Source organism: Pristis pectinata, chromosome 2, assembly GCF_009764475.1.
Source record: "Pristis pectinata isolate sPriPec2 chromosome 2, sPriPec2.1.pri, whole genome shotgun sequence".
NCBI classification, from domain to species: Eukaryota; Metazoa; Chordata; class Chondrichthyes; order Rhinopristiformes; family Pristidae; genus Pristis; species Pristis pectinata.
Genome location: NC_067406.1, coordinates 29,781,820 through 30,839,824, shown reverse-complemented (window position 1 = coordinate 30,839,824; position 1,058,005 = coordinate 29,781,820). Strand labels below are relative to the sequence as shown.

General features: G+C 40.2%; 2 protein-coding genes and 1 non-coding gene across 6 annotated transcripts; 1 reads left to right on the top strand and 2 right to left on the bottom strand.

The window, feature by feature from the left end:
• Positions 1 to 212,845: 212,845 nt before the first annotated feature.
• Positions 212,846 to 212,959, bottom strand: trnal-caa (transfer RNA leucine (anticodon CAA)). Its single transcript has 2 exons — positions 212,922 to 212,959; positions 212,846 to 212,891 (listed from the first exon to the last, which is right to left on the bottom strand). It is a non-coding gene; the product is annotated as a tRNA-Leu (tRNA).
• Positions 212,960 to 245,729: 32,770 nt separating this feature from the next.
• Positions 245,730 to 745,387, bottom strand: LOC127567567 (WD repeat-containing protein 7). 4 transcript variants are annotated; one of them, XM_052010607.1, is made up of 30 exons: positions 745,213 to 745,339; positions 733,889 to 734,002; positions 711,732 to 711,903; positions 710,311 to 710,417; positions 709,105 to 709,183; positions 703,312 to 703,486; positions 701,827 to 701,903; positions 700,046 to 700,165; positions 698,099 to 698,244; positions 695,143 to 695,245; positions 675,904 to 676,041; positions 663,219 to 663,363; positions 658,526 to 658,774; positions 655,618 to 655,838; positions 652,316 to 652,511; positions 630,385 to 630,599; positions 612,288 to 613,048; positions 604,508 to 604,593; positions 581,483 to 581,551; positions 579,016 to 579,134; positions 575,601 to 575,724; positions 537,554 to 537,667; positions 469,410 to 469,634; positions 439,115 to 439,301; positions 374,502 to 374,619; positions 365,577 to 365,726; positions 365,095 to 365,177; positions 351,399 to 351,498; positions 256,345 to 256,449; positions 245,730 to 251,206 (listed from the first exon to the last, which is right to left on the bottom strand). In XM_052010607.1, the coding sequence occupies exons 3-30, from the start codon at positions 711,888 to 711,890 to the stop codon at positions 251,003 to 251,005; spliced, it is 4,575 nt and encodes a 1,524-aa protein (XP_051866567.1). In that variant the 5' UTR covers positions 711,891 to 711,903; positions 733,889 to 734,002; positions 745,213 to 745,339; the 3' UTR covers positions 245,730 to 251,002. The 4 variants fall into 4 exon arrangements, with proteins under 4 accessions (XP_051866567.1, XP_051866568.1, XP_051866569.1 ...); XM_052010608.1 differs by lacking the exon at positions 581,483 to 581,551; XM_052010609.1 differs by lacking the exon at positions 675,904 to 676,041.
• Positions 745,388 to 756,379: 10,992 nt separating this feature from the next.
• Positions 756,380 to 795,285, top strand: txnl1 (thioredoxin-like 1). Its single transcript, XM_052010611.1, has 8 exons — positions 756,380 to 756,597; positions 772,031 to 772,127; positions 774,532 to 774,702; positions 777,423 to 777,545; positions 781,460 to 781,529; positions 783,489 to 783,661; positions 785,895 to 785,999; positions 793,823 to 795,285. Exons 1-8 carry the CDS (start codon positions 756,503 to 756,505, stop codon positions 793,850 to 793,852), a joined length of 864 nt encoding a protein of 287 aa, XP_051866571.1. The 5' UTR covers positions 756,380 to 756,502; the 3' UTR covers positions 793,853 to 795,285.
• The last annotated feature ends 262,720 nt before the right edge of the window (positions 795,286 to 1,058,005 follow it).

Sequence of the window (1,058,005 nt, the reverse complement as noted above, 5' to 3'; positions counted from 1 at the left end):
GCTGTGCCGAACATGTCCCTACCCTAGGAATTACTAGGCTTACCCATAGCCCTCTATTTTACTCAGCTCCATGTACCTATCTAACAGTCTCTTGAAAGACCCTATCACATCCGCCTCAATCACCATTTCCAGCAGCCCATTCTATGCACTCACCACTCTCTGAGTAAAAAACTTACCCCTGACATCTCCTCTATATCTACTCCCCAGCAGCTTAAACCTATGTCCTCTTGTGGCCACCAATTCAGCCCTGGGGAAAAGCCTCTGACTGTCTACCCTATCAATACCTCTCATCATCTTATACACCTCAGTCAGGTCCCCCTTCATCCTCTGTCTCTCCAAGGAGAAAAGGCCGAGTTCCCTCAACCTGCTTTCATAAGGCATGCTCCGTATTCCAGGCAGCATCCTTGTAAATCTCCTCTGCACCCTCTCTATGGCTTCGAGAACTGAACACAGTACTCCAAGTGGGGTCTGACCAGGGACCTATATAGCTGCAACAATACCTCACGGCTCCTAAATTCAATTCCCCGATTGATGAAGGACAATACGCCATATGCCTTCTTAACCACAGAGTCAACCTGTGCAGCCGCTTTGAGCATCCTATGGACTCGGACCCCAAGATCCCTCTGATCCTCCACACTGCCAAGAGTCCTACCATTAATACTATATTCCGGCAACATATTTGACCTACTAAAATGAACCACTTCACACTTATCTGGGTTGAACTGCATCTGCCACTTCTCAGCCCAACTCTGCATCCTATCTATGTCCCTCTGTAACCTCTGGCAGCCCTCAAAACTATCCACAACACCCCCAACCTTTGTGTCATCCGCAAACTTACTAACCCACCCCTCCACTTCCTCATCCAGGTCATTTATAAAAATCACAAAGAGTAAGGGTCCCAGTACAGATCCCTGAGGTACACCGCTGGTCACCGACCTCCACTCAGAATATGACCCTTCAGCAACTACTCTTTGCCTTCTGTGGGCCAGCCAGTTCTGGATCCACACTGCAATGTCCCCTTGGATCCCATATCTCCTCACCTTCTCCATAAGCCTCGCATGGGGTACCTTATCAAATGCCTTGCTGAAATCCATATACACTACATCTACTGCTCTCCCTTCATCAATGTGCTTAGTCACATCCTCAAAAAATTCAATCAGGCTCGTAAGGCAGGACCTGCCCTTAACAAAGCCATGCTGATTATTCCTAATCATATTATACCTCTCCAAATGTTCATAAATCCTGCCCCTCAGGTTCTTCTCCATCAGCTTACCAACCACTGAGGTAAGACTCACCGGTCTGTAATTTCATGGGCTATCCCTACTCCCCTTCTTGAATAAGGGAACAACATCCGCAACCCTCCAATCTTCCGGAATCTCTCCCGTCTCCATGGACGACACAAAGATCATCGTCAGAGGCTCCACAATCTCCTCCCTCACCTCCCACAGCAACCTGGGGTACATCTCATCTGGTCCCAGCGACTTATCTAACTTGATGCTTTCCAAAAGTTTCAGCACCACCTCTTTTCTAATATCTAGATGCTCAAGCTTTTCAGGCCACTGCAAGTCCCCACTACAATCCCCCAGATCTTTTACCGTGGTGAATACTGACGTAAAGTATTCATTAAGTACCTCCGCTATTTCTTCCAGTTTGACACTGGAAAGGATCTCCAAGTCTGAGGGTAATAACTTAATGTCTGATTCATCAGCATCCCTGTTCAATATGTAATTGATATATAATACCAAATGTTATAGAGTCATAGAATACAGAAATATGCCCTTTGGCCTACAAAGCCACATCGATCATCAAGCACCCATTTGAACTCAGCCCATTTTTAGTTTCCCCAGATTACTATCAACCCCTCCCAGATTCTACCATTCACCTACGCACTAGGGGAAATTTACAGTGGCCAATTAATCTGTTAATCTGCAGATCTTTGGGATGTGGGAAGAAACCCAAAAGAAACCCACACGGTCACAGGGAGAATTCCACACAGACAGCACCTCTGCTTGTGATGCACCTGTGCTGTCCCTGACTGGTAGAAAACCAAGTACCCCTTTACATATGGTACTTGGAGACAGCTAGCTATCAATGGAATTAGTAATGCATAGAACTTTAAAATTGGAATAATAAATATAAGGTACCTCTCCTTGGTTGCATGAACATTACCTTGAAAAATATTCTGAACTGGGCTCTCAACTCATAATTATGGTTCTTTTCATCACAGAATGCAAAATTACCACAAGATGCACATATTTTCAGATTAATTATCAGTTCCTATATTGACTGAAGTAACAACTTTACCACCTCAGTTCTTTATTTTCACAAAATTACAGTATGGAGAGAGACTGTGTGGCTCATCAAGTTCATACTATCTCTTAGTAAGAGTGGTACAACCAGTCCTATTGCATGCACTTTCTGTAGCACTGACAATTCTTTCCTTTCAGATAATTATCCAGCTTCCTTTTGAATGCTGCTATTGAATCTGCCTTGACTATTATCCAGAATCAGAATCAGATTTACTATCACTGACTTAGATGACGTGAAATTTGTCGTTTTGTGACAGCAGTATAGTGCAAAGACACAAAATCACGACAAATTACAAAAATAAATAAATAGTGCAAAAACAAAAGGAATAACAAGATAGTGTTCATGGGTGCATGGACCGTTCATAAATCTGATGGTGGAGGAGATGAAGCTGTTTCTGAATTGTTGAGGCAGTACATTCCTGACCTAAGCACGTGCTGAATAAAAATGTTTTACCTCAAGTCACTTTTGGTTCTTTTGCCAGTCAACTTTATTCTATGTCCCACTGTTCTTAATGCCTCCACCAATCGGAACAGTTTCTGCTTTGAGATGTCCTGCCATGGCTTTAAGTACCTTTACCAGTTCCCCTTGCAGCCTCTCTTTTCCAAGCAGCACAAGCTCAGCTGCTCCAAACTATCCACATAACTGAAGTTCCTTGTCCCTGGAATTAATTTAGTAAACGTCTCATGCATCTTCTCTAAAACTTTTACACCTTTCCTAAAGTATAATGCCAGAATTGGATATGATACTGTTTTTTTGGATTATTCAGTGTTTTATAAGGATTCATTGTGACTCTTTTCCTTTGTACTCCATGTCTATATTTCTAAAGCCTGGAATTCTGTGTTCTTTTCCAACCACTTTCCCAGCTTGCTTTGCCACTTTCAATGAACTATGCTCAGATTCCCCAAGACTTCTCTGTTCATGTATTCCTTTAGGAATTGTGTCCTATAATTTATATAGATTTTTCCTAACAAAATACAACATTTCCCATTTCTCCTTATTTCATCTGCCACCCGTCCACACATTCCACCATCTTGTCCTTATGTCCTCGAAGCCTGTCACTATCATGACAGTTTCTTCAAGTTTTGTGTCATCTGAAAATGTGGAGATTGTACCTTGTACACATGTTCACATAATTAATATACATTAAGAAAAGCAGTGGCCATAGTATTGACCCCTGCGGAACTCTACTGTGTATTTACTCCAGTCCAAAAACAACCTCTCTTACTTATTATAACGCAGAAGGAGGATATTCAGCCTATTGGATCCATGCTGGCTGCCAGTAGAGCATTTTCGTCAATCCCATTCCCTCTTTCTTATTTCGCTGTGCCCTTGCCACTTGTTTGATCACACTTACCTAAAAACTTTCCTTTGATTCTTTTGCCACTTACCTCTGTAAAGGCATAATTTACGGTAGACAATTAACCTAGCAGTGCTTCATTGGGGTAACGTGGGGGGGGGGGGCACGGGGTAGCCAGAGCACCCGATGGAAACCCAGACAGTCAAGCAGAGAATGTGCAAACTCCACACAGGCAGCACCCAAGATCAGGATTGAATAATCCAGGATCCCTGGAATTCTGAGGCAGCAGCACTAACTGCTGTGCTACCATTCCATCACCTCTGTTACAACTCTGATATTATTTTCTGTTTCCTATCGCTCAGCCAATATTCTGCCCATGATGCCACAGACCCTTTTATTGCATGGACTTTTACCTGGTACCTGATCAAATGCTTTATTTATTACATCAACTACATATTCCTCTTCGACTTTCTCTGTTACTTCATCAAAAAGCTCTATCAAAATAATTGGACATGAAATGTTTTGTACAAATCCATGGTGGTTTTCTCTATTCAGTTCACTCTTACCCAAGAGGCTTGTAGCTCTGTCATTGATTATTCTTTCTATAGCTTAAACTGACTGCCCTGTACGTACTGGATTTATTCTTACACCCTTATTTTGAACAAATGTGTAACATTTGCAAATTTTTCAGTCACAGGGATCACCCCTGAATCTATAGATATCTGGAAGATTATGGCTTGGGCCTCTGCAAATTGCTCCCTTATTCCCTCAGCAACCTAGCGACCACAGCATTCCATCTGAATCAGGTGATTAAAGCACTTTCATTTTGGCAAGCCTTTCAGGTACCTTCTTTTTGAACTCAACTAGAATCTCTATGACATTGTCCATTGCTAAGAGTTTAGCAGCATCTTCTTCCTTGAAACCAAATGATGTTAAGTACTCATTTAGTATTTCATACATACTCACTGCTTCCATCAGCAGGTTTCCTTTTCGTTCTCTGTTTAGACATCTTTCCTCTTCCAAACTTTTTCCTGCTTATGGGCATATAGAATAGTTTCCTTTAAAGTTTGCTTTTATCATACTCTCTGCCTCTCTCATTTCCCCTCTGAGCTCTCTATAACCAGCCTAGTTGTGATATGTGCTAACAATCTGGTATCTGTCATATGCTCAATATATGTTTTAGAAAATAGAACATTACAGCACAGCACAGCACAGGCCCTTCGGCCCACGATGTTGTGCCGACATTTTATCCTGCTCTAAGATCTATCTAACCCTTCCCTCCCACATAGCTTCCCATTTCTTTATCATTCATGTGTCTATCTAAGAGTCTCTTAAATATCCTCAGTACTTACTCAGTATTTTTGCAGTCACTTGGGTGTCCTGGCTTTAATTTCCTTGCATTTCTTTTTCTTTGAGTATATACTTAGATTGTAGCTGAGACATCTCCACCTCAAATGCCTCCCATTATTCAAGTACCATTTTATATTCTATTTATCTGTGCTATCCTTGTATTTCTATGCTCATTTCTATGACCATTGCCAAGTGGCATGGGGAGTAAACTGAAGATTACAACCTTTGAGCTGCTGCTTTTTAATATCTTTCTAAACTCTTAACAGAAGATGTTCCACCAAGTAGCTGACATACTGCATGTCACTTGACCTTGACAATAATGGGAGCAGCAATAACGTTTGGAGAGAAAACATAATTTTAAGATCTCCAACAACCAATTTTTTGGTGCAACCAGTACATGTAAAACAGTAGCCCACTTTCTAGCAAATAAGAGACTTGATTATACCAGAATTGAGCCTGCAAGAGTTGCCTCACATACGGCACACGATTGTCGGGAGCATATCAGACAACGTGCGCTATTTATGTTACGAGATCATTAAGATTACTCATGCATATTGCTGTAACGACTCATGCTACTTATTGTCTGAATGCATGTCAAGGAAATGTTGACTATTGTGCATACCTGCTGCCCCTTAAAGGTCACCAGCATCTCTTGAAGAGAAGGTGTATCACTGGAGAAACAAGTATTAAAAGGATGCTTTTCTAAAAATACTCAATGAATCAATTCGGGAGATAATGGGAAAAAATTACTGAGTAGGTCAATCCAAGGAGCACTGAACCCAATAAATTTAATGATCTAATTAGAGTTAAGTTAAGAATATGCTTCTCTTAATCATTGCTCTGTTATCAAAATACTCAATATTCTGAGGTGGTACTATTAGCATGACACCAGACCTCCTTCTCCAAATGTCCAAGGCCATTTTGACAATGTTGCCCAAACCATGACCTTTGTAAGATCAGCAAGTGCATCAGAATGCCGTTACCTGCAACACATACTCCCACTTCACAGTAATAACTGTTGTTTACATATAACTCACATATAATTGACGTACAGAGAGACAATGGGTGCAAGTTCATCGCTCCCTGAAGGTGGCGACAAGGTAGATAGGCTAATGAAAAAGGCATTTGGTATGCTTGCCTGTGTAGGCTGAGCCATTGAGAATAAGAATTCGAACATCATGTTGTAGTTGTACATAACAATAGTTAGAATGCACTTATTGTGAACAGTTCTGGTCCCCACACTACATTTGGTAGGTAAGGATTTGGTAGCAATAAAGAGAGAATGCAGCATTTGATCAAGTATAGCATTGAGGAGTTCTGGCTAAACTGGAGTCAATGGGAATCGGGGGGAAAGCCCTCCTCTGGTTGGAATCATACCTGCATCATCAATAACCTTCCTTCAGTCATAAGGTCCAAAGTAGCAATATTTGCTGATATGTTCAGGACCATTTGTGATTCCTCAGCTAATGAAGCAGTCTACATCCAAATGCAGCAAGACCTAGATGGCAAGTAACATCTGCACCACACAAATGCCAGGCAATGATGATATTCAACAAGAGAAAATCCAGGTATCACCCCCGATATTCAATGACATTACCGTTCCTGAATCCCCCACAATCAATATCCTTGCAGTTACCATTGACCAAAAACTGAACTGGAGTAGCCATTGCACAATGTGGCTACAAGAGCAGGTCAGAGGCTAGGAATCAATTCACCTCCTAACTCCCCAAAGCCTGTCCACCATCTACTAGGCTCAAGTCAGGAGTGTGATGTAATACTTGCCTGAATGAGTGCAGCACTCAAGAAGCTTGGCACAATACTGGACATAGCAGTGCCCTTGATATGCACCCCATCCACATCCATTCACTCACTCCACCACTGACACACAGTAACAGCAGTATGTACCATCTACAGGATGCAATGCATCACCAAGACTCATTAGACAGCATCTTCCAAACCCGCGACCGTACCAGTTAGGAGGACAAGGGCAGCAAAAGCGTCGGGACACCACCACCTAGAAGCTGCCCTCCAAGCCACACACCGTACTGACTTGGAAATACATCGCCATTCCTTCACCATTACTGGGTCAAAATCCCAGAACTCCCTCCCTGCAGCAATTTAAGAAGGCAACTCACCACCACCTTCTCAAGGGCAATTCGGGATGGCAATTAAATGCTGGCTCAGCTTGTGAAGCCCACATCCCTTAAAAGAGTCATAATTAAAAAAGAAGAGATTCACCAGGATGTGGCCTGGAATGGAGGGCTGTAGTTAGAAGGAGAGATTGGATAGACTGGGTTTATTCTCACTGTAACGTAGGAGGCTGAAGGGCGTAACCCTATAGAGGTTTCTAAAATTATGAGGGGCACAGATACTCAAAATCTTTTTTTCCAAGGGCAGGAGAGTCCTTTTCCCCATCACAAATGTAGCCAGATCCCAACTGCTCTATTATAACAGCTATAGCACACTATTCCACTCCCCTACCCCACCTCTTCCGATCTTATTTCCAGATCAGGAGTCATCCTTGGTAAGAATTCTACCAAAGAATTCTCTGTCCTGCCTATAGGCTGGGTAGTAGAAAGACACCAGAGAATTAGAAAAAAGTTATGTAATTGATCCCCAGTTGTTGCAATTGATGCAATCATGAAGAAGGCACACCAGCGGCTCCACTTCATATGGAGTTTGAGGAGATTTGATATGTCACCAAAGACTCTTGCAAATTTCTACAGCTGTATGGTGGAGAGCATTCTGACTGGTTGCATCACCGCCTGGTATGGAGGCTCCAATGTGCAGGATCGAAAGAGGCTGCAGAGGGTTGTAGACTCAGCCAGATCCATCATGGGCATAACCCTCCCCGCCATCGAGGACATCTTCAAGAGGTGGTACCTCAAGAAGGCAGCATCCATCATTAAGGACCCTCACCATCTGGGACATGCCCTTTTCACGTTACTACCATCGGGGAGGAGGTACAGGAGCCTGAAGACCCACACTCAGTTTTAGGAACAGTTTCTTCCTCTTTGCTATCAGATGTCTGAACGGTCCATGAACCCATGAACACTACTTTATTATTCCTCTTTTGCATTATTTATTTATTTTTGTGACTTACAGTAATGTTTATGTCTTGCTCTGTACTGCTGCTGCAAAACAACAAATTTCATGACATATGTCAGTGATAATAAACCTGATTCTGATTATTGGCTTCAAATCATATGAAATCTCATGGTCAAACATGAAGAAACCTCCTGCTGATTATCACCTATTGATTTCCCTCCACTGAAGAATGCTCTTCCGTCTTGAATGCCATTTGCAAGAAACATGAGAGGTACCCAAGGTACAGGCTGCACTCCCACTGAATGCCTGTCCTGCTTTTTCATGGACATTCTAGAGCCTGTACCTCCCTCTGTATTAAGTTTCCACATTGACAGTGGTAGTCTGAATCATTCATTCCGTCCATCACTGGAACAATGTGGCAGCAGAGTGTACCACCTACAAGATACACTCCAATAACTATCCAAGGCCTCTTCAACTGTGCCATCCAAACCCATGACCTCTGCAAGAGCAGCAAGTACATCTGGATGCCACTGTCCCTCCTCAAAGTCATGTCCTGTTTTGACTTGGAAATATATTGTCTTTCCTTTGTTGTTGCTGTGAAATGATGTAAATCTCTGCTATACCTACTTTGGGAGTACTTCAACTATACAAAAGCAGCAGCAGTTCATGAAGATGGCTCTTTTCCACCTTCACAAGGGCAATTAAGGACAATTAATAAAAGCTGACAATCAATAAATTGCTGGCGATGTCTAATTCCCATGTATGTACAAATAAAGGGATTAGCAACTAGCATGCAAAGTAAACCATAAGCCACCAACTGGAATGTATCCCCATCTGGTTCAGTCTAGCCATCCTGGAAGAAATTTGTCATTTTTACTCTATTAATGACTTCAAACTAACCAATGTATTTGAACATAGAACACAGAACGAGAACAGTAAAGTACAGGAACAGGCCCTTTGGCCCACTATGTCTGTGCCGACCATGACGCCAAGCAAAACTAATCCCATTTGCCTGCATGTGGTCCATGTCCCTATACTCCCTGGCTGTTCATGAGTCTTAAGCATTGCCATGTACTTGACCTCATCCTCACCAATCTATGATAGCATTTGTACGAATAATCACTGCACAGCCCTTGTGGAGACAAAATCCCATCTTCACACATTGCAATGGGATGGACTCATAATAGGTCGAGCAGCTTCAACGGGCATTCATCAGGCACTGTAGAAATGCATAGTACCACAATGTATAATGTTATGGGCTGGCATATTCCTTTCTCTATCATTACCTTCAAGTCAGCAAATCAACCAAATATAGCTTAAAATATGGTGCTGACTGGTGAAGGTACTACAGAAAACTACATACATTTTAAACAACAAAGGCAGCATGTAATGGACAGACCTGAGTGATTTCAGGACCAAGAGGTCAGATCAGAGATTTGCAGTCCTGCCACATCTAGTTGTGAATGCTGGAGGACAGCTCAACAGCTAATGGGAGACTCTAAGAATACTCCCATCTTCAACTATGGTGGGGGCCAGTAGTGGGTGCTAAAGACAAGGGTGAAGCATTCATAACCATGGTCACTCAGAAGTACCATGTGTATAATTCATTTCAGCTTCCTCTTAAGATCTCCATCATCATGAAAGCTCGACTTCAGCCAATTCAATTCATGCCATGGAATAACAAGAAATAGCAGAGAGCACTAAATACCGCAAAGGCGATGGGTCCAGACAACATCTGGCTGAAGTACTGAAGACCTGAACTTCAGAACTAATTCAACCAGTTCCAGTACAGTTACCACATTGTCATCTGCCCAACAATGTGGACAGCTGCCCAGGTAAATTTGATTCATAAAAAGCAAGACAAAACTACTCTGTCTAATTACCACCCGATCAGTCTACCCTCAAGCATCAGCAAAGTGATGGAAGGAATTGGTGACAATCCTATCAAGCAGCATCATGTCACCAACATACTGCTGTTCAGTTGGGTTTCATCAGCAGTACTCAGCTTCAGCCCTCATCACAGCCTTGGCCCCAACGAGGACCCAGGAGCTGAATTCCAGATGCAAGGTGAGAGTGACTGCCCTTGACATCAGGGCAGCATTGACCAAATCTGACATCAAGACAGTGCCCTATACCTTGTCATCTTCAGCTGCTTCACCAATGACTATCTATCATCATAAGGTCTGAATTGAGGACATTCAATGATGATTGCAAATGTTCAATTCCACTTGCAACTCCTCAGCAAATAAAGCTGTCCACATTTGCCCATTGCAAGACCCAGATAACACTGATGCATGTGCTGATAAGTAGAAAGTAACATTTGTATCACAACATTTCCAGGCAATGATCATCTCCAACAGGAGTCTAACCACTTACCTTGGATATTTAATAGCATTGCCATTGCCTAGTCCCCTATCATCAATATTCCAAATGGCTAGGTTGGCCATTTCAAAGGGAATTTAAGAGAATGTAAAGTGACACAAGGAAGAAACTTTTCATAAAACTTTATATGATCTGGAAAACTTTCAGGGTTATGGGAGCATGGGATTAAATGGATAACTTCCAAAGCATCTACAATGATATGATTCCATGATACTTTTAACTGGCTGTTTCAATTTAATTAACTGTTAGCTAAATTTAGCAGGCTTCAGTACATGTTCTGTCTAATTACTGGCTCAGAAAGACTATTGTGCAAGAATATTCCTGGTGTATTTTCTGCTGTGCATGTTCTGTTGCATTGAAATCAATGAAACTGAAGATTAGGAAGTGAGTACAGATACTCTTGCATCCATTTAGTGCTCATGATTAAAGAATTTCTCCACCCACAAAATTTTGCCCACAAAAATGTATATGCCAGATAAGTGCACATTACAAATTTTAAATCACATTTATAATTGATATTATTTATTATACTGAAATATTTGTTTTTTTTACAGAAATGTTTGATATAATGTCCTTAGCTTCAACAAGGAGCTTTTAAATGTCCTTTTCTTGTATACTTCCATATGTACTTAGTTAAGAGGAGAGGCTAGCCAGGCTGGGTTCCTTTTTCTTTGGAACAAAGGGGAGATTTAATTGAGGTATATAAAATTATGAGAGGCCTAGATAGGGTAAAGGGGAAGGTCTATTATTATCCTTCAAATATATTATTATCAAATATCCTTCATTAGGCTCTTAAGTTTCAGGCAATTGGTAAAAGGAATTAAGGGAAGTTGAAGAAATCTTTTTCACTCAACAAGTCATGGGGAACTGGAACTCATGGCATGATAAGGTGGCAAAAATAGAAATTCTCATAATGTTTAAAAAGTAGTTGGATAGCACTTGGAAAAAATGTAACCTACAAGACCAAGGACCAAGTGCTGTGTGGTGGCATTAACCTAAATTGTCAATATTTGATAGAAATGGACATGATGGACTAAATGGCTTCATGTAGAATTAGCTTTTATGACTCTAATACTTTCTGCCAAAGTTCTAAGCCAGTAGTGGGAGTTTAAGTACCAGTTGTTCAGCACCCCTAGTAGGAGTTACCTCACACTAGCTGTTGCTGGCCATCAGCAAGTAAAGGTGCAGTGGCTGACATTACAATTACAACCTCAAGGGCAAAAGAGATCTAATCAAAAGATCTGCTGTACTTGTGACTTTTCTCAGTGAATCATAAATGGCCATTCTCCTGTATGAGCTAGAAGAGATTCACTGTTTCAATATGCAATGGAAAATAGTTTTAATGTCTAAAGAGAGAAAATAGATTCAGAACCAGTTTTATTATCACTGACTTATATGTTGTGAAATTTGTTGTTTTGCGGCAGCAGTACAGTGCAATGACATAAAATTACCATAAATTACAAAATAAATAAATAGTGCAAAAAAAAAGAATAACCAAGTAGTGTTCATGGGTTCATGGACTGTTCAGAAGTCTGATGGTGGAGGGGAAGAAGCTGTTCTTAAATCATTGAGTGTGGGTCTTCAGGCTCCTGTACCTCCTCTCGGATGGTAGTAACGGGAACAGGGCATGTCCCAGATGGTGAGGGTCCCTAGTGATGGGTGTTGCCTTCTTCAGGCACCACCTCTTGAAGATGTCCTCGATGGTGGGGAGAGTTGTGCCTGTGATGGAGCTGGCTGAGTCTACAACCCTCTGCAGCCTCTTGCAATCCTGTGCATTGGAGCCTCCGTACCAACCTGTGATGCAACCAGTCAGAATGCTCTCCACTGTACATCTATAGAAATTTGCAAGAGTTTTTGGTGACATACCAAATCTCCTCAAACTCCAAATGAAGTAGTCGCTGGCATTCCTTCTTCGTGGTTGCCTTAATGTGTTCAGCCCAGGATAGATACTCCGAGATGTTGACGCCCAGGAACTTAAAGCTACTCACCCTTTCCACCACTGACCCCTCAATGAGGACTGGTGTATGTTCTCCTGATTTCCCCTTCCTGAAGTCCACAGTCAATTCCTTGGTCTTGCTGACACTGAGTGCAAAGTTGCCGTTGAGATACCACTCAACTAGCTGAACTACGTATCTTACTTCTGTACACCTCCTCATCGCCATCTGACATTCTACCAACAACAGTAGTGTCATCAGCAAATTTATAGATGTGGTTTGAGCTGTGCTTAGCCACACAGTCACGAACGTAGAGAGACTGGAGCAGTGGGCTAAGCACGCATCCTTGTGGTGTGCTGAGAACAGCATTAAAATTGGAGATGAGGTAAGAAAACTGTGTCTGCAGGAGCTTATCCATTGCAGGCATGCTATGTTGGCGTCGGAAGAGTGGCGACACTTGAGGGCTGTCCCCAGCACATTCTCAGTAATGCAAAAAGACGCATTTCACTGTGTTTCGATGTACATATGACTAATAAATGAATATCTTATCTTACCTGCTCGTGGACAAGATTTTTGTCTGCTTGACATCATAGCTACTCTATCTAATTTTCATTGGTTAAGACTAATTTCTGCTCGTGTAAGTGACTCTCTTACCATGTCCCCACAGTGTACGTAAGGCTGTAACCTGTGACTGTGATAATTAATACATTCAAAGCACCTTACTGCCATAAACACACATTCTCATTTCACTCTTATATGATACAGATGTCAGAAAGAGTTGTAACATTGAGGGTGTTTACTGTGTCTAGTGCTCCAGCATTCTCAGAGATTTTGGTGGAGGTTATCTTCCCTTGAATAATGGAGAGTAAATTCATGCTCTGGCACCCTAAACAAGTTCTGATTTATAAAAATGCTCAGTGGTGTCAGGCAGTCAATTCAACCTCAACTACCAAATAAGACCATTATATTGAATATATTTTAATGATCTCATCAAATTAGCTGAGGTAACTGAGGACTTGTACACCCACACACCTCTGGACATAATGCTGGAATGTTACTCAGGTCCACATCATCTATTGTACAGACTGAAATGAAAAGACATGGGTTTATGTGTCTATGATCAACTCGTCCATCACAAACTCTGGACATGTCATGTCCCACTCGCAGGCTAGACTCATTAGATGTAGCAATGTAATGGTGTACAGGTGGGAAGGAGTTGTCCTTGGACTCCTCAGCATTAACCTCAGGCTTCTTGAACTTTCATAGCATCACGACAATTATGGTCAAGGAAGCATCCTACTGATTTTCACCTACTGTTGTCCCTAGCTGGTGAATCAGTGCACTTCCGTGTTGAAAAATACTTGCAAGAGGCACAGACAACAACAGGGGCCAGAATTTATTCTGGGTGGGGATGAGTATTCTTTGTAGCACAGCTGCTGACCAGGCTGACTGAATCCAGAGTCCAGACTGGATCTGTGGTAGGGAGAAAGCAAACCAATGTACCTAATGCAGATGTATCAACATTGATAGGAGTGATTCCACACAGCTCTTGTGGAGACGAAGCCCATAATAACACAGAGGACACCTTCCACTTTGTTGTGCTACTTGGGAAAGGTTCTAGTCAGATCTAACAGTTCAAAACTGGCATCTATGGGACATCATGGACTAATAGCAAAAGCAGAAATGTATTCCACCACAATCTGTAACCCCTTACCATTAAGATTAAGCCAGGGGATCAACCCTGTTTCAAAGAAAAGTGCCAAAAGGTATGCTGGAAACAACATCAGGTCTACCCAAAGATTTGATGCCAATGTAGTGAAAGTATACCACAGGACTTATGTTAAGTAGACAGAGCTAAGTGATCTCACAACCAATAGATCAGAGCAAAGCTCTGCAGTCCTACCACACATTTACTAGTGAATGGCTGGTGGACATTCAAACAAGTAACATGGCAAGGAGACTCCAAGAACATCCCCATCCTCAATGCTGTGAGTAGCCAAGTATCAAGTTAAAGCTGATGCTTTATCTTGATACTTGGCATTTGTAAAGTATCTTTAAAAAATCTGTCTTTAAATAGAGTGATCAACTGAGCTTCCACAGCCATTTTAGTAGAAACAGAATTCATAGTCATACAGCAATGGATAATCAAATCAAATGGATAATCTATCACAGCTTTCTCCTGAGATCCCCATCATTGTAGATGAGAGGCGATTTGATAGAGGCCTATAAGATTATGAGAGGCATAGATAAAGTGGACAGCCAGCACCTTAATTGTAGGGTGGCAATGGCCAATACCAGAGGATATCTGTTTAAACTGATTGGAGGAAAGTTTAGGAGAGATGTCAGAGGTAGGTTTTTAACACAGAGAGTGGCAGGTGCCTGGAACGCACTGCTGGGGGTGATGGTAGAGGCTGATACAATAGGGACATTTAAGAGACTCTTAGATAGACACATGTATGTAAGAAAAATGGAGGGTTACGGGCTGTGTAGGAGGGAAGGGTTAGATTGGTCATGGAATAGGTCTATGTAGGTCAGCACAACATCATGGGTTGAAGGCCCCGCACTGTGCTGTACTGTTGTATGTTCTATCACAGAAGTAGTCCAGCCAATTACATTCATTCAGGAAATAGATGAGAACACTGGATGTAGCAATGGCTAGGGGACCAGACAACATCAGGGTCCTGGTTCATCAACAATTACTCAGCCTCGCCAACCACAGCCCCCACCAACACCCCCCCCCCCACCCCACCATCACAGATGCTGCTTGGCCCACTGAGTTCCTCCAACAGTTTATTTTTTGCTCCAGATTCCAACATCTGCAATGCCTTGTGCCTCCACTTGCATTCCTGAGCTAGTTGCACCTTAGGCCAAGCTCTACCAGCAGTTATAACACTGACGTGCACCCAGGAATGTGGAAAATTCCCCAGCCGTATTCTCTGTAAAAACAATCCTGTCATGTACTGCCCAAGCAGTTTAATCTCAATTATCAGCAAAGTGCTAGAAGGTGTTGTTAATAGTGCTAAGAGATGGCATTTATTCTCCAATAACATACTCATGTATTGGAGAATAACATACTCTGTTATTGTTTTTACCCTGTACTACCTCAATGCACTGTGTAATGAATTGATCTGTATGAACGGTATGCAAGACAAATTTTTCACTGTACCTCGGTACAAGTGACAATAATAAACCAATACCAATATATTCTTAATTTGGGTTTTGCCAGGATCACTTTACTAATTAGTTGAGTTTGAGTAACTGCCCCTAACATCCTGGTAACATTTGACCAAACGTAGTATCAAACACCTCTGGGAAAACTGAAGTCATTGGGCATCAAAGGGTTTGATCACTCCTCTGATTGGAGCCATAACATTGCACAAAGCAAGATGGCCGTGTTTGTTGGAAGTCAATCGTCTCAACCACATGTCCTTGCTGTAAGGTTCGAGACACAAGACTGCAGATGCTGGAATCTGCTGTGAGGTTTCTCTGGGCAGTGGCCTAGGCTCAATTATCATCAGCTGTTTCATTGATGACCTTCCTTCCATCATAATCTCAGAAATGAGGAAGTTCACTAATGGTTGCTTAATTTGCATCTCCATGGAAAATAAAGCAGTCCATGCCTGCAAGAACTAGACAACATTCAGACATGGGTTGGTAGGTGGCAAGTAACATTCCCTCTGTTAAGGTGCCAGGCGATGACCATCTCCAACCAGATGGAGTATGATCACCTACCTCTGACATTCAGTAGCATTACCATTACTGAGGCCCCCAGCATTCAATATCCTGGAAGTCATCATTAAGAGATTCAACAGTTATATAAATATAGTGGCATTATATCCTGTGGTGAGTCACTGACCTCCTGACAGCTCAAAGCCTTTCCAATGTCCTTAAGACAGAAGTCTAGAGTATGGTGAAATACCCTCACTTGCTGTAATGAGTGCAGTTACAACAGCACTTAAGAAGCTCAACACTATTCAAGACAAACAGCTGTGTGATTGGTGTCCCATCCACCATTTGTAGTATGAAAGGCCAGGGGTCAGATGACAGTGACAACACTACTGACCCCCATGGTCGGATGATAGCATTGCCCATCGGGTCAGAAGCTACACCACTGTCAATCAAGGGTTTGGCTCTGCCCCACCCATTAAGAGCACACCTAAGGATTGGCTTGGTAGCACACCTTTGTTCTTGACCCTGAATCATTGGCTTGCTTGAATTACCTGAACGGGCTCCACCCAGTCTCAGCCCTATAAAAGACGGTACACGTGGACAGCTCTCTCTCTTTTCCGATTGCTGCTGGGGTTGAGACCACAGGTGAGAGGATGCACTTCCACAGGGGTCTAGGAGCGTCCTAAGTAGATTCCCAGTAGTGTAGAGCCATTGTTTGTCCAGATTCAGGGGGTTCAGACAACGTATTTGTTCGTTCCCTGATCATTTGTACTAGTTCGTTGCGCGTGTGAGTGTGCGTGCGTGTGTGCACTTCACCCCTGTTGCAACTTCCCCCATGTTTCGCGATCACCCGAGTGTGAGTGTGCATTTGTTCCTTCACGTTCTGTTCCCGCGTCGGTCTTTGTAAATAAAATCCTCCTTTTAAAGTATAAAGACTGTGTGTCCAGATACCTCTATCTTTAAGATCCAAAAGAACCTTTCTCATAACACCATCCTAACCATTCATTCATCCCACTACTGTCACACTGTAACTGCAGTATGTGGCATATAAAAGTGCACTGCAGTCATGATGAGAGCACCTCCTAAACCTACGACCTTTCCCACCTAGAGGACAAGGACAGCAGGTATATAGGAATACCACCTTCACATGTACTTCTCCAAGTCACTCACCATCCCAGCTTGGAAAGCTTTCGCTGCTCCTTCATTGCCACTGGATCTAAATCCTGGAACTCCCTAACCAAGATCATTGTAGATCTTCAACAGAAGAACTCCAGTCATTCAAGAAGGTAACTCACTGCCTCCTTCTCAAGAGTAAATGCTGGCCTTTCCAGCGATATTCACATCCTGAAAAATGAATTTAATAAAAAAAATAACATCTACATCCTGTGTAATAATTTTGACTTAAATTTCCTATCCTTGCATTTTTAATCTTTCCTGATGGGTATATGTTTCCATTTCAGGTATCATGCAAATATATCATGCAATATTTTCATTTTCACTTTTATAATAATGAAGAACAAAACTCCTGTTGTAGTCTAACACAGCTTCTCTGCTTTTCAGTTGTATCTCTCTGGGTATGAATCCTATACCCCTCTGATTAACTCATGGCCTTAGTAGTTTGCATTATTACTTTTAGTAATTTGCATATCAATAGCCCTGGCCTCTCTGTTCCCCAGTCTCATTAAGACTCTTAGCTTTGAAAAGTTTATTATTTCCTTATCTGTTCCTATCAAAATGTGTCACCTCACATTACATTGAAGTTCATTTGACGATTCATGGTCTTGTCCATGCTCCATGGTAGTTGCAAACTTCCATTGTATTGACTAGAACTACCTGGTTTGGTATCAGCTGAAAATTTTGAAACTGCTTTGAATTCCTAAGTCCAACTCATTTGGAAAATCAAGAATCACTTTGGTCATATTACCAATTCTTATGGAGTAATGCTCCCCATCTTTTGCTGGTCTAGTTGACATCCGTTGCATATGTTTTGGAGCCAACTTGTAATTCATTCTGCTGCTTGTCTCTGGTCTCCACATATTGTGGCCTTGATTATTAGTTTGCCATGTAGTATTTGATCAAAGACCTTTTGGTATATTATGTCCACTATATTAGCCTTATTCTTCTTAATTACCCTTAGTTTCACCTTTCTTCAATATTTGTGGATGACTCAATTCAATGGCCATGGAGAAGTAGGAGTCAATCATGGGTCTGGATATGCATTTTGTGGGGAATTTTATCCAGTTTGCTACCACCAAGGCACCAGCAGATGAGAGTCACCCATTTTATTACATTGCAAAGTGAATGTTGCTCTTGATAACATCATTATGAATCACCTCTTCAGCTTTCTAATGAGAAAGAGACACCATTCACAAAAGTTCCAGTTTGTGTGTGAACAGGAATAAATATTCACCAAAAAACTGGAATTTGCAGATCATATTGTTATTCTGATTCTTGACCTTTTTTCTGTGTTCACTCTAAATTTCAGAGGTACTGTCAGATGTCAAGGAAGTAAAGGGGTAGCACAATGGTACTGTCCTTCCTGTGATCATATGGCTTTTCACCCAGTGCTCTGGTTTCCTTCCACATTCCAAGAAAGCATAGGTGGTTAAGTTAATTGGCCACTGTAAGTTACCCCTTAGTGTTGGTGGGAGAATCATTGGGGTATTAATGGGATGTGAGAAAGGACAGTTACAGTGAAAGAATTTGGGGAATGGGATTGATGGAAATCCTCTGAGAGGTGGCAGGCATAGATTTATGAGTTGACTGGCTTCTATAGGAAGGATTCCAGCAAAAATAGCCTCATTGAGTCTACATCTTTTGAAAAACCATATCTTTAGAATCATACAGCATAGAAACAGGCCCTTTGGCCCACCACATACATGCCAACTGTTTTGCCCATCTACATAAATCCAATTTACCTGCATTAGGTCCATATCCCTCTATTCCTTGCCTATTCAACTGTCTGTCTCAATACTGCTTAAAAGTAATGATTGTATCTGATTCCTCAGGCAGTAACCACTTTCTGTGTAAAAAAACTTACCCCTCAGACCCCCTTTAAAACTCCTTTTGTACCTTTGTACTTCATTGTTCAAAATGGCATTATGGGGTTGGGAAGAGTGGAAATTATTAACCAGTATTAAACTGGGCCAATTCACTTCCAACTACAGTACATACCATGATCACATTGAATGGTGGGACATCTTAAGAGGCCAGGCGGCCTACTCCTGCTCACGTTTTCTTGTATTTATATAATGTATGGACTTAGCATGGATATTGGGAACAAAACACCAGAAAGTTATTTTGGGTGTTAGGTATTTGGCAGAAAACAACTTACATTTATAGTTCCAAAAGCAGCCAAAAGCAGATGGTTTTACTGATCAAGATCCAGTTCTAGCAGTCTTATTTTATTGTTCTATATATCACAGTATAGCATTAACTTTTAACTACTTTGTAGAAATGCACTGACTATGAAAGTGACTTGTTTACCCTTACTCCTTCATGCCTTTTTAAATCCTTCTGAGGATAAGTCACTTCCATTCATTGTATATTTCTATGTATTGTTCAAAATATCCATTGTTAAAAAAGAGACAAAGCACTCATCATCTGCTGACAGTAATATCTAGTCTATATTCAACTGAACTGAGCAAATGTCTGCTATAATCATTTCCATCTTCGTCACTACAGTTGGAAACACAGAAGAGTGTCATTCCTGAATGTATCTTCATTTGAAACAAATTTTCATTTCTCTGCCTCTCCGCAATTGTTTTCTCCCTTAGTTTAATTTTATCTCTTGTAGATGTATAATATCATGGTTTTGGAGTTTATCTTAAACAAATTATAATGGATTAATTTGCTAATCATTTGCTGTGTCAAACTTTGAGACTGCAGTCACATTTTGTGAGCTTCATTCTCAGAATTGAAATATTGTCAGGTGAACTACGTGAAAACGAGCTTTCAGCTTAGTTAATCTTGCAATGACCTGTTTTCCCTCAAGCTTACTTCACCACAAGACCAACTCCTCTTTTATTGAGCCTCCACAGAGTTGAATAAAATAATGATCATAAAAGACGTGCAAACTAAGAGAAAAAATACTTTTGCTATTCTGAATTAAACAATGAACATAAAAAAAGTGCAAACTAATGAGAAAAAAAAATTTTGCTCTTATCCCTCAACAATTTAGGGTGGGGAATAGATGGATGCACATTTCTTCTAACGTTACTCAGTTCATTACATCCTAGCTGCCGTGTCATTGGAAACTCAGGTCCATCTCACATTGGTTTCTTGTGAGTAATCAGTCATTCAGTCTTCTACATCATTCATGTAAGAGTTGCACTGGAGGCAAAAACAGGAGTCTCAATAGGTAGACCATCTGTTCTACTAACAAATGAATATTTTGTTCTTATTAATCATAAATCACTACATTTACAAGCTTCAATTACTCCATTACACTAATCAGTATAAGACATAACCATATATGCTGCATAATTAAGGCCACACCTAAACTGCAATATTGCAGAAACTGTGGATTCCGCAAAATCAGGTCTCTACTGCAATGGACCAAACTGTTATTGCTTTCGTGGTCTCTGACTGCTCCCTCAGGCAGTCATGAAGTTTGCTGTTGACCCACCCAATCCCAGGTCCTAGATTCACCTATTTTTGCAGCATGCCCTGAGAACCAATGATGTCCCCAGATTGCAGTGTACCAAGAGTGGAAGAAAATTTTAATTGTATAGGTGAAACAATCAAAAGACTTGATTTAATGGCACAATTTAAAAAGTTTAAAAGAAGTATAGAAGTATAAACTGCATAAAAATGGGATTAATGTAGGATTAATGTAAAATGGATGGATGATGGTTAGTGCAAACTTGATGGGCTGAAAGGCCTGGCTAGGATGCTGAATCCCTATGACTCTGTGACTCTGTGAAAATGTTAATGTAGTTCATACCGCTTGTTGCTCCAAAACAAATGTGTGTACCGAATTTTGCAAATACCACAACTTATACAGGTTAATATTATGTTTCTGTAATTCTGTCTGCAATGCAGCTGGAATTTTTTGATGTTCATTCTGCAAGTTAGGTGGAACGCTATGTACAATATATATATTGCATGATAGATTTTATTGGGAAGAGTAGAAAAGTGGTAATGTTATTGGATTAGTAAACCAGAGGCCTGGACTGAGTTTGAATCCCAATGTGACATCTGGGTCATTTTGAATTCAATTAGATTAATAATTGAGAATATAGAACTAATATCAGAAATGGTGACCATGGAACTGGTGGACTGTCATAAAAACACCCTTGATTCATTAATGACAACTACTAGTTATACTGATTCTACCTGATTGTTATATTGATGGAAGTCTTATCTTCAAATGGAATTTTAGTCACCTTAAACGCCATAGCACATCAGTAACACAACTAGTAATGCACGTCAAGTCACCTCCATGTAAAAAGTAAAGTAAATTCTTATGAAGGAAATCACTTTAGACAGTAACTTAAAGTTATATAAAAGGTATTTAGAGGTTGTGATTGGAGAGTTGGGGAGGGTGGTGGTGTATAGATTATTTTTTAAAGAATTAGAAAAATAGCCCGTGTAATCCAAATTTGGCTTGTGACTTGTTTTCTTTCTCAGGTTCTGACCAACCTGCTATGAATTTTTAGAATGTCCTGCTCATATCGGACGTTTACAATTTTCATAAGCTGTCTTTTCACCAGTAGCAGCTAATAGAGTGTATATTCTTAAAGAATAATGACTTCAAGACCAGAACTGATGAAATTACAGATTGCTCAAATTTCCCTTTGTTCTTTATGAATCCTTTTGTTCAGCTGAGGTCCAATTTTCATTTCCAACAGTTATTAGTCTATTCTGTTTTCATTCAGTGCTTCAACAAGAAGAATAATTTTATATCCCATCAAAGCCTTTGGAAATACTTTCCCATTTTATAATGGTTGAAAGTGCTCACACTATTTTGAAGGGCTAAATCCATTTTATCTTCTGAAAAGAACTGAAAATTCTTTATTTAAAAGGTTAAGCAGTTCTTTCGGAAAATTGCTAAGTATGTCAAAAGAAGACTGATGCTGTAAAGATTTAAGTTCAAGAGAAAAAGAGAGAGAGAGAGAGAAAGAAAGAGAGAGAGGTGGAGAGAATTTATACATATATAGATTAGAGGTCAGTGCCTGACTCGCCACACTGGGACAAAGGCTTTTACTGACCACGACTGACCAAAGACTACAGTTGCCTAGCAACCAAATGTCTGGAGAGCTTTCTCTAAATTGCAGTCAGCTCTGATCAATTTTTATCACATGATCAACTGACCAGTATCAATCACTGACTCCCAATAGTGGGCAGGAAGCCAGTTCATTAACTGGGTTCTGAAATAGCCCCAAAACAAACTAAAATGAGGGTTTAATATTGGCAATGGTTTAAACATGAATAAATATTGCTTTGCTATGGAAGATATACCCTGCCCATTAGAATAGCACTTAAAGTAGGCAATTCTATTCCATTTATTATGGGTACCCTATGCTACAATATATTTAATGAGATGCATACACATAAAATTGCATCTGTGGGTTCTGGGTTCTCCTTTACATCACATATATTTTTTGCTTTCTTAAATTAAAGTTCTTTTACTATTTAGAAGTCTTTTTTTTAAAAAAGCTGTCTTTTGATTAAACTTGCAAGCACTGTAAGGATGATGGAAGACTGTAATCTAACCTTTCTGGAAGCAAGGCATAAAAGCTTCTACTGCCATTTTCCAAAGGTAACTCCAAAATTGTTTGCAGTTCATTACAGCCTACAGGACTTTTGTGTCATTTTCTAATTAAATTTGATGTTGGCTTTTTCTTAGAAGGCTCCCTTTGCTAGGTTTTGTCTCTCAGTTGGGAGACCCTGAATGATTAGGCTGCAGTGCTCTTCATGTTTGAGATCAGTCTTCATGTTTGAATCTCCGGTCAGCTGACAGAAGATGTGCTTGTGTGGGATGGGACCAGTGTAGCTACTTTATTCTACTCTAGCTACTCTTTCACCCCTCCCCCACACTTCATTGGTTGCATGAACTAGTGAAATTTGCCCATGGAGAGATAAAAGCAAGAAGTACAAAGGCTGAAATGAAAAGTAAAAAAAACCAGAAAATGTTGCAAACACAAATCAGGTCAATTTGTACCTGAAAGATAAGGATTTTCAGTGCATTCCTGGAAAGAAGTGGCAGCTCACATGAAAACCCTTTACTGTGCTGACCAAAACAAAGGGGAGGAAAACGACAACTCCACAAGAACACACTTGCATTTCAGAAGAGGCTTTTTTTGGAGACTAATGACCTACTTAACTAAAAAGCCTGTTAATTGACTAGAATTTGCACAGAATGCTGTTTTTTTTTTGCCAGTTATGTAACAATAACATTGCATTTAACCATGTCTTCATTCAGCAAGATAACACTTATAGCGTAAGCACCACATTCTGAGTGTACAGGTCCCAGAATTGACCCGAGTACTAAGTAATATATCTGCAGTCATGCTCCTCCTGAATGATGCTTCTCACTAGATCAGCTGTATTCATCTGTATCTTAAATCAAGAGCCAATTAACAGGATGCAAACATTAGAGTGAAAAGAGCAAATTGCATCATTTCAGCTCAAAATTGTCTTCAACTGTTTTGGAATTGTATTTGAAAAACTAATCTTTAGAAGATCTTGCTTTCTCTCAAACATTTTAATTGTGTGACAAATGTAACAGTGTCTGTTAGGACAATTATAAGAATATCAACTGTCATCTTCACTAATTAACCAAATTTATAGTTTACAATCCAATTTCCTGTGGACTATGAATTTAAATTGAAAGCGAGTACATTACTTGAAAAATCATTGTGTTGTTTTCAGTTATGAATTGTGAAAAACTGCTAGGCTTGTCTCATGAACTCACCAGGTTGATGGTTACAGAATAGATCAATAGGATAGTGGCCTCAAAAAGAAGATGGGAAGAATATACCTTCAGAGAAAAGTGAATGTTAATTGTCTGATAAATTTAACAACATCTACTAGAATGATTATAAGAAAGTCAACTATCTGGTTAACTGATGAGCCAAGTGTGCAATCAGCAACAGTTTCATAAGCAAGAGCATATTGCTGGTCTCAAAGTTTGTGTTACTGCATGCCTAAAGACTTGTTCCTGCTCTAACAGCCTTCCCACATGAGTTATAGTGAATCTTGCTGCACTGTTAGAATAATTAGGAGTAACTTAAATGGATAGAATGTTTGCGTACATACTGACTACAAATTCACAAAAAAAATCAGTTCAGTTAATATCTCAATTGTTTTAAAAAGTCATGGAGCCACAAGAGACGGCAGATGCTGGAAATCTGGAGCAACACTCAAAGGAGCTAGAGGAACTCACGGGTCAGGCAGCACCTATAGCTTGTCCTGAGGAAAGGTCCCATCCCGAGATGTTGTCCGTCCATTTCCCTCCATAGATGTTGCCCGACCCGCTAGCTCCTTTGTGTTGTTAAAAAATAATGCTTATTTTTGAAGTACATTTACTTAAGAAAAAAACTATCAATCATGGTTTAATAAAATTTCATTGATTTGAATAACATATCCCCTTGCTTTCCCCCTCCTACTCTTAAAGTGCATATATAAGGTGTAATATTGTTGAAATATCAGCAAATCTTCATTCCTTTTTCCATGCAATCTGTCACAGCATGATTCTGAACCAGACAAGTGCAGCATTGTGTGGTTCAGAGTCATCCCATGACAGACATAGGGAATTCTCCTATAGACAGTTTGTATAGACAGTTGTGTGGTCCTCCCAGGTTAAGTGTTTGAGATATTCTAGCTGTTACTACCCAGAGCATCTTCCCACCAGGGGAACAGTTTAGGGCAACTGCTCTCATTTTTTCTAGACCCAGATGTGTGCAAGTGGGCACAGCTGGGATTACCTACATGGCACACTGAGGACCAAACACATAACCCTTATCCTACTCAGAAAGGGTTCAGATTTCATTACCTTTCTCATGAACTCAGGAATTCAGATAGAAAGAGAGAGACCGAGGAAGAAAGAGAAATAATGCAAACAAGTTTTATCTCCCCATGTGGAAAAGAGGTCACACGGATATTTCTGTTGTATTCTGGATGCCCAAGTGTATCTCCACAATATGTTGCCCAGGAGGCTTAAGTGCTCTTCCAGAATTTATTATACATAAGAGATGATGAACTTCGCTGCCATTACTTTCAGCACGGGCTTGAGATCTGACATCAGGGGTTTCTCAGACAAACAAAGTCATTTTTCTTCTTTTTTCCAAGGAAGCCTGCCTTGTTCTTAATCATTCTCTCTTGATTGTTCTTGCTTGTCTATGTAACTTTGGTCCTGCATTGTACATTATCCTGATAAGATGTATCTTCAATGATATTTGAATCAGAAGCCATGCCACAGTCATTGAATCAGTTGCTGAAGAGGAGATTGTGGAGCTGAGTCTTATCAGTTCTTTCCTTGACAGTGTGTAAAATGAAGAACTGATAAGAGACTTCAATAGAACCAAATTTTAGAAGTGCGAGACCTATGCACAATTGCTGTTAGATGTATGTTAACTGCAAGCAACTGCGGATGTACTGCTAACCCAGTCTCTTATTTCTTCCAGAATTAAGCTTTTATGGATTGCTGTTTAGTGTCACCTTTAGTTAGTGTACAATTTCAACTTTTTAAATGTATGAAAGATGATGTTTAGAAAGGCTTTATTTGAAGTCTATATTGTGCATGGCATGAACAGAGAAACAATGGCTAAAATAGAGATAAATGCAGAGGAGAACATTATGGATGGGAATTAAATTGGTAGATTGATTGGTTGCAGGGCCATGGGGTGATCAACCTGATTAGAAGCTTGGTTGGTGATGGGAGAGGATTTGGACCCAGGTGATCATGGGGTCAGGAGTAAGATTGGCAGGTAGTGGAGAAGGGTTGCCCAAGGGAGGAAGATGAGTAAGTTACCAAGTTTACTAGTCTGGTGCTATGCTGGGAGGTCTGTGCTTTCCCAGGAGTGCCCTGATGACAGGTGCTCACAGGACTTCTCTGTCCAAGTTTCCCTGCAGCACCTGAAATGAAATGTTGCAGGGGCAATGACATCATCTCAGGTATTGTGGCCATGGAAATTGCCTAAGGATACAAGGGTGACTGACAACTGAGGGTAATTGGTTGAATTTCCAGACAGCTGTGAAAATACATAAAAATGGTCATTATTGTGCTTACTCTGGAAAATAACAATTTTCAGTTATGTAACTCTAAAACGAACAGCTTTATGCAATCTAATTTATTTCAGGGGAATTTTTTCTACTCTGTTTTGTTAATTATTGTTCAGGCACTGGTATGCATGGACTTTTACATTATTTCCAATATTAAGCCATTAATGTAACCGAACAGTGTCAGCTTATGCCTATAGGCGTGACTAGTATTTCGGTTTTGGATCACAAGCTGGTTACAATGCCATCTGATCTTGCTTATGGGACTAATTGAGAGCCACTTGAAGAGACCTATATTCCCAATAACTACATTCTTGTTTTTGAGTCCTGTTTTTGACCTTAGTTTTGTAGTTCCAGTACTCCAGTACGTCCAGGGAATCGTCATTGTAAAGAGCTATTAACTGGTAAGATAATACTTCACCTCATTCAAGTTTAGGGAGACAGATTTTGTTGGTATTTTGGCTCCCAGAGCAGACTCTGAAGCTCTCTGCAGCAAAACTCAGAAGAAAGTGTAAACTGGCTGAGTATTCCTTAAAGTTACTCAGCAACAATAAACAGAGCTCTGTGAAATTGAGGTTCTCTGTAAGTGGCCAACAGTTTTTCTAGAGAAATGTGACCTAGTTTCAGAGGCAGTCATTCCTAATGAATTTGCATGGCAAATGACAACAATCATGTACATCCAGTGTAGCAAGTGCATTATTGTATGACATGCTCAGAGGTGCTGGGTTGACTTTTGTGACCTGGGCAATTTGCACAGAATGACCATTGTTTTCCTATTTACATAAATCTAAAATTAATGGTAAACACAGTAATATATAAACAGGTCTCCAGACAACTCTCCTCTCTTCCTTCAGATGTTGGCTGTGATGTTTCATTTCTCCAGTCTGCTTTCAATTTATATATTTTTTATTTTTATATTTATATAATCTGGAAAACAAGCGTAAACGACAAGGCTATTGAGCAGCATAACGTTTTCCCACAGGAGTGTTAGTTGAAGCTCAGCAAATAGTTCTGCCACAGAAACAAGCAAGAATAAAAGTTAAGAACTACTGATAACCAATAGAAACACTACATACTTTTTGCATCAAGTGAATAATGTGGGGCTCTTTGGAATAGAGCATTCAATTTTGATTTGGGAGAAGTTAACTTTGGATCATCAGTACAAAACGTATGTAGGCAATGTCTAACGACTGAAATCAAAGGAAATGAATGTGCAGAGGTAAATCCATTTAGTAGCACATAGTCTCTAAAAGGATATATTAAAAAGGCTTCAAGTAAGAGCTATCAAAGTCTTTGGTTTCTTGCACTGTTTCAACAAAGCAGCTTTACAGAAGTTTGTAAAATTCATTAAGGGCATAGGTAAAGTGGATGGTCACAGTTGTTTCCCAGAGTAGGCGAGTCTAAAACTAGAAGGCATAGGTTTAAGGTGAGAGTGCAAAGATTTAAAAGGGACCTGAGGGGCAAGTCTTTCACATAGACGGTGGTTGGTATACTGCCAGAGGAAGCTATAGAGGTAAGTACAATTACGTTTAAAAGACATTTGGACAGGTACATGGATAAAAATGTTTTAGAGGGATATGGACCAAACACAGGTGAATGTGACTAGCTCATGAAGGTACTTTGGTTGACATGGGTGAGTTGGGCTGAAAGGCCTGCTTCCGTGCTTCATGACTATGATTATATGACTATATGATAGTGTAAGCCATCTTCTTTCTGGGCACGTTACATCCTTTGGGATTCAATATTGGTTTCAACAACTGCCAGTAGCTCACTTTCACCATTTGTATCTAACTGGCCAGTTCTGCTGTGAGGTCACACATCGCCAATATGTACTCAGTTTTTCTCTCACTACAGTTACAGGTCGATCTTCCGGCCACTTCCAAATTTCTCTCCTTAACTCCGGTTCTTAACAATATAGCCAACTTGCATTTCACAGCTTTTACATGTTCCCTTGTTTTCTTTCTAACTTCCTTTATTAATCTATCAACTAGACAGTTCACAAACAGCATATCACCATGGCAACCCTGAATTCACTCCATCAGAGATATTCCTTTTATCCTATCCATCCCCCAGCCCTCTCTGAAACGGACTTAGTTTCTCACTTTTTTGGTTCAGATGAAACATTAACTCTGTTTCTCTTGCCATAGATGCTGCCTTACCTTCTGAGTGTTTCCAGCATTTTTTGTTTTCATTTCAGATTTTCAGCATCAGCATTTTTTGTTTTGATTTTCAATGCTCAAAATGATTTCTGGCAATGAAGAATGGTTTGAATGCCTAATTTTATTTTTGCAAAATTGATGAGGGGAGACATGCAAAATATGCAGAGGGCTTAGATGGAGTGAAAGTGTACAGCTATTTAACTTGGAGTACTGCATCTACAGAGTACAAAAAATAGGATTTTGATGCATGGCAGAACTCAATGCAGTGATGGGAAGAAGTGTTCTTTGTTACTTTATTTCTGCTTAGTCACTCAGTCTTATTAATGAAGGCATCTAAAATCTGTGGAGTACACATCCTATGCTTTGTGGGACCCCCAGATGCTTCCTGTGTCCTGAACAACCACAGATGTAGAAGGTGCTGTCAGCTGGAGGAGTTTAAGCTCCAGCTCCCTCCATGAAGCTGATTTTTTTGTGGAGAGCAGTTTTCGGGGAATGGTCACGCTGCAGCTTCAGAGGGCAGACAGAGAGGGACTGGGTGATGGCTGGATAGACAAGAAAGAGCAGGCAGGTAGATTAGGAGACCCCTGAGGGCATCTTGCTCTCTTAACTCTATTTGTTTCAAAATACTTGTCGAGGATAGGGTTCCGCTGGGGAATGCAGCCACAGCCAAGACCATTGAACAATGGATGGCTCAGCTGTACAGGAGATGTTGGGGTGTGCAGAGAAGGAAGGTTAAGAAAGCAAAGTTACAGGGGATTCTATAGTTAGGGATTAGACAGGTGTTTCTGCTGCTTCATGCCACCAGGATCACGAACATGAGCAGAGTAAACAGACAACAATATAACTAGAAAAAGGGATGAGGTTCTGGCAGGTAGATTTTGAGGAGTTTGGTAAAGGTTTAAGAGGCAGGACCTCAAGGGCAATTGTTCCTGCATTGCTCCTGCTGCCATATGCCTGAGTTTAGAAATAGGATAGTGCAGGTGACTGTGTGGCTGGAGAGAGGGTGAAGGAGGGCCTTTGGGATTGGTTCTGTGAAGCCAAGATTTGTACAGGTAAGAGGAGTTGCATCTCAACAGCATCAGTACTGATATCCTTGCAGCAGGTTTACGAGCTCTGTTAGGGAGGTGTTAAGCTCGCCTGGCAAGGGAGTAGGAAGTTGTGTGCCAATTCAAAATGGTAAAAAGCAGACATAGAAGGCAAACAATTGGTGAGAGTTTGAAAGGGGGTAAAAATAAAGGTTAGAAAATAGACAAATAAGGAGACTGGCTGTGCATAATCGTGTACACCATACCTAAATACAAGTATAATGCATGAAGAAGATGTGTTGAGTCCACTAAAGGAAGGTATGATATTTTAGCTATTATGGAAACCTGGCTTAAAGACACCTGACTGGCAGCTTAACCTTCCTGGTTACAGGGCTATCAGACAGACAAAAATGTTCCTGCTGGAGGAACTCAGGAGGGTGAGCAGTGGGGGGGTGGGGGTTGGGGGGGGGGGTAAATTGTCAATGTTTTGGGTCGAGGCCCTGCATCAGGACTAAGAGTAGAGAGGGAAGATAGTCAGTAATAAAAGGAAAGGGGGGGGGGGGGTCAGAGACAGGGGCCAGTAGGTGATAGGTGGAGGAGGAGTGAAAGATGATGAGCAGATGGAGCAAGGTGGGGGAGGGGGAGGGATGGAGATGAGAGATTGTTTTATGCTCCAGATTTCAGCATCTGCATTTCCTTGTTTATCCATGATGTAAAGGGAAATTGGGTGGGTGGCAGAAATTCGGTGGTGAAAGGAACAACCATAATTGGCAGAAGGGATGTGTTAGAAGGATCACAAATGAAGTCATAAGAGTTGTAATGAAGGAAAAGAAAGAGATAAACACTGTTGGGAATGCACTACGTGTCTCAAAATACCCAGGAGATAGAAAAAAACAAATTGATGAGGGGAGAATGTGGAGAGAGAAAGAACAATAAGGAATGGAGATTCATTAATTAGGGAAGCAGATGAGATGTTTCTGTGGCCACAAACGTGACTCTAGGATGGCATGTGGCCTCCCTGGTTACAGGGTCTAGGACATACCTGAATGTCTGTAGGGCATTTTAACAAGAGTGAGTGAACATCCAGAGGTTGTCATCCACAGTAATGCCAATGGTATAGGTAGAAGAGGTACCAGTTTCCTCAGGCAAAGTTTAGGGAACTAAGAAAGAAGTTAAACAGCAGGAGCTCGAAGGTAGTAGTCTCTGAATTATTATCAATGCCATGTGCTGGAGGGCACAGATATAAGAAGACTGAACAGAAGAATGTTCACTGGAAAGATTGTCAATGGGGCCAGGGTTTAGATTTCCAAGGAATTCGGCACCAGAGACCTGGGTCCAATTCTGGCCACTGTCTGTAAGGAGTTTGTACATTCTCCCCATATCTGTGTGGGTTTCCTCCGGGTACTCCGGTTTCCTCCCACTTTCCAAAAGACGTACAGGTTAGGAAGTTGTGGGCATGCTATGTTGGCGCCGGAAACGTGGCGACACTTGCAGGCTGCCCCCAGAACACTCTACGCAAAAGATGTATTTCACTGTGTGTTTCGATGTGCATGTGACTAATAAAGATATCTTATCTTACCATTTGTTGGAGAGCTAGGAACTCTACAAGCAAATGGGTTGCACCTCAATAGGAACAGGATCAATATGCTCAGCAGTTGGGGTGGGAGACAGGGTGCTGTGGTGGTAATCTACAGGAGGATGATTAACTGACTATAGAGAGCTGGGATAAGTGGGTAATTTTCAGTAACTAGTGGGATGGCACAGGGGTCCGTGCATGGACCTTCGACTGTCTACAGTCTACAGTATATTAACAACTTGGATGATGTGAAGAAGTATACTATAGTCAGATTTGATTAAATATAGGAGGGCTAGTAAGTTGTGAGGGGGACATATGGAGCTCACAAAGAGATATAGAAAAGTTATGTGAATTGGCAAGAAGCTGACAGACGTTGCATAACATGAGAAAATGTGAGGTTAACCACTTTGGAAGAAAGAATGAAAATGCAAATTATTATTTATGTGGAGATGACAAAATATTGCAATGCAAAGGGTTCCAGAGGGCCTGGTGCATGAAACACAAACAGTGGTAAGCAGCTAGAGGAAGTAACTAGGAAGACTCATGGGTGAGTATAAAAAGGGTGCTGGTGAGATTGCGTCTGGAGCACTGCATACAGTTTTGATCTCCATATTTAAGCAAGGGTACTCCTGTATTGAAGGCAGTATAGGGAAGGTTCACCAGGTTGTATAGGGAAGGTTCACCAGGTTGTATAGGGAAGGTTCACCAGGTTATATAGGGAAGATTCACCAGGAAACAGTTGACATATGAAAAGAGTTTGAGCAGGTTTGCACAATGCCAATTGGATTTTAGGAGAACGAGAGCTGATCTTTTTGAAACAAATAAGATTCTGAGGGGGTTTGACCAGATGGATGCTTAGAGGATGTTTCCTTTAGTGGAAATTCTAGAACTAAAGGGCATAGTTTCAGAATAAGGGGTTGCCTTTTTAAGATGGCATGAGGAGGAATTCTTTCTCTTAGAAGGTTGTAATGCTTTGGAATTCTCTACTCCAGGCAGCCATGGAGTGCAATTACTAAATGCATTCAAAGCAGAGATTGAGAAACATTTGAACCACAAGGGAGTCAAGGGATATGGGAAGAGAGTAGGGAAGAGGTATTGTGGCAAAGATTGGATCAATCATGATCTTATGGAATGGTGGAGCAGGCTTGGCCAATTGGCTCCCGTGTCTTATATTCTTTTATTTTTATGTTCTTATTTATTTTTAGAGCAGTAACAGTGAGGGATTTAAATTATCCAAATATTGATCGGGATACGGTCAATGTAAAAGGTATAAAGCACGCAGGAGAACTGTTTTAGCCAGAACGGAGAAAACTGAACAAGAGGGGATAACAATTCTGGATTTAATTTTAGGGAATGAATCTGGGCAGGTGGAAGGACTATCAGTGGGAGAGAATTGTGGCAGTGGTGATCGTAATTCAGTTAGATGTAGCCTAGTTATGGAGAAGAACAAAGATTAAATAGGAGCTTGTAGCGACTCACCATCCGAGCAAGCAAACCGGCTCGACGGTCGGGTCGCGCGTCGTCGGAGTGGCGAGGCCCAAGATGGCGCTGGGCCTTCGTCTTCCCCGAGTGACGGGGAGAACCTGCACGTGGGAAAAGTTTGATGACGTAGTGCATGCATCATTTCTGTTTTCGGTGGGCGGGAACCATTCCTCTTAAAAGGCCTGCGCAAGGCGGGAAAATAAATCAGTTTTGCTCTGCAGCTCATCGACTAGTGTCTTATTTTTGCATCGTGGTAGCAGCCACTACATTGGTGACCCCGACGGTCCAAACGGATTTTGGACCCACACAATGGACGACAATGCAGCAGCCAACGCAGTGGCACTCAAGCTGCCCACTTTTTGGATGCTTCGGCCCCGCGTCTGGTTTGACCAGGCCAAAGCACAATTCCAACTTCAGCAGATCACCTCCGACTCCACACGGTACTACCACGTGGTCAGCTCCCTGGACCAGGAGACAGCCGCCCAGGTCGGAGACTTCATCCAGTCTCCTCCAGAGGAAGGCATGTACCTGGCTTTCAAAGACCTTCTTATTCAGACCTTCGGCCTCTCCCGTCGCAAGCATGCCACCCGCCTGCTTCATCTCGACGGCCTGGGGGACAGATCCCCATCGGCCCTGATGAACGAGATGCTGGCCTTGGCTGAGGGACACAAGCCCTGCCTGATGTTCGAACAGGCCTTCCTCGAACAACTACCCGACGACATTCACCTGCTGTTGGCCAACGCCGATTTCAGCAACCCACATGAGGTAGCTGCCCAGGCAGATGTCTTGTGGAAGGCCAAACATGAGAGCGGGTCGTCTGTCGGCCAAATCGCCAGACCTCGGGTCCAACGCCTACCTAAACCAGTCCCAGCAATCAAGCGACCACACCCCAGAAACACAGACGACGACACTGGCGACCAGCTGTGTTTCTACCATCAGGGGTGGGGCACGGATGCCCATCGATGCCACCCACCCTGCAAGTTTCAGGGAAATGCCAGGGCCAGCCGCCGCTGATGGCTACGGCGGCTGGCCGCCAACACAGCCTTCTATTCGTTTGGGACAAGCAGTCCGGGCATCGTTGCCTCGTCGATACTGGAGCAAAGGTCAGTACTTTGCCCACGACCGGCTGCGACACTCGTAGCAGGCAACAGGGTCCCGCACTCAAAGCCGCAAACAGCACAACGATACGGACTTTAGGTACCCATACAGTTCAATTACAATTCGGCGACAGCCGTTTTACCTGGAACTTTACCCTTGCCGCTGTTGCCCAGCCACTCCTGGGAGCCGATTCCCTTCAGGCCCACAGCCTGTTAGTCGACCTGTGAGGGAAGCGGCTAGTGCACTCCAGAACTTTCCAAACCTACCCCCTGGGAGAAGCCAACCTACCAGCCCCGTGCCTGGACTCCATTTCCCTGTCTGGCAACGAATTCACTAAGCTCCTAGCCGAGTTCCCATCGGTTTTGGCACCTCAGTTTACAAGTTCGATGCCCAAACACGGGGTGCGGCATCACATCATTACCACAGGGCCACCCCTTCATGCCTGAGCACGACGACTACCTCTAGACAAGCTCCACCTGGCAAAGGAAGAGTTCCGCCGCATGGAGGAGCTGGGGATCGTTCGCAGGTCAGACAGCCCCTGGGCCTCCCTCCTGCACATGGTCCCCAAAGCCACCGGCGGGTGGAGGCCCTGCAGCGACTACCGCAGGCTGAATGATGCCACCTGGACCGCTACCCCATCCATCACATGCAGGACTTCGCGGCGAACCTACACGGGGCCCACATCTTCTCCAAGGTGGACCTTGTCCGGGGATACCACCAAATCCCGGTCCACCCTGACGACGTCCCCAAAACTGCGATCATCACTCCATTTGGCCTCTTTGAATTCCTTCAAATGCCGTTCAGCCTTAAGAACGCCGGCCAGACCTTCCAGCAGCTGATGGACGCGGTAGGCCGCGACCTGGACTACGTGTTCATTTACTTAGATGACATACTAATCGCCAGCTGTGACCGCCAAGAACTCCTTTCCCACCTCTGTCAACTGTACTCCCGTCTCCGTGATTTCGGCCTCACTATCAACCCAGCCAAGTGCCAATTCTGACTCGACGCTATCGATTTCCTCGGCCACAGAATCACCAGCGAAGGAGCAACACCCCTATCCGCCAAGGTAGACGCTATCTGCCATTTTGCCCATCCCAACACAGTCAATGGCCTGCAAGAATTCCTGGGGATGGTCAACTTTTACCATCGGTTCATCCCTGTAGCAGCCCGTATAGTGCGCCCTTTGTTCTCGCTGATGTCTGGCAAGGGCAAGGACATCGCCTGGAACGACGAGGCCGCGGCTGCCTCTGTTAAGGCCAAGGATGCCCTGGCAGACGCCGCGATGCTGGTACACCCTAGGACAGATGTCCCAACCGCCCTCACGGTGGACGCATCCAAAACCGTGGTTGGTGGGGTACTGGAACAACTAATCGAAGGCCGTTGGCAACCCTTGGCGTTTTTCAGCAGGCACCTTAGACCACCCGAACTGAAATACAGCGCTTTTGATCGGGTACTTCTAGCGCTGTACCTGGCGGTCCGGCATTTCCAGTACTTTTTAGAGGGCAGGCCTTTCACTGCTTTCACTGACCATAAGCCTTTGTCCTTCGCCTTCTCCAAGGTCTCCGATCCCTGGTCAGCTCGTCAGCAGCGACATTTGTTCTACATTTCCGAATTCACAACGGATATCCAACGTGTCTCCGGAAAGGACAATGTCGTTGCTGATGCGCTTTCCAGACCGACCATCCACAGCCTGTCCCTGGGTGTAGACTACGTGACCCTGGCTGATGCACAGCAAGCCGACGACGAGCTGCCCAGCTACAGAAGCACAGTCTTGGGCCTGCAGCTCCAAGATTTCTTAGTTGGTCCAGGTCAGCAGACCCTCCTTTGCGACATTGCAACAGGTCAGCCCCGCCCTATAGTTCCTGCAGCCTGGCGGAAACGCGTTTTCGACTCGGTACATGGGTTGGCGTACATGTCCATCAGATCAATTGTCCGACTAGTCGCCAGCAAGTTCATCTGGCATGGCCTGCGCAAACAGGTCAGTGAGTGGGCCAGGACTTGTCCGCACTGTCAGACATCAAAAATCCAATGACACACCAAAGTCCCGCCACAGCAGTTCAAGCCTACCCATAGAAGGTTCGACCACATCCACGTCGACCTCGTTGGTCCTCTGCCAGTTTCAAGAGGAGCCCAGTACCTCCTTACCATCATGGACCGGTTCACGAGGTGGCCAGAGGCAACCCCTCTGTCCAACATCATGACTGATTCCTGCACCCGGGCGCTGCTCACAACTTGGATCTCGCGTTTTGGTGTTCCGGCTCACATCACTTCAGACAAGGGCGCCCAGTTTACCTCCAGCCTCTGGTCTGCATTAGCGAACATGCTAGGGACGCAGCTGCACAGCACCATGGCCTACCACCCTCAATCAAATGGGTTGGTGGAACATTTCCACCGCCATCTGAAATCAGCCCTGATGGCCTGCCTGAAAGGTCCTAACTGGGTCAACAAACTGCCTTGGGTCCTGCTCGGCATACACACTGCCCCCAAGGAAGATGTCCACGCTTCATCAGCTGAACTTGTGTACGGTGTGCACCAGGTCGTCCCAGGGGATTTCATACCCGCCCTTTGGGGCCAAGAGGAACAACCCACGGGAGTCCTGGAAAGACTGCGCGAGAGGCTCGGCAGCTTGGCACCGATTCCCACTTCGTGGCATGGTCAAGCCCCATCCTGTGAGCCCAAGGAACTACGAAACTGTAAGTTCGTTTTCATTCAAAGGGACACACCCTGGGCACCGTTGCAACGACCATACGAGGGGCCGTTCTGGGTCATCAGGAATAATGGGTCCACCTTTATTTTGGACATTGGAGGCAAGGAAGAGGTTTTCACGATGGACTGCCTCAAATCAGCCCATTTAGATCTACAACAACCGGTCAAGGTCCCAACACTGCGATGTAGAGGCCGACCTCTTAAGCAACGGCTAGCACAGCCCGTGAACCTTGGGGACCGTATCACCGGTTCTGGGGGCGGGGATTGTGTAGCGACTCACCGTCCGAGCAAACGAACCGGCTCGGCGGTCGGGTCGCGCGTCGTCGGAGCGGCGAGGCCCAAGATGGCGCTGGGCCTTCATCTTCCCTGAGCGACCCCGAGAACCCGCACGCGGGAAAAGTTTGATGACGTAGCGCATATGTCATTTCTGTTTTTGGTGGGCGGGAACCGTTCCTCTTAAAAGGCCCGCATGAGGCGGGAAAATAAATCAGTTTTGCTCTGCAGCTCATTGATTAGTGTCTTACTTTCACATTGCGGTAGCAGCCGCTACAAGCTAAGGAATACCACCATCTTGAAGGTTCCTCTCCAAATTACATATCATCCTGACTGGGAAACATTTTGCCAGTCCTTCATTGGCACTGGGTCTAAATTCTGGAGCTCCATGCCTAACAGCACTTTGGGGGTATCTTCACCAGAAGGACTCAGTGGTTCAAGCAGTGACTCACCATCTCTTTCTCAAGGGCAATTAGGAATGGACAGTAAATACTAGCCTTGCCAGCAAAGTTCAGATTGCCAGAATGAAAAATCAACCTCCTTGTCCTTGCATTCACTATACTGATGGTTGATCCACCTCATTTCATCACTTTTTAACTTTCGTAAAAGAATCACAGTGCCTCAACAGGCCATTCGGCCCCGGTGTCCATGCTGGCCAGAAATGGACTTTGGGTCAATTACGTTTCGCTGCTCTAATCCATGAAAGTTCCTGTAGCAATACTAGGCATCCTCTTCTTTGGGGAGTCCTTCAAGGGCGAGAATGACTTGCTCAAGAAGCAGACTGGGCAACTTGTGTCCTAATTTATATGCCTGATTTCAGTTCTATGGGTTCTGAGGCAATTGATGAGGCCAGAAGCAGGGCAGGAGGTCCTTGAATGGGTGGGTGGATCGTAGATATTATTACTCTGCTGGCATGTTACACCATACTGGCAAAGATCATGCTATTTCCCTTCCAAAGCAATAACAATTCTTCAAAAATTCATGTTTTCAAATCTTAAACTACAAGTTATTGTTGGCAGTATCAGTGAGTGACAGTTTGTCACACCAAATCCCTCTGCTGCTGATTTAATGGAGATGTGAGATGAAATGGAAGGAAATCTACATGGGACATAAACACAGGCAAAAGAGTCAGTTTCTGTGCTACAAGAAGTACGCAATTGTTTATTTTAAGACATTGAGCATCTCTGTTAACTTAGTGAACAAAAAAAAGACCAGCAACTGGCATTAACTGTTTGCCTGCTTAAATCTCCTGGAGCTATTCCTGAGTTTGTATATTCCATTAACTTTGATATGCATTATTGTATTACCTCATGGCCCCTAACGTATTGCTAACTTTACTCTATATAACTCCTGCTGCTGCCTCTCTCAGCAATGGGTGGCATAAAGTTGATACAATACTTTAGTAACACTTTACTGTGTTCCAAGTTCCGGTACAGATTGTTCTCTCCATGCACATATCCATAATTAGGAGTTGCAAAATGTCTGCGAAGTTTGATAATAATTGTGGATCTTCCTTATTACACTAACTTGCATTTTTGATTTTTCTTTGAACTGACAGAGTATAAAGTAGTTTTGTTGAAAAAATATGCAAAGGCTTAAAGAAGTCATCAGTGCCAAAAGAAATAGGCTCAAAGAGTTGGATTGTGATTGAAGTGAGAATGTAAATAAACTGGAGCACTGCCTCGGGACAGCATGGAGAAAGGATTGTGCAGGGCATGTGGAAGACAAACTGGAAAGAACAAATTAAATTATTATGCAGAATGGGATTGATTTTGAACATTAGACTGAAGAATAAACAACTCAAAGACAAAAGACCTGAATGCTTAAGACAGAACTAACTGTGCAGAGACACAAAGAAACAATGGAGGGAAGGTATAAAACTTCAATGAAGAACACAGGTTTGAGGATAGTGTTGATTACAGTTATTGAAATACATAAAGTTGAAGAAGGGAATTCTTTAAGTTAGGACAATGGACAAAGGTCAGGACTTGAAGTAACATTGCATTGGAAGGAAATAGTGTAAATTTATGAGTGAGTACATTTTGAGTAACTCAAAAATTGAAACCATCAAAATGTGAAGAAAGATCAAGACAGGAATGATAAGAAGGAAAAAATTTACAGCAAGTCCTGAGGAAGCTGAAAGGAGTTCCTGAGCTTAGAGTCAGGTGTCACAGAATCATACAGCACAGAAATAGGCCCTTCGGCTCACTATGTTCATGCCAACCTTTCCTTATCCATCTACACTATTTCTATTTGCCTGCCTTAGGACCATGTCCTTCTGTGCCTGGCCTATTTAAGTGCTTGTCCAATGCTTCTTAAGTATAGAGATTGTACCTGATTCCACCATATCCTCTGGTAGTGCTTCCAGATATCATCCACTCTCTGTATAAAAAAGCTTACCCCACAGATCCCCTTTAAAACTCCTTCCTCTCACCTTAAACCTATGCCTTCTTGTTTTTGATGTCCCTACCATGGGAAACAGATTTTGACTACTTACCCTATCTATGTCTCGCAAAATCTTATACGCTTCTATCAGGTCACCCCTCAGCCAGGGAAAACAAGCCCAGACTATCCAATCTCTCTCCATAATTAAAATCGTCCGATCCAGGCAACATCCTAGTGAACCTCCTCTGCACTCTCTCCAGCGCAGTCACATGCTTCAGATTCTAATTTATTATATAAGTTAGAAAATAAAGAAAAAGAACAGCAAAAACACTGGTATGGATCTGTTCACGTCCGTATATACCAGTCCATTATGGGATGATGCTCCACTAAAGCATTGTCCCATCAGTACTCATCTAACTCTAAGAATGTAACCCTTCATTTCCTCCTCCTTTAAATACTCCTCTAGCATTCCATAACTTGTCCTATTAAAAGCAAATTCTTCAGGACATGTCGATGTACTTCAGCTTTGAATTACTCTTATAGTGCAGTTATAGCTGTTCTCTGTCCCAGTGTCAACCTATCCATGGAAATGACACCAAGGGAAGAGCATACGTACTGACAGAGTGGCAGGAGAGGGAAGGCGGATGCTGTCTTTCTGTGAGATGACAGTAGGTTGATGCCCCATAGAATCACTCTCCACTCCTGTGGCAGGCATCCCATCAATTCTTGACAAAGACATAGCTGGACTGGTGTGAAACCCTGCAAGCCCCTTTGAACACTGTAATCCACAGACATGGAGGCAACAGTCAGAGCTTGCGTGGTAACAATCTGAACCCCCCTGCAAAATTCAGATGTTGGCCAGCTGCTGCTTGTGCTGCAATGGGCCATCGCTGACTATCAGATGCTGCATTATGCTGAAGTCAACAATGTGGTTGAGTGTATTGTGCCTTCAGTTCAAATGCACAAATCCCAGCACAACACCCAGTGCTGGACTCCTCCGTGATCCTTTGCTTTTCTGACAAATTTTCCACTGCACCCAGCATTTCATTCTTCTGTTGCCTGTACCATCAGTATCATCTGCTGTCAAATCCACATGTGACCTCAGTCTCGAGGAACCCAGCATCTGTGCTAGGCTTTTCACCTGTCTTGGCTGCAGGTGTCTCATGCCCGATACGGTACTTCTGCAGATTTTGCTCCTTTGCTATCGTCTAAAGTCATAAAAAATAAGCACTGTGTTTGGTAGCTGTGGGAGTCGTCTTGCCTTTATCAACACTCTCCTGGTTGTGATATGGGAAGTGGGGAGAGAATAAGTGGGGCATGTTTGTATATCAGAAGAATGTGTAGGCTGAGAAATAATTGGAATGTGAGGAGAACTATGTTTGAGGATAGCATCATCTTCAATGGTTTTGCCCTTGCTCCTGGACACAGCAGCAGTCAATGACCAGCATTGTTTCCCCCACTGGAGTTAAGGCGTGCAGGTGCTCTTGTCCCTGTTGGGTTAGTTGCTGCTCCACAAGAGTAAGGCAGATGTATTGCCGTGTGCTGTGCGATGTGTTTGGGTGATGTTGTGGATGAAGAGCTGGCAGCAACTGCAAGCTGTGAGATGTGGGTGAGAGTTATGTAAGATGTCTTTATTAGTCACATGTACATCGAAACACATTTTGGGTAGAGTGTTCCGGGAGCAGCCAGCAAGTGTCGCCATGCTTCCGGTGCCAACATAGCATGCCCACAACTTCCTAACCCGTACATCTTTGGAATGTGGGAGGAAACCAGAGCACCTGGAGGAAACCCATGCAGACATGGGGAGAACTTACAAGCTTCTTACAGACAGCAGCCGGAATTGAACCTGGGTCGCTGGCACTATAATAATGTTATGCTAACTACTACATTACCTTGCCTGCCCTACACTACCGTGCCTGCCAGAAGTGCCAGGTGTGTGTCTTTGGTGATTGAGATTGGTGACAAAGGCAAGGTACATGAGGCATTCTCTGAGGCTAGTGGTGTAGTTTGCAGGACGTGCCATTTGGATTCACTAAGCCCGACCACTTATGATGTCCATAAATTTCTTGTGAGACTACAAACGGGGTCTGATTCATGCCACCGGACCTCAAGCTATCAGCTGCTGCAGTTTTCCTAGTATGCTTCTGTCGTCACAAGGTTCGCTGCAGATGTGGGACTTTCTTCCTCTTTTCCTCCTCCAACCTGCCCTCAATGCAGATTCCCGAAGCATTCCCTCATGTTTAGCTCCATTCTCCAGTTTCCCAGTCAACTTCAGCTGTGGGATGTCTGCCAACACTGGTGGCAGCCGTGATGCACGTCCCCTTTTAGAAGTGCAGAATGACCTCAAACAGTGTAGGTGAGCTTTAAGTGGTACCATTCAGTATACTGGCTCCCTGCTGAAGCAACCAACCATTGAACTATGTGGTTGGTGCCAAATAAGAAAGCAGCTTGAACTTGGCTTATTGCCCACCTTACACAGAGGGGATGTGGGTGAATTGCATATTGCAATCCTCATGCCTGTTTTCAGAGCTATTAGATTTAGCACCTGAGCTCTGTCAAGGCTGGGTGCAAGGTACATTTTTGAGACAGAGGTATATGATGAGATATTATGCATTTCACCACATTATTTTCAATGTTAAGTACCCAAATTTGAAAGGTGTTTAACTTTCTAGTGTTAAAATAATATCAGAAGCAACATTTAACGTAGTAGCCAGGTAAAGATGGAGTTGGGAATAGGAAATTGTGGGTTTCCTGCTGTGTTGAAGGAATGTCCCCAAAATCAGGAATAGACTGATTGAACAGGCAACTAAAGGCAGTTTTGTAGTTCTTTGGCCTTCTCCAAATGGATGTCTCTTTCTATGGCAATATGTAAAGTACAACTAAACATTTTAATGACATAATACTCCATTTTATATTGATCCATTTTAATTACATACAATGATTAGCTAGAACTTCAGGACAGATCCAGAATCAGAATCAGGTTTATTATCACTGACTTATATGTTGTGGAATTTGTTGTCTTGCTCAAAGACATGAAATTACTATAAAGTACAAAATAAATAAATAAATGTTACAAAAAAAACAAAGTAGTGTTAATGGGTTCATGAGCCGTTCAGAAATCTGATGTTGGAGGGGAAGAAACTGTTCAAGCAGCAGAAGATTCAAGATGCCAATCTTATTTTCCACAGTTGCCTTATGGATTATATTTTGTTTAATCTTTACTTGATTGATATGTGTTGAGATCATGAGATAAACCAGGAGCATTTATCTTCTATCCACCAGATGCTTCCTTCACTGTCTGTAGTACACAAGAGTGTAGATATGGAAGATTGATGTAAAGTTAAGTACATTACCTGAGAAACTGCCAGTGGATTTGCTTGTTCTGTACAATTCCTTACACACAAACTGCTCATTTGGTCATTTCTGCCATTTTGTAAAATCTAAGGGAACAGACCTGAGATTCACCAGGCATTTGCTAAAACTGCTGGATCATTAGACAAGGCTGTTTCATTTAAACAGTGATATGCTGCTGAATAACAGGATTTGATTGATATCCTTGCAGTCTCTAGAAAGGTATTGAGACAATGGTTGGCCCAATTAGAGCTCTGTTCTGGAGAAAGAGTTAAATTGTCTCTGCAAAGAGACATATTCCTTTAAACTACTTCCAGTGGGGAATTGAAGGTTACAAAGTGAAGTAACTTCTTTGTGGAGTTCAGAAAACAGTTACAAGTAGACCCATCCTCCTTAAATGAACCTTATATGTCACTGATTTTACTTACCAAGAACCTCCATGATGCTAAATGGGTTTGGTGTCCTTGTTGTACTCTTTGTCCTCCCAGGCATTTGAGGGACAGATTCGTTCCTGAAAGCATTTACATTGAACAAAACAGATCTGGAAATTCTCCCCTATGTCCTGGCCAGTATTTATCCTTTAACTATCATCATTTAAAGTTTTTTTGGTTTGGAAATATTACTATTTCTTAAACAGTTGCTGTTAGCAACAGTGCTGTGGTGAAAGGAGTCTCAAAATGCAAAAGTGCAGTAACAAGAAATACACCAAAAGTAATGTCAAAAGAGAATAAAGAAAACTTTGCAAATAATAGCAAGCTATGCATACTTTAAAAAGTCAAATTTATTTAAGCCAAAGGAGGAAATCCTAGCTTCAGTCATTTTAAACCTGTGAAAGCACAATGAAAGAATAAAAGGAGTAAAATTGAAGAAAAATGATGATTGAGCAATGCTGCCTATATAATTGACTAAAGTTGTAATGCAAGTCGCATAAAACACTCAAATGTAACAATTTGCCATTTCGATCGCTACGCATTCAGGTCAACTTGCCTGTACCAGCACAGAAAGAGAACAAGACTGCTCGAGCTGTCTGAGGGTCAACCTGCTGAATGACACAGCAATAATGACTCAAACATCCTTTACAACAAAAACCTGACAAATTAGGCATTGGATCTGTCCAGACAAAGCTAGGTTGATAAGAGGAATAATATAAAGAACACTGCACTACTGCAGTCAGAAATTTAGTTTTTTGAAAGGGAACTGTTGTAAACCCAATCCTAGTCAGAATATATAATTTTAAAAAAAGGAACTTTAGGAATGAATTGCAATCATCAGTGTACTTGAAAGTCTCGCATGAATTATCTGTAATAATTGATGTATTATATCTCCATCCTGCCCTGCTGTGCTGTGTAGGTGCCATTTTTAATGCTCAGACCCTCCTGTCACGAAAGCTCAACAAAAGGTTTGTAACCTTAAGAGGAAAATATTCTGCAGAATAACATAAGTGACATCAACTTGTATAATGCAGTCAGACAGGTGCTCTTGAATTCTTTTCCGGAATTTTTACTGCATTTACACCTCTCATTTCCCCTGGCAGTATTTCACAGGGGAAGTGAAGTGTTACTCACACATTAAGTACCAGGATCAGTTATCACAATCTGAGATGGAGAGAGTTTGAGTGGATCTGAATCAAGGCCCCCTGTGACCCAGTTGCTGTCAGCACATTGTCTATTCTAATGTCTGCCTCGCCTTCTGGCAGCCCAAGGACCCTTCTCTCCTCAGCGCTGAGGTGATTCAAATGAATGCCTGCAATGCCAACAATTTGCTACTATTAAGCAATAATTCTATATCATTTGAACCAGCTGCCTTCCATGTCAATCTTGCAATGGTCTAAATTATTCTACAAACTTAATTGCATACATATGTGGAGAATGAAGTAATTAAAGAAGCCATGAATAAATGCAATGCCATAGTCCTCATGTGAAGTGGGAGTCTATTTATTTTAGGGCATTATTCATGACAATATATTTTCTTTATTCACAATTGACATAATATAAAGAAAAGACAGTAAGTTTAATAAAAATTAGGGTATATTGATATTTGATTGGTACAAATTAAACTGGCATCTTTTTGAAATACCTCAACTCCAGGTGGGGTTATAGGGCAGGGAGGGTCCTGGCCATATTAGGCACCAGTGGCAGTGGAGCAAACAGAGAGGGTAAAGACAACAAATGTACTGAGCAATTAGGACTCCTCATTCCCAGGTTTATTTGTTTTGTTCATATCTGTGATTGCAGTGATTAAAATTCGGATTTATTCTTCAGGCCGTGATTAATCTCTTTTCCTCCCCCTAAATATTACTAGGGAAAACAAGAAGTGTAAAAGTGGAAGAGCTACACCCACTGTAAACTGCACCCACTGGAAATAATTCCTTACAACAGTTGGATAGTTGTGCCCAGACAATGAACAGCTTTAGTGGAAATTTAGGAGCTACCTTCTCACCCGGAAATATGCAGGGAGACAGCACAAGTGTTTGACAGTAACCCCAATCCCCACAGTCATCTTGATACGAGAAAACAAAATTAATTCTCAAGAATTCGCAGGAGTTCTAAAAGGAAGTTGTAGATTGTACGTTGTAGATTGCTAGCAATCTACAACCACACCCTCCCTCCACCCCTGCCCTAGCACCACCACTGCCAAGTATCTGAAGGTTCAGGACTATTGTGTGAATGTCCCATACTTCCTCACTGGTGTTCCCTTGGATTCTGCCAATTGTTGGGGAACCTCCCTGCTGCTCCTGTGCCAGATTACACCTGGTGCAGGAACAATGTCTCCATTTCAATGGAGAGGAAAGGTTTGTAAGTTTGAAAGTATAAGGTAAGTTACAATTTTTAAAATTTACCTACATGTTTTCACTTTGTTTTATGTTTTAACTTCTTGAAACAGTTTTTTAAATAATTAATTTTCAATATATTTTCACTGAGATGAATTTTCCTGGGTATGGCTTTCAATTCTAACAGGATTCGTTGGTGTTTAACCATTTCCACAAGAGTTAGTCTTGGATTAATGTGGACTCACCATAAATCTGGGACTTATTGAACCACAGATATCGCTACGTCTGTTACCACACTCAGTCATTGGATTGCATGTGGAGTCCAGTGGAGGGGTTCAGTTTTGTTGGGATTTGCCATGATTGCACAGGAGAATTCTCTCTCTGATCCAGTGCCAGACAAAAAGCCATTCCTCAGCTTGAGGAATAGGAAAGGTGAATTATTATTGTTAATTCTTCTACTTTAATATTTTAAATGATTTGCAAGTGTTTTAATGAACTATATCTTAATAGAAAAATAAACAAAATTTTTTCAAGTCAATTATGCTCATTTTAATGGTTCTCAAGGTTTCTAAATGCCAGAGACATGTTAAAACTGTTAAATCCATTTACAGGCTTTGACAGAAGGCAAAGCTACATTCCCATCTTTGCCTTCTGTCTAAGGCTGCTGGGGGTTTCAAAGGAAAGGGTCTCTGAGTGATACGACTTGAAGTCTAATCACCACTGAGACTTGGCCAGCTGACTTCAGGTTGCTAAGAGGCAAAGAATTTGGCCCTCACCATCTGGCGCAAGTACATACAGGCAGGTAGGACTCTGATTCCTGATGGCAGGCTTAGTTCTGGAAGATCTGCCCCAATGTTTTCCAGTGTTTCTGTATATTTTTGGTAGTTTAACATCCAACAAAATCAGGTATATGGCTTAGCTGATTGTCAAAGTTTTTCCTCAATAGTTTTGTGGATGGGACGTGTCTGGGAGATCCTGACTCCTACCCCCTCCATTCCCCAATGGGATTGCAAAGAAAGTGGAAGTGGCTTCTTCAAGGACATTTTTGTTGGGGGGAATCATTCAAGTGTGGAGTTACTAGATAGATGAACACAGAGATGGGCACTGCCAGAAAATTCTGGGTCATTACAGTTCAGTGGCTTAGAAATGTGTTTGCACAAATCCAAAAAAATGGATATTGTCTTAATTCAGAGAAGAACAATTTTGAGTGCATTTCTGGGTGTCATGAGGATATTCAACCAGTGGGATTTTCATTTGTTCCAGTATCTTTTTACTGGATCAGCTACTCAATCCCATCCTATCAATCCCATTCAAAACATGAAATAAAAACAGAAAATACTGGAACACTGAGCAGGTCAGACAGCAGCTGCAAAAGAGAAACAGAACTAACATTTCAGGTCTATGGCAAAGTGCTTTAAAAATGAGAAAAATCAGTTGATGCCATACATGTACTATGTTTCACTGAATATTCTGTTATAATATTGATATATTCAGGCAATTTTATTCAATGCAATTCAGAATAAAATTCTTGAAAGGATTTGTTAATTTGAACCTGATCTATCGTGTAGGTACCATCTGGTTTGCGAATTTTACTAATCTGACATTTAGATAGAGTAGCTTTCAATTGGTTGGCCAATAATTTACTTGATTTGTCACCATGTATATAAAATTGACTTTTGTTTTTAAGTAGTAGATTTTCAATTGAAGATGTTAATACTAAACTATGTTGTAATTGGAGTTCTGTTCTCTTTTTAAAAAGCTCCAGATTAGGAGTATCAGAATTTTTTTTTACTGATTTCTTTAATCTTGTCAGCTAATATACATATTTTGTTATTCGTTTTTTTTCAATCCAGCGGAATATGAAATAATTTGACCACGGATACATGCTTTAAAAGTATCCCATATTATCCCACTGGAGATTTCTTCAGTAAAATTAGTTAAAAAGAAATATGAAATCTGTTCTTTAATAAATTGGACGAAATCTAAGTCTTGTAATAGAGAAGGGTTAAATCGCCATTGTCTGACATCAAAGGATACATCTGGTAATTTAATTGATAAACTCAATGGTGCATGATCAGAAATGGCAATTGTATCATATTTAGATTTTTATTAATTACTGGTCTACTTCAATTCAGAATGTTAAGATTATACCTCATGGGAGGCTCATCCAGAAGATTAAGATGCATGGGATCCACACTGAATTGACTGTCTGAATTCAGAATTGGCTTGCCCATAGAAGACAGAGAGTGGTGGTCGATGGGACTTATTCTGGCTGGAGGTCTGTGACTAGTGGTGTTCCGCAGGGATCCGTGTTGGGACCTCTGTTGTTTGTGACATATACAAATGACCTGGATGAAAATGTAGATGGGTGGATTAGAAAGTTTGCAGATGATACGAAGATTGGTGGTGTTGTGGATAGCACAGAAGACTGGCAAAGGATACAGTGGGATATAGATCAGTTGCAGGTTCGGGCAGAGAAATGGCAGATGGAATTTAACCCAGCCAAATGTGAAGTGTTGCACCTTGGGTGATCAAATGTAAATAGACAGTACACTGGTAATGGCAAGACCCTTAACAGTGTTGATGAGCAGAGGGAGCTTGAGGTCCAAGTTCATAGCTCCCTGAAGGTGGCTACACAGGTTGAATGGGTGGTAAAGAAGGTATATGGCATGCTTGCATTCATTACTTGAGGTATTGAGTTCTAGAGTCAGGATGTTACGCTGCAGCTTTATAAAACTCTAGTTAGGCTGCATCTGGAGTATTGCATTCAGTTCTGGTTGTCCTATTACAGGAAGGATGTTGAGGCTTCGGAGAAGGTGCAGTAGAGGTTTACCAGGATACTGCCTGGATTAGAAGGCATGTGCTATAAGGAGAGGTTGGACAAACTTGGGTTGTTTACTCTGAAGTGGCAGAAACTGACGGGAGATCTGATGGAGGTTTATAAGATTATGAGAGACACAGGTAGAGTAGACAGCCAGTATCTTTCTCCCAGGGTTGAAATGTCTAATACCAAAGGGCATGCATTTAAGGTGAGAGAGGGTAAATCCAAAGAGATGTGCAGGGCAAGTTTTTTTTTACACAGAGTGATGGGTGCCTGGAATGCGCTGCCTGGGGTGGTGTTGGAGACAAGTACGATAGGGGCATCCAAGAGGCTCTTAGATAGACACGTGAATGTGTGGGAAATGGAAGGATATGGACATTGTGCAGGCAGAAAAGATTAGTTTAGTTGGGCATTTGATTACTAATTTAATTAGTTCGGCACAACATTGTGGGCCGAAGGGCCTATTCCTGTGCTGTACTGTTCTATGTTCTGTACGATGAGAAGAAGGAGCAAGGAGAATGCCATATGGCCTGCTCCACCAGTGGTTTCAATGCTTTTCTGCCCAATCCCAATAACGCCAGTAGTCCACAAGTCTGTTTACTTCAGCCTCTGCTTGTTTAGTTTAAACAAATCCCCCAATTATATCTCCTTTAGCCTATGGCATGAGTATTCAGGTAATACAATGGGAATTTTGAGTCATACAGTACGGAAACAGGCCCTTAGGCCCAACTCATTCATGCCAACCAAGATGTCTATCCAAGCTAGTTCCTTTTGCTTGTATTTGACACTTATCCCTCTAAACCTTTTCTATCAAGTATCTGTCCAAATGTCTTTTAAACATTGTAATGGTACCTGCCTCTGCAGCTTCCCCAGGCAGCTCATTCCATACACCTGTCACTCTCTGTCTGAAAAAATTGCCGCTCAGTTCCACTTTATATCTTTCCCCTCACACCTTAAATCTATATCCTCCAGTTTTAGATTCCCTGACCCTGGTAAAATCTATCTCCCCCCTCCCTCATGATTTCATATGGTCACCTCTCAGGTCACTTCTATAAGGCCCCAGCCTATCCAGCCTCTTCTTATAACTCAAGCCCTATAGTCCCAGTAACAGCCTGTGAATCCTTTCTGCACTCTTTCCAGCTTAATGACATCCTTCCTATAGCTAGGTGACCGGAACTGTGCACAATACTTGCAGATGATACCACCGTTGGAGGCCGTATCCCAAACAGCAATGAGGTGGAGTATAGGAAGGAGATAGAGAGCTTAGTGGAATGGTGTCATGACAACAACCTTTCCCTCAATGTCAACAAAAGAGCTGGTCATTGACTTCAGGAAAGGGGGCAGTGTACATGCACCTGTCTACATCAATGGTGCTGAGGTTGAGAGGGTTGAGAGCTTCAAGTTCCTGGGAGTGAACATCACCAACAGCCTGTCCTGGTCAAATCACATAGATGCCATGGCCAAGAAAGCTCACCAGTGCCTCTACTTCCTCAGGAGGCTAAAGAAATTTGGTTTGTCCCCTTTGACTCTCACCAACTTTTACCGATGCACCATAGAAAGCATCCTATCTGGATGTATCACGGCTTGGTACGGCAACTGCTCTGCCCAGGACTGCAAGAAATTGCAGAGAGATGTGGACACAGCCCAGCGCATCACGGACACCAGCCTCCCCTCCTTGGACTCTGTCTTTACCTCTCGTTGTCTCGGCGAACAGCCAGCATAATCAAAGACCCCACCCACCCAAGACATTCTCTCTTCTCTTCCATCGTGTAGAAGATACAGGAGCCTGAGGGCATGTACCACCAGACTTAAGGACAGCTTCTACCCCACTGTGATAAGACTATTGAACGGTTCCCTTATACAATGAGATGGACTATGACCTCACGATCTACCTTGTTGTGACCTTGCACCTTATTGCACTGCATTTTCTCTGTAGCTGTGACACTTTACTCTGTACTGTTATTGTTTTTACCTGTACTACATCAATGCACTCTGTACTAACTCAATGTAATTGCACTGTGTAATGAATTGACCTGTACAGTATGCAAGACAAGTTTTTCACTGTACCTTGGTACAAGTGACAATAATAAACCAATACCAATACCAATGACTTGTACACTCTCAACTCTTAGACAAAACCTTCCTTAAATTTCTCTTCTCCTGAAGTTCCACTTCCTACTGGATGGTAATTGTATGATTCCACAAACACTGGTGATCCCCTTACCCATTCTGTGTGAGCCTAGAGGGTGAGTCTTGCATAGAATTTGTAGCATGGAATCAGACCATTCATCCAGTTTGCCTCTGACCATTATGTTCCACACAAGTGAACAATTCAGCCTCAAGGGGGTTCACTAGCAACCCTGATAAAGTTCATTGAGTTATACAGCACAGAAACAGACCCCACGGCTCAACTGGTCCATGCCAACCAAGATGTCCCATCCAAGCTAGTCCCATTTGCCAGCATTTGGCCTATAACCTTCTAAACCTTTCCAATCCATGTACCTGTCCAATTGTCTTTTAAAAGTTGTTATTGTACCTGCCTCAACCACTTCCTCTGGCACCTTATTCCTCATACATGCTACCCTTTGTGTGTAAAAAAAAAAAGTTGCCTCTCAAGTTCCAATTAAATCTTTCCCCTCACACCTTAAACATATGCCCTCTTGTTCTTGATTCCCCAACTCTAGGGGAAAAAGACTGAGTGCATTCATCCTGTCTATGCCCCTCACGATATTCTACACCTCTATAAGATCACCTCTTGGGTTTACACTCCAAGGAATAAAGTCCTAGCCTGTTCAACTCAGTCCCTTGAGTCCTGGCAACATCCTTGTAAGTTTTTTCTGTAATCTTTCCAGTTTAATAACATCTTTGCTATAGCAGGGTGACCAAAACTGAACACAATATTCCAAGTGCGGCCTCACCAGCATTCTGTACAACTGCACCATGATCTCCCAACTTTTATACTGAATGCCCTGACTTATGAGGGCCTCTGTGCAAAAAGCCTTCTTCACCACCCTATCTAACTGTGACTAATGTGAATATGTTGGCACTATCCATTGTATTCACCGCATATAAATTAGCAGAGAGAGCACTCAGTAATTTACTCCTTCCCCAGCTTAGTGCAACTGAAGCCAACTAAAGTGCCATGCGGTAACTAATTTAGTACAGAATAGTAAGTAAAATAGGGATCTATTTAAAGTATAGAATTGAATAGCTCAGTGGGGGTATTGCAGGGAAGAATTCTCCCTGCCCTGAGGTCGTTGATGGCCTATCCGCTCAACTATGCTCTCTCTTCCAGCATGGTCTTAGGAAATGTCTTCCACTTGGAGGTTGTGTCCCAGCTTATAAACAGGGCCCAGCACTGCATAATGCAGTGTATGGCCTCTCTCAGCATAATTGGCAACTACACTGGCAGGCTCACTGGCTGTCAAAGCAGACACTGAAACTGAATGCTTCTGACTATCATTCCTTTTAAGCAATTAAAAAAAATATCAAAGCACATTAATCATGTTCTCACCCACTGCATTAAAGCCGAGGTGAAGCTTCTTATGATCAAGATCAAGATCTGTCTCAGTACTGCTCCCCCGACCTGGAACACCTGGTAGTCAGGTGTTGTCCGTTCTGCCTGCTGAGGGAGTTCTCCACCATCATCCTGGTAGCAGTGTTTATTCCACCCCTGGCAAACGTCAAGCTCGCACTGGAGGAGCTGAGCACCGTGATCAACAGTCATGAGATAGCGCACCCTGATGCTTTCCTGATCATCATGGGGGACTTCAACCAGGCCAGCTTGAAGAAGTCTCTGATCAACTACTACCAACATGTCACCTGCAGAAACAGAGGTGCCAACACACTCAGTCACTGTTACACCACCATCAAGAACACTTACCATGCCATCCTGAACCCACACTTCGGCAAGTCCGATCACCTGGCTGTACTTCTACTCCTGGCATATCGGCAGAGACTGAGGACCTCAGCACCAGTGGTGAGGACCACAAAGTTATGGTCAAAGGAGGCGGAGGACCATTTACAGGACTGCTTTGAATCGATCGACTGGACCATGTTGAGGGATTCATCTTTGGATCTGAATGAATATGTCACGGCTGTCACCAACTTCATCAAGAGCAGCGTGGATGAGTGTGTGCCTTGAAGAACATACCATGTTTTCCCAAACCAGAAGCCCTGGATGAACCAGGGGATTCGCAGTCTGCTGAGGGTTAGATCTGTGGCATTCAAAATCAGCAATCCAGAATCCTTTAAGAAGTCCAGGTATGACCTATGGAAGGCCATCGTGAGAGCGACATAGCAATTCCATGTGAGTTAAGAGACACAATCGGATGCATGACAGCTGTGGCAGAGTTTGCATGCCATTAGTTCCTATAAGGCGAAACCTAGCAGGGTAAATGGCAGTGATGCTACACTCCCTGATGAGCTCAACGCCTTCTATGCATGCTTTGAAAGGGAGAATAATACCACATCTATACGAATCCCCACAGCATCCAGTGACCCTGTGATCTCTGTCTTGAAGGCCAATGTCAGAACATACTTCAAGAGGGTGAACCCTTGCAAGGCATCAGGCCCCAACGATGTACCTGGCAGGGTACTGAAAACCTGTGCCGACCAACTAGCTGAAGTGTTCAAGGACATCTTCAACCTCTCACTGCTGCAGTCTGAGGTTCTCATTTGATTCAAAAGGGCAGCAATCATACTGATGCCCAAGAAGAGCAGGGTGAGCTGCCTCAACGACACTCACATCTACTGTGATGGTGCTTTGAGAGGTTGGTTCTGGCTAGAATTAAATCCCGCCTGAGCAAGGACCTGGACCCACTGCAATTTCCTACCACCACAGCAGGTCTACAGCAGATGCAATCTCACTGGCTCTCCACTCTGCTTTAGAGCACCTAGACAGCAGCAAAACAAATGTCAGGCTGCTGTTAATCGATTACAGCTCGGCATTCAACAACATCATCCCCTCAGTATTAATCACCAAGTTTCAAAGCCTGGGCCCCTGTACTCTCTCTGCAACTGGATCCTTGACTTCCTTATCAGGAGACCACAGTCAGTGCAGATCGGTAAAAACGTCTCTTCCTTGCTGACAATCAACACAGGCGCACCTCAAGGATGTGTGCTCAGCCCACTGCTCTACTCTCTCTATACTCATGACCATGTGGCTAGATACAGCTCAAACACCATCTCCAAATTCACCAATGACACCACTGTTCTTGGTAGAATCTCAGATAGTAGCGAGGAGGTGTACATGATTGAGATAGATCGGCTGGTTGAGTGGTGTCGCATCAACAACCTCACACTCAATGTAAGCAAGACCAAGGAATTGATTGTGGACTTCAGGAAGGGGAGGTCAGGAGAACACACACCAATCCTCATTGAGGGGTCAGCGGTAGAAAGGGTGAGCAGCTTCAAGGTCCTGGGCATCCACATCTCAGAGGATCTATCCTGGACCCAAAACATTAATGCAATCACGAAGAAGGCACGCCAGTGGCTCTACTTCGTTAGTAGTTTGAGGAGGTTTGTTACATCACCAAAGACTCTTGCAAATTTCTATAGATGTCTAAGTCCATAGATCTTTCAAAGTTGCCACGCAAGTTGATATGGTGGTTAAGAAGGCGTGTGGTGTGCTGGCCTTCATTAGTAGGGAGATTGAGTTCAAGAGCCGCAAGGTAATGTTACAGCTCTATAAAACTCTGGTTAGACCACACTTAAGAGTATTGTGTTCAGTTCTGGTTGCCTCATTATAAGGATGTGGATACTTTAGAGAGGGTGCAGAACCAGGATGCTGCCTAGATTAGAGAACTTGTCTTATGAGGAAAAGTTGAGCCAGCTAGGGCTTTTCTCTTTGGAACGATACAGGATGAGAGGTGACTTGATAGAGGTGTGTAAGATTATGAGGGGCATAGATAGAGTGGATAGCCAGCACCTTTTCCCCAGGGCGGCAATGGCCAGTACCAAAGGACATCAGTTTAAGGTCAGAGAGATAGGTTTTTTACACAGAGAGTGGTGGATGCCTGGAATGCACTGCCAGGGGTAGTGGTAGAGGCTGATACAACAGGGACATTTAAGAGACTCCTAGATAGGCACATGGATTAGGAAAAGTGGAGGATAATGAGCTATGTAGGAGGGAAGGGTTAGATTGATCATGGAGTAGGTTTATATAGGTCGGCACAACATGGTGGGCTGAAGGGCCCTGACTGTACTGTAATGTTCTATGTTTTGTATGTGGTGGAGAGCATTCTGACTTGTTGCATCACAGCCTAGTATGGAGGCTCCAATGCATAGGATCGCAAGAGGCTGCAGAGGGTTGTAGACTCAGCCAGCTCCATCACAGGCACAACTGTCCCCACCATCGAGGACATCTTCAGGAGGCAGTGCCTCAAGAAGGTGGCATATATCACTAAAGACCTTCACCATCCGGGACATGCCTTCTTCTCATTAATACCACCAGGGAGGAGGTACAGGAGCCTGAAGACCCACACTCAGTGATTTAAGAATAGCTTCTTCTCTCCACCATCAGATTTCTGAACAGTCCATGAACCCATGAACACTACTTCATTATTCCTTTCTTTGCACTATCTATTTATTTTTAATTTATAGTAATTTTATGTCTTTGCACTGTACAGTTGCTGCTACAAAACAACAAATTTCACAACAAAGAAGTCTGTGATAATAAATCTGATTCTGATTAGCATCAGCACTTATGGGATGCCCAGCAATTCATCCCGGGTCATTGGTGGGAAACACGTTATGCAGCAACTTCAAGGGCACTGAATTTTGGAGGCAAAGAACAACACACATCTGCCACTATATTACTCACTTAGCGTCACTGATTGGGTAGTTTTTTTAAAAAAGATTTTTGTAATCCTCCCCCTAAAAGAACCTTTCATATAGGGTAGATTTGATAATTCTACGTACTGATTAATTACCAGTTGCTTCATCAAATCCCTGAAGTGTTCTCAGTTTCCATTTTATCTACTTCTTTACAATTTATTCTCATTGTTTTGTGTTGAAATGTTGGTCATTTTTTGTACATCTCCATTCTGTTTCCAATATATCGTCCTTCTGTTTCTCATCTTAATCTTTGCATAACATGATAATCCCTCCCCCCCTCTATCAAATCTCACACACAAACACACATAATGCACACAACTTTCTAACATTCCTCTAACCTAATACTTCCATTTTCATACTCAAGATAACCAATATTCAATCCTTCTTCCTCCATCGTTGAATCCTAAATGTAACATTCAGGATACAAGGTTTTACTTTCCATAATCCTTCTGCAAAATATTTCCCTTTGTAGTTCGAGATGCTGAATATTTCAAGTTAAACTGCAGCAGCTGTAAGGCACAAAAATCCATGAGGAGATCCTGCAATTCATGAAATTCTCTGAATGAATGTGATGCACCATTCCTTAAACAATAATGAGAAACAGCTGAAGTAGTTTCCTGTGCTTCCATTCCAGATCCCAGTTAACAGCACCAAAGCAGCAAGCTTGGCCTTGACCTTTGCATTGACAGCAGCTGATTCTTTTCATGGTGAAAGTGTCTTAATTTTGCAGAGCTTCAGTAGGTATCAGTTTTGAAACAGAATACCTTATCAATTCTTGTTGCATACAACACAACTATTTATTTCCTTGCTTTGTGCCAAAATAAATAAATGAAATAAATAAAATTCAGTCTCCTATTGTAAATGAGATTGATTGGTAAATTGGTTTGTTATCGTCACATGCTTTGCATGCCATCCATACAGATCATTTCATTACATCAATACATTGTGAATCAGTACAAGGGAAAAACAACAACAGAATGTAGAATGAAGTGTTACAGTTATAGAGAAAGTGCAGTGCAGGCAGACAATAAGGTGCAAGGCCATGACGAGGTAGATTTTGAGGTCAAGAATCCATTTTATCACACAAGGGGACCATTCAATATTCTTATAACAGAGGGATAGAAGTTGTCCTTGAGCCTGGTAATACATGCATTCAGGTTTTTGCATCTTTTGCCCAATGGGAGAGGGGAGAAGAGAGAATGTCTGAGGTGGGTGAAGTCTTTGATCATGTTACATTTAGTTTTGTAATTGTGCAGCTGCTCAACAGGATAACTTGAAAACCTGAACTTTACAGGAAGAATCTGTGAATCCTCATTCCAAGAGTTTTTCCATGGAATCCTCAATGAGATCTTTGCAGAGATTTTATTCAGCATTGTTTTCTGAACCTCCTGGGTTAAATATTGATTCTTACTGCTTAGCCATGTTGATTAAATGCATTCAAAGGTTTTCTGAAGCTACTGTGCTCTATAAGTTCTCTTGGTCCAGCCCATAAAGATGTTGCTGATTCCTGCCTTACACAAATCCAACTTTAGCAACATTAAGCAGCTCTTTAAATTTACTGTAGATGGAATATGGGAAATCTGTTCCATTATTGGGCAAGATCTCCCAGTTGAAAGCGGTCTTTAGTATTTGTCCAGGCCTGGGATCTTCAAAGAGCTAAACACTAACAGCTGGCAATATTACTGGTCACGTTCAGGCCTTGGAGAAGGGAGAGAGTGAAAGGGGTAAAAAGAAGATAAGGGCAGTTTCAATTATTCTGTTTGTACGAAGGTTAGGGACCTGCTCTGTTTGTCGACTTTGAGATTTCTCATTGCAAGTAGGCTGAAATCTACCTGTCCTTGTCTCAGCTTTTGGAGTGTCACTTTTGACCGTGTATGAGTTCTTAACATGGTGCCATAGTTCTCATTAACTTTCTAAGTTTGGCATAGTGCAGCCTTCATTTCTGCTTCCCAAATGGATAAAGATTTGAATGGATTTGTTTAACCATTCATTGCTAGATCAAATTGGATGACACAAAGTACTATCAGTCCCTGCTCTTGTATGCCAAAAATGCTTTGAGCTTTGAATGCATAGATAACCCACTTTCTTTCCACTACTGCAAGCTACCTGCTTAAGCCCTGTCCTTCGTCTTCTGTATCATCATCTCTGTCAATAAGTGAGAGGAGTTCATGAAGTCTGAGACTTCCCTCCCCTGCTTAGACTAATAGACCAAACATCTAATGTGACTCACACCCCTAACTCTGAACTTGCATCTTTCTGTCCTATCTTCCTTGCTCTCTCTATCCTCATTTAATTCATTGGACCCATCTCTTCTTCTCTCTGATGAACTCTGAATAAAATGCTGACTGCCCAACTTCGCTTGTAGCCTTCCATGTTCACTAGTATTGTTAACAATTCTCTCTCCTCGTGAAAATTTTGGTTGATGTGAGGCAAAAACAACCAGAAGGGCTCTTGGTCCAGAAATCCACCTGTTCTAGTCAAAAAGGTGGATAACCTGTCTTATTGCCTGGCTCCTTCGGACATCCTGTTCTAGGTTTAGGGGATGGATTCACTGGCACAAGTAAGCTCTCCTGCTGATGCTCCAGTTACTGAGCAACTCACTGGTTTATTAGCAGGATTAAGATTTCTGATCCAGACCTATGCAAATTAGCAAATTGGGCCTGGATACGTAACAGTTGCAGGCTCTGCTTTGGAGAGTTAAGGAAAGACGAAGGCATCTTGGAAAATTCAAAGAATAGATATTCTCCAGAAATTAAAGTCAGTATAATCTTCCCAATATTATAAGCCTTAATGCTAGAAACTAAAGTTTTATAGATCTTTCCTGCTTCTATTCAGACTCTTGCTGAGGCTTGTTTCAAAATAAAGGCTATCAACTTATGTTGTCATGGTTACAAGCTTAGAACAACCTGTCAGCCTGTCATAAATACCAGAACATTTACAACCGTCATATAATGTGATGACCATACCATCAAGGTCAATGGTTAATGCAGTTTTCTTAAATGCTGAATCTTTTATTAGCTTCTGTTCTGAGACCCTTCCCATTTTAACCTATACAATATATCTAAATAATAGCTTGGATGTTTTTGTTTTAGTATAAGCTGCTCCGTACAGGGTCAACAATAGTTTTGTTTGATGGTATTAGTTCAGGGTGAGGGATACATTTGTTTGACATAAATACGTGAAAGTATAAAAAGAAATCTTGTTAATGGTCACTTTAGAAAAGCTACTGGTCAAAACTGTTGAAGGCCAGTGAACAGTGGTCACAGTGCTATAGCCAATTGAAAGGATAGTATGCTCTGGTTCATTGATTAGATTGGGCAAAAGTATAATTTAGTAGAGACCCATTAACATAAATGCAAGTGCCCTAAGATGCTCACTCCTGCTGCTGTTCCATTGACCTCTTGCCAATGTTACAGCAAGAGACCTGGACTCTTTCCACTCACTCACTCACCCACCCACCCACCCCAACTCAAAGTGAAATTTCAGGGCACAGCATTTTAATAACAAAATAGAAAATTATGTCTGTCCATTTAAAATAAAAATCTTTAACACTGGAAGTAGTGAATGACAACAATCTTTTTCATAGATACATTGACATCAGTGTATTATAAAAATGTTCATACTCAGGCCAATATGTCTTAACACTGTGGGCTGGAATTTACTTGGAGCCTCTTCTGCTCCCAGTCTATCACTTCACTTTGTCACAAATGTGGCTCCTGAAATCAGGAGCATGGCAAGCTCAGATGAAATCCCCTCTCTGTGTCAATATATTTCGACAAGAGTCTTAGTTTCTTACAAATTGCTTCCACAATTATCACTAATGACATACCTACAATCAACATTACCTCAGTTTGGCTTCATTTAGGGTAAAATAACATTTTCCACTTACAATCAAGTTTGGAAAAGAAAATCTATAATTACACTGATGGTCATTTTTCACAACTCAAGAGGACTTGGCATACAAACTTACTATGTTCACTGTCAGGAACTTATCTATGTTATAAAGGCAACATCAATCTCCTGCTATCAGAAAATTGCATAATTTAAGTCATCTCGATGTTGCATCACCTTTTTTTCTTGTTCTATTGATTGGGGTTTTTTGACGTTTGAAGACACTCACTGTTGGTTACCACTTACCAGGATGCAGATTCTTCCATCATTTGAAAAAAATCCTAACTGCACCCCACCCCACCCCCACTCCACCAAGTTTCTAAAAGAGCTGCCACTTGGCCACATAATGTGAGACTGTTGCTTTAATGATTTGTCTTTGGAATATCATGTTGTTCTATTGTTATGCCATACGAGAAATATTTTTTGTTGCTCTCAGCATGCTATTCAAGCTTAAATTCAATGAGTACAAGGGATGCATTTGAGCAGGAATGATGTGAGCAATTTTTCCAGCAAGGAAACCCACCTTGAAATCCATTCTGGCATTCAAACAGATTCCCCCTGTGCTTCTGTGTGCTACTGGAACCGTTTTGGAATGGTGTCATCGTCCACCATTGGTCTGGTTCAGACTGTGTCTGCCCATCAGCCAGCGGCATTATCGATGGGATTTTCTGGGAATTATTGCACCATTGTACTCAGGATATATTTTCATGTATGTTAGGTTTGCAAATCTGCCAGGGTCTGCTGATTTGGGTGGAATCATGCTGGTGACATATTATTGGATGTTATAATTTCTCTGCAGCCCCTGACCCTTAGTCATAACGCTTTAGAAGCAGATTATGATATTACCTACAGCAGCATCACGGTTAAGTTACTGGAATTGTATTCAGAGGCCTCGATAATTGATAAGGAGATATGAGTTTGATATCCTAACATGACATGTAGAAAACTTAAAATAAATTATTTAATTAAAACCTGGAATAAAATGTTAGTTTCTCCAATGGTAACCAATAAACTCCCAGGCTATCATTAAAAACCCATCTGTTTCCCTAACATCGTTCAGGAGGACATCTGCCATTCTTACCTAGTCTGGCTCATATGTGATTGCATTGTGTTTAACTCTTAACTGCCTTCTGAATTGACTTCATAGTCCTGGGGTAATTAGGAATAGGCGATTGATGATGCCTGCATCCTGTTAACAAATTCAAAAGAAAGGTAGTTTTGACATTGTGATGGATAGGCAGCTGCATAAAAGCATATTGAGGCAACAACCTTTTCTGTTCTACAAAACAGAGCCTGGAACCGTCATAGGCCCATTCCACTCTTCTTTAGAGCAAAGCATATATTTGACACCAATGCTAATGGAACTGAATATTGGAGGCAAAATCCAAAGTGCTGATATAACTTGTGCTTAAAAGTCTTGCACTTTATAAATGTTAACTCCAGCCTCCAAGACTTAATGATTGACCTATAACTTCAAACTGAATTAAAGTTTGTCCAAATATATAGAGCATTTAGATATGTGGGGATGAATTTCTTGGCACACAATGATGGCTTCTTGGTGATGAAGGGTCATTCCCACAAATTACCACTCATTCCCCACATTATATTGCAGTAATGCTTCCACATAAGTTTGCCAATCTATTCCATCACACCTCTGAATCTATCGGTAGAATACGTGCAGCTCTTCCTCTATGTCTAACTTCCATGAGGAACTCAGTGGAATAGGAGCAAGCCATTAATCATGTTCTACTATTCTGTTAGCTCTGAGCGGAACTGTCATAGAGTCAGAGAGTATGAATACTGCCCTTTAGCCCGCCATGTCCTTGCTTAATATCAGTCCTCCATTTACTCACCTTTGCTATGTATCCTAAAATACAAAATTGGCTCATAATCTATTAAATTGTGGCAAATTCCAAAGAGGACATATTCTACCATTGCAACCCACACAAAATGCCAGAGGAACCCATTCTGTACTCTTAGGAGATACTAAGATGTTTGCTTGATTTAATATCAATCAACTCAGGAACCCATTTTGGTAAAGCAAAATGTGATATATTGGAGGTGTAGATGTGAGTAGTTGGGAAATGTGTAGGTTTATTGCTGGTCTCAACATGGTACAAGAATGCTTGGTTATAGAATGCTTGGGAGTTCATATCCACAGATCACTGAAAGTTGCCTCACAGGTGGATAGGGTAGTTAAGAAAGTTTATGGGATGTTAGATTTCATAAATCGTGGGATTGCGTTTAAGGGCCGCGAAGTAATGATGCAGCTTTACAAAACTCTGGTTAGACCACACTAAGAGTACTGTGTCCAGTTCTGGTCGCCTCATTATAGGAAGGATGTGGAGGCGTTGGAAAGGGTGCAGAGGAGATTTACCAGGATGCTGCCTGGATTAGAGAGTATGCATTATGAGGAGAGACTAAAGGAGCTAGGGCTTTACTCATTGGAGAAAAGGATGATGAGGGGAGACATGATAGAGGTGTACAAAATATTAAGGGGAATAGATAGAGTGGACAGCCAGCACCTCTTTCCCAGGGCACTAATGCTCAATACAAGAGGACATGGCTTTAAGGTAATGGGTGGGAAGTTCAAGGGAGATGTCAGAAGGAGGTTTTTCACCCAGAGAGTGGTTGGTGCATGGAATGTGCTGCCTGGGGTGGTGGTGGAGGCTGATACGTTGGTCAAGTTCAAGAGATTGTTAGATAAGCATATGGAGGAATTTAAGATAGAGGGATATATGGGAGGAAGGGGTTAGATAGTCTTAGGTGAAGTTTGAAGGTCGGCACAACATGGTGGGCCGAAGGGCCTGTATTGTGCTGTATTGTTCTACGGTTCTATGGTTCTAACTCAACAGGTCGGGCAGCATTTATGGAAGGAAATGAACAGTTGACATTTTGGGCCAAGACCCTTCATCAGGACTGGAAAGAAAGAGGGCAGAAGCCAGAATAAAAGGGTGGGTAGGGGGGGGAGGAGCACAAGCTGGTGGGTGATAGATGAATCCAGGTGAGAGGGTAGGTAGGTGGGGGAGGGGGATATTGGGAATGATGTGAGAAGCTGGGAGGTGATAGGTGGAAGAGGCAAAGGGCTGAAGAAGATGGAATCTGAAAGGAGAGGACAGTGGATCATGGAATAAGGAGAAGGAGGTGGGGAACCAGAAGGAGGAAGGAGGAATTGTGTACTTCTTGTTCCAGTACTTTTTTTTTAATCTTTGGCTTTTTGAGTGGTTGTTCACCGCTTATATTCCACAAAAAGCTTATGCCATTTAGATGCCCCTCCTCTCATAGCAATGGCTTCTTTGGTACATCCACCGAAGGACCATTATGATAGGGAAGGCGAGAGGATGGCAGGTGCTGGTATCTTGAGAGATGTCAATACTATGCAGTGATGACACCTTGTTCTTATCGTCCTCTGGCTTCCTTCTGTTGTGCCAATGATGGATATGTCTCTTTGTGATTTTGGGATTAAGTTTGCCCTTGGGATTTGGTTTGCACCAATGGATGGGCTATTGGGCATACTGGAGAAAGTTCTGCGTACCTTCATAGGTCAGTACAGATATTACAGTTTACTTGAAGATACAATAATGTTATGAATCCCATTGATGTAAATTCCAGGCAATTGAGTCATAGAGTGGGGTTTTATCATTGCTCTAACTGAACTATAACATAATTATAAGTGCAGTAACAATCCTATCTACATGCATGACATAATAAGGTTTAATGCCATGCCTCTTTGGAATAGTGGATGCAAAACCAAACAAATCTATTGAATTTTATACCAAGGGAAGATCACTTGATTCATCATGCTCGTACCTACTGTCTGACCAAATATCCATGTCAACCTGATTTTTCACCATACTTTAATTCAGTTTGAAGTTAAAGGTCAATCATTAAGTCTTGGAGGCTGGAGCTAACATTTATAAAGTACAAGACTTTTAAGCACAAGTTTTATTATAGACAGACACACACACACACACACACACACACACACACACACACACACACACACACACACACACACACACACACACACACACACACACACACACAGAGTGTTATTATAATGAAACAATGAGACAGAAGAAGATATGGGTCTCATTTGATACCAGTTATCCAATGACAAAATTTATGTTGGGAAGGGATTCCAGGAAATGAATCCAAAACTTATTACAGATCTTGAATTATTTTATTATTTTAAAAAATGGGCTGATGATATTGCTGATTTTAGGAGACAAATTTCAAGTTTTATTTGTAAATGACATTAGGGAATTGATTGATATTGTATTGCAGACGAGCACAATTTTGCAATTGCTTTACATTGTCTCTATGTATCTTTCCTAATTTTTGATCTGGAACCTTATATATACCAGTTTGTACTAAAAAAAATAATTTTTAGTTACTTTGAATTATACAGGTTTAAATTGAGGGTGTGTTGACTGAGAGAAGCAAAGACATGAAGAACAATTGATTTTAGATGATATATCAGCCAATTCAACCCCACGTAAAGGAGGAAGATGTAATGCATTGCTTTGTATGAATCTGTATTCCCTACGATCAATCCTTGTAAATAAGGTTAGCCACTTCCTGTGTTGTTGCTTTGCACTGTAAGTCTGTGTGCATGGATCATTGAAACCTGAAAACCTTACACTCTTCATGAATAGGATATGCACGAGGGACCAGAAGTTTAAGTAAAATAAATCATTCAGTGGCAATTCCTGTATACCTCACAGGCAATGTAGACGCAAATGAGATATGTCAGCTATGACACCAATGATGTTTTCTATAAACAACAGTACATGCTTGCTATTTTTAATTCATTTTGTGAAGATTTTTCTTTCATTTGCTTTTGCAGATGTTTTCCATCACAACGTGAAATGATGCACAGATATATTTTGTTATGTATGTTTGTATATTAGTTATATGTATTGTTGCAAAATATGAATTTCCATGAGAAACATACACATACAATTCATTTCAATGGACTCAATAAATTTGATGAAAAATTTTACACACTATTTCTTCTGCTTTATTTTAATTTGGTCTTTTATTCTTCTGGTTGTATTTTTGTACTTTGTAGAGTCTGCTTTGTCAATGCATGAAAAAGATTTCATCTCAACACTAAAAAATCAGATACATCTTAGTTAACTAGAAATACGTTCATACATATTGACTGGGATTTTGTATCTTTATCCAAGGGATGACACTTGCCACTGGAAGAAAAGTGATCACAAAAGTTATTAAATTGCATGGTGACAGGTATACTCTAGAAGGGATCTAAGAAATCTCAGGCAAGTAAGTTATCAAACAAGTAGTGCAGCCAGTCAGATTGAGACATTCTCAAAGAGAGCAAACAAGGAAGTAAAAAGTGCTGATGATGTTTTACTTTTAAATTATTTTACAAAAAGCAACATAAAGCTTACCAAGTCACTTAAGGTAGAAGCTCGAACATCAGAAACACACTTAAAAAAACCCAAAAATTATTTCAGCAAACTATTGATTTTTTTTAATGATAAAATAGAGAGAAAGTATCTTCAAGCAACCACTTTTTCAGCTCCAGAGATGTTGTTCAGCTGTAATTATGACTTAGAACACCTTTAATAGTTTAGTTACTGCCACATTCAACATACCCATTTTAAATGGTTTTACAGCAAGAATATTGCATAAAAAGTTGTTCCTGTCAAAATTTCAAGGAATATAATAGTGTGAAATGTGGAGGAGCGGACTATTGTCAAAAGCAATTCTGAATTTTTTTGTTGAAATGTCTATGTATGGAAGTCAGAAGCAGTTGCCAGTTTCACAAGAGTAATGACTGCTTTACAGTTAATACAACAGCAACTGCCCAACAGAGAGTAAAGCTTACTTTACATTGCTACAATATACTGTTCAGTTCCAACTTCAGAAAAGAATCCATGACTCCATGGATGTCACATTTCTATTTTCCACAACATCTGTGTTGTTACTGAGTGAGGCTGCCAGGTTAATACTCTGTGCTTTGTTCTGTCTCTCTTCCATGGAAATGAAATCAGATTGGTATTGATACTGGTATTGGTTTATTATTGTCACTTGTACCGAGGTACAGTGAAAAACTTGTCTTGCATACAGTTCGAACAGATTAATTCATTACACAGTGCATTGAGATAGTACAGGGTAAAATCAATAACAGAATACAGAGTAAAGTGTCACAGCTACAGAGGAAGTGCAGTGCAGGTAGACAATAAGGTGCAAGGTCATAACAAGGTAGATTGTGAAGTCAAGAGTCTATCTCATCATATAAGGGAACTGTTCAATAGTCTTTTAACAGTGGGATAGAAGCTGTCCTTGAGCCTGGTGGTATGTGCCCTCAGTGTCCTGTACCTTCTGCTTGAGGGAGAGGGGAGAAGAGAGAATGACCTGGGTGGGTGGGGTCTTTGATTATGTTGGCTACTTCACCAAGGCAGTGAGAGGTATAGACCAAGTCCATGGAGGGGAGGCTGGTTTCCGTGATGCACTGGGCTGTGTCCACAACCCTCTGCAGTTTCTTGCATCCCGGGCAGAGCAGTTGCCATATCAAGCCATGATGCATACAAATAGGATACTTTCCATGGTGCATCGATAAAAGTTGGTGAGTGTCAAAGGGGACATGCCAAATTTCTTTAGTTTCCTGAGGAAGTAGAGGCGCTGGTGAGCTTTCTTGGCCATGGCGTCTACGTGGTTGGACCAGAACAGGCTATTGGTGATATTCACTCCAAGAAACTTGAAGCCCTCAACTCTCTTGACCGTAGTACCATTGATGTAGACAGGTGCATGTATACCACCCCTTTTCCTGAAGTCAATGACTAGCTCTTTTGTCTTGCTGATATTGAGGGAAAGGTTGTTGTCATGACACAATGTCACTAATCTCTCCATCTCCTTCCAGTACTCCAACTCATTGTTATTTGAGAGATACGGCCCACTACGGTGGTATTATCTGAAAACTTGTAGATGGAGTTAGAGCAGAATCTGGGCATGCAGTCATGAGTTTATAGGAAGTAGAGAAGGGGGCTGAGGACACAGCCTTGTGGGGCACCAGTGTTGAGAATAATCGTGCTGAAGGTGTTGCTGCCTATCCTCACTGATTGCGGTCTGTTGGTCAGAAATTCAGGGATCCAGTTGCAAAGGAAGGTATTGAGTCCCAGGTCTCATAGTTTGGTGATGAATTTGCTTGGAATTATAGTATTGGAGGCAAAGCTGTAACCAATAATCAATAGTCTAACGTAGGTATCTTTACTGTCCAGATGCTCCAGAGATGAGTGTAGGGCCAGGGAGATGGCATCCACTGTACACCTGTCTCAGCGGTAGGCGAATTGCTGTGGGTCGAGGTTTTCCGGGAGGCTGGAGTTGATGTGTGCCATGACCAACCTCTTGAAGCACTTCATGATGGTGGATGTCAGAGCCACTGGTTGGTAGTCATTAAGGCATGGTACCTTGTTTTTCTTAGGTACCAGGATGATAGTGGTCTTCTTAAAACAGGTGGGAACCTCAGATTGAAGCAGGGAGAGGTTAAATATGTCTGCAAATACCCTCCTCAGGATGGTGCTCTGAGGACTCGGCCAGGGCACCATCTGGGCCAGATGCTTTCCTCAGGTTCACTCTTTGGAAGACTGATCTTACGTCTTGAACAGTGACCATGGGTTTAGTTGCATTGGAGGCTGTCTGGGTGGGTGGTGACAAACCAAATCCCTTCTGTTCAAATGTGCATAGAATGCATTAAGCTCATGAGGAAAGGATGCGTTGTTGTTGACTATGCTGCCCAATTTTGTTTTGTTGCCAATTATAGCATGTAAGCCCTGCCACAAATGACGGCCCATCTGCGACTCTATTCTGAACTGGTATTGTCTCTTGGCATCTCTGATAGCTTTCTCTGATAGCATTTGCTCAAACATATTTCACACAAGGTTGTCAATGTCTACAGAAAGAAACATTTCAGCCCAAAATCTATAGATTGTAATCCAAATGCAAGAGATAGACAAACCAAAGTGTGTCAGCTCAAAAGCAGCAGTCCCCCATTGGGGTCAGGATGCCATGAACTAAAGCCCCATGGTACAGATTTGCATACATTATCAAGGCTGACCTTTCAGTGCCAAGGAAATGCTCCACTATCAGAGGTGCCGTCTTTTAGTTAAAATATTAAATAATAGGACATCTACCCTATGACAAGGTAAGAACATAATAAATAGATGCAGAAGTAGGCTGTACAATCCTTTGAGGCTGCTCTTTTGTTCAATAAGATCATTGATCCTGTTCCTCAAGTCCACTTTTCCACTTCAATCACCAAAAGATTCGATGGTGCTCCCAAGCAGGACAGGAGACATCTCCCTGGGTCCTATCCAATTATATCACTCAACCAACAGCACCAAATGGCAGGTTACCTGATCTATGTCTTCTGGTTGTTCTGAAACCGAATAGTGTGCAAATTTGCTGCTGTTTTTCCCATATTATAAAACTGACTACAATTTAAAGGTATATTACAGCAATGATTTTTCAGACACCATCTTAAATGAGACAAATGGCCCGAGCTAAATAAAAAAGGAGAACAAGTTGGAAATCATCACCAAGTCCTATAGCCTCTGTGGAGGGAGCATCTGACATATCAGGTCTACGTCCAATTATCATTCATCTAAAACATTATTTCTGCTTCTCTCTTTACAAACACTCCCTGGTGTGCTGAGAATTCCCAGCATTTTCTGTTTTTTTTACACTTCAGGTTTATAGTCTCTGTGATATTATATTTTGTAATGGAGCAGATGTAGATACATGGCCAGAACACAAGATCTGAGAGTTTGAAAGTTTGCACTGAAATATTAATTGTCTGCTCTTTATTGTAATCTCTTTCGAAACATATCTTGCAGTGTCACAGAGTCATAGAGTTGTATAGCATAGAAACAGGCTCTTTGGCCTACTACATCTATGCTGACCATTTTATCTATACTAATCCCATTGCCTGCATTAATTCCATGCCCTCTATGCCTTGCTCATTCAAGTATCTGTGCAGATGAAAGAACTTTTAGAGCTCAGATAAGTATTACAAATATCTGCCTTTTATTCCTGTAATACTCTAATGACATTTCAAAGAATGGTTACAATTTGGTTTCAGCAATGATAAAAGGCTAGTATGTGTTATATTCCAAAAAGAAAAATAAAGAGACATTTTTAGATCAATAAAGATCTAGTGGTTAATTGCTGCATTAATCAGTAGTTCTGCTGATATATCATGTACAGAGTTAATCAACTAAAAGTATTATAACTAAACCTACAAAAACAGAAAATAGAACATTGCAACGCAGGAACAGTCCCTACAGTCCATGATGTCTGTGCAGACCATGATACCACTCCAAACTTGTTACAGGACTTAACATGGTATATTTACAAGGATGATATATTTTCTGGATGGGATGTCTAGATCCAGGGGCTTGAAAATAGGATGTCAGCCATTCAGGACAGAGATAAGAAGACATTTGTCCATTTACAGGATAGTGTATCCTGAAAACCTGTGCCGACCAAGTGGCTGAACATCTTCAACCTCTCACTGCTGCGGTCTGAAGTTCCCACAGGTTTCAAAACGGCAGCAATCATGCTGGTGCCCGAGAAGAGCAGGGTGAGCTGCCTCAACGATTATTGCCCGGTAGCGCTCACATCTACCATAATGAAGTGCTTCAAGAGGTTGGTTATCGCTAGAATTAACTCTTGCTTGAGCAAGGACCTGGACCCACTGCAACAGGTCAATAGTGGATGCAAAATCACTGGCCCTCCACTGTGCTTTGGAGCACTGAGACAACCACAAAACATACGTCAGGCTGCTGTTTATTGATTACAGCTCGGTGTTCAACATCATCATCCCCTCAGTATTAATCACCAGGCTTCAAAACTTGGGTCCCTGTACCTCCCTCTGCAACTGGATTCTTGACTTCCTTATTGGGAGATCACAGTCAGTACAGATCGCTAGTAACATCTCCCCACTGACAATCAAAACAGGTGCACCTCAAGGATGCATGCTAAGACCACTGCTCTACTCTCTTTGCACTCATGTCTGTGTGGCTAAGCATGGCTCAAATGCCATCTATAAATTTGCTGATGACACCACTGTTGTTGGTAGAACCAGATGGCGATGAGTGGGATAGATCGGCTGGTTGAGTCATGTCGCAAGAACAACCTCGCACTCAACGTCAGTAACACTGAGGAATTGATTTTGGACTTCAGGAAGGGGAAGTCAAGAGAAAACACACCAGTCCTCATTGAGGGGTCAGCAGTGGAAAAGGTGAGCAGCTTCAAGTTCATGGGCATCTACATCTTGGAGGATCTATCCTGGGTCCAACACATTGATGCCACATAGAAGGCATGCCAGCGGCTCTACTTCATTAGTAGTTTGAGGAGATTCAGCATGTCTCCAAAGATTCTTACAAATTTCTATAGATGCAGTGGAGAGCATTGTGACTGGTTGCATCATAGCCTGGTATGGAGGCTCCAATGCACAGGATCACAAGAGGCTGCAGAGGGTTGTAGATACAGCCAGCTCCATCACAGGCACAAGTCTTCCCACCATCAAGGACATCTTCAAGAGACAGTGCCTCATGAAGGTGGCATCCATCACTAAGGACCTCACCATCTGGGACATGCACTCTACACATTACTACCATCGGGGAAGAGCTACAGGAGCCTGAAGACCCACATTCAATGATTTAGGAACAGATTCTTCCCCTTCGCCATCAGGTTTCTGAATGGTCTATGAAACCATGAACACTACCTCATTATTCCTTCTTTTTGCACCATATATTTATTTTTGTAATTTATAGTAATTTTATGTTTTGCACTGTACTGCTGCCGCAAAACAACAAGTTTCATGTCATTTGAGTCAGTAATACAAAATCTGATTCTGATTCTGATCTTTGGAATTCACTACCCTTGAGGCTGTACATACTCAAATTTATTCAAGACAGAAATCAACAGTTTTTTTTGGGATATTAAGGGTATTGAAAGATATAGGGTTAGTGCAGGAAATTGGAGCTGAGGTAAAAGATCAGCCATCATCTCGGTGAATGGCGGAGCAAGTGTGAGGGGGCATATAGCCTACTCCTGCCTCTATTTCTTATGTTATTATGCCCTTAAAAGTACAGTGTTTATTCTGATATATTCTATCACGAATAATTGTCCTCACAAAAGGGAAATTGCATTAATAATAATGCACTCACTATGAATAGTATAATGCATTTTTGGTCTAGAATTCTAGAACACACCACATAAATGCAAGTTATTTATTGCTTCTTTCTTCATTGTATTTTGCATTTTGGTAATTTCACTTATCCTTTATCCCATGTTAAGTTCTTCAGTCAGGAAGGCAGGAACAACCTCCTCAGATGCTGTCCATTCCTGTCCTTGAATGAGTCTGCAGAATGTATGCTTGTGTAGCATGTCAGAGATCTCGAGCGTGATATATTTCCACGTAAATTCATGTTAGTGGGCAATAATGTGATTCCACTCCTAACCTCGAAGTTTATTTTGAAAATGCTGAATATAGAGCCTGCATTAACATTTAAAATTAATTTTGTTTCCTGATATAGCATTTTACCTAATACTCTGCATTAATGGTCTAATATCCAGCGTGGGCAAAAATCTCATCTGATGATAGAAATCAAAACTATTAGTTCAAATGGACATTTCTTCGGTGGAAGAGTTTGTAATTGATTTTTGTTTGCTCTATACTTCAAAGATCATAATTTTATATTGAAAGGAATAATAACAACCCTACTATCATACTGAACAATGAACAATGGCTATTTGTTGCCTTGGGTTTGATGCAATACAAACTCATACAGACAAAAAAAAGTTCTCAGTTGTCAGGATGCTCAATGTTACTTCTCTTTTTGCAAATACATAATAGACAAAAAAAGATAATCTCCCTTCCATCACCACTATCTTTTTCAAGTTTCTACACAGGGGTGCTATTCAGCCCAGGTTGACAGAACCAGTCAATTGTAAGTGTAACGAGCAAAGACATACTCACTTGGTAGTATTTTATGCCCTGGGAGCACTGCATTCATCAGAGCTCTTACTAAACTTTACACGCTGCCAAACATTTGTTAAATGTACAGTGACAGGAAAATAAAACAAAAGATTGGCATCAATTTAGTGTTAATAACAGATAAAGGTTTTAAAAGATCTGCTTACCCATACTTCTGGTAAATCTGAAATACAGACGATAAATGAACTGTATCCTAATTACTTGACATAAAATGGTGCCTCCTCAAAGCAAAAGCAAACCTTGTCCCTCCTGCTGATAGTAATCATCACACACCAACTGAGAAGATTCAATAGAATAAACAGTGGAATGAAGAGCCCTGTGGGATTTAAATTTGAATTATTCTACAGTTGCCAGGAAAATGCACTTAATGTTCCAATAGATGCAGATTCTGAATATATTTTCCAAAAATAAAGCCTATTCATTGGTGTGGAACTTATTTTCTGTCTTCACTTAAAATTTGGGCAGTTCTTAAGTGGTGGAATAAATGGTAATATATTCAGCTGTGGAAGTGGAAATAAATGTTGCATTTGGTATTAATACCTGCTCTTTTGCTCACGTCATATTGAACCTGCTCAGTCACTCTATACGATGAACCTGACAAATATATATTTTAATCATTTTTGATGGGATTTCTGAATTTAAATGGAATCATGAAGTTAAACAATTAAATTCCTGAAAGAAGTATGTTACCTATTAATTTGTACGAACAAGCTTTTTATCCCTTCCTCATATTTAAAAAGAAACTTAATTCCTGTCAATATGTGAAATCCTTTATCACTTCCTCTGGCATTGCTACTACCCTCTGTGTGAAAAGCTTGCCCCTCAGGTCACCTTTAAATCCCCCATGCCTTCTAGTTTTAGACTCCCCTACCCTGGGAAAAAGATTGTGACCATTCACCTTATCTATGAACCTCATGAATTTATAAACCTCTGTAAGGTCACCCTTCAACCTCCTTTGCTCCAGGGAAAATAGTCCCAGCCTATCCAGTCTTCCTTTCAGTGTAGCTTGAACTCTCTAGTTTCAACTCTAACAAAGTAATGTTGCTAAAATCATGCTCCAATCCAACTCACATTAGGATCCAAATAAAATATTGTTAACATACTTTTTCCCTCAGGTCACCAACATCCAGAGTGCCTAGAGATCCACTTGAAGCAAAGTCATTTTTGGTTCTGTTACCCAATTATTTGCCATCGGCAAATTTAATTTGGCAGCAGAAGCATATAACAGAAAACAAGACAGCCAGTTTGGAAATCAGCTTTAGTAATGAACACTATCTGGTGGATATTGTGAAATATTTTTTTAAAAATGTCTGTGGAAATACAAGTTAGCGATAGAGTAGCCACTTGAAAAGTGATGTAGATGGAGTGAAGTAACAGTGATGGTCAGTGCAACCTTGACTGCCCCTGTAACTTTCACCCTATTTTGAAACAGTTTAATGATCACACAAGAATGGTCAAGGTAAGCAAGGTACAGTTTCAAAAATTATGGGAATGAAACCTTATAATCTATCAAATGAAAGCCATTCCTATTCTTAAAATATAAAACAACTGTCATTTTGGCTTTTGAGCTGTATATACATCCACTCTGAAAGTCATCTTATTTAGTTGCTAGTTCTTTTGTTTGAATTTCGTCAATGCTGCTCCAGCTAGTGCATTGAAACTGCCTAAGTAACATAACATTTCTGTTACGGTAATCATAATTGTAGTGAGTTATCCCTTCTCAGCTTTACCCTCTTTATATTGTAGATTCTACCAATTAACTTCAACACATCAACTTTCACTTGGTTCCTATTATTATCTGATTTTCTACAGAGCATCACCAGAAACAGCATTTGCTGTGCTTCTATTTCTGGAGTCCTACAAAGATCTATCCTTGACTCCCTGCTCTTTCCACATTTACCATGATGATATCATCATGCATAGATGAGGCTGGCTTCTGTGGCTGGCAATTCCTAATGGGCTCTTCCAGTTTCCTTTGTTATATGTGGAAAACAACCAACAGCCTCCCTTCCATGGACTCTGTCTATACCTCTCACTGCCTTGGTAAAGCAGCCAGTTTCACCAAGGCAGCGAGACCCCACCCACCCGGGTCATTCTCTCTTCTCCCCTCTCCCATCAGGCAGAAAATACAGGAGCCTGAGGGCACATACTACCAGGCTCAAGGACAGCTTCTATCCCATTGTGATAAATCTATTGAACAGTTCCCTTGTACGTTGAGATGGACTCTTGGCCTCACAACCTACCTTGTTGTGACTTTGCATCTTATTGTCTACCTGCAATGCACTTCCCTGTGGCTGTGACACTTTACTCTGTACTCTGTTATTGTTTTTTTTTTAACTGTGCTACCTCAATGCACTTTGTACTAACTCAGTATATCTGAACTGTGTAATGAATTGATCTGTACAAATGGTATGCAAGACAAGTGACAATAATAAACCAATACCAATACCAATACACCACTTCCACTGCCTCTGCCTTGAGAATATCCATTCTTGAATGAACTTATTGTTTCTTCCTGTTGTAGGCTAAAATCAACTTTTCCCACTCTGCAAAACTCTGCATCCTTGTTATCCATTCCAAGTCTTTATTTTGAGTTTCTCTCAAGCTGGACCAGCTTTTTATTCATTTCATTGCTTTGCTCGCCCTGCATAGCCTCTGTCCCAAAGACCATCCTGTTAGAAGGGAGGGAACATTGGAGATGGATAATTACTTTTCAAGGATAGAGAGAATTTCAAAGAGAGGAATATAGTATCTGGGTTCTCTGATTATAGCGTGAAGTGTTGAACAAACTCACCGAGTCACAGGAGCTCCAAAAAACATTACTGTTTATTCAAATGGCTCCTCTAGACTTTCTATGGAAGCTCCTACAAACAATATTACAAATGTCGCTCACATGCCCCTGCAGTTAAAGAGGTGACAGCATAAAAGTAACAATTACCCTTCTATAACCATATAGCATGGGGGTGTTTACGGTAGTTTTAAACTGCTGTGGTGCTGTACCTGAATAGGTGGAATGATTCACTATGTCAGATTACAGAAGTTTGGTGAGGGGAGGGCGTAAGACATAAGTTTCGTGATTGCTATAAATGTGGGAGCAAGTGAATCTCATGCATGTGAGAAATTCAGAGAAAGATTGGGGATTGGAAAGAAGCTAAAGTTTGATATTGGTTCAGATCAGGACCCAGGAAGACTGATAAAGGCTTGGCTTGGTGACAAAAGAGGCAGGAGTCCCATACTAGAGGTCAAACAAAAATATTATAATCACTGATAAATCCAACAGAAAAGTCAAGATGAATTTCTTTACCCAAGAATAATAAGTATGTGTAACAACTGCCATAGGAGTGGGTGAAGCAGACAGCACAATTACACTTAAAGAGAAACTACGTAAGCACATGAGGGACAATTGAATAGAAGAATATCCAGATAAGACAGAGGGTCAAAGAAAGTAGAGTGAGAGGGGGCTCATTTTAAACCATGTGAGCTAAATGGCCGATTTCTTTGCTGATCAGACAATGTACCTTGATGTATCTCTGATGAAATTTGGGGCTCATGTATTTTTTTTAATATAATTTCCTTATTCTATTCCTTTGAAATGTTTTTTTATATTTGTGCTCTTCTGTTCCTTTCCTACTGCCCTGGTTCCCTTTTTCTTTCCTTCTATTATTTCTGTTGGATGCTGGGCTATAATGATACACCATGCTAGGAGGGGGAAGGGAGAGCTGAAATCAATCCATGAGGAGAACGTAGGTTAGAGGGAAACATAACAACTGCAGGTATTTGTCACTACCTGAATTACAATTTTGTTTGGTCACAGGTAATTCACTAGTCGGTTAAGGGATTTAAATTTACTTTGTAATCTCTTCAGTTATGCTGAGAAATTCTACAAACAGAAATCAAGCATTATTAAGAGTGACTACTGCATGTCAGATCAGCAAATTCAGACCTAGCGAGCTGCTCCTCCAGCTAGTATAAAAATCACACCAGGATTTCTGAAGCAGGTCTTGATTAGAGCCACTCCAATACTTACTCACATGTGTAAACATAAGAAGCACACAAACAATTACATGCCCATGCTCTTGAGAGAATACACAGTCAGTTAATAAAGATGAATCTAAGTGGGTAGTTGTATGAGTGCTACACTGAGTGACAAAGGCACTGCCCACTGAGGTTGTGCTAACAGTGAGTATCATCATATTTACTGAAATTACATTAATGACTCCCAAGCTGAAATATAAGATTATTACTAGTGCCTCTCCTATAACCGGCAGATATTGTTTTTGAAAAACTCTTCTTAAAAGCTATTCAAAATTTTCATTTATGTTAATGTTTACTTGCAATTTTTGCTCTGATTGAAACATTATTAAAGTCATAGAGTGAAAATTTCTCTAATTCTTTCCTGGGCATGAATCCAGAGAGGGGTAGTCTCCATTTCCCACTCTGTAGTTCTGGACATTTCACAGGGGTGAGGCGTTGGTGACATTTATAACAACAATGGGGTTCCTGACTCAGGGGTAGCAGATGGGGGTGTGAAGGGGCTTTGTGAGGAGTACAGATGAAGGGTCTCGACCTAAAACGTTGACTGTCCATTTCGCTCTACAGATGCTGCCTGACCCACTGAGTTCCTCCAGCAATTTGTTTTTGCTCAATTTGAATAATAATTTGCTCATCTTTTTACACATTGTACTCCATCTACCAACTTCTTGCTCTCTTATTTAACCTATCTTTGTTCATTTGCGGGCTCTGTGCCCTCCTCACAACTTGCCAACCCACCAACCTTAGCACCTTTTCTTTGTTGCATAAATAAAAAACATGAAGCAGGAAGAGTTGGAGTGAAATTTGTATGAGGACCCTTATTTCCATTTTGCCACGTTCAGCAGTTGTCTAACATTGGCTTATTACCAGTGCAAGTGCAGTGCATTGTAACTGTGCTAAATGGGATAGACTCAGAATAGATCTGGCAGCTCAAAACTGGGTATCCATGAGGCACAGTGGACCATCCACAACAATAGAAATGTATATTCCCACAATCCATAACCTCATGGCCTGTCATATCTCTCACTCTACCATTAAAATCAAGCCGACGCTTACCTTGCTTCAATGAGTAGTGTAGACAGCTATACTGGAAACATGCTTGGCATACCTAAAGATGATAAGGTGCCAGGCAAGTGAAATTGCAACTCAGATTCTTAATAGCAAAAACAGCATGTAATAGACAGAGATAAGTGATCCCACAACCAATGAATCAGAAGAAAACTTTGCAGTTCCACCTCATCTCATTGTGAATGGTGGTGGACAATTAAGCGGCTAACAGGAGGAGGCTTCAATAATATCCCCATCCTCAATAGTGGTGGGGCCCAGCTTGTGAGTGCTTGAGACAAGGCAAAAGCATTTACAGCCACATTCAGGTGGACGTGCTGGATAGATGATTCATCTCGGCTTTATCCTGAGTTTCCCACCAGTACAGAAGCCAATTTGATTCGTTCTCTCTGATATCAAGAAACAGCTGAGAACATTGGATCCAGTAACTTAAAATTTTCAAGAAGTTCAACACTGTCCAGAGCCAAGCAGCCCACTTTATTGGTACCCTGTCCATCACCTTAAGACCTAGTACTGTCCACCATTGGTTGACAGTGGCTACAGTGTATACAATCTAAGAAATGCACCGTAATTATTTGTTTAGACTGCTCCAATGGCATCTCCAGAAACCTGCGACCTCTACTACCAAGAAGGACAAGTGCAGTGGGCACCTCCCACCACCTGCAGGATCCCTTCCAAATTGCACACCACCTTGATTTGGAAATGTATCGCCGCTTCATCATCATCACTGGGTCAAAATCCTAGAACTTCCTACCCAACAGCACTGTGGGATCACGTCCACCAGAAGACTGCAGCAGTTCAAGAAGGTGCCTTACCACTACCTCCTCAGGGGTGATCAAGGATGTGCAATAAATGCTGGCCTTGCCACAATGCCCAGATCCTGAAAAATAAATAAATAAAATATTGCATCCCTAATGTATTAAAGAGGTGACTGTCAGATTATCTGCTTTTAATCATTTCATTAGAGAATAATTTTCTGATTTGAGAACTATAAATAATGATACTGCCTCCTCATCTTTTAAGATATCTTTATTAGTCACGTGTACATCAAAACACTTATTCCTTTACCCATGTCTTATTAGGGATAGTCAACATGGGTTTGTGAGAGGCAGGTTGTGCCACATGAGCCTAATTGAGTTTTTCAAGGAGGTGACAAAACTAATTGATGAAGGTAGAGTGGTGGATGTGCTGTGTATGGACTTCAGTCAGACGTTTGACAAGATTCCCCATGGTAGGCTCATCCAGAAAATCATGAGGCATGGGATCCGTGGAGACTTGGCTGTGTGGATTTGGAATTAGCTTGTCCACAGAAGGCAGAGGGGTGGTAGTAGATGGAGACTATTTTGCCTGGAGGTCGGTGACTAGTGGTGTTCCACAGGGATCTGTTCTGGGACCCCTGCTCTTTGTGATTCTTACAAATGACTTGGATGAGGAAGTGGAGGGGTGGGTTAGTAAGTTTGTAAATAACACGAAGGTTGGAAGTGTTGTGGATAGTGTAGAAGGTTGTTTTAGGTTACAACAGGATACAGACAAGATGCAGAGTTGGATGGAGAAGTGGCAGATAGAGTTCAATCCAGAAAAGTGTGAAGTGATACACTTTGGAACATCAAACTTAAAGGCAGAGTACAAGGTTAATGGCAGGATTCCTAGCAGTGTGGAGGAACAGAGGGATCTTGGGGTCCAAGTTCATAGATCCCTCAAATTTGCCACACAAGTTGATAAGATGGTTAAGAAGGCACATGGTGTGCTGGCCTTCATTAGTCAGGGGATTGAATTTGAGCGCTGTGAGGTAATGTTGCAGCTCTACAAAACTCTGGTTAGACAACACTAAGAGTACTGTGTTCAGTTCTGATCGTCTAATTTATAGGAAGGATGTTGAAGTTTTGGAGAGGGTGCAGAGGAGATTTACCAAGATGCTGCCTAGATTAGAAAACATGTCCAATAAGGAAAGGTTGAGTGAGCTACGGCTTTTCTCTTTGGAGCGACAGAGGATGAGAGGCGACTTGATAGAGGTCTATAAGATATAAGAGGTCTAAAAGAGGGATAGATAGAGTGGACAGCCACCATCTTTTGCTCAGGGTGGCAATGGCCAATACCAGAGGACGTACGTTTATGGTGAGTGGAGGAAAGTTCAAGGGAGATGTCAGAGGTAGGATTTTTACACAGAGTGGTGGGTGCCTGGAATGCACTGCTGGGGGCTTGTGGTAGAGGCTGATACAATAGGGACATTTGAAAGACTCTTGGATAGGCACATGGATGTAAGAAAAATGGAGAGTTATGGGCTGTGTAGGAGGGAAGGGTTAGTCTGATCATGAAGTAGGTTCATATAGGTCAGCACAACATCGTGGGCTGAAGGGCCTGTACTGTGCTGTAATGTTCTATGTTCTATGTTACATATGGAGAACATGTTACATGGAAGGTAACAGATAACCTTAGTGAATGAGAAGGCACAAATTCAATTAAGGGCCCAGAAAACCATGACAAACCGTAAACTTTGATTCGTGGAGAGATATTTTTAACTGTTTGGTTCTTTCCACTATTTTTGCCATGAGGAGAGGGTGTGTGTATGTTCAGTAGCTACTGCCTTTGTGATGCCTTAGTACAACTAATAACACTCTCACCTCTGAATCTGAAGATACTGGATTGAGAAGCATAGGAAAAATTGATGCATGTTCCAAAATTATGCTTCAGTGAAGTAGGGCATGAAGCTTAACTTGTTTGGGTGCTTCAGATGACATTTGTGGACACATACACTTCTGCAGTAATTGTGGCAGTTATCAGACACTGATGAAGGCATTAGAGTGTGTGTAGTTAACAATTGCTGGAAGTATACAGAGCAGGCAGATCATGAGATTGACAATATGCATCACTGAATTGGTGATGGTTTTGGCACCTTGCAGCTCAGTATACAGCTGACTTCCTCTCAGCTTTGCATGGGCTGAATATGTGGGAAGGCCCAATGAGCCTTTTTAAAGGATTATCAACTGCTTTACAACTTAGAACTGGCTGATTTCTTCTGGCAGCAAATATTAAGTGCCATCTATAGTTTCAAGTTCATCAAGTTTACAGAATGCATTGAGGCTGGTATTGAAGGACATTGTCCTGACTTCAGAACTTCAACACAAACCAGTTTCCCCCAGACATGGACATATTATTAGATATGTTTCTGACATCTGTTGCAATTTCAATTGTACCTTTCAATCAAAGTTTTCCCAGTGGCTGCCAACCTGAGCAAACCAGTAAACTTTCATACATTTGGTTCCTTCTGTTTGAAGCTTGTAATATTTGAATTTCTCAATTTACTGTGTTCTCTTGGAAGGTTGCTAAGGATCACTATTCAAAGAAAGACATTGAAATTTCATTCCTTCTTATGGGAGGTTTACAATCAAGGAAAGCAAATGGCTTTGTTAGGACTGCTGCCCCATGGCCAATCTGAGTATGTGAAGCAGTGCACCTTGAGCAGCAGTGCATTGCTGCAGGATGGACTTGCATAAATATCAAATGCACTGGAGTGAGGAATCAATTGGCACAGAAATCTTCAACATCGAGTTGCACAAATTGATTGCAACCACGATAGACAGACCGGTGATTGCAGGTTGTTCTGCATCAAAGATTTGACTGTGGTAGGGTGACAGATGGATTTATGTTGTTAGCTTCAAATATTCCCACTCTTGTGTTAATCTCAAAAACCTCACCATCCCTTAGCAGTTGAAGCCCTCACATCAATTCCAAACAGGGTTTCAGCTGACTTTCCTGTATGCTTGCTATCTCATTCTCTCCTTTATTGCTGCATCAGTGGCCTCCTGCAGATCTTTCTTCATGGCACACTATCTCATTGTTTTTCGTGGTGGATTACACAAAACTGAGTAGTCATTTGTACTCAAGAGATTAGATACCATGCAGGAAGCAGCATTATACTTGAGTGTGACCCTCCCTATTGAACACATTATCTACTCCCTCTAACACCAGTATATTGTGGTTGGCAAGCATATGATCTGAGATTTATAGTGGCAAGGGCACCTCCCCCTTCTACAGTCAAACCAGTGAAGGAATCAACAAGTCATGAGTTGGCAACACTTTAAAACATAATTATCCCTCCAAATCACCCATCACTCCAAATTATCCATCTGAGCCTGAATGTATGTTGCACTTCTGTCACTATAACTTGTTTGGTTTCTTGGAGTTCTTCACCTAGCACAAAAACCACACAAAGACTGCAGCTGCTTATGAAGGGCCATTGTTAGCTCTGAGCGTAAATAAGGATAGATATTTCTTTCAAACCTGAGTGAAGTGCATCCTGAGAACAGACTGAAAGACGAACCATGTCTTTGGCTCAGTATTGCGTATAAAAGATGGCACCTTAGATGAAACTTCTGCTTCTGCCCTCTTCCTTTCACAGTCCTGATGAAGGGTCTTGACCCAAAACATCAACTATTTATTTCCCTCCACAGATGCTGCCTGACCTGCTGAGTACCTCCAGCGTCTTGTGTGTGTTGCACCTTAGATGACACTGCATTCTCTCAACTCAGCATTTGTCTATTATTCTGGAGTATGTGCTGAAATCTTGAAGTGCTGCTTGAACTGAATTGAGCAAGAAAGTCACTGCTGACCTATACCTGATACTTAAGTGCATTGTTCGACAATGGAAATATTTGGCAGGTGACGTCACTCGGAAGCGTGTGGGCGATTTAAAAGTTGGAGGATTACCTTCAACTTTCTTTCCAGCGACCAGAGAGCGGACAGTGTCGGAAATTAACGAGGAGCGAGTTTCTTTTTCTTTCCAGCGTTCGGGATAGCGGCGAGTGACTGCGCAGGCGCGTGACGTCACTCGAAAGCGTGCGGGCGATTTAAAAAGCAGACCACCATATCCAGCGGGCAGCGTCGGAGTGGGCAGCAGAGTGAGAGGGAGCAGAGTGGGTTGGGCTTTGGCTCAACGGGCTTTGGCGAGAGCGGGAAAGAGGCGAGACTAATAGAGAGGGGGTAAGTTATTAGTTTATTTGTTGAACTCAGTGGTATTCAGCAGTATGCATCTGGGGTTGGTCTTATGTTTGGAGTGTCAGATGTGGGGACCCTGGGAGACTACCAGACTCCCCGATAACTACATCTGCGCAAAGTGCACCGAGATGCTGCTCCTCAAAGAACGGATTGAGAGTCTGGAGCAGCAGCTCGATGACCTTCGGTTAGTTAGGGAGAGTGAGCAGGAAATAGACCGGAGTTATAAAGAGTTTGTAGACAGCACCTCTGTGGCAGTCCCCCTCAAAAACCGATATCTCATTTTAGATTCGGTTGGACAGGATGACCTGATAGAGGAAGACCTCAGCAACCGGGACCTTGGCACCATGCCTGGTACTGTGGTCCAGCGGAGGAAGCGAAATGCAGTGGTTATTGGGGATTCTATAGTAAGGGGTACGGATAGCAGATTCTGCGACACCGACAATGAATCTCGGATGGTGTGTTGCCTCCCTGGTGCCAGGGTACGGGATATCACAGACCAGGTCCAGAATATTCTGAGGGGAGAGGGTGAGCAGCCAGAAGTCTTGGTACATGTAGGTACCAATGACATAGGTAGAAAAAGAGAAGAGGTCCTGAAGGAGGAATACAAGGCATTAGGGAGAAGGTTGAGAAGTAGGACCTCAAGCGTAGTAATCTCAGGATTACTACCTGTGCCACGTGTCAATGGTAGGAAGAATAGAAAGCTCTGGCAGATGAATGCGTGGCTGAGTGACTGGTGCAGGGGGCAGGTCTTCAGATTTTTGGATAATTGGGATCTTTTTTGGGGGAGGCATGACCTATTTGCTAAGGATGGGTTGCACCTAAACTCCAAAGGGTCCAATATCCTGGCGGGAATGTTTAATTTAGCTGTAGGGGAGGGTTTAAACTGATCTGGCAGGGGGATGGAAACCAGGATGTTAGGTTACAAGATGCTAAGGTAAGGGAGGAAGCTTATAGAAACAAGTCCAATGAGGATGGCAAGAAGGACAGGCAGGTGAGAAGTCAGGATAATTTGCTGAATAATAGAAGTACAACAAATCAGGATGTTAGGATACAGAATGTTAGGATAGAGGATGAGATATATAGGAACATGTCTAAGATAGTATGTAGTGAAGATGGTAAGAAGGATAGACAGGTGAAAAGTCAGGATAATCTGCTGAACAATAGAAGTACAACAAAATCAACAGCAGATACTGGACTAAACATACTATATTTAAATGCACGTAGCATTAGGAATAAAGTAGATGACCTAGTGGCACAACTACAGGTTAATAAATACGACATTGTGGCAATCACCAAGTCGTGGCTTCATGATGGATGTGATTGGGAACTGAATGTCCAGGGGTACACAGTGTATAGGAAGGATAGGCGGGTAGGCAGAGGGGGAGGTGTGGCCATGATGGTTAGTAGCGATATAAAATCAATAGAAAGGAAGGACATTGGGTCAGAGGAGGTGGAATCCTTAAGGGTGGAGCTAAGAAATAGCAAGGGTAAAAGGACAATAGTAGCAGTCATATATAGGCCCCCTAATAGCAGTCAGGAAGTGGACGATAAGTTGCAGTTTGAGATAGAAGAAGCGTGCCAGAGTGACAATGTGAAGATAATTATGGGGGATTTTAACATGAAGGTGGACTGGGAAATCCAGCAAGGCGGTAGAACTCAGGAGAGTGAGTTTGTGGAATGTCTAAGGGACGTTTTTCTGGAGCAACTTGTTGAAGAGCCCACCAGGGGATCGGCTGTTTTGGATTGGATGCTGTGTAATGAACCGGAGGTGATTAGGGAACTAAAGGTAAAGAAACCACTGGGAACCAGTGATCACAATATGATTGAGTTCAGTTTCAAGTTTGAGAAGGAGAAGCTGATAACTGGTGTATCGATATTTCAGTGGAACAAAGGAAATTACAATGGTATGAGAGAAGAGTTGGCCCAAATTGATTGGAAGAGTAAGCTAGCTGGAGGGACGGTGGAGGAGAAATGGAAGGAATTTCTACAGGAAATAAGGAAAATGCAGGATAGATATATTCCAAGAAAAAAGGTTTTGAATGGAAAAAAGGCACAAGTGTGGATAACGAGAGAGGTGAAGGCTAAAATAAAAGCAAAAGGGGTGACGTACAAAGAAGCAAAAATTAGTGGGAAAACAGAAGACTGGGAAGCTTTTAAAAACCTGCATAGAGAAACTAAGAAGGTCATTAGGAAAGAAAAGATGAATTATGAAAGGAAGTTGACGGATAACATTCGAAAGGATACTAAGAGTTTTTTTTAAATACATAAGGAGTAAAAGAGAGACACGGGTTGATATAGGACCAATTGATAACAGTGCAGGAGATATTATAATGGACGACAGAGAGATGGCAGAGGAATTGAATGAATATTTTGCATCGGTCTTCACCGTGGAGGACATCAGCAATGTGCCGGTTAGTCAGGAGTCTCACGAAATAGAACTGAGTTCAGTTAAGATTACTAGGGAGAAGGTGCTAGGAAAACTAAATGGGCTAAACACTGATAAGTCTCCCGGACTGGATGAGGTGCATCCCCGGGTTCTGAAGGAGGTGGCTTTAGAGATAGCGGAGGCATTGGTGATAATTTTCCAGGAATCGATAGATTCCGGCATGGTTCCGGAGGACTGGAGGGTCACAAATGTAGTTCTGCTGTATAAGAAAGGAGGGAGGCAGCATAAAGGAAATTACAGACCTATTAGTCTGATGTCAGTGGTGGGAAAGTTATTGGAATCTATCATCAAGGATGGGGTTATGGAATACCTAGAGGCACAAGGCAAGATAGGTCCTAGCCAACATGGTTTTGTGAAGGGAAGATCCTGCCTGACCAACCTATTGGAGTTTTTTGAAGAAATCTCAGGTAGGGTGGATAAGGGAGAGGCGGTAGATGTTGTGTATTTAGACTTTCAAAAGGCCTTTGATAAGGTGCCTCATAAGAGTCTGATTAATAAGATGAGAGGTCATGGAATTACGGGTAGGAAAACAGAATGGGTGGAGCATTGGCTGGTTGGCAGGAAGCAAAGAGTGGAAATAAAAGGATCTAGTTCTGGTTGGCTACCGGTTACTAGTGGTGTGCCGAAGGGGTCGGTGTTAGGGCCGCTCCTTTTTACCTTGTACATTAACGATTTGGATGATGGAATAAATGGTTTTGTGGCTAAGTTTGCGGATGACACCAAGGTAGGTGGAGGAGTAGGGAGTATTGAGGTGATAGGAAGGTTGCAGAGAGACCTAGACGGTTTAGGAGAATGGGCAAGGAAATGGCAGATGAGATTCAATGTTGAGAAATGTGCAGTTGTACACTTTGGAAGCAGAAATAAGCGGGCAGATTATTATCTAGAAGGAGAGAAAATTCAAAGTACAGAAGTACAAAGGGACTTGAGGGTACTCGTGCAGGTACCTTAAAGGTTAACCACCAGGTCGGATTGGTGGTAAAGAAAGCGAATGGTTTAATAGAGGGTGCCAGCTAGAACACAAAATTGGGTCTATTTCACATGACAGGCTTTAAGCCACTTCTAAAATACGTGATAAGAAGAAGTTGAGGAAGTCTCAGGCTGACCTCCTTTTCTTTCCCTTCCTTTCTTTCTCTCCTTTCCATGGCTGGAAAGTCAAGGAAAGGACAGAAAGGAAGAGAAAGAAAAACGTCTCCTTTCCATGGCTGTGATGACAAATATCATATCTATTCATGGCACAAACAATCACCCCACCGTACCACAACTTCCATCCATTATTATTTGCAAATATGTACAGAATTATTTTTTTTGCAAATACTTCTGTTTATACCTGAAAACTATACTTTTTAGGGCCTTGGGGGGAAAAGCAGGGGAGATCTAATTGATAGGTCTTTCAGGAATGATGGGTTGAATGGCTATATTTTTCATGATTCTCTGAAATAGATTTTTCTTGCAACTGTGGTAGAAAATTATCCGCAGGTGATTAGAATCTGTGGGGCGGGATTTACAATTCACTGACTTGCATATCTGATAATTAAGACTTCATTTTAAAAAAATACATGCATTAATAAATCTTTATGAGCAGCTTTGGTTTCCTTCAATTTCATGAGAACATGAATTTCTGTTGGGTGAATATTCCCCATAAGTGAAGAAAATTTTGTGGCTGGAAAACTATTTGCTTGTCAGGCTCAAACTGTAAAGATAGGCAAGAATAAAAAGATTGATTTGTTTTGACCAATATTTGACTATTGACCGCAATTAATCAACTCACTAAAATCTGTGCTCAGTGCTCTTCTAGTTATTAATTGAATAGTCATTGCACCCTTAAGGCCTGGTTCTAATGCTGCAGTAGATACTGTCGATGCACATCCATTAGCTTTTTGGTTTCTGCTTGTGGAACCTTAGTGTGATGTTCATCTTCAACCTCCCAAGTGCACTGTAATTCTCTGGAACAGTACTTACTGCCTGTAATAATATAACATCTCCGTATACTACATGGTCCCTAAGCCAGTTTTTCAATTAAAAAGGGAGCACTGCTCTATTAACCTTTTGGCTACTAACCACATTTTTCATGTAAACATTGCGCTAGGCTTGTGACTATTGTTTAACCCTTTTTAAGACCTTTTGTAGCTCTCTGCAACAGCTTTAAGAAGAGTAATCATTTATCACCTATTGATTGTCTCCTACAACTTCACGTGCAAATTTCAAGGCCCTTCTATCCCTTGGCACTAGATGAGCATATGTACAGAAAAATAATTTCCACCACATACATAGTTTTTGAAATTGTCTGTTGGTGTAAAAAGATCAATATCGATTCAGGCTTTAATGGAAAGGAAATTCTAGAGATGTGTGCATTTGGCAACTACTATCATCCCAGGTTAATGCTACCCTCGTGGGGTATAATGTAAGTTTACAATTTAACCTTGAAATTAAATTAAGGACACACAGTCAGGACGATGGGAAAGAATTTCTCAAGGGGATCTCACTCCAGGCCTTGTGTCCTCTGGAAACTGAGAAGGGTCCAGGAGAGGGAGATCAGGTCAAGATGCTGAGCACAGCAGGGATGCAGGGCAACAATCTGCAGCATACAATTAACATTGATTGTGGATAATGGCAGGTAATGCCAGCACCGAGAAGCAAAACCTTTCTTTGCGGGCGATCCTGGCACAAGGTTCACCTGCAGAGAGAGATTTCACAGCAAATTTACTTTTAAAATCTTGCCTTGGCCTCTCCAGGCTAAGGAACCCAGGATGGGTTTGACATGGAGTTGCTTTCCCTCAAGTTGTGAAAATGATGAGATGGTCTTTTTGACCCAGTGACAATGAAGGGTCAGCAATTTATTTCCAAGTCACGATGATGCATAGTGTGGAAAAGAACCTGCAGATGAGGTGCCTGATGCCCTTTTCTTTCTTGATATTAGAGATTGTGGGTTTGGGAGGTGCTGAGATCAAACATAATTCCCTTTATCTCTCATTTCAAAATCACTTCTGCTTGATAACATGCAGAAGGCTCAAATGTGCCACTCTTCCCTGCCCTCTCTCACACCTCTCTCACATCTACAGCTTAGATCTGCCACTTTGCAGAAATGAAAGGGTGGTTTCGAGCTAGTATCTGCATACCTAGATTGCAGCCAGGCTGGAGAAAAAGCTGGCTCATAGGCCAGCTTGCTTGTGGGTGAGGTCATGCACCAAGTCTGCTCTGGAGGATTTGAGCGAGGACTCTGCCGAGGCAAATATTGACAGGTTGATGAGTATTCATGTGGAAATAGGACCCAGTGTAGCTGACCTGAAAGCCTGTCTGAGATGTTTGGGATCATGGGGGACTTGGGCTCCAGTCTTAGACATTGTTCTGCATAAAGTCAGGAGGCAATTATTCTCAAGGGCAAGGAAGTGTTAGCCAACTTCATATCAACACTTGCATACAAAAACATAGGGTAACATTCATTGACTGAGGTCACAGTTTCAAAAATAGTACAGGCAGAAGTCTGCAGAAGAGGGCTGCATTGGAAGGTTGAACCTTTGCCATCTAAATCTTTCAGCGGTCATTGTGACTCTTTTGGCAGGGTTTTGAGCCCACCATACCACACCTGAAACCTACAGCATGTCTCCCTGCTGATGTTCTGCTCAGTGGAGTGGTAGTGGTTTTGGGGAATGCATATTGGTTGTCCTAATCCATGCTCCTACTGCCACCACTCTGAGAGTGCCCTGATTGTGGTCCATCAATCAGCTAATACAGAATGTTACTGTTGAAAGCGAGGTAATGCTGGACTATCCAAGCCTAGAGTTATTTATGCTCACCCATCAGAGCCCTCTGTATCTTCCTCCATTTTTAATGCTAGCACATTAGCAGGTAGTGTAGCAAAGTAATGATAGTCTATGAATTGAGAATCACCACACATTGCTGATTTAAGATACTTCCTTGTTAGCTTTGTGAAATGGCATCTCACACTTAACTTCCCACACTTCTAATGAAGTTTTTGCCTTTGCAGATTTATTACCTATTAAACACCACACAGAAAAAGCTAGTAATTAACATGATGAATACCATGTTAACAATGTGATTTTTGCTAATGACTGCCAATCAATCCCTCTGCCCAGCCACCAAACTATTATATGTATTGAATCTCATTTCACGCAGTGAGAAATCAAGGAAGAGGCCTTTCGTAAAAATGTTACATTTAATTTTTCTCTTTTCTTTCTCTTTCGATCCATTTTCTTTTCCTCCCTTTTTTGTCACTTCTGTACTTGATTTGACTCACTCTAATTAACTTCCCCCCACCCCTCCACCCCAGAAGGCCATGCCTACTCTGCCTTGAGTGACCATGGCTGATCCTATAGTGACCATGTCTATCTTCCCGCTCGATTTTCACATCCTGATTCCTTTGCTGTTTAGAAATCTTTTGACCACAGACTTCAATATACTCAATGAATGAACATCCACTGCCCTCTGAGGTGGAGAATTCCAAAGGTTTACACCCTTTCTCCTCACTTCGGTCCTAAATTACCAACATTTTATCCTGAGACAATACTCCAAGTGTAGCCAAACCAATAATTTGTACAACTGTAACATGATGTCCCTCCTCCTATACTCAGTGCCTTGGCTGATGAAGGCAAGCATGCCATATACCTTTCTCACTACCCTGTCTACCTGTGTCACCACTTTCAGGGAACTGTGTACCTGTACTCCGAAGTCCCTCTGTTCTAAAACACTCTCCAGGCCCCTACCATTTACTGTGTAAGTTCTGCCCTGGTTTAACTTACCAAAGTGCAACATCTTGCAGTTGTCTGAGTTAAATTCCATCAGCCATTCCCTTGCCCACTTTTCCAGTTGATCTATATCCTGTTGTAACCTTGGACAACTTTCTTTGCTGTTGATTCTACCACCAATTTTGGTGTCATCTGTAAACTTACTAATTATGCCACCTACATTCTCATCCAAATCATTAATATATATGATGCACAATAAAAGACCCAACAATGATCTCTGCAGCACACCATTAGTTAGAGGTCTACAATCTGAAAAACAACCCTTCACTAGCAGTCTCTGCCTCCTCTCAATTTTGTATCTAATTTATTATCTCACCCTGGATTCCATGTATTCTAACCTTCTGGACTAGCCTACCATGCAGGATCTTGTTAAAGGCTTGCTATAGTTCAAGGAGACAATGTCCACTGCCCTGCCCTCATCAATTCCCGTCAATCCTTTCTTCAAAAAACTCAATCAAATTTGTGAGATATGATTTCCCGCGCACAAAGTCAAGCTGTCTATCCCTAATCAGTCCTTGCCTTTCCAAATGAAAACAAATCCTGCCCCTGGGAATTTCTTCCAGTAACTTTCAGACCACTGATGTAATGCTCATTGGCCTGTATGAGCTTGTTCTTGCAGCCCTTCTTCAATAAGTGGGCAACAATATCCTCACCATCCAGCCCTTGCCATCTTTTCGCAGCAACCATCAGGCAGGAGGTACAGAAGCCTGAAGTTTCACACCACCAAGTTCAAGAACAGCTATTTCCATTCAACCATTTGATTCTTGACCCAACCTGCACAACTCTAATCACTACCTCATTAGAGCAACACAATGACCACTTTGCACTACAATGACAATAAACTCAAATTTGACTGAGACATTAGCCATCCTCCAGTTTTCTGGAGACCCCAGCAACCTCCACCCTTGCTTCCCACAATGCTCTAGGATACATTTGGTCAGGCCCCAGGGATTTATCTAACGTTATCCACTTCAAGATTACCAACAGCTAATCCTTCATGTTTCAGAATATCACTGTTTTCTTCCCTGAACTCACTAGCTTCCACGTCCTTCTCCACTGTAATACAGACGAGAAGTTTTTATTTAAGACCTTGCACATCTCCCGTGGCTCCACATATAGATAGCCACATTGATCCTTAAGGTGACCTACTCTCTCCCAACTTACCTTTTTGCTCTTAATATGCATAGAGAATATTTTAAGATTCTCCTTTACCTTATCTGCCAGGGATATTTCATGTTCCCTTTTTGCCCTCCTAATTTCCTTCTTAAGTGTAATCAATATTCCAACTTTCCCTCCTCTCTTTCCTCCACCTCTATTATGCTGGAAGCATCCGTACCACGGAACATTGAACTGCCAGTCCTGCCCAACCCTCAACTATGCTTTTGCAAAAGCAATAATATCCAAGTCCCATGTGCCTATCCATGTCCTAAGTTCAACTGCCTTAGCTGTCTAGCTTCTTGCATTAAAATAAATGCAGTTTCTCCTATCAGAACTTCCTCACTCACTGTCCTGCACCTGCCTGGCCTATCTACTGGACTTGCTTGCTTTAACCTCTATATTTGCTTCAACTTTCTCATCTGTTACCCTACTACTTTGGGTCCCAACCCCCTGACAGACTAATTTAAATGATCCAGAGTAAGTAGCAAATCTCCCCTCTGGGATATTGGTTCCCCATCCAGTTCAGGTGCAACCTGTCCCTTTTGTACAAGTCAGCTCAGCCCCAGAAGAGATCGCAATGGTCCAAGGAACTGAATCCCTTCTACATGACCAGCTCTTCAGCCACACTTTTGTTTGCCCCAACCTCCTATTTCTACCCTCATTAATGCCTGGCACAGGGAGCAGTCCAGAGATTTCAACCCCAGAGATTCTGCTTTTTAACCTTCCGCCTAACTCCCTATATTCACTTTGCAGGACGTCATCCCCTTTTCTACCTATGTTGTTGGTACCAATGTGCATAATGACCTCTGGTGGCTCACCCTCCCCCTTGAGAATGTTCTGCAACAGCTCAGAGGCATCCTTGACCTGGCACCAGGAAGGCAACATACAATCCTGGAGTCTTGTTCGTAGCCATAGAATCTCCTTATCGCTCCTTCATTTTCAACTGCACTATAGCCTTTGACCAAGATGTTCAGCTATACTCATTGCCACAGCTCTGAGTATGATGGCTAAGGAAAGGTTAGTTATATTGACCTAAAATCTGTTTTTAAAACTTAAATAATTAGAATATTGAAAACGAATGTCACTAACAATGTGAGATCCACTTTGATCTCTGTTCTTACAAATAAGTAAGCTAAGCAAGAGACCCAATAAATATTGATGTAATTCAATGCTACCCTCATTTAACTGTAGAAAATGATGTTAAAGCTCCATAACAATCAATGCTTTAGAATGTAAATTGAGAGTCAATAATACTTGTTTAACTTTCAAGAAAAGTAGCAATCTTATAAACAGTGATGGGATGTATTTCCCTTTTCCATGAACCTTAATAGGATGTCCTTAGATGCTATCTTCTTATGGACATTCTGACCTTCACAAAGGAAACAATCAATGTGGTTTAAAGGCATTTTAGTCAAATAACAGGGTAATTATTCTGCAAAAGTCAGCAATCAGCATTTTATGGGTCTGTAAAATAGATTATAATATGAACATTACTCAAGTCTATTTGGAAGAACTTCTTTCTGAATAGTATGTTAAGTGTATTTGATTAAAAAGTAAAGGCTAAAATTCTCCATTGATCTTTACCCTGGACATATATTTTACAGTTACACCCTTAAAGTGCTGACAATCAAAGAAAGAAAATTGCATTTGAGTTACAGAGTAAAGATACCTGGTTGTTAAAGTAGAACTCAAGTAGAATATATGGGCAATTTGTTGTTTTCCTTCCGTGGCAGTTACAATACTCTCTGGATTGCTGATTTTTCCCTAGAGATGATTCAGGAAGTGACAGGAAGTATGTAATGGCACTGGGGACATTTTTTTTGCTCAAGTCTGCAGATTTTTTCTGACAATTTTCTGTTGATGTGCAACATCCATCAGGTGATATGACTGTGGCTTCAAAATGTAAAGCTCAGCAAACTTTTCTGTCAATTGTTGATTTTCTATATTATTGATAATGTCTTGTTAAATCATTTTTCTAAAGTTTAGATTTAAAACATTTTACTTAAAATGAAAACAATGAATTAAAACTTGTGTCCAAAGGCAGGAGAGGAAAGTCAATTGCAAAATACAAAACTGTATTCTGTTGTTTGTTTCTTATTTAATAATGGGGAAGGACATGAGATCCTTTGTGTGGGATAACCACAATATTGTAGAGTTATAGAGAAGGCCAAGCGGAATGAGGTTTAAATGTCCTTAGACCTTGGAAAACATAGGTCTCACCATTTTACAAGTCATCTTGTAATGTCTTCACATTATACAAAGAAATAATGGTACGTTTGTATCATATTTAACTGCTGCAAATTTAAGCTGTTGTTAAAGTTTGAACATTTAAGACACTGTTATATTTCTGAAAAGCAGACAAAACACATGACTCTCCTGAAAGCAAACAAAGATGCACAGAAAATAGAATGTATTTGCTTGAAAACTTCATTTCTCTTTTTAAAAGCGTTGGTGACATTCCAATAATTCATAAAGAACACATTTAATGAGCAGCTATAAATTTAGTCCAGTAATTGTTCATTGGGGTTTTCGTAATATTCCCGACAGATTTTGATGTTGAATCCACTTTATTTAGTTTTGGATTTGAACTCAAAGAAGGTTACCTTTCTTTATCAGAAATACTTGAATTTGTCACTTCAGTTCCTGAACACTGCACTGGATCAAACCTGCACATAAATACATAATCATATGGTTCAATATCCATGCCTTGGATTATTTGGTCCTCCTAATCACTTCTAATTTCTACAGGAATTTCAGACAAATATATCTTGATTCTACAAATCTCTACTCCGGTTCCTCCTGCTCACTTGTGTGAATTTGACTTGATAGGTGCATTGAGAATACGAATATACTTATTTTTCTTGAAATTCCATTCTTTCTGGTTAGGGTCATGATGATCCACTGCTTCTGTCCACCTCTAGGAACCAATTTTCTCTTCATCAAAAATTCTGTGTGCACATTGTTCCAGTGTTCAGTGATTTTTCCAAACTTCAGGAATAATTGGCCAATAGATGTTTCATGATGGCTTTGAATGTTCCTACTCCAGTTGCTTTTTGATAACTTCTTTATTGTTTTGACTAACCTCTCAGATGTACTATTTGAAATAAAATGCTATGATGAAACTGAATATGTTTGACATCATTCTCTCTCATAAAGTTTGTAAATAGAGCAGATGAAACAGGACATTTGCTAGAAATGTGCTCTTCAAGTAAGCCATGACTTGCATATGTATACATCAATTCATCTATAGTATGTTCAGTAGTAAGATATGAACCCATGTGCTGCACTTCAATCCATTTTGAGAGCCTACCAAATCGTGCCAGGAAGTTGTCATTCCCTTTCTTCACAAAACTCTACTTGAAAAGATTAATAGCTCATGACCATGAACGCAAAGGAATTTTTGGTGGCTTGTTCCCACAACTTTAGCAAATACTCCATTTGCTCAACAATGAGTTGAGATCATTGTCCATAAAGTAAACAATGACTCTTGCAATTGTTTCACATTAACTATTCCAATATGGCCAGAAGAAAGTTCAGCCAAAATCTTTTCAGGCAAAGTTATAGACAATATCATGTTGTGACGTCACATACGTGCTAACAAGGCAAATCATTGCAACAATTGTGGAAGGGTTTTAGCTCCTTGTCTGTACACTAGTCAAACTGTATTCATCCTTTCAATGCCTGTTCATGGACCCTTTCAAGGGAATCAAGGGACAAGAAGTTCATGTAAGAAAGTGGTGCTGAGGTAACTGGTGATCCATGATATTATTGAATGGCAGAACTGGCACATGGGGCTGAATGGCCTACTTTTGTTCCTATTTCTTATTTTCCTATGCTTAATACTGGGCCTTTCTGCATCTTGTCTGCAATTTCAGACCCAGTAACTGAAAAGTCCTCATCAAATGTGTTTAGTAGCTTAGGGTTAGGGTTCTCATGCAGTCACTGTGGCAGATCATCCCTGATGGGGTTACAGGAAGGCTTCAATAGAACGTAGACAAGCTCTGTGAATGGTCAACAAAATGGGAGATGGAAAATTTTGAAGTTATCCACCTTGGTAGATAAAAAAAAAGACTGAGTATTTTTTAAATGGTGAGAGACTGGGAAACGTTGATGTTCAATGAGTCCTTGTGCTCAAGTCGCTGAAATGTAACAGACAAATGAGGCAGGCAATTAGGAAAGAAAACTGTATATCCACCAATATACAGTCATAGAGTTGTACAGTACATAAACAGAACATGTCTATGCTGACCATCAAGAAGCTATCTATACTAATTCATTCACTAGCACTCAATTCATAGCCTTCTATGCCATGGCAATTCAAGTGCTTGTTTAGATATTACTTAAATGCTGTCAGAGTACCTGACTTTACCACCCATTAAGACAGTACATTCCAGACTGGATCCAATGTCTGGGTGAAAAGGTTCTTCTGCACTTCCCCTCTACATCTCTTACCACTTATCCTAAACTCATGCCCTTTAGTTTTAGATGCCTCTGTCAAGGGGAAATGCTTCTTACTACCTATCCTATCTATACCCTTCATAATTTTGTATACCTCTATCAGGTCCCCCTCAGCGTTCTTCACTCCAAGGAAAACAAACCTGGCTGATCTGGTCTCTTCTCATAACTGAAACAACCTCTGCAACATCCCAGTGAATCTCCCCTGTATCCTCTCCAATGCAATCGTTTTCTTTCCTTGCTAAAGGATTCGAATGCAAGAGTAAAGATGTCCAACTACAATTACAAGGGGATTTGGTGAGATGATACGTTGAATGTTGTGCACAATTTTGGTTTAATATCCTAAACAAAATGGATACAATTGCCAAAGGAGGAGTGCCATCAAGATACAGCAAACTGGTTCCTGGGATGTCGAGTTTGTCATATAAGGAGAGATTGTGTAGGCTGTCCCTCAACTCCCTGATGTTTGCAAGAATGAGAGATAATCTCATTGAAACGCACAAGTTTCTTAACGGGCTCTAGAGGATAGGTTCAAGCAAGATATTTCAGCTGGATGAGCAGTCTAGAACTAGAGGTCACTGTCTCACAATAAGAGGTAGGTCATTTATAACAGAAATGAGGAGAATTCTCTTTACTCAGGGTGGTGAATTTTTGGAGGGCTCTAGAGACTCAGTCAGTGTTTGCATTAAAAACAGAGAGTGATGCATTTCTAGTACTAAGAAATTCAAGGGTTACGAGGACCTGGCAGGAAAATAGTATTGGTATTGGTATTGGTTTATTATTGTTACTTGTACCGAGGTACAGTGAAAAACCTGTCTTGCATACCAATCATACAGGTCAATTCATTACACAGTGCAGTTACATTGAGTTAGTACAGAGTGCATTGAGGTCGTACAGGTGACAACAATAACGGTACAGAGTAAAGTGTCACAGCTACAGAGAAAGTGTAGTGCAATAAGGTGCAAGGTCACAACTAGGTTGATCGTGAGGTCAGAGTCCATCTCATCGTATAAGGGAACCATTCAATAATCTTATCATCATGGGATAGAAGCTGTCCTTAAGCCTGGTGGTACATGTCCTCAGGCTCCTGTATCTTCTACCTGATGGAAAAGGAGTGTTTGAGGTAGGAGATCAGACATGATCTTGTTGAACAGAGGAGCCAAATGGACTACTCCTGCTCCTATTTCTGATGTATGGTCGTACTGCGATGGAAGAATTGACTACTTTTGTAGCCTTAATTTTGCCATGTTAGGTATGAGTGGTTTCTGATCCATTGCTGGAGTAGAGGCTCTGCCTAGAAAAACTGATGGGATTTCTTGATTCCAAACACTATTTCGAATGCTTCCTTTTTGAGTAGTATGTAATTTCCCTCATTCCTTGTAAGTCTACGAGAAGCAAAAACAATATGCTTCTCTTCTCCATATTTCTTTATGTGATTTATCACTGCACCTAATCGTAATCTGCCAATTTCAACTCATGTCTTGTTTCGTAATAAACAAAGAGAGCTTCACTTGCTGTGCGTTTCTTGCATTCATCATATTTATATTGTTGCTCATTGCTCCTTATCCTTTTCTGACACTGTACAATCCCTGTTCCACATTGAATGAACTGCAAACTATGAAGTCCTCCTCTCTGTTGTCATTTTGATTTGCCACTGAAATTGCTTTTGCTGCTTGTGTTAGTCTTAGATCTGTGATCGTTATTTTTGCAACTGAAACAACTGACTGTTCTAAACTAACAATAATGTCTGTGATATGCTATCTTCCTGCAAAACAGGTACACTAAATGTCTTTCCCAGCCAATAAATTGTAAATTGGTTTATTATTGTCACATGTACTGAAGTACAGTGAAAAAACTTGTCTTGCATACTGTTCATACAGATCAATTCATTACAACAGTGCATTGAGATAGTACAAGGTAAAACAATAACACAGTACAGAATAAAGTGTTACAGTAACAGAGAAAGTGCAGTGCAGGTGGACAATAAGGTGCAAAGTCTTAACAAGGTAGATTGTGAGGTCAAGAGTCCATCTTATTGTACTAGGGAACCATTCAATAGTCTTATAACAGTGGGATAGAAGCTGTCCTTGAGCCTGGTGGTATGTGCTTTTAGGCTTTTGTATCTTCTGCCCAATGGGAGAGGGGAGAAGAGAGAATGACTGGGGTGGGTGGGGTCTTTGATTATGCTGGCTGCTTTACTGAGGCAGTGAGAAGTGTAGACAGAGTCCATGGAGGGGAGGCTGGCTTCTGTGATGTGCTGCAGTTTCCTGCTGTCCCAGGCAGAACAGTTGCCGTACCAGGCCATTTTGTATCTGGATAGGATGCTTTCTATGGTGCATTGATAAAAATTGGTGAGGGTCAAAGGGGACATACCAAATTTCTTTAGCCTCCAGAGGACATAGAGGTGCTGGTGAGCTTTCTTGACCGTGGTGTCAATGTGGTTGGACCAGAACAAGCTATTGGTGATGTTCACTCCTTGGAAGTGAACATCACCAAGCTGTAATTCTCTCAACCTCAGTAGACAGGAGCATGTGCACCACCACCCTTCCTGAAGTTAATGTCTTGCTGACATTGAGGGAAAGGTTGTTGTCATGACACCATTTCACTAGAATCATGGCATGGACACACCCAAAGACCAAAGTGTCCCTGCTTGGTGGAGTTGGGGATAGCGAGGAAGGTTGTCAAAGGATACTGCAGGATGCAAATCAGTTTGAAATTTGAGCAGAGAAATGGGAGATGGTGTTTAATATGGACAAGTGTGAGGTGTGCACTTTGGGAGATCAAAGGCAAGAGGAAAGTATTCAGTAAATGGCAGCACCCTTTGAAGCAGTGATGTACAGAAGGACCTTGGGGCACAAGTCCACACTCCCTGAATGTGGCAATGCAAGTAGATAGGGATGGTAAAGGAGGTATAGATCATACTTGCCTTTATTGGTTGGGACATTGAGTATAAAGGTTTCAAAGTCATTTTGAAGCTGTATAAAACTTTGGTTAGGCCACATTGTGAGAAGTTCTGGTCAATGCACCATAGGCAGGATGTGTCGCAAAAGAGAGAGTGCAGAAGAGATTTTGGTATTATTAGTCATGTTCTTGGTATTATTAGCTGTGATTTTGCTATTATCATTACATAATGATTTTCTCTTTTTATTTAAAGATTCCAGATCCCTAACGTTCTCTTATGTGCTTCATAAAGATGTACAAGCACTCGTCTGCACAAACATACACTCCTTATAAAGTGATGCTGATGAAATGATCTGTAGCAAGAGTTACCAAAATTTAACATGCAGAGGAAAGTAGATTGAGATCAGAAGTATAATATTAATGACATTTAACAATGTTTCCACTTGCTTCCTTATTTTCTTCAATCAGACTATATCAGCTTCAAGCCAATAGACCATAAATCTCCGTTAATCTGGCACACTCAGGACTTTAGAGGTGCCAGATTTTTGGCAGAGTTTCCACACTATTGGATGTTATTCAAAATTAATACCTTAACATTTTAATTCACCATTTTATTGATGTTACACAGTGGTACAACAACTTTTCCAGTAAACCCGCTAAGTTTCAACGGAGAGTGGGAAACAGAAGCCCCTGTGATTTCAAGGGAGTGTGATAACCCTGGCCCACAGAGTGTTGAGGGGAGTGTGGGAATCCTAGGTTCTGGACTGTTGAGGGAAGTGTAGGAACCCCAGGCCCCCGTGTGCTGAGAGGAGTGCAGGAACCCTGGGCCTGGAGTGTTGAGAGGACCTTGGGGACCCCAGGCTCAGGAGTGTTGGGTGAAGTGCATTCTTGGGGCTCCTGTGTGTTGAGGGGAGTGTGGGAACCATGGCCCCTGGAGTTTTGAGAAGGGAGCAGGGAACCTGGGCCCTAGAGTTTTTGGGGGAAGCATGGAATTGTTTTAAACAATCCTTTTAAAAAGTGATAAAGAAACGATGGAATTGAAACAAGAGCAAAAAGAAAATGACCAATCTCTTTTCCTGAAGTGATGGATTATGGAGATACAGCTCAAGTATCTCTGGTGGGAAACTACACAGCAAGGCAGGTAGGCTGTTACCATGGAGGAGACTACACCTGAGTGCACCTACAAATGACAAAATGAAGGTCAGTAATCAGGAAGGAGCTAATTTCCCTCTCTACAGCCAAATACAATATGCCCATACATACATTCTCTATCCTCTGTCACTCATACCTCATTTGAGGTCAGCTACCTGCTAATAGACCATTTGCAAATCCCATCCTCTCTATAGTTCAATTCTATGTCATTAAATGATCAGAGAACTTCAAAGCAAATGGATGTTAAAACCAATATTAATTATTTGTTGTTGCTATGATAAAAAAAATATACCCTACTGCTCTCAGATGCTCACCAAGAAAAAAAATAATGAAAAATGCTTCAACGGGATTTTTTTTGTCCAACAGTGACCAGAGAAATCCTAACACAAATTATTTCACAGTGAGAAGGCCTGAGGACAAAAATCATATGGCTTTCTGTAGAGTCAGCAAAATCTTGTCAAGGTTAACAAACAACAAACAGGTGAATAACCCCAAATAAAATGTGCTGTTATTCTGGACATTTTATGGGTGAAGCAACGTTCACTAAAATAAGGCTATCTTCCAAGGCAACAAGCGTCAGCATGCACTTAATTCCAGCCAAAAGGCATATAAAATTTAAAGTACCTGAAATAGATAACTCTTGGAGCAGTACATCAGAAATACATAGGGAATGCAAGTATTCAAGGATATTTAAAACTGAGAAAAGTTCCATTCTCTGACTTCCAACCATATCATCTAACCAGTATTGTCTCTTTTTGCTATAATGTAGGAGGGAATCAAATACAGGAGTGAGTTTCTTGAAGGGCCTACAGCTGGAATCTAATGTTGTCTGTTTGCCTGACGGGAGCTCCCTGGCCTGATGCAAGTTTTCAGTATTGTGTTGCATTTTTCCAGCACACACAGGATTTGCTTTTTAGGAAATGGGGCATTGTCAAGAATTGCTTTATGGGTGATGACTATTGAAATACTCCATAATATTAGCTACATTTCCATTTGGGGACTAAATGAAACAACTTCATTTAGAAAACATAACTAAGTGGTTTTGATTCAATTTACAGCACTCCCAACCACACATTCTTGGTTCTTTGCCACTCATGCCCCAGTTGAGTTAGTAATAGACCACCTGCAACCTCCAACTTCAGCATAGTTTATTTATACGCTAAAAAACCACCAGAGAATTTCAAAACAAAAGGATGTTATAGCAACTGTTAAATGATTTGTTGACACTATGTTCGATAAGGAGTTAACCAGCATTATCTGACACATAGTTGAGCCAGAGAGGTACGGCATTGACTTGACCATTAGCCTACAGTATTTGCTCTGAATTTTACAAATTTCTGAACTCTCAACTGAACAAGGGAACTGACCGATTAAAAATCTGGTACATACCTTGCTGTGAGTTGCAATTTTTTAATGGCATTTCTATGGCACAGAAATGGCCATTGACCTCATTGTAATTGTGCTTTTTCTTTGAAAGGGCTTTCAATTTACTTTATTGCCCTGTTCTTTCCCCAAAGTCATGCAATATTTTTCTTTTTCTATTTGAAAGTGCACTTCACATTTCTGAATCTGCCTGATCTTAATTTTTTGCTTCAATACTATGTGTACACTTCATTGTGATATGCATTAATAGACCAATTGCACCACAGTAATATGCTATGTTTTTACTATGCATTGGTGCATAAATGTTGCACTGATTCCACTCCACCTACCCGGGCTCAGAACTAAACCTGAAAAGAAAAGTTCAGACTTGCACTTAACTGGGTCTCTTTTTTATATCAAAATAAACTTTATTCATAATAAAAGACAAATTAGATACAACTATAAAACAGTGCAAGCCTTTACATTCTTGTACAGATCATTCATTAGTGTTACCTTTTTATATAAAAAACAGCACCGATGCCACACGTGTGGCTCCCTGGGGGCTACTCAGTCCCGTATTTACAATATTTAGGGGCTTTCTCGCCTGACCCCGCCCCTCCCTCTCCAGTGGCGGAAGAACCCTAAACTGTAGTCCTTCCCCACCAAGCCTTTGCGTCGGCTGTACCCAGCTTCAGTGCGTCCCTCAGCACGTACTCCTGAAGCCTGGAATGTGCCAGTCAGCAGCATTCCCCTACGGACATCTCGCAGTGCTGGAAGACCAACAAGTTTCGGGCCGACCAAAGGGCGTCTTTCACCGAGTTGGTGACCTTCCAGCAGCAGTTGATATCCATCTCTGTGTGTGTCCCCTGGAACATCCCGTAGATCAGAGAATCCCCTGTTATGCAGCTGCTGGGGATGAACTGTGAAAAGCACCCTTGCATCTTTTGCCACACCCTCCTTGCAAACCCACAGCCTGCAAAGAGGTGGGCGACCGTTTCGTCCCCAGCGCAGTCCTCCCGGGGGGCAGTGCACGCTGGGAGCGAGGTTCTGACCATACAGGAAGGATCTGACTGGGAGGGCCCCTCTCACTGCCAGCCAGGCTCTGGATTTACACCCACACCAACATTCAACAGCTTTGGTCTTGAGGAAGCCATCTTACCTGACCTGCTCAGACCCACATTAAAGATAGCATTACAGCCTACTTTGCATATTTAAAGCACTCCAGTGCTTCTGGCAGCTTCACCCAGCCAGTTTACAGAAAATGCCACTGCTTCATTTTAACTGTTCACCACATGTGTCACCCCCACCAACATCACTACCTAGTTTCAGGAGGATAAAAATCCCCAATGATGTCTGTCCTCATTTACTTACTATGTTTTCCTGTCAAGTTTACATACAACTGAAAGAATTTGACATTTATTTCTTTCAGCTACTACAAGGCCTCATCTAATGCTCATAGGTTAATTAACCAACATCAGATTGCCAATTAATCCTGAATGCCAAATCCCAGAAGAGCTAACAATGTGCTGGCAAAAGTAGGGTATTTAGGGGTCTGCTACTGAGTATACTCATTAGCAATGATGCAGCAAGTTCAGATAAAGTATCATTATTATTCTTATATTATCTTTATGTGCCAAAAATTTACCTGGCATACTTCTAGACAATCAATCTGCTCTAAATTTTGTTGGACTCTTGGATCTTGAGACTCTTTCTTTGAAAAAAATGGTGCAGAAATATTTAGCCTGTGACCCTTCGCTAATGACAGCAATTTCCCAGTTTGTTCACTTCCATTGACATCTGTCGCTAGGTAACACTTTGAGAAACCAGGAATGAGGGGCCATTTGCCATCAATACGCACCCTATTTGTACTGTAATAAATATTATGTGATCCCCCTGACAGTCTGTGCATGTTGGGTAATGACCTTGATTACCACAGGGTGAGAAAGGTTTCAGTGATTGTCACCTTACATTTCCTCTTATCTCAGCTTTTTAATGTATTGCCTTCTGCATAATGGGAGGGCAGGCCCCATAGCTGCTGGTTTCACCAGACCCTCGCCACTCCCATACTTACAAAAGCTTCACCTTTATTTAGGCTTTGATGGGGGTCTTGCACATCTGTGATGCTTAGTCACACTCCCTCTCCCACTGACCCCACCACCCGATTCCCCTCCCCACACTTCTCCACACATCCACAGCCCCTATTCACTTCAGAGAATAGCTGCTAAAACTACTGATCTGTCCTGCAAGAGAGCTTTGTATCAACCACCCTTCTTCTGAAAGAGATGCAAATAGGAGGCACTTCACTGCATTGTGCTTCTTTGCTCCCTCTATTTATCAAAAGTATAATGGATTATAGATTATATGGATGCGTGAATTATCGGCACTGAAGTGGTCCCGAGTTAGGCTTGCCACGAGCGTCCCTTACAAACCCACAACCAACAAAAGGGCTGCATATACAATCCTAACTCACCCCCAGACCACCTTTTATTTCTCCACAATAGAAACAAGATATTTTTGTCTTCCCTTCTTGTTTCTGCTCTGTAAAAGATGGCTACCTTTGCAGCAGGGCAGGCTAAAGAAGCCAAGGCCAGCTGCAGTTTAGAATAATAGGTGCCTGACATCGGCATTACATCTGCACAAAGGGCAGTTGATGTCAAAGGAGCAGAACTGAATGTAAAGAATCTGGACATTCTGATGTAAGAATGTCCAATTTTCAGCAAAGTCATTTAATGGAAACACAGGAATAGTGTATCTCATGCATGAAATAGTTGAATATATCTTTTATCTATAGGCTTACAAGGAACTGGTACTTAAAAAGTCCAATACAGCAACAGAATTTTTAATCACCATTGGATTTTCTCTTTAAAAATAAAATCTAGGTGAAAGGAGAAGAAAGGGTGAAGTTTTTTTTAAAGAAAAACTAGAACAAAGGTGAAAACCTTTTTCAGCAAAGATACTGGACAAAGAAAAGTCTATACCACAAACTCTTTTATTACCCACTCAAACTGCCTTTCACACACCCTTTATAATGACAATGAGCCAGACTCTGCATTTGCTTTCAGACAGTGGCTGAAATATGTTTAGTTTGTTTGACAACACAGACACTTTTGGGTATTTTATGCTACTCTGCCCTGTGACTGGGGAGCCGTATTAACCTGAAACATGAGTTGGAGAATTGCAAGTACAGGGTTGTAGGCCCTTTTCCAACTGGGGCCACTTTGGACATAGATTCCTCACTGGGAGTGTGAGCTTGTGGTGTTTATTCTGCATTATACATGCATACCAATTTAACTGATTACAGTGCCTCAAATAAAAATTTCTTTTTTCAGTATTTGGACTTCAGAAGCCAAGCCTATCTGGTCTGTTGTGTTACATCTTTATTTCCCTTAATCATTACTTAATAATTTAAAGTCTTACCATTTACATTAACTCTTTCATCTATTACATTAGAAACTAAAACATATATCCTTAATTTGGGTGCTCTGTGAAAGTGACTTGATTTGGAATTTCAATGGTTTCTAGTAAAGATGCAGGCACAGAATACAAGGACTCAGATTCCCCATCGGGTGATTTACCAGCCTTGACTTTACCATAAAGCATGGTTGGGGATTCACAAATATTGTGCTGGATGAATGTCACCCAGAATTAAAGGAAGGAAGAAGGTAATTCTGCCCAAAGAGTCTACACCTGTTCTTTTGAAGAGTTACTTTCTCCATATTCCTGGAATTATTTTTCTCAGTTATTTTGGATCCTCATTCGGAATGGGTTCAGCAGCATGTCCAAACCCTAATTAGTCTTGACATTTAAATAATTTGCTTTCTGCCACCTCTAATGCTGCACTCACCTTAATTTGCACCTGATAATTACTGACCATCCAGTCATTAAACACAGTTTATCTTTACTTAGTCTATCTGAACCAATCGTACTTTTAGTAAAATCTTTTCTTAATTTCTGATGTAAGAGCAACCCAAGTTCCTGCAAATTCCTCATCACTGGAACTTTTCCGTTAAATATCTACTGTAATCTCTCTGAATCCTTCACATTCTTCCTTGGGTGTAGCTTTTCCCTGGAGCATAGGAGGCTGAGGACCCAGAACCCACTTTATTGGTATCCCAGCAACCACTCTAGACATGTAGCACAGTGGCTGCAGTGTGTACTATCTTGCCCAGGCTATTCCACAATACCTCACAATAACTTGCAATGTTTTCCATCAAGAAGAACAAGATGAGCAGTTGCATGGGAACACCACCATCTGCAGGTACCCCTCCAGGTCACACTATCCTGAGCTGAAAAGCTATGACTGGTCCTTCACCATTACTGTGTCTAAATCCTGGAACTCCATACCCAATAGCACTGTGGAAGGACCTTCACAGGAAGAACTGCAATCATTTAAGGAAGTGACTTACCAACACCTTTTCCAGGACAATGAATGCCAGTTGTCCCAGTGACACCCAGATCCCTGAAAAATGAATAAATGAAGAAAAAAAAATATCAGAGGAAGTTGAGTCATTCCACAACAGGAGAGAATGAAACATAGAACTAAGTTAACCTTTGACATGTGAATACGTTTTCAACAGGGATTTTCCCAGAAGCATTGGCAAGGATCTGTGAAGGGAACCATCCTGCCTCTCTTTGTGGTGTGCTGTGTGCCATAGTAGAATGTAATACTGGAAATACTTTATAGTTCCTAAGTTGGGTTATCAGATTGAAAACATAAGCATAAGTTGTGACGTCCAACCCAACGGGCATATTGGAACATCACCATAAGCCCTTTTCGGGGCCTTGGAAAATGTTCTACATTCTAATGATTCTGGAGAACTTTAAAATGCCTTTCTGATGAAAGCTTTTACAGAGGGATTTATAAATCAGGATACCTTCACTGTAAATGTCCCAACAGGCTACCAAAATCAGTTGTATAAATTAGGACTTTTGCTGTAGTCAAATCCACAGGCTGTTATTTTAGTTATACATTTTCCTACTCCTTTTGCAGGCTTACATTTTACCTTTAACTACGTGGTGCACAGTAGATTACCAACATGAGTGAAACAAGAAAAGCCTGGAAATTGGTAATTGAAACAGAATGAAATAACCTGCATTGGTAGAGTATCTCTCAGTGCTCAGGATGTACCAAAGTGTTTCACAGCCAATAAATTACTTATGAAATATGATCATTCTGCAAGCCCAACATCCAATTCTTGCAGATCAAGGTCCCATATTAAGCATTGCATATCCAGATAATCTTGCTTTGGTATTGGTATTGGTATTGGTTTATTATTGTCACTTGTACCGAGGTACAGTGAAAAGCTTGTCTTACAAACCAATCATACAGGTCAATTCATTACACAGTGCAGTTACATTGAGTCCATACAGAGTGCATTGATGCAGTACAGGTAAAAGCAATAACAGGACAGAGTAAAGTGTCACAGCTACAAAGAAAATACAGTGCAATAAGGTGCAAGGTCACAACAAGGTACATCATGAGGTCATTGTCCATCTCAATGTATAAGGGAACCGTTCAATAGTCTTATCACAGTGGAGTAGAAGCTGTCCTTAAGTCTGGTGGTACGTGCCCTCAGGCACCTGTATCTTCTACACGATGGAAGAGGAGAGAAGAGAGAATATTCCAGGTGGGATGGGGTCTTTGATTATGCTGGCTGCTACACCAAGACAACGAGAGGTAAAGACAGAGTCCAAGGAGGGGAGGCTGGTGTCTGTGATGCGCTGGGCTGTGTCCACAACTCTCTGCAGCTTCTTGCGGTCCTGGACAGAGCAGTTTCTGTACCAAGCTGTGATACATCCAGATAGGATGCTTTTTAAGGTGCATCGGTAAAAGTTGGTGAGAGTCAAAGGGGACAAACCAAATTTCTTTAGCCTCCTGAGGAAGTAGAGGCGCTGGTGAGATTTCTTGGCCGTGGCATCTACGTGATTTGACCAGGACAGGCTGTTGGTGATGTTCACTCCCAGGAACTTGAAGCTCTCAACCCTCTCTACCTCAGCACCATTGATGTAGACAGGTGCATGTACACCGCCCCCTTTCCTGAAGTCAATGACCAGCTCTTTTGTTTTGTTGACATTGAGGGCAAGGTTGTTGTCATGACACCATTCCACTAAGCTCTCTATCTCCTTCCTGTACTCCGACTCATCACTGTTTGAGATACGACCTACAATGGTGGTATCATCTGCAAACTTGTAGATGGAGTTAGAGCAGAATCTGACCACACAGTCATGAGTGTATATGGGGTTGTGTGGAGGGCTGAGGATGCAGCCTTGTGGGGCACCAGTGTCGAGAATAATCGTGCTGGAGGATTTGCTGCCTATCCTCACCGATTGCAGTCTGTTTGTTAGAAAGTCAAGGATCCAGTTACGGAGGGAGCTTTGTGTTGCTGATTGAAAGATGGGTGTTGGTCAGGATTTTAGAAGAACCAGTTGTACTTTGAAAAATTTACATGGGATCTTTTCGATTCTCATGAGCAGGTAGACAGGCATCTGCTTAATGTCTCATCTGAAAATATCACATCTGACAGTACAGAACTCCTTCAGTACTGCACTGATGTGATGGCTGTCACTTGGTTGGCAGCACTTTCTCTTTGAGAATGGACAGCACTGACTCAAATAAAGGCTTCCAACCAAAAGGAACTGCCAACAACTATGCTAAATTGCTCAATGAAAGCTGTCAAAGATAGAAATTTAACTGGAGCTGGGACCTGCATTCAACTCCATCAGTTTCAAGCAGAGAGTGCAGCACTCTACTATTAGAGTTACTTTGCCAACTACTTTTAAACAGTTTAATGGCTATTGAAATACTATTGCTTTCTTCATAACAACTCTAATATTATTTTTGAGTGCTTCAACTTATTTGCTACATCTCACAGGAATGAACATTCAGTTTCTAAAATTTTAATATACTATTGGACAGATGCATCTGCTTAGACAGGTTAAGTGCATACATAAGCACTATGGCAGTAATGCAAAGAATATTCTTATAGATTACTTTTACAATGGGTTTGAAATTTGTTTGGATAGATTACAGAAAGGGGGTATTAGAGCTTTTAAAAAAATCAATCACTGTAAAAAAGAAAAGAAAATACTATAACTACCGATTTCATATTATGATGCATTAAGTGACAGAAAACTACACTAAAAAACATCAATTATTAAATCCTGCCCATGTCCAATAGACTGAACATAGTAGCAGTCTTTGAAGAAAATAACTCGCAAAAAACATACTAAACTTAGGATAAGTTTTCTATACACTGGTCAGAGTTATAATCTTGGGTTGTAAAGAAAGAAAAACTGCAAATAGTAATAATTGGAAATAAAAGCAGAAAATGTGGAATTGCACAAGTAATGAAACAGCATTCTACAAAATGACAGGATAACTTTTCCAGTCCTTTCTGTTCATCAAGATGAAGGTTCATTCTTTACTTTTTCAAGTGCTGATATAGCTGCTAATATCGTGAGTGCTTCTGATTTAATATGTTCGTCATATCAGTACTTAAGAACAAAGTTATCATTTATTCTAGAACCGAATTCACTTTAAAATTCTTTATTTTTCAAACGTTGAAGTCAATATCTTGAAGTGCTGAAGTAAAACTGAAATTTTCTGTCTGAGTTGAGCTGCTGCTGGTTCAATGGCTGGCAGCAGATGACCTAGGTGTCCGTAGAACATCTTCTTATTTGTCTAAGTGGGAACCATAATAATATCTTTCTATCATTAAAGAACATAGTAAAACATCCCTTTATGCTTCAATGATGTACGGTCAAAGTTCAATTTTATTGTCATAGGCATACATTCAGAGCCATGACAATATACATTGGACAAAGCGGTTTACAGCTGTGTGGTCCTGGTGCGAGTCTTCATGCTTCAGTCTCATCACAACGACATGGCTGAGTACAGGGCATTTCCCAGTGTAGCTGACTGGCTGCACTCACAGAACAGTTTTGACAGCTGGAGAGACCCCACCCCCAGGCTCACTGGCTCTCATACCTGGATTGAATGTTTGTAAATATCTTTGACATTCACATTCAACAACACCCAGAAGTTCCTAAGAAATAAAATCAAAACATATTTTAAAGAATTGAAGCATTTGCATACAATTATAAACAATTCAGTACATTTATACTAACCAAATTCAATCTGATAAAGAAGCCATTCTCCTGGCAGCCATTTCTTTCCATTTATTTCAAAGGGGCCACTGTATTTGCACCAACTTTAAACAGGCACAGGTTCAGCTTAAGTACTGGGGTACTTGTGGAAGCCCCTTAAGCTCTTGTGCAGTGCATATTTCAGTGCAAAGATATGACATGGTGATACAAATAAAACAAAGATATCAATACTGATTTTTATGTTGTTACTATTTCTCAATTTATCTGTCACTTGGTTGATATTTCTGCTGTTCTTCATTTTTGAATAAATTTATATTATCTTGCTCTTGTTTTGTATATTGTTGTGTTGTTGACCTCCCCAAATGCATTATCTCAAATTTCACTGGCTTAAATTCCATTTGTAAATTTTCTATACTCAACTGATCAAACCATCTATATCTTCCAGCATTGAAGCTTTCCTCCTCATGTCAACCACATGGCCAATTTTTGTATTATCTGCCATGTTCTTTTAGCTCTAAATCATTACTGTATTACCAAAAGCAGTGGACCAAGTACTGAGTTCTGTGCAACCCCATTGATAACAATTTCCCAGTCAAAAAGAACATCAGTCGATCATTACCTCTTCTTCCTGTCTTTGAGCCAGTTTTGGATCCAGTTTGTCGCTCTCCCATGGATCACATCGGCTATTACTTTTTTGACCAGGTCGCCATGTGGAACTTTGTCAAATTCTTTATTAAAATCCATGTAAAGCTCTGATTCCTTCCTGAAAGAATTCAATCAAGTTAGTCAGATACAACCTTCCTTTATCAAATCAATGCTGACTGTTCCAGATTAATCTATATTTTTCTAAATACGTTGTCCCTTAAAATGGATTCTAATCAATTACCTACTACTAGAATTAAACTAATTGGTCTGCCGTTATTAGGCTTATCTCTTTTTAAACAATGGGCAACATTAGCAGTTCTCCAGTCCTCTTGCATCACCTTTGTGGCTGGGGAGGATTGAAAAATTGCAGTCACAGCCTCTGCAATTTCCTTCATTGTCTGGGAGATACTTCACCTGAACCTGTTGATTTATCCATTTTCAAAGGCACTAGATCCTTCATGCTACCTCTTTTACCTATCCAATATTTCATACTCATCCAATTTAACAGCACTGGCATCATTCCCCTTGTTTGCAAATACAGGTGCAAAGTATGAATTAAGGGTCTTTATCATATCCTCTGCCTCCACATTTATTGGTCTCTGTCCCGTTGAGGTGCAATTTGTTTGACCTTTTACCTGCTTTTTGATATTTTGCTGAGCTAACCTGGAAGAAAATTCTCAAATCATCACAAAGCTACATGTTGCAACTTCTGGATTCTCTTATTAAGCTTTCTGCAAAGAACAAGGAAAAACAGGATGAAAGTTGCCTTTGATAAATTAAATGGAGTTGTGTGCAAATATAGCAGGTAGAGTAGATAAAGGGGGAACCAACAAATATAAAATATTTAGATTTTCTGAAGGCTTTTGAGAGTGTACCACATAAAAAAATCTTGCATAACATGGGGACTCTTGGGATTTTGACAACACACTAGTATAGATAGAGCATTGGTTAAAGGAACAATCTGCAACTGTTTCTATCTGCATCAGTAATGACCTACAATCGATCAGATCTGTGACTGAATTCTTCTAACCTCTGAACCACCCATTCAAATTAAATATTTTTAATTTTCAGTGGAGCTATCAGGTTACACAGTGTGCAATATTGCTCAGAGCCCCTTCCTGTAAATAAAATTGCATACTTACTTTTCTTTAATGCAGCATTCTATGCCTGCATATTCTTGTTCCCACCTTCCATAGAACATGTTCCCATGGCCTTGGAATCTGAAGCCCTTCCTCCTGTGCCATCTTTCCAGCCACACTTGCTGCACTATACTCCTTTTCTCAAAACTCACTGGTGCATGGCACTGGACGAATCAAGAGATCACAACCTTTACTTCTTAACCTTTTCCTTAACTCCTTAAAATTTGCTCAGAATTCACCACTTTTTCTACCTACTACATCCTCTTCACATCTTACTTTCCCATGTAACTTCAACAAACATGGAAAAAAATTACACTTTTTTTTCAATCATTTAATATGAATAGTAAGCAGCTGAGGGTCCAGTACTGATCCCTGACGTACCCCACTGGTAATAGTTTGCTAACTTGAAAATCACTTATTTATTCCTGCACCCTGTTTTCAGCCCTTTAACCAATGCTCTACCCATGCTAGTAAAGTCCTCGTTTTATGTAACAATATTTGGTGTGGTACTTTGTGGGGTGCCTTCTGAAATTTTTAACATCCCCTGGTTCATCTGTCCTGCTTTTTGTCACCTCAAAAACTAATTGATTTGTCAGATGTGACTTCCATTCCATAAAACCATGTTGACTTCTTAAGATTTTGTAAGTGGTCTGTTTATCACACCCTTAAAAATAGATTCCAGCAATTTTAAATCACCTTTATCTCTCAGGTAAGGACAAAAGGTTGAATAGTGCCATTTAAAAAGAAGGCAAAGAATTCTCATGGTGTCATGCCTTACACTTATCCCTCAGCAACACTACCAAAACAAAATGCATGAAAATTTTCTATTTGCAACAATGAGTATAGTTCAAAAGTAGTTAACTGATCTTGAAATAGTTTTGGGGCTTCTCAAGGATAAGGATATGCAACATAAATATCAGGTCTTCTTTCTTAACTAATACCCCCATTAATTAACTTATAGCATAAAACACCTATTCAGTGTTTGGCACTTACTAAAAAAAAACCTTGTTATAATCGCGACTGATTTTCATTCCTCAGTACTCCTGGGCTATCTATAATATTTAAGATAATGCTACTCTTCCCTTAGATTATTTTGGACCTCATTTTGCAGCAATTCCCGTGCTAGCTTTCTGAAGAAATCATTTTCCTTCCATGTGACTTTAAATAATACCTTTAAGTAAGGATATGTTTCTTGTTGCTTAATTTCACAGAACAACTTCTGTTCAGCTCTCCTGTGAAACCCTCTCAGAACACAAGATTTGTTCTTGTATATCTGTTTTTATTTATAGCAGTATTGATTCTAACTTCAGAACGATGGTAAGAAGTGAAATGTTGTAGGTTACATTGTGTGCTGGTAAGCACAACATCTGCCCAAAGGCTTTGCTCCACCATTTCTGGTGAGAACATAATTGCAGAACAGCATTTAATGGAAGATATTTAATCATTCAATTGCTGAAATATTACATTGCTTTCCCCATTTTAGTTCTTGTTGGTTGTATTTACATGCTAGCCATTCCTCCAAACTTTCTTCATAGACATTGGGGGCAAAATAGTGCTGGAAAATGAGGACTGGGATTGTGATCACAAGAAATTTGTACAAATTTGACCTAGTGCAGAGCACACACAAAATTTGTACTGTGACTTGTTACTATGATTACTACTTGTTACTAGCGCTAACCATTCGTTTCTCACCTTAGTGCATATTCCACAGGGCCAATCCTAGCTAGCATTGAATAAAACCAGCTGACATTGCTTTAAAGAATAATAAAAAAAAATGCAGATGCTGGAAATCTGTAATAAAAAAACAGAAAACCTAGAAACACTCAGCAGGTCAGGCAGCATCTCTGGAAAGATAAACAGTTAATGTTTCAGATCTGGGACCCTTCATCAGAACTTCAAATTTTGGACACACCCAGGGTCACAGTTATGCTCAAACTATCCAGCCCTTCTCGTGACAGTGTTTTTATCACATCCTGAGATCCATGCTTTATGCCATCCATGTTCTTGACCTCTCTCTGCAACAGCAGAGAGAGGTCTAGAGCATGGATGGCATGAAATGTGGGTCTCTATCTCAAAGCCCTTGTAGTCTGCAGTTCCACTTTATTCCCTGCACATTCAGTGCTGCAACAGACAACTTCTTTCCTTCAGAATCAGAATCAGGTTTATTATCACTGACATATGTCATGAAATGTGTTGTTTTGTGGCAGCAGTACAGTGCAAGACATAAAAATTACTACCGTATATCTTACAAAAATAAATAAATAGTGCAAAAAGAGGGATAATGAGGTAATGTTCATGGGTTCATGGACCGTTCAGAAATCTGATGGCAGAGGGGAAGAAGCCGTTCCTGAAATGTTGAGTGTGGGTCTTCAGGCTCCTGTACCTCCTCCCTGATGATAGTAATAGTCCCAGATTCCCATCTGTTGAAGATCACAAGTTTCAACAGCTGTTGGATTCTAATACTCCTCCTGACCATTCTTCTAACCTCCTGTCCTCCTCTAGTTCCACCCATTGCATTTTTTTTTACCATCTCCTCTGATCTTCCCCTCTTTGATCCCAAACAATCTGTTCTCACTAGAGACATCAGCTTCATTCCCCTCTACATACCCATCTTAATGAATTCTGAGCCATCATGATGTTGAACTCTTTTGTCATCTTCATTTCCACATCTATTTCTTTGGCCAGGAGTCCTCACCCCAGACTGTGGACCTTCTTCTGTCCCCAGAATTCCCCATACAGTCTGGACCCTCCCCTCAAGCCTCATATCTTCTCTTGATCTATTCATTGCTTAACTGGTGGTGTATTAGGCCCAATCATCTTCAGCTGCTTCAATAATGACCTTCCTTCCATCATAAGGTCAGAAGTGGGGATATCCCTCCATTTGCAATTGCACAAAATTCAGCCCCATTTGCAATGCTTTAGCAAAGGAGGCACTTCATGCTTGCACGCAGCAAGATCTAGACAACATTGAGGAAAAGACTGATAAATGGCAAGTAACACACATACAAAAAATTGCCAAGCAATCACCTTCTCTAGCAAGAGGAAGTCTAACCACCTGTCCTTGCCATTTAATGACATCACCATCATTCTGTCCGCCACTGTCAGTATCTTGGGATCACCATTGACCAGAAACTCAACTGCACCAGCCACATAAATAAAGTGCCTACAGTAGCAGGTCAGAGGCTGGGTATCCTGCAACAATGATTCACCTCCTGATACCCTAAGTCCTTTCCACAAGACAAGAGTGTGATGAAATACTCTCCACTTGCCTGAATGGGTGCAGCTCTAACAACTCTGAAAATGGCATTGAGGATAAAACAGTCCACTTGATTGGCACAGATTCATAACCCTGAATATTCATTCCTTCCCCCACTGACATGCGGTGGCTGCATTGCCAACCATCTACAAAAGCATAGCAGTTACTTGCCTCTGTGACTGCATGTCCAAAACCTGTGACCCCTACCACCAAGAAGGGCAAATGCAGCAGGCACATGAGAACATTAAACTGCTGCTTCCTCTCCAAGCCATACTCTATTCTGACTTGGAAATACATTGCCAGTCCTTTGAGGTTGCTGGGTCCATATGAGAGTACCTTTACCAGAAGGACTGCAGTAGTTGTTGAAGGCAGCTCACAGCCACCTTCTCATTTTCAGGATATGGCCAACAATGCCCATATCCTGAAGATGAATTAAAAATAGATGGAATACACTTGAGCGACCAAGTGGTCTACTGATCCTAATTCATACGTTCAAATGTACACTTCAATAACTGCTGACTTAATTGTCACTCAGTATCCTTTGAATGATGTGTCAGCTTCCACTGCTGCATAGGATGAGGCTGAACAAGTACTGCAGTGGACACAACATTTCTGAATAAAAGCAGGCTAATTTCTCCAAAAAAATTCAGCAAGTGGATGAATATTGCATTTAAGTTAGATGCACAAAGTCAGTTTTAGCCTAGCAATTACCAGGGCTTGTTTGACAAGAAAAATTAATTTTACTCTCCCTGGTTATAGCACTGTCACTATATTAGGTTTCAATAAACTGCATTCAAGTTCTGAAACTTCCATGATGGGATTGGAGTTCAAATTTTCTGGATAATTAGTACAAGCATCTGAATTACTGATCCAGTAACATAGATACCTCATAGCTGTATCCATATTATTGTCAATACATTTATTTAATTCAGCTCTTTGCCTCCCACAGTGAAAAAAAGCAAAAAGGTATAAGGCTGCATCACAGAGGGATAAAGTACAAACCATGCAAGATCAGTGTTGGTCAGCCGCCATTTGGCCATTTAGCTGGGGAGGGATATTGTCCTCTTAGAGAACACAAAGGGAAAGAGTAAAGATTAACTCCCGGTGTCAGGAATTTAAATTACAATGAAAGGTTAAGGCGGTCAGATTTAATTTCTTTGGAAAGGGGAATTTTTTGAAGTGACCTAACTGAAAGAATTGGCAAAATTATTGCAGTCCAAATTATTGAAGACCTGAAGAATTCATATAACAGAATGCATTGGTTATAAGAGGATTAAAAACTAAATTAAGTAGAATAGTTTTACATAAAAGACAGTAAAACACTAAAGGCCATTTAAGCAGATAATATATATTACTCAACCTTTGGATATATTTTGGAAGAACAAATAAGCGCTATATGATAAGGAGATAATTAAATGGGTTTAACCTATAAAAAAGAGGTCAAATTTAATTAACTCTTAATGGTTATATGGGTCCCGTACAGAAATAGTAGGATAGTAGTAATTAAGACTGTGCCAATTCCTTCTTCAATGAAAAGCCTCCTATAATATCAAAACTTTAAATTACAACTGCCCAGTCCACATATTTCTAAAAAACTCATTGTGTTAACTTGATCAAAACGCTACACTTTTAGCAAGGAGAATTTCATTTAAAAAAATTAAATGAAACATTATGGTTCAAATAATGAAGTTAAACTGTTATCACTTAGATACTATGCTTTAAGGAGTGTATTTATATTTCAAATACAGCTCACAATTTTACTTTCATAACAGATTGACCTTTCAGCAGCTATATTACTCCAGGTTTTGTTTTAAACTCTACCCAATCAAATTAAACCTCTAGTCTTTTGCGGATTCTGACATGCTCCAGATAACACAAACTTTACTGGAGAGGCAAAAATATTTTAAAACAAGATTAAGGAAACCAGTCATTTACATGGATTCTAACTTTATAAGTAATTGCAGCCACACTACAGTATATCACGTAGCCACAATTGCTTATGTTTTAGTGCTGTGGGGTGAAAAAAGCCTTAAAGGGACAGTCCAGATTAGCATCTGAACTTTACAACTCTGCTCCAGGCCTCAAACCATAATGTCAGCAATTTACCAACATTAAAGCGAAAAAATGAATTTTTGCATCATCAGAAAGCAATGGGATTCATTGTTCTCAAACTGTTTTCAGTAATGAGCAGGAATCCCCTCAGTTGTGTCAATTGTTTGCAGCATTTGCATTCCAAGTACATGTTATATCTAGTAAGCAAGTGAGTGGTATTTGTTTATGCTTTCAATGAAGTGTATAATGAAATGAGCAAAAAAAATGAACTTTGATGCTTTCTTTACATTTTAATTTTATCTCAATATAAAATGGACAGACATGCAAGTTGGTCTAATCTCACACTTGTGTGGTGCTTTAAAGATGCAGAATAACAAGTTAGTTGTTTAGGAGACGATATGTCTCAAACTCAGCAGCTCGAGGCTCAATGCATTGTGCAGTAATGCAAACAGACTGAGGTCCTGATCGATAGGTTTATGAAGGCTTCCATCCCCTGGTTGTTTTACTGACTTGATATGGCCCCAAGCTTCAGCTGTTTTCATCAACATTTCAATTCTGCAATCCCTGCTCTAACAGTAGCAGGAGTAATCAGATTGTTTCAGGGTGCTTCTGCTCACCCTCTTCAAAATACAGTGTGCTTAGGTCCGGCGAGGTTAGAACATTACAGTTTTAAGTTCAAAAGAGGAAAAAAAATTAAACAGAAGTGGTTAATTGCTTCAGAACCAACATGGTTATATTTATTGTTGGCTGTGTTTCAAGGCTGTATTCAACAAATGTATAAAATAAAAGCAACATAAAACTTCCTTTGTGCTGCAGAGTCACGTTCAATTTGAGGCTGGACAGGCTGATCTCAGCAGGATAGCAGCTTATTGCCTATAATTGGTTTCAGCTCCTTTCAAATGGGGATGATTGTAAATGGGGCAGGGCTCCGTTTTCTATTTGTTAGCCAGTGATTCCTTTTGAGAAACTATGTGCAGGCATTGGATTACCACAGTTTTGATGCTCTCCTGTTTTGTAAATCTTCTGACAAAGCTCAGAGATGAAGCATAAAAGGATGGATAAAACACCAGAGGTCTCCCAATACATACAGGAATATACTCGGGCATCAATTATTGCCTTGAGGAGCAGGAAGGGAGAAAGGCAATTTGGAAAGTGAAGAATGGTGAGACTGACTAAAAATGAACCTGCAGCCAAGTTAAAACCTATTGGTCACCTACATACCAATCCAGATGGTCAGAACTGAAATAGTTATCTAATCAGCAGAGAATGGAACTTGCTTGCACTCATTGGGGAAAGTTTACCTTGTCCTTGAGAAAGTCGAGCCTCATAGAATCTGTGAGGCTGTGGTCTGATTGGAGACACTTCACACAGTGGAACGTAAAGAGGAGTATGAAAAGACATTGACATTAACTGTGGATCAGTATTAACAGCAGCTGGGAGGCAGCTGACAGGTGAGATTATCCTAACCTCGCTGAAGGGAAAGGTGCAACACCCAGATGCGGGAACTAAGAATGGCACAAGAGCAGTGGGATGGTAAGAAATGGGGAAATGGGGGGTAGGGTGTAGTGATAGGTTCCCAAGAATTTTGTGCTGAACAGTAACATTATGACATTCATCAAGATAGATATAGCAGCCTTACATACCTTGCAGCTGTAATAAAAAAATAAATCTAATATAAATTGAACTGTGCTGCAACAGTTACTAGGGCTCTTTGTTTATTAACTGCATGAGTCATCCCAATATAGTGTCACATTTGGTTTAGCCGTGTTAGAAATTTATTGAAGTTGTTCACTGGGGCTGAGTATAGCATCTTGACAAGCTGAGCCATATAATTTAGATAGTAGCTGTCTTTCATTGATAATTGATGTACAGTTGGAATTGAGGGGGAATCGAAAAACATTTTTTTTGTATTATATTTTATATTTACTCATTGCAAAGAAGGAGGCCATTTGGCACATTGGGTTGATGCTGGCTATTGGATCAAACCCATTAGTCCTATTCCTCCACTTGTTTTCCTGCAACCTATTCTCTCTCACATAGCCATCTACTACCCCCAATTCACTTACCACCCACCTACACCAGAGGTAATTTACAACAGCCAACATGGGATGCAGGAGGAAGCCAAGGCACCTGAGGAAAACCATGCAATCACAGGAAGAACATTCAAACTGTGTATCGACTCTGGGTGCTCCAGGTGTTACAAGGTCGCTTTATACACCAGTGAACAGATTCAGCATTTAAAGCATTAGTTTGGATGGTTTTACTGAGATCAGAACTTCAAGATGAAAAATATTAAGGCAAGTATATCAATCTTGTTTAAATATAGTCAACTTATTTTCCTGATGCTGTTGATGGTGGAAACTTTAATCTCTGATCCTGCAGGAATTAGTGATGCATGTTTACCAATAGAGTGGCCTTTGCAACCAGTAGCACACCTATGTAAAAAAAAATTGGGCAAAATGGGACTGAATTTTGCCACCCCTTTGTTTCATTAAACCTTCATATCCACAGTATGTGTTTGGAGTAATTCCCTTTTTTGGTGTTGAGATTCAGCCCATAGTAACAATAGCATTCAGGAAAGGTTAAGTGATCAGTTGGAAACTAGGCAGTGGTTAAAAGGATCGTGCAAGACTTTAACTCCATTCTCACTAACTGTCATAAGAATCATGTAGTTTTTTAGTCAGCTGAGAGGTCCTCCAGAAATGGGGAATTTGGGGGTTCAACAAATGTCACTAACATTCCAACGTGATTTTAACATCTAATCATACAGGCTTTACACAATGTTCCACTTTCCAGCAAGACCTAATGGATTGGCCTTTGAAAATCTCTGAAAACACATTAAAATTCCTGTGAGTAATGAGCACTAGATCTTCAACTAATATGTTGTTTTATTTTCCTAAAAATGACTGCTTACCAACAACTGTGTGAGCACATCATCTTCATAACAGAGAAGGTATTGGCTGATAAGGATAACCACCATCAACATCTCAAAGACAACTTGGAGTGGACGATAAACACTAATCTCACCAATGGAAGCTGCATCCTGGGAATTTTAAAATATTTTCAGTAAACTTTGCTCACAATGAGTGGCTCTGCTGAGAGAAGTAAGAGATAATGATCAAGCATCATTAGAAGTATTGGCCTTATCAACTAGCACGTGAAAAATTGAGTTCTTAAAAGGTAGCAAGTCATGGAAGAGATAGGCAGAAGGTCATATGTACCATAAACAATGTGAAAGCCAGGGTTCAGTTATTATTGGATTTCTCCCTCGAGGAATGTATTGGGAAGTTGTGTTTCTCCAGTCAGGCTGTTGGAGACCTGCAATATTTAGTAATGGGACCTCCTATATCTTGCAGTAGGTGATTATGGTTTGTCATTGACTGTAGTAGTCATTTGAGACCTTATCTGTTTTGTTATTGGCTCACTGCACTCTGCTACAGATCTCTCAGACTGTTGTGCACAGCTTCATTCAAAAGGTTTGGAATATCTTGTTCTAAAAAGTAGATGGGACATCGTTGTGAGATAGGGAATGAGGCATTTAACACAGATATAAGCTGAAATTTCTTCACCCAGAAAATAAAACATCTTTGAAATTTTCTACTCTGTGGGTATTTTCAAGATTAATATTGACAGGCTTTTGTACTGTGAGAGAATCAAAGTATATGGGGATAGTATGGGAATGTGGAGTTGAGGTAGAAAGGGCAGCAGTGACCTCCCATGGACAACAGGGGATGGAAAACAGATATTGCAAGGATCCAATTCCCGGCCTCAGCATCCTTAGAAATAACGTCCTTGCCCTTCTCTAAGGTTGGTTTGTAGCTTGAGCATACGTCAGTGTGGACATCTTTACTGAAGCACAGTTACCTCACATGCTGTCCTTTGTTGAGTTTTAGGTGGGAACAATCTGTGTCGATATGACCTCCTGTCAAACACTCTTCTCTCCTTCTGGCCTTTTTTTAGCAAATTATCCTGCTCAGCATGCCCTCTGCTTATTCGAACAGTCCTGCCGCAAACTAATGGGAATGCATACTAATATACCCATATCTGGGGTCAATTGGTTTGTGCAATGAAGCCAAGTCAAATTCCTTAAACTTGGCCCACAATTTCTTGTAGACTTTAGCAATTTTAAGGAATTCTGGAAAGCAGCAAACTGTTGTTGGATTGTTGCAACTAATAGAAATAATTAACCAGTACGTTAGTGATCCCTTAAAATAACATTCGGTGAGGGTGAGATCCTCTGTGCTGCTGAACATCTGTTCAAATGAATGAGGCTAAGCAAAACCATTAGCTGAAACGTAGAACTCCAGTCTGACAGCACCACCTTCAATTTAACATTGCATGTGGATTTATGTCAGTATTTGACACCTTGCATGCTTCTGGCAGTTGTTGGTGTTGTACACTACCCAACAGTGTGGCACAACTGTGCAAAACAATCAGCATCAAGGAACTGAATTTTGCTGCCACTCCGCTCAGTTATGTCAGATCTTCCTATCCACAATATGCATTTGGAATATTTATAATTAAAGTAAATAAATTCTCAATCTGTATATGAAAAAAGTCATTAGGACTAGATTTAAAAACAGGTTTGATTATATGGGGCCTTTCACAACCTCAGGGCATCCCAATACACTCTGTAACCGATTAAGTATTTTTCACATGTAGTCACTATCGCATATCATGAAACACAGCTGACAATCTTCACCCAGTAAGGTCTTACAAGCAACAAAATGTTTACAATCAGGATTAACACCTTCTTATTTGACATAATGCAGTGGTATTTCTCCATGGACTCTGCAGTATCTCTCCATGGACTCTGTCTACACCTCTCGCTGCCCTGGTGAAGCAGCCAGCATAATCAAAGACCCCACCCACCCTGGTCATTCTCTCTTCTCTTCTCTCCCATCAGGCAGAAGATACAGGAGCCTGAGGGCACATACCACCAGGCTCAGGAACAGCTCCTATCCCACTGTTATAAGACTATTGAACGGTTCCCTTATATGATGAGATGGACTCTTGACTTCACAATCTACCTTGTTAAGACCTTGCATCTTATTGTCTACCTGCAATGCACTTCCCTGTAGCTGTGACACTTTACTCTGTATTCTGTTATTGGTTTTACCCTGCACTACCTCAATGCACCGTGTAATGAATTGATCTGTACGAACGGTATGCAAGACAAGTTTTTCACTGTACCTTGGTACAAGTGACAATAATAAACTAATACCAATACCAATATTTGATGCCCACATTATAGACAGGGGTTTTGCTTAAAGTCTCATCTGAAAATGGGTACTTCTGAAAATGTAGAACTAGATGTTGTGTGATTTGGATTTTGACCCATAGCCCTTGAAATTGCAAAGCTTACATGTAAATAATTTACTAAATGTTTAATCCCTATTCTCACAGATTAAAAACAGTAGTACTTGTTATGGCAAATTCCAGGAGCACAATGAGTGCATCGAGGAACAGCTTCATTGATAGTTGAAAACACTTTTTAAAGCATTAAATATATCAATTTTTCATGGTTAACACTACTACTTTCTTATGAAATGACCTTACATGATTTATGATAATATATAAGACTGCTCCAGGTAATGTATTATACCTAACCTTTCACACAGTGACCAGAGCTGCAAACTCTCATTATTTCAGGAGCACCCTTGTGTGAGAAAAGAGCAAAATTAAAGGAACTGATATTTGGGAAGGTGAGGGGAGAAATTTTTCCTTTGCCCTGGGGAGAATGTTTGTAGCATGGTTCACACCATACACAAATTTATATTCTACAGCTCTGTGACATTGTCACCTCACAATCAAAGACCCAAGAGGTATGCCCTGTTATTCTTAGGGTTATTAATTATTGTTAATAGGCCCAAATATTTTTCACATTTTCTCTAATGTTTGGCTAGAAGTGACAGACAAAATTAGAGAACAAATCTTCATGTGTCTCAATGACAGTCTTTATCACAGCAGTCTATGGATGCTCAATCGATGAGTGTTTTCAATGGAGTCATAGAGCCATACAACATGGAAACAGGCCCTTCAATCCAACTCAACCATGCCAACCAAGACGTCTATCCGAGCTAGTCCCATTCACCTGCATTTAGCCCATATGTCTCTAAACCTTTTCTATCCATGTATCTGTTTAAATGTCCTTCAAACAGTAAATATGTGATTACAAATATCTGAATACTGAGGGTGATAGATTATTGGGCATGAAAGGAATCAAGCACAATGAGGAAAGAAGAGTTGCTGTAGTTCTACCATGATCATATTAAATAGAAGGGCAGGCTTAGTGGTCTCTCTGGATTATTCGTCATCCTATTTTTTAGATACCACCACCAGCAAGTTTCCCTCCAAGTGACAAGTGATCTTGACTTGGAACTATATTATTGTTCATTCATTATTGCTCAGTCTGTTTTCTGGAACTCCTGACCCAATAACAAGGGTACCATTAAGAAATGAACCACGTTCTCAAGGGCAATAGGTGACGGGCAATAAATGCTGCCCTTGTCAGTAATGCCCACATCTAGTAAATCGACGTGACTATTATTTATGTTGAACATTTACTAATGCATTAACTCCATCTTCTAAACTATTTTCCTTACAAAGTATCTGCAATAACAGTACTCAATTACAATAGTAATAAAACATGCATGGGGTGATAAAGTAGTCCAGGCCAGAGCTGCTAACCATATCTGTGTTAAGATGTGCTGGGCTTACATAATTTGGTATGTTTTAATCATTTGCAATTTGTAAGTCATGTTCCTGTTTTGCAAGGTCTTGCACGCTGGGTGCTGCACTTTGCCAACAAGTTGGATGTCAATGATCAGTTAAAGGGCTGTGAAACTTCAACATGTTCATCAAAGTTGTGATGAAGACCTATTTCCATTGCAGACCGGGCCACATGAAAGGTAACAGTGTGCTCAAGTAAGGGAGCACAACACCCACCCCTACACGCAATCCTCCAAAGGCCATGCAAGAATTGCTAAAGATAAATACTGTATGTACTTCATTCCTGAACAAAGGTGGGGGAAGTGGGTAAAAGAATCTGGGGCAGCAGGGGAGAAAGAGAGAGAAAGGAACACAAGGGGCGCAGCTTACCTGAAACTGGAAAATTTAATGTTCAACACACACAAAATGCTGGAAGAACTCAGCAGGTCAAGCTGCTGAGTCAATGTTCACTTTTGCAAAAATATTCCTCAAAACTAAATAGAATTGGCACCTCTAGTAGTCTTGTGCAGGTTCTTTAAGGCCCCAAATTTATTTCATTTATTTTTTCTCCAATTTTCTTGGCCTCTAGGCATAATTGCTGCCTACAAACTGGATCTTCGGGCAATTCACATTATCTAAGTGGCACCTTTAACATTAAAACATACCAGGGTACTATATAGAGAGACAATTGGAACCAGCACCTATCCTAGATTGATTGAAATGATAAGCTGGGTTCTATGATAGGGTTCCTAAAAGAGTGCAAAGTAGGAAAATGGAAGATAGAGGAAGGGTCCTGACCCAGCAGAACAGGCTCCTCTTAAATGGCACTTTCACAGTACATGCTGACACTTTTACATAATGAAAAATGTACTTGGCAAGGAGTAAGATACAATAATCACAATTTCTGGGCCTTTTTACAACAGTGTGGGTATTTGACTGACTGTTGGCAGAAGCCACACTTGCACATTTGGCAATGTTGTCATGTCAGATGCATATCAAATTGCATAATTCCCCAAGCAACACTGCTTCCAGAGCAAAACTAGTCAATGTTGCCTTGGGAGTGACCATTGTTGGGCACTCCTGAGACAACTAGATTTTAGTAGTGCAACACCAGACTGAGACCTCATAAATGACAATCAAAACCATCATTGACTTGCCTCTGTGACAACCATATCACATTCTTGTTAGGGTGCACTAGAATTTCTGGCCATCACTGTCTAAAATAAATTGCTTTATGGAAGAAATCGCTGGCAGTTTTTTGTGCTAAATTCTTTCTCTGGATGTTCAGATTGGGGCAAAAAGCAAACTGCTTGAGGAACTCAGTGGGTCAGGCAGCATCTGTGGAGGCAAAGGGATGGTTGACATTTCAGGTCGAGACCCTGCATATGGTCTGAGAGCATAGAGGGCGGATAGCCAGTATGAAGAGGTGAGAGGGAGGGGTGAGGCAGGGGATGAAAGGCGAGAGGTGGAACCAGGTGAGGAGGGGGATGATGGGCAGATGGAGCTGGGGCGGGGTGGAGGGATAGGGGTGGAGTTGGGAGACGGCAGCTGGTTGTGATAAGTAGAAACAGACAAGGAGAGACCAAAAAAGCAGAGAGGAGAAAGGGGTCAGATGAGCCAGGTGGGGAAGGGGAGGGTGGAGGTAGAGACAGAGGCTAGAAGGTGATAGGAGGAGACAGGAGGCTGCAGATATGGGAACCTGATAAGCAAGGAAGACAACAAGTGGAACCAGATAAAGGACCAGAAAAGGGATGGATCATGGGCAGATGGAACCAGTTGCTGGAGAGGGATAGGACCTAGTAGGTTAAGTATGTCATTGTTATGGAGATGGAACCAGGTGGATGAAACTGGGTAATGGGGGAGGGGGGGGAAGGGGATTTGGGCTGGAATAGGGAGCGCTGTGGGAACCTAGTTGAGCAGAAGGAGAGAGAAAAGAACACGGGGTTGGGGTGGGGGGGGGGGGGAATGGGTTACCTGAGATTGTAAAATTCAAATTTCATACCATTGGGTTGTAGACTACCCAAGCAGAATATGAGGTGTTGCTCTTCTAGTTTGCGTTTAGCCTCACCCTGGCAGTGGAGAAGGCCGAGGACGGGGAGAGGTCAGTGTGAGAATGGGGAGGGAAGTTGAAATGGCGTGCAAGTGGGAGCTGAAGTTGGCCAATAGAGACAGAGAGATCCAGAAAAGGGAGAGAGGTGTCAGAAATGGCCCAGGTGAATTTGAGGGCAGGAGATTGCTCCAGATTATTGCATCTGCAGTCTCTTGTGTCTCTGGTCAGAATGGGATTTGTTTCCCGTCCCCACTTGCCACAAGAAGGTGGTGATCCAGATTAATTTTAGCAAATTGATACACCAAGTGACAGACTAACAGCTTCAAGGTCACTATCACTGATGAAAGCCTTTCATTTAAAGATTTTTGAAGAAATAACCAGCCGAGTTCAAATTCTCAGTGCCATGGTGGGATCTTAAATCACATCCTCAGGATTATTAATTCCAGTTTCTGAATTACTAATGCAATGATTTAGAAGCCTGCTTCCAATTTCAAAGGGAATCCTTTTCCTTTTCCTGAAATAATTTTAAAATGTTTATACTTTTCAGAGAAACTGATGAAATAAATAGAACTTCCAACTTTAATATATACAGCACTGTTGTTGGTTCATTCACAAATACCCACATACAAGTGCTGACTGCTGCTAAGGTTCAAAGGACTAGTAGAGGGGGTGGGGGGAACTGTGAAAAATTTCCTCATAATTAATAAATGAAAAGTGTTGCTACTGCTAATCAATAGAGTTGTTAGGAAGAATTGATTGGACCGGAATCCTCTTTCTCTTTTTTTCTTTCTCCATGTTATGTTGTGCCCATTCAGAACAAAGACTCCCTGGGGTGTCATCAGCTTGATAGGCACTCAGGAGTCTGAGTCAAGAAGAAAAAAAATAGAACGGTAATTAATTATCATCAAAAGAAGTGACATCTAATTCCATTTCTGCAGGAAAAAGTCAGCATTGTATTGCTCTCCCACTGTTAATATTTATCTGTTCTTTGATGCTCTCTGAAATGCCAGGACTGCTGGTGGGCTCAGAGGAATATCTTCCATTCTCACACAGCTTTAAGGTGGAATAAAGAAACCAAACTAAAAAATTATTTAACAGAAACGCACATGATAGGAATTAACAGGCTAAACTGATAAATATTTCAAAATTCTCAAATGTCATCTTCTTAGGTGGTCCTTCCATATTGAAGATGGCTTGCTTTCACATTAATTCTGAGGTGACTGATTGAGGCTGATGTGGGACCCACAGACTCTACCACAAAGGGGCAAGCTGTTGCTGATGGGATGGGCGCACAGGGATGTGAGATGTGGTGCGCTCCTTCTGTCATTTACACAGGGATTTTCTGTGCTCCTGATGTGTGAACTTGAAACTCAATGGCATCCTGAATGCTCTTTATCTGCTTGGTTTGGTCATGTGCAGGGAATTCCAAGAATCAGTAGAGGTGAGTGCTTTTTTAGGAGATTTTGAGTACAGAATAGAATGTCTTTTGCAGAAGTCTGGTGTTGGACATGCTCACAATATAGGGATGTCAGCCTGGGAGAGGATGCCAGTGTGGGTTTGCTTATCCTGCTGGTGAATTTGGAAGATTCTGTGGAGACAACATTGGTGCCTACTGTAGGTAGTCCAAGTCTCAGATGCATATAAGAGGATAGAGATCACTTCTGCTTTGTAGACTAGGGCAGGTTTGAAATCTTGGTCTTCAAACACCTTTTTCCTCAGGTCTCAAAAAGGCAAAGCTGATTCACCGATGGTGAATTTCATCATAGATGTCTGCTCTTGCTGAGAGGTGGTTCCCAAGATACAGGAAGTAGTTCATGTTTTCCAGGAGGATGATGTTATGGCATAGGGGTAGGTTGGTAGAGGATATTTGTTTTGTGGATGTTGAGTGTCTGGCTCATTCTCTCATAGTGAATCCTCTCAGTGAATGAGCTAATGATAACTCGATGCTCAGCCTCTGAGTGCATGTATATGCAAGCATTGTCTGTATGCTGTAGATTAAGATAATCTTGGTTCTGCTGCTAAGGTGATGTGGGTCAAAACGTTTCTCACTGGTCATGTCGACTTTGCTCCAATCCAGTGAGAAGCTGGTTGGAAATAAGGTGCAGCACTGTGTCAAAATAAGGTTGAAAATTATGTTGGGCGATGAAGTAATCTTTCTTGACACTAATTTGGACAGAGATTGTGGACGTGTCTGTTAGGACCATGGTTTTCATGCCATCATAAAGCAACTATAAACTGGGGACAAATCTCTGTGGGCAGCTCAATCTGAGGCAGGTGCTCCACAGTCCCTTCCAATGGCCTCTGCTAGCAGCCTTGCTCACCTGCTTCACACATCACCAAGCTTAATGAAAATCAAGAAACTGCAGATGCTGGAAATGTGAAATAAAATCAGGCAGAGGTGGGGATAGGACAAGGGAATATGTCTGATGGGGTGAGGCCAGGATTGCCATGAGGATAAGCTATTGACAAACCCATCTGGTTGATCAGTTAATGAGGGTAGTCAGACAACATTACAAAGGAACATGTAATAGCTGTGAAATATGGGTCAGAGTTGTCAGAAATACCCAGAAGATCAGCCAATGTTAGAGGATAGAAAAAAACTGAGTGAATATTATAAATGGATAATCTACAGCAGAACCGACCAGTTCAAATGAAAACTGAGAAAGCTAGTTACCTGAAGTTGTTCAATTTGATATTGAGTCCAGAAGGCCACAACATGCCCAAATGGAGGAGGAGGTATTGTTTCTCAAGCTTACATTAGGCTTTGTTGTGCAGGAGATCACAGACAGATTGGTCAGAATGAGAGGGGGATGAAAAATTTCCATAGATCCTGCCTGACCAGCTGAGCATAAGCGGCATTGCCTCTATATATCCAACCAGAACTTGACTTCCCAAAGTGCATTACCTCACACTTGTCTGGATTAAATTCCATCTACAATGTTTAAAGGATTAGTCTAAAAAATTATGGGGGTGAATTTCCTTGGTGCTTTGTCCAACCTCAGAGAGTTTCTGCTCAACTTTTACTAAAGTTAGAGCAGCAAGCACCCTGGGAATTTTTAGTCACCCCTATACCTGTGACCTATACCCCAGACGCTGCTAGTGCTTCACTGAAACAAGAGCAGGTTTAGAAAGAAAACAAAGATCAAGTTAAGAATTATTTAGAAAGAAACACTAGCATTTATATAGCATCTTTCATCATGACAGACCATCCTAAAATACTTTACAACCAAATGCACTGTTACTGAGTAGGAAAAATGGCAAGAAGTTTTGTGCGTAGCTGGCTCCCACAAACAGGAATTTATTAATAGCCAAATGGTATTTCCTTGTGATATTAATTGTGAGGGAAGGTCCCCTGATTATCTTAGAAATAATGAATTCCTCTTGCAGTTTGTTGTGGCTCCATATTCCAGTCTCTTGTGGCTCCAGAGGTTGCTTTATGTTGACCAGGGTTAATTCTCTTATCTGAACACTGCTAACAATGTAGCATTCCCACAGTACTGTTCTGGAGCAGCAGCTTACATTTTTATGTTCATTTTACCTGAAGTTGTTCTTTTGATTCAATCCTGGAAAATCACTCCCCATGTCTTGGGAGACACCTCTGAGATATTGATTATGAAATTCACTTCAGTGCATTAATTTGACCGATTGAGGAAACAAATGTTTGAAGATCAAGACCACAAACCTGACACAAAATTTGGGCAGCCATTATTGACCCGGAACATTGATTGTCCATTTCCTTCCATAAGTACTGTCTGACCCATTGAGTTCCTCCAGCATCTTGTTTGTCACTCCAGACCCCAAATGTCTTTTTAAGTTGCAAAGTAGTGTTTCCAATGAGCACCATTAGATTTGGAAGGGAAGTGGCTCTATAAAGGAAAATTTTGAATTGTATTTGTGGACTTCACTGGAACACAACTGTTCCCACAAAGATAATCTGGGTGACTAACTTATCTCCCACACTTCATGCATGTATCTTCAATTCCCATCAACTTGAATTGCAGGCACTATTTAGTTTTGGACAGGTGAACAAGCGAGCAGAGGTTTTGGCAACCCACAGCGTACCTAACAAATTAAAATTAGACTGGAGCTTCTTGATGGTAGAAGAATAGAATCATCAAAGAAATTTACAGAATGGAAATGCTATTTAGCCCATCATGCCCATGCCAAAATGGTTTAAATCCACTTCAAAGATCCAGGTCCACAAGCCCTGCAAGTTGTAGCTCTTCAAGTGCTAATCTAGCTACTTTTTAAATGTAGGCTTTCTGTCTCCATCAACCTTTCAGACAAAGAGTTCCTGATACACAACTTTGTTGTGTGAAATAATATTTTCCCCAACTCATTGCTAATTCTACTACCATTTAATTTAAACTATGCCCCTAGTTACTGTTGGTCTGCTAAGGAAAATAGACACTTTCTGTTTACCCTGTCTAAGCCTTACATTGTTTTATAAAGATCAATAACATCTCCCATCAGTCTCATTGGTCCCAAGGAAAACGCACCAGCCCAGACAGTCTCTCATCATAAATATAATTCTCCAACCTTGGCAACATCCTCATAAATCTTTGCTGTAGCCTCTCTGGTGCTATCATATCACGTCTGCAGTGTGATGATCAGAACCGTACATAGTACTCCAGCTGTGACAGAAATAATGTTTTATACAGTCCCAACATTATCTCCCCACAATTGTATTGAAAGCCTTGGTCAATAAGACAAGTACCTCCGATGTTTTCTTAACTACCTCATCTTCCTGTCCTGCTATTCTCAGGGATTTGTGGACATTTACTTCACAATCTATTTATTATGTATTTATTTACCTTGCTTATCTTTCCCAAATGGAACACCTTACACTTCCCCAGAACGAATTCATTTTCTCATCTTTGATATCCACCTAAACAATTCATTGATTCCTTCTTGCAACTTAAATATTTTCTTCCTAAATATCAACCACACAGGCAATATTGGTGTCACTTGCAAACTTCTTAATTCTGAAAACATTTAAGTCCAAGTCATTTATATATACCACATAAAGCAGGTGGCCTAATACTTTGGAACCTCTGTGCATTCAGCCCACCGGTCACTAAAGTAACCTTTTCCATTCAGCCATTGAGCTAACTTTTAATCCAACCTGCCAATTTCTCTTGGATCCTATAAACATTTACTTTCTTAATCAATTTTCCAATTTTGTCAAACACCTTGGTTGAATCCAAGTATATTATTACATCAAATGCTTGACCTTAATTGACACTCCTTTCTACCACCACAGATAAGACCTTCTTTTAAAAAATCCATGCCTAATGTCCTTGATTACATGTGCCTTTCTAAATCATGTTTTATGTCACCTCTCAGAATTTTATCCAACAATTTGCCCACCATCAATTTTAGACTGACTGGATTGTAGTAAATCAGTCTTTTGCATTCTCCCTTTTTACACAATAGTACCACATCAGCAACATTTTGGTTCTTTGGCACCAGGCCCATAGGCAAAGAGCATTGGGAAATTATTGTCAAACCTGCACCATTTCCTCCTTTGTATCTTTCAAGAGCATGGAATATATTTTATCTGGTCCTGGCAATTTATCCTTTTTTAAAGACACTACATTTCTTACTGTCTCCTCTCTATGCATGCTAAGCATTTCTCACACTTCACATTCTTCCTCCTAAATGTTAGTGCCTATATCATCCCCCTCTTTCGTCAAGACAGGCATAAAATATTCTTTCAGAGCTTTGCATGTCTTCCGAATCTACAGCCAGTCAATATCTTTGTGGTGAATAGACCTCAGTTTTTCCTTTCTAATAATTTTCCTTGACTTAAAAATAGAATATCTTTATATATTCCTGAATTTGGCTTGCCAATATCTCTTAATGCTCCTTCTTTACTTTCCCAATTTCCTTTTTAATGTTACCCTCATATCTTCCACACTCCTCTGGGCTGTACATGGTATTGAGCAGTCAATATCTGTCATAAGCTTCCATCTTTTTATTTATCTAGCCCTCCAGGTTCCTCAGCATTCAAAGGGATGTGAAGCTGATGTACTTCTCTCCTTTTAATAGCTACATATTTGTTCTGAACTTTCACTATCTCTTCCTCGAATGCCATCTTGCTCCGACACTGATTTACTTCTAGAAGTTACTTCTAGTCAATTTTGTCGAAAACATTTCTCAGCTTAGTAAAATTGGCCTTTCCCAGATTTGGAACTATTACACCAGTCTCATTTTGTCCCTTTCTATACCGTGTTAACTCCAAGTAAATTATGATCACTGTTCCAAATATGCTCTCTCACAGCGACCTTTTCTACTTGTCCAGGTTCATTCCCTAAAACTATTTGGTTAAGACCATTTCCTTGTTACTCTTGCAATGTACGGATTAAAAAATTCTCTTCTTATACTTGGGCATCAACATCTCAGAGGATCTATCTTGGGCCCAACACATTGATGCAATCACGAAGAAGACACACCGGCGGCTCTACTTCATGAAGAGTTTCAGGAGATTTGGTATGTCACCAAAGACTCCTGCAAATTTCTACACTTGTACAGTGGAGAGAATTCTGACTGGTTGCATCATCACCTAGTATGGAGCCTCCAATGTGCAGGATTGAAAGAGGCTGCAGAGGGTTGTAGACTTAGCCAGCTCCATCACTGACACAACCTTCCCCACCATCGAGGAGATCTTCAAGAGGCGGTGCCTCAAGAAGGCAGCATCCATCATTAAGGATTGTCACCACCCGGGACATGCCCTCTTCATGTTACTACCATCGGGGAGGAGGTACAGGAGCCTGAAGACCCACACTCAACGTTTCAGGAACAGCTTCTTCCCCTCCGCCATCAGATTTCTGAATGGTCCATGAACCCATGAACACTACTTTGTTATTCCTCTTTTGCACTATTTATTTATTTTTGTAACTTATAGTCATTTTTATGTCTTTACATCTTGCACTGTACTGCTGCCACAAAACAACAAATTTCAGGACATACGTCAGTGATAATAAACCTGATTATCATTCTGATTCTGAAGAATTCTGTTCCTTTTCAGTGTCTGGGTAGTTAAAATCCCGAACTTTCACCTGCTGGACATTATTGCACTCTTCAGAAATCTGTCTGCATAACTGTTTTCCTATCTTCCTCTGTTAAGCAGTTTATGGTATGTCATTGCCTCCTTTTTTTTGTTCCTCAGCTTAATCTACATGGCCTCATTTGTTGATCTTTTGCAGTGATAGCAGTCCATTTCAGTCATGGCTTTCAAACATTCTATATATTTGCAGAGTGGCATCAATTTATGCATTAGTTGTATTAACATAGAACATAGAATGTAGTACAGCATAGGAACAGGCCCTTCTGCCCATGAAGTCTATGCTCACCATGATGCCAATCTAAACTAGTCTCATCTGCCCACACAAAGTCCATATCCCTCTATTCCCTCCCTGTTTAAGTGTCTGTCTTAAGGCTTTTTAAATGTTGCTATCGTATCTGCTTCCACCATTTCCCCCGGCAGCGGGTTCCAGGCGCTTACCACTTCTGTGTAAAAAAACTTGCCTCGTAAATCTCTTTAAACTTTCCCCCTTTCACTTTAAACCTATGCCCTCAAGTATTTGACATTTCTACCCCAAGAAAATAATGTCTAATCCAACTACCCTATCTATGCCAAGTTATGGGATGAATAATAAATTGTAGAAATAGAGCAAATTAACAAAGTAACCTAGTCCTACATGGTATTTACAGTATGGGAGTGCCATTCACAATAACACCTCCATGTTGCCATTAATCTATCATATGGCCCTACATTATCTATTGCCATTGATATACAGTATCTGTCTATTCCTCTTTCCATCATGTAGAGAGCAGTTTGGTTAACTCATTATCCAAACTACTCCCTACAATAAAGAATTGCAATTCCCAACAATAAAACAAGCATCCAGCTATTCTCTGGATAAAGAGATTTCTCCTGTAAACCCAATTGAACTTACTTGTTACCAGCTAATATTTTGGACTTTAGTTCTGGTCTCCCCTACAAATGGCAACATCTTCTCTGAGACCCGAGCAAACCCTTTCATAATTTTAAAGACCTTTTCATCTTCTTGATAACTTTACAGGACACTGCTCCATTTAGAAATATAAAAGATACATTTTCTGCTTGTCAGCTGTTGGCATAGAGCTAACTCAGTGGGAGTATGGTATAATGATATGGGCCTGTGCTGGGAGCACAGTGGGAAATCTGTCACACAGCTTCCTGCATAAAATGCTTTGCCATGACAACGATATCCTTCTAACTCCCCACTTTGTTATCCATTCCTGATATATAATTTATAGAGATGGCCTTCAAATAATCCCTTTTCTGTGATGAGTAAACTGATCTCAGCTTGGGCTCAGAATTGAATGACGAAAATCTGACATAGAACCATGACTCCTTGAGGCTAAAATACTAGTCCCGTTAGTGAAACGGGCATCTTATGTGAATGAATGGAAGAATTTTGGGCTGGACAAGGTTCCAACCAAGAAGCCAGCCTGATTGGCAGATAAGGCTCCTAGTTGAATTCAGAGCACACTGGAGTGTGCTGCTGTCCCAGGTAGCTGTCCTGGGTGTTTGGAGGAGGGCCCATTCCCCAACTATGGGTCCTAGGGTGGTGATCTCTGACTTTTGGGCAAGGAAATCCAGTACTTGATATCAGGAGAATTCTAATTCTTAATCCTGGAGGGCTCCTCAACTCAGAGGGTGGGCTCCATCCCAGGTAGAAAGCAGAAATAATGATCAGCCCATTGAGAGTTATCAAAACAATTTTAATAATTTGGAAGAGGTAGGCATTATGGCTGATCACAGCACATTCTATGTGTCAGCATCCTCTTCGCAATGCTATTAATAGTACCTGCGATTTATCAGATATTCCAAAGTGAAATAGAAAAGATCAGGAGGAAGGGGCTATAGAAATAATAGATTTTAATATTTTGAGCCTAATACTGCATAACAGCATGGTCAATGATATGTGAAATTTCCTCTTGCATTTTCATTTAATGTAATTCATTAATCCCAAAGTGAGTTACTGCTCATTATAACTGGTTATTTCCTCAGTTTCACAGTTTTCTTGAAGAATAGCCACTGGCGATCGGTTGTTCTATGGTCATCACATCGGGAGAGGAATAGTGGCTGAGCTGACTCTTGAGGGACTGGAGGATAATGGAAGTTTCCCCCACCAGTTTTTCCCATAGAATAAGGATTCTAGATATTTTGACTGACACCCCTAATTACTTCTGTACTAGTTTTATTCCCTGTAGACAACCTCCAGCAGTCTCACACTACAAGTGAATATATTACTTAAATGGGAGACTTCAGACTACCTATCACCACGTCTCTGCTTCTTTTTGTGGTTTTTCTGATCATTACAGAAATTCATTGTGTTCCTTCTCCTTCCTCTTGTCATTTTATCTTCTATTAACCTTTCCCCTAAAAACAATGAAATCAACCTTTGAAAATGAAGCAAACATTTGGCCAAGAAATTCAATTGAGTAATGCTATTTATTTCGGCATTGAAAATGTAGTTTGGATAGAGTGAAACTCAATAAAAACTATTTCCATCACTCCAGAAATTCGACAGGGCATTTCCCTGTGTGAGAAGCACTTGCATGTTTAACACAGTTTTGGACTGAAGTACGCATCAAGTTAGTTATTCTCCTTACAAGGCTTTTTTTTGTGCATGATAGAGGAAATTAGTCCACATTGTCCTGGGAGCAACCATCAGGTAAGTCCTATCTTTTTTCTATCTTTTATCACCTCTGGTTCATCTGAAACTTCATTAATCCACCCTTTGATCTCCCAGCCTCCAATCCTTTGAGGCCCCAATTCCTGCCCACATCCTCTGATGTCCCCTTGTTCTCCATCTTTCAATCCTTGAAGGCTCAATGGGCTAAATTACCATGCTCTCCTGTGTCGCAATGGAAGCCTCAACTTCCCTCCCAGGCATTGATTCTCTGATGGTCAGCTCCACCCACAAGCATCTCAGGGTCTGACTGTTCCACTCTGCCTCCTGACCCTTTGGACCTGATCGTCAAACTGGATGGTGCATTTTCCTTTATGGGGTCTGCAGCTCATGAAGGAAGAAGCATTATCACTGGGCCTCAAGTTGTACTGAAGTTTCCCTACAGCTAGAATATCTGGAGCACAGCACAATGACCTCATAAAATGTCAAGGTCCAACTCATTGACCAAGCCTTGCACTGCCATGTCAGAAAATCATGAGATTAAGGGGTCAGCCTGAGATGAGGAAAACTTTTCTTTACACACAGAGGAACAAAGACTTTGGAAATTCTCTGTCTCGGAGAGCTGTAGTTGCTAGGTTGTTAAGTATTTTCAAGAGCAAGATCAATATATTTTTTGATACTAGGGAGAGGATATGTGGATTGCGTAGTAAAATAGACAAGTCACACAATCCGCCCTGACCTTATTGAATGGTGGAACATTGAAAGTTCCTTGGTTTTTAATGGGAAATTAAAATAAAGTTAAACTAAAAAGCTTATAAATATTCCTGTTAGTGTCCTTGAAACCAAACAAATCAGCTTTAGATAAAAAACGTATAAATGAATCAATTAATGGGAACTCCCATATTTGTGAATAGCATCAATGTCTAGTGTCACGTTTTATAAGCCAGCACAAATTATCGTGGAAATTGAAGTTCCATGGAACGGAACTGGTTCTTAAAATTCCATAACTTACCAGGCTTTGAGGTACACCGACTTCAGCTATGCAAAATCTTGTGGCTAGTTTAAGCATTAAAAAGTAAAATTTTTTTAAAACAGAGGCTCAGCATTTGCCTTAGAAAGTAAACATTATTCAGCATATCCAATCACAGGGTCACAGCTTAGCTTGCCATCTCTGCCATGGTATGGGAATGCTTCCATGGCTAGCCTCTGTTAATTGCATTCATCTCAGTCACCAAGTGTTAGATCCCGTAACTAATAGAGCATTTCACCCTCGAATCTCTGGGAATCAATGTATAATTAACGATCATAATCAAGTGGTTGTTGAACTTGCAGAAGGATCGGCCATTTGAAATGCTTTGGTGACTAATTGGTATCCATGCAGAAGCAGTCAGCTGTCAGCTGCCTTTGTATCTCTTGGGAAACTTGCCAAAAAATACTACTTTTATGAGAAAAAAATCTGCTTTGAGAAATCTGCCTGTTGTGTCTGTTGAGCTCCTTTAAGCAGCTGCAATGAAGAACTTTTCAGGTTGCAGTCAAGCTTAACCAAAACACTTTTTATTCATGGCGTCAACTAACAGCTAACTACCAGTGTCTGGGCACAGCATCGTTTTAGAACTATACTAAATGATACCCTCTAGGCAGCCTGCACATATGTACACTACACTCCTTCCCTATTAAGAAGGAAACTGAGCTATCCATTAATTATTTTCGCACTGTTAGACCATATTTATTTTTATTCATACAGTATATTTCTTTTTCTTAGGCAGACCTTCAGGATCAGAGACATCTTGGGTGGCACAGTGATGCAACAAGTAGAGCTGCTGCCTTACAGTGCCATAGATCTGGGTTCAATCCCGAGGTCAGGTGCTGTCTATGTGGAGTTTGCATCCCTGTAACCACATGGATTTCATTTGAGTGCTCCGGTTTCTTCCCACATCCCAAAGGCATGGAGGTTAGTCGATTAGTTAGCTGAGTGATAGAATTTGGGGGGAGCTGATGAGAATGTAGGGTAACAAAAATAGGATTATTGTAGGATTAGTGTAAATGGGTGGTTGACGGTTGACGTGGATTTGGTGAACCAGAGGGCCTGTTTCCATACGGTATTTCACTAAGGCTCTATCATTCTATGACTGCCTTCTACACCAGTTCTGAGGTTTCTGGTGTGGCTGTTGACACCAATGTGGGATCCACAGACTCTGACACAGATGGGGCAAGAGACGCACAACAAGGCAGGTAGTTGGGTAGTTTGGGAGGTGGTGTGCTTTTTCCGCTGTTTATGCTGAGCTTCTGTGTGCTCTTGATGAAAGGAGTCGAGATTTTTAATGCCATCCTATTTGTGTGGTTATGGACCAGAGGTACCCACGAGTCATTTGGGATGGTGCATTTTTTCAAGGAGGCTTTGTGAATGTCTGTGAATCTTTTCCTCTGTCCTACTGGTACTTTCCTGCCTTGGCAAAGCTTCACAATGGTTTTGATGAAGACATTACCAGGAAATGTTAACTTTGTTTTTTCTCTCTCCAGTTGCCCTGCAACCTACTTCCCTGCGGTGTGGTGGAAAGGGTGGGAAAAGTGCTGGAGTGTTGGTGCAGCTATGGGATCATCCACTGAAGTTTCCTGATGGGAAAAGTGCATTTAATTTGAAAGGTAATCTCACAACTACCCATCATGTCCAACACACATAAACCCTTAACACAGTAAACATTTTAACGCCTACACATACAAAAGTAAATATACATAAAAATCTTTAACCTTGAAGTCGGAGTCAGTAAATGTTGCCGCATAAACTAACAATGTTCCATTGTAGTTAACTTGATACCATAATCTTAATCCAATAAAATTTTAACAACTGAATAGAAAGTGCTAATTCAAAATTCAATGATCTTCAATTCAATTGCCAATGTGAACTTCCCATCTGCTAACCGCTGTGTCCAATGGCTTTCCACATTGATGCTCACTCTGTCTCACATTAGATGCTGGTCCTTTCTTCTTTCTGTTATCACCTTTTGAGTCAGAAAGTACTCTTCACTCAGCTCTGAGTAGTCCTCATTATTTACATTCTGATACGACCATTCTTAGATTATTCTGTCTCGCTTTGCTACACAAGACTGCCCTGACATCAACAATTCCATGCCTGCTGTAATATCTTTCAGAGGATCCATCCAATCCACAGAGCTCAGAAATTGCCACCACACTGCAATGCAGTCCTTTTGCAGCTTGTTATATTCCACCTGAAGTTGATTAAGTGCATTCAACAATTCTATGAACTGCAAAAGCTTTGTAGATAGCAAACACATCTGTCCTCTTTGATTATGTCATAATTGGACTGAATAGTAATAATATGTCTGCAACACTTTGTGCTGGAGACTTCTCATCTTGCCAGTAGAATCTCACAGTTATATTGCTGATTACTTTGATACTATGAACTTTTCTCTTTTGCTGTCTGGGTAGAACAAGTACACTTCATCTAAGATCTCCTCCAAAGATCTGGTGAATAGTTCCATGCCTCTGAAGTCGACAAATCACTATCAAGGTGCCACTTCTAAATTGAGCCACTCATTACAGGTTCTCGCTCAGTCTTCCTTCCCTTGCCCATAGTTTTTCATTCTCACTCAGCTTTTGTCTCCTCCAACATTATCTTTTCCTTCCAATTGGCTTGTTACTTTTTCTGTAAATTGGTTCTTCAACATTAAGTATGCCTATGTAGACATCTTTGTAATAAATAAGTACATTGTAAATAGGTGATACAAATGTTGTTGATGCTGTCTAAAAGAGGGTGATGAATCACTGTTAATCTGTCTGGAGGAGATGAATGGGGGCAGTCAAGAGAAAAAAAAACCCTGGTGTAATTGTTAGATGCAGAATTCAGAAGTTGCTAGAAATCTCAAATGAAAGAAAATGCTAGAATTACTAAGCAGATCAGGCAGCATTCACAGAGACAGAAAAACTGAATTAATATTATTGATTGATGAACTTACAAGAGACTGTTTGTGACACAATGAAAGGCTGGTTATCTGAAATCATTGAATTCAGTATTGATTTTCCAGGGCTGCAATGTGCCAAGACGGAAAGAGAGTTATTGTTCCTTGAGCTTAGTTTGGGCTTTGTTGAAACGTTATAGGAGGCCAAAGACAGTGAGGTCAGAGTAGGACTGTGAAGGAGAATTAAAGTGGCAGGCAACTGGAAGCTCAGGGTCACCTTTGGAGAGGGAAGAATGGTATTATGCCCTCTACTGCTCTTAGTTCTATCTGACCTGATTCTAATTCCATACCACTTTCTGCTGAGACAAGATCCTTTCTAATTACTGTACTGAACTCAGCCTTTATTAAATGCGAATCTCACCTTTTTCTTTTTCTAAATGGCTGAATCTCAAATAATGATGAATCGGAGTACAGAAGGAGATAGGGAGCCTATTAACATGGTGTCATGACAACAACATCAAAACAAAAGAGCTGGTCATTGACATAGGAAGTGGGACGATGCACATGCTCCTATTTACATCAATGGTGCTGAGGTGAAGATGGTTGAGAGCTTCAAGTTCCTAGGTGTGAACATCACCAATAGTCTGTCATGGTCCAACCACGTAGATACCATGGCCAGGAAAGAACACTAATGCCTCTATTTCCTCAGGAGGCTAAAGAAATTCAGCATATCCCCTCACCAATTTTTATAAATGCGCCAAGAAAGCATCCTATTGGAATGCATTACGGCTTGGAATGGCAACTGTTCTGCCTGAGACTGTATGAAACTGCAGAGAGTTGTGGACACAGCTCAGCACATCACTAAAACCAGCCTCCCCTCCATGGACTCTATCTACACTTCTCACTGCCTCAGTAAAACAGCCAACATAGTCAAAGACCCCTCGCAATCCGAACATTCTCTCTTCTCCCCCGCTCCCATCAGGCAGAAGATACAAAAGCCCGAAGGGACATACCACCAGACTCAAGGACAGCTTCTATCACGCTGTTATAGGACTATTGAATGGACCTCTTGTACAATAAGATGGACTCTTGACCTCACAATCTACCTCGACATGGCTTTGTACCTTATTGTCTGCCTGCACTTTCTCTGTAACTGTAACATTATAATCTGCATTCTGTTATTGCTTTTCCCTTGTACTACCTCAATGCACTGATGTGATGAAATGATTTGTATGGATGGCATGCAAAACAAAGTTTTTCACTGTACGTCGGTACATGTGACAATAGTAAACCAATTAAACTAATTTTAATGTTGAATAACCTGGAATAGTTAGTTCCCAGCTTTGGGCACTCTATAGCCACACTTCTGTAGAGGCAGTTAAGTAATGCACATTTATGTCTCCTTTTCAGTTCTGATGAAGGGTCTTTGACTTGAAACGTTGACTCTATTCCTCTTCCAACAAATGCAGCCTGGCCAACTGAGTATTTCCAGCATCTTCTATTTTTGTTTTAGATTTCCAGCATCTGCTTTTTTTTTTGATTTTCACATTTATGACTAATTGTGTCATTAATTCATCCACCCTGTTATAGATGCAGCATGAACTTAGACATAGTGCCTTACATTTGGCCTTTTAGCATTTTTTTCTGTAAATTGACCCTATTTACTGTTCAACTTTTATTTGATACCTATTTATTTTGCTTCCTACATTTCTGATTTCCACATTCAGAGTAGTCTTTCTTCCTCAGGTTTTAGTACATTCTTTAAATACCCATAACTGTATTCCTTATCTGTGCTGTCCACCTTTATCACAAACCATACTCGCATCACCATGCTCCCAATTTTTTCCATGTTACTTCAGGATGTTTCTTGGTTCTATAACACCAGATTTCTCTCCTGCTCTTTTGCTGTTTCATACGTGCAAATCTCTACCAAAGGTCTTACATTCAACTGCTTGATCTTCTCTTCAACCCAAGTTTGGCTATTCTTGCCCATGCATGCTGCAAGCTCTTGCTATTTCTCCACATGGTCTTCAGGTTCCTCATTGTAACAGTAGATTCCTTCTGAGTTCACAACTTTCTCAAGTATTTCCCTCTGCAGTGGCTGTATTCTAGCTCCATCCTTTCTTTTGGTGATTCATTTGTGGACATTAAATCACTGTTCTCAGTAGACAACCTGTCTGAGCTACTGTCAATACACCCTTTGGAAACTTCTCAGTTCCTCCCAATTCCACAAGAGCAGTGGTTTGCTCATGGAGGGCCAGTGTAGCCTGAAGTGTGATCGCTTCCTCTATCCCCATCCTCTTTATGTTGTCACTAAATCCAAACGATTCAATCTGCTCTGCAGAAATTTCAATATTCATTCAGAGCCCATGACTATGAAAGGCTGTTGGATACATCTGTTTCTAACAGAAAACTAACAGTCTTCGTCCCACAAGTTGGAGGGTGTTTCTTGCATAGATGCACTACATTATTGCACTCTGCCTGAGCCAAAGATGGTGTAAGTATCTCAAATAAATATCTTGGTCTATAACCGAACAAACTTTCCTGGGTCTATCACAATATACGCAAAATGCTGGAGGAACTTAGCAGGTCAGGCAGCATCTACGGAGGGAAATAAACAGTTGATGTTTCGGGTTGAGACCCTTTATCAGAACTGGAAAGGAAGAGGGTAGAAGCCAGAATAAAAAGGTAGGGGAAGGGGGAGGAGCACGAGCTGGCAGGTGATAAGTGAGTCCAGGTGAGAGAGGGAGGGTAGTTGGGTGGGGAGGGGGAATGAAAGGGAGTGATGTGAGAAGCTGGAAGGTGATAGATGGAAGAGGCAAAGGGCTGAAGAAGAAGGAATCCGATAGGAGAGGACAGTAGACCATGGAATAGGGAAGGAGGTGGGGAGCCAAAGGGAGGTGATGGGCAGGTGGTGAGGGTGGGGGAGGGGAAAGAGAAGGGGTGCGGGGGGCCCAGGAATGAGGGAAAACAAAGGGGGGGAAGGGGTAAAAAGGAGGAGAGGGGTTACCGGAAGTTAAAGAAATCGATGTTGATGCCGTCAGGTTGGAGACGACCAAGCCAGAATATGAGGTTTTGCTCCTCCAACAGCAGAAGAGGAGGCTGTGGATAGACATGCCAGTATGGGAATGGGAAGTGGAATTGAAGTGGCTGGCCATCGGGAGATCCTGGCTGTTGCAGGAGACGGAGCAAAGGTGCTCGACAAAGCAGTCACCCAATCTGTGTTGGGTCTCACTGATGTAGAGAACGCTGCACTGGGAGCACTGGATGCAATAAATGACACCCTCAGATTCACAGCTGCCTCACCTGGAAGGACTGTCTTAGGTCCTGGATGGTGATGAGGAAGGAGATGTAGGGGCAGGTGTAACACTTTGAATGGTTGCAGAGATAAGTGCCAGGAGAGTGGTTGGTGGGGAGGGATGAGTAGACAGGGGAGTCGTGGAGAGAGCGATCTTTCCAAGAAATGGAGGGGGGGGGAGGGGAAGATGTGCCTGGTGGTGGGATTCTATTGGAGATGGCAGAAATTGCACAGAATGATGTGTTGGATGCAGAGACTTATGGGGTGGAAGTTGGAGGAAAAGTTGATGAAATTGATGAGCTTAGTACAGGCGCAGGAAGCAGCCCCGATGCAGTCATTAATGTAGCGGAGAAAGAGTTGGTGAGCGTTCCCGGTGTAGGCTTGGAGCATGGACTATTCCACATAGCCGACGAAAAGGCAGGCATAGCTGGGGCCCATGTGAGTGCCCATGGCTACACCTTTGTTTTGGAGAAAGTGGGAGGAGCCTAAAGAAAAGTTCTTGAGGGTGAGCACCGATTCTGCCAGACGAAGGAGGGTGTCAGTGGAGAGGAACTGGTTGGGTCTGTTGTCAAGAAAGAAGCAGATATCCTTAAGGCCTTCCTGATGGAGAATGGAAGTGTTCAGGAACTCGACGTCCATGATGAAAATGAGGCGGTCAGGGCCTGGGAAATGAAACTTTTGAAGTGATGGAGAGCATGTGAAGTGTCACGGACATAGGTGGGAAGGGACTGGACCAAGGGGGACAAAATGGAGTTCAGTTGGGCAGGAGCAGGCAGGAACAATGGGCCTACCGGGGCAGTTAGGTTTGTGGATCCTAGGCAGGAGGTAGAAACGGGTAGTGTGGGGTAGGAGAACTATAAGGTTGGAGGCTGTAGATGGGAGATCTCCAGAGGTGATGAGGTCGGTAATGGTGCGGGAGATAATAGCTTGATGCTCCTTGATGGGGTCCTGGTTGAGGACTAAGTAAGAGATCCAAGAGCTGACATCTGCCCTCGGTAAGGTAAAGGCCAGTCCGCCAGACTACAACAGCACTGCCCTTGTCTGTGGGTTTGATAGTGAGGTTAGGATTAGTACAGAGAGAGTGGAAGGCAGTGCGTTCAGACGGGGTGAGGTTGGAATAGGTGAGGGGAGTGGTGAGGTTGAGACGGTTAATGTCCCATTGACAGTTAAAGATGAAAAGATCCAGAGCTGGTGGAAGGCCAGAGCGGGGTGTCCAAGTGGAGTAGGAGGGCTTAAGGTGGGAGAAGGGCTCATCAGTGGGGGGGTGGGGAATCCTTACCAAAGAAGGAGGCCCGGAGGTGGAGGCAATGGAAGAAGAGCTTGCATCATGGTGGGCGTGAAACTCGTTGAGGTGCAGGTGCAGGGGGACGAAGGTAAGGCCCCTGCTTTCAGCAGGTTGATGCATGCTTTGACTTTTGACACGGTGATTGTCCCTGTCATTATACTCAGGTATAAATGCTATGTTGCATACTGATTTAAACCTCCTTTTCTTCTAACTCTACCCTGTATATGGTACCCCAATAGTTCCATTATTTTACCCCTGTGTCTCTGAGATACACGGCAATTCTTGTCTTTACGCGCCACTACATTTTTGGGGAACCTTCACCCTTGTGTAAAAAGCCCAAATTTATGATAATTATAGCGCCAGGCTCTCTTGTAAGGTGCTTTCTCCTGTGACGAAACCTCCCACTTTTTTCTCCATGTGACCCATGTCTTCTTGCCTTTCAACCTCACAGGATCTATTGGTTTCTTGCCAAACCTACTTTGTGGCATCCTGGTAACTTGATCTTGATGAAGAGGACCACACTACCATAACTCTCTCTCTATGGACTTGGTCAGTGCTTGCACTTCAGAATTGTTCCATGAGTGAAGTTCTCTTAAATTCTTGTCCCATCTCCACATGAGTAGCAATCTTAGCAATTCCCTTGAACATCAGAACAACAGTGCTAAATGACATCAAGGAAATCTTCTCATCAGCCTATCCATATGCCCAGTCATAGAGTCATAGACTTATACAGCATGGAAACAGGCCCTTCAGCCCAACTGATCCATGCCGTCCAAAGTGCCCCGTCCAAGCTCGTACCATTTGCTAACGTTTGGCCCATAACCTTCTAAACCTTTCCAATCCATGAACATGTCCACCGTTTTTTAAATGGTGTCTAAGACCACCTGAAATTTTGATCTCTTTGCCATCTTCTTTAATCTGTCTATGTACTCACCAACTATCTGCCCTAGTCCCTAGTTGAATGTACCAAATTTACAACTTGCAGGAGTTTTTGTTAGAATTGATTAAAATGTCTTTTTAAAGCCTCAACTATACCTTTGTACAATATGTCTGCAGTAATCCATGGCACAGGTAATCTCACAAGTGTTTCATATGCCTCTGAAATTATTGCTAGTAGTAATATTGATTTTCTCTTTCACTGTCGTGTTCTTCTCCTCTGTGCCCTATCCTGTGATGTTGAACATTTCTATTCTTTCCAGATAGAGGAAGAGCAATTTAGTCAGCTCGCATTTATGTGCTCCCCAACATATCCTACCATTTTCACTGCTCTCCTTTTCACATGTGGTCTAGCTCAGAGTATTTCATTCTGTTTTCCTTACACGTGGGATCACCATACAACTGTGGTTTCATGCTACAATATATCTTGTTCATTGCCAGTTGTTATATCCAAAACCTCCATTATTCTAGGCATCAACTAACAATAAACTACCAGGGTCTGGGCACAATGATGAAGTGGAGCTAAGCCATGAGATACAGTTCTTAAAGGCACTCTACAATCTATACACTTTGGTGGTGAAAGTGGAAACTCTAGCAATGTGGATCAAACCATTCAGATAAAAATGTGAAGGCAGTAAAAGGACCATCAAATTGCAGAACATCTAATTCCACTTTAGGCTGATCACCCCTCAGAAATGCTGTGGAACTGGGAAGGGGGAGGGGCAGGGGTTGCTGCTGGTTGTGAGCAAGGGGTGATGTGTTAAGGATAGGGTGGGAACATCAGGATGTTAGTGGATTGAGGCATAGACCATAAAGGCTGGAGCTGTTGTCATTTGGGGTGAGGCTGAGGGCATGATCAAGTGTCAAGGGGTCAGAGAAATGTTTGAGTCCAGTGACGAGTTGGGCAGGATCAGAAAAGCAATCAGAACATCAGCAAAAAGAGCCTCAGAGTTGAGTGAAGGGGGGAGGGATCATGTGATGGTCAGAGCAAGGAAAAAAAATCAGGATGTTTCACTCGATTTATTTTTAAGTTTAATAACCTAATTTTGTTCCATCCAACCCCTTTGCAACGAAGGAAAAAAATCTATAACATTCCAGACCCTAATGCCCACAGTCTACAGCATGTTATGACACTATTTGATTGCAATCAGCAATGGCCAGTGACAGCTGTCAGCAGAGAAAGGGGACTCACAGCTTTCATTTGTGTGTGAATAAATGAAAGGACTGCATTTTTGCTGAGAACTGGCTAGAGGCCGTGAAAGACAAAATGGAGTGGACAGCTCAAGGTAGAACAAGCAGTACTGATAACCATTCAAGCTGACTGTTTCTAACACTATTAGAAATGTCTTGTCAGGAAATCTGCTGGAAAAATAGGAAGGGAGAAATTGAATTGAAGTGTATTCCTCAATTAACACAGAACATTGTGCTTAAAACCTGGGATTTACAGTTACAGTCAGCATCCTTCTTTCTAATCAACTTGTCAGTTCCCAAAAGAGATCTTTATGACACTTGTTAATTTAAATGCCAGATCATCAGTATAGAATTGTAGCAGGAACAGTTGCGTTGGTTGAATAAGAAAAAAACATATTTGGGCAGTATAATTACAGCAATCTATGCAAGGGTAATGTACCGACAATATGGATCACTGAAGAGAATTATAAAAGGGATAATGGTACACATTGAATGGAGTTTTTAATGTTTTTACTGAATAGAGTTAATGCATACATGGTCTACTTTATTGTGATTGTCTAAAGGACTTGAGGAGCTAGCTCTATGTCAGTAGCATCCTATTGAGGCACATGGGATAAGGAAGTAGATTTCAATCAGGATATGGAAGTAAGATAATGCAAATTTGATACTAGTTGTTATGGTGACTCTTCCTATCTAGAAACTACTCCGTGCAGTCTTGCTCATGTCCTTTTAGAATGTGAACAGATTTTTATTTACTGTGACAACTGATCAAGATCAATTTTTCCACTGAAAGTTAATTTGAACCTATTTCTCGCAAAATGTATTTTTGCACAAGCCTTATGCTTAATGGTCCGGGCTACGTATATAGCCCCAAAAAGGAAGTTTCATTTGAACGTGTTGAAAACTGAATTAATTCATTATTAACATAAACATTCCATGATTATTCCATTGATTGGTTGTTGTAGCAGTGTGGGGTGGGTAGGTGATGGTGGTATTGGGGGATATTCAGTGAGCAGTTATGGTGATGAAGTGCAATGTCATAGTGCCGTTAACAACACCTTTGATTGTTTTGCTGATGATTCAGATTAATCTGATGGGCTGCTATTTTATGAGGGTTGGAGGTTCAAAGCTTTTTGTGAACAGTACACAAACAGGCAATTTTCCATTTCATTTTGTGCATGCTGTTCTGGGGTAACCTGACTAGAGGTGTATCTGGTTCACTCAGATGTTTCTTGTCATTGCATGGAGAGAATAAAATTGCTAAGGATGGTAGGTGTAAGGATACATGGAGTATAGAAAGGCTAAATGAGTGGACACAAATTTGCCAGATAGCAGATAATGTAGGGAAATGTGAGATTATAAATTTAGAAAGAAGAATAGAAAAGTAGAATAATCTTTAAATGGAGAGAAGCGTAGAATGCTATGGAACAGAGGGATCTGTGTGTTTTGTTCATGAGGTACATAATGTTAGCACACAGGTACAGCAAGTAATTAGGAAAGCTAATGGAATGTTTGCTGTTATTACAAGGGAAATGGGTATAAAAGAAGGGAAGTCTTTCTATAATCTGCAACTAAGAGGCATAATTTCAGAATTAAGGGTCACCCATTTAAGACTGAGAAAGGGACGGATTTCTTTTTGCAGAAATTTGTCAACCAAAGTAATTCTCTAACCCGGAGAACTGTGGAGGCTAAAACGTTGAATGCATTCAAGGCTTCAATAGAGTTAGGATTGTGGACAGCACAGACAAATCAAGCAGGAACCTGGATTTAAGACCAAAATCAGATGAGCCTTGATCATATTAAACAGTGGAGCAGGATTAAGGGACTGAATGGTCTATTCCTGTTCCTATTTCCTATGTTTTGACACTCTGCACCATGTTGATTTTACTTAAACTTCACATATTTGCCAAAGAATGGAAATATTCATCCCACTGAATTGGCAGTCCCCAAAGACGATAGACAGAGTTGAATCTCTCTCTCTTTTTCTGTCTCCTCCTCCTCTCTTATCTTGTACCAGCTGTTTTATTTGCTACATCAAAAATCCTTAACCTTTCTGAGTAACATTGCCAATTCTATACTCAATTAGTAACAGTTTTGTGCGGTAGGACCTTGTCCAATATACACTCCTTTTACATTGGACGTTCACATCCATCAGAGAGATTCTTTCTTCCCTTCACACCAGCTGGTTTAAAATTCAGATGTTTGAAATGAAATGATGACTTGGCACCATGGCACACATCTCCTGATAATACAAGTCACGCTTTCCGATCCCTGCATCCCCGGCAGATTGAAACTTGTGTTGATCACTATTCCGTACATACACTGTGGACAGATTTGAACAGCAACAGAGGAAATACCAAATTCTTATCTAGCACTTGTAATAACGAGATCCAGTATCCAGGATAAAAATTTATATATGATGTGGTCAAAATGGTGAGTAAAAGAGGTTTGATGATTTTTTTGTAAGTAGTAGTACAAATGGCATTATGAAAGGGGACGGGAAAACTATTGCAGAGTGCAAGGGCATGGTCATTGAAGACTCTTACACCAGTGGTTAAGCAGAGGGAGAAGTTGGGTGGAAATGGGGTGTTGCTGGTGAGGATCTTCATTGTTGGGTCACTGATTTGGAGAACATTAAAAAGGTAAATTGGAGAAAGACCACAAGGGTATTTGAAAATTATAATTATGAATTTAAAGTAAGTGGGAATAGAAACTGAATCAGAAAGGATGTAATAATTGGTAAGTGGAATTTGTGACAATATAGGTAATGAGTGGCAGAATTCACACTGTGTATAATGAAAACAGAAAATGCTTGAAATACTCAGCAAGTTAGGCAGCATATGTGGAAAGATAAATAATTCATGTTTTAGGTCCAGGACACTTAATCAAAGTGTGCTGGATCTGAAAGTTTCTCCGTCTATTGATGTTGCCTGACCTGCGGAATGTTTTCAGCATCTGCTGATTCCTGATTTTCCTTTGCATATACCGAATCTCAATAAACCTATTTTAACTGGCATTGTAAATTGTTCTCTCTCCTCAGCCACTGCCCTCTTCTTTGTCAAAACTGTTAACACCACCCACTCATGGTAGTGCAGCAATTAGTGCTGTTACCTCACAACACCAGGAACCTTTGGCTCGATCCTGACCTTGATTGCTGTCTGTGCAGAGTTTGTACGTTCTATGTGGGTTTCTGTCATGTGTTATGGTTTCCTTCCATATCCCAAAGCTTAAGTTAATTGGCAACTGTACATTACTTCTTAGCCTAGCTAAGTGGCAAAAGAATCAAAAGATAGTTGATGGGTATGTGAGAGAAATAACTTGCTGGGTCAGAGGGAAATAAGGAAAAGGGGAAAGGGACAGATAAGATTGCTCTGCTGGGAGCTGGTATAGACCATAGGTCAAAAGGCCTCCTTCTCTGTAATATTAAGAATAAAGCACCCTTGACTCCTGCATCTTTGTAGACTACCACATATATTAAATGCTCCCAGATCTATGTCCACGTCTCCCACAACAGCCTCTATGAATCTCTTTCACTGGATGGGCTCCATCTTTCTCAAAATACCAGAAATATCTTAAACAAAGTTGTGAACAACAAACTGTGAAGGTACAGTTTTCTTATGTACTCTGGAGCCTTTCATAGCATCTTCATTTAGAATCTTTCCTGTGTTCCCCAACTTCATTCCTCTACCCTCACTTTGATACATTCCTTCTTACTAGACTGTAGACCATTACTTTGCAAATGCCCCAGAGATGCATCTTTAAGCCCTCTTCTTCCTAATCTGCATGCTATCATCCATGGATGTTAGCCAGCCTCCATATGTAAGTTGCCTTTCCAACCAAACCCTTTCACCATCTGCTTGCCCAAAAGCCAGTCTTGGATGTGTTATATTTTCCTTTAGCTAACCAATGGAAATACAAAGCTCTCAGGACAACCTTTTGTCCCTTCCCCAGTACCTGTTTGCATTTGAACCATATTGTCTATATCCTCAGAATCCCATTCAACTCTGCACTGAGCTTCCATGTCTCCAAAGACATCATCTTCTTCATTACACCCCTTCACCTCAACCCCAGTCCATATCTCTTCTTTAGACTAAGTGCTCTGCCACTCAGTGGAACATCTCCATGTACTTCTCAGTATTGAAGATGTTTTGTAAATGTAAAATGTTGCTGCTGTGGATATAGGAATGAAGAAGATTAAGAGTTCAGTTTAGGGGCAAGATAAGAAGTGAACAGGAAAGATCAAATCACCACATGTGCTAGCTGGAAGTAGAACCAAGATGGGTTAGTGACATGGAAGTGAATACCTAGGTGCAGGAGGATGGAGTATTTGAAAGCTGCAGAGAGATTAAGGATGATGACAGATTGTAATTACAACTCATACTGATGGAAAATGAAAACCTAAAAAACTGTAGATGCTGGAAATCTGAAACAAAAACAGAAAACACCGGAAAAACTCAGCAGGTCAGACAACATCTGTTAAAAAAGAAACAGTTACCGTTTCAGGTCTGGGACCCTTCAGATGCTGCTGTTTGTCTGAGACTACTTTGTAGACATTAGAATTAGAAACCATTATAATTTTGATCTGATGAATTAATGAAAAAGTCAGATATTTTCATTGCCTGGAGCATAAAACACCAAGGCCACTACATTCAATATTAATTGCACAAGGCATTTTAATGTTCCGAACATAATCTGAGTGAAGCAATGAGCTTTAATGACCTGGTCCCTTTCAGATAGTTTCTAAACCAGCCCAAGCTAATGAACTGAAAGTCTATTTCAAATATTGGCTGTAAAGGAAATCTTAATTCAGTACTTAGTGCCAGTGGTGCCAAATGTTTAAATTTGCAATAATCAACGTTAATTTGTTAGCCTTATTAACGGAGGCCAGGGAATGTTGGGGGACTGGAAAACATCACAGTGGTTAGTCGAGGCAGGAACATCATATGTCAGGGCAGAGTGAGCTTTAGTCTACTGGTAAATGTGCCATGCTAGTCTAGGAACAGCATTAGCTGACCTCTGTGCCTATTGTCAATATGCATTTTGACAAGATCAAAATCAACTTAAAAATATAGAGAATGATGAATAATTCTAGTCAGACCAGTTCATAGTGTCCTTTCTGTAAAATGCTTCACAGTCAATGATGGCTGACTCCTAGCTCATGGACTCTTAATAACAGCTCTCATTCTGTTTTTATATGATTACCTGGTCATGCTAAAATAGATTGAAACTGGTCCAATTAGCACTGGGGACAAGGGAATTGCATTAGTTCCTGTCAGCTTTTTAGCAAGGAGTCCCATTGATGTTTATTTATCAGCTTTGAATATCCCAGGGTCACGTCCAGGCAGTAATTGAACTGCATGTGTCTCATACTGGAGAGTGATTACAACATGAAAAATGCTTGTCACAACAGACAATACAATTAATTATGACAGAATACCAAATGTGTTGTATGTATCATTAGTACAGCTATTTATTGCTGTTATGCAATGCCTATAAGAGCATATGAGATCAACGATTGGCTCGTCCCAATTTCCATGACAACCAACAATCACAGCAAGAGTTCTGGTTACCATGGCAATCAAGCTTATCATACAGACCTAATGATTTTGTTAAAACTCAGTGTCTGCTTTTCAAATAGTTAGTTTATCTTTTTGCCTGATTTTTGGATGAAAAGGGAATCTGGTTCTTCAGAATCACATTATGGCTGTTTTCTAATTTTCTTTTGTACACCACCCGAGATAATCTGGGACATCTATTTGCTTTAAACAGACAAATGTAAATGTCTGCAATTGTGGCCTTTCACAAATTCAGTTTGTGACACAGCCAAAGGCCCCAAATTTAACCTGTTGATGCTCCAGGAGCAGAGGGTGGGTATTGGAGTGGGTACGATCACATATCACTTGGGAAGCCCAGAGTGTGCTTGATGGTGACTTTTTAACATGGGCACATCATTATCGTTTTATTTCTGGATATCCTTTCCTGTTACTAAAAGCATATGGGTGGTGCCCACATGATTTGATTGTAACTCCACCATTTAAAGGACCAATCCAAAGATGTAATTTGGAAATAAAAACTGCAGATGCTGGAAATCTAAAATAAAAACAAAGTGCCGGAAATACTCAGTAGGTCTGGCCACATCTGTGGGAAGAGAAACAGCCATTGTTTCAGGTTGAAGATCCTTTGTCAGAACGGAAGGAGAGAAGAGAACTTCATTTGTTCAACATATCTTACTTTTTGCTTCTAAATATAGATCCTTGCACATTATTTTGCCCTCTTTCCTTTGAAGCTATGTGACCAGGACCAGCAAGATGTTCCTGGTAATTTTGCTGCTTATCTACATCCCCTGACGTTCAAATTCAGGTACTATAAATGGCACTGGCCTGATCAGATCAACCAAGTCCAAAAATGTGTAGATCAGGTTTAGATGGGACTTCCAAAGTGCATAAAGTAACTTCTCAGCAAAACTATGCTGAACAAACCTTTTCTTACGAGTAGCACAGAAAGTACCTGTAAGTATCAAGTATTTATTCACATATTTCCATGACATTGATTCTGCACCCTCAATTGCTTCTGTGTACTCAACTTGCTTTCAGGGGTAAGACCCAGAAGGTCACAAATCTATTGACCTAGTGTGAAGCAAAGATATCCAGGTCAACATTGGTCTAATTGAATGATTTACACAAGTTGATTGGCAAACTGCCTCTGTTGATGGGAGGGATCACTTGATGTGGACTCATGCACTGCAGTGATGCAATAAAGTACTTGGGTTAAAGCTGCCTTCAGGGAATTTTTTGATGGTTTGAACACATCTCACAATCCCAACACACACACCTAACTCTGCAAGCCCTCGCAGGTTCGCTCAATCTAATTCAAATAAAGTTTTATCCGGAGAACACAGGTCACTAAGAGAATTTTAGCTTTCAGATGAATGTCTAATGATTCTCAGGCAAATAAAACTGAAGAGCATAAGAAACAAGAGCAGGAGTAGGTCATTGGAACTTGCCATGCCATTCAGAAAGAACATGGCTACTCTGATCTTGGCTACAGCTAATTTTTTCTGCCTAATTGCATTACCATAGAGAATTCATGATTCTCTGAGAGAAGAAATTCCTCTTTATCTCCATTTTAAAAGAATCTGAAACTATGCTCCCTAGTTCTAGATTGCCTCAGGAGAGGAAGCATCTTCTCAACATTGCATGTCTAACCATCCCTCATTAAGATCTTTCTTGATCCCAGAAATGAATCTAGCAAACTAAATATAATCTTGATAAGTGTGAGGTGAAACACTTTGGGAGGACTTATAAGGGTAGGACATATATAATGAATAGTTCCTGTGGGGGGGAGTGGGTTTGAATAACAGAGGGATTTTGATGTACAAGCCCAAGAATCCTTGAAGGTGGCAGCACAGGTAGATTAGGTGGAGAAGAAGGCATTCAAGATACTTGCCTTCATTGCCAGGCATAGAATATAAGAGCAGGGAGACTATAGTACAACTTTATAAAATGTTGATTAAGCCACAGCCGGAATATTGTGTATGGTTCCGGTTACCACACTACAGGAAGGACATGATTACACTGGAGAGGGTGCAGAAGAGATTCACCAGGATGTTGTCTGAGATGGAGGATTGCAGTTATGAAGGGAGACTGGATAGGTTGAAAGCAGAGCAACATAGATCTGGTGTATGCTCATGTGCAAGGTCTCGAATTAAAACATTGACATATACCTTTTGCATCCACAGATGCTGCTTGACCCATTGAGTTCTTCCAGAATTCTGTTTTTTTTTGTTTCAGATTCCAACATCTGCAGCTTTTTTTGTTGTCAAGATAGATCTGTTAGCTTGATATCTATCATTGGGAAATTAATGTAGTCTATTATTGAGGAAGTAGAAGCAAAAAATTTAGAAAATTATAATGGAATCAAGCAGAGTCAACATGAAATGGAAATCATGAAATGGAAATCTTGAGTTCTTTGATGACATAAGGAGCCAGGTGGAAAATGGGGAACCAGTTGATGGAGTGCACTTGGATTTCCAGAAGGCGTTCAGTAAAGACGACACAGAAAAATTCACTGCAGAAAGGAAAAGTTCACAGCACAGGGACTATATATTACTATGGACAAAGGAACTTCTAATTAACAGGAAACAATGATAAAAAGGTTATTCCTAGATTGGCAAGCTGTAACTAGTGGAGTGCCATAGAGATCAGTGCTTGGGCCTCAACTATTTACAATTTATCCAGTTATCATAAATATCTTGAAATAATGGTGTCATGATATTATTGGAATCTGCCCCAATTTTAACTTGGACAGGGTATAAGTCCTGCCCAGCAGCTAAACCATAAAATATCATCTTGTGAAAGTGGACGAAGAATAGGGATGGGATAGCTAATTTCTATCTGTGTGGAGACATGGCTGGAATATAAATTCTCCTACGTCAATGGTGCTGAGGTCGAGAGGGTTGACACCTTCAAGTTCCTAGGAGTGAACATCACCAACAACCTGTCCTGGACAAACCACGTGGATGCCATGGCCAAGAAAGCTCACCAGCGCCTCTACTTCCTCAGGAGGCTAAAGAAATTTGGTTTGTCCCCTTTGACTCTCACCAACTTTTACCGATGCACCATAGAAAGCATCCTATCAGGATATATCACGGTTTGGTATGGCAACTGCTCTGCCCAAGATCGCAAGAAGCTGCAGGGAGTTGTGGACACAGCCCAGCGCATTACGGACACCAGTCTCCCCTCCTTGGACTCTGTCTTTACCTCTTGTTGTCTTGGTGTAGCAGCCAGCATAATCAAAGACCCCACCCACCCAGGACATTCTCTCTTCTCTACTCTTCCATCGGGTAGAAGATACAGGAGCCTGAGGACATGTACCACCAGACTTAAGGACAGCTTCTACCCCACAGTGATAAGACTATTGAACAGTTCCCTTATACAATGAGATGGACTATGACCTCACGATCTACCTTGTTGTTACCTTGCACCTTATTGCACTGCACTTTCTCTGTAGCTGTGACACTTTACTCTGTACTGTTATTGTTTTTTTTACCTGTACTACATCAATGCACCCTGTACCAACTCAATGTAACTGCACTGTGTAATGAATTGACCTGTAAGATCGGTTTGTAAGACAAGTTTTTCACTGTACCTCGGTACAAGTGACAATAATAAACCAATACCAATACCAATGCATTATACTCTAAATTTCTTTGCATGAAATGTTGAAGTGGGACCTACCACCACCTGGCTTCACTGAGTTCACCAGTTGGACTGCAACATGGAACCTTGTACGTATGTACGCCAGAAGTTGTTCTACATAAGGATCGCATCAATGAGCGTTATTCTATAACATGAATTTATCAATTAATTCTAGATCCTAACTCACAAATGGATATTACTTAGAATTACATTGACATTACAATACAACAATAGATTTGCCTTAGTCACCATTTTGGTGTGTATCCTCAAGATGAAGAGTAATTTTAATTGCTTGTTCATGCTCTCTTCCCATATCCCCTTATTTTCCTTTCCCGAAACCATTTAAATATTTGGCCTTAAATATTAACAGGTTAGTTGCTTGAATGACTAATCCTGTTGTACATTCCACAGCTTCATAACAGCTTCATCAGTATATTAAAAAAACATTTTTTTCCTGCCCACTTAAATATTCTACATTATCTATATCATATATTCAACCCCTAACATTGCTTATCATTTTTAACATGAGATATACTACATTTGGTTCTAATAATGCTACTTCTAGGATTTTCTGAGCTTTGAAAAGGCAAGTCATTCAGCATGGTAAATTGCTTAAAAAAAAGTAAACAAAACTGCCTATATAATACCATCAATCCACATTGAAAGATGTTTGGAAAATTTGATTTGGCAGAAAAAATGTCATTCTGGTAAAAAGTAGTCAACAAAGTCGGCAACATTTAAGGAATGTTTACAATATAACCTTACTTTTGCTTGTGAAACAAAAACTATTGGAGGCAATGCACGAGCTGTGGTATAAATGCTGAATCAGAGCCTGACCTGACCCTGGGGATAATGGTGTTAGACCTTTTTAGAGGAAGCAGTCTCACACTGCTTGGTCTCATCACTCCCTGAAATTCAACTACAGTATAATGTCAAGCCAGGTTTAGAAACTGGCTAGAGGTCTTTTAAACATGCAAAACATTGCTTTAGATTTAAGCGGAGTTGATTTAAATGTTTATAGAGTGCAGATGTTCCTGCCTCCCCTCACTAAACATTTAAATTTAAACTGCTGGATGGCAGGGGGAAGGAATTGTCGACATTTTGAGTCAAAACGCTGCATTAGTCCTGATGCAGGGTTTTAACTCGAAACATCAAGAATTCCTCTCCCCCCACAGAATCTGCTTGACCTGCTGAGTTCCTCCAGCAGATTGTTTGTTGATCCAGATTCCAGCATCTGCAGTCTCTTGTGTCTCTATCTTAAATTGGTAGCTGGAGTATACCTCTGGTGTTAAAGGATAAAATTAAAGAATAGAAATTTAAAAGAAAGGAAAAAAATGTTGGGTCAATACTTAGGAAATTATTCAGCATCCAAAATACACATAATATTTTAATAACAATGCTATCTAACATGTTATTTTTTCTTCTTTTTGCAAAACCTCCAATCTATTTCACACACCCATCTGACTTGGAGGTACTTTATTATCCCTCTGCTTTTGTTGGCCAAAACTATGGAACTAAGAGTCTCTTCACCCCATAGATGGCAGCAGTTCAAGAAGGTGGCTCACCACCAGCTTGTGGAGGATGTTGAGGGATCTGCAATAAATGCTGACCTTGCTGCAACACTCACATCCCAAGGATCATCTGTTTTCCAAAGTGATTTGTTGAGCATTTTCAGCAATGATGAGAATTTGGTGTTCTGGAACAATATATATTTTATACTCATGGAGAAAATCTATATTGTTCTATGAGAGATGTACCTACAGGTAAAAACCTTTAATCAGGAAGTACAGGAAATAAGAGGTGTTGAATGGCAGAGGAGTAAGAAGTTATGACCTCATGTGTACCTTGGCCTTGGTATAACTAGCCAAACATGACACTGTTCAGATTTATTGAAATTACATACTGATGAGTTTTACACAATGAATAGTAACATAATGTGTGCATAATGGACCTGAAACCACTTAAACAGGAGTGACGGAAGTCAGGTCAGGAGCCCCTTATCAATGTGGAGAACCAAGAGGAGATGGTAGTACTGTGATTAGTGACTCTACCCAGGCACTTACACACCCTGGAGATAAGTAGCTTTTGTTGATCATTTACCTTCTTATTTTTAAAATAAAACTATAAATCGATCAACTCAACTGCTCCCTGATAAGCTGGGCAAACAGTATCTTGGTTTCAACAACACTTTATGTTGAAATGCCAATTAGTCCTCAGGAAACTGAAAGGACAGATAAGAAATGATCAGCAACAACATGGGAATACAACTGTGCAAGCTTTGCAATAATCGTCCTTCTGTGTATTTGCAGATCAGATTCCTTCACTTGATATGTACCACAGATTCTGATTTTAACATTCCTCTATGTACCATGACCTTAGATACATATTTAAAATATTCTTTGCCCCTCTTTCTTCTCCTAAGACAACTGTATAAGTTGGCAACATCTCATGCAAACTGAATGCCATGCCAATACCTCTTCCAAGAATCAGTTATTAATGTATAAACTTGGATTGTGGTTGTCAGGACAACTATATTTAAAAGGCATCATTTTTTTTCAGCTTATATCCACAAGGAAGTATTCTCTGTAGAAGTCAGTGGAATATAACTGTAACTTGGAATCCAGACTGAATTCTCTCCACCTACCAGGGGAGGCAGAAGTCACATCATTATGAGTATGGCCATGTCGACTAAAATCAACTATCTGGCAAAAGAACCAAAGAGTATTTGAGAATTGTTGGACACAACTTGTTCTAATGCTCTGGAATGTGGTGGGAGCAGGTTCGAAACAGAACTGGATTTATTAGGAAGAGGAGAGGATAAAGGGAGCGATTGGGAATTGGGTGACAGAGTCATTGAGGGAGCCAGGAAAGACTGGGTATTGGGTGTATTGGAGAGATCAGAGTGGAGGCGGTATTGATGGGGCACTTAGAGAGCTACACACAACATGCTGGAGGAACTCAAATAAGTCAGGCAGCACCTATGGATGGAAATGGACAGTCGACGTTTCGGATGGAGAACCTTCATCTGGTCAGTCCCAGTTGTTTGACTAGTATCTCACTCCCACTTCACCTCCAGATTAATATTAGTCCAAATTTCTGCTCATCCATTGCTGAAAGTCATATAGTTTTGTTAGCTCTAGACCAGACTATTTACTGGCTGGCTGCTGTCTCTACCTGTCCTAAAATCATGTTCTTTAACTGTGCCAAATTTTGTCCAGTTACACATCCATGAGGGGCCTAAACTAAATAAAACACAGAATTTAGAACAGTATAGCACAGGAACAGGCCCTTCAGCCCATGATGTTGTGCCAAATTAATTAAATTAGTAATTAAACACCTAACTAAACTAATCCCTCCTGCTTACACAATGTCCATATCCCTCCATTCTCTGCACATTCATGTGCCTATCTAAGAGCCTCTTAAACGCCTCTATCATAGTTACCTCCACTACCACCCCTGGCAGTGCATTCCAGCCACCCACCCACTGATCTGACATATAAATGAAAGTCCTGGTGTGCATCTCCTATTGCTTCCATCCCTCTGTTGATGGTTGTACGCATCCACCTGCAGACTAAACTCTGGAATTACTTACCTATACATTTCCATTTCATTCTTCTTTAACACCCTTCTACTTCCTTCTGCAGCCTTTCGTCACTCCTCAAAATAACTCAACAACTTCCTGGAGTAAAAACAATGAGAGGGAGAGAGTGAAGAAGAGAGATTTGCCTTGATTTGGCAATTTTCATGACTTTGGAACCATTCAATAGTCTTTTCAGCCAATGCAGAAAATAGAATTAAAGGCAGAGAGATACTGTGTTAGAAGTGCAATTAAAAAGACACTGAAGACGTAATTGTACCCCATGTTGCAATATCATAATTCAATGGCTCATGACCTACACTTTACCCTCTTTAAAATTTGCTTGCCGTTGACATCATAACTTTCATTTGTTTGATTTGTGGCGAGAACTTTACTATAGCTGCTTTATATAATCAAAGTACCAGGCTTCCCTTGAGAAAGGCCCTGTAGTAGTCCTCACCATGTTTTCCAACTCACTGTACAAAATGGTAGCAGCACTGTAATTTGAAACCATTCAGCACATGTTCTGTTCCAAAGAAAAGGTTCTGAGCGCTGAGGGAGATTGAATTCATTTTGGAACAACACACTCAAAGTGAATTCTATCTCCTGTGGAAATGGGGTGGTGAAATTTCTGATCTTTTTGCTCACCTTTGACATGATTATCTTGTGTCCCATACAACAGGGAACATTTGTGGATGAGCCTTATCTATTCCCAGCTGAATTTTGATTGCTTTGTAATTTTATAAACAGGAAGTAAACTGGTACAGTAAAGAAAGAGACAGAAATCCCGATAAGAGAACTCTATCATCAGGATTCCACCTAACAATCAAATGCTTACAAGTTAATATCAGTTATTTTAACATCTGTTCTATTTTTGTTTGTGTTGTGAAATATTTTTTAAATACATGGGACCCAGAGTGGTCTGAGAGACCTATATTAAATGAGCAGAGGTAGAATAGGGTTTCTAATATTTTAACATGGTTGTTCTTCTGATATTGTCATTGTTGGCAATAATAATTAGTGGTTGGTGGTACTCCCGGGAGGTAGCATTGTACAAAAGTATGGAACAGGTTGGGTGTATAGTGGGCAGAGTGTGTTGTAGCTCAGACAGGTTTTACCCCGCCAGGTTGGATTCTCGAGCTGCCTGCTAGGAATGTTGCTCTGCAGTAAGTACCTAATTTACTCAGTGGTTAGCTTGCAAAGTACTGGCCCATTGTGTCTGCCAGGTTTCTCTGGGACAAATTGAGTTCAGAATCATTCACCTCGGGACCAGCCTGGGTCTTGATCCTTGTTGGTGAACTGCCTGGATCAGGAAAATTAAATGTGAAAAACGGTGTCCTATTCTGGAAGTCAATGTCAGTCAATTTCCCACTTAAATAAGAGGTGTTTTATCCTGTATGCGACTGTTTACAATTCACCTCTCACTGCAGGGTACTTATTTAATATGGGAAATGTTAATAAATCTAAATGGCTCCCATTTTGATAATGCCTCAACTCTAAAATTCTCTATTTTCTCCAATGGGGTCACTCCTTTCTTTCTCCGTTTTCTCTTCTGCCCCAAAACCCTTCCAAGGTCTTTGCACTCTTTCAATTCAGAGGAGTTGATTAGCCCCTAATTTAATTGCTCTGCCATTGACAGCCTTATCTCCAGTTGCCTGGGCCTCCAAGCACTGAAATTCCCTGATGCAGTGTTTCATCCTGAAACGTCAACCATTCCTTTCCCTCCACAGATGCTGCCTGGCCCACTGACTTCCTGCAGCAGTTTGTTTTTTTGCTGAAATTCCTTCGACTAGCTTCTTTGTTCCCCTCTCCTCCTTTCAGATGCTTCTTCAAACATTCCTTACTAAACAAGCTTTCATTCCTTTCACAACTCCTCATATAACGAAGTAGACCACATCTGCTGTTGACAAGATCTGGCAATATTCAAGCATAAAGTAATACGTGGAAGTTACATTTGCATTGCACAAATGCCAACCAATGACTGTCTTTCACAAGAGAAAGCATAACCATGTTCCTCTGGCATTCCATAGCATTATCATCACTGAGTCTTTCTGCTTCAACATATCTTCAAACTTTTCCTTGGTGCGATCACAGAAGACAAATGTGATTGGTGTGGTTAGAAAGATCTGACTAGAGATGACCAACACTAAGACAAAGCCCACCTCCATGAATCACTTGCATGTTCAAATCATTGAATAGCCTTGCCCCACCCTACTTGAGCAATCTCGACTAGCCAATTATTCATCTACTCTGCCCCAAGCTTACAAAAGTAAAATGATTTCTAATGAAAGGTCATCAACCTGAAACGTTAACTCTGCTTCTTTCTCCATGGATGATGCCTCATCTGTGGAATATTTCCAGCATTTTAACTTTTTATTCTGTTTTGCTGTCTGTTCATCAATCGTTCTGTTCAAAAACCAGAACTCTAAATTTTGCTCATTAAAAATCTCTCATGAACCATTTACTTTGAACTTCAAAAGTTTGCTTAAAATCCTTTTCTCTAGTCCTCTCGCCTCAGTTTCCTCTACTTTTATTTCTGGTCAGTGCCTATCATTCTACCTTAGTAAGCACTACACTCTTGCTTCAGCATGTAGAGCCAATTGTCACATTGTGACTACTGTTTGCTGCTCTAATAGCAGTAGAATTTTCTGTTCTCAGCTCACATTGTTCAAAAGCAAACAGGTACCTGGAGCGTTACAGAGCTATAAATAATTCAGACAATAGTTTCAGCCTCTGACTTATGAAGCTTCACAGGAAACAACAAACAAATTGATGCTGATTCAGTGCTTGGTTTGAGAGAAATGAACAATTGAACAAATATGATCTTTCAATTGCCTGAATGATTCTGAACTGAACCCGAAACGTACAATGCTCTTTTTTTTATATAATCAAATGGAAAATGACATTAACAATAGCAAAGGAGTGAGTTGGTAATTATTTAGTGTAAGTTCAATTAGATCTTCTTAAAAATAAAAAGAATTAGGGGCGGTAGTGCAATAATTATTGCATCCCACTGTTGCTGAATCTTAATGTTATTCTTTTTAACATTGGGAAGACATTGTTCACACAGTCCTTTCAAATAAAACATCTCAATGCTAAACAGTGCCACTGAGAAAAAGTGAACTCAGTTTCCTTGTTAGTTTCCCAGAATAAGATCGCTACAGCCTCAATTGTCAACCTGAATTCCGAACTTCCAGCAAATATGGTAGGGTAATAAAATATAGAACAGGAATTGAGTAAGATGGTATTTTGATTTGTTATGGTACCTATAGTTGATTCACTTTATTTCTTTAGGCCAGGAAAGGGCAGCATGAAATGGTTTCCTTTTTGGGTTACAGTGCTACATTGATAATGTGGTGACCAAGGTTACATCACATGGGAAACCAAGTCTGGTTGAATGATTATGGATCCCTACAATGATGCAGCACATGCCATTGGATATCCAGGCAATACTAAATTATAGTTATGTCATTTTGTTGAAGTTTATTTTAAGAAAATATTTCTGCTGGAACAAATACCCTTTTAGTAAGGCCTTTTCTCTGCCCTTTATTCTCAAATGTGACAACTGTTAAGACCATGACAGATGTGTCCTCATTGACTATTGGGGCAGTGTCACTGCTGACTTGTCTTATTTATTAGCGCTTGAGTGTGCCCTATTGTTTCATTGTTACCATTTGTTGAAATAATAAAATATATGGTGCAATCATGTACAATAGCATGTTATTTCGTTGTCATTAATACCAGTTTCCTGCATTTTAGAACATAGAACACTACAGCACAGTACAGGCCCTTCAGCCCACAATGTTGTACCGACATTTTATCCTGCTCTAAGATCTATCTAACCCTTCCCTCCCACATCGCCCCCTATTTTTCTATCATTCATGTGTCTATCTAAGAGTGTCTTAAATGTCCCTAATGTATCTGCCCCCACAACCCCTTCTGGCAGTGCGTTCCACATATCCACCACTCTCTGTGTAAAAAACTTACCCCTGACATCCCCCTTATATCTTCCTCCAATCACCTTAAAATTATGTCCCCTCATGTTAGCCATTGTTGCACTGGGAAAAAGTCTCTGACTGTCCACTTGATCTATGCCTCTTATCATCTTGTACACCTCTATCAAGTCACCTCTCATCCTCCTTCTCTCCAAAGAGAAAAGCCCTATCTCACTCAGCCTATCCTCATAAGACATGCTCTCCAATCTAGGAAACATCCTGATAAATCTCCTCTGCACCCTCTCTAAAGCTTCCATATCCTTTCTATAATGAGGTGACCAGAACTGAACACAATACTCCAAGCGTGGTCTGACCAGAGTTCTATAGAGCTGCAACATCACCTCGCGGCTCTTGAACTCAATACCCGACTAATGAAGGCCAACACTCCATATGCCTTCTTAACAACCCTATCGTCCTGCGTGGTAACCTTGAGGGATCTATGGACATGGACCCCAAGATCCCCCTGTTCCTCCAATTTATTCCTCATCTTTTCTCATAACACTACTCGGGTGCAGTTCCAACTATTGCTCATTGTAGTATATGTAATATTTGTTGTAAGTAAGATCTGTCACTTTAAGGCTGTTATCCCTTTAAGGTTTTGCCATATGACTAGCTCTCTGGGTTGAAATAATGTCTGTACAACGTTCCAGAGACTGTCTGTGAAGAGCTCTTAAATAAATAAACTGCACACATTTTGGTTGAGCTCCTCATGTTTATTGCACATTAGTCTGCATAGTCTACAATGGACTTTGTTTGAAGTTAAGAACCCACCACGAAACCATATTTTGCACAGTTGCTGTCAGTGATAAATTTCTTTGTTCCATTTTGAGGCCATTACTGCCCCAGTAATGAATTTTTGAAGCCTCAGTTTCTGTACTCCAAGGTGTGTCATTTAGGAGGTGCATTTAGCTGAAGGATTCACTGCCTGCTTACAGTTAAGTGTCTTCTAACTTGGAGTAAAATTATCAATAGGCAAGTGAAGGACTTCCACAAGTTAATGTGAGATGTTGGCAATTAGTGTGAGAACAGTTTTGGTTTGTGATAATCAGGAGTGGCAACATAACATGGTTTCACACAAGGGTTCACACTCATTAGTGCATTTCTTGGCAAAACCAATCACTAACTGAAATTAGGGATTTACTGCATGGCCTCAGAAGTCCACAATTTTGTTCTATGTTCTCCATCTGTTTGATACACTAAATGCACAGAGATGCCCGAACAAGTATAGTGATGTCCAACACAGGATTTAAAACCTTGCAAAGGAGGAAGTCATAAAAGCAAACAAAATTAGCATTGTTAACTGATTTCATAGACTGGATGTCTCTTTTGTAAAGCTCTCATATTTCTCCTGGCTGAGGTGACTATAACAAGGGCTCACAATCTTAAAATCAGGGATCAGCCATTTAGAACAGAGATGAAAACAAATTTATTCACCCAGAGGCGCTGAATCTTTGGAATTGTCTATCCAAGAGGACTGTGAAGTCTCATCCAACTCAATATTTCATGTATTTTTAGATATTAAGGGAATCAAGGGATATGGGGTCAGATCAGGAAAGTGGCCCTGAACTTATTGAACGATGTAACGGCACAGGAAGATATTAGCTTCTGATTCTTGTTTTCTGATTCTTGTTTTCTCATGTTCATGAAGAATGCCTCACTGGGCAAAACTTGCATAATAAAACTAAAATTGAATGCCGAATACTTGGTATGGAAGTAGGTGTGTGTTATGAATATAGAAGAGATTTTAATCTTGTCTCTTCATTAAAAGTTAAGTGGGTAACCAAAAATTCCTTGCAGACTTCTTGCTTCCTTCTGACAGTGATTAACTTTAACCTACTCGTTGAGTAGGTAGGAATGATGTCTGTCAGGAAACAATGATGATTCTTCTTTAAATATGCAGATAGGGCTTCACTGATGTCATTAGGACCCTGATCACTATTATAACCAGTGGAGTGTGGGAGTCATTGTGGCTTTCTTGCCAGGTGAAGTTCACATGCCAGGGCTCCCCTTTCTTTCCAAAATCCTGCTGACATACTGGGTGGGAACTGTTCCTACAGTCTCTGCTGGCAGTTGAATGCCATCCAGTGTTTTGTATGCCCTCCTTCTTATCAGTTTTGGTTGTACTATTGACCATCATGGGAGGGACTCTGAAGTTAAAATTGGCCAGCCTTCATTCTGCTGTGGTCAGGGGTATTTGACACTTGCCTCCTCCAGCCTGATAGATTCTTGCTCTGGATTAATGTTTATTTCATGGCCAATTTAGTATCTAACATTTCATGATGTTTGCAGTTCCAAAGCATCATGTAAATCCAAGTGGAATAAAAGTACTCATCAAAATTCAGCAGCAATTGATTGTTTCCAGAAATGTTTCGATGTTATGCATGTATGGCAGTAGCAGGAAGGAGAATTCAAACTACCATAAAATATAAAGAGGAGGGATAGTTAAGTCTGCTTAATTCTTTTATCATTCTGCTTATCTTTATCAGTATAGCTGGCTTTACACTGTGGTCATTCATTCAAACACAATAGACAAGATGATCAGAGTATCTCACTGATAGGCACCAGTTAGATAGATTTCTGTGGAAGTCTATGAGTAGATATTTCAGCAAACATGCTAAATAAATAAGGAGAGAGAATTGTACATGATTCTAAATGGGCTGGACAACATTTTCCCATGAACAAGTCAAAAAATGTCCTTACTAAATTATGTCATGGTGATTATAATTACTTATGCGAGCAAACTTTAATATAAATTGGATAAAATGTGATTACAATTATTAACGATTTCAGATGGTTTGTATAAAGGTCTAAAGGTAGCTTAGTATCTTGAAAGTGAATTTAAATGTTTTAAATATACAATAGTGGATATAAGGGAACAATTATAAAGCAGGAATGAATAAGCAGCTCTGAAAACCTAAGATCAACCAAAACTTGAACACTACTCTAATATTTTAATATGTGGCAACCCCTATTGGCATAAATTCCAGTCTGATTGTAAATATTGTAATGTATATGACTCTGGCCCAGGAGTAAATATTTGTACTGGAGGAAAGTGATGTTTTGTACAATCATGCTGGACATATCTTAAGAAAATAATTTTACGCGTCCTAAATACAATCAGCTTTATACACCAAGGATAGAGTAAATTGTGTTTATTGCTTTTTTCCTAAATCATGAAAAGGAGTAAATTAAATACTTTTCAAAACATTTTCTATATGGTATTTAACATTGCAGATTCAGCAACAAAAGATGCACGGTTCCAGAGCAATGACAAGTACAGTATTGTCTGACCAACAGTTTTGCAGTTTTTCACTACATTAGGGACATAAGAATAGTTTGAAGAAGGAAAGTGCTTCTAGCTATACAATTTTGATTAAACCCCACCCACCCACCTTTCCAATCCTTTTTTCAATATAAGCACATCTTTTCCTCCCTTAAACCACCTTATATTTTGTGCTTCTTACCCTGTACAGGTAATTTAGTCCAAGATTTTGTTGCACTGCCACACAAAGATGATTAAGCAAAGGGAAAATAGTAGACCACCTGGACCCTGAAGCCTATTCCAACTTTCAATAAGATCATGGCAGATCTAAGATAAAAAATAGGTTTTAATTTTCTTTCATCTCTTCTGCTCTACTTAACTTTAAAGTTATTTCCTCTTCCTCTCCTCCTCATAAGCTACCTCTAAACTCTTCCATTTGCAGTGAGGTGTCTTCCATAAGCCATATTGAAGGTAAAAGGACAGGCAAAGGCACATTGAAAAAAACGGAATAACAGAAAAAGGCACTAACGGAATAAACAATTTCATTTTGTATGCTTTAAATAATAAATCATGTATTTTGTATTGGCTTTTAGTTTAGCATTATCTCCAGAAGAATTATGGGATAGTCAGTGATAAAAGCAAGGTAAGAATCATGAGACTTGCTGATTGGGGAATTGGGACTGAGGTCATGTTTGAGCTAATTCTTCACATAAAGCTCAGGCATAAAAATTCTGTCCAGTTTGTGACTTCATTTCTTTTTTGTTGGCCTCTAATTCCTTCTCCTCTTCCTCATCCCCCTGCTCCATCCTGACCTGATAGGTAGGGGCAAGGATTATTCCCTAATGATACAATGTTGAGCTGCATGCAGTACTTGAGACAAGTATTGTGGGGCTCCTTTACACCAGGCCAGGAAATGGGATCCTACAGATACAGCTGAGCTGCTGAACATTTCCAGCATTTTCAGATTTTATTTTAGATTTTCAGCATGTGCGGTTTTTTTTGATTTTCAATAAATGGAACTATTGGTTCAGTTCACCAACTGTCTGTTCTATTATATTTCTTGTGTTAAAATGGCTCATAATCCACTCAATGTTAGTTATAAACTAGAGCCATAAGCTGTGCCTTGTCACCCCAAACCAGCCAGGCTTGCTATGATGGCTGAAATATAACTGCTGCAAAATGAAGGCATTGTGATTACTGTCAGGATACAGGAAATTGCCTTGCAAGATTTGATGACTATGTGGTGGGTGTGAAATTCCTTTCAGTTTAAGCACATGGCAGAGCTGACATATACCACCTATAATGCAGTGTGTACTCAATGGCATTTTACACTAGGTTATTACCTACAACCTTTGCAAACGCTTGCATTTTCTCCACCAGCATCTCTTCAGCAAGAGAGAGTAAAATCTGTGTTTGAAAAGAGAGCCTGAATATTCTACGTGCAACAGTGGATTGCAGACTGCAAAATGTTGCCTAATAGCTCCAAAACCAATCTGAAAAATACTAGATACACAAATGTTCATGGACAAGTTTATTTTGACATCTTAAACCAATGCCAGTCTTTGCCTTGTCCTAAGGCAAAAGTTGTGGGTGTAGCTGTGAGCATCTTTCTACAAAGCACAGATGTCTCAGACATTGGTAAATGCAAAGCTTCCTGTTGGAGAACTGTACTCTGTACATGCTAGATAATAAGACGTCCTGTCAAGAACTTTTATCTCCCTCCTGGTCTCTCTGGCTTTTGTTCATTTCCACAATTATGTTAGATTCCAATAGGAAGGAACTCATGTTTGAAAGCAACAGGTTTGTGCGGAAGCCTTAAAGCTAATAAAAGTGTATGGATGGCTTCGATTGGCTCCCTGCCAACCACTCCCTTAAGAAATTTGTTTTAAGCAGGAAGGACAAAGAAGGAGGTTCTTCTGAAGCAGTAAGTGCCCAGATTAAAGAGAAAATGTTTAAAGATTGTCCTTCTCTGGATTACTATCTGAACCATATGCAAATTATTACAGGGTCATAAATATGAGGGTTCAGTGATGGCTCAAACATTGGTGTGTAAGAAACGGATTTCAAATCATGGGACATTGGCATCAATGCTAGCAAACGGCAGATATTCTTCCGATAGGAAGAATTTCGTTTGAATTGGGAATGGGATCATGTCCAGCAGTTAGCATAACACTGTTACAGGGCCAGCAACCCAGGTTCAATTCCAGCCGCTGTCTGTAAGGAGTTTGTACATTCTCCCTGTGACTGCATGGGTTTCCCCGGGTGCTCCAGTTTCCTCCCAACATAGGAAGTTGTGGGCATCTTATGTTGGAGCCAGAAGTATGGCAGCACTTGTGGGCTGCCCCCAGAACACTCTACGCAAAGATGCATTTCACTGTGCATTTCAATGTACATGTGACTAATAAAGAAATCTTATTTTGTCTTAATACTTCAAATAAAAAGTGAGGTGAGAGGAGTGGTTTCTGGGAGGAGACATTTAGAAAGTTAAGGAAAAAGGACAAGTAACTGTACAGAGTAGCAAAATGAATGTTGATAACCAAAATCTGTTAGGAAGGGCATGCATCATGTATACCTGCAATTAGAATCAGTGCAAGGAAAAAATGGCAAAAAAAGACGAATCTGAGGCTCTTTATTTGAATGCGTGCAGTATTCATAACAAAATAGATAAATGAATGTGATCAAGGTTAGGAATTAAACATCCCAAAATTCTTGTCTTTTAGAAGAAATAGACAAATTGGAAAAGGAGGGATAAATACTAAAGAATGTGATCATGACAATAGAAAAAAAGAACAATATCTCAAAAAGTCAAAATGTAGAATCAGTGTAGACAGAGCTAAGAAACAGCAAGGAGCAGAAAACATTGGCAGGGGTTTTATATAGACCACCAATCAATTGTGGTAATACAGGGTTCAAAATAAATCAGGAAATTAAATTTATACAAGGATAATACAATAATCATGAAGTCTTTACAAATAGATTGGGCAAACCAAATTAGCAGTAATAGACTGGAGGACTCTATTAATAGAAGAGTACTGGAGAAATTAATGGAAAAGAAAGCTGATAAATCCCCAGGGCCTGATGACCTGTATCCCAAGGACTGAAAGTGGTGAGATTCAGCTGTCATCTTACCAGATGGAGAAAGAGGTGACCCCTCGTCACTTCTGAGCAAGGGTCCCTGACCCAACTGATTTCTCTATCCACAGACTGGCTGAATTCTTCTAGAATTTCTGATTTTGTTTAAGGTTCCATCATCTACAGTTTTATTTGTTTTCCGTTACTTTTGAAAGAGGTGTTATAAAAACGGTGGTTGTATTGGTTGTCATCTTCCAAAATTCCATAGGGTCAATAACATGTATTGGAAGGTGGCAAATGTAATCCTACTATTTAGAAAAGGAGAGAGAAAGAAACCTGGTGTGGTCTCCTCTACGATGGCAAGACCAAGCATAGAACAGACCAAGACTGTTTTATGGAGCACCTGTGCTTTGTCTGCAGCGACCATCTCGAGCTTCCGGTTGCATGTTATTTCAGCTTCCCTTCCCATTCCCACACTGATCTGTCTGCCCTCAGCCTTCTCCACTGAGGTAAAACACAAAACAGCATGTCGCATTCTGCTTGGATAACCTACAGCCTAATGGTATGAACATTGAATCATTCAATTGGAGGTAACCCACCCCTCCTGCGTTCCTTTCCCATTTCTACCAGTCCACTCAGGATCTCCCTCCATTTGTTCACCTTTTCACTTCTCCCTCCCCTCATTACCATCATCCCTTCCTTATCTGTTTCCACCTCTGTCTCAACATTCCCCACTTTCCCTCCTTCACCTGGCTCCATCTGCCCATCAACCCCCCTTCAACTGGTTCCACCTATCACCTATCAGTCTTTGTCTCAGCCCTCCCTCTCACTTCTATGTATTGGCTTTCTTCTCTCTACATTCTCAGTCCTGATGTTTGGTCTTGAACTGAAATGGTCACCATCCCTTTCCTTCCACAGATGCTGCTTGATCTCTTGATTTCTTCCAGTAATTTATTTTTTGCTCCAAGTTCTGGCATCAACAGTCTGTTGTGCCTCTAGATCCAGAGATGATGTTTTCCCTGATTGAACTGTCTAGAACCAGAGATCACAGCGTCAAAATAGAGGTCAGCCATTTAAGACTGAGATAGGAAGAAATTTCTTAACACAGAAGGTAGTTAATCTCTTGATTCTTTACCCAAGAAAACTGTGGAGCCTTAGTTGCTGAAATCAAAGCTCGATAGTTTTTATATATTATAGGATTAGTGCAGAAAAGTGGCACTGAGATGAAGGGTCTCCACCCGAAACGTCGACTGTCTGTTTCCCTCCACAGATGCCGCCTGACCTGCTGAGTTCCTCCAGAATTTTTTGTGTTGCGCTGAGATAAAAGACCAGCCATGATCTTATTGAATAGAGGAGCAGACATGAGGAGCTGAATGGTCTACATCTGCTTTTACTTCTTCATTTTTGAAAAAAGGGAACTAACTAGTCCTATTTTGTCTTTCACCCACCTCCTCCACATGGTTCAGCTTGGCTGTTTAATATTATTTAAAAAAAACTTTAAAAATGATAATGACCACATATTTTCAGTTCAATAACTTTTACTAATTTTAGTTATGCCTTGCAATAAAGCATGCACCAAGACTGTCCAAGATGAATACACTGCACTTTAATCTGCAGAAATACTTCCATCTGTCTGAACACCAAGGGCACCTTCTGGACAGTGCAGGAGAAAACTGGTTCCATGATGGATGATGTTTCATTCACCTTAAATCCCAACCCCCTTCCTCTACATTTCAACCATTTTATTTTATCAATGCTCCTCTTTGGCTTGTCTTACGTTCTAATTATATTGCATCACATACTGTTCTGCCGTGTTCACATCATAAAAAGTGTTAAACTTGGTCCACTGCATAATCTCTTATCTTAACCTAATCCTACACCTTTCCAGGTTTTGGAAACTTGAATCTTTTACATTCCCCCTTTACATTCATTCTTTTTTTCCCCCCACTTTCCATGTTTTTCCTTCCTTCTTCAAGGTGCAAGAATTGCGATGCAAGCTTGGTGCAACCTGAACAGAATTTATTACTGGAGTTGATTTTAAATACTGAGCTATTCTGAGGGCTAAGTCTCACTTTTATTGGACAACTCACAATCACTCTCATCAGTAGGAGAAGAGGAAGGAAATGTGAAATCAATCAACTTCAGCTTCAAAACTATCTATGAGGCATAGATAGGATAGTCAGAGTCTTTTTCCCTGGGTGGAAATATCAAACATAAGAGGGCATAGCTTTAAAGTGAGAGGGGGGAGCTTAACAGAGATTTTCAGAGCAATTTCTTACACAGAGTGTGGTAGGTGCCTGGAACACACTGCCAGGGGAGGCGGTGGATGCAGATACAAAAGCAACATATAAGTGGCATTTAGAAAGTCACACGAATGGGGAATGGAGGGATATGGAGTATGTAACATAAGATAAGATTTCTTTATTAGTCACATGTACATCGAAACACACAGTGAAATGCATCTTTTATCTAGAGTGCTCTGGGGGCAGCCCGCAAGTGTCGCCATGCTTCCGGTGCCAACATAGCATGCCCACAACTTCCTTACCCATACGCCTTTGGAATGTGGGAGGAAACCGAAGCACCCGGAGGAAACACACGCAGACATGGGGAGAACGTGCAAACTCCTTACAGACAGCGGCCAGAATTGATCCTGGGTCACTGGCGCTGTTAATAGCATTATGCTAACCGGTATACTATCGTGCCGCAGATGGGATTAGTTTAGATTGTCATCATGGTCGGCACGGACATGGTGGTCTGAAGTACCTGTACCTGTGCTATACTAGTCTATGTTTTATGTTAAAGCAAGTTAGAAAGATTATCCTGGTGAGGACACATTTACAAAAAGAAGTGGGTGTGGTTGCCAATATGCCAGCAAGAGTGTGAGATAATTTGTCTCACAATAAATCAAACTAAATTGGAGAAAACCTTTGCTGAGTGCTCTGCAGTGATCTGTTTAAAGATCATGAGTGAAATAGATCAACTTCTCTAACCAATGAGTGGATTTTATCATCAGTACTGGGAAATTGCGTTGTGGTTTTATATACACTTGATTAGCATGTGGGAAGGAATTCCTAATTTCAATAGTTTGGCTCAGTACCACTCAGGAAAATAATATGAATAGCGTGTAAGTGGAGCAGGAAATAATGCACCATGATACTTTGGCTGCTGCCACCCTGTTCCTGCACAACAGAATGACTTAAAATTGCCTCCTCCTTTCCTCCTACTCTTTTCAACTTGCTTATTGCTTGCACAATGGGAGCTCGCTCACACATTCTTCAAAAAGTGGCAGATGTGAATTGAGCCAGTGCCATCAGTCCCTGTAGGTTATAAAGTTAGGCTGCAGATGGAAAGGCATTCTCCTTTAGATCAGTTAACATATAAGCAGGAAGCATTTTAAAAAAAAACTTAAATTTGGGATACGATTAGCCATAACATTGCAGAAATGTTCTATCATGATTAAATTAGCAAAATGGAAAGTAGGTCATCATTAAAATCCATTAATACTAGATGTTCCCTTAAACTAAAAAAAAGCTGGTGTTTGGAAAGTGTGTAAAGTAACCTCATTGTACAGAGCTTAAAAGTTTACATACTAGATTGAATGACATTCAACGACAAACCAATTTCACTGATAGCAGACTAAGAGGATTACATATAGTTGCTATAATGGTTAACCATAGTAAAGAAACAAAGATTTATAGCTGTAGTGATATATTATTCTATCAATACATTGATCTCAAAGGGTTCTAGTACAATATAAACTCTGTTAAATCAATAGTTTCAGTAGTAGCCTAACATAACACTTTGTCTTATTTTACAGATGTGTTTGCTGCTTAGCACAAGGTAGCTAGTCCTGTTACAGATTACATTGTAATAAGCTTTACTATTGGCTGATGGCTACCAATAAGCCAATGTTTCAAGCACATTGTCCCAGATTTTACTGGCTTTACCCCCGCAATTCCCTGCAAGTGTGGGATACTTGCATATTCTTTGCCAATATCACAACCGTATATTGATACCGGACACCGCATGATCCAACAGCAGAACCATTCTGGAATATCTCACCATTTATTTCAGGGAATCTGCCCTTGAATCCTTTGTCAGGTCTATCCTGACACAAGATCCTTGAGCCCATTTATTTCTATGGAGATGTTACTGCTGTAGGGAAGACAGCTAATAAGGTGTTTTTTCTTTAATTATTTGTGTTTGCAGAGATGCTTTTAACTACGTAATAATATTTTAAGTGTTTCAAGTGATTTTATCTTTTTAACATTAATAACTGCTTAATTGTTTATTTCATTTTGGTAAACTTTGAATGCTTCTGAACGTTAGGACTTTGAAAAACTTTGATAGCTTTGACAGACAGCAAAAGCTGGTTGTGGAGAGTGGGAGGTTGCTGTAAGTCAAGGATTTCATAGGCAGGGCTTGTTCTTGCCCTCACATGCGATTGTGATATGTTGCTCAAGACCCCAGCACAGCCTAGTACCTCACTCTCAGCTCCAGCACTTAGTTTACACCATTCCAGATGAGGATAAAGTCAGAGTATGAGTCAGAGTTCTGTTCTGAGTGGGGTGGGTGGGGCTCAACTCAGTAAAAATGCAAGCAATTCACAGCCACTAGCTTTTCTACACAGCCTGCAAGATAGAGAAACATCCCAAGAATCTCCACAGAAGCTTGAGGAAAATGAGGCAGGCCAAAGAACATTTGCAAAGTTAACCACAGGTGCTAGAACACTGAAATCCATAAATGACAGGTCAGTGCCAATATGGTTCCTGGTAGAGCTTTGGTTCCTTGAAGCAAGATCAACATTAGACTTGTCCCATTTAGGACTCTTCAACAGCTTCAACACCCAGTACCAATGGGTATTAGAACATACGTATATGGTATATGGTTTAGAACATTTTAGAAGGAGCTGAAGGAGCAGAATTGTATCCCTGCTGGCACAAACAGTTAAAGGCATTCATTCAGAATGGTTAGTTTAGTTTCCACGTTCTCTGTGCGTATGAGGTACCATTCATTTATAAAGCACAAGAACATAAGAGCACAAGAAATAGGAACAGAAACTGGTCACCTGGCCCCTCGAGCCTGTCTTGCCATTCAATATGATCATGGCTGATTTATGCTGTCCTTAACTTCTCTTCTGTGCCAGTTCCCCATAACCTCCATTCCTCAATCTTTCAAACATGTATCTATCTCCACCTTAAATATTTCTAGAAATCTGCCCTCCACTGCATCTGGGAAAAGAATTCCAGATATTCACTACCCTCTGAGAGAAGAAATTAAGTTAGCATGAATTGAAAACCTTAGTGTTAAATGACTGGTTCCTGAGTTTGTATCTACGTCCCCTTGTTCATGACCCTCCCACTAGGAACATCTCAACATCTACCTGTTAAGCTGCCTTAAGATCTTATATGTTTGAATACAATCATGCCTCATTCTTCTAAACTCCAAGGAATAAAGGCCCAAACTGTCTATCCTCTTTTGATAGGGCAATCTTCTCATCACAGTAATTAGCCTGGTGAATCTTCTTTAGACTGCCTCCAATGCTTCTATATCCTCTTTTAAGTAAGGGAACCAAAACTATGCATTGTATTCCATGTATGGCCTCTCCAATACCCTGTACAACTGTAACAAAACGTCCCTATTCTTAAACTCCCCTTTGCAAAAATGGCCAACATACCATTTGCCTTCTTAAGTACTTTTTGGGTCTGCCTGCTAACATTTTGTGATTTATGCACTAGAACATCTAGATCCCTCTGAACTTCACTCATTTGCAGTCTCTTTCCATTTAGGTAATAATCCTCCTTTTGATCCCTCTTACCGAAGTGTATGACCTCATATTTACCCACATTAAACTCCATTTGCCAGGATTTTACTCAATCACTCAGTCTATACCTTTTGCTGCCTACTCTGTTGATACCTCTCGCTGCCTTGGTGAAGCAGCCAGCATAATCAAAGACCCCACCCACCCAGGTCATTCTCTCTTCTCTCCTCTCCCATCAGGCAGAAGATACAGGAGCCTGAGGTCACATACCACCAGGCTCAAAGACAGCTTCTATCCCACGGTGATAAGACTATTGAATGGTTCCCTTATATGATGAGATGGATTCTTGACCTCACAATCTACCTTGTTATGACATTGCACTTTATTGTCTACCTGCAACACTTTACTCTATTTTGTTATTGTTTTTACCCTGTACTAACTCAATGCACTGTGTAATGAATTGATCTGTACGAACGGTATGCAAGACAAGTTTTTCACTGTACCTCTGTACAAGTGACTATAATAAACCAATACCAATATATCCCGTTGCAGAATCACAATGTCCTCAAGACACCATGCCCTTCCATGCATTTTCCTATCACTGGCAAACCTGGAAACCTTGCATTTCATTCCCTTCTCCAGGTCATTGATGTAAATATTAAACAATGAGGGCCAAGAACCGATCCCTGGGATACTCCACTAGTTACATCTCTCCAGCCTGTAAAGGACCCATTTATTCCAACTCTATGTGACAGCTAGTTTTCAATCCATGCTAATACACTTTCTCCAATACCTTGGACTCTTAATTTATGCATTAACCTCTTACATGGCACCTTGTCAGATTCCTTTTGGGAGTCTTAATACACTACATCCGCAAGTTCCCCTCTACCAACTCTCCCTGTCACACCCTCAAAGAATTTTATAATTTATAAAGTTAATCCCTGCTGGATTTGGGAGTCTGCTGCTCCCTTTAGAAATTAGCTGTCCTGTTAAAGCTACTGCAGCAAAGGAAGCAGCTGACTAGCACATTATTTCTGCCTCCTGTTGTGACAGGTTCCTTTGGAGCAGTGCTAATAATGTACTGAGAGCACACTTTGGATAGAAAATTCATTCCAAACCGGGAAAGTGGGTTGATATCCCTCCAGGTTTACACCCAATTGTGGATACCCTATCCCAACCCACTTCCACTGCAATTTCTCTGTTGGTGGAGAATTCCTCTTCATAGAGTCGTACCAGTATAGCTCTTTTGACATTTCTACCTGACTATGTATTGTCATGAAGATAATGTTAATGAAGAAGTTTTGCAAACAAACTGAAAAATAATGCATCAAAACATCTTTTACAAGATCCTAATAATCTACCAAAAGAAATGAAATATTCGGACAGCAGCAAGAAATAAATATTTATGCCAGACACACTTCAGCCAGCAATAACTAGAACTCTGAAGCAGTAATGTTATTTGTATACAGCCTATTAAACCAAACTAATCTCATATATACATAACTAACCAAATTACATATGAAATTATCAATCCAGCCATTTTAGAACTAGTGGAAGCTACAATATTAGAACATAGGAAATGGAAACAGAAGTCGGCTATTTGGCCCCTTGTCCCTGCTCTGGAATTCAATAAGATCAAAGCTGATTTATTTTTCCCCACTGTGATATATTCTGGGCACTAAACCTAAATCCCTTGATTCCCTTAATATCTAAAATTCTATCAGTCTCCGATTTGAACATACTCAGCAACTGAGCCCCCACAACACCCTTAGGTAGAGAATTCCAAAGATTCACCTATGTGTGGGTTAAGAATTATCATCTCATCTCTGTTCTGATATCCAAATCCTTATTTTGAAACAAACCCCTGTGTTCTAGACACCCCAGCTAGGGAAACACCATCCCTGCATCCACCCTGTTAAGCCCCTTTAGAAATGTGTATGTTTCAATGAGTTCACATCTCTTTCCTCTGAACTCATTATGTTTCTGTCTAATCTCTCCCTAAATGACAAACACATCCTGGTGAATGTTGGCTGCACTTCCTCTATTGCAAGGAAATCTTCCTGTAGGTGGGGAAATTAGACCTATATACAATATTCCGGATATGGTCTCACCAGGATCCTATATAATTGGAGCAACATGTCTCAACTCTTCTATTCAGGTTCTATTGCAAAAAAAAAGCAACATATACCTTGCTACCTTCATTGTTTTCTGTATCTACGAGTTAACTTTCAGCAATTCACAAGCAAGGTACCTGTTTGATAACCTTCAGTGATTCATGTACAAGGTTCCTCCCACTACTACCATCTTTCAATCTATCAACATTTAAAAATATCCCATTCAAGTATTTTTTCATCTTACATGTTTCTACATTTTATTCCAGCTACCACATACTTACCCATTCACTTAACTGTCTATATCCCCCAAAGCTTCTCTGCATCCTCCTCACAGTACACTTTACCCAGTTATCCCCAATAGATCCTTTGTGTCTAGTCTGCTGAAAGTGTGCATAGGTTCCATCATGAGCTTCCTGAAGGTCCCAAAGGGCGACAGACTTAGAGACATACCTCTGATCCTGAGAAGGAATGAAGAGAATTTAACAGTTTGCCTTGGCCCAGTTTATCTCCTATGTGTCCTTTGGAACATTAATCATTGTGAGCACTGAATCACCTATTGGGCAGATTCCTGTTTGGCAATGCAACAAGTACATGACTCCAAATTTTCTGCTACTACATTCCAGAACTTAGGATCAGGTTATTAATGAATTTCCTCCAAATGCATCAAGATTTCCACATTATTATTTTCTTCCAAGATTCCTGTTTAATTTGACAAGTGCATCAGTACATTATAGTGATTGGAACGTCATGCAGTGTCATGACATGTCCTAACTTTTGGTTCCATGACAACACCTGCTTCTCTCAAGCATGGAGCAGGTCTGTAGGAATAGCTTTCAAAGTCTGTTTTCACTACAAGGGCCAGAAGTGCAACAAAAATGAAAATAGATGAGACATCAGCAAAAACTAGTGACTGAGAAACCATACAGAATTATTTCAGCTTGCATAGATTTGACTAAAAATTTTCATGCCAGTGCTATTGACCTCCTTTAAAAGCCAAGAACATGACTGCTGGACCCAGGCCATGTAAGTATGGAAACTTTGTCAATTCAGCATGGACCAATTTTCAGCAAGTAGGAAATATGCTGGTGCTCAAAAGCACATTAATTTTTAAATTAAAATTATTTTTTTCTTTCCCCGAGCTTCGCTGCACTATGGATCCAGAAGACTTTTTTTTATAAACTGTTCTCAATCATTTTTTATATATTAGACTACACTGTAGGTTGTGCATTAACAGGTTATTTAGGGCCATGCACCTAAGTCAAAACCTGCGCTCATCCAACATTTAGAATGTATACATTTCACCATGTAATGATCAGGAACAGTCATCTTTGCTGATCTTTCTCCTTCATAGTCCAGAGGGCTGGTTCTTCTGAAATTGAGAGTCTGGACTGATTTTTCATTTAATCGCCATATTTTCCTCTTCATATGCATTGCCATACATGTTTATATATAACTAGAGATTGCAATACATATTTAACATACACTTATGCATACATAATATCGATCTATATTTGATATTACATCCATCCATTGTCCCAGTTTGTTGTTCACATTGAAAGCTGTCAGTGCACGGCACAGGCAGCATTGGTGAGGGATTGATCTCATCTGTACTTCCTTTTCTATCTATGTATGCATTCATACATTCACATCAGCATGCTGCTTTGAGCCTGTATCAAACCTGCTGAGATGATATCAGGTTCTGACAAAAAAAACATAATTTCAAATCAAATTTGGATTTAGGCTTCTCTGAATGGGCAATCATTTCTGATATATTTAAGACTACCAGCTTACAATGATCGAACTTGGCAAGGCATTTTAAATGAACGGCAGGACCTTATTTTAAAATCACATCAGAAAAAGTAGGCCACATGATTTTAATTTATACTGTAACTATATTGGATTGTATTTCAAATGTATTACAGAATAGCACATTTTAAATAATATACATTATAGCTTCCAACTGTAACATTTATACTAGATCTTGAAATAGTTCTCCCATTATGCATTGTGCAGCAATATCAAAAATGGATTTCAAACTACAATGAAAACCCAGTGGCCTGAAAATGTTAAATGACAAGTCTCAGGGTAAGATGGTCCCTTGTGAAAAAGATTATCAGGGATTTTAAATTCTTAAATCAGTCTGGTTGGAGAAAATTCTAATTCTTTAAGTTCTAGCCTAAAGTGAGGTTTAAAAGAAAAAAAGTACAAGTGTTCATAATCCGAAATGATGTGAAGATACTGGAAGCAAATTCTGATGAATTGTGACAGTTGACACCGAGCTTTCTCTTTTCATTTAAATACTGCTCAACCTGCTGTAGATTCCCAGTCTTTGCTTAGTATTTCCCCTAGAACTTTCCTGTTTGGGGCAAGTGGGACTGGGTCAGTAACGTTGCCCATTTCTGGTGTGTGTTGCTCCAAGGCTGATGTGACAGCTTTCCACTTAGAGCCTGCAGCAGGAAATTGGTGATAGCATCACCATTCTGTATTTCAAATTTAGAAATCTTCAAAAAAAGGTCCAGGTTCAGATTCACAGTTAATCAGAATCCACTTAATTCCAATGCAATTTGAAATGAATGGTGTTTTAAATCAAAAATGAAATAACTTCTACAAATCACACAGAATTTAAATGTATTTGATGTAGACTTCTCTGTTCCTGTGCTATGTAAATACAAATTGTGAGTGTTTCCACTCCTGAATAGTAAGGTCAGACTAATGAAGTCAATATTTTTCTGTTGTGCTCATTAATAAATAATTGGAGAGGTCTTGGGATGATAAAATGATTTCATGTTTTGCAACATAACATTTATTAGAACAGTTTCTTATGACGCTTTGTTGAACCTCAAATTAATTAATCAAAAAGCTTCAGTTTCATGAAGATAGGATACTTGTCAACTGACCTCTCTCCCTCATGGCAGTAGCCTCTGACCTTCAATGTCTTGACCTCTGACCCTATTTCCATCCCCCTCAAGCAGCGATCTTTCTCATATTGTAAGAACCAAACAGTAAAGCGCATAGATAATCAGAGTTATCAGGTTATACATTGGTAGTTTGTTTCTTTTTTAAATCAAATGAATTTAAGCTGTACACAATAAACCATAGGGGCAGCCTGTTCCATATAAGGCTTTGATGCTTACATTAATTCTGCAATAAAATCTACTTAGTTCAACTTATGGTTTATTGAAAGAGTTCAAACCATTCTCTGTTTCTGAATATTATTTTGCTTCAGTTATAAAACAATATTTATTTTTTATTTCTCCCTCCTTTTTGGAATCCCAGAAGCCACATATCATTTCTGTCAGTGGCAAGCCAGGAATTCTTGTCCCTATGCGGTTACGTAAAAGATTGCTGGCACGTTTGCATAAAAGGAACAAGTTGACCCACCCTTTATCATTTCTGCCATTTGCTCACACATTAAACTCATGTTTCTGGAAATTATTTTTGAACTTTTCCCTGTTCAAGCACAAAACATGACTCCTAGTTCCACTGTCTGGAGAGGACAAAGCAGCTTGTCATGGTCTACATTATTTAGTGCCTTACAAATCCTAAAAACAGCAATCACATTATCTTTTTTCCTTTACCTCTCTAGTGAGAACATTCCCAATTTACATAATTGCTTCTCATAATCCAATCTTTCCATTATCTCGATTATTTTCGCTACTCATCTTTATCCTCAAAATAGCTGCAATATCATTTTTGTATTGCTAGGCACAGAACTGTATGCAGTATACTAAACATCATTTATTTAGCAAGGATTACCTGACTATTTTGGCTCAATATTGAGCTTTAAATACCACACAACATCTGATTTACTTTACTCTCTGCTGCAGAGTATTGTTGCAATACTTTCAATTCATTAGACTTTGGATCTCCTCCTCCAGCTCTGCACCACACCTCCATTTTATTCATCATCTTTTGTGTGCAATTCCTTCTTTCCATTTCAATCTTTTCCTGTGCCAGGCTATTTAGTCTGAGTCAAGGCAGCAACAGAGGACTATAATTGACCGTATTCCTGATCTAACACAGGCTAAACTTTATTCTTGGATTTTTCTCCACGTCCGTGAGGCAGTTTGCATTTTCCTACTTTGAATTTCACCTGCCACCTCTCTCCCCAAGTAGATTCCAAGCCTTGCTTTAGCAAATCCTGTTCAGTTTCGCTATCTACCATTTGTATTACCTTTTACAAATTCAGCCAATATTTTTGTGGTTCTAATTCCAAATTGTCTCTGCATTAAGCAATAGAGGCCCAGAAAGAGTATCGGTAGGACCTTGTTAGCTGAATTTTTTTCTCATGGACACTCTACTGTGGCAGTAATTTTGATGTTGAGTGATAGCTTACAATGACCATTGGCAAATCAGTGTACCATTTTACACCTCTCCTGATTTTCATTTCCTTTGAAATCACATTCTATCCTGGCTAGCTGATATTCTGAGATCAACCAATCACCTATCCATCACAATATATTTCCGCTGATTGCCACTTTCTTTAAATTCATTGATTGTCTTGCTATGAATATATAATGAGTAGCATTGGCTGAACAGCCATCACCGGTTCAAAATGTTCACCAACCTTTCCAGATGACATGGACTGAAGACCTCATTGAATACGAGAAAGGCCACATTAACCACGTAAACTCTCTCAAGCTCCTTTGTCAATGCCTAAGACAGCAAACCTCTCACCATTATCTATATGGGAAATATTTAGAGTAATTAAATCATGGAATCCTAGAATTATACAGCACAGAAACAGGTCCTTCTGCCCACATGTAAAAGCTGATCATCAAGTACCCATCTATACTAATGATGAAGGGTCTCGACCTGAAAAGTTGACTGTCCATTTCCCTCCATAGATGCCGCCTGACCCACTGAGTTCCTCCAGCATTTTGTGTGTTGCTCCAGATTTCCAGCATCTCCACTCTCTCTTGTGTCCCCATCTATAGTAATCCAACTGTCAGCACTTGGTCCATACCTTTCTCGGTCTTAGCAATTCAAGTGCGCATCTAAATATTTTTTCTCAGACACTGCATTTCAGATTGCAACCAACTTTTGGGTGAAAAAATGTTGCCTCAGATCTCCTCTGACACTCTTACTCCTCACCTTAAACAAATGCTCCCTGGTTTTTGACATTTCTGTTATGGAGATATAACCTACCCTATCTATGCCTCTCATAATTTTGTATACCTCTGTTGGTTCCCTCTCAGCCTCCATCACTCCAAGGAAAACAAACCCAGCCTATCCAGTCACTCCTCATAATTGAAACGTTCCACCCCAGGCAATCCCTGGTAACTGTCCTCTGCACTCTCTCCAGTGTATTCATGTTCTTCCTATAGTGATCAGAGCTGCACACAATACTGCAGCCTCCATATTCTTATATTCTCGGTCTCCATTAACGAAAACCAGCATTCTATATGCCTTCCTCGCCACATTTTCTACCTGTGCTGCCTGCTGTCACCTTTAGGGATCAATGGGCTTGTACACCAAGGTCCCTCTGTTCCTCAACATTCCCTATGGCTCTGCCATTCATGCTATATCTCCTACCTTTATTAGAATTCCCAAAATGCATCACCTCACACATCAGGATTAAATTCCATCTGCCGTTGCTCTGCCCAACTTGCCAGCTGATCAATGTAATTCTGTAACCCAAGACTATTCTCCTCACTGTCAACAACACCACTAATTTCGATCTAGATGCCTTATGATCTATTTATTGAAAGTTTCCATAACCATAATATGTGCCACCGTGGGCATCAGACTCACTTGTATGTAGTTTCCTGAGTTGCATCATACTCTTTCATACATTAACGAGTCACACTCTCAGCACAACATTAGAACTAATTCTATATTCTTGCAGTTAGTGTTCTGAAAGCTCAGAAAAAACTCAGAAAATCTCCATTATTATTGCTATTTGGCAGAAATGGCCAGCAGTAGAATGGTATTACATGTTATTGGGCAAAGGCCAGCTTTGAAATTCTCCAGATGGTAGGGCACAGTGTGGTCCTTAGTGACATTTCCACAGGAGAAAGGAGAAAAGGAAAATCACAAGCTAACTTGCACTGGTGACTGTCATAAACTCCTCCTAGCAGCCAGTCGTAGTACAGCACTGACTGTGGTCCCATCCCCCATTTGCTTTGTGTACAGTGCTTAACATTAGGTGGATCCTAAAAACAGAATGAGAGAAAATATAAAACCAAAATAAACACATTACAGGAATGGGTCCATAGTTTGAAATCTGTGAAGGACATTCAGTTGTCAGAAGATTACTGATTAGCGAAGAGGTAAGAGCTGATACGTTTATAAATAAATACATAATGTTATCAGCGGCTGCCATTGATTGTCTTGCTGCACATATGTGATGAGCAGCATGGGCTGAACAGCCAGCACTTGTTCAAAATGTTCATCTCAAGCAAGCTAATCACTACAGTGAAAATCTCAGGTATTTTGTAAAAGATGGGAAATAAATCTGAATTCACATTTAAATCAAAATAAAATCAATTTGAAAGATGGTGGCATTTTACACTTACAGGCTGTCCCTGGGTAACAAATGGGATCTGTTTATACAGACGTCCTTAAGTTGATTTTGTCCACAAGTCGGAAAATACACAAAAATCACTCGATATGGTAACCAGACCTCTACAGTATTGTAATGAATAGCATCAAAAGGACATAAGACTGACAAGAGAAAACAATTACCAGAAATGGAGAGACAGAGAGGAAACTTATTCTGCTGTTCATAGGAATGAAGGTATGGACCTGTGTCGGATTTTTGGATTTAATAATATTATAGGAACTTGTTCGTATGTATAGGTGTCCATATGTAGGACGTTCATAACCCAGGGATGGCCTGTATTGGGCTCGCACTTTTGTTGTTCCTGCATCTTCATAAAGTTGCCAACGAAAATCTCTAAAACAACTGGTTGCAACAGCCATTGTTCATTGTTCCTTAAGAAGAAGGAACTGAAGTACCTTAAATCACTTGCCTTCAGATACCAATTAAGAGTAGGAGCCCTGCGTGATTTGTGCCTTTCCTAGACCAGGAACATTGAGGTCAACTGTAGTGCTCTGTTTTCACCTTGACTAAGATTAAATAGTCTGGCACAGAGAAAGGACTGAATATGGGATATTCCTGACCTGTATTGTTCAGTACTACAGTGGTAGTATCATTATCGCATTGAGAAATTTAGTTAGAAGTAAAATAATATAGAACATTACTGAAATGAGAGGAATAAAAACCAAATAAATTATAAAATATGGGCCAGTTGATGCCACGAGTAGGCTTTAAAAGCCTGTAAATTACAGGAGAAATGGCAGGAAAACAAAAGGAAGGAGTCCATGGTTTTAAGGCCTGAGGAAAGAATGAGTTGGCAAGGGAAGATTCAATACATGTCAACATGGTAAGGATTAAATAGACCGTTGTGGATGCTGCAATTTGAGGAAGCAACATTAAACATAATTTCCTCTTTTTATACACCTATAGTGCAGATTTAAGGGCATATGTTCCCAAAGGCTTATTTAGACAAGGCCTTAAATTGTTTCACAGTTAAATACCTGCTTAAAATAATAACCAGCATTTGTATAGTATCTTTATCAAAGGAAAGCATCCCAGGGCTTTCATCAAGGCAAGCTTCTTTCTTTCTTTTCTCATCCTTTCCTTCCATAATCTACAAAATTTTAAGACCAAAGATTGGCATTACTTACCCATAAATTTATGGTTTATTCATATTTCTCTTCTTTCTTTATCAATCAGCAAAATGCATTCAAAAGTCTGCTGTTTCTTGGCTAATCAGTGGGGGTGGGAGGTGGTGGCAAGTGTCAAGATGAGGTCAAAGTTTTAGATTTAAAAGAGAATTTCAAGGCAATAAAGCAGAGCCATATTTGGGTATTACTAACCTGCTTGTGCCAGGGAGGTATAAAATGTTTCATGATATATTGTGTCAATAAATAAAGTCAATAAAGGAAAAAAGGTGAAAAGTTAAAATTAAAGTCACAGGATCTGAAAGTAAGTATTGATAACAAAATACATGAACTAATGGTCGAAATAGAGACAAATGGTTTTGGATTAATAGCAGTAATAGAGACATTGTTGCACAGTGATCAAGTCTGAGATAGCTATGATAATAAAGTATGACATGAAGACAGAGGTGAGCAATGACCTTGGCCCTGAAGAATAAGATGTAGATTCAATGGAGGGTGGAGATAAGATATAACAAGGGACATAGAGACTGGTGGGAGTTCTTTCCAGGCCCCAAGTAGCAGCAATATTGTTGAAAGGACAATTAACCAATAAATTAGAAGAGCTTGTAGCAAAAATTATGCAGTAGTTATGAGAGACTTTAATTTTCATATGGGGTGGAAAACCAAAGAGGCAAAATTAATTTTGGGGATGAGTTCATAGAATATATTCAGAATCATTTTCTGTAGCAATATGTCATGGAACCAATCAGGAAACAGGCATTTTAAAACCTTGGCTTGTGCAACAGAGCAATGTTAGGGATTCTTTATGGAAAAATTCTTGTAATGAGGTAGAATTTCTTATATAGTTTGAGACAGACACATTTCAGCCAGAAATTAGCCCTGCATTTAACTAAAGATAATTATGTAGGTTTGAGAGATTTATTGGTTAGAGTAAAATATATGATAAGGTTTGGCACTAGGCAATCAATGGCAAGTATTTTAAAAAGTTTCAAAATTATCAACAAATATATATTCAAATGAAAAATAAGATAGTCATGAAGAAAGTGATCCATTAGTGGCAACCAAAGAGAGTAAAGATAATTTTAGATTAAAAGTAGAGAATTATATTTTGCCAATAAATAGTAAACAAGCATTAGGAGAGTTGCAGAAAAGGGAATTAATTAACTGAAAACTGAATTAAAAGGGAAAAGATAGATTATGAGAGTAAGTCAGCAAGACATTTAAAGAAAGGTTGTAAGGGGTTTCTGCAGGAATGTGGAAATGAAGTAAGTTGCAAAATAAATGCAGGTTTCTTGGAAACAGCTTGGTGAAATTACTATGAGGAATAGAGAAGTGGCAGCACTGTTAGTACTGACTGCAGAAATAGATGGGAACCAAGGCTTTAATGATCATGGGTCACTTAAGGTAATTAATTAATATTAATAAAGAGGAATAAAAACAGAAAATGCTGAAACTACTCAGCAGGTCAGATTGAGAAATTAAGGGGATGAAAACCAATCAAGTCCCTTGGACCTGATAGCCTGAATCTTAGTGATCTAAAATGGAGGCTGTACTGAAAGTGGATGTTTTAGAGCTGATTTTACAAAACATTTTCAACTGATTGAAGGTTGAAAATTTAAAACCACTACTTAAGAAAGGAGGGAGAGAAACAAAATAGGGAAATATCGCTTGAAATCAGTTGTCAGAAAAAAGTTGGAATCTATCATTAAGAACATGGTGACTGGGCACTCAAAATCATAATATGGTGAGCAGAGTCCACATGATTTTATGAATGAAAAATCATGTTTTTGATAAATCTGCTAATCTTTTTAAGGATTTAACTGTCAGGAGAAATAAAGGAAGAACTAAATATATCTGGATTTTCATATAATAGATTGCTAAACAACATAAAAGCATCATATTAGCACTGATAGAGGATCAGTCAAAATATAGTATTCAGAGATAGGAATTAATGGGCTTTTTGCTGATAACCAAAATGTTACCAGGCAGATGTCAGCATGATTAGCATTAGAACCTAGGTAGTTTACAATTGACATACCTGACTTAGCTTGAAATGTAACATGGAATGTAACATGTCCAAGTTTGCTGATGATATGAAACTGGATGGGAAGGTGTGCTGTGAGGATTAGAGAAAGAGTCTACAAAAGGACATAGATCAAGCCAGTGCGGAAGAAGGTGTCAGATGGGAACTGATGTGGGAAAAGTGATATTGTATGTTTTGTTAGAAAGAACCAAAGAAAATAAGGATATTGAAAATTAAAAATTGTAGATGCTAGAAATCTGAAAGAAAAAGAGAAAATGCTGGAAAATCTCAGTAGGTCAGGCAGCAATTGTGGAAAGAGAACCAATTATGTTTCAGGTTGAAATCACCAGATTAAGGATATCATTGGATTAAAAATAGAAGATCATAATGTTGCCAAAATAAAGTAGTAAATCAGAAAACTGGACAAGATGCAGGGTGCAGATCTGCTGCATTATATGCAGGAAGTAAATATGCAGGTATAGTAAGCAATTAGAAAGGTAAGTGGTATTTTGGGCTTTGCTGCAAGGAGATTGGAGTAAAAAATTAAGGAAGTTTTGCTGATTATCAAGGGTATTGGTGAGACCTCACTTGGTGAATTGTGTGCAGTTTTGATCTCTGTATCTGAGAAAATATGTAGTGGCCTTGGAGTTAGTGCAGTGTACATTTACCAGATTGATTCCTGAGGTGAGGGGGTCGTCCTATAAAGATAAATTAATGAATGGATTAGAAGAATGAGAAGTGAACTTGGTGAATGATACAAAATTCAGAGAGAAATTGAGAGAAGAGATGGCAAAAGACTGTTTCCTCGTGGTGTAGAATCCAGAACTAAAGGGTATGTTCTCATAATGAGAAGTCATCTGTTTAGGATTGCTGTGAATAGAAAATTCTCTGTAAGTCTTTGGAATTCTCTATCTCAAGGGCTGTGAATGCTCAGCCATTTAAGATTGAGATCAATGGATTTTTGGACACTAAGAGGATGGAATTTGCTGACTTTTTGAAAGAGCAGTCCAAATGGTCGGCCTCCACTGATTTTCTCCAGAACCCTGAAACCTCTTGCCCTTTGAGTTTGTAGAAGTTACAATTGAACCAACTTCCACCCTTTCAGACATATCAACTCATTGCATGAAAAAAATGTTTGTAAATCAAAAAAAACTACAGCTGCCAGAAACTAGAAATAAAAACAGGAAGTGCTGGAAATACTCAGCATATCAGGTAGCATTCCATGGGGAGAGAAACAGACTGAACACTTCATGTCAATGAATTTTCATCAGAACTGGAGAAGTGAGAAAGCAAGCATGTTTTAAATTGCAGGGAGGGGTGAAGAGAACAAAAGAAATATCTGTGGCAGGATGGAAACCAAAATTGTCCAGGCAGCATAGTGCTTTTGGGAGCTGCCTGGTTATAGATGAATAAGGACAATTTGAGAGAGAATAAGAAATAAAAGAATGGGTTGGCTCTGTGAGTGGGAGAACGTGGCAGTTGCTGGAAATCAGAAACAAAAGAGAATGCTGGAAATACGCAGCACATTAGTTTCTCTGTCTTCATAGATGCTGCCTTATCTTTTGGGTATTTTCTTATTTCAATATGATCATAGCTGACCCTCTATTTCAGTACCATATTCCCCCTCTCTCTCTCCATACCCCTCAATGCTTTTTGTGCCTAGAAATCTATCAGCCTCCTTCGTAAATATATACTGCCTTCTGTGTTAGAGAATTCCATGAGTTTACCACCCTTGCAGTGAAGAAATTTCTCCTCATCTCAGTCCTGAGTATCTTACCCTCTGCCAGTGACTCCTCATTCTAGACCCATCCTGCTTTGTTCTAGACCCCCCCCCCCCCCCAACCATGGCAAACATCCTCCCTACCTCTTTCAGATTTCCAGCAATTTGAGTAGTCAGAAGTTGTTACAAAAAATTCAAAATCCTTTGACAGCCAGAGCTCTACCTTTCAGGTGCAGAAACTCAGGTGGTTCAACCCTCCACATGTGGAAAATGAAGGCAAGGTGGGTGGGAACCACATGCACCAAGTATGGACAACTTACGCAGCTAAGCAAACGTTTTATCTGCATGCTTGTGGGGATCAAATGGCACAATCTGCATTATCTTGAAACCTGATGCATCTTTAAATATAAAATGAGACTGTTTTGCCAGCATTCCAGAAGTAGGTTTACGTACAACAGCAGTGGACAAGAATATCTGTGAATGAAACTCAAAAATTGTAGATGCTGGAAATCTGGAATGAAAACAGAAAATGCTGGAAGCACTCAATGGGTCAGGCAGTGTTTGTGGGAAGAGAAACAAGTAATGTTTCACATCCGGGGTCCTTCATTGGAATATTTGTGAGAATGTTTAGTTAAAGACTAAGAACTGAACAAGCAGCTATTTTTTAACTCAGGCAAACGTTTCTGATATTGAAGCACTTAAACTAAAAATATCTGCAATAATGAACAACCAGAGTGAAGAGATCCTCTAGTTATTAGTAACAAGCAAAAAGAATATGGGTTTCAGTTTGCCAATTTCCCTTCTCCCTTTGAATCTTTTCCTGAGGTACAGCTTCATTGTTGTTGCTGATCATCCAATTGAGCACAGTTCATCTGCAACATCAGAACAAGCAGCAGCAGATTTTCCAGCAGTTGAGTACATCAGGGCTTGGCTCAACCCTATCATCATTCACCACATGAGAAGAATTAGCACTTAAAGTGTCCTGACTTGGAGTATCCCACAAACTCTCATTGTTACTTTGTTACAGTTTTAAGCAATAATTTTTCTCATCATTATCTATGATAATGTGAAGCCAATTTAAAGTAAAGATCATTATCATTCAATTTGTAGGAAGCTTTAACAGATAGTTGCAGTCACTGGCATAACTAGGGATGGAACGTCACAAAACTAACTAAGATCTACTCTCTTGCTGCAACAAATTCTATGGGTACATACTGCAACATGCAACCAGATATGTGCATTGTTTGGACATTTGATTTGAAATGTCATTATTATGTCATTTTTTTTATTATCCTTCGGAGTAAATGTGCTGAATTGTGTATTTTTCTATTCAGGGACACCATCAATGGATACCGTCTCCCATATTAACGTTATATGAGCCAGCTCATTTGGAAAGCCTTCTTGTCTTTAGATGTTATAACATTACAGACTTTGTAACTTAAATGAACATCTCTTTGTGCTTCCTCCTGAGCTCCAACATTCCATCCGGTATGCTCGGCTTCCCACTTGGACACACACCTCTTTGTTCCATCATGGTCTTTTATGTTCTCTTGTAATTCCCTTCAGTCTTCTTCACCTCCCTAAAATCCGTGTGCATTTGAAACATAAGCTTGGTGAAATGGAGCGGTAGGACATGGACTCAGTGCAGGAATTTTCTGAAATGCTTCAGTGGGAAGGGGATGTCAGATCCAGATAGAAAGGATAGTCAACTGGCCTGTTCAAACATTAAAGTGGAGAATTTAAAAGGAATGAGCAGATCTGCAGCACATTAATGTATGCAGTGAATGAAAATGACTGTGGAGAACAATTTTCCAAATTGAAAGCTCCTAATTAAAACAATATGAGAGGGTGAGTCAAACCGCTGTGGACATCCACTAGCATCTGGTTTCAGGATGGCACTGATTGATAGTGGCACCAGTTTATATGTTTGATGTGGAAACTATTTGTGGTACGTTGACTTGAGGAGATGGGAGTAGGGTTGGGGAAGTGTCTGATGGGAGAAGTCCCCAAAACAATCTGTGTTGGGATACCCATTTAAAGAAAGGACTATTACATTTGGAGAGTGATTTTGTATGGAAATGCATTGAGATATAGATTTTTCCTGAGATGGTGCAAAGAGTAACTAAATCTGAAACATTTTCTCCACTTAAGAAAATTGTTAATTAAAATGTACAGGAAGGTTTATGAGATCTACTCAGACAGTAACCTTAGCTCAGTTTATTGCCATTATAAACTATCACATTTAAACTGCTTCCCAGGATTTATGTTTTTCACAATAGGGGCTGAAAATTGGCTATTGATCACAGTATGTTATAATTAAACTTAGATTTTTTTTTAGAAATACACTAAGTAACAAAATATGTTCATCTGTAATATCTTACTCATTGCTCATAGTTCATTCATATATCTGACTAGTTGGAGAACAGGCAAAAGAGCAGAGTGAATGGGGCTGGCCCAAGGAAATAAGTGAGTTTGGAGAGAATAAAGACCACCTGATCCTTCAAGTCCTGTCCCTTCATGACTGAGCATTCTATCACTCTCTGCCCTATTAACTCCTCCACTGAAAACATTAATGCCCAGGATCTTTTATGTCACAAACCAGTCATAATTCCAGGAATGGGGAGATGCCAAGGACCAAATTAAAATGTTTGTATAAGTTAATTTTCTGTGTGTTTTTGAAAGCAGTTAAAATGAGGTGGGGGAGAACTGACTTTTATAATTTATGTGCTATTGTATTCATTTAATAAAATTCGCTCTGATGGAATTCCACATTTAGTTTTCAAAACAGTACTTGTTGATCTCTGTATTTTCATGTTTGTTCACATTTTACTAAACTTTACTTGAAGCAATGAAACTGTGAAATATAATAGGGTTAATGGAGTAAATAGGCTTCCAGAAGTTGGATTAATGTTCTTTTTATTATTGACCTAAATGTCATAGGGAAAAAGCTAAATGTCTTTTAAGTCCAAGAAAAGATCTTTCATAAGACGGAGGTCCACAGAGTGGAAGCAACTTGGACACCAGCGCAACTCTTAGGTACAAGTTATACACTGGCTTTTATAGTAGGTTTTAGGCATCATGAAAATAAATTAGCCAAGTTGCAGGCACCTATCAGGTGCTTAGATTCAGCTCACTTGTCAGGGTGTTACTCGCTTCAGGCCGTACTGAGGATCAGCGGCAAGTCATGGTGGTGGTGGTGGGTTAGGGGTGAGGGAGGAAGTGGGGGGATGGTGAAATCAGGAAGGGAAGAGGGTCAAGTTGGCAACTTTCAGTTATTTAACAGAACTGGAAGGAATCCCACAGCTTTTTTGACAATAAATTATGAAACATTTTCAAAGACTTTGGGCTTTTTTTGAGGTCTCTCTCTTTAGCAATGACTGGCTAGGCTGGAAATACCAGTCAAACCTTGTCCTTCTTGGACTTAAAGTGAAGAAAACCAGTTTACCAACTGTGGCTGAAATGTGACCTATGCTGTTGATGTCTGTTTAACCTTAATCCTCCTTCTTAGCATAAATTAATCCAAGTCCCTAATGAATCAGCTACATCCTGAAACTCTGTTCCATGCAGTTGGTTTCCTCGAAGGAAAGAAACTGTTAATAATATTTTTGTTTACTTAAGAGTTGTGAGTTTTGTTTGCGCAGTCTCTAGCTGAAAGATAAGAGACTTTGTGAGTTCAAAGAGGATGGCTGATTAAGATTGCTGAGAGAATGGCTGTAGATGTGAGTGCGGAAAAAGTGATTGCAACTGCGAAGCATGTGGCTAACTGTGGGGAGAAAGTACAGGAGAGGAACGAGAAAGATTTTGGAAAACTGACAAGGAAGCTTATATAAGACAAATGAGAACAACTGTATTAAGCAAAACAAAACTATATTAAATCAGAGGGGATAAACTAGATTGATACGAGGCTGAATGTAAATTGGTAAGCTGGTAAACTAGTTTACTACTGTCACACGTACCAATGTACAGTGAAAATCTTGTCTTGCAAACCATTCATACAGATCAATTCATTACACAGTGCATAGAGATAGTACAAGGTAAAACAAATACAGAATGCAGAATGAAGTGTTACAGTTTCAGAGAAAGTACAGTGCAGGTAGACAATAAGGTGCAAGGCCATAACAAGGTAGATTGTGAGGTCAAGAGTCCACCTTATCGTACTAAGGAACCATTTGATAGTTTTATAACAGCAGGATAGAAGCTGTTCTTGTGCCTGGTGGTATGTACTTTCAGGCTTTTGTATCTTCTGCCCAATGGGAAGGGGAAAAAGAGAGAATGTCCAGAGTGGGTGGGGTCTTTGATTATGCTGCCTGCTTTACTGAGGCAGCGAGGAGTGTAGACAGAGTCCATGGAGGTTTCTGTGATGTGCTGAGCTGTGTCCACAACTCTTTGCAGTTTCTTGCGGTCACAGGCAGAGCAGTTGCCATACCATGATGCATCTGGATAGGATGCTTTCTATGGTGCATTGGTAAAAATTGGTGAGGTCAAAGGGGACGTGACAAATTTCTTTAATCTCCTGAGAAAGTAGAGGCACTGGTGAACTTTCTTGGCTGTGGTTTCAACATGGTTGGACCAGGACAGGCTATTGGCGATGTTCACTCCCAGGAACTTGAAGTTCTCAACCCTCTTGACCTCAGTACCATTGATGTAGCCAGGAGCATGTGCACCCCACCCTTCTTCCAGAAGTCAATCACCAGCTCTTTTGTTTTGTTGACATTGAGGAAAAGATTGTTGTCATGGCACCATGTTACTAGGTTCTCTATCTCTTTCCCATACTACAACTTATCGTTATTGAGATACAGCCCACTACAGTGGTATCATCTGCAAACTTGTAGATGGAATTAGAGCAGAATCTGGCCACGCAGTCGTGAATGTACAAGGAGTAGAGTAGAGGGCTGAGGATGCAGCCATGTGGGGCATCAGTGTTTAGAATAATCATGGCAGAGGTGTTGCTGCCTATCCTTACTGATTGAGGTCTGTTGGTCAGGAAGTCAAAGATCCAGTTGCAAAGAGATGTGTTGAGTCCCAGGTCTAGGAGTTTGGAGAAGAGTTTGCTTGGAGTTATAGTACTGAAGGTGGAGCTGTAGTCAATAAACAATAGTCTAATGTAGGTGTCTTTACTGTCCAGATGCTCCAGAGATGAGTGTAAGGCCAGGGAGATGGTAAGATAAGATTTCTTTATTAGTCGCATGTACATTGAAACACACAGGGAAATGCATCTTTTGTGTAGAGCATTCTGGGGGCAGCCCGTAAGTGTCGCCACGCTTCTGGCGCCAACATAGCATGCCCGCAGCTTCCTAACCCATACGCCTTTAGAATGTGGGAGGAAATCGGAGCACCCGGAGGAAACCCACTCAGACACGGGGAGAACGTACAAACTCCTTACAGACAGCGGCCGGAATTGAACCCAGGTCATTGGCACAGTAAAGCCTTATGCTAACCACTTCACTACCATGCCTGCCCCTGGTGTCTGCTGTAGACCTGTTTCAGTGGTAGGTGAATTGCAGGGGTCGAGGTTGTCTGGGAGGCTGGAGTTAATGCGTGCTATGACCAGCGTCTCGAAGCACTTCATGATGGTGGATATCAGAGCCACCGGGCCGTAGTCATTAAGATACGTTACCTTGTTTTTCTTAGGTACTGGGATGATAGTGGCCTTCTTAGAGCAGGTGGGAACCTCAGATCAAAGCAGGGAGAGGTTAAACATGTCCGCAAATATCCCCACCAGCTGATCTGCACAGGATCTAAGGACACGGCCAGGGACACCATCCGGGCCAGATGCTTTCCCATGATCTTAAGTCTGCAACGGCGACTGTGGGTTCAGGTGCATTAGAGGCTGTCGGGGTTGGTGGTGACATTCCAATCCCCTTCTGTCCAAAATGAGCATATAAAGCGTTAAGATCATAGGGAAGGGATGCGCTGTTGTTAGTGATGCTGCCTGGCTTCGTTTTGTAGCCTGTTATAGCATGTAAGCCCTGCCACAACTGACGGCTGGTCTGGGACTTGATTTTGGACTGGTATTGTCTCTTATCATCCCTGTCATGAGTGTATGAGACTGAACAAAGAAACTCTTTGAAACAAAGGAGACTTCCGACTACACTGTTAGGCCCCTACTCTCCTGAACATTCCAGTCAATCTGGTGAGAATCATCCTCTTTATGTTTTCCTTTGAATCCCTTCCAGCAATGTAACGATTAAGGCTGAATTCAAAAAGAGTGAAGATGTGACCATGAAGTTAGCAGGTGACCCATGGCTGTCACACGGTGATCAGGATGCTGCTCACTGAATTTATGCCTCATGAAGGTAATCCATCTGATGGGTTGTGAGAGGCACTAGGGTTGGTGCTTGGAGAAGAGGAAGGTAGGGTGTGATGCAGAGCTGGGGTGAAGCAGACTGAAGGCAGGTGCCTTGTTTTCTATTTCCTAATCAAAATGGATTTACACAAGCTTGTTGCATTGACAGCTTCATCGATGGTCCAATGGAATTGTGATTGGGATACCAACTACAACATCAGTAAGGCCCCAGTTTGCAAGAGAAAGGGATCACACTGCTTGATTCAGCAATAGACTCCTGAACATGCTGCAGTCAGGCAATTTCAGGGTTAACAGTGAGAGCAGAGGGAAGCTATCCATCATTATGTTTTAGATCATTACCTTCCTTCTAATACTATTAGCCCATGAAAAAAAACAACCCCTGTCTCAATCCCCACCACCCCTTTTAGGTTTCTCCTGATTTACCTCCCAACATTGCCACAGCCCTTGACATACTGTGGAATAAGGCAATGTTGCAAAATTAGAGCTGTTCTTCCAGAGACAAAATAAAATAAAAATATACTAATGGAAGTGAACTGAAATTTCTGATCTTATGTTTTTATGATTGAAAAGTTGTAAAAAAAACAATATGAAAACCGGGAAGTCACACAGTTCAGACCCATGCAACACTGAATGAGTTAATCTTAACAGGACAGCATTCGAGGGACGATATTTAGACTCAGTCAATAGGGCTAGGTAGGGCTACGTAATCAGAGAGTGTGTGTATGTGTGTTTCTGTGTTTTATTGTGTTTTCTTTTGCTCAAGTGTATTGTGTGTGTGTGTGTGCGCGTACACGCGTGCGTGGAGAAGATTCAAGTGATAGTGAGTTTAGATGCAATTATGATGTTACTATAGCCAGTCAGTTACCAATTACTATTTAGTTTTACTTGTGAAGGATGACCATTTGGGTAGGATAGTGAAAGGTGCTCAGCACTTATGGAAGCAGAACTGAGTGTTAGCTTTATCAGTAGATGAGGGGGAAAACCATCACATTTTTCATTTCTCACGACTGATATTGACATTTCCTCCTCAGATAGAAATTTGTCAAAAAGCATCATTGAAATATTGGAGAAAATTGCTTTCATGATAAGCAGGCACAGTGAGCCATTTTCTACTTTTAAAGCATATCCTTAACATGACAGAAAGAAAAAACAAGAGTTTTCAGTTGTCTGCTACACCATCTGGCAGTCCTAGTTCTCTCCCGGGTTTCCATGGGCTCTGTTCCCTGTTGCTGACAAGCCAGGGCTCTGATAACAAGAAAAGAAGAAAATCCATGTCGGGAATGCTGGGGAGCAGAGATAGGCTCCCAGAGACCCTAGCAGATGCAGACAACAATCAATGAAATCAATAGATAATGTTCGCTGACTGTAAAATGGTTAAAGAGGTTGCTGTCAAGTGACCTTATGATGGATGGGCAGTGGGCACTAGGACTGCGTAAAGGTCAGAGGTGGCTATCACCTTGAGATGTAATCTACAGCTGGCCTCTCCTACTGGATACTGATTATGACCGTAAAAGTGCCTTTGTCAGCCTTCTGTTGCATCACTAGATCACAAAGAAGTTGCCCAGTGTCCTTTTAAAATGACAGTTTTTCTTCTGAAGGCCTACATGGGTCAGTAATTCACAACTGTTTTTGAAAAAACAGAAAGAAAATCCACACGCTGGTTCCTTTTCATGTTGTAACAGCACTGAGCAGGCTCAAAGAAGTGGGTGACACAATGTGTTGGAACATCATTCGGAAGCAATGTTCTTGCACCTCTGGAGTCCAGATTTGAATACAGCCCCACAGAGAAGGTCAAAAGTCAACTGCCTTATGACAGTGGATGACTGCACAGCACAGAAGCACAGAAAGTTGTCACTAATTTGGCAACCTTGCTCTTTGAGGCCTAAAGGGTGAAAGTGACATGGTGGTATAGCAGGACACTTGGCTAAAGATGCATTCTCTGGAGAATATAAAGGGAGGCTTGCATTGTTCCTGAACTCTGGCCTCTTGTGACCTACGAACACTTGCTTGTGTGTCTGAGCACAAAGCAGTGATATCTTCCATATTTCAGTGCTGTTGAACCCAAGCTAATAAACCGTTGCCTATGAAATAGAATCACTTTCTTATAATCCCTAGTTTTGTACATATAACATCAGGTTATGAATGAGCAAAAGACATAAGAAATCTCCATTCTAATCAGCAAATAAGAATGGTATACCTGTTGGGGCTGACAACTGATGTACCTAATTGCAACAATTTGCGTTATTTCTTTAACTATGTTGATTTTTGGCATCTGGGTGTTACTGGCAAAGCCAGCATTTATTACCCTTCCCTAAATGCCCTCGGAAGGTGACAGTGAAACACATTCTTGAATCGCTGCAGTATTTCTGGTGAAAGCGTTCTCACAATGCTTCTGAGAAGGAGATACCAGGATTTAGATTAAGCAGAGTTAAAGGACTAGTGATACAGTATATCTCCAAGCCAGGATGTTGTGCGACTTTTTGCTTATTTTGCATTAATCATCAAAAATGGATGCACTTACGTTGAAAGAAACATCAGACCCAAAACCCAAATACAATCTAACCTCCTGATGCAGGGTTTCTACCTGAAACGTCGACAATTCCTTTTCCCCCATGTTTGCTGCTTGACCAGCTGAGTTCCTCCAGCAGCTTGTTTGTTGCTCCAGATTCCAGCATCTGCATTCTCTTGTGTCTCCAATCTAACCCCAATCTTTCCTGAGGTACAGGGCCAATGACGTATTGTGTTTGGAAAAGATGGAATTGACAAAAAAGTAAACCAGGAATTAAATAGACTGACTAGATGATACTAATACTAATGTTTAAAAGCTTGAGCGATTTACAAGGAATGACAAGAAGTTAGATAAATTGAAACTTAGAGACCAGAAGGAAAACCATTAACCCAGTTAGTAGTTTGGTTGAGTGGCTATAGAAAAAGGGTAGGAATGAAGGACGGGTATATAATTGACCAGATGTGACTTGTGGCAAGCCACTAAAAACACTGTTAAGGTCTCAACTATTCGCTATATTTATTAATAACATAAATTTTGGCATAAGGAATCACATGTCTGATGAGACAAACATAAGGAGCATTATTAATTGTGCAGATGAAAGCTGATAATTATACAGCTATTAATAGTTTAAATGGATGGGCTGAAGCTGTAGCAAATGGATTTCAGTATAATCAAGTGTGAGGTCATCTGGTTTAGAGCTAAAGAGATAGAACAGAGCGGGGACATGCACAGAAATTGAAACTTGCTGGCTTTTAAAAGGATGAGCACACACTCATGACTCCTTTAACATAATGGGATGAGCATCTGTGTGAATGTTCACAACATCACATTATATTTCTACTGAAATAATCACGGGGGTTAGAGGCCAGGACCCTATGACCCCCTGTAAATCCTCCTCCCCACTGCTGCTTGTTCAGGCCTCTGGACAGAGAACTTTCAAACTGGTTAGAAGTAGTGGGGATCCAAAGAAACTTAGAGGTCCACATCAATAAAATGTCATGGACAGATACAAAAAATACTCATCCCATCTGCTGGGGAAACTCTCATTCATGCCTTCATTATCACTAAACTTGACCATTCTAATCCTCTCCATCCTTTTCCATCCTTCTCCCTTGACTACATCGGATTATCCACAATTCTATTAATTTACAATGCATTGTTAGTCATCACATGCAAAGCACATGGAGTTAAATTCACATAGCACATAAGTTACTTGTAAATGCAATTTTACTGATTAGCTGAGGCTTGTGGCCAGCAGAATATTCAAAAGTGAATCCCTTCTGATGGAAGTTCATTAATCTGAAATGTAGGCCCAGAACTCTCTGGCAGTTGAAATCTGCTGGCTTTCACTGTTCACTTATCTATTAACTCACACATAGCTTGAGTGGATCCTCTGGTGAAAGCTTCCGCGAAGAAGCTATCCCAGTCCTCACAGTTGAGGTTCTATGCAACTCAGAGCCTTGCAGATGCAAACCCCATCACACGGATAGGCCAAAATAAGTACAGCCCATGGAAAAAAAAACTTTGATAACTGGCTGAACTGTGGCCTGGTTTAGACATCTGTCAATAAATTTGAATGTTTCCAAATGTCTCCTGACTTCTGGTGCTGTCCATATGGAGTTTCTCCCTTGTGACCATGTTGGCTTACCCCTGCATCCCAAAAACATGCAGGTTAGTGGGTTCAGTGAAGACACAAGAATCTGCAGAAACAAACAATCTGCTGGAGGAGCTCAGTGGGTCGAACGGCATCTGTGGGAGGAAAGAAATTGTCGATGTTTTGGGTCGAAACCTCGCATCAGGACTGTGGGTTAATTGGTTAGTCTAAATTGCCCCTACTGTGTGGGTGAGTGGTAGAAGCTGGCAGCAGTTGATGGGAATATGAGGAGAACACATTTGGATTTGTGTAGGATTAGTGTAAATGAGTGGTTGGTGGGTCGAAGCGCCTGCTTCTGTGGTATTTTGTGGCCTATGACTCCAAACTCAATTAATTCAAACACATGTAACTTACCTAATTGCTCACTGCAGTTCTGCACCAATGGAATGAAAGGGGATGCTGGGCAGATTCCCCAAGTTAAGTGTTGAGAAATTGCGGGAACTTGGCTCCATGAGGAGTCTAGAGGTGGAGGGTATTTGGCTAAATCCCAGTAAACACTGTTAGTAAATTCAGAACTTTGAAAAGGAGTCTCAAATTTTCTGACACTGAATGGGGTAATGCTAACATTTCCATGCAGAACTGAGGGCAATTCTCAGGAAAATCTATGCTGTTAACTTGGTTTCCTTCTTCATGGGTGTTGCCTGACAAATTGTGTATTTCCAGTTTGACTATTTTCTGTTTTTATTTTGGTTTTCCAGCAAAGCCATATCTTGCTTCTGTAAGTACAGCAGGTTAATCTATTATTAATTAATTATTGCTCATAGCTCTTATTTCCTTTAGATTTTTAATGCAAAAATGCCATAACTATACATGCGAGAATATGTTTTAATGGTCAGAGAGCTTTCATTGTTTGTGCAGTTGTATAGCAATTGTTTGCACCAGTTACTTAAAATAAATCTTTCTGAGGCCTTTGCACTGTTCTGCATCTTTGAATATTTTAATGGCAAATCATAAGTGTTACATTAAAAATTGAAAAGCTTTCATGCAATCAACTGCATTTTCTTGAACACACTGTGCCTAATGTGCATAAATGATAGCTTGATGGCTTCAAGTTTAAACTTTTATGGATAAACAGGGACTTAACAAAGGAACATAGTGTAAGTTCTGTACACTTTGAGATTATGTGTTCTGACAAATATAGTTTAAAGGCCAGCTGGTCAGAATTCAGGACCAACATGATCCTGTGAGGAAGAAGACAAGGATGACATGGTTCGGGAACCTTGGATGATGAGGGATGTTGTAAATTTAATCAACAAGTAAAAGGAATCAAATGCAAGATTTAGGAAACTGAAATTGGACAGGGCCCTTGAGAAACATAAAGGAAGCAGGAAAGAACGGAGAATAAAGAGGGCTAAAAGGGGCCATGAAATGTCCTTGGAGAGTAGGATTAAGGAGAATCCTAAGGCATTTTATTTTTACATTAAAAACAAGAGGGTAGCTGGGAAGAAGATAGGACCACTCAATGATAAAGGGGGAAGTATATGCCTGGAGCCAGGGGAAGTGGGCAAGGTACTAAATGAGTACTTCAGTATTCACCTAGGAGAAGGACATGGAGGATAGTGAGATCATGCACAGGTATGCTGATATTCTACGGCATGTTGATATCAAGAAGGAGAAGTTGTTGAGTCTCCTGAAGAACATTGAGGTGGATAAATCCCCAAAGCCTGATGGGATTTATTCCAGGTTATTGAGAGAGGCTAGAGAGGGGATTGCTGGGGCCATGACTGAGATATTTGTATTTTCTTTGGCCACAGGTGAGGTCAAGGAGGACTGGAGAATAGCCAATGTTGTTCCTCAGTTTAAAAAGAGCAGTAGGGACAAACCAGGAAATTATAGGCTGGTGAACCTTACCTCAGTGGTAGAGAAATTATTGAAGAAGATTGTGAGGGATAGGATTTACTCACATTTGGAAAAGCATGAATTTTTTTAGGGATAGTCACAAACCCAATTTATGCTGGGGAGGTCACACCTTTCAAATTTGATTGAGTTTTTTGAGGAGGTGTAAAGATAGTTGATGAGGATAGGGCAGTGAATGTTGTCTACCTGGCCTTCAGTAAAGAATTCAACAAGGTCCCTTATGGTTGGCTGATCCAGAAGATTAAAGCACATGGGATCCATGGAGGCTTGGCAGATTGGAATAAAAATTGGCTTGGCTATTGAAGACAGAGGGTAGTGGCGGAGGGGTGCTATTCTGACAGGAGGTCTGTGACCAGTGGTGTTCTACAAAGATCAGTGCTGAGGCCTATCGGCGAAACAGGTCTACAGCAGATGCTATCTCCCTGGCCCTACACTCAGCTCTGGAGCATCTGGACAGTAAAGACAAATACGTTAGACTATTGTTTATTGACTACAGATCTGTGTTCAATACAATCATTCCAAGCAAGCTTGTCACCAAACTCCGAGACCTAGGACTCAACACCTCGTTCTGTAACTGGATCCTTGACTTTCTAACAAACAGACCGCAATCAGTGAGGATAGCCAGCAATACCTCTGGCACGATTATTCTCAACACTGGTGCCCCACAAGGCTGCGTCCTCAGCCCTCTACTTTACTCCCTATACACTCATGACTATGTGGCCAGATTCTGCTCTAACTCCATCTACAAGTTCGCAGATGATACCACCGTAGTAGGCCGTATCTCAAACAGCGATGAGTCGGAGTACAGGAAGGAGATAGAGAGCTTAGTGGAATGGTGTCATGATGACAACCTTTCCCTCAATGTCGACAAAACTAAAGAGCTGGTCATTGACTTCAGGAAAGGGGGCGATGTACATGCACCTGTCTACATCAATGGTGCTGAGGTCGAGAGGGTTGAGAGCTTCAAGTTCCTGGGAGTGAACATCACCAACAGCCTGTCCTGGTCAAATCACGTAGATGCCACAGCCAAGAAAGCTCACCAGCGCCTCTACTTCTTCAGGAGGCTAAAGAAATTTGGTTTGTCCCCTTTGACTCTCACCAACTTTTACCGATGCATCATAGAAAGCATCCTATCCGAATGTATCACGGCTTGGTATGGCAACTGCTCTGCCCAAGACCGCAAGAAGCTACAGAGAGTTGTGGACACAGCCCAGCGCATCACGGATACCAGCCTCCCGTCCTTGGATTCTGTCTTTACCTCTCGTTGTCTTGGTGTAGCAGCCAGCATAATCAAAGACCCCACCCACCCGGGACATTCTCTCTTCTCTTCTCTTCCATCAGGTAGAAGATACAGGAGCCTGAGGGCATGTACCACCAGACTTAAGGACAGATTCTACCCCACTGTGATAAGACTATTGAACAGTTCCCTTATAGAATAAGATGGACTATGACCTCACGATCTACCTTGTTGTGACCTTGCACCTTATTGCACTGCACTTTCTCTGTAGCTGTGACACTTTACTCTGTACTGTTATTGTTTTTACCTGTACTACATCAATGCACTCCGTACTAACTCAATGTAACTGCACTATGTAATGAATTGACCTGTACGATCATCTTGTAAGACAAGCATTTCACTGGTCCTTGGTACAAGTGACAATAATAAAACAATACCAATCTGTTGTTCATGATACATATGAATGATTTTGACAAAAATGTGCATGGGCTGATTATTTCCTTTGCAGATGACATAAAAATTGGCTAAGTTTTAGATAGTGAGGAAGGATGTCAAAGGATAGAGCAGGATATAGATCAGTTGGACATAAGGGTGGAGAAATAGCTGATGGAATTGCACTTCGGGAGGTCAAATGTATACAGTAAATGGCAGGACTCTTAGCAACACGGATGTACAGAGGGATCTTGGGGTCTAAGTCCATAGCTCTCTGAAATGGCAACACAAATAGATAGGATGGTGAAAAAGATATATAGCACACTTGCCTTTATTGGTCAGGGTACTGAGTATAAAAGTTGGAAGTCATGGTTGCAGCTGTATAAAACTTTGGTTAGCTAACATTTGGAGTCTTGTGTGTAGTTCAGTTGTGTGCATTACAGGAAGACTGTGGAGGCTTTGCAGAGGTGCAGAAGAGATTCACCAGGGCGTTGCCTGGACTAGAGGTTATTAACTATAAGGATAGGTGTTTAGTCTGGAGCACTGGAGATGGAGGGGAAACCTGACAGAAGCATATAAAATTATGATTTATAAAAGATAAGGAAGATAGTCAAAGACTTTTTCCCCAGGGTGGAAATGTCAAATACTAGAGGACATAGATTTAAGGCGAAGGGTGAAAAGTTTAAAGAAGATTTGGGAGGCAAGTTTTTTTACACAGAGAGTGGTAGGTGCATGGAACACGCTGCTGGTGGTGGAAGCAGATACAATAGTAACATTCAAAAGGCATTTAGACAGACACATGATCAGGCAGGAAACAGAAGGATGTGGGCCTTGTGCAAGCAGATGGGATTCGTTTAAATTGCCCGTATGGTTGGTACAGATATCATGGGCTGAAGAACCTGTTCTTGTGCTGTACTTTTCTATGTTCTGTGATATGGTCATTTATGCCAGGGGTTGTGTTCTGGAATGACAGGGAACTTTGCTGTAAAAACATTTCTCAGAATCAGTGTTGATTGCAAAATAAATCTCAATCTTTTGAGTTTAGTCAATCCCAAAAAATCACAGCCATCTTACTTTGATGGAAGAAGTGGCTTTGCAAAACAGAGAGAGGCCTCCTCCATTTTTATGCATTCATTCTTGTTTATATCTATGAGCAGTACAAATGTCAATCAAACATTCTCATGTAACATTAGCTTTTACTTCAAGGAGGCCTTAATAAAGGGAGGAAATGATGCTTCAGTTGTTACAACTTTGTTCGCATCTCTTGTGGAGTATTGTAAGAATGACGTTGTTGTTGACAGTGTGGGGAGAAGTGTTAGGCTACAGGATGATATTGTTATGTTGGTGAAATGGACTGAGAAATGGCAAATGGATTTTACTCCTGATAAATGCGAGGTGATGCATTTTTGGGAGTACTAATGAGGCTAGCACATACACTTTGGATGCTGAGGTCCTAGGGAGTATTGAAGAACAGAGGGACCTTGGTGTGCAAGTGCAAGGATCCTTGAAGGTGGCAGCACAGGTAGACAACATGTTTATGAATGCATATGGGATACTGGCCTTCATTAGCTGGGGCACCAAATACAAGAGCCTAGAGGTTATGCTCCAACTTTATAAAACATTGGTCGGACCCCAGCTGGAGTTCAGTTATGACCACCAAGGTATAGGAAAGATGTGATCACTCTGGAGAGGTTGCAGAGAAGATTCACCAGGACATTGCCTGGATGGAGCATTTCAGTGTTTCAGTTATGAGGAGAGATTGTAGAGGCATGGCCTGTTTCCTCTGGGATGGAAGAGGTTAAAGGGGACATGACTGAGGTATATAAAATTATGAGTATAGGTAGGGTAGACTACAGGAAACTATTCAGAAGTAAATAAAACCATAGGACATAGATTTAGGGTACTGGGTAAGAGATTTAGAAGGAACTTGAGGAGGACCTTTTACACCCAGAGAGTGGTGAGTACTTGGAATGTACTGCCAGAGAGGGTGGTGGAAGCAGAGTCACTGACAGCATTTAAGAAGTGTCTAGACAAGTACTTAAATTGCCTGGCTATAGAAAGCTACGGGACAAGTGCAGGAAGATGGGATTAATATGGATGGGTGCCCACTGGTCAGTTGGATATGGTGGGTCAAATGACCTGCTTCCGTGCTGTTTGGCATCTTTGTGACCTGCTGACCTAGAGAAGAGTTGCAGCGCCAGAGAGGCTGAGGTTAAAATTGATAAACTATGAGGACAGCTTGAATTAAATCTAACTTCCATTCCTTTGAGTGTGGAAGCTTGAGAAAGGATCTAATCAGGATGTTTAAAGAGGCTGATGAAGGGAAATTGTTTTCATCAGTTGAAGCATCCAGAACAAGAAGGCCTGCTCTTCCGATTTGAGCCTGATATTTCAGGAATGATAATACAATGTGCTCATCATGGATTCATAGAATCGTAAATTTTTTACAGCATAGAAGGAGACCATTTGGCCGATAGAGTCCACACTGGTTCCCTGTAGATTCATTCAGCCCCATTCCCACAATCTGTCCTTGTAGCCTGTAAATTATTTTTCTTCAAATATCTATTCAATTCTTTTTTGGAAGCCCTGATTTACTCTGTTCCAGCACTTCTATGGACAATGAGTTTTAGATCATCGCCACACTCTGCGCAAAAACACTTTTATCACAACCTCTTTTATTTCTTGCCCTCCATTTTAAATCTGTCTCCTTTGATCCTTGAACCATCTGCTTATGGGAACAGCTTCTTTCTATTTTTGTTTATGTTAAATTTTGTAGTTGGAATGGTTAGTATGTTTGCAGATAACACCAAAGTTGGTTGTATAGTGGACAATGAAAAGGTTATCTAAGATTACATTGGGATCAACTGGGAGAGTGGGCCAAGAAATGGCAAATGGAATTTAATTCTGATAAGTACCATGTGTTTCCCTTTGGTAAGTGAAACCAGGGCAGGAAACCAGTAAATGGTAGGTCCTTGGAGAGTATTGTAGAACATAGAGACAAAGGGGTACAGGTACATTGTTCCTGAAAGTTGGTGACGTGAGTAGACAGGGTGGTGAAGAAGGCATTTGGCACACCTGGCTTCTTCAGTCAGGGCAGTGAGTATAGGAGTTGGGATATCATGTTACAAATGTACAAGTTGTTGGTGAAACCACACTTGGACTATTGTGTGCAGTTCTGGTCACCCATCTATATGAAGGATGTCATTAAACTGGAAGGGTGCAGAAAAGATTCACGAGGATATTACTGGAACTGGAGGGCTTGAGTTATAAGGAGAGGCTGGATAGGCAGGGACTTTTTTCCCTGGAGCGCAGGAGGCTGAGGGCTGACCACATATAGTGGTACGTAAAATTATAAGGGGTGTAGATAAAGTGAATGGTCACAGTCTTTTTCCAAGGGTAGGGGAGCCTAAAACTAGAGGGCATAGGTTGAGGTGAATGGGGAAAGTTTAAAAGGGACCAGAGGGGCAACTTATTCACCACGCTCTGTGGTGAGTATATGGAACGATCTACTAGAGGAAGCTGTAGAGACAGGTACAATTACAACGTTTAAGAGACACTTAGACCGGCACATGGATAGGAAAGGATTGGACGGAGATGGGCCAAATGCAGACAAATGAGACTAGCTCAGGTAGACAACTTGGTTGGTATGGACGAGGTGGGCCGAAGGGCCTGTTTCTATGACGTATGACTCTATGAATCTAAATATGAACATCAAAGGACATAGAAAACCCTGGGTATAGGAATTAAGGTAGACATCAACCATGATCTAAGTGAGGTGTGGAACAGGCTTGAGAGGCTGAAGGCTGAAGTCCTTTTCTAATAGTCCTATGGTATCTGCTCAGGAGAGGTATAACTTTCTCAAAAGTTGATAGGGATGGTGTTTGAAAAGTGAAGAAAGAGCTGTTTTTTGGGGAATAAGATATATAGTCATTCGAGTGTTACTGTACTGCATGGGTGTAATGTTCAAAGTCATTATGTGACAGGCAGAGGCACAGTTCTGAAATAGTTATGATAAATCAAATTCTTTTCTACCAGGAAATTACAGAAATCATTTAGAATTTCATACTTGATCTAGTGTTCTGATCTATAATGATGTGGATTTCCTGTGTAGAAATGAAATAGATCCATCTATGGTAATATATGAACAAAATGAAGTCATTAAATTAAGTGCCAACCTTGCATTCTGTGACAGGGAATAATATATTTTTCAAAAGTGCTGAGTAATCTCTAATTATTATATGGATCTAAATGATTTGTCATTTCCACATTGAATGGTAACTGTTCATTTTCAAAGCCCTTGTTGTGCCAAGCCTGCAAACTAAGCGCTCCTTTTAGGATTTCTTTTAGGAAGCTGATGGGTGTTTAGACTTGCTGCTAAGTTGATAATGACACAACTGTGGTTCTTGTTATGGTGACCGAAACTATAATAACCTAGAACCATGGGTAACACGGAAATATATTAGGTAAATTATGGAAGGACCCTTAGCTACATTATGACAGCATCTCAGTTCTTAAAGTTTAAATTATACTTAAGTGTGCCATCAATAATGAACATGCTCCATAAGTGGGAAACACCACCGGCCTTAGGGAGTAAGGACACCTAGAGACAAATCAGATGTCCTTTCCTACCGAGTTTCCACTTTATTGTGAAACCAAGCATGTAAAACCTTAGACTGCTCATACAGACCAGCAAAGCAATTTTAATTTTGATGCCTTTTACCACTCCTCCCCAAATGCTAAGGAAGGTCTACTTCTGTAACATCATTTCTTCACAAACTCTTTCAGCTTGTAAGTGGAAAACAAATAAAACTCCAAATGCCGAAATCTGAAACAAAAGCAGAAATGCTAGAAGAACTCAGCCAGTCAAGCAGCAGTTAATGTTTGAGGGACCCTTCCTCAGAACTGAGGCAAGAGTTGAATGATTATAGTTTTCAGAACGGGGGGGGGGGGGGGGGGAGAAGTGAGGTCCAAGAAAAAAGTCCATGTGGAGACGGTTAAGGCACATCAGGTGAAAAGAAGCATGAATACTGACCCATTTGCACAATCTCTTACCCTTTACCCTAAATCTATGAAGGAGGCACTTAATAGAAGCAAGTTAAGAACATGACATAATGGGAAACACTGAGAGAGCAGTTTACCTGACTTTGGAAAATTCAATGTTCATTCGAGAAGGTTGGAAACTGCATACATGTTCTTTCTCATCTGCAGGACAATATGATGTTTTTCCTTTAGTTTATGTTGGGCTTCACTATGGCAGTGGAGGAGGCCACAGACAAACAGGTTGGACTAGGATTGGGATTAAGAATTTGGGTATGCAACAGAAAGTTCAGGATCACCCCTGCAGACTGAGCACACATGGTAACCACTTTAATGTTTTCTCTGTCCATAAATGCTGCTTGACTGACAGAGTTCTTCCAGCATTTCTGTTTTTGCCCTTAAAGTGAAACCTCTCCTTACGTGTCTCAATATTCACTTTCTAGGATACCAGAAATAATAATTTCAATATATATACTTAATTCATGAGGCAGATTAAAGAGACAGCAGGCATCCATCCAGTTCTTTTCATCAACCTCCTTCTAGAATCTTCTATCCTCAAACCTTCTTGCAATCCTAGAAGTAATTAGTCAAATCAAACAGTACTTAAAGAGGTGACAGAATTAAAGGAACATTTATTGTCCACGGACTGATATTAAGCATGATATTAAGCATCTCTTTAATAATGAAAGACAAAAGGAAAAAAAAAAAATCCAAATAACTGCTCCAGTCTCCGTGTGCTTTAGTTTGACATGACATTCTTGATTTACTTGGGTCAATGGACTGTTCTTCCCAACCTGGTCCAAACTAATTGCAACTACTCAGGATTGGTTGATTTATGGTGATCTCACTCCACTGGGTAAGTGCTCTGTGCTCCAGTATCTCCATCTCTACCTCATCAAACAAGCATCCTCAATTGTCCATCGGAGATGGTGCCTGTTCCTCCATGATAGGACAACCTCCTCCCTCATGACCTCATTTGATCTGGAGTCTGGTGCATGTTAAGTCACCACTGCCCTCTGTCATGTATGGTGTCAGTCTGATATGGGTTTCATTCTTGCTCCATCTCCATCTCTTAGCAGTGGCAGCTCTTTCACACTGTTGGAGTAGTGGGCCTGTCCTATTACATAGAACATAGAACAGTACAGCACAGTACGGGCCCTTCAATCCACAATGTTGTGCCGATCTACATAAACACCTACTCTCTGATCAATCTAAACCTTCCCTCATACACAGCCCATAACCGTCCATTTTTCTTACATCCATGTGCCTATCTAAGAGCCTTTTAAACGTCCTTATTGAATCAGCCTCTACCACCACACCCGGCAGTGCATTCCAGACACCTACCACTCTCTGTGTAAAAAAAACCTACCTCTGACATCTCCCCTAAACTTTCCTCCTCTGACCTTAAACGATGTCCTCTGGTATTGGCTATTGCTGCCCTGGGGAAAAGGTGCTGGCTGTCCACTCTATCTATGCTCCTCATAATCTTATATACCTCTATCAATTCGCCTCTCATCCTGCATCACTCCAACGAGAAAAGCCCTAGCTCGCTCAACCTGACCTCATAAGACATGTTCTCTAATCCAGGCAGCATCCTGGTAAATCTCTTCTGCACCCTCTCTAAAGCTTCCACATCCTTCCTATAATGAGGCAACCAGAACTGAACACAATACTCTTAAGTGTGGTCTAACCAGAGTTTTACAGAGTTGCAACATTACCACACGGCTCTTGAACTCAACCCCCTGACTAATAAAGGCCAGCACACTATATGCCTTCTTAACCACTATATCAACTTGTGTGGCAACTTTGAGGGATCTATGGACTTGGACCTCAAGATCCCTCTGTTCCTGCACACTGCTAAGAATCCCGCCATTAACCCTGTACTCTGCCATCAAGTTTGTTCTTCCAGAGTATATCACTTCACACTTTTCCGGATTGAACTCCTTCTGCCACTTCTCCGCCCAACTCTATATCCTGTCTATATCTCATTGTAACATTCAACCTTTGTGTCATCTGCAAACTTACCAACCCATCCCTCCACTTCCTCATCTAAGTCATTTATAAAAAATCACAAAGAGTAGGGGTCCCAGAACACACTCCTGCAGAACACCACTAGTCACCAACCTCCAGGCAGAATACACTCCATCTACTACCACCCTCTGCCTTCTGTGGTCAAGCCAATTCCAAGTCAACGCAGCCAAGTCTCCATAGATCCCATGCCAACTCTATTTGTCCTCCTTTACTCTTTAGCATCTTTGGCAACCTCCTGTTACTAGGATAAGAGACCAGTTTATGTATTCATAAGCTTGAACTCTGGTCTCTGCATCTTCAGGGAAAAGCTTCCAGTTAGCTTCAGTGTATCCTCCTTGTACATCAACAACACAAAAGTTGAAGATTCCAGCTGCATCACCTTGAGACTGATGGTTTGCTTCCAGACATTTTACTTTGCTCCTGAGATAAATTGAAAAGCCACTGAAGATCTTTGCGCCAATTTCTTGATATGGGTACATCTAATGTGTTTCTTTTGAAGAATTCAATTTGTTTGGCACCAGGTACATTATTTTCAACTGGTACTTCCAATCACATATTGTCACTATCTTACAGCTTAACTTGTCCACTCCATGGACTTTCAATGTCCTAAGTATTATGCACTCTCAGTGGAAATGAATTTCCAATCTATATCATGCACTGTCTTTCTCATATGCAGGGTATTTCTTTTTCAGACACTTGTATTGCTGTAGACATTACTCACAATATTCAGGTCACTTGGACTTTTTCTCCATTTCCTACCTTTCGTCTCATGCTTCCCTTCTGTTGACCATCCAACACTTCTTGTCTAACTTTGGAATGTTGCAGCTTTGTTTAGCTGTATAACTTTTCTAGAATTAACTTTCTGACATAGCAGCCATCCTGTCTAGTGGAACTCTTGGACTTTATGAGTAATCGGATCTCTGAAAAGGAAATCCTTCAAATCTCCAAAAGTGGAACTGTGTGCCAGTAATACTAGCTCCATTAAGAATCAAAGAATTCTCTCTGCTCCTGGTTGGATGTAAGAGCCAACTGTTTCTTTCCTAGGTGGGCTACAATATACTAGTAATACATCTAATGTGTTTGCCAGCTCACCACAGAGTCTAAACACTTCCTTCTTCACTCTATATCCTTTAGACAGGTTATATGTTTGGAAATCCAACAGTTCAGGTGACTTTATAAGTTCCATTGTATAGTCTCCATGCTGTCACACAATTCACCATCTGTCAGCACACCTCAATTCTGTTCTTTGAAGATATCTTTTTTAGTCACATGTACATTGAAATACACAGTGAAATGCATCTTTTGTGTAGACTGTTCTGGGGGCAGCCTGCAAGTGTCGCCATGCTTCCGGCGCCAACATAGCATGCCCACAACTTCCTAACCTGTACGTCTTTGGAATGTGGGGGGAAACCGGAGCACCCAGAGGAAACCCACACAGACACAGGGAGAACGTACAAATTTCTTACAGACAGTGGCTGGAATTGAACTTGGGTCACTGGCACTGTAATAGTGTTATGCTAACTGCTACATTACCGTGCCTGCCCTGTCTTATTTATTCATTTTTTGGGATGTGGGCATCAATGGGAAGGCCAGCATTTAGTGCCCATCCCTTATTGCCCTTAAGAAAATGGCAATGAACCACCTTTTTGTACAACTGCAGTCCTTCTGTTGAACGTAGTCCCACAGTGATTTTTGGTGGGAAGTTCCAGGACTTAGACAGATCAATTCATTACACAGTGCATTGAGGTAGTACAAGGTCAAATAATAACAGAATGTAGAATAAAGTGTAAAAGAGAACGTGCAGATAGACAATAAGGTGCAAAGTCATAACGAGGTGGATTGTAAGGTCAAGAGTCTATCTTATCGCACTAGGGAACAGTTCAATGGTCTTATAACAGCAGGATAGAAGCTGTCTTTGAGCCTGGTGGTATGTGCAATAAACAACCTTACAGGTATTTTCTTTCCAATGTCTTCTTACTGAAACTCTCTGTCCCAAAACCACATTGCAGGGATAACAACACTAAGTATAATTTATTTTTATTTTATTGTTCACAAGATGCAGATATCATTGGCAATGCTGGCAGCTATTGCCCATGTGTCAATGCTCCTGAACTGAGGACACAATTCAGAATCAACAACATTGGTGGGTCTGGACTCACCTTTAGGCCAGACTAAGTAAAGATAGCAGATTTCCTTCCTGGAAGGGCATCTGTAATCCAGATGGGGTTTTATGATGATTATGAGTTGGGCAGTTTAAAGAACAAGGCAGTAGATAAACCTGCATGAGAAACTCCACATTAAGCAGGAGCTAGTCTGGTATCTCAGCACCTTCCCCTGTGGAATTAGTGAAGAATCTGTCTTGGGAAGAGATCACCCAGTAGACAGAGGAAAAGATTCAAGGATGTGCTCAAAGCCACCTTGTAGGAATGCAACATCACGACCAGCTCCTGTGAGTCCCTGGCCCACGAGCATTCAAAGTGCAGAAGGAGAATTTGGGAAGGTTTTGGGAATTTTGAGGTCATGCAGCTGGAGCCCCACATAAGCAGCAGAAGGAGTGCACCATCACACAATCTACCCTCTCACCTGTACCTTCAGCCACCTCCTGTCCCTTCTGTGAAAAAGTCTGTGGTTCTCCCCTCGGCCTCCTTGATCCTGTAAAACAAGAAGGTAAAGCTTTTTTTAAATATCCATATTGATTTAAATACCTGAAGTTCTATTGCACGGTTGTCAATTCAAACTCATGTCTCTGGATCAATTCTCCAGAATACTGCTTCCAAACCCTTCATTGTTCACAGACTGATAGTACATTTGACACATTATGTTTCCTATCTGTGAACCGTCTTGAGTATTTTTTCTGCATTAAAGATACTAAATAAATTCATGTTGTATTTGTAAGGGGAGCTGTGGTGTTTAAGGCAGACCTTACTGTGTATCAGGAAAATAAAGGGTTTTTTTTACACATAAGATCCTGGATCAGTCATGAGGAGGAGTGAGGGATGGACTTTTTTCTTTACTTCCTGTGGAAATTGGGTGATAAGGCAATTAAAATACTCCTACTTATATGCATGCCCACTAGAATCTTGCTGTCAATTAATATCCAGGCCAGCAATTCCATGTGCGATTCTAGTGATAGACCTTTACAGAGCAACTCTCCTGCCTGCAGGACTCATGCCCTCTTGGAGTTCTGCCCCATGTTGAAGCACAGGTTAAGCATCATTTGCTGAATCAAGAGTTTGCAACAATAGGAAAGCACAGATTTTATGCTTTGTACAATATCACAGAATCCCGTGGGCTTTTAGCTCTCAGAGGTCACTGGTGGGTTTATCTCACATCCTCAGCACACTCCTACTGTCACTAGCCCACATTGTCCTGATTGTTATACAAAAAAAGGATGAAAAACAAAGGTTTCATGGTTTGAAGTTACCATTTCACTGTTACTAATTTACTTAAATGAAGAATTAAAGATTGCAAACCTGGTTGGCTACAGGATTTTAGTTAAAATTTGATTGAAAAGATAAATAAAGACAACTTTATCTTGTCAGCATTTCAACGCATTCTATCCTCATTGAAGACAAGTTATTATACTGTATATAAACCATAAGTTATATTGTGAATCTTACAAATGCTGAATGTCTGCTATATGGTGGTCTTAAGTACATGCTTCAGGGCTAATCCTGATATTAATTTAGTGCCATTTCTCTCACGTTGTTAGCTGGCAACATATATAGCCTTGTGAAATACGAGACCAGAACCCTAAATTATTTTTGCTGAAAAATGACTGACTGCAAACAAATAAAGAAATTCTATTTATATCATGGCAGACTTTACTGAATGGTTTAAGATTACATTTTATTTATCTTCATCTTATATACTTTTCATATTCTGGACATCGTATGGCTGTCTGCTTTTCATTAACTAGTTTATGAAATTATACCAGGAAGGAACAATAATAGCATCTTCTTTTAACAAATTTTTTAATCATGCAAAATGATTCAGGGAGCTTCACAAGAAAGCTATTAATAACAAAAAATGACATAGAACCATATTGTATTCTATAATTATTATATTCTGCATTCTGTTGTTGTTTTTCCTTTTGTATGGAATTATCCGTCTGGATGGCATACGAACAAAGCTTTTCACTGTATCTCAGTACATGTGACAATAATAAACCAAGTACCAATTACCAAATTACCAGAAGGGGATTACAAGAGCAAATGCTTGGTGAAAAATCTAGGTTTGATGTGGCATCTTATAGGAAGAGAGACAGAAAGATTGAACATTTCACAGAGAGGGGATTAGAGTCAAGGAGCTGAAAGCAGAACAAATGAAATCCAAGATTCCAGAATTAGAAGAGCATGAAGATCCTGAAGGCTTGTAGAGCTGGAGGAGATTACTGAGATGCGGAGGGGTGAGGTTTGGAAGTACTTGAAAACAAATTTTAAAATTGAGTCGTTGTTTCAATGGGAGCCAGAAGTAATGTTTACACAGAATCTGATGTGATTTAAGACACGGGCAGCAATCAGATTGGTTGGAAAAATCTCTCTGTCCATTTTCACCTTTTTTCTGTGTCGAATTGCTGAAAGTCTATTCATTGCTTCTGAATTCTTATCTCAATTTTATTTTTCCAATTCCTCACATACCTTGCTGAAGTGCCTTTTCAGGCCCTTAGTCAAGGTTACTGTTCAGAGGGAAGCATAAATGCTTAGTTTTGCTTAAGTGGAGTGGGTTACATGGTATATTGATATGGTATCTGATACATTGCTGTGCTCAGATACTGGTATGAACATAGAAGAACATAAAAACAAAAGAAATTGGAGCAGAAGTTGGCCATTTGTCTGTCCTTCGAGCCTGCTCTGCCATTCATCAAGATCATGGCTGATCTTTGACCTCAATGACATTTTCCTACAGTATCCCAATATCCCCTCACTCCCTTAATGTCCAGAAATCCATTGCTCTCCATTCTGAATGAACTCAATGACTAAGCCTCCACAGACCTCCTGAGCAGAGAGTTTCAAAAAGATTCACCATCTTCTGACTGCAGAAATATGTCTTCACCCTGCCTTCTCTGACACAACTTTTGCCTTCCTAATCACCTGCTGCACTCACACATTCAGTTTTAGTGACTTGTGTGTAAGGATATTTATAGCATCCTCACAAATTGTCACTGGAATGCTAGGATCGTACAACAGAGAAATGGGCCCTAGCAGCCCACCTCATCCATGATGGCTTTTGCTAATCCCATTTGCCTGCATTAGGCCTGTATCCCTCTATACCTTGGCATTGGCAAGAAGAGTAACAGAAAGAGTATAAGCTGCGTAGAGCTAAACTCTGCAATGACTCTTTTCTTGTCCATTATGATTTGTGGAAGTAATTTAGACTAGAGTGTGATTTAGACAGTTTACCCTTTGCAGTGGGATAGTCCTAGTAACAATTATAAAGGACAGAATTAGCAGACACTTAGCTGAGTGTGAATTGATTGGTGAAAGCCAGCATTGATTTCTTAAGAGAAAATGACATCTAAATAATTTGATGGAATTATTTGATGAAATATCAGAGAAGGTGGATGAGGGAAATACAGTTGATCTGGTATACATGGACCTCTAAAGTAATTTGATACATTGCCACTTGATAAGCCTGAGATTGAGAATGAAAGCATTGGAATAAAAGGATCTGAGCAGTTTGGATAGGAAACTGGCTAAGTAACAGGAAACACAGTAGAAGTACAAGATATGGTTATGGGACTGCAGTGAAGTCACACTATTACCATTCCTGGAATACAATATTGTGTCCTATACATTTAAACACAATGCTTCAGTGGATGTCTTAATAAGATAAGATAAGACAAGATATCTTTATTAGTCACATGTACATCGAAACACACAGTGAAATGCATCTTTTTGCGTGGAGTGTTCTGGGGGCAGCCCACGAGTGTCGCCACACTTCCGGCGTCAACATAGCATGCCCACAACTTCCTAACCCGTACGTTTTATTTTGGAATGTGGGAGGAAGCTGGAACACCCAGAGGAAACACACACAGACCCGGGGAGAACATACAATCTCCTTACAGACAGCAGCTGGATTTGAACCCGGGTCGCTGGCGCTGTAAAGCATTATGCTAACCAATACACTACCGTGCCTGCCCCCAAAAATGTGTCAGAAGTGGGATTCGAACCCACGCCTCCAGTCGGAGACCAGAACACCCGCCCTGCACAGGGAAGGACCACGTCCTTGAGTCTGGCGCCTTAAGCAACTCGGCCATCCTGACGTAGATAAATTTTGATGACTTTCCAGTCACAGGAAAGAAGATTGCTAAGGCTACCCATAAGTGTGAAAATGACCACTGTTTTTCTTAAAATATATTAAGTAATTGCAGCAGAAAACAAACTGCTGGAGGAACACTACAGGTCCAGCAATGTCTGTGGGGGGAATATTTGTTGACATTTTAGGTCGAAACTCTAACTCAGGAGTCTCCCTACAGATCTTGCTCTACCCATTGAGTCCCTCCCAGCAATTCGTTTTCCTTTTGCTCCAGATTCCAGCATCTGCAGTCTCATGTGTCTCTCTTAATGAAAAGGACTTATGTGTACAGGGCACAATTTCCAAATAACAAGACTTGGAATCATAGTGAGCAATGGGGAAGATTGTCACAGACTTCAAAGAGAAATAGAAAGGCTGGTGGATTGGGTGGTTAGGCGGCAGATGACATTTATTGCAGAGAAATGTGAAGTGTTACATTTTAGTAGGAGGAATGAGAAGAGATTTGAGGGCTGAATGATCTCATTCTACGCTGTAACCATTCTGTGGCTTTGTGATTCTGTGATGCCCCCCAGCTATGGGATGTATGTAGTTAATCAACATGTAATGAATTCAGGTCGCAAGCTACCAATCGTGTATGCTCCCCAAACTCTCACCTCCAGTGAAATAAAACTATGAGCAGATTAAGGAGGTGGTTTTGGTAATTATTTTTGGAATTAATGGGTTTCAAAAGTTCCTGGTTAACCAATGTTATAAATAAACTGAAGTTAACAATGCGTGGACAGAAGTCAGTTATTCCAGTGATGATGACTTCACAACTGCAACGTTGGACTGTATTATCACTGTGCCTTAAATACAGTACTGTGTATTACAGATAAAACAGAATGCTACAGTAGATGTGCTGTCACACCTGCCTTAATGAGGACATTTTGGTAACTTTTGAACTCCAATAATTACTTTCCAGTCACAGGAAAGGAGGCTGTCATAAGGGTGAAAAATCAGAATAAAACTGTAGAGGCTGGAAGTCTGAAACAGAAACAGAAAATGCTGGAAACATTCAGCATATGTGGAGAGAGAAACAGAATTAACGATTCAGAATCACACATCAGGATATTCCACTGAAACAAGCAGATGAATGCACCTTATCAGGTCAGAGTAAATCTGAAATGGGAGCGAATGCTGAGACCAAATCCTTTTGCAGAAGGTGATATGAGCCTCACATGTGGGCAAAGTGCGTTGATTCAGAACTGGCCATTTCTGCCCTCCATCAGTTTGGCTCAATTTTTCTCTTTCGATTGCTAGGCATGTCCCACTGTCTTGCTACAAGCAATAGGTAACATAAAGAATCATAATCAGCTTCTACCTGCCTCTTTAAATCATTTGTTATCACCCTATCAGAGATTTGTTTTACCCTTTCTTTCCCTGCCTTCTCCACTACTGAAAACAATCTTATTTTTTTCCTCTTTTACAATTCTGATGTAATGTATAGTACCTGAATCATTTTCTCTTTCCACAGATGCTGCCTAACCTGCAAAGTGTTTACTGCATTTTCTGTTTTTACTCCTTTTCCAAAGGTTGTAAGTTGATTTATTTCAACTTGGAATGGAATACTTCCTCCTTTTGGCCAATAGCCACTCCAAATGTTTGGAAATGTTACCAATTGGGTCATACACCCCTACTGAGTGGACCAAGGAGGTAGTGAAGTCAATCTTTGCAGCCATGGCCTTGATGAGGAATTAGTTTCCAATAATGGCCCACAGTTTAGCTCAGCGCAGTTTTTCACATTCCTAATGGGATATGGCACAGTTTGGTGTCCCCATAGTATCCAGCACTTCATGGGAAGGCTGAACGATCAGTCCGCACAGTGAAGGAGAAAATGACAAAATAATTTCTGGGTATTGGTCCAAACAGTCATAGGCTTGCATTGTTTTTCCGCAGGCATCCAACCACCCCATATTCCATCAACGGACATTCCCTAGCTGACAGGCTGATGAGTCAACAGTTGCAGACATGACTATGTTTAATGCAGCCCAATTTGGAAGGACAAGTGGAAGAGAAGAAGATGGGCTGATGCGAAGCAAAAAGTGTGGAGAGACAAGATGAGAGAGCTGAGACTGAGCCAAAGGAAACTGTCATGGTCAAACCATGGAGAGACTGTGAAGCTATTTGGAAAAAATAACTACACAGCAAAGTTGGATGACAAATGGCTGAAGTTTCACGAGGACCATTTGGTGCATGCATGTGGCACCGAAGAAAATGGTGATTGAGAAACTGAAGTACAGAAAGATCAAGGTATTGAGGTTAAGGACAGTGATGATGGTCCAGTATTTATAGGACAGAACACAAATAGACTTATAATAAGGTGGATGATACATGGCTTGTAGGAGAGGGTGATTCAACAGGATCACTAGCACCTGGACTGGACACTTCAGAATTGTCAAGTGAACCTTTGCTGTTGAGGAACTCTCAGCAACGAAAAGGCTACTTGATTGATTGAACTTACAATTGTATCCACGTGAGTAAATAATTAAGTAACTCTGTACGATAAAAACAGAAAACTCTGGAAATACTCAGCAGGTCACGCCGCGTCTGTGTGGAGAGAATTGTTCTGAGAAAGGGACTTCGACTTGAATTATTAGCTCTGTTTCTCTTCCCACAGCTGTAGCCTGACCTGCTGCTGAGTACTTCCAAACTTTTTTGTTTTTATTTTAGATTTACAGCATCTTGGTCTTTTTATTAAATTACTGCATAGTTTCAAATATGTAAATAGTTTAGCTAATTGTAATGTTCTAGCTAGAGGTGCACTATACATTGGCTTGTATTTGAAAAGGAGAATTGCTGTATCACATAGTAAAACTCCAATACATTGCTGTGCCCTGGCACTGGTACTGCAGTTGTTTTTTGTAGATGCCATGGATAAAGCAAATGTTAGTTTAGCTCTGCCTTCATGTAAATGTATCCTCATTGAAGCAGCTTTAAGGCAACCTACAGATATAATCCTGTATGTCATTTATATAATAAGCACCACTCTCTAAAATGTAAAACTTCCTGGTTAATAACACTTAATAGGTAGAAGATAGGAGCATTAGGAGAAATTGATTTACCATCACTACCTGATAGTTTACAATGCACCATTAATTTTTTTACAAAATTGTTTAATAGATAGGTATCAATATGGTGTATATAGTCTTAGTAATGGTGGCCAGATGGTCATTAAAAATCCACTTCATTTACTAACGTCCTTCAGACCCTCCTTCAGGGCACGGAATCTGCCATCCTTACCTGGTCTGGCTCATATTTGACTCCAAACTCGCATCAATCTAGATGGCTTTTAAAGTTCCTGTGAAAAGACCTAACAAGACTCATCGTTAAGGGGCAGTTAGGGTGGGCAGTATATGCTGGCCTTGACAATGAAACCTACATCACAAAAATCAATGAATTTTAAAATCTTGGGAAAACAAGTTGAAAATAGCATTACTACAGAGAGAGTACAATCCTCATCCGAACATATCAATCTATTCACATTATTGGGAAGACTAGACCACTGTTCTCCCACAATCATTCCAGACACCTCATTTATTTCTTATTCATGACCAACTAGATTGAAGAAAAGTATCAGTGTAGGCCAATCATTCTCAGAATGGCAGGCCGTGACTAGTGGGGTGCCACAGGGCTCGGTGCTGGGACCGCAGCTGTTTACGATCTATGTTGATGATTTAGATGAAGGCATTGTGAATAACATTAGCAAGTTTGCTGATGATACAAAGTTGGGTGGCAGTGCGACATGTGTAGAGGAAGTTAGGAGAATTCAAGGTGATTTGGATAGGTTGGGTAAGTGGGCAGATACTTGGCAGATGAAGTTTAATGTGGATAAGTGTGAGGTTATCCACTTTGGGAGCAGGAACAGGAAGGCGGATTATTATCTGAATGGTGTGGAGTTAGGTAAGGGGGAAATACAAAGGGATCTAGGAGTCCTTGTTCATCAGTCACTGAAAGTGAATGAGCAAGTGCAGCAGGCAGTGACGAAGGCTAATGGAATGTTGGCCTGTATTACAAGGGGAATTGAGTACAAAAGCAAAGAGATTCTTTTGCATTTGTACAGGGCCCTGGTGAGACCACTCCTGGAGTATTGTGTACAATTTTGGTCTCCAGGGTTAAGGAAGGATATCCTGGCTATAGAGGGCATGCAGCGTAGGTTTAGGAGGTTAATTCCGGGGATGTCGGGACTGACTTATGCTCAGAGGTTGGAGAGACTGGGATTGTACACACTGGAATTGGGAAGATTGAGAGGGGATCTGATTGAAACGTACAGGATTATTAAGGGATTGGACAAGATAGAGACAAGAAATATGTTCCAGATGTTGGGGAAGTCCAGGACCAGGGGGCATGATTTAAGAATAAGGGCTAGGCCATTTAGGACAGAGGTGAGGAAAAACTTCTTCTCCCAGAGGGTTGTGAATTTGTGGAATGCACTGCCTCAGAGGGCAGTGGAGGCCAATTCTCTGGGCACTTTCAAGAAGGAGCTAGATAGGTTTCTTATAGATAGGGGAATCAAGGGATATGGGGACAAGGCAGGAACAGGATATTGATTGTTGAGGATCAGCCATGATCTCAAAATGGCGATGCAGACTCGAAGGGCCGAATGGTCTACTTCTGCTCCTATTGTCTATTGTCTATTTGCCTTGCAAAATGAAACCAGCAGCAATAATGTTAGTCCAACACTAGAATCAATGAGGAATTAAAAGTCTCAGCTTTCTTCCAGCATTATAAGGTAGAAAACAAATAAACAAAATAGCATCACTAGACGAATGACCCTTAAAATTTATGGTGGTTGCCTGGAATTGGCTCTAATTTCCTCAACCACATCTAATCCACAACCCTGGTGATTTTTTTCTAGAGAGGAAACTGGTTTAAAATGACAATAATAAAATTCTACAGTGAGTTTATGGCATTCTCAGCCTTGGCATCTCTCTCACGTCCAGCCCAAGTCAGTTTGCATCTCTCCTTTCCTCCAAATGCTGTTACCTAATGAGGTCTCAGCGCACTTAGCCTGTGTTTGTCTCTGACGACTCAGACTGCATCAGCACCAGCATTCTTATGTCTGGGACAGGGAGCTCCATCTCCTGAGTATGAAATAATTAGAAGGATGTTTTAACACACCTTAAAGTAAGAAATAACTTACATTATGTTGTAACTATCATCTCCATAACATAATCCAAAGTCCTTAACAACCAATGAATTACAGTTGAAACAAGTAACACAATTTTAACTTCAGCTGAGAAACAGATGGTTGTGGTGGTGGGATAGAGATGTGGTGGGAGTTGCATTAAAGAAAATTTCCTGACTCGAGCAAAATGAGGCTCCAGCACAACTCCTTCCACTCCAGCTTGGAACCAATCACCTCAAGCTCAACTTTTTATCAGACTTGATCCCATCCTCTTATCATAAAACCTTCTCAATGCAAGCCCCAGACTCATGTATCTCTGAGTTCCCAATGTGTTTCAGAACAGCTTATTGTCTAGCTACATTTTAGACGAGACTCTTCAACACATCCTCTCTCTTGATATCAACAACCTTGAGAACATTACCCCTACCAGCACTCCCTTCCGCATCATCAAGACCCCTCTCCCTGGTGAATACCGAAGAGAAGTACTCATTCAGAACTTCTCCCACTTCCGCCTCCTCCAGGCACATTCTCCCACCTTTGTCCTTAATCGGACCTACCTTCACACTAGCCATCCTCCTACCCTTCACGTACTTGAAAAAGGCCTTGGGATTTTCCTTAACCCTACTAGCCAAAGCCTTTTCATGTCCCCTTCTAGCTCTCCTCAGCCCTTTCTAAGTTCCTTCCTCGCTACCCTATATTCCTCACGGGCCCTGTCTGAACCTTGCTGCTTATACCTCACGTATGTTACCTTCTTCTCCCTAATAAGTCGTTCCACGTCTCTCGTCACCCACGGTTCCTTCACCCTGCCATTCCTTCTCTGCCTCACCAGGACATATTTATTTCTAACATCCTGCATAAGATCCCTGAATATCGACCACATCCCCATGGTACATTTTCCTTCAAAAAGGACATCCCAATTTACACTCCCAAGTTCTCTCCTTATAGCCTCGTAGTTAGCCCTTCCCCAATTGAAAAACCTCTTGTCCTCTCTGCACCTGTCCCTGTCCATGACAATTTTAAAGGTTATGGAGCAATGGTCACTGTCCCCCAAATGCTCACCCACCAATAGATCCTTCACCTGTCCCGGTTCATTTCCTAAAACTAGATCTAACATGGCATTCCCTCTAGTCGGCCTGTCAACATACTGCGTCAGGAATCCCTCCTGGACACACTTAACAAATTCTGTCCCATCTAAACCTTTGGCACTAAGCAGGTTCCAGTCTATATTTGGGAAGTTGAAGTCTCCCATTATAACAACCCTGTTATTTCTGCTTCTCTCCAAACACTGCCTGCCAATCTGCTCCTCTATATCTCTACTGCTACCGGGGGGCTGATAGAATACTCCTAGTAGAGTAACTGCTCCTTTCTTGTTCCTTAACTCCACCCATACGGACTCTAGAGATGATCCTTCTACAACATCCATCTTTTCCACAGCCATAACAGTGTCCCTGACCAGTATCGCCACCCCTCCCCCTCTTCTCCCCCCTTCCCTATCCCTCTTAAAACACCGAAAACCAGGAATATTCAATATCCACTCCTCTCCTGACGTCAGCCACGTCTCAGTAATAGCCACGATATCATAGTCCCCCATACTTATCCAAGCCCTCAGTTCATCCCCCTTATTCCTGACACTTCTTGCATTTAAGTAAACACACTTCAGTCCATCTATCTTACTACTTTTACAGCCTGTATTCTGCTTCTCCTTCCCCAAAGCCTCTCTACCTGTTTGATCTAACTTTTCCCCATTCCCTTCTTCCTCTGACCTACTCCTCTGGTTCCCTTCCTCCTCACAAACTAGTTTAAACCCTCCCAAACCACCCTAGCAAGTCTCGCCGCAAGGATATTGGCCCCCTTCTGGTTCGGGTGTAACCCGTCCTCTCTGTACAGGTCCCACCTTCCCGAGAAGAGATCCCAATGATCCAGAAATCTAAAACCCTCCCTCCTGCACCAACTTCTCAGCCACACATTTATCTGCCACCTCCTTCTATTCCTACCTTCACTATCACATGGCACTGGCAGCAATCCCGAGATTGCTACCCTTGAGGTCCTGTTCCTCAATTTTCTGCCTAGCTCCCTGAACTCACTCTTCAGGACCTCATCCCCCTTCCTACCTATGTCATTGGTGCCAATATGGACCACAACCTCTGGCTGCTCTCCCTCCCACTCAAGAATTCTGTGGACCTGATCAGTGACATCCCGGACCCTGGCACCTGGGAGGCAACATACCATCCGGGATTCATGCTCACTGCCACAGAACCTCCTATCTGTTTCCCTGACTATCGAGTCCCCTATCACTACCGCATGTCTCTTTCCCACCCTTCCCTTCTGAGCAGCAGTACCAGTCCCAGTGCCAGAGAGGTATACAAAATATTAAGAGGAATAGATAGAGTAGACAGCCAGTGCCTCTTTCCCAGGGCGCCAGTGCTCAATACAAGAGGACATGGCTTTAAAGTAATGGGTGGGAAGTTCAAGGGAGATGTCAGAGGGAGGTTTTTCACCCAGAGAGTGGTTGGTACTTGGAATGCGCTGCCTGGGGTAGTGGTGGAGGCAGGTATGTTGTTTGAGTTCAGGAGATTGTTAGATAAGCATATGGAGGAATTTAAAATAGAGGGATATGTGGGATGAAGGGGTTAGATAGTATTAGGTGTGGTTTAAAGGTCAGCACAACATGGTGGGCTGAAGGACCTGTATTGTGCTGTATTGTGCTGTATTGTTCTATGGTTCTATGGAAATCAATTTCAAGATAAGCAAATGTGAGGTCATCCGCTTTGCAACCAAAAAGGCAGAAAAATGTCCTTTCTAAATTGTCAAAAGCTAGAAGCAGTGGAAGTCCAAGGAAACTCAAGAGTTATGTTCATAGATTATTTTTCTCTTATCCATGATATCTTAATAATCAAAAAGCCAATAGAATGCTGCTTATCATATATGGAAAACTAAAGTACAAGGAGGGAGGGATTATACTACTTCTGGTTTGAACCATTGGAACATAGAACAGTACAGCACTGGACAGGCCATTTGGCCCACAATGTTGTGCCAACCATGATGCCAATTTATACTAAACATCCTCCTCCTACGTATCGTCCATATCCCTCCATTCCCTTCGTATTCATGTGTCTATCTAAAAGCTTCCTCCAAACTGCCCGCTTCCACTACTACCCCTGGTAGCCTATTCCAGGCACCTACCACTCTGCGTAAAAAACTTGCCCCTCATGTCACCTTTAAACTTACCTCCCCAACCTTAAAAGCATGTTCTCTGGTGTTTCACATTTCTGCCCTGGGGGAAATATTCTGACTGTATATCCTATATATGCCTCTCATAATTTTATAAACCTCTATAAGGTCTCCCCTCAGCCTCCAATGCTCTCGGGAGAACAACCCAAGTTTGTCCAACCTTTCCTTATCGCTCTTACCCCTCTAATCTAGGCAGCATCTTGGTAAACCCCTTCTGCACCCTCTCCACAGTCTCCATATCCTTCCTATAATGGGGCAACTAGAAATGCGCACAATACTCCAAGTATTGTCTGACTAAAGTTTTATATCGCTGCAGTATGACTTCCTTACTCTTATACTCAACACCCCTACCAATGAAGGCAAGCATGCCATACGCCTCCTTTACCACCTTATCCACTTGCGTAGCCACTTTCAGTGACCTATGGATCTGGACTCCAAGATCCCTCTGTACCTCAATGTTATTAAGGGGCCTACCATTAACTGTATGCCATCTCCTTTCATTTGACCTCCCAAAGTGCAACACCTCACACTTGCCCAGATTAAACTCCATCTGCCACTTCTCTGCCCATATCTGTAACTGATTTATATCCCACCATAATCTTTGATAGTCCTTTACACTGTCTACAACTCCACCAATCTTGGTGTCGTCCGCAAACTTGCTAATCTACCCATCTACATTTTCATCCAAATCATCAACAGAACCAATCCTTGCAGAACACCAATGGTCACGGACCTCCAGCCAGAATAACAGCCTTCCACCCCCACTCTCTGTCTTCTATGGACCTGCCAGTTCCAAATCCAAACTTGCAATTCACCCTGGATCCCATGCATCTTAGTCTTCTGAATCAATCTATCATAAGGGACCTTATCAAATGCCTTACTAGTCCATGTAGATAATGTCCACTGCCTTACCCTCATCAAGCATCTTTTTTGCCTCCTCAAAAAACTCAATCAAGTTTGTACGGCATGCCCTGCCCTGCACAAATCCATGCTGACTGTCCCTAAGTAGGCCATGCCTTTCCAAATGCATATAACTCCTATCCCTAAGTAGTATCCTCTCCAAATACTTCCCTACCACTGACATGAGGCTCACACATCAGTGAGGCTCACTATGTCACATATAGTTTAGACAATGCTTGCATTTGTCTTCTCATGGTGGCTCAACTTCAAGACGTCACTGATGTTTGCCCTCACTGCACCACAAAGGTTCATGGCAAAGCCCTTGTAAAAGAGGACAACTTTCTTTTTCTCAGGAGCCACCTCTCAGACAAGGTGGGGAATGATAATGAAATTCACGTCTGCCTTCAACACACCAGCTCAGCCTTTGGTCAACTGAGGAAAAGGGTATTTGAAGATCAAGATCTCAGATCCGGCACAGCTGTTCCACATGGACCTCAGGGCAGCAGTAATGTGTATCCTCCTGTATGCTTCAGAGAACTACAACAGGCATCTCAAGGTCCTGAAAAATACCACCAATGTTGTCTGCACAAATTCCTCCAAATTCACTAAAAGGATAAGTTAACCAATGTTAGTGTCTTCTCCCAGGCTAACTTACCCAGCAATGAGGGCCTAATTACATTAGGTCATCTATGTTGAACAGGCCACATTGTTTGCATGCATGAAAACAAATTTCCAAAACAGACACTGTATTCTGAGCTCTGTCGTGTGAAGGGACTACCAGACAGAGAAAAAGATTCAAGGTTGTGTTCAAAGCTTCCTTGAAGAAATGCAATGCCCCCCTGAATCCTGGAAATACCTGACCCATGACCACTCATAGGGAAGAGGAAGCAACCTCAGAACCCATAAACCGGGAGTGGAACCAAGTCATCCTCAATCCTGAGGAACTGCATAAGAAGAAGAAGAAGAACTTTAGATCCCAGCTGTGAGTAATGTGAGATATTCTGGGACTACATTTTAGGAAAGTTATATCAGATTTACCAAGATGATACCTGGCCTCTAAATGTTAAATTACAAAGAGAGATAGCTCCTCTATACACGGACTTTAGTAAAGCTTTTGACAAGGTATCTCACAATTGACTGATCCAGAAGATTAAGTCACAAGGGGTCTATGGAGACCCGATAGAGTGAATTCAAAATTGACTTGGCCATGGAAGCCAGGATAGTGGTGAAGGGGTGTTATTCTGACTGGAGGTCTGTGACCAGTGGTGTTCTGCAAGAATCAGCGCTGGGACCTCTGTTGTTTGTGATGTATATAAATGACTTTGACAAAAAATGTAGATGGGCTGATTAGTCAGTTTGCAGACAACGCAATAATTGGTGGAGTTGTGAGTAGTGAAGTAGGTTGCCAAAGGAAACAGGAGGATACAGATCATTTGGAGATATGGGCAGAAAAATGGCAGATGGAGTTGAATCCAGACAAGTGTGAGCTGTTGTACTTTGGGAGGTCAAATATAAGGGGAACGTATACAGTAAATGGCAAGTCCCTTAGGAGCGTTGTTATACAGAGGGATCTTGGGTTGCAAGTCCATAGCTCCCTGAAAGTGGCGATACAAGTAGTGGATAGCGAAGAAGGTTGTCCAAAGGTATAGATCAGTTGGAGATATGGGCAGAGAATTGGCAGATGGAGTTTAATCCAGGCATTTTTAAAATGTTGCACTTTGAGAGGTAAAATATAAGGAGAAATTAAACAGTAAATGGCAGGACCTTTTAGAGAACTGATATACAGAGGGATCTTGGGGTGCAAGTCCATAACTCCCTGAAAGGGTGGTAAAGAATTGGAATTGGTTTATTATTGTCACATGTATCGAGGTACAGTGAAAAACTTGTCTTGCATACTGTTCATACAGATCAATTCATTATGCAATGCATTGAGGTAGTCCAAGGTAAACAATAACAGAATGCAGAATAAAATGTAACAGCTACAGCTACAGCTAGAAAGCGTACAGTATGCTTGCTTTCATTGGCTGAGGCATTGAGTAAATAAGTCGGGAAGTCATGTTGCAGCTATGTAAAACTGTGGTTAGGCCTTATTTAGAGTATTGTATGCAGTTCTGGTCGCCACATAACAGGAAGGATGTGGAGGCTTTGGAGAAGGTCCTCCAGGTGCTCCGGTTTCCTCCCACATTCCAAAGACGTACAGGTTAGGAAGTTATGGGCATGCTATGTTGGCGCCAGAAGCGTGGCGACACTTGCAGGCTGTCCCCCAAAATCACTACGCAAAAGGTGTATTTCACTGTGTGTTACAATGTACATGTGACTAATAAAACACATCCACATCCATGAGAATCAGTTCATCAGGATGTTGCCTGGATTAGAGACTATTTTATACGTGGAGAGGTTGGACAAATTTGAATTGTTTTCTATGGGGCATCAGAGGCTGATAGAAGTATATAAAACAATGAGAGGCATAGACATGGTAGATAGAGTCTTTTTCCCGGGTGGAAATTTCAAGTACTAGACGGCGTAGATTTAAGGTGAGAAGGGAAAGCTTAAAGAAGGTTTACAAACAAGTATTTTACACCAAGAGTGGTAGGTGCCTGGAACATACCGCCAGGGGAAGTGGTGGAAGCAGATATGATAGCAATGTTTAAGAGGCATTTAGACAGGCGCATGAACAGGCAGTGAATTCAGGGATATATGAAGGCAGATGGGATTAGTTTAAATGGGCATCATGGTAGCACAGACATTTTAGGCTGAAGGGCCTGTTCCTGTGTTGAAGTACATGATGTTCTATGAGGGATATTAGATAGGATAGACTGTGTGAAATTGTTCCCCCTATCAGAGGCTGATAAAACCAGAGGACACAGATTTAGGGTAAGGCTGAAGAGATTTAGAGGAGATCTGAGGGGAACCACCTTCACCCAGAGAATGGTAAGTATCTGGAATGCACTACCTGAGAGAGTGGTTGAAGCTACATTGCTTGCAGTATAAATTGGCATTATGGTCGGCACAGACATTGTGGCCCAAAGGTCCTGTTCCCTCACTGTACTGTTCTCTGTTCTAGGAACTCCACACCATTGACCAGAAGCTTATGCCTGAATAGTGGAACCTAAAAAAATCCTTTCAAAGATAGCTGGGAGAAGTGCCTTAATTTTAGTTATGAAATTAGAATTGCAGGATTAAGTGAGGCTTCCTTGTGAAGCCTCCTGAGGGCACGGGGAGTTCTTTCATCCTGCCCAGTGTAACATTTCTGAGTACCAGATAGTAGCAGATACTACCATTTCCTTTCAATGGTATCCAGCAGTCTTGATAACCTTTACTGCGAATCTTCCCATTAGATTCATAAGTAACTTGGATTTCTGAAGAATCAATCCCAAGCTTCACAGTGTAGGAGTTATATCACTGGTTTAACATTTGCTATGAAAATAACTGACCCACAAATTAGCACTAGATAGATTCAATGGGCACAGGCAATGGCTTGGGAGTGCAAATCTAGCAAAAATTGCTCTATATAAATTCAGGAATAGTATGATTTAGATATGTGGCATGTTTGTAGTATAAAATTCAATGCCATAATCTTTGGATTTGGATTTACCTAAGTAGAAACAACAGATTGTTCTTACAAATGAAACCAAAATATAGCACTTGTTGTAAGAGTGAAATAAAGAGAATACTGGAAATACTCAATGGAATAGCAGCATTTAAAGAGGAAGTAAGTGGATGGGGTGAGTTACCGCATATTTGCTCGAAGTAAGCTCAGCCTATTATATCTGCATTGATGAAGAGGGAAGACACATTTTGAGCCTCATTTTTTTTCAGTCATCTTGGCTAGCCATCTCAGTGCCAGTGTCCCTTGAGATAATTGATTGTAATGCTTCAACAATTTTAATTGGAGGATACAAGGAGCAGACTAGAGGGAGGAAGTAATTTTTCCTTTTGATTTTTTAAACCCACAAGTTCACAAATAAGGTTGACCTTCTGACTACTGACTTCCACCTTTCACTGTTCAGAAGACCTTAATCATGGATTCCTGAGAAGCCTGTAACTCCACAGCATTTCCAGCTCCCTCTGTCAGATCTACACCTGAAAGTTGCCTGGTATAGTTAATACTGGTTCTTAAAACACCTGGATGAGAGAAGTGAAGGGCAGATTCCCCACTTTTGAATTACTGAATTGCAATGTTTCTACATTTGTTTATTTGCCCAAGAATCCATCAGCAGGCAACTCAAATGCAATCTTGTGCCAATAAATCATTATTTGCTTTCGATGGGAAAGGAAATACTGGAAATTCTCCAAGATATATGCATTATTTGTGAATTCAGTCATTAATATTGTTAAATTATAAGATTTGACAAAATAGTGAAGGATCTATACATGAGATTTACATTATAGCATCACATTCAAGACCAATGGACATGGCAAGCTTTTCATTGTACTTTACCTCACCGTACTTGTGCATATGACAATAAAACTCGACTTGACATCGAGATCAAAAGAGGCCAAAAGGACAAAGACAGTCAGAATGTAAAATTCTGGGTATCATTTTTTCCCTAACCCTTTTTTCCAAAAGAACAATTACCATGAATTTCCCCAATATTTTTCTAATTTATATTTTTAACAGTATTTCACACATTATTTTATGCTTAATTGTTCCACTGAATGGAAGTTGCTGTTTAGTTGAAATTACTGCTAAGTTCTGGTCTGTCACATTGGACATCATAGATATTGAATTTGTAAATTGTGATTGAGCCAGTTGTTTGCGGCAAAGAATGCAGTTATCTATAGACCAGTCGATTAAAGAAAGGGGACAGTTTCGGTTTAGTGGAAAGCAGGAAATATTGTAGAATCATTCAAGGAGATACAATTCTCAAAAATAGCAAATTTATAATGGTAGGGTTAAGGATTCATTTTAAAAAGTCTAAAGGGATTATATTTTAGGTTCTTGAGAACAAACGCATTGAAAATCTGCTTCCCGTAGCAGTTGCTGAATTTTTGACATTCTTTTGTTGTACAGTTGACCTCCAGTGTCTGTACTTATTGACTCTTTCTCCTTCCTTACCATGATAAAACCTTGAAGTGTCAAGCTTTAAGAATGAGCCTGCTTTTTCCCTCTGTCTTTGTTGCTTGGATTAGGCTGGCCTTGTCAAAATGCATTTCTAGTTAGAACCTAAAAATATTTCCCTCCTGGCTCTGCAGTATTGATTTTCTACGCCAGCCATGTCTGTGAACTGAAGAGGTGAAAGATGAAAGTTCAATCCAGATGGGCTGGCTTTATTTTTTTCCCTATCAGCACAGAACTCTTCCAACTTCAATTATTACAAGTGACCAATAACAGGAGGCTAAAAATCCATTTACTGACTACCTTATTCTGGCAAATAAATGAAGTTTAATTGTGGGCTAACACGCATTTACACAGGTTAACCCTGGTGGTAGGCTAAAATATGAATTTATATTGCACTAAGTGATCAATTATGCAATTCTAGGGAGCCATGACCAGCATTTAATTCACAGACATCAAAAACAGAGTACTTGTTTCATAAAAAGTAGATTTCCATAGAATTATTCTCTGCTTTCTCTTTCAAATAAATTGCTATGATTTAATATTGGCTCACACAGCTCTTCCATTCCATAAAATTGTGAAACCAGTTTATTCATTTGAAATAATAATAAAAATACTTTCCAATAAATCCTCTCTTGCATTTCAGTTAATGAAAGTATCTCATTTCTAACCCACATTTCAACACCCTCAAAGGGACCACAGAGTTTAGGAAGTGGGATGAATGCTGGAAGTATTTTGTTGAAGAAATAAAAATGCAGAGATGGTGCAGTGCTGAAAGGACAGCAGCTTATTGTGGCAGGGTGCTGTAAAAGATGCGAGCTGTCACTGCAGGTGGACAAAGTCACCCGAGGTCACAGCCTTGCACATGCTCTATGCAGCCTATAGCGAACTCACAGTGACATGATGAACTGCAAAATGAAGCACAGATAGGTCACATCTGCTTATTTTTCCAGAGGACCATATTATCCCTTCACATCCTGCCCTTCCCATCCCCCAGCCTCTGTCCAGGCATTTAATCTACAGTGGACATAGGGGTTAGAGACCAAAAATCAAAATGCAGGAATTAACCATCATTCTAGAGTGGGGGAGGGGAGGCTGAAAACCACTTGAACTGTTCCCAGGGGATAGGCTCTTCTGGTTAAAAAAAATTATCTGGAATTCTTTTCAATTTATTTGGACTGGATTTGATCTTTTTGATTGGAGAATGCAGCAGATAGATTTCATTTTGAAAGATCTATAGACCAAGCTGGGCAGATGCTCTGATTCATGAGTTTAAAAATTGTAGGGCAGGAGATTCATGCATACTGAATCACAACACTTTATTTTAAATAAGGTCAGTAAATGCACTGCATCAAATTGCTGCACAATAAATATCAAAAAAGGCATGGTTCACTTCACAGATTTAAGTTTCAGGTGGACTGCTGATTGTTATACATTGGCTGCATTGCAGTTTCATAAACAAGCCACTGTATGTGAACATCAGTCCTGGTAATTTTAAATGGATGCCTTCATTAGGTTGCTTATTCCGTGACTAAACTGTACAATGACTGGATAATGTTTTCCTTTTGTGATTTTGTTTCCATTTTCTCCATTTCTGGAAGGCACTAGCAGGTGCTGTATTACAACTACAAACATCCTGGCCGCCCAGCCAGTCCTCGTAGGAATGGCCTTCACACACAATGGTGACAGTCAAATGCTGGGCACCATGCCAATGCTGCTGTGTCCTCAGCTAGTACTCATCTTTCCGCACAGGTCATTGTATGGATTACACAGGAGGCTCTGAAATGAATTGCAGCTCTCTGACTGCCGCCCCAGCTGAGGTTCCCCATCTCAGTCCAGGCTGGGAATTAAACCAGGGCTTTTCCATCCTGCACAGCTCAAACTCTGATTAAGCCAAGATAGGATGTTTTCTGTGCTGTAGCCTTATCCTGTATCTTCACAAGACTTCTGAGTTCCTTTCTGTAATTAAAATTTTGTGAATGTAATTTTCTGTAGTCATTGTTAAGAAATCACATAGAACCAGAAGATTTTTTTTTAATTTCATCTTTGTTTTCAAGTTGGCAAATTGTGAAGATAGAATTAATGTGTAAAGGTTACATAATACAGGTTTTCATATAGAGGCATAAAGATGGTCTTGCATGGTTGGGAATGGTTGGGAATGGTATTCTGTTGTGACAGTCTGAACAAGTTTGCATGAGAACAAGGCAAATTATTAATTAGAACCAAACAGTAGGTGGTTTTGAAATAGCAATTTCTTTTTCTTCATTTGACATTGCCTGTTCCAGGTTGAACAGCTGAGTGAACAAATCTAAGGGAGGATTTATCAGCTAGAGCCCATGATGGACAGTGTTCCGACTTATTGATGCAGAACATAGAAAAATGAGGTGTTCAACAAGAAATGCTTCATTGCATAATACAAATATATAAACATATAAATTAAGCCTCTGGGTCCCTCAAACCTGCCTTGATTATTCAGTAATATCATAGGTGATCTGAATGTAGTGCTAATTCTGCTATCTCCACTACCCTTGGTAACTTTTCACCTGTTTGCTTGTTGAGAATCTATTTACCTCTGCCTTAAAAAGATTCATCAAATCTGCTGCTGCCAACCTTTGAGGAAGAAAGTTCCAAAGACTCAGAACAGTCTGAGGAAAAAATGCCTCATGTCTTTCTTAATTGGACAACCACTCATGTTTAAGCGGTGAATCTCCTCGTTGCAGATTCTCACAAAAGGAAACATCCACTCCACATCCACACTGTCAAGACTGTTCATGATCTTAAGCAATGAACAATCTGCTGGAGGAAATCAGCGGGTTAAGCAACATCTATGGGAGGAAAGGAGTTGTCAACATTTCAGTCGAAACCCAGCATCAAGACAGGTTTGTTTATGAAACTGCAATGCAGCCAATTTATAACAATCAGCAGTCCACCTGAAACTTAAATCTATGAAGTGAACCATGTCTTTTTTGATATTTATTGTTCAGGACCTTATATGTTTTAATCAAGTACCCTCTCACTTTTCAAAACTCCAGTGAATGCAAACCAAGCCTGACCTGCCTTTCCTCAGAAGACAACCTGCCATTCTAAACATTAGTCTGGTAAGCTTTCTCTGAACTGCTTCTAATACATTAACAGCCTTTCTTAAATAAGGAGGCCAACACTCTACAGAGCACTCCAGATGTGGTCTCACCAAAGCCCTATATGACAGAAGCTTGACCTTCCTATTTTTCATTCAATTCTCCTCACAATGAACAATAACATTCTGTTAACTTTCCTAATTACTTACTGTACCTGCACACGAGCATTTTGTCAGTTATGCGCTAGAACACGAACTTCTCCCTGCATTTCAGAGCTCTGCAATTTCTTACCACTTAGATAAGATGCTTCATTTTTTTCCTGCCCGTAAGACAGTCCTACCATCCCAGGAACCAGTCTGGTGAACCTGTGCTTTACTCCCTCAAAGGCATGTTTGTTCTGTTTTAGGTAAGGAGACCAAAGTGCACACATTATTCCAGGTGTGATCTCACTAGAGCTCTGCTTAATTGTTGACATCCATGACCTTTTACCCAAATCCCCTTGCAGTGAATGATAACACACCATTTTGCTTCTCAAGTGCTTTCAGTGACTGGTGCACAAGGACATCCAAGTACATCTGTACATCAACATTTCTCAGTCACCATTTAAATAATACTCTGCTTTTCCTACCAAAGTGGATAACTTCCATTAATCTATAGTATCCTGCATTTGCTAAATAATTGCCCTTTCACTCAATTTGTCCAAATCACCTCAAGCCTGTTTGCATCTTCCACATAACTCACAATCACAACCAGTTTTGATTCTTCAGCAGACTTAGAAATATTACATTTGGTTCCCTCATCCTCGTCATTGAAGTGTATAGTGAACAGCTGGAACCCAGGTAATGATCCCCATGTAACCCCATTAGTTATTGCCTGCCAAAGTGAAGAAGTCTAATTTATTCCTACTCTCTGCTTCCTGTCTGTCAACCAAGTTGCAATCCATGCAAGTATATTACCCCTAATCCTATGTGCTGTAATCTTGCACAGTTATCTCTTATTAAGGACTTCTGAAAATCCAAATTCACCAGATCCACTGGTTCTCCCGTATCTATTCTACTGATTACAGAAAAACTCCAGTAGGTGTTGTCTGGGATAACTGACGGTGACACAGAAGTGTCTGTGCTACTTGAAAGGCCATGATAAGAAGTGACTGTGCTTGTGTGAGGGAAACATTAATGCCCTAAGCCAGATGACCTCTCAGGATACTGGATTGATAGAAGAGTTGCAGTCTGCTGGAGCTCAAACTATTCCACCATTGTTTCAATCTCTAGACCCAGAGCTAGCCTCTGATAGACAGCAAATCACAGATGGTCGGGTCCTTAGAATCATAGAACCATAGAACCATACAGCACAACACAGGCCCTTCGGCCCACCGTGTCATGCCGTCCATCAGACCACCCTCACACTACCTAACCCCTTCCTCCCGCATATCCCCCCATCCCACACTCCTCCCTATGCCTATCCAACAAGATCTTGAACCTGTTCAATGTATCTGCCTCCACCACCACCCCAGGCAGTGCATTCCATGCACCAACCACTCTCTGGGTGAAAAACCTCCCCCTGACATCTCCCCTGAACCTCTCACCCATAACCTCAAAGCCATGACCTCTCGTCTTGAGCACTGGTGCCCTGGGAAGGAGGCGCTGACTGTCTACTCTATCTATTCCTCTCAATATTTTATATACCTCTATCATGTCTCCTCTCATCCTCCTCCTTTCCAGTGAATAAAGCCCTAGCACCTTAAGCCTCTCCTCATATTCAATACCCTCCAATCCAGGCAGCATCCTGGTAAATCTCCTCTGCACCCTCTCCAATGCCTCCACATCCTTCCTATAATGAGGCGACCAGAACTGAACACAGTACTCTAAATGTGGCCTAACTAGAGTTTTGTAAAGCTGCATCATAACCTCGTGGCTCTTAAACTCAATCACGCGACTTATGAAAGCCAACATCCCATTGGCCTTCTTAACTGCTCTTTCCACCTGTGAGGCAACTTTCAACGAACTGTGAATATGAACCCCCAGATCCCTCTGCTCCTCCACACTGCCAAGTACCTTGCCGTTTACCCTGTACTCTGCCCTGGAGTTTGTCCTTCCAAAGTGTACCACCTCACACTTCTCCGGATTGAACTCCATCTGCCACTTGTCAGCCCAGCTCTGCATCCTATCAATATCCCTCTGTAAGCTCCAACAGCCCTCCACACTATCCACAACACCGCCTATCTTAGTGTCGTCCGCAAACTTACTAACCCAGCCCTCCACCCCCTCATCTAAGTCATCTATAAATATGACAAAAAGTAGAGGTCCCAGAACCGATCCCTGCGGGACACCACTAGTCACTGCCTTCCAATCCGAGGGCACTCCTTCCACCACAACCCTCTGCTTTCTACATGCAAGCCAATTCCTAATCCACACAGCCAAGCTTCCTTGGATCCCTTGGCCTCTGACCTTCTGAAGAAGCCTACCATGAGGAACCTTATCAAACACCTTACTAAAATCCATGTAAACCACATCCACCACACTGCCCTCATCAATCTTCCTGGTCACCTCCTCAAAGAACTCTATCAGGCTTGTGAGGCAAGGTCTTCCCTTCACAAAGCCATGCTGGCTGTCCCTAATCAGTCCATGATTCTCTAGGTGTTCATAAATCCTATCCCTTAGAATCCTTTCTAACAGCTTACCCACCACAGACGTGAGACTCACCGGTCTATCATTCCCTGGCCTATCCCTATTACCTTTTTTGAACAAGGGGACAACATTCGCAATCCTCCAATCCTCCGGCACCACCCCCGTAGACAACGAGGACTCAAAGATCCTTACCAGTGGTTCAGCAATCTCCTCCCTAGCCTCTCAAAGCAGCCTGGGGAAAATCCCGTCAGGCCCCGGAGATTTATCTGTCTTAATATTATTTAACAACTTCAACACATCCTCTCTCTTGATATCAACAACCTCGAGAGCATTACCCCTACCAGCACTCCCTTCCGCATCATCAAGACCCCTCTCCCTGGTGAATACTGAAGAGAAGTACTCATTCAGAACTTCTCCCACTTCCGCCGCCTCCAGGCAAATTCTCCCACCTTTGTCTTTAATCGGACCTACCTTCACCCTAGCCATCCTCCTACCCTTCACGTACTTGAAAAAGGCCTTGGGATTTTCCTTAACCCTACTAGCCAAAGCCTTTTCATGTCCCCTTCTAGCTCTCCTCAGCCCTTTCTTAAGTTCCTTCCTCGCTACCCTATATTCCTCACGGGCCCTGTCTGAACCTTGCTGCTTATACCTCACGTATGTTACCTTCTTCTCCTTAACAAGTCGTTTCACCTCTCTCGTCACCCACAGTTCCTTCACCCTGCCATTCCTTCTCTGCCTCACCGGGACATATTTATCCCTAACATCCTGCATAAGATCCCTGAATATCGACCACATCCCCATGGTACATTTTCCTTCAAAAAGGACATCCCAATTTACACTCCCAAGTTCTCTCCTTATAGCCTCGTAGTTAGCCCTTCCCCAATTGAAAAACCCCTTGTCCTCTCTGCACCTGTCCCTGTCCATGACAATTTTAAAGGTTATGGAGCAATGGTCACTGTCCCCCAAATGCTCACCCACCAATAGATCCTTCACCTGTCCCGGTTCATTTCCTAAAACTAGATCTAACATGGCATTCCCTCTAGTCGGCCTGTCAACATACTGCGTCAGGAATCCCTCCTGGACACACTTAACAAATTCTGTCCCATCTAAACCTTTGGCACTAAGCAGGTTCCAGTCTATATTTGGGAAGTTGAAGTCTCCCATTATAACAACCCTGTTATTTCTGCTTCTCTCCAAACACTGCCTGCCAATCTGCTCCTCTATATCTCTACTGCTACCGGGGAGCCTACAGAATACTCCTAGTAGAGTAACTGCTCCTTTCTTGTTCCTTAACTCCACCCATACGGACTCTAGAGATGATCCTTCTACAACATCGATCTTTTCCACAGCCGTAACAGTGTCCCTGACCAGTATCGCCACCCCTCCACCTCTTCTCCCCCCTTCCCTATCCCTCTTAAAACACCGAAAACCAGGAATATTCAATATCCACTCCTCTCCTGACGTCAGCCACGTCTCAGTAATAGCCACGATATCATAGTCCCCCATACTTATCCAAGCCCTCAGTTCATCCCCCTTATTCCTGACACTTCTTGCATTTAAGTAAACACACTTCAGTCCATCTACCTTACTACTTTTACAGCCTGTATTCTGCTTCTCCATCCCCAAAGCCTCTCTACCTGTTTGATCTGACTTTTCCCCATTCCCTTCTTCCTCTGACCTACTCCTCCGGTTCCCTTCCCCCTCACAAACTAGTTTAAACCCTCCTGTACCACCTTAGCAAATCTCGCTGCAAGGATATTGGCCCCCTTCTGGTTCGGGTGTAACCCGTCCTCTCTGTACAGGTCCCACCTTCCCGAGAAGAGATCCCAATGATCCAGAAATCTAAAACCCTCCCTCCTGCACCAACTTCCCAGCCACACATTTATCTGCCACCTCCTTCTATTCCTACCTTCACTATCACGTGGCACTGGCAGCAATCCCGAGATTGCTACCCTTGAGGTCCTGTTCCTCAATTTTCTGCCTAGCTCCCTGAACTCACTCTTCAGGACCTCATCCCCCTTCCTACCTATGTCATTGGTGCCAATATGGACCACAGTTTCTGGCTGTTCTCCCTCCCACTCAAGAATTCTGTGGACCCGATCAGTGACATCCCGGACCCTGGCACCTGGGAGGCAACATACCATCCGGGATTCATGCTCACTGCCACAGAACCTCCTGTCTGTTTCCCTGACTATCGAGTCCCCTATCACTACCGCATGTCTCTTTCCCACCCTTCCCTTCTGAGCAGCAGTACCAGCCCCAGTGCCAGAGACCTGGTAACTGCAGCTAGGCCCCTGCAGGTCATCCCCCTCAACAGCTTCCAAGGCAGAAAACTTGTTACTGAGGGGAACAGCCTCCGGGGTTCTCTGTCCTGTCTGCCTGCCTGACTTCTTCTTCCTCTTCCCTCCCCTGACCATCACCATTCTATCTGCCTCCTGAACCTCAGATGTACCCACCCTAAGGGGGATGACTGTCACCTGATGCACCGTGTCTACATAGCTCTCTCCCTCCCTTATGCTGCGCAGTGTTTGTAGCTGCGACTCCAGCTCATCAACTCTGAGCTGAAGTTCGTCCAGCCTCAAGCATTTACTGCAGATGTGGCCATCTTGGACTGCAGCAAGGGCCACGAGTTCCCACATCAAACAGCTGCAGCACACCACCATGTCCTCCATCTGACTACCTTTTTTTTTCCCTAGTGAGTCCCACCTACAAATCTATAATGACCAAAAGCTAAACCTTGCCTTTACCTACTTACCAGCTACTTACCCTCCTTGCCCCTTCACGCCGAAGCCCCTTGAGCCAAAGCCCAGAACACTCTGCTGCTACTCACTCCGCAGCCCGCTCTGATGCTGCCCGTTCTATAGGCTGTTTGCTTTTTAAGCTGCCCGCGCCGCGCCTGCACAGTCCAGCCCCCACTTGACTACTTAAAAAACTTATTAAAAAATCTAAACCTTACACTAAAAACCCTAACAAAAACTAACCCTTACACCCAAAAACCCTAATAAAAGTGATAAACAGAGAAAACACTTAGCTGCTCCGAAGTCCTCCGAACCGAAGCCCGAGTCCTCCGAAGTTTTTTTTCTCTCCTTTTTAAGCTGCCCAATCTGAGCAGGACTTTGCATGTGCTGAAGAGGAGTGTTAGTAGCTGGGGGGTTGAGGGGAAGTGTGGAGGGCTAGCATATCTCTACTCCTGTAGAAAGGAGAAAAGTTTCCACCTGCAATAACTCTGCTCCCGTTAGGAAAGTGAACTGCTCGTGCAAAGCAGTTCTCTGCTTGTGCAGGAGAAAACATTGCGTGAGGACTTTTTCCTTGGAGCGTAGGAGACTGAGAGGTGACCTTATAGAGATGTATAAAATCATGAGGGGCATAGATAGGGTGAATGCACTCAAGTCTTTTTCCCAGGCATGGTGAATCAAGAACTAGAAGCCATAGGTTTAAGGTGAGTGGGGAAAGATTTAATAGGAATTTAAGGGGTAACTTTTTTTTACCTAGAGGATGGTATATACATGGAATGAGCTGCCAGAGGAAATGGTTGAGACAGATACACTAACTTTTAAAACACAGTTGGACAGATAAGTGGATAGGAAAGGCTTAGAAGGTTATGGGCCAAACACTGGCAAATGGGACTAACTTGGATGGGCGTCTTGGTTGGCATGGACCAGTTGGACCGAAGGGCCTGTTTCCATGCTGTATGACACTGTGACATGTAACACCTCTCTGTTTGTGGAGAACAGCTAGCTCCTAACTTAGCATTTCCTTGTTCCTGGAGATCCTTTAGTGGCCCTACAGTTGCATCCCTCTATCCATTGAGGACAACAATCTATTCATGAGTGCCATCTCAACAATCAGAGAGGAAATAAAGCTACTCCCTGGTAGCATTTTGTCAAAGGGTCAAACCATTCCCACGTAAAGAGGCCAGATTTTCAGCTGGATCAGTGTGAGACTGCATGAAATCAGCAAGACTTTGTGAGGCCTCCATAACATCTGTCACCTGATCCTGCAGTTGATCGACCAGAATTGTTGCCAATCCCCAGCAAGGTGAACAACAAAGTGAACCATGCACCTGAGTGCTGTCTGTGTGGAGTTTGCATATGCTTCCTCCGACTGCATGTGTTTTCTCCCACATCCTAAATACATGCGGGTTGGTAGGTTAATTGGCCACTCTGAATTGCACCTAATGTGTAGGTGAGTGGTAGAACCTGGGAGGAGTTGATGGGGTGGTGTGGAGAACAAAATTTGATTGTTACAAATGGGTGCTTGATGGACAGAGCGGACTCGGTGGGCCAAAGGGCCTATTTCTGTGCTGTATGGCTCTGGTATTCTAAGTGCACAAGAACTGCAGGGTGGAGGTCAACATGTCCTGGCTCCACACAACATCCTGTGAGAGTTGAAGATGGACTTCTCCATGCTCCTCATCATCACCTGCATTTACTGAAGCAGAATGATGGCTCACTATCTGCACCAGCCTTGTCACAGAAGGGTGGGTGGGGTCTTTGATTATGCCTTGGTGAAGCAGCCAGCATAATCAAAGACCCCACCCACCTGGGTCATTCTCCTTCCCCTGAGGGCACGTACCACCAGGCTGAAGGACAGCTTCTATCCCACTGTGATAAGACTATTGAACAGTTCCCTTATACGATGAGATGGACTCTTGACCTCACAATATACCTTGTTTGACCTTGCACCTTATTGTCTACCTGCAATGCATTTCCCTGTAACTGTTGCACTGTATTCTGTTCTTGTTTTTACCCTGTTCTACCTCAATGCACTGTGTAATGAATTGATCTGTATGAACGGTATGCAAAACAAGTTTTTCACTGTACCTTGGTACAAGTGACAATAATAAACCAATACCAATGCAGAAACATCCCAATCGTGGTCCTCACCTAAGTCCTGTGGGTTAGTACAGATGCATGGATCCACTCCACAGTGATCCTAACACCAAGTTCCCTGCACCTGGTGCAAGACTGCAACCACTAGCACCTGGTTTAACTTTTTATATTACCTGTCACTTTATCTTTATCCATTGACCCTTTGCTTTGTCAGTCTCCAAGGCGCTGTTACGGTTTAGGCACAATGATGCCCTGTTTTTCATCGTCATCATCTTCGTATTATTTTTAACCTGTGACCAAAACACCTTCATGGTAATACAGCAAAACAGATGGCAATGACGATACTATTGTTGATCAAATTAAGGAGGATTAATAATCACAATGAAACACTGATACTAAGCAGACTGTAAAACGTACTTACAATTGTGGTTTGGGGCTCAGTGGTCTCCCTGCCCATTAAGTACAAAATTATTCCTTTTCTTTAGGGGACGGGTATTGGATTCAAGGAGGTTCCCTTTCAGATGCATGATCTCTGTGTGTGGGTGGTGGAGGGGTAAAAGGCTAATGGGGAGGTGAGGATGTAGGTATGAGTAAGAGGGGGTAAGTGGAGTATGTAAGTATCAGTACAAACCTATTGATGTACAGCACCCCTTGAAATATCAAGTCAGGCATGAAATTCCATCTGGCATTGACTGTTTGTTCAGAGATTCTCATTTCTTGCCAACACTATCCTAGCCATCTCTGTGAAGCTCTACTAATGGTGGCCCTGGCAGATATCCCTCCCCCCTCACAGCAACCCCCCACCCCCCAGCCTTTGCACAAAACATCCCTCCAGCTCTCCCTCTTACACACCAGGATTTCAGTGTTCCTCCATATGAAATATAGCAATCTCTCCTTCCGCCCTGCAGCCTCTCCTCCATGGCTGCTGTTGTCCATGAGCTACGTTCTGTCCACTACACGGAACTTGCTTTAAAGGGCTGATACCCTTCTATCACTGGTGTGTAGCAAAATGCATGCTTCTGGGTGTGAGTCACCATAAAGTTGTTTTAAATATCCTTCTGGCTAATTTCATTTTTATAGGGGATCCGAATCAGTCTTCCCCACATGGAAGACTGAAACCGTGAACAATGGTTTACTGTACCAAAAGAAGGTGGAAATCCATTTTCTAGGTTTGAGAGACTAAATGGGTAGAAGAGCAGAGATCTTAGAGTATAGAACCATAGAACAATACAGCACAATACAGGCCCTTCGGCCCACCATATTGTGCCACCCTTCAAACCACTCCTAAGACTATCTAACCCCTTCCTCCCACATATCCCTCTATCTTAAATTCCTCCATATGCTTATCTAACAATCTCTTGAACTTGTCCAATGTATCAGCCTCCACCACCACCCCAGGCAGCGCATTCCATGCACCAACCACTCTCTGGGTGAAAAACCTCCCTCTGACATCTCCCTTGAACTTCCCACCCATTACCTTAAAGCCATGTCCTCTTGTTTTGAGTATTGGTGCCCTGGGAAAGAGGCGCTGGCTGTCCACTCTATTTATTCCTCTCAATATCCTGTATACCTCTATCATGTCTCCCCTCATCCTCCTTCTCTCCAATGAGAACAGCCCTAGCTCCTTTAGTCTCTCCTCATAATCCATACTCTCTAATCCAGGCAGCATCCTGGTAAATCTCCTCTGCACCCTTTCTAACACCTCCACATCCTTCCTATAATGAGGCGACCAGAACTGGACACAGTATTCTAAGTGTGGCCTAACCAGAGTTTTGTAAAGCTGCATCATCACTTCTCGGCTCTTAAACTCGATCTCCCGATTTATGAAAGCTAACATCCCATAAGCTTTCTTAACTACCCTATCTACCTGTGAGGCAACTTTCAGTGATCTGTGGATATGAACCCCCAGATCCCTCTGCTCCTCCACACTGCCCAGAATCCTGCCATTTACCTTGGAGTTTGTCCTTCCAAAGTGTACCACCTCACACTTCACTGGATTGAACTCCATCTGCCACTTGTCAGCCCAGCTCTGCATCCTATCAATATCCCTCTGCAAGCTTCGACAGCCCTCCACACTATCCACAACACGACTGATCTTTGTGTCATCTGCAAACTTGCTAACCCACCCTTCCACCTCCTCATCTAAGTCGTTAATAAGTATCACAAAAAGTAGAGGTCCCAGAACTGATCCCTGTGGGACACCACTAGTCACAGCCCTCCTATCCGAAATCACTCCCTCCACCACAACCCTCTGCTTTCTACAGGCAAGCCAATTCTGAATCCACACAGCCAAGCCTCCCTGGATCCCTTGACCTCTGACCTTCTGAAGAAGCCTACCATGCAGAACCTTGTCAAACGCCTTACTAAAATCCATGTAGACCACATCTACTGCACTACCCTCATCAATCTGCCTGGTCACTTCCTCAAAGAACCCTATCAGGCTTGTGAGGCAAGATCTTCCCTTCACAAAGCCATGCTGGCTGTCCCTAATCAGTCCATGATTCTCTAAATGCTCATAGATCCTATTTCTTAGAATCCTTTCTAACAGCTAACCCACCACAGACGTAAGGCTCACTGACCTATAATTCCCTGAACTATCTCTACTACCTTTTTTGAATAAGGGGACACATTCGCCACCCTCCAATCCTCCGGTACCATCCCCGTGGACGATGAGAACTCAAAGATCCTAACAAACGGTTCAGCAATCTCCTCCCTCACCTCATGAAGCAGCCTGGGGAATATTCTGTCAGGCCCCGGAAACTTATCTGTCCTAATATTTTCTAACAACTCCAACACATCCTCGCTCTTAATATCTACATACTCTAGAACATTACCCTCACCAACACTGTCCTCAGCATCATCAAGACCCCTCTCCTTGGTGAATACTGAAGACAAGTATTCATTGAGAACCTCACCCACTTCCACAGCTTCCAGGCACATCCTCCCACCTCTGTCTTTAATCAGACCTTCCTTTACCCTAGCCATCCTTCTGCTCTTTACGTACGAGAAAAAAGCCTTGGGATTCTCCTCAACTTTACTCGCCAAAGCCTCTTCATGTCCCCTTCTCGCTTTCCTCAGCCCTTTCTTAAGTTCCTTCCTTGCTACTCTATATTCCTCACAAGCCCTGTCCAATCCTTGCTGCTTACATCTTATGTATGCTGCCTTCTTCTTCCTAACTAGTTGTTCCACCTCTCTCGTCACCCACGGTTCCTTCACCCTACCATTCCTTCTCTGCCTCACTGGGACAAATTTAACCCTAACATCCTGCAAAAGATCCCTGAACATCGACCACATCTCCATAGTACATTTCCCTTCAAAAATGTCATCCCAATTTACACTCCCAAGTTCTCGCCTTATAGCCTCATAATTCACCTTCCCCCAATTAAATATCTTCCCGTCCTCTTTCCTCCTATCCCTGTCCATGACAATTCTAAAGGTTATGGAGCAATGGTCACTGTCACCCAAATGCTCACCCACCAATAGATCTGTCATCTGTCCCGGTTCATTACCTAAAACTAGATCTAATATGGCATTCCCTCTAGTTGGCCTGTCAACATACGGTGTCAGGAATCCGTCCTGGACACACTTAACAAATTGTGTATAGACATGCAAACCAAATTGTATATACAACAAAATTGTATAGACATGCAAACCAGTAAAAGCAGTGTTGCAGGTTATTGCATTATAAAAATAACATCAGGGTTGTAGGGGTGCTGTGAAAAAGATTTACCGGAATTATACCTGAACTGAGAAATTGCTTCAATGAGGAAAAGTTGTACAGATGCGGGATTGTTTCTCCAAATAGAGCAGTCTGAATGGTGCCCTGATTGACGTTTATAAGATTTCAAAATGGTTCGATAGGCAGACTTCCAATTGTAGGATACATTGAGCCTCAGGACCTTAAATATAGGATAGATACTATTAAATGCCTGAAGCAATTTCTCCTGAATTCTTGAAAGCATTTAGAATGTGGAATTAACTATTGCAAAGATGGATTTATTTATGGGAAGCTGCATTTCAACATGGAACATAGAGCAGTGCAGCACAAGGGACGGGCCCTTTGGCCCACAATGTCTGTGCCAACCATCATGCTAATTTAAACTAGTCCCAAATGTCTGCATATGATCCATATCAATCCATTCCCTGCATCTTCATGTCATGCGGCCTGTCTAAATGCCACTTAAATGTCACTTTCATAACTGCTTCCACCACTCCCTCTGGCAGAATGTTCCAGGCACCTACCGCTCTCTGCATAAAAATCTTGCCTCACACATCTTGTTTAAACTTTCCCCCTCTCACCTTAAAGCTATGCCCTCTAGTATTTGACATTTCCATCTTGGGAAAAAAATTCTGACAATCTACCCTATCTATGCCTCTCATAATTTTATAAACTTCTATCTGGTCTCCCCTCAGCCTCTGGCTCTCCAGAGAAAACAATCCAAGTTTGTCCACTTCTCCTTATAGCTAATCCTCTCAGATACAGGCAACATCCTGATGAACGTCTTCTGCACTTTCTCCAAAGCCACATCCTTCCTGTAATGTGGTGACCAGAACTGCACACAATATTCCAAATGTGGCCTAACCAAAGTTTTGTACAGCTGCAACATGACTTCCTGACTTTTATACTGAACGCTCTGGCTGATTAAGGCAAGCATGCAGTATGCCTTCTTTACCACCTTATCTATTTTGTGTTGTCACTTTCAGGGAGCTATGGACTTACAACCCAAGATCCCTCTGTACATCAATGTTCCTAAAGGTCCTGCCATTTACTGTATACTTTCCCCTTACATTTCACCTCTCAAAGTCCCACATTTTACACATGTCTGGATTAAACACCATCTACCATTTCCCTGCCCATATCTCCAACTGATCTGTACCTTTGGACAACCTTCTTCACTATCCACAAACTCACCCATTTTTGTGTCGTCTGCAAATTTACTAATCAGCCCATCTACAATTTCACCTAAATCATATGTATAACACAAACAACAGAGGTCCCAGCCCTGATCCCTGCGGAACACACTCGTCACAAATCTACAGTCAGAGAAACACCCCTCCACCACTACTGTTTGTCCTCTATGGCCAGGCCAAACTTGAATTCAATCTATCAAGTTACCATGTATCCCATGTGTCTAAATCTTTTGGATCCACCTACCATGAGGGATTTTGTCGAAAGACTTACAAAATATTCATGTAGGTAACACCCACTGCCCTACCCACATCAATCATCTTCGTCACCTCAAAAAAAACTCAATCGAGTACGTTAGACATACCTGTTCTGCACAAAGCCATGCTGACTATCCATAATAAACTCATGTTTTTCTAAATATGAATAAATCCTATACCTAAGAATCCTGTCCAATAGCTTCCTACCACTGATGTAATAATTTGTTGGATCATCCCTACTGCCCTTCTTAAACAAAGGAAAAACATTGGCTACTCTCAAGTCCTCTGAGACCCTGCCTGTGGACAGAGGATACAAAGATCACTGTCAAGGCTGCAGCAATCTCTTCTCCTGCCTTTCTCAATATCCTGGGATAGATCCCATCAAGACCTGCAGCCTTATCCACCTTAATATTCTTCAAGGAACCTAACTCCTCCTCCTTCTTGATATCAACATGCCCTAGAATATGAGCACATCCCTCCCTAATCTCAGTAACCTCCATGTCCTTCTTGGTGAAAACCGATGCAAAGTACTCATTTAGTACCTCACCCACTTCCTGTCTTCAAGCATAATTTTTCTCTTTTGTCCTTGAGTGGTCCAACCCTCTCCCTAGCCACCCTCTTGTTTTTAATGCATGTACTGTATAAAATGCCTTAGGATTTTCCTTAATCCTACTCATGTAGGACATTTCGTGGCCCCCTTTGGGCCCCCTGGTTCTCTGTTTGAATTCTTTCCTACTTCCTTTATATTCTTTAAGGGCACTGTCCTATTTCAGCTTCCTAAACATTTTATGGTGAGGAGATTCATGAGGAACATAAATAGAAGCATGGACCTATTGGGACGAATGATGTGTTTGTGTGTGGCAAATACTATTGTAGGGATTTTGAGGTAAAAACATTTGTGAGGCTCTCAATTCAAACCCAACCACAACTTAGCATGTCTGGACAATCACATTTAAACATGGAAGTCAAAAATTGTTTTCAAGGATACATGACTGCTTCATGGGGTGCTCATTAGCAATCCTCTCAGTGGATTTGCCATTGAAATGAATTCATTGCATTTACTCTTTCTTCTGCATAAAATGGATGGTACATTGAGATTTCGGTGTTGTAATAAGTGGTGATTACTGCTGAATATCCTCTCTGTCCTTGGAGATTTAAATTTATATCTTGCAGCTTTATTTTCTCCTAAGAAAGTTAGTGTTGGTGATTTAACTATTTTTGTAAACAAAAAGCCTTTTCTTTTATTTTTTTCAATATAGATTGCTTAAAAAAGAATCCTTTCTTATAACTTGTTAACCTGGCAGAGGCTTTTGCTGGGATCAGGCACCAAAGCCATCAGGAACTGTGATGTTTACTCAGAACAAGTGGAGTATCCGTGTCTTAAGTATTCAAGACTATAAAAAGAGTATGCAAGATAAATGTCAATATGTGAGACAGTCTATGAAAGGGCATAGCTTCGAACTTGGACTAGGAAGAATGATTTAATTCCAGTTTGGTGGCCAGGGATAGGGGATTGGTGCAAGCATTTGGAAAGACTGCAGGGTGAAACTAGGGGCTGGTTGTTGCAGCAAACTGAAGGGCTGGAGGCCTATAAAATATTATACTTCTAGGTATTAGGAGATATTCTATTTCCTATATGCTGGTACTGCTTATTAATGATCAAATCTGGCAATCGGACACAAATTACATTGAACATTTACATTTGAACTGAATGATGTATCTCTTTAAGTGAACCACTCGGTGCTTAATGATCCAGCATCACAACAATGCAATAACACAGCAACAAATTTGTTTTGAAACCATGAAAGTATCACCAAAGTATCATTAAAATTAATTAACCAAAAACAGAAAAGGCTGAAAACACTCAGCAGGTCAGGCAGTATCTATGTTTTTTGCCTTTCTAATCATTAAACAATAATATTTAATTTTTATTATATTTGTACAAAGCTGACAGAGAACTCCAATATTGCAGTTGCCATTTACAGATGAACCATTAGATCAGGATCAATCTTCCATGCTGATGGCATTATTTTTAAAAGAGATTTCCTGGAGGCATGGTCCATATTTATCCCCAGACTTTCTTCACTACATGAGATTACCTTGATATTCTTCCCATGACCTACTAATCCAGATATGTTGCTGATTTAATCTTACTCAAAAGATGCAGATCATTGCAGCAGCTGTGCACTGGGATTGGAGCAATGTCATAACCCTAGATTGAATCTTATTGACAAAATCATTGGTCAATATTTATTTTATAAACATCACTCTCAAGGCTACTCATTATTTTTAAGAAGCACTTAACTCCAACAACTATAACGTTGGAGTGGTACAACTCCCAGAACTCACATTGCAATTAGCTGGCATTCATGTTCAAGCTTTCCCTGAAGGTCATACTTTTGCCAGGCTTCACCAGGTTATCTTGACAGCCACTGGAAGGATAAAGCAAAGTGCTGTTGCATGAAAACTCCTGCTATATCAATTCCTTTCTTCTCTTCTATTGTGCATACGGTCAAAGGAGGATTGAGTCGCCTAGGAATTAACTTGTGACTTTCTGGGTCTGCATTCACCCACAAAGTTTCCTGAGGAACATGGAAATTGAGATCAATGGAAGACACACCAGCTAGCACAAGAACAAAAAGTGGTGATATCTTAAATCTCTCTCATTGGTATGTTAGAAGAATAATTAGAGTAATTTATTGAACTATAATTTCTATTTTATTAGACACATGGCTGTTGTTACAGAAACAAAAAGCAACATGTTAGGATATGTTGCGAAGTAATTACATTACATTGCAAACACAGGCATTTACAGCTATTTAGAGGAATTTTACAAATATCATGTAATTTGTTTTACCACCAAATGAAGAGAAAAGCCTCAGCCAGATAATTCCTTATTGAGTATACAAAGGATCAATCCAGATGTGGAGCTGACTAAGTTGTGGAATACATGGAATCAACAATACAAGTTTTGCAGTAGTACTCACCAAAATTGGAAACACAATAATTCTGAACTGAATCAGTCTGAATGAAATTACTGCGCAATATTTGGTCACTAAGCCAGGCTGATTTTTACTCAGGATTACACAAAACTTCCAAGAAGCATTGTTGACCCCAAAAGCTACAATATTAAATTGGCCACAGCTTTAGTTCCAATTAACTGACATTCATATACAAGCTTTCCCTGAAATGAACATTTTTGTAATCTTAAGGAATAGGGAGCAGTGGGAAGTAATTGGATATATGAAAAAACTTCCTTATTTATATTTTTCTAATAGTTTACACCAAGATTTTTATTAACAGAAAGGAGTGTCAATGAGTTGTGTGTATTTCCTCAATGCAAAAGTATTCCATATTGATTGGTGGGAGAAGAATAAGTTCCATTTTAATATTACTTTTGTAACCCACCAAGTTTTATAACTTTAACTCGCAAAATGCGAGTTGACCTTGTATTATTCCCTTTGCTGTTGTCTTTTCCAAGGCATTCGATTGGATTTAAGTAGGATGTGATGCAATTCAGCATTAAAAGGATAATCTCCCTTAAAACGAACAGATTGGAGAAATTAAAAATTCTGTTTGGTTGTATTTAATGTACAAAATATCTGTTGTCAGATAATACTAATTATTTCCTGAATGTTCTGATATCATTTCTTGTCTATATATGGCTTACATTTAAGGTAATTATAGAATATATCCAAGGGTTTGGACAGGTTTAAATGAAACTCTGGAGGGTTATTAGCATATGAAATGCCCTATGCCAAAGAGCTTTGTATATGTAAATCAAAACAGCCTTGGAAATGAAATGGTATTAATATTAAAAAAGGACATAGGAATGGAATTAAGTGGACATTTCTTTGAGCTAAGCATGGAAGACCAAATGGTCCACAGCTTTGCTGCAAAATCTAACAATTCTATACAAGAAACATGGTGATTGCTATTATCACTTTGATGTTCTTGGAACAATAATTATGATCGAAATAAATATAATAATTGCACCACATTTGAATGCAAGGCAAACAAAAACTTATCAATTCAGGAACACTTCTGAGTTTTGGACAGATAATTTCAAACAGAAAATAATGCAAGTTACATGTTAAGTTCCACACATTACATTGTCTGATAGCAACAAACTGTAATACTACTCAGTTTATTTTTAATTGTAATCTGGAAGAAATTGCGTATTGATAATGGAAGAGATTTTGCATGAGTTTAAAGAGAATGGCTATTAGTGGTTGGCAGTAAATACTGTTTATGAGGAAAGTCAATTTAGTTCAGGACACCACAGCTTCTGAGTTTACAATATAAATCTTCAAGCATAGGGAGAAATGGAAATGACAAAATTCCACCAAAAGCGGTAAAAGATTCTACAACTTTGAAATAAAATTAATTATTTTGTTACAGAATCCTGAATTCAGATTGACTTGAATCTTTATGTCAGCTCTCTCTCTTCATCAATAAACACTGAATAACTGGAAAACTCTGTTTCTAGGTTCAGGGCATTTGAGAAGACCTGAATGAGTAAAAGTCAAAGTGGGCCCCAACTCCAACTTTGCACCTCTATGATTGCACACAGATATAATCTACAATAGAAACATTCAATCAATGTAAATTGCCTAAGATGGTCATTGTATTGCAAGATCAGCACAGCACAATAATATATCGGCAATAGCCTCATAGCAAAGCAACATTAAACATGTAGAGCTTATATAAGCCAAATCTACCAACTCACAATCAATTTCAGAGACTTCAGCAGAGCAGAATTTTGCTTCCTCAAAAATATACATTTTCAGCAAGAATTACAATTCACATGTGGTCTTTTTAAAAACAAAGAATAATACCAAAGCAATGTCCCCCTTATGTGGTTTTCACCTGTACACTGTATTAAGTGGTCATTATTTAAGCCAGTCACCATTATTTCTGATAAATTACTATACTAATGGTTTGAGTGGCCATTTGATTTTACTCCTAAAATACCTATAAATGTAAACTTCATTATAATCTTGGTGCATCTATTGCATTGACATAGTTATTAGGAAGGCAATTAAATCTGGTGCATAGAATTGCCTAATAAGCATGCTTTGGGAGTAAACCCAGATATGTTCACTTATGATGTCTTTTTTTTAAAAAGTATTAACTTATAATGAAGGTTTTCAACAAAGTATTGTCTTTATCTCTATCCCATTATCCTTCTAAACTGCAGTCAAAAAGGCACTGAACACAGAGGTGAAAATTTTACAAGTTATGCCTTTCAATTCTCTGACTTTGCTACTTGTTTTTCAGTGAGCTGGGTAAGAGATACAGTATATACAGTAGCAGACCATTGAGCTTTTTTCAAACCATGCCACTGAGAAATTTACGTGAGAGTAACTTTTATCTATCATTGATGGAGTGGACCTTCCTTACCTCAGGGAAGGCACCCCATTTATTTTGTGCTGAGACCTTGGGTATAGGTTGGCAACAGTCAAAGCTTTGGATGCCCATGTATCTGCAGATTTAATGCTAAAATTTAACCAGATAAGATACTGGTGCTTATAAGCAAATATTACCAGTAAATGTCCCACAGCTTGTCAGACCAGGCCACCATGTTTGTCAAAAGGTATCAACTTGTATGACTGCCAAAGAGGACTGAAATGATTTCAACCTTATTTCACCAGCTACATCACCTTAGAGCCAACACACTCTAAAAAGATGCCACTTAACTCTCCCCAAAAAGGGTAGCAATTAGTTATTCACATTTGATTATTGGAGCTTTAAGTCTACTTTCATCCAAAGACAACTATGGTCTTTGGAAAAGATAAAGCAAATAAAATATGTTTTAATTTCCTTATGCGGTCTTTGGAATCTAGTCATCCAGGTGCATTTTATAATTTACAATTTGTAAGCACTATTTGATTTTTTTAAAACATACTTTTCCTTGTTGTTGCTATGTTTCTCCCATCTCCTGAAGATATTTGATCTTGCTGGATTCTACTTTCAGAGGCATCAGTCAACCATGCTCTTGTAGTGATTCTTTACAAGGTGGTCTGGAGAGAGAATATCACCAGGCTATTTTGCCCAGTGTCATCTTAGCCGAAGCCGAAGTGGGTTCTCATCAGAGCTTACATAATCAACACAGGGTCACTGACAATATTCAGAAGTGGGAATCTTGGCTCAGTTTCTCCTTTTTAACCCAGGAAAGGAGAAGTCAATTGTAACTAAGCCACTAAATGCCACAAACTTAAATTACAAGTATGCTTTTTCAAATGGTGGATAAATTTGTATCTGAAGCTGCATGAAAATGAACATATGAACACAGTTTGGAAAGAGAACAGTGAATGGAGAAAAATAACAAAATCAACATTTAATGCAAAATGTGGATGGTTTTGTATATAGAGAATATACAAACAAAAGAATATCATCTACTGAATATTTAATTCATAAACTTATCTTTTTAGAAATAAAAAGAATCTAATATTTGCTCTTTCATCAGTTTGAAAACTCATTCTGTTAGTACAAGATTATAACGCTGCAAAAAATGTTCATAATTTTTATAAATAAAGCCACGTTATACTACAGAATTAATAGTATTTCTATGCAAATCACAGTTTGGCCATAGATTGGGCATCACACCCAATATAGAATGTAAAGGCACTGGAAGAATGCATAGGATGTTGTTAAATTAATCCAAGAATGAGAAAGATTGCTTATGAGCATCTGGGTTTCATTTTATTAGAAGAAGTCAAATGGCGATCTTGTAAAATTATGAAGGGTTTTGATAAGGAGAATTTAAAAGAAAATAAAAGCTGCAGTAACTATATCCTTATTGGAACTGATTAAAATTACAACTAAGGTCAGATTCTAATATCAAATAAGATAACTAGTTCAGATTTTAATTTCCATATATTATCATACATCAAATAACAGAACTTTCAATTTTGTGTTCAGTTGCCAAGGAGCTTTGCTTCAGTGTTGGCTATAGCTCATATCTGTTAATAGTGTTTCCCGACTAAGAACACCGAGAAGGTACATTGCCAGTGGGATGATACAGCTCACAATATGGATGAAACAGCTACCAAACTATTCTTAGGAGTCAATAGTGGTGAGATCCAAATTATCAACTTTATCAGTGAAGCAACTTACAGATTTATGTATGAGAGTAACATTATAATTGGAGGAACATGTTGCAGGAGGATGCCAAAGTAAAAGACTGGATGAAATCATTATTTACCAGTCATTGGAAGTGAAGAATATTCCCATCTTGGTTACTTACTCATTGTCTATACTAAAATCTCCTCAGCTAGAGACAGCATTACAAAATGCAGAATTATGACCCCCTTTTTTTCTGCTCCAAGCTTACAAGAATACACCTAAGTGCATCCATATTGTATACCACTTCAAGCTCTTTGACAGAATTTGCCAGTATCATAATGTGCTCAACCATTGATAGAAATGGCATTGAAAGCTTGCTCACTTCTAACAGAACTGTTTGGCCGATGCCTTTGCTCATTTGAAATCTTCAGCTAAAAACCAGTATCTAAAGTAACTGCACCATCACGATGATACTTAATGAACTGTTTTCTCAGTCCAACTACTCTTGGTGAGGAAAAATTCCCTAACTTTGGCCCTTCTTATCTTCCACTGTGCCTTTTCTTCACACCTTTGAGGAGAGACCAAGTTTTAATCAGATGTATGAGATGCGTTTCATACAAACAACTGCAATGTTGAAACTTCTATTCTGGTAAATTGGACTTAGAATCACAATAGAGAGGGAATGATGTGCAAACCTAAAAAAATTCTTAAATCATTGATGACTGGAATATGTAAATATCTAGGTTCAAATATTGGGCAGTCATTTCGCCTGTTCACAAAAACCCACAGAAAGTTGACATTGCAAATTATAAACTTCATGAAAACAAATCTACACATAAGTAATTCAATGTAAACATTAACCAGCATTGCAAACAACATATATATTTTTACTTGTCTATTATTTTCTTGTGATTTTGATGGTGGCTTCAAACCATAAATCGATGCTCTTTCCCATCGTGTGCCATGAGGATGACATTGCGGTTGGAGGTCCAGATCAGACGCACCAGTTTCAGTGCATTCTGTGAACCTGGAGAAGCAGGATGAACAGGAGGCACCTGGTAGGTTTTCATACATCGGAGTTGTGGGGCTGAGTTCAACATGCCAATACTTCCCAACAGTGAAGTGTTCATCTATAAAGTAAGAAAAGGAGTTAGTAAAAAAATATATGCAAAACAAAACACCATTTTCTAGCATGAGGTAGATGGAAAGTAATTAATTTCCTGAGAAAATTCTAAGCAACCAAGGCTTTTTATTTCTGATTATTCCAGAGACCCCTGTTGGAAAGTGCAGTATGTGTGGATGTCATCAGAACATATAACGTAACCAAAAAATGTCACACTGTCTGAGAAATTAGTACAGTTCAATCACCCTATTCCTAAAATGTTATCCACAAATTCTTTCACATTATCTACTACCCAAAGTAGTGCATTTCTCAAAGGAGAAAAGGCTCATGGTTCAATTCCTAGAAAGCCAAGCCTCATTTTAATAATTTGAATGAGCTGCCGTTGCCTGTTTTGCTCCTAATTTTCTAGACTGGGCAACAATAAGAAGAGGTTTGTCAGCAGACAAACAAAAGATTAGGTTTAAAGGGTTACATAATTTACAACAAATGTTTATCCTTTTAAGGCATGAAAAATACATAGGAAATGTAGTCCAAGTATATTAACTAAGAGAAATCCGAAGATCAAAGGAAAGGGCTTATAAGTGAGCTTGAGGATTGGGAAAATTTCAGAATTCAGCAAAGAAAGACCAAGACTCCATATTCCCTTTGTCCTACCCACCCATCCCCAAAAATGCAACTTAAAACCAACTGTTTCAGATTTCCAGCATTAGCAGCTTTCTGATTATCAAAAGGGAGACTAAAAATTGAATACAAGACTAATTTAGCAAGAAACCCAAAAAATGAGTGTAGAAGTGCAAAAAGGAATAGATTAGTAAAAATGGGTAGCTGTTTTACAGACTAAGGCAACAGAAATTAAGTTGGGGAATAAGGAAAGAGCGGCAAAACTAAACAGATATTTTGTGTTGTCTTCATGGGAGCAAATACAAACTGTTGGAAATACTGTAAAATAAAGTCTAGAGAGAATAATGAGCTGAAGGAAGTTAGCATTAGTGATCTTTTACCTCAGTGCACCTTCCTGCACCAACCCCATATCCCTTTATTCACTGAGTATCCAAACTTTTATCAATCTCTGTCTTGAATATACTCAGTGACTGAGCCTCTGCAGCCTCTTGGAGAGATAATTCCAAAGATTCACCATCCTCTCAGTGAAAAAATATGTCCCCTCATCTCAATTGAATGGTTGACCCCATTTTGAGACAATGACCCAAGATTCTAGACACCCCAATGAAGGAAAACATCATCCCTCAATCAATCTTCTGTCAAGTCCTGTAAGAATTTTGTATTTCTCAATGCGAATACCTCTCATTCTTCTCAACTCTGGAAAGTTTAAGCTCTCCTCAGATCACAGACTCCCTATTCAATCCGAAATCAATCACACACTCTCTATCGCCAGTATATTCTTCCTTAGGTAGGGAAACTACACCTGTTCCAAGTATTTCAGATACAATCTCATCAGGTTCCTATATAATCACAGAAAGACTTCCGTACTCTTGTACCCAAATCCTCTTGTGATGAAGGCTAACATACTATTTGTCTTCCTAATTGCTTGCTTCACCTAAATTGTACCTAAATGATAACTTTGAGAGACTCTGAACACCAACACCTTTCAATCTTTGATCATTTATAAAATACTCCATACTTCAACCAAAATGGATGGTCTCACATTTTTACATGTTATATTTCATCTGCCTAGTCCTTGCCCACTTGCTTAGCCTGTCCAGATTCTTAAATAAGGGGACAAGACTGTGGGCACTACTCTGGATATGGCCTCATCAACACTCTGTACAATTGTAACAAAACTCTGAATGATGTTAGTGTATCCTTGAAATGCAAGCCCATGCCCCTAAAATCAACACTTACTGACTAAAAGCAAAAAGCTGCAGATATTGGAAATCTAATTTATCAAAATATGTTGGAAATTCTCAAGAGATCAGGCAGTATTTGTAGATGGAGAAATAATGTTAACTTTTCAAGCTGATAACCTTCCATCAGAAATAGAAAATTCCCCAGTCTTGGTTCTGATGTAAAGTCATCATCTTTAAATGTTAACTCTGTCACTTTCTCCATAGACGCTGCCTGTTCTGCTGGATATTTCTGGCATTTTCTGTCTATACTTCGTAGTTATGGCTGTTTCTGACCAGTAAATAGGCATAAAGGGGATTAATTTCCTCCCCACATTCCAGCTTTACTACCCTATACATAAAGCATCTAAAGTTTGCATCTAAGCAATACTTTTCCCAATCTCAAAGTGTTAAAAGAGTCCTACATTGGGCTTAGAACCAACCAAGTGTGTTCGAGTTAAACTCACTATTGTAATACAGGAAACGTGACAAGAATTTCTCTGTAATGGTGTTCCAAATAAATTAATTTGTGCAGTTAATCTGTTTCAGTCATGTTTGTTGAGGGATAAGTATTGGCTAGGGCATTGAAATAAAACATCCCTTTTTCAAAACAGTACCATCTGATCCTTTAGGAAGCCAGACTTTTAGCCATGTGACATTAACTCAGTCTTAATGTGGAATGCAAGGGTAGATTTTATGTTTGCCTTTGGAGCAAGGATAGAACCTATGACCTCCTGAAGTGAGGGCCATGACTGGCAGGGTCACTGGCAAATCTGGCAAATCATTTACAGCTCTGCTGATGTTAATGTCCCAACTGGGCTGGTCCCAAGCTTTCTTCTCACTAATCTGAGGTTGAGCTCATCAGACTTCTGCCACATTTAAGTGCTGTAGGAGAGAAAGAGCACTGCATACAGGCATGAAATTAAAACAACTAAATTCATGCATAACCTTTAAAAATGAATTGCAAGAAGAATGATAACCATTTCTAGGTGGGTTGAATTAAAACTGGGGTTTTCAGAGCTTATGGAGAAACTTTCATCTGGGATATCTTTAGGGTCATGGCACATCTCTAAATGGTGTTCTCTAGGAGCAGATGAAATACATCAATTATTTTCAGAATTGTTTTAATTCATGCGGAGTCATCAATGTTTTAAGATGACTAGCGCTGCTGTGTTTTTTTTAATATTAATAATGAAACAGAATATAGCCTGAGATCACATTTTAAGTGCAAAGGAACTGCTCTACATGAGAGTGCAGTAACTCTCTCTGCTTTCATAAACAGATCCAAAGATTGACATAAAGAACAATTAGGGAAGGGCAAAAAGCAGTTTTGGGTCTAATTGTCAAGTCAAAAGAGCAAAAAATTCTAATTAACATTCACCCCAATTTAAATTGTGACTTATTATTTAATTCTTATCATTAATTCTGAGAAAATGGTCTTAGGTTTTATGTCCTTTATTAGATCATCTGCACTATGAAGCCATCAACATTTCTCAGCTTCATTTGTTGGCCCAGACAATGAGCTGATGAACAGGGAACAAGTGATGAGAAGTGACTGTCTGATCGATTAAAGACAAGCTGAAAGAAGGTGTAAATTTTATGTTGAAATCTCAGTAATGATCACTACTGGGAATTGGAATGTTTGGAAAAGAATCTTAATTTAAAAGTACAATTTTTAATTAGACAAATGATTTATTAAACAAGCTCTCTCCTGGATTTATATGAATCAGGAATTAACTTGCCTCCTGTATCTTTTAAATCTTTGTAAAAGTATTGCTATTCATCTGTTCAGGGGCATAATAGTTCAGCCCAATCTATCAGCAGAAATGCAAAGGCCAAATGAAATAGCAAATTCAGCACTGTCCATGGATCTATCACAGTACGAAGCTGGTCTATATGGGTCAGTAAAATATCCTGGAGTGAATTTCTTCATGAGACTTATGAATTACAAGATAAATTTGAGCTGATGTAATTGTGGCTATTTGATTTCATCCACCAAAACACCAACTCTACCAGTGCAGGATTCAACTGTTTCTTAAATGGGCCAGTGTTGGGATTTGGAGATTGTGATAGATGAGTCTGGGACACTGGATGATAGTTATGATTCTGTGAGTACAACCAAATCATCTTGTTGCTTGACTAATCTGTCGGATTGTTCTTTTAATTGAGACTCTGGCCCCACCTATCCATGAGAAGGGCATTGTAAGTTCTACCTGGCTCAGAAAAAAGAACTTTGCTGTGTCTGAATCTGGTCAATATTATGAAGTGAGACCAATTTTATTCTCATTATGTTCTAACATAACAGTCTTGAAATAATGTTGTGATTTGCAAGGCAATCACAGAGGGCAGTTGAAAGTCCAGTAGCTTCCTGGCTGTCATTATTGGGTCTATGTGTTTTTCAAAATAACTGATATAGTGAGGTCTTACACAGGGAAACCTGCTAATGCTGTTGTGTAGGGCTTGCAAATGAAGATCTCTATCTTCATGGGATTTTTACAAATAGGATGCCCTTCAGCACTGTTTTAACTCCATTAAAAAGTGGCAAAGCAATTTCTAGGCTCTTCTCAAAATAACTTCTACAGGAGCAGTAACTTTTTTTTAAGAACTATGCAAAGCTCGTTAAGAAATAGCTAGTCAAGTCAATGCAATTGATCCTCAACATATCTATGCACCTGAGGAAATAGTGAATTTGCTCCCAAGCAATGAAATAGCATAATCAAGGTAGTTTAATTTGCAGTTCTCATGTACCATAGATGGCCGCTACTAAGTCTTTGTGTACAGAATATGAACTCGGAATGCTTTGAGTATCAGTTTTGCCACCTGACTTTGCAAAAGTAAAGCTTCATTTCAAAATCCAAATGCATTGGGTTTGAGCTTTGACCTAGTTGTAGCAGACACCCTGCCACAGTAAAAGATTATGGTAAGACTTGCAGCATCCTGAGAAAAAGTGCAACCAGCAGACTGGGCTCCTGCTACACTTTGGAAAGCTATTAATTATGTGCATTACAAACTCAAATCATATAAATAATTATTTTATTTATAACTAATTATCCTCAGAACATCTACATAGATTTGTGCAAAGACTCTATTTAAATGCAGTGCTTCAATTTTGCCATGGCTTTCTTTGCCTGCAAAAAAAAATGCTATTGATGAATTTTGCTTTGTTGTTGTTTTTGGGGCAATCTAGTCTTATTGCCTATGGTTTAAAATATCTCCTATATGGCTATCCTTGTGATTTCAACCTCAAGAAATTCTCGCTGTTTATGCAAAACATATACAACCAAAAGACAATGTATTGACATACCTGCCAGAAAGAGATGTGACTGTCAGCATTGGAATATGAGGCTAAATATCGTCCATCAGGAGCAAATGATACTGCAGTTATTGGCCCACTGTGGCCATGAATGGTCTGTCAGGGAGAAAATAGATAAAAAGTGCTGAGATATGTGACTTTGATGTCCCAAACAATGCTCATACAGGAAACAAGATATTGAAAACGCTTTACAGATTTGTGTAAAAATTAATCATTTTTCAAAAAGTGAGATTTCATATGTTTCAGTGTAATTACCAGATAATCAAAATGTGAAATAATATAACTCAATCCACTGAGACTCAAACATATTGAAACAGAAACAGATTAAATAAAATATTTTTATTTCATGTAATGAAAGCCTAATGTGGAATGTAAGACCATTCTTAATGACTGATCTGACATTAGCTGAAATTAGATAGGACAATTTATAGATCCCCAATAATTATTGTAGAATATCATGGTTATCATCATTTGTTAATTTTGTTTGGTGGTGGGGGGAGGGCAGTGGAGAAATTATCAGTAGAGTTAGAAGAAAATATTTTGATCACTTTTCTTAATACTCACTCACTCATTATATCAGCCATGAATGAGTTTGTAACATTTAAACAAAACAAATTTCAGAGCATTAATCTAGGCATTTCTGGTGATTAAGAATGACATAAGTCAAAATTAATATAAAATAAAGGAACATATATGAGAGAACCTTGATTTCTTGTAACTAATCAGATGAGTTTTGACAAATATAAGAAAATTGACTAGCAATATAGGCTGTAAGGCCCCATGTGACTGCTCTGCCATTTAATTAAATTTTGGCTGATCTGATCTCGGTCTAAGCTCCACCTTCTTGTCTGGTCCACATAATTCCCTACTCTCCTGAGGAACAAAGATATGTCTATCTAGGCCTTGGATATATTTGGTTATGGAAAGAAATACCCAAATTCAAGAGAAACAAAAAATTTCTCCTATATATCTGTCTTAAGTGGGTGATAACTTATTCTTATACCTTACCCCTGGTTCTCGATTTCACCATGATGAGAAGGATCCTCTCAGGATCAACCATGTCAAGTTCCCTTGAAATTTATATGTTTCAATAAAATCAACTCCCATTATTCTGAAATACAATGATTATAGATCCAACCCACAAACTTTTCTAATATGTATACCTGCTAATCCCAGGATTTAACCTAGCGAACCTTCTCCAAACAATCTCCTAAGCAAATATACCTCTCCATAAATGAGACAACCAAAACTGTATGCAGTTCTGCAGGTGTGGTCCCACCAGCACCCTATACAGTTGTAGCAAGACTTCCCTACTTTTATTCCCCTTTCCTTTTGTAATAAAAGCTAACATTCCATTTGCCTTCCTGATGACTTGCCTCACCAGCAGGCTGACTTAGTGAACGAGGATCCGTAGATATCTCTGAACATTGGTTTTGAGTAGTCCCTGTCTAACTAAAAGTATTCTGTTTTCCTATCCTTCCTACCGAAGCGGATAACTTCACATTTCCCTGTACCACGTTCCATCTGCCAAATTATTGTCTTACCGCCTTTGTATTGTCAGCAAATGTGGCTACAGTATGCTTGGTCCCTTCATCTAATTCATTAAGAAAAATTATGAAAAGGAATGCTGCATACTAAACAAGGTTATCCAAGTATATCATGAAACACAACCAGAGGTATCTGGTCAAATTTTCAGCACAGCTCTGAATGTGACAAAAAACATTGCAGCTGCCTTTCTGTAACTAGGTGCATTGCACTGAAAAGCAGCAGTGGGAAAGGTTCCAATGTAGAATGATGCTCTTAACCGCCACGTGGTTAATCAAAACAAAAACCTTCCCGGCATTATGCGCAGTTTGAAAAGACTGTGGAATTTCGGAATTTGCTTGAACGACAACTTACAGTTCACAAGAGAGTATGGCTCTGATAAACCAACCATGGTCAACTTAATTGCTACAAACTATTTACTCTAGCAGTCTAGCAGCCTAGGCCTATTTGACAAATTAGTAATGAACAAACATGGTACAGAAGGGCAGTCTGTAAGGAGTGCATGGCCTTGGTGGCCAATCAGGAACTGATCATCAGGCTGATCATTGGTCCACATCAATGGATAATGAGTATCAAGAGTTGCCGGGGGGTGGGGATCTGGGGGTATGAACACTGGTGCTGCAGTCAGGAGAGGAATCAAATTAATCAATCAAACTGAAGAGGGCACATTCAACCCAGATTAACTACCTGAGAAGTGACTATTCACCACAACTATCAGCCACATTTGGATACCTGTGAGTGGAATGATTTAAATGATTTGAAAGGAAAATAAATTGAGTGATTTGTAATAGTGATTTGAGCTGCAGCAGTGGTTGATTGTATTTGTTGAATGTATAACACATAACCTGAATAAAGTAATTTGATTAAGAGATTCTAGTCATGTGTTGTTGCAAATTACAAAGTCAAACTATCATAAGGGATAAAAAGGGTTGGAAAGGCTCTGTTCATACACAACATCTGGGCCATTAAATCTCCTGGCTCCTTTCACCACCCTGCTTGTTATGCCCTCAAAGAGCTATAGTTATAGAGTCACAGAGAGATACAGCATGGAAACATTTGACCCACTGGGTTGACTCCACCCATCACCACCATTTACACTGTTCCTACATTAATTCCATTCTTTTATTCTCCCAATGTTCTCATTAACTATCCTCAGGTTCTACCAGTCACCATATGAGGGGCAATTTACATGGCCAATTACCCACAAATTCGTACATCTTTAGGATGTGGAAGGAGCACTCAGTGAGAACCTATGCAGTTGTAGAGAGAATGTGCAAATTCCTTACAAATTCCTGGGTCTCTGGTGCTGTGAGGCAATGGCTCTACCAACTGTACCGCTGTGTTGTTTGCTGAACAAGATATCCTTTTCATAAAACCACATTGACTCTGTTTAACCAATTGCTATTCTCTAAATGTCCAGCTACTACAACCTTAATAATTACCTTTCTTACACCATATATCAGAATGGGAACGTTTGTTGATGGTTGCATTATGTTTGCCATTTGCAACACCTCAGAAAATGAAGCAGATCGTGCCTGCAAGTCAGCAGGGTCCAGGCAATGTTCAGGCATAGGTTGATAAGTAGTAAGTAAATTTGTGCAACAACTTTCCAACAAGGCAGAGTTTATTCAATGGCATTGCTACCCCTGAATTGCCCACCATCAACACCTTGAGAGTCACCAATGAACTGAACGCATTTAGACCATTACCTAATCAGCAGTAAGTGACCTGCTCCTGGCACTCCAAAGTCTTCCCACCATCTACGAGGCACAAAGCAGAAACATAATGGAATACTCTTCATTTGCTTGGATGAGTCAACTCCAATGAGACTCTAGAAGCTCAACAGCATCCAAGACAAAAACAGTCTGCTTGATTGGCACTCTATCCACCCCTTAAACATTCATACCTTCCACTGCCATCACATAGTGGCTGTAGTGTATACCATTTGGTGGAGAACCCACAATATATTTCCAAGTCAGGATGCTGTGTGACTTGGAGGGGAAATAGCAAAAACTGCATTTGCTGTAGTGCTATTTAAATTAGTATTTGAAAAATAGCTTCAGCTAGTGCACCAGAAGGTTTCCAGCTTGCTCCTAACTGTAATGTGATAATGGTCTCAGGACAGGGAAATAAAATGAGTCAGAGTTTCCATCATCGATCATTATCTAGTGACCATTTAGAAACAGTACAAGTGTGATTATAAAGAGGCAAAACTAGCTATGATGTTTTCCATGGTTTGATCACCGACCTCAGAACTCTCAAAACTGGAGGGAAAGCAAGTCATGCTCAGTCCTCAGGGACTGCCAAAGAAGAAGAAGATAGCTTCCTGATAATCAATGCCTATTTTGAATGGTCACTTAGGCATGGTATTGGAAGATTGCTGACAAGACTGAATATTGTTTCCCAGCAAGAGTCAGCAGCTTCAAGAAATTTGTAAATAATAAACAGCAGCAAATATGTCAAAAGTTTGAAAATGGATTCAGGTTAAGACATGGAAAAGATCCTAAAGAGATGAGATGCTTATTTCCTCTGAAGAAAATACTTTTACTGGGAAGGAGAGTCTGCTAGTTGATTTTTGAGCTCACTACCACATTAAAAAACTGGGGATGTTTTGATGCTGAGCAAATGCTTTGAGCATGAAGTGACCTTGAGCAGCAGTGTATGAAATACATTCATCACCAAAACTGCAGACTGTCTGTCAATATCTGTCTTTCATTTGTTAAGAGCTCCCCTGCTGAGCTTCCCTCATAGCATCCCGTTTTTGCTTCCTGCATTCATGACAGTTTGGAAGACGAAACAACCTCTTTTTTTTCTGAACCAGACATATTGGTGAAAAATTTAAGTCGACAGATGTAGCCTGTCAAATGCAGTGAAATCTGTCAACGATTCCACTAGCAGTAGTCTTTTTTCAAATCAGGTTTGAAATACCACCACTCTTGCATCATTGTTTTTTCATCACCCTCTAGATGTCAATATGTTCAGTGGAAGGGCACATTTTGAGACTTAAAAAATGCTTATTTCTGTTCTTTTATTTTCATGCAATTTCATTTGGCATCAAATATTTAACAATTTGGCATTCATCCTTGTGTTTGGTTGACTGGTAGAAGCTCAATACTCAGTATCCTGTAATCTTACTGTATCGTGTTGTTATTTACAAAATCCATAGAATTTGACAGTGTAAAAGACCACGCAACACATCATTTAAGTCCAACTATAAAGTAGGATTACTCTGTTTTTGGGTTATATATGCGTGCTTGGTTCTACAATGCAACCTGTTATAAAATCATACAGTCATAGAATCATACAGCATTGGAAAAGGCCATTCGGCCCAACATGTGCTTGCTGACCAGTGGGCACGCTCCCGTATTAATCCCTTCTCCCAGCACTTGGTCCATAGCTTTCTATGCTTAGGCGATCTAAGTGCTCATCTTGACACCTAAATGTTGTTAGCCACCAGTTTCAACCACTGTCTCACATAGTGCATTCAAGATACTTACCACTCTCTGGGTGAAAGTGGTTCCCCTCAGATCCCCTCTAAATCCCCCCCTCACCCTAAATCTGTGTCCTCTGGTTTAATCCGCCTCTGATATGGGGAAAAGTTTCACACAGTCTATCCTATCCAATACCCTTTATAAAACATCATGTACTTCAACACAGGAACAGGCCCTTCAGCCGAAAATGTCTGTGCCGACCATGATGCCCATTTAAACTAATCCCATCTGCCTTCACGTGGTGTATGTCCCTCTATCCCCTCCCTGTTCATGTACTTGTCTAAATGCCTCCTAAATGTTGCTATCATATCTGTTTCCACCACCTCCCTCGGCAGCGTTCCAGGCACCTACCACTCCCGCAGTAAAATAAACTTGCCTTGCACATCTCCCTTAAACTTTCCCCTTCCCACCTTAAATCAATGGCCACTAGTATTTGATATTTTCATCCTGGGAGAAAGACTCTGACCATCTATCATATCTATACCTCTCACCATTTAATATACTTCTATCAGGCTGCATTTCGGCTTTCAACCCTCCAGTGAAAACAATCTAACTTTGTCCAACCTTTCATAGCACATAAACAGTTAAGCACAGTATGGGACTTTCGGCCCACGATGTTATGCCGATCTATATAAACCTTATCCCCATTCAATCTCTACCCCGCTCCACTTCACCTCCTATACCCCTCTACTTTTGTTTTGTCCATGTACCTATCTAATAGTCTCTTAAATGACCCTATTATGTTGGCCTCTGTACACCCCCCCACCCCCCCACCCCTCCCCAGGCAGTGCATTTCAGGCATCCACCACTTTCTGTGTAAGAAACCTACCTCTGACACCTCCTCCATGCACCTTGAACGGGTGACCTCTAGTATTGGCCATTGCCATGCTGGGGAAAAGATGCTGGCTATCCACTCTGTCTATGCCTCTCATAATCTTATATATCTCTATCAAGTCTCCTCTCATCCTCTGTTGCTCCAAAGAGAAAAGCCCTAACTTGCTCAACCTCTCCTCATAAGACATGTTCTCCAACCCAGGTAGCATCCTTGTAAATCTCCTTTGCACCCACTCCAAAGCTTCCACATCCTTCCTATAATGTGGTGACCAGAACTAAACACAATATTCCAAGTGTGGTCTAACCAGAGTCTTATAGAGCTGCAACATTACCTCTCGGCTCTTGAACGGCAGCATACCATATGCCTTCTTATCCGCCCTATCCACTTGTGCGGCAACTTTGAGGGATCTACGTATTTGGACCCCAAGATCTCTCTGTTCCTCCACACAGCTAAGAATCCTGCTATTAACCATGTACTTTGCCTTCAAGTTCATTCTTCCAAAGTGTATCACTTCACACTTCTCCAGACTGAACTCCATCTGCCACTTCTCCACCCAGCTCTGTACCCTAAATGCTGATGCAACCTACGACAACCTTCTTCACTATCTACTACATCACCATCCTTCGTGTCATCTGCAAGCTTACCAACCCATCCTTTCACTTCCTCATCCAAATCATTTATAAAAATCACAAAGAGAAGAGGTCTCAGAACAGATCCCTGCAGCACACCACTAGCCACCAACCTCCTTTCCGTACAGCTAATAATCTCTAATCCTGGTGAACCTTTTTTGCACCCGCTCCAAAACCACCACATCCTTTCTATAGTGCAGCAACTAGAACTGAACACAGTACTCCAAATGTGGCCTAACCAAAGTTTTATCCAGCTGCAACGTGACTTGCCAACTTTTATATTCAATGCCTCAACCAATAAGGGCAAGTGTGCCGTATGCCTTCTTTACCACCTTATCCACTTGTGTTGTCACTTTCACGAAGCTATGGACTTACACCCCAAGACCTCTCTGTATATCAATGCTCGTAAAGGTCCTGTATACTGTATACTTTCCATTTTCAATTGACCTTTCAAAATGCAACACCTCAAACTTGTCCGGATTACATCTGAGGTTCAGGAGGCAGATAGAATGGTGACTGTCAGGGGAGGGAAGAGGAAGAAGAAGTCAGGCAGGCAGACAGAGCAGAGAACCCCGGAGGCGGTTCCCCTCAGTAACAATTTTTCTGCCTTGGAAGCTGTTGAGGGGGATGACCTGCAGGGGCCTAGCTGCAGTTACCAGGTCTCTGGCACTGGGGCTGGTACTGCTGCTCAGAAGGGAAGGGTGGGAAAGATTCATGCGGTAGTGATAGGGGACTCGATAGTCAGGGAAACAGATAGGAGGTTCTGTGGCAGTGAACATGAATCCCGGATGGTATGTTGCCTCCCAGGTGCCAGGGTCCGGGATGTCACTGATCGGGTCCACAGGATTCTTGAGCGGGAGGGAGAGCAGCCAGAAGTTGTGGTCCATATTGGCACCAACGACATAGGTAGGAAGGGGGATGAGGTCCTGAAGAGTGAGTTCAGGGAGCTAAAAAAAATTGAGGAACAGGACCTCAAGGGTAGCAATCTCGGGATTGCTGCCAGTGCCACGTGATAGTGAAGGCAGGAATAGGAGGAGGTGGCAGATAAATGCGTGGCTGAGAAGCTGGTGCAGGAGGGAGGGTTTTAGATTTCTGGATCATTGGGATCTCTTCTCGGGAAGGTGGGACCTGTACAAAGAGGACGGGTTACACCCGAACCAGAAGGGGGCCAATATCCTTGCGGCGAGATTTGCTAGGGTGGCTCGGGAGGGTTTAAACTAGTTTGTGAGGGGGAAGGGAACTGGAGGAGTAGGTCAGAGGAAGAAGGGAATGGGGAAAAGTCAGATCAAACAGGTAGAGAGGCTTTGGGGAAGGAGAAGCAGAATACAGGCTATAAAAGTAGTAAGGTAGATGGACTGAAGTGTGTTTACTTAAATGCAAGAAGTGTCAGGAATAAGGGGGATGAACTGAGGGCTTGGATAAGTATGGGGGACTATGATATCGTGGCTATTACTGAGACGTGGCTGACATCAGGAGAGGAGCGGATATTGAATATTCCTGGTTTTCGGTGTTTTAAGAGGGATAGGGAAGGGGGGAGAAGAGGGGGAGGGGTGGCGATACTGGTCAGGGACACTGTTATGGCTGTGGAAAAGATGGATGTTGTAGAAGGATCATCTCTAGAGTCCGTATGGGTGGAATTAAGGAACAAGAAAGGAGCAGTTACTCTACTAGGAGTATTCTGTAGGCCCCCCGGTAGCAGTAGAGATATAGAGGAGCAGATTGGCAGGCAGTGTTTGGAGAGAAGCAAAAATAACAGGGTTGTTATGATAGGAGACTCCAACTTCCCAAATATAATCTGGAACCTGCTTAGTGCCAAAGGTTTAGATGGGACGGAATTTGTTAAATGTGTCCAGGAGGGATTCCCGACGCAGTATGTTGACAGGCCGACTAGAGGGAATGCCATGTTAGATCTAGTTTTAGGAAATGAACCGGGACAGGTGAAGGATCTATTGGTGGGTGAGCATTTGGGGGACAGTGACCATTGCTCCATAACCTTTAAAATTGTCATGGACAGGGACAGGTGCAGAGAGGACAAGAGGTTTTTCAATTGGGGAAGGGCGAACTACGAGGCTATAAGGAGAGAACTTGGGAGTGTAAATTGGGATGTCCTTTTTGAAGAAAAATGTACCATGGGGATGTGGTCGATGTTCAGGGATCTTATGCAGGATGTTAGGGATAAATATGTCCCGGTGAGGCAGAGAAGGAATGGCAGGGTGAAGGAACCGTGGGTGACGAGAGAGGTGGAACGACTTGTTAGGGAGAAGAAGGTAGCATACGTGAGGTATAAGCAGCAAGGTTCAGACAGGGCCCGTGAGGAAGGAACTTAAGGAAGGGCTGAGGAGAGCTAGAAGGGGACATGAAAAGGCTTTGGCTAGTAGGGTTAAGGAAAATCCCAAGGCCTTTTTCAAGTACGTGAAGGGTAGGAGGATGGCTAGGGTAAAGGTAGGTCCGATTAAGGACAAAGGTGGGAGAATTTGCCTGGAGGTGGCGGAAGTGGGAGAAGTTCTCAATGAGTACTTCTCTTCGGTATTCACCAGGGAGAGGGGTCTTGATGATGCGGAAGGGAGTGCTGGTAGGGGTAATGTTCTCGAGGTTGTAGATATCAAGAGAGAGGATGTGTTGAAGTTGTTAAATAATATTGAGACAGATAAATCTCCGGGGCCTGACGGGATTTTCCCCAGGCTGCTTCGAGAGGCTAGGGAGGAGATTGTTGAACCGCTGGTAAGGATCTTTGAGTCCTCGTTGTCCACGGGGATGGTGCCAGAGGACTGGAGGGTTGCGAATGTTGTCCCCTTGTTCAAAAAAGGTAATAGGGATAGGCCAGGGAATTATAGACCGGTGAGTCTCACGTCTGTGGTGGGTAAGCTGTTAGAAAGGATTCTAAGGGATAGGATTTATGAACACATTGAGAATCATGGACTGATTAGGGACAGCCAGCATGGCTTTGTGAAGGGAAGATCTTGCCTCACAAGCCTGATAGAGTTCTTTGAGGAGGTGACCAGGAAGATTGATGAGGGCAGTGCGGTGGATGTGGTTTACATGGATTTTAGTAAGGCGTTTGATAAGGTTCCTCATGGTAGGCTTCTTCAGAAGGTCAGAGGCCAAGGGATCCAAGGAAGCTTGGCTGTGTGGATTAGGAATTGGCTTACATGTAAAAAGCAGAGGGTTGTGGTGGAAGGAGTGCCCTCGGATTGGAAGGCAGTGACTAGTGGTGTCCCGCAGGGATCGGTTCTGGGACCTCTACTTTTTGTCATATTTATAGATGACTTAGATGAGGGGGTGGAGGGCTGGGTTAGTAAGTTTGCGGACGACACTAAGATAGGCGGTGTTGTGGATAGTGTGGAGGGCTGTTGGAGCTTACAGAGGGATATTGATAGGATGCAGAGCGGGGCTGACAAGTGGCAGATGGAGGTCAATCCGGAGAAGTGTGAGGTGGTACACTTTGGAAGGACAAACTCCAGGGCAGAGTACTGGTGAATGGCAAGGTACTTGGCAGTGTGGAGGAGCAGAGGGATCTGGGGGTTCATATTCACAGTTCATTGAAAGTTGCCTCACAGGTGGAAAGAGCAGTTAAGAAGGCCAATGGGATGTTGGCTTTCATAAGTCGCGGGATTGAGTTTAAGAGCCGCAAGGTGATGATACAGCTTTACAAAACTCTAGTTAGGCCACTCTTAGAGTACTGTGTTCAGTTCTGGTCGCCTCATTATAGGAAGGATGTGGAGGCGTTGGAGAGGGTGCAGAGGAGATTTACCAGGATGCTGCCTGGATTGGAGGGTATTGAATATGAGGAGAGGCTTAAGGTGCTAGGGCTTAATTCACTGGAAAGGAGGAGGATGAGAGGAGACATGATAGAGGTATATAAAATACTGAGAGGAATAGATAGAGTAGACAGTCAGCGCCTCCTTCCCAGGGCACCAATGCTCAAGACAAGAGGGCATGGCTTTAAGGTTATGGGTGGGAGGTTCAGGGGAGATGTGAGGGGGAGGTTTTTCACCCAGAGAGTGGTTGGTGCATGGAATGCACTGCCTGGGGTGGTGATGGAGGCAGATACATTGAACAGGTTGAAGCGCTTGTTGGATAGGCATAAGGAGGAGTGTGGGATGGGGGGATATGCGGGAGGAAGGGGTTGGGTAGTGTGAGGGTGGTTTGATGGACGGCACAACATGGTGGGCCGAAGGGCCTGTTTTGTGCTGTATGGTTCTATGGTTAAACTGTATCTGCCATTTCTCCACCCATATTACCAACTGATCTATATCCTGCTGAATCCTTTGACAACCTTCTTCACTATCCACAACTCTGCCAATTTTGTGTCATCTACAAACTTACTAATCAGCCCATTTTCATCCAAATCATTTACCTATATCACAAACAACAGAGGTCCCAGCACTGACCCTTGCAGAACACCACTGGTCATAGACCAACAGTCAGAATAACAACCCTCCACCCTATCCTGTTTTCTATGGCCAAGCCAATTTTGAATCCAATCTACCAAGTCTCTGTGGATCTTATGTGCCTTACTCTTCTGGATCAGCCTGCCACACATCACCTCACATCTATCTGGATTAAACTTCATCTGCCATTTTTCAGCTCACTACAAACACATCGATATCTCTCTGTAACCTAAGACAATCGTCCACACTATCAACAACCCTGCCAATTCTTGTATCATCTGCAAACTTGTTGGTCATACCTCCCACTTCCACATCAGAATCATTCACGTATATTACTAACAGCAAGGGTCCCATGACAATCCTTGTGGGATCAATAGTCATAGGCATTCAGAACACAATCACAAAAACAACCCTCTGCCATCACCCTCAGTCTCATATTGCCAATCCAATTTTGGATATAATTTGCCAACTTTCCCTGGATCCCATGGGCCCTAACCATTCGAACCGGTGTCCCATGTAGGACCATGTCAGAAGTCTGAACCAGTTTCCCATGCTCCCATCTCTTATCATCTTCCTCTGCTATTTTTCCTTAAAGTTGCAACGTTTTTGCCTCAACAACTACCTATGGCAAAGCATTCCATGCATTACCAATCCTATTATGTTATATTTTAAACTAACGTAAGCAGCAATGCATTTCAGTGTAAAAATCAAAGCACATAGCAATCATGTTTCAAACCAATTTTAAGATATCTTTATTAGTCACGTGTACATCGAAACATACAGTGATATGCATTTTTTTGCTTAGTGTTCTGGGGGCCAGCCCGCAAATGTCACCACGCTTCCAGCACCAACATAGCATGCCCACAACTTCCTAACCTGTACATCTTTGGAATGTGGGAGGAAACCAGAGCACTCAGAGGAAACCCACGCAGACATGGGGAGAACGTACAAACTCCTTACAGACAGCAGCTGGATTTGAACCCAGGTCATTGGCGCTGTAAAGCGTTACGCTAACTGCTACACTACCATGCCTGATCTGCAAAGTGCAGGCTTCTGGATTATTAGTCCAGTAACATGTCACACTTAATTTTGCTTTGTAGTAATATCACTGTCCTCCAATTAAGAAGCCAGTATAAACTTAACACACAAGTTACCAAAATGATGGACAGTGAAATATTCTATTTATTTACCACAATGTTTTTGACTGACCTCACCAACCCCACTCATAGCTCCCACTGGAAAAGCATTCAAACATACATTCAGCCAAGTGAGACGGTATTATACCAGCACATTCCACAGGACTGCTTTTTGCAGCCACTGCAAACTATTCTGCGTGATTTGGGTGATATTTCTGGTCTTATAACTGTAAATGTATTACCTTTACCATATGATGGCTTAAATAAACAGAGATGTAATGGAGATAAAACATTTGTGACTGATGTACATACATTTCATCAGTCACTGGTATAAATAACTTGAGTCACATTCTTCCAGAATGAATGGTTTTTGTTGGCTAATTCAGCTTGATTTAATTGTACAGTTTGCTTAAATGCACAGAAGTCAATGCTTCCAACCCTATATGATTTAGGCATAGTCCATTATATCTGGCAGCACGTACCTACAAAGCCAGGCAGTAACTTCATAACCATGACAGGGCATAACATAAGAACATAAGAACATAAGAAATAGGAGCAGGAGTAGGCCATCTGGCCTGTCGAGCCTGCTCTGCCATTCAATAAGATCATGGCTGATCTGGCTGTGGACTCAGATCCACCTGAGTGCCTTTTCCCCATAACCCTTAGTTCCCCTGCCATGCAAAAAATATATCTAACTTGTGCCTCAAATATACTTAATGAGGTAGCCTCCACTGCTTCCCTGGGCAGAGAATTCCACAGATTCACTACTCTCTGGGAAAAGCAGTTTCCCTCATCTCTGTCCTAAATCTATTCCCCCAAATCTTGAGGTTATGTCTCCTAGTTCTAGTCTCACTTCCCAGTGGAAACAACCTTCCTGACTCTATCTTATCTATCCCTTTCATAATTCTATATGTTTCTATAAGATCCCCTCTCATTCTTCTGAACATGCAGTATCTATGCTGAGACAACATCCTCTTTAATGTAGTTTTAATTTCCACGTTATTAGTGCCTGTTAATTGCACTTGCATTAACTGGAGAATTGATTACATTTTAAACTGGCAGCTCGTGGATGATTTGATCTACTTAGATTTGGATTTGTAGTTGATTAAATATAATTTCACAGACACCAGCAGCAGACCTTTCAACAGACTTTACAGTAATATTCTATTTATAGTGTTTATTAATGCAGACACTCAAGAATGAGTAAATGCGAAACCAATAAATTTGTTAACTAAATGTACTGGGCAAAGTTTTCACTGGTCTTATCCTAAAAGAATATGTATTTAATAAAAATTAGAACTGAAATTTCATATTAGAAGGTATACTTCATCGAAGAAGGACATAGAATAGAGGACAACATATGAAGATTATGGAGTATGTTTTCTCTCAGCAAATGCCCGCACAGTTTCTGATGGTCATGCAGCAGAAACAACTTGAATTTTAAAATAATATAAATTATTCAGAAGGAGGGTTGTAATTAGAGCTCCCTAAACAAAACAAATGAAATAAAATGCACAAATTCTTATTCACTGGAATAAAATGGAGGAGTCTTTCATGCCTGTTCCTGGAGTGAACATTAACTGTCTCCAATCTATGTAGTACAGCAAATGAATGACAAAGTTCTGAAGCCCCAGCTTCTCCTTCTTCCCTCGAGGCATTTTGTCTTTATTTTGGAGAAGATGCCTCTTCCTATATTTCCATAATTGTTTAATGCACAGCTGAATAAAATTTGGTAAGGCCACATTTTGGTATTGGTATTGGTTTATTATTGTCACTTGTACCGAGGTACAGTGAAAAACTTGTCTTGCATACTGACAGTGTTCAAGGAGGGGAGGCTTGTGTACGTGATGTGCTGGGCTGTATCCACAACTCTCTGCAGTTTCTTGAGGTCCTGGGCAGAGCAGTTGCCGTACCAAGCCGTGATACATCCAGATAGCATGCTTCCTATTGTGCATCGATAAAAGTTGGTGAGAATTTCTTTAGCCTCCTGAGGAAGTAGAGGCACTGGTGAGCTTTCTTGGCCGTGGCATCTACATGATTTAATGAGGATTGTCACTTGTACCAAGGTACAGTGAAAAACTTGCCTTGCATACCGTTCGTAGAGATCATAAGACCATAAGACAAAGGAGCAGAAGTCGGCCATTCCGCCCAATGAGTCTGCTCTGCTATTCTATCATGAGCTGATCCATTCTCCCATTTAGCCCCACTCTCCCGCCTTCTCACCATAACCTTTGATGGCCTGGCTAATCAGGCTAATGCCCAGATCAATTCATTACCCAGTGCATTGAGGTAGTACAGGGTAAAAACAATAACAGAACTCAGAGTAAAGTGTCACAGCTGCAGGGAAGTGCATTGCAGGTAGACATAAGGTGCAAGGTCATTACAAGGTAGATTGTGAGATCAAGCGTCCATCTGATTGTATAAGGGAACTATTCGATAATCTTATCACAGAGGGATAGAAGCTGTCCTTAAGTCTGGTGGTATGTGCCCTCAGGCTCCTGTATCTGGCATGTGGAGTGTTGTGGGCAGTTCTGGTCATCCCATTACAGGATGGACGTGGGAGAGGGTGCATATGAGGTTCACCAGGATTCTGCCTGGATTAGAGAGTATTAGCTGTAAGGAGAGGTTGGACAAACTTGGATTGTTTACTCTGGAGCATCAGAGACTGATGGAGGTTTATAGAATTATGAGAGGATTAGATTGGGTAGATAGTCAGAGTCTTATGCCTGTGGTAGAAATGTCTAATACTAATGGACACAGCTTTAAGGTGAGAGGGGGAAGTTTAAAGGAGATATGTGGGGTATGTTTTGTTTTACACAGAGAGTAGGCAGGTGCCTGGAACATGCTGCCAGGGTAGTGTTGGAAGCAGACACAATAGTTGCATTTAAGAAGCATTTAGACAGGCAGAAGAACATGCAGGGAATTGAGGGATATGGATAATGTGCAGGCAGATAAGTTTAGTTTAATTTGGCATCAAGGTCAGCACAGACATTGTAGCTGAAGGGCCCATTCCTGTGCTGTACTGTTGTATGTTCTATACATCAAATCCAAAGGAATGAGGTCAATTCAAGGAGAGAACGATGGAGATATCTTTATATTTCTTATTTCATGAAATGCCATTGAAAGCACAACATACCTCACTGGGGTGCCATGGATGAATCATCCAATATAATTATACATTCATAAGTCTCAACGATCCACACTCCCACTTAATTTCAGGAGGAGTCTCCATTTGCACCAACTGCTTTCTAAGGATACATATTTGAACCTTTGGCTTTCAATGGGGCTGTGAACGAACTGGATTGTAAGTAAGATTATATTTTTGTGCAGCTTGAAGTGAGCAACCTTCAAGTTCTTTCAAAGAGGCTGGTGTCAGCGAAAGCAATAAATTATAAAATGGCAAAATAGTTCACGAATGCTGAGGTGACAATATGAAAAAAGTCAAGAAAAAATAAATAGGCTAAAATATACTTAATATTTCAAATGGTCATAATTCACATCCCAGGTGCCTGAACAGCTAGATCATGGGGATAAAAAGAAAAAAGTAGAATTGGGAATAGGAGTAGGACATATGGTTTTCTAGTCTATTTTGTTGATGGCTAATCCTCTATCTCAACACTAATTCTTTGTCTGATCTCCAAATCTTTCAATTGCCCTGGATTCCAAAAATCTATCAATCTCATCCTTTAATGTCCTCAATAACTGAATAACCAAAACCTCTGAATTGCAGGTGGAGAATGGGTAGAGCAGGAGTAGATGTTGCCGTTTTCCACCAAACCATCCTGAGTGACTGAGACTTGGAAGCTCAAATTTCAGGAAATATTTTTGAAGTCTGATGCTTTTATATGATACTTCAAAAGATCATTTTTGATCAGTTATCTCCAAGTCTACACTGCTCAGCAAAGAAAAACTATATACCCATTAGAAACATCAAGTGACACAGAAAAAATTTTCATTACATCTACAGCACGATAGAATCATAGAAATGTACAATACAGAAATGGGCCCTTTCAGCTCACCTTGTCCACGCTGACCTTGATGCCTATCCATAACCATTAGGCACTTCCTTTGTTGATTATCTGGATGTGTCAGATTGCATACCTTCAATGTTCATAGCTTCTTGTGCTGAAATAACTCTATTACTGCTTTCAGCTTTTATTTTACGACACCAGTGGGATTCTTGTTCTTAGGCAGTCCTTCGGGATTGAGAATGACTCACTCCCATTCTGTCTTTGTGAAGGCTGAGGTTACTAATATGGCTAATGTGGAACTGCACACTCAGCAGGTAGGCCAGGAGATGTCTGATAGAGCAATTGGGTGGTTAGTTTGGGAGGTGGTGCACTCCTTCTACCATTTACACAAGGCTCTACAAGCTCTTGATGCACAGGCTTGTGGTTCTTAATACCATCCCAAATGCTTCTTCTCCACTTTGAGCAATCATGGGCTAGAGAGTTGCACTTCTTCAAAGAGGCTTTGAGCACATCCTTCAATATTTTTCTGTCTGCCTGGTAATCTCTTCTCATGGCATAGATCAGACAAAGTTTCTGGAATTCCAGTGTTGAAGTGCATGAATAATGTGGCCTGCCTAATGGAGTTGACTGAGTGTAATTAGAGCCTCAAAGCTGGAGATATTAGCTTGGCACTAATACTGGTTCACTTATCCTTTCAGTGAACTTGAAGGATTTTATGAAGCACCATTTATGGTATCTTTCAAGTGCCTTGAGATGCTTGCTCTAGGTAGTCCAAGCCTTAGAGTCATATAGGAGGGCAGGGTTCACTGTTGCACAGTTGATCATGTGTTTTATGCCAAGTCTGAGGTTTTGATCTTTCAACACCCTTTTCCTCAGGCAATCAAAAGTTGTGCTGGCATATTTAAGGAAATGGTGAATTTTATCATCAATGTCTATCTTAGCCAAGAGATGGTTCTCATAATATGGGAAGTGGTCCATGTTTTCCAGGGGTTTGCCATGAACATTTGATTGTTACAGCTGGGACTGGATGAGAAAAAAAAATTATATTGTGGTTGTTGAGTATTCGGCTTGTGCTCTCATGCATTGTAGAGAACAGATCAACAATTGCTTGGAGCTGGTCCTTCAAGGCAGCACACTCTGCTGCGCATCATCTGCAATCTACAGCTCAGTTACTGAGGTCTGGGTGACCTTGGCTCAGGAGTGTATTTGTCATATGTTGAATACCACTAGGAAGGAGGAACATGCCAGTTGTCCAAGGGAAGATTGAGATGCTGACACAATGGAATCATGTCTATACTAGCCAATAGGATGAAACCTGTACTAAAGCAATAGAAAAGGCCCAGCAACATAATAAATATCTCACTGAAAGTCTAGGCTGAAATAAATTTGATCAAGGACAATCTATCTGCTCAGATGTTCAGCAAAGCACCTCTGAAACTATTTGAAATAGAGGGAAAAAATTCCATAACTTCCTGTCAAGCATCTCAGCCAGAATATCTTGCTATTTAAATAATTATTTCTTGTTTGTGGGACTTTGCCTACAGAATGTATCAACACAATAATGACAACTAAACATGGGAAGCAATTCTTGGTTGCAAAGTACTTTAGGAACTGCTGTGGAAGTGATATATTAGATACAGATTTATTTTTCTTCAGTGATCTTCAAACATAAGAACTAATCACTACTAAGAAACATAGATCAATCATTCAGTCCATTGTACCTGCTCACTCTGAAATTCTGCTATCTATGGCAGCTGTCTTTTTTAAGCCCTGCTTTTCTCCTTATCCTCAATAATTTTACTTACAGATTATTTATCTCTTTCATAAACTTGAATTCATTTTGTGTCAAAGGATTTCTAATATAGTGTGTCACATATTCTAATAACCTTTGGGTGAAGCTTTTCCTGGACCTACTTATAATGGGCTTAGCATAAATTCAGGAATCCAACTACTTTTGATGACAATGGTAAATTGTTTCTCTGTCCAGACCTCATCCGATAATGAAGCGGTCACAGCATCTGATAGCAGAGCATGGATTGTATCTAGACTTGGACTAATAAGCAAAAGGAAACATTGCTAGGGAATGATTATGTTAAAGAGGAAAAAGGTCAACCCAGATTTGATCATCAACGGCACCACCATCACTTGAGTTCTCTTCCACTGTTCTCAGCAACATGCCGGCTGGGTCATCATTGACCAGCAGCAGTACTGGACCAAGCATATAAACATTAGGTCCAAACAGCAAGATTAAGAGCTCTGAAAGAGGGGGATAGTCATGAAACATTTACCTTCCCTTCCCTTTTCCACGGAATACAGCCCAATTTGTTGAATGTTTTCAACGTTTGAAGCTTTTCAGATTTCCTGATATATTTTTATTTTTCCTTCATTACACAAGCAATTATTGTGAGTTTTTGGTGAAACAATGAGTGTGAGTGCTAGAAATGAAATCATTTTGAATTTCATGACATTAATGTTCAGATCAGATAAAGTGACAAAGGTGATTCAGTTCTGTGCTGCAACCAGCCTATGATTCTACGACTGCATGAATGCCCTGCTCTAAATAGAATGCAGCAATCCTTTACCATATGAGGGTGAATCTAGCAGCCTCTCCAAATACTACTTCATTAAACTGCTAACATCAGTAAATGAATCGAAATGGGGAGATGATTTTGCACAATGTACCTTGATTTACTGGAAGTTGGGTTTATGCTCTGTTATTTTAAGTTGGACCAATCAATAAAGGAAAAAAGACTTTTACTCCATTCCAGAACCAAAAAGCTACCTCATGTCTAACCCAGAGCACCAACCAGGTCCTTCTGTACAAGAGGTTTAAAATTAAATTAGATGCACAAGAGATTGCAGATGCTGGAATCCCGCATAACAAACATGCTGGATGAACTCGGCAGGTTGGGTAGCATCTGCTGGGGGAAAGGAATTGTTGACGTTTTAGGTCAAAGCCTTGCTTCAGGAATATTAAGTTAAATCGGGACAGAGGAATAATTTGGGAGTCATGTGGCTGGACAAACCCAGTTACTGAACCTGATATTAAAAGAGATGGAATCAGTCATAGAAAACTCACTGAGCAAAATCTTTCCACCTGTGGTCTGCGATTATGCCTTTTAAATTCAACCAATATAAAGGAAGTGAGCTTCAGATCTACGTGCATGCATTGCGACTGCAGGACATGTCAAGTGACAGATGGGAGGTATTATCATTGTAGTTGGTCACTGGATTCCAGGTTGAGAGCCCACGCAGGTTCTATGCTAGGTCATTCTTGATGTAAGATCTGAGATCCCATTGAGTTCAGTGAGTATTCCTTTCCACAGACTTGGAGGCAAAGGGAAAGATAAGTTCGCTTTACAGTAATATTTATGATGGGGCAAATCTTCCTGACTGTGGCTGGTATTTTCTATGGGAACAGTCAATGTTCAGCCAATTAAGTCCCAAAGTTATGCTGTCACTGCAAAACTTACTGAATGACTGATGGCATGACGTTTGTCACTATGCACCGATACTGGATGCCCCATGGGGTGTAGTGGCAGAGTCTTGTGGGGATTTCCAAGCATTGTGTTGGGAATAATCTCTCTGATCTTCTACCAAGCTGAACCTCACTTAGGATTGGAGACACCATTTGTTTCAATGGAAAGTCTCAGCTGCAGGATTAGGAAGCCAAGGGTAAGGTAAGTATTTTTCAGAATTATTTTGAAGAATTTTAATGTGTTCTTAAATCAACATTTAAAAGTATGTTAAATATTTTCTTTAAAATTATTTGCATTGATTTTATTAATTTTTAAATGTCCCTGAATGTCAGAGATATTAAAAACTATTAACCATCATTTATGTGCTTTTGACACAAGGCAAGGTTCTGCCCTGGGCATTGCTTCCTACCAAAGCCTGTTTTGGGGGCAAAGCATTTGGACCACATGGCTTCAATCAAGTCACGGCCAGCCACTCAGTTGAGGGCGCAGAGGCTTTGTGAGATTGGGCCTCTGCATCTGGCCTGTTAAGTGAGTGGACCTCAGGCAATAATTCTAGACATTGGATTAGGCCCAGCACAAACCAGCCCTGTATGAAGCATGTGATGAGACAACAGACCTAATCATAAACAGTGACAGATTCTATGATCATGCTTCACTAACGGATACACTCTAGAAAGAGTCAATTTATACTATTTGCTTTGTAAAAAAATCTTTAAACAGAGATTTTTAAGAGCATGAGATGCTTTCCCATAGTTCAGTGCGATAGAAAAATATCACATTTAATGACTAAGGATGATCCAAATGAGGAGCATTTTCCAACACAGCCTACTAAAGGTCATCACCTTCATGAAAAAAACTTTCTTTGGTTCAAGCAGAAAAAACAGACCCATGGATCACCAACCTATCAGGATGATATCACAAGGTCAATACAAAGCTATGTCTTTAAATAAGGTCACTGTACATGATTGCAGAAAATGAACAGAAGAATATTCATGCAAACAGAATCAAAAACTGATCAGCAGTTAACATCACTCATTTAGTCTTATTTTATCCTCTACCTGTTCTTAACTTTTGTTCAATTAATTTGATCCACTGCTTACACAGTGAGAATAGTACCTAATCTTCAGTAGAATTAATAACATCTAACATGGCTGCATTTTTAAGATGTAGTACTTGAGATGGTATAGTTATCAAATAAATTTTAAAGAAAAATTTGCTATTCTATGTCAAAGCCTACTGCGTAACAGCATACAATAACGATCAAAGAAAGCACACTACTTCCATTACAAAGGTTACTGATCACCCTTACACACTGTGACTGAAAATGCAATGAACCTTGAAACCTTATGAGTATACAAATCACAAACAAAAAAATACACTGGTAAGTTTCAGTACGTGGCTGGAGAGGACAAGGTATATTATGCAATATCTGTCTGACCTTTCTGGATAGATTGATCATGAAGGATGCTGCAGATCATTACAAAGCTTTGAGATTTGCCCTTCCACTAAAATAATGCTACAGTGGTTCCCTCCAGAATTGCAAACATATTGCAGTTTCTCCATATGTCCTGTGTACAATAATCTGCTGCCTGGCATCTTAGTTAAAAATTCTTTGGATTAATAGCATGTATTGATGTACTGCATTTAGACCACTGAAAGGTTATATTCTACTTAACACATATTAAACAGGAATCTTAGTCACCTTTTCTTCTCTTGCTGGTTTGCAAGTATTAATGTATCTGAAGTTGATTCTGAAAATGAAGATAATAATCAAAGACCTTCAAATCTTTTAATTCTATTGTGGGGTGCATCATCCTGAGCCACTTGCTATTCTAATCCAATATTTAAATATTCACATTTTTATCAGCAACAATCATAAGTTATCAAATTGGAGAAGAGATCCTGGTCTTTTACCTCCTTCCTAGCTCAGGGACCCAGAGACAAGTTGTGGTACCTATCTACTGCCTCAGATGAGATATGATGCATCACTGTAGAACTGCAGGGGATTCAATAGTGCATTAGAAAATGCTAGAACTTTTAGAGGAGCTGAGTGTAAAATAATATATTTGCAGCATTATGATAGTTCAATACATTTTACATACTGTAAAAAGACTAAACTGAAAGTAACATTCTGAAACAGAGGTCTACAAAGATTTCTTTCTAATATTTTTACCAGCTAATTATTAAAGGAATGTTCTCAGCTCAGTGATGATGACTTTGTGGGTGAACTTTGTTCAAAAGAGATTCTGAGATCAATAGATTGAAAGAAACAAATAAACAGATGATATTAAGGCTGAAATAGATCAGAATAGCTAGTAAAACTTACAGAGCTTGACAACGTCTAGGTGAAATTTAAATCTGATTTTTTGTTCCAGTTTGCTTTTTGTTAAAGACAAATTAAGAACATAAAGAATAGAAGCAGGAGAGAGCCATTCAGCCCCTTGTCCCTGCTCCACATTCAATACGATTATGGCTGATCATGGCCACTTTCCTGCACTAACCCCATATTTCCTTTTCATTCCTGTTAACTCAAGCGGATATGTTCCTAGACTGTTTAAACTCTCTCCATACAATGAACACCCTCTCTCGGAATCAAACTAGTGAATCTTTGCTGAATTCATTCTGTCAAAAGCATATGAGGAACGCAAGTAGAAGAGGATATGAGGCCTGGGACAGATAGCTAAAATCACATTGAATGGTGGGGCAGGCTCCTATTTTGTTATGTTTTTATGTCATAATTTTGGCTGAGTTTTTTTCTACAAGTATGGTCTGGTCTGCTGGGTAAAGTCTGGCCCTGCTATTAACAACATATTACACAGATGAAGAAGCATAATGTTCTTCTAACTGGTACTTCAACTTCTATATTAACTCATTTGGTTTAATCTTATCAGAGATATTCCCCCTGTTCTACCCACCCCTCCCCCACCTCTCTGTTACTGAAAACTAACTTGCTTTCTCTCTTTCTCTGACAAATCGTCTCAGACCTGAAGCGTTAATGGCTTCTATATCACAAGCGTATTTTTCCTTAGGAGCAATACCAGTATCCCAGATACAGTCTCACCAAGGCTCTATATAACTGTGATATGTAATCTGTATCCTTGTACTCAAAACCTCTTGCAATATAAACTAACAGATCAATTGCTTCCCTCATGGCTTGGTTTACATGCAAGTTAACTTTCAGTGATTTGTGTATAAAGGCAACCAGGTCCCTTGGAACACCAACATCTTTTAATCTCCAAAGAAGATCAAGTCTTTTATATTTTTCTACTAAAGAGGACCTCATAATTTTCAATATTGTATTCTAGCTGCCATATCCTTGCTCATTCAGTTAACTTACTTATACCTCACAACATTCACTTTCTACGATTGACAAACCTGGATTTATTACACTCAATCTCCTCACACAAATCATTGATACAGATTGTGAACATCTGGGGCCTCCCTATTGATCCCTGCAGCACCCTACCATTCACATCCTCTCAACCTGAAAATGACCCATTTATTCTCATTCTCGGTTTTCTGTCCACTAACAAATCCTCAATCCATGCTAGTATTTTACCCCCAATATTGTGCAGTCTAATTTTGTTCAGTAATCCCCGAACGTCTAAATGCACCACATCAATTGGTTTGCCCTTATCTATCCTGCTAGCTATAACCTCAAAAAGCTCTTTTGGATTTGTCGAACGTGATTTCCTTTTCATAAATCTATGCTAACTCTCCCCAATCCTGTTATTGTTTTCAAAGTGTCCTATTACCACTTCTAGTGTTTTTCCTGACAACTATTTTTCTTAAGTGCATTTCACTTCAGAAATCTGGTTTCATTGATTTCTGTTGTAAATCTATTGAAATTATTCAGGCAGGTGAAAACAAATGTGTTTCAATGGGTTAAATACGATTGTAATGGTTCAACCTTCAAAGCACACAGTGGCATTTTATAGGATATGTAAAATAAAAACTTATCACAGAGTTATCCAAAAGGTTAGGATTCAAGTATATACTTCGAATTCTAAAGTACATTACCCAAATAAATAATGGAGTAAACAATGGAAGCATACTTTCAATTTCAGTCTTAAAAGTTTGCTAGTTAGTTTGTTGGCTTCTGAGGAACAAATAATGTTTATTTAAAGCTGCACTGTTGGTTTATGAAGGCCAATTTTCATGCATTTCTCTAGTAATTATTAGATGTATTCACTTGGCATTCTATACTTCCAAACCATAATCGGTGACAGGAATCTCAAAAGAAAAACAATCTACACAAAGTGCTTACAAGGCATTTAGCCCATCTATGTTCTAATTACAATAATTATCCTGAGCACAGGCTCAGCCCATAGTGTCAAACTTTCCTATTATAGATCATTTGCTTTTCATCTGAGATGCTAGAAGTTTGGAACAAATGAGCAGGTGCAGCCAACTAGAACTTGAGTGAGGAACAAAAAGTCAGCAGTTATAGTCACACCTGGGTGGTTTCTGGTACTGCTGAGAGGGTATCAGATATAGATATTTATTAGTCACATGTACATCGAAACACACAATGAAATGTATCTCTTTGCGTTACTGAGAATGTGCTGGGGGGCAGCTCGCAAGTGTTGCTACTCTTCCGCCACCAACATAGCATGCCCACAGCTCCTAACCTGTATGTCTTTGGAATGTGGGAGGAAACCGGAGCACCCAGAGGAAACACACGCAGACACGGGGAGAACGTACAAACTCCTTACAGACAGTGGCGGGAATTGAACCTGGGTCGCTGGCGCGGTAAAGTGTTGTCTGATAAGTCTAAATATTAGAATTGTTGAGGGCAGATGGACAGAATATAACCAATCAGAAAAATGATGATTCCCTCAATATAGCTGAAGGAAGCAATCCAGCTTGAGTTAATTAGTCCTGGGGATCTTATCGCTTTACAGATTGAGAGCAAAGTTGGTATTCTCAAGTAGTACTTTTCTTTAAGAAAAGATCTAGATAGAAGTCCTCAAGAAAAAGGATTTGCAGATGTGGGGAGGAAAAGATGCAGTGAAAGACTGGCTGGGTTACCGCTACTGGGGTTTCCAGCTTTATTCCAATACCAGGCACTTCAGATACAGTTGGTACGGAACTAAAGGTATACAGTGACTTGAGAAATGTCCTGCAATGAGAGGTTCCAGATATTGCAGCACAACTTTTGTACCAAACTGAATTGCAACAATAACTTTTGAAACTAAAGCGAACAAACCAATAACATGACACCTTTTGTGTTGTTCAGTGTCATGATGTTCTGTACTTCGATCCCTCAAAGTTTAGCATCCAATTCTTGCTTGTGAGCTGCTGAGAGAGACCTTGCAATGAGAACAGTTAAAGAGGCGTAGTTCCTTTTTTTAAATTTTCCAATTCATCAGTCTAGAAAATTGATTACCATTTACGAGGAAACTAACAGCAAAGGCTATCTGATACTGCAAATAAAACTTTAAGGGTCTGAATAGAGGAAATAAATGGGAAACAGAATAGGAAAGACAGAGAAAGATATGGGCAAAGCACTAGTATAAAGAATGAGGGGAAAGAGTATGAAAAGAAATCTGGAAGCAGTCTTCACTGAGACTATTCAGTTCCTATAGGCTTTAGATTCAGATTCAATTTAGATAGCTAATCTAACTCCAAGTGTTTATTTTGGAAAGCTACCTCTAGACTCCTATCATTTGAAACAATGTAATTTATCTTTGACGATGAATCATTTTCAAAGTTGGACTTGCAAATGATGAGTATATGTAGTTTTGGTTCCCTTTAACGCCTCTTGCATTTCTCCATGATTAATTTTATCAGCAAAATTTGAGTAAAAATCAGTTGATCTTGAATTTAGGATGATTTTTTAGTAAAGGGCCACTAAACAAATATGCTGCAATTAGAAGTATTAGAAGTAATGTATCAGCACAAATAACATTGGGTGAGGAATTGTTAGAATTGAGTAAGTGGATGCCTCATAATGGGCAAGCAGGTGTTCTACTTTAGATACTTGTGCCAAGGCTTCCAAAGTTCTCTATACTCAATTTTCAATTTTATATTACAAGAAAATTATATGCAAGAAACTGCAGGAAGACAGAAAACTTAGAGTGTGGGCAAATATTGTAGCAAATGCAGTTTAATATGAAGCAGTAGATTTAAGGTTAAGAGGAGGAACAGAGATTTTTCACAGGATTGAAGGCAGAAAAGGCCATTAAAAGTGAAAAAAGATGTGTGTTTATATCAAATGCTAGGAAGTATTTATTAACCCACAAATAAAGAAAACACTAGAAATGCTCATTATGTCAGGCACATCTATGTGGAAAGAAACAGAATTAATATTTCATCAGTTCTGAGTATTTCCAGTATCTTTTTATTTCAGTTCCTTGGAGTATTACTGTTTTATATATTTGTCAGTCCATGGTTTATGCTATTTTGGAATGTCATTATGGATGTGATAGTAGAGTAGCATATATTTACTTAGATAGTGTGGGATATGAGGAAAGAATTTTGATGAGACTCTGGAAAAAATTAAGATTATATTGACTAGGAGAGAAGAATCTAAGAAAGGAATCCACAAAATTTTCACAGGTTTGAAATTGTTTGAAAAGTTTACAATTTCTCTGGTTAATATGAAACAAAGAATTTGTCCTAAAAGAGAAAAATGGTAGGAGTTTTTACAAACAAAATTATTTGGAGTATATTATGGTTATTAAAGAAATTGGATGAAAACATTTGAGGTAGAATTGAACCTTGAAGAAAATGCACAAAAAGATATCAGAGAATAAACTGGGCAATGTCACTGGAATCAATGTAGATAGTTCTTGATTTATGAAAGGGACACATTCTTGGAAAATAGTTTGTTGAGTGAAATTTCATAAATTGTAGAGAACATAGAACATTACAGCACAGTATGAGCCCTTCGGCCCACAATGTTCTGCCGACATTTTATCCTGCTCTAAGATCTATCTAACCCTTCCCTCCCACACAGCCCTCCATTTCTCTATCATTCATGTGTCTAAGAGTCCCTGATGTATCTGCCCCCACAACTTCTGCTGGCAGTGCGTTCCACACACCCACCACTCTCTGTGTAAAAGACTTACCCCTGACATCCCCTTTATACCTTCTTCCAATCACCTTAAAATTATGTCCCCTCATGTTAGCCATTGGCACCCTAGGAAAAAGTCTCTGACTGTCCACTCAATCTATGCCTCTTATCATCTTGTACACCTCTATCGAGTCACTTCTCATCCTCCTTCTCTCCAAAGAGAAAAGCCCTAGCTCACTTAACCTATCCTCATAAGACATTCTCTCCAATCCAGGCAGCATCCTGGTAAATCTCCTCTGTACCATCTCTAAAGCTTCCACATCCTTCCTATAATGAGGCGACCAGAACTGAACACAGTACTCCAAGTGTGGTCTGACAGAGTTCTATAGAGCTGCAACATTACCTCACAGCCCTTGAACTCAATACCCTAATCAAGGCCAACACTCCATATGCCTTCTTAACAACCCTATCGACCCTGCACAGCAACCTTGAGGGATCTATGGACATGGACCCCAAGATGATCCCTCTATTCCTCCACACTGCTAAGAGTCCTGCCAGTAACCTTGTATTCTGCCTTCAAATTCGATCTCCTGAAGTGTATCACTTCACACTTATCCAGGTTGAACTCCATCTGCCACTTCTCAGCCCAGGTCTACATTCTATCAATATCCTGTTGTAATCTGCAGCAACATTCTACATTATCCACAACACCACCAACCTTTGTATCATCAGCAAATGTACTAACCTGCCCTTCCACATCCTCATCTAAGTCATTTATAAAAATGCAGGGGTCCCAGAACAGATCCCTGCAGAACACCACTGGTCACTGACCTCCAGGCAGAATATGCTCCATCTACCACTACCCTCTGTCTTCTATGAGCGAGCCAATTCTGAATCCACACAGCCAAATTTCCCTGGATCCTATGCCTCCTGACTTTCTGAATGAGCCTTCTATGAGGCTGGGCAAAATGACCCATAGGTATTCTGGTGCAGTGTATTTTTGTGGGTAGGGAGTGGCATGTTATTCTTTATAGCAAAAAACTAGTTTTGTACATCAAAGACATGTACCACAAATAATCAGATGCAAATTGCAGATTGCTCATTTGTAAATTGAGAAATACCTGTCAGCCTAACATGAATCTCGTATTGCATATGATGACCGTTTGCCCTGGAATTTTTAAGATCCTAACATTTTAGATGACTACTTAATGCAGGGCAGTTTCAAAGATGTCACATCTCTGAGATATTATTTTAAAAGTTAAAAGAATACACTTCATTACATTTTCTCTCAGCCACAATTACAACAGATACAGATTGGGTGGGATATTGCATTATTTTAAATATTTTGTCAGTTAATTTCATACATAAATGGGTTAGAGCAATACCAACCTTTTTCATACTGCAAAGAACACATAAAGTTTCCTGCTGGTGACAGAAATTTGTCGGTAGAGTTATTCTATGATATTTCTAGTGAATATTTCAGACCAGTAGAAAAGTAGTTGACAGGTACCATGCTTGTGCCAGAGTCATACAGCACAGAAACAGGCCCTTTGGCCTATCCATGTCAACCATCAAGTACCCACCTGTACTAATTCTATTCCCCAGTACATGTTCCTGTCCATCATAGTTTTGTGTAATCCTGGAGATCCAAATTTGAAAAAAAAAATTGGAGGAAAAGGAAAAAACATTTTAAAATCAGCTATTTGTATTACAGGAATGTGTTTCTGGGTGTTGCAGAATGAGGGGAAAAATACAGTGAATATAGAGCATGGAAGAGAGGGAGGAGAATGGAGTGGCTAGAATGGAGATTGAAGACAGAGCTAGTGAGGAATGTGCTGAGGAGGTTATCAAAAGCAGGATATGGCAGAAAGAATTAACTGACCAAAATATTTTATCCACTGTGAATGACATCATGAAGTCAGCTCTCTCTGAATAGATAAGAACCTTCCTGGCCTCAGCACACTTTGCAATGCACTTACCAGCTCAGCCACCTTTAGCTTACTAAAGCAATTTCTCACTGGCCCAGGAACAAATTATACAATCTTTCCTTCTGCAAAGTAATGTCCTATACCAGTATAACCAATGCCTAATCAGCAGGCCTGACAACTGCTAATCAATAAATTCACAGATGCCAATACAGTCTCCGTTACAGCAACCTTTAAACATTAACTGAGAAAGAATGAGTATGGCCAATTATCTGGTTACCAGGCAGACCCAGTGAATGTAAAAAGGCAAACAAGCTGGAGCCAAATTCTTTTCTCAAAGATATGTGACAGACAAGTTAGCAAACTGGCAGAGAAGTTAAAGTGTGAGAAGTCTATCTGTAAAGCTGCAGGTGAACTAATTATTAACATTCTTCTTCATTATGCTGGGCTTATCAAACTAGTTTCCAGGCTCCTGTCACATTTCTATTGCACAGCTCACAGCTTTGGAGACCTTAGCTTATTTTGTTCCATAAATAAGGATCCACAGACTCTTTCATTGTCCTTTACGTTCTCAATTACTGATCAGAAGCTGTTCTATCATAGCATATTATATCTCCTGGCTTGATTTCATCTATTGAAGAAAAGGCTTCTAAAATGGCTGCTGCAGTACTAAAGACAGCTGGCAAATCAACACTATAGATAACCAGACACTTATAAAATTATTGCTTTTCTAATGAAAACGAGGACAGGAAATAGACTGTGCAGCTATATATTAGACAGAAACCAGTACATTGAAAGGAACTAGAGATAACATCTACATACAATCACACCATTAGAAAAAGAAGCCAACAAGCAGCTTTCTTCATATATTTCATGCCACTTAAGTGATACTTTCTATTAAGTAAATGTTAATAAATAAGACAAGGTCAGCTAATTTAAGATGCGTCCATAACCTTACTTTAATTCTTCCCTGTTTCTACAGGTTCATCTTGTCCTATCCTTGCGTGGGACAGAGGTAACTCTTAAAATTTTGTCGAACTGAATCTCATAAGTTTTTTACATATTCACCCAAGACTGAAAGTGGACCGTGCTAGAAAGTACAGCTGCAAATTAACTGCTTGACTTTTAACACTGTACCAGCATGTCAACAATAGAGATCATGTCCATTTCTTGCCAGAATGTCTGAAACTGTATGTTCCCTGAAACGTTTTAATTTTAGCCACATTTATATTCCTAGCAACAAGTCCGTCTAAGAACCTATCAAAAGCAACCTTAAAAATATAAACAACATCCTAGCAAAACCAAAACCAAACACTAGTTTTAGATGGAGATACAAGAAACTGCAGATGCTGAAGTGTCGAACCTGATGCTGGAATCAGTCCTGATGCAGGTTTTTAACCTGAAACTTCGACAATTCCTTTCTTCCCCCCAAAAGATGCTGCTCAACGCACTGAGTTTTTCCAGCAATTCTTTGTTACTAAACATTAGATTTTTCTCAGATTTTCTAGATGGTATAGGTTTAGGATAAGGGTTGACAAGTTTAGAGGAGATATGAGGAGGACTTTTTTTTCCACCCAGGGGGAGTTGCAATCTAAAGTGCACTGTTCAAGGGTGAAGGCCAGTACTCTCACAATGTTTAAGAAGCATCTAGACAAACACTTGAATTGCCAAGCCACAGAGGCTATAGACCAAGTGCTGGCAAACAGGATTAGTACAGATAGGTACTTGATGGTTGGTATGGACACAGTGTGTTGAAGGGGTTGTTTCTGTACTGTATGTCTCTATTTCTAATATCATTCTTATAGTAAATACATTGAGCCTTACAATCACGTCATGTCGTTTTTAAATGATTCAGTGTATTGTCTTATAACTTACAGGCAAGAGTATGCCAGAATACATGTATTTTAAAAAGTTTGCCCAAAATCAATTGTTATTTTATCTATGCAAGAGCTTTGAGTGATTTATATACTTGGTTACACAAGCCTTATGTATCTTCTTGACTCACTACTAGGAAAATACTCTGATTTGACCTTCTCTAATCCACTCTGTATAGCTTCACACTTTTCCATATCAAACTCCATATTCAGTACTCCAGTGTTTCCCCACTTATTTGATTCTGTTACTTTGGTCTCATCTACATAATTTACTTATGTACAACAGTCCACCTAACTTGATGTCATCCACAAACCTGGACATTAAACCCCTGTACTTCTTAGTTTATCGATTAGTATAAATTATGAAAGGCTGAGGCCCCAATTGGTTAATCATAGAATTGTAGCGGTTGCTACCGCGGAATAAAACAAGACTCTACTCGGAGGATTGCCAAACAGAACTGGTTTATTTTCCCGCCTTGCGCGGGCCCTTTAAGGGAGAATGTTCCCGCCCAAAACAACCGGCAATGACGTAAGTCCTATGTCATCAGGACTTTCCCCCACGCGGGTTCTCCCCGTCGCTCGGAAAGACGAGGCCCGCCGCCATCTTGGGCCTCGTCGCTCCGACGCCGCGCGACCCGACTGCCGAGCCAGTTCGCCCGACTAGACGGTGAGTCGCCACACAACCCCCCCCAGAACCGGCGAGACAGTCCCCAAGGTCCGTGGGCTGTGCCAGCTGCCGCTTAGGGGGGCGGCCTCTGCGTCACGGCGTGGCAACCTTGACAGGCTGTTGCAGATCCAAATGGGCCGGTTTGAGGCGGTCCGCCGTGAAAACCTGTTCCCTGCCTCCAATGTCCAAAATAAAAGTGGATCCGTTATTCCGTATGACTCGGAACGGTCCCTCATATGGTCGTTGCAATGGCGCCCGAGGTGTGCCCCTGCGAACGAAAACAAACTTACAGTCCCGTAGTTCCTTGGGCTGGCAGGATGGGGCTTGACCGTGCCGTGAGGTGGGAATCGGGGCCAAGGCGCCAAGCTTCTCGCGCAGTCTTTGTAGGACTGCTGGGGGTTGTTCCCCTTGGTCCCGAAGGGCAGGTATGAAATCCCCGGGGACAACTAGGGGCGCCCCGTATACAAGCTCAGCTGACGAAGTGCGGAGGTCTTCTTTGGGGGCAGTGCGTATGCCGAGCAGGACCCAAGGCAGCTCGTCAACCCAGTTAGGACCCTTCAGGCGGGCCATCAAGGCCGATTTCAGATGGCGGTGAAAACGTTCCACCAACCCGTTTGATTGAGGATGGTAGGCCGTGGTGGTGTGCAGCTGCATCCCTAGCAGGTTCGCTAATGCAGCCCAGAGACTGGAAGTGAATTGGGTGCCTCTGTCTGAAGTGATGTGGGCCGGAACACCAAAACGTGAGACCCAAGTTGTGAGCAGCGCCCGGGCGCAGGAATCAGTTGTGATGTCAGCCAGGGGGGTTGCCTCAGGCCACCTCATGAACCGGTCCACGATGGTAAGGAGGTACCGGGCTCCTCTTGAAACCGGCAGAGGGCCCACGAGGTCGACGTGTATGTGGTCGAACCTCCTACAGGTAGGCTCGAACTGCTGTGGTGGGACCTTGGTGTGTCGCTGGATTTTTGACGTCTGGCAGTGTGGACAAGTCCTGGCCCACTCACTGACCTGTTTGCGCAGGCCATGCCAGACAAACTTGCTGGCGACCAGTTGGACAGTAGATCTGATGGACGGGTGCGCCAACCCATGTACCGAGTCAAAAATGCGTCTCCGCCAGGCTGCAGGGACTATAGGGCGGGGCTGACCAGTCGCAAAGTCGCAAAGTAGGGTCCGCTGACCTGGACCAACCAAGAAATCTCGGAGCTGCAGACCCGAGACTGCAGTTCTGTAGCTGGGCAGTTCGTCGTCGGCTTGCTGTGCGTCAGCTAGGGCCGTGTAGTCGACACCCAAGGATAGGTTGTGGATGGTTGGTCTGGAAAGTGCATCAGCAACGACATTATCCTTTCCGGAGACATGTTGGATGTCAGTTGTGAACTCGGAAATGTAGGATAAATGTCTCTGCTGACGAGCTGACCAGGGATCGGAGACTTTGGAGAAGGCAAAGGACAGAGGCTTATGATCGGTGAAAGCGGTGAAAGGCCTGCCTTCTAGAAAGTATCGGAAATGCCGGACCGCCAGATACAGCACTAGAAGTTCCCGATCAAAAGCGCTGTACTTCAGTTCAGGCGGTCTAAGGTGCTTGCTGAAAAATGCCAAGGGTTGCCAGCGGCCTTCGAGTAGCTGTTCCAGTACCCCACCCACCACGGTGTTGGACGCGTCTACCGTGAGGGCAGTCGGGACGTCAGTCCTGGGGTGTACCAGCATCGTGGCGTCTGCCAGGGCGTCTTTGGCCTTAACGAAAGCAGCCGCAGCCTCGTCAGTCCAGGTGATGTCCTTGCCTTTACCAGCCAGCAGCGAGAACAGAGGGCGCATGATACGGGCTGCTGCAGGGATGAAACGATGGTAAAAGTTGACCATCCCAAGGAATTCCTGTAGGCCTTTGACTGTGTCGGGGCGGGCAAAATGGCGGATAGCATCCACCTTGGCGGGTAGGGGTGTTGCCCCGTCGCTGGTGATTTTGTGGCCGAGGAAATCGATAGAGTCAAGTCCGAATTGGCACTTGGATGGGTTGATCGTGAGGCCGAAATCGCGGAGGCGGGAATACAGCTGGCGGAGGTGGGAAAGGTGTTCCTGGCGGTTACGGCTGGCGATCAGTATGTCGTCCAAGTAAATGAACACGAAGTCCAGGTCTCGGCCTACCGCGTCCATCAGCCGCTGGAAGGTCTGCGCGGCGTTCTTATGGCCGAACGGCATCCGAAGGAATTCGAACAGGCCGAATGGGGTGATAATTGCAGTTTTGGGGACGTCATCCGGATGGACCGGGATTTGGTGGTATCCCCTAACGAGGTCCGCTTTGGAAAAGATGCGGGCCCCGTGTAAGTTCACTGCAAAGTCCTGGATGTGAGGGATGGGATAGCGGTCCGGGGTGGTGGTGTCATTCAGCCTGCGGTAGTCGCCGCAGGGCCTCCACCCTCCGGTGGCTTTGGGGACCATGTGCAGGGGGGAGGCCCAGGGGCTGTCTGACCTGCGAACAATCCCCAGCTCCTCCATGTGACGGAACTCTTCCTTTGCCAGGCGGAGCTTGTCTGGAGGTAATCGTCGTGCTCGGGCATGAAGGGGTGGCCCTGTGGTAATGATGTGGTGTCGTACCCCGTGTGTGGGCCTAGAATTTGTAAACGAAGGTGCCAAAATCGATGGGAATTCGGCTAGGAGCTTGGCGAAATCGTCGCCAGAAAGGGAAATGGAGTCCAGGTGCGGGGCTGGTGGGCTGATTTCTCCCAGGGGATAGGTCCGGAGAGTGCTAGAGTGGACTAACCGCTTCCTTCGCAGGTCGGCTAACAGGTTGTGGGCCCGAAGGAAATCGGCTCCTAGGAGTGGTCGGGCGACGGTGGCAAGGGTAAAGGTCCAGGTAAAACGGCTGCCACCAAAGTGTAATTGAAGCGTACGGGTGCCGAAAGACCGTATCGTTGTACCGTTGGCGGCATTGAGTAGAGGACCTGGTGGCCTGTCACGAGTGTCGCGGCCTGTCAGGGGCAAAATACTGACCTCCGCTCCAGTATCAACGAGGAAACGCCGTCCAGATTTCTTGTCCTGAACGAAGAGGAGGCTCTGTCGGCGGCCAGCCGCCGTAGCCATCAGCGGCGGCTGGCCCTGGCGTTTCCCTGAAACTTGCAGGGTGGGCGGCATCGACGGGCCTCCACACCCCACCTCTGATGGTAGAAGCACAGCTGGTCACCCGTGTCGTCGTCTGCGTTCCTGGGGCGTGGCTGCTCGGTTGCTGGGGCCGGGAGAGGCGGGCGTTGGGCTCGCGGCCTGGTGATTTGACTGACGGACGAGCCGCTCTCGCGCTTGGCCCTCCACAGGACATCTACCCGGGCGGCCACCTCACGGGGGTTGCTGAAGTCGGCGTCAGCTAACAACAAGTGGATGTCATCGGGGAGCTGTTCGAGGAAGGCCTGTTCAAACATCAGGCATGGCTTGTGTCCCTCGGCCAATGCCAGCATCTCATTCATTAGGGCGGATGGGGATCTGTCCCCCAAGCCATCCAGATGAAGCAGGCGGGCGGCGCGCTCACGACGGGAGAGGCCGAAGGTCCGGATCAAAAGGTCTTTGAAAGCTGGGTACTTATCTTCCTCCGGAGGCGACTGGATGAAGTCTCCAACCTGGGCGGCTGTCTCCTGGTCCAGAGAACTAACCACATGGTAGTACTTCGTGGAGTCGGAGGTGATCTGCCGAAGGTGGAATTGCGCTTCGGCCTGGTCAAACCAGACGCTGGGCCGAAGTGTCCAAAAGGTGGGCAGCTTGAGGGCCACTGTGTTGGCTGATGCGCTGTCGTCCATTTCGCGGGGTCACCAATGTAGCGGTTGCTACCACGGAATAAAACAAGACTCTACTCGGAGGATTGCCAAACAGAACTGGTTTATTTTCCCGCCTTGCGCGGGCCCTTTAAGGGAGAATGTTCCCGCCCAAAACAACCGGCAATGACGTAAGTCCTACGTCATCAGGCCTTTCCCACGCGCGGGTTCTCCCTGTCGCTCGGAAAGACAAGGCCCGCCGCCATCTTGGGCCTCGTCGCTCCGACGCTGCGCGACCCGACTGCCGAGCCGGTTCGCCCGACTAGACGGTGAGTCGCCACAGAATAAACATTTATTCCTACCCACGATCTCCTACCTTGGCTAATAATCTTTTATCAAGTGCCTCTGAAAGTCAAGTTAGAAAGTATCCATTGACAGTCCCCCACTTACCACAATTATGGCATAATAAAATCCAACTAGATTAGTCAGACAGCTCCTCAAATTCAAGCTGACACTCCAGTCAGCTAATAACAGGTCAATATCAGTCATAATTTCTGAAAGTAGACTGCAGTAATTTTTCTAATTACTAATGTTAAGCTGACAGGTTCTTCAACTGCCTCCTACATTCCTCCTCCAGTCTTAAATACCAAAGTGGCATTTAGAATTTTGCTTTCCAAAGCACATGTATTGAATTTAGAGCGCTTTGGAAAACTCTGACTAATGCCATAGCCTTTTAAGAAATATACAAGTTTTGAATCATATCAAATAAAACTCACTAATTGTCAATAGGTTTATTCATCAACTTTTCGTTGCAACTTAGTGTGGTTAATTCCTTCTGATCCCTTCAAAATTTGCCACCAAACTTAAAACTTTGGTTTCTGATTCTATTCTCTTTCATTCAAACTTTTTGGGCCAGAACTTGCTGCCAGCAGTAAGTACCTGTACACACTGCTGATCTTTGTGGTGAGAATATACTTACTTTCTGTGAAAGCCAATGTCTATTTGCTCATTATTTAAGTTTTTGAATGTAATTCAGATAATTCAGAATTTTGTTTTTTTCATTGAAATTGGTGCTTCATTGACTATGATTATTTCACATTATCCACCTACCATCAAGAGGAAGACATAAAGCATTCCTATCCCAGCCCTCCCCTAATTAGGGAGGAATGGAAGCATTGAGAAGATAAGTCTTCCTGTAGTATAATTCCACCATTCAAATGGTAGCAACAAGAATGGCATTGCTTGGCATATGGCTGCCACTTACTTGACTGTCATCTTGACCCAAACATTAAGAAAGGAATGAGGAAAGATGATATGTTGCAAGCATCTTCTTTTATTAAATGACCATTAAACATTTTGACTGAAGAAATGCATATCAATAAAGTCAACAAGTTTGTGTCACAACTTTCCTTTGCATTTGGAAGGTAGGCTGCATGGAAATTGAACTGTTTTAAGATTTTTAACAATTAATGTCAATCTGCTTTTTTTCTATTCAGCCAGCACTCTTGACAATAATGCTCCCAACTAAGGCACTTGTCAATAGTGCAGAGCTTTCTATTAAATAATCCGTGCATCTGAGAGTAGAATGGCCAGAAATTATTTGTAAATACCTAAAGTGTATATTTGCTGATCTTGAAAAAGGATTCACAATGGGAGAACCTTGGCAGAAGATCAGATGCTGATGTGCCACCTATTTAATGCAATACATAAGCCCAATTGCTGCCAATCTTAAAATTACTGGATTGTGATGCCACCTGCTCTCTGTTTATTTTTCTCTGTTCTTCACTGCTCACCCCTCATTTTGCTCAATTCTGTTCTCTTAGCTTCCTGTTCACACTTTAGTCCCCATGTTGTCCTTTGTTTCGTTTTCCTTTTGTTTTGATTTTCATCACCTATTAAACTTTGTTTCAAGTTCAGAAAAAAACAGGACTGACATAAAACTTAAATAAGGAGGTTAAATCCAAACCTGCAAGTATGCAGTCAGCCTCTCTCCTCTCACCCACCCCCACCCAAACCAAAAAATTCAATTATAGCAGAGAGGAAGTGAACAACACCCGTCAGTAGATGAACAGTATTTTAAATTATTGTAGGCTGTGAAACTGGAGCCTAACATTGTCAATAGATGAAACTAATCAATTTGAAATTCCTCTAATCGCCCATGTAATTCTGAACTGAGCGATGTTAAATGTATCACATCTTGAAGTGATGGAAACCAGAGGGAGGTATGGTAGAAAATCTTTATACTCCCAATTTTGAAATACAGAGGAAGGGAACTGACGTTTATTATTTGTTTTTTTCCGCCTGCACCTTGATTGACATTTTGTCTGTTTTCTATTTTCATGGTCCTAATACCCTGTCAATATCTTCTTTCATCCGGTATTAATGATGTCTGTGTCACAATGGAATGTATTTTTTCTTCATCTCACAGGACTTAAACCTTTTGCACTTTAACCCTATTTATATATAGGTTTTCAGTGTTGTCTTTATTTTATGGAATTAAAATTGAACTGACATTTTACAAACAAAAAAAATGGCTACAAAGATCACACCTACTAATAGGTCTACTAGAATTTTTTATTTATGTTAATGTTTGAAGTTACACCAACATGCTCTATATTTAATGTTTCAAAATCTCAAGTAGCATTTTTGGAATCATTTTCTGTCACTTTTGGGCTTGCTTTCTTTCTAGCTGCTGCCTTACTTTTAATCATCTTCTACTTGCATTGATCTGTCTGACTTCTGGTTAATTCCTTGCTTGGTCTCACACTTCTGCTTTTCTTAACCTATATCTTCTCTGCTAATAGTTTCAATTTGCAGAGCTACCAATGTGAACAGTGGACACTGTAGTTACAGGGTGGGTTTCAGATGCTTCACTGATGATTGTCACAGTAAAACTGTCAATCTGTCAAACGGACCCCTTTAAAGAAATGCTTTAAAATGTACAGTTTAAAAGAAAAAAAAGAGGAAATGTAAGCAGAGCATCCAAGGTATGCTAACTTACAGAAAAGAAACTTGTACCATAATGAATGTAATTTCTGTGGATGAATGACATTTTTATATGAACTGCATCTGAAATTGTTTCTCCATGTACAAGAGATACACCCTATATGTTTGAAAGAGGTCCAGTTTCACTGAGATGCTGTTAATATCTATGACATGCATTCTCTGACCAAACCTGCTCATGCCATGCAGAGCTGGTCTCTGAGGTGGTGCTGTAGAGAGTCAGGTGCAATGATGCACTGTACAATTGGTTGTCATCATGAGATAACAAGGAGCATAGAGGGGTTCATTTCCATATTTTGTCAGAAGTGTGTAGAGCCAGGGGTCTATGACCTCCAGCCAGGGTGTCATGTACTCTAAGTTTCAAGGCCTTGGAGACGATCCTGTTACAGTGCCAAATGGACAGATTGACAGCTGCTGTGAATGCACAGAGGGAGGCCACACAAAGCCTTTCTTCCACTCTGCAGTCTCTGCCTCATCCAGCTAGAGATATGATCTCCGTTGCACAGAACCAGCTTGAAGCTTTAAAGGACCAGCAATGCATCACAGGAGCAGTTTGATGACCTATTAGAACAGAGAGATGCCACTCAAGAGCAGATTGTTGTACTCACTGAGCAGCAAGAGGCCATTTCGTGAGCAGATTGCTACTGTGAGTGTACACTGGCATGCAACCCTTGAGCAATTCTAGTTCTTCAGGTGCAAAGGATGCTCCACATTGGTAGCCAGTCATTTTGCATGAACAAAATAAATTCTCTCCTCAAAAGGAGAAATATACCATCCATGAGCATGAGAGACAAGAGATATGTAGCACACAGGGATTCGTTCTTCTTCAGCAGGAACAGCAACATGTCCACACACAACTTACCTACTTATTCATCGTTAGCAGAGTTCTACTCAAATGGGGAATGAAGGCTGAAGTAATTTGTGATTTCTCAACTACATCAGCTCCAAGTTTGGAAGTTGAAACAATGGTGGAATAGTCTGACTGCAAAGTGATATTGCACCATTGTCTGACTAATTACCTGGAAAGTTACTTCATGTGCAGGGGCAGGGTATTGATAACCACCACATGATGGCAACAGTTCAACTTTTCAGAGAGCACACTCATTAATGGTCTTGGGCAGCAGTCAGAAGCTACATCAACCCATGGGTCATCAAGGACATCATTATGGACTCTAAATGAAAGGGAGCAATTGTTCACCAGCCAGACTAAGGTCACACAGAGAGCACTGATGTTGTGCTAGGACATTGAAACCAACCTGTAAGACAGTGAAATGGGAATGACACTAGGCTATGGTGAGAAATATTATGATTTCCCATTAATGTCTCATTTGATTTGACACTGTTATAAAGCATTCTTAAGATACTAGCACCATTGAAATACATCCTCACTAAGCGTAGATAATATACTTAATTGTACAGAGAGAGGTCACACTGGTGTGGCAGTTGCTGTCATAGCTGCATACCCTTTGATGCCTCACTCAGAAAGGTTACTAATGTCATAGGGATATACTTAACATAAATACTGCAGATGCATATTGAATAGATTCCTATAAAAACTATAATCTCACTGCAACAGACTACATGATAGTGAAATACTTAGACTTGTTCCACAGCTGCCATTACGTTCTGGAAATAATTGCATCTGACTCCAATACTAACTTGAGTACAATCTCATGATTCTTATCTCTGCTTGTACTTCTCTTATGATAGCTACATCGGCCAACTCTGAGGGTGGCAACAGTTACAAGAGGCAGAAAAATATGAGTCAGGTCTCATTCCAAGAAGAAACATCTGCTTTGCAGTGACCTTTCTCCAGAAACCTCTGGGTATGTGGGAGATTGAAAGGAGCAGGATTAGGTGAGAGAGCGGAAGAAATGATGGATTCTACAGAAATGTGTCACACGACGTTAATTTGATCTAACTGTTGCGAGTTGAGTATAAGTCAGTGCTTCCACCACTGATGCTTCATCAGTTGTTCCTTAAAATGGTCACCGATTGTAATAGCTTAAGATAAATTTCCATTGAGCTCTCATGAGGGATTCCTCAATGTCTGGCTTGAGATATTAGTCCCTCAATGTATGTTCCTATTCACTGAATGCTGACAATCAATATGTCGTTATGTGTACTGCTCTCGCCTGCAGTTGCTCAATTCTGCCTAACCATCGTTGATGTTGAGCAGTCAACACAGGCATGTTTGCCTTCTTAGCTGGGGGCATAGAATATAAAAGTTGGGACTTTATGTTAAAACTTTACAAAACATCAGGTAGACCACACTTGGAGTATTGTGTGCAGTTCTGATGCCACACTATAGGAAGGATGTAGTTGTGTTGGAAAGAATGCAGAGGAGATTCACCAGGATGTTGCCTGGAGTGGAAGACTTTGGTTACAGGGCTGGGTTTGTTTTCCCTGGAGTGAAAGAGGCTGAGGGGTGAACTGATAGAGGTATATAACATCATAAAAGACATAGACAGGATAGTCAGAATCTTTTTCCCATGGTAAGGTTATCAAAAACAAGAAGGCATAGCTTTTTGGTGAAAGGAAAGAGTTTTAAAAGGGATGTAAGGGGAAAGTTGCTTTACAGAGAGAGTAGTTGATATTTGGAAGTGCTGCCAAAGGAACCATAGAACAATAAAGCACAATACAGGCCCTTCAGCCCACCATGTTGTGCCACCCTTCAAACCACTCCTAAGACTATTTAACCCCTTCCTCCTATATATCCCTCTATCTTAAATTCCTCCATATGCTTATCTAACTGGTGGAATCAACTACAATCACTATGTTTGAGGTATTTAGAAAGGCATTTGAATGCAAAGCATATTGGGCTGAAGTGCCCATTTCTGTGCTGTGCAACTCTATGACTCTATGACCATGAGGAAGTTATACTTGTTTCCACAACAAGTTGCACATCAAGAGTGGAAACCATTCCTGTTGATGTATAGGTCAGAGGTAGAAAGGAGAGCCATTATAGGCACATCAATCCAGTCAATGGCTGTCTGCACTCATGGGAAACCAACAGTGTTCAAGATGCCACCTGTTCCTCCATAAAATCAAAGTGGACAAAATCATTTCTTCATGAGTAAACAGTCTGGGTAACATCTTTGTTGCAGAGGTGAGTTATGGACGCAGCAGAGACGCATCTGGATATATCCTATGGCAAGGTGGTGAGGGAACCAACAAGAGGGAAAAACCCACTTGATCTTGTCTTCACTGTATTGGTAGGAATGGCCATAGCACAGTCCTTGTGGAGACGAAATACCTTCTTCACAGTGAAAATACACAATGTTGTGTGGCACTATAACTATGCTAAATGGGGTAGACTGCAAAAAGATCTAGTAACTCAGAACTGGGCATTCATAAGGTGCTGTGGGCCATCAGCCGCAGCAAAATTGTACTCAATCACAATCTGCAACCTCTTGGCCTGGCATATCCTCTGCTCTACTATCACCATCAAACCAGGGTATCAACCCAGAATCAATGTAGAGTGCAGGAGAGCATGCCAGGAGCAGCATCAAGCACACCTCAGAATGAGGGATCAACCTGGCATAAACAGCATGTAATAGACAGAGCTATACAATCCTACAGCCAATGGATCAGATCTAAGTTCTATAGTCCCGCTACATCCAGTTGTGAATGGTGGTGGACAATTCAACAACTCACTGGAGGCACAGGCTCCAGAAATATCCCCATTCTAAATGATGGCGGAGCCTAGCACATCAGTAGAAAACAGAAAGCTAAAGCATCTGCAAGAATCTTCAGACAGAAGCACTGAGTGGATGATCCACCTCTGCCTTTTCCAATGGTCCCCAGCATGATAAACATCTTCAGCCAATTCGGTTCACTCCACGTGATATCAAAAAATTACTGAAGATATTGGACACAGCAAAGGCTGTGGGCCCTGACAACACTCCGGCAATAGTACTGAAGAGTTGTGCTCCAGAACTTGCCCAAGCTGTTCAGTACAGATACAACACATGTGGAAAATTACCCAGGCATGTCCTATCCACAAGAAGCAGGACAAATCCAACCTGACCAGTTACTACCCCATCAGTCTAGTCTGGATCATCAGCAAAGTGATAGAAGGGATAATCGACAGTGCTACCAAGCAGTACTTGCTTAGTAATAACCTGCTCACAGAAACGCAGTTTGGGTTCTGTCAAAGTCACTCAGCGCCTGACCTCATTAAAGCCTTAGTCCAAACAGTGACGAAAGAACTGAACTTCAGAGGTGAAGTGAGAGCAACTACCCCTGACATCAAGGCAGCATTTGATCAAGTACGGCATCAAGGGGCCCTGCCTAAACTGGAGTCAATGGGAGTCAGGAGGGAACATTCCACTGGTTGGAATCATACACAACACAAAGGACGATAGTTATGGCGGCTGGAGGTCAATCGTCTCAGCCGCAGGACATCTTTACAGGGGTTCCTCAGGGTAGTATCCTAGGCCCAACCATCTTTAGCTGCTTCATCAATGACCTTCCTTCAATCATAAGGTCAGAAGCAGGGATGCTCACTGATGATTGCACAATGTTCAGCACCATTTCTGACTCCTCAGGCAATGAAACAGTCCACAACCAAATGCAGCAAGACCTGGATAATATCCAGGCCTGGGATGATAGGTGGCAAGTAACATTGGTGCCAGCTAATGACAATATCCAACAAGAGAAAATCCAGCTATCATGTTCTGACATTCAATGGCATTACCATCCCTGAATCCCCCACTAACAACATCCTTAGGGTTTACCATTGACCAGAAACTGAACTGGAGTAGCCATTTACATACTGTGGCTACAAGAGCAGATAAGAGGCTAGGAATCCTCCAGTGAGTAAATCCCCAAAGCCTTTCTACCATCTACAAGGCTCAAGTCAAGAGAAGTGATGGAATAAATCTCCACTTGCCTGGAGGAGTGCAGCTTCAACAACACTTAAGAAGCTTGACACCATACAGGTCATAGCAGTCCACTTAATAGGCACCCAATCCACAACCATTCACTCACTCCACCACTGATGCACACTAGCAGCAGTTTGTAAGCACAAAAGTGATAGGGAAATCGAGGGTGATATAGGTTAAGAATGGAGAGTTTTGGATAAACTGAAGTTTATAGGGGTTGGAAGACAGGATGCTGTCAAGGTGACCAATGGAAAAGTCAATGCTGTTTATTACAAAATGTTGGATGAAGGTATGAACAGCATTTCAGCTGAGACAGAGGCAGATACAGCATAAGTAGGCTTTGTGACGGAGAGGGCATTAGATTTGGGCTATATGGGAGATCAGAGCCGAACAAGATGCAAGGTTGTAGAAAATCTGAATTGCCTGATTTAGCCTTGGAGCAATCAGACTGATGCCAAGTAAATGCTGTTTATGACGAGGACCAAAACAGTCTTTACAATGTTTATTTTAAGAAAACTACCATGCATTCAAGACTGGATATTGATAAGCAATCTGATAAAGCAGTGGCAGAGGAAGGATTGAGAGAGCAATTAATCTCTCAATCCCTGCATGTGGAACCCAACTTCACGTCTTTGGATCAGAACATAAAGATGAGAACTAGGAGACCAAAGACAAATCCTTGGAGACTTCAAAGATAAAGGCAGATGATTTAAGTTTCAGAACCCATATGCGCAGGCCTTCAAAAGTCTTACTGATTTGTTTTTCAAAAATACTTAAAGTAAACACATTGCTCACAAGAAAACTGGACAGAAGGCTGAGGAAATCTGGCATGTCTCTGATGATCCTAACCAACTTTTATAGGTGCACCACAGAAAGCATCCTATCCAGATGCATCACAGCTTAGTATGGCAGCTTCTCTGCCCAAGACCACAAGCAGAGAGTTGTGAACACAGTCCAGTCCATCATGCAAACTAGCCTCCCCTCCACTGACTCCGTCGATACTTCCCATTGCTTTGTGAAAGCAGCTAACATAATCAAGGACCCCTCCCACACCAGTCTTTCTCTCTTCTCCCCTCTCTTGTTAGGCAGAAGATTAAAGAGCTTGAGGGCATGTACCACTGGACTCAAGGACAGGTTCTATCCCACTCTTATCAGACTCCTGAACAGATCTCAAATAGGCTAAAAATTGAACTCTTGACCTCGTCTTGGCCCTTGAACTTTATTTGTCTGCCTGCACTGCACTTTCTCTGTAACAGCAAAACTATATTCTGTAATTTGTTTTCTTTTAGTACCTTGATGTAATTACGTATGGCTTGATCTGTTTGGGTGGCACGCAAAACAAAAGCTTTTCATTGTATCTTGGTACATGTGACAATAATAAACCAATCATTAATTTATATATATTAGTGGTCAGTTAAATATGAGATAATACAATCCGTAAAGGGATGTTGATCAAGCTTTAAACATTTCATTAAGATGGAAAGTGAACTAGTTCAATCTGAAGCTGGCATTCAAAATCTAACAAAGGAATCATTTATAGTTGGAATAGCCAGGATAAGTTGAGGAGCTTTATGGAATGCTATAATGATGGATAGGCAATGGTTAACATTTGAGGAATGAATGCTGGAATTACAGCAGTCAAATATTCCTTTCTGATACAAAAACACAAGGAAAATGACCCAGACATTGGCCAACAAGGGGACTTAAGGGTAAAGCTAGATCCAAGAAGATGCCAGAAAAAAGTTGCAGAAGCCTGAAGACTGGGAGCAGATTAAAATTCAACAACAAAGGACCAAGAGATAGTTTAAGAGAGTAGGCTTGCAAAGTCACAAGGGATATAAAAGCAGGCTGTAAAAGCTTCGACAAATACATAAAAAGTGATGACAAATGTTACAGTGAGAAATGGGTGAATTTACAATAGGAACAAAGAAATGGCAGAACAATTAAATAAATACTCATGGAAGAGGGCCGAAATAGCTTTCCTGAAATGCAAGGATACCAAGAGTCCAATGCAAAGGTAGAATTAAAAGAGATTAGTATTAGTTTAAAAAAAAAGTGCGGGAGAAATTAATGGGACTGAAGGCTACTAAATCCCCAGGACCTAATATGCATCCCGGTGCCCTATTCATTGCAGTTGTGGAAATTGTCATCTACCAAAATTCTATATACTGTGGAAAAGTTCCCGCAGATTAAACGTGTCAAATGTAACATTATTATTTTTAAAAAAGGAGAGAGAAAAAAGGGAACTACCAACTAGTTAGGGCACTATCAGTAGCCGGGAAAATGCTAGCATCTATCTTAAAGATGTGATAGACTTAGAAAATGTTAATGGGATTAGACAAAGTCTACATGCATTTATGAAAGGAAAATCATGAGTGACAAGCCTGCTGGAATTTTTGGGAAAATCAATGTCTGTGATGTATTCGGACTTTCAGAGGGCCTCTGACAAAATCCCAAACAAGACGTTAGTGTGCAAAATTAAAATACATGGGATTGGGAGTAATATACTGGCATGAACTGAATATTGGTTGATGGTCAGGAAACAGAAATTAAGAATAAATAGGTAATAAGACATAGGAGCAGAATTAGGCCATTCAGCCCTTCGATTCTGTTCTGCCATTCGATCATGGCTGATTTATTTTTCCCTCTCAACCCCATTCTTCTCCCTGTAACCTTTGACGCCCTTACAAATCAAGAACCGATCAATCTCCGCTTTAAATATACCCAATGATTTGTCCTCCACAGCTGTCTGTGGCAATGAATTCCACAGATTCACCACCCTCTGGCTAAAACAATTCCTCCTCATCTCTGTTCTAACGGGGCGTCCTGCTATTCTGTGGCTGTGCCCTCTGGTCCTAGACTCTCCCACTACTGAAAACATCCTCTCCACATCCACTTAATCCGGGCCTTTCAATATTCGGTAGGCAACTTTCAGGGTGTCAACAGTGACTAATGGGTAGCATAATGATCAGTGGTTCGGCCCCAGATATACAAGATATATATATCAATGATTTGGCTGAGGAAACAAAATGTCATATTTCTAAGTTTGCTAATGGCATAAAACTGAATGGGATTGTGAAGGGGATGCATAAAGGCAAGAAGGTAATTTAGACAGGTTGAGTGACCCGGCAAATATTTGCCAGATGCAGTAAACATGGATAAGTGAGAAGTTATCCACTTTGATGACAAAAACAGAAATGAAGGTTAATATTGAAATAGTGCACAAAGCATCTAGGTGTTCTTGTACACAAGTCAATGAAAGTAAACATGGCACAGCAAGCAGCTAAGAAAAGAAATAGTATGTTGGCTTTCACTGCCAGAGATTTTGAATGCCAGAGCAAGGATGTCTAACTGCAATTATGCTGAGGCTTAGTGAGACCACACCTGGAATACTGTGTCCAGTTTTGGCCCTCTTAGCCAAGAAACATATACTTACCATACAGGGACTACAATGAAAATTCACCAGACTGAATTTTGGGATGGTGGGACTATTGAATGAGGAGAAGTTGAATCATTTATGCCTGTATTCACTAGAGTTTAGAAAAATGAGAGGTGATCTCATTGAGACATACACAATTCTGACAGGGTTCAACAGATTGGATGTAGGGAGGATGTTTCCTTGGGTGGTGGGGGGGGGGGGGGGGGGGGGGCGGTGGGGTGTGGTAAGTTTGTAGGATCTTCTACCAAGAAAGCTATGGAGGTCAGATTGCTGAATGGGAGATAGATAGATTTATAGGTGCAAAAGGCATGAAAGGATATGGGGAGAGAGCAGGAATATGATATTGAGATGGAGAATTAGCCATGGTCACATTGAATGGTGGAACAGGCTCGAAAGGGATGAATGGCCTAATCCTACTATTTTTCTGTTTCTAGGTCTATAATGATCTCTGAAAATTATATGTCAGATAAGACAATAAATTACATAAACATTTTTGAAAAAGGAAAAGATTATAAATCCTGCAAATTTTATTTATCAAGCCTACCTGGATTTCCCTCTTACTTTTAATTTCTGAAATAACTTGCACCACCATCAAATTGCCTTAATAATGTGTTATTGCTGGGGTTGTCAAAATGGTAATGCATAAGTTGTCAGGGTTAATATTATCATATGTTAAAAATCAACATCCATTTACAGAGAGTGCAACTAGAAATGAATGACAAAGAATTAAATGTCAATGTGGTTTTCTTTATAAGTAACTTTGATAATTAGTTTCCTAAGAATGCTATTTATAAAACAGTTTGCATCCTCAGAATATATATTTACATTTCAATGCCCATCACTAAAATCACAAGATTTTAAGAACCAGGAGAGTTAGAAGTTTTGCACTGAACCTCAGTAATCAGAGAATAGATATTTTTTGGTATTGCAATATAGTGGTAATTTAGATATTTTGTAATAAACATTCAATATTAACCAATTCAGAGGTTTGGAAATGAAGGAATGTGTTGAATAAATACTCAAAGTAATCTTGGACTTTTTAACATGTGATATTGGCTGTGTTCTAGCTAAATGTCCTACCCAGTTTTAGATTATCCATGAGTCAGTTCATCTATCAAAAAACTAGGGACTTCTCAAAACAAAACCTTTTCAACAAAATTAGAATAACTAAATCTTAGTCATAATTTGCATGGGTAGTAGAGATAAAAGTTAATCTCATCCTGCATAGCACGCAATAAAATACTTCTCGTCATAAAGTCAGAGGTGTACAGCAGAGCCATGGGTCCTTCAGCCTATCATGTCTGTACTGACCTTTACGCACATCTCCACTAATCGCATTTGCCCACACTAGGTCTGCATGCCTTGCCCACTTAAGTGCCTGTCTAAATGTCTCCAAAACATAGTGATTGTGTCTAACTCCACCACTTCCTCTGGTACTGAATTCCAAATATCAACCATACTCTGAGTACAAAAAACTTCAGAGACATTTAAATATAATAGAATATCATGCAGAATATAAGAATGTTTTAAGTCATGTTCATTTTTGTTGAACTATTGTAATTTCCATCTATTCCAAGATGTTCCTCTAATCCTGAAAATCCAGCATATTTCACATTGTAAAATCACAACTTGTTGTTTTAAGCATAGAAAGTATTACAGAATGAGGAGCCCAAAGAAATAAATAACAGAACCTTGTAAGCAACACAATTAACAAAATGGCTAATCAATGTGGGAAGCTATTTAATGATGTCAAACCAGATTACATGCAGTTGTTTAGGAATCCACGTCATCAATAAATATATTTAGACTGCAAATGCTTGGTAAATGCTTCTCTCTGTATTTTTCTAGATCAACAAACAAATCAACGAGATGTATTTGAATCCTGAGTTTACAGCAGGTATTATGGCAACCACTTTCCAATTCACTGCAAGCCATCAATTATCTTTATCACATAACAGTATCTCATCTCAGTTCATTATCAGGATGGAGTCTTATTTTAGCCAGCTGGCAAATGTTTGCAGCCCTATCTTTATATAAGCCAGTTACAGTGCCACATGGGGACTTAAAGACTGTGAAATGATCAATAATCATCAAACTGTGGTCAACATATTGTTGCTTGGACATTTATTGAAACGTTGACAGTTTTGCTCTGGATAGAATTTAGCTTCACAGTTTCTTATCACCATGTAAGTCTAAAAATTTTATAGCTCCTATACAGGGTATGTGAACAGAGAACATAGAGCACAGGAATGGGCCCTTCAGCCCATCATGCCTGTACCAACCATGATGCTAAAATAAACTAATCCTCTCTGCCTGCATATGGTATTGGTATTGTTTAATATTGTCACATGCATCGAGATACGGTGAAAAGCTTTTGTTTTGTGTGCCATCCAGACAGATCATTGCATACATAATCACATAAAGGTAGTAGAAAAAGCACAGGAATGGGCCCTTCAGCCCATCATGTCTGTACCAACCATGATGCTAAAATAAACTAATCCTCTCTGCCTGCATATGGTACTGGTATTGTTTAATATTGTCACATGCATCGAGATACAGTGAAAAGCTTTTGTTTTGTGTGCCATCCAGACAGATCATTGCATACATAATCACATAAAGGTAGTAGAAAGAAAACAGAATGCAGAATATAGTGTTATAGTTACAGAGAAAGTGCAGTGCAGGTAGACAAATAAAGTGCAAGTGCCATGATGAGGTAGATTGGGAGATCAAGAATTCATCCTTTAGCATATGAGAAGTCTCTTCAAGAGTCTAATAACAGTGGGTCAGAAGCTGTCCTTGAACCTGGTGGTTTGTGCTCTCAGGTTTTTGTATCTTCTGCCCAACAGGAGAGGGGAGAAGAGAGAATGACTGGTGTGGGAGGGGTCCTTAATTATGTTAGCTGCTTTTCTGAGCTGGAGACGGAGTCAATGGAGAGGAAGTTGGTTTGTGTGATGGACTGGGCTGTATTCAACATGTCCTTATATTCATTGCCTGTTCATGTGTCTGTCTAAATGCCTCTTAAACGTTGCCATTGTATCCGCTTCTTCTACCTCCCCTAGCATCACATTCCAGACACCTTCCACTCTCCGTGCAAAAAAGAATTTGCCTCACAAATTTCCTTTAAATTCTCATCCTCTCCAAAACCTCCACATCTTCCTATAGTGTGGTGACCAGAACTACATACAATACACCAAATGTGGCCTAACCAAAGTTTTATACAGCTGTAATGGGACATACCAACTTTGATACTCAGTGCCCCAACTGACGAAGGCAAGCATGCCATATGCCTTCTTCACTACCCTCTTCACCACTTACTCTGCCACTTTCATGAAGCTATGGATTTGCACCTCTGTACATCAATGCTCCTAAGGATCCTGTGATTTACTGTATACTTTCCTCTTGAATTTGACCTCCAAAAATGCAATCCCTCATATTTGTCTAGCTTAATCTCCATCTGCCATTTCTCCACCCAAATTTCCAACTGATCCATATCCTGCTGCATCCTTTGACAACCCTCCTCACTATCCATAACTCCTCCAACTTTATTAATGCTTTATTAATACATTTTAAAACAAGACTTTTTTTTAGCAGAATCTGATGGATCAAGATGCTATGGAGCTGATGGAAACTGTTTGATGGAACTTAATCTTTAGTTCCTCACTTAAAAGTCAACTAATTAAAAATAATGCATATATCTAGTGGTAGTCTGATATAAAATAATCTATATTTGATAGTTTCATGTTAATAAATACTCAGCGTCAGCCAAAGATATAACATGTATGTTCAAACATCACAATTACAAATAAAACAAAAAAACAACTCAACAGTTTCAAAAGAGCTGAGGATATCATCATAAAGATAAGAGACTAGAAATACCATGGTTACAAATATGCGAAATGTGAAACCAAGCAGTTACAACACAGCTAAATGGTTAACTGTGAGTACACACAATGCCTTATTTCCAATGGACGAAAATATGAAGTGCACAAGAAATTTAAGTGGAATTACAAATGAAGAAATTAGAAGTTTAATTAACTAGGAAGTAATGGGGATATTTACATTAATAGTGATGAATTATGGCTTATTTGAAATTTCGTATTTGAAAATTAATGGATCTATATCGCTAACCTTAACAAGAAATACATAAAGTAACATTCATATTTCAACAGATCAGCTGGATCACCAGATCCCTAAAGCTATGTCAACAGTAACTTCCACATCAACCTCTCATGCCCTCACTCAAATACACTGAGGTACTTCAACACCACTGGCACCCACCACCAACTTCCACCCCTTGAACCCTCTGAATGGAGAAAGCACAAATATTCCACCTTCTTCAGAGGTACTATCTCTCTCTAAATCTACCAATTCACGGCAGGCTTTCTCTTTTACCTCATCACTCCCCCTAGCTTATTGCTGTGATACTCTTTCCCAGCCTGAACTCAAATGTCACTTGTGGTTTCTCTCTTCTTTTCCTAAGTACCATTGAAGTTCACAATCATTAAGATGGCCATTTGATCCATTACATAAGTGTTAATTCTAATCCAAAATTACTCTCACATGCGCACACTTGACTTGTGGCCTCCATTTTCCTGTGTTTCAAATATTTCTCCAATTTTCCCTTGCAAAAATGCTATGGCCTCAGCTATCCTGCGGCAAAGGATTCCATGTCATAATAATCATCTTTGTGAAGAAATTTAGCAAAGTCTCTCAGCAATAATTATAAATCAAAAACCCTTTATAAAGACCATAATCAACCACAAAAAATTGTTAGAACTGCTTATAATTTTGAAAACCTCCATGAAACCGCAGCCTTTTCTGAATGATTGATAACATTCTTATTACCTTGTGACTTTCCTCATATTTAGTATTGTAATATCACAACTCTGGCATCATCTTAGCAAAGAGAAACTGTACACTCTCTGTGGTTTTCATGTTCTTTCTATAATGTGAATCTCAAAGTAGCACACAGTATTCTATATCCCAGCTAATAAAATTTAAAAAAATGTTGGGCTTTTAAATCATCTTTGTACTGTACTCAACATTTTTGGGGAATTATGCATGGGATCTCTTCGCATTTATTATTATTCTTCCTTTCAGAATATTTCCACTGACCACTCTCCCCAATTCCCACTTCATCTACACAATACATATCTGAATCTTTGAAATTTTCAGCAATTCAAGCAGCTGTATAAAATGCTCATGGACTTTTCCTCTCAGGAGAATTTCTGATTATAGTGGCAGATGTAAAGATTACACAGAATAGCATTACATTGCCTAAAATTTATAAGGTTAAGTAAGGACAAGCATTTACAATAATCAGCATTTAAAATAATCAGCATTTATTGACTATCTCTAATTGTCCTCAAGAAGGACATGTTGAACTGTTGCAGCCTCCTTAGTGAAGACATTCCCAAAATGCAGTTGGATAGGCTGTTCCAGGATTTAAAACCATGGGCAATGAAGGAATGGGAACGTATTTCCAAATCAGAATTGTGGATGACTTGGAAGGAAACATGCATTTCGTGATGTTCTCATGTGCCTGCTGCCCTCATTGGTTTTAGTGATAGAGTATGTTGGTTTGGAAGGTCCTGTCAGAATAGTTTTCGTGAGCAACTGAGGTGCATTTTGCAGATGGCATGCTTACCACCGGTGCAGCCACTGAACATATAGAGGTGGTGGATGGGATGCTAATTGAGCTGACTGCTTTCTCCTAGGTGGTTTTGAGCTGCTTGAACATTGTTGGAGCTGAACACATCCAGGCAAGTGGAGAACATGTCATTATGCTCCTGACTTGTGCTTTGTAAATGGTGGAAAGACTTTGCAGATGGTGGAACATCTGTGGATATGAGATACATTTTGTACATCCTTTCAAGGTATTAATGGGAAATGAAGGAGTAGATAAAAAAGAAACTATTTTGTGCATGAACAGAAGAAGAGCTTCTATTCACTTGAACAGTGAATAATAGCTGTGAGGGACAGAGATGTTTTAGATACATTGTTTTAATACATTTAAATGTTTCAATTGGCATAAGCAGTCCTGCTGCATTTAAATGTTTGGTTTATTTTGTTTTTAATTCTTTCAAGTATAAAATATAGACTGAATATTTGTAATAGCTTTGGAATGCTTCTGAATACTTCTTAATAGTTTTGTTAGCTTTGCCACCTCATTATGCCAAACATCATAGCATGGGTCATTTCCATCATGAAATTTACAAAACTGCATGGGGCCTTGGCATTGAGGAATGGGGCAGCTTGAGTGTGTAATTTGACGTCTTGGGAGCATGGACATTTATTGCAGGTCAGCAGGGTGCAAGGGCAGCTAGCCACTGACATAAATCCAGAGGAAGGCTCAGAAAGAACCAGCAACAGGTTTGTTGGACGTTGTTGATAGTTCACCAACAGCTTACAAAAGTAACAAACATTTACAAAAGTAAAAAAACATTATCACTGGAGGGAAATATCTACCTGCTGAGAAGGAAGTTTAGCTGAAAATTACACTGATGAGTATTTATAGTGTGAGATATAAAGTCAATTCCTGAAGAAAATATAAGGAAGATCCTCTCCCCTAACCTCAGAACAGGTGGCACCATAATGTCAAGTACATTACTGCTTGAAGTCTAACTTTGGAAGTTTACTGCTTCTGATCTGAGGACCTCAGTGTTTCCATCCCTCTAAAAATTCTTCAAATTTATGAGTTAACTGATCTCAACTGGTATAGTAGTTGGGATATTATCTTGCTTCAATACTCCAGTGCTGTAGATAATAGTTTTAAAGTCAACAAAGTCTATAACCTCTGCAGATTACTCAATGATTTCTGATAGATCATGAGTCTTTCAGTGCCAACTCAGGATTGGATCAATTTTGCTCAATACCACTGCTGGTTAAATTGCCTCATAGCTAATACTTACACCGGCGGCACCAGTGACTTGCTAGTCATCTAAGGGGAAGTGGTTCTAAGAGATTTTTTCCTAAAAGAAACTATTTTACAGAATTTTTCAAAAGAATGCTTTAGCATTAAATAGAATGCATGAACATAACCCCCATTTGATAAAATGTGGCAGATAATTAGCCAGCATCGGTGCATTATAATCCAAAAGGACATGATTCTGTGCAAAAAGGTAGCACTCTGCCATCAAGCTTGTCTACTAACTGCCTTCAGAGCAAGCTAAGCTGGTGTGTCTGAGTGGTCTTCCAGATTTGTACCGACTAAGAATTAAAGACAGCCCCAGCTATCTTCATGAATGGAAAATTCATCTGTGAAAACAAATTTTAGAAAATATGCTAATTGTGTCATTCACCAGTCACATAATTCACTTTATACTATAACACTGGTTTGATAATGCTGGTAACAATTAGTAATTTTCCAAATATTTTATCATTGCAGATTATCAAAGCACCCTGTTGAACAAAATACACAATCAAAAAATGCATTGAAAATATAATGTGATTGCTTTTTCAATGTCTCATTATTGCCGTATAAAAGAAACATGAGTCTAACTAATTTGAAGAATGCAGTTGCTTGAAATGTATAGATTATTATAAACTACACCAAGCTTTGTTCTTGCAATATGTGACATCATCTTTAAGAGAAAATTGTATTGTGAGCATTCTGAGATATTGATTACTTCATACTGATTTGTCACAATTTCATTGCACGAGAAATTAAGAAACTTTACATGGGACATAAAATGAAATCAACAAATATTGGCATGTATTTTACACAAGCAGTAACATAACCTCTGCACTGCTAGTAATCACATTTTTAAGATAAAATAGCCTCTGGAAAAAAAAGAAAAAATGTCTCATCCATGTGGAATTGCACAGATTAATAATTGTTGTACTCTTAAACATGGTCATTTATTTCAGACACAGTCTGACAGGCAGGGGAGGACATACATTCATAAATTTAACAAAACCCACTTCATCTCACACAAAGGAAAAGACAACTGGTTGCATCTTTGGCTTCAGATGATGAAACACTTCAATTAGTATCTTTCACTTCATACAGGACAAGCCTGTTAATTTGCACCTGGTGAATCGCAGTTCACAGACTCTGATCAAAGTTGAAACAGATGGCTTGGTTCAGACCCTTCCTTATTTCCATAGGATCAAGGTTCCTTCCTCATGTAAGGAATACTGAGGATCCAGCAACTGCCAGAGCATCCTCAATCAAACAAAGGTACTAATCTGTGCTCTGCATAACATTTTATTGCTGGATGCCCGCCAAGAAGTGAAAAAATGACCACAGTTTGGGCTGATGTAAAAATATCATGTTAAGTTTCGGGAAACATACCAGAACATCCAATATGTAGCGGCTGCTACCGCGATGTGAAAGCAAGACACTAGTCGAAGGGTTTCAGAACAAGAACTGGTTTATTTTCCCGCCTTGCGCAGGCCTTTTAAGAGAGCCTGTTCCCGCCCACTCAAAACGGCAATGACGTATACACTACGTCATCAAACCTTTCCCGCGCGTGGGTTATCCCTGTTGCTTGGGGAAGACGAAGGCCCACCGCCATCTTGGGCCTTGCCACTCCGACAACACGCAACCCGATTGCCGAGCCAGTTCGCTTGCTCGGACGGTGAGTCGCTACACAACCCCCCCCAGAACCGGTGATACGGTTCCCAAGGTCCATGGGCTGTGCTAGCCGTTGCTTAGGAGGTCGGCCTCTGCGTTGCGGTGCTGGAACCTCGACCGGTTGTTGTAGATCTAAATGGGCCGGTTTGAGGCGGTCCGTCATGAAGACCTGTTCCTTGCCCCCAATGTCTAAAATAAAGGTGGACCCATTATTCCTGATGACTCGGAACGGCCCCTCGTATGGTCATTGCAACAGTGCCCGAGGTGTGCCCCTGCGAACGAAAACAAACTTACAGTCTCGTAGTTCTTTGGGCTGACAGGATGGGGCTTGACCGTGCCGCGAAATGGGAAATGGGGCCAAGTTGCCGAGCCTCTCGCGCAGTCTTTGCAGGACTACCGTGGGTTGTTCCCCTTGGTCCCGAAGGGCGGGTATGAAATCCCCTGGAATGACCAGGGGCGCCCCGTACATGAGTTCAGCTGACGAAGTGTGGAGGTCTTCCTTGGGGGCAGTGCGTATGCCAAGCAGGACCCAAGGCAGTTTGTTGACCCAGTTAGGACCCTTCAGGCGGGCCATCAAGGCTGATTTTAGATGGTGGTGGAAACATTCCACTAACCTGTTTGATTGAGGGTGGTAGGCCGTGGTGGTGTGCAGCTGTGTCCCCAGCATGTTCGCTAATGCAGACCAGAGGCTGGAGGTAAATTGGGTGCCTCTGTCTGAAGTGATGTGGGCCCAAAGGAAATCGGGTCCTAGGAGTGGTTGGACGACGGTGGCAAGGGTAAAGGTCCAGGAGAAACAGCTGCCGCCGAATTGTAATTGAAGTGTACGGGTACCGAAAGTCCATATCGTTGTGCAGTTTGCAGCATTGAGTACAGGACCTCGTTGCCTGTTACGAGTGTCGTGGCCGGTCGGGGGCAAAATACTGACCTCTGCTCCGGCATTGACGAGGAAATGCCGCCCAGACTGCTTGTCCTGAATGAATAGGAGGCTTTGTCGGCGGCCAGCCACCGTAGCCGTCAGCGGCAGCTGGCCCTGGCGTTTCCCTGAAACTTGCAGGGCGGGCGACATCGACAGGCGTCTGCGCCCCACCTCTGATGGTAGAAACACAGCTGGTCACCAGTGTCGTCGTCTGTGTTTCTGGGGTGTGGTTGCTCAGTTGCTGGGACTGGTTTAGGCAGGCGTTGGGCTTGCGGCCCGGCGATTTGGCCGACAGGCGAACCGCTTTCGCGTTTGGCCTTCCACAGGACATCTGCCCGGGCAGCTATCTCATGTGGGTTGCTAAAATCGGCGTCGGCCAACAGCAGGTGAATGTCATCGGGTAGTTGTTTGAGGAAGGCCTGTTCGAACATTAGGCAGGGCTTGTGTCCCTCGGCCAATGCCAGCATCTCATTCATTAGGGCGGATGGGGATCTGTCCCCCAGGCTGTCGAGATGAAGCAGGCGGGCGGCGCGTTCATGACAGGAGGGGTCGAAGTTCCGAATCAGAAGGTCTTTGAAAGCTGGGTACTTATCCTCCGGAGGAGGAGACTGGATGAAGTCTCCGACCTGGGTGGCTGTCTCCTGGTCCAGAGAGCTGACCACATGGTAGTACTTTGTGGAGTCGGAGGTGATCTGTCGAAGGTGGAATTGTGCTTTGGCCTGGTCGAACCAGACGCTGGGAAGAAGCATCCAAAAGGTGGGCAGCTTGAGTGCCACTGTGTTAGCTGCTGCGTTAGCTGCTGCGTTGTCATCCATTGTGCGGGTCCAAGATCCGTTTGGACCGTTGGGGTCATCAATGTAGCGGCTGCTACCGTGATGTGAAAGCGAGACACTAGTCGAAGGGTTTCAGAACAAGAACTGGTTTATTTTCCCACCTTGCGCGGGCCTTTTAAGAGAGCCTGTTCCTGCCCACTCAAAACGGCAATGACATATACGCTACGTCATGAAAACTTTCCCGCGTACGGGTTCTCCCTGTCGCTCGGGGAAGACAAAGGCCCACCGCTATCTTGGGCCTTGCTGCTCCGACAACGCACAACCCGACCGCCGAGCTGGTTCGCTTGCTCGGACGGTGAGTCACTACAAGTACATATAAATGACAAGAATACTCTACTTATAAATAAGGCAAAAATGTAAACTTTTTCTGCTAGTTACTACTCTATTAGCAACAGAACTACTGAGCATGGATGGAGTTTTGACACAGCTCAGGTTCGGCAGCCAACTATCAGTTTACCCACTGAAGGTGCCCCTTCCGTAAAGATTTGTCAGAGAATGCCTCTGGCTTCACCTGAGGTGTGGTTATGGAAACGCTCTAACTTTATGATTAACTAAATGGGTTTCAATGCAAGTTTTTCAATGAAAACCCAAAATGTAACCTTTTATTTCCAATGTCAAAATGAAGTACGTGTAGCGATTCACCGTCCGGGTAAGCGAACCGGCTCAGCAGTCGGGTCGCACGGCGTCGGAGCAGCGAGGCCCAAGATGGCGGCGGGCCTTCGTCTTCCCCGAGCGACGGGGAGAACCCGCACGTGGGAAAGACTTGATGACGTAGCATATACGTCATTGCCGGTTGCATTGGGCGGGAACAGTCTCCCTTAAAAGGCCCACGCAAGGCGGGAAAATAAACCAGTTCTGTTCTGAAACTCTACGACTCGCGTCGTGTTCATTCCACGGTAGCAGCCGCTACATTGGTGACCCCGACGGTCCAAACGGATCTTGGACCTGCACAATGGACAGCAACGCAGCATCCAATGCAGTGGCACTCAAGTTGCCCACCTTTTGGACGTTTCGTCCCAGCGTCTGGTTTGACCAGGCCAAAGCGCAATTCCACTTTGGCGGATCACCTCCGACTCCACAAAGTACTACCATGTGGTCAGCTCTCTGGACCAGGAGACAGCCGCCCAGGTCAGTGATTTCATCCAGTCCCCTCCGGAGGAAGATAAGTACCCGGCTTTCAAAGACCTTCTGATTTGGACCTTTGGCCTCTCCCGTCGTGAGCGCGCCACCTGCCTGCTTCATCTCAATGGCCTGGGGGACAGATCCCCATCCGCGCTAATGAATGAGATGATGGCGTTGGCCGAGGGGCACAAGCCCTGCCTAACGTTCGAACAGGCCTTCCTCGAATGACTACCTGATGACATTCACCTGCTGTTGGCTGACGCTAATTTCAGCAACCCTTGTGAAGTGGCTGCCCAGGCAGCCGTCCTGTGAAAGGTCAAACACGAGCGCGGTTCGTCCGTCGGCCAAATCACCAGGCCGCGAGCCCAACGCCCGCCTGAACCAGTCCCAGCAATCGGGCGACCACACCCCAGAAACACAGACGACGACACTGCCAACCAACTGTGTTTCTACCATCAGAGGTGGGGCGCGGAGGCCCGTCGATGCTGCCCACCCTGCAAGTCAGGGAAACGCCAGCGCCAGCCACCGCCAACAGCTACGGCGGCTGGCCACCGACAAAGCCTCCTATTCGTTCGGGACAAGCAGTCCGGGCGGCGTTTCCTCGTCGATACTGGAGCAAAGGTCAGTATTTTGCCCCTGACCAGTCGCGACACTCGTAACAGACAACAAGGTCCGGTACTCAATGCCGCATATGGCACAACGATATGGACTTTCGGTACCCGTATACTTCAGTTACGATTCGGCGGCAGCCATTTCACCTGGACCTTCACCCTTGCCACCATCGCCCGACCACTCCTAGGAGCCGATTTCCTTTGGGCCCACAACCTGTTAGTTGACCTGCGAGGGAAACGGCTAGTCCACTCCACAACCTTCCAGACCTACCCCCTGGGAGAAACCAGCCTACCAGCCCCGCGCTTGGACTCCATTTTCCTGTCCAGCAACGAGTTCACCAAGCTCCTAGCCGAATTCCCATCAGTTTTGGCACCTCAGTTTATGAATTCTATGCCCAAACATGGGGTCCAACACCACATCATTACCACAGGGCCACCACTTCATGTCCAAGCTCGACGCCTACCTCCAGACAAGCTCCGCCTGGCAAAGGAAGAGTTCCGTCACATGGAGGAGCTGGGGATTGTTCGCAGGTCAGACAGCCCCTGGGCCTCCCCCCTGCACATGGTCTCCAAAGCCACCGGCGAGTGGAGGCCCTGCGGCGACTACCACAGGCTGAATGATGCCACCACCCCAGACCGCTATCCCATCCCTCACATCCACGACTTCGCAGCGAACCTACATGGGGCCCGCATCTTTTCCAAAGTGGACCTCGTTCGGGGATACCACCAAATCCTGGTCCATCCGGATGACTTCCCCAAAACTGCAATTATCACCCAATTCGGCCTTTTCGAATTCCTTCGAATGCCATTCTGCCTTAAGAACGCTGCGCAAACCTTCCAGCGGCTGATGGATGCGGTAGGCTGAGACCTGGACTTGGTGTTCATTTACTTAGATGACATACTAATCGCCAGCCGTGACCGCCAAGAACACCTTTCCCACCTCCGCCAGCTGTATTCCCGTCTCCGTGATTTTGGCCTCACAATCAACCCGGCCAAGTGCCAATTCCAGCTTGACTCTGTTGATTTCCTCGGCCACAGAATCACCAGCGACGGAGCAACCCTCCTACCTGCCAAGGTGGACGCTATCTGCCATTTTGCCAGCCCCAGCACGGTCAGAGGCCCACAGGAATTCCTGGGGACGGTCAACTTTTACCATCGGTTCATCCCTGCAGCAGCCCGTATCCTGCGCCCTTTGTTTGCGCTGATGGCTGGTAAGGGCAAGGACATCGCCTGGAACGACGAGGCTGTGGCTGCCTTTGTTAAGGCCAAGGACGCCCTAGCAAACACCACGATGCTTGTACACCCTAGGACAGACGTCCCAACTGCCCTCAAGGTGGACGCATCCAACACCGCGGTTGGTGGGGTACTGGAACAACTAATCAAAGGCAGTTGGCAACCCTTAGCATTTTTCAGCAGACCCTCCTTTGCGACATCGCAGCAGGTCAACCCCGCCCTATAGTTCCTGCAGCCTGGTGGAAACGCGTTTTCGATTCGATACATGGGTTGGCGCACCCGTCCATCAGATCCACTGTCCGGCTGGTCACCAGCAAGTTCATCTGGCATGGCCTGCGCAAACAGGTCAGAGAGTGGGCCAGGAATTATCAGCACTGCCAGACATCGAAAATCCAACGACACACCAAGGTTCTGCCACAGCAATTCAAGCCTACCCGTAGGAGGTTCGACCACATCCACGTCAACCTCGTAGGCCCTCTGCCGGTTTCAAGAGGGGCTCGGTACCTCCTTACCATCGTGGACCGGTTCATGAGGTGGCCAGAGGCAACCCCTCTATCTGACATCACGACTGATTCCTGTGGCTGGGCGCTGCTCACAACTTGGATCTCACGTTTTGGTGTTCCAGCTCACATCACTTCAGACAGAGGCACACAACTTACCTCCAGCCTCTGGTCTGCATTAGCGAACATGCTGGGGATGCAGCTGCACACCACCATGGCCTACCACCCTCAATCAAACGGGTTAGTGGAACGTTTTCACCGCCATCTGAAATCAGCCTTGATGGCCTGCCTGAGGCGTCCTAACTGGGTTGACGAACTGCCTTGGGTCCTGCTCGGCATACGCACTGCCCCCAAAGAAGACCTCCGCGCTTTGTCAGTTGAGGTTGTGTACGGGGCGCCCCTAGTTGTCCCAGGGGATTTCATACCTGCCCTTCGAGACCAAGGGGAACAACCCCCAGCAGTCCTACAAAGACTGCGCGAGAAGCATGGCAACTTGGCCCCGATCCCGACCTCGCGGCACGGTCAAGCCCCATCCTGTCAGCCCAAAGAACTACGAGACTGTAAGTTTGTTTTCGTTCGCAGGGGCACACCTCGGGCGCCATTGCAACGACCATATGAGGGACCGTTCCGAGTCATCGGGAATAATGGATCCACCTTTATTTTGGACGTTGGGGGCAGGGAACGGGTTTTCACGACGGACCACCTCAAACCGGCCCATTTAGATCTGCAACAACCGGTTGAGGTTTCAATGCCACGACGCAGAGGCCGACCCCCTAAGCGGCGGCTGGCACAGCCCGCGGACCTTGGGAACTGTATCACCGGTTCTGGGGGAGGGGGGGAGGGAGTTGTGTAGCAACTCACCGTCTGGGTAAGCGAACCGGCTCGGCAGTCGGGTTGCACGGCGTCAGAGCGGTGAGGCCCAAGATGGCGGCGGGCCTTCGTCTTCCCCAAGTGATGGGGAGAACCCGCGCGGGGGCAAGACTTGATGACGTAGCATATACGTCATTGCCGGTTGCATTGGGCGGGAACAGTCTTCCTTAAAAGGCCCGTGCAAGGCGGGAAAATAAACCAGTTCTGTTCTGAAACTCTACGACTCGCGTCTTGTGTTCATTCCGCGGTAGCAGCCGCTACATAAGAGAGAGAAAATGAAAAAAAAACAAGTCAAATAGAGCACCAAAATTGGAAATAATAAAAAAACAAACACAGTGCAAATAGAAGTTAAGTATTATGCCAAGTTTTTTTTGTATTGTCTATGGACTATGGATATACTTTAGGATTAACGTACGTGTAATAAAGATGTCCTTGGCTATATTATTAGTAAAATGGTGCTTTGTTTCATTGTACCAATGCATCAGTGATACACTTAAAAAAATGGCTGGGACATGGAGATGGAAATACCCTTATACCAAGGGTCAATCTAAATGTTCAATGAATCTGAAGATGGCACCATGGAAGGAGGCCATTCAGTTCACAGGCTATGATGGCTCTATGCAAAAGCAATCATGTTAATGCCACTCCCCTGCCCATACCTCCTGGCCCAGCAAATTTTTCCTTTCAAGTTGTCATCCATTTCTCTTTTGAATACTCTGCCTCTATTACTCTCCCTGGTAGTGCATTCCAGACTTTAATCAGTTATTACTTAATTTTTTCTGCTTGTGCCCTTTCTGGATTTTACCCAATCAGCTTCATTTTGTGCTCTCTCTGGTTTCTGACCTTTTTATTGTTCATTTTTTTTAGGGTGTGAGAGATGCTGGCGAGGCCAGCATTCGTTGTGTGTCATAGAACACTGCAGTTAATCTGCTGGAACCGCCATAATCCTGTTGCTTTGGTGGTTCCAAGATTTGAACTGTGACAAAGAAGCAACATCGGTTTATTTCCAAGTTGGGGACCATACAACATGGAGGGGAACCTGCAAATAATGGGATTCCCATGCATCTACTGTACTTTACCTCCTTGGTGCTGGAGGTCACTAGTATACGAGATTTTGCTGGCATGGATCAGCAAGCAAATGCAGTGAATTTTGTAGATGGGATGTACAGCAGCAGTGAACTAGTGGTGGAGAGTATAAATGTTTAGATGGGAGTTGAACTGTCAATCAAGCAGACTTTGTTTTGAATGAAGAATATTCCATCATGCTTCTAGTTTATGGCTTGTAGACGAGTTAAAAGATGAGTTACTCGCTGCAAGATATCCAGCTTCCAGCCACTGCATTTATATGGTGATCCACTTGTGAGCCTAGGAATTTGAAGGTGGGACACTCAACAGTGGTAATGCCATTGAATCTCAAGGGTGTGTGGTTAGAATCTTTTGTTGGTGATGGTTATTGTCTGGTACTTTTGTGGCATAAATATAAGTGCCACTTACCAGCCTGTGCCTGCATGTCGTTTAGTGTTTGCTGCATGCTGGCATAGAAGATTTTTTTTAGCATTGCAAATGGAACTAAACATTGTGTAATCATCAGGAAGCATTCCCACATCTGATCTGATGAATGGAAGGAAGGGCACTGATGAAGTAGCCGAAGACGGCTGGGCCTTGAGGAACTCCTGCAGTGATGCCCTGTGGCTTTGGATGACTGACCCTTAACAACCACACTATCTTCCTTTCTGTGAGGTAAGACTCAAAACACTGGAATGTATTTCCTTGATGTCCATCATTAGGAACAGTGTCGCTCTCCCTTCTCTGTCTAGATTCTTTATGGTTTTATTTGTCAGGTTCCCTCTCAACCTCCATTTCAAGGAGAAACCCCAGTTTCTCCAATCTACCTGTGTAACTAAAGTCTCTCATCCCTGGAATCATTCCAAAAGATCTCCCCTGCATGCTCTTTCCCAGAGTGTGGTGCTAGAGCCACAGGTTTCTAATTTCTTATAGAGCTTTTAGAAGTATGCCCTCTTGTTCATAATGCCTTTTATTCCTATCAAAATGCAACACTGATATTTTTCTTAGCAAAATTTCAACTGCCATAAATCTTCCATTTCTATCAGCTTCTCTCTATCTCATAAAGTCTATTGTTATTCTCCTCACAGTTCACTACACATCTAAGTTTTGTGTCATCTGTAAATTTGGAAATTGTAGCCAGTACACATATATCCAAGTCATTATATACAGGTCCTCCCCAGGTTACAAACGCCTGATTTATGGACAGCCCAGACATACGAATGAGTGCTTAGGAGACCAGTGGGATGGATTGCTGGTTGCTGCGGGGCTACAAGCATCTTCTACTGTGTGTGAACTTGGTTCGCAGCAAAATCATTGCATATTACAGAGAAATCTGAATGGTTGAGTTAAACGCCCTGGCTTAACTACATATTGTCCTTGGTTGTCCTATATTTTTATTTAAATATATTGCTGGGTGGCTGCATTTCTGATTTGTGAATTGTTCGGTTTATGAACAGTTCTCAGGAACAGAACCCTGTCGTAACCTGGGGAGGACTTGTATAGTGTTCCTGGTACCAATCCCTTGGGAACATGGATGTATACTTCCCTCCAGTCCAAAAAACAACCATTCACTTCTTCTGTCTCTTATCACTTAGCCAATCTTCTACCATGCTGCTACTGCTACTCTTATTCTAAGGCTTTTAATCGTGGTTACAGGTCTATTATGCAGCACTTTATCAAATTACTTTTGGAAGTCCACGTACACTTCAACCGCATTTTCCTCATTGAGCTTCTCTGTTACCTCATCAAAAAATCTTGACTGAACTAGTTAAAAAGACAGTTTGCCTTTAACAGATGCATGCTGAATTTCCATGAGCAGCCACAGTTTGAAATTCTCCATCCTTAGTTAATACCCTGTATCTACAGACATTTGGAAAATTGTGGCCAATACCTTTATAATGTCCATCCTTATTTCCCTCAGCAATCTTGGATTCATTCCATCTACACCAAGTGATTTAACCTATTTATGTACTGCTAACATTTATAGTATTTTCTCTTTATAAATATTTTGTTTATCTATTATCTCCACTACATCTTTCTTTGCTGAGACTTCAGCAATATCTTCTTCTTTGGTGAAGATCCATGTACTCATGTGGTACCTTGACTATGCCCTCTGCTTCCATGAGTAGATCTTCTTATATCCTATTTACTCTTCTCATACCCTATAGATGTTAGTTGCTTTGCCTTTTATGTTTGCCACTGGTCTTTTCTCATACTCTCTTCAATGTCCCCATTTCCTTCTTCATTTGTCCTCTGAACTTTCATTAATCTGCCCATTTCTCGTGCATTATCCTGACACCTTTTACGTGCCCTACGTTTCTACTTTATTTTACTCCTTTTGCTTATGTAGAGAGTTCTGTCTTCAATTGATCTACCTTTCTCGCTTATGGATCTAGACTATACTAGAATCATTACCCCCTTAAAGTCAGCCACAGTTCAATTATCGTTCTGCTTGCCAAACTTTTGATTTCAATTTACCTGTGCCAGATCTGTTCTCATCCCATTGAAATTGGCCCTTTTCCAAATGACTATTCTATCTTATAGAAAAGATTTAGAATAGCTATTCCATAGATAATCTAAGTGTTTTGATACTATGATCACTTTACCCTATACGTTCCTCCACAGATATTTGCTCTACTTGACCCGCCTCATTCCACAGAACTGAGTCCAGTCATAGTCCCTTCCTCACTGGGTTAGATATTTACTGGTCAAGAAGTTCTCTTGAACACACATCAGAAATTCTACCCTTTCTTCACCACTTACATTAATACTACAATCCATATTACCCCTATCAATGGTTTGCACATCTCTGTAACTTACCTTACAATTTTTCATGAGTTTCAAGAAAACTTGTGTTCCTTCTTTTGTGCCACCAATATAATAAAATGCCATTAAAAATCTTATTTTTCTCTGTTTACAAGCCTTTCCTGTATATTCTAACCTTAGATTAGCAAGTACAAAAGTCAGAAAACTTTAAGTACCCTTTCTGACCATTCTCCCTAAAACATTGACTATCAATTATCCATTGCTTAAAATAACAATCCAATTCTTTCAATTTTTTTCATATTATCTTCACCAGTTCCTTGGGGAGGTCCTTTCATCTATTCTACACCATGTACTTACATTTCTGAAATTCATAGTGATTGAGGTGCTTGATGCAGACATAGGAACTCTTAACCTGATGGTCCATTATAAGATAATTAAAAAATTCAACAAGAAATTCAGGACATTTTTTTTGATTCATAGCGTAGTTGGAATGTAAAATTTGCTGCCATATGCAAAAGGTGGGTTGAACAGTAAAAGTAGACAGAATAATGAGAAGGAAAGAGAAGGATATATTAACAGAGTGAGATAGTGGGAGGAAGAACATAGAACAGATGTAGACACTATGCCAAGCTGCAGATTTCCATAATATGAATGCTTATGTAATTGAACGGAAATGTAAATTGCTTATGAACTTTTGCTTTTCCTAGGTTAGGACTACATTGACTTGCTTCTAGAATGTTTGGTAATTTCAAACACTGAGGATATTTTCAAGAGGTGGTGCCTCAAGAAGGAGGCATCCATCATTAAGGACCCTCACCATCCAGGGCATGCCCTCTTCTAGTTTTACCATCAGGGAGGAGGTACTGGAGCTTGAAGACCCACATTCAACGATTCAGGAGCAGCTTCTTCCCCTCTGTCATCAGATTATGAATGGTTCATGAACCCATGAACACTACTTTGTTGTTCCTTTTTTGTTTGCACTATTTATTTTGTAATTTATAGTTTTTTGTCTTTGCATTGTATTGCTGCCGCAAAACAACAAATTTCATGTTTTTTAAGACAGTGATAATAAACCTGATTCTGATATTATTCAGCTCTAATTTAACCGATTCTTTAGAAGTCAGAAATAAAATGATTCTTTGAATCTTCTCTTCTTCAGGAGTAAAAAAAATCCATCGTCTTAATTTCTCATAAACTTTAAATGCTACAGGAAACAAACCTATTTCATAGGCAATTTAATTGCATAAAACAAGATTTCATTATTGGCTGCATAAGAACAAATATGTTTATTTCCCTTGAAAGAAAAGTTATGAACTTATTGCCTAAAAGATACAGTAAACAAATAAACTGGTCAACTCTCTGCAATGATCTTTACATTGGTCACAATTTTCTTTCAGATTGATACTACCAACTTGAGTACAACACAACTTAATTAACATTTTGCAACATTAGAAAATGTAGCAATTTACAGCTATTGATTTGGATTTACATCAGAAACTATTACTTATTATGATAATACTATTTGCACATCTCAAAGCTCATTCCAAAATAGCCATTGTTATACAAGTAAACAAGTCTATCATTCTATGGCAGTAATATTCCATGAAATGGATAATCAATTTGTCATGAACAATGCAACCTCATCTTGACATCTGAATAAATGAAGCCACTTTCAGCTCCTTCTGAAAATTTTATTCCCTCTAAGGCCTCTTGTTCAGGCTGAATAAAACCATATGCAACCTCCACACTCTTCAACTTCTGTAACATACTTTCTCTCTCTGCCTCTTTCAGCTTTGTCCTGGTTGGTTTACACTGGCTTCCTGTCCCCTTCTAATCAACTTAAAAGTATTGTTTCTTACCTACAATATTTTTCAGATCCTACTTATTGAGAGGATTGTTGACTGGAAAACGGGAAGAAAGTTCTGCATTTTTTTGATAACATCTCACATAAAAATATCACTTCTGACAGTGCAACACATTCTTCTACCTAATTCAGATTCTTGGTTAATCCTCAATTTTATTTCACCATTTGCAGCCAGGAGGAACTACTTACAAGGATCAATGAGGTGAGGGATATCTGGCTGAGGGATCTAGAACCAGGAGTCACAGTTTCAGAATGAAGGGTAGGCAATTTAGGACTGAGATGAAGAAAAAGATTCTTCACTCAGGATGGTGAATTTTTGGAATTCTTTCCCCTGCAGAGCTGCAGAGATTTGATCACTGAGTTCACAAAAAACTGATTTCTGAATATTATGGGAATCAAGAGATATGGGGACAGTGCAGGAAAATGAGGTACAAGATCAGCCATATCATTGATGCATGGGAGAGTGTACTTGAAAGGACCAGATGGCCTACTTCTGCTCATATTTCTTATAGCTTGTATATTTTGCATAATAAGTCAACCCAAAATGGATTAAAAACTCTCAAAATTACATTCTGTCTAAACAAACTTAACATCAGAAGGTATGACGTAAATGAAAAAGTTCATCTTGATACTGCTGCTAACTAAATTGTTTTCTTTTGGGCTTCTTACATTTTCATCATACCTTCTGATGTTAAGTTTGTTTAGACAGAATGTAATGTTTAGACAGAATTTTTTGGGGGGTTTGGGCAATATTGTAAGTGATGCTAGGAAGCTTTAGCATGGTCAAGTCCACACTGCCAGTTTTTGGGAATAGTGTGTCCATCCATTTGTTCACAATAGCCATGAGACACAGTAATTTTGGATTTAAAGTGAAAGTTTCTTTTAAAGTGATCCAGTGATGCATTACATCTGGTTAACCAATAAATGAGTTCCCATTATGAATGCAGAAGTCTAGCTTCGATTTATCCATTAGCTATACAAATTATGGCTATACTTTCCAAAAACTGGTCGTGTGGACTTGACAATGCTAAAACATCTTAGCATCTCTTGCAATGTTGCCTGAACCCCCCCAAAGATATCCTGGTTCATCTTAATGCTATTGCTAACTAAATTCATTTTGGCCTCGTTTCCTCTTCTGTGCCAATTCCCCAAAGCCCTCAATTCCATGACTTTTCAAAAATGTATCTACTTCCTCTTTAAATACTCCCAATGATCTAGCCTCCTTAACCCTCTGGGTTGGAGAATTCCAGTGATTCACCACCCTCTATGAGAAAGTTCCTATGCACCTCAGTTTTAAATGACCAGGTTTGAAGGCACAGAATGTGAACAGCAAAATGACAGCATATAGAAAGGGAGTTGGAGAGGCAGAACTTTTATTTTATGTGTGTCATAGGAAAGACTCCTGTTTATTGTCCACTTCCATTTGCAGGGGATCTGGGATCACATAAGGGTTAGACTGGCTAAAGACATCTGATTACCATTCATAACCAATATTAGTGAGCCAGGTAAGTGTTTGCTACAATTCAGGAATTTCATCATTACAGCTTTTTTATTTCAATTTTATTTAATTAATTTAAACATCTGAATTTAAATTCCCTGGCTGATGTAGTGGGATATGAATTCTTTGCTCCTGGTCACCAGTTCAGAACAAGCCAGTAATAAGGCCATTATGCTATTATGTCCCTATGGAGGTAAATAAATGGTGGAACAGTGGAGTGGTGTACAGGAGCATCTAGCCTGAACAAAGTGTATAGATTGGGATATAAGAATGGAAGAAAGCACAAGACGGGGAGAAACAAAACCTTCGTGACTTGAAACGGAAGGCAAGGATTTTAATTCATTTTGAGGACAGCGAGCCTAGGGAGGTTGCCAAGGACAAAATTTATTTACATTAGGTCTCTCGGGATGTCCCAAAGCATTTTACAGCTGATTAAGAATTTCTTTTTAAGCAGTCGATGTTGTAATACAAGGAAATGCAGAAGTCAATTTCAACTCAACAACAAAAAAAATCACACTAGCAGCAAGGACTTAAAAGATAAAATAATCTGATATTGTAATATTTACAAGACCAATAGGGACTACATTCTAGCTTTGTGAGAGTACCATGGGATTGGTTTAGTGTCTCATACCTTAATGGCTGGACAAGATGGAAGTGTTAAAACTTGGGCATGCTTGAGTCTATTTGGACCAAAAATTCAAACATTGCCCGTTGTAAAAATAAAGTTCTGAAGGTAACAGATTCATGGGTGGGAGTCTAAATGCCCATGAGGTGAGGTAAGGAAAGGGACCAAGCAGCTGTTGCAGTGAGGCATTAATAATATAGCCGGAGGAAATTTTGTCCGATCCAAAGAACTTTAATTTAAAAAAAATGGATGTGGATATTACTGTCAAGGGCAGCATTTATTGCCCATCTCAAACTGGATTTGAGAAAATTGTGGTGAGCCACCTTCTCAAACTGCTGCAACCCCTCTTGTAATGGTGTACTAGAGCGTTGTTGAGTGGGTTGCTCTTGGATTTAGACCCTGTATCAAAGAAACAATGGCAATATACTTTGGTAGTGGTGAAGAGGATAAATGGTGGATAGCATACCAATACTTAATCCTGAATGGTGTTGAGCTTCCTGGGTTTTGCTGGAGATGCATTCATCCAGGTAAATATTGCTTTACACTTCAGATTTGTCTTTCAGATGGTGGAATGGCTACAATGTCAGGAGGTGACTCACTTGTTACAGGTTGTCTGGCTTCTGATCTACTCTTGTAGCCAATGTATTTATGTGGCTAATCCAGCTGTGCTTCTGGTCAATGGTGATGCCTGGATGTCTTGGGGAAGGGGGCATGCTTTTGAATGTCAAGGGTAGATAGTTAGACTCTCTCCTATTGGGAGTCATTTCCTTGACAAATGGCCTGATATTATCAAGATGTCCGTGAAGTGAAAAAACAGGGCAGAGGGATGGAAGAATGAGTCATAGAGAGATACAGCACAGAAACAGGCACTTCAGCCTATCAGGTCTGTACCAACCAACCATCAACCACCTATGTTACAGTAATCCAACATTAACCCCATTTTTTATTCTCCCCTCATTCTCTTCCACTCCACCAAAATTCTACCACTCCTGCCTTCCTACGCTACACTTTGCAACTCTCACATTCTTTTGTCTACATTGTCACCCTCTAACTACTGCCATTCACTCAATGATGAGATAACCCTGTGTACACAGTTTATCCCCATGGTCATCCAGATTTCACCCCATCAGAGACATCCCTCTCCCACACCCTCCCTGCAGCTTAACAAGCTTCTTTTGTCCCCTTCCCAGTTATGATGTAGGGTCTTTAATGTGAAATGTTAGCTTGTTTCTCTTCACACAGATGCAACGTGACCTGCTGAATATTTCCAGCATTTTCCTTTTAATGTAGTTCTCTTGTTATGAGCCACAAAAGGAAAAATGATGAAAATATAAAGGTCAACAAAGCCTAATGCCACCAAGAAGCCAGAGAGGTGAAAGAGCATTGTTGAACAGTCACTGTTGTTGAATTAATCATGTTGCTTTTGATATAGCTGTCTTTATGGTGAGCAGAGGTCAGAAAATGGGTGGGAAAGGTTTCAGCAGGGAATTTGGAAGAAACAGTTAAAACAAATTTCTGATAATGCTGATACAATATCAGTATTATGTTTAGTGTTAGCAGTATTTCAGAGATATCTATCTAGGCCAGAGAAGGTGAACAGGAGTCTGTAATTTTCTTTCCCATTTTCTTTCCTTCTGAAAAGGGTCTGCCAAAGCATCAAGTTGCAGTAAAGAACTCTGCATCCAAGAACAGTTCTATTCATGAAAATGAGTTTCCTACCAGTAGAGACTGTTCCCTACCAGGAGCCAAGGAAAAAGATTTAAAAATGACTGGTCTCCATCGGTTAAGAAATTCAACAGACTTGAGCTTGTTCCCATTGGTGAATGATCAGCACTATCCATTCAGTAACTCATAGACACAAGAGACTGCAAATGCTGGAATCTGGAGCAGAAAAGAAACTGCTGGGAGAAACTCGGGGGGGGGGGGGGGGGGTGTGGTTGAGCAGCATCCGTGGATGCAAAGGCATAGTCAATGTTTCAGGTTGAGACCCTGCATCAGAACTGGACTTGCACTTATCCACAGCAATACACGTTGAATTAGATCCAAAAAAATCAAAACACCTTCCACAGGGCAGCTGAGAACTACGTAAATAGCACAATCATCTGCACATCCCCTTGATCCAAATGTAGAAACATTAATGAGTAATATAAAGTCTGAACTAAGAAATGCAAGCTAAAGTATTGAATTCAATGTCAAATCGGATAAAGTGAGTGAGGAAAAGAAAAAATAAAAATATAATTAAATTAATTTAAATCTTCAATAATTAAAACACAGGTGAATTGAAAAACACCATTTGTAAATGTTACTTTTCAGTTCCCAAGAGGTTGCATGGCAGCATTTTATTAGAAATGAGCTTGCACTGCAACCAGCAACTGAACATATCATGTAGAGATATACTGACATAAGTACAGGAACTCAACATCATTCACCATATTGGATAGGCAGACTGTAACAGGAAGCCCTTTTTGGGCAAGTATCACATCTTGGAAAGGAACTTCCAGATTTCTGCATTTAACTGCACACATGCAGTTTACATAACTTGCAATCCACTTTTCACTGTTACTTCTACAGGAAAACCTGTCTCATTTTAATATGTCATCATGTATTTTCATGCTGGGATTAGGGATTTACTTGAAAAATATACCCGATATCTACATTTGCTCTTAAATAATTACAATCAGGTATGTACTGTGGATTTTTATAAGAGATGCTATACCTACTTGGGTTCATTGAAACTACCTGTTATAATTACAAATTAGTTCTGATCAGCTCAAGATTTAGTGGAAATTAAAAACATCAACTTACACTAAAGTACATTTAGGATCACAAGTTACTAAAAAGCAGTGGTTTCTTTCAAATATTTATATGTTGCAACCTTTATTTTAAAATGTCAATTGCTTAGCAGAATTCCGATTTCCTAGCCTACAGAATTCAACACTTTACACTTTCTCCTCCTCCCACTTCAAGAAAAATAATTTCCAATTAGCACTCCCTGGAAATTTTCAGACTGTGCCAGGGAGAAAAATCAGGTGGCAGCCAAGACAGGATGCAGGGGATACAATGTTTTATTATGGTCACCATGGCAACAGTGTGGAAAACCAAGAGCCACGGGGCAGTAGCTGCAACCAGGTCAATAATGCACACAGAGACATTGTGTAGATAATCAACAACAGGGCCCTTGGTTCTCTTCAATGTGCAAACAGCTGAAGGGCAAATCAATACAGCAATGGGAACAAGGCTGCCCCAGCTCTATTTCCCATAATACACCATCAATAAGTACTGAAGAAACCCAAAAAATAGAAAGGCTACTTGATTTTAGTTCTATAGGCATTAAAATGAATAGCCAGCTTAAAATCATTTCAAACTCTAATGACTCAAATAAATACCCAAAACATTTCAATAACTATATATTTATATGGGATTTTCAGTATTTCTCTTTTATGTTGTTACAACACACCCTTAAACAAAATGTTTCAGGTATTAATTAGATTTTACTGTTCCTTACAAAGAAACAAGGAAATATTTCCTACAATTTACAAGTTAGAAAATCCAACTTCAGAAATTTTGTCAAATATTTGAAGCACCGTGTAAAATAGTATTAAGTGAATATTTCCTAAAAAAAATCTATTTAAGCCATTTTATTAAATGAAAACATTAAAATGTGTCACGTTCTGATTTACTTCTGCTAATAACCATTCTTTTACCTTAATAAAATTATTTTGTTTCCCCACTTCTGTTATGAGCACAAAAATATTTATTTTAATGTACATACCCAGAAATTACTACTACCACAAATGCATTTTTAAAATGCTTTTCTGGTGTTTTTAATGTGCCATAATAATTTGGTAATCAAATAGCCTGCTGACAGTTACAGTAATTCTGGGGACGAGCTATGGAAATCATAACAATTTGCATTTCTAATATGCCTGGTTAAACATCCCAAGTTACTATTACGAAAGGCACTGTTATTAAATAAAATTTAAGACTGAGATAGACAAAATTTGGCAAAAGACATCAGTTTTAGAGGGTGTTATAAAGGAAGTGAGACAGGTTACATTGGGAGAGGTTTAAAGAGAGAACGTCAGAACTTGGATCTTTGTCAGCAAGACACTGCCAATTAAAATGAAGCAACAAAAATCAGGGATGTGCACAAGATGATAGAATGAACCACTGCAGCATCTGAGAATTATAGGGTAAGGAAGAATGAGAGATAAAGAGAAATTAGATTATGGAGGGATTTGAAAACAAGGCTGAAAATGTTAAAACTGTGGCATTGATAGACTGGCTGTCAATGAACACAGGGAAATGGGGTCGATGGGTCATGGTATCTGTTTGGGCATGGGCCACAGAGTTTTGAGTAAGCTCACATTTACAAAAGGTCAAACTTGGAAGATTTCAGCAGAAGATGATCTGAGGTAGGGGCAGAGACTACCGATACTATAAAGACTGAACAGGCAATTTTGGTGATGGAAGGGGGTATGGAATCAGAAGCTCAGCTGCTGGCCAAATTGGATACCAATGTAAGCAGTGAAGGAAATGGATGGAAATGGTGGCTGGAGAACAGAATGAATATCAGAGACCGAAAACAATAACTTTAGTCATCTCAGTCATTAAATAATAAAATTTCTGCCCATCCAATTGAGAATATTGGATGAAGAGAGACATGGAGGTAAGGGAGAGCTAAGAATCCTCAGTGTCCATGAAGGTGATAGTGTGCAAGTGAAAGGGTGGCTGTATACAGAGGCTGAGGAAGTATCCAAGAATCAATTCTTGGATTAGTAAGGAGTAGAAAAGCCATTGAAGAAAGTGCTCTAATTACCACTGGATGGACAAGAATGGAACCAGAGAGGCTTGACCCTCCTCTTGGGCAATAGTTATTTACACAGTGAATCAGTAACATCCTCTTTTCAATACTGAATATTGCATTAACTTACAATTACATCAAGAAATTCCTTAATAGTTTTTAAACATTTAAAATGGACAACTAATGTGTCCTATGGTTTTAGCTTATATTTCATATCTATGCAAGCTTGTAAAGGTGTTATATAATTAAAAGTAGTTGATATAACAGAAGTTGAAGTCACCCAAATTAAATCCTAGCATGTGAACAGAGATTATTTCCAATAAGGTTTGAACAAGCTGATTACTGTCAGTGGACCAACATTACAAGGGAAAAGCTGGTTAGTCTAAAAGGGTGAATCTAGATAACTGGCAATGCACATCACCATAATATATTAGATAATGGGAATAATGTCTGGCAATAATTATTGTTTTGAAGGCTGCCAGGTTCAAATATGTCTCATATTGGTACAAAGATTTCTTCAGGCCAAGAAAAAAGTAGCAAATATCTCAAGTAATTTAAAAGAGATATTGATAGTACTCATAAGGAAATCGATATTGTGATGCTGCCTACTTGGGAACAGCAAAACGAATGCTACAAGATGGATCTCACCAGAAACAACTGCATTAGATCATATTGATATTAAAACATTTCTTAGTAACCAAGATAAAAATGAAACTGAAGAGGCATAATTTTGATTTATCCAGTTTAATTAATGAACTCTAATATGTCACACAATTTAGTATGGTAAACTTGTTTTACAAATGGCATGATCATATTTTAAGAATGATACCACTTATAAATGAGGCATCAATTTTACTATCAAATTTCCATGGCTTGAAGAAATCTTCACAATAATATGACTGCAAAAAGTAATTATGCATGACAGTTTTATTTTAAACAAAGCATTTTGTCTTCATGCAGACTCACCATTGCACATTTTCTTCCTTTCAGGCTGCTTTAACGTTTGTTGTGGGCTAGCCAACTCTTCAGTCCTTACAAAGTATTATCAGCAGAAAATGGCACATTCCCAGTTAGTAACACATTTTTATCCACTTAAGAGGCTCCAGATTGGGCCTTATTTTTCTTTATTCTAAAAAATGTTCCACTGTTTTGGGACAAATCATGATCATTATCATTATTTAAAAAAAGAGGTAAAGAGATCTAAAGTGGCAGAAATTCACATATGCCACACATTTCCATTTCACTTAAGCCAGAAACTCTCTTTTAAAGAAAACTGTAGTGGATATATTAGGATCATAGTGGCATAGAAGGTAACCATTCAGACCACTGAGTTCACATTGGCTCCTTGTACAACAATCTATGCAGTCCCATTCCCTTGCTCTTTCACTGACCTGCAAAAGCTTACCCAATACCTTTTTTAAAGCCCTGATTAATTTAGTTTCCAGCACTCTTACAGAACATAACCATTCTCTGCATTAAAAAGTTGCTCCTTTAAATCTGTGTCCTCAAACCATCTGCTAGTGGGAAGAGTTTCTCTCGAGTTACCATAGCAGGTCTCCCTTTCAATATTAACTACAAGGGGAAATCACCCTCCATTCACCAGTGTAACCTTGCAGTTGAAATCCCTCAGCCTGGAACTACTTTAATAAATCTTTTTAGCACCCTCTCAAGGACCTTCACCCACTTTCTCAAAACTGGTATGCCCCATTTGTGAATGGGATATTTTAACATTGACAGAAGCAGCTACCTTGAACAAAAATAAATTCCTTTTACTCTTCATTAAAATATGGTGGGTATATGGAATGAGATAAGGTAAGGTAGATAAGATATCTTTATTAGCCACATGTACATCGAAAAACACAGTGAAACACATCTTTTGCGCAGTGATTTGGGGGACAGCCCACAAGTGTCGCCACGCTTCCAGCACCAATATAGCATGCCCACAACTTCCTAACCTGTACGTCTTTGGAATGTGGGAAGAAACCGCATCACCCGGAGGAAACCCACGCAGACACAGGGAGAACGTACAAACTCCTTACAGACAGTGGCTGGATTTGAACCCAGGTCACTGGCACTGTAAAGCGTTACGCTAACCACTACACTACAGTAGAGGTGCGTACAATTACAATGTTTAATAGACGTTTGGACAGATTCACGGATAGGAAAGGTTTAGTGGGATATTGGCCAAATGGGAGTAGCATAGGAAGGCACCTTGGTCAAAGTGGACGAGTTGGGCCAAAGGGCCCATTTCCATGCTGTATAACTATGCCTGAGTTATAAAGTGACACTGGATAGGCTGAATCTGTTTTCCCTTGAGCAAAAGAGGCTGAGAGGGATGTGATAGAAGTATATAAAATTATGAGAGGCATAGATATGGTAGATAGCCAGAGTGTGCATCCTGTGGTTGGGGGGGGGAGGGGGGTGGGGGGGTAGGGGGCGGGGTGGTCTAGAGCTAGGAGGCATAGATTTGAGAGAGGGAGGAAATTTAAGGGGGATTTGAGGGGTAAATTTTTCAGTGTATTCAATGTTAAGAATGAGCTGCCACAGGTGGTGATGGAGGCAGGAACAGTAGCAACATTTATGAGGCATCTGGACAGGTGCTTGAATGAGCAAGCCATATAGGGATATATGTGGAATTATATAGTGGAATTAGTACAGATAGGCATGATGGTCAGCATAAACATGGTGGGCCAAAGGGCCTGTTTCTATGCTGCATAACTTTATAAAGTTAATGTAAAAAGAATCTTGAAACGTGCAAGATGCCGAGGCTTCTCTGCAAAGTGGATTGGGGAAGGACGGTTCCACTTGTGAGATGATCTACAATTTGAGGTCATTGTTTAAAAGCAAGGGATCACGTCTTTAAGACAGATGAGTAGAACATTTTCCTCACAGAGTAATGAGTCTTTGGAATTATTTTCCTCAAAGAGTGGTGGGATATTTTAAAAGCAGAAGCAGATAGATAAACTAGGAGGTTAGAATGGATGGTCAGAAGTGTGCAGCTCAGGTTACAATCAGATGAACCATGATCTTATTGAAGGGCAGGGCATACTCAAGCAGCCAAGTGGCCTACTCCTGCTCCTAACTTGTTAGTTTTAGTTTAAAAAAAGTGTATCGGAATCAGTTTGATGACACAGTCACCAAGAAAAAACTTCAAAATTTCAAAATAAATTGGTATTCCACATGAATACCTTTATCACAGTTAAAATACTTAGGAAATAGTGTATCTTTAGGCAACAGAGAGGCTTGATGTGTTTTTTTTGCCCCAGAATGCAAGGACAGATAACATTGTGATTTCAAATTATATTAAAGACAGAACAGCTATTAGTCTAAGCGATGGAGCAGAAAATTTGGTGAACTTGGCCTCGCACATAGTTATAATCTATGTTATCAGTCAACAGGATAACCAATGTACCTCACCAGGAACATGTGCAGCCAGGAAAAACCTGGTTTGAAAAGGCTCTCCTATAATAGCATGGAATTAGTATATTAAAATGTAACAGTTAAACCACATATCACTGTGATTTACAAAAGTCTCACCCTATTACTTCAAGGAACTCTGATTTATGAGGCCAATTGAGCTTTCTAGCTTTAATTCACATCTCCAGTTGCAACAAAATTATAGCTAAATCTTCTTGAATGGTAAAGATACTAGGAAGAAACTGAATAATTAGTGTACATTTATTAGGCTCACACATGGGGAGTGCAGGAAACTTATTACTGCAAAATGATGATCTGCTTCTTTTACCTGCCCTGGGAGCTCTTGCACCATTAATCATTTATGCAGTAATGCTTTTGAAAGACAACCTTCAATCCTGATATCAGATGTCATTACTGAGCAATCAGAGAATGCCAGTGAAACACATTATAAATGACAAAGGTATTTTCAATCACTTAGGAATTTGGTGACTCAGAATATTGAAAAATTCTTATTGGCAATTGACATTAGTAAATGTCTACCATCTTGTATCACACAGTTACTAAACCTATTTAAAACAGGAACTAAAATTTGAGTATTTTTATTTGTCATGGGTTAAATTGGTTTCCATTTGTTCTATATTTTATTGTCATCCTACCTAGACAGACATTTCACGTAGCAGTTAGCATAAAGCTATTACAGTGCCAGCGACCCGGGTTCAATTACGACCGCAGTCTGTGAGGAGTTTGTACGTTCTCCCCACGTGGGTTTGCTCCGGTTTCCTCCCACATTCCAAAGAGGTACAGGTTAGGAAGTTGTGGGCATGTTATGCTGGCGCTGGAAGCGTGGCGACACTTGCGGGCTGCCCGCAGAACACTCTACACAAATGATACATTTCACTGTGTGTTTCGATGTACATGTGACTAATAAAGATATCTTATGCAAAATAATGCAAATCTCAATTAACGTACAAAGTCATAACCAATTCCAAGCAGTGCAGAAAAGGGCATGGTATACCAATGCAAATTAATAATTTATCTATATTTGTAACTCTGTAGAAGATAACCACACAATAGTGGTTTAAATAAATTATATTAGAAAGGATGGACACAAGAAAAGGCAATTGATCATTAAAAATGAATTGGCTTTACCACCTGTTGTCTTTACATTAAGTAAAGCCTTTTTCTACTAACGATATCCTCGTAAGTTGGAATCACTTGTGAATAATACAACTCATTTCTTATAGTATATGCATTACTACACAAATCTTTCACATATTTTCTATCTTTCTATCAAAGTAATGTAATGTACACATTAACAATGAAGGTGTTTGGAGTGTGAAGATGGGCATTTAAACCTATCGAACTGCACCTCAGAGATTGAATCCAGCCTGACTGGCATGTAATCTCAGTTTTGCTCATGCTGTATATGCCCACTGAGAAAATCTTCTGCAAATTGGCCTGCTGGCGCTATGAGAAAAGGACTGGTAAGGTGCAAGAACTACTATTAGTCCTTAGACAGCTTACAGGGGCTGGGAAGCAAAATCATCGACTTGATTGAGCAGTGACTAGCAGCTCCTTTAAGGTTTAAATGTGGGACCACATTAACCAAATTAAAATTTTAAATTTACCTTTGGGCTACATTCCCATTGAGGAGTTTTGGGCTGTCACTGTGCCTCTGATGAATAAATTGATCAAAGCCTATTTCAGGCTTCTGCCCTGGATGCCTACTGAGCTGTCTGATCCAATATGGTGCACATTCAGCTTAGAACGAGCACATGCACTCTAACCACTATTTGGTGCCTGTAAAATGGATGTACAATCTACTTCCTAGAAATATATTTTTAAGAGAATATAGATTAAAATTCAAATACTTTTATAGAAAATGATTAGCTATCACATATCATACATGCTTGATATGTTACAAAAATAAAATATTAAAGTAGGAATGTATATTTGGTAGTCCAAATGGCATTGTACACTATTTGAAGTTAATCTCTACAGTCAATCTTCAATTATTTCTTATTCCAACCTCTCAACTGCACATTTTGGGGCCCAAAATCATGGATTGACAGGTTATATTGTTATTTCCTGCCAGGTAAAACCTGTAGTGTGTATTCGGTATTCAACAATGAAACCTTAAATGTAATTGCAGCCTTGGATAACAATTTATAATCATAAGCATCCTGAATGGGGAACTTATTTCTATTCTTATTTCTTATATTCTATTATGCAACATAATCAAGGTGTCTCAGAAATAGATGCAAATGACATTGCTCATCTGCACAGCCTAAGGCCTCTCCAGCATAACTAGTCTGCTGCACTGATGGAACAATTTTGCCCATTCATTTCAATAGACCTACAGTACTTGCATCAGATTTATCCAGCATTGAGTATCCAGCATCCAGTACTTTCCAGCCCGAGAGCTGGGAAATCTACATGGGTTTGCATTGTCACATTAAAGCTCGACAAGGAGTGCATTGGCACAGTACCGTTATCATGGTTTGCTGAGCGAAAGGCTGTGTTTCTAGCTGTTCTTAGGATTAGCCCAGTAACAGGCACAACTACCAGAAGATCTTCAATGTTACCTACATTTAGGATTTTTGTCCCCACAATGTTGTTTCCTGCTAATAATTATTAGCCAAGTTGTGAAGCAATTCCAATGGAAACAGCAAGTGAGCATGAATTGTGAGCTATTTCAGGAAATTATTGTTGGATAAAATAGTACAGATTTTGACACAGATTCAATGGATTGAAAGGTCAATTCTGTTTTCACATATTCTTTCAAAATTCTTGTTCAAATATAGATTGACGTGCTGTTGGTCTACATGGTTTTATTTTGTAGCTTTGTGTTAATCTAAACTAAGTACACCATATGAAGGATGTGATTATACTGGAGAGTGTGCAGAGGAAACTCACCAGGATGTTGCCTGGATTGGAACATTACAGTTATAAGGACAAACTGGTAAGACTAAGTTTGTTTTCCATAGAGCAGAGGTGGCTGACGGGCGATTTGATAGAGGTATATAAAATTATGAGGGGGATAGATAGGCACATAGCATAGGGGTTAGCATAACGCTATTACAGGGCCAGTGACCTGGGTTCAATTCTGGCCACTGTGTGTAAGGAATTTGTACATTCTCCCCATGTCTATGTTGGTTTCCTCTGGTTTCCTCCAACAAGACATTAGGTTAGGAAGTTGTGGGATGCTATGTTGGCGCCAGAAGTGTGGCGACACTTGTGGGCTGCCCCAAGAACACTATGCAAAAGATGCATTTCACTGTGTGTCAATGTACACCTGACTAATAAAGATATCTTATCTTATTTTCCCACGGTATGCGTGTCTAACCAGGGAGATCACACCAGGGTAGGACTTATACAGTGAATGGCAGGGCCCTGAGGACTGTTGTGGAACAGAGGAACCTAGGAGTACAGGTGCATAGTTTGCTGTAAGCAGCGTCACAGGTAGATGGGGTGGTGCAGAAGGCATTTGGCACGCAGGCCTTCATCAGTCAATGCACTGAAGATAGGAGTTGGGAAGTTATATTGCAGTTACACAAGACATTGGTGAGGCAGCACAGAGTATAATGTACAGTTTTGGCCACCCTGTTATAGGAAAAGATGTTATTAAACTAGAAAGAGTGCAGAAAAGATTTACCAGGATGTTGCCTGGACTTGGGGGCCTGAGTTACAAGGAGAGGTTGCATATACTAGGACTTTATTCCCTGGAACGTAGGAGATTGAGGGGTGACCTGATAGATGTATACAAGATTATGAGGGGCACAGACAGAATGAAGGCACATGGTCTTTTTCCCAGGGAGGAGGTGCTAAAAACAAGAGGGCATAGGTTTAAGATCAGAGGTGAGAGATTTAAGTGGGACGTCAGGGGCAGCTTCTTCACACAAAGGATGGTGCGTATTTGCAATGAGCTGCCAGAAATAGTGGTTGAGGCAGGAACACCAGCAAAACTTAAAAGCTATCAAGTACAGAGGTTAGAGGGCTGTGGGCCAAACATGGGCAGATGGGATTAGCTCGCTGGGCAACACAGTTGGCATGGACAAATTGGGCCAAAGGGCAGGTTTCTATGCTGTACGATTCTATAAAAGGACATAATTTTAAGATGAGAGGTAGGATGTTTAGAGTGGATCTGATGGGGGATTTCTTTTCACAGAGGGTGCTTGGTGTCTGGATTGTGCTGCCTGAAGAGGTGGTGGAGGCAGATACTCTCAACATTTAAGCAGCAAATACCTGAATTGCTGAGGCATAGTAGGCTACAGACCTAATGGGATTTGTGCAGATAGGTATAACGGGCTGAATGGACATGGTGGGCCAAAGGGGCTGTTTCTGAGCTATACTCCAAGTATACTAATAATGGAAAAAATAAAGGAGATACTGGCCAATGTAATGAACACTAAAACTTCTGAGTTATAAGATATCCAAAATTTGAATACAAAACTTGAATGGATTACCAAATACAGAATTTAAATTTTGATTCAAAATACAAAAATCAAAGTATGGTTAATTGGTGACTTTCCATTTTTTGTTAAGATTCTATGAATAACCCTGTCTTGCCTCATTTTGATCATGGATCAAAATAGTAAGATGCTTAAACCTTGTGCTTCCTTGTTCTTTCCTCTTCACAAGCAGCAAACAGTATTTCAAGCTTACACCAGGGATGGCCGAAATAAGTGTCAATTCTGAAACTGTTTTACTAACAATAACTTGAGGTAACTACATTCAAATCACCTTTGATTCAGTTTTAATCTCCCTTCCCTCAATTTGCACACCACAGGTGCCATCATTTAATTACTGAAAAAGGGATCAATGAAATGTGTTTTGATGGGGAATCTGCAAATTCTGAACAGAGAAACTGCACGTGTTTCAAATTAACTGAACATTTTCAGTGTAATGCTGGAGTAATCAACAAATATTTACATACAAGGAAGGAAAATAGTGGAAACTAAAGGCCTTGGACAAAATGTAGAAAATTCAAGAAGAAAAGCAGGTAAACTCCATCCAATTAAAAATAAATTATAAATGAAGTGCCCTCATCCTTCTGTTTTTCTTTCCACAGAGACTGCCTGATCTGCTGAGTGTTTCTAGCACTTTGTTTTATTTTAAAAGTAAATGATAATTAACTCCTTCAGCAGTAAAGCACAAGTGGGCATCTCATCTGGATTTACTACTCCTGCACCCAATTACTGTATAAAGCTTTTATCAAAAGATTTTCAGATCACATCTTCAAGAGGCGGTGCCTTAAGAAGGTGGCATCCATCATTAAGGACCCTCACCACCCGGGACATGCCCTCTTCACATTACTACCATCGGGAAATCGGGGAGGAGGTACAGGAGCCTGAAGACCCACACTTGATAATTTAGGAACAGCTTCTTCCTCTCCGCCATCAGATTTTTGAACTGTCGATGTGCACCACCTCATTATTCCTCTTTTGCAACATTTATTTTGTAACTTATAGTAATTTTTATGACTATGTCTTGCACTGTACTACTGCTGCAAAACAACAAATTTCAGGACACATGTCAGTGATAATGCCTGATTCTGATTTTATGCCAACACCTTTGTTTAACCAAGGAATTAAACATTCCTAAGCACAAGAGCTAAAACTGTCTATAATCAAGAACAGAAAAAAAAACTATAATTACTTAATTGGTTAGTTAATGCCTATGGAAAAAAACAGAAGTCAGTTTGATTTGAAATACTTCTCCAGGAGCAGAGCTATGGATGTGACTTAACTAACAATTGCCATGGCAAAGGTAGATTTAATTAAGTTTAAAGAAGATATGAAGTCATGTGACATAAGAATCTACTGCTTCACAAGTTTTTCAACAACTGCAATCAGTACAATCTTGCTTTCCACTATATCAGAAACCATTTGAAGGACACAGTGAGCTATTGAATTCTTCATTAGGTTAGGTGGCCATGGAAGCTACGTGCAAGTATACTATTCTTTCCAGTTTCCAAGAGTGGTTCGCAGCTCATCTGTTTAGCCCAGGGCTTCATATATCATTCAAAGTTTGGAGGGATATTGGCCAAAGGGGAGTAGCTCAGATAGGCAACTTAGTTGGCATGGACGAGTTGGGCCAAAGGGCCTTTTTCTGTGCTGTATGGCTTTATGACTATGTGGGCTTCGCAGGCTGAACCAGCATTTAATTGCCCATCCCTAGTTGCCCTTCAGAAGGTGGTGCTGAGCTGTCTTCTTGAACCACTACAGTCCTTGAGGTATAACCACAATGCTGTTAGGTCGGCAATTCCAGGATTTTGACCCAGTGATGGTGAAGGAATCGCAATATATTTCCATGTCAGGATGGTGTGTGGCTTGGAGGGCAACCTCCAGGTGGTGGTGCTCCCATGCTTTTGTTGCCCTTGTTGCTCATGGTAGAGGTCATGGGTTTGGAATGTAGTCCAAGGAGTCTTGGTGAGTTGCTTCAGTGCATCCTATAGATGGTACAAACTGTTGCCACTGTGTGTCAGTGGTAGAGTGAATGAATAGATGTTGATAGGGTGCCTTTCAAGAGGGCTGCTATGTCCTGTATGGTGTTGAGCTCAAGTTTGTTGAAGCTGCACTCATCCAGGCAAGTGGAGAGTATTCCATCACACTCCTAACTTGAGCCTTGTCCATGATGGAAAGGCTTTGGGGAGTTAGAAGGCGAGTTACCCATTGCAGGATTCCAAGCCTCTGATCTGCTCTTGTAGCCTCATTGTGTAAGTAGCAACTCCAGTTCAGTTTCTGGTCAATAGTAACCTGCAAGATATTGATAGTGGGGGATTCAGTGAAGGTAATGCCATTAAATGAAAGGGGTGTTAACTGGATTTTCTCTTGTTGGATATCATCATTGCCTAGCACTTGTGTACCATGAATGTTACTTGCCACCTATCAGCCCAGGCTTGTCTGCATTTGGATGTGGACTGCTTCATTATACGAGGAGTTGCAAATGGTGCTTAACATTGTGCAATTATCAGCAAACACACCTACTTCTGACCTTACAACTGAAGGTCATTGATGAAGCAGAAGAAAATGAATTCTGCCCTTTCACTTCATCAGAATGATAGAAAAAAGAGAGGGCTATGTGGGAGGGAAGGGTTAGATAGATATTAGAGCACAATAAAATGTCAGCACATTGTGGGCCGAAGGGACTGCACTGTGCTGTAATGTTCCATGTCCCACTGAATTTGCACCAGATTAATCTAGCATTGATTGAGCAGATGAATTTTCCAGCCTGAGATTTGGTATAGCTGCAGAAGTTTGCATGGTTATGTTTATACTGCGTGAGGAGTCCATTAGGAGTGAAATGCTATGCTACTGCCACTGCTCAAGACTAGCTCAGTTATAGGCAAAACTGTCAACAATTCTTTGTGAATATCCTACGAGTAGGATTTTTGTCCCTGCCAGCAATCCCATTTGATCTCATAATCCAGATGAAAGAGGGCACATAACCCATGCTAGTTCATGAATCCGGAAACCCAATCTACAGTCCATATTTTGGTTTCACCAGTTGTTGCTCCTCACTGCATTTATCCATAGACTTTCTGTAGGCTTTTACATTATGACATAAGGCAAAAGTAAAGTTACTTTAACTCAGTAATCGCTACTAGGAATCCAGGATTAGTGAGATCAGTGAGAGCAACTGCATGTCTCCTTTATCTAATGAGATTGGAGAATCCTATTGAACCATGCTAATTCAAAATTGAAAAGTGCAAATATTGTCAATATAAAATCACAAACAGAAGCAAAATAAAGAGCAAAAGAAAAACATAACTAATAAAGAGATAATAGTTAAAAAGGAGTACTAAAAATGTTCTGATTTTTTAAAGTCAATAATTAAAAGGAATGAAAATTCATACTTAAAGGTACATTTTTAGTGCAAGGAAACACCTTTAGTGAATGAATATCTAATTAAAAATTCACATTAAGTTCAATAGACAAACTCTTTGTGGTGTGATTACTTGGTTAACTAGTGAGTGAAACACTGCACATTCACACTTTTTCCCCACGTATATCAAAACAATGTCTCAGTGAGATATTGGTATAGAGCAGCTCTGAAAAACTGTGCAACTAAGACAACTGTATCTCAGGTTCCACCCTTGTACATGCACAGTTAATGGAAAATGCTGTCTATTTTACTCCATAGTAATGGTGATTTTCATCATTATTTCTGCAGGAGAGTACCAGCCATAGCACCATTCCTCTGATGCTAGAATCAACCTCACAGCTCTTCTCTGCCCTCGGTCCATTTCTGACAATCACATGAATTGGAGACAATACACAAAATGAAGACTAACCAGTATTCTATACTGCTTGATTATGACTTCCTTTGACATGTACTCTGCTGAGCTGGCTATATTGTTCAAAATTCTGTTGACTCTATTGACTTCTGCCTTGCAATGGCAGGATGTTCAGTATTTGGGTAATTAAGATTTCTAGTCTTTGTTGAACTTCAAAAATACTTCGAACATTTTAACTATTTCCCTATTCTACTTCCTGTAAATGGGATGGTGGACATGATTAAAGTGTCAATGCCACGATTGAATTATAAGAGTAGTACCTATCAGCTTAGCACTGTGATGTTCCTTTAGAAATCCTGTCAATGATGTTCTGTGACCAGGGCAAGCAATTAGCTTTGCACTTGAGGCAAAGGGGAACTAATCTTGCAGAATGTGGCCATTTCAAGCCCTGTAGCTGTGGATGGGAATGGCTGAACTTCAGAAAAAAGGGTGCAAGGGAAGAGCAATAAAGTAGTTCACAGAGAGATTACTGAAAGTATAAAACATAGTTGTTCCCACTGGACTATATGACATACTTGATTCCTCAGTACAGGGAAATAACACAGTAATTATTGTTGGAAAGTTCATAGTATAAAGTCGGCATTTCCTGAGGAATACAATCGTCTGTAAACAAACTCTCCTCAGCTATCGGAGAATAAAGAAAGTGAGGTAGGCTCCATGGACTCGCTAAGCATCTTACTCCTTCTGCCAAAAGTTAAATCATATCTGGCAAGTCAGTACTGACTCCAGCTGGTAGCAACATCTTCAGTCCCCTTGACTTGTTCTCTGAAATTTCCCTTCCCGCATCTTCAAACTGCCCACTTTCCTCAACACCAGTGAAAAACTTGTGAAAACCCAATAGTTCAGCGAGCTTTCAGTTCATGAACCTAATCATTTCCCCACAGGTCCTTCTTACTTCCTTTTCATGTGATGCATTTTGTGTATAAGGTACATGAGATGGAAAACTGATTATATTCTACAATCACAGCCTCAATGTAAAAGTAGCAACACTGATTGGGAGGACAATGTACCCTATTTATTTTATGCAGAGCTTTGCTCTTCCATACATGTTCAGACACTATATTTGAACTTTTCTTTCCTCTTTCCCAATCTATGAAGGTCATTCAAGAAAACATGTGGTGTATATTCTTTGGAGCTGCCACTCTGGCATGCATACTTCATTGAAAGCAGAGTAGTAAACCTGTTTACATGTACTAATGGAGTTTCTACCATACTTAATAAGTTAAGACAATGATAATTCAAGGCTACATCAATAAAATGGGCAGGCATCATCATAACAGCTTGCTCTTGATTCAAAACTGAAATGGATCATCAGAAAATATGAAGGAGGTGCAAAAGTAGGTCATATTGCTCTGCAAGGTTATTCTGCCAATAAAAACAATCGTGGCTTATCTGATCTGACCTCAAATCCATTTTCTTGCCTGATCTCTATCACTCTTGATTCCCTTATAGTGCAAAATTCTATTCATCTCAGTCTTGAATATACTTCCTGACACAGACATCCAGGGGAGAGAATTCTTAAGATTCTCAAAATTCAAAGCAGAAATTCCTCTTCAACTCATACTTAAACAATCAACCCTTGATGCAAGACCATGCACACAGGTTTTATGCTCCCACGCCAGTCAGAGTTGTAGAGCACTACAGCACAGAAATAGGCCCTTTGGCCCATCTAGTCCATGCTGGTCTAGTTTTCTGCCTAGTCCCGCCTACCTGCTCCCAGACCGTAGCCCTGCATACCCCTCTCTCATTCATGTACTTATCCAAACTTCTCTTAAATGTTACAATTGAACCCGCATCCACCACTTCTGCTGGCAGCTCATTCCACACTCGCACCACCCTTTGAGTGAAGCAGTTCCTCCTCAGATTCCCCTTAAATATTTCACCTTTCACCCTAAACCTATGACCTCTAGTTCTAGTCTCACCCAACCTGCGGGGAAAAAGCCTGCATGCATTCATCCTATCTATACCCCTCAATTTTGTACACTTCCATAAGGTCTCCCTTCATTCTCCTGTATTCCAGGGAATAAAGTCCTAACCTATTCAACCTATCCCTGTAACTGAGGTCCTCAAGTTCTGGCAACATCCGTATAAGTTTTCTCTGTACTCTTTCAAGCTTCCTGTAGGTAGGTGACCAGAAATGCACATAGTGTGCTAAATTTGGCCTCACCAAATTATACAACTTCAACATAACATCCCAACTCCTGTACTCAGTGCCCTGATTTATGAAGGCCAATGTGCCAAAAGCTCTTTACGACCTGTGATGCCACTTTCAAGGAATTATGGATCTTTGTCAAAGGCCTTGCTTAAGTCCATGTAGACAATGTCCACTGCCTTCCCTTCATCAACCTTCCTGGTAACTTCCTCGAGAAACTCTATTAGTTTGATTAGTCATGACTTGCCACACACAAAGCCATGTTGACTATCCCTAATCAGGCCCTGTCTATCCAAATACTTATACATCCTGTCCCTCAGAATACCTTCCAATAATTTACCCACGACTGATGCCAGGCTCACCGGCCTATTATTTCTTGGCTTATTTTTAGAGCCTTTCTTTAACAACGGAACAACATTAGCTATCCTCCAGTCCTCTGGCACCTCATCTGTGGCCCAAGACGTTTTAAATATCTCTGCCAGGTCCCCTGCAATTTCTGCACTAGCCTCCCACAAGGTCCAAGGGGACACCTCATTAGGCCCTGGGGAGTTATCCATCCTAATTCACCTCAAGACAGTAAGCACCTCCTCTTCCGTAATCTGGATATGGTCCATGACTTCACTACTCTTTTTCCTCAGTTCTTTAGACTCTGTTTCCTGAGTAAACACAGATGCAAAAAAAAATCCATTTAAGATGTCCCCCCATCTCTTTCGGCTCCACACACTGATGACCACGCTGATCTTCAAGAGGACCAATTCTGTCCCTTGCTATCCTTTTGCTCTTAATATCGCTATAGAAGCACTTCATCTTTCCTGTCAAGACCCTCAAAATCTTCATTATGTCACTGAGATTGTCTTTTATTTTTCTGAATTCCATTGAATATACAGTAGGTCTATTCTGTTTAATCTGTCCACATAAAATAACTCCCTCACCCTGGAAATTAATTCAGTGAAAACCTTCTCTGCTCTTCCTCTAAAGCAAAATGTATTTTTCCATGCCAACTCCATCTTGTGCTCTCTTTGTTCATTTACTTTCTTAAAATGTTGATATATTATTCATTTGCTGATTTGTAGTGAGTTTAATCTTGTAACTAATCTTTTTATTAATTTTAGTTATGTACTCCTAGCTCTTTATAATTTAGCCCACAGTCCTCAGGAAGGAAATGTTAAAATACTCACCAGCCAATTCGCCACCACTTTAAATTTGCAGCCTGCTGTCTTAATCTCTTGATGCTTTAAACACTTGCCCGTCTCTCCTACTCTCTTAAGCTCTTTGCCCTCTCTTTTGGTGTTATAAATTCTCTGTCCCTCTTGTGGCATTAAACTCCTAATCTGTTCTCTCATTGCTCTGGAAGTTTGTAAGAGAGTTCCCTTTTCATGAATGAATCCACCCAACTACGACAGAGCATTAACATTAATGCTTCAATATGCTGCGACTCAAGTCTATAAAAGCGTATTGGGTTGGGGGGCATTTTGGTTTGAATACCAGGCCTCTGAAAGATCTTAGTCTGCATTACTCCTTCAGGAATCATACTCCACTGTAGAAACTGCATAAAGTTGTGATTTAGTCAATATTGTGTAGAGGTAAAGATCAAAGAGAATCAATGTCTGTATAATGCTGCACAAGGCAAGTCCGATACAAAGTAAATGGATGAATTGGACTGCTTACTCCATTATCACCATGTACTTGCCTTTTTTGCTGTTTCAAAGTCAACAATAAACAACTGCATTATACTAAAAACCACTGTTAAATAATGTTAAAAATAATTATGAACTCTGCAGCAAACATTCAAAGTGAAGAAATCACTGTGTTAGCAGAATGCAATCATTATGTTGATCTGAACAGTCCAAGGAAAGATCCAGCATGCAGTGGAGAGCAAACAGAGGCAATCTCATTAACAAACAGCCAGCGGTCGTAGCAGACAATGGATTCTGAAAGGATTTGAAAATCATAAGATAAGGTACTTCAGTGTATCAATGAAATCAAGGGCAATGAGACCCACAGGCAAGTTTGCCACAGTGCACTCAACAAACTAAGCAATATGGCTATAGGCAGCAATGACCCTGTCCATCAACACCTTTAGCCTTAATTGAGATAATTCAGCCCTATGGAGCCAACAGCGCATTTCAAGCTTACTGTGCTTCTTAAAGAACCCATTTACTGCAAATACCACCTGTGTTTTTTCCATCCAATGTACTTTCAAGATCATCTCAATTTTTGAGCAGCCAATATAAACATAACATTTTAGAACATAAAAAAGAACTTCAACACAGGGTTTGAAAACTACATTGACATTTTAAATTCATACAGTTCTCTGCTCAAATAACTATATTTCAAGTGGTAACCAATATTATTTACTAGGGTCAAATGTGAAAAATTAGGTGGAAATTTCTAATGTTACAGAAAACTGAAATAGGATTAGAGTGGCTATGTGGGCTACATGGCTATTTTTATTACTCGTTGGAAATATTCAACTGTGCTTTTTTAGACAAGAAATTCCACGTAGCAAGGTGCACTACATATTCTTGTGGAAAAATTCAAAATGTACATCAAAATTGTGAATTCTAGTTCATTTTTACAAATGTTGATACATTAACCTAATAAATGTTGAAAAATAAATCATGCTGCCCACAAGATTTCTGCAAAAAGCAACCCAAGAATCACTTCATCCCATTCACAAGCATATTCCCATTCCCTTTTGTTTGAACCATCTGAGGGGAGGTAACTTGGCAGAACCCTTCATCAAAAGCATCATCCCTGCTTCATTCCTCCCAGCAACTCTGACATGTTTTTCCTTGAATCTTTGATTACCCCTTTGGCACTCTGCATTTCTTAGTTTGCATTAAAATTGTGACCTCCCTCCCATTTGATGCAACACACTATTCCTTGTCTTCTGCCTGCAGTTTACACTGGCATCTTCCACTGCCTCAATCCCAAATTCATGTTAACACTTGAAAACCCTGGGCCCTTCTTTGGCTTGTGACAGCACTTTTAAAACTCCTCTTGCCTTTCAGTTGATTCTTTCTTCCATCTTATCTCCAGTCTCTGAGTTACCCCATTCCCATCTATTTTGTGAAATCAAGAAAATGAACAATTTTAAAGTACTACAGGGACTGCTGTCACAGCAGTGATTCTTTTCTGTATCTTCAGTAGACCTGAAAGAGGAATGACACTAAAGGGTCAACTGAGGGTCAGAGGTGACCAATTTTAGAATCATAGGTACTTGAAAAGCATATGCAATTACACAGACCCAGCCACATCCACATCCACAAGCTTTACTGATGCATTTAGCTACGCACATGCTGTCCCCCCCCCCCACTAGAGAGCAATGCTAATGGAAGATCATAACTTAATACTGCTTACTCTTATCACTGAAAAGACAGATATCAGTGTCAAACAGCACTGAGAACGTAACTACAGCCTAAAAGCAATTTTGCCCTTTTAGAGAGACCTGAAAAGCTAACCCTATTACTCTAGCTGCTGTAACATCCTCCTTTTAATCATGTATAGGGCAGGAACTTTAATCCTCCCAAAAATAAGTTAATTGAGTGGTATTCTCCAGCAGACTGCATCACTCATTGAATTCAGAAGTTTAACACAATAGTCAAAAATATTCATGAAATAGTATACCAGTGTATTTAGTTAGTTACAGGAAAAAAATCAATAGAAAGGTAAAAGGAGCTGTGCTCATTCATGCAAGGTATGCCATAGATATACTCACTGTCCATTTGCCTGGTACATAATGAAGAAAACATTTCAATTTCAGATGCTTATGAATCTGCCTCATCTTTCATAGAGTCATACAGCAAAGAAACAGGCCTTTCGGCCCATCTAGTCTATGCCACCTGATAATCTGCCTAGTCTCATCTACCTCCACCCAGACCATATCCCTCCAAATCCCTCCCATCCACGTACTTATCCAAATTTTTCTTAAATGTTACAATTGAACCCGCATCTACCAATTCTACTGGCAGCTTGTTCCACACTCGCACCACTGTCTGAGTGAAGAAGTTCCTCCTCAGATTCCCTTATATATTTCAATTTCACCCTAAATCTATGTCCTCTAGTTCCAGTCTCACCCAACCTTAGGGGGAAAAGCCTTTATGCATTCACCCTATCTGTACCCCTCATAATTTTGTATACCACTACAAGATCTCCCCTTATTCTCCTGCGCTCCAGGGAATAACGTCTTAACCTATTCAACTTTTCCCTATAACTCAGGTCTTCGAGTCCCAGCAACATCCGTGCAGATTTTCTCTGCATTCTTTCAAGCTTATTGATATCTTTTCTGTAGGTAGGTGACCAGAACTGCACACAATACTCTAAATTCGGCTTCACCAACATCTTGTACAACTTCTTCTTCTCCATGGATTGTCACCTTGTCGTGGTGGAGAAGCTTGTGCGGTCCTCAGATCCCGAGAGCGATGCCGTCTGGAGCTATGCTCCTGGTAGGGTCACCCATGGCAGTTAGGTCGATGGTGAGGTCCCTGACAAAGAACAATCCAACCAAGGCCTCAACGGTGAAACAGACAGATGAAGTTATTTCAAACTCAACGGCTGTGAAGGCGGATGAAGGCTGCAACAAATCCATCAGCTCCAATCATCGTGGTTTCCATGCCATTGGAATCAGTTGGTTGACTTGTGAAGTATCGTGTGCTTTTTGCAGTGCGACATCAAGTACACGTTAAATAAGTACACGTTAAACAAATACACGCACAGGTGTCTTCACTCTGTGGGCTACTTCGGATCAACGGAAAGAAAACCATCATCCTCGACCTCAAGGGATAGCCACGACGACGATGACAACTTCTTCATAACGTCCCAACTCCTGCACTCAGTGCCTTGATTTATGAAGGCCAAAGTGCCAAAAGCTCTCTTCATGACCTTATCTACCTGTGATGCCACTTTCAAAGAACTACAGATCTGTATTCCCAGGTCCCTTTGTTCTATCACACACCTCAGAGCCCTACCGTTCACTGTAAGTCTTACTCTGGTTTGTCCTCCCGAAGTGCAACACCTCACACTTGTCTGCATTAAATTCCATCTGCCAGTTTTCAGCTCATTTACCTAGCTGGTCAAGATCACACTGCAAGCTTTGTTAGCCTTCCTCATTGTCCACTACACCCCCAATCTTGGTGCCATCTGCAAATTTGCTGATCCATTTTACCATGTTATCATCTGAATCATTAATATAGATGATAAACAAGAGACCCAGCACCGATTCCTACGGCACACCACTAGACACAGGCCTCCAGTCAGACAGACAACCATCTACTACCCCTCGTTGGCTTCTGCTGCTCAGCCAATGTTGAATTCAATTGACTACTTCATCCTGAACGCCAAGCAACTTAACCTTCTGGACCAGCCTCCCATGTGGGACTTTGTCAAAGTCCTCGGTAAAGACAATGTCCACTGCTTTTCCCTCATCGACTTTCTTGGTAAAACCTCAAAAAACACTAAGATTGGTTAGCCATGACCTACCACGTACAAAGCCATGTTGATTATTCCTAATCAGGCCCTGTCTTTCCAAATTATATATCCTGTTCCTTAGAATATCTTCCAATAACTTACACGATTGACCTCAGGCTCACTGGCCTATAATTTCTCAGCTTATTCTTAGAGCCTTTCTTGAACACAGAACAATATTAGCTATCCTCTAGTTCTACAGTTCCTCTATCTGTCTCCAGAGCAAATATGGATGCAAAAAATTTATTTAAGATCTCTCCCATCTCTTTCGGCTCCATGCATAGATCGCCACACTAATCTTCAAGAGGACCAATTTTGTCCCTTGCCACCCTTTTGCACTTAATATAGCTATAGACCCTTGGGATTCTCTTTCACCCTGTCTGCCAGAGCAACCTCATGTCCTCTTTCTGCCCTCCTGATTTCTCTCTTAAGTGTTCTCTTGCATTTCTTATACTCCTCAAGCATCCCACTTGATCCCAACTGCCTATACCTGATATATGCCACCTTCTTTTTCTTTATAAGGGCCTCAATATTCTTCGATAACCAAGGTTCCCTAAACCTGCTAGAGTTGCCTTTTATTCTAACAGAGAACATACAGATTCTGTACTCTTAATATCTGTTCCCCTAATCAATATCTGTTCTCCTATCACTACTACACTCCCCTCTCTTTCCCCCCCACCTTCTGAGCCGCAGAGCCAGACTCAGTGCCAGAGACCTGCCTGCTGTGGATTTCCTCTGGTAGATCATCCCTCCAAACAGTATCTAAAATGATATACTTGTTATTGAGGGGAATATTTGATGCAAAGTAATGATATTTTTACACGGCTCCAGTCTCAGAAGACCAAATGCAGGTACACAGAAGTGTTCTCTCTCTATTTCTTACATCAAACTCTTTGAGGTCCCGCAAATGTAATTGATGATTACTGTTACATTGGAAGAAGGATTCTGTTGTGAATATCATATTTAATGCCATTTCAAAAAGAAATTTTCATTCCTTCAGTGTGAAGTAGAGAGGAACCTGGATTCAATGTACATAATACACTGAACTGTTGTTGCATCATTCATTAGTGGAATTCTTATTGAAAATCTGACATTACTGAAATCTTCAACATGGGGATAGTATAGCAGCAGGATAAAGTTTCATTTAGCATGATAAGGATGGCAAAAGAAGAATAATAATGTGCACCTGCAGCACACTTTAGACTGAAACCAAGATGGCCAAAGCCCACCATTTTAGGACACAACAGAGATATTTGTGGTTAGATCCCCTTGATCACTTTGCAGCAAAGAACAATTAAAAAAAATTGAAACAGATAAATGGTAAATATGTTATCAAAATACACTAGAAATCAAAGTGTATTTTGGAAGATCACAAGATATAGGAGCAGAATTAGGCCATTCAGCCCATCAAGACTTCTCCGCCATTCAATCATGGCTGATTTTTTCAACTGCATTCTCCCCGTAACCCTTATCTGTGTTACCAATCAAGAACCTATCAATCTCTGCCTTAAATGCACCCAATGACTTGGCCTCCACAGCCTTCTGTGTCAATGAATTTCATAGATTCACCACCCCCTGGCTGAAAAAAATTGCTCCTCATCTCAGTTTTAAAGGGATGCCCCTTTATTTTGAGGCTGTGCCCTCGGATCCTAGACTCTCTTACTAATGGAAATGTCCACTCCATGTCCACTCTATCCAGGCCTTTCAGCATCCAATATATAATACAGTAATTATACTATATTATTACAAATATAATTATTCTATAGTAATATAATAATTATAGCATTACTATATGATATAGTTATACTATAATTAATATATAGACTTTTTAGCATAACTTCTTGTCTTGGGGGTGAGACCCCCTACCCTCCATGACAAGAAGTTACGCTAAAAAATCTCTGACTATTAGTATTTATGTAATTGCTCAATGCATCTGCTATATACATGGGCCAGCTTCTTACTGCAAAGTCACAGGGATTAAAAATAGTCAGTACAGGGTAGGAGAATTGCAATGCTATAATTTTCCACATCTCAGCAAGTGTCACTGATAAAACTGGTGTTGGCATGCTATGCATTTCATTAGGAGTAGAAAAAACATTTTAATACTCAAAATCTGATCAGTAACAATATATCCAATTACTAATAACTAAAGGATAGAAAACATTAATAGCAACTAGTTCATCAAATACAGCAGGTAGTCTGTCTGTGCAATAAATCCAGTATGTGGTAGCTACTTTTGTTACAGTTTATGGCAACATGGGATGACTTGGAAGGTCTTTACACTTTGGATTAGTTTACCTGATCCACAACATTATCCCACCATGGCAATTCGTAAGCTGCAGTGCAAGTCTCGCTCTTCAATCTCTTTCAGAATTTATGGAAAGGAAGGTACAATGATTTATTTACCTGGCATTTTCCTGTGCGAATATCGTACAAAGCCATTGAGCCATGTCGAGCTCCAACTGCTATTCTGTTACTCCTCTCACAGTAGCTCACCATGTAGAACCTGAAATCCACAGAGAATAAGGACTGAAAATATCAAAGTGTTATCACAATGATCTTCAAGAGCAGCAACGTGCAAATCAAAAATCATGTCACAAAATTATAAAAAATATTATTTACCATCCTGTATCAATAACATGGTCACTGTTGGAAGTCAAATTTTCTTTTGCTCTCAAAACAAATGTGTAAGGTGATCTTTGGCAGTTATTTGTTAACTTGCCAAGGATTGCTCAAGGGCTAACAAACTATTCCAGTAAAAAGGCAATTAATAAAACATAGAATGCAATGATGATCTTCCAAACTAATTAATGCTCATCTCATTTTTCAGACAATGTTGCTGATGCAGTATGACTTCAGAAGATACTCGATGTTAATTGGCCATTGTATCCTTTTGAATACAAATATTAAAACATAATAGAGTTCGAAAAAAATCTCACTTTAAACTTGAGATTGATAAAAAATATGCCAAATGGACAATCTGTTGCTATAAATGGCTTTTTCATATGAAAATAAAATTTAATGCATCCATGATGTAACTTTCTTGGAACTTCAGTGTGATTTCTTGGAAACAAGACTACTGATGATCTAAAAATCTCACTACTAATGCAACCTCGTTATAAAATCAATTTCTGAGTTAATTTCTCTTCTCTAAGGAAAACACCAAGACATGTCACATGCTCTGAACACATGTCTGCATTTTCCACTTTTAGAACTGACATTAACTTATTCACAGATGGATTACCAGAAGCATTAAGTTTGAAATGTCTGCATCATGGTGCTATTACATAACAGTTAAGGGATTGGTCTGGTATCCCAGGACCTGGACTATTAATCCAGAGGCATGGATTTGAACACATCTTGGTCACTGGGAAATAAATAACTTCAGAATTAAAAGGTGGTACAAGTGTGAAACCACCCAGATATGGTCTAAATGTGACTCCAGATCCACAAAACAATTCACTCCTAACTGTTCTCTCTGAGACAATTGAGAATGTACAATAAATACTGGCTGTGCCAGTGATGTCCACGTCACATGAATGAAAAAACAAAGAACTTTATTTTGAGATGCACCTTACGTAAAATCAGTACTGGTGCATGTTTTTGGTGAAATGATTGTTCTCAGGGCTCAATATAGTGTACATAGTACATATATACATTTTTGGATGAATTGTACCAGATACCACATTGGTGAAGGCATTGACACACAGGCAATGAACATCTGCCGGAAGCATACAGAGTAGGCAGATCCTTTTGGAGTTTGACACTTTGGCCAAAGCCCACTCATATCCTTGAATGCTGAAGACACATCCACTGGAAGGTAGAAACTCCTGTCACTGCTGTTTAAAAGAAGTAGGAACAGTTGTTGACTGCTGTTTCTTCTCTGTTCTTACTTTGATACTACACTTGTTCATGCTTTACCTACTTGCTTTAAAATGTAAACATTTAAAGGGAGAGTTATGGCAGGTGCTTAAAAACTGATTGTTGATTTCAAGGCTTCTGAGCAGACTGGCATCCCACATATCACACATCATTCACCTTGGAATGCACCATAAATGAGAATAAAAACAGTGGCCATGCAGAAGAGGAAAGTCTGCTGAAGGAAGAAATAGGAGTAGCAGAGAGCTGACTGTAGTACTTTAGGAACACCTATCCAACGTGACACTATGTGAGAAACAACATGTGAAAAGGTTGCAGTCTACCAAGTTCCACCTGCTGCAGTTCCAATTACGACTTCAGAATACAGCAAGGTTTGCATCACCGATGGCAATCAAGGTGATGGTGACAATTATACTTCTACAGGCAACAACACTGGTGAGTAGCTGGTAAGTAAAGGTAAGGTATACCTGTTATTGTTATAACTTTTAAGTAGACTACAGCTAGGTAAGAAAAAAAATAGTTCAGATGGAGGGCAAGGCGATGTGCTGCAGCTGCACGATGTAGGAGCTAGTGGACCCTGCTGTGGTGCATGGTGACCACATCTGCAGTACGTGCTTGAGGCTGGAGGAACTTTGGCTCAGAATTAATGAGCTGGAGTCGCAGGGTCAAACACTGCAAAGCATCAGGGAGGGAGAAAGTTATGTAGATGCTGTGCATCGGGAGGCAGTCACCCCTCTTAGAGCAGGTACTTCTAGGGTCCAGGAGGCAGATAGATGGGTGACTGTCGGGGGAGAGAAAGAGAAAGGGAACAGGCAGACAGAGCAGAGGACCCCGGAGGCTGTTCCCCTCAATAACAGGTATTCCGCTTTGGATGCTGTTGAGGGGGATGACCTACAGGGATCAAACAGCAGTAGCCAGGTCTCTGGCACTGGGCCTGGTCCTGCTGCTCAGAAGGGAAGGGAGGAGAAGAGGAGGGCAATAGTGATAGGATAGTCAGGGAAACAGATAAGAGGTTCTGTGGACGTGAGTGAAAATCCCGAATGGTATGTTGCCTCCCAGGTTCCAGGTTCCAGGTTCCAGGATGTCTCTGATCAGGTCCACAGCACTCTTGTGCAGGAGGGAAAGCAGCCAGAAGTTGTGCTACATGTTGGTACCAACGACAAAGGTAGAAAGAAGGATGAGGTCCTGGAGAGTGAGTTTAGGGAGCTAGGCAGAAGGCTGAAGAACAGGACCTCAAGGGTAGCAATCTCAGGATTTCTGCCAGTGCCACGTGATAGTGAAGGTAAGAATAGGAAGAGATGGCAGATGAATGTGTGGCTGAGGAGTTGGTGCAGGGGGCAAGGTTTTAGGTTTTTGGATCATTGGGATCTCTTCTGGGTAAGGTGGGACCTGTGCAGATTGGATGGGTTACACCTGAACTTGAGGGGGACCAATATCCTTGCAGGCAGGTTTGCTAGTGTGGTTCGGGAGGGTTTAAGCTAGTTTGCAAGGGGGATGGGAACCGGAGGGATAGGTCAGTGGAAGAAGTGCATGGAGTAAAGCCAGATCTTACACGCAGAGAGGCTTTGAGGAAGGAGAAGCAAAGTATAGGGTATAAAAGTAGTAAGGTGGATGGGCTAAAGTGCATTTACTTAAATGCAGGAAGCATCAGGAATAAGGGTGATGAACTAAGAGCTTGGATAAATACATGGAACTATGATATTGTGGCTCTTGCAGAGACTTGGCTGTCACCAGGGCAGGAATGGATACTGAATATTCCTGGATTTCAATGCTTTAAAAGGGATACGGAGGGGAGGAGAAGAGGAAGAGGGGTGGCGTTACTGGTCAGGGATACTATTACAGCTGCAGAAAGGGTGGATAATGTAGCAGGATCCTCTCTAGAGTCAGTATGGGTGGAAGTTAGGAACAAGAAAGGAGCAGTTACTCTACTGGGAGTATTCTATAGGCCCCCTGGTAGCAGCAAGGATACTGAGGAGCAGATTGGGAGGCAGATTTTGGAAAGGAGCAAAAATAACAGGCTTGTTATCATGGGAGACTTCAACTTCCCAAATATTGATTGGCACCTGCTTAGTACCAAAGGTTTAGCCAGGGCAGAGTTTGTTAAGTGTGTCCAGGACAGATTCCTGTCACAGTATGTTGACAGGCCGACTAGATGGAATGATATATTAGATCTAGCATTAGGTAATGAACCGGGTCAGGTGATAGATCTCTCAGTGGGTGAGCATTTGGGGGACAGTGACCACCGCTCTCTAACATTTAGCATTGTCATGGACAAGGATAGGAGCAAAGAGGACAGGAAAATATTTAATTGGGGAAGGGCAAATTAGGAGGCTATAAGGTTAGAACTTGCGAGTGTGAATTGGGATGACATTTTTGAAGGGAAATGTACTATGGAGATGTTGTTGTTGTTCAGGGATCTCTTGCAGGATGTTAGGGATAAATTTGTCCTGGTGAGGCAGAGAAAGAATGGCAGGATGAAGGACCCATGGTTGACAAGAGAGGTGGAACATCTAGTTAGGAGGAAGAAGGCAGCATACATAAGGTTTAGGCAGCAAGGATCAGATAGTTCTTCTGAGGAATATAGGGTAGCAAGGAAGGAACTTAAGAAGGGGTTGAGGAGAGCAAGAAGGGGACATGAAAAGGCCTTGGCGAGTAGGGTTAAGGAAAACCCCAAGGCATTTTTCACTTATGTGAAGAGCAGAAGGGTGATGGGAGTAAAGGTAGGACCGATTAGGGATAAAGGTGGGAAGATGTGCCTGGAAGCTGTGGAAGTGGGTGAGGTCCTCAATGAATACTTCTCTTCAGTATTCACCAAGGAGAGGGGCCTTGATGATGCTGAGGACAGTGTTGGTAAGAGTAATGTTCTAGAGCATGTTGATATCAAGAGAGAGGATGTGTTGGAGCTGTTAGAAAATATTAGGACAGATAAGTCCCCAGGGCCTGACAGAATATTCTCCAGGCTGCTCCGTGAGGCGGGGGAGGAGATTGTTGAGACTTTGGCTAGGACCTTTGACTCCTTGTTGTCCATGGGAATGGTACCGGAGGATTGGAGGGTGGCAAATGTTGTCCCCTTATTCAAAAAAGTTAGTAGGGACAGTCCAGGGAATTATAGACAATGAGCCTTACGTCTGTGGTCGGCAAGTTGTTGGAAAGGGTTCATAGAGATAGGATCTATGGGCATTTAGAGAATCATGGTCTGATCAGGGACAGCCAGTGAGGCTTTGTGAAGGGCAGATCATGTCTCAAAAGCCTGATAGTGTTCTTTGAGGAGGTGACCAGACAGATGGATGAGGGTAGTGCAGTAGATGTGGGCTACATGGATTTTAGTAAGGCATTTGACAAGGTTCCACATGGTAGGCTTCTTCAGTCAGAGCGCATGGGATACAGGGAGGCTTGGCCGTGTGGATTCAGAATTGGCTTGCCTGTAGAAAGCAGAGGGTTGTGGTGGAGGGAGTGCATTCAGATTGGAGGGCTGTGACTAGTGGTGTCCCACAAGGATCGGTTCTGGGTCCTCTGCTTTTCGTGTTTATTATGAATGACTTGGATGAGGGGGTAGAAGGGTGGGTTAGCAAGTTTGCAGACGACACAAAGGTTGGTGGTGTTGTGGATAGTGTAGCGGATTGTCGAAGATTGCAGAGGGACAGAGATAGGATGCAGAGCTGCGCTGAGAAGTGGCAGATGGAGTTCAATCCGGAGAAGTGTGAGGTGGTACACTTTGGAAGGACAAACTCCAGGGCAGAATACAAAGTTAATGCCAAGATTCTTGGTAGTGTGGAGGAGGAGAGGGACCTGGGGGTCTATATGCATAGATCCCTGAAAGTTGACTCACAGGTGGATAGGGTAGTTAAGAAAGCTTATGGGGTGTTTGCTTTCATAAGTCAAGGGTTCAAGTTTAAGAGCCATGAGGTAATGATGCAGCTGTACAAAACTCTGGCTAGACCACACTTAGAGTACTGTGTCCAGTTCTGGTTGCCTCATTATAGGAAGGATGTAGAAGCGTTGGAAAGGGTGCAGAGGAGATTTACCAGGATGCTTCCTGGTTTAGAGAGTATGCATTATGAGGAGAGACTAAGAGAGCTAGGGCTTTACTCTTTGGAGAGAAGGAGGATGAGAGGAGACGTGACAGAGGTATACAAAATATTAAAAGGAATAGATAGAGTAGACAGCCAGTACCTCTTTCCCAGGGCACCAATGCTCAATACAAGAGGGCATGGCTTTAAAGTAATGGGTGGGAAGTTCAAGGGAGATATCAGAAGAAGGTTTTTTACCCAGAGAGTGGTTGGGGCATGGAATGAGCTGCCTGGGGCGGTGGTGGAGGCAAGTACATTGGTGAAATTCAAGAGATTACTAGATAGACATATGGAGGAATTTAAAATAGAGGGATATGTGGGAGGAAGGGGTTAGATAGGTTTTGGCGAAGTTTAAAGGTCAGCACAACATTGTGGGCGGAAGGGCCTGTATTGTGCTGTACTGTTCTATGTTCTTTGTATCTCAGTTCTTCCAGGATGGAGCTGTAGATCTTGGCAATACATAGAACACAGAGCAGTACAGCACAGGAACAGGCCCTTCAGCCCTGGATGTCTTTGCCGACCATGATGTCAAATTAAACCTATCTGCCTGCATACTGTGAGATTCACTGTTGCAGAGAAGTTATAAACACTCTCTATTCAAGGACAGCAAACCACTTTCATTATGTCTTGCCAGAAACCAGTTGATGGAGACAATGGAAATTTGTTGCATTCTGGTTTGCCAGCTGCGCTGGAGCACCTTTGGCAAACCAAAGGATAACTCCTGAATAATAAAGGTTATTCACGAACAACACAGCCAATGACTGGTGTATAACACAAGCAGACCTGCACAGCATGCAAAATTTCAGCATCATGAAAAAGCTGCAGTTGGCCTTGGAGAAAACAACATTAAGTAGTTCCGAGCCAACTAGACCCAGTTGTTCACTCTACAATAGCAGTAAGCATGTGTTACGGACTCAGTGAAAGTCCCTTTAAGATAGAGAGTGTGTGTGTATGTGTGTGTGGGGCGTGCTTACGTCAATAGAAGATAAAGGACGTAATGACGTTGTTGAAGAAGTTAGAAGAAGAGAGAGAGAGAGAGAAGGGAGAGAGACACCAGCCTGCTTGTTTTCTCTATCGATGGATGAGAAACAATAACTGTGTTTGCCACTGAAATCCATGTATGGAAGTTGGGAGTAATCCGGTGGAGTTCACTTTGTTGCTGACCTGTAGAAGGAAACAGGTATTTGTGTGTGGACGACCACGGTTCGGATGCTTTTCGGGGTGAGGAAGTCACTACCGAGTAAACACTGGAGTGTCATTTGGGTTCCATCGTGGAACATTTGGATTTCGTATGTACTCTCTCTAAGTTTTTCTACATCTACATCTTATCTTCAGACAACGGTGGTTGTTGAAGAAGCCCTTGCTCATGTTTCACCTTATGGCTTGCGGAACTGAACTTTAAGAACCATTCAGGAACTGGGAGTTTTGGACTTTGTCACACACACACACACGACGAGTTTAGTTTTGGGGTTAACGTTCGAGGTTTAACATTTTTGAATTCTAACATACTAACATTTTTACTTTTATTTTACGTATTATCATAAGTAGTGATTAATAAAATAGTTTTTAACACTGAATCATGCTCAGTGTGTTTCTTTTGTTGCTGGTTCGTGACAAAATTGGGGGCTCGTCCGGGATAGTTCCCAAGGTTAACGAGTGTCGTCTGGGATTGTACCCCAGATTGACGAGATTTGTTCGAGATTCAATCCAAAGATTTTTGAGGGAGGTCTGATAAATTCTTTTTAATTGGCTTGTGTGTGTGGAAACCAGCAGCAATGGATATTAAGGCATTTTTGGAGTCACCAACCCAAAAGGGATTGGAGGTGGCGAAAAAGGATGATTTGATAAAGATTGCTACAAGGCTAAACCTTACAGAAGTAAAGCAGTCTATGAGAAAGGCAGATATTCAGAGATTGATAGCTGGCCATTATGTGGAAAAGAAGGTGTTTGAGAAGGAAGTGTTAAAACAGTTTCCTGGCAGTGAAATAGCAATTTCTGAGGCACAGGTGCAGCTGGCAAAGATAGAGGCTGAACGAGAACAAACCCAGTTAAAGATAGAGGCCGAACGAGAACAAAAGAAATTAGAGGCCGAACAAGAGGAAAAGAGATTAGAGGCTGAACGAGAGCAAAATAAATTAGAGGCCGAACAAAAGATAACTCAGATGAAGTTAGAGGCTGAACGGGAACGAGAGATAACTCGGATGAAGTTAGAGGCTGAACGGGAACGGGAACTAATTCGGTTAAAGTTTGAGGCAGAGGAGAAGGAAAAACAGAGGCAGCATGAGTTACAAATGAAGCGTAGGAGTTCGGAATCTGATTCTGATGATGGTTTTTCAGCCAGCAGGGAGGTTCGATTAGTCCCTCCGTTTGAAGAAGATCAGGTTGATCAGTATTTCCAACATTTTGAAAAGGTTGCTGTGAGTTCAAACTGGCCAAGGAAAGGATGGGCTCTTATGGTACAGAGTGTGATTAAAGGTAAAGCTCAAAAAGCTTATTCTGCTTTGTCTGTTGAGGATGCAGCTGATTATACCAAGGTAAAACAAGCTATATTGAAGGCCTATGAATTGGTCCCTGAGGCTTATAGACAAAAATTCAGAGACTTGAGGAAATCTGCAGATCAGACTTATATGGAATTTGCCAATGGAAAGAGAATATGTTTTGAACGATGGTGCCTGGCTAAAAATGTAGATGGGGATTACGATAAATTGACAGAATTGATACTGGTGGAAGACTTTAAAAGATGTGTTCCAGCTGAATTAACAACATATTTAAATGAAAAGGCAGTGGAAACTTTACAAGAAACTGCTAGGTTGGCAGATGATTATGCTTTAACCCATAAATCAAAATGGGGACAACCTAAAACTTTTCAAAAGAGTTACAAAGACAATCCAGGTAAACCAGAGATTAAATTGGGAGGTAATCAAAAAGGAAAAGATGAAAAGAAGCCAGGGCTGGAGAAACCTGAGCGTACTTGTTATTACTGTAGGAAACCTGGCCACGTGATATCTAATTGTGCCCTTTTGAAGAAAAAGAAGGAAGCTGGGCCCAATGCTTGCTTTCAGGCAATTAAAAATCAAAAAGGTTTAGGAGATGCTGTTAAAGATCAGTCCTTGCAAGAGGGAAAAGCGGAAAAGTTGGAGGAGGTGAGAAAAGAATTCCGTTCGTATGTATCAGAGGGTTTTGTTTCACTGAATGATGAGTCACCCCAGGTGCCAGTGAAAATTCTTAGAGATACTGGGGCTAGTCAATCTCTCTTGCTGGACAGTGTTTTAAATTTTGGTGAAGAAAGTGACACTGGTGAAGTAAATCTAGTACGAGGCGTTACAGGTGAGACCATGTCTGTCCCTTTTCACAGGGTGATTTTAAAGTCAAAGTTCGTAGAAGGACCAGTCGAGATAGGGATAAGACCTAGTTTGCCAGTGGAAGGAGTTTCTTTGTTATTGGGAAATGACCTTGCAAATGGAGAAAGTGATCCTGTGGTACGGTTAACAACCAAACCAAGGATTGATGAGTCTGAGGATGATTCAGATGTTTACCCATCATGTGCGGTGACTCGAGCTAGAGCTAGAGAATTAGCCAAGACAGACAGTCCGGTGCAGTCTGATGTAGTTCCTTGTGACAGTCCTAAACAGGAAGAAAATTTTGATGCCTTATCTGAGACTTTTCTGTCTTCACTGGAGGATCAACATCCTTACAGTGAGCCTGAATTTAAAGATTTGTCTTTGTCGAGGAAGGATTTTATGGTGGAACAGACAAAGGACCCTGAGTTGACAGAATTGAAAGAAAAAGCACTCTCATGTGAGGAGATTGAAAAGGTGCCAACTGGATACTATGTCAAAAATGGAGTGTTAATGAGGAAATGGAGACCTCCTCATGTTCCTGTTACTGAGGAATGGGAAGTTATTTATCAGGTTGTTGTTCCAAAAGTTTATAGGGATGAGATTTTAAACCTGGCCCATAGTATGCCTTTGGGTGGTCATTTTGGGGTGAATAAAACTGTAGGGAAGATCTTGAAACAATTCTATTGGCCTGGTTTGAGAAAAGATGTGGTGATGTTTTGTCGAACCTGCCACACATGTCAGATGGTAGGTAAACCAAATCAAAAACCCCCTGTGGCTCCTTTGAAACCAATTCCTGCTTTTGGTGAACCCTTTTCGAAGGTGATTGTGGACTGTGTTGGCCCCTTACCAAAGTCTAAGACTGGAAATCAGTATTTGTTAACCATCATGTGTGCCACTTCTAGATTTCCAGAGGCAATACCCCTTAGAAATATTAAGGCCAAGACGGTGTCAAAGGCTCTTGTAAAATTTTTTACCTTGTTTGGTTTGCCAAAAGAAATCCAATCTGATCAAGGTAGTAATTTTATGTCAAAAATTTTTCAACAAATAGTCTATGAGCTGGGAGCAAAGCAGATTGTATCATCTGCATATCACCCAGAATCTCAAGGAGCTCTGGAGAGATTTCATTCTACTCTCAAAAATATGCTGAAGACTTATTGCTTTGAAAACACCAAGGATTGGGACGAAGGTATCCATTTACTTTTGTTTGCCGTTAGAGAATCGATCCAGGAGTCAATAGGATTTAGTCCGTTTGAGCTTGTGTTTGGACATAGGGTGAGAGGACCTTTGGAGTTGTTAAGAGAGCAATGGGTTAATGAGGAAGTTCATTTGAGTCTGTTGGACTATGTCCAAAAATTTAAAACTCGGTTGGAGAGAGTCTGCCAGCTAGCGAGAGAGAATCTGAAAACAAGCCAGATAAGAATGAAGACATATTTTGATAGACGTGCTCGGCCTAGGACATTCGCAGTGGGGCAAAAGGTGTTGGTATTTTTCCCTAGCCAAAATAATCCCCTGCAAGCTCGTTTTTCTGGACCCTATGTTATTGAATCTCGAGTGACTGATCTAACATATATAATCAAAACACCAGATAGACGCAAGAAAACACAACTCTGTCATGTAAACATGCTAAAACCTTATTATGAGAGGGATTCAGTTGTGGCCTTGGTGGATGGTGAAAAGGTTGTTTCTAGAATGCCTGATGTTGATGTTGAGGAAGGCCAATTTAGACCAAATATTGTTCCATCGAAACTGAAAAACCAAAATATCCTGGAGAACCTTGAAACGAAGTTGGACCATTTACAAGTTTCACAAAAACACCAGATGAGAGAATTAATTTTAAAATTTAAAAATCTGTTCCCAGATGTTCCAAACAGAACATCGATAATTACCCATGATGTTGATGTTGGGGATGCAAAACCAATCAAACAACACCCATATCGAATGAATGTGGAAAAAAGTAAACTTGTTGATCAGGAAATAAAATACATGTTGGAAAATGATATTATTAGACATTCTAGTTCAAATTGGAGTTCGCCCTGTGTTATTGTACCTAAACCTGATGGAACTGTTAGATTTTGCACAGATTACAGGAAAGTGAATGCTGTAACAAAGTCAGATGCTTACCCTATTCCTAGGGTGGATGATTGCATAGACAGAGTGGGAAAGGCAAAATTTCTTACAAAGATTGACCTATTAAAAGGGTACTGGTGTGTTCCATTAACAGATAGAGGAAGGGAAATTTCAGCCTTCGTAACCCCTTCTGGATTGTATGAATACAATGTTTTGCCATTTGGAATGAAAAATGCTCCGGCAACATTTCAAAGAATGATTAATTCAGTGATTCATGGGTTAAAACATACAGATGCCTACATTGACGACTTAGTGACTGGGAATGATACATAGGAGGATCACATCTCTGCGATAGAAAGGTTGTTTGAAAGACTTTCCAAGGCTAACCTTACAGTTAACTTGGCTAAAAGTGAATTTGGCCATGCCACTGTGACGTATCTTGGTTATGTTGTAGGTCAAGGCAAGCAAGCTCCTGTTCAGGCAAAAGTTCAAGCAATATCTGAGTTCCCTATTCCCACAGGTACGAGGACTGTTAGAAGATTTTTGGGAATGGTTGGATATTATCGAAAATTTTGTAAAAATTTTGCTGATATTGCTCTTCCCCTAACTAATCTTCAGAAGAAGGGAGTAAAGTTTGTTTGGACAGATTCTTGTCAAGAAGCATTTGAGAAGCTGAAAGCCATTTTATGCTACCATCCTGTGCTCAGAACACCTGACTTTGAAAAGCCATTTTCATTAGCAGTAGATGCCAGTGATGAAGCTGCAGGAGCTGTGTTGTTGCAGAAGGGTGACCTTGATGATATTGACCATCCTGTAGCTTACTTTTCAAAGAAATTTAATGAGCATCAAAAGAATTATTCCACCATAGAGAAAGAATTACTGTCGCTTGTTTTAGCCTTGCAACATTTCAGTGTATATGTTTGCACCGCTCAGAAACCATTGACTGTGTATACAGATCATAACCCATTGGTGTTTCTGAGCCGAGTCAAAAACAAGAACAGAAGGCTGTTAAACTGGAGTTTAATTTTGCAAGAGTTTGATCTCATGATAACTCACATTAAAGGCAAAGATAATGTGATTGCTGATTGTCTTTTCCGATGTTAAATGGGAAACATATATCTGTACTAATCTGATAGTCTGTAGTTGTGTAGCGTGATAATTATTAACATTATTAACTATGCGCGGTTAAAATTTTCTTGGAAAAATTTTTTTTTTAGGTGGGAGGTGTTACGGACTCAGTGAAAGTCCCTTTAAGATAGAGAGTGTGTGTGTATGTGTGTGTGGGGCGTGCTTACGTCAATAGAAGATAAAGGACGTAATGACGTTGTTGAAGAAGTTAGAAGAAGAGAGAGAGAGAGAGAAGGGAGAGAGACACCAGCCTGCTTGTTTTCTCTATCGATGGATGAGAAACAATAACTGTGTTTGCCACTGAAATCCATGTATGGAAGTTGGGAGTAATCCGGTGGAGTTCACTTTGTTGCTGACCTGTAGAAGGAAACAGGTATTTGTGTGTGGACGACCACGGTTCGGATGCTTTTCGGGGTGAGGAAGTCACTACCGAGTAAACACTGGAGTGTCATTTGGGTTCCATCGTGGAACATTTGGATTTCGTATGTACTCTCTCTAAGTTTTTCTACATCTACATCTTATCTTCAGACAACGGTGGTTGTTGAAGAAGCCCTTGCTCATGTTTCACCTTATGGCTTGCGGAACTGAACTTTAAGAACCATTCAGGAACTGGGAGTTTTGGACTTTGTCACACACACACACACGACGAGTTTAGTTTTGGGGTTAACGTTCGAGGTTTAACATTTTTGAATTCTAACATACTAACATTTTTACTTTTATTTTACGTATTATCATAAGTAGTGATTAATAAAATAGTTTTTAACACTGAATCATGCTCAGTGTGTTTCTTTTGTTGCTGGTTTGTGACACATGGCAGCAGCTTGAGCTGGCTGGCTGACAAGGAGTGGAGGGTGGAATCACATATGTCCTCCTCCTGATAAATAACAGCAGATTGGAGCATCGGGGAGCCAGTGACAATCCCTTGTTGGAAGACAGATTGCTGGACTGCTGCTCTTTGTATATTGTTAACTGCTCTGTTCTGGCAGCAGTCTAAGGTTTCACAGTGGCACACTAACATAAGGCAGCTGCTACCTGTGCTGTGATGGAAACAGTAAGATCATTTAGATGGTGTGTCAATGAAGGGTGCACTTAGATGCTGAAAAGAAGGGACTTCAAGCGTTATGAGAAGTCTAGGTTCAGGATTCCTCTGTGCTTGCTGACAAGGAATGGAGGCTTTCTGGAAGAAAGCAGCAGAAATTTCACTGTGCTTGCTCATCAGGATTCTTCTTCTGCTTGTCCCATCAAAGTCAGGATTTGAGTCATTTGGGACATAACTCGTCTGCCACCATGTCCTTCAGCGCTCTGGTGCTAGTGCCATCCAGGTTTCCTGACCTGGCTGCAGACCATGCCTACTACCTCTAGCTATCCTATAAAATGCATGCAATGACAGTATTAAAGGTGTTGGCTGTGACTGTGAAATTGTATGACCATGTATCCTCATCATCTGTGTCCACTTTCTCCACTGCCTGCTAGGTTGCAGTCCTTAGGTACTCACAATAAAAGGCAAAGGGGGACAGTCATGTTGGAGGAATTGGTGGGGGTGGAGGCGGTGGGTGGGAAACGGGTAAATTAATGGTACATTTGACACCATTTGTAGTAATGCCCCACTCAACTTACCGACAAATTGATGGGAAACATTCTTGAAGTCCCTTTTTCTTGACCAAAGGCCCTTCGAGGCAATACATGATAATGTCCATAACCTAGAGCAGTAAATAAGGTTGCCATTACTTCACTAATAAAAGTAAACACTTCAAATATTATTGGCTTTTTTCTGTGAATCTTTTAACTCTCATCACATGGTCTCTCAGTCATCTGCAAGGCTCAAATTAGAAATGCTTGATGGTTGCAGCCTCAAAAACAATCAAGAACTTCCACACATCCAGTTCAACTGATGAATATTTACTACTTGACTCAGTACCTAACCTTCCATATAATGTTCAATGTCATCAGCATACCGTATGCACACCTTACACCCCCTCTATCCCCCAGTAACCACCAAGAAGCAGAAGAGGAGAAATATTTTTGGAACATCATTCAATTTAGATATACTATCACCTTCAAAAATACGTCCCATCAAATTTTCAAGCTTCTCCACTTACCTCTACTAGAAGATCCACAACATCTGTGGGCATTTTTTCAATTAGTATCTCAATCACACGGAGTATTTCACCTTTTGCACGAGCCAAAGTGCTGGTGTGTACATTTGGCTGGGACTGAGTATTGGCTGCCAAAGCTGTGTGCCTGTGAACCTACAGAGGAATCAGATCAAAAATGCACCACTGATTTACTTTAATGGGTTTGGTCATGAAAAGAACCATAGAACCATAGAACAATACGGCACAATACAGGCCCTTTGGCCCACCATGTTGTGCCGCCCTTCAAACCACACCTATGACTATCTAACCCCTTCCTCCCACATATCCCTCTAATTTAAATTCCTCCATATGCTTATCTAACAATCTCTTGAATTTGTCCAATGTATCAGCCTCCACCACCACCCCAGGCAGCACATTCCATGCACCAACCACTCTCTGGGTGAAAAACCTCCCTCTGACATCACCCTTGAACTTCCCACCCGATACCTTAAAGCCATGTCCTCTTGTTTTGAGCATTGGCGCCCTGGGAAAGAGGCGCTGGCTGTTCACTCTATCTATTCCTCTCAATATCTTGTATACCTCTATCATGTCTCCCCTCATCCTCCTTCTCTCCAATGAGAACAGCCCTAGCTCCTTTAATCTTTCCCCATAATCCATACTCTCCAATCCAGGCAGCATCCTGGTAAATCTCCTCTGCACCCTTTCCAACGCCTCCACATCCTTCCTATAATGAGGCAACCAGAAATGGACACAGTACTCCAAGTGTGGCCTAACCAGAGTTTTGTAAAGCTGCATCATCACTTCACAGCTCTTAAACTCGATCCTCCAACTTATGAAAGCTAACATCCCATAAGCTTTCTTAACTACCCTATCCACCTGCGAGGCAACTTTCAGTGATCTGTGGATATGAACCCCCAGATCCCTCTGCTCCTCTACACTGTCCAGAATCCTGCCATTTACCTTGTACTCCACCTTGGAGTTTGTCCTTCCAAAGTGTACCACCTCACACTTCACTGGATTGAACTCCATCTGCCACTTGTCAGCCCAGCTCTGCCTCCTATCAATATCCCTCTGCAAGCTTCTACAGCCCTCCACACTATCCACAACACCACCGATCTTTGTGTCATCTGCAAACTTGCTAACCCACCCTTCCACCCCCTCATCTAAGTCATTAATAAATATCACAAAAAGTAGAGGTCCCAGAACTGATCCCTGTGGGACACCACTAGCCACAGCCTTCCTATCCGAAATCACTCCCTCCACCACAACCCTCTGCTTTCTACAGGCAAGCCAATTCTGAATCCACACGGCCAAGCCTCCCTGGATCCCTTGGCCTCTGACCTTCTGAAGAAGCTTACCATGCGGAACCTTGTCAAACGCCTTACTAAAATCCATGTAGACCACATCTACTGCACTATCCTCATCAATCTTCCTGGTCACCTCCTCAAAGAACCCTATCAGGCTTGTGAGGCAAGATCTTCCCTTCACAAAACCATGCTGGCTGTCCCTAATCAGTCCATGTTTCTCCAAGTGCTTATAGATCCTATCTCTTAGAATTCTTTCCAACAGCTTACCCACCACAGACGTAAGGCTCACCGGTCTGTAATTCCCTGGACTATCCCTACTACCTTTTTTGAATAAGGGGACAACATTCGCCACCCTTCAATCCTCCAGTACCATCCCCGTTGACAACGAGGACTCAAAGATCCTAACCAATGGTTCAGCAATCTCCTCCCTCGCCTCACGAAGCAGCCTGGGGAATATTCCGTCAGGCCCCGGGGACTTATCTGTCCTAATATTTTCTAACAACTCCATCACATCCTCTCTCTTAATATCTACATACTCTAGAACATTACCCTCACCTACACTGTTCTCAGCATCATCAAGACCCCTCTCCTTGGTGAATACTGAAGACAAGTATTCATTGAGAACCTCACCCACTTCCACAGCTTCTTTAATTGGACCTACCTTTACCCTAGCCATCCTTCTGCTCTTTATGTATGAGAAAAAAGCCTTGGGATTCTCCTTAACCCTGCTTGCCAAAGCCTTTTCATGTCCCCTTCTCGCTGTCCTCAGCCCTTTCTTAAGCTCCTTCCTTGCTACTCTATATTGCTCATGAGCCCTGTCAGATCCTTGCTGCTTACACCTTATGTATGCTACCCTCTTCTTCCTAACTAGTTGTTCCACCTCTCTCGCCACCCACGGTTCCTTCACCCTACCATTCCTTCTCTTCCTCACCAGGACAAATTTATCCCTAACATCCTGCAAAAGATCCCTGAACATCGACAACATCTACATAGTACATTTCCCTTCAAAAATGTCACCCCAATTTACCCTCCCAAGTTCTCGCCTTATAGCCTCATAATTCGCCCTCCCCCAATTAAATATCTTCCCGTCCTCTTTGCTCCTATCCCTGTCCATGACAATTCTAAAGGTTATAGAGCAATGGTCACTGTCCCCCAAATGCTCACCCACCGATAAATCTGTCACCTGACCCGGTTCATTACCTAAAACTAGATCTAATATGGCATTCCCTCTAGTCGGCCTGTCAACATACTGCGTTAGGAATCCATCCTGGACACACTGAACAAACTGCGCCCCGTCTAAACCTTAGCACTAAGTAGGTGCCAATCAATATTTGGATAGTTGAAGTCTTCCATTATAATAACCCTGTTATTTTCGCATCGCTCCAAAAACTGCCTCCCAATCTGCTCCTCAGTATCCCTACTGCCATCGGGGGGCCTATAGAATAATCCCAGAAGGGTAACTGCCCCTTTCTTATTCCTAACTTCCACCCATATTGACTCTGGAGAGGATCCTTCTACATTATCTACCCTTTCTGCAGCTGTAACTGTGTCCCGGACCAGTATCGCCACCCCTCCTCCTCTTTTCCCCACCTCCCTATCCCTTTTAAAACACTGAAAACCAGGAATATTCAATATCCACTCCTGTCCCGGTGTCAGCCATGTCTCTGTAATAGCCACAATATCATAGTCCCATGTACTTATCCAAGCTCTCAGTTCATCTCCCTTATTCCTGATGCTTCTCGCATTCAAGTACATGCACTTCAGCCCATCCACCTTACTACTTTTCTAGCCTGTACTCTGCCTCTCCATCCTCAAAGCCTCTCTACCTGTCAGATCTGACTTTTCCCCATCCCCTTCTTCCTCTGACCTACTCCTCCGGTTCCATTCCCCCTCGCAATCTAGTTTAAACCCTCCTGAACCACCCTAGCAAACTTGGCCACAAGGATATTGGCCCCCCTCAAGTTTGGGTGTAACCCATCCTCTCTGTAGAGGCCCCACCTTCCCCAGAAGAGATCCCAATGATCCAAAAATCTAAAACCCTCCCTCCTGCACCAACTTCTCAGCCACGCATTTATCTGCCATCTCCTCCTATTCCTGCCTTCACTATCGCGTGGCACTGGCAGCAATCCCAAGATCACTACCCTCAAGTTCCTGTCCTTCAGCCTTCTGCCTAGCTCGCTAAACTCACTTTTCAGGACCTCATCCCTCTTCCCACCTATGTCATTGGTACCAACATGAACCACGACTTCTGGCTGTTCTCCCTCCCGCTCTAGAATCCTGTGGACCAGATCAGTGACATCCCGGACCCTGGCACCTGGGAGGCAACATACCATCCGGGATTCATGCTCACTGCCACAGAACCTCCTATCTGTTTCCCTGACTATCGAGTCCCCTATCACTACCGCCTTCCTCTTCTACCTTCCCTTCTGAGCAGTAGGACCGGTCCCAGTGCCACAGAGCTGGCTACTGCTGCTAGACCCCACCAGGTCATCTCCCTCAACAGTCTCCGAAGCAGAAAACCTGTTATTGAGGGGAACAGCCTCCGAGGTCCTCTGCTCTATCTGACTGTTCGTTTTCTTTTTCCTTTTCCCTCCCCTGACGGTCACCATTCTATCTACTTCCTGGACTCCAGAAGTACCTGCTCTAAGGGGGGTGACCGTCTCCTGATGAACAGAATCTACAAAACTCTCCCCCTCCCTGATGCTGCGCAGTGTTTGAAGCTGCAACTCCAGCTCATCGATTTTGAGCTGAAGTTCCTCCAGCCTCAAGCACTTACTGCAGATGTGGCCATCGTGGACAGCAGCAAGGTCCACAAGTTCCCACATCAAGCAGCTGCAGCACACCACCATGTCCTCCATCTGAACTAATACCTTTTTTTTTAACTAATACTTTGTTTTTTTTTAAAGCATCATTGTATTCTGGAAAGTAAGATTTTTACTCTAAAAGTGTGTCATAATATGGTTTATATTTTTCCCTTTCTTCCACCCGAGTTTATCTCCAACTTACACCTCCTCCAAAAAGATCAACTATGACTAAGCAGCATTCATCACCCTCTCTGCAATGGGACCAACAGCATGTGTGTCACTTGGATTCTCTTAGTTCCGTCCTTGAAGGGTTAAGTCAAAATCAATCATTTCAGGCTACTGATCTATGCCATACATTTTGTTTTTCTGCTCACTGCTCTACTAGGGAAGTCACTCAAGCTCCAAACTCAAGAACAGTCTTCATCTACTTTTCCTTCAGCCCAGAGGAGGTGGCAGTGGGCATGGGGGTTTGCCTGAAGTGTAGGCAAGTGAAGTGTAGATATTCATTGTATGTATATCAAGTGTAGTTACTGAAGTGTAGATATTCATTGATTGCCCATGCCTTTTACTGAGATGTCTCTGGCAACTTGCTGCCAAGAGCAATTGGCTTTTGTCCTGGAGACTCCATGGCCCCTTTACAAAAAACATGCCTCCTGCAGGCACAGTTCTTGACCAATTCACCAAATCCTTCTGAGCCCCAAGGTGCATCATCCTACTGCAGCACCTTTCATTCATTCTTACCCTAAATCTGGAAGGGAGTTGTATTGTATTGTGCTATATCACTTTAAAAGCTGGGTATGAAGATTTCACCTGCAAAGCTAAATGTCAGCAGCTGCAAGAACAGGTACCAAATCAACAGCATCTCATTTTTGTCCAACAACAGTGTGGCCTCACAACTAAAGATATCAACCTTCATGCAATTTCACAACACTATTCTAATGCCATTAAAAATGACAAAGCAAACGCAGTGAGAATATGTAAGAAGTGTGTTACCAGGGTGGTCATCAGTGTTAATGGTGAAGGTAGAAGCTTGAAACCACAAAGACAATGGTTCTGATATGAACTAATGATCTGATATGCTGAAGAAATTAAAAATAAGGGGTGCAATAAGAACTATATAGTGCAGATGTATTCGGGTTGTTTGTACAATGGAGCTGAATAATGGTAAATAAAAGTAACATTGACTGTGAAGTGAGACAGACTGATTTTGAAAGGAGCTCATCACTTTCAATGTCTTGGAAAATGCCAATCAATTAGAGGAGCTGATAGGATGTTGGGATGTATTGGGATCCAGTTATTGTGATCAATTTGAACAGGTATTGAAATGATCACTGCAATTGAATAAGAATTGAATCAAAAGTCAGCCATTCTATGAAGGCAGTCATCAGCAGAAATTTGGCACATTAATTAGGGCAGCGATCAGTTCTACACAATCTTGATGAACAGCTGAGCAGTACTAAACAACAATTTGAAAAGTTGATATATGTGGTGTTTAAAAGCCACAATGCATTACTGAGCAATATAAGGCACCAAGCAGTACAATTTGCAGGTTAGTTTTAATTGCCATTTGGCACTGTTTGATGTTCAACAACTCTGCTTACTAGCACTTAAAGAGCATTCTAAATCTACTGATTTTGGACTAAGAACTGATTAGAAGAAAACAGTGAATTATCACCACCTGGTTTTACATTGAAAACAATAACCTCGGAATTGCTTTACTACCTTTTAACAGCACTATAACCATGCCATGAGTCACGAAAAAGCTATTTGTGAAAGTCCTATAAAGATTGAGATCTTCAATTGCAAGGTTCACAGAACCGTATTGTCAAGTATTTGTTTCAGCACCGGTGTATTCCATTAATCTGCACGGATTCTTACATTTCCAGGCATTTTACTTTGCAGGTGCAAACTTTACAGTCAGCTTTCAAAAGGACATCCTACAATGCAATCAATACACTTCCAAAAGCAGGGGAGCACTAACACTTAATGAATGGATACCTTGATGATGGGACAAGAGGGAGCAATGGGACAGAGCTCCCAGATGGTCAGAGCGAGATGGATATCATGACGAAGAAGAGTGCACAAAGCAAGCAAAGTGCAGAAGCCCTCCAGATGATAGTTGCCACCAGGAAGGTCTCCATAAGGAACATTACATGTGTAGTCTATGAAGGCCTGCATTACTGAGGAGTGAAAGGAATTTTGTGTTGGATATCATTGGCAGAGGGATTACGATAAGCTGAAGGATTTCAGAGGCCAGTATTATATTTATCAGTTCTGTCAAGTGAACTGTCAACAGGTGGCAGGACCATTTATTTTTGGAGAAGTGTTCAGTTGAGCAGCTTAGTTGCTCTATTAACATATTGGTTTCTGTCTCCCAACCAGTTTCCCAGGCCAGGGCGACGATGACCCAAATGCATAGTTTGGGTACTTAAAGACAGTTTGCGAATGTTGCAACTGCTGATTCTGGCACTGCCTTCACCACAAAAGGAGGAGAAAGAAATGGGTGTGGACATGCTGAAACTGCCACAAGTTACAATGACAATTTGTCCTGTGTCATGCTGCAGACTTCCCTGAGATCTGCTGCATCTTCCCTTTTCTCTTATACCTCTTCCAAAGAGCCTTCAAACTCCTTCCACATTTATGTTCAACCTTCAGTGCTGTTGAGTGTGCAGCAGACTGTCACCATTCTTAACACCCTCTTAGGTGTATGTTGAAACATCACTCCACAGCTGTCGAGGCACTTTAAACATGTTTTCTATGTTTCTATGGTTTGCTCAATAACAGTGGATTAAGAAACACCAGGTTTTTAGCAGTAATTTTATTGCTGAATAACCCATGAAGATGGAGATCTGCGAGATGACGAAACTGTTGGGAGTTGCATGAACAGTATCCTGTGGGGCACACCAGCAGCACATAAATGGAATGGAAACCTTTCTGATTCATGAGGACTCCAAGATTCTGAGATTGCCTTGATTGCCGCACAAGTTAGTGAATCCACACTCCGCAACTGCCCCCTGTATCCAAATACTTCTGGCAATACAGCAAATTCAACAGTCTTCTTTTTCTTGTTGGCACAGTCATTGAAGAAGTCAATGCATATAGTTGCCTCACAATCAAGACACATGTTGCTAGCCTGATGTTTTAGTGTGGAGCTGACCGTGAATTCCTGAAGACATCTCCAGCATAACAGCTGCAGGCAGGAGGTATCGACTAGATCCAGCAATCAGTTGGTCCTGTGGTCCTGATCAAAAAGATTGAGTGCAATATGCCACCATCTAGCTTGATAGCCTGAGTCTTCTGAGACACTGCTGTTCCGATATATTGAGTAAACTGTGCCTCTGGCTATGTACCCAATATATAGTAATGACCTCGTGAAAGCAGCTCTGTAACGAGCCCCTCTTTATCTATAGCTGCTTGTGGGTCAGTAAAGGGTAGCTGCTGATCCTTGGTCCTTTGTGCATGCCGGGCCTATTGCTGCCTCAACAGAATCCAGCTTCAAGTTTTAATGGAGACCCACTAATTGCAGTAAGCACCTCCAAAACTGCAGATGCTGAAATGTAACTTTATTACAAATTACCTCATCAATTTCTCTTAAGTTTTCTAAGGAAGGAACCAGCACAATTCCTGTGAACAAAATGTTTCATAAAGTCATTCAGGAGAGCAGCCCTGAAGCTGCAATATTTATAGTGACACTACATTGGCAACTAATTTCCAATCCAGTTCAATGCCATCTGCTGTCACCAAGGTTTGACAGGCAAATTCCAATGAGCTTGAGAAATTAACACATCCTGGTTAAACCTAAAGTTGCTGTTAAAGTTTTTCTAATGAGTAATGTGTAGAAGTTTCCAACTCAACTAACACATTACAGTTAAATATGGAGACTTGAGTTTGTGTCATATTTCCAACCTGCCAAGTGTTTTTGCAAATTTAATTTCAGGCTAGCTATGAAACTCACCAACTCTCAGGGGTAAGATCCCCAATGATTCTGAGAGGGAAGAGATCCATTGCTGAAGATCTCCTGACTACAACTGGATAGGAAAAAGCAGAACAAAGGCGGCTATTCCATTAGGCAGAACCAAAGCAGAGAAATATGAAGGAAGATATTGAGAGTGTGCTGGTTAGGGAGAGTGGTGGAAAATATATGACATTCACAAAGGATGCCATTAAAAACAATATGAGACAAGGCAACTTAGTCTCTATGGTTCACCATGGATTCAATAGTTCACAAAAACACAGTTAAATATTCATTCCAATCTAAAAAGAAATTGAATTGCACAAGGGGAATTAAGAAAGTTTTAATTCAGACCATTGTTGATATAATGAAACAAATGGAGAATGAACTAATAAAGCAGTTTATGGGTGAGAAATTCAGAAAAATGTTGTATTATTTTTAAAATCAGGAATTATTCTTAAAAACATGCAGCTCATTTCCTTCTACTCAAAAAGAATCGAGTTTCGTTTCCTTTTTATCACTTTTATGTTCAGAACACCTATCTAGAATTAAAAATCCAAGTTTGCGCTCCTACTAGCTTTAATTATTGATTCATTTTCCTTACTCCAATCCAGAAACAAAAATGCAAAGTCCAAATCTAAGATATCTGTATCAATGTGATTTAGTTTCAGATTCTATCTGGTGGTTAAAATAATCTTAAGATATTCTTAAAATTAATATAAGTATTTTTTCTCAACCAAACAGATTTTAGGTAAAATTAATTAAATATGCTTCTCCCTGACAACCTTTAGTGTTTGTCATTGAAGAGAGAACGTAGTAACTGCTTAACAATTGTAGATTGCCAGGACACAGCACAATGACTCACCTCACGTGCAATAGTAGTAATGAAGGCTGGCGGTCTGGCTGTGGCAATGAGTGAAAGAGCATGACGTGCTGAGCGGGCAGAGTCAGCTGCTGGGTTGAGTGGTAGTCCCACTGTAATGCTAAACAGGATCAAAGAAGAGGGGAGGGAAGAAGGAAAAAGACATATTGAGAATTACAGAATGTAAAGATTATCAGTTTATAATGGAATTTCAAGGTCAAAAAATTATTCAAACTTTGAAAATAACACAGTACAACATAGGAGTTTGACTAAGATTCTGGGGGATGCCGGTTCACCTACAAAGTTCAAATTGTACATAACTAAATACAGAACATCTGCTTGACAAAAAAAAATTACTAATGAATTAATTCATTTTATTAGTGAACATCCAGCTGAATTCTTCAAACCTGAATAGCTAAATATTTTAAATTAATGCAGAATGATTTTTTCTCAACTATGTTATGATAACATTTGTTAATAATATTTCTGTAGTTTAAAAGGAAATAAAAGACAACAAAACTATCAGGTTCAGTAAAAACTAATTTAATTAGTAGAATGATTATCACACATCAAAAGTGTCCTAATAATGCACCCAGCTTGCACCTTATCACAGTACCAACATCATACAAAGTCACAAATTGAGACCCCATGTAATTGTGACAGGGGTAAATTATCCCTCCTCTTCCTTCTTAACCTGTGTGGAGTCTTTGATAAGATTGACCACACCAATGCTTCTCAATGTATTTTCACTGCTGTCCAGCTTGGTAGGATTCTGATTCCATTTTTATCTCGCCAGATGAGGTAAATAATATGACCTACTGGGGGCATGGTTGCATGGTAGTTCGATTACTGGACCCGTACACAGAGTTCTGGACTATTTATCCAGAGAGATGAGTCTGAATCTCACCAGTCTTCTGGGGTATTTAAATTCATGGATAGCGATAGAGAGCGGGATAAATATAGCAAATCCTGCAAGTATTTAACAAACCAGGTAACATATGTGAAGATGGAAAGTAAGTTAATGTTTCATCAGAACTAGAAAAAGTTAGAAATCAAAGTTAGTTTATCTTGCAGAAGAGAGAGGTAGAGAGAACAAAGGGAATGTATTTGATAGGGTGGAGACCAGGAGAAACTGAATGACACAGATGATGATGGTGCCAGCTGTGTGAAGATTGTTAAGGCTTATTAGCTGAGGCTTATCTGTTTGGTGGAGATGTAAACAGAGGGAGATGAATGAGAACAGAGAAGACAGAAAAACAAGCAATCCTTCAATTGTGAGTTACAAAACACTGCAGATACCAGAAATATGAAATAAAAGAGAACACTGAAAATACCCTAAAGGTCAGACAGCATTCATAGGGAGAGAAAATCTAAGTGAACATTGCAGATTAATGACCTTTCATCAGTTGACAGTTCTAATGCAAACTGGAAAGACTAGTTATCTGATATTGTTGAAATTAATGTTGTCTTGAGGGCTGTAATGAGCCTTGTCAGCAGATAAGATGCTGTTCCTTGAGCTTGTTTTGGGCTTCATTGGGACAAAGGATGAGGCTAAAGATAGAGAAGTCAGAGTGGGAAAGGAATGGAGAATTAAAGTGACAGGCAACTGGAACCTCTGGTCACTCTGGAGATGGTATCAGTAATAATGACAATGAAACAACCAGATTGTCATAAAACACATCTCATTCACTAATGTCAGAAAATGTTTAACCAATTCACATATGCCAGCATTTGAAAACAGACAAAAAAAGTTTTGTGTGCAGCAAGGTTGAGATGACAATGAACTGCTGGTTATCAGCTTTTGCTGTTTTTATTTTTAAAAAAATACCGTACTTCCTTTTTAGTAAGAACTAAATGACTCAAGTACTTTATCTAATTGCTCATAAAACAATGGAGTAGCAGCATTTACAAACTATACAACGAAACGGTTTGATAAAAATTAATTCAAAAACAGGTTGCAACCCAAAGTAATCAATAACTAAAACAGTTTAACTTGATTGCTAACCAACAGTAATGTGACTCATTCTTAAATGGCCCCCGAGATGACAGTGCCACTTATGGAAAGGCAACAAAAATTCTGAAAATAATTCAAATGACGGTTGTACAAATAATAGTTGAATCAGCTCTTTCTGCTCCTGTCCATTCCTCTGTGTTTCCAAAAGATCCTCTCTTTAGCCTGCTCATACAAATGGGGTTCATTATCTGAAACACTATCAGTTTCTACTTGCACACTGATCTTCTAATCATCAACTCCTCTCTTGATCTCTCCAATGCCTGTATATTGTCTGAAATTCCCAACCGGATGAGCAGAAGTTTTTGCTAACAAGGCCGGAAAGATAGAGGACCCTATTTTTTTGTTTTCATCATAAACTCCGTTCCCTAACCAGTCAATCTATCCCTTTACCTGGCATCTGCTTGAGGCTGTATCTGCACGATCTCTAAGATCCCCGTAACATTGCCCAGTTCCACACATCTCAGCTCAGCTCATTTACTACTGAAATGCTCAGCTTTGCTTTTAATATCTAGACTTTAATTATACCAATGGATTTGTGCCAATCTTGCATCCCCCACTCTCCACAACACTCAGATTATCCAAAACCCTGCTGTCCTTGTTCTATCTCACAATGATTTGCACCATCACACAGGATGAATGACCTTCATTAGACACTGGTTAATCAATGCCTCAAATTAAAAAGTCCTGCCTTGGTTTCTAAATTCTTCTGGGAAACTCATCCTTCCTATTCTCTGTAACCCTCTAACCCTCCAAGCTCTTAGCATTCCTTCAATTCTGGTGTCCGTGCCACTTGATTTTAAATGCTTCACCTTTGGTGGTCCTGCCTTTAAAAGCCAAATCGCTCTCTAAATCTCTGTAGCTCTCTTTTTCCCTTTAAGATGTGCTTACAGCTTCATTTTAGACCAAGCATTTGGTTATCTGCCATAACATCTCTTCATGTGGATTTAGTGTTAAATTTTGTTTGATAATTCTGTTGAGTGGCTTGGGACATTTGACTGCATAATATACATACTAAGAATATGTATTTTGTTTTGAAAGATCAATTTTATTTGGATCATATACAAACTAAATTGTAAATTATCTCTCTTCAAATGTCAATGTAGATGTGATCAAATGTGATTAATATAAAGTAGCTGAAATTAGCATAATATTAGTGAATTTTTAAACAATTAAGGCAATTTAAAGCAATTTAAAAATTTAAACAATTAAGTCTTAATGGCTTGATATCTGAAAACAGGCAAGATAAGTTTGGTGTGCAGAAAACTTCAGACGCTCTCCTTGTTATTAGCGTTTACTGCTTTATTAAAAAAGGGATGGTTTTCAGACTGCTTTATTTAATTTCATGTAACTGTGCAGGAGTTGGGTCGTAACATTAGGACATTTTATCACTAAACTTTAAAATGAAAATTTCAGGACAACTTTAGTTTAAGGGTAACTTTAGTGTAACTTTAGTTTAAACTTTAGTGTAACTTTACTGCAACATAAAAACATTAGTCATTGTAACTAATTTTGCTGTGCCTACACATTTTAGCAAATAAAATTATTATCCCATACAAACAGAAAATGTTTAATGGTGATAAAAGACTGCAGAAGAATAATTCAAAAATCCAACCAAGACATCTCTGGAAAAGTAGAATAACTTCTTTCCAATCTATTCATTCCTTTCCTAACCTCTCATTAAGTTGTTTCATAGATACATACATGCAGCTCTGGTCACCACAGTATAGTGAAGATGGTATAGTGCTGGAGAGATTCACTAGTATGTTGTTTGGGATGGAGCAGTTCAGTTATGAGGAGAGACTGGAGAGTCTAGGTTTGTTTTCCCTGGAGTAGAAGGTTAAGGGGGACATGACGGAGGCATATAAAATTATGATTGGTATAGATAGGGTGTAGACTGAAGGAAACGTTTCCTTATATCAGAGGTAGAGGAGGACATAGATTCAGGGCATTGGGTAAGAGATTTAGAGGGGATCTGAGGGGTACCTTTTTCACCCAGAGTGGTGAGTACCTGGGATACACTGCCTGAGAGAGTGATGAAGCAGACAGCATTTAAAGAAGTGTCTAGATGAGCATTTAAATTGCCTAGACACAGAAGGTTATGAGCCAAGGGCAGGGAAAACAGGATTAATATGGATTGGTACCCACTGATCAGCATGGATGCGGTGGACCAAATGGGCTGTTTCCATGCTGTATGACTCTATGCATATGCACAGTTCCATCAAAGAATTCTTTGCATCAGCATGAATGCTGGTAAAAATAAACCTTGCCAACAAAATGTACAACCACATCAACCAGCATAAAATTCTGAAAACAACTCAGACAAACTATAGCTACTACAAATTTTACTTTGTAGATATCACCACTCATACTTCTAAAAATTATTTAAAGATGAATAAAAAGTTTTATAATCAATCTAGAATAAAATACTTCAATCATTGTCAAAATAGCAGAAAATACATAGATGATGTCATCTGCCCTACTATGTCCTCATGTGAGCTTGTGTTGAATTCTGTTGGATAATGTTGTTGAGTGGGTTGGGACATTTGACCACATAATATGTAAACTAAGGATATGTAGATTTTTAAAAGATCAATTTTATTTGGTATCATGTACAAACTAAACTTTAACTTATTACATCTTGGCAATAATTACAGTGTGAGGAGATCTTTCATTTTAAAAAATGGCTTGCTCTGGTAGATTGATTCAGGTGTTGACAACCACTGATGTCTATGCTTCATTAGCAATGCCTTAGGCAGTCCCTTGCGATCAAGGATGACTTGCTTCCACTCTCAGTTTCCTGGTTGACTGATGAGGCCAATGTCAGAACCACAAACTCTTCCATAGATGGGGCGGGAGGTGCCTGATAGGGCAGGCTGGTAGATTCCAAAGTAGAGTGCTCCTTCCACTGCTTATACAGGGCTTCTGTGTGCTCCTGATGCCTGACCTTGAGTTTACCCTTTTCCTCAATCAACCTAAGGCTGTACTGGCACATTAAAGGCAATGGCAAATTTCATTTCATCAAGAAGTAGCTTCTGAGATATGGGAAATGAGCACACTTCCCAGGGTCCCCATGCGAACCTTTAATGCCAAAGGGCAATGTGATGCAGCAGAGGCAAGTTGATAGACTACCTTTGTCTTAAGATGTCATGTGCAAGTCTCATCCTCTCATATACCATAATGACCGAGTTGATAATAGCTTGGAGGTTGTGCTCCAAGCATCATCTGCACATTACAACTCAGCTGCTGAGAGTTGGGTGACTTTAGTTCTGCAGTACAGACACTGTAAGTTGAGCAGCTCTTCATTAGTTATGAAGATTATCTTACCTCCACAGACAATTGGTTGGAGGCAAGGTGAAACACTGCAGCAGGAAATTTGAGAAAGTAGTATTTCTGCTATTACAATACTGGTCCAGAAGTCTAGACCAATAATCTAGAGGGGCAACCTCATGGGACTTAATCAACTAATTAAATAAATCTGGAAAAAAATGAACATGAAGCTCTCAGACTGTTGCAAAACTTATGGGGAAAGAAACCTGCCATCTTTACACATCTGAGCCTATATGTGACTTCTGAGCGTCAGTAATGTGGTGACTTTAATCTGCCTTCTGAATGGCCTGATAAGCCACTCAGTTGACTAAGCAACAGGAGACAGTGGATAGATCTACGTATGAGTGGTGAGCTGCCCATGCTTGCCAGATGCGCATCATTGAGACCATGTTATTTCTACCAACATATTCCTGGGATGCACCCTCCCTAGGGGAGGCTAACTCCACCTGATGGGTCAGGCTACGCAGCACACAGCCTTTCTAACTGTAAATGACTAACTGCATGCCTGAATAACTGGCTCTGCACGATTAACATAAAGTCAGGCCTGTTAGTTGTAACTTTGTTAGTTTCAGGTTGCATTGCTGGTGTGTTGGCAGAAGTCAGGAAGGCGCCAGACCTTGCCAGGGTTGCCTTCTTTCTCTCTTGAGACCATAACGAGAGCACAAAATGCTGCTGATAGAAAGTAATATTTAGAAATAGAAATAAATATGCGGAAAACCAAACAGCTTTTCATCTGACCTCATGAAGGTTACCTGAAGCCACGTAATGCACAGGAGAATGAAAAGCAAGGGTTTACAGTACAAGCTACTGCACAGTTCTGGAGATCTCAGTCCACTGGCTGAGATAGACGGTGCCTGGAGCACTCATATGCAGGACTGTCCACCAACGCAAATCATTGCTGATACGCTAAGCTCAATGGAGAGGCCTAGTATTGCAATGGCAGTCTTTAGATGTGTGGGGAAAACGCACGATAAGCTAATGGGCCTATGTTCTATTGACAAAGGTCTGCAAGTTCTGGCAGTCCCGAGAAAAACTGCTGGTGGACCATCAGTAGATTTGCCGCAGAGTAGAAAGCATGTATGAAAACTAATAGGGTACAACCAACTATGTCCTTCAAGAGTGTGGGTTATAAACAATATTTGCTAATAGGAATGAATGCCTCGCATACAAGTACTATTATTGAAACATTAAATTGCAATAGGATAATAAGAGGTTGGGCAAAGGGGCAAAAATGTGCCATATAGATTTCAAAGGAAATGAATGGAAGGTCATCCACTATGAACCTAAGGAGGACAGAATAGAGCATGTTCTAATGGGTGAATGATTGATAGGAATCTTGAACCCTTTGGAAATCTATGGTGGACTTCCAACAACTATATATTATTATTTCAGATTTTGTTTACTCACGTTCAATTAGCATTGATAGTAAGAAGGGCAACAAAAAGAGGGACAGTGATGTGGAGCTCTTGCGTGATGTGGGAGTTTGAACCAGCAGGTGAAAATTCTGACACACACATCCGTGCTAAGTAACTCCATTGAAACTACTGGTATTCAGGAATTGAGACCTTGACCTCAGAACTCGAGACAAAATTAGACACATAGGGAGGGTTTTTGAAGCAAAAGCTTCAAACAGGTATTCACATCACTGAATGACAGATGATGTGAATCTATCTGTGATAAAGAAAGGAGTGATGACTATCTGTTGAAAAGGGAAAATGAAAATGGATAAATTGGAGCTGAATATGACTAAGTTATCACCAAGAAGTTTAAACCTCCCATTTCTTGCAGGGACAAGTTGAAATAGCAGTAAAATGAATTATGTAGCTCAGGGAGCTATGGCTGGGTACTTGGAAGCAGATTAGAAATCAAGTTAGAAACGTAGTAAAAGTAGGAATCATTTTACCTTCAGAAGGAAGAGCGAAAACAAAGGCAATCAGAACAAGAGGTAGAAATAGGAGAATACATAACCAAGAAGGAAATTTAGCAAAGGAAGGAGCATCCAGAAGGAATAAGATTCAGTAAAGCTTTGACAAGATCCCACATGAAAGATTGGTCCAAAAGGTTAGAGGAAATAGAATCCAAGGCAAGTTCACAAATTAGATCCACAGATGGCTTGCTAATAATCAGAGGTGATAGTGAAGTGTTTATTTTGCTATTGGAAGCCTGTGACCAGCAGCGTACAACAGGATTCAGTGCTGGGATGCTTGCTGGGATTCATCTGCATTAATGATTTAGATATGAATGTAGGAGCCATGTTTACTACATTTTTACAGATCATACAAATACTGGTGGTGGGTGGTGTTATTGATAGTGAGGGGGATAGTTTAAGAACAATATTGATTGCTGGAAAGTTTGACAAAACAATGGCAGATGGAATTTAATCCGGTTAAGTGTGAGGTGATGCATTTTGGAAGGTCTAATAAGGACAAACACAATGAATGGTAGGACTCTTAGGAGTATTGAGAAACAGAGGGACCTTGGTATGCAAGTCCTGAAGGATTCCTAAAGGTGGTAGCACTGGTAAATAAGATGGTGGAGAAGGCACACAGATTTCATTAGTTGGTGCATAGATACAAGAACATGGAGGTCATGGTACAACTTTGTAAAACTTTGGTTAGGCCACAGCTGGAAATCAGTGTGCAGTTCTGGTCACCACACTATAGGTAGGGTGTGAATGTGAGGGGGTGCAGAGGAAATTTACCAGGATGTTGCCTGGAATAGAACTTCAGTTATGAGGAAAGACTTGATAGGCTAGGTTTACTTTCCTTGGAGCAGAGGAGGCTGAGGGGGTATCTGACAGAAGTATCTGATAGAGGTATACGATATTATGAAGGGCATGAATAGGGTGGATGGTGAGAAACTTCTCCCCATAACAGAGATGTCTAAAACCAGAGAGCATAGGTTTAAGGTGAGGAGTAAAAGGGTTGGAGGGGATCTGAGGAAAAGTTCTATCACCCAGAGAGTGGTTGTAATTTGGAATGCATTGACTGAGAAGTTGGTGGAGGCAGGTACTCTTGGCAGTTGGCATAGACATGGTGGGCCAAAGAACCTGTTTCAGTGATATATGACTCAATGACGATGACTCTATAAGAGTAAGGGAGAAAAAACCAAATTAACCAATAACAGGATTAAAACTGTTAGAGAAGATGAAATAGAATCAGAATTAAGAACAGTTTCTCAGGGGATTGTTAATGGTGTAGGGTTTTGCTTTAGTTCTGTTTCTTCTTTCTCTTGCTGAATTTGGAGTTTAGATCGATACATCATAATATATTAAGTGAATCAAGAGAATGGGATTACTGCAGGAAAGTGGTGCTGAGGTAAACAGTGAAACAGGCATTAAGGGCTAAATAACCTACCCCTGCTTCCATTTCTAATGCTTATATGAATGTGTGAGAAGCAAAGGGGATGAATTTATCCTTGGTTGGTAGTGCTACACATGCCAAATAGTGATGGCTGATACTAGAATCATAGAGTCATAGAATTATACAGCATGGGAACAGGCTCTTTGGCCCAACTCGTCCACGCCGACCAAGTTGTCTACTTGAGCTGGTCCTATTTGCCTCATATCACTCTGAACCTTTCCTGTCCATGTACCTGTCTTTTAGAAGTTATAATTGTAACTGCCTTTACAGCTTCCTCCAAGATCAGCTGTGATTTTGATGGCTATGATTTTCTAGGATTCAGATCCATTAATATCCAGATTTTGTCACGAATAACAGAATTATGAAGGAAAACATTTTGGAATGATCAAATGAGAATAGAGAATGATTTCATGAGCTTATACATTTAAGATTACAATAGGATATCTAGAAAAATGCTTTAAAGTGTAAAACAGGGTGGACATACAGCATCAAATTTGTGCCAATTAGGACAGAAGTTAAGGAGAAACACAGAGAGGTTTGTGGGACTATGGAATGCATTGCTGGATTTTGTGAATGAAACAGATCATATTAACCTTCATGAGTAATCAAAACCATAAAGAGTTGAAGGCATATAGGAACAGCATGGGTTCATCAGGGAGGTACTATCAATAATATCAAACCAGGTCTCTCACTGTGATTTTATGTAATTGTTGAGGAACCCTTTAAATGTTTTATTTCTAACAATGATATAACTTTCTATGAAATTTTGAGTTGTAACTGGATGCAGCTGACCTACATGATGGTTACATAACATATGATTTTCCACAGCACAATAGCATTATGCAGGTTCCCCAACACTAGGCCAGCCCAATCATTAATATTAAGGCCCTCTGCTGCAGCAGGCTTTGTGTGCAATTGCTGTAATATTTTTGAACTGTGGGCATGGAAATCAATCCTTACCCACAAAAGAGCTGATAAAGCTTTGCCTGCCAGTTCAGCTGGGCCCCAACTCAGTCAGCTGTCAAACACTTTAAAACTTGTGCGAGAATTCCAAGGCCATGAAAAAATATATTGAAACAGTTAAAAACCTAATATTAGTGATTAACCTTTTCAAAAAATTTTAAAACACCAAAATCTAGGGTGTCAAAGGGAGTGAAGGAACTGGGGCTCTAGGGTATTAAATACAGCATGGGCATGGGGGCCTTGATACATCAAAGGGAGAATGGAAATCTGGGCCCCGATGTGTCAAAAGGAACTCAGGAACCAGGACCCTGTGAGTCAAGAGCAGTGCAGGAACTGGGACCCCCATGTATCCTAGGGAATGTGCCCTACTTTTAAAGGAAACGTGGGATTTAGCACCTAGTGAGCCAGATTGTGGATTATTGGAGATTCACTGTATATTGATTTAAATATGTATGCGCATACACACATAGAAAAACTTGAGATGTACATACATCTTGATGCACAGTCATTTATCTACAGATACATGCACATTTTTGCATAAATATGCACAACACATTTTTGCACACATACACATTTTGTACACATAATCAAACCAATAGATTATATATTAAGATTAAAAGTTAAAATTGGATTGAAGTGATGAAATACATCAAGATTGCTTAGTGGGCACTATTATTTCAAGCAGTAAGCCATTTAACATGGTTCATATCATGGGTGCTGCATACTTGAAAGTACATTTGTTGGTTAGAGCCATACTCAATGAGTTTGCATGGACCTGTCCTTGGTTTCTAATTGGGAGCAATGCAGAGTTTTACAACTGTATCCCCTAAATCCTTCTCAAAATCAATACAGATATTTGAAGCACCTTAAAAATCACACTGAGCAGCAACTTCTTGGTGGCACTGAACAGAGGAGAGACCAGTAGACAAACCTGGATGAGAAAAGGAGCGAATGTTTTTCCCATGGAGCTTAGTCATCTTGATACATACACATAAATGTGGAAAATATGAAGCAAAATCTCCAGTACCTATGCCAGATTGCTATGGAAAAAACAACATTGTAGGATGAGGCTGTCATGGTAACACTGGACTGATGGGATGTTGCATTGATGGACATGCCATCTTTCAGATGAAATGCTACAAAAGCTGTATATGTAGTCTTATTTCAATGTACTTGTGCGGTAAAGAATCAAGCAACTATCTTAAATTCTTATCTTTGTGATCAAATCTCCTATGGATTTCCACCCATTTGATAGTGGGTGAAAATGGACAGTCAGGCAAAGAAAAGAGCTAAAGTCACTCCAAACCTGCAATATGGCAGCAAGTGGTTGTGTGTAGCCTGGAACAGGAAACTAAGGCCAAGGTGCCAGTTCAGAGGACTGTGGCTGACGAAGCTGGTGTTAAGCCAGAGAGACTGACAATGACCACAGGTGGCACCAAATTCTTCATTTTGTCTCACAGCACAGGTGGTGAGTGTGGCAGCTGCCAGCATCACCTTCTCAGGCTGGGGCTAGGCAGCGTTAAATTAATGTTGCTTTTGGTGCTTGGCTTTGGTAGATCCTGAGCATGGCTGCCAATGGCCATTGATGGCTACAACCAGAAAGGGTTTCACCCCAGAGATTAGCAGCTGATGTGAGGCATTGCGCTCCAGAGGATCTCTTTCCCTTTCTCTCTCCAAACAGCAGCTGGAATTAAAATCTGTTCTATTTTCAGTGAGGCCACCACCAATTTTATGAGGTTTAAACGCGTGGGCTATTAGTCTGCCAATCTTCACAAGATAGAAAAATAGAGCAAGGCTCTACAGGGACTCCTGATTCCCAGCACATCCCATGACAGTACGTGACAGAGTCGAGTGTCTATTACTCAAAATTATTGCTTAATGTCTTTTTCTCCAGCAGTTTGGCAATGTGATGAGAGGAAGCTTCATTCCCACTCCTTGTCACTGCTACTGCAAATCTGACCTCAGTTCTGGGCTCAGCTCCAGCCTACTGAACCAACCAAGAGGAAGAGGAGCATAACACAGCCATATTGCCTTACTGTAGTTGGCAGATTACTTTACTCCCAGCTGCAACGAGCTCAGTTTGAACCACAGAACCATGGTGGCTATCACTGCCTTGCTCAGTTCTGCAACAGTTCAATGCATATGGGTAGTACGTTCCATCCAATCCCATTGTTATCTCTGCCAGCTATTGATTAGAAAGCGATCAGAGGACACCTTTTGTTCAGCTGCAGATTTTGTTCTGCTAACATGCACAATTAATGCACTAGAAAACATCTTAATTTGTATTTGTGTTAAACACATTCATTAACACCAATTAACTATCACCCCTATTTTGCTTTTTGCAGAGCTAAGTCATTTCTGCATCCTGTTCACACCCAGCTCCTGTTTCTGTCATTTTGAATCAACCCATCAAAGAAAATAACATGATGTCCATTTTTGTAAAAGGTAACACATTTAAGACAATCACAAAAAGATTTGAGAGGGAGATAAAATATTCTTTACACAGAGGGTGGTTGGAAGTAGAGGCAATAATTTATTTAGAAGAGGAATTAGTTGCTTAAAACAGAGGAATATTTAAAGACTTAGGGGAAGACTTAGAGGAGAATGGCATTGGACTAATTGGTTCACACGGAGAAAACCAAAGGCAGAGATTAAATGGCCTATTTCTATCTTGCAACACTCTATGATTAAAACAAAGATTAATCTACTATTCTATTACAAGCCCAATAATATTTCTTGCTCATATTGGAAAAAAAACCAATTCTTTTTTAAAGCTTCACATTCCTGAATTGCCAACATGTTTCTAACCTTTACAAATTGTGTTTAACCTGCTGTTATATCTAAATTTTCTGTTTTTTTAATTGCAGACTTTCATTATTTGCAATATTTTTCTTTACCTGCTTTCTGGTTATGCTTAGAAATGCAAGTAGCTACTTCAAATAATTCATTTGCAATAAATTCATTTTTAAAGAACTATATAGACTGGATGTAATATCAATCCCACTAATATTTTTGGTTTTGAAGTTGGATCATTCTTAATAATTGCCTTCACATTCAGAGCGACATTTCAAAATATAATTCTTAGGATGCATCTAATTTGTTGGCATATGCTGAAGACATTTAAATGGTCCAGTAAAATAAGCTCTTCATGATAAAATGCTAACAGCTATTAAAAACAGCTATTGACTTTTTGTATTAATTTTAGATAGCATTAACAGCTTTATTTCAATTGTTGAACTGACTATATACCTCCAACATTTACTTAGGTATGAAATACTGGTCTCGATATCAGTAGGGATGGGGATAGTTTTGGATGGGTAAAACTCCAAGCTGTAGAATTAGAAATTTTTGTTGCTGGCATTTTCTATACATCATGAAATTAGCAAGGATAACATGCTTGTCTAACAGTTGGATAAACAGAGAAGGAACAGATAGATCCAATCCACAATCCAGTCTCCAAACCCTGGGTTCTTTGTACAGAGGTGATGGACCTGACGAAGATGGAGGGCATTTTGTTTCATAGACTTGTTGAAGATATTGTTTTCACAGAAATATGGAATCAAAGAATGATACAGCATAGAAGATCACCACAGAACATTCCACTAGTGCCAGCTCTTTACTAGAGCAACCTAACAATTTCTACACTTTGTTCTTTCCCCATAGTCAGTCACTGTTCTGTCTTCAAGTGTTTATTCAATTGAAAGTTACTATTGAATCTCCTACCACATTCCAGGCAGAGATTTTAAAATTACAATAGCTTGCTATGTAAATATGTGACAGCTCTGGTTCCTTAAGCTAGTCGATTTCAACCATTTTTTTTTACATTTGCAGACTCCAAGAAAAAAATCAGATTAAGGGATGAACACCCATGGAAATCTATTGTTAACATGGCTAGCATTAGATTGCCACTGATATAAATAAAAGTTTTCTGCCTGATTATGTGTCCGCATATCGAAGAGGATCTTTTAACATTTTTAGCAGCATTATGGGAGATTCCATGGATTGAGACCAGGCATCACAGATAAAAATGCAGGTTCTCTATCGCTAAACTTCATCTCAACTGAAGAGAAGCTTTGACAGACATCAGCACATAGACAGGTGAGCCGTTTATTAGCTAGGGAGACACAATAGACATGCTCTTTTCTATGCCTCACATTTATGCTCCAACCCGCTGACATTTGAGGATCTAAAATATTGCTTAAGGCCTTTAAGCTTAAGAATTTATTTTCTCATCTGCCAGTCTGATGACTGGTAATAAGTTAGTGTTCAAAGAATGGCAACCAGAAAATGGAAAAATGGTTAGAACAATACCTGGCTCAACCTGGCATCCAGCCACTGGACTCTACATCGATTGTCCTCTGCATTTCATTATCAACAATAAGGTGTGGTTTTCCTGTTCACGCATTGTTGTATCAGGGCCAACAGCTTTAGGTTCAGGTATGCACTTGAATATATTATAGTCATACAGCCCACCAAGTCCACAGTGACCAGTGGCCACCCACCCGTATGAATCTCATCTTCCAGCATTTTGGTATTGGTATACTATTGTCACATGTGCTGAGATACAGTGAAAAACTTGGTTTTGCAAGCCATCCATACAGATCATTCCAAAACATAAGTACATCAAGGTAGCACAAGGGAAAAGCAACTTGGCCCAAAGCCTTCTATGCCGAGGCAATTCAAGTGCTTGTCTATACACTTCTTAAATGCTGTCAGCAAGTCTGCTTCCAACACCCTCTCAAAGAAGCATATGCTAGGTACTCATAGTTTTCAAGTGAAAATGGTTTCCCTCAGATCTCCTCTAAACCTCTTAATCCTTACCCCTATATTTATGTCCTCCAGTTTTATCTACCTCTGATATGGGGAAAAGTTTCACACAGTCACTTCTGATATGGGGAAAAGTTTCTTGCAGTCATATTGCAGCAATTACTAGCTGAATATATGGTTGAGCTGTTTTAGTTCAGGTGAAGAGTTATTGACCAGAAATATTAATTGCTTCTCTCTCCAAAGATGCTGCCTGACCTGCTGGGCATTTCCAACATTTTCTGTTCAATTTCAGTTTGATATCCTGTCATATATCTTGATTCACAGATCTAATAACAGCCAAGATACTTTATTTTAAGCACTCTTTTGCAGACCCCTTAAACATAGCCAAAGAAGCATAGGTCATAAATCACTGCTTAGGTAATACCTTAAAATCATGCTCCTTGATCACCGATTCTTCTGCTACTGTAAATGAACTGAATTCCTTTATCAAAACTGTTGCTAAATTTGAACACCTAATATCTCTTAACTTCTTCTGCCTCCACCCTCTCTAATTCACCATACTATAATCCTTCAATGGTCTTGAATTAGTTATAAAATACTTATTATCACTGGAATGATTCTTGGGACAAAAAAGTGATGAGAGTCTGGATATTTCTTAATAGAGCATGCTTAAAATGGTAGCATTTTTTTTAGTAAGTCAGCAAAATGAGTGGATCATTTAATGCCATCAGGACATTTTCAGATTTTTTTTACCTAAAATAAATTCAAGGAATTCTTTTTAATCCAAAAGTCCCAGGCTATTAAATAAAGAAATTTTTTTTAAGTTGACTGGTCAGCATTAAATATTTTACTAGTTGACTCAGACAACAAAATACAAGGTACAGTTACTAATTCCCCCCCAAATCTTCAGGAAACGTTTCTGAATATAGTTTACATTGACATTCAAGATTACAAGCCTGTCATTTTATTGGTGACAATGGAACTTTTAGATGAGCTCAACTAATAGTGGTTCGTAACATTCACATGTCCATCAAGGATTGCTGGGTAGAGAGATGGGACTGGGAACTCTGCCTAAGATTCAAAACCTCTCTCATTCCCATATCTCAAACACATTGAGGTAAATTTTACCTCCTGGTAATAATGCTTGCCACAACCCTCCAGTCCTTATAAAACTTCAAATGAATTGCAAGTAACAGTACAGGAGATCTCCTCATGTACATAAACATCAACTCCATCTGTAATCATGCATGCAATACCTTGTGAAAGAACATCACCTTTAATATTATAAATGATAGTATTACATTTTAGTCAAATTAAGAATCAGGGGCCTTTTTCCTGAAAGAAAAATTACTTCCACCCATTTAAGAAATAAGATTTAAAAATATTGGGCTTGTTCATAGTAGTGAAAGAAAGTGATCAGGTACATAACAAATAACCTGTATCCAGCCCAGTAACCTGCAGTATAGCAAAAGAATTGATTAGCTGAAGGAGACCATTGCATGAAACAGAAAGACTGAGCTATCATTTTAAATCCAACATTTTAAGATCAAGTAAAAATCCAGCATTTACAAGGACCTTTACAACCTCGATGGAATAAATTCTGCAGTACAGAATTACTGCATCCTTAATAATTTTCTGAGGTACAGCTTGAAAAAAATCATTAAGAGGGTGTTTTGCACTATATATTCTTTTAAATACACAGAGGTATGGAGTCTCCATCATTCTTAAAGGATGCTGGTAAAACTCTGATTAGCCACATGTGTAGGCAGTTCCACACAGCATGCTTAATGCAGCGGATTCTAGTGGGATTATCCCTAATGCTGCAGCAGGCCAGGGTGCTGAAATTCGTTTCAGTCGATGCACATAAACTGATGAACACAGCCTGCTGTTTTTCTAGTCAATAAATGTGAATTGAAATAAAAAAAGCCACGAGTTCAACATAAAAGCTCTCTTGTGAAGCATGCTTAACATCGCAGACAGAAGCAAGGCAGCTGCATGCTTTTATTGTGTACATGGTAAATCAAGCACAAAGGGAACAGCACAGCAGGCCAGCAAGAGGGCAAAACGCACGCTTCATAATACATCTGCTATTCCAATGTCTTCCCTGTAGCCTCTCTCTCGTACGGTAAGCTCACAGGATGTAATACATAATTTTCAATCTAAATCTAGTTACAAATTAATAAGGAAAAACTTCCAAGTATTATACAAGTTATCACACAGAAAAAAAGCACTGGATTCCTGGAGGCTGTTTAGTAATATATTTGTTACCTGATGTTTTGCATACACAGCAAATCTTTAGGATATTTATAAATTGATCAAAATGATGATATTTCCATTCACAAAAGAACCCATTGGAAATAAACAACTTCCCATGAAGTAGGGTTCATGAGGAAAAGAAGACACAAATTGCAGCTTCAAATCTCAAATGTTTTCAATTTCACAGATGTGTGCTCAGCAGACACAGTAACACAATAGTTGAATCCAACAGTTTTCCTTATGAAGGTTTTGTTTTAAAACACAGAATTGCATACAAAATAAAGTGTTAGATAAACCAACATGCAATTCTTTGTTGGCTGTTCAAGAATATCATTGGCTGAGGTTCAAGCAAGGAATGGTATTTGGTAGGATGAGAATGGAAGAAAAGTGGAAAATTACATGTGATAATAATAAATGAAACAAACTTTTGACATCAAATAAAATGTTAGAAACACTCAGCATTATTAGAAGCAGAGTTAAAGTTTCAGTCCTAAGATCATTGATTAGCTCAACCTGAAGTGTGAACTCTGTTTCTATAGATGTTGCCTGACCTGGCTGTGTGATGAAAGCATTTTCTGTTTTGTTTTATTTAAAATTTCCAGAATTTGCAGTTTTTTTTATTTTCAAAGTTAATCAGAGATTTTCTTTTATTTAGCAATGTAGTTATTAACATTATGATAATGTTCCAGTAGACAATACATGGATTCTATTTTCCAACAGTTAATCAGGAAATAAAAATGGTAAAGCAGGTAACATGTGAAAAGAAAGCCGCCTTTAATTTTAAACAGGAGATTTTTTTTTATATGGTACAAGCCATACAGCTTCTGAAGCCTGCTCCACCATTCATCAAGATCATCATCGACATGCATCTTGTCCTTTTTCCCACCCAATTCCCATCATCTAGACCTCTGTGTCAGAAATTTCTCCTCATCTCAGTCCCAAGTGGCTGACCCCTTATCCTGAGACTATACATTAAAAAGAAATGAGTAATACATTGTGGCTTTTAATTCAGTATTTTGCGAAATTGCTTATAATAGAGATTTTAATGAACTTGATGTATTTTGAAAGGCGCCAAACCACAATGCCTAAATACTTAAAATGACATAGAATTTCCAGCTGCAACAATGGCAAAACTGCCAGAGCTCCCTATCATTACTGCGTAAAATGAACAGCAACCTCTGATAAATGGAGAAATCAGTGATGTGCTGCTCACCCACAGGCTGTGGTGAGGGTTTTTTTGCAGATGTAATCAACACAGAATCAAAGATTTGACATAAGCTTAAACTTGTCACACACCATCTTCACTGCAGAAGCTAGTGAGAGTGTTGAGCCTTGTTGAATAATGTGTAACTGAGTATATAACAGTGTACTAAATTATAACTAAAGCTGGACAACTTCTTTGGCCCTGAAACACTAATTTTATAAACATGGATAATTGCTCCCTTAAAAATTAAAAGTTCCAAGATTTTAAATGTTTGATTTTTTTAATGCCTTTTTATGTTTCACGCTAATCCAATGTATGTGTCCCAATCATTATTTTGTTTCTATAAAACAGGTACTGTGTATTATGATCAATATTTTTCATTTTCTGGCTTATTCTTCAGTGCAATTTTCCCTATTTGATTATTTCACTGTTCCAATGGATGGCACCAGATTCAAAGGGCAAATCAACACTGGGAAGCCTGCTAGAACCTTGTGGGTAGTTTTTTGAATGCCAACCATGAGGGCACTCACCCCAAAATCTGGACTATTCTATACTTCAGTCATCATGGTACACTGAAACAGCAATTTTAACAGTACTGAGTTACTAAAATTGGACTTTTTGTTCTGTGGAGACTCTTGGTACATTGGACATTAGAAATTTATGGCATTATGAACTCAGTGCATAATGTCCACAACTGCAATGCAAACTGCAAAGCCAAATGGATTATTTTAGAACAGAATGGATGGGGCTCACATCTAGACTAAAATGATAAAATATGGAAATTTCCCTTCTATAAATGAATGTGGCCTATTTTTGTAATGGAGTTACTTCTGAATCAGGTTCAATTTTCAGCTGTCATTTAACATCATCAAATCCAATGAAGGCAACAATTTTCTCTTGGTGTTTATCATTTTGAAATGGGAACACATCCTATGATTGACAGCTCTCAAAACATGCACATCTTTTCTATAGATTTGAAGCATTTCAATCCTACCCCACTGTCAAATTTTAAATTTAAGAATTTTTCATTATATTCAAAGACAAAAGTAAAACTTCCTGATATGGCTGATGCAGGACCCTGTGATAAGTTAGATCTCAGAAAAGATTAAAAGAAACAAGAATGATGATCCCTGCAGGAGATATTTTTATCCACTTTTAAAGATATGGGTGTTGCTAGTAGGACGAGTAATTATTGGGCATTCCTAATTACCCTTGTGAAAGTGATAATGGGCCACCTTCTGGAGCCACTGCTGTCCTCTTGAGTAAGGAGTTCTAGGATTTAGATCTGGAGATCATAGAGGAATGATAATACATTTCCTTGTCAGGACAATGTGTGATCGGAAAGGGAACTGGATGGTGTAAGACTTGGAGGTGAACTCGTTATTTTGCATTTCTATAAAGTTTCAGTCTGCTCCAAGTTGGCTTTTAATTTTATTTAATTCTTTTCCTGGACTTTTCATTGGGTTTTTTAACTCTGATCCTGTTATGACCAAATACTTGTCTATACATTAGTTAATGAGCTTTCAGAGACCAATTTAAAAGGTATATACTTATAAAGCCCTTGAATAGTCCACAGGTGAGGTAATAATACTTGAATTTATATATTGCCCTTTATAACTTCATGACTCGCTGACAAATTTTGGAGTTACTTAAAAGTGACTTCAAAGTACATGTTAAAGTAGAAAATGTAGGAAATGCTCAGATCAGGCGGCATCTGTGAAGAGAGAAAGAATGTTGTCATTTCAGACCCATGGCTGTGATGTTTAGGTGAGATTGGCTTCTATGAATTAAGACAGAAACTGCCCAGACTATACCAGGTAAATCTGTTGATAGGTAGGATGACAGGTGGACAGGTGGTATCTAAAAGAGATAATATCACAGTTTATATTGGTTTACATGACTAAGTGATGAGAACTCCACTTGCCAAAAAGATTATTACAACAACATTGAGGAGAGTGTTGATTCTGCAAGAGACACAAAGAACAACAAAGGGTGACATAACTGATAGTGCTATATAAAGGGAATGTGAAAAGAAAGTTGCGAAGTACCTCAAAATCATAGAGGACAGGGATGGTGTGGTAAAAGGCCAAGAAGATTAAGAAGTCAAGCTGATGAGGCTAAAATAAAAAAGGTTAGGAGACTTCTTCCTATTTCTAAAAATTATTGAACTTAAACTATATTAGTTAATGATGAGCAGCAGCATACAGCATTAACTGCTTTTGAGAGGAAGACCTTGATATTTCACATGACTTTGTCACTCATGACTTAGCAGGTCACCCTTACTTGAAGAATAAATCTGAATTCCAAAAGTTCATTGGGCACCTTCTATATATACATTACATTTTAAATAAATTACAACATTAACTATTACAGCTGTCGTCTCAAATGATACATGCAGAATTTATCTTTCATGTGAGGCTGTTAATTTTACAGATACTTCAGATCAGCAACGAGAGGAAAATAATTAAGAATGACTTCATCTTAACCCATCTTAAGATTATATTCATTAAATATATGAGTTTCCCTCCCAATAATAGCCTTCATTTTCCAGATAGATTTTGCACAATTTTTTCTGGTTGTATTGAGGAGCCAATGTTCATTCCAGTACTTTAGCTCTACCATCAAATTAGTGCATAACGTTAAGCCTTAAGTCTTTATTAAATAAGTTGCTAAATTAACAAAAATAAACAATTAATAAAATTTCCAAGGATATTAAAATATACCTTCCTAACTCTAGGTGTTCAATTTATACTCTTGTGAATTTTATTTCAGATTCTATTCCTGATTACTCCATGTGATGTCACATTTATGTTCTCAAAACTGGTGCCCCACAAGGCTGCATCCTCGGCCCCCTACTCTACTCCCTATACACTCACGACTACGTGGCCAGATTCTGCTCTAACTCCCTCTACAAGTTTGCAGATGATACCATCTTAGTGTGCTGTATCTCAAATAAAGATGACTCAGAGTAAGAAACTGCAGAAAGTTGTGGATACAGCTCAGCACATCATGAACCCTTGTTATGAGAACCTCAGATTGAAGCAGGGAGAGGTTAAACATGTCTGCAAATACCCCCGCCAGCTGATCAGCACAATATGTGTGGACATGGCCAGGGGCACCATCCGGGCCAGATGCTTTCTACAGGTTCACTCTCTGGAAGACTGATCTTACATCCTCAACTGTGTTCTTATGTTCCTATTCTGAGACTGTGACCCCCCCTCCCCCCCCCCCCCCCCCCCACCGAGTCCTAGACTCCTCAGTCAGGGAAAACACACTCCCTACATCCAGTTTGACAAGTACTGCAATGTTTTTTATGTTTCAATGAAATTTCCTCTCATTCTTATAAACTCCAGAGAATACAGGTCTAGTCTACTGAATCTCTCCTCTTAAGACACACCCACTATCCCTGGAACTAGTCTAGTAAATCTTTCCTGTACTCCCTTTCAGACAGATATTGTAAGAAATACACCAGATGCAGTCTTATTATGGCCCCATTTGTTATAGTAAGTCATATTTAGTTCTGTACTCAAATCCTCTTGTAATTAAGGCCAAGATATCATTTGCCTTTCTAATGATTTGCTCGACCTGCATATTGGGTTTCAGGTGTACAAGGACACTTGGGTACTTTTGAACATCAACTCCACCCAGTCTCTCTTCCTTTCTGTCTTAAGCACCAAGATGGATAACTTCATAGTTTGCCACATAATGTTGCATCTGCCATGTTCTTGCCCACTCACTCACCTTGCTTTGAAGTCCCTTTATATTCTCCCACCTCACAATTTCACTTAATTTTGTATCATCAGAAAACTTGGAAAAATGACATTTCAAATCTCAAGTCGTTGTTATGGATTGCGGGTAGACGGTACAACTTTAGGAATAGCTTGCCAACATGAAATTTGTTTTACTCTTTTCTTTCTGTCCAATAACCAATTCTTAGTCCAGATCAGTATACTATTACAACTCTGTGCGCTCTAACCTTGTAACATATGGCGCAGTATTTTCTTAAAAATTCAAATTGCTAGAAAAAAAACACTTCACTAATACTACTCAATGCTTGATGCAGTAGGCGGAAGAACCATCTCATTATACAACACTAGAAGCATTCAATTCTTGGATAATAATTTTTTATCTTTTCACCACCACTCATATCGATTGGCACATTTAGTGATTTAAAAGAAAGTCAAACATTTCCAGTGCAGAAGTTATTCCTCTGGATGGCAAATGAGTGGGACCAGGTTTTTAACGGGAAAGGCTGCAAAACTGGTGGGTTGAATAAGTTAACAGCCAAGTGAAATGCTTGCATTCTGATGCTATATAATAATGTGATAATGTGCAGTAGAGTGGTTTAAATCTGGAGTTCTGCTGACATTGCTAAACCATTCTTGCACTACACAACTGCTTAACTAAATTATACTTGCGTAATGTGTCACATTTCCCAATTAGAAAAATTCGCACACTTAAATCATTTTGGATATACACAGAAAAAAAGCCACCAGATATTCCCCACTGCACATTATCCCCAAGTAACTTTCTATAGATGTATTGCACAATAATCTAATGAAAAGTAATCACTTTATGTTGTGCTTCCTGGTGTGTGATATCATTAGTCTACAGATCAAATTCCACTTGATGATTCTGCAAACTTCATTTCTGTGCTTCTTTACCTTCTGGACAGTATAGCCAAAATTAACAAATGAATTGCTTTAAATAAATAAAAATTGTCAATGTAATACTTTTTATTTGTGAAGATACTTCTGATGATAGTTTGTTTCTTTTACAAAAAAAAAGAGCAATAGAACAATGAAGGAAAGAGTAGGGACCACGTGGGACCAAAAGAGGTATCGGCGTGTGGAGAGTGAATGTGGGCAAGGTCCTTATTGAATATATTGTAGCTTTATATACAAATAAGGGTGATGAAACTGATGCTGTAGTAAATGAAGAAATGTTTAAAATACTGGATGGAATATGCAAAGTATAAGAAGAAATAATAAGGGGTTCAGCACCTTTGAAAATACCAGACCCAATTGAAATATGGTACCAGTAGATCAAAGGGCTCATTATGTTGAATCATTGTTAAAAAAGAAAGGGACAAAGTAATTATAGGATAATTAGTTTAACTTCAATGACAGGCAATTTTTTTTCCTCATTCATTTAGAGGTTTTGGAATTCCTGGCAAGGCCCAAATTTATTCCCCTTTTGTTGCTGTCCTTGAGAAGGTGGTGCTGAGCTGCCTTCTTGAATTGGTGCTGTCTTTCTGGTAAAGTACTCCCACAGTGCGTCAAAGAGGAAGTTCCAGGATTTAGATCTAGAGACCCTGAAGGACCAGTAATATATTTCCAAGTCAAGACAGTGTGCAGCTTGGAGGGAAGCCTGCAAGTGATGATGTTCCCATGTGCCTGCTGCCCTTGTCTTTCTTGGTGGTAGAGGCTATTGGTTTAGGAGGTGCTATAGGAGTATCCTGGGTAACTAAGTGCTGTGTATTTTGTCAGTGGTACATACTGCAGCCACTGTAGGTTGGTAGTGAGGTAAAGAATACTTAGGGTAGTTGACTGGAATCAATTCTGAGTGACAGCTTAAATCTTCATTGGGAAAGACACTGATTAATCAAAGCAGTTGACATGGACCTGTTAAGGGAAGGTTATCCTTGATTAGACTAAGTACATTTTTGGCCTGTAACAAGGTGGGCCAATCAGGGCAGCACGTTTCACAGAAGTTACTTAGATTTCAGCAACACTTTTGATAAGGTCCTACATGACAGGGTGGTTAAAAAAGTGCAGGGAATCCAAGGAAGAGTGGCAGATTGGTTCAGTGGCAAGAAGTTGAGGGCAATGATTGACAGGTGTTTTGGGGACTAGAAGGCCATTTCCAGTGGGGTCCTATAAAATTCAGTACTTAGCCCTAGCTTTTTGTTCCACATAATATTGATCTAGACTTAAATATGGAGGGCATGATAATGAAGTTTGCAGAAGTTACATAAACTGGCTGTATAGTTGACAGGGAAGAAGAAAGCATTCAACTTCCAAAGGTTAAAGATGGTCCAATCAGCTGTGCAGAACAATGCCAAAGAGAATTTAATCCAGATAAATGTGAGATGATGCATATGGGGATTTTTGTATCATTTGCAAACTTCAATACATTACATTTGCTCCCTTTCATCTAACTCAATGCATTACATAAAAAATATTTGAGACACCAGCAACAAAAGCTTGCCAGAGACACAAGGGAGACTGCAGATGCTGGAAACCTGAAGCAATGCACACAAAATGCTGGAGGAACTCAGGCAGCATCTATGGATGGAAATGAACAGTTGATGTTTCGGGTAGAGACCCTTCATCAGGACTGGAAAGGAAGAGGGCAGAAGCCAGAATAAGAAGGTCAGGGGAGGGGGAGGACCACACACAGGCAGGTGATTGGTGAGCTCAGGTGATAGGTGAGTCCAGGTGATGGGGGAAGGTAGGTAGGTGGGTGGGGTAGTGGGGGATGTAAGAAGCTGAGAGGTGATAGGTAGAAGAGGTAAAGGGCGGAAGAAGGACAAATCCAGTTGGAGAGGGCAGTGGACCAAGGAATAAAGGGAAGGAGGAGGGGAATAAATGTGAAGGTCATGAGGGCGGGGGAAGGGGAAAGAGGAGGGTAGGGGCCACAGAAATGAGGGAAGACGAAGGGGGGGGGGAGAGGGGAGGGGTTACTGGAAGTTAGAGAAACCTTTGTTGAGGTTGTCAGGTTGGAAACTACCACCAGGAGATCCTGGCTGTTGTGGCAGACAGAGCGAAGGTGCTTGACGAAGCGGTGACCCAATCTGCGTCGGGTCTCACTGATGTAGAGAAGGCTGCACTGGGAGCACTGGATGCAATAAATGACACCCTCAGATTCACAGGTGAAGCACTGCCTCACCTGGAAGGACTTTGTTTTGTTATGAATATGTGGCCCCTTCACCCCTTCTCTTTCCCCTCCCCCACACTCACGACCTGCCCCCCACCTTCCCCTTATTCCATGATCTACTGTCCTCTCCTATCAGATTCGTTCTTCTTCAGGCCTTTGTCTCTTCCACCTATCGCTTCTCAACATGTCACATCATTCCCTTTTATACCCCCTCCCTCACCTAATCCTAGCCCTCAATTTCTGTTAATCTTCCATCCATAATAATACATTGCCCTCAACCCAATGACACTTCTTTTGAATAGTGACCTTATATGCAGAACTTTATCAAATGCCTTTTGGAAATCCAAACACACTACAACTGATTCTCCCTTATCTATCTTCTAGATACATCCTCAAAGAATTCTAATACATTTTCCAAATAGTATTGTAACATGTGCTGTTTTAGAATCTGTTGTAACTTCTCCAGGATCCAGTCAATTTTGTAAGATGACAACCAGTATCAATGCAGTTTACTCTTTTAGTACCTTTAGATACAGGCCATCATATCATGATGATTCTTTTCAACCCATTATCCCGTTAGTAATTTATCTCTCACAATATTAACTGTTTTAACTTCTTTACTCTCTTTTGCCCCTTGATTACTTCCTATTTTGTATGCTTTTAGTTTCATCCACTGTGAAGACACTAAACAATATTTGTTTAACATCTCTGCCATTTTCTCATTCCCCATTATTATCTTCACTGTCTCAGCTTGAGGGATCAACATTTACCTTTACAAGTATATAAAGGGGAAGGAAGCTCTTAAAATCTGTTTTCATATTTCTTGCTAGTTCAAGTTCATTTTATTTTCTCCCTCTTTAGCAATTTTTAGTCATTTTATGCTAGTTTCTGTTTTCCTCATCCATCAAGCTTACTTCCTTCAATGCTGTAAATCTTTTCATTTAATCTAATAAAATCTTAAACTTCTTTCATTAGCTGCAAATCGATCACTGATCTAAGAGTGTCTTCATTTTCCAATTTGTTGAAAATACTGAAATATTTGCTTAAATGTCTTTCACTTCTCCATCATCGTACCTTTAATTTCATATACTTTAAACAGTTCATTTTTATACCAACATTATTGCTTAGAAGTTGAAGACTCTAGTTCTCTTTTAAGCTCATCACTCTCAAATTGAATGTAATATTCTATATTATGATTACTCTTCAGAAGACCCTTTACAATGAGATTACTAATTAATCCAGTATCATTATGTATTAACAGACCTAAAATAGCATTTTCCATATTTGGCTCCAAAATATATCGTTCTTGGAACTTTTCCCTAGGGCAACTTTCACCCATTTGATTTGCCCTGTCTATATGAAGATTAAATTCTTTTATGATTATTATTTTACCTCTGTTAGAATACCCCATTATTTCCCAATTGTTTATTTAACAGTACATCTACTACAAGAAGGTATATAGACTAGTTCCTCAAGTGTTTTCTGTCCATTGTTATTCCTTTTCATTCAAATTGATTCTACCGTCTCATTTTCTAAGCCCGGATCCATTCTCAACTCTGCCCTAATGCCATCCTTTATTATTAGAGTTACAATTCTTCCTTTTCCATTCTCCCTATTTTTTTCAAAATTCAAGTAGCCTGGATTATTCAGTTTCAGTCTTAACTACTTTTTACCAACATCCCTGTAATGGCTATCAAATGAAACTCATTAACCTCTATTTGTTCTATTAATTCAACTGTCTTGTTATGAAAACTTCTGCATTTAGATAAAAAAGCCTTTAATTGGCTTGCTTCCATTATTCCCTAATTTGATTTTATTTGCTGCTGCACAATTATTGTTACATTCTCTGCCCCTTTCTCTCAAACTCTGCATACCACTAACTGCATTGTGCACAATTTAAATTTCCCCTCACCTGAACTCACCCTTCACATGTTTAGTTTAAAAGACATATCCTTTGTTATTAAATTTGCCAGGACAGTGATCTTACTGTATTTCAAATGAAGCCTGTCTCAATGAAACACATCCCTCTTTCCTCTAGCACTGGGAGCAGTATTACACAAATCAAATACCACCTTATCCCACACCAATCTGAGCCATTCGTTTAGCTCTCTTACCTATTTAACTCTTTACCAACTTCTGCACAATGCAGGTAGTGATCCAGATAGTATCACCTTTGTGATCTTCTTGTTGATGTAGATCTTCACTCCTCAAACTATTTTTATAAAACCCCTTAAGCTCTTCTTATGTTGTTGATTCTTGTTGATTCGTGTGTAAACCAACTCTGTACTCCTGAACGGTTTCCTAGGCTATGATGCTGTGGTCAAATTGAACTGATCTCCACCGACTCCCATATGCTGCAGCTACAACACATCATCTTACCTGTCATCCTTGTTAAAATTTAATGTTTGGGTTTAGGTTTCTATTTACTTGGTACCTAGCTTTTCACTAATTTATCTATTACAAGTTAAATAGCCTATGCCACTTTTACTTAACTTTTCTTTTATAATAAGCTTTAATTAAAATACACTGGCCTTATCCACTTATCCAAAACACAAGATAAAATTTAATACTTGCTGGCTGAAACTAATATGAATCACATTGGAGACAAAATGTGGCACCTCTTTCACCTCTGCTCATGCTGACTACTGCTGATGTTTCAAATTTCTGAATGATGCACTCTATTCAAGTTGTGCTCTGTGCAAGTACTCCACATGTCAGGAAGACCAATTCACCTATGAAACTGATTTAGCCCAAATTTCCCAAGTACTGAGTTAGTCTCTGTTGCCAAAAACTACTTATTAGTTTCTACTAACCAGTCAAAGCTGATCACCTGATTATCCTATAGAATGGTTGAGTGGGTGGGTGAAAACTTGGTAAGTGAAAGGAAGGCATGAAATCATGCCCCAGCAAGAGGAACCCAAAGGCAGACTATTATGTACAGTAAATGCAGGTGAGTGAAGTATGGATCTAGATATTCTTGAGCACAAATCACAAAATGTTAGCAGGCAATTGCAGGAAGTAGTTAGGAGGGGAAACGGCATATTGGTCTGTATTTCTAAAGGATTGGAGTTCAGAAATAGGGAAGCACTGTTGCAAACTTATGGAGTATTGGTAATGCCACACCTGGAGTATGATGCACAATTTAGCTCCACTACTAGTATTGGAGGCAGTCCAAAAGACATTCACTAGGCTAATTCCTAGGATGAGAGGGTTATCCTATCATGAGCAACTGAAGAAATTAGATCTTTATTCTTTGGAGTTGAAAAGAATGAAGGGGATCTTATTGAAGTGTATAAGATCCTAAGCTGGCATGACTGGATAGATGTTAAGATGTTTCCACGCGCGGGAGAAACTCAGACGTGGGTACACAGTTATAAGGGGCAGACAATTAAAACTGAGATTTGTAGGAACAACTTCCTTCAGTGGGTGGTGAAACTCTGGAGCCTCTCTATCCTGAAGGGTTGGGGAGGCTAGATCATTGGAGGTATTTGAAGAGGAGTTAACTAAATTTTTGAAAGGTTGGGGAATTCAGGGCTATAAGGAACTGGAACAGACGAGGAGTTGAGACCAGGGGTACATAAGCCATTATATTCTTTGGCAGGGCAAGCTTGAGGGATTGATTGGTGGCCTACTCCTGCTCTTATGTATTTATCTGTTAACCAGCATACTCTTTAATTACAATGAACCAGCACTATAATACAAAATTAATTAGAGGTATTCCTCGATTTACAAATTTTCACTATAAAGCCATCGACCCTTTTGGATAAGCATCATCAATTTACAAATCAACTTTTCATTATAACAAATAATGTTCTACTCCCTACTTGAAGGAAATACACTTCCAAGTTACCAATAATGCATTTTGTCAAGCTGTTTTGTTTTAAAATTTTCACTTATAAACATGTTTTTCAGGAATACGTCCCTTTCAATAATTGGGGAATGGCTAAATTATTAAATTTTATATGTAAAACTCAATTATGAATGTGATAATTTCCTCACCAATTCCCGCACTCTTCAAATTCTTGACTTTTGCACTCGGTTTAAACTGCACCATGTGTGACAACACTGCACAACCTTGGTATCATATGATTCCGATCAGTTATGGAAAAGAACAAGGAGGATTCAAGGATAAAAGTATTTAATTGAAGAAGTGCTAATTTTACTGGGCTTTGAACTGATCTGACCCAGGATAGTCAGAATTAAAGATAATCAGGGACAAATGTATTTGAAAAATAGGTGGCTTTTACAGGGGAGTTTGTTCAGCTATAGCCTCTGTACGTCACTACCAGGATCATAGGTAGATCATCCAAAACCAGAGCTCAAAATTTGAAGCAGAAAAGGTGGCATTTTGCAATTATCAGGTTTATAATACAAGTGATAATGAATCTGAACATGGATCACTCAGAGGGGAAGTGATTGCAAAGAAGGAGAAAATGAGAATAGATTCAGAGCTAACATCCAAGTAAACCAAAAAGTCTTTCATAGGCATACAAACAGTGGACAGGTAAGAGTATATACAGGGTCAATTGAGGACAAAAATGGAAGCAGAGAGCATTACAGTCAAAGGGGAGATAGCTAGGAGGATGGATGAAAAGAAGATTGATAATGACAATTGAAAAACTGCAGGTGCTGGGAATCTGAAATAAACCCACAAAATGCTGGAAATATTTAGCAGGTACAAAGTATGCAAGTATGGAAAGAGAAGCAGAGTTAACATTTCAGGTTGAAAACTCTGCATCAGAACTGGGAAAGAATTATTTTTAAAGAGAAACAGAGATAAAGTTGATAATGTGGAGTTACTTCAAAGTTTAAACTTCAAAGTTACTTCAAAGAATCGATGAAAGGTCATCAAGGGCATGTGATCATTTGAGCTCAGTTTTTCTCCTTGTATTCATATAGTCTGGCCTGCAAGTCCCACAGCCTCGCGAGTTACAATGCACTGCACAGAAGTATGTGCTGGTAACTGCTCCCATTAACCCATTTGGAGTCATCTTATCAGAGATATTCCTTTTAGTCTAATCTCAACCTCCCCACCCCCAATTTCTCCTATTATGACTAAGGGTCCTGGACCTGAAATGTTAAATGATTTTCTTCTTCCAGATGCTGTCTGACCCGCTGAATGTTTCCAGCATTTTCTATTTTTATTTCAGGTTTCCAGCATCTGCTGCTCATGGGTTTTCTTTTACTGAAGGGTCATTGACCTACAATGTTAACTTGGTTCTCCCTTCACAGGTGCTGATGGATCTGCTCTTTATAACCAGCATTTTCTTTTTATATTTGGAGCTATCCTCAGTCAGAGTTGCTGAGTCCATCCCCGATGCTGCTGAATGGTTTGGGACCAGACAAAATGTCTGAGCTCCAAAATCAGCTGTGCATATAGACAATCTATCTAGGCTCATATACACACAAACGTTTGCCAAAAATGTAGAAAACTATCCAAGTAGGTCCTGTTTACCAAAGGCACGTACTGATAAGTAGCAAATCATATTCGCACAAAGCAAGTTCCAGGCAACAACCAGCTCTAATACAGTGTATTATGACCTATCCCTGACTTTTAATGTTATGGCCAACATCAAATGCCCACTAAATGACATTCTGTGAGTCATCACGAACTAGAGCTCAGTAGGACCAACCACATACATACTGTGTCTATAAAAACTCTTCAGAGGCTGAAAAGTTTGCACCAAATAATTCACCCTCCGACAACCCAAAGAAATTCTATCAATTACAAGGCAACAGCATGATGGAATGCTACCCTCTTGCCTGGATGCAGGCAATGGAACAATATTGAGGAAATAGTACACCATTTAGGACAAAGCAGCCCACTTGACTGGCATCCCATCCTCCATCGCACACATTCATTCCTCCATCACCAGTGCACCATGACTGCAGTTTGAATCATCTACAAAATGCACTGTAATTACTCACCCAGGGCACTCCAACAGTATCTCCCAAACGTGTGACCTCTACCACCAAGAAGGACAAAGCAGCAGATAAATAGGTTCTCCCTTCAAGATGTACACCATTTTAGTGGAAGTACATCATCATTCCTTGATTGTCACTGGGTCTAAACCTTGAAATCCTTTGCTCAGAGGCACAATGGGAGAACCTTTACCAGAAGGATTGCAACAGTTCAAGAAATTGGCTCAACATTAGTTACTCAAGGTCAATTAGGGGTAGGCAATAAACAGTTGCCTTGCCAACAAAGCCCAAATTCCATTAATAAAACAAAAAGCTTTTTGTTACATTATTTCTGAAGCCTGACAGAAAGCTGTTTGTGAAGAGATCAGATGTGAAAAATTGTTAAAAACTGCAGCCAGGTCTTTGATTCCTTACATTTGCTTTGTGCCTACAAAACTGACTAGAAAACCTACTCTAATTTGTGTTATTGATCAACCTTCGGTGCTTTTCCAACATTTCTGTTTTTATTTCTTGTGATTAGCTATCCTCACGTGAAACAGCTTTGCATTAACAATCTTATTTTGCTCTTATCAAGAGGTGGTGCACCAGAATCTTATCCTAATCTTGGTGATTGTTCAGCAATGGTCATGATGTGCATGGAGCAAAGCACCAAGGGACTATAAAAGATCATATATATGCAGAATTGCAGCATGGATTCTGACAAAAACTGTACACATTCTTAATATTCCTTTTGTATAATATAAATAAAAAGATCTCAATATTAATTCCTGAAGAGAAACAGTGCAATTATTTTGGTAAAAAGCATTAGTATTGTATTAAAATAAAAACACAAGATATCTATTACAGATTTAAAGAAAAAAAACGTACTATGTCTATTAAACCAAAAATCAATTTAGCCACAAAGCAATCATTCTAGATCTTTGGCTGCTCTTCACTATTGACAGCATGAACTGCTAATGTCTTGCCAAAGTGAATTACTTACACTGGATTACCAGACAAGAGGACCAAGGGTGGAAATCGGCATTCAAGCATGAAAACACCTGGGGATTAACACCTGAGCCTTGTTAACCCTGGAAGGTCTGTCTGTTAGACCGTTACTGTGCCCAAATTAGAAATAAAATGAGTGTATTCTAAAAAAAAGCAAGAGATTAAGGGTAGGTTAAGCATTTTTGCTTCTTAAATCTAATTTTATAACAGCTGATAGTGGAATACAGTACTTGCGATAGACAGTTTAAAGTAGTTACTTCTTTTTAATGTCAAAAATCAATGATAGTTTAAATTTGGATTTTGGTCAGAGAGCATTGAAATTGCAAATACCCTGATTCTAAACTGGCATCTGTAAATTGCAGTTAATATGAATCATCTACCAAACCTCACAAATTGCCATCCATGTCAATTTCTGTTCGGTATCACATGCTCTTTTTACTGTAACTGAAACTGAAGATTTTAGAGTGGCACTTCCTATAGCAAGGAGCTCAGGGACAACAGGGCAGATGCATTAATACCACCTGCCCAGTGGACCAAAGATTGGAAAGAAGCATCACCACCCAAGAGGCCTAATGAAGGCATTCTCTCCTCTCTCCCCCTGTAAAATAACCCACTAGACCCATAGCAATTAGGACACCCCTGCAGGATGTTTTCTCTTTCTTTTTAAAATCCCTTTGATGTCTTGTCTCCCACCAACAAGCAGCAGCAGTCCTCCAGTGAGTCATAATATTAGGGGAAGCTTAAGTGAAACAGCACATTGTCAGGAGGACATTGTTTCTTTGTGAATTGATCACACACTGAAAAGAAATATAAAATAACACAAATCTATCTGAAATTTTAAAAGGAGAACAGGAACAAAGATGGGAAATGAGCCTCGATTAAAAGGTATATGGAATGCAATGCCTTTAAATTAGACTTATGGTGTACAAAAGCTGAACCTATGTTAATTCTTTGTGAAGTCAGATTTAGAAATATTGCATCCAATTCTGGTTTGTTGTCATTTTAGGAGAGAATCAAGACTGCAGAGAAGATTCTGAGGAAATCCACTGACCAAGAAATGTACTCCCATAGTTCATGCTTTGTATGCATTTTACCATAGAATTATCCTGTAAATCAATGACTAAACTTGATCTGCACACTACAACACACATTGCATAATGTGACTTTTGATCACGTACTTCAGTGTGTGTAACGCACAATTCACATAATACACAGAGGTTGACATCAGACCTGTGTGATGCCTAACTAATGTTATCCTTGTGAAATTGATTCACATTATGTGCAATTAATGCACAGGAAATTTGGTCTGAACAGAAGGGTCAAAGCTTGTACTCAAACAATTTAAAGGGACCATTCATTGTTTGTTGGTTTATTGAGTCAGTTAATGAAGAGATCATTGTATTAAGCGAATGCGAAGATTAGAATTGTAGTGAAGCGAGTTTGCATGATTGTTGACATTAATGTTGGCTCTTCTAGTCTTAATAGTGGTTTGCCATGCCCACAGCTTAATAAGGAGGAGGAGGATAGGGGCCCTCAATTTGCTTTTGAGGGCCTAACCACGAGGGTTCTCTAGGAGCTAAATCCCATCTCAATGTGTCCAAGGAACAATAAATCTGAGGCAAAATTTTTCTAGGTCACTAGTAACAGAGTTTGGTTGCTTTCTCCGGGTATTGCCCAGCCTGTCAGCCAAGTCTGAATAGCTGTAACTGTAGAGGGAAAGATCAGCATCACATTCAAATTCTCAACAAGCTGATGTTTTTGTACAGTGGGAACTGATATCATTTAGATTTCACATTTTACAGCTTACTATTGCATATGAGATGATACAGATGTTGTCAGCTCAAGGAGAGCGGAATTCACTTCAATCTCTTTCGATAACATGCAGGAGGCATTGCTAAAATTCAGGACTGACAGAATACTCCCATATGCAGCTCTGGGCTTCACACATGAACCTAGAGTTCTTCATGAACTGCAAAGCCCAGTATTTTAGATAGTGTGTAATCATCAATAAAAATTCCTCGTGGTCAATTGCAACCTGATAAGAAGCTTGCATGACAAGTTTATCCTGAGGTAGTCTGGTGTGCTCACCATGTGTCAGCCACTGACTTTTTCATAAATAATTTTAAGATTATGAAGGGGTTGGAATAGGTAAGTAGAATAAAATTGGGCCAAATTACAACAGGAGATAGAAAGGCCATGTAAGAAGGGCAATGTTATGGTGGTCGTGGGGGATTTTCAATATGCAGGTAGATTGGGAAAATCAGGTTGGTACTGGATTCCAAGAGAAGGAATTTGTAGAATGCCTATGAGATGGCTTTTTAGAGCAGCTTGTGGTCGAGCCCACTAGGAAAAAGGCAATTCTGGATTTGGTGTTGTGCAATGAACCAGATTTGATTAGTGAGCTTAAGGTAAAGGAGCCCTGAGGAGGCAGTGATCATATGATAGAATTCACCCTGCGGTTTGAGAGGGAGAAGCTAAAATTGGATGTTTCTGTATTACAGTTGAGTAAAGGTAACTATAGAGGCATGAGAGAAGAGCTGGCCAAAGTTGATTGGAAGGGGACCCAAGAAGGGATGAGGGTAGAGCAGCAATGGCAGGAGTCTCTGGGAGTAATTCAGAAAACGCAGGATCAGTTCATCCCAAAGAAGGAGCATTCTAAAGGGAGGATGAGGCAACCGTGGCTGACAAGGGAAGTCAAAGACAGCATAAAATCAAAAGAGAGGGCATATAATATTGCAAAAATTAGTGGAAGCCAGAGGATTGGAATGCTTTTGAAAACCAACAGAAGGCAACTAAATAAGCAATAAGGGGAGAAAAGATGAAATATGAAGGTATGCTAGCCAATAATATAAAAGAGGATACCAAAAGTTTTTTTCAGATAATATAAAGACTAAAGGAGAGGTGTGTGGACATCGGACCACTGGAAAATAATGCTGGAGAGGTAGTAATGGAGAATAAAGAAATGGCGGATGAATTGAATAAGTACTTTGCGTCAATCTTCACAATGGAAGACACCCCCAACATGCCAGAAATTTGAGAGAGTCAGGGAGCAGAAGTGAGTGTAGTTGCTATTACTAAGGAGAAGGTGCTTGGGAAGCTGAAAGGTCTGAAGGTAGCTAAGTCACCTGGACCAGATGGACTACAACCCACGGTTCTGAAAGAGGTAGTTGAAGAGATTGTGGAGGCATTAGTAGTGATCTTTCAAGAATCACTAGATTCAGGAATGGTTCCAGAGGACTGGAAAATCACAAATGTCACTCCATTCTTTAAGAAGGAAGGGGGGCAAAACACAGGAAATTATAGGCCAGTTAGCCTGACTTCAGTGGTTGGTAAGATGTTAGAGTCCATTACGAAGGACGAGGTTTCGGGGTACGTGGAAGCACATGATAAAATTGGCTGAAGTCAGCATAGTTCCTCAAGGGGAGATCCTTGCCTAACAAATCTGTTGGAATTCTTTGAGGAAGTAATAGGCAGGATAGACAAAGGAGAGTCAATGGATGTTGTTACTTGGATTTCAGAAGGCCTTTGACAAGGTGCCACACATGAGCTGCTAAACAAGATAGGAACTCATAGTGTTGCAGGAAAGGTACTAGCATGGATAGAAGATTGGCTGACTGGCAGAAGGCAAAGAGTGGAATAAGGGGGGTGTGGAAGCTTTAGAGAGGGTGCAGAGGAGATTTACCAGGATGCTGCCTGGATTGGAGAGCATGTCTTATGAGGATAGGTTGAGCGAGCTATGGCTTTTCTCTTTGGAGCGGAGGAGGATGACAGGTGACTTGACAAAGATGTACAAAATGATAAGAGGCATAGATCAAGTGGACAGTCTTTGACTTTTTCCCAGGGCAAAAATGGCTAACACAAGGGGGCATAATTTTAAGGTGATTGGAGGAAGGTATAGGGAGGATGTCAGAGGTAGGTTTTTTTTACACAGAGAGTGGTGGGTGCATGGAACGCACTGCTGGCAGAGGTAGTGGAGGCAGACACATTAGGGATATTTAAGAGATTCTTAGATAGACACATAAATTATAGAAAAATGGAGGGCTATGTGGGAGGGAAGGGTTAGATAGATCTTAGAGCAGGATAAAATGTTGGCACAACATCGTGGGCTGAAGAGTCTGTACTGTGCTGTAGTGTTCTATGTTTCCTGGTCTGTTGCTGGTGACTAGTGGTGTTCCGCAGGGGTCAGTGTTGGGCCTGCTACTATTCACGTTATATGCTAATGATCTGGATGATGGAATTGATGGCTTTGTGGCCAAGTTTGCAGACGATACAAAAATAGGTGGAGGGGCAGGTAGTGTTGAGTAAGCAGGGAGTCTCCAGAAAGACTTGGACAGGTTGGGAGAATGGGCAAAGAAGTGGCAGATGGAATACAGCGTAGGGAACTGTATGGTCATGCACTTTGGTAGAAGGAATAAAGGCGTAAACTATTTTTTAAACGGGGAGCGAATTCAGAAATCAGAGGTGCAAAGGGATTTGGGAGTCCTAGTGCAGGATTCCCTAAAAGGTTAACTTGCAGGTTGAGTCAGTAGTAAGGAAGGCAAATGCAATGTTAGCAATCATTTCAAGAGGATTAGAAATATAAAAGTAGGCATGTAATGCTGAGGCTTTATAAGACGTTGGTCAGACAACATTTGGAGTATTGTGAGCAGTTTTGGGCCGCATAGCTAAGGAAGGATGTGCTGGCATTGGACAGGGTCCAGAATAAGTTTACAAGAATGATCCCGGGTTTGAAAGGGTAAACATTTGATGGTTTGCTTGACTTTAGAAGGATGGGGGAGGATCTCATTGAAACCTAACAAATATTGAAAGGCCTCAATAGAGTGGATGTGGAGAAGATGTTTCCAGTGATGGGAGAGTCTAGGATCAGAGGGCACAGCCTCAGAATAGAAGGACATCCCTTTAGAACAGAGATGAGGAGGAATTTCTTTAGCCAGAGGGTGGTGCATCTGTGGAATTCATTGCCACAGATGGCTGTGGAGGCCAAGTCATTGGGTATATTTAAAGTGGTGATTGATAGGTTCTTGATTAGTAAGGGTGTCAAAGGTTACAGAGAGAAGGCAGAAGAATGGGCTTGAGAGGCAAAAATAAATCAGCCATGATCGAATGGCAGAACAGACTTGATGGGCCGAATAGCCTAACTTTTCTCCTATGGTCAGATGGTCAGATCTCTATAGAATAATATCACCAGTATTAACCATTTAAACAATAAATAACAGTGGATGTCCTAGCCTAAATGACTGAGTTTGAAAGGCTAAATACATTGGTTTACTATGTGTGACCAATATTCACTGTTACAAAAGCTGTGGAAAACATAGGGTTAAAAAGTAATAATATTATGCTTTAAAAACTGATTGTAAAAATGAAAGACTGGAGGATGTAAATTTAATCCTAAAGTCACAGAAATGAAGTGACATAAGGCATCCTTTATATTTCATAAAGTAGGCAAGTGGGAAAGTAATAGTTGACCAGACAGGACAATTATCTTAGTGACACAACTGAATGAACATGGTTGAGATCAGTCCTGAATCTGTATGTCTTGTTAGCTTATATAGTTAAGTTTATAGATTTATTTTTAATTTAAAGAAATGGACGCTTACTAAACAAATCCCATCTACTTTTCCAAGTAAATTTGATTATGAGAAATAATCGCATCAGTATCAGATCTACAAATCAAATCTTTGTTGTTGCCAAGATTTTTTTCCCCTCAGCAAACTTACCTGTCATTTCTTTTGATTAAATTACCAATTTCATCTTTCAATGTGTGAATAGGCCTTGGGTTTCAGGCTCCTTAAAGCATTGTACAAATAGAAATATTAACACAATTAGTAGGGCTTTGAGCTACTAAATTGGTTAATGGACCATTTGTATTCTAATCTTATCTCTGATGCTTGATGCGCTTTTGTAGCAAGCAAGAAAACATTTTTCAGCCAACCTTTACATTCTACTAAAATTTGCAAGCACAACTATTAGCATTCTATTACTTATAATTAGAAGGCACATATGCCTTTAATGCCAAGAAAACATCCCAAAGCACTTAGAGATGTGGAATATAGCTGGCGCAGAGGTGGTGCTGATGGTTAATGAACACCAGACAGGAAGTGCAAAAATGGTAGTAGTAGTCTCTGAAGACATGGCAAAGAAAAAGGTTTTGCTTATTGGAGATACAAGAGATGGTATACGCTGTAATCTGAAGTAAAAAAACAAATGGCGTTAAGCAGTTGATGTGCACCAGCTGCTTAAATTGCTAAGGCTGTGCTAGTTTTCATAGCAGGATTATTTTGATTGTTCAGTTATGAAACTAATAGCTAGATGATGTTATTTTTCTAGGTTGGCACACGTAAAGCCATTTATTTTACTGCTTGAAGATTTAATTTTGTTACAATGACTGGCAAACAGGAATAAGATTATGCATAAATGGAGACACAAGAAAGACTGCAGATGCTGGAAATCTGGAGCAACACACAAAATGCTGGAGGAACCTAGTGGGTCAGGCAGTATCTATGGAGGGAAATGGACAGTTGATCTTTCGGGTTGAGACCTTTCATCAGGACTGGAAAGGAAGAGGGGAGAAGCCAGCATGAAAGGGTAGGGGGAGGGGATGGAGGAAGAGCTGGCGGGTGATATGTGGATCCAAGTGAGAGGGGGATGATAGGTAGGCGAGGGATGACAGGAGTGGGAATGATGCACGAAGCTGGGAGGTGATAAGTGGAAGTGACAAAGGGCTGAAGAAGATGGAATCTGATAGGAGAGGGCAGTGGACCATGGAATGAAAGGAAGGAGGTGAAGAGGGGAACCAGAGGGAGAAATGTGTGGGTAATGGGCAGATTGAGAGGGCAGGGAAGGGGAAAGAAGGGGTGTTGGGGCTGCTGGGATAAGGGAAAACAAAGGGAGGACAGAGGGGAGTGCTTACTGGAAGTTAGAGAAGTCAATGTTCATGCCATCAGGTTGGAGACTACCAAAGCAGTATATGAGGTGCTGTTCCTCTAATCTGCATCTAGCCTCAACCCTTTTATACTGGTTTCTCCCCCTTTTCTTTCCAGTCCTGATGAAGGGTCTCAACCCGAAATGTCGACTGTCCATTTCCCTCCAGAGATGCTGCCTGACCTGCTGAGTTCCTCCAGCATTTTGTGCAATGCACAAAAAGGGTCTTTCTTTGGTTGGTAAGATATGTATAATGAGTGGTATGAATGAGCAATCAGTACTGGGCCTCAATTCCTTTAAGTGACTTAGATGAAGGCATCACAGATATTGTTGCTAAAATTGCTGATGACATTGATAGTCATGAAGAAGACATAAGGAGGCTACAAAGGGTTATGGATAGGTTAAGTGAGTGGGCAAAGATTGGATAATTTACCTAAATGGTGAGAGATGGTAGAATTTTAAGGTGCAGAGGAATCTAAATGCCTGGGTGGCAAAAGGCTAGTATACAAATAGAACAAGTAATTGGGAATGCTATTGTTTATTGCAAGAGGAACTGAATACAAACATATTTAGCACTGGATACAAAAGCATTAGTTACTTAAATTTTATTTTTTTAAATTTTATTTACAGCGTGGTAACAGGCCCTTCCAGCCCAACGAGTCTGCGCCGCCCATTTTAAACCCATATTAACCTACCCGTACGTCTTTGGAATGTGGGAGGAAACCGGAGCACCTAGAGGAAACCCACGCAGACAAGGGAGAACGTACAAACTCCTTACAGACAGCGACGGGAATCGAACCCCGATCGCTGGCGCTGTAATAGCCCATACCATACTGTGGCATCAGTAAGACCACATCTGGAGTACTGTGTATAGTATTGCTATCCTTATTTAAGGACGGATGTAAATGTGCTGGAAGCAGTTCTAAGAATGTTTACGAGACTGATACCTGAAATAGAGTGAGTTGTCTTATGGGGAAAGATTTCCTGCATCCTTTGGAACTTTGGAGAGTGAGAGGGGACATACAAGATCCTGAGGGGTCTTGATAGGATGGATATAGGGAGGATGTTTCCTTTACTGGGGGGAACCTGGAACTAGCAGTCACGATTTAAAAGTTAGGGGTTGCCCATTAAGGCAGATGAAACTAATATTTTTCTCTATGGGTTGCGAGTCTTGGGAGCACTCTTCTTCAATTGACAGTGGAAGCCTATTTTGAATACTTTTAAGTCAGAGTTAGATAGATACTTGATGACCAATGGTTTGGCAGGAATGTGGTGTTCAGGTTACTGTCATATCAGCTGTGATAGTTTTAAATGGTTGAGCAGACTCCAGGAGCCATTTAGTCTGCTCCTGCTCATAAGTTATATGTTCTTATGACGCTCTATGTTACCCTGGTTATGCCTATAACATGGACTATATTTAATCATTCAGCAAACATTCATAAACATAACAGATTTTCTAGCCATGATCATATTAACATTCATGGGAACTTGCTATATTTCTTACATTACAGTTGTGGTAGCAGTAAAGTACTTAATTAGCATGGGAGATTCTGAGATTAGTTAAACCATTAGTTTAACGCAAGTTTCCTTACACCCACCACCCCACATCTTTTATTATACTTATAAAAAACATCTTCTTGAAACCAATTAATTCAGAGAGCGAGTACAACGGCGATTTGTATCCTGAGCTGCCGAGTGTTTCCTGTTTCTGGTCCAGCATTTTCTGTTTTTATTTTGCATTATGTCTAATGGCCATCAATACCACAAAAGAGTGAAACTTTGGACTGCACTTTTCACTGACCCACATGGTCCTTGAGAACGCTATCAGGAATATGGTATTTCTTCCAGCAGTTCCCAGACATAATCTTTCAACAGGGAAAGAGCTTCCTGCTGCTTGACTTCCTGAATATAAGTGGTTGGCCTGCCCCTCAATTTCAATGTTATTTCACCCAAGCTTGAGGAGAAGGCTGGGGGAGGGTAGAGATCAAAAGGGTTGCTGGAGGCTGGATACGGGGGGAACTGGAGGTTACCTGAGATCAAGAGAGGAAAGAGACAGGAAATCAGGAAAGCTGAGAGAGGAATTCCTATTAATGGCCTTCTAAATCTTTGAATTAATGGTCTTCTAAATCTTAGAATTAAGATCATGGAGTGAAGGTGGAGTGATGAGTTTTGCTTAATATTGGAAATATACATGTGTTCCTATATTAAGGATTTTACCTGTTGTGCAACTATTAGCATTTCAAATCAGAGCATAAAAGAATGTCATTTGGCCCATCGTATGTATTCCGTTTCCATGAAAAAGCTTCATAGTTATTCCCATTTCCTTGCCACCGCAACATGCAAGTTGCTTTCATGTTGTGCACCATTCTTGCTAGACAATACACCGCTGTTCCTTCGCTGTCCCTAGATCTAAATCTTGGAACTCCCTCTCCAACAGGATGGAAGTAGCCTCACTAGAAGAACCATAGTGTTTCAAAGTGGGGCAAACAGACCTGGCTTTTACGCAGTCACTTCCTTAAAACCTTCAAGTGCAAACAATTTAAATTTAAATTTTATTTACAACGTGGTAACGGGCCCTTCCCGCCCAACGAGTCCGCGCCGTCCATTTTAAACCCGGATTAACCTACCCATACGTCTTTGCAATGTGGGAGGAAACCGGAGCATCCAGGGGAAACCCACGCAGACACGGGAGAACGTACAAACTCCTTACAGACAGCGACGGGAATTGAACCCTGATCACTGGCGCTGTAATAGAGTCACGCTAACTGCTATGCTACCGTGCCGCCCCAAATGAAAGACAAAAATAAGTCATAAATTCAATACTCGCATCTCCTTCAGTGCTTTTTAAATGTTGATAATCTGTGAGGAGTTTTAATCAGAAATAAATAATGACACACTCTCTACAGGCATGATGATTGGTAATAATAAGCAAAAGATTTGAAATAATTTGCAAACTAACCAGAGGAATGGAGGAAAAACTGTTAAGGTCTAGAATTCATTGCCTGAAAGGATGGTGAAACTTTAAAAATTGGATATATAATTGAAAAAGAACATGTGGTAGAGACATCAAGAAAACACAGGGGATTCATCTGCAGTAGTCTTTCAAAGAGATGATATAGGCAGCATGGACTTTTTCTTGATTATACAGGTTGAAGGTCTGTTAGATGCTGTCAGAGCAGTCTGGGCAAGTGGCTGCAGTACCTTTGGTTGATGGTACATAAAACCTTTATCATAGACTCTAAACCCTTGAATTCAAGGTTAGTATAACATTTTCCTTCTCAGTTGCTTCTCAGTGCATGTTAACCTGTTGTCATATGGTTACAAGGATTCCTGAATCCCTATTCTGGAAGATCAAGACCAACCACTGAAGCCATCTCCTGTCATGTTTGAAGCAATTTTCTCAAATTCAATTTTCCATTGTGGTCCTAGATAAATTTACGAAAACCCCAATTATCATGGCAAGTTAGGAAAAATAACTTATTTGTTTCAGGTCAGGGGTACAGAACATATAAAGTGCTTTAACTAGTTGGGCATCCAGATTGTGGAAGATTTCTACAAAAAATGGAATTTGAAATTTCTCAGAATAAAGTGATGATCTTATCATCATAAGAATGTCAAAGTTCCTAACAGTCTCAATACTAAAAAAACCTTCAACATAAGTTAAAGAAGGGTTGCCCATTTTATAGAGGTTTTGGGAAATTTATGCAAGGAACAGGGTAAACCAATATGTTATGAATTTTATTTTTCCAGTGGAAATGAATTAACTCCCTAAATGAGTAATACTTCAACATTCAATGTAATAGGTAAAGTGCTTTGCATAGAATCCCTCTACTTACAGAAAACATGTCAAGCGGTATGGTTTAAAACCATTCCATGCTTCATCAAAGCAGAAGAAAAGTGAAACATTATTGCTGAGCAAATCAATTTACATCTGAAAAAATTATATTTAAACAGATCTCAGGATGAGTTGGTTCAAAATACAAAGAACAGGGATAGGAAATGGTAGTTGGAGTATGTTTAGAAACATATATTTTATGTTACTTTATATTTTAGAACATTTTCACACTGAAATGCAGGATAACTGGCAACTATAATAAACTATATCTCTGCACCAGGAACTGTCTGCAAATACAACGCTCTGCACATTTTTAACTGTCTAAATTTTCCAGAATTTCTATTTCCTCACTTCAGATTCCAAAAAGTCTAATTTGATTTTTACAAGTATAGGCAATGCAATGGAACTTCTTCATTACTTCAATTTGCCACAAGTAGAATGGAACTTCAATACCAACATTTTTTGAAAACAATATAAATAATTCAATGAGCAGAAGGAATCACAAATTTCAATAATTTGATTTAATTTTAGAGAAATAATAAAAATTACGCAAGTAACAAGTTAACTTACATCTGAAATTGCATTTCACTAATAGAAAAAGATCCATGATTCTAGCTGTGTATTTTCAACAGTAATAAACCATTCTGATATCCTAAATAGTGTTCCAGCTTGGGTATTGGTATTTAATAAACTGAAATGTAAAATATTTTAGGGAAACAAATGAAAATTTCTTTAGGAATAACAAACTATCAAATTAGTTGAAAGGGCCTTAATGTGTTATTAAAGTTACAGGAAATCATTCTGAATATTTTCAAACACCGATCACCAATTTACTTTGCTGCTTATAAGATCCATGATTCTAGCTATATATTTGCTCAATATGTTCTCAAACCTTTTGAATATTATGGTTTCATGCTTGCTTTCCATTATCCAAATTAACTAACATTCAGGTGCCAGATGACAGCAAACAATATTACTGTTTTACAATTATGGAATTTTTCAAAACTCTCAATAGGTTTTTGCTGGTAGAAAGAATAAACCTTGAAAATCTACATCTGGTTAATTGTTCACAGTAATTTCTGGTTTTCACACAGTGCTGCTGAATTGACATCTCACTCCTCAGCACACCAAATTTTGGTAAATTCTGTACATTTACATTCCAGATCCCAACAACACCAACTGTTTTTCACAAACTGTACAAACAAATAGGGAGTAAAAATAATACAACTGATTCAACTCAGGAGGAGGCTATTTGGTCTACTGAGTCTGTGCCAGCTCTTTGCAGACCATCTAGTCAGTAGCATTCCAGTCTATTTTGATTTTAACCTTCAAATATATATCTGATGTCATTTTAAAAGCCATTATTGAATCTGCACCAACAACACTTTCAAGGCAGTGTATTCCAGATTATTACCGTGAAAGATGTTGAGCATTAGATGAAGCCTTTAATATGTTTTCTTGGCATTTTAAATTTATATTAAAGTTGAATGAAAAACATAAATAAAAGCCCTAACATGGCTGCATTTCCCAAACCCACAATCTTTACAACCTCAGAAGTCAAAGACAGAAAGTGAATGAGAATACCAATACCGCAAATGTCCAAGTTACACAGCATACTGGTCTTTAAATAATTCCTCATCATCTGTGTGCCAGAACTCCCTACCCAACAGCCTGTGGGAGTACTTTCACCAGATTGAAGACAGTGGCTTAACATCTCCTTCCCAAGGGCAAATAGAGATGCAAAGTACACACTGGCTTGATTAGTTATTTCTAGATCTTGAAAACAAGTAATGAAAATCTTTAAAGCCGCCATTTTTCCATCTTTCTCCTTGATGGGCAGTTATTTCAGAAAATATAACTTGAAGAATTTGGCTAAACTTAATAAATAATTGTAAAATAATTATTTTATATAACCACTACTGAACCTATAGAAATGTATACTTTTTTCTTACAACGAAAATTGATGTTTTCTCTCTACCAAGAGACTCATATGGATGGGTTCATTCTTTGCCATCACTTTCAATATTTTTTATATCCCAGGAAAAAGTCAGTTGGAGTTTGTGTATCTCACCATGCAGTCTTGAAAAACAGAACCAACATATTAACTGAAGCCCGGACTATTTGTGTCTGATTTACTCACGACAAAAACGATTACCAACATTATGTGCAGCATTTCACTAAAATGATCCTGCTACAGGAATCTGAATTGTTGTTCTTCACTAATCACTTATATGACTAGATTGAAAGAAATAACCATGTGCTAGTTTTTTTGCAAAAGAGGGAAAGATACAATGGTCCAAAAATTTCTCTGCATCACCTGGGTGCAAGAAACAATTACTTGTACCCAAGATAGGCCCAAGATACGCCCAATACTAGGTCTCAGTTACTTGAAGCTGATGATCTCCAGATATTTGCTGGCATCTCCAGCTAGCTCTCAAGTTTATAGGATTTAAATTCTGTACGTCACATCACCCTCCCTCCTATCACCCAGGACCTATCTGGAGAATGGAATAAATTGGGAGGAAGGAACAAGTGATGAGAAAAAGAGGTGCAATCAGAAAAGGCAGTTGGGAGAGGAGACTGGAGGAGGTGTCAGTGAAAACCACAAGCATTCATGCCATTCAGTAGTGTGACAAAGCATCTTACAAATTCCAAGATAATTTCAAGCAACTAGATTTTAGGTGAATCCTTCCAGATGTTTCTTTAAAAACAGGCTTTGGGTTGCTTGAAGCCAAGCCATCATTTTCAGGCTGAGTTCATAACAGAACAATTTTTAAAAGTGTGCCTCAAAATGATATGAGATTCTCAATGTGCAAAGACTAACACCTGTTACAAGCAGGTGTCCATGGCCTATTTTTGCTGCCTTTAACTGTATGGTGTGCAGTGTCTATCTGGTACATAGTGAGTGCCATCGTGTGCCCGCTGTATTGGACAATTAGATACCAATAAAAAGGCTTTTGCAACACAATTATACCCAACTTGCTCAACTCACTTACCAAGTTCACTTTCTCATGCACCAAATACACTGCATATTACTTAGTTGTTAATTTTGATTTGTAATGTCCAAATATATTGTGAACTTGACCTAGCAGAAAATAGTTCAAACCATAACGTCAGCATCACATATCTGAAAAGATTAATCCATAGAAACTCGATTAATCCCAAGCCATGGTCACAATTTTTGAACAGTCTTCCTTTAACTGGTTACTGCATGGCATTAAAAGTTGCCTATCTAAGTTCAAAATACTGCCAGGGACAAAACAAGCGCAAATGGCTAACAGGAGCTAATAATTAGCTTCAGTGCACACATTTCATAAAACATAGCAACTGATCTTATGAACTAATCTATGAAAAAGCTCAAATCATTAATGAAAACGAATTCCATTGCTCAGAAGGTTTGCACATTTCATAAATCCTGATAAAATAATTTTAATCCTGACGTTTTTACAACACCCACCCCAACAAAACAAAAGCAGACCATTTTCTGTCCAGTTCTCATTGTCCTTGGGAATCAGGTGTCCATAATTAAATACCTAACAGTGCAAAAGAGTTACATTTGCCCAGTATATTCAAAAGGTTTCCAGATATAGAATGATATAGTTCATTAATATTTCCAAAATCCAGTTTATATTCTGCATTAATAGAAAACAAAATTGTTACGGTTTGTTTATTGAGGCTAAAAATTAAGACTCATGTTCACAATCAATTTACCCTGCAGACCTTCAAAATATCAGGGGCCCTTTTTCCCTGTAAAAAAAAAGTGCATGAAACATTCAACACTTAAACTTCATTCCCCTGGCTGAAAAAAATTCTACAAATATTCAAAGACTTATTCTACCAATTCATACTGGCATTAGTAATGTTTGTGCTCAGGGGAGAGACAGAGGGAAAATTAAACTTTCATCATTCAACCTTAGGATCCTTCTTTTAATGCAGTTACTAAAGCGCCATCTAGGGGTAAAATTCTGGCCTGATCATTGGGTATTTTAAGCTGCTTTTTAACCTGCCACTAAACAGTAATTAGCCCTCCTCAAGCTCAAATATTGAGCCTAGATGCATAAAAGTAGATAGGTGGCTGGAAGGACACAAATTAGGCCGTGATCCAGTTACAATAGGCCAAATGGTGCTGGATCACAATCACTCCCAGTATTTCCTGCATTCCTGCACTTAATCTGATCAAATGTGGAGACCCACCTTGTGGCAAAGTCTGAACAGCATAGTGGAGAGATGTCAACTGACAGGCACTGACATCAAAAAAACACTTAGAAATAATTAATTAAAGCTAAGTAACTGAACATCAAAAATTTGCTTTCTCCTTTGCCTCCTAGTCTACAGGCCTAGGAACTCTATCAATATCAACAGGGGTTTGGAATATTATATCATATCTAAATGGCATAAGACCTAAGAGGCAACTATCTAATGAGAATGGGTCACACTTTTGGGGTCCGGGGGGAAATGCAGTCCCCCACCCGAATCTGACAGCAAGTCTGTGTTTATGGTGTGTGTGCACAAATCAGTGACTTACTTCAGTTCGCATGTCTGAATACTAGGAAGTTGGCTGCATAGTCCATGAGATTCACCCCAATAGGTTCTGGTTAAGGTTCATTGAGTCTTGTTGGAGATTCAGAGGCCCAATAACAATTGAAATTGGGACAAAGGGATCAGACCTGCCTGAAATAAATTGCAAAATGCATTGATAACTACTAAGACAATTTGTGGGTAAAGACCAACCTCATGGTCCAATCCTGGTTGTGATTTGGAACTCCAAGACTTTTCAGTTTGTCTGCAAACAAAATTATTATATTTTGTTGGTGAAGAAGATGATGGTACCCACTCGCACAATCTCAACACTTTCTAAAGACTTCTGTTTGCAAGCAAACATGATAAGACCCAAGTGAGCCGGGCACCTACTATAAATATTAAGATATTGACACTGTAAGTTTTGGAATGGTTGATATCGAACATCACCCGTGGGTGGATTCTGACATTTACAATGGGATCAAAGGCCTGTGTTTTCAGCTCTATAGTGCCTTGTCAGCACATCTATTTAAATTGTGATTAGGGACAAATTCAAATGACATATTGTATAACCAAGATACTTCAGTATTGCAAATATGCTTTACATAAATCTATTTCTTACTTGCATGCTCTTGTGATATGTTTTGCTTTTACTGTTACAGAAATTTACTCCACAACCTTGCTGGTAGAATGACATACAGATCATTTTTTTGGGTCAGAAGGGGAAGCATTAGGATGGCTGCAATTTGCACCTTGGGCAGCAGAATTTGCAAGACCACTAACCTTAAAGCAATGGTTTTTACAGCAACAGTTAACTGGAATTACATCAGCTCTTTGTTGGATTAAATAGATATTTCAAATAAAATATTGTAAATATTGAATGTGGGAACTTATCAGTTTCTTCAGTCACAGAACACAACTTGCATTGCAATGCAGGGTTCTTGAAATGTCATTAATATTAAATGTTCCAGCATAAATTATAAAATTGGAAGTATGATGTAATGTATTGGGATATGATGTAATGTGGCCGCTCTACAACATCCACTGATTACAGTTCTGCATTAATCAAATACTTTCAAGTTGAGCGTCATTGTATCAAAGACAGACCTTGTTGTTTCAATTCATTTCCTGCAGTTTATTTTAAGTTAGAATGGACTTCATCATTTGACACTTCATGCCATGTTATTATGCTATATTGTACCAACAATTAGAATATCTGGAAGTGAAGAATGAATTAGGTTATCCTGTACATTTTATCCAGTGTAAAATTCTATAACATAAACTATGAATAAACCCATTTTCGATCAGAGTCTGGATGAAATTTTTTGTTGACATTAAGTGAATACTATCTTGCACTGATTCCAAAATTATGTAATAAAAATAGAATGTAGAACACACCCCGATTCTATATCAAAGAGCTCTGGAGTCTGTGTTACATTTTTCTCTGGTATCAGATTTAAATCTTAAGTTAAATAAAGGCCAAATTTGAATAGCAACTTAATTGTGAAGCCTAACCAGTTTACAAAAAAAAGTGCGGTCTGTATCCTTAATATGAAAACAAATACGGAAAGAAAACCTGGAAATACTCAGTTGGCAAGACACCAAAAGAATTTTGTATGAACGGCAGTTCAAAAATGAACAAGGAAATGGTGGCAAGGGGATAAAAGCATTAAACACAAGGAAAGAATAGATTAACCCGCAAAGGGTCCATCAGGAGCACTGAAATAGCAGAAGTGATGCTGGTAGGAGACAAAAAGCATAAAATGGGAAATAACAAGACAAAGCATGCAAATTGTTAAAGAATTAAATGGAAATTAAATTAAGTCTTGAAAAGCTGGTAAAGGTCAAAAAGGCTCCAGTGGTCCTTAATCTGATTTGATTTTTTTTCTAACTAAAATTGTCGCCAAAATAATACAAACAGCTAGTGCAATAATTTATACTTCAACACATCACATATGCTCAAAACTAGTAACAGTACAAAATTTTCATGACAATTAAATCAGAAACAATAACTATATATTAGCAAAACTGCTTCTCATTGTTACCTCCTGTCAAGTGAAAACAGGTTGCGGAAAACAGGTCATCGGTTGAACTGAGATTGATTGTTACAGTCTCAATAGCCAATTTTGAACTTTATCAACCCATCAAATTGTAAATCAAATGAACAATGAATTGTGATGAACTTAAACTGAAACAGAAGCATTACAAAGGCCATCCTAAACAGGTCACGATTCTTGAATATGCCCCTTCTTCATTTCAGCAATGACTAAAATGGTGCCTTTCTGATACTGATTTCCAATGAACGCAATTACAAATAGGTACTGATTCATGCTGGCATTGATGTCTAGTTGGTCAATTTGACGTTAAGCATCTGGCAATAACCTATTTGATGATGTCAGGAATACGTGTTCTCACTCATAACTACTGATATTCTTCAGATATAGATGTCTTAAAATTCACAAAATCACCTCAATACTTAGAACCACCACATTGCTTTTGACATAATTTTCATCTACACCACTTAGTTCCAATGATGTCTCCATATAAACTTCTGCAGTCAATGAAGGAACAGTGATAAATAATAGTGAATGAGTTATCTTGTGAAAAACCAACCAGACTACACTCTGCATCCATTCCACAAGTTGAATGATTGTACCATTTTGCAATCATGGAATGTGAGAGTGCAATATTTCTGTGCAGCCACACTTCATTAAAGTCATAATTATGTCGTTTTAAGTGATAAGATCATTGGCAATCATTTCAACATTTCAGTATAGAAATGTGACATCCACCTTGAAAGAGCCAGAACTTTAAAATCTAAGGCAATATATTAAATAGGCATTACTGATTGTTAACATTTTTGGTTTGAAATCTTGCCTGATGTTTTTATCTTTCTGCTTTCCTAGAATTTAATTTCAGTTCAGCATAGTTTCTATACATTTTAATAGTCAAAATGTTAGCAGAATTAAACCTTTCCAGATGAACTGCTTAGCATGCCAATACATGAATGCCTATTTGTGAAACCGTTTTTGTTAGGCTTCACTTTGATATGTGGCCCAATAATCTCTTTCACCCAATAATATTGATTGAAAATGTATCATACAATTATAGAATGACCTTACACACTATAGCAACCCAGCAAACTACTATTGAAATATTGTGCAGCAGGTTACTTTGACAGGTCAAAAATGCAGCAATTTGAGTGTTAGGAATGGGGGGTGGGGAATGATGGAAAAGGGAAATACTCCTGCATCTAACTCTAATATGAGATAAAATTGGGAAAAAAATCTTAAACAGAGTTAGGTAAATTTTTAGTATTCGAAAGCTTAGATGACATTGGTCTATAAGCAGCATTCTGTTCACAGGTATTTGCAGCACATTTATCTTTTATTCTCAAGCCATCCAAATTGCACTCCCAGTAATAATATTATTCTTTATATTTCACAAGGTTAAGATATTTGCAAAAAGCAAAAGCCTTATGAAATATTAATTTCAGCTGCACCAAAACAAAAGGACAGCATACCAGTGGATGATTTAGGATTGAAATGCCTTTTTAGGCAAATGCACAGATGAGCAAATATTGACTCTCAGATACAGTTTGCACGGATCTACAGTCTGAAAATCAAGCGTGATGAGTTTTTAGAAATCAGATATTAATTTGGTTTGGCCTAAATGCCACAAAGGAGAACATTGTTGTGAGGATTATGTGAAGTATAGGGATCAGAAGCAGAATCAGAGCTGGCCACTCAAGCTTAACTGACAGCATCTGGAAAAATGTAAATCGAACAAACTAACTTCATTGCAAAATACCTATATAACAAGCAACTATCTGATTTTCAAGGTAAGTCTAATCTGTGTAGAATATGTCATGCACACTACTGCAAGCATTTCTTTCTTTCTCATCTGCATTAATTTTTATATTAAACACGAAAGGGAATCCTGAATGACATACAATATAGATTAAAAGAAACAATGCTCAAGGCCATGATCAGTTCATGTCTTGAATAGGTCTAGGAAAGAAAACAAAACAGAGGCAGGGTTTGCTTGCACAACCCACATCCTCCTTAGCTTTATCCCCAGTATTGATTTGTGGCCACACCTCAGTGCTTCAGAGTTGCTGTTGGGTCTTCAGCTTGTTTGGATGAGAATAGTTGGAATAGCAGAGCAACTCACTTTGCTATTGTCTTGAGTTGCAGTTTTAGTTATCTCAAGCAAAAAAAAGTACACTGCAAATTAGTTTCCAGCTCCTGAGCTCTCAGTAGTGAGTAGATAAAAATATTGTTGAGACCGTTATCAATAACTTCTAAATTTTGTTGTAGTTTTTTAATAAATGCTCACGGTAGCGTAGCGGTTAGCACAACGTTATTACAGTGCCAGCGATCGGGGTTCGATTCCCGTTGCTGTCTGTAAGGAGTTTGTACGTTCTCCCGTGTCTGCGTGGGTTTCCTCCGGGTGCTCCGGTTTCCTCCCACATTCCAAAGACGTACGGGTAGGTTAATATGGGTTCAAAATGGGCGGGGCGGACTTGTTGGGCCGGAAGGGCCTGTTACCACACTGTAAATAAAATTTTTTAAAAAATTTAAATTTATTGAAACAAAGTAATTGCATGCATCATATGTTTACTTCATGGAATTGCTGGTGAACAAATGTTAACTATATTACAAGTGAATAGAGATGAAATATATTTAGTTTAGATTAAACACTAACATATTAACATCACAGTACAGATGACCCTGCCTAAAGGGGGGGGGGGGGGGGTGGGGGGGGATTGGTTATGTTCCTAGAAAACAGGCTGTATTGAGATTTTCTGTAACGCTTCATCTGTGCATATATCAAGAAACAAGTGTTGAAAAAAATTGTGTTGATTTATTTACTTGTTTTCAAATAAATTCCGCAAGAGTGAATTTTATTTTTTATCTCAAATTTTTGGGTAATGATTTGTGAATTCCATAAGGGTGAATTTCCATAACTCAAATGGCCGTAACGTGAGGGTCACCTGTACTTGGTGAAAATGGATTGTGAAAGGGTGACTATCTATTTGAGTCAATCTAAAGCCAAAAAGAAAGACAAAGAATGACTCTCCACAGAAAGTGGCTGAGATGGCATTAACTATCAATGAATGGTCATGACTGGATGGAGTAGGGAGTATAAATTGAATCAGGCACTGACATGATAAATGAAGTGTGCAAAAGATTTTGAGGGTAAGGATGCTGCTTTCCTACGTCTGTAGATCTGAGGGAAACACATACACAAGCATGAATAAATACACAAAAATAGCTTTGGACACATTAATTTAAAAAATTCACTAACTCACTGGTGAATGACAACTTGGTTTTATTTATCCTACTCCATAAACACTGTTTGAATATAAATACTGAAAACCTGTTAGAAACATAAAATTATACAACCTCATTTCAAACAATTAAATTATTGCAGGATGTTATCTGTGACAAATTCTTAATCCTCTGTTGCTTAATTTTCATGAATTGTTATTGAATGGTCCAAATGCATTGTGATCAAATATATGATTTTTTTTTGAAGTGTATAGTTGCCATTTTTAAAAGAACAAAGGGCATAAATAATAACATTTCTGTCTTCATGCTGCACATACTGAAGCCAGACATCCTTTGAAGCATGAAAAATGTGTCTTAGTCTATGTTAGTAAATAAAATGAATCACTGAACTCATTAATTTAAAGAAACAAAAAAATAACTCAACTATGTTCAACAAAAGAATTTAGTTTAGCCCCAATATGATTTTATTTTTGACAGTGGAAATTTTACTCATGGATAATAATAATAATGCATGCATTAAATTATTGCTATAGAAGAATAGTCTTTGAGTCTTCCTTGACCACTTTTCACACAAGGGGGAAGCAAATCTGGATTTACTTCATTCAAATGATACTGAATTGAATTCAACACAGTGATCTGAATTGCATCATCTTGTCAGGTATTTATTAAAAGATTTGCAGCTTTCTGGGTCAATGACTGAGGTCCTTCAATGAAGCCCAACAATATCAGAAAGAAAACATACTTCCAACTCTCCTGATACTGCAAATGAAAACCAATGATTGCAAGATATGAATTGTAAGATTGCTGATGAAGCAAATGTTCCATCTGCTGGGCAAGGTGTGTTCATATATAATATAAAGTCAGAGTTTTACAACTTTATATTAAAGAGCTCAATTTAGCTCTACAAGGCTTTTTACAGACACTCATTACAAATCAGTACAGACAAGTATTGAATTTAAAGCATTTATCAGATAAAACAAATCTCAGTACAAAACTATTTCTACAAATTACCTACACTTGACTTAATCTTTATATAACTCTTTACATGCATCTTCTTCAAAACTAATTTCAATTGAAGTGAATGAAGATGAGTAGGCACCAAGAAACACTTCCATTTTGGTCTCCTGTGTTCTTGTCCATCAATGCCAGGCTAGAATATAAAGCAAGGATATTTACAGGAAATGCTGGGAAATATTCAGTAGGCCAGGTGACACACATGAAGCAAAAAAAAAATTTCAGCCTCATGATCTTCTTTTCACCAGTTCCAATGAAAGGACATCAACACAAAATTCATCCCTCTCCACAGACACTGCCCAAACTGCTGACTATTTCCAGCATTCTTGGTTTTTATTTGAGATTTCCAGTATCTGGTAAAGCTTGATTGATGCTTCTTTTAGACCACACCAAGACTGTGACCCTATCGCAATTACAGGGAACATCCATCGTGCACAAGTGATTTTTTTTTCCATCAGCACTGCCAGCTATCTTGTGGCCTCCCTGAGAGAGATTGCTTACAGTTGCAATAGCATCAATTTAGAAGTGAGGTTTGGATCCATATATACTACATACTGGTTTAAGTCAATAAACAGTGGAGACTTCTGTTCCAGCAGTCTAGGCAGGATTGAAACCTAGATCCCAGAGATGACAAGACAGTCAAGACATAGCACAACCCTGTTGCAAATATCATTGATTTCTTTCATAAGGCAATTTATATTGAAGTTGACAGTATACCATATTTACTTATTTTATGACCTGACCAGTACTATAAATTATCACAAACCAAGCTCTCTCTCAAACTGTAAAACTTAATACATTAGTTATATCATTCATGCACATTCCTATATCCTGCAAATATTGCAAATGACTGTCGCGAGAACAGTAGGCCATTCAGTCCATTCTATCACACAATTACATCATGGCCGATCTATACCTCACATCTATTTTCCTCATATCTACATTCCTTGTTAAACAAAACCCTTGAACTCAGCAATGCATACCTCATGAAGAAATTAAGTTCTGATTTCTAACACAGTGCCATGTAAGTGAAGGAAACCTTCATAACTTCACCTGAAAAGCCTGCCACTAATTTTAAGTCCTCAGACACTGCTGCATAAATTCCTGAGTGTGCTAGACATACCCATCCTCAGCTGCTTCATTAATGATCTTTCTTCCGTCATAAAGTCAGAAGTAGGGATGTTCGCTGATTATTGCACAATGTTCAGTTTCTGTTTGCAACTCCTCAAGAAAAGAAACTGCTCATGCCTATTTGCGTGCAGCAAGACCAATTCAACGTACTGGTATTGGTATTGGTTTATTATTGTCACTTGTACCGAGGTACAGTGAAAAGCTTGTCTTACAAACCGACGTACAGGTCAATTCATTACACAGTGCAGTTACATTGAGTTAGTACAAAGTGCATTGATGTAGTACAGGTTAAAAAAAAACAATAACAGTACAGAGTAAAGTGTCACAGCTACAGAGAAAGTGCAGTGCAATAAGGTGCAAGGTCACAACCTGTGAGGTCATAGTCCATCTCATCGTATAAGGGAACCATTCAATAGTCTTATCACAGTGGGGTAGAAGCTGTCCTTAAGTCTGATGGTACGTGCCTTCAGGCTCCTGTATCTTCTACCCGACGGAAGAGGAGAGAAGAGAGAATGTCCCAGGTGGGTGGGGTCTTTGATTATGCTGGCTGCTACACCAAGACAATGAGAGGTAAAGACAGGGTTCAAGGAGGGGAGGCTGGTGTCCGTGGTGTGCTGGGCTGTGTCCACAACTCTGCAGCTCCTTGCAGTCTTGGGCAGAGCAGCTGCCGTACCAAGCCATGATACATCCAGATAGGATGCTTTCTATGGTGCATCGGTAAAAGTTGGTGAGAGTCAAAGGGGACAAACCAAATTTCTTTAGCCTCCTGAGGAAGTAGAGGTGCTGATGAGCTTTCTTGGCTGTGGCATCTATGTGATTTGACCAGGACAGGCTGTTGGTGATGTTCACTCCCAGGGACTTGAAGCTCTCAACCCTCTCGACCTCAGCACCATTGATGTAGACAGGTGCATGTACACCGCCCCCTTTCCTGAAGTCAATGACCAGCTCTTTAGTTTTGTTAACATTGAGGGAAAGGTTGTTGTCATGACACCATTCCACTAAGCTCTCTATCTCCTTCCTGTACTCAGACTCATCGCTGTTTGAGATACAGCCTACAATGGTGGTATCATCTGCAAACTTGTAGATGGAGTTAGAGCAGAATCTGGCCACACAGTCGTGAGTGTATAGGGAGTATAGTAGAGGGCTGAGGATGCAGCCTTGTGGGGCACCAGTGTTGAGAATAATCATGCCGGAGGTATTGCTGCCTATCCTCACTGATTGCTGTCTGTCAAGGATCCAATTACAGAGGGAGCTGTTGAGTCCTAGGTCTCGGAGTTTGGTGACAAGCCTGCTTGGAAATATTGTATTGAAGGCAGAGTTGTAGTCAATAAACAATAGTCTAACGTATGTGTCTTTACTGTCCAGATGCTCCAGAGCTGAGTGTAGGGCCAGGGAGATGGCATCCGCTGTAGACCTGTTTCGCCGATAGGCGAATTGCAATGGGTCCAAGTTGTCTGGTAGGCTGGAGTTGATGCATACCATGATCAACCTCTCAAAGCACTTCATGATGGTGGACGTCAGAGCCACTGGTCAGTAGTCATTGAGGCATGTTACCTTGCTTTTCTTCGGTTCCGGGATGATAGTGGTCTTCTTAAAACAGGAGGGAACCTGAGATTGAAGCAGGGAGAGGTTGAATATGTCCGCAAATACTTCTGCCAGCTGATCAGCACAAGACCTGAGCACGCGGCCCGGGACACCATCTAGGTCAGGTGCTTTCCTTGTGTTCACTCTCTGGAAGATTGATCTTACATCTTCCACGTGCGGGCAAGTGCCACACAAATGTCAGATGTGGGCATCTCCAATCATCCTGATTTCAAAATATATTGTTGTTCTTTATTTGTTACTGGATTTAAACACTGGAACTCATGTACTCCACAGCCACCACAGCAAAACCAGACAGACAGCAGAAGACCAGGAAGGCAGCTAACCACCAATTTAATGACAATTAAAAACTGGCAATAAATGCTGACATTGGCAGTGAACCACCAGCTTCCATAAATGAATCCAAAAAGCTACTGTTTTATGTTTTTAAATCCAGGTGAATGAAAAGTCTGCAGATGTGTGGTTTGGAGTGAAGTTAGTTGAGAGGAATGTATAATATATGTGCCAATGACACTGTTCTGAACCAGAAAAATAAGTAAAGCAGTTACCCAAAACAATATATAGCTGGGTAAAACGGTAAAGCTCTGGTGAAGCAAACAATTATACTCTGTTCAGTTTTGAAGCTAGAATTTCGATACCACTTTATCATGCTTCACAAACAGAATCATGCCGAGTTACAGCTGTTCAGCTTTTAATGTTATCAGGACAATTTACCTTCTGCCCCACTTTCAGTTACAAAGACAATGGAAGAAGATTACTTTTTGCTCTAATATGTCTCTTTTTAGCTCAAAATTTACACAATTTTAATGATGGTTTTCATTTTGAACAAATGGCAAAGTTGCATCATATAAATGATGTATAGTATACAGTAAATGCACATTAATCTGACTTCAAAATCAAGTGCAGTCTTGCTGAAAGATCACCTCATCGTCACACAAGACCACGTCTCCTGGGTCAACCGAACAACACTTCTCGTTGGCACTAAGCTCCTAAGAGTAATCCACCGAAATTATGAGCAAAACTAAGCACACATATGAAAATCTACTTTGATACGAACACTATTTTGAACTCATTGTTGCCATGTGATAAAACAATTGACTGAGTGGTAGCTGAAAGTTAATATTTGCATTTTTACCCACGTTTTTCATATCAACGATTATCACTTGCTTTTATTTCCAGTTACCAGTATCAATACAGTAGCTTTATTGCTATAAAACCATTTTAGCAACAGTTGCAATCAAAGGAGAAACAAATTAGGACTAGAACTAGACATCAACAAAAGACTGCTAGATCACATTTCAAGTTGTTGAAGCACGCTGAATAGTATATACTTGTTAAAAAGGACTCTCAGATTTGAATCACTATTTAAGCAAAGTAGTTGTTATCTGTTGACAATGATAGAAATATGAATATTGACGTACTTGCTGCTGGGCAGAGAGAAAAAAAAAGAAATGTATGAACATAATCTAATTTCCAACGAGCAAGCACATCTCATCTCTAACTCAAGCTCTCCTAAGCTCACTATGCTGCCTTGCATTAGCCTCTTTCTAATAAACATTGAAAGATTACACTCTCAATATAACTATATTAGAAAGGGTCACAAGTCAGAATCATTCATGTGCTATATCTACACTGAGTGATGTAATCACTCAGCAATTCAAAGCTCACATCCTCTCTCAGGTTGCTGACTGGATAATGATTACTAGTGGATGACATTTGCACTTCAGCTTCTGCAAAAGCAGAGTGATAATGTCATATTGGGATATTACAAACCCACAATATTAATATCCTGACAAGGCGGCCAGTTTGTAATACGCCTAGACATAAACCAGTGCATGAGTTGTCAAAATGATAAAAAAGCATAAATCCCGAAACAAATGACTCTATTGGCAAAAGAATGGTTTCATTTATCACTGAATCAGTTTTATATCCTTATTTTTGAGATCTAATGTTTAAAAATACAAGTCGGATAATTATATACACATGATAGAGAGGCTTGTAAAAGACGTGGGGGAGTTGCACTACTGATCAGGGAGAATATCTCAGCGGCACCGAGAGGACATCCTGAAGGGTTCATCCAATGAGGCAATATGGATAGAGCTCAGGAATAAGAAAGGTGCAATCACTATGATGAGGTTAGACTATAGGCCTCCCAATAGCCAGCAGGAGATACAGGAACTGATACGGAGGCAGATTATGGAATGATGTTAAAGCAACAGGATAGTTGTAGTGGTTGACTTTAATTTCCCCAATATTGACTGGGACTCCCTCAGTGCCAGAGGCTTAGATAGGGCAGAATTTGTTAGGTGCATCCAGAAGGGTTTCTTGACACAGTATTTAGATAATCCAACCAGGAAAGGGGTCATACTGGACATTGTATTGGGAAGTGAGCCTGGCCAGATGATTGGAGTTTCAGTGGGAGAGCATTCTGGGAACAGTGATCGTAACTCCGTAAGTTTTCAAATAGTTATGGATAGGAGTAAGACTAGACTTCAGGGGAAAATGCTAAATTTAGGAAAAGCTAATTAAAACAGTATTAGGCAGGAGCTGGGAATAGTAGAATAGGAGCAGCTGTTACTGGGTAAGTCCACAGCTGGCACATGGGAGTCATTTAAAGGCCAGCTGTTCAGAATTCAGGACCAACATTTTCCTGTGAGGAGGAAAGACAAAGAAGGCAGGGTTCAGGATGATGAGAGATGTTGCAAATTTAGCCAAGAAGAAAAAGGAAGCATATGTAGGAAGTGTTGTTGATAATGAAGAAGGTCATCTTAGATTATAGGGGGATCTTGATCAGTTAGGGAAGTGGGCCGAGGAGTGGCAAATGGATTTCAATACAGATAAGTGTGAGGTGATGCATTTTGGAAAGTCAATCTAACATAGGACTTATACTAGGAATGATAGGGCACTACAGAGTGTAATGGAACAGAACGACCTGGGAGTACAAGTGCATAGTTCGTTGAAAGTGGCATCATAGGTAAACAGGGTGGTGAAAAGGCATTTAACATGCTGGCCTTCATCAGTCAGGGCATTGAGTATAGAAGTTGGGACATTACGTTGCAGTTGTATAAGTTGTTGGTGAGGCCACAATTGGAGTACTGTGCACAGTTTTGGTCAACATGTTATAGGAAAGATGTAGTTAAACTGGAAAGAGTGCAGAAAAGATTTATGAGGATATTGCCAGGACTAGAGGGCCTGAGTTACAGGGAGAGGTCGGCCAGACTCGGCCTTTATTCCTTGGAACATAGGAGAATGAGGGGCAACCTTATAGAAATGTTAAAATTATGAGAGGCATAGATAAGGTGGATGATAACAGTCTTTTCCCCAGGGTAGGGGAGTCCAAAACTAGGGGGCATAGATTTAGGTTGAGAGGGGAAAGATTTAAAAGGGACCTGAGGTACCACTTTTTCATGCAGAGAGTGGTAAGTATATGGAACGAACTGCCAGAGGAAATGATCAAGGCAGGTACAATAGTATGATTTAAGCAAAAGGATAGGTTCATGGAGGGACGGGGCTTAAAGGGATATGGGCTGAATTGGGACTAGATGGGTGGGCACAATGGTTGGCATGGACTCGTTGGGCTGAAGGGCCTGTATCCATGCTGTATTGCTCCATGACTCTGTGTAATATTTAGGAAGCTGAAATTGGACAAGGCCCTTGAGGAATATACAGGAAGCAAGGATGAATTTAAATAGGGAATCAGGAGGGCTAAAAAGCCTGGATAGAGTGGACGTGGAGAGGATGTTTCTAGCAGTGGGAGAGTCTAGGACCAGAGGCACAGTCTCAGAAAAGAAGGGTGTCCCTTTAGAACAGAGATGAGGAGGAATTTCTTTAGCCAGAGGGTGGCGCATTGGTGGAATTCATTGCCACAGACAGCTGTGGAGGCCAAGTCATTAGGTATATTTAAAGTGGTGATTGATAGGTCCTTGATTAGTAAGGGTGTCAAAGGTTACAGAGAGAAGGCAGAAGAATGGGCTTGAGAGGCAAAAATAAATCAGCCATGATCGAATGGCAGAACAGACTTGATGGGCCGAATAGCCTAACTTTTCTCCTATGGTCAGATGGTCAGATCTCTATAGAACAATATCACCAGTATTAACCATTTAAACAATAAATAACAGTGGATGTCCTAGCCTTAAATGACTGAGTTGAAAGGCTAAATACATTGGTTTACTATGTGTGACCAATATTCACTGTTACAAAAGCTGTGGAAAACATAGGGTTAAAAAGTAATAATATTATGCTTTAAAAACTGATTGTAAAAATGAAAGACTGGAGGATGTAAATTTAATTCTAAAGTCACAGAAATGAAGTGACATAAGGCATCCTTTATATTTCATAAAGTAGGCAAGTGTGAAAGTGATAGTCAACCAGACAGGACAATTATCTTAGTGACACAACTGAATGAACATGGTTGAGATCAGTCCTGAATCTGTATGTCTTGTTAGCTTATATAGTTAAGTTTACAGATTTGGGTTGAGAGATGGGGTTGAGAGGGAAAAATAAATCAGCCATGATCAAATGGTGGAGCAGACTTGACGGGCCAAATGGCCTAATTCTGCTCCTATGTCTTATGGTTTAAAAGTGGCCACGAAATGTCCTTGGTGAGCAGGATTAAAGAGAATACCGAAGCATTTTATACATACTATAAAAACAAGAGTTTAACTAGGGAGGGGTAGGACTGCTCAAGGACAAAAGGAGGGAATTTATGCCTGGAGCCAGAGGAAATGGGTGAGTTGTTAAACAAGTACTTTGCATCAGTATTCACTGAGGATGGGATTTCAAGATGGGAAATCCTGGAAACTATAGACCAGTGAGTCTCATGTCAGTGGTAGACAAGCTACTGGAGAGGATTCTTAGTGATAGGATTTATGAGCATTTGGAAAACAATGGTCTAATTAGGGACAGTCAAGATGGCTTTGTGCAGGACAAGTCATGTCTTAGTAACTTGATTGAGTTTTTTGAGGAGGTGATGAAGGTGATTAACGAAGGCAGAGCTGTGGATGTTCTTCACATGGAATTTAGCAAGGCGGTTGACAAGGTCTCTCATGGGAGGCTTATCCAGAAGATTAAGATGCATGGAATCCACAGTGAATTGGCTGTTTGGATTCAGTGTCGGCTTGCCCACAAAAGACAGCACTTAGTGGTCGATGGGACTTATTCTGGCTGGAGGTCCATGACTGGTGAGTTCCATAGGGATCCGAACTGGGACCTCTGCTGTTTGTGATATATATTAATGACATGGAGGAAAATATAGATGGGTGGGTTAATAAGTTCGCAGATTGGTCGTATTGTGGATAGTGTAGAAGATTGCCAAGATATTGCACTTTGGGAGATCTAATGTTAATGGCAAGACCCTTGACAATGTTGATGTACAGAGGGATCTTGGGGTCCAAGTCCACAGCTCCCTGAATGCTGCTGCACAGGTTGATAAGGTGGTAAAGAAGGCGTACGGCATGCTTGCCTTTATTAGTCGAGGCATTGAGTTCAAGAGTCAGGAAGCTATGTTGTAGCTTTATAAAACTCTAGTTACGCCACACTTGGAGTATTGCATTCAATTCTGGTCACTTCATTATAGGAAGGATATGGAGGCTTTGGAGAGGGTGCAGAAGAGGTTTACCAGGATGCTGCCTGGATTAGAGGGCATGTGCTATAAGGAGAGGTTGGACAAACTTGGATTGTTTTCTCTGGAGCGAAGGAGGTTTAAGGGAGATCCGACTGAGGTTTATGAGATTATGAGAGGCATAGAGTAGACAACCGGTAACGTTTTCCCAGGGTTGAAATGTCTAATACTAGAGGGCATTCGTTTAAGGTGAGAGGGTGAGAGGGGTTAAGTTCAACGGAGTTGTGCGGGGCAAGTTTTTTTTTACACAGAGTGATGGGTGCCTGGAATGCGCTGCCAGGGGAGGTGGTGCAGGCAAGTACAACTGAGGCATTCAAGAGGCTCTTAGATAGGCAAATGAATGTGCAGAGAAAGGAGGGATATGGACATTGTGTAGGCAGAGGGATTAGTTTAATTAGGCATTTAATTACTAGTTTAGTTTGGTGTAACATCGTCGGCTGAAGGGCCTGCTCCTGTGCTGTACTGTTCCATGTTCTAAGGAGAAGGACGTGGAGGATAGCAAGATCAGGGAGGGGTACACTGATATTCTAGGGCAGAAGGGTGCAGAAGAGATTCTAGGGACAAACCAGGAAAATATAGGCTGATGAACCTTATATCAGTGGTTGGAAAATTACTGGAGAAGATTCTTAGGAATAGGATCTCATCACACCTGGAAGAGCATAGACTCATTCAGGATAAATAGCCTGGCTTTGTGCGGGAGAGGTCACGTCTTACAAACTTGATTCAGTTTTTTTACGAAGGTGAAGGGTACTATTCTGACTGGAGATCTGTGACCAGTGGTGTTCCTCATGGATCAGCGCCAGGGCCTCTTGTTTGTGATTTTATTTATATATAAAAAAAAAATTTTTTGCCCAACTCATATATATGACAGGCAGGGAATGGAATTGTGGAAAGAGAGGAAGATTGTCAAAGGATTCGGCAGGAGATATGAAGTATGGATGGATCTTAGGGTGCAAGTCCATAGTGGCAACACAAGTAGCTAGGGTGGTAAAGAAGGTATATGGCATACTTGTCTTCAGCAGTCATGGCATTGAGTATAAAAATCAGGAATTCGCATTGCAGCTGCATAAAGCTTTTGTTAGTATTGTGTGCAGTTCTGGTTGTCGCATTACCAAAGGATGTCGGGGCTTTGGAGAGAGTGCAGAAGAGGTTCACCAGTTTGTTGCCTGGATTAGAGGAGAGGGTTAGGGTTTTCTCTGGAGTGTTGGAGGCTGAGGGGAGACCTGACGGAAGTATATAAAATTATGAGAGGCACAGATAGGGTAGATAGAGTGTTTTCTCCAGGGCATAAATGCCAAATACTAGAGGGCATAGCTTTAACGTAAAAGGCAGAATGTTTAGAGGAGATTTACGAGGCTTTTTTTTATACAGAGAGTGGTAGGGTAAGTGGTGGAAGCAGATACGATAGCAATGTTTAAGAAGTGTTTAGACAGACACATGAACAGGCAGGGAATGGAGGGATAAACCACTTGCAAGCAGATGTGCAGTTTAAATTAGCCTCATGGTCAGCACAGACATCGTGGGCTGAAGGTCCTGTTCCCATGCTGTTTCTATGTTCTATATCAGGTCAACCTCATTTATGGTCAAAAGTAGAAAAGTAGTATGGAATTACTAAAGTTATGTAATACAGCAATATTTGAAAATTATAGGTGCATTATGAGCTCTCCTCTTTAGATTTGAAAAGATTACTTTGGTCATGAAGATATGACTGGCAGGAGCTTCAATACCACCATCATATTTTAAAACAGCAGTTCAAAATTGATATGCTGATGTGAATTTTCTTTCCCCTTAGTTGTTGTTTTATTTTAAAGACTGTGTGCTGTTGACAGCAAGGTAGATTATCTTTTAAGAATTGCTGAACTTGGCATTGTGAATCAGGTAAAGTAACATCACTATTTGCTGCCATTAACCTAGGATGATCTTGTAATTACAACTGTGAGTGTTAATGCAATTCTTTCAGAGTCAAGGGATAGTGACTGAAGTAAAGCAGTTATCCCCAGTGATAAGCTGAACCTTCAATACAACCAAACCTTCTTCTAAAACAAAAAGGAAAATGAAACCCAGGTTTAAAAGGAAAATATAACAAAAGTGGTTCTAAGAGAATTAAATGATATTAGTTTGTGTAATATAAACAAAATGTTATCAGAATTAAGATATAGGAGTAGAAATTCATTTTCAGTTGCATTCAGTGAATGTACAATGTAGTATGAAATTGGCTGCTGAAATTCAGAGCCATGGGCTTATTTTCAGAAGCAGAATACTACATGCAGCAGGCATTTACTGCTGATCAATTTCTTTCCCATAGTATTAAATAACCCACAAGGTTGGATGGAAGAACATAAATAGGGTGAATAGAACTTGGTGGAATATTGGCAATGTTGTTCCCAGAAGGTTGCGCTGGGATCCCTTCTATTTTCCCTTTAGGTAAACAACGCACACACCAATAGAAGAATTACAAAGGAGTGTAATGCCAAATTATCAGGCTTGGCAAAATAACAGATTGGAGATCACCAAGGGAGAAAAGATGAAAGTTGGAAGACTGAATATATGGTTCACAGACAGAATTCGATAAGAAGAATGTGAAGGAAGAAAAATTCAAAGAGGTAGATACATCTAGGGAAACAAATAAAGAAAACTTTACGACAACAGTTTGTACTTATATTGCACCATGTAGAAGACGATTCACAGAAGTGTTTAATTACCCTCCATATGTTCACATTCCAATTTTCTCTATTTACATTTCTGTAGAGCAACTTGAGACATGTTTTTACAAACTGTTTGACTTTGTTGTTGCATTGTGTTGCCTGAATTAGAATGTGGAGGCCCTCAAATGGTTTCTCATTCCTCCTTTATAGCTTCTAATGAGAGTCCCTGAACACTGGTGGAAAATGACATAGCCGATTACTGAAAGGGAAGTTATTTTTAAACAAGCATGGAACTGTAATCAAGCTATCCCTTTCCAAATTGATCAGGCTTCTGTAATTTTAATTTTCTACTTACTTGGAAAGATGTTTTTCAGCATCAGCACAGAGCTCTAGAAGTCCCATCAGCACAGCTGACACATCCATATAGGGCTCCCACACGGTAAAGCCACGACCAATCAAATCAATGGCAGTCCTGCGGATTGTGCTATGTGCTGGAAGCTTACTGCTGGGTGGCTGTAGCAGCAGGAATGTCAAAGCCTTGCCTGGTAAAGAAAACAAGAGGTCCGTGTATAAAAGTGGAAAATTAATACAATGGTTAAAATTTCCATCTCTTCAGTTGTTTCTTTTTTGTTTTACTGAGCTAAAGCCTAGATTAAAGTTTAATTGATAAATTGATAATTAAGATAGTCTGCAAATATATTATTCCACTTGTCACGAACCAGCAACAAAAGAAACACACTGAGCATGATTCAGTGTTAAAAACTATTTTATTAATCACTACTTATGATAATACATAAAATAAAAGTAAAAATGTTAGTATGTTAGAATTCAAAAATGTTAAACCTCGAACGTTAACCCCAAAACTAAACTCTTTGTGTGTATGTGTGGCAAAGTCCAAAACTCCCAGTTCCGGAATGGTTCTTAAAGTTCAGTTCCGCAAGCCATAAGGTGAAACATGAGCAAGGGCTTCTTCAACAACCACCGTTGTCAGAAGATAAGATGTAGATGTAGAAAAACATAGAGAGAGTACATACGAAATCCAAATGTTCCACGATGGAACCCAAACGACACTTCAGTGTTTACTCGGTAGTGACTGCCTCACCCCGAAAAGCATCCGAATCGTGGTCGTCCACACAAATGCCTGTTTCCTTCTACAGGTCAGCAACAAAGTGAACTCCACCGGATTACTTCCAACTTCCATACATGGATTTCAGTGGCACACACAGTTATTGTTTCTCATCCATTGATAGAGAACACTAGCAGGCTGGTGTCTCTCTCCCTTCTCTCTCTCCCTCTCCTTCTTCTTCTTCTTCTTCTTCAACAACGTCATTATGTCCTTTATCTTCTATTGACGTAAGCACGCCCCACACACACACACACACACTCTCTATCTTAAAGGGACTTTCACTGAGTCCGTAACACACTTCAAGGTGATTTTGCTGTTACTGTAGATAGTTGGTAAAACTGACAAGGCTGACTCAGCTATGTAGCATTATAAATGACTCAGAATGTATGTATTGTGATGTATCCACCTTTTCCCTTCATTAGTAGCTGCCCCCCTTGACAGCAATCCATTGTGAAAGTATAATATATCCATTACAGGAATATAACTCGACAATTCTCTCACCCTCTTCAGCCCTTCCTTAACAGATTTTCTTTCTCTTCAGTATGGATTTGGAAATGAAAACCTAAAAAGGGCAAAAACCAAGGTGTTGTGCATTTGTAATTTTTTCCCCCGCACACCAATAGCAGTAATGGTATTTCTATCACCTGTGGAAATACAACATTCATTCATGCTGTTGCCCATTGGCTTTAATTTAAAAAGAGTCCCTTGGTGTCACAATCTATCAAATGCTATCGTGATGTCTTGGGCACATTCCAGAATCTATAGATGATAACCACAGTATGTATCCACTATCTCCATAGCTACATCTTTCAAAAGTCCGGGAAGTAGATTGCTTTCATGCTCATTAACTTTTCTAGTAGTATTTCTTTATGAATGCTAAGTTATCCTACTTCCTCATGTGCACTGGAACCTTGCTTCTCTTTTACATTTGGGAGGTTTTTTGTATCTTCCTTCATGAAGACAAAAACAAAATAACTGTTTAATTCCTCTGCCATTTTTTTAGTCCACGATATAAATTCTCCCAACTTTGTCAATGAGCAAACATTTGTTCTCGTTGGTCTTTTCCTTTTTACATACTCACTGAACTCTTGCAGTCTGTTCTTATGTTTCTCAAAGGATTATTCTACAACTACAATTTTTCTTTCATTACTAATTTCTTGTTTCACCTTCTACATAGAAGCAAGTGTGTAGTTGTGTACAGAACTGTCAGCATTTCCACGTATGATTGCAGAAGTTCTAAACTTCTTAACAGCTGTTTGCTGGTGATCCTCTGACTATGCTATACCACTGGACTTTCATGTCAGAGACATTTAGAGACAGGGTTTTTGGTGGCATTGCCAGCCTACTAAGTTGAGGCATGGCTTTGCTGGCCATCAGAGATCTTTTTGTGGACCCCCAACTATTTTTTGTGGGTCAGGGTTGTTGTATTTCCCCTCCTTCACCCATATGATGGCTTTACAATACAAACAGCTATGTTATGGGTCAGGGCCTTAGGAATGAGGTTCAGAATGGCTTTGTCTCGTAAATTCCCACTGGGAAATCCATACTGGCTTTGTGCACTTATAGCAAGTATTTGCAGGACCAGCAACTTGCTGCTGACTGAAAACTTCAGAGTCATTGCAGGGCTAGAGTAACAGCTAATATAGTGGTAGTACCTACTGCTCAAAGAATCCAATATAAAATAAAACTATATTAGTTTTGAATTTTAGTTTGCCCTTGCTCACTTTTAGTTCCTTTAGCATGTCCCTTAAGTCTTGGTTTTCATGATAAACTCAGCAGGTTGAACTTATGTAATCAAGGAAAGTGCAGACTTCGAGGAGAAGGAATGTATGTATGGCCAGGCTATTTGAATTAGCTAATGAGAAATACAAATGCAGAAAATTCTAATAATTTCAGCAATTTTCAGGCTTGATATAAAAAAAGAGTGGAATTTTGTCTCGTATGCCTTACAGTTAGTGTGGTTTCATGGACCTCTTTTTGACTGCTTTTTTGGGACCTGTAGATTAATTTCCAAGAATTCTCATTTCCCTGGAAATAGCCTAAACTTTTTAATCCCTTATTTTGGCATGATTACTTAGATAGATGGCTGGCGCCATGAAGGGTCACAAGACTCGATTTCATTCCTCATGGGAACGGATGAAAGGAGAGGCCAGTTTGTATATTGTAGAACATTTGTAATAAAAGTATACATTTTAAATAATTTATTCTGCACTTTTCATTTTTATGAAGACTTGGTACACCTTTTAGCACTGAGGCTTGAAAATGTGTTTTCTTTTAACCTAAACATTTAAGAGGCAAAATTAAGGTGAGGCAGGAAAGGTTTAAGGTGCGAGAGGAAAGATTATAAAGTGAGAGTGAAATGGTTTAAAAGGGACCCGATGGGAAACTTTTTCACATAGAGCGTGGTTGGTATATGGAAAGATATACCTGAGAAAGCTATAGAGACAGATACAATTACAACATTTTAATGACATTTAAGTAGGTACATGGATAGGAATGGTTTAGAGGGATATCGGCCAAATGCAGGCAAATGGGACTAAATCAGGTAGACAAATTGGTCGGCATGGACGAGATGGGCCGAAGGGCCCATTTCTGTGCTGTATAACTCCATGACTCTAATTCCAAGAACAAAACAAGGAAATGCAGATGCCCAAAATCTGAATTTAAACAGAAAATACTGTTTCAAGCAAATAGGGAAGATTTAGCTTAATGTGATTTGTTATCTGTTTTTAAAAAAGTTTTCTACCCCTTTCCAGAAATTTGTATCATGTTTAAAGCTACTATTTGTATTTTACAACATAACTGAATTAGTTATAAAATCATTTATGCAAATATAGCAAAATTTGATTAATTAGTTTTAAATAAAGTTTAAAATAAAATAAAGGGAAAATATCATTTTGGTAAAATACTACACAATGAAATTCATTGTTCAAATCACACTTTGAAAAATCTAGTTATAACATTTGAGAGTAAATTTTTTCCTTAATGCACTGGAAATATTTCAAAGCATTGCCAAAAAAAGGCTCCAGATGCTGTTTGCTGTCTCATAAATTTAGACACATGGTATCATTGACTAACTATCAGTCACCCAAACAGAAAGAAAGAGCATCCTTAGGTCATGAGCTACAGACCCTGTGAATGCAGCTATCCTTCTGCCATGCTCAGCAAAGTGTAAGAAGGGGAGCAGTCTCAGGAGAACGTTGGCAGCTTATGCTGGTATTTATCGGAAACCTTTTGGCTATTGCTAATAGATAAGAATAGGGTGAATTATGGCCTTAGCTTACAACATCAATCTATGCTGGATAATTATCTGGCCACATAATGATAAATATAGAGAGGGCCATGACTAACTACCATTTTACAAAATGAAGACAGGAAAAAGGCACTAGTTTCATTTTTTTCAAATTAATGTCACATTGATATTTTGCATAATAGTTTTTGTTTGAACATCTTTTTGTGTGTCACTAGATTCTAAGGCTCACATACAAAATGAGTGAATGACAGTTTTGAAAGGAAGCAGCCAGGCTAAGTAATTTTCTTTCCATGCATGGAAAGGACATTTGTGCAACACAGATATTCATCTTGAAGTAGACAAGCAACTTAATTAAATAAGAGTGAAAAAAAGACGACAGTGATGCATCAACAGAAATGGATTGACATTAGTAGCTAAGGTTTTAATACTGGTATGACACACAGATCATCTGGGTTTGCTTCATTAGTAAATATACCAACATTCCACAGGTTTCAGAAGCAATGTTTGTCACAATTTCATATTTAATGCCCAGAAATTCATTTTTTAAATAATTAACTGTGTAAAAATGTATAATAGGAAACATAGGATTAAAATGTCTGGTGTAGTACTGTGGCAACATTAGGCCAAAAGCAAGCATCAAGCTATTTATTTGTGGCGTTAAGATAATGTAGAGATTATCCTTCATAATTGGCTACTCAAACATTGCTTTAAAATTTGTTTCTCCCTCATAGTTCGCTAATCATCTGTGCTGAACTATAAGCAATAATTTGTCTCCTCTAATTCCCAGAAATGTAAAACAAGCATATTTGGAATGCAATCAATCATTCCTCAGAACAGCAACATATCTCTATTAATTCTGTAATAAACTGTGTTAAGCATGATCAGAAATTATCTGGAACAAGAGAATGGATATTCTTACTAAGATAAGACAAATAATTGGAACCAGCAAATGTTGTGCATGTGTGATCCATTTGGAGTTTCCCAGCACCCTGGTATTTCAAGGAATTGCAGTACTATAAAAATAACTGAATGCATATTATATGGGCTCATCATCTGATTTATTTATTTATTGGAATTTGGACATTGCCTGTCCCTATGAAAGGTGGCCGTGCAGTGAACCACCTCCTTGAACAGTTGCAGACTTTCTGATGAAGATTGTTTTTTGGTATAGGTTCCAGGATTTAGAGAGAGTTAAAATGGAAGGAACAGTGATACAACTCTAACCGTTGGCATGTTTTCTATTTGAAACCCATTAACTTCAGGTCTTCTTAGAGCTGGATCAAAACTGTAATTAGAATTGTCTCAATAAACTCCAAACTTAGCACCGTGCGCAGATTATTGGTCACATTGTTAGCTCTGCTGATGGCACCTTTCAGCACTTTGCTGATGATTGAAAGTAAACTGATTGAATGGCAATTAGCTGAATTGGATTTCCCATGCTTTTTGTGAACAGGATATATCTGGGCAATTTTCTATATTGTGCTCTAGATACCAGTGTTGTATCTTAAAAATACAAAGTACTGGAAGATACTCAGCAGGAAGGGTCTTTGACCTGAAACGCTAGCTCTGTTTCTCTTCCTATAAATGCAGCCTGACCTGCTGAGCGTTTCCAGCATTTTCTGCTTTTACTTTAGATTTTCAGCATCTGCTGTTTTTTTTTAATTTTCACCAGTGTTGTAACTGGTTGTTTAGAGGCTTGGATAGTTTTGGAGCCAAAAGGCCAAAGTACTGTACGGAAGGACAATATCTTCTCCCATAATCTTTGCTGTTTCTAATCCTCTCAGCTATTTTTTCGAATCACAGAGTGAATTGAATTGTTTGAACGCTGACTTCTATGATGTTGGGGTCCGAGGAAGAAACCAAGCTTGTACATCTGGTTGAACAAGCCTGGATGTAGCACTTACATTGCTGGGGCCCACCATCGTTGAAGATGGAGACATTCTTGGAACCTCTTGCTCTTGTTAGCTGTCTACTATCATTCAGATCTTTGATATGATCTGTTGATTGTGGAAGTTCTTAGCTTGGTTTATTGCTTGTTGCTTTTGTGGTTAGTGTGCATATAATCCAGTATTGCACCTTTTTGAGGTTGACACCTCATATTTAGGTTTGATTGGTGCTATTTTGCGCTCCTCCTTAAATCAAAGCTGACCCCCTTCGGTCAGCTTTTGAGAGTGATGCTGATTCTGAACAACTTCTTGAACTTGAAAATCCATATATTTTAGTAGCTATTATCCTACTGTAATGATTAAAACCCTCCATGTATGCAAAGCTGAAAGAACAGCCATGATTAATATTAGGATGCATCAATATAAACTTATGAGAAGTAATATAATTTCCAAAAATGTTTTAATATATAAAGCCAGTGATAGAGCTAAAGGATATGTTCATACTGCTAGATAAAGAGCAGTGGGAGAAGGTCTGTGTTATTACAAATGTGTGCCAAATGGCCCAAAATTATGTATTGAACTGGTCGGTCTAACAGGGAAGGAATTATTTTATGGTTTCTATAGGAAACTAATAAGGACAAAAATAATAAAGGCAATTAGAAAGCAGAAATTTTAAAAGCACTTAATCACAAAAACAGTCTTTAAGATAAAAAGAAAATCAATACCTAAGTTTGGGTAGCTTATTCTCTGAGCACAATGGTTTAAGGCATATGTGTTTGTAATTAGTAATCTGCAAAAGTGGACAAATTCCACTATTTGCAGAATTTTGATTTAGTTTCGAAAAGAAAATAGATGTAAATATCTGTTATTGTTAAAAAACAATTACAAAACTTGCATACTGATGCAAAAGAAAAGCTATTTCGCTAATATCCTTGGGGCAGGACTGTGATGAACTTTACCCAATCGGAATAAAATACTTGTACAGTTTTATCAGTGGGATACAGGAGTATTCTTGCTGCTTTGGACGTGACTTATTACAGACCTATCATTTTTGCAACTGTGAGGCACCTAGGTCTTTCATACGACTCTAAAATTGTTATAGCTACTAAAAATATGAAACACAACTTTTAATTCCGTAAATGTAGTGCTTGCATAGTAAAATGAGGTAGTTTAGATCAGTGAATGGCAATAGGACTGCAATAGGTGGCTATAAAGCCCATAGGAAAGAAAGGGAAAGTCTTCCAGGATTAAAGTTCCATCACTGCTCCAAAAAGACATGGAATCAAAGTACTAGAACATGAAAGTTCAACCAGAGAAAAAGAAATGTGACATCTGAATGCATTTGAATCTTAAATAATTTGACTAAGTTCCTGCCTTGATTCCACAATAGCAATCCTGGCAAGGAAAGAGGTTAAAAAAGTTTCCATATATCATTATGGAATTTCCATTAACAAAGTTTAGAATTATGCAAAATTCTTTTCAATTCTTATCTGCTACAGAAAATATTTTGTAATGAGTTCCGTTCACAGTAAAGATCCACCCAACAATTATCTGTTAAAAACAGTTTGTAACGGTCCCATTAGGATGAAACATCAGGAATGAAACTACCCAATGAAACCATGGAAACTGCCAATTACAGATAGACTGCCATTCTGAAGAATACATAGGTAAGTGTCAGACAAGAAAGATGTAAACAGAGGCTTCTGTGCAACAGAAATTTCTTTACCCAATATCTGTAGCAGCAGAGATAAGCTTCTATCTCAAGGGCCGAACATTTGGACAGCTTTATCACAGGGACACAGGGCTATTCTGGCTGCTTTGGATGCAATTTAAATAACTCCACATTCCACAAAATCTGAGAACTGTACTGAAATTACCAGTCGGCATGATACAGGGTTCCTTATTCTTTAAGGAAATCAACCAAGATTACTGATGTGGCAATCATTATCCTTTAATTTTGATACTGCAAATGCGCAACTTCCTTCCCTTATGGCATTACCCAGTCACTGCAAGATAGCCATGATTGCCTAGAATGCTGCTGGAAGAAAGCTAGAGACACAAGACTCACGATAGCAGAAATTCAGCAAAGGGTGATTGATAATAGGTCAATCTTCAGACTTGGTTGTGCCTGAAACAATTGGGGAGGAGAAGGGTGGGTCTATGAGATCACAATGGTAAGGAAAGTCAGTAGGGTAGACAGAGTCTTTTTCTCAGGTTAGAAAGGTCAAATACCAGAGGGCATAAGTTTAAAATGAGAGGGAGAAAGTCTGCAGGAGATCTGAGAGTTTTGTGTTTTTTTTACACAGAGTGATAGGTGCCTGGAACGATTACTAGAGGACGTTGACAAAAACAGATACAATAACAAGGTTTAAAAGACATTTGGACAGACACAAGAACAGGCAGGAAACAGGGGAATACAGACCATGTGCAGGTTAGTTCAGATTGGCATCATGATCGGTGTAGACATGGTAGACCTGGAATCTACTTGATTGCAATCATTTATATGTCATCTATTCAATAATGATCACAGGAAAGTATTAAGAGAAAAAGCTGCCACCACCAAATTTAGAGCTTGCTGGTGAAATCCCAAATCTCTGTGATTTACATTAATTTTAGTCTCATTGATGGATGTTGACAATATGATTATAAACCAACTATATTCAGGTCTTGGTGATTTCCCCCTCAACTGAGCTGTTCAAATCTAAGCAAATTCAAAAATAATCCACGAGACCCAAATTATTTCATATTAGTTGAAATGTAATAAGTAAAATTCAAGCTCCAATGAGCTGAGGTTGGATTGTCAAGTTTGCATATTATGATGCAACATTATAGACCTGGATAAGAATTATTTTGTACAGACAAACTAAATAAAACAAACAATTATGTACATTTCTCTAATTTTGCTTTGTAATGTTCAGCATTTAAAATTTAGAACAAAATAATTATACTGTTAATAAATGACAAAGGTCATCCTTTATTGGTAGTTGAAATAAATATTCAGAAATTTTGAAGTCCAGCAATATACTATATAAAGGCAGAACCCTAAACCTGCTTTAATAATTTCAGACAAATCTTTAGTTTGAGAAATGTTACTTTTGAAAGCATTACAACCTTAATTTTTTTTCCATTTTATGCATGAAAGGGTCAGAACAAACAATCCTCATTCTGCTGCCCATTTCTGAGAACAGACATCTTTGTTTAAGCTTTGACTTGACTTAAATGAATGAATTAATATTGACAAAACATCAACTAAGCTAATGATTGTTAGTTAAGGCAATAAACATGTCACATTACAGTCAGCACAGTAAAGAGGTAATTAGCTCTGGAAAAGCACTGCTGATTGGAGCTGTTGAGATCTTTTGCTCTTAACCTTTGAGCCCATTATCTGGAACGGGACAAACAGCAGCTATGCTAATCTGAATTCACAGTTGGCAGCTTGGTTGTTGACGATGGTGTGTGTTCATCAGTATTCAGTTAGTTAGATCACAAGTGTGAAATTTAACCAACTGCATTAATTAAAACTTAACACACATGCTAACACAAATTGTATCACAACAAAGAAGCCAGTTACCAATTTAAGATTAGTTGCAGGTCAGACTATGAACTCCAAATCTCCTCTGCATGAGAGGATTGCAACATCAGGTTTACACAAAAAAATTTACACGTTTTTAGAATGGAAGATTCATTCGGATCAAATAGAAATTAGCAGCATTAAACTGTAAAATTATTGTATGAAAAATTATTTTTGCAATGACTCTACATGGGCGTTGTGTCAACATGCGTAATTTCAAGTGATCTTCACAGACTGCAAATATAAAGGCCTAGTAGTTGTGCCAATAACCCTGCTTGTTATAGTGCATTAGTGATATCATTCTTTTGAATTAAATTCAATCTTTGTTTTGATTTGACTCGAAGTAGTGTATGAATCAGCAAGTGCCACTGAATCACAATTAAAGGTCGCATTTTAAGAGAATTCTATCTTCCAGTATATTCCAGTTGAATATACTCGAGAAGAAAACAGAAACATTTTGGGATGCAAGGAAGATAAAGGAAAATGGACTTGCTGGTCTGCTGCAGAGAATAAGTTTATGAAAGACACTCAGCAGTGCATGAAGATGAAGTTGTGATAGAAGATCAGCCATGATATTAAATGGCAGAGCGTATTCAAAGATTCTAATAACCCACTTCTGCAGCTCCACTTTAACATTCTTACTTAACCTTCTCAAAATTTATTATTGAAGGTAACCTGGCATTATTGAATTTCCTGTGTCATAACATCAACTCTTCTAATCCATTTGCTCCTCTTTGTTCTCAGTATTGTCTCTGTTTTATCTCTTCCTCTGTTATTCTGCTAACCTGCTATTTTTCCTTTATTTTCCCCAAGGTAAACATTATTTTGATATGCTTTCCTGCTGAGTGTCTTTCATATTCTTATTCTCTGCAGCAGACCAGCAAGTCCATTTATTTTTTTGCCCAGCAGATCAGCCTCTCACAGCAAGATGGAAAAACAGATCCCTCACATGGAGCACACTTATCAATCGTCCTTGCTGTGACAGACACTTAAGTGCTAAAAACTGCCTTAGAAATGAACAACTATGACATAAACCAACATTACTGATTATACAAATATTCCAGAAATGACTTCAAAGATGCCACCCTATGTTGAGTAACATGGGCAACAAGCATTCAAAGTACTTCAGGTTTTGTGCTTTCAGCTTATGATATCTTATAATTAAATGTTATCATCTTATTACTGTGACTGTTTATGATAGGTGGCTAACCATTTTTTATTAAATTCCTGATGACATTTGGCTGCCTATTTATATTTGACTCATTTTTTTCCCAAGTCTTCTCATCCAATGACCTACAAATTTTAAAAAAATCTTGTTTTATTAATTTAAAAGATATTCAGCAAGAATATATGTGGTTAATGCACACATATTACTAATCAGGGCTGTCCATTTTACTCAGTGCATACCGAGAAGAACATGAATTGGATCAGGTAAAAAAAAACTTTTTAAAAAATTTATTCAACACATAAATGTTCACTTAATTATAAAATTCCCTGGCAGGGCTCAGCTGAACATCTTCCTTCAAAAAATCCCCTGATAACTGCCCTTTGCAATATAGATCTAAAAAAATGTTTATATTCCACATTTAAATGTATTTTGGGAGTTTGAAGAGTAAATTGTGATTGGCAGCACCTTTGCTAATAACAAAAATATTATGGCACTAAGTTGAACAACAATCTGGCATGTGGCAAGTTTCTGAGTTTAGCCACTGCTGGGAGCAACCTTTAGACACTTCATTTACAAAGGACGGTTTCATTATGTTCTTACAGGATGTGAGGCTCTCACTTTCAATTACTCAATACAAAGATTGTGTATATTTTAAAGGATTCACCTTCTAAGAGCAAAATAAATTGCTTCTTCTGCTATGTTACAGCTGCTAAAACGTGTTGGGCTTTTAATAGCTCTCTGCTCTAATGAGCCAATCTTTGTATGACTTGAGTATTTCCTCTGCAGGATGATCCGGGGCTGACTATAGATAAACAATAATGGCAACAACAAACGTCTATTACAGGCAAAGACATCTATCATTAGGTGATTATGAAAATGCACAAAACCCCACTGATATCTCACTTGATAGTCTCAGTGGTTCAAAATTTAATCTAAAATTCAAAAGGAGATTTTCAGGTTTCTTTAAGCAACATAATGTGGATCTAAGGAACAGGCAGAAGGAGACCATTTGCCTCTTTGTGCCTACTCTGCCATTATAAATCACAATTGATCTTATACTTTTACCCTACTTTCCTACACTAACCATGTTCCTCAGTTTCCTTAATATCTAAATATATGTTATACAAGTTATCCTCCAAGATATCATCTTCATTATTCTTCAAAACAATATGCTCCAAGGCTTAATTATGTCACTTGAAGTACTTTCAGCAAAAAAGCAGAGAATGTAGTATGTTTGGGGAGTCAAATGTCTAGTTCTGACAGTAGCTTGGTAGTAACACTGACTGGCCATGTTCTGAAAACATGGCTTGCATATTGGGTTTGCAGCGGGTATGAGAGTACCAATAGAGGTGAAAAAAAAGATTGATATGATTCCCAAAGTGCCTGCTACAGATGCATATGTTCTCGATATGCTTTGATACAGTTCCCTATAATGTCAACTTAGAGCAATTTTAACAAAAAGGACCAAATAATCATGTTTTGGCATTGTTAATGGATAACTATTGGTCAAAACTCAGTATTCAGGGTTTTAACTAGCCACTTTGCTCAGTTTAATGTTGTAATTGAAAGTCATCACAAAACACTTTCAACAAGTCAGCACATATACACCTTGTGGATGGATGATGTATTCAAACTCTGGCATAGAATATGAACCTATTCCTTTCCGATTCACAGGCAAGAATGTTCCTACCTCTCACTGAGATACTTGCAAGAACAAAGATCACACTGTCATGTGCTGGCTGATCACTACAGCAGAAATAGTTGATATGAGACCAGAAGTATTGTGCAACAAACCATCTGCTGGAAGAACTCAGCGGGTCGAGCAGCATCTGTGGGAGCAAAGGAATAGCTGACATTTCTGGTCAAAACCCTGCATCAGGGTTTCGACCCAAAGTTTTGATAATTCCTTTCCTCCCTCAGATGCTGCTCAACCTGCTGACCTCCTCCAGCAGATTGTTTGTTGCTCCAGATTCCAGCATCTGTAGTCTCTTGTAACTACAAAAATATATTGTGTTGATTTCTGCATGATCTCTAGACATATTATTAAGGGATACTGGAGTTTTGCAGTATTTGTAAGATTTTGTGACATGATAAGATGAATACAAATCCAGTGATAGTTACTTTAGACTTGCTTGGGCTGAATTTATGTATTGCTTAGTACATAAGATTTCTCAATGCATACTCTTGATTTCTCTCCTTGCTACTTCATAATATCCTCGGTTATTGGAACAGATATCCTTCAGTTGATCTGGTTTAAGATTTCTGTTAATACTATTTAGTGCTCATATCTCCGTTTCCCTGTTTTCCTACCCTCTGTTCAACATCTCCCCAAAAAGTGACACTTTGAGATCAGAAATATTGCAAAGTGAAAGGTCAAATCTGCTTGATCCATACATTGCACTGGATGGCTAACTAAAAACTTCTATGCAATGCCAAGTCTAGAGATTATAAGAAACATTGTTAAGCTGTCAATATTGATGTAACAATTCACATCAGAAATGAAGCAGCAAAGGTGAAAATGTTTTGAAACAATTTGCCTTCCAAAGATATTCATCTGGCGTTCTAGTGACACAGTGCTGTTACTCATTATCAAACTGATTGCAATTTTGAAAGTAAGGTAGGCTATTCTCTTTTGGGATTTCATGTGCTTCTAAAATCTGGGGAAGCTCCTCTTGTCCCTCTTGAATTAAGTGGGTTCTGTCATTTTGCCCTGCACAGGCACGGATGGCAGATGGACAGAACAACAAACTGCATCCAGTTCTCTGAAGGATGACCAACAAGATCACTTACCAAGCTTAAAGGATTAGTGGATTAGTTTTTGAAAAGCAAAATGAAGTGAAAGTACACTTAAAAAGATAAATGAATTCAATTATTCCAAAAGACAATATTACAGCAATTTAATTTTTACTGCAATTAATATTATACTATAATATTTTTCAATGATTTGCAGAAGCCATTTTCTGAGTTTATGTTTAATTTTGGAAGTTGATTCATTAAACAATTTTTTCATGCAGATCTACAACTGTCAAGCACATTATTACAACTGCAACGTCTGAAGTCTAGAGCCGTTCTGCAAGGAACATCAAATATTAAACACTCACAGGATTAAATACTTGAAGGGAAAAAAATTAACTGCTGTCTAAAATTTAACTAAACAGCTTTTTAACATAGGGCTGCTTTTTAAGTGGTTCAATTTTAGATGGATGTTATTTTTCAACAAAAAGGTTTGTGACCCACATTGTAGATGTCATCTGGTGCATCAGTAATGAGAAGCTCAATGGGTGGCATCATTTTATAATTAAATAGCTCATGAACTATTTGTAAGGTCAACAAAGATTAATGTTGTGAGTCAACAGGGTCAGCATGTGCATTTCTATAGAATTTTGTCAGTATCAATTGGAGTGCAAAGGAAAGCTTTGAATTTCATAGCAATGAACTATTACAAGCACAATAGAAGCTCATGGTCATGGCTTGTAATTATACAAGTAATATCAATTTTGTGGTGATTACATTTAGCAGTTGAGTTTTATTGGTTGTGTACTTTTCTTGTACCTTGACTAGAATTTATGGAGCTTATTTAAATTAATGCTAATGAGAATACAACTCAAGATAGCTATGTTCGATACTACAAGGGAGATTAAGAGGTTATTTATTTTCCTTGCCAAGGAAACTGCATTATTCTGACAGTATTTTATCTGACAAGAATTATAAATTTTCAAGCACATTCTTTAAAAACTATGAACTAAAATGACTACAAGTGGCTATAATTCACAAATATCAAGTTCTAATTTGAAAATGAACATACTGATTTAAGTGCAGAAGTTCTCTTATTTGAAGCTAGTGATAATAAGCTGCTTAAATTATTTTAATTAAACAACATTCTTCAAAACTTTATTGGTGCTTAGGGACCTCTTCGTCCTGCTCAAAAACTGCTGGCACTCACTTTGTTGAAATCACTGGGATTATTATCTACAGGGGCAGGTTTGGAGAACTATCTGGAACAAAGAAGCCACAGGCTCCAGTGCCTTAACTTGTAACAAGATAGCCAAACTAAGATGCTCAGCAACAGCAAGGACCCTACAATATAACTATTTTAAAGGCTCAACCATGAATATAATTTGTTTTCCCTGCATTCAAAAAATGGTCCACTGCCACATGTCAAGCCCACCATTTATTGTCCATCCTTAGTTGTCCTTGAAATGTGTTGAAGGACGATTTGTTATAAAAATAAATGCTGTGGCAGATGTGGTAAAGGAATTCACAGAGTACGGTACTATTAGTTTTTTGAATCAGCGGCAAAGAAGGAGAAGGGGATAGTGGGGGAGTTTGCAATGCTAAAAGTACTGACTGTCAAGGGGAGCGGATTACTCCTTTTGGAGATGGAGATTGATAGTTGATAGCATAGAAGTATGTGTCAGGCCTCTGCTTTACCAAGAATGCCATTATCAAGTTAAATGGTGAAGAACAGGAAACTGTTATGACATAAAAACTCTAATTTGGTGATGATAATGAACTGTTTTTTTTCTGAAACTGAATGGAATCCCTCTGTGCCTGTAACCCAAGACAAGGGCTCTAAAATCTGTATCTGAGAATCTTGACATTGTATTTACTGCACTTCAAGCCATTACATTGCAGATCTTTTGCAGCATTTGCCTACCATCTCCTGTCAAATGACACCTCTCCTTTATGAGGTAACGTTTGCCTTTAAGTAATGTCTGTCATTCTTGATTTCCTTCTCATGAAAACAAGCTTGTAGGCTACTTTTATGTACAAGTTAACAAATGTCACTGCTGGAGAAAAGTCTACCATCAGCATTAACACAGGTAGTAAACACTGAGAATAAGTACAACTTGCTCCACTGTGCATCAAATTAAATTACCAACTTAACAGTTTTATATACTAAATTAGTGTTGAACTACACCAAATTAAGGTGCTTTTTGCATCCTGAATCTAATTACTTGGCTGAAGTTCTTGCAGTCATTTGATTTGGATTTGTTACAGGCAGCTGGCATGATAATCACATTCTTAAAAAAAAACTGTGCTGGTTATAGAACCAGGAACCAAGTTAAGTAATTGTACAGGCAGTATATTAACCCAGAGTACCATCCATTTACCACCTAGAGTTGGATAATTATAATTGGTAAGGATCAATTTACATGAGATGGATAAGTTTTAAATTACATTATTAATTCTTAAGTTAAATTACTTCATATTAAAGCTCTTAGAATCAATAATAAATAAAAAAAAATCCAAAATTTCTTTATTGATAATGATCAGTTAAGGAATATTGGCAAAATTCACTGAAAATATTAGAAACAATTAAAAAAAAATTTTCAATTGGAGATTTGAACATTTCAATATTTCAGATTTGGTGGCTTTCTTTTGGAGTGGGGGTGAAGTCAGAGAGAAAGTCCCAGGTTTTCACTATATTTTGTATATTCATTCACTTTTTTTCAATACTTTCATATCCAATAAAAACTTTTACTGGTCATTTTGATTTTATCACACGATTTTTCACGTTTTCTACATGCTTCAGCCTATTTGGTTAGTTTGTTACAAACACTTACAAAATTTGTTGACCATAGCTACTAAAAGGCACAGTGGAAAATTTGACTTTTAGGGATGTATATAGTGGCTTTGTTTTTTTTCCTCTGAAAATGAAATAACACCAGACCATTCTTATAAGACAGAACACAATATAATACCTTGCATTTTAAAATGAGGGAAAAGAATCCCAAAGCTTTTAAATACAAGTCAGGCAAACTTCAAAGGGATGAGAAGTTTGTGAATAATTCCAAATACCTCAGAGAGAAAAGGAGATGATGAGATTCGGGCAGAGAAGAGGGATGCAAAACCTTAAAGATTCAGGCATATCTTTCTTAAAATTTGTTCACTGGATGTGGATAGAACCAGGAAGGCCAGTATTTATTGTCCCTTCCTAATTGTCCTTCAAAAGATAGTGGTGAGAGTCACCTTAAATTACTCTAACCTATGCAGTGATAGTGCTCCCATAGTGCTCCTAGTTAGGTTGTTCCAGTATTTTTGAGGGCACAGCAGATGGGGTTGGGGGTGATAGAATGGGGTCAGGGGCCATGCCTGAATTGCAGGGTTGGAAGTGCATTTGACACTGAACCGCAGGTATTATTACTGAGCAACTGAATTACAAATAGTGACACCTTTTTCACAGGCAGAATGGAATGGAAAATGGGCCAACTTCTGAGTTAAGCAATTAAAGGGGGCTAACAAGCATGAAGATTAGAGTGGCATTAGGGAGGGAACATGGCAGGCTAGGTGGCAAGTGAATCATGAAGGTGCAATGACTGGATAGGGTGGTTGTGAGGAAGCAAAGTTGCCACCACCAGGCTGAATGCAACATTTTGGGCCCTGACAACATCCTGGCCAGAGATGTGCTCTAGAATTGGCTGTCTCACCCTAATCTGAATCAGCAAAGCTACACTGTTGGCATGGTAACTCTCCATGGCTTCTCCAAGAGCCCCTCTTAACCCATTACCCTATCATTGAGGAGGACAGCTGCAGCAGGTGCATGGGAACACAACCACATGCAAATTCATGTCCAAGTCAAATGGTATCCTGAACTGGAGACTGATAATCCTGGAACAAACTGCATTGTAGGGATCCCTTCAACTCAAGACATAGAAGGAAGCCATTCAGTTCTTTGAATCCATGCTGGTTCTCAGAGCAATCCATGCAATCCAATTCTCCCAGATATTTCACTCTAACCTATTCTCTCACACATGCCCATTAAGCACACAACCCACCCTGCCCCCCAATTCTCCATCATCGTCCTACAGTTGGGGTACTTTACTGTAGTCAATTAACCTAACTACTAGCTTTCCAGCCACTGTCTGTAAGGAGTTTGTACGTTCTCCCCATGTCTGAGTGGGTTTCCTCTGGGTGATCTGGTTTCCTCCCACATTCCAAAGACATACGGGTTAGGAAGTTGTGGGCATGCTATGGTGGCGCCGGAAGCTTGGCGGCACTTGCGGGCTGCCCCCAGAACACTCTATGCAGAAGATATATTTCACTGTGTGTTTCAATGTACATGTGACTAATAAAGATATCTTATCGTATCTTAATATGAGAGAAAACCAAAGCGTTTGGGAGAAACCTCTGCAGTCACAGGGAAACCATGCAAACCCCACAAAGACAGCACCACTGAAGCAGTTTAATATCTGCACTATCTGCAGCACCTGTGTTGTAATAACAACAAAAAATGCTGGAAACACTTAGCAAGTCAGGCAGCACCTGTGGAAAGAGAAACAGTTAATGTTTCATTTCTGGGACTGTTTCTCTTTCCATGGATGCTACTTGACCTGCTAAGTGTTTCTAGCATCTTCTGTTTTTATTTCAGATTTTCAGCATCTGCATTTTTTTTACTCATCATGGTACGTTGGTTGTTCAACTTCCAGCTCACCACCACCTCTTCTTGTTGTTAGGCAAGGGCCTTAAATGCCGACTCTGTCAGTGATGGTCACATATTGGGAATAAAAATATCTATCTTTTCAATTTTAAATCAAATCACTGCTTTTCCTCAGTTCACCAAAGATAAAATACCACTGCAAGTGAAAGTTACAGCAGGATCACCATTTGTGTCGTGTTGCTACACCCATTAAGGTGCATTGGAATTCCTAGGCCAGGGAATTGGTTTTCATATGCAAGGAAGAGAAAAACTAGAGGTAATCAAATAAGGTTTAAACCAAGAACTCACACAGAGCATTCAGAAAAAATTTCTTCAGCAAGAAAATGATGAAAATGTAGAATTCACTGCCATAGGAAATTAGAAAAGTATGAGGGAGAAGGGAGAAGAGGATTTCACTGATTGAGTTGGATGAAGAAAGTTGAGGAGGCTCAAATGGGCGTACGCACCAGCACAGACCATTTCTATGCTATATGCTCCAACTATTTTATGCATCTTAAATTATATAAAATACAAGTCCCTGAAAGTGGCTACACAGGCTGATAGGATGTGTTACGGACTAGGTGAATATCCCTTTAAGATAGAGCATAGTGGTGTGTGTGTGTGTGTGTGTGTGTGTGTGTGTGTGTGTGTGTGTGTGTGTGTGTGTGTGTGTGTGTGTGTGGCGCGCTTACGTCAACAGAAGATAAAGGACGTAATGACGTTGTTGAAGAAGTCAGTTGAAGTCAGTCAGAGGAGAGAGAGAGAGAAAAGAGAGAGATAGACACCAGCCTGCTAGTTTCTCTATCGATGGATGAGAAACAATAACTGTGTCTGTCACTACAATCCATGTATGGAAATTGCAAGTAATCCGGTGGAGTTCACTTTGTTGCTGACCTGTAGAGGGAAACAAGTATTTGTGTGGATGACCACGATTCGGATGCTTTTCGGGGTGAGGAGGTCAACACCAAGTAAACACTGAGGTGTCATTTGGGTTCCATTGTGGAACATTTGGATTTCGTAATTACTCTCTATGTTCTCTCTACATCTACGTTTTATCTTCAGACAACGGTAGTTGTTGAAGAAGCCTTTGCTCATATTTCACCTTATGGCTTGCTGAACTGAACTTTAATAACCATTCCTGGACTTGGAGTTTGGGACTTTGCCACACATACACGACGAGTTTAGTTTTGGGGTTAATGTTCAAGGTTTAACATTTTTACTTCTAACATTCTAACATTTTTACTTTTATTTTTCTTATTATCATAAGTAGTTATTAATAAAGTAGTTTTTAAACACTGAATCATGACTCGGTGTGTTTATTTTGTTGCTGGTTCGTAACAGATGGTAAAGAAGGCATATGGCATTATGCCTTATGCATAATAGGCATAATTATGCAGTGCTTCATTAGTCGAGGCACTGAGTTCAAGAGTCAAGAAATTATACTGCAGCTTTATAAAACTTTAGTTAGGCTGCAACTGGAGTATTGCATTCAGTTCTGGTCGCCCGATTATTGGAATGATGTTGAGGCTTTGGAGAAGGTGCAGAAGAGGTTTACCACGATACTGCCTGGATTAGAGGGCATGTGCTATGAGGATAAGTTGGACAAATTTGGGTTGTTTTCTCTGGAGCAGCAGATGCTGAGGGGAGATCTGATAGAGGTTTATAAGATTATAAGATTAGGCAACCAGTATCTTTTCCCCAGGGTTGAAATGTCTAATACCAGAGGGCATGCATTTAAGGTGAGGGGGGAAAAGTTAAAAGGAGATATGCGGAGCAAGTTTTTTTTTTACACAGAGGGTGGTGGGTACCTGGAATGCGCTGCCTGGGGTGGTGGTAGAGGCAAGCAGCTCTTTAGATAGGCACATGAATATGAGGGAAATGGTAGCATACAGACATTGTGTAGGCAGAAGGGATGAGTTTATTTGGGCATTTTATTACTAATGTAATTGGTTTGGCACAAAATTGTGGGCCGAAGGGCCTGTCCCTGTGCTGTACTATTCTATGTTCTAACCTACCCTAATATAAGGCACTATGTATTAATCTCTCCCCTGGAGAGAAAGCAGAGTTATTTATCCCATTGCTTGTACTTCTCATAAGAGACCATTACAAACATCATCTTCATAAAGGGTTATTATGTTATTTCATCATCAGAAAGAAAATGAAAATACCTGTGAATTTATTGCTGCCAAATCTATTGCCATCATATAATTAAATAGATTTGAATCTATTGCATGATATGCTAATACATCAGGTATACCATCTGAAACTGAAGACTAGTAGGTTATGTGAAGTCATCAATAAAATATGTGCAACCCTTCCCCTTGTTCACTTTTGCATGCATTTAAAGGAGCTTGTTTTGCCACAGGTTGCACTTACATGCAGTTACTTAAATCCACTTCCTCCTTTTTAATACAGGAAATTAGGTCAGTGTGTCTTCCTGGAGAAGAGCAACTACATATCATCGGTAAGTAAGATTTAATTTTTTTTTGTGTAACTATAGCACTATACCCCAACCTGGATGTAAAACTAATGGATGTTTTAAAAGCACAAACAGTCATAAGTGAAAGTGGCTTGCAATCATGAGCAAATGTGTTATAATGCACCAATGCATAATATATTGCACAGAATTCAAAAGTCACCATAAAGCTTGATAACTGTCACTTTGTTTTTAGAAAATTGTTTCCGGCAACAGATAAGTAGCATGTTTTAAATATGCTAGAGTGATTTCCCGTTTCAAACCAGCCGCTACATATAAAAAGCATTACAAGTTATGCTGAGACTGCCAGATGCTATTTTAATCAAAATTTCTAAATGGAAAAAACAATAAAGTGATTCCTGTTTTGGTTATATCACTTCAGGTTCCTTGATGAGGAGCCACTCTATAAAGTGAATCATGTTCAGAATTTGGGTAAAATATTGCCTATGAAACTAAGACTATTCTAAACATACACGAATATAGTATACAAATTTAGGTGTGCTCATCTTCCATTGCTGCTGCTCTGCCATGATAAACAATTTCTCAAAGCAAATATCACATTGGGATTTAGCAACAAGTAGGTTTTCAGAAAGGCTGGGAAATTTCAGCAGGATCACTATAAGTCCAACCAAGTACTTTGCAGCAGTAAGCATAATATCAGAATATATTACCTTGCTTGTGAAATCTCAGTCTTAAAATTAAAAACAGGCCAGTCACAATCATTTCCTAACAAAATACAGTAGTGGAAATGTGGAATTCAGTCTGTAAAAAGGCTATGGATGTTCCAACTCAAGATTGAAATTATCAAGGTTTACTTGATAAGAATATGGATCTAATTCAATTTCTATTTAAATGAGGGAACAGTTTTGAAGAGCTGAGAAACCTACTCTGTTCCATGTATTGTGTAATTAGATTTTAATTAGCCTAGATAAGCAATTGCTTTTAATATCCTGTTGGGGTGAAGCAGGTTGCTCGATACAGGTGCGTACTTGAAATTAGTTATGAACCATTGATTAATGACTTCTGCTTGTGAACTGGTCTTGGTCACTTCAGCTACCTTCAGACTTGAGGTATGCTGTGTCACTGTTTTTTTATCTTTGTACTTTAACTACTGGAGACTCAGCTGTGCTACAATCTTTCTAAAATAAATTTAATTAAATAACATAACTAGATAGAAACTTCTGAGTGAACAGTACAAAGGTAAATTCACAGGTTAAATGAAAAGATGGATAAATTAAGTTGGATTTCCTTTTGTGATGTATGTGGCTGTAAGTGCATATGTGCTTCTGTTTAACAAGTAACTAAATTATCTACACGCTGGATCAAAAAGTTACCACTGAAAAACTGGAGAATGGAATCCTTCTTCGGCAATGCCACAAGGAAACAAAAACAGAAAGTGCTGAAAACAATCAGCAGGTTAGGCAGCATCTATAGAGAGAGAAACAGAGTTAATATTTCCAGTCAAAGATCCTTAGAACTGAGAAAGAGAGAAAATAAGTTGTTTTTAAGTAGCAGGGAGAGTTTTGGAGGGATGGATAGGACAAAGGGAATATCAAAGTAGAAAGCAGGGTTGCAACAGGGATAAGCTGTAAATAATGTCATCCAGTGACGGATTAAGAGAAGCAGAGAGAAAATCTGAACAAGGGAACATCAAAACTGTAAAATGAGGGAAGTTAGAGAGTGAGAACACATAGGAATATAAAAGTCACAAAATGAAAGCAGTGGTACATTTCTGACAGGTCAGGCTGAACTAATGGAGAGAATAAGAACTGAGCCCAGTGGGAGACATGCACTATACCATGATGCCATCTCTCTGGCCCTAAACTCATCTCTGGAATATGGATAGTAAAGACACCTATGTTAGATTATTGTTTATTGACTACAACTCCGCCTTCAATACTATAATTCCAAGCAAACTCATCACCAAACTCTGAGAGCTGGGACCCAACACCTCCCTCTGCAACTGGATCCTTGACTTTCTGACCAACAGACCGCAATAAGTGAGGATAGGCAACAACACCTTCGGCTCGATTATTCTCAACACTGGTGCCCCAAAAGGCTGCATCCTCAGCCCTCTACTCTACTCCCTATACACTCACGACTGTGTGGCCAGATTCTGCTCTAACCCCATCTACAAGTTTGCAGATGATACCACTGTAGTGGGCCATACCTCAAATAACAATGAGTTGGAATACAGGAAGGAAAGAGAAAGCTTAGTGACATGGTATCATGACAACAACCTTTCCCTCAATGTCAACAAAACAAAAGAGCTGGTCATTGACTTCAGGAAAGGGTGCAGTGTATATGCACCTGTCTACCTCAACGGTGCTGAGGTCAAGAGGGTTGAGAGCTTCAAGTTCCTAGGAGTAAACATCACCAATAGCCTGTCCTGGTCCAGCTACGTAGATGCCACGGCCAAGAAAGCTCACCAGCGCCTCTACTGCCTCAGGAGGCTAAAGAAATTTGGCATGTTCCCTTTGACACTCACCAACTTTTATCGATGCACCATAGAAAGCATCCTATCTGGATGCATCATGGCTTAGTACGGCAACTGTTCTGCTCAGGACTGCAAGAAACTGCAGAGAGTTGTGGACACAGCCCAGCACATCACAGAAATCAGCCTCCCCTCCATGGACCCTGTCTATACCTCTCGCTGCCTTGTTGAAGCAGCCAGCATAATCAAAGACCCCACCCACCCAGGTCATTCTTTCTTCTCCCCTCTCTCATCGGGCTGAAGATACAGGAGCCTGAGGGCACATACCATCAGGCTCAAGGACAGCTTCTATTCCACTGTTATAAGACTATTGAATGGTTCCCTTATACGATGAGATGGACTCTTGACCTCATAATCTACCTTGTTGTGACCTTGCACATTGTCTACCTGCACTGCACTTCCTCTGTAGCTGTGACACTTTACTCTGCATTCTGTTAATGTTTTTACCCTGTACTACCTCAATGCACTGTGTAATGAATTGATCTGTACGAACGGTATGCAAGACAAGTTTTTCACTGTACCTCGGCACAAGTGACGATAATGAACCAATACCAATACAAGCACTGTACCATGATGCTGACCTCTAGATATTATTATGGTATTTATAGAAATTTGAGAAACTTGTACATGATCTAAAACTCTAAAATAATGGTAAACAGTGAGAAGGATAGTGCTGGCTTCAGAACAATAGAACCTGGATGGTGGGATGGGTGGGCACATGGCAGGTGAAATTTAAACTCCCAAAAATTGTGAAAGCAACAGTATAAAAAAAATACAATTCTAAAAGTAAACCTAGTGACCTGGGATTATTTGAGCACAAGGGTTTGAAGATAGATTGAGAAAGTGATTAAAAAATAGTATACAAGATCTTGCATTTGATTACTGAAGGTCAACAAAACAAAGAGCTTTTGAATCCATGCCTCATTGGTTTGGTATCTAATATTGTACTTGATCTGGTCACCACACTTCAGGAAGGATGTGAAGGCCGTGAAAAAGACTTAGTAGAATGATCCTGGGGATATTGGACTTCAGTTATATGGACAAACTGGAAAAATTGGGGTTCTTCTTTTTAAGGAAGAGAAGGTTGGGAGGTGATCTTATAGACTCAATGAAAATCACCAAGGGTCCAGACAAAGCTGATAAACTATGCCCACTGGTAAGAAGGTTGAGAACCAGAGAATGCAGATTCAAAGTAATTTGCATAAAAACCAGGGATGACATGAAAATAAAAGGCGACTATTAATTTTTTGGAATTAATTTTCTGAAAGGATGGTGACCACAGGTTCATTTGTTCCTTTCAGATGGCAATTAGATGGATACTTGGGAAAGAAAAGATTGCAAGGCCATAGGGAAAAAGTGGGACTGACCAAGTTGCTCATGCAGAGAGTTGATACTTGCTTGGATGGCCAAATGTCCTCATTTTATGTCAGAATGACTTCATGATTCTGTACACTAATAATTGATTTGAAAATCTCAGAATTTAAAGACTACAGAAAACTCGGAAGTATAGCGAATTGTGACGAGGATTATTATAGACGTTGTATGAATATAGACAAATTGGTGGAATGGCATACATCTGGGCAGATGAAATTCAATGCAGAAAAAAATACAAGAAGAACTAGGAGTGGTAATATGAACTTCTAGATGTGGTACACAAATAAAGGAATGGCAGGCTGAGAAATTAGTTAACAAGGGCAATTGGAATCTTGGACTAGAGACATGGAGAACAGGAACAAGGAACTTATGATGAAACTTTATAAAACACTAGACAGGCCATAAGTGAAGTTTCGCGTTCAGTTCTGGGCACCAAACTTGAGGAAAATATGAATGCCTTAGAGAGGGTACAGTACAGATTAACTGTAATGATTCTGTGACAGACTTTAGTTATGTGTGTAGGCTACAAAACTTGCAGTTGTTCTCTTTGGAATAGAGGTGGGTTGCAAGAGGATGTGATAGAGGTATTTCAAATTGATATAAAGTAGACAGAGTTCCTATTGGTGGGAGGGTCAGGATCCAAAACACACAAAACTAGCAAAAAATCCAAAGGTGATGTTTGAAAAAACTGTTTAGTTTAGGTCTAGAACGCACTGCCAAAGAACATAGTGGACATAGATGTAATTGTAGCATTCAAAGGCGAACTGGAGAAGTACTTCTGGGGTCATAGAGTCATATAGCACAGAAAAAGTCCCTTCAGTCCACAATGTCTATGCTGACCATCAATTACCCATCCATACTAATCCCACTTACCAGCACTTGGTCTGTAGCCTACTATGCCTTGGCAATTCAAGTGCTCATCTAGATTTCTTAGATGTTCTGAAAGTACCCGATTCCACCATCCACTCAGGCAGTTTGTTCCAGATTTCAACCAGCCGCTGGCTGTTAAAATTCTTCATCAAATCCCCTCTAAACTTTTTGCCCCTTACTCCAAATCATTTCCTTTAGCTTTTGACACCTACGTTGTAGGGAAAATAGTTTCCTACTGCCTCACCTGTTGAGGTCCTCCATATTTTTGTACACCTCAATCAGGTTCCTTCTCAGCCTCTGCTCCAAGGAAAACAAACACAATCTAAGGAAAACTCTAAGGCATTCTACACATGTGAGGAACAGGAGGATGACTAGGGTGAGGGTAGGTCCGCCCAGGGATAAGGAGGAAAAATGTATCTGGAGGCAAAGGAGGTAGGGAAGGTCCTGAATGAATAGTTTGCTTCAGTATTCACCAGGGAGAAGGACTTAGATGAATGTGAGGTTAGTGTAGAACAGGCAAATGTGTTGGAGCATGTTGAGGTTAAGAAAGAAAGTGTTAGAGCTACTAAAAAGCATTAGGATAGACAAGTCCCCGGGGTCGGATAGGATATTCCCCAGGTTACTATGGGAAGTGAGGGAAGAGATTACTGGAGCGTTAACACTGATCTTTGAGTCCTCCCTGGCCCCAGGAGTGGTACTGGAGGATTGGAGGATGGCAAATGTTGTTCCATTGTTCACATATGGTAAAACGGATAATCCTGGGAATTATAAACCAGTTAGTCTTACATCAGTGGTGGGCAAACTATTGGAGAGGATTCGTAGGGACAAGATTTATGAACATTTGAGAAGCATAGTCTTATAAGGGATAGTCAACATGGCTTTGTGATGGGCAGGCCATGCCTCACGAGCCTAATAGATTTTTTAGAGAAAGTGCAAGATAAATTGATGAAGGTAGTGGTGGTGGATGTGGTATATATTGGATTTTAGCAAGGCAAGGTTCCCCATAGTAGGCTTATCCAGAAAGTCATGAGATAGGGGATCCATGGAAAATTGGCTGTATGGATTCAGAATTGGCTTGCCCACAGAAGGCAGAGGGTGGTTGTAGAAGGGGAGTATTCGACCTGGAGGTCAGTGACCAGTGGTGTTCCACAGGGATCTGTTCTGGGACCCCTGCTCTTTGTGATTTTTATAAATGACTTGGATGAAGAAGTGGAAGGGTGGGTTGGTAAGTTTGCAGATGACACGAAGGTTGGTGGTGTAGTAGATAGTGCAGAAGGTTAGGTTCTTGTAGATTGCAATGGGATATGGACAGGATGCAGAATTGGGCGGGGAAGCGGCAGTTGGAGTTCAATCCAGAGAAGTGTGAAGTGATGCACTTTGGAAGATCGACCTTGAAGGCAGAGTACATGGTTAAGGGCAGGATTCTTACCAGTGTGGAGGAACAGTGAGATCTTGGGGTCCAAGTACACAGATCCCTCAAAGCTGCCGCACAAGTTGATAGGGTGGTTAAGGCGGCGTATGGTGTGCTGGCCTACATTAGCTGGGGGATTGATTTCAAGAGCCAAGAGATAATGTTGCAGCTCTATAAGACTCTGGTTAGACCATACTTGGAATATTGTGTTCCGTTCTGGTCACCACCTTATCGGAAGGATGTGGAAGCTTTGGAGAGGGTGCTGAGGACATTCACAAGGATGCTGCCTGGATTGGAGAACATGTCTTGAGGAGAGGTTGAGTGAGTTAGGGCTTTTTTCTTTGAAGCAATGGAGGATGAGAAGCAACTATAGAGGTATATAAAATTATGAGAGGCAGAGACAGAATGGACAGCCAGCATCTTTTCCCTAGGTTGGCAATGGCCAATACTAAGGTGCATGGAGGAAAGTTCAGGGGAGATGTCAGAGGTAGTTTTTTTTTACACACAGTGAGTGGTGGGTGCCTGGAATGCACTGCCAGGGGTGGTGGTAGGGGCCAATACAATAGGGTCATTTAGAGACTCTTAGATAGACACAGGATGAAAGAAAAATACAGGGTTATGGGAGGTGAAATAGAGAGGGAGATAGATTGAATGTGGATAAGGTTTATATAAATCAGCACAACATCGTGGATCGAAGGGACCGTACTGTGCTGCGCTGTTCTATGTCCTATCCAGTCTCTCATCTTAAGTGAAAGGCTCCATCCCAGGCAACAGCCTGGTGAACCTCCTTGTACCCTTGAAAACAAATAAAAATGAAGGGCACAGGGAGAGGGCAAGGGAGGAGGACAAACTGGATTTATCTTGTATAGAAATGGCATATACTTTCTGGGCCAAAAGCTCCCTCTCCCTGCTGATTCTATAAATCTAATGGCTTCTACGAAAAAATAGGAATGGTTTTGTGTCCCTGAAGCATTATTCAGAAATGCATAATTATGAGCGTCACTTATTCATCAAGGATAAAATAACTCAATCCAGAGCAAACATGGGAAGGGAAAAAGTTTACTCCATGCACTTTTGTTCTAAAATTATAAATATGATCCTTTATAGGTTTACTTTTTTTTACATGCACAGCACAGAGAAGAACATCTTCCTAATAGTTCACCTTAGTAGTTTTAGTTATATTAATGCATTTGAAAACAGTAAAAGGTCAAATAACGAAGGCATTAGTTAGATAGGTAATCAAAGGATTGGTGAAGGAATTAGAGTGCCTTGAAATACAAGGGGCATTGAGGGGGCAAATTCCATAGATGAGGGCCTTGGTCACTTTCACACTGAGGGAAGTCAAAAGCGTGGTACTTTGAATGATCCATAGCAATAGTGAAATAAAATAAAAGAGCTTCCATAAGAGAAGTCAAAGAACAACAGTTTTCTTTTGGAGGTCTACTGCTTTTATGCATTGCTTTTGGGTGTTTCAGGCCAGTTATTACACATTGTTGAGGATATATGTCATAACTGAAATGGATAGGCTAACTGGCTGCCAAAGTTATTTTCAGTCATTATCATGATTCTATAAAGGAAGTTTCACGAATTTATGAATAGAATAAAATTATACAGATTCTAATGACAACCAGTTTTGAAGTTGTTATCATAAATAGAGATGCTTTCCATAGCACAGTAGCTCCAACATACTGATATTCAACTATTTAGATTACGATAATTGAAAATAATATCCTCTGCTCTCCGCTATACTCTTCATAATTGTTCATGAATGATTTGGATAAAAAGCATTATCAGCTATATATGAAATCAATTTCTGTTTGGAATGCAAAATAATAGCTGATGGTGTCATGTGAAAATTCTGCAGATTAATCCCAAATTAAATTAGAGAAGTCATCGTTATAATCCAGAGAAGTCCAACATTAAGCCACATCTGAGAGAAAAAAGGATAGTCGTTTCAATTTCTAAATAAGTAATTAAACTTTGAGTTAAATGTGCAAGCTTTCAAACCGGCATCCACTCCCTACGCTAAATGATGACTTGTTTATTAATACCTGGGCAACATATGCATTATGCTACATTATGTCAAGCTTATTTTGTAAATATACACAAGAGAAAAATATCATAACAACTAAAATGTCTTCGGGTTATTCTCATACTAGTATGCATGCAACAGACGGGCTACTCTGGGCAGGAGGTACAGAAGCCTGAAGTCCCACAGCACCAGGTTCAAGAACAACTACTTCCCTTCAACCATTCAGTTCTTCAACCAACCAGCAAAACCTTAGTCACCACTACAGTTTAGCAACACTGACCACTCTGATCATTTTGCACTAAAATGGACCATTTTTTTGTTCTAATTGTCTTTTTTCATGTAAAAATTGTGTATAATTTATGTTTAATTTCTGTTTTTCTTGTGAATGCTGCTTATATGATGCTATGTGCCTGTGATGCTGCTGCAAGTAAGCTTTTCATTGCACCTGTGCATACATGTGCATATGACAATAAACTTGACTTTAACGACTTTACACTTCTCACCGCCTTGGTCAAGTAGCCAACATAATTAAAGATCCCACCCACCCAGAAGTTCTCTCTTTTCTCCCCTCCCATCAGGCAGATGATACAAAAGCCTGAAAGCACATACCACCAGGCAAAAGGACAGGTTCTATCCTGCTGTTATAAGACTGTTGAATGGTTCTCAAGTACAATAAGATGGACTCTTGACCTCACAATCTACCTTGTTATGACCTTGAACCTAATTGTTTTACCCTGTACTACCTCAATGCACTGTTGTAATGCATTGATCTGTGTGAATGGTATGCAAGACAATTTTTTCACTGAACCTTGGTACATGTGACAATAATAAACCAATTTCATGTTTGACTGTATGTTGTGCCTCTCAAAATGGAGAGTTCCTCGCTATAGACAGTTTTAATGTTAGATAACATAGTAAGGGTATGATCTCTATCCAACATTCAAAACAAAATTTGTGAAGTGTTCAGGCATTGGTAAATATGTTTGTTCAAACATCAGCTCTACCCAAGTGGTCCTGTTCTCACTTCCAACTTAAAGTCTGTAGGTTCAAGTCTTCGTTCAAGACTCATATATACCACAAGACTCAGAAATTTTTCTTGCAATGAAATATCAAAAGAGAGTTGTATGCTTGTACATATGTATGTTCAAGATCCCATGGCATTATTATTGGTGTCTCATTAATTCTCCCTAAACCTATCACCATTGGTATCAAAACAATTATTATTCATCCCATAATTATTATTGGCTAGAAATTGCACTTAAAGTAGCTGCTAAATTTATCCGTATGGTCATAGTGTTTGCACTTTATGGTATGGGGCTTCAGTGCAGTCTCTTGTTTTTAAAATGTGCCTTGCAGTAAGCTGAATCTCTAAATGAATCAGCAATGCTAAATTAGATAGCTGAATAACAATTTTCATGGAACCAGAAATAGTCTTGCATCAACAACAAAGCAATAGTGCAACATTCTGATCCGCAAAAGCAGTTGTTTAACTAATATAGATTGTGCACCAGTTACACCAGCAATATAAAATTGGCAATGAAAAGACTTGCATGAAAACTGAATACTTACAGGTGTGTCTTGCTAGAGAATAATTGGAACCTCCGCTGGTCAGTCCAAACCCCTCTGGAACCTGACTGGTGTTACGAGTCCTAGTTGGCAATTTTGGTGGTTCAATCTCAGCACCAAATTCTGCTCCGATGACACCCAGGAGGACAATGGCTGTAGCCTGTTTACGCCGTTCCTCAAAGGAAGATGATGATTTCTTCATATATGCAAGAAAACCGGGCAAACAGCCTAAAATACAAACCAAAAGAGATAATACATACTAATAAACCATGTGCCATTTATCCCAAAGTCAAATGTACAAGAATTGTCTTAAAGAACTAGTTCTATTCTGATATCCTCTTCCATTTCAACAAATATTCTCTAATTTATGATACCATGTTTTCCAGTGATGCAATTTCAGATTACACACGAGTCTGGAGAGGGACAATCACAGTAGAATTCTGAAAGTTTCCCCTATCTACAGATGCTACACGACCCGTTGAACATTTCCTGCATATTCTTTTTATTTCAAATTTCTTGTATCTGCATGTGTTAAAGGAATCCCTCTCTCAGTCTCTCCACTGTCGCCAATGAAGTCTGTTTGTCCATCATCCTGTCCTGGTCGAGTCAACAATTTGTGGAGACTGCATACCATCTCCCTGCTATAAATTCTGCTCTGAAGGTTTGAGTTCAATCCCCATCTCTGGCCACTGTCACAGGCTGAAAGAGTACCTTCCAAAACTGGCTGTCCTATATAACCTGGATAGCACTGGCATAATTTGTGTCATTCAGCCTCTCCTGGTCTCTACCCTATCATAGACATTCCATTTGTTTTCTCCACTCCTCCTCCTTTCCAATTAAAACCTGTTGAATTTCTAACTTTTGTCAGTTCTGATGAAAGTTCATTGACCCTAAACATTCACCCTGTTTCTCTCTCCACAGATTATGCTTGACCTGGCAAGTACTTTCAGCATTCTCTGTTTTTATTTCAGATTTATATTGTCCACGGTTTTTTGCTGACTTTGAAAATATATAATCATTCCTTCATTTTCACTGATCTAATTGCTGGAACTCCTTACCCAACTTCACAAGGACTGCATGGTTCACGATGATGCTTACCACTATATTTACAAGGACAATTCAGGATGGGCAATAGTTGCTGGTGCCACTCACATACCATAAATCAATTAAAGAAATTCATAAGCAAGGATGAGGGTTTCAACCATAGTTGGTAGTTGGGGTGAGGCAAGGGCAAAATTGGGTGACATTCTGGAAGTGGAAGCAGATAACTTTGGTGATGGAGAGGATACGATGGTTGTACGCTCAACAGTGGGTTCAATAGTGCAAGTCAAGATTAGTTTATTGTCATATGCTCAAGTATGGCGAGGTACAGGTATGATGAGAAACCTGTGATGAGAATTCATTAGTGCAAAAAAAACACATGAAGTTTTTTAAAACAGTGATCAGCGACAAGAATGAAACGAAGGTCCAGGGAGCAGAGTTCCTTTTTGCCCGCTTATACTTTCTTTGGTGGCAGAGTTCTGTTCTCAAGAACCTATAATTCCCTGCTGCCTGAGTGTTCCAAAATGCTTAACAATGGTGGAGGGTTAAAAGTTGGCAACACCCAATAACTCGACCAAGCACAAGAAAAAATGAGTGGAATTCTGAAAATTAGGCTGCTTAGAACATGCATGTCTTAATTGAATTTTTAATACAAATTTTATAGTGGTTCATCAATACTTCATTGCACAAATATATGGTTCAGTTTTGGATCTCCCAGGTTTAATTCTTTGTGCAGTACAGAGTCCATGTAAGGAGGGTGTTGAGGAAGATTACAGTCAAGGAGTGGAAGGATGACTACAAATATTCCCAATATTCCAAGATGTTGGTGGGGAAGGACATGGGATAAAATAGAGAAGGGAAAGTCATTCACAAGGTGGCTTCAGTTTTCACCATTATGCAAGGGCCTGTAGCAAATATATATTTGTGAAAGCTCAGTGAGGGCATTGTTTATCCTTGTGACATTTACACCCACCAAGGCAGTTTAATTTTGCCAACATTCATCACTGAATTTTGGGACTACACAATATAATGTTGCAATACTCCATGCATGTATTACTGCATGTCTCAATACAGCCAGCATTTATAAATTCCGGCTTCACATAATTTCTACTTCTCCAGTAGTAATGAGTTCTTATCTGCATGTCTTAATAACCTTCATATTCATGCTAAAATCCCTGTTAAACATAACAATAAAATGAGTTAGAACAATTAAGAGCACACTGGTAATGATTAGTCTGCTCTTCATGTATTATAAAGAAATTAAAAGGGAAGCTTTAACACAACAAATGCTCACCTCTTTGTTTATGTATCTCAGTAAAGAAAAAGCTCTATAACCAAACTGATATAACTAATTTTGGTTGGCATAGAGCAGTCCCAATTATAAACTGGCATCACAAATATGGTCTTGCTCACATTGGTGTAAAAGTATTATTCATATTATGATTGTTAATTCCAATTCCAAAAGTCAGTCTCAATGAAAATAATATCCTAATTCCACATTAATCAAATCTGAATTCTACTGTGCTTGCTTGGTGAAATATAGAGTGAAGTTATGCAGACTAAAAGTATATTAACTTCTCTAAGATACTGAGTTTAATTGAATGTTGTAGGAAGCCAATTGTATTTTAAAGTGCAATATTATTGAGCATGATCCATTAACTCAGCAGCTCAAATGCCAGCACCCAAATGCATTTTTAGATATTAGTCAGATAACATGTCATTATTTGCTATTACCGCGATATGAAATAGTTCAGATTTCCGAATAGCAACAAGCACCAATGCTTAAAAATTCCAAGGTTCTTTAGGTTTTGTTCCTGAATTTAGTGTTTAATTCTAACACGAGGCTTGTGTTATGTACGTTCTTCAAATTGAATTTGACACCAGAGGCCAGAAGATATTGAAAGGTCAAAGACACATAGAATTTGCCAATCCAGACTCTATTATCCAAAGATGCTTCTTGAAAAATGTAATAGACACATCATGGACTTAATTCATAATAATAAATTTAATACTTGCACTTGATAGTACTTAGTTATTTATTGTTTCATTGATCAGTAAATAAACATTCAACTGCTCCAGCCTGTAAAACTATAGACCATTGTTAATATTCCATTTCTAAAGAGTGATTGTGTGGTGTATTACCTGGCTACTTTGTTCCGGTAACCAGATTATTCCACATATAGCAATTATGAAGGAAAACTGTCTCCGAGAATTAATAATGCTAGACATTTTAAAAGGACAGTATTGTGACTGTGTGGGACAAGATCCATTTCAGGAAGTGATGTGAAATGGTTGAAAGAGAAAGCTGATAACATTTCAAATTGTAAAATTCTTACAAAGTGAAAATTGTATCATTGAAGGAAGCTGTGCAAACTAAGCAGAGCAGAAACTGTAAGTCAAAATGCAGAACATAAAACGTACTCAACAATTATTTTCTACTGCATCTCTGGAATTAACTGTTTAAAATATCAGCAACTGAAGCTTAAGTATCTACTTAGCATAATTTAATTTAGAACCTTATCCCACACATAATGTAAATATTCAAGAGTACATTTTGTGGAGCAAAAAAATTACATGACATAACCAACCCCATTTTTTTGAAATATTGCCTCCTCAGTGACCTTGTTGTATAGACCTTCAACCCATTACTTCTTGTTAAAATGAATGTGGGCACTGCCAGTAGGACCAAAAAAAAATACAAAAACCTACAACTTACAGAATGACTGAGCACAGCCGACCTCACTCTGATTGCTCTGTCAGCTGACCTCTGCAGAAGCAATGGTTAGGTGATCCTGTGCTACTTAGCTGACAAATGAATGATCCCAGCTCCTCATATTTTCTACCGCTGCAGCCTTTAGCCCAGGTACTTGGACAGTGAGCCAGCATGACATCTCAGATCAAGATGAATTGGTGCAAACTCCAAGCCAAGATTGTTTTATAGCATTTAATTTAGTTTCTTCCCCTGCTTGGATGAGCACAGTCTGGTTATGGATTTCTATTCTAATGTACTGGAGCAGGCCTGAAAGGAGCCAATGAAGCAGATGCTAGAGTGGAGATGCAGGAATACCGATCAATAGGCAAGGCCCTGACCTCAGCGCTCTCAGCCCTAGCAATGGCTAGCATGTTCAGGAGGGAAAAAGTAAAGCCATGTGTATTCATTCATGTCATAAATGAATGGAGAAATAACTGCTTTGTATTTGTTTAATGATTTCAGCTTTAAAAAAAAAACATATGTAAACATTTCTTACTCCAAGATTATAAATATGGTCTTGTCAAGACCTGTCATTCACAAAACGCTAAATCTCAAGTGAAGGATTATATTAATAGATAATTATTAATAGACTTTATAATCTGTTGTTTGACCCATTGAACAAGTTTAATAATTTTTTGTGCATTGCAGGTGCAAGATGCTAACTCAGCAAAAGGAATCAAGTACAATCTAGATTTTCACAGTATTTTGGTAAATTATATAGTTTTTGTCTTACCATACACGACTTTAACTATTTGGGTTGCAACATTTAGCAACAAAACATGGGAAAATAAAAATAATTGCCGCCACATCAATACACAAAACAGTGCATTCCTTCATTCACCAATCAATCAGATAGCGGTTTAAGGGCTCAAACACTGGACAAGTCACATGACATCCATCAATACAAGTGAACATTTGTGTCACTGTATAATTTAATTCCAATAAGAAGGTATGATTACACGAATACTTAAAAAATATATTTGGAAAAAATTAAGTAAAATATTGAAAATATCCAAATATGAGTTTACAATTTTTAGTGTCTGGAGCGCAAAGTGATTTTTATTAAAGATCTACTAAAAGATAAAATATCTACTTCCTTGATGTTACCAGCTTACCACTACAGGGATTGCTTGAAAGACAATCTGAATTTTATTATGCATTTGCAAAGAATTCCTACAAGCTTGAACTAATATAAAAGGAATTTACTTATGAATTTTAACAATACAATATTATCCAATTTTTCTATAGGAGACACATTCAAGACACAGTAACTCACACTGTTACATAAATGTAGCAATTAAAACTAAGCAATCCTTTTGTTTAGAAAAGATACATCTGAAAATTACACCAGAAAGTGCTGAAAGGTTATTAATTTGAAACATTAATTCGGTTTCTCTCGCTGCAAATGATGCCTAACCTGCTAAGGATTTCCAACATATTCTGTTTTTTTAATTATTTAATAAATCAGGCAGTATCTGTGGAGAAAAACACCAAGTTTACATCTTATGTCATCCACAGATGTTGTCTGCACTTTTAATTTTTATTTCTTGTCGCCATCATCCACAATATTTTTCTTTTGCTTCCAAATAAACCTTCCCCCTCCATTTATGAAAATTTCTATGTTTATCTGCAATGCAATTTCACATATCAAATGTATTGTGCCACTGTGTCCAAATACCCATTATTTTTGATGGGGTGGCTGGGGCAAAAATCATTCAATCCTGCCCTATCAGGTGTAATTTCAGCCTGAGGACTTCAACAGTTCAAGTACTGCATGTTCTCAAGGATAATAGGATATGTGCAACAAGTCACCCCTACATTCCTCAAGTAAGAGGGAAAGTAAGAGCCCCAAACATCAGCAGCATTATAACCATGCCCTATCCCATCACAAACAATTAACACAGCTTTGAAAAGGAGAAACTTGACAATAAAGATAAGAGAATGTTGTTTAATTTTGGGATTAAAATGACATCTGCAAACTACATGGGCTTTTCTCTCATGTTTCATGATGGTGCCTGACCAGTATATAAATTTCATTCATGTAGTAACTCACATCTAGCAACTACAGCTATAATTGCAGTAATATTTTAAAATAGAAATAATATGCAAGAATATACAATAAATTATTATAGTTTGTTGCAATTATTAAAAATGTAAATAGACTTTTATTTGCATTCTCGTGAGCCTATCATTAATTCTATTTCCCATTGTTTTGTTAAACAAATGTTTGTCAGCGAAAGACCACCTAATGCAGATGGAACTGTCATAAATTTAAATTGCCACTATCTCAATTACTGTGAAATTCATAAAAATATAAGGCAATACCATCTGTAAAAGAAATGTTGAACTGATATGGAACAGATTATTGTTATAACTATGATTTCTTTCTGTGAGCAATAACGATCCATTTAATCATAGTACAGGTGACAGAAAGATCTATTTTCTTGACAAGACAGTTGATCACCCCATCACAGCAAGAAAATTAAAAATCTGAAATAACTATTTCAATGCTGAATTCATCACACATCAGAATCTGTGTTTCTGAAAAACAGCTGTAAAAGTATTGGTGTATTTAGGTAAAATATCTGGAATTATGTCTCCATTAGTGGTGAAGTTAGAGTAGGTGAAATCAGAGAGGTAAAATAATAGAGGTTAGGCTACCAGCCACATGTTCCTTGTCTTGTCACTGCTAAAACTATAACTGTATCTTGAATGGACAAAATAATTTTCTGGCAAGCCTAATTAATACTTAGAAAAGGGGCTGGAAAAACATGTAGATCAGTATGATAAATGATATTTGACATGGATTTTGAAATCAAGACATTCAGTATGACACAAACTGTCCATTTTGGTCCTTAAATCACACTGGAGCATAAACTCATTATACATTAATAGAGACATTGACAATTAACATAATATAATCCTGAGGCATTACTTGGCGTATTGGAACATGCATACAAGGCTCAATGATTACGGACACATCCATTTGACTTATGACAGATGATCGGTAGCAATGCATACACATACATATTTAACTAGTAACTGGATTGCTCACCATGCTGTTCGGGTGATACTTTAGAAACTGTTGACTAATCAGCAAGGGGTCATTCTCACAATAGTCAAATGTGTAATGATTATTTAGAGAACTTAACCGTTGTAGGAGAGCTAGGAAGCATAGTTGGATTTCTTTGTTGTCACAATACCTTCAAGATGACTTTGTCAACCATCTAAGGTGCTCTCAGTTTCCTGTCATATGTATCAGGAAAGTCCACAGATCTCCACCATACTATGAATGAATATCCACTCTCAGTTTAGTAAAAGAACATTGGAGTGTGGGTTTCTTCCCAATTGGTTCCAGCTAACTTTCAACCAAATTCATATCCTGTATGGTGTACCTAGCTCAGTGCTTGTCATTATACTGCTTGTTTAAACTCTGGCATTGTCTCTGAACTTCCAAAATACTTGGCGTAAATCTGAAATATAAATTTACTTGACTTATGCAAATTGAAACTCTCCTGGCACCCACATATTGCTCAGCAAACTTGAATTAGCAACATAAACATTGTTTTGTGTTGTCATCTGCATCAATGAGGAGCTCACAATGATGGAGCACTTTTCATATTTGCAGAACATTTCAAGGTGACGTCAATGGATTGCAACTGAAGTGTAATATTTGGTGTTATGTCAGTGTCACATGGCAATCAAAAAAAAATCAACTTCATTTACTCCTTTATACCACTAACTTGTACAAAATACACACTGATTAGTATCCCAATAATGGTTTCTCTTGCTGCTCTATCAAGCATATGAATACTACAATTGAATATTCCCTCATATCTACTTGCCAATAATTTTAGAGCATTTACGGAGTTGACTCTTTGTTGGCAAGTGCTTCATGGGTAACAGATACTGAGTTATTGCCTTCATGTCTCTCAATAAACACCATTGGTATACTTACACAGTTGAGCCAAGTGCCAATAGACAATGATCATAGAAGATTCAACACTGCTAAATTTACTGTCCATTAAGATCTGTTCTTCTTCCCAAAAGGTATTATTGGGAAATAAGAGATAAAATTTTTGTATTTCTTAATAGGAGAGAAAACAGAAACATGGGGTATCTGTAATATAATATGCACTTACTCTTTTAGATTATATTTTAAGAAGCAACTTATGAAGTCCATCAATGATCCATTATAGTCCACCACAAACTTGCATCTTCAGTACTCATATTGTAGTTTTTTTGAGGAAGATCATGAAAATAATACCAATCTATATTGCACAATTCCCTTTTTGTGCCATAAGCTTATGTTCATTATAACAAGATTCTGTCTGCCTAAATTTATTTCACTCAACATCTGATCATTGTAAAGGAGAATTGAACCTGTACAGGCTGGACATAACTTGTACCCATTTTTAAGGTGTAGCAGGTAGCATTATGTGTAGTAATCTGTCCTGAGGTTAAGTACATCAGTTGTAATAAAAGATACAGGAGTTGTATTAGATACGGTGCCACACGTGTGTACACTCAATGTTCATTTACTAAAAATCTTAACTAGATTGCAGTCAGTTCATATAGTTGTTGAAGGTATGAAAATGGATACCAATTCCAGAACGATGAAAAAAATACGACTTTCCAAATACTTTAATTGAAATTGAATCTATGGCACTTGAGTTTCATCAATACTGTCTGCATTGTAAAGAACTGGAAAGCAAGGCAGCAATTCGAACCTTGCTTGGTAGAAAACTATCATCTTAACAACCAGATCTGCCTTAACCTTACATTGAACCACCTTAAGGCAAATAGTAGCTTCAGACTGTATAGATATCAAATATGGTATGCAGAGTTGCATAACCTTTACTCATTTTCTAGGTGATTTCCAGCACATGCATCAAAAGGACTAAGCTGAAGACTGCAGCCATAGATGAACAAATACATTGGACCTTGGGTTGCTCAGGTTACAGCTTAGAGAAAACTAAAAACTCAGAATTGTACACTACAGGGAGGGAAGCTAAAATGCACATTTCAATTCACACTAGAACATAAGAATACAATAAATAGAAGCTAGAATAATCCATTCAGCCCCTCATGCCTGCTCTGTCATTCAATGTTCATGACTTACCTATCTCAACAACATTTTCCTTCACTAATGCCAAAACCCTTTATACAGTGGCATGCAAAAGTTTGGGCACCCCTGGTCAAAATTTCTGTTACTGTGAATAGCTAAGCGAGTAAAAGATAGACTGATTTCCAAAAGGCATAAAGTTAAAGATGACACATTTCTTTAATATTTTAAGCAAGATTACTTTTTTATTTCCATCTTCTACAGTTACAAAATAACAAAAAAGGAAAAGTTTGGGCACCCTGCAGTACTTAGTAACACCCCCTTTGGCAAATATCATAGCTTGTAAATGCTCTCTGTAGCCAGCTAAGAGTCTTTCAATTCTTGTTTGGGGGATTTTCGCCCATTCTTCCTTGCAAAAGGCTTCTAGTTTTGTGAGATTCTTGGGCTGCCTTGCATGCACTGTTCTTTTGAGGTCTATCCACAGATTTTCAATGATGCTTAGTGAGGGCCATGGCAAAACCTTCAGCTTGTGCCTCTTGAGGTAGTCCATTGTGGATTTTGAGGTGTGTTTAGGATCGTTATCCTGTTGTAGAAGCCATCCTCTTTTCATCTTCAGCTTTTTTTTAAACAGACATTGTGATGTTTGCTTCCAGAATTTGCTGGTATTTAATTGAATTCATTCTTCACTCTACAAGGGAAAGGTTCCCCATGCCACTGGCTGCAACACAAGCCCAAAGCATGATCGATCCACCCCCGTGCTTAACAGTTGGAGAGGTGTTCTTTTCATGAAATGCTGCACCCTTTTTTCTCCAAACATACCTTTGCTCATTGCGGCCAAAAAGTTCTACTTCAACTTCATCAGTCCACAGGACTTGTGTCCAAAATGCATCAGGCTTGTTTAGATGTTCCTTTGCAAACTTCTGACGCTGAATTGTGTAGTGAGGATGCAGGAAAGGTTTTCTTCTGATGACTCTTCCATGAAGGTCATATTTGTGCAGATGTCGCTGCACAGTAGCACAGTGCACCACTACTCCAGAGTCTGCTAAATCTTCCTGAAGGTCTTTTACAGTCAAATGGGGGTTTTGATTTGCCTTTCTAGCAATCCTATGAGCAGTTTTCTTGGAAAGTTTTCTTGGTTTTCGAGTCCACAACTTGACCTCCACCGTTCCTGTTAACTGCCATTTCTTAATTACATTACGAACTGAGGAAACGGCTACCTGAAAATACTTTGCTATCTTCTGATAGCCTTCTCCTGCTTTGTGGACATCATTTATTTTAATTTTCAGAGTGCTAGGCAGCTGCTTCGAGGAGCCAATGGCTGCTGATGTTGGAACAAGGTTTGAGGAGTCAGGGTATTTATAAAGCTTTGAAATTTGCATCACCTGGCCTTTCCTAACGAAGACTGTGAACAAGCCATAGCCCAACAAGCTAATGAAGGTCTGAAAAAAAGTTATCTGAGAGCTCAATTCTCTTGGGGTGCCCAAACTTTTGCACGGTGCTCCTTTCCTTTTTTTCACTCTAAAATTGTACAAAACAAAAATAATATACTAATCTTGCTTAAAATGTTGAAAAGAATGTTTCATCTTAAACTTTATGACTTTTGGAGATCAGTTCATCTTCTACTCACTTAACAATTCACAGTAACAGAAATTTTGACCAGGGGTGCCCAAACTTTTGCATGCCACTGTATCTAAAAATTTATTAATCTCTGATGACTTGAACATACTCAGTGACTCTGCCTCCACAGCAGTCTTAGGTAGAAAATTACAAGGATTTACGAGGGTCTGGGTGAAGAATTTTCTTCTCATCCTGTTCTGAACGGCTCAGTCCTTATTTTGAGACTATGATCCCTAGTTCTAGATACTTCAGCCAGAGGAACATCATCTACCTTGTCAACCACTGTAATAATTTCAAGTTTTAATAGAAACATCTTCCATTCTTCTAAACTCTGAAGAATAAAGACCTGAACTGCTTAAACTCTCTTCACTGGGCAAACCCCCATTCTACAAATCAATCTGCGTAAGATCAGACCTGTTTACAATATTCCAGATGTTGTCTCACCAGGGCACTATATGACTGGAGTAAAGTGCCTCTACTCACGTAATCATATATTTTTGCAATAAAGACCAACATATCATGTGCTTTCCTAATGCTTTTTTGCATCAGTATGTTAACTTTTAGTGATTTGTCCACAAGGATTTCAAGACTCTTGAACACCAATACCTTTCAGTCTCTTACCATTTAAAAAATCTCCCCATTTCTACTTTTTCTAACAAAGCAGATATGGCAGTTGGAATATATAATACATATATTATTTTTTACACATTATATTCAATCTGCCATAATCTTACTTAATGTGTCAAAATTCCCCTGAAGCTTCACTACATCATCTTCACAGTCCACTCTCCCACCTGACTTTGTATCATCAGAGAACTTGGATATACTGTATTTGGTCTCCCTCACTTAAAGCACCGACATAGATTGGAAAAAGCTGGAGCCCCAGCACTAATTCCTGCGACACCCATTAGTCATCACCCCCCAAAAAAATTATTTCTGTCCTATGTTCTGTCCATTAACCAATCCTTTATCCATGCCAGCATATTACCCCAATTCTTTTTTGTGCACTAATTTTGCTTAATGACCTTTTATTGAAGGCCTTATGTAAATCCAAATACACCATTTCATCAGGCTCCCCTGATGTATTCTGCCATTTACAACTTAGTCAATGTAGACTCTCCCCATTCTAATTATTATTTTGAAGCTCCCTTTGACAACTTATTTATAATATATACCAGCAATGTTCCTACTAGTGATGTCAGGATAATTGATCGACTGATGAAATGATGTCGAGATGTTTCCATTGGTGGGAGATTCTTAAACACGGGGACAGAGTTACAAGATTATTCAGTGGTCATTTAAAACATCTTGCAGAGGGTGGTGAATTTCTGGAATTCTCTAGATGGGAGATTCTTTAGCCGAGATTATTGGGGGGTATTTAAAGAGGAAGTAGAATAATTTCTGAAAGATCAGGGAACCAAGGGCTCTGGGAACTGGTACAGAAGAAAAAAAATGAGGCTAGGGCAGACCAGCCATGATGATATTGAATGGGAGGATGCTTTGAGGGACTGACTGTTCTGCTCCTGCTCCTATTTCCTTATGTTCTTAAGATATGTCATTGAACCTCCCACATGGTGCCTTAATGACTACTGACCAGTGGCTCTGACATCCACCATCATGAAGTGCTTTGAGAGGCTGGTGATGGCACGCATCAAATCCAGCCTCCCAGACAATCTCGACCCAGTGTAATTCGCCTATCACCAAAACAAGTCTACAGCGGATGCCATCTCCCTGGCCCTACACTCAGCTCTGGAGCATCTGGACAGTAAAGATACCTACGTTAGACTATTGGTTATTGATTACAGCTCTGCCTTCAATACTATAATTCCAAGCAAACTCGTCAGCAAACTCCAAGACCTGGGACTCAACACCTCCCTCTGTAACTGGATCCTTGACTTTCTGACCAACAGACCGCAATCAGGGAGGATTCGGCAGCAATACCTCCAGCACGATTATTCTCAACACTGGTGTCCCACAAGGCTGCATCCTCAGCCCTCTACTCTACTCCCTTATATACTCATGACTGTGTGGCCAGATTCTGCTCTAACTCCATCTACAAGTTTGCAGATGATACCACCATGGTAGGCCATATCTCAAACAACGATGAGTCGGGGTACAGGAAGGAGATAGAGAGCTTAGTGGCATGGTGTCATGACAACAACCTTTCCCTCAATGTCAACAAAACAAAAGAGATGATCATTGACTTCAGGAAAGGTGGTGTACATGCACCTGTCTACATCAATGGTGCTGAGGTCAGAGGGTTGAGAGCTTCAAGTTCCTGGGAGTAAACATCACCAATAGCTTGTCCTGGTCCAACCACGTAAATGCCATGGCCAAGAAAGCTCACCAGTGTCCCTACTTCCTCAGGAGGCTAAAGAAATTCAGTATGTCCCCTATGACTCTTACCAACTTTTATCAATGCACGATAGAAAGCATCATATCTGGATGTATCACGGCTTGGTACAGCAACTACTCTGCCCAGGACCGCAAGAAACTGCAGAGTTGTGGGCACAACCCAACGCGTCACGGAAACCAGCCTCCCCTCCTTGGACTCTGTCTTTACCTCTTGCTGCCTTGGTGAAGCAGCCAGCATAATCAAAGACCCCACCCACCCAGGTCATTCTCTCTTCTCTCCTCTTCCATCGGGTAGAAGATTCAGGAGCCTGAGGGCACATACCACCAGGCTTAAGGACAACTTCTCTCCCACTGTTATAAGACTATTGAATGGTTCCCTTATACAATGAGATGGACTCTTGACCTCACAATCTACCTTGTTGTGACCTTGCATCTTATTGTCTACCTGCACTGCACTTCCTCTGTAGCTGTGACACTTTGTACTGTTATTGTTTTTACCTGTACTACCTCAATGCACTCTGTACTAACTCAATGTAACTGCACTGTGTAATGAATTGACCTGTACGATTGGTATGCAAGACAAGTTTTTCACTGTACCTCGGTACAAGGGACAATAATAAACCAATACCAATACCAAGCAGAGTCTTTCTCCCATTTATGAGATCTGGATATTGCTGGCAAGGATAACATTTATTGTCTATATCCAATTTAACCCTGAACTATGTGGCTGCAAGCCCATTTCAGAGGGCTAAATTGGTAGGTCCAGAGTCACATACAGATTAGACCAGGTAAGGATGGCAGACTTCCTACCCTAAAGGACACCAGCCCACAAAAAAAAATTCAAGTGATATCAAACTGTTGGATATAGTAAAATCTGTACTTTCTGCTATAATTTTATACATATATTGACAAAGTGGATTTGTATTGTGATGTAGATTATTTTCTTTCAAAGATAGCATTTTAATCAATAATTCAAATTATGAATGAATGCAACTTCCTTTCTAAGAGAGAAATTCGAGCACAGTAAAATACACTTTTTAGTTAAGTCAGAGAACATACAGCTGTGCAGCATGGAAAACAGGCTCTTCAGCCCAACTCAGCCACGTCAACCAAGTTGCCTAACTGAGATAGTCAGGGGAGAAAAGTCTAAGCTTATCCAGCCTCTCCTTATAACTCAAACCCTCTAGTCCCAGTAACATCTTCGTAAGTTGTTCTTGCACCCTTTCCAGTTTAACAACATCCTTCCTATAGCAGGGTAACCAGAACTGTACACAATACTCTAAATGTGGCCTTACCAATGTCTTGTACAGCTGTAACATGACGTCCCAACTCCTGTAGTCAATATCCAGCTCAATGAAGGCAAGTGTGTTAAATGCCTTCTTCATCACCCTGTCTACCTGTGTCGCCATTTTCAAGGAACTATGTACCTGCAGCTCTAGGTCTCTCTGTTCTACAACACACCCCAGGGCCCTACTATTTACTATGTTAGTCCTGCCCTGGTTTGTCTTACCAAAATGCAACACCTCGCATTTATCTGAATTAAACTCCACCTGCCATTACTTGGCTCACTGGCCTAGTTAATCAAGATCCCACTGTAATCTTAGATAACCTTCTTCAGTGTCCATTATACCACCAATTAGTGTCATTCACAAACTTACTAACGATGCCACCAATATTCTCATCTAAGTCGTTAATATAAATGATGAACAACAGTGGACCCAGCACCGATCCCTATGGCACACTGTTGGTCACAGGCCTCCAGTCTGAAGAACAAGCCTCTACCACCACCTTCTGTCTCTTACCATTAAGCCAATTTTGTATCCAATTGGCTAGTTCGCCCTGGATCCCCTGTGATTTAACCTTCCAGACCAGCTTACATGCAGTACCTTGTCAAAGGCCTTGCTAAAGTCCATGCAGGTAATGTCTACTGGACTGCCTCATCTATATTCTTAGTCACCTCTTCAAAAAACTCAGTTATATTCATGAGACATGAATTCCCATACACAAAGCCATGCTAACTATCCCTAATCAGTCCTTGCCTTTCCAAATGCACATAGATCCTGTCTCTCAGAATCTCCTTCAATAACTTACCCACTGCTGACATCTGTAGTTCCCATGAATATACAATGATGTAAGCAAGGGTCATGCTTATTTATTGTTCATTTTAACTAAAACAATAATGTTTCCTGTTATTGTATAAATGGTTAAGCTCTCTCAAATAATTCTGAAGTAATAACAGTAATAGGACAGATATTAACCTATTTAGTGCTTCCTTTTTTATTAATGAAATGTGATGCTCCATTACAGTACCCTGAATGCAAGAAGATTTAAAATAAGAGCAATTGTCCAATTGACTAATAGTTGCTGTATAAACCAATAACAATGGTTTAAAGCTCATATTCTTACATCAAATGCATCTAAATAAAACAGGAAGTGCAGAAAAATAGACCAAATAGATCACTACTACTGCCTTTTCTATCCCAAGGTCCATAATTTTGTGTGTATATGTATGTATATATGTGCGTGTGTGTGTGTGTGTGTGTGTGTGTGTGTGTGTGTGTGTGTGTGTATATTTTTTTTCACTAAAAAAGTCAACAATACTATTTATTCCACAGTATCAGGAAATACTAGGATTCCAAAGAACTCTATTTACCAATGCAAACCTTGATATGTAAGTTGCTACGGTACTTAACCACAAATTGAGTATTTAACAAAAGTTTGATCATATTCTTCACGCAAATATGAGGATATGCGCAAAGTACAATAATAAACCAATACCAATGAATGCTGCTTGAAAGCATATCCTCCAATTCCAATACCATGTTAGGTGAGTTCACTACTCATAATAGAAAATATTTTAAGAAACTATGCATAAAAATGGTCTTAATATTCCTGTAATAAAGATACACCAGACTCTGGATGCAGTTCCAAATTTATCAATGTTGCACAAACATTATTGACCTTAACCATTTTCATTTTCCTCAGTGTTTGTTCTATCCATTCAGGCACCATGAGGCAATTATACTTGAAACATTAATTTGGTTCAGAGTTTGCATTTCAAATGGAAAAAAAATTCATTCACTTGCACAAACTCGATAATGTACAAATTATATCAATATTTCAAAGCCATTCAGGGGAAGGTGCTGTCTATTGATACGGAAGATTTACCATTTACATGTATTGTTCCCTCAAAAAATTGGATAAATATAACCCTGGCCAATTGCTGCCTTATTAACCTACTCCCAAACATCAGTAAGGTGATGAAATAAGTCATCAAGAGTGTTACTATGCAAGATCTGTTCATAGACACACAATTCAGGTTCTGTCATTGCTATCTTGGTATGGTGTCAAGAAATCCTAGCAAATGTTTTGTGTTCAAGGAGAAACTTTTCAGGGTTTTGAGTTACACCTCACACACAGGATAATTGTAATTGTCAGAAGCCGAACATCACTTCTGCAAAACACCTTCAGAGTTCCTCAGTGAATTGTCTTCACATCTAATCATCATCAGCTTCTTCACCAATAAATTTACCTCAGTCCTAAGGTCAAATAAAGGAATATTGTTGATGATTTATTTGTGTTTGGCTCCATTCACAACCATTAGCATAGTTTAGCATGGACTTTCTAATGGTAAGAGTTGTGAATGGAGCCATGCAGAACTTGGGCAACTTTTTGGCTTGGGATAACAGTGATTAAAGACCAGCTTAGGGCAACTCTAAACCAATTTGCACCATAATTCCTTCAGAAAAAAATGTCAAAATATAATGTATTTTAAAATAATTCTTTTTGTTTATACTTTAAAACTCCCTGTTTCCACATTAATCTTAAGTTCTGATCTTCTTACACTGAAAGATGTTTAAAAATATTAATCAAACATTGTATTCTTTACTTTCTGGTTTGCTGACCATAAGAGTTTCTCAATATGATTGGCTGCTCAGCTAGCACGATGACATTCCTGTTTCTGGACATCACAGATTCCTTGAAATTGATGCCAGAAGGCAGCTAACAGCTAAAGGGGGGGGGGGGGGGGGGGGGGGTGGTTAGATTCTCACTGGCTACTGTCTGAGACTAAACCAGATGTTTACCTGTGCCATGTTAATGACTATTTCTGTCCATTGGCACAATATTGGCTGAATCTGGTCTTGCCTCAATTCATTTATTGTGCTAACCCTCCGTTATGCTTTTGTTACCTTCAAACACAGCTACTTCAACACACTCTTCGCTGACCTTCCTTGTTCTACTCCACCCTAAACCTGAGTTAAAATAAAAAAAATGCCACTTATATCCTAAATTCATATGGAATTCCATTCATTTATCATCCTTGTGCTTGATGACTAACATCGGCTACCAGTTAAGCAAAACATCAGTTTTTAAAATTTACATCACCATAGTCTCACCTTCCCTTTGGAATTCTATCCTAGAGAGTTGTGGAAGCTCAGTCATTGACTGCATTCAAAAGTGAGATCTGGATATTAGAGGAATCAAGGGATATGGGGATATAGCAGGAACTTGGTGTGGAGTAGAGGATCAGTCACGACCTTGATGAATAGCAGAGCAGGCTCGAGGGGCCTTGGGTTCTATCTCTCTAATCTCCTCCAGTTCTATAACCCTTCAAAATATACTTGATGCTGCAATTCTGGCCTTTTAAATGTTCTTTGAATTTAATTGCTTCACCACTGGCAGCAGTGCCTTCAGCAACCAAGGCCCTGTGATCTGGAATTCTCTCCTAAAACCTTTTTGCCTCTCTTTTCTTCTTTAAAGTGCTGCTTAAAATCAATCTGCCTAATACTTCATGTGTTATCAAATGAAAAAAATGACATCAGGCCACTCCTGTGAAGCAGCACATGATGATTTTCTTCATTTTGGCAGCTGTTGTTTGTATTTGGGTTCTTTAGAGGTTGGAGGTGAACACCATCATGTCAAAGCTGACCACTAAAACCTAGAGCACCAATATTTTTAATGAGAACTTGGACTGTAAATATGTAAATTTGCAGGGGAATTATGAGCAGACCTACTGAAACCAGGATGCTATTTGAGATATTAGCAAACATCTGTTCCAGGCCACAAGTGATAATGGCCAGAGACCTGCAAAGAGATCAACTGTGAGATGATCTGTGTCACATCATAAAAAATAAATCTGGCAGAAACTTTTAAATTATGCATATAGCATTAAATGCAGAAATCCAAAAATTGCTGAGGGTGAATCCCTGCTGCTCTCGCACTGGGATAGTTTTCTTTGATTTGTGGAATCAGTAAACTGATAAGACCTTCACTGTTTGCAAGCCATTCACTCAAAATGCTCTGAAAACATTAAAGCTTGTTGAGCAAGCTTTTTTTAAAATGGTATTCTAACCCATAATTACTGTTTACAACTGCTGTTCAGCCAGTTTGTTGACACAGCACTTGCCTGGATGCTAAGGATCACAATGAACCATTATTAGTCACCAACTGAAATGGGAAGAGGGGAAATTTACATTGCATAGTTCACTAGATTCCCACAACCTAGCTCTTTTAATATTCCAAGTAGCCATGCAGGATGTCCGTATTATACATAATGTTGTTTAAATCAGAAGCCCAAGTATTTATAGCAACACAGACGAGGAATCAATTCCCTTGCTGACAGGGTGAAAATAGAATGCAATCACAGGAAATCTGAAACAAATGCAGAGAAAGCTGGAAGCACTCAGCAGGTCAGGCAGCATCTGTGGAAATATATCTTTCCACAAATACTGCCCGACCTACTGAGAGCTTATAGCAATTTCTGCTTTTATTTCAAGATACAAATTGATCTTGATGTTGTTTCTTTTGTGTGCAATCGTAAGATGAAAAAGGGCAAGTTAAAAAAAACTCTACAGAACAGACGAAAACAATGAGCCTCTGCAAGAGTATAGATTGGATGCTGTAAAAGTAGAGATGAATTGCTGCCTTGTATGGAATTGTTTATAGCAGCTTGTGCATCAAATGGAAGAATAACATAATCACATTTTTGGACCTACAACCCCAAAAATGGGCAGTTTGAAAAAAGCAACAGCATATAAAGAATTTGAACACGTCAATGCATTAGAAAACATAGTATGCCAGAGGGATAACCCAAAGATGGAACTGGCAGGTTAAACAGTAACTTTCTTTTTCATTTGCAGTATCTGGGTTCAGATCCAGTATACATGACTTATGTCTGACTGCAAGAAGAATGTGCAACTGGATTATTTACTGGACAGGATGTTTAGCCTTCATGACACCATATCCCAGCAATATTGAGAGAAATACCAGGGGGTTCCAGGGAAAATTAGTAGCAGGCGCCTAGAAACAAAGCAAAATAAGGCAGCACTGAAGGAAATCAATTTAAATACAAAGAATGCCTATTTTAAGCCTTGTACATATTGGGACCAGATGAGTGGGCACCATGGTCGGCATGGACTCAGTTGGGCCGAAGGGCCTGTATCCGTGCTGTATGATTCTATGACTCTAAAGTACAAATTAAAAAGTGCAACTTATTCTTCCTGCATCCTTCCAAATTCTCTCTCAGAGCACAGTGGCAGAAGAGATAGTTCCACTTTCTATCGCCTCACAGCTGCAGCAAACCCAGGATTGACCATGACGCTCAGAGCTGTCTGCATGGAGTTTGCACATTCTTCCTGTGACCATGTGGATTTCCCCTGGGTGTTCAGATTTCTTCCCACCTCCCAAAGACATGCTGGCTCATATGTTCATTAGCTAGTGTAAATTTCCCCTTGTGTAGCTGGGTGGTCAGAGAATCAAACAGAGTTAAGGGGCATATGAAACAGAATGGGTTACATGGGAATAAGTGGGAGAAAGGGATGATGGGATTGCTCTGAGAGCTGGCATGGACTCAACAGACCTCCTTCTATGTCATTAGAAAATAGAAAACATGAAGCCAAATGACTGGACTTACAGATCATGCACCAGGCCCAATCTGGTGCAGGACCTGAGAGTAGTTTCCCCAGAAACTGCTGGGGAATCTCAGCAAAATCACGTTCCACAGAGAGACCAATAGTAAAGCATATTTGATACCTAGCCAAAAGACTTGGGATTTGCTAATTTGTGTAGAAGTCCTGAAACTTACCAATACTTGACTTGAGAAATGTCTATGCTCAAACTCAGCAAAATCTGGACACTTCATAGCTGGCAGATATATACTTGGCTTCCAGTTTGCCAATTTACTGTGCTCTTATCATTGATTTTTTTTAGGAAAGAGAGAAATATCAACAAAACCTATCCAAGGATAACATATTCATCAAATTTTTAAGGATGTAGGTAAGTGCTTGGATATAGTAATGCACTAGCACAAAATTTACAGATTATTCACTGACATGTAGTTATTTTAGCTAACCAAACAGTTTCACATATTTTATGAATATAAACCGACAGATATTTTTTAATCACCACCTTTCTACCATTATACATCATACTTTATTGAAGATAATCGAAGAAGGAAGGAAGTCTAAGAACCTTTAAATGAGAGAAGCAATCCATTCTTGAAGTGTGCACATCATATTGCTACGTCCTTGGCTGCGAGGATAAACACTCACTCAGTCATGCCAATACTGCAGGAAAATTGCTCTCTTGCCTACAGGCAAGAATGGTTTAAGTGAGCATGATTTTTCCTTTAGGCTGATTCTGCATAACCAACTTGACACCACAAGGCATAACTATCTATATAAAATACACACTGCTATTGAGAAATCTGCCAAGCAGGACATGGTGATCAGGACAGTGTTCTCCGATAGGACATAAAACACTTAACTGTTTACAGCACATTAGCTTTGAAAGACAGTCATAGCATAAATTTTTGGTTGAATGCATAAATAATGAGAATGATTCACAATGAAACATTACTCACCATTTAACACTATAATGGGGCAGATTTCTACCCCAAAACCAGTGCATATGCCAGGACTTGCCTGTATTTCTCAGTGGTAGCACCAAAGTTCAGCATTGCTGCAAGCTTAAACTGGTGATAGCACCTTTAGCCCTGTCACCTATGTTGTTGGCTGTCCTGCACTGGAGAAGTCTGGTATGAAGTTATTAGCTGTCAGCTATAAAATCTGCTTGTTGAGCCTACACCAAAGTAGTCCCTTTAAAATGAATGGGAGAAATAGATGGCCTGGAATAAGGCTAACAGACCATTTGATGTTTTAATTCAGGTGGTTCTAATGTTTTAAGTCTTTAATTCGTGTCTGTGTGTTTGGTCATTTGGTCATTGCCACTAGCATTGGTCTTTTCAGTTTTTTTAAATGACTTTAATTTTTAACATTTTTTAAACAGATTTTCAACATTTGTGAACATCCAAAATATTCGTAATAATTCAGTAACAGCGACAGCTTTGACAGCCAATGAGCTTGGGGGAGAGGCCTCTTAGTGCTATGTGAATGCAACCAACTGGTGTGCTGTGCAGAGAACACCCAAGGTCAGGATTGAACCTAGGTCTCTTAAGCTGTGAGGCAGTAGCACAAACTGCTGCACCACTCTGTCACCCCACTTGCCAACGTCAACTCAATGGCCTAATGGCGTCCTTCCCTGTCATAAGAAAAATCTGATCTACTAACCTGACTGAATATTTTGAGAGGTAACAGAGAAAGCTGGTAAAGTGATTTCAATAGATACCATCAATATGGATTTCCAGAAGATTCTTGAAGTTCCATGAAAATGGTTAGTCAACAATACTCAAGTATATGGAATTCATTGGTCACTAGCAGCATGGATAGGAAATTGCCATGAAGCAGAACATAGTGGGAAATGGTAGTCTTGGACAATGGTACAGAGTAGTTTTCCCCAGGGATCAGTACTGGGACTCAAATTCCTTTTAATATATATTAATGATTTTGACTTGATAAAATTTCCAAATGACACAAATCTTGGAAGTGTGGTATACCATAAGGAAGAGAGATATATGGCCAATAGGTGACTCCAGACCCACAGAGTTGTGGTTGATCCTTAAATTTGTTGTTCACCCTTAAATTTCTTCTGAAATAGACTTGCCATCCACTCTTTTCAAGGGCAATTAGAGACTTGCCAGTGATGCCCACATTCTTGAATGAACGAATAAATAAAAGATTACAAGATACTTAGCCTAGCTGAAAGCACAGTGGCAGTTGGAATTTAACAGAGGAGTATGAAAGGACAAACTTTGACAAAAAGATGACAAACATGGATTAAATGACATAAATTTAAACAGTATGCTGGAACAGATGGACCTGGATGTACATGACCATACATTATAGGAACTGGAAGGGCATGTTGTGAGAGTGGTTAGTAAAACTTATGAGATTCTGGGATTCATAGATAGACACAAGGAAGTTACACAGACCTATATAAAATAACAGTTAGATCATAATGACAGCACTGCATCAAATTTTGGTCACTGCACTTCAGGAAGGATGCGAAGATCCTACAAAGACAGAGTACAGCAAAGATTTACTAATACATTACCAATGATGAGGGATTTCAGCTGCAACAGTGAAATGTAGAATCTGGGGATGTTCCTATTGGAACAAAGAAGAATGAGTGTAGATTTGATTGAGGTGTACAGGGTTATATTTGTTCAGTTAGGACACATAGATGGAAGCTGTTATTATAAGCAGATGATTCAATCACCAGAGATACAGATGTAAAATTTTGAGTATAAGATACAAGTGAATGTGAGGAAAACCTTTACTCTGGGAGTAGTTAGAATATGAATTTCAGTGCCAGTAAGAGTAGTGAAGCAGAGTCAGTGCCTTTAAAAGAGAATTGGTAAGTACTTGCAAGAGAATTGGAAAGCACTTGCGAGAGAATAGTCTACAAGACTATAGGGTAAGAACAGGAGAATGGGACTGACAGGAAGCCACCACAGAATCGACAGGCCAAACAGCTCCCTCCTGCACAGTAACAATTCTGTGATTCTATGGTCAAGGTATTTTAGACCACCAAGCGAGCTTACAGATATTTAAATGTTATGGGAATGCATGCTGTACTGAGAGAACAGTCCAATGAATTATTGACCAGAAGGGACCATGAGTATTAAGGGCTGTTCATTATGCTTTATAATAATTATTTAAATAGGAGTAAACCACTCATCTTAAGCAGATGACAATTCCAGTGGCATAATATCTAACCCAGGAAAAAAAACAATTATGTTAGTTTTTCCAATGGCCAAGATTTAATGTGCTGAAATTGGAAAACAGGGAAAAAATTAATATTTGTGCATAAATAATTTTCAAGCAACCACATATAAATATAATTTACAATTTAAAATATAGGACATGCTTTGTTATAATGGAAACACATTAAAAGATGGTTTTTGAATCAGCTGTAATCAAATAAAATTTTTATAGTCTTTTGTAACTAGTTTTTGGTAAAACTTGTGTTTATATAGCTAAAGAAACATTTAGTTCAGAAATTATGTAACTACTTGAAGTATAAATTGTGTTTCATGATGACACTGATCTATATTTTCTCTATGCTTACAAAGATACTCAAACAATTTGATGCCTCATCTTTTACACTGCAAGGCACATCAAAACATGATGGTAGTTGTTAATATTTTAAAACCTTACTGCTCTCTTGGACCCAAACTCCCACAGAGAATTAAGATCAATATTTTTTTCTTGTCATCTGTGTTTCTATTTCAAATCTGAAAAATTACTCTGAATATTTACTAAAAAATTGCCTTTATGTTTATGAACTCATTAAAATCCCTTATGAAGCTTTGCTTAAATCGCAGAATCCTGCATGTAGTTCACAAATATCATGGCGTTGAGATTCCAATCAGTGATAACAACCTTGATTCTTAGGTGCCAGTAAGAGTAGTGAAGCAGTGCCTTTAAAAGAGAATTGGTAAGCACCTGCAAGAGAATTGGTTCCTTGATTTCATCTCCTCAGTTACTGGATAATAATGAGATTTTAAAAAAAACACTATTTAATACACATATTAATTATCTGGTCTTCAGTTACTAGTTTTATGTTGGTGTTTCATTTTCCTTCTAAAACTGCTGTCTTAGCAACAAGGTTGTTAGCATTTTTCAAACAGTACACAATATGCAATGTTTACTCTTACTGCATCTGATCATGTGCTCTTTTCAAGAATTTTCATGAAGTTCTGTTTTCATTTATTAAATCTTATTTAAGACAAAGATACAAAAGTAACTCATTTTCGTCCAACAAGCAGAAAATTATTTAAATGCGTTTACTTTTAATAATCTGACAACTATTTATGAATGCTAACTGCATAAAACCATATAACATTGTACCATATACATTGCAGGTGCTTGTACCTTGTTCCAAGTCAGGCTTTATCAGCACCTCAGTTTTCAAGAATGAAATAGATTTTCTTTTAAATTTACAAGTTACTCAGCATACATAATGAAATGAAAAGGATTCTCACTAAACAACTTAATACTCACAGCATAAGTAACAAAATAGAAAGGATTTTTACCAAATGTTCTACAATTAGATTTGTTAATCCATTATCAGAACTGTACAGAGCTTAAAATACTCAGCAGCTCAGTACAGAATCACTATTTGGGGACTCCAGAGAGTTAACTCCATGTGATAAAAGGCTCGACAAAGCAATTTTGACTGCACAGCCACGATGTGATGTGCACTGAATACTAGAAAAGGAGTGGGAACTGCTGTTCTTTCAACCCACACAATTTGCACATGGCTTATCAATAGCCTTAGTGCTGAATATAGAACTCAAGTCTATTTGGCTTTCAGTCAATTAAGCTTTAAGCTGTCAGCAAACAAGACTTTTAAGTTAATTTTGAATCACTGAGAATCAAGTTGAAGGTTGTGAAAGGGCGCATGCACACACAGACATGAAAAAAGACAGTTTAATTGCCATGAACAGCCATTGTGTGTTGTGATAGGTCTATTGAATCTTTGCTAATCTATTTATCAAAAGTGTAACTGAATGGTTAGTTAAGTTCAACTATGCGTCAATCTTTAATTTTTTTTAACTAATAATGGAAATTAGAGAAGAAATATACTTCTAAAATTTACTGTTCAATTCTAAATCAGTTAAGTTGATAAATAAGTTTCTACATAATATTTTCATTCTCAATATCTGTTAGACGTTAATTAAAATATTGAACAAAAATAAACAAAGGCTTATAACATAGAACATAGAACAAAGACAGTACAGCACAGAACAGGCCCTTCGGCCCACAATGTTGTGCCGACATAGATATTGCCTCCTACCTAAAGAATGCCCATATCCCCCTGTTTTCCTCTCATTCATGTGCCCATCCAAGCCCCTCTTAAAAGCCCCCAATGAATTTGCCTCCTCCATCCTATCAGGCAACACATTCTAGGCATCCACCACTCTCTCAGTAAAATGTTCCAACTATTTTAATGTACATTGTGACAATTGGAATAGGTTTAAGGACAGCTAGCATCTGTTCTTAGGCATTATAGTATTCCGTTTAAGGATATGAGTAAAAATAATCCATAATGTTATGAGATTTTATTTCTACTGTACAGGATTGTAAGGTGTAGTTCAAGCAAATACACAAAATGTCATGCAATTATGAGCAGCCAAATCATTATTAAAATCACAAAACCTGTACTTCCTGGTTACATATACGTAAATTAAAATTGTAATATAGAGAACATAGAACATACAGCACAGGATCAGGCCCTTTGGCTAATGATGTCTGTGCCAACCATATGAATTTTAACTAATTCCATCTGCCTTCACATGGTCTATATCCTTCCATTCCCTGCCTGTTCATGTGCCTGTCTAAATACCTCTCAAACATTACTTTAATATCTGCTTTCACTATTTCCACTGGCAGCACATTACAGACACTTACCACTCTCTGTGTAAAAAAAAAATTGCCTTGTAAATCTCCTTTAAACTTTCCCCCTTTCACCTTAAAACTATGCACTATAGTATTTGACATTTCCACCCTGGGAAAAAGACTATCTACACTATCTATGCCTCTCATAATTTTATATACTTCTATCAGAGGCCATCAGCCTTCAATGCTCCAGAGAAAACAATCCAAGTTTGTCCAACCTCTCCTTATGGCTAGTATTCTCCAGTCCAGAGAACATCCTGGTGAACCTCTTCTACACCCTCTCCAAAGCTTCCACATCCTTCCTGTAAAGTGGCAACCAGAACTGCACCCAATATTCCAAATGTGGCCTAACCATAGTTTTATACAGCTGCAACATGACTTCCTGACTTTTATATTCAACACTCGACCAAGAAAGGCAAGTATGCCATATGCCTTCTTTACCATCCTATATACTTGTGTTGCCACTTTCAGGGTGCTATGGGCTTGCACCCCGAGATTCCTCTGTACACCAATATCCCTAAGGGTCCTGCTGGATACTGGATACTTTCCTCTTACATTTGACCTCCCAAGTGCAATACCTTGCATTTGTCCAGATTAGACTCCATCTGCCATTTCTCTGCCCACATTTCCAATTGGTCTATATCCTGCTGAATCATTCGACAACCTTCCTCACGATCCACAACTCTGCCTATTTTTGTGTCATCTGCAAATTTATTAATCAGCCCATGTACATTTTCATCCAAAACATTTATATATATAAAACAAACAACACAGGACCCAGATATGATCCTTGTGGAACACCATTGGTCACAGACCTTCAGTCAGGATACATCCCCTCCGCCAGTACACTGTCTTGTATAGGCCAAGGTAATTTTGAATCCAATCTCCATGGATCCCATGTGCCTTAATCTTCTGGATCAGCCTACCATGAGGGTCAAAAGCTTTACTAAAGTCCATGTATACAAAACCCACTGCCCTACCTTATCAATCATCTCCTCAAAAAACTCAATCAAGTTTGTAAGATATGACTTCCTCCGCACAAAGCCATGCTGACTGTCCCTAATAAGTTTATGCATTTTGAAAATTTGAATACTTAAAATCTGAATATTAATGTGAGTCTCTCCAGTTCCCCAGTACCTCATTTCTCACAAAGTTCTTCCTTTTCAGCCTCCCCAAGGGCATGACCACCTTCCGAAAATGTGGTGCCCAAAACTGACATATATAATAATTTATTATATTTTAATTGTAACTTCATTTTATTGCACTGTGTCATATATTTAGCGAAAGATCTCTTAACATGCTTATCAATTTATTCTGCCATCTTCAAACGTTTGTGTAGATGAACATCCAGGCTTCTCTTTTCTGCACTCCATTTAATTTATATTGCCTCCCTTCATTTTCCCTTCCAAAATGGAACACATATACATTGAATCTCAACTTGCTGTTTCTGTGCAGTTCATTTCCTCAATTTTATTATCACCTTGCTCAATGTTATCCTACATTTCTAGGCTTTGTGTTGTCATCAGACACTAAAAATATGCCCCTATGTTCAAGTCTAGATCAATGAAGTACATAAGAACATCGTACTTCAAATACATCTCCTTGGAGAGTGACACCATATGCTTCTCTCCAATTTGATAAATAATCTTCAAACAGCTGCATTTGCCATCACTGAGCTGATTTTATATTCTTACTTTAATCCCTCACCCTGGTTGGTGAAAGTCTATTGTGTGGCACATTATCAAAAGGTTAATTTAATAAAAGTGTGTTCATTTGGTTCACAAAATCCTTCCTAACCTGATCTACTTCTAAAAGAAGCTGAATACATTAAATACAACACAAAAATTAAACAGAACCAACCTTCAAATTACTGACAACCACTAAAATACTGGCCAAGAAGTCCGGTTCAACTGTGCATAATGGCCCAAATTTATACATCTGCCAACTCTGATTTGTTACTTGATTAAGTACCAAAGGACTGTCAGGTTTTACATACATCCCGAGAACAAGATTCAGAGAGCTTCATGCAAAAGTCTGGGGTGAGTTATTCATCTTTACTTTCAGGAAGTAAGGAGGTATGGACTGACAATCAAAATGAAAGGAAACTGGGGAGAAAATACATATAAGTAAAAGACAGATATCTGTTGTAGTCCTGGATAGATGGAAAGGTTAAAACTGAACTTGTTTTTAGATTTTGTTTTTCATTTTGTGGTTGACAATGAATAATGAACAAGATAATTAAATGGCAAAGAACTTGGCATCTTCTATAATTAGCGTGGATCCTTTTTGCACAGGTTGCCTAGGAGGTGCCAACAATAAATGTAAAATCATGAAGTAAGGTTGCTGCTGGAAATATTGTTAAATCAGCTTTTCGGCTCAGAAATAGCATTCACCTCTGGAATCAAAAGATCCTGGTTTCAGAACACTTAACCAGATAATGGACTGGCCTTATTCCATGCAGTATTACTCCATGACTCTAATTCAGTAGTTGAGAGCATCCCTAATGGAGGAAATGTTGCATTGTTGGAGATGTTTTCACACATGTTAAAGCCAGGCTTGCTCAAGTGGTAGTAAAAGATTCTGCAGCATTATTTGAAGAGCATATCACCTATGTAACATTGCCAAAGCACAGGAATATAGGTATAGCAGTTTATTCAGCCCCTTAAACTGTCCTTCAACTAGATCAGTGATATATATATATTGATATATAGATATATATAAACCCTAATCTCCCTTTGTTCCAGACACTTTAATAAATTATCTTACAACAGCCTTTGGAAGGAACTGGGTTCCTAACTTCCACAACCTCTGTAAAGATGTGTTTGCTGGCATCATCCTGAAAAGACACAGAAACATTTTAGAATGTCCCCGGGTCCTGAAAGTTACCACGTAAATGCAAGTGCCTTGCTTGTTTCAATTTTCTGAATGATCATTCATCAAATTTGCTGCTTTGTGCGGTCAGGGTGTTCATTCAGAACTTGAATTCTTCTTTGCCTATAGCTATGCTTACATTATTTTGGAATTTTTCTGGAATTATTGAATTGCATTATTTAAGTAAATGGTTACAACATTTGTTGAAGCAAACAGTCTACTGTTTCGTAAGTGTTACTATATAGCATGCACAACTTTGCATTCTCCACTGCTTAATTAAGTAGCTGGAGAATGCAAATTAAGTAGCTTAAAAATTGTAGTTTCACTTCAGGGAGCTGCTAATTTTTATTAACTATTCAAGATTTAGTATCAAAACTTAAATGAAAGACGAAATCAAATAAGGAACTCGGCAGGACATTATTAACACAGGCATAGAAAGGAAGTGGATGAAGTGTAAAGATCAGATGCATTAAGGAGGAAGCAAGATATAGATAGAAATAGCTTTAACATGCGTAAAGAACTGTTTCACCTATACTTGGGTGTCCTTCTATCCTGAGCTCCAATTTATTCATCACTACATGTTGGACTAAACCCAAAATTATAAACATGTCAGGTTCCATGTACACCTTTAGAAACACCTCTAACAAAACAGCAATTAGAGTCGAGTCTTATATCGTGGAAACAGGCTTTTCAGCCCACCACATCTGCGCTGACCATCAAGCTCCCTTCTGCACAGATTTCATTTCACTTATCACATCCCCATCAACTTCCTGCCTGCTTGCCACCCCTCCAGAGTCTCCTGCTGTCCACCTACACTGTAGCCAATTGATCCACCAAACAACACATTGGCATGTAGAAGGGAAACCCATCCAATCACAGGGAAAACATGCAAACTCCATAAAGCTGTGCCACTGTGCTGCTCTCAACAAAGTCACCTCACTTAACGTTTCCATAAAGTGCAATAGTATTGATGAGCAGAAATTTCCTTCAATTGAACACAGTAAAGACTAAAGATGTTGCATTTGATGCCCACCAGAAGCTCTACTCCCTGGTCATTCCAGTTTATCCTTAGTCACTGTCCAAGGCCTCAGCATTCTATCTGATCACAGTTGAGCTTCTAACTTCAAATCTTCTCCAAAGACATTACTGTATAGCTTCACCCCCATAACAATGCTTCAGCTCACCTTTTGTTGAATCCATGCCAAGCTTCTTGTTATTATCTTCAGATATGAATTCCATTTGCCATCGTCCCATATAAAACTCTATTGCCCATGTCCTTACACTATAAAAAGGTACCAAATGACGAATGATTCTATTTACAATTAACCTCCACTGAGAACTACCATGGCTCTTTGTCCAGCAATGCACTAATACTAAAATTCTCATCTAGATATCCAAATCTATCCATAGCCTTGTCCCTCTTTACCTGCTCCAGCCCTTTACCAAATCTATGTTCCTCCAAAAATATATTCCTTTTAGGCACAAAAACATGTGATTCATCTGTGCCTGACAAGAGAAATGAAGGATATGTTATATTCAAGGAAATGGCTGATAAAGTTCCCATAAATAGCAGTAGGCCTGAGCTTTGGGAGCATAAAACACAGCAAAGCAAGACAAAGAGATTGATAAAGAAAGCCTAGATGGAATACAAGAGTAGGCTGGGCACAGCACAGTATTGCAGCAATTAGTGCTGCTGCCTTACAGCTCCAGGGATCGCGGTTTGATCCTGACTTCAGTTGTCATCTGCATGTACAATTCCCCCATGACCATGTACTCTGGTTTCCTCCCACATCCCAAAGGATGAGCTAGTAAATGACCTCTTAGTGTAGATAAGGGGCAAAAGCATCAAAAGGGAGCTGATGAACAAGTTGTGGGGCTACAGGTAAATAAAAAGGGAATAGAACTGAAGGGATTGCTTTACCAGACCCCAGAATGGATCTGATAGGTCAAGTGGCCTCCTAATAGGTCATAAAAATTAAGCAAATTTTAGCTGATTGCAATTCTGTGAAGAACTTTTAGACACATTGCTTCATTGCAGGTATTACAGAAATGCAAACTGTTGTGTGTAGTGCATTTTGAAACTGTAACGGAAGGTGAATAGCACTATATAAATTCTTCATGAATTGATATTAGTATTTGTGCTGCTAAAATTAACTATAGCTCCATAATAATACAACATACAAGTACATTGATAAATTGTAACTTAAAGAAATCCTCAAAATCGAAACTAACTCTATAAAGACAATCCAACTAAAATTCAACATGCATTTTCGAAGGAATTATTAAGAACATGTCCAATGAAATTCTAATGGAAACACATGCTTAATTATTAAAATTTTCCAATTATACCAACAGCAATCTTAAATAATTTATTGCTACTCAAGCAGATTTGCTGTGAAGAATATAATGGGTCATAATTTGCTGTAGCAATGCATCCAACGGCATCTGCTCTTCCCCTTGCACAATTAGGTTAAAAAAAATTGCATGACAAGTTGCGGAAAGTGTGAGCTGATAAAACTGCAGCAAAGGAAATCAGCCATCTGGAATCTGAGAGAATAGGCTGAGCAATTAACCAATCAAATTGAAGTATTGTGGAAATAACAGTGCAAGAACTGATAAAGAATTATAACATTAAATCAGGATCAGAAAAGACAAGGGAAAAATAGATGGGGAGAAGAGGTAAAAAGAAAGCAAGTTTTAACCATAGGCAAAACCTGAGGAAATCAGACTTACCACTCGCAATTGTTCATTTTCAGTTCTAGAAATTATATCTGGCTATAATTAACACTCACATTTTAAATTGGTATTAAAATGATTAAAATTTTTGTGGAGAATTCAGTTTTTGTATATATTATGGTAATATAGTAACCTAACACTCAATGCATGTTAATAGTGAGCCACTCTGCAAGAAGCTGTTTTTCTGAATCTATTAATGGAGCAACACAACTTGGACAGGAACTATGGATATGAGTTTACCTGTGCATGTGGTCCGACTGAATTTGCAGCATCATTTATACATGATTACAGTGGGCACCAATAAATTCACTGTTAATTTGACAGCAAATTAGAGCCCAGTCACAATAGTATAAATTTCAAGCCAATCAAAATACACAGGTAAAATGTGATTGCAGTATCTTGAGCCATAATGCTTTCAGAAAATATTGTAGGCACTGTAAAACCTGAAATATGCTCAGTGTTTGCCTATGATAATACCATTGCTGAGCAGAGGAAAGGGTGCTGAAATATTTCCATCAATGTTATAAAAGAAATCTTAGCTACAACGTTGAAAATTGAAAGGACGTTCACCATTCTCTATGTTTTTCCTTCACTATCTGTCGTAAGAATGCTATTTTCATGTCAGAGCTTCTGATATGTTTTAACTTTTTTTTACTTACAGCAGGGCCCATAATCACAGCTACCATGTCAATCCTATTGTCAGTCTTTCCTGTCTTCACTGCTTCACTTCCATCCCTAGAATAACATAGCTGTCCCCTTCCTCATCTTCTACCCCAATGGTCACCATGTTTACAGATTATCCTCCATTATTCCTTCAAGCCCTAACCCACAACTACCAACAAACACTTTTCTTTCTTCTTTCAATTATCTGTATGAACCACTCTCTCTATGATATTCTAATTCACTCATCCCATCGTCTCCTCCCCTTCCAATAGAAACAAAGGAAAAAAGACATAGAAATGGAACATTTACCCTTTAATCTTATACTTACAAATGACACAGGAGGCAGCCATCCAGGTCCATGCCAGCTCATAGGGGAATATGGCTGCCTCCTGTGTCATTATAAGATATTTACTTTTTCCTCCAGTCCCACTCCTCCTTATCCTGTCATTCTCAAGTTCACACATGCCCATCAACTCTCTATTTGATTCTGTTTGGTATAAACCTACACAAAGGGGTAACAGGAGACAATCAACCAACCAGCATATTTTTTGAAATGAGAGGAAATCAGAACACCTGGAAGAAACCCACACAGTCAAGGATAGGACATGCAAAGTTTGCACAAGCAACACCCAAACTCAGGCTTTAACTCAAATCCCTGCAATTGTGCCACACAGCACTAACTGCTGCACCACTGTGCGACATTTTACTTCCTGTCTTCCCACCCTACAGTTTCCCAAACAACCATTCCTTCAGATTAGAGCACTCTAATTACTGCTTATAATTCAGTGTCCTCTAAACTAGGGAGCCCAAATGCAGACCATGAGATTTCTTTACTGACTGTCTCTGTACAACCTACAGATATAACCCTAAACTGTCAGTAGCTTTCAATCATCCATCTCCCCATCCCAAGTCTAACCTGCCTTCATACTGTTCCAATTAAGTTCAATTAGAAACCATGGAACACCATCTCACTTTCCAATGAGGCACTTTAAAATCTTCCAGATTTAACAACATTAAGTTGTTACTATGAGACACATTTTGTTTTGGATAGCAGGTTCTGGTAAATGATCTTGCCAATCCATCTACCTTTTGCTTCTTTGCTTGCCCAAATACCATCCTTCTTGCCATTTAATTATTATGGCCTTCAATCCCAACACAGATTTACTCCCAGGCTGTCCTTTCCTTTCTTCCTACATTTATGCTGCTTTATCTGAAAAATGTTTCCATTTCTGATAAAAGATCACTGACACTAAAAATTAGCTCAGTTTATCTATCCAGATGCTTCTCAACCTGCTGAGAAGTTCCAACACTTTCTGTTTGTATTTCAGATTTCCAGGGTCTGCAATCTTTTTCCTACTACAGCAGCACAATCAGCTTAAATATTATGATTATTCTTTTCCTTTGTTTTACACAATGTGGAAAAAATACAAAGAACATAATAAATGTGTTAATTTGAAATTGAAATATTCAGTGATAACTACCAATTGATTTAATTAACCACAACATCCTACTACTAGTTTGCAAGTGTCCAAAGTCCATAATAAAACACGAAAACACAGCAGCAAGTGGTTGAATTTATCAGTTGGTTTCCACCTTCTTTTGGTTCTCGACCAAGTTCCAGGTCGACCAATTGTTAGGCTTAACAAAGGGTCTACTTTGGAGTGGAAGTGATCTGGTATCAAATTACATTTGTATGCAGTTTACACTCAGGGGCAAGGGACTGCCTTCCTTCTATCATGAAACTAACAAAGCCATGCACAGTTGGTATTGTTAATTTAATCTACATGCAAACCTGCTCCTCAAAGTACTCAGGTTCTAATTAAATAGAGATTTGAAATGGGACCCCCAAGGGTGTACAACATAATTCAAGCTAAGCCATTCAGGAGAGACAGCAAGTCATAGAAGGCTGAGGGGTGACCTGATGAAGCTAAATAAAATTATGAGAGGCATAGATAGGGTAGATAATTGAATCTTTTTCCCATGGTAGGGATACCAAAAACAAGAGGGCATAACTTTAAGATGAGAGGAAGAAGATTTAAATGGGATTGAAGGGGAAAATTTTTAAAAATAGAGTCAAAGAGCAATACAGCACGGATACAGGCCCTTCAGCCCAATGAGTCCTTGTCAACCAAAGTGGTTGATATCTGGAATTCGCTGCGAGAGTTGGTTGTGGAATCATATCCAATAACTGCATTTAAGAAGCACTCAGATGAACACTTACATAGGCAAGGCTTAGAAAGATATGGACCTAATGCATGCAAATGGGATTAGTGTAGACTGGCAAACGATAAACAAGGATATGGTGGGCCAAAGGGCCCATTTCTGTGCTGTATGACTCTAATACTCAATGACATATACTTTTAGTTAAACAAAGGATTGCTGAAAACTGGAGGTTGTTCTCCAAAAAGGCAGGAGTTGTAAGATTTAATTGAATTACAAATGAGATCAGAAAATGCTAAGGCCAACAAATGGAGTTGGGTTACAGATCAGTCTGAATTTAGCTGAATGGCAGAAGGTCTGGATTGTACTGGACCTAGCCTGCTGCCTGGACTCACCACTCAAGGTCCCCACCTGTCCAAGGGCCAGATGAGCTCACTGTCCCTCCTGCTCTTGCACTGACTTGTGTTCAATGAGACAAGGCAGAATCCCAGCAGCAAGAATCCATCAGCTGTATTCTGACCCCCAGTTCCAGGAATAGACTGACAGCCTTTAACAGTTCTCGATCTAAAAGTTTTCAAAGTTTTTAAGTGTTTCTGACAGTCAAATGGGTTTAAAATATTACAGAAAAAATAAATTATTAATATTAACAAATAATTTATAAACATTAAAGAAAATTAAGTAAAGTGCATACTCTTTCCAGGGTTGTCGATTGTTTCATTTGAATGGGGTTCATACACCAGCCCTTCTAGGTGTAAAGCTAAAGGCCAGATGCAAAGTGCATTCAGATCCTTTCCTCAATGAGTCACTGCTGTGCTGTCAGACTCTCAGCTATGCTACTGGATTCATGGGTAAGTCCAGCGACAAGGCAAGCAGTCAGTCAGAATTACAGCAACTCCATTATGGTAACCACCTCACCCCACCTTTAGTCATAGGACTTCTCCAGCTGAATTAGGTGCTGTTTAGTTTGCTTCAGTCAGAAATGACTGTTTACAATTGTAATATGGATGCAATGTGATCATGTAACTTGGATTAGAAAGGTACAGAGACTAGCCTTAAAAAGAATAATGTGCTCAAACAATTTTAAACAGATATTCTTTAAGTGAAGTGAGCTTCCCATGAACGTGACCTCCCCCACCATAGTGGGAAATCAATCCCACGACATTTTAATAGAACTGATTGATAGTGATGTCAGTACTAGTATTTCTGCTCATGCATTCCTTGTCCTGTCTTGCTCTCCAATATAAATATGTTCACTTCGAAATCAAATAAACTGATCAAAATTTAATCTTTGTTCTCTTTAATCAGAATGTTATACATCAGCAAGATATCAATAACATTCCTTATGTCAAGTTTGCTAATTTTTATATTTTGCAAGTTTAGTGTCTGATTAATATCATATCACTTTTAATTCCCCATACTCAGCTACCCTCCTTCTTGAGCCATCCCTTAGTGTCAAGGACATCTTGCTTCATCTCTAGTTCTATGCCCCAAGGGTGGCTAAAGAGTCTTATGTGCTATTTACAGGCTTTGCCACAGGTGGGGGAGATGACGCTCGACAAGGGGAGGGGTGGTGGGTGGATAGTTAAGGGTGCTGTGGGCATTTTGCACATGCCTTCCTGCAGAGTCTTGAGGTGTTTGGTGCCCTTCCTGGATATTCCAATTTTTTTCATGAAGACTTTGAGAACATCTTTGGAGCATTTTTGCTATCCTTCTGGATGTGTCTTGCTGTGATGAAGCTCAGAATACATTCTTGTTTTGGGAGCATGATGCCAAGTATGAAGATGTTATGGCTTGCCTTGGGGTAATATGAGCCTTAATGCTGGCTGGAGTTGGTGGCCTGAGAGAGGAAGTTGATATTGGTGTAACAGGCAAACAAATGAACTTGGTGGATTTTGTGCAAACAGCATTGGTGGTACATTTCCAGTACTTTGAGTGCCTATTGTGCACACTTCTGAAGCATACAAGAGTGCAAGGATCACTGCTGCACAGTAGACCATGAACTCTGACGGTTTGCTGCAGCAGCAGCTCGGGAAGTTGGCATAAAAGCAATCCTGGAGAGTGGTATGCTCTGCCAGTGGAAAACCTCCACGACCTGTTTGCAGCACACCAGGTTGACCATGGCCTGCAGGCATCAGGCAGTATTTTGCAGGCAACCAGAACTCAGCTCTGACACAAACTGCAACAACCTGCAACAATTAACTTTTAAATGATACAAGTCATTTACAGATGTTCCAGATACTTAATTGTGTCATTGAATCATACAGAACAGAAACAGGCCCTTCGGCACACCAGGACTATCAAGCTAATCCTACAATATTTGCAATAAACTCCCCACAGATTCTACCATTCACCAACATACTAGGTGCAATTTATAAAAGCCAATTAGCCTACCAAAATGCATGTCTTTTGGTTTTGGAAGGAAAGCTTGTAGTCACAGGGAGAACATGCCAACTCCACACAGATAAACCTAGAAGCCAGGATTGAACTGGTGTTCCTGAACCTGAGGCAGCAGCTCACAGCTTCAATGGAAATAAAAAAAAGAGCACAGCCAAGGTAAATGTGAGACCCCCTGGAGGCTGAGACTGGGAAATGGCACATAAATTAAATCAATATTTTGCATCAGTCTTCATGGTGGAGGAACTGCAAATATCCCAAAAATAACAGATAGGCTCATTTCAAAGAGTATGAAAGAACTTGCATTGGAAAAACTAATTGGACTAAAGGCAGACAGTTGTCCAAGACCTGATGGCCAACATCCAAGGGGTTTAAAGATCAAAAGAACATAGAACACTGCAGTGCAGGAACAGGCCCTTTGGTCCACCATGTCTGTGCTGACCATGATACCAATCTAACCAATCCCATCTGCCTGAACATGGTCCGTTTCCCTCTATTTCCTGCCTGGTCATGTGGCTGTCTGAATGCCTCTGAGATGCTGCTATCGTATCTGCTTCTACCACCTCCCCTAGCAGCATGTTCCAGGTACCTAGCACATTTTGTGCAAAAAATCTTGCCTCATACATTGCCTTTAGCCATTACTCCTCTCACCTTAAACCTATGCCCTCTAGTATCTGACATTTCCACCTTGGGAAAAAGACCATTTACCCCATCTCTTCCTCTCATAATTTTATATACTTCTCTCATAAGGCACCTCAGCCTCCGATGCTCCAGAGAAAAACCATAGTTTATCCAAAAAACAAGCTGTGGGAGGAACTCAGTGGGGTAGAAGGAGCTGATTAGATCCTTGGATGGTGATGAGGGAGGTGGTGGTCTAGGGACAGGTTCTGCACCTCCTATGGTTGCAAGGGAAAGTGCCTGGGAATGAGGAGTGATGAGCGAATGAACCATGGAGTCACAGAGACAGTGGTCCCTGCAGAAAGCAGAAAGGGTTGGGGAGGGGAAGACGTGACTGTGATGGGACCCCATGGCAGCCGGCAGAAATGATGAAGAATGGGGTGCTGAATGTGGAGGCTGGTACGGTGAAAGATAAGGACCAAGGGAATTCTACATCTGTTTGGTCTGGAGGGGAGGTGTAAATATTGAATTCTCTAACTGGTACTTCCTCTGATCCTTTCTCTCTCCTTCTGATCCATCCAGGTCTGTTACACACATCCTTCTTTCCAAACCCCCCCTCAGGATCCTTCACTTCCTGACCAACAGTCTGTAATCAGTAAGGATAGGCAACAACACCTCTGCCATGATTATTCTCAACACTGGTGCCCCACAAGGCCCTGTCCTCAGCCCCCTACTCTACTCCCTACATACTCATGACTGTGTGGCCAGATACTGCTCTAACTCCATCTACAAGTTTGCAGGTGTAGTGTCACAGAGTAAGTGTCACAGCTACAGAGAAAGTGCAATGCAGGTAGACATTACGGTGCAAGGTCATAACGAGGTAGATTGTGACGTTAAGAGGGCCTGATCTCAATAATGATGAGTCGGAGTACAGGAAGGAAAGAGAAAGCTTAGTAACATGGTGTCATGACAATAACCTTTCCCTCAATGTCAGCAAAACAAAAGAGCTGGTCATTGACTTCGGGAAGGGGGCAGTGCACAGGCTCCTGTCTACATCAATGGTGCTGAGGTCGAGAAGAGCTTCAAGTTCCTAGGAGTCAACATCATCAATAGCCTGTCCTGGTCCAACCACGTAGACGTCACAGCCAAGAAAGCTCACCAGAGGCTAAAGAAATTTGGCATGTTCCCTTTGACACTCACCAATTTTTAATCAATGCACCAAAGAAAGCATCCTATCTGGATGCATCATGGCTTGGTACAGCAACTGCTCTGCCTGTGACTGCAAGAAACCGCAGAGAGTTGTGGACACAGCTCAGCACATCACAGAAACCAGCCTCCCCTCCATGGACTCTGTCTACACTCTTGCTACCTCGGTAAAACAGCCAACATAATCAAAGATTCCACCCACCCCAGACATTCTCTTTTCTCCCCTCTCCCATCAAATAGAAGATACAGAAGCCTGAAAACACATACCATCAGGCTCAATGACAGTTTCTATCCCGCTGTTATAAGACTATTGAACAGTTCCCTAGTATGATAAGATAGACTCTTAATGTCACAATCTACTTTGTTATGACCTTGCACCTTATTGTCTACCTGCATTGCACTTTCTCTGTAGCTGTGACACTTTATTCTGCATTCTGTATTATTTTACATTGAACTACTTCAATGCACTGTGTAATGAATTGATCTGTATGCATGGTATGCAAGACAAGTTTTTCTCTGTACCTCAGTACAAGTGACAATAATAAACCAATTCCAATTCCAGTCCACAGTTACCCAATTTCTTTCTACTCCCTCACATGGTTCCATCTGCCTATACCCCACACACTCAACCCACTGGGTCCCCACGTCCTCCTCAATCTGCCCACCATTCCTCCCTGGTTCCACTCATCACCTTCCTTTTTTATCAGATTCCATTATCTGCAGCCCTTTGTTTTCTCCACATCCTCTCCCCGCCTGTCTCACTATCTCCACCCTTCCCTTCCCCAACTGGCTGCATCTACCCTTCAACCCCTCACCACGTGGATCCACCTCTCGCTTGCCAGTTCCTGTCTCACCTCTCTCCCTCACATCTTTATACTGGCTATTCACCTTCACACTCTCAGACCTGATGCAGGGTCTCAAGCCAAAGTGTCAACCATCCCTTTGCCTCCACAGGTGCTGCCTGACCTGCTGAGTTCTTCCAGCAGATTGTTTTTTGCTCCAGATTCCAGCATCTGCAATCTCTTGCACCCTCTCCTTGCAGCTAATACTCCTAATACTCTCCAATCCAGACATCTTGGTGAACCTCTTCTGAACACTCTCCAAAGCCTCCACATCCTTCCTACAAGTGTCACAACCAAAACTGCACACAATACTCCAAATGTGGCCTCACCAAATTTTTTTTTACAGTTGCAATATGACTTGCTAATTTTTATACTCATTATCCCAACTGATGAAGGCAATCATGCCATATACTTTCTTCACCAATTTTTATAGATGCACCATAGAAAACATTTAATCTGGATGCATCACAGCTTTGTCTGGCAACGGCTCTGCCCAAGATCATGAGAGATTGCAGAGAGTTGTAAGTGGAGCCCAGTCCATCACGCAAATCAGACTCCCCACCACTGACTCCGTCTATGCTTCCTGCTGTTTCAGGAAACCAGCCAACATAAAGACCCCTCCCACCCAGTTATTCTCCCTTCTTCCCTCTCCTGTCAGGCAGAAGATACAAAAGCTTGAAAGCACATACCACCAGGCTCAAAGACAGATTCTATCCTGCTGTTATCAGTCTCTTGAGTGGACCTGTCATATGATAAAGATGAATTCTTGATCTCCAAATCTACCTCATCATGGCCCTTGAACTTTATTTATTTTCTCTACAGCTGCAACACTACATTCTGAATTCTGTTTTCTTTTTACCACCTCGATGTACTTATGTATGGCATGATCTGCCTGGATGGCATGCAAAGTTTTTCCACTGTATCTTGGTACACGTGACAATAATAAACCAATACCAGTATTGGGATCCTGAACTTCTAATAACGTAATACCAATATAGTGAATAAGCAACAGACCTGATTGGAAAACAAAGTAATGTCAAGTATATCACTGACTGGAAAAAGGCATTTTCCTTCAATATAAAAACAAATTCTTTGGTGACTGTCCTTGCCAGTATTTATGCAATGCAGATGGTTTGGGGAAGACTTAGAAATTATTCACACTTCATAATTATCAAAGTAGCACTGCAGAGGAATCCAAAGGACTGTATTTTAAGCAGCCCAAGATGCATTGCCAAATGCTGTTGTTTGCAACATTCATTGTAACATTCAAGCCAAGGTAGCAATTTAACAAATTTAATAGGCAGCAAATTTTTTAGCTGGTGACTAGCCATTCATCACAAATTTCCATTTCTACTAGCAAACCAGCTCAGGATCACATGGGAACTGTGACAACCATTAAGACTGATTTCTGGAATGGGGATTTCTTTCTAGCATAAAGTTCTTTGTGAGTGAAATCCTAACCACCAAAGCAAAATATAGAAAATCTACTTGAATTTTTGACTAAATTTAAAGTCACCAAGCTACTTAAAAAAACTGTGCTGCTGCTGAACAGAACTGCCATTTCCTGTTGGAGTGTACCCTTTCAGAACAAAAGTGCTTAGTCTCAAAATGCTCCTCGAATTGCAGTGTGGATTCCGTCTATCTGGGAGCATAGTGGATATGCAGTGCACAACAACTCCAAAAGAAATGCAGGGAGCAGCACCAACCACTGAACGTCACCTTTTTTGACCTCATCAAAGCCTTTGACTCCATTGATTGGAGGGACTGTGAAACCCAAATTCAGCTGCCCACAGAAATTTTTCTCCGTCTAACGTTTGTATCATTATGGCGTGCAAGCTGTGATCACAACCAATGGGTCTACAACAGGGTTAATTTCAATGAACTTTGACAAGGCTGCGTCATTGCTCCAACATATACTTTGATCTTTCTCATTGCAATACTTCATCTCATCTTCAACAAATTTCCTGTGGGAGTGCAGCTAATCTTCAAATCTGATGGGAAAAAGTTTAACCAACAGCAGCTTCAGAATCAAGGTTACCCGAACCTCAGTAGTTGAGCTGCAGTATGCAGCGGACACTTGCGTTTGCAAGCACTCGAAGGCCGAGTTCCAAGCTATGGTTGATCTGCTCACCACAGGATAAGGGAGGATGTGCCTTTCATTCAACACCTACAGGACAAAAGTTATTCACCCACTTGCATTGGCTGTACAACACTGTCATCTGGCAACAATGGTCTGCTGCAAGATTCTGGAATGTGGACCAGCATGCATACCTCTGCAGCTGCCTGTCAACAAATATAGACATCAGTGATGAAATTTACCACTGCTTTCAATGCATCAGCACATCCTTTGGTCGAGTGAAGAAATGAGTTCTTGAAAATCAGGACCTCAGATCTGACACAAAACTCATGCTCCACCAGGCAGCTGTAATCCTCACCCTCCTGTATGTTTCTGAGTCCTAAACTACCTATAGAAGGCAGCTCAAGATACTGTAAAGATGCCACTATCTCTGCAAAATCCTCCAAATTCACTGGAAGGATAAGTGGATCAACATCAGTGTCCACACCCAAGCTAGCTTTCCCAGTACCCAGTCTTGATGTCCTAGTTACACTCACCTTACACCATGTTAGGCAGGCACTGCTGTTTGAATGCTCAATGCCATATTCCCAAAGTAGATACTCGTTTCCGAGTGTTATCATGGGCAAAAAAAAACAGGGAAAGAAAAAGATTCAAGGCTGTTCTCAAAGCCTTTTTGTAAAAAAAAATGCAGCATCCCTACTGACTCCTAAGAATTCCTGGCCCATGATCACTCAGAGTGGAGAAGGAACATTCATGAAGGCACTGAGTACATGCATTGGAAGCACACAGAAGTCTTGCATAAGTGGTGGATAGAATGCACCACCTCCCTAACTACCCATCTGCATGCACAGCCAGGCACCTCCTGCCGCATGTGTAGAAGGGTCTGCCGTTCCCACATCAGCCTCATTGGTCATTACATAACCCACAAAATTGGAGCAGAGGCAAGTAATCCTTGATCCTAAGGGACTGCCAAAGAAGCAGCAGCTGACTATGAATCAGGAATAATGAATACAACTTTAAATCAGACCCGGAAAGCAAAGGATGATAAACTAAGAGGAACAAAGGGAAGGGTAAAGCAAATATTGAAAATTTCTAACTGTAATCTAAGGATAAAGGAATGAGGTTCCACAAAAAAGTTACTTTGCAGACATTGCTTGGTAATAATAAAACAAAATCATGGTAGTGAATAAATCTTGACCGTCTTTGGTAGGTTTAGTTTGTATCTGGCAATTGCAAGAAACTTCATGCTGTTCCATAAATTTGACTGGATGAACCAAGCAGCAAATGCAGTTATATAAAGAAGCAAGCAGCAGGGAAGCACATCTGAGAGAATAACTTCTGGATTTTGTACTGCATCTGCTTGTGTCTAATTTATGCTTAATTAACAGTGACCACTGTTAGCTTCTGCCTTATTATTGACAGTAACCTCTGTCCCAATGTCAAACTGCTTCTGATACGTGGTTCTCTTTTTCGTACATAAGGTGACAGAGCAAACAGATTTCTCTTTCTTCGGAAAGAAGCAAGGTAAAACTAACAGTGCTTACATTGTTTTACCTATTGAGCCAAAGCAGCACTGAGAATATTTCAGCAACACTTATAGATATTTGACTTATTTAACCAATAGCGAATGAATCAAGAATACACAGCGAGCTCTTACATTTTAGTCTAAATTATAATCAGTTTTATAGTCCAATATAGTGTGAATGTTTCTTATCCAATACAGAACTATTTTATAGCTTTTTATAATTCAAATAAGTATCCCTTTCTATGCACTATTCCTCCACTTAATATCGTCAATGCACACCTAAATCTAAGAGTATAAAACAAATCCAGGAATTAGACAATGCAACTGTTACATTTAAATTTGATAGAAAGAACATTTCATTAAACAGCTCCAATTCTTATTTTGCATGTAACTCAATCAATTGGCATCCTGATACAGTGATGACAGTGCTTGCTTAAGATGAACATTTAAGATTTTAACCTTTCACTATTTAATTGTAAGGAATGCAACTCGTAAGTCAATGGACACTCTTGATTTTCATAATGAAAAACCCAATAACCACTTGCACAATGATAGTCTCAGCCACATTTTGGTACAATAATTCAAGTACAACATTAGAAAGAGATGCAAGACATAGATCTATTTTGTTAAGTGGCAATTTTCAGTTTCTGCTTACAGGACAGAATGAATCATCATCTTTGGATTGCTGATTTTTGCAGAAATTACAATTACTTGGGAACTTTAAGGTAATTAACAACAATATACATTTATGCAGTATATTTAATATACAAAAAAATCCCCAAAAGTGCAATAGAATTGTGATTTTGCAATGTAATCTGCTTCCAAACTTTGGATCCATTGAAATCACTGAAAAGAATTTCTACTCCATATAATCAGACAAAATTGAATGCCCAGCCAATGTTAGTATTAGTGAACGACAGGTTTGCAGGATGGTTTTTAAAGGGTGGTGAAATAGATCAGTGCAGGGTAAGGAAAAGGAGGAAACTTTAGAGACAGTTCGAGTTTGAGATGCTTAAAGATGCGGAAGAGCAAGGACATGAAGGAATCTATAGCCAAGAATAAACATTTTTAATTTGAAACTTCAGAAAAAAATATAGTTATCGATTACCATATCTTGTAATACCTCATCAAACTTGTAGTAACATGATAATGTAACCTCAGTAATTTTCCAGAATAATCAACTCATTTTACTGCATTTCACTACTGCATTCACTCTTATGGCATCCTTCAACAATGATGGCTCAGTTCTTTACCATACTAGGTCCCTCCATTATAAACTGGCTGAAAGTATTCTTGAACAGTGTCACTCTGCCTCATGCTCTAACTAGTCCCAGGGGCCAAGTGCTTTATGTTGGGAACTCTGCACAGTTATGGGAATCAGTTTAACTGGCATTGTATTACAGAATCAATTGAAAGTGCTAAAGGTTTGCAGAATATGAAAAGCAGTGGTCTTGTGACAACTGTGATGGGAGTACATTTACAGCTGGTACAGTTCGAGTCTATAATTCCATGTCAATGAATAACAAGAGTGTTAACATTTAAATTATTCTGCCACCCATTTGGCTTTCTAGCATGGAGAGGGTGCAGAGGAGATTCAGCAGAGGAGATTCAGCTGGGTGTTCCTGGGACAGAATGTTTCAGTTATGAGGTGAAACCGGACAGATTTGGTCTGTTTTCCCTGGAGTGGAGGAAGTTAAGAGGGAATATAATTAAGGTATATAAAATAATGAAGGTATAGATAGGGTAGACTGCAGGAAGCTTTTCCTCATATCAAAGGTAGATAAAACTAGAGGACACAGATTTAGGGTAAAAGGTAATAAATTTAGAGGGGATCTGAAGGGGACCTTTTTCACGTGGAGGATGAGAGTACCTGGCAAGCAATCCCTGAGAGAGTGGTGGAAGCAGATTTTGTCTCCACTGACTCTGGGGAACCAGTCTCCAAATTAGTCTTCCACAAAAGAATTTGGAATGCTATAAATAAGTGCAGGCAAATTGTGGAAGAATTGATAGCCTCTACCACAACTAATTCTGCTTCCATGTCTATTTTTATTTCAACTAAATCATTAGTTAGATTAGATCAATCAGCAGATCTCTCCTTACTAACATCCATTCCCCTCATACTTGGACTGACTCCTTTGAAGATTTTCTTTGATTATGCTAAGAACTGTCTAATTGATTTATTTTTTGCACTACAGCCCAGTTACACAGTGTGAGTAGAAAATTTCCACGAGGAATAAGCTTCATTTAAAAACTGTGACAACCTGCCAATGGTGAATATTATCTGTCACCCCAGTGTCACCCAAACAGACCAACCTCCCTGCAGCTTTACAAGCTTCTGTTATCTCCTTTTCAATTCTAATGAAGGGTCTTGACTTTGTTTCTCTTCCCACAGATGCAGCCTGACCTGCTGAGTATTTCCAAAATGCAGAGTTAGAACATAGAACAGTGCAGCACAGGATCAGCACACAATGTCTGTGCTGAACATGATGCCGAATTATATTCTTTTTTGCCTGTACATGTTCCATATCCGTCCATTTCCTGCATGTTCATGTGCTCACCTAACAGCCTCTTAAACACCACTATTGTATCTGCTTCCACCACTCCCTCCAACTGCCTGTTCCAGGCACCTACCACTCTCTGTTTAAAAAAAATCTGCCCTGCACATCTCCCCTAAATTTGCCCCCCTCACCTTAGAGTTCTTTGTTTTATGTTTTAAATTTCCAGCATCTGTAGTTCTTTTTTTTTATTTTCATCATCTGCAATATACCTGAAGCAGGACAAGCTTTTTGTAGGAGGGGACACAAAAGACTGCAGATGCTGGAATCTGGAGCAAAAAAACAAACTGCTGGAGGAACTCAGTGAGTCAGGCAGCATCTTTGGAGGGAAAGGGGCAGTTGATGCTTCGGGTCAAAACCCTTCAAGGGAGAAGAGTTGATGAGGATCAGGGAGAAAAAAAATGGAATCAGTGTAAATGGATCCTTGATGGTTAGCATGGATGGGGTTGTCCAAAATGCTAATTTCCATGTTATACGACTCTAGAAGCAAATCGAAAGTTATAGTGAACAGTGGGGAAATCAAAAATCAATGCAACTTTCACTGATGAGAAGGCAAAGCTACCTCTATTACAAGATATTAATTAATAAGATGAAGTTAAAAAAATGACCTTCAGTAAACTGAAGTCGTTGATATTTTCTATCTTAATAGCGGCAATGAATAGGAACCACCACTTCATTCTGTAACTCTGGAACACAAGAGGTCTAGTATTAGTTAGAAATTTGTGGAACAGGTCAATAACTTCTTTTATAATACCCCTTGCCTGCGGTGGTATATAGTGAGAAATGGATATCAGTGCTGAAGACCGAGAACTAGATTTTTCAAGAAATTAATCAGTGAGCAGTGTGAAATACACAAAAACTAACACTTACTGATTCCCTCTTAATGTAAACATACATTTCAAGGGGCTTCGAAGGTCCATGAAGAAAATGGACATCAACATAAGGGGTGATTAAAGGAGTGACAAAACATGAAGTTGTGAACTTGAATAAATTATACTCTAAATACATGTTTCAGTAAAAATTGCTACTCCTAAACAGAATTCAAAATTACTTTGACTTCTTCTGCACAATACTGATTGCCACTGATAAAACTGATAATTTTAAGGTACCACCATACTGGATAACATTTAGAGAACAAAAATAATTAACCTTAATGTCTTTAATTCATCAACCAGCATTTAATTCTATCCAAGACTAGAGTTGGGACCAAGACTCAATTTGCAGTCAAAGTAATGTTTTGGAACATTAATCACTAATGATAAACACCATGCTACTTGTTGTTGTTAATTAACATCTAACTAGCAGCTTTAGATTGTGTCTAGTTCTTAAAACTGCACACTGCAATCTGATTCAAATGCCATTCAGTATTAATTAACTAGTTAGTCAAAATGTTTTTGTTGCAAAGAGCAACCATCACGCATACAATACTTGGAACAAAATATAGCGTGTCAAATTGTCTTGTCAATCATTTCAGCTATAATATAATTAGAATTCTTATGCCTGCCTGTACTTCATGTTGGTTTCTGACATCATAACATTACTCATTTACTGTATATTAATGGGAGAATTTGCCTGTGTAAACTTTAAACGATTAAACTTAACATTCTCCCTGGAAGAGGTGTTGAAATATTACTTCCAGGCAAAAGCTGTTTTTACAAGACAGGTTTCATCATTAACATAAATATGAATTTAAGCTGGGAATATATAGTCACTTGGAGATAAGTGTGTAATTTAAGAATGGATTGAATCTGAACAATCCAATCCATTATCCCCCTACTCTCCAACCCAATGTTATCTACATCACAACTGTGATTACAATTCAAAACTGCCAAAATTGGAACAAGAGTAGGCCATCCAACCATTCAAACTTGTTCCTCTGCTCAATTACACCATGCACCAACCTTTGTCTCATAGTCTTTAAATACCCCCATTAAAAATGATTAATTTTCAGATGTAAGATCTTTGACCTGGCCAGCATTAGCTATCATTTGTGTCATTTCTACAATCATGTGTGTAGAAAAGCTCTTCTAATTTTACTTCTGAAAGGTCTCACACTAAATTTTAGATAAGGATGCGATTCCTGGACTCACAAACTAAGAGAAACCTTCTCTTTGCTGTTCTGCAAGTTCACCTCAATAACATGCCCACTTCCATCAAACCATCTCGCAATCTTTTGCATTCCAAAGAATACCACCCTAGTCTATAAAATCTGCTCTCCTCTCAAGATAAACATATCCTTCCTTGCTCAGAATATTTCAGATATAGTCAAACCTGGACTTTGTGTAGCTTTAGCATAACATCTACCCACTTATATTCCAATCCTCTCAATTAATGCCAACACAACTATTGGCGTTCTTAATTACTTTCTGTATTGTGCATTAATAAATGTTAAATACAAATACAATGATAAATTGTAACACTGGACATTGCATACTGATCTTGTGAAATCTTTAAATGATCAGATTGGAACTCTGACTCCATTATTTCCAGCTATAAACTGCCTGAAAAGTACTTTGTTCTATTTATTTTAGGTCCAAAATAGATGACCTTACGTATGCCAAGATTTGCTTCAATTTGTACAAAAAATACCATTTGCACTATGTAAATGGTGGCATATGTATTTAAAAGAACTGGATATTAGAATACGCAGTAAGATATGAAAATATGCTAACTCTCTGTGTTGTAAGCCAGTATGACACAGTTTAGCATTTACACAGACAGTACATTGAAATTTATTATTCCAATTCTAATTTATTCCATGTGCACTGGAACAGGAGGTACATATGATTTAACAAAATCAGCAAAATTAGGTGTGGCAAACCACAAGGATCTTACCATGAAATGCAGTAAGATGTGTATAAGGTATAGACAAAAAAAAAAGCTGTTCTCATTAGCTGATGGTACTTAAGTTTTCGGGCAAAAGAAATGGAGGAAGTGAAGAAAAGCAATGAGTATTAATAACCTAGAACTTGCTGCCAAGAAGAATGGTGGAAACAGAGACAATCAAGGATTTCAAAAGAAAATTGGATAAGGGAACTAAGTTTGCAGGGAGATGGGGATAGAGCAGGAAAATAGAACTGACTAGTTTGCTCTAGAGGAATGGTATGGACTTGGTGGGTCAAATAGCTCCCCTCTGCCCTGCAATGACTTTATGACTACTGAGTGATTAATTGTTTAAAGATTGCACTTCTCACAAAGAACAAATAGTAATAACGTAGACTTGTACAAAAGGAGTCTCTAATTCATGATGAACAGTGTGAGGAGGTCCTTGTACCAATGTTCTAGGCTTAAGCTTTTAAATGAATCAGTACAATTTCTTGACCTGCAAAAGAATTGAGTTGTTCCAAAATAGCTTAGACTGAGAAAATTGAATTTGGTGGGAATTTCATGCAAACTATCAAAGCAACAGAATACTTAGCTATTGTTGAGATCTTTAGTGTATTGTAAAAGTTCAGCACAATCTAATTGCATAGTTAAAACCTGGTTGAAATACGGTTATATTACCCGTCCCTGTGAATCAGTGAAAATAAAAAATGCCATCACATTATACTGTGGCATAGATATTAGCACAACCCTCACAATTGAACTTCCCTGAATTTCCACATTATAATAATGATGTATGGTCTTGTTTTCAACAAGTTCATATTTTCTGGCAAAGCATATAACAAAATAAAATTCAAATGCAATATAAAAATAATCAGGCAGCACAGTTTGTTTTAGTGCAAAATCCTGGTTTTGCTGGGGATGAAAATAGATTGTGATTTTAGAAAACTTAAAAGAACAATTAATAATCAATTGCATTTAGTTTGCATTTTTTTCTAGTAATCTTCTCTCCTCAATTAGCTTTGAAAGAATAAAATGCCAAAACTCAATGCCACATCTGCTGATAGTTACACAAATATTTTTGTCAGTTCAGAACGTGTGGTGCATCTTATATCAACTTTTAGTTAAATATCAAACGCTTGAGAAAAGCAAAATTTTCAGTCCTTGCTATTAATTGAACAAAATTACACTGACATTTAATTCAAATGGATGCAAATCTCTACAAGTATGAGTGCATTAAACAGCTGTAGCCACAAACCACATCAATCTGTTCTGCTTTGTCCAAACTCAACAGTCTGCCTTGTACTCTCTGAAAAGAAAACTGACTGGTTCCAAGCACAAGTGGCAGGTGCATCTATGCATAACCTTCCTTCCCCAAGCTGTGTATGAGCCATTCTGCAATAGTATGCAAGTACTCAAAGTAACAGATGAGACCATCTGTCGATCCAAGCAAACAAATCTGTAACCCACTGCTGGATACAACAATTGCACCAAAGTCAGGCATCGACAAAGATCCTGCTGGGTTCCATTTAAGGAGCTTAGACAAGCCCAAGAGCATGCTTCAGACTCTGTCAACCTGTATTTCTATAAGCGGCCTCATGTGAACTTGTCTCACAATGATCAAAGGGCCTTTTAATTTGAATTTAATTACTTCTTAGAACCACCAGCATCATCTCTAAGAACTTTAATGTAGTCGGAAACATTAAATCACTACCCTGCCCCTGCACACACCAGAAGATTTCCTGCTCTTCAGATTTAACACTATTGTGACACAGTTTAGCATTTACACAGAAAGTACATTGAGATTTATTATTCCAATTCATTGCACTGGAACATGAGACACAAATTATTTAACAAAAACAGCATAATTTCTCCAAGGAACATGTGTTGTGGAAGAATAAGATTGAAATTGCTAAACTACAACATACAGGAAAAATTATAAATAACATGGATTTTTTTTCTAACTGTAGCCAAAAAGTGATAAACTGTAACGGATGTCCCCAAACTTCCAGGAACAGATTTTGAATTGTTTTGGTGAATTAAAGCTTTTACCAAGCAGGGCCTTAAGACAAGCAGAGTCAGGTGCAGGTCAGTGACACAGCAATGTGCTCCAATCCAACTTTCAGATTGTAGGGCTTGCTGGGAGCTAGATTGGTAGGATTGGTACATTGGGAAAATGGGTGTAGTAGAGGACAGGAGAAAGATTTGCATTTGAAAAACATGATTTTAATAACCAAGGTGAACCCAAGCACTTTACACAATAGAGTACATCAGAAATATGGTCAGCAACTTTAATGTTGGAGGTGCAACGTCATTTTGCAGGCAGCAAGTTCAGATAAGAAAAGATACAGTATCTTTATCAGTCACATGTACATCAAAACACACAGTGAAATGCATCTTTTGTGCAGCCCGCAAGTGTCGCCACGCTTCCAGCGCCAACATAGTATGCCCACAACTTCCCAACCCGTACCAGAAAGAACCCCACGTAAACACGTGGAGAATGTATAAACGCCTTATAGACAGCAGCTGGAATGACCAGCTAATCAGTCATGAAGATTTGGGGAGATATATTGCCTAGGGTGCTGGGAATAGATGACACAAAGATCGGTGGTGTTGTGGATAGTGTGGAGGGCTGTAGAAGCTTGCAGAGGGATATTGATAGGATGCAGAGCTGGGCTGACAAGTGGCAGATGGAGTTCAATCCAGAGAAGTGTGAGGTGGTACACTTTGGAAGGACAAACTCCAAGGCAGAGTACAAGGTAAATGGCAGGATTCTGGACAATGTAGAGGAGCAGAGGGATCTGGGGGTTCATATCCACAGATCACTGAAAGTTGCCTCGCAGGTGGATAGGGTAGTTAAGAAAGCTTATGGGATGTTAGCTTTTATAAGTCGGGGGATCGAGTTTAAGAGCCGCGAAGTGATGATGCAGCTTTACAAAACTCTGGTTAGGCCACACTTGGAGTACTGTGTCCATTTCTGGTCGCCTCATTATAGGAAGGATGTGGAGGCGTTGGAAAGGGTGCAGAGGAGATTTACCAGGATACTGCCTGGATTGGAGAGTATGGATTATGGGGAGAGAATAAAGGAGTTAGGGCTGTTCTCATTGGAGAGAAGGAGGATGAGGGGAGACATGATAGAGGTATACAAGATATTGAGAGGAATAGATAGAGTGGACAGCCAGCGCCTCTTTCCCAGGGCGCCAATGCTCAAAACAAGAGGACATGGCTTGGGTGGGAAATTCAAGGGTGATGTCAGAGGGAGGTTTTTCACCCAGAGAGTGGTTGGTGCATGGAATGCGCTGCCTGGGGTGGTGGTGGAGGCTGATACATTGGACAAGTTCAAGAGATTGTTAGATAAGCATATGGAGGAATTGAAGTTAGAGGGATATGTGGGAGGAAGGGGTTAGATAGTCATAGGTGTGGTTTGAAGGGCAGCACAACATGGTGGGCTGAAGGGCCTGTATTGTGCTGTGTTGTTCTATGGTTTCTATGGAATAGCTTCCCAGATCTCCTTCAAAACAGTGGCCTATATTTTGTTTTTTTACTCAAATGCAATGAAAGGGGTTAATTTACCATTTCAACTGAAAGACTTCATCACAATTATGGACTGCCAACTTCAATCTGGAGGGGAGAAGAAGCCTCCTGCAAGGACAAGATAAGGGAAATGACGGGATTTCACAGAGATGAAGTAGGAACAGGAAGCTAATGGATAAAAGGAAGGTGAGGGCCAAAAGGACACTGATGAACAAAAATTGCTGAATGTGTGAGAGGTAGAACAGAAAAGAAAGACTGGCTTAAAAGAGAAAGGAAATAGTAGTGGGAAAATAAAATCAAATTTTACACTTCCAATTTCAGAAATCTTAAACAATGTATTAACTATAAGGAATGTAGCTTCATGGTATCAACTTTCTTTTCTGAGCAGAGACATTGATAGGCATTATGGGAACATAGATCTTACTCTGTTAAGTAGCAACCCTAAATTTTTATGATGAGTTCAATGGTAATTAATGGGAAAAAAATCGTTGAAGCTCAAAGAATGTCTAAGGAGAAGCTGTTGTTTTCGTGAGTGTGACAAGCCATCATTTTGTGTTATGCTGATTCGTACTTCAAGTGTGGAAAAGCAGATTTCTTAATCTTTCTATGTTGCCTTCTTGAGGCAGTGCCTCCTGTAGATACTACCAATGGTGGGGAAGGATGTGCCCGTGACGTATTGGGCAAAGCCCACCACTCTCTGCAACTTCTTACCCTACTACTTCCAGAGATTCTACAAACTTACACCTGAAATAAAAATAGAAAATGCCATTAATACACAGAATACCAAGTATTTCTGGCATTTTCTATTTTTATTTCAGGTCTGCAGTATTTTGCTCTTTAATTTCATACATGGGTTAGATCATACACATTCTGAGAATTTCTCCATTTCTGAGTTCTGAGTATGCCAGGCATTTATGATGCTGAAAAGATGGACAAACTTAAATTTATATAACCCCTTTCACCACACCAGTTTATTTTCATGAGCCTGACGACTTGTGAAGTATTTCTTAAGTGCAGATACTGTCACAGGAGGAACAAGGGCAGTTAATTTCCAAGCTTCCCAAACAGCAATATGATACCACTAAATAATCTGTGCTGTGATACTGATTGAGGGATTGTCTGCTTTAAAATAGTGCCATAGGATCTGTTATGTTCATTTAAAATAAAAGACTGGTACATGGTTTGATGTTTCATTCAAAAATACTGCAGCATCTCCAATACTGTAGCATCTCCTGCACTGAAATGTCAGACCAGATCTTTGTGGACAAGTCTCTAGAGTGGAACTTGAACCTATCACCTTCTGATATAGAAAACAATGTGCCACTGAGCCACTTTCACACCAAGTTCAAAGCATGCCTGAAGCTCACACATGTTCCTGAGTAGCAATGGAACGAATCGGACGCCCACATCACTCGCTGTCCTTGGGCTCCAACGTCATTCCAAAATGCTCAATGTAAGGCAGAAGAGTAGCACTTCATCTTCTGACTAGTTTCATTACAGCTAGACTCAACACTGAATTCAACAATTTCAAACATTCAGAAGGTTAGCACAAGAAGTTCAGTGTTATCTCTTCTGTTGGCACAATGTTACTTACCACTTATCAAGCCATGCCCGAATGTTGTCTTGGTCTTGCTGTATGCAGGTACGTACTGGTTTATTGCTGTGGAGTTGTGAATGGCACTGAACATTATACAATTATCAGTGAACATTCATACTTCTGACATTCTGATACAAGAAAGGTCACTGATGAAGCAACTGAAGATTACTCCAACGGCTGAAATGTTTCCATGAACTTCAATATTATCACAGCTCTTTAATGACATACTTGGTCAAATGCTGTCTTGACATCAAGGGGAAATTACTCTCACTTCACCTCTGAAATTCAGCTCTTTGGTCCACTTTCGGAGGTATGAAGACAAGTGGTCCTGGCTAAACTCAAATTGGTATCAGAGAGCATGTTATTGGTGAGTAACTGTCACTTGAATGCACAATGGATAATGACTTCCATCACTTTGCAGATGATTGAGAGTAGACTAATTATAGGGATATTTGCTCTGCTTTTTTTTGTGTGGACAGAACACATGTGGGCAACTGTCCACATTAATGAGTTAATGCCAGTGGAACAGTTTGGCCAAGAGCTCAGCTAGTTTTGGGGCATAGTTCTTCAGTCTGATGGCTGGATTTGGATCCATAGCTTTTGCTCTGTCCAGTGTTCTCAGCCATTTCTTGACATCAAGTAGGGTGAATTGAATTAGCTTAAGAATATCACCTAAGGAGGAAGCCAAGATGAATCATCTATTTATTTGGCACTTTGGCTGAACATAATTGCAAATGCTTCAACCTTGTCTTTAGCACACAGGTGCAACTGCAGCACATTTTAACCTGATAATAATTTACAGATAGTGTTCCACAGTATGAAGGCAGGTTCCAGAACTTCAATTTCACTTTTGGAGGGAAGGCTAAAGATGAGAAAACATTTATTCAGATCTTCATCAAGGGATATAGATGGGAAAACCATTAACTACTGTGGCCAATTAGAGCTCCAACCCAAAAATCTGACAGCGTAAGAGGCCCACTAGCAATTTTATCTGCAACTCAATAAAGAGAAATACAATTGCTGAAGTTGAGCATGGAAAGAAATTCTTCTACCTTCCCCAGTATGCTTCACAGCTGATGCTTTTGAAGATTATAATGTGACAGCTGTTTACACACAACACAGTTCCACAAACGGCAGAGATAAATGACCAAAAATATTATTTTTGGTAGCATCAATTGAGTGATGTTGACCAGGTCAGCAGAGAAATATCTTACTCAAAAAATTATTAGTTTTTGCAGTATTATAAAAGCATGGATAAACAAAGCCCAACTTAGCGTATTGACTTCAAATTAAGTTCAAATTAAAAGGCTCTTTGATTTTACATTAGGATAATAAGTATGCTTTCATGGAATGTCAGCTCTGCTATCTTGACTGTTATGTTTATAATATTTTCAAAATCCCAAACTTCTGTAATGGTTTTGCAAACTGCAATAACTCTTTAAGTGTTTCAACGTGGCAATAAAAATGTACCTTGGCACCAAACTTTTTCGATGGTAAAGTATTGGATTTTCTGTCCATGGCACTATCAGGATTAACCTCAATTAAATACTGTTCTTGAGCTGTGTTATAAGTTCTTGATAGAATACTTAAAGTTATAATGTGCTTGACACACTTATAGTGGGGGTGGGGACTTGCAAAATCTGTCATGATTTTCTGGACAATAGTCTCATTTGCATGACTATGAAATAACAATTAATAAATTACAAATCTACAATCCACTTGCACAACCAAGGCATAATGAAGTTTGTTAATTTATGGTTGAAACTTTATGGGATAAATGCATTATGTTTTTCATATCTATAATTGATCAATGTTACTACCAGACAGGTTCACACAATATATAGTTTCTTTGGCCGGTATTCTCCTGTGTTTGGAAGATTGGGGAGTGATTTCCTTTCCTTCCTTAACTTCTCCCTCCATGTAAACTGCCCAACCCACATTTTCATCATCTAGTGCACTTTCCATTTGACTGCATTTTCACTACATAATACTTAATTCTGAACCATGGTCACCATGCAACCACATCTCTGCGAAACTATTAGATCAAACCCATTTCTCTCTATCTGTGCCATTCACTTGTCTAATTTTTTAGTCTGCTTCGTGCAAAAGTACATTTCTGTCCCACTGAGATAAGACTATTGAACGGTTCCCAACGGTTCCCTTGTACAATGAGATGGACTCTGACCTCACGATCTACCTTGTTGTGACCTTGTACCTTATTGCACTGCACTTTCTCTGTAGCTGTGACACTTTACTCTGTACTGTTATTGTTTTTACCTGTACATCCTCAATGCACTCTGTACTAACTCAATGTAACTACACTGTGCAATGAATTAACCTGTACAATCGGTATGCAAGACAAGTTTTTCACTGTACCCCGGTATAAGTGACAATAATAAACCAATACCAAACTAATACCAATATATTTTCACTATGTTTCTTCAATTCAACTTTGAGCACTGACATTATTGCCACTTCCTGTAACTCTCTGTATGTCATTGTCCAAGTTGCTTTTTTGTTTAATAGAATCATACAGCACAGATGCCAGCCCTTTCAATCCACCTCGTCCATGCTGACCGTGATGCCTATCCAAACTAATCCCATTTGCCCACATTAGGCCTGTATCCCTCTATGCTTTTCTTATCCAAGTACCAGTGTTGTATTTGTTGTAACTGTTGTAATTGTTTCTGCCTCCACCATGTTCTCTGGCAGCTTGTTCCAGATATTCACCACCCTCTGTGTGCAAAACTTACACCTCAGATTTCCTTTAAGTTTCTTCCCTCTCATCTTAAACCTGGGCCCTCTAGTTCTAGATTCCACTGCCCTGGGAAGAAAGATTCTGACTATCCTATGTCCCTCATGATTTTATAAATCTCGATAAGATCAGCCTTCAGCCTTCAAAATTCCAGTTAGAATAAACCCAACCTATCTAATCTGTAGCTCTAACTACAGCCCTCCATCCCAGGCAAGTCCAGGGTGAATCTCTTCTGCATTCTCTCTGTTGCTACCACATCCTTGGGTGATGTAGCGATCAGAACTGTGCACAATGCTCTCAGTGCAGTCTAACCAACATTTTGTACAACAGCAACATAATGTCTTAAGATAGCCTTAAGATTTCCTCTTTAGGAGCGGCACAGTAATGTAGTGGTTAGCGCAACGCTATTACAGCGCCAGCGATCGGGGTTTGATTCTCGTCGCTGTCTGTAAGGAGTTTGTAAGTTCTCCCGCGTCTGCGTGGGTTTCCTCTGGGTGCTCCGGTTTCCTCCCACATTGCAAAGACATACGGGTAGGTTAATATGGGTCTAAAATGGGCGGCGCGGACCCGTTGGGCCGGAAGGGCCTGTTACCACGCTGTAAATAAAATTTAATTTAAAAAAAAATTAAAATCTTTAAACTTTTTCCTCATTTGAATCCTCTACCTGACCTTTATTTTGTTCAAAACCCTGGTTATCAGATTTTCCAGGATATTAGTCCCTATCCAGTTGAAGTGAAATTGATGCCAGCAGAACAGCTTTTTTCCTCATTACTAGTGCCAGGGCTCCATGAATTAATTCAGATAACAGGTTCAGGCCAAGATACAAATAACTTAGTTAGGGGAATAGAGAAGAGAATAATTAAACACATGTGTGAGGATGTCATAAGATATCTTTATTAGTCACATGAACATCGAAACACACAGTGAAATGTATCTTTTGTGTAGAGTATCTGAGGGCAGCCCACAAGTGTTGCCACACATCCGGCACCAACATAGTATGCCCACAACTCCAAACCGTACGTCTTTGGAATGTGGGAGGAAACCGGAGCACCCGGAGGAAACCCACACAGTCACAGGGAGAACATACAAAGTCCTCACAGACAGTGGCCGGAATTGAACTCAGGTCACTGGCACTGTAGTAGCATTACACTAACCGCTACACTACCGTGCCTCTACCATGTCATCCTACCCTTTCTAAAATCCATGTTGGCTTGAGTTATTATTTTTGATTACTTGGATGATGTCTTATGCCATCTAGTCTCCTCTTACTCCTGCAGATATGTATGATGGTGCTAGTGGGTGGGGTGTGTAGTATGGGAGCCTTGTGAAGAATATCTTGTAGGGACCTTTGCAGAAAAGCAAATCAAGCTGCAACCTATCTTGCTAGTTCAGACAAGCAGTAGTTTCTCTGTCAGATACACATTCCACCACATTTTTAATCTACAATTATATTAGATGTAGTATAACTTTACCAGAGGGAAAAAATGTGTTTTCTACCATAAACAATGCAAGTGTGTGAGCCTTCACAATCAATTAAAAGCTTAAGCTCACCACATCCATTTACGAATGGTGATGTTAATTAAGTCTTAATAGGGAAATAACAACTCCATGAACATCTATGGCCCGAATGATAGCAGAATTCAGCACAAGTGCAAAAGTTTAGGCTTTTACAACTGTCTTCAACCCAAAGTGTGATGTGGGGCTATTTACTGAACAAGCAACTCTTTTATCTGACCAAAATCAGTAAATCCTTTGGCTATTATCATTTGGATATTCTTGCTGACAATCGATTTCACTGATCTTTCATGCATTGAAGCTAGGGATATATTTAATTTCATGCACATATCATGTACAAAACACAGAAACTGCACTTCAACCATATGATGGTGGAACTATACAAGTCTCCAATTTTAAACCATCAGCAATTCTGCACAATTGAACAATTTTTGACCCATAATTGTTTGAACTAATGCATACCTTGTGGTGTATTACTAGAGAATGGCAGCCCATGACTTTTATCCAGGACTACTGAAATATTGCTATAAACAATGAAAAAACTGGAAATTATGAACTGAGCTGAATACTATTGGAAGTAATAAAGTTAGTTCCTGATTTCCTATATCAGAGACAATCACGAAAGCTGGCCAAGAGGAAAAACTAAGCACAATGCTCTACTAAATTGTAGTCCTGGGGTTGTGACAATTGTCCTCCCACAGGCACTCTTTTTAAAGTTACGTATGATTCCAGCCACAGGAACTTGTAGTATACACATAACCAAATGGACATATTTGTCAAGGGGTGACATTAATCCTGATCTCTGCCTTTAACATACCACAGTTTACAAATGGCTTCAATCATCAGAGTGTTTTTCTGACAATCTCAATGACAAACTTCTTAATTGAAAATATGAAACAGTAAATGTAGACTCAATTTTTGACATCAGTAAAGGCTCGGGGAAAGGCTTGGTGTTCCTGGAAATGGGCAAAAAGGGAACCATCCAGATGTAGTATCAGTACTGCACAAAAATATCTGCTGTGATACAATGGCAAGTTTACTATGTTGCAGAGATGATGATCAAGTTTATCCCAGATCAAACTAGGATTAGATCAAGATTCCACCACAATGCAGATTATATCCAGAAAAGGTGTAACAGAGAGCACCGTCATTCAGCCGCAACTTTCATACCTACAAAATCCTCATGATTGTTAAAGGAAAAGTCCCCAGTTTTAGACTTAACTGATCATAATCTGTTTCACTAATCTTTCAGCAAGGTAATGCTCTGAAATGAGGAATTTATTTCATTGAGGGTATTGAGTATAAGCAGGCTGCAACAATGACACATTAAGGGTTATAATACAACAACAATGCTAATTAACCATGTGAAAAAGCTGCAATTCTATCACATATGTTTGACAAATGACTATTGTTTGTCTTGCTTCACAGTCAAAGAGCATTCTGATCTGTAGGAGCGGAGACTAAACAAATAACGGGTTAACTCTGATGGAGAAACAGGAAGCAAAAGATAATTAAGACCAATACATATAGGAAAAGCAAGGGATTTAACTTGTATATTAAGCCTTTTAAAACACCTCAAATTAGAAAAAAGTCTATTAGTAAGAACTTTGCTAAAACAACATACAATATTGAGAGCCAACCTATCAAAGACATTTATATTTCAACATGTTAGCTATGTACAAACTGAAAATGTTACCAAAGGATAATAGTTTTCAAAAGCCTTTTATTAAAGCACATTTGATCATTAAATATTTAAGCAAATATAGCGAGTGAAAATAAATGAATTTCTTCATAAACCTGCACTTTCATTAAGAAATCTGACAGCAGCACATTTTCCCAGAAATATTTCTCTACATTGTTGCCGTACATATGTATTTCAATATATTAACAAAATAAATTTGAACAACAAACTGGTCCTGACACTCTCTTCATCTGCAGAATCACTTGTTGGCAATAGCATGTGCTCTGCTACACCAGATCGATCAATCAATAAATACTAACTTAAACAAAGACAGGTAACATTATGAAGTGCATATTTTATATTTCTGAATACCAAGTAAGAATTAGTTAATAAAGAATAGTTTCCCAGTTGTAATACAGAACCTCCCCAGCTTACGAACACCTGACCTCTGGACAGCCCGTACGTACGAACGAGCATTTGGGAGACCGGTGGGATGGATTTGCTGGCTGCTGCATGGCTGCAGGCGACTGTTCTTGATACTAGCTGGAATGTTGTTACATTGAACCCAATACATTCTAGTTCCATTTTGTGAATCCTACCTAATGATACGTCCTCAGAGCCAGCAGCAGTGTACTTTTTAAAACCGTCAATAGCATTTAAAACCTCATCTGCAGTAAAATCTTTTGAAAGAATATTATTAAACCAAAATAGGCTCAGGCTAAATTAAGAATGGCAAAGTGAGATTTAAAATGCTTCTCCAGACTATCTACTCCTATGGGACAACCCACCTCTGCAGGCATCTTGTGCCGTGTGAGAACTCAGTTCATGGCTTCACTTCTGACTTGTGAACTGTTCAGGTTATAAACAGTTCTCAGGAACAGAACCCTGCAGTAACCTGGGGAAGACCTGTAGTCCTACTCAACCCAGTACATTTAATTAAGACAGAGATTACACTTGTTCTGCAATTGACACATTTTTGTTATAATGGCATTAACTCTTTGGGATGCATGCCTTTGATTTACAAAGCTGTTTTTCACTATAATGAAGAGCTTGCATTGAAATATGCTGCACCAAAACAGCATTAATACATTTCACCTAGTCTTTGTGACGAACAAAATTTCACCAGAACAGTTCCCTTTTCCAAACAGAGAAATTACTGTAACATTTTTCAATATTCAAAACCTTACGATCAACAGTAGAATTGCCATTTACTCTGAGTGCTGCAAGAGTATCCAAATTTTTTACCAATGGAATTATCACTTGCTTGGGAAGGAAAAAGACAACTTCACAGCTCAGCAGCCAATTAATTAAATGCATCATTCCACAACTCATTGCTATCTTCACAGGATAACCAAATAAACAGTAAGAAATATATTAACAGAGGAACATGCAAACTCCACAGGGACAGCACCCAAGATCAGGAGCTACAAGGCAGCAGCACAAACTGCTGCTCCTCTATACTGGCAAAGACTGTCTTACAGATGCAATATTAAATTGAGACCTATCTTTTCTCAAATTGACTTAAAAATAATCCTATTGCAATATTGAAAAAGTGGAATTCATGCACAAATTAACTGTTACTTTTTTTTGTATTTTTTTATTCCAAAATAAAAGCAACATGTATAATCAGCATCAAACAAAATATGTAGCAAAACCAGTACTTAATGGAAGGTTTTAATGTTTATTATACTCAGTGAGAAGCAGAAAGCCTCAAGTAATAAAGTTAATTATTTTCTAGAATAATTAATGGAGAGGTTTTTTTTTAAGGTTTTCCTAGTGATATGCATACCCGCGTTCCACAGCCCGCTGGACTTAACGTTTCCGGATTTCAAATGAGTTTGACTAACGTGCTCAGCCCAAACCTAACTTAGTGCAGGATCCAAGAACAAACTCCCCAGTGTAAAGGCTGGGGAAACTCAGCAAATTTCTGCTCTACTATTTTCCCTTACAGGGAATCCAGAGACTACGTGCAGCAGAGAAATTGCCTTGTGGATTTCACAGTTTGGCATCTCTGCATTCACAAAATCTGAAAACTTACTTGCATCTATTGCAAGGGTGTCCAAAGTCCTGTCAGGCAATATTAAGTCAATTAGGAACATACAAGTTCAGTGATCCAACATGCAAAGTACTGAAATAAAAACAGAAAATGCTCAGTAGGAAATACTCAATAGGTCAGGCAGCAACCTTGGATAGATAAATGACCTTTCATCAGAAGTGTTGGAAGGTAACGAAAGGGCAAGAGGAATGTTTTCTGATTGATGGCACATGATATTTCTCAGGGATGTGCAATGGAGCCTTAGTTCTTCAATATATGTGTGTGTGTATATATATATATATACATATAAATATATATATATATATATACATACACACATATATTTATATATATAAATATATATATATATATATATATATATATATATATATATATATATACACATACATACACACACACATATATATATATATACACACACACACACAGAACTTTGATAAAGGAATAGACATTTGAATATCCAATATTTTAGATGACAATAAGTGAGAGGTTATGAGGCACATTAAAGTGTGCAACTGAATTACTTGGTTTCAAAGTAATTCAGCGTGAATTCATTAAATTAGATCTAATAAACACAAATGTGAAGGTGCAAAGGAATTTGAATGCCAATAAGCAGATCACCAAAAGATAAAGTGTAGGTATCAAAAAAAAATCAAAAAGCCTAATGGAATGTAGGCTTTTATCTTAATTGCAGCAGGGGCATGAATGCACAACCATCTACATAACTCAAGTAGATCATTCAGCCAATACCACATACTCTGTTATTCAATAAGATCATGGCTTCTACATCAGCATCCTATATCCCTCAATTCCCTTAATATTTAAAAAAATCTATTGGTCCTGATCTTGAATAGATGAGTATATTCCATTCATCCCTCTTAGGAAGAAAATTCCAAAGATTCACCTCAGAGTCAGAGTCAAACAGCACAGAAATAACCATGCCAATCTTCCAGTATTCATCTATACTAATTCCATCTTCCATAACAGTTGTGTGAAGAAATTTCTTCTCACCTGTCCTGAATGGCCAACCCCTCATATTGAGACATTGATCCTTGGTTTTAAGCACCTCAACCAGGTGAAACATCAACTATGTATCTACCCTGCCAAGCTGCTTAAGAGTTTTTGTACAAATCACTTCTCATTCTTCTAAATTCAAAAGGGCATAGATGCAGTCCGCACAATTCCTCCTCATGTGGCAAACCAACCATCCCAGGAATCAATCTGGTGAATCCTTAGTGCAATCGCTGTGTCAAGTACAGTATATCTTTCCTTGGGTAAGGAGGATATATCTGCACACAATACTTCAAATTTGGTCTCACCAGGGTCCTATGTAATTGGAACAAGAAGTCTCTACTTTGCATTCAAACTCCTTGCAATAAGGACTAAAGTGCTGTTTGCCTTCCTAATTACTTGTAAGCCTGCACATGAACTTTCGGTGATTGATGCACTCATGTCCCTTCAATTTTTTTCTACCAAGGTGGATGACCTCACATTTTCCACATGATATTCTATTTGCCAGATTCTTTCTCATTCACTTAACAAGTTCATATCCTCAAACCCTCTCCACTGCCTTCTCTAAATGCACAATACCATCAAACTGTGCACCATCAGTGAATTTGGATCTATTACACTAGCTCTGCTCATCCAAGACATTAGATTGTAAACAGCTGTGGCTCCATGTACCACCTCACTAATAACAACCTCTCAACCTGAAAAAGACAGTTCATTTCTACTCCTTCTTTCCTGTCTACCAATCAGGGTTGAAACAGAGGAGTGAGGAAATGATTCAAAGTCTTGGTTAGATCCTGTCTGAAGTACTCCATTTATTTTTGATATCCAACATCAGAAATGAGGTAGTTACTTTGAAGATAAAATGCATATTAACCCAAATGATATGAACACTTACACCATACATCACTTTGTATTCCCTTGAATTTAAAAAGTGGGAAGAGATCTAATGCAATAAAGATACATAGCTGATAAACCAGTGCAGAGAATCAATTCTTCTGATGGGTAAGTTGAAAGTAAGGTGCCATATAAAAGGAGTTAAACCAGGAGATCAACCAGGAATTCCAGGAGAGCAGAAGTTGGGAAATCTTACCTTCAAAATAGTTTCAAAATTATCATGGATCAGGTTTGGAGTTTGGTGACTCTAACTACTGAAGATGCTCCAGGAGTTAGAGTCATATCTTGCAAGGTTTTGGTTGTTGAAGGCCCATCATCCTGGCCACAGAGCATTATTGTAGGAGTTCCTCAGCAGTGTCACAGGCTGATAGTGCATGTAACATTTATACCACAAAGGTACCAGGTAATGATCATCTTCCACAAGGAATTATCTAACTACCTACCTATGCTATTCAGTGGCATTACGATTGCCAAGACTCCCATTATCAATATCCATGGGTTCACCACTGACCCGAAACTACAAGTACAGGTCAGAAACTGGAAATCCGGCAGCAGGTGACTTACCTCCAACCATCCAATTCCTTTCCACTATTTGTAAGGAAGAAGAACGATGGAATATGCTCCACTTTCCTGGATGAGTGCAGCATCAACTTTCCAGAGACTCAATGCTATCCAGAATAACACAGCCCAGATCATTAGAATTCCATCAACCACCCTAAATATTCAATTCCTCCTCCACCAGTGCATAGTGACTGCAGTGAGCATCATCCACAAAATGCAATGCAGTTGCATGCGTAGGATATTCCACCATCACCTCCCAAAACCATGACCTCCTAACCAAGGACAAGGGCAGCAGGCGCATGGGATCACCACCACCTGCACACTCTCCTCCTAGTTGCACACCATCTTGATTTGGAAATACATCACTTCTCTTTCATCGTTGCTTGGATGCTGAAATTCCCTCCCCAACAGCGCTGTGGGAGTACCTTCTCCAGAATCAAAGCAGGGTTTAATGAAGATGGCTCATTTTTGGGATCTGAATGCTGATGTTAAGCCCAGCATTTATTGCCCATCCCTAAACATGCTTGACAGCATTCAGATCCCAAAAATGAATTTAAAAAATATTGGCCATGACCTCATTTAAACATTATACAAGCTTAAACAACTAAATACCCTACTTCATCTATGTTCCAACTATTTTAATGTACAGTGGAGACAGGAGAGCTGGAAGATGCTGGAATCTGGAGCAAAAAATAAACTGCTGGAAGATCTCAGTGAGTCAAGCAGCTTCTGTGGAGGCAAAGAGATGGTTGACATTTCAGGTTGAGACCCTGCATCAGGACCCTGATACAGGGTCTTGACTTGAAATGTTAACCATCTCATGGTCTCCACAAATGCTGCTTGACCTGCTGACCCTTTCCAGCAATTTATTTAATATATAACAGCTTTCAAGCAAGTAGAAGTATCTGAAAGAATAACGGAACTGCTGAATTGCTAACTCCTTTTTACTACATGTTCTTCAGTAATGGAACAATTCAATAACATGGAATGAAGCCAAGGTCTTTGAAGTGAAAGCATTGAGTCAATAGCCTACTTTTATTTCAACATCGCTATTCATTACTACAACAAAGCTGTCCATCTTCCACAGAGCTGGATCTGAATAATCAAAATCAAGACACCATATCGTTCTTAAACAAAAAGTAAAACATCACAAATACTGGAAATCTAAACTAATAGGAAATACTGCCTACTCAGCAGGTCACTCAATCGTCACATACAAACATACAAGTTAACATTTCAAGTACAGACCATACTTTACTTCTGACAACAGTTCTAAAAGGAACAGGAGAAAGCTGCTCAGCTCCACACACTGCCATTCACAGGTGATTTGTACAAAGCATCTAGTCCCTCAGTCCAGATGCAGCGCCTCAACCCGAAACATTGACAATTCCTTTCTCCTGCCTCCCACTACCCTCCCACCAACACACACACATGCTCATCAACCTGCTGAGTTCCTCCAACAGTTTGTTTTTTTGTTTTTTGCTCTAGACTCCAGCACCTGCAATCTCTGGTTTCTCCATCTATACATACAATTTTAACTTACCTTTACCAATTCATTCTGATCTGTAGTGTTTATAGCATATTTTGTCATACATTTGGCACACTTGCCTTCATCAGTCAGGGCACTGAGTACATACAAGAGTTGGAGCGTCATGTTAGAACTTTACATGACATTGGTGAGACCCCACACTTAGTATTGTGTGCAGTTCTGGTCACCCAGCTACAGGACAGATATCATTAAGCTGGAAAGGGTGCAGAAAAGATTCCCTAGGATGTGACCAGGACTGAAGGGCTTGAATCATAAGGAGTGACTGGATAAGTTGAGGCTTTTTTCCATGGAACATAGGAGGCTGAGGCCTTATAGAAGTAGGCGGTGACTTTATAGAGGTACCTAAAATCAGGAGGGGCATAGATAAGGTGAATGGTCAAAGTCTTTTCCCAGAATAGGAGAGTCTAAATTTAAGGTGAAAAGGGAAATATTTAGAGGGGAACTGAGGGGCAACCTTTTCACACGTGGTGGTGGGTATGTGGAACGAGCTGCCAGAGGAAGTGGTAGAGCAGGGTGCAAATACAACATTTAAAAGACATTTATACAGGTACATGGATAGGAAGGGCTTGGAGGGATATGGTCCAAATGCAGGCAAATGTAACTAGCTCAGGTAGGCAACTTGGTCAGCATGGACGAGTTGACCTGAAGGGCCTGTTTCCATGCTGTATAATTCTATGACTATGGCATTGACTGAGAAGTAGATTATTTAAGGGTTCTGAAAATTCAAAATAATTGACAAAATACTACAGAATGAACAACAGATCCACACAAACAGCTGTAAATCACATTAATAATTATCAATATAGGATTTTCATGAAATTAAAATAACCACTTAAAATTTTTTTTGAAAATATAGCCTGAATGAAACTGTACAAACACTTGAATATAGTGAAGTATACAAAAAACTCCATCATTTGCCACATTCAGGACAGCAAAGTCTGTGGGAATGCTCCAGTATTTTTTTTTCTTTCAGTCATACATTTCATATTAGCTTAATTGAACAAAATGTAACTTGGGCCTATAAAATAGACACAAATGAAACATCCTTTTAAACAACTTTCAAAACTATGAAACTATAACTTATTTAAAGAAACAGAATAAAAATATTTTATAGAAAATCTGGCAAATAAATACTTAGATGATTTAATTAGAATAAGCTTTGCATCATAAATCATTGAAGACAGCCAATAATTTTAAAATAAATTTAACTAAGTGAAACTATTAATCTACAAATCATCAATGAAACACGCACAACTAAAAGTAATGAAACTGCAACAGTTTATCTAATAAACTAGTGGCTTAGTCAATGGCAGTCAATGGATTTGAGTGCACCGTTTTGAGAATGTCATAGACTTTATTATAAATCAGGAAATAAATCAGTTCAAAATCTAGGATTTTTGGAACAAGGAGGAATAATCTACTATATTGATCATGATGCAATATCCCTTTCACAGCCTTCTTGAGTACAGAATTCCATGGTCATAGGTCAGTTGCAATGAAAGTGGAGGAACCTCTCAGGAAGTTCAGTACATCTACAGGTGCAGCCCCCAAGTGATTCAAATTGTCTCTCTCTCTCTTCCCGCAAAGAATTTGTGTACTACTGTCTTATAAGATCTCATTAGTTACTGACTTTCAAAACTGATAGAATATTCCTCTGAAGTTCTCTTGAATCTGTTACCTAATACCAAGAATTACACACATGGTCCTTTACTACATAACACTGAGGACTTGTTTTTCAGCTATTTCAACTGAATTTTGTTTCAAGACACAGTCTGGCTGGAGTATGGTACATCAGACTCTACTGATTTGGCAGCTTGTTTGCAGAAATGCTTTTTTTTGTTTCAGCTTTCAGCACATGTTACTCCACAAAAGGCAAGAGACACCTTATGCAGTTTCATAAGGGACAGGGAAGTGTGGGGAGAAAAACAATGGTTCATTGCTGCTTTAGCAACGAAAAACATAGCATCGTTCAAGCTGAATTTTGAGAAAGCATATCCAAAGTTCTTATTTATCAACAGTACAAAGTTGAATTTTTATGATGTTATTAAAAAGCAAGTACAAATAAATGGTCTGCAACAGCGTAAAACTACTAGAAAAGTTTTTTTTAGTATCTTGGGATTTAACAAAAATAATAGAGGGAAGCTTTGTCAAATTATACATTTATTATGTTATAGACAGTTTATTGTTAGCCAGCAACTAATTTAAGAATCCATAATAACAAAGGATTCTGCTCAAACTTTGAGTACACTGGAATTTATGTTCATTTGGTTATAGTTGTCATTTTCAATTAACTCGCTTCCTGATCAAGATCTTGAAAAAGCTAGAACTTTTGACTACTAGTAGTTAAGCTATTCAGGATAAAACATCTATGCTTAGAAACAACACACCCTAATTCTTCAGTATGTCAAAATATAAATCTGCCGTTTGCCTTAATATATCAAGATATACCACTGTCTCCAAAGCCACATTCAACCAATTAGATTTACTTAATTATTAATTTCCATTGATCTAAAAAAATTTAAAAGGTCACAAGCAGATATGTTTGAGCAGAAATTATCCACTCTGAACAGAATGAAGTCATTGTCATTTACACACTATTGCAGTTAACTTTTATTAAAAAGTATACAAGTTACAGTAAACTTAAATATAAGGGTTGGTAGAAACTATGGCATGATAATTCTGTTAATTAAAACTCCAAAAAAAACTAAAATATCCACAAATGTTACATGTTTCTATTTGGGAATGACTAATTTCTACAGTAGAATGTGTGCAAACGTTTTGTATATCATAACAGTTAAAAATGTAGAGTTGTCATTTCATATCCAATTAAGGATTTCTTTCAAAACAAAACTTGTTAATGAACCCATCTCAGATCTGAAAACAGAATCACTCACCTGCACTAATGTCATCATCTGCTAGGTCAGGTTCTTCTTCTTGAACTTTGGTGTCTGCCCCTTGTAAATCAGAACTTCCACTAACTGCTTGAATAGTTTCTGTTGTCACACCAGCTGTAAAGAAACCCATCAAAAAAGTTATAATCATGCATTCTTAAGTTAAAACTAACCTTTAACCTTAAAATCCCTATTGTCATATGTAACTCACTTATTGAGTGCACATACATCCACAGCAAAGCAAATGGATAGCGATACCAATGAGTTGCAATGATGTTCTGTTGGTCAAAACAAGGTGTTAGGCATGTAACCATTGAATACAACAGTACCTGGTATGAGTATAGGCAGCAGAGCTTAAGAAATTTATCCACCACTACTTCTTGTGGCCCCTCCATTTTAAATGTTATCCACAACCTCCACCCGATCTTTCAATCTTCAAGATGGTGCCGGAGCATGGGGACTCGTTGCAAGCTACTCTCTGCAGATCTACACATTACTTTTACTATAATCATTCTACTCTTTTAAATCTAAATTCCATGTCTCTAAGAGTTACTAATAATGTTCTTTTAAATCTTCTTACAGGGATAGCAATCTGACCTCCAGGAATGATTTACTGATGACCTTGCACCTTACTGTCTACCTGCGCTGCACTTTCTCTGTAGCTGTGGTACTTTACTCTGCATTCTGTACTGTTTTACCTTGTACTACCTCAATGCACTGTGTAATGAATTGATCTGTATGCAAGACAAGTTTTTCACTGTACAAGTGACAATAATAAACCAATTCCAATATTGCTAATACAGGAGCTCGCTTGACCCTTGCAAATAATGACTCAATTCTTGTTCAGATGAAAGGTCAATCTGAAAGATTATGTCCACTACCCTCTGCAGAGATGCTGCTCAATCTGCTGAGTATTTTCAGTATTGTCAGTTCTTATTCCGAAATTCCAGCATCCACAGTATTTTGCTATTGCCCCATTTTTAATCGTCCCTTGATCTTCAAAACCCTTGAAGGTGCAATCTATTTTTTCTCACCTATTTTTTCTCATACTGAAATGGACAACATTTTTTACATCTGCTAGATTTAGGAAGACTTACTGCATCTCTATGTCCTGAAGAACAATTTCTTTCTTCTTTCAGCCTAAAAAAAATACCAACTTCTATTACATGGTTCACCTCCATCCCCATCTAATCCTGTCCATTGACATAGCTTCATCTATACAGACCTCACCACTCCCTCAACTACTCCAACATTCATTTGGTGAATCTCACATGCTTTTGCATGTGTAAGTTTTGTGCAGAACTATTTTGTCAATATCCTACCCATCATTAACTTTGGTGACTCATTTTTACAGACTAACATTGGCTTGCAGTTCCCCAACACTTCATATAAAATTCTAATCCATGCACATCCATTGCTTTCTGCCTCGCTATCTCTAACCAGCCTAAAAACTATATCTCCTCTCTGTTTTCTGCCTCTGGCACACTTTACCTCACTCTGCCAGTGATACCTGCTGATCTCAAGGATTTGCATTCTGAATTTCCGTCCATAAACATTGCCATTTCCCTCTTGTCCTTAAGACGATGTAAAACATATACTGTATTTTGCTTTCAACCCACCTGTTTGATCAAGTAACCTCAGCACCTCATCGTTTTTTTTCACAATTACACATCAGTGAAATGTCTTGCGATATCTTCCTATTCTACAGGTGCCACAAAAATGCAGGTTTTTGCTTGTATGCCAAGCCTTTATCTTTCGTCTTCCAGCAAATCAACCATGTGTACTAAAAACAAATCTTTTATTACAAAATTAATTTTTGGAAATTCATATTTCTGCTCACTTTTATATTTTAAAGAACATTTATCACAAGACATTTAACTTGTCACTTTTCACAAGCTACTCTACTGGGAAAAAAAGTAGTTATTTATAGATTCTATGGATTATCTTCACACAAATGAGCTTAAAAAATCTCTGAACAAACATTCAGGGCATCAAGGAGGAAAAGGGACACCTGGTCATTGATTTCAAAATCAGAATCAGGTTTATTATCACCGTCTTATATGACACGAAATTAATTGTTTTGCGGCAGCAGTACAGTGCAAAGACCTAAAATTACTATAAATTACAAAATAAATAAATAGTGCAAAAAAAGTAAAAATGAGGTAGTGCTTATAGGTTCATGGACAGTTTAGAAATCTGATGGCAGAGGGGAAGAAGCTGCATCTGAATTGTTGAGTGTGGGTCTTCAGGCTCCTGTACCTCCTCCCTGATGGTAGTAATGAGAAGGCATGTCCCAGATGATGAGGGTCCATAGTGATGGATGCTGCCCTCTTGAGGCACAGTCTCTTGAAGATGTCCTTGGTGGGGAGGGTTGTGCCCGTGATGGAGCTTGCAGAATCTCTAACCCTCTGCAGCCTCTTGCAACCCTGTGCATTGAAGCCTCCATACCAGGCTGTGATGCAACCAGTCAGAATGCTCTCCACTGTACATCTATAGAAATTTGCAAGAGTCTTTGGTGATGTACCAAATCTCCTCAAACTCCTAACGTAGTAGAGCGGCTAGCGTGCCTTCTTCATGATTGCATCAATGTGTTGGGCCCAGGAAAGATCCTCTGAGATGATGACACCCAGGAACTCTATGAAGGAGTTGATCACAGACCTTAGTTTAATTAATAGTACAGATCTGGTTCATGTGATGGGCAGGAGGACATGATTGTGAGTCAGACAAGTCATGTTGGGAGGACCCTTGGCCTTTGCCCTTTTTGAATAATTAAGTACGAGGACCTTATCATTGGGGAGAATGAAATTAAAGACTGTAAGATGGGTCATCAAACTGATATCATGACCATAGTACAGATGCCATCTCAAGTAAGGAATAAGAAAGCAAATGTGCTAGTGATAGGGGACAGATTGTAAGGGATTATGTTGTTTTCCGTCTGAACTGAACATTCCAGGGAACTGGACAAGCAAAATGGAAGTGTACAGGGGAAACCTGATTTAAAAAATGATGGGATAAACTCAGGAAAATAAAAAAAAGATCTTAGCTTAGAAAATCAATGTGCAGAATCAGTTGGTTGGAGCAAACCAAATTTGCTGTAATAATGTTGCAGATGAGTTCATGGTGTGCATTCAAATTGCTCTCCATATGGAAACCAATGACAAAATGGGATATTTCTTACACTGAACAATGAGACAAGATGTTAATAGCCTTGTAATAAGGACCCTGAGCAAGGGTGATAATAAGTATAAAATCATTTTAAATGGAGCTTGTAGAGGTTTTAGACAATTCAACACTTGGAACACAGCAAAGCGTACATTGTGAAAGTAAAGAATGAGAAGAGGTTGAAAAGGCATACAAACAGATTAAGTGAGTGAGCAAGATCTTGTCAGAAAGAATATAATATGGCAGAAAAAAAGGTTTTTTTTGAACAAGTTGAGCATCTCGGACTTATTCAAAGTTAACTTTTTACCTTTAATTGATCATGTTAAACAATTGTTTACTAAATGGTCCCCATTGTCTCTATCATTGATTGGCCGAATTAACGCGGTTAAGGTGAATATTTTACCAAAATTTTTGTATTTATTTCAGGCGGTTCCAACTTTCATTTCAAAATCCTTTTTCGATTCTATTGATTCTAAAATTCTTTCATATATATGGCAGAATAAAAATCCAAGGTTAAGTAAGAAATACAAAAATTAAAAAAGGATGGTGGTATGGCTTTGTGGATTTTACTATTGGGCAATTAATATTAGATACTTAATCTTCTGGGCACAAGATTTAGATGTAATTCAATGTCCTCGATGGGTGTATCTTGAGTATGAATCAGTGCAAGGATTTTCATTAGCTTCTATTTTAGGAGCCTCACTCCCTTTCGCACTTACTAAATTGAGTAAACAAATGATTAACCCAATAGTTAAACATACAATATGAATATGGTTTCAATTTCGTAAAATTTTTTGGATTGAATAAATTCATTTTATCAAGTCCTATCCAATCTAAATTTTTCTTTCAACCATCTAGAATTGACTTAGCTTTTTCTTTATGGAAAATGAAGGGAATAACATGCTTTCGTGATTTATTCATTGATAACTGTTTTATGTCTTTTGAACAGTTGTCTAATAAATACAATTTGCCTAGATGACATTTTTTTTGATATTTACAGATTAGAAACTTCTTGAAGGTTACTTTACTTTCTTTTCCAATACTATATAAAACTGAAATTACGGGGAAAAATCTTAGGTTTTTATCCATATCAGGAGGGCTTGATAGCAATAATTTATGATCTGATTATGAAAATACGTCTAGAGACAATTGATAAAATTAAGAATGAATGGGAAAGAGAACTCCAGATACTTTTACCCACAGAGACATGGAAGAAAATTCTCCAATTAGTTAATACATCTTCAATGTGTGCTAGACACTTTTTGATACAGTTTAAGGTGGTTCATAGGATCCATATGTCGAAGGACAAGTTAGTCCGTTTTTAACACCATATAAATCCTATATGTGACAGATGTAATTCGGAGGTGGCTTCCCTGCCACATATGTTTTGGTCCTGTCCTCTTCTGGAAAAATATTGGAAATACTTTTTTAATATTATTTCAACTGTATTGAATATTGATCTACAACCCCATCCTATTACCACAATTTTTGGGTTACCAATGATGGATTCTGGCCATTTATCCACTTCTGCTTGTCGTATAATTGCTTTTGTTACATTAATGGCTAAGAGATCCATTCTATTCAAATGAAAGGACCCTATACCCCCTACGACAGTTCAATGGTTTTCTCAAACTATAACATGTTTAAACTTAGAAAAAATTAGGAGTGGTACTGTTGATCCTTCACTTAAATTTGAGGAAGTTTGGAGTCCATTTATTCAATATTTCCATATGATATAAGCAGACCTTTTTCGAATCCCTTTCAATAACCTTTGAATGTAGAGGAGCAGAGCTGACGACATAATAATGTTTTTTTTAATCTAAGAAATATCAGTCCTTTTTTTTCTTTGAAGTTTTTGGTTTGCTTTTATCTATTATTATATTTTTTTTGAATTGGGGGGTTTTTCTTTTCATATAATCAAATTTCTTTTTTTTTTGCATTATGTACACTTAACAAGAGAGCGGGGGGGGGGGGGTCCAGATTACATATTTTACTCCCTGTGAGTATAAATATTAACCATTATTATTGTTATCCCGATCTCTTTGCATCATATGTATAATCATTAATGTTAAGTATATTCATTTGAATTAATTTGAAATTCAATAAAAAGATTGAAAAAGAAAGTTGAGCATCTCGAAAATCTTGGTATTCAGACAAATTTGGATGTCTTTGCATTTGCATCACCAAGTCAATATGAAGGTATAGTAAGCAATTATGAAAACAAGTAACATTTTAGGGTTTATTACTGTGGGATTGGTACACAAGAATAATAAATCTTTGCAATTTCATATGAAGAAGGTGAACCCCACCAGGTGTTAGTGTATGGTTGTGCACTTGTTATACAAGGAAGAACACTATGCCCTGAAGATTCACTGGTTTGATTTCAAGAGGCTTATCCTATGCGTACAGGTTTAAGTGAGATAGAATCTTATTGAAACATAACATGTTTGTAGAGCTTAGCAGATGACTGCTAGGAGAATGTTCCCCTTAACTGGGGGTCTAAAACTAGAAGTCACAGGTTCAGAACAAGGAATCATCCAATTAGTTCCAAAGGAAAAACCTCTTCATGCTGAAAGTTGTAAATCTTCACTCCACAAGCCAGTGAATGCTGAACCACAGTAATCTGTAAGAGACTGATGAATAACTGACCACCAAGAGAATCTAGGAATATGGGCATGGTGAAGTGATGGTTGAAGATTAGCAATGATCTTATTGAATGGTGTACTATTATTCCTATTTCTTGCAAAAAGGAAAAAGAAATTGTGATTCAGGCAGAGATGTTTTTACCTTCTTCAGCACATAAATTGATAAACTGCCATTGATTTTCCATATATAAGCAAAGGGGACCACGTGTAGTTTCCAATCTTAAATTTGAGCTATGTCATCATTTAACATCATGTGTAGATAACAGAACTGGAATTAGTACTCATAAGTCAGATCATATAATCCCATTTTTTGTGTGCTAAGCCATCTTTCACTGAACCTGCTCGACCACAATAGTGTCCCCCACAGCTCTGCCAAGCTTGCAACACTTGTCCAGCCCTACACCTGTCCACCCATTTATCTTCAAAGTTGACCTAACACCAACTCATAAAATTTCCCTCTGGCCTTCCCAACCAATAATCACAACCACCAACTCACCAACCTGCATTTGGACCAATCACAGACCTCAATCTCACCACCAGGGTCCTAACCTTTTGGTCCTTTGATCCCATCCCATTCAGATCCAGATTCACTTTGACCCAAATAGATTTATTACTCACACTCTGGTCTGGTGAAGAAAAGGCCATGATTACACTGACCTGTTCAGTCAGATATGATGCATTGGCCAGGTACAGTACTAATTTTTTCAGCAAAGGACTATATTGCGAATAATTAAAACACTGTTTCTATGTTTGGATTTGTGTCCAAAATATTAATAACTATGAAGCAGTACAGAAATTACATATCTAAAGGTCAGTTATTTTTTTTTAATTAACAGATTTGGATTTCTTATGTATTTTTCAGATTTGTTTACTGTTCCGAGATTAAGTTAAAGATTTTGGCAAGTTTAACATTCAAAATACTTACCTGCAATTTATGCAATAAAATATACTGACTGAAGATATTAATTTAATATCTGGTTCCATTTACAAAAGATAAACTGAAGCAATGTCAATGGATTATTCTTACAATCCTTCAACCCATGAGAAAAGAAACAAATGTACAAAGTGTCTCTATCATATATGTAGTTCAGCCCTCCAGTAAATTGAGCTTGCCAGCACCGATCAGTTCTGCCCTAGATTCCTAGGGTGTTTTGATAGACAGACTGACTGCCTCACATTAATTCACTCCACACTATTTCAATCGATCAATGGAAGGCTCCCCAGCTACTTTAGGCAGTGCCTGTCTGGCTGCCAGGCTGCACAGGAGCACACAAACTCAGACAAAACAATGCTCAAAGTGTGCATAGATTGAGAGTTCATTGTAGTCAAAGCCTTGAAGGTGGAGCCTGATGGGAATCCATGCCCAGCTGTTCACATTGGCTGATCATGCATATCACGTGAAGCAGCTTCAATTTCTCTGCTCATTCGTGACTACTAATGTCTACGTGGCATACATTTTGGTGATAGTGAACACAGTAGATGGATGACTCGCTCCAATTAACCCCTTTAAAGTGATTTTCTTTTCATTTAAGGGATTTGGCGATCAAATAAAATTTCACTGATCTTTGTAAGTCATTAAATACTACACATGAAATATAACATTCTTTGTGTATTCTTACTAAAATCATCTACAAAGAAATCAAACGTGTTTTTATTTCTCAGTGGTATTTCTCAACAGTACATTTAAGCACATAAAAGAATAACTGCTCTACTACATGATAAAAATTGAATTATTTAGATAACAGCAGACATAGGTTAAGATATTACCATATAAAAACAACAGAGTTGCAAGACTCTCACATAAAGGAATTGCTGAACAACAAAAAAAAAATCACCTATAGATGAAAATCCTTGAAGACAATTTATACAAAGCCATCTTTATCCACATATACTATACCAGATACACTGCAGCAGTTCAAGGCAGGAGCTATCCACCATCTTCTCAAGAGTAATTAGGGATGAGCAGTATAACATCAGCCTTGTCAATGACAGCAACTTGCCATGAATTCATGAAACATATAATATCATGCCTAGGTTATACAATAATTGCAACCCCAAATCTGCTATCCATCCAGAATCCACACAAAAACAACAAGTTCTTCAAAACACCTAAGGCTTTAAGGTTCTTCATCCAATCATAATATTCAAGCCCTAAAATGGAAAGCGGTCTTCTCTGGTCATGACAACAAGAAAATACCAGCAGTGATGCTGTGCCTACTTCAGAAATTCTATTCTGCAATTCTCATCTTGTTCAGGTGGGTTATGAACTTGCTGTGGAATAAAAACTTTGGGCAGTTTCTCTCATCTCAGTGTAACATTGATTACCAACAACAAATTTATGAGTTAATTGTCTGAGTCTCAACAACAAATTTATGAGTTAACCTGTCTTCACTTGAATCCTGTTGAATTACCTATAGGAGACTAAACAAAATAAATATAACATTTACAATAACTAATTTATTTAGCTGCTCATCAGAACTAAATGAAATACTTAAAATAAGAACCATAGAACCAATCAAATATAATGTGATGGCTGCTAGGAATGGTTATTTAACTGCAATTGCATTTCTGAAGAGTTTGTCAACAGTTACTATTACTTTATTGTACCATGGATTGTACACAAGATAATCCATGACACAGGGTTAGTTTCCTCCTCACAAAATGGTAAATCTTTTTATAAAATAACGTAGGTTTTCATTTAACTGGTGATTTTTTTTTCTTGAGCAGACAGGGTTAATAGCTTATTGAAATACTTTTGAGGCATCTTTTCTTACTTATTTAAACCAGAAGGTAAATTTTACTTCAGGAAAAGTAAGCAAACCTCTTCTGAAAGCAATCAATATATTAATGTTTCTTTAATAAAATTGTTGATCAGTTCTGTTGAGAAACATCCCAACAGTGAAAATAGTTATTTTCTGAGATTACAAAATTCAGGCCAATTTTTTTAATAATAGAATTGGCTATAAGTATAAAAGAATAAAGATAACAAATTGGGAAAAAATCTTATATTTTTGGAAGGATGTTTTCAAATGCAGTAACCCTTAAAGCTTTCTAAAATAGCTCTGCTCTCTGTAAATATCATAAAGCAACTAACTTTTTTAGCAACTCCGAGTGTTCTCTCGAACACCAATTCCCCTCAATCAATATCACCTAAAAAAAATTCAACAGCTCGAAAGAAACAGATTCCTAAAGAAAACACACCAGCTAACTTTCTATTGATCAGTTTAGCACTCCACAATACTATCACACTTAGGCTTTTCAATGCACCCGATGCACAAGTCAAGCACAGGTACAACTCCAAACTTATGTTGCTAGGAATGCCATTTCTGATTCATTGAGTAGAATTCTTTCTGATCAAATATTCTGAAACCAATTCTACGTATTTGCCTGTGCACCAATACCACTGATGAACCTATATACAGAGCAAAGAAACACTCCCTCTTTAAAGATTACCTCACTTTAAGTAATGGCATCTTTGAATCTTGTTTTCTTGAACATATTGTAGAATTTAATATACATTAAAGTACAACCTTTCCTCTTAAGAGTCAGAGTCATATGGCACAGAAGCAGGCCCTCCAGCCCATGACATCCATACTGACCATCAAGTACCCACCTACACTAATCCCATTTACCAGCACTTGGCCTTCTATGTCTCAGCAATTAAAGTGCCTGTCTAGATACTTCTTTAAGGTTGTGACAGTACATGCCTCCACCACCCTTTCAGACAGTCTGTGCCAGATGCTAATCACCTGCGAGGTGAAAAAGTTCTTCTTCAAATCTCCTCTAAACTCTTAGCTGTTATCCTAAACCTATGCCTTTGAGTTTTAGATACTTTTGCTATGGAAAAAAGATTCCGATCTATGGCCCTTATAATTTTATACACCTCTTTTGGGTCATCCCTCATTCTCCTCTGCTCCCAGGAAAATAAACTCAGCCTATCCTGTCTCTTCTCATAACAGAAATGCTCCATCCCAGACAACATCCTGTTGAATCGCCTCTGCATTCTATTCAGTACATTCACAATCTATTGGAATTGGTTTATTTTTGTCACTTGTACCGAGGTACAGTGAAAAACTTGTTTTGGATACCATTTGTACAGATCAATTCATTACACAGTGCATTGAGGCAGTACAGAGTGCATTGAGGTAGTACAGGGTAAAAACAATAACAGAATACAAAGTGTCACAGCTAGAGGGAAGAGCATTGCAGGTAGACAATAAAGTGCAAGGTCAAACAAGGTATATTGTGAGGTCAAGAGTCTATCTCATCATATAAAGGAACTGTCTTGTTATAGTGTGGCAACAAGAAGTGTACACAATACTCCAGCAGTGGTCCAACCAATGATTAGTAAAATTGGACCATAATCTCACTTGCCCTGGATAATGAAGACAAGTCCCATTTGCCTTCTTAACCTCTGTGCTGCCACCTCTAGGGATCCTTGGACTTATACACCAATAGAACATAGAAGAACACAGCACAGGATAGGCTCTTCGGCTCAAAATGTTGTGCCAAACTAATTAAACCAATAACTTATAATTAATCTAATCCCTCTCCCCGTACATTAACCATATCCTCCCCCCACTTCTCTGATTATTCATGTGCCTATCTAAGAGTCTCTTAAACACTCCTATGCAATGTGCCTCTACCACCACCCCTGGCAGTGCATTCCAGGCCCTCAGCACTCTTGTAAAAAAAAACTTGCCTCACACATCTCCTTGGTACTTTCCCCCTCTCATCTTAAATATGTGCCCTCTCGCACTAGACATCTCAATCCTGGAAAAAAAGATACTGGCTATCTACTCTATCTCTGCCTTGCATAATTTTATAAACTTCTATCAGATCTCCCCTCAGCTTCTGCCACTCTAAATAAAACAGCCCCAGACTGTTCAACCCCTCCTTATAGTACATCCTCCAAACCAGGCAGAATCCTGGTAAACCTCCTCTGCACCCTCTCCAAAGCCTCCAATTACTTCCTATCATGAGGTTACCAGAACTGAATGCAATACACAATGTGACTTAACTAGAGTTTTTATAAAGCTGTAACATGACTTGAACTCAACCTCAACTAACGAAGGCAAGCATGCCATACACGTTCATTGCCAACACCTCTCTGTTCCTCAACATTCCTCAAGGCCCTACCATTCATTTTGTATGTCATACCGATATTAGTCTTCCCCAAGTCCCACATCCTGCAGTTATCAGGATTAAAATCCATTTGCCATTGTTTTGCCCCTCCTACTAACTGATCGATATCACCCTGTAGCTTACAACTATCCTCCTGACAATTGACTTTTGTGTTATCTGGAAACTTGCAAATCATACCTCCAACATTAATATCCATATTGTTAATGTATATAACAATAAGAGTCCTAGCACTGATAGCTGTGATACACTACTTGTCACGGGCCTCAAATCACAAAATCTCTCCACCAGTACCTTCTATCTCGTACTACCAAACCAATTTTGGATCCGATTTGCAAACTTGTCCTGAATCCCGCTGGCTCTAACCTTTTGGACCAGTCTCCTGTGTGGGGCCTCATCAAAAGCCTTAATGAAATCCACAGAGACAACATCAACCACACTGTCTTTATCAATGCATTTCATTACCTCTTCAAAAAATCCAGTCAAATTGTTCAGACAGGATTTCTCCTTAACAAAGTCACGTTGTCTTTCTTTGATTAATCGTTATCTTTCCAAGTGCAGATTAATCAGTCTCTCAGATTTTTTTCCTTAATAACTTCCCTACCACAGATACTAGACTCCAGGTTTATCCTTGATGCCCTTCTTGAATAAGGGTATCACATTTGCTATCCCCCAGTCACTGTGACCAGCAAAGATATAAAAATCTGTCAAGGCCCCAACAATCTCCTCCCTTGCTTTCAGAACAGCATGGGATGCATCTCATCAGGCCCTGGGGATTTATCCACCTTCAAGCCTCCTAAGACACCTAATACTCTTTCAGTTTTAATGATAACATCTTCTGGAATTTCATCCCCCACTTACTTCCCTAAATTCTCCTTTTTGAGTACATATGAGGTTGATGGCAATGCTAATATTCTTTCTCGTGGACAATGGCCTAAAATTCAGAGATTTAGGGATATTCAGGAAGTCAAATTGGAAGCACAGAGATTAGACAGTGCAGAGGTTACAGAGACCAAGAGAGGCAAGCACAGGGAAGGGGAGAAAGATTTTAAAACAAAGATTTCCTTCACCCCCCCCCACCCCCCCAAAATGGAATAGCAAGCACATGAAAAAAAAAATTCATAGAGCACCAAATTATAACCAAAAAAAAATCAAACAACTATTCAAGGAGGTAATCCACAACTAGGATCACGTGTGTGGCAGGAGACAATTTAGCCACTTGAGCCTGTGCTGCCATTCAATGATACTGTGGCTGATTTCTGATCTAACTTCATAAATCCACCTTTTGTTTATATTCCTTTGTTTTACAGAAATCAATGAACCACAGATTTAAAATTAATAATTCATACAGAATCAATGCCATACATCGAAGAATTTCAAACCTCAACACCCTTTGTACTTAGAAGTGTTTCCTAACTTCACTCTTCAAAAGACCTAAGATTTTAGACAATGACTTCAAGTTCTGAATTCCCCAAACAATGGAAAGTTTTTCTCCATCAATCCTAGGCCTCCTTAATACTGGACACCTTTAATTAAATCAGTTAAACAGGAAGGAGATAGAGAGCTTAGTGGAATGGTGTCATGACAACAACCCTTCCCTCAATGTCAACAAAACTAAAGAGCTGGTCATTGACTTCAGGAAAGGGGGCGGTGTACATGCACCTGTCTACATCAATGGTGCTGAGGTCGAGAGGGTTGAGAGCTTCAAGTTCCTGGGTGTGAACATCACCAACAGCCTGTCCTGGTCAAGTCACGTAGATGCCACGGCCAAGAAAGCTCACCAGCGCCTCTGCTTCCTGAGGAGGCTAAAGAAATTTGGTTTGTCCCCTTTGACTCTCACTAACTTTTACTGATGCACCATAGAAAGCATCCTATCTGGATGTATCACGGCTTGGTACGGCAACTGCTCTGCCCAGGACCGCAAGAAGATGCAGAGAGTTGTGGACGCAGCCCAGCGCATCACAGATACCAGCCTCCCCTCCTTGGACTCTGTCTTTACCTCTCGTCTTGGTGAAGCAGCCAGCATAATCAAAGACCCCACCCACCTGGGACATTCTCTCTTCCCTCTTCTTCCATCGGGTAGACGATACAGGTGCCTGAGGGCACGTACCACCAGACTTAAGGACAGCTTCCAGCCCACTGTGATAAGATTACTGAACGGTTCCCTTATACAATGAGATGGACAATGACCTCACGATCTACCTTGTTGTGACCTTGCACCCTATTGCACTGCACTCTCTCTGTAGCTGTGACACTTTACTTTGTATTGTTATTGTTTTTACCTGTACTACATCAATGCACTCTGTACTAACTCAGTGTAACTGCACTGTGTGATGAATTGACCTGTACAATCGGTTTGTAAGGCAAGCTTTTCACTATACCTCGGTACAAGTGACAACAATAAACCAATACCAATAAAGGATTACAAAAGTAGCTTTTGCAATCCTGTAATTTATTCCTGAAATTCAGTTATAGTTTTGTCCATATAAAATTCCTACAGTTCACTGACCAGAACCCTTCAGGGGTTCCAGCATTGTCTATAGATGACTTTGTATTTTGTAATCGTTTGCTTGAGAGAGTTAGAATTAGAGTGTCTGTTCCAAGTTCCATCACTGCAGGAAATAAACAGTGGATAGAGGAAACAATTCAAGGAAGTCTTCAAAGCATCCTATCAGACTTCTGGGTATCCTTGACCATGATTGCTCAAAATTGAGAAACAGTTACCAGGATGGCATTTTGAACTTCAAGTCTATTCGCCAGGAACACAGAAAAACCTAGCATAAGTGGTGGAAGAAGCACTCCCAAACTAACCATCCACTCAGCCTGTCAAACTGCTGACCCACCTGCAGCAGAGTCTGCAGATCCCACATTGGCCTCATCTGCCACCTCAGAACCCCTAGAACTGGTGTGGAAGGAAGGCAACCTCGATCCCAAAGGACAACATGAGTGAAGGGAGTGAGATAGCGTAACTCCGTAGGAATGAATAGTACAGGAGACCACGATTTGCCCTAATATGCCCATGTCAAATAAAAAGACGCTAACTAGGTTAATTCCACATTCCAGATATTGCTCCATAGCCTTGCAGATGTTCAGTCATAAGTGTTCAATCAGGCCCATTTTATACCCTTTGCAGGCAGTGTTCCAGATTCCTACCACTCTTAGAATAAAGAGGCTTTCCCAACTCTCATCTAATCTTTCCACCAACTATACTGAACCCATATCTCCTCATCATTTTCCTCTCTGCTTAAGGAAATAGGTCCTTCCCAATCACTATATTTCATGCTCATCTTTGTACTCTAGATATAAAGACCAGCATTCTTAACTTTTTTGCTTGGGTTTTATCCCTCTCCATGATAATTTAATTAATGTAAATGGGCATCTGATTCTTCCAGCTATTTACCATTAAGAAAGTACTCCATTCTTTGCTTTGATGTTCAAAGTGCATGTAAACACTGAAATCCATTTGAACCATAGAACCATACAGCACAAACCTTTTCCATTTTTAATTGATTAAAATGTGTTAATTTAATATTTCCATTAACACTGCCTTGAGTGATACCTATTTCTGAGTTTTTCAGAACCAAGGTACACAAAGATAACAATAAACAATTAACTACAGTTTCAATGGCTATAATCACCTGTAACATTTTGAATATAATAAAGTAACTTTGCAGAATTACATATTTACAAAGGGAACACATCCCAATTAGCAGAACATTCAATACTGGTGTCTGTCCTGAAAGCCTCTGAGCACAAACTCGACACCCAAAATATACCTCTTTTGTCACTGTGTTAAGGGATGGCACCATGAATATACAATGAGCCAGAATATTAAGTGACAAAACAGACCTGTCCTGAACTGTGCATTAAGTGGCAGGGATACCTTTAACAATGTGTTAATACAGGAGATGGCCATTTAATGCCTTCCCTGATCTCATTCTGAAGTTTTCAATGACCAACATTAACATGAACATTCATCTATTGTCTTCCCCTGCATAGTTTCAATGGGACAGTACCAGAATGTCCCACATGCAATGATTGGTTTCAGTGAGCCAAAGGATCAGTTAAATTGTGAACAGATTTTATTCCCTGAAAACTGGTGTTCATTGTAATTAATCCATAATTTCATTACTCCAGAATAATCCCTAACACCAAGGTCACTCTAGATTCAGCAACTGACCTGCAACACAGATTCAAGGCTTGCGTTTGTGCACATTGAGGCCAATCGAAAGTCCATTGAAGCTTACAAAAAGATGTGCCTCATCTCAATATCCGCAAAACAAAAAGTCTTCTACCAACTTGCGCCCACTGTACAACACTGTACGCTGACAATATGGCTTGAGAGCCATTTCTTAGACTATGCTCTAAGCTTATGGTTTACTGGGCACCGCTTCCTGCATGTGTCTGAAACTTGGATACAAAGAATTGGAGGAATATCATCAATGTTGTCTCCACAACATCCTCAATAAGTTAACAAATGTCTTGTACCAGGCCAACATTCCCAAAACAGAGGCCCTAAGAACACTTGGTCAGTTAAGATGGGGAGGTCATATCATTTGCGTGCCCAACTGCAGACTCCTGAAACAGACACTCTATTCCAAGCTGCCAGGGGAAGTAATTATCAGGTGGACAGAGAAAAGATTCAAGCATGTTTGCAAAGCCTTCTCGAAAAAATATGTATACTTGAGAGATATAGGAGTACACCTAAGAGGAAATCAGGAGTGCAAAAAGACGACATAAGATAGGTTTGGTAAATAAGGTAAAGGAGAATCCTAAGAGATTCTATAAGTGTATTGAGAGCAAAAGGGTAACTAAGGAGAGAATAGGGATGCTTAAGGATCAATGTGGTCATCTGTGTGTGGAGCCACAGGAGATGAGCAAGGTGTTAAATGAATATTTCTCGTATTTAACATGGAGATGGTGATGGAAGCTAGGGAATTCAAGGAAGAGACCATGTCTCAAAACATATCCACATTGTAAAAGAGGAGGTGCTGACGGTCTTCAAGCACATAAAGGTGGATAAATCCCTCGGGCCTGACCAAGTGTATCCTAGGCCATTGTGGGAAGTCAGGGAAGAAATTGCTGGGGACCTAGCAGAGATATTTGTATCACTGTTTGCCAGGAGTGAAGTACTGGAAAACTGGGGGGTTGCTAGTGTTTTGCCTTCATTTAAGAAGGGCTGCAAGGACAAGCCAGGGAACTACACGTTTCTGGAGGGGATTCTGAGAGATTGGATATACCTGCATTTGGAAAGGTAAGGACTGATTAGGGATAGTCAGCATGGCTGTGTGTGTGGGAAATCATGTCGCACAAATTTACTTGAGCTTCTTGAAGCGATGATCAAGATGATTGAGGAGGGCAAGGCAGTAGGTGTTATCTACGTGAACTTTAGCATGGCCTTTGATGAGGTCACACATGGTAGGTTGGCCCAGAAAGTTAGATCACATGGGATCCAGGGTGAGTAGCCAATTGGATACAAAACTGGCTTGTTGATATGAATCAGAGGGTGGTGGTAGAGGGTTGTTTTTCAGATTAGAGGCCTGTGACCAGAGGTGTGCCATAGGGATCACTGTTGGGTCCACTGTTGTTTGTCATCTATGTTAACGACCTGAATGAGAATGTAGTTGGCAGATGACACCAAAATTGGTGGTATAGTGGACAGTGAAGAAGGTTGTCCATGGTTACAACATGATCTAGATCAACAGGGCACTTGAGCCAAGGAAGTGCCCAAACCAGACAAGTGCAAAGTGTTGCATTTTGGGAAGTTAAACTAGGGCAGGACTTAGGGGTACATATACATAGTTCTCTGAAAGCAGCAACACAGGTAGACAGGGCAGTGAAGGTGTTTGGCACGTTTGTCTTCAATTGGTCAGGGCACCGGGTACAAGAGTTGAGACATCATGCTACTGCTGTACAAGACGTTGGTGAGACCACATTTGGAGTATTGCATACGGTTCTGGTCACCCTGATATAGGAAGGATGCCATTAAGCAGGAAAGATGGGCTTGAGTTATTAGGAGAGACTGGATAGACTGGGCTTATTTTCCTGGAGCATAGGAGACTGAGGCGCAACCTTATTCAGAGATATACAAAATCCTGAGGGGCATAGACAAGATAAGTGATCACAGTAGTATAGGGGAAGAGTTGGGGACTGTAAAGCTAGAGGGGATAGGTTTAACATGAGAGGGAAAAGATTTAAAGGGGACAAGTTTTTCCATAGAGAGGGTAGTGGATATATGGAACGAGCTGCCAGAGGAAGTGGTAGAGGCAGGTACAAATACAATGTTTAAAAGACATTTGGATTGGTATTGGTATATTATTGTTACTTGTACCAAGGTACAGCGAAAAACTTGTCTTGCATACTGTTCGTGCAGATCAAATCATTACACGTGCAGATACATTGAGTTAGTACTTACACAGGAAGAGTTTAGACAGACATGGGCCAAGTGCAGGCAAATGGGATCAGCTCAGGTAGTCAACTTGGTTGGCATGGACAAGCCGTGCTGGCTATATAGCTCTATAACTCCAAGGATCATTCTGGCTGGCACTGTGAATCTCAGCTTTATCTGTTCGAAGCACACAGAGGTCCAGCACAAATGATGGAAGGAGTGCACCACCTCACAAATTACCCACCTGCCTCTCCCCTCCACCACAGTGGCAGGATCTATGGGCCTCACAGTATCACCTCAGAACTACTCTGGGTAACTCAGTACCAACAAAGCAAGTCATCATCCATACCAAGGGACAGGACAGGAAAAAAGAATCCCAGTACTTTAAATTTAAATGCTTCATTTTTTACTTTTAAGTACTTCTACAATTTTGTCCATTCTAAATATGCTGTCATTGCCAAATTCATAATTCCAGTTGTTTGTGCATTCACTTCACATTCAGCAGCAGCTAGATCAGTCACCTCAACTTAACAGTCTGACACTCACTCCTTTAATCGCTTCACATTCCCTTTTCTCTCTTTCCCACTTATAATACAGTATGCCATTCTTTGGCCAAGCTTTTGCAGCTTTTACTAAATCTACCATATTTTGGCATCTGTTACAATTGTTATCAAATTTTCCTGTGTGTATTAGAATTTTGTAAAGATGTTATAGTAAAGAAAACCATTGCAGCATTTTCAAAGCTTCAGAATTGAATGACATTTTCCCTATGAAGCCAGTAATCTTACTTTAGTGGCAAAAAATATTAAACCTCCATCCATAGATGACCACAGTAAGATATTTATATACTTCCTGCTAAGTTTTCAGAATCAATGCCATTAATGGGTAAACTTACAAGAAAAAAACATATCAAATAAGAAAACGAGCAGCCTGGCTCCTGGTTCCATTTCAGTGCACTACTCAGTAGTTGTGGTCAAATTCTTAAATCCAGCATCCCTGATATATACCCACTTTTCTAAAAATGGTAGAACTAAGATTTTTACTGGAATTTACAAAGCAGTATCCCACTGCAATATTCTTACAGAAGTGCCGTGCATTAAATAAGTATCAAAGCTATCCTGAATACAAGTTAATACAGAAGAAGAAAATGGATTTTACCATATCGGAATACACTATATATAACCACTTAGCTCGAATCTGGTGAACAAATGTTAAAAACTGATAGGTCTGGAAAATCATTTACAAACTAAGAGATGTGGCCCAGGCATAGAAACCATTTCAATAGGTGTAGATGTAATTTTAAATAGGAAACAAATTGCTTTTGTTGATAATCTTTTTGGGAAAGCCAGGAATATCCACACAGATACAATTTTCATTCTATTCCAATTTCACCATTTTTGTCTATCTTCATTTTCTTTATAATAATGAAAACAGCATTATTCCCAGTAAGGTACCCCCCCCCCCCGCCTTATTTTAATGTTTTCATTTTTCAAGATATGGATGCTGCTGGCAATGGCAGCATTTATTGTGCATCTTTAATTTGCCCTGTGAAGGTAGCACTCATCTAGGCAAGTGCCAAGTGGCATTTAACTTGTGCCTTGTCGATGGAAAAACCTTGGAGTGTCAGAAAGCGAGTTCCTCACTACAGGATACCGAGCCTCTGACCTCCTTTGCTAACCATAGTTTTCACATGGCTGGCCCAGTTCATTTCTAGTCAAGGGCAAGTCCCAGGATTTTAATGTTGGGGGATCTGGCATATAACAGTCTCAATAATTATGAATTAAATGTAACTAGTGAAAAACTTTCAAGGTACAAGTTCTCTTCATTAACCTGATGGGTTTCAAGCACAGAGCATCCTTGAAATTACTCCTCCTCCTGCCCTCCACAAACCCCATTCCAACTCAAGTCAGAATAGGTGATCCTCAAATCTACAGAAGAGTTCAAGTGGAAGGAACTATACCATAAGTTATGTTTCATGCCTTACCACTTGTGTAACACAAAACTATCATTGTTCCAATATGTCTACACACAGGATGAGCTCAGTTAAATCTTGCCTTGTTGGACTATCAATGTAAATCGCATGCATTCTTAAAATACTTAAACTATTGCTGGAGTCTATACTCATGCTGCATAAATATGCCATGCCACCTACCTCTCCCCCCAACCCTCAGCCATGTCAGCACCATTCCATAGATGGTGTACCTCTATTCATTCAAAATTTAACATGCAAGGTATACATCCTATCACTATTCTCCCAAAATGAAAAATGGATATATACCTGAACCTGCTGCTCATCTACCAACACTTCTAAGAGGCCTTTGTTTGACTGCAATTTCTGCATGAGCCTCCATCAGAATTTATATTACCACACTTCAAAGTCAATCTTCTAGAGCATAGCCTAAATTATTTTAAAAAAATGTAAAATCAATTATAGAACATAGAACAGTACAGCACAGAACAAGCCCTTCGGCCCACAATGTTGTGCCGACATAGCAATTCCCTCCTGCATGCAGAATGCCCATATCCCTCCATTTCCCTCTCATTCATGTGCCCATCCAAGCCCTTCTTAAAAGCCCGCAATGAGTTTGCCTCCACCACCCTATCAGACAACACATTCCAGGCATCTACCACTTTCTCAGTAAAAAACGTACCCCTCACGTCTGTTCTGAACCTACCCCCCTCTCACCTTAAATGCATGCCTTCTGGTATTGGATCGCTCAATAATGGGAAAAAGATATCATTTGTCCACCCTATCCATGCCCCTCATAATTTTGTACACCTCCAAGAGATCACCCCTCAGCCTCCGCTGCTCCAGAGAAAAGAGCCCAAGTTTGTCCTGCCTCTCCTGATAGCACATGCCCTCTAATCCAGGCAGCATCCAAGAAAACCTCCTCTGCACCCTCCCTAAAGCCTCAACATCCTTCCTATAGTGAGGTGACCAGAAGTGCACGCAATACTCTAAATGCGGCCTAACTAGATTTCTATAGAGATGCATCATAACTTCTTGGCTCCTATACTCAATACCTCGATGAATAAATGCAAGCATTCCATAAGCCTTCTTAACCATCCTGTCTACCTGTGTAGCCACTTTCAATGAGTCATGGACTTGCACCCCAAGGTCCCTCTGCTCTTCAACACTGTTAAGGGTCTTGCCCTTAAAAGTGTACTCTCTCTTGACATTAATCCTACCAAGGTGCAACACCTCACATTTACCCAGGTTAAACCCCATCTGCCATTTCTCTGCCCGCATCTGCAGCTGATATAATATCACACTGTATCCGTCGCCAGTCTTCCACATTATTCATAACTCCACCAATCTTGGTATTGTCTGCAAACGTACTAACCCATCCATCAACATACTCATCCAGATCATTTATGTACATCACAAACAGCAGAGGTTCCAGCACAGATCCTTGCAGAACACCAGTACTCACAGGACTCCAGCCCAAATAAGTCCCTTCAACCACCACTCTTTTTCTTCTACAGGCAAGCCAGTTCTGGATCCACACAGCCAATTCTCCACTGACCCCATGCATCCAAACTTTCTTGATTAATCAACTATGTGGGACCTTGTCAAATGCCTTACTGAAGTCCATATAGATGACATCCACAGCTCTACCTTCATCAGTCTCTCTCGTCACCCTGTCAAAAAGCTCAACCAGGCTAGTAAGACATGACTTGCCCCGCACAAAGCCATGCTGGGTTTCCCTAATCAAGCTATTTGATTCCAGATGCTCGTATATCCTATCTCTAAGAATTTTCTCCAGCAACTTCCCTGCCACTGATGTGAGACTAACCGGTCTATAGTTCCCCGGATTTTCCCTTGTTCTTTTCTTTAATAGAGGAACAACATTAGCCACTCGCCAGTCATCCAGAACCTCACTCATGGTCAAAGAGGACACAAAGATACTGGTCAAAGCCCCAGCAATTTCCTTTCCCGCCTCCCTCAGTAACTGGGGTATATTCCATCGGGCCCCAGGGACTTATCCACCTTAATACTGTTTAGGGGACCTAACACTACCTTCTTCTTGACCTCTAAATGCCCAAACATGTTTCCGCCCTCAGTTCTAATTTCTGTGTCCTGCATGTCCCTTTCCTGGGAAAGGGTTCTGTAGGGAAATACTCATTCAGAACCTCACCCACATCCTCTGCATCCAAACATAGATTTCTTTCTTTATCCTTAAGTGGTCTTACCCTTTCCCTCGTTATCCTCTCTTACTCCTGACGTCGGTATAGAATACCTTTGGATTCTCCTTAATCCTACTTGCTAAGGACTTTTCATGGCCCCTCCTGGCTTTCCTAATTCCTTTCTTGAGTTCATTTCTAGCTTCTCTATAGTCCTCACATGCTCTGTCTGATCCTAACTTCCGAAGCTCTACATGCTTGTCCTTTTTCTTCTTGACTAAATTATGTCCAACAAAAATTCTTGGACAATTCACACAAATACCAAACTCAAAAACATTCTCCTGAATCTAAATATTATTACAAAAGTCTATTATATGTCATTTTTTTTGTCAAACACCTCTCAATATTTTCTCCTGAAATGAATCCTCTTAATATTTGGAGATACTGAAGTTTAGCCAAAAAACCTAAAATACAACAATGCTGTTACATTCTGAAATACACCTCACCTCGAGCTATAAACAGCAATATCATTTAACCCAAGGTATTTTATTAAATATAAATTGCCTTGCATTTGGACCACTGTTACAAAGACAGTCATTGTTATGTAATTTTACCAGGGACCTTTGGTTTGATACCTATATTTTTAATTTTGCTGCAAACGTTGTTACAGTAGGAAACAAAGGAATTTGGTCACCTTTTTTCTAAAAAAATTAAAATAATGCCAGACCCATTTGACTCACAATGTGCTTTGAACATAAATTTTAAAGGAGGTTGAATTTAGAGCAAAATATGTCTTTTCATGCAATATTGTACATTTTAATGCACATAATAGGACAATGTCAAAACAATTTTAGTATGATATGCATTAAAGCTGTCGTTTCAGCTGGTATCCTAATTTTGATTGTTCAAGAAAATTAGTTGCTTTTGGTCACAGGCTTCTACAGGTACTGATGAAATGAAGAAATTGTTTAACATGCATTTTGTAATGCCAGCTGCATCATAAAGCAATCTACTTCAGTACGTCATCATTTAATCAAATAATGAATAACACACCAACTGACATCTTGCGTGTACATAAGCATTTGTCTGAGAAATAGGCAGAAATGAGGGAGACCTGGTCCCTGTTATATTATCAAAATGGTCTTTAGAGACACCATCTAACATATTACCCTTTATAGTATGAACTATGATTACTGAATAAATGTTATTTGAACAGTGGAGGGCAAAAGCAATGTTGTTTCATTTGCCAAAAATAAAAATTTGTAAAATTAACAATGGCATCTTTATCGCAGATGAACCTCCTGATTACGACATTTAATGTAAACAAAATGGCATTTTATCACTCACCGCAATCCATGCTGACCCTTCTAGAAATAATTGACTAATTTGTCTAGAGAACAGGAAATGGATAATGTACCAAGGTAAAACAATGATGTTATCAAATGCTACTCTAATACTATGTCAAAATTTACTGCAGTAAAATTTCTACAACAAACAAACAAACTAAATCCTCTCTGATTGACCATCATTAAAAGAAAAACATTGGTTTGATGGTCTGATGATGGTTTGACTGCTTCAGAATATAAAATGGAATTTAGTGACCTTATGACCCAAGTCACAGAGGGTCAGGCAACATCACTTCAGCAGAAACAAAATACTGACCATCAGCCGTTGCTATGGAAGTGGCTCCCCAGAGCAGGGCATTGACTGCTTTCAGCAACTAGTCATTCCTCTGACTGACCAAAGCTTGCAGCATATTTCAGGAAATGAATACTTAATTACTGCTACACAATTCATGCTGTACCATTTTCATTTTCTCTTCCAAAGAGCTGTCTTACTTAAATCAAAATCAAATATACAAGATTAGGGATTTCAACAATATGATAAAGGAGGCAGGCTTTATTTAAAATATATATTCCCACTATTTCTCTAGATTGTACTGATAAAATTGCCTAATCACATTGGGTACTGCTTTTGAAACAACATCTATAGATTTTATTGTGCAAAGATCTATCAAATCATTATCTCAAGTGTTTATTTGTGGATTTTTAAAGAACTGTTTAATCTGGTGTATGATTTTGTCAAAGCCCACAGTTTATTATTATTTCCAAGATGGCCTACAAAACTCTCAGGTTGCATTCAAACATAAAAGGACTAAGTAAACTGCAGAGTCATGTCAAGGATAACTTAAACCACAATATTGGTTCAGAAACAGGGATGAATTAAATTTTATTTTAACCACATTTCAAACTAAGTATATTTCCACAATTTATGAGCCAACTTGCTTTCTCATCAAAAAAAGTGGCTTCAGTTGCTTATATTTAGTTGCTTTGTTATGTTTAATGTACTTTAAGATTATTTGAATTGCAAGTCTAATAACATAATCACTACACTAACATAAAAGGGCACCAAAGAATAAAAAATAAAATCAAGAGGTGCTGGAAATGTGAAAGGAAAACAAAAATTTAGGAAACATTCAGCATGTCAGGCAGCAATTATGCAGAAAAGAGCAGCATTAACATTTACTTTCCAAGTCAATAAGAATCAAAAAGCTGAAATACTGTGCATTGGTCAATTTCCTTAATAATCATCACGGTCATTTTGGCAACATCTTATCATGTTTTCCATGCAAAAGAAAAGGCATTGTTGACCTAAGCTTTAACAATGAAAATGACTATAGCAGTTCATCTCCATCATCTGCTAGGACATCAAAACTCGCTTACTGATTTGACTGAGGTTCGAAGAACATTCTCCATTGATGTTCTCATTGTCTGATTCCTGCAACAATCAAACTCTCATCTCAGAAGAAAAATATGTCTGGTAAAATGAAGACTGAAAATCATAATGGACTGCAATGAACACTGCATTATTCAATGGTCGAAAATGCAGCATAGTTAAGAGTAAAACAATTTTAATCAGTGGTTAGATCACATTTTTCTTCTACATTTTTGGTGGCACTAATAAGACTGGACTTCAAAAGAAAGTTCCTATAAAGGTGATCTGTAAGAGTTGCTGGGAATTTGACCAAAACACAAAATTCCAATATCCTCTAAACTATGCTTCCTCCTGAGTAAGTTTACTTGTATCTTCCTGCCAGTGTATTATCCTATTTAAAATAAATACAAAGTACAGGCCATCCCCAAGTTACAAATGGGTTCCAATAGTACAGATGTCCATCAGATGATTCTGTTTGTAAATCGGCAAATACACAAAATCACTTGATATGGTAACCATTCCTCCACAGTATTGTCGTGAATAGTGTTGCTGAGGGCCAATTAACATGAACATTTACTTATCGACATCCCTGCATAGTTACAATGGTACAGAATCAGTATGTCCCACATCCAATGGCTGGTTTCGATAGGCTTGAATAGATGTTACATTGTTTAATATAGTATCATTGCACAAGTATCAATCGAAGTGATTGCTTGTCAATTCTTAGCAGTGTGGAGGAACAGAGAGATCTTGGGGTCCAAGTCCATAGATCCCGCAAAGTTGCCAGGGTGGTTAAGAAGGCGTATGGTGTGTTGACTTTCATTAGTTGGGGGATTGATTTCAAGAGCCGCGAGGTAATGTTGCAGCTCTATAAAACCCTGGTTAGACAACACGTAGAATATTGTGTTCAGTTCTGGTCACCTCACTATGGAAAGGATGTGGAAGCTTTAGAAAGGGTGCAGAGGAGATTTACCAGGCTGCTACCTGGATTGGAGAGCATGTCTTATGTGGATAGGTTGACTGATCTAGGGCTTTTTTCTTTGGAGCGAAGGAGGATGAGAGGTGACCTGATAGAGGTGTACAAGATGATACTCTCTTTTACTGAGAGAGTGGTGGATGCCTGGAATGCGTTGCCTGATAGGGTGGTGGAGGCAAATTCATTGGAGGTTTTTAAGAGGGGCTTGGATGAGCACATGAATCAGAGAAAAATAGAGAGATATGGGCATTCTGTAGGTAGGAGGGGATAGCTTTGTCGGCACAACATTATGGGCCGAAGGGCCTGTTCTGTGCTGCGCTGTTCTATGTTCTCACCTTAAACCTATGCCCTCTAGTTTTTGATTCCCCAATCCTGGGAAAGAGACTGTGCGCTTTTATCCTATCATGATTTCATATACCTCTATATGATCATCCAACATTCTACTCTGAATCAATTGAAAAACTCCCAGCCTGCTCAACCTCTCTCCATTACTCAGTCCCTCGAGTCTCGGCAACATCCTCATAAATCTCCTCTGCACTCTTTCCAGTTAATGGCATCTTTGCTATAGCAGGGTGACCAAAACTGAACACAATATACCAAATGTGGCCTCATTAACGTCTTGTACAACTGCAACATAGCATCCCAGCTTCTGTACTCAATGCTCTGACTGATGAAGGCCAGCATGGCAAAAGCCTTCTTCACTACCCTGTCTACCTGCAATACCACTCTCTGCCTGAAGAAATTTCTCCTCAGCTCAAACCCAAATGGTCAACTGCTTTTCTGAAACTCTGTCACTTCATCCAAGACTCCTCAAGCCCTTTTAAGAATTTTGTATTTTTAAGTGAGATGCATACCAAATAAAATTAGAAAAGCAATAAAAATGTACTTATTTCTAGGAGGTGGCTCTCATCACAAAGAGAAGAATTTTGAAATATCAGTTCGCTCATGGTACTATGGCGGTGCAGCAGACTAGGGAGCCTGACATCAGAACTAATATTTCAGAGATGTGCATTCAAGTTCCAATTGGCAGCTTTGGAACTTAAATTCATCTGAACATAATTTGGAATTTAAAAAATCATCTTAGTAAAACTACCAGATTGTTGTTAAAAAGGAAATCTGTTATTCTTACCCAGTGTGGTCTGTATGAAACAGAAGACCCACAGCAATGTTACTGACACTTAACTGTCTCTGAAATAGCCCATAAATGACTCACTACTGCTGTGCTAAAACTGAAAAAGAATAACACAGGAAGTAACTACACAGCATTGACCAAGTACCAAATTCAGACACTGCCAAGCCACTCCCAACCCAGTTAACCTTGCAAAGTTCTCCTCATGAACATCTTGGGGACTGGTTCGAAGAATAGCTTCCTCTCAGATGTGTCTGTTTTCATGCCTTTCAGACAATTTGCTGGACTCCTCCATGACAATCCCCATGCCTGTCCCACCAGCATGAAAGACACACCAGAGAGGCAGACAGTGGAATGCAGTAAGAAAGGAATTGGCCTGAGAGTCCTTAGCATTGGCTCCAGGCTCATGACACGAGGTCAAATATGGGCAACGGTTTGCATTCAAAGCTGAGAACTCACAGGGCATGGGCAAGAAAACTGCCTCATGATTACCACTCCCATCCTCCTTCAGCTGAGAAATCGATGCTCTTCCATGTTGAGCAAAACCTTGAAATAACACTGAAAGTAGCAAGAATACAGAACGTACTCTCAGTGGGAGTATTTACACGAAGAATGGTTTGATAGCATCACCATGAGCAGGCCAAGTACTGAAGAACAGGTCTGCCAGACTTTGTCTCTGACATGTCCTCACCAATCTACCTCTACAGGTGCATCTGTTTCTGATTGCATTGGTCAGAGTGACCATTGTATAAAACGTCTTCGCACCCAGGACATATTCAAATATGATGTGTGGCACTCAAACTGTGCCAACCTGGTGACGCTGCAACATAGGACTGAACATATGCTAAATTACAAAAACACCATGCAACATATAGAGCAAAATAAAGCTACACCAGCAGATCCAATCAAAGCTTTTTAGCTACAGTGGTAGACAAGGAAATAATTAACGGGAAATTCCAACAATATCAACATTAAAGCAATGTTCAACCAGAAATGTCAAATGGATGATCCAGCTCAGTTTCCTCCCGAGATCCCTACCACAATGAAAACCAGTTTACTGCCAATTAATTTCACTTCACGTGATATCAAGAAGCAGCTGCAAGTACTAGATACACTTGGGGTATGGACCAGACATTATTTTTTTTAAAAAGATACTTACGACTAGTGCTCAAGAATGATTTGAACCTCATTCAATTACAGCACAACCTAAAATGGGCACGTAAAAGTGCAAAGAAAGACTAAGAAAGTGAAGTGGCAATTATGGGAAGGTTTAGATTGGAAACCTGTCAGCAGGGAGGGGTTCTGGACCACTGTCGCACAGCACCACCACCATGACACTACCATCCACCTTTCCACATCACCAACTAATTATCAATGCTCTATTCCAGAGGCTACACTTTTGCTGCCATGCAGGTCAAATCAAACTTGGGACCTCATTACACTGGCTATCCTACAAAGCAGAGAAGTCCACTTACAGCAACTAGACTTCAGGCAGCAGATCCTGAAACCCTATCACTGACCTCATGACAACTTGTGCTGTCAAAACTGGAAATGGAATTGGTTTATTATTGTCACTTGTACCAAGGTACAGTGAAAAACTTGTCTTGCATACTGTTCATACAGATCAATTCATTACACATTGCATTGAGGTAGTACAAGGTAAAAGAATAAAGAATGCAGAATAAACCGTCACAGTCACAGAGAAAGTGCAGTGCAGGTAGACAATAAGGTGCAAGGTCATAATGAGGTAGATTGTGAGGTCAAAAGTCCATCTTATCATACTAGGAAACTGTTTAATAGTCTTATAACAGTGGGATAGAAGCTGTCATTGAGCCTGGTGGTATGGGCTTTCAAGCTTTTGTACCTTCTGCCTGATGGGAGAGGGGAGAAGAGAAAATGTCCCAGGTGGGTGGGGTCTTTGATTATGCTGGCTGCTTTACTAAGGCAGTGAGAAGTATAGACAGAGTCCATGGAGGGGAGGCTGATTTCCGTGATGTGCTGAGCTGTGTCCACAACGCTCTGCTGTTTCTTGCAGTCACAGACAGAGCAGTTGCCATACCAAGCCCTGATGCATCCAGATAGGATGCTTTCTATGGTGTATCGATAAAAGTTGGTGAATGTCAAAGGGGACATGCCAAATTTCTTTAGCCTCCTGAGGAAGTAGAGGCATTGGTGAGCTTTCTTGGCCATGACATCTATGTGGTTGGACCAGGACAGGCTATTGTTGATGTTCACTCCTGGGAACTTGAAGCCCTCAACCCTGTCAACCTCAGCACCGTTGACTTAGACAGGCACATGTGCACCACCCCCCTTCCTGAAGTCAATGACCAGCTCTTTTGTTTTGCTGACATTGAGAGAAAGGTTGTTGTCATGACACCATGTTAATAGGTTCTCTATCTCTTTCCTGTACTCAGACTCATCGTTATTTGAGATACAGTCTACTACAGTGGTATCATCTGCAAACTTGTAGATGGAGTAGAGCTGAATCTGGCCACGCAGTCATGAGTGTATAGGGAGAAGAGTAGGGGGCTGAGGATGCAGTCTTGTGGGGCACCAGTGTTGAGAATAATCGTGCAGGAGGTGTTGCTGCCTATCCTTACTGATTGTGGTCTGTTGGTCAGGAAATCAAGGATCCAGTTGCAGAGGGAGGTGTTGAGTCCCTGGTCTTAGAGTTTGGTGATGAGTATGCTTGGAATTATAGTATTGAAGGCAGAGCTCTGGTCAATAAACAATAGTCTAACGTAGGTGTCTTTACTGTCCAAACGCTCCAGATAGGAGTGTAAGGCCAGGGAGATGGTGTCCGCTGTAGACTTGTTTCGATGGTAGTGGGTTAGTGGGTAGTGATGGTAGTGGCAGTGGGTTGAGGTTGTCTGGGAGGCTGGAGGCTGGACCAGCCTCTCAAAGCACTTCATGATGGTGGATGTCAGAGCCACTGGGCGGTAGTCATTAAGGCACGTTACACGAAAAGGTAAAAAATAGTAAATTTACTTAAAACCAAATTTAATTTATACTAATTAATTGAAACCATTAATGGCATGGTATCATGACAACAACCTTTCCCTCATTGTCAGCAAAACAAAAGAGCTGGTCATTGAATCCAGGAAGCAGGGCAATGCACACACTCCTGTTTACATCAGTGGTGCTGAGGTGGAAATGGTTGAAAGCTTCAAGTTCCTAGGAGTGAACATCACCAATAGCATGTCCTGGTCCAACCACGTAAACACCATGGCCAAGAAAACACACCAGCACCTCTGTTTCCTCAGGAGGCTAAAGAAATTCAGCATGTCCCCATCGCCCCTCACCAATTTTTATAGATGCGCCATAGAAAGTAACCTATCCAGATGCATCACGGCTTGGTACAGCAACTGCTCTGCCCAAGACTACAAGGAACTGCAGAGAGTTGTGGACACAGTTCAGCATATCACAGAAACCAGCCTCCCCTCCATGGATTCCATCTACATTTCACACTGCTTCAGGAGAGCAGCCATGTTATGTTGGCATTCATCTCGAGAGGTATAGTGTATAAAAGTAAGGAAGTGTTGATGAGGCTCTACGGGGCGCTAGTGAGGCCTCATTTGGAATACTGTGCGCAGTTTTGGGCCCCACATCTTAGGAAGCATGTGCTGACGTTGGAGAGGGTTCAGAGGAGATTTACGAGAATGATTCCGGGAATGAAAGGGCTTAAGTATGATGAGCGTTTGTCGGCTCTTGGACTGTACTCACTGGAGTACAGAAGGATGAGAGGGGACCTCGTAGCGACATTTAAAATGTTGACAGGTAAGGATAGAGTAGATGTGGCTAGGCTGTTTCCCTTGGTGGGCGAGTCCAGGACCAGAGGGCACAATCTTAGAATTAGAGGGTACAGTTTCAAGACAGAGATGAGGAGAAATTTCTTTACCCAGAGGGTGGTGAAATTGTGGAACTCCTTGCCACGCACAGCAGTGGAGGCCAGATCAGTGGGGGTGTTCAAGGAGGAGATAGACAGATATCTAAATAGTCAGGGTATCAAGGGATATGGGGATAAGGCTGGAAAATGGGATTAGAATAGTTTTTTTTTCCCACCCCATTTCTTTTTCCCTTTTCCTTGGAGCAGACTCGATGGGCCAAATGGCCTGCTTCTGCTCCCTTGTCTTGTGATCTTGTGAACATAATCAAAGACCCCTCCCATCACGGACATTCTCTCTTCTCCCCCCTCTTATCGGGCAGAAGATACAAAAGCCTGAAAGAATGTAGCACCAGGCTCAATGACAGCTTCTATCCCTCTATTATAAGACTACCGAATGGACCTCTTGTATGATAAATTGGACTCTTGACCTCACAAAGGAGACACAATAGATTCTGCAGATGCTGGAATCTGGAGCAACACACACAAAATGCTGGAGGAACTCAGCAGGTCAGGCAGCATCTATTGGAGGGAAATAAACAGTCGACATTTCGGGTTGAGACCCTTCATCAGGACCTCACAACCTACCTCATCACGGCCTTGCATCTTATTGCACTGCACTTTCTCTGTAACTATAACACTATATTTTGCATATTGTTGTTGCTTTGCCCTTGTACTATCTCGATGTATTGATGTGGTGAAATAGTTTGTAGAGATGGCATGCAAAACAGTTTTTCACTATACTTGGTACATGTGACAAAAATAAACTAATTGCCAAGTCTGAGTAATGTTGGAGGTAAAATAATTACCTTTTATGGCCAGGTTGCCAAACCCATTTAAATGAATCTGACTGGACTATGTCAGGCGAAGCTGTAGAATCAGATTCAAAATGCATCCAATCCTCAGCTCAATGCTTGGAATCTGCAAAGCGGGAGATCAGATGTGCTGGCATCTGACTTCCAGCTGATTCTGATTTCTGTATTGGTTTGCACTGGCACACACAATGCAATAGCCAGCCAGCAGTTCTCCATTGAACCACTGGTTAGAACAGCTCTCTATGGAATAGCTGGTGAGGTGAGCACAATCCACCCCAATTATCAGGACAATCTCATCTGTACAATGAGAAGCAATGACCAGCCAACCTATTTGACTTCATGAACAAAAAATGAACTGTGGCCAGCCCTTTGATGTCCTGTTCATTGATTTTCAAAAGGTTCTGACCAAGATCTATATGACAGGGAATTAATTAAACTTAAAGTTTTGAGGATTCACTTCGCTGTAGGAAATGAGTTAATTTGAATACTAAATAGAGTGTGTCAAGGATCACTACTGAGGCAGTAACTGTTTCTAACTTACATAAATAGTCGGGAGACAGAAACTCATGACCAATGAGTAAAATTTGTAGATGGCATTATGGAATGGAATTGGAAAGAGACAATTCAAAAATGACAGCACAAGTTGGACAAGGTAAACAAAGAGATGTTACAATGGTAGTTGAAATTTAATGCAGGCGAATGTGATATTCTACATAACGGAAGGAAATATTATTCTGAAACAATTCCTCGGGGATTGTAAGAACATTTAGAACTCTAAGAACATTTAAAACCAAGGAAGTCCAACAAATTCAGTATAGCAATCACAGCAAAGAATAGAAGGTCAGTGAAAGTAATGAGTAGCTTCACAGTGTTCTGATCAGAGCACATCTTGAATAATATGTCCAATTTTGGTTGCCATGAAACGAGAGAGGCACTTAAGCATTAAGGAAGCAAACAGGCGCGTCATATGGCCCTTAATGTCAGGGACAGGCGTTTTTGTGAATGAGAAAACTTGAATCCTTCAGCTTAAAAGGTGTCTGTGTTAGGATTTTATAGACTTTTGCAAGATGATCAAAGGTGCAATAAAATATTAATCAAGAAAATCACTTGAAATTAAATTGTAGAAGACTTAGGGAACAAAGGCACAGATAAGGGAATGTAGCTTTGTACCATTGATATCAAGTGAACTCTTCAGCAAGTGGTCATTTAGAATAAGTTTCTGAAGGATCACGAAGGCAAAAATCCTTCCATCTTTTAAGAACGGGTTGAGTCTGCAACTAGTAGGAAATAATCAATGCTAGCATCTTTTACACAGGCCAAATCCCTAGCCTCAACCTTTATTGTTTTGGACATTTGTAGTATGGAACAGTCTTTAAAAAAAAAGCAGTTGACTCTCATTGTACTTTTACAACTACTTCCATATTTTCTAAGGAAAATCGCAGGAGGAAATTAGATTTTTTCAAAATGGAAGCAATGGGTATTACAGGAGGATAATCTATGATATTTTATTTTACATGTTCTGATGGAATGAAGCAGGCCAGGCTGATTTACTTTCTTGCCTTGGATTCAATATTTCCAGCATTAGCACTCAAATGACAAGCAGTCTTCTGACTATTCCCTCAACTAATCAGCTGGTTATGGGAAAAGCAAAGAAAAATAAATCAGATACACCCCAGCTTGTTCCAGATGGTACAACCGACACATCCAAGTCTGAAAATTATACTCCAGATTAAGATGCATGGGATCCACAGTGAATTGGCCATTTGGATTCAGAATCAGCTTGCCCATGGAAAACAGAGCGTAGTGGTCGATGGGACTTATTCTGGCTGGAGATCTGTGACTAGTAGTGTTCTTCAGGGATCGTACTGGAATCTCTGCTACTTGTGATATACATAAATGACCTGGATGAAAATGTAGATGGGTGGGTTAGTAAACCTGCAGATGATACAAAGATTGGTGATGTTGTGGATAGCGTAGAAGACTGCCAGAGGATACAGTGGGCTAGAGATCAGTTGATGATATGGGCAGAGAAATGGCAGATGGAGTTTAACCCTGCCAAATGTTAAGTGTTGCACTTTGGGAGATCAAATATAAAGGGACAGTACACTGTTAATAGCAGGACCCTTAACAGTGTTGATGTGCAGAGGGATCTGAGGGTCCAAGTCCACAACTCCATGAATGTGGCTGCACAGATTGATAGGATGGTAAAGAAGACATATGGCATGCTTGGCCTTATTAGTCAAGGAACTGAGTTCAAGAGTCGGAAAGTTATGTTGCAGCTTTATAAAACTCTAGTTAAGCCACATCTGGAGTAATGCATTCAAATCTGGTTGCCCCATTACAGGAAGGATGTGGAGGCTTTTGAGAGGGTGCAGAAGAGGTTTACCAGGATGCTGCCTGGATTAGAGGGCATGTGCTATGAGGAGAGGGTTGTTTTCTCTGGAGAAATGGAGGCTGAGAGGAGATCTGATAGAGGTCTATACAATTATGAGAGGCATAGATAGAGTAGACAGCCAGTATCTTTTCCCAGGGTTGAAATGTCTAATACCAGAGAGCATGCATTTAGGGTGAGGGGGGTAAGTTCAAGGGAGAGGTGCGGGCTAAGTTTTTTTTTACATTCCTGAATGTGAATGCCTGGAATGTGCTGCCAGAGGTGGTGGTGGAGGCAAACTTGATGGAGTTGTTCAAGAGGCTCTTAGAACTCGGCACATCATGGGCCTGTTCCTGTGCTGTACTGTTCTATGTAGATGTATCCCAGGGTTCAAACACATGACCCAGGCTAATGCTATCCTGTCAGCCTCGTCCAGTCATTTAAATGGATGCAAAACGTTTACGGTCCTGATTCCTTTATTATTTCTGGAATGTACATATATAGCAGGCAAATATAATTAGTAAAGATTGATGCAAAAGTCAACATGGACATTGCAGGCCGAAGTATAACTCCATGTACAATTCTGGCAAGGTCAGATGGCCATCCTTAAGATGGCAGAAGTGAGACACGTTCCTGAATAGCTATGACCCAGTGAAGAAGTGGGTCCCACATGTCTGCAAACTAAGGAGTACAAATATATTGACCTAAACAGTTGTGCAGGAAGAGGCAGGGTTCCTAATCAGGCTGGTATATGATTTGGGGGAGAACATGCAAGTAGTGGCAGTGACATGTTTGATGATACTGTTGAAGTAGTCTTGAAGAGTTACTACAATGATTATTGTAGATGGATCTCTTTGCAAGCACAGTATACTAGTGGTGGAGGTGTAAATGCTTAGGATAGTGAATGGTGTGCTATTTTAACCTAACTGGTCTCAGGCTTCTTAAATATGTTGGAACTGCACTTATCCAAACAGGTATGAAGTATTCTAATCATACTTTAAATTTCTGCTGTGTCATCAATGTCTTTAAAGTTTTCAGGTGGGTGGGGGGGGGGGGGGAGGGGAGTCAAGTGGCAGACTACTTGCCCAAGGATACCCACACCATGATTAAGTCTTATCACCTCGGTATTGATAAAGCTGGTCCAATTTAGTTTCTCATCAATGGTTACCAATCATCTGCTATCCCCCTGGATAATAGTAGTGCAGGATTTGGCAATGGTAACACCTTCAAATGTCGATGGAAGGCTGCTAGGCTTCCTTTTAGTCAGCAAGATACTTGATATATTCCTTATTTAGTCAGCACAAAATAAAATTATTTATACATTCATCTTACTTATTTGCAGGACTGTGTTTTGTGGAAAAGCATTGCATTGGCAATACACCTACATAATAACTACATCAAAAGATTCATTCAATGAATTGCATTAAAATCATTTTAGAACAACTCAAGGAACATAATTGCACTGCATAGTAAAGATAAGATGCAAGTATGTTTCTCGCCTGTAACCTTCACTTTGCAATGTCCTGGTTATCTAGATATAAGCCATCTGTAATTTAATTAACACATAAAAAAACACCTTAAAAAAAAGCAGAGTGGGACCACAATATCATCCCAGCAGTCTGGATGTACTCCAGCATTAGCTGTGGTTTATCCAAACTATTCTAAGCTACAAGAGTGGCATACAATTAACATCGAAAATTATCCAAATACATTATGTCCACAAAAACAAAAGAACCAATCTAATCCAGCCAACTATCATCACATAAGCCTGCTCTAATTATTAAAGCAGCACTTATTCACTAAACTAGTCAATGACACTCATTTTGGCTTCCATCAGGACCATGTATTCAAAACTTCATTGAAACCTTGAAAGCACGAACCACCAGGCTCAAGGACGCTTCTATCCTGCTTATAAGACTATTGAATGGTCCCCTAGTAAGATGGACTCTTGACCACACAATCTACCTCATTATGGCCCTGCACCTCATTGTCTGCCTAAACTTTCTCTGTAACTGTAACACTATTCTGGATTCTGTTATTGCTTTTCCCTTGTAATACCTCGATGTACTGATGTGATGAAATGATCGGTATGGATAGCATGCAAAACAAAGTTTTTCACCGTAACAATAATAAACCAATTTAAATCTAGCAATTTGTACAAACATGGACAAAAGAATGCAATTTCAGAGGTGGCAATGATCATTCAGGATATTAAGACAGCACTGCATCCAAAGTAACATCAAAGGGACCTTGTAAAATTGAAATTCATAGCTAAAAACTGTCCTCTGGCTGGAGTTATTCCTCACAGAAAGTAAAATAATTGTGGTTGAAGCCCCAGGACATCTGAAACACAGTATCCCGGGTGCCGACCATTTTTGGCAATGACATCTCTCCATCATAAGTTGAGAAGTGGAGAGAAACACTGCTGAAAAACAAAATGTCCAGTTCCATTTCAATTCCTCAAATGATGAAGCATTTACACTCACTTGAAACTAGAGCTGAACAATATCCTGGCACGGTCTGAAAAGAAATAAGTGATATTCACTTCACTTAAGAGCCTGGGGAAGACCCAACAAGAGAGTCCAGGCACCTCCTACTACCATTCAATAACATTATCACCAGCAAATCCCTCACCATCAACACTCTTGGGATCATCATTGACTGAAAGTTTAACAGCACCCATTACATAAATACCAAGCCTATAAAAGTAGATCAGATATCAGCCAGCGAGCTAGATGTGTGATGGAATATTGTCCACTTGACTCGATGAGTGCAACTCCAACATTACTCAAGTTACTCATCATCATCACAGGTGAAGTGTTAGATGCCTAGAACGTGCTGCCAAGGAAAGTTGTGGAAGCAGATGCAATAGCAACGGTTCAGAAGGATTTAGACAGGCACATGAACAGGCAGGGAATTGAGAGATGTTGACCATGTGTTGGCAGATATGCAGTTTCAATTGGCATCATGGTTGGCATAGATATTGTGGGCCAAAAGGCCTATTCATGTACTGTACTGTTCTATGTTTTATGTTCTATGTGATTGCCATTGATCCAGTGCCTTAATTAATTATTCCTTACACTACTGCCAGATCTTCATTATAATATTGACCATCTTCAAGATATACTGCAGCAACTGTAGTATAGACTGTAGTATTTGACACCATTTTTCAAATCATACAGAGAAAAGGGAGCAGACATGCGACAACAACATCACCTCCAAATTCCCTTCCAAGTTTCACACTATCCCAATTCAGAAATACAAGACCTTTCTCCACCATTACCTAAACAAAGATCTGGAACTTGTCACCAACATGCATCATGGGAGTACCTCCATCACAATTTCTTTTAATATATATATTTATAGAATACAGGCATTGCTGACAAGGGCAACATTTACAGCCCTTCCCCAATTGTCCTTATGGAAAAAAAGATGGTGAACTACCTCCTTAAATCACAGCAGTCCTAGTAAAGGAGATACTCTCATGCACCTTTTGATTAAAGACTTCCAGGATTTCTTTCCATCGAGGATGAAGGAACAGTGATATAGTTCCATGTTGGGATTGTATCTGACTAAACGGGCAGGTTTCAGATGGTGATATGTCAATGTATCTGCTATCCTGATTCTTCTCGGTCTTAAAGGAAAAAAAGTTTTGACAGATTGTAACAGTTTAAAAAGACTACCTTCAAGGACAATACATACTGGCTTTATCAAAAACAGACCAATCCATGTATGAATAAAAGCAAAAAAATCAGTCATCTCGCCCTAGGAATCTGCCTCATGATCCTTCTTTGCAAACCCTTTAGGGCTTGAATATTTTTCTTGTTCCAAGATAACCAAAACTGAATGCAATAATCATGGTCTAAAGAACACTGCAGAGCTTCACCATGGATGCTTCAAGCATACATTCAAACATATAGTTCAGCTGTGCATTGGTAACCATCAACCATAAAAGATTTTTAAAATTTACAGATACACAGCATATCTATGTTTATTAAAATTCCATCAAGTTATGTGTGTCAGAGAAACCCAGAACTCTGGATCTTCTTAATGAAAAAAAATTAAATACATCCTAAACCTATTCTTAAATAGATCACAGAAACATTTGGGTTTCTCACTAAGTAACTCTTTTTATACCCAATTCTTAACGATAGCTTTATCACGTTTCATCCACAGGGGAGATCACACAAAGGTTCATGTCAAGTTCTCATTCAGTGTGCTTTCAAACAGGAGCTAGCAGAGAAAGAACTCTCTGTGGCCTTCACATTATATTCCCAGCTTCAGGGTTTACACAGGAGGATCATGAACACATTCCTAGGGCCAGATAATTTTTTTGTTATAATATATACATTCCTGGGATGTGTGGTTCACAAAGGCTGTATGTACTGTCCTTGAGATAGCCTTTTGAAATGCAACAATCTCTCAAATATTTTTACTTCAAGACCTATGGCTAGGGCAGCTAGCATGCCAAGTATATTTGTATCTACTTTTACTTTGTGAACTTCCTAACTAAATTACCTCAATATAATTAAAGCCTTCAAAACCCCAGTAATCATTGGCACGTCACCAGCCCCTCACCAAGGCAGGCAAATGGAAATGATAATGTGAGCAGTTCTTGATGACCCACTGCTCTAAACTACTGCACTTACAAGTTGGTTTCAGAATCTTTCTAATTAGAAGTAACCAAGAAGTGACTTACGTGACATAACATTATCAACATATTGTGGCAAGTATGGTGCCCAAATGTCTATTGTTTCTTTTCGTCCTTCTTTCCCAATTCTGCGAAGCTCTGCTAACAGTAAAGCTTGAGCAGCTTCTCTCACCTATTGCAGAAAAGGTAATTAATGTTGGAATTTTAGTGTGAAATTATGGACAATATGCAAAAACTTCAAATTTATAAATCTTAGTAAGATTAGCAGTTCAATTAGTAGAAGCTGAAATTTTATTGCAATTGTAACCAATATAGACTCACTTAAGGTTAAAGTTTAAAGTTTAAGTACTCAACTCACTTAAAGTTTAAGGTACCCAAGGGAAAGTGGTCAATTTTTTTTACTCTTGTTCACAAAAGTAAGAATAGGTTTTCTATAAAAAGAGCATGGGGCTTTGACAACAGACATACAATCTCCGTATCATCTATGACCTTGATCAGTGTGTGTCAATTGCACAATTCCTATACCAGATGCTTATCAAACAACCCCTATCTCAAAGCAGACTGATCCTGGGCTATTTCAGAATGGATATTATCAAAACAAAACAAAATTTGGTGTTAGGGACCATGAAGGGATATTATGATTTAACCAAAAGCTTAAACAGAGAGGACAGTTTTTAGAAGTGTCCAGGGCAAAGAGAGGAGGAGTTGAAGGATGGAATTTCAGATCGCAGAGTTTAGTTAGTTGAAGGCAAGGACTTCAGATGTGAGCAGAGCAAAGAATAAAGGAGTGTAGTGCCAAAAGAGACTACAAAGAAAGGGAGGGATAAGGTTTTAGTGGGATTTGAAAACAAGGACAAACTACTTAAAATTGAAGCTCTACCAGACCAGGTGCCAATGTTGATCAGCAAACAAGGGAATGATACATGAGCAAATTATGATGAGAATTAATCTGCTGGCAGAGTTTTTGATGTTCAAGTTTAGGGAGACTGGCCAGAAGAGTATTGGAATACTTGAGGTAATAACGACATGGATAAAAGTTTCAGCAGTGAATGAGCTGAGGTAGAAGGCTGAGATGTGGGATATTACAAATAAGTGTTCTCAAAAATAGTAAATTCACTCTTCCACAGTGAATAGCCAAACAGATATGAAACTCTCCCAATGAATAGCTCTTCAATGGAATACAATGTCAGTGCTCATCTTAAAAGCTGAATCAATAGGAACAGATGTATTTACTTTAAGACAATGGTGGATGGTGTGGGGAAGGAGAAGATGTGAAATCCAAAAGTCTACCGAATTATAAAAGAGCTTTCAAAATTGGGGGATGGGGAGGGAGGGTGGTGGGGGGAAGAGACAGTTCCTGAATACCACACTAATAATGCCCAAATTATTTTATATGTTTCAATGCTAACCTTTGGATGTGTAAACATTAGATAATATTTTGTTCAAATTCAAGTAAATTATCAAAATAATTAAGTAATTGCTGGTCTTCATTCAACTCTTATAGTATTTTTTTCTTCAATAGAACTGCACAAACAATGACATTTTTGCCATAATAGCAGAGGGGTGATGTCAAGGCTACCTTCTAATTTATCAGGCATAGCTACCAAATATGATTTAACAGTCTCTATGAAATATTCTAAAACTGTAACCGTCAGCAAAATATCAGCTGGTAATAAACCAAAAACTTAAAGTATCAATTTAGACAATGGGTTATGTAGAAAAAAAGACATCAGTTTCTGCAACATTTTAAAATATAAAATAAGGCATTTTCAATTTTCTAACTGCGATACACCCAAGTTTAAAAAATTCTTGCAATCGTTTTGGAACAGTTAACTAGTGATCAGAGCAAGTTTTTTTTTGACATGCTTGTAAACTTGTATGATATCCTCTTGAATCGATTATTCTCAGTCCTGAATTGGGAGAAGGCCTATTTCAACTGGGGATAAGTTGATTTCAATATGAAAAGAGAGGATCTGGCAAAGGTGGACTGGAAGCAGCCACAAGCAACCATTGGGAGTCATTTAAAAATTACATAGTAAGAGTTTCCTTTCAAAGTACTCCTACAAGGGTGAAAGGCAATGCCAACAAATCCAAAGAACATTGAATGTCAAGGGATGCAAGAGATAGCAGATAACAGAAAAAAGGTACTTGTGTCAGAAATAAGAGAGATTAAAACAGGGGAGACCTCATATGCATATAGAAAATGTACAGTGACACTTAGAAGAATGTGGGGGGTGGGGGCATGAATTACAGTAGTGGGCAAGATTAAGGAAAATCCCAAAGCAAAGAAAGGTGAGAGGGTAACCGGGAAAAGGGTAGGTCTCATTAGTGATCAAAGTGGCAATTAGTGTATGGAACCAGAGTACACAGGTGAGGTCTCAAAAGAAAACTTCTCATCTGTATTCACAATGCAAAGGACAATGTAGTTGGAGGACCTAGGCAAGGAACGGTGGGAATTGTAGATCAAACTACCATTGAAAAAAGTGGTGGTATTAGATATCTTAATGAGCTTTCAAGTAGAATAAATCCCTACACCCTCACAAGATAATTCCCAGGCAGCTGAGGGAGATAGAGGAGGAGATTGCTGGAGTCCTATAGAGATTTTGAGATCCTCGCTGGCCACAGATGAGGTATCAGATGACTGGAGCAAATGTGCTTGGTACTCTTATTCAACAAGAGCAGTGGGGAAAAGCCAGAGTTTTTGTGTTAGCCATTGTCACCCTGGGAAAAAGTCTCTGACTGTCCACTCGATCTATGCCTCTTATCTTGTACACCTCTATCAAATCAACTCTCATCCTCCTTCTCTCCAAAGAGAAAAGACAGGCCAGTGAGTCTAACATCAGTGGCAGAGAAATTATTGGAAAATACTCTGAGGAACAGGGTTAAATCTGCATTTGGATACAGCTACACTTATAACCAAGATGTCTTCTATTTTAACCTGAGAGAAAGTCATGCATCTACAGAATCAGATCGTCCTGGGTATCTTCAGCACCAGGGTCGCATAAAATGTCATGCTCTGATCAGCAAGGAGGATATAGCTTTGTCAGAGACACTTAAAATGTGTTAACTGTATTTGTAACAATTTGCCTCTGAAGGACCCAGTTACTTTTTGGACCTTGCCCGCTGGATTTGAGCATGTACAGGGCTACAAAGGTGGGTCCTTTGCGTCAGGACCCATGTACATGTAGGCATCTGGGAATCATGGGCAGGGAATGCTATAAATGGTTCTGGGCAGTAGCCCCCAGCAAGATCCACCCTCGCAAAACTTAATTTAAAGCAAACTCACTGTAAACTTATCTAAAATCTACATTATGGCACTTGTCTATTTGTTCATCTATTAATTCAAAGCAAATCATCACATGACAAAAACGAAGTTGCATCAGTGGACACAATTCAAAACATTTCTGAATCTGCAGGAATTGAAGCAGTAATCCATCACTTAATCAGCTTATCACAATCCTACCTCTAAACACCGATCTTGCCACCTCCGAGCCAACATCTCCAGAAGTGGAGGTCTAAAATTGCTCTGTCCAAGGTGATCAGGAAGCATGACACAATGCATGGCTGCAAGTTGACTCCAGCCTACGGAAGCAGATCAAATGCCTTGTTTATGACAGAAATAAGACCATTTGGTAATTAGACGATTCATCTAAGTTTCAGCAAGTTTATTAGTCTGGTACCCATTTCATTCAAAATAAGGTTTCAATAATTACATTCAGCTGAAATTACTGTTGCCCGAGTCAGCTTTAACATTTACTATCTCTAGAAAAAGACTTCAAAACACTACTTAGTGATAACATTTTTTTTAAAGCCAGAGCATCTTTTTTAAGAACTATTTATTTACTTTTAATGCAAAATGTCAAGTAAAAAGTGAAAGTCGGTAATATTTTAAAATATTTTCAGGAAAAGGATCAACACAAACTAACTGCAGAGATCCTATGACGACCAACGTCAATACATAGAACATTACAGCACAGTACAGGCCCTTCAGCCCACGATGTTGTGCAGGACATTTTATCCTGCTCTAAGATCTATCTAACCCTTCCTCCCACATAGCCCTCCATTTTTCTATCATTCATTTGCTTATCTAAGAGTCTCTTAAATGTCCCTAATGTATTTGCCCCCACAACCTCTGCAGGCAGTGTGTTCCACTCACCCACCACTCTCTGTGTAAAAAACTTACCCCTGACATCTCCCTTATACCTTCCTCCAATCACCTAAAAATTATGCCCCCTCGTGTTAGCCATCGTCACCCTGGGAAAAAGTCTCTGGCTGTCCACTCGATCTATGCCTCTTATCTTGTACACCTCTATCAAATCAACTCTCATCCTCCTTCTCTCCAAAGAGAAAAGCCCTAGCTCACTCAACCTATCCTCATAAGACATGCTCTCCAATCCAGGCAGCATCCTGGTAAATCTCCTCTGCACCCTCTCAAAAGCTTCCACATCCTTCCTATAATGAGGCAACCAGAACTGAACACAATACTCCAAGTGTGGTCTGACCAGAGTCCTATAGAGCTACAACATTACCTGACGGCTCTTGGACTCAATACCCTGACTAATGAAGGCCAACACACCATGGGCATTGATTTGCTGGCAAGTCTGATACAAAACAACATTAGGAGTTCAGTTTTCCTATTTCAAGTAACCTACCCTTTTTTCTCTCCTCCTGATCTACCCAGTTCCTCCTACTCACACTCCTACCCCCCTCAGCCCCCATCAACCTGTTTCTTTCCCCTGCCTCCACCCACTCCATCTGCCTATCACCCACACACTCCTCCCACCAGGTCCCCGCCTCCCACTGTTCCCAGCTGCCCACCTCTCTTCCTTATTTGGTTCCATGCTCCAACTTCCTTTCCAATCAGATTTCATCATCTGTAGCCCTCTACCTATCACCTCCCAGCCTTTGTCACTACTTCTTCCCTCCTCCATCTGCCTATCACCACCCCCCACCCACCTGAATACACAAATCTAATAAGATCTAAAATTATGAAAACTACTGATAATGGAAAAGCAATTCATCTAGTCATACTATAGCAATCTTGTTAAGCATGGCTACAAAATTTGGTAAGTTATGTAGATAGTAAATGCGTAAATTTGACAAAATATTCAACAGGGATTGAGAAACATTATTCAGCTACCATTATGTTCAATTTTTTAAATTTGCATCGGTGATTATACTAACATTTCTTAGTTGGCCAATTCTTAACAAGATTTCATGTGTATAACAATTTTTCAACTGCTCTATACAGTAAAAATTATTATTAAAATGGGAATCCAAGGATGCTCTGATGTCTGGAATAATTTCAAGTACAATTCTAACTGCAGCAAATTTTATTTAAATCAAAATGAAAACTATGTTTAGTGAACATAATTCTGTATTTTCTGGTGTAACTTAGTTCCCCCTTGCTACCATCTTTCATGTTTTAAAACTTTTAAAAAAGCAATCTGGCAGAATTTTGAAAACAATTATTTCAAATTGGTAAATTATGCATTGTGTTGTGCACAGATCTTTCTTCCTAACATGACTAAAATGAAGTTTTATGTCATTGCATTAAAAGAAAGCCACAAAGTACAATTTCTGAAAAATGTTACGCAAGGGACAACTGAACTATGCCAGTCTTTACACTATGTGCTTTGATTGGCCAATAAACTTATCTCCCTTTGGCACTTTGGATGTTTGTGTGTGGATTCCAGTATCAGAAACAGTTCCTTGGAGATCAGAATTACCATAATGTTTAACATTTATGCACTGAATTTTAATGAATATTTCCTAAAATAAGAAAAGGTTCATCACAACTAATCCTACTGCAAGAACACTAAGCAACTGCCCTCCTGCATGAATACACTTACCTGTAAATGGATAATGCTGCATTGAAATTAACTACTGAAATTAAAATTGGTTAAGGTATTAGAGAGGGAGGAGAATACCTTCATTTACTGAGGGGCAGCTATGTAAAACAGTGCCAGAGCAGTCAGCCTCATTGGCAGCAACAGCAGCTTGGAGAGGAAAAGGAAGACAGAAAAGAGAAGAGAAGCAGAGTAACTTTTAGAGGACAAAATAAAGATAGTAGCATTAGTAAGAATGGAAAAATGAAACCGTAAAGCTATATTAATATGAGTTTTATCCAAGGCTGTGTAAAACTTGCATCGAGTAGAATTCCCAATGTTTTCAACCAAAGGATCTTTACTTTAAAAATACACAGGATATTCTTAAACGTTTGTTTGCTTCCCTTGAAGCTCTTAAAGTATCGACATATACTAAAATACAAAGCTATTTAAAACAATGTGCATCAAAGAAAATACCTGAATACTAAAACTCTTCCTCTTGCCATCTAGTAATTAAAGTTAGAGTTATGTAATTAAAGATGCACTTGTGCAAAATTTACAATGTGTTTTCTACATATCTCTGTTGGTTTTGTTTTAAACTCCCCTTGATTCCAATAACAATTCATTGTTTTAATTCAGTAATCTAATTATCGAAAACTACATACATTGCCTTCAGTGCTATTAACGAAGGATTATCAAATTTCTGCTGAGAACAAAGACTATATACAACAAACATAAATTACATGGTTCCTTCACTCTGCCATCCTTAGTGGCATTTATTTTATCCCTGAATTGAATACTTTGACTCATTTCTAATTGTACATACACCATTTGTCGGAAGAGAAATAAAGAGCCAAAATACTTCCTTCTTGGGATATTTTACATCCACCCCACGTCTTAGTTGCACTCGAAAGTGTATTATTTTCCTTCCTCAAAATTCTGTACAAGGCAGGACAAGGTTTACTATTTTCTCTAATCATTAAGCATCTGTCCTAGATATCAATATAAAAGTATGTATTCATTGTACGTGTTGAAAAGGATGGCATTTGTTTTCTCTTTTTTTGCTTGAGTTTGGATTCTTGCTGTTGGAACATTCAACTAGTGGCATTAGTCTCTGGACAGATTCTCAATTTTTTATGATGTAAGCTATGACATGGAGGGTTAAAACAATGTTTGAGTCAAAGAACAATAAATACAACCTAACATGAATATTAGACAAACTTTCAAATAAATCTGACATTAACATGCTTGGAACAACACTTGGAATTTTACCTTAATTAACGATCATAAAAATTATACAGCACAGAAGCTGGCTCTTACTGTACACCTTGCCCATGTCAACCATGATGCCTATCTATGCTAATCCCATTTGCCTGCATTAGCACCGTATCCCTCCATGCCTTTCCTTTCCAACTAATTGTCTAAACATCTTTTAAAGTTGTAGTTGTTTCTGCCTTCACCATCTCCTCTGCCAGCTTGTTCCCAGATATTCACCACCCTCTGTGTGGAAACACTCTACCTTGAGATCTTTAAATTTCTCCCTTCCTACCTTAAACCTGTGCCCTCTAGTTTTCAACTCTCCTGTCCTGGGAAAAAGACACTATCCTATCCTATCTATGCCCCTCATGATTTTATAAACGTCAATAAGGTCACCCCTCAGCCTCCTACTTTCCAGAGAGAATAAACCAGGTCGATCCAATCTGTCTTATACCTATAGCCCTCCATTCCAGGCAGTCACTTCTGCACTCTTTCTATCGCTACCACATCCTTCCTGCAGTGTGAAGACTCGAACTGTACACAATCCTGTATGGCCCTCCAATCCAGGAATATCCCGATGAATTGTCTCTGCACTTTGTTCTATTGCTACCATATACTTCCTGCAGTGTTGGAGACTAGAAATGTACTCTAAGTGCATTCTAACCAATATTTTGTACAGCGGCAACATAGCATTCTAACTCCTATACTCATGCGCCGGCCTATGAAGGCAAGCATACCAAAAACCTTTTCCACTACCTTATCCACCTGCGTCACCACTTTCAGCGAGCTATGGACTTTCACCCCAAGGTCTTTCTATATATCTTACCTTATTTAATGATCATAGAATCGGCTCAGAAACCAACTCTTTCGGCCCACCTCATCAATGCGACCACGATGATTTTCTATGCCAAGCACTAATGAGGTCCTTGCCATTTACTCTCTCTGTCCTACTAGAGTTTGACATCCCATAGTGCAGTACCTCACGCTTGTCTGGATTAACTTTCATCTGCCACCACTCTACCCAAATTTCTAGCCAATCTATGTCCCACTGTATCCTTAGACAACCTTCTTCACTATCTACAACTCCACCGATTTTCATGTCATCTGCAAACTCCCTAATCATTCTACTTACATTCTCATCCAAGTCATTCACATACAGTATATATTGCAAACAACAATCGTCCCAACAACCAATCCTCGTGGTACAACATTTGTTACAGTCAGAAAAACACCCATCCACACCACCCTCTGCCTCCTACCATCAAACTAATTTTGGATCCAATTGCCAACATATCTTGGATCCCTTGTGCTTTAATCTTCGGACCAGCCTACCAAGCAGGACCTTGTCTGAAATCTTACTAAGTCCACATAAACCACATTTTCTGCTCTGCCATCATCAATTTTTCTTAGTTGTCCTCCTCGAAAAACTCAGTTAGATTGAGGACATCATAAATCCCATTCTTCAGAATCATTAACACTTCTCTATTACTGATATAAGGCTCAACCGGCCTATAGTTTCCAGGCTTATCCCCACTGCCCATTTTGACCAAGGGAACAATATTATCTATTGTCCAGCCTTCTGGTACCTCACCTGTGGCTAACATAATGCAAAAATCTCCAGAGCCCCAGCAATCTCCTCCTTGTTTCCCTGAGCATTCTGGAATCGATCCTGGCAGGCCCTGGGGGTTTATTCACCCTAATGTGCTCCAATATTTCTAACATTTCCTCTTTCCTGATACAGACTTGCTCCTAAAATATCAAAATATCCTCTCACTTAACTCTACGGCTTCCATACCCGTCCTCCTGGTGAACACTGATGAAAAGTACTCTTTTAGGATCTCCCTCATATCCCCTGATTCCATGCATAGATTATCTGTTTGGGTCCCTGAGGGGACCCATTCCTTCCTTAGCTTCTATCCCCAAAATACATAGAGAAGTAAGTCAAAAAATATTTAGAAGGGCATGCAAGTAGGTATTCTCCAGGTGACTAAATAATTTGTCCAAAAGGTAAAATGTAAGCAATATCTTAAAGAGAGAAAAGCTGAAAGTTTAGAGGGAAAATTTTACAGCTTACAACTCCACAACTGAAGACACTGCATGTGGAGCAAAGAAGTTTTCTCATGACACAAAGCTGGATGGAAAGTAAGTTGTGCAGAGGACACAAAGGTTATCGAGACAGTTTAAATGACTGGGTAAGAAAATGGCAGTTGAAACGTAATGAGCGGATATTTAATGTTATCTATCTAGGGAAGAATAAATGAAAAGCAGGGTTAAACAGTTTGAAACCATCAAATACTGTGTCTTCAGAGAAATCTGGGTGTCCTCTAACAAGAAAACCCAAAAAGCAAAAATGCAGTGGAGCAAATAATTAAGGTAGCAAAGAGAATGTAGAACATTTTTTGCATTGGGGATGGAGTAGAAGGTGGTTTGCCATAACTATACAGGACTTTGGTGAGACCGCACCTGAGGAATGTACAGTTTTGATTTCCTTATTTATAGGATCATACTTGCCTGGAGAAGCACAATGAAGGTTCAATGATCAGGATGAGGGGCCTATCTCACAAGGAAGATAGAGCAAAAAAATAGACTTAACTCAAGAGTTCAGAAGCGAGAGATTGTCATTGAAATATGCAAGATTCTAAGGATGCTTGTCAGGGGAAATACTGTGAGGATTTTTCTGTTGGTGGGTGAATTAGAACAAGGGAATGTAATCTCATGGCCGCTTAAGACTGACATGAGGAAAAACTACTTCTCAGACTATTACGAATCATTGGAGTTCTCTACCCCAGAGAGCAATGGATGCCAAATCAACCGGTATATTAAGTGCTGCAATAGGTTGATTTTTGCATTACGAGGAAGTCAAAGATTATGGAAACTGGGTAGGAAAATGGAGTTAAGATCACAAATCCGGTTAACTATGACCTTACTGAACAGTTGGGCAGGCTCATGGGGCTATTTAGCCCACTACTGCCATTTCCTATGTGCATTCTCCAGAATATTGAGTCAAATCTAGTTACAATTTTGGTTGTTTTTTTTCTCTGTTTAATAAGCTGACTACTGTACTCGTATACTAATAACAAAATAATCTACAATAAAAGCGCTTATTTTCAGCAACTAGAAACCAGGAAAAGGGAGGAAAGTTAAAAGGACTTTCTCAAATATGCTTCAAATCTAATTGAAATTAGGGAAAAAAATCTTACAATGTCTATTTGAATAAAAAGAGATCATTGTCAATTGGCATGACATTTGATAAAATGAAGGAAATTTGACGGAATGAAACAAATCAAAGTGAATTCATTTCAAGCACTTAAAAATAATCAATTTACAACTCAGACATAAATCTGCAGTTTTATGAGAAATGCATTAGCAACAGTAAATGTAAATGGCATAAAGTGTAACAGTAAATGTAAATGCTACAGAGTGCGCAATCTCCACATTATCTGAAAAGTAACTTCCATGACTAACCCATAAAACAGCTGGCTTACACCTTGGCCAGAGCCATGAAAATCCCACTATGCTTCCTTCACATAGCGGTAATACAAGCCCTTACTCAGTCACTTGGTTCAGTAGATAGAAGAACACAGTGGAAGATAAACACCTCAATAAAGCTATCTTATAGGACATCATCACAGTGAAAGACAAACAGATGAAGGGATTTAGCAATGGGAACATAGTTTTTAATAAAGTTCAATGAAAACTATAAAGGACTGGAAATGCTCCAGTTTAAGATGCTAGTAGAATGAAAGTGCAATGAGTCTTAATTTCATGACAGCGAAGCTGCAAAGAGAGAAGATATGCAGACTGAGATATTTTAATTTTCAATGGAAAAGAATTGGGAGGCCATGTTTTTTTTAAAAAGAGCAATTGTCAGATGACAAGATTTTTCTAGATTTTTTCTGAAGTGCATGAGAGGATAAACAGCACTCAAGTTGATTTGTGTAATGATAAATACTTAACACAAAAGAGAAAATACACCTTCAAGGGAGTTTTAGGAGTTTACATGCAGGCACTTTTACTTCAGATCAGAGAAATAAGATGAAGTATGTACATAAATGAAGCACGAACAAACTAGCCACGATACATCACATCAAAGGCTTCCAATATGATTTGCTGCTGTGTCACCTCTCTCATAACAATCATGGCCTCGTATAATAAGATATTTTAAAACACTAAATGAATTGTGAATATCTTTGTAACCATGAAACAAATCTATTGGCTTTATTTGCACACTGCATACAGAGCAGTGCATGTAGCTAAACAAAAGAGATATTATATATTTGGATTCCAATTGTCAAGACAATTTTCATGTTGCTTTTAGATTACTTTTTAACTGTATCCAAGTTAATCATGCTCTCTAACTTATCTGACTTGTGAATAAGGCGACATTATGATCACAAAGAACTCCACATGACTTCCTTGAAATTTAAATTGCTTCAGAGGCTGCTACAAGCTACCCTTAAAAACAGTCACAGTAAGATAAGCAAATTAAATCTGTAACGTGTTTGTTAGACTGATGAAGATGTGCAAGCTGCACAAATCCCCAATGATTATTGCACAAAAGTAGTAAGTTGTTCACTGTCAGAGAAAATTGATTACATTAACACATGCATATACAAGGGGGAAACTGAAAAGTATTCAGTGAGTGTCTGAGTATATAAGAAATATATTAACAGTTGTACATTGATCACACCACAAGGTAATACAATTACTGTGTTGAAAATTTGAAGAGACACTCACTGGAGACAAGGAGGTTAGGATGAATGCAATAGTTGTGATCAAAATTAAAATGGAGCTTGAGAGGATAATAATTATTACAAAAATGAAGGACAGGGTCCACCAATTCACTAAAGTTATCTAACTCTACCTAAATCACAAACTTTGAATCACAAATCAATGAACTTCTCTGAAGAGTTCCACTGCCCTACACACCCTTGACATTTCTGTCATAATGTTTAAAAGATTTTTTGTCAAAGATATCAAAGAGCTTATTGACATCAATTTGTCCTTTTCCTTTTTTTTAATAATCTGACTATGTGTTTTACCAGTCGTGCAAAACAACTGTTTATCCCAAATTTTCTATTGATTGATCCACATCTAGAAGGGTGGTGGTTGGTGAATGAGAGAGTGGACCAGGGAGTCGCAAAGGGAATGGTCCCACAAATGAGGCCTGATCTGCTTAGTATTTCCAGTATTTTATTTTTTTTTAAAGATTTCCAGCATCTGTGGGATTTTTGTTTTGATGTGCATCATCTTTCAGATTTATAACTTCCACAAATTGCATATTATGCACCATTTACAAGATGTACTGGAAAAACCTACCAAAACATCTTTGAAATCTTCCAGACATTTGACTTCTACTGGCAGCACTATGTCAGCATATACAAGGGAATCTCATAATCTACTTTCCCATCTGTTAAGATCAATTCTTTGTCATCCTTTTGCTGAATTCTAAAATGTTCCTAATCATCATGTTTACTTTTTTTTCCCAAGAGGTGAGTCTCTGTGCTTGTGAGTTTCACCTTGCAGGACGTCTAAAAGAGGCACATTTGCAAATTCTTAATCATTGATTGGCTAATTAACAGCAGCCAATAAAAAGATAGGGTCAAGTGGAGCAGCCATTGTTTGGAGTGGATGGGGTTCTTTGATTTTTCCTTTAGTGCCAAGCTAGAGTAGTTAGAATGGCTACAGGGCCAGTGGTGTGTTCATCTTGTGAGATGTGGGAGTTCTCAGAGACCTCCAGTCTCTCTGATAACTGCATGAGGTGTATCCAGCTGTAGCCCCTTAGAGACAGTGTTAGGGAACTGGAGCTGCAGCTGGATGATCTTTGGCTCCTACAGGAAAATGAGGGGTTCATAGATAAGAGCTACAGCAAGGTAGTCACTCCAAGCTGCAGGAGGCAGGTAGTGCAGAGTACTCCTGTGGCTGTTCCCCTGAGTAATGGGGGGGGGGGGGGAAATGACCTACCAGGGAAAAGCTGCAGTGACCAGGTCTCTGGCACTGAGCCTGGTTGTGTGGTGCAGAAGGGAAGGGGGGGGGGGAGAAGAGGAGAATGGCATTGATAGGGTGTTCAATAGTAAGGGGGGCAGACAGGAGATTCTATGGATGTGAAAGATTCTTGGATGGCATGTTACCTCCTGGGTACCAGGGTCTTGGATTGGGTCCACAGGCATTCTCAAGGGGGAGGGTGAACATCCAGAAGTCATGGCGGATATTGATACCAATGACATGTTTGGATGCAGAGGATGTGGGTGAGTTCTGAATGAGCATTTCCCTTCAGTAGTTACCCAGGACCAGGGACATGCAGGATATTGAAATGAGGGTGGAAACGTGTTTGGGCATTTTAGAGGTCAAGGAGGAGTTAGTTAGTGTTAGGTCTCTTAAACAGTATTAAGGTGGATGAGACCCTGGGGCCTGACAGGATATACCCCAGGTTACTGAGGGAGGCGAGAGAGGAAATTGCTGGGGCCTTGACCAGTATCTTTGTGTCCTCTTTGACCACAGGTGAGGTTCTGGATGACTGGTGAATGGCTAATGTTTAGACAGGTGAGTCTCTCGTCAGTTGTAGGGAAATTGCTGGAGAAAATTCTTAGGATATACAAGCATCTGGAATCTAATAGCTTGATTGGGGAAACCCAGCATAGCTTTGTGCAGGACAAGTTGTCTTGCTAACCTGGTTGAATTTTTTTTGACAGGGTGATGAAAGATAAATGACATCCACAACTCTACCTTCATTAATATGGACTTCAGTAAGGCATTTGACAAGGTCCCACATAATCAGTTAATCAAGAAAGTTGGATGCATGGGTGTAGTGGAGAATTGGCTGTGTGGATCCAGAACTGGCTTGCCTGTAGAAGACAGAGTGGTGGTTGAAAGAAATTATTTGGGCTGGAGGCCTGTGAGTAGTGGTCGTTCAGCAGGGATCTGTGCTGGGACCTCTGCTGTTTGTGATGTACATAAATGACCAGGATGAGTATGTGGTGGGTTGGTAAGCTTGCAGACAATACCAAGATTGGTGGAGTTGTGAATAGTGTAGAAGACTGGCGACAGTGTGATCTAGATCAGCTGCAGATGTGGGTAGATGGAGTTTAACCTGGATAAATGAGGTGTTGCAGCTTGGTAGGACTAATGTCAAGAGGCAGTATGTTCTTAAGGGCAAGACCTTAACAGTGTTGAAGAGCAGAGGCCTTGGGGTGCAAGTCCATGACTCATTGAAAGTGGCTACACAGGATACCAGGTGCTTAAGAAGCATGCAATACTTGCATGTATTAATTGAGGTATTGAGTATAGGAGTCCAGAAGTTTATGATTGCATCTCTATAGAACTCCTGGTTAGGCTGTATTTGGAGTATTGCATGCAGTTCTGGTCACTTCACTATAGGATGTTGAGGCTTTAGAGGGTGCAGAGGAGGTTTATCAGGATGCTGCCTGGATTAGAGGGCATATGCTATCAGGAGAGGCTGGACAAACTTGGGCTTTTTTCTTGAGTGGTGGAAGCTGAGGGGGTGATCTGCTGGAAGTGTATAAAATTATGAGTGGCATAGATAGGGTGGACAAGCAATACCTTTTTCCCATTATTGAGTGATCCAATACCAGAGGGCATGCATTTAAGGTGAGAGGGGTTAGGTTCAGAACAGATATGAGGGGTACATATTTTTACTGAGACCGGTAGATGCCTGGAATGCATTACCTGATAGGATGGTGTGTAAAAGATAGCTGGGAACGCAAGGGTTAACAACTGGCAGTGTAAGAGTTGATAGTATGCTTCTCATTGTAAAGGGGCTCCCAAGGTAAATGATCTCATGTATGGTGTGATTTAGTTTTGTCTAGTTTCAATGCCAGATGCAAGTGGGGAAGTAGTAGTTTTTTTAGACATATCTTGTTATGCTAGAAACTTTATGTAAACAATTACCTGTGTAAGTGTAACTCCTCACCTAGTTTTCCCACAAAAATGAGTATAAAGGTACGCTGTAGCATAGTCTTTTTTGAATGGGTTTCAATATAGTTAGGGTTACATGGTTTACTTTCTCTGTATTCCCCCACTCCCACTAGCAAAAGCTAATAAAGCATTTATCATAAGTTCTTTGGTTCTGCTGTTGTCTTTTTTTTACAGAAGTGTGGGTCAACTTTGACAGGTGGAGGCAAATTCATTGTGGGCTTTTAAGAGGGGCTTGTATGGACACATGAATGAGGAAAATAGAGGGATATGGGCATTCTGCAGGTAGGAGGGAATAGCTATGTTGGCACAACATTATGGGCTGAAGGGCCTGTTCTGTGCTGCTTTGTTCTAAGAGGAAGAAATAAGCTTACCCAAGGTTTAGCAAGCAAGGATCAGACAGGGCTCTGGAGAGTTACAAGGTAGCCAGGAGGGAGCTTAAGAATGGACTTGGAAGAGCCAGAAGGGGGCATTAGAAGTCCTTGGTGAGTAGGATCAAGAAAAACCCCAAGACATTCTACACATTTGTGAAGAATAGGAGGATGACAAGAGTGCAGGACTGATCAGGAATAAAAGAAGAAACATGTCTGAAGTTGAAAGAAGTAGGGGAGGTTCTAAATGAATACTTCAGTATTCACCAGTGAGAGATTTCACATTTGAGGATGGCGTACCACAGGCTGATACGCTAGAGCATGTTGATGTGAAGAAAAAGGATGTACTGGAATTTTTGAAAAACACTACAATAGATAAGTCACCGTGGCCAGATGGGATATATCCAAGGTTATTATGGGAAGCAAGGGAAGAGATTGCTGCACCTATGGCAATGACCTTTGTGTCCTCACTGGCCACAAGAGTAGTGCCAGATGATTGGAGGGTGGAAAATGTTCCTTTCTTCAAGAAAGGGAATAGGGATAACCCTGGGAATTACAGACTGGTGAGTCTTTCTTTCAGTGGTGGGCAAATTATTTGAGAAGATTCTCAAAGGACTCATGAGCATTTGGAGAAGTATAGGCTGATTAGGGACAGTCAGCGTGGCTTTGTGAGGGACTGGTCATGCCTCATGAGCCTGATTGAATTCTTTGAGGATGTGACAAAGCACATTGATGAAGGTAGAGCAGTGGATGTGGTGTACATGGATTTTAGTAAGGTGTTTGATAAGGTTCCTCATGGAAGGCTCATTCAGAAAGTCAGGAGGCATGGAATCCAGGGAAACTTGGCTATGTGGATTCAGAATTGGCTTGCCATTGAAGTCAGGATGGTTGTAGATGGAGAATATTCTGCTTAGAGATCAGTGACCAGTGGTGTTCTGTACAGATCTGTTCTGGGACCCCTGCTCTTTGTGATTTTTTTTTAATATAAATGACTTGGATGAGGATGTGGAAGGGTGGGTTAGTAAGTTTGCAGATGACGTGAAGGTTGATGGTGTTGTGGATAGTAATGGAAGGTTGCTGTAGGTTACAACAGGACACTGATAGGATGCAGAGCTGGGCTGAGAAGTGGCAGATGGAGTTCAACCTGAAAGTGAAGTGATACACTTTGGAAGATTGAATTTGGAGGCAGAATACAAGGTTGATGGCAGGACTCTTAACAGTGTGGAGGAACAGAGATCTTGGTGTCCATGTCCATTGATCCTTCAAGGTTGCCATGCACATTGATAGGGTTGTTAAGAAGGCACATGGTGTGTTGGCCTTCATTAGTTGGGGTATTGAGTTCAAAAGCCATAAAGGTAATGTTACAGCTCTATAAAACTCTGGTTAGACCACATTCTGGTCGCCTTACGCAAGGATGCAGAAGCTTTAGAGGGTACAGAGGAGATTTACCAGGGTACTGCCTGGATTGGAGAGCATCTCCTATGAAAACAGGTTGAGTGAGCTAGGGCTTTTCTTTTTGGAGAGGAGGATGAGAGGTGACTTGATGGAGGTATACAAGATGATAAAGGCATAGATTGAATGGACAGTCAGACTTTTCCCTAGGGTGAAAATGGCTAACATGAGGGGGCATAATTTTAAGGTGATTAGAAGAAGGTATAGGGGGATGTCAGTAGTAAGGTTTTTTTTTACATAGTGGTGGGTACATGGAAATGCACTGCTGGCAGAGGTTGTGGGGGTAGATACATTAGGGATGTTTAAGAGACTTGTAGCTAGCCACATGAATGATAGAAAATGGAGGGCTATATGGGAGGGAAGGGTTAGATAGATCATGGAGTAGGATAAAATGTCAGCACAAGATTGTGGACTGAAGGGCCTGTACTGTGCTGTATTGTTCTATGTTAATTTTATTAGCCTTTTCCTTAAGTCACAGAAAAATTATTAGGTAGTATTAAATCTATAACTGGATCATTTTTCCTATAGCATTTTAAAGGAAGGCATATTTATTGCAAAGCAGGTACTATTTCTTTACAAGTCACCCATTACCTGCCCTCTATCATACCCATCAATATAATGTCCCAATCAACTACAGCTTGCAACCCCTTGCACCTTCATACCTTTGTTTAGAATGGAAATGCTCTCTTAAACTCAATTCAACCTTTCCTAGGGATCCTTTATAACAAGATTATTGAGTAACTCTTGCTTTGAAGATTGAACAGTGTAGCACAGGAACAAGCACTTCAGTCCACCATGTCTGTGCCAATCACAATGCTAATCTAAACTAATCCCATCTGCCTGCACAGATGGACACTCAACAGCTGTAGCAGGACTTGCACAATACTACTTCCTATAAGGTAAGATTGGTTAGCATAAGTGGCAACAACCCTCACTTTCAGATGAGCTCAATGCCTTGTATGCATGCTGGGAAAACTATGATATACCCATGAGATCCCAAATCTCCAGTTGACCCTGTAATCTCAGTCTGAGGTCAACATCTGGGCATCCTACACCTGGGCCTCTGTACCTCGCTCTGTAACTGGATACTCTGCTTTCTCATCAGCAGACAACAATCAGTGAAGATTGGTAACATCTCCTCACTGACCATCAACTCGGGTGCACCTCAATGCTGTGTACTTAATCCTACTTGCCAAGGACATCTCATGGCCTTTAAATGTCAGATGTGGTTTTACCCTCAAACAACTACTCCCAATCTACTTTCTTCAGTCCCTGCCTAATACTGTTATAATTAGCCTTTGCCCAATTTAAGCACTTTGACCCAGGACCAGTCTTATCCATAACCCTCTTAAAACTAGGGAATTATGTAACTGTTCCCAAAATGCTCCCCCACTGAAACTTCAATCACCTGGCCAAGCTCATAGTCTAATACTGCCCCCATTCCTATTAGACTACCTACATATTGTTTCAAGAAACCTTATCATTCATTCTATCATTATTAATTTTCCTACACCAATCTGGATTCCACTGTCTGTATTCATTGAAGGATGTTAGTTGGAGAATTCAAAGGTGGAGGGTAAAATTCCATAGTGTGTTTTCATTATAAAGGAGAAAATAATAGATGTCTTCGGGGGCTTAAAGGTGGATAAATCCCCAGAGGTTGAGGACATATATCAGAAGCTGCACTGAGAAGCAAGGGAGAGATTGATCGGGTGGATGCACCCAACAAACTCTCAGCCCCAGGTACAAAGGGGATCCTAGTCAATATTGGGGAAGTTAAAATCACCCACTACAATAACCCTGTTCTTGTATCTTGCCAATTATCTGCCGTCTATTGCGATGATATTGGATCTAAAATAGCCTGACGGTCCATAGTCTAACATAGCATTTTAATTAAACAAGTAAACTCATTACTAACAAGAACTTTTGGTAAATGAAATATTTGATTCTGTGCAGAATATATTACTCCATTTCATGCTAAAATCAAAGAGAAATGATTGATAGTGACAATCTTTATGGCAAGTCAAACTATAGAATCTGAACTACAGAATAAGGCAACCTCACTGCAAAGACCTTTTTGAGGGTTATTGAAAGTGCAGTGATTTGCTTGAAACATCAGAACAACTGGTGAGTAACAAGACTACTTTAAAGTTGTTTTAAAGTGGGAAGAGGAGACAAGGATTTCAATATGTTTTTTTTGCAATTTTTAGACATCTGCTTCATTAACAGCAAAATGGAAACACTAAAATAGTGTTTGGGTCCAGCATTGTTTAACCCCGATTCTCACTTTTAGTCTAGTACTACTTCTGTCTGAATGGCATACAGATCAAAAAAAAGCTTTGTTTACTTTTTAGAAGCAAAGGATAGCACAGAATGCAAAAGGAATAAAATGAGACTTTTTGTTTACTTATCTCCAACTAAACTTAAAACTGCATCACCAAAGAAAATAAAATTTGACAAAATAGGGCCATCTGTGGGGAAAAAACTGACAATTAACATAACAAAAGTAAGGGTCTATATGGTTAAGCTGGCCTTGCACCAAAGGTCAGCATCAAGATTTGAAGGTCGTGACTTGGCATTTCTTGTTTTAAAAAAGAAACTACCATATGTCTCACATGAATGGATCAAATTAAAAGTACAATTCATTTCCTTATGTAACTATAATAAAAAAAACACAAGATCCAGTAAGCAATAGTCAGTGCTGAACAAACATTATTTTTGCTTTTTCCTTTTAACACATGCACATTAAGTATTTTCTTTCACAATCCCAAAGATCAATGCTATTTTTATAACAACTCAGTTTAAAAACAAAATGCATAAAGCATACTAGACATTAATGGGTGCCCGCTGCCAAAATGATTAGCAAACATTCAATGACTACACTAACAGTTTACTGGCTGTTCATATCCAGATTTACAACTAATCTGATGTCTCAGGGTAGTCTCTGGAATGGATTGTTAAATTCAATATTTTTCTTAATGTAAGCTAGGTAAAGCTTACACAATCTGAGCTTGGCAAAACACTTTGAGTGCCATTACCCAAGTTCAGTTTAAGTACCATGAGAGAGAGAGAAAAAGGAGATAGAATTTTCTTTTCCACTTTCCACAATATTTGACTTGTATGTTTTTATTAATTAAAGACACCTTTGTCCATGGGAACCAAAGCATATACATTGCCACAGATTTTACCCTTTTTTTTATTCCTTCATGGAATGTCAGCATTTCAGGCAAGATTGGCATTTAATGGCAGTCCCCAATTAATTTTGGGGTGATGGGTATATTGTTGTTTTGAGCAGCTGCAAAGATTATTGTGAAGGAACAGTGTTGCTAAGTAAGGAGTTCCAAGATATTCATCCAGATGAAAGTACAGTAATATATTTCCAATTTAGGATGGTATGTTGTTAAGATGAATTTGCTAATGCTGACATTCTGGTGTCTTTGTTCTACTGGGTGACAAAGACCACAGGGTTGGGAAATTTTGTCAAAGAAGCCATTGTAAGATGCTACTTATCTTGAGGTTGATACGCTCAGCAGCTATGGCACACCAGTGGTGCATGGAGTGACTGTTAAGAGTGGTAAATAGGAGAGCAATCAAGAGGGCTGTTTTCTCCTGGATGGTGCCATACACCTTGACAGTCTTTGCAGCTACACTCAGCCCTCATAGTTGAGTTATTCTTTCTAGGGTCACCCATCTATCATGTATTCACCATCTTATCTCAAGTTCCTCTAACTTTCCTGAACCTGGCTCCTCACCTGGAATTTCATCATCCATGAAAGAATCATTTCTTATTTGCACAATCTTTAGCATGACTTTAATGCCATTTGGAACCAGGGCAATAGTACATTGGTTGGTATGTGCTCTGGCATTCTCATTCTTAAATATTAGAATATATTCTGATCATTCCCATTCTTTTGGCTAAAACTTTATGCCACACATTAATAAATCATGGACCTAACAGGATTTTATCAATCTCCTTTCAAATATAGGCACCACTTCAACCCCTGTTGTCCTTCAGTTTGTTTTGTCATTCAACATCCACTTCATTTTGCAGTACCAGTGGATCAAGCTGGAATCTTGTTCCTCAAAAGGTTCCTCTCATTTTGCCATCTTGATTGGAGAAATCTTCAGTGCATGCTTTCTATCTTCCCATTGGATCATTCTAGAGTTCTCTTTCCAGAATTGCCATTCTTGCTATAAATTTCACTAACAACTTTGAGCTCCATAAAGATCTCTCATTTTCCCTTTACTATTATTCTCTTGTATTTGTTAATATTTCAGGAAATAGTACTTGCTGTCATTTCCAGCTTAAGAATTCTGTATAGTCTCCTGAATTTCTCAAAGGCCTACAGCTTTCACTATCTTTTTTTTCTCTGCAATTGTGGTTGCTTATTTTGAAAGTCACCTAGTTTTTCTGGCCTAGGGAATTTTCCTTTGCTCTTTCCTTTAAGACACCTTTTTATTTCAAAGTCCATCTGGCCGGCTGTCAGTAGAGTTAAATACAGTAAATCAGTGTTCATCTCTATTTCAAACTTCCATGGGTTATTGACTAAATGGTATCATTTGTGGTCTTTTTTCAGTTTAATCACAATTTTCAAAAACAGAAGTTCACCCTTGATTTGTCAATTGAAGTGCACTTTTTCTTCAACTACAAATTATGTAATCTGCTCTTTCAACATTCACATCCAAAGAGGTTCATGTGCAAAGTCTACATTTAAGCTCTTTAGAGTAAGTGCTCATTAGATATAGAGCAGCTCCCTTTCAAAATTCTAACATTCTTTCCCCTGCTTTCTTTCATTCCCCTGGTCCATACTTTACTACAATTCTTAATATTTCCATCTCTCCAATGTCCTTAATACCATTTAAAACAGGCAAAAAAGATGATTAAGCCTTAAGAAATATGCCAATGATCAAGAGAAATTATAAATTCAATGATTCATGATCTTGATTGCCATAAAACATGACATCACACACAAGTTTTAATAGGAAGTAAAAGTACTAATGTGTAAGATCTAAAAGCAAATTGAGGAACAGCATAACCTCCCGTTTTGTAGATTATGACCCTATTATTTGGTTTGTGGTAGGAATTTGCATTTTTAGTATGTTTTTAGGAAATAATGTTTGTACTATCCAATTTAAACATCACAAGAAATAAACAAACCATTAACACCCACATTAAATATGTTATTGACTGCTTTAAATGCTTAGACTCTCTTTTCATCTTCTAAATTGCCAAAAATTACTGGTATGAATCTGGGATTAAATGCCTTGTATTTAATTAGCCTCAGGGGAACACCCACTGCAAATTTACTACTTATAATCATTCAGATCTATTTCCTCTACTCAATGGACATCTGTTGAAATCTCCACATTTGTACTACACCTGTGACGTTGGATCTACCTGACAATTTGGAAAACTGCCCATGTGTATCCTGTTCAGAAGAAGCAGGAAAACTGAAATCAGTCATTTGCTGTCCCATCAGACAACTCTCAATTATTTAAGTGAAGGAAGATGTCATTGACTGAGCTTTCAAGCAGCACCAATGAAAAACCCTTCTAACTCTGGCACTCATTGCAGCCTTCGTCCAAAATTGGACACCCGCTGAACTGCAGAGATGAACTGAGAATGACTACCCAGCAAGTCAGAAGCTGGGTGTTCTTGAACAAGTCGCATGGCCCCTAAGCCTTTACACCATCTGCAAGGCACAAGTCATGAATGTTATCAAATACTCTCCAATCAACTGGATGAAAGAATCGCAACACTGATCAACACAATGAAGCTGCTAGACTGATTGGCATCCTGTCTAACATCTTAAGCATTTACATTATTAGTTCATCATGGTTGCATTGCATGGTTGGATCCAACTACAGGATGCATTGCAGCAATTCATGAAAGCATTATCAATAGCATCTTCTGAATCTGTTACTGCTTCCACCCAAAAGCACAATGGTGACACATAGGAAAATCACCACCTCAAAGTCACACAACAACCTACTTAGAAAGTATATTGTCAGTCAATAATTGCTGGGACAAAATCCTACCAATAGGTAGGTGGGAGCAACCTTATGCATTTCTGGCCCTTGATTATTGTTCACTCAAATCCTTGGACAATATCCATATTCGAGCACCATCAATATAAAACCTACAGAATGCTGCCTCAATCTTCCTCGGAGTGATTGGAATAAGTAATAACTCCAGCTTTAAAACATCACCAAGATTTTAAGAACATGTAGTGTCATAAGATAAAGCTCAGAAATATCCTTCACTGATAAATCCAACTGGTGAGCTTATTGCAACTAAGGGGATGGGTAATAAGAGTAAAGCTCCCTTTACTAGGCAAAGCCCACACTCTGTGAATGAATGGGCTTTCTGATTTTTTTGGTGAGGACATTCCTGTTTTGATGATGTCCAGGAATTTTAGTGAGCATTAATGAAGTAATATAGATCTGACCGAGAGAGCATCCTGATGGAAATGGTGCTTCTTACAACAAGACTGCAGACCAAGAGCTGGGAGTTGGATTTGTCTTTCCTGGCTGGTTTCTATAAAATAAATTTCTAAGCTTACTATTAGTGCTTTTCAGTAGTAGAGGTGAAAAATGAATGCCAGCTAATTGTTGCAGTGATTTCATCCATACTTGTAAGCAGAGTATGCCTGAAGTGGAACAGGAGAAACTGAATAGGGGTAGCTATATACATGATGTGGCTACAAGAGCGGGTCACAGACTTGGAATCCTACCGGGAGTAACTCACCTTCGAACTCTCCAAAGCCTGTCCACCATCTACAAGGCTCAAGTCAGGAGTGTGATGGAATACTCTCCACTTTCTTAGATGAATGCAGCTTCAATAACACTTAAGAAGCTAGCAGTCAGCTTGATAGGCACCACAACCATTCACTCACTCCACCACTGATGCACAGTAGCAGCAGTTTGTACCATCTGCAGCATGCACTGCAGCAACTCACTAAGTCTCTTTACACAGTACTTTCCCAAACCCATAACCTCTGCCAGCTAAAAGGCACAGGCAGCAAAAGAATGGGAATACCACCACCTGGAAGTAGTCCTCCAAGCCACACACTATCCTAACTTGGAAATATATCGTCGTCCCTTCATCATTGCTGTGCCAAAATCCTGGAACTCCCTCCATTGCATTGTGGGTATACTCATACCTCAAGGACTGTAGAAGTTCAAGAAGGCAGCTCACCACTACGATATCAAGGGAACCTAGGGACAGGCAATTAAACACCAGCTAGGTCTGCAAAAGCTCATGTCCCTTGAATGAATATAAAAACAATGGAAGGGATGGATCTTGAAGCTGTACAAGGGTAAATAGGAATATAAAAATTAGCAGCAGGAGTAGGCCATCTAGCCTTTCAAGCCTGCTCCTCCAGTCATCAAGATTTTTATTTTTTTTATTTACAGCGTGGTAACAGGCCCTTCCGGCCCAACGAGTCCGCGCCGCCCATTTTAGACCCATATTAACCTACCCGTACGTCTTTGCAATGTGGGAGGAAACTGGAGCACCCGGAGGAAACCCACTCAGACACGGGAGAACATACAAACTCCTTACAGACAGTGACAGGAATCGAACCCCAATCGCTGGCGCTGTAATAGCATCACACTAACCACTACGCTACATGGCTGCAAATTCTCTCTCAATGTCATTTTCCTGAAATACACCCTTATTCATCAATTTCCTTAATATCCAGAAATCTACTGACCTCTGTTTTGAATGAACTCATAACAGAGTCTCTACTGCCCCCTGGAGTAGAGAATTCCAAAGATATATCACACTCTGAATGAAAAAAATCTCCATATCTTAGTCCTAAACAGCCTACCCCTCATTCTGAAACTGATAGCTGGCTCTAAATGCCTCAGCCAGCAGAAACATCCTCCCTGAATCACCCTGTCATGCCATGTAAGAATATTGTATTTATCAATAAGATCAACTTTCATTCCTCCAAACCCTACAGAATACAGGCATAGTCTATTCATTCTCTCCCAGCAACAAAACTAGGTAACCTTCACTACACTTCCTCTATGGTAAGCATATTTCTCTTAAGTTATGGGGACTAAAACTGTACATAATATTCCAGGTGTGGTCTTACCGAGACCCTATATTGGTCTTATGCATAAATCCTCTTGTAATATACTATGCTCCTTTCAAATTGCTTCCTGCACTAGGATATGAACTTTCAGTGACTTGTGTACATTGTTCATGTGAATAGTTGGGTCTTGGATGTTATTAAAAGCTCACATGTTGTTGCAGCAGCATTCATTTGAGTGATCAGTATGCCAACCTACTTCTGATTCAGCACTGTAACTGGGTTGTCATGAATCAGGTTGTGAGTCACTTGCCACAGAGTAGTGAGGCTTTGATCTACTCTTACAGCCAGAATTGATGAGGCTGGTCCAGTTTATCAAGAATGCTTTTGATTATGACAAATCCTACTACAGATTTGCATGGACATTATCTGAGGAATTATGAATAAACCTCGGTCCTGTGTAACTGCTCTGTTTCTAACCACATGACAACAGAGAGGTGATTGATAAAGATGAAAAACCAAGAATATATTTTTTTAAAGGAACTGCTTTTGTGCTTTCCTGGGCTACAACAGTTTTCCAATCCATATCCTATCCAGCACAAAGACTGCTTACTTCAAACAACTGCAGATGCTGGAATCTGGAGCAACACACACAAAATGCTGGAGTAATTCAGCAGGTCAGGCAGCATCTATGCAGGGAAATAAACAGTTGACGTTTTGGGTCGAGACCCTTCATCAGTTCTAATTCTACCACTAACCAAGTTTCAACAGATGAAAGAATCATATAAAATGCTCATGCCTTTTTTACTTAATGGCTAAGTGATTTTACATTAATCAGCTGTGAATTCTATGAGGCTCATCTTAAATTTTGAATATTAGAATTTTCAAAAAACTCCTTACTTTCCCATCTTCAGTGAAGGAAGAGAGAGGAAACACAAGTCTAAAAAAATCTGACAGTGGTATGGCATGTGGTTAATCTCCTTTTTTTTCTGTTCTTAATGCTAGTATAAATTCTTTACTTGTTCTCACACTTGGACACAACAAAAATTCTATATAGCTACTTAATACTTTTAATTTCTACATATCAATAGTTGGAATAATGTCTACAATATATTCTTGAATCAGCATCTTTTTAATAAACAACATCTAATTTTAGATTCTCAAAAGATATTTCAGTTAGTATATTTCTAAAATAAGATCTGGTAATTTATCATTTTGCCCACTATGTAATGCTATAAATTGTGCATATTTGCAGCTATTTGTTTTTTTTTCCTGTCAACTTCACTTAATACACTTTTTACTCATTCATAGCTGGTTTTGTGATGTTCCCAAACTTGATTTATTATTCCAAGTATCCATTAAAATAGTGATAGAAATATTGCAATACTCAAAGATTAATTCAGCAAATATAAACACCTGCTCAAAACTGTAAATAGTAAAGTGCAATAAGTTGGGCATATAAGAAGCCCCAACACCTTTTCCCCACAGAGTGCTGCGATTAGAGAAGACAATCTATAAAAAGCAGGTTCGCCCATGTAAACGGGATTAAAAAACTTATCATGAAATGTTGGCAAAAGACCAAATAAATAGAAGAAATGATTGTTCTATCTAAGGTGCTCTCAGGACCAACTTAACCCAAGTATTAGCAGACTTTATATGTATCAATGCCTGAAGGACAATCTGGAATAAGGTGTAAAGCTTTGGAAGAATTGGACAGGGAATAGATTAAGAAGAATAACATAGCTGTATTAGAAACAAAACATACCCACAAAAGGGATGCAGCTGTTTACCTAACAATTGAAAGCTACAAAATTTGTGGATTGAGAATAGAGATCCAAGTTGTAAGGAGGAACATACATAATTAATTCTGTGCAATATACCAAACATTTTTGCAATTATGCATTGCAGGACTTGTGTAGAATTATAATGCTAACTTGTTAAGATAATTCAATTTTTTTCTTCACTACACTCATATAACATCGCCAGGAGTTAGCTCTATCAAATTAGGGTGAAGAAGCTGACATGAAGCAAGTGCTATCCTCTGAAGTAAATAGTTAACCTTTCTATCATTCACAATGGAAAACCCCAATATGTTACACAGCACCACAGATAATGTTTATTGAAAGAACATTATCTAAACATGGTAGTCCATGAATCCTTGCAGAGAGCAACACTGGTGGATTATAGCTGAGATGGAAACAGCTGCACAAAGCCATTCAAACTCAATAAATGCAACTAAGAGAGATAAGCTTGCAGAGGGAAATCTGAAATAAAGAAAGAATAATTCGATGGATAATTAATGACTGGTTGAGAATTATACTGTTTTTCATAATTTTTCAATACAGTGTCTGGAATTAATGACAATAAAGGCAGAAACTGTTCTTCTGAAACTGGTCATTCTTTAACAGATAATAGCTTTTTAGACATTGATGCCTGATCAGTAAATTGGCATACATCACAAGATCACAAGACAAGGGAGCAGAAGCAGGCCATTCGGCCCATCGAGTCTGCTCCAAGGAAAAGGGAAAAAGAAATGGGGTGGGCAAAAAAGAAAAAAAGAAAAGAAAAGAAAAAGAAAAAAAAAAGAAAAGAAAAGAAAAAAAAAAAAAAGAAAAAAACTATTCTAATCCCATTTTCCAGCCTTATCCCCATATCCCTTGATACCCTGACTATTTAGATATCTGTCTATCTCCTCCTTGAACACCCCCACTGATCTGGCCTCCACTGCTGTGCGTGGCAAGGAGTTCCACAATTTCACCACCCTCTGGGTAAAGAAATTTCTCCTCATCTGTCTTGAAACTGTACCCTCTAATTCTAAGATTGTGCCCTCTGGTCCTGGACTCGCCCACCAAGGGAAACAGCCTAGCCACATCTACTCTATCCTTACCTGTCAACATTTTAAATGTCGCTACGAGGTCCTCTCTCATCCTTCTGTACTCCAGTGAGTACAGTCCAAGAGCCGACAAACGCTCATCATACTTAAGCCCTTTCATTCCCGGAATCATTCTCGTAAATCTCCTCTGAACCCTCTCCAACGTCAGCACATCCTTCCTTAAGATGTGGGGCCCAAAACTGCGCACAGTATTCCAAATGAGGCCTCACTAGCGCCCCGTAGAGCCTCATCAACACTTCCTTACTTTTATACACTATACCTCTCGAGATGAATGCCAACATAGCATTCACTTTCTTAACCACCGATCCAACCTGGTGGTTAACTTTTAAGGTATCTTGTACGAGTACCCCCAAGTCCCTTTGTACTACCGCACTATCAATCTTCTCTCCTTCTAGATAATAATCTACCCGCTTATTTCTGCTTCCAAAGTGTACAACTGCATATTTCTCAACATTGAATTTCATCTGCCATTTCCTTGCCCATTCTCCTAAACTGTCTAGGTCCCTCTGCATTCTTTCTATTTCCTCTATGCTCCCTACTCCTCCACTTATCTTGGTGTCATCCGCAAACTTAGCCACACAACCATTTATTCCATCATCCAAATCATTGATGTACAAGGTAAAAAGGAGCGGCCCCAACACCGACCCCTGCGGCACACCACTAGTAACCGGTAACCAACCAGAACGAGATCCTTTTATTTCCACCCTTTGCTTCCTGCCAACCAGCCAATGCTCCACCCATTTTGCTACCCTACATCAATAGGTACCCAACTTGTTCAGTGGCAATTTACTTTCCTCAGAAATAATTCTGACATTTAAGCTGATGAACTTGTGGTACAAGTGATTCCAGATGAACAGATCATATAAAAAGGCAATTTATATTATAATATGTAATGTTTTCTGCTCACCAAATTTTACCTTCATTTGAATTATAAAAAGCAAAATGAATTCTAAATGCCCAGCTATATTTCCTAAAGTATCTACTGGAAACAAACCACATTCCATGAATACCTCCTGTACATTCATTCTGAATCACTGAACTTTAATCTCTTATCGCACAGTTCAGCAAAGTAGAAAAATATTTCAACACAAAAGAATGAAATGGAATCATTTCACACAGTGCATTTAGCCTTCCCCCATCACTTTAATACTTTTCTCCTTGCCAAGCTATGCTTTGTAGTTACCTTGTTTGATCTGTCCCTGTACAGCAGTGAAGACTGGAGGGGAAGGTTTCCCTTTAGTCATCTCCAGGGTGCTTGGTTTCTGTGGTCTGCAAGGAATAAAAATCAAATATTAATTACAAGTCTTTCAGAACAGGTCAGGATTCCTTGAGGTTCAGGATTTGAAGCTCTACCACATCAGTCATATGTTGTCAGTTTCAGTGTCTACCCATCTCATCAACAAATCTCTAAGTAACCACAGACTTATGGTTACAACCTCTTTAACTAAAAGAAAATAATAAATCATAAAATATCTCTCAACAATATTTCAGAACTAAAATGCATTAAATGGAATATTTTAGGCTACATGTCAAAGTTATTTAAGTAAAAAAGCAAATCACCAATGTTTATTTTGTTCTTGAGAAGTCATGCCAGATACTAATGTGTGTGCAATAGTGTCAGGCAAGGTTACGTTTAAAACTCTCTTTCAATGCTGCAAAGAGAAACAAGATAATTGATGGGCTTGAACAGGTTAATGTTTAAGCCTGAAAAGCAGACACCCTTTTGTTCCTTGTGGTAATCATCAATTCCTAATGAAAAATACATAGTGAAAATAAATTTAAATACTGTTAAATCCTAAAAACAACCAAAATACTTATCTTGGGAAAACAGGAGCAGCCCAACTTTATTTCTGTCTTGTTCTTTAAAATTTAGTCAAACTTAAATGCTGCCTTATTAATACAATAATTTTAGTTTAGTCTTTATATAAGAGGGTGACAATGGCTAACACAAGGGGGCATAATTTTAAGGTGATTGGAGGAAGATATAAGGGGGATGTCAGGGGTAAGTTTTTTTTAAACACAGAAAGTGGTGGGTGTGTGGAACGCACTGCTTGCAGAGGTTGTGGGGCAGATACATTAGGGACATTTAAGAGACCCTTAGATAGACACATGAATGATAAAGAAATAGAGGGCCATGTGGGAGGGAGGGGTTAGATAGATCTTAGAGCAGAATAAAATGTCGGCACAACATTATGAGCCGAAGGGCCTGTACTGTGCTGTTATGTTCTATAATTAAGCTTCAACCTTGATAAAAGCTACATTTTGATTTTCTATATTCTTTCAGATGTTTTATCAAATTTTAAATATTTTATTTGCTGTTTCACTTCACACTACATCATCGGAACACCAGAATTAAAATACAACATTTGCATCTTTCAATATTGCCAAAAATTCATAGAATCGGTAATTTGTACAGCACAGAAACTGGCCCTTTCGCCCATTCTTGTCCATGCTGACTGTGATGCTTTTTTTTACACCAATCCTGTTTGCTTATATCTGGCCCATATCCCTCAATGCCTTTCCTAGCTAAGTACCTGTCCAAATGCCTTTTCAACATCTGCCTCCTCTGGCAGTTTGTTCCAGATAACCACGATCCTCTGTGTGGAAAAACTTGCCCTTCAGATCTCCTTTAAATTTCTCCCCTCTCAACTTAAACATGTACTGTCTCTATTGCTATCACAGTGTGGCAATCAGAACTGTCCACAATATTTCAAGTGTGGTCTAATCAATGTCTTATACAGCTGCAACATGACATCCCAACTCTTATGTCGTGGGCCGAAGGGCCTGTACTGTGCTGTTATGTTCTCTGTTATACCTATGAAGGCAAGCATACCAAATGCCTTCTTCACCACCCAATCCTCCTGTCTCACCACTTTCAGGGAGTTATGGACTTGCACCCTAATGTCCCTCTGTACATCAATGCTCCTAAAGTCCCTGTCATTTACTTCTTAAGTATTCACTTATGTACCTCTTCCCATGGAAAATAGGCAATGAAAATTAGAGATGAAATGGAACACATAATTTATATTTAAATAACTTCATCTGTAAAATGTTACCAATGACATAAACATATACAATGGATATTATTTATGTACCTGATAATCAAACACAAAATGTGCTGAAGTTGATATAGTTTCTGTGTAACTGTGCAACTTCTGTTCCCCTTATTTAATCGACTCTATCATCCCATAGATGGCCCATCCTGTCCATGGCAACCATGGAGTCTAATCCCGTACTAATTCGACTTACCAGCACTTAGTTCATAACCTTTTATGCATTGGCAAGTCAAGTGCTCTTCAAGGTATTTGTTAAATGCTATGGGGTTACCATCACCACAATCCACTGAGTGGCCCTCTAACTTTAATTACCTCTACTATCAGGAAATGTTTCCAACAATCTACCCTATTTATGCCCCTCACAGTTTTGTACATCTCCATTAGATCCCACCTCTGCCCCCTCCTTTTCAAGAGAAACAAAATCAGCTTATCCAGTCTCTCCGCATAATTGAACTGCTCTAGCCCAGGCAACATCGTCATGAATCTTCTCCGCACACTCTCCAGTGCAATCACATCCTTCTTACATTGTGGCAAACAGGACTGTACACAATATTCCAATTGTAGCTGAACCAATGTTTTATAAAGTTGTACTATAACCTCCCTGCTCTTATATTTTATGCCCTGCCTAATGAACACAAGTATCCCATATGCCTTCTTCAGCATCTTAACCCTCTATGCTGCCATCCTTCAAGGATCCCTGGACTTGTACACAAAGGTCCCTCTGTTCCTTAACACTCCCTAAAGCCTTACCATTCAATGTCCTACTGCTATAGGTCCTCACAAAGTGCATCACCTTGTACTTATCAGGATTAAAGTCCAACTGCCATTTCTCTGTCCATCTTCATCCTGTAGCATATGACTCTCCTCCTCACTATCGACAACACTACCGATTTTCATGCCTTCTGCAAACTTACTGATCATATAGTTTACATTCATATCCAAATTGTTAATTTATTTAACAAACATCAAGGGTCCCAGCACTGATTGCTGTGGTACACCACTGATCATAAGTTTTCAAATCACAAGAATGACTCTCCATCCTCATTCTCTGGCTCCTATTATCTAACCAATTTTGGATCCAATTTGTCAGCTTGCCCTGTGTCCCAATGGCTTTAAACCTCTGGACCAGTCACCCATAGGGGACCTTGTCAAAAGCCTTTGTGAAACCCACAGGGACTACATCAACTGGACTGTCTCATCATTACATTTTGTTAACTCTTCAAAAAATTCAATCAATTTGGTTAGACAGGATCTTCCCCTAACAAAATCATGCTGTCAATGATTAATCCTGTTCCTCAGAATCTTTTTCAATAACTTCCCCACTAGTAAGGTTAGACACACAGTCCTACGATTACCTGGTTTAACACTGCCACCCTTCTTGAATAAAGGTACCGAATTTGCTGTCAGCAAATATTTAAATGTATAGCCAGCAAAGATTTAAAAATCCCATCAGGTCCTGGAAATTTATCCACTTTTAAGCACATCTAATACCTTCCTTTTTTAAAGATAATATGATCTACAACTTCACCATCCCCTCTGTGAATTCTTTAGCTACAATGTCCTTCTCCTTAAGGAATACAGATGAGAAGTATTTATTCATATACAGGTTGACATTTTGATCCCTTAATATGCCCTTCTCTCTCCCTGGTTATCCTCTTATCCTTTATATACTTGTAGAATGTTGAGATCTAGATAATAAATTTTGATTTCCATTTCTTTTTTCTCAAGGTACAATTCAAATGCTTTCAACACATGTACCTTTTCAGTAAGTCCCTATCCAAGAATACATACAATTCTTGGAAGAAACAGACTTTTACAAAGCTCACTTAAAAGAAATTCTCAACACTTTACAAGGGAAGACCTGGAAACCAAGAATAGATGAATTTGGGGTTGACTGAAATTTCAAGCAAAATATAAAAGCTCACAATGGATCTTTAAAATATGTTTGAAAATAGGAGGAGGAGGAGCAGGTCAAAAAAAAATCTCTGGGAGCATATTCAGAGTTTCAAGGGCAAAGCAAATGAACAAGCAGCACACTGAGACAAAACTTTAAAAAAATCTGAAGATACTGGAAGTCTGAAATAAAATCAGAAAATGCCAGAAACACTCTGCAGGACAATATGACAAAGAATCTTCAACCTGAAATGTTGTCTCTGCTTTACTTTCCACTGCCTGACCTAATAATTTTTTTGTTGTTATTTCACTTAGTAGAATAAAATGGGCTAGGGGAGTTCACTCATAGGATAAAGATTTTAAAAGAAAACCGAGTTGCATTAATATTGTGTATTTTACAATCTTAAGACGCCCAAAATATTTTATGTTCAACTTAATACATCTTAAGTGTTATCACTGTGGATGTAACATCTGTTTAAGTAATCATCTGCAAGGTAGTAAAGCACACTCTCAGCATTGCGCAGTGCTGGCCTAAGTTAATAATTCAAATCGAAGACGACTTGAGACTATGTTTGAACCGAAAACCTGATACAGGAGAGTGTGCTAACATTGCACCAGGCTAAGAATATGGATCTTGAATTAATTGATTGTACAGGTTCTCCCCATGTTATGAATGCCCAACTTATTGACAGCCCATACATATGAATGAACATTTGGAGACTGGCAGGATGAATTTGCCGGCTACTGCAGGGCTGCAGCAGACATCTTCTGCCATGTAGGAACTTGGTTCATGGTAAAATCATTGCATCTTTCAGAGAATCTGAATGGTTGAGATAAACACCCTGGTTTAACTACATGTTGCCCTTAGTTGGCCTGTGGTTTTATTTAAATACTGCCGGGCAGCCACATTTCCGACTTGCAAACTATTTGGGTTACAAACTGTTCTCAGGAATGCAATCCTATTGTAATCTGGGGAGGACCTGTACTGATAGTAAAGCAAAGCTGGGAAAGAATAAGATGATGGATCTGTTGAACTTTCAGTGGAACAGGCAGATGACCAGAGTTTTGAATAAATGGAGGTGAAGAATCAATCAAATCAATCAATCAAATAATATATCTGGCTGGCCACATTTTTTTTGTTTGATTACAACAAACTTCCAGTTCCAAGTTAAATATATGCTGCTTCTAAGGAAATAGTCATTCATCCAGGATAGAATTTGATAGTAGAACAGCAACCTGGATGGAAATGTGAAGAGGGGAGAAGCAGGGATAGCAGCATACATTTGGAAATCAATGTTATGTACAATATTTCCCATTAAAATGGTAAACAGGTGGCGATCAAGGGAAGAGAGAAGAAGAATGCTAGAAGCATGTTTGTAGGTAATTTTTTTTGAAGAGGTTTAGTGACTGTCCTGGGATAGATGGGAATAGGAGAGGGATATGAAATTAATGCAGACGAAAGGGATTAGTACAGGTAGACATAATGGTCAGCATAGATGTGGTGTGCTGAAGGGCCTGTTTTGATGCCATGCACCTCTCTGACTCTGGAGGCTTGAGAAGAAGTACAGTTGACAAAGTTGTGAAAGCGTAGAAAAGGCCAGCTTCCAAATGTCCCAATGTGCCCTATAGACAATAAGTAAGTTATTTCAAATGCAGCAAGTGTTATGAAGGTAAAGTGAATAATTATCCAAAGAATTACTTTACATGCGGATGTACTTGATAGGGGCAGAACTCAGTCATTCGGCCACGCTTTCCTGCTCCGCAATTTAATAAGATCACAGTTGGTTTCATTGCACCTCAATTTTGCATTCCTGTCTATCCATAGTAAACGTTCATCACCTTGTTTACCAAACATCTATCTACTTCAGCCTCTAAAATATTGAAAAGACAAATTTCCCACCTCCCTTGTAAGGAAGAGAATTTCAAAGTTTCACATCAAATGAAAAGTGTTGCCCCATCTCATTCTTAAATGGGTGAGCCCTCGTTTTACTTTATCCAACAAAAAGAAACATTCTCTCCATGTGCACCCTGTCAAGACCCATCTGGATCTTCTGTGTTTCAATCAAGTCCCCCCTCACTCTTTTAAAAGATTTTTAGCAAAATATTTCTCCCTGTAAATAGACTCATAAATTCATAGTTGGCCCTTTGGACCAACTCCTCCATGCTGACCAAGATGACCATCTAAGCTAGTCCCATTTGACTGCATTTAGCCCGTATCTTTCTAAATCTTTTCTATCCATGTACCTGTCCAAATATTTTTGAAATGTAATTGTACCTGCCTCTACTACTTCCTCTGATACATTGTTCCATATATCCACCGTATCTATTTTCTAAAGGGCAGTGAGAAGAACTGGTCATGTAAAATATAATTAATGATAAGGTTTTGAAAGCAGCCATCTGAAGGACGACAATGTTGTGACTAAAAATTTCCACTGATGGTGTATGATCGTAGAGGGAAACTGGATTTGACAGGACAGAAGAATAAATTAAAGATGGACATAATTGTTAAAGTTTGGACAGGCAAAACCATGGAAGGTTTAATGGTCACCACAAAGACTTATGGATACCAACAGACCAGGATGGAGATGATGGGAATAAAGAATTACATGTTATGATATTCTAAACAAATTAAGATTTACAGGGAAGTGAGAGACCAGCAAGAAAACAGCAGAATAAGATGATAAACACAATACACCGTTGGGACATGGGGAGTCTTGGGCAGAGGTGAGATGCAGATTCAGAATCATGGAGGGATACAGCACAGAAATAGGCCCACCACATCCATGCCAACCATCACTTAGCATGTTCCCCTCTTCCCCCCCTTCCTTCTGATCCTCCTCCCCCCCCCTTCTGATTCCCCAGTCCTACCATTTTTGTCCCCTTTCTCACACACCCCCAGCCTCCTTTCACACATCTTCTTCCCCTTCCCCCTCCTGGTTCCCTCCCTCACCCCCCACAATCTGGTTTCAACTGCCTTTCACCTGTCCCCTAATGGTTCCATTCTCACTTCCTTTACTTATCAGAATCTATCACTGATAGAGCTTTGTGTTCCTGATTATCTCCATCCAGCAGCTGTCTCCTATCTTCACATTCCCTTCCCCCACCTTGCTCCATCTGCTTTTTTTCCTTTTTCCTCTCTCTCTGCCTCCATCTACCATTCACCTGCCACTGTCTCCCAACTTCACACCTGCTCACCTCCCCTATCTGGCACAACCTGCCTGTCTTACACCCCTCTGCAGTTCACTAATCGCCTCGGAATCCTTTCTCACCACTCCCCTTCTTTTTATATCGGCCATCTCGCCTCTCCACTAACAGTCCTGATGCAGGGTTTCAATCCAAAACATTGACACTTTCTTTCTTCCCACAGATGCTGTTCAACCCACTGAGTTCTTCCAGCAGATTGTTGTAACATTTAGAATATTCCCTTAACCTGCTGTTGGTCCTTCACTTCCAAAAACATTATCTATCTTGAAGGAAGGAGGTATTAGCAATAGATCAACAAATAGGGTATGACATTGGACTAGAGGGTCAAATGAATGCAAAGATTTCATATGCTAAAATCCTAAAGGACAGCCAAACAAATGATAGATGGAATACATGAAATACATTGCTGCTAGCAATAGCCAAAAAGTGTGTAAAGGTGCAGGACGGCATATCAGAAAAGTTAGGTGGAAGTGAGTGATATTTCATAAATGAGAGAAGGGAAAATTATATAGCTGGGTTAATTAATGAGGAGATGTGAAAGAATTGTTGTCTGGTAACAAAAATGGGACAACAAAGAGAAAATAAATGTTGAAAATAGCACAGCAGTTGCTATGACTCTAAAAACACAGCCTTGCTCTTAGTTTTTTTTTGGTCAGAGAAGATAGCACAATGTATTCAGAAAATAAATGGATTGAGTTATCAAAGAAACTATTATTTTGTCACAGGTTTACCCCACAATAATTCTACATCAAAATTCATTGTTAATTCTGATAATGTTATTTTGCTTTAAGGATAGAGAATAATTCCCACCTTTGTGGCAGTTTTTTCATATGTTCGCCGATGAAAGTAGCGTTGGTCATACTCATTAATGTATTGGCTAAGGAAATAAGAGAGAGCAGGTGTTGGGTTGTGACTGCTCGGGATACATTGTACGTGCTGTTTCCCAAAATCGGCTTTTTTCCTGTTTCGATAGCACCATCTAGTGTCTTGGAAACAGTCTGTTTAAAGCCAGGAAGCATCAGTGACATATGTCCTCCCCTTGACAGCAAACCAAAAGATACAGGGCAGTGAGGTTTTAACATACCAAGCTGCACAAGGCAAACCTCATCTAATACTTCATTCAAACCCCAAGCGTGAAGGCAAGACATGAATAATTTGGCCGTGTCCATTGTTAAGTTATACTCTAACAAGGTGAGTGGCTTTGATTTGTTGCCCTTGTATTCAGAGTCACCTTCTTCCCTCTTCTGCCTCTTTATATCATCATCTTCTTCTTCATCATCATCCAGTAAATGCTCTTTAATGTTCTCTTTGATAGTTTCCTTCACCTGTTGGAAAAGGACTGCTGCTCTCTTCCCAGTCAGGAAGGAACTGCTCTTGTCTGTGCCGCCTGGTGCTTTCTGGAGGCTCTCTGGAGATATAAGAGTAGGATTGGGTCTGGATGCTTCCTCCGTTAGTAGCTGGATAATCAGTGCTTCCACATCAAAAAATAATATATGGATATCAGGATCTATCAGATTCGTCTTCATGGCTTGTACCATAAGTGCATTGTGGGAGTACTTTGGTAAAGCCCCCTGGAGAAAAAGCCAAAAAAAAGTCAAACGAGCATGCAAATTTGTATATAACAAATTGAAACCTCTAAAACAATTTACACTTACCTATACAAAATGCTCTCAGCAATAACTTAATACTTTAAATTAATATATTAGCAAACATTACTTACAAGTCAAAATAATTGTATTGCAATAAGAATCTTTACCATCTCAAGGCCACTACATTCATTGACAATTGATTATCATTCACTTTATATGTTGTCCTTTTCCATAACTGGTTTTACACTGCCAGTATTTTAAAACAAGTGTGAATAGACTTCACTTGTATAACATTAAAAAAAATATATACTGATATTCCCAAAAACAGAATTTTACAATAGTAAACAATGACGTGTGATGCAAATAAATGGTCACATGAATGATTTGTAATGCCTGATTAACCTCTGCAACACTGAAAGCCACTTTTGGTTTGTACCAATGACATCCTTATCCATTGTCAACCTCCACTGGGAATTGTGAGAAATGACATTAATAATGAATGAGTAGCACAGATTGAAAACCTGAGATTGGGGGCAGTCAGCCCACTCTGCAGAGAACAAAATAAGCTCAGCACACTTCTATATATTTTCAATGTCAACAATTCCATTACAAAATAACATACTGCCTGTCATACTATTTACTAAAGTTACATTTGGCAAAAATAGCAATTATCTTTCTCATATTCAAATAGTAATTCTCATCTCCAATTAAGTTACATTAAAAACTTGTACTTTTTTTATTTTTAAGTGACTTTCCCACAGAAAGACATCCCCTTAAAAATAGAACTATCATGGTGGCAGAAAGTGAATAAAGAGACAAAAATCTAAATTTTCCGTAGCAGTCCAAGAACAAATTTTACTTCTTTAGTTGTGCACTATATATGACTTCTAAATGCCATACTGCTGAAAACTGTGAAAATCAGAAATCAGTTCCGACGAAGGATCACAGACCCAAAAAATTGACTGTTTCTCTTTGCACAGATCCCATGACTTGCTGAGAGTTTCCAGTATTTTCTGCTTTTGTTTGCCAAAAATTGTACTTTTGCACATAAGATACTTTCATCTTCAATGGGAATAAGGAAAGCCACCAGCACTTTGGGTTTTATTTTTAGTACCTAACACGTCCTTAGCTTGAAACTTGTATTCATGACTGTTTTCAAGAAGTCAATCACTCCATGCCAGTCTCAACTTCTGTTGGCACATATAAATCCAGAAGCTAACTTTGCTTCATTCATCATTCATTGAAATCTATCTTCATATTATTGCACAGGTTCTAACCAAGAATAATTGATTTAGTAGAAATGTGATCACAAAAACTAGTATGATAAAATGGACTCTTGACCTCTCAATCTACCTCATTAAGACCTTGCTCCTTATTGTCTACCTGCACTGCACTTACTCTGTAGCTGTGACACTTTACTCTGCATCCTGTATTGTTTCACCTTGTACTACCTTAATGCACTGTGTAATTAATGAATGGTATGCAAAACAAGTTTTTCACTGTACCTCTGTACATATGACAACAATAAACCAATTCCAACTCCAAGCCATGAACCAGACTGAAATGCAACTGTGGCCAAGAATACCTGAAATTTGACCTGAAACATTAATATTCCTCAGCCACTTGATGTCTGATCCTTCGAGCTATGGAACAAATGACTGAGTAAAGAGAAACTAGTCCCAAATTTGTAATTTATGCACAAATAACTGCATATGAGGTGCACCATGCGGTAAATAAATTTTTAAAAAAAAAATCACCAATCCTTGGCAAAGACAGCATCTCGCTGTCCCACTCACATTCAAATGCATTGAACAGCATTAAATTGCTATATTTGCTCTATAGATGTGATGGAAACTCACCAGAGAAAGTTATTTTAGCCATTTATTATTTTAAACGCCATCCATCAATCTCCACGGCACTGAAAATTAATCTTTAAAACTGTGAAGTCACATTCAGATATTAAGTGCTGTTCAAGATTATAAAATAATTGGTTTTTATTTTTAAATTTTACTTTGTCTCTATTTTGGACCTTACTAAACATGGCCTTTATTTATCCTTCAAAACTTGATTTGCCATTAATTTGCATCATTCCTATCTAATGCCCTTCTTGGCCTCTATGCTGTTTATTCCACAATACTTCAAATTGATTGGTTAAGAAATGAAAGAGCTTGCCTTGATCACTCAGATCCCAGATATCCTGCAGAGGATCACCTCACTTCAATTTCACACTTCCAGTGACTTAAAAACACAATACATCAAGAAGATTAAATGGGCAATGGCAAGTCTAACTGATAGCCCATAGTGTTAATTGACCAGTCACAGCAAATTAAGGAAGCATAGAATGGTGACAAAATAGGAGACAATTGAGTCTTGTCCATACTGATTATGCCAGAGGAATTCAAGTCTCTCCTCATCAACTTAAAATTTTTCAACTTCTGATTCATTTACTTTTTGAAAGGCACTTCTAATACATCTTTTCTCGTCCTTCTCTGTTCAAAGAAGGATAATCTCAGTTTCTCCAGCCATTCCCCATAACATAAGTCTTCATCTATTGGAACGATTCTATTGACATTTTTCTTCTCCTGCTCCAAGCCTTTCATTTCCTTTCCAAAGTGCAGTGACCAGAATTCAATGCAGTGTTCCAGCTTGGATCAGGATATTCATTTTGTGAAATAATAATTTTCAATATTCTTTCCTAAATGTCAATCAACAATATTGAAGACTCTTGTTCAGCAATTGAGCAGACTCAATTAAACAAAAGATGTGCAGCCAATGTCCTTCTGCACCCATCCCATTTTCACTCCTCAAATAAGGTGGGTAGAATGGACAAAAGAGAATTAGACTTGTAAACAGCCTGGGAGTAGTTTATATTCATAAAGATTAAGTGCATAAAACTTCTTTTTCAGCATTATGCAATAAAAAAAATTTTCTCCCATGGAGTGAACAGCAACAATGACCATTGAAGTGGTTTTGTGTACTTCCAGATAGCTTTGCAAAAGTCCAGAAATTTAACAACACACTTCAAGGTGTGAGTGACCCCTGAGCCCTCAACACAATTTCTGCACTGATTCTGCTGATCTCCAAATGTCCCTCACATTGATTCTTGTCAGCCTCAGTCCCATTTCAACACCACATCTCAAAAATGTGGCTGCAAAAATCTTCATACAAAATAACATAACCAACTGTGAAACATTTTCTTTCAATAAAATTGGGCTTTTGAGAGCTACAGTTTAACAATTCAATTATTATACATAATTCTTCCCCCAGGGGAAATACTAAATACTCTAAACAGACAGCACCCAAGATCAGGACTTAACCTGAGTCTCTGGCACTGTGAGGCAGAACATTGACACAGCAAGTAGAGCCATTGCATCACAGCCTTAGATTTAATGCTATCTGTGGAGTTTGCATGGTCTCCCTATATTCAAGTGTTTTTTTTAATCTCTGAGTGATCTGGTTTTCTCCAGCATCCCAAAGTTATGCAGGGTGGTAGGTTAATTTGGCACTAAAAGTTGTGCATGGTGTATAGGTGAATGGCAGAATCTGGGGAGGATGTTAGTGAGAATGTGAGGAGAAAAAGGGAAAAAGTAGGGCTTATTAGGGACAACAAGAGTAATCCCTGCGTGGAGCCAAAAGAAGTAGGCAAGGTCCTACATGATACTTTTCATCAGCATTCACACAGGAAACAGACTTTATAGTTGAGGAATTCAATTGAAGGGGTTGGTGAAAGTCTAGTGCAGGTCTCCATAAATAAAGAGGAGGTACTTGATGCCTTGGCAGGCTTAAAGGTGAATAAATCCTTAAGACTGGAGGCAGTGGAGCAGATTGCTGGTGCTCTGGTTGAGATCCTTACATCTTTGCTGCACACAAGTGTGATACCAGAGGAGTGGAGGACAGCAAACGTGGTCCCCTTTTTCAAGAAAGGTAGCAAGGAAAAGCCTGGCAACTAGAGACTTGTGAGCCTAACATCACTAGTAGGGAAGATACAGGAAAAAATTTCTGAGTGAGAGGATGAATGGTCACTTGGAAAGGCAGGAGCTAATTAGACAGTCAGCATGGCTTTGTTAAGGGCAGATCCTGTCTGACCAATTTAATTGAATCATTTGAAGAAATACAAAAGCCTGAAAGCACGTACCACCAAGCTCAAAGACAGCTTCTATCCCGCTGTTATAAGACTATTGAACAGTTCCCTAGTACAATAAAATGGACTCTTGACCCCACAATCTACCTCGTTATGACCTTGCACTTTATTGTCTACCTGCACTGCACATTCTCTGTAGCTGTTACACTTTATTAGGCATTCTGTTATTGTTTTACCTTGCTCAATGCACCATGTAATGAATTGATCTGTATAAATGGTATGCAAGACAAGATTTTCACTGGATGTCAGTACATGTGACAATAATAAACCAATTCTAATTCCACTGATGAGGGAAGGGCAGTAGGTGTGACTACCTCACAGAACAAGACCCCTGGGTTCAATCCTGACCTCAGGTGCTGTCTGCATGGTGTTTCCTCCGGGTGCTCTGGTTCCTCCACATCCCAAAGACGTGCAGGTCAGCAGGTTAACTGGACACTGCAAACTGCCCCTAGTGTACAGGTGAATGGTAAAAATCTGGGGAATGGGATTGATACTAGATTAATCCTTCTGCTCCTCAATACTCTCTAGGGCTCTACCATTCATGCTGTATGCCTTATCCTTATTAGACTTCTCAAAATGCATCACCTCACACTTATCAAGATTAAATTCCATCTGCTGGGGAACCAAGTCTGAGTGAGCACATGGTCTTTCACTGCTCCCCCTCTGTGACCTCCTCTGCTCTCCGGCTCCTCGACCATGTGCTCACTCAGACTCTCTTCCACAGCCATGTGACCTTCCTCACTCTATGTCATCTACCTATCACCACCCTGTGCCCACCCGGTCTCCCCTCTTTTGTCTACTTATCAGTGCTCTGCTTTTCCCTTCTATATATTGGGCTTCCCCTTTTTTTCCTATCATCACTAGTCCTGAAGAAGAGTCCTGACCCGAAATGTTGACCACCTGCTTTTCTCCATGGATGCTGCCTGGCCTGCTGAGTTCCTCCAGCATCATCGTGTTTTTCATGGAGGTTTACCAGGTTGATTCTGGAGATGATGGGGTTAGCCTTTGAGGAGAGATTGAGTCGCCTGGGACTATATTCGCTGGAATTCAGAAGAATGAAAGGGGATCTTATAGAAACATATAAAATTATGAAAGGGATAGACAAGATAGAGGCAGGAAAGTTGTTTCCACTGGTAGGTGAGACTAGAACTAGGGGACATGGCCTCATGATTCGGGGGAGTAGATTTAGGATGGAGATGAGGAGGAACTGCTTTTCCTAGTGTTATGGACTCAGTGAAAGTCCCTTTAAGATAGAGAGTGTGTGTGTATGTGTGTGTGGGGCGTGCTTACGTCAATAGAAGATAAAGGACGTAATGACGTTGTGGAAGAAGAAGAAGAAGAAGGAGAGAGAGAGAAGGGAGAGAGACACCAGCCTGCTTGTTTTCTCTATTGATGGATGAGAAACAATAACTGTGTTTGCCACTGAAATCCATGTATGGAAGTTGGAAGTAATCCGGTGGAGTTCACTTTGTTGCTGACCTGTAGAAGGAAACAGGTATTTGTGTGTGGATGACCACGGTTCGGATGCTTTTCGGGGTGAGGAAGTCACTACCGAGTAAACACTGAAGTGTCGTTTGGGTTCCATCGTGGAACATTTGGATTTCGTATGTACTCTCTCTATGTTTTTCTACATCTACATCTTATCTTCAGACAACGGTGGTTGTTGAAGAAGCCCTTGCTCATGTTTCACCTTATGGCTTGCGGAACTGAACTTTAAGAACCATTCCGGAACTGGGAGTTTGGGACTTTGTCACACACACACACACACACACACACACACACACACACACACACACACACACAGAGTTTAGTTTTGGGGTTAACGTTCGAGGTTTAACATTTTTGAATTCTAACATACTAACATTTTTACTTTTATTTTACCTATTATCATAAGTAGTGATTAATAAAATAGTTTTTAACACTAAATCATGCTCAGTGTGTTTCTTTTGTTGCTGGTTCGTGACAAAATTGGGGGCTCGTCCGGGATTTGAACCCGGGACCTCTCGCACCCCAAGCCCAGATGGTAGGTAAACCAAATCAAAAACCCCCTGTGGCTCCTTTGAAGCCAATTCCTGCTTTTGGTGAACCCTTTTCGAAGGTGATTGTGGACTGTGTTGGTCCATTACCAAAGTCTAAGACTGGAAATCGGTATTTGTTAACCATCATGTGTGCCACTTCTAGATTTCCAGAGGCAATACCCCTTAGAAATATTAAGGCCAAGACGGTGTCAAAGGCTCTTGTAAAATTTTTTTACCTTGTTTGGTTTGCCAAAAGAAATCCAATCTGATCAAGGGAGTAAAGTTTGTTTGGACAGATTCTTGTCAAGAAGCATTTGAGAAACTGAAAGCCATTTTATGCTACCATCCTGTGCTCAAAACACCTGACTTTGAAAAGCCATTTTCATTAGCAGTAGATGCCAGTGATGAAGCTGCAGGAGCTGTGTTGTTGCAGAAGGGTGACCTTGATGATATTGACCATCCTGTAGCTTACTTTTCAAAGAAATTTAATGAGCATCAAAAGAATTATTCCACCATAGAGAAAGAATTACTGTCGCTTGTTTTAGCCTTGCAACATTTCAGTGTATATGTTTGCACCGCTCAGAAACCATTGACTGTGTATACAGATCATAACCCATTGGTGTTTCTGAGCCGAGTCAAAAACAAGAACAGAAGGCTGTTAAACTGGAGTTTAATTTTGCAAGAGTTTGATCTCATGATAACTCACATTAAAGGCAAAGATAATGTGATTTCTGATTGTCTTTCCCGATGTTAAATGGGAAACATGTATCTGTACTAATCTGATAGTCTGTAGTTGTGTAGCATGATAATTATTAACATTACTAACTCTATGCGCGGTTAAAATTTTCTTGGGAAAATTTTTTTTTTAGGTGGGAGGTGTTATGGACTCAGTGAAAGTCCCTTTAAGATAGAGAGTGTGTGTGTATGTGTGTGTGGGGCGTGCTTACGTCAATAGAAGATAAAGGACGTAATGACGTTGTGGAGGAAGAAGAAGAAGAAGAAGAAGGAGAGAGAGAGAAGGGAGAGAGACACCAGCCTGCTTGTTTTCTCTATCGATGGATGAGAAACAATAACTGTGTTTGCCACTGAAATCCATGTATGGAAGTTGGAAGTAATCCGGTGGAGTTCACTTTGTTGCTGACCTGTAGAAGGAAACAGGTATTTGTGTGTGGATGACCACGGTTCGGATGCTTTTCGGGGTGAGGAAGTCACTACCGAGTAAACACTGAAGTGTCGTTTGGGTTCCATCGTGGAACATTTGGATTTCGTATGTACTCTCTCTATGTTTTTCTACATCTACATCTTATCTTCAGACAACGGTGGTTGTTGAAGAAGCCCTTGCTCATGTTTCACCTTATGGCTTGCGGAACTGAACTTTAAGAACCATTCCGGAACTTGGAGTTTGGGACTTTGTCACACACACACACACACACACACACACACACACACACACAGAGTTTAGTTTTGGGGTTAACGTTCGAGGTTTAACATTTTTGAATTCTAACATACTAACATTTTTACTTTTATTTTACCTATTATCATAAGTAGTGATTAATAAAATAGTTTTTAACACTAAATCATGCTCAGTGTGTTTCTTTTGTTGCTGGTTCGTGACACTAGGGAGTAGTGAATCAATGGAATTCTCTGCCCAGAGAAGCAGTAGAGGCTACCTCATTAAATATCTTTGAACAGTTAGATAGATTTTTGCATAGTAGGGGAATTCAGGGTTATGGGGAAAAGGCAGGTAGGTGGATCTGAGTCCACGGCCAAATCAGCCATGATTTTATTGAATGGTGGAGCAGGCTCGACAGGTCAGATGGCCTACTCCTGCTCCTATTTCTTATGTTCTTATTTTCTATTTCCCTAGTTACCTGTTTGCTCTTTATATACATATAAAATGCTTTGGAAAGTTCATTAAATCTTGTCTGCCACTGATATTTTATGGCGTTTCATTGCCCTCAATTCACACTCAAAGCTGTTTGGTTCTTGCAATTTCCTATTTGGCTTAAAACTAATTTCACTCGTTCATATCAACAATTTTTACTGCTTAGAGAAGAAATGTTAATATTTTCTTGTGGTTTGCCAAGAAGTTGCCACATCTTGAATTGCTGACCCTCAGCTTAATGCTTGTCAACAAAAGTTTGACAAAACTGCACAACATATGCGCAATCACAAACCACACCAAGTCTCTGTACCACTGCTAATCTTATTTAAATAGTATTTTTTTCATCTGCACATGCATTATGAAATGGTGACTTTAAGAGAACAATAGGTTCTGCTCATTTAGCCCGCAGTGTTACTTGCTCCTATATATAAACAAGTCACAAAACTGTAATAACCCATTTTTACCACAATGGAAGTATTTTACTGCTTTAGAAGTATTTTGCCGCTTTAGAAGTATTTTGCTACAAGGCAAGCTCAAAAAAAAGTTCTACAGTAATCATTTCTGTTCTCAAATATTTATAGCTAATAGCAAATTCAGAGCCACACTGCCTATGCAAAACATAGGCACAATAAATACCACTACTATTGACTTGTTGTGGATTGACTATGTTTTTGGCAATAGACCGAAAAGGAACAGGATCTCATATGACAGATGTCAAGCAGATTAAGAAAAAAGCTTTTGTTCCATTAGTTACAAAATTTCCATCCTTAGCAATCTATCCAATTATAAATCAACTGGAGGAAAGTCTAGGATTTGAAAAGTTATGTTAAATAATTTCATGAATTACTAAAAGTGCACTTCCTCTTTTAAAATACATTTTTCATTTTCCAGTATGTCAGTTTAAAAATGGTGTAAGTTCCTATGTAATAAATTCTGAATGATATATATTTTTACATCAAGAAATTTATTTTAAGAATACAAGAACATAAGATACATGGTGGATATTTCGTCTTCGTTTGTGAAGCCAATAAAAAATAATTTTCGTCCCCATTTTATTGCACTGTACTGCTACCGCAAATGACAAAGTTCACAACATACAAGTCAGTGATAATAAACCTGATTTTGATTCTGACTGTATAAATAAAGAGAAAGTCAATCAAACCATTTCAATAAACTCATTGGGAAGTTATTACATAATTCAATGTGAATCATTCCCAGTACTTTCAAATCAGAAGTACTCAGAAGATTTTTGGAAACATTACATTTACGAGAATTGACAACATAGCCAGCGGGGAGATGAAGCTTTACAAGCTGAAATCCACTGCCTGAAAGAATGGTGGAAACAAATTCAGTAAAGACACAATAGGATAATTCTGTGCAGGAAAAGCAGCAAAAGCCAAGTGGCAGGATGCAAGAGTGAATGAGGGGAATAAGGGTTAGAGGGAGTCTGAGAGAGGGCAGGAAGTTAGGTGGCTAGGGGGATGCTAAAGAGGAGATTCAGGAAGAGGGAGGATCAATGGAGAGAGGGGTCAAGAGGAAGATAGCAAGGATGTGTCATGTGTGGAGTGTGTACATTTGCGTGAGAGAAAGAGTCCCAATGCATTGCTATGTATGTACCTACACATATGATGATAGACAACTATGTTAGTGTCTATTCATGTCATGTCCATGAAGCAGCACCTGACTTCCAATCATTTTAGATCCCTTTACCACTGAATGTAGACCTCATTCTGTCAACTCTTTCATCATCGTAGAGGCAGCAATAGTGACAGACATGCTTGTCACTCAGCGATCATTGCCAAGGAATTCAGGCTCTTTGACATTGACGTTGCCACTTTGAGTGAGACATGATAGACAAGAGATGGCCAGCTCAAAGATCAAGGTGGTTGCTATACATTTTTCTGGATGGAAAAACCAGAAAAGGAACACCATCTGAAGATGAGGTGAGCTTTTCTGTCAAGAATAATGTCATTGGGAGTCTTGGTGACTCCCCCAGTGAGAAAAATGAATATCTCATAACCTCCAGCTCACAAACTCAAAATCAGCAGGCAATTGTCTTCAGCGCAAGACTCTGGAAAACATGGGCCATTATTCCATTATCTCAGGAGCCTCCTCACAATGAAGGTGATGCTGAAATTCACCATTTCCTTCAGTGCACCAGCACCACTTTTGGTCATCTGAGGAAAAGAGTGTTTGAAGGTGAAGGCCTCAAACCTGGCACAAAACTTATTGTCTACCAGGCAGCAATGATCCCTGCCCTCCCATATGCTTGCATGGACTACCTACAGCAAGTACCTCGAGGCATTGGAGAGATGTCACCAATATTATCTGCACAAAATCCTCCAAATCCACTGCAAAGAAAGCAAACCAATACCAGCATCCTCTCATAGACCAACATCCAGCATTAAGGAATTTTAAGAAAAGATTAAATGTGCTGCAGCTGCAGGATGTGGGAGCTAGTGGACCCTGTTGTGGTGCACGGTGACCACATCTGCAGTAAGTGCTTGAGGCTGGAGGAACATTGGCTCAGAATTGATGAGCTGGAGCCGCAGCTTCAAACACTATGAAGCATCAGGGAGGGAGAGAGTTATGTAGATGCTGTGTATTGGGAGGCAGTCACCCCCTTTAGAGCAGGTACTTCTAGGGTCCAGGAGGCAGATAGATGGGTGACTGTCAGAGGAGGGAAAGAGAAAGAGAACAGGCAGATAGAGCAGAGGACCCCTGAGGCTGTTCCCCTCAAAAACAGGTATTCCGCTTTGGATGCTGTTGAGGGGGATGACCTAAAGGGATCAAGCGGCAGTAGCCAGGTCTCTGGCACTGGGACTGGTCCTGCTGCCCAGAAGGGAAGGGAGAAGAGGAGGGGCAGTAGTGATAGGGGACTCAATAGTCAAGGGAACAGACAGGAGGTTCTGTGGACATGAGCGAGAATCCCAGATGGTATGTTGCCTCCCAGGTGCCAGGGTCCAGGATGTCTCTGATCAATTCCACAGCATTCTTGTGCGGGAGGGAAAGCAGCCAGAAGTCGTGGTACATGTTGGTACCAACGACATAGGTAGAAAGAGGGATGAGGTCCTGAAAGGTGAGTTTAGGGAGCTAGGCAGAAGGCTGAAGAACAGGACCTCAAGAGTAGCAATCTCAGGATTTCTGCCAGTGCCATGTGATAGTGAAGGTAAGAATAGGAGGAGAGGGCAGATGAATGTGTGGCTGAGGAGTTGGTGCAGGGGGCAAGGTTTTAGATTTTTGGATCATTGGAATCTCTTCTGGGGAAGGTGGAACCTGTAAAGAATGGATGGGTTACACCTGAACTCAAGGGGGACCAATATCATTGCAGGTAGGTTTGCTGGTGTGGTTCGGGAGGGTTTAAGCTAGTTTGCAAGGGGGATGGGAACCGGAGGGATAGGTCAGTGGAAGAAGTGCATGAAGTAAAGCATGAGTAACATATGGAGAGGCTTTGAAGAAGGAGAAGCAGAGTATAGGGTATAAAAGTAGCAAGGTGGATGGGCTAAAGTGCATTTACTTAAATGCAAGAAGCATCAGGAATAAGGGTGATGAACTGAGAGCTTGGATAAATACATGGAACTATGATATTGTGGCTCTTGCAGAAACTTGGCTGTCACCAGGGCAGGAATGGATACTGAATATTCCTGGATTTCAGAGTTTTAAATGGGATAGGGAGGGGCAGGAGAAGAGGAAGAGAGGTGGCGTTACATGTCAGGGATACTATTACAGCTGCAGAAAGGGTGGATAATGTAGCAGGATCCTCTCTAGAGTCAGTATGGGTGGAAGTTAGGTACAAGAAAGGAGCAGTTACTCTACTGGGAGTATTCTATAGGCCCCCTGGTAGCAGCAAGGATACTGAGGAGCAGATCGGGAGGCAGATTTTGGAAAGGAGCACAAATAACAGGGTTGTTATCATGGGAGACTTCAACTTCCCAAATATTGATTGGCACCTGCTTAGTACCAAAGGTTTAGCCAGGGCAGTGTTTGTTAAGTGTGTCAAGGACAGATTCCTGTCACAGTATGTTGACAGGCCGACTAGAGGGAATGCCATATTAGATCTAGTATTAGTAATGAACGAGGTCAGGTGACAGATCTCTCGGTGGGTGACAGTGACCACCGCTCCCTAACCTTTAGCATTGTCATGAAAAAGGAAAGGAGCAAAGAGGACAGGAAAATATTTAATCGGGGAAGGGCAAATTATGAGCCTATAGGTTAGAACTTGTGAGTGTAAACTGGGATGACATTTTTGAAAATGTACTATGGAGATGTGGTCGCTGTTCAGGGATCTTTTGCAGGATATTAGGGATAAAATTGTCCCAGTGAGGCAGAGAAAGAATGGCAGGGTGAAGGAACCATGGGTGACAAGAGAGGTGGAACATCTAGTTAGGAGGAAGAAGGCAGCATACATAAGGTGTAAGCAGCAAGGATCAGATGGGGCTCTTGAGGAATATAGGGAAGCAAGGAAGGAACTTAAGAAGGGGCTGAGGAGAGCAAGAAGGGGACATGAAAAGGCCTTGGTGAGTAGGGTTAAGGAAATCCCCAAGGCATTTTTCACTTATGTGAAGAGCAGAAGGATGACGAGAGTAAAGGTAGGACCGATTAGAGGCAAAAGTGGGAAGATGTGCCTGGAAGCTGTGGAAGTGGGTGAGGTCCTCAATGAATACTTCGCTTCAGTATTCACCCAGGAGAGGGGGTTTGATGACACTGAGGACAGTGTTGGTGTTGGTAAGGTTAATGTTCTAGAGCATGTAGATATCAAGAGAGAGGATGTGTTGGAACTGTTAGATAATATTAGGACAGATAAGTCCCCAGGGCCTGATGGAATATTCCCCAGGCTGCTCCGTGAGGCGAGGGAGGATATTGCTGAACTGTTGGCTAGGATCTTTGAGTCCTCGTTGTCCACTGGAATGGCACCAGAGGATTGGAGGGTGGCAAATGTTGTCCCCTTATTCAAAAAAGGTAGCAGGGATAGTCCAGGGAATTATAGACCAGTGAGCCTTACGTCTGTGGTGGGCAAGCTGTTGGAAAGGATTCTAAGAGATAGGATCTATGGGCATTGAGAGAATCATGGTCTGATCAGGGACAGCCATCATGGCTTTGTGAAGGGAAGATCATGTCTCAAAAGCCTGATAGGGTTCTTTGAGGTGGTGACCAGACAGATTGATGAGGGTAGTGCAGTAGATGTGGTCTACATGGATTTTAGTAAGGCATTTGACAAGGTTCCACATGGTAGGCTTCTTCAGAAGGTCAGAGGGCATGGGATCCAGGGAAGCTTCGCCATGTGGATTCAGAATTGGCTTGCCTGTAGAAAGCAGAGGGTTGTGGTGGAGTGAGTGCATTCCAATTGGAGGGCTGTGACTAGCGGGGTCCCACAAAGATTGGTTCTGGGACCTCTGCTTTTTGTAATTTTTATTAATGACTTGGATGAGAGGGTAGAAGGGTGGGTTGGCAAGTTTGCAGATGACACAAAGGTCGGTGGTGTTATGGATAGTGTAGAGGATTGTCGAAGATTGCAGAGGGATATTGATAGGATGCAGAGCTGGACTGAGAAGTGGCAGATGGAGTTCAATCCGGAGAAGTGTGAGGTGGTACACTTTGGAAGGACAAACTCCAAGGCAGAATACAAAGTTAATGGCAGGATTCTTTGTAGTGTGGAGGAGCAAATGGATCTGGGGGTTCGTATCCACAGATCACTGAAAGTTGCCTCACAGGTGGATAGGGTAGTTAAGAAAGCTTATGGGTTGTTAGCTTTCGTAAGTCGAGGGATCGAGTTTAAGAGCCACGAGATAATGATGCACCTCTGTAAAACTCTGGTTCGACCACACTTGGAGTACTGTGTCCAGTTCTGGTTGCCTCATTATAGGAAGGATGTGGAGGCGTTGGAGAGGGTGCAGAGGAGATTTACCAAGATGCTGCCTAGTTTAGAGAGTATGCATTATGAGGAGAGACTAAGGCAACTAGGGCTTTACTCTTCAGAGAGGAGGAGGATGAGAGGAGACATGATAGAGGTTTACAAAATATTTAGAGGAATAGATAGAGTGGACAGTCAGCACCTCTTTCCCAGGGCACCAATGCTCAATACAAGAGGACATGGCTTTAAAGTAACGGGTGGGAAGTTCAAGGGAGATATCAGAGGAAGGTTTTTTAACCCAGAGAGTGGTTGGGGCATGGAATGCGCTGCCTGGGGCAGTGGTGGAGGCAGGTACATTGGTCAAATTCAAGAGATTACTAGATAGGCATATGGAGGAATTTAAAATAGAGGGATATGTGGGAGGAAGGGGTTAGATAGTCTTAGGTGAGGTTTAAAGGTTGGCACAACATTGTGGGCTGAAGGGCCTGTATTGTGTTGTACTGTTCTATGTTCTATGTTCTAAGACAAGCATTATTCCTAAGGGAAGACAGGCTTGGCTGCCAGTGTTCAAGACAGCTATTTTCTTTCAGGTCAATAGCCAAGTTATCAAGACAGAAGAGATGCCCAATTGAAACCTATATTTACAAAGAAAATCATGTGGCTATTGGAGCACTCCCAAAGCATCACATGAAATGTTATACAGATCAGTGAAGCTTTAGGTTTGACCAAAAACTTGCTGTCGGCTAACTTCAGCTAGAATTTAGTTGTGGGGTCATTATGATTGGTTTCAGTGTTTAATATTCCTCGTCAGAAGCGTAAGGAGGATGAAGAATAAAGTAGCCAGCATTCCTCCCTATTCATGTGACTCCTACAAAAAGCACAGTATACCATATCTGCACATACAGGATCAAGTCCTTTTTTGACTCACTGCTTAATTCATTCAAATTCACATTGTTAACTGTACAAATTATAGGCAATACGAGCAGAAGATAAAAATAAATGACTTAAGGTGGGGGGGGGGGGGGGGGAAGTTTAAAGGATATGTGTGAGGCAAATTGTTTTCTTTTACACAGTGTGGTAGGTGCCTGGAGCAGGTTGCTGGGGAAAGTGGTGGAAGCAGATACAATAGTGGCTTTTAAGAGGCTATTATGATCCTGCAGGGAATGGAGGTATATAGATGATGTACAGGCAGAAAAAAATTAGTTTAATTCAGCATCAAGTTCGGCGCAGATATTGTGGACTGAAGGACCTGTTCCTGTGCTGTACTACATTGTTCTATAAACTCAGTATAATTTCCTGATTTATAAAAAGGTATGTAACAAATTTTATATCCCTTCATTTATAAACCAAAGCCCAGGCATTGTATTGGTCATTTAAAACTCCTACTGCATTTAAAATTTGAAGTTTTAAAATCACTAACCAAATTCAATGTTTGCATATATTAAAATTAAAATGTCATCTTGCAACTTTAGGCAACAGTCCAAAATAAAAATTGTTAAGCAGAAAACAGGAAAGAATACATCTTCTTTGTAGGAATATAAAGGCAACTGAAAGTAATACTTAACATTCAATAAAACAAAAAAAAACAATCAACCAACTGTACATACAACAATTGAAAAACCTCCATTTCAGTTTGCAACAATGCCACCACAGCCAAGAGGATCAAAACAAATACTTCATGCCTTTGAATTCTTAAGATGATTCTCTTTAAAATGCTGCAAATCTAACTCATTGGCTCCTAATCCATGAGCTTCCTGTAAACTATTTTTGTAAGGTATTTTTAAAAAGCCTCATTTCTAATAGCGTCCTGACACAGGAATCCCCCACCAAACCACAGGGTATCATCTATTATTTTTTCAGAGATGGCAAAAAGTTTTCAAGACTAGTTTTAATTTCTGTAAAGAAGCATTGCTGAGTCCCCAATAATGTTACATCTGTGCTTCAGAAAGTGATAAATTCTTTATTATCATAATTGTCACCACATAGATAATAAAAGCATTTCCAGCTGCACCACACCCCACAGATCATATATTTTCATGTGTAAGAGCCTGTCATATTTGCCCTTTCTAATGCTATAATCTCTAATTACACTATAAAAGAGCACTATTAAAAATTCACAGCAGAAAATAAAAGCGGGACTTGTAATGGCAGCACGACATATAATGCATACGTTGAATGAGCAATATCAAGTAGATAACCCAAGTTATACAGATAAATGCTGTTACATAGATCAGATTAGTTTATTGTCATATACACCCGGGTGCAATGAAATTCCTTGCTCACAACATTGAAAGTCTGTTGACAGCCCTTCAATGTTCACATACAATTCATATTTAACATTGAAGAATAGACTTATTTAAATATCCACTTTGTGAATTGAATAAATTTGTGCCATATTCTCAAAAAACATTTGTTGCACATCAAAGTTAGTTTGGCCCTTATTTAAAGTATCATAATAGCACTGAGAGAATGTAATATTAGAAAAAGTGAACTATGCAAGCATCACACATGGTTAAGCATTACACAAGGTCAATGTTCTTTTTTCTTTATAATACTTTGAATATACCAGCATATATTCACCTCTTCTCCCTAGATCTTAATTATGTTGAAATCCAGATTCATTGCACATTGTTCCCAGAATCCCAAAATTGTCAAACTCATAAGCACCTTCTGATTTTCTTTTCACAATATATAGTTTTATTTCCCAAGCTTAGAATCACTTTCTGATTTATAGAATATAACAGCACAGTACAGGCCCTTCAACCCATAATGTTATGCCAACATTTTATCCTGCTCTAAGATCTATCTAACCCTTCCCTCCCACATAGCCCTCCACTTCTTTATCATTCATGTGTCTATCTCAGAGTCTCTTAAATGTCCCTAATGTATCTGCTCCCATGACCTCTGCCAGCAGTGTGTTCCACACACCCACCACTCACAGTGTAAAAAAACTTACCCTTGACATCCCCCTTATATCTTCCTCCAATCACCTTACAATTATGCCCCCTTGTGTTAGCCATTGTCGCCCTGGGAAAAAGTCTCTGATTGTCCACTTGATCTATGCCTCTTATCATCTTGTGCACCTCTATCAAGTCACCTCTCATCCTCCTCTCCAAAGAGAAAAGTCCTCGCTTGCTCAACCTGTCCTCATAAGACATGCTCTCCAATCCATGTAGCATCCTGGTAAATCTGATTTGTCCCATGTTCTGTTGTGCAGTGCAACGTAGACTTTAGTCTTAATTTTTTTTTCCCAAGAACTCTTCCTTTTCCCTTCAAAAATATACTGCTTCTGAGCTGGCATGGATCCAAGGGGTTGAACGGCCTTCTTCTATTGCATAAAAAGTAAGGCATCACAGCCAAATTTTCTAATATTTTACCGTAAGCTAAAGACACAGAAGAAATAACAGTAGGATTTTATAATACCTTATCAGCAGCTTCAGAAGCCAAAAGATTGGTGGCAAGTGTCTGCAATTTGTGGTGAGCCATATGTTTCAAAGCTGTGAGGCTCCGTCGAGTCATGGCTTGTTTTAGGTTGACTGCTGGGTGACTCAGAGTATCTACAGCAGCTGGAACAGCTTCATCACAGGCATTCAAGATTTCTATTGCGGTTATTCCCATTACACAGCGGTCTAATGCACCTGCAGACAAAAGAAAAAAATTGTAATATAGTATTTGCAATTGCCATTAATACTGACAAAAACGAGATAATGCAAACAAGTGCAGAATGTCAATGGATACATTATGTACTGCCTGTGAAAGACAAGCACAGTGAAAAAAAATTAAGTAACTGATTCAAATGTGAAGTTACTTTATTTTTCTACTCAGTTTAGCATTCAAATAAACAGTGGGATTAAACAAAATACGGAATGGTCTAATAAAGGCATTATATGTGCAAAACATCATACGTCCCTTTCACGTGTTAATTTTCCCAAATAACCACACCGAGTTTACCCTAGCATCTAAACTCTGCACATGCCTAATATTATTTCTTCCATCATTAACCACAAATTCTCTCTCCTAACTGTTACGTTTTTGCATTGATCAATTAACATGAACCAGAATTTTTCCTCATTTTTTTTCCTTCAATTAAAACTAGGATTAAAAAAAGGAGGGCAGCAAGTCCTTAAATCCATATGTCCAAAACACAATATAGCCAACTACTTTCACATTATTTGCACAAATAATTGCACTGGAAAGTTCTATTAACAAAGGACCCGGTTATCTTTGAATAGCTGAACATTCAGTTAAGGATTGTTTCTCCTTTCTATTCACTCATATTTGTGTGCATGGTAAATGGCGGTTAAGAGTGAATCTTTGTGTGCATGCGTTTGCATATGCATGCTAAGTCTGTGCTGCAAAGTCTGGTCTCCAGTTGTCTTGGACATTCACGTTAGATAAAGTACATCTCATCCTTCTCTACAATAATCAACATGGTCAACATTCTTCCACTGCAGTTCTGGGCCTTGTCTGCTCAACTGCATCACTATTATGTATCTTCCCACATATTGACTATGCTGTCAGCTATATGGTCACAACACACTAGCTCACTTCAGCCATGACTGCACTTCAGAAGATCCCTTCCTCGTGAAGAACCGTGTTTTTAAATCCATAACCTTCATATTTAAGAACATACAATCAATGCCCCCATCTGCAAATTCCCCTTCAAGCTACACACCAGCCTGACTTGGAAATTCATACCCATTCCTTCACCTTTGCTACATCAAGATGCTACAATTCCCAACCTAACATTAAGTGTACCAGTGGTTCAAGGCAGCAGCTAGTCACTAGCTTCTGAAGGGCTTTTAGAGATGGGCATTAAATGTGAACCTTCCCAGTGGGAGCCACATCTTGTGAATGAGTATACACAAAATATAGAAAATCTAACTTCAGTAGCATTATTTTTGCAAATTTAACATACTTCAAAATAAATAATATTTGCCTTAATTATTTTTCTGAAAACTCTGAGGGTTTTTACACTGAAATGCGAGATTATCAATTCTGAATGGTTCATGCATTTCAGTTCTGCTCAGATGATCACTATTATAATAACTAAATTTTGCTTAACATTGCCACCTACTGCAGGATTACAGAAAGTGCATTGTCACAATTATATGGGTGTGAGTTCTGCACTTTCATCAGCATTGTGTGAAGGCTCATTAGACCTTCTTTCCCAAGCATCTGAACAGGCCGAGTGATAATAGGGTGAATAGTAACTCTTGCCTCATGCAAGTACGCTAGACAGAATTCTCCAATGAATTGGAATCCTTGGTACTCAACTCCTTGTTTGTTTGGTTACTTCTCTTCCACTCATTGTAATGTTGCATGCATTTAACATTTTAACAAGATTACATGTTAATTCTTCTTAGCAATCCCTTGGAATCAAGACTGCCTTGTTTCCACGAAGGAATGGAGGGGCCTGTGCATTGTTTCTTCTAACATGTGTTAGTCATTGCACAGTAGCTGCCCCCCATTCTCAAAAAAGCAACTACAATGGCAAACAGGTCCAAGACAACTGGAGACCAGACCCTGCCGTACCAACTTAGCATCTCTCACAGTTGCAAAATCTACATTTTTTTCTTTTCAAATGACTCAGCTGGTGACTGATGATCATTGAAACTATTGTATCAGTTGTCTGCTGATTCAGCATAAGCCTTCCGTTAAATAAAAATTCAATATGCTGTATATCAACATAACAATGACCATTTGTGTAGCATCTGGCAAATGGTCATTAACCTGAAATGTTAACACTATGTGGTTCTGTGCACAGATGCTGATTGACCTGCCGAATGCTACAAACATTTACTGTGTTTTAGTTCAGATTTCTAGCTGGTGCAGTATTCTGTGTGATTTCAGCCCAAGAGCCAAGAAGATTAAAACGAGAGAACTGCAGACACTGAGGCCTTGATAGCTGAAGGTAGAGTCACCAATGATGGAGAATGAGTAAGAGGTCAGAATTAGAATTCAGCTGTTCAGCAGAGTTGAATGAGATTCCAGGTCTAGCCAAGGGCAAGAGCATGGAAAGATTTGAAAACAAGGATGAAAATTGTTAAAACTGAAATACTGCTTCATTTAGAGCCAGTGTAGATCAGAAAGCACAAATGTTAAACCTCGAACGTTAACCTCAAAACTAAACTCTTCGTGTGTGTGTGTGACAAAGTCCAAAACTCCCAGTTCCTGAATGGTTCTTAAAGTTCAGTTCCGCAAGCCATAAGGTGAAACATGAGCAAGGGCTTCTTCAACAACCACCGTTGTCTGAAGATAAGATGTAGATGTAGAAAAACATAGAGAGAGTACATACGAAATCCAAAGGTTCCACGATGGAACCCAAACGACACTTCAGTGTTTACTCGGTAGTGACTTCCTCACCCCGAAAAGCATCCGAACTGTGGTCGTCCACATACAAATACCTGTTTCTTTCTACAGGTCAGCAACAAAGTGAACTCCACCGGATTACTTCCAACTTCCATACATGGATTTCAGTGGCAAACACAGTTATTGTTTCTCATCCATCGATAGAGAAAACAAGCAGGCTGGTGTCTCTCTCCCTTCTCTCTCTCTCTTTCTTCTTCTTCTAACTTCTTCAACAACGTCATTACGTCCTTTATCTTCTATTGACGTAAGCACGCCCCACACACACATACACACACACTCTCTATCTTAAAGGGACTTTCACTGAGTCCATAACACCTCCCACCTAAAAAAAAAATTTTCCCAAGAAAATTTTAACCGCGCATAGAGTTAGTAATGTTAATAATTATCACGCTACACAACTACAGACTATCAGATTAGTACAGATATATGTTTCCCATTTAACATCGGGAAAGACAATCAGCAATCACATTATCTTTGCCTTTAATGTGAGTTATCATGAGATCAAACTCTTGCAAAATTAAACTCCAGTTTAACAGCCTTCTGTTCTTGTTTTTGACTCGGCTCAGAAACACCAATGGGTTATGATCTGTATACACAGTCAATGGTTTCTGAGCGGTGCAAACATATACACTGAAATGTTGCAAGGCTAAAACAAGCGACAGTAATTCTTTCTCTATGGTGGAATAATTCTTTTGATGCTCATTAAATTTCTTTGAAAAGTAAGCTACAGGATGGTCAATATCATCAAGGTCACCCTTCTGCAACAACACAGCTCCTGCAGCTTCATCACTGGCATCTACTGCTAATGAAAATGGCTTTTCAAAGTCAGGTGTTCTGAGCACAGGATGGTAGCATAAAATGGCTTTCAGCTTCTCAAATGCTTCTTGACAAGAATCTGTCCAAACAAACTTTACTCCCTTCTTCTGAAGATTAGTTAGGGGAAGAGCAATATCAGCAAAATTTTTACAAAATTTTCGATAATATCCAACCATTCCCAAAAATCTTCTAACAGTCCTCGTACCTGTGGGAATAGGGAACTCAGATATTGCTTGAACTTTTGCCTGAACAGGAGCTTGCTTGCCTTGACCTACAACATAACCAAGATACGTCACAGTGGCATGGCCAAATTCACTTTTAGCCAAGTTAACTGTAAGGTTAGCCTTGGAAAGTCTTTCAAACAACCTTTCTAACGCAGAGATGTGATCCTCCCATGTATCATTCCCAGTCACTAAGTCGTCAATGTAGGCATCTGTATGTTTTAACCCATGAATCACTGAATTAATCATTCTTTGAAATGTTGCTGGAGCATTTTTCATTCCAAATGGCAAAACATTGTATTCATACAATCCAGAAGGGGTTACAAAGGCTGAAATCTCCCTTCCTCTATCTGTTAATGGAACACACCAGTACCCTTTTAATAGGTCAATCTTTGTAAGAAATTTTGCCTTTCCCACTCTGTCTATGCAATCATCCACCCTAGGAATAGGGTAAGCATCTGACTTTGTTACAGCATTCACTTTCCTGTAATCTGTGCAAAATCTAACAGTTCCATCAGGTTTAGGTACAATAACACAGGGCGAACTCCAATTTGAAGTAGAATGTCTAATAATATCATTTTCCAACATGTATTTTATTTCCTGATCAACAAGTTTACTTTTTTCCACATTCATTCGATATGGGTGTTGTTTGATTGGTTTTGCATCCCCAATGTCAACATCATGGGTAATTATCGATGTTCTGTTTGGAACATCTGGGAACAGATTTTTAAATTTTAAAATTAATTCTCTCATCTGTTGTTTTTGTGAAACTTGTAAATGGTCCAACTTCGTTTCAAGGTTCTCCAGGATATTTTGGTTTTTTAGTTTCGATGGAACAATATTTGGTCTAAATTGGCCTTCCTCAACATCAACATCAGGCATTCTAGAAACAACCTTTTCACCATCCACCAAGGCCACAACTGAATCCCTCTCATAATAAGGTTTTAGCATGTTTACATGACAGAGTTGTGTTTTCTTGCGTCTATCTGGTGTTTTGATTATATATGTTAGATCAGTCACTCGAGATTCAATAACATAGGGTCCAGAAAAACGAGCTTGCAAGGGATTATTTTGGCTAGGGAAAAATACCAATACCTTTTGCCCCACTGCGAATGTCCTAGGCCGAGCACGTCTATCAAAATATGTCTTCATTCTTATCTGGCTTGTTTTCAGATTCTCTCTCGCTAGCTGGCAGACTCTCTCCAACCGAGTTTTAAATTTTTGGACATAGTCCAACAGACTCAAGTGAACTTCCTCATTAACCCATTGCTCTCTTAACAACTCCATTTTTGACATAGTATCCAGTTGGCACCTTTTCAATCTCCTCACATGAGAGTGCTTTTTCTTTCAATTCTGTCAACTCAGGGTCCTTTGTCTGTTCCACCATAAAATCCTTCCTCGACAAAGACAAATCTTTAAATTCAGGCTCACTATAAGGATGTTGATCCTCCAGTGAAGACAGAACAGTCTCAGATAAGGCATCAAAATTTTCTTCCTGTTTAGGACTGTCACAAGGAACTACATCAGACTGCACCGGACTGTCTGTCTTGGCTAATTCTTTAGCTCTAGCTCGAGTCACCGCACATGATGGGTAAACATCTGAATCATCCTCAGACTCATCAATCCTTGGTTTGGTTGTTAACCGTACCACAGGATCACTTTCTCCATTTGCAAGGTCATTTCCCAATAACAAAGAAACTCCTTCCACTGGCAAACTAGGTCTTATCCCTATCTCGACTGGTCCTTCTACGAACTTTGACTTTAAAATCACCCTGTGAAAAGGGACAGACATGGTCTCACCTGTAACGCCTCGTACTAGATTTACTTCACCAGTGTCACTTTCTTCACCAAAATTTAAAACACTGTCCAGCAAGAGAGATTGACTAGCCCCAGTATCTCTAAGAATTTTCACTGGCACCTGGGGTGACTCATCATTCAGTGAAACAAAACCCTCTGATACATACGAACGGAATTCTTTTCTCACCTCCTCCAACTTTTCCGCTTTTCCCTCTTGCAAGGACTGATCTTTAACAGCATCTCCTAAACCTTTTTGATTTTTAATTGCCTGAAAGCAAGCATTGGGCCCAGCTTCCTTCTTTTTCTTCAAAAGGGCACAATTAGATATCACGTGGCCAGGTTTCCTACAGTAATAACAAGTACGCTCAACAGGTTTCTCCAGCCCTGGCTTCTTTTCATCCTTTCCTTTTTGATTACCTCCCAATTTACTCTCCGGTTTCCCTGGATTGTCTTTGTAACTCTTTTGAAAGGTTTTAGGTTGTCCCCATTTGGATTTATGGGTTAAAGCATAATCATCTGCCAACCTAGCAGTTTCTTGTAAAGTTTCCACTGCCTTTTCATTTAAATATGTTGTTAATTCAGCTGGAACACATCTTTTAAAGTCTTCCACTAGTATCAATTCTGTCAATTTATCATAATCCCCATCTACATTTTTAGCCAGGCACCATCGTTCAAAACATATTCTCTTTCCATTGGCAAATTCCATATAAGTCTGATCTGCAGATTTCCTCAAGTCTCTGAATTTTTGTCTATAAGCCTCAGGGACCAATTCATAGGCCTTCAAAATAGCTTGTTTTACCTTGGTATAATCAGCTGCATCCTCAGCAGACAAAGCAGAATAAGCTTTTTGAGCTTTACCTTTAATCACACTCTGTACCATAAGAGCCCATCCTTTCCTTGGCCAGTTTGAACTCACAGCAACCTTTTCAAAATGTTGGAAATACTGATCAACCTGATCTTCTTCAAACGGAGGGACTAATCGAACCTCCCTGCTGGCTGAAAAACCATCATCAGAATCAGATTCCACACTCTTACGCTTCATTTGTAACTCATGCTGCCTCTGTTTTTCCTTCTCCTCTGCCTCAAACTTTAACCGAATTAGTTCCCGTTCCCGTTCAGCCTCTAACTTCATCCGAGTTATCTCTCGTTCCCGTTCAGCCTCTAATTTCTTTTGTTCTCGTTCAGCTTCTATCTTTAACTGGGTTTGTTCTCGTTCAGCTTCTATCTTTAACTGGGTTTGTTCTCGTTCAGCTTCTATCTTTGCCAGCTGCACCTGTGCCTCAGAAATTGCTATTTCACTGCCAGGAAACTGTTTTAACACTTCCTTCTCAAACACCTTCTTTTCCACATAATGGCCAGCTATCAGTCTCTGAATATCTGCCTTTCTCATAGACTGCTTTACTTCTGTAAGGTTTAGCCTTGTAGCAATCTTTATCAGATCATCCTTTTTCGCCACCTCCAATCCCTTTTGGGTTGGTGACTCCAAAAATGCCTTAATATCCATTGCTGCTGGTTTCCACACACACAAGCCAATTAAAAAGAATTTATCAGACCTCCCTCAAAAATCTTTGGATTGAATCTCGAACAAATCTCGTCAATCTGGGGTACAATCCCAGACGACACTCGTTAACCTTGGGAACTATCCCGGACGAATCTCGTTAACCTTGGGAACTATCCCGGACGAGCCCCCAATTTTGTCACAAACCAGCAACAAAAGAAACACACTGAGCATGATTCAGTGTTAAAAACTATTTTATTAATCACTACTTATGATAATACGTAAAATAAAAGTAAAAATGTTAGTATGTTAGAATTCAAAAATGTTAAACCTCGAACGTTAACCTCAAAACTAAACTCTTCGTGTGTGTGTGTGACAAAGTCCAAAACTCCCAGTTCCTGAATGGTTCTTAAAGTTCAGTTCCGCAAGCCATAAGGTGAAACATGAGCAAGGGCTTCTTCAACAACCACCGTTGTCTGAAGATAAGATGTAGATGTAGAAAAACATAGAGAGAGTACATACGAAATCCAAAGGTTCCACGATGGAACCCAAACGACACTTCAGTGTTTACTCGGTAGTGACTTCCTCACCCCGAAAAGCATCCGAACTGTGGTCGTCCACATACAAATACCTGTTTCTTTCTACAGGTCAGCAACAAAGTGAACTCCACCGGATTACTTCCAACTTCCATACATGGATTTCAGTGGCAAACACAGTTATTGTTTCTCATCCATCGATAGAGAAAACAAGCAGGCTGGTGTCTCTCTCCCTTCTCTCTCTCTCTTTCTTCTTCTTCTAACTTCTTCAACAACGTCATTACGTCCTTTATCTTCTATTGACGTAAGCACGCCCCACACACACATACACACACACTCTCTATCTTAAAGGGACTTTCACTGAGTCCATAACATAATAAATGAATGAGATTTAGAGGGAGTTAGGACACGGGCAAAATTTTGGATGACCATTGCTTTGAAAAACGAGAAAGGAGTATTGGAATGGTTTAATCAAGAGAGAACAAAGGCAAGGATGATAGTCATTATTCTGATGATTGGCAGCAATTTGTGAACATGAACCAAAGTTACACCTGCTATTTCACCCACGTATTCCAATACCACACGCAGCCATCACATTTCGATATCCTCCCATCCCACTCTCCAATGCTCAAAATATCGTGCACATTCAAGTTCCTTGTAATTGATTTTTATGGTATAGTTTTGGCAGGTAGGTAGGGATATTAGTGCAATATTAGCATTGTATATCACAAACTTGCACTGAGTAAATGATGGGAATTTATAACACAACTAGAAGCAAGAGCAGGTCATTCAGGCCTTCATGCTTGTTCTGCCATTCAATAATTTCAAGGCTGAGCTTTCACCTGAATTAACTCTATATCTCTTGATTCCCTTAATGTCCACCTGCAAAAACTTAATGAAAGCAGGGAGGCCATGAATATACTGTTATAATTAAATAAATATGCCCTGTTAGACATGAGTGTACATATATTTCAGTCACAGCAAGAGTAAAAGGACTGTGAACCTGGTTAAAAACAGAACAAATAGGATATATCTGTAACTAACAGAAATTAATGAAAGAGAAAGAAATGGAGGAAGGACTGAAAGTAGAGTCAATTAGAAACATTGAATTCAATGTAAAGTCAGGAACAGATGATAAGCCAATTTAGTGTTCCCTCTTGGCTTAAGACAAAAACAGAAAAGAATAGAAAGCCAAGGTAAAATTTAAAATTATTATCCAAAACAATTCTCAACTCAAAGAAATGACATTGTACATATAAGTTGGTCACTCTTCAGGTAAGAGAGGTTGGGTGTCAGCCATTAATGGTAAGAAAGCTAAACATGTACTGTACCACTGTTGTGAATTACTACAGCACTAGATAATACAGGGAAGAAGGATTTGTGAGTATCATATGAAGCTAAGGTGAGACTGCAACTGGAGCCTGGCATATAGTTCTAGGCCTGGAGCCTCGAGTTCTGAAAAGAGTACAAATTCAGCAGGTTGCTCCTTCTTAGGAAGGGAAGGTTCACAGCATTCTTCAATGTAACTATCAGCAATTGGTAATCTGACAAGCGTCAGGGTCTTGCAATAAAATATCCCAGAAACGTTATGTTGCACAAGGCACAGTGAGCCAATGGCATGGATTTTGTAGTTATATCAACAGAACTACTGCCACTGCCCTGTGAAATAGCTTCTACTTTAATCATATACATGTTGCACTCTTTACTTCACATACTATAATGTGATTAAACCAGTAGGTAAAAATTCCCTAAATATAAACTAATTTTGCCTCAAAATCAAACTTTATATTAAATTTAGATATTTTAAATTTATATTTCAGATTCTGCATTAATCTTATTTATGTTTCAATCATTATTTTGGAAAATATTTAAAAAATAAGTTAAAATATGTAAAAAAATAAGTTAAAAGTAAATACAGCAATTTCATGAAGATTAAGGAAGGTTAACCAGAAGATTTTACACAAAGCTAATTGCAAAATGTTGTTTTATTTATTCATGGGATGTGGGAACTAACTAGGTCAGTTTTTAAGTACCCACTCCTAATTCTTAAAAGTCAACCACATTTCTCTGGGTCTGGTGTCAACTGTAGGTCAGATTGCATAAACATGGCTAATTTCCTTTCCTGAGTGAATCTTTTTTTTAAAATAATGGCAGTCAGTATCTTCAGAGTCAACATTTCTGATACTGTCTTTTTAATTACAGAGTTATTTAAATTCACCAGGATCAATAGTCCAGACCTCTGGATATTAGACCTGTACTTTAACCACTAAGCTGCTATATCCACAAAGACTTGCACAAATAAGTGGTCATTTGCAGTTCACATGTTGCTGTTCAATTTGCACATTAATAATACTGCATCATTCAGAGGCATTTTTCTTCAGCAAAATTGAGACTATAACTAAAAGCCAGACTTTTTAAAATAGCATGAGATACATCATAATGACAGATATTTTAAACCCTCACAGGAACATTTAGCATCAAATATTAAGTATCCTACTTCCAAACAATCAGTTGCACAAACTTTGGCTATCTAGAGTGAAGATCAGTGGGTTATTTCCCTGTTGATCAAGCTTGGTGACAGATTGATTTTATGCACATAAATTTAGGAAGAAATTTCTCTCACTCTATTTATCTCAAAAAAATTACTCTATTCCACCAGAAAAAGTTGCTATATTTAAATCGAATGTTACCAAATAAATTGACTTTGCTTGATTTGAGATAGAGGACACTCCCCCACGTCCAATTCATTAGCTGACTATCTTAGCAATAAATACTGTTCCTGTCTGCTCAACTAAATCAAAGCACCCATAGCATTGTGCATCTGCTCATCAGAAAATTGTACTGAAAGCTCTTAAGTAGCTTAAGTTTGTGACATATTCAGTTGACCATGATGCTCTTCAAACTGCCATTTTCTCTCAACCTTCTTTAGCAGCTAATGTGTCTAATGTAGCATGAAATGTTGACTTTCAACATGTGCACACAGATTTATTAAGAATGAGAATTGCAATCAAATGAATGGCCTCTATTTTCTGTTCTAGTGCACACTTACAGCATCAATTAGCTAAATGCAATTTAAATGGGAATTGTACAGGCTATATTTAAAGCAATAAGCTCACTGAAGCTTAGCTGAACAAGGTTCTGGCTAATGAGTGAAGTGGATTGGTCCTCTGGGAAGCAGGAAAGAAGGAAGATGCATTAAAACGATTCCACATAAGATATTATATCACATAAGGTATTTCAATCCATTTTACCTATCCTCACCATTAAAAATGTGAAAAAAATTTAAATTATTATACTTCAAGACCAGTTCAATGCACTATCTACAATCAAGTTTAAAAACCTTCATTGATCAAAAAAGATTTGTCAGTTTTGAAAAGGATTCTTACATGACAGGAAAATCAAAGATCACTGGATTAAGAACTTTTTTTTAAACTTTACTAATTCACCACAAGGGAGCCATTTGTTCATCTGTTCACCCAATCCATTCTCCTCCATTGCTTTGAAATAAAATCACATCAATGGTCCTGGATTTTTCATTTTTCATGGCAAAACTGTCAGGACTCAGTAACAATTATAAAATTGACAGCTTCTTCTGACATCTATGCATTGAATTAGCACAAATGGAGGCCATACGGTCCATTGAACCCAAGTGGCTTTTTGAATGAGCACTCCAGCTGTTGTCATATGTAAAGTCCATCACCATAGACTTGCAATTTTTTTTTCTTCTTTCAAGTACTAATGTAATTTTATTTTGAAAGTTGTGATTGAATTTGTCATCACTTTTTCAGGAAATCTTTTCAGGAATTACTTGTTTAGTAACATCACCTTATATATATGTCCTGCAGTCTTCAAACCTTACACAAATTTGAACATTTTCTCTTTACTTTGTCCAGAACTTTCAAGAGCTCATCTGTCAAGTTTCCACTCAACTGCCTCTGCTCTAAGCAGAGCAAACCTAGTTTTTCTAATTGAATTGAATCAACCCTGAAGCCATTCTAATAAATCTTCTTTGCATCTTGTGTAGTCCCTTCAATACTTCCTAAAGTCAAGTGATCAGAAATGGATGCATTATGACAAACCAGTATTCTACTGGTTCAATGTAACTTTCCAACTTTTTCTATGTCTATATTTATGGATCCCAGCATCTTAAAACCATACTCTCAACATGCCCTATTTTCTGAGGAGTTATGTGCAAGTACATCAGGGTGCCTGCATTTCTGCACATCCTTTGAAACTAGAGTTAGAGTTAGAGTCAGAGTCATTGTCATTCAGCGCAGAAACAGGCCTTTCATCCACCAGGTCCATCTACACTAATCCCAGTTACCTACATTTGATCCATAGATTTCTATGTCCTGGTTATTCAAGTGCACAGCTCTGTACTTCTTCAAGGTTGTGAGAGTAACTGCCTCCAACTATTCCCTCAGGCAGATCCAACAACCCTCTGAATGGAAAAACTTCAACCTCAAATTCCCGCTAAACTTGTTACCTTGTATCTATGCCCTCTAGTTTTAGAACCTTTCCTACAAAGTAATATTTAATCTGGATTACCTAACTTTATTCAAGAATGAGTATCACTTCACAATCATCCGGATTTTAAGAAAAAAAACATTCATTTTGCAGGATTTAGACCTTGTTGCCAATCCTTAATTGCCCTCAAGATAGTGACAGAAAACCATCTTCTTGAACCAATGCAGCCATTCTAGTGGAAGTACTCCCATAACAGTGTTGGATAGGGAGCTACAGGATTTAAATCTAGCAATGATAAAGGAATAACGATATATTTCGATGTCAAAGCCCTTATCCTTGGTGCTGAAGGCTGCAGGCTTGATGGATTTTGACTCAACAGCCCAGTCAAGTAAGCACAGCATTGCAAAGATGGCATATTTAGTAGTCACATTGCAATGATGCTGATAGAATGAATGATTAGGGTGGTGGATGAGGTGCTGATCAAGCCAGCTACATTGCCCTGGTTGGTGTCAAGCTTCCTGAGTGTTGTTGGAGCTGCATCCACCCAGACAGGTGGAGAGTATTTCATCAAACTTCTGGTTGTGACTTGTACATGGTGGAGGGGCTTGGAATGCCAGGAGATGTCACTTGCCACCAGATACCCATCCTCTGACCCACTCTTGTGGCCACAGGATTTATGTTCAGTTTCTGGTCAATAGTGACCCCCATCACGTTGATAGTGGGAATAACATTGAGTGTCCAGGATTTGTGGTTAGACCCTTTTATTGGAGTGCTCATTGCCTTGTTGTTGATCATCTGATGACAAGCAAGCTACTCAAATTTGCTGGTCATGCACCATTGCTGGCTGTTTCTACCAATATGCCCAGAGCACAATCTTGAAAGTATCCTGCAGAGTGGAGGGCCTTTCTGGTCCTAAATGGTTGCTCCGCCCTGAATAGTCTCAGCTATCAAGTTCTTCCCTCCAGGTTTACAAGAGCGCAGCCTTGCAATAAACTTGGCAGGGCATTAACTTCCCAGAAATGCTGGAATTCTCAAGCAATACCACACTCTCTTCCAGTCTCCTACCAATACGTGGACTCCAACTGCTATTAGAAATGTTATTTACAACACCAATCTTCTGGCCATGACAGATGCCTGCAACATCAGTCTTGTATGAATTTTAAAACAATGTTGTCAGTTATAACTTTGTTTGTTAGCCTTAGTACCAGGAGTGCAGTAACTGGCAATAGTAAAACTCTATACTTTGTCAGGGCTGCATCATCTTCTACAGGCCATAAAGAGAGCACAAACCAGCCAAAATAGAAACAAATTCCCAAGAAAATAATGCAGCTTTTTGTTATGATCCCATAAAGATTGTTTGAAGCTGTGTAAAATGTAGGGAAAGTAAAGCATTTACAAGCTGCTAAACAGTTCCAGCAGTCTGGCCTACCAACTCAGATCAGTGCTGCCGAGATCACCAGTAGTCACCGAGATTACCAAAGAACTTCTGTCAACACAAATAGGAAGATTCTAATGGGCTGCTGTGCTTTACAGAGGAGTGCAGTAGTGCAGCAGAATGCCTTGTTGAATCAACAGATAGCTGACCAGAAGATAGGCAAACAGGCACCCAAGTTCATTTGCCTACCTTCCAATGAGGAAAGACATTAGGTCTTGAGTTATGGAAGTAACTGCCTGCAGGCAATCGGAAGATATGTTCTAAGTGCAGATGTGATTGCCTGCAATCAGACCATTATCTACAACCTACTACCACATGCCGCAAACAACCTGCATGGCTATCTTTATCTAATCATCTGTTCTGCATTTTATAATTAGATACAAGTTACTAGTTTGAAATGTTTAATACCTCAAGCTAAAACAAGGCACTACTTGTTGCTGCTGCATGCTGATGTTGATATCAATTACCCTCTTCTATATCTCCATCTTTGTTTAATTCCAGCAATCAAAAATTGAACCTTCAATAAGCAACTCAACAATTCATTGATTGTATTGCATGTTTCATCTAAGATTAGTTACCCACATTGCACCTTTATAATCTGATTAAAAAGATTTCAGACATTTTCCCCTCTATATTGAAGAATGGAGCACTCACACTTATACAACAAAAACATCATCTTGCTTGATTTGCAAACCTCCTGAATATGTATCAGGAATAGAATATCTTAAATCATGATTGCTAAATCAGATTACAATCATAATTTCTTAACCTGATACAAAACTCCGATATTGTGCAATTCATAGTTAGTAATCCCAGAACTATTTTTTCCCCAGATAAATGCCTTCAATTTATAGCTTTCAGAGATATAATCCAAATTAGGTTAAAATGTACAGATCTATTTCCCTTTCATTTAAAATTTACATCTTGTTTTTTTATATACCTTGACAGATACATTACAAGTATCCTTGAGATTCAATTTGTACTCCATTTGTGGTATGCCTATTGCTCACTGTCCTCTATTGCGGGACATAAATCATAACTCATGATCCATTAAGTTTCTTCTATTTACTGTGTGTGTGATACGATCAATCTACTCTACAAATAATTGACACTGATATTTCAAAAGGGTAATGTCCTTCATCCTGATGAACACAAGCCATATACAGAGAATTAAAACGTAATCTAGGTTTTCTAGGTTTCCTCCTTCATATTAGGAGCAAATATTCCTGCAGACTTAGTTTCTGTGTAAATGAAGAGGAAGAAAGATGAGACATCAGTGTCACGGAAGTCATGAACGATGAAAGTGCTCTTACCTTCGTGAACAAGAGTATGATTAAGGACCACTAAAATATTTAAAAGCACGGATAATGTATGTGGATAGTTTTGGTCAATATAATTGCATGCATTTGATAAGAGCAACAAGAACGATCTCATGTGAGAAACAAAAACGTCAGATCTGGCAAACAGAAAGCAAAGAACAGAGAAAACTCAGTATGTTACAACCAAGATACATCAGAATGCCGACAACAGGAGATACAAGTTTGTCAGGAAGTCAGTACACATGAAAAGTGATTAATTGGCAATGAACCATTTGGTGTCAGTCCACCAATTTGAAAGGTACTCAATGAATTGTAAATTCCTTCTTAAGTTTATAATCAATGTTGGAAGAAATTTCTTTACTAAATGTACAATAAATGTTTGAAATTACCCACCAAACAATACAGAATTGAAACAGTATTTATCCTGTGAACATATTTCAAATGCTCTATAGATTAAATTTAGAGACACATTATAATACAGCAGCCAGGCTTCATGGAGCAAGGTCTCACAAACAGTGGTGTTATCACACAGTTTGAAATATGTTTGATTTTTTTCTTATTTCCCTCTATTCTCCCTCTCTATTCCTCTTCTAGATAGAGTATCTGCCATTAATAGGCCTTCACCAACTTGTCCCAGCCAACACCAATCTATGTCATCCACTTTCTGTTGATTTTGTTTCATTCTTTTTGTTTTCCCCATCCTTTCCCCTTCTCTGCAACTTAAAACATACCCTTTTTCTAAATTATCTCAATTGTGTATTGATAGTGCATTGATAACTGCATTGGTGCTGTTTTATATGCTCATAGAGAACTTAAAATTTCATCAAAAATCACTTTTGTTGCCAATTTCCACCTTTCCTTTCTAGATCACTTTCCCCATCTCAGGGGGAAAGGCTAGTGACAAACACCCATTTCAATCACACCAAATTCCACAGCTATCTCATCTATACTTCCCCCAACTCTTCCATTCCTTTCTCTCAGTTCCTCCATCTACAACACCTCCACTCTAATGTTGAGACTCTCCATCCAAGTGCCTCCAAAGTGCTTTCCTTCTTCCTTAACTGTGGCTTTCCCTCTGCCATTTCTGTCAGAGCCATTGACTGCATCTCATCTATTTTCTACACTTCTGCTCTCACCCTCTCTCCACCCAGACTGGGCAAGGATAGAATTTCCCTGTTCCTCCCTTTCTACAATGGCCTCCACATTCAACACATCACCCTTCACAATTTTTGCTGCCTTCAATGAGATTCCATTTCAAGACACATCTTCCCTTCTCCTACTTCAGCATTCCAAAGGAATTGTTCCCTTCGTAACTCGCTGCTCCATTCTTCTATCTCCAACACTCAACTCTTTCTCACAGCATTTACTCATGCAACTGCATGAGGTGCAATACCTATTCTTTTACATCTTACCTTCCCACCATCCCAGTATCCAAGCAGTCCTTTCAGGTAAAGCAGCAATTCATGTGCACTTCAAAAATAGTGCACTGCTGCAATGTGGCCTACTCTACATTGAAAAAACCAAATGACCTGCATTCAGTCCATAGGAGTGACCCTGCGCCTGCTATTGTGACCTCTCTCTCTGCAGCTTCATGCACAGTGCTAAAGAGGCCCAATATAATCCAACAAATAGAACCTCATCTTCTGTCTGGGAATGTTGCAGACTTCCATATTCTCTAACAAATCCACAATTTAGAAACATAGAAAACCTACAGCACAATTCAGGCCCTTCGGCCCACAAAGCTGTAACGAGCATGTCCCTATCTTAGAAATTACTAGGCTTACCCATAGCCCTCTATTTTTCTCAGCTCCATGTACCTATCCAAAAGTCTCTTAAAAGACCCTATCGTATCTGCTTCCACCACCGTTGGATACTTGAATACTGTTCCTATAATCAAAACAAGGCTCACAGCAGTCTTGTAAGAGTATTGAATGAAGGATTTCCCAGAATCTTCTTAGTTTATTTCATTCTTCTGTTCCTGCTTAAAGATACATTCACATTTTCATTCTGAGATTTGTTAATTCCATTGAAATGTGTAGATAATAGGATGGAAATTTGTGATCTCTTCAACTAATAATTGGAAATAAATTTCAAAGCCTTGCCTATCTGTAATTTTCCAAGTTTTACACCATAGCTTTTCTTGTGAATCTAAGCTTTCTCAATGAGCTCAGTCCTCTAAGATCAGGGATTCTTCCTTAGCTATGGCTACAACACAAAATGTTTCAGGAATTTTAGCTCTTCTATTTTCAGAATCAGAATCAGGTTTATTATCACTGACATATATCGTGAAATGTGTTGTTTTGCACCAGCAGTACAGTGCAAAACAAAGTCATAAAAATTACTATAAGTTACAAAAATAAATAAATAGTGCAAAAGAGAAATAATGGTGGAGGGGAAGAAGCTGTTCCTGAAACATTGTGTGGGAATCTTCAGGTTCCTGTACCTCCTCCCTGATGGTAGTAATGTGAAGAGGGCATGTCCTGGGTGGTGAGGGTCCTTAATGATGGATACTGCCTTCTTGAGGCATCGCCTCTTGAAGATCTCCTCGATGGCGGGTAGGGTTGTGCCCATGATGGAGCTCGCTGAGCCTATAACCCTCTGCAGCCTCTTTCGATCCTGCACTTTGGAGCCACCAATTTACCCTATCAATGGGTAAATTCACAATGTCCTTCTGCTCCTTCTCTTGCTTCTGATTTACTTAGAGTCTATTTTCCTTCAGGTCTTGAGTTTCTTAATATTCCTGTTTGATTTCATAATTCTTTTTATAATTTTGATTTTATAATCATGTGCACCACCTTATGACCAAATGTTTTATGATTCCAGCGTTATCCTCAATAATCTTATCCATTTTGCCCTTGACTAAGATAAGCCGCCTCTGCAATACAAGTACCCTCAAATCTTTCACATTTTCCTACCTTAAAACAGCTCTTCCCCTTTATTCCTTTCAAAAAAAATAACAACATCTGAAAAACAAGCTACTGGAGGAATTCAGCAAGTCATACAGCATCTGTAGAGGGAAATGGATAGTTAGGTCGTGACCCTTCATCTGGACCCGAAAGATCAACTGTCCATTTCCCTCTATAGCTGCTGACCGACCCACTGAGTTCCTTCAGCAGTTTGTTTTCCGCTCCATATTCCGGCACCTGCAGTCTCTTGTGTCTCCATCCTTCAATCTAATTTCCAAACAGAAGTTATTAAATGTTCTTAGTTAACATTTAATTTCTGGTTTATTAATTCCCAAATGCTTTCTTCTTTCAGCTTTGGCTATTCTTCCCTTTTGCTAATTGGACAGTAGCAAATCTAATACCGTCTTTCCCCCTTGGGGGCTCCCTAACCTACTGTTGAATACAGACCCTTGAGGCACTTCAATATGTACAACACCTCATAAGGCAAGACACAAGATCAGTCAAACTCGATAGTCTAACTGAATGCTGATTAACCTGACTCTTAAGTTTTGAGCTCATACACCACTTCGCCCTAGGTAAGTCATTTGACAGCACAAAGATGACTGACCTGAGGGCAATGGAGGAGGTACTGCTGGAAGAACTCAGCAGGTCAAGCAGCATCTGTGGAGGCAAAGGGACGGTTGACATTTCGGGTCAAGACCTGCATCAATCCTGATGCTGAGTCATAACCTGAACGTCAACTATCCCTTTGCCTTCACAGATGCTGTTTGACCCGCTGAGTTCAAATAACAATTTGCTTTTTGTTCCAAATTCCTGCATCTGCAGTCTCTTGTGTCTCTGTACTGCTAAGTGCCCTCACTGCACAAGTAGAAAGTAAATTCATGCTTATCAATAATGCCATCAAGGAATAGAACATAACTGAAGAAGGTGACATGAATGAGCCATGGAGACTGATGCCTATAGATTGTCTATAGATTTAAGGATGGAGAGAACAAATAACCAACCAAGTTATCAGTCTTTCTTTTAGGCAAGTTACCACTATATTGTCATTTGTGCAGACCACATCACACCTCAAATCCACCCAAGGCTTTTCAAAAACAAAAATCATAGCCAGACACAAACATCATTCCACATCAGGGAAACATCCTATCTTCTGAAATTTTCCCAATCCCTAGGGTTACACCATTTTTTGTTGTATTATAACAAGATTTTCCTTTGAGCTAATATTTCTCGTTAGCCATGGTTGGACCATTTTGCTGTTGGGTTTTCAGATCAGATTCAGATTAGTTTATTGTCATATACACCAGGGTGCAATGAAATTCCTTGCTCTTGTGAAGCTCGGTATATATGGTAACAATAAATACAATAGGTACAGCGACAAGCGCAAAAACAACAGAATGGTACAAAGTGAAGTAGTGCAAACTGAGGTAGTGCAACAAGAAATGTTAAAGTGACAATGGAAGAGGTAGAATGGAAGAAGGGTTCGAGAATGTGACAACATCACTGGGAAGGGGACTTTTGTGCATTAGGATGTATATGCAATTGTTGTAAACCATGCATTTTATTAGCAAGTATCAGCATTGCTTGCTTCATGTGATCCTTTTTAATGTACCGTCTCAACCTTCAATGGCCAACTCACACTTCATACCTTTGTAGTATATTTTGCTGAGAATTAAGAACTTGATTTCCCATTGAACTAAATCACTTTCAATCTTTGTATAAAATTCCCCCATATTATGATACCCTTCCTTAAAGGCTTTGTAACTCCCAAATTATGAACTGACCTTTTCTCATTGTGCAAGATTAGACCTGAATAGCCTAATTATCTCACTGATACCTGATCTAGAAAAAACTTTCTTGTACACTCCATAAACTTGCCTCTACATGGTAATTTGATTATCAATAATAGTAATAAAGGCCTGAAAATAGTATAGTGTACTATTCCACAACATTGCTGTCCAACTTAAAGTAGTTTTTGCTTATAATATTATAGAGTAAAACCCCTTGCCTTCTGTTAGGGTATATTCTGGAAATGGCCTCAACTCCTGAAAACTACAAGTATCATTTATTCCCTGATGATCCTGGGAGTTAACTTTGTGTGAGAGATTTGCAGAGCTGAAGGAGACTTGTTTCCTAGGAGATTTGCCTTAATTCCACATAATGTGGTAAACTGTGTGGACACACAAGCTGAGGCACCTACCATGGGCAGAGATATACGATGCTTTCTCGTAGCAAAATACATGGGTGAAAAAGTGAAATGCTCTTCACAAGCTCACTGAAAAGCTTCACACTTTTAAAAATTGAGTAACTCCTTTTGGGATCATCTAGAGAGTCAAATGTGTTATGTTGAATAATCTCATTAGCAGACAAACCAAGTTTAAAAGTCTCTTCAAGCCATTTGAGGAGCAAGAGAGATTATGGGATGCAGGTGACGACGGAGGAATATTGTACCAGTGGATTCCGACTACGAATTTGCATCAGAATTCATTGCACATCATCTCTCTAGTATATATGTGAACAGTAGTACCCACTGCCTTCATTCTGCATTTATAAATATCTTCTAGTATACAGTCTGTATCAGTTAAGGTAAACTGATGGACTAGGAAAAAGAGATTCTGCAAGTACACTCACAGTTAACAATTCACAGATCTAAATTAACAGAAAAAGCATTTAAATTGTAAATTCAGAGAAGATGACTTCCAGCAACAACCCCCCCCCCCCCCCCCACAATAAGTTCTTGTGGACAAGTTGTCTATTTAGCTTCACCTCATCCACACAAAGTCACTACTGTTCGTAAAGTAAAAAACTGAGCTTATTTTGTTACATCTTCATTCATTTACCATTACAAAATATTCATAGAAGAATAATAAATGAAAGTTAACACCAAAGACATATTATGGCAGATGACCAAAATCTTAATCATAGAGGTGGATTTAAGGAGTGCCTTGAATGAGAAAAAGGAGATCAAAAGAGCTCAGTGAGGGAAGTCTAGAGTTTACAGCCTTGACAGTTGAAAACAGCTGATGGCATTGCACTTAAATCTGGAAGATCAAGAGACCAGAATCAGAGGAATGCCTACTCCTCAGAGGTTTAAAGGGCTAGGTGGGATTACAGAGATAAGAAAGCATAAAACTACAGAAGGATTCCATAACAATGGTGATAATTTTAAAATCAAGGCTTTTCTAAATCAAAGGTTAGCAAGCATGAAGTGATGGATGAACAGAAGTTAGCTTGTTAGGACATGAGCAGCAGAGGTTAGAATACCATTAAATTAGCAGAAAGTTGAATTGTTCAACAGCTTCCTCAATACTTAGTGGAAGATGAGAGGAAATTTCCTCCAACTAAATACTGGGAAAACCAATATGTAGTACAGGATGACAAGAAGCTTCTTCAAACCAAGTATTGGGAAGCACAACTTTGTTGGATAAACCTGCCAGAAACAATCAAATCTAGAGGTACGAAAGATACAGTTGAAGGATTCAGCAACAGTTGAATCAAAGCAGGACTGAGTCAGAATTTATACAGAGATGGATAAACAAAGTCTCAGAGATGGTACATATGTATGTGGTCAATAATGACAGCATGCCTACAGGCAATGCTATTAAATTTGCAAATATTTTTTTTCTTCCCAATACTTGGTTGGTTGGAAGAGGTTTCTTCTCATCCTGTACTAGATATAATTTGTTTTTGCTCAATGTTTAGTTTCAAGAAATTCCCTGTCATCCTCTACTACTTATTGAGGAAGCAGTTGAACAATGTAGAGACAGTGGTTGAGTGAAGAGAAATGAAGAGGCAGAAATGAGCAACATGTAAATGATTGGCCTGCAACTTCAAACTGCAATTCCTTATTTTCTCCATCGAATATTATGGAAATTCTATATCCATCATGAAATGCACAGATTAATATAAATAATAGTGATGATTTAAATCTCCTCAGTTACAACGAATTGCATTTATTACTATCCAAAGAGAGAAATATGAACTCACCTGTGTCCATTTGCCAGACGTACACTGATCCATCTGAGCATCCGACTACCAGGTAATCATCAGAAGGTCTCCACTTAATAACTTGAATAGGAAATAGGTGTCTTGATGCCAACATTATACATTTCTTGTCTCGAAGGCTGAGAAGACCCACCGAATGATCACTGGCCACCGAACAGATACAATACTGAACTCGAGACTATAGCCAAACCAAAATGAGGAAGAAAATACACACTTTTCAATATGGTAGCCAAATTTGGTATGAAGACACTTTCACTGAATAGATCATGTTCTTTGAAAAAGATGGAATTACAAACCTATTCAATTAATCTTTAAGTCAACTTGGAAAATATTAGTTTGTTGACTGATTAAAACTGCATTCAACGGCATAGGAAAAGTCTGCTCTTAGGAAAGCCAAAAGAACAATGGAAAATGGATATGTGGATGGCACCATAATGAAATGCTATTGTTGCACAACATTCAGGTTCTCTCGGGGCCAATTTTGTATATAGTTTGTAACGTAAATTTCTGTTTCCTGTATGCACTATGTGTCAGCAGTCACTCAGTCAACCTTGCTGACTCACAGGGACACAATATTCTATCAGTGTTTCACATTTAATGTTCTTATCTGCATTTGAATTCTTTCATAGCTTCGCCTTTGTAATCTGCCACAGTCCTATTTCCTCTGAATTGTGACTTGTGTCATCCCCATCCTTTAAGCCCATAAATACCAACTCTACTCTTCACTTCCTTGATCCATACCCCACGTATCTCCTCCTTTGTAGAATCTACTTCTTCCACATGTCAACATGATCTAGATTTTTCTTTTCATACAGAAACCAGATGTATTTCAGAGAACGACATTGCTGAAAGTTAGAAAATCACCTTGTTTAGACAGATTGTATCCTACATTACAGGTAGGTTGAAAGAAAGACTTGCATTCATATAGTAGCCTCCATGATCTCAGGATGTCCCAACAATAAGCTACTTTTCTAAGTATACTTACTATTGCAACATAGGAAAAGCAACAACCAATTTTGTGCACTGCATGATGGCGCAAATAGCAATGCAATAAAAATGAGATTATTCTTATTAAAGTGACATTGACTGATGAATAACCACAATAGTTTTGCAAAACTCCTCTACCCTTCTTCCAAATAGGGCAGGAGGAGTTTTGCTAAAAAAGAGATTTGAACTTTTATATTTTTGGTTCATTGGTCCAGGTATCTGGTTTAGAGGTCCAAGAAAGACTTGCCTGTGGGGTCTCATTACAGCTTGAAAAGTATACATGTAGTTTCCATCGTTAAAGTGCATTTGTAAATTTATATTGGATATACAAAAATGGGAACTAAAATAGATCTACACACTTGACGTCTACAGCCAACAATCTAAACTCTGCTGCACATGAAAATTAGACAGTATCAACCTCTCATTTGCAGCAGCAGAGGAGATTGGTTACATAAATAGTTAAATTAGGCAAAATGCATCACTAGTGGTATGAAAAATGCAAATTCTAAGCTCTTAATAATTTTAAACCTATAGAAAACTGGTCTCAGTGTTGAGTACTCTTATTATGCCTGTATCCAAATCCCATGGTCATTCCATACAAAGCAGTGCACAATCAAAAGAAAATCTTCATTATGACTGCACTTATAGATACCTAAAGACATCTTGAATACCATAATTTTGCAGTTTAAGTAAAACTGGATAGTTGGATTTTTTGTAAACCTTTAATGAAGAGGCTGCCAACATTCAGGGAAACAAAATCCTCATCGGCCAATCTAAGTAGAAAGTCGGATCTAAAACCACTTGCAATAGATATCCCAAGGGACAAAGTCTCAGTTTTATCAAAGGAGCTTTTGTAGTTATAATATAGACTATAACCTTGGATTACGCAAGACTCTATAAGCAGTGACACAATTTTACTTGTTTACATAAAGGTAAAAGTCTGCATAATGTCAGAATTATCCACCTTTATGTGCACCCATATCAAAAGTTTCTCTTTCAGAAGAAACTAGGAACTCTAGCTAGGGGGGAATAATGGCCCAGAAATCTTAATTGGACATTCTATATACTATTCCTGGAAAGAATAAATGATAATTGTTTGAAAAAATCAATAAAAATTAAAAGATATCTTAAGGCTGTCAGTGAATCCAGACCTAGCAATTCTGGGTACGATGAGATGGCCTCTTGATCTCATAATCTATCTTCTGATCTTGCACCTGTTTTGTTTTCCCTGTACTACCTCAATGCACTGGGTAATGAATTGATCTGTACGAACGGTATGTAAGACAAGTTTTTCACTGTACCTAGGTACAACTGACAATAATAAACCAATACAAGTTGAGCACTGTTCAATAAACGCTCAGTGTATGGCTTGTAAAACAGCAGCAGGAAATTTTGACTGCAGAATGAGCAGCATCAATGTACAGAAAGCTTCAGAAGTTCCTATGACTTCAAATAATAAAAAAGTAATAATTTTCACAAGATAACTTCTCAAAAACACTAAGAATTTACATTTCTACAGTAGATGCTGAGAGCAGAAATGAATGCATTGGGAGCAAAGAAAATAACAATAACAAGAACAAGATGAGGTTGGAATCAGAAGTACAAAGAAAAAATTTAATAAATGGTGAATGAGATATTGAAATGAAGGGTTTCAGGGCGAGAGGAAGGCTAACTGAACAAAAGCGATGGAGGAAACTGGCTTTGGTCAAATTCCAATTTCTGTGATGCAGCCTGAAGTGGCATCCAAAAGGTGAGGTGCAGTCATGACCAAAAGCATGCGTATCCAACTTTAGTTATCTCAATGTTCAACTACAATGAACTTTAGTTTAAACCTACCAGAGATGCCACAGGGACATTCAAATCCATTGTATTATTGAAGTTTTCATTATTTTTTGTGGTACAAGTTCAAAAATTATCTTTGGAGTCTTTGAGATCTCAGAACTATTTGAAACGTGTTTTGCCTCAATTCTCTTTTAATGCTGTTTAAGTGCATTATTGCAACTTAAAGAATGCCAAAAATATTTTAAAAAATATAGTGCAACTGGCTTTTCTTTTCCAAGTTTTAAATGAACACACTCAAAAGATTAGTAGTACTTAAAGCATACTAAGACAAAATGCATGGGACTTTGGACAAAGCTTCTTTTCATTCTTTTTTCAGGATCCGGCGATTAAATGCCTGGAGCAGTCCATCCATTGCTGAAACCCCAAGTAACAAACAGTAATGAAATAGAATAAATGTTTAACATCAAAGATTACATTTATATAACAGAATCCTAACACCTTTATAAAGAACTTACACTGCAATTTTCTGGTGGAACTACCAATTGGGTGATCTCTCCACCATGGACACAAAAGGTATGCTTCATTTCCCCCGAGTTGATGTCCCAGATGATTACAGAGAAATCTACTCCACCTGACACCAAGTAGCGCTGATCGTACCGTGTTGCGACCTGGTGTGGGTACAACAGACAGGTCACTTTGCCTCGATGACCACGAAGTGTTCGGTGGGGTGGCCAACCTGAGAAAATTTAAATTCATGCATAAAAATACTTAGGTTCACTCTCTGTTCAAATACATAGAAAGTAATACAAATGAAATGAAAATTATGGAATAAAACAGCACAGAAAGAGCCTCTATGTCTCATGAACCCATTGTCTGAACAGCCTCACAGTGACACAACATACTTTAACTACAAAGTTTTCTCTGTTTCTCCATCCTGCTAACAAATTCCATTTAATTCTCCATGCCTTTTTTAAAATATACTGTTTCACTTTAGATGGCTTTGGAAAAACATTTAATCTAAAAAATTGACCTCAGATAAATAACCCAATAGGTTCACTAATGTTTCTTAGTAAAAGAAATCTGTCCTTCTTACCCAGTCGAGTCTTCTATCTTACCAGCTATTTAGGAGTATGCACAAATTTTTTGAATAGCCAATCCAGTACTTCTGAAGTGCAGCCACTATTGCAATGTATGGAGGCATAGGAGCCAATCTGAACACAGCTTATAAAACTGAGATAACGACCAGAAAATCAGTTGTAGTAATTTGTGTTGGGATTTAAACTTTGGCCGGGATTCTGCAGACAAGCCCCTGTTCCCTGAGCTGTCAGGAGGTCCTTCAGGGTGTCACTTGCACCACCTGAGCTCCAGTTGTCACTCACAGCCTGCTCTCCTTCATGGGATGCATACACTAGGCAAGCCTCCAGTTAAATGGAGGATGCCACAAGTGCAGCAATGGGAAAAGTACATAAGTGAGTGTGACCTGGCCTAATGTCTCATCCAAGAGAAACAGACAGGCCCATTTATTTTTCCTGAGACTTTTCCAAAGATCTGAAAAAAAAATTGGGGCAATTCCAAACATTTACATCATACCAATTTTAAAGTGAAAGCATAACCTGAAACAAGTATTGGCTGACTGGACCAGAATAAACAATCATCTGGCTCCTCTTGCTTATGTTTCTAAAATCCTTCCATTCTTCTGAAATTGTTAGCTGAACCCAGCACTACTCAGCCAGCACTTGTTCACCATCATTATCCTTCAGAGCTTCCATACTATTATTTTTAAATAGTCACTTTGGCCACATTAACACATGTTCTTTGACATACAGGCACAACAAGATCTCTTCCAGTCAGTGCCGATCGGCAATAACATCTCATCACTGACTAACAACACAGGCGCACCTCAAGGATGCGTACTTAGCCCACTGTTCTATTCTTTCTACACTCATGGTTGTGTGGCTATGCACAGTTCAAACACAATCTATAAATTCGCCGATGATACCACTGCTGTTGGTAGAATCTCAGATGGCAATGAGGATGCTTACAGGAGTGAGATAGATCAGCTGATTAAGTGGTGTCACAACAACACTTCACACTCAACATCAGCAAGACCAAGGAAGTGATTGTGGACTTCAGGAAGGGGAAGCCGGAAGAACACACACCAGTCCTCATTGAGAGGTCAGCAGTGGAAAGAGTGAGCAGCTTCAAGTTCCTGGGTGTCAACATCTCAGAGGATCTATCCTGGGCCCAACACATTGATGCAATCATGAAGAAGGCATGCCAGTGGCTCTACTTTGTTAGGAGTTTGAAGAGATTTGGTATGTCACTGAAGACTCTTGCAAAATTTCTATAGATGTACAGTGGCGAGCATTCTGACTGGTTGCTTTACAGCCTGGTATGGAGCCTCCAATGAACAGGATCACAAAAGGCTGTAAAGGGTTATAGACTCAGCCAGTTCAATCACAGGCATAACCATCCCCACCATCGAGGACATCTTCAAGACGCGGTGCCGCAAGGCAGCGGCATCCATCATTAAGGATCCTCACCATCCGGGTCATGCCCCCTTCTTGTTACTACCGTAAGGGAGGAAGTACAGGAACCTGAAGACCCAAACTCAAAGACTCAGGAACAGTTTCTTCCCCTCTGCCATCAGATTTCTGAATGATCCATGAACACTGCATTATTCCCTTTTTTTGCAATATTTATTTATTTTTGTAACTTATAGATTTTTATGTCATTGCACTGTACTACTGCCGCAAAACAACAGGTTCCACGTCATATGTCAGTGATAACAAACCTGATTCTGATTCCATGTAGATACATTTCTATCTCTAAAGACATTACATCCAAACAACCTTTTCATGACTCTTGGATCACAGTTCAGGCAAAACAATCATCTTGTATGACTTTGGTTTCCTGTTCTTACCAGCTATCATTTCTTTTCCATTTGGTTTCTCATGAATGCTAGAATTGTTATTGATCCATTCTTCTAACTTTGTACTCCCTCACAGGACTCTCTACTGCTTTTTTATCCTTTTAGGATCCTTGTTAAAAATCTTTTTTTTTGACCAAGCTTTTAGTTACCTGCCCTATTATCGCCACAACAGCAAAATCATTACATTTTGGAAAAAATAACCTCAAAAGCTAATCCACAACATCAGGACTTCTGGTGTTGACTGTAAATCTTGAAGCTACTGATAGTATTGCAGGGAATTTCTCTTCAAAAAGTCCAAGCTAGTACAGCCATTTGCTGAACTCAACCATGTATGATTTCTAAAATGTTTACCTTCTAAATCATGTTGGTAAATTAGAATTCAACTAGGTGGAAAATTATGTTTTAAAAACCAATCTAATACCTTTGTTTAAAAATATATTGCAAGAGATGATGTGAGAGCATTGTTCAAGCTATAGTTGAAGATATTTTACCTCTTCTCAGCATGTGTTCTCCTTGCAGTAACTGGACAATAGCTGTTTGGGTGGCTGGTACAATAACAATACTGCCATCTTCACGACCACATACCAGACGTCCATGAGAGGGAATATAAACGCTGGCTGTCACTTTCAAAGGCTCCTCCTTGCCAGGCTGTGTACTCAGCTGATCTATAATTCCAGCAGGCCTTGGAAGCAGATGATCAAATGTATCTTGCAAGCATGAAGAAGTGGTGACTTTCAACTCTGTGAAAGCAATTTGCAATTCAATACATAATACACAAGGTACAGTAAACTGGGTAGATGGGAAGTGATTTCATTTTCGTTAACCTGTTCAAGAACTACCTACATACTGCAATACACATAGTAAGTAAACAATTATTGAAAAGAGAAAAAAAATCTGAAGCTGTGAAAATCTCTTTGAAACTGCTGAATTCTGGAAAAATACACGGCCCTCTAATATACAGTACACAAGTTCTATGAATAAGGTCAAGGAGATAAAACAAAGCTCAATAAAAATACGTCAAGAAAAAAAGTTCAGGTTCCTATTTTGTGAAATCTGAACATGGAAAGCTCTAGATAATTAAACCACCCAATTTCTCTTTCACTGTTCCCCTCAATAGATATTCATGAATACTGTGAAATGAGAAATGTAGGGCTCATGTTGAAAACTGAACCAAAAAGGTCATTGACCTGAAACACTAATCCTTGAATTACTCCCTCCATAATTGCTGCCTGGCTAGCAAAGCGATTTCGGGATTTTTGGTGCTTAACTTTATCCGCCACCCTAATGTATTTATAAGTTTTCACATTAAATAGGAAACTCAATACGAGTTAGAAAAAATATGCAAACATGACAAATTGGTGGAAAAATTATGAAGCACATGATATAGAAATTATCTGAAAGCGAAGTTAATTAAATCATGGTTGGCGAGAAAAAACTGAAAGAGTTCATGAAACAGCCAAAAGGGATACATTCAGTTCACCTGGTTGTGCTATTGTCACAGCTTCAGTACAACTGTGTGATAACAACGTCTGTGTTCTTCGTTAATGCCAAATATGGCATTTTCCTTTGAAATTAATAGTCTTTGCTTCAATTACTCCTTTTGCAAAACACTGCAACAATCACTTAAAAGGTATTTCACCTACAATCTAATCCTGACGTACAACCTCTCATTGCTTTCAGTGGAAATCTTAAAAACAATTCCCAAAACAGAAACATTTCTGCCTTTTTTATTCTATTAAAACTTCCCTTCTTTTTAAACATGTTGTGTAGACATGTCAAACTTTTCTGCTCCAATAAAATAAATCTTGGTAGCTCAACTCACTCCATAACACCACACAGTAACAACTGGAGATTCTCTTTGCTGGCATTTTCCAGAATTGCCCTGCTAAATCTATCCTGTATGCCTTTATGACTTTAAAGTCCTTTCTCTAATAGGATGCCCAAAACCACATTTGATGCCCTTGATATAGTAAAGATGAAGCAGTAAGTGTTCACCTAACATGCATCATGTAGCCACTTTTGGTCCTGGGCTAAATGCCGTGTGTCTGTGGGAGAACACTTTGTAAATAGTAATCACAGCAAGACAAGGGTTAGATTAATAACAAAGGGTAGGTAGAATCTTTTGTAAAGCTACTTAATTGGAAGTAAAGTATCTTCAATGGGATGAAGAGGGTTCTTGCAGGGTTAAATGTAACCAGAGATTGGCAAGAGAAACTGTGATAGAGCAGTGGGTGGCCTTTAAAAAGCAAACATTTTAAGTACAGAGTGCACACAAAAAAGGGGATAAAACAGTGGAAGCAAAGCTACAGGGATATGATGTATATAAAGTGAGTAATTCAAGTAAGAACCAAGCTGATAATAGGAAGCTGAGGGGCAAATGAAATGGTAAACAAAAGCTGGCAAAAGGAGATGATTGAAATAGAATGGCAGTTAACATATCAGGGAACCCAGGAATATAAAGAGTAAGTGAATAGTAGAGAGAAGGACAATACAGGCCCTTCGACCCATAATGTTGTGCCGACCTTTAAACCTCACCTAAGACTATCTAACCCCTTCCTCCCACATATCCCTCTATTTTAAATTCCTCCATATGCTTATCTCACAATCTCTTGAATTTACCAATGTACCTGCCTCCACCACTGCCCCAGGCAGCGCATTCCATGCCCCAACCACTCTCTGGGTAAAAAACCTTCCTCTGATATCTCCCTTGAACTTCCCACCCTTTACTTTAAAGTCATGCCCTCTTGTATTGAGCATTGGTGCCCTGGGAAAGAGGCGCTGGCTGTCTACTCTATCGGTTCCTCTTAATATTTTGTACACCTCTATCATATCTCCCCTCATCCTCCTCCTCTCCAAAGAGTAAAGCTCTAAAAGCCCTAAAAGAGTAAAGTTTGTTAGCGATTAAGAGCTAATCGAAGCTTAGAGGCAGAATGTGTAACTGAAATACTTAATGAGTAATAGAACAGAAAACACTGGATGCACTTGAGGTCAAGCAGCATCTGTGGAAAGAGAAAAAGAGTTAATGTGTCACTTTCATCAAAACTGGGAAAGTGAGAAAAACAAGTTAGTTTTGGGAGGATAGGTTTTGATAAAGTGAGGCCAAGGTCACTGAGATGTTCCTGCTGTTTTCGGAGCCATCTGATTGATAAGTTAACAAGGGCAGCTCAAGAGAGAAAAACAGGTACATGTTAATGTTGTGAATTGCAAATTAGAGCTGTTACTGAAACCTGAAATGACAGGGAGAATACTGGAAATGCACAGCAAATCAGACAGCATCTGTAGAGATGGAAAATTTAATGAATACCTTGCATCGGTCTTTACCAAAATCTAGTGGTGGGAGCTAGTAGCTAATGGATTGGGGTGAAAATTGAGGAACAGATGAAAGAAAGCCCAATTATGCTTAAAGGAAACAAGTCACCTGCTCTGGTTGGGGTGCAAAACAAAACTATTTTACGCAGGACAGTTACAATATGGAACTCATGGCTGAGAAGGGTATTGGACACTGAGTCAATACTGAGCTTTAAAAAGGGAAGTCTTAGACATTTGAATGAAAATAAATTGCAGTGCATCAGAGGACTGGGACTTACTCAACTGTTCTACAAAGATCCAGAACAAACTTGAAGGGCTGAAAGGCGAATTATGGCATCTAGGTCATTGTCATACAGCACAGAAACAGGCCCTATGGCCCACCGAATCGGCACTGACCCATCAACCACCTGTTTACACTGATCCCATTTTATCCTCCCCACAATCCCATCAACTCCCCCCAGATTCTACCACCCACCTACACAAATGTGGCATTTTATAGCAGCCAACCCACAAGTCTGGGATGTGGGAGGAATGATTCTAATGATCTTAATGTGCAAAATCATCCAAACCAAAAGGAAAGATTGCATGATGCAATGTTTTTTTTACAACAATCAACCTAAAATGTTTGTCAATCTAACTTGTTCCTTGCATCAATAGTGGTTCAACTGCAATAAGTAATGCCTTAAAATATTTTTCTACTATTTTTTCTGAAAAAAATATTTTTATACAAGGGAAGCAAATCTGAAGAACTGGATTCTCATCACATGTGACAGGGCAATAACAACCCATGTAGTCATCTAGCAACCTGCAAATATCTTCTCATCGTGAATTAAATTTGGGCTGAGGGCAGTGGAGGCCAAGTCATTGGGTGTATTTAAGGCAGAGATTTATAGGTTCTTGATTGATAAGGAGGTTAAGGGTTGCAGGGAGAAGGTGGGAGAAAGGAGTTGAAAATAATTAGCCATGATTGAATGGCAGAGTGGACTCAATGGGCCCAAATGGCCTAATTCTGTTCCTATATCTTATAGTCTTAAAGCAATCCAATCAAGTCCATTCTCCTGCTCAATCCCCATGGCCCTGAAAGTTTATTTAACGCATAGCCAGGAGAAGTACAAGAAGCAGACTCATTTTTGGTGTTCAAAAATCAGCAAGATATGTATCTGAAAGCAAAATATTTAAAGGCCTGTAGGGAGAGGGCAGGAGAGTATGACTAGCTTGAATGCTCCTTAATAGCTAATATAGGCTGAATGGTCTCCTTCTGTGCTCTAACCATTCTGTGGATCGGATTAACCTCAAGCACCCGTCCAACTTCCTTTTGAAACCATCTCAGTTTGCACTGCTCTTACAGAAAATGAGTTCCTGTCATGACCACTCACATAAAAGAATTCTCTCCCACAATTCCCATTCATCACCTACTCAAAACCTTAAATCCCTCTGGACATTGCGGCATCAGCTAACAGAAATAGTATCTTTCTCACACTTCCAAACTGCAATGAACTTGTACATTAAATACACAAGAAATAGCAGAATAAGTCCATTTGACACTGCTCCACCTTTCAACAAGGTCATGGTGAATCATTTTCCTGCCCTACCCATAACCCTAAACTCTCTAATATCCAAAAATGAATCAATCTTTATAAAATCTCTTCTTCATCCTCCTTTACTCCAAGGAGAACACAAGTTTCTCCAACCAAGCCTTGTAACCCTCATCGCTGGAACCATTTGGTTCACCATCAGCATCCGATATTGATATAGTAATGAACCAAATTTTAAAACATAACACAGAAATTCAAAATTCAGACTGCTATACAGTTCTTCAGCATTTGTACATCTTCCTAGAGAATGACAGCAGTTTTAATTAATAAGCACCTTTACCTTGAACATCTTTCTGAAGTAAATCAATTGTTTCAGGAATACACCATATCAAGAGTCTCCCTGATGAATCTCCCTGAATCAGCAGTTTATGGAAGGGTTCCCTACGACCATAGAAGAATCGTGTAACAGGAGGGCAGATGAGAAGCTGTAGTGTGAAAAATAAAAAATCAGTTCCACTTAGTACACTGGATGAACATGTAGCCTCACTTAGAGGTATTATGTTATAAACCTCAATAACAAAATGAAAAATGTGCAAAGCTTCATACAGCCAGGAACTGTTAGTCTTGTGAAGTACACATGAAAAGCTCTGCAAAGGTTTCAATACATATAATATTTCAAGTATACACTTTTGAAGGTACAGAAACCTTCAGTCTTGTCGCAGGATTTAGACCCAAAACATCAACAATTCCTTTCCCCCCCCAGATGCTTCTTGGCCACCAAATTCCTCCAGCAGATTATTTGTTGTTAACTGTAAGCATTTATTGGGGATCAATAATAATTGGCTAGAGTTGAAAATTAAATACATAAGATAGAGCACAAAGACACAGAACAAACATCTTTAGCAGGCTCTTCAATTCATTGCCAGGGCAATTGGTTAAAGCAGAAATTATGTTCAGATTCAAAATTAGATTAGATAAGATAGATACATGATTGAAAAGGAGTTGCAGGAATGATTTACAAAAAAATTATTAAATGTAGTTAGATGTATATTCTCATATGGAGCATAAATACTAATATTATCAGGTTGGGACAAATGGCCCGACTCTACATTAACTCGTATATAGTTCTGGTGTAGTTTCAAAGAATAAAATTGACAGCTTTTGTAGACTATTTAAAATGTTGCTTTGACTAGACACAGCAGAGAAACAGGCCCGTCGGCCTACTGAATCTGTGCTGACTATCAATAACCCACTTTTACACCATTCCTACTTTAATTCTTCATTGTCCCCACATTCTTATCAACTCTCTCCCAGATTCTACCACTCATCTTCACACTAAGGGCAATTTACAGAGGCCAATTAACCTACCACCTCCCATGTTTTTGGGATGTAGGAGGAAACCAGAGCATCCAATGGATAGAGTCACAGGCAGAATATGCAAACTTCACACAGACTTTCCCTCAGGTCACACGTCAATCAGAATGGAACAGGTATCTCCATTCCGTCACCACTTCTGTGTCAAAGTTCAAACTTTATTCACGTACTTTTGACACATGGAAAGGTTTAGATGGATATGGACCAAACATGGGCAAATCGGATCAGCTTAGATGGGCATCTTGGTCGGCATGAACAAGTTGGGCTGAAGGGCCCATTTCCATGCTGCATAACTCTATGACTATGACATGAAATGCACTAGATCGGAATGAAGGAGCTTATTGACTATTCCAAGGGCAGTAAGAGATTGATAACAAATACCAGTCCCATGACAATGCCTCATAGGGTGCTAGGTAGTGTTACTTCTGTAACAATATTATTTGTAGAAAATTAGTTTAATGTGCACAAAATACATTAAAACTTCACAATAAAAAAACTCAGCTTTCTAAAGACTTAAGTACTTACAAAAAGCTGGTTATAAACTCACCAAAAATATCAAATGCATACAACAGAAAACCTTTTAAAACTTTATAAATGTTTAACTTAACTCACCGTTAGACAAACCTGTCAATAAACAAAGGCTGTGATTACTACAGCTGACATCTGGATGAACAGTTATGCTTCAAACTGGCAGAGTTAGAATAAGCAGAGAGCTTAGAGAGGAGGCCCAGCAGCTAGAAATGTGAGGATGGGGACTGGGGCTCTCAACAAATAGAAACAATCCTCCTACCTTAAACCAGACAGAAAAGTACATAAATGAAAATCAGAAAAACTGCAGATGTTGGAAATCTGAAATAAAAGCAGGATTCAGGGTGGAAGGTGCTTCATGTCACCAAGTTACAGATGTTTTACAAAATTTTAAAAGGCATTCTGCATTTGCAGTAATTTCTGGTGAATTTATTATCAGCTTTTTTAACTCCTCATTATTACTTTCAAAGTACTTCAGGCTCTGTTAAGCTTGTTTTTGTTCATCCCCAAAGAGTGTTTTCATTTGGAAAGTGTCACATGTGCTCATATAATTGCAACTGTAGAGCTGGGTGAGGATTGCTTGCAAGTCTTTGTCAAGGTCAATGTGGCCATGAGGTTTTGTGCAACAGGATCGGTTTGCAATCCACTGTTGCATAATTCACGTGCCTGCTGCAAACAAGTTTTTCATTGTACCTGTACCTCACTATACCTGTGAGTATGACAATAAACGCAACTTAAGGGTGGTCACTAATGCTCTTTATTAAAAGAATACTGACTAGATTTCAAATCTTGCCAGATAGTAGCATTACAAAATAGGGAGTGACACAACTGCATGGCTGTTGCTTTGCAAGTGCATGTCATTTCCAACATTCAGTTGGAGTATGCCCAGCATGTCATTCAGTTCAACAGGTGGTATTCTGGCAGCCACCATGATGCTTTATTCTGCAATGGTCTACTGCACCTTTTCTATTTGAGCCACTGTGACAAGCCAAAGGGCAGTTAGTGGCAAAATGAGATATTTACATGTGACATGGTTCTTGATCCTGGTGCATAACTCACGCATACATGGACAACAAGCATATAAGTGTCATGCTGTCACTTGAAATGGGCAGCCTTGTGGAAACAACCATCCAGGTCTGGGCAAGTGTTGCATATGCAGCAGACCAGCTTTCAAGATGTGGTGGTCCATTGTACCCCTAACAACTTTGTCTTTATATGGGCCAAGTGCTAGCTACACTCCAACCAGACATGGATCAGTGGGAGATGGCAGCCTGGATAACAGCGTCCCGATGGTCCTGTCATTCAACAGCTCATCTGTTTGCAATACCATTAAAAACAAACTAAATCCTTATTCACGAACAAACACTGTCCTCTGCCTGTTGCTGACCACCATTCACTTGGTCACTTTATAAAACTCATCCAGTTACCCACAGACATTCCCATTGCTGCCCATTTTCTGTATAGCTTTGCCATCCTGCAGCACTATTCAACATATCTCAGGTCAGCAGTAATTCCTGCAAGCATCTACTACTGTCACAATACACTTTCCTTTTAAGTGATGCAGGTTTATTTCAGAAGGTGCAGGCCAGCTATAAATGGCACAAGCCATTCACAAAATGGCACAAGCCATTCACAAAATGCCTCAGTGTGGTAGGGGATAGAGAAACAATGAATAGTGGAAATAATGCTGATTATACCTGTGAAACACGTAAACATGCAGACTGCACAAATTGACATGCTCTCTGCAATACTGGCAACAAACAGGTTAATCATACATTGCAATCCCTAAGCCCACTTTCAGTGATTACCCTATTTTGCACCTTGTTGATAAATAACAGAACATATATTTTTTAAAAAGTTTATTTTGCGAGTTGGTTGATGGAGGAATGATTTCTTCTTGTATCATCTGTTCAAATTTTAGAACAATTCAACTTTTTATAAATGGTCAAAGAAAAAGAAACCCAAATCTGGATCAATGCATAACAAAAAAAATACAATAGGAAATGTCAACAATTTAGCCAAAATACTAGCCAATTAACAAAATAAGGCACGTATCCAGAACTCCAGTTTGAAACTATTCCGTCATTTTACAATATTTATCCCGCAGTTTGACCAGATGGTTGCATGATTGCATGAAAATAATGCTGCAAGTTCCGTTGTTCTGGCAACTGAACAAGACAATGAACAGGAGAGATTGCTATCAATTGGCTATATTATAAATCTCTAACATTTTACATTTAAAATCTGCAAGTGGCAATATCTGTATTTGTTATATTGCTGAGATGGGGTTCCATTTCTACAACAGCAAATTTCAAAAATTTTTGTCCCCAAACTAAAATGTCAGTCTGTCCGAAATCAAAAGCTTCTTTGTCTTTCCATAAATGAGTCCTTTAAGCAGAGAGAAGCAGTTCAGTTTGACTTACCTCCTGCTTTAGTTGTATTAAACACATGGTCATACAGCACTTTTACAGATGGAAAAAAATTGCTTAAAGGATAAACCATACCGAAAACTCAAGAAACTTTCACTCATCCCATTTTATTCTCCCCACATTCCCATCAACTTCCCTAAGATTCTGTCAATCACCTACATACCAGGGGCAATTTACTATTGTCAAACAACCTACCAATCCACATGTCTTTGAGATGTGGGAGGAAAATGGAACAGCCAGAGGAAACTCATGCAAACATAAAAACTCAACTGACAGCACTGGAGGTCAGGATTGAACCCAAAACGCTGGAGCTGTGAGGCAACAGCCCTACCAGCTGCACTGCTGTGCCACTATCATTCTTTTGCTTTAAATCAGCATACTGCATCATGTTAGACAAATAACATACGTTTTCCATTAACTAAGAAAAATAATATATACACTTGTTGATTTAATTTCTTTATAAAATTATTTATATAAGTGAAGTTTAATTTTTAAAATAAATATAGCAAAAATTATAATGCTCATCTCACTGCCATGGCATCCACAAATTTGTAGAAGTAACATTATACAATTATTTAGAAATTGTCAGAAGATAATGGCTCACAACAATTCTTGTGAAAGACACACACAACCACATCTGAATTCCACTATTATCTAATACTTGCAAAAAAGTCTCCAATTTCAAGTTTTTGAAGTGTGTATACTCTAAAAATGCATATTATGTTGATTCAGTAAAGTAATGCAAAGTCGCTGCACTAAAAATTGTTCCCAAGCCATCAACTTAATCCCTCTTCCTGGCAACTGTTGGGAACTGAACAAGTCTGTTCATAGCATTGGTGTCACATTTGATTCCAACATGACCACAAAGACTGCCCATTCTTGTTTCCATTGGAACATCTGGTTCTGCTCTGCCATAACTCACCTGCTGTTGAAACTTTCAACTCCTTTTCATTTCCTTGCTCAACTGACCTGCTATCCATCTGCTCTTATACCTTAGCATGACTATCTCAATCCACTTCTGGCAAACTATCCTTGATCTACCTTAATAAATTTAAGGCCATCCATGCTAACTCACACCAAGTCATGTTCACCCATGACTCGTGTGCTGAGCAACACAGATAGCAGGTTAAGCAACACCATTTTAAAACACTCAGTCTTTTGATTCAAATCCAATAGGCTCAGCCATCCCAATCCCTCCCATTCCTAAAACCCTCTTCCTTATTGGCACACTACTAATCCATGCCTCTTGACTGATCTCAAATTTAATAGCTCTACTACTGTTGGCTGCATCTATACCATTGACACACTTTGTAAAATCTACCTCTTCAATCAAGCTTCACGTCATCTATCCCAATATCTCCTTATCCCACATGGCGTCATTCTTTTCTCAATGAAACTGCTGCAAAGCCACTTAAAGTTCATTCTATATTAAGGGCTCTATAAATCGAAGTAGATGACATTGTTGTGAGAACAGTTTACAAGAAAAATAAAAGGGGGAATATATCTACACTGCAGGCAGCAATGTGTAATATTGATATTTTATATTCAATTACTAAACATTTTTAACAATAAAACTATCCCATATGCAACAGGACCTGATTCACTACCACAACAACATGCATTTATATAGCACATCTAAAATACGATGTTGGTCAACACTACATCAGGAATAGAGCTACAGCGTTTTACAGCCAGAATCATGTGCTACAATAGAGAGTGCAATTACTGAGACTGTATGAAAAAACCCCAACTACTTTGTATTTGCCACACTGATCTCTGGGAAGTTGTCAGACTTTAAACGAACTCTCCCCATGGCAGCTGCACAATAATTATACTAAATGCTACAAAAGAGGCAAGGAAAGACTTGGTGGGTACATTCTGATTTTCTGTGCTGTTGGCAATCCCCAATCATCTGCCCTGATAGAACCCTCTTCCATGATAGAGTTGGTTGCTATAAATGACCCCATGCCATCGTGAGGTGCAGGATGATCAATAAGGCAAAGATCACAGCATGCAGCTTTGACATGCAGAGTATGAAAGGGCTGCAGTCAGTGATGAGGATCCACATATCCTGAGCATTGAAAATTTCAGGCTGGCTGATGCTGAATGAAAAATATTGATGTCAGAATGGAGACACTATAAATGACATCTTAGTGCAATGTCCTCCTTGTTTCTTTTGTGACTGTAGGTTTCATCAGGAAGCTCCAATATACATTGGTAAGGGAGAAAACACATGAAGAATTACTTATTGGTTGACATTAGCCACCAGGTGAATTGTACATAGGAGTGCCCAGCCAATATTGCAAGGAGTGTGATTTCACTCAGAAGTGATCACAAGCTTAATATAACCCATGTTAAATCACTTTCATGTCCAATTTGAGCATGAAAAATGGGTACCAACGGATACAGTTTCTAATCTAAGTTGACACAAAGAGAGGTGTTGGTCTTGATAAAGTACAGGCAAATATAGACGGGAATTGAGGCAGGAATGACATTAGAGTGGAAGCTGACAAATCTTTATGATGAAGATAATGTGTTAGAGTACCATTTAAGGTTTAATGAAATGGAATTGTAAAAATTCTGTTGCAACATGAAATGGTGGCTGGGGATGCAGGTGGAGGTGGATGAAATCAAGGTTGAATTTAGATTTCATGGAATGTGCAGCAATGTCTAAAGATAACAATGATGCTTATCTGAAGGAAAAATAATTTCATCCAGGATTTGATATCAGTCTGATAGCAATGGGGGGAAGAGTAGTGAAAAGCTAGAGCAGAGCATTATCACAAGTAGGGGGCATTCTTAATAGAATCTTATTACTGAAGAAAAGCCAGGATGATCCTATTGCAGCTGTTTGGTTGTAATTAAATGGAGCAGATTAGTCCTGTTTTGAGAGAACAGGCCTGGGCAATTTTCCAAATGGAGACAAGAGACTGCAGATGCTGGAATCTGGAGCAACAGACAATCTGCTTAAGGAACTCAGCAGGTCGAGTAGCATCTGTGGGAGGAAAAAAATTGTTGATGTTTTGGGTTAAAACCTTGCACCAGGACTCAAATTTTCCGTAGTGTCCAGTGGATGCCAGTTTCATACGTGTACAAAAACAGTTTGACTAAAGGCACAGGTTGATCTGCAGGACAAATCTTCAGTAATACAGCCAGGATGTTGTCCAATCCTATACCTATTTTGTAACCAGTGCCCTCAGCTGCTTCTTTATATGAAATGAAGTAACTCAAGTTGCCTGTAGACTGGCTTCCATGACAGTGGGCAGCTCAGAAAGAAGCCAAAATGGATCATCCATTTGGCACTCCCAGCTGAAAAGAAGGGTTTGTATCACAGTTCAAATAATTAGGGCTGAAGCTTATAAATAATAGTAACCAAGCTTTAAAAATAAATATTGGTTTCTGAGATAAAAATCACAAAGAATTAACTTTTTTTTCACAATTCTATTTGTTCTCACTGACATATCTAAACTTATTTCCATGGCAACCAATATTCTCTGCCTGATGCCTAATATTTGTAATCTAATGTTGGCGTCACTGTTAACTGAATCTACAGAATCCTTATCACATATTGACAAAGTTCTCTGCAAGCTGGCCGTCATCACTGGTTTCCTTAAAAAAGAGAGCACCAATCACATATATAACACAGAAGCATTTCGTCTTTAGAAATGTTATAAAAACTGGCATTTACATTTATGTAAACAATAGGACATAATTTCCCTTTGGCATTATTTTCTGTTTCAGTGTTGACAACAACTAGCATCTGTAATCTTCTAGAAAATTCCATTTGTTTTCTCCTCCCAAGCACAGCAAGCCATCCATATTAAGTGTAATGACATACAGTATGCAAAATACCAAAGATAAACAAAAAAACAAGCATACAAAAAAAGGCATCTTTTAATTATTGTAATCGCCCCTTTTCGCTGTAAACCCATTTTAACCAGAATATTCTAAACTGTTGATTTTAATCAGAATTCTAAAAACAATAGCAGCTTATAGTATTTTTTTCAAGCAACTTTCGATCACATGGATCGCAGTGATCAAACCAGGAGTTTTTGACTGCAAAAATCATAAATTTAGCCTGCAGCTGTTTCATAATTAATTATATTTTTATTGACGTATCATCAGAAAAAATTGACATAATCAGTAGAAGCAAGGAGAAAAGAAAAAGTCTAATAACCAAGGTACTTCTGTGTTGTAATGTTTCAACATTCCACAGTTTCTTACCAAACAATCTCAAAGCAAGAATTCTGAATTTGTAAATAAACTGTCAAACCTTTATATTATTGGAACAGCTTAAAATGAATTTACAAACTTTGCCTAACATTTTTATCCCCCCTTTTAGCTGACAGCAATAACTCAAAATTGTGGTGATAACTAACACCAGTCTCAAGTCATTATTCTGTCTGTACTTCCGCTCAGAAATGTTAGTACTCTAAATTCATAAGAAGTTTATACATTAAGCATACGTATTCATAAATGTTTAAAAACACAAACATGATTCCATGCATTTATATAAATTTCTGTTTCATGCATCACCAAGCAGCAGGGAAGCACAAAATCATCAGTAAAGAAAGCAGTAACTGAAAGCAAAAGTGACTGTGGAAATTTATGCATAATGGGCTGTACTAATCAGCTGGACTTATAACTAACACAAATTCAAATCTATTAACTTAGCAGAAAATATACAACAACAGTAAGATAATGATACTAAACACAATTTATTCCAGGTCTCGAGTGGGTCTGATTCTTCTTAAATTTTTTAGCTTTCTTCTCACAGTTCCCTCCGTTCAGTGAATCATGCAATAGGACCTGGATAATATCCAATCTTAGTGATGTCAGAGGTAATAATATAATAGCTGGGTAATAAATGTAAAACCTAGCCATCTCTCTTGATTTTCCATTAGCACCAAAGTCCAGTATCACTACTGCCACTGCCACTATCAATATCCTCAGGATCATCATTGTCCAGGCAGTGAACTTGTTCATCCATTCAACATATGGCCAAATAAAGATTCTCCACCACATCTAAAACTTAAATCAGAAGGGTAATTTAGAGTTCACTACTAAACTGGTAAGGGAAGGTAACAATATTTTAAAAAACTCAAGACAGAGTTCATATGATTAGCACCTTGCCACTGGCCTCAACTTCAAAACCCTCCATCACAGAGACACTGTGGCTATAGGAGACAAAACTAGCAGGGGACAATACATATAGTTCACTTAAACACAATCATGCACTCTGGAACCTCAACCACAAACAAGATTGAGAGTAGTAATACAGTTAAACCAGATCATTTATCATCATTCTTTAGTAATGAATTTATCAAAATTCTACAATTTCCCACTTAACATCAATGTGGGACCAACATCATGAGAATAACTTAAGCTGTTCCTAGAGCAAATAAAAAAGGTGGCTTAGCAGCATTACGCAAATCCCAAGAACAAAAGATATTGTTCTATCCAAGTTGGCAAATTTGTAATTCATGTTTTACATTTAAATGAGAAAAGTTATTTTTAAAGCTTAAACCACAGGAGCAAAGACTTCAACTAATATGAGCAAACAAAAGTTTATTCAACACAACATTAGTGTCTGTATATACTGATACATACAATTAAATAAGCTTTATTTTACATGTGAAAGCTATCCAAACATTTTGTTAAATACTTCAATGAACAGGGTACCTGATTTGTTTGTAACTGGTTAGTACAGCCTTATATGCCAGTATTAAAACACACCAACATTTCCATGATACACAAGTGGTATGAAATTTCACTTATAAAATTGAATAAGTGGATTACTTGTTTAGTACATTGAGACTACTGTTGATTCATTTCTGATTATTTCAATGTACAATATAAAGACAAATTAATTGGAATAACTGACATACCCACTGTATGAAATGATCTTTAAGTTGTGAAGGACACAAGGAGTGCCATTAGAATGTTTTTTTTTTGCCTAGATTATTGTGGTAATACATTGTTAAATAATCTCCAAATCTTGAAAATAACTGATTATTTGTTTAATCAAAACAAATCATTGAGAAAAAGGAGGCAATGGAATCTGTTTGGGAACAAAGTAGAAAAATGGACCATGAAAAAATTCTGACCAATTAGTGCCAAAGGTAACAAGGTAGCTCAAATTGCCTCCCCTCACATTATAATGTCTACATTACTTCTACCAGCAACAGGGTGTAGCAACAAACGTAGTAATGAATACATTAGAAAGCTTGATCAACAAAAATGTTGTTAATTTGAAGGTCACATGCTTCATAATGGTGAAAGAATAGCACCATATCCTTGAAAAGACAAAAACCTATTCAAAAATGAGCCTTTTATTTATTCAGCTTAACTAATTATATGTTTCTTCATGTTTTAGTAGTGTTTAAGCATTGCAAAATAATCTGTGCACTGAATGACCACTGAAGAAGAAGCAATGAAATAAATAAAGGGAGCTATATGAAAAGTTTCAGATTACAGTAAAAACATAGGAGCACACTTTATAGATTGGAATTAATGAACAGTTAAATTTCTAACAGCAATTTCCTCGAAATTGGAAATCTTGTCTAATTTTATTGAGTTCTTTTGAAGAAGTAATTAAATCTATTGATGAAGGCAGTTCAATTGATGTGGTTCACATGGACTTCTGTAAGGCCTTTAACAAGGTCCAAAGCTGGTCCAAAAGTTTGGAGCCCATAGGATCCAAGGCAAATTGGCAAACTGGATGCAAAGTTGGATTGGTAACAGGAGACAGAGAGTGATGGTGAAGGACTGCTTTTGTGATTGAAGAACTGAACATCAGTGAACCACAGTGATCTGTGCTGAGACACTTGTAATTTGTTATCTGCTTGAGCGAGTTAGATGTGAACGTAAGAGGCGTTGTTGGTTAGTTGGCAGATAACATGTGAATTAGTGATGTTGTTGGTAGTGAGGAGGATAGTCTTGGACGATATAATGATACTGATCAGCTGGTAAGTTGGATAGGGCAATGGCAGATGGAATTTAATCCTGGTAAGTGTGAGGTAATGTGTTTTGGAAGAGGTGGTTGGTCAAATAAGAGCAAGACATACCATGAATGGCAGGGCCCTGAGGAGAAATGAGAAACAAAGAAACCTTGGTGTACAAGTTCAACAGGTAGATAGGGTGGTGAAGAAGGCACATGGAATGCATAGAATGCAAGTGCAGGGAAGTTTTGGTACAACATTATAAAACGTTGGTTAGGCCACAGATGGAATTTTGTGTACAGTTCTGGTCGCCACACCATAGGAAGGACGTGATTGTATTAAATAGGGTACAGAGAAGATTCACCAGGATGTTGCCTGGGATGGAGTGTTTCAGTAATGACAGAAGACTGGATAGGCTGGGTTTGTTTGACTTGCAGCAGAGGAGGGTTGGCAGAGACTTAATAAGAATATACAAAATTGTGAGAGGCATAGATAGGGAAGATAGTAAGAAAATCTTTCCCCTATGACAGAAGTGTCTGAGGGCAAGAGTTAAGGTGAGATTTAGAAGGGATCAAAAGGGAGATTTTTTTTTACCCGAAAGATGATTGCAATTTGGAATACACTGTTCGAGAAGATAGTGAACAAAGCACCTGGACAGACACTTGAGTCACTTGGCTATGGGCCAAGTACTAGTAAATAGATTAGTAATAGATACGTGATAGTCAGCATGGACATGGTGGGTGAAGGGCCTGTTTCTGTGCTGTATGACATCATGACAATAAAAATAAAAATCAGTTGCTCCACAGTGGTTTTGCAAAATAGGTTTGAACTTCGGTTTTTAGCATTTGAAATAAGAGTTTAATGACTAGAAGTTTTGGAGGACAATATAAATCAATTGATTCCACGCTCACACTACATTGCTTCAGACATAACTGGCCACAATACTAGAAACTTATACTGGAAATGATTACAGATACATTTTCCGCTCTATAAACTGTTATATCAAAACAAAGTCAATAAATCTGGCTACATGACTGCTGCAAAACTCCAGCATCCCAGGCTTAATCACCACCTTGGCTACTGTGCACGTGGAGTTTGCATGGTATACCTGTAACCGCATGGGTTTCTCCCAGATTTTCCAGTTTCCTCCCACATTCCAAAGACATGACGGGAGGTTAATTAGCCAATGTTAATTGTATCTGGTGTAGATGATTGGAATAGACTCAATCGACTGAATGGCCTTCTTCTGTAAGGAAATATGTTATGCAAGATATACTGTAGTTGTCAAAGTCACCAACTGCCTAGATTTGTGATATCCAGTTACCTATAATAAGCCATATGAACCATCATTGTCTGCTTGAATAAAACTTTCACAGCAAGACCAAAAGGGAGAACTCAACAATATTGATAATTTTGAAATGTTTGTCACACAGTGATGAAAAAAGCAAAACACTTTGAATATACCAATATTTAATAAAAAATATTTTCCAATTTCAGTATTTTTTTTTACTTATTCTTGAAATGAAAATCAGAAATGAATCAATCAGAAGTTGCAGGTATCTTTCAAATTAATTTGCTTTACATTTTCACCTTACTACATACCACTTTGCATCGAAAAATGAGAAATAAGCAGCATGCCACCAGCCTGCATTAATCATTAACAAATGATTAACAAGTATTTTAGTCATTTAATACCAAATGTCTAGACACAGACAGACAAATACAGCAGGAGAGAATGTTTGATAATTCTTACTGGAGCCTCAAAAGGCCGAGTGCAAGATAACAGTTGAGGTCTGTAGAGTTCCCAGGCCTTTACAGGGTCGGGGTAACACTCATGAGGAACGTGGACAACTGCCTCCCCCATATACCCATATTCTATCTGCTGGATATTCTGCCAAAAGGGTAAACAAATAGTGGAGGAAGAGGAACAGAGTAAAAGAAAAAAAAATAAATGAAAGACAATTAATGCTCAAATCATATAAAATAATGGTATTAGGAAACATTCAGATAAAAATGAATTGTATAAATGAATTAACAAAAATAGATTTTAAAATCTCTGCAATATCAACTGATCCATTTACGGTATTTTGCACTAATAAAAGTCAAACAGTCATCTGATTATAAAATTAATACATGAGCGCAGGAACATAAACCAGTGAAAGGAAAAATACTAAATACTAAAAAAATTCACATCATCTCAAAGACCAAGTATTAATATGGGATTACTAAAATTATTAATTTTAATACATTCAATTTCAATTCTTGTTTTCTTTATGCTTTAGGACAAAGAAATGTGACCTTTAATCAACCACATCACAAGTCAATTCATTGAAACAATGAATTCACCTATTCACTCATCTTAAGATAAAACATTTCCAATGTTAAACAAATTACTGTTTAGTAGATAATACACATTTTACACCAAAAGCAGGAATTTTATTTTCCTGCGATTTTATAGTTTGCTCATAAACATTTTGCATCAGCCTTTGAGTAACAAAATGTATGCTAGACAGAGAACTGTCCTGAAATTTAAGAAAAATATACAACTACGGTCTTGTAGGTTCAATGACAGATTCATTATACCTTTAATTCTCACATAATTAAATCATTATTTAATGCACTGTATGTTACGAGAAAGACTTAATACAACGATGAGCAAAAATAAAATACACTGCACTGTTGCCTTCAGTTTATTTAAGATTGTAGTCCAATTTCAGTGTCCAGATGCTAAAAATAAACTGTTCAAGCTTTGCTCTTTTATTACATGACATCCAAGTCACTCAGCTGGATTGCTGCCTTCCAATTCACTTAGGAAGAATCTGTTATCTGGTTAAAGAACATTGAAAGCAGTGCTTTGATGGGCAACTGTACTGCATTCCACATTAAAATGGCATCACAAAAATGCTATCTGCAAAAATCAGTTCATAATGGGCAAGTTATAGTTTCACTGGTCTGGATTCACCCCAAGTTTTGAGAATTTGATTGTATTTTTGATGCACAGGGATTGAAGCAAAAAAAAAAGGCTGCAATCACATGGTCAGTTTCAAACTCCAAGAAGATCCTAAAGTGGAATATTTCACTTGCAATAAGTGAAAAAGACATGCTGTAATGGTTCATGTCTGGAAAAACAAATCCTGAAAGCAAGATTGTGCTTCTCAGAACAATCCAACAACATATTTTTAATATTTTTCAAAAATCTTGGGGGATCACCTTTCCTTTAAGTGTCAAGTATATAACTGCACATGCATTTGTAAAGAATAATAGCAATAACAAAATCAGGAAAACGACAGCCTCCTATCACTGAAACTGAACACCTTACCAAGTACCTTAAGCATATACATTTTTAGAATATTTATTTCATTAACACCAATGTGCAATAGGGATAGGTGGGAGGAAGAAAACAAAGGGTTGGAAGTTCTTTCTGTACTCAACTCAAGCACATAGCTAAATGAGCAGAAATGATCATTAATTGAAGATGCCAGGGTAAATGAAAGAGAACAGATATGGGGAAAATAGGGACTAAAAAGGAAAAGGCAGAGAAGGGAAAGGAAAATAAAGAAAAAGAAACCATCCATTTATACATCATCTATCACAATCTCAAGACAACCTAAACAGTTTAATGATTCAAAATCAGTAGCTGTTATACTGTAGAAAAGTAAATAGCCATTAATGAGCACAACAAGGTCATAAAAACAGCAATGAGATAAATAAGGAGGTCGTCTGTTTTCAAATGTCGGTTGAGGTGAGGTCCATAAAATTTTCTTCACAAAGAATAATAGAATCTTTTGACCTGTCAGAAATATAGTTTTTGTTTTAAAAACTCAACCAAAAGATAGCATCTCTGACCAAGATGCTAATAATATTTTGGTTCAATCATTGAACAAGCGATTCAAAGGTGTGGACTGATGATATAAGTACATGACTTCTAATCTCATCGTTGGATCTCAATTCTTTCAATAAATCTGGAATGAATTTTATCCCGATGACAGAAAGCAAATGGTAGTGTTTTTGTGCCTGGAAGAGAGTTACTAGTGCAGTTCCAGTGCTCAAATGCACACTTAAGTATTTTTTTATATAAATGTGATAAACATTTGTGGTCCTACCGCCCTATCAAGCACTTGTGTTCCAGGCTTTACCATACCCTAGATTTCTAACACTTGAAATCAAGCCCACTCCCTGACTTTTGATTCTTCAGCTGAGAGAAATAGACTTTACTCGCCTATTCTCTCTAGGTCCCAACATAAATAATATCATGGTTCTAAAAGATCACAGATGATACAATGATTTCCCACAATTGAGAAACAAAGCTTTAGACTGCAAGAAGAAATAGATGGTCTGTTCAGCAGGGCAGAGAAACAGTAAGTTGAATTCAATCCACAAAACTGCAAGGTGATACAACTGGGGAGGTCCAGTAATGACAAGGGATGTTAATATAAATTGGAGCCTATCAGTAGATGAGCAAAACACCCTTGACCTATACAACATCAGAGATGCCTACTGATCCACCCCCTGCCCTCATTTTGGTAAGTCAGACCACTGGTTGTGCTCCTTCTCCCTGCATACAAACAGAAGCTGAAACAGGAGGATCCAGTACAGAAAGTCGTACAGTGCTGGTCTGAGGAAATAGATGAGCTTCTACATGACTGCTTTGAGTCAATGGACTGATCCATGTTCAAAGACTCAGCTGCCAGCCTAGGTGAGTATGTCACCACCATCACAGACTTTATCAGCAAGTGTGTTGAGGACTGTGGACCAAAGAGGACAATACAGGTGTTCCCACACCAGAAATCACGGAGGAACCAAGAGATCCACTCCCTACTGAAGTCTAGGACTGCAGCATTCAAATCAGGTGACCCTTATCTTTACAAGAAATCGAGACATGACCTCCATAAAGCTTTCTTTCTTTTTCAATCTTTTTATTAGTTTCCAAATTAATACAGATTAATATATAACATCAATGTTTGTACATGTAATACAAAGAGACCAGGAGAACAATCATGGCATAGATAATCATAAAGAACAATAGAATATAAAAAATCTGTAGATCCAACGATCTCTTAGTAAATGAATATAATAAAAGAAGGGAAAGAAAAAGATTTGTTATATAAATAAAAAAAAGAGAAAAAAAATTCCCAAATCAATAAAAATTAAACAATATATCAAGCCAAACTAAAGAGAAAAATTTCCAAAAAAAACAAACAAAAAAAAAGAAAAAAAGACTGGACTAAAATTTCTCAGTAGAAACAAAGCAATATTATGTTGTCAACTCCGTTCCTTTAAGTTGGAAAGTTATTGAAAGGGGATCTATATCATGTGAAAATATTGAATAAATGGACTCCAAATATCTTCAAATTTAAGCAAAGGATCAACAGTACCACTCCTAATTTTTCCCAAGTTTAAACATGATATAGTTTGAGAGAACCATTGAAAAGTAGTAGGGGGTATTGGATCCTTCCATTTAAGCAAAATGGATCTTTTGGCCATTAATGTAACAAATGCAATCATACGGTTAGAGGAAGCAGATAAATGGCCAGACTTTATCCTTGGCAATCCAAAAATTGCAGTGGCTCCGTAAAGCTATCAGAGATGCCTAGAGACTATATCACTCCAAAATAGAGTCCCAGACCAGCCATCAGTTGTGGCAGGGTTTACATGCTATAACAGGCTACAAAAGCATTGTCGACAAGCAACACATCCCTTCCTGATGAGTTTAACACATTCTATGCACGTTTTGAACAGAAAGAGATTGGTATGTCACCACCCACCCTGACAGCCTCCAATGAACCTGAACCAATGGCCACTGCGGAGGACGCAAGATCAATCGTCCGGAGAGTGAATCTGCAGAAATCATCTGGCCCGGATGGTGTCCATGGCAGTATCCCTAGATCCTGTGCAGATCAGCTGACGGGGTATTTGCAGACATTTTTAAACCTCCCCCTGCTTCAATCTGAGGTTTCCACCTGCGTTAAGACCACCACTATATTCCCAGTACCTAAGAAAAACAAGGTATGCCTTAATGACTATCGACTGGTGGCTCTGACATCATGAAGTGCTTCAAGAGGTTGGTCATGGCACACATTAACTCCAGCCTCCCAGACAACCTCGTCCCACTGCAATTTGCCTACCGGCAAAACAGGTCTACAGTGGACACCATCTCCCTAGCCCTACACTCAGCTCTGGAGCATCTGGACAGTAAAGACACCTACGTTAGACTATTGTTTATTGACTACAGCTCCGCTTTCAATACTATAATTCCAAGCAAACTCATCACCAAACTCTGAGACCAGGGACTCAACACCTCCCTCTGCAACTGGATCCTTGACTTTCTGACCAACAGACCTCAATCAGTAAGGATAGGCAGGAACACATTCAGCACGATTATTCTCAACACTGGTGCCCCACAAGGCTGTGTCTGCAGCCTCCTTCTCTACTCCCTATATACTCATGACTATGTGGCTGGATTCTGCTCTAACTCCATCTACAAGTTTGCAGATGATACCACCACAGTGGGCCATATCTCAAATAACAATGAGTCGGAGTACAAGAAGGAGATAGAGAGCTTAGTGACATGGTGTCATGACAACAACTTTTCCCTCAATGTTACCAAAACAAAAGAGCTGGTCATTGACTTCAGGAAGGGAGGCAGTGCGCATACACCTATCTATATCAATGATGCTGAGATCGAGAGGGTTAAGAGCTTCAAGTTCCTAGGAGTGAACATCACCAATAGCCTGTCCTGGTCCAAACACGTAGATGCTATGGCCAAGAAAGCTCACCAGCACCTCCGCTTCCTCAGGAGGCTGAAGAAATTTGGCATGGCCCCCTTGACACCCAACCAACTTTTAATCGATGCACCATAGAAAGCATCTCTTCTGGATGCATCATGGCTTGGTATGGCAACTGCTCTGCCCATAACCACAAGAAACAGCAGAGAGTTATGGATACAGCTCAGCACATCACGGAAACCAGCCTCCCATCCATGGACTCTGTCTATACTTCTCGTTGCCTTGGTAAAGCAGCCAGCATAATCAAAGACCCCACCTACCCCCAGACATTCTCTCTCCTCCCCTCTCCCATTAGGTAGAAGACAAAAGCCTGAAAGCACATACCACCATGCTCAAGGACAGCTTCTATCCCACTGTTATAAGACTATTAAACAGTTCCCTAGTACAATAAGGTGAACTCTTGACCTCACAATCTACCTTGTTATGTCCTTGCACCTTATTGTCTACCTGCACTGCACATTCTCTGTAGCTGTTACACTTTACTCTGCATTCTGCATTATTTTACTTTGTACTTGATCTGTATCAACTGTATGCAAGTTTTTCACTGTACCTCGGTACAGGTGACAATAATAAACCAATTCCAATTCCAAGAGGCACAGCTGACTAAAAGCAGCAGGACAGTTCAATAGGTGGTTAATATAGTATTAGTAGAGGCAAAGAATATTCAAGCAGAGAGCTTATGCCTGAACCATATACAGAATTAGTTGGACCACAGCTCAAGTACTATGTGCAGTTCCAGTCACAATGATGAAGGAAAGATGTGATTATACTGGAGAACGAATTTACACAGCTGCTGTTAGGAGTGAAAACTTTAGCAATAAGACTAGAGGCTAAGGTTTTTTTCTTAGCATAATGGACCAAGAGAAAATTTAACCCGATATAAAATTATAAGGGGCCTGCAGAGAATAGATGGGAAGAATCTATTTCTCCTGGCTGAGTGGTCAAAAACCAAGGGGCACAGATTTCAACTGAGAAGATAAGAGGGGAGATGAAGAAATATATTTTCATCCAGAGGCTGATAAGGATATAGAAGTCAGGTGCCCAAAAGTGTGGTAGACAGAAATGCTCGTCACATTTAAAAACACCTGGCCATGTACTTGAAAACTCATGACTTGTTGGGCTACAAAACAAGTGGGATTAGTCATTCTTTCTGAACCAGCATGGACACAATAGCTTCCTTTTGTGTCATAAATCTTCTATGATTCTATGAAATGATAAACATGAAATTGTTACAATCCATGTTGCTCACTAATGTACTGTAGAAATGAATGTGTTCTTAACTGGTCTATATGCAGAAATAAGATCGACTTTTAACTGTCCTCTAGAAAGGCACCGAGTTGAACAGCAATTTTAGGTATACAATATCAGTGTAGCTTTCTGTGAAATATTAAGAGATTAGCACACTCACAGTATTGCGGCACCATGACAGCCTATGATCATGCATTCAACTGTCTTGTCCAGAGCCAAGGGTGACACCAATTCCATATGCTTAAGCTAATTCAATTCCTTTTACCATCAGTCTCATTAATTTCTCAAAGAAATTAGACACAAGAGATTCTGCAGATGCTGGAATCTGGAGCAACACGCACAAACTGCTGGAGGAACTCAGCAGTACCTACACCTCCTCCTTCACCGCCATTCAGGGCCCTAGACAGTCCTTCCAGGTGAGGCAACGCTTTACCTGGGAATCCAAGGGTGCTATTTATTGCATCCAGTGCGGCCTCCTCTATATCAGTGAGACCTGATGCAGATTGGGTGACTGCTTCGTCGAACACTTCCACTCCAGTCGCTGCAAAAGCAAGGATCTCCCAATGGCCATCCACTTCAATTCCACATCCCACTCCCATACTGACATGTCCATCCATTGTCTCCTCTACCGCCACGCTGGAGGAACAACACCTCATATTTCGCCTTGGTTGTCTCCAACCAGACGGCCTTAACATTGATTTCTCTAACTATCAGTAACCCCACCCCTCTTTCCACCCCCCACCAACCTTACCCCCCCCCCTTTGTTTTCCCTCATTCCCCTGGCCCTCTCACCTTTCTCCTCCCCTGACCCCATGACCTGCCCATCTATTCCCCACCTCCTTCCCTTTATTCCATGGTCTACTGTCCTCTCCAACCGGATTCCTCCTTCTTTAGCCCTTTGCCTCTTCCACCTATCACCTCTCCCTCCCCCCCTCACCTGGACTCACCTATCACCTGCCAGCCTGTGCTCCTCCCGCTCCCCTGACCTTCTTATTCTAGCTTCTGCCCTCTTCCTTTCCAGTCCTGATGAAGGGTCTCTACCCAAAACTGTTTATTTCACTCCTAGGACTCAACACCTCCCTCTGTAACTGGATCCTTGACTTTCTAACAAACAGACCGCAATCAGTGTGGATAGGCAGCAACACCTCTGGCACGATTATTCTCAACACTGGTGCGCCACAAGGCTGCATCCTCAGCCCTCTACTCTACTCCCTATACACCCATGACTGTGTGGCCAGATTCTGCTCTAACTCCATCTACAAGTTTGCAGATGATACCACCGTTGTAGGCTGTATCACAAACAGCGATAAGTCTGAGTACAGGAAGGAGATAGAGAGCTTAGTGGAATGGTGTCATGGCAACAACCTTTCCCTCAATGTCAACAAAACAAAAGATCTGATCATTGACTTCAGGGAAGGGGGCAGTGTACATGCACCTGTCTACATCAATGGTGCTGAGGTCGAGAGAGTTGACAGCTTCAAGTTCCTGGGAGTGAACATCACCAACAGCCTGTCCTGGTCAAATCACGTAGATGCCACAGCCAAGAAAGCTCACTTTACTTCCTCAGGAGGCTAAAGAAATTCGGTTTGTCCCCTTTGACTCTCACCAACTTTTACCGATGCACCACAGAAAGCATCCTATCTGGATGTAATCACAGCTTGGTACGGCAACTGCTTTGCCCAGGACCGCAAGAAACTGCAGAGAGTTGTGGACACAGCCCAGCGCATCACGGAGATTAGCCTCCCCTCCTTGGACTCTGTCTTTACCTCTCATCTTGGTGAAGCAGCCAGCATAATCAAAGACCCCACCCACCCAGGACATTCTCTCTTCTCTCCTCTTCCATTGGGTAGAAGATACAGGAGGCTGAGGGCTCGTACCACCAGACTTAAGGACAGCTTCTACCCCACTGTGATAAGACTATTGAATGGTTCCTTTATACAATGAGATGGACTATGACTTCATGATCTACCTTGTTGTGACCTTGCACCTTATTGCACTGCACTTTCTCTGTAGCTGTGACACTTTACTCTGTACTGTTATTGTTTTTACCTGTACTACATCAATGCACTCTGTACTAACTCAGTGTAACTGCACTGTGTAATGAATTGACCTGTACGATCTGCATGCAAGACAAGTTTTTCACTGTACCTCAATACAAGTGACAATAATAAACCAATACCATAGATGCTGCCTGACCTGCTGAGTTCCTCCAGCAGCCTGAAACTTTAATTCTGTTTATTCCTCCATAGATGGCACCTGATTAACAGAGATTTTTCCAAATTTTTCTTTAATCGCATACTTTTTTTTTTACTGTCGTCACCTAGTTCTAGAAAGTGTTGCTCACTGACAACATGGAACGAAATAAAAATGGACGCAAGCTTTTGGGAAATGAAGTTTAGAAGGAAGGCTAAAGAACATAGGCTTTGGAAAATAAAAGGTTTCAAATTGGAGTAGTCAAGGTTTTATGAGGAATCAAGTTTATCCAAACAATTGCTCACTGTACCAATAAAATGAAAAAAAGAAAAGCTTTCTTTTACACCCTCAAATTACACTATTTCCAATCTTCCCGGATGGAGCATTGGCCTTCGGCATCTGTAGGCAAATAGTGGAAGACCGTTTCCATTAATTAGAAAATAAAGAACAAGATGATCCAAAAAGAAGGTTCTTACTAAAAGCGCCAAGAGGAAAAGCAAGTTCCAGACTTCTGGCTGTTGGATCATAGGTTGTTTCGCTACAAATAGATTTTAAAGTACCCTGTATCAGGTTGTATCTGCTGAGGGACCCACAAGCCCATCACTTTAATGCAAACCTTTCAGTCATATGAAAGGCTGGCATAAATAAAGGTTTGTATGTATTTTAGTAATAGATTCAAAACAAAGTAAAATTATTTAAAAATGTTTTAATTTTTACAGTAACTTTCATTTTCTCATTTAAATTTTGAATGGTTATATGAGTTTATTAGTTTTTGAATGCATCTGAATGCATCTTTTTTTTCCAGCAGTTTTCAGAAGGGCTTGTTCTGCCGGCTTGTTAGACAATTACATCCTTCAAGGCCTGGGCAACCTGCAGAGTTTCGTTGATCAGATCCAGACGCCGTCAGTCAGCAAGTTCAGCCTTTTGAACCCAAAACAGTTAAGTGCAAGTCAATGAGAAAACCTTGCAAAGTGTTCAGGTGGTAGACAGCAAAATCTGAGCAATTACTTCTTATAATTTTTCAGATTAAAAAAATGGTGCTCTACTGCAAATATTGCTATAGAATTTCTGACCTTCACTAAAACATGCAAACAGGATCTTAAATTTTATCTTGAAGATGTCAGCTCAGACAATCTGGAAATCTACTCTCTCAGAAAAGCAGTGGTTTATTAGCTATCTTATGTATTTAAATCTCCGTGTGGGGTTTTAAACCATGGCCTTTGAAATCAGAATTCTGAACGTCATAAATTGACATATGAGGAATTCAAGTAATTCCATGAACTGCAAATTTTACCTAACTTGCAACCAGCCAATCAGACTGCATTGGTCTTATGAAATTACGACGACTTCTGTTGATTACATGAACAGGAGTTGGTGTCCCAAGTTTCATCAAAAGTCACAATGCATTTGGTAACATGCCCTGTTAGTTTAACTTGGCTCCATATCACTTTCATTGTCTGTTGGCAGATTACCTACAGATCCAGATCAGACTTGTATCAAACAGTAGATAGCATAACTGAGAACTTCGTATCACAGTAACAACCATTTGAATCTAGAGCCCCGTTTCAATTCCAAACATCATACTTGATGACAACATATTATTGCATCAAGTTAATAAATTTTGTAGGACTTGTTTTTGGCATTGCAATCAGAAGAGCTTTGAATTATTAACTCCATATGATACTGCAACTTTCACATTTCAATTAAAGAACAGTTACTGCACAAAAATCCCTGCCCTTCAGGATCAGAGTCAAGAGTCCATTCTTCATATACAAGCCTGAGGAGCAAGTGCTTGCAAATTTTTAACTCATACGATGGAACACAGCCACGTGCAGCCTGTTCCTTGCAAATGAAGTGAATGGATCATGATCAATTGTGGGAAATATGGTTAATTTCCCACAACCCTAATCCAGAATTTCTGAGACCCATTATTAATATTAGTTAACTCATAAAATATAGCACAGACCATGTTATTCATTGCTCATGGCTCTGCACCACACTCAATAGATTTTGCACTTGAATTATCGAATGAACCCAGGAATCATTTTCATGTTAAATTCTCATCTTTCAACATCATTTCATACCACCAGGAAATTATCCGCCTAATACATTTGTCATGAATCACAAAAATATTATGGATGATCAAGGCCCACTTTAATTTGTCTGTCCAAAAAGTTAAAGTTATCCTACTGCAGCATCCAATTGTGTTTTATTGAACTTGTAGACTTAAGTATGTTGTCAGATAATAGCTCAGATGCTTGACATTGCATACATTGAGAGCAAAGCAGCAATAGACTTCCACAATGTCACTGATCCTTGACTATGATTTGCAATTTGCATTTGGGGAAAGAATTTTATTCAACTCTTTAAACACGTATCAAAAAGGACGAGAGTCTATAAAATCTATGATTAAATTTGGATTTTATTTTATCTCATTTACAATCAACATCAAATTTACATACATCAAAACCTGAAGAAGAAAGCTGAATACACAGATACAATAGGCTGCTCTGTCTGCCAAATGATCTAGAAAAAAAAACACAGTACTATTTTGTTATGAGATTTTAAACGAATGAATTGAAGTGGTATTGAGAACAAGTTCCAAAGTGAAATGGGAATATCTGGAATGGTGAAATTTTCAAGCCAGTTAACCAAAAGATGCTGCAAGAATTTTTGTTCTTTATTATTCTAAATTAGTACTGTTTGTGGGTATGAATGATATCTTGCTATTTGTAATGTTTTTCATTCCCCCGCCCCAGTCAACCAAGCTAACAGTTATGGAGAGCATTTTTTGAAATCAATTATTAAAAGCTGCAAATGCCATGATTTTGAAATACAATATACAGTCCTGGTGATACCACAGCATCCTCTGCTGGTTAACTATTAAGACTGCAATAATGGCACTCTCCAACAAAGAAAACAAACTCTGCTTCAATTTCTGCAAATAACGTTGAAATATTGCTGCTATTAAAATAGATAGCCAATGAAATACTAAACGAAATACTAGTTCCCCCCAGCTGTTTATTTAACATTTACGTCTATCCTCCAAACCTTGACAAGCCCGTGCAAATTTCACTGAACATATTAAAATGGACAATATATCAGGGTCTACCAATAGCAATGCTGTGTTGTCATTTCACACCTCAGCAGACATTTTCAAATTGCTTCACCCTTGATCCTCATGAAATGTAGTAGCCCAAGAAAATATGATTCAGTGTATTTCAATTTGTTACAATCCACTTTAGTGTATATAGAACAAAAAATATAATTTATAATAATCATAATGTAAAAAGAAAAATACAAAAATATCTGAATTAGATTTGAATAAAAATGCTTCTTATTCAAACATAATTCATTTTTAAAATGCATACACTAAACTAAAATGTTACTTTAATTGCTAATTCATGTCAAAGCTACTTGTGGAATCTTGCTCAGTATAAATTGGTTGTATTTTCCTGTAAAACAACTGTGGATCTAATTTTGTTTGCTCCAACAAGAGCAACCATTAGGACAAATTACTACTTTAAGAGTTGTTGAATTCTAAGAATGGTACATTCATAAACTCAGTCAATAAAGAGCTATGTATGACTTTTCTACATAATGCACAATGGATTTTTCACCCCTTCAGCCCCCTCACCATAAGCTTCATATTCATGCTATTGGACAGCTATCCTGGTCTACATTAAAGCTCCAAACACACTGAGGTCACCTTTCTGGTGAAGACAATATGTAGTGTTAAGATAGAACACCATTGTTATTAAACTCAAACAATATGGATCACGTGTAGGCAGAATGGATTAGTTTAATATGGCATCATGCTGGGCACAGATATTGTGGGCTGGAGGGCCTGTTCCTGTGCTGTACTGTTCTATGTTCCAACTTCTACCCTTGGTTCTGAAAGTCTGACTGTGAGACCTCAAATTCTGCCATCCTTTTGTCGCTGGTACTGACATGAGCCATGACCAAGGAATCGTTATCGCCATTTCTTTTCACACAGATGCTATCTGACTGGCTGAGAGCTTTGAGCATTTTGTTTTATGTAGATTTCTAGCATCAGTTTTTTTTCCCTTGCTGCCACTTTGAGGACTTTTTCGTACCCTTTTTATCCTTTTTTCTTTGAATTGCAAAAAAATGCTTTCTTTCCTTGTTCTGATTAGGGTCCTGCTACTCTATCTCCAAACTAATTCAATATTTTGAACACAATTTTAAACAAAATTATTGACATTCTTCTACTTCAACGTCTATTCTTCCCAAAGCCCCATCAAGTACAGTTAGAGTCATAGAGTCATACAGCACGGAAACAGGCCCTTCAGCCCAACTGATCCATGCCGACCAAGATGCCCATCCTAGCTAGTCCCATTTGCCAGTATTTGACCCATAACCTTCTAAAGCTTTCCTATCCATGTACTTGTCCAACTCTTTTAAAAGTTGTTATTGCAGACTTAAATGCTTCCTTAAAAATACATACATATTTTGATCGATATTTTCACGACAACAACGTTAAGAATAAATACAATGAAGCTTGCATATCTCTGAACAGCATCAGGTACAGCAAATGACAATGCCACCTCCACTATGCTTTACAACCTAAAAAACCTCTATCATCACCAGTGTGATGTTTCACTTCCTGAAATCAATTACCTTACAGCAGGAAACAGCCTTAGCAGCACATGTGTCTTAAGAGTCAGAAGGAGCACCACTTGCCAAGTCTTCAGCACAAAAACTAATCTGAGAGTCATACAGCACAGAAACAGGACCTTTGGCCCACCTAGTCTATGCCGACCATCAAGCACCCATTTACACTAACCATACAACAATCTAATTTTATTCTCCCCATATTCTCGGCAACTTCCCCCAAATTTTACCACTCTTACCCACTAGAGGGAAATTAGTGGCCAATTAACCGATCAACGTGCAGATCTTTAGGGTGTCAGAGGAAATTGGAGCTCCCAGACAAAAGTTAGGATAAGATATTTATTTATTAGTCACATGTACATAGAAACACACAGTGAAATGCATCTTTTTGCATTACTGAGAACGTGCTGGGGGCAGCCTGCAAGTGTCGCCGCTCTTCCGGCGCTCACTTGGTCGGATGGAAAATGTGCAAACTCTGCACAGACAACACTGGAGGTCAAGATCGAACCCAGATTGCTGGCGCTGTGAGGCAGCAGCTCCACTAAATGTGTTGGAAATGTCTTTCACATCGATTGCTGCAACTGTTATTGGCATTCATCATCACATTAATGGTCACAATTTGCTGGGAAAAACATTTTTGTTCCACTCAAATCATACTACTGTTTAACAATATTTTTTAGCAAATTGATTACAAGATCTGTTTACAGAAGTGAACTGCAATGCTGAACACAAAGCTCAGCATAAGAGACTGATGGAAGTGACAACATCTTTGAGAGGTGCACTCCACACTAAGATCTACTGCCAGAAAGACAAGAAATGTTTTAGAATACATCAATGCAAACACACACACACACACTTTGGCGAACTGCAAGCACAAGTAGCTACTATGTTGCAGCAATAAATGAAACAAGATTCAAAAAGACAAAAAACAGAGCAAGACTGGGGACTTTATATTTCTGGTTTCAAACCACACAGATTAGAAAGGAGAGAAAAGGAGGTAGGGAGCATTACTGGTTAAAGAAGATGTAATAGTGTTAGTAAGCCAGGATGTCCCCAAGGAGTAAAAGGCAGTATCCGTCACAGGACAAAGGACCAGAGAGGATGGAACATTGAACATGGCCATATTCAGTGTATGGCATGCAGCGCAATACATTGTAAATGCATTAGTTATAGTGAAAGTTAGAAGAACAGAGGCATTTTTGTAATGTTAGTTTGTGTACAGCATGAGACTTTGTTTCTTTGGTGTTTGGATATGAAGTCATGGCTCTTGCCAGTACCAGCGACAAAAGATGGCAGGATTTGAGGTCCCACAGGCAGACCTTCAGAACCAAAGGAAGAAGTTAGAACATAGAACAGTACAGCGCAGGAACAGGCCCTCCGGCAGGATGCCATATTAAACTAATCCATTCTGCCAGCACATGATCCATATTCCTCCATTCCCTGTATTTTCACGTGCCTATCTAAAAGCCTCTCGAACGCCATTATCCTATCTACTTCCACTACCACCCCGGAGCACATTTCAGGCACCTACACTCTTTGTGTTAAAAAAAAAACCTGCCCCACATATCCCCTTTAAACTTTCCCCTTCTCACCTTAAAGCTTTGCCCTCTAGCATTTGACATTTCTACCCTGGGAAGTTGAGGACAAAGTTGCGATGACTGGATAACTCCAGGATCAATTCAACAATGAGGGTACCTAAAACACATTAGTGCATTCTAGAGACATTGTGCAGGAGGAAGTGCTTCAAAAACTTAGGGCACTGGGACCAGAGCTCCTATTCCTGATGCACTGGTTGTACTTTGACAGGAGCGCAATCTATGTATTCATGGGAATGTTTGCTAATATGGTTGAGGATGGTTAACTTAATTAACATGAGGATTAGTACCAGCATGCAACAGAGGAAAAGATGAATAACGAGCACAAAGAAATAGCCTTCTGAGGGAGTCCCTCAGGATCAAAGATGACTTGCTTCCAGTCCAGTTTTATGGGTGCTGAAGTGGTTGAGGAGGCCAATGTGGGAACGGCAGTGGGTGCAGGTGGAGCCTGACAGGGTGGGTAGGCAGTTTGTTGCATGGTGCACTCCTTCCTTTGCTAATACAGAGCTTCTGCATGCTCCTCAAGCATGGACTCAAGGTTCTCAATGACAGAATGCTCCTTTGAACAGTCATGAGCTAGCACTTTCCAAAAGTTAGTGGGGACATTGCATTTCATCAAAGAGGGTATGAACACATTCTTGAATCTATTCCTCAGCCTGCTTGGTAACCTCTTCCCAATTCCAAGCTTGGAGAAGAGTATCTGGTTCAGGAGTCTGACTGAGTGTACAGTGTTAGATGAGTGGAAGCTAGGATAGACTGCAACAAAGAAAAGTAACATTTTAGAATACATATGTGTAAATGCACAAACTTTGGTGAGTAAAATTGGTGGGGTACGGGCACAAACAGACAACTGAGAATATGACATAGTGGTGATCACTGAAATGGTTCAAAAAGACAAAAGGACAAGACTGAGCACTTAACATTCTTGTTTCAAAGTACCCAGCTTTGAAATGAGAGGAAGAGAAGTGGGGGGGGGGGGGGGGTAACACTGATTAAAGAAAACGTATGTGTCAGAGAGAGAATTCCTGAGTAAAAGGCAGTATTAATTGGTTAATAAGTATAGCAAAAAAAAAAATCGCTCTGTCATGTGACTGGGGATTTTCTCTGAGCCATCAAATAGTGACAGTAAGGTAGAGGCGCAAATATGCTGAGCATTTACAGAGAGTTACAAGAGTACAATATCAGGGACCCTCAATTACTGATATTAATTGGGATAACGTTAGAGTAAAGAGCAAAGGGAAGGAGCTCCTGCTCCTGACAACTTCATTTTGTGGAAGTATGAAGAAGGAGACATTTCTGGAACTGATTCTTGGGCATGAGATAAGTAGACCATAATGGGAAACTTGGAAGTGATCTTGGAGATGAGAACACTTGGAAAACAGGGGGTTATCATTACACAAGACTAATTTACAGTTGATCTTCTTAATTTCAATGGGGTGGATTTCAGGCTAGTATAAAGTGGAACCAAAAACTGACAGGCAGACTTCTAAGACAGCAATGGATGATCTTTAATGAAGAGATATTCCATATATACAGACTAAACATATTCCATATGTGGGAAAGGTAGAAGAACAAATGAGAAGGTAAAAGAGCAATAAGTCCCTCAACAATAAAGGAGATAGAACATTTGATGAAAGAAAAAAAGATGTGTGATACTCCAGTCAGAACCAGGCTAAATATAGCAAGCTAAGAGGAGATATTAAAAAGGAAGCAAGACAGCCATAGATGGGTAATTACATAACAATGAATCCAAAAGCTTCCTATGGATAAACAAGTAGTAAACAAGTAGTGAGAGGTAGGGTTGAGGGTGATGAAAGCCCAGAAAGTAACTTGAATTAGGACAAGACTGGAATACTAAATGAGAAGAGGATGTCATCAATATCTCAGAAGGAGAGGCAGAAGAGATAATGGATTGGCTGAGAACTGATAAGAGGAATATACTGGAAAATCACTGGTCCAGATGGGACACATTCTTAGTTGCTGAGGGAAGTGAGGATGAAGATTGCAAAAAGGCTTACCATAATCTTCCAAACTTCCCAACACGTTGGCAAGGTGCCAGAAGACTGAAAAATGGCAAATGTGACCCACTCAGTCAAAAAGAAAGTCTAAGAACCTCTACCTTTTTTTTTGACAATATATTGATAATATAGACGTGGATGTGGAGGGTAAAATTCCCATATGCATAGATGACTCAAAACTAGAAAGTGTGGTAAATGAGGAAGATTGCAATAATGCACAAGTGGACACAAAGAAGTCAGGAGAATGAGACTTCATGTGGAGAAGTACAAGTAATATAGTTTGGCAGAAAGAATGAGAAGAGACAACACAGATTAAATGATGCAGTTTTAAAGGGTACACAGAAACAGAGATCAGATTATTAGGGTACAAACCCTTACAAGTGGCAAGATACACTAATAGAAGATAAGAAAGGCATATGGGATACTGGGTTTCACAAAAAAGGGTATAAAATAAAGGATATCATTTTGAACTTTTATGAAACACTGGTTCAGGTAGAACAGGAGATGAGTGTCTATTTCCACTTTAGGAATGATATAAAAATCCCAGAGGGTGTTAAAAAGATTTACAAGGATGTTTTCACAAATGGCAAATTTGAGACACAAGGCTAGAATGGAAGAGGCAAGGATGTTATAAAAGAAGGAAAGCAGATTGAGAAGAGACTTAGTTTGAAGTGTTCAAGATCCTGATGGGTTTAGGTAAGGTAAAGAGACAAAAGTTGTTCCCATCGGCACATAGAATTTAGAGTATTTAAAGAGGAACACAGAACAGTACAGCACAGAACAGGCCCTTCGGCCCACAATGTTGTGCCGACAAAGCTATTCCCTCCTGTCTACAGAATGCCCATATCCCTCCATTTCCCTCTCATTCATGTGCCCTTCCAAGCCCTTCTTGAAAGCCCCCAATGAGTTTGCTTCCACCACCCTATCAGGCAATACATTCAGGCATTCACCACTCTCTCAGTAAAAAAAAAACAGACCCCTCATGTCTGTTCTGAACTTACCCCCACTCACGTTAAATGCATGCCCTCTGGTACTGGATCGCTCAATAATGGGAAAAAGATATTGCTTGTCCACCTTATCTATGCCCCTCATAATTTTATACAGCTCCAACAGATCACCCCCCAGCCTCCGCCGCTCCAGAGAAAAGTGCCCAAGTTTGTCCAGCCTCCCCTGATAGCACATGCCCTCTACTCCAGGCAGCAACCTAGTAAACCTCCTCTGCACCCTCTCCAAAGCCTTGACATCCTTCCCATAGTGAGGTGACCAGAATTGCATGCAATACTCTAAATGTGGCTTAACCAGAGTTCTTTCAAAATGCATCATAACTTCTTGACTCCTATTGATACCTCAATTAATAAATGCAAGCATTCCATAAGCCTTCTTAACCACCCTGTCTACCTGCGTAGCCACTTTCAATGAGCCACATGGTCAATGACCAGAGCACAAGGATGTAAAATGATGTGCAAAAGGTAGCAGGTATGTGATTTTTTTTGTTTTAGATAGAAGTTGCTTATGACTTGGAACTCAATGTGTGCAAGATGGGTGGAAATTGTCAATCAAGGTTTCCAAAAGAGAACTGGATCACCAATTGAAACAAAATAATTTGCAGAGCTTTGGAGGAAAGAACAGGTGAATGGGACTGACAGAAATTTCTCAACAAAGAGCCAACACAAATAAGATGGGCCAAATGGCCTTCTGTTGTATCTTTACAATGGATTATAAAATACCTAGTGTTAAAAACATAAAACTGACAACCAAAACATAAGCAAGACTATGCCAAAGAATTTGTTATGTTTCCTCCCTGATTCCCCTCATCCCTAATTCAAAGTTTTTTCCATTGGTATATTGTCACTAAGCGAAGGCATGGTGCCAACTTCATGACCAATAGGCAGGAGATACAACTGAAGTAAAAATAAAACAGGCAACTTTTATACAAAACATCTCATTACATGAAAACAAAACTTCCAAAATCTAACCATTCTAAATAAGCAAATTTGACAGATTCAAATCAACAAGGGCCAGTTCATAAGGTTAAATAATAGAAAATTAACTTCTTTCAAGCTATTACTGAAAGTAAGGGCTTTGCAAAGCAGGAGTAACAGGTCATTACAAAGAACTGTCCAACTATTTAAATTGGGCACATTCCAGAATATACCTGCATAAAGTACAATTCATTTAAAATAATCCAGCAATGGTACAGATCATGTTTGGAAGGCAGCCTACATTTGGAAACTGGACTCAAATCTAGCCAAGGCTGATAATATGAAAGCCTCCTCTCACTTAAACCTGGAAGATCCTTATTAAATCCACAATGCAATAACTTAACATTGATAAGATGTCAAAAGAAGAGAACAGGAACCTTAATTGTCAATCAAGTTCAGGTCAAAACTGGAAACATTCCCTCTACAGCACGTATGACCTTTATAAATGCACTGAAAAATCAAGGAAACTGAAATATTGCACAAAATAAATAATTTACTTACTTAAATCTATTTGTTGAATAAAAAGTATTACTTACAGATTTATCCTTCCTGTCAGAAACATTATACAGTAGAGGTGGAATGGAATTTTCAATTGCTTTGCCAACATTGCTGCGGAATGATTCACTGGCTGGTAAACAGCTATTGAGGAAGAAAAGCAAAGTATTTTTATTTCTTATGCATGACCACAATGCATTGTACAATTTCTCAATCCAATACACTTTACTACAAGGTAGGTAAAAACACAACATAATTTATGGAAATTTCTAATATTAAAAGGATAATAGCTGAATCTACATTCTAGTATATTTTCAGCAATAAGTACAAAACTGCTTTAACGTGAGAACCCACATGATGGTAATATTTTCAAAGGTTATTGCACTAATATCAAATGCAGGGGCATATTAGATCCGAATGCAAACACAGTGATGATATATCTATTGTAATGGTATAATAAATTACAATTATAATATTGTAGTATTTGTATACTATTGTAATTTGTACAATAGCCAAGAAATGACATTCCAAATTTAAAATTATACATCATTAAATCCCATTCATTTGATATAACCCCTGTGTGGCTACTCTTAGTGAATCAGGGAATGTGTGAAAATTACTGATTAACAATGCCACAGTAAGGCAAACTCCATTTTTATCATAAAATTCTCAGATTTTTCTATGTTCTTCTGTGAAAACTGTCATTAATTGACTTTTAATAATCTATTTATTCTTTATCTATCACCGTCCTTAATGCCAAGAACATGCAGTCAGATCCTATGCATGAACTAGACACTTGGTATTGATCAGATCTGAATTGGGGAAATGTGGTGCAGCTGCAACATGATAGGTGGATTGATGATAGAAGTCATGTTTCATTAGCGAAAGAGAGAAACAGTGGTTTTGATATGACCAGGATTGTTAAGAGGCTTTGGTTGACCATGGAACCATTATGGTAGTTCAAAATAATCACAAAAGGACTGCTCAAATTTGACAGAATTGCAATCCATTGTTCTTGCAACATAATGCAAGAATAAGTATGTACTTCACAAAATTGTGGCAATCAAGCACAAGTTTTGCTGTAACATATGAAATGTTATTGATTCCCTTTATATCAGTTGGAAACAGGCAGTGCATGAAAGCATCAGCACTGTATGGTCAGCATTAGTTTAGACTAAGGGACCTCCACAAACATTAAGTCTGTCATTTTGTCATAGAGTCCTGAACTTGTACTTCTGACTCCACCTTTGTCTTAGGCACACACAGACAAAGGAATTCTATTAACATTATATGCAATACCACCCTAATTAACGCTATGCCACCTACAGCTGGTATGTTATAGCACTCTTTGTCCTCCAATCCGAACACTCAGAGGTATATACCCTAGTACTTTTAACAGAGACATCCTCACAGTTTGAATGTTACTTTGCCAAATACTTGGCACGAATTCCTGTCCTCTGCTGGTGATCTTGAAGCAATGAATGGCCCACAGTTCAGTGAAGGGAAGTCACTTGTCAGTGCTGACGTTGAACAAGCTGAAGCAAATAATGCGGTGGCTTGGTATTGAGATGTAGGGCTCAGGCCTGCATCCTGGTTGGCACATTGAATGCGAGCCATTGCAGGGACATGAGCCACATGCATCACTCTTATCACACATCCCTGTTGAACCTGAAGCTTCTAACCATATCTCTGGGCAAGGAAGAGACATGAAGCCAAACAAAGAAAGGGGAAAGGAGCAGTCCTACATCCAAGTACCAGAGGTCACATGACTCGCCCCAACCTTCTCAAAAATCAGCCCTTGCAGCTGAGTTCTCCACGCTGAGCCTTGAGCGATTCATTGCAGGAATTCATTGCCACATTCTCAACTCAGCAGCGTGCAGCAGCAGGAAGGGCAGGGATCCTTGCCAAAGTCCCAGAACAGGACTGCAGAAGGCAAGGGTTTGCAATGCATTCCTGGAAAAAATGGAGGAGGGAAGGGATTCCTGCCAGTTTCCCAGCATGGCAACAACGTCAGTAATGCATCAATGCATAATGCTTGTGGCGCTCTTATCCCTGGGAACACATTCTAGGTGCCATGTGAGATACCATTATGCTATCATAACATGGTATCAAAGCTTTCAAAATTTAAATTTCATTTGTCATTCAAAATCACTCATAGGAACTCAAATTAACACGTTGAAGCACAGTTTCACTAATTCACGAAAACGTTTCTAAGTTTAACATTGATATCTTCTGTCAATATAACAGGTGATGCACAGGAGCTAACTTGAATCATGTTAATTTATTTCCTTCCCTCTTTAACCTGAGTGAATGTATTTTCCACTATGTCATAAATTAGAATACTAATATTTTCCACACATCAGTATAATACTCGCTGACCAATGGGTCAAATGTGGGCAGATGGGTCTAGCTCGCCGAGCAACACAGTCGGCATGGACTGGTTGGGCCAAAGGGCCTGTTTCCATGCCGTATGACTCTAAGATAAGATAAGATAAGATAAAGATATCTTTATTAGTCACATGTACATCAAAACACAGAGTGAAATGCTTCTTTTGCATAGAGTGTTCAGGGGACAGCCCACAAGTGCTGCAACACTTCTGGTGCCAACATAGCATGCCCACAACTTCCTAACCCGTACGTCTTTGGAATGTGGGAGGAAACCGGAGCACCCAGAGGAAGACTCAGGGAGACTGTATGACTCTAACTGACAATTATAGGCACAAGCAGAGAGATGCATGTCAAAATTTAATAGGTACAAATTCATCTTTGGTCATTTGTGCTGAACAAGCAACAGATTAACGGCTGCACACATAGGTAACTAGAAGAAAACTCTGGAAACAGAGCATAATGCACAGTTGCTAAGATATTATGTGCTTTGTGGAGCAGCAGAGAATGAATTTCTATCCTAATATTGAATAGGAAATGAAATAGCAACAAAGATCACCTGTTGCTTAATACTGTTACTGTTTAAAAAAGTTTAAAATTTATGACAAATACCTTGAAGGTAGTTGGTAGATAAAGCTACTCCCATTTTCAGTCCAAATAACAACCTTATCAGCATCTACAAATTCACCCCCAGTCCACGACTGGTCACTCTCACTGGATACTGAGCATAACAAGGAAAAGTCTCCAGCATCAAATACCTGGAAGGTATAGTGAAGAAATTTAATGACATAGTTGAGATATGTTATCACCCTTTAAGAGCCAATTCTAGTGAATGGATGAAGATTTAAACTAAATTTGTGTCAACTAATTTTAACCAGAATCTTATTAAAAGTACCAAATAAATTATCTTGTGTCAGGTATAGGTCAGTTGTTGGCAACCTTGCCCCTCAAGGGATAAGGTTATAGATTCAAGTCCTGCTCTATGTTGGCATCCAAATGAAATAGTGAAGGAGTGCTGTTCTCAAGATAAAACATTAATCTGAAACTCTTTCTGGTTACTCTGGTTGACACAAATGACATGATGGCACCATTTCAAAAAGGAGTTATCCAGTATTTCTCTCTTAACTAAAATCACCGAAGTGGATATCTTACCACATTTTTGATCAAGCATACTTGAGTGTAAATTAGGTGTCATATTTTAAACAAGAAATTGATAAAGACAGGGAAGGCAGAATAGGAGAGTAAACTGGGAAAAATATAAAATAGGTCTCAACAGCACTTATTGGTATGTAAAAAGGAAGACTAGTGAGGACAAAAGTGAATCCTTACACACAGAGACAGAAGTTAGAATGGCAAATAATGAAATGGCAGAGAAATTAAAACATAATCTTCATGGAAAATAGAAAAAAAGAGTTCCCAGAAATACAACAGAATGAGGAACTAAGGAAATTAGTATGTTTTTAAAATAAAATATACTAGAGATTTTCTTGAGACTGAAGGCCAATCATTCACAACTGTCTGATGATCAGCAACCCAGAGTTTTCAAAGGAGATAGCTATGGAGTTAGTGAATGTATTGGTTATCATCTTCTATAGTTCTGGGATTTATGAAAAGAAACTGTTTGACTATTAGTGGATTTCTTGGAGATGTGCCCAGTAGAATAGGTAAGGGGGAAAACAATGGATGTGGTTGGTGCAGATTTTCAGGAAGCTTTCTATAAGGCCCCACATAGGAGGCTGGTATTAGTATCAATTGAGAATAGGTTAACAGACAAAACATAAATAGAGGCTCACTCTTAGGCTGGCAGCCTGTGAAGAAAGGGGTACCACAGGGAGTTTGGGCCCCAGATATTCACATTCTATATCAATGGTTTGGCTGAGAGGACCAAAGTCATATTCCCTAGATTGCTGATGATACAAAATTAAACTCCTGCTACTAATTCTTCTGACAGTGAAGAGGATGTAAAGTGGCTTCAGAGGGATATGGACAAGCTAATTGATCTGGCAAGAATATGGCGAATGGAAGCTAATATGGAAAAATGCGAGATCATCAATTTCAGTGCAAAAGCAAATAAAGCAGAGTATTTGTGAAATAGCAGCAGATTGCAAAAGTCTGGCAATCAAAGAGAGTTTCATAAGGCTATTATAAAAAGTTGGTGGAAAGCAAAAATGGAGACCGGAAAGCATAATTAAAAATAAGAGCCATTGAGGTCTTGAAACCATGGAAAAGTAGAAATTGAAGGGAAGTTTCACAGCTGAATTTCAGAGAATAGCATTTGAGGTGGCTGACCAGGATGAAAGGAATAAGGATTATTTAAGAGAACAGCTGTCAGAATTTGCTTGGATAGTATGGTTTGAAGCCGCAAAAAAAATGGAAACACAAGGGCATTAGAGGCAGAAAATAGATGAAAACTATTCAAAGGGAATGGCATCTTGTACTATGCAAAATTTCAGAAGTAACCTTGGATGTAGACTTAATGAGATTTGTATTTAAAATTTGATCTCAAAACTTCTTATTTTCAAATCATAAAGATCACAGCTATGCCACAAAACACCTTACCCTCCAATATTTGGAGCAAACCACCAGTAGTGATCGCTGTGTATATGTGCAAAATGAAATGCTTTGACAATTCAAACAGTAAATGGGTTTGGATTCCTCTTCAAAGACTGGTTCAGTATCCTATAAATTAAAATTAGAAAAAACATTTTTGCACTAATCACTGTCTACAATTAATTTAGAAATAATTCATTGCAAACTAACTATAAATAATATCAAGGAAAGGCAAGAATGATCAATAACCAAAGCTAAGACAACAACAACAAAAAAAAAACAGAAAAAGTGTTAACAATTGGACAGGAAAGAGAGCATATAGGAAATTTAATACCAGATTTAAATCAACCTGAACAACCATTTATGCCTATTGAATTCTTCTCAACATCCTTATGCCCTCTGATTTTGTCAGCTTCATTCACTTCACAGCACTTTTGCCTAGCTTGAAATACTGTGGGTTCAAAGCCTGCTTAGGACTTCAGCGTGTAACTAGTGTTGAGATTTCAGTGTTGTCTGAGGGAGTGGTGCATTCTCAACTTTTAGATTAGAAAGTATATCAATCTGCAACTGGCTGCTCAAATAGATACCATGCAGAAAGCACCCCTAGAGTTCAAGCTAACATTTCTCTCAACCAACATAATTTAAAATCAATTAAAGAATACTGTAGGTGAGATCTTGGCTACTACATTTGAAATAAACTGCTGCAGATACAAACGATAGTGTATACATATCTATGCCACTGCTAGGTGAAGTTGTCTTCAATTGCCACTTATGGCAACATAGACCACATGCGAATGATACAAGTTTGGAAAAAAAATTAAACAATCTAACCTTCACCACTCAGGTTTCTCGCACCCATCTCTTCCTAAAGATTAAACCACAATAGGAAATCATTTCTCACAATTTACTTTCTCAAACTCCTCTGCAATTTTTAATACTTCTGTCAGAAATCATCTTAATCAATTGTAAAGAACACAATGCTACCTATTCGGTTTTCCAATCAGACCTACAGCTTTGTATCCCTGACATCATTCAAGTAAATTCATGCCAAATCAATGGAAAAGGGACCACTTCTTCCTGGTTCTTTTGCCAATTATCTTATATTTGTGCTCTCTATGGTTACTCATCTGTCACAGGAAAATGTTTCTCTTCATTTACCTCATCGAAATTTCCACATTTTGCACTTCTTTATCAAATCTCACTTTAACCTCTGCTCAAAGCAGACAACCCTAGCTTCTATGCAGCATGAAATTCCTAATCCCTGGTATCAATTTTATTTTTATAAGAAATATACCATGATAAGATTACCAGGTTAGAGGGTCTGACCTTGAACCATTCAGTTAGCTCACGAGGCTGGAGACCAAAATCAAACTTTAATTTTAATTGCATGCAAATATCAAAACAACAGCATACAACAAGCATTGGCAGATCAAGGTCCAAGCAACCTTGTGGGTAAGCCATCAAGGAAAAGCTGTATACAAAATACAAAAAATACAATGCACTGAATAAAAGCAATCAGTGACTCTCATATAAAACATATAATTGAAAACTCAAAAATGATTAATTATGAATGAGCTTAAGGTTAGGAAACAGAAAATTAACAGTCTGGACGATGTGCTATTCAGAAATCAGTTGGAACCATGAAGGCTCGAAGTACATTGACTTTACAGTACCTCATGATAGCTGCGAGCCATGCTGGTATAGATTCAGGGTGAAACTTCTGATCCAAATGGAACTTGATAACTATGTTAGTTTACAAGACTACTCCATCAAAATCCTTGAAATCATACCTGCATTCGACTGATTTCAGCAGTAATAATCCACACCTTTAAGATTCCAGTTACTGAAACTCCAATCACTGTGTCCTCTGAAAATATAAAAAAACAAAATGCCAATTATTTAAGTGGTATACAATCATCAAATTCGTAATGAGAACAATAGCATTGTGATATGATTGGGCTAACAACTGAGGGCCACATTCATTCATGAATTTGAATCCTTACTACCTCAATTTTGCATGTCACTAAATGTATCCATCCATCTTGAAGGCAAGGGTTCAATAAGCAATCCACTGACACAAACCATGGCTCTTAATAAATTGCTTTCATATAAAAACATAAAATAGAGATTGCACAGCAATATTGTAAAATTTCCTTGCATCCCTCCAACCAAATTATACATTTAAGTCTTGCTCTTCCAAATTAAAACTTATTTTCCAGTCAATTTAATCCAAGTTAACCGACCACCACTTCCACTATTGTAGATAACTTGACCGGAATCATACCAGAGTTGGCCTGCACCTCAAGAACACACCACAATGCGACCTGAACTTAACTCGTGGCCAGATCGCTCCAAATATTCAAGGTTTCCTGTCACAGATGATCTGCAGAGAGGTCCATGAGTAGGCTCAGGTGGAAGATCCTGAGGCACCACCCTGATAGCCTTTCGATAGCTCATCCTGACAAAAGCCTTTACAAGTGTTTCTACACTAAAGCGAAATGAAAAACTTAACCTCAACTTACCTTTGCAATAAAGGTCAGCAACCCTTTCAGATGAATGAGGGACAACAGATAAAGCTGTGGTGCCAGATAAGAAATTTATCCAGCCTCAGCTCAGGTTGATCAGGAACCCTCTCAGGAATCAGTGGTGTCTCCAGAGGAGAGCGGCATGTTCTGTCATTCAGTGTGCAGGTGCACAAGTTATGAATGGGCACAACTGTGAGCAGCACCTTGCCAGCAGAGCTCTTTCAAACCACGAGTACATTTCAGGCCTATATGTTGACAGACCTTCTCTGCTATTTCTATGTCAAAGAATTCTCTGGACCTCAGGTCAAGTGTGTGCATGGACAAATACATTTCCTAATTTAATTGATCAACACTAGGTGTCCCATTAACAGGTAAGAAAGAGAACCTGTTTTGGGATAATACCCAATACGCCTCCCCAAAAATTTAAAAGCAACAGAAAATTGCATAAATAAACAAATTTGCAGATGGCCTATCTTGCTTTGATGGCTAAAAAAAACCTTCAAATTAACTAACAGATATTGAAATCAGGTAAATCAAAAAAATGTAGTGTTTAGTGTGCAAGAAGTATCATAAATTTAGCAACCAGAGCAAGCATCTTTGCAATGTGAAACTCAAGAATAGATCATCCTTATTGAGATAATTCAAAATCAACAGCAACAGAAAAAAAACTGTAATCAAAATTTAAATTTTTACTTTTAATCATATGAAGACAATACATATATGGACTGGGGAAAAAAATGAATTCCTCACCTTGTGTTCTCAGTGAACGTATAATGCTCAGTGAACTAATCCAATCAGGAGAAATCTTGGAGACCAAAGAATAAAGGACCTCCAGACTTGTGGCATCAACAACAAGAATTTCTGGATAATGTCCATAACAAAGCAGTCTTCCTTCACGTTGAGTTCCAACATTGAACTGATAAAACTTTTTTTTAAAACATACAAACATATTAGTAAAGTTTAAACTAATATTCCCGCCTCTATGTTTTTAATAACTCTACCAATGCCTTCATATGTTAATCCTATTCCAATTAGCATACAACTCTGTATGAAGTTATATAACTAGTTTTACACTCTCTGCAATACCCAGGCACAGACCCAACCATCCTCTCTGAATGTGGCACTTATCAACCTTTGATACAACTGACTGTGCCATCTTCTTCTAATATATCTTATCCAATGCCCAACTTACCTCTGCTTATTCCAATCTTAGCTATCTGATCACAGTGATGCAACTGAAGTTTGTTTGTTTTCACGCCAATACCTCTGGAGTAGATAAAAGAGCTATTCAGCCCAAATCTGTTCTGCTAGTTAATTTGATCTGTTACCTTAACTCCCTTTGCCAACATTTCTTTTAAGACCTGCTAAACAAAAAAGTGTTTTAATCTTAAATTTGAACATTATGATTAACCATTAAGTCACAGCCTTTTTGGAAGTAAGTTTCATTTCTCTACATTTCAAAAATAATTTTCATCTTCCTTCTCAAATACTTCCAAGATTTTGCCCTTTCTTACGTGTATAACTACAATTCTCCATGAACAGAGTTCCTTCAGTTCTGGATTTTGCGCATTGACCATGACTTCTGTACCACTATTCACAGTCATGGTTTCAGATGTGTGGATTCTAATTTCTGAAATTCACATCTCAAATTTCTCAAATGTTCTTTCTCCTCACATCCCCCCCACCACTTTAAGTGTGCCCTGTCAAAACGCACCTCTAACCAATCTGCTCATGAGATATCCCATTTTCAGTTGTGTTATGGAGACAACACATGACTGTGAGGGATCTTTTCAAATGATGGGGAATGTTTTCCAACATACAAGTGCAAGTACAAGTAGCTGTTATGGTAGTCTCTGTACTTTAAGTATGCCCTCTTAGACCGTAAGACACAGGAGCAGAATTAGGCCATTTGGCCCATCGAGTCTGCTCTGCCATTCGATCATGGCTGATTTATTTTTCCCTCTCAACCCCATTCTCCTGCCTTCTCCCTGTAACCTTTGACAGCCTTACTAATCAAGAACCTATCAACCTCCGCTTTATATAACCAATGACTTGGTCTCCACAGCCGTCTTGCAGCAATGAATTCCACAGATTCACCACCCTCTGGCTAAAGGATTTCCTCCTCATCTCTGTTCTAAGGGACATCCTTCTATTCTGAGGTTGTGCCCTCTGGTCCTAGACTCTCCCACTACTGGAAACATCCTCTCCAAGTCCACTCTAATCCTGCACTAGGACTCCAAAGTCCCTTTGTGCCTCTGATTTCTGAATTCTCTTCTCGTGTTGAAAATAGTCCATGCCTTTATTTCTTCTACTGAAGTGCATCACCATACACTTACCTACACTATATTCCATCTGCCACTTCTTTGCCCATTGTCCCAACCTGTCCAAGTCCTTCATTAGACTCCTTGCTTCCTCAACACTACCTGCCCCTCCATCTATCTTTGTTTCATCCGCAAACATGGCCATGAAGCTATCAATTCCGTCATCCAGATCATTAATACATAACGTGAAAAGTAGCAGACCCAACACCAACCCCTGCGGAACACCACTAGGAAAGGCCCCCTTTATTCCCACTCTTTGCCTTCTGCCAGTCAGCCAATCTACCCATGTTAATACCTTTCCTGTAATACCATGGGTTCCTATCCTGTTTAGCAGCCTCATGTGCGAAACCTTGTCAAAGGCCTTATAAAAATCCAAGTAACCAACATCCACTGACTCTCCTTTGTCTATCCTGCTTGTTACTTCCTCAAATAATTCCAACAGATTTGTCAGGCAAGATTTCCCCTAAAGGAAACCATGCTGACTTTGGCTTATTTTATCATGCGCTTCCAAGTACCCCAAAACCTCATCCTTAATAATGGACTCTAATATCTTACCAGCCACTGAAGTCAGGCTAACTGACCTAAAATTTCCTGTCTTTTGCCTCATTCCGTTCTTAAAGAGTGAAGTGACATTTGCGATTTTCCAGTCCTCCCGAACCATTCCTAAATCTAGTGATTCTTGAAAGATTACTACTAATGCCCCCACAATCCCTTCTGTTACCTCTTTCAGAACCATGGGATGTAGTCCATCTGGTCCAGGTGACTTATCTACCTTCAGCTCTTTCAGCTTCCCAAGCATCTTCTCCATAGTAATAGCGACTACACTCACTTCTGCCTCCTGACTCTCTCAAATTTCTGGCATGTTGATGGTGTCTTCCACGGAGAAGACTGACACAAAATACTTATTCAGTTCATCCACCACGTATTTATTCCCCATTACTACCTCTCCAGCATCATTTTCCAGTGGTCCGATGTCCACTCGTGCCTCTATTTTACTCTTTATAAATTTGAAAAAACTTTTGGTATACTCTTATATATCATTGGCTAGCTTCCCGTCATATTTCATTTCTTCTCCCCTTAACTGCTGTTTTAGTTGCCGGTTGGTTTTTAAAAGCTTCCCAATCTTCTAGCTTCCCACTAATTTTTGCAATATTGTTTGCCCTCTCTTTTGATTTTATGCTGTGTTTGACTCCCTTGTCAGCCATGATTGCATCATCCTCCCTTCAGAATGCTTCTTTTTTGGGATGAATTGATCCTACATCTTCCGAATTACTCCCAGAAACTCCTGCCATTGCTGTTCTACCCTCATCCCTGCTAGGGTCTCCTTCCAATCAACTTTGGCCAGCTCCTCTCTCATGCCTCTGTAGTTACCTTTACTCAACTGTAATACCATTACATCAGATTTTAACTTCTCCATCTCAAACTGCAGGGTGAATTCTATCATATTATTATCACTGCCTCCTAAGGGTTCCTTTACCTTAAGTTCCCTAATTAAATCTGGTTCATTACACAACACCAAATCCAGAATCACCTTTTCCCTAGTGGGCTCAACCACAAGCTGCTCTAAAAAGCCATCTCATAGGCATTCTACAAATTCATTCTCTTGGAATCCAATACCAACCTGATTTTTCCCAATCTACCTGTATATTGAAATCCCCCATGACCACCGTAACAGTGCCCTTTTTACATGCCTTTTCTATCTCCTGTTGTAATTTGTACCCCACATCCTGGCTACTATTCAGAGGCCTGTATGTAATTCCCATCATGGTCTTTTTACCTTTGCAGTTTAACTCTACCCACAAGGATTCTACATCTTCTGATCCCATGTCACTTCCAGCTAAGGATTTGATTTCATTTTTACCAACAGAGCCACCCCACCCCCTCTGCCCACCTGCCTCTTTTTGATAGGATGTGTATCCTTGGATGTTTAGTTCTTAGTTGTGATCTTTCGACCACGACTCTGTGACGCCCACAACATCATACCTGCCAATTTCTAAATGCGCTATAAGCTCATCTACATTATTTCGTATGCTGCATGCATTCAAATATAACACCTTCAGTCCTGCATTCACCACCTTTCTTCTCAAATTTGTCTCCACGTTGCCTGAAGTTAAATTCTTATCCCTTTCTAAACTTTCTGTCTTGTTCTTTATTCTGAAGATTTCAGTAAAGTAACCTCTCCTGCACTCTCCTTCCTTTTTACTTTATCCATACTTTTCCAATCTGTTGAACCCACCCCTCTACTATTTGGTTTAAAGCCCTATCCACAGCCCTAGTAATGCGATTCACCAGGATCCTGATCCCAGCATGGTTCAGGTGAAGCCTGTCCCATCGAAACAGCTCCCTCCTTCCCCTATACTGGGGCCAATGTCCCATGAACTCAAGCCCACTTCTCCCACATCAATCTTTGAGCCATGCATTTAATTCTCTGATCTTATTGACCCTGTGCCAATTTGCACATGGCTCAGGTAGCAATCCAGAGATTATTACCTTTTTGGTTCTGCTTTTTAATTTAGTCCCAAGCTGCTCAAATTCCCTCAGCAAAACCCCTTTCCTTGTTCTACCTACATCATTGGTACCCACATGGACCATGGCAACTAGATCTTTTCCCTCCCATTCCAAATTTCTCTGCAGGTCAGATGAGATGTCCTGAACCTGGGTACCTGGCAGGCAACACAGCTTTCGAGACTCTCGATCCCCCTGACTATACTATCCCCAATCACAGCTACATTTTTCTTCTCTCCCCCTCTTGAATGGCCCCCTGAACCATAGTGCCATGCTTCAGTTGCTCATCCTTGCTACAGGCCCCACTCTCATCCACACAGGGAGCAAAAATCTCAGACCTGTTGGACAAGCTCAAGGGCTGAGGCTCCTCCAGCACTACCTCTTGGATCCCCCCCCATCTACCTTAATTGCAGTCACACTCTCTTGTCCCTAACTACAGACTGAATTTGAAGTAGTTAATTTAATGGGTGTGACTGTCTCCTGAAACACAGCGTCCAGATAATTCTCCCTCTCCCTGATGCGTCGCAATGTTTGAAGCTCAGATTCCAGGTCATCAACCTTGAGACCGAGTTCCTCGAGCAACCAACACTTGCTGCAGATGTGGTCACCAGGAACCACAATGGGGTCCACCAGCTCCTATGTCATGCAGCTGCAACACCATCACCTGATCCTGCATCCCTACTTTATTTAATTGTAATTTAGTGTCTTTTTGTTTAACTACTATTAAAAAAAACTTACTTGTTCTTACCTGCTACTCACCTGTGCCTCCTCACCAAAGACTCTTAAGGCAAAGTCTCAGATTCCCACTCCTACACTGGTCCACTCTTACAACGGCTGCTCTTGTTCTGAAGCTGCTCACTGAAAACAATTGTTTCTCAATGCTCTTCACCTCCTCCTTATTCATAAGCTGCCCTTTGGCAAAATGATTCACACTATTGAGACTAGTTTTCACATGTACACTGATGGCACAATTCTACTTCTTCATCAACTCCCTTATTCCCCTCCACCATTTCCATTCTTTCAGACTGGTTTGTCCTGTGTCAAGTCTTGGTTATAATTCAAATTCTGCCAGTTAAATATAAGGAACAGAAGAAATGGACTTGGATCTCTATCATTCATTCCATAACCACACAATAAAACTATTGATTGCCTCAGATTAAACCGGATTGCACACCTTCAGTGTTCATTTGACCACCTCCTCCCCTTACCCTGCTGTTCCCTCAGAACTACCAAATCCATATCCTTCTGATTTGTTGTTGAATGAGTCTGCTTGTCAGTCAAAGCTCAACTAGTCAGCTTTTTCAACATTGCACTAACCTGGCTTCCCAGCTTGAACTTCTCCCACCTTATCCACATGTACCCTATAACATGAATCCCACTTTCTTATGTGCATAAAATTACATTGAATTTTTAAACATTCAAAGCATTTACAATAGTAGCATATCTTCATATGATTATTAACAAATACTCAGATGATCTATGTAAACATTGTTAAATTATGTACAAATAATATAACAAATTAATAATTGGTCAACATCCCCAAGCAATTTATGTGCCTTGCTCCCTAATTTGAAACCAGAATAATACAAATGCTTTTGCATCATAAGAGGCCAATTGGCATTTCACAACAACAATAAATTGGACACAGTTTCTTCACATTCAAGATTTCTTTTAAGTAAATGTTTGCCAGAATCCCAGCAATTTCAACATTACTCACTTGTATGCCAGTATGCGTGCATGCCAATTTAGTAAATTCTATACATCGTCCATCATTCACATCCCAAAGACACATCTCTCTGCAAGAAATATTTTTTGTATGAACAATGTGATATTAACGGGATGTTATTAATTTAATTAAACATAGTTTAGCATGAGTAGAACAAATATGAATGCAACAGGGTTGCACAGAATGTTATTTATCCTAGCTGCCTAAGGCTGGGAAAGCAAAGTTCAATGCAACAATGGGAGTTTCTTTTTGAGACTACAAAATCATTTCGGTTCCAAGATGGCAACTAATCCACATGTACATATTTGTGGCAAGGATTGTGCTCTACACTATATTGGTAAATAAGGTTCGTGTATACCATCAGGATAAATGCAGATAGTGATATCCATGAGTCTGCAACATTGATTTGCATTAGTGAGCTCTCCTAACTAGATTTTGGAATAGGCATGCTCTCTGCTCTAGAAGCAATTGCCACAGGTGAACCATGCCCGTATGGATAATAAAAAGCAGAGCCAATCATGGCTTTCCTCACTTTAGGGAAAATAATTATTAAGGTTTCAAGGAAAGAGCAGGAAAATAGGGACTGAACAAATTACTCCACAGTGAGCCAGCATGAACTCACTGGGCTAATGGCTTCCTTATGCAGTGTCATGATTTTAGAATTACAAACTTGAAAACTTCTGTTGCATTACTTTAGAATCTCTTTCCCCAAACAGAACACCCTCAATTTCAATTACCCAATATCTTGAATTTCTGAAATCCAGATCACACTTGTTGTTCATCCTGCCCTCTCAAACAGAAAATTATTGTTTGGTGATTAAATAACCAGAGTCACTAAAAAAACAGCGAAACCAACACAAATCATCTCAATATGGATTTTGACAACATCTTCTAGAAATACAAGTTCTATCAAATTAAAACATTTCAAAGCTGTAAATTTTCCTCCGAACCAAGTCATGGCTCCAAACAGACTTGTTTGTTTTGAGCACCATGAAAATTGGTCTCTCTTCTTTTGAATTTTATGGACCAATTCCCTTTCTAACTTCTGGTATCAAACTCTGACTTTTTGGTAAAGGAATAATACTTCTTCCATCATCAAGCACTCCCAATTCCAAATTTAAAAGTGTTTTAAACTGATAGTGCTATTATATTGGTTTTACAACATGCTCAGGGTCTCCCATTTACAAACTTACTCACCCACTTTCAGATGCACTAACAACATACTGTTTGTCAGTGCTGGCATTAGCTTTAGAAAGGCAAGTGATAGATGATGTGTGGCCAAACAGCAAAGCCCTTGGAATGATCTGTGAATACACACACACAACATAAAATTAGTTATCGCACAATTTCGAAAACAAATTCCTGCAACTTATAGTCAGCTTTTAATAACTGTTTAGCGTACAATCAAAGAATTCACTGTTAATAAAGTTTTTTTTACACAGCATTTTTTAAACTACAGTGAATTAAGGGCATGATGCTCTGGGTCTCATTATGAAGGAAAAAGACAAACAAGTACCCATCTGTTCTTCGAATGGCTATTCAAACTATTAAGTACATTTCAAGGAAATGAGCAATCTACAAAACTTAAGGCATTTGTATTATTTACTGCAAGATTTTTTTCTTTGGCAGAAGTAAAGCTTAATAAAATTAATGACCAAACAAAAAAAGTACCTTTAGCTCTAAAAAGATGAACAAAATAAATGGGTAGAGTTATCTGATACTCTTTCCACAAAAACGTGGCCTTCAATACAGCCTTTGCACAATAAAGGTGAGGCCAGGCAAGAGATATAAATTCAAAAGCAAGACAAAACAAAGAATAAGTGGCAGAGAAAGGCAAAATGGGAAGGAGAGAAAAAACTAGTGGCTGTGTGAGGAAAATAAGGAAAAATAAAAAGTGTATAAAGCAATATTGGATTTATAGAAATTTTGTTGGATCATACTTGAAGCATGTTAAGAGCTTGGCTCCATTTTATTAAAGATATACAGAGACAGAGGATCTTTAGTTTATAAATAATATTGTACAGAAAAGGCAGGGTGATGAAGAAATGTATCCTATCTGGCAAAAGAGCATGGTAAGCCTAAATCAATACCAAACAAAATCTCCAGCATTGGAAATTAAGTGTAAAGTCTGAATCACTCAGCTTCTCATTGTTACAATTTTTAAAAAATGTCATTTTTCTGTTTCTCAATCTATACTCAGTTCCCCTTCACTGTGTGCCTGATTTGATAGGGTTTAGTGCTATTTTAAAATAGCACTATTTACATACCTTCCCCAACCAATACAATCATCAAGAACAAATGAATAAAACAGAGGGGAGAGAAAGTGGTCTGTGGAGGGGGAGCAAACAAAAGAAAAGTGGATGGGAAGAGAGGAAAAGAAGGATAGACAGAATCAAAGTGAAAGTAGAATCTGAAACATTAAGGTATCAAGAAAGTTACTGCATACTACATATGAAACTGTGTAATATCACAGGAGATCTGGCATTCTCGAGTCACAATAGACTTAAATTATGTGGCTTATGCAGAGATAAATACTTGCTCAAGCTTGATAACCTAAACAGACAATTTCTATAATGAATTTTGTCATTCTAAATAGTAAGCACAATTTAAGAACTAACCTCTATTTTTGGAGTTAGATCCCAGAGACAAATTTGCCCATCATGACATCCTGTAACAATGGTTGCTAAATCATCCATCACCAGTAATGTTGAAATGCAATGTGTTGGAGCTTTGGGGCCCCACAGCACAATAGGCAACACCAGGCTATTTCCAGCCATTTTTACCTTTGGCCTGTTTAGGAGCATGCAAAAATTATATTAGAAATGAAATAGTTGCAATTATGATGAATAAATTACAAGTTCTCAAAAACTTCAGAACTATTTCACCAGGAACTTGAATTCAAAACTTTTTAATTTTAGAGAGTATATCTTGTCAGTAACCCAAGAAAAACTGTTTTGTATTAAATCTGTAAAACAGTTACACAATGTATTAAAAAAAATCACAAGTTTAGTTATGCCCTCCAAAATGGCCAAGTAAGCCACCCAGTACAAAGGCAATATGCAATAAATGCTGACCTTGTCGATGATGCCTAGATCTTAAAAAAAACTTAAAAGAACTAGCTCCACTATAAAGCATTCCCCAAGATTATGAAATACCAAGTTGCTATGTTATGATCCCTCAGAGAAACTACATTTGCTATTTTCATTAGCTCCTTATAATCCAATCCCTCTCTATTTTGGTTGCATTTGCTACATCAATTCAAAAGCTGCAGTGCACCTCTTTTACAATAGTTTTCAGTACTTTACATCAGTGTTCTCAGCAATTATACCATCAATCTACTAAACAGTTAAACAATCTTTACTTTTAATATTGTGTTTTTACATCTTCGATTCAATCATACTGTCTTATACACAAAGGTGCAATGAAATTCCTTGCTCAAGTGAAGCTCACAGAGTAAACAATATATATGGTAATAATAAATACAACAATAAAGTGACAAAAGCATGGATTATTGTATCAAAATCAGGCAGATGAACCATAACTAAGCAATGATGTGAAGGATGAAGTTGGCTGCTTCTGTGATTGAGAGGACATGGGATTAAAAGGTGCCTCAAGGGCTGAATGGGACAAAAATATTTCAGAGTCTTGGATTCAAACCTCTCTACTCCAAAGGAACTATAGCCTCTGGATTGCTCTATAACATACTTGTATTTCCACTAACAGCCACCATCCTTTCCATAGAACCTTTCTGTCCAAACACAAGAGATGTACAACCGCCCTACTTACTCTTACCCTCCCACCATTCAGGTTTCAAAATACTCCTATCACATGAAGCATAGGGCATGGAAACAGGCCTTTCGAGCCACTGTACCTGAGCCAGCCATCATACTAATCTCATTTTCCAACATTTGGCCCATAGCTTCCACGCCATGCTGTTTCAAATGCTTATCTAAATACAACTTAAATGTGAGAGTACCTGGTACCATGTCACCCTCAGGCAGTTTGTTTCAGATTTCAACCATCCTCTGGGCAAAATATTCTTCCTCTAAATCTATTACCCCTTAGTTTAAACTAATGGTCTCTGGTTACAGACACTCCTGCCAAGAGGAAAAGTTTATCTACCCTATGCTCCACATAATTCTGTAATGAGAAAATGTAAAAAGGGTTTCAAATATATATGTAGAGCTGAAAAAGAAACTTTAATACATCTGGTCTCTTTATGATGGTAACCAACATTTACTGCTTTGTAAGCAGATTGCCATGAGACCAAACTGAATCACATTCTAGAATTGTTGTTTCAATTAATTACTAAGCTTTACACATAGTTGCAATAAACTTCCATGCAGAATATAGTGCTTGTTTTGGCTTATTAGAACTGTTAATCTGCGATTAGCCTGAAACTGACAATTATTATTCTCTAACCTACAAAAACGTGCCAGCTTCAACATGCAGCCATCGCAACAACTGTCTATTTGCAACTCTTCACATCACTGCTCAATGTGTTGCTGTGAATTTCCACTGCTCATATCAATCCTACACATTTCCAGTTAACGATTTAGCCTTGGGCATGGAACATATTGTATCCTCATGGCTGAACAGCAAGCTTAAGATCGGTTAAGAGCTAAAAACATCAACAGTGGTTGCAATGATTTTCAGCATATAAATGAGACAAGTTGTAAAATGCATCATTACTTCAACATGCATTGATGATGAATACTGTCACATCTACGTATACATCCCAAATTGTATTTATTCTCTTTTAAGTGTGTATCTCTGTATAGCAAAATTTGTTTTTATATAATTCCATTAATGTGGGGAAATATCTCAGGATGTTTCATACAACCATTTTCAAAAAATTTTACATGTGCAACACTTTCAATGTCATCATTAGTTACCTAAGGCTTGATCAAAAGGTAAATTTTCATGAATGTCTTAAAAGTAATGGCCAAAGTTCTGGAATTTTAAGCCAAAACAGTTGAAGACATTGCCGCCAATGCTGAGGCAACTAGAATAAAAGATCCATAAGAGGTTAGAATCAGATAAGTGCAAAGATCTCAGATACTTGATGGACTGCAGAGCTACAGAGATACAAGGGTCATGGGGGGATTTCAAAACAATGATGAGAATATTTAAATTGAAATTCCAATTTTTTTTAATATCTAAGATTAATTGTTATAAAAGGAATTCAGGTCAGTTATTTCTGATTCCAATTTCAATGTGCTTCTATTTGCATTTTTTTTCCCCTTTGCCTTTCACTTAACTTCATCCCATGACTCAGTGGTTGTGATGCAGGGCAAACACCAGGTCAAAGAAACCTGTAATCACCACCAGGAACTGCAAACACATTTATCCTGATTTTTCTATTCCCACCCAAGAAATTTTCCCTTCACAGGTAGCACAGTGGAAATGCAGGTAGTGCAGCTATGTCACAACTCCAGCAATCCAGGTACAATATGACCTCTGGTGCTGTCTGCCCATTACCCTTCACCTCCCATTACAAAACCAATTTTGGATCTAATTTGCTAACTTGTCTTGGATCCCATATGCTCTAACCTACCGGACCCATTTCCCACATGGGTCCTAGTCAAAGACATTATCGAAATCCATGCACTTTGGTCAGCATGGATGAGTTGGGCCGAAGGAGCTGCTTCCATGCTGCGTTACTTGACTCTATGTAGACTACAACTATACTTGTTGATACGAACAAATTTGAATCAGTATGTTTCTTCATTAAAAATTCTTGTTGTAGGGTTTACCTTTCTATTTTTATGATGAAACTCTATGGAAGCTGTGGGAAAACTCTTGTGAACTGTTAGCCTGATGCTTATCAGGCTAACGTGACTGGATTACACAATGCTGCTTAAGTAATTGTGTAAAATTGGATATGCTCTAGTAAGCATCTTTTAGGAATCACCCTATAATAAGGATCAAAAAGATACCCAAGAAGTAAAAAAAAATCAGTCAGCCATTGCAGGGAAATTACACTTGGAAGCCTCGAAGGAATATGTGATAAACCACAAGATATATGGACCACAAGAGGTAGAAAGCACAATATTAAAGAGCAAAAGTAATGTCTGAATACTTTTCAGTTCTCTGAAGATAGTGAACCTGTTAAAGTTATTTTGATTTCAGCAAAGCATAGTTGGAGTGATTCCCAAGGACTGAAAACTTAATGAAGGAGAGAAAGAAAAGACTAGTCATTGGTGAGGATAGATCATCCTGAAACCAGTGGAATGCCACAATGTCAATAGCACCATTACTTCTGGAGGAGATCACAACCTTAGACTAGGAGAGAAAATACAAAGTTCAGATTTTTCTAGTCTCTGGAAAGAATATTGTATCAGCAACTTAAAAACAGTCGGATTAATATTTTCAACCTCTCCTGCCTGTCACCCTATCACAGACCTCCCTTGTCTCTGTGTCTCCCCTTTGTCCTCTCTGCCCCACATTGCAATTTACAACTTCATCTTTAACTTTTCTCAGTTCTGGTGATGGGTCATCTATCTGAAATATTAACTCCTTCCTAATGTTCTGAGTATATCCAGCACCATCTATTGTAGTTTTGGCCAAATCACTCCCTGATTCATGTAAATATGACAAGGTAAACATGATGATGCCTAAACAACTGAAAATAACAGCAAACAGTGCTTCAGGACGTTAGCTCAATATCCGTTCTTTCTATCACTGTGGCTCCAGGATTAAACCCGTAGTTCACTGTTTTCATTTGAGAGCACTTCACATTTAGCACAGAGAAGGGCAAGAGCAGCAACAAAAAATGTGTGTTTCTTGGCTCCTCTCCAAGAAACACACATTCTTTCTTGAATGCATTTTGTCATTCCTTCATCATTACTGGAAATTTCCTACCCAAATCCAAAGTACCACCCCTAATGTGACAAAAAGGGCTCAAGGTGCTTCATCCAAAACCTTCTTAGTGCAAGAGAAATCCAACCTAGCTAATCACTACCTAATCAGTCCACCCTCAATCATCAAAGTCATCTACAGTGTTATCAAGAGGCACTTTCTCATGCATAACCTCCTCACCAATGCCCACTTGGGGTTTCACCAGGACCAATCCTGAAGTCATACCTTGCACAAAATAAGATGAATATGGTTGTTGGAGGTGAACCAATCCAGCCCCAGGTCATTTTCAGCCTCAACAATGACCTCCAATACAATGTCAAAAGTGGGGATGTTTGCTGATGAGTGTGCTATGTTCAATTCCATTTGTAACTGCTCAGCAAATGAAGCAGCCATGCCTACATGCAGCAAGGCCTAGATCTGTAACTCAATTACACCAGCCACATAAATAATACTGGTGACAAAAGCAGGTCTGAAATCTTCGTCGTCTCTACAACTGGCACAAAATGGTAGCAGTGTATACCATCCACAAAATGCAGTGCAGTTATTCATCCATGCTCCACTAACAGCACCTTCCAAACCCATGACCTGCACCGCCAAAAAGGACATGGAAACACCGCCACCTGTGAGTTCCCCTCCAAGGCGCAGATTGTAAATATACTGCCAGCCTTTCATCATCCCCTGAACTCCCTACCCAACAACACCAGAAGGCAGCTCACCACCATATTCTCAACGGCAATTAGAGAAGGGCAATAAACACTGGCCTTGTGGGTGACACTCAGATCCTGAAGATAAACATTAAAAAAACATTAGGGATGAGCCCTGCTAGTGTGACCCAATTTAAAAATAGTTCTTTGGATAGGAAGCAAGGATTAAAAGTGGATGTCTGCTTGGATTTTTCCCCCAAAGATCAATTGCTCCTTCATATAAACAGTGAGAGGAAAGGCAATGGTTGGCAAATAACCAATTTCCTTTGACCCCATAACCACCAACTATTTGTTGTTGCAGCTCAGACCAATTAAAAAGACTCAACAAACCAGAATCTTCACTGAGTCAGAATCAGTTATACAACAAAGCAACAGGCCCTTTGGCCCAGGTCATCCATGCCGGCCAAGTTCCCTACCCGAGGTAGTCCCATTTGCCTGCATTTGGCCCATATCCTGAAAATGTTTCCTATCCATATATCTGTCTAAATGTCTTTTAAACATCACAATTATACCTGCCTCTACCACTTCCTCTAGCAGCTTGTTCCAATACCCTGTGTGAAAAAACTTGCCTCTCAGGACTCTTAAATCTTTCCCCTCCCACCTCCACAGAAACTGCTGTTCCCTTTCATGTATATTACAGAGCAACATTTGAACAGCTTGGACATGTGGTCAAAGAACATAATCTGCGATTGAATCATGCAAAATTTCCCACATTTATACCAAACCTATAGGTATAAATGACATCGCATTAAATGTGTCTCGTGTTTCCGCCAGGTATGTTCACTTCCAAGAAACAGTTGAGCTTTATTCTCAGTTCACAATATCAGCAGAAAATTATTGGCTCATGTATCGTCTGCTTTACACACACTTTAAAAAAAAATTACAGGTACTCCTACCATTTATAAAGGACTACTTGACCCCCTAGCTGCGGATAATCAAAGAATTGGTTCGACAAAATGTGTGCTGCAATCAACAACCCTGCAACCCAAGCCAGAGACCAAGTCAATTTCTACTCAAATTGCTGAGGAGCCACAGCACTGTAGATTAACTGCAGGAATCCTTTTTGTGGAAAAAAAATGTCATCAATTAATTGACTTTATAACTAGAGATCATAAGAAAATCTTAGCCAGCACACGTTAAATGTATCGAACTATAAACGTGTTATTTAACTAATCTATTATTTCAATTACTTTGAATACATTGTATTATTAAAACTCAAACTGGTTAATTTTACTATTTTGATAATCCTGTAAAACAGTTCTTTAAACTGAAATCTGTTTTATCTTGAGTCACATAGTGAATTACTGGACAGCTCCTTCACAAGTTTTTTTGCATTCCCAGCTTCAGCTCCAAGTTAGAAAATTACAAGTTTATTCCTCACCCAATCATATAAATCTAGTTTGACATCTTTGGTACAAAACAAGGGAGTTGAAGGAACTATCTTTTGGATTTAACACAGACTGATCTATCTCAAAAACTGTCTTGCCTCCAGTATATCCCAAAAGCATCTTTTGGACCATATGTTGTTGTCAAAAAGAAAATGTGACCATAGTTTGTTTTTAAAAAAGTGACGTAGATTGAGGGATAAATATTAGTCGAGACATGGAGAATTTAGAGAAGTTCAATGGGCACCATTCAAAGAGAAATACACAGGGGAGTTCTCAATGTCAGGATAAAAAGTTAGCATCCAAGCAACAGCATGAAAGAAAATATTTATCATATCAACTGGTTGTGTTACTTATTATTCACAAATTAGCTGCTGCATTTTTCTACATTATGGCAGCAATTACACTTGAAGAAAGTACTTAACTGGTTTTAAAAAGTCACTAGATAAATCATATTCTTCACTTAACTATGAATAAAAAAAGCAATTTTTCCAGCCAAGTTTTTAAGTCCAGCCAAGCCTAGAAAGTACAATGGAGGAATTTCTGGGAATTGCTTGCATCATTTATAGAACAGATTTAAACAAGATTTAAAGTTTAAAGATTCACAAAGATGTCAAAGAGGGCTTGAGTTACAAGGAAAGATTGCACAGGCTGGGACTGTTTTCCCAAGAGGGAAGACGACTGAGGTGTGACCTTATAGAAGTTTATAAAATCATGAGGGGCATAGATACAGTAGATAGTCAAAATTCTTTTCCCAGTGTTGGGGCATCTAAAACTAATGGGCACAGTTTAAGATAAGAGGGGAAAGATTTAAAGGAGATTTAAGGGGCATGTTTTCCACATAGAGGGTGGTGGGTATATGGAACAAGCTGCCGGAGGAGATAGTAGAGGCAAGTACAATTACAACACTTAAGAGACATTCAGACAGGTGAATGGATAAAGGTTTAGACGGATGTGGGCCAAATGCAGGCAAAGGGATTAGCTTGGATAGGCATCTTGATTGGCATGGACAAGTTGGGCTGAAGGGCCTGGTTCAGTGCTGTATAACTCTATGAATCTATAAAAACAAAATGGTATATCTAGCCTAAAAGGGCTGTATGTTAAATTATTTTGTTTATTCTTTTTGAATTTCTCAAACAAAATTCATTTTTTGACAACAGAAAAATAGACATCGGATTTTAATCTTCTTCCTTTCATTTTACTGCACTTTATTTGCAGCAAATTTGAAAACTCCAAGTCAAGAACAGAGATTGTCTAATTTCAATTTTTTGATTTAAATATCCAAACTAATTAGCAAATAAAATAGTTCCACATCTCAATTTCCCAAATTACAAATCAAGTTGAGACATCTGCAACATTTAATAAACGTGGTATAAAAAAACAATATTATCCATAAAACTTGTGTTTCTGGTCAAACACAATGCAATAAATTCAAAAAAGTTAATCAATACAACTATTATCTTGGATAATATGTCCTTGGCATATTTATATTATCTCACAAAGCACAACGAAATTTGTTTTCTAACCAGCCCGTAAAAGAGTGCAAAAGAAAGAAGCACACTACTCATTGAAGGTCATGAAAGAATATTCATTTCTCCACTTTTCACAAGTTTCCCACCAAAGAATTAGAATTATAAAGACAAGTATATAACGAGCCAAGATCCACGGTGCATTATCGATTAATGACATTTTACATGTTACCATATTAAAAAAAAGATAGTGATCTACCTGTTTGGCATTGGCCATTTCCCTTTGACAGAAGCAAAGTACCGAGATTTTACAAATATTTTCCTCATGTTCTTGCAAGCAAAGGAATGCATGGTAAAGTCAGAGATATTACCCGCTAATATCCAAGCCTCAGATTAATTGAGAACAAAACCAACAATTTCAGTAACTGATTCATCTGCATCATTCTGCACCAGGCAAATCAATACTTAGAGAGCTATGGGTGGAGAGGCATGTTCAAAAAAAAACATCATAACATGTGCAACAAGAAGTGTACTGCTTAATTAGCATTTTTAAAAGTGATCTGTCATTATTTCAAGTTGAACAAGAGCTTCACATGTGCAATGAAAGAACACCTATGTTTAATTTCTACTCTAATAATTTAGGAAGTGACTGATTTTTCCAAAAAAGTAAGTTCCCATTTTAAAAACTGACCACCAAAATACTAAAAATGCAAACAATGCACAATATAAACTCAACAACGAATACAGCCCTTTTACCAAATCCACTGAGGAATTTAAATTCCTTGTTTATTTACTAAATTGTCAGATTGTTGGTGATCTTTACAATTGCACTACACTTGACCTCACACGAAAACGACTACATGTAACGTTCAAAAAAGGCATGCGAATTAGTAACAACCAGATTCAATACTCCACAAGTTCTGTTACTAAAGGTGGGGGCAGGTGCGTGGGGGGGGGCAGAAGGTGGTTTAATTTTTAGACTCTTCTGTTCCATTTTCTAGTATTTTTAAGTATAGAACAGTACAGCACAGGAACAGGCCCTTTGGCCCACAATGTTGTGCCAAACCAAATACATTAGTAATAAAATGCCCAACTAAACTAATCCCTTCTGCCTACACAATTTCCATGTCCTACCATTTCCCTCACATTCAAGTGCCTAAGAGATTCTTGAACTCCCCTATTGTATTTGCCTCCATCACCACCCCAGGCAGCACATTCCAGGCACCCACCACTCTGTGTAAAAAAAAACACTCGCCCCACATATCTCCTTTGAACTTACCCCTCCTCACCTTAAATACATGTCCTCTGGTTTTAGACATTTCAACCCTGGGGAAAAGATACTGGCTGTCTACTCTATCTATGCCTCTCATAATCTTATTAACCTCTATCAGATCTCCCCTCAGCCTCCGCCATTCCAGAGAGAACAACCCAAATTTGTCCAAACTATCCAGGCAGCATCTTGGTAAACCTCTTCTGTACCCTCTCCGATGCCTCCACATCCTTCCTATAATGTGGCGACCAGAAGTGAATGCAATATTTCAGATGCGGCCTAACTGAAGTTTTATAAAGCTGCAGAATAACTTCCTGACTCTTGAACTCAGTGCCTCGACTAATGAAGGCAAGCATGCCATATGCCTTCCTTACCACCCTATCAACCTGTTTAGCCACTTTCAGGGAGCTATGAACTTGGACCCCACGATCCCTCTGCTCATCAACAGAGTTAAGGGTCTTGCCATTAACAGTGTACTGTCTCTTTACATTTGATCTCCTGAGGTGCAAAATTTCACATTTGGCTAGTTTGAACTCCATCTGCCATTTCTTCACCCATATCTGCAACTGATCTATATCCCGCTGTATCCTTTGCCAGTCTTCTATGCTATCCACAACACCACCAATTTTCGTATCATCTGCAAACTTACTAACCCACCCATGTACATTTTCATCCAGGTCATTTATATACATCACAAACAGCAGAGGTTCTAGTATGGATCCCTGAGGAATACCACTAGTCACAGACCTCCAGCTAGAATAAGTCCCATTGACCACTACCCTTTGTCTTCTACGGGCAAGCCAGTTCTGAATCCAAACGGCCAATTCACCATGGATCCCATGCATCTTAATCTTCTGGGTAAGCCTCCCATGAGGGGCCTTGTCAAACACTTCCTAAAATCCCAACATCCACAGCCCTACCTTCATCAATCACCTTTGTCACCTTGTCAAAAAAACTCAATCAAGTTAGTAAGGCATGACTTGCCCCACACAAAGCCATGCTGTCTGTCCCTAATTAGGCTATGGTTTTCCAAATGCTCATAAATCCTATCCCCAAGAATCCTCCCCAGTAACTTCCCTACCACTGACGTGAGACTCGCCAGTCTATAGTTACCAGGATTATCTCTTTTTCCCTTCTTGAATAATGGAACAACATTAGCTTCTCGCAAGTCCTCCGAGACCTCGCCTATAGCTAGAGAGGACATGAAGATATTGGTCAAGGCCCCAACAATCTCATCTCTTGCCTCTCTCATTAACCTGGGGTATATCCCATCAAGCACCGGGGACTTATCCAACTTAATGCTCTTTAAGAAACCCAACATTACCTCCTCCTTTATCTCGAAATACCCAAGCATATTAGCATGCTCCACACTGATCTCCCCTATTCTCCATGTCCTTCTCCTTGGTAAATACTGATGCAAAGTACTCATTAAGAACCTCACCCATATCCTCCGCTTCCAAGCGCATGTTCCCTTTTTCATCTTTGAGTGGTCTTACCTTCTCCCTAGTTATCTTCTTGCTCTTGATGTATGTATAGAATGCCTTGGGATTCTCTTTAAACCTACTTGCCAAGGACTTTTCCTGGGCTGCCTGGCTTTCCTAATTCCCTTCTTGAGTTCTTTTCTGGCTTCTTTATAATCCTCAAGTGCTCCGTTTCATCCCAACTTCCTAAGCTTTACATATTTTTCCTTTTACTTCTTGACTAAATTCACCACCTCTCTCGACATCCAAGGTTCTCTTATCTTGCCATTCTTGTCCTTCCTCCTTACTGGAACATACCTGTCCTGTACTCTATGCAGTTGGTCTTTAAATACCCTCCATGTGTCAGATGTGGACTTGCCCAAAAACAGCTGTTTCCAATTAATTCTCCCCAGTTCCTGCCTAACGTTCTCGTAATTTGCCTTGCTCCAACTTAATACTCTTCCGCTAGGTCTATACTTATCCTTATCTATAGCTATCTTAAAACTTAGAGTTGCAGTCACTGTTCCCTAACTGTTCTCCCACTGAAAGGTCAGTCACCTGACCAGGCTCATTACCCAACACCTGGTGCAGTATGGCCCCTCCTCTCATTGGACTATCTACATATTGATTTAAGAAACCCTCCTGGATGCACTTAACAAATTCTGCCCCATCTAAACCTTTAACACTAAGGAGGTTCCAGTTTATATTAGGGAAGTTGAAGTCCCCTATGACAACAACCCTATTAGTTTTACATTTTATCCTAATCTGCCTGCAGATCTGTTCCTCAATGTCCCAGTGGCTATTGGGGGGTCTGTAGTATAATCCCATTAAATAAATTGAACCTTTCTTATTTTTGAGTTCTACCCATATAGACTCAGTGGATTCCATTATGTTTCCTCTAGGTGCAGCTGTGATATTACCCCTGATGAGTAGAGCAACTCCCCCACCTCTTTTACCTCCCTCTCTATTTTTTCCAAAACATCAAAACCCTGGAACATTAAGCACCCATTCCTGTCCCTCTCTCAACCAGTCTCTGTTGTGGCCACAACATCATAGTTCCATATACTGATCCATGCACCACCCTTACCCATAATACTCCTAGCATTCAAATACACACACTTCAAACTTTCCATCCCATCATGGCTACTACTTTGCTCCTGCCTGTTTTTACAGGCTCTTACATCTGCCTTCCTCTCAATCCCTCCACTTTCTAACCCAGTGCTCTGGTTCCCATTCCCCTACCAAACTGCTTTAAACTTTCCCGATTAGCACTAGCGAACCTCCCGGCCAGGATATTGGTTCCCCTCCAGTTGAGGTGCAACCCATCCTTCTTGTAAAGATCACCCCTGCCCCAGAAGAGGTTCCAATGATCCAAGAACCTGAAACCCTGCCCCCTGCACCAGTTCCTCAGCCACTCATTTCATTGTTCTATCATCCTATTCCTGCCCTGACTAGCACGTGGCACCGGGAGTAATCCAGAGATTATTACCTTGGAGGTCCTGCTCTTCAGCCTCTTCCCTAACTCCCTATGCTCACTGCGCAGGGCCTCTTTCCCCTTCCTGCCTATGTCATTGGTGACAAAGTGCACCACGATCTCTGGCTGCTCACCCTCCCTCTTGAGAATATTCTGCAGCCGCTCTGAGACATCTTCAACACTAGCACCTGGGAGGCAACACACCATCCCGGTGTCTCTTTCGCAGCCACAGAGACACAGAGAGATTAAGTACTTGAAACAAAAAATAATTTAGTCCAGAACTTTATAAAACCGTTTGAGATTTGCCAACAATGTAACAAAATTGACATAAATTAGTTCATTCTAAAAATAAATATTTGTAAAAGAAACAGGAAACCTAACTATATTGTGAGGAATTATACCATAACCCAATTAACACATCTGATGCGGAAACAAAGGCAAAGGGAAAATGGAACCTAAACAGAAACAGAGTGGAATTGATTCACATAGCTGAAAGACTGTTACCCGGGTCTGATTAAACCAAAAGAATACTGTTTTTAATATAACAAAGTTTGAAGGGAAATAAAAATACAAATTAATCTGGATTCCCATTCAATGTCTCAATCACAAGACCTTGGTTTTGCTTTTGTTTGGCAAGATTTTTGCAAGACACATTTCCGAAGTGCTTCAACGCTGAAATGTTTTTCAGAGTTGTTGAATCATAGCAAATATCTTATAGTTTAAGTCTCAGCACTGTTATAACTGCCAGTGATCATCTGATCACGTTCCATGAATTATCCCACCCATAGCACACTGTATACATCCCTTCTTCCTACGCAAACAGATCACTCGCATTGTATTAGTTGTTTTTAAAGCCCTAAGATGCACAGGAATGGCACAAAAGAATCAGAAAACTGACCAGTGAGACTAAAAGTGAACAATTAGTCAATCATTCAATAGTACAGTGCAGTGAATGACCATTATCCCTCCATCTCCACAGAAACTGCCTCCATCAAATGCTAATATATTTTCATATCTTCTTTGCCACAACCACCTGATCCTTCTAGTGAAGGCGGCAATTATTGCACTTTTAAGTGTCATTAAATCTGTAGCATTGGTCCTTTATTGCATTGTTTAAAACAAAAGAGATTTAAATGCATAAACTGACTTTTAGAAATACTAATGGCAGCGCATACAAGGTATATTGGAGGGAAAAAAAGTTATTTTCACTCCCTTTCTCCACATTTTTCAACAAATACACAATCTGCTCCCTATTCTCTCAAGAGAACTATAACTGGGTGGTAATGGTGGCCAAATGCATCCCAGATGTTTCATTCTCTCCCTTCAATCCTCCTGTGGAAATATAGAATGCATGGAATCTTTGGGGGAACGATTAACAGACACATATATCAAATAGAATTTCAGGACATAATCCTTCAAATATTAGGGTTTACAAATGGAAATCAACTGCAACATAGAATAGGTGAAGAAATAACTGACAAACTGCTGATAAATATAATTGATCATAGAACTTTCCTGCCAGTACATTCCGCTTAATAATATTAGTATTTCTGGATATTCAGCTGGGTATCAGATTCATTTCAGAAGGGAAGGGCACAAGTCCATGTAATTCAAATCATCTCCAACAGCTGTATATGTAATACCCATAATTAAATTAACTATCAACTAAATCAATCACTTTGTATGGTGTTCACCTCCTGCACTGAGCAATAAATAAAGCATAAATTATTTCTATATAACCATTTTGACCAATCCCTCTCCCACCTATCTTTAGTTACACATCCTTGAATGGAAAGCATTCAATTCTTTTAAAAAAAAGAATACTTCCTGCATACATTCAGATTTTAAAATGACTGCTTTACTGCAACATACTTCTATTAGAGCCAATATGCTGAGGCCAATTGATTTGCAATGGGAATGTTAGCTACTGTATATTTTTAGATGAAAACCTAGTTAACCTTAGTGTTATGATGAAGTACCTAGAGGCAAGGGCAAGCTTAATGGAACATTCAACGTAACCCTCACTTGTCAAGCTGAAGATTATCATTACATCACATTTGAAATTGTTTAGTAATGCCATTCATTGCGTTTTATTAATACAAAAGCAGTGTTGTGGCACACATTTATCACGCTCGGAAGCAGTTTCTGCTTCACCTCTGTGAGGGTGGCCAAACAGTATTTAAATTTGTTGAATTTGCCAAATCCAAATCAGAGAGCAAAATTCAAAGAAGAATTCAACCAAAGCATCAAAATAAGTCCAATATATGGATGTGGGCTCTACTCTCGCTATAAATAATGAGCATGTCTGCAGATATATTCAGTTCAGATTCAGAATTCTAACAACAGAAATACTCGTCAGGTCAAGCACTACCTACTCAAGAGAACAGTTAAGGATAACATTTTAGATATGGATTCTTAATTACACCGAAAAGAAATTAAAAAGGAGGCTGTGGTGAGGAGCGAGCGAAAAAAAAGCACACATACATGCAAATCACAGACACAAGAAAAACAAGAGATGATTAAGTAGCAGAAGAGATTTTAATATGAGACAGTGTTTCCACACAGAGGAACATTTTGCTGAATATCTTAACCCTTCCAACTTCAATTTCTTGTCCCAATCTAATCTCTATTTGACCGTCTATATTATTTCATCAAATTATGAACAACAGTGTCTCTTCCTGAAATAAAAATGACCTTAAAATTCTTTTTACTGTGGACTTTTTGTTCACTCTTTCCTTGGCATGATATAGATAGCACACTGTATTTTCTTTGGCCATTCCTTGAGATCAAAAATGAATACTTTCAGTCTGGTTTTGAGAGTTCTGAGGTGACTGACGAGATATTTGTTAGGCTATATCTACAGTACTACATAAAGTTTTTGTCTTATTGCAGGAAAAATGCAGTGGTATTATAGAGAATACAGAGAATATTTATGTGGTTTTTGCCAACATTGGAGGATTTCACTTATGAGAAGAGGTTGGCTAACTCGAGTTAATGAGGATGAGGGGAAGGAGAATAATCCTATTCACCCTTGGTAGTACAGCAGTTGTGAGGTTTTTAGAGCCCACAGCCTTTGACAAGTTCACAAGCAGAATTGGAAGTAGTTTAGAAATCAGCAAAGGAGAACCAAGAAATTGATAAGGTAAAAGCAATGGAATAAGAGAGTAGACTGGAAGTGGATAACCTTAATTGAGAGGGGTGGGGAGGAAGGTGGGGGAAGAGGGAGAGGGAGAGGGGGGATAGGGAGAGGGAGGGGGAGGAGGGGGGAGGGGGGAGGGGGGAGGGGGGAGGGGGGAGGGGGGAGGGGGGAGGGGGGAGGGGGGAGGGGGGGGAGGGGGGGGGGAGGGGGGGGGGAGGGGGGGGGGGGGGGGGAGGGGGGGGGGGAGGGGGGGGGAGGGGGGGGGAGGGGGGGGGGAGGGGGGGGGAGGGGGGGGGAGGGGGGAGGGGGGGGAGGGGGGGGAGGAGGGGGAGGGGGGGGAGGGGGGGAGGAGGGGGAGGGGGGAGAGGGGAAGGGAAAGGGGAAGAAGAGAGCTGAGGGGAGGATAGAATCAGTTGAAGGGGAGGAAGGGTTGGGAAAGGTGAACAAACAGAGAAGAAACCTAGGTGAATGGGTATCTATGGGAGAACAATATGGGGGTATTGGTTCCCTGAAATTATAAAATTCAAAATTCATGCTATTGGGTTATAAGCTACCCACACAGAATATGAGATGTTTCTCTTCCAATTTGTGTTTGGCCGCTCCACAGCAATGGAGAAGACTGAGAACAGATTAGTCAGTGTGCAAGTGGAAAGGAGAATTAAAATGACTTGCAACTGAAAGCTTGAGATGGCCATTGCAGACAGAGCACAGTACTCTGCAAAACAGTTGCCGAGTCTATACTTGCTTTCTCCAATTTGGAGAAGGCCACATCGTGACCACCAAATGTAGTAGACCAGGCTAGAAGAGGTGCAAGTAAATCTCTATCTCACTTGAAAGAGTTGTTTAGGTCCCTGGATGATGGTGAGAGAGTAGGTGAAAGGACTGATGTTATACCTCTACTGTTGCAGGGGAAAGTACCAGGGGATTGGGAGTCACGCAGAAAGTGGCCCCTGCGGATATAATAAATAGGCCAAGACTGTAAGTAGCAAGGCCTGGACAATATCTGGGCATGGGTTGAAGAGTAGCAAGTAACATTCACACCATAAGAATTCCAGGCAATAAATACTGCCAAAAAGAATGAGTTCAACCACCCACTCTTGGTGTTCCAAGGCACTACCATCACTGGGTCCTTCAGCATCCATATCCTAGAGCTCACCACTAACCAGAAGTACAACTGGATCAACTTCATGAATACATTACTTTTAAATACCCCAAAGCCTTTCTGCTATCATAAGGCCCATTTCAGAAGTGTGGTGGAATATTCTCCATTTACCTGGATCAATGCAAGTCCAACAACAATCAAAAAGCAGATCACTTGATTGCTACCCCATCCACCTCCCTAAGCTTTGACTCTTCCCAACACCAGAATACCATGGCTACATTGTATATCATCTTCAAAATGCAGTTATTCACCTCAATAGTACCTCTCAAACCTGCAACCACTACCACAGTGCCGCCACTAGTACAATTTAAAGTTATTGATTGCAGCTATGTCCTGATTTGCCACTATCACATAAATACAAGTAAAATAAAAGGAGATAATGGATCAGATACACAAGTTTTCAAGATTAAAGACTATTTACTTTGTCTATTATACACTGCGATTTTCAACATCACAAATTGGCTAGATATGATACTGGTGGCTTCAGAGGGGAGTAGAATGTAATCATTCAGTTGTTCACCCCTTGTTTTATCCACCGTACCCAGCTGCATTTTAATGGCCTTAAAACCCATTACCAATATACAATCTATTTTTGTTTCTAGATTTGCTTAAATGATAATGTTTAAAATCAATAAACAAATTGTTAACCAGCAACATAAAAATAAGGCTTATACATTTTGAAAAATAATTTCTAAATGAGAATTTTAAAGGACTAATGCTTCCTGTTTACATTCCAAAAATTAAACCTACTTAATCAAGATTTGCTTATTCACTTCCACTAGAATCCCTAAATGTAGTCAGTTTACTTCACCTTGGCTCACTGGAAAGGCTTGGCTAACTGTCTAAATGTCACAAGTTAGCTCTTAGATATTTTGATATGGGCAACTGTGATTTTCCCCAGATAATTGAGCTCAAACATGCAAATGTCTTGCGATCTAGCAAAAAGAATTGCTCTTCCATATCACTGCAATGGTTTAATTAGAGATGCAATAACATTCATCTCTCAATAGGGATGCTGTCAAGAAAAAATTCATTGCTCAATATCTTCAATAGGAACAGAACAAGACTGAACACAAACTATAGGGGAAACATCCTTTTATACTGTGATACTGAGATAAAATGTCTCAAACTTATACAGGTTATGGTGGAAAATACGTACAATTTCTTTTAAAGCTACATCATTTCTGCAATACAGGAACCAAACAAATTGAGAAACTTAGAAGTATTATACAGTCTTGCCATAATAACATCACCACCACATATTTAGCAATACTTTCTTTGTACATGGATGTGGGGTAGTAGTGACAGCCAACATGAACTACATTTACTGCTCACCCCAAACTTGAACTTACAGGATCTCTTCAACCCCAGGTGCTCTTCAAAGTCAACCACTGCGGAGTACTAGGGATCACATGAGCCCAGATAATTCTTAAGGACATTTGTAAAGCAGAAGTACCTTTTTGAAAAGAAAATTATCAATCTCATAGATTCAAAGTCACTATCACTGAGACTAGGTTTTTTTTGTTCCAGCTTTATCCAATGACATGAATGCAAAATTCCTGCTGACTTAGTAGATTCAAATTCAGTTTCCAGATCAACAGTCTAGTCCTCAGAATACCAGTCTAATAATGACCAAGCTGCCATAAGTATAATAACCACTTTGCCGAAGACCTGGAGGTAGTGAAGCATAATTGAAAATGACAATTTATCGAAGAACTATGCTATTCCTTCATCGTGGTCTTCCTATACCTTGGATAATCTATGGCTGTTGAAACAGGTTGCCTGCCCCCAGGCAACTTCTGCATTAATTGGCTATGAAAAGATAATCCAGGGTCATTCTCCTACTTATACCCAGTAGTTCCACCAATTCCCCCATTCATATCAGACTGCATGTCAGCCAGAGCCCAAACATCCACAAAAGAACTAAATTCCAGACCGAGTTATCAGTGACAGTCCAATACTTAGACAGCATGGACTGACCATATTCAATGATCAAGGTGAAAACAGTCAATTAGCTGAATTCATAGTAACATAAAGGAAATCCTTCTGATTAATGGAGGGCAATCAGGCACCACTGCAGAGGTTCTTTTGAGGAGTATCCCAAGTCCAATATTTAAATCTTTCATCAGTGACCTTTCCTCCATCACAAGGTCAAAGGGGAGTATATTTCTTAAAGATTAAAGAGTGTTCAGTTTCATTTGCAACTCCTCATATACTGAAATTGTCCATGCCCAGCAAGACAACACTCAGTCTTGGACAAACAAGATTCAAGTCACAATGTGCCAGAAAAAGAGTATCTAACCATCTTCCTAGGCTGTCCCTCAGGATCATGGATAACATACTTCTCCAATTTTGTGGGCTCTGAGGCAGACTCTTCCACAGGTGGGCCAGGTGGTTGCTGACATGGTATGCAGGACATCTGTGTAGTATGGCCTCAAGATTCTCAGTACCATACCCAAAGTTTGGTATTGAGAACAAAGACCACAGGGGTCATTGAGTCTAACCACTTGACATTCAGCGGCATTACCATTTACAAAACCCTTCCATCAACATTCTGGGAGTCACCATTGACCAAAATTTATCTGCATCTGCATAAGTAATGGGGCAACAGGATTAGGTCAGAACCGTGATGAGTGACTCACCTCTTAACATTTCAAAGCTTTTCAAAACTCTCTCACCTTTTGCCTCATTGTAAGTGAAGGAATTTCCTGGATATTGGTCTAGATCTTGATAGTCTGGTCAATCTACTCATGGTCAGTCCATGTCTGTACTTTCATGATCCAGACTGGGGGGAACAGTAGGTCCTACTATACCGGCTCAAAGCACTCCAGGTTCCAGCAGCATGGTCTGAATAGCAACAGATCCCCAAAGCTGGATTAAGGAATCCCTACCCTGAAAACCCCATTAACATCTGGTAAATTTTTGTCCCAGTCTTTGTAGGCTTCAAAAGCTGCAAGCGTTAGTTAACAGTCTTTAAAGGTATCTGACATTTCAAAACTACCAAGTGAACAATTAAATGTATTTTTTTTTAATTGAGGTAAAGAAACAAATATTTTTAGGACATTAGACTTGACAAAAACAAACAAAAAAGTAGAATTAACTACCGATTGCTTCATATCTGCAGCCCCCCCATTTCACAATGAAATCACTGGTGTCTCAATATTATTAATGTACTAAGTCTAAATATACTAGTAATAACTAGTAACTAGCAATTTACCAGCCAAACTCATCAGTAACTGTGAGATTTCTATACTTAACAAGGCATGTCTGGAAGTACCACACTCACAGATGTTATCAAGCAAAATCTGGCCCATCATTGTATAAAAGAGTTATGCATTAGGTTGTCTGGAATGGTCAGCAGAGCGAATAGCATAAATAGCTTTGAGAGGATATGAAGATAGGGAGAAACCAATTAAAAATTGAATGGTTCAGTGTGGCATGCTTCATTAAGCTCAAACTTTATTCCACAGACTTGGGATCATCAGGCTGACAACTTCAGTATATTATCAAAAGACTAACTTCCAATGATAGTAAATTCAAGCCCCTTCTGCTAATTTAAATGGAAGGAAAAGAACCATGCCTTGATACCCTCATTTGCAGCATTTATCCTTTAACTCATCCCAAAATAAAATTAATTAATCATTTAGTTCATTACTTAGATATGCCATAATGACTGCTGCCCTCAACTACATTTCAAAAAAACATCACTAACTGCAAAGTATTTTGAGACAGCCCGAGGATATGAGAAATTCTTTTCTGCACCTTTTAAATTTCCTGTAATGGAAGTGCACATTTCCAGACAGGAAAGAACCAATCTCATATATAGGCTCAATATAATAAACATAGTTTGGCAGCACTTAGTAGCAGCATATATAGCAAAGAGAGAGCTTCAGGATTAATAACGTGGGGACAGGATCTCAAGCTGCAGCAGAATCAAAAACAAAGTAAGGCATTTTGGGAAAAGAGAGAGGGCACCCTGGTAGGACCAATAGTTAAATATTTGTTGGATGTCCTTACGGCAAAATCACATCCTCATTTCAGTACATTATGAGTCCTCATGAATTTCACAATTTGCACCCATGTCAGTTCTGGTCACCTCATTATAGGAAGGATGTGGAGGCGTTGGAAAGGGTGCAGAGAAGATTTACCAGGATGCTGCCTGGATTAGAGAGTATGGATTATGAGGAGAGACTAAAGGAGCTAGGGCTTTACTCATTGGAGAGGAGGAGGATGAGGGGAGACATGATAGAGGTGTACAAAATATTAAGAGGAATAGATAGAGTGGACAGCCAGCACCTCTTTCCCAGGGGACCATTGCTCCCAGGGCATGGCTTTAAGGTAATGGGTGGGAAATTCAAGGAACATGTCAGAGGGAGGTTTTTCACCCAGAGAGTGGTTGGTGCATGGAATGTGCTGCCTGGGGTGGTGGTGGAGGCTGATACGTTGGTCAAGTTCAGGAGATTGTTAGATAAGCATATGGAGGAATTTAAGATGGAGGGATATGTGGGAGGAAGGGGCTGGATAGTCTCAGGTGTGGTTTGAAGGTCGGCATAACATGGTGGGCCGAAGGGCCTGTATTGTGCTGTATTGTTCTATGGTTTTATGTTGAGAACAAGAAGTCCTCCAGACCCAGACTGGGTCACAAAGCTTATGTGAATTCCACAACCGACAATATAAGGAATTAGAGACTAAAGGGCTTCAGTGCTAAGGGACACCCAGTACATTATCCACTGCTTAGATGGACAGGAAAGACAAGTTAGTGTCACTGAAGGATCTTTCTTGACTAGTATCAAAAAGCAAAAAAAAAATGTCAAAGTGTTACACTGAGTAATATATAGGAAGGAAGTTAAAAACTCTCAAAAAGGATTTTGGTGATCAAGCAAAATGGACAGGGAAACAATTAAAAAAAACTTCAAGAGCAATGTTTAGCCTCAGATGATGGAATAGTTAATTCAGAGTGAGAGGAGTGGAGGATGCAGGAAGGAAGGTCAATCTCAATTCTCAAGGAAGAATTGTCCTTGAGAATTTAGTTTTTATCCCCATGGCACGGTAGTGTAGTGGTTAGCATAACACTATTACAGCGCCAGCGTCCCGGGTTCAATTCCAGCCACTGTCCGTAAGGAGTTTGTATGTTCTCCCACTGTCTGCGTGGGTTTCTTCCAAGAGCTCCAGTTTCCTCCCACGTTCCAAAGATGTACGGGTTAGGAAGTTGTGGGCATGCTATGTTGGCGGCGGAAGCATGGCGACACTTGCGGGCCGCCCCCAGAACACTCTACACGAAAGATGCATTTCACTGTGTGTTTCAATATACATGTCACTAATAAAGATATTTTATCTTAAGAACCAGCAAATTCTAGGCAAAGTTGGAGACTCCAGCTGCAAAACCCCACAGATCCTGCAACATCCACAAGAATCTGACGAGCAATACCCAAGCAAATCATTATAAGCAAATTCAACATGCAATTGTTAAAAAACAAATTTTACATTGCAATTTAATTTCGCTTAAGTGTAAATAAAACTTTCCTTAGGTTTGATAACACTGTAACAACCTGAACACACACACTTGTTCTTTGAGCTCACATTCTAGAGCGGGTTCTGCTCATTTTACAATGTAATATTTTTACCGTACCCTGAAAGTGAAAATATATCTTATATCTGGCAGCATATTTTCCATTAATTTACTAGAATATGTAATATCAGAACTTGTTTATCATTGTTTCCACAGAAAACAGGAATTCACTTATATCATTCAGCAAGGTCCGATAGTGCCTTCATGAAGTTACACGTCATATAGCAGAGTCTGATACAGAAATGCAAGCATACACACTCTTAGGAAAACTGGATGACTTACTTGATATCAATATCGTCACACTTTTAAATTCTGTCAAAAATTAGTGAGCAGTGGCATAAGGGACTCAGAGAACTTCCAACACTAATCAACGTTCAAGTAAATGGACTAGTTTTCCTACAGAAATAAAATGAACAAAGTTCAGTATTTAATTAAAAGTCAATCGTGATATCTACTATAACAATCTAAAGAAAATCTTCCACACAAAATGTAAAAAAATAAATTGCATTTAAGTAATATAAATTTACATTTACTGATGTTCAATCACACCCAACAGAACAAATGACAAATTTGATCCAAGACAAAGCAAAACAAAACAATGAATTTATCAAAGCCACAATATCATAAATTCAGAGCCCCAGATTAAAAAGTTAAAGACTAGGAGGACACAGGCTGGGACATGAAACACAAACAGCAAATGTTTCAGATACTCAGCAGATCAGACAATACAAGTGAAGGGGAAAACAAAGGAATTAATTTTCCAGGTCAACGGCCTTTCAGCATAAAGACAATTTGAAGAGGAGAGCAACAGTATCCAAGGAGAGACCACCATTAACAATCAGCTAACAAGAGCCCAGAAGAGAGGTGATTAACATTGTAGTGGAAGTGAAAATGAGGGAGCAAGAGGCAGGTATAATCGTCATGATTAATTCAAGAAGGTCATATGGAGGATAGAAGAGAAACTGAAGAAAGATAGGGGTCCTCAGAGTGTGGCATCATAGATCTGGGAAGACGCAACCCCAAAGCACTTTACAGTTAATTGTTTCCATGCAGGAAAAAAAGCAGAAGTTTGCACACAGCAAGGTCCCATAAACAGTGGAGACATAAGAGACTACAAATGCTGTAACTTGGAGGAGCATTAAACAGTGTTTTATAATGACCAGATCATCTGCTTTTCTGATGTTTATTGGGAAACATTGGCCAAGACACAAGGAATATGTCCCCTGCTCTTCTTCAAAATTGTGCCAAAGAATCTTACGTACATCCAAGAGAGCAGAGAGGGCCTTGATTTAACATATCACATGAAAAGCAGCAATCCAACAGTGCGGCACTGCTTGATATTTTTGTGCTTAAGCACTGTTAAGCAGGAATTCAACCTAAAATCTTTTCATGAAGAGACAACAGTGCCACGAATTGAATCACAGCTGCTACTGCAAAAATAAATGAAAAGTAAAATTGTAGAAGTTTATAATAAAGTAAAATAATAATATTATTCATCACTGGGAGTTGCAACAGTTCGAACAGATTATTTTTTTAAAATGCATTATAAATGCATCAGCAAGGCGGTGTAGAAGAAGGATCAGCAAACATTGCCTGGGACGGTGTTACAAGTATTTACTCTATATTCTGCAAATATAAACAACTTTTTATTTATTAGAATCAATTCTAAGGGATAGCATAACCTTCACTTAGAAAGGCATAGATTAATCAAGAATGGTTAACATGGATTTGTCTGATGTCTGGCCATCTTAATAGAGTTTATTGAAGAGATAATAAGAGCGATGAGGACAGGATGTCTGATGTATCTGCAAAGACTTTAGCAATGCTTTTGCTATCGTCATATGAGAGTGGACAAAATAGTAAAAAATCCATGAGATGGAACAGTAATGTTGAATCTGAAACTAGCACAAGGGTAGAAAGCAATAGGTAATGGTTGACAGATGATTTTGTAATTGGAAGTCTGTTATCAGTTGAGTTTCACAGGACTCAGTACATAGTCCTCTCAGTTTGGTAATTTTTATAAATGATATAGATTTAAATGTAGGGGATATGATGCAAACAATGACAGCTAGGAGGAAAGCTTTAGACTGCAGAAATATTTTAATAGTTTGGTAATTTTGGAAGAAGAGTACTTGTGGCACAACATTCACAATAATGCTGCTGGTGAAGCTACTGCCTCATAGCACCAGAGATGTGGGTTCAATCATCAGGTGCTATCTGTGTGGGGTTAGCACATTCTTCCTGTGATCACAAGTTTTGTCCCACATCCCAAAGATCATAAGCTGTAGAACGCTACAAGAGTTGTTGACACAAGAGACTGTAGATGCTGGAATCTGGAGCAAAGAAAAACAAAGTGTTCAAGGAACTCTGAGTCAAGCAGCATCGGTGAGGGGGAAAGGAACTGTCGATGGGCCAGGTTGAGATTGCATCAGGACTGAGTGGAGAGGGAAAATAGCTAGTATAAAGAGAGTGGAGGGGTGGGGTGAGACAGGGGCCAGCAGGTGATAGGTGGACTGAGGAGTGGTGAGGCATGACGGGAAGAAGGAGTAGGTGGGGGAGGGTTGGAGTTGGAAGACAGAGTCAGGTGAATGATAGGTGGAAGCAGACAAGAAAAAAGATCGGGGTCTCGTCTCAAAACGTCAACAATTCCTCCACCCCAATAGATGCTGTTCAATCCACTGTATTCGTCTGGCAGTTTGTTTTCTGCCAGAGACCGAGACAGAATAAACTTTTTCACAATAGGTTTGACGAGTCATTCAAGAAAACGGTAATAAAGGGTCAGAGAAACAGCAGCACATAGGAATAAGGCTATTAGTTACATGGTCGCACTTCAAGTATTAAAGACCAAATGAAAATGGAGAGTTTGACCTGAGGGTTTTCCTCAGTTTTCCTCTCCATAGATGTTGACTTTCTAACTACATCTCGTATTTTCTGTTTTTATTCCAAATTTCCCATATCAACAGTAATTTGTTTTTATGAAATCGTATAGGAGACAAGCTGATAAAATTAGATACCATTTTTGCCTCTGAGCAATGGCGATAGGTGGACTGAGGAGGGGTGAGGCTTGATAGGAAGAATGAGTGAGGTGGGGGAAGGAGAGGGGTGGAATATCAACCAATAAATTATAAAACCTAATGCCCCAAGGCACATGACTGAATTTGTAAGGAATATGGAGATTTTTTTTTACCTCATCAAACATGCTCTTAAAATGTTTGGATTGCTATCCAATTCTCTCTATCAGACTTGGAAACTTAAAACTGGTTACGTTACTTGCTATTTTGTTTACTAAGATGTAAGCATTACAAATTCAACACAGATCTCAAAATTAAAATATTCTTTCCCTTCTCCTTTATGGTGGAAACTGACTCTTTCTGGAATATAGTTCAACAAATACCAACATCCAAGTGATCAGGCCACAGCCATAATGATGTACATTTGTATTACAAATGTAAAATCAAAAGAAAAATTCCTAGGCATTTCAAGGAACCTCAGACAAAATCTGAGACCCACATAAAGATCCAGAAACAAGCAACTGAAAACCTGACAAAATAGTCAAATGTTAAAAAAAAGATGGAGAGGGAGAAGGGTTAAGAGAGGGAATTACAGACCTCAGGAGTTTCAAAGTTAAAAAAAACTATGAGGGGAGGAGTGCTCAAAATCAGAGATGACCAAGTGTTCAAAATCGGAGAAGCACAGAGATCTCATAGGATTACTGGCTTATTTACTGAATAGCAATCCTTTGTAAATGCCAAAGACTTAAAAGATAACCACAAAAATGCACATTCTTTAAGCAGTGAAAGAATTTGTTTGATTTTGAAGTTCTATCACACTTCTGACATACAGCAACATATGGATGGATCATTTAACCCTGATCTAGATCATGACTGATTGTATTTTTCTTCACCTACTGAATCCATGGAACCAATAGCCAAAAGCAGCAGCCCAACTATTGCTTCATTTGTGACTGTGTCACTCAGTGAGGACATGTGATGTCCTTACTGGATATTAAAGGATTGTCCAGTTAAAATTGAGAGGAGCAGAAATTTCTTCTCTCAGAGGGTTAATGAAGTTAAAGATTCATAGAGAAATACAGCACGAAAACAAGTGCTTCAGCCCACCAAGTCCTTGCTGACCATCAAGCACCCACTTTCACATCAATCTCATCCGAACCCATTTTATTCTCCTATATTCCCATCAACTCCTCCCTAGATTCTACCATTCATCTATACACTCGGATCATTTCACAGTGGCCAACTAACCCATCATCCCACACATTTACGAGAAAACACTGGAGCTCCCAGAGAAAACTCACTATCACAGGGAGAAGGTACAAACACCAGATATCAGGATTGAACCTGGGTTGCTGTAGCTGCGAGGCAGCAACTCTACTAGCTGTGCCACAGTGCCACCCTTTGCAAAGCTTTGTAATTTCTACTCTGGAGAACTGTAGATCCTAAGTATACTCAGTGTTAGGAATGAGATTTTAGACTATGGGGAAAATCATGAGTTATGGCATTTGGCTTCAACTCCCCTTTCCTGTCTATGATCACATCAGCCACAGTCTTACAGAACAACAGAGCAGGCTTAAAGAATCACATGGTCTACCCCTGAAGTTCATAAAGGATACAGTAACATATTCTTCAGAAATGGAGAAAGAAAGAGAATAGAAGCAGCAAAAATCAATCTGTTGATGGATTGACACATTAAAGGTGCTCGTTTCGCAATGCTCCCATCAATGACCCTCTTGACTTACATTAAAGTACAACAGTTGTGTGCAAAAGAAGACACTCTGGAAAGGACTCTAAATTAAAACTCGTGTATTATTTTTATTTTTTCCTTCCCTGCAACTTTCCACTTTCTCAATTCTATAAATCAGTTGCAATTAAGAGGATGTCAAATTCTCATACTTCCACTAATGTCAATCTAAGACATTAGTTGTTGGGTAGAAACTCTGCCGAGTTTCTACCCAACAACATAGCTGAGATTACAAAGCCAACAGAGCAGGCCAAAAAGAATTTGCAATATATAAAAACAAAAAAAAAATAATACTGTACATTTCAGGAGAACCCCACTGCCAATAATTCTAATGACATCTGTTTCACAAAGACCATCACACCTCTTCCAAAATCAATTTCCACACACCCAGTTGCGAACCAAAAAAAATTCTTCATGGTAGTGAGGAAATCATTACCAATAGCATGATAATTATTTACCTTGATTAACATTAGCTCCTGGTAATGATCTTTTTACCTCATTACCATCTTCCTGCACCAACTCCACATCTCTTAATTCTCTTTATATCCAAAAATTTATTAACTTCAATCTTGAAAATATTCAGCAAATTAGATTTATTATATTCTGTGTGAAGAAATTTCTTCCCATCTAAATCCTGAATGGCAGACCCCTTACATCAAGTGTGACCCCTAGTTGTAGACAGCTCAACCAAGGGAAATTTTATTTCTGCATCTACCAATAACAATCTCTCCCACCCCAAACTCACCACCTGTCACTCTGTCTTTAAATTGTCAGAATTATTGTCTGTCTTTGAATACTCAACAGATTTAATCCAACTAAATAATGGGAAAGTCTGAGGATGCATCATGGCTTGGTATGGCAAGTGCTCTGCCCGTGACCACATGAGACTGCAGAGGGTTGTGGACACAGCTCAGCACATCACGGTAACAGCCTCCACACCATGGACCCTGTCAACACTTCTCACTGCCTTGGTAAAGCAGCCAGCATAATCAAAGACCCCACCTACCCCAGACGTTCTCTCTCCTCCCCCCCATCAGATAGAAAATAGAAAAGCCTGAAAGCACGAACCACCAGGCTGAATGACAGCTTCTATCCCGCTGTTAAAAGACTATTGAATGGTTCCCTAGTACAATAAGATGGACTCTTGACCTCACAATCTACCTCATTATAGCCTTGCACCTTATTGTCTACCTGTACTGCATCTTCTCTGTAACTGTAACACTTTATTCCGTTATTGTTTTACCTTGTATTACCTCAATGCATTATTGTAATGAATTGATGTGTATGAACGGTATGCAAGATTAGTTTTTCACTGTACTTCAGTACACATGACAATAATAAACCAATTTACCATTCCCATCTCAAACTCTGTTCCCTAGCCACTGATTCTGCCCTCTTCCTGAAATCAACCCAAATCTGAACCAAGCAACTCCAAAATGACCTTTCAACTAAGTATCTGTAACTACAGAAAAGAGACGCCAGGATGATGTGTTGCCTCCCAGGTGCTAGGTTCAAGGATCTCTTGGAGCAGCTGTAGAATATTCTCAAGGAGGTGGGTGTGCAGCCAGAGGTCGTGGTGCACATTGGCACCAATGACATACATAGAAAGGGGGAAGAGGTCCTGCGCAGTGATTAGAGGGAGTTAGGAAAGAGGCTGAAGAGCAGGACCTCCAAGGTAGTAATCTCTGGATTACTCCCGGTGCCAGGTGCTAGTCAGGGCAGGAATAAGATAATAGAACAATTAAATGAGTGGCTGAGGAACTGGTGCAGGGGGCAGGGTTTCAGGTTCTTGGATCACTGGAACCTCTTCTAGAGCAGGGGTGACCTTTACAAGGACGGGTTGCTCCTCAACTGGAGGGGAACCAATATCCTAGCCGGGAGATTCGCTAGTGCTACTTGGGAAAGTTTAAACTAGTTTGGCAGCAGGATGGGAACTAGAGCACCGGGTTAGAAAGTGGAGGGATTGAGAGGAAGGCAGATGTCAGAGCCTGTGAAGGCAGATGTGCAGGAGCAAAGTAATAGCCATGATGGGACGGAAAGTTTGAAGTGTGTGTATTTGAATGCTAGGGGTATTATGGGTAAGGGTGATGAACGTAGAGCATGGATCAGTACATGGAACTATGACATTGTGGCATTACAGAGACTTGGTTGAGACAGGGACGGGAATGGGTGCTTAATGTTCCAGGGTTTCCATGTTTTGGAAAAGATCGTCGTGGCTATCCCTCAAGGTCGAGGATGATGGTCTTCATTCTGTTGATCTATTTATGGGCTCTCAAGTGGCTTATCAGTCCAATCTTGGCTCTGGAAGTTCTTCCGCATTCAGGACAGGTAGTTTCAGATGGCAGATCGGGCGTTGGGTGTTGCTGCCTCTCTTTCCATTTTCTTCTCTTTTCCTCTAATTCTGCACATCTGTTGGCTTCGAAAGTTGCTGTTCCTTCTTGGATGATGGTTTGCCAGAGTTTCCTGTCCTTGGCATTGGCTTCCCAATTGTTGATGTCGATGTTACATTTCTTCATGTTGGCTTTTAAGGCATCCTTGTATCTCTTCTGTTGTCTGCCTCTTTTACATTTGCCTACTTTAAGCTGGGAGTAGAAGATTTGTTTTGGCAGATGTTCATCTTTCATCCGAACATGACCGCTCCATCTTAGTTGGTTCTTGATAACGTAGGCTTCAATGCTTGTTGTTTTTGCTTCATTTAGCACACTGACGTTGGTTCAAAAGGAGGGAAAAGGGGGTGGGGGAGGGGGGTGTTGCACTTCTAATCAGGGATGATATCACAGTTACAGTCAGAAGGGACATAATGGAGGGCTCGTCCACTGAGTCTATATGGGTAGAACTCAAAAGTAAGAAAGATGCAACCACTTTGATGGGATTATACTATAGACCCCCCCAGTAGCCACTGGGACATTGATGCTCAGATCTGCAGGCAGATTAGGGAAAGATGTAAAACCAATAGGGTTGTTATCGTGGTGGACTTCAACTTCCTTAGTGCAAGAGGTTTATATGGGGAAGAATTTGTTAGGTCCATCCAGGGGGGTTTCTTAAATCAATATGTAGATAGTTCAATGAGAGTAGGGGCCATACTGGAACTGGTGTTGGGTGTTAAGCTTGGTCAGGTGACCAACCTTTCAGTGGGAGATCAGTTCAGGAACAGTGATCACAACTCCTTAAGTTTTAAGATAGCTATAGATAAGGATAAGTATAGACCTTGCGGAAGAGTATTAAGTTAGAGCAGGGCAAATTATGAGAACGTTAGGCAGGAACTGGGGAGAATTAATTGGGAACAGTAGTTTTTGGGCAAGTCCACATCTGACATGTGGAGGGTGTTTAAAGACCAACTGCATAGAGTACAGGACAGGTATGTTCCAGTAAGGAGGAAGGACAAGGATGGCAGGATAAGAGAACCTTGGATGTCGAGAGAGGTGGTGAATTTAGTCAAGAAGAAAAATGAAATGTATGCAAAGATTAGGAAACTGGGATCAAACAGAGCACTTGAGGATTATAAAGAAGCTAGAAAAGAACTCAAGAAGGGAATTAGGAAAGCCAGGCAGCCCAGGAAAAGTCCTTGGCAAGTAGGTTTAAAGTACCCTAGCATATTAGCACGCTCTGCACTGATCTCCCTATCCTCCACATCCTTCTCCTATAATGGGATGACCAGAACTGAATGCAATACTCCAGATGAGGCCTAACCAGAGTCTTATAAAGCTGCAGCATAACATCCTGACTCTTGAATTCAGTACCTCGACTAATGAAGGCAAGCATGCCATGTGCCTTCTTTACCATCCTAAGGCATTCCATATACACATCAAGAGCAAGAGGATAACTAGGGAGAGGTTAGGACCACTCAAGGATGAAGGAGGAAACATGCGCTTGGAAGCGGAAGATATAGGTGAGATCCAAAATGAGTACTTTGCGTCAGTATTTACAAAGGAGAAGGATGTGGAGGATAGGGAGATCAGTGCAGACCGTGCTAATATGCTAGGGTACTTCGAGATAAAGGAGGTAGTGTTGGGTCTCTTAAAGAGCATTAAGTTGGACAAGTCCCCAGGGCCTGATGGGAGATACCCCAGGTTATTGAGAGAGACAAGAGATGAAATTGCTGGGGCCCTGACCAAGATCTTCATATCCTCTCTAGCCACAGGCGAGGTCCCAGAGGACTGGAGAGTAGCTAATGTTGTCCCATTATTCAAGAACGGAAATAGGGATAGTCCAGGAAACTACAGACTGGTGAATCTCACTTCAGTGGTGGGGAAGTCACTGGAGAGGATTCTTCAGGATAGCATTCATGAGCATTGGTAAACCTTGACCTAATTAGGGACAATCAGCATGGCTTTGTGCAGGGCAAATCGTGTCTTACTAACTTGATAGAGTTTTATTTGAGGAAGGGATGAGGGTGATTAATGAAGGTAGAGCTGTGGATGTCATCTAGACTGGCAAAGGATACAGCGGGATATAGATCAGTTGCAGATATGGGCAGAGGAATGGCAGATGGAGTTCAACCCGGCCAAATGTGAAGTGTTGCACCTTGGGAGATCAAACATAAAGAGACTGTACACTGTTAATGGCAAGACCCTTAACAGTGATGATGAGCAGAGGGATCTTGGGGTCCAAGTTCACAGCTCCCTGAAAGTGGCTACACAGGTTAATAGGGTGGTAAAGAAGGCACATGGCATGCTTGTCTTCATTAGTCAAGGTACTGAATTCAAGAGTCAGGAAGTTATGTTGCAGCTTTATAAGACTCTGGTTTGGCCTCATCTGGAGTATTGCATTCAGTTCTGGTCACCCCATTATAGGAAAGATGTGGAGGCTTTGGAGAGGGTGCAGAAGAGGTTTACCAGGGTGCTGCCTGGATTAGAGGGCTTGTTCTACAAGGAGAGGTTGGACAAACTTGGGTTCTTTTCTCTGGAACAGTGGAGGCTTACGGGAGATCTGATAGAGGTTTATAAGATTTTGAGAGGCATAGATAGAGTAGACAGCCATAATCTCTTTCCCAGGATTGAAATGTCTAATACCAGAGGACATGCATTTAAGGTGAGAGGGGGTAAGTTCAAAGGAGACGTGCGGAGCAAGTTTTTTTTTACACAGAGAGTGATTGGTGCCCGGAATGGGCTGCCTGGGGTGGTGATGGTGGCAAATACACTAGGGGCATTCAAGAGGCTCTTGGATTGGCACATGAATGTGCGGGAAATGTAAGGATATGGATACTTAGGTGGAAGGGATTAGTTTAGTTGGGCATTTGATCACTAATTTAATTAGATCGGCACAACATCGTGGGCCAAAGAGTCTGTTCTGTATTGTACTGTTCTACGTTCTACACAATAGTCACTTATTTTCTCCTACATAACGTTGTACATTTCTACCCACCTTCTGTTCTTCTGCTGCTAAAAACATTTTCCTTGCTTTCGTTACAAAACACTACTCTACTCTCTCTACACTCATGACTGTGTGGCTAGGCACAGCTCAAACACCATCCATAAATTTGCCAATGACACCACTGTTGTTGGCAGAATCTCAGAAGGCGATGAGGAGGCATACAGGAGTGCGATTGATCGGTTGGTTGAGTGCTGTTCTGATTGTGAGTATTCACCTCCTGCAAAGCAATACCTCGATTTTTAACAATATCGCTTTTGTTTACAAACCCCTCCTTGGTCTTGCAGCACTCTCTCTGTAATTAACTCCATCTCCGCAACCTTCCTATAACTGATGAAGGGTTTTCAACCTGAAACATTAGCTCTGTTTGCCTTTCCACAGATGCTGCCTGATTTGCTGTGTGCTTCCAGCATGCTCTTTTTATTTCATTTTCCAGCATCTGCAATTTTGTGGAGCAAGAAACAATCTGCTGGAAAAACTTAACGTGTCAAGCAGCATCTGTGGTAGGAAAGGAATTGTCGATGTTCCGGGTCAAAACCCTGCATCAGGAAGTTCGACCCGAAACATCGACAATTCCTTTCCTCCCACAGATGCTGCTTGACTCGCTGAGTTCTTCCAGAAGATTGTTTGTTGCTCCAGATTCCAGCATCCGCAGTCTCTTGTGTCTCATTCTGCAGTTTTCTATTATTCACTTCCCAAATGAGCTTCTCCAATTTTGGCCCCTTCAATATCTGTGAATTTAAAGATATGTTTCTTTGGCAGTTTTCCTCTCTAAACTCTCTCCATTCGTTCCTCTTCTTCTTCCTTTAAAACCTACCTCTGAACAAGTTTCTGCTTTATTATCAGCTGTGACTCAGAGTCAAATTTTGCTTAATAACAATCCTATGAAAACACCTTGTGAGAAGTTGCCTCCTTAAAAAGGCATTATAGAAGTTGTTCTTGAGTCTCTGAAAAGTCTTAGTGTTTTTAAGACAGAGGTGAGATTACACCAGAACACAGACCTACTTACAAAACGAAATACCAAGTAGATTAGTTTTGAAAGAATGTTAAAATATTGTGGCTTTCGAATGATAGGTCATATATGTGAACAATCCAAACCTTGATTTTATTTGCAAAACCTGCTGAGCGAATTTCAAAAAATAAACACTTTGCCATCTAATTTTGAGTCAATCCCACAGTTACTATCAGTGCTGACAGTCATTAAGGACACAGGGGGAGCGCTAAATAATAAACACATTTCATTAATTAAACCACAGAAAATAAACAATGTACGTTGATTAGGAGTAAACTATATTTCAAAACATTGAAGTCCCTTCCATTACAGCCAAGACTACAGTTAAAGGCCTGAATTAAAGCCCGGCTCCACTATCGCCTTTCAGAAAATAACACATCACACAGTTTATAAACACTGTCGGTCGGGGTCATTCAAAGTTCCTCGGCTCCACGTTGACGATGACCCACCAACTGCCTCCTTCACTCACCTGCTTGCTGCCTCCCTTCCATTTCACTCCATGTCCCGGCCGAACTCGGGCTCCAGCTCCCACACTGGCTCAACCGGCAACAGCTGCGCTCACTCCGCGGAGCAGCTCTGTCCGTCGCAGCCATTCGCAGCCTGGTGTCCGACTCCCGCCGCAGCTCCCCCTACCGCTACCTCACGCTGCTCTTCCCCCTGCTGCTGCGCGAAGCCTCGCAGGACGAGTCTGGTCAGAATAGGTTCTCTGTGGGTACTTGTGATTTTGTTCTTATAATTCTAACGATGTATCAAACATTTTAAACGTCGCAAGATTTAATTGCAGCTGAATCCACGGGCTCCAGACTGAATTATCCCACTTTAGGTAATCCCCCTTCCCCGCACCCCTCTCCTTCCCCACATACACCCCTTCCCCACACCTCCCATTTCCCCACACCTCCCACTTCCCCACACCTCCCACTTCCCCACACCTCCCACTTCCCCACACCTCCCACTTCCCCACACCCACTTCCCCACACACCCCCCATGCCCCACTTCCCCACACCTCCCACTTCCCCACACACACCCTTTCCCCACACCCTCCCTTCCCCCACACATATCCCTATGCCCCCTTCCCCACACACCCCCATGCCTCTTCTTCCCTTTCCTAGCCTCTTTTTACCCTTTTTTTTACCCCTTTTTCTCCTTACCTTTGACCCATCCTCTGGTGGATCTGCACTCCCCCTCTCCTCCGCACCTGCCTATCACTATCTCTTACCTGCATCTACCTATCATCACCTTGTGCCCACCCCACCTCCCCTCCTTTGTCCACCTATCACTCCTCTGCTTTTCCCTCCTATACATTGAGCTTCCTCTTTCCCTGTCTTCAGTCCTGAAGAAGGGTCCTGACCCAAAACGTTGACCACCTGCTTTTCTCCACGGATGCTGCCTGGCCTGCTGAGTTCCTCCGGCATCACAGTGTTTTTCATCTAGATTCCAACATCTGCAGTCCTTTGTTTCTCTGACCCCTTTTCCAGACTGGTCTCCCTTGTGTATTGCTCCAGATTCCAGCATCTACAGTCTGTTGTGTGGTCATTTTCCAGTTGCCTTAATGATTATTTACTGAGTGAAACAACTATCGTTTTAGTTGTTCAATTCTGATCTTATATATCTTGGTCATGAAGTAGCAAGTCACCGACTGCCAACTAGTTCTGTGATTCCTCTGATCCTGCTCTCATCAAGTAACAGATTATTTTCTTCTTTACTCATAAGCCTTCTCAGCTACTGAGCCGGAACATATATTAAACCCGATCCAAAAAAAAACTCCTGTAATTTAAGGGAATGGCATTTAACCTTAAGTACTTCAAGTTACAACAGGTGAATATTGTCTTGGTGGAAGGAGTCAGACGGTGGTAGTGGAGGGTTATATTTCAAATTGGAGGGCTATGACCATTGGTGTGCCACAGGGATCAGTGCTGGGTCCACTGTTGTTCATCATCTATATTAATGATGTGGATGAGAATGCAGTTAGCATGGTGAGTAAGTCTGCACATGACACCAACATTGGTAGTATAATTGAGAGTGAAGAAAGTTGTCTAAGATTAGAACAGAATCTAGATCAATTGGGAAAGTAAGCCAAGGAAAGGCAGGTGGAATTTAACTCAGACAAGTGTGAAGTTTTGCATTTTGATAAGTCAAACCAGGGCAGGACTTGCACAGTAAATGGCAGGGACCTGGAGAGTGTTGTAGAACAGAGTATGAGGAGCATTTGATGGCTCTCAGCCTGTGCTCGCTGGTGTTTAGAAGGATGAGAGTGGATCTCATTGAAACCTACCGAATATTGAAAGGCCTGGATAGAGTGGATATGGAGAAGATGTTTCCAGTTGTGGGAGAGTCTAGGACATGGGGGCACAGCCTCAGAGTAAAAGGACAGAGATGAGGAGGAACTTCTTTAGCCAGAGGCTGGTGAATCTATGGAATTCATTGCCACAGACGGCTGTGGAGGCCAAGTCATTGGATGTATTTAAAGCGGAGGTTGATTCATAAGGGTGTCAAAGGTTAGGGGGAGAAGGCAGGAGAATGGGGTTGAGAGGGAAAAGTAAATCAGCCATGATCGAATAGCGGAGCAGACTTGATGGGCCAAGTGGCCTAATTCTGCTCCTGTATCTTACGATCTTGTGGTCTAAGGGGTACAAGTACATAGTTGCCTGAAAGTGGTGACACAGGTAGACAGGGTGGTGAAGAAGGTGTTTAGCACATTTGCATTCATCGGTCAAGGCAATGAGTACAAGAGCTGAGATGTCATATTATAATTGTACAAGATGTTGGTGTAATTAAGTTGGAAAGGGTGCATAAGAATGTTATCGGAACCGGAGGGCCTAAGTTGTAAGCAGAAACCAGATAGATTTGTGGCTTTTTTTCCTGGAACAAAGGAGGCTGAGGGGTGACCTTATAGAGGTATATAAAATCATGAGGGGCGTAAGTAAGTTGGATGATCACAGTCTTTTTCCCAGGGTAGGAGAGTCTAAAACTAGAGGGCATAGATTTAACATGAGAGGGGAGAGGTTTGAAGCGGACCTTAGGGACAAGTTTTTCACACAGAAGGTGGTGAGCATGTGGATCGATCTGCCAGAGGAATTAGTAGACGCAGGTACAGTTACAGCAGTTAAAAGACATTTGGACAGGTACATGGATAGGAAAGGCTTAGAGGGATATGGACCAAATGCAGGCAAATGGAAGTAGCATTAGCAAGAACTAACAAATGGAACTAGGAAATGGAACAAGGCAACTTAGTTGGCATTGACAAGTTGGTCTGAAAGGCCTATTTCCATGCTGTATAACTCTATTCAGGTAATTGGGCCAATTGGTTTTTGAGAGCTAATTTAACTGGAGAAAAAACTATTTAAGATTCCTACTCCACTATGTTAATCAGTGCAAGATGAGGGACAACAAATTCCTTTTCTGTTATCCTTTATTGAGCTGGAGGAGTATACCAGCAATTGTATTGATCCAGTTAATTTTTATCTAGAAAAATGTAACTAATCACCAAAGACAATGTAGCCCTTTTTTCTTACGTTGATCAAATTAGATCTCGATTAACACAGCCATATGTTTATCTACATACTCATCCATATAATTTGAAATTATCAAATGTAAAATAAAACTCTTTTATTTTGACTATTTTGCACAATTCCTATCTTATCTGCATAACGAGATTGATATCAATTAAAGAGTCAAGCATTTGAAATAATTAACCCTCCAGCATATGATTTGAGTTTCTTCCACAAAACTAATTTGTGAAAAGATTTAGGTTCTGAATGATCAGAGGATCTGATAACCAATATGTTTGTTTTAAGCATGCTGCAAGTAATTTGGATCAACACACAACACATAACAGCAAAAATTATGTTTCTCCACACCTTCTGCCTCACCAGCAGCAAAGCCAGATACTCTTCAATTATTCTTTTAGATCACTGCTGCATTTCAGAATTACTTGCGTCTTAATCGTTACCAAGATTACATTTCAGTGTCATTCCCATGATTTTCACCCTTTTTTCTGATAGTAAGCAAGAGTTTACATTAACTTTACACCTTCTTACAAAACAGATGATACCAGACTTACTCGCTCAAATTCTTCATTACAGCACTTCGCTGTGAACAATTGGCTTCATTGCAATGATATTGTTGGCAATAATAGTTTGAAGAATTGAGTCGAACAGTAACAACCAAAGCTTGGCAGACATGCTTGCATCTATATTGCAGCAGTGTCAAATTATTATAATGAGAACTTTGTTGTGAACATTTCTTTAGCAGAGAAGGATCAATTTTTCAAATGTTGGAGAATAATGGGAAAAAAATGATGCATCTTGGCTTCCACCTTTAGACTCCATCATCATTGAGGCCCATCTCCAGCCAATTTGATTCATTTCATGTGATATTTAAGCAATGACTGAGAGTACTAGATGCAGTAGGTGAGGGGAACAGACAATACCCAGCTGTAGTACTGAAGACCTGTGCTCCAGAACTAGCTGCACCTCTCGTCAAACTGTTTCAAGTCAGTTATAAACTGGCATCCAACCAACAGTGTGGAAAATTATCCAGGTATGCCCTGTTCCCAAAAAGCAGGACAACTCCAATCCAGTTAATTGCCAGGACCAATCAGTGCCATATCTAATTGCAGCTTTGGTTCAAATGTGGACCAAAGAATTCTGGAGGTGAGGTGAAAGTGACTGCCCTTGACATGAAGGCAACATTTAATTAAATGTGGTGTCAAGGCGCCCTAACGAATCCTAATAAATCAAAAGGAGAAACACTCCAATGCCTGGAGTCATACTATACACAAAGGAAGATAATTATGCAGTCAGAGGTCATTCACCCCAACTCCAAGACATCACTGCAGGAGTTAGAACCATAGAACACTACAGCACAGAAAACAGGCCATTTGGCCCTTCTAATCTGTGCCAAAATGGTATTTCACTAGTCCCATTTACCTGCACCCAGTCCATAACCCTCCAGACCTCTCCCATCCATTGTATCTATCCAATTTATTCTTAAAACTCAAGAGTGAGCCTGCATTTACTACATCAGATGGCAGCCTGTTCCATACTCCCACCACTCTTTGAGTGAAGAAGTTTCCCCTAATGTTCCCCCTAAACTTTTCCCCTTTCACCCTAAAGCCACGTCCTTTCGTACTTATCTCTCCTAATCTAGGTGGAAAGAGCCTACTCGCATTAACTCTGTTGATACCCCTCATAATTTTGTAAACCTCGACCAAATCTCCCCTCATTCTTCTGTGCTCCAAGGAATAAAGTCCTAACCTGTTCCTCAGGGCAAAGTCCGAGGTCTAACAATCTTCAACAGTTTCATCGATGACCTTCCTTCCATCATAAGGTCGGAAGTGGTGATCTTCACTAATTATTGCACTTGGTTCAATTCCATTCACAACTGCTCAGTAAATGAGGCAGCTTATGCCTGCATGCAGCAAGACCTGGACAACATTCAGGCATAGGTCAGTAAATAGCAAGTAATATTCATACCACAAAAGTGCCAGGCAATGACCATCTCCAACAATAGAGAATCTAACCATCTACCCTTGACATTCAATGACATTATCACAGCCAAGTTCCCCACCATCGCTAAACTGGCTGTCATTAACTGACCAGATACTCAACGGGTCCTGCCACATGAATACCATGGCAAGAGGAACAGGTCAGAGGCTTAGTACTCTACAGATAGTGATGCACCTCCTGACACCTCATGGCCTTTCTACAAGTCTCAGATTGGGAATCTGATGGAACACTCTCCACTTGTCTGGAATAGTGTGGCGCCAAGAAGAAGCTCAACACCATGAAGGGAAAACAGCCTGCATGACTCGCAACCCAACAGGCCCCTTAACTTTAATTTCCTCCACCACTGGCATACACTGGCTGCAATGAGTTGCACACAAAGCTACACCAGATCAATGGCAGATGTGATTTCTCTGGCTCTTCACTCTGTTCTAGACCATCTGGACAACAGGAACTCCTACATCAGGCTGCTGTTCATCAACTACCGCTCAGCGTTCAACACAATCACCCGATCCAAACGCATCATAAAGCTTTCAGACCTGGGCCTCTGTACCTCCCCCTGCAAATGGATACTCGACTTCCTCATCGGCAGACCTCAATCAGTGAGGATTGGTAACAACATCTCCTTCTTGCTGACCATCAACACAGGTGCACCTCAAGGCTGTGTGCTTAGCCCACTGCTGTACTCTCTATACACACATAACTGTGTGGCTCAGCACAGCTCCAATGTCATATACAAATGCCACAGACAACACCACTGTTGTTGGACAAATCACAGGTAGTGATGAGCCAGCTTACTGGAGTGTAATAGGACACCTGGTTGAGTGGTGCTACAGCAATAACTGTCACTCAACGTCATTAAAATTAAAGTGCTGACTATTGACTTCAGGAAGGGGAAGGAGGGTGACTATGCACCAGTCTACATTGGGGGATCAGCAGTGGAGAAAGTCAGCAGCTTTAAATTCCTAGGTGTTAACATATTGGATGACCTGTCCTGGGCCTAGCACATAGATGCAATCACAAGGAAGGTACCCCAGCATCTTTACTTTCTTAAGAGGTTAAGGAGGTTTGGCTTGTCACTGAACACTCTAACAAACTTCCACAGATGTACTGTTGAAAGAATCCTAAATGGTTGCATTATAGTCTAGTACTGCAATTCGAATGTGCAGGAACATAAGGTGCTGCAGAGAGTAGTGTACTCTACCCAATACATCACGGGCACATCTCTCCCCACCATCGCGAGTATCTACAGGAGGGACTACCTCAAGAAGGCAACATCCATCATCAAAGATCCCCACCATCTGGGCCATTCCATCTTCTCACAGTTACAATTGGGCAAGAGGTACAAAAGTCTCACACCACCAGTTTCAAGAACAGCTACTTCCCTTCAATCATTCAGTTCTTGAACCAACATGCAAACTCTAATCACGACAGTTGAGCAGCAGTAGGACCACTTTGATCATCACTTTGCACTAAAATGGATTTTGTTTTTCTTTGTTCTAATTATGTTCTTTCTTATAAAAATTCTGTATAATTTATGTTTAATTTATGTTTCTCTTGTGAATGCTACTTATATGATGCTATGTGCCTGTGATGCTGCTGCAAGTAAGATTTTCATGGCACCTGTACATGTGCATATAACAATAAACTGGACTTTGACTTTGACCAAAGATGTCACGGATACTCCTGGAGGTTACAGTAATAGCATCTCCCAAACCTACAACCTCTGGTAAGCAGGACAAGGGCAACAGGAGCCTAAGAACACCACCACATGCAGGTTCTTCTCCATGTCGTACAAGGTATTGACATGGAAATATATCCCGAGTCCTTCATGGTCTCTGGACCTAATTCCTGGAACTCTGTGTCCAGTAGCACTGGGAATATCTTCACCAGAGGACTACAGTGTTTTAAGATGGCAGCTCACTGCCACTTCTTGAGGGTAATTAGTTTTGGACAATAAATGCTGGCTTTGCTAGGGATACCCAGATCCCAAAAATTAATATTTAAGAAACTGTGATGGCTAATACAGCTGCTAATTCATTCACACTAAACTTTTGAATTAAGCATGCACATTATCTTCATAGTTTCTAAAAACTACATAGCTTTTCAGATTTCACATTTCCTTCATTTAACTGTGTTATTTGCATTCCCTGTACTATGTGAGTGCATTTCACTTTTATGTTGTAGGAACATTTGGTTGTATAATGGCATGTTACCAAGATTTTTTTTCTGTACTACGTGTATGTGATTCTTTTCACAATGTAAGTATTTTAAAATGCACTTTCTGAATAATCAAAATAAGGGGTTAAGGGTTACGGGGAGAAGGTGAGAGAATGGGGTTGAAAAAAAAATCAGCCATAATTGAATGGCAGAGTAAACTTGATGAGCCACATAGCCTAATTCTGCTCCTATATCTTTTGATCTATCTCCAAAACTTGTTAAAAATGTATGTTAGGGGTAGTACAATGGTCATTACCATCACCTCTTGGATAAAATATTGTATTATCTGCTCTCTTGGGTCAATGTGAAAAATCCCATGTCACAGTTCCAAAGATGAACAGCGGAGTTTTTCCTTGTGCCCTGTCCAAAGTGTATCCCTCGCATTTTCACACTGCTATTCATAGAGACTTGATTTTGCAAGTTGACTGCTGCATTACCTATATTGCACCAGTTATTACACTTCAAAAAGTACTTAATTGGCAACAAAAATTATTTTGTTATGTGCCAAGAAAAGTATAAAAAGATTACTTAAAGTCTTTTTTTATCTTTTCAATGGTATCATTTACAGGAAATAGATATGGGTGTTTCACTAATAAATATAGACAAGACTGAAGTGAAAATTTATGATATGCTGATTATTGCCAACTAATGTCACATTTATTTTTGTCCCCTGTAATTTTAATTATGGTACTGACTTTTGCACAAAACTGTTTTGTCACAGCACTGACTTTTTTTTTGTTAATAAACCTTTGTCATTTAGAGCAAATCTTCATTTGCTGACTCAGACCAGCACCATAGCATCGATTGTTGCACAAATCTCTTCATGCATAATGTCTCCAAAATTAAAAAAAATAATTGAAAAATAAATTAAATGCATCATGTGTTCATAAATTATTTTAGTATCATTAAATGTATTCTTCAAAACAAAAACTGCATTTGGCATTCCAACGTATTTTTTACATTCATTTTCAGGATCAGGTTTGGAAGATCTTAAAAGAAAAATCATTGCATTCCAGAAGATTTTCAGTCTTTGGCATACTTCCTAGTGAAAAGGAACCATCTGCTTCAAAATTCAATGTAACTGCTACAAATGGTTGAATAAGTAAACCATTATTTATTGAAAGGTTCACCTGAGAAGACAGGATTGCAGAATTAAAGTTACAATCAAATCAGCTATGATATTGTTAAGTAGTGAGCAAGCTTGAGGAACAAAGTGGCCTCCTCTTGTGCCTGATTCATATGCTCATAAGTATTTTCATGTCTTTTTTTTCATTGTCATAGTGATTGTAACTGGCAATAATCATTGATATCGAGAGATGGGTTGAATCTCACTATAGCAGCTAGAGAGTTTAAATTCAAACAGATAAAAATCAAGTATTAGTAATGGTAATCATGAAACTACTGGATTATTGTAAAAATAATTGAGACTGCATCCCTAATATAAGATAAGAATAAGATAAGATCTTTATTAGTCACATGTACATCAAAACACACAGTGAAATACATCTTTTGCGTAGAGTGTTCTGGGTCAGCCTGCAAGTGTCGCCACACTTCCGGCGCCAACATAACCCGTACGTCTTTGGAATTTGGGAGGAAACTGGAGCACCCAGAGGAAACCCACACAGACACGGGGAAAACGTATGAACTCCTTACAGACAGCAGCCAGGGTTGAACCCACGTTGCTGGCGCTGTAAAGCATTACGCTAACTGCCACACTACCGTGCCTGCCCAATGTCAACATTTCAGATCTTTAATCAAGACTTGAAAATATTACAGATGAATGATATTTAAAAAGAAACAGAATAAGGGGAAGGAGGAAACACACACAGATGATAATATAACTTCTTTATCAACTTTCATTATAAGCCTGGTGATGTTTCTAAGGATGGCAACAAGAAATAGGTTGATACTTGAATTTGGGGACAACCTTCTCAGAAAACTACTGATGCTAAAGTACATTTTTTTAAATCACTAATTGCACAGCTGGTAGAGCTTCTTCCTAGCAGCTCAAGTGACTGAGGTTCAATCACAACCTTGGGTGCTGTGTGGAGTTTATGCATTCACCCTATGACTGCATTGTTTTTCTTTCTGGGTGCTCCAGTTTCCTCCCAGATGCCAAAGACATGGTGATTGGTCGGTTAGTTGGCCAATGTAAACTGTGCCTAGTGTAGATGGGTGGTAGAATTGATGGGAATGTGAGAAAATTATGGGGAGAATGAGATTGCTCTACAAGTTGACATAAATTTGATGGGCCAAATGGCTTACTTCTGTGTGGGATAGGGAAATATGGAATATCTTTAATCCCTTTGTCAATTAATTGAGCTATTTAACTCTTTCCACCCCACCCACCTGGACATTCTCACTTCTCCCATCGGGCAGAAGATACAAAAGCCTGAAAGCACGTACCACTAGATAAGATAAGATTTCTTTATCAGTCACATGTGCATCGAAACACACAGTGAAATGCATCTTTTGTGTAGAGTGTTCTGGGGGCAGCCTGCAAGTGTCGCCATGCTTCTGGCATCAACATAGCATGCCCACAACTTCCCAACCCATACGTCTTTGGAATGTAGGAGGAAACCGGAGCACCTGGAGGAAACCCACGCAGACACACGGGGAGAACGTACAAACTCCTTACAGACAGCGGCCAGAATTGACCCTGGGTTGCTGGCGCTGTAATAGTGTTATGCTAACTGCTACACTACCGTGCCGTGGCACGGCTTCTATCCTGCTGTTATAAGACTATTAAATGGTCCTGTAACATGATAAAATGGACTTTTGACCTCACAATCCATCTCATTATGGCCTTGCACCTTATTGTCTGAATGCACTGCACTTTCTCTGTAACTGTAACACTCTATTCTGCATTCGGTGATTCTTTTCCATTGTACTACCTCAATGCACTGTTGTAATGAAATGATCTGAATGGATGGCATGCAAAACAAAGTTTTTCACTCTACCTTGGAACATGAGACAATAATAAACCAATTTACCAATTCTTATTTAATTAATTATTTTGTTTCTACCTCCTGTAATCTGCTATTATCAGTCCTTCCATTTAAACATTAGTTCTCAACCCTAGCATTTTAAAGGTATGTTTAAGTACATATGGTATTTCCTTATCCTACTCCCATATTTTCTTTTTAAGTGCTGTTAATCTGTAGTGAACCAATCTGCACAACCCTCTACCTCAGCAATGGGATGCTATGGACCACCTCCTGCACTACCAATGGACTTGTCTCTGATTTTGTCCTTTTATTTGCACTAAGGTCTTGTTTTCCCACAGTCTTTCTTCTCCCTTTCTTCACTGTTTTATGTAATTTATATTCTGTGCATTGTCTGTCCCTGCATGCCTGTGATGTTGCTGCATGCAAGTTTTTCATTGTTCCTCCCAGTACTTGTGCACTGTACAATAAACTCGACTATTTTCTGTTCCTTAAATTTGAAAACATTTTTCCCAGACCTGCTGCTACTTGACCAGCTACATGTTTTCAGCCTTCACTTTTTTTTCTTGTTAATTTTATAAGAAATAAGAGTGGGAATCGGCTATGCAAGCCTGAATCCTCATTCATGGCTGATCTCATCAGATTTCCTGCACTTTATTTGGTATTAATAAGCCAGAAGTTGGGGAATAAACCGAACCCAGATAACAGGGGCAACCCTAACTAGTGCTTCGCCATCCCTTGGCCTACAGTCACAGCGCTGGTACAGCAGCTCCCAGCATGACTTAGCAAAGAAGCCCAGGCCACCTGTACGGACTCACGGAGGTCGGGCCCGAAGGCCAGAATCTCCTTTTTGAGTGACAGCTCTCTCTACCAATGCGCCGGTCGAATCCGAGGTCGTCGGGGCGCCCGGGCCAATGGGCGGCGGAAGGGGGCGGGGGAGAGTTTCCAATTGGCTTATCAGCGGCTGGTGATTTTTTTTATGTCTGCGGCCGAAGCGCGTTTTTTTCTCTTTTTTAAAATCAGATGTTTAAGTGAGGCCTGGACTGGGAGTCGCTCTTAGTAAATTATCGTCAAACGTAATTGCGTGACAATGAGGGTGAAAGTGGTGGCGGCGGATGCCGAGTTCCAGCCCGAACTGACGAACGCCGGCTGCAGGTTAACGGTGGTGAAGTTCACGATGAAAGGGTGAGTTGTCACTCCGGCCTGGCGCAGGGCGGGGCGGGGCGGACTTCCTGCTTGAGGCCCAGGCTTTGCGGCCTAACCGTGAGCTCGGCGTGTCGTGGGGCACAGCAGCGTCCCTCTTTTTGTAGTTTCCGGTCTGTGCGGAGTCTGTGTCGTCCCAGGCAATTTAACGCCACTGCTCAGAACACAGGATGTGGCAGTGGTTTGATTAGAGGAGTCCACATCTAGCCAGTGTTGAGACTTAAAACGGGGGAAAAAGACACAATTGTTGGTGTACGTTAAAGGGCAGCAAAGAAGGGATGTAAGAAAGTGAACAATCTGTACTCAAAAGGTGTTCTAGATCAAAACAATAATGCTGGTGAGGGTAATATTGGCAATGGGATAGATTGGTCAAAGTGGGCAATGCATTGAAGGCTGCTTCCTGGATTGGATAGTTTCAAGTTATCAACAATAATTTTTGGGGAGATAATAACTGAAGAGTAGGGTAGTTGGGAAATGATGTCTGGAAGGTAATGTAAGAATAGAATAACGTAGGTGATAAAAGTGCTGAGTGGAAAAGGGCGGTAGTAGCAAAAGAGGAATTTTAACCAAAAATGTCAGTAAATAAATTGGTATCACACACAAAATATTGGAGAAACTCAGCAGGTCAGGCAGCATCTATGGAGAGAAATAAATAGTCAACGTTTCGGGTCGAGACGCTTCATCAGGACTGGAAAAGAAGAGGGCAGAAGATGGAATGAGAAGGTCGGGGGAGGATTACATGCAGGCAGGTGATAGGTGAGTTCAGGTGATAGGCGAGTCCAGGTGAGAGGGGGACGGTAGGAGGGTGGGGATGTATTTCTCTCCGTAGGTGCTGTCTGACCTGCTGAGTTCCTCCAGCATTTTGTATGTTTTGCTCCAGATTCCAGCATCTGCAGAATCTCTAGTGTCTTAAATTGGTTTATTATTGTCACGTACTGTGACAATACAAGTACAGTGAAAAATTTTGTTTTGCATGCCATCCATACAGATCATTTCATCACATCAATACATCAAGGCAGAACCAGAGAAAAGTAGTAACAAAATGCAGAGTAAAGTGTTACAGTTAGAAATGTTGTACAAAATGATGTCAACGTCTGGTGAAATGGGGTTTAAAGAAATAAGTTCCTTTGATAAATAATTATTACTAAACTTGGGGCTAATTATTTTCACAACTATAGGGTGGAAAAATACTTTAGTGTGACCAAATACTGTAAGTTAAATAGAAATTATAAGTTAATATTAAAACAGCAGCTAAGTAGTGGGATGTCACAGAGGAATATACAGAGTATACACATCTGTATGTTTATAGACATTTTTGAAAGTGTTAGGAAATATGAGATTGCTATTTTAAAGCAAGTCTATGGTTTATATCCTTGGATTTATCATCAGAGGAATAACATACAAACTCTTTTATACAAGATAGGTTAGACTACAACTTGAGTATTGTGTTCACATCTGGGCACTGCAGTTAGAACATAGAACAGTACAGCACAGTACCGGCCCTTCGGTCCACGATGTTGTGCTGACCTATATAAACCTTATCCACATTCTATCTATCCCCCTCTCTACTTCACCTCCCATAACCCTCTATTTTCCTTCATCCATGTGCCTATTTAAGAAATTCTTAAATGACCCTATCGTTTCAGCCCCTACCACTACCACCACCATCCCCCCCCCCCCCCCCCCCCCCCCCCCCACCGGGTGGTGGATTCCAGGCCAATCTGTGTTTTCAAAAAAAATACCTCTGACAACCCCCTTGATCTTTCCTCCATGCAGCTTAATCAAATCTCCTCTCATTCTCTGTCTCTCCAAGGAGAAAAGCCCTACCTTGCTCAGCCTCTCCTCATAAGACGTGTTCTCCAGTCTACGCAGTATACTTGTAAATCTATGCAACCCCTCCAAAGCTTCCACATCCTTCCTTTAGTGTGGCGACCAGAACCAAACACAATATTCCAGATGTGGTCTAATCACGGTCTTATAAAGCTGCAACATTACCTCTCTGCTCTTGAACTCAATCCCCTGACTAATGAAGGCCAGCACACCATACGCCTTCTTAACCACCCTATCAACTTGCACGGCAATTTTGAGGAATCTATATACTAGAACCCCAAGATCTCTCTGTTCCTCTACACTGCTAAGAATCCTGTATTAACCATGTACTCTGCCTTCAAGTTAGATCTTCATCACTTCACACTTCTCCATATTGAACTCCATCTTCTACTTCTCTGCCCAGCTCTATATCCTGTAGCAACCTACGACAACGTTCTGCATTATCTACTACACCACCAACCTTCATGTCATCTGCAAATTTGCTAACCCACCCTTCACCTCTCCATCCAAGTCCTTTATAAAAATCAGAAAGAGCAGGGGTCCCAGACAGATCCCTGCGGAACACCACTAGTCACTGACCTGCAGGTCGAATACTCCCCTTCAACAGCCACTGTCTGCCTTCTGTGGGCAAGCCAATTCTGAATCTACTCAGACAATTTTCCATGAATCCCATAAGTTATGACCTTCTGGATGAGCCTACCATGAGGAACTTGTCAAATGCCTTGCTAAAATCCATATATACCCACATCAACCACTCTATCTTCATCAATCTGTCTTGTCACTTCCTCGAAAAACTCTATTAGGCTCATGAGGCACGATCTGCCCTTCACAAAGCCATGTTGACTATCCCTTATAAGACGTGCTCATAAATCTTGTCCCTAAGTATCCTCTCCAAAAGCTTGCCCACCACTGATGTAAGACTAACTGGTCTACAATTCCCAGGATTATCATTTTTATCTTTCTTAAACAATGGAACAACATTTGCCATCCTCCAATCCTCCAGTACCACTCCTGTGGCCAGGGAGGGCTAGTAGATCATCGTTAATGCTCCATCAATCTCTTCCCTCACTTTCCATAGTACCCTGGGGTATGTCCTATCTGACCCTGGGGACTTTCTATCCTAATGCTTTTTAGTAGATCCAAAACTGCTTCCTTCTTAACCTCAACATGCTCCAATACATTTGCCTGTTCTACGCTAACCATCCCTTCGTCTAAGTCCCTCTCCTCGGTGAACACTGAAGCAAAGTATTCATTTAGGACCTCCCCTATCTCCTCCTGCTCCAGACACGTTTTTCCACCTTATCCCTGAGCGGTCCTACCCCCACTGTAGTCATCCTCTTGTTCCTCACGTATGTGTAGAAAGCTTGAGGGTTTTCCTTAACCCTACTTGCCAAGGCCTTCTCATGCACCCTTCTAGCTCTCCTGAGTCCCTTCGTAAGCTTCTTCCTGGCTACCTTATAACTCTCAAGAGCCTTGACTGATTTTTGCTTCCTAAACCTTAAATAAGCTTCCTTCTTCCTCTTGACTAAACCTTCCATCTCTCATGTTAACCCTGGTTCCTTCACCCTACCATCCTTTCCTTGTCTCAGGGGGACAAACCTATTTAGAACCCCATGCAAGTGGTCCCTAAACAATCTCCACGTTTCTGCAATGCATTTACCAGAGAACATCTGTTCCCAAGTTTCTGCCTAATACCATCGTAATTTGCTCTCCCCCCAATTAAATGCTTTCCCATAATGTCTTCTATCCTTGTCCATGGCTATGCTAAAGGTCAGTGAGTTGTGGTCACTATCCCCGAACTGCTCACCCACCAAGATGTCTGTCACCTGCTGAGGTTTATTGCCTGGTACCAGATCCGGCATGGCCTTTCCACGCCTGTCTACATACTGTGTCAGGAATCCTTCATGTACACACCTAACGAATTCTGCCCCATCTAAACCTTTTGAACTAAGGAGGTGCCAATCAATATTGGGAAAGTTCAAGTCACCCATGACAATAACCCTGTTATTTTTGCATCTTCCTAAAATCTGCCTACTTATCTGCTCCTCAGTGTCTTGGTGGCTATTTGGGGGTCTGCTTGAAAGGGTGCAGTAAAGAAATACTGGAATGATGTTGGGGACAGTGGATTTTAATAATATGAAGAATATTCTGAAAGTTGTGAAGATTTTCAAGAGAATAAACAAGTAGAGACAAGTTTCTAGTTGCAGATGGATTAGTAACCATGGAACAGATGGAAGTTCTTGGCAAAGAAATTGGAGGTGATATGAGGAAACAATTTTTTTACAGTGATTTGGTGTGATATGGAATGCTTTGCTTGAAAGAGTGTTGGAAGCAGATTCAATCATAACACTCAAAAGTGAATTGAATAATTGAAGGAGGAAAAAAAGTACTGGTAATGGGGATAGAGCAGGAGAGGACTACCTGGATAGATTCACGAACGAGCCAATGTAGCTGGTATCACCTCCTTTACTGTATCATTCAATGTTAAATGGCTGACAAATCAACATCCCATTTCTGGTCCTCCAGTTAGCTAATATTAATAGATCTCTTTTCTTAGGTGCTAAGGCCTCATTTACAAATCTATTGTCCTTTCCAAATCTACTGTCTTTTTCCAAGCAAACCACTTTTCTATCTCCATGCTATCTTTTTCCTCCCAAGTCTTTCATCATTCTTACCTGTTCCCAAATTTTTAAACACATTCTGGAAATGGAGCATTTATAGTTTAATTGTACTGAAACTTCATAAAGATCACAAATGACATTCCATCTGACTTTGATTGTGGTAAATCATGCCGCCTCAAGGTCTTGCCTGCACTGTTTGACATGACCACACTATGTCCTCCAGTAGATCCCCTTCATCGTCCAACTTGGCAGAACTTTTCATGCCTGATTCTACTGTATCCAACTGCAGTCAAAGAATAACATAGCAGTGGTTTCTCTTCCTGCTGTCATTATTATTGTCATTGGATTGCCCCAAGGTTCTGTCTGTGGCAGTTTTATTTACTGCTTCCTCAACCTGCTAAATTGCTGACTGATCAACTTCATTTCATGACTCCCTTGTTGGGTGATATTGATTAATAGTTTTCTTGCATACTGTCACTCTTTCACTCCATTCTGTTATCATAATACCTCCTTAAATAAAACCTTAACATTTCTGTCCTTGAAACTGCCACCCCATCTTCAATATCTTTCCCCGTAAGCCCCTACATATGTGTTGTACTCTTCATTTGGATCCATCCATTTGGACTTCTGTTTTGATTGTTACAAAGGTATCTTATCCCTTCATGATATAGAGTCATACAAGACAGAAACAGGCCCACCTTGTCCATTCAGCCATCAAGTACCATTTGATAATACAGTAAATGGCAGACCCTTGGGTGAATTGATGTACATAGGGATCTTGTGGTGCAAGCCCTTAGCTCCCTGAAAGTGGCAACATAAGAGGATAGGGTGGTAAAGAAGGTGTAACAGCATGCTTGCCTTCATCAATTGGGGCATTCAATGTAAAAGCTGGCAAACTTTTTTGCAGCTATATACAACTTTTGTTAAGCCACATTTGGTGTGTTGTGTGCAATTCTGGTTGCTGCACTATAGATGGGAAGTGGAAGCTTTGGAGAGGGTGCAGAAGAGGTTCACCAGGATCTTGTGTGGATTAGAGACTATTAGCTATAAGGAGAGGTTGGAAAAGCTTGAATTATTTTCCCTGGAGCATCAGAGGCTGAGGGGTGACCTGATAGAAGCATATAAAATTATGAAAGGCACAGACAGAGCAGATAGTCTTTTTTTCCATGATGGAAATGTCAAATACTTGATGGCATGGTTTTAAGGTGAGATGGGAATGTTTTTAAAGGAGGTGTGCGAGGCAAGTTTTTTTTTGTGCAGAGAGTGGTAGGTGCCTGGAACACAATGCCACGGAAGGTGGTTGATGCAGTTACAATAGCTATATTTGGAAGGTGTTTAGACAGGCACATGAACAGGCAGGGAATAGAGGTATATGGACCATATATTGGCAGATGGGATTAACTGTATTGGCATCATGGGTGGCACAGACATGGTGGGCCAAAAGGCCTGTTTCTGTGTTGTACCTATTCTACCCCTCTCTCCTCATAATTGACATGTTCCATCCTGAGCAGCATCCAAGCGAATCTCCTTTGCACCCCCTCCAGTGCAATCTCAACCTTTGTGGTGACCACAGCTGCACAAGCTATTCCAGCTGTATCATATTTTTTCTGATCCTGTATTCTGTACCCCAGCTAATGAAGGCTTTTCCTGTATGCCATCTTAACCACCTTATTTACCTGTGCTGCTTTCTTCAGGGATGCTTGGATAGGTACACCAAGGCTTCTATGTTCCTCAATGCCTGCTTGAGTCCTACCATTCATTGTATATATCCTAGTCTTGCCAATCCTCCCAAAATGTGAGGTGATGCATTTTCAGGATTAAATTATGTTTGCCATTCCTCTGCCTATGATACCAACACATCAGTATTGTTCTGTAGACAGCAATTACTCTCTTCTCTATCAACAACACTGATCTTCACATCATCTACAAACTCTCTAATGATGCCATTTGCATCCAGATCATTAATGTTTATAACAAGCAGCAAGGGTCCCTATACAACCATCAAAGATGTCTTCTGAACCACCCCTCACCCTCACTTTGGTAAACCAGGCTGTGCTCCTTCTCCCTGCATACAAACAAAAACTGAAACAGGAGGATCCTGTACAGAGAGTCATGCAGTGCTGGTCTGAGGAAATAGATGAGCTTCTACGCGACTGCTTTGAGTCAGTGCACTGGTCCATGTTCAAAGATTCAGCTGCCAGCCTTGATCAGTATGTCGTCATCATCATAGACTTTATCAGCAAGTGTGTTGAGGACAATATGGGTGTTCCCAAACTGGAAACCATGGATGAACCGGGAGATCCACTCCTTACTGAAGTTGAGGACTGCTGCATTCAAATCAGGTAACCCTGACCTTGACAAGAAATCGAGATACGACCTCCGAAAAGCTATCAGGGATGCCAAGAGACAATACCAGTTCAAAATTAAGTCCTAGACAAGTCGTCAGTTGTGGTAAGGCTTACATGCTATAATGGGCTACAAAATGAAGGGGAGTGGATTGTCACCACCCACCCTGACAGCCTGCAATACAACTGAACCATCAGGGACAGAAGAGTAAACCCACAGAAAACATCTGGCCTAGATGGTGTTCCTGGCTGTGTGCTCAGATTTTGTGCTGATCAGCTGGCGGGGGTATTTGCAGATGTATTTCACCTCTCCCTGCCTCAATCTGAGGTTCCCACCTGTTCTAAGAAAATCACTATCATCCTGGTACCTAAGAAAAACAAGGTAACATGCCTTAGTGACTACCAACCAGTAGCTCTGACATCCATCATCATGAGTGCTTCAAGAGGCTGGTCATTTCGCGCATTAGCTCCAGCCTCCCAGACAACCTCGACCCACTGCAATTCAACTATCACCAAAACAGGTCTGCAGTGGATGCCATCTCCCTGGCCCTACACTCATCTCTGGAGCATCTGGATAGTATAGACACCTACGTTAGTTTATTGTTTATTGACTACAACTCTGCCTTCAATGGTATAATCCCAAGCAAACTCATCACCAAACTCCTAAACCTGGGACTCAACACCTCCCTTTGCAACTGGATCCTTGACTTTTTGACCAACAGACCTCAATCAGTAAGGATAGGCAGCAAGATAAGACAAGATGTCTTTATTAGTCACATGTACATTGAAAGGCACAGGGAAATGCATCTTTTGCATAGAGTGTTCTGGGGGCAGCCCGCAAGTGTCGTCACGCTTCCGACGCCAATATAGCATGCCCACAACTTCCTAACCCATATGCCTTTGGAATGTGGGAGGAAACTGGAGCACCTGGAGGAAACCCGCACAGGGAGAATGTACAAACTCCTTACAGACAGTGGTCGGAACTGAACCCGGGTTGCTGGCGCTGTAATACGCTACCGTATTGTTCTCAACACTGGTGCCCCACAAGGCTGTGTCCTCAGCCCTCTGTTCTACTCCCTATATAGTCATGACTGTGTGGCCAGATTCTGCTCTAACTCCATCTACAAGTTTGGAGATGATACCACCATAGTAGGCCGTATCTCAAATAATGTTGTTGGAGTACAGGAAGGAGGTAGAGAGCTTAGTGACATGGTGTCATGACAACAACCTTCCCCTCAATGTCAACAAAACAAAAGAGCTGGTCATTGACTTCAGGAAAGGGGGATTGTGTACATGCACCTGTCTACATTAATGGTGCTGAGGTCGAGAGGGTTGAGAGCTTCAAGTTCCTGGGAGTGAACATCACCAACAGCCTATCCTGGTCCAACCACATAGACGCCCCGGCCAAGAAAGCTCATTAACGCCTCTACTTCCTCGAGGCTAAAGAAATTTGGCATGTCCCCTTTGACATTTACCAACTTTTATCGATGCACCATAGAAAACATCCTATCTGGATTCATCATGGCTTAGTATGGCAACTGCTCTGCCTGTGACTGCAAGAAACTGCAGAGAGTTGTGGACACAGCCCAGCACATCACAGAAACCATCCTCCCCTCCATGGACTCTGTCTATACCTCTCACTGCCTTGGTGAAGCAGCCAGCATGATCAAAGACCCCACCCACTGGGTCATTCTCTCTCCTCTCCTCTCCCAACAGGCAAAAAATACAGGCTCACTAGGCTCAAGGACAGTTCCTATCCCACTGTGATAAGACTATTGAACAGTTCCCTTATACAATGAGATGGACTCTTGACCTCACAATCTACCTCATTATAGCCTTGCACCTTATTTGTCTACCTGCAATGCACTACCATGTAGCTGTGTCACTTTACTCTGTATTCTGTTACTGTTTTTACCCTGTACTACCTCAATGCACTGTGTAATGAATTGATCTGTACGAACGGTATGGAAGGCCTCGGTGGAAGTGACAATAATATATCCAACACCATTCTCTGGATCTACCGTTGATCATAGGCTTCCAGTTGCAAAGACAACTCTTGGCAATCACTTCCTTCATATCACCAAGCCAATTTCAGATCCATTTTACCAAATTGCCCTGGATCCTGTGGGCTCTTTTGGACCAGTCTCCCATATGCAACCTTGTCAGAAATATTTCTGAAGTCTATGTAGACCACATCAACCCGCATGTCTGGAACTGAATCGTGTATTTTGAATCCTTAGTCATATTGGGAATAGTCGTTGATAATGAACATAGCAAGCAGAATGGATAGAAAAGTGAAAGATAATGTATAATACAGTAAATACTTCTTGGCAGAATGAATAAGGAAGAATATTATAGATTAAATGGCACAGTTCTAGGGTGTGTGTAGGGACCAAGGAATTGGGGTTATGTATGCATAAAAGTTTGGGATCCTGGATTTCACAAATAAAGGCACAAGGAGGTTGTGTTGAACCTTAAAACAACACTTTTTTAACTACAACTATTGTCTGTTTCTTGTCACTGCAAAGGAGGTGAAGGTGCTAGAGAGAGAGTCCATGATGACAACTCTGCTCAACTCAAGACTCCTGTTTTTCCTCGCCTAATCTAGCTATCTATTCCCTTTCCCTCTTATGCTTGTCTACAGTGTTCACATCAACCAATCCCTATGGGCCTATTCTTGTCTATTTTTGTGTGAAGTAGCTTCCTCTGTATTCTCTTATTTGGTTTCTTAGTGACTAATTTAATATTATAGCCTTGAGTTGCATTCTGTTCTACAGTTGGAGACATACCCTCTGCATCCACTGATCAAAATATGTCGCAATTTTAAACCTGTTTATTTGGTCATCCCTCAGCTGTCTTTTCTGAAAAGAAATGAAAACTTTTAGAAGGCAAGACTGAAAAAGCTGAGACATTCTATTTGGAGCAAAGGGGATGGAAGAAATTTAAGAAAGGTGTGCTAGATCATGATTGGTTGGGATAAAGGGACCTATTGGAGTTTTTTGAAGAAATCACAGGTAGGGTGGATAAGAGAGAGGCGGTAGATGTGTATTTAGACTTTCAAAAGGCCTTTGATAAGGTGCCTCATAAGAGACTGATTAATAAGATGAAAGGTCATGGAATTACGGGTGGGATAACAGAATGGGTGGAGCATTGGCTGGTTGGCAGGAAGCAAAGAGCGGAAATAAAAGGATCTAGTTCTGGTTGGCTACCGGTTACTAGTGGTGTGCCACAGGGGTCGGTGTTGGGGCCGCTCCTTTTTACCTTGTACGTTAACGATTTGGATGATGGAATAAATGGTTTCGTGGCTAAGTTTGCGGATGACACCAAGATAGGTGGAGGAGTAGGGAGTATTGAGGAGATAGGAAGGTTGCAGAGAGACCTAAACGGTTTAGGAGAATGAGCAAGGAAATGGCAGATGAGATTCAATGTTGAGAAATGTGCAGTTGTACACTTTGGAAGCAGAAATAAGCGAGCAGATTATTATCTAGAAGGAGAGAAAATTCAAAGTACGGAAGTACAAAGGGACTTGGGGGTACTCGTGCAGGATAGCTTAAAGGTTAACCACCAGGTCAGATCGGTGGTAAAGAAAGCGAATGCTATGTTGGCATTCATTTTGAGAGGTATAGTGTATAAAAGTAAGGAAGTGTTGATGAGGCTGTACGGGGCACTAGTGAGGCCTCATTTGGAATACTGTGCGCAGTTTTGGGCCCCACATCTTAGGAAGGATGTGCTGACGTTGGAGAGGGTTCAGAGGAAATTTACGAGGATGATTCCCGGAATGAAAGGGCTTACGTATGATGAGAGTTTGTCGGCTCTTGGACTGTACTCACTGGCGTACAGAAGAATGAGAGGGGACCTCATAGTGACATTTAAAATGTTGATAGGAAAGGACAGTAGATGTGGCTAGGCTGTTTCCCTTGGTGGGTGAGTCCAGGACCAGAGGGCACAATCTTAGAATTAGAGGGTACAGTTTCAAAACAGAGATGAGGAGAAATTTCTTTAGCCAGAGGGTGGTGAATTTGTGGAACTCCTTGCCACGTACAGCAGTGGAGGCCAGATCAGTGGGGGCGTTCAAGGAGGAGATAGATAGATATCTAAGTAGTCAGGGTATCAAAGGATATAGGGATAAGGCCGAAATTGGGATTAGAATAGGTTTTTTTTCCTATTCCCCATTTCTCATTTCTTTTTCCCTTTTCCTTGGAGCAGACTCGATGGGCCAAATGGCCTGCTTCTGCTCCCTTGTGACCTTGTGAAATGTTAACCCTGTTTCTCTCTGCAAATTCTGCTTATCCTTCTGAGTGCTTCGTTATGTTGTTTTATTAAAGATGCAGATAGAATTGATGAAAAAACATTTTTTCATGCAGAGTGGTTATGTTTTTGAATTCTCAACAAACATGAAGCTGGAGGAATTCAGTGGGTCAGGCAACATCTGTGGAGGAAAATGGACAGTTGCTATTTCAGGTCGAGATCCTTCATCTGGACTCTGGATGTCTGGATTTTGAACTTGCTGCCTTTAAGGGTGGCAGAAGCAGAGTTAATCAGAATTTCCACAAAATAATTGGATGGGTATGGGGAGAAATAATTTGCAGAGAAGTGGGTGAAGAGCAAGGGAATTGGACTAGGTGGTTGTGTCTCTAAGGATCTGGCATGGAGTTGACAGGCTGAAAGATTAATCAAAGTCCTCTTCACTCATTTCTCCTGGTACTTGGCTTGAGCAATATCCCTATTTCCTTAATTATTTTCATCCTTATTTTCAGATCCTCCCAAGATCTTGGCCCTACCTGACTCTATAATTTCTCCAGTCCTACAAACTTCCAAGATAGATGCAGTCCTGCAATACAGGCCTCTTAAAAATGCCTGAATTTAATCACTCTGTTGTGAGCAGTTGTGCCTTCAGCTGCATAGGCCTTAAGTTCTGGAATTCCTTCCCATATATCTTTGTTCTCTTTGAGGAACTGCCAAAGTCTCCATCATCCATTCTGATATGTATGTAATACTTGGTCAATTGGCTTGATATCTAGGCAAGGGAAGAGAAATGCAATTGCTAATGTTTTCAAATTAAGTGAAGAAGCAAAAGATGGCATTTGGGTAATATAGCTGATAATGTGTACACTTTGTATGGGTATGTGTATAAGGTGGTCAGATTTCCATAGGTAAAATGAGTTCTATGTAATAATGTGACTTGTAACAAGTGTATTATGAAAATAAAGCTTTTGCCACGTGTGTGTGTATCTTCAAGATAAAGAATTGTACAGAGAAAAGGTTTTTTAATCTGATATAATTAAACTAGTTTGTGGGGTGGGTGGGAACCAGAGGGGTAGGTCAGTGGAAGAAGTGCATGAAGTAAAGCCAAATCTAACATGTAGAGAGGCTTTGAGGAAGGAGAAGCAGAGTATAGGATATAAAAGTAGAAAGGTGGATAGGCTAAAGTGCATTTACTTAAATGCAAGAAGCATCAGGAATAAGGGTGGTGAGCTGAGAGCTTGGATAAGTACATGGGACTATGATATTGTGGCTCTTACAGAGACTTGGCTGTCAGCAGGGCAGGAATGGATACTGAATATTCCTGGATTTCAGTGTTTTAAAAGGGATAGGGAGGGGGAGAAGAGGAGGAGGGGTGGTGTTACTTGTCAGGAATACTATTACAGCTGCAGAAAGGGTGGATAATGTAGCAGGATCCTCTCTAGAGTCAGTATGGGTGGAAGTTAGGTACAAGAAAGGAGCAGTTACTCTACTGGGAGTATTCTATAGGCCCCCTGGTAGCAGCAGGGATACTGAGGAGCAGATTGGGAGGCAGATTTAGGAAAGGTGCAAAAATAACAGGGTTATTATCATGGGAGACTTCAACTTCCCAAATATTGATTGGCACCAGCTTAGTACCAAAGGTTTAGATGGGGCAAAGTTTATTAAATGTGTCCAGGATGGATTCCTGTCACAGTATGTTGACAGGCCAACTACAGGGAATGCCATATTAGATCTAGTATTAGGTAATGAACCAGAGCAGGTGACAGATCTCTCGGTGGGTGAGCATTTGGGGGACAGTGACCACGGCTCCCTAACCTTTAGCATTGTCATGAAAAAGGAGAGGAGCAGAGAGGACGGGAAGATATTTAATTGGGGAAGGGCAAATTATGAAGCTATAGGGCTGGAACTTGCGAGTGTAAATTGGGATGACATTTTTGAAGGGAAATGTACTATGGGGATGTGGTCGTCGTTCAGGGATCTATTGCAGGATGTTAGGGATAAATTTGTCCTGGTGAGGCAGAGAAAGAATGGTAGGGTGATGGAACCATGGGTGAAAAGAGAGGTGGAACATCTAGTTAGGAGGAAGAAGGCAGCATACATAAGGTGTAAGCAGCAAGGATCAGATGGGGCTCTTGAGGAACATAGGGTAGCAAGGAAGGAGCAAGAAGGGGCTGAGGAGAGCAAGAAGGGGACATGAAAAGGCCTTGGTGAGTAGGGTTAAGGAAAATCCCAGGCATTTTTTCACTTATGTGAAGAGCAGAAGGATGACAAGAGTAAAAGTAGGACTGATTAGAGACAAAGGTGTGAAGATGTGCCCGGAAATTGTGGAAGTGGGTGAGGTTCTCAATGAATACTTGTCTTCAGTATTCACCAAGGAGAGGGGCCTAGATGATGCTGAGGACATTGTTGGTAAGGTTAATGTTCTAGAGCATGTAGATATCAAGTGAGAGGATGTGTTGGAGCTGTTAGAAAATATTAGGACAGATAAGTCCCCGGGGCCTGACAGAATATTCCCCAGACTGCTCCGCGAGGCGAGGGAGGAGATCGCTGAACAGTTGGCTAGGATCTTTGACTCCTCGTTGTCCATGGGAATGGTACCGGAGGATTGGAGGGTGGCAAATGTTGTCCCCTTATTCAAAAAAGGTAGTAGGGATAGTCCAGGGAATTACAGACCAGTGAACCTTACGTCTGTGGTGGGCAAGCTGTTGGAAAGGATTCTTAGAGATAGGATCTATGAGCATTTAGAGAATCATGGACTGATTAGGGACAGCCAGCATGGCTTTGTGAAGGGAAGATCATGCCTCACAAGCCTGATAGGGTTATTTGAGGAGGTGACCAGGAAGATTGATGAGGGTAGTGCAGTAGATGTGGTCTACATGGATTTTAGTAAGGCGTTTGACGAGGGTAAGGGATCCAGGGAGGCTTGGCTATGTGGATTCAGAATTGGCTTGTCTGTAGAAAGCAGAGGGTTATGGTGGAGTGAGTGCATTCAGATTGGAGGGCTATGACTAGCAGTGTCCCACAAGGATTGGTTCTGGGATCTCTACTTTTCCTAATATTTATTAATGACTTGGGCAGAAGGGTGGGTTAGCAAGTTTGCAGACGACACAAAGGCCGATGGTGTTGTGGATAGTGTGGAGGACTGTTGAAGTTTGCAGAGGGATGTTGATCAGATGCAGAGCTGGGCTAAGAAGTGGCAGATCGAGTTCAATCCAGAGAAGTGTGAGGTGGTTCACTTTGGAAGGACAAACTTCGAGGTGGAGTATAAAGTTAATGGCAGGATTCTGGGGAGTGTGGAGGAGCAGAGGGATCTGGGGGTTCATATCCACAGATCACTGGAAGTTGCCTCACAGGTGGATAGGTAGTTAAAGCTTATGGGATGTTAGCTTTCATAAGTCGTGGGATCGAGTTTAAGAGCCACGAGGTAATGATGCAGCTCTACAAAACTCTGGTTAGACCACACTTGGAGTACTGTGTCCAGTTCTGTTCGCCTCATTATAGGAAGGATGTGGAAGAGTTGGAAAGGGTACAGAGGAGATATACCAGAATACTGCCTGGTTTGAAGAGTATGCATTATGAGGAGAGACTAAGGGAGCTAGGGCTTTACTCTTTGGAGAGGAGGAGGATGAGAGGAGACATGATAGAGGTATACAAAATATTAAGAGGAATAGATAGAGTTGACAGCCAGCGCCTCTTTCCCAAGGCATCAGTGCTCAATACAAGAGGGCATAGCTTTAATGGGTGGGAAGTTCAAGGGAGATATCAGAGGGAGGTTTTTTTTTACCCAGAGAGTGGTTGGTGCGTGGAATGCGCGCCAGGGGTAGTGGTGGAGGCAGGTACGTTGGTCAAGTTCAAGAGATTGTTAGATGAGCATATGGAGGAATTTAAAATAGGGGGATATGTGGGAGGAGGGCCTTAGATAGTCTTAGGCGTGGTTTAAAGGTCAGCACAACATGGTGGGCTGAAGGGCCTGTATTGTGCTGTCTTGTTCTATGGTTCTATAATGGAATCCATATTTAGAATACATTATTCTGAAAACTGATTGTCCAGGACGTGAATGCATTAGATTGTGTATTGGATGATTTTGGAAATGACTTTTTTTCAGTAATGTAACTTTTGAGAGAGGAGCCAATTAAGAGTGAGTGAGAGTCAGATCTTAAGGTATGGCATAGGGATGGATTAAGAGACAGAACATGAATATTGTGCATTTTTTGTCTGTAGATGGATGTCAAAGCTTGAAATATATTAAAATAATTCTTTCATTGTAGTATGTCATATCACAATTCAGTGAGTGGTTTGAATCACTGATTCAGAATGTGCTCATCTCCTAAGAATGGCTTGGCAATAATGTAGTTCTGATTTTCCTTTTTATAGATGTGGACCTTGTGTGCGAATAGCTCCGGCTTTCAGTGCATTGAGTTCCAAATACCCACATGCCGTTTTTCTGGAAGTTGATGTGCATCAGTGTCAGGTGAGTGGATTGAAAATGCCCGTGCTTACTTCATGAACTGAGTAATGCAGGTGCTTTAAACTTGAATTCTAATCTTTCCAACCTATGTGCCTCCAATTATACTTCCTGCGTGCTCCTCTTTACCAGATCATTGGCATAATGTTGAAATCAAGATTAATCACACTGCAGTTTTTCTTAAGACCTCAAAATTGCATCCTTGTGCTACTACTCTTGTAGGATTCTCAGATTTTGAGAAATACAAGCTGCATGTCATCTAACCTCTAGTTCCTGGTATCCTGGAATATGTGCTGTTTTCAACAGCTTTCATCCTTGTTTATCTCAAGGTTTAATATTAGGACAGAAAAAAATCATACACAACACTTTAGAAACTGTCCAGATTGTAGTCCCAGTTGTGTTCATGCCGTAGATTCTATCCTGTGTGTGTGCACGTTTTTTCTTTACTCACACTTCATTTGATCTCATTTCTTTACAAGTATAAACTTAGGCTAATCCTTTATGTCTCAGTGTTAAAACAGTGAATGGCTTTTAGCATGAGTTCGTAGAAACTGATCTGCATGTTAAGCCATACACAAAATTCTTGATGTGAATTCACTTTTATAGATATACTTCTGATTTTAATTTGTTGTTTTTTTCCTTCTTGCTTCATTGTGAACTATTAGTGTATTATGTGGCAAAGAAGGATGAGTAGGTGACGTGCCCTGAGTCCTTTGCAAAGTCACTCATTGTTTGTTGAAGGAAACTAACAAAACTCATTTAATTGTATTGTGTGAACAAAATATATAGCAGATTTAACATAATTATGGAGCATCTGTGGAGAGAGAAATTGACTTTTCCAGCATTTTCTATTTTTATTTCAGATGTCCAGCAATTGGCTTTTATTTTTACTTTTCAGCATATTTATAGAATTTGAATGTGAAGCTCAGAATTTCAGTCCTTGCAACAAAGTATAATGGAATTTCATTGATAATAGTAATTTCAATCAGCTTTTTATGAGGATAAAAAGCCCAGAAGAAACTGTTTATAATTTAAAACTAGAGTGGCCTGCTACAATTATTTGTGATTTAAGGCTGAAGTAAATACAAGTTTTCTTCCAAATGAAGACTTAAGCTGCAGTTGTATTGGAAGTGCAGAATGAACTTATAGTCAAATACATATCATAAATGATAAATTGCTGTGATCTCTTCAGAAGTGCAATGGAATGTTGATAAGTATCACACAAGGACAAATATTCCATCAAGTACAATTTAATCATAGCTTTCACTTGCATTGTGTGCTTCAAGTCTCTTACTTGACTCATCTCCTTACTTTGCAAAGCCTTTCCATCATTTACACAGCACAAGTCAGGAGTGAGTCGTGAGTACAATTCTAGCAACATTTAGTAATGTTAACACTGTCCAGAGCAAAACAATGCCTTGCTTGATACACTATCCATCAGCTAAAACGTTCACTCCTACAGCTGGTGAACTGCAGCTGGAGTATGCATCATCTATAAAATGTACTGTAGTTGTCCATCAAGACTTCTTCAGTAGCATCTCTTTAAACTAGTGGGTTCTACTGTTTAGAAGAACAAATGATGAAGGCACATAGCCACCATTTGCAAGTTCTGCTCCAAGTCACACTCCAACCTTAGAAAGGTAATCACTGGTCCTTTATTATTGGATCTTGGCCAACAGTGCTATGGGAACACTTTCACCACAAAGGCTGCAACATTTTAAGGACATGGTGCCCTGTAACCTCTTTGAGGGTAGTTGGGCATGGACAATAAATACAGGCTTTTCTGAACTAAGTTTAGTAGAATCCAAAGTATAAGGGAGAGGGAGTGATTTTTGTAATCAGAAGTGCTGTCAAGGGTTTTGAGTTGAAGGTATAAAAGAGTAAATTCAGTAGTGCAAGATTATGAAGGAGATAGTTATAGACAATTTTAAACACATCACAAAGGAGTTAAGATGTGTGTGTTACTGAATAGAAAGCTGGAGCATGCAGTGGAGAAACTTAGTCTATCTTTTGTGGTTTAATGAATATGTATAACTATATTTTTAAATGACTGATGCAAGCACTGGAGTTCTGAAATGTGTGTGGTTAGGATGGAGTTCAACTCGTGAGAGCTTTCGGAGTGGTGGTGGAAGTTTGAGATGCAGTTGAATATGTTCCAGTGGATGGCAATCCAGCTGCAGAGTTTGAAATTCCACTGAGAGTTTTATAATTTAATTACTACTTCAGATTATGTTAAAAATTTTGTTTTCTCTTCAACATTTTTCTCTAATCCCACCAACCCATATATTTTTTCACCATCAAACAGTGTCTTTTTCCAGCAGTCTGAATTTTGGTTTTCGTCTAAATATTGAATTTGGAATTTTGTGCTTTGCACATTACTTTATTAACTGGTCTTAAAACTTTATTTCAGCAAACAGCAGCAGCCAATAACATCACAGCAACGCCATCTTTTTTGTTCTTCCGAAATAAAGTGAAAATTGATCAGCTTCATGGAGCAGATGCTAATGGATTGGAAGAAAAAATTAAGCAACACCTAGAAAATGATCCAGGAATTGAAGATTTGGACATTCCAAGAGGATATGTATGTAATATTGATAATTCTGTTTTTTAAAAAAAAGTATTTTTAAGACATGAATGCAAATCTGTTTAATGCCTTTTGTGGCTTCGTATCATCCCAAGATGCTTTAACGGGTACCCCCTGCATTACAAGGAGCACATCTTTGGGGTGTGGGAGGAAATTGGAGCACCTGTTGGAAACCCATACAGTTCCATGGAACACCAAATGATCTATTCCTGCTTCTACCTTTTATAAAGAAGCGTTACCTATAAAAATAGGAGATATGTTTTTTGCTGTTGTGTCTAAAATAAGAAACTCCTTGGTGAAAATGACAAAAAGGCAAATTCTAGTTACGCCCTCTCAATCTTGTGTTTGAGACTTTCCCACTGCACTGACTAAATCAAATACAATGCACGTTGAGATCTGTAAACTAGCAATATATGACAATACCTCAGTGTTGAAGGACGGCAATTTCAACTTGAATCCATTACATTTTAGAACATGGAACAGTACAGTGTGGCAATTGATCTTTATAGTCAGGAAGTGTAAATGCTGTATTTTGCAAATGAAATTTTGATTATATAACAATTTTGAATAGGGTGCAGGAAACAAGATGTTTTAAGATTCATTGCTCAAATCTATGTCAAAATAATGAGTTTTTTAAATTGCTGTGAGTGTAATGGCAAGGAACTTGCAGTTAACCTTTGAATTACTAGTTATTAATCAGGATTGTTTAATTTTGAGTATCAAGTTAGTTAGGATGTCTGATCTTTGGAAAGACTGGAGTGGATGTTCAGCAGAAACCTGCCTGGGATTGAGAGATTATGTAGAGAAATTAAAGAAACTGGGATTGTTCTCCTTTTGAACAGTGAAGGGAAAGGATAGATCTAACAGAAATTCTCAATATCATTGGGTTGGATAAAGAAAAACTGCTTCCATTAACCAGGCAATAGATTTTTTCTGTGTATACCTCTTGCTGCCTTGGTGAAGCAGCCAACATAATCAAAAACCCTCCCCACCTGGGTCATTCTCTCTTCTCCCCTCTCCCATCGGAAGATAAGAAGCCTGAGGGCACATACCACCAGGCTCAAGGACAGTTTCTATCCCACTGTGATCAGACTTTTGAACAGTTCCCTTATATGATGAGATGGACTCTTGACCTCACAATCTATCATGTTATGACCTTGCACCTTATTGTCGACCTGCAATGCATTTCCCTGTAGCTGTGACACTTTACTCTGTATTCTGTTATTGTTTGTACCCTGGACTACCTCAGTGCACTGTGTAATGAATTGATCTGTACAAATGGTATGCAAGACAAGTTTTTTCACTGTACCTCAATGCAAGTGACAATAATGAACCAATACCAATACAATAAAAACAAATTAAGAACCTTTTGTTTTTATACAATTGATTGTTAAAATCGGGAGTACAGTACTTGGAAAAAGAGAGAAAATTCAGCAGCGACTTTCAAACAGTAATTTGGTATGTACTTGAAGCATTGCTATGGGGGAAAGCAGAGAAGTGGGACTAATTGTATGACTCTTCGAGGAATGGTTTCCTTTTGCACATGATTCTGTGATCCTAAGCTCGAGTAGAGTCCTATCATACTTGTGTCTTACCTAATCAGATTTAGCAATTGAATTTGGGAGCATATTGAGGGAAATATACAGTAGTGTCCCAGGTTTTGGCTTCAGAGCCATAGACACTGCAGTGGCATTCCAGATTGAGTCTGCCATTGACACTGTAGACCAAATGGCTTTCTTCTGTCCTCTTTCATTCTTTGAATATATGCTTAAGTTTATGGAGTAAAATTCTAATGTGAGGTGCAATCACAGAATCAAGGCTGACATCTCCCTTCATTTGGTCATGATGTACCAGAATGCTTAAAGTAATCATTATTAATCAAGTACATTTTGTTTAGACATCCAAGTTCCATTATTTGCAATTATCCAAAAGCTGCCTAGTAAATTAGAATTCCTTTTAATGGGTTTTAAAATTGTACATTAATTAATGAAATGTTAGTCTTATTGTTTGGTATCATCAGGCCATGGTTAAACGTGTATGGGAAAGAGTTTAATGCTATCCTTAAGTGAACTGCCCAGATTAACCTAAGGGATAAAACTCCAAGAGAGAACATCATTTGGGATGTTACTGTCACTGTATATTTTAAAAAAAAGTATGATTTCTATTCTGAAGTAATCCTTACCTGAAAATGAAAAAGAATTGTCTTTAAACTGTCCTGCTGATACTCGTCTATGCAATGGAACCATTGGTGAATGTCTTGGACTCCTGGAAGTGCACAGTTGGCAAAGGAAAGGTGAACATTTGAGAACAAAGTGAAAATAGCCCAACTAAAGCTGTAAGCTTCAATAATTAGAATTTGAGCAGTTTCAGAATTTACAAAATAGGCTATAAATATCTGGTGCCATTGAATCAATGTACAAAGTTTAATTGTACTATTAAAACTTAATGAGATTTTTCTGTCTTGGATTTCTCATCTTACTTCAACCTCAGTGCCAGGAATATTTGTATGCAGATAGGTTTCTAAGCGAAAATGCATGAATAATTTGTCTGTATATACTGCTTGTTTGTGAAATGTTGTTATCATATATTGTCATATCCTTTGCATTAACCTCACTTTTCTTGCATATATTTGATCTTGCAATGTACAATGTCTCAAGATAAACTGGCAGTATTTACTCAGTGAAATTAATCTCGTTTTTTAATGTATTGTATTTCAGATGGATCTGATGCCATTTATAAATAAGGCTGGGTGTGAATGTCTTAATGAAAGTGATGAATATGGATTTGATAACTGTCTACAAAAAGACCCAACGTATTTGGAATCTGATTGTGATGAACAAGTATGAGTTTTAATATCATTTATGATAAAAAGTTTGAATTTTCTAGTATAAATTTTAAATTAATCATTTTGCATACTCCAGATTTAATTTTGCACTCTTGCAGATTTTCTCCATGAAGAAATATAACCATTCAGTGAAAAGTTGATTGTTTTTACTGCACTTTTATTTTTAAAAAAACTGTATATAAATTCAGTCAGGTTGACTGTAAAGCTAAGATGGACACTTTTCAGAAAACTATTGGACCAAATTTTTTTGGGAAATGTTGTCAGTTTGGGAGTTCAGTACATGCATTTCCAAGTACTGACAGCCCTGAACTTAGATTGCAGCCAGCATATCCGTCAGTACAGTAAGCACTTAACTTTCACAGAGGATACATCCCAGAAATGATTGTGACCAAAAATGAGGAGGACCGTTTTTATGCATTGTACAGCAAAGTTGGTGTGCTTTGTGCTCGTTTGCATGGGAGGCATGTCGTATTAAAATTAATCAGCTGGCCAGTTAGAATTTTGTATTGGACTGAAAGTAGTAATAGCGGGACAGGGAATATCCTGGCAGTAAAGCTCCTGAGACACAGTAGATCTGAAATTCAGCCCAGAGATAGTGATTTTTGAAAAAACACATTGATCAGTATTGACAAATTAAAGGTAGAGCTAATCCCACCAAAGCCAAACGCACCATTCACCGATCTGCCACACAGAGTTAAGTGTTGCTTGAAAAAGCTTCATTAGGTAGAAACGATCCTGCTGATAAATGTTTTTAAAAAATCCAATCGGAGATGTTCCCAGCACATTTGGTATATAAGCCCATAAGACATAGCAGAATTAGGCCATTCGGCCCATTGAGTCTGCTCTGCCATTCGATCATGACTGATATATCTTTCCCTCTCAGTCCCATTCTCCTGCCTTCTCCCCGTAACCTTTGATGCCCTTACTAATCAAGAACCTATCGACCTCCACTTTAAATATACCCAATGACTTGGCTTCCAGAGCTGTCATTGAGTAAATTGTGAATTCCACAGATTTATCACCCTCTGGCTAAAGAAATTCCTCCTCATCTCTTTTCTGAAGGGAAGTTCTATTCTGAGGCCAAGCCCTCTGGTCCTAGACTCTCCCACTCCTGGAAACATCCTCTCCATGTCCATTCTATCCGAGCCTTTCAATATTTGCTAGGTTTCTATGAGATTCCCCCTCATCCTTCTAAATTCCAGTGAGTATAGCCCTGGAGCCAGCAAACCTTCCTCATTAACCTTTTCATCCCCAGGATCATTCTTGTAAACCTCTGGACCCTCTCCAATGCCAGCACATCCTTCCTTTGATATAGGGCCCAAAACTGCTCACAGTATTCCAAATGTGGTCTGACCAATGCCTTATAAAGCCTCTGCATTACATCCTTTTATATTCTAGTCCTCGCAAAATGATCGCTGACGTTGCATTTGCCTTCCTTACTACCGACTCAACCTGCAAGTTAACCTTTAGAGAATCCTGCAATAGGACTCCCAAGTCCACTTGCACCTCTGATTTCTGAATTCGTTCCCCATTTAGAAAATAGGCTACGCCTTTTATTCCTTCTACCAAAGTGCATGACCATACACTTCCCTATACTGTATTCCATCTGCCTTCTTTGCCCATTCTCCCAACCTGTCCAAGTCCTTCTGCAGACTCCCTGCTTTCCCCAACACTACCTGCCCCTCCACCTATCTTTGTATCAGCCACAAACTTGGCTACAAAGTCATCAAATCTGTCATCCAGATCATTAACATATAGCGTGAAAAGTAGTAGACCCAACACTGACCCCTGAGGAATACCACTAGTCACTGACAGCCAAGCAGAAAAGGCCCCCTTTATTCTCACTCTTTGCCTTCTGCCAGTCAGCCAATCTTCCATCCATGCTGGTATCTTTCCTGTAATACCATGGGCTCCGATCTCGTTTAGCAGCGTCACGTGTGGCACCTTGTCAAAAACCTTCTGAAAATCCAAGTTAACAACATCCACTGACTCTCCTTTGTCTATCCTACCTGTTACTTCCTCAAAGAATTCCAACAGATTTGTCAGGCAAGATTTCCCAATGCTAACTTTGGCCTATTTTATCATGTGCTTCCAAGTGCCCCGAAACCTCATCCTTAATAATGGACTCTAACATCTTACCAACCACTGAAGTCAGGCTGTCTGGCCTATAATTTCCTGTCTTTTGCCCCCCTCCCTTCTAAATATAAATGGTGGAAGGGTCAAGGCTACAGGTTCATTTTGCATTCAAGGGAGCTTTGATAATGGTCATTGTAATTGGTGAAAATTATGCTTTTTAGGGAAGGATTGCATTAGAGTGTGTAATTCCCAGTCAATTATCATTTAGCTCAGCTGGAGTCGTGTGAAATCTTCCTGCTCGGTCCCTTTTAACCTTTATAAGGACTACAAAGATTGGGACGTTGGTGGTGGTAGATAAAGGTCGCAGTGATTCTGGATGCTGCTCTCATTAGTTCTTCTGGCATGCTGCGGACATGTAGCAACCTTGGCAGAATTATTGTACCAATGGATTTTAGTATCTAAATGATGAAAGTTAAGTGTTTGAATGTTAAGGATTAACTGTACACTATACTGAAGGACTTCATATAGAGTCCAGTGGCAGAACTGTAGAATCATCAAGTCCATTCACCAGGGTGGAGATTTCACACTCGTAAGGTAGGATGGTAAATGGAACATTTTTTAAAAGAAGCAGGAACATGTTCAGGTTATGCAGCATCTGTTGACAGAGTTAATGTTTCAGGTTGATGACTTTTAATCAGCTGGCAAGTTCTGTTCTTTAAATAAAATGGAAAGTCTAGTTATCTGAAAGTATTGAGTTTGCCATTGCGCTCTGAAGGCTGTAATGTATCAGGTTGAAAGATGAGATGCCATTTCTCAAGCTTGAGAAATGTTCTGCAAAATGATTACCCATTCTCCATTTGATGTTTCCAATAACAAATCAAATCTCATTGGATACTTCTGAATGTCATTGTAAGGTTGGAAAAGTGGTTGGTCTTTCCTTACCAGTCAACAATCAGAATACAATTGAGATTAATTTGGTAGATCCAGTTGAACTCAAACTCTGGAAATCAGACTGATGTCACAGTTCAACTGAGAAAGTAATAATTGTTAAGATCTTAATATTGCCATATTTAAGAAAATGATACTTTATGGACCTTTTACAAAGATTGCCATTGTTAATTGCTTTCAAATATGTTGAATTTTGTACAATTTAATTTTGAGAAAATGGAACAAGAGTAGATTACTGTGGTCTCAAAGAAGAGGGGCAAATGTTCTGGGGATAGAATTGACCTACTGTACCTCAAATCCAACAGATAATGTTGGCAAGAATTTTTCTGAAGTTACATAAAATCTAATTCTGCTTCCTGAATCTGTACATTTGGGGGAAACGATCATTTTTTTTAAGAATCTCTTTGGATTTCAGTCTTTTTGGGGAAGAAAATTGTTTTATTTTCTTATTGAATCCACCTCCTCTTAAACAAAAGAGCATAAAATTCAAATTGATAAATAAACAAGAATTTGGAATTGGTTTGGAAGTTAAATGCTAGTTGGGTTAGAGATCAAAACCTTGGTATGATTTGTGGCAAATTTAAATTAAGACTCCAAAACTAAGGACAATAAATGTAGCTTAGTCATAAAAGTCTTATACGGATTTCATGAAAAACTTGCACAGACTGATGAGATATAGCAATCTGCCATGTAGAGTATTTAAGGTGAATGGAATTGATACATTTAATGGGACATGAGAGAATTGGGAGGGGAAGTATGAAAAGGTCAGATGACGTAAAGTGGAAGGAGGCTCAAATGGATAAGCACTAGCATAGATAAGTTTGGCTGAATGTGTTTCCATTTTGCAATCTCAGAAAATTAAACTACCCTTTCTTTTTGACATAGCTTCTTGTGACAATAGCATTTAATCAGCCAGTCAAGCTTTATTCAATGAGGCTTCAGGCTCCTGAGAATGGTGAGTCAAAATATTTGGATTGTTCCTTTAAAAACAAACTCTGCTTTCTCTCCTAATTGATTTGTCTTTGCTGTGATGATATGTATATAAGAAGCATAACTAAACATTCTTATTCTCAAACTTTCCTCAGCAATGTTACCTCCATGCTTGCCCCTTCCCCTCCCTGTTCTTTCTTGAGTCCAGTTCTGTTTTGTTTTCCTTTATTGTTCCTTACACCAACATGCTGTCTATTTTGGTCACTGTCGATTCTTTGTGGCCTCTTGATACTTCAATAGTAACTAATGTCAATGTCCATCCAACTTGATTCACTTCATTTGACATTGACGAGACAGATTGCACTTTTGGCATTGAAAGCAATCGATTCTTACGATACTGCAGTTGTGATGCTGAACACCTGCAGACAACACCTAAGCAATTCCAGTGTAACTGCAATAATGGGAAACATTTGACAATATGAAAAACTGCTAAAATATATCCTTGAGACACAAAAAAGACATACAGATGCTGGACATCTGGAGCAATGCACAAAAAATGCTAGCGAAACTCAGCGGGTTAGGCAGCATCTCTGGAAGGAAATGAATAGTCGATGTTTCGGGCTGAGAGCCTTCATAAGATATATCCTTGCCTGAATCAACTTCATCAATGATTTTTGTTTTAATGCCACCATTGGAATCATGATCCAGTTTGCTGCTCACAGATAGATACCACCTTTCTTCTGTCTAAAATAAGTAGGGACCTTTGTCTGTTTGGGTGGAAAGAACACCTTAAAATAACCCAAATATTGGTACTCCTTTGTAAGTACCACAGACAGTGTTTGCTGTTAACACTAACTCATTGTTCTATATGTTGGCTTTGAAGCTTGATTAGATCAACACCAAAACTGCACTGATATATCGGGGAAAAATAAATTGTACAACTGGAGCTGAAGACAAAAAGCAATGTACCGACCTGATTTTCAACAACTGCGATAATTTTGTTCATATCAAAGCTCATCGCCTGAGGTCATCAGTATAAGTTCCTTGCTGGCATTGGAGACGGTAGCAGTCTTCAACCGATAAGAGAAGTGCGATGATGTCAACATTGTGAAAGCACTTCTGAGACATTTGAATTCAGTTGTACACCCAGGTCACATTCTTGCTATTGCAAACTGATGATTTTGTGAACTTATCCTGATTTTGTGAACTTATCCTGATTTTAGGAAAATTGGGGACCAATCTGACCAAGTATATTTGAGAGGCATATTCACTATATTTAAATGGAGAATAATCCAAAAAGCTGGCTTGAAGCAGTTATTATTGACTTCATTTACATTGGAATCCCTCAGATGTTATCAACATCTGACTTGGTATTGCTCTTGTTCTGAACTTCTAAGGTAATAAAGAAACTCTTACTGTCTTGCCCTGGAACTTTTATGCCAAAAGAATATGGTAATGCTCTTTCCACTCAAACAGAGAAAACCCCCCGCTTATTCTTTTGTGCCAAAAGAATATGCTAGTTTTGGTCTAGGATGAATTTACTGCAAACAGGCTTTTGCCATTACCAAATGTATCACAGCTAACTTATTGTACAGTCTGGTAATAGCAGCACAGATGAAACCATTTTCTGCTTTGGAATTCAGGTTATCTGGGCTTTTGCTCAAAGCATTGAGGATAAACTATTTTGAACTAATTTTCTCAAGACTAAGCAGCTGAATGTTTTCTTAATCACTAATATATTTTGAGAGTTATAATAATCATTGCTTATTGTTATACTTGTGTAGCTTAGATGTCCATGGTGCTAAAGATTTCACTTTGCTGCCATTTGCATTTTTCCAAAAGATTTTCAGTCTTTCCATTGACCACTTGCACCTTGTTTTGCATAAATATAGCACTTGCTTATAACACTTGTAAACAATTAAAAGAAGTCTTTATCAATGCCAAGAGCTAGTAATATAAACATTTAATTTTTTTGTATTCACAGGCCGTGGACCAAAGTTTGTAAAAATATTCACCAATCTGCCACGTTCATTTGATTTTGATGATGCGGAAAGAAGTGAACCAACCCAAACCCTGGAGTTAACACCAGATGATGTTAAAGAAGATGGAGTTGTCCCACTGCGTTATGTTAAATTTCAGAATATTAATAGTGTAACAGTGAGTTCTATCATTAGAAATTTTTGATTCAGATAGTCTATTGACTATGTGGTCATGTAATTTTCCAAGTATTAAAGGTATAAGCTATGTACTTCCAATGATTTTAAATGAGCAATAATTTTCTTTCAAACCAGAAATGATACATGGTTGGCAGTTGTTCAGAGGTGGAAATGATACCAGGAAGCATAAAATGGAGTACATCACAAAATGCAGGCCAGATCTTGCTGCAGTGGGTCATTTTGCATTTTCTAGCAAATGTACTCCAGCTTAACAGGAAGTGGAACAGAAAACTGTGTGGTATGGGCAACAGTAATCAAGGACCTAAGTCAATGTCCGGGTAATCGCTGTATTTAACTGAATAACATTGAAGGAAATAGGAGGATGAGTTAGATTTGAATCGGGTGCACAGAACTAAAGTTGCATTGAGAGAGAGGGACAGAAAAAGCTTTAAACAAAAATAGAACCTGTCATTGTAAAATCTCCAATAGTTCACTATCTGAAGAAAAGAAACTGCTCTTAAATTGTTTGTATTTGGAAATAGTTCGATTGGCTGTCTTTTTGTTTAAAGAGTACTTCTGTGAATTGCTGTACTTAATGCTAGGTGGCAATATCAAATCCAACAAGTTGTTAAAAATAAGTTAAGAGTAGGCCATTACATGTGTGAAGCAAATGGTGCAACAACTTAATTGACCAATTTCTGGCAATTCACAACCTGAAGAGTTTTACTACTCTGAACCTTTTGGCTAATTTGCACATTAACTCGCAGAATAAGTGAGAGAAACAGTGGATGTAATATATTTAGATTTTCGGAAGGCTTTCATTCAGGTCTCGCACAAGAAGTTGGAGCACATAGAATTGGGTCCTTATACTGGCATGGACTGAGATTTGCTGAAAAAATAGAAACCAGAAAGTGGAATAAACATGATTTGCTCATGTTGACAGGCTATGACAAGAAGGGTAATGTGGGTAACAATGCTTGGGCCCCAGCTGTGTACAATCTGCTTCAATCATTTGGCTAAAGGGACAAATTATCTTGTTTCCAAGTTCACCGATGATAGCAAACTAAGTGGAATTGATAATTCAGAGATGGATGTAAAGGGGCTTAGGGGTATACTGACAAGCTAAGTGAATAGGCAAAAATATGGCAAATGGATTAAAAGGTGGAAAAAAATATTATGAGAGATTCCACTTCAATACACAAAACAAAAAAGAAACAGTATTTTCTTAATGGTGAGAGATTGGAAAATATTGATGCCCAAAGGACCTGGGTATCCTTGTGCACAGTGTGGCATGTGGATGCAGCTATCATTTAGGAAAGTGATTTTTTTTTGAACTGCAATTATATATGGCCTTGATGAAACCACATCTGGAATATTATGTACAATTTTGGTCTTTTTCCCTAGAAAAGGGTGCAGTTGCAATATAGGTATTGTGATGATTCACTGTACTGGTTTCTGGGATGGTGGATTTTCAGTTTAGGAGAAATTGATTAGATTAAACCTTTTGTTTAGAGCTTTGAAAAATGAAAGGTGATCCCATTGATAATTACAAAATTTTACAGGACTTGACAGGGTAGGAGTTTGGAGGATGTTTGTGAGGAGTTTAGGACTGGGGGGGGTCACAATCTCAAAACAAAGGGTTATATAAGAATGATTATGAGAAGAAATTTCTTTACATGGAGTTTGGTGGATCTTTGGAATTCTGTACCTCTGAGGACTATGGATGGTCATTCATTGAGTTCACTCAATTCAGGTTGATAGATTTAGGGCTACCAAGGGAATTGAGGGATATGGGGATAGTGTAGGAAAAAGAAGCTGAGATAGAAGAACACCCACAATCTTGATGGCTACCAACAGTTAAGTCCTTGTGTTTATGTTCTAATAGTGTATGTTAATCACATAGTATAATTTCTTCCAGCAAGTTTTGGAAAGAGTTATTTTGGGAAGATTTCAGAGAAAAGTTGCAGCCTTGTATTGTCATGATGGCAATTATTTTCCTTCCCCCTTTGTGTTATATAGTCATTTTTACTGTAGCTAGACAAAATTTCATTCCAAGCTGAGGATATGCTGTTTTTCAACAAGACTTAAACATCAGCACAGGTTGCTTGTGCAAAATGGGTCAGAAACTGCTATGAGGTATTGTAGTGATTTAAGTAAGCAAAGAGTAATATACGAGTGACTAGGCAGTGCTGTTTGTGTACTTTAGTTAAATCTGCTATTATCTTGGTTTGCAGCTTTTTATCAAATCCAACCAAGGTGATGAGGACACCACAAGAATTAACTATCTTGCATTTATCGGAACCCCTGTGCAAACCACAAATATGTTGGACTTCAGGCGGGTGAGTTACACCAGTAAATACTTTAATTTTGATGTCTCAACTGATAGCTGATCGATTTAGCAGATTGCATTTGCCAGTTTCCTGCTTCCAGCCAGTCAAGCTGATTAGATAAAATACTCTGGGCTGGCCATTTCCCAGTTTGTGGTCACAGAACAGTTATTCCATTGTTGTACAAGAACGACGATTCAAATCCAAAGCAAAGAGATAACCAGGGAGCGAGTAGGTCCCATTAAGGTTCAATGTGGTAATCTGTGTGTGGAGATATGGGAGATGGGTGAGTTCTTAAATGAAGTGTATTAGGTACAAACCAGGAAATTATGCGCCAGTGAGCCTTGAGTCAGGGGTAGGGAAATTACTGGAGAAGATTATTAGAGATAGGATCAACTTGCATCTGGAAAAGCATAAACTTATTAGGGGTAGTCAACATGATTTTTTGTGGGGGTGGTCATATCTTACAAACTTAATTAAATTTTTTGGGGAGGTGACAAAGATGGATGATTGAGGACAGGGCAATGGATATTGTATACATGGACTTGAGTAAAGCTTTCAACCAGGTCCCTCATGGTAGGATAGTCCAGAAGATAAAGGCACATGGGATCCTTGGAGACTTGTTAGATTGGATTCAAAACTGGCTTGATCATAGAAAACAGAGGGTATGGTCGAGGGGTGTTATTCTGTCTGGAAGTCTGTGACCTGTGGTGTTTCACTGGGACCTCTGTTGTTTGTGATATGGACGAAAATGTAGGTGGGATGATTAGTAAGTTTACAGACAGCATAAAAATTGGCAGAATTGTGGTTAGTGAGGAAGGTTGTCAAAGGATTCAGCAGGTAATTGGTTTATTATTACCACATGTACAGAGATGCAGTGAAAAGCTTTTGTCTGCATGCCATCCAGACAGCTCATTCCATACGTAAATACATTGAGGTAGTACAAAAGGAAAACAATAATAGAATGCAGAGTATAGTGTTACATTTACATAGTAAGTGCAGTGCAGGTAGACAAATGAGGTGCAAGGGCCATGACGAGGTAGATTGAGAGACCAGTTGGAAGGTGTGGGCAGAGAAATGGCAGACGACTTTTAATCCGGACAGTGTGAGGTGTTGCACTTGGGGCGGTCAAATGCAAAAGGAAGGTATGAAGTAAATGGCAGCACCCTTGGGAGCATTGATGTACAGAGGGATCCTGTGGTACAAGTCCAGAGGTCCCTGAAGGTGGCAACACAAGTAAAGGGTGGTGAAGAACGTGTACAGCATACTTGCCTTCATCAGTCGGGGTGTGGAGTATAAAAGTCATGTTATAGCTATATAAAACTTTGGTTAGGCCATACTTAGGCTATTGTGTGTAGTTCTGATCACTGTATTACAGCAGGAAGGATGTTGAGTATTTGGAGAGGGTGCAGAAGAGATTCACCAGGATGTTGTCTGGATTAGAGTATTAGCTGGAAGGAGAGGTTGGACAAATTTGGATTGTTTTCTGTGGAGTGTCTGAACCTGAGGGGCAACCTGATAGAAGTATATAAAATTCTGAGAGGCATAGATAGGGTAGGATAGAGAGCATAACTTTGAAGCGTGGGAGGAAAGTTTAAAGGAGATCTACAAGGCAATATTTTTTGTTTATATAGAGTGGTAGGTGCCAGGAATGCATTGCCAGGGGAAGTGGTGGAAACTGATACAACAGCAATGTTTGAGACATTTAGACAGACACATGAACAGGCAGGGGAATGGAGGGATATAGACCATGTGCAGGCAGATGGGATTAGTTGGAGAAGGACATGGCAGATAGTGAGTTCAGGGAAGACAACAATGATATCCAGAAGCATATCAACATTATGAAGGAGGAGGTTTGACAGTCGTGAAGTGAATTAAGGCCAATGAATCCTTGGGGCCTGACCAGGTGTATCTTAGGGCATTGTGGGAAGCAAGGGAGGAGGTTGCTGGGGCCTTGTCAGAGGATTTATTTCTTCGTTAGCCACTGATGAAGTAGTGGAGAATGATTAATGTCATGCCTTTGTTTAGGAAGGGCTGCAAGGATGAGCAGGATATTACAAGTTGGTGAGCCTTGCATAGGTGGTGGGGAAGTTACTGAAAGGGATTCTGAGGAACAGGATTTATGTGCATTTGGAAAAGTAAGGACTGATTATGAATAGCCAGCATAGCTTTGTTCATGAGAGATCATGTTTCATGAATTTGATTTGAGTTTTTTGAGAAGTGATCAAGAGGATTGATGAGAGCAGGGTGGTGGATGTTCTCAACACAGACTTTAGCAAGGCCTTTGATAAGGTCCCACATGGTAGGCTGGTCCAGAAGTTTGGTCCATGGGATCCAGGGTGAGATATCCAATTAGATACAAAAATGGCTTGATGGTAGGAGTCAAAGGGTGGTGGTGGAGAATTGTTTATCAGGTTGGAGACCTGTGACCAGTGGAGTGCCACAGGGATCAGTGCTGGGTCCATTGTTGTGCGCCACCTATATTAATGATTTGGATGAGAATGTAGTTGGCATGGTTAGTAAGTTTGTGGGTGGCCCCAAAATTGATGGGACAGTGGACAGTAAAGGTTATTTAAGATTTAATACAGGATTTAGAACTGGGAAATTGGGCCAATGAAGTGCTCTACTCGGACAAGTGCATAGTGTTGCATTTTGGGAAGTTACACTACGACAGGACTTGTACAGTAAATGGCAGGGCCCTGGAACAATGAGACCTGGGGGTATATGAACATGGTGATATAGGTAGTCAGGGTGGTGAAGAAGGCAAATGATAGGCTTGCCTTCATTAGCCAAGGCATTGTGTATAGGAGTTGGGATGTCACGTTACAATTGCATGAATCATTTGTTAGGCCACAGTTGGAGTATTGCATGCAATTCTGGTCACCATGCAAAAGGAAGAGTCAGAAAAGATTCACAGGAATGTTGCCTAGACTGGAGGGCTTGAGTTGTAAGGAGAGGTTGGATAGGCTGTGACTGAGTTTCCTGGAACTAAGGAGGCTGAGTGATAACCTTATAGATGTTTATAAAATTAGGGGAGGTATGGATAGGGTAGATGGTAGGGTAGATGAAAGGAGTATTGTGAACAAGGCGGATGAGCTTAGAACTTGGATAAATACTTGGAACTACGATGTGGTGGCCATTACAGAGACTTGGATGGCTCAGGGACTGGAATGGTTACTTCAAGTGCTGGGTTTTAGATGTTTCAGAAAGGACAGGGAGGGAAGCAAAAGAGGTGGGGGAGTGGCGCTGTTGATCAGAGATAGTGTCACGGCTGCAGAAAAGGTGGACGTCATGGAGGGACTGTCTACAGAGTCTCTGTGAGTGGAGGTTAGGAACAGGAAGGGGTCAATAACTTTACTGTGTTTTTTATAGGCCACCCAATAGTAACAGGGATATCGAGGAGCAGATAGGGAAGCAGATCCTAGAAAGGTGTGATAATAACAGAGTTGTTGTGATGGGAGATTTTAATTTCCCAAACATCGATTGGCATCTCCAGACAGTGAGGGGTTTAGATGGGGTGGAGTGTAAGTGTGTTCAGGAAAGATTCTTGACACAATATGTAGATAGGCCTACAAGAGGAGAGGCTGTGCTTGATTTGGTTTTGGGAAATGAACCTGGTCAGGTGTCAGATCTCTCAGTGGGAGAGCATTTTGGAGATAGTGATCATAATTCTATCTCCTTTACGATAACATTGGAGAGAGATAGGAACAGACAGACTAGAAAGGCGTTTACTTGGAGTAAAGGGAATTATGAAGCTCTCAGGCAGGAAATAGGAAGATTAAATTGGGAACAGATGTTCTCAGGGAAAAGTACAGAAGAAATGTGGCAAATATTCAGGGGCTATTTGTGTGGAGTTCTGCACAGGCATGTTCCAATGAGACGGGAGTGACAAGAGGATACAGGAGCTGTGGTGTACAAAGGCTATAATAAATCTAGTTAAAAGGAAAAGAAAAGCTTAATGTTGGAGATCTGGAAGTGTATAAGGCTAACAGGAAGGAGCTTAAGAAGGAAATTAGGAGAGCCAGAAGGGGGCATGAGAAGGCCTTGGTGGGCAGGATTAAGGAAAACCCCAAAGCATTCCACAAGTATGTGAAGAGTAAGAGGATAAGATGCGAAAGAATAGGGCCTATCAAGTGCAGCAGTGGGAAAGTGTGTATGGATCCGGAAAAAATAGCGGAGGTACTTAATGAATACTTTACATCAGTATTCATTACGGAAAAAGATCTGGGGGATTGTAGTGAGGACTTGCAGCAGGCTGAAAAGCTTGAGCATGTAGATATTAGGAAAGAGGAGGTGCTGAAACTATTGGAAAGCATCAAGTTGGATAAGTCGCCGGGACTGGATGAGATGTACCCCAGGCTGCTGTAGGAGGCGAGGGAAGAGATTGCAGAGCCTCTGATGATGATCTTTGCATCATCGATGGAGACTGGAGACGTTCCAGAAGATTGGAGGGTTGCAGATGTTGTTCCCTTATTCAAGAAAGGGAGTAGAGGTAGCCCAGGAGATTATAGACCAGTGAGTCTTACCTCAGTGGTTGGTAAGCTGATGGAGAAGATCCTGGGAGGCAGGATTTATGAACATTTGGAGAGGTATAATATGATTAGGAATAATCAGCATGGCTTTGTCAAGGGCAGGTCCTGCCTTATGAGCCTGATTGAATTTTTTGAGGATGTCACTAAACACATCGATGAAGGGAGAGCAGTAGATGTAGTGTATATGGATTTCAGCAAGGCATTTGATAAGCTACCCCATGCAAGGTTTATTGAGAAAGTAAGGAAGCATGGGATCCAAGGGGACATTGCAATGTGGATCCAGAACTGGCTGGCCCACAGAAGGCAAAGAGTGGTTGTTGAAGGTTCGTATTCTGCGTGGAGGTCAGTGACCAGTGGTGTACCTCGGGGATCTGTTCTGGGACCCTTACTCTTTGTGATTTTTATAAACGACCTGGATGAGGAAGTGGAGGGATGGGTTAGTAAGTTTGCGGATGACACAAAGGTTGGATGTGTTGTGGATAGTATAGAGGGCTGTCAGAGATTACAGCGGGACATAGATAGGAAGCAAAGTTGGGCTGAGAAGTGGCAGATGCGGTTCAACCCAGATAAGTGTGAAGTGGTTCATTTTGGTAGGTCAAATATGATGGCAGAATATAGTATTAATGGTAGGACTCTTGGCAGTGTGGAGGATCTTGAGGTCCGAGTCCATAGGACGCTCAAAGCAGCTGCACAGGTTAGCTGCACAGCTGCCTTTCGGTGAAACAGGTCTACAGCAGATGCCATCTCTCTGGCCCTACACTCAGCTCTGGAGCAGCTGGACAGTAAAGACACAGACGTTAGACTATTGTTTGTTGACTACAGCTCTGCCTTCAATACAATCATTCCAAGCAAGCTTGTCACCAAACTCTGAGACCTAGGACTCAACACCTCCCTCTGTAACTGGATCCTTGACTTTCTAATAAACAGACCGCAATCAGTGAGGATAGACAACAATACCTCCGACACAATTATTCTCAACACTGGTGCCCCACAAGGCTGCATCCTCAGCCCTCTACTCTACTCTCTATAAATTCATGACTGTGTGGCCAGATTCTGCTCTAACTCCATCTACAAGTTTGCAGATGATACCACCATTGGAGGCCGTATCTCAAATAATGATGAGTCAGAGTACAGGAAGGAGATAGAGAGCTTAGTGGAATGGTGCCATGACAACAACCTTTCCCTCAATATCAACAAAACAAAAGAGCTGGTCATTGACTTCAGGGAAGGGGGCGGTGTACATGCACCTGTCTACATCAGTGGTGTTGAGGTCGAGAGGGTTGAGAGCTTCAAGTTCCTGGGAGTGAACATCACCAGCAGCCTGTCCTGGTCAAATCATGTAGATGCCATGGCAAAGAAAGCTCACCAGCGCCTCTACTTCCTCAGGAGGCTAAAGAAATTTGGTTTGTCCCCTTTGATTCTCACCAACTTTTACAGATGCACCATAGAAAACATCCTATCTGTCACGGCTTGGTACAGCAACTGCTCCGCCCAGGACCACAAGAAGCTGCAGAGAGTTGTGGACACAGCCCAGTGCATCACGGACCCCAGCCTCCCTTCCTTGGACTCTGTCTTTACCTCTTGATGTCTTGGTGTAGCAGCCAGCATAATCAAAGACCCCACCCACCCAGGACATTCTCTCTTCTCTCCTCTTCCATTGGGTAGAAGATACAGGAGCCTGAGGGCACGTACCACCAGACTTAGGGACAGCTTCTACCCCACTATGATAAGACAATTGAATGGTTCCCTTATACAATGAGATGGACTATGACCTCACGGTCTATCTTGTTGTGACCTTGCACCTTATTGCACTGCACTTTCTCTGTAGCTGTGAGACTTTACTCTACTGTTATTGTTTTTACCTGTACTACTTCAATGCACTCTGTACTAGCTCAATGTAACTGCACTGTATAATGAATTGACCTGTATGATCGGTTTGTAAGACAAGCTTTTCACTCTACCTCGGTACAGGTGACAATAATATACCAATACCAGGTTGACTCTGTGGTTAAGAAGGCATATTGTGTATTGTTCTTCATCAGTCGTGGAACTGAATTTAGGAGCCGAGAGGTATTGTTGCAGCTGTATAGGACCCTGGTCAGACCCTAATTGGAGTACTATGCTCAGTTCTGGTCACCTCACTACAGGAAGGATGTGGAAGCCATAGAAAGGGTGCAGAGGAGATTTACAAGGGTGTTGCCTGGAATGCAGAGCATGCCTTATGAAAGTAGGTTGAGGGAACTCGGCCTTTTCTCCTTGGAGCAATGGAGGATGAGGGAAGGACCAGATTGAGGTATATAAGATGATGAGAGGCATTGATCGGGTAGATAGTCAGAGGCTTTTCCCCAGGGCTGAAATGGTGGCCAGAAGAGGACATAGGTTTAAGGTGCTGGGGAGTAGGTATAAAGGGGATGTCAGGGGTAAGTTTTTTTACTCAGAGTGGTGAGTGCGTGGAATGGGCTGCCGGCAACGGTGGTGGAGGTGGACACGATAGGGTCTTTTAAGAGACTTTTGGATAGGTACATGGAGCTGAGAAAAATAGAGGGCTATGGGTAAGCCTAGTAATTTCTAGGGTAGGGACATGTTCGGCACAGCTTTGTGGGCCGAAGGGCCTGAATTGTGCTGTAGACTTTCTATGTTTTCTATGGTCTTTCTTCCCCCAAGAAGGGGAGCCTAAAACCAGAGGGCATAGATTTAGGGTGACAGGAAAGTTTTAAAGGAGACCTGAGGGGCAAGTTTTTTAAGCAGAGGTATTAGGTATAGGGAATAAGATGGTAGAGGAAGATACAGTTAGAACTTTTAAAAGACATTTGGATAGATACATGGATAGGATAGATTTAGAAGGATATGGGCCAAATGCAGGCAAATGGGATTAGTGTAGGTCGGCATCTTGATTGACATGGACAAGTTAGGCCAAAGGGCTTGTTTTCATGCTGGTATAATTCTAAGAATATAATTTCAGATAAGAGCTAGTGGATGGAAATTTGTATCTTGATGTATGGCTAATGCGAGAGTGAGAAGTCAAAAGGTGACTGACCAGCTGATGGCCAGCACTGTCTTGAATCTCCTGGCTTAGTGCTGGTTAGCAGATTTTAACAGAAAAAATATGGAAGCCATTAAAGTTTTATAACATTTATTGCAACATTTGCATAAGCAGTAAACATCAGGTTTGAGCTATATGGTGATTCATTGGAATACTTTTTCACTTTGTGAATTGTTTTGAATGTTCAGAATTGGCTAAGATGTTGGTGACATTGCTGGGTTACCTTTTTCACTTTTTTTCACTTTTCAATTATTTCCTAGATTGCTGGAAAGAAAGGAGAAAGCCACTAACTGATTGAAGGGATAAACTGGGTTTGCATTGATAGGACTACACTCGGCCAACATTGTATTTTCAGGATCCTTGCAATATCATCAACACCGTGACTCTTGACTTGGTTCTCTTGCTTCCAGACATGCAAGCAAATCATTGTTCAGTTCAAATATTTTGTGGATTATTCTTGAATGTAATAAACTGGTTAATTATTTTTGGCAAATGAGAAAATCATCCTGGAGGTCTCCTTGGAATGCACCTGGAAGTTAGAGTTGTGCACTTAGCCTTGCTGTAACTAGCCAACCTAAATGTGGTGATATTTTTCAGATCTTCACCTGGATTCCAATGGTGAGCAGGTAGCTGTTCCTCTAAATTTAAGAAATACTAAAATGATTGCATTTGCTGTCTGTCAACTCTAATGCTAATAGTGTTGAATAATTAAAGTAATGTTTACCTAATAGTGACAACTGTGGATTTTTTTTTAAATCAACATTAGCTATATTAAAGAAGGATTTGCATATTAGTTTAATTGAACAGATTATTTAATTAACTTAACACTAGATCTAGTTCAAATTTTATCTGGCTAGCCTTAAACTTCTGTCCTTTGATCTACTGGAACTGTTAAGTGCCTCTTTGCCTTGCAATTTCTTTAGAACAATGTTAGAACATATGAATTTGCCACTTGTCACTTAGGTTGTCTGATTCCAATTATAATTATATTGGTCCACTTGTAATTCAACAGCAAATTCTGGTGTCAGCTGTGTTCAGCTAATGACCGCACCTACAACTCTGACCTTCTGGATTTGAGTTTCACTCCAGAGACTTGAACACAGCGATCTTACCTAATTCTCCAGTTCTGTATGGAGCGACTACTGTGTTGTCAAGAATGCTATGGATAATGAAGCTGTGGCTGCTTGTGTCTCAGGAGAGACAAAGAGGAGCCTGGGGAATTGGCCCCAGTGTCTTGTCCAATATTTAACCCTCAATCAACCTAACTGATTATAGGGTCTTTGTCACATTGCTGTGCATGGGAGCTTGATGTGTTCAGTTTCACTAAATTGCAACAGTGAAGTTTAGTGCTGTTATTTAATTGCTATTAATGCAAAGGGAAAATACTGCAATTTTTTTGCATGTTAGTTGCACGCATTAACAAGAAGAAAACACCTTCAAAAGAAAAAGATTAAAAAGGGATTTCTGTCTTAGCCTTCCATGTTACGAACAGCAATCTGCCTTCTGTTGTGAATGCTGACTGCACCAAAAGGTTCAATGTTGTCCTAAAACTTGAGTGCACAAAGCAGTTGCCTTAAACAAGGCTTCTGTGTGGTCCTAGACATGTAGTTTCTTTAACTTGCCCCCATGGAAATCAATTTGACATTTTGCTGTTTTGTGAAAATACATGTAAGTCAAAATAATTATATAAAATTAAATTCTTACAACTTAAGAATCAAAGATATACCAGGCATTCTTCAATTATTGAACAGTTAATCCACATAAATTAGAATTTGTGAGGTGATTATTTTGTTTAAGCAGATTTCAGCTCCCAACTCTTCCTTGGGATTTTGTCAGAGTTGGGAGGTAATGTCAAAGTCAGTTGTGAGTATGATGTAGTTGGTGACAAAGAAAATTTACTTGGAAACTCCATCAGTGAGTATAATCAAGTTATTTAATTATGGGCCACATCAGTGCCCTTGGTGACTGAGAATGGGAGTGTTCGTCACAGGAATTGGGGGAGAAATGCATATATCTGAGTTGTAGGTCAGGTTGCAGAGAAGTGAATAACAAGCCATGGAGGGTTTAGAACACAAGGATGAGATTTTTAAATTACATAGAGGAAGTAAATTAAAATTAAAGGTGAAGTGTTTTCCATTGGACTATTTGAAATATTGTTCATGTATTAATGTTTAACAGTGCATGTAAAATGGCAATTTACTTGCAATTATTTTATTAATCTCTTGTCAGCCTGAGTATCAACATTTCAAATGTACTTCATGTACCATAAAGTACTTTCAGGCAATGAAGTCCTGAAAGACGCTATGGTTTTTTTTTCCCTGAAAATTCATGGATGCAGTTTCCTCAGAATTGCACATTAGAAACAGTGCTTCTCCCTATCAATGGTTCCATGCTCAGTCAGTCATTAAAATGTAGGAGTCATTTTTTTTCATTAGTATTCTAAGAGCTCAACCTCCCATGCAACAGGAATACTGCACTGGAAAGCAGCTGTGAAAATTTTGATCAGTGATTTTTTTTATATATATAAAGCATCACTTAAGGATAGCAGCAGCAGACTTCAAGTTAGATAGTTTTGTTTGTGGTGGCAAACCTGGTGAATAGACACAATTTTAGAAGTGATAAAAGCAGGAATAGACTACATTTAGCTCCTGGTGCAACCTCCTGCCATTCATTGAAATCATGGCTCTACACCTCTTGTCCATTTTACAAGTCCATCTCCATTTCACTTGATCCCTTCATGTCTTAAAATCTATTGATCTCAGCCTTGAGTATATTCAATGAGCATTCATGGCCCACTGAGATAATTCCAAAAATATGCAAACCTCTGGGTAAAGAAACTCCTCTTCTCAGTTCCTCCTCTTAAGACCCTGCTACCTTGTTCTAGCCAGATGAAACATTTTTACAAGCCAGATGAAACATCTATCCTTTCAATCATGCTCAGAATTTTATACTTCCCAGTAATTATAGACCAACTTTAGTCTATCCCCAATTCATCAAAGGAATCAATCAATCTACTAGTACCAAGGCAAGTGTCTCCATTGCAATGGAATGGTTTGATGGCTTCATTAAAATTTTGCAGAACCCTGCGATTCCTCAAGTCACCTAGGATCAGCTTGTGCATCTCTCTGTTGCAAACATTGAGAGTTAAACCAGACTGGCCTAGTAGTTAGCATGAGCCAATCCACATGGTGGCTTCTTTCTAGGATGAAGTTATGCATAAGGACAATGCTCCAATTGATGTGAATCTTCTACATCAGAATAATTGAGCTGTCATGGTAGTGCAGAAGTCTATCCTGATTAATGGTACAGAAAGAAGGGTAAAAGTGAAAATCAAAAGGTCACAGTAATCAGGAAGCATTTGCCCAATTTCCATTTTCAGTCCTCTTGTGCTTCAAGGAATGGGCAGTGTATTTTGACCAAGCAAACTAAATCCACCCCCCATTAATGTATTAAACAAAAATGACTTTGGTTAGTGATCTTTGATCATGAAATGGATATTGGATTTTCTGGCTATTGGATGATGAAATCATGAATGTGGGAGGAGATTTTGTAACAGTATAAATCTAGATTGTATGCAGGTAAATGTGGTTAGTCAAGATTCTAACTAAGAAAGGTACTGTATGTACTTAAATATGAGCTGTCAGATTTCAGAAAGGTAACTGCACCTTGGCACCCACTAGAGGAGCTTTGCTAGTGAACTCAATCAAAATCTCAGATGGGTCCCTCTGCAGAAGAAAATAATGGCTACCTAATGCTAAGCATCTCTCACAAATTCCTAGATTCATAAATCTGATGCTGATAAGTAGGCCAAGCAGCTACCAATCTCACCACTTTAGTATGGAGGCTGCAACAGTAAAACTTATGCATATTAAATGAGAGAAGTTAATAGCATCCAATTGGCAGAAATGGGAGATAAATGCACGTATAATGCAAAATGCAATAAAATTTAATTTTGGTGCATCTCATAGTATTCAAAAATGAGTGCTAAATGGAAAAGTGTTCAATAAAACAAGTGACTTGTGTGATGTTTGCAATGGGTACTTGGAAGAATTTGTCACCTTAACTCCCAACAAGTATATTCAACAAGGGATGACTTTCAGATATTTATGACATACTTTAGCCAAAGTGAGCCTGAGTTTCCTCATGCAGTGCATCTTTACATTGCTCTGCCAGCTAAGGTCCTGCAGAAGACTCATTCCTTTGGTCAAACTTAATTGAAACTAGTGAACAGATTGAAAGCAGAACTGGATTGCAGAAAGTATGCAATGGGATTCCCCAGATTTTAGTATAGGACTGCTACTGTGTTTGATGTTCATCATTGAATTGGGCCTGGGGAATAGGACATTATTTCCAGATTTGAAGATAGCAGAAAGTTTGTAAGTGTAGTAAACAGTGAGGTAGATAGTAATAGACATGCTGGTGGAACAGCTGGGCATATGGTAGATTAAATTCAATGCTGGAAATAGGTGATAAATTTCAGAGACAATATATGCTAGATGGTATGATCTTAGTGGGTGTAAGAGCTGAAGTGCTGGGGTTGAGGGAATTTTGTGAACAAATCTTTGAAGCAGATAGGACAATAACAAAGCAGTTTACTTAGCATATGGGATTCTGGGCTTGGTAAATAGAGGTATAAGGTACTGGAGCTGGGAAGTTTTTTTTTGTTCAAAAAATAAACTTTATTCATAATTTTAAAAAATATATAAAGAATAAACAGTGCAAAACCTTTACATTCATGGTCAATACATTCAGTAGTGTTAACTTATTTCTTTTAAAACCATAACACCATTTTGATATTTGAGAGGCTTCCCCACCTGATTCAGCCCCTCCATGTCCAGTAGCAGAAGAACACTAAACAGTGGTCCTTCCCCACCAAGCCCTTGCATTCACTGCACCAAGCTTCAGTGCATCCCTCAGCACGTACTCCTGCAGCCTGGAATGTGCCAGTCGGCAGCTTTCCCCCACGGACATCTCACTGTGCTGGGAGACCAACAAGTTTCAGGTGGACCAATGAGTATCTTTCACCAAGCTGATGATCTTCCAGCAGTAGTTGATGTACATCTGTGTGTGTGTGTGTGTGTCCCTGGGAACAGCCTGTAGATAAGAGTGTCCTCTGTTATGCAGCTGCTTGGGATGAACCATGACAAGGACCCTTGCATCTTTCTCCAATTCTCTTACCAAATCCACAGTCTGCAAAGAGATAGGCAACCACCTTGTCCTCAATAGTCGGTCCGAGGGCAGTGTGCATTGGCAGTGATTTTCTGACCGTGCAGAATGGATCTGACTGGGAGGGCCTCTCTCACCACCAACCAAGCGAGATCTTGGTGCTTGTTGGTGAGTTCTGGCGATGAGGCATTCTGCCAAATGGTTTGGACAGTCTGCTCAGGGAACCACCCTGCAGTAGCTATCGAGTCCTTGCCCCGCTGTATCTGCAGGACATTCCATGCTGACCACTGCCTGATGGATTTGTGGTCAAAGGTGTTTGGAAGAATTTTTCCACCAAGGACGGGTAGTGCAGCAACATCCAGCTGACTGGGATCTGGTGCAGCAATGGGGCCAGACGCATCCTTCGCAACACCAGGAACAGATAGAACCTCAGCATGTAGTGACACTTAGTGTCCACGTACTGTGCTTCTATGCACAACCTGATGCAGCCACACATAAAGGTAGTCATCAGGGTAAGGGTGACATTGGATACACTTTTGCCCCTGTTATCTAGGGACTTGTGCATTGTGGGCCATCGGACTCATTCCAACTTGGAACCGGAAGACGTCCCAGGTGATTTCCAAGGTGGAGAAGTAGGGAACGGGCCACATCTGTGCCAAGTACCGCAGCCCCAAGAGTACCTCACACCTGATAAATTATGCTGGGATTATAAAACACTTGTTCAGTGTCACATAGGAAATCTTGACAAGAGATTTTGGAGGGGGTACAGAAATTGAGCCTCATTTAAATCAGAATGGTGATATGCTCATTTTTGGGCCATTGTAATGCTGGTAGTGATCCTTGGGATAGGTGCTAGGAATTTAAACAGACTGGAGTGGATGGGAAACAATGGCATATAAAGAGAATCTGGAACACTCCTTTGCTAGGGTTCTCAGGATGGGTTTTTAATTTTTTTTTATATAACGTTCCAAATACTGTTATCCCTGAGATCCAGAGGCCTACCCCACTCATCACTGACATATTCTCTAAATAGATAACAGGTGTACAGCCTTGAATATATATATTTAAGTTCATGTCTATTTTAGATGTACTGGTGAGATCACACTTAATGGATTGGGATAAGGCTATCTGACTATTAAATTGAGGTGCTTAGAATCATCTTTTCATTTCCCTAAAATAGGCACAACTCATGTATGTATCCTAATGGCTGTACACTTAACAAAGAAGGGATTCCAGTTTGCAGGATCTGACAAATAACAACAGGCTACTTGCATATGCAAATTATCACGTGGTACACAAAGTAGTTTAAAGAAAAAGAGACTGCTAGTTCACCTGCATGTTAGCAACAAACCCCAATGGTTCATATACTCTTAGAACACCTGTACTGGGTGAATAGATGAAGTGCCACAGTTTATCTTAGCCAACAATGCCAGCAGAAGAAAATTAAAGCAATTTAGTTTTCAAATCACTCTGACATCAATTGCACCAGGCAAGGCATAGCTCTTTAAATCTGAAATCCCTCCTCCACTACTTGGCAACACGGAATCCAGTTTCCTGGTGACCAGAATTGTTGATGACTAAACATAAAGCAAATACAACATTTTGTCATTAATATACTGTATCATTGGAATATTCTTACCCAAATTTGAGCAGGGATATGGTCTAATTTCTGTTACTACTGGTGGAAAATTCTGAAACTCTAGATACCCAAGGCTAGTAGGACTTTTCACTCTCACATTTCTGTCAACTAACTTGCTAATCTACTTTGAAGGAAAAAAGTATGCGATTCTTAAGAATGTAGTACATAGCTGCATATATACCACAGCTTGCTGGAGATAATGGTTGTGGAAGTTTCGGGCTTAGATATTAGTGAGAAATACTAAAAAATTACCCCTGATTGGTGGAGTTGACTATATTACATGGTCATGTAAGCACATAATATTCTGCCTCCTTCTGACTTCAATGGAATGAATTTTAGAGTCAGAGTACAACTTGTTGATGTTATTATGTAGTGCTACTGACTCTGGATGAACTTCTAGGCAATGGTGTCATCAGCTTCTTCACTTATTTTCTGTCATGTTGAGTTCAACCTAGTGCTCTTCTGTACTGTGGGTCTTGAACTTATGCAATATTTTTCCAGCTTGAGCAAAAATGCTGTGATCCTTCCGTAATATTTGCATATTCTAAGGTAATTGAGACACAAAGTTACCCTTTAGCATAGTAAGAGATGGAAAAATAGAGCAGTAATAGGCCAACCGGCCCAAGTTCTGCTTTTCGATTAATTCATGAATAAATACTTAACCTAAACTTTCATCTTCCTGGCACCTGTTTATTCATTATAAAGTCAAATCATAAACAATAAGCTTAAAATATATTGGCAGAAAAATTGGTGGTTGAGGCAGGTACAATTATAATGTTTAAAAGACATTTGTACAGGTACACAGATAGGAAAGGTTTAGAGGGATATGGGCCAAACTAGGCAAATGGGATTAGCATACATAGGCATCTTCATCGGCATGGATGACTTCCATGCTGTATAACTCTATGAACCTATAAATTAACTCGCTAAGGCCACATGAACAGCATTCCCCAAACCTGTGACTTCTGCCAACAAGGAGGCCAAGGGGAGTAGCTCACGGGAACACCACCACTTGTATGTTCCCCACCAAGTTGCACACCTTGGAAATATATTGCTATTCTTTTATTCTCACTTGATCTAAATCCTGGAGTTCCTACCCAATAGTAAAAATGTCCAAACTATCTTTGTTTTCCATCTGATTTTAATAGTGAAAATAATGCAGAAAATAATTATCAATTTTCTTTCAATGTTTAAATAGATGAAATAAACACAAACCTTATAACTGGTCTCATGTTAAAAGGTTTACTTCCTGTAATGAAAGTTAAATCATAAATTATGAATTTTTACTCCTCTTCGGACTATATCTGTAGTTGTTGAATTATCCAGCAGATGTCAGCATGCACTCTTTGAATGGAATTAAGAGCAGGATCTGCAGTCACAGTCAATAGCTAAACCATGGTTTTTGAGGTACAGCACTTCATCTTTTGATTGGTCATTTTATAAGTTTCCAGACTCAATTTCAAGTTCAGCAATTTCAGATCATATTAACTAGCCTTATTTTTATGGAAAACAGCTATCGTTAATGCTTCTGCTATTCCCATTCTTACTTTCCCTAGACCTATTCATGTAGCCTTGCACCAGTATCACTTCTTTCACTTAAACTTTCCTGCCTGCTATGATCTTACACACCTTCACTTTTGTCCCTCGTCCTCCCCTCCTCACCCTCCACCCCACCTCCCCTACTCCTATTCCTGCCTCTGTGATTTCTTAAACTCTGGTACCTCTTTTTTTTGGTTATAAAGAAAGATCATTGAACTGAAGTGTTAACTCATTTTCCCTTTTCAGTTCTGCCTCAAATGAAAAGGACTTCCATTGCCTGTTAATATTTCACATCTCAGCATTCAGAGTATTTTGCTCGACGTCTACAGTTACTGCTGTAAAAAGCAGAGTTGGCAACTGCTTAGGAAGCTGATTTTACTGATGGACAAGGTAATTTTTACCAGCAAGGTGTATTTCATACATATGGCAAAGTAGCAGTATAAAAATAATCATTTAGAAAAGCATGACAATTTTCAAGAGGGATTAAACTATCGGGTTCAATGATAGCACTATTAAAATCAGCTGCTCTGTCCGCCTACCGCCTCTCTGTATCCCTCAATTACACATTTTACATGAATATGTCTTATTGACTCTTCAACCTATTCCTGCAATTCACCTCAATCATTATATTCGGTACCCTAAAGTAAAACTCTGAGAGAAAGTTGTGTAGTGTACTTGTATGTGATGTTTATTTCACTGAATTTGGAAACAAATTTTGGAAACAGAATGCAATGTCTAGCCACTGCTAAGGTAAGTGACCAAGGGCAAATTTCTATTCCTACTTTTCTTCTGTTTAACTTCTTTATTTTTGGTGAATTCAACCCTATCCAGACACAATAAATGTTCTTCCATTGGAAGGTTGAAACAGCAGTTCTTTACAGATGGGGTTAAAAGGGAGCAAATAACAGTAAATGTACTTATTATTGATGAAGACGGAGGAAAAATAATAGGTTTGTTCTGGAACTAACAGTTTTTATATTGCTTGTATTTCAAATAAAAATTCTAAACATATTTAAGTTTCCTTGGCATTGATCATCATGTTGCAAAAGTTCATTTAGAAATTAATAATAATATTATAGCTGTGTAAAAAGGTAACAAAAATGTATACATTTTTGCATTGAAAATCACTATATATTGTACTATGCCAGTAATAAATGTGGTAGGCTTATATATCATTATAGAGAAGCAATCTAAACCCTTACCCACTGTCAGAATCTGCAATAGATTAAACCTGTGGTTTTCATTCTCCAACATCATCCGTTTTTTTCTATTACAAATTACCATCACCATCTGCTCACCTGTGCTGTGTGCTTAATATGACAATCCATTCATACACTACGTCTCAGTAAAGCCTTCGCATTTCATGAAAGGGTTAGTGTACTATGTATATTATATAAAATAACAGATGGCCAAGAATGGATTACTGATGTGTATGTGATCCCTTGCTGGTTCTGGGTTTATACATGCAAGAGCGGCACACATATGCTGCCAGGCTAACATTGAAGTGCACTGTGATTCAGTCACTGCCATTTTTCTTCAGATAAAAGGGAAAATTCTCAAATGTTGTCATTAAGAAATAGGTTTTTTTTACCATGATGAGGAGTTTCTATTTCAGTTTGACAAAAAGCCAGTGAGGTCAGATGCTAATTTTCGTACTTGACCAGATAGGGTACAAAGGCTTTATTATCTGATGAGCTGTAAATAGAATTGAACCTTTCCAGTTATCTGCAAACATCTCTACTTCTGATCTAATGGTAAGATCATCATATAAGCAACTGAAGATGTTTGGGTTTAGGACAATGGTCTGTGGACTTCCGGGAGCATTGTCCTGGGGTTGGAATGATTGGCCTCAAGTAACCAGAATGGTCTTCCTTCATATGAGGTGTGACCTCCATCAAAAGAGGCTTTATGCCTTTGATTCTCTTGACCAATTTTATTAAGTCTCCTTGATTTCACATTTAGTCAAGCACTGCCTTGATGTTGAGGGTATGCACACAAATCTCTGGAATTTAACTCACTTATCCATACCTGGACCAAAGCCTATCATAAGGTTTAAAGGCAAGTGGTCCTGAGCTTTATAACACAAGTGACTCATAAATGCCATTTGATAGCACCGTTAATAACATCTTTATTCAATTTTCTGATGATTGAGGATAGACAGATGGGGTGATAATTAGCCAGACTGGATTTGTCCTATCTGAGGGTAGGGAATACCTGGGCAATTTTCTATATTGTTGGGTAGATAACAGTGTTACATAAGAACATAGGAAATAGAAGCAGGAGTAGGCTATCTGACCCTTTGAACCTGCTCTGCCACTCATTAAGATCTACCACAGTGCTATTTTCCAGCACTATCAACATATCTTTTGACTCCCTTATTATGCAGAATTCTAATAAACTCTGTTTTGAAAGAACACAATGACTGAGTCAAAATAATTTTAGAGATTTTCAAAGGTTTATCAACATTTGTGTGAAGAAATTGCTCCTCATCTCAGTCCTTAAACACCTACCCCTTATTCTCATACTCAGTCATAGACTCCTCAGCTAGGGGAAGCATCCTCCCTACATCTAGTCTCTTAAGCCCTTTAAGAATTTTTCAAGTTTTGACGAGATCTTCTCTCATTCTTCTAAGCATTATAAGAATGCAGTCCCAGTCTACTCAATCTCTCCTCATATGGCAAATCCATCATCCCTGGAACCAGTCCGCTGAAAAGCTAGCACATCCTTTCTTAGGCAGGGAAGCCAAAGCTGAAAACAATATTTTAGGAGCTATTTCACAAATGCCCTTTACAATTGCAATAACACTTCCTTTCTCCAGTAAACAAACACTCCTGTTATAGGGACTAATATACCACTTCCCCCCTAATCACCTGCATAATATCTTTCAGCAACGTGTATACAAGCAGACAGCTCCCTTTGAACATCAGCTCCATCCAATTGCTCATCATTTAACAAGTACTCTGCATCAAAATAGATGCCCTCACATTCTTCCCATTATAATTCACCTGCCATGTTCTCACCCACTCATTCATATCCCCCTGCAGTCCCATTACGTCCTCCTCCATAGATTCCAGCATTTTCCCTAATGCTGACATGAGGCCAGTAGATCAGTAGTTCCCTGTTTTCTCTCTCCCTTCTTTATGAAATATTAGGTTATATTTCCTGTTCTCCAATCCACAGGATCAATTCCAAAGTCTATATAATGCTGGAAGATGACAACCAGACCATCCACTATTTCTAAAGGTACCTCCCTTAAAACTTTGGGATGTAGCACATAGATTGTTGGATATTAAGTCCTTTCATCAGCTTTCAAGCTCATCAACAAATAAAAACAGAAAACGCTGGAAGTATTCAGCAGGTCAGGCTTCATCTATGGGAAGAGAAACAGAGTCAACGTTTCAGGTTGAAAACCCTTTGTCAGAACTGAAGTGAAATATTGACTCTATTTCTGCTCCCACTGGTGCGGCCTGACCTGCTGAGTAATTCCAGCATTTACTGCTTTTATTTGAAATTTTCAGGATCTTCAGCTTTTTTGATTTTCAAGTTCACTGCCTTCTCTAGTACTATTTTTTGACTAACAGATACTTCCTTCAATTTGTCATTCTCACTAGACCCTTGGCTCTAATACATCCTGCTGGTGTTACATCTTTTCTTGTGGGACAGACACAAACTAATTGTTTAATGCCTCTACCAGTCCCTTATTCCCCAACACAAGGTCTCTTGTCTCTGGCAGTAAGGAACCACAGCAAGGGACCCTATAAAAATTCTTACAGTTTGTTTTCATGTTTTTTGCTAATCTACTATTATATTATATCTTGCCTTTATCGGTTTCTTGGTCCTTTGCTGAGTTCTAAAGTGCTCCCAAACACAGGCCTACCTCTGTTTATGGGAAATTTATAAGTTTTTTCCTTTGATCTAGTCCTATCCTTAATTGCCCCTGTCTACCAAAAATGAATCACTTTTCCTTGTGGTTTCTGTGTTTTAAAGGAATACATTTGTTCTGCAAGTTATGCATTATTATTTTAAGACACAAACTGTTGATGTTGATCTGAGCTTGAAGTAACAAATATTTTAATTTTAGATAACAATCTATAAATTGCTTAATTACTTCCTAATGCAATAAAAACAGCACTATGTGTCCCTCTAATGCTGTTTTTAAAAGTTTCATCAATATTATGACCTTCATTTGTGAGGTTCTCAGAACAGTGTTGTCAAATTTCCCTGCATCTCTTTCAGTAAATGCTGATTCATTGATCTAACACAAGTTCCTGCAGCTGCTGGAACCGAGCCTAGTAGATGTAACTTTAAAGGGACACACAGGACAACTGCAGCTACTGGAGCATCTTGCTGCTTAACAAATGGATATGCAATAATGGAAAGCAGTGAAAAAATAATGTCCAGGAGGTCAGAGGAACCTGGACAAGCCACTGAAAAACATTACCTGGCGAAGGCATGTTTATTGTGCATGGAGACTACCAGGACCTCTCAGGAATTACAGCCGGGACGTTCCTGGCAGATTATCAGTGAGGTCTCTGTAAGGAGTAATACTATATAATTGCATTCTATGAATGTTTGCAATACAGGCAATGTTCGCAATAATCCACTGTAGATGGAGTCTTCTTTCCTTGAGTACAGAGCTTAAGTGACCACTCCAGTGCAGCACTGTGTAGCAAACTGTGAGATGTGGCAGAGATCAGTCCCAGCAAATTGGAATGATCTTGATATTAGAAGACTGAAAGTGACTGTGACTTTGTCCTCCAATTATGAAGAAACTGAAATGTGCTTGTGAGCTTATATATATTTGTATGCATATATATATATATATGTGTGTGTGTGTGTGTGTGTGTGTGTGTGTGTGTGTGTGTGTGTGTGTGTGTGTGTGTGTGTGTGTGAGGCTGCAGGAGGTCATGGATCTCATTGGAGGTGAAGAATGCAGTTTCATTGTTGGCCCCTTATTGTCACATGGTTTCAGGAGAAGCAAGGTAAAAACTGGTTGTTCAATGAGTAAATAAGAGCTGTCAGTCTTCAAACCATCATGGTTGAAAATGACGATTAATTCGGCTGCTGCAGTTGGTTAATGTCATTTGAGAGAGATTTTGCCAGATAAAAGTTGCTAGAGCAAATGAAAATCCTGCCAAAAAGTCAATGGCAAGTATTTGCTGATGGGTGCAAAGACATGAAGGAATGTGTGCAATATTGCTCTCCTCTGGGTAAAGCATATTTTCAACTGCACAGCATCAACTTGTCAGAATAGTGCAAAGCAATTTCTCAGCCAACATTTTCTCTGCTTAGCTCACTGTCTCTCCTTAATTTATTTAATACAATCAGTAACTTTTTATAGTACCTCAAAAAGTTAGAAAGATTGGTTTCTTCATAGGACAAATAAGATCATAATTTGGCACCAGTGTAATCTGGCTTTTATTTCTTGAGGGATTTGTCTTGAAAGTTACATTAAAGATAGATTATACTGTGACCTCAGATTATAGAACAGATTATAGCTGTTATGTTTTTTATCAAAGTTCAAGAAAAGGTCTTTTTTGAGGAGTATTAAGGCTGGAATTACCTTGGATCTGCTACAGCCCTCTACTCTGTTACTAAGCATCATGAAAACCCTATTTGCGATAACAATGGCAGTCACATTTATATATCAAAAATATCACAAGGTGAAGCAACCTCAAGGAAATATCTAGTCCAAGGTCTTGACATGATTCTGAGTAGAAGTTTAATCCAAACATCATTCTAATTAATAATCTTGGCAAAACTGCTCATTTTAATCAACCAAAATCAAATGATCAGTTATTACCTAACTAATATTGGATAAGATTTTCTCAGCTCAGCAACGTCATAAGCAGAGCAGAAAAATTTGTTTGCAATTTTGCAATTGTGATCAAAAGAAATCTTCTTGCTATGTTTGCAAATTGGGTGACAGTTACCAGTTAGATTTACTTCCATAAGTCTCATTTATTTATAATTCCAAAGATCTGGCAACCAACAGAGTTAATACCCCCACATTTGATGCCAATGCAATCATAATATTGTTTTATATATCTCCTCGAAAACAGTTTGGTTACCAGACTCTAAGGGTTCCCTTTCCCTGAGGCTATTGGTCTAAGACCATCAACTGGAATTCAGGTTCCAGCCATGTTTAAATTACCGCCCAGCTCTTTGTAGGTCTGAATTCATGCACAGAATCAGAGTTCTCTCCCAACAGGTACACATGCAAATGGTTAAAGATCTGGAAGAGAACAATTACCGCTCACTAAGCATATAAATATAGATTATAATTGTATAAAAGGCACCTGACTAATTTCAGCAGCATTAGCCCGAGGTTAGCCAAAATAAATTTAAATTCCATGTAGTATTTGAGCCAAATGATGTCAACCATCCACTCTAGAAAGGTTGTCCTTCACACCAGAGCTTCATATGAATGTGATTTTAGATTAACACTGCAAGTGTGATATCGGTGCAAAGTGGTAGTTTATTTGCACCAAAGCTAAATTTAAAAATCCGTTGGCTCTTTTCACCTCTTAGTATCAATGTCCTAACATAACTTGTGGCCAAAATCCATCAACCTACCATCTGTAAATTTGAGGTCATCCAAAATTCTGCTGCTCAAGTTCTGACTCACCTTTCACTCATCATCTTTGTGCTTGCTGACTTACATTGGCTCCGAGTTAAGCAACTCCTCAATTTTATTATTTTCTGATTTGATTTCGGATCATTCCATGGATTGACCCATCCATAGCTCTAGAATTTCTGAAATGCCATATGAATAAACTATTCAATTCTATTGAATAAAAGTGGGATTTCACTTAATTGTGCAGCAACATTTTTAATACTTCGATTTGTTGAGACACCATGTACCTACATTTTTTTGCTTATATTTAAAAACAAACGGAGGCCAATGTTGCAGAGCCATTTATAGTAATTAAAATTATGCAAATGCAAATATGAAGTGTGATCCACTTTATCCAAATCCTTCCATGAACTTACTCTTTCCTTTCAGTAATCTCCTTCATCCCTACAATCCTCTGAGAAGTCTACACTCCTTCAATTCTGGTATTCCTTTTCATCCCCAGATTTAATCACTACACCATTTTTTGACAGGCCTTTGGTTCCAAAGGCCCTATTCTGGAATTCCTACCTTTTACCCCTCAGTACCTCTACCTCTCTTTCTTCCTTCAAAGTCAAAATCAAAGTCAAAGTCTTTCAAAACCGAAAACTTACTTGCAGCAGCATCACAGTTACATAGCATCAGATAAGCAGCATTCACAAGAAAAACATAAATTATACACAATTTTTACAAGAAAGAACACAATTAAAACAAAGAAAACAATGTCCACTATAGTGCAAAGTGGTCATAATGTTGCTTTCCTGAGATGGGTTGTGCAGGTTGGTCCAAGAACTGAATGGTTGAAGGGAAATAGCTGCTCTTGAACCTGGTTGTGCGGGACTTCAGGTTTCGGTAGCTCCTGCCTGATGGTAGCTGTGAGAAGATGGCATGGCCCAGATGCTGGAGATCTTTGATGATAGGTGTTGCTTACTTGAGGCAGTGCCTCATGTAGATACTATCGATGGTGGGGAGGGATGTGCCCATGATGTATTGGGTTGAGTCTACTACTCTCTGCAGCTTCTTATGTTCCTGCGCATTCAAATTGCCGTACTAGACCATGATGCAACCAGACAGGATACTTTCAACAGTACATCTGTCAAAGTTTGTGAGAATATTCGGCAACATGCCAAATGTCTTTAATCTTCTAAGAAAGTAAAGAAGCTGGTGCACCTACTTTGTGATTGCAAAACATACCACTTTGACCAAGGAATTGGTCATCTGTCCTAACATCTCTTTACTTGGCTCTGTGTCAAATTTTGTTCAGTAATGTTTATTTGAAGTGCCTTCAGGGGCAGTTTGCAATATTGAAGATATTCCATTAGTACAAAACATTATTGATAAATGAGAACCAAGTGACTGGACCTATGGATATCACACCATTCGGGTTTTCCTTGTACCTTGTGTGGGTCTGTTATAAACTAACTGATTGAGATTGATTGCAATGAATTTTGAACAGTTCTGTTGTTATATGATATACTGTAAATACCAGGGCTGACAGAAAGCAAATTAGAAGGATGTTGATCTAATACCATTTTACAATTATAATGTTCTTCAGTGCACACCAGGAACCTCGAATACATTCAATGCAGCTACGATTTCACACCTAATTGGCTGACAATTTTGAAATGTCATCAATGTATGATCAAAATAAACAGGCATTATATTTACAGGTAAAAATACTGGTAGAGAAAAAAATGATTTGTTGTCACATTAATCTTTGTGTTCAGTTTTCCTTTATTCTTTTAACCTGTTCTTTATAGCTGGAGGCACTGGTCAGAGGCAATCTGGAAATAGACATTACAAAAAATACTTCAGTGTGATTGTGAAGCTATAACTTATTTACACTATTATATAAGCATTGCATTTATAGTGTTCTGTAACATTATTGATGAAGGAATTTCATGCATAATGTTTACTCTAATCTTACTGCTAAGTGGTAATGCACAGAAAAATCAGATGAACCAGATCTTAGGATTTAAGTGTACAAAAGGTATGTATGTAGGTAGAAATTAGTATATCTCTTTGGAAAGTTTAAACACAATACACGTTAACACAATCAAACAAGTGAAATATCCTGAAACAATTCAACTGAATAGATTTGCACTTGGAGATGATTGATTTTTCCCAAATTCCTGAACTTGAAAATGTTGTGTCCTGAGCTCTTCTGAGAATTGTGATGCCCTTGTTTCTGAGTTCAATTTGGTACTTCAACCTCACTTGAGCCTGGAAAATGAATGCTGACAGGTTATTCAAGCATCAGGATAAAACCAAACACATTTTTATTTACACCTCTAAAGTAACTTGAGTTATTTTTTATCTGTGGATGGTGGAATATTAACATAAATTGTTATTATGTTCACTTTCCATCCAGTATCATTGAGTTGCATTCAAAATCAGGGTCTTTCCTCTCCATACTCCAAGATTGCTGAGGCTGGATAGATTACTGAAAATAACCCTATAATACTATGAGGTATAGATGTCCACACTGTTTGTTTGTTAATCTGCACAGCAGCACAAAATGATTTGACTGAACAAGAATTTAAATTCTATATGTGGAATATTGACAGAATATTCCCACCTAGTGTTTGCTTTACAAATACTATCACATTCTGGCATATGAAAATTTTCCATATGACCCTCAATATTATTACCTCAATTTACAGACTGTGTTACACATTCATGAAAGGCAAAAAAATGGTGAATTACAAAGATCATTATCAGTTCTTTATCAACAAAGCTTCTTAGTAATCAAGGAATCATGAAATCTTGGGAGACCTTTAATGGTAGTTGAAAAACCTTTGTATGGCATAAGTAGGAAAGCCAATTAAATGCATCATTGAGGAATTAAAACATGCTGCACACATGAACACCACAACGGGTGCAGCAAGCATAGTAATGGTATTATTGGATCTGCAGCTGTTGTATTGTATCTAAGAAATACTAGCCCTCAGAGATTACAAAATGGCAGTTAACTGCCTTGGACTATTGTAATCTACAAGATTATACCATTAATCATTCATGTCACTTGGGTATCTGGAATGAAAAGCTGCCTTTTTCATGGCTGCAATGGCTTTAAAAACAGAGTCGGGGGATTTTAGCTCATTAAAACAAAATCTGAAACAAAATATGTAACTTGTGCAATGAAAGCCTTGCTTTGGTTCATACCACTCTGTCTACTTTGCAGCATTTGCTTATTCAGTGTATACACAATTAATCTTGATTATCCTCTATCACTCATCTGAAATGTGGCTTCAATGAGTAGAAATCATTCTTTTTCAATAGTAGTCTAAATCCCTCCCCATTATACAGTTGGAAAGCGAACACATTCTTATCAAGTTGCCCCTCATCACTGTGCAGCTGAATTTAAAAAAAGCTTGAAGTTCACTCCTCACAATTAGTGTAACAAAGTGTACCTTATAGGAAGGGGAAATCATCTGAGGCTTTGCATGATATTTAACACTGTTAGATTTGAGATTGTACTGCTGTAAATAAATGTCTGCTACTTGCAAATTTAAAGGTATGGATGAAACAAATGCAAAATTGATGTTTTCTTCTCTTATGTTCTCTATTGGCCCTTTGCAACTTTACTTCACAAAAAACAGAAGCCATTCAGTCCTTCATTTTTGATTGATCTGCAACATGATCATGATTTGAATGTGGAACAGCACCTGATACAAGGGTTCATATTGTTGGTTTTCCCCTGAACAAAGACAAAATAAAGATAAATTACATGATAAAGCTAATCAGTTCCTTTTCCTTCTTTCATCAATCTAAAATATGAATTTAACTATGAAAGTTATTCTTGTTCAGAACAATTACAATACCCCCAATATCACTTTTATATATGTGCTATTCTAAACCCTGAGTAAACAAGTTATTTATCATTTCTTAATTTTCTTTTGGTTTACTTATTGTAAATGTTTATTGAACATACCTCTAATCCTCCTGTGATTCTAATCAGATCCTACTTCATTAGCAGAATATTACATCATGGGGATCACGATGGACCAGAGTTTGCAATGGGTCAGGTATCTAAACACCATATTTACAATAACTGGACAAAGACAGGGAATCTGGAATGAGTGACTCAATCCTGACCCTTTAAGCCACTTATTTGTATGAAGTTAAAATCTGAACCTTATTTCAAATAACATTTAAATCTTATTTGCATGAGGTTCAAATTAGAAATATGACTCTTTGTCTGGATTAGCAGTCTTAACGCCAATAGCAAAGAAGCTTGATAGCATCCTGAACATAGTACTTTGCTTGACAGTTTCCCCTGTTAGTGGTTCAATAGCTACCTGTTCCACCAACATACTGTTGCAACAGTATTTACAATCCATGAGATTCATGGTCCCAATTTAACAAAATTATTTTAACACTACCTTTCTCTTTAATCATAGATTCCTGGAGTCATAGGGTTTTGCAGCACGGAAACAGGCCTTTTGGACCAATTTGTCCATGCTCACCAAGATGCCCATCTAAGCTAGTCCCATTTGCCTGTGTTTGGCCCATATCCCTCTAAACCTTTCCTATTCATGTACCTGTTCAAATGGCTTTTAAATGTTGCTCTTGTACCTGGCTCAACCACATCCTCTGGCAGCTTGTTCCATATACGCACCACCCTCTGCATGAAGAAGTTGCCCTTCGGGTCCCTTTTAAATCCTTTCCCTCTCACCTCAAACCTTTGCCCTCTAGTTCTTGATTCCCTTTCCCTGGGAAAAAAAATTATGTGATATTTATGCCCGTCATGATTTTATACACCTCTATAAGGTCACCCCTCTGTCTCCTATACTCCAAGGAATAAAGTCCCAGCCTACCCAAAGTCTTATGTGATCAAGAAGTGGATGGCCAAAGTCTTTTTCCCAGGGTAGGGAAGTCTAAAATTAGAGGACATAGGTCTAAGGTGAGAGGGGAAAGACTTAAAGGGGGTCTAAGGGGCAAGTTTTTCACACAGAGGGTGGTGGGTATATGGAACAAACTGCCAGAGGAAGCTGTAGAAGCAGATACAATTGCAACATTTAAAAGACATTTAGAAAGGTACATGAACAATAAAGATTTAGAGGGAAATGGGTGAACACAGGCAAATGGGACTAGCTCAGGTAGGCACCTTAAGATAAGATAAGAAAAGAAATCTTTATTAGTCACATGTACATCGAAACACACAGTGTAGAGTATTCTGGGGGCAGCCCGCCAGTGTTGCCACTCTTCCAGCGCCAATGTAGCATGGCCACAACTTCCTAACCCATACATCTTTGGAATGTGGGAGGAAACTGGCGAACCCGGAGGAAACCCACGCAGTCATGGGGAGAATGTACAAACTCCTTACAGACAGTGGCCGGAATTGAACCCGGGTCGCTGGTGCTGTGATAGCGTTACTGTAACTGCTACACTACCATTGGTCAGCATGGACGAGTTAGGATGAAGGGCCTGTTTCTGTGCTGTGTAACTCTATGACTCTGTGAATCAATGAATTGTGTGCGTGTCTGTTTGTCCATGCACTTGTGTGTGTGTGTGTGTGTGTGTGTGTGTGTGTGCGCACGCACGCGCGCGCGTATGTGTGTGCGTGTGTGCGCGTGCACGCATGCACATATGTGTTTGAGTGTGTCTATGAACATGAGATAGAGAAATCATGATAGAGTGTTTAAACAGAGAGCATGTAAGAGTGCTACTGTGTATGAAAGTCATAGAGAGATTAAAGGAGAGAAGATGGGTGTGAATGAGAAAGCATTTAGATTACACACCTATTCTAGCCTTTGATTTACACTCTATAAACTTTAAAAAGTGATTATGTGGTATTGCCAGGCATGATGAAGAGAGAGGAGAATAAGAAGAAGTCTTTCTTCATTTAATTGTACTTCAAATTTCAAAAGCACACCAGTTAATTTTGTAGACAGCTAATTGTCTCACTTGTGGTTTGCTGACAATAAGAAAAGGTCAATGCTAATCATGTACATCTGTGAGAAAGAGAATCTGGTTTCTGATGCCTATGAGATGGGGACAGAGAGAGATAATCATAGGAAGTCAATCAGGAAATTTCTTTCCTCAGGGTAACTTTTTTTCTTTTTAGAAATTTGAAATTTGAAAGCAAAAGAATGGTACGGCAAGAATTTGCTGTAGCAAAAGCACTGATGACATCAGTCTTCCCTGTTATCACTGGGTATGGCTTTTACCATCTGCACTTACGTAGTTAAACATGGAAATCTGGAAGCTGCTGTCAGTGACGCTCTAGTCCTTCACAGGCTGTGCTGATGCAATCTTCACAAATGGAATTCGTAAACAAATCATTGTTAAGACTTGAATTTAAACTGATTACTCAGTGCATTAAATGCCAATGAAAAATCAGGAATAATTGATGTCTAGAACTTGGGTTTCTCCTATTTCTGGTGCACCAAAGCATCATTGTGCTTAATGCTAATATCTGTTTGGTTGACATTGGCTAAAAAGATGTTTGAAATTATGTTGGGATGTTTTATTCCCGGAAACATGCACTAAAACGTTGCCTAAAAGATTCATTCTGGATTACACTCAGTTGGACACAGCCTTTGACAATCCGCTCTGTGCCTATTGTTGGATTCGGCTGTTTTAAGTAGTTTTTTCACATGTATAGTGCTTAATACACCTCAAGTGGCTGCACAAGGAATGGCTGCTTACTAGCTTATTGGTTCGTCCATCAGGTGAATATGTGTTTTTTCATTGGTTGGTTTGGCCACAAGTATCTAATAGGTTTCCTGATTGGACTATTGTTAGCTAAGGAGTACCTCTAATCTCAGGTATAAAAGATATCATTTTTTGTTAATCACTCTCTTGGTCTCCTCTCCACCCTGGCCTGAGCTCATCTTTAGTTCCTTTTGTCTCGGCTCATCTCCTAGTAGTAAAGCTAGTGCCATGTGCTCTGTGACTGTTTCTTTGTTTTAAAGTTTTCCAATAAAACTTTGTGAAGCACCAAGTTGTTTTCAATTCATTCCTGGGCTCCTGAAAGAACCTGCAGATTCGAAAATAACCGGATCCCACACCACTGAGAACACACTCCCCAAAGACAAGGCAGACAGTCACAGCACAGACTATGGTTATTACAGAGGAGAGAAAGGCTGAGGGGGAACAGGAAGGCGGCCCTAGATTGAGTGAAAGAGGCATGGACATTCTCATCAGTGGGACAAAAGCCAGGAGAGAGATCCTATGTAACTTTGGGGTCAGGAGATTAAGGACACCATAAACAAAGCCTGGCGAGAGGACGGGGCTACAATTTACATGATCCAGCTGTAAGCGTAAATTGTCAATGGCCCATTGCACAATTAAAATTCAGGTACTTTCGACCAAAAACTGCCTGGGTGAGCTGCAGACCTCTGTAAGCAGTTGTAATAAGCCATTTCAGTATTTGAGTCAGGGATCCATTTGTTGATGCCTTATAATAAATGCAGCAGGGCAGAATGTGAGGGATTATTAAAAGTCACCTCAGCTCCCCAAATGACTTCAGATGTTGCTGGTAACCATTGCTGTGTGGAAACAGTTCATTTTGGGGGTTATAATTTTGCAGGATCCTTACATGAAGCATAAGGTTCTGTCTCATGGCTCTCAAGTTCTGGGTCTCCTTGCTGGTCTTCCTCCAGCATAGGCTATTGCTTCAGCAAATGCCTTCATTTCCAACCTTGAGATGGAAAGGTCATTGATGAAGCAGCTGAAGGTTATCAGTAAGTGGTTCCCTTGCCAATATTTGACCTGATGCCATGAATTCACAAGATCTGGAGCTAGTCTGTTGAATTCTTAGAGTATGGAAACATGGGTAAGTCAATTTAATAAATTGCACACTAACTTTCTTACTGCAGTCATAAAACATGGCTGGAAATATTATGATGTGTTAGATGTGAACAGTGTAATGAACAGGAATGGGTCGTGATCTAAAGAAAATTTTGATGAAAGGGCATCAATCTGAAACATTAACTATATTTCTCTCTCCAAAGATGTTGCCTGGTCTGCTGAATGCTTTTCAGTACTTTCTGGTTTTATTTCAGATTTCTAGCAACCATAGTATGTTGCTTTTGTAAAAAGAATCACTTAGTAACCTGATTGATTTCCAGGTTACACTGCTTCTTTTGTAATAACAAAAAAAATGGAAAATGCTGGAAGCACACAGCAGGTCAGGCAGCATCTAGAACACTACAGCACAGTACAGGCCCTTCGGCCCACAATGTTGTGCCGACATTATATCTTGTTCTAAGATCTATCTAACCCTTCCTCCCACATTGCCCCCTATTTGCAGCGTCTGAGCAAAGAGAAACAGAGTTACTGTTTTCTGTTTAAAGCCCTTCATCAGAACGTTCTTTAAGTGCAGCAGCATTTCACCTTATTCACTTCAGCAGCAGTCCAGACATTAAAGTTGTGACATGCATGGACTTTGTGCAACCCCATTGATTTAAATTTCATAATAAAATGTATTTTAATATCCCTGAAGTCCACTCTGTAGGTAAATATGTCAAACAAATTGGTTTGGTTGCAAGGAGAACTAACAGTATATTGTATATATTGGCTACCAATTTTGTAATTTAACTTCCACATAACATCCAGATCTCTCACTTGGCTTTATGTGGGACATGTTAATATAAACAAGTAAGGCAGAACCTGAGGGTTCAGAGCACAACAATGACCAGATAAATGTTGATAATGTTTATAAGGATTTGTGCTATCAGTAGATGAGTCTACTTGCTGTGCATATGGATTCATAAATTTCCCCTATATTTAATATTAAAGCATACAGAGCTTTGACTGCATTACAGAGTATGATACTATTACAAAATTGTTGACGAATCCCTGATCAAAACTGAGTGCACATGATTCAACTAAAGGATTAATCTGCTTATGCAGTTTTAGTCATGAATGTTCTAAGAATTGAACAAGATTAAGCCAGACATTAGAAATGAATTAGTTCCTAAAAATGAAGGGAAATATAAGTACTGGAAAACAGAAAGGAAGTAGGATAGACTTTTTTAGTCATTGTTTATATACACAGTCACATTAGTGATCTCAGTTTGCCATGTGATCAAGGGCTAGAAATGTTATCTTTGGAGACAAAATTAATTACATGAGTAGCCAGTCCAAGCTCCCAGCAGTTTGGCTACAGAAACTGGGCAATAAAAAAGACAAAAGCAGCTTTTGAGAGGTAAAGTTGTCAAACTACATGTACAGGACTTAATTGGCTTTAAGACTTGTTTTACGGCCAAGTTATTCACTTGAAGCAGGTGTTTTTTTTAAAACAAAATCAGGAACAGAGTATAATCACAACAAGATGCCCAAAGTGAAAGGATTGTAAAGTGGACAAGATTTAGACTTGAAATAGTGTATTTTCTAGCCATTTATTCAAAATTGTAAGCAGGCCACTATTGGCACAAAGGTTTCAGTGAAATGTAATGCTCGTCATATCTTGAACTGTGAAAACCAACCCGCAGCAAAATAAATATAGGTTTTCTCCTTCCAGTGTGGGTTGTGTCCAGGGGTAGCAGTTTGAGCTAAATTATGCCGTGTACCTACTGGTGGTTACAGGTCTATTGTTGGTCATGGTGGCAGAATTAAAGATGAAAGAAAAAATAAGATTTGCAAATATAAAGTATCATTACCTCAGAATACCCTAAAGTGGGTTATAGAAAATGAAGTAGAGTATGGAGTCATTCGGGACAGAAGCAGGCTTTTTTTGCCCATCGAGTTTGTACCGACCATCAGGGCTCTCAGTGACAGGAATCCCATTTTATTCTCCCTAACTTTTCATCAACTCCCCCCAGATTCCAGCACTACCACAACATTCTCCTGCAATCTATGGGCAATTTACATTGGCCTATTAACCCTCATGATTTTTGCATGTGGGAAGAAACTGGAGCACCCAGAGGAAACCCATACTGTCAAAGGGAGAATATTCAACCTCTATAGCGACAGTTACGGAGGTCAAGATTGAACCAGGGTTATTGGATCGATGAGGCACCAACTGTACTAGTTGAAGACTTAATAGACCGCAGCTGCTAGAATCTGGAGCAACGAACAATTTGCATTATCCCATTATCACCTTCTTATCAGATGACAGCTTCGGTAGCCCTTTGTGTTCCTGCTCATCTCCCTTCAGCAGCTGTCCCCTCCCCCTGCCTCACTCCACCTGCCTCTTAGTTTTCCTCTCTCTTTGTCTGCCTCCATCTATCATCTACCTGCCACTGTCTCCGACTCCACTATGCTCCCCTCCCATACCTGGCACAACCTGCCAGTCATCTTACGCCATTCCTCAGTCCACCAATCACTTTGGACTCCTGTCTCACCGCTCCCCTTCTCCTCTTTATACTCCCCTCTCCACTCTTAATCTTGATGCAGGGTTTTGACACCAAAATGTCAACAATTCCTTTCCTCCCACAGTTGCTGATTGACACGCTGAGTTCATCCAGCAGATTGTTTGTACTGGCTGCACCATTGTAAACTGGGGTTGAAGATGAAGCCATTGACCTTGAAGAATCTGGTGTTTGTGGGCCAGGTCCAAACAGGGAGGTTGAGTAGACTCGCTGCCTTGCAGCTCCAGTAACCCGGATTCAATCCTGATCTCTGGTGCTATTGGCGTGGAGTTTGCACTTTCCCTATGACAGCATGGGTTTCCTCTGGGCAATCTGGTTACTGCTCACATGCAAAAGACATGGAGATTAGTAGGGATCAGAGGATTTTGGATCAGGGATAACTGTGGAATTGGAGTGGAAGAGGTTATTGATCTTGGAAATTGTGTGACATGGGATGATTCTTTAATTTTCATCTTTCAGAATATGAGTGTTGCTAGCAAGGTCAACATTCCTTGGCTGCTCCTCGTTGCCCTTGCAAACATGGTAGTGAAGGGTCTCAATCCAAAACATCGACTGTCTATTTCCCTCCATAGATAAGAGATAGGATTTCTTTATTAGTCACACGTACATCGAAACACACAGCGAAATGCATCCTTTGCATAGTGTTGCCCAACCTGCTGAGTTCCTCCAGCGCTTTGTGTGTCGCTCCAGTTTCCAGCGTCTGCAGTCTCTCTAGTGTCTCCAAAGATGGTAGTGATCTGCCTTCTTGAACTGCTGCAGTCCTTCTGGTGATAATACTCCCTGGATTTAGACAGAGTGACAATGAAAAAATGGTGATACATTTCTCAGTCAGGATGGCCTGAAACTTTGAAGGGAACCTAAAGTGGTAATAGGAATTCTACTCCTGTAACTTATGGACCTTCTCCTTCTTGGTGGAAAAAGTCAGGAATTTGAGAGATACAGTCAGAATAGCTTTGGTGAGTTATTGCACTGCATTTTGTAGATGGTATAACAGGCAGCAGTGATGGCAGAAAAAGTAAATGTCAAGTGGTGGATTGAGTAACAATCAAACCGACTAGTGTGGAGTTTCTTCAATATTATTGGAACTGGATTCATCCAAGCACTTGGAGAATATTCATTTGGACTCTTACCTTGTAATTTTTGAGTCTCTTGCCACAGGATACTCAACGTCTGAATAATAAACCCTGGATGCTGATGATAGTAATGTCATTGAGTGTCAAGGGAAGGTTGTTAGACACCACGTTATTGGAAATGGCCATTGCCTGGAACTTGAATGGTTGTATACTACTTGCCACTTTATCAGTCCGTGCCTGAAAATTGTCTCTGTCTTGCTGCTTGCAGATATGTGCTGCCTCACTTTCTGAGGAGCTGTTAAGGAAACATCTCCACCTCTGTCCATATGCTGGAGGGAAGGCCATTGATAAATCAGCTGAAGATGGTTATGACTAAGACACTATATGAAAAACTCCTCAGCATTGTCCTGGGGCTGAGATGGTTGGCTTTCCACAACTTGTCTGAATGCTAAATGTTATTCTCTTATGTGTCAATGGGGATTGTTTTTCTCATTTACTTCATTGATAGCAATGAAGTATATGATATGCTGTAAACTTTTGAACTATTTCAACTGATCAGTTGAGTCACTAAATTGAGAGATGCAATTATCACTGGCAGGTGGGTTGTATTATCATTTATATCTTAAATTAAATGCTTCTTCATCTCTTTCCTAATATTTTAACCATAACCAGTATAACCTATATTGTACTGCATCTTTGTAAATTTCAACTACTTCCTAGACCACATTTTCCCTTCATAATGAGATTGTTTGCTTTGTGCCAATTAATGCCAAGCTACATTTTAGGTTTCAATGGCAATTAACATGGTTGATCTGAAACCATTGCTCTCCCTCTGCCCACAGGAGATGTCTAGCATGGCAATAAAGCATTTTCTGCATTTATGTCAGATATTCAACATCTGCAGTATTTTACATTTTTGTTTCATTTCATTTTAGTCCCTTAAAAACAGAAGAGAAGTGAAATCTTTAACTATCAACTTGTGCTTGATATGTCTAGAGAAGAAATGTTAATGAAATGCCTATTCCATTACCAGATGCCATTTATTAATACGTATAAAAAATAGAAATTTCACAATAGAAAGAACATATATAAAGTTTTGACACTGATATTTATTTTAAAATAAATATTTAAATATTTATAATTCACCTTATCACTTCTTTTCTAATCACTTTTTGCGGCAGTTTTAGAAAAATCTTACATTATCCAAATGAACACATTCTAAAGAAGCAAGAGGAAGTGACAACTAGCCCACTCAATCAACCCAGCCAGGACCAAAGCCAAGTGTTGGTCAAGCTCCACTCCTAAATACTTTTTGGGCTGATGTGGGTTGTTGACAACATAGTGTTTGACATTCAAGATGTGGGCCAAGTCTAAGTCAGATGGAAATTATTTGTAACTGCCTGTGATTCCATAGCTGACTGACAAAATTAGTGGAACTGACTTAATGTGTCTGGCTTGGAAGAGCTACTGAGCCAAATAATTTGTGGGAGTTAAACTAAGGATAGTTGAGCTGCTGTCATTAGGATGATGTGAGAATGCTGTGGTTGAGGCACCAATATGCAGAGACAGGAATTTCCTCACAGCAGGGTGAACAAGATATCTTCAGAGAAGTGTATCACAATTTTCAAAATAAGACACAACTGTTTACCTGTACCTTATACAATTTCAGCCCTTTACTTCAGTTATTGTCCATGTTTCCTCATGCTATTGCAAGTATAAGCTTGAAGGAGCCATCAGATGTAGTTTAAACAATGAAGCAACAATGATAGAACAAATTGCCAACTGAGGTCACTGAGAACTAGTCCACTGAATATTGTTTCACAGACAATTAGATGTGTTTCTGGAGAGGAAAGATATTGTAAGTTGAACACAAAACAAGAGGGTTCTGTCATGCCATTGCTATTTTAACCACATAGCAAGAGTACTAATGGTGTGGTTCCTTCTCTGAGATATTGCACTTTCGAAGTTGATTTGGATGCTGACTATCAACTACCCAGTTACACTACTCGTACATTAATCACATTTTTTATTCTCATCAATAATAATGCTAACAAGGATTGTTTTGGGGATCCCTGTCAAAGTGTATGATGAATCTAAATTGGTAAATTGGTAAAACACACACAAAATGCTGGAGGAAATCAACAGGCCAGGCAGCTTCTATGGAGGGAAATAAACAGTTGACGTTTTGGGTCCAGACCCTTCATCAGGACTGGGAAGGAAGAGGGCAGAAGCCAGAATAAGAAGGTTGGGGGAGGGGGAGAAGCACAAGCTGGCAGGTAATAGGTGAGTACAGGTGAGAGGGGGAAGGTCGGTGGGGGAGGGAGGGGTGATGAAAGGGAGTGATGTGAGAAGCTGAGGGGTAATCTACCTCTCAGATAGAGAAGCAAAGGGCTGAAGAGGAAGGAATCTGCATGGAGAGAACAGCAGACCATGGAATAAAGGGAAGGAGGTGGGGAATAGATGGGCAGGGCATGAGGGCAGGGAGGGGAAGGAGAAGGGGTGAGACGGGTGCCACAGGAATAAAGGAAAATAAAGAGGGGGAAAGAAGCAGAAAGAGGAGGGGAAGAGCTGGGGGGTGGGGTGGGGGGTTACCGGAAGTTAGAGAAATTGATGTTGAAGCCATCAGATTGGAGACTTCCAAGGTGGAATATGAGGTGTTGCTCCTCCAACCTGCATCTGGCCTCAACGTGGCAGTGGAGGAGGCTGTAGATAGACATGTCACTCTGGGAATGGGATGTAGAATTGAAGTGGCTGGCCACTGGGACATCCTGGCTGTCACGGTGGATGCAGCGAAGGTGGTTGACAAAACGGTGACCCAATCTGCGTTTGGTCTCACCAGTGTAGAGGAAGCAGCACTGGGAGCACTGGATGCAATAAATGACATCCTCATATTCATAGGTGAAACAATGCCTCACCTGGAAGGACTGTCTAGGGCCCCGAATGGTGGTGAGGGAGGATCTGTAGGGACAGATGTAACACTTTGCACAGTGGCAGGGATATGTGCTGGGAGTGTTATCAGTGGTGAGGTAAATTAGTTTATTATTGTTACATGTACTGAAGTACAGTGAAAAACTTTGTATTGCATGCCATTCGAACAGATCATTTTATCACATCAGTACATTGAGGTAGTACAAGGGATAAACAAATATAAAATGCAAAATATAGTGTTACAGTTACAACAAAAGTGCAGTGCAGTGCAGGCAGACAATAATGTGCAAGGCCATGGCAAGGTAGGTTGTGGGGTTAAGAGTCCATCTGATTATATGAGGGGAGCATTCAATAGTCTTATAACAGCAGGATAGAAGCTGCCCTTGAACCTGGTTGTACTTGCTCTCAAGCTTTTGTATCTTCTATCCGATGGGAGGGGAGAGAAGAGAGAATGTCCGGGATGGGTGGGGTCTTTTATTATGTTGGCTGCTTTATCAAGGCAGCAAGAAGTGTAGACAGAGTCCATGGAGGGGAGGCTGGTTTTCATGATGTGCTGAGCTGTGTCCACAACTCTCTGCAGATTCTTGCAGTCTCGGGCAGAGCAGTTGACATACCAACCCATGATGAAACTAGTGTATTTATAGCTGAACCCCAAGATATGTAAATGTGCATCAAGATGCCATATTGTTAGCAACATTCAAGAGGTATTCTTTATAAAGGAATTGCAATGTCCAGGTCTGTTTTGGATATTCAATTTAGGTGCTTCAATTAGCAAGTTTAGAGTTACAGGGTCATACAGCACAGAAACAGGCTCTTTGGCCTTCCCAGTCCATGGCAACCATCAAGTACCCATCTATACTAATCCCATTTACCAGCATTTTCTCCATGATCTATACCCATCTGATTTTACAAAACAATGACTGTTTAGAAGACAGTAAAACAGCCACCATGATATTACCCACTTCTCTATCTTTTTTACTCATCTTTAAATGATCCCTTTTATATGTTTTACAAAAAAGCTAAAGAAAAACCTTTCATTTTTCCTTGAAACCACAAGAGACTGCAGATACTGGAATCTGGAGCAACAAACAATGTGCTGGAGGAACTCACTGGGTCAGACAGCATCATGAGTCCTGATGCAGGGTTTTGACCCGAAGCATCAAGAATTCCTTTCCTCCTACAGATACTGCTTGATCCTTTGAGTTCTTTTAGCACTTTGTTTGTTGCTCTTTCATTTTTCCTTGTTGTCTTCTTGCAAAATGTTTTTCTTTTTCTTGCATTTTCATTGCAAATTTTCTATTATGGACATTAAAATCTTTCCTTAAATGTTTTCTTTTTTTCCTGTAAGAAAGGTAAAGGACATTAACAGAGTGGATTGAAGCAGGTGATGCACTGGCTACATTATGGATCCTCATTTCAGGTGTTGCATCAATAATTTGTAGAGGATAAGTCTTTCTTTCTTATGACAAAACAGTAGGAGGCCATTTGGCCCATCACATCCATGCCAGATCCTAGCAGATCAATCGCAAGAGTTCTAAGAATCCTCCACATCCCGAGAGTGGTGAGGCGGCAGTGCTAACTCTTGTACCATTGTGCCAGCCAGTAATACTGTGTCCCTATCTTGTCCCAAAATCATTAAAGCATCTATTTTCTCTCTTCATTGGACTTTTATTCCTGTGCATTTCCAGCAGGAAACACGGGGAAGTAGTCAGGAGATAAATATTGACATACCTTCTCTCCCTGAATTGAGGAGAACAAAGATAAGTTGTAATATTTCTTTGGTGGTGTGCTTCAGATTAGATCGTTTTGTCCCATATGGATAAATTTATTGAGCTATATGGGAAACTACCCATTGGGGGAGCCCCAACTCCATCTACTTTAATAATGTCACCAATGAATTCCTTTATTCCTTAACTCCATCAGCATGTGGATTTTGTACCTATTTAACTTAGTAGTAGATTTGGAATTCATCTTCATAACACCACATAAACAATTTGAGGAAACAGAGAGGTAATTAAATTCCACAATATTCAACATCCACCTTCATGTTATATTCTTTTTCTCTAGGAATACATCTAGTTGTTTGTCAATCCACACTTTCTGTTCAGTTGGCAATTCATCTATAACTCCACTAATCTGGCTGCAGATGTTCCTTGCTTATTGCTAATTAGTTAATATATTTTAAGTTCAGTTCTCAAACTTTTTTTGTATGTGTTCAGTGTAACTATCATGCTGAGAATTCATTTTGGGGAAGGGTGATGTGGCTCTCCCTTTAAACGTGCCAAAATTATCAGGCATTGTTTTGTACTCAGGCAACGATTTAAATTGTACCAACCATTTTTTGCTGGTTGCCTTCACTGACAGAACATTTCTCTTCAATTATATTGGTCTTCTCTGCAACTATACTTCAGTTTTTGACTCCTGAATCAAGGCTTCATTTAATTTTATATTATATTCTCTTCTTTTCACCCCCGTGGTGTTTTGGCTCCCCATAGTTGCCACCACTTATCATGTTGCTGAACAAATCCCAACACACACCCACACATATTGACTGTCTTTGACAGCTTTCATCTAAGCCAATCATATATACCATATGCAGCCTTACCCTTAGATTTAACAGTTTAATAACAATCTATAACTTTCCTTTCCAGGTGCCATAATATCCAACCAGTAACCTACAAGTTTAAGAAGGAGCAATGAAAAACAAGATCAGCAGTATGCCATTCACAGTTGACTTATATCTTAACTACATCTACCTGTCTAGTTACTGTAGCCTTGACTAATGAAAATTTAACAATTGATTGACCTTCTAGTGCCGTGATGGCACGGTAGCGTAGCAGTTAGCACGAAGCTATTACAGCGCCAGTGATCAGGGGTCGATTCCTGTCGCTGTCTGTAAGGAGTTTGTACGTTCTCCCGTGTCTGCGTGGGTTTCCAACGGGTGCTCTGGTTTCCTCCCACATTCCAAAGACATATGGGTAGGTTAATTTGGGGTTTAAAATGGGGGGGGCGCACACTCGTTGGGCCGGAAGGGCCTGTTACCACGCTGTAAATAAAAATAAAATTAAAAAAATATATTAAAATTTTGAAAAATTTAAATTTTTTTTAAAATTTAAAAATTCTTAGAAGAATGTTCTAGATTTCCATTATGTGTGATGAATTAAATTTGAAAATCATCCCTTTATTAGAGTTGTAAAGTCATAGAGTTATACAGCACATAAACAGTCCCTTCTGCCCAACTTGTCCATGCTGACGGAAGTGCCTACCTGAGCTAGTCCCATTTGCCTGCATTTATCCCATATCCCTCTAAGCCTTTCCTATTCATTTACCTGTCCAAATGTCTTTTAAATGTTATAATTGTACCCACCTCTACCACTTCCTCTGGCAGCTTGTTCCACATACCCATCACCATCTGTATGAAAAACTTGCCCCTCATGCCCCTTTTATATCTTTCCCCTCTCATCTTAAAACTATGCCCTCTAATTTTACACTTTCCTGCCCTGGGAAAAAGACTTTGACCATCCACCTTATCTATGCCCCTCTTGATTTTATAAATCTCTATAAGGTCACCCCTCAGCCTCCTTCACTCCAGGCAAAACAGTCCCAACCTATCCAGTCTCTCCTTATAGTTTAAGCCCTCCAGTCCCGGAAACATCAGTGTGAATTTTCTCTTCACCCTCACTAGCTTAATCACATCCTTCCTATAGCATGTCTTATCACCAAGTTTATAAATACAGAGAAAATCTGGGATCACAGCATAAGATAAGGAGTTTATACCATTAGCCACATTTTACAAATTTAAATGTTCCAGTTATCCCCAGCTCAGTCTCTTACCTCTTGGCCAATTCTTTAATAAACAGCTTGTCTCCAATTCCATGCACTCTTAATTAGAACTTTGCTAAATGTCTTCAGGAATTCACATAAGCAACATCTCTTATTAACCCCCATGCTTGTTACATCCTTGAAGTATTCAACTGGTTGTCTGAAACGTGCCTTATCCTTTATCAGTTCACACCAGCTCTCAATCACTTGGTAATGTTTGCCCAAAAGTTCTGATATTCTTTCCCTTACAATGGAGTCTTGTAATTTCCCCATAATTAAAGTTAGATTAATTGGCCCATATTTTCTTTGTCTACTTTTTATATGCATCTTAGAAATTGAAATGATATTAGTAATCTTGGAATCCTAGGGCAGAATTCCTGAATCATGAGGGTTCTCTCGTTGGGACAGATCTTGCTGGATCTTGTCAGCTGACTGACTGCCTGGAGTTGTTGGCAAGGATCATTGCCTGCCAAACTCACCTGGTCAAGAGGCACAGACTCAATCAATGTTGATAACCATCTGCACCAATGAGTGACCTTCAGATACTTTAAAAACTATTCCAATTGAAGCAGATAGTTTAAAAATTAAATATATTAACATTCTTATAACAAGAATAGTTAATTATAAAAAAACATAAAAATTAGAAATAATTAATTCATTAAGATAACCTTAAATAAGTTTTCTTTGCCTCTTAAACAGCAGTTGTGCTATTCACATTGAAATCAATAGGGGTTTCCAACTTTATGCCATCTCTGACCTTGTGTAGGATCACAGAGGTGGTTGCCCAGTGTTATGTTGAGGAATCCCAATGGAGTTTACTGACAAATGTAGTGCCATCTGCCACTCAGTAAGTTTCAGACGTCGATGTTTGGCAGAGCATGCGCAGAGGTCTGAGATTTATCACAGTCCTAGCATGATTCCCACATTATTACAACTGATGCAATAACCAAGAAGACCACCGACACTGAGCATAGAGAGGGTAGATGGCAGGAACCATTTCCTCATGGCAGAAATTTCTAAAACTAGAGGGCATAGATTCAGGATAAGGGGTCAAGGGTTTATAGGGGATCTGAGGAAGAACTTTTTCACCCTGAGTGTGGTTGGAATCTGGTATGCACTGTCTGAGTGGATAGTGAAGGCAGTTCCTCTCACAACACTTATAATGTGTCCAGAATGACAACACATAGAAGGCTATGGACCAAGTATTGGTAAATGGGATTAGTATAGTTAGGTACTCGATGGTTGCTGTGGATGTTGTGGGCCGAAGTGATTGTTTCTTCACTGTATGGTGCTATGAGTCAATGACCCCATAACCAATTTCTAGTATAATTCACAGACTTGCACTTGACATTGTGATGGCAAATCTGGACATTTGAATTTAAAACACGTGCTAAATCAGTGTAATGTTATTACAGCACCAGTGACTTGGGTTCAATTCCCGCCACTGTCTGTAAGGAGTTTGTATGTTCTCCCTGTGTCTGCGTGGGTTTCCTCCGGGTGCTCCGGTTTCCTCCCACATTCCAACGATGTACAGGTTAGGAGTTGTGGGCATGCTATGTTGACACTGGAAGAGTGGCGACACTTGCGGGCTGCCCCCAGCACATTCTCAGAAATGCAAAAAGACGGATTTCACTGTGCATTTCGATGTACATGTGACTAATAAATATTTTTAAAAATGGCAAAATATCATACCAAATGCAGGCAAACGCTGTTTTTCTGATGACCAAGGCAATAAAAGCCCTGTTTTCGTCCTTACATTTTATAATTTCTTCCTCACTTTCCACACTGCTGACTCATGCTTGTCTATAATTCCATGATCCTGGACATCAGTGACGTAGGTGTTCTTCATCTATGAGCTTTGGCAGTGAAAATTAGAAGGCCCTTCAGCCACAGGTGGCATCACCAATAAATCATGTCTGCACCTGACGTCTGCAGTTCAATGCTTTTCAGCAGGAAATGATCAAAAGCTTTCCTTTATCCAGCTAAAGGTGCTGAAAGTATTTGTTTTGGACAACCGTTGCCTAGGCTGAGACTGTAAAACCAGAACATGTTTCCATATTTCTCTTGATAGACATTTAAAGCTTCCCCTTTACTGGGATTATATTTTCAAGGCCCTTCAGAGGGAACTTGAAGTGCCTGGGGTCTGAAACTGAAAAATGTGACTCTAGTATTCTGTGTGTTTTTCTGAAGCTGGGCTTGAGGCACATTGTCAGGGCAGAGCACACAGGAAGCTTTATTCTGCAACTAACCACTATATCTCAGCTGCAGTGATTGATCTTGACAATGTGTGTTAAAAATACCACATGTTCCAATCCCTGGTGCTAACAGACTTCACCTCGATCTCCACAAAGCAAAAGCTTGAAAAAAGACAGATCATTAACACTCACCTAGTCGGCACAAAAAAATGCATCCTGCCTTATGAGTTAGGTATGAGTGCAAGCACGAGATTGTTATGATTTGCTCTAATATATGAGCAATATTACAACATTGTACTGTAGTGCTATGGCTGCCAAAAGCTCATTATCAGAATTTGGGTGCATGCTCCCTGAGGCTTTTAACATTTTTGTTTGATGGCTAGAAATCTCACAGTCCAAAAATGCATTCCTGGCTGGTGAAGCCCTGATTCAAGAGCACGATTTTGTAAAATTATCCCTATAATTTAACCAGAGCCCAAGATTAACTGAGAGTAGGTGATCAGATAATGAATAGGTTTCCCTTCTCGTTGCTAAACAGTTCTAATTTTTTTTGAAGACTTCTGAAGTATTCATTCCCTTTGATTGCATTTAAACAATATTATAATATTGTATTACAAAGCAATGGGGGTATCAGAGCAATATATAAAAAATGAATGAGAATATTGATTTAAAGACAATGAAAAAATAGAGCCAGTTAATTTACTGCAGAGAATTGAAAAAATAGTAAAAGAGGAAAGAAGATAAAGGGAAAATATAAAGAAAAGAATGAATGCTAACTAGATTTTGTTTCACTTAATAATCAAGGTTGGGAATTTGACATAATTATGGCTACATTGTAGGAGCCAACATGTTCTGTGCCGGAATAGAGGGCAGGGAGTTGATTAAAGCAATAGCTTTGTGCTTTAATCATCCCCAGCGCAGAAGGTAATGACTTCTGCAATGTTGCCAATAATGGTTTGATTTTTTTAAAGAATGTATTCTTTAGTATGTAATTTATTTTTTAAATTGAGAAATCCAGATGGAAGGCCAGGACTCCTGGTGCAGTCCACAGTCAATATTGAAAATGGTAAAGAGGTGATGACACAATTCTGTGATCTCAGTGTGAAATTATCTCGGCAGAGAGTTCAATACAGAGAAAGAACTACAGAGCTATATCTATATCTCCCATTCCCTGTTCCCAACAAATGTGGCCCCCAATCAGGGTATAGGATCACTTATTAAAAAACAAAGTAAAACAATTAGTAAACCTGACAGCTCTCATTTAGTGACATGATGATAAGTAGATAAAATATAAGAAACAGGAAGAGCGGTCTAATCTGATGATTGGCCTTGTCCACTTTCCTGTATGATCCTTCAGATCCTTGATTGTCCTGTAATCCAAAGACTGGCTTTTAACATCATAAATTTTATGCAAGGAAGAGAAAATTGATGGCAAGCGAGGACTGATGGGAACCCAATTAATTTGCCATCTCCATCTTGGACCCATGGAGTTAACTAGTGAACTTTTAATTTACAGGAATCAGTTTCCTGAAACGAGAAGGGGCCCAGATTAATGCTGCAATGGGACCCCTGCATAAATTTCATAAAAAACCTCCGAAGTTCTTTTGGATGAGTTGTACCTGTCCTTTGCAGACTCAGACAGGTGTTTCCATATCTTACAAAACATTTTCATTGGTTCTTTCCCAAGAGAATGGTCACTATTTTGGGCAACAGTCTGTGTCTTGGGGAATCTACAGGAACAGACAAGATTCCCCTGGCTCCACGGAGCAACTGGGGTTTATGTCGGCCTCAGCTCCTAATTACCATGCCAACCTGCACCTCCTACCCATGCCAGCAACCTGTAGGATGTACGGATTTTGAATGCCAACAGTCCAACGGATCTTCAGTCTTCAGACATGAGGAATAGACAATTTGAGACATAAGATATCTGAAGCCTGAAGCTGAACTTCATTCATAAGAACATGAGAATGCAAGGAGAAGAAGCAGGAGAAGACCACATGAGCCCTTGATCCTGTTCCGCCATTCTGTAAGATCATCACATGGTAGTGTAGCAGTTAGCGTCATGCTTTACAGCGCCAGTGACCCGGGTTCAATTCTGGCTGCTGTCCGTAAGGAGTTTGTACGTTCTCCCCGTGTCTGTGTGGGTTTCCTCCGGATGCTCCGGTTTCCTCCCACATTCCAAAGACGTAGGGGTTAGGAAGTTGTGGGCACTGGAAGCCTGGCGACACTTGTGGGTTGCCCCCAGAACACTCTATGCAAAAGATGCATTTCACTGTGTGTTTCGATGTACATGTGACTAATAAAGATATCTTATCTTATCTTAATCGGATCTTGGCATCAACTACACTTTCCTACCTGCTTCTATTGCCTTTGACTCTCCTATAAATCAATTATTAGTCAATTTAGATTTAAAAATATTCAATGATTCAGCCTCCACAGCTCTCCAAAGGTTCCTGACCCTCACTGGAATTGTGTCTGGCTTGCAGCACTAATAATTTTAGGTCCCAATGTAAGATTATCTTGCTTTGTAAGTTATTTAAGGGGAAAAGGAATTGTTTGTGATTAATAATCATCCACCAATCATTTGAATTCTAATAATTTTAATTCAGGTAGCAGTATCCCTGGTGGTGCTCTCTGTAAATTGGGGTAGATCTTCTGCTGCCACAAGGCCTTCCTACCCCTGGGTCTTCCAGGGCAATCCCGATCACAACCATCCATTGAGATATTGGTGCCCAGTGAAGCACATGGTGCTGACAGAATGACTTCAACAGCCGGTGATCAAGGCTCACTGTTAAAGATATCGCTGCTATTGAATGATTATGAATGTCTTCAAAATCATCCAAAATCACTTGTGAACTGTTGCAAATAATGTTATGGAAGTAAAATTCTGAAAAAAATTAAAAGACTGAAACACACACAGATGAAGACACAGACACAGACACACAGACGGACACACACACACACACACACACACACACACACACACACACACACACACACACACACACACACACACACACACACACACACACACACACACACGCACAAAATATTAAATTAAGTAGAGACCTCCACTTGCAGCTGACTTCTCTTTTTAATTTCAATGCATCGCAACAATTGGGTCCAGGTCTAACTTGGTGCAGGCTCAGTTCATCTGAGAGCAGGGCTGCATATGGAACGTGCTGCTGTGCCACTGGAGTCCATGAGGTGTTGACTTGTGTAGCACTATGTCAGGACTGGCACTTTAAGTGGAATGCCAAATAACCTGGTGACAGGCTTATCTGCTGGCAGACATGAGCACAACTCTACAGAAGATCTGCCCCATTGTTTTATATGAGCATTACCCTGGTGATCTATATTTTTTTCAGCATCTTGGTGTTAGCGGCAAAGTCAGCATTTACTACCCATCCTTAATTGACCTTGATGGTGGTGAGCTACCTTCTTGAGTTGTTGCAGTTCTTTGCTGAAGGTGCTCCCAGAGTGCTGTTGGGAAGGTCACCAGGATTTACAGCTAATAAAGGATCGAGATATATTTCCAAGTCAGGATGGTGTGACACTTGGTGGGGAATCTGCAGTAGGTGGTTTTTCCATGTGTTTAAAGCCTTGTTTTTCTTGATGGTAAAGAATACAGGTCTTGAGGGTGGCCTAAGTGAGTAACTGCAGTGCATTCCATTGATGATACTCACTGCAGTTGGTGGAGGATAGATAGATAGATATTTATAAGTCACATGTACATTGAAACACACAGTGAAATACATCTTTTTGCGTTACTGAAAATGTGCTGGGGGCAGCCTGCAAGTGTTGCTACTCTTCTGGTGCCAACATAGTATGCCCACACCTTCCTAACTTGCACGTCTTTGGACATGCAGACACAGGGAGAATGTACAAGCTCCTTACAGACAGCGGTGGGAATTGAACCAGGGTCGCTGGCCCTGTAATAGCGTTACAAATGAATGAAATGAATGTTTAGGGTGATTAATGGGGTACCAATCAAGGGGGCCATTTAGTCATGGATAATTCCAAATTTCAAGCATTGTTAGAGCTGCGTTCATCCAGGCAAGTGGAGAGTATACATCACACTTGTGTCTTTCTGATGGTAGAAAGGATTTGGATGGCAGGATATGAATCATTCAGCACAGGATGCCCAGACTTTGACCTGCTCTTTGAGCCGTATTATTTATGTGGCTGCTTGGTTGAGTTTAAGGTGAGAGGAAGAAAGTTTAGAGGGAATTTGAGGGGAATTTCTTTCACATAGATGATAGCTAAAGTCTGGAATGTGCTGCTTGAAGAGTTGGTGGAGGCTGAGACTCTCAGAACATCGAGACAAGTACTTGAATCACAAAGGCATAGAAGGCTGCAGGCCTAATGGAGGTGAATGGGATTAGTGTAGATAGGTAGAATGGGTGGAGTGAAGGGCCTATTTCTGGGTTGTATGACTCTATGGCTCTATTTGTAGTAATTGGTGACCCCCAGGATGTTGGTGGTGGAGTTCTCAGCAATGGTAATGCCATTGAATATCTAGGGCAGGTAGTTAGATGTTCTCTTGATGGAGAATATGATGCATTATTGTTAACTTTATTTCCAAGATGCATGTTGCTGTTGTGTTCCTTATGACCAACATGATTCTGATTGCTGTGAATAAGTCTAGGTAGGTTCTGAGATTAAGTAGAGTGTATTTTCTGTTGTTTGGGAACATTCTTCATAGCTTAGCAGTGCTTGTAAATCCATAGCTCCTTTTCATAAAGGTTATCAGAACTAACAAGAAATAATTATCTTTTTTAAAAAATCTTCTTGACATAAAATTTTGAATGCTGCTTTGAAGAAAATCTTGAAGTGTGTTGCCTAAGTTATGGGAAATGCTTCTCGAAACTCTATATGAAGACATAAATAACATAGACATGGAGTAAAAATGCTCAAAGGATTTTCAACCAGTAATTATTTTAATAGCAGTTAACGTTCTGCTAATAGACCCTGTGACGCAATCTTATTTGAAAAATTTTCCATTAATTCATAGAATTTAAAGTAAAATAGCAACTAAATTAAACATCTTAGAGCCACAATAGATTTCTTTAACTAACAACTTGTGTGGATAACATTTTGTTGGCGCTTTCATACTCATTACATTAGCCTCGAGAGGTATTTGGCAAAAAACAAAACAGAAGCCATGTTGGGTTTGCTCCAGCTAATCAATCATGGGAAAGTAATCGTGCATTATTAGCACTGTGTGAAATTTCCTGAATTCACTGTTATGAATCTGAAAAAAAAACTAATATGGAAACAGCTGTATGGTTTTTTGCAACCTGATTTTCTTCATGAATGTATATATCCATCTTTCTGCTCCCATAATCATATATTTCACTGCAGAATGTCTGTAAAATACAATCATCAGCTGTTATTAACAGTTGGAGGTGATCCACTTTTTACTCCAAGGTAGCATTTTGTTTTAACTCTTTGGGTTCCGAATCATTTTCCTGTAGCTCCAAGCAGCAACTCATTGCTAAACAGTGCCTGGAAAAATTATGCAATGTAATGTAGTTTCTGCATTGGATGTGGCCAAAAGCTTCTCATGTATGCAAAGAACTTTGAAGAAGATGCTGGCCATAGTAAAGAGAGTGAAAGCACCAACAAAATGTTCTCCACACAAGTTGTTGGTTAAGGAAATATATTGTGGCTCTCAGAAGTTTAATTTAGTTATTGCTTTTAAACTTTAATTTCTATGAATTGATAGAATTTTTTTCCAAATAAGATTGTCTCTCAGACTATTATTAACAGAATAGATTCAACAGAAAGAAAGATAATATTTTTTAAAAGAGGCGTTGTTGAGGTTTATATTTGTTTTTATCTCTGCACCTTCCACCCACCCACCTGTCCACTGTTTACTTGTATTTATTAGTGCAATTACACAATCATGCACATTTCACAATTTTCTCATCCAGATACTCATTCTTCACATGTGGAGCGTGGATAATGAGGCTGATTTTTATTTTCAGCAGGAGCAGAAAGCTGTTGGTAGCAGTTCACAGCTTTGCCTGCCTTTCGACTCAGCTGAAGACATGGTCCTCAGTTTTGCTTCTCTTCTGAAAGATGGTACACTTCACAGAGCTGCGCTGAGGAGCCAGCATAGATTATAGAGTGGCTGGCAATGAAGGAACTTTGTTTCTCCTTCCCTTGATTTTTGAATCAAAATAAGATTAGGAAAAATTGACTGAATCCCAATTGTAAGGGAATTTTTAAAACAGTTAATTACAATGAATATGAGCTTGGTTGGAAGATTCAGAAGTAGGCTGAATATTGATTCTGAAATGCATGACTTTATCTATGTGGCAAGCCTAGAAAAAGTTGTTGTTCCTGGAGCAGTGAACATTAAAGGGAAATTTAGAAGAGGCATTCATAGTCATGATGGTCTCAAATACGCTTGAACTTCCTTCTCAGTTGCTAACATCATCTACCTGAGCCACAAGCGTTGGTTTCTGTATCACAGAAAATAAATCCATGCCTTTCCTGATGGTAGAACTGATCCATAACATGTAAAGAGTGAAGCTATGAAAATTATAGAGCTCCATCCTTGTATTTCTGTGGCATTATTATTCATACTGGCATTTGATACCCCCCGTACCTCACATACAGTGTGGCACAATAGTTTCTTCTGATTCCTTCCAAAATGACTGCAGGAGCATCTGCCCTAACAGTTGGGTGTTGCTACCATATCGAATGTGGCAAAACAACATGCCATCCTTCATGGGGGAATGGAAATTTTAACCAAATGTAAAAGCAATTGAAAAACAAATTTCAGCTTCTGGCACAAGCATTCAGTTGTGCAAAAAAAAATCCTTATGGCTCTTCTATTGGGCCTTTATTATGCTTGTCCCTTTAAGGTCAAGAGGCAAACTCTAACTTTTTTATGGCTGCTCACAGCTGAGTTTCAGAACAAGTTAAAATGTTGTCCTCTTCCTTCCTAAAAAAAAGCCAATGCAGCACTCTACATAAAGGCTTCTTGAACAATAGTAACAGAAAATCAGCACTGTACAGGTTCAGTAGCCAACCAAAAGCAAAGTTATGGAGTGTTTAAAAAGCATGGGGAGCTTGTGGGCTGTAGGGTAGCAAGAGATGACAGAGCAGTGAGAATGGTAGCTGAAGAGAGGTGGTACTGGACACAAGTGATACAAAGGTGCACTATAAAGGACAAGGAATCCAATGTTTAAAAGAGGTTTCAAGACCATCACATATACTTAATTCCTGTTTGAGTCTCCCTCCATGATTGAAAATACAAAGACTGCAGATACTGGAAGTCTGAAATAAAAAAACGAAAATGCTGTTGATGTGCTTCATCAGAACCAAGGGTATTTGACCTGAAATGTTGAGACTTTCCACAGATGCTGTCCGATCTTGAGAGTATTTCTAACATTTTCCATTTTTTTTATTCCCACCATGACTGGTTTACCTTGGTGGCTAATGCCAATGGCTGTGCTCTGAAATCCATTCCCTTTCTGGCTTTGTCTGCTGCTTACAAGCTGCCTTTAATATTTGCTTATCTGATCGTGCAGTTGGGAGGACCCATTGAACCACATCTGATCCAAATTTAAAGAACACAAATAAACCCACTTCTGTTCCTCTTCTCCTGTCTTTGGTTGCCCAGATCCCTGACCTCTGACCTCTCTCCTGAACTCTACTTTTTCTCTGGACTCTTACCTGTGCCTGGCTTTTCTCAGGCCCCGTTTCCTTCCTCATCAGAATTTGATCTCTTGTGGTCTCTCTTTCCTGGGTGTCTGATCTCCCCTGGATTCTGATTTCAATTTTTGATGCTTGTCAATCTTTCCTAGCCACCATCTTCCTCTAGCCACAGATCTCCTTGGACTATGATCCATCAGATTGGGCCCCACACTCGTACATGCCTGAGTGATAGTCTGACAACAAACATGGCTCAAGCTTTTTCTCCAAGCCCTTGCTGACATGATAGAAATGGGGTCTGATGCCCAATATCAAGGGTATCTAGGCCTCAACATTTGGGTATGGTAATTATTCTATGCCCCTATTATATTCTTCAATTTTTATCCCTTTGCCTCTATATATACAAAAAAAACTATTATGTATTCCCTTTAATGCAATAACTCAGCATTTTTGGACTTACATTAAATTCAGTTATTGTCAAGTGAAAATTAAACCATCCAGTTCAGGGCATTTTGGTCTATCAGTTTGATATGGAGCTCCACGCCTAATTATAAATACAAGCATAAGGATTGGATCCTGTTGGTTTACTGAAAGAGATGGTGACATTTATTAGAACACTATCATTTCACCTCTGGGACTTGGCTTTTAGTCCAAATCAAACAGATGGGATCAAAGACTCCTTTTTCTAGTTGCTGTTAAGGGTCCTAAGTGAAAAATGAGTTTGGACAGTGCCTTTCCATTTCCCAGTAGTGGCAAGACCACAACACAATCTGCTCGTAAATTAGCACTATTTGGCCAATCTAACCTGGAGAGGCCATAAGGACAGATGGTGTGGGAAATGGAAATGTCACACATGTGTAGTCAGAGATGTTTTTCTTAGGTTGGGGGGTTAAGACTTACTGTTGAGCTGCACTGAGGAAGCCCTCCATTAAATCTAACCTGTGGGCAAAAGCTGATTAAAATTTGTCTGCTGCTTTCGCTTGTAACAATGAAAAAAATAAATAATTGATTTCCCAGCACTGCATTCTCTCATCTTGATAAGCATAATAAAATTCACTTCAAATCCAATTAAAGAATGGTATTCATAAAGAAAATTGTTTATTAATCTTTTTATTACCTCAAACCTTTTGCTAATGCTGTATTTGACTTCATAATTAAACTTCCTGCTGGGAATTTTACTTGAGTTGTCATAGTTGTTTGTTCATCATTTCACTTTTTATGGTTACCTGCCCTGCTGGTGGCGGTTTGGAGGTGAAAAAGGTGGTTATTGGAAAATAGCGATGAGCAGATTGAATATGGAGAAAATGTAATTAATTAAAGTATTGAAATAACAGAGCCATAAATTAAGGAATGTTAATGGTGATATAGCATTTGAACAATGTCTTGTGATCTACACAGAGTGAATGCTGGAAACTGTAGTTTAGGTTTACATCTCCCAGACCCAGAGAAATCCAGGTGATCAAACTTGTTTTAAACCTGCAGTGGTCAGCTGTTATAGGCCTAAGCTTGCAAACTGGCAGCTGTGGTGATTACTTTAATGGTACATGACTGGAAATTCATTATGCCTTCAGTGAACGATCATTTTCCTGTTTGTTCAATATCTCTCCTGAATTTTGCCTAAGTCTTTCAATGGGTCTAAATCTTGGAACTTCCTCCCCAGTAGAACTGTGGACTCCTTGATGCTATGCTCAGTCAAATGTTGCCTTGATATCAAGGGCAGTATTATGTGTCGACCAAGGTTATGATGAAACCTGGATGCAAGTAATCCTGGTACTGAGGTTATTGGTATTGGTATTGGTTTATTATGGTCACTTGCACTGAGGTATGGTGAAAAATTTGTCTTGCATACTGTTCATACAGATCAATTCATTACACAGTGCATTGAGGTAGTACAGGGTAAAAACAGTAACAGAATACAGAGTAAAGTGTCACAGCTACAGAGGAGGCGAGTGCAGGTAGACAATAAGGTGCAAGGTCATAACAAGGTAGATTGTAAGGTCAAGAGTCCCTCTTCTTGTACAAGGGAACCGTTAAATAGTCTTATAACAACAGGATAGAAGCTATCCTTGAGCCTGGTGGTACGTGCTTTCAGGATCCTGTATCTTCTGCCTGATGGGAGAGGGGAGAAGAGAGAATGTCTCGGGTGGATGGGGTCTTTGATTATGCTGGCTGCTTCACCAAGGCAGTGAGAGATATAGACAGAGCCCATGGAGGGGAGGCTGGTTTCTGTGATGTGCTGGGCTGTGTCCACAACTCTCTGCAGTTTCTTGTGTCACGGGCAGAGCAGTTGCCATACCAATCCATGATGCATCCAGATAGGATGCTTTCTCTGGTGCATCGGTAAAAACTGGTGAGTGTCAAAGGGAACATGCTAAATTTCTTTAGCCTCCTGAGGAAGTAGAGGCGCTGGTGAGTTTTCTTGGCCATGGCGTCCATGTGGTTGGACCAGGACAGGCTATTGGTGATGTTCACTACTAGGAACTTGAAGCTCTCAACTCTCTCGACCTCAGCATCATTGATGTCGGCATGTGCACCGCCATCTTTCCTGAAGACAATGACCAATTCTTTTGTTTTGCTGACAGTGAGGGAAAGGTGTTGTCATGACACATGTCACTAAACTCTCTATCTCCTTCCTGTACTCCGACTCATCGTTATTTGAGATACGGCCCACTACAGTGGTACCATCCGCAAACTTGTAGATGGAGTTGGAGCAGAATCTGGCCAAGCAGTCATGAGTATATAGGGAGTAGAGTAGGGGGCTGAGGACGCAGCCTTATGGGGCACCAATGTTGAGAATAATCGTGCTGGAGGTGTTGCTGCCTATCCTCACTGATTGAGGTCTGTTGGTCAGGAAGTCAAGGATCCAGTTGCAGAGGGAGGTATTGAGTCCCAGGTCTCATAGTTTGGTGATGAGTTTGCTTGGAATTATAGTACTGAAGGTGGAGCTATAGTCAATAAATAATAGTCTAGATGTCCAGATGGCTCCAGAGACGAGTATAGGTCCAGGGAGATGGCATCCACTGTAGACCAGTTTCGACAGTAGACGAATTGCAGTAGGTCGAGGTTGTCTGGGAGGCTCGTGTTGATGCATGCCACGACCAGCCTCACAAAGCACTTCATAATGGTGGATGTCAGAGCCACTAGTCGGTAGTCATTAAGACATGTTATCTTGTTTTTCTTAGGTACCAGGATGATAGTGGTCTTCTTAAAACAGGTGGGAACCTCAGATTGAAGCAAGGAGAGGTTAAATATGTCTGCATATTCCCCCGCCAGCTGATCTGCACAGGATCTGAGGACACGGCCAGGGACACCATCTGGGCCAGGTGCTTTCCACTGGTTCAATCTCAGGAAGACTGATATTACATCCTCAATGGTGACCACGGGTTCAGTTGCATTGGAGGCTGTCAGGGTGGGTGGTTACAAACCAATCCCCTCTGCTCAAAACATGCATAGAATGCGTTAAGCTCATCAGGAAGGGATGTGCTGTTGTTGACTGTGCTGCCCGACTTTGTTTTGTAGCCTATTATAGCATGTAAGCCCTGCCACAACTGACAGCTGGTCTGGGACTTGATTTTGAACCAGTATTGTCTCTTGGCATCTCTGATAGCTTTCCGGAGGTCGTATCTTGACTTCTAGTAAAGGTCAGGGTCACCTGATTTGAATGCAGCAGTCCTAGACTTCATTAGGGAGTGGATCTCCCAGTTCATCCATGGTTTCCAGTTTGGGAACACCCGTATTCTCCTCTTTGATACACATTTCCTCAACACACTTTCTGATAAAATCCATGATGGTGGTAACATACTCATCTAGGCTGGTGGCTTAGTGTTTGAACATGGACCAGTCCACTGGTGAGTAAGTGCTACTTGACAGCACTTTGTCAACATCTTCCATCATTAATTTCCATCGCTTGTTATCAGGAAACAGCTGAGAGCAGTGGATGTGGCAAAGGCCTTGGGACTGAAAAAAACCCGGCTGTAGTATTAAAGACTTGAGTAGATTGTTTGGGCAGTAATTGGCCAGATTGGATGTGTCTAGTTTTTTTGTGAATAGGACATACCAATGCAATTTTCCACATGGTTGGGTAGATGTTAGTGTTGTAACCCTAGAACAATTTGCTGGAGCTGCAACTAATTCTGGAGTGCAGGACTTCAATACTACAGATGGATTTTGCATAGTCCCATAGTCTTTGCTGTATCCAGTGCTCTCAGCCTTTTCTTGATATCATGTAAAGGGAATCTAATTGCTTGAAGACTGGCTTCTGTTATGATGAGGATCTCAGGAAGAAGCTGAGACGGATTATTCAGTCACAAGAGACTGCAGATGATGGAATGTGAAGCAACATACAATCTGTTGACGGAACTCTGTGGTTCAAGCAGCATCTGTGGGGGGAAAGGAATTGTTGACATTTCGGGTTGAAATCCTGCATCAGGACTATTCAGAGTTGCTGGACAGAGTTGCAAATGCTTCAACCTTGCTTTTAGCACTCACATGCTGGACTCCACCATTGCCGAAGATGAAGGTGCTCTTGGAGCCTCCTCCATTTAGATATTGAATTGTCCGTCACCATTTATGATGGACAAGATGTGACAGGAATACAAAGATCCAATCTGATCTGTTAGGTGTGAGATCACTTGGTTTTGCCCATTACATACTGTTTCTGCAAACAACCCACCATGGCCCAAAGTACAGACCTCATCAATGCAATGCCACCACTAACCTTGCCCGCAACTCCCATTATTCCCTAAAAGATCCTTAACTACACAATATCTTATTAATTGTACCTCATTACACATGACCAAATCTAAAATATCCTGTTCCTAGATAAGGTCTATAACATATTGTTCTAAGGAACAAACCCTGATGCATTCCACAGAACCCTTGCCAGTTTGATTCATCCAACTGAAATCCAATTGAAAATTGAAATCACCCATGATATTTACAGTCCCCTAACATGCCTTTACTATTTCCATCCTATCATGAGGCAACTGTTTGAGGGCCTATAGGCCAAGTCCATTCATGTCTACTTTCTGCTGCTATTCCTTATTTCCACCCAAACTGATTCCACATCACGGCCCACTACATCTCCATCACTATTCACTACCACATTGATAGCTTTCTTGATTAATAATGAAACCCCACCTCCTTTCCCTTTTTATCTATTCATTTGGAACATCAAATTAACTGAAATATTGAGCTCCCTGCAACCACATCTCTGTGATAACTGCTAAATCAAACCCATTTATTTCTATTTGATCCACCAACTCATTTACCTTGTTAAGAATTCTGTATGTATTCAGATAGAGAGCTTTGACTTTTTATGGTTTTTACTGACTTCATGTTCGATTTCTTCTGCACACTTTTGCTGTTATTTTATGTCCTTTTTATTGCACTTTGATTTCCATTCACCCTTTCAGCATCTTGTGCCTGTGATTTATTAAATTTCCCATCACTTAAAACCCTCTCCTCAATGCTGTAAGTGGTTTAAAGCCCTGTCTACAACCCAAGTTTTGCAAGTCACCAGGATGCTGGTCCTAAAATGGATGAACTGAAGCCCATCCTGGGCCTATTGCATTCATTACACAAAAATATTTTTCGCACTCAAGAACTCAAGAACACAAGAAAATAGGAACAGGAGTATGCCACTAAACCCTCATATCTGCCCTGCTTTCAATATGGTCATGGTTGATTTATCCAGGCCTCAACTCTCATGTGCCAGTTTCCCATAACTCTCAATTCCTCGATCTTTCAAATGTTTACCTATCTCCACTTTAAGTATATCTAATGATCTGGCCTCCACCACCCCCAAGGGCTGAGAATTCTAGAAAGTCACTACCCTCTGGGAGATGAAATTTCTATACACCTCAGTTTTAAATGACTTGCCCTTATTTTGCAGCTATGTCCTCTTGTTCATGACACACCCACCGGTGAAAACATCTTAGCAACTACCCTGTCAAGCCCCCTTAGAATCTCTTACGTTTGAATAAGTTCATTCATTCTTCTAACCTCCAAGGAATATAGACCCAAACTGTCTCGCCTCTCTTGATAAGGCAACCCTCTCATCTCAGGAATTAGTTTGGTGAGCCTCCTTGGGACTGCCTCCACTGCTACTGAAACCTTTTTTAGGTAGTGGACCAAAACCATGCACAGTTTTCCAAGTGTGGTCTCTTCAACATCCTGCACAACTGTAACAAAACCTCCCTATTCTTAAGCTCCACCCCCTTTGTAATAGAGGTCAATATGCCGATTACCTTCTTAATTGCCTGTTGGACCTGCCTGCTAATTTTTTGTAATGCATGCATTAGAACATGTCGATCCATCTGAATTTCACTCATTTGCAGTCTTTCTGAATTTAGGTAATAATCCACCTTCTGATTCCTCTCACTGAAGTGCATGATCTCATACTTCCCCACAATAAACTCCATTTGCCAGGTTTTTGCTTAATCACTCAATCTATCTACATCCTGTTGCAGACTCACAGTATCCTTGTCACATCCTAGTGAGAAACTGCAATAGGTCTTGGAAACTTAATACTGAAGTTTAATATTCAAAAAAATGTTGACATTTCAAATGTGTCAAACCTGACCCCAACTCATGACTCCCCTACTTCTAAACTCCACGGAATATAAACTCAAACTGTCTTGCCTCTCTCGACTGGACAGCCCTCTCATCCCAGTGAATCTCCTTTGGACTGCCTCCAATGCCACTATATCCTTTTTATGTAAAGGAACCAAATCAGTGCACTCCACCTTCAAATGAATGAAATTCTATAAGTCCTTCTTCCTGATTCAGGTATGGATCTATAATTAGGATAATCCTCTTTCCTATTTCATTGTCCATGCTTTAATAAGAAAAAGAGTAAACAGAGTATTTTTTAAATGCTGAGAGATTGAAAGGTGTTGGTGCTGAGAGGGACCTGTGTGACCTGTACATGAATCCTTGAAACATACCATGCAGGTACAGTAAACATAAGGTGACGACAGCAAACAGCATTTTGGCCTATGATGCAAGAGGATTTGAGTACAAGAGTATGGTTACATTTCTAAACTTACATAAAAGCCTGGCAAAATTGTACATGGAATAATATGTATCCCTACTAAAGAAAGAATGTAAAAAAAATGGTGGAAGTGTGGGTAGTGAGGAAGGTTGTCAAGGTGTTCAGCAGAATATGGACCAGTTGGAGATATGGACAGAGAAATGGCAGATGGAGTTTAATCCAGGCAAGTGGGAGGTGTTGCACTTTGGGAGGTCAAGTGTATCCTTTGTGAGACTTTGGAAAGGGTGCAGAAGAGGTTCACCAGGATGTTGCCTGGATTAGAGAGTATTAGCTATAAGAAGGGGTTGAACAAACTTGAATTGTTTTCTCTGAAGCATCAGAGGCTGAGGGCCGATCTGTTGGAGTGTAAAATTATGAGATGCACAGACAGGGTAGGTGGTCAGAGTCTTTTTCCCAGGGTGGAAATGTCAAATACCAGAGGGCATAGCTTTAAGGTGAAAGGGGGAAAGTTGAAAGGAGATTTATGAGGCAAATTTTTTACACAGAGAATGGTAGGTGCCTGGAATGTGCTTCAGGGGGAGGTGATGGAAGCAGACATGACAACAAGATTTAAAAGGCATTTAGCCAGACTCATGAACAGGCATGGAATGAAGGGATATAGAACATGTGCACATGCGCAGTTTAAATTGGCATCATGGTTGTCACAGACATTGTGGGCTGGGGTGCTGAACTGTTCTATATTCTACGTACTTATGAAAGAGGGAATGAAACAAAGTTCCCCAGATTGATTCCTGGGATGGGGAAATGTTCTACAAGGAAGCAATATGTGGACTGGGCCAATACACTCTAGAATATAAATGAATGAAAGATGATCTCATTGAAAGATGAACAATTCTTATGGGCTAACTGGAAAGATGATGTTTCCTCTGGCTGTGGCATGTTGAACCAAGGGTCACTATCTCAAACGAACGGGTTGGCTATTTAGGAGTAAGATGAGACGAAATTTCTTCAACCAGTGCATCATTAGAACTATCTTCCCAAGAGGGCTGTGGAGGCTGAGTTTATTCAAGATAAGGATTTATTGATAGAGTTTTGGATATTGATGAAATCAAGGAATATGGTTTGGTGTAGGAAAATGGTGATGAGATAAATGATCAGATATCTTATTGAATGGTGGAACAGGTAAGAGAAGCTGAATGGCTTACTGCTGCTTCTCTTTCTTATGTTCTCATACTCTTACCTGTAGTGATCTTTTTCTCTTTCCTCTGAAGTTTTAGTTGCTTTGTTGTGTTTAGAATTCCAAGGTGGCAGATGTTACTTTAAAAACTCCCAATGCCTAAATTCAGAAGTGAAGTTACAACTTTAAATTCCATATTAATTCAGAAACAATATTTGGCCATTTTTATTCTAAAAACCTGTTGTTTCCTTTCGAATATATGTGCCCAATTAAAACAATAAATCTAAGTATCTTGGGCTGGTAGATAAGGATGCAGTAATATCACCTTAGCAATGTACTTTACAATAGTTTTTCATTCTGGATAGCTAATTAAATATCCAAGTTCAATGCAATTAATTTACAACCTACCATTAATAAAATAAAGAGTACAATATCCATGTGTTTATGTAGATAATTCAATTTCCTAATAAATTAATTTAACAATAAATGATCCAATTAGAAAACCCAGAACACTCATATTAAATACAACTCAATTTACATTTAAAATAATATAGTGAGAAATTTTATTATGCATATTCAGATCACAATTATTGCAAAAATTAAATTCAGTCTGAAGTGAATGAAGGAATTTTGGACTGTTCTCTTCCAGTACGTATTTTAAATTATTAACTCCAGATACTCTAATGTACACCATTTTAGATCACTACTCGAAATTATTCAAAATTTCCTGCACTTGTGCACTTAGTGAAGAATATCGCTCAGTAAAGTCAAATTGAATTAGTAAAACAGTATATCACACTCACAACAAATGTTTCTCAAAGGCCTGAATCAATATACTGGCTATAATGTTCAAGTGTCATTCAATACCCACAAGTCATGGAGTCATACAGCATGGAAACAGGCTCCTTGGCCCCAGAGTCTGTGCCAACTATCAGGCACCCATAAACATTACTCCTGTTTGATTCTTTCCATGTGCCCAGATTCTACCACTCACTTACACTATCAATTAACCTACCAACCCACATATTTTTGGGATGTGGGAGGAAGCCAGAGTACACGTGGGAAACCCACGTGGCCAAAGGGAGAACATGCAGAATTCACACAGATAGTACTGGAGTTCAGGATTGAACCTGGATCACTGGAGCTGTGAGGAAGCACCTCGACCAGCTACGTCCTAATATATTCAGATCTCAGCTTCATTGAGCAAGAGTTGCAGAACTACAACTAGCATCATGGATACCAAATTAATCAGTGTTATTCCCACAGAATCCTCTTCAAAAGGAAATAAGTGGTGACAGGATTAGGCTGAATTTTGCCATTCCCACTGCTGTGGTTCATGCTCTGTATTCACTGTTTTGACAAGCAATATTCGTGATTTATCTTTATGCTAATGCAACTGGTTAATTTTCTCATCCAGTGCCCAAGGAATAACATGGTAAAGCAGCTTATGCACCACACATTATAGCTTTTTTCCAGTTGATTTTAATTGGATAAAAAGTATATCAACTCTGTAATACATGGTGATCCATTCCACCACCTTACCATCCAGACACTAAGGCTGAAGTTACTGCATCAACACAATCAATTACAATCAACATGGCTGTTACATCACCAACCCCCATGACAATGGAAAGCAATAAGAAGGGCTTAGCCATCTACTCTTGACTTCCTTTAAATATAGCAGAGCAGCCTTTGAGAGACCCTTAAAAGTACTTCGTATTTGGGAGGAGAATTTTATAGCAGCTTTGACTTCATGAGCATATTTTATATTGTTTACATCTCCATATCAATTCCAAAGTGTAAGGTAATTCGAGGAATATCAGGACATTCTGTGTCATATCTGCACCAACTATTTAACCTAGATTCCCAAGAAAGAGGCTTTGACAAACACGTTTGTACCATAGAAAGCATCCTATCTGGATGTATCACGGCTTGGTACGACAACTGCTCTGCCCAGGACCGCAAGAAACTGCAGAGTTGTGGACACAGCCTAGCGCATCACAGACACCAGCCTCCCCTCCTTGGACTCTGTCTTTACCTCTCATTGTCTTGGTGAAGCAGCCAGAATAATCAAAGACCCCACCCACCCGGGACATTCTCTCTTTTCTCCTCTTCCATTGGGTAGAAGATACAGGAGCCTGAGGGCACGTATCAGACTTAAGGACAGCTTCTAAGACTAAGACTATTGAATGGTTCCCTTATACAATGAGATGGACTATGACCTCACGATCTACCTTGTTGTGACCTTGCACCTTATTGCACTGCACTTTCTCTGTAGCTGTGACACTTTACTCTCAACTGTTATTGTTTTTATCTGTACTACATTAATGCACTCTGTACTAACTCAACGTAACTGCACTGTGTAATGAACTGACCTGTACGATCGGTATGCAAGACAAGTTTTTCACTGTACCTCGGTACAAGTGACAATAATAAACCAATACCAATACCAATGTCCAGTATGACACTGATCCCTCTCCAGGATGCTGAGAGACAACTTGGTCACATACCCACATGAGTGAAAGCCGTTGGGATATATCTACATCCAGCTTGGGTTTCACACAAGCCAGAGAAAGCTTTGATGGATCATGCCTAAGAACTCCCATGAATATCTCTTCATTCTGATCAGAATTTTGTTTTACTTGAAGTAAGGTTATTTTGCAATAACAAAATATCTTTTCCACTCCGTTCTCAAAAGAATGAAAATCTAAATAGTCATCCTCATTCAGGTATGGATCCTCCTCTTTCATATTTCCCAGTCAATGTTTTAGAAATCCTCCTCTTGAGCTGGTTAAGTACATTATGTAAATACGACATCTGACTCAACAACAAAGCATTCAGAGAATCATAGTTTCCTAGAATTGTCACAGCACAGAAAGAAACCATTCAGTCTATCAAATCAATGTTTGTGCCTAATAGACTAATCCCATCAGTCCCATTCCTGTGCTCTTTCCCTCAATTAATTAATTTGTAAAGGCACTGATTAATACTGTTTCCACCACTCTTACAGGCAGTAAATTCAAGATCATCACCACTCAGCTGGAAAAGCTTCAACCTCAGATCAATTTTAGATTTATATCCCTTTCCCTTTGAAACATCCGCTATCCATTCATCCTGTGAAGATCAGTCCTGATGTTGTACACTTCCTGCAAATCTTCTTTCAACCTTTGCTTCAAAGAGGATAGGTGAAGCTTCCCCAGTCTATCCTATAGCCAAGGTCCTCATCCTTGGAAATATTCCAGCCAATCTTCGCTGTACCCTCTCTAGGACCTTCATATCTCTCCTTATGTAGAGTGATCAGAAATGGACACAATACTTGAACTATGGCCTTTATTGTTTTTCCTTATTCCTTCTATCAAAATATATCCCCTCAGACTTCCCTGTATTAAATTTCTTCTATCACTTGTCTGTCCATTCAGGTAACCTACACAGTTTTTCTTGCTATTACTGTTCTCCTAGTTATGTATCTCTACTCTACTGCATTTCCTTCACCAACTTGCACTATTAGCTTATCAAAAAGATTAATCAGGTCAGTCGGACGTTACCTTCTTTTAACAAATCTGTGCTGTTTCCCCTTTACCACCTCAAACTGCTCCAAATGCCTAATAACATTTTCTCTGATTATTGTTTCGAAAAGCTTCCCCACGACTGTCCTCACACCTCTCTTTAGCAAAGTTTATTTATTTGCCATTTTCCACTCCTCTGGCATGCTCCCCTGAAACAAGGGAAGGATTGGAAGCTTATGGTATGCTCTCTTGCAACCTGTAACCCCACCTTCCTGAGCAAGCTGGGATCAATACAATTCTGACCCTGTGACTTGTTTATTTTAAGCATTGGCAGCTTTTCTAATAAGTCCTTCTTATCAATTTCACCCCATCCATTATCCCTGTAACCTCCATTGTAGAGATTTTGGCAACATTACCTTCCTTCATACAGTACATGTGGGCATGACAAGATGTGGAATTACATCTGGTGCCCATCAGTTGACCCATTGCCTTTATTAGAGCGCAATATAAATTGGTAAATTTGTTTAATATTGTCACATGTACCGAGGTACAGTGAAAAACTTGTCTTGTGTACTGTTCATACAGATCAAGGTAAAACAATAACAGAGTGCCGAATAAAGTGTAACATTTACACAGAAAGTGCAGTGAAGGTAGACAATAAGCTGCAAGTTCATAAGAGGTAGATTATGAGGTCAAGAGTCCATTTTATCATACTAGGGAACCATTTAATAGTCTTATAACAGTGAGAGAGAAGCTGTCCTTGAGCCTGGTGGTATGTGCTTTCAAGCTTTTGTACCTTCTGCCAATTGGAGAGGGAAGAAGAGACCTTTGATTATGCTGGCTGCTTTACCAAGACAGCAAGAAGTGTAGACAGAGTCCAGGGAGGGGACACAGAAATTCTTCAGATGCTGGAATCTGGAGTAATACACAAAAAATACACATGGAGGGGAGGCTGGTTTCCGTGATGTGCCGAGCTGTGTCCACAGCTCTCAGCAGTTTCTTGTGGTCACAGGCAGAGCAGTTGCCATACCAAACCATGATGCATCCAGATAGGATGCTTTCTATGGTACATTGATAAAAATTGGTGAGTGTCAAAGGGGACATGCCAAACTTCTTTAGCCTCCTGAGGAAGTAGAGGTACTAGTGAGCTTTCTTGGCCGTGGCATCCACGTGGTTGGACCAGGGCAGGTTATTGGTGATGTTCACTCCAAGGAACTCCAAGGAACTTGGAGCTCTCAACACTCTTGACCTCAGCACTATTGATATAAACAAGAGCATGTGCGCTGCCCCCCTCCTGAAGTCAATAACCAGCTCTTTTGTTTTGCTGACATTGAGGGAAAGGATGTTATCATGGCACCATATCACTAGGCTCTCTATCTCCTTCCTGTACCCCATAGAGTAGGGGGCTGAGTATGCAGCCTTGTGGGGCACCAGTATTGAGAATAATCGTGCCAGAGGTTTTGCTGCCTATCCTTACTGAATGAGGTCTGTTGGTCAGGAAGTCAAGGATCCAGTTGCAACGTGAAGTGTTGAGTCCCAGGTCTCGAAGTTTGGTGATGAATTTGCTTGGAATTATAGTATTGAAGGTGGAGCTGTAGTCAATAAACAATAGTTTAACATTGGTGTCTTTACTTCCAGATGCTCCAGAGATGAGCGTAGGGCCAGGGAGATAGCAACTACCATAGACCTGTTTCAGTGGTAGGTGAATTGCAGTGGGTCAAAGTTGTCTATTGAGCATTGGATATGAGTGAGAAGTGTATTCTGTCTATTTTTCATCTCCAACTATGTCCACCTTTCCCCTTACATTCTCATCTGATCTCATTAAGTGCCACTATTCCTTTCTCATAAAAATTTCAATTCACACAAATAAATGGGAAACAGTTTGTACTATAAAACTGCTGATATTAGCAAACCATTATTTTGATTCTATCAGAGAGCTGACAGAGATAGAAGGTGGGACTTACTGCCCACAATGAAAGCTGTTGGAATACAGGTAAGCTTCCAGCCCAGATGCCATTAACAAGGTAAAATTTTATCTGCTTTGAAATGAAGCAGAAAATGCTGGAAATATCAAAAGTCAAGCAACTTCTGCGGGGAGAGAAAGATAGTTAATGTTTCAGGTCAACACACACAAAATGCTGGAAGAACTCAGCAAGTCAGGCAGCATCTATGGAGGGAAATAAACAGTCGATGTCTCAGGTCGAGACCCTTCATCAGGACTGAGTTCCTCCAGCATTTTGTGTGTGTTGCTCCAGATTCCAGCATCTGCAGAATCTCTTGTGTCTTTGTTTTGCTGCTCCAGTGAAGTATCTTTGAGGTACGCCTACCCTGAAGAAGTTTTCCTCCTCTCTTCAATAGGAGGTCTGTGAGACCCTCTCTCACTGCTTCCCCTCTGTGATCTCTGCTGCTCTCCAGCTGTTCGTCTATGTGCTCACCCAGCCTCACTTCCACAGCCACGTGGCCTTCCTGGACACTTGTTTCTGCCGCCAACTTGTGCCACATGGCTTCTAGCTCCGTTTCCAGGACTCCCAGTTTGGCCCCAACAAAGATCCCAGAGTTCCATTGACTGCTACTCCCTCTGCTTCTCCTGTCGGATTCTACGCGCCACCTTGCTGCCACGCGGAGATATCTGTGGGCCCTGTATCTGTCTCTGTCTCTGTCTCTGTCTCTGTCTCTGCCTCTGCCACAGCTCCGGGCCTCAAGAGTCCTGATGAAGGGTCTCGACCTGAAACATCGACTGTTTATTTCCCTCCGTAGATGCTGCCTGACCTGTTGTGTTCCTCCAGCAGTGTAGATCCCTCTCTTGCCCTCCTGATTTCCCTTTTAAGAGTTTTCTCAACTTTTTTATAGTCATCAAGGGATTCACTCGTTCCTGACGTTTGAAACCTATGCTTCCTTCTTTTTCTTGACCAGAACCTCAATATTTCTTGTCAGCCAAGGTTCCCTAAACTTGCCAGTTTTACCCTTTACCCTAACAGGAACATGCTGCTCCTGGACTCTTGATATGTTGCTCTTAAAAGCCTCCCACTTGCCATTTGTTCCTTTCCCTTCAAACAGGCTCACCTAATGGACCTCTGCTAGATCCTGCCTAATGCCCCCTAAGTTAGCCTTGCTCCAGTTTAGTGACCATAGTTCTATTAGTTTTAAGATAGTGATGGAACAGTCCTATCCTTTTCCGTCACTATCATAAAACTAATAGAATTATGGTCACTGGAGCCAAAAGTTTCCCTGACACACACAAAGGTTTCCATACAGGGTCCAGTATTGCACCCTCCCATGTGGGGCCCTCTATGTATTGACTCAGGAAACTTTCCTGGACACTTTTCACAAATTCCACCCAGTCCAGGCTCTTAACGTTCTGGGTAATCCAATCAATACTGGGGAGATTAAAATCTCCCACTAATACAACCCTGTTGTTTTTGCAACTATGAGCAATTTCTCTCCAGACTTGCTCCTCAAGTTTGCACTGACTACTGGGGAGTCTATAATACAGCCCTGTTAGAGTGACCCTCCCCTTCTTGTTTCTAAGTTCTACCCCTATGGCCTCACTGGACGATCCACCAAAAATGTCATTTCTAAGTATTGCTGTTACGTCCTCGCTTATCAAAAAGGCAGCACCCCCTCCTCACTTACCTGTACCTCTGTCACACCTGTAGCATCTGTATCCTGGAATATTGAAATGCCAGTTCTGCCCTTCTCTCAGCCATGTTTCTGTTATGGCTATAACATTCCAGTCCTCAGAGCCAATCCATGCTCTGAGTTTCTCCGTCTTACTTGTTAAACCTCATACAATGAAATCAATGCAGTTTAACTGAGTATTCCTTTCCCTGCCATTTCTGTACCCCTGGCTGTCCTGATTACTAAATTGCTCTTCCTGGCTACTGCTTTATCCCATGACTTGCTGCTGCTCAGAGTCCCTCCCCTCTGCCAATCTAGTTTAAACCCTCACATGTAGCATTTACAAATTTCCCTGCAAGGATATTGATCCCTCTCCAGTTCAAGTGCAACCCATCCCTCTTGTACAAGTCACCTCTACCCCAGAAGAGATCCCAATGGCCCAAGAATCTGAATCCCTGCTCCCTGCACCAGCTCCTCAGCCACTAATTCCTCTGGCCTATCTTTCTATTTCTGACCTCACTCGCACGTGACACCGGGAGTAATCCGGGGATCACCACCCATGAGGTCCTGCTTCTCAACTTCTTACCTAACTCCCTATACTCATTCTGCAGGACCTCATCCCTTGTTCTACCAATGTTGTTTGTGCCAACATGTACAACGACCTCTGGCTGTTTGCCCTCCCCCTCAAAAATGTTCTGCAGCCGCTCAGAGACATCCTTGACCCTGGCACCTGGGAGGTAATACATCATTCTGGCATCTCTTCTGCGGCCACAGTATCTTCTGTCTGTCCCCCTCACTATCAAGTTTCCTGACACTATCGCCCTGTCTGACTACACCCTTTCCCTCTGAGCCTCAGAGCCATTCACAGTGCAGAGACCTGACTATTGCTGCTAGCCCCTGAAAGAACATCCCCCTCAACAGTATCTAAAGAAGTGTACCTGTTTGTGAGGGAATGGACACAGGGGAACCCTGCACAGACTGCCTACCCTCCTTACTTTTCCTGGTGGTCACCTATCTATCTGAAGCCTGTACCCTGGGTGTGACCACCTCGGTAAAAGTATCATCTATGATGCTCTCAGCTTCCCGGATGATTCTGAGTACATCCAAATCCAGCTGCTTCTCCTTGACCTGGTCTGTCAGGAGCTGCATCTGGGTGCACTTCCCACAGATGTAGTCATTAGGGAGACTGTGAGGTTCCCTGACTTCCCACATCTTGCAGGAGGAGCATTCCACTGCCCTAACTACTATCCTGCCTATACTGAATCAATTACTAAGAATCAACAGCAAAATAAAAACCTTACCTGTTATTACCTGTGTCTCCTCCTTGAAGCCTTTTTAAAGATCTGCTCTCACTCCCAACACTTGGGCCACTTACTCAGCTTCTTCACACCGAAGCCTCTTGAGCCAAAGACTCAGCTACCCACTCCTACACTGGCCTACTCTCTCAATGGCCATTCTAAAATAGGTCTACAATAAAAATTTCTGAGAGAGAGAATAATTAGCTTTTCAGTGATTCTAACTGAACAATGGAAAGCATGGAAGCAAGAAGTGACATAATTGTAATGCAGGGTCCCATTTCAAAATAACCTCCCAGACCTGATGTATAGGTTCCTAAGCAAGCCACTTAACTGAGACACTGAAGGATGACTGTGCATAATAAGGCTGAACTAATGCTAAAAATTAACAAAGTGGTTGGTATATTTGGAAGACATGCCCAAAGACTTTGGCATGGAGATTGGTGCAAATTGCACTTTCCTCTGCATAAAACCTGCAAAGTATGGACACAAATGGAGCCTCCCAGTGTAGAACACCATCCAGTGTCAGAGAAGATACAGTGAAACAAATGCAGAAGAGGTTTCTTCCAATCAACAGGTAAATCCTATGAATGTGGAACTGGGATGGGTAGTAGGGAGGTGGAAATGGAAGATGGGTAAGGTTGCTGGAAGTCTGGAAAATTGAGCAGCATCCTCAAGCAACCTTTTGGCTCAAGAAACCCATCGCTTGCATTAGGTGGGCTCTAGGGAAAGGCTGTAAATTTGGTTGGTTGGACAGCCAGTTATTTTCTTGAGTGAGTATGAATAATTTGTTTTCTCAACTGAAATAAAAGCTGATTTCTGAACTTTAGCTATTGTCCAACAAAGGGGGAGCCATGGGAATTACCTTCTCCCTTGTTTTGGTGACAAAAGAGACCTTTGACTCCTCCTGGAACATAAACAATAAAACGCAATGATCAGAGGCTTCTATGGCCATAAATACTGATTATCCTGATTAACCAGTTGAGCAAAACACGGTAAATTACTTGTAAGAAGTCAGTTTGGGAGCTAAACAAGTTGTATCTACACTACTACTAGATGGCTACATTACTGGGATGAAAATTTAGATTGGAACCTTATTTATAAGCTATTCTGTTTGTTTTGGACTATGGGTGAAATGGTTTTACTGTCGATCCTTGATTGAAGCTATGAAGAGTCAACTACATGGTTTTGGACTGGAGTCACCAAGAGTGAATCAGTTGCGATGGGCAAGGGTCATTGAATTTTCTGTATTTTTATTACAGTCAGTAGTTTTAAGACCACAGTACCAGTGTCTAGAAACTGGATCTCATCCTTGCATGGTGTGCTAAATTGGCACTTCATGTAGAATTATTGGCCATTTTGTTTCCCCATAAAAAATTATGATATTGGCCAAAAAGACAAATGGAGACGCATTGAGGTGTTTATGTCTAAGAACATGCACAAAAACAGGAACTGTGCAATTCTTAACCAGGCCCAATTGAAAACAGCATCTGACAATTTGTTGAGCACTAGTCTGATAGCTGGAATGGGTGGGTTGCTTTATGAGGAAAGGTTGGACAGAGTAAGCTGGATCTATTAGAGTGTAGAAGAATAAGAGGTGGCTCGAAACATGTAAGATTCTGAGAAGTCTTGACAGAGAAGCTGTTTCCACTTGTGGGAGAATTTGTATAAAATCAACACAGAGATGAGGAGACATTTTTTCTCTCTCCCAGAAGTTGTGAGCTTTTGGTCAGAGTCTTTGTGTATGTTTAAGGTGGAGGTAGTTAGACTTCTGATAAGCAAAGGGGTGAAAAGTTACTAGGGATAGGGAAGTATGGAGTTGGGGTTACAATCAGCCATGATCTTATTAAATTGGGTAACAGGGTTGAGGAGGCAACTGCCCCTCCCCTGCACCCACCATGTACATTCTTATCATGTCGTTAGGAAAACAATAAACTATTCATATCTCAAACCTGTGTTCAAGTAGATCACGGCAGATCTGTATGAAGCTCGCTTTACTCTTAACTCTAAGATCTAAGATTATCTTTTGGTGAATTTAAATTTTTTTATACAAATTCCAGGCTCATTTGTTGCAATATTGGTTCCACCAGTTAAGCTATCTGTTAATTTGTATTCCAAAATATGTTCCCCTCAATTAAAATAAAAAGAATAGGATTGCAGTTAATAGTGAAAACTGTAACTTAAGAAGTGCATTTATTTAATATGTTTCACAACCATACCATACACTAAAACATTTTGCCTTCATTGAACTATTTTGTGAAATGGATTCCCTTATGTAGTATACAGTATGTAGTTTATGTTTCTATGTCTCTAATTTATGTAATGTGATAGCTGGCCTGCATACTTCAAGATCCCACTAATAACACAGAGGTAATGACAGATAATTGGCCTCAAATGAGAAGCAATTTTTTTTAACGCATGCAGAAAGATGAAGAGCTGAAAGTATATACAGACAGTATAAAGTCACTTGATACAGATACTCACAAGAAAGTATCTCAGGAGAGGTTATCTACGTATGACTGCTGAGCAATGCATGCAATGCCTGTGGTGGCCCAGAGAAAATGTTACTGTGTTGTTCCCATCGTATTGCATCCCAGCTGGAAGGGCAAGCCACTATGTGATATCTCAGCCTGAGGTTCTTAAAATAACCACAGATCTGAATTTTTCACGCTTCAGGATCCTCCTAAACTGCCAGGGGAAATATGACAAGAGTGAATCATTCTGCAGAGCACTGATGTGTCCAACATGTCACCAAGGCTCTGCTCAGGCACACACCCTGCTATGGGCAAGTTGGCATTGAGCCACAGCAGCACAGAACCCATCAGCAAAGCTTCTTTAATGTTGATTGTTTTCCAAGTGTTCAAGGTCCACCACATGTGCCATCCTGGGTCCGTCAGCATGAATAACACTCATCCTGGGAGCAGCCACAACTCTTACATTCCAAAATTCCGACGTTCAAGATCTGTTCCAGGTAGATAGCAGGCGTGTTGGACGGCTTCTCCAGGATCCTGGCTACATATTCCAACCTTGGCTGATGCTTTGAGTTGCCAAGGCAACGAATTGGATCGAAGAGCACAATAAAGCCCTTGGAAAAATAATCAGAGTGCTTGCTGAGCAGTGTTTTTGGACATTCTGAAGAACAACCATGTAGTTCAGCTCAGTGGGAGACCATCCTCCTAGCTATGCCACCCAATGAAGATGCCCAAAATAGAAGGATGTTGTGCACAATATTTCAAAATACAGCAAACAGAAAGGTGTCAAGATGTAGAGGTTGAATGGACTACAGCATTCAGAGAACAGGTATGATGCAGTGAAGATGGTGCTGTGAAGGATGTTTCATTCCCTAGTAGCTAACAGCATCACAGTCACATTCTTCATCTAAGCTTCAACCAGCCACTGTTGGTAAAACACTGGGATGATGACCAATATTTCCACTGGCATTTTCCAATATTGGTGCTGCCTGCTCCTCAGAGGAAGTGCATGGACCCTTGCTAGAGTTGCTGAAACAAAGGGAATGTTCCTGTGGGATGCCACTAATCTTATTGCTCTTGCTTGCTGGTGAGAAGTTATACCTCTTTTGGTCTGTTAGAATTCATGTGTGCCTGTTATTGTTGTCCAGAAAAATAATGCATAGCACACAGGATGCCTATAGAGGAAAAGCAGATGCCAGAAAAGAAGGGGAGCAAATTCTTAAGGGAAAATGCACTTTTAACATGAGGGCTCATTTCCTGAATTCTTATTAGTGGCCTATTATGTCTCCTCTGTGTCCCTGGCCAAAGGTTTTTCCACATCAGTGATATATGCTGCAGTGTGAGAACTTCCAATTGGCTTGGCATGTTGTTATCTCTCCTTGCAGTATTTGCAGTTGTACAGTCTATTGACCTTTCTGGTTGAATAGGCTGTAACAAACACACGCAGTGCCATCATCACTGGATGAAGCATGCTTAAGGACATTACCAATTCCTTGGACAGTAGTCTTTGGAAGTTCTAACATTATGGTGGAGCCCTGGTGGTCTCAATAAAGCCCCTTGTTGTCTTCACCACTGATTCTTACCCACATTCTCCCATTGAATGGCACCTAAACACACAGCAAACAGACTAATTGCCTCATTGTTATGATGTTTTTTATACATGTATGGTGACTACTTTTTTAAAAAAAGTCATTGATTGTAAGATGATGTGGGATATCCTGAGGTTGTGAAAAATCCAATATAAACATAAGTCAGTGAAAATCAAAAAACTGCACAAGCGGGAAATCTAAAATAAGAGTAGAAAATGTTGGAAATACTTAGTAGGTCAGTCTGCCTCTGTGGGAAGCGAAACAGAGTTAACATTTCAGGTTGAAAACCGTTCATCAGAACTGGGAAGGAGGCAAAAGAAGTTCAAGTCTTTCATCCTTTACGTATTTACTGATATGGTGTATATATCTCCTACCTGTCTCAAACTGCTCTCGTGGCTCTTTTTGCTACTTTCAGTTGTGGACTTGTCACCCAGTAATGGAAAAGATAGCTAGCATTTACCAAATGTATCATCACCCTAGCCTCAATGATGCAACAAACATATTTTATGTTCCAGATGCCAATGAGGTTAATTTTCAATTTTACTGCTCCTGGCACAGCTTTGTGACCAGGAAATACAGCAGAAAGTGCAAAAAATTCTCAGCAGGGCAGGAGAGAGAAACAGATATTGTTTCAGAGTGATGACCTTTCATTGGACGCTCAGAATTTTATGAAGAGGGGTTCAGGTTTGGGGAACAAGGGTGGATTTTTCGCCAGACCAAAGTGGTTGGGAGCAACAGGCAGAGTCAGAACAAGACTAGTAATGCAAGGCTTTAGTCTGTCAGATAAAGACCACCACACCCCCTCCTCAGTCACCTATTAGGAACCCCCTCCTGTGGAACACTTCCCATGTAGTATGGACCATATCCTTGTATTTCCAGAGGCATCCCACTGCCACCTGATTCAGATAGTCAGAGATCCACTTCCCAGTGGTATCCCAGGGCACTTGAATAGGAAGTCAGTATTTTTATTTGCTTTAATGTGTGCAATGTGTTTGGGGGTTTTACTGCAACATAAATTCAGTCTGCTGGTGGGATCATGTCTTCCTCTATGCCACAAACACAAAAGCACAAGAAAATAGGAGCAGGAGTAGACCACCTGGCCCCTCAAGCCTGCCCTGTATTCAATATGATCAGAGCTGATCTACCCCATTCCTCAACTACTTCTAAGCCTACTACATTAGCCAGAAGTCTTGGTACATGTAGGTACCAATGACATAGGTAGAAAAAGAGAAGAGGTCCTGAAGGAAGATTACAAGGAGCTAGGAAGAAGGTTGAGAAGCAGGACTTCCAGGGTAGTAATCTCAGGATTACTACCTGTGCCACGTGCTAATGAAAGTAAGAATAGCAAGATCAGGCAGATGAATGCGTGGCTGAGTAACTGGTACAGGGCGCAGGGCTTCAAATTCTTGGATCATTGGGACCTTTTTTGGGAGAGATATGACCTATTCACAAAGGATGGGTTACACCTGAACTCCAAGGGCTCCAATATCCTGGCGGGAACGTTTAATATAGCTGCTGGGGAGGGTTTAAACTAATTTGGCAGGGGGAAGGAAACCAGGATGTTAGGATAGAGGAAGAGGTGTATAGGAGCAAGTCCGAGACAGTGTGCAGTGAAGATGGAAAGAAGGACAGGCAGGTGAAAAGACAGGATAATTTGCTGAATATTAGAAATATAGTGAAATCAGTAGCAGAGACTGGTCTAAATGTACTGTATTTAACTGCACGAGGCATTAGAAATAAAGTGGATGACCTAGTGGCACAGTTACAGATTAAAAAATATGACATTGTGGCAATCACCGAGTCATGGCTTAATGACGGATGTGATTGGGAACTGAATGTCCAGGGGTACACAGTGTATAGGAAAGACAGGTGGGTAGGCAGAGGGGGTGGTGTGGCCCTGATGGTTAGTAATGATATAAAATCAATAGAGAGAAGGGCCATAGGGTCAGAAGAAGTGGAATCCTTATGGGTGGAGCTGAGAAATGGCAAGGGTTAAAGGACAATAATAGCAGTTATATATAGGCCCCCTAACAGCAGCCGGGATGTGGACTATAAATTACAGTTAGAAATAGAAAAAACGTGTCAGAGAAACAATGTCAAGATAATTATGGGAGATTTTAACATTGGGAAAGCAAAGAAAGCAGTGGATCTCGGGAGAGTAAGTTTGTGGAATGTCTACGGGACGGCTTTTTGAAGCATTTTGTTGATGAGCCCACCAGGGGATCGGCTGTTTTGGATTGGGTGCTGTGTAATGAACCGGAGGTGATTAGGGAACTAAAGGTAAAGGAACCACTAAGAACTAGTGATCACAGTATGATTGAGTTCAGTTTCAAATTTGAAAAGGAGAAGCTGATATCAGATGTGTCAATACTTCAGTGGAACAAAGGAAATTACAGTGGCATGAGAGAGGAACTGGCCCAAATTGATTGGAAAAGTGAGCTAGCTGGAGGGACAGCAGAGCAGAAATGGATGGAATTTCTACAAGAAATAAGGAAAATGCAGGATAGATATATTCCAAGAAAAAAGAAGGTTTTGAATGGAAAAAAGGCACAAATGTGGATAACGAGAGAGGTGAAGGCTAAAATAAGAGCAAAAAGGAGGGCATATACAAGGACGCAAAAATTAGTGGGAAAACAGAAGACTCGGAAACTTTTAAAAACCTGCAGAAAGAAACTAAGAAGGTCATTAGGAAATAAAAGATGAATTATGAAAGGAAGTTGGCAGATAACATTAGAAAGGATAATAAGAGTTGTTTTAAATATATAAGGAGTAAAAGAGAGACACGGGTTGTTATAGGACCAATCGATAACAGTGCAGGAGAGATTATAATGGATAATAAAGAGATGGCAGAGGAACTAAATAAGTATTTTGCATCGGTCTTCACTGTGGAGGACATCAGCAATATACTGGTTAGTCAGGGGTCTCAAGGAATGGAACTGAGTTCAGTTAAGATTACTAGAGAGAAGGTGCTAGGAAAACTAACTGGACTGAAGACTGATAAGTCTCCCGGACTGGAGGAGGTGCATCCCTGGGTTCTGAAGGAGGTGGCTTTAGAGATAGCGGAGGCATTGGTGATAATTTTCCAAGAATCGATAGACTCCAGCATGGTTCCAGAGGACTGGAGGGTCGCAAATGTAGTTCCGCTGTATAAGAAAGGTGGGAGGCAGCATAAAGGAAATTACAGACCTATTAGTCTGATGTTGGTGGTGGGAAAGTTATTAGAATCGATCCTCAAGGATGAGGTTATGGAATACCTAGAGGCACAAGGCAAGATAGGTCCAAGCCAACATGGTTTCATGAAGGGAAAATCCTGCCTGACCAACCTATTGGAGTTTTTTGAAGAAATCTCAGGTAGGGTGGATAAGGGAGAGGCAGTAGATGTTGTGTATTTAGACTTTCAAAAGGCCTTCGACAAGGTGCCACACAAGAGGCTGATTAATAAGATGAGAGGTCATGGAATTACAGGTAGGATAACAGAATGGGTGGAGCATTGGCTGGTTGGCAGAAAGCAAAGGGTGGGAATAAAAGGATCCTGTTCTGGTTGGCTACCGGTTACTAGTGGTGTTCCGCAGGGGTCGGTGTTGGGGCCACTTCTTTTTACCCTGTACATCAACGATTTGGATGATAGAGTAAATAGTTTTGTGGCTAAGTTTGCGGATGACACCAAGATAGGTGGAGGAGTACAGAGTATTGAGGAGACAGGTAGGTTGCAGAGAGACCTAGATAGTTTAGGAGAATGAGCAAGGAAATGGCAGATGAGATTCAATGTTGAGAAATGTGCAGTTGTACACTTTGGAAGCAGAAATAAATGGGCAGATTATTATCTAGAAGGGGAGAAAATTCAAAGTACAGAAGTACAAAGGGGCTTGGGGGTACTCGTGCAGGATACCCTAAAGGTTAGCCACCAGGTCAGATCGGTGGTAAAGAAAGCGAATGCTATGTTGGCATTCATTTTGAGAGGTATAGTGTATAAAAGTAAGGAAGTGTTGATGAGGCTCTATGGGGCACTAGTGAGGCCTCATTTGGAATAATGTGTGCAGTTTTGGGCCCCTTATCTTAGGAAGGATGTACTGATGTTAGAGAGGGTTCAGAAAAGATTTACGAGGATTACTCCCAGAATGAAAGGGTTTACATATGATGAGCGTTTGTGAGAGTACAGAAGAATGAGAGGGGACCTCATAGAAACATTTAAAATATTGAAAGGACTGGACAGAGTAGATGTGGCTAAGCTGTTTCCCCTGGTGGGTGAGAACACAGTCTTAGAATTAGAGGGTACCATTTTAAAACAGAAATGAGGAGAAATTTCTTTAGCCAGAGGGTAGTGAAATTATGTAATTCTTTGCCACATACAGCTGTGGAGGCCCAATCATTTGGGGTGTTTAAGGAGGAAATTGATAGGTATCTAATTAGTCAAGGTATCAAGGGATATGGGGATAAGGCCGGAAATTGGGGCTAGATAGGAATAGTTTTAGTTTAGCTCATGGAGCAGACTCAATGGGCCAAATGGCATACTTCTACTCCTTTGTCTTGTGATCTTGTGATCTGGTATTCCCAGGTGATCTTTACTCCAGTTACTAACCAGGTCTGATGCTGCTGAATTGGATTCTGATAGTGTGCATGACAAAAGCACAAAATCACTACTCCCCAACATGTTAATGATGCCAAGACATTAAAATCAGTCAAGCCAGTCTGCAGCTGCAACCACACAGGCATATTGTTCACTTTGCATAATTCTCACCAGAACAATAATATTTAACCATCTATGCAACTTAGTCCCTTGCATGAGTCAGTGTGCCTTGGTTGCTGCATTGTCAGTAAATCATTCTTTCATACAACAGCAGTCAAGTTCTCCTGGCTGAGCTCCTTCAGTTTTTGTGTCTAGTTTATACTTATTTTTTTTTGGTGGAGGCATTGTTGGCAAGGCCAGCATTTATTGCTGATCCTTAATTGCTTTTGTGAAGGTGATGGTGAGCCATCTTCTTAAACTACTGCAGTCCGTCTGATGAAGATATTACCCCAGTGCTGTCAGGTAAGATGTCTCAGAGTTCAGACTCAAAAGATATGAAGAGCTGTCAATATATTTCCAAGTTTGCATGGTGTATAACTTCAACTTGCAGGCTGTAGTGTTCCTGTGCACCTGAAACCCTTGTTCATCTTGGTGATGGATGTCATGGGTTTGGGAGGTATTGTAGGTGACTGCAGTGCATTTTGTAGATAATACACACTGCAGTTGCAGTGAGACGTTGGTGGAAGTAATGGATGTTGACGAACTGCCAATCAAGCAAGCTGTTTTGTCCTGCATAGTTTTAAGCTTGTTGATCATTTTTGGAGCTGCACCTATCCAGGCAAGTGGAGAGTATTCCATCACACTGCTGATTTGTGCCTTGTCCATAGTGGTAGATACCCAACCTCTGTCAGTCAGGTAGGTGTTAGATTCTCTCTTGTTGTTCATTGCCTGGCACTTAAGTAATGTGAATATTATTGTCATGTATCAGCTGATGGTTGAATGTTGTCTAGGTCTTGAGGCATACAGGCTCCTTCATTTTATGAGGAGCTAAGAATGGATTGAACAGTGTGCTGTCATTGGTGAACATCCCCACTTTTGACCTTATGGTGGAAGGAAGATCGTTGATGGAGCAGCTGGAAATGGTTGGGCTGAAGACTGCAACAGTAATGTCCTGGGACAGGGATGGTTGACCTCCAAACAACCTGTTGGGTGCTGCTTCAAGTCAAGAAGAGCTGTTCTTGTCTCAAAACATGAGCTGGACACAAGCTGCCCACATCACCATCCCTGGCATGGCCTACAACAATAATACAAGGTGGAACATGGCAGAAACTTCCAGATTTCTTTATTTGTTTCCAAGTTTGGTGCCTGCTGTTTTCTCCTGAAGATTAGCAACTATCAGCCTCAGCTTCCTTAATGTATATTGCAAAAAGAAAAGAAGGTTTGAGGGAAGGAATGCATACTGTTGCTGGGTCTGTGCCTATGGATGCACTGTTCAGAATGCCACATTCCATACCCCGTGAGGAAGGAAGAAAATCTGGGGCAACATTAAGCGGATTGACATTCAGGCTGTTAGGTCTCTGCACCTTTCCTTTCTATTCTAACTTTTGTGCCAAGGAAATTGACCAGGAGCTAAGTTAAAGGACAGTCATTAATCTCTTGAAGACTTCTGGAGTTAAAAATTCAACTGTTGATAAAAGATGAAAATTTATCTGCAAAATAAGTTCAAAATGTCAGAAAGAAATGAGAAAATCTATTCAAACCATAAGAAGATTTTCTTTCCAGATGTGGATGCCTCCAGCCCTGACATAACCTAACAATGTAAGACAAGCTTTTCACTGTACCTCGGTACAAGTGACAATAATAAACTAATACCAATACCAATATATGTTGGGGAATTCTGCATGTATCCAGACTGGTGCCATCTCCCTGCAGTGTGTGATGGTCATTTAGCAATTTCAAGTTTTTGAAGGAAGCACTTCGCGTAAAGCACAATTGATGGTATCAGAAACATAAAACGCTTGAGTATATTTCATCAGTACAATGTTTATGATTTTTAAAATATTTTTGGGTAGTGTTGTGGATAGTGTAGAAGGTTGTTGAAGGTTACAGCAGGACATTGATAGGATGCAAAGCTGGGCTGAGAAGTGGCAGATGGAGTTCAACCCAGAAAAGTGTGAAGTGATTAACTTTGGAAGGTTGAATTTGAAGGCAGAATACAGGGTTAATGGCAGTATGGAGGAACAGAGGGAGCTTGGGATCCAAGTCTATAGATCCCTCAAAATTGCTGCGCAAGTTGGTATGGTTGTTAAGAAGGTGTATGGCGTGTTGGCCTTCATTAGTCGGGGTATTGAGTTCAAGAGCCGCGAGGCGATGTTGCAGCTCTATAAAACCCTGGTAAGACCACACTGAGAATATTGTGTCCAGTTCTGGTTGCCTCACTATAGGAAGGATGTGGTAGCTTTAGAAAGGGTGCAGAGGAGATTTACCAGGTGCTACCTGGATTGGAGAGCATGTCTTATGAGGATAGGTTGAGCGAGCTAGAGCTTTTCTCTTTGGAGAGAAGGAGGATGAGAGGTGACCTGATAGAGGTGTACAAGATGATAAGAGGCATAGATCGAGTGGACAGCCAGAGACTTTTTCCCGGGGCGGAAATGGCTAACACGAGGGGCTATAATTTTGGAGGAAAGTACAGGAGGGATATCAGAGGTAAATTTTTTACACAGAGAGTGGTGGGTGCTTGGAATGTGCTGCCAGGGGTCCAGGTAGAGGCAGATACATTAGGGACATTTAGGAGACTCTTAGATAGGCACACAAATGATAGAAAAATGGAGGGGTATGTAGGCGGGAATGGTTAGATTAATCTTTGAGTGGGTTAAAAGGTCGGAACATCGTGAGCTGAAGTGCCTGTACTGTGTTGTGATGGCGGAATATGAGGTGTTGTTTCTCCAACCTGTATCTGGCCTCAACGTGGCAGTAGAGGAGGCCATGGATAGCCATGTCAGTGTAGGAGTGGGATGTGGAATTGAAGTGGCTGGCCACCAGGAGGTCCTTCGCTCCATCTGCCACAACAGCTAGGAGCTCCTCCCATCTCTTCTCCTCCCCTCCCCCATTATTCCATAGTCCACTGCCCTCTCCTATCGGATTCCTTCTTCTTCAGCCCTTTGCCTCTTCTACCTATCACCTCTCAGCTTATTACATCTTCTCCCCTCCCCCACCCACTACCTTCTCCCTCTCACCTGAACTCATAGAACATAGAACATAGAACACTACAGCACAGTACAGGCCCTTTGGCCCACAATGTCATGCCGGCATTTTATCCTGCTCTAAGATCTATCTAACCCTTCCCTCCCACATAGCCCCCTATTTTTCTATCATTCATGTGTCTATCTAAGAGTCTCCTAAATGTCCCTAATGTATCTGCCCCCACCGTGTGTTCCACACACCCACCACTCTCTGTGTAAAAAACTTACCTCTGACCTTCCTCCAATCACCTTAAAATTATGTCCTCTCGTGTTAGCCATTGTCCCCTATCACCTGAACTCACCTATCCCCTGCCTGCATGTACTCCTCCCCCTCCCCTCACCTTCTTATTCTGGCTTCTACCCTCTTCCTTCCCAGTCCTGATGACGGGTCTCAGCCCAAAACGTCAACTGTTTATTTCCCACATGGATGCTGCTTGACCTGCTGAGTTCCTGCAGCACTTTTTAGGTAGGGAAATGATATTTGTCACTCCTCCTGTTAGTTCCCCCTCCATTGCCCTGAATGCAATGTATGTGTTCAAGAGGCTAGTATGGTAGCATGCTGTGTATTATTGGTTTTCCCAGCAATTCTGCGGTGTATGTTTTCTCTAGAATTCCTGAATGGATTTTTTTAGCTGCTTTCCTGTTTATGTTTTGTACGTTTACTACTTAATTTACTGCTGTTTCATTTTGAGCCAATGAATGCAGTGTGATGGAAAAGTGTGAGAAAAAATGTGTGATGGAAAGAAGGTGTGTTGAAGGTGTGTTACAGGAAGCATGTGCTGTTGCAATACTTTTAATATTGACATGGCAGTGATCACTGAATGCAAGGGGAGGTACAGGTTGTTTCACTTTTACTTTCAACCTTTAACTCTTAGCTATTTGAAAATGCAAGATGCAAACTGCTGGTAAACAAAATGTGCCAAAATTTTAAGCATGGATCTGGTGGCAAAGGCAGTTAATCAGTATTAATGTCACTGTATCTTGGGGTCCTAGGGCAGTGCCAGAACAGTGGGAAAGGAATGTCAAGAGTGTTAAAGCAATAGAGAGTTGTGACAGGCTGCAACAAGATTGAAAAGCAGTCCCTGGCTGTGAAAGCCTGGAGAGCTGTGGGAAGGCTGCAATAATACTGGAGAGCAGTGTATGAGCTGTCAGTAAAAGAGAGCAGTTTGATAAGGTGCCATATACTAGGCTTGTCATCAAGATTGATGGCCATGGAATCAAAGGGACTGCAGTAACATGGGTAGAAAATTAGTGAAGTAACAGCAAACAGAGAGTACAGTAAAACTCTGTTAATGGGGCACGCTCAGGACTTTTGTGTTGCTAAACACGCAAATTTTCTGGACCATTGGATGTTATTCCTGTTAATACCCCAAAACACTTTCATTTTAGCTTTTTTAGATGTTATACAGCAGTATAATAAATATTCCAGCTAACCTGGTAAGTTTAAAGGGAATGTAGGAATTGGGCCCCTGATGAGATTAAAAGGAGTGCTGGAAACAGAAACAGATGAGTTTTGAGAGAGTGTGGGAAACAGTTCCCCAGTAAGTTTAAAAGTACTGAGGGGACCAGGGCCCCAATATGTTAAAGGGAGTGTAGAAACCGGAGCCCCATTGTTCCAAGGAAAGCATAAGAACCAGTGCCCAGCTGTGTTAATGGTAGTGCAGAAACCCGGACCCTGGTGTTTTCATGGGGGCATAGAAACACCAGGTCCTGAGTGTGTTAATGGGATTGTGGGAATTAGCACCTAGTGTGCCAGATGCCAAAGCATCAGCTTAAAGGTTGTTTTTTAGACTGGAGAGAGCACAGCGAAGATCCCCAGCACTTAGGAATAAAACCATTGCTTTTCTTAACACATATTGATGACTTGGGTTTGGATGCAGAGGACACAATTTTCAAATTTGCAAATGACGCAAAACTTGAAACCATAGTGAACTATGAGGAGCATATAACAGACTTCAAGGAGATATAGAGAGACTGGTGGATCGACCAGATTAGTGCCAGATGACATTTAATGCTGAGAAATGTGAAATGTTACATTTTGGGAGGAAGAATGAGAAGAGGCAACTTAAACCAGACAGGAACAGTTCTGACAGAGGCACAGGAACTGAGAGATCCTGAGGTACACGTGTATGATTCATTGAAAGTGGCAGGGCAAGTTGAGACCATGATTAAAAAAGCATAAGGGAACCTATGAGGAATAGAGCACAACAACAAGGAAGTCACACTGAACCTTATGTACATTGATTTAGCCATAATTGGAGTATGAGTGTCACACTTTGGGAAAGATATAAAGGCTTCAAAGGGAGTGTAGGAGAGAAATGATTCCAGGGAATAAAGGGACTTTACTTACGTGGAGGGACTGGATAAGGGTTGCTCTTATTGGAATAGGGAAGGCTGTAAGTGGATCTAATAGGAATACTTAAAATCATGAAGGCACAACTAGAAAGAAACTGTTGCTGTGGCCGGATGAATTTCTCCCTCCTTGTTTCGACCATTCTGTGATTCAGTGCCAGTACTGCAGGATAAGCTGTAACATATGAAGGTTTATATTGTTTTAAATGGTAAATTATAAACATCTTAACTGAGATTTTCCACAGAATTGGCTGGAGCTTTTGTGGGATGGGATTATGCCTAAAATGCCAGTGGTCTGCTCCCCCTGCCCATTTCTCTTCCACCCCCACCCCCCGCTTTTTCTGCTGTAGCTTTGCTTCTCCTGCCCTTCATCTATTTGCTCTGTTAATGAGCCAGTGAGGACAAAGGAGACAACTGTGGATGGAATAGGTTAGAGATGGAAAAAGAAGAGTGAGTGTAACGATGAGACCAGGAAAGGTGGAGTTAAGGTCCTCTACATGCTGTAAGACTTGTGTATCTACACACCACAGTACCAGGTCCTGGAATGCAACTACAGAGCTGCCAAACCCAGGTACTATCCCCATCTCTGCCAGTTCCCAACCAGATGCAGCCACTTGCCTCAAAGCGTGGTAAGAGGGCTGGGTTGCAGGTGAGGCTGAAACAATCTGGGCTCAAGCTCCCCCTCCCCAGCATATTACTGGTGAACATCCAGGCCATTGAGAACAAAGTTGATGAACTAAGAGTGAGTCTGACCTTTCTCAAACTATAACATGTTTAAACTTAGAAAAAATTAGGAGTGGTACTGTTGATCCTTCGCTTAAATTTGAGGAAGTTTGGAATCCATTTATTCAATATTTCCATATGATATGAGCAGAACTTTTTCGAATCCCCTTCAATAACCTTTGAATATAGAGGAGCAGAGCCGACAACATAATAATGTGTTTTTTTTAATCGAAGAAATATCAGTCCAATTTTTTTTCTTTGAAGTTTTTGGTTTGATTTTGTCTATTATTATACCTTTTTTTTGATTTGGGGGTTTTCTCTTCATATAATTAAATTTCTTTTCAATTTTTTTCCATCATGTACACTTAGCAAGAGTGCGGGAGGTCTAGATTACATATTTTACTGCTTGTGAGTATAAATATTAACTGTTAGTATTGCTATCCCGATCTCTTTGTATCATATGTATAATTATTAATGTTATGTATATCAATTTGAATTACTTTGAAATTCAATAAAATGATTGAAAAAGAAAGAAGAGTGAGTCTGACCTACCAAAGAGAACTGAGGGACTGCTGTGTGCTATGTCTCACTGAAATGTGGCTTACGCCTGCCTTGCCTGACTGTGCCATACAAACTGAGGGCTTCTTAATTCATCGGATGGACCTGACGGTGTCCTGCAGCTATCCTGACGGCAGTTAACATCCCACCCCAGGCAGACATGAAGCCTGCACTTAATGAACTATAATCCTTCAACAGACTTGAAACGGGATACCCTGAGGCCTTCTACATCACTGCAGGTGACTTCAACCAGGCCAACTTCAAGATTGTGTTACCAAAATACTACCAGCATGTCTCCTGTCCCACCAGGAGCCTGAACACCCTTGACCATTGCTACAAAACTATCAAAGAGGCCTACCGAGCCACCACCCCACCCACACTTTGGTAAGTCAGACCACCAGGCTGTGCTTCTCCCTGCATACAAAACGAAGCTGAAATGGGAGGATCCAGTACAGAAAGTCATACAGTGCTGGTCTGAACAAATGAGCTTCTACGCGACTGCTTTGAGACTGGACCATGTTCAAAGACCCAGCTGCCGGCCTAGATGAGTATGTCACCACCATCACGGACTTTATCAGCAAGTGTGTTGAGGACTGTGTACCAAAGAGGAATATCTGGGTGTTCCCAAATCAGAAACCATGGATGAAACAGGAGATCCACTCCCTACTGAAGTCTAGGACTGCAGCATTCAAATCAGGCGACCCTGACCTTTACAATAAATTGAGATACGACCTCCAGAAAGCTATCAGGAATGCCAAGGGACAATACTGGTTCAAAATTGAGTCCCAGACTAGCCGTCAGTTGTGGTAGGGCTTACTTGCTATAACGGGCTACAAAATAAAGTCAGGCAGCATCACCAACAACAGCACATCCCTTCCCGATGAGCTTGACACATTCTATGACATTTTGAACATAAGGGGATTGGAATTGTCACCACCCACCCCGACAGCCTCCAATGAACCTGAACCCATAGTCACCACTGTAGACATAAGATCAGTCTTCTGGAGAGTAACCCTGTGAAAAGCAACTGGTCCAGATGATGTCTCAGGCTGTGTACATAGATCTTGCGCAGATTAGTGGCAGGTGTATTTGCAGACATTTTTAAACCTCTCCCTGCTTCAATCTGAGGTTCTCACCTGCTTTAAGAAGACCACTATTGACCTGGTTCCAAAGAAAAACAAGGTAACATGCCTTAATGACTACTGCCCAGTGGCTTTGACCTCCACCATCATGAAGTGCTTCAAGAGGCTGGTCATGGCACACATTAACTCCGGCCTCCCAGACAACCGACCCACTGCAATTTGCCTACTGCTGAAACAGGTCTATGGCAGATGCCATCTCCCTGGCCCTACACTCATCTCTGGAGCATATGGACAGTAAAGACACCTATGTTAGACCATTGTTTATTGACTATAGCTCCGCCTTCAATACTATAATCCCAAACAAACTCATTTCCAAACTCCTAAACCTGGGACTCAACACCTCCCTTTGCAACTGGATCCTTGACTTCCTGACCAACAGACCACAATCAGTAAGATAGGCAACAACACCTCCAGCATGATTATTCTCAACACGGATGCCCCACAAGGCTGTGTCCTCATCTCCCTACTCTACTCCCTATATACTCATGACTGCGTGGCCAGATTCTGCTCTAACTCCATCTATGTTTGTAGATGATACTCCTGTAGTGGGCCGTATCTCAAACAACGATGAGTCGGAGTACAGAAAGGAGATAGAGTGCTTAGTGACATGGTGTCATGACAACAACCTTTCCCTCAACGTCAGCAAAACAAAACAGCTGGTCGTTGACTTCAGGAAGAGGGGTGGTGCACATGCTGCTGCCTACATCAACAGTGCTGAGTTCGAGAGAGTTGAGAGCTTCAAGTTCCTAGTAGTGAACATCACCAATAGCCTGTCCTGGTCCGATCACGTAAATGCCATGGCCAAGAAAGCTCACAGCACCTCTACTTCCTGAGGAAGCTAAAGCAATTTGGCATGTATCCTTTGATCCTCACCAATTTTTACCAATGTGCCATAGAAAGCATCCGATGGGGATGCATCATGGCTTGGTATGGCAACTGCTCTGCCCACGACTGCAAGAAACTACAGAGAAACTGACACAGCTCAGCACATCACGGAAAGCAGCCTCACTCCATGGACTCTGTCCATACTTCTCACTGCCTTGGTAAAACAGCCAGCATCATCAAACACCCATCTGCCCTGGAATTCTCTCTTCTCCCCCCTCCCATCGGGCAGAAGATACAAAAGCCTGAAAGCACATACCACCAGGCTCCAGGACAGCTTCTATCCTGCTGTTCACAAGACAAGACAAGGGAGCAGGAGTAGGCCATTTGGACCATTGAGTCTGCTCCAAAGAAAAGGGAAAAAAAAAGAAAAAGAATGAGAAATGGGGGAGGGGGGGGCAACAAAAAAAATCTATTTTAACCCCAAATTCTGGCCTTATCCCCATATCCCTTGATACCTTGACTAATTAGATATCTACCTATCTCCTCCTTAAATGCCTCCAGTGATCTAGCCTCTACTTCTGTACGTGGCAAGGAATTCCATAAATTCACTACCCTCTGGCTAAAGAAATTTCTCCTCATCTCTGTTTTAAACCTGTACCCTCTAATTCTGAGATTGTGCCCTCTGGTCCTGGACTCACCCACCAAGGGAAACAGCTTGGCCACATCTACTCTGTCCAGTCCTTTCAACATTTTAAATGTTTCTATGAGGTTCCCTCTCATTCTTCTGTACTCCAGTGAGTACAGTCCAAGAGCTGACAAACGCTCATCATATGTAAGCCCTTTCATTCCGGGAATCATCCTCGTAAATCTCCTCTGAACCCTCTCCAACATCAGCACATCCTTCCTAAGATATGGGGCCCAAAACTGTACACAGTATTCCAAATGAGGCCTCACTAGTGCCCCAGAGAGCCTCATCAACACTTCCTTACTTTTATACACTATACCTCTCAAAATGAATGCCAACATAGCATTCGCTTTCTTTACCACCGATCTGACCTGGTGGTTAACCTTTAGGGTATCCTGCACGAGTACCCCCAAGCCCCTTTGTACTTCCGTACTTTGAATTTTCTCCCCTTCTAGATAATAATCTGCCCATTTATTTCTGCTTCCAAAGTGTACAACTGCACATTTCTCAACATTGAATCTCATCTGCCATTTCCTTGCTCATTCTCCTAAACTATCTAGGTCTCTCTGCAACCTACCTGTCTCCTCAATACTCTGTACTCCTCCACCTATCTTGGTGTCATCCGCAAACTTAGCCACAAAACTATTTACTCTATCATCCAAATCGTTGATGTACAGGGTAAAAAGAAGTGGCCCCAACACCGACCCCTGCGGAACACCACTAGTAACCGGTAGCCAACCAGAACAGGATCCTTTTATTCCCACCCTTTGCTTTCTGCCAACCAGCCAATGCTCCACCCATTCTGTTATCCTACCTGTAATTCCATGACCTCTCATCTTATTAATCAGCCTCTTGTGTGGCACCTTGTCGAAGGCCTTTTGAAAGTCTAAATACACAACATCTACTGCCTCTCCCTTATCCACCCTACCTGAGATTTCTTCAAAAAACTCCAATAGGTTGGTCAGGCAGGATTTTCCCTTCATGAAACCATGTTGGCTTGGACCTATCTTGCCTTGTGCCTCTAGGTATTCCATAACCTCATCCTTGAGGATCGATTCTAATAACTTTCCCACCACCAACATCAGACTAATAGGTCTGTAATTTCCTTTATGCTGCCTCCCACCTTTCTTATACAGCGGAACTACATTTGCGACCCTCCAGTCCTCTGGAACCATGCTGGAGTCTATCGATTCTTGGAAAATTATCACCAATGCCTCCGCTATCTCTAAAGCCACCTCCTTCAGAACCCAGGGATGCACCTCCTCCGGTCCGGGAGACTTATCAGTCTTCAGTCCAGTTAGTTTTCCTAGCACCTTCTCTCTAGTAATCTTAACTGAACTCAGTTCCATGCCTTGAGACCCCTGACTAACCAGTATATTGCTGATGTCCTCCACAGTGAAGACCGATGCAAAATACTTATTTAGTTCCTCTGCCATCTCTTTATTATCCATTATAATCTCTCCTGCACTGTTATCGATTGGTCCTATAACAACCTGTGTCTCTCTTTTACTCCTTATATATTTAAAACAACTCTTATTATCCTTTCTAATGTTATCTGCCAACTTCCTTTCATAATTCATCTTTTCTTTCCTAATGACCTTCTTAGTTTCTTTCTGCAGGTTTTTAAAAGTTTCCCAGTCTTCTGTTTTCCCACTAATTTTTGCTTCCTTGTATGCCCTCCTTTTTGCTCTTATTTTAGCCTTCACCTCTCTCGTTATCCACATTTGTGCCTTTTTTCCATTCAAAACCTTCTTTTTTCTTGGAATATATCTATCCTGCATTTTCCTTATTTCTTGTAGAAATTCCATCCATTTCTGCCCTGCCGTCCTTCCAGCTAGCTCACTCTTCCAATCAATTTGGGCCAGTTCCTCTCTCCTGTCACTGTAATTTCCTTTGTTCCACTGAAATATCAATACACCAGTTATCAGCTTCTCCTTCTCACATTTGAAACTGAACTCAATCATATTGTGATCACTAGTTCCTAATGGTTCCTTTACCTTTAGTTCCCTAATCACCTCCGGTTCGTTACACAGCACCCAATCCAAAACAGCCGATCTCCTGGTGGGCTCATCAACAAAATGCTTCAAAAAGCCGTCCCGTAGACATTCCACAAACTTACTCTCCTGAGATCCACTGCCTTCCTTGCTTTCCCAATGTTAAAATCTCCCATAATTATCTTGACGTTGTTTCTCTGACACGTTTTTTCTATTTCTAACTGTAATTTATAGTCCACATCCCGGCTGCTATTGGGGGGCCTATATATAACATCTACTATTGTCCTTTTACCCTTGCTATTTCTTAGCTCCACCCATAAGGATTCCACCTCTTCTGACCCAATGTCCTTCCTTTCTATTGATTTTATATCATTACTAACCATCATGGCCACAGCACCCCCTCTGCCTACCCGCCTATCCTTCCTATACACTGTGTACCCTGGGACATTGAGTTCCAAAATCACATCCGTCATAAAGCCATGACTCAGTGATTGCCACAATGTCGTATTTATTAATCTGTAGTTGTGCCACTTGGTCATCTACTTTCTTCCTAATGCTACGTGCATTCAAATATAGTACATTTAGTCCAGTATCTGCTATTGATTTTGTTGTACTTCTAATGTTCAGTAAATTGTCCTGACTTCTCACCTGCCTGTCCTTCTTGCCATCCTCACTGCACACTGTCTTGGACTTGTTTCTATAAACTTCCTCCCTCACCCTAACATCTTGTATCATATCATCCTGGTTTCCATTTCCCTGCCAGATTAGTTTAAACCCTCCCCAACAGCTAAATTAAACATTCCCACCAGGATATTGGACCCTTTGGAGTTTAGGTGTAATTCATCCTTAGTGAATAGGTCATGCCTCCCCCAAAGAAGGTCCCAATGATCCAGAAATCTGAAGCCCTGCCCCCTGCACCAGTCACTCAGCCACGCATTCATCTGCCAGATCTTTCTATTCTTACTACTGTTGGCACATGGCACAGGCAGTTATCCTGAAATTACCACCCTGGAGGTCCTACTTCTCAACTTTCTTCCTAACTCCTTGTATTCCTTCTTCAGGACCTCTTTGCTTTTTCTACCTATGTCATTGGTACCTACAATGTACCAAGACTTCTGGCTGATCACCCTCTCCCCTCAGAATATTCTGGACCTGGTCCATGACATCCCGTACCCTGGCACCAGGGAGGCAACACACCATCCGGGATTCATTGTCGGTTTCACAGAATCTGTTATCCGTTCCCCTCACTATAGAATCCCCAATAACCACTGCATTTCTGCTTCCCCACTGGACCACAGTACCAGGCATGGTGCAAAGGTCCCGGTTGCCGTGGTCTTCCTCTGTCAGGTCATCCTCTCCAACGGAATCTAAAATGAAATACCGATTTTTCAGGGGAACTGCCACAGAGCTACTCTCTACAAACTCCTTATAACTCCAGTCTATTTCCTGCTCGCTCTCCCTAATCAGTCGAAGGTCATCGAGCTGCTGCTCCAGACTCTCAACACGTTCCTTGAGGAGCCGCATCTCGGTGCACTTTGTGCAGATGTAGTTATTGGGGAGGCTGATAGTCTCCCAGGGTCCCCACATCTGGCACTCCAAACATAAGACCAACCCCAGATGCATACTGCTAAAGCACTGTCCAATACTATAATACTGAGATAAATAAACTAATAACTTACCCCCTCTCTATAAGTCTTGCCTCTTACCCAGTCTCGCTGAAGCCCGTTGAGCCAAAGCCCAAACCACTCTGCTCCATCTCACTCAGCTGCCCGCTCCGACGCTGCCCGCTGGATATGGAAGTCTTCTGTTATAAGACTATTGAATGGTTTCCTAGTACGATGAGTTGGACTCTGACCTCACTATCTACTTTGTTGTGACCTTGTACCTTATTGTCTACCTGCACCGCACATTCTCTGTACTGTAACACTTTATTCTGCATTCTGTTATTGTATTACCTTGTACTACCTCAATGCACTGTGTAATGAATTGATCTGTATGGACTGTATGCAAGGCAAGTTTTCCACCGTACCTTGGTACATGTGAGAATAATAAACCAAGTTACCAATTTATCAATTTATCAGTTCATTCCTCACTAGCTGAATTCCTTCCCTTCCCTTCCCTTCCCTTCCCTTCCCTTCCCTTCCCTTCCCTTCCCTTCCCTTCCCTTCCCTTCCCTTCCCTTCCCTTCCCTTCCCTTCCCTTCCCTTCCCTTCCCTTCCCTTCCCTTCCCTTCCCTTCCCTTCCCTTCCCTTCCCTTCCCTTCCCTTCCCTTCCCTTCCCTTCCCTTCCCTTCCCTCCCCTTCCCTCCCCTTCCCTCCCCTTCCCTCCCCTTCCCTCCCCTTCCCTCCCCTTCCCTTCCCTTCCCTCCTCTTCCCTCTCCTCCCAATCCCACCCCTCCCCCTCCCTCCCCTTCCCTTCCCTTCCCTTCCCTCCTCTTCCCTCTCCTCCCAATCCCACCCCTCCCCCTCCCCTCCCCCTTCCCTTCCCTTCCCTTCCCTCCTCTTCCCTCTCCTCCCAATCCCACCCCTCCCCCTCCCTCCCCTTCCCTTCCCTCCCCTTCCCTTCCCTTCCCTTCCCTTCCCTTCCCTCTCCTCCCAATCCCACCCCTCCCCCTCCCTCCCCCTTCCCTTCCCTTCCCTCCCCTCCCCTCCCCTCTCCTTCCCTTCCCTTCCCTTCCCTTATCTCACTAGACTGTATGTGAGGGAGGGCAGCTGGTTGCAGAATGTGGAGCAGGAATCAGAAAGCTATGGCAGAGATAGGGGCTGTTTGGCTTGGACTGGATGATGGATAGAGAAATCAGACTGGTCAGGTCAGTTTGCCAGCTGCAAGAGAGAAGCTGGGCCAAGCAGGTAGATGTGTGCATAAAATTTGGGATTTAAGAGTATATTGGGGTATAGAGTGGAGAAAGTGGAGGCTCACTACTTGTGCCTGACTTTAACACCTTTCAGAAGATCTCAAACTCAGTAGGTTAGAAATGTATTTCTGTGATAGGTAAATCCCATGCCACAAGAGCTGAGCTTCAATTCTGAAGAAAATCTTTTTTCAATTTCTATTTTATCACATATAAAACTATAAATCTGTACAAGTGTAACAGCTATCATTCTATCTACGTCTCTGTAAAATTGAATGGGAGCAGTTCATTAATATTGAAATTTATTAAAGAAACACTAAAAGTGAAGTAAAGCACCTGTGTAGCTGAACATGATGGCCTGCTGTAAAGCAACACAGGGAGAAATGTGACAGCTGTCAGGGTCAGTGTCCAATGGAGATCAGCATTAAAGTTATAAATAAAAAGGTAACGGTGCACAGATTAGCTAATGCTTGGGCTGGCGCCCACAGCCAACTCTCACAAGACGATGCTGTGCTCTGTGCAAAATGTCTTTAAATGTGTTAATATGTGGCTAGAAATCTTTCACTGGAGTTGTAAAGGTTTGGTTGTTGGTGGCAGTGTCCTGCAGTGTACAGTTTTGAAAAAGACTTGTAAAAATAATTTCCTGTTCTCTTTCCTGGAACATCAAGGTACCTAACACACATCGGAATCTGGCAAGTTCCTCTTCTATCATCCTCTGCATCTCTTCACACCATCTGTCTCAATGTATCTGAATGCAGTAAAATGACTTTACAAGGTGTCAAAACCCTGGGAACACAGCTCCACTTGGCAGCTTGAATGAGAAAAATAAAGTCATCACTGAAGTCCTCATTACAAAGCATTCTGGGACCTGTCCATCAGAGCACAAAGGGACTAGATTGTCTGATCATTCACTCTGGCTGTTATGTTGTCATGCTATTGGAGACAAAATGCAGCACAAGGCAATTTGAAATTCAGTCTGTGAAATTTTAAAGAATAATATAATCAATTAATTTCATTTGACAGGCTGGGAGATGAAGGGGTACACGTTAGTATGTGTTGTGTACTGTACTTTGAGACAAACATGCACACATGTTGATTTAATATTGAGATGCTGTGTACCCAGTGTAGTAATAAGGGACCTGATATCTATTGAAAGACTGTCTACAAATTAGTTGCAGATGAGTAGAGCAGGTTGTTGTTCTTTTGCTGAAGATTCTGCAACTGCTCTTGATAAAACAGATTAACTAAACGTTAGTGTTTTAATATTTAAAAAGATCTCATTCTGTAGTGCTGGGAGAAGCATCCCCCCATACCCACCCATTACAACATTCAGCTGATTGAATGTTGCACTGTGCCTCACATTACCCATTTCAGACGCATGAAATTGGCTTTTCACGTGGGGACAGTTGGCTGTTAAGTTATGGCATGAATGTGGAGATACGGCCTGCCAACCAATTAATAAGTTTGGAATAATTTCATATCTTTGGCTTGCTTGGTAGCAGAGCCAATATTCACTGACAATCTTTTCGTAGGACATGGACATCACTGGCAAAGCACAATTTATTGTCCATCCCTTGTTGTTCCTGAAATTAATGGTCATCACATATAAACTAGACCAGGTAGAAATGGCAGACTTCTTTTCTGGAAAGATATTAGTGAACAAAATGTATTCTTTTAATGGAGACTGCAGATGCTGGGATCTGGAGCAACAAACAAGCTGCCAGAGGAACTCAGCGGGTCGAGCAGCATCTGTTGGGGAGGGAAAGGAATTGTTGACATTTCAGTTTGAAACCCTGCATCAGGACTAATGCAGGGTTTTGACCAGAAACATTAACAATTCCTTTCCCCCCATCGATGCTGCTTGACTCGCTTGAGTTCCTTCAGCAGATTATTTGATGCTATTTGTTTAATGACAATTGTGGAGATTCATGGTAATTATTACTGATGCTAACATTTTATTCCAAGTTACGTAATTGCTTGAAAACTCCAGCTGCGATGGTAGCGTTTGAGCTTGTATCTCTGGATCACTAGGTACTAAGCCAGTAGCATAAACACTACTCTATCATCCCCAAATAATTAGATATTCATCTCCTGTATTTCTTTTAACTTTTGTGTCTGAGCCTGTGTTGGAAGGTGGAAGAGTTAATTTGAAATATGGAAACATGTAAGCTTGGGTAAGTTCTCAGGGAGCATGAGCACACAGCATAAAGATACTTCAAAATTAGTAAGAATTTCTATGACATAGAACTAGGCCATTCACCCATTGAATCTATTCCAGCTCTCAGAACAATGCTATCAATTCTATTCACCCACTTATTTCTCTGTAACTAATTCTCTCTCTCACATGCTCATCAAGTGCACCCTTATTCTTTTACCATGCATGTACACTGCTCATAATTAACAATAGTCAATTAATTAACCTAAGTTAACCTAATGATTGATCTGGCATCAAGTGGCATTTGTGAAAAAGCTTTCAAAAGTTTGCAGCGGAAGCTTTTTCTAATGTGGGTGGCTGGTTCTGATTCTTAGACTTTGCCCTTGGCCCTGAATTTCCCATCTAGCAGACATAACAGCTCTCTATAAACACAACTGTGTCACTTTTCGTTATGAAAACTTTGATCGTCACCCCATTAATCTTCTAAATTTCAGGGAATAAAATGATAGTTTAATTTTTGAAATTTATGTGCCATTCTGGTAAATTAACATACTGTCTCCAAGATCTTTCCTATCTTTCCTAACTTTGGTTCCCAGAATTGCTCAAAGCATGCCAAGTTTTGATTATCCATTTGTTTGTGTAGCTGCAATATAATTTCTACCTCTTTGTTTTCTAGTTCTTAGATATAAATACCAATATACTGTAATCTTTTTTGATTATTTTGATTATGCATATCCTTGATATTTTAATTATCTTTCCATGTGGACTCCAAGCCAATTTGGACCTTCACTGTTTCTAGCTATTCTCTGTTTAAATAATATTCTGTTCAATACTAGGGCAGTACAATGGTGCAGCTAGTAGATCTGCTGTCTCACATTGACTCAGGTTCAATCCTGATCTCTGATGCTGCCTGTGTGGAGTTTGCACATTCTCCCCATGACCACATAGGTTTCCTCATGGTGCTCTGGTTTCCTCCTATATCCCACAGATATGTGGGTTTCTAGATTAACTGACCACTGTAGTTGGCCTTGGTGTGTGATTAAGTGGTAGAATCTGGGGGGAACTGATGAGAATATGGGAGAATAAAATGGTTTAACAGAGGATTAGTGTAAATGTATGCTTCATGGTTAGCACGGACTCGATGGGCTGAAGGCCCTGGATAACTGGATGACGATATGATTGCTTAGGCCCAAAGTGAATGATCCCACATTTGCCTGTATTGAAACCTATATCCCACGGTTTACACATTCATTTGAATGCTTCTATCAAACTCCTATAATGATACAGACTTTTGAGTCATTGTCAAACCTGGATATTTTTGGTATTGGTATTGGTATTGGCTTATTATTGTCACTTGTACCGAGGTACAGTGAAAAGCTTATCTTACAAACCAATCGTACAGGTCAATTCATTACACAGTGCAGTTACATTGAGTTAGTACAGAATGCATTGATGCCGTACAGGTAAAAAAAAACAATAACAGTACAGAGTAAAGTGTCACAGCTACAGAGAAAGTGCAGTGCAATAAGGTGCAAGGTCACAACAAGGTAGATTGTGAGGTCATAGTCCATCTCATTGTATAGGGGAACCGTTCAATAGTCTTATCACAGTGGGATAGAAGCTGTCCTTAAGTCTGGTGGTACGTGCCCTCAGGCTCCTGTATCTTCTACCCGATGGAAGGGGAGAGAAGAGAGAATGTCCCGGGTGGGTGGGGTCTTTGATTATGCTGGCTGCTACACCAAGACAACGAGAGGTAAAGACAGAGTCCAAGGAGGGGAGGCTGGTGTCCATGATGCGCTGGGCTGTGTCCACAACTCTCTGCAGCTTCCTGCGATCTAGGATGCTTTCTATGGTGCATCTTGTCTAAGTCAGTAATAGCTGCAGTGAATAGTGAGGCCTAACTGAGAACCTTGTCCTATCATTTAGAGTACCTTCTGATCATCTCTATTCTCACCATTCAGTTAATTTGCTAACCAGGCCAATAATTTGCTTTTAATTCCATAAGCCTCATCTTCAGCTAACATTCTCTTATGATATACATTCATAAATGTTTTGTGGGAAGTCCACAGGAATACCATCCGTAGATAGTCCCCAGTTCAGCACTTTAATCACTTATTTGAGATATTTGTATCATTTATTAAGCACATCCAGATTCTTTTGCAAATCCCAATTCCCTGTGACTGTCCTTCATTAAAATTTAGTAATTTCTGAATAATAGATGTCAAGCCTAGTAATTTCTAGGGTAGGGACATGTTCGGCACAGCTTTGTGGGCCGAAGGGCCTGAATTGTGCTGTAATTGTTCTATGTTCTATGTTCTAAGCCAACAAGTCTAAGGTTCCCTAGGTTCCGACCCTCAACTTTCATAAATAATGCAGAGTCATGGCAATTTTCTGATTTGTAGAGTAGTTCCTAAATCAAGAGAATTTTGGAAAACACTGCTGAAGCTATCTACAATGTCCTTTCTTATTTCCTTTGACAAACTGGGATAGAAACCATTTGGTCTTGAGGGTATGTCACTCTCCAATTCCATTATTTCTTTCAGTTCTGTTATCTTGCTTATGTTAATTTTTGTAAATCCCTGCCTCTGGATCGATATTAGTTTCCTTGCAACGTCCAGGATGATATCTTCTTCATCTATAATATGTAATGCTAATTAATTATTTAATATATCTAACATTTCCTCACAAATATCAATTGTATGTAATCAAGAGAACATGAAACTAAAATCACTTATTCCTGTCTCAGTGACATCAACCAATTCCACCTATACCTCAACATGTCTGCAGCTGAAACCCTTACTAATGCCTTTGTTACCTTAACACTTAACTGTTCCAATGCACTTCTGGCCAACCTCCCATTTTCTGTCAACATGCGATCATCCAACATTCTGTTTCCCCTATCCTAACTTGCACCAAAAGTGTGTTCACCTATCGCCCCTGTGCTGCTCTACATTGGGTTCTGGTTTGATTAATGCTTCCGTTTTAAAATTTTACTTTTTGTTCACAAATAATTCCATGATCTCATGCTTTTATACTTGAAATACAAGAATATTAAGTGTCTTTTCCAGGGCCATTTTTATAGGATGTAAAATGCGGAGATATGTGTATCATTAATAGCCATGGGTAAGGTGTTGTAAGATTGGAAGGTGACTAATGTTGTGCCTTTATTTAAGAAAAGCTACAAGAAAAAGCCAAGGAACTACTGGTTGGTGAGCCTAACATCAGTGGTAGGTAATTTATTGGGGCGGATTCTGAGAGATGGGATGTACATGCATTTGGAAAGGCAAGGGATAATCAGCATGGCTCTGTGTGTGGGTAATCGTGTCTCACAAATTTGAATGAGTTTTTTGAAGTGGTGACCAACAGGATTGATGAGGGCATGACAGTAGACATTGTCTATGTGGACTTTAGCAAGGCCTTTGACAAGGTCCCTGATGGTAGGCTGGTACGGAAAGTTGCATATGATCCATGGTGAGCGAGCAAATTGAATACAAAATTCCCTTGATGTTAGGAGTCAGAGGGTAGTAGTGGAGGGTTGTTTTTTGATTGGAGGCCTGTGACCAGTACAGTGCCACAGGGATCAGTGCTGGGTTCCCTGTTGTTTGTCATAATTGTGTTGAAACGATGGTAATGTTTGCAACTACTTGGATGAGAATGTAGGTGGCCTGATTAGTAAGTCTGCAGGTGATGCCAATATTGGTGGTGTGCTAGACAGTGAAGAAAGTTGCTTAAAGTTACAAACTGGATCTAAATCAACTGGCAAAGTGGGAAACGGAATGGCAGATGGAACTTAACTCAGACAAGTGTGAAGTGATGCATTTTGGGAAATTAAAGCATGGCAGGACCCTGGGGAATGTTGTAGAGCAAAGAGACCTTGGGGTCTCTCTATTTCCCTGAAAGTGACAACACAGGTAGACAGGGTAGTGAAGAGGTGTATGGCGCCGTGGAGACATATGATACTGCAGATGGTGGAATCTGGAGCAACACACAAGACACTGGAGGAATTCAGTGGGTCAGGCAGCATCAATGGAGGGAAATGGACAGTTAACATTTCAACCCCAAATGCTTGCTTTCATCGGCCGGGGCATTGGGATGTCACGTTACAGCTGTTGGTGAGACCACACCTGGAATATTGTGTGCAGTCCGGGTCACCACGCTATAGGAAGGATGTCATAAAGCTAGAGAGGGTGCAAAGAGATTCACAAGGATATTGCTGGGAGGGCTTGAGTTATAAGGACAGACTGGATATGTCTGACCGTTTTCCCTGGAGCAAAGGAAGCTGAAGGGTGACCTTATAGAGGATTATAAAATCAAGAGGGGCATTGATAAGGTGGATTGTCACATTTTTTTTCCCAGGATAGGGGAGTCTGATACTAGAGGGCAGAGGTTTAAAGTGAGAAGGGAAAGATTTAAAGGGGACCTGAGGGGCAAGTTTTTCACACAGAGGGAGGTAAGTCTATGGAAGGAATTGCCAGAGGAAGTGGTAAGGGTGAGAACAATTACAATGTTAAAAAGTCATTTGGATAGGTACATTGATAGGAAATGTTTAGAGGGATATGGGCTAAACACAGATAAATGGGACTAGCTCAGGTATGCACTTTGGTTGGCATGGGTCATTTGGACCAAAGCGCCTAATTCCATGCTGTGTAACTCTATGCTCTATGACTCTATAACTCTACACTTGAATCAATGAAATGTGCGTTCCTTTACCGGTCTATTTTCCATTTAGCATACTTCCAGGTGATGGTGAAATTTTGCCAAATATAAATAAATTGAATGAGCTCACAGGGGCAAGCTCACTCCTGAGCCAGAGTTTGCTGTGATTATATGATGTATAAATATTGCCAACCCTGATAGGCCTAGCAGGGTCTACCATATGCTGCTTGTATGTGCTTTGCATGGATTCTTTGCTATTAAAGCATATATAGAAATACAGTGAAAAATGCATTGTGCTCTCTCCCACTTTTAGACACAATAAATTGTTGCTTTCCTTTGAATAAGTGTCAACGTTCCCTTGTTTAGACTTAATTTCCATTTCCGATTCAATTAAATTATGTGACTATAGTCATAATCCAGAATTGGCTCACTTCATTCTTTCACTATATCAGCCGACATAGATTTAGGCGCTCAATGTTCACATTGTGACGTTTCTAATTGCATTCATGCTGTCTCCAAATTTCTTGGCTAATTTCATCTAGGAAGTGATTTACATGGTTTCAAGAGGTTTCATGAGTCATAAGGTGGTATCTTTTAAGCATAGACACTGTTCTTGGTTTCAGTTTTCTCAGTTTGAAATTGGATCAGATTGGTAGAAAGAACTTTCCTCATTCTCTCTTGAAACTCTTTTCAACAAAATTAACTGTTATGATTGCACTCTACTCCCAAATATCTATGAGTTTATATATCAAGGACAAGCATAATTCATCATAAATCTTGGAGTTACACCCAGGATTAATTGATTATAGCAAGTGAAAAATAATGTAGCAGTAGATATTTTATCTTGGTTGCTTATCGTTTATTATTGGGACAGGGTAAAGGGAGCCCTGTTGTTTCTCTGCTCTATGTTACATACTATAGATAAGATGTGGCAGTGCTGGAGAGGGTGCAGAGGAGATTCATTGGGATATTGCCTGAGGTAGAGCAGTTAAGCTATGAGGAATGACCAAAGGGACTAGGTCTGTTTTCCCTGGAGCAAGTAAGTTAAGAAGTGACATGATTGAAATATATAAAATTATGAGGGGATTAGATAAGGTAGACTGCAGAAAACTTTTCCCAATATCAGAGGAAGATAAAACTAGGGCAAGGTTTAGAGTAAGGGGTAATAGATTTAGAGGTGATCTGAGGGGGACCGTTCTCACCCACAGGTTGGGGTACTGAGAGAGTAGTGGAAGCAGAGTTGCTGACAGCATTTAAGAAGTGTCTTTATGAACACTTGAATTACTTGGCCATAGAAAGCTATGGGCCAAGTACTGGAAGATGTGATTAACATGGATGAATGCCCACTGGTCAGCATGGACATGATAGGCCAAGTGACTTGTTTTCATGCTGTATGATTCTATAACTCAATGACAAGAAAGATAACTCTAGTGTTGCTGGTAACAGGATCCAGTCCTTAGAAATAACCAGTCCACAATGTGAGATTGTAAACAATTTGGTTCTTGAAGGAATAATTCAATTGGACATATACTTGGCACATTAGCATTAATTTGTATTTTTTTCTTGAAAATAGAATAAAAATATGACTAAAATGAAAAGTGTCTTATTTTATTTATTACAAACTTATTATTTATATCAACTTTCTAATACATCCATATACTTAAATTTGGAGTGCTTTTTTTTCCTTTTTGCAATAACTGTAGTTGAGGAGAATTATTTTTGGTTGGAATCTAAATTCAACAATAATTTCCCTGAATATATCATCTTTAATATGGTTCAGCATCCCAAGATGGTTCATAGAAGCATTATCAAACAAAATTTGTCAACACATTTGATGATATTAGGGCAGATTACCAAAATCATCATCTAGAAGATAGGTTTTAAGGAGCCTCTTAAAATGGGAAGGAGGCAGAAAGACCTGATAAGGGAATTCCCAAGCTATTTTAGTTTACTAACTGTCCTTGAGAAGATGGTGGTGAGTTGGCTTCAGGAGCTGCTGTAAGTCCTTCTGGTGAAGGCACTCCCACAAGGCTGCTAGCGAGTTCTAAATTTTAGACCCAGCAATGCTGAAAGGTGGGGAATATATTTCTAAATCAGGATGGTGTGTGATGTGGAAGGAAATATGCCGATGGTGAAGTCTCCATGTACCTGAAACCTTTATCCTTACTGGTGGGAAGTGATATTTGAGTATCTGGCATATAACTGTGGTGTTTTTGCAGCAACATGCCTGAGATTTCTATTTTCATTTTGTTTCTTCATTAGTTTATATTTCTCCTGAATTCTTCTCTCCTGTCGTCATATCCCCTTTCACTTCTATCTTGTTGACTACCCTCTCCTTGTACCACACACCTCCACTCACACCACATTTCCAAAATTCCAAATCAGTTTCTGGGATATTCACCATTAACCACAAACTCAACTTGACCAACCACATAAATACTATGGCCACAATAACAGCTCAGAGGATGAGTATCCTGCAGTAGATTACTCATCTTCTGTCACTCCAAAACCCTTCTAGCATCTAGAAGGTACAAGCATCATGATGGAATACTCTCCACGCATGGATGTGTGTAGCTCCAATTCTCAAGGAACATAATGGTATCCAGGGCAAAGCAGCTCACTTGACTGGAATCCCATCCACCATCCTAAACAGTTATTCACTCCATCACTGGCACACAGTGACCGCATAGAATCAGTATCAGATTTATTATCGCTGACATACGTCACGAAATTTGTTGTTTTGTGGCCACAGTATGTGCAAGACATAAAGACATAAAAATTATTATAAGTTACAGAAATAAATAAATAGTGCAAAAGAGGAATAATGAGGTAGTGTTCATGGGTTCATGGACGGTTCAGAAATCTGATGGAGGAGGGAAAGAAACTGTTCTTGAAATGTTGAGTGCGGGTCTTTAGGCTCCTGTACCTCCTCCCCAATGGTAGTAATGTGAAGAGGGCATGTCCCGGTTGGTGAGGTTCCTTAATGATCCTTTTGTATGGATTATTTACAAAATGCATTGCAATTATTCATTGAAGCTACTCCAATAGTACTTTCTAAACCTGTTACCTTTACCATTGACAAGGAGAAGGGTGGTAGTTGCATCTGAAGTATATTCAGTTGTGTAGTATGTGTAATTCAACATTCTATTGTCTTTACAGATTTCTGTTATTCATTAGGTAGATATGCTTTTCAAATCTACCATTGCTTCTGGGTGTATTTCAGCTATATCTTTTGCTATTTTGACATCATCCAGCTGAGGTTCTTCCTCTTCTTATGCACGGTTATATATTTGCTTGCATTCAATCTCAGTTTTCTTTAATTCTGCCCAATAAATATTGCATCCAACTCATTTTGTGAATTCTTTGCACAAAAATCACTGGCCTTTCTTTTTTGAGATCAAATGAGAAGTTGACAACTTTGTACTTAATTTCTGAATACCGGTCATATATGTAAATTAGAAGCTCTAGTTGTCCCAGTTATGAGCCCTGGCACAGAACAGTCACAAAATATACAATAATGCTGTTAAGAATGCAAATCAAAAGCACTTAGCAGGTTCCAGGATCTCTTACACATGATTAATTAACTCATTCAAAAGGTGTGAAGGTGAAAAAGTTAGGGCAATTGCTTTAGACAGCTTCATCAGAAGGAACATTTTCAAGTTTTCCTATTTAAGAGAAAAAACAGACTGAATAGAAGATGCCATTGATAATGTCGGTTCATGATCTATTTAACAGAATGGAGAGTCAACTGATTCATACCAAACATGACAATTTCATGACAAATTAATACAGATATTGCAGATATGCTATTACAACCTTGTCAGTGCTGTGCCAGCTAATGTCAGAAGAATATTTCGCAAATCTGAGAAAGGTGACAAAACCAGGATGTTGGCTCATCAGTATTATAAATTAAACTAGTTTTTTTTTCTCAAACCTCACAAAAATTCTGGCTTGGTACCAAGCATCAGCATTTTTTACTCTCTAATTTCTTCTTCCTTTCCCAGGAGTACTGTAGTACAGTTATATGAACAATAATTGTCCTTCAGACCTTGCCCAAGTGGCTAATATATTGAGAAAGTCTATACAGTGGTGTTGGCAGCCTTTTCAGATGCGAACGTGAGCATAATTGAGCTGAATTAGGTTCTCATCTGAAATACACAAGCAGTTTTGCAGCAGGTGTCATTGGATAGTGATTGGTAATGAAGGCTATGATTAATTGCCTCTCTCCCTAGATCTAGGTATGGAGGTCACTGGTTCTGATGGATATTAGACAGGATGGATTTCATTCTTTATCTTCAAACTGTAACAAAATTTGAAGTACATTTGACAAATTGTCTCAACTAAAACTCAAACATCTTTAAGATGCTAACAGACCTCTCTCTGCATTTCCAGATTTATTTTTGTTTTTGTTGTAGATTTATAATAACCAAATGGCAAAAATTTAAGTTAAGCTCATGGCTGGTTTACAATGGCAAGTAGAAGGAAACTGTTACCATTAACAGCTGGTTCAAGTATTTGGGGGCACAGATTTAAAGATGTTGCAAGGGCAATGTGAAGAATATTTCTTTTATGCGGAGTTGTTATGATCTGGAACTCTCTGTTTATGGTGCTTGAATTGTGCTGAGACCAGTGAGCTAGCAAACTACATAACTAGGGAAGCAGAGAGGATTTAAAACTAAATATTAGAGGCAAGGGATCAATGTTGTAAAGGTATGGTAAATGAGAGAGAAAGGACAAGGTCAGAGACAGAGGTATTAATATGGGAAATGATAAACATCATGGCAAGCAGGGATTGAGAGTACAAATCTAAGAATAAATCAGTAGATAAGACAAACCAAAGGATCTGTGTTTGAATATGCACAACATTCAAAACAAAACAGATGAACTGAGAAAGCAAATGAAAAGAAATAGGCATGTTCTGATAATCATTAAAGAAATGTCTGCAGGATAAAACAGATTAGGACCTGAATACTGAAGGGGACATGATATTTAACAAGGACAAGATACTAGAAAAAGGTGGAGAAGTGGCTTTGTTAATTAATGATAATTTAGTACAATAGAAAACCTCCACATAAAGACCCACCTTCCGTGGTTAACTAAAAAAGTAGTATCAGGCTTAGAGAATAACCACTTAATTATTCAAAGCCTTGCAGCAGGTCTGAAGGTTAGACAGAATATATAAAAAAAGTAAAGAATAACTGAAAAATTAGGAAGGAAAAATTAGAATATGAGATAAAACTAGCCAGAAATGTTAAAAATGATTGTAATACTTTTTATAGATATTCAAAAAAGTGAGAATTGGTCCTATCAAAATAATAATGGAAAATAAGGAGACAGCAGATGAATTAAACAATGAATTTGCATCAGTCTTGATTATAGAGGATACAAGTGACATCCAGAAATAGCTGTCAATCTGGAATTACATGGGATGAAGAAACTCAAGAAAATTACAAGCAACTCACAAATTGTTGGATCTGTGGGCTGACAGGTCTCCAGTCATGTTGGAATTTATCCTAGAGTCTAAAAAGAAGTGGCAAGTGAGATGGTTGATGTGTTGGTTTTATTTTTCTTAACTTTACCAGAATTGGGGAACATTCTATTCTTGGGAAAGAGCAAACATAACCCCTTTATTCCAAAAGAAAGGAGGGAAAGCAGGAAATCAGAGATCACTTACCTCAATGTCTGCCACAGGGAAAATGTTAAAAGCTATTATTAAAAGCACTATGGCAGGGCACTTAGAAAAATTCAAGGTAATCAGGCAAAGTCAGCATGGGATTGGGAAAGGGAAATCATGTTTTACCAATTTCTTGGGGTGTTTTGAAGAAGTCCAATGTGCTGTGGATAAAGGGAAACTCCTGTTTGTACTGTACTTAGATTTCCAGAAGGGAATTGATGGGACATCACATCAATTATTTCAATTCAGTTATTGGAGAAAATAAAAGCTCATGGTGCAGGAGATAACATATAGGTGTGGATAGAAGATCAACTGGTTAACCAGAAATAGTAGACATAAATGGATCTTTTCCTGGTTGGCAAGATACTGTATAACAAGTGGTGTGCCAAAAGGAGTGGTGCTGGGACCTCTATCTTTTACAACTTATATAATTGAATTGGATGAAGGCATCAAAGATATGGTTACTAAATTTACTGGTGACACAAAGATAGGTAGGAAAATAAGTCATGAAAAGGATATAGGAAAACTACAAAGGGATATACTGTAGATAGGTTGAACCAATGGACAAAGATCTGGCAAGTGGAATCTAATGTGAGAAAATGTAAACTTGTCCATTTTGGCAGGAAAAGTGGAAAAGAAGAATGTTATCTAAATGGTGAAAGACTGACAGCTCTGGGATGTGGAGGAATCTAGCTAAAAACTAGTATGCAGGTACAAAGCAATTTAGAAAGCTAAAAGAATGTTAATGCTTCTTTTGGGGAAATAGCTTACGAAAACAGGGAAGCTATGTTTCAGTAATATAGGCCATTGATGAAACCACATCTGGAATACTGTGTATAGTATTGTTCTCCTTATATAAGCATGAATGGAAATATGTTGGAAACAATTTGTAACAAGTTTATGAGGCTGATGCCTGGGATGAGTGTCCTGAAGAAGGGGTTTTGATCTGAAATGTTTTTCTTTCCATAGATGCTGCTTGGTCTGCTGAGCTTTTCCAGCATTTTCTGTTTTTATTTCAGATTTCCAGCATTCCTGGCTGAGATAGAACATTAGATTACAGATAAATAAAGGGTTATGGACATGAGAAACAAAAATGGTGCTGAGGATAAGATTAGATGAGATATAATTTTATTGAGTGGTGGAGCATACTCAAGGGGCAACACTGCCTACTCATGCTCCTTTTTCTTAAGTCCTTGTTTTCTTATATTGCACACTACTGCCAAAGACCAGTTTCACTACCTCAATGCCCACATCAGTATGTTGAAAATAAAAGTTGTTGAGGCCAGGCTTTCTGAATTTTAGGAGAGTGAAAGGGGACTTGGCTGAAACATATAAAATCCTGAGGGATCTTGACAGGTTTTTGGAAAATCTGGAATTAGGGGCACTCTAAAACATGGGGATTGTCCTTATAAATTAAGAGATTTGGCACTATTTTTTTCTCAGAGGTTCATGAGTCTTTTGAACACTGCTGGTCAGAAGGTGATGGAAGCTGAGTCTATGAATATTTTTAAAGCAAAGGTGGACAGGTTCTTGATAAGCAAGGGTATGTACAGTTATAGAGACAGGTGGTAATGCAAAATTGAGGTTACATTTAGTCATATCAGCCATAATCATACAGAATAGTGGAGCAGACATGAGGGGTCAAGTGGCCTAAGTCGTCTATTTAAAGGACTCTTGCTCCTCTTGGCCCATAGGCATTTCTATACCTCTCTGCCAGTGCTGTACTTACCCAGCTGGAGCTGTCAGCTTTCATATGTTCTGCGAAACTCCGAACTCACAGTAAAACTACAAGTCAGGCTAAGCTGCCAAGCTGCAACATATGTAAAGTACAACCTTCCCTGGATTTGCTGCCCATCTCTTGTTCCAAAGAAGTTAATAGGTTGGAGCCAGTTTCCCAACACACTTGGAATTTTGGAGACTCAAGAGACTACAGAGGCTGGAATCTGGAGCCACAAACAATCTGCAGAAGGAACTCAACGGGTTGAGCAGTATCTGTGGGGGAGAAAGGAAATGCCGACACTTGGAATTTTCCCCACTTAATGCAGTATCCATCAAATTCTTTCTATGATTCAATTCTCTGGTGTTATGACCTATCACTGTTAAAAATTTCTTAACTATGCTTGCATAAAATTGATCATATCCTCACCTCATGACCAGCCATAATACAGGTCAATTGTTTCTTGCTTTATCATTGTTCTTTTAATACCTAAAAATCTATTTGGAAACCAGTTTCTCTTCTTTATAAGTTAATCATTGACTTTAAAAATAGCCATAATAAAGTGAAGTTGCAAAGATGCAGTGGATTTTGAGGGGGTAATTATTTGGTGGTGGTGGGGGGGGGGAGGTGTTGGGGAGGTTTGGCACCAAATCATCAACTTATTTAACTGTGGCCAAAGCATGTTCCTTGAAATTTATATTGCTGCTGAACTAAGACCTTGGCATACTTAATGGTTCTAAAAATCCTTTTGAACACAGTCACATTCTGCATTCATAGGAGTGCACTGTGCAATTTTGACTTCATTGAAGAACATGCCCAAAAATAACTAAATGCCAGGTCACATAGCTGTCAGTCACATTAAGAGAAATAGGTTGTTTGGTACCTTTTCCACTAGTAATTAGTCTCTCTGTGATTTATCATCGTGTAGTTGTATAATGAATGAGATGGGCTACCTGCTGAGTAGATTCTTCTGCTGGATAAGAAACAAACACTATTTCTCATGCTGGACTCAGTGATGACTCTTTCATTAACTCTTTTAAGAAGTGAACATTTTGAAATGGGAACTCATTAATTTCTATCAACATGTCATTGCAGACATTCAAACTAACTCCTCCATAAAGAGACAATATGTTAATACTTCATTTCCAACATACAGATGTGGGCATTGAGGTGGTGAAACTGGTCTTTGGCAGTAGTGTGCAATATAAGAATACAAGGACTTAAGAAAAAGGAGCATGAGTAGGCAGTGTTGCCCCTTGAACATGCTCTACCACTCAATAAAATCATATCTCATCTAATCTTACCCTCAGCACCATTTTCTTATCTCATGCCCATAACCCTTTATTTCCCTGTAATCTAAAGTTCTATCTCATCCAGCAATATATGTAGTAGCTCAGTATCCACATCCCTCTGAGGTAGAGAATTCTACAGATGGACCATACTTTCACACTGTCACAAAGTCATGGAAACCATTGGGACACCTTAGATTCTGACACATCATTTGTGCCATAGGTGATTTTCATGCAGAGTGATCTATCTCCTCACCAAATAAGGTCTACCACACCTAGAATTTAAAGGTGGCCTCCCAGCCACATACTCAATAGTTCTAATTCTACTTGACTTTCAACATCAGACAGTATTCTTCATCAGGAGGATAAAGAAATTCGGCATATCCCCGTTGACTCTCACCAATTTTTATAGATGGACTACAAAAAGCATCCTATGCGGATATATCACGGCTTGGTATGGCAACTGCTCTCCCTGAGACCGCAAGAAACTGCCAAGAGTTGTGGACACAGCTCAGAACATCATGAAAACCAGACTCCGCTCCATGGACTCTGTTTATACTTCTCACTCCCTTGGTAAAGCAGCCAACATTCTATCTTTTCTCCCCTCTCATCTGGCAGAAGGCACAAAAGTCTAAAAGCACATACGACCAGGCTCAAGGACAGCTTCTATCTCACTGTTATAAGACTATTGAATGGCTCTATTGTACAATAAGATGGACTCTTGACCTCACAATCTACCTTGTCATGGCCTTGCACCTTATTGTCTGCCTGCACTGCACTTTCTCTGTAACTGTAACACTTTGTTCTGCATTCTGTTAATGCTTTTCCCTTGTACTCCCTTGATGTACTGATGTGATGAAAAGATGGATGGCATGCAAAACAAAGTTTTTCACTGTGTCTCGGTACATTTGACAATAATAAACCAACAATAATAATAGTATCAGATACTTTCAGACCAATATGGTTTCCTGTGTAACTCTGACATTCTTGGATAGTCTTATTGCTAGACATTACCAAGTACAACAATCAAGGAATAATTTTGAACTGCAATCTTAAATATGTAAACCAACTTTACTTAAAAAGAAAAGGAACGTTTTTCCAATAGGTCCTGCTGGAGATTCATCAGGATGTTGCCTAGATTGGAGCATCTCAGTTATAAGGGGAAACTAGATAGGCTGGGTTTGTTTTCCATGGAGCAGAGGAAGCTGAGGGATACAGGCATATAAAATTATGAGGGGGATAAATAGGGTAAATAGTACAAACATTTTTCCCATGGTGGAAGAATGAGCTGCCTGGAGAGGTGGTGGAGACAGATTTTCTGATGCATTTGAGAAGCATCTAGACTGGTACTTGAATTGCCAAGGCCTAAAAGGCTATGGATTTTATCTGGGTAAATGAGTAACATGGACACAATAGGCTGAAAGGCCTGTATCTGTGCTGTACCACTCTATGACTTCATGGATTTGAATCTAGTTTGAAAGATAACCTTAGATTTGAACAGTTATCTTCAAGGACACAAGAAACAGGATAAATCAAAATGCAAGAGAAAAATTTTTAGGTAGAGTGAATTTTGAATCACTGTGCCCACTCAATCATGGCCCTCCTGTACAAAAACCCCAAGAGGAGTAGTTATTTATATAGATGCACAATGTATGCCAAATGATAATTTATCTGCAATTGCCACTGATCATTGCACACTCAAAATTTTCCCGTCTGTTTGGGCAGGGACAGCTGTTAAAAATGGCAAGCTACCGTTTACAGACCAATGGACAATTTGAAAACAAACATTCTGAGAACTAGAAATATGAAGTTATTCAAACCTGGACATACTGCACTGGAAGTCCATACTGCTGGTGAGTTCCTGTTTACTATTGGAGAAAATCTTGGAAGTCCCTTACCTTTACATTCTTTTTGATATGTTATTTGATATGATTTAATTTGGATCATCAAGTGAGCTTTCATTTTAGCAACTGCTCTTTGCAATTTGTTTATTCCAAAGAAATTCAAGAAATCTTTGGAAATATCTGACTGTGGTTTGAATTGTAGGCAGGCTGGTAGCATGGCAAAACCCTTGAAATTGAAGAATATCTTTAAGGAAAGTCCCACAATCTCATACATACACTTCAAATAGATCACAAAGTATATTTTTTGGAAGTATTGGCTGGCAAGTTGTTACTTTGCTGCAGAGCCTGAAATTAACTACATATATAGATGTTACCTGGAGATAGAAGAAAATATTCAAGGGCTTTCTCAAAGCCTCCTTACAAAAAAACATCTCCACTGAATCCTGGCAATCTCTGGCTCAGGACTGCTTAAAGTGGAGAAAGAGCATCCAAGGTGGTATTGAGAATCTCAAGGTCATGAAATGGGAGCATATAGAGGCCCAGCGTAAGCTGCAGAAGAAGTGCACCATCCTGTAAGTCACTCATCCACCTACCCAGCAATCACTTGAGAACCCATAATATCAGAGGGGAAGTAAATCATCCTCAATCCCAGGGACTGCCAAAGAATAAGAATGAATTGTTTCAGGCAAATTGAAAAGCTTTGTTATTACTTCAAGGAAAGCTTTAAACTCTGCCATAAAATCTATGCTTCATTTGTTCCCTCATACATAAAAATATAGAAAACATCAACTATGTTTTGTTCATTTCTAATTTTGAAATACACAGCAATCTAAGGGTAGCATTTATCTGGTGGTGGATCATCACTTACTGGCTGTCATCCTCAGCAATGTTGGATAGTGTCTAGTAGCTAGCTGAATCTAGGTTATTGTATTTTTAGCTAAGGTTAATTAATTCAACAGAAAGATATTTTCTGTTTATTTCTCACCTTTTGCCTGTGGATTAATCAACACAACTTCTTTATTATCAGCTTTTCTGTGTCTGCACAGAATGTCTTTGATTTTTCGATGTCAGACTAATTTTTATAAACAAAAACATTCTCACTCTTTGGTTGCTTTGATTGGATAGGTAAAGGGAATCCAAGGAATGATAATGCTTTCTGACAATGAACAAAGGTGATGATTATATTCATGCCACTTCCTATTCTCTTATAGAATTCCAAGGTTTGAACGCCTTCTCTGCTAATTTCCACCACACTCTCATTCTCAAAGTCACTGCAACCATTGGGGCACTTCAGATCCAGGAACATCATTTGTGTCAAAGGTGATTCGCAGGTAGAGTGACCTTCCCTTCCTTTTCCCAACTCCTCTATCTTTCCTGCAAATGGATAAACTATCAACTAATTTTATGACAATCACTGGGGTCTTTATTCTACATATAGACTGCCAAGTGAAATGGATATCACGAATGTAGAAGGATGATTTCCTAGATTGTAGAATCTGAGGTGTACTTTTAGATCAGTATGTAGAAGAACTATCTGGGGAGCAGATTGTTCGAGATTTAATACTGTACTATGAGAAAGGTTTAATTAATGCCTTTTATTGTAAAGTTATTATTGTTCAGTCAAAAAGAAAAAGGAAGGATACATAAGGTTTAGGAAACTAAAATCAGACTGGGCCCTAGAGGAATATAAAGATTACAGGAAAGAGCTCAAGAGGGGATTAGGAAGGACAGAAAGGGCTGTGATATGTCCTTGGAAAGTAGGATTAATGAGAATCCCAAGGCATTTTATACTTTCGCTTAAAACAAAAGGATAACTAGGGAGAGAGTGAGCCCACTTGAGGATAAATGAGGGAATTTATGCTTGGAGTCAGAGGGTGTGGGCGAGGTACTAAACAAATACTTTGTGTAGGTATTCACCAAGGACATGGAAGGCAGTGAGAGCAGTGTGGGACACACTAATTAAGAAGGAGGTAGTTCTGGGTCTTCTGAAGAACATTAAGGTGGATAGGATCTCAGGGCCTGATGTAATATATTCTAGGTTTTTGAAAGAGGTAAAAGAGGAGGTTGCTGGGGCGTTGACGAAGATCGTTGTATCCTCACTGGAAACAGGCAAGGTCACGGAGGACTGGAGAGTAGCCAATGTTGTTCCTTTGTTCAAGACGGGAAATAGGGATAATCCGGGAAATTATAGATTGGTAAGCCTCACATCAGTGGCAAGGAAGTTACTGGAGAGGATTCTTAGGAATAGAATTTACGTGCATTTGGAAAAACATGACTTGATTAGGGACAGTCAGAATGATGTTGTGCGGTGCAGGTCACGTCTTACAAACTTGATTGAGTTTGAGGAGATGATGAGGGGAGTTGATGAGGCAGGCAATGAATGTTGTCTACATGGACCTTAGTAAGGCATTTGAGAAGGTCCGTCATGGTAAGTGGATTCTGAACTTAAGATGCATGGGATCCATGGTGACTTGATAGTTTGGATTCTAAATTGGTTTGCCCTTAGAAGACGGGGCTAATGGTGGAAGGATGTTATTCTGGCCGGAGGTCTGAGATCAGTGGTGTTCCTTAGGGATTGGTGCTGGTGCCTCCATTGTTTGTGATATATATGGATGAAAATGTAGATGGGTGGATTAGTAAATTTGTAGGTGACACAAAGATTGGTGGAGTTGTGGACAGTGTAGAGGACCGTCAAAGGATGCAGCAGAATATAGATCAGGTATAGTTATGGACAGAGAATTGGCAGGTGCAGTTTAATTCCGGCAAGTGTGAGGTGTTGCACTTTGGGAGGTCAAATGTAAAGGGAAAGTATACAGTTAATGGCAGGATCCTTAACAGCATTGATGTATCGAGGGATCTTGGGGTTCAAGTCCATTGCTCCATAAAAGTGGCCACATCACTAGATAGCTTGGTAAAGAAGGTATATGGCATGCTTGCCTTCATCGGCTGGGAGTCAGAAAGTCATGTTGCAGCTACATAAAACCTTAGTTAGGCCGCACTTGGAGTGTTGTGTACAATTCTGGTCACCCCATTACAGGAAGGATGTGGAGGCTTTAGAAAAGGTACAGAAGAGGATTACCAGGATGCTGCATGGATTAGAGGGTATGAGCTATGGACAAACTTGGGTTGGTTTCTCTGTGACATCAGAGGCTGAGGGGAGACCTGATAGAAAGTTATAAAATTATGAGAGGCATAGATAGGGTAGACAGTCAGAATCTCTCTGCCTAGGTAGAAATGTCAAATGCTGGAGGACGTGCATTTAAGGTGAGAGGGGGAAAGTTTAATGAAGATGTGCAGGGCAAGTTTTTTAAACAGAGAGTGGTAGGTGCCTGGAACAGGGTAGCAGGGGTAGTGGTGGAAGCAGATTCGCTAGTGGCGTTTAAGAGGCTTTTAGATGGACACATAAACATGCAGAAAATGGAGGGATATGGATCATGTGCAGGCAGAAGAGATTTAGTTTAATTTGGCATTGTGTTTGGCACAGACATCATGGGCCAAAGGGCCTGTTCCTGTGCTGTACTGTTCTATGTTCTGTGGTACCCTAGGAAAGAGTGATAATAATACTATGACAAAATTTTACATCAGTTGAAAAGTGATGTAGTACAATTTGAAAACCAGAGTTTTCAATCAAGCACAAAGGAAACTGAAAGTATGAAGAGAAGTGGTAGACCGGGAAACTATATTGCAATATATGATAATGGACAGGAAGTGTCTAGAATTTGAAGAAATCTGAGATGATTTTTAATAAATATACATTTCTCTAAGACACAAAAACACAAAAGAGAATGTGCTCCAACCATGGATTACGTGAGAAATTAAAGACAATATAAAATCTAAGGGAAAGACCTGTGAAAATTGTCAGGAGAAAGCAGTAAACCTAAGGGTTGGGAGTGCTTTAGAATTCAGCAAGGAATAACCAAGAAATTTATAAAGATTGAAAAATAAAATATCAGGGTAAACTAATGACATATATAAAATCTCTGAGCTTCGATGGATACCTGAAAAGGAAATGACTGGTGAGGTCTCTTACAGAGAGGTGAAATAATTTATAATAAGGAATGAGGAAATGGCAGAGGAATTAAACAAATAATTTGTGTTTGCCAACACAGAAGAGGACACAAAAATCCTCCCTGAAATACAGGAGAACCAAGTGCAATTGAGAAAGTACAGGTAATTAGTATTAGTAAAGAAATACTATTACAAAATTTAATGAGCTGAAAACTGACAAATCCCAAGGACCTGATTATCTACATCCCACAGTTTTGATAAAGGTGGAATTGTTTCCCAGATTGGAGGGCAGTAATGTGACCCCCACTACTTAAGAACAGAGGGAAAGAGAAAACAGGAAATTACCAACCTGATAGCCTGACACTGGTGTTTTGGAAAATGCTGAGATCTGTCACAAAGTATGTGACATCAAGACAATGAGAAAATGAAACATATGATTAAGCAAATTCAATGTGGATTTATCAAAGGGAAATCATGTTTGACTGGTCTGTTGGAATTCTTTGAGGATTTATCTTGTAGAGTGTTTGAGAGAAACCTTGTTGAACACCTTCTGAAGTTCCCAATACACCACATCAGTCAGGTCTCTCTAATCTATTCTGCTAGTTACAAGCTTGAAAAATAGGTATGTCAAACATGATTTCCTTTTCCTAAATCCATGTTGACTCTGTTGTTTCTTATTATTTCCTAATTACTTGTTACAACTTCCTTAATAATAGATTCTAGAATTTTCACACCACTGATGTCATGCCAACTGATCTGTATCTCTTCTTCTTTTCTTAAGTAGTGAAATTACATTTGTTACTTCCAATCTGTGTGAACCATTCTGGTATTCATGGAATTGAAGAGGACGATACCTAGTGCATCCATTATCTCCAAACTACCTTGTTCAAAACCTTGGGATATAGGTCATCCTATCCTGGGGATTTATCAGCTTTCATTCCCTTTAATTCTCTAAGGCTACTTTCTATTCTTCAGTTCCTCATTCACTATCAACTTACTGTATATTGCTCCACAATTTCTGAGAGGTTTCACTGTGCAAAGACAGGAATAAGATATTTAGTTCCTCTGCCATCTTTCAATTTAAGATAGTAATTATATTGTCAGCTAGAAAAGTCTACATGGGCATGGAAAAGGCACACATGGATCACTTGAGAGCTGTGTTCGATGTTCCATGGAGCTGCCTACACTTTCCATGCAGAAAGGCATTATTGCAATGCCTTGAGATATCTACTTTCTGTTCTCCTACCATGTCTCTATAATTGTGATAAGTGGGTCTGGAAAATCTGTCTATTGCTGCTTAGTTTCAATGGTGATTCCTAGGAGGCAACATCTCTGACCAACCGAGCAGGGTTTGGAGATGGCTGTGATCTCCAATGCAGACTCTTCACCACTATCCTTGTCTGCACAATCTGTACCTACCTGCTTCTTAAGTGTTTATTGCCAGATGAAGCCCAACCATTAGTTTTACTGGTCTCACTAAAGTACATGCATCTGAGTCAGTGCATCGTCTGCATTTAAGTACTCAAATGGCTTAGCTCTTTTGCAGTACTGTGGCCCTGATCTCTACAGAATTCTACTTATGCATGAAAGCTTCACCAACAATAAAATACATGAATTAATCCTGCAAAACAAGAGAGTGTTGCAAGGTATCATTATGAAGGTGATCATAATTCATTTGCTGTTGAAATCAGGTCATCATGATTTACTACCATTTGACATGTGGGTCACTGATATTTAGTTATGCTAGTAGATAACCAGGAAGCTCTCCATCTTCTTATCTTTTGATGGGTGGCGATGTCAAAGTTCTATTGATTTTTAGTCTCCCTGCCTCTGCACTTGTCAGTTGAGAGATATTAGGTGAAACACCTCCAGTTCTCTCTGCCTGATCTCCTTACCTGTGCAACAAAATAACATATAGATAAATGAGTGAGTGAAATAGTTTGGGTGAAGCCAGTGGATGGGCTGCATTTGCCAAGGGTATCAGGAAGAGGCATGAGACTGTGTGAGTCTGAGAGCGATTGGGAGTGGTAGATGACAGATGGGAATGTTAACATGTGCATAGTTGCAGAAAGATGTAAGTTTGTGCGAAGGTGATATGAGTGCCATGGTAGGCTTGAGGCAGTAGAGTGCAGAGTTTGGGGTGATTGGTATGGGTGTGGCAGTATATATCTTCCTATTGGAGTAGTTTTCTGTGCTGAATCCAGGATCTTAGGTGCCTTCTGTTCACCTTCAACCATATTTTAGTTTCTGCCAGAAGTTTTCTTTTCCCATTGGTTGTAAACAGTATATCCCTTCTACACTTTATGGCAGTAAATCCAGAGAGGGTTCTGGCACCCTTTACCCTTCTTGAGTATATTATTTGTCTCTTCATTCTTCTTCCTAACTTTTAAATTGAATGTATGGATCAAACCTTTAAATACGGAGTTAAGATAGCACCACGTAGATCCTTATCATCCTTGCTGATACCAATTGTATGGCAAACCTGTGGTAAAATTAGAATGAGATGGCCAAGTTTAAAAAACATTGACAATCACACTAAACATAGTTCTGGGTCTTGCAAATTTCTATAGATGTACAGTGGAGAGCATTCTGACTGGTTACATCACAGCCAGGTATGGAGGCTCCAATGCACAGGATCGCAAGAGGCTGCAGAGGGTTGTAGACTCAGCCAGTTCCACCACGGACACAATTCTGCCCACCATCAAGGACATCTTCAAGGGGCAGTGCCTCAAGAAGGCAGTATCTATCATTAAGAACCCTCATCACCCGGGACATGCCCTCTTCTCGTTACTAGCATCAGGGAGGAGGTACAGGAGCCTGAAGACCCACACTCAGTGATTTAGGAACAGCTTCCTCCCCCCTACCATCAGACTTCTGAACAACCCATGAACCCATGAACACTACTTCATTATTCCTTTTCTTTTGGACTATTTATTTTTTAATTTATAGTAATTTTATGTCTTTGTACAGTATTGCTGCCACAAAACAACATATTTCACAACATATTATTCAGTGATAATAAACCTGATTCTGATTCTGGGTTTCCCATGCAATCTTAGACACATCTTCTTCCTGTTAATATCAGGGCCACAGTGTTTGTGAAGGTGGTGTTTGGGTGAGAGGGAGCTGGTGGAAACTATAAAGAGCAGAAATTGAGGTAAATATTATGAGGCATCTGATGAGCACAGGGCAGAGATGTAACTTGCAATTTGTTGCTGTAAAAGTGACAGAGGATATATATTGGTGCTGGCTTACATGATTTTGCTTATTTATCTATCATGACGTAGAAGGAAGCCATTCAGCCCACCAGGTCCATGCTGGCTCCCAGTCGAGCAACTCTATCAGTTCCATTCCTCCTCTTTTAATTTCCCTATGACTCTGTAACCTATTCACTCTCACATGCCCAATGACTCCCTTTTAATTCTTTTGCCACTTACCTACACTAAGGAGTAATTTACATTCAATTAACCTACCAGTATGCCATTGGGATATGGGAGGAGATTTGAGTACCCACTAGAAATTCCACACAGGCAAGACTCAAGGTCAGGACCAAACCTGTATTCCTGGAGCTGTAAGGCAGCAGCGCCAGCTTCTATGTCAACGTGGCCTCCTTTTTAACTTTTTTCCCCGACCTATACACCCCCACATTTCATGGGGTAAGGGGAAGTAGTAATTAAATTAGACTTTACCATACAGCCTTGTTCTCCACTTCTCAAACTGGAGATCAAATGAATCTCAGATAAGGGGCATCAGAGGGGCATGATGTGGTCAGTTGGGTCAGAGACTACCTACAGATCAAGGCAAATGAACAGCAACAACAGAGGCAAATGTTACTAAGTCAATGCTAAAAATTTGAGTTGTGGTTATTTTGTCAAAGATATTTTGGCTGCATTATTATTATATCAGGGGCCATTTGATAAATGTCCAACATTCTGCTATTACTTTTACAATTCTTTTACTCTCTATGAGCAGTGACAAATTTTACAATATATCAATAAATTATTCCCAGTTTCTTAACATGGTTAGCCTAAATAATTTTAACAGCAAGACCGAGCAAATTACAATCTCTAATATAATACAGCTTAAGTGTAGCCTTTTATCAAAGTCAGAAATGATTGTGACAGTGATAAACTATCCCTGTTCAATTGCCTTGACCTGTAGGTGGCCTCTGACCTGATCGATCACCTCATAATCTTTCAATGCCTCTACTCTCAATTTCGACTAGCTCGTGTCAAACTCTCCTCATTTCATCTGTATTTATTCAGTCTTTACCAGGGAATTTCCTAGAGTGACATTCCATCACATGCTATCTCCCCTAGATTAATCTTTAGCCCTTCCCATTCTTTGTTTACATGGCGCCCTCTGTGACGTCATCCAGAAATGCCATGTTAATTTTCACATTTATGCAGAAGACATCCAGCTCTATCTTGTAACTCTTCTCTCATCTCCTCCACTGTCTCCAAATTGTCCAAGTGCTTGCTTGACCTTTAATACGAGATGAGAAAAAATATCCTCCAGTTTAATGTTGGGGAGAATGCACACATGGTTTTTGGTAAGTTGGTGAGTTGGTTTATTATTGTCACATGTACCGAGGTACAATGAAAAACTTGTCTTGCATACCATTCATACAGATCATTTCATTGCAACGTTACATTGAGGTAGTATGAGGTAAATCAATAGCAGAATGCAGAATAAAGTGTTACAGTTTAGAGAAAGTGCAGTGCAAGTAGACAATAAGGTGCAAGGTCATAACAAAGTAGATTGTGAGGTCGAGTGTCCATCTTATTATACTAAGGAACCATTCAATAGTCTTATAACAGCGGGACAGACTCTGTCCTTGTGCATGGTGGTACATGCTTTCAGGCTTTTATATCTTCTGCCTGATGGGAGGGGTGTGAAGAGAGAACGTCTGGGGTTGGTGGGGTCTTTGATTATGCTGGCTGCTCTACTGAGGCAGCGAGAAGTGTAGACATGGTCCATGGAGGGGAGGCTTGTTTCTGTAGTCTAACATAGGTGTCTTTACTGTCCAGATGCTACAGAGATGAGCGTAGGGCCATGGAAATCATGTCCATCATAGACCTGTTTCGGTGATAGGCAAATTGCAGTGCGTTGCGGTTGTCTGGGAAGCTGGAGTTGATGCGTGCCATGACCAGCTTCTTGAAGCACTTCATGATGGTGGATATCACAGCCACCGGGCAGTAGTACCCCTGCCAGTTGATTTGCGCAGAATCTAAGGACACGGCCAGGGACACCATCCGAGCCATATGCTTTCTGCAGGTTCACTCTCCGGAAAACTGATCTTACGTCTGCAACGGTGACCGTGGGATCAGGTACATTGGAGGCTGTTGGGGTGGGTGGTGACATTTCAATCCCCTTCTGCTCAAAATGTGCATTAATGCATTAAGCTCATCGGGGATGCTGCCCAACTTCGTCTTGTAGTCCATTATAGCATATGTAAGCCCTGCCACAACTGACTCAATTTTGGACTGGTATTGTCTCTTGGCATTCCTGATAGCTTTACGGAGGTTGTATCTTGTTTTCTTGTTTAGGGCAGTGTCACCTGAGTTGAACGCCACAGTCCTAGACTTCTGTAGGGAGTGGATCTCTCGATTCATCCATGGTTTCCGGTTTGGTACACAGTCCTCGACACACTCGCTGATTAAGTCCATGATGGTGGTGACATACTTATCTAGATTGGCTGCTGAGTCTTTGAACATGGACCAGTCTACCGACTCAAAGCAGTCACGTAAAAGCTAATTTTTTCCTCAGACCAGCACTTTTTAGCCCCAATTGTAAACTCTGTTCCTTAATTACTGAATCCACCCTTCTTTCTGGCAACTATTTGTAATCTTGGTGATGAATCTGAACCCGAAATAAGCTTCAGACCACATATCAATGCTAGTACCAAGAGTGTATATCTCCATCTGTAAAATCACTTGATTCTACCCTTCTCTCAGCTCATTTGCTGCTGAAGCTCACATCCATGCCTTTGCTAATTCTAGACTTGACTGTTTTCACTTAGATCTGGGTACCTTCCCAATGAAGCACTCACAGACCAAGTACAGTATTAACAGTGCAGTGTTCTCAACCAGAGTCCATATACATTCAGGGAACAATTCCTGTACCTGAACCTCAGTGAGACTCAAGATGAGAGATGCCTGGGCTTCTGGAAGGATGTCCTTGTTGAAATCTTCCACCTCCTTCAGCACACTTCCATCCTCATCACAGGATGAGGGCTGCATGGTCTTTAACTGTTGAGTGTAGCCTCCTTCTGACCTGGAGTTAGAGGTATTTACAATATCTCACTGTTACATAAGGGAGATGAATGACACCCTCTGTTCAAAAAGAGCTTCCTAGATTTCATTATCTCTTGCCAGAGAATAACAGATGGAATGAACATCCAGTTTTGTGAGAGTTGTTGGCTTTTCCATGATGCAGGATGCCATTGACTGCATGTGCATTGTTATGTGGGCACCACACATCAACTTTGAGATGCACTACAACCAAAAGGGATTCAAATCCAAGTCCCCAGCTGGTGTGTGATTATAGGCAGCATAATGTGAGCTCAATATCCTGGCAGCAGTCATGATGTCTTCATTTGTCGCAGTTTGCCATGGCATCTACATTTGAAACATCACTGTAAACCAAAGCAGGGGTGGGGGCTGAAAAGGGTCATATTGCTGATGACACACTATGACCAGATACTGTCACGTGCAAAGTGATAGAGTGGAGGACTGAAGCAATGATTCAGTCACCTGGACCACTCTGAAGGAGGCATGCAGTACATGGCAGAGTGGATTTCATGGTTCATGCTGACCCATTGTTGCTGCGTCACTGTGATGTGGCTCACCTTTTGCCACAGGCTACATAATGAGCAGCTGCAGAGCAGCAGGATGAGGAAGAAGCGACTCAGAAGGAAATGAGGAGGAAACTTAGACAGCCCCTTTCCAACTGGGTTGTGTGTGAACAACTTGTCCAACTGCGGTACCAGTAAAAACGTACTTCCCCTCTGCTGCTGACATTCCTTAACCACAATATAATTGTAAGTCAATTCAAAGTAAATATTCCAAGCCAACTTAATAAATCAAAGCATGCGTTGGCATTGCAACACCAACTAATTACCACAGTGAATTTCCTTAATCTCTGTTTTTCATATGCAGTTGTCTGTCACAAGTTCTTCTATGCAGCTCTAATCGGTGGGTCCACAGTTGGTGGAAGATCTTAATAGCTGAGACTGTAGATGGCTTTGGAGGGCAACCTTGAGCATCTCTGAACCTGTGATCATGGACTCATCGAGTCACAGAGTAATACAACACAGGAAGAGGCCCTTTGGCCCAACTAGTCCATGCTGACCAAGATGCCCATCTAAGCTAGTCCCATATGCCCATGTTTGGCCCATATCCTTCTAAACCTTCCTTATCTATGTACCTGTCCAAGTGTCTTTTAAATGTTGTTATTGTACTTGCCTCAACCACTTTCTCTGGCAGCTTGTTTCATGTACTCACCACCCTCTGCATGAAAAGTTGCCTCTCAGGTCCCTTATAAAATCTTTCCCCTCCCACCTTAAACCCATGCCCTCTAGTTTTTGATTCCCTTCCTCTGGGAAAAGACTGTGTGCATTCACCCTATCTATGCCCCTCATGATTTTGTATACCTCCATAAAGTCACCCCTCACTCACCTACACTCCAAGTCTTAGCTTGTCTGACCTCTCCCTATAACTCAGGCCCTTGAGTACTGGCAACATTCTTGTAAATCTTCTTTGCATTCTTTCCAGTTCAATGACATATTTCCTTTAACAGTGATGCCTGGTCATAATTCTGTCCAATCTAATGGCAATTTAATCTTTCATTACATGTGGAACTTGGATCAGACACTCTCAGTTCCAAATATGGGACATCTCTGATCTCAATGTTATTTTTTATTCAGACTTCCAGCAAGTTCAGAGATATTCTTTTCAAGAAGGCACAGAGAATATCTTACATGAAGAAAACTATATTATATTTCTCATGAAAAACACTATGATGCTAGAGGAACTCAGCAGGCCAGGCAGCATCCGTGGATTAAAGCAGGCAGTCAACGTTTCAGGTCAGGACCCTTCTTCAGGATGGTCTTGACCCGAAGTGTAAGAAATAAAACCAGCATCTGCAGTCCATTGTTTCTCTCCTATATTATATTTCTTTTCATACCCTGTCTGTACAAATTTACTTGGAAATAAGATAACAGCTTCATTGAAGGTATAATCTTTGGCTGGGTTTGTTGCCGTGCTGTTTATTGCACAAGAACATGTTTGCACAGTTGACTTGGGCATAAGGTCTTCTCCACTCAAGGTACTCCTGGTTAAGTAGTACTGTAAAGCTCCAAGAAGTCAGTATTCGATGAGCTGGAAATCTTGATGATTTGTCATCAAGCTCACCAGGTGATGTTTGCTGTGCTCACTTTCCACTCACAGGGTTCCAGCTCCTGTGTTCCATCCCACTCACCTGGGCCCCAGTTTCTGCTCTCGTAGATGAGTATGTCACCACCATCATGGACTTTATCAGCAAGTGCATTGAGTCTGTTTACCAAAGAGGACAATCCAGGTGTTCCCAAACCAGAAACAATGGATGAACCGAGAGATCCACTTCCTACTGAAGTTAGAACTGCAGCATTCAAATCAGGTGATCCTGACCTATACAAGAAATTGAGGTACAACCTCCATAAAGCTATCAGGAATGCCAAGAGACAATACCAGTCCAAAATCGAGTCCCAGACCAGCTGACTGTTGTGGCAGGGTTTACATGCTATAACGGGCTACAAAACAAAGTCAGGCAGCATCGCCGACAACAGTGCATCCCTTCCCGATGAGCTTAGCGCATTCTATGCATGTTTTAAACAGAAGGGGACTGCTATCAGGAATGCCAAGAGACAATACCAGTCCAAAATCGAGTCCCAGACCAGCTGACTGTTGTGGCAGGGTTTACATGCTATAACGGGCTACAAAACAAAGTCAGGCAGCATCGCCGACAACAGTGCATCCCTTCCCGATGAGCTTAGCGCATTCTATGCATGTTTTAAACAGAAGGGGACTGGTTTGGCACCACTCACCCTGACAGCCTCCAGTGCATCTGAATTCATAGTCACCATTGAGGAGTAAGATCAGTCTTTTGGAGAGTGAACCCGCGGAAAGCTTCTGCCTGGGTGGTTTCCCTGACCATGTTCTCAGATCCTGAGCAGATCAGCTGGTGGGGGTATTTGCAGATATTTTTAACCTCTCCATGCTTCAATCTGAGGTTCCCACCTGCTTTAAGAAGACTACTATTTTCCCTGTACCTAAGAAAAACAAGGTAATGTGCTTTAATGACTGCTTGTATGGAGGGGCAAGATCTTTGAACATCACTCACACCAGGATCTAAACAAGAGATGGTACTATGAACTGTTGGATATCCAATTATAAGATATCTAAGATTCCGGCAACAAGGATAATACGCCTTTTTAAATTTGTTTCTTGGATGATTTTGCCACCAATCTGGTATACTCACTGGATGCCTGATCCAATGTAGTGGGTGGCACACTTCTTTTGTGAGATCCACCCAAATGATATCCATTATATTGACTTGTTAGGTGCCTGCTTTACATTTTATAATAGCCAAAATGTTAAAAAATGTAATTGAGTCTCAATCCCAATACATCTGAGCTGACAGCTTTTGTTTGAAAATAAAATCTTCACATGCTAGAAATCTGAAATAAAATAACAATTCTGGAAAGACTCGGCAGCTTAAACAGGATATGTGGAAGGAAAAACAGTGTTATCACTTCAGGGCTGAAAACCCCTTGTCAGAATGTTCTGATTTGAAACATTAATTTGGTTCCTCTTTCCAAAGATGCTGCTTGACTTGCTGTGTGTTTCTAGCATATTCTATTTTGATTTAGTTTGAATCTTGCCATCTAGTGTACTGTCCCTTTAGTTGAGACACAAGAAATTCTGCAGATGCCGGAATCTGGAGCAATACACAAAAGAAATGCTGGAGGAACTCAGCAGGTCAGATGCTGCCTGACCGGCTGAGTTCCTCCAGCACTTTTTGTGTATTGTCCCTTTAGTTTCTTTGTTTAGCTACATCAGATATGCATTTTCAGTCTTAATGTGCATCAGCTGCACTGATATTTTTTAGAGAAAGACTTTGCATAGATGTTAACCTACTTAAGATAGAATTTAATTTAGTATTGCCCAAGTCAATAGTGCTGTATAAGTGTTTTAAACTGGAACAGTATAACCTGATCTTAGTGCCATTGTTTACAAGCCCTGTTGGGAAGCTTGACTGCCTTCCCAAAGGGACCTGATGACAATAAACAAATCTGGCTGTGAGCAGTCCTGGCAATTCCCACATCACCACTTAATTGTAGATAATAGCAGTGGCACAATTGTAACTTTCAGATAAGGGCATGATTCATCATGCCGTGTTTGGCACAGCATGAGACAGGCATCCCTGTGTTTTGCTTCTGCTTTACAGGAAAGGAGTTTTTCATAACCAAGAAGGATGACTTCTACACCAGAGATTCCTGCTGTCAATAACTAAGTACTCAGTAGCTTCTAAGTTCACAGTGATCCCATTGCAGTTGATCATTATTTAAGAGTGAATCTAAATAGCGAGCATTGTCAGATGGGTTACATTTCTTGTGAGTCTCTTCTTAGCTCAGCCTGATTCTGTCCTTGGGTCTCATTCTCATGGGCTGGTCACTGAGCCATTACAGGAACCTGCTTCCTACATCTTGGCTCTGGTCAGCTTACTTAACATTTGCATTTACACCTCCCCTGGACCCATCTTGTTTCTTGTCTCATTAACACCAACTTATATTCTCATCCTTTTTGTCATTTATTCTTTTTTTGACTTCACGCAATCACAAATATTCACTTTAATCCTTTCCTCCTCCCTGCATCCCTCACCCCCTCCTAATCCCTCATACCCTTCATTGTAAAATGTGGAGATCTGAAAATTGCATAGGTGTGCATGTTATATTGTCATAGTGCCATCACAACCGCAGGTGAGCTGATTAAACACGATACCAGATTTTGTATTAGAAAGTAAATTTTAACATATCAACTCTAACATTTTAACATTACACATGCATAATCTTGTCACGACATTGAATTTGCTTTGTGTTGCTACCGTGGCAAATTCAGAGCAGCATCACTGGTAGCAACTGCTTTTCTGCAATATTACTAAATATTTCACTTCCAAAAAATTAAAGTGATGCCCAAGAATAAGATATTCAATATTGTATGTATTGATAAAAGTCATCATGAGGAAAAGAGAATACTTCTATTGTGTAATTCATACCTAAAGTTCTAAGCAAGTGAGTTCTAAATACTGTGTTTCATTACTTCTGTCTCCCTAGTTCCTTGCCTTAAGGAAAATAATGCTTACTACTACTACAGCAAGAAAATTGCCAAAAATCTGAGAAAAGAAATCACTGGGGAGGAACTGCTTGGCAACAGTCATTGTTGACTAATTAGGAATGCAAATCTCTTTCTGGTTGTCTCCATATGGAAGGAATTCAGATGTAATGGTGGACACAATTTAAACCCTTGTCTCCTTTTCCACTTCACCTACAGAACAAAGTCTAAAACAGGCTGCCATGTAAATCACACTGCAGGTGTATTAGACACATACAAGCCTGATACAGGAATCAGAATCAGATTTATTATCACTGACTTAGATGACGTGAAATTTGTTGTTTTGCGGCAGCAGTACAGTGCAAAGACATAAAATTACTATAAATTAAAAAAATAAATAAATTGTGCAATAAAAAGGAATAACGAGATAGTGTTCATGGGTTCATGGACTGTTCAGAAATCTGATGACGAAGGGGAAGAAGCTGTTCCTGAATCATTGAGTGTGGGTTTTCAGGCTCCTGTACCTCCTCCCTGATAGTTGTAATGAGAAGAGGGCATGTCCCGGGTGGTGAGGGTCCTTAATGTTGGACACTCTTGAGGCACTGCCTCTTGAAGATGTCCTCAATGGCAGGGAGGGTTGTGCCTGTGATGGAGCTGGCTGAGTCTACAACTCTTTGCAGCCTCTTGCGATCCTGTGCATTGGAGCCTCCATACCAGGCTGTGATGTAACCAGTCAGAATGCTCTCCACCGTACATCTACAGAAATTTGTAGGAATTTATACTATGACAATTCCTCCTTTTGCAACAGGGATACACTCCTGGGAAATGTTTTGTTTGGTGAAATTTTGTAAATTGAAAAGGCTGGGTGAGTTCTTTTGACACATTGTTTTCCCGAATGCAGAGTGACGCAATATATGTTGTAGTGAAATATAGCTTTGTAAATTGAAGGCATGTGCCCAAAAGAGTCAAAGGCATGAGAGCAAACAATTGTCAATCAATCCTTTGTAAGTTGAGGAATTATTGTATAAGGAAAACAAGAATCTGGGGAATTCGTAGGAAAGTTCAGTTGATGCAATAGATTGCACTAGTCGTGATCTTATTGAATGGAGGAACAGGCTTGAGAGGCTGATTGACCCACTCCTGCCTTTATTTCTTATGTTAAATGACAGGGATGTCTGTCTCATGCTGTGCCAAGCACGACATGATGAATCATGCCCTTATTTGAAAGTAACAATTGTGCTGTTGCTATTATCTACAATTAAGTGGTGATGTGGGAACTGCCAGGACTGCTTACAGCCAGATCTGCTCATTATAATCGAATTCCTTCGGGAAGACAGCATAGATTCCTCACAGGCTTTAAAACAGTGGCACTAAGATCATGTTATGTGGGACTTGAGTGTACATATAGACTGGGCAAACCAAATTACCAGTTATAGTGTGGAGGATGAATTCATGGAGTGGACACATGGTGATTTTCTAGCTCAGTATGTTGAGGAACCATTGAGGGAGTATGCTATTATAGATCTATCAATAAGCAAGGGTTCAATAATAACCTTGTTGTTAAGAGATCTTTGTGGAAAATAATCTTTACAACACAATTTTATATAAAGACATAAAATAATTTAGTTGAATCTGTAATCAGGATCTTAATCTAAACAAAGCAAACTATGAAGGTGAGTTAGCTGTGGTAGATTGGGAAACTACATTATTAGGTGTGACAAAAATAGGTAATGGCTAACTGTCATACCTATTAATGTAGTTTCCCAATTTTGAGAATCAATACACAATTTACAACATTGTTCGGTTCCTTTAAAGCACAAAGGCTCAGCAGGAAAAGTAGTCCATTCATGGTTAACAGGAGAAGTCAAAGGAAAAAGCTTATAATTTTACCAAAATGAACAGTAAGCCTAATGGTGTGAAAATTTTCAGAACACAGTCAAGGAGAAGAAAAGTATTGATAAGGAAAGGGAAAGTGGACCAGGAGAATAATCTAGTAGACTGCAAGATCTTCAATAGATATGCATATAGCAAGATTTACTATGGGTCCCTTACTGACTAGGACATTAAAAGTTATATTGGTGAATAAAGAAATGGCAGGGAATTTAAATAAATATTTTGTATTTGGCTTCATGAAAGAAAATGCAAAATACCTTCTGGAAATGCTAGAGATCAAAGATCCTGAGTGAAAGAGGAGCTGAAAGAAATTAGCATAGTTAAATAAAGGTACTGTAAAAACTAATTGTAATGAAAGCTGATAACTCACAGGACCTGATGATCTGTACCTCAAGGTTTCCAGGAAGGAATGGATGATGCACTGGTTGTCATCTTCCAATTTTTCACAGATTCTAGAATGTACTAGGTTTACAGCCTAATATTTCCATAGGTCATAAGACAGCCACTTTTTAAGAAAGGAGTGAAAGAGAAAATGGGGAACTTCCCTGACATCAATAGTCATGGAAATGCTAGAATCTATTTTTAAGGAAGTGGTAGGACAGCAGTTAGAAAATAGGATTGGGCAGAGTCAACTTGGATTAATAAAAGGGAAACCATATTTGACAAAGGGCTTTTTTGAGGTTGTAGGTAGCAGAATAGATGAAGCAGACCAGTGGATGTAATGTATTTGGACTATCAGAAAACCTTTGATGTGGTGCTACATAAGGGATGATTAAGCAAAATCAGAGCACATGGGATTAGGAATAAAATACTGGCATGGACTGAAGATAGGTTAACAGACAGATAGTAAGAAAAAAGAGACACTTGCAGATTGGGAGGCTGTAACTAATGAAGTATTTCATGGATTATTGCTGGGGCCACAGCTGTTCACAATCTATATCAAATGTAACATGTCCAAACTTGCTGATGGTAAAAGTTGGTTACCAGTGTGAGGTATAAGGGGATACAGAGAGGCTTCAAGAAGCTATAGAGAGGCAGAGTGAAAGAGCAGGACATAGCTAATATAACATAGTATAGAATAGATAAAAAAAAGTTCTTTATTAGTCACATGTACATCGAAACACACAGTGAAATGCATCTTTTGTGTAGAATATTCTGGGCACAGCCCGCAAGTGTCGCCATGCTTCCGGCACCAACATAGCATGCCCACAACTTCCTAACCCGTACGCCTTTGCAATGTGGGAGGAAACCAGAGCACCCGGAGGAAACCCACACAGACACGGGGAGAACGTACAAACTCCTTACAGACAGTGGCCAATTCTGATATGAACAGGAAAAGTGAATTACCTAAAACTGAACAATTCAATATTGAGTCTGGAAGGCTACAATGTGCCCAGACAGAATTGATTTTCGTTAAATGATTTCCATTTATTCTCTAGCTCTAATGCCTGGTTCATTGGTGCCAGATATCTTTATGCTAAAGTGTCTAGTGGTTCTGATACCTGCACCATTCATCCATTGTTTCATCCACTGTTCTCAGCCACCTGATACATTTCACACCTCTCTCTAGCACATTGATCCCCTTAACCGGATCCCATTTGTGTATGGAGTTGGAGCCTAGATTCATCGCTGAAGGATTTGATTGGAATTCAATTAACATGTTAATTTCAGCTGTCATTTCTGTCAAAGCTGTCAAAACTGAAAGTTAATTTCAGCTTTGTTTCAGCTGCCTTCTCGTGATCCACTTTGTTGGTCTATGCATTTGGCCAGCTCATGGCAGAATGCCTAATTGTCTTGTTACATTTGCTCTCTCCTAATGTTGAACTTACATAGAGACATAAGACACTGCAGATGCTGGAATCTGGAACAAAAATCAAACTGCTGGAAGAACTCAGTGGGGCAGGCAGCATCTGCGGAGGACAGGGGATGGTTAAAGTTTCAGGTCGAAAGCTTGCATTAGGATTGAGGGTGCAGAGGGAAGATAGTGAGTATATAAAAGTGATAAGGAGGAGTGAGACAGAGGCTGGTAGATGATAGGTGGAACCAGATAAGGGAGGGATGATGAGCAAATGAAACCAGGTAGGGGAGGGGATAGAGAAGGTGAACCAAGGGAGAAGAAACTTAGTTAGATAGGTATGGGGGTGATGGGCAGATGGAACCAGGTGGGGGAAGGTAAAGAGTTTTGGAGGAGGTAGGGGATAGCAAAGGTCAACAAAGGGAGAGAGAGCCCGGTGCAATAAATAAGAAGCTGGAGGAGCTCAACGGATCAGACAGAATCTGTGGAGGGAAATGGACAGCCAATGTTTTGGGCCCAGACCCTTCATCTGGACTTTACAAAGAGAACCTGGGTGGGATCGTTGGTCCTCCCACCTCATCTCCTGAAAGAACGCCATCCCTTTCTCAGTTTCTTTATCTTTGCCGCATCTGTTCTCAAGGTGAGGATTTCCACACAGTGAGGCCAGACACAAATGAGAAGGACAGCAACTCATATCCCACTTGCATAGCCTACAGCCCAATGAAACAAATGTTGAACTTTCTACTTTCAGGTAACCCATACCCCATGTGTTCCTTTCCCACTCTCACCATTCTACCCAGGTTCTAGAGTGGGCAGGCAACTTTAATATCCCGTTGAAAGACGGTGGTCTGACATGCTGTACTGCTTCTCAGTGTCAGCCTGGATCATGTGTTTAAGACTTTGAAGTGGGAATAGGATTGGAAGCCAAGATTTTCCGACTCACTGATCTATGCCTGTCACTTATTATTTTAGAGATTTTTACAATAATTACCCATTGTTCATAAACTTGCAAGAGCTGCCTTTGCCCAGGACATGGGAACATGCCAAGCTTGATAAAAATAAAAAAAGATGATGAAATAAGATAAGAAGCTGTTGTGAGATAAAATCTTGAGCTTTATATGTCTGAGACACAGACCAGAGGATCTGGAAGGTATTTCAATGTTATTTTATATTACCATCTCCCTAAAGTGATAATGAAACTGCTGCAGGATGTGGATGATGCACTTTGTTGATACAGCTTTCAATAAGTTAAGCATATAGGTATTGTACCCCACCAACAAACATCTCCAAACATTGGCAAAGGATTCCATTTGCACATGAAAGCATCACAGCATGTTGACTCAACACATATCTCCCATCTGGAGCTGTGTTCTTTTGCTTCCTATCTGCTTTGTTCTCTGTTGCTTGGTTATGATACATACAGATGAAACAATGGTCAGTATTCCGTGGAGCAGTTGATTTGCAGGGAATGAGATAGAAGCTACAAAACAGGAACTGGAGATTTCACCCAATTAGTCTGGAGGGAGCAGGCAAGAAGGGAAAAGAAGGAGAAATAATATGGAAGGATGGAAATCAGGAAGAAATCACCAAAGTGGGGTAGTCATGGTATATTCTGAGATCCATGGAAAAAAGAAACAAAAGAAATAGGGGCATGGGTTGACTGTCTGGCTTCTTGAGCTTCTTCTGCTTTTGAATGAGGCTATCAACACCATATTCCCAACCAAATCCCACATCTCTTGACTTCCAAGATTGATCCATGCTTAAATAAACCTCTCTAAGCATCCCCAACCCTCTGGAATAAAGAATCTCAAAGATTCACAACCCGAATGAATGAAGACTTTTCATTTCAGCCCTAAATAGCTTGTTACTTATTCTGAGACTGGAATCCTAAATCTTGACCCTTCAGCCAGGGGAAACAGCCTTCCGAAGTCTTGAAGCCTGTCAAGCTCTCTCAGTATTTTATATGTATTAATCGTATTTCACCTAAGCTCATAGATGATAAAACATTGCACTCAATCTGTCCTCCTGGGTTAATATCTGTAATTTGGTAATTAACCTTTGTTGCATGTCCCTCAGGCAGGTATATCTTTTTTTAAGTAGAAAGGCCAAAACTGCATGCACATGATTTTCACCAAAGCCTTATCAAGATTTGCTCATCCTTGTGCTCCAACCTCCCTTGCAATAAAGCTCAGTGTACTATAGCAAAGAAAATGCTGTCCATGGGAATAGACTTGCTATATGGTCATTGTCTCAGGTGCCATTGAATGGGGGTGGCACTTTCTTGCAAAGGATTAGGCTTTGGTTCTGAGGGTCACTGATGGGGGAAAGGAAAGAAGAGTTAATGGTCAGAGGCCCAATCACCTGAGGGATGGATGAGATGGGGGTGTGGTGGAATTGGGTCAGCAATGAGGATTGGTGCTGGGGGAGGCTGCAGTGGATCATGTCAACAATAGGTTTGAGATGGGATGTGGGTGCACTTTCAGAGACGATTATAAGAATTGGGAGTGTTCATTAGTTAGGCTGGCAAACAAGAAGTGGTGGCGAATGGCCTTCTTAAACCACTACCAGACCACACTTGGAGTATTGTGTTCAGTCTGGTTGCCTCATTATAGGAAGGATGTGGAAGCTTTGGAAAGGGTGCAGAGGAGATTTACCAGGATGCTGCCTGGATTGGAGAGCATGTCTTATGAGGATAGGTTGAGTGAGCTAGGGCTTTTCTCTTTGGAGAGAAGGAGGATGAGAGGTGACTTGATAGAGGTGTACAAGATGATAAGGGGCATAGATCGAGTGGACAGTCAGAATTTTTCCCAGGGTGAAAATGGCTCACAGGAGGGGGCATAATTTTAAGGTGATCGGAGGACGGTATAGGGGGGATGTCAGAGGCAAGTTTTTTACACAAAGTGGTGGGTCCGTGGAACACACTGCCGGTAGAGGTGATGGAGGCATATACATTAGGGACATTTAACAGACTCATAGATAGCCACATGAACGATAGAAAAATGGAGGGCTATGTGGGAGGGAAGGGTTAGATGGATCTTTGAGCAGTATGAAATGTCGGCACAACATCGTGGGCCGAAGGGCCTGTACTGTGCTGTAATGTTTTATCTTCTATGCTTTGTGTCCTCATGGTGAAGGTACTCCCTGCTATTGGCTAGGGAGTTCCATAGTTTAGACCCTGTCAAGATGAAGGAAGGTAAAATATTTCTAAGTCAGGATGGTGTGTGATGTATAAGATAAGATTTGTTTATTAGTCACATGTACATCGAACCACACAGTGAAGTGCACTTTTTGCGAAGAATGGTCTGGGGGCACGCTTCTGGCAAGTGTCTCCATGCTTCTGGTGCCAACATAGCATGCCCATAACTTCCCAACCCGTACATCTTTGAAACGTGGGAGGAAACCAGAGCACCCAGAGGAAACCCACGCAGTCACGGGGAGAACGTACAAACTCCTTCCAAACAGTCCTCCTTAGTAGTGTGAGTTACAGATTTGAGTGGTGCCGTCTAACTTTGGTAGGTAACTGCAGTGCATTTGGTATAAGACACAAGCTGTAGCTAGAACCACTGGCACTGAAGGGAGTAAACATTTTGGGTGGTGAATAGGGTGTCAATCTAGCAGACTGCTTTGTCTCAGATGATGTCAACCCGCTTTAGGATTTTTGAAGTTGCACTCATCCAGTCACATCGAGAATATTCCATTACGCGCTTGACCTGTCCCTTGTAGGAGGTGTAATATCATTAACACTCAAGGGTTGAGCTGGTCAGCCTCAGATCTGCTCATAACCACAGTATTTATGTTGCTGGTTCAGTGGAGATTCTGAGCAATCATAAACTCCAGGATGCTGATGGTGGGAGACGTGGCAATGACAATGCCATTGAATGTCAAGGGCAGGTGGTTTTACTCTCTTGTTCTGGGAATGATCATTGCCTGGCACTTATGACATGAACCTACCTGCAGTTATCAGTCCATGTTTGGATATTGTCTGGATCTTGCTGCATGCAGTCATGGACTGGTTAATTTTCTGTAGGCTTGCAAAATGGGTGTCAATGGTAATTATGGCTTGGTTTAATAAATCTGAGCTTGTTAAAAGAATTTTAGGACAAGCACCTTGCCTAACTTGTTGAAGTTCTTGCTAATTTGATGATTTGGAAGATTTAAACAAGATGTCCCATGGAGGTACAGGGCATCACTGACATCAGCTTTTGAACTTCTGCATTTAGTTACTTATGTGCAGACTCCAGGGGTGGCTCTCGGTTGCACTGATGGTGATTGCTGATGGTCTTGTCATTATTAAAACTGCAGATGTTTTGGGCCAATATTTTAGATCCAAGCTCAAAGGCATATCAAAAGCAGTTCAAGTTATGTTATGTGAAACATTAATATCTTTTCTCAATGTAATTTGTAGGATTACAAAGTATTCACTTCTGTTGTTGTTAAGGGACTTTTTGTACCACCCGCACTGAATAACAACAAGTGAGGACACTACTTTGGATGACATATCATGACTCAATGTAATAATTAGTCTGGTTTCTTGTGCTGTCATAATCAGAAAACACTGTAATTTCTTATCACAAAATGTTGGAGGAACTCAGCAAGTCAGGCTGAGACCCTTCATTAGACACTTCAACTGTTCATTTCCTCCATAGATGCTGTCTGACCTGCTGAGTTCCTCCAGCATTTTGTGTTTTTTGCTCCAGATTCCCAGCATCTGCAGCCTCTCTTGTGTATGTCATTTCTTATCATTACTTATCAAATTTAAATATTAGACATTTATGATGCTTTCATCAGATTTGCTTTTTCTTTATTTGAAGTCTTCAAGGGTTTAGCAGCAAATATGCAAATGATATTGGGAAATACAATGAGTTGTGCATTCCTGTGGACATGGACTGCAAGAACACTAATAATGGAGAGGATCTGTGAACTTGTATTTTGCATCCTTTCCTAATTTTGTTTGCACTTGTTGAACAGTAGATGCTTCCTCTTTTTACAAAGATTGATCATTTAGCTGAAGGTTAACTTTTCTTGATTTGTCACAAAGATGTTATTAATTAAAAAGGGGTTAGGGTGGGAGTGGGTGGATTAAAAGAGAGACACAATTGGTCAAAGAACAATGGAATATAGTGGAATGCATGTTCTATTATTGAAAAAACCTTGCCAAAAGTGTGATGTTTTGATATTTGATGAAAGCAAGTTTGGCTTGACGATAATGTTCCTAGTATTTGAATTTCTCATTAATAGTTACTATTCGGGTTCATGGGGGTTAGAGGGAACCAGTTCCCTTTTCTAGACTTCCATAAAGGAGTCAGTGGCTTCAAAGCAGGAGGAAAATAATCTGAATGAGACAAAAACAAATAGCAAAACAATTTTGGAAATTTATCATGCATAATTTAGCATATACTGTTACAGAACCATTTATAATGCATGATTGGAGAATGTGATCAATTGTCTTAAAATGCACAGGTATGTAAACACTGACTTAGACTTCATACATCAGAATCAGAATTACTGATATATGTCGTGAAATTTGTTGTTTTGTGGCAGCAATACAGTGCAAAGACATAAAAATCTATAAATTAAAAAAATAAATAAATAGTGCAAAAAAGGAATAATGAGGTAGTGTTCATGAGTTCATGGATTGTTCAGAAATCTGATGGCAGAGGGGAAGAAGCTGTTCCTGAGTCATTGAATTTGGGTCTTCACGCTCCTGTACCTCCTCCCTAATGGTGGTAATGAGAAGAGGACATGTTCCGGGTGGTGAGGGTCCTTAATGATAGACATCACCTTCTTGAGGCATCGCCTCCTGAAGATGTCTTTGATGGTGTGGAAGGTTGTGCCCGTGATGGAGCTAACTGAGTCTACAACCCTCTGCAGCATCTTGTGATCCTGTGCATTGGAGCCTCCATACCAAGCTGTGATGCAGCCAGTTAGGATGTTCTCTACCATACATCTATAGAAATTTGTAAGAGTCTTTGGTGACATACCAAATCTCCTCAAACTCCTAATGAAGTAGAGCCACTGGCATGCCTTCTTCGTGATTGTATCAATGTGTTGGATCAATGCATCAATTGCATCAACACACAGAACTAGATGTCAGAGATTCAGGATAAAAATATATCAAATAATACTCTAGGTACTTTGTTATCTTCCTTAGGGCAGTGGAAATATAGAACAAACAATAGGAGAATGTTGTGACACAAAAATAGCTGAGAAAATATCTGGTTGGGAATACAACTTGAAGTTATGGGGATGGATTCAAAGTCAAACAAATGTTGGAAGAAGCATAGCTCACTGCCTTTTGAATGGCGATGAAGGAAATTATTTTTTAGGGCACCTGATCAGGGCTGAAAATTGAGATTTTAGTTGAATATGTATCTGGACTCCTGACTGATTACCTTTGAACCCAGAAGAGAAAATGCATTCAACAGTCTTCTTGTTCATGCTATTATTGCTAATTGTTGTATTTATCATTGGTTGTAATCTGTTATGACAATCACTAATTTGCATTAACTATTTTAATATTAAGTAATAATTTCATGAATCACTGAGAGAATCTTAACATAAAACTAAAAAGAATATTAACTGTGGAGCTTATTAAAATTGGGGATATTATGTGCAGTGCTCTGAAAGTCTAATTGGAAGTAATCATCAGTTTCATTCACAGTCCAAGTTTAGTATTTGAGCAGGGATATATGCAGATAAATATTGATCTGAAATACATTGGAGGGGTCATGCTGCGTGAAGCATTTTATTGAACGGTATAATAACAATATTGCATTTTACATTTTCTAATGAAATAATTGGCACTCTGGAAGCAATCTTGGCTATGAATAAATTAGAAAAGCCAATAGCACATGCAAAGCAACAGGTTAAAGATGCCAGTCATGAAAGATGAAATTCAGCAATTTAAAAAAAAATTCCTTCTCTAGATCAATGTATTGCAAGAAGGGACAACATTTCATGTCCATCTTTTGTCCACAAAACTCCAAAATCATTAATTTTGTCCACAAATTTGCAGCTTGCTACCACACTTAAGAGTTAACTGCATTGGTATGAGGCTGGAGTCACATATGATTTAGTCTGGGGAAATCTGGGGAGGTTTCCTTCCCTAAAGTACATTAACGAACATGGCAGGTATTTCCAAATACCTAATGGAAAAAAAGATTAAAATAAAGGAACCCAACACCATATAAAATCTTCAATATGCTAGGTAAATATGAATTGTTACTGTGAATGATCAAAGTGTAAAGTGCAAACAGTGACTATAACTCCTTGACCTTTACTATAGCTTTGGAGAGGGATAGGAGCAGACGATATGGGAAAGTATTTATTTGGGGGAGGGGTAATTATGATGCTATTAGGCAGGAACTTGGGAGCATAAATTGGGAACAGATGTTCTTGGGGAAGTTCACAATGGAAATGTGGAGGTTGTTTAGGGAGTACCTGCATGGTGTTCTGGATAGGTTTGTCCCACTGAGGCAGGGTAAGGATGGTAGAGTGAGGGAACCATGGTTGACAAGGGACCTGGAATATCTTGTCAAGAGGAAGAATGACACTTACCTAAGGTTCAGGAAGCAAGGATCAGACAGCTTAGGAGAGTTACAAGGTAGCCAGTAGGGAGCTTAAGAACAGACTTAGGAGAGCTGGAGGGGGGCATGAGAAGGCCTTGGTGAGTAGGATTAAAGAAAACCCCAAGGCATTCCACATGTATGTGAAGAATAGGAGGATGACTAGAGTGAGGGTAGGACCCATCAGGGATAAAAGAGGAAACGTGCCTGGAGTCGGAAGAGGTAGGGGAGGTCCTTAATGAATATTTTCCTTCAGTATTCAACAATGAGAGAGTCCTTGATGTTTGTGAGGATGGCGTACAACAGGCTGATACGCTAGGGCCTGTTGACATGAGGAAGGAGGATGTGCTGGAAGGTTTGAAAAGCATTAGGATAGATAAGTCACCAGGGCTGGACAGGATATATCCAAGGTTGTGACGGGAAGCAAGGGAGGAGATTGCTGTGCCTTTGGCAATGATCTTTGCATCCTCACTGGCCAGAGGAGTAGTAACAGATGATTGAAGGGTGGCTAATGTTGTTCCTTTGTTCAAGAAAGGGAGTAGGGATAACCTTGGGAATTACAGGCCAGTGGATCTTACTTCAGTAGTGGGCAAGTTACTGGAGAAGATTCTTAGAGACAGGACTTATGGGCAATTGGAGAAGCATAGGCTGATTAGGGAGAGTCAGCATGGCTTTGTGAGGTCATGCCTCATGAGCCTGATTGAATTCTTTGAGGATGTGACAAAACACATTGATGAAGGTAGAGCAGTGGATGTGGTGTACATGGATTTCAGTAAGGAGTTTGATGAGGTGCTCTGTAGTACTCTATGACTCTATGACTTTACTTCTATTGCACAGAAGATCTATGCCAGCTTTTAGTGATCAATCCTATCAGTCCACATTCTCTCTTCTTATTTCCCTGTAGACACCCTCACCTGCCCATCAACTTCTCTTTCACTCTTTTGCCAGTTATCTACACTAAGGTGTAATTTACAATAGCCAATTAATCTACAATTATGTCTTTGGGATGTGGGAGAAAACTGGAGCACTCAGTGAAAACTCACACAGTCAGAGGCAGAATGGGCAAACACCACACAGACTGCAGCTGAGGTCAGGATGGAACCTAGGTCTCTGTTAGGTTACTAACTGTTGTACCACCTCCAGAGCCTCTTTGCTTTATTAGTTTATTTTAGAAATGTCACAACTGAATTTGAGGCAGGGGAAATAATCACCCAAGATTTTGCTTCTGATTGCTATCAGGTATAAAAAATATGTTTATATGTTGTTGAAAACAAAGTTATGCTGCTCTTGTTACACAAATCCTACCCACAAGTAAAAAAACATTTTGTGAAGGTGGCAGAATGTTGGCAGTGGGACTGTACTAGAATCATTGAAAATTTACACTGCAGGCCATCTTGGCCCCTATTTTTTTTATATATATAAAAATTAAATCTTCTGTCAGCTGCTGCTGTCCCAAAGAAAACGACCTTAGCCAATATAAAATTTGCTCATTTCATTCCTGGCAACATTCTTCTAAATCTCCTCTATATCCTCTTCAATGCAAACACATCTTTCCTGTAATGTAGTGATCATAATTGCATGCAGGACTCATGCAATGGCTGAAAATGTGTTTTATACAGATCTAGTATAACTTCTCTGCTTTCATACCTTGCATCTTGGCTGTTACAAGAAAGCTCCCATATGTCTTTTTAACCACTCTAGCAAGAATACCTTCAGATAATGAGACATAAAAGTGGGGAATTAATTAAATATAAAACACATAAAGCTATCACCACTATATTTCGCTAATATTTCCAAAGACTTCTAAGAGGTTGAATGCAATAGAAGTCCAGACTTGTTATTGTGAATATCAGATATGTTACTTAGTTCTGAACTTACTGGGTTTGAAAAAAATCTAATGTCCAACCCTCGGTAATTACATTTGCACACTTTTTAAATTTCTGCCAGTTAATTAAGTGTCTATTCCAGAATGAGTGAAATTAGTTCATTTACTGTTATCCAAAACAGATGGTCTTCATAGTGGACCCTGTAGGTATTTGGAAATTAGTGATGCTTCACATGGCCGAACATCAAAATAAGTGTATATGTGATTAAATTTAACATGCTTTATTTGCTCATAGTAGTTGACTTATGATTTATAAATAATAAACAGTTTTGATTAGCTAAAGTAATTGTGTTATTCTCTCACCATCCAAATACCTTAATTCTGCAATTCAAATTGTAATCATTTGTTGAAGTAGATCAGTTATAAATTAACAATCAATCAGCCTATTAACAAAAGATTATCCTGGCTGTGCATAGCAATGCAGGATTTTTTTCCAGCAAGGAAAATTAGATGGAAGTTGCTTCTTCCTTTGATGTTAAAAATCCTTCCAGAGTTAACTTGCACTTTCTGTGTCTTCCCAGCACCAGCCCACGGAATCCTTATTGCCATTATTTGCATATATTTGAGTGCTGATAGTATCAGAGCAATTGCAAGTTTCCTAGGTTTGCACTGACAATGATACGCTCTGTATAAGTTAAAACGAGATTTGTAAATCACAGCAGCTGTCAAAGATCACTGTCCGTGACACAAATGAGGAAATTGTCAGCCTGAAAATACTGGAGTGTGCAAAAACTGATTTCTGCAGTTTGGAAAAAAATTATGAATACCAATTGGTTCTATAGGGTTAGCACACCAGAAGGTAGACCTTACAGTTTTGTGCAGTTTCTGGCTTTCCTAAGATCTGGATGTGACCAATGGTACCCATGTTGTATTGATTATATTCCTAGAGCACCACCTTGGGGGCATACACACAGGGAGGTATTCTTATGTCTTGGTGTCAAGATTGTGGAGGAAGTCAGAGGATCCTCACCTGCCATCTGCCAATATGTGCTTAACATGTTGCCTTTGCCCTTCAGGCTCCTGAATGACAGAGCATATTCTCTGTCCCGCTGTTTAATCGCTGCCTATCAGTGTGGCCTAAACAACTGGAGCATGTTTTCACATTTATTGGACTGGTCGTTAAGAAAACCATTATATCTATAAATGGGCAGTTTGTGTGGAGTGTCTGCGGCATGCTCCAAGTTGGTTGACCTGAATAGTTATTTCTCTTTCACTGTTTAGAAAGGGCTCCATTTTGACAAGGATGAGGCAGAGGTCCCTTGTTCTGCTGAATCTAGGACTGATTGGAGCACCAACCAAAAACAGTCAAGATGAGAAAGGGGTAAAAAAGAATAATTAACCTAAATAATGGAAATATGATAACATCATATTTTGTTAAATATTTATGTTAAACTGCAAATCTTTACTCTTCCCTTTCCAAATGCTCTGATTATAGAATGGCTCTTATTATAGAATGGCTTGTACAGAGGTAGAAGTAGGCTGCTCAGGTCCTTACTCTAGTTCTGCTATGATACCCTCATTATTTGAATCAAGTCATCATGGCTGGGTGAAATATTGACCTGAAACATTGACTCTGTTTCATTCTTCATTGATAATTCTTGACTTACTAAGTATTTCCAACATTTCCTTATTTTATTTTCAGATATTTTAATTTCAACTAAGGAAGGTCTGGGTCCCCTCAGTGACCAGAGGGGTAATCCATGCATGGAAACAGGTATTCTGAGTGAGATCCTAAACAACTGCACCTCATCAATATTCACCAAGGAGAAGGGCATGGAGGCTGGAGATTTAAGAGAGGGGTAAACTGATATTCTGGAGCATGTCTCTATCAGGAAGGAGGAATTGCTCAAAATGTTGGAGCTTATTAGGGTGGATAAGTCCACAGGGCCTGACAGGATCTATTCCAGAATGCCAATGGATGCAAAGGGGGAGATTGCTGGGGCTCTCATGGAGATTTTTTTCATCTTTGTTAGCTACAGATGAAGTGCCAGAAGACTGGATGATAGCTAATGTTGTCTCCTTGTTCTAAAAGGACAGCAAGGAAAAGCCCGGAAACTACAGGCTAGTAACCCTTACATCAGTGGTAGGGAAGCTATTGGAGAATATTCTGAGTGACAGGATTCTAATGTTCCTTTAGAAAGGCATAGACTGATTAGGGGGAGTTAGCATTGTTTTATGTAGGGGAGATCATATCTCACAAATTTGTTTGAGTTTTTTGAGGAGGTAACTAAGAAAATTGATGGAGGAAGAGCAGTAGATGTGGTTTACATGGACCTGAGTAAAGGCTTTAGGCGAGGTCCTGCATGGTAGGGTGGTCCAGAAGGTTCGGCACAAGAGATCTGAGGTGCATTGACAACTCGATCCAAAGTTGGCGAGGCGATAAGAGGCAGGGTATAGCGGTGGATGGATGTTTTTCTGACTGGAAGTCTGTAACAAATGGTGCACTGCAGGGATTGCAAAGAAGGTTGTCAAAAGATACACGGGGACATAGATCAGCTGGAAAGTTGGATGGAGTAGTGCCACATTGAATTTAATCCAGGCAAGTGTGAGATATCGCACTTTGGGAGGTCAAACAGGCAGAGTAGATGGCAGGGACCTTAGGAGCATTGATGTACAGAGAGACCTTAGGGTGTAAGTCGATAGCTCCCTGAAAGTGGCAACACAGGTGGATACGGTAGTGAAAAAGGCATTTGATACACTTTCCTTCATAGGCTGAAGCATTGTAAGAGAAGCAACATCATGCTGCAGTTGTACAAACACTGGTTAGGCCACACTTGTAATGTGTACTGTTCTGGTTGCCACACTGCAGGAAGGATGTGGTAATAATAGATAAGATAAGGTTTCTTTATTAGTCACGTGAACATTGAAACACAGAGTGAAATGCATCTTTTACGTAGCGTGTTCTGGGGGTAGCCCGCAAGTGTCGTCACGCTTCCGGTGCCAACATAGCATGGCCACAACTTCCTAACCCGTATGTCTTTGGAATGTGGGAGGAAACCAGAGCACCTGGAGGAAACCCAGGCAGACAGACACAAGGAGAACATACAAACTCCTTACAGACAGCAGTCGGAATTGAACTCGGGTCGCACAAAAAGGCACAGGTTTGAGGTAAGAAGCAAAAAGTTTAAAGGAGATCTGACAGGTAAGCTTTTCACATAGAGTGTGTGAATATCTGGAATGAGCTGCTAGAAGAGTTACTGGAGGCAGATGCAATTACAATGTTTAAAATGTGCTTAGAAAGAAACTTGGATAGGAAAGATGTTAAGTGATATGGGCCTAATGTGGGCAAATGGGTTTAGTGTTGACAGGCTTCAAGGTTGGCGTGGATGAGTTGGGCCGAAAAGGTCTGTTTCTGTGCTGTACATTTCTATGATTCTATGATTTTATACCCATGCTCCATGGTAATTTTCTTCCTTAAGACTGAGTCCTTCATGACATCTGGGCTGTTGCTGTTTAGTTGTTTCCAAAGACAGCTGGAAGCTCCATTTCTTCCTGTCATTTTTTCCTAGGCATGCCAAGACTCAAGGATCAACTCTAGACCTAAGTAGTGAAATGCGTAGTTCTCCCTCTACTCTCCTGTGCTTTACTATAAGGAAAAGAGGACCTATGAATGAGTGTAATGGCAGAAGCTCACTCAATGAATGAAGAACATTTCCTGATGGTGTGTTATCAGGAAGAGAAACTAATTTATCTAAGTATAAGGGAAAAGAATCATGTTAGATGGATAGATATGATGATATTCATGGAATTAGAAGGTATGTTGTGAGAGGGTGATATGATGAAATAACAAGCATCATGGGTGATATAGATATCAGGAAGGTTAGAAAAGATCAAAGAGGTTCCATTAAAGAGGTCAAAAGACAAAAGAGACTGCAGATGCTGGAATCTGAAACAAAAAAAAACAATGCTGGAAGAACTCAGTGGGTCAGTCAGCATCTGTGGAGGCAAGAGTTGTAAGTTGGTGTTTCGGGTTGAGAACTTGCATGAGTCCAGTGGTCTGCTTTTTGTTCAATTAAAGAGGTTCCTGCATTGAACCTAGCAAGGTTGGCGTTCTGCTCCTGCTGCTTACTTGATCAGCCACCTTCAGGCATGGCTTCCTGATTTCACAAGTAAGTTTCAAGTACCCGATGCTGGGGAGCTGTATATCTGATCTGCAACTAACAGCTTCCAGAAATACATTAAGCCAGACTTAATGGAATACACACAGTTTTTATACATTTCAAATCCATTCCTGAACCTCCACTCCTTGCTGCAAACCAGTTCCTCCAAATTCCAATTTTGGATTATCCTTTTAACTATTAAAGTTGAGATGATCCAATCATCACATTTGCACCTTGGACATCAAATGTGCAATCTGGTCCAATTAAAAAAGCACTGCTAAGCTAACTTTATTTTTGGGTCTACTTTGTGTTAACAAACCTTCCCCAATCCCTTCCCTTCAGCATGTCTCTGATACTTAAAATATCAGGTCCTCTTATGTAACCAGATAAAATGATACAAACATCTCTTGTAGATTAGATAATTGCTGTCTCTTCCTAATATGCCATTTTGCAACCTATTCTAAAACCCAAGTTTTTGCATGTTATGTCTTCCACATCACAATGAACTTCAGATGCTGTTGGAGCAAGATGCTTATTTCCCACTACATGCCAGAATTCAATCAGATCAGTGTCCCTCTTATCATCATCAACTTAATCACAACATCTTCCAATGATGCCTTTATTGCATAAAACATTACAATATTCCAATGTACTACATTCTTAAAATTTTACAGCAGGCTGTATCAGAAGGTGTCAGAACTGTCAATCAAAAGTTTGGTCAAAGAGCAAGATTTTAAAGAACGTTTTAAAGGAGACAAAGGTAGAGAGGAGGGATTTAGGGAGGAAAGTTCAAGGCTGAGGGTCATAGCAATTAAAACTGGAGTTGATCAGGTGAACTGTGGATATCTCAGAGGGTTGAAAGGGTTAAGGAGATTACAGAGAGGAAAGAGTAAGGTCAGGAAAGGATTTAGAAGAAACAAATTGTATTGTATTTGTGTAACTATTATTGATTTAACTGCTCAGTAACATTGGTTTGCTTTTGTCTTTACTTCACAGTACAAGCAAATAAAAATCACGTGGATATGGTGCCTTATCATATCCACAAGATGCTTTAAAGATTGCTGCAAGGTTAAATGAAATCCCACTTTTGTTAAATGAAGTTGGATGGTTTATGCAAATGAAAATGTGGCATCTCTGAGCTAAACATGCAGGATTTTATTCTTGCTAATTATTAGAACAGGATTTACAGTGTCAGTAATCTCATGTTCTTAAGCAGACAGTTCTCTTTAAAAGAATTGCTTTTATTACACCGAGTTAGGGGAAGCTTGTAAAACTAGTGGGACTCATTAACTTGTAAGTCTCTCTTCATAACAATATCTTGGTGGGAATTATACATAATCAGCACTGCTCTATAAAACCAGCTACATATTTGAGAAATGATTAATGAGGTTTCCTGGTATCCAAAACAGTGAGAATAAGTATAGAGAAAAGTACAAAATAATCAAAAATGTGCTCATGGAAAATCTTTCTGAAATCTCTGAAAGCCTGAAACAATAAGATTGTTATTTGACTTCCTGATGAAAATTCCATGAGTTCCCTTCACACCTTGAAGCTGCCAGGATTTGATACACTCCATTTTCTTCTGCTCTTCTGAGCAAGTAGCAAATAACAAAGGAACCTAGGGCTCCTTTATAAACTAATGCCATTGGGTCCATTACAATTTTACACTGGTGGTCTTTACCAGGTTAACTCAGAGGATCTGATATCAAGATGTGAAAAACAGTAGGTTTACATTTTCTTATTCTGTCCTCACCAGTGACAGGAGGAACAGGAATGGAGCCAGTTGCACCTCTGCCACTCAATTCTTCCCCAATTGTGGGACCACCTGCAGGTGATCCAGCAGTTGCTATTGCCACTTACTTGTTGTGAGTGGTGGCCTTTGGATTGGATGAAAGTTGACAAAGGGCCCAGATGCAGAAATCGGCAAGATCTCAGTGTACCATGGACATGCAGGAAATTAATTTGCCTGAGTAGTTTTCCCACTGAAAAAATCATTGGTCAAAGTCCAGGACAATGAGGTGAGGTTTGGCTTTTAGGGATTATAAAAAGCCTGGAATATGTGGAAGTTTTTTGTGGCGCTTCCTAGTTTCAAAAAAAAAACCCTGACCTGCAGCCTAGACATGTTCACCTCCTGCTGTGTCTTCCCAACTTCCTTCATATCCACCAGGCCTGGACTCCAGTTGGTTCTTTTCCAATTTCCTAACTTTCAGAACAGGCGAGTTGTAGTGGAGCAATTGTTTGAAAGTGACTCAGTCTTCCTGACAATGTCTTCAAGCAGGAAGTATGGCAGCTCTTGGCATTCACACATAGTTTGGATGGAATGTCAAGTTTCTGTCCCCCTCCTCCTCCACTCACCATAATGAGCGAATATCAGACATTTTCTTCAGCATTACTATCATAATTGAGCAGATTTACATAGAACGTAGAACAGTACAGCACAGAACAGGCACATTGTGCCGCCATAGCTGTTCCCTCCTACCTACAGAATGCCCATATCCCTCTATTTTCCTCTCATTCATGTGCCCATCCATGCCCCTCTTAAAAGCCCCCAATGAACTTGTCTCCACCACCCAATCAGGCAACGCATTCCAGGCATCCACCACTCTGTCAGCAAAAAATGTACCCCTCACGTCTGTTCTGAACCTACCCCCTCTCACCTTAAATGCATGCCCTTATGTTGGTCTCAGAATTTGATCTATAGCCCTGTTCTTTGACGCACACAATATTAACACATGTACGCAGTCAGTATGTATGAGACTGATAAACACAACTCAAATCACTAGTCAGAAAGATCAGAAAAGGTAAATATCTTTGCAGTTTCTCTGCAATGTTATTTGTAACAGTTTTGTCAATGGCTCTCACTAGCAAACTGATATTGTGGAGGTAATCTTCTGGGGAACTTCTGCTAATCATCAATTTTACATTTTAAGGTCTTCAGCTACAAATTAGTATGCAGAAGCTACTCTAAACTTTGTTGATCTGCAAATTGCCACTTAGCAGAGAATTGAATTACACAGGCCTCCGGGCACTATTAATTCCCTGCAAGTAGTATAAATGCCACATTACATTTCCACAGAGGTGTCAGGCAGGAGAAAGGAAGAGAGTGTGAAAGTTTTTCTATTTTTGCTGGCACATTTCACCCTGTTTCAGGAGACCAGTGCATGAACACTGCTCTTCCACTTTTTACGCTTGCAGCGAGATCTTCTCTCAGTGGTTGATCTACAGGTGGGGTTCCATAGAAAGTAAATGGAGAACTACGTATAGACAACTCCATTCCCAGGCAGAGTTGAGATGGCAGGATAAATATATTACCATTTCTGCCAAAGACCTACTCCTGTAAGTGACCAGGATTGCTTTTACACACATAATTTTTGTGTAACTATCCTCCATTCATAGCATTTTACTAGGTAAATAATTGCTTTTATCAGGCAATGTTGTTGTGATTTCAGATATATTTTGTTTGTTGTCATTCATGGATACTACTTTTAAATGAACTATGTTAATGATTTGTTCTTTAGCTGGATACCACTTACTGAATAAAGTTCTCCTCCGCCATCAGATTTCTGAATGATAATGAACTAATTATTCTGTTTCTTTCCATTTATTTATTTATTTTTGTAATTTATTGATTTTTATGTCTTTGCACTACTGCCGCAAAACAACAATTTCACGTCATACGTCAGTGATAATAAATCTGATTCTGATTCTGCAGTTTAATATGTTGTTTTCTGTGAGGCCCACCATAAATCCTGCCTCACATGGTACAACCCATTGGCTGATATGGTGGTGTCTTAAAGATCTTAAAAATCTTATCTATAGACACCACCGTATCAGCCAATAGGTTGTACCATGTGAGGCAGAATTTATGGTGAGCCTCACAGAAAACAGCCGACTAGATACTGCATAAATTAAAGGAACAAACTTTAATAGAACCAAATTTTGGAACTGGAGTGCATGTGGAGCCACTGCTATGTATATATGTGTTTACCATGAGTGATCAAGAATAAATTTCTACCCTTGTATATGTTTTTATATTTACTGAAACTGGCTCATTTATGCAAATAACAGAATCTCAGATTCACTTTTCATTAGTTTGTAAATTTGTTGCCTGAGTTTGTTTGTAGGAGTATAAAATAAAGATTCATAACAAGCACTGTTAAGAAGCTTTGGTTGTGACATGTTAGAAAAGGCATTGAAAACATAGTGAACGTATGTTACGTTATACTTCCAGGAAATGGAATTGTGAATGGAATTGAATGTTGCATAGTCACCGCTGAACAGCAGAGTTAATGATGGTGGGGGTGTGTGGGGGGGGGGATGGCGGGCGGGGCATACAGATCATTGAGGAAACTACTGAAGATTATTAGGTCTAGGACACTATTCTGCCTCTGCTGCACATTGAATAGATCTGATATACAAGTTCCCCAACAACTATAACTCTCTTCCTTTGTCACATCTGTGACACCAACACTGGAGAGTCTTCCCCTTGATCCTTAGTAAGTTTGGTAAGTTGGTACAATACTCACCTTATCTACTACAATGCTATATTGGATATTCCAGGATATAAAACCATCATGTGTTTAGGCAATCATAAGTGTGTTATAAGGAAGCTCTAGTGCTTTGTAAGTGGATTTTTTTTTAAATTTGGATGAATGTTTGCTCTTTTAAGAGTTCTCTTTCAAAATCAAATCATGAAAGCAAACACTGCTGAGTGTAAGTGAAGCATTTACAGATAACATCTTCTTATCTGATCCATTGCCCCATGTATCTCACATGATTAATAGTGTAACAAAACTGATACTCAGAGCAGCAACATTTCATTGATTTCTTCACTAACTGTCACTACAAGAATGATTCTAATTGGTGATCATGTGTCTATTCATTGGAGGGAAGGTGGCTGCTAAGAGAGCAATTGCTATGTGCACGTGATTTTCATTATCGTGAGGAAGGTGGAAAAAATCATTACTTAAGGAGAAAGAAGACTCTTGTGGTCTTGTGAGAAGCACACAGCCTCACAGCGCCAGAGACTTAGGTTCAAACCTGACCAGGTGCTGTCTGTGTGGAGATTGTACATTTTCGTTGTGACCATAAAGGTTTCCTCCAGGTGCCCTTGTTTCCACCCACATCCCAAAGACGTGCGGGTTGGTAGGTTAATTGAACAGTATAAATTGTGTAGTTGAGTGGTAAAATCTGGGGTGAGTTGACCAGAACATAAGGAGGATATGAAATGCGATTAATGGAGGATTAGTGTAAAGTGGGTGATTGATGGTTGGTGTGGACTTGATGGTCAAAAGGGCCTGTTTCTGTAATGTGTCACTCTATGACTTCATGACATGAAATGCAAATAGTTCTGTAAAATATCATACCTCAAGTACTAGAGCATCCAGCATTGGATATAACCATAATTTATGGCCAGGTTTGGCATTAGTGGGTACAGATGTTGTGTTCAATCATTTTTCCACAAAAATTCATGGGTACATTAACCTTGCACCCAAGCATCACCATCCACAAATTTCCCATATCACTGTGCAAAAATTTCTTTCTGAGATAAGCATTATACTTAACCAAATGTTGTGAATTTTAGTGTTTCTACCCACTTGACATGTTCTGAAGGATTAGGAAGCTGGAATGGTCTAGTCATTCTGAAGCTTTGTTCTATTGAGCACATCAACATAAGGGGAAAAAGAAAAACAGAAGCAAAAAGTTCCCAGAATAAAGTGCCATAACAAAAGAGAGTTTCATGTTTGCTGAGGAAGCAACTGAAGATTGTCAGGCATAGGGTACCATCCTGACTCTGCTGAGTGTAAGAGCCATTCTAGCCTACACTTCAGGGAAGGTGTTAATGGTGGCTTGGAATTCAGTCTCTGAGCCTGCACAAACACAAGTGTTGCCTGCCTACTTAGAAGTTGCAAGAAGCAAGATTCCTTGTTAACATTTCCCCAATGGCAGCCTGAGGATTCTCCAGAAAGTTACAGAGTACCAACCACAGAACAGTTATCTCAATGAGGAATTGACATTCTGGCCTCATGATTTGCACCTCTGATTTGTGTTGAATGAGGTGATCTAATCAAAGAGCTGTAGGAAAGGATTGCAATAGTTGGTCTCAGCATCCTCTTCAGTTAGCACCGAAAAAATCTGATCAGAATTTCTGTTCCAGGATGCTATCCAGTGATCTGGAAATATGCATGATGAAGGTCATTTTAGCATAGATCTGAGAAATGCTACAATGGTATTAAAAAAAAATCCTGTTTAGAGCAATCATCCATGAATAATGCCCAGATAAATATCTAGCACATGGAAATGTGAAGGAATGTGCATTAAGGCCTTTGAAAAGGTGAAAGTGAACTTGTGATAGAAAAAATACTTAGCCAAATGCATAAAGTACAGTGAGGGTTCATGGAGTCCTCTTGTCATTTAAAACTGCTTGTCATTTGGAGAGCAGCTGCACAATAGGAAATGGGCATTGAAAAGTTTTAGAAACCAACTGACATTTCCAATTGAAACATCTTTAGTCATTTAGATAAGCTGCAATAAGAAGAACAAATTCTGCTAAAAGTAATGAGAAGTCAAAAATTCATAGCAGCTTATGGCATTTGCCACTGCATTAGTTCAAACAATGATGTTAAGAATCACTTTATGAGATGCACTTAACTAGAATCATTCTTCATCGTGGATTCATTAAGTTTTGCAGTTAGGAGAACTGAAAAGAACAAAGTTAGTTTCCCAACAATTTTCCTCAACTAAATTTAATTTAGCCTCTTTTAATTTTTTTCTTTACCCAGTACCATAGAAAGAAATGCTTTTCATTTATATTGTATTTATGTTAATGATTCTTATATAAGCTGTATGTTCTTATGTCTGGAAAGCTGTGTACAGTGGCTGAGCAGACTAAATACTTCACAAGACACTGGCTAATATTTTAAGGAGCTCTAGAATGGAGTTTATTGTGAGGCTTACTTTTGGTTTCTTTAAAAGGATATACTTGCCGTAGAGGGAGTTCAATGAAGATTCACTACACTGGCTCTGCTGTATGAGGAGGGAATGAATAGGTTAGGCCTTTTTTTCTAGAGTTTAGAAAAATGAGAAGCAACCTCATTGAAACTTACGAAATTATTACAGGGCTGTACAGGGTGGCTATTGGTAAATTGTTTTCTATGGCTGAGGAGCCTAAACCACAAATCAGTCTCAAATTAAGGAGTAGAATATCCACAACTGAGATGAAAAATCAGAGGGTATGAATCTTTGCAATTCTCTCCCCAGAGGGTTATGGAGTCTCAGTCATTGATTTCATTCATAAGAGAGATTGATAGATTTTTGGATGTTAAAGGAATCAAGCGGTAGAGGGATAATGCAGGAAAACAAACCGGTGGCAGAAAATTGCCATATTCTTTTGAAATGGGAGCAGACTCAAAGGGCCCTACAGACTACTTTGGCTTCCAATTGTTATGTTTTCGTGTTCTATTCCTATCTCGCTAATAGCCTCAGCTCATCTGCTGTTAAAACTCTTATCATCTCTAAACTTGACTATTCCAGGACACAGCTGGCCAGTCTTCCATTTTCTAACATTGTAAACTTGAAGTTATGGCAGATTCTGTTAATCATGTACTAACTCACATCTTTAACAAGAGAAAATAACACAAGACATTTGACAGGAATGTTTTCAAACAAATTTTAGCAGGAAATATTAAAGTGCATGACAAAGTTAAGTAGGAATGTTTTATAGAAATCTTACAGAGGGAAAGAAAGATGGAGAAGTTAAATACAGGGTGTGATCAAGTCCCAATCATTAATTATTTCTGCGCTTGCTGTGTAGTGGCTCCTGGTAAGATTCTTGTTTTTGTATCAAATCCTCCATAGCCTTGTCCCTCCCAGTGTACATAATCTCTTCCAGCTCTGCAACACTCTGAAACCTCTACTTCAAAACCGGCATCTTGATCATACCTAATCTAACTGCTCTGCTGTTGGTGGCTGATCCTTTAGCCTCCAAGGTGTTAAGTTCTAAAATTCTTTCCCTAAGTCTGCCTACTTCTCCACCTCTCTTATCTCCTTCTGGATGCTTCTTAAAATCCTGCTTATTTGACGAAGACTTTGGTGACTTGCTCTAAGTTGCTCAGTGTCAGTGCTTTTATGAAATGCCATAGGATGTTTCATTAGAGTAAAGGTGCTATCTGAGTACAAGGTTCTTTATAGCTGAATTCAGGCACAAGAGAAGTGGGGATGGAGTTGATCTCAATTGTCCATATTGGGAAGGGAATAACTGAACAGAATTTCACTTTATGATCCCTGCAGCTATTCCTGCTCGAAAGTATGCTAAGGATGTGATTTGGTATTTGGAAAATATACCTGCCACATTAAAAATCTGGGTGATGCTCACTATCTAGCCCAACAGCTGAAGATTGGAACCATTAGCATCTCTATTGGGTGGACATTAACTGTGGAAAAGCTTCCCTGCAAAAGACTGCATTGACTAGCGAGGAAAAGAGAGCTGAGGAGGCAAAATGCATGAAAAAGAAGCTATGTTGTTAAAATATAACACAGGGGATTGAGAGGGAAATATGAAAAATGATTTAAAATGATCTTAGAGTCCAAGTTAACTGTAACACACGATTATTAATGTGAAAGAATGCAGGAAGTGACATAATTGGGAGTATTGAGGCATTAGAAGTGCTTGTTTATGGTCACATTTATCTTTTACCAACCAGTGTCAAAAGATTTTCATCCCCACTGGATTTGCAGATGTATGAAATAGACTTGCATTGAAAGCAGTTATAATGTTACATTGATTAACTCCTTAGAAAGAAAACGGATGGATCTTTCAGATTCTCCCTGGGGACTGAGTCCTGGGAGAAGTGGAAGTATGAGTTTCCCTCCTGTGCAAGGGTTTTATTATCCCCTTCCTTTATTCCCCCATGACTGTTGCTGTTTTAACTTGGTGAGTAAAGAAGTAATTTTTCTCTTCCTTGAAATACATTCCACCCCCGCCCCCCCCATCCCCGACCTTAAATGATTGGGAGAAAGCCACCTTGAATATTGTGATGGGTCAACCTTTACCAAGGAACCTGTTACTTAAGTCACGCATGTTCCTTGTGAATCAATCCACATGTTACAATTGTTTGAATGACTCTACTGATTCTTATTATCATTTTTGTTTCACAGTTATTTAGGATTCAATTTAAACATTTGTAAGTAGTATGAAATACACTGATAAATATCTGATTACATGCAGCAAAGATCCCTGGCAGGGGTGTGATGGATAAAATGACATCATTCAGTCCCTTAAGCTGATCTGATTCTATATTTTTCCTTTGTGTCAGCTTTGGCTTATTGGTCGTGGTCTCACATTGGAATCTAGAGGTCATGTGCTCAAGCCTACTCAAACAACTTCACTACATAATCTAGGTTCACACTCCTCTGCAGTGTTGAACACCCTCTGCACACTCAATTTTTTTTCTCTTTTGGAGACACATTAAATCAAGCTCTACCCACTTCTACAAAAAAAAACATCAATTACCCGTACTATTTGGAAGGAAAATAAGGAAGGTCTCTTCTAATATGTATTTCTTAACACAATCAGTGAAATTGATTATCCAGTCATCACTGCATTAGGGTTAGGGTTAGGATTATTGCGTTGTTAATGTGGGATTGGGATTTTGGTGTGTACATGTTGACTGCTAAGTTTTACTACGTTAAATGAGTGACTTCAATTCACTCAGCACTTTATTCGTGCTTTAGGATATTCTGAGGTATGAATGATACCAGTTCCTTCTTCCAGGTGTATGCAACAATATTGCATTAAAATGAATGCATGAATTGTTTACAAATATTAATTTAATGGGGCTGGATGAAGAGTTAGTGAAATGGTCCTCAAAGGTGAGATGCGACCGATAGAATGATTGATTGTTCAATGCTGAAGATAAGAGAGTGTTTCATTGTGATAGTGACAGAGCACATCACACAAGACTGTGTGGGAACCAGGCAAAAACAAGAGTGTAGCACTGCCCCCTGATAATCATCCAAAGAAAATCCATAACACGTGTGTATTTCCCCTGACATTAGAATACACTTGAATGCCCCTCCAAACGCAGGCAACTTTAAAGCCCTGTGCATGTGCTAATATCATGCTACTCAGCGGGGGTTTGTAAGATCTGAGTTATCCCCCATTGGTGATTTGTGCTGGGAAGGTCCTAACACAAACTCAGGTGTGTTTTGGGGGGGGGGGGTGGTTGGTGTTGGCAGAAACCCACTGAATACTTTCCCTCAGGAACCTCAACATCTTTAAGAATGGCTAAAAGGCAAAGAGGACCATGCTTCATAAGTTTACCATTGCAGTGAGGGAAGAAAGAATAACTCCAGTGTGAAATTCACAACCAATTAATGGAAGATATTACCCTTGACAGAATAACAGAGGAACAGTAATCTTGGGCTGGAGCAACCTGTCATGACCCCAAACATTCTGATTACTTAGTGGAGAAGTATGGGGCCAGGAAGGATCTTATCCCATTAACTTATTCTGAGTTAGGTCCAAGTATCCACATGTCTGCAATTGAGTTCAGAATGTTACTTCCTTTGCAGTGAACCCAAATCCAAATGCCATCATTATAGGCACCACATTCCCTCGGGTGCTGAGAATGATTTCTCACATTAGGGATGTATTAATATTGATGGTAAGATACAACAAGAAAAAAATTCAAGAACTATTGAGATGAATTCAGGAACAATTGTCTCCTGTTCTGTTCCATTTGGTTTCCTGGTATGATGCGCAACACTGCAGTATTCAAATAATGTTATGATAACTGAGGAAGTACTCAGAATACAAAGCATTAAAAGCAGTGACTTTCTAGAAATTCAGGCAGCGCCTAGAACCATCTTTTAATTTGACTTTTGCAACTCCTGACACTGAAGAGTTGGGTATTTCACATGCCACCTTGTGGTCATTTGAAAGCAGCTCACAACCTATTTGTTGGCCTGATATAACAACGTTTAAAATTTGGATCTCACAGCAGACATGTTCAGAGCAGGAAAGCGTAAACAAGCCAACAAGGTCCTTCTGCATTGCACCTGAGGCCTCCAATATTTGATAGGTCAATAATATTTTCATTACAAAGTCATGTTTATCTCTCATTTAATTATCACAGTACAACATCAGAACAGTTCTCAGTACTCACTGGGAATAGCTCTGTATGAAACTAAAATCAAAAATCAAGCAATAACATTCACAACAAATTTAAAATGCACTAATGTTATTCTGGTGTTATCTAAAATACTTCAATTTTTCATGATACCAGAACAGCCCAAGGTAGAGAAGACTATTTAACAACATGATCTGTACTGACAGCAATTTCTTGTTTGGCTTTTGGGAAGTTTGCATCTCATTTACCATTTTGTATCTCTCCCACACCCAAAGATGTACTTCACCACACAATTTTCCAACTCAGACTGGCTCCCTGTCCCATTAGATTTCAGTTTTGTTTTAAGCAGTAATTCCTTGAATGAAGTCTGTTGTTTGGAATATGACTCAGATTTTGATGGTGAATAACGTGGTAGTTTCACATAGAATGGCTGACATTTACAGCTAAAATTGTCAGTAAATTCAGGACTCTGTGCATTTGTATTCGGGCATAGAAGGTCTAAACTTACTGACAGACAGTTGGTGCCATATATTTCACTGCTCCCTGCCACTGTGCTACACGTAAAGTCCTCCAATGGAGTGGCAACATACAGAAGTGAGGGTGTAGATGCACTCCAATTTGCCACTTCAGATAGTAGGGTGCATAAATTCATAGATTCATAGAGTTATGCAACATGGAACAGACCCTTTGGCCCAATTCATCCATGCTGTGACCAAGATGCTAATCTCATTTACCTGCATTTAACCCATATCCCCATCCATGTACCTGTCCAAATGTCACTTAAGCTTTGTAATTGTACCTGCTTCTACCACTTCCTCTGGCAGCTCATTCCATATACCCATTACCCTCTGTATGGAAAATATGCCCCTCAGATCCCTTTTAAATCCATCCCCTCTCACCTTAAACCTGTGCCTGCTAGTTTTAGGTTTCCCTACCCTGGGAAAAAGACTGCGACAATCTAATTTTATAAACATCTACAAGGTCACCCCCCAGCCTCCTTTGCTCCAGGGAAAACAGTCCCAGCCTATCCAATCTTTCCTTATAACTCAAGCCTTTCAGTCCCAGCAACATTCTTGTGAATCTTTTCAGCATCCTCTGGAGCCTAATAGCATCTTTCCCAAAGTGTGGTGACCAGAGCTGCACACAATGCTCCAAGTGTGGTCTAACCAATGTTTTGTACAACTGTAACTTTAGTACTTAGTATCACATTTGATAAAGGCAAGCATGCCGGACACTTTCTTCATCACTCTGTGCCTGTGTGGCCACTTTCAGTGAACTATTTACTTGTTCCTCTTGGTCTTGATGTTTAACGAGACTCCCCAGGGCCCTGCCATTCACTGTGTATGTCCTGCCCAGGTTTAACTTCCCAAAGTGCATCACTTTGCACTAGTCTGAGTTAAATTCCATCTGCCATTCCTTTGTTCACTTTCCCAGTTGATCTAGATCCTATTGTAACCATAGTAAACCTTCAACGTCCCCTATACCACCAATTTTAGTGTCATCTACAAACTTACTAACCATGCTACCTACATTCTCATCCATATCTTTAGTCATAGAGTAATACAACCTGGAAATAGGCCCTTCAGCCCAACTCATCCATGCTGACCAAAGTCCCCATCTAAGCTCATCCCAATTGTCTGCATTTGGCCCATATCACTCTAAATCTTTCCTATACCTGTCCAAGAGTCTTTCAAATGTTGTTATTGTGTCTGCCTCAACCACTTCCTGTGGCAGCTTGTTCCATATATGCACCGCCCTCTGCATGAAGAAGTTGTCCCTCAGGTTCCTTTTAAATTATTCCCCCTCTCACCTTAAAACCTATGCTCTCTAGTTTTTAATTCCATTTCCCTGGGAAAAAGACTGTGTGTATTCACCCTATCTATGCCCCTCATGATTTCATACACCAATGTCACCCCTTGGTCTTCTAAGCTCCAATGAATAAAGTCCTGGACAGTCAAACCTCCCCCTACCAGACAACTTGGACCCATTGCAATTCACCTATTGCCGAAACAGGTCTATAGCGGATGCCATCTTCCTGGCCCTACACTCGGCTCTGGAGCATCTGGACAGTAAAGGCACCTACATTAGACCATTGTTTATTGACTACAGCTCTGCCTTCAATACAATAATCCCAAGTAAGCTTGTCACCAAACTCCGAGACCTAGGACTCAACACCTCCCTCTGTAACCGGATCCTTGACTTTCTAACAAACAGACCGCAATCAGTGAGGATAGGCAGCAATACCTCTGGCACGATTATTCTCAACACTGGTGCCCCACAAGGCTGCATCTTCAGCCCTCTACTCTACTCCCTATACACTCACGACTGTGTGGCCAGATTCTGCTCTAACTCCATCTACAAGTTTGCAGATGATACCACCGTTGTAGGCCGTATCTTAAACAACGATGAGTCGCAGTACACGAAGGAGATAGAGAGCTTTGTGGAATGGTGTCAAGACAACAACCTTGCCCTCAATGTCAACAAAACAAAAGAGCTGGTCATTGACTTCAGGAAAGGGGGCGGTGTACATGCACCTGTCTACATCAATGGTGCTGAGGTTGAGAGGGTTGAGAGCTTCAAGTTCCTGAGTGTGAACGTCACCAACAGGCTGTCCTGGTCAAATCACATAGAAGCTATGGCCAAGAAAGCTCACCAGAACCTCTACTTCCTCAGGAGGCTAAAGAAATTTGGTTTGTCCCCTTTGACTCTCACCAACTTTTACCGATGCACTATAGAAAGCTTCCTATCTGGATGTATCACGGCTTGGTACGGCAGCTGCTCTGCCTGTGACTGCAAGAAACTGCAGAGAGTTGTCGACACAGCCCAGTGCATCACGTACACCAGCCTCCCCTCCTTGGACTCTGTCTTTACCTCTCGCTGTCTTGGTGAAGCAGCCAGCATAATCAAAGACCCCACCCACCCGGGACATTCTCTCTTCTCTCCTCTTCCATCAGGTAGAAGATACATGAGCCTGAGGGCACGTACCACCAGACTTAAGGACAGCTTCTACCCCACTGTGATAAGACTATTGAACAGTTCCCTTATACAATGAGATGGACTATGACCTCAAGATCTACCTTGTTGTGACCTTGCACCTTATTGCACTGCACTTTCGCTGTAGCTGTGACACTTTACCCTGTACTGTTATTGTTTTTACCTGTACTACATCAATGCACTCTGTTCTGACTCAATGTAGCTGCACTGTGTAATGAATTGACCTGTACGATCGGTTTGAAAGACAAGCTTTTCACTGTACCTCAGTACAAGTGACAATAATAAACCAATACCAATACCAATTCTTGTAAATCTTCTTTGCACTCTTTCCAGCTTAATGACATCTTTCCTATAAAATGGTAACCAAAACTGTACACAATATTCCAGGCACGGCCTCACCAATGTCTCTTACAACTGCAACATAATGTCCCAACTTCTATGCTCAATGCCCTGACTGATGAAGCCAGCATACCAAACACCTTCTTCACCACCCTATCTACCTGTGACGCTACTCTCAGAGAAGCATGTACTTGGTCTCTCTATTCTACAACACTTCCCAGGGCCCTACCATTCACTGTGAAAGTCCTATATTGACTTTAATATATGACAAACAACAGGGGACCTAGCACTAGTCTCTGCAGCACATCACTGGTCACAGGCCTCCAATCTGAAAGCAATCTTCCATTACCACTGTCTGCCTCCTAACACCAAGCCAATTTTGTATCATTTGCTCACTTACCCTTGGTCCCATGTGTTCTAACCTTCCAGACCAGCCTACCATCCATGACCTTGTTAAAAGCCATGTTAAAGCCCATGTAAACAACGATTATCGCCCTTCCCTCATCAATCCTCTCAGTCGCCTCTTCAAAATCTGAATCAAATTTATGATACATGACCTCCTACACACAAAGCCATGCTGACTATCCCTAATCATTCCTTGCCTTTCAAAATGCAAATGAATCCTGTCTCTCAGAAACACTTCTAGTAATTTTCCCACTACTGATGTAAGATCACAGGCCTACAGTTCGCTGGCATTTCCTTGTAGCCCTTCTTAAATAAAGACACAAATGAGCCATCCTCCAGTCTTCCTTCTGGTACCTCACCCACAGCCAATGAAGATACAAGATCTCTACCAGGGCCAAAGCAATTTCTTCTCTTGTCTCCCACAAGGTCCTAGGACACACCAAGTCATGCACCAGGGATTTAGCCACGTTTATGCACTTCAAAACTGCCAGCACCTTCTTTTTCATAATGTTGATATGTTTCAGGAACTCATTGTTCTCTTCCCTGAACTCACTAGCTTCCATGTTCTTGTCCATGGTAAATACAGATAAGATGTATTCATTTAAGACCTCACCCATCTCCTGTGGCTCCACACAAGATTACTACACTGATCCTTAAGGAGAGCTAATCTCTTTCCAGTTACCCCTTTGCTCTTCACATACAGATAGAATCTTTTAGGATTCTTCTTTACCCTTATCTGCCAGGAATACCTTACATTCTTTCTTTTCCCTTCTAATTTCCTTCTTAAGTGTACTCCCACACCGCTTATCTCAAGGGACTCACTTGATCCTAGCTTCCCAAACCTGACATATGCCTCCTTCTTCTTCTTTTCCTTGATCAAAGCCTCAACATTGCTCATCAACCAGAGTTCCCTAATCCTTCCAGCCTTGCCCTTCACTCTAACAAGAACATGTTAACCCTCAGCTCTTCCTAGCTCATTTTTAAAAGCCTCCAACTTATGAGATATCGCTTTACCTGCTAACAGCATCTCCCAATCAACCTTTGCAAGTTCCAGTCTAATGCCATCAAAATTAGCTTTAACCCAATTTAAGACTTTAAATTGTGGACCAGTCCTATACCAGTGTAATCCAGGCTTTCTGCATTCAGATCAGTTATACTGGGATGGGTAGAGAACCCAGGGGCTGAATGTTGGTGGCTGGTCCATCTCACTTACATCCAGGCCATTGATTTAAATAGTATCAAATTTACATCAGAACAACCATGTTGAATATCTGGGCTGTAATAGAAAGTTTTATTTAGGCCTTCATTATGAAATTTATAATTTCTCTGTAAAAATGCTTGCTATTATACTGTATGTGAATAATATAGAATTGGATAAGAGAACTTCTTCATATGTGTGCCGAGGGACAAAATGGCACAAAATGGATATATGAACAAGAAAATCAAATCTTGCTGAAGTCCAGCAATAATTAAAGACATTTTTCTGCATTCTTAATATGAAGTTTGCTATAATTTACTAAGTTACTAATAGTATAATGAGAGATTTGTAGCTCGCAATATATTTGTTCATCCCCCAAAGTTACAAGATGATTTACACATTAATAATGGTATCCATTGATAGCATGCCATTAATTTTCCAGAAAACATTGGATAACTATCTCTGTAGTCTGTAAAAGAAATATTTTGTTTTTATGATTTTTACCTTTTATATCTACTGGCAAAGAATGGAAAATGCTATGAAAGATGTCATGTGCTGCTAATAAGATGAGAGTAGTTAGTTGATCATCAATACATCTTATATCTTGACCTTTTGAATGACATTCATTCCTTCCCTTTATATTCATAAAAAGCAAAATGTCTCACTACCAAATATCAACATTTGCAGCTACCTTTCTGAGAATAAACGTTGTTGAGTTTATGATTAGGATTTTGCCGCCGCAAAACAAATATCATGACATATGTCAGTGATAATAAACCTGATTCTGAACTATATGTTTATAGTCTGCATTTTAACCTTTGGATTTCAGCAAAAATGCAAACTATTTCCTTTATCCTTCTCAGATATGTAGTTGAATTGTTTAGGTGGGTTCAGGGTGAAGAGTAGAGGAGTCATGTTTAAATAAACCATTAAAATGAAGTATTGCCAGATTTATTACAAGGTCCTGCAGCAAGATCCTGTTCGTTGTATGACATTGTTTTTAGTGCGATTGGTCGATGTTTTGTTTTAACCCAGAAGGGGATTACTACTGCTATAAAACAGATAGTGCATTGTTTTCAGCATTAAGTTAAATCAAGATCTGCCAGGTATGACTTTAATGCAGAGAGTAAATGCTCCCAAAATGTGCTTGAAATAGCCATTCTGAGAAGAGTGTCCCCTATTGAATCACTGAGATATTTCCTTGTATGTCAATTTTGATTATTTTTGTAGTTCTTCTGAGTGAGTTTGCCAAATTTACATCAATTTAAAGACAGTTTTAAGATATGAATTCAGACTAATTAGGAAGTAGGTTTATGCTTTTCAAGCTTTCCTTTGTTTCATCATCCTGAGAAGAGGCTTTTCTCCTAGGGCCTATGATCATTTAATTTTCCTGGATTTTAGAGGGGTGAACACATATTCTTAATATTATGGAGCAAACATTTGCGCATGCATCCATGTCCCAACCTTAAATGTGATTTTTTTAAAGGTGATTATGGCTAGAAGTTGGGCGGGGGGAAAGGCTTTGCCTCTGCTTTCCCATCATGTGGAAGCCCCTACTTTCCTCCGATCAGAATGAAACTCATATCTGAAAGACTAAAATGAAACAAGAAAGGAACACATTGACATTGCTTCATGTTATCCAATCAAGCCCCTTCCAGGTGACCAGACAATGATAGAAAAAGTGAAGACAACTATTTTATAGATGCCCACAACCAAAATGGTCAAGTAGGTCCCAGCTGGAGGGAAATAAGTGGTAAGAAGTGATTGTTTAGAGAAAAAAATAAAGTTCATTCTGACAAGTAATTCCCAAATGAGATTTTTAAGGATTTCTTTAGTTTAGACCTGATATGGCTGAACTTTAATATTTTGGCTGGAATTGCAGAGTTGTAAATTCACGCTTGCAGTTTTCTGTAAATTCATTTATCCTGGATGGTCCCTAAAAAAATATAACTGCAAAATTTAGGAGATAAGGCGTGAATTGGAAATTTAAGCACAACTATTCACACAAAGAATTTAAAGAGTAGGTTTCTACCTCTGGTGGTTCCTGATGTTATACACAATCATCATAATGTTCCTGGCTCTTTGGAGTATGAGGGAAAATGAAGATGCAATGCTGAAGGACAGTTAAAGTACAATGTGCCAGGATGTTTTGAAGATAATTTCACGTGCCATGGGAGAAGCATCAGGTTGGCTGCCTATTGACTGCAGTGGAATGAAAGGGTGGGCAATCTGTTCCTCTCCATGTTACACGGCTGTCCAGCTCATTTTCTTACCTCATTTCCTTAGGTTGAGTGATCTTGGGCTTTTCTCTTTGGAGAGAAGGAGGATGAGAGGGGACTTGATGGAGATGTACAAGATGATAAGAGGCATAGATCGAGTGGACAGTCAGAGACTTTTTCCAAGGGCAACAATGGCTAACATGAGGGGACATAATTTTAAGGTGTTGAGAGGAAGGTATAAGAGGGATGTCAGGGGTAAGTTTTTTACACAGAGTGGTGAGTGCGTGGAAAACACTGCCGGCAGAGGTTATGGAGGAAGGTATATTAGGGACATTTAAGAGACTCTTAGATAGACACATGAATGATAGAAAAATAGGGGGTTAGGTGGGAAGGAAGGGTTAGATAGATCTTAGAGCAGGATAAAATGTCGGCACAACATTATGGGCTGAAGGGCCTGTACTGTGCTGTAGTGTTCTATGTTCTATGTTCTATGTTCTTATTCAAGTGTCAAAGCCTTAGTCAACTATGATTACAAATGAGAACGGGATTATGATCTCAGTCAAATGTCCCAAAATTCTAACTTCATCCTTTGGAAATGATGTTAGAACGGTAAGGCAGATTCCAGTCCATTATGATACCTTGGCCTGAAGCTACTTGGACCCATTTTACACCAACTATACCCTTCTGGAAGAACCTGGATAGGGTACAAAGTCCAAGAGATCTTCTGTCCTCCCTAAATTCTGCACCCACTCACAAATCACACTCTCACATCTCCAGATAGGTTTAATGTGGTACAGTAGCACTGGAACTTCAGGACTTATGAATTTGGTCATAATTGACCTTAGACTAATTGAACTACGATATTCTCCAGTCTGGAAAGTTTTTATATTTAAGGCAGATTAAAAATTGCAACCAGACTTTCTGCTTTCTCCTTCCCATTTTTTTCAACAGACAGGGAGTCAGATGAATCCCACCAACAGGTGTGTCTGCATTCATACAAACTCACTACAGCATAGGAAATAGGTTTGTGTTCAATTTCTCAAGAGTATTTGATTTACAGGAAAGGCTGCACAACATTAATCAGGTCACATGAGAGGGATGTGACTACAATGCTGATTGTCTGGAAAAAAGGAGCTGGCTTGAGGGGGCCATAAATCTTTTCTAAGTCTCTAATTTTCCAACAAAAGACAAAAAGAAGATAAAACTATAGCTTTGTAATTTATAATGACTTTCCATCCATTAACTGAAGTGGTTTGAAGAAGTTGTACTTAGAATAGTTTATTTCTATTTTACTTTAGTTTCTCTTGCACCTTTGAAAATTCTTCCTTCATTACTTATGGCTCTATTGATCATGACCATGTATACCCTTCACTACTATCTCCAGAGTTATGAATATAAAGTCATGGCAAATAGTTAGTGGTTATTTTATATTAATTATGTTAGCCTCTCCTACATTGTTACACACGATAATGTCATTTTATGTCGATTTCAAAAATAATTAATCTTAGATGATAGGTATATTGCATGCCTGCTAATCGAATACTTTGTCACACAGTGACATTTAATAAATGATTAGTATCACTCCTTAATGTCTTGTTAAGCACATCAGTCCCAAGCAGAGTCCTGCTCAAGAACGTTTCTTGGAGTCCAATAACACATTATAAAATGATGACATGGGTATCCGTGTCTGCAATTCCCTTCACAGTGATTCCTGATTTCAGAGATCCAAACTGGAGGCCAAGGCATAGGATGAGCAATGGTATCCTTGACTAGTTATACTGGCAAGGAACAGCAGTTGGGGCAGAAGGGACTTAGCATATTTTCCTGGAAATTTAGCTTGAGATGATAAATTTAGCATCAATACATTGTGCTCTCTGAAATTCACCTTATTTCTATGAATAGATTTCAGATATAAGAGTTATATGGTAGCTGATATTATTATATGTTTCTTATAGTGCAATTAACCAGTGACAAAATAACTGGAACATGTTTAACTTATTAAAAAATTGCCTTGTGTTCTCAAGAGCAGGAAAATCCTGCAAACTGTCCCCAAGCTTAGTTCCAGTTGCAAAATTGGATATTGCAATTGGAATTTAGTCCGGGACCAATTACGCCATGATAACGGAAGGTTGGGTTTCTGGGGGGCTGGGGGTGTTCTAATGTCCTGGTGAAGGCTTTCTTCTAAACTTCAATGACAAGGCAACTACTTTTCAATGACATCCTGGTCATTTCTGTCTGAATACTGAAAGGCCTAGGTAGAGTGGACATGGAGAGGATATTTCCATTAGTAGGAGAGTCCAAGATCTGAGGGCACAGCCTCAGAATAAAGGGACATCCCTTTAGAACTGAGATGAGGAGGAATTCCTTCAGGCAGAGGGTGGTGAATCTGTAGAATTCATTGCCACAGAGGGTGGAGGAGGCCAAGTCATTGGATGTATTTAAGGCAGAGATTAATAGGTTCTTGATTGGTAAGGGAGTTAAAGGTTATGGGGAGAAAGTGGGAGAATGGAGTTGAAAAAAGATCAGCCATGATTGAATGGCCTAATTCTGCTCCAATGTCTCATGGTCTTATGATCTGGCAAAATCCTGTAAGTGCCCACTCCACAACATTGCAAAATCACCTTCACCACAAGAGCGGCAGAGGTTAAAGAAGATAGTTCACCATAACCTTCACGATTTATATTACAGATCTCAAATCGTAATATTGAGATATAAAAGAAGGAATAAGTCTGAAGAAATAAAGCTGCTGCTTGTGACTGGACATATCTTATTCTGCATGAGAACTAAAATCTCTAACAGCTGAGCTCAAGAGAACCTCTAATGAAGACTATCTGAACTTTAGTAATTATTTTCATGGGTCTTTCCAAAGCAAGGGAAAAATGTAACCTGTGATAATTGAGAACAACGTCAAAAATAGGTTTCAGTGCAGCTGGAAGGACAAGGTTCTCAGGAATCCTTGGCAGGGAAAATCCAACAAGTTCACAGGTATCGAGACTAACAATGAACGATTTCAAGTCAAGAACAATTTGTACTATTCAAAGTAACACTTGTTCCCATTATTCATGATGCTGTATAATCTTTAAAAATTTGTGAAACATTTACTAATCCATGCAGCTTGAGAAAAGGCCTCCCAGTTACCACCACAAAGCTTCACTATGGCATTGATGATTACATGAAAAGATTTATAAGCTCTGTGCTTGTAGGATCAAATAGGGTAGTACGACAGAATTGATGCCATTTTCTATCCAAAGCCAAGCGTGCTGCAGGTCAGCAGAACTGCCAGGTGACCTCAGAACTGTTCTAACGTTGGTCCTGCTCCTGGGAATGACCCTTCAGTGCAGCACAGAACAATGCAATTATTGACGTTTTCAGTCCAGCTGAATCAATCTGGCAAACTAGGAGCAACACTGCAGGCAGACTTTCACTTGGGACTGGATAGAAAGTAAAGTGATTTTGTCTCTTAATGGGAGCATGCAAAATTCAAGCTTTCTGTTTTCCCCTGCTCACTCATTCTTCAAGTGTCACAATCAGTAAATCTCTCCTAAATCATTCATTTTCTTTTTTATGGATCTGAGCACTGAGACAGTAGAGCATATGCTGCCTGTAGGTCAGTTTCTGATCGCAGATTGAAAACATTGCAAGTGATTTGTCTGTGAGTTGAATTTTTCTGAAAGTTTTGATGATGGAGTCTCCGTGTGCAGGTAATTGCTGTAAGAAGTGCACAATTAATAATTGCTCTACAGAACTGGCGAGCATATCACTGCATGCTCACTTTGGTCCTCCAGCACTGATATTGCTGGAGTTTGTGTGGTAGGCAAGGGAACATGTACCAGTGGGAGCATGACTTGGCACCAGCCATCCAGCTACTGCATACTACTAGAAAACTTCCCCACTATTTCCCACAACTGGGTTCCCCTCCTCCCAAGACCCCCTGGACTTCAGCTATCACTCCTTCTACCATTGTACAAAGAAGCAAAACTAATTGTCATTGAAACAGCTCTTTCTTCAAATTTCAGATTGCCCACTTCATCTGCACAACAGCACCCTTGCCCCCATCTCCATCCTCAACTCAGACACAACTATAACCATCTGAAGGCCTCGTCTTATTCATTTTAGTGTTTACCACTCCATCGATGGGCTTCGACTGAGCCAGAGATTTCCCATCGTAGTCTGGCTGGCTCATTTGGAGCCATTTGCCTTGTAGAAGAAGGGCAGAGATTAAAAAACTGGAGATCAAACCGTTGCCACATTGGGTGGATTCCTCCATACACCTCCCATGGCAATCACTTGGGATTTTTGGAAACAGAGAGTTCAAGGTTGCTTCTTTTGAATGATGTAAACAACATAACTCATGCATTGCTTATTTGCAGTGGCAGAGAATAATCATACTTCATCCACCTTCCTTTCCTCTACTAGTTTCCTCATTCCTAGTTTTATAAATTATTGGTAAGTATCAGACAGAGTACTGTGATATCTCCGGGCACAGCACTTTACAAAAGATTATAAAGGGAGATTTTCTGGGATGGTATCAAGGATGAGGATTTTAATCATGTGGAGGGGCAAAGGCAGCTGAGTTTTCCCTGCAGATGTGCTAGTAACCCACTACAGGCTGATGGTAATTGCAAGATCAGGAGAACTTCTATTAAAAATGAAAATAAACAGGAAAGTGGGGCTTCTTCAAAGAGACTGTACAGGCAAAATGGGCTGAATGGCTTATTGGTATTGTGAGATTTGGTGGCCAGAACATTTGACAGCCCAGTTTCATAGGAAGTGGAAGAAAGTATTAGTCAGCTGTGGAGTTCAATTCATCTATTTTTCCTCCACGATCCCTACCAGGAACTCAGCTTGACTGTGAATATATACCATATATACTGTATGTGTCACACATTTATATATATTTCCCCCTTTTTGAAAAGAAAGATTTACATATTCACATTATGTGCAGATATAAACTATCCACTGGTTTTCTGAGGGTCTTTAATCTTCTTAAAATATCTTGAGTTGGTGCTTTTATTGCTTCTTCATTTGAAGAAAGTCATTTCTTGACTGAATTCTGTATAATCTTGCGCTATTTCTTCCACATTCTGCATTGGATCAAATTCTAGAAAATGCTTACGCTCATATAACTCTTTGATATTTGTTTGTATATCTTCTTCTGAACTTGTCACCTACTGTAGAGTTCCAATTTTTATCTCCTATTTTCAAGACACACTTCAACTAACACTCCAAAGTCACATTTCTGAGTGTCAAATTTGCTGGGTAATTTTAATACAAAACTCTATGATGTTGTTTAGAATGTGTCTGTCCATAGCTTGAATCATTAGTTTGTTTTTATTGCAATTGCTTCCCTTCCACAATCCCCTCTAGATTTGGCTGAACTAAGCTCAGTTATGCTCTGATTTTTCAACTCTATAACTTTAATCATCACGTACAAGTTTCAGCAAAGGCATTGCACTGTAGTGAATTGAGAAAGGTTCACTTCACAGACTCTGCCCTCATTCCATTTTTCGTCTTTCTTCAGTAGATGATGTATTGGTGTGAATGTTGGCAAAAATATTGAAAATTTCTGCACTGTGCCTTGAAATGAGCTCAGTTCTGCAGCATTTTCAAGTTTCCATGCTATCATAATTGCTCCTGTTTTTTCCTTTGATTGGTCACAATCCATTTGCACCTATTTTTAGCCCAAGATAAACAATTTCTTTCTGTACAAATGACCTCTTGCTTCTTTTGTGTAGCTGCTTGAAGACTTCTAATATTCAAAGATTTTCTTCTTTGATACTTGTGGCTACGGCACATTACATGGACAGTGATCTATACTTTGTGTTATCTCTCCATTGTAGCATGAAAGATATCCAGTAATGGTTTCACAATCAATATAGAGTAATTTTGTGTACAAACACAGGCCCTTCTGTGAATTAATTGTCTAATTTTTCTGACTTTCCTTGTCTATATTCAACTGAGTATATGTATGTAAGAGATCTAGTATGGTGAAAACTTTGGCTCTTGCTATTTCTGCATATAGGGATTAAATTGCAGTATTGTTGTTATGTTAGTGAATTTCCTTTGCAAGAACACTCCATGTGTTCTCTGCAAGACTATGGATGGTTCTGAGCATGCCCAGCATTTTGGGTGTGATAACATTGTGAATTTATCGAATTAATTATACATATCAAAGACTTAAATCTTGTAATTATTCAGCAAAGGCCACTACTTGTCATCACATTTGTGTCCAATTCCACCTTGTAAGCACCACATGGTTGAACAGCCTTGCTTTAGAGGCTCTGCTACAATTGCTGTGGCCTTGTCACTCTGGGATATCTTCACTAGAACTCCACTTTGTTCTAATTTATCTAATTCTTCCTCCATCTGGTTATCCAAAACAAGTGAGAGAGGTCAAGGCATACAGATGACTGGTTTGCTCCAGTTTATTATGTATTTCTTGGAATGGTCATATAACTTGTGGTACCCACAGAAGTATCCTGGAATGTTTTTGCTTACTTTCTCAATAGAATGTATAAACATGAATCAGAATCAGAATCAGGTTTATTATCACTGACGTATATCGTGAAATTTGTTGTTTTGCGGCAGCAGTACAGTGCAAGACATAAAAATTATTATAAGTTACCAAAAAATAAATAAGTAAAATAGTGCAAAGGAGGAATAGCGAGATAGTGTTCATGCGTTCATGGTCCGTTCAGAAATCTGATGGCAGAGGGGAAGAAGCTCTTCCTAAAATGTTGAGTGTGGGTCTTCAGGCTCCTGTACCTCCTCCCCGATGGTAGTCATGAGAAGAGGGCATGTCCCAGATGGTGAGGTTCCTTAATGATGGATGCTGCCTTCTTGAGGCACCGCCTCTTGAAGATGTCCTCGATGGTGGCAGGATTGTGCCTGTGATGGAGCTGGCTGAGTCTACAACCCTCTGCAGCTTCTTTGGATCCTGCACATTAGAGCCTCCATACCAGGTGGTGATGCAACCAGTCAGAATGCTCTCTACTGTACATCCGTAGAAGCTTGCAAGAGTCTTTGGTGACATACCAAATCTCCTCAAACTCCTAACAAAGTAGAGCTGCTAGTGTGCCTTCTTCATGACTGCATCAATGTGTTCATCCCAGGATAGATCCTCTGAGATGCTGACACCCAGGAACCTAAAGCTGTTCACCCTTTCCACAGATGACCCCTCAATGAGGACTGGTGTGTGTCCCCTGACCTCCTCTTCCTGAAGTCCACAATCAATTCCTTGGTCTTGCTGACATTCAGTGTGAGGTTGTTGTTCCAACACCACTCAACCAGTCGATCGACCTTACTCCTGTACGCTTCCTCATTGCCATCTGAGATTCTGCCAACAACAGTGGTGTCATCAGCAAATTTATAGATGGTGTTTGAGCTGTGCCTAGCCGCACAGTCATGAGTGTAGAGATAGTAGAGCAGTGGGCTAAGCACACATCCTTGAGGTGCACCTATGTTGATTGTCAGTGAGGAGGAGATGTTATTACTGATCCGCACTGACTGTGGTTTCCCAATAAGGAAGTCAAGGATCCAGTTGCAGAGGGAGGTACAGAGGTCCAGCTTTTGAAGCTTGTTGAGGGATGATGGTGTTGAATGCTGAGCTGTAATCGATAAACAGCAGTCTGATGTATGCATTGCTGTTGTCTAGGTGTTCCAAGCCCAAGTGAAGAGCCAATGAGATTGCATCCACTGTAGACCTGTTGTGGCAGTAGGCCAGTTGCAGCAGGTCCAGGTCTTTGCTCAGGCAGAAGTTAATTCTAGCCATGACCAACCTCTCAAAACAGTTCATCACAGTAGATGTGAGTGCTACTGGGTGATAGTCGTTGAGGCAGCTCACCCTGCTCTTCTTGGGCACCAGTATGCTTGATGCCCTTTTGAAGCAGGTGGGAACCTCTGACTGCATGATTTTGAAGCATCCATGCTGAACATCATTTTCCAGTCTAGTTTAAATTTTCTCAGTCAATCTTTGTCCATCGGTGTTGGTCAGTTACTGTAATCAGGTACAACCGTTTGTAGATTTATACACTGACTGTTGTTATACCTTAAACATTTTATCAGGCCTAAACTAGGTGGCATGGTGGCGCAGCTGGTAGACCCACTGTCTCACAGTGCCAGAGACCCAGGTTCAATCCTAACCTTGGGTGCTGCCTGTGTGGAGTTTGCACGTTCTCCCTGTGATCGTGTTGATTTCCGCTGGGTACTCCGATTTTCTTCCACGTCCCAAAGTCATGTGGATTGGTAGGTTTTCTTTAACTGAACACTGAAAATTATCCATAGTGAGTAGGTGAGCGGTAGAATCTGGGGGGAGTGGATGAGAATGTGGGTACAATAAAAAAGGGGATTAATGTAGGATTAGTGATATGTGTGGCTGGTGGTTGGCATGGACACTGTGGGCTGAAGGGTCTGTTTCCACGCTCTATCTCTCTTTGACTCGTTACAAGTTTTCAAAACTACACCTTTTTCACATTTTCACGTTTACTGTACCATTTATCAGCGGTACTTAAATGAACTGATTTAGAATTTATCCTTGGTGGTGTGCATGCCATATTAGTCCAGCTCTTTCTTGTTCTCACTAGCTTCAATAGTATGTTGATATCCTCTTGATGTCTTCTTGCCTTGACCTGTCCCAGTGTACTTCACCTAAATTACCACTCTGCCAGCTGCAGTATGCATGGCTGAGTTCTTCTCCTCAAGATTGCGGCAGTTCTTGTCCAAGCCATTCATTCTGGAGGCTCTCAAGCCACAGTGTCACCCCTGCTCATGCAGAGGCTTGATCAGTCTTCTGTCCGGTGCCTAACCGTGCTGGCCACTGCGTTGTCACTTGTGTTCCAAACTGTCTCTGTAGTCACCAACACTATCAGCTCTTCTGTCTTGATTCTGCTTTTTTTCCCTTTCATGTGTGACCTGTTCTTCACATCCTTGTCAATTTGTAACGCATGTGCACTTAGTGCTGGGAATATGATGACCCTCCATGAGAATGCTAAAATGTGCATTGCATTTATTCCACTCTCTTGAACTACTCTGGAGAATGCACACAAGTCCTCATGAGGGGTTAGCAGTGGAAAGACTGTGTAGCTTCAAGTTATTGTGTGTCAACATCTCAGAGGATCTACCTTGGGCCCAACATATTGATGCAATCATGAAGAAGGCATGCCAGTGGCTCTACTCCGTTATGAGTTTGAGGAGATCTGGTATGTCACCAAAAACTCTTCCAAGTTTCTACAGATGAACGGTGGAGAGCATTCTGATTGGTTGCATCACAGCCTGGTATGGAGGCTCCAATGCACAGAATTGCAAGAGGCTGCAGAACATTGTAGACTCAGCCAGTTCCATCACGGGCACAGGTTTCCCCACCATTGAGGACATCTTCAAGAGGTAGTGCCTCAGGAAGGTGGCATCCATTATGGAGGACCCCCAACATCCGGGTCATGCCCTCTTCTCATTACTACTATTGGGGAGGAGGTACAGGAGCCTGAAGACCCATACTCAATGATTTAGAAATGGCTTCTTCCCCTCCGCCATCAGATTTCTGTAAGGTCCATGAACTCTATCCCGTTATTCCTATTTTTTGCACTATTTATTTATTTTGTAATTTATAGTAATTTTATGTCTTTTCACTGTACTGCTGCCGCAAACCAACAAATTTTACAATATATAAGTCAGTGATAATAAATCTGATTCTGATTCTGAAATGGCACACACAAGGGAAGAAGTGAATTTTGATTAGCTGAAAATCAGATCTCCTTTTCCGCCTGGCTCAACAGCTGCAAGGATTCTTAGCCTTCCCCAAAGTTGACCCTGCTTCCCTTGAGATTCCTGATTTCTGGTGGTCTGGGAAACCCAGCCAGCTCTTTATACATGACTAGGTAACCCACCTCCTGGATGACCGTCTGTAGCACACTCCAATACATGGACAGGTTTGAGATCAAGAATTAAGAAAGTTTACCATTCCATCAGACGCAAGAAAAGTGAAGAAATTTATTTTACCAAGTACCTTTGGTAAAGGCAAGTTACCACACATGCATACAAGGTGCTGAAGCATGAATTTCTTGTGTATTTTTTTTTTGCTTTGAATTTTTTTTCAATTTTGAACAGATGTTTTCAAACTGGGATCCCTGCAGGGGCATCTTAGGCAGCTGCAAGGCCATTAGAAATTTCAATTCTTGGTGATTCACTTGTAGGTTATTTCTTTTGCTGTCTTCTTACAAAAAAGAAACATTGTCTGTAAAGTGCCATATTCCTCTGTGTAGCTGACACCATCTTTCAGAATCATGATGGGATGTGGGAAGAGATCCCTTTTGCCTATATTTAGTGGTGGTCTCTGGAACTACATCAATAATTGCAGGAGGTCCGGGAGTGTGCCAGTGAATTCAGGAGGTCCCCAGCAATGTGCCAATATTTGCAGGGGGTTCCTGGGACTAGGCCAATCTTTGCAGGTGGTCCCCACAAATGTTTTAATGCTAGTTGGGATCCACAGGAGCATGCCAATATCTTGCAGTCAATTTCCCCTCCTAAAGAGGAAAGAAAATGAAAACCATTGATTTTGAGTAAAGCACAACAGATTGCATTTATACTTTGGTGAAAGCAGCTTTGTCATATAGGTCTTCAAAGTACAAGACAGTTTGGAAAATGCAGAGGTAAGAAAGTTATTGAGTTTAAGGCTGGGAATTCAGGTACAACTTTTATTTAAAAAAAAGCAGATTAAGCAGGATTAAAGGTCAGAAGAAATTCAATGATAATAATGTTGATTGATTCCTTCAAAAGGGCAGGTCTACAAACAAGTGATTTTGAAAAGAAGTTAACTGAGGATATAAAGACACGAAGCATCCATTGCCACATTTACATATGGTAAATTTTACAATTTAACACTTCAGTGTGTAGGGAAGTATAGTGCTGTTGAAAATTACTTTCTGGACCCGCTCTGCTGACAGTGTGGCTGTTTGCATTTTGATGAACAGCCTTTGATCTGAAACATTAGCATCATTTTTCTCTTCACAGGCTCTGCTTGACATGCTGAGGATTCCCAGCATCCACAGCACTTTGCTTTCATTAAAGCCACCATGGGTTTTAGCACTCCTGGTTCACTGCTACTCCAGGAGCCTCACTGCACCTGAACCTGCCTTTCCTTGAGCCACATGAAACTGCAGATGCTGGAATCCGGATTTTAAAAAATTGCTGGAAGAACTCAGTGGGTCAGGCAGCATCTGTGGAGGCAAAGGGATGGTCAACGTATTGCGGCAGGACCTTGCATCAGGATTGAGTGCTGAGGGAAGATGGCCACTATATAGATGTGGGAGGGAGGGGTGAGACAGAGGCTGGTAGGTGATAGCTTCCTCATCCAGAACATCTACGTTTGCCATTTCCACCAGTCCAATGGGATCCCACCACCAGACACTCTTTCCTCCCTGCCTACCCGCCACCCTCGCTTTCCGTAAGGAAAACTCTCTCTCTGACTCCATGGTCCATCCATTCTCTCCCAACCATGTCTCCCCATCCTCTGGCCCTTTCCACTGCAACTGTTGGAGGTGCGACACTTGACCCTACATCTCGTCCCTCACCACCATCCGGAGATTCAAACAGCCCTTCAAGGTGAGTTATAGATTCACGTGTACCTCCTCCAGCCGCATATCTATTGCATCAGGTGCTTGCAATGCGGCATCCTCTACATTGGTGAGGTCAAGCATAGACGAGGTGACCGCTTTGTAATTCACCCATGTTATGTCCACAAAAGCCATCTCGAGCTTTTGGTTGCATGTCATTTCAACTCCCCTTCCCATTCTCACACCAACCTGTCTGTCCTTGGCATTTTCCACTGCCACAGTGAGGCCAAATGAAAACTAAAGAACAGCATCTTGTATTCCACTTGAGTAGCCTACAGCCCACTAGTATGAGCATTGAACTTTCCAATTTCAGGTAACCCACTCCCATCAGTCCACCCTGGGTTTCTTTCTCTTTGCTCACCTTTTCCAACTCTTCCCCCTCCACACTCCTTCCCCCCACCACCCCCCCCCCGCCCCACCATTAACAAGGTTCACCCTCTCCCACTGGACTCCATCTGCCCATCGCCCATATTCCTATTGACCTGCATTTAATCTCCCTTGGTTCACCTTTCCTATCCCCACCTGGTTCCATCTGCCTAAAATCCCTCTCTTATCTGATTCCACCTATCATCCATCAGCCTCTACCCTTCTTCCTCCCCCAACCAGCTCTATCTGCCTTCTTTTTTCCTTATCTGCTTCCACCTATCACCTACCAGCGTCTATCTGAACACTTCCTATCCCCCTCCCCCCCCCCCCCCCCCAACTGACTCCATCTACTCATTTTTTTGCCACATTCAGGTTCCACCAGTCATCTACCAGAGTCTCACTTCTAGACACTGGCTATCTCCCTCTGCACTCTCGCTGCTGATGCAGGGTCTTGACTTGAAACGTTGACCATTTCTTTGCCTCCACAGGTGATGCCTGACCTGCTGAGTTCTTCTAGCACTTTGTATTTTCCCTTGAGCCAGACAGGTCACCTAATATCGCTGAGCATATGACGCTGAATAGGACTGAATTTTGGTGTTTCTGGCAGGAAGTCACCAATTTAATCCTTGGATCACTATGGTCAAAAAGATTTGTCGACCATAAATTGGCCATAAGTTGGTTGTATTGATCTTGGTGCCTGAATTTCTACCATGAGACTCCCACATCCCCCTGGAGCACTGATAGGCAGTGGGTGGGGAATATGGGGGTGTTATACATAGATAGGCACCCCATCCACAACCATTCACTTCCACTACCACCTATGCACAGTAGCAGCAGGATGCACTGCAGTAACTCACAAAGACTCCTTAGACAGCATCTTCCAAATCCATGTGCTCCACCAGCTAGAAGGACAAGGGCAGCAAAAACATGGGAACATCACCTCCTGGAAGTTGCCCTCCAAGCCACAAACTGCTCTGTCTTGGAAATATATCGCTGTTCTTTCACTGTCGGTGGGTCAAGATCCTGGAACTCTATCCCTAACAGCATTGTGGCCACACCCACACTTCAAGGACTGCAGCAGTTCAAACAGGTAGCTCACCATGACTTTCCCAAGGGTAAATAGGAATGGGCAATTAATTGCTGTCTCAGTCTGCGAAGCCTGTATGCCTTGAAGGAATATAAAACAAAACATCCTGATTGTTGAAGTCACAGGAGAAAGAGTCATAATATTGTGTTGTGTGATATATGACTGATCTCTGAAGCAAGAACATAGAACATAGAACTTTACAGCTCAGTACAGGCCCTTTGGCCCACAATGTTTTGCCAACATTTTATCCTCTCTAAGATCTATCTAACCCTTCCCTCCCACATAGCCTCCTATTTTTCTATCTTCCATGTGTCTATCTAAGAGTCTCTTAAATGACCCTAATGTATCTGCCCCCACAACCTCTGCAGGCAGTGTGTTCCATGCACCCACCACTCTCTGTGTAAAAAACTTACCCCTGACATCCCCCTTATACCTTCCTCCAATCATCTTAAAATTATGTCCCCTCGTGTTAGCTACTGTAGCACTGGGAAAAAGTGTCTGACTGTCCACTTGATCTTTGCCTCTTATCATCTTGTACACCTCCATCAAGTCTCCTCTCGTCCTCCTCTCCAAAGAGAAAAGCCCTAGTTCGCTCAACCTATCCTCATGAGACATGCTCTTCAATCCAGGCAACATCCTGGTAAATCTCCTCTGCACCCTCTCTAAAGCTTCCACATCCCTTCTATAATGAGGCAACCAGAACTGAACACAATACTCCAAGTGTGGTCTGACCAGAATTCTATAGAACTGCAACATCGCCTCATGGTTCTTGAACTCAGTACCCCGACTAATGAAGGCCAACACTCCATACACCTTCTTAACAACCATATCGACCTGTGTGGCAAGTGAAATTAAAGATTGTGCTGATTTTGGGCACTAGAAAACCTACCCGACCACACCTAACCATTGCGTTAGAATCCAAGTCCTTCACAGGAGGCTGGAGATGAAGTGTACAGAGGGTGATAAAGCTAAAAAAAGGGAGTAAAAAGCTCACCTGGAAAGATCTGATGACTTACTGAGCTGCATGTGAGATTATGCCACTGAGATTTGAAGGGTACGACGCTGGAGTGATTAAGTTACTGGCCTGGTATTCAGAGTCCTGAATTATTGATCCACAGGTGCAAGTTCAAATTCCAATGTGACAGCTGGGAAATTTCAAATATAAACAACTAAATAAATCTGGAATAAGAAGCTTCTATCAGTAATGGTAATCATAAAGCAACAAAATTGTTGTAAAACCACATCTGGTTCATTAATGCCCTTCAGGGGAGGAAATCTGTCATCCTTATCTGCTCTGGATTATATGTGACTGCAAACCCACCATTGTGATAGACATCTAAGTGCTCCACTGAAGTGGCCAAGGGAGCAATCAGAGATAGATAATAAAGGGTGAATGGCAGCAATGCCTACATCCAATCAATAAATTCAGGAAAAAGTAGCTCATTTCTACTGGTGGTGTTTGATAGCCACTTACCCTCGTGTCAAAGAGGTCCCTGTCACTTCAAGCCTAAGTGACACATTTAAATTTGTCAGTTAAGTTTCAGCTAAACACTGGAGATCAGGCTAGCAGAACGTAATTTGCGTTCAGAGTCGCAACCCTCAAACTTCCACAGAATGTGATGATATTGAGTGTACTCATTCTAGAGTCATAAACTTAAGCCAAGACCTTAAGTCTTATAGTTATAGGTTTCTATCAGTACCCTTACTTTAGGGAGATTATACTGTATCAACTTATAATTCAAAGACTTATTTACTTATCTGAATTTATCAAAAAGCCTCCTGAGCCTGAATAGTGAATATGCACCATACCCCCTCTTGCTAGGTGAAGGTTTCTAGCCCAGCTAGTCTTTGCTGAAACTAGTTTCGAGATCAGTCTCCTGCCAAGGTTCCTCCTGGGAGCAGACTCTCACTCCATCAACTAGGCTACTGATACTAGAGGAGCTTTTCTTGATAGGGTGCTCAAGGGACTTAATGAGTACCTCTCGATAGAAGGGTTTCTGTGTGATCATAAATTGTTTAAGTGTTCACTTCCTTGATCTCAGTTGCACATATCCATAGATTCTTAGCAGAGCTTTAATCGTCATTCATTCTGTAAACGCATGACAACAACACAAAACATTGTCATATAATGAGTCCATTTTAGTTCGTTTGAATGTTTCTTCTTCTTCTTCAGAAACAGGTCTTGCATATTTCAACTTTGAAATAGTTCAGCCTTCGGTCAGCATATTTTTGTATCATTACTTCTTCTCATCAGCTGGTGATGTCTTGGGCTAAAATGAAGGTGGTCCATTTCTTTTCACAGGTGTGTTCATATTTCCTTGGATGTTACACAAGATTCATTGTTTGAATTTTCTGAAAATAAGTCATATAAGCAAAACCACTGATTCATTTTTCGTTAGGCAGTGTATTGCTATTGTAGCAGCCTGTATTTACAGGACTCGAACTGCGATCGGCGGCCGTGCGGCAGCGCGTCGTGAGCTAACCGCAGGGCTGGCCTTCCGGTGGGATCCTGACGTCACGTCCGCCGGAGAGGTTCTCGGGTATCTTTGCACGCATGTGTGTTTTGCTTCACTGAGTAAAGTGTGCTCCAATTCAGCCACAACGTCTCCGAGTTTTCCTTTCGGGAACACGTCGGGTTCCGGCTACACTTGGTGACCCTGACGCTTCCAGACAGCATCTGGAACCCACTACGTGAATTCCAATGACTCGCACAACGCAGTCTCACTCGAGCTCCCGACTTTCTGGGTTGCTCAGCCCCACGTCTGGTTTGAACAGGCTGAGGCCCAGTTCAGCATCAGAAACATTACAGCCGACGTCATACAGCATCACTACGTGGTCAGCGTGCTCGACCAAGACGTGGCAGGCCGGATCATCGACTTCCTGCACCAACCACCAACGGAGGACAGGTACACTAGCATCAAGGCGCTCCTAATCCGTACTTTCGGACTCTCCCGCTGCAAACGAGCCGCGCGACTTCTGCACATGAATGGCCTGGGCGACCACAAGCCATCCGAGCTGATGAACGACATGCTGGCACTCATGGATGGCCATAAGCCGTGCGTCTTATTGGAGCAGTTATTCCTCGAGCAAGTGCCGGAGGACATTCACCTCCTCCTCGCAGGTAAGGATTTCAGTGACCCACGCGGACTTGCGGCCAGGGCGGACATTTTGTGGCAGAGTAAGCAGCGGGGAGTGGCTTCCATCTACCTAACCACGACCACGCAGCCCAAGGCCAAAACCCCACAACCGAAGCCACCGAGACCCGCTGGAGACAAGGATGAAGGTTTGGACCGATGGTGCTTTTACCATCAGAGATGGGGGTCAAACGTGCGCCGCTGCCGCCCACCGTGTGCCTTCCCGGGAAACACCGGGGTTGGCCGTCACTAGTGGCTTCAACGGCTGGCCATTGCGACAGCCTCCTATTCCTCTGGGACCGACAATCCTGGCGACGTTTCCTGGTGAACACCGGGGCTGAAATCAGCATTCCTCCCCCCTCCGACATGAACACCGTAACGCGGCCTTAGGCCCCGACCTCACCACAGCAAATGGCACCACCATCCGAACATATGGCATGCGCACCATCCCGCTGCGTTTCGGACCCAGATCCTTCACCTGGACCTTCAGGTAGCAGTGGTACGTGGCTGTTACTTCGGGCGGATTTCCTACGGGTCAGCCGCCTCCTGGTCGACCTGAAGGGCCGGCGTTTGGTCCACGCAAAGACCTTCCAGACCTTCCAGCTCAGAGAAGCCCACTTCCCAGCCCTCCACCTGGACTCAGTCACACTTTCGGGCGATGAGTTTACCAGGGTGCTGACGGATTTCCCCTCCATCATCCCTCAGTTGTCCACTACTGGTCCCAAGCATGGTGTGCAGCACCACGTTCCTACACAGGGACCACCGCTGCACGCCCGAGCCCGTAGGCTCCCACCCGACAAGCTCCACCTCGCCAAGGAAGAGTTTCAGAAGATGAAGGAGATGGGGATCATCCATCGCTCGGACAGCCCGTGGTCATCTCTGCTACACATGGTACCCAAGTCCGCAGGAGGGTGGAGACCCTACAGGGACTACAGGGGACTCAATGATGCCACAACTGCCGACCGATACCCGGTGCCTCACATCCAAGACTTCACGGTGAACTTGCAAGGGGCAACCATCTTTTCGAAAATCGACCTGGTCTGGGGGTACCATCAGATCCCTGTACACCCCGAAAATGTGCCCAAGACAGCCCTCATCAGCCCCTTCGGGTTGTTAGAATTCCTAAGGATGCCTTTTGGCCTCAAGAATGCAGCCCAGACTTTCCAGAGGCTTATGGACTCAGTAGGGCGAGGCCTGGATTTTGTCTTCATCTACCTAGACGATATCCTGGTGGCCAGCAAGTCACTCCAAGAGCACATGGCACATTTGCGCCAACTCTGCCAGCGCCTGAGTAACCACAGACTGGCAATTAACCTGGTGGTGCCAATTCGGGCTGACGGAAATCGACTTCTTGGGCCACAGGGTCAGCCAGCATGGTGCAGCCCCACTACCGGACAAAGTCCAGGCCATCCGCCAGTTCCCCAGACCCAGCACAGTCAAGGGCCTGCAAGAGTTTATGGGGATGGTAAATTTCTATCATCGGATCGTGCCGGCGGCAGTGGGCATCATGAGGCCCTTGTTCGGTCGGATGGCCGGCAAAGCCAAAGGGGTGGCATGGGACGCGGAGTCCACAGAGGCTTTCGAGCGGACCAAAGAAGCATCGGCGAAAATGACCCTCCTGGTACACCTGAGAATCAACATGCCCACGGCGCTCACAGTCGACACTTCCGACACGGCGGTTGGCGGAGTCCTGGAGCAGCTCGTTGAGGGCCAGTGGCGACCGCTCGCCTTTTTCAGCCGACACCTGCGACCACCGGAGGTTAAGTACAGCGCTTTCGACAGGAAGTTGTTAGCACTCTACCTGGCTATCCGGCACTTCTGGTATTTCCTCAAAGAAAGGGATTTCACCGTATATACAGACCACAAGCTCCTCACCTTCGCCCTTGCAGAAGTATCGGACCCATGGTTGGCTTGGCAGCAGAGGCACCTCTCCTTTATTTCGGAGTTCACCACGGATGTCAGGCACAGCGCAGGGAAGAACAACGTGGTTGCCGACATGCTGTCCCGCCCCCACATCCACTCAGTGACCACCTCATCCTCAAGGGTCGACTACACTGCGATGGCACAGGCGCAACAGGCGGACACAGAGATCCCGGCCTACCGCACCGCCGTTTCGGGACTCCAATTGGAGGATGTCCCCTTCGGCCCAACTGCGGTTTGGCTCCTGTGTGACATGTCTACCGGAAGACCCGGCCTGTGGTACCAGCAGCATGGAGGCGACGGGTTTTCGACACGCTACATGGCCTGGCCCACCCGTCCATCCGGGCGTCTATTAAATTGGTAGCGGACAAATTCGTTTGGCACGGTTTGTGCAAGCAGGTCGGACACTGGGCCAGGACCTGCGTACACTGCCAGACCGCCAAAGTCCAGCGGCACGTGAAGGCCCCCCTCCAGCAGTTCCAGCCGACACTCGGGAGGTTTCAGCACATCCACGTGGACATTGTCTGCCCCCTGCCTAACTCCTGGGGCACCAGGTATATCTTTACCATGGTCAACAGGTTCACCAGATGGCCAGAGGCCGTGCCGCTAACAGATACGTCCACCAAATCCTGTGCCAGGATGCTCATCGCAAACTGGATCGCCAGGCTCGGACTCCCGGTGGACATCACCTCCGACAGAGGGGCACAGTTCACATCAGGCCTGTGGATAGCACTGGCGCAGCTCTTGGGCACCCGGTTACATCACACCACGGTGTACCATCCCCAGTCCAGTGGTTTGGTTGAGCGGTTCCACAGGCATCTCAAATCAGCCCTGGTGGCGCGCCTCAGGGGTCCCAACTGGCCAGACAAGCTCCCCTGGGTTTTACTGGGCATCCGCACGGCCCCCAAGGAGGACCTGGGCACCTCCTTGGCGTAGTTGGTCTACGGCACTCCCCTGATGGTCCCAGGCGAGATCGTGCCAGAGGCCCAAGGTCCAGCAGAGATGCCAGCGGAAGTGCTGACGAGGCTACGGGACAAGGTAGGGACCCTGGCACCAGTTCCCACCTCCAGATATGGCACTACACTGTACTTTATCCCTAAGGACCTCCGGGACTGTGAGTACGTTTTCATCCGCAGGGGCATGCACAAGTCAACGCTGCAGAGGCCGTACGAGGGACCCTTCAGGGTGCTCCAACACAATGGATCTACGTGTGTCGTGGAGGTGGGTGGCCGTGAAGAGACTTTTACGGTGGACTGCCTCAAACCAGCGCATTTGGACATTGAACAGCCGGTGAAGGTACCCTCACCGCGCCGAAGGGGCAGGCCACCCAAGAGGGACACACGGACTGGGGGTCCCACACCCCTGATGGATGCTTCTGGGGGGGGGGGGGGGGGGGGTGGTGTAGCGGCCCGTACTTATGGGACTCGAACCACCATCGGCGGTCGTGGGCGGACGCGCGGTAGTGCGTCGCGAGCTAACTGTGGGGCGGGGCGGGCCTTCCGCCGGGATCCTGACGTCACGTCCGCCAGAGAGGCTCTTGGGTATCTTTGCACGCGTGCGCGTTTTGCTTCACTGAGTAAAGTGTGCTCTGATTCAGCCACAACATCTCCGAGTTTTCCTTTCGGGAACGCATCGCGTTCCAGTTACACTATCTTCTTTTTCAGGTAAAATCTTCTTTTACGATTGTAAAGGATGAAGCACATGATATAGTAAGACATAATAATAAATGTCTTATAAATGAATATCAATGTCAAAGGGGTAAACCATGAGGGTATAATGCCATCATTAGCGGTGAGTAATATATTAACAAAGTACAATATGTGAAGTCTTAAAAACCATATTATACAGAAGGTTACCCATGTTAAAAAGTATATTTGCAATATCCAAAGGGGTGAATAGAAAATGTTTGTTGACACATCTTTTCTCAAGATTGTGTTGTTAGATCAATTTTCAGCAATGGATACATCAAGATCCCTCACAAGATGAGTCGAGAAACATGCATATCCATAGGTAATAATTGTGATCAGAATCAGGAAAAGGAGAGGAGCAAGTATGATGTGATAAGGGTGGTTCCTGCTCTTCATTCTTCCAGGGTTGAAGATGAACCTTTCTTATTCCTAAAACAACAACCCTTCTTAGGTGTGTCATTCCTAGGCAATGTATCGAGGAGATCGTCCTCAAGTGAAAGGGAGTCCTTACATTTCTTTCTAGATTTAAGCACGTGGCTTATCTTCTCAGTCCACTTTACCTATGTTCTGTCAGGATGTGAGGTTTCCATAGTGGATGCATGCATCAATTTAGTATAGGGGTTTCAACTCATTTTGAAGGTATAAGTGCTGCTGGGGTAAGTTTAATATTGTCTATGGAAACTTACTTACAGTCCTGTTTCCCCAAATGATCTCGATTACCATAGTCCTATCATTGATAACCTGTGTAACGAGACAAGGAGGTTTCCATTTTGGGTGGAAACTAGAATCAGAATTTTTTTTAAACTTTATTTTAAAACTTTATTTATACAGTACGGTAACAGGCCCTTCCGGCCCAATGAGCCCACGCCGCCCAATTACACCCATGTTAACCTACCCGTATGTCTTTGGAATGTGGGAGGAAACCAGAGCACCCGGAGGAATCCCACGCAATCATGGGGAAAATGTACAAACTGCTTACAGACAGCAGTGGGAATTGAACCCCGATCGCTGGCACTGTAATAGTGTTGTGCTAACCGCTATGCTACCATGTCGCCCCAGGTCTTGTGGAATTTCTTTCTTTGAATCCAATCACCTATTTTTGGTATCCATACTTTCTTGTCAGGTTCTTTTATCGTTTCAGGAATCCCCATAAACTCTCTCAACTCCTTTAGTAGAATTGAATCTGGTGTAGGTGATGGTTGGCCTGATTTAGCAATTAGGGGTGTATGCAACTGGACATTATACATTAAGAAATAAGGTGTAACATGCTTATGTACCATTATTTTTGCTAGTGGCATATTGTTTACAGATAGCTGCACTTCAGAGACAAGTGTAGCCCACTTTTGACCTCTAGAGTAGACCAGTTTTGCTAGGCCTTTTTTAATCTCCTGACTCCTTCTCTCCACCGCCCCACTTGATTGCAGGTGGAATGGAGTGCTGCACTCCACTTGTATTCCTGCTTATTCAGACATGGCTTGAAAGCCTTTAGCAATAAAGGAAGATCCTCAGTCTGCATGTAAACAGGTAGGAGTGCCAGCATGTGGGAATATTGAGTTCTGGAGTGCTGTGACGGTAGCTGTCTCACTACAAGAAGTGCTGGGGACTAACCACGTATATCCCATACAAAGATCAACTATCACAAGAATATGCTCATTTGGTTTCCTATAAGGTGGATTGCCTTGGCATGCTGGAAATGGGCCTATATAATCAATTTGCCACACCTGCATTGGTGCCTTTGGCTTTATTTATCTCTTAGGAGGTGGTCTTGAGACTGCTCCTTTATTATAGGCCAGACATTCTTTACAATTTGCAACAAATCACTTGCAATCAATGAACATAAAGGGTCACAAGTATAACATGGCTAATTTTGCATGAGTGGCTTGTCCAAATCCTTGGTGGACTTCTCGAATTAGTTCTTTTCACTTATTAGCAGGACGTATTTGCTTCTTATCATTTTGAGGGCAGCGTACCCAAATCTTACTTCACCGTCAGCCTTGTATCTGTACTGTGTTGGAAATCCTTTGGGATTGGGTTTAGTAGTATCTAGGAGCATTCTTAAAACATCGTCCTGGTTATTTTTTTAGCTACTACCATAATCCTGCCCTCCCTTACCATAGCAAGGTCCATTCCGACAGCTTATTTTGCTTGTTCCTTGGCTAACTTATTACCATAGCTGTGTAAGTAGCCTGCAGTATGTCCCAGAATGTGTAACACCTGTACTAATGGTTGGGTCAATAATAATTCATAGATAGTCTTCCATGAGGACAAGTGTGGAAATGGTTTTCCTCTATGTGTTTTCCATCCATCATGCTCAATTTGAGGAGTATGAAGTCTATTATTCCATACTTCTGCTATACTATTAACACATTCATAATATCGATCAGCATTTGCCTGAGCAGTTACTGGAACCAGGATGTCAGCCATTTATAGTACCAGGTGGTGAACCATAGCAGTTATCGAGTGTGCTCTGAATTGGACAACTGCTAATTAATACTAACTATTAATAACAATGTATACTTTGTTTTAATAAATGTGCCCCACATTGGGTGCCATCTGTGATGATATTGAGTGTACCCGTTCTAAATTCTAAACTTAAGCCAAGACCTTGTCTTATAGTTAAAGGTCTCTATCAGTACCCTCATTTCAGGGAGATTATACTGCATTAATCTATAGTTCAAAGACTAATTTAATTAACTACTTTAAGCTCTTTTCTGAAGAGGTTTAGCTGTCAGTAATCACTATTTCAAGCAGTGGGGCCTCCCTCCTAACCAAGGAGGAGATACTTCCAGCTAATGAAGCAGATTAGACACATTTATTTTATTTTAAATGGAGCACATTTATTTTGAGGTGTAATTTCTAACGGAGATTATAATTCTACAAAGGATTTCTAAACATGTATAATTCTTACAAACTAGAAAACCATACCAATGAGTTGAGAACAAACATGTCGTCCATCTCAGAAAGAAGGCTCTGGGAAGACATCCTTCTCAGGTCAAGGCTGAGGAGTAGACTCTCTGCCTTCATCTCTGTAACTCCTTCCCACCCTTATTGCCTTCTGATATTTATACTTTTTTTGTCAGTCATCTAGTGACGACCTCATCTGCATGTGATGTTTTCATAACTGCATTGATCAGGTCAGATGGCAGGAGCCTTAGATTAACATAGACAATGTTGTTTCTTCTGATTATGTTGCAGCCTCAGTTAAGTCCTTCCTGAGCCTGGACAGTATTGTTTCTCAAGGGGATGGGTAAATAGTACTAGTTAGAGACTAACAATAAACATTATGAACCTTAGACAGTTTCTTCTGCTGTGCTAAAAAGCTGAGTTTAGCAAAAACCTTCCTGAGCCTAGATAGTGAATATCCATCACAGGAAATAATGAACTACTTATCTTTGGAAGGATACTTCTTTCTTGTTGCCCATGGAACTGATTGCAGCTTGCACTGCTTGACTCCTGAAATGAATATTGGAATCCCATGAGTGTCTGGGTCTGTCGCCTGAATTACTAGGACACTCGATGGCAGATCTAATTCCAGACAGAGTCACCATACTGCCAGTGTTAACTGGGAGTAACAGTAGCTATCTCTACTTTGAGGAGATTACTGTCCTATCAATGACAGGTGAGGGCATTGAAAATTGCCCACAGTGCCTTTAGAAACAGTGGGAAGAATATTGGAGGTGAAGACAAGCAAAGGAAGAAATTAAAAGTGAAAAAAAAACATTTTCTGACATAGAAATGATCATTTCAATTATCTTTCCATTAACATTGTGTCATGGTTTATGGTTAACTATTTAGAAATTCCTCAAATCGAACACTGCAGCCTCACTAATAATGTCAGTGAACCAGTGCATGTGTTGCGTGGAAACTGTACAACACACCACGGGTGTTTTTCATCTGAGACGGAGCTTCTGCATCTTTGCTGCTTATGAGTGCAACCATGTATCTGCTGACTGCAACATTTCTATTCTGAAAATTATGCTAAATGTGCATATCTTAATTACATCATTTAAGTCATTGGCTAGTATTTATTTTGAATAATGACTAAGTAAGCAAATATAATCATGGTACAGTAGCTCTTGACTCAGTTGGTTTGTAAACTTTAATAAACTCCCAGTTTCCCAATTATCATTATTTCTTGCTTTTGTGACCCCAGTCACTGTATTTTGCTATACTCTTGAGTAAGTTCTAATTAAAATTTTTTGTCCCATGGGATTTTTCCAACACCTGGGCTCTCTGCACTGAGTGTTAAGACTTTTAAAAGCCCATCGTTGTTTTGAAGTTCACAGTATCAACAATCTTCCACACTTAACCCTCTCCCTGGTACAGATCCACACTAATAAATTCCACTCACACCTCTCGCAGATCGAGGATTCAGTACAATCCAAGTTAATCCTTCTGTTTTATAGACACTCAACAAAGCATTAATACCATTAGGTTACTACTGAGGCTGAAAAGTTGGTGGATGGGGGAGGGTTGAACATACTAGTTTTTAAATGCAGGCACACTCTCCGCTAACTCTAAAACAAATTTCTCTGGCTGCTGGAAGTCAGAAAGAAAGGCCTGTGGTCAGATAAAACAGAGGTAACTGACTGAATTAGAACTAAAAAAAATTACAACTTGCTGAATTCTTACAGAATTTTTTTCATTTTACACTCTCTATTAAAGTTGGGTCTAACCAATTGCTTATTATTATTGATAAACCCTGGTAAGACTGTCCCGGTAAAGGACAACCCCATGGTTTCTATAAAGATTTCTTAAATTCATTTATGGGATATTATGTTGCTAGAAAAGCGTAGTAGTTATTGTCTATCCTGAAATGCCCTTGAGAAGGTTCTGATGAACCACCTTCAGGACCCCTGCAATCTTCCTGGTGAAGGTACTCCCACAGTACTGCTGGGTAGGGAGCTCTAGGATTTGCACCCAGCAATGATGATAGAACAGCTATATATCTTCAAAGTGATGTGTGACCTGGCACACACATTGTACACGGCACATATTGCACTCATGGTGTTCTGGCCATAGTGAGAGTGAATAGTTAGTTGGTGGATGCTGTACATATCAAGTGAGTTTATTTGAACTGGATGGCATTGAACTTCTTTATTGTTATTGGAATTATGCTCATCCAGGCAAGGAGGGAGAATTCCATCATGTTCTTGACTATTGCCTTTTAGATAGTAGAAAGGCTTTGTGAAGTAAGGAGCTGTCACTACCCATGAGATACCCAGATTCAGGCCTACGGTTGTAGGCACAGTTTTGATGTGATTGTTTCTTGTCAAAGGGATGCTGCCAACAATATTTATAGGGAGACACTTGGTAATAGCAATGCCTTTGATTCTCAAAGATAGGTGGTGAGACTCCATTTCTTGAAGACAGTCATTGCCCAGCACTGGTCACATATCATCTGTCTATTGAATATTATCTTGGTCCTGTTGCATGCAGGCATATTTTTTTTATTTGCTGAGAAATGACAATGGAATTGAACACTGAGTAATCCTCAGTGAATATCCCCACTTCTAACCTTATGACTGAAGGAAGGTTATTGTTGAAGAAACTGAAGACGGCTGGACTAGGACTCTATCCTGAGAAACTCCTACAGTAATATTCTGGGTCTTTATTAACCTCTAACAACCATAGTCCATTTTCTTTGATTGAGAAAGGATCACCAGCTAGGGTTGCTTGATACCACACGTGGTCCATGGCAGTCCCTCTCACCTCACTTCAAGATTTCAGATCTTTGGTCCATGTTTGGGTCAAGGTTATGATGAAGTCTGTAGCCAAGTGCTTCTGATTAAACCCAAACTGGGCATTGTTGAACAACCTGTTGGTTACTAAGTGCCACTTAATAGAATTGTCAGTGATGTCTTTCATCCCTTTGCCGATGACTGAGAGGAAACCGATTGATCAGGAATTAGTTGGATTAGATTGGTCTGCTTTTTCTCATCATTGAGAAAATCACAACATTGTAACTGTTTGACCCAAAACGTCAATTGTCCGCCTCCCTCCACAGGTGCCATCTGACCCACTGAGTTCTTCCAGTATTTTGTGTATTGCTTGTAACTGTATTGGTTTGGAGACACAGTGAGTTTTTGTGTGCAAGTTTTCAGCACTACCGGCAGGAGTTTAGCTGGTCCCATAGCATTTGCTGTATCCAGTGCTCTCAGTCACTTCTTTATATCATGTGGAGTTAACTAAGTTAGCTGAAGACTCGCTCCTGCAATAATGGGGACCTCAGGAGGAAGGCAGGGTGGATCATCTAGTCAATACTTTTGGCTGAGCACAGTTGCAATAGCCTCAATCTAGTCTCAAATGCTCAGCCACAAACCATTGTTGAGGATGGGAATGACCTTGGAGCCTTCTCCTTGTATTAGATGTTTCAAAGGACAAGAAAAACAATGTTCAAATAATAATTTGCCTTGCAATTTTTCCCATCAAATTGGATAACCTCACATTCCTTCACATTACACTGTCCTCTCACTCAACCTGTCCAAATGACAATGGAGCCTCTCTGCATCCTCCTGACAATTCACATTTCTGCCAGTTTTGTGCTATCTGCAAACTAAGTAATAATACATTTAATTCCCTCATCTGAATCAGAATAGCTGGGTTCAATTGCATAAATTTAAGATCATCTCAAATATTGAAGGTTAGGAGATGTTTTACATGCAGGTTTTATTGTGATATTCAGCAACCATCCAGAAACTGTGCAGACAGAAGTTCAATAGAAGGAAATGATGTAAATTTTTGAAAAAGACAATAATTATGAAGATAGGAGAAATAGGGAAAATGAGGCTAAAAGTCCAGTTGCTTTTGAGAGTTTGTACAGAAACAAAAATCCAAATAGCTTCTTTCTGCTTGGTAGAATATGACTGAGAATTTCTTCAGAGCTGCTCCTGTTTATTTGGTGCAACATCAGTTGTTAGAAGCCTCACTTACATTAATGCAGCTTCAGCCACATATCCACTAAAGCTTAAGTGATAGCAAATTAAAGATAAAATGAACTAGAACTACAATGGTGATTTTCATCAGCTCACAACATCCTACTATGCTTTACAGATAAAATACTGCAGAACTGTGATCACTAGTGTAATGTGTGAAATACAGCAGACAATTTGTACTCCATCAATTTAGCAGTTTAGTAATATTGGTTGTTTTAAAGCTGTCACAACTTCAAGGTTTATGTCATGTGAGTAACTGCACACTGGACAGAAAATTTCCAGTTGCAGTCTACAAAGAGTACCTGTATAAAGTACACACCTCTTTCATCCACTTCACTAGAGATACCTTTACGGCATCTGTCATTGAAAAGATACTTCTCAGGAATGGCTGGGGTGGCATTGTGTGAACTAGGAATGTCAACATTTCTCTGGAAAGAATTTTACATCTACCATCAGGGGTGATTTTAAAAGTTTACAAGTAAATTCTCCTTTTTTGAAGGGTGAATATGCCAAAATAGAGCCCAAACTTTATCTTTTATCTTGGGTAGATACACTTGATCTCACTAAAGTACAACCACTGCACGTTAGTTAGGTCCAACAAAGGCCTCAGGATATAATAACTGTTGACATTGGGAGCTGTAAATTTGATGAGCAGCAGCACAAAACAGGTGATAACAATCGGCAACCAGTTTTAGACACCACGTGATTTACTTTCCATCAATGTTCAATAGAAAAGAAAATCAACCAGAAGTGTAAAACAAGCTGTTACTAACCACCTAAGTTAAGTTTCTGTTCCTAGCAGTCCGCAATATACCAATGGTCCAGTTCAGTTTGGGCAAATGCATTGCCTCCAATAAACCATGTCATTATTTTATTAGATGCACTGCTGTAGGAACACTACTAGAATGCCCAGCATATTGATCCAGTCATAATAAGACAAGATAAGATATCCTTATTAGCCACACGTACCTCAAAACACACAGTGAAATGCATCTTTTTGTGTATAGTGTTATCTGTTGAAATATCACTTTGCTGAGCATGAAAGATGCTTTATACATGTAAGTGTTCATCTATAGGAGTTCCCCACCTCCCCCCCACCAATCTTTTTTATCAATAGCTGTACAAATGGTATGCATAAAAACAAATGAGTTGCCTGTCCTGAAAACTGATGATTTGCTTGATTGATACGAAGACATGGCACAAATATTCAGCATTGATCTGATCACTGGGTTCAAATACAGGGGTTGCCTAAAATTCTAGCTGCAGGTCTTTTCAGGAGCGCTATATTAATATAGTGGTATGGTAGCATGGCAGTTGATGCTGAGCCAGTTTTCAGAGGCCTGGAATTGGAATTCTAGTTTGGAGATTTAAGCCATTGAGGAATTAAAACACATTTCTGGTTCCGTCTGCCCATCATCCCTCCCTTATCTGATTCTACCTATCTTTCTTGTCAGATTTCAGAATCTGCAGCCTTTGTTTCCAATTATTACCTTCCAGCCTCTGGCTCTACCTCTGCCCTCTCCTCCCCCACCTGGATTCATCTGCCCATCATCCCCCTCCTCACCTGGTTCCACTTATCGCCTGCCAGCTCTTGCTTCGCCCCTCCATCTCAACTCTTTATACTAGCTGTATTTCTCCTACGCTCTCAGTCCCGATGCAGGGTCTCAACCTGAAATGTTGACAGCCCGTCTGTATCCATAGATGCTCGTCAACTCTCTGTGTTCCTCCAGCAGCTTGTTTTTGTTCCAGATTCAGTATCTACAGCCTCTTGAGTCTCCAGAATTAAATAACTGTGGAATTAAAAGTTAGTATCAGTAATTGTTACGATGTTACTACAAGAATATCGACTAGGGTTCAGGATTTAAGACCTTGTAAAGCCCTGCTCACACATTTCTGGTGACGTGCATCTAAATTAGTTCCATAGACCAGTCAAACAAGCACAATGGGACACCTTTCTGAAGGTGAGTTGTCTCCCAATCAATGGCCTGAAATCAAATGGAGAGTGATCACTCAACTTGCAGAGTCATCACACAATTTGCGTTTGGTCTCCCCAGTGAGAGCAGTTGCAATCTCTGAACACAATATCCAAAATTGAAAGGAACACAAGTTAATCCCTGTTATACCTGGAATTAATGATTATAATTCAAAACAATGAGAAAGAGGAAACAAAATAGTGGGAAAATTTGATTGGAAAAGGGAGGGTGCTGTGGATGACTGAGGAATGGACACGGATGTTGCTTAGTGATTGGTCCTACCGAATTCTAAAGGGGGGCTAGTGGGAAAATGAGCATGCGAAGATGATGCAAATAACAAATGAATGTGAGGAGATGGGGTGGAAAGTGAAGACAAGAATATACATATTTGATCTTTTTGAATGCCTAACTTTTTTATATCACAGAAAACTATAACCAGACATGAATCGTTAGTTCAAATATAGAAAGAAGATAATCACAATCTTTTCAAGACAGTGCAACAATACTTCATAATGATAGAAGGATGCATCCTGTTATAGTTCTCCTCTTGTATTGTTTAAACACTCCTTACTGAAACAGACAGAAATCAGCCTGGAACTTCATTAGACAGTCTTGCAATCTCATGCCCCAGTAACTAAGGTGATATTGTGGAGGCAATGACTTCACATCTGGTTTGCATTGGATGTCTGACTTAGAACAGAATGGTGGTCATTTCTCTGATTCATCCTCCATAATATTCAGCAGGTTCTCTGCTTGGGTTTCTGGCAATCTTCTGAAAATTTATGGCAAGTTTATGGTGAGGAAACTTTACTGAATTTCCAGGCATGAGATTGCTCGTCATGTTTATAAGGCTGCCACTGCTCTTTAATGTATTACAGTGTGTTAAAAAAGACTGGCATATCGGCTGAGGTGTAGGCCAAGAACAATGTAGAGATGCAATTTTCCTCCACTCTAAAATAAACATGCAGTAAAACACCTATAGTTTAAATTACAGGTGGAATGACCTTTACATGTTGATGAAAATTGATGAAAACTTCAAACTAGGAATGGAGGATTGTTTAAATTGTAAATGCCATTTTTTCCTATAAATTTGCATTTTAAGTTTTATTTGAGTAAGAGGAAATCTACTAATAAAGAGCTTATCTCCAGCATTGTGTCCTATTTCAAAATTCAGCAGAAATAGCTCTTGACAATAGGCTGTACACTGCAGACTACCATTGTTCTCAGTGCACTTCTTGGCTGCTGTGCCAGAAAACATGGCCCCCAGAGTATACAATTAACAAACGACTCAGATTCTCTCATGTTGCTAAATTTCAGTTATAGTTTTATTTTAAAACACTACTTTTAATTAAACCCTTTCCGTTATAATGTGTGTTCTCTTTTTCAGTTTAGTTATTCAAAATAATCCACTTTTAAGCTTTGTCATTTCAACGTGAGTGTGAGTGATCTCACAAATATTAGCAAAACTAAGCCCAAGAAGTAGGAGTAACATCTAATTTGGTTTAAGTTCTGTGTTGCGTCTACTGACTGACATTCTAATACTGTCCATTTTATTATTTTTGAAATTTAATACAGTGACAAAAAGAAGCATTCTGATTTTATTTTGTTTATTGCAGTGTTGCAGTTTCATGTGCTCTCCTGTCTCTCTCTGTGGTACCTTACCCAAGAGACCCTTCTTTATGTGTGATATTAGATGCAAGGTGATGAGTTTTTAATTGACATTATTTTAATGCTGATAAGAAAACTATTATTTTAAATTGGTTACAGTTGGAAATATAATAACAATAATACACCAACCTGAGTGTTAGCAAGCAAGAAATAAAAGATAGAGATTTATATAAAACCTATTATATATTTTAGAAATAGTCCAAAGTGCCATAGTTTAAAATTGGATACTATATTATATCTAACATACACGAGAACATTTTCAGCCCTTGTCCTTGTGGTAACCCAAGAGAACAATTAAATCTCTTCATTATACATTACTCAAAGTGGTTATTCTCCAGCTGCAGTGAAATATTATACACTTATAGAAAAGATCATTTACACCAAAGCCTGTTGGCATTTTGAAGTTCACAAATAATTAAAGGTCCCTGCTGATTGAAAGTGACCATTGAAATAGTCAATGTACTGTATGCACACAATTCAAATGTTTGGCAACAATACAATAATGGTGATCCAAAAGCTAGAAAATGAATCAAATCTGCATATAGTGTATCTGTTCCTGTCGGTTCCTAGTTTTGTGTAGAAAATATATAAAGTGTGCAGAGTAACATGCAGGAAACACAAAGAGCTCTAAAAGAGTGTTTTACTGAAGATTGTTCTCAGACTGTGAATATGCACACAGCAGTACACATTCGATCAAATAAGTTGTACAGTAGCATCACATTGAATTACATTACAACACTGCTTACAGTTTTAAAATAATGGAATAATGAGACTAGTTTAAAAAGCTTTATAAATTTACAAGTTTAACCAATTCACTGGGTTTCAAATTCTCTTCAGAATTTGTAATTCTACTGGTGTTGTTTTGATCCTGGAGACTCAACAGTTATTGTTGATTTAGCTTGACTCATAACTCCTTATTCTTTAGTCATCTGTGTATCTACTCTTCTTCAACAACTGTAGGACTAACTTCAGGAATATAATACAAGGCATTTTCCTTTTTTTCTTACTTATCTGACATTGAGGAAGTCTTCAGAATCAGATTCAGGTTTATTATCACTGACATATGTCGTGAAATTTGTTGTTTTGTGGCAGCAGTACCGTGCATAGACATGAAGACATAAAAATTAATATAAATTGCAAAAATAAATAAATAGTGCAAAAGAGGAATAATGAGGTAGTATTCATGGGTTTATGGACCATTCAGAAATCTGGTGGTGGAGGGGAAGGTGCTGTTCCTGAAACGTTGAGTGTGGGTCTACAGGCTCCTGTACCTCCTTCCCGATCGTAGTAACCTGAAGGGGCATGTCCCAGATAATGAAGGTCCTTAATGATGGATGCTGCCTTCTTGAGGCACTGCCTCTTGAAGGTGTCCTCGATGGTAGGGAGGGTTGTGCCTGTGATGGAGCACAAGTCTTGTTAAGTCCTGACGGTTGTGAAATGCCCAGACAGAAAATGAGATGTTATTCCTCAATATCTCTCCTCTGAGATGAAAAAAAATGTTGAGAAAAGGAGGGGAAGAGTTGAAAATGGATGATTTGAATTTAAGAACAGGGTGAAAAGTGATAAAATTTGATAGTTGGTAATTGGTTTATTATTGTCACATGTACCAAGATACAGTGAAAACCTTTTGTTTGCATGCCATCCAGACAGATCATTCCACATATAAATACCTCAAGGTAATGCGAAAGGAAAAACAAAACAGAATGCAGAATATAGTGTTGCAGTTACAGAGAGAGTGCAGTGCAGGTAGACAAATAAAGTGCAAGTGCCATGATGAGGTGGATTGAGAGATCAAGAGATCAGCTTTCGCGTATAAGAGGTCTGTTCAAAGAGTCTTATAACAGCAGGATAGAAGTTGTCCTTGAGCCTGGTGCTGCTTGTTCTCAAGCTTTTGTATCTTCTGCTTGATGGGAGGGAGGAGAAGAGAGAATAACCGGGATGGAAGAGGTTTTTGATTATGTTGGGTGCTTTCCCGAGGCAGCGGTAAATGCAGACAGAGTCAATGGAGGGGAGGCTGGTTTTTGTGATGAACTGGGCTGTGTTCACAACTGTCTGCAACTTCTTGTGGTCTTGGGCAGAGCAGTTGCCATACCAAGCTGTGATGCATCCAGATAGTATGGTTTCTATGGTGCATCTGTAAAAATTGGTGAGAGTTATTGGGGATATGCCGAATTTCCTTAGAGTACCTGCTTTAATTTACCAGACATAAGAAGAAATATATCGACATTTCCTCTCTTTTTTCAGAGGGTACTGAATCTTTGGAATTCTGAGGGTGGTGGAGACCAGATCATTGGATATATTTCAGATGGAGCTGGATAAATATTTGGAATATTGAAGAATTAAGGGTTGTGGGGAATTGGAGCAGAAGATGAGATGAGGCCAGCACAGATCAACCATTATCATATTGAATAGTGGAACAGGCTTGAGAGGACTGGTGGCCTGCTCCTGTTCCTATTTTCTTGTGTTCTTGCATTCTTATGTATAATCATGATTGGCACATACTCCCTTTAGTTCTCCTGTAGTTGAGTCTGAACTCAAGTTCCATGCTTTTAGCCTGCTTTTGAGATTACTGTGACTTATCTTATTATCATAACCATAGAACCATAGAACAATACAGCACAATACAGGCCCTTCAGCCCACCATGTTGTGCCAACCTTCAGACCACTCCTAAGACTACCTAACCCCTTCCTCCCACATATCCCTCTATCTTAAATACCTCCATATGCTTATCTAACAATCTCTCGAACTTGACCAACGTATCAGCCTCCACCACCACCCCAGGAAGCGTATTCCATGCACCAACCACTCTCTGGGTGAAAAACCTCCCCCTGACGTCTCCCTTGAACTTCCCCCCCCATTACCTTAAAGCCATGCCCTCTTGTATTGAGCATTGGTGCCCTGGGACAGAAGCGCTGGCTGTCCACTCTATCTATTCCTCTTAATATTTTGTATACCTCTATCATGTCTCCCCTCATCCTCCTTCTCTCCAATGAGTAAAGCCCTAGCTCCTTTAGTCTCTCCTCATAATCCATACTCTCTAATCCAGGCAGCATCCTGGTAAATCTCCTCTGCACCCTCTCCAACGCCTTCACATCCTTCCTTTTATGAGGCGACCAGAACTGGACATAGTACTCTAAGTGTGGTCTAACCAGAATTTTGTAAAGCTGCATCATTACTTCACGGCTCTTAAACTCGATCCCACAACTTATGAAAGCTAACACCCCATAAACTTTCTTAACTACCCTATCCACCTATGTGGCAACTTTCAATGATCTGTGGATATGAACCCCCCAGATCCCTCTGCTCCTCCACACTGCCCAGAATCCTGTCATTTGCCTTGTATTCCACCTTGGAGTTTGTTCTTCCAAAGTGTACCACTTCACACTTCTCTGGATTGAACTCCATCTGCCACTTGTCAGCCCAGCTCTGCATCCTATCAATATCTTTCTGTAAGCTTCGACAGCCCTCCACACTATCCACAACACCACCGATCTTTGTGTCACCTGCAAACTTGCTAACCCACCCTTCCACCCCCTCATCTACATCATTAATAAATATCACAAAAAGTAGAGGTCCCAGAACCGATCCTTGTGGGACACCAGTAGTCACAGTCCTCCAATCTGAATGCACTCACTCCACCACAACCCTCTGCTTTCTACAGGCAAGCCAATTCTGAATCCACACGGCCAAGCTTCCCTGGATCCCATGCCCTCTGACCTCCTGAAGAAGCCTACCATGTGGAACCTTGTCAAATGCCTTACTAAAATCCATGTAGACCACATCTAGTGCACTACCCTCATCAATCTTCCTGGTCACCTCCTCAAAGAACCCTATCAGGCTTGTGAGGCAAGATCTTCTCTTCACAAATTCATGCTGGCTATCCCTAATCAGTCCATGATTCTCTAAATGATCATAGATCCTATCTCTTAGAATCCTTTCTAGCAGCTTACCCACCACAGACGTAAGGCTCACTGGTCTGTAATTCCCTGGACTATTCCTACTACCTTTTTTGAATAAGGGGACAACATTCACCACCCTCCAATCCTCCTGTACCATCCCCATGGACAACGAGGACTCAAAGATCCTAGCCAATGGTTCAGCAATCTCCTCCCTAGCCTCACGAAGCAGCCTGGGGAATATTCCGTCAGGCCCCGGGGACTTATCCATCCTAATATTTTCTAACAGCTCCAACACATCCTCTCTCTTGTGTAACCATACAATCACTTGATACATTCCACATGACTCTGGGCAGCTTTATTTTGTTTACATTTCATCCTTGTCATCTGCACAACATATAAAGCCGCCAGGACTCCCCAACTTGAGTGCAGTAACATGCAGAGTATGCAGAGTAATGAGCTGGAAACATGATGATTCAAAATTGCTGTCTGTTTAGTCAAGGTTCTTCTCAGATTCCACCAATGTGCACAATACACACATGATCAAATGCACCATACAGTGAAGTCAAACTTATTTACATATACTACATGACCTTCTTAGAATGGATGGTTAAAGACAACACATATAATCAATAATGCAAAAGGAAAAAAAAACTGTATATGCTGAAATGAGAACTAATAAAGAATAATGAAGACACAAGAGACTGCAGATGCTGGAATCTGGAGCTACAAACAGTCTGCTGGAAGAACTCAGCAGGTCAAGCAGTATCTATGCAGGTCTGATGTAGGGTCAGTGCTGATGTAGGGTTTCAACCCAGAGCGTTGACAATTCCTTTCCTCCCACAATGCTGCTTGACTCGCTGAGTTCTTCCAGCAGATCGTTTGTTGCTAATAAAGAATAAATGCTGCACATGCAGGTCAGGCAGCATCTGTGAAGAGAGGGATAGAGTTAATATTTCAGTTAAGTGGCCTGTCATCTTCAATTATGAAAGTTCAAGAGGAACGGGATTCAGGGAAGCTTGGCTGTGTGGATTCAGAATTCGCTCACTCATAGAAGACGGAGGGTAGTAGTAGATGGAGTGTATTCTGCCTAGAGGTTTGGGACCAGTGGTGTTCCGCAGGGATCTGTTCTGGGACCCCTGCTCTTTGTGATTTTTATAAATGACTTGGATGAGGATGTGGAAGGGTGGGTTAGTAAGTTTGCTGATGATACAAAGGTTGGTGGTGTTGTGGATAGTGTAGGTTGCTATAGATTACCACAGGATATTGATAGAATGCAAACCTGGGCTGAGAAGTGGCAGATGGAGTTCAACTTGGAGAAGCGTGAAGTGATACATTTCGAGAGATCGAATTTGAAGACAGAATACAAGGTTAATGGCAGGACTCTTAGCAGTGTGGAGGAACAGAGGGATCTTGGGGTCCACGTCCATAAATCCCTCAAGGTTGCTGCACAGGTCAATAGGGTTGTTAAGAAGGCGTATGGTGTGTTGGCCTTCATTAGTCAGGGTATTGAGTTCAAGAGCTGCAAGGTGATGTTGCAGCTCTATAGAACTCTGGCTAGACCACACTTGGAGTATTGTGTTCAGTTCTGGTTGCCTCATTATAGGAAGGATGCGGAAGCTTTAGAGAGGGTGCAGAGGAGATTTACCAGGATACTGCCTGGATTGGAGAGCATGTCTTATGAGGATAGATTGAGTGAGCTAGGGCTTTTCTCTTTGGAGAGAAGGATGAGAGGTAACTTGATAGAGATGTACAAGATGATAAGAGGCATAGATCAGGTGGACAGTCAGAGACTTTTTCCCAGGGCGAAAATGGCTAACATGAGGGGGCATAATTTTAAGGTGATCGAAGGAAGGTATAAGGGGGATGTCAGAGCTAAGTCTTTTACACAGAAAGTGGTGGGTGCATGGAATGCACTGCCGGCAGAGGTTGTGGGGGCAGACACATTAGGGACATATAAGAGACTCTTAGATAGACACATGAATGATAGAGAAATGAAGGGTTATGTGGGAGGGAAGGGTTAGATAGATATTAGAACAAGATAAAATGTCGGCACAACATCATGGGCCGAAGGGCCTGGACTGTGTTGTAATGTTCTATGTTCATTGACGTGAAATTTTTCTCTCCATAGATGTTGCCTAACCTATTTATTACTTCCAACATTTTCTGCTTCTATTTTACAATTTATTTAAACAACTGAAGAGGGTGAATTTCTCTTATCTTTTATGGGTATATCTTCAGTTCATATTTTCATTAAATTGCCAGTACGTGCTGAATGAGGAATCGACAAGTAGTCATTAGTACCTCATAATATTTCAATCCTTTTGTTTGAATCATTATCAGCAAGTAATTCCATAGTGAAAAGGACCACTAATGTATCCAATTCTTCACCTAGAGTCATACAGCATAGAAACAGGCCCCTCGGCTCAACTCATCCATGATGACCAAGCTGTCTATCTGAGCTAGTCCCATTTGCCTGTGTTTGGCCATATCCCTCTAAATCTTTTCTATCCAAGTACCTGTCCAAGTGTCTTTTAAACATTGTAATTGTACTCACCTCTACTGCTTTCTCTGGCAGCTTGTTCCATATACCCACCACCCTCAGGTCCAGTTTAAATCTTTCCCCGCTCACCTTAAATCTCTATCCTCTAGTTTTAGACTCCCCTACCCTGGGAAAAAGACTGTCACCATCCAACTTATCTACTACGTCCCTCATGATTTTATATACCTCTACAAGGTCACGCCTCATGTTCCAGGGAAAATAGTCCCAGCCACTAATCCATACTGTTGGATCTGGATGCACTTGATAAACAAACCAGGGAACAGCTGGGTTAGGGAATCATGTCAATACACAGGCTGATAATAGTCAAGTGGACAGACAGGTGATTTGATTTGCAAGGGATCTTCGCTGATGTGTAGAGAAAGAGGAATGAATATCCTATTTGGAGACACAAGAGACTGCAGATGCTGGAAATTTGGAGCAACACACAAAGGTGCTGGAGGAACTCATTGGGTCAGACAGCATGTATGGAGGGAAATGGACAGTTGGTGTTTCTGGTTGAGACCTTTCATCTAAACTGAAAAGGAGGGGAGGTAGCTCGTAAAAAAAGGTGGAGGAAAGGAGTGGAGCAAGAGCCGGAAGGTGATAGGTGGATCCAGGTGAGAGGGGTGATAGGCAGATGAGGGAAGGAGGAAAGTGGGAATGATCTTAGAAGCTGGGACATGATAGGTGGAAGTGACAAAGGGCTGAAGAAGATGGAATCTGATAGGAGAGGACGGTGGAGCGTGGAATAAAGAGAGGGAGGTGGGGAGGGGAACCAGTGGGAGGAGTGTGTGGGTGATGGGCAGATCGAGAGGGTGGGGAAGGGAGAAGAGATAGCGTGACTAGGCCAGTGGGATCAGGAGGAGAGAGAAAAGAAAAAACAGGGGAAAAGGGACGGAGGGGGAGCAGTTACCAAAAGCTTGAGAATTCGATCTTCATGCCGCCAGGTTGGAGATTGCCTAGGTGGAATATGAGGTACTGTTCCTCTAATTTGTGTTTAGCCTTGACCTGGCAGAAGAAGAGGCCATGGACAGACATGTTGGTGTGGGAATGGGAAGTGGAATCAAAATGACGGGCTACTGGGAGATTATGGGAAGTGGGCCAGAATGAAACAGAGATGTGGGTGAAGCCATGGCAAAGAGGGAAGAGATCACTTATGTCTGATGTAGACTGGAGTCAGTTAGGTTGAAGTGGGGAAAGGGCAGCAATCTACAATTCAATGATGAATCACTAGCCATGCAGCACAAGTTGAGAAACTGGCTCCCACATGATGGGGTACACTCATTGGGAACAGACGGGGATACTGGTACTGTATAAAGCCAAGTTAGTCCACAGCTTGAGTACTGTGCCATGTTCTTTGTAAGTAGATCTTCAGGGTTGTGGATGATTTACTTTCTCTCCAGTTTTCTGGGTTCTAAGGTATTCGATGAGACTAATGTGCGATCTGCAGACTCTGTCAAAAGTGGGAAGATGCTCTTTGCACTTGGCATCTGCATGCTTTCATCTTGACGACTTAAGGTGCACAGAGTAGGTAGGCTGACAACTTTTTCCTTCTAGATGTTTAGCCAAAACCCTGTACATTTCAGTGAAGCAATAATGTCTTAGAGCTGAGTCTCTGAATCTGCACATGTATAAGCATAGCCTGTGTAGTGTGGAGCCTGGAGAAAGGTCAGTGGAGTGGCACTGGAACTAAGTATCCCCAGCTATGGGGATCCTAAGGAGTCTGAAAATGCCAGCAGTTGAATGGGTAGCTTCATCCTCTGGGATTGTGATCAACGGTATTGTGCACAGCTTTGGTCACCCTGTAGTGGAAAGATGTTATTAAACCAGAAAGAGTGCAAAAAAGATTTACCAGGATGTTGCCTGGACTTGGGGGCCTAAATTACAAGGAGAGATTGCGTAGACTAGGACTTTATTCCCTGGAGTGTAGGAGACTGATGGGTGACCTGATAGAGGTATACAAGATTATGAGGGGCATAGACAGGGTGAAAACACGTAGTCCTTTTCCCAGGGAGGAGGTTTTAAAAACAAGAGGGCATAGGTTTAAGATCAGAGATGAGAGATTTAAAAGGGACATCAGGGGCAGCTTCTTCACATAAGGGATGGTATGTATTTGGAATGAGCTGCCAGAAATAGTGGTTGAGGTGGGCACATTAGCAACATTTAAAAGCCATCTAGATAAGTAAATGAATAGGAGAAGTTTGGAGGGCTCTAGGCCAAACACAGGCAGATGGGACTAGCTCGCTGGGCAACAGAGTCAGCATGAACAAGTTGGGCTGAAGGGCCTGTTTCCATGCTGTATGACTCTATGACTCGATAACAGCTGTTTGGTATATGTAGAAAGATTTGTGGTAGGGTAAGAGGGCATGTGGGATACTTGGCTTCATCAGCCGAGGCATAAAATACAAGAGCCTGGAGGTTATGGTATAGGTTTATAAAACAATGGTTAGGCCATAGTGTTGTGTACAGTTCTGATCCCCACCCTACAAGAAGGGAATGATTGCCCTGGAGAGAGTGCAGAAGAAATTCACCAGAAAGTCACTGAAATCGAGTGTTTTAGTTGTGAGGAGAGACAGAATAGGCTGAGTTTGCTTCTCTTGGAGTGGAAGAGGCTGAGGGGAATCAGATAGAGGAATACAAAATTATAAGGGGCATAGGTAAAGTAGATAGTAACAATCGTTTATCTGCAGTAACATTGTCTAAAGCTATAGGCCATTGGATTGGAGTAAGGGGCAGGAGATTTAGAGGGGACATGTGGAGGGGATGGTAGCAATCTGGAATGCACTGCCTCAGTGGTGGTGGAGACTCTCACAACATTTAGGAAGAATTGAGATGGGCATTGAATTACCAAGGCATAAAAGGCTATGGACCAAGTACTGGTAAATGGGATCAGTACAGATGATGGGCCAAAGGGCCTGTTTCTGCCTTGGATGTCTCTACATATGTATGATTCTAAGAGGAGGAGAATGGTGAGAATGGGTGGGAAAGAGGGAAGGTCAAGGGAAGAACAGGGGAAGAGTGAGGGTGAAGTGGAAAGTGGGGGTAGTACAGACTGAGGTGGGAGAGTGGGGAGGGAGAGGAAGGGTTAGAATATAGAACAGTACAGCACAGTTGGGTTGGGTGGGAGAATGGAGTGGAATAGGATGAGTGAGGGGGAGACGGAGAACAGTGGGCTAATCATGCCTGCTTCACCATTCAGTAAGATCATGGCTTATCTTTTACCTCAGACCTGCTTTGCTGCACTATTACTAGATGCCCTAATTGCCATAACATCAAAAAAATCCATTGATCCAACCAACTTCAGTTATTGAACCACATAACCCAAGCCTAGAATCAATGGACTTGGCCAATAACGAAATCTTGAGCAACTCCTGGCTGGAATCCCAATGAGAGACAAACAAAAGTAATGTGTATGGTTTTGGCCACCAGACTACAGGAAGGATGTGATAAGCATAGAGAGGAGTCAGGAGACTTACCAGAATATTGCAGGAGCTGGGGAGTTATAGCTATGAGGGAGTGTTTAGGCTTGAGTTGTTTTCTTTGGAACAAGGCAAGTACGCTAAATAATGAGAGACACAATGAAAAGGCAGGATCTATTTCTTTAGTAAAGACGTCAATTATTATGGACAGATTTAAGTTGAATGGGGGTAGAAGGATTAGAAAGGAATTTTCTTTTTAAAATCGTAGCCGATGATTGATGGGGGTCTGGAATATACTGCCTGAAAGGGTGAGGATGGTATATATTCTTATCATGGTGTAGCAGTACCTGACCATTGCCAACAGGACCAAATTAGCCTTTATAACTTTTTCTTTGGTTGGCATGGGTACAATAGGCTGAATGGTCTCCTTCTGTGCCTTGAAATTCTATGATTCTGTGAAACTTGTGGCTATATCTGCAGCTGCAAAAAGAAGTAGATAGATGGAAAATTGGATGGATTCCATTAGGGACCTACATTCCTCCCTGTCCAATTTTCTTGCATTTGCTGTGCCCATATGATCCAATAGCCCATGGCACAGGAAGAGAAAACCTGCCACATTCACTCAAACACAGCATTCACAAACGAGTTTTGATCAGACTCCCAAGCGGAAATATTTATCTGATTTTATCTTTGTCCATGTCCTTCTCGATGTGCTCCATATGTTTAAAATAGAACATTTTCAAGTTCTTTTTTTATATATACCACAGTTACAAAGCTATGAAAAACATCCTCCACAGTTCCCAAGCTACACATGTGGCATGAATTAAAATCATCATTTTGTTATGTCTGATTATCCTTTGTGGATGACCGTGTACTGGATTGAGTGGGAAGGAAGTGAAAAGCTAGGCAAACTGGGAAAAGAAAAACATTTGTTCAGTGAATATGTTAAACCACAGCCTCATCTCTTTGATCTGAACTAGAGGTTTCGTCCTACTCAATGATATCAAATGTGATCTTAATTTTATTCAAGAACTGAAGGAATTTGGGACATTATGTTTCTTCTTGAGTTTAACTTTACAAAGCTCTCACACAAGATATTTTTGGTATAATGAATTTGGATAAAAATCTTCATTTAATAAGGTTATAAGTTATAAGACATAGGAACAGTTAGGCCATTCAGCCCTTTGAGTCTGCTCTGCAATTCAATCATGGCTGATTTATTTTTCCCTCTCAACCCCATTCTTTTGCTTGCTCCCCGTAATCTTTGACACCCTTACTAATCAAGAAACTATCAACCTCCACTTTAAATATACCCAATAACTTGGCCTCCACTGCCGTATGTGGCAATGAATTCCACAAATTCACCACCCTCTGGATGAAGAAATTCCTCTGCAGCTCTGTTCTAAAGGGACATCATTCTATTCTGAGGCTGTGCCCCCTGGTCCTAGACTCTCCCACTACTGGAAACATCTTCTCCACGTCCACTCTGTCCAGGCCTTTTTAGAAAACTCCAGCAAGTACAGGCACAGAACCATCAAATGCTCCTCATATGTTAACCCTTTTGTTCCCAGGATCATTTTTGTAAACCTCCTCTGCACCTTCTCCAATGCCAGCACATCCTTCCTTAGATATGGGGCCCAAAACTGCTCACAATACTCCATATGTGGTCTGACCAATGCCTTATAAAGTCTTAGCATTACATCCTTGCTTTAATATTCTAATCCTCTTGAAATGAATGCTAACATTGCATTTGCCTTCCTTACTACCAATTCAACCTGCAAGTTAACCTTGAGGGAATCCTGCACTAGGATTCCCAAGTCCCTTTGCACCTCTGATTTCTGAATTCGCTCCCCGTTTAGAAAATAATCTACACCTTTATTCCTTCTACCTAAGTGCATGGCCACACACTTCCCTAAGCTGTATTTCATCTGCTGCTTCTTTACCCATTCTCCCAACTGTCCAAGTCCACCTGTAGACTCCCTGCTTCCCCAACACTATCTGCCTCTCCACCTATCTTTGTATCATCCGCAAACTTGGCCACAAAGCTATCAATTCCATCATCCAGATTATTAACTTATAACGTGAAAAGTAGCAGACCCAAAACCAACCCCTCGACAGCCAACCAGAAAAGGCCCCCTTTATTCCAACTCTTTGCCTTCTGCCAGTCAGCCAATCTTCTATCCATGCTAGTACCTTTCCTGTAATACCATGGGCTCCTATCTTGTTTAGCAGCCTCACGTGCGACACCTTGTCAAAGGCCTTCTAAAAATCCAAGTTAACAACATCCACTGACTCTCCTTTACCTATCCTGCCTGTTACTTCCTCAAAGAATTCCAACAGATTTGTCAGGCAAGATCTCTCCTTAAGGAAACCATGCTGACTTTGGCCTATTTTGTCAAGAGCTTCTAAATACCCCAAAACCTCATCCTTAGTAATGGACTCTAATCTTATGGATGTTAATCTTACCAAGCGATGATTCGGAGTACAGGAAGGAGATAGAGAGCTTAGTGGAATGGTGTCATGACAACAACCCTTCCCTCAATGTCAACAAAACTAAAGAGCTGGTCATTGACTTCAGGAAAGTGGACGGTGTACATGCACCTGTCTACATCAATGGTGCTGAGGTTGGGAGGGTTGAGAGCTTCAAGTTCCTGGGAGTGAACATCACCAACAGCCTGTCCTGGTCAAATCACATAGATGCCATGGCCAAGAAAGCTCACCAGTGCCTCTACTTCCTCAGGAGGCTAAAGAAATTTGGTTTGTCCCCTTTGACTCTCACCAACTTTTACAGATGAACCATAGAAAGCATCCTATCAGGATGTATCACGGCTTGGTACGGCAACTGCTCTGCCCAAGACCGCAAGAAGCTGCAGAGGGTTGTGGACACAGCCCAGCGCATCATGGACACCAGCCTCCCCTCCTTGGACTCTGTCTTTACCTCTCGTTGTCTTGGTGTAGCAGCCAGCATACTCAAAGACCCCACCCACCCGGGACATTATCTCTTCTCTCCTCTTCCATCAGGTAGAAGATACAGGAGCCTGAGGGCATGTACCACTAGACTTAAGGACAGCTTCTACCCCACTATGATAAGACTATTGAACAGTTCCCTTATACAATGAGATGGACTATGACCTCATGATCTACCTTGTTGTGACCTTGCACCTTATTGCACTGCACTTTCTCTGTAGCTGTGACACTTTACTCTGTACTGTTATTGTTTTTACCTGTACTATATCAATGCACTCTGTACTAACTCAATGTAACTGCACTGTGTAATGAATTGACCTGTACGATCAGTTTGTAAGACAAGCTTTTCACTGTACCTCGGTACAAGTGACAATAATAAACCAATATCAATACCAATACCACTGAAGTCAGGCCAACCGGCATATAATTTCCTGTCTTTTGCCTCCCTCCTTTGTTAAAGAGCGGAGTGACAATTGTGATTTTCCAGTCCTCTGGAACCATTCCTGACTCTAGAGATTCTTGAAAGATCACTACTAATGCCTCCATAATCTCTTCAACTACCTCTTTCAGAACCCTGGGGTGTAATCCATCTGGTCCAGGTGACTTATCCACCTTCAGACCTTTCAGTTTCCCAATCACCTTCTCCTTAGTGATAGCAACTTTACTCACTTCTGCCTCCTGACTCTCAAATTTCTGGTATGTTGCTGGTGTCTTCCACAGTGAAAACTGATGCAAAATACTTATTCAATTCGTCTGCCATTCCTTAGTTCCCCATTGCTACCTCTCCAGTGTCATTTTCCAGTGGTCTGATGTCCACTCTTACCTCTCTTTTACTCTTTATAAATCTCAGAAAACTTTTGGTATCCTCTTTTATATTATTGGCTAGCTTACCTTCATATTTCAACATTTCTCCCCTTATTGCTGTTTTATTTGTCTCCTGTTGGTTTTTAAAAGCTTCCCAATCCTCTAGCTTCCCATTATTTTTTGCAATATTGTATGACCTCTTTTGATTTTATGCTGTCTTTGACTTTCCTTCTCAGCCATGGTTGCGTCATCCTCCCTTTAGAATTCTTCTTCTTCTTTGGGATGAACTGATCCTGCATCTTCCAAATTACTCCCAGAAACTCCTACCATTGCTGCTCTACCCTCATCCCTTCTTGGGTCCCCTTCCAATCAACGTTGGCCAGCTCCTCTCTCATGCCTCTGTAGTTACCTTTACTCAACTGTAACACCGATACATCTGATTTTAGCTCCTCCCTCTCGAACTGCAGGGTGAATTCTATCATATTATGATCACTGCCTCCTAAGGGTTCCTTTACCTTAAGCTCCCTAATCAAATCTGGTTCATTGCACAACACCAAATCCGGAATTGCCTTTTCCCTAGTGGGCTTGACCACAAGCTGCTCTAAAAAGCCATCTCATAGGCATTCTACAAATTCATTCTCTTGGAATCCAGTACCAACCTGATTTTCCCAATCTACCTGCATATTGAAATCCCCCATGACCACTATAACATTGCCCTTTTTGCATACCTTTGCCATCTCCTGTTGTAATTTGTACCCCACATCCTGGTTACTATTCAGAGGTCTGCACTAACTCCCATCAGGGTCTTTTTACCTTTGCAGTTTCTTAACTCTACCCACAAGGATTCTACATCTTCTGATCCTATGTCAATTCTTGCTAAAGATTTGATTTAATTTTTTACCAACAGAGCCACCCCACCCCCTCTGCCCACCTGCCAGTCTTTACAATAGGATGTGTATCCTTGGATGTTTAGCTCTCAGCTGTGATCTTCTTTCAACCACGACTCTGTGACGCCCACAATGTCATATCTGCCAATTTCTAACTGCCCTATAAGCTTATCTACCTTATTTTGTATGCTGCATGCATTCAAATATAACACCTTCAGTCCTGTATTCAGCATCCTTCTTCTCAAATTTGTCTCCATGTTGCTTGAAGTTAAATTCTTATCCCTTTCTAAACTTTCTGTCTTGTTCTTTATTCTGGAGACTTCAGTTAAGTAACCTCTCCTGCACTCTCCTTCCTTTTTACTTTATCTATACTCTTCCAATCTGTTGAACCCACCCACCCCTACTATTTAGTTTAAAGCCCAATTCACAGCCCTAGTTATGCGATTCGCCAGGACCCTGGTCCCAGCATGGTTCAGGTGGAGCCTGTCCCATCGGAACAGCTCCCTCCTTCCCCAATACTGCTGCCAATGTCCTATGAATTCAAACCCACTACTCCTACATCAACCTTTGAGCCACATATTTAACTCTCTGATCTTATTGACCCTGTGCCAATTTGCACGTGGCTCATGTAGCAATCCAGAGATAATTATTTTTTTGATTCTGCTTTTTAATTTAGTCCCTAGCTGGTCAAATTCCCTCAGCAGAATCTCTTTCCTTGTTCTACCTATGTCATTGGTACCCATGTGGACCACAACAACTGGATCTTTCCCTCCCATTCCAAATTCCTCTGGAGGTCAGATGTCCTGAACCCAGACACCCGGCAGGCAACACAGCCTTCAGGTCTCTCGATCCTTGCAACAGAGAATTCCGCTGACTGTACTATCCCCAACCACAACTACATTTATCTTCTCTCCCCCCTCTTGAATGGCTCCCTGAACCACAGTGCCACGCTTCTGTTGCTCATCCTTCCTACAGGCCCCACTCTCATCCGCACAGGGAGCAAGAATCCCAGACCTGTTGGACAAACTCAAGGGCTGAGGCTCCTCCAACACTACTTCTTGGATCCCCAACCTGCTTCACTCACAGCCACACCCTATTGTTCCTGACCACAGACTGAATTTGAAGTAATTAATCTAATGGGTGGGACTGCCTCCTGAAACATCCAGATAACTCTCCCCCTCCCTGATGCATCGCAGTGTTTGAAGTTCAGATTTCAGGTCGTCAACTTTGAGCCTGAGTTCCTCGAGCAACCAACACTTGCTGCAGTCATGGTCACCAGGAACCACAATAGGGTCCACCAGCTCCCATATTATGCAACTACAACACATCACCTGATCCTGCATCCCTACTTTATTTAATTAGTTATAATTTGATGTCTTTTTATTTAACAACTATAAAAAACCTTACCTGTTCTTACCTGTTCCTCACCTGTGCCTCCTTGCCAAAGCCTCAGAATTCCCACTCGTACACTGGAACACTTTCACAATGGCCGCTCCAAAATGGCCGCTCAGCTTTACCCTTCCTTCTTTTTATTGGCTGAGTTGCCACACACTTAGTCAATCACACAACTTTAAAAAAAACCTTTTCTACTGAAGAATCGTCAGCCATAATGCATGTACGTTTCAGGCCCTGACTGGATTGTTCTGTCAAAGTCTTCCTTTCGTTTTTGCTCAAAATTTCTGACATTAAAGAAGGAGGAGACAACTTCGGAGGTGAGAACAGCAGTAGGAGAGAGGGGGAGAGCCCTAGATTTCATGGTTGATGGTCAGTGGACAATAGGCCCGTTTTCATGCTGCATCTTTCTATGACTCTATGAGACACTTGCATTCATATGGCATCCTTAACAACTTCAGCGTATTCTTTAAGTATTTCAACATCAATTCATTATTTTTGAAGGCCAATCACATTTGAGATTTAAGCAAATCCTTAAAGTCCAACACAATAATTCAGTGATTATTCCCTTGTCATAAAGTAAGTTACCACAAAATCACAAAATAAAAATAAAGACAGAAGATGTTGGAAATACTCAGCAAGTCTGAACGCATCTGCAGAGACAGAACATCAGAGTTAAAATTTCAGGCATTCCCAGTTTTTATTTTACTTAGAAAATAGAACAGGACAGTACAGGAACAGGCCATTCGTCCCACAGTACCTGTATTGACCATGATGCCAAATTAAACTTATCCCATCTACCTGCTCCATTCATGGATGTTCATATGCTTATCTATATGCCTAATGCTTCTTAAAAGTCACCATCATACTCACTCCCCCCACAACCCCCCACCCATCACCCCCAGCAGCACATTCCAGGCACCTACCGATCTCTGTGTAAAAACAAACTTGCCTTGCACATCTCCTTTAAACTTTCGCCCTCTCATCTTAACGTTATGCCCAGTGGTATTCAGCATTTCCACCCTAAGAAAAAGACACTATCTACCCTATCTATGCTCCTCATAATTTTATAAACTTCAAAGAAAACAATCCAAATTTATCCAACCTCTCCTAATACTCTCTAATCCAGGCAACACCATGGTGAACCTCTCCTGCACCCAATCCAGGCAACACCATGGTGAACCTCTTCTGCACCATCTCCAAAGCCTCCACATCTTACCTGTAATGGGGTGACCTGCACACAATACCCTAATGTGGCCTAACCAAAGTTTATACAGCTGCAACATGACTTCCCAACTTTTGTACTCAATGCCCTGACCAATGAAGGCAAGCATGTTGTTTGCCTTCTTTGCCACCCTGTCTTCATGTATTGCCTCTTCCAGGGAGCTATGGACTTGCACCCCAAGATCCTTTTCTACATCAATGCTACTAAGGATCCTGCCACTTATCATATACTTTCCCTTGACATTTGCTGTCCCAAAGTGCAACACTTCACACTTGTCCAGATTAAACTCCATCTGCTATTTCTCTGTCCATGCATCTAACTAATCTATATCCTGCTGTATCCTTTGACAATCTTCTTCTCTGTCCTCAACTCCAGCAACTTTTATGTCGTCTACAAACTTACTAATCAGCCCATCTACATTTTCATCTAAATCATTTATGTGTACCACAAACAGAGGTCCCAACACTGATCCCTGCACAGCACCACTGGTCATAGACCTCCAGTCAGATAAACATCCCTCCACCTAGCCTCCATCTTCTATGACCAAGCCAATTTTGAATCCAATTTTGGATTTCCAATATCTGCACTTCTCCGGTTTTCATTATGGCTCCAGCAAGGACCATCTCCAACAAGGGAAAATCCAATCACATACCATCTCTATGAAATGGTATAGGACTGTGTCCTTCACAGTCAACATCCTAGGGATCACCATTGACCATTGACCAGAAACTCAACTGGAACAGCCACATCAATACTGCAGCTGTAAGAGCAAGTGAGAGGCTGAGTGTCCTGTAGTGAGTGACTCACTTCCTGGCACCCCAAAACATTCCCAACAACGATAAGGCACATGTTGTAGAGTAGTCTTCAACCCTCAAGATACTTGACACCATCCAGGGCAGACAAACCCACTTGACTGGCACCCATCAAACACCCTAAATACTCATTTTCTCCTCCATAGTTACATTACAAACTATCTACAAAATCCATTAGAGTTACTTGTTTAGGCTACCCTGACGGCAATTTCCAAACTGTGACCTCGAGCACCAAAAGGATATGGATTCCCCTCCAAGTCACAGACCATCCTGACTTGGAAATACATTGCCATCCCTTCATTATCACTGGGTCCAATACCTGGAACTCCCTCCCCAGCAGCATAGTAGGAGTACCTTCACCGGAAGAATTGCAGTATCTCACCATCTCTCAAGGGCAATTAAATATAGGTAATAAATGCTGATCTTGCCAGCAATGCCCTCGTCCTGAAAAATGAATAAATGTTTGGTGGATGGGTCAGTAGTGAAGTTGAATCAAGGTAAGAATTTCTCTGAGGTCTCCCAATCAAACCAGTAGTCAGAAGCTAACAGTGAGGGTAGCATCCACAGTCGCTTGTATCTTCTACTCACTGGAGACACTGTTTCCAGAACTGGCAACCTAAGTTGAAAGTTTTGCCTGTTTTCAAGCACAGAAACACAGCAACTGCACCAGTTTCATCCAATCATAGTGACAGACAGAACTTAAATTTCCTTTCCTTATTAACCCTCTTGCATTGTGGGGTTAAGCTCTGTGGAATTGTGCCTTTGATTGCACAGGGTGCAGTATTGAGAAAACTAAATCTGTTTAAATTGACATGCAAATTGTGGGAAGGCCTAAAATGCAATCAGGAATTTGAGTGCAGTGCCCACGGACCGGAAAATTAGTACAGGTGGCCTTTGCACGAATCTGCTGACCAGTTGTCACCTAAAACCCTACCGAGTATTAGCACCTTTATATTTATTCAGCTGAGTCTGTGCTTACTATTTTCAATAATCCATACAAATTATACCAAGCACAGCGAGCTTAGTTTTGGATCCTGTGAACATTTTATGGAATGATTCATAATTTAGGACTGCATTACGTTATTTTTTTCCCTGATGTTATTATTTCTTTGACCCTCTGTTTTATCTGATGCCAGCTTTTAATTGGAGCTTTGATTTCAGCAGTGCTCATGTAGTTTCACCTCACCAACCACCGGAGCTAATTGTAATGTAGTCAATTGGAGTGGCATATTCAGTCATGCTCAGAACATGATTTTAATTCCTGCACCCACATACTGGTGTAATTAATAGTTATCAGGCACTGAGACCTGGGTACCATATCCTTACATATGCTGGAGGGACAACATGTAAAACTGCCTGTTGGATAGTGGCACAAAGCCAGTGTCTTAAAGTTATACTTATTTTACAATATCCAGCTCAGTCACTTGATTTAGGAATAACTTTGAAAAAGCTCCTCCAATGTCCCTTTTTCCCAGTGTAGTGGAGTCTAAAACTGGAGGGCATAGGTTTAAGGTGAGAGGCAAAAGATTTAAAGGGGATCTGAGGGGCAAGTTTTGCACACAGAGGGTGTTGGATATACAGAATGAGCTGCCAGAGGAGGTGGTTGAGTCAGGTGCAATTACAATAATTAAAATACATTTGGAAGGTACATGGATAGGAAATGTTTAGGGGGATATGTACCAGAGGTACCAGATGCAGCCAAGTGTGATTAGCGTAGATGGGCATCTTGGTTGTCATGGACGGGTTGGTCTGAGAGGCCTGTTTCCCTGCTGTATAACTCAATGGATCTGTAAGTTACTGTATGCATGACACTGAATGATTTATATCAGGGCGTTCCTGGCTAGCTACTCAATCTCCATCATGTTGGGTAGTCATAACCTTATGGTTTTGCTGTTTCATCTCGAGAAGGGAGGGCAAGAAACTAATCAAGATTCCTATATCCAAGTGTGGTCCAATGTCAAGTTACAGCAAGGTGGGGATTGACGGCAATACATGAATAGCTACAGTATATAGACAAACCTCTGAAGATCTTCCAATTTAACCTCACCTGCCCAGTGTGTAAGAACTGGTTTCGGGATGAATGCCCATTTCACACATTGCCTGATTTCACTTTTTTCTGCTTTCAGATATAAGACTAGTAGACGGCGAAACAAGTCTCCTATCCAAACCTGCTCCATTCTTTCTGGATTGAAAATTGAGGTGTGTAGAAATTTCTCCTCAGAGAGTTAGGACTTCTCTGCCCCTGAGGGTAGTGGAGGCCAGATTATTAGATATATTTACAGTGAAGATAGATAAATATTTGAAAGATCGAGGAATTTAGGATTATGGGGAACTGGCATAGAAGAGGAGTTGAGGCCAGCATAGATCAGCAATGATCATATTGAATAGTGGGGCAGGCTAGAGGGGCCTGGTGACCTACTCCTGCTCCTATTTTCTTGTGTTTGTATTCTTGTGTTACTGGACTAGCATTCAGAGGCCTGGACCTTTGATCCAAGAGCATGAATTCAAAATGCACCATAGCTGTTGTGGGATTAACATTCAATAATTAAGTAAGGGATCCTGGGGTCCAAGCCAATAGCTCCCTGAAAATGGCCACACAAGAAGATAGGGTGGTAAAGAAGGCATGTAGCATGCTTGCCTTCATTAGTCAAGGCATTGAGTATAAGAGTAAGGAAGTCATGTTGCAGCTATATAAAACTTTGGTTACGCCACACTTGGAGTATGAGGTACAATTCTGGTCATCACATTACAGGAAGGATGTGGAGGCTTTGGAAAGGATGCAGAAGAGGTTTACCAGGATGCTGCCTGGATTAGAGGGTATGAGCTATCAGGAGAGGTTGGACAAACTTGGGTTTCTTTCTCTGAAATGTCTAGGCTGAGAGGAGACCCGAGAGAAGTTTGTAAAATTATGAGAGGCAAAGATCGGGTAGACGGCCAGAATCTATTTCCCAGGATAGAAATGTCAAGTACTAGAGGACGTTCATTTAAGGTGAGGCGGGAAAGTTTAAAGGAGATATGAGAAGAAAGTTTGTTACACAGGGAGTGGTAGGTGACTGGAACGGGCTGTCAGGGGTAGTGGTGGAAGCAGATGCTATAGTGGTGTTTAAGAGGCTGTTAGATCGACACATGGATATGGAGGGAATAGAAGGATATGGATCATGTACAGGCTGAATAGATTTAGTTTGATTCGGCATCATGTTCAGTGCAGATATTGTGGTCCGAAGTGCCTGTTCCTGTGCTGTACTGTTCTATGTTCTATATTCTATGTACAAATGAAGAAAATGCTGGTCCCATAATGGAAACCATAGAACTACTGGATTATCATAATACCTATCTGATTTCCCAGTGTCATCCTTCAGCATCTTTTGGATAGCCTTGGAGGTCCCTCAACCACACACTCGAAGACAGGTTTTACCAGAAACTGAGGGATAGAGATTTCTAGTATGTTGTTTTCCCAGTAAGAACATACACGAACTCCATCGCCCCATCCATTCTTCCTTAGCTAAATGTTTTCTCTCTTATCATGTTCGCAGACTGTTGGTAGATTATTTTTGCAGAGTACATTAAAGTACAAAATACGTTCTTGTATTTTGCTCATTTCTTTGTTTCTCTTCATGTGAGTTAATGGGATAGGTCTTATTCACTCTGGCCTGTTGTCCATATGCACTTCCCTAGCTTCTCATGCCTTTATACCTCCCTTTAATGACCTTGTGGGACTAGTCGAGCTGGAGGTCTCCCTGGCACTGTCATCTCAGGAGGTAGAGCAGGCTGCAAACAGTAACTAGGCCTCAGGTGGTGGATCCCAAGGCCCCGCTCCTGGCCTGCTTGAATATTATGCTGTAAAAGGCCTACAAACTGTTTTTACATGTCTCTGATGACTGAAGACATCTAAAAACTGTTCAAGTAGATTTAAGTAATATATTTTAAATATTAAAAATATTTTAAAGTTACTTAAAACACTTTCAATGTTAGAAACTAATTTTAAAAAATCATGATGTAATTAACAATTAAAAACATTTATCTACAATAACCTTTTCAATCCACATCTGTGGCCATGTTCAAGTGAATAGAGTTGTACTCCAACTTCCAGCTCTGACTGGTGTATGTTGAAGGCTGGATACTGACGGAGTGGAGATGTTCAATGACTCGGAGGCTCGAACCTTTAGCAGTAAGATGGTTTATTCAGAGCTCGATATGGCTGATGCATCAGGAGAACGAACCAGGCAGTCTCTAAGTCATTCTCCTGAGGTAAAGAATTGTTCAACCTTTATACTATTCATAGAGCTTCCTGTAACAACTTACTCAAATACAGCACATCAGAATGATGACCATAAGTCCATGTAACATGGTCAAGTCCATGTAATCTCATCAAGTCTATGTAACCTTGTCGTTGTAGTTTAGTTGTTGGGTCAAAATAATATTTATTGAAACCAATCACAAGAGTGCAGAACATCATGAGCTACTTGCAAATCAGCAAGATAAACTTATCCCTTGCCTCGGTTGTTGCTCTGCACCTAAGACTCTTAACTGTCTACTTCAATGTGATTTGTGATCTGTTCTGGATTCAGTACTTGTCCAGCAGCAGAGTGGGATGTCAGACGTGTTGGCATTTGACCTCCAGCTCACTTCTTCCATGTTGCAATGTGTAGGTACAGAAGAATGATCTGACCAACACCCTGCAGCTGGCCAGTGGTTCTCAATGGAATCACCAGCTGAAGACCAGTACATTCCAGCCCAATGCACAAACACCAATTATTTGGCAAAAATATTGAAATATTACCCATCATTGAGCCAAATGTCTGATTGGAAACTATCAAGGAAATGCAGACAAAGCTAATAGGGTGAGTATGTTTCATATTCCCTTTTAATTAGTTTTCGGTTGCCAGTGTTTGATTTCCTCTCTATTTTCCTTAGTTTTGCTCTGATGGCTTTGATTAAGAAAAAGCAATCCATTTGGCTTTTGATGAAGATTTTTCTGGCCGCTTAAAAATATTCAGTAATAGGCCTGGTTAAATTTATGCATGTTCCGCTTCAAATACCGTTCATGCCCAAATCCCTGAATCTATTTGTTAAGTGTACAAAAAAATTCACCAAACATCTAACCAACATGTGTTTTCATAATGACATGAAACAATATATAATTCATGCATATTCAATGCTTGACAATATCTCTTGCCTTCAAGAACTTTAAAAGGAGAGTCTGAAGTTCTGTGTAAATCGCAACTGTTCAGACAGGGAGTGATTCATTGTGTTTCAATGGAAGGATGCAAAATTTGGTTGGGGAGGGATAAAGAAAACATAAGCATTAAAAAACCTTAGGAAAATGGGAGATGACGTCATTGAAACATAACATTTTTAAGGGAAAGATTTTGGGAAAGCTCATGCAACCCAGGGAGCTAAGAAATGTGCATGTAGCCTCAAAATCAGGGGTCGGCCATTTACGACTGAGATGAAAAAAATTATCTCACTCAGCCAGTTGTAAATTGTTGGAATCCTCTGTCCTAGTGGGCTGTTCATCATTGAGTATGTGCAAGGTTCAGACTGCTTGATTTTTATTCATTCAGGGAATCAAAGTGTAAAGTGATGTGGAAGAAGATGGAGTTAAGATAGACGTAAAAAATTCTGCAGATGCTGGAATCTGGAGCAATACACAAAAAGTGCTGGAGGAGCTCAGCAGGTCAGGTGGCATCCATGGAGGGAAGTAAACAATTTCCCTCCATGGATGCTGCCTGACCTGCTGAGTTCCTCCAGAACTTTTTGTGGAATTAGGGTAGATCAACTATGATATTTTTGAATGGCATACCAGGCTTGAAGGAGCATATGACCATTCCTGATCCTATATCTTACGATCTGATATGTTTGTTATGCATTTTGAATCATATCTACTTTTGACAGTTAGGGGAGTGTTGAAATGTGTTAACAAAAGCCGAGGCAGGGTGAACAATGGGGGATATTTAAAAAGAAACTACACCATGGATCATGACATTTTGATCTCACTTAATGTAAGAAGATAAGAATATAGGAACTGTTACACAAAATAAGACCAAGATCCATCCAATTACCTTCTACTATCCATGATATGGAATTGTTAACTGATCAGGCAATCAACCTCTACCAAACTACAACAGCCACAGACATGAAAAAATCTGCAGTGGAGTTTCATATTGGTAAAATGCTCATGAGAGGTCACAACAAGAACTTGAGAAATAGGAGTACGTATAAGCTCCCCAGCTTCTCAAGCCTGCTCAACCACTAAATAATGACTGAACTGGTCTTTGGTCTCCGATCCGTTTTCCTGCAGGATACTTTTGATTCCGCTGTAGTCAAAAAACCTGTCCACATCTGCTTTGAATTCACTTAATGACTCAGCATCCACAACTCTCTACATATTCACAACATACTGAGAGGAGAAATTTCCCTTCACCTCCATCATAAGTGGTTCATCCTTTCCCCTAATTCTAGTCTGCCCTAATCAGCAAACACCCTCTTGGCACTTACCCTATCAAGTTTCCTCAGGCTCTTATATGTCTCAAAGAGATCACTTCTCATTTTACTAAACTCCAGAGATCAAAGGGCATTTTGCTTAGGTTGGCCAGTGTTTATACAACTATCCTGCAAACAAAATTGCACAATAATGGAAAAGGAGAAAAGCTGATGCTAAATATACCCAGAAGTTAAGTAACAAAATTTATATAAAGGTGACGAGAGTACTTTCTTAACAATTAATATTTCATCATTTTTGTTCCCCTGTTGTCATTTCTTCTTGAAGGCATCATTTTTTAGGTCTGGTTTCACAAAGACCAGGAATATTTAGGCCCAAGTGAACTTCCCCAGTGAGGTGCCAAAATTCTGTGGGACTATTCAATATCTGAATTGCAGACCACTGCACAGTGGAAGGTGTATGGCACAGACAGCCACTTATGTCATATTTCCAGGCCTTACCTGTTAGTTGCCCAAAGTTACAGCACCGAATTGCAAGAAAACCAGAAGAGTTTTGAGAAACTTTATGTATGAAGGAGGCATCACATACATCCAACTCTGTTCTCAGACAGATACAGATACCCAGGCATATATATTTATGCTTCCATTAGGAATCCACAATTACTAATTGTGGCCAGAACACTGGGGAACACTTTCCCATTTCAAATCTCAAAAATTCTAAGACCATGACAAAGTCTGAACAGAGAGAAACAAACTCAGCACACATCAGAGGTCAAACTTCAGCCTCTGTCAACTTGTAAGTTAGTTTTACTTTATTGGTAACATCTTCATCTCTGTTTCAAGTTCTTGCTCCATTATTAATTTGAGTGGATAATCTAGATCATTGAGTGAAGTGACAAGAGAAGGCTACATTGTTGAAGGTGCTGTCTTCTTAGACTAAAAGTTAAATCAAGAATCCATCTACCCTAAGTGGGAAAAATGAGCAACAAGGTGGATGCAATTCATTTACAGAGGCATAGAGGCAGGGGGCAAGAAATAGATAGGTGAAGTATAATGTGGAAAAATATTTGGTTATTCATTTTGGTAGGAAGGTTAGAAAATACTTTTAAATGGTGAAAAACCATTGAAGGTTGGTGATCAGGAGGATTTTGGTGTGCTGTTTATAAAAGCCAGCATGTTAACTATTAGGTACACCAAGCAATTTGGAAGACAAATGATAAATAAGCCTTTTATTGCAATGGCATTGGGGTTGAACTCATCCTTTCTGGACAGATAAAGTAAGATTGACATTTTTCTCTGATATTCAGAAGACTGGTAGATGGTCCTGCTGAAACATTTAAGATTTAGAGTAAGATTGGCAGGGTAGATATTTTCTTCGGGGAAATATGTCTAAAATATGGGGTATAAACTTAATACAAGGACAAATGAGGAAGGTGGTTGTAAATTTTTGGAACTCTCTACCATAGGCAAGTGTGGATCCTCAATCATTAGTATATTCAATTCCGAGATCGGTCATTTTAAGAAAACTAAGGCATCTGGTGAAAAAAATCACCATAATTGGCCATAATCTGCTTGAAAGGCAGTGTGGACTTGAGAGGCCAAATAGCAATTCTTGGTTCAAATTCTTATGTTCTTGTGTTCCATTGTGGGTCCAATGTGCAGGATTGAAAGAGGCTGCAGAGGGTTATAGACTCAGCCAGCTCAATGACGGGGCACAACCCTCCCCGCCATCGAGGACATCTTCAAGAAGCGGTGCCTCAAGAAAGCGGCATCCATCACTAAGGACCCTCGCCATCTGGGACATACGCTCTTCACATTACTACCAATGGGGAGGAGATACAGGAGCCTGAAGACCCACACTGATTGTTTTAGGAATAGCTTCTTTCCCTCCGCCATCAGATTTCTGAACCCATGAACTCTACCTCATTATTCCTCTTTTGCACTATTTATTTATTTTTGTAACTTATAGTAATTTTTATGTCTTTACGTCTTGCACTGCACTGCTGCCACAAAACAACAAATTTCATGATATATGTCAGTGATAATAAACCTGATTCTGATTCTGATTCCATTGCTTCAGTTGAAGAAGAGTCAGCCTGGAACACCATTTGCTGTTTTGGGGACCTTGCAATCTACTGTTTGGCTGTTGCATTTACCACATGATAATTGTGATTCCACTTCAAAAGCATTCCATTACTTGCAAAGTGTTTTCTTAGGTCCTGAGATGAAATAAGACACTGAATCAATGTGCATTCTGCCTTCATAAGGTTCAGCTATTCACTGGATAAACTCATTGTTCTATTTGTGCAGCTGTCCCATATTTATGGAGATACCAGTACTGAAGTTTCAAGAGAACACTGTTTTTTGCCTTACTAAGTTAGGTTTTCATATTTTCTGATAGGATCTTTTCGCTTCCCATTCTTACCTAATCTCGTTTGACTATGATAAATGAGTAATCCATTACAAAATATGAAATTCTTTGCAGACCCATTATCTAAACATCTTATTGAATATTATAAACTTAAGAAGGCCTGTACAGGGCGCATTGCTGTTATAACAGTATTTAGATTTAAAATATTAGCTAGAAGTATGCTAATTTATCATCAATGATAATGAATAATTTTATTAGTGGGAGAACTATTGAACACTAATCTTGCTCGTGAAGATAAAATAGTTCTTTCTTATAGTAGGTTATTAATTTGTTCGCTATTTTACATTTTGCAGAAAAACTCATTTTCCAGTAAATAATAATCATTGTAATTAATAGAGTAGCTATTTTATCTCTCTAAATCTGGTAAGGACAATTAATCAGAACTATGTTAATAGATGCTCTGGCAAGCAGTTCATGACTGCTTTGCTTTAAAATGCTGAGCATGCTTCGAGCCTGCGTGCACTAAGCTTCTTGTGCTGTAATTAAGATCATGCTTAATAAATAAAGCACAGACATCCTCCTACTAGAACTTGAATCCTGCAAGAGATTTCACTAATTTTTCCTGAAACTCTCCCAGTAAAAATCCTTTTTAGTAATATAATAGACTTATCTTGGAAATGCTAACTGTAATTGGTTGCAGTGGGAAATAATTAATAGGTTCTGTGAATTAATATTTTATCTTTTTGCATGTTTTTAAAACTTTAATTAAAAGTTATTCTCCTCTGCCTCCTTTCCAGCCCCAGAAAGATAAAAAAGCTTAGAGCTTAGACAGAAATTAGATACCACACACACCTGTGTTAAGTAAAAGTGTAAGGTTCAGATACTTTAGTGCAAAACAAGCTTCAGTTGCAAAGTTCCTCAACTCAACCTCCTGCTCAATCCCAGAGTAATTTTTGGATTATTCCCAGAAAACCCCAATGGTTAAGGCAGAAGAGTGGGACAATGCATGTAATGTAGAGTTAGGTAGGGTCAAGGATCTGGTTTATTCTTTTTCAATTTCTACCTAATTTCCTTTTTCCATTTTTTGTTTTGCTTGGGCCCAGTGCCATGATGTCATCATGGGCAATGTCAGAATTAATCATTATTTCAGGTTATGATAGGTCATGAAACTGACACAGCCAAAAAGTTTTAATTTGATATGAGGATTTTTTTCAGTTCATTACTTATGACTTCTGTGTCAATGTGGACTTGGTCTTTGACTCCCCTGACACCCTGTGTTATTCATCTGCCTATTAAGTCATTTTTAGTCCCCATCACATATAGCATTCCTTTGCCATTAACTCCATACATCTATTGACAATTACATGAAACTGAGCTGGATTGTTTGCAATCTTAATACATATATGAGCTGCACAGTTGTTTAGACCTCATTCTGTGGCATCTCCAAGACTGCTCATTTCCATTTTGACATTGGCAAAGTCTGACCTTGTTTCAGATTAAGCCCCTTCTATGTCTTTTTTACGTTTAGACTTGCCCTTACCAGCCCAACCCTGCTTGGTCTCCATTGTTTCACTCTTCATAAGATCTCTGAATGTCTGGGTTAACAACATTGAAAAGACACTTGGGCAGGTACATGGATAGGAAAGGTTTAGAGGGATATGGGCCAAATGTGAATAAATGGGGCTAGCTTACATGAGAATCTTGGTCGGCATGGATCAGTTGGGCCGAGGGGGCTGTTTCCGTGATGTACGACTCTATGGCTCAATGATTCTGCTGCCTGTGTTCCAACTCACATTAGATCTTGCTTACCCAGTTTCCTCTTGCTTACTAACTGACATTTGTTTTTGGTTATGCAAAGACAATCTTAAAATTTTCATTCTTGATTTTCAGTGCCTCTGTGTTCTCACCCATCCCATTTTCTGTAATCTCCTTCTGGACCATAAATTTCTGAATTATCTGCACTCCTGTAATTCTGACTTTATGAACATCCCAGAATATGATTGAATTTCCACCAGTGGTCATGCCTTCAGCCACCAAGACCTTAAGCTCTGCAATTCCTTCCTAAAATCCCTCCATATTTCTACCTCACTTCCCTCCTTTACGACACACATTAGAACATTACTGTTTGGACAAGCTTTTGGTTATCTATCCTAATATCTCCTTATGTGGATCAGCACCAATATATTCCATGATAGCAATCTGTCAAAATATCTTGGGATATTTCTGCTATGATAAATGAAGCAAGGAGCAAGTTTGACACCAGCAAGAAACAATCTTGTTAAGATGAGGCCATCTGTTTTACTGATTTTGTTGAAGATTACATTTTGGTCATGTCACTGGGGATAGTGATGGTCATATCACTGGGTGGCACAGTGGCACAGCTAGTAGAGCCTCTGCCTCACAGTGCTAGAGACCCAGGCTCAATGTAGTCTGTGCTATCTGTATGGAGTTTGCACGTTCTCCCTGTGACTGCATGAGTTTTCTCTGGGTAGCTCGGTTTCCTCCCATATCCCAAAGATGTGCAGGTTAGTTGGTTAACTGGCCAATGTAAATTGCCTCTTGTGTGTGGGTGAATGGTAGTATCTGGAGAGAGTTGATGAGAATGCAGGGAAAATAAAAAATAGGATTAATGTAGGGTTAGTGTAAATGAGTAAATCAATGTTTCCATATTGTATCTTTCTGTGACTCAATGAGAGACAAAAGAGCCATAGAATTTTTTCAGAATCATCATCAGAATCAGGTTTATTATCACTGAAATATGCCGTGAAATTTGTTGTTTTTAGGCAGCAGTACAGTGCAGGACAAAGAAATTACTATAAGTTACAAAAATAAATAAGTAGTGCAAAAGAGGAATAACGAGCTAGTGTTCATGGGTTCACGGACCGTTCAGAAGAAGCTGTTCCTAAAATGTTGAGCGTGGGGCTTCAGGCTCCTGTACCTCCTCTCCGATGGTAGTATATCAAAGAGGGCATGTCCTGGATGATGAGGGTCCTTAGTGATATATGCCGCCTTCTTGGGGATGTCCTCGATGGCGGGAAGGGTTGTGCCCGTGATGGAGCTGGCTGAGTCTACAACCCTCTGCAGCCTCTTTTGATCTCCATACCAGGTGGTGATGCAACCAGTCAGGATGCTCTGCACCATACATCTGTAGAAATTTGCAAGAGTCTTTGGTGACATACTGAATCTTCTCAAACTCCAAATGAAGTAGATAATGACTCCGTTTAATGTTTCAAGTAAAAGATGATATTCCCAGTAGTGCGACGCTCATTCAGTATGGAATTATATAATCACCCTAGATTTCGTGACCACATCTCGATTTTGACTTAAATTCATACCCTTTGATTCACCATTGCTGAAACACAATTGGCATATGTCTGCCTGTCATTAAGCACTCATTGCTATGCTGGATCTGAGTATAGTAAGGACTGAAAGCACATTCCCTCATTAGGATTATGAAAACAGAGAATTAAATAGAAGCTTGTAGCTGTGTGCCCTAGGAGACATCTTATGTGTTGTCAATAACCTAGACCCAGCAAAATGTCTACCAATTTGCTTGCAGATGAAAGTTCAGGCAGAGAAATGCCAAGAGGTACATTTTGGCAGGTAGAATGGGGAGAATCATCATTAGCTAAATGGCACAATTACAAAGGAGATGCGGGATCACAGAGACCTGGGTACATAAATCTTTAAAAGTGGCAGGGCAGGTTGAGAAAATAGTTAATAGAGTATTTGGAAAGCTAGGAGAGCATAAGAGCAAGCAAGTTAAGATAAACCTCAATAAAATAGCAGTCAGGCCATAGTATCGTGACCAATTTTAGTCACTACATGTTGGAAAGGATGTGAAAGTCTTAGGGAGAGACTACTTAAATAATTTCAGGGATGAGAGATTTCAATTATGAGAATAGACAAGAGAATCTCGGGTTATTCTCCTTGCAGCAGAGAAGGTTGATTTAATAAGTGAACAAAATTTTGATGTCTTTATGTGAATATAGAGAAAAAACATCCTATCAGCAGAAAGATTGAGAACCAGAAAACAGATTTAAAATTATTGGTAAAAGGCCTGAGGGTGACTCGAAAAAACTTTTTTTACATGGCAAATGGTTATGATCAGAAATGCATGGGCTGAAGATGTAGGGAATGAAGGTTGAATTATGGCTTTCAAAAGGGAATTAGATAAATACGTAGAGATAAAACTTTTGCAGGGTTTGGGGGAAAAAGTGGTGGAATAGGATTGACTGGATTGTTCTTCAAAGAGCTACCACAGACACTTTGGCCAAATGGTTGCCTCTCTGTGCTGAATTGACTTTATCTACTTGACTCTATTTAATCTTCTCATCTCTAACCATATGTACTGAGTGCCTTCCATGAAATATGTGCCTTCTCCTCATGTTATTTAAGGTTGGAGATTTGCCCTCCAGGATCCTGGCTGTGCGGAGCGTCGTGCAACAGTTTCTCTTGCAACTAGGTTGAGTACATGGAAGTAATTTAAGAAAGTGTGTGTGTGTGTGTGTGTGTGTGTGTGTGTGTGTATGTGGGTTTCTGAATGTGGGATATTTAATAAATCAAAAAGAAATGAAAGAGCATAGGCACAGGATAGTGAGAAGGAGAATGAAAATCAAAGCATAACAGGATAAACAGAAAATACAAGGAAAAGTGTGCAGCAGAGAGTGAATCCAGGATAAGTAAAAATTGTAAAATATCAAAGCTTAAGGTTCTATATCTGAATGTATGTATTGTTTGTAACAGGATAGATGATTTGACAGCACAAATAGTAGCAAATGAGCATGATCTAATAGCTATTGCAGAGACATGCTTGCAATGTGACCTGGATTGGGAACACAATACTCTACGTTATTGAATGTTTCAGGAGAATAGTCAAAAAGGGGAAAGGAGGGGCAGTAACATTGTTAATCAAGGAAGGTATCAGCACAGTGCTGAGTGATGATATAGATGCAATGGAAAGTGATGTGGAATCAGCTGGGTGGAAATAAGGAATAGTAGGAGAAAGAAGGCATGGGTGGTACTGGTCAATGGGCCCCCAAAGTGTTGCCAAAGCATAAATGGGGTAATATCAAATGCATGTCAGATGAGAGCTGTAATTATCATGGGTGCTTTTAATCTGCATATTGATTGGCCTAATCAAACTATCAAGTGTACCGCGGAAAAGGAATCTGTGGAGCGCATCAGGGATGGTTTCGTAGAACATACCTGGGAATAGCCACTTTAGATTTGGTCATGTGTAATAGGTAACATCAATAACAAATCTTGTGCTTAAGGATCTTCTGAGAAATAATGAATCCAGACAAAGTTTGAAGGTCTAAAACCAGTGTCCTCAACTTAATTAGGGACAATTACGAAGGTATGAAAATTGAATTGTCTAGATTGGATTGAGTAAATAGACTGAGAGCTAGGCAAATATTTAAGCAGCTATTCATGATGCTCAGTGGAAATTTATCCCAATTAGAAAGAGGGATTCAATGAGAAAGATGAACAATCTATTGTTAATAAAGGAGATCAAGGAAAATATTAAATCAAAAACGAGAGCATACAATGTGGCAAGGGCAACTGGGAATTTTGCAGGAGACAGCAGTGAGAGACTAAAAAGCTAATAAGGAGGGAGAAAAATGATCATGATTATCAAAACAAGCAACAAAAGTTTATACAAATATATAAAAAGAAAGACATAGTTAAGGTGAGTGTGGGAATCTTAGAGGGTGAGACTGGGAAATTACTAATAGGAAATAAAGAACTAGCAGATAAGTTAAACCTATTCTTTCCATCAGTCTTCACAGTGCATGTCACTGTAAATATCCCAAAATAAACAGATGGGTTTGTTTCAAAAAGTATGCGGGATCTTGCAACAATCCCTATCTCAAGGGAGATACTGGAAAATCTGATGGACAAAGGCCACCAGGACCCAGTGGTCCGCATCCAAGGATTTTATAGGATATGCAGTCAAGATAGTGGAGCCATTGGTTGAAGATTTTTAAAACCCACTGAGTTCTGGGAGAGCACCAGTAAATTAGAAAACTGCAAATATGACTCTTGTTCAAGAAGGGAGGGAAGCAAAAAGTAAGAAACTATAAGCCAGTTAGCTTAATGTCTGCTGTTGGAAAGATGCTGGAATCTACGATCAAAAAGAAATAGCTGGTCATTTAGAAAACTTTGACGTAATGAACCAAGTGGTTTTGTGAAAGGTAAATAGGGTTTGACAAATTTGCTGGCATTCTTTTGGGATGTAACACACAAAGTTGATAGAGGGAACCTGTAGCTGGAGTGTATTGGCACAAGACATTTGATAAGATACCACATAAATGATTGGTGCACAAGAGAGATCTCAGGGTATCAGTATGTTAACTTGGATTGAAGAATGGTTGTCACACAGAAGACAGAATTGGAATAAATGTATTTTTTTCATACTGGAAGAACATAAAAAGTGGAGTGTCCCAAGGATCAGTTCCTGGCCCTCAATTAATTACTATTTATATTAATGACCTGGAGGAGGGGCCAGAGTGTAGGGTATCCAAGTTTGCCAATGACATGAAAATAGGTGGGAAGACATGTTGCAGTGAGAATATTTGGACCCTGAAACAGTATGTCGATAGGTTAGCGAGTGGGTGGAAACTTGAGAAATGGAGTTTAATGTGGGAAAATGTGAGATAAGAGGAATTAAAAGGCAGACTATTATCTAAATGGAGACAACTTGCAAATGAATGGAGGGCAGAGGTGCTCCTGTGCACGAATCACAAAAAAAGCAGGCAGGTGCAGCTAGTTGTTAGGAAGACAAATGGCCCATTGGCCTTTATTGCAGGGGGAATGGAGTTTAGAAATAGGGAAGGTTTGCCGAGGCCACATCTAGAGGACTGAGTACAGTTTTAGTCCCTTTATTTGAACAAGAAGACAGTTCAAAAGAGATTCACTAGGCTAATTCCCAAGAAGGGAGAGTTGTACAATCAGGAGCAGCTAAAGAAGTTGTATATGTGTCCTTTGGAGCTTAGAAGAATAAGGGGTGATTTTATTGAAACATGCAAGACCCTAATTGGACATGACTGGGTCGTTGTTGAGACTTTCCATTGGTGAGGAATTCTTGGACATGGGGATATAGTTATAAAATAAGAGGATGGCCATTTAAAACTGAGGTGGAATTTCTTCTCACAGAAGGTAGTGCGTCTCTGGAAGCCTCTACCACGGAGGGCTGTGGAGGCAAGTTTATTGGAGGTACTTAAAGAGCAAGTAGATAAATCTTTGAAAGATCAGTGAATTGGGTGGCTATTGGGAACTGACACAAAAGAGAAGGTGAGGTCTGATCAATCATGATCATATTGAATGCTGGGGCAGGCTTGAGAAGTGCTCTACTCCTACTCCTAATTTCTTAGGCTCTTGTGTCCAGTGTTGTGGGGGAGCTCATAAGTAAAGACACCATTTAAAGGACTATCAGGCTGTCAGAAGACTATCAGAACTAGAGAGTGGTCCTAGATTCTTAGGCACTCATTAGAACCTACAACTTTGGACAAGCCTCTAGTTTTATTGATCTTAATATCTCCTTATATGACTTGGCATCAATATTTTCCTTAATAGCACTCCTGATAGTACTCCTGTCTATTCTCATCAGTGAAATCCCTTTGCCCTGAAATTATTCTTGTAAGTCTATTCTACACAGTCACTAAAATTGGCCTTCTACCTCTGAGGTATTTTCAGGTGATTTTGCTCATTGGCCAAGTGAACATGAAAGGACAATCACCATTTGTCATTATCCTTGGAATGCTTGATAAATTTAACGTCTGGGTGTTGCCAAAGACACACCAGAGGGTGATATCCATCTATTACCCCTATACAGCTTCTCAGCAACAAACTTTATGTCCTCCATTTATGTCCTCTATTTACAATTGATTACATTGCTGGAATCAACCAGAACTCCATTCTTGCAAAACGATTGGGAGAAACCAGGAAAGGATTCTGTTGAATGGAACCAGCAAAGGTATTTCCCCCAGTGAATAGTTAGCTCCTGATTCCAAATACATTAGTTCACTTCATAAAGCCTGCACTAATTGAGAATGAGTTCAGTAGACACAACTTTCTCATAAAATAATGGGCTCTGCACAATCAACCATTGTGCATGTCAAGGAAGCAAACCATGGATCATCTCCAGGGGTGCACCACAATGCATTCCTCAGGATTTGGCAATGGCAGCACCAGAAACAGTGAACTGCACCAAATATTGGGAGGTGCTGATATAGAAAGGGGTTCATTAACTATTTGTCATTAACTATTAATTATTAGGAATTATTAGGCATGTTATTGTTCTCATGGTGCTAATAAAGTTCTGGCCTGCATTTCTTAGTTTAGAAGGTATAGTCTATTCAGACAATATTGTAGTTTCCCACATAGAATTGAATGCTTTGAAGTTTAAGAAGCACCAAAGAAAGCCTTCAAAGCCTCCCAGTCAGGAAAAAAAATCAAGGTTTTGCATTAACAGAGCAGAGCTTCTAGAGCTTTGTATGATATTGAACTGCATCCAAAAGCAATTTCAGAATCTTTGAAGATAAATTAATTTCATTCCTGGTGAACATAAAGGCCGATAATAGTTAAGTGAAAAGGAGGAAACAAAGAATGAACTATTATCCTCAAGTGACTCAGTCCTATGATAGGCAAAGCTCATTTTCTCAATTGCATGAAACAAACAAGTCTTACTTCATGAGACTGACAAAGGAAGGGCACTGGAAACTCTCTGCTAAATCCTGCTCTAAAGTTAAGTGGCTGCTCATTGTGTGTCCTACTGCTGTGGTGATCTCCTTCTAATCACTGAGCCCTGAAGTGTTCCTGAAGCTCCCACCCAGTGATAGCTGGAAGCCTCAGGAATACATGCAAGTAAGTTCAAATGACATCCTTCCCACTCTAATGACCTTTCCTTCCCTTCCACTTTCAGTGCCAACAGCACCAACCACACTCAGTATAGGTTGGATGAAGTGGTGTTTTCTAATGGTAAAGGGATTGTCAGCTACTATCAGGTAAAGCTGGATGGAGATCCTTAGTATTATGTTCCTGGCAATTTTTCTATGGCCTTTCCACCTAGCTGGATGTGAAAGCTTATGCTGTTGTGGCTTTTGACCTCCTGTTCCTTTGTTCTGCATTGTTGCCTTCTCTCTGTTCTTGACAAAATGTACACCCCACATTTAAGCTGCTGATACAAAACCATGATGTTGTAAGTAATCTGCTTGTTCCTACTTTGATTTCTCCAGGGGACCACTACAGCACACTCACTATCACTGATTACGATGTGCAGCTGAGAATTGGTTTTAATTTCTTGCTTTTGAGATCTATCCCAGTACTAAAAGTCATAGTGAGGTGCACCAGGTTTGCACTGACATGTGCAACATAGCACCCAGTAAAGAAATGCAGAGATGATTCAGTAAAATTCTGTTGGGTCAGTGCATATAAATATCCATTGGCACCTCTCTCACACATATCTGGTGTGTCCAGAGAGTGTAGTTTTTTTAAAACAAAAACAAGGCTGTGGGTGGTGTAGAAGAAATCAGGGAAACATCATCACCAGACTATAATTGGATAGCCATGGAACTAATGAGAGAAGATTCATTGAAATTATGTAATGATAAAGCATTAGCTTCAAGATGGTTGCTCAAGCTCTCAGTGATAAGATATATATGGATTTGCAAAATTAAGAGGAAATGGAGAGAAAATAAAGGATTCCATGCAATCAAAACACTGTTTGATGAAAACAGCTTCTTTGCCTTTCCTTTGTTGTTTAAAGTACATATTTCTTGGTTTTCTCAATCACAATTAGTCAATTGCTGTAGCTTAGGCTGAGAAATTTGGAGTCAGTCTTAATTCTAGAAGTAGGCCTCCAGAGTTGTATATGGCAAGGGCAAGATGATGGTTTGCCCTTGGTGACCATTTCCACGTTGATAACTTTTGTTGGGTTTACCACTCCTAATTGTTGCCTCTTGTGTTGGGTTCTGACTCAACTGCAAACCTTGTCAGAACTTATGGACACCCTGGGTCCTCCCTTCAGTCCCTCTGACTGGGTCCAAAGGAGCACAGAGCCCTACATTTGGCACTGGCTTGGTTGCCAGAGTATGATCCTTATTTGACTCAGTGTGCCTTTGGACTCTTTTTTTTTGTCCAGCTTAAGCTTCCTTATCCATCCTCTTTCTGGAGATGCCTGCAAGGCTGGTGCATTGTTTCATGAGCACCCTTTCTTTATTTCTTTGTCTGGTAAAGTGTTTTTGTTATTTGACATCACCTTCTGAATGAGCATTCATAATGGCCCAGACAAGAAAAAGCAGAAAGCAGAATGTTGGTACAATTTGTAAATAAAAATATGTATTTGAGGATCTCTTTCAAACAAATTGCATTGTTCTTTTCTGGTAAGTAAACCTCTACAAATTATAAATGATAATTTGCTAAAATGAACATGCCGGGGATTTTAGACTTTATATAAATGGGCTTCTTTTTAATATTGTCAATTAACATTTTGATTGCAACACATAATACCTTGGCACAGCTCAGAGCAATAAAGTGTCTTGTATTAGGCCACAGAGAGGTACAGTATTGGTTTTGCTTGTAATCCTCCACGAAGTAAATCAGAATCATGATGTTATTGGGTGATATTGAATGCAGTTTGACCATTTATTAAAAAAAGAGGAGACAGGAGTCAAATGGTCAGTTTTTTTAAGCTGTGGCTGGGCTCCTTCTAGTGATTACCTCAAGAGAGAAGTATTGGCAGAGGACTGGAAACAGCTTACAAATCTGTCCACTCTGACAAAAATGATAAGCAATGAGTACACAAAGGCAATGAGAAAATTAAAAACATGCAATTATAAACTCAAAGAAAATACAAAAATTACAATTAGATAAACAGTTACTTTTAATAAACTGTAAAAAGATATTGCCCTCATATTTTAGATTTCCCTTTCCCTTTTAACGAATACAGTTACTATTGTGGACAGAATACAATCTTTTCAGACTTGAAATTCATCTGCACTATTTTTCCATTGTTAAAGTATTGGCAATTTTCATTCCTGAGAAATCCCAAGAAATCACAAAATCCTTTAGCCCCAATTCCAAGTAGCACTAGTGGACTCCTTCATGTAATGCAACTCTGTTTCAGGAAGAATGGATAACAGTGTTTCAATTTGCTTTGTCGATAAAAGTTTTCCTCACAGCTCTGGCTCAAGAGAGTATCCTCTAAAGGGTTACACTACAATACAGCCATCACTCTTGCGGCCTCTGGGGAGTGAAGGTGACCCTGACTTTGACTTTGAGGGTAGAAATTGCAAGAGACATGGACACTACTAGGATTCTCATGTAACTGTGCTGAAGTTTTCCAAGGAGTTCTGGATTCTTGCACAGTTACAAAACATGAGACTTAATAGCCTTTCAAAATGAATTAAGGTAGAACCTCCTTCCTTCTGGATGGGGTATCTTCTCCTTTGAAAGATCAGTATTTCAAGCTGGAAATTTGATCACAATGCCATACAACTGCAGAAAGAGCACCAGTGGGCTTGCTAATGGCACCACCCACACTACTTAGCTAGAGCTCCTGTTTTCCTTCATCCCTTAAATTGCACCTTTTCGGGAATGTTTATGGTATATGCGGGTTTGGGATAGATGAAGAGTACATATGAAGCAGGCAAAACTTTGCAGAAAGGAAGCTTTTGAATGACCACAAGATAGATGATACCACTGGGGGCTTTATTATTTTATCCATTAGATGTCAGTTGGAATGGGACAGGAATGCAATGTTTCAATCTCTGTTAGTGAGATGCACCCATTCTCGATGATAATGTTGTAATCAGTAAATGAAGGAATGGATAAAACTTGCAAGAGAAAATACTGTTTGCAACGTCATTCATCATCTTGAGATGCAGAATTAGCATTCTGTTTCAGAGAGTATGCTAGATTATCCTCCATGGCAAAATTAAAGTATGACAATGAATCAGTAACATATGTTAGTCTAACTCTGGGTTAGCGCACTTTAGCAGGAGCTTCCTATTAATCCAGTAATTTAATATGAATCTGGATATTTGAAAAGCCAGAAGTTCAAGTTCACCTTTTCCTTCTTATATGGCGCTTCTCCTTCCTGATCACAGTACGCCAAAACTAAAATTAAAGGTCCCAAATATTTTTTTAATAACATGTGCACCCATAAATAATCCAGGAGTTCTTTTAAATATTTTGCCATGACTGAAGATTATGTAAACAGGAATCTACCTGCATACAGTAAACAACATCTTTACTAGCCCTAGGATAAAAGTTGTTTAATGTGTGCAACATTGCTTGCTGTCCATAACAGCAAAAATAATCTTGATTGTGTATAAATTTCACTTTTTGCTGCTATTAATAGGACATAACTCGTGCTGGATCTCACCTGGGATCACATTATGATAAGACTGAATGCAAAAAGTAGGAAAATATTTTTCGCTTCAATGAATTAAAACACATCTCTCCCTCCACACAAAGGTGGAAAAATTAATTCATTTCCCATTTATTTACATCTTAATTAGTAATTTATTTACTGCAGGTAAACTGTTTTTCAATATTTAAGTTTTTTGAAATGAATGCCCTAAGGAATTCTGCTGGAAGAATGCACAGATAAATGGGGCTGTTTAATACAAGAGGATGTTTCATTGCATAAGAAAGATCTAATGTTTTTGAAGCAGAAAGAGAATGCTGTCACCTAACATTTGTAAGGCTTTGAATCCTACATTAAATCTACATGAAACCAGGGTCTGAAATAATAAAACAATCAATGAACCTGAGAGTGACAGTACAGTTCATTTGGTGTTTTTCCTTCCACGCCTCTGAAGACATGGAATGCTATGGGATCATCAAATCATAGAACGGTTTCAGCACAGAAGTAGGGTTTTCAGCCCATCATGTCTGAGTTGGATCTCTGTCAGACTGTACACAGAGGTACAGTTCTATTGAAGAAGCTATCCTAAGAGCCTGAATGTTAAATGTCATCAAGGAAAATCCAATCCAATCCAAAAATGTTCACTGTGAACATTTGTTCAATGTTGAACTAGAAAGACAACTTTATAGTTTTTTGATAAATCTCATTATTTTGCAGATTCTGTTTAACCAAAGGTTTGTCGTTATTGTTATGCAAAGTACAATATTTGGTTTGCTAATTCTGCTGTTCTGTCGCAGAGGAGTTTGGTCTTGTGGCCATAATTTTTAGGGAGTTATAATTTTTTTGTTTATTGTAAATGTAAAATATATTAATACCAGGGAGTCTAACATTTTGTGATAATTTCTCATCCTGTATTTAACTCCTGTATGACTTTAAGAGAGTTTCCGTTTGTTTTTAACTTATATCTCAGAGGAGAATCTTCTAGGAAAGGATGGTAAAGTTTTAAAATTTTCATTTCAGTAAAATTACTAATCTCTTAACATTTTGCTAATATTTTCTATTATATTTTTTATCCTCTATTAATGTTATAACTGGGATTCTATTTTGGGTGAGAAGCTTGTATTCAACCTCATCTATATTTCTAGACTCACTGTGAGACATTCACCAAATGATTACAAATAGGTTGTTACAAAGTACTGAATAGAGATGACAGGTGGAGAATCAAAGGAAATCACACCAGGTTACTCCTGTAATTCTCTGAGTGGCCAGTTACCTGGCAGAAGAATTCTCTGAGATTGCCAGCCCCAAGTTTCACCAAATTTCCTTGTAAATTTTGGAAAAAAATGAAGCCATTGCTTTTGATTTTAATTACGAATATCTTTCCCTCACCTTTCTCTCTCCCCAATACCTACTCAGATTAAACCAGAATGTTTATAATCTTGTTGTCATTTTTGATCTTGGGGTGACCTTTAGACAGCACATGTATATAATTACTAGGATCACCTATTTCCATTTCTATAATATCCATAACTCAGTCCTGCCTGAATTCATTTATTGCTGATACAATTATCCAAGTTCCCCCTATCAGCCAGTTTCTTTCCCCATTCTCCGCCTACTCCATCTGCCCACACACTCTTATCACAGGGTCTCCTATCTTCTCTCCCCCACTGTTCTTATCTACCCACCCTCTCTCCCTTATTTGATTCCTTGCTTTGCCTTCCTTTCTTATCAGATTCCATAATCTGCAGTCCTTTGTTGTCCACACTTATCACCTCCCAGCCTCTGCTGCTCTCCCCCACCTGACTCCATCTGCCAATCACCCCTCCTCACCAGGATCCTATCACTTCAGGATCCTCACCTATTGCTTGCTAGCTTTAGCCCCACCCACCCAACTTCCTCCCCCCCCCCCCACTCTTTGTACCCAAAAAGAACCCTTCACAGATGTTGCCTGACCAGCTGAGTTCATTCAGCTGCTCATTTTCTCCTTCCTTATCCAAGTGTCTGTTACCTCTAGACTTGACTATTCCATCAGAATCAGAATCAAAATCAGATTATCACTGGCTTATATGACATGAAATTTGTTGTTTTGCAGCAACAGTACAGTGCAAAGACATAAAATTACTATAAATTTCAAAATAAATAGCGCAAAAAAAAGGAATAACTAGGTAATGTTCATGCACACCCAACTGCATCCCTGTCCACCTCTGTGGTTGGAGTTCATCTAAAACTACATGCTTACTAATTCTGAACCCCATTTACCCCTCACCCATGTGACTGCAGACCTCCATTGGATTCTTTTCAGCAATGCCATATTTTTAAAATTCTCACACTTGTTTTTAATTCTCTCTTTGGTTTTGCCACTTCCCGCCTCTGTGAATTCCTCCAGCCTTAAAACCATCCAAAATATCTGCCCCTTTCCAATTCTTGCATCTTAATTGTTCCTCCATTAAAAGCTGTGCCAAACCCTCAGCTTTAGAATTCCTATACTTTATTTCTCTATGTCTGCTTCCTCCTTTAAGACACCCCTTAAAACCTGCACCTTTGCTTAAGCTTTGGTCACTTGTACAAATATCTTCTTATGTAGCTCCATTCAATAATTTTTGATAACGCTCCTGTAAAATAATTGGAGACTTTTTTGCTACATCAAACTATATGAGATAATGAGATTGAGGAAAGAAAATGTCACAAAATAATATTAAAACTGAAACTTGGAAGATATATGTATTATGAACTTACATGATTAAAATATAAACAATTATAAAATTCTAATTTCAGTATTTGTGACAGCTCAACATGTATTGACAAAATGGGGTTCAAAATGTTAACTTTATCTTCCGTAGGTAGTATTGAGCCTGAAGAATTTTTGAAAATTTCTAGTGTATAAAAATCTAGGAATTTAATTATCTGTTTCAGATGCCATAGAGAGAGGGGAAAAGCAGAGAAATTTTGCAATGTTACTTTGGAGAGAGTGGCAGGTGCATGTCAAGGGGCATGCCCCTCAGGAGGGCCCAAGGGTAGGCCAAAATAGTGCCAGTTAATCATCCAACAAAATGTATTTGACAGATGGGAATAGAAGCTTAGCGTTATTTTCTCATGATTGCTCTGCTAATTTTGCCTTTTAAATTTGCTAACAACATGTCACACCATAGCTTATCTCCCTAAGGTTCAGAACATTTCTGTCACCCAACGTTCAAAAAACATGAGCGGAAATGATTTGTTATTTTGTTTAAATTGTTGAAAATTGTTTTAAATTAATTATAATAGAAATGTAAATTTAAAAAAATCAAATTCTCCAGCATTTAATAGAACAATTAATAAAATTAGTTGTCCTTTTGTGTTATTTGAATATTGGAAGTATATTTAATGATTGGGTCAGAGGAAATGGCTCTCTCCCAAGCAGGTCAGTTAAACATTATTTTGTTTAAGTCCTGCTATGCGGAAACTAAAGCCAATATATTCCCCCTGTTATATCTACTCTTTTTTAAATGAGTTTTTTAAAATTAATTTTCATAAAAGAATTAAGCATAAGATTCAATTTATTTTATTACCAAACATATAAACAATATTTGGAATGACTCAGAACAGAAAAGCAGATTTAAGGAGCCAGTTCTTTGGTTAGTGACAAGTCTAGACACTGAATATTTACTTATATATGGTTAACAAACAAGCCCTTTGGATGAATAAACTTTTCAGTGGTTCCTGGAACCCAACAGCAGCCATAGGCAAAGAAAGAAGCAGGAAATTTATTAGTTTCCAGTTTATTTTGTAGCTTCCTAAATCTGTTTTGTACTGCTAGAAATTAAAACAAGCACCAAGGCATTCAGGGAAATTTAGGAAAGTTGTTGGAAGAAGTTATCAAGAATACTCAATATAACCAACAGCAAAGATAGAATTAGTAGAGACATTTAGTATGGCTACTGGAAAAGCCAAGGCTACTTTGCACATGTCCTGAATGTGGATAGTGCAGGGAATATTGAGAATTATGAAGAGCTGCTAGAGCAAATACATCTCCTTAGAATCATAGAGTAATACAGCACAGAAACAGGCCCTTCAGCGCAACTGGTCCATGCACACCACAGCATCCTTCCTGCTAGTCCCAGCTGCCCGTGTTTGCCCCATAACCCTCCAAGCCCTTCTCCTTCATGTACCTATACAAATGCATCTTAAATGTTGCAATGGTACCTGCCTCGACCACTTCCTCTGGCAGCTCATTCCAGGTACTCGCTACCTTCTGTGTAAAGAAGTTACCTTTCAGGATCTCTTTGAAATCTCTCCACTGTATCTGTTCCCTCTAGTTATGGACTCCCCAACCCTGGGGAAAAGACTATGACCTTCCACCTTATCCATACCCCTCATGATTTTATAAACTTTAATGAGGTCAACCCTCATTCTCCTATGCTCCAGCATGGCCAACCTCTGCCTATAACTCAGGCCCTCTATCCAGGCAGCATCCTCATAAATCTCTTTTGCACCCTTTCCAGCTTGACATCTTGTTTATTCAACTTTAACTGAACTGTGCATGTGCACATAGAACATATTTATTCATCATACATATAGATACACAGCATTACTTTCCCCCTTTTGAAAAGAGTGATTCACATTATTTACAGTTTTAGTTCATTCACAGGTTGTCTAAGTGTTGTTGAGCTTCTCAAAGGAATTTGTTTTGTTGATGTTATACGCATTTCTTGATTTGAGGAAAAGGTCATTTCTTGACTCAGTTTAGCAGAATCATGTGTCATTTCTTCCATTGACCACTGCATCAATTTAAAGATTGCACTCATGATCACATGACTCTGATATTTCCTTGTATATCTCTTGCTGGAATTAAGTTATGACATACACATTGCTGATTCTGTCTTCTATTTTCACAAATTATCCCTTTGTACCACACAGTTCAAATATCATTCCAACAGCCTTTTCCAAAATGTTAAGTTTACTCATGGATCTCTCAAGGCTGAAATTTATTACTGGCTACTGGTCTAACACAGGTCACAATTTTGGCTGTTCCTCGTGTCCCAAGAGCGATAAAGGTGGCCTCCCTGAAGCAATGGATGCTTACCCATATATTCCATGGTAGGTTAAAGGCTCAGGTCAGTTACCAGGTTATGCTTGGCCATATTTGTGGTCACCCCAAGAGGCATGCCATCAAATGGTGGAGCTGTCATTAGCTTGTAGGGTTTGATTATGTTCCAGAATTGGCTGTGAGATTTCAGATGGATCCGTGTTTTTTTCTTTCTTAGTCCTTTGACAGTGGAAGTGCTGCATTGGCTGTCAGCTGCTTTTTTTTAAGGAGAATATTTTCCCTGTAGATATCAGTAGGTTCAGTGTGGGCTAGCACAGGAAGCCACTCAAGTTGTGTAGGTACCTATGTTCCATGCAATATGTTCCATGGATATCTACCATGTTATTGTAGATAATATCATAGTGTGATACAGCAGGTCCTGTGGCCCACCGAGTCTGTACCATCCATCAAACAGCCATATATACCAATGCGACACTAATCCCATTTCATTCTTCCTATATTCTCAATAACTCTCCCCTCAGAATTTACAAGGGGCATTTTTTCCAGAGGCCAGTTAACCTACCAACCTGCACATCTTTGGTATGTGGCAGGAAGCTGGAATACCTGGAGAAAACTCACGCAGTCACAGGGAGAACGTGCAAACTCTATACAGACAGCACTGGTAGTTAGGATAAGCCCAGGTTTTTAAAGCTGTGAGGCAGCATTTACATACATTACACGGACCATTATGTTGTTTAATGTTGAAAGCCTGGTTGACAGTGAGAAAGGCTGTTGAAGGGCGATGCCAGAAGGCACTTCTATTGGATTGTGGTTAAAATTCCATTTGGTTACTGTCATCCTTCAGGAAAGGAATATTACTATCCTTACCTATATATACGGGACTCCATATGTGCCACTCCAGACTCACCAGTGTGGTTGACTCTTACAGCCTCCTCAGTTCAGGAGCAATTAGGGACAGCAATGGCCAAATCCTGTGAACAAAGAAATAAACGAGAAAACATTGAAGGTTGGGCAATTGAAAATGTAAAAATGGAGACATTGGTTATTGTGGAGTAAGTGCAGTGGGGATATGGTGCCAAGGCTAATAAAAAGCAATTAAGGAACAGATCAGGGACACAAAAATTCTGCAGATGCTGGAATCTGGAGCAATATACAGAAAATGCTGAAGGAATAGATCAGACATGCTCTGTTGAAGGGTGGAACAGGTTTAAGGAATTAAATGGCTTAGTCTTACTTTCACTGGAAGGAGTTGGTTACAATAGAAGGAAGTTGATTATACTGGTATTGATGTCCTATATGATTTTTTTAGCAGAAATTTTAGCAGGACTGATTTTATCTATTTAGTGTATAAAGGGTTTTACACATAGGAATCTGTGTAAGTTCTAACAATGGCCATGAAAGACTGCAAGGGCCCTGGGATTGATTAAATGGACATCTTTAAATTTCAGTTTTTTGGTTCTGCTAATCTATTGCTGTTCTGTCATGCTCTATTTTCTTGAGCTATCTTTGAATGTTACATTACAAACTTGTGGCCAGTTATATTGCAGAAATATATAACGGCTTCAACAATGAGCACAAGGATATGCTGCTGAAGGAACTCAGCAGGTCAAACAGCACCACCGAAGAGAGAAACAAAGCCGATGCTCCAGGTCTTTTCATTAGAACTGGAACAGTGAGAAAATAGATTTGTTTTAAGCTGCAGAGAGAGTGAGAACAGAGGGTATATACTGTATGTGATAGGATGCAGACCAAAATTGTCAAGGAAACAATTACTTTCAAAACAGAGACAGAAAGGATAAGTAAACAAATTGAGACAGTGAGGTACAGCCACATCTGTGGAGAGAAAAAAGGGTGATTACCTGGAAGAGTGGACCAGGGAGCCATAGAAGGAACACTCCCTCAGGAATAGTGGGAAGGGAAAGGAGGGGAAGATGTGAATCCTGTCAAAGGTTGTGGAAATCAGCAAGGTTGTCCACCCCTGCTACAGCCAGATATTCCTAGCAGGATAAGATAAGATGAGATATCTTTATTAGTCACATGTACATCAAAACACACAGTGAAATGCATCTTTTGCATAGCGTGTTCTGGGGGCAGCTCGCAAGTGTCACCACGCTTCCGGTGCCAACATAGCATGCCCACAACTTCCTAACCCATACATCTTTGGAATGTGGGAGGAAACCGGAGCACCTGGAGGAAACCCACGCAGACTTGGGGAGAACGTACAAACTCCTTACAGACAGTGGCCAGATTTGAACCTGCGTCGCTGGCGCTGTAAAGCGTTACACTAACCGCTACACTACAGTGCCTGGTTGTTATGGAGATTTCAGTCAGACATGAGTGCAGGCTATAAATGCCTGCACTTTGGGGATGTACATGCCCATTCTATCTGCTCTTGTAGGCTGAAGGGCAGGCAAATGAAACTTGTCTGCTTGAGCATGAAGTTTGGACAACCTCTCTGATGCAGCAGTGAGCAGCAAACTATGAAATGTGCCAGAGAACAGCAGCAGCCATTGGGAATAATCCTGAGACTAGGAAGCTGACAGTGACTGTGATCCTGACTTCTATAAGCAAAACAGCCCAGGCATGACGTGTGAGGATTTATTTGATGTCACAGGTCACAGAGCTCAGGACAATCGAAGCAGCTTGAGTGAAATAGCCCAGTACCAGCAGAAACAAGGTTAGCAAAACCTGTTTGCTCTGTGGGTAAATACTTCAGATCAGTGTGGTTGAAAATTTTATTGCAGATGAATTTTGTGTGTTGCATCACTGTTGATACCATTTGGGAGTGTTTTCTGCCAAGTAGAACTAGCGAGGATGAAACTTCTTCTGAAAAATGGAGAAATGAATTTCCCAATGGGTGATTACATAGCCAGATATATGTGTAAAATCATTCGACTGGGGGTTATGCCAATTTCCAAAAATACACTTCTATTTTCTCATAATTGTGTGAATGAATTTCTGGACCCAAACCTTTGCCTTTGTGTCTGCCCCTGACTGGACCTGTAGAGGGTGCAAGAATATAGATTACGTGCAAATGCAGTTGAATGGTACCACTCATGTTTAACTGCTATGTGTGGCCGATGAGCTTGCTACCTGATTTATTCCATAAGAATGACAATGTCAGTATCACTCCTACTGCTAAATTTAGGCTAGCGTCTCTCAAATTCCTTTTGAAAATTACTATTAATCTCCCTCCTGATCCTTTTGTCAATTTTCTTAAAACCTGTGTCCCTCTGGTACTCAAACCCCTTTGCCAGTGATGAGTTTTTGTCACCTGTAAAGGAAGGGTTTTATTTTTTGATAATGATCTCTTTCTATGACATAAACTTCCATGACTTTATGGCTTCAATGACCATCTTCTAAATTCCACTCAGGGCTGAAATACCATTGATGTGATATAGATTTACAGCAGATTTTCAACATTCTAATCCAATGTTGGCTTAGTGTTCCCTATATCCAAGTTCATATAATTTACATATAAATCTGAACGGATCAAAAATCCTCCAGCTAAATCACAAAGAGCAATTTACTTACTGATAATCAGGGAGTCTGTGCTCATCAAATTCAATTGTGAGGCTCTTGTGCATTTCAAAAGTCTTGACATCTGTCTCTATTTTCTGCATTCTTGATTCAATAATTCTGCAAATCCCTTGAGAATGAATACTGATGTATTGTGTGCCAAATATAGACCAGTTTTTAAAAGGAGAGTTAAGTCTACAGGAGTGGGCACTCAATTATTTAAGCTGAAATTTACTGTGAACTTTCATCACAAACAGTATCGATGTTGTTTTCCTTCAGATTCTGTGCTGGCTTCAAACCTTGGTCTCCATAATTTGAGAGCCATCACTTCAGGGATAATTTTGGCTTTGAATGAAAGTATAAAATGAGCATTATTAATGCAGCCATATATTGCACAATTCCCCCGATTTCCATTTTCATTGACTTCAAGTTGTCTCAAAAGCTTCGACAGTCTGGGGTCAAAACCTTGTGGTCTCAAACGATTTGCCACCCAACTGGTACATAGCTTTTAAAAAAGATCTTTGATGCTATATTATTTAAATGCAGTCCTTTAATGAAACCCATTCTGAAGGCTGGAATCTGACTGCAAGTATAATGAAACTCTGATAATCTGGCACCTTTAGGACTTTGATGGTGTGGGACTGGCAGATTTTCCAGACTATTGGATTTTATTTCCAGTGATACCCCAACCCACTTTTAATTTTCTTTTCTTTAGATGTTACACAATAGTGCTGTAAATTTTCTTATTTATCTAATGCTATGTGCCTGTGATGCTGCCACAAGTAAATTTTTCATTGTACCTGTGCATACATGTACTTGTGCATTTGACAATAAACTCAGCTTTGACTTTGACTTTTCTAGTGATCCAGATGAGTTAATAGGGAGCACAGGAATCGGAATCTCAGTGAGCTTATAGGAATCATGGTGAATTTAAAGAGAGTGTTGGAATTGGGTCCCGGTGAATTTAATGGGAATGGGACCTGGGTGAGTTTATACTGAGCCTACCATTGTTAAGGATTGATATGTTCATGAAGTTTTCTCCTTCTCTTGGTAACTGGTTAATTGTCCCCCACCATTCACAACTAGATATGGTATGATTGCAGAGTTTTAGTCTGATAAATTGATTATGAGATTTCTTAGGTCTGTCTGTTACATTCTAATTTTGCCATTTAGCACATATGTATTCCTGAGTTACAGCTTCATCAGACTGACATCTCATGTTGATCTGTACATTGTACTGCTCTCAGCATGCCCTTCTGAAATCCACATTGGACCTGGGCAATGGTAGAGTGGTATGCCAGCCCATGAGATTATGGACTTTGGTAGTGTACGTGTCTGCTGATTTGTCCAAACTATCCTCATAGCCAATATTCAGTAATCTGGGCAACATCTTGGTGATCCTTTGCTGCATCCTTTCCAAAGCCTCCACATCCTTCCTGTAATGTGGTGATCAGAACTGAACATAATACTTCGAATGTGGCCTAGCCAAAGTTTTACATACTGCAACATAACTTACTTCTATACTCCATACAATTTTACTTTCTATTGAGCATAAAAGTGAGCAAAATTATAAAAAGACATTTGATATTGGCCCAAGAGTTAAGACTTAGGGAATGACTGAGTTCTGCTGAGGTATTTTTTTACTTTAGTTATTAATCTATTGCTCTCAGTCAATTATATTGGGCTGGATCTCCTTGGACATGGTCTGTAACTTAGAGTTGCTGCCTGAAGTTCCTGCACATCCCCACCCACACAAATCAGGTACAGAGGACCACAATAAAGGGGAGTCACATAGCAAGGTCTCAACAATGACTTGGCCTTCAGTGATGGCTAAAAAAAGCCCTGCCCCCAAAAAGGACCTGGCAGGCTTAGACAAAATATTAAGCTGAGGGGTGGATCTTTGTTTTCTTTTAAAACTAGCAAGGACTCTAAAAGGTTTTAAACATGTCTAACATTCAGAATGAAACATTTAAAAACTATTAAACTGGAATTAATTTAAAAACATTATAATATTTTTAAGGTTAACTAATAATGTATAACAGCACAGAAAAAGTTAAAAGCATTTGACTGAAGTAAAATAATACTTTAAAAATTAATTACTTTTTCATGTGGCTCCCAATCCACTGCTGAAATACTTGGGGCAAAGCTAGGGAATCCCAGCAAGGCTGGGTACTGACATTGGATTCCATGTGGTTTCCATATAGAGGAGTCCATTAGGGTCCAATAATCAACCACAGTGGCGGATGTGGCACTGCCTGTCACTCAGTCACCCTCAGACTTCTATGTTTTGCAATGCACGCATGGAGTTTCAAGACTTGCTGGCTTCATAGCAGAAACTGGCAGTTTCAATTGGAAGCACCAACTCCAGCCAACAAGAGTTCTCCAATTAAAATTTAAAGTAAGCAGCCTCACATGTAAGTAAGTGATCTAATTTGAGAAAGCAGGTTGGTTGCCCACCAGCTACTAGCCACTTCTGTTAAAATGGAATTAGGGTTGTTGGGGATATAAACTTTGAAATTTTAACCTGTGATTGCCCTACTTCTACCTGTATTTAGAGCCCAAAAGTCTCTTCTATTAATCAATAGTCGTAGATCCTATTCTATCCACTATTTAACATCATATATCAATTGGAAAAATATAAAATGATGTTATCCTGACTCATTTCTGTTTGAACTTACTTGTATTTTTGGCTTAAGTGCTGACATACTTTCAACATTTGCTTTTCTTTCTGCTTTCTGTAAAGACTATAAACTGTCACCACCCTTTAAGCAAATATTTAAACACTGGCACTTGATTCCCATGCTAAATACTTGCATAGTTTCCACATGTTGGCTGTGTACCTTCCTGATGACGGATGGCCTGGTATCAGTCCGAAAAATGTTTCATCTTGTTGATTTACGTTTCTGGGTGTTGACAAAATGAATGTGCTGGTCAGTTTGAAAAATGATCAAGATCATGCATGGTCTCAAAGATTTCAGAAATGGGATATTGTGTGGGAGTGATGTCAGAGTTGTTTCAGACACTTCAACGTGAAAGCTGACTGATACAGCGTCAGGTCTGGCAATTCAACATTTTTATGATTTTCAACAAAAAGCATGCTGAAAAATGTTCCATTGGGAGGATGTGTGTTTCATATTGCAAACAAATGATGAAACCTTGTCCCAGCTCTGGAATCTGTGGTCCATGTACAATATGTTGTATAAATTGAGATATAGTTCTGTCTTTTTAATATAAATTTTAAGATTTCTTTCTTTTTGACCTGGTACTGGATGATTTGATGGGGATGGACAGTTTCCAGTCAAGATCCACAAGTACTCTGATGTTCAACCAATTTTACAGATCTACATGTAGCAGTGTAGCATCAGCAGCCAACTTAGCATTTATTGCCCATACCTAAATGCCCATGAAGGGTAATGGTGAGCAGTGCTTGTAGTGAATCTACTTCTACAGTGCTGTTAGGTAGGGAGATACAGTGATCATGAAAGAACAGCAATTGCATAAGGTGTTCCTCATATAAATTCTAAATTTCTGTTCTGACTGGTAAAACCTACCCAGCCTCCCATCCTCTCACTAAGCCAGACTAGTCAGAGGATCTCAGATATGGTTTCTGCTTGGGCTGCATTAATTAATCTCAACCAAGAAAGTAAATTTCTTCTAAGTTCTGCTTGCCTAAGAAGGAAACAATCACAATCACAATCCCTCTCCAGGAAGTTATGAAGTCAGAGGGTCGTGAGTCTCTGGAATTCTGTGCCCCAGAGGGTGGTGGAGGCCAGATCATTCGAAGTATTTAAGGTGAAGATAGATAAATATTTGGATGATTGAGGAAATGAGGGCTATGAGGAACTGACGCAGAAGAGGAGTTGAGGCCAACATAGATTGAGGGGCCTGGCGGACTTCTTCTGCTCCTGGGTTCTTGTGTTCTTGTGATGTAGGTGGAGAACAGGATTGACTACAATATGCCCTATTATAAAATATTCTCCGTACATAAAAATGAAGAATGCATTTGTGTAAACAGGAAGAATCTTGCCATATTTACATTTCTAGTACAAAATTAGTGAATGGAAGAGGAGCTAAGTTGTAAGTGGGTTTCCTTGGTGATGGATAAGAATTGGCTATGGGATTGCAAGTGAAAAAAGTGGACACCTAAGTGTAGAAATTCTGGTCTTAATGCTGAGGCTGGGAAACCAACGTGTTGCATGTTTAGTGGCAACACAAGTTAGGAAAGCTCCCCCTGAATCAATTGGTTTTGGCCTCATTTTATTTTTATTGTGGGATTCCTGCTCAAAATTGAGTCTGTTTGTGTATCATTTCAGGCTAAAAGGAGGAACTGAGAAGGTGTCAATAAACTGTGAAGAAGGTATGTGCACATTTCTGCATTGTCCAAAGTCACTACATGGCTAGAAATCTTCAGCATGTTTCTTTGGACAGTGGTCTGAGGATGCTCCAGCTGATTGGGATCAGTTCTACTGCTGGTCATCCAAGTTTTGAAAATTTGGGCGTTTAGTTCGGCCAGGAAGAGGAGCATTGCAACAAATCACATTGGATGTGACAAAAGCATGTTTCAGGTGCTGAGTTTTGGACAAAGACAGTCTTGGTGACAGGAATAGAGACAGGCCCATGGTTGAAATAAAAACAAAAAAATGCTGGAGATGCTCAGCAGATCAGGGAACATCTATGGAAAAAGCAGCAGTGTTAATGTTTGAGGTTGGAGACCCTTCATCAGATCAATGCTAAAGGAACTCACCCGCTTGACCTACTGAGCTCTGCCAGCAGATTGTTTGTTGCTCCAGATTCCACCCTTCATCAGATTTCCAGCATTGCTGTTTTATGATTTTCAGACTCAGAACAGAGCCCGATGTCAAACCTTCACCTCAGCTTGTTTAATCTCTGTAAGTGGGTGAAGAACAGGTCAGTGTGAGAGGCAAATAAGTAATTTTTTTTACTTGTTCTCAGGGTGTGGACATCAGTGGCAATGCATGTCCATCTCTAGGTGCCCCTGAACTGAGGAGAAAGTTAAGAGTCAACCATGCCTGGTTCACTGATGTCTGGAATCACATAAAGTTCAGAGCAGGTAAGGGTGGGGCTAAATTTCCTTTTCTGAAGGATGTGAGTGGGATTTTACAACAATCTGGTAGAATCATGGCTATTGTAATTGAGAATAGATTTTTTTAAAATTCTAGATTTTTATTTAATTACCCGAATTTTAACTCCCCAGCTGTTATAAAAGGATTTGAAATCTGGATCCAATGGTTGGCAGAGGAGTTAGCATTTGTTCTCCAAGAACCATCTGGACATCTAACTCAGTAGCTAAAATATGGTGGGCATAGCCGACTGCCTCAGAACGAATATGCCAGGTGTGTTTCCTGGGCAGACTATGAGTAATTTTCACCAATGAATGTATAAAGTCTGAATGTTCATGGACTAACAGACTTTCTGATTGATGAAGAGCTCTGGGTTTAATGTGGAGCCCACAGACCCATGGAAAGCAATATCCAGCACAGATCCACAGTCCCAAACACCTTCTGACCTCTGCTCAATGAAAAGAAGTAAATGGATTGCCTCCTTGAGTAGAGAGCACTTGTAGTATCCTGCATTCAGCAGTGAGCTGCAAATTAGGAAACGTGGCATTGATCAGTTCAGCTGCCTGGGAAGACCTGGAGGTAAGAAGTTCAGAATAACAGTGACCTTCATCTCTGGAGTTAGACACTCCAGGCATGTGAATGGCTGAAGTTCTGCTTGTAGAAGCTGGTGGCTTTCTATTGTAACCTCTGATGCATGGCTCCTCAAATAGGTTGAGAGAGCAGCATTATTCTTCGAGAAGCCCACTAACCACAGTCCTTCCTTCCTTTTCTTTCAACTTTTGCAATGGAGGTCCTATCTTCAATCTTTTTCCACCTGCTCTTGATTGTGCTCAGGAGACACAAGATACTGCAGATGTTGGAAACTGGAGCAAAAAGCAAAAATGGAGACACAAGAGAGAATGCAGATGCTGGAAATCTGCAGCATCAAACAAAATGCTGGAGGAACTCAGCAGGTCAGGCAGCATCTGAAGGGTCTTGACCCGAAACATTGACTGTCCATTTCCCTCCATAGATGCTTCCTGACCTGCTAAGTCCCTCCAGAATTTTGTGTGTCAGTCCAGCAGAACAATAAGCAAATCATCCACTTTACTTTATGTTACAAGGAGATGGTTTTGGCTCTGCAATGTTCAAAACATTCCCATATTTTTGCTGCTACCAAGTTCTATGTACTAGCCTCCAACTCCAATTGTCTTGCCAAAAAAGCCACAAGTAATAATGATATTTAAAAAGTGAATGTGTTGGGCTTATCCATGTTCCTCAGATCTATGTTCTTCCATACTTGATGCTGTGTGCTGCTTTTCTGTGTTCTGTTTTCCTGATTTCCATTCTGCATGCTGCTTTCTGCATACTGAATGCTGCAATCCTCTTTGCTGCTTTCTGAGTGCTGTGTGCTGTATGCTGCTTTCCTGCATCCTATATACTGCTTGATAAATTGGTAAATTGGTTTATTATTGTCACATGTAACTAGGTACAGTGAAAAACTTTGTTTTGCATGCCATCCATACAGATTATTTCATCATATCAGTACATCGAGGTTGATCAGTACATCAGTACGTCAGAACATTGAATTCTCCCACTTTAGGTAATCCCCACCCCCCTTCCCCACAACCCCACCCCCCACCACAGCATGCTTCTTCCCTTTCCTAGCCTTTTCTCGACCTTTTTTTCTCTCCTTACCTTTGACCCATCCCCCAGTGGATCTGCGCTCCCCTCCTCCCCCGCACCTGCCTATCACTATCTCTTAGCTGCATCTACCTATCACTACCTTATGCCCACCCAACCTCCCCTCTTTTGTCCACTTATCACTACTCTGCTTTTCCTTTTCCTATCTTCAGTCCTGAAGAAGGGTCCTGACCTGAAACGTTGACCTCCTGCTCTTCTCCATGGATGCTGCCTGGCCTGCTGAGTTCCTCCAGCATCATCGTGTTTTTCATCTAGATTTCAGCATCTGCAGTCCTTCATTTCCCTAATACATTGAGGTAGTACAAGGGAAAAGCAATAGCAGAATGCAGAATATAGTGTTACAGTTACAGTAAATGCAGAATATGCTTTCTGCATACTCTTTCTTACATGCTGTGTTCCACAATGCTGTGTGCTGTTTCCTTGCATGCTATTTTCATTGACATTCCATGCTTCATGCTGTGTGCTGTGCTCCTACATACTGCATGCTCCTTTCCTGCCTGCTAATTTCCTTTGTGCTGTTTGTGCGTAGGTGTTTATGAACATGGAAATGCACAATCAAAAGAACCATCTTATGCAAAGAGCAGCCTATGGTCCCAACTGCATTTAGCAATCAATTGTATGCTGCAATTCAATCACATCATACATATATATCACTTTGTGCTACCAGATTCACTTTCAATGAAGTTGCAACCAGTTTCCTCTACCTGATCTACTCCTAAAGCATGTCACTTTGTTTGGGTCAAAAGTTTTTGCCCCTTTAAGAAGCCAATAAATAACTTCCTATAAGGTCAGGAGCTAGATATGTTTTATTTGAAAACAGTCCTCTGCACAGCCGGCTCGGTCCATAGATTTTTGGCCCCCAGAACTCAATCCACGATTCTATCACCTCCCTGCTTTGTTCTACCATCTGTCCAATTCTGAACTTGGCAAAAAATGGCCATCCTAAAGTGGAAATGTTGCTTCATGGAGGAAGAGGAATCACGCAGCTTTCCTTTGTCGATCGAGAATCCAAAGCCACTTTAAAACAACCAGCATTTTGGAATTGGCGCAGAGTTTTAAAACATTCCTACGGTGCATTAGATTCACACTGAGTCTGCCAATGTCTCAAAGCCCAATAACATGATCGCAATCCTGCTTCCTGCAGGAATAATTCTTGTAAAGAGTCACCCATTTTAGAGCATTTCATTTATTTATGTGTAACATATTCCTTATTTGCTCAATTGTGAAACATTATATATGTATTTTTCTGGTATCACATTACTGACAAGACCATGATTAAATTCTCTTCTGTCTATTAAATGTAAAGAATAGTAGATTCTGAAAAATCCTTATCTCAGTCCCTCAAAACTATATTCAGAAGTGAATAGAAGCTGCAGTGACTTGAGTTCTAGGTCAGCATCCTTCTTGGAACATTCAATTTTCGTACATGAATTGCATCAGACTTCTCTGTTCTCCTCTGATCCTTCCTCTTGCTTACCCTTCACCCTGTACCTACCTGGACACTACAGTCTGTGTTCTTTCATTGCATCAGTCTGTCCTGACAGTTGAACTATTACAATAAACAAAGATATGTTTAGAAAGCAAAAAACTGCAGATGCTAGAAATCTGAAATGAAAACAGAAAATGTTGGAAAAAACTCAGCAGCTCAAGCAGCAGTTGTGGAGAGAGAAATGGAGTTAATACGATGCTGACAAACATTTGTCAATCTGAATTGTGTCTCTGCACGGATTGCTTATTTTTGAAAAGGGCAAAAACTTTGCAAATGGAGTTTGATGTAGGAAGTTGTGAGATTACACAGTTTGGTAAGAGCAATTTATAGGCAGATGTTTATCTAAATGAAGAAAGATTGCAAATGAGAAAAGTACAGAGGGATCTAGTGTGAATCACAAAAAATTAGTGGGCAGGTGCAGAAAGTGCCTCAGAAGGCAAATGTCATGTTGGCCTTTATTGCAAGACAGTTGGAGTTTAGAAATAGGGAAGCATTGTTGCAATTGTACGGACAAATAAAGGACTGCAGATGCTGAAATCTGTTTTTCATTACAATTGTACAGGTTACTGTTTGAAGCTGCACTGGAGTTCTGGGCACAATTTTGGCCCCCATCTTTAAGAAAGGATATTCTCTACCCCAGAAAGTTGTGGAGCTTTAATCATTGAGGTTATTAAAGAGGAAGTAGATACATTTTTGAAAGATCATGGAATTGGTGACTATGGGAAACTGGCACAGAAGGGGAGATGAGGCCAGGGACACATCAACCATGATCATATTGAAGTGTAGGTCAGGCTTGAGAAACTGAGTGGCTTACTCCTGCTCCTCTTTTCTTCTGTTTTTGTTTGATTATGATAGTGCACAAAAGTGAATGTCAGTCCTGTTCCCACTCTGCATGCATGTAATTTACAGAGACCGTGGGATGATAGGTCAAAGGATTGTGATCTGGAGTAGGAACCCTGCCTGTTTCGTTCCCACCTTCTGCAACCCCGATTGTAACTCCTTCTGTCATCGTGGCTGAGATGAATCAAATCAGTGCAATCCACTGATTGATCCTGGAACTTCACAGGCCTTTATGTCTCACAAACCAAGCAATGTATTTATTCTGTAGGATAGTGGAGGAGAGGCATTGGGAATAATGTGTCCCTGCCTGAGCACAAGTTGATGGGAAAACTACACAAAGTGCAGTTTACCTGAACCAACCGTAATCCTGGGTTAGCATGATTTACACCTTTTTGTTAAACACATATAGCTCCTATAATTAGATACATAACCATAACAGGGCTAGGATTGAGCACCCGCTATTCTGTTACAAGTGTTTAAAAATGAGAGCTTGACTACGTGTGATAAAAGTGGAAGCTGCTGGGGGTGTCTGACAACAGTGGGGGAGCAGCAGAACCCACTTTGATGCCAAGGCTTACAGAAACTTCACGGAAGCAGGGGCAGCTCAAACGTGGACACACATCTCCTGGAGTTGGCGAAGGAAGTTCCTGAGAGTTGACAGAAGCAACTGGAAAAGGACCAAGAGTTGAGATTGAAAGTGCTGGAATTCTGGAAAACAAAATGTTATCAAAAATAAACGCTAGTGAAAAGACAGTAACTCATTTATAGTAACTTTTCACCAATTCTGGTCTTCGTCAGTGGGAAGTGAGGTCAGTGGGGTGGTACCTCCAGGAAGATAGTCGTGATTACAGTATCTCTGAAGTGCTCTATCATGTCTTCCATGTCCCAGACATGGGAGTTGAAACTGAGTATTTGTTACTCTGCCAAGTTTTAGAACTTTAACAGGTATACCATCTGCTCCCGAGGCCTAGGTACTTCTCAGCTGTCATTTGGCCTTTTTAGCCTCTTATTGGTCTGAGATTGAGGCCAGATTGGATCGGATGATGTGCTGAGGATGTTCCTATGAGGGGAAGTGGTGCTCAGCATGATGCAGATGCTCACATCTGGTGGGGGAGCATCAATATTAGTTACTGTGATACGATGCCTCTGAGTATGAGGCAAGTAGGCAAGAGATGGAGAAAGCATGGCTGCAGGTCAGGTTGGATACATTACCTATCCTTTCTCTGCATTAATTTCTGTCTGGTAACTTCATCCCTTATTTACACTGACAACTCCCCAAATACTGATTGCTGAAGTCTACCATGTAACAAGTTGTTCTGAGCACATGTTCTTGATGTTTTCTCCCTCCCTGTCCCTGCTGAAGGGTCAGAAATTGCTCAACTAATGTTAATTCATCAGAAGTGCAGCCTATGCCCCATTTACAGGAATCAATGAGGTTTCCCCAGCAAAATGAAAAAATACCCAGAGATACAAAGATATAGAAATAGTCCAGAGATATATGGACTTTGGCCTGTCCAGATGAAAGGTCTTAACGCAAAATGTCGACTGTCCATTTCCCTCCATAGATGCCGCCTGACCCACTGAGTTCCTCCAGCGCCTTTGTGTGTTGCTGAAAAAATACTCAGCCAGGATACTTAAGATGTAACTTAGGGTTATGGATAACAGCTTTCAGACCAACTAGGAGCAAATCAGTACATACAAGCTTACTATTTATTTATTTGAAATTCTTGCTGACTGCATGTTGAAGGAGAGCTGTATAGGTGTGATCAATGACACCTTGTACTTTTGGGATTCCTTTAATTTGATAGAAACCAAACAGTCTCCAGTTTCTTTGAGGAAATCCACATAACCATTACCTCTAGTAAGCAAGTCATCAATTACATGTGTTATGTAGTGATACAGTGCAGGTTGACTGATGATAGCCCCTAGAAAGAGCTTGAGGAATAGAAGCTGCTGTGACTGGCGGTATCATTATTCCCCTGGGGTATGGCTGCAGATCCTCCTGCAGCTTGTTGCACTGCTGCCTGACTGCCTTCCATGAATCAAAGTGACTGAGGAGGTTGACTGTCAGGATACTGTGAGAAGGGATCTACACCCTGTGAGGAATGAGGAACTGAGGAATGAGGAATTCAGTTGCACAAAGAGAACTTGTAGTGAATAACACATTGGAGGAAGGCAAGTATTCAGAACTAGGAGAATAGAATTAAAGGATGTGTTAAGCAATTAGGTGAAGAGAGGGAGAAAGAAGTTTGTGTGGAGATTAAATGTGGCATGCACTTATTGGGCTGAATGGCTTGTTTAGATGTTGTAAACACTTTGTAACGTCCCAGGTAGCTAAATATGTTCCCTCCGCACATTTGAAAAAAAGGAGCAATGGAATCGATAGGACTGCTCACCCAGGATATTGCATAGACCCAAGGGGCCAAATATCTCTTTCTGTGTCATAATAATTCTATGATTTTCCATCCTTCACCTTGGTCAGAGTATAGTGCCAGGCAGTGTGGGGTCCCTGCCTACCTTGAGAATGCTGGTGGGGCTGCTGTTGGAAAAGTAGCGCCACAGTACGAGTTTTCTCAGTGAACGCAACTTGACTCCTTGCCCTGTTCTACAATAGCCTCTTTAATTTTCTGGAGTACCACACTAGACAGTTTAGTTGGGAGAACCCAGTGACAAAATGAGTGCCCAGTAAAAATAAAGGAGACCATCGTGCCTAATTTCTATCTGATTGAAATAATGTTTAAATAACATCATCTGTTTAGACACGGTGAAGGGGTCTCCACCTGGCCAACAACCAGAAGTGAACATGAAGTGAAGATGGGCAGTTGCCCAACACAATAGCTCTCTGGCCCTTTTCACTTAACATTGTAATCCAGAATGCATTACATTTGAAAATCAGCCCTAATAGACTCTAAAACAGAAAACACTGGAAGCACTCAGCTAGTCCAGCAGCATCTGTGGGAAGTGGAACAGGGTCAATGTTTCAGGTTAAAGGTCTTTAATGAGAACTAAGCCAATGATTTCTGATGAAGGGTTGTTGACCTGAAATGTTAACGCTGTTTCTCTCCCCACAGCTGCTGCATGACCTGTTAAATGTTTCCTGTATTTTCTGCTTTTGATTTGGATTTCCAGCATCTGCAGTTTTGTGCTCCACTGTCTCAGCATCTTTTGCTCCTAAACATTCCAATTTATGCTGTAAGAACTTCTAAGTCCAGCTTGCACTATGGTGGGGAAGCTGTTGTGTAATGCTAAGGTAAACAATCCATTCAACAGCTTCAGGTGAGTCTGTCTAAATGGTTGTAATGCCACCAGAGCAGGGTCTCTCTGGCAGCAGATGGTTTGATATCCTGTTGCCATAATTGCAGTTTGAGCTGTTCCTCTTGTTCCATTTGTTTCCATATCTTCATTGGCTTGTCCTCAAGCATTTGCGGATGGTCTAGGCTTTCCCTGGGGCACCAAAGTCTGGGACTTCACCACTTGAGTCAGTCACTAGGTTGTGAATGATGAGAGTTAATTTGAGCCATCCATAAAAATGGGTACTTAATTGTTGTCGACATATAGGTTTAATTCCCCCACCCCATATGATTTTTTTTTAACTCCAAATCTTAGCAGTTTATTTTAAATCTATTGCCTGATGTACTTTTCCATAGGTGTCAGTGAACATCCAACATCTTACCTTCAAAGCTCACAAATTACTGAATATTTGCAAATTAGGCAAAGACATTTTGAGATGTGAGTACTTCCATTTCCTGCATTTTACCTGACTAGTTACTCCTAATACTTTGTATTTGAATAAATTATATATTCTGTGCAAGCTTCCACCTGCACAGTGGGCTCCTTGAGGAAGAAATTGCTCAAGGAATGCAGTTGACTGGAATTTAAAGGGCTCCAACAGCATTTTAAATAGCTGCATTCTGACCTTCAATGCAATTGTCAAATTCCTTCCCACAAATACCAGATTCGCTGATGTGTCATGGAAACACATGCTGCCTGTAGCGTGCGAAGAACTGTCCTCTAAGGAGCAACCTTCACAAAAGAAACATACAAATGTCCCAGTGCAGAACAAACATTGTTTAAAATATCCAAAAGACTTTGTTTTAAATGTAAGGGCCCAGCTTTTGCTGTAGTAAAAATGGCATGGCTTTGAGCACTCGTAAGTATTGTCTAAATCCAGCACCAAACTTCCGGGACCACAAGTGCCCAGTAAAATGTGGAAATGAAGATGCTGCTCTCTGTGTTGTTCTCCCCTTCTGGGAGATTCACTGTAACTATACCTTGGACAGAGAACTGATGCAGAACAGCATGAAGTTAATAAATGTCTAATAAATACATCTGATAAATAAGGCTTTATCCATCCCAATGTAAGTAAGTTTTAGTTATTGCCAGGTATCGTCTCTGGCACTGAAAATTAATTTTTTTTTTCCTTTTTAAACTTTAACATATTGTTTGAAACCTAAAAGCTAAAGACAAAATTTAGTTTTTCTGTATCTCTTATCCTTTTAAGTCCACCTTTCATTCCTTCTATTTTACTTCCTTTACGTGTTTGAATTCTTATTTTACACTACCTGGTTGAGATTCTTTGGTGGACAGCAACTATTTTTCACTCTGAGTAGCTAAAGGGATATACATCTGCTTAGCAACACAAGGGATGTAGATGCTGGATATGCATACTTGCACAATTACATATTAAATGTACACACACGCACACACACACACACACACACACACACACACACACACACACACACACACACACACACACACACACACACACACACACACACACACACACACATATATATATTTTGCTTCATAAGCTTGCTGGTTCAAATAGGTCCACGGTCTTCTGTTGACTATGTTATGTTGAAACCGATTCAAATCCAAGCAATATCCCATAGAAGGTCAGTGAGCAAGTGCAAATATAATGGGTAGGACAGATCATTTGCTGCTGACTCATTCAAGTGATCCTGTGTGATGGTCAATAGGAATTAAGCTGCCAGTATGAAGTTAGAATAGATGTAGTATCTGGGGTCTTTGTATTCAGAAGCTTTTACACCATCCATGTGAATTACTTCGTCCCAACAAAGATGTTTGAACATTCGGAGGTGTCTTGTCAGTTACAGTGTGCTCCCATTGTAAATATGTATCTCAGTGGAACCATTTGTTAGACATAAAATATTGAAGTGAACAATGTCATTGTAACATTGAAATTGTATTGAATCACATTATCTTTGTTCTTAAGGGTATAAAACCTCGATTATTTTGAGTTCAGGGAGACTCTGCTGAGAGGGTCTCCAAGAGAACGCATGCTTGTCGTGATGAATAAAGACCATTTACATTTCTCAGCTTCAGTTTCCCGAGTGACTCAATTCACAGTCATAGTTTACTTATCATTGCAGTGAATTTGGAAGATTTTTGCAAAGGCAGCATTAATGGTATTCTTCCAGTGTGTTGAGATGTCTGCTGTAGGCAGTCCTGGTCTCAAAGCATATAAAGAGGGCAGGGATCATTGCTGTCCAGTACACCATGAGTTTTGTACTAGGTGTGAGGTCTTGATCTTCAAACACCCTTTTCCTCAATAAACCAAATTCCCCATCGTCGACTCATTCACTGAAGCCTATGAGAGGATGATTCATGGAGTCATATTTTTCTCCAGCAATTGTGTGAGCTCTGACTAAGTAGAATGTGTAATGAATGACATCCCTAAAACAATTTTAAATAAGTGTAAAGTCTGTGAATGATTGGACTCCAGCAAGAAGTGAGGTGGAATTATTTTATGCCTTCTCTTTCCTTAGCATTTAACAATTCAATATCCACAAGATTGAATAGCGAGTCCCATAATGCCATATTGTCATTGCTGGAGGGGTAGGGAATTGGAATTGGAATTGGTTTATTATTGTCATGTGTACTGAGGTACAGTGAAAAACTTGTCTTGCATACTGTTCATACAGATTGATTCATCACAACAGTGTATTGAGGTAGTACAAGGTAAAACAATAACAGAGTGCACAATAAAGTGTAACAGCTACAGAGAAAGTGCAGTGCAGGTAGACAATAAGGTGAAAGATCATAACGAAGTAGATTGTAAGATCAAGAGTCCATCTCATCATACAAGGGAACCGTTCAATAGTCTTATAACAATGGGATAGAAGCTCTCCTTGAGCCTGGTGGTATGCACTTTCAGTCTTTTGTGTCTTCTGCCCAATGGGGAAAGGGGGGAAGAGAGAATGTCCGGGGTGGGTGGGGTCTTTGATTATATTGGCTGCTTTACTGAGGCAGCAAAGAAGTGTAGACTGAGTCCATGGAGGGGAGGCTGGCTTCCGTGATGTGCTGAGCTGTGTCCACAACTCTCTGCAGTTTCTTGCGGTCACGGGCACAGCAGTTGCCATACCGAGCCATGATGCATCCAAATAGGATGCTTTCTGTGGTGCATCGATAAAAATCGATGGTGATAGGTGGGGTTTTGTTGAACGTGATGGAACATGGTGTTTGAACACATTTATTTACCTCCCATTTCTTAATGTCTACTTGATGTGCGTGAAGCTTGTCAAGATTCAAGCTCAAGTTCGAAACAGACATTCTGAATAACCCTCTGCATAAGCAGGTGAGCCTCTCATTGTGATCTACAAAAAGAATCCATGCACTTGACCAAACTGTACCATACAAATACAAATCTATTCACAAAGTCTGCCTCAGCTTCACTTTAGCAAGGGTCCCTTCCAAGGAAAGCACATGCATTCCTCATCCCCTCATTCCCTTCTCCTCCTGTGGACACAGCTCACAGCATTTAAAGGAATAAAAGAAAAATCCTTAAATTACACTCAGCTGCAGATTGAAAGATCATTTGGAAATTACTTTTAAACAAACTGACAACAATTGTTTAAATTAGCAGTTTAGACATTAAATGGTTACAAAATGGTAATTAGCAAATAATGAAGTGATAACCTGCCTGGTGTAGATAAAAAAGAATTGTCATTTGGGAAGAAATGTGTTAGGGAGGAGTTACACACGTAGTAGGCATCAAAATCTATTATCATTTTAGTCTTTGTAGAAATTAACTGGAGAGGGGTATTTCAGTTTGTTTTATAAATGAATATACATCCACATGAATAGAATTTGTTGTACATAACACTGCATTTTGTGGATAAGTAATAATAAGCTTAAAGCAGCATTACTGAATTTCATGAATAGATATTAGTACATTCATTGACATTGAACACATGCATTTAAGAGGTTAAAAGTTTGAGGTGCGAATAAAGAATCCAACCAGAACCTGCCAGCCAGTTTGGACCAAAGTCCCGAATCAGTGAACTGCTCTTTCTAGATGCACAAGGTAATCAATTTGACAGATTGGCATTGATGTAAACACTCTAAGCCTGTGGCACAGCACTGGAACAGATCTTCTCCTACATACCACCGAAAGCATTCTCTGGGGGATTGAACAAACTCCTAACACTGCCTATCAAAGACAATTGTTAATTACTGAAGGATAAAAGGTACAAATTCATTAAAACAATGCACTGACCTGTGAGTCTGACATCTTTCCCCAAAGAGGAGAACATTACAACAACTGACAGACAATTTGCTTTTAGACACTTGAAAATAATATATGAGCTAACATCTTGACAACCATTTACCCCCTAAAGAACTACTGAAGACACTTAAAAGGCCATTCATTTGCAGCAAGAACCATTTATGTCACTGAAAGGAGGCATCTGCAGGGGGTGGAGAGGAAAGTGACAATGGAAATCAGAGGCAAATAGAATCCAGCTCAAAATGGATTGGAAGAATTGGACTGACACAATATTCAAAAAGCTGATGTTTTTTTTATGAGCATATATAGAAATTAAATAATCTGTGAGAAAAGAATGGGTTGTTGAGACTAATGATCTCTACCTACTCCTAAATTATTTGGTTCCAAATTAGTTTGAAGGTTCCATCTGTAGCTTGGACAGGAGACGTATGAAACCCCTAAGGAGATAGAGAAGGCTTACTTGTGGAACTTCCACCTCATCCAAGGTAAGTGACAGTCAGGGGTGGAACTTCTTATCCCAGGGCATGGCCATAACAACAGGCCGATAGTGGCACTAATGGGCGAGAACCTTGATAATTAAAAGACTTTTTTTTAAAAATGCAGATTCGTAGAGAGGCCAATAACAAATTTTGTTCTTTGTGTATGGCAACAGTTCAAGTAGTGGCCAAAATAGAAAGGAATGTATATAGGACAGATCCAAAATGGCACTTGCATCTTCCTAACTCTCCCACCTCAAAGATTTCCAAGGTACATCTCCATGTACTGATGTGCTTAAATTTATGCTTTTCTACAGCACCCTTAACATAGAAGGCACAAGAATGTAGTTTTAGCCTTAGAAGCAGGCTTTAAAGAGGGTGATAAAGAAGAGGGAGTGGAGAGAAAGGGGAACATAGGTAAATATTTCCAAAGCGCAGGTAATTGGCATGTGAAGGTACAACAATGAGATGAACGGCAGGGAGAATACATGGGAAGCAAGAGTTGGATGAGTGATTACGTGAATACGGATTGGCCAGATGTTGAAAACATTTAAATGGAAGGCTGAGAATCTGAAATTGTGAGACTAGGATCATTGTAGATCAGCAAAGAATTTGGTAATACATAACAATACATGGTGCTGTTGTAAGACAAAAGCAAGAAAATTATGGATGAAATGAAGCTCACAGCCATTCACTCATAGATTGAAGTGGTTCAAGGAGGTAGACCACCACCACCTAGGGGCAGTAAATGCTGACCTTACAAGTGATGATCAGATCCTGGAAAATGAATTTAAAAAATCTCTTGAATCATAAAGAGTTCTTCTTTAGGGACTTAGGATAACATTCAATACCTTGGGTGCTGTTAACTGTAAAACACATTAAGTGTTGTGAAATGTTGATCTAATGAAGGCTCAAATCTCCATCAGAATTCTGGAGGAAAATGATTTAAATGTGATTGAACAGAATTTTTGTTATTTACACTGTTTATGAGCTTCCTGTACTTAAACACTGCCAACATTAGCAATATGATAGTTGCCAATTGTACCTCACATAACTACTATCCCAGGAGATGGTACATGTATCTGGAAAAATGGGGGATTTAAGCATGAACATTGGGAAAACTGGATCATAGAATCATTGAATCCGAGAAAAGTTGCAGCACAGATGGCGGTCGTTTGGCCCATCATGTCTCCACCAGAACAATTTACTGGTTCGACACGCTGGCCCCATCTTCTTGTCCTTGCATTTTTTTCCTCACCATATATTTATTCAATTCACCTTTGAAAGCTGCAGTGGAACATTCCTCCACATCATCTGCAGGCAATTAATTCCACATTCTAACCACATACTGTGTAAAAATGTTTACCCTCCCATGACCACGAATTTTCTTTCCCATTATTTTATAATTGTGACCTCTAGTCCTTGACCCCTCTGCCAATGGGAACAGCCTTCCACTATCCAGACCCCTCATCATTTTATATACTTCTGTCAGATCTCGTTTCAGTTTTCTCTTCTCCAAAGAAAACAGTCCCACCCTCTCCAATCTATCCTTGTAACTATAGCCCCAGTTTGCTTTTTGATCCAGGCACCAGCATCTACAGTCTATCTTGTGTCACTAAAATTATTAATATTGAAGCTCTATAAAAGTTGAACTCAAGATTGCCACTTCATTCATCTACTTATCTGTAAGTACTTGTGCTTCTTTAAATTTGGTCAAGTTAGGCACAAGATAAAAGCTCCGCATGCATTTATGAACTTTGCGCAGTCAGATCACCACAATTAGCTTTGCACAGAAACCAAGCAACAGAAAGTATACTTAAATGTGATCCCATGTTTATTTTTTTGTGTGCTATTCTGTTGTCATGCTAGATGTACCAGTTCAGTAAGGCACAGGGCAGATAATGCAAGCTACAAAATGCAGCAAAATCGTAAATGTAATTATTAAAGGATCAATTTTTCAATATCCCACTGGCAAGGTCTTGCACACAGAGGGTGGTTAATCCAATCATTAATGGGTCCATTAATGTCAATAGATGTAAAACCACAGAGAATGCAGCTGGGATTTTCTGATAATCCACATGCAATATACAAGAACAAGCATGAAGTAATAGAAAATACTTGCTACCAACCGGAATGGTAATCTCTCTTTAAAGACAACTTCCATTTTTTATGGATGTGTTACATGTCATGGGCAGCATCTCAAAAATATTCACAACATTTAGCCTGGGGCTTGTCATTAGGTACATTTAAATGAGGTCAATAGCCAATTTATGATCTCCATGCAGTCAGCAGAGCCTTGAAAAACTGGCCTGCAGATGTACAAAATTCAGAGAAAATGGGGGGATTTCTGTGATGTGCCATTTAAGACCACAGGGAAAGCGTCTGTGAAACAGATGATGAGGTCTTTAATTGACTACACTGACATTTAAAGAGCACGATACCGAGGGTAAACAGAAGGTGAACATGATACAGTTGTCCCACCACACTCGGAGGCTCTGTGATAGAGGGAATCTTCTGCTCGACTATTTTGGCCTGCTGCGATTAACCTGTTGCCTTCGTTAGTACCAGAGTTACCTGATCTGGGAATCTCTTCCAGATACCTGCCAATTGGTCAATGGACTCCTCCAAAATATTGTTTTTTTTTACAAAATCATCAATATCTGGTTCTGACCTGGAGTAAAGCTCACAATTTTGAATATGATTGTGTGATAATGACTTTATATTTCCAGAGTAACATTGAGCACAGATAACAGTCTGTCCACACAATGTGCTAATGTACAGTATTTTTAATTTGGTGCAACACACACAAAATGCTGGAGCCCAGCAGGTCAGGCAGCATCTATGGAGAGAAATAAGCAGCCAACGTATCAGGTCTCGATCTGAAATGGCCACTGTTTATTTCCCTCCATAGATGCTGCCTGACCTGCTGAGTTCCTTCAGCATTTTATGTGTGTTGCTCCAGATTCCAGCATCTGCAGAATCTCTTGTGTCTCAGTATTTTTAATTTGCCTCTGTTTTTTAATTAAAATCCATCATCCTGGTACCGAAGAAAAGCAAGGTAACATGCCTTAATGACTACCGACCAGTGGCTCTGACATCCACCATCTTGAAGTGCTTTAAGAGGCTGGTCATGGCACGCATCAACTCTAGCCTACCAGATAACCTGGACCCATTGCAATTCACCTATTGCTGAAACAGGTCTACAGCAGATGCCATCTCCCTGGCCCTACACTCAGCTCTGGAGCATCGGGACAGTAAAGACACCTACGTTAGACTATTGTTTATTGACTACAGCTCTACCTTCAATACAATAATCCCAAGTAAGCTTGTCACCAAACTCCGAGACCTAGGACTCAACACCTCCCTCTGTAAATGGATCCTTGACTTTCTAACAAACACACCGCAATCAGTGAGGATAGGCAGCAATACCTCCGGCATGATTATTCTCAATACTGGTGCTCCACAAGGCTGCGTCTTCAGCTTTCTACTCTACTCCCTATACACTCATGACTGTGTGGCCAGATTCTGCTCTAACTCCATCTACAAGTTTGCAGATGATACCACCGTTGTAGGCCGTATCTCAAACAGGGATGAGTCGGAGTACAGGAAGGAGAGAGCTTAGTGGATTGGTGTCATGACAACAACCTTGCCCTGAATGTCAACAAAACAAAAGAGCTGGTCATTGACTTCAGGAAAGGGGGCAGTGTACATGCACCTGTCTACATCAATGGTGCTGAGGTTGAGAGGGTTGAGAGCTTCAAGTTCCTGGGAGTGAACATCACCAACAGCCTGTCCTGGTCAAATCACGTAGAAGCCACGGCCAAGAAATCTCACCAGAACCTCTACTTCCTCAGGAGGCTAAAGAAATTTGGTTTGTCCCTTTGACTCTCACCAACTTTTATAGATGCACCATAGAAAGCATCCTATCTGGATGTATCACGGCTTGGTACGGCAACTGCTCTGCCCAGGACTGCAAGAAACTGCAGAGAGTTGTCGACACAGCCCAGAGCATTACGGACACCAGCCTCCCCTCCTTGGACTCTGTCTTTACCTCTCACTGTCTTGGTGAAGCAGCCAGCATAATCAAAGACCCCACCCATCCGGGACATTCTCTCTTCTCTCCTCTTCCATCGGGTAGAAGACACAGGAGCCTGAAGGCATGTACCACCAGACTTATGGACAGTTTCTACCCCACTGTGATAAGACTATTGAACAGTTCCCTTATACAATGAGATGGACTATGACCTCAAGATCTACCTTGTTGTGACCTCGCACCTTATGCACTGCACTTTCTCTGTAGCTGTGACACTTTACTCTGTACTTTTATTGTTTTTACCATTACTACATCAATGCACTCTGTACTGACACAATGTAACTGCACTGTGTAATGAATTGATCTGTACGATCAGTTTGTAAGACAAGCTTTTCACTGTACCTCGGTACAAGTGACAATAATAAACCAATACCAATACCAATACCAAAATATTGCCCAAAATTAGATTAAGTGGAGCTGCTTTTATCAGTGCTATGCAAAAAAAAATGATTTTACCAGAAGTAGAATTCAATTGAAACTATCTCTGCATTACATTGTCCCTTTGGAAATTTGACCAGGCCTCTCAGATGAAGAGGTAAACTTGCACTGATGATACATTTTCTGTATTGTGTGTGCACAGCATGATATCAATCCTTCAGCACCACATTACCAGTAAAAGTTATGTAGTTGGCTCACAGTGCAATTGTTTTTGGGCAGTTGAAAACCTCTGTTTTGTTTTATTATGCTACTTACCCCGTAGCAACACCATTTAAAAGAATCCCACACATAGGAAGTTCAAACTTCTACAATCTATTGTAGAGCTTGCTGAAGGTGGACTGCTCCCTCTGAAATGTGATCCTGGTGACCATCAGCACTTCTCGTTAAACAAAATCAGATCTGCTGTGACCTAGATCGTATATCCAATGTTATAACTTCCAGAACTGTGCCAAAGCTGATAAATGTGTTCCACATGCATGCTCTCTGCTACCTGAGGGAATCAGTATTCTTCCAAGAACCAGGTCTTCCTTCTGGAATAGCAGAAATTTACTCTGTAGCAAGACCAATCTGACTCTAGGTGGTATCACAGAGGGACTAAGATTTTGATTGGTCTCAATTTATGTCACAAAGGAAGATTAAACATGGCCCAAAAGTAAAGTTAATTAACTCCTAGGCATATAAACCTTTGTTCCGTCCACCATAACAGTCAGGATCTCCCGGTGGCCATTCATTTTAATTCCATTTCCCATTCCCACACAAACATGTCTGTCCACAAGCTTGTCTACTGCCAATTTGAGGCTTGATGCAGATTAGAGGCGCAGCACCTCATATTCCACCTTGGTAGTCTTTAACCTGGTGGCATGAACATCAATTTTTCTAACTTCCAATCACCGCTCCCCTCTGTTCCCCCCCTTGTTTTCTGTTAGTCCACTGGCCCCATCACCCCTTCTCTTTCTCCTTCCCCCAGCCTCTCGATCTGCCCATCACCCATTCGTCCGGTTACCCTCCTCACCTTCGTCCCTTCATTCCAAGGTCTACTGTCCTCTCCTATCAGATTCCATTTTCTTCTGTCCTTTGTCGCTTTCACCTATCATGTTCCAGCTTTTCACATCATTCCCACTCTCCCCTTCCCCACCTGCCTATCACCCCCCCCCCCCACCCCCCACCTGGATCCACCTATCTCCTGCCAGCTCTTGCTCCACCCCTTCCCCCAACCTCTTTATCCCGGCTATATCCCCTCTTTCTTTCCAGTCCTGATGAAGGGCTTTGACACAAAACATCGACTGTCCATTTCCCTCCATAGATGCTGCCCAACCCATTGAGCTCCTTCAGCATTTTTGTGTGTTGTTCCAGATTTCCAGCATCTGTAGTCTTTATTGTATCTCCATATAAACCTTATATGTTTGGTGTTATGGTACTTTAAAAATTGGAAATAATCTGCAGGTCAGGCACATCTGCAGGGAGAGAGATACAGTTAAGATTTCAGGTTAACCTTTCATGAGAACTGAGAAAATTTAAAACATGTTTTAAGTTGCAGAGAAGAGGATGGGTGGAGAGAATGAAGGAAGTGTCTTTGATTGGGTGGAGATCTAAAAGCAGTGAACAACAGAAAAGGTACCAACTGAGAGAGAATGGTAAGTGTTAATTGCAGATGATCTGTTTGGAAGAGATGTGAATCAAAAGAGATGAATGAAAACATTGTTGGACTGTATAAGACACTGCAGTTGCTGGAAATCTGAAATAAAAGAGAACGTTGGAAATACGAATAGGTTGGGCACTTTCTGTGGAGAGAGAAAAACAGAAATAAAAATGTAGGTTGATGGCCACTCATCAGAACTGGAGCAAAAAACTACTGGAGGAATCAGCAATTTGTTTGTTTTTTCACTCCAGATTCCAGCATCTGCTGTCTCTTGTATCTCCATCAGAACTAGACCGGTTCTGACACAAACTGGGGTTATCTGAAATTGTTGAATTCAAATATTGAGTCCTTGCCTAGTCTGAAGATGAAATGCTGTTCCTTGTGCTCATGTTAGGCTTTTATGGAACAGTACAAGAAACTAAAGACAAAGAAGAGTGAGGCGGAGAATTAACGTGACAAAGCTCAGTGAGTTGTGTTCTGTAAGGCACAGTACATTACAGACATGACAAACATAACCAAACATAAACTTAAATTAACATAAATTATACATAACTTGCATGACAAAATAAACAAAAATAAACATAAAGACAGTAGTGCAAGTTGAGGGAGAGATAAAAGAAAATTGAGGTAGTATTAGGGTTTTTCAGGTCAGTTCAAGAACCTGATGGCAGTGGGGAAGAAGCTATTGTTGAACCTTGAGGTGTGAGTCTTCAGGCTCCTGTACCTCCTACCTGATAGCAGCAACAAGAAGAGGGCATGGTCAGGATGGTGGGGGTCCTTAATGATGGGTGTCACCTTCCTTCTTGCTATTGTTAGAGTGCAATAGAACCAAAAGTAATCATTGGCACAAACAGAGGCTAACTGAATACAGCACTGTGCAAACGCTTGGAGTCAGAACCCATTTGTCATTAAGGATATAGTAACAAGATAACTCTTTGTAACGAACAAGTAACAACATTGGTGGCAAAGCTAATGAAAATCACAGAAATGATGAAAGAAAAGACAAAAAATTAGCATCTAAGTTTCCATCTCCTATATTCTTTGAATGCAGAATACTTTCCTAGTTGTGCTTTCATTGCAGTCAGTGAAACTGTGGGACTCATCTGCCTTAAACTGAGGATTATGTTGAAATTGAATGAGGTAAGCCAATATAGGACAGCTGAGTACTGAGTCAGTTTGAACTGGAACCCTGGAGGATGTGGCTTTAATGAGAGGAAATGTAGGTATTTATATTTCATCAGTTTTTGACTAAATGATAATTCCTTTGGGGATTGAAGCAAACCAGTCTGCTTAAGTACTAAAATCAGGTCAATTTTGAGTTTATTACTGTTTTTAGGTTACATACATTCAAAAAAAATAATTCCAATCACTTACATCCTGTTGGACTGTACAATTCAGTTGCACAATTTTTGCAGGTCTGCATTAACACACTAAATATGTCAGGGTGGTTATAAATCTTGTTATGATTACAATTAAAATGTGATTATAGCTATGGAGTGAACCTGAAAAAAATGGGATTTTTCCACAGGAACTAGGAAGATTAAATGATGTAGAATTTAACAAAACAGGAATAGGCCTATCAGCACAACCCTTATCAGTTCACCACAGATTAACATTTATTCTTCAATTCCTTTCTCCCTCAAATTTTTAAAATCCAGTACGCATGCACGGAAAAATCATTACATGATGTTTAAAGAAGTTCGATAGCTAACCAAAAACATAGAACATAAAGGCATATAGATAAGAATGACAGGTGGTGCTAAGGACAATACACATTATTGGTAACTCATTCTTGGATGTGAGCATAGTTGGCCAAGCAAACACTTACTGGTCCCTGAGCTGGTGGTGGTGGACCATCTTACTGAAACACCACAATAAATGTAATGAGAGCACAGTTGTCAGACAGGGAATTCCAGAATCAGCACCCAACAACTAAAAAGGAATGCTACTTTATGCACAAGCTAGGATGGAAGGAAATTTTGAAGTGATGGTGTTCCCTAGCAGCTGCTGCCTCTGCCCTTCTAACTCCAAGTGCAAACTGTGGGTGTGATGGGAGAAATAAACTCCTTTACTTAATTCATTTAAGGGACATGGGTGTCACTGCCAAGGTCACTAACAATGGATTGCAGGGCCATTTCAAAGGGCAATTAAGAGCTAATCACATTGCTAAAGTCATTTAGCCCACAGACAGGTCAGACCAGGTATGAATAACAAACTTTCCTGAAGCACATTATGATGCTGTAATTGGACATTCAGACCAACAGGACTATGCTGGTGTATGTTCTCAATGTTAGGCTCACTCATCTGCAATCTTCACTTTAGGCTATCAACGTATCCTCTATTCTGTCCTTTACTTAACCAGTTGCTCCTTAAATTCACCTCTACTAATCATCATAACTACAATTTGATCACGGGTCCTCTGTAGAAATTAATAATTTCTATGAATGAAAATAGCAGATTTTGAAGGTCACGTGTGAATAGTTAGTATATTTACACTTTATTCTCTCTGCAAGTACAATCTTTTTATTTTAAGTGAGTTAAAATAAGACATCACAGATGGGAAAATGCTACATACACAGAACTTGCTCACAAGTAATCATCATTGATTGGATGTTCTGCCATAATGATTTCATACAATATAGTTGCACATGTTGAAAATTAGGATTCTTTGGTGATTTTTGTTAGTTTACTGACTACAATCATTACATCTATGGATCACCACTATTTTTGCATTTCCCAGAAATAAGTAAAGATTGGATTATTTTTTGAACAAGTGTCAAAAAGTGATTTGTCAGAGATGTGTAAAATAACAAGGATGTTTTAAGGTAAAGTGCAGAGAAATTGATTCTATGGAGTTTCTCATGGCTTCCCATTGAATCAATGGTGGGGGATTGGAAAACTTTTAGCTAGCAGCTTAAGACAGGTAATTAGAGAGTAAAGATCATTCAGAGAGCTGAAGATTAATTATTAGATAAAATCCACTAGGATCATAGTGTGTTAGTGGAACATTTTTGCCAACTTACGGATGAAGATCCCTTCAAGTAATTCCCAGGTCAATCATAAAACGATAGAGATCTCCCTCCTCATTCTCCTATAAAACGTGCATCAATTTCAACCTTTGCACCTCATAATTTTGGCATCCTCTGGCTTTATGACTGCTGAATTCACTTTGCCATCTGCTGCCCATCAGTAATTGCCAGGCTAATTACATAGAATCATGGGCTCATAAAGCACAGAAGGAGGCCATTCCACCTATTGTGCCTATGACCGGCTGTTTGAAATAGCTATCCAATTAGTCCTACTCCTCTGCTTTGTACTGGGTATCAGGTAAACATAACTGTTTTAAGTATATATCCACTTCCCTTTTGAAAGTTAACACTGAATCTGTTTTCACTACCCTTTCAGATAACAGATTCCAGATCATAAAAACTCACAGTGTAAAATACCATCTCTTCTTGTCTTCCTCCTGTTTTTTTTTTAATTATCTTGAATCTGTGTCCTCTGGTTACCAGCCCTGTGGAGGCAACGCAAATGTGTCCTGAAGCAATTAGATGCATTAGTGGAGAGTGAGGAGACTGAAGGATAGCAATGTAAATTAATGATGTGATGTACCAGTCATGCATGTTCATCTCAGTACAGAGAGGACAGATAATCTTGACTTTGCTTGGTGTAGGCATTAATGCAGCAGTTGTCTTCAGCTAGCCCTTATCCTTCAGTTGTATCTTTTGTGTGACGATTTCAGATTTAAAACAGTATCTCAATGAGGGAGCTTGTATTTTGTATGGATTCAGGAATCCATTATCAATGGCCTATACAAAATAGTCATAGTCTTTAAGGCTGAATTTATTAAAGTGTGTTCAGTTGTGTGTGAATATGTGACATATTTCATTTTTGTTCTGTTGAGCTGTTATTGTTACACTCTATTTGGCTTGTTTTCTGATTGTTTAATTTTCTTTATAGCTTTGTTTTCTAAATTTGAATGAACTGTTCACTCTGATCCAACAGAATAAATAATCCCCTCAAATTTATTCAGTCCCATGGAATAGATAATGTGGAAGGATTCTACAAGAATAAGCAGTGGCAGGTCTGCTTCATCTACCTTCACTAAACAAGTCAGAATTATGGATCTCAACTTTGCCATTTTCATGATCAGCCTTCATAGCCCAGACAACATATAGTTTCAAAATGTCATATAGGCCAAAGTATAAACTTCAACGAGGACTGAAGCAATCACTTAACTTTGAAAGTTATCACTCCCTTGAACTTTTAGCCAACTGATTTTCTTTCTGATAAAAGGTCATTTACCTGAAACATTCACTCTGTTTCTTTTTCCATAGATGCTGTCTGGCCAGCTGAGTATTTTCACTATTCTCTATCTTTCTTTCTGGTTTCTTTCAAGCATCAACTATTAGATCAGCTGGTGTGCAATATGCTGCAGCACACATCAGGCACCAGAACCTCGTTTGCTGGTTAATAACTATCATCTTTTCACTGGGAAGTAAACAGAAGGAATGATAGCTGTGCACTTTCCCCACAGTATCAGGAGCACAGGGCCTTATCAACTGAGCATAAGTACAGGCTCCTTCAACAATCTTATCGTATTTATGAATATTCAGGATCACCATCCAATGAAATTCTGACCAACTGTACTTTGTGGAAGTGGAGGCAAGATCCTGGAAACTGTAGCAAATCACTCATTCTACAGCCATTAACAGTAGCCCCATTTTTTCACAGACTACCTGGACTGAGTAGATAGACAGTATGGACCAAGGGCACATGTGATCTGTTCATACTGTACACATTAAAGCAGAAATAAACCATCATGATCCAGATGCCTCCATACTAGTATGAATAGTGCACATCATGAGCATTCCAAAAACCTGTTGCAACTTGGACAGGTCCGGGATTTTCTTTGAAACTGTTCTGTCAAAGTGATGGAGGTGTGCTGAATGAAAGACAACTTTACTCTCAAGAGATGAAGAGTCTTTCAGAAGGAGGCAGAGTAAGGTCAAATGAGCTCTGCAGAGAATAGCAATGAGTAAGTGGTTCTCTGTTACACCAGATCTGCAGCCAGGTGAACAAATCTAACAGTATCAAACAGACAAAATGCAAATAAATGTAGGTGCTTGAAATCTGAAGTAAAATCATGATTAAGTGATTAACAGGCCTTCACTATACTCTCTCAATTGGCACTAGCTCCACTTGTGTCATCAGATTTTCAATCAAAGTCCTTTCCTTAGCGTTCTCCACCTCTGCCCCTTGGTTGCAATTTAAAACCTATCTAATTTTGAACTTTTTCTAGTCCTGGAGAAAGATCATTGACACATTAACTCTGTTTCTCTCTCCACAGATGCTACCAGACCTGCTGAGTGCTGCCAACATTTTCTGTTTTTATTGCATTAGACAGTGGTTTCAACTGAACTTCAAATGTCCCAGCATCAGCAATCATAAGTATATTTAAAATAATCCAGCACACAGTAAATGTTGGAAATGTACAGTATGCAAATCAGCATTCGTGAAAAATTTGCCAATTTTTTTGATAAACCTCGGGCAGCAGTTAATGTTGTTGGACGTACAACAGAACTCCAGCCCCAGAGACATTTCTGTAACCATCAGATCCCTTAGTTCTGATAGTACAAGCTAGCACCTTGCTATCACCAGAAATGACTCAGTACACATCTACTGCCGTGAATCATGTAAATGTGAATACTGATGGTTTTAAATTAGCCTTAGCTCGACAGAAAAAAATGTATTTCTGCTTCCTTCACGAAGCCTGGTATCCAATCAGAAATAATGAGCCAACTTACTAACAATAACAATCCCTCATATGAACATATCTCTTCCTGTACATTTCATTACAATAGAGGCTTGCTATAATGAAATGGTATTAGCTTGTTGATTAGTTTTCACTCTGTGAGACAACTTAATTGAATAGTTTGCCTCATAATTACATTGCAAATTAATAACATGATCTTCCATTATGCGTTTCGCTGATAGCCTGTTCAATGCATTATGTGCTTACTGCAGCTTAACTATGATATACTGATTGAGGAGGAAGTTAAGCAGTATGTGACACTTTTAATATCTCTGCACAAAATAACAAGTGACTGATAGATTGAGAGGTGTAATAAATGTCCAAAATAGTGTGAAAGTTTGTCACATTTCCAAATTGATGATAGTTGCTTAATGTTTTTAACAGTATCTTTGTTTTTCAACAAGATGCTGGAGGAACTCAGCAGGCCAGGCAGCATCCGTGGAGAAAAGCAGGTGGTCAATATTTTGGGTCAGGACCCTTCTTCAGGACTGAAGATAGGTAAAGGGGATGCCCAATATATGGGGGGGGGGAACAGAGCAGTAAAATGTGGACAAAAGAGGGGAGGCGGGGTGGGCACAAGGTGGTGATAGGTAGATGCAAGTGAGAGATAGTGATAGGCAGATGCGGGGGAGGAGGGGAGAGCAGACGCACCAGGGGATGGGTCAAAGGTGTGGAGGCAGGTGGCATGGGGGGAGGGGAGGAGAAGAAAAGGAGAGAGAGAAAAAGCGAGGAGAAAAAAGAGAGATAGGCTGAGAAAGGAAAGAAAAGAAGAGGCAAGGTGAGAGGGTGGAGTTAGTTTACTTACAGTAGGAGAATTCAATGTTCATGCCGTTAGGCTGTAAGGTCCCAAGACTGATGAAGATTGAAGTCTTAGGACCTTACAGCTTTTCTCCATGGATGCTGCCTGACCTGCTGAGTTCCGCCAGCATCTTGTTGCTTTTTCATCTATGTTCCAGCATCTGCAGTCCTTTGTTTCTCTTTGCGGTTTTTGCAATGTTGAACCACAAGCATCCTTTGGTTTTTAATATTGATCAGGATGAAATCTATAGATGTGTAACACCAGCATTGCATTCAGTACAAATATGTTGAATTTTGATGAATAAAGAGAGGAGGTCCTGCGTAAGGAGTTCAGGGAGTTAGGTGCTCAGTTGAGGGGCAGGACATCCAGGGTAACAATCTCAGGATTGCTACCTGTGCCACATGCGAGTGAGGAGAGGAATAGGAAGATTAGGCAGATTAATACGTGGCTGAGGGGATGGTGCGAGAGGGAGGGCTTCAGGTTTATGGATAATTGGGATTTGTTCCAGGGAAGATGGGATCTGTTCCAACGGGACGGTTTACACCTGAACTGGAGGGGTACTGACATTCTTGCAGGAAGGTTTGCTAATGCTGCTCGGGGGGGCGGGGGGGGGTTTAAACTAAATTTGCAGGGGGAGGGGATCCAGAATGAGAGAGAGGATAGCGAGATGGAGGGTAGAGGACAGGTAGGAACTACACAATTTCGGAACATTAATATGAATGGAGAGAGGAGAAATGGGTTAAAAATCCTATATCTGAATGCACGGAGTGTCAGGAATAAGGTAGGCGAGCTTGAAGCTCAGATACGAATGGGTAAGTATGATGTTGTTGGGATAACGGAGACATGGCTGCAGGGAGATCAGACCTGGGAAATGAATTTTCAAGGGCATACATGCAATCGTAAGGACAGGAAGGTGGGCAGAGGGGGCGGGATGGCCCTGTTGGTGAGAAATGAAATTCAATCCCTTGCAAGGGGGGACATTGAATCAGGAGAAGTAGAGTCAGTGTGGATAGAACTGAGCAACTGTAAGGGCAAAAAGACCCTAATGGGTGTTATCTACAGGCCTCCGAATGGTGGCATGGATATTGGGTGCAAGCTGAATAGTGAGTTAATGTTGGCATGTAGCAAGGGTAATGTCACAGTAGTTATAGGGGATTTCAATATGCAAGTGGACTGGGAAAATCAAGCTGGTACTGGACCCCAGGAAAGGGAGTTTATAGAGTGCCTCCAGGATGCATTCTTGGAGCAGCTGGTACGAGAGCCGACCAGGGAGAGGGCTATTCTGGATTTAGTGCTGTGTAATGAGCAGGATTTGATAAGAGAACTCGAAGTAAAGGAGCCATTGGGAGGTAGTGACCATAACATGATAAGTTTTTATCTGCAATTGGAGAGGGAAAAGGGCAAACCAGAATGGTCAATTTTGCAGTTGAACAAAGGAGACTATGGAGCCATGAGGGAGGAGCTGGCTAAAGTTGACTGGGTGGGCATCCTAGCAGAATTGTCAGTGGAACAGCAATGGCAGGTATTCTTGGGAATAATGCACAAGGTGTAGGATCAGTTTATTCCCCAGAGAAGGAAAGACTCAAAGAGGGGTAAGGGGCCACCGTGGCTGACAAAGGAAGTCAGAGATAGCATTGTGTTAAAAAGGAAGAAGTATGGCAGAGCCAAGCTGAGTGGGAAGATAGAAGATTGGGAAATTTTTAAGGTGCAGCAGAATTTAACTAAAAAGGTAATTCGGGAAGAAAAAATGAGGTACGAAGGCAAGCTAGCCAGGAATATTAAGGAGGATAGCAAAAGCTTTTTTTAGGTATGTGAAGGGAAAGAAGTTAGTTAGGAACAATGTTGGGCCCTTGAAGACCGAATCGGGTGAAATTATTACGGGAAACAGGGAGATGGCAGTCGAATTTATTAAGTACTTTGGATCTGTCTTCACGGGGGAAGACGTAAGAAATCTCCCAGAAGTAAGGATGGACAAAAGGCAGAGGGTGACAGAGGAACTGAAGTGGATTGACATTAGGAAAGAAATGGTGATGGGTAGACTAATAGGGCTGAAGACTGACAAATCCCCAGGTCCAGATGGTCTGCATCCCAGGGTACTAAAGGAGGTGGCTCTAGAAATTGTGGATGCATTGGTGATCATTTTCCGATGTTCCTTAGATTCGGGGATAGTTCCTGAGGGTTGGAGAATGGCTAATGTTATCCCACTTTTTAAGAAAGGAGGGAGGGAGAAAACGGGGAACTATCGTCCAGCTAGCCTAACATCTGTGGTGGGGAAGATGCTAGAGTTCATTATTAAGGATGAAATATCGGCATATTTGGATAGCAATGATAGGATTGGGTCGAGTCAACATGGATTTACCAAGGGCAAATCATGCTTGACTAATCTACTGGAGTTTTTTGAGGATGTAACCAGGAAAATAGACGAGTGAGATTCAGTGGATGTTGTATACCTCAACTTTCAGAAGGCATTTGATAGAGTGCCGCACAGGAGATTGGTGGGTAAAATTAGGGCTCATGGAATTGGGGGGCGGGTATTAACATGGATAGAAAACTGGTTGGCGGATAGGAAACAAAGGGTAGGGGTGAATGGATGTTTCTCAGAATGGCAGGCCGTGACTAGTGGGGTGCCACAGGGCTCGGTGCTGGGACCGCAGCTGTTTACGATCTATGTTGATGATTTAGATGAAGGCATTGTGAATAACATTAGCAAGTTTGCTGATGATACAAAGTTGGGTGGCAGTGCAACATGTGTAGAGGAAGTTAGGAGAATTCAAGGTGATTTAGATAGGTTGGGTAAGTGGGCAGATACTTAGCAGCTGAAGTTTAATGTGGATAAGTGTGAGGTTATCCACTCTGGGAGCAGGAACAGGAAGGCGGATTATTATCTGAATGGTGTGGAGTTAGGTAAGGGGGAAATACAAAGGGATCTAGGAGTCCTTGTTCATCGGTCACTGAAAGTGAATGAGCAAGTGCAGCAGGCAGTGATGAAGGCTAATGGAATGTTGGCCTGTATTACAAGGGGAATTGAGTACAAAAGCAAAGAGATTCTTTTGCATTTGTACAGGGCCCTGGTGAGACCACTCCTGGAGTATTGTGTACAGTTTTGGTCTCCAGGGTTAAGGAAGGATATCCTGGCTATAGAGGGCGTGCAGCGTAGGTTTACAAGGTTAATTCCGGGGATGTCGGGACTGTCTTATGCTGAGAGGTTGGAGAGACTGGGGATTGTACACGCTGGAATTGAGAAGATTGAGAGGGGATCTGATTGAAACATACAGGATTATTAAGGGATTGGACAAGATAGAGACAGGAAATATGTTCCAGATGTTGGGGAAGTCCAGGACCAGGGGGCATGATTTAAGAATAAGGGCTAGGCCATTTAGGACAGAGGTGAGGAAAAACTTCTTCTCCCAGAGGGTTGTGAATTTGTGGAATGCACTGCCTCAGAGGGCAGTGGAGGCCAATTCTCTGGGCACTTTCAAGAAGGAGCTAGATAGGTTTCTTATAGATAGGGGAATCAAGGGATATGGGGACAAGGCAGGAACAGGATATTGATTGTTGAGGATCAGCCATGATCTCAAAATGGCGGTGCAGTCTCGAAGGGCCGAATGGTCTACTTCTGCTCCTATTGTCTATTGTCTAACGATAGTTAAACATTTTGCAACTTGAGCCCCAGCTAGGAATTCTCCTGCAGAAAGGAAAATGAGATTGTATTTACAGTGACCATAATTCAGTAAGCTTCAAGGTCGTCATGGAAAAAATAAGGTTGTTCCTAAAGTTAGGGTCTTAAATTCAGGGAGGGCTTATTTCAATAGTAGAAGACAGGACCTGATGAAAGTAAATTGGGTGCAGTTGCTGGAGGGAAAAACAACATCTGATAATTGGGAGGCATTTAAAGGTAAGACAGTAAGAGTTGAGAGTCAGCACGAGTCTGTAAGAGTAAGAAGCAAAAATGGTAAGATTAAGGAGCTTTGGTTAACAAAGGAAATCAGAGGTTTGATAAGGAAAAAAAAGGAAGCAGGTGTTAGGTAGAGGCAATTGGTATTAAATGAGTCCTTTGCAATTTATAGGGGATATAGGAGAGAATTTAATGAAGTTAGGAGTGCAAAAAGAGGACATGAAATGGCCTTGGCAAGCAGGATTAAGGAAAATCCCAAAACCTTTCATAAGAATATTAGAATAAAGGGGGCAACAGGGAAACCTATCTGTGGAGAAAGGGGATATGAGTGGGTCCTAAATGAATGCTTTTCATTGGTATTAACCAGGGAGAAAAATGTGGAAGATGTAGAGTTAGGGGAGGGATATGCTAGTACTCTGGAACATGTTTGCATCAGAAAGCAGGAATATCAGAGATATTGGCACATGTTAAAGTGGATAGATCCCTGATGGGAACTATTCCAGGATTCTATGGGAAGCAAAGAAGGGGATTTTTGGGGCTCGGATGGAGATTTTTGCATTTTCATAGAGTCATACAACATGGAAACAGGCCCTTCAGCCTAACTCGTCCATGCCGACTGTGTTGCCCAGCAAGCTAGTCTCATCTGCCCGCATTTGCCCCATAGCCCTCTAAACCTCTCCTACCCATGTACTTATCTAGATGGCTTTTAAATGTTGCTAATATGCCCACCTCAACCACTATTTCTGAGAGCTCATTCTAAATATGCACCACTCTTTGCGTGAAGAAGCTGCCCCTGATGCCACTTTTAAATCTCTTGCCTCTGAGCTTTAACCTAAGCCCTCTTGATTTTAGCACCCACTCCCTGGGAAAAAAAAATTATGTGCTTTCACCCTGTCTATGTCCCCTCATGACCTTATGTACCTCTATCAGGTCACCCCTCAATCTCCTATGTTCCAGTGAATAAAGTCCTCATCTACGCAAAGTCTCCTTCCAACTGAGGCCCCCAAGTTCACACAGCATACTGGTAAATCTTTTCTGCACGCTTTCTAGTTTCCTATAACATCTTTCCTATAACAGGCTGACCAAAACTGTACACAATACTCCAAGTAAGGCCTCACCAACATCTTGTATAACTGCAACATAACTTCCTAACTCCTATATTCAGTGCCCTGACTGATGAAGGCCAGTGTGCCAAACACCTTCTTCACCACCCTACCTACCTGTGATGCCACTTTCAGTGAACTATGCACTTGCACTTCTCAGTCCCTCTGTTCCATAACACCCCCCAGGGCCCTACCATTCACTGCATAAGTCCTATCCTGGTTTGATCTCCCAAAATGCAATACCTCACATTTATCTGGATTGAAAATCATTTGTCATTTCTCAGCCCACATATCTAGCTGATCAAGATCCCCCTGTAATTTTTCATAACCTTCTACATTGTCTACAAGACCAGTTATTTTAGTATCATCCACAAAGTTACTAACCATGCCTTGTACATTTACATCCAAATTGTTCATATAAATTACAAACAACAAAGGTCCCAGCATCGACCCCTGTGGCACACCACTAGGCCTCCAGTTCAAGAAACAACCCTTGACCATCACCCTCTGCTTCCTGGCGCTGGGACCTTTGCCTCTATCAGCTACCTTCCCCTGGATCGCATGTGATCTAACCTTCCAGACTAGCTTGCCATGAGAGATCTTGTCAAAAGCCATGCTAAAGTCCATATAGACAAAATCAACTACCCTACCCTCATCTATCTTGGTTACCTCCTCGAAGAACTCCTAGAAATTTGTCAGACACAACTTCCCACACACAAAGCCATGTTGACTGTCCCAAATCAGACAAAACTAATAGAATTATGGTCATTTCATTAGC

Excerpts from the sequence above, each read along its gene's own strand:
- LOC127567567 (XM_052010607.1), bottom strand. The coding sequence starts at position 711,890 with ATGGCTGGAAATAGCCTGGTGTTGCCTATTGTGCTGTGGGGCCCCAAA. Across the intron at positions 663,364-675,903 it reads CTCGGCCTTTTGAGGCTCCA|CTTCTCATCTGCCCTCCTGT; the intron begins GTAAGAATTATC and ends TTCACACTACAG. Across the intron at positions 652,512-655,617 it reads TTCCACCAGAAAATTGCAGT|TCTCGAGTTCAGTATTGTAT; the intron begins GTAAGTTCTTTA and ends GTTTGGCTATAG.
- txnl1 (XM_052010611.1), top strand. The coding sequence starts at position 756,503 with ATGAGGGTGAAAGTGGTGGCGGCGGATGCCGAGTTCCAGCCCGAACTG. Across the intron at positions 756,598-772,030 it reads GTGAAGTTCACGATGAAAGG|ATGTGGACCTTGTGTGCGAA; the intron begins GTGAGTTGTCAC and ends TCCTTTTTATAG. Across the intron at positions 772,128-774,531 it reads TTGATGTGCATCAGTGTCAG|CAAACAGCAGCAGCCAATAA; the intron begins GTGAGTGGATTG and ends ACTTTATTTCAG.